This window comes from Pinus tabuliformis, chromosome 1_2, assembly GCF_031772625.1.
Source record: "Pinus tabuliformis cultivar Carrire ecotype Pingquan chromosome 1_2, CPIR1, whole genome shotgun sequence".
NCBI lineage: Eukaryota > Viridiplantae > Streptophyta > Pinopsida > Pinales > Pinaceae > Pinus > Pinus tabuliformis.
In genome coordinates, this window is record NC_142298.1 from 460,034,427 (window position 1) to 461,187,859 (window position 1,153,433).

Consider the following 1,153,433-nt stretch of genomic DNA (forward strand, 5'->3'; position numbering starts at 1 on the left):
ATAGAAGTATTCCTTAGAATCTTATTTCTTGCACACATGGCCTAATGATCTTCTCCTCCTTATATACTCTTAGGCCTTTATCAATACCTTGGGCCAAAACCACTTAGGACCAATACCTTGGACCAAATACCTAGGGTCAATACCTTGGACCAATACCTTGGATAAAAAATACCTTGGACCAAATACCTCAGACCAAAAACTTAGTTTTCCAACATGTACATGATTTTCCTCCTATGAAAGTGCATTTATACGTTATACGCTCTTTTTTTTTTCTGTTAACCCATGTGTATACGCTCCTTGGACAAAGTGAACTTGTGTATACCTCTCTTTCTTCATTCTTTGGAGTCTGATATGTAATCTTTTGCTATTAACCTGCTGCACTGTGAACTGTCATCTAAGTGAGTTTCCATCAAGGACAACACTGGTATCATAATGCCAACAATCTCCCCCTTTGGACTTGATGGCAACAACAATACCAAGACACTCTCCCCCTTTGACATCAAGGGCAAAGGGCGGACCAAGATATTCTCCCCCTTTGATATACATTATGTTGTCCATGCTCCCCCTGAGTGCATGCTAAATTCTCTGATTGAGCTCCCCTTTGTACATGCTGAGATGCACTACACTGTCCATGCTCCCCCTGAGCACATGTAGAGTCTGCAAAAGTATTTTCCAAAGGAATAACATGACTCTATAACTCAGCTATGTGAGTATGACCTTCCTATCACCAATGACTCACACATACATCCATCTCCCAACCAAGTGGGGATATACCAAATTTGACTCATCCAATTAGCCATTTCCTTTAAGGTGCGATTCTTCCTTTCAGCTACACCATTTTGTTGTGGAGTATATGGAACAGTATGTTGCAATTGAATTAGATGCTCAGTGCAAAATTTGATGAATTTGTTGTTAACATATTCTCTGCGATTATCAGATCTTTGCTTAAGAATTTGATGTCCAGATTGTTTCTCAACAAGGGCCTTAAAGGCGAAGAACATGTTAAATACTTCACTCTTGAGTTTTAAGAACTGGAGAAATCATCAATGAAAGTTAAGAAATACTTGTAGCCAAAGAATGAAACAATTGGAAGTGGACCACATAAATCACTATGCACAATATGTAAAGGGGCTGAGGCGTCCCAAGAGGCACATTTTCAAAACTATCCCAATGATGTTTTCCGAGTACACATCTAGAACAAACACCATCTTTGCAAGATACTAAAGGAAGACCTCTCACCATATTTTCTTTACATGGATTTTGAAGGGAGTGATAGTTTAAGTGACCAAATCGCTCATGCTAAAGTTTGCTCACTTCATCATTATGAGCTACAAATACGGAGGTAAGAGTTGATGACCCAAAGTTGTTAAACTTATACAACCTTGTAGAATCATTATTAATGCCGGTATCTAAAATTTGTCTAGGATCTCTTAGGTCCTTAATTACAACATCATGAGGTGAAAATTCAATGGTTTTACCTTCACTTGAATGAGTTATTTGATACACAGATAAAAGGCTGCAGGATAAGGTAGGAACACATAATACATCATTAAATTGACCATTATCTAGATGAATAGTTTCAGTCCCTACAATGCTAAGAGATTTATCATCACCAGCATATATATTTTTGGTGTTACAATCATCTAAAGAAAAAAACATGACTTTGTTTTTGGCCATGTGATAAGAAGCTCAAGAATCAATGAGCTATTCATAAGAATGAGAAGAAGAAGATACATTTAGTGCATAACCAGACCGAGATGCTTGATAACCACATGCAGAAAGTGTTATTCTTGAAGATGAAGTTAAAGTTGAAGAGTGCTCCAAATGGATGTTATGCTTCTTCATTGTTGCTTCCAAGACTTCCATCTTCTTAAAGCATTTGGATTCTAAGTGGCTCTTATGATTACAAAACTTGCAATGTCTATCAATCTTCTTCCCTTTGTTTTTAGTTGCCTTATCATTTTGTTGAGTTGATTTTTCGTTGTGAGACTCAAATTTCTTGGGACCCTTGTTTGGTTTAGTACCATTCTTTTTAGGATGCTTCTTCTTAGGATTCTTTGAACTTGGTTGCTGCTAGGCTACTAAGTCTTTCTTAGAAGAGTTTTCAGTATTAAGAATACCAAGATGTAAGAGTTTTTCTTTTTCTCTTATTAAAAAATCACAAAAGGCATCAAAAGAGGGGGACTTGTAGTCTTGGCCTTGAAAATAAAGGCTTCTCTAGTAGAATGGAAGGTGGAAACAAATACAGAGTAGGTTGGTCCTAACTTAGTAAGAATGGAATAGACAAGGCTACCTTCTTCTTTCTTAACTTTAACACCTTCTAAGAGAAGTCTAAGGGTCTTGAACTTGGACAAAAAAGATTCAGTGGAAAAAAAATTATTAGGGTACAATGTAAGCAATGCATTTTGAGTTGATGGGCTCTAATTTCATTTTTAATACCAAAAACTTTATTGAGTTGTTTCATTGCTTCATCTGGGGTATCAATTTCTGCGATATGGAATCTAAGGTCTAGAGAAATAGGCATCTCTATCAACCCACGTGCTTGATCTTGTTTATTTTTCCATTTGGCTTGCTTATCTTCATCTTTAGGTTTAGACTCTTGGCTTGAGGCTATTCTATAAAGACCTTTACTTCTAAGTAAATCCACAATGTATGATAACCATTGGAAGTAGTTGGTTCTATCAAGAATAACTAGGCATGAACTTTCAATTTTAAAAGAAATTGAAGTTGTATATGCTGAAACTAAGTGTTCCAATGGAAAGATTTTAAAAAATTACGTCGATTAAAGAAAAATGGCTCTGAAAATGACTTCCGGATGAAGATGTTATGGCTTTTTGAAGAAAAGTTGTTGAAGATGCCGACGAACCACCTAAATGTTGGGAAGTAAATGATAATGTTATATTTAAACTCCCCCGTCCCCCCCTTTCCAAACCTAATCTAATTAGCTCACTTTTAAGAAAAATATTACTTTATGTGACCCACTTTTATAAATAAGTGAAAGTCACTTTTAAAATGACACTTTATGAACTATCCACTAAATTGTAACTTAAATAAAAGATAAAGTGACTTTAGGATTTTAAGCTACTCACTTTTTATAATGGGTGAGAACACTTTTACATAAAGTAACTTTAAAACATAAGATACATGTGCTTTTTGAAAAAGTAACTCAAGAAAAAGAAAGGCTTGTGACCCTAGACCTCTATTTTCATAAAGTAACTTTGGACCAAGTGAGCTAGTTAAAAAGGTTAGTAATTTTTGGAAAGAAGGAATTTTTTTTTTTTCTCACTGAAGCTTTGGAGTGTGTGCTTACTTCAAAAAGTCATTTTTTTCCTACAAAACAAAAAAACCACACAACCCAAAACAAAAAAACCAAAATAATCCGAGCCTTACAACTTAAAGTTAGATTTGGCCGGAAACTAAATATTTTCCTCTATGTATCTAATTTTCCGAGATCGCACTAAGGCGCAACGAAAAAGAGCATACGCATGAGAACAACCCTTTCTTTCTGTTTTTGGTTTGCCCAGATCGCACAGAGTCGCAGGGCAAAGAGCATACACAGAAATGAAAGGTATAGATCCGGTAATAAGTTTTTTTATACAGGACTATGAACCAAAATAAACAGAGAGATAAATAATTGTAACTACAAATAAAGACTGTATACCTTCGGATATTAAAAATGACGTAGTTAGGGCTACTAGAAACCTTTTCGCATGAAACGAAAGGGGTTCCTCACTGGAACAGATGCTCCTAATACAATAGAGAAGTCCTCTCAGCCCAAAACTGGCTAGAAACAGTAGATATAGGAAACGACAGTCGAATGCAGTTGTACCAACTTTAGATTTGGATCACCAACTGATGCGGACCTTGAATAGCTCTGATACCTTGTAGAAATTTGCAAGCTAAGTTCTTTAGATAGAACACCAAATGACACCGCTCACAAACAGATCACAGATCAATACACCAGTATTCTTGATGTGGTTAAAACCTTCAAAGAGGGAAATAGTCCACGACGTGAGCCAACACGACCACTTCAGAAAATTTATTAATGTAAAAGAAATTTTTTTACATAAACTTCTCTCATGAACGGTCACTTAACAAATGACCCTCCATGCTCTTTAAATAGAGATCATGGACCAATCGGGTGCTAAGCTATGGATCAAGTGTTAGTAATACCGATGAGATAATGAACCATCAGATCACTTCATGTCTAGAACATATTGTGGCCGTCGGATTGTAGGTTACAAAAAGTACATACTAAAGAAACAAACTTTACTTAACTATACACTAGACCAAGTTATACTTAATTATTTCCTATGTGACAAAATATCCTAACACAACGTTTAGAGTCATCGACTGAGTACCAAGTTTCATGTGAGGGAAGGCAATATTTTCACCCATAAAGGACCCATTGTTCATTAATTGTGTCATCTCAATGAGTAATGTTATAGATTTGGGATTTTGTAAATGTCAAGCACCATGTCATAAGTAAATAATTGGCCATGTTATAAGTCAATAATTGGTTTAATGATTTTACATCTTGTTCATTGGATTCTCATTTAATAGAAAACTTTTTTGATTTGAAAATATATTACCATGGTTTTCTAATTATGAGTCAATTGATTTTCATGATGGCGGGTCTTACTTGAAATCATACCACCTAGCATTATCTATTAAATTAATTCTTGGTTTATTGTCTTTAGATTTTTTTTTATTGGATCTACCAAACGCTGAAAAAAGTATCAAAATTTTCAATATGCAAACCTCTTTTTTATTACAAAATTTGTGGAAACATTTTCCTTTCTAAAAATTTAATTTCTCTAGAGTTTTAGTAAATATGGAGTTAAGATGGATTTACATTGGTTTTTATAAACACACTAATAAAAAATTTTAACAGACATTTTTTCTCATTAATTTTAATCAAAATCTGCAATTTTTTTTTTTAAATTTGAGTCGAAGTTATTTAATCTATAGAATTAAAAAGGCCCATGGGTTTTTTAGGGTGTTGAATCCATTTATGTATTCAAAAATATATTTTAAACAACAAGAAAACACATTTTTTCTTGAAATTAGACTATATATATATATATATATATATATATATATATATCTTCCTTATATTTATTAATGGAATAAAATCTATTTCTATGTATAATATGTTGAAATATTTGATATATAATTCATAATAAAAATATGTTATTAATATTTTTAAATCTTATATATTAACAACTAAATAACTTATACATCTCTTTCATAATTGAAAGTAAAAATATAAGATTTGATTTTTTATTTTTTATTTTATTTTATTTTATTTTTTTAAATTTAAATTACTTTATTTTTATCTATGTAAAATTGATATAAAATTATTCTATTTAATGTGGGCATTGAAATATTTTATTGATGGTTGACACTAAAATATGTATATTTTCATTGTTAACATATATATTTTAAATATTACATATCAATTGAAGATAAAATGAATTACATATAATATATCAATAATATTATTTTTGCATGTCATATATCTACTCCATATTAAATAGTGAAGAAATTACTACAGAACTCCTTCATAATAAAAAGTAAAATATTTTTTTACTTTTAATTGTTGAAAATAGCAACAAGAAATGATAAAAATAGAATCCAGATATTCCAATTTTAATTTGTTCTTGAATTAAAATTGTGAATTAAAATCGAATTTAGTTTCACCAGCTGCTTGAAAAATAATTAATTAATTCATCTTGAGTTAATTAGTTGGAGAAATTCAAGTTAGAAGTCTTTGTGAAGTCATGCAAGTATCCCTTAAATTAAGGAGATTATCCCTTAATTAAGGAGATAAGATTGAGTTATATTTGAGTTGTAATTAGTTAGCTCAGTTTACTGAGTTAAGTCCAATTAAAATAGTTCCAAACTGTTTGAGGAACTAATTGTGAGTTATCAGTCAGTTGATGCATGCACGCACTCAACCAGTGTACTCTAGATAACTGAAGATTCTCTCATCATAAACTCATGCATGTCTATTCTGAGAAAGACCCAGTTGAGCTAAATGTCAATGACAGTGAACTATCAGTTGCATGTTTTCTCTTATAAAGGAAACTCATGCATGCAGAAGGAATACGATTCCTTGAGGATTGCGCGGTTCTTACAGTGTGTTAGAGATGTGTGTGAGATCAATGTTACACTGGGTGAAGGAGATCATCCCAGAGGTAACTGTGCATGGAAATAGGAGCTTGGAGAGGAGAGGAGAAGGCTTGTGAGAAGCTTTGTTTTCCTATGAGCATCCAAGAGGATTGTACTGAGAATTGGTTAGCTGTGAGAGCTAAGGATTTGTGTAATTTTGAGATATTTCCACCTTATATGATAATACAAATAGTGGGGTTTTTAGCTGAGGCTTTCCCCTGAGTATTTTCTGTGTTTCATGTGCTTTGATTATTCTCTGGTTATATGTGTTCCGCTTGATCTTGCTCAAATCTTTTAAGCTTCTGCTAATTGATTGTAGAAGTAGATTAAAGTATTTTTCTTTAGTTATATTGCATTATCGGGTTAATCTACAGTCAGATTTTCTACATAGTCTTAGAGTGAGATTTGTAGAGAATTTGCAGAATTTTTACATCGTATCAGAGCCAAGTTTATCAGAGCTGTGAACATTATACGGAGAAGAGAATTCAAAGTTTGAAGTTCAGGGTTGCAGGTGGAAATCGAATTCATCTCATACTCAAGGTTGGTCAATGGCATTATATGGCTTGAGACTCGAGCATGCCTTGGATGGCAGCTCGAATTACATAGCATGGAAAGATCGCATGGAGGTTGTATTAGAAGACAACAGCTTGAAGGATTTCATTGATCAAGAAATACCAAAGCCAGGTTCGACTAAGGCACAAGAGTTGGCTGAATGGAAGAAGTGTGTGGTGAGGGCGAGATGGATCATCCTTGAGGGAGTTCGAGATTATATTTCCTTGAGTCTCCATGGGAAGGATACTCCATATTTAATGTGGAAGACATTGAAGGACCTTTACCAGAACAATAGCGACCAGAGGAAATTGGCGCTCAAGGACAAGCTTCGAAAAATGAGGAAGGAAAACGGTGATACTATTTCCACACATCTGAACAAGATCACCACTTGTAGAGATGAGCTTAACAGTGTGGGAATAACTACTGTTGATGATGATATGGTGAGTCTCGCTCTCCTTGGCCTTCCAAAGAGTTGGAATAGCTACCAGGACTCTGTGAATGGAAGGGAGAAACTGCCCGATTGGGAATGACTATGGTTGGATCTCATGCATGAGGAGATCAGGAGGAGCACACAAGATGGTTCTTCATCCAAGGATGATGAAGAAAATCTTGCCTTAGCAAGTAAGGCAAGGAAAGGGAAAGGGAAGGCGTCCCATTCCAAATCAAATTCTTATCATGGAGGGAAGAAGGTTGACAAATCTAAAGTGAGATGCTTTAATTGTCATGATATGGGTCATTATGTGACTAATTTCCCATTGAAGAAGTCCAGGAAGGGCTCCTCGGAAGGATCGGAAGGTGAGGCATTAGCCTCTCAGTTCTAAATGGACTTCACCCTCATCACATTCATGGTGTCATAGATGATGGGTTGTGGTTGGTTTCTTGACAGTGGAGCCTCATTCCACATGACCGACGATAAAAGTTTATTCAATACCTTGGAGGAGAAAGACCTCAAGATTCGCATAGAGATGGGTGACGACGAAAAGTTTAGTGTTTCAGGAGTGGGCACGGTTGATTTTTAGAGGGAGCATGGAGCTCCTATCACCTTGACAGATGTGAAGTATGTGCATGGACTGAAGAAGAATTTGGTATCGATTGAGATGTTGGAGGACAAAGGCTACTATGTTGTCTTCAGTAAGGGAAAGGTTTTCCTTAGACACATCACCACAGGATAGGTGAAACAAATCAGTTCATGAGTTAAGAATCTGTATGCTCTTGAGATTCAAGATGCATGAAAAGCCTTGAGGAGCAAGGAAAATGTTAGAGACTTCATGGTTGAGAGGGTGAGTAAATTACCTCTCAACATACAACCCTAGAAGAAGTCTCAGACAATTGTGGAGGAGCCACAATTGGAGCTGGTGAGAGGAAACTAAGTGGAGGCATCCACTCATGCAGAGACCTCTAGTAGGGGTAAATTTTGAGCCAAGTCAGCAGAGGGATCACATGCATCCATACCTCCAGGTGTGAGGTGGGGCGATGTGAAGTGATAGTCCCAAGAAGGCTGAAATTAGGCAGGGTTCATTGAGAGGTTTTATCTCATGGATGGTACCTTGTTACGGGAGCCCAAAGTACATAGTAGCGGGAGGAATCAGTGGGATTGATGTATTTAGAGATCAAAGTGACAGAGGCTAGAGCAGTCAGATACTGAAGAGCGCAGAGAAGGATTGACAACAGTGCAGAGAAGCAGATTCAACTGAAGCACAAAGTTTTCAGTTGACAGAGGCAATAGTAGTTAGAGACTATGATGATAGATGCATCATACTCATTCAGGTTAGATGTTTTTTTTGTTTCTGGAGTTTCTGGAGCAACAACACTTGAGAGAAGTGTTGCATGCATAACATTCCAAAGGTTCACAATCAGGATCAAGTTGAAGTCCTTTCTTGTTGAGAGGGAGATTGAAAATAGCAATAAGAAATGATAAAAATAGAATCCAAATATTCCAATTTTAATTTGTCCTTGAATTAAAATTGTGAATTAAAATCGAATTTAGTCTCACCAGCTGCTTGAAAAATAATTAATTAATTCATCTTGAGTTAATTAGTTGGAGAAATTCAAGTTAGAAGTCTTTGTGAAGTCATGCAACAATTATCCCTTAAATTAAGGACATTATCCCTTAATTAAGGAGATAAGATTGAGTTATATTTGAGTTGTAATTAATTAGCTCAGTTTACTGAGTTAAGTCCAGTTAAATTAGTTCCAAACTGTTTGAGTAACTAATTGTGAGTTATCAGTCAGTTGATGCATGCATGCACTCAACCAGTGTACTCCAGATAACTGAAGATTCTCTCATAAAAAACTCATGCATGTCTATTCTGAGAAAGGCCCAGTTGAGCTAAATGTCAAGGACAATGTACTATCAGTTGCATGTTTTCTCTTATAAAGGAAACTCATGCATGTAGAAGGAATAAGGTTCCTTGAGGATTGCGCAGTTCTGAGAGTGTGTTAGAGCAGTGTGTAAGAGCAATGTTACACTGGGTGAAGGAGATCATCCCAGAGGTAACTGCGCAAGGAAATAGGAGCTTGGAGAGTAGAGGAGAAGGCTTATGAGAAGCTTTGTTTGCCTGTGAGCATCCAGGAGGGTTGTACTTAGAGCTGGTTAGATGTGAGAGCTAAGGCTTTGTGTAATTTTGAGATATTTCCACCTTGTGTGATAATACAGATAATGGGGTTTTCAGCTGAGGCTTAGCCCTAAGTATGTTCCGTGTTTCATGTGCTTTGATTCTTCTCTGGTTATATGTGTTCTGCTTGATCTTGCTCAAATCTTTTAAGCTTCCGCTAATTGATTGTAGAAGTAGATTAAAGTATTTTTCTTTAGTTATATTGCATTATTGGGTTAATCTACAATCAAATTTTCTACATAGTCTTAGAGTGAGATTTCTAGAGAATTTGCAAAATTTCTACATTAATTACTTTATCTCTCTATAAAATTGACCTAAAATTAAGGTAGATTTTTTATTTTTTTATTTTTTAACCAATTTTGAATTTTTTTTATCGTTACTATTTTTAAATTTTTAAATTTATTAATATAAGTATTTTATTTTTATATTAAACTTTACATTTCCTTCGCACTAAAATTTAAAGCAACTCACGACACAATAAAGACAATAAAATAATTCTTTTAATTCTTTTAAAATCAAAACAAATATATAGCTCGACAATAAAACCTAAAAAATTGAATTACCAAATTATTAACTCATATATGTAGAGTACAAATCATATATTACGTGGAATACAGAAACTAAGTGTTTGGAACTTTAGATTTTATATCAAAACTTTTGGTTTATATTTAAAAATATAAACGAACTTTTCCTTTGAAATTTATACGATGTATTAAAGTACATTAATATAGTAAATAAATTTAAATAGATATATTATTATTTATTTATTTTGTAATTTGAGGTCGTTTTTATTAAGCTAAAAATGTTACAGAGTGGTTTATAGTTTTTCAAAATTTTGCCAACATTATTTATATTGGATTGATTGGTTAGTAATTGATTTACCAAAATTTTGACATTAGTGAGAAAAGACTAGGAGATCTAGAATAAAGAGAATTTATAAACTAGTAAACAACTAAGATTTTCACACATCTTGTAATCATGAAGTGTTAGAAGAAGTTATCTGCAATGGATTCATATGGCTAGAACTTGGGGGTGGAGGCTAAGAAAATTTGCACTAGACGTGCCACTCTTTATGCTTCAGGCAAGCATCTAGACATTTTATGCAAGCCTCCAAGCGCACCAAACTATCCTGCATCTGCCATTGATTTCTCTAAAGGTCATTGAAGAAGGAAATTATTTCATTATGATCCTCATGTTTTTCCTTGAGGACCTATCCCAGCAAAGACTTGAGCTGCCAGTGTAAAGTGATTGAGTTAATTTATTGAGATTTCTTCCCCCTAGTGTGATCGGGGCCCAGTAACCACTGATAGAATTCACAAATGAGCTCTGCATCAGAGAGAGATTGTCTTAATTCTCTATTCATTGTTCATTTCGGTCTCTGAATACTAGCTTGGATGCTAGGGGATGTCGTAGTTTGTAAAGAAATAGTCACCTCCTGAGCTTGAACCTCAGCCCTAGACAAGTTGGGTTGGTTACAGCTAAACTACCTGTTGAGCCTCAAACTTACTCTTTCCCTAGCAACTCTTCTCATTCCTTTTCTTTGTTTTTCCATGAAAAATATGCATTCTCATCATCAATGAACAATATATACTGTCTTGAGGAGGACATTTAGTGATTTACATGTTATGCTTTTATGTTTTGTTGTTTGAATATTTTTTTTTATATTAGCTATAGAACGCAACCTATTCTGTGGCTAATCAGCTGTTCCACAGCTACCTTCATGCTCTAACAGGTTCCAAGTGTCAGAAGGAGAAACTAGCTACATGGGAAACTTGGAAATCATCGTGACATGGACCCTGTCCTATTCACTTAGCCTAGGTCGACAAAGAAGATGGCATAAGACTACAGTCAATGAATAAGTCAAACATAGAGACCGAAGGTAACAGGACTCCGTTTCGTGGTTAATTAACATGTTTCACAGTGATGGGAAGCGTTATCTAGAACAACTACTTGTACCTACGGACTCCAACAACCACTTGTACAACCGAATCCAATAGCCACCATGTCTTGGATTTATGTCTCTAGCAGCCGAGGAAGAAATTCCGCACATTTGTCTTCTACGTGTTTAGCTATAGCATGTTTTTCTCCACAAACAATTGTATGGTTTTTCTTATAAATACCTGTGTAAAGGACCGAAGAAGTTAGTGGTAATAGTGATAGTTTTATTGTGAAATCGAAGTTCTAAACTCTGTAATTTCTGGGCATTTTGTGTCCCTATTTTTAATATGAAGACCACATGTTTTATGAAAATATGAAGGAGTTTTCTTGGAGTTGATTGAGCAAGCATAGCCTAATCAGTTGCAGAGGGCCCCTGCACTGAAAAAGGTTTCATTTCATTTTATTTTTCTTCTTCTTGTTAACTGTAAATTCATCATTTTCTTTCACAGTGTTTATAATCATTTTCTTACTAACAATGTTTATAATGCAATTTCCATCATTTTCTTATTAACAGTGTACATAATTTAGAGTAGCTTCCATTTGCTTGATCTTTTTTTAGTTTATCAGTAGTTTAGAAGATGAAACTCAGTAATGTAATCTAGTTTACTTCATTCACTGTTTTACTAGTCTTTAAATTCTCAATTAGACTGATCAGTGCCATTTACTGTCTTTGCCATTTTATTTTTAGTTTACTGACTCATGGTGTTAATGAATGTTTCTGAAAAACCCTTCAAGTTGATAATTCATCCTAAACTAAGTGGTTGAACATTTCATTTATGCAATGAGTCTTTGTTGCATCTCTGTATTTGTTTTCTCTTAGATTAATGAAGTACATAATTCCTCAAATGTCATCCCAAGGAGACTTTCTCCAAAAATTGAGAGGCAGAGTAACTAAGTATTTCATTTAGTTTTATTTCTATAATTAGTTAGACATCAGTTGCAAATTTCACTTTCATTTTTAATTCATGATTTGGAAATAATGGTAAAATAAGAATAGAAACTTTGTTTTCATTTCTTGCTTAAACTTTGCTTCCAAGTCTTTCTTAAGCTCTGTTTTTTTCATTTTTAGATTTTGAGCAGTCTTTACGAAAGTTAGACTTAAGTTTTTGATAATTACATTGTAAATCATTAGGGATTAAAAGACCAAAAACCCCCAAAACAACATAAAACACAAAAACAACAAAGTAAGAAGGGTTATCTAGCACAAATAGTGCACTACACTTCATCAGTTTATGATACCCAGATTGATAATTTATGTAGAGAAATTTAGGACACTAAATTGACCAAACATTTTGGCGCTGTTGCCAGGGAAGTGTAACTAGGTAGCCTTATCTCTTACATTCAAAAAGAAAAAAAAGAAAAAAAAATAGACATGCATAGAGAAAGAGTCTCTAGGGGTAGATTTATAGCTAGGGGCAGAAGTTCAATTCCTACAACACCACCTACTGCACCAAGAACAAGGAAATACATACATCCATCCCAAACTCATACTCCTAGCCATAAGACTCTTGGAATTCCAGGGGCAGAAATACAATCAAAAGAATCTCCTACTTCATCTACCAAGTCACTCCTAGGGGAGAAAAAATTTGAATCTCCAACAATAGGAATAGCCTTTTTCACCTCCATAAGAGAGCACATTGTAGTTGAAGAATTAGGAATACCTGGTGAGGAAGAAGAAGTAGAACCTTTCTCCCATATTCCATTAATAGAAGAACCAAAGGAGGAGGAGTTAAGCTTGCAGGTTGACCCCTCTACTGACTCTAAAGAAACTATAATGGAAAAAGAAGAACAAGATGGAGAATTCTCACTGTTTGGAGGAGGGGGTAGAGGGAGAGGTAGAGGAAATAATGGAGAAGGTAGAGGAAATAATGGAGGAGGCAGAGGAAATAGGGAAATAGATAATTCTTTTGGATTCCCTATAGTGGATGAGAAAACAAATGCCACAATGAAAAACATCTCACCTTCTGTCGTCCCAAACTTCTATGGGTTGAAAAGTGAGGATCTTGAAACATTTTTGTTTGAGTTTGAAGTCTTGTGCAGAACTTATGACTATCTAGAAGACTCTCAAAAAATTAAATTGTTTCCTTCAACACTAAAAGGAGCTGCTTTGAAATGGTTCATGGGGTTAGTCACTCAATCCATTAGAACATGGAATGACATGAAAAAGGCGTTTTTGGATAGGTACTTGGATTATTGCATGCCTACCAATCACAAAGATGAAGTGTTCAAAATGATGCAAAGAGAGGATGAAAACTTAGAAGATTTGATTGAGAGATTCAACTATAATTTGAAAAGAGAAAAGATGAACAATTTAGATGAAGAAACCTTGAAAGCTCTTTTATTAAAAGCCATTAGAGATGAGTGGATATATATCCTTAACATGATGGGGAAGGGAGATATCTCTCAACTTCCATTAAATGATATAGGAGAATTGTGTGTTCATCTCTCAAGAGGGAAATATAAAACAGGGAAAGGGCCAAGAGATCCTTCTCTTGTTAGAGTAAACAAATCTGCAACGAGATCTGTAAGTAGGGTAGAAATTGGCAATATGCTTGATGAATTTAAAACTAATATTCTAGGGAGCCTTAGTGAGAAATTAGACACCCTTAAAATACAAAACAAGCAGAAAACCAAGGTTGATGCTTTCGCCATTTTTTGTCCAAAATGCAAGAAAAACATGCCTTAAGGGAATGCCCTTTAGATGAAAAAATTGTAGAAACTTGTATCATTTGCTCAGAAAGACATGAGACCAAGGGTTGTCCGTCAATCCCAGGACTTAAGGTTGTCTTTCAAGAGGAAACAATCTCAAATTCTGCAGAACCTCTTTACTTTGTTGCTAGAAGACCTTGGCAGGGGCCACAAAATCAGGGATTTAACAATCAAATGTATCTTCAGCCCCCACTAAATTGGAATTCTTGGCAACAACGTTGGCATCAACCTCAATCTCAATCTCAACCGTTGGCACAAGGAGTACAAAATCCTTATGGGAGATTTTCTCATTATTACCAATATCCTCCAACATATCAGAATTATCCTCCCCCACACATTCAACAACAAAATCAGCAGCCACAACTTCAAAATCAAAACCCTCAACTTTCATTTCCATTTCCACAACAAAACCAAAATCCTCAACTCTTATTGCCATTTCAACAGAAACCAAATCAGCTACTTGCCCAACCATTATCAAACCCCAACAATAAAAACCCTCAGAATGCTTATATGGTAGAAGGATAACAATTTGCAACATACATGATTACTCCTCTAGATCTTAATGATGTTCAACTAAGAACTAGAAGGATATTAGAAAAGGAAAGACCTTCTATAATTATTCAGGAACAGGACGGTTCTGAGGAAGATTCTCTAAAGATCAATAAAATTTTTGAAGGAACATCTCTCCAAAACCAAAACATTGAAAAAGAAAAACAGAGAGAATCAGTGAATACAACTCCTATCATTGAGCAACCAGCATCTACTTCTACACCTCCTTTTCCTGAAAGACTACAAATTGATAGAGGGGTATAAAAACAAATCTTGTTACTCAACTATGATTTTCTAGATGAATTGAATAATTTCTGTATCAAAATTCCTTTGCTAGAAGCCATTAGAGAAATTCCAATTCTAGTGAAAACATTAAAGGAGTTGAGCATAAAAAAAACAGGAAGAAAAGCAAAAGAGACAAAAATAATTCACCTGGTAGGAAAAATAGCAGACATAATGATGGGAAAAATTGCCATACAAAAACATGTGGACCTAGGAAGTCCAATTGTGAAAACACATATCAATGGAATTGAAATTCCAAATACATTGATTAACTTAGGGGCAACAATAAACATCATGAGTAAACAAACTATGGAGCAGCTTAAACTTCCTAATCTTCTCTACACACCTACCTTACTGCAACTAGCAGATAGATCAGTAATCAAACCAGATGGTGTGCTAGAAGATATTTCAGTATTCTTAGATTCTTCGGAATATCTTGTTGATTTCATGATCTTAACTCCCAAGAAAAATCTAGGAGGACATCCACTCATATTAGGAAGAACTTGGCTGGCCACAACTGATGCTTTTATTAGCTGTAGATCTGGTGACATGTATATTTCTGATGGTAATTCGACAAAGAAATTTACTCTATATCCTCCAGCAAAAGCAATCACAGAAATAGATGTCAAAGAATGGATTGATGATGAAGATGATATTCAACCTCTCTTTACTATTTCAAAAATTAGTGAAGATAATCAAATTTTGAATACATTTGAAAATTTTGAATCATCTTCAGAATATGATCATGATCAATTTCAAGAAAAATCTAATGTGGAATATTTTTCATCTAGGTAGATGTCTCTCTATTCTATGGAAGAGTTTGGTAGCTCTACAATTAAAAATTTTCCAGGTAGGACATTGAACATAAACAAAAACTTAGTGAAACTACAACAAGAAGAGCTAATCAAAACATTACAAAAACATTCTACTGCATTTGCATGGGAATACATCGACATAAAAGGCATTGATCCTAAGACTTGTATCCATCACATCTATATTGAGGAAAATTGTAAACCTATCAGACAACCTCATAGAAGGATGAATCCAAATCTTAGAGAGATGTGAAAGAAGAGTTCCAAAAATTACTGAATGTAAACTTCATTTACCCAATTTTAGATAGCCAATGGGTTTCTCCTTTGGTAATTGAGCCTAAAAAGAATGGGAAATGGAGGGTGTGCATTGATTACCGAGAATTGAATAAAGCAACCCTTAAAGATTATTTTCCTTTGCCTTTTATAGATCAAGTGTTGGATACATTAGCAGGTAAGAAGTATTTCTCATTTCTAGATGGTTTTAGTGGTTATAATCAAATTTAGGTAGCACCTGAATATCAGGATAAGACCACATTTACTTGTCCATGGGGAACTTATGCCTACCAAGTACTTCCTTTTGGGTTATGTAATGCACCTGCAACATTCCAAAGAGCAGTACTAGGAATTTTTTCTGATCTGATACATGATTGTGTAGAGGTATATATGGATGATTTTACAGTCTATGGAAATACATTTGAAGAAGCTTTGGAAAATTTGGAAAAAGTTCTTAAAAGATGTAAGGAAACAAACCTTTCACTAAGCCATGAAAAATGTTTTATGATGTTTACAGAAGGTATTGTTTTAGGACATCACATTTCAGGAGATGGAATTAAAGTTGACAAATCTAAAGTTGAAGTCATCTCTAAATTATCAATTCCAAATTGCCAAAAGGATGTTAGAAGTTTTCTGGGATTTACAAGGTACTATAGAAGATTTATAGAAAACTTCACTAAAATAGCATCCCCACTCTTCAAATTGCTTACCAAAGATTGTGAATTCAATTGGAATTCTGATTGCCAGTTGGCATTTGAAACCTTGAAAGAAAAAATTTCTGAAGCACCCATTTTAAGAGGTCCAAATTGGAAACTCCCTTTCCATATTTCCACAAATGCTTCAGATATAGCTCTGGGAGCCATATTGGGACAAACAATTTGATTCCTTATGCCATTTACTATACAAGTAAGAATTTGACTCCCACTGAGTTGAATTATACTGTGACTGAAAAGGATTTTTTAGCTGTTGTTCATGCAATTAACAAGTTTAGACACTATATAACAGGCTGTGAAACCTTTGTTCATACAGATCACTCTGCAATTAGATATTTGATGAATAAACCTATTACTAATGGTAGAGTTACAAGATGGCTTTTACTTTTGCAAGAATTCAACATTACTATGCTAAATAGACCTGGAAAACAAAACACAGTTGCTGATTTCTTGTCCAGGATTCAAAATATCAAAGAAGATTCTCCGGTTGAAGATAAGTTTCCTAATGAATATCTTTTTGCAGTAACTACTCAAACTCCTTGGTTTGCAGCTATTGCTAACTACTTGGTCATAGGAAAGTTACCTTCACATTTGTTTCCTAGAGAGAAAAGAAAAAGTATTCAGGAGAGTGTAAGATATTCATGGATCACTAACAAATTGTATAAAACAGGGCCAGATCTTATGATCAAAAGGTGTGTCAAGGAAGATGAAATGCCCGAGATTCTTAAAGCATGTCATGATGAGCCGTGTGGTGGACACTTTGCTGACAAGAGGACAACCTATAAAATCCTTTCTTTAGGATATTATTGGCCATCCATCTTCAAAGATGCTAAAGAATATGTCAGGAGATGTGACAGCTACCAAAGGGTAGGGAAACCTACTCCCTCAAATGAAATGCCATTACAAACTCAGGTACTCATCGAACCTTTTGAAAAGTGGGCCTTAGACTTTATTGGACCAATTAATCCTCCATCTAAGCAGAAAAAGTATATATTGGTGTGCACTGATTATGTCACTAAATGGGTAGAAGCCAAAGCATTACCTTTTGCTAATGAAAAATCTGTAGTTAATTTTATTTTTGAGGACATCTTCACTCGTTTTGGTGTTCCAAGAGAAATTGTGATAGATCAGGGATCTCAATTCACATCTAACATGGTGGAAGGGCTTGTGGAAGAATACAAGATCAAGCATAGGAAATCTACTCCCTATCATCCACAAGCAAATGGTCAAGTGGAATCTACAAATAAAGTGATTGAAGGAATCCTCACCAAGACTGTGCATCTACATAGAAGAGATTGGGTAGAAAGGCTTCCTGAAGCCTTATGGGCCTATAGAACTACATGGAGGAACACAATGGGACATACACCCTATGAACTTGTTTATGGGAAACAAGTCTTGTTCCCTATAGAGTTCCAAATCAGAACTTTCAAGATGGCAGTCCAACTGGGACTAGATTTATCAAAGGCACAAAAGCATAGGCTGAAGCAATTAAATGAACTTGATGAAATCAAGCAAGAGGTAGTTCAAAGGACTGGTATAGTCCAACAACAGAGGGCTAAATGGCATGACAAATATATCAAGGACAAGAAGTTTCAAGTAGGAGATTGGGCGCTGTTATTTGATTCAAACTTTAAAGATTTTCAAGCGAAGTTTCAAACTCATTGGCTTGGGCCATATGAGATTGAAAAAGTCTTTAGCAATGGAGTAGTGAGGATCAGAACAATAGATGAAAGTAAAACTCATCTTCTTGTGAATGGTCATAGATTAAAAATATGTCATAAACCAATTTCAAAAGAGGAGTTCATCAAGATTTCCAAGACAATTCTGAAATGAAATTAGTGAAGAAGAATCCTTCTTCTCCACTTACTTAGTCTTTATTTTTCCTATGAAAAAACAAATAAAAAAAATTATAATAAATTGTATAAGGTTGAAAACCAATTATTGATTGGCATACTTATACAGAAAATACAGGGTGAAAATAAGAGGTTTTTGACACCCTATATTTTCCATTTTATTTCTGTAATAAGCAGTGACAAAAAGCCACAGTCATTCTATAGTTTATATTTTGCAAAATTCATCATCTCATCTCACCTCACTCCATTTTATTTTTACAGTTTCACTTCATCCCATTGTCATATTTCATCAATAAATTTTTCCTTTTTCAGTATTCATTCCATCTCCATTTCATTTATCATCTTGTCTTACATCTCATTTTATTTTCACTTACATAGCCATTTCCATTTCTTTCATGATCCATAAGACATATTTCACGTTCTGCAACTGATTATGTTCTGCAACTGATTCTGTTCTGCAACTGATTCTGTTCTGCAGCTAATCTGATTCTGCAGCTACAATTTGTTTATCAGTTCAGGCACAAGTGTACAGTTCATAATAAAACCATGTATGCAGGGAATTGAAGAAAAATCAATTTTTGAAGACCAATCATGCTCAAGGTACCTGTGGATCAACATTAAAAAAAATTAGCAAGCAAAAGGTAAAGGTTCCAAAGGTAAATGCAAAAATTTATTTCAAAAAGAAATTTCAAAACATAAGTTTGTATAATCACATGTCTCCTTAATCAACCATCATTTGATTTGATGGCCACGATGTCTCCACCATATCTTTCGTCTTTAATGACAAACAATCTCAATGATTCTTTCATAACAAATTTCCACTTCAAAATCCATAACCTGTACTCAAACGGTCCTCCACAACTACACCTTTTGACGATCAAGAAAATGATGTGACCTACCTATCTATGACTCTCTAAACCCTTACTGTCTATTTATTACATGCAAACTCTTAAGTTTTTCTCTCATATTCACGCAGTCATTCCATATACACAGTCTTTCCATTTCTATATACACAGTCATTCCATTTTTCATATACACACAGTCTTTCCATATACACAGTCATTCCATTTCTTAAATAGCACTCGTTTTATAGATAGTGAGAGTAATTTTGAAGGTTAACCGAAAACAAGGGATATGGGGCTTATTGTCAGAACAGAGCCCGTAGGGGTAAAGTATATGGAGGGGTATCCACAGCTTAAAGGGATGCTACAGAAGGCCAGATGGTTAAATTTTATTGAGAAATTTGATGGCTACCACAAGGAAATTACCAAGTCTTTTGCAAGGTCATTTGATGGCACAGAAGTGGAGATAGGAGATATCAAATTTGTAGTCACAGAATCCTTCATAGCAGAAGCAACAGAGCTGCCAAGACAAGGAGAAAGATGGTTTAAAAACAAGGAATTTCATGGTGAATCTTGGAAAGTGATCCTTAGAAACCCAGGTATGGATGTTACAATATTTAGAAAGGGAATTCCTATTTCAGCACTCAAGAACAAATGGAGTAATATGTTGTTAATATTGCAAAAATTCATTACATGTGAAGGAAGATTTGGGTCTATGTATGTTTACCATATACGCTTATTAATTAATTTCTTAAAAAATAGAACCATCAACCTCAAATACAGACTTCTTATGAAGAAGCCCAGGATGGTAGTTAGTGCAAAGAGAAGTAAGAAAATGAAGTTGGATGTGCTGGCATAAGTGTTAGAACAGATGCAATAGGAGAAAGAAGTTCACATTTTTTAAAATTGCATGGGGACATGCAATGATTTTGCAGTGGGGGTATGTTGAGCCTCAAAATTACTCCTTCCCTAGCAACTCTTCTCATTCCTTTTCTTTTTTTTTCCATGAAAAATATGCATTCTCATCATCAATGACCGATATATATTGTCTTGAGGAGGACATTTAGTGATTTACATGTTATGCTTTTATGTTTTGTTGTTTAAATAAATTTTTGTATATTGGCTACGAAATGCGGCCTATTCTGCAGCTAATTAGCTATTCTGCAGCTACCTTCATGCTCTGATAGGTTTCGGGTGTCAGAAGGAGAAACTAGCTACATGGGCAGCTTGGAAATCATCGTGACATGGACCCTGTCCTATTCACTTAGACTAGGTCAACAAAGAAGATGGCATAAGACTACGGTCCATGAATAAGTCAAACGCAGAGACCGAAGGTAACATGATGTTGTTTCGTGGTTAATTAACACGTTTCACAGTGATGATAAGCGTTATCCGGAACAATTACCTGTACCTACAGACTCCAACAGCCACCTGTACAACCAAATCCAACAACCACCATGTCTTGGATTTATGTCTCCAGTAGCCGAGGAAGAAATTCTGCACATTTTTCTTCTACGTGTTTAGCTATAGCAAGTTTTTCTCCACAAACAGTTGTATGGTTTTTTTCATAAATACCTGTGTAAAGGGCCGAAGAAGTGAGTGGTAATAGTGATAGTTTTATTGTGAAATGGGAGTTCTGAACTCTGTAATTTTTGGGCATTTTGTGTCCCTGTTTTTCAATATGAAGACCACATGATTTATGAAAATCTGAAGGAGTTTTCTTGGAATTGATTGAACAAGCGTAGCCTAATCAGTTGCAGAGGGCCGTTGCACTGAAAAAAGTTTCATTTCATTTTATTTTTCTTCTTCTTATTAACTGTAAATTCATCATTTTCTTTCATAGTGTTTATAACCATTTTCTTACTAACAATGTTTATAATGCAATTTCCATCATTTTCTTATTAACAGTGTACATAATTTAGAGAAGCTTCCATTTGCTTGATCTTTTTTTAGTTTATCAGTAGTTTAGAAGATGAAACTCAGTAATGTAATCTAGTTTACTTCATTCATTGTTTTACTAGTCTTTAGATTCTCAATTAGACTGATCAGTGCCATTTATTGTCTTTGCCATCTTATTTTTAGTTTACTGACTCATGGTGTTAATGAATGTTTCTGAAAAACCCTTCAAGTTGGTAATTCATCCTAAACTAAGTGGTTGAACATTTCATTTATGCAATGAGTCTTTGCTGCATCTTTGTATTTGTTTTCTCTTAGAATAATGAAGTACAAAATTCCTCAAATGTCATCCCAAGGAGACTTTCTCCCAAAATTGAGAGGCAGAGTAACTAAGTATTTCATTTAGTTTTATTTTTGTAATTAGTTAGATATCAGTTTCAAATTTCACTTTCAGTTTTAATTCATGATTTGGCAATAATGGTAAAACAGGAATAGAAGCTTTGTTTTCATTTCTTGCTTAAGCTTTGCTTCCAAGTCTTTCTTAAGCTCTGTTTTTTTCATTTTTAGATTTTGAGCAGTCTTTACGAAAGTTAGACTTAAGTTTTTGATAATTACATTGTAAATCATTAGGGATTAAAAGACCAAAAACCCCCAAAACAACATAAAACACAAAAACAACGAAGTAAGAAGGGTTATCTAGCACAAACAATGCACTACACTTCATCAGTTTACGATACCCAGATTGATAATTTATGTAGAGCAATTTAGGATGCTAAATTTACCAAACACTACCTGCATTCCCTCCTTCTTTGTCTATCTAACATCCCCCCTATTATTCCCCGCCCAAATTAAGGTTAGCAAGATGCATTTTTATGATGACTTGACTCCCATAGTCACATTATGGAAATGGGGTCTAAGTTTTTGGTTTCTTCTACCCTTTCAAAACTCAAAAAAATGATGTCATCATGTTTGTCTCATCAAGATGATTCTGATGATATAAAATTTGTCCTAATTTGACTCCTAGACCAACAAGTATGGCTCGGTCGGTCTTGAGGCAGCCCTAAGGGCCCCACATGACCGAGGGCATATCCCTGGAATCGACCCTCAGCAAGGTGGGGGTCGATTCCCAGAATCGGTCCTAGTCTAGGAGGGGCTGTTATTTTTTTTAATTTAAATATATATTTTTTAATATTTCATTTAAATATATTTAAATTATAATTAAAAAAAATTAAATGACAAAAATTTTAAAATATTTTTTTAGAATTTAATTTATTTAATATTTAATTTAGATAATTTTTAATTATCTAATTCATTTTTATTTATTTGTTTTTTCCCAATTAAAATTTTAAATTGTTTTCTTGAATTAATTATTTATATATATATATATATATATATATATATATATATATATATTGTTTTGTAGTTTTTTTTTAAAGATTTTTTATGGTTTTTTAGTAATAATTATGATTTTTGTGCTTTGAAGTATTAATTAATGATATATAAATTTATAAAAAAATTGAACATCAAAATTTAATGCCATTATTTTTTTTTAAACTTTGCAAAAATAATTAAAAAATTTATTATAAAAAAATTTTGCAAAAAAAACAAAAAACACATATTTGGAAATCCCTTATAAAAAACAATCATTTTAGGATAAAAACAAGAAGAAGAATAAAATAACTTGAACAATTGTTAAATAATCAACATTTAAAAGAAAATTATGCATACTTAGGACATGAGAAATTTCAAGTATCAAAAATATGCTTGAAAAAATGATGATTTTCAAAATTTGGATGAAAATCACAAACACTTGGATATCAGAAAATTTAAAGTGTCAAAAATATGTCTTAAAAAATTGATGATTTTCAAAATTTGCAAACTCAATATATTAGAAAATTTAAAGTGTTAAAAATAAGCCCTCTAAAAAAAGTGGTTGATGTTGCATCAACACTTTTCAAAATCAGTATGAAAATCAATAAAAAAAAAAAAAAAAAAAATGTCCATTGATGCTGCATCAACACTTTTCAAAATCAGTATGAAAATCACTAAAATTTAAAAAAAAATGTCCATTGATGCTGCATCAACACTTTTCAAATTAGTATGAAAATCACTAACATTTAAAAAAAAGAAGTCCATACTTGATATATAAAAAAATTTAAAGTGTTAAAAATATGCTCCAGGAAAAGAATAGTTGATCCTACATCAACATTTTTCAAAATCAACATGAAAATCACTAGCATTTAAAAAAATGTTCATTACAAAATTTAAATTGTCAAAACTATGCTCCTAAAAAAATGTGTTCTAAATCAACAATTTTCAAAACCTGATGAATTTTTTTCCACCTAAATAAAATGGGTAAAAGGTAATTTTCTAATTTGATTGATAACTATGTTTTTATTGTTAAATTTAATTTAATCATTATTTACTAATAGTTTTTTAAGTGTGATTTAATTAATATTTTTCTTAATTATAAATTATAAATTTATATTTTAGTCGAATTAATTTTTAAACTATAGAACTAATAAATGAATTAAAATTTTATATATATTTATATTTAGATATGTGTGAGACAAATTAAATATATATTTAAAACTCTAATATCTCATATATAAGTAAATCTAAATTAGAATAGAGAATAAAAAAAACTTCCAATTTTAAGAATTGAAATTCCAAAATAAAGCACAAATTCAATGGTGTCCATAATGCTAAGACTCTAACATAAGCACCAACAGTGCTCATGGTATCACACTTCTATCATACTTCCATGCACCATGCATGTTGAAGGTTAAAGCTTAAAGGTTCAGACTCACTTGGCACACTTACACTCATGAGACATCTATATGCTATATAAAATACTAATTTATGGGGATAGATTAATCATATTCAAGGGCCTGTTCAATAGAAATAATATAAGTGATATAACAATTTTATTTATGTTACTTTTTTAGGTGATAAATCTCAGTTTTTAGGCTTTGGGATGCTTGGAAATGAGTAGGACTATCTGACTGACTGAGGTAATGGTTGTATGAAATCATTATAGTTTTTTTATGAATTTAAAATTAATTAAATGTTTTGAAGGTTCTAGGGCGGCTGCGATATACTCATTTTTTTATTCCGTAAATCCATTAGTCAAGCTCCTTGTCGAATTGATATACAATATCACGATTTTTTTATAATCCCCCTTGTCAAATTGATATACAATATCGGGATTGATCTGAAGTTAAAGGTCATCGGCTGAATACCGGGTTTCATGTGAGGGAAAGCAGTATTTTCACCTATAAATGACGGATCATTAATTGTCTCATCTCATCTAGTGACTAATGTTATTAGTTTGGGATAAAATGTTAATTGATAAGTTAATAATTGGTTTATTGATTTTTTATTTTGTTTATTGGATATTATTTTGTTTATTATATAATAAAATACTTTTTAATGCGAAAAGGTACTATCATGGTTTTGTAATTGTGAATCAGTAGATTTTCATGAGGGGTTTTGTAATTGTGAATTAGTAGATTTTCATGAGGGTTCATGCTACTTTAAATTATATCACTTAGCATTATGTATTAACTTAATTATTTGTTTGTCTAGCAAAAAATAAAATTTCATATAATTTTTTTTTTTTATTATAAAATTTGAAAAATATTATTTACATTTTTAAAAATTATTTACAATTTATATTCATTTTTCTTATTTATAATCAACATTAATTATTATTATTATTATTTTTTCATTATTGTTTTTTAATTTATTATTTCCTTTATATTAATCCTTACATTTCCCTCTAATGAATTATAAAGCACCTATACGCCCGGTAAAAACAATAAATTAATTCTTTTAAAATCAAAATAAAAATATAACTTGGCAATAAAACTTAAAAAATTGAATTACCAAAATTATTAATTCATTCCAATCATATATTATGTGGAATACAGAAACAAAGTGCTTCGAACTTTCGATTAATATTTAAAAATATAAATGAACTTTTCCAAATGAATTACCAAATTATTAATTCATTCGAGTACAAATCATATATTACATGGAATGCATCAATACTTTTACATGGAATGCATCAACTAAGTATTGGGGATTTTAGATTTTATATATATTTTTATTTATATTTTAAAATATATAGGTATAAATTTATTTTAAATACAGATTTAATATAAGTTGAGAAAGATCCAATTTTTTTACGTGTAAATTTTGTTGTGAGTTGATATTATTTAAATGTTTTGTGTAGTTATTTATTTTTTTAATTTTTTTTTAGATTTTTATTTTAGTTGACCTGAGCAAACATTCAATTCAATTTTGCTCGCTGACAAACAACATTACACATCATACTGAGCTGTAGAATGAGCCTCTCTGCTCAAAGACCCATCTTAAATCCGAATCTAACATGAGCCGAAAGCGATCCAATTTCTTCATGTGTAAATTTTGTTGTGAGTTGACATTATTTAAATGTTTTGTATAGTTATTTTTTTTAGATTTTTCATAATTTTTATTTTAGCGGACCTCAACAAAATTTGAATTCAATTTTGATGAGGGACGAACAATGCGACACATCATATTGGGCTGTAGAATGAGGCTCTCGACTCAAAAAGAACTTTTCCTTTGAAATTTAACGGATGTGTTAAAGTAAATTAATATTGTAAATACATTTAAATAGATATATACAAGTATATTAATATAGTAAAAAAAATATTAAAAAAATATTTATTTATTTTGTGAGTTGGAGTTGTTTTCATTAAGCCAAAAATGTTACATAGAAGTTTATAGCTTTGCAAAATTTTGTGAGCCTCACTCATACTAGATTTATTGGTTACCTGTTGATTCACCAACATATTTTTTTTACATTAACTAGAAAAGACTGAGAGATCCAAAACAAAAGAGAACCCATAAGCCATTAATCAACAAAGATTTTCACACATCCTATAATCGTGAAGTGTCAGAAGAAGTTATCAGCACTGGATTCACCGAGCTAGAACCTGAGGGTGGAGGATGAGGGAATTTGCACTAGACGTGCAACTCTGTATGCTCTAGGAAAGCATCTAGACAATTTATGCAAGCCTCCAAGTGCAACGAATTATCCTGGATTTGCCACTAATTTCTCTAAATGTCATTGAAGAACACAATTACTTCATTATGATCCTCATGTTTTTCCTTGAGGACCTATCCCAACAAAGCCTTGAGCTGCTAGTGTAAAGTGATTGAGTGAATGTATTGAGATTTTTTGCCACTAGTTTGACCGAGGTCCGATAATCATTAAGAGACTTCACCAATGAGCTTTGAGTCAAAGAGAGATTGTCTTTCCTTGTTCATTAGATTCTGGTCTTTGAATATCAACTTGGGTGCCAAGGGAGGTCATAGTCTGCAAAGCAGTAGCCACCTGCTAAGCTTGAACCTTAGCCCTAGACAAGCTGGGTTGGTCACAACTAGACTACCCACATCCCCCCCTTCCTTGTTTATGTAACATGGCCCCTACTATTCCCCACCCAAATTAAGGTTAGCAGGAGGCAGTTATTATGATGGCCTGACTCCCATAGTCACATTATGGAAATGGGGTCTAGATTTTCACTTTCTTCTACTCTTTCAAAACTAAAAAAAAAATTGATGCCATCACATTCATCTAATCAAGACTATTTTGATGATATCAAATTTGTCTCAATCCAACTCCTAGATCGACAAATATGGCCAATTGAAGTCATGGGAAATTAAATAATGTCATGACATTAGGCATGCCACGTGGTGCCCACGCGACTGACATAAGCCACTTGTTAGCTGCCAACTTGTTCATACTCTAGGTCACAGGTAAACCCATGTAGTCGACTCATAAAGGCCAGTGTAGGAATTTTATCTCTCTCTCTCTCTCAGACACACACACACACACACAAAAATATACAAATATATTCACTTAACAAGCGCAGATGCAGGAAAACCTTGCCACCTCACCCTGAGACTTCAATCACAGGCATTACTTTTATGCTCTTTGTCCCAACCCATTAGGATTATGAGGACTGAGATGACGTGGGCTCACAAAGGGACGTGGTAGCCTTAACAAAAACACCAGAGTGATGTGTGTAAATGCATGTTGGCATATTGTTACATGAAAGAGATATAAACTTTCTTGTTTCCCTAGAGTCCATCTCTTGGGAGGAACAAAGGCACATTCCAAAGAATAATCTGAGCTCACAAGGCTCCGAGATTACATGGAGGTGGAATATGCATATTCATTAGAATCATATAGAGAGCGACCATACGACGACCGAGTTGTCTCATCACTTGAAGGAGTAGCCAAGCCGATGTAACATGTCCCGGAGGATCACGGTCATGAGTCTTGGTCATATATGGCACAATGCTTCTTTTGACGCTAATATATATATGTGTGTGTGTGTGTGCGTGTATACCACGGATGAAGGTGTCATAAAAGGGGGTTTTGTTAAGGGAAAGGGCAATAATATGATACGTAAGCTCACAAATAATTACTAGGTATATCAAATCCTTTCCCCCGCTCTTATAAGTGAGCTTTCCCTTGTAGAATATCTTGTAGATTCACAAGCTCATGCAATGTACTAAAGCACAGGACATGAATCTACTTCTACTCTCAATCAAGGAAAGCTAATAGATTGATGAAAACAATATGAACAAGAAGAAGATAAATCAATGACACATAACACAATATGTATTGAGGGAAATCCACTACTCAAAACCCCGCTATCTATATTGCATATATCAGAAATATGAGTGAAGATACAAAGCTTGTTCTCACTAGAAAAATTCCGCACAAGTATGCTCGACTCTCTTAGCTCACAAGCTAGCTCTTGGCCAACACTTAGCCAATTTTATAGCTCTCCAAGCCTCTAATCTCTTTCATATTTCCTAGGATGAATAGCTTGTATTTAAAGGGAATTCATGCTTCCAAAACTTCACAATCCAAACATAGGATCAATCTTCGATGCATGCATGATATTTACACTCCAGTAAATAATACCACTGATAGTACATTGTCCCTACACTCTAATCTCAACTGGGTCTTTCTCTGAATTGACATGCATGAGTTTCTCATGAAGGAATATTCAATTAACTCGAGTAGCACTAGTGGATGCACTAGTGCACCAACTGACTGTTAGTCCTCTATTATTTCCAAAAACAATATGGAAATAATTTAATTGAACTTAACTCAGTAGACTGAGTGATCTAATTTCCAACTCAATTTAAACTCATAGTAGACCCCTAAATTTTAGGGAGAACATATACATGACTACAGAAAGACTTCCAACTCGAAATTCCTAAGATAATTAAGTTAATTAAACTTAATTAACTATATACAAGTTGCTATGAGAATAGAATTTGATTTTAATTCTCATTTGAATTCAAGGACAAATTAAATACGAATTTCTTGTTGCCATTTCTCAACACTCCCTCTCAATAAGAAAGGTATTATTAGCTACCCTGATCCTGTCTCTATGAAACTCGAATTTACATCTTAACAATGCCTTTGTCAAAATGTCGGCATCTTGCTCCTCCGTGGGAATGTACTCTAACAACATAATCCACCTCAATACACAATCTCTCAGATGATGATATCGAATATCAATATGCTTGGACCGATCATGAAAAATTGGATTTTCAAAGAGTTTGATACAACTCTAATTATCACAGTAAATCATAGTTGGATCCCTCTGCTGACCAATCAAACCAACCATGATATTCTTCATCCAGATGGCCTCACATGTTTCCTGACTCACATCCATGTACTCTGCCTCTGCCGAACTAAGTGTAACCGATCTCTGTTTCCTATTGTACCAAGAAATTGTCGTTGACCCAATCCTGAAGATCCCTCCTGATGTGCTTTTCCTATCGAATAGACTCCCTGTTCAATTTGCATCGATGAAGCCTTGAAGCTTCACTTCCTCTGTCCGCCTGTACCTAAGAAGTGCCCTCGAGGTATCTCAACACATGCTTTGACGCCTTCCAATACAACTTGGTAGGCCTCACCATCACTTGACTAAGTTGGTTAACTGCATAACACATATTCGGTCATGTGTTCAAAAGTTACATGAGTGAACCCAAAAGCTTCCTATAAATAGTAGCTTCCACTACTTCTCCCGAAGTAGCATCCTCTTTCCTCCAGTTACCTGCTAGAGGAGTCTCCATGGGTTTGCTGCTCTCCATGCAGAATCTTCTGAGTATCTCATTGGCATACTTCCCCTGAGACACAAACAAATACCATCTCCCTTCCATTTCTCCATGCCAAGAAAGTAATGCATGAGCCGCATGTCCTTCATCTCAAACTCTCTTGCAAGGTCCTCCTTGGAAGACTTGATCAAATAATCATCACCTGTCAGTATGAGATCACCAACATAAAGTACAATGATAAATAGTTTACCTTCCACCACTATGTGGTACAGGTTCGCATCTGATTCACTCTTCATGAAGCCCAACTAGGTGAAGTAGCTATCTATCCTGGTGTACCATGCATGGGGTGCTTGCTTAAGCCCATACAATGCTCTCTTGAGCCGGCACACATGCGACTCTCGGTCAAAGGTTTCAAAACCTTCAGGCTACTCTATGTTCACCTCTTCCTCAATCATGTCATTAAGAAAGCATGTCTTCACATCCCTCTAATGTATCTTCCAACCCATCTGTGCTGATAATGCCAATATAGATCTGATTTACAAGTACCTTGCAATAGGAGAAAAGGTCTGATCATAGTCAATCCCCTCTACCTGCGAAAAGCCACGGGCTACAAATATAGCCTTATGGTTCTCCACACTACCATCTAGAGCTTGCTTTACCTTGTAAAGCCAATGGGAGCTCACCATTGACTTGTCCTCCAATCTTGAGACCACATCCCAAACACTGTTACGAACTATGGAGTCTGTTGGGTAGCAGAAGCCCTGCACAATAGTCATGGGGCATGAAGTCCACAATTTTGGGAAAAATGAAGGTAAAGATTCCACGAGAAGCGCGGAGTGCGATGTGTAGTAGGTCAAAGTCAAAGGGTAGTCTGCCCGAAAATAATGTAAAGAAATGTAAGTTGAGTCGGCCCGCCCATGGATCATGGTCCATGGAAAGGTATAAATAGAGCGAGGCTCTATGGGTAGAGGTAGCTAAGTTTTGGGTTATGATCTTGATGTAATGGGTTTTTGAGAAGAGCAATCGGTAAGCGTCTGTAAGTCCGAGTCGAGAGTGTGGGTAGTGGGTAGAGGCTCTGCAGCTGTGTGTGCAGAGGCCTAGAAGAGTCTGCAGCTATGTGCGTGGACCCCTGCAGCTAAGTGCGCAGGGCAGATCTGGATGTATTGGTGAAGAAAGGAAATAAAGATAAGTTACTTTGATATAATTATGTGTTAATCTAAAGTTTCACGGATCTAGCTTTTTGAATGATTGATATTATTGTTTGATCTATGCGCATCTGCTTACATTTTGAATACATGTGAATCTATGGTTAATCTAAGTATGCGAACTAAGTTAAGCTAATAAATGTTTGCTTAAAGACCTTTCTAAGTAATACTTCATCACATAAAGTAAATCTGTAAACAACGCGCTAATAACTAGTAAAGAGTGTTCTGGGTTTGGATCTATGCAGAACAGACCAGCGCGACGCTGTGAAACGGTGCGCGAACCCTCCAGATCACATCTAAACACCCCAAGGGTGCAGAAACCTGGTTTCAGCACCCTCCCCTGCTACCTCGGGTGAGACCTCAGTCCGCGCTCTACGGACTGTTGCCGAAAGGGCCGGTAGCTGCGGGATTTGCTTGGCTAAATAATTCTTTCGAACCTGGGTCAGGCCCATATAAGCCAAAAAATGGTTTCATTGCTGGGACCGGGATCTGCCTAAGGGGCATCTGATGTTGGAATGCTGGAACCCGACAGAGAAATAGATTGAAGAGTGGTTGGATCGGGTAATAGAAGGAGTTATTATTGAAGCAGAAAAGCAGTTTCATCAAGGACCGCGAGGTAGATATATCAAATCAGTAAATGCTATCATGTGGAAATCCCATCATGCGTGAGTGTTGATGACTGGAGTAACGCGAAGCAGAAGAGGTTACCACGGAATGGAAGGGATAGGAAATAGTCCTTTGGCATCTACTGCACAGGAAAGCGAGAAAGAGCTCACAAAGTTCTCACCTAGAAGTGCAGTCTGGTTGATCAAGGAGTGCTTGCCACTGATATCACCTCCGTCCACACCACTACCTGCCTCACCTACATCAGGGGCGTCCAAGCCAACCCCACAGCCACCAAAAGCCAGGATGGTGAGCACAATCCAGTTGCCAGCATTTAAGGGTCTAGGAAATGAGGAACCGGGCCGGTTTTGGTTTGTGATAAAATCTGTATGGGACGCCCAAGGCATCACAGATGAGAATATCAAGAAGGCTACCTTGGTTAGTGTGCTGCAGGACCGCGCCCTGACCTGGTATATGAAATATTCAAGTGACCATCCAAATGAGGGAATAACAACAATCCAAGAGGCGCTGAACAAGGAATTTGGGCGACCAAAGTAAGAAACACAGTCAGTTATTGGGTTCAAGGAAATTGTAATGTTTCCTGGTGAAACCCTGTGGGATCTGGATCAGAGGTTAAAAAGCACCATCCGCGAGGCTAACATGACCCTGTCAGATGCACAACACTGTGCTTGGTTTGTCGCATCATTAACACCATATCTGAGATCGATGCTATCACAACAAAAGATCTCAACCCAGGCAGAAGCGCTGGAAGTAGCCATGCGACTACACAAAACCCCAATACAGGATCCAGGGTTGGGAGTACAACAAATCCAAGCGCAAATACAAAATTTATGTTTAGAGATGAGAAGCTTGAAACAAGGACAAGCACTATGGATAGAAGCACGGGAAGAAGTGTGGTGTATCAAATGTAAGGGACGAGGCCACAACAAGGACCACTGCTCGACCTTCGCAAACCATGTGGCAGGAGGGGGACCAATAGCGTTGCGACCAGAGATACAAGCTGGGCCAAGCATGGTGCCCGCACTTTGGTGCGCAATCTATCAGGTGGGAGGGAAGCATGATATAGACAATTGTCACCTATTGCCAAACTTAAGACAGCCCCCTCCTCAACAATTATTTTGTAACTTCTGCAGGACGGTGGGCCACGAGGAAAGAAATTACCACAGTTCTCAAATGTTCATGGATCAAACACCTGCTTATAGGGTGCAAACAGAGGTGCGTGGACAGGATCCCACCGCATCCTTCGAATGAGGGGGATACCAGGGACGCGGACGATGCCGTGGAGGCATGGGACTTGAGCGGGGACGAGGACCCTTAATTTGCTACAATTGTGGAGAGCCAGGACATTATGTGCGGGATTGCATGAACCCACCCAAGGTCTGCTATCCTTACTGTTACCAATTTCACCACGAAGTAGTCGATTGCCCCATGTTGATTGCTCAGATGTGAGAAAAGGGGGTGCTCCCGGCCAACCCCACTTAGAACGTCCAGATGATGAAGGTTGAACCTTGTATAGAGGAACCAAACATAAATATGATGTTTTGCAGTGGCGCTACCACTGGAGAAGATAAGGGGAAACAACCAGAGCCGGATGCGTGGGTTCGTAAGGTCACCCCGAAACAACCAGACTTTGACTTGGAACGTGCGAAGGAAACCTTTATGGAAGCCAAGAAGAACTTCGTAGAAGCTTCTACGTTAGGAAGTAAGGACCAAGTAGGATCAGAGAAGGATACATCTATGCTAACCACCTTTTTGGGATCTTCTATGAACTTACTCAGGGATGCTAACGTGGTAAAGGCGCTGCAGGAATTGATAATCCAGTGCGCGGAAGCGAATGAACCATGAACGATCCAAAAATTATGTAAACATGCTTTGTGCACTGGGCGGGAAATGCGACTAACCGTCCAGATCGGAGACTATGAGATGGATCAGGTCGTCTTAGATTTAGGATCCGACATGAATGTTTTAACAAAGCAGACTTGGGAACGCATGGGTAGGCCTCCACTGCAATGGTCACCAATTCAACTACGGATGGCTAACCAACAAAATATTTTGCCCATGGTACGCCTGCGCGGAGTTATAATAGACATCAATGATGTCAACACACAAACTAATTTTGAGGTCATCGAAATTGTGGATGATAGTAACCCATATCCTGCTCTACTGGGGATAGATTGGGCAACTAATATGAATGGAGTCATCAACCTCAAGAAACGAAAAATGATACTCGAAAAGAAATCTCTTGGCATAGTGATCCCGCTCGATCCAGCGGAGGGGGCATGATATACCGAGCCTGTACACGATGAAGACAGTGAGGGGGAGTTGGACTGTATCTACACGATTATAGAGCAGGATCATGACAGGGTAAATCCAACAACGGACAGTAGACTCTCTTGGGGCCGTGATAGTTCTTGCATGTCGGATTCAGATGAAGAGATTGAACGATGGCAGAATCGACTGCATGAGGTCACCACACTCAATTGTAATAGGATGGTGGCAATAGGGGCAAAAGAACAGCTGAAGGTATTTGCGCAATCGTTTGGCGCCACCACTACTTCAGGCGAAGGTATAGCCCCGAGGATGCGAAGGAAAGGGCGCCGATGTCGAAGGCAGGCATGTGTACAGAGGGGAGAGCACAACGAAGTAAGAATTCCTAGACAGCATAAGCGACAGATGTCTGTGGTGCGGGCATCCAATCAGCTTAGCATCAGTAGTCCCAAGCCACCCCAACAAACCGATGCACCAACGGCCGACGCCAAGATCAACGAAGGCTCAAGGATGTTACTGATACGCAGATCCGCTGGGTTTGTAATAAATGGCAGAGGGAAGATCAGAAAAAACAAAGTAGCCGCAAGCCCTGCAGCATCAATACATTGTGGTTACAACCAAGAAAGCAATGCATACTACGAAGGGCCAGATCCAGCCTAATAGACTAGGAACGAGCTGCGACCCTGCTATCATGGCTGCGCCTGCACTCACGAAAGAACATAACCCCTCAATCAGCTAACCAGGTGCACGGTGCTCGCATCCCAGGCTAACAGGACCGTTCCAACCTTGCACCAAAGGTGCAAATACCTGACTAGCAGTGGAAACTGCAGTCTCAGCGCCTTGAGTAGTTGACAGAAGGCGTGGGACTATAAACCAGTCTGCGAGAAACTGGCAGTCCCCAAGTCCATAGTCATGCCCCACAGATAGCACTACCACAGAGGAAAGTCAAAATATAACCATTAGCCACATTGGCCCTGACACGAAGGTCCAATCACGTCAGAAAGGAGCGGGCGGCGGGACATTAAGACGCAAGTTCCGGACGAGATATGCAAAGATCTGCCCACTCGACGCCATTAATGAACTGAAAATGGAGGGAAGGGGTTTTTTCAAATCATGGGCTTTGAGGTTGACACTGGACTTTTGGCACTTTAAACCAGCAAAAAGCAGCAAGTACGTAGCTATCAGGCACTCCATGAGTACTATGGCAAGAGCTTGAGAACGGGTCGTAGAAGAGATGCAGTTGAATCAAGAAGAGCCCGAGGCTATGACTCCAGCCCTTGAAGTTCCTAAATCCACACATACCTCGTGACCTAGAAAGAATAAGCAAAAGATGGGAACAATCTAGGCCTCCCCAAGGCTTAACAAACACTCGGCCGTGGACGTGGGCAAAGCAGTAACTACCGAACCCGCTGAAGAAGAGGATGATCTACAACACCTAATTGATCAGATTGACGCACAGGTGGAGGAAGAAGAACCTACGTTCCAAATTCCGTTGTTACCCCCATACTTTTCTCCAGGGACCGGGAAGACCAAGATATCGAAAGACGTAGATGATGCAAAAACTACACTGCAAAAGCCCGCTTCTTCTGGATGATATAAGGTTCGAAGGATTGCTAATGGGGCGCATTCCAAGCATCAAATTCGAAGATTGGGACCTTGCAGATAGTGACAAGTTCCCCGAACTCGCCGACGACAAGTTATTGCCGCAGAAGTGGTTACTAGGTGTGGAGAGGGTAGGGCTACTAAATCTCAGATGGATACCTCACTATCACAACATGACCATCACCATATTGTTGATCCATTAGCTGCTATGTCTCCTCCATGATGGATATCTTTGGTTGGAAGAACCGATCCTGATCACAGCTGACTTAATCCACTGGATCACGAACTTTCCGACTAAAGGGAATAACCCAGTGGACATCGCATGAACCAGTACTGAGGGAGGCCTCGTCGAAACAGTGAAGGAAAAGTATCATATGGATAAAGGAAAGCATGGGTATGTCATAATAAGCATTAGCGATCACACAGTACGAGTCACCACACGCTACTAGCCTGCAAGCTCATGAGGAAATGTGGCGCGGATGAAGTACTAGCCCCTGTCATCGTATTGGTAGGACAGTGCACCGAGGGGGTTCAATTCAATTGGGCGTAGTTTTTGTGTGATGAGTTTCTGACCAATTGTCATGAATCACATGACAAGGGTAAGACCTTTCATTATGCTTGGTTACTCTTATCGATCCTTCTGGTTATAGGTGAACTGTCGTAGGAGAGCCAGTTTCCCCACATTGAGGACAGCCTACCTGAAGGGGCACGGTATATTTCGCTCTGGGCTACAAAAGACGCAACAAGGGTTTCTACGACCCGGGCGTTGTGGACCTCCATGGAAGGAAATATACGGATGCAGATTTCTCGAAGACCACGCATGTCCCCTACGATCTACAATAATTTTCAAAGCACGACTGAGTTCAAAGTCGACATGCATCACGTGTATATCCGTGCGCGAAAGGATCCGGGACGATTTTGGGTCACACTCTTGTTCCTTGCAATCGATGATGCCATTTACGTGGTATTGGCAGCATGGCCTTTGGAATGGCGCACCCCAAACAAGGTTGTTCTCGACAGATTGGCCGCCCAGTAGCAGAAGAATGAACGCCAACAACAACTCTCTCAACTGGCAGAAAAAACACGTCAGGAACAATAGGCCGCTTTGCAACAGGAGGCTACAACAAGCCCACTAACAACGCGAAATCAGGGAGAGTAGGGCATGGATTTGGAATAGGACCCGCAATAAGAATCAGAGACATAGGACCACCTCAAGCGGTCGCACGATAGGGAAACACTGGGCAGCCAAAAAAATTCTAAAACAGCGAAGGTTCTTGAAAACAAATTCATGGATAGTAGCCAGCCCACAAGCAACGTTACCACCGATGTGTTACCCGAACTACTCTCTGTGCAAACCACTGTTTTGGGGGAGATCAGAGCGTAGCTACAGGCCTTACAAGCGTGACCCCTGGGTTGGGTCCCTCGCGAGCCCACAGACGACACAGCGGCCGCTGAACAAGGGATCAGCACGCACACGCCATATATTCTCCCATTGCCAACAGATGTTTTCTGAGCCGTAGCTGTAGGTGATGCGATTAGTTGGGAATTAAATCTAGCCACCCTATCTAGAGATATGATATACCTACTACAGGAGGGAGTAGCACAGGAGGTTCGAGCCAGGGAAGGTTGTGCTTTCCACATCTTCACATAATAGAGGGAAAAGATCGAATAGATCACTCTTCAGCATGATGACCTAGCTACACGCTACAAGGTGGTAGAACAAGCAGTGACAGAGATGTGTAGCATGGTACTCAAGCTAGCTATCCCCGGGGACCTCCCACTAGCCACCAAGATTCAGCACATGGCAACCGGCTTTCGCACAGCCTAAGCAGAGGCCGCAAGAAACCAGGAGGAATTAACGTTACAGGTTGCAGAGCTCCGTCTTAAGGCCCGGCCTCCCACACCCCCAGCCGAACAGGAACGCCACCGCAACGAAGTTATAGCTATACTAGAAACGATGAGTAGCGCTGTTCACGAATGCTCGAGACTACTCGGACAGTTGCTCGGGATACTCACTGCCCTCCAGGAGGACCCAACTATACAGTAGGTAGAAACCAAGGCACGTAAACTACAACAAGCCTACGATATTGCCTGCGGGGCTGCACAGATGGTCACTATCACACAACAGTTGGCCAAAATGAAAGAGGCCCAGGCGCTTAAAGCCCAAATGGACGAGGTGTGGCAACAAGAGGCAGTACTTAAAGAGCGTATCCAGCCCTGGCTTGAGGAAGAATTTAGTGTATCGAAAACATTGAAGGCAAGGTAACGTAGATGCAGTCAGTATATGCGACAGAGCATGCAGTTGCAGGTGAAAGGGATGCCTCCGTGGCTCAATTGGAAAAGGTATAGAGGCTCGCAGCGTAATTTGCTGCAGAGACGAGTGAGATGCAGAAGGTGCTGAGTGACCTCTAGGAAAAGATCCCAGCACCAACTGAGTGACTCGAGACAAGTCACGATGAATATGTTGGGGGACTGTTGGGTAGCGAAAGCCCTGCGCAATGGCCATGGGGCACGAAGTCAACAATTTTGGGAAAAATTAAGGTAAATATTCCGTGAGAAGTGTGGAGCGTGATGTGTAGTAGGTCAAAGTCAAAGGGTATTTTGCTCGAAAGTAATGTAAAGAAATGTAAGTTGGGTCGGCCCGCCCATCGATCACGGTCCATGGAAAGGTATAAATAGAGCAAGGCTCTATGGGTAGAGGTAGCTAAGTTTTGGGTTATGATCTTGATGTAAAGGGTTTTTCAGAAGAGCAATCGGTAAGCGTCTATAAGTCCAAGTCGAGAGTGTGGGTAGTGGGTAGAGGCTCTGCAAGCTATGTGCACAGAGGCATGGAAGAGTCCATAGCTGTGTGCGTGGACCCTTGCAACTGATTGTGCATGGAAAATATGGATGTATTGGTGAAGAAAGTAAATAAAGATAAGTTGCTTTGATATAATTCTATGTTAATCTGAAGTTTCGTGGATCTAACTTTTTGAATGATTGATATTACTGTTTGATTTATGCCCATCTACTTACATTTTGGATACATGTGAATCTGAGGTTAATCTAAGTATGAGAACTAAGTAAAGCTAATAAATGTTTGCTTAAATACCTTTCTAAGTAATACTTCATCACATAAAGTAAATCTGTAAACAGTGCGATAATAACTAGTAAAGAGTGTTCTGGGTTTGGATCTACGCAGAACAGACCAGCACGATGCTGCAAAATGGTGCGCGAACCCTCCAGATCACATCTAGACACCCCAAGGGTGTGGAAACTTGGTTTCAGCACCCTCCCCTGCTACCTCGGGTGAGACCTCAGTCCACGCTCCACAGACTGTTTCTGAAAGGGCTGGTAGCTGCGGGATTTGCTTGGCTAAATAATTCTTCTGAACCTAGATCAGGCCCATATAAGCCAACAGAGTCATACTCCTCCACCATGGAATCAACCCAAAATTGTTGCTGCACTTCTTCCTTAAAGGAAGATGGATCTATCAAAACAAATTTTCCCATAAGAGCCATGTATCTAGTGTACCTCTCAGGTGACCTCCTCTACCTGCGCTGAGAAGTGGTTGCTCCCACATTCTCTTGTGCATCATCCAACAATCTATCAACCTATCTGGTGTGCTTTCTAACCTCTCTAGAAGGCTATGTTTGAGTGTATGTCTCCACTCCAAAATACTCTGCATGTGGCTTCTCCACATCAATCTGAGGCTCCTCAACCTTAGGAGCTAAAATCTCCTCATCCACATGTAGCTCAAGCTCCCTCTCCAGGGAAAATCGCATGGCCTTCCCTTCACTGAATCTGACATCCCTGCGAATAACTGTCATCCTTCTGGTCGAAATGTACACCCGATAGTTTTGAGGTGTATTATTGTACCCCACAAATATCCCCAACTCTGTTGTTGGCTTAAAATTCTTCCATGCAACTTTGGTCACTTCAAAATATACCGATGACCCAAAAATCCTAAAGTGACCAACATCTGGCCTCTTACCAAAATAAGCCTCCTCTGGTGTCTACATCTCAAGTATCCGATGTGGACTATAGTTTTGAACATAAACCACTATGTGGCATTCCTCAACCCACAAGTGTAGTGGTAGGCCCTGATCATGCAACATCGCCCTCGCTTCCCTACTATGCTTTTGTTCTTCCTCTTAGCCACCCCATTATGCTGAGGGTTATGGGGTGTCGTCAACTACCGTTAATCCCTTCCACTGCACAAAAGTTCTTAAACTCGTTTGAGACATACTCACCACCATTATCAATCCATAGAGTTTTAACGTTCTTGCTCGACTCTTTCTCCACCAATGATTTAAACTAACAAAACCTTCTAAAAGTTTGATCCTTTTTTTGCAGGAAAAATATCCAACATTTACGAGAATAGTCATCAACAAATATAACATAATACCTGTTGATCCGAATTGGATCCTTAAAACATTTCCATGACTGTTTCAAATTATGTCAGGCTTCAAAATCTTATGAATGACGAGCTTATCAGAAATGACCTCTGGACAATGGCAATTTGTGGCCAGCACAGAACAACGAGGACCCTCGGTCAAAGCGCGTTGACCGTTGGCCCATGGAGACCGCGCATGGATGCAAATTGGAAATCGGAAGCCCAGATCCAAAAACAGAGGCAGTTTCTGATAAGTGCTAATCACGTATCACAAGGCAAAACCCTCAGCGAAGGAAAGCCCCGAGCACTTGGTCACGGGGAAAAGCATAGAACCACACGAAAATCGCCAATTTCGTCAGAAGGCGGGTCCCGCACCCAAAACCGACAGGATATCGTGTGCACTTCAAGCGGTAAGCGGGTTTGGCCGAATTCAGCGCGATGCCACACACCGAGTGACACGTGTCCAGCGGATGAGAGAGAAAACCACTTACATCGCATGAGTAATGGTCAAGCAGCTCACCTATGTGATGAAGACAAAGACTGTAGGACTTAGAGGCTCCAGATCAATGGTGGAGAATCAACCCGATGGAAGACCGGATTTGACAGGGAAATAGACTGAGGTACATGAAATTTGAGTCCGCATGACTGATGAGTTGGCGGAGGAAGAGTTTCACTGGCAATCTTGGAATAAAGAAAATAACAACTGTTCAAAGAGAACTGACACTCAGTTTGTGAGGAGATAGGTGGTCACCTCCCTGAGAAACATTACACAATGATGATGATGCAGAGCAGGGGAATTCCAGCAGATAGAGGCGGGTGATCCAGAGAGCCGGGAAGTAGACACGAATAGTCAGGGAGCAGATTGGCTTTAAGCCACAAACAGACAGAGAGAAAGAGAGAGGGAGAAGAAGGGGGAACAAAAGTAGAGAGAAAGAAGTGAGTTGCAGAGAACAGAGAAGCTGAGCTGACCTGCAGAGCAAAGGCATCATCGATCAGACAGAGACAGAACAGAGAGAGTCTGAGAGTCTGTGAACTCCAAAGAAGGCTTGAGAGGTTCAAGCAACTCCTCTATGTGTACCTGTCAGGTATTGAGTACCAAATTGGACTCATACCATCGAGACCAGTTGAGGTCGAGATTCAGTAAGGGGAGTCTGTGTACTCTAAAGACTTGGGGGATCCAAGTACAATCCTACTGATCATTCTATAAAGCGAGACTCAAATTGAGCTCCTTATTGTAAAATCTCTACTTTAAGACACAATAGAAAAGGCTACCACTAAAGGCTGGACCAGGAGATGTAGCCTAGGAGGATTGGGTGAAATCCTTATTAAATTTGTTGTGTTTTTGTATTTGCTTACTGTGTTTCTCTTACTGTTTCAAGTGCCTGTGTATTTCGCAATCTTATTGATCCATTGCTTAAAATAACATAGGCACACCCCAACACATGAGTCTGTAATAACTTCATTGATTAACTGTGATCATTCACGAGTGATTCCAGATCAAGTGGTATCAGAGCTTCTAAGTTGTTTAAGGTTAGACAAGCTTGTGCTGGATTTGTTGTTGAATGCTAACTAGATCAAAGCTTAAATTAGGAAAAAGAGAGTTGGTCGAAACTAACCCGGAAATTGGAAGAGTCTATCCTCAGAAGAAAATGTCAGAAGAAAGTCCCTTGGGACCAGATCCCCAATTTATAGATAATTTCCTAGCCATGAGGTCCATGGTAGAGGAAATATATAGGGATTTTAGGAAACATAAAGATGAAGATTCATCAGGATCCAAACAAGATAAAGGGGAATAAAAGTATCTCCTCCATGACCACTCAAAAGGCAAAGGGAAAGAGGAAAATTTTTGTCACACCTCCTAATAGCCATAAACATAAAAAGAAGACATCTTTGATTAAATTAGATGTTAAATTTTATTTACCAATATATGATGGATAGTTGAATGCAGAGAAGCTGGATAATTGGATCAGACAAATTGATGTTTAATGCAGAGTGTAGAGTATCGACTCAGACAAGAGTAAGATTTAGTTGGCCAGCCTACGCCTCAGAGGCATTGCCTTGGTATGGTGGGAAGGCAAGACCCAAGCTAACATGAAGAAACATGGTAAGATTATTTCTGTCTGGAGTGAATTTGTTTCTGCAATAAAAAAGTAGTTCTATCCACTAGCTTACATGCAACAAGCCATGATGAGTTGGCAAACTCTTCGTCAATTGAAAGGGCAAAGTGTACAAGGTTACACCCAAGAATTTAGGAAGAGAGCTTTGATTCTAGGAATTTCATTAGGCTCACCTGAGACTCTGTTGAAGTACATTGGTGGTCTACACAACTACATGAGTCACACTATCCTCATGTTTAATCCCACTAGCATAGATGAGGTATCTGTTCAAGCTACACATCTAGAAGCTAGAGGAAAGAATGGGAACCCAGAAATTGGAGGATCATCCAAGCCCATTGCAAGAAAGAATAGGAAGAAAAGAAAGTAGAAATGGAAAGGGAGGAAGGCCAACACTGCACAGAAAAGCAAGTCTTCATGCACTCACTGTAAGAAGGATGGGCATGATGATGAGCACTGTTGGATTCTGCACCTGGAGCTAAGACCTAAGAAGTTTGAGGGCAAGAAGAAGAAGACTGCTACAACTATTCAAAAAGATTTGGGGTTGGACTCAGGAGATGAAACAACAATTGTAGCCATAGGTATAAAAGGTAAAATTTTTGAAGCATCTACTAGTAATTCTGCACAATCTATTAATGATGAGGAAAATGAGAGAAAAAGACATGAGCTTTTCCATATTCGAGTTATTTCCAAGAATCAAAATATTGATACTTTGTTTGATAGTGGCTCACAAGTAAATTTAATTTCTAAAGTAGTTGTAAAGAAGTTGGGATTAATGACTACACCTCACAAGAAACCATACCCATTAGGTTGGTTAAGTGATAAAGCACAACTACAAGTGACCAAACAATGTAAAATTAAGTTTTCTTTTGGGTCAACATTTGTAGATGAGGTTGAGTTAGACATAGTTCCTCTGGATATATGTGGAATTGTTTTAGGAAGTCCTTACTTGAATGATAGAAAAGCTATTTTCTATAGAGCTGAGAACAAGTATCTACTCGTTAAAGATGGAATCGAATACTTTGTAAGAGTTCATAAGCTCAATAATAATTATACTCTCATAAACTCAGGGTAGATGAAACGAATTGTAAATTCATGCAAACGATTTTTATTGATGGTTGTAAAGGAAAAGAAACCTGATAAAACCAATTTATTTGAGGGCTATGATACTAAACAACAAGCTGATTTAGAAAACGTTGTTTCAGAATATGATATCTTGTTTCAAGAACCTAAAGGTCTACCACCCAGAAAGGAAATAGTGCATGATATTAATTTGCAACAAGATGCTCCATTGCCTAACATCAGAATGTACAGGTTGTTCGCTTTATAGAATGCAGAAATCAAGAAGCAGGTGTAGGAGTTGCTCGAGAAGGGGTTCATCAGACCTAGCACATCACCATGTGGGTCTCTAATCGTTTTGGTGAGAAAGAAAGATGGCTCGTGTAGAATGTGCATTGATTACCGAGCACTGAATAAGATAAGAATCAAAAATCATTATCCCCTTCCTCGCATAGATGATCTATTATATCAATTGAAAGAAGTTGTTTATTTTTCCAAGTTAGACTTGCATAGTAGGTATCATCAGGTCAGAGTTGTAGAACAAGATGCATGGAAGACTGCTTTCAAAGTAAAGCAGGGATTGTATGAGTGACTGGTTATGCCTTTTGGCTTAACTAATGCTCCTGCTACTTTCATGAGAATAATGAATGATGTACTCAAACCTTTTCTTGATGATTTTTTTATTGTATATCTGGATGACATTCTTATATTTAGAAAAACATGGGAAGAACATTTAAATCATGTTAAGAAAACACTAGATGTTTTGAAAGGAGAAAAACTTTATGTTAAACTCTCAAAATGTGAATTCGGCAAAACATCTTTGAATTATTTGGGTCATATAGTAGGGGGTGGTGAATTGAAGATAGATCCCTCTAAGGTGGTAGCCATTGTAAACTGGTCTAAACCCAAATCTTCTATAGAAGTTAGAAGCTTCTTAGGAGCAGCACAATATTGGAGAAAGTTCATTTCTAACTTTTCCTTAATTTCAGCTCCCTTACATGCTTTAACAGGATTGAACAAGGTGTTTCAGTGGGGAGGCAAACAGCAGAAAGCCTTCGACACCATGAAATAAAAGATTAGTACAACACCAGTACTAGCACTGCCTAATCTTCAAAGACCATTTGAGATCCAAATGGATGCCAGTGACTATGCCATGGGAGTAGTGTTGATACAACACGGTAAACCCATATGTTATCATCCTGAGACATTTAATTCTGCAGTAGTTAACTATCCCACATATGATAAAGATTTGTATGCATTAGTATAGAGTGTGAAAAAGTGGAAACATTACTTAATGGGTAAAGAGACAGTTATACATACTGATCATCAACCACTTCAGTATCTACACTCCCAAACTAAGTTGCAAACAATCAAGACACTATAGATGGATGGGTTTTCTACAACAGTTTCATTTAGTCATCAGATATAAAAACGACATACACAATAAAGTTGCAGATATGTTATCTAGACCAATTATAAATGCATCTACTATACTTAAGCATAACTTAGTATTGCATGAGAGCTACATTGAAAAATATGCTCAAGATATAGATTTTAAAGATGTATATGCAACTTTAAGTCAAGGCAAATGAATAGAACAATTGGAATATCACATTAAGGACCAACTCTTGTATCATTGTGGGAAGCTATGCATTCCACAAACTGAAAGAGTAAAGATAATTCGAGAAGCACACACTTCTCTAATATCAGGTCACTTTGGTGTAAGTAAAATGGTTGCACAGCTGCAAAGATTTTGTTATTGGCCTAAAATGAATGATACAGTTTCTAGATATGTAAGAGGGTGTACCATGTGTGCTAAAAGCAAGCTCAGCAATAGAAAACTAGGCTTGTACACTCCACTGCCAGTTCCTTCTCATCCTTAGGAAAGTGTTTCCATGGACTTTGTGGGAGGGCTACCTAAATCTAGCAAAGGTCATGACTATTTAAATGTTGTGGATAGGTTCAGAAAAATGTGTATTTTGATACCTTGTAATAAACAGATTACAGCTGAACAAACTGCAAATTTGTTCTTTCAGCATGCATGGGTTCATTTTGGATTACCCACTTCCATTGTATCTGATCGAGACACCCGATTTGTTGGGAAGTTTTGGTCGAGTCTATGGGAACTAATGGACACCAAACTAAAGAAAAGCATAGCCTTTCATCCACAAACAGATGGCCAGACAGAAGTGGTCAACAAGACAGTGATCCAGTTGCTCATAGGCTATTGCAGCAAGCATCCCAAACTTTGGGATGAACATTTGTGTTATGTGTAGCATGCTTACAATTGAGCAAAACATTCTTCTACACAGAGATCTCCTTTTGAGACCTGCTTTGGTTTCACACCAAGGTCTCTCTTGGATTTTATCTTTGGTAAAGACATAGCAATTGATGGACACAGTGATGCGGACAAGGCAACCAAGTTCATTGAACAAATCCAAGAGATTCACTAGGCAGTACAGGAAAAACTGGAAAAGAGCCAAGCCAAATACAAGGCAAGGCATGACAAGCATCAGATGGAGCATATTTTCCAAGTTGGTGATAAAGTCTGGCTATATATCAGCAAAGACAGAATGCAAGGTGAAGGTAAAAAGCTAAAGCCAATAAGGTATGGACCTTTCAGGATACTTGAGAAAATTGGTGAGAATGCTTTTTGCCTTGATTTACCAGCTTACATGCACATCTACTTAGTCGTTAAAGCAGACAACTTGAGACTATTTGAACCTTCATTAATTGAAGATCCCGAAGAGCAGAGTCAATTGTTTTCTATTGATGATATGTTACCTGAATATCTCAATGAATTGTAGGAAGACATTGTTTTGGACAGGAAGGTGAGAGCGATGTGCAGGGGAGATGTTGAGTACCTTAGGATTGGACTCAAGGGTTCAAAGCCAAGCAGTACAAAATGGATAGAGATTGGAAAAGTGAGACAGCTATACCCTCACTTAGTCGATGCTTGAAATCCAACTTTTGGTGGTCCAAAATATTTTTCAGTGGTAAGGCCATGATCCGAATTGGATCCTTAAAACATTTCCATGACTATTTCAAATTATGTCAAGCTTGAAAATCTTATGAATGACGAGCTTATCAGAAATTACCTCTGGACAATGGAAATTTATGGCCAACACGGAACAACAAGGACCCTTGGTCAAAGCGCGTTGACCGTTGGCCCATGGAGACCGCGCATGGACGCAAATTGGTAATCCGAAGCCCAGATCTGAAAACAGAGGCAGTTTCTAATACGTGATTAGCGCAAAGTGCTAATCGTGTATCGCAGGGAAAAACCCTCAGTGAAGGAAAGCCTCGAAGCATAGAACCGCACCAAAATCACCGATTCCATTAGAAGGTGGGTCTCACACCCAAAACTGGCAGGATATCATGTGCACTTCGAGCGGTAAGCGGGTTTGGATGAATTCAGCATGATGCCACACACTGGGTGACACATGTCTAGCGGATGAGAGAGAAAACCACTTACATCACGTGAGTAACAGTCGAGCAACTCACCCGTGTGATATAGATGGATACTGTAGGATCTGGATGCTCCAGATCAATGACAGAGAATCAACGCGATGGAAGACCAGATTTGATGGGGAAATAGACTGAGGTATATGAAATTTGAGGTCCAACATGACCGATGAGTTGGTAGAGGAACAGTTTCACAGGAAATCTTGGAATAACGGAAATAATGACCATTCAAAGAGAATTGACACTCAGTTCGTGAGGAGACAGGTGGCCACCTCCCTGAGAAGCATTACACAACGATGATGACGTAGAGTAGGGGGATTCCAGCAGACAGAGGCAGGCGATTCGGAGAGCCGGGAAGCAGAAATGAATAGTCAGGGAGCAGATTGGCTTTAAGCCACGAACAGATAGAGAGAAAGAGAGAGAGAAGAAGGGGGAACAAAAGTAGAGAGAAAGAAGTGAGTTGCAGAGAACAGAGAAGTCGAGCTGACATACAGAGAAAAGGTAGCATCGAGTAGATAGAGACAGAACAGAGAGAGTCTGAGAGTCTGTGAACTCTAGAGAAGGCTTGAGAGGTTCAAGCAAGTCCTCTGTGTGTACCTGTCAGGTATTGAGTACCAAATTGGACTCATACCATCGAGACCAGCTGAGGTCGAGATTCAGTAAGGAGAGTCTGTGTACTCTAGAGACTTGGAGGATCAAAGTACAATCCTACTGATCATTCTCTATTAAGTGAGACTCAAATTGAGCTCCTTATCATAAAATCTCTGCTTTAAGACACAATAGAAAAGTCCACCACTGAACGCTGGACCAGGAGACGTAGCCCAGGAGGATTGGGTGAACTCCTTATTAAATTTGTTGTGTTTTTGTATTTGCTTACTGTTTTTCTCTTACTGTTTCAAGTGCCTGTGTATTTCACAATCTTATCGATTCGTTGCTTAAAATAACATAGGCACACCCCAATACATGAGTCTGTAATACCTTCATTAATTAACTGTGATCATTCATGAGTGATTCCAGATCACCTGTGTTTGGCCATGGATACTATCAAGAATGGTCCACACACAACTGAATGGAATCACTCTAGAATAGCCTCTGCTTGACTATTTGTGTCTTGAAAGGAAGACTTGGTTTATTTTCCCAAAGTACACCCCTTGCATGTCTCAACTCACTCAAGCATACCTTTGGGAAGACCGGTAGAGATCTGCTGCAATATCTTCAAAGCCCCATGATGCAAGTGGCCCAATTTCCTGTGCCACAATTCGCCAACATCTCGGCTCTGCACCCTTTCTTATTTTTTTCTCAACACAACACACTCCTCTACCTCCAACTTATAAAGATTCTTCACCCGAATCCATATCTTCTTTATTTGACCAGTGGCTATGTGTCGAAGGAACACATTTCCTTTCGACAAGATCACATCACAGCCTCTATCCTCAAGCGTGGCAATGGATTCCAAGTTCTTCTTCAGCCCGGGAACATACATAACATTCTTCAAGGTGATTGGAGCCCCAATTTCCCTCTGAAAAGTAATCGTGCCCAATCCATTAACACTATACTTCCCGTCGTCACACATCTCGATATGCATATGGAGATCTTTATCCTCCAGATTACTGAATAAATATTTGTAGCCAATCATGTGGAATGAAGCTCCATTGTCTAACTACCATACACTTCCCATCATTGATGACACCATTCATGCAATGAGGGAAAATTCTAATTTGAATTGAGAGGCCAAAGCCTCACCTACCGCTCCAACAATTTGTAGAAAAATTACCTAGTTCATGACAATGAAAGCACTTAACTTTCGTAATGTCTTTCTTCTTACCTCCATGATAAGAATCTGATTTGGAATGGGAAGCTTTCCCTTTCCCCTTATTCGCTTTAATCGCTAAGATATTGTTCTCTTCATCATCAGTCTTTGATGAAAAACCATCCATGGTGTTCCTCTTGGTCTCCTCCTACATCAAATCTGACCATAGTCGTTCCCAATCTTGCAGTTTCTCCCGACCATTGACAGAGTCCTGATAACTATGCCAACTATTTGGGAGTCATAGAAGAGAAAGACTCACCATATCGTCCTCGGTAATCATGATTCCAACACTTCCAAGTCCATCACAACATTGAGTGAACTTGGTCAAGTATTTTGGAATAGTCTCGCCTTTCTCCATTTTGATTTTTCGAAGTTTGTCCTTCAGTGCCAATTTCCTTTGGTCACTACTGTTATGATACAAGTCCGTCAATGTTTTCCACTTAGCATACAAATTTTCCTTGCCAAGGAGAATCGAGACAACATGGTCTCCAACTCCCTCAAGGATTATCTGCCTCACCTTCGCCACACACTTCTTCCATTCGGCCAAATTCTGTGCATTTGATGCTGCTGGATTAGGAATTTCTTGATCAAAAAATTCCTTCAAGCCATTATCCTCTAGAAAAACCTCCATTCTATCCCTCTCAGCTATAAAATTCGAGTTGCCTTCCAAGGAATACTCGAGTTGCAAAACGTAGAACGACATTTGCCGATCTTGAAGTATGTATTGCAAATTCAAATTTCACCTATAACCCAAAACTCAAAACTTCAAAATCTCCTCTAGTATATTGTCTTCAACTCCGATACCATGTAGAATATCTTGTAGATTCACAAGATCATGCAATGTACTAAAGTAGAGGACAAAAATATGCTTCTACTTTCAACCAACATAAGCCAATAGATAGATGAAAACAATATGAACAAGAAGAAGATAAATCAATGGCACATAACACATGATGTATTTGGGGAAAGTCACTACTAAAAACCCTACTATCTGTATTGCATATATTAGAAATATGAGTGAATATACAAAGATTTTTCTCACTACAAAAATTCCACACAAGTATGGTCAACTCTCTTAACTCACAAGCTAGCTCTTGGCCAACACTTAGCCAATTTTGCAACTCTCCAAGTCTCTAATCTCTTTCATAGTTCCTAGGATGAATAGCATGTATTTAAAGGGAATTCATGCTTCCAAAACTTTGCAATCCAAACACAAGATCAATCTCTGATGCATGCATGATATTTACACTCCAGTAAATAATACCATTTATAGTACACTATCCCTGCACTCTAGTCTCAACTGGGTCTTTCTCTGAACTGACATGCATGAGTTTCTAATGAGGGAATCTTCAGTTAACTGGAATAGCACTAGTGGATGCACTAGTGCACCAACTGAATGTTAGTCCTCTATTAGTTCCAAAAATAATTTGGAAATAATTTAACTGAACTTAGCTTAATAAACTGAGTGATCTAATTTCCAAGTCAATTTAAACTCATACCGGACCCATAAAATTTAGGGAGAACATATACATGAGTGAAGAAAGAATTCCAACACGAAATTCCTAAGCTAATTAAACTTAATTAACTATTTACAAGTTGTTATGAGAATAGAATTCAATTTTAATTCTCATTTTATTTCAAGGAAAAATTAAACTGGAATTTCTTGTTTCCATTTCTCAACATCCCTATCCCACAATCATGATTTGCTGCAAGCATGAACAGATTCAATCCTTCCTTTGGGTGAAGGAAGTGCCATATATATATATATATATATGTAGCACTATCCTTCATGAGCTTGAAACTAAAGGAAGAAGGCCTAGTAGCATATTGTATAAGCAATACAATAAATAAGATGGGGCTTTCCATTCATAACCATTAAGGCCCATTAGACAAATTGCAAGCCCATCATAACTGAAAGGTCTACAAACCTCTCAGGATGATATTAATAGACAAAAATTAGCCCATCTTATCTTAGAGATTGTTGTTGGGAAAAGTATCCAATACGGAATGACCCTATCCCACTCTAAGGAGTGATAGTACCTCAGCAACAAACAAGACAAAACTATCTAAGTGTTCTTCTTTATGAAATGTAAAGAGAGGAGAAGGAGTTAACTAACCGATGTCTTCCGCTAGTTTGTTGATCCAATCTCACTCCTTGCTGCTTGCTCCCAGCTCCTTGCTCCTTCACTGGCCTAGCTACACCAAGTTCCTGCAAAATGGCAAGAGAGGGAAACTACAAGAAGCATACATTCATAACTAGTTTAAGGATTAGAATAAACTAAATATGCAAATACAACAAAACATCATTGAGATACATGCATATAGAAGAAACTCAAATGGCTTTATTGATGAAGAAGTAAAGTTCAGGAAGTGATACAACCATAAGAGGCCCAATCCAGCATCACCTTCCCAACAGAAAGGAATCTCCTCTTCACCTCCTTCAAAGCAAATCACCCAATAGCTCTAAACTCAAACCAACAGCAATTCTTTGCATTCACAAAATTCCAGCCTCCCGATCTCATAGGGGAGAGATCCATATATAGAGTTTTGGAGAGAGGATGAGTCAGCCTGAGATGTGACTAGTGTCCTCACCCTCTGTCAGTTCTTGATTCCACTTGGAGGTTCTTGCTTCCACTTGGAGATTTGGAACCTCTTACTCATCACCAGTCGAATTCCCTTAGGCAAGTGTCATTTTGGAAGCTTCCTAGACTCTGACACCTTGAGAAATGAACTTGCCACTTGTCCATTCTTGCTCAACGCAGGTATCCAGTGTTGCATTTGACATTCAGCGCAGGTAGCCAGTGTTGGCTTTGACATTCAGCGCAGACAGCTAGTGTAGCCACTGAAATGATCCTGAATTGACTTGGTTTTGATCAGTTTTTGGTGGAGAACTTCTTTGAATTGCTGTGGTTTACTGGCCTTGTTCCTCTAGGGGTAGGAACAACATGTTTAGGGATTTTGGATCCCTTAGATTATGGACATTTCATGCTCCATGCTGTAAGGCACAAAAATGTCTATAACAGTTGCCCCCTAAAGTATGAGGCCGTTTATCGGGTGAAATGCTTTATCAGGAGGATCCGAAGTTCATCCAATGCTGGGAGGAAACCTGTAATAAGATACAATACAATACATCATTTTTCATACTACTTTCGTGATCTAGCTGAGGCGGGCATTCCCATGCTCAGCTTTATAAATTCATTTTTCTGTACATAGAACAGACAATCGTCTGATGGTAGACTGATAATTTTGATGAAATTATCATCCTTTGGGTAGGATGATCATCTGCTATACATGTCAATGTCTTTATTTCCTGAATATATATCACAGCCCGGATGGATGAAACTAGATCCGGGGTCTTCAATCTTGTCCGATCTTCACTCTAAGTACAAGTCTATCCACGTGAGAATTTTTTTAAGTCGAACGTGGAAAGACATCACTTGATTACCAGTCAATGATGTAAACTGTTAACAAGCGTGAGAGGAATCACCGATAATGATGATGACCCTCAAGGTACTGTAGTACAATTCACGTGGTGTGAATAGAGGACTTGGCGTCGAACACCACGCAAAATCTTTCGGTCGAAGGTCATTGATGTATACCTGTCGCCGGAAGTGAGAAACTTGCCATTGTGGCATGCAAGCTTCAAAGTACTGGAGGGGGTGTTCCTAGATCAACTTCTTGGATAATGAGCTGATGTCGACAAGAAGCGATCCGTCAAAGGAGGGCCTTAATGAATCCCACATCAGTGACACGGAACGGAGCTAATGATTGTGATGGAGGTGAAAACGATCTGTGACATATGATTCAGGGTGGCGGTCATGAAAGGATGAAGGATAATGTATGGCAGTGGATGGGACACGGTTGACTCTTTCTGAACAACATCTCTTGAACATATGGCGACACTGATGCGATGGATCGGTAGCATTACCCAAAATATGGATGGTATGGTGAGACCATGGTGATGTGACCGGTGAATGAAACAACCCAACCCGATGTGGTACGGAGGAAAAAGTGTCATGTTCAAGAGCGACTTGCTACCATCAAAGTTTCTTTGAGTTTCTCCCAATTTTTCCCCAGTCATTGCTGACCAGTACCTCTTTATTTTTGTCAAGCTTGAGGAGGATAACATATGCTTGTTCTATAACCTGCCCTTCGGGCAAGCCCATCGCTATGTTTTAACAAGCCTAGCGATAGGGAAACTCGTTCTCGTCTAAAGACAAGTTTGTCGCTATTTAATGCATTTAACGAGTCTAGCGACAAAGACAACTCGGTCCTTTTCATTTTTAGAGAGTCTGAAAAGGTACGTAAAGTTAACTCCAAAGGTCCTTTTTCGTCATCTAATCCCTTAAGTCCGAAAAAGTATAAAACAATACAGAAGGGATGAATGTTCGATAGTTTTAACGAGCCGAACTAAACAAGCGCTCGATCTTTTTGTGCAATAATCCCTCAGGTCCAAAAAGATTAAAATCTAGAGGAGGGATAGCTCTTCTGGTCGCTTTAACGAGCTGGAAGGCCAAAACTCGGCAAACTTTTCATATTTTACGAGTCAGATGAAAAGAGCTCAAAGAAGACTCATCTTTTGAGGAACGAGTGATAAACAGGGATAGCAGCTGATTCCAGGTACAGGTTGGAATTTTCCAATCACGGCAGTGTCACAAGGATGGCTAGGTGAAATCACTCTTCGCAGCTGTTCCTCAAAATGGGTAAACAATCAAATGGAGGTGAATGATCGGCCAAATGAAAAGTGGAGGTGACGGTGCAAACACGACCAAGGCTTTTATGGCTGATGAATTTACGATCACAATGGTTATTTACCGGTTCATTTTTTCTGGATGAGCTTGAACTCTAGGGGGAAGCTTGCTCACAATCGCTTTTCTATTTTTTAACGAGCATAAATTCCGCGGTAAAACTGCTCGATCTTGCGTTTATTTTTTAACGAGCATGAACTTGTGCTAAAACTGCTCGAGGATAAGTCTGCATGCCCCCAGCATAATAACGCAAATCGAGGTGCATGCCCCCCAAGCTTCATTGCATTCAACTCGGTGGTTGGAATGAAGATTTACCTCTGAGAAAGGGGATTTATTTCATTTTTTAATGAGGTTGACACAGTAAAAGAACTATCCTCATGACTCCTTGTTTCATTTTTTAACGAGGTTGACACGAGATAAGAACCATCCTCGGAACCCATTGTATTTACAGTATTTCTATTAGGGCGATGATCCATGCTCACAAAATGTTTAGGAATCTTTCGAATCCATTAGATATATAAGATTTCATATTGTAGGTTTCCACTGTGGCTACTTCTGCCAGATTACTCGCAGGCGGTAGGGCAAAAATACCCATTAAGGCAGGGTATTTTAGGAGACCTACTCCAATGTTTTGAAGCGAATGATTGCTTCCATGGATCGTTGGAATGCTTCCCGTAACTTGTGAACTGTCGGGGAGGAAAGTTTGTTGGTTGATGACTGTAATTCCTCCTTGAAAGGGAAATGCAATCTTCCTGAAGTAGGTCGACACAACTGCGGCCATGGCATATATCCAGGGCCTTCCCAGTAGGATGTTGTAATCGAGGTTTCCATCGATTACTTCAACATCAACTTCTACTGTTTTGCCCCCCAGTTCAACTTGCAAGTTACTTAAAATCCTGTATGGAGTATATGATCGTCCATCAAATGCTTTTAACGTCGTTGACGATTTCGACAAGGGTGGTGAGCCTAAATTTTTCCAGCAACTCATCGACATAAGACATGTAGATGCCCCCTCATCAATAATTGTTCGATGAACAGTTTTGTTGAGGGCTTTCACTTGAATAAGGAAAGCTAGTTGAGCTGGTAACTGAGGGTCATATTCTTTATGATCAAAGGCCACAAGATTGGAATCCATTGGGCCAATCCCACCTATTGCCGATAATAAAGCTTGCTCTTGGGAGGGGCAATTTTGCGGTACCTCAAGTGTCGACATGGCGGACGGCGATTGGGCCAAGTCCTCTACTATATTATAATTCTGTGCTACTTTGGCACGAGGATTAAATGTCGATTTGTGTACTACTCCCTTTGGCGACTTTATCATTGGTTCAGGAATGATGGGTGGCAATACTTTGGTTAAAGTTGTCGTCGAACTACTAGGTTGTTCATTAGCCTTGTTATTCGACAGCCATGGATTCCCGTAATCTTTATTCCTTGTCAAAGCATCATTTTGGTGCCTTGAGACAGACAACATAAGCACTTGGGATCGGGAAGCATTTTGATTAGCAACCAGTTTGGTTCTCGGGTTTGGAAACGGATCAGTCAATACCGCTGGGGTTTTTGAACTCTTAAAGAGTTTCTTAACTTCAGCTATATGTGGACAATCTCTCGTCCAATGATCCTCATCGCATATATGACACCCTGCAGGGGGTTTCCTTTTTCTCCCTTTCTTTTTCTTCTTGCCCCCTCGTTGCTTCAGTTGTTTGCCCTTGTCGGTCAACATGACATTTACTTCCGAGGCAAGAAGTTCCTCATTTGCATTTTGATCTGAAATCTTACGGGCTTTCTTAGAAGTAGCCTTTGTTGATTTCGCGTTTGTTGTGCCAATCACACCATCGCCGGCGTGAGAGTCATTGTTTGATTTAGGAGGAGGAGGAATTGAGAATTTCGGTCTAGGGGCATCAGGTATTTTGTCGTAGAGCGTGCCAGACTGAGTATAGACCAAGTCCAGATATTGCGCACGAGCGATAACTTGCTCTTCTGTTACGACTCCCCCCTTTGCCACATCTTTCGTGATTTTAGGAAGTAATGACTTTATAAACCATTCAGCTAACAGCTGATCGGGAACGTATGTTTTTACCATCCTACGACGACGTTGCCACTCATGTATATGATCAGATATGTGGGTGGCGGTCGTCTGTTTGAAGTTGGTAAGGAGTTCTGTTCCCGTTTCATGCCTTATCGGTAACTGAAAATGGGTTAAAAAGGTTGTGGCTAAGGTACTGAAGTTGTCGAACGAAGCTCTAGGCAATTCAATGTACCATTTTGCCGCTGGACCCGTTAACGTCCTCTGAAAGAGGCGAAGTCTTATCGAATCATCATTCAGGGTGTTTGATGAACACCACAGATGAAATGTCATCACATGATTCGACGGATCTTCACCCGGATTTCCATTAAATTTAGGAATATCTGACAGAAGTTTATGCGGAATCGCTGGCCACCAAGGGGCATAAGCAATTGGATCATTCGTCAGCCGGTTTAGATCTGGTAATTCTAGAGTTGCTACAAAGGGCAACTGTTGATTCAGGTTAGGCGAAGCATATCCATGATAAGATGGGATCGCCTGAGCAATGGGTCTTTGCAAACCAGCATAATGCTGGCAACTTTGACAAGGTTGATGGACATAACCATTATAGTATGGTTGCCCATTACTTACAAAGACTTGTTGCTCAGGTCCTTGATATTATTGCTGGAAAGGCGGTTGTTGAGATTGAACCAGCTCTGGTTGTTGGACCATTTGCTGTTGACCAATACTGGATGATTGACCAAGATGAGGAGTCACAGTACTTGTTTGAGCCTGAGTCGCTCCAGATAAGGAGGCACTACCCTGAGATTGTGATTGAGTCGTTGAGATAAGAGGTTGTTGTATTGCAACCTGAGAAACTTGGGGTTGACATACAACAAGTGGAGCTTGTACTTGCGACGCATTCACTATAGCAGGTATGGTGGGAATATTCAACACAGGGCGTACTAGTTGCATTGAATATACAACCCCTGGTTGTTGAGGCAGTATTGGTACCCAACCGCTGGATGTAATTCCAGTTTGACCTGAACTTTGTTGTAAACTCCCATATGGTTGTTCTCGAGGAGGGAACAATGAAAAGGCATACTGCCCTCCATATGGTGGAAATCCATTACTTAAAGGGTAAATTGGCCTTTGAAGACACATTGGATCAATTTGTTGAGTTTCAACATAAGAAATACCAGATGATAATCCGGATGAAGAGATAGGAACTAACCACGTCGTTGTCCCTGATTGGACTCCGGCTTGTTGTTGATAACTTTCTGGGACAGATGGTATACCGGCGTACATTGTTGGAGTAGCAGCAGGAGGTTCTGCTGCTGCTGTGTCGGATGACACAGTCCTAGATGTCGACGGTTGTTCAGACATATCTAGTCTATCCAAAAGATTTCTAGCGATTCTACAAGAACTTGCGATGAAAAGAGACTAACTTTGAAGACCAACGAGGGAATGGTGATCATTATTCCGTTTAAAATAAATTTTAACGACGCTTTAGACACAACTTGCTTTTTCACTTTTAAAGAGTCGAGAAAAAGCTAAAGATGACTCTAGTCTCCTTCGATGTTTTAACGAGCCCGAAGTGACAAATGCTTGGATGGACTTTTTCTGTTATAGAGTCTGAAAAAGGCCAAAAGGAACTGCTCTGGAGTTCTAGGTAGAAGGTGTGCCAAACTTTTCGCAAAACTGCAGAATACTTTTTAGGGTACGGGCGGTCGATCTTCCTGAATGCTGTGTTCAGTGCATTGCGATCAGTAGGGCGGCCGACACGGCTTCCTATGGATAAAGGCTTTATTCCTATAGGGGTCTCCCAATATATACGCGACGGTACGTGGGAGCACAGTCCGTATTGATATTTATCGCTTCACCGTGGAGGAATCACCCAACCACTCAACGGTAAGATATCAGGTTTAACAACGCCGGAACACGTCTCTAGCCTAGACCTCTATGTTGTGCGTTATGTTTCAAAGCGTTGTTATGTTCATTCAATTTATTTTAGGTTGATCTTGTTTAGAAGTTTGCCTTTATGGATCACCACGAGATGTATGGTACAACTCCTAAATGCAGTCTAAAGATGATAAGCAAGCTTTTTCTATATTTTCAACATATGAAAATCCTAACTACTGAGGGAAAAGAAAGGCATCATCTTTTCTCACAGAGCATAGAGCACACAGTAATGCACTTTTTCCTAAATCAACATGCAAGCTGTCAAAATGCAAATGCACAAATGCAGGTATTTCTTTTCTCTTTCTTAATATTGATGTTTATATAAAGAAAGCTGTTGTATAACTTTGAATTCGATTTCAAGTGAAAACACAAACAAGCTTTTTGTCCAAAATCAAAAGACACCTTATGATTTACTTGTTTCGACACTAGAAATGCATAAATTCAAACCATATGACGAAAGCAAAAGCTAAATCAAGTGTGAACAGCGAACAAACTTACTCCTAAGACCAAAACGACACTTATGACAGGTCTAGATCTAAGAGGCCACAGTAAGACTAGTTTACTTTCGTAATGGGAAACTGCAAATGATGTAAGAAATACACAAATAACAAATACAATTTCTTTACACAACCGAGGCGGAATTGAGGCAAAGAAAGGTGGTTTCAGATAGGTACATTGACTGATAACAGGCTGCAAAAACAGGGACAAAAAAACTGAGCAAAAGACACAGGGAACCACAGCTGCACAAGGCAAGGACTGTTTCAGCGCAGGTCTAACACAGAGGTTTTGACATTCAGCGCAGGTAGCCTTCACGAGACCTGCGTTGAAATGCAGAACCTCCTCGCTGGGTCTGCGTTGAAGCAGAAACAAGAATTGTTTCTGGGTTTTGAGCTACGGTTTGCAGTTAAAATCACAGTTTTTGGCCAAATCAAAGCTAGCAATCAAGTACAAACTAAGGGATGATTCAAAGGAAGATGAAGATCTATCACTAAGAGCTGTTAGAGCACTTGTGGATCAGCTGTTCAGATCATAAACAGGCCCAGTGATTGGACTAGAGTAGCTGCCCTCTACTTTGCATTTGAAAAATCCAAATGCAGTTCGATTCGGTACTCTTTGAGTTTATGAATTGAATAGAAAAAACACAAACAAACCAACAAGATACGTTCCCCAGCGGAGTCGCCAATTTGTTGTTGGGAAAAGTATCCAATACGGAATGACCCTATCCCACTCTAAGGAGTGATAGTACCTCAACAACAAACAAGACAAAACTATCTAAGTGTTCTTCTTTATGAAATGTAAAGAGAGGAGAAGGAGTTAACTAACCGATGTCTTCCGCTAGTTTGTTGATCCAATCTCACTCCTTGCTGCTTGCTCCCAGCTCCTTGCTCCTTCACTGGCCCAGCTACACCAAGTTCCTGCAAAATGGCAAGAGAGGGAAACTACAAGAAGCATACATTCATAACTAGTTTAAGGATTAGAATAAACTAAATATGCAAATACAACAAAACATCATTGAGATACATGCATATAGAAGAAACTCAAATGGCTTTATTGATGAAGAAGTAAAGTTCAGGAAGTGATACAACCATAAGAGGCCCAATCCAGCATCACCTTCCCAATAGAAAGGAATCTCCTCTTCACCTCCTTCAAAGCAAATCACCCAATAGCTCTAAACTCAAACCAACAGCAATTCTTTGCATTCACAAAATTCCAGCCTCCCGATCTCATAGGGAAGAGATCCATATATAGATGTTTGGAGAGAGGATGAGTCAGCCTGAGATGTGACTAGTGTCCTCTCCCTCTGTCAGTTCTTGATTCCACTTGGATGTTCTTGCTTCCACTTGGAGATTTGGAACCTCTTACTCATCACCAGTCGAATTCCCTGAGGCAAGTGTCATTTTGGAAGCTTCCTGGACTCTGACACCTTGAGAAATGAACTTGCCACTTGTCCCTTCTTGCTCAGTGCAGGTAGCCAGTGTTGGCTTTGACATTCAACGCAGACAGCTAGTGTAGCCACTGAAATGATCCTGAATTGACTTGGTTTTGATCAGTTTTTGGTGGAGAACTTCTCTGAATTGCTGTGGTTTACTGGCCTTGTTCCTCTAGGGGTAGGAACAACATGTTTAGGGACTTTGGATCCCTTAGATTATGGACATTTCATGCTCCATGCTGTAAGGCACAAAAATGTCTATAACAGAGATCCACTGGTCTCTTGGGCTATTAATAAACATACAACAAACTCATGAAACTGAATGTGAAACATATGATGCCTAAACTCGTATAGGAAATCACATTCCATAGGTAGACATGAAATATCAGTACTCACTTGATTCACAGGCATGAATCACACATTTGAGCATTGAATTTAACATCAATGCATGCCTGTGGCCAACACAACATTTGATGTAATTGATAAATGAAAGAATCAACACTCCTCAATTATTAGCATGACATTATCTTGTTTGCAAGTTACAGAGGAAATACGGTAATCACAAGCACAATCATAATGTAATACTTATCTTATGCAAGGTCTGGAAACTAAGAGTGGGACTCTAACTCTCCACCCAACCATAAAAAATTGTAGCCAAGTATTTCTTATAGGTGTCACCCAAAATCTAAATTCCAGTGCTTGAGGTGAAATGATTTCGAGGAATAATTGAATCTCGAGTTGAAACAGGGTGTCCAAAGGCCACACTTTCTTCACCCACAATCTATTCAAATGGTCAATGAACCATCGAACCTTCACTTATACACAACCAATACCAATGGTATGTTTTAACCAATATCACAGTTGAAACATGGTGTCCCCAAGGCTACACTGCCTTCCCCCACCAACTATCTAAGCAAATTACATCATCACAGCATCATAATAGAGGTCCTAATATAGGGAGTGCGACCTAACTTCAATACAAGAGTTCCCACCTAAACAAAAGGTCCACTAGTTAGCTAACCTACCACGGAGTACATGGGCTTCCTTCCATTGGTGGTTCACAAGTGGAGCAAGCATGAATGTTATCCATCCCCCAAGGAAACACATTATGGTTTACCAGCCCCACCAACACCAAAATATCCTTTGCTCCTATCAGATAGATTCATTAATCCAATAATATTCCCAGTGGGTTCTTCAACCCTCACGCAAGCCTATGAATATTTCACTCAACAATCCTTTTTCCGAGGACTCTTTAGCTGGCACTTTTTTTTCTCTATTCTCTTCCACTACACGTGCATGCCCAAATGGAATAATGAGTGAGTGAGAGAATGTCCTAGTGCATTCTCCTCCTTGCCAATTTTTTTTTTTGGTAGTGCCTACAACCACCCTCCTAAATTTTGGCTTGCACCCAATTTTGGAGCCTCCTTCGAGAGTTTTACTTGACGGTTGCATACACTCAGGTTCACTCCATGAGCTCATGTGAGCCTTCACACCCACCTTGCTTAGTTATTCCACCGAAGCTTTTTCATGTTGATGTCAATGTCATGCTTGCGACCATGTTCTGGCCATGCTCAAGGTCTTTGCTTCATGTGTACATGTTATGTTCGCTATGAAAACATCTGTCACACTCACACACAGAGTCACATTCACTGTCGTGCAAGCATCGTCGTGTTCGATCAACGATCAATCACAAGTGTCATGCTTTTCGCTTGCACTGTTGGCCAGTCATGTTGAACATGTGTGTCTGGATGGTTTGAGTTGTCTCGTTGTCGAGTCATGTAAGTGTGTGTTTACAGGATCACATATGCATCTCTCACTCGTTCACACACTTAGTAATTTTGCTTAATTTCTGATGACTAGACTCCCCTCTGACACCTGGACCATCACCCCGCCATCGAATCGATCGACTGTCACACAGAATAGCATAGAAGCAACAAGCAAGTAATTTCAAGCTACGCTGCTCACAAGAAAATAAATCAGCCTTCAAGTTGGTCAACTAGATAATTTGACTCGATAGCTACCCCAGGACTCATTCCCCTAAAAAATTACACAGATGCTGCAGACCTTGCCAGCTCCATTGGCTGGGAAAATTGTATAGACAGGCCAGATAGACACCCAGTGCTCATCCATGTCTCCCTAAGAAAATTGCGTAGTTTTTCCAGCCAGTCCTCATGACAACTAACTGAATGCTCACCCAGAAAATTGCACAGTTTTCATCAACAATCCCTTCACTGCCCAATAGTTTTCTCAGCTCAAAAATTGCGTAGAGGTGACCAGCAAGCTGGCCTCCAGAATCAGCGTAGTTTTTCTTGCCAGCAGCTCAAATCAGAAGACTACCAGTTTCCCCCAGGAATTGCGCAGTTTTTGTTGCCATGCTCGGGTAGCTGACTGCCAGTTCGCTCTAGGAATTGCACAATTTCTGCTACCAGTGACATAGCAGCTAGCGGCTAGTACCCTCCAGGAATTGCGCAGTTTTGGCTACCAAGCCCCTGGCCTGTTCCGCCAAAAAATTGCACAAATCCTATTTGCCAATCCTCCCTGTAGCCTAGACTGTTCCTCCAAGAAATTTCACAAATTTTGCTGTCAAGCCCCTACTGTCGGCTCATTCTGGAAAATGCGTAGATTTTGTCTGCCCTGCGTTCCCGCAACCTAGACTATCCCTCCCAAAATTTGAGCAGTTTTACCTTCCAGTCGAGCTAGACCTCATGGAAAGTCACTGTCGACTTGGATTGCCCATCTTAATCACCTAGTGAATCTTGCACAATTTTCATCGGCAGTGCCTGGAGCCATCATCCCGCCTCGTAACCTTATTTCCTCTCTTGGTTACCTACATCTGAAATGATCATGTGTCATGGTGGACTAGGAGGCTTTTGGATTTGATGTCGTCTCATCATGAGTGACTATAGGTATAGTTACACCAACAAACATGGTGCGACGATGAATGGGATGAACGAAGGGAGCACATGTAGAAGGATAGGTTCACCAACAGACGAATGAATGATGCATGCGAAGAGATGTGCTTGTGAACAGATGATAGTTCAAAGATGTGTTTACGGACGAACGAGTGAGCAAACATGCAAGATGTGCTCACAGACGGACGAACAAATGAACATGCACCTTTCACGAATAGATGAGCCGGTCAAGCCTTTCAACATACTAGCAAGGAGCAATGTGCCAAAGAAACATCAAGGGATCCAACAACCATCGAAGACTCCACGCACCTTACTGTGTGGAGGTGAAGCTATGACACACCATGAAGACATCCATCACCCAACAACACTACAGCTCGACATGCACTTCAACAACAGCATGAATTTACCAGCACTATCATGTTGAGTTGTGTCATGAGTCATGCCATCCACATCTCTACTATGGGCCATGTTGTCAATCAATGTAATGTAATGTGGAAGTCCAAGGGACCCACTTGTTGTACAAAGAGTCATGTAAAGTCGAAATTCATGGAAGTCAAATAGTGATGAGGGTAGTCGAATAGCCACAAGGGTCTATTTCACCCTTGGCTATAAATACCCCCTCATTTGTATATGCAAAGGACTTTTCACCTCAATTCCTCCCACATAGCCAAGAGAGTCTGTCATCTTTTCTTTGAGGAGTAAGTAGTGGCTCCAATGCCCCGTGTGTTATCACTCAAAAGTCTTCCCTAGAAGTTATCAAAAGAAGGAATAATCTGAGGTAAGCACAAACCTAATCTTTTAGACTCGAGTTCTAGCCAACCTAAGTCCAGAGAGGGCTCTCTCTTTATAATTTAACTTTGTTTTGGTGGGATTTTAGGCTAGTTCTTAGTGCTCATAAGGTTTTGATTTTGGTTTGGTGTTGGAATTCTTGGAACAGATGGATAGAGCAAGGCATTCAAGCCATTGGGCTATGGAGTCAATCAGAGGATGGCTTAACTAGATCAGATCAATCACTAAAGGAAAAGTTCATAGGGCAGGCTAGCAAAGCAAAAGGAAAATCTTTAGGTTCCAATGGATGAGGTAATCCTAACCAGGGTGAAAGGGCAATGAAGAATCCTTAGACCGGGATCAAGATGAAGAGCAGGAAGTGATCATGAGCAAAGGGAAAATAAGAATCCTTTACTATAGAACTAGGGGGGAAACTACGAAAGTAAGGGAGCAATTAAGAATTCCTAGGCTAAGATAGTTTAGCAGAAAACATTAAGAATGTAAACAGTCAAGACAGAGAGCATTCAAGCCAGTTTTGAAATATCATTCCTAGTTTAACATTTAGATTTCATAGAGACACATATGATTATTAATAAACATAAAGAGAAACAATATAACACATGAGAGAGATAATACTTATTTGATTTCTGCTTTACACAAGAATCCTGTGAAATGTCTTTACTTTATTCCTTGATCCAGCAAGCCAATCCAATCTTGATTACAATAGCTCCATAACTTGAGAAGAAAATGTCTTTGAATCCACCCTAAATATTTCGAAAGGTGAAGTATTTATACAAAAAATATTTACAAAATATCTCATAACAGTTTGAGAATTAATCTAGGAAATCAAAATATCTTCAAGCATGAAGATAGAGAAAGATGGAAAACTGCATCATGCTGTCCCTTTTATTGTGATTGTGCTGGCTGCTTACAGTTCAAATTTTGAGTTCTTTAAGCTGGCTGATATTTGTATGCTGGAATCACCTTTGTCTTTAATCTTTTTACTGATACTCTTTGACCCTATTTATCTGTCCTTTCACCTTCTTTCAGATTCACTGTGGTAAATTATAGTAAATCTGTCATTGTTACCCACCATTCAGTTTCAGGCAACTTTACCTTGAGCATCCTTCTATATATCTCGTCTGCCTCAGTGTATTTGGAAAAAATTTGCTTGGTGACAAAGAGATGCTTCACCTCATGCTCTAGGAAGAATAGATTTTCTAAAGTATCGGACAATACTTTCCCTGTTGGTAATGCTTTGACTCCTGAAGTGCTTGCCTATTCCTTGGACAATTTCTCTAATCTGTCAATGTAGTCCGATTGGGTCATAAGTTTGTCATTGATTACCATGGGATTGGGAAGGCCTTTACTTATCAAAATTTGAAGTTTTGCCATGAATCTGTGAATACCAACCTGCAAGTCATGGCATTTTTTCTCTATGTTAAGCATAAGGCTTCTTTTAGAGAGAACCTTTTTTATTTTAATGACGGTTTCTATTCTGTCCTCCACACCAAGCTCATCTAGTTCATACCTGTTCTTGTTGTTCAAGAAATGGATGAGTCGATTAGCTTCCTCAGACTAGTCTCCTAGGTCTTCCTTTACCTTTTGTATTGCTTCGGTGGCCACTTTCACCATTTCTGTTTGCTTGAATATTATGTGAATTGATGGCAAAAAATCATTGACAGAGTCAATGATATTGGCCCAGAGCATCTACTTAGTTTTTCCTAGTGGCTTTTGCAATGTTAAATATTTTTCAAGGAACTTTATCCTCTCACCCATCCTTAGGGCTTTTTTTGCTTCTTCTTTCTGTTGTATTTGGGCAAGCTGATAGTCCGTTTCTAAGCTTGTCACTTTCTCCTTAAGCTTTTTTAAGCTCTGTATCCTAGATGGACATTTCCTCCATGTCTTTTACTAACTCTATTGTTTTCTCTGTTGAAGTACCTGTAGTTGTAAAATCTGTTGTGACTAGCAATGATGTAGCAGGTGGAGCTGTTGGTGCTAAAGAGGCTGTCAATGTTGAGGGAACTGAAGTATAGATTATGGGAATAACAGTCTGTGGAGTGGTGGCCAACTCACTCTGTTTAGACTGAATCATTGTGTCCAACTCTTTCTCAGTTTCTTTCAGTTGATCATTTATCTTAAGGACCAAGTCCATAAGCTCTTCTTGTTCCTTCTAAGTCTCTAATACTTCTACTATTTGCGGATGATGAAGATGTGGAATTTTGAGCAAATCATTCTTCTTTTTAATTAACCTTTCTACAACTTTCACATCTTTGGGATCATGTCCCAACTCTATGATTAATTCCTCCAAGGACTTGATTTTGGTATCCTTGGCCTGTGAGGAGGCCTTTTCTAGTTGAAATTGTGCTGATATATTATTCAGTGAATTTTGTAACTAGTGGGCTGCAATGGCCTTGCTTGTAAAAGTGGAATATACCATCTCTCCTGTCTAATTACGCAATTCAATCTGGTCAATAGGATGTATGTCTTTTTCCAGCACTTCAAAATCTGTCTTCTGGTAGTCAGCTGCTGATTTCGGCTGCTGAGTGGTGGGCTTCAGGAAAGTCATCTGCATTTTTCCTTCTTTCACATCAAAGGCTAACATAAGCCTTGTTTAGTTGGTGGGAGCCATTTTGAGGTACTGAGCATAGCTTTAGGATTTTAATCTTTCATTCCTGGCCTTTATTTCCTTGTACTTTTCTCTGATATCCTGGTCTTGGTCAGTTGGAATCCTGGATGAGGATACTACCAAACTTTGCTGTCTTTCCAACATATGAGCATGTGATATGGAAGGTTCTTATGTTCCTCCAGAGGGAGTAGCATGCCTGCTCCATTCTCTTTCTGTGCTTGTGGCTCCAACTGCTTCTTTTGTAAATTCTTGCTCGGAGAAAGGATTTAACCTCTGTCTTTTGACATATGTTTGTGAAATGGCTCTACCTGAAGGAGTGGCCTCCTCCCTGTCTCTTTTGAGGTTTCTATCCTCATTGAGAGGAGTTTGCACGATAGGGGGAGTACTCATGATGGGCTCTGGCAGTCTTGTTTGAGTCAATTCTTCTGATAGATCTGGTTGTTCTGACTCTTCTTGAACTTGGGGTCTTTCTTCTGCTTGTTGTTCACTATGTGCCTGTGATTCCCTTTGTGCTTGAGATTTTCCTAGCACCTGCATGACAAAACCTTCATCAAGCCTCCTCTCTAAATCAATTAATGCATTTTCAACAACAACTTCAATGCTATCTCTGTCCACTAGAGTATTTTCCACCCATTTCAATTGATTTGCATAGTTTTCTATCTCAAGAATTTTGTGGTGGATATAGGGAGACAACTTGTTTGTATGTCTTCTATTGCAGATGAAATCAAAGGGGTCATATCTCCATATGAAGCTTTGTTTCAGTTTGAGCCTTTGAAGGATTTCTTCTGATTCTCTTCCAGCTTCTCGACTATTGCACACAAAGGGGCCTAGTTGATCTTTGCTTCTGAGTTGAGCCTTCTTTTTGGCTTTCATAGAATGTACCTCATCTGACTTGATTATTTGTCTATAGTAATCCAAAGAAAATAGCCTCATTGGGAGGTATCTGAGTAACTTGTATGGTGCTAACTCACAGCCATATATCCTAATTTTAGTGTGATTTTGGTACAAGTACCAATCTCCCACTTTGTGTTGTTGTGAAAGCTATAGGATCCTCCTGATATCTGAATTGATCCTTGGAGGAGGACTTCCTACGAGCATGGTCACTATAGGATATACAAAAAGATATATGAAGTCTATGTATGGATATGGTGATTCATATTTGTGGATCAAAGGATTCCAAAAGACTACTAAGCTAGGGTGGCCTCTTGTATCAAGACTTTGAAGAGTAAATGGGAATTTATCACCTTGATAACATAAGAAAAGGTGGTACAGAACTGAGGAATACTTGAATACTCTTTCATTGTTCATTCTTAAGAATTGATCATGCATTTTATCTACTATGAATTTGGCATAATCATATGTGATGGCAGGGGGTTATCCTGGAGTGAAGATGGACATGAAGGCTAGAATGGTTTCATTAATATACTCACTGGTAGTATGGCCTAAGACACTAGATATCATTGACACAATGTACTGGCCAAGTTTAGAAAATATGGTCCACATGTATGGGGGAGGATCCTTTGGAATATGCTTCTCTTCCACAATAAAGGTTTGGAATATTTCAGAAAGTCTGGCAGGCGTAATCTTGGGGAATTTGTCTATTAGGTCTCCAATGGAAATGGGGGTCAGATTTTGTCCTGGTTGCAACTGCAACATTTCATTGATGGATTTAGCAGTGATGGTAAAGAGTACATCCTGGTTTGGAGACATCACTGCTCTTTGACTAAGGCTGTAATTGGTATGGCAATAATGAAAAATTTCAGGGAAGATATGCACCTCTAGGAACTAGTACTTTGGAAAATTGGATTCCCAAAGCCCAATTTGGTCAGCTTGGTTTAGGTATTGGTCCCTGTATTAGCAGTATAGCTTATTAGGGGATTCACGAACGATAGTGACCTTGATTTGTAAATCTTTATCCACCAAAGGGAGATGGTATAAATCCAGATGGGGAGTGGTAATTGGTCGGACATCCATTGCAATTGGATTGGCCATTCTTAGTTCTTGTGGATTTAAGAATGGGGAAAATGGTTGTCAGTCAAATTGGGGGAAATTGGTTCAATTACAGAGTAGTTTGAGGTAGCTGTGGAGTTATTTTACTTAATTACTTAATAATTTTAAGCAATTGAGTAACAGGTTTAGGAATGAGACAGGGTTTCTCAGTGTATTTGGATAAATACCTGGAATTTTTAGCTCTGACGGGTTGACAGGTGACTGTGCACAGTTCCAGGAGGTCTATTTGAACTGGAGGGTTGATTTGAAGTTGAGTGGCTTCAACTGGTTGGCGGTTGGATGTGGGTTGGCAGTTGAACATAGTTTGTCATGTGCATGGAGGTTTGGAGTGATCTTTCACGATAAAACAAAAAATAATGAGTCTTTAGTTTTATTCGTAAAGTCAACCATTGGCGGGCACATAGAGAAAAGGTACGTTTGGCTTTTAGCGGGAGATGTGACTTTTTGTCGTCTAGCGGGAGGTGGTAAGCGGGTTTGATCACACCATTTTTGTGGCTGGAGTGGTTTTGGGGGGAGGCCACCCGATGCCACTCATCGGGTGCCACGTAGCATCGGGGCCCAAAAGAAAACAACCCATATCGGGCGGGTAAAGTTCGGGTGATGGAGGCCGCCCGATATGTATGACCACCGTTGGATTAACAGGGAGCCGATCGCACAGTGATCGAGGTGGGGAGTTTGTACGGAGGGTAACGGATGGGCCTGACCCATGATTAAGCACGGTGGGTTAGATTAAATGAATAGATTATGGTGGGGTTAGGGCGTCGGGGGCATTTTTCATTGGCAAAGGGTTAGATTATTAATTAACTGCAGATCAATTGATTAATTATTTTATCGGGGTAGGGGTTTTATAAAGTTTATGTTTCAAACCTTTTGGGGGTGGGGTATTAATACATAGGGATTTATTTTATAACTATATGGGGAAAAGGTTTATTGATTTTTTTTGGATTTAATACATATAAAGGTTAGAAGTTAATATGATAATGAAAAAGCGCTAAAGTGTAATGTATTTCATTCACTTGTCATTGTCATAAACACATTATACTTAGGCTTAAAGTATTTTTGGGTTTTTTGAGAAAAGGGTTCTCTTTCATGGGGGGTGACCACTTCTCCTAGGATAGCAAGGTTTTATCCTTAGAAAAAAGGGTTTATTTGGGGAAAATGACTTTTCCTTAGGAAAATGGTGTCTTTCTTAGGAAAGGGATTTGTTTGGGAATATGAGTGAATTGAAGGGGGTGAATGTTTATGAGGGGGTTTTTAGTACTTAGGACTTGTAAATAATTTGGCCGAGGGTCTGGTCCCTCTAGAAGTCAGAGAAATGCTCTGAACCCCTTTGACTTAAGATTTTGGGTACTTAAGACTTTTTATTGGAAATTAGTTAAGTGAAAGGTGTAATGAGTGAGGGAAGTTATTCAATTTGACTTTGTGGACTTGATTGTTGGGTTGTGCTATATTCTTTCCACGACTAGCCCACGTAGTTAACCAGGGGGTTAGAGGGGGGGCAGAGCCCCCTTTCATTGCACCAATTGCGGGGGGGGGGGGGGGGGGGGGGGGGGGGTGTTCACAGGGGGTTTGAGGTGTACCCGTAACCCCACTGTATGGGGTCCGGGGCAACGCCTCAGAAAATTTTGGTTTTGGACCCTATGTTAGGATGGGCAGACCCACCTATGGTTTTGTGCATGATTTTTGCACATGTTTTTTGGACGCGATGGTTTTCGGTCCATCGTATTGGATGATTTGACATGTATAAATATGTATTATAACATTAAAAGGAACATAATGGAAAATCAAGCTAGTAGTCTCGGTTTTGGGATCCAGGGGAAAATCTCTGTGTATATGTGTTTTATGTGTTATTCTCTCGCATCGTTTATTTTCTGTGTTTTAGAATTCATATTCAGGTAATTTCTGTACGGGCTTAAAATCTACATTTGGAATCAGAGCAATTTTGGCTTCAACTGGACGCCTTTGTTGCTGAGGGGTTTTGCTTGGGCCTGTGGTAGACCCTGTTCAGTGGGATATCTGCGAGATTGATTCTAGTGGTGAAAGAAGATGGCGAGCAGTGGAAAGATAGAGATCAAGAAATTTAATGGTCAGAGTTTTGAGTTGTGGAAACTCAATATGGAGGATCTGTTGGTGGATAAAGATCAGTGGATCGTGGTAGATCCAGGTACTAAACCAATGGGAGTGTCCGATGAAGAATGGAAAAAGTTGGATCGGAAGGCAAAGAACACAATATGATTATGTGTCTCAGATGTAATATTGCTGAATTTTTTAGGGGAAGCTGCGAAGAAGGCTTTGTGGGACAAGTTAGGGACTTTGTACTAATCTAAGTCTCTGGTGAATAAACTATTCTTGCAGAAAAAATTGTATAACCTGAGGATGAAAGATGGAGACTTGGTGACTGAGCATCTGAACACATTTAATACTGTGGTAAGTCAGTTAGCATCTGTTGATATTAAAATTTCAGATGAGGATAAGTGCATCAGTTTGTTGTGTTCTCTACCAGATTCGTGGGATAGTCTGGTTATTGCAATAGGTAGCAATGCAACTGTCTTGCAAATTGATGAAATAGTATAAGCCTTGCTGACAGAGGAGATGAGATGGAAAAATATGGAGAGCTAGAATGGTGATGCCTTGTTTGTACGAGGATGGTCCCAGAATAGAAACAAAAATAAGTCATCAAGTGGGAGATATAAATCTAGAGGGAGATCTAAATCTCCAGGAAAACCTGTAAAGGTGGTGTGTTGCAAATGCAGAAAAGAAGGGCACTTCAAAAGGGACTGTAAATCTAAAGCTCCTGATAAAGGAAAGGGATCTGATGATGCTCCTTCTGTAGAGGTGAAAACCACCTCAGATGAAGGTGGGGATGTGTACTTGGCTTCTTCAAGTACACATGTAAATCATGAGGCATGGTTGATTGAATCAGGTGCATCCTTTCACTTCACTCCCGATAGAGTGTGGCTCCGCGAGTATGTGAAATACGATGGTGGTGATGTCTTCTTGGGGGATGATAGGAAGGCTAGAATCATTAGTCGTGGAAAACTAAAGTTGAAGTTGCAAGGTGGAAGGGTTAGAACACTTCCATGTTTCTGCATATTCCTGCATTGGCCAAAAATCTGATTTCTGTAAGCAAGCTGGATGATGCAAGTGTAAAAATAGTGTTTGAGAAGGAGACCTGCAAAAAGGTTCGAGGAGCCTTGGAATTGATGCGGGGAGTTTGAATTGGAACTCTGTACAAGCTGCAAGGTAGCACTGTTATTGATGGGTGCAACAGTTCTGTGGTTCCTGAAAGCGGAACATAAAATCTAGTGGTCTTTGGAGAGAATACCATGTTGTGGCATCAAAGGCTTGGACATATTGGAGAGAAGGGCCTTCAAATACTTCATGGTAAAGGTATGGTAGAAGGTATGAGTAATAGCTCTCTGGATTTTGATTTCTGTGAAAATTGTGTATATGGAAAGCAGAATCGGGTGAGTTTCCCCTCTGGTAGTAAGAGGGCGAAACAGATATTAGAACTTCTGCACAAAGATGTGTTTGGACCTGTGAAGGTTCCATCACTGGGTAAGTCTATGTACTATGTATCATTTATAGATGACTTCTCAAGGAATACATGGATATATTTCCTTAAGAAGAAATCTAAAGCCTTTAACAGGTTTAAAGAATTTAAGGCTCTCGTGAAAAATCAAACAGAGAAGAAGATAAAGGTGCTGAGGATAGATAATAGTGGAGATTTTTGTAGCAAGGAATTTGAAGAATTCTATAAGAAGTGTGGTATAGCATGACATAAGACTATTCCATATACACCTCAACAAAATGGAGTCGCAGAAAGAATGAATAAGACGTTGATGGAAAGGGCAAGAAGCATGCTCAGTGGTGCCGGGTTAGGACAAGAATTTTGGGCAGAGGCAGTGGATACTGTATGTTACCTAGTCAATAGGTCACCTTCATCAGCGTTGGAGGATAAGAATCCACAAGAGGTATGGACTGTTAAGAAACCATCTCTTTCACATCTGAGGGTGTTTGGATGTGATGCATATGTACATGTTCCAAAGGAGAAACACACCAAGTTGTATAGTAAATCTGGAAAGTGCATCTTTATTGGGTATAAGGATGGTTTAAAGGGCTATAAGCTTTGGAACCCAGTCACAAGGAAGGTTGTGTACAACTAAGATGTGGTGTTCAGAGAGGTAAAATATGTTATTAAACATGAAGTCCAACAAAGGAACCTAAGAAGATAGAGTTTGAGCTTTAGGAGGAAGAATTAGACTCTACAGTAGAGGAGGAATCAGAAGATGAAGAGCTACAAACTCCAAGTGTGAGAAGATCAGTTCGAGAAAGAAGGCAGCCAGAAAGTTATAGCCCATCTGCTTTTTGTTCAAATTTTGCTTTATCTATTACTGACGATGATCCCAGAACTGTGAAAGAAGCAATAGATTCAGAGGATGGCAAACTTTGGAAAGAGGCCATGGTTGATGAAATGGCATCTTAGCACAAAAATGAGACTTGGGATTTGGTGGAGTTGTGGCTGGAAGGAAACCCATTGGTAGCAAATGGATCTTCAAGAAGAAGACAAATGCATAAGGAAAGGTGGAGAAATACGAAGCTCGGTTGGTAGCAAAAGGTTATTCCCAGGTGCCGAGAATTGATTTTGGTGATATTTTTTCTCCTGTTGCCAAGTTAACTTCTATTAGATTACTTTTATCTGTTGCTGCTGCTTTTGATTTTGAGGTAGAACAGATGGATGTGAAGACAACATTTCTTCACGAGGATCTAGAAGAGGAAATATACATGAAGCAACTTGAAGGATTTGTGGCGAAGGGTAAGAAAGAACTGGTATGCAAGTTAAAGAAGTCTCTGTATGGATTAAAACAGTCACCAAGGATGTGGTATCATAAATTTGATACGTTTATATGGGGACTTGGCTTCACTAGAAGCAAAGTAGATCACTGTGTGTATTTTAAATTAATTGGTGACCGTGTTATTTATCTGGTCTTGTATGTGGATGATATGTTGCTGGTTGGAAATGACAAAGAAATTATCCAGGATTTGAAGACCTAATTGTCCTCCAAATTCGACATGAAAGATCTTGGTGCTGCAAACTATATTTTGGGCATGGAAATTAAAAGAGATCGGGCAAAGAGGAAGCTCTGGTTAAACCAAAGGAAGTATGTCGAGACAATACTGCAGAGGTTTAATGTGCAGGATAGTAAACCGGTGAAGGTTCCTATTCCTATAGGTGTGAGGTTATCTGCTGAACAGTGTCCCAAGACAAGAGGACATGTCCCATGTTCCACATGCAAGTGAAGTCGGTAGCCTGATGCATGCAGTGGTCTGTAATAGACCAGACATTGCACATGCAGTGGGAGTATTGAGCAGGTTTATGTCAAAACCAGGGAAGGAGCACTAGACAACAATGAAGCTGGTTTTCAGGTATTTACGTGGCACTAGTGTTTATGGTTTGTGCTACCAAGGAAGATCAGGATTGGATAGAATGTTGGATATTTGTGGCTTTTTTGATACAGACTGGGCTGGAGATCTGGATCAGAGAAGCTCTACAAGTGGGTATGTGTTTAACCTATTTAGAGGTGCAGTCAATTGGATGAGTAAGAAACAAACTGTAGTGGCACTATCAACTACATAGGCAGAATACATGGCAGCCACTCATGCAAGCAAGGAAACAATGTGGTTGCAGAGATTGTGTTCAAGTATGGGGTTAGTACAGGGAGCTATAAGGATAGACTGTGACAGCCAAAGTGCAATTTTCTTGGCAAAGAACCTTTCTTATCATTCAAAGACAAAGCACATTTATGTTCAGTATCACTTTGTGAGGGATATGATAGAAGACAAAAAGGTGTTGCTGGTAAAGGTGGACACTTTGAAGAATACTGCAGATGCATTGACAAAATCTGTGAGCTCTGAGATGTTCTCTTGGTGTAGAGAAACAATGGGCATTGCAAGGCCAGAAAAATGACTAAGCTCTCTCGTGGCCCCTTGTGGAAAGAAAACAACAAGTGGGAGAATGTTGGGTTGTGTTATATTCTTTCCATGACTAGCCCACGTAGTTAACCAGGGGGTTGCGCCGATTATGTAGCAGGGGGCCGGGGGGGTGGGGGGGGGTCACAGGGGGTTTGAGGCATACCCGTAACCCCACTTTATTTGGTGGTTTTGGACCCTATGTTAGGATGGGTGGACCCACCTATGGTTTTGTGCATGATTTTTGCACATGTTTTTTGGACGCGATGGATTTTGGTCCATGATATTAGACCTGATGGTTTTCGGCCCATGGTATTGGATGCTTTGGCATGTATAAATATGTATTATAACATTGAAAGGAACATAATGGAAAATCAAGCTGGTAGTCCCGGTTTTTGGATCCAGGGGAAAATCTCTGTGTATATGTGTTTTATGTGTTATGCTCTCGCATTGTTTATTTTCTGTGTTTTAGAATTTGTATGCAAGTAATTTCTGTACGGGGTTAAAACCTACATTGATTCATGTGCAATTTTCATCCATACTTAGAACTTTGATGATGAAGGTGATAAATATGCTTTTATCTAACAATCATCACAATTCTGTAACCTTTCTTCTACTTACCCACCTACTCATCCTACCATTTTTAATTCTCTTTATTAGGGTGCACTTAAGCTGGCAAACCCTTATAAAGACATTTTCTTTTCATTTACAATAGTAATCTAACTAAGTTTAACCTTATTACATCCAAGGGCTCAGATTAAACAGTTGAGCTCCTTTTATTTACTCTACCTAATCTAATTATCTGCCAAGATTAAACAGTTTGGTCAGATTTTATTCGCTATCTATCAGCATAAAATTGAAAACGTGAAATAGTCAAGTTTAAACATTTTGACTATCATGGATTGTGGCAAAGGTAACAAGCTGCACAAAATCATTTATTTTGTATCAAAAGTAACTAGGAGTGGCATTTTGACTTGCTCACTTTCATGGTCTTTTCTTTTCTTGGGGTTTATATATATATATATATATATATATATATATATATATATATATATATATTATTATCTTTTTTGACCTTTTTATTATTTTTGTCCTTTGATTTTTCTTTTAGGACATACCCTCTTTACATTTTTTAATTTTTTGAATATGGAAAACATTTTCAGAAAGCAAAGGTATGTACATATTATAGGTTTAATCTCAGCCATTCAAAAATTATGACTCCTATTGGTATAGGAACCTAACACTATGCATAGGCTTAGTGATGTATGGTGTAACGATTTGTCTTGGAACTTTCACTTAATTCAAAAGCCTGCTAACAGGCCAACACATTTTCACACATGTATTGTAATTGTTGTAAGACTAATATTGAACACTTGTAATGCATGTTGCTTTAACCTGTGTTGAACACTTGAACTTATTTCACTTGTTGTAATACATAATATGTTAATGAAAATGTGTTGTATATGTTGTTAACATTGTCTCGCCCATGGTGGCTACCTCCTTGGACATCAGACAAACCTTTCACATAAAATTTGTTGTAACAACCGTTGCACTCGTGTGGACTCATTCGCTGAGTGTTGTACGTGTTATCTTCCCCTGTGTGTTGTGACTGTCGCATCCGTGTGGACTGCTCCTCTAGAAGTTGTGCACGTCTTGTTGTGTTGTGTGTTCCTAGTAGAGTTGGAGCTTCATCCCAAATGACTTGGAACTCACTCTCACCCTCTCTCCCTCTACAGTGAAAATGATCCAGTTCCGGGTTTGAAGAAGGACCCTTCCAAGATCTTTTACTTTTGCGATGTGTTAAATTTCATTTTAAAAGAACATTAATGAATACGTCGGCATGCAGAAAAGAAGAGGAACATAACAACCATCAGCACATGAAAACATAAGCTGTTGATAAAGGATTTCGTCCAGGAGGGACTACGTCTCCGGGCCTTGGTGTCAAGATGGTGTAGGTTGCTGCATTAAGTGCTGTCAATAATGGTGATGCACACAAGAGATGATGTCTCAATCATACAAGGAAAAATTCCCTCACACAGGAGTGGCTCTAAGAGATATTCCACTATTGGAATTCTCAATCAAAAGATTCCTATTAGTATGACACAAAAACATGCATGATGAGAATCCTGCTAACATGGCACAAAAGGGATCTCAAAGATAAACACATGCATGATGAAAACAAGAGTATCCTAGCAACATACAACAAGGGATCTCAAAGCATAACATGGTGAGTTATGGCAACAAGTACATCACATAAAAGATTCCGCATCAAATCAAGCAAGGAATCATGACAACATGTAATAAACAAGATCCTACATCAACATCAATCAAGGATCTGTGCAACATAATGCATAAAGAAGAAGTACATGAACACATCATATACCTCACAACCAAGGGCCATCTGAAGAAGTGGATGTCACACTGCTGAAGCTGTTCGGACCATCGATCTCAAGGCATCGATCATATGAAGATCACTGCTCACACATGAATGTGGACATCTGCACTAGCACTTAGAAAAGTGACTAGAAGAAGAAATGAGAGAATAAGAAATATGAAGACACCATCAGATTTGTGGTGTTGAGTAGTGCTGAATTGACTGTCCAAAATCCAAATTCTGAGAAGTTGAGAATTCTGGGCTCAAGGAATCTTTTAGATTCCCCCGAGATTCCTCAAAGATTCTATTCCATGGATGGACTGGAAATCTGCAACTCAGATGGTGAATCTGATCTCACCATTGCGATCCATGCAGAAAACCATGAAAAACAAGTATAAACTTGACTATATTCTGACATATCAAAATTTTACCTCGGGAAAATTTCAAGGCTCATGGTTCTGCTCCCTGTTTTCGCTGAAATCATGGTTCCACGTGCATTCTGGAAATGACCAAAAAATGAAAAACTCTGATGGAGAAATAGACAACACCATTGTGCTCGTGGTGACGAGAGGCGTAGAATCCATATAAAATTTGTCAAATTCCGACATAGTGAAAATTTTGCCCTCCTACAAAATTCATGGTTCCTGCATTAAAATATTAACTAATTGCCTCGAAATCTATGCCCACCTTCTGCCTCAAAATCTATGCCTGCAGTATTTTTCTCCTCTGTCTCAAATTGTGTGCAAAGGTAAATATGACTGTTTAAATAAAATTATGGGTGGATATACCAATGAAATTGGTTAGCGCATTGGTAAAATGGTTAAGGAGAGGTCGGGGGATCAAATCCCGCCCCTCTATATATATATTTTTAAAACCACAAATGTACTTGAAATGGGGGTCGGGTCCGCATTGGGCGGCCCGCCCCTTAAACCTGCACTAAAAACATTATTGGCGTACTAAATATCGGCGATTGGCCTTTAGAATTGGTGTGTTTAAGGTGTCGGCGATTAACGCTATATATGGTGTTGTTATCGCATATGGTGGTTTCGCCGATATATATATCAGCGATATATGAAGGGTCGTGGCGATAGGGTGTGGGCCGAGTCCACTGCAGGTGGCCCGCCCACCCCAATATACGATGTTTTAACAATATATGGTTATGATATATATATGCGGAGGGTTGTGGAGAAGGGTTTGGAGGGGGTTATGGCCGTTGATACCGAAACCATATATTGACTTGTTTTTTGGTTGTGATTGCGATTAGGCTGGCGAGGGTTATGGCCGTCGGCCTTAAAATATATATGCAATTTGTTTTAAAGGGTTGGGGTGATTAGGCCGGTGGGGAGTTATGGCCCATCGGCCTTATAATAAATATAATTTGTTATGAAATTTTTGGGGTGGTGGGGGTGGTGGCCTGCCACCTCATAACAAATTATATTTGATTTTTATAAGGAAGGGGAATTCTAGAACTTCTAGAAAATAAGGGTCATTGGGAAAATTAATGAGGCAACAATTTCGATCGATTTCGGGGGCTAGGTTCATGCCTTGGGGTTCGTCAAATTGTAGGACACTTAAACCTGGCCCACAATGCAACTTTGACCAAAATTTGACTGGCCCATTCTTCCTCATATGAGCTTGGTTTGATGAACCATTCACACCTCCACGATCAGGATGATGATATCTACGCTCTTGTCCTAGGTTGATGTCATACTGAACACTTTGATTTTCAAGCATTCATAAGCCCTCTTTGTCCTGTGTGTTTCTATGGAGCCACCTGGATCAATCCTCCCCACTAAGGAGCTTTTGGTCCTCCAAAAGCATGAAAAATAATTTTCAACTTTCTCTGTACCCTGTCTGCATCACAAGGTTCCATCTCCTTCACCTTTGTTCTTCAGAGCCTTAAGCGATGAGCCATCACCTGCTACTTCTGCAACCTGTAGTACCTTGTTTGCAAATTACATGCTTGAATGACATGACCAACTAATGACCCAAACGTCCCATACTTGCCACGAGTTCATAACACATACTCGTTGGTCAAGTTTACAACAAGATGGACGTAATACCCCAGCTATGACAACAAGGCCAACTTATCATTGTTGCTTCAAAAAGTGATGGAAAACACATCATCACTACAACATATGATTTACATACATAAGGCCAAACACTATTGTTTTGACAAGTGATGGAAACATAACATCACTTCTATATTTTTAACATGCGACTCAAAATACGACTCAAACATGACCAAACATCATTGTTGCTAACTAAGTGATGGAAACACATCATCACTTTTACACTTTAAAATGCAACAAATGATTTACAAAAGAATGACCATGAAACGACAACATGTCTAGAAACCATTTTTCACTTATCAATGTGAATGGGTCACCTCCTTAAGGTGGTTTTGCTTGTCAAACAACTACTCTTCCTAGTTGACGCATCGACGCTCTGTCTTTAAGGTGCTGCTCTAGATGGAGCCTCAAACAAGTGGCTCGTTGATGGCCATTTCTTTCGCAATGACTGCAGTAGGCTTTCTTCCTCCATATCTGCTTAACCTGTTTCCTTTGATGATGTTAAGAGGATCTTTCATGCCTCATGAGTGCTGCCATTCTTTTCCAACCCTTAGAAAAGGTGTGTTTGGGTAAACCACAAAAGGTACATGTTTTTCGATGCCTTGATCTTAGTTCATTATTAACAACATGATCATAATCAAAATGCACATTCGAAGATCGAAAATGGTTATACCTTCATTTGCTGTCTCTGATGTTAGTACGGCGATGAGAGCATGCCTTAACTCTCTCCCTGCAATGGGCACTGCCATGGGATGATGGGGGTGTGTTCCCATCATTCTCTTTCCTCGATGATTTCATTGATGTCTTGGACGACTCTGACACCTTCGAGCACTCTCCTTTAGTGTATCTCGAGCCTGGAAATGGATGTTTGTGCACAACCTCCAAATGTGGAGTTATGCCTTGGTTATTAACACCAATTTCTTCTTTATCCTCGAGCCTCATCCTTGTAAGGAGCCTCATGTTTGTCCCTGTAATTTGGATCTCAAAATCTCCAATAGACATCATACTATGAGAAGATGAAACCGAAAGGAAATCAACATCTTTTACCTCCTTTTTCGAATTGGAAAGAACTGATGAGGGCTACTCATCATCCATCATTGGTGGTTCACTAACTGTCGTGGCGCTTTCCCCAACTTCCTTTCTGACATACCCAAGTCCTATTCAACATGGTAATTCCTCCACTTTGATGGGTTTGACAATGCCTTAGGCATTAATGCCCAAGACTTTTCCTTCATACCCCATTCTCTTTAACAGTTTGGAGCCAATTCCTGTGGTATGATTTAAAAAAAAAACGAAATCATTATCAGGAAACATACATGAAGATGGACAACTACATTTTACCTCGCATGGGTCATGTTGCAGCTTTTCCAAACTTTGTCCTTTGCTTGCAGCTGTCCTAGCAAACTTTGTTTTTCCTCTTTCTCTTCATGTAGGCGCATCTTCAATTCATCATTTTTTTTTGAAGATTATTTTTGTTTTGCTTCAGTTCTTCCATGGCCTCTTCTGTGGCTTGCAACTGACGCTGAAATTGCTCCTTTTTCTCTATCTTTTTCTGTAGAGTTTCATACATGATTTCCACTCTTTTGGAAATGTTGACCATGGTCTCGTACATTGCTCTTTCATTCTCTGTCGCTGCATGTTCCATTGTTCACACTGAAATTCACATACACACAAAGACTGCTCTGATACCACTTGATCCAGATCCGGGTGTGAAGAAGTACCCTTCCAAGACATTTTACTTTCATGATGTGTTAAATTGCATTTTAAAATAACATTAATTAATACATCTGCATGTGGAAAAGAAGAGGAACATAACAATCATCAGCACATGAAAACATAAGCCGTTGATAACAGAGTTCATCTAGGAGGGACTACGTCTTTGGGCCCCGGTGTCAAGATGGTGTAGGCCGATGCATTAAGTGCTGTCAATAATGGTGATGTACACAAGAGATGATGTCTCGATCATACAAGGAAAAATTCCCTCACACAGGAGTGGCTCTAAGGGATATTCCACTACTGGAATTCTCAATCAAAAGATTCCTATCAGTATGACACTAAAACATGCATGATGAGCATCTCGCCAATAGGGCACAAAAGGGATCTCAAAGAAAAACACATGCATGACAACAACAGGAGTATCCCAGCAACATACAACAAGGGATCTCAAGCATAACATGGTGAGTTATGGCAACAAGTACATCACATAAAAGATTCCTCATCAAATCAAGCAAGGAATCATGACAACATGTAATAAACAAGATCTTGCATCAACATCAATCAAGGATCTGTGCAACATAATGCATAAATAAGAAGTACATGAACACATCATGTACCTCACAGCCAAGGTCCATCTGAAGAAGTGGATGTCACACTGCTGAAGCTGCTCGGACCATCGATCTCAAGGCATCGATCGTATGAAGATGACTACTCACACATGAATGTGGACATCTGCACTAGCACATAGAAAAGTGACTAGAAGAAGAAATGAGAGAATAAGAAATCTGAAGAAACCATCAGATTTGTGGCATCAAGTAGTGCTGAATTGACTGTCCAAAATTCAAATTCTGAGAAGTTGAGAATTTTGGGCTCAAGGAATCTTTTAGATTCCCCCAAGATTCCTCAAAGATTTTGTTCCATGGATGGACTGGAAATCTACAACTCAGATGGCGAATCTGATCTTCCATTGTGATCCTTGTGGAAAACCATGAAAAACAAGTATAAACTTGACTATATTCTGACATATCAAAATTTTACATCCTTGGGAAAATTTCAAGGCTCATGGTTTCGCTCCCTGTTTTTTCTAAAATCATGGTTCCACATGCATTCTGGAAATGATCAAAAAATGAAGAAATTTGATGGAGAAATGGACAACACCATTGCGCTCGTGGAGATGAGAGGTGTAGAATCCATATAAATTTTGTCAAATTCTGACAAAGTGAAAATTTTACCCTCCACCAAAATTCATGATTCTTGCATTAAAATATTAACTAACTACCTCGAAATCTATGCCCACCTTGTGCCTCGAAATGTGTGTAAAGGTAAAGATGACTGTTTAAATAAATTTATGTGTGGATATACCAATGAAATTGGTTAGCGCGTTGGTAAAATGGGCAAATGGTTAAGGAGAGGTCGAGGGATCAAATCACGCCCCCCTCTCTCTCTCTCTCTCCCTCTCTCTCTCTCTCTCTCTCTCTATATTTATAACCACAAATGTATTTGAAATGGGGGTCGGGTCCGCATTGGGCGGCTCGCACCTTAAACCTCGCACTAACAACATTATCGGCATACTAAATATCAGCGATCGGCCTTTAGAATCAGTGCTTATGTATCGATGTGTTTAAGGTATCGGCGATCGGCGCTATATATGGTGTTGTTATCGCATATGTATCAGCACGATATATGGTGGTTTGTTGATATATATATCGGAGATATATGAAGGGTCAGGGCAATCGAGTGTGGGCTGGGTCCACCGTTGGTGGCCTGCCCACCCCGATATACGATATTTTAACAATATATGGTTATGATATATATATGGGGAGGGTTGTGGAGAAGGGTTCGGTAGGGGTTATGGTCACCGATCCTGAAACCATATATTGACTTGTTTTTTGGTTGCGATTGTGATTAGGCCGACGGGGGTTATGGCCGTTGGCCTTAAAATATATATCCGATTTGTTTTAAAGGGTTGGGGTGATTAGGCTAGTGGTGAGTTATGGCCCGTCGGCCTTATAATAAATATAATTTGTTATGAAATTTTGGGGTGGCAGGGGTGGCGGGGGTGGTGGCCTGTCACCTCATAACAAAATATATTTGATTTTTATAAGGAAGGGGCATTTTGAAACTTCTAGAAAATAAGGTTCATTGTCAAATTAACAAGGCAATAATTTCAACCGATTTCGGGAGCTAGGTTCATGCCTTGGGGTTGGTCAAATTGTAGGACACTTAAACCTGGCCCACAACCCAACTTTGACCAAACTTTGACTAGCCCGTTCTTCCTCATACAAGCTTGGTTTGATGAACTGTTCACACCTCCACGATCAGGACAACGGGAACTACGCTATGGTCCCGGGTCGACATCATACTGAATGCTTTGATTTTCAATCGTTCATAAGCCCTCTTTGTCATGTGTGTCTCACTAGAGCCACCTGGATCAGAAAGAACCTTTGACACAAGTAACACTAGCAATCACTAGGCACGCAAACCTCACTTCTCGAAGACAAAGCATACCACTCTCCTGTGTTGACAAGTAAGAGTTGAGGAAAATTATTAAGACAATGGCAATTGAGCCATCATATCGGATGGGACTCCCACACAAAAAAGTGTGAGGTCTAGCTGGGACTTCATACTAGGGTGATCCCCTGAATGTTGGAGGGTCCAACACCATCAACATTTCCAGTGCTAGAAGGAGGGCCGCCAGTTGTATATGGCTGAACATCCTCTCACACTCATTCATCAACCATCTGGTCAAGGCAGTAACTCGCACTCCCTCTCACCTACACGTGACTTTGCAGTTGGTTACTCATCACCTCCCAGGATTGAACATGAGATTCTGTATCATCAAATTCACTCCATCCATCCCATCACTCACCAGTTCACAAAAACACTCATCTGACCCCAGGCATACAACATATTATGTACGCATCAAGAAAGCTAAAAGCCACTCCTACGGGAGTTGTTGTAACGTCGGTGGAAGAAGAAGTCCTTGCTACACTTGAAGGTCTGACAGAAGCTATCAAAGATGGAGAGGAACCTATGGTCTTCTAGCAAGGTGAACAAGACACTCTTGTGATCTTGGGATCAAACTCCAGTACAAGAGGCGGAGGGGAAGGTAGCGAAGGAGGTGGAGGCAGAGACGAAACAACAGACTTAGAGCCAGAACCATCAGATTCTGAAAGAGAGGAAGAGGATGAGGAAGAAGAAGAGATGGTTGACCCAAATCTTTAATGGATGACTCAGGGACCATTGGCTCTTCCAGGTGTCTTGCATAAGATGCCGAAGCGAGCACAGAGAATGAACATCAAGTTCAAACAGTGAAGGCATAAAATCACTTGGACAAATTCTTCTGAAAAAAATGGACCCTTGAGGTACAATATGATGACGTAGCATGTATATTATTCCCATGTACCTTGGATGGTCACCTAGTTGCATGGTATCACAGCCTTCCACCAAACTCTATACAGAATTGGGGTGCATTCAAACGCATGTTCCTTGAAAAGTTTGATGTTGACAAGGCCCCAACCATGAAAGTCAAAGAATTGGGAAGCCTGAAGATGGAGGGAAAAGAAAAAGTAAAATACTTCAATCAGAGGTTTACACGCATATTGAACAAGTTTCCAGTGGACACTAAACCTCATGACTCTATCCTTGTTGATTACTACATGTCCACACTGCCGACCAACATTGCGTAGTTCGTCAAGCCAGCTGCGAAACCAACCCTCTTAGAAAACTATGAAGAGGCTATTGCTATTGAGAAAGACCTACGCATGATTAGAGTCATCAAGGATAATGAATTAGTAAAGGACTCCAAGGATGTGAGTAGGAAGTCCCAAGCAATGGCGAGCAAGGGTAGAGACAAGGAAGCAACTAATATTAAGACCCTCACTCACCATGTCAAGAACTTGACTACGGAAGTGTCTGAGCTCAAACAATAGAAAATGGACACATTTCTAAGAAGCCATCCATCCAGAAAAAGACATGAAAGTAGCTCATCAAGTAGCAACCAGTTCGCTCCAAAAACTGCACAGAAATCTGTGTTCCGGGTCGAATAATGTGCAGATCGTAAGTTTTGTTCTTTCCACGAAGAACATCACCCCGAGAACTCTTGTTCAGACTGGAAGCGAGTCACAAGCTCTCCCTGCAGTCATACACTTGATGCGAAGAGCAGTATGCAGGAGCAGCTGAAAGACACTGATGATGAAGAAGAGGTTGCACCTAATGAAGCATCAAGTTCTGGGCATGTGGTGAATGCATATCAGTGCTCGCAAGTAATGACGAAGACGAACACTGAGAAGCAACCCCAAAAGAAAAATGATCGTTACAATATTAGGAGTAAAGGGGCTCCCCTTACACTTAGGGAAGCACAAGAAAATATGAGACTACTCTTGAGGAAGGATAATCCACCAGTCACCCCAAAGCATAAAACGTAGAACAAGTCCTGGAAGACAACGACAGAGAAGAGTACCTCCATAAGCAGCAAACTGCAGAACACTTCGTCGGATGACACGAACACTCGTTCTACCCTGGACACCTCAGTGATTCTACCACCTCTGGACTACAACATTATGGATGACATGAAGAAAACTCAGGTGAACATTAGTTTGTTCGAGTTAGCTAAGATCCAGAGTCAGAGAGACATCCTACTGCGTTCATTGGGACAAACAACAATGAACAACACAACATCTACCAACAAGGGAGCAAGCACACTCCTGGATCACTTTCCACTGTGCTCAACACACTCTGGATGGAAGAAGCAAATTTAGGTTGCCCTCCATTCATGCTATCATTTTAAATTTTTAACTATAATGTTCATAACTGCTTGGTTGATTCTAATGTGGCCGCCAACGTCATGCCACTTTCCATTGCATAAAAGATCAATGCGCAATGGAGTGAGACATCCACGCGAATCATCCAACTTGATTGAACATCAGTATCAACCATTGGTGAACTACGAGATGTGATCATCCAACTATCTCATGAAAGTTGAGTCCACCAATGCATCAACATAGTTGTTGTGGACATACCGGAAGCATACAGTCTACTACTCAGCAGAGACTGGTCCAACAAGCTGGACGAATATTTTGCTACAAATTGGTCCAACATGTGGCTTTCGTACAAGGGAAAATGCAACCAAATCTGGGTACTGTCTGAGAGGTATATGAAGCACAATGTTACCCCCCTTAACGGTGAGAATGAACCGTTGGCCTTCGCAGAACTCATGTTTGGAAACTGCCTCCTAGAAATAACATTGGGGTGTTATCCTGCATGGCCAGCTCCAACCCCACCAGACACGCAGTTGGGACTCCTTCCTTTGCCCAACTGATGGTAATGAAACATGTACAATGCATTGTACCAATAGTAGCAGTAGCAGTAGCAACAGTAGTAGTAGCAGTACTAGCATGTCAGACGGTCTGTGTATAAATGAGCTGTGCATCATAGATTTTGACAGATCAAAAACACACGACAACTCAAGAATCGGGTATATCGCAATCGCCCAAAACAATAGAAAATGCATGATTTTCAGCTTCTTGAAATTCAAATGCAAAAACAAAGTTTTTAAGTATGAAGCACTGGTTTTGGGCTTACAAAGGGCCACCAGCCTCAACATGGTCATACCCAAAGCAATATTGCACCCCACGAATAGTATTGATGCTTTCAAAGACACAATAGCTGATGAAGACGAGCACGAGCAACCTCTGAAAACTATGGTTGATGGCAAGGAAGGCAACCTCATTCCCAAGGTTTCGGTTTCTCTCAACAAGATCTATGATTTATAGAACTTTTATCAAGGGCCAAGAAACAACAGAACCCCCAGGTCCACGGACCACTAGTACGAACAAACAAAGCAACTTGGGAACCAATCATGATCTAAAGATAGTTAGTATCGGTACAAACTGCACACCGCAACATCGAAAAACTTTTGGCTGCTTGATCAAACAGTACCAGGATGTATCCATGAGGTAGATGATGACCTTAGTGCATACAATGCACGAAGAATCCAACATGGGATTCTAAGTAAAGGAGGAGCCAAACCATTGTAGCAAAAGCTAGGTAAAACACATATGTCATTTGAACTCCTTATACAGAAAGAATTGACTAAGTTTTTGGATGTTTGGATTAATTACAAAGTTCGTCACCATACATGGGTTTCTAATTTAAGTTTTGCATGTAAGAAATCTGGGGAAATTCACTTATGCATCGATTTCAAAAACTTGAACCACTCCTGGAATAAAAAAACTACCCCATGACATCATCAGAACCTATGTTGCATGCAGTATCTGAAGCAGCAATATCGTCTTCACCTAAAGGTCTTTTGGGATACCACCAGGTTCCGGTAGCAGAACTTGATAGTCTTATACTGGTCCACGAGAATCTTGGCCCACACATGTACCATCTGCCATCAATTGATGGGAGGATTGAAAACCTTCCTGTCAACAACCAAGATCTCAAGCATCACTTCTAGTAGGCTAGGTCGTGCCCCATGCCATGTACATGGTCTGCTTGCTTCTTGTTGTTTTCATTTTGTTTGCTTTTCTTACTATCTTTGTTTTACTTTATTTTGTTCTACTTACTATTTTTTTTTACGTTTGTTTGATTTGTTTGATATATTACTATTTTTGTTTCTAGGAATAAGTGTTGCGAACCACTACATTCTGGATTTTGAATAGAGTATGTGGCTGAAATTTGAAGAGACTTGTGACAGTGCAGCACTTGGAAAATTTATGCCCGTCTTCTCTGTGCTTGGTTATAACCTTTGGCCTATGAAGTCTTGATGGAAAATACAAACCCTCTGCAAGGGAAGTTTTTGTCCAACCATGAGCCTGTGTCTGCACTGGGAAGCTCCATGCCTATACTCAGCCTTCTGCTCTATGTGTTCAAAGTCATCCAACTAGTAGAAATGGAGAAAGGGAAAATCTAAATGAGAAAACCTATGTCAGAGGTATTACAGGCTTCTCTAAAGGAACAACCTTTTCTGCTCTCAATAAGTCAGGATCCCTCTTCCTCCCCAAAAATAAATAAGTGTCTATGCACAGTCCTCTTGAAAATTACAAAGGCGAAAGAAGTGAAAGGCTTCTTGTGTAGAGAGGTGAAGCATGAAATTCCATTGGGGTACTGACCAGGCTCACTGGTAGTGGAGAAATGTGTGTGTTCCTACGTGACTCCGTCGGGGTACTGTCTAGGCCTGCTGGCAATGGAGCAACACTAGAGATGAAAACTTATACTCTAAAAATATTCAACTCGTGAGCTAAACTACCCTTCCTGGCTTCAAAACACCATGATCAAGATGAAATTTTGATTGTGTTTGATTGAGTTGGCAGAAGCTGAACCATGTATATCCATGGGGTAAGTGGGGAAGCCAAAGTAACCCGCACAACGATTCAATACTCCCCGAAAGACCAAGGCCCTGTGTTATCAATGAACCAAAATAGAGAAGCTGGAGTTCTACCAGTGTGTTGCCAACTGTTGTAGCAGTTACAACCACCCTCCAAAATTTTGGCCTGCACCCAATTTTGTAGCCTCCTTCGAGAGTTTCACTTGATGGTTGCATACACTTGGGTTCACTCCGTGAGCTCGTGTGAGCCTTCGCACCCACCTTGCTCAGTTATTCCACCCAAGATTTTGCATGTTGATGGCAATGTCATGCTTGCGACCATGTCAATGGCAGAGCCGAGGTTTGCAAAGATTGGGGACCACTGGGATGACGCAATAGTAGGTAAGGTCGCCGAATTTCTTCGCGAATATGAGGATCTGTTCCCTACGAATTTTTCAGATTTGAAAGGGATAATATGGGACTTGGGTTTCATGAAGATCACTCTAAAAATGGACGTGAAGCCAGTTAAGCAAAGGCCTTACCACCTCAATCCGAAGTATAAGGAAAGGGTCCACTTGGAGTTGGATAAAATGCTTGCAGTAGGCATCATTGAACCAGTAGAAGAGTCTGATTGGGTAAGCCCCATGGTAGTTCAGGACAAGAAACAGAAGGATGAGATACGGATATGTGTACATCTCAGGAAGTTGAATGATGCTTGTGTGCATGATCCTTTCCCAACTCCGTTCACCGATGAGGTGTTGGATAATGTTGGTGGCCAAGAAGCGTATTCATTTACTGATGGGTTCTCAGGGTACCATCAGATCAAGATCACGCCGGAGGATAGAAGTAAGATGACCTTCACAACTGAATGGGGATGCTTCCAGTATATGGTGATGCCTTTGGGATGAAGAATGCACCAGAAATCTTCTCGCGTGTAGTCATCACAACGTTCAAAGATTTCATTCACAAACTTCTGGAGGTATACTTTGATGATTCGACAGTATTTGGCCTGGTAAAGCGCCATGTAGCAAGTCTGTGCTTGATGCTAGATACATGTCGAAGGTACCAGATCACACTCAATCTGAAGAAATGTTTGTTCTACGTCCCTTCTGGGATCTTGCTAGGTCACGTGGTATGTAGACAAGGCTTGATGGTAGACCCTATGAAGATCATGGTTATAATCAATTTGGAAGCACTAAGAAGTGTGAAACAGCTACGCACAATGTTGGGGCATACAGGGTACTATAGAAAGTTCATCAAAATCTATGCCCAGATCACCATGCCAATGGAGAAACTATTAAAGAAGGATGCTACATTCTGCTGGAATGAGGAATGTCAGAGGAGCTTGGATGTGCTAAAAGAGAAAATGGTCACTGTGCTGATCCTAGTCTTCCTGGATTGGAAGAAGGAATTTCATGTGCATGTGGACGCGTCATGTATTGCACTAGGAGTAGTACTGACATAGGCTGGTGAGGGAGAGTTGGATCATCCTATAGAATTTGCAAGTAGGAAGGTATTTTAATCTAAGAAGAATTATTCAATGACAGAGTGTGAAGGTCTGGCTATGGTATATGTGCTCCAAAAGTTCAGGAACTACTTGCTAGGCGGACATTTTAAGATGTATACATACCATTGTTCATTGAAGTACTTGGTGATCAAGCTTGTGTTGAGGGGAAAAATATGCAGATGGTTGTTGCTGTTTCAGGAATATGATTTTGAGGTTATTGTGAAACCATGACGATTCAATGCTAGGCCAGATCATCTGTCATGCATTAAAACAGGAGAGGAGCTTACTAATTTGGAGGAAGGACTACCTGGAATGTAGCTCTTTTCAGTGCGCGTCACGGACAGTCACTTTTAAGATATTATACACTGTTGGCTTAGTGGGGCCTGACCCAGTTTCATAAGTGATTTAGCCAAGGAAATCTCGGTACCATTGGCCCTTTCTGCAACAGTCCGCGGAGCGCGGATTGAGGTCTCACTCGAAGTAGTATGGGAGGGTGCTAGAACTAGGTTTTCACACCCTGGGGATGTCTGATATGAGGTGATTGGTACGCGGTCGAACCTTCGCACATACTACGCTACGCACACTAGTGGTACCCCACACCCTACAATACTTTCTTCACGCAGTTCTAGCCACAGAGTGACCCTTGTTATTTACCCAAGTCTTCTTAGTTAGGTTATGTTAGCTAATTACTTAGATTATTTTCATATATAAGCATTCATATGAGTATTCGTCAAGTGTGCACAATAAATAAACAAAGTAAAAGTAATGTATAACATCAAAATATGGATTCAAGAACAGATGGATGGAGTAAACTTCTCTTTATTAACTTTCAATTCCAAGTACAGACCTGACTCTGCCCTGCGCACTCAGATGTAGGGGTCCACGCACTTAGCTGCGGACTCTACTAGGTCTCTACACATTCAGTTGCAAAGAATCTTCCTACTACTATGACCCAGTACACTTCATATTCCACTCTAACCTCGAACCATGCCTTCATTATTCTATCTATTATTACCTTTTCTAGCTGTTTACACTTGAGCCTCACTCTATTTATACAATCGACACAAATTTACATTAAATTACAATATTTTAGGGTGGAAAACCCTATGACTCATCCTAGACTTCACGCTCTACACCCGCAATTCATGGAGTCTTACAACCTAATTGAACAAAACTTGGGCTTTGAGCCCAAAAACATATTGCGGGGGATCCCATGCCCAACAGGCCCCCAACACAATCATCGTGACTCATCCCGAGTCACTCCACTGGTGCGACGATCTTGGCACGGAGCCCCTCCAACTGTGCCTGGGCTATGCGAAGTTCTGCAATGCACTATTCTGTCGTCTACTGGATCTGCTCAACGCTTTCTGTCGAATGCTCGCTGTTAGGGGCAAATCCCTACAAATCCCTATCTTACGGCATGCATCAACTTCATCTGTGCAACCTTTCCTTTGATGTCGGTAGTGATGAGGAAGGCCTCATCAATCCAAGGCTGGATGCGCACTTTAAGTATTGCCTCTTTCTATTGTGCGACATCCACCTGTTCTTTCAATTCCTTCGCCTGTTGTAGTTTCGCCAGCTGTTGGGTCAGGACAACTGTCTGCGCCATTCTGTGCACACTATCATATTGCATTTGAAGCTCCCGCGCCTCTGTTTCCAGGCGTTGTATGGTGTGGTCCTCCTATAAGGAAGTGAGGACCGCGAAGGATTCTTCCAACATAGTAGTATAGTTCTGCACTACCTATCCTATTACCTCCAACCCTTTTTTGGATAGCGCTAGTGCACTATTCCCTAACTTCCGGGGTTGTGGATGACTACGCCTTTAATCACAGTTTGGCAATATGAAGGTTGAGGTCCAGCTGTATCCTCCTTGCTTCCTCCTTTATCTCGTGGAATCTACTGGCCAATCTGTGAATTCACTTTCCTACTGGTAGATCTACTGGGACAACCAATTCCGGGATAGTTCTATAAGCATCGTCCACTGTCTGCGCCAGTGCTTGAGTCTGCACAACGAGTTCATCACGCTGTCGACTAAGCTGTTCCATATTGATCTTTTGTTCACTCAATACCTGTAGCGCACGACCTTCTTTGGCATGGAGCTCGGCTATGACCCCATCCTGTAACTGGTACAGGGTTTCTCGCAAAAGGGTAGCCAAGTTTATGCTCAACCCATTAATCCTGCCCACCGAAGCTTGGTCAACTTTGTTTGCTGCTACTAACGCGCCCTCAGGGAACACAAAAGTGTTGGTCACGTGGGCTCACAACATTTGTTCTGTCTCTGATGTACCTGCTGTGGCATATGGGGCCATCGTTCTCGTCTGAGGAGGTTGCACCTGTAGTCCCTGTAACTATGTTCGTAGTGCCCCCAACATAGTGTTCTGCTCCACCATCACTTCTTAGAGCACATCCTTAGTGACATCGTGAATTGTTTTGCTAATGTCAAAAAGATCACCTTCTGTAAGCATGATTGGGTCCATGGACATCTTGGATGCCTTTGTCTTCTTTTTGGGGACTGGTTTCTCAGGGACACGTGGCCATTTCAACTGTTGCGAGGTAGTTTCTGGATCCGCGTGCTCTTCGTCCAGGTCGATGTCCTCAGCCCCCTGCCCTGTGGACATTTCATGGCCCCCCTTAGCCTCTTTTATTAGCGCTGTTGTTGTTTCTGCTGTTTGCACCGTTGCTGCTGCATCGACTGTCTTTTGCTGTGTGGCTACTTCTTGTTCTTGGAGCCTCTTTTTGGCCAGCTGTGCAGTCTTTCCTTTGTTGGCCTGCAACCTTATCTATTCCTCCCAAGTCTGTGGCACGCCACTCTAGAGGCCATGTTTCCAATGCTGTGAAGATGGCATCATCAGTGGAAATAAATGGAAGCTTTGTCCATTCCTTTGTTGGATCCTTCCACGCCTGCACTTGAATGTTGTGCATGTTCACTTTAAACTCTACAAAGCTCTTCAAAGTGGCGTACACTATGGATGACAACCGTAGTCTTCTATTGTTCCACATCCGGATGCTTGTCTCCATCAGCACCCAAAAAACCTTGATCGCATGAATCCGCTTTACATCCTTCATGACCCAGAGCGAAGTGTACTTCGCGGCCTCAGTAAAGTCTTGGTCGATAGGCGAGAATTGGCTATCTGTCGGTAGTTAGCCTACTACCAGCAATATGGATAAGAGCAACCACATGTAGTGGAAGGTCTTACCCTGCTCTTGGGTCTCATTTCAGTTCAGTAAAAACTCCTCACAGAGGAACTAAACCCAGTTGAACTAGACCCCCTTCGCGCACTACTCCGCCAGCGTAACCACAAGCATTGGTACTTCATCGGCACGACACTTCTGCATTAATTTTCTGGCCAAGATTTGGGTGGCTACATGCATGCCTTTGTCATTGATACTCGCAATTTCATAGCCGTGCTTCTTATTCTCCAGCTTGTACTTGGTTTTCATGGCTTCTGCGAGAGCCAAATCACTACTTTTACTAGCTATTTCCCCGGGGTCTCTTCCCTTACAAGGAAGTCGAGAAATCCTGTGAATAAGTTCTGCCATGATGGGAATAGGCTCCTCCAGCCATAGATACCCATCATGCACTAGGCACAGCAGTTGCCTGATGATGAAAATGGTGATGGGCGCATGGTGAAAGTGGGGTATCCATTGTAGATGAAGTAACCCAACCTTATCCACACCGTGCAACTATTTTCGCAACTCCAACATGATCATTGGCCCCTCCAACTTCTGTTTCATCAAGATTTCCATCGTCAGGTGTGGGAACTTCTCACTGTTTGCGAGGTCCCAATCTTCGAATTTCAGGGTAGGCACCCGGCCAAGGGGCGGACCTTCAAAAGTAATGCTATTGGGGAGGAGTGGGGTCTAGAGCACACTCTTCATGGCCTCTAGGTCTTTGGCCACCCTAACTTTCCCTTTCCACAGAGGGACGTGCGTGGGTAACTTTGTCACAACAGGAATTTGTGGGACATCCTCCTCCACATTGTCTTGTGCCTCTATTTGATCAATTAGAGCCTGTAATTCTTCCTCCTCTTCATCTGATTCAATGGTGACAACTTTGCCTTTTTCTTCCATTCACAATTTGCTAAACCGTGGGTTTGTTGGGAATACGCGAATTGGTCCCATAGTCTGCTTATCTTTCTTCGGCCGTGGCGTCCATGGTGATTTTGGAACTTCTGGTGCAACCCCCACATCTCCAGGCTCCTCATGGACCATATGGGGCTCCGCAATCTCACCAGCAGTATCTTTAGCGAATCACACTCCTGGTTTGGTAGTAGTCATCGTGTTTACATGGGATATGTTCTATCACGTACTCAAAGGTGGTAAGAGTGTTCAACGCTTAATGCTCTGTAATTGCTCAAATCTCAAACAACCAAGTGTTTTCTTGTGGATAGCCCTAGGGGTTTTATAATATATTTTGAAATTAAATTCGACCATTCCCCCCACTTCTGAGTCATTAATGCCTTCTTGGCAGCAGATCATCCCAAATATAGCTCTTAATTCGTGTCTTAATTGCCCACTGCCCGCTCCTCTTTGTCTTAAATTGGACATCTTGCCATGAACAGTGATACCAATGGTCACTTCCCAGCCTACCCACACGGTAGTGCAACCCCTTCTACACGGGCGCGACCCTTGTGACATGCCAATCCTGCACACAAGCACCTTATTGCACAACTCCCTCATAGACTCTTTTATAGTCCCACGCTCTCTTTCAATTGCTTGGAGCACTGAGACTGTGGTCCCTACAGCTTGTCAGGTGGTCGCACCACCTGTGTGAGACTTCAATTTAGCTTCCAGCCTAGTCCATGGGCACTTATCAATTATCCTCATGACAGTCACCGTCACACGTTCTTCCTTATGTGGTGTGCTCCCCTGTTTACTTTGTTTGGTAAGGTGCGGTTGTAGCCATGGTAGCAGAGTCCCAAATTCTAGGCGACAATTTTCTAATGCAGTAGTATGGTTGTCCATATCTTGTCTTGTCATTCTTAGTTTATCGATGAGACATGCTTGCACGATTTCGTTTTCCAGTGTTTTGATTTCTGCGTCCATTAACATGCTTTTCTTCCTCAGGCGTACCCGATCTTCTTCAATTTTGCGAAGCTTAAGGTTCCCTCATCGAATGGCTTCCTGAATCCGCATATGTTTGCCCTCGCGTAGCTGTATAATTCCTTCGTCCTAGTCCTTGCGTATTGTCCCAACTGTGGGAGTTGTTGTGTGAGGATTCCTTTCCTCCAAAATTTTGGTCTCGACTCTGCTCCTCAACTTCGGAATCATCTCCGCGCTCAAGTTTTTGCACATGGTTCTATAGGCCCATCGAATCGCTGGCACGCGCAGGTCCCAATCAGTTCGTCTCACTTGGTGAACCCTGTTCAGGACTCCGCATACCTTATTGAATGCTTCCACGTGGAATGTTTGTGGTGCGCATCGCCTTTCCTATTGCTGCGTCCTATTCCAATTTTCGATCCTAAGTTTGGGGTTTGCTTGTTGCCCAGCACATGTGTGTACCCATTGACATAGGTGGGTGCGCAAGTTGCTTCATTCTTGCTAGCCAACTCTTGTTCGAAGCTAGGGGCTTCCAAATCATAGGCGCATCATCCTTCTACATCCATGCCAGTCCTCAAAATTTCCTTGATGTGTACCCCACCATCGTGTGGGTGTTGCGCGCAGTGCCCACTTCAACGCATCAAACCACTGCTATGCCAGCTTTCAAATTTGCTTAGGAATTCATCCACCACTGTCAATCCATCATATTTCGGCAACGCTCTGGCCTCCGTTGTCATGCAACAAAGTGATATAACCATCATGTTGCAATTCAGCATCGTCACTTCGTGCAACTGATTCTGCCATTGCTCTACTTCTTCATCTGAATCCGAAGCGCAGGAGCTTTCGCACTTCCACGAGATCCTTCCATCTGCAGTTGGATTCACCCAATCCTAGTATCACATAGTTATCTTGTAAATACAATCAAGATCATCGTCGCTATCATTGTCGCGCACTGATTCAGTGTAGCGCACTCCTTCAGCTGGGTCCAGTGGGACTACTACGCGTAGTGAATTTTTCTCGAAGATCATTTTGCGCTTCTTCAAGTTGATGACTATGTTCATATCAGTGGCCCAGTCTATCTCTAACAACTCGGGATAGATATTGTTATCATCGACAATCTCTATTACTTCAAAATCCGCTTGCGTGCTTGTGCCTTCAATATCAATTGTTACCCCTTGCAACCTTCCCATGGGAAAAATCTTCTGTTGGTTTGCCATTCGTAATTGAATAGGGGACCATTGTAATGTGAGCCTACCCATGCATTCCCATGTTTTCTTTGGTAATGCATTCGCGTCTGAGCCTAGATCTAGGATTACCTGATCCATTTCATACTCACCAATCTGTGCAGTCAACCTCATTTCCCTTCCAGTGCGCAATGCATGCTTCCCCAATTTCTAGACTACGTGTGGTTCTCCTGACCCCACGCACCTGGTGATCAGTTCCTGTAGTCCTTTAACTACCTTGTTGTCACACAAAAATTTGATGCATGTCTCTAGAAAGGTAGTGAGCATTGAAGGATCCATTTCTAGATTTGGTTGATCTTTACTACCTAAAGTGGAGGCCTTCGTGAAGTTCTTCTTAGCTTCCATGAATGTCTCCTTTGTGCATTCTAAGTCAAACTCGGGTTCCTTTGCAAGAGCCTTGCGAACCCATGTACTTTCCTTTGGCTGCTTCCCCATATCCTCTCCCATTGTTGTACTGCTTCTGAGCATCATGTTTACATTCGGGTCCTCTTCGCATGGTTCAGACCTCATCATTTGTATATTCTGAGTCGGAAAATGCTGGAATACCCCTTTTTGTGCATCCTCGTGATCAACGTAGGACAGTCTATTGTTTCATGATCAAACTGAGAACAATACGTACAGGATATCCTTGTCAGGTTGGTACAATTGTGGGCATAATGTCCTGGTCCTCTGCAATTATAACAAATTAATTGTCCACGGCCCCTTCCTGGCCCCATTCCACCTTGTCCTCGACCTCGCATCTGGGTCGAGGGCTCGCGTTTCAGTATGCGTCCTATAAGCAGGGCTCCGATCCATCATTAGCTTGTAACTGCGACAATTGTGCTCATCATGGCCTACTGACCTGGACAAATTACAAAACAATTGTTGGGGTGTCTATGTATACTTCTGTAACAAATGACAATTATTCATCGTGTGTTTCACTCCTATCTGACAGATTTCTCACCATAAAGTGGGTGCCATGCTCGCCCCTGCTTGTGCTTCTGGTCTCAACAACATTGGCCCTCCTCTTGCCAAGTAGTTCATGAATATTGGACAATGATCCTCATCATGGTTGTTGGGTAGCGGAAGCCCCTCGTAACGGTCATGGGGCGTGAAGCCCGCAATTTTGGGAAAGGTAAAGGTAAATATTCTGCGAGGAGCGTGGAGCACGGTTTGTAATAAGTCAAATTCAAAGGGTAGTCTGCCCAAGAATAATGTAAAGAAATGTAAGTTGAGTCGGCCCGCCCATGGATCACGGTCCATGGAAAGGTATAAATAGAGCGAGGCTCTATGGGTAGAGGTAGCTAAGTCTTGGTTATGATCTTGATGTAATGGGTTTTTGAGAAGAATCGGTAAGTGTCTGTAAGTCCAAGTCGAGAGTGTGGGTAGTGGGTAGAGGCTCTGCAGCTGTGTGTGTAGAGGCCTGGAAGAGTCCGCAACTGTGTGCGCAGACCCTTGCAGCTGAGTGCACAGGGCAGATCTGGATGTATTGGTGAAGAAAGGAAATAAAGATAAGTTGCTTTGATATAATTTTGTGTTAATATGAAGTATCGTGGATCTAGCATTTTGAATGATTAATATTACTGTTTGATCTATGCGCATCTGCTTACATTTTGAATACATGTGAATCTATGGTTAATCTAAGTATGCGAACTGAGTAAAGCTAATAAATGTTTTCTTAAAGACCTTTTTGAGTAATACTTCATCACATAAAATAGATCTGTAAACAATGCACTGATAACTAGCAAAGAGTGTTCCGGGTTTAGATCTACATGAAATAGGCCAGTGCGATGCTGTGAGAGGTTGCGCGAACCCTCCATATCACATATAGACACCCCAAGGGTGCAGAAACCTAGTTCTAGCACCCTCCCCTGCTACCTCGGGTGAGACCTCAGTCTGCATTCTACGGACTGTTGCTCAAAGGGCCAGTAGCTGCGGGATTTGCTTGCCTAAATAATTCTTCCGAACCTGGGTTAGTCCCACATAAGCCAACAAATGGTTCTATTGCCGGGACTGGGATCTGCCTAAGGGGTGTCTAATGTTGGGACGTTGGAACGCTACGAAGAAAGAGATTGAAGAGTGGTGGGATTTGAAACTCCACGAGTTCGCAACTCAGGAGAACAGAAACCCGCGAGTGTCAGAAGAATATTAGCAGGACTAGTATATATTCACAGACATTCACGAGATCTTCTTTGTGACATTTCTGGTAGAACTGTATGAGTGGATCACAAGGCTAGTTGATAGTGGGGGAAGGTGTAGACTGGACCAACCTATTGTGTGGACCCCAGAACTGGTGTGCAGGCTAGAAGCCTCAGAAGATAAAATCGTACACGTAGTAGACCATTGGCTGGATCGAGTAATAGGAGGATTTATTACCGAGTTCACTATAGATACAACTGTGAGCAATAGAAAATCAGAAAGATGGTTTCTTCAAGGACCTCGGGGTAGGTATATCAAATCCTTAAATGCTTGGATTAAGATGTTGTTATGTGAAAAACAGATCATGCACGTATACTGATGTCTGGAGTAACGAGGTGCGGAAGAGGTTATTGTGAAGCAGAAGGAGTAGAGAATAGTCCTTTAGCTTCTATTTCCCAGGAAAGCAAGAAAGAGCTCATGAGGTTCTCACTAGGGAGCGAAATCTGGTTGATCGGGGAGCGCTTCCCACTGTTACCACCTCCGTCCACACCACCCCCCACATCACCTTCACCGAACCCATCCACCCCACCCCCACCAAAAGTCGGGATGGTGAGTGTGATCAAGCTGCCAACATTTAAGGGTGTAGGAAATGAAGAACCAGGATGGTTCTAGTTTGTGATACGGTCTGTATGGGATGCCCAGGGCATAACAGATCAAAACATAAAAAAGGCCACCCTAGTTAGTGCACTATAGGACCACGCGTTGACGTGGTACATAAAATACTCGACCAATCATCCGAATGCGGGAATAACGACAATCCACGATGCATTAAACAAAGAGTTTGGCTAACCAAAATCGGAAACCCAGTCGGTTATTGGGTTCAAGGAGATCGTAATGTTTCCTGGCGAAACCCCATGGGATTTGGACTAGAGATTAAAGAGCACTATTCGCGAAGCTAATATGACATTGACGGATGCACAACATTGCGTGTGGTTTGTGGCATCATTGACACCACATTTGAGGATGGCTCTGTCACAACAAAAGATCTCAACCCAAGCCGAGGCACTAGAGACAGCAATGAGGTTGCACGAGACCCCCATACCAAACCCAGCATTGGGAGTTCAGTAAATCCACGCGTAACTTCAAAACCTGAGTTTAGAAATGCAAAGCCTGAAGCAAGAAAGAGTGTCCTGACCGGAGGCATGCGCAGAGGTAGGATGTCTTAAATGTAAGAGCCAGGGGCACGACAAGGACCATTGTCCTGTTTTTGCAAGTTATCTGGCAGGGGGAGGCCCAATGCCGTTGAAATTGGAGGTACAACCAGGACCAAGTTTTGCGCTTGTGCTCTAGTGTGCGATTTGTCAAGTGCGTGGAAAACATGCAGCTGATAACTGCCACTTATTACAAAAGCATACTCAGACCCCGCAACAACTATATTTCATTTTTTGTCGATCAGTAGGACACGATGAGAGAACATGTCAGAGTTATGACTTGATGATGGAAAGAACCCTAGCTTACCGAATGCAGGCTGAAGTGTGTGGAGGATTTCAAAGACGCGGCCAGGGAAGAGGAATGGGACTTGGGCGAGGCTGTGAACAGCTGATCTATTATAACTGTGGAGGGTCGGGACACTACGCTCGCGACTGCACTAACCCGACCAGGATTTCGTGCCCCTATTGTGAACAATTTGATCATGAGATGGTGGACTGTCCAACGCTAATTGCCCAAATGCGTGAAAAGGGCGTGCTACAATCTCCGCCGACCCAGAATGTCTAGATGATGCGATCAAAACCTCGCGAAGAGGACCCTACTATAAATATGGTATTAAGGAGCGGCGCAACTACAGAAGGAAATCTGTGAAAAGAGGGTGAAGAAAGTAGAAAGAGGCACGACACTTGTTCAAAGGAACTTCACGGACTTGTCCAGATTCTGAGTTAGAACTAGGGATGAAGACACCAAGAGAAGCTCAGAGGAGCTTCACAGACTCCTCTACTCTAGGTAGGAGGGATCAAACGGGACTAGGAGTGGAACCCTCGATGATTACTACCTTTCTCGAAACATGCATGAAATAGCTATGAGATAGTAAATCCATTTAGGGATACCGGGAGCTGATCATAAGGTGTGCCGGATTGGATGAGCCGCAGGTAGTCCGGAAAATACAAAGGCATGCTCTGCGCATCGGGGGGGAAATGAGACTGACAGCGCAAATCGGTGAGTATGAAATGGATTAGGTCATCCTGGACCTAGGCTTGGATTTTAACATATTACCTAAGCAAACTTGGGAACGCATGGGCAAGCCCGCACTTGAATGGCCCCCGATTCAGCTACGAATGGCCAACCAACAAAAGATCTTACCAATGGGCTGACTGCAAGGGGTAACTGTGGATATCGATGGTGTAAGTACATAGACCGATTTCGAAGTCATAGAGATTGTTGATGACAGTAATCCTTACCCTGCACTGCTTGGGATTGATTGGGTGATGAACATGAAAGGGATCATTAACTTAAAAAGGTAGAAAATGACATTCGAAAAGAAGTCACTGTGAGTAGTAATTCCGTTGGACCCAGCCGAAGGAGAACGCTACTCCAAACCCATGCACGATGAGGGAAGCGATGAAGAACTAGATTGCATCTATCAGATAAGAGTGCAAAACCTAGATCTGACACATTCTACAGAGATTAAGGAGTCGCGTGGGAGCACGATAGCACCTGTACAATGGATTCCGATGAGGAGATCGACCAATGGTAGAACCGGTTGCAAAAAGCTATGACATTCAAATGTAATTTGATGACTCGGTCATTGTGACGCATAACCATCGAGGAACGATGAAGGCCGAAAGAAAGTGTTGCGATAGAGGAAAGGAAACTCGTCCAACTTGACATGTTATGCATAGCACGGGAGAAGTATAGTGGGTCGGAAGACGTATTGCGCATAGCTAGAAGGGGGTTGCGGAAGCTGAAACGGAGGAGGCACTTCTAGGGAGGGACTGAAGGACGTGTGTGGCAGCCAAGTTGGTATAGAGCAAGCATACCTCAACGATGAAGAGTACAAGTACTTCTCAGGTGACCATCCACCCACTCGGATCTGCGCAGATCAGAGGATCACACAGCCGGACAAGAAATTCTCGTTACGCCCAAGCAACCTAGCACAGATACAGCCCACCCTTCCAGGGAAAACACCCACGGAAGGATTCAATAGCTCTGGGAAGCCATTTGGTGAGGTAAAATGCAAATTGAAAAGTTAGAAGCATCAGAGGCCAGACTCTGTGCACAGAGTGTCAAGTTAGATGAAGCAATTGATAAGCTATAGTCAGAAGTCACCTATACGAAGGAGTTAATGAAGAAAACAGACATGGCTGACTCTCCTACCCTACTACAAGTAGTGGCGCCGCTAGCATGGTTGTGCCCGCACCCGGGAAGATGACGATGCACACACTGCAATTCGTTAGTAGAATCAGGGGAATGTAATGGGTGCTCGCAGCCCAGGCTAGCCGGGAAATGGAAGACCCGTGCGAGAGATTCGCCCACCTAACTATCCATTCGTAGCACAGTCCCAGCACCCCACGCAGTTGGAAGAGGGCGTGGGACTATAAAACAGGTTGTTGTGAAGCTGCGTAATATGGCCACAACATACACACAAGAACCGCACTTGCATCCTTGGGGATTCACTGCCGCGAAGGAAAGGTGGAAAGCGACCATTACCGGTACTGTTCATGATATGATGGCCCATTTAAGACACCATGGAGTGGGTGGCGGGCAATTAAGACAGAGGAATAACTACCAAACTTGCATTTATGAGCTGCCACATGCAAAAACAACCAAATGAAAATTCGAAATTCTATATAAGCATAATAGGGGTCACACTTCCACGATTTACCGTCCTGCAAGAAAGCCACCTTGGGTCCAAGACAAGTGCAAGATGAGTGACGAGCACCTCAAAGCAAGTCCGTGGTTTCAGGCATTGCCAAAACATTACCAGGAAGCAATCCTCAAAGCAAAAAACCCTCCTGTAGGTAGTCCACAGGAAGCTACGTCGTAAGCAGCTGAGCTCCCTAAATCACCCCAAACGCCAAAGACTAGGAAGGACCCTCAAGGTCCAGAACCAGTAAGATGATTGCTGCGACACCTACACTTTAGCAAGTTTACAATGGAGGAAAAAGGTAAAACTGTCACAATTGACAGTGACGAGGAAGCAGAAGAGTCTCCCACATATATTGATGAAGTAAACCCTGAGGAGGATCCCATACAGCCAATGTGATGAACCAAGTATGTACCACCAAGCAAGGGGAAGGCGAAGGTACCTGCAAACTTAGATGAAGTCGACACTGTAATCGTTACCCAGTCTCTGCCAAAATCTATCCCAGTGGAAAACTCGATGGTTGGCTGTGTTGCGACAATGAAGTTCAAATATTGGGACCTCGCAGATATCGTAAAATTCCCCCACCTGGCAACAGATGCACTAATGGAGCAGACTGTTGAAGGGATGGTGACAACACTACAGCCACAAGAGTGGTTGCGGAAGGTGGACAAAGCTGGGTTGCTTTGTCTATTGTCGATTCCTCACTTTCTATGGCCTCCGATCACCATGTTGGTCATAAATCAGTTTCTCTGTTTAGTACATGAGGAAATATTATGGGTCGGCAAACCCGTCAGTATCACCGCGAAACTTGTTCATCGGGTCTCGCACCTTCCCTACGATGGAAGAGACCCTCAGGAAATTACTGATAGAAGTAACGATGTCGTGATGATAGAGCGACTAAAGAAGAAGTATCAGCTCGCCAAGGGACAACGACAGTACATCATTGACAATATCTCAGACAACGCAGTTCGTGTTGCCACTTAGTTATTGGCAAGAAAAGTAATGAGGAAATGCTGTGGCACTGAGGTTCCCGCCGTAGTTATCACACTCGTTGAGGAATGCGCAGCCATCGTACGGTTCAATTTGTCATAGTTCCTTTGTGAAGAGTTTTAAACAAATTTCCGCGAAGTGCAGGAAGAGGGCAAGACTTTCCATTATGTGTGGTTGCTCCTGTCCATCATGCTGGTCGCCACTGACTTACCCGAAGAAATCCAGTTTCCAGTCTTGGACTCGGAATGGCCGGAAGCCGCATGATATGCTTCCCTGTGGGTGACAAGGGATGCAGGACGAATTCGAAATATAAAAATCTTTTGGGTACTGATGGACACAACTGTGCGTCAGTGGATTAATGAGTTACCCTACATGTTCGAAAGGATCTTTGAAAGCATGAAGAATATTGCCAAGTTTAAAGAATACATGCATCATATTTACATTAGGGCACGCAAGGACTCGGCACAAGCATGGACCTCACTTTGCTTTATTGCCATTGATGACGTTATAGATGGGGTTGTGGACACCTGGCCACCGGCATGGCGTGGACCAGGGACAATATAGCGCAATGAGTTCACTATCTGATGGCAAAAGGAGGAAGCTAAGCGTGCTGTGCAACAAAAATAGAATGAACATCTCGTTGCAGAAGTTCAGGTAGCTCGAGAAGTGGCGCAGGTGATGGTAGGACAACCACCACTAGGAGGGGCTACGTCAGCAATGGCCAAGACTAGTCAAAAGTTGCCCACTGAGACGACCACAGAAGCGCCACCAGCAACTAGCACGGCTTCGCCTTTGAAATGGCCAATACAATAGGAAAGGTCAAAGCCACAAAAAAAGGCAAAAGCATCCAAGATAGACACTGGAGTGACCACCCTCACTGAGGGGGATCTAAATGATATAGAGAACACTGTGTGGGACGTCGCTCGGGATGCCATCGATGAAGCTATGTCCGAGCAGGAGATTGTGTTGGGAGAGATCCATACATAGCTCTAGGAACTTGGAACAAGGATCACACTAATAAGCACCAGTGCTACGCAAGAGATTCCTGGCATGTCCGCCACTGAACCATTGTTGAAGGCCTAAATGGCTCATTCCATCCCGATTTCGATAGGAGCACTGATCACCACAAATGCGGAGGATCGTGCGGTGCTAGGACAACTTAAAGGGATGGGATTAAATGTCTCTGCTCTACCACGAGAGAGTTTGTAGTAGCACCAGGATAGCGCCACAATGGAGCTCCGTGCAAGGACCGGCTGCGGTGAACAAGTACTCCAGGAACAGAAAATTAATATCAACTAACTACGCCTTCGTCAGGACGTAGCAGTTACGCAAAAGAAACAGGTGGAGAAGGTCGTAGAAGAAGCTTGCTCGAGTGCTTGTGAACTAGAGATTGCGGTGGAATTGCCTACTGAGACACAAATCTAGAAATTGGCTACTCGATTTTGACACGCAAAGGAGGAGGCCGCGTGGATCTAGTGCGAACTCAACATGCAGATTGCGGACTTAAAACTGCAGGTTCCACCGACGGTACCACAAGAGATCCTGGAGCAACGCAGGAACATTATCACTATGGGGCATGCAATGCTTACATGTTCTATGGAAGAATGTACCGAGCTGCTCACTCAGTCGATTGTTACCTCACATCCCTTCAGGAGGATCCAACACTTCGTTGATTGGAAACCGAGGCCCGGGAACTTCAGCAAGCTTATGATCAGATCCAAGGAACTACGCAGGCCGTTGCGATTACACAGTGCTTGGCAAAGATATGAGAGGCTCAGGATCTGAAAATCCAAGCCGATGCTACCAGACAAGAGGAAGCCGTGATTAAATCTCGTCTCCAGCCTTGGCTAGATGAAGCATTTGTGGTTTCAACCACTATCGAGCGCCAAGTAGCCCACATGCAGGCTGAGTATGTCGCCATGGAGACAACAGAGTTAGGAACCAAGGTGTCTACAACACATGTGGAATGAATGCAGTGAATGATGGAAGAGTTTGCCACTAGCACCAGCAATGCACAAAGGCTATTAACCGATCTCTGCGCAAAGATAATAACACCAGATGAGTGACTCGGGACGAGTCATGAAGATTTTTTTGGGGACTGTTAGGTAGCGGAAGCCCCATGCAATGGTCATGGGGCACAAAGCCCGCAATTTTGGGAAAAGTAAAGGTAAAGTTTCTGCAAGGACCGCAGAGCGCGGTTTGTAATAACTCAAAGTCAAAGGGTAGTCCGCCCAAGAATAATGTAAAGAAATGTAAGTTGAGTCGGCATGCCCATGGATCACGGTCCATGGAAAGGTATAAATAGAGTGAGGATCTATGGGTAGAGGTAGCTAAGTCTTGGTTATGATCTTGATGTAATGGGTTTTTGAGAAGAATCAGTAAGCATCTGCAAGTCTGAGTCAAGAGTGTCAGTAGTGAGTAGAGGCTCTGCAGCTATATGCGCAGAGGCCTGGAAGAGTCTGCAGCTATGTGCACAGATCCCTGCAGCTGTGTGCATAAGGAAGATCTAGATGTATTAGTGAAGAAAGGAAATAAAGATAAGTTGCTTTTATATAATTTTATGTTAATCTGAAGTATCGCGGATCTAGCTTTTTGAATGATTAATATTGCTGTTTGATCTATGCACATCTGCTTGCATTCTAAATACATGTGAATCTATGGTTAATCTAAGTATGCAAACTGAGTAAAGCTAATAAATGTTTGCTTAAAGATCTTTCTAAGTAATACTTCATCACATAAAGTAGATCTGTAAACAACGCACTGATAACTAGCAAAGAGTGTTCCGGGTTTAGCTCTACGCGAAATAGGCCAACGTGACACTGCGAGAGGTTACCTGAACCCTCCAGATCACAACTATATGCCCCAAGGGTGTGGAAACCTGGTTCCAACACCCTTCCCTGCTACCTTGGGTGAGACCTCAGTCCGCACTCCACAGAATGTTGTGGAAAGGGCTGGTAGCTGTGGTATTTTCTTGGCTAAATAATTCTTCCAAACTTGGGTTAGGCCCATATAAGCCAACAATGGCCTCGGCCTTTGCATTTTATGCACCATGCTTCCTCGCATGCCTCTGGCTATAGTGCCCTATCTAGCCTCAATCTTTGTATTTCCAAACACAGATTCTGTAGTTGTGCGTGGATTTGTTGAAATCCCAACCCAGGGTCTTGTATTGGGGTCTCATGTAATCTCATCACCATTTCCAACACTTCGGCCTGGGTGGAAAGTTTTTGCTGTGATAGCACCGTCCTCAAGTGCGGTGTCAGAGATGCTACAAACCATGCACTTTTCTGTCCATATGTCAATGTCATATTGGCTTCGCGGATCGTACTCTTCAGCCGTTAATCCAGATCCTAGGGAGTCTCACCCAGGAGCATCACGATTTACTTAAACCTAATGATCGATTGTGTTTCTGACTTTGGCCTGCTAAATTCCCTGTTCAGCATGTTCTGGATCTCTATTATCCTGGCATTTGGGTGGTCGTTAGAGTCCTTGATATACCATGTTAATGCGTGATCTTGCAATGCGCTCACGAATGTAGCCTTCTTAATATATTCGTCTATGACACCTTGTGCTTCCCATACTGCTCTTACCACGAACCAAAATTGGTTCGGATCTTCATTCTCCACTCCTATGAATACTGGTAGTTTTAACACGCTCGCCATACTAAACTGTGGAGGTGGTGGAGGTGGAGTGGGTGGAGATGGAGGTGAGGGAGGTGAAGTGCATGGCGGTGTAGGTGGAGGTGGTAAGCGTGAAATGCACTGCCTTATCAAACTGACCACGCTTCTTGGAGAGACCTTAGCGAACTCCTCCTCGCTCTCTCGTGAGGGTGAAATTAAGGGACTGTTTTCTAATTCTTCGCTACTTTTGTATATTTTTCCGCTCCGCATTGTCCCAAACATTAATGTATTCGCATGACCCTTTTTTCACACAATAGAATGTTAATCCAAGTATTCAAAGATTTAATATACTTACCTCGCGGTCCTTTGAGAAAGTTTCACTCTGCCTCATGGTAGCTCATGGTCGTGTCTACCGCAGACTCAGTAATAAATCCCCCTATTATCCGGTTGAGTCAATGGTCCATAGCTTGCACGATCTTATCTTCTAATGCTTCTAGTCTGTGCACTAATTCTAGAGTCCACACTATTAGTTGGTCAAGCCTACACCTTCCCTAGCTATCGGCTAACCTCGTAATCCACTCATACATCTCAAAAGGAAAGGATGTAAAGAAAATCTTGTGGAATTTCATATACACCTAGCGCTCCAACAACTTTTCCTCAGATACTTGCAGAGTTCTATTTTATTGTGTTGCGAACTCGTGAATCATCTTGTCTAACCACTCTTCAGTTTCCTTCTTTGTTGGGTTCCAGTGGCACGACATCAGACATCCCTTATGCAGATCCTAGTCCTGTCAATGGAACCATTTGTTGGCTTAGCCACCCAGGTTGAGAAGTGATTTAGCCAAGCAAATCCTGGTACTACTGGCCCTTTCAGCTTCAGTCTGCAGAGCGTAGATTGAAGTCTCACCCGAAGTAGTATGGGAGGGTGCTAGAACCAGGTTTCCGCACCCTGGGGATGTTTGATATGAGGTGATTGGTACGCGGTACAACCTTCACACTCACTGCGCTATGCACACCAGTGGGTACCCCGTGCCTTGCAATACTGTCTTTGCGCAGTTCTAGCCACAGAGCGACCCATGTTATTTACCCAAGTCTTCCTTAGTTAAGCTTTGTTAGCTGATTACTTAGATTATTTTCATATATAAGCATTCATATGAGTATTCATCAAGTGCACGTAGTAAATAAATAGATTAAAAGTAATGTATAACATCAAAATATGGATTCAAGAATAGATGCACAGAGTAAACTTCTCTTTATTAACTTTCAATTCCAAGTACAGACCCGAATCTGCCCTGCGCACTCAGATGCAGGGGTCCGCACAATTAGCTGCGGACTCTACTAGGCCTCTATGCACTCAGCTACAGAGCCTCTTCCTACTACTATGACCCAGCACACTTCAGATTCCACTCTAACCTTGAACCATGCCTTCACTATTCTATCTATTATTACCTTTTCTAGCTATCTTTACACTTAGAGCCTTGCTCTATTTATACAATCCCATGGTTCATGGACCATGGGTAGGCCGACACAGCTTTACATTAAATTACAATATTTTAGGGCGGAAAACCCTATGACTCATCCTAGACTTTGCGCTCTGTTAGCGCTTGAAATTTCACCTCAGGCTGAAAAAGATAAACTCCAAGGCAACATCAAACCACTTAGCCTTGTAGCTAGCCCTACGGGGCAGGAGAGGGCTGTCTCCGGTCTATCTCGGTAAAGATCTTCAACAGGTGAGATAACCAATAAGGAAACACTGATTTTAGGCTAGTAAACTGATAAAAAGGTTTGAATTGGGAAGTTTTAGGATTTTTAGTGGAAAATCGGGGAAAGGCAATTTTGGGTGCGGGGATTGGACACAGTTTTTGCAAGGGGTTCTTTGGGGCAAGGTAGGAGACTGTATTGATGCCTTTGAATTAAGTGAATGGATAGGAATGACTGGTGAGGGGCTAAAGAGAGCAAGAAACCTTCAAGAGTTCTCTTTAGACAGATGAAAACATAAATATTAAGCAAACTTAAAAGCAGAGCATGGCAATCATGAATTCTACTTTAACACTTCATTTGCCTAATTTGGAGAAGGAAAAGTAAGGAGATGATTCACATAACAAACTTACAAGTACAAAGAGAAAAACACCATCAATACATGTAACCACATGAATCCCAAAAAGGACTGCAAAACCCTGGTCTTTCTTCCTTTGCCAAAATTGCAGAGACACAATGAGTAATACAATAGAGCTTTCTCCCTCAAGAGTCCAACTTTTCCAACCATGAAAATGATTTAGAAAATACATAATATAGACCATGCCAACCCATTCCCTAGCCTCTAGGGGTCGAGCTCATCCTTATATGAGCTGTTTCAACCAATTCCAAACTGAGCACTACAATCTAGGCAGTCAAAACAACTTGCCTCTATAAGCTAGGAAACCAATTCATTCATTAAATGTTTGCCATTTCATGAATGAATCTTCTAGAATAGGTAAACAAGTGTTATTTCAACATGAAAATATATTAATTACATCAAAGATGGTGAAAAATCCCATCACAAGTCAAAAATGGTCAAATCTGGGCGAATTCCTGAGCTGTAGATGAAAAATTGTGAAAATTGCCCAACAGGTCGCACCCTAATCCTGAACAGGTCGTGATATTTTGGAGCTGCTTTTGAGGCACTTCCAGGTGTCCAAATGAGGAAAAAGTGGGCTTGTTGGAAAGTTCTGGATGTCTACTTTCCAACCCAAGTGGAATTTCTGAATTTGGTGGTCATTTTCCCCTCCAAGCTTGCAATCTCCCAAGACTGCTTCCTGTGTGTCAAAAAGGTGGCAGAAAGTCATTTTTTGCTTGTTTTTTGACCTTCTGGAGACTCAAAACTTGATGAAATCTCTTGGTAATTGCTGAGCAGGTGTATCTTTGCACGACAAATCCAAAATGGCTGAGTTTTCGTGAAATGGAGTTGCCCATCGAATAGGTCACGCGCGACACGCGACCTGTTGGGGAAGAAAACCTGTGTTTGGCACAAAAAATTCACAATTGACAAAATTTTCTCCAAATTTCTTGAAATTTGGGCTGGGAGTCCCCAATCAAGTACCATGCTTATTCAAAAAGGCTTTGGCCAAAATTTGGAGTGGATCGGGCCTTTTCCGTCGTTTTAGTGCCTTGGCCAACCTCCTTGGATCTGGCGATTGTATTTTTGACATTTCTCTAAAACCATGACACCTGTACAAAAAGTGAAGGAGGTTTTTCTTCTTTGGCATGTTTTGGACAAAAACCTCTCTCAGTTTTTCAAAATTCATCTTTTATTGCTCTGAAACATCATTTGAGTGAAACTTGTCCCGATGTGTGAAGCAAGGAATTTTGTCGAAATGAAGCGAAATGAAGGGGATAAGGGGCTTCTAAATTCTTGGGGAGTAGGGAGGGATGTTAGGAAGCAGGGGAAAGTGGAATCTTAGAGATTGAGTGAGGGGAAGGGGTCCAAAAGGGAAAAACACAGGCCCAACCTAGAAAATTGCCAAGTTGTAGCTAGAAACTAGGGTTTGTGCGAAAATGAGGAATTTGGGGAATCTCAGCGATGGGAAGCATTTGGTAAGGTACTTTAAGGATGGGGGAAGGTGTATGAACATCAGGATACAAGTTTTACCGATGATTTTACCATCCAAGAGAAATTAGCTTCAAAACCCTAGGAGAGGAAAATGACCTTACCTAGGAGCAACTGAAGCATGAACAAGGTGTAACATTACCCAATGGAACCTAATATGATGATGAAAACCCTCTGAATGATGATACACTCAGCTGAATGATGACATGGACTGACATTTGGGCAACTTTGAAAAGAGTGAGAGCAAACCCTAGACCTAATGCCTAGTGACCAAATTTTGCTTGAAGACTCACTGAAATGACAAAATTTGACCTTGACACTCTTAGACCACTTTGTAAGAGCATATTTGATCACTGGAGGAAGGCTGGAAAGACTGACACTAACATTGGCTCCAATGGGGATGGTAGCTCCTTGGAGGTACCAAGAACCTTAGACCTCTGGGAGAGCAGACGAGTGCTTTCAACCATTGGGCGATGGAGTCATTATTTCAACAGACAACATGAGACTTACGACTCATTTATGGACTGAAACTTGACTGAAAAGACTGAAAAACTGACTCAGCAAACCTCACACTAAAACTGTAATGAAACTGGAACAAAATGCTGCCCTTTGGCTGCTTATTTATTTACAAAAGCTACCCTACTTTGCTGTACAAACAATAGATCAGGTAATACTGAAATGCCAAATTAACCATTCAAGTAAACCTGAGAATGATGCTGCTTGAGAATGCTGCCACGAGGACACAGATGTAATTGCTGGCAGCCCTTCATGCACGTAATGAGCCTGGTCACGTACAAGGTGGCCTGATCTAAAAATCACACTGAAAAACATCTCCATGTATGCCGCAATAGGATCACAGAAGCCAGACTCTGTTGGCTGCCCCAACTCTGCAATACATACTTCCAGCTGCACACTGTCAATGTAAACATCTGTAGGCAAGTCTGTTATTTCTTGTTGCGAAGGAGGAAGGATTTCCAAGAACTTTTTAGGGTCTTGGAAATCATATGACTGGATTTGCTCATCTAAACATTGAATCTCCTTTTCGATTCTTTCAACAATTAACTCACAAAATTTAGTTTTGAAGAACTTTGAAGATTTCAACCATTGAAGCAAGGCACTGAAAACATCTTCATCAAATTCAGTATCTGCTAACTCCTTTCTTATTTCTTCTACAGCTTCACACAGGGTAAGGTTTGCCACATACCCTACCATTGCATGAATGGATCAGCGAGCACTGAACTGTCTGGATCGAGTTGGAGTCGCCAGGTGAATGGTTCAGCCTGCATATGTGTCTGACTGCTGTCCACCATCAGCATCAGATCTACAATTTGATTTCATGTACTGGGACAAGACAATCAACAAGTCGAATGTTCTCCCCAGTATGGTCGCCAATATGTTAGCGCTTGAAATTTCACCTCAGGCTGAAAAAGATAAACTCCAAGGCAGCATCAAACCACTTAGCCTCGTAGCTAGCCCTACGGGGCAGGAGAGGGCTCTCTCCGGTCTATCTCGGTAAAGATCTTCAACAGGCGAGATAACCAATAAGGAAACACTGATTTTAGGCTAGTAAACTGATAAAAAGGTTTGAATTGGGAAGTTTTAGGATTTTTAGTTGAAAATCGGGGAAAGGCAATTTTGGGTGCGGGGATTAGACATAGTTTTTGCAGGGGGTTCTTTGGGGCAAGGTAGGAGACTGTATTGATGCCTTTGAATTAATTGAATGGATAGGAATGACTGGTGAGGGGCTAAAGAGAGCAAGAAACCTTCAAGAGTTCTCTTTAGACAGATGAAAACATAAATATTAAGCAAACTTAAAAGCAGAGCATGGCAATCATGAATTCTACTTTAACACTTCATTTGCCTAATTTGCAGAAGGAAAAGTAAGGAGATGATTCACATAACAAACTTACAAGTACAAAGAGAAACACACCATCAATACATGTAACCACAAGAATCCCAAAAAGGACTGCAAAACCCTGGTCTTTCTTCCTTTGCCAAAATTGCAGAGATACAATGAGTAATACAATAGAGCTTTCTCCCTCAAGAGTCCAACTTTTCCAACCATGAAAATGATTTAGAAAATACATAATATAGACCATTCCAACCCATTCCCTAGCCTCTAGGGGTCGAGCTCATCCTTATAGGAGCTGTTTCAACCAATTCCAAACTGAGCACTACAATCTAGGCAGTCAAAACAACTTGCCTCTATAAGCTAGGAAACCAATTCATTCATTAAATGTTTGCCATTTCATGAATGAATATTATAGAATAGGTAAACAAGTATTATGTCAACATGAAAATACATTAATTACATCAAAGAGGGTGAAAAATCCCATCACAAGTCAAAACTGGTCAAAGCTGGGCGAATTCCTGAGCTGTAGATGAAAAATTGTGAAAACTGGCCAACAGGTCGTGCCCTAATCCTGAATAGGTCGCGCTACTTTGGAGCTGCTTTTGAGGCACTTCCATGTGTCCAAATGAGGCAAAAGTGGGATTTTTCGAAAGGTATGGATGTCTACTTTCCAACCCAAGTAGAATTTCTGAATTTGGTAGTCATTTGCCCCTCCAAACTTGTAATCTCCCAAGACTTCTTCCTGTGTGTCAAAAAGGTGGCAGAAAGTCATTTTTTGCTTGTTTTTTGACCTTCTGGAGACTCAAAACTTGATGAAATCTCTTGGTAATTTCTGAGCAGTTGTATCTTTGCACGAAAAATCCAAAAATGCTGAGTTTTCGCGAAATGGAGTTGCCCATCGAATAGGTCGTGCGCGGTGCACGACCTGTTGGGGAAGAAAACCTGTGTTTGGCACAAAAAATTCACAATTGACAAAATTTTCTCCAAATTTCTTGAAATTTGGGCTGGGAGTCCCCAATCAAGTACCATGCTTAGTCAAAAAGGCATTGGCCAAAATTTGGAGTGGATCGGGCATTTTCCGTCGTTTTAGTGCCTTGGCCAACCTCCTTGGATCTGGCGATTGTATTTTTGACATTTCTCTAAAACCATGACACCTGTGCAAAAAGTGAAGGAATTTTCTCTTCTTTGGCATGTTGTGGACAAAAACCTCTCTCAGTTTTGTAAAATTCATCTTTGATTGCTCTGAAACATCATTTGAGTGAAACTTGTCCCGATGTGTGAAACAAGGAATTTTGTCGAAATGAAGGGGATAAGGGGCTTCTAAATTCTTGGGGAAATTTTGGGGAGTAGGGAGGGATGTTAGGAAGCAGGGGAAAGTGGAATCTCAGAGATTGAGTGAGGGGAAGGGGTCCAAAAGGACAAAACACAGGCCCAACCTAGAAAATTGCCAGGTTGTAGCTAGAAACTAGGGTTTGTGCGAAAATGAGGAATTTGGGGAATCTCAGCGATGGGAAGCATTTGGTAAGGTAATTTAAGGATAGGGGAAGGTGTATGAACATCAGGATACAAGTTTTGCCGATGATTTGACCATCCAAGAGAAATTAGCTTCAAAACCCTAGGAGAGGAAAATGACCTTACCTATGAGCAACTGAAGCATGAACAAGGTGTAACATGACCCAATGGAACCTAATATGATGATGACAACCCTCTGAATGATGATACACTCAGCTGAATGATGACATGGATTGACATTTGGGCAACTTTGAAAAGAGTGAGAGCAAACCCTAGACCTAATGCCTAGTGACCAAATTTTGCTTGAAGACTCACTGAAATGACAAAATTTGACCTTGACACTCTGAGACCACTTTGTAAGAGCATATTTGATCACTGGAGGAAGGCTGGAAAGATTGACACTAACACGCTCTACACCCGCAATTTGTGGAGTCTTATAATCTAATTGATCAAAACTTGGGCTTTGAGCCCCAAAGCATACTACGGGGGATCTAATGCCCAACATACACTTCCTAACGACGGGAACAGATCCAGAAGGATATACTAGCCAACAGAAGAAGGAATTGGTGGTGCACGCGACATATTTTTTTTGTCATTGCAGGGCAGTTCTATAAAATGGGATCAAATGAAATACTATGACGTTATGTGCCAGAATTTAAACGAAACAACAACGTTTCTGAGGGTCATGGAGGAGTCGCAGGAGGAAATTACGTGGGAAAAGCAACAACACAAAAGATTCTATGCACTGGGTTGTGGTTGCTGACAATGAATAAGGATTCAAGAGCGTGTTATAGGTCATGCGATGCATGCCAAAGGATTGGTAGACCATTGGGGAGGGATGAGCTACTGCTGATTCCGCAGACATCGTTACAACCATTCGAGAAGTGGGTGATTCACTTTGTAGGACCAATTCAGCCTCCAGGAAAGAAGACTGGTGCGTTGTACATCATCACCGCGAATGAGTATTTAACCAGATGGGCGGAGGCATAGCTTGTGAAGGATTGTACAAGAACAACAACAACAAAATTCATGTTTGAGTATGTGCTGATGAGGCTTGGTTGTCTGAAAATTTTGATGAGCGATCGCAATACACATTTTCTTAATGAGATGATGAGTGCATTGACATAGAAATTTTAGGTTTACCATTAGAAGAGTACGCAATATCACCCGCAGGCTAATGGAATGGTAGAAGCGTTTAATAAGATACTAAAGAGCACACTGACAAAGGTTTGCAATGCACAAAGAAATGACTGGGATGTGTGTGTACCCATGGTGCTATGGGCTTACAGAACAACATGTAAGAAGCTGACTGGAAAAACACCTTTCAGGCTGGTCTATGGCATTGAAGTTGTGATGCCAATGGAATACATTGTACCTAGTCAGTGCATAACAGCATTCACAGGAATGGCGGATCGCGGAGCCCTGGAAGAATGGCTCGTACAACTGATGAAACTAGAAGAAGATAGGTTTTTGGCTGGATTCCACTAGCAAGTTAAAAAGGAGCACGAAAAGGCATGGCATGATTGGCACATCAAACTGCGAACCTTCAAGGTAAATGATTTAGTGTTATTATATGATAGTAAGTTTGATAAATTTTTTGGAAAATTTTGGATGCATTCGCTAGGGCCCTATGTCATCAAGGATATTATAGATGGTGGAGCAGTTCAGTCAGTTAAGTTGAATGGAGAGCCATTCCCAAGGAAGGTGAATGGTAGCAAATTGAAGCCATACACCAGGGATTTGACTAGATGACTATATGGTGGAAGCACAGTCTTAGCACTGTAGGCAGCTGAAAGGAGGTGTGGAACTATAAACTACACTGCCCAAGTTGTAGAGCTGTGCGACTGGGGTACTGTATGGAATGGAGGATTTCATAGTGTCAACAGAAGTGTGAGGGGATCTACGCTAGTGAAGGAGAGACCATGCAGGGCAGCTGGAAAGTGACCGTTATGGTCACTATTCATGACTTGATAGTGGGAAAATGACTAAATGGAGCGAGGGGGCGGCAATTAAGTTAGAATTTAAGAGCAATATCTTTGAAAATTTGCTGCCACTCTAGCATTTATGAACAGATTTTTGGGGGAATGGTCGAATTCAAATTTGAAATTGCCTATAAGTTACAGATGACTGACCAATGAAAAACACTTGGCATTTTGAGAATTGAGGTGTTGAGATATCAAGCGTGCATGAACCTTGACTATTTCGAGGCTTTGGTAGCAAGTTCAGTGGTTGAGAAATTGCCGAAGGAAACTCAGGGGCTTTTAACTCGCATTACGTTGGCACCTGTTGTTATAGACATATTTGGGCACTGCAACCCCAATCGTATATGTCAATAAAACAAGGGCCCTTTAACCCCCTAAAAGTGTTGTTTCATACCCTAAAATATCATGTTCAAATGATTACAACATTTTCCAGAAGTTCCACCTGAAAAACCACTTAGAACTGGCCAAAACTGGACCACACTGACTGCTTCTTAGTCAAGGTGCGATGCATACTGACTCCTACACTAGCAAGGTGCGATTCATACTAACTCCTACACTAGCCATGTGCGATGCATACTGAAGAGGCCTTCTGTGGGGTGCGATGAGCAAGAATGGACAAATGTTTGAGGCAATTTGCTAAGTGGATGCTCATGGAATCTTCTAGAAACTTCCTCTATGACACTTACCTCTCCGAATTCGCCCAGAGATGAGTAAGAGATCCAAGAAATCTCCAAGTGGAACTAAAAAATACAAGTGTAATGACACTAATCAAAAACCTAGAGATGAATCACACCTCTGCAAACATATATAAATGGATCCCTCATCTGAGAGATCTAGAGGTTGGAACTTTGTAATTTGTAAAGAAGTGCTATTAGTTTCTCTTTGAGAAGAAGCTTTGTATTGTTGGGTGATCTTGCTTTCCATGAGGTGAAAAGGGCTTTGATGCTGGGAGGATGATGCCAGATCAGATAGCTGGGTTGTAATCCTCTCTTCTACTATTAATAAAGTTCTTTGAGTTTTCCTCCATACAATCGTGTATTTGTGAATGCAATTGTATGGTCAATGTATTTCTGATTCTGGATTGTTTATGATATTATAGATCGAGATGATTTGATGGTGTTTTGTTGCTTTGTCTCTATAGGTATTCTCTAAAGTGGGACAAGTAGGAGAATGTTATGAAACCATCTCAAGAGAAGATAGAAAAGATAGATCAACGCCTTAGAATTCAGCCTCTTCGAGGGGGCAACCTCCTTTACATTACATAAATGAACAATTCTTGGATGATTCAAATGACAAAACCTCCTTTCTATATATAGGAGTCTAAGGAGTCACAATATAATCCAGCCAACCTAACAATAATAATATAAAGCCACAAAAATAACAATAGAGGGATTCTATGGGGCACATAAATAACAATATGGGGGTAATAGGGGCACAACAATATAAATAAGGGGTATAACTACAATAGTAATGGGGTAATCACTAGTATTATAGGGACCTAACATGCCCCTCTCCTTCTAAAAAGTGTTTTCCTCAACGCTTGAGTAGTTGTGGATACTTCTGCATAAAATTCTCGTCCTCCCATGTGGAATCTTCAGCGGATAATTTCTTCCACTTGATAAGATACTCTGAAATTGATCGATTTCGTAGCTGTCGAGTTCTTGTTTCTGTGACTGCTTCCGGTTCCAATATAATTTTTCCTTCCTCGTCAAGTTCTGCCAATATTGTTTGAATTGGGAGCTTGTCGCCTATAACCTTCTTTAAACATGAAACATGGAAAACTGGGTGCAATCGAGAAGCTGCAGGAAGCTCCAATTTGTATGCCATAGTACCAATCTTTTGCAACACCTTGTATGGACCATAATACTTTGGTGATAATTTATTATCCTTCTTAGCTTGCTTTAGGGACATTTGCTTATATGGTTGTAGCTGTAGGAATACCCAATCACCTACATCAAAAATTCTTTCACTGCGATGTTGATCTGCCTGTTGTTTCATTATATTTTGTGCCAACACGAGGTTATCCTTTAAGAGTTGGAGGACTTGTTGTTGATGTTCGATGTGATGTTCCACTGCCTTAACCTTAGAATTTTCTCTTAAATATGATGTGATGGATGGTGGTTGATACCCATAAAGTGCCATAAATGGGGTCATTTTTGTTGCTGTATGGAAGGAAGTGTTATACCACCATTCAGCCAGAGGCAACCATTTGACCCATTGTGTCTGTTTATCAGATACAAAGCAACGAAGATATCCTTCCAAAAATTTGTTTACAATCTTAGTTTGCCCATCAGATTGAGGATGATAAGATGAGCTATGAGCTAACTGAGTACCAAGACTAGAAAATAATTCTGTCCAAAAATTTCCAGTGAAAATGGGATCTCTGTCACTTACCATAATATTTGGGTTTCCATGTAGCTTTTGAACTGTTTCCATAAATGCAGTAGAAACTGTACTGGCTATAAATGGGTGTGATAATGCACAAAAGTGTGCATACTTGGTAAGTGTGTCAACTACCACCGTGATGACACTCTTTCCCTCAGACTTGGGTAAACCTATGATAAAATCCATTAAAACCTCCTCCTAACGTTGGCTTGGAATGGATAAAGGTTGTAATAGACTTGGTGTCATAATTGTTCAACTTTATTTTGTTGGAAAACCAAACATTCCGCCACAAACTTTTGAATATCTGATTTAAGGCCATCCCAAAAAAATTTCTTCTTAACCCTGTGGTAAGTTTTTAAAAATCTTGAGTGCCCTCCTAAGGGAGAAGTGTGCAATTCCATAAGAATATTTTGTTTTAGCTGGGAATTCTTACAGAGGTATAAGTGATCTTTGTACCATAAAGAATCATTTTGCCAGCTAAATGTATCAGAAGTACTGGAATCTTGTTGTAGCTTTCGAATAAGTGCCCACACTTCTTCGTCATTCTTCCATTCCTCCCTTGCTTCGTTTATCCAATCTGGTTGGATAATAGAAATGGCACACAACAATGCTTCCACATCCTCATCCTTTCTTGAGAGTGCATCTGCCACCACATTTTGCTTCCCTTTTTGTAGATGATTTCAAAGTCATAACCCAACATCTTTGTGACCCACTTTTGTTGCTCTTCAGAGGATAATATTTGTTCTAAAAAGTATTTAAGGCTATCATGATCTGTTTTTACCTTGAAGTGTCTTCCCATTAGGTAGGGTCACCATTTCTTAAGTGCATGGAGTATTGCCAACATTTCCTTCTCATAAATAGCTTTGCTTAAAAACTTTCCCTTGATTGGACAACTTTCAAAAGCAATGGGTCTTTCATCTTGCATTAGAACAACACCAATTCCATTTCCTGAAGCATCACATTCCACAATAAAGGTTTTTGTGAAGTCTGGTGTAGCTAAGACCGGTGCTTGGCACATTGCCTCTTTAAGATGTTCAAAGGCCTTTGTTGCTTTCGGAGTCCATGAAAATGAATCTTTCTTCAATAATTTTGTTAGAGGTGCTGCTATTCTCCCATAATTCTTAACAAACTTGCGATAATACCCTGTCAACCCAAGAAATCCTCGCAGATGCTTTATGGATGTGGGGATTTTCCATTCCTTAATGGCTTTAATTTTGCTAGGGTCTACCTTAACTCCTTCATGAGATACAATATGACCCAAATATTCCACCTCCTGGACTCCAAAGAAACATTTGGATCTTTTTGCATATAATTGTTTCTCCTCCAATAGTTGTAGCACCCTGTCAACATGTTCAACATGATCCTTCCAAGACTTGCTGTAGATTAGTATATCATCAAAAAATACTAACACAAATTTTCTAAGGAATGGTTTGAAAATTGAATTCATCAAACCTTGAAATGTTGAAGGTGCATTGGTAAGGCCAAAAGGCATGACCAAAAATTCATAATGACCCTCATGAGTTCTAAATTCCGTTTTCGGAATGTCTTCAATCTTCATTCTGATTTGATGATATCCCGAACGAAGATCCAACTTGGTGAAGTAAATTGATCCATGCAATTCATCCAGTAATTCATCAATGACAGGAATGGGGAACTTATCTTTAATAGTGAGCTTGTTGAGCTCCCTATAATCCGAACACATGCGCCATGATCCATCCTTCTTGTGCACCAATACTACTGGAGCAGAGAAAGAACTTTGACTCGGTTGAATTATACCAGCCTCTAGCATTTCTGCAACCATACGTTCAATTTCACTTTTTTGGACATAGGGATATCTGTACGGCCTGATGTTTGGAGGAACACTTCCTGGAATCAGATGAATAGCATGATCATGATCACGCATAGGTGGGAGACCTTTGGGAGTCTCAAATACCTTGGAATGATTGTCCAGGACTTTTTGGAGATCTGGAGAAATAGATGATTCCAATGTGGAAACATCTAGCGAACATAATTGTGCAATTACACCTCTTTTCTCTTTTTTTAGAAGCTTAGTCATGCCATTAGAGCTGATTATCTTTCCTGGTTTCCCTGCAATACCCCTTAATTCAACTTCCTTTCCTTCTGTAGAAAATTTGATGAAAAGTTCTTGAAAATTAAAAGCTATTGTACCCAAGGATTGTAGCCATTGGACTCCTAGTACAACATCAGCACCTCCCATTGGAATGGAAAGCATTGGGCTAGTCAATACATATTCTCCCATGGATAGCCTTATATTATGGTACTTTCCAGAGATATTTATTGTTCCTCCATTTGCAATCATCACTTGACACTCTGGTGCTAGATATAGGAAGCAATTCAATTCTTTTGCTACCCTACAATGAATAAAATTGTGGGTGCTTCCTGAATCAATCAACACTATTACCTTTTTCTTCTTGATTTGTCCTTCTATCTTGATGGTTTGAGGAGTGGTAATTCCTGCCAATGCATTACAAGATATGGTCGGATTTATTTGTTCTTCATCTAGGCTTTGTTCCTGGAGTATATCCTCTTCTTTTGACCTTTCCTTCTCCTTTTCTTCTTCCTCTTCACAATCTATGTAGAATAATTTCTTCTCAGCACACTTATGACCTTTTGTGTATTTGCTATCACAATTGTAACAAAGCCCTTTTGCTCTTTTTTCTTCCAATTGTTGTGGTGTCAACCTTGTAGGTTGTGGAAGACTAGGGGCAAAAACACTTCCGTCTTTATAGTTGTGAGTGGTATGCTTCCTAGTTGCCATAATTTTGCTTTCCATTTTTCTTGCTAACCTGAATGCCTTCTCTAATGAATCAGGTTCCCAAAGGCAAACATCATGTTGGATATTATCCTTTAAAGACCCTATGAACACATCAATCCTATGCTCCTCTGGAATATCTTTTACCCTTATGTTCAATTTTTTGAACTCCTCAATGTGCTCCATTATTGAACCCTTTTGTTTGAGACTTATCAATTGGCTAAAAAAAGTGTTGCTTTTTGTATCCTCATAATGTGCTATCAATTCTTCCGTAAATTTCCCAAGTGATAAATTGTTTACGAGAACAAAGCCATTGATACCATACAAACTGATTTGGTTCCAAATATACAGTTGCCATACGTACCTTTTGTGCGTTTTGCACATTATTGAGATCGAAGAATTGCTCCATCTGTAATATCCATGTGGCGGGATCCTTGCCATCAAACTTCCTCATATCGATTTTTGGAATATGGTGATTCTTCGATCCAACATTATCATCTATCAAATCATGATTAACATTTCTTTTGTTCTCATCATGAGTTTCCTTTACTACCTTTTCACCATTAGTAAGTATTTCCTGTAGAAAATTTGTCAAATCTGTCTTCAAATCTGCCATGCCTGTCTTCAAATTTGTGTTCAAATCTATCTTCAAATTGTCCATCTTAGCTTCCATGCGATTTATCTTTGCTTCTGTTAACTTTTGTGAGTGTAGCATGTGTTGCACTTGTTCTTGTAATTTTGATATATCGTGTAGCATTTCTTCCTCTTCTTCATGAGTCATGCTAGAGCTTTCAGGTTCCTTACTAGGTGTTTGCATTTTCTTTCCTCGGGGCATCAGTTACCGATAATAATGCTCTACTATGCCCTTTGAATTCCTTCAAAATAAATTTTCAAACCAAGCTTAAGCAAAAATTTAAAAAAATATACACACCACTTTTCACTTTGTAGGAGCTCGGTATTGCCTCTGATGTATCTTTGTACTTTCCAATCATCTAGTTTTGAATTTGTGACTTTAGTAGCTCTCAGTGTCCTCTTTCCAATGCTACCAGTCTGATCCAAATTGGATTCTCCAAGGAAGAGTTATGCACAATCTCCCAAGATGACCTGATTATAGACCTTTCCAGAAGAGCAAAGTTGTATGAAGTGCCACGTGTACAATTTTCGATATTTGGTTATGAAAACAATATACAAGAAACTAAAGTCCGTCCTCTTTCTGTACCATCTTACGAAATTTCAATCTGATTCCCAGAGAGAAATTTATGACAATTTTCCCCAGGTCACCTATTTTGAATGTAATTCAGGAGTCTGCAAAAAGACCAACTTCCTTAGATAATATCTTCACAAATATCACGTGAAACGCTATGAAATTCGGACCCAAGGTTCAGCACGATTTCTTCTCAAATGGGTTTTTTTTGCGACTTCTGAAACTGTTGGGTGTGGAGCCTGATTATCTTCTATAGTACCGGCATATTGGACCCCAGTTCAAAACGTTGCCGCCCGTAAAATAATCGCTGCCATGGGGGGTCCAGGGGGGGGGGGCAGCAGCGACTTTTGGGAGCCCCCCCCTGGCGGGGGGTTTCGGGGGCAGCGCCCTCGAAGCTAAAAACAGCTGTAAAATTGCCTTGTAAAAGTATAGTAATTTCTAGTCAATCTGGGCCGTTCATTAGGCAGATGATTTGACGGTAGAACTTATGTTTAGTTTAGGGTTTTTTTGCCCTAGAAGGCAACCCCTCTCTTTATATGAGGGAATTGTATTTGAGGCTGTGAGATAGATGTGTATTCAGTGAGCGAGAAACATAGAGGTGAGATTGTGAGAGAAAACAGAGGATATTATAGCGGTTTTGCTGTAGGTTGTATCTCTTCATTTTGCTGGATAATAGAAAGGAAGGACTGGCTGTTCGGGGTGGACGTAGCCCAAACTGGGTGAAACACGTATATCTGTGTCTCTCTTGTTTTGGGCATTTTCTGTGTTTATATTTTTGCAATATTTTATGTGTTCCATTGCTCTGTAATATATAATTTTCTAACAACTGGTATCAGAGCCGAAGGTCTATTTGGCTGATAAACTCGCAGGAAAGAAGGGTTCCTGGTTCGAGTGGGAGCAATGGCGGAAGATGGTAAGTTTAGGGTTGAGAAATTTAACGGCCAAAACTTCTCACTGTGGAAGATGCAGATGGAAGATTATCTGTATCAGAAAGATCTATACCTACCATTGGGCGGAAAAACAAAGATGCCGACGGGTATGAAAGACGAAGAATGGAACCTTCTTGATAGAAAGGCACTCGGAACAATACGGCTGTGCCTTGCTGCGTCAGTCGCCTTCAACATTTCGAAGGAAACCACGACATAGGGTTTGATGCAGATGTTGTCGAAACTATATGAAAAACCCTCGACCTCAAACAAGGTATTTCTTATGAAACGGTTATTTAATATGAATATGTCGGAAGGTGGATCTGTTGCAAACCATTTAAATGATTTTAATACAGTTACAAGTCAGTTAAGTTCTGTAGGGGTAAACTTTGATGATGAAGTTAGAGCTCTGTTATTCTTGTGCTCATTACCAGAAAGTTGGAATGGTTTGGTAATGGCCATTAGTAACTCCGTTTCTGGATCTAGTACTTTAAAGTTTGATGATGTTTTCGGTGCTATCCTTAGCGAGGAAATGCGATGGAAAAGCTCCGGTGAGACATCGGGAAATGCTTTGAGTGCAGAGTCTAGAGGAAGAAAAATGGAAAGAGGAAAGAGCTCAGGATATCGCAGTAAATCAAGGAAAGGCAGATCCAAGTCCAGATCGGGGATAGTGTGCTGGAAATGTGGAAAGAAAGGACACCTAAAGAAAGACTGTAGATCTCGGAAGGGAAAAGAAGGAGATGCACAGCAAGAAAACAATCATGAAGCAAATGTGACAGGTGAGGTGTTACAAGATGCTTTGATTCTTTCTTTCGAAAATATTACTGATTCCTGGGTGGTAGATTCAGGGGCTTCATTCCATGCCACACCTGATAAGAAATACTTTCATGACTACGTTCAAGGAGATTTTGGACAAGTTCGTCTAGGTGATGATAAACCCTGTAAAATCGTTGGAATGGGTAAGGTTCTTGTAAAACAGCAGAATGGAAACCAATGGCTATTAAAGGAGGTAAGGCATGTTCCAGATCTAAAGAAAAATCTGATTTCAACAGGGCAGTTAGGCGGTGAAGGTTGTGTGACAACTTTCACAGATAAAGCTTGGAAGGTCACTAAAGGAGCCCTGGTAATAGCAAAAGGCGAAAAGGTTGGTACATTGTATTTATGCAATGGTATTTCGAACTCTGTTAATGCTTTAACTTCCAGAGGAGCAGATGCAGCATTATGGCATCATAGGCTCGGACACATGAGTGAAAAGGGGATGAAGATTCTTCACTCAAGGAATTTGTTGTCGGGTTTGAAGAATGTTGATTTGGACTTCTGTGAGAACTGCATTTATGGAAAACAGAAGAGAGTCAGATTTCTCAGAGTTGGGAAAGAAAAGAATAACGAAAAATTAGAGCTTGTGCATATAGACGTATGGGGACCTGCTCAGGTATCATCTCTCGGTGGCTCTCGTTATTATGTTACTTTTATTGATGATGCAACTAGAAAAACTTGGATTTATTGTATTAAGAATAAATCTGATGTATTTGATACTTTCAAGAAATGGAAAGCTTTGGTTGAGATTGAGACAGGAAAGAAATTGAAGTGTCTTAGATCAGACAATGGAGGTGAATATTGCAGCAAAGAGTTTGATAGGTACTGTTCAGAGCATGGAATTCACAGAGAGAAGACAGTTCCAAGAACACCACAAGAAAATGGTGTGTCAGAAAGGATGTACAGAACAATCATGGAGCGTGCAAGGTGCATGAGATTGCATGCAGGATTGCCTTTACAGTTTTGGGTAGATGCTGTAGATACTGCTGTTTATTTAATAAACAGAGGACCTTCAAGTTCCTTGGATGGTGGTGTTCCAGAGGAAGCATGGACAGGGAAAAAGGTAAACTACTCTATTTTAAAACCTTTTGGTTGTGAGGCCTTTGTCCATATTGATAAAGAAAATAGAACAAAGCTTGAGGCAAAGTCAAAGAAATGTACCTTTATTGGATATGGTGTTAATGATTTTGGTTATCGCTTATATGATTATGAAAATCACAAAATCATTAGGAGCGGAGATGTAATATTCAATGAAAAGGTCTTGTATAAGAATCAGTTGCAGGAAAAGAAACAAGAAAAAGAAAACAAGGAATACACAGTTCTTGATGAAATTACTGAAAAAGTAAAGGTGTCTGAAAATAATAATAATCAACAACCACAACAACAGCAACCGTCACAACAACAGCAACCGTCACAACAACAACAGGCACCCCAAACACCTGAAAGTGGTGTTAGAAGATCTACCAGGACAAGTAGACCTCCTGAACGATACTCTCCTTCATTATATTATTTATTATTGACTGATTCCGGTGAACCTGAATGTTATGAAGAAGCAATGCAGGTTGAAAGCAAGAAGAAGTGGGAGGTAGCCATGGAAGAGGAGATGGACTCCTTAATGCATAACCAGACTTGGGATTTAGTCAGGTTGCCTGCAGGAAAAACTACATTGAAGAATAAATGGGTTTACAGGCTGAAGGAAGAAGATGGAGGAAAGCAAAGGTACAAAGCTAGACTTGTGGTGAAGGGGTTTGCACAGAAGAAAGGTATTGATTTTGATGAAATATTTTCTCCTGTTGTTAAAATGACTTCAATCAGAACTATTTTAAGTCTTGTAGCAGCTGAAGATTTGCATCTTGAGCAGTTAGATGTAAAGACAGTCTTTCTCCATGAGGATTTGGAGGAAGAGATATATATGCAGCAGCCACAAGGATATGAGGTGAAAGGGAAGGAGAAACTAGTGTGCAGGTTGAAGAAGAGCTTGTATGGCTTAAAACAGGCTCCAAGGCAGTGGTATCTAAAATTTGACAAGTTTATGTCTGAACAAGGTTATACTAGATGTCACTCTGATCATTGTGTTTATTTGAAAAAGCAAAATGATGGCAGCTATATTATATTGTTATTGTATGTAGATGACATGCTTGTTGCAGGATCTAACATGCAGGAAATAAATGTGCTCAAAAGAAAATTGGCAAATTCATTTGCAATGAAGGATTTGGGTGCTGCAAAACAAATCCTTGGTATGAGAATAACTAGAGACAGGAAAAATAGAAAATTGACATTGTCTCAGAATGAGTACATACAAAAGGTGTTGAAAATATTTAACATGCAAAATGCAAAACCAGTTAGTACACCTTTTGCTAGCCATTTCAAACTTAGCAAAGAAATGTGCCCAAAGACCCAAGAAGACATGGATTATATGTCTAAAGTTCCATATGCATCAGCAGTTGGAAGTTTAATGTATGCAATGGTCTGCACAAGGCCTGATATTGCACATGCAGTGGGAGTTGTAAGCAGGTACATGAACAATCCAGGAAAGGAACATTGGATGGCAGTGAAATGGATTCTCAGATATTTGAGAGGTACCACAAATCAGGCATTATGCTTTGGTGGTTCAAACATATCCCTACAAGGATATGTTGATGCAGATATGGCAGGTGACAGAGATAATAGGAGGAGCACTACAGGATATGTATTTACTGTCGGAGGAACAACTGTCAGTTGGGTTTCAAAAATCCAAAGTGTTGTTGCACTTTCAACAACAGAAGCAGAGTATGTTGCTGCTACAGAGGCTAGTAAAGAAATGATTTGGTTACAAAGGTTTATGGGTGAATTGGGTAAGGAGCATGATATGGGCACGTTATACAGTGATAGTCAAAGTGCCATTCATCTTGCACAGAACTCAACATTTCATTCTAGGAGAAAACACATACAGCTCAAGTACCATTTCATACGATCAGTGTTCGAAGATGGAGAGTTGAAGCTGGAAAAGATACACACTAGCCAGAACCCTGCAGATATGCTAACAAAAGTTGTAACCAGGGAGAAACTGAGAATATGCTCAGTTTCAGTTGGTCTTCAAGGATGACGATGAAGATGAGAAACAGCCAGGTCCAAAGAGGAGTCATTGTCTAGCAAATGGAGCAGCGGTGGAGTTGCTACAATCAGTCTCCAAGTGGGAGATTGTTGGGTGTGGAGCCTGATTATCTTCTATAGTACCGGCATATTGGACCCCAGTTCAAAATGGGGCGGCAACGCTGCCCGTAAAATAATCGCTGCCATGGGGGGGTTTTTTGCCCTAGAAGGCAACCCCTCTCTTTATATGAGGGCATTGTATTTGAGGCTGTGAGATAGATGTGTATTCGGTGAGCGAGAAACATAGAGGTGATATTGTGAGAGAAAACAGAGGATATTACAACGGTTTTGCTGTAGGTTGTATCTCTTCATTTTGCTGGATAATAGAAAGGAAGGACTGGCTGTTCGAGGTGGACGTAGCCCAAACTGGGTGAACCACGTATATCTGTATCTCTCTTGTTTTGTGCGTTTTCTGTGTTTATATTTCTGCAATATTTTATGTGTTCCATTGCTCCGTAATATATAATTTTCTAACAGAAACATCATAGAAAAATTTTTATAGCGAAAATGCCATGATGACCTATTTGGAGCAGCGAAACCCTAGAATCCAAAGCTCTGATACCAAATGTTATGAAACCAGCTCAAGAGAAGATAGAAAAGATAGATCAACGCCTTAGAATTTAGCCTCTTCGAGGGGGCAACCTCCTTTACATTACATAAATGAAAAATTATTGGATGATTCAAATGAGAAAACCTCCTTTCTATATATAGGAGTCTAAGGAGTTACAATATAATCCAGTCGACCTAACAATAATAATATAAAGCCACAAAAATAACAATAGAGGGATTCTATGGGGCACAGAAATAACAATATGGGGGTAATAGGGGCACAACAATATAAATAAGGGGTATAACTACAATAGTAATGGGGTAATCACTAGTATTATAGGGACCTAACAGAGAAGAGATGCAAGTTCCATCAAGGGAGAGAGAAATCAAGCAAGGAGTCAAGCAGAAGATCCAGGTTGGCCCTCTTTGCTTCTCTCTTATCTATCATACATAAAGGAAATCACAAAGTGCTTTGATTCTTTGTTTCTAACATAGCTACCCATCTTATTGGGACTAGCAGATTGAAAAAGCACTAGTTTTCCCGAAAGGAAAATGGTGACTCCACTGTGGACAAAACTATTCATCGGACAATCATTGATGAGGGGGCATGTACCTGTATTATTTCAATGATTTGCTTGAAAACTTTAGCCTCACCACCCTTGTCACGATCATCAACAACATTAAAAGCATTTGATGGAAGAACATACGCGTCATATGGGATATTAATTAACTTTCAAGTTGAACTGGGGGGCAAGACAATAGAAATTGAAGTCGAGGTCATCGATGGAAACCTTGACTACAATATCTTACTGGGAAGGCACTGGATTTATGCTATGGCTGTTGTTGTTTCAACATATTTTAGATAGAAAGATTACATTTCCCTTCCAAGGCAGAATTACAATCGTTGACCAACTAACCTTTTTCCCCAATAGTTCACAAGCTACTAGAAGCATTCCAATGATCCATGGAAGCTCTCAATCGCTTCAAAATGTCAAAGTAGGTCTCTTAAAGACCCCACCTTAATGGGTACTTTTGCCCTCCTGCCTCCGAGTAATCTGGTAGGAGTGGCCACATTTGAAACCTGTCATATGATATCTTCTACATAATCAAAGATTAAGAAGAAATCTGAACATCTTGTTAGTATGTATCATAGCCAGGTGTTGCCTCCAAGCCCCATAGAAATTTTGTAGCAATCAATTTTCTGGGCCTGGGCGGCAAATCCAAATCAACACTCATCGAATGTTTAGATAGACAGGTCTCTAGAGTATGGCACCTCTTCCGATCCTTGGTCTCTTATACATTCTACAGACGAAGGAATCATTCAGTCAATGATGATAGGAGAGGCACCATAGGAAGATTACCACCATCGTTCCCATCTTCAAGATAACAACGAATATTATTCCAGCGAACTTAAACATCCTTCATTTTTTTATTTTCTATCAAATACTGTAAATACAGTGGATTTCTAGTGAAATCTTTCCAATATTGAGGAAACTGTCACCATTAATATCTCGACCAAAACTAAGGTTGTAGAGAATATTCATGTTGGCAAATCTTGTTCTCCTTCAGAATTGGAAATATATTGAGCTCTCTTTCGCGAATTCAGGGATGTCATTGCATGGTCATATGAAGAAATGCCAGGCATTGACTCGAGCATCATTGAACATAAAATCAAGATGTATCCAGATGTCAAACCAATACGAAAACGGCTTCGACCAGTTCACTCGAAGAAAGCGGCTACCATTAAGGCAGAAATTGAAAAACTTTTACATGTTGATTTCATTTACCCTATTCCTCTAACTGATTGGGTATTGAATATTGTTCCTGTGATGAAAAATCAAGGAACGATTAGAGTGTGCGTCGATTACAGGGATGTAAATAGAGCTTGTCCAAAAGACAACTACCCTACACCCTTCATCGACTAGATAATTGATGAATGTGCCGGATGCGAAATCTTTTCATTTATGGATGGATTTTCCGGATACAATCAAATCAATATCCACCCATAGGACCAGTCAAAGACTGCATTTATATGTCCATGGGGCACATTCGCGTACCATTAAATACCTTTCAATTTGAAAAACATAGGGGCAACTTTTCAAAGGGAAATGAACTATGCCTTCCATGACATCAAACACATCATTCAACCATATCTCGACGATCTACCAGCTCATTCGTGAAAGCAGACTGATCATCCGCAACATTTGAGAGCTATATTTCTTCGTTGCCGACACTACAAGATACAACTCAATCCGCACAAATGTGTGTTTTGCATTGGTTCAGGTTGATTACTTGGTTTCGTAGTTTCTAAGGACGGGATTCGACTCGACCCATGTAAGGTTCAGGCAATTATTGACATGCCTCCACCTTCAAATTTGCTTCAGATTTAGAAACTCTAAGGGAAAGCAAACTTTCTAAGGAGGTTCATTCCAAATTACATCAAACTTGCTAAAGGTTATACACGTATTTTGAAAAAAGAAGTACCCTTCAACTAGGATCAGGTTGTGCAAGCTTCCTTTGATGCTTTAAAGGATTCCCTAGTAGAAGCATCGTTAATGTATGCTCCTGATTATCAAAAAGACTTTAACTTGTATCTCGCCGCTACAGATACAACAATCACAATGGTTTTAGTACAAGAAGACAATGGAATAGAACATTCGGTATATTATTTAAGCCGCAACTTAAATGATAAAGAAAGCAAGTACTCCTATGTTGAAAAGCTAGCTCTAGCAGATGTTCAAGCAATACAGAGATTTCAACACTATATACTCTTTCGCAAAACTACCATTCTATCAGATTGCAACCATATGACCTACATTCTGTCGCGTCAATTTCTACTGGGTAAATATTCAAAATGGATAGCCGTTTTGCAAGAGTTTGATCTGGAATTCACCAAATCCAAATGCATCATCCCACAAAGAGATCAAGCGCTTGTCTTTTTTGGCTCACTAAAGTGATCGAAAAGTCATCCCTTTCATTTTATTTTATACTTTTTTGGACTTAAGGGATTATGCTACGAAAAAGGATTGCTGGAGTTTCCTTTTCGTCTCTTTTCAAACTCTCTAAACATGAAAAGGACCGAGTTATCCTTGTCGTTAAAATTGTTAAAACAATAGCGACAAACTTGTCCACCTAGAAAAGAACGAGTTTCACTATCGCTAGGCTCGCTAAAGCATAGCGATAGGTTTGCCCGAAGGGAAAATTATAGAACAAGAATATGTTATTCTCTTGAACATGACACTCTCACTCCATCACTGTGATTGAGTCAGGTTGGGTTATTTCGTTCACTGGTCATATCACCATTGGTCCTTCACACCATCCATCTTTTGGGGTTAATGCTACCAATCCATTTCAGTGTCACCAATATGTTCAAGATAAGTCATTCAGATAATTCACCACCCAGCTAATGCCTCATCCACTACAATACCTTCACCCTCCATTTTTCATGACCGCCATTCCTGAACCTTGTATCGTCAGATCGTTTTCACCTCCAAAAAATCATTTGCTTTGTTTCGTGTCATAGATGTGGGATACATTAAGGCACTCCTACGACAGGTCACTTCTTTCCAACATTAGCTCATTATCCAAGAAGTTGACTTAGAAACAACCCTTTCAGTACTTTAAAGCTTGCATGCCTCAATGGAAAGTTTCTCACTTCCGGCGATAGGTTTACATCAATGGCCTTTGACCGAAAGATTTTACATGGTGTTCAACGTCAGATCATATATTCACACCACGTGAATTGTACTGTAGTACCTTGAGGATCATTATCATTATCGGTGATTCCTCTCGTGCCTGTTAACAGCTTACATCATTGGTTGGTAATCAGGCGATGTCTTTCCATGTTTGACTTCAGAACATCTTTTCACATCGATCGACTTGTACATCGGGCGAATATTGAACGAGTTTTGAAGACCTTGGATCTAGTTTCATCCATCCAGGCTGTGATATATTAAGGAATATAAAGACATCAAATGTATACAGAAGCTGCACAGATGATCATCCAAGCTAAGGGACGATGACTCTACATACAAAGAATCACCAGTTTGCAACAACAGACGATTATTTGTCTTATGTACATGAAAATGAATTTATAAAGTTGAGCATGGGAATGCCTGCCTCAGCTCGATCATGAAAATAATGTGATGATGATGTATTGTATTGTATTTTATACAGGTCACCTTCCTCGGATCCTCATGATAAAGCATTTCACCCGACATCAGAAGATTTACGACCTCATGCTTAGGGGGCAATTGTTATAGACATATTTGGGCACTGCAACCCCAATCATACATGTCGATAAACCAAGGGCTCTTTAACCCCTCAAAGTGTTGTTTCATACCCTAAAATATCATGGTCAACTGATTACATCATTTCCCAGAAGTTCCACTTGAAAAACCACTCAGAATTGGCCAAAACTAGACCATACTGACTACTCCTTGGTCAAGGTGCGATGCATACTGACTCCTAAACTAGCCAGGTGTGATGCATACTGAAGAGGTCTTCTGTGGGTTGCGATGAGTGAGAATGGACAAATGTATGAGGCAGTTTGCTAAGTGGATGCTCATGGAATCTTCTAGAAACTTCCTCTATGACACTTGCCTCTCTGAATTCGCCGAGGGGTGAGTAAGAGATCCAAGAAATCTCCAAGTGCAACTAAGAAATGCAAGTGGAATGACACTAATAAAAAACCTAGAGATGACTCACACCTCTGCAAACATCTCTAAATGGATCCCTCATCTGAGAGATCTAGAGGCTGGAACTTTGTAATTTGTAAAGAAGTGTTGTTAGTTTGTCTTTGAGAAGAAGCTTTGTATTGTTGGGTGATCTTGCTTTTCATGAGGTGAAAAGGGCTCTGATGCTGGGAGGATGATGCTAGATCAGACCACTGGGTTGTAATCCTCTCTTCTACTATTAATAAAGTTCTTTTAGTTTTCCTCCATATAATCATGTATTTGTAAATGTTGTTATTTGTGAATGCAATTGTATGGTCAATGTATTTCTGATTCTGCATTGTTTATGATATTATAGATCGAGATGCTTTGATGGTGTTTTGTTGCTTTGTCTCTACAAGTATTCTCTAAAGTGGGACAAGTAGGAGAAGAGTTGCAAGTTCCATCAAGGGAGAGAGAAATCAAGAAAGGAGTCAAGCGGAAGATCCACATTGGCCCTCTTTTCTTCTCTCTTATCTATCATACATAAAGGAAATCACAAATTTCTTTGATTGTTTGTTTCTAAGATAACTACCCATATTAGTGGGACTAGAAAAAAAAAAGACACTAGTTTTCCTAGAAACACCTGTGGAGATTGCAAGTGTTGGAGAAGCGGTGGCAGTTGAGGGAGTTGCCTCAGAGGTAGTGAGTGTAGAGGTCCCTACGGAAGTACCCAGATCGCCGAGGTCACCTAGGCCGAGGCCTACGCTGCCCAAAGAGGGTCCCAAGATGAAGAAGGATAAGCAGAAAGCAACACAACTAATGCGTGAGTCGCCAAGGTAGCACCAGAAGAAAGAAAATACTACTGCACATGGGAAGGGCAAGGTAGTAGACTTGGAACTGACGGGGACATAGAAGACGTTGGTGTGGACATGGAAGACATTGACATGGGGGAAGAAGACTTTGACATTGAGGGAGTAGACCCTATCTCGAAGCTACCACCATATGTCCCTCTGCCTCGAGACAAGGCGAAGGAACCAAAGGATATTGATGAGAACAAAATCACACTTTTCACCCTGTTGTTGCCAAACAAAATCACATTTGAAGGACCGCGCTTGGCACACGTCCCCCATTTGAAGTTGGAGGATTGGGATTTGGCAGATACCCAGTGCTTTCCCCACTTGGTGACTGATACATTCATGCACCATGTCTTCTATAAAGACTCTGGTGTGACTGTGCTAGAGCCAAGACAGTGGATAAAAGGGGTGGATAAGGCAGGACTATTGAACCTGCTATGGGTGCCGCATTACAACTGCGTGCCCATAACTTTGATAGTGATCAAGTAGTTGTTATGCTTGGTGCATGATGGGTGCCCGTGGTTAAGAGATCTGATACTGATCATGGACATGATGATCCACATGATCACTTTGCTCTTGCATTCGGGCTTGAATCTGGCCATGGAATTTGGCAAAAAGACGGGTGAGTGCGACCTCGCTGAACGAATGAAGGACAAGTTCAAGCTTTCCAAAAAGCCACGTGGCTACTCCATCTCCAGCATAACTGACCCTCCAGTTAAAGTAGCCACCTAGATCTTGGCGGGAAAAATCACGAGGAAGTTCACTTTGCTCTGGGCCACGAAGGACCCCCAAAGGGTCAAGGACAACAAGATATTCTGGATTCTCATGGAATCAAGTGTCCACGCCACAATCAACTGAAAGTCACAGCTCTCATAGACTGTCTTTGAGTAGTTGTCTGAATATGTCGAGTTCATGGTGAACTTCCACTGCGTTTCCATCAGAGCACGGAAGGACCCCACAAAAAAAATGGTATGATCTTCCATACCTTGCGACGGATGATGCAATCATTGTGGTTTTGGAGAATTGGTTAGTAGAGTGGTGCACAGCCTCAGACTTATCAACTAGGTCTAGTAAGTTTGCTGCAAAGCAAAAGAAGGAAGAGGCCAAGTTAAGGATGGAGCAGTTGGCCAAAAGATGGAGGAAGGAAGCCGAGGACAAAGCCAAAGCAGAGTGCGCGGCCAAAAAGCAGGCAGAAGTGGAGGAGGAAGGGGAAGACTATGACTCTAATTGGAGTCAGAAGTCACCTTCTCCATAGACAGAGGATGAGGAGCAGCACTCATAATAGGGAGGAGCAGACTTGGAGACTACTCCATTCTAGGTTAAGCACACAAGGGAGCAGGAGAAAGTAGGGCCGCAGAAGAAGTCCAAGGCCAACAAATCCTCCCTTGACCCAATCACCTTGATAGAGGGTGATTTGAATGTTATCAATGATACAATAAGGAACGTGACTGTGGAACTATTGTAGTAGTTTGAGCAGCAGTAGAAACAGGCCTTGGTCGCCATTCAAATGGTTTTGCATGAACAACAGATCTAGGCAACTCATGTGCAGAATAATGTAGGGCGGGGCAATGCAGCGTCGAGCAATTTTGTGCCTAGAACCTCAAATATAGTAGATATGGTCTGTTCAATGGATCCCTGGGCTGTCTTGCTGCTGGATGGAGCATTGACCATAGAAACAGAGGCTGACAGGGCCACCGTGAGCACCCTCAAGAAAGTTGGGTTAAACTTGGCCGTGCTTCTAGGTGAAGCCCTTCACACCCTACACGATGGTGTGATCATGGAAGAACGGGATTGGGAACAACATGCCTTGAATGTTATCAGCAAGAAAAAGGTGAACAATGCATAGATGTTCATCGAAAAATCATCCGTGAATGATCTTCTTAAGAAGGTCACAGAAAAGAGTGAGTGCATAACAACTGTGGTGGCTGAGGCATGCCGAACTGTTCCAGAGATGAACATCCTAGAAGATGCACCAGTTAATGCATGTATCCAGAGGCATGAACAGAGCTGGCTAAGGTTCAGTTTGAACTGAACCTTAAGATCACAGAACTTGAGTTGAGGGCCTAGCTTTCGACTCCACCAGAAGTCAGAGAGCAGTGCGAGACCGCTGTCAAAGATGGGAGGTCTTCACACCAAGATATCCACATTGGCTGAGTGACTCAGGATGAGTCACCAGATTTGTTTTGGGGGCATGTTGGGAACAGGTCCCCTAGGGTCAATTTTTGGGGTTAAAAGCCCAAGTTTTGGGGCTAAAGGCCCAAGTTTTGTATAAATAATGTAAAGTCTCTGCATTTTGTGGTCATGGAGCGCGAAGATGTAAATAGGAAAAAATGGTTTCTGCCCTTAGTTTAGGTAGCTTGTCTCAGCTTTATGAGATACACCCTTGGTCCGCGGGCCATGGGAATGTATAAAAAGGGAGTCTTAGACGAGTCTAAGGCAGTTCAGTCTTAGTAATTTTTTGGGCAATTGATTGATGTAATTAGTCTGTGAGAGCTAAGAGCAAAGAATCTTAGCGTAGGAAGAGGCTCTGCAGCTGAGTGCACAAAGGCCTAGGGTAGAACTCCACAACTGAGTGCATGGACCCCTGCAACTGTGTGCGCAGGGAAGTTAGTTTGTACTGGAAATCTGAACCATCAATAAAGAGAATTATTCTGGAGATATCTGTGTATGACCTATTTTACTTCTGTTATGAATGTATGTGATTATATTATGTTGAATACTGGGTTTATGGTTTAATGATGTATTGATGCGCGAATATGTGTGTTTTACTTTGTCATATGAACGTAAGTAAGAATATCTGTTTACGTGAAGATAATCATAATACTTGTTGAAGTTAACCAATACTTAAGCTAATGTGGGTTGACACAGAAGTAAGAGTAGTTACAGAGGCATTTAAGCATCTGAATTGCCTATTTAGGGTCCGTGAAGGATGATTGCAGACCTTCGCAAAGGTCTCGAAGCCGAATAAAGAGAAGTACATTGATAAGACCTAAAAGGCTCGTCGATCTGCGCGAAGGAAGTGTTAGGGTATAAAACAACATCACAACTATCTCAAGGTGCGGAAACTTAGTTCCTGCACCCCCCCATACTGCTTTAGGTGAGACTTCAGTCTACGCTCTGTGGATTGATGCCAAAAGGGCCAGTAGTGTAGGGATTTTCTTGGATAATTAACACTGAACCTGGGTCAGGGCCCCTCAAGACAACAAGAGGTGAAGATGTGACACACCATGAAGAGATCCATCACCCAACAACACTACAGCTCAACATGCACTCCAGCAGCAGCACGAATGGACTAGCACTGTCATGTCGAGTCATGTTGTCCACATCTCTACTCTGGGCCATGTTGTCAATCAATGTAATGTAACTTGGAAGTCCAAGAGACCCACTTGTTGTAGAAAGATTCATGTAAAGTTGAAAATTCATGGAAGTCAAATAGTCATGAGGGTAGTCGAACAGCCATAAGGGTCAGTTTCACCCTTGGCTATAAATACCCCCTCATTTGTAAATACAAAGGATTTTTCACCTCAACTCCTCCCATATAGCCAAGAGAGTCTGTAATCTTTTCTTTGAGGAGTAACTAGTGGCTCCAATGCCTCACGCACGGGGTTAGTGTTGTATCGTGTAACGATGTGTCTTGGAACTTTCGCTTAATTTAGAAGCCTACTAATAGGCCAACACATTTTCACACATGTATTGTAACTGTTGCAAGACTAATCTTGAGCACTTGTAATGCATGTTTCTTTAACCTGTGTTGAACACTTGAACTTATTTCACTTGTTGTAATACATAATCTGTTAATGAAAATTTGTTGTATATGCTATTAACCTTGTCTCGCCCATGGTGGCTGCCTCCCCAGATATCAGATATCCCTGTATTGACGTTGTTATTCACACAACAGTTTGTAGCTTGCAAATTATTTCTATTTTTCCTGCTATCATATTTAGGAGAAATGCCCCAACACACACCAACAACGATCTTTCTCAACCCTCACCCTCACCCAACCCTTCCCATCATTTTTCTTTTCTTAATGCTCTTTAATTATTCGCTGGGCCTATTTCAGGTCTTGTTCCTGTTGGTCTTGTTCAACTCACTTACCATGTCCCTGTTGCTTCTTGCCATGCCCATTAATGTTCCAAAGGGACCCAAAGCATGAAATATGAAAGGAAAAATCCAAAGGAAAATAAGGTAATTGAAAAATAAAGGAAATCATGATAGGAGGGGAGCGTTATTGTACCACATGCAGTATGTATTTATAAGAGACTAGTGTTAGATGTGAAGGGTACATTTTTTAGAGATAGGGGTAAACTAATGGACATTGGAGTTAAGTGGTAATGTATAAACTTAGCTCTGATGCCCTTTTAGGCTAGGTGAAGTAACTCCCAAACTTGGATTCAATTGCATTAATGAGAATATAATTATATAATATAAAAGAGTGATCTTTGCAATTCATATTAAAAGGCTGATTCTTATTCTAATTGTTCACATTTCCTATTATTTACATATTTCGTCGAAGGCATCCTATTTCAACCTCAGGTGGATGAACCCACCTTAAATTTTTAACCAATGGCGAGGATTTGATATATTTACATTAAAAATAATAATAAAGTTTTAGTTAACAAAAAAATGACAGGTGGAACAAAATGAATTATTTTTCATTTGAGATAAATGCTTAGTGATTTTAGATTATGAAAATAAAATTTAAAATCATTATTTAATTTTTAATAATTTATTTTCTATAATAAACCATTTGAAATTTACATGACGTTAACTCTTTAAAAACAATGTTATTTTTATAGTTGAAGCTATTATGGATCTTAGTAAAATATCATTACCATTATTATTTAAAATAATTAATGTGAAGTAATTATTATTATTATTATTAAATAATTAATAAATTAATTAAGTAATAATTATTAATCTTATTAATAATAAGAAACTTAGTTATTATTAAATATTATTTAATTGATAAACTATTATAAATATTCTAATTTATTGATTATAATAAACTATTAATTAATAAATAATATTTTACACTCCAAAGTGTGGGCAGTAAAAATCCCTTGATGGTAGCTCTCTGCAACAATGCTCTGGCGACAAATTGTCTTCAGTCCTTGATTTTCATCTCCCTTCTCAACTATGTTCCAATTCCAACTTGGTTGATTGTTTTGGCTTACTTTTGACCCCAGGAGGAGGGGCCCCTAGCCCCTCCAACCTTACTGATAGCTCAATTCCGTTAGGAATCCCTCACCCTTGCCAATCAATGGAATCACCCAAGGAACTCAAACAATGTTGACGACATCCTAGCTGATGCAGAGGTTAGCACAGGACAAGATCAGATCGAACCCTCCACTCAAAGAAACACCAATACCTATATTTCCAAATCGATAGAGATTTTGTGAGTCCATGTTCCCTGTGTAAGATTAAATGGTAGGATACAGTTCATGCAATATCATGCCATGATTTGCAAGTTTATCAGGATTTGACTCACTAAAGAAGCTCTCTTGAACTAGATCGAATAGCGCTAGAAACCTAAATCTCACTACGACGTCAAACTAGGTCATGGAGGGAGGTCCCTACTTCTTCAACTCAGGAGGTCTTTATATGATTCAATGGAGGGAAAGGTTCAACCCATACAAGGAATATTTCTCTTGGTCCCTCATTTAAATTCACATGTACTCCCTCCCATATGATTAATAGTATCTAGAAACCTTACAAGACATAGGAAATAAGATTGGAAAATTTGTTTGATTTTCTAAGAAAACAAAACATAGCTTCTACACTTCCTATGCCATAATTTCCATATATATGAACAACTTGGCATCACTTCCTAAAGAAATAGCCTTGGAATTTTAAGACAAATATTGGGTCCAAATTGTAATCTATGAGCATGTTCCTTACCAATGCTGGAAATGCCATCAACACGGGAACCTCTTCAAGGATTTCCCTTTGAATGATCCAAAACCAAAATCCCCTCCAAGAAATGTTATAATAAATATTCTAGCACCAATGTTTCTCCCAAAATCTAGATGACCAACAACAACTTTGATGTGTTAGGAGACCTCCCAGAGGAATCCCCCAAGCCAACTCAAAAACTTGCCAAGGAAGGTCAACCTAAAAGACCTAAGTAACCAAACATTAAGGACAAAGGGAAATGTCTGAAGGAAGTGACCCATAATTATCAGCAAGTACAATCAAACCCATAGCAATAAGAGGACATTCTTATGACTGAGGAAGAAGATTTCACTTATATTGAAGGGCTTGATATGATGGCCCTAGAATACGCATGCTGCAAAAATGCGATCAAAAGTATTCCTGCTAAGCATATCAACATCTAGTAGAAATTCAGTGTAGATTCAAATTGCAAATTGTAATATGCTAAAACAATTGACTTGAATCTACTCTACTCATCAATGGAAACAATAAATGATCGATGAAATCACGAAGCATAAAAGAGAAAGAATTCAATCACACAACACAATAATTTTCGGGGAAATCCACACCTAAAAGCATCTGTTATCTGTATATTGCATTACTCAGAAAATATGAGAATATTACATTTCTTTTCTCAAGGTTGAGCAACCTCTGCACTATCTCTATCTATCCCACTATAAACTTGAGCACAAACATCTCTTGGCACACCTTTTTCTCACAAGCTCCATGCACAAACTTGTGCTTCCTATTGCTTGGTCTCACCAACTCATTGTTATGAAACCAGCTCAAGGAAAGATAGAAAAGATAGATCAATGCCTTAGAATTTAGCCTCTTCGAGGGGGCAACCTCCTTTACATTACATAAATGAACACTTCTTGGATGATTCAAATGACAAAACCTCCTTTCTATATATAGGAGTCTAAGGAGTCACAATATAATCTAGCCGACCTAACAATAATAATATAAAGCCACACAAATAACAATAGAGGGATTCTATGGGCACAGTAATAACAATATGGGGGTAATAGGGACACAACAATATTAATAAGGGGTATAACTACAATAGTAATGGGGCAATCACTAGTATTATAGGGACCCAACATGCCCCTCTCCTTCAAAAAAGTGTTGTCCTCAACGCTTGAGTAGTTCTGGATATTTTTGCATAAAATTCTCATCCTCCCATGTGGAATCTTCAGCGGATAAGTTCTTCCACTTGATAAGATACTCTGAAATTGATCGATTTCGTAGCTGTCGAGTTCTTGTTTCTGTGACTGCTTCCGGTTCCAATATAATTTTTCCTTCCTCGTCAAGTTATGGCAATATTGTTTGAACTAGGAGCTTGTCCCCTATAACCTTCTTTAAACATGAAACATGGAAAACTGGGTGCAATCGAGAAGCTGCAGGAAGCTCCAATTTGTATGCCATAGTACCAATCTTTTGCAACACCTTGTACGGACCATAATACTTTGGTGATAATTTATTATCCTTCTTAGCTTGCTTGAGGGACATTTTCTTATATGGTTGTAGCCGTAGGAATACCCAATCACCTACATCAAAACTTCTTTCACTGCAATGTTGATTTGCCTGTTGTTTCATTCTATTCTGTGCCAACACGAGGTTATCCTTTAAGAGTTGGAGGACTTGTTGTTGATGTTCGATGTGATGTTCCACTGCCTGAACCTTAAAATTTTCTCTTAAATATGATGTGATGGATGGTGGTTGATACCCATAAAGTGCCATAAATGGGGTCATTTTTGTTGTTGTATGGAAGGAAGTGTTATACCACCATTCAGCCAGAGGCAACCATTTGACCCATTGTGTCTGTTTATCAGATACAAAGCAACGAAGATATCCTTCCAAACATTTGTTTACTATCTCAGTTTTCCCATCAGATTGAGGATGATAAGATGAGCTATGAGCTAACTGAGTACCAAGACAAGAAAATAATTCTGTCCAAAAATTTCCAGTGAAAATGGGATCTCTGTCACTTACAATAATCTTTGGGTTTCCATGTAGCTTTTGAATTGTTTCCATAAATGCAGTAGAAACTGTACTGGCTTTAAATGGATGTGATAATGCACAAAAGTGTGCATACTTGGTAAGTCTGTCAACTACCACCATGATGACACTCTTTCCCTCAGACTTGGGTAAACCTGTGATAAAATCCATTGAAACCTCCTCCCAACGTTGGCTTGGAATGGATAAAGGTTGTAATAGACCCGGTGTCTTAATTGTTTCAACTTTATTTTGTTGGCAAACCAAACATTCCGCCACAAACTTTTGAATATCTGATTTAAGGCCATCCCAAAAAAATTCCTTCTTAACCCTGTGGTAAGTTTTTAAAAATCCTGAGTGCCCTCCTAAGGGAGAAGTGTGCAATTCCATAAGAATATTTTGTTTTAGCTGGGAATTCTTACAGAGGTATAAGCGATCTTTGTACCATAACGAATCATTTTGCCAGCTAAATGTATCAGACGTACTGGAATCTTGTTGTAACTTTCGAATAAGTGCCCACACTTCTTCGTCATTCTTCCATTCCTCCCTTGCTTCATTTATCCAATCTGGTTGGATAATAGAAATGGCGCACAAAATGCTTCCACATCCTCATCCTTTCTTGAGAGTGCATCTGCCACCACATTTTGCTTCCCTTTTTTGTAGATGATTTCAAAGTCATAACCCAACATCTTTGTGACCCACTTTTGTTGCTCTTCAGAGGATAATCTTTGTTCTAAAAAGTATTTAAGGCTATCATGATCCGTTTTTACCTTGAAGTGTCTTCCCATTAGGTAGGGTCGCCATTTCTTAAGTGCATGGAGTATTGCCAACATTTCCTTCTCATAAATAGCTTTGCTTAAAAACTTTCCCTTGATTGGACGACTTTCAAAAGCAATGGGTCTTTCATCTTGCATTAGAACAACACCAATTCCATTTCCTGAAGCATCACATTCCACAATAAAGGTTTTTGTGAAGTCCGGTGTAGCTAAGACCGGTGCTTGGCACATTGCCTCTTTAAGATGTTCAAAGGCCTTTGTTGCTTCTGGAGTCCATGAAAATGCATCTTTCTTCAATAATGTTGTTAGAGGTGCTGCTATTCTCCCATAATTCTTAACAAACTTGCGATAATACCCTGTCAACCCAAGAAATCCTCGCAGATGCTTTATGGATGTGGGGATTTTCCATTCCTTAATGGCTTTAATTTTGCTAGGGTCTACCTTAACTCCATGAGATACAATATGACCCAGATATTCCACCTCCTGGACTCCAAAGAAACATTTGGATCTTTTTGCATATAATTGTTTCTCCTCCAATAGTTGTAGCACCCTGTCAACATGTTCAACATGATCCTTCCAAGACTTGCTGTAGATTAGTATATCATCAAAAAATACTAACACAAATTTTCTAAGGAATGGTTTGAAAATTGAATTCATCAAACCTTGAAATGTTGAAGGTGCATTGGTAAGGCCAAAAGGCATGACCAAAAATTCATAATGACCCTCATGAGTTCTAAATGCTATTTTTGGAATGTCTTCAATCTTCATTCTGATTTGATGATATCCTGAACGAAGATCCAACTTGGTGAAGTAAATTGATCCATGCAATTCATCCAGTAATTCATCAATGACAGGAATGGGGAACTTATCTTTAATAGTGAGCTTGTTGAGCTCCCTATAATCTGGACACATGCGCCATGATCCATCCTTCTTGTGCACCAATACTACTGGAGCAGAGAAAGAACTTTGACTCGGTTGAATTATACCAGCCTCTAGCATTTCTGCAACCATACGTTCAATTTCACTCTTTTGGACATAGGGATATCTGTACGGCCTGATGTTTGGAGGAACACTTCCTGGAATCAGATGAATAGCATGATCATGATCACGCATAGGTGGGAGACCTTTGGGAGTCTCAAATACCTTGGAATGATTGTCCAGGACTTTTTGGAGATCTGGAGAAATAGATGATTCCGATGTGGAAACATCTAGCGAACATAATTGTGCAATTACACCTCTTTGCTCCTTTTTTAGAAGCTTTGTCATACCATTAGAGCTGATTATCTTTCCTGGTTTCCCTGCAATACCCCTTAATTCAACTTCCTTTCCTTCCGTAGAAAATTTGATGAAAAGTTCTTGAAAATTAAAAGCTATTGTACCCAAGGATTGTAGCCATTGGACTCCTAGTACAACATCAACACCTCCCATTGGAATGGAAAGCATTGGGCTAGTCAATACATATTCTCCCATGGATAGCTTGATATTATGGCACTTTCCAGAGCAATTTATTGTTCCTCCATTTGCAATCATCACTTGACACTCTGGTGCTGGATATAGGAAGCAATTCAATTCTTTTGCTACCTTACAATGAATAAAATTGTGGGTGCTTCCTGAATCAATCAACACTATTACCTTTTTCTTCTTGATTTGTCCTTCTATTTGATGGTTTGAGGAGTGGTAATTCTTGCCAATGCATTACAAGATATGGTCAGATTTATTTGTTCTTCATCTAGGCTTTGTTCCTGGAGTATATCCTCTTCTTTTGACCTTTCTTGCCCCTTTTCTTCTTCCTCTTCACAATCTATGTAGAATAATTTCTTCTCAGCACACTTATGACCTTTAGTGTACTTGCTATCACAATTGTAACAAAGCCCTTTTGCTCTTTTTTCTTCCAATTTTTGTGGTGTCAACCTTATAGGTTGTGGAAGACTAGGGGGACCAACACTTCCGTCTTTATAGTTGTGAGTGGTATGCTTCCTGGTTGCCATAATTTTGCTTTCCATTTTTCTTGCTAACCTGAATGCCTTCTCTAATGAATCAGGTTCCCAAAGGTGAACATCATGTTGGATATTATCCTTTAAAGACCTTATGAACACATCAATCCTATGCTCCTCTGGAATATCTTTTACCCTTATGTTCAATTTTTGGAACTCCTCAATGTGCTCCATTATTGAACCCTTTTGTTTGAGACTTATCAATTGGCTAAAAAAAGTGTTGCTTTTTGTATCCTCATAATGTGCTATCAATTCTTTCGTAAAAATTGCCCAAGTGATAAATTGTTTACGAGAGCAAAGCCATTGATACCATACAAACTGATTTGGTTCCAAATATAAAGTTGCCATACGTACCTTTTGTGTGTTTTGCACATTATTGAGATCGAAGAATTTCTCCATCTGTAATATCCATGTGGCGAGATCCTTGCCATCAAACTTCCTCATATCGATTTTTGGAACATGGTGAGTATTTGATCCAACATTAGAGTCTATGGAATCATGATTAACATTTCTTTTGTTCTCATCATGAGTTTCCTTTAGTACCCTTTCACCCTTAGTGACCATTTCTTGTAGCATCTTATTCATATTTATCTTCAATTCTTCCATCTTATCATCCATGCCATCAATTTTAGCATCCATGCCATTCACCTTAGCTTCCATGCCATCCATCTTAGCTTCTACACCTTTCTTTAAACCATCCATCTTAGCTTCTACATCTTTCCTTAAACCATCCATTTTAGATTCTGTTGCTTTCTGTGCAAGTGACACTCATTGCACTTGTTCTTGTAATTTTGATATATCATATAGCATTTCTTCTTCTTCTTCATGAGTCATGCTAGAGCTTTCAGGTTCCTTACTAGGTGTTTGCATTTTCTTTCCTTGGGGAATCAGTTACCGATAATAATGCTCTATTATGCCCTTTGAATTCTGTTATCACAAAATCAAGCACTGAAAGGCTGCTGATCAGTTAGACTCTGTGTAACTATTTCAAACCAGACTTTTGACTAAGGCTTAGCCTCCTTAGCCTGAGAGGGCTCTCTCAAAGGGTTATTGATTTTAACTATTGATGAGATGGCTAACTCTTGCAAAGTAAATTTAACAAATATGTTGGCTGGACAAACATTACAAAGACTTCCATTGGGCTTATGGAGTTAATCATTCTTTCAGTAAACTATAACACCACTAATACATAGAAGTCAGGGCATGTAATGTTTAAATACTCAAAGCACATCTCATAGAAACCTCAGCTTACAAATACACACAGGAAATCAGAGCAGCAAAGTGAATTCTGAGTGATTGTGTATCTATACAGCTGTAAAAACATAAAGGATAAAACAAAACCACATATCTTGAGCATTTGAAACACTGTATGAATCCTGAGAAGAAAAGCAGTCACTTGTATCACTCAACTTTGTTTTCTACATCAGCCAAAACAGTCCTCTGTTTTTAAAAAATATCCAACCCCAATTACATAGATCATTCAGCTATATATAGACACATACTTCTAACTACTTAGAGCTTCCTCCTCCAGCATGAGGGGAGCTCGATGACTGTCACTAATGACCCCTATCTGCTATTGAACTGACTCATTAAATACAATAAGTGATAAACTGGAGTTTTAAAGAGTCCTAATTTAACTATAACTCTAATTCTATCCTCCTCGTAGAAGATTCCTCCTTGCAGCTTTGACACATGGTTTCCTTTTCGTTTGGCTGAGATGGCATGAGATGAGCAGTTAATGCCCCACGTTTGCCTTCAATGACACATCCTTTCCGTTACCCTGAAACATAGGCCCCTGTTTGTCGGTCTTTGATGTGCTTCACAATATTCGAATCCAACGAAGCATGCCTTTTATCTTTGATTACTCAAAATAGAACAGGCTGCCACGTCTTCGATGTGCTGGCCATTTTTTCATGTGTGAAGACAACGCCTTTCAGAAAGATTTGCTGATTTGTCAATCATCATTGATTGGCTCAACTGAAACATGCAGCTACAGCAGTTTCGTAGCACAGGACGAAACTGCTGTGTAATTTCATCATACACAGTCTCATCACTTCTCTGCATTCTTGCTATCTTCTCCCCATATTTCTCTTTCAGCTGATTGTTCACATTTTCCTCAACAAATGAATAACAACTTGCAAGTAATCTTGTTCAGCTGCCAGGCTTCAATGTCAATAGCTTTTCCTCCTAGATCCCTCCCTCAGACGAATCACGGTGCTCTCCAAAGCATCTCTCCTTGCAGTTGATGGACTTACAACAGATAAATGACGAATAACAGCTGCTCCTAACAACATTGAAGCCACCACTGTATAGCTAATGCAATGATCAAGATACCAATAATGTACTCTAAAGCATATTAAGAAAACTCTGTATATTTCAGCCACAAACAAGACAACAATTCGACTTTTGAGAAGCTCAAAGTCAAATAATCATGCTTCAATACCAACTTCAATACCATCCACATAAGCAAACTTATAAGACCTCCAGACATACTCATCTACCTCTAGGCCTTCTCCATGAAAAACCGATCCATAACATGTGTGTCTCTGTCCATTTTCAAGAGTCCTTCATCAAAAGTCTTTAGATGTTTGATCTGTACATTTGTACCATCTTTGCTATAAACTTCAGGAAAGGACATGCCAAAGCATGTTATAGACAAGGCAGTAGAAGCTGTGAAGCTGGATTTAGTTGCATAAAATGATGCAACAGATAAAAGGTCTTTGATTACCAACATGGCATCCTTCAAATCACTGATATTATATTTATCTGCAGAGCCAACCTGTGTGTGTAAAAACTCATTAGGAGTAAGAGATCCATATAAATATAGCTCACAACAGCCTAGGTATTAAGTCTTCATCCAATTCAGGGTTTAGTGCCCACTGCCACATTCCAATTTTCTTTTTTATATATTCGAGCAAGGAGAGAAACTCCAGAACTTGAAGGGCTAACAGAGCTTGATAATTTCACTTCAAGTTTATCACGGGGAACAGAGGACATTCCAGTTCTTCTAGCTTCCTTAGCTTCTTTCTTGACCATTGTTTTCCATTTTTTAATGAGCTGAGGATGTAAGCACAGTTCCATCTGAAAACGACCAGAAGAAAGGCTGTGCCATAATTGCAGATGGACGAGTTTAAGCACTGTTCCACGCACTATCTCATCTTCCAAGCTCTGGAATGAGTAAATCAAAAAGATCAAGTAATTTGTTTTCTCTGCTATGTTTAGGTCTCTTCCCTGCTGCTTCAGTAACAAAACTCGTCTTAATAAACCCTCAAATGCATCGTCCCTGTCATGAAAGCATTTCCATGTCAAATATGTACAACTTGCTTGAGTCTTCATGTCCATGAACCCAATTTCCTTCATACTGTAAAGAAACAGATGGTGGCAGCTGAGAATCAAGAATTGCATGTAAGAATAATTGCCCAGGAAGAGGTAAAAGGCCTTCAATTTCGAATGTATATCCAACCCCTGCATTTCAGTAAACAGAGTATTACAGAGAAAACCCCTGCATTTCCAGTGTGGCTGCAAATCCAGAAAGAATTGGATCACAAGCAAGGTGATGGTACCAAGCATGAGTATCTCGCAAGCAAACATTCCGAATTGGCTCATGCTTAATAGCTTCAGCTACAGCTGATAACAATGCCTGTTGAAATTAAGTATCTTCACGGTATCCCATATTTATACATGAAGAATTATGCATCCAAACAACCATGGAAAATATTGAATAAGTTGGGGGCAAAATGCTGTTCAGAGATAACATATGCTATATTCGAGCAAGTGCCAATACATTTGATTCACCCAGAAGATTGGCCACTAAACCATCAGACACTGTTTTGCAACTGCTAATGAGAACACTAAACCAATACAAGTATACTTCAATTTAACTATCAGCTTTCAAAGAATTGCCTGCTCCGCCTACACGAGAAAGACCATTGGAAACGGAACGACTGTTCTTAAAAAATGTGAAGCTTCCAGACCGTCCCTAATCCTCAGGAGTGCCACCATTCTTTCTAGACTTGAAATTCCATGAACAACTGCCCGCACTACTTTCTAGGAAAACCAGCATGAAATTACAGTCAACAGTTATACCAACAATTCCAAAAGAATGTGGAAATCTTCAAATCTTCAGAACTCGAGCTTGGAATGTAATCATGCATTTTTCTCTGTAGAGCTATAGTATTTAAATATCTAGAGGTTTGCTGCTTTGAAAAAGATCCAACGACATTTCAATAGCGAGCAGCTTTGAGAAAATTGTCGTAAGGGCTTGCCGGTGGTAGCCTGAAAGATTGCCAAGAATGCTGGGATTCTTCCAAGGAAGGATGCAACAAGCTAGAAGTGATGTTAAACCACTCTGGGTTGCCTGCATCGATAGCTAGTTTCTGTCTATTGATGGAATTATTTTTAATCTTCCGCAAGTCTTGATCAGCTTTATACACAATCAATCCACTCAAATCATTTTTTCGGTGCAGGGAGGAGCAAAGGATTTGGATTTCTCTTGAAGCTCATGACGACCGAAATTTTCCTTTGTTTGCCAATTACAAGAGCTTCACGCTGGCTTGTCATTTGGGTGTAAGGTACAGGAGTAGTCGAGGTGGATATACTACTTGCCACATGCCGTGCTGTGTCCAGAGCCGATTCTAATAGTTGATTAACACTCAACACATGTACATTAGCAATATATCCTCCCTTTTCAACCGCTTTAAGAAAACATGATAATGCTTTCGCATGGTCACGGGGAACCCCTTTCAAACCAAAGTAATAGAATACACCAAGTTTATACATTGCCACTGCATTCCCTTTCTGGGCCTGATATTCAATAATTTGGAAATCATCATCTTCCTCACCGCGTGACTTCAGTGCCATCTTCGACTGAAAGTTTCCACCTTCTGTAGCAAAAACGATGATACAAAAAAAACCTTTGCATCACTATGCTCATCATCAAAATTTAGTATATGAACCTTCTGCTGAAAACTCGAACAAATCCCCAATTTCATAGCGCGCTACGAAACCACCTAAACATGTAGCGCTGTGAAACTGCTAAAAAGGATTCAAACAAATGTAAGACATTTGACATTGAAATTTTTTCAGTGATAACAGTGGCTCCACTTGGGATAGTGTTCCCTTGTGGTACACTAAGAACCTGCAGTTCCAGTGCCTTAAAAAATTTATTTGACAAACATCTTCTTTAAGTTCCTTGGGCCTTCACCTCGGGCTTGAACTTGATGATGACTGTAGGAGAAAGAAGTCTATATCTACCACTACTAAAAAAAAAAATTTGCTCAGTCAACCTTGAGCTTATTTGCATTTATCTTACCTACCTACCCTATCAGCTGCAAGCTCCACTTGTAGCTCAAGCAACGTGAAATTTCCAATGTAGCCAATCATTTATCTTATCTGACATTTGAGTCCTTTGGCTGTGCTTGAAACAAAAATAAACCAGATACTGAAGTAACCAAGGCAGCATGAGGTGTAACTATTCTTCAACATGAAAATATAACTGGAATCCTGAACAGTAAATCTTTTCCATGTATTCAGCTATAGGGTCAAAAAACACATGGTTAGTTTGCTGATTCTCATAACATTCTATATCTTCAAACAACTTATCCTCAGCCACACCAAATTTATTTGATATGCTATCCAACTGCCTTTCTGAATGATGCTCACAAACAATGTAATTTTCCTCACTATTATGATTATTATTTGAAGTAAGCTGCTGCAAGGAATTACAAAATTGAACAAGCTTTTCCTCTGCCTGAGGGTCGTAAAAACTATCTTCCAGTACTTCTTCTTGCTGTTTGCAATCGATTTCATACTCATGATGATCTGAAGCCTGACAAATCTGCTGCATCTCTACATCAATATCAAAGGATGAAACATGGTTTTCACAAATAAACCCCTGCTGATCTTCATGCTGCGTTTCATGAGAGGTTATACTTTCTTCTCGGTGCTGAAATGCATTGTTATGAAGAGCCTCTAAAATTTCTTCATCCATAAATTCATCATCATCATAACAATCCTCCAAGTACTGAATAAGATTTAAAGAATGCCTACAACAATCTTTAAGCAGCAATAAGGAAGGATAACCTTCTTTATACATTTCATAGAATTCATCATGAAAACTAGCAAGCGAATATATTGAACCATTTTCCAGACTTTTATACCAAGACCATGCTTTTCCTTCTAAAGTGGTCATAAACATTTTCATGAGACAATCTTCAGGGAAATGAACCTTAAGACTGCGTACATGCATATGGAATTTAACCAAATGAAGAGCAGCATCATCTTTCTTTTCATCTTTGAATATTGGAAGATCCTCTAACCAATCAACCTCCGGCATAGGATTTGGAAAACCAGGGATATGAGACCGATTCATAGGAGCATACCTGGCATTCATTCTTGCAGTGGAATCCATCTTGAAACTTCATCAAGCTACTGATCTTCTAGCAGTGGAGTCACCTTCTAATTTCCTATTTGATGTGTGGAGTCGCCAAGGTAGTTTTGCAGCCTCAAAAGATGTCTAAGCTCCTGCTACCTTCAGAAGTTCAACCATTGATTTCGGGAATGAATAATCTTCAGACTCCCGGCAGACGCACCAAAATGTTATCACAAAATCAAGCACTGAAAGGCTGCTGATCAGTTAGACTCTGTGTAACTATTTCAAACCAGACTTTTGACTAAGGCTTAGCCTCCTTAGCCTGAGAGGGCTCTCTCAAAGGGTTATTGATTTTAACTATTGATGAGATGGCTAACTCTTGCAAAGTAAATTTAACAAATATGTTGGCTGGACATACATTACAAAGACTTCCATTGGGCTTATGGACTTAATCATTCTTTCAGTAAACTATAACACCACTAATACATAGAAGTGAGGGCATGTAATGTTTAAATACTCAAAACACATCTCATAGAAACCTCAGCTTACAAATACACACAGGAAATCAGAGCAGCAAAGTGAATTCTGAGTGATTGTGTATCTATACAGCTGTAAAAACATAAAGGATAAAACAAAACCACATATCTTGAGCATTTGAAACACTGTATGAATCCTGAGAAGAAAAGCAGTCACTTGTATTACTCAACTCTGTTTTCTACATCAGCCAAAACAGTCCTCTGTTTTTAAAAAATATCCAACCCCAATTACATAGATCATTCAGCTATATATAGACACATACTTCTAACTACTTAGAGCTTCCTCCTCCAGCATGAGGGGAGCTCGATGAATGTCACTAATGACCCCTATCTGCTATTGAACTGACTCATTAAATACAATAAGTGCTAAACTGGAGTTTTAAAGAGTCCTAATTTAACTATAACTCTAATTCTATCCTCCTCGTAGAAGATTCCTCCTTGCAGCTTTGACACATGGTTTCCTTTTCGTTTGGCTGAGATGGCATGAGATGAGCAGTTAATGCCCCATGTTTGCCTTCAATGACACATCCTTTCCGTTACCCTGAAACATAGGCCCCTGTTTGTCGGTCTTTGATGTGCTTCACAATATTCGAATCCAACGAAGCATGCCTTTTATCTTTGATTACTCAAAATAGAACAGGCTGCCACGTCTTCGATGTGCTGGCCATTTTTTCATGTGTGAAGACAACACCTTTCAGAAAGATTTTCTGATTTGTCAATCATCATTGATTGGCTCAACTGAAACATGCAGCTACAGCAGTTTCGTAGCGCGCTACGAAACTGCTGTGTAATTTCATCATACACAGTCTCATCACTTCTCTGCATTCTTGCTATCTTCTCCCCATATTTCTCTTTCAGCTGATTGTTCACATTTTCCTCAACAAATGAATAACAACTTGCAAGTAATCCTGTTCAACTGCCAGGCTTCAATGTCAATAGCTTTTCCTCCTAGATCCCTCCCTCAGACGAATCACGGTGCTCTCCAAAGCATCTCTCCTTGCAGTTGATGGACTTACAACAGATAAATGACGAATAACAGCTACTCCTAACAACACTGAAGCCACCACTGTATAGCTAATGCAATGATCAAGATACCAATAATGTACTCTAAAGCATATTAAGAAAACTCTGTATATTTCAGCCACAAACAAGACAACAATTCGACTTTTGAGAAGCTCAAAGCCAAATAATCATGCTTCAATACCAACTTCAATACCATCCACATAAGCAAACTTATAAGACCTCCGGACATACTCATCTACCTCTAGGCCTGCTCCATGAAAAACCAATCCATAACATGTGTGTCTCTGTCCATTTTCAAGAGTCCTTCATCAAAAGTCTTTAGATGTTTGATCTGTACATTTGTACCATCTTTGCTATAAACTTCAGGAAAGGACATGCCGAAGCATGTTATAGACAAGGCAGTAGAAGCTGTGAAGCTGGATTTAGTTGCATAAAATGATGCAACAGATAAAAGGTCTTTGATTACCAACATGGCATCCTTCAAATCACTGATATTATATTTATCTGCAGAGCCAACCTGTGTGTGTAAAAACTCATTAGGAGTAAGAGATCCATATAAATATAGCTCACAACAGCCTAGGTATTAAGTCTTCATCCAGTTCAGGGTTTAGTGCCCACTGCCACATTCCAAGTTTTTTTTTATATATTCGAGCAAGGAGAGAAACTCCAGAACTTGAAGGGCTAACAGAGCTTGATAATTTCACTTCAAGTTTATCACGGGGAACAGAGGACATTCCAGTTATTCTAGCTTCCTTAGCTTCTTTCTTGACCATTGTTTTCCATTTTTTAATGAGCTGAGGATGTAAGCACAGTTCCATCTGAAAATGACCAGAAGAAAGGCTGTGCCATAATTGCACATGGACGAGTTTAAGCACTGTTCCACGCACTATCTCATCTTCCAAGCTCTGGAATGAGTAAATCAAAAAGATCAAGTAATTTGTTTTCTCTGCTATGTTTAGGTCTCTTCCCTGCTGCTTCAGTAACAAAACTCGTCTTAATAAACCCTCAAATGCATCGTCCCTGTCATGAAAGCATTTCCATGTCAAATATGTACAACTTGCTTGAGTCTTCATGTCCATGAACCCAATTTCCTTCATACTGTAAAGAAACAGATGGTGGCAGCTGAGAATCAAGAATTGCATGTAAGAATAATCGCCCAGGAAGAGGTAAAAGGCCTTCAATTTCGAATGTATATCCAACCCCTGCATTTCAGTAAACAGAGTATTACAGAGAAAACCCCTGCATTTCCAGTGTGGCTGCAAATCCAGAAAGAATTGGATCACAAGCAAGGTGATGGTACAAAGCATGAGTATCTCGCAAGCAAACATCCCGAATTGGCTCATGCTTAATAGCTTCAGCTACAGCTGATAACAATGCCTGTTGAAATTAAGTATCTTCACGGTATCCCATATTTATACATGAAGAATTATGCATCCAAACAACCATGGAAAATATTGAATAAGTTGGGGGCAAAATGCTGTTCAGAGATAACATATGCTATATTCGAGCAAGTGCCAATACATTTGATTCACCCAGAAGATTGGCCAGTAAACCATCAGACACTGTTTTGCAACTGCTAATGAGAACACTAAACCAATACAAGTATACTTCAATTTAACTATCAGCTTTCAAAGAATTGCCTGCTCCGCCTACACGAGAAAGACCATTGGAAACGGAACGGCTGTTCTTAAAAAATGTGAAGCTTCCAGACCGTCCCTAATCCTCAGGAGTGCCACCATTCTTTCTAGACTTGAAATTCCATGAACAACTACCCGCACTACTTTCTAGGAAAACCAGCATGAACTTACAGTCAACAGCTATACCAACAATTCCAAAAGAATGTGGAAATCTTCAAATCTTCAGAACTCGAGCTTGGAATGTAATCATGCATTTTTCTCTGTAGAGCTATAGTATTTAAATATCTAGAGGTTTGCTGCTTTGAAAAAGATCCAACGACATTTCAATAGCGAGCAGCTTTGAGAAAATTGTCGTAAGGGCTTGCCGGTGGTAGCCTGAAAGATTGCCAAGAATGCTGGGATTCTTCCAAGGAAGGATGCAACAAGCTAGAAGTGATGTTAAACCACTCTGGGTTGCCTGCATCGATAGCTAGTTTCTGTCTATTGAGGGAATTATTTTTAATCTTCCGCAGGTCTTGATCAGCTTTATACACAATCAATCCACTCAAATCATTTTTTCGGTGCAGGGAGGAGCAAAGGATCTGGATTTCTCTTGAAGCTCATGACGACCGACATTTTCCTTTGTTTGCCAATTACAAGAGCTTCACGCTGGCTTGTCATTTGGGTGTAAGGTACAGGAGTAGTCGAGGTGGATATACTACTTGCCACATGCCGTGCTGTGTCCAGAGCCGATTCTAATAGTTGATTAACACTCAACACATGTACATTAGCAATATATCCTCCCTTTTCAACCGCTTTAAGAAAACATGATAATGCTTTCGCATGGTCACGGGGAACCCCTTTCAAACCAAAGTAATAGAATACACCAAGTTTATACATTGCCACTGCATTCCCTTTCTGGGCCTGATATTCAATAATTTGGAAATCATCATCTTCCTCACCGCGTGACTTCAGTGCCATCTTCGACTGAAAGTTTCCACCTTCTGTAGAAAAAACGATGATACAAAAAAAACCTTTGCATCACTCTGCTCATCATCAAAATTTAGTATATGAACCTTTTGCTGAAAACTCGAACAAATCCCCAATTTCATAGCGCGCTACGAAACCACCTAAACATGTAGCGCTGCGAAACTGCTAAAAAGGATTCAAACAAATGTAAGACATTTGACATTGAAATTTTTTCAGTGATAACGAATTCCTTCAAAATAAATTTTCAAACCAAGCTTAAGCAAAAATTTAAGAAAATCTACACACCTTTTTTCACTTTGTAGGAGCTTGATATTGCCTCTGATGTATCTCTGTACTTTTCGATCATCTAGTTTTAAATTTGTGACTTGCAGTAGCCCTCTGTGTCCTCTTTCCAATGGCACAAGTCTGACCCAAATTGGATTCTCCAAGGAAGAGTTATGTGAAATCTCCCACAGTGACTTGATTATAGACTAGTTCTGTAGAGCGAACTTGTATGACGTGCCACGAGTCACTGTTTCGACCTTTGGATCTGAAAATGCATACAAGAAACTACAGTCCATCCTCTTTTTGTACCTTCTTACGAAATCTCAATCCGATCCCCAAAGAGAAAGTTATGACGATTTTCCCCAGGTCACCTGTTTTGGATGTAATTCAGGAGTCTACAAAAAGACCAACTTCCTCAGATCATATCTCCGCAAATATCGCATGAAAAGCTTTGAAATTCGAACCCAAGGTTCAACACGATTTCTTCTCAAATGGGTTTTTTTTTGCGACTTCTGAAACGTCACAGAAAAAAAGTTATAGCGAAAATGCCACGATGACCTGTTTGGAGGAGTGAAACCCTAGAATCCAAAGCTCTGATACCAAATGTTATGAAACCAGCTCAAGAAAAGATAGATCAACGCCTTAGAATTCAGCCTCTTAGAGGGGGCAACCTCCTTTACATTACATAAATGAACACTTCTTTGATGATTCAAATGACAAAACCTCCTTTCTATATATAGGAGTCTAAGGAGTCACAATATAATCCAGCCGACCTAACAATAATAATATAAAGCCACAAAAATAACAATAGAGGGATTCTATGGGCACAGTAATAACAATATGGGGGTAATAGGGGCACAACAATATTAATAAGGGGTATAAGTACAATAGTAATGGGGTAATCACTAGTATTATAGGGACCCAACACTCATGCTCACAAAAACAATGATTAAACTTGTCCTTCATTCCTCCTTTTAAAGGAAATTCGAATGGTTAAAATTAGTGAGTTTTCTATTTAAGGAATGATTTATTTTAGTCCTTCTTTTGATTGCATGCACCTTCTATTTAATTTATATGATTTTATAACTAAGAGTACATTGTCCTTGAACTCGAATCTCAACCAGTCTTTCCCTGATCTGACATGCATGAGTTAATTATGAGTGAATCTTTAGTTTATTGGTTGAGTAGTGTTGGTTACACCCCACTACTAGATCTCTCACTAATTCCTCCATTAGTTGGAACTAGTTTAACTGAATTAAATAATTACAACTCAAAAGAAGTCAACTCGAGCCCCTAAAATTTAGGAAACACTCTACATGACTCTAGATAGACTCCCAAGTCGTCGAATTAACTGAGTCATCTAAGTCAAATTAACTTAGTTAACTATTACAAGTTTCTATGAGAATTAGAATTAGAATTTAATTCCCAATTTAATTTAAGGACAAATTAAACTAGGATTTTTCTTGATGCTATTTTTAACATTTCTTGTTGCTATTTTCAACACTCCCTCTCAAAAAGAAAGGAATTCAACTCTATCCTGATCTAATAGCTTTGGAATGTTATGCATGCAACTCTTGTCACTGTTGTTGTTGCTACTACAACATCTACAAAAAAAAGCATCCAAACAAAATAAAAAGAATCAACTGTCTATGCAACTGTCTACTAGGAAAATTGTGTTGCTGCTAACTCTACTACTGAGCCTCCTGATCTGTTGTCGAATCTTCTCTGCACTTCCTCAATATATGACTGACAATGATCTTCCTGCTACTAATACTATGGGCCCCCATAGCAAGGTAATGATCCATGAGACAAAAAACACCTCAATGGACCCTGCCCAAATTTCTGCACTCTTGGCACTATGGTTTCATATTTCCCCACCTCACGCCTAGAGGTATGGTTGCATGTGCTCCCTCTGCCCAATTGGCTTGAAATTTCCCCCTAATAGAGGTATCTACTTGAGTGGATGTCTCCAATCGGTCTCCTCTATGCTTCTCCAATTGTGGCTGCTCCACAATTTACTGAGGTTGCTTCTGAGGCTGCATGTTGAGAGGTAATTTATGCTCCCTCTCAAGAACCAAGTCTCTAACCTTTTCCTTCCTCCTCAAGGCTTTTCATGCATCTTGTACCTCAATTTCATACAGGTTCTTGACTCACACACCAATTTGTTTCACCCATCCCATGGAAATTTGTCTAAGGAAAACCTTTCCTTTGCTAAATATCATATCGTAGCCATAGTCTTCCAATACCGTGATGGAAACAAGATATTTCTTTAGTCCTGGAGCATACATCACATATGTGAGTCTAAGAGGGGAGCCAAACTCCCTCTTAAAGGTAACAATACCAATTTTGGTCGCACTAAACCTTACATCATCTTCAAACTCTATGTTCTGCTTGAGGTATTTCTCCTCCAAGTCACTAAGGAGATCTCTGTTCCCCATCATATAGAAAGAGGCACCATTGTCGACATACCACATACTTCCCTTTACAGTGATTTCCATGCATGCAACGAGAGTGAAATTAAGTTCGAATTGTGAAGCTAGGGATTCACTTGATGTTGCTACTATAGGCTCCTTCTTGCTTGTTTTCTTATGTGGGGATTTCGTGGCATAGTGCCTAAACTCATGATAGTGAAAACACTTGATGTTCGAAAAGTCATTCTTCTTATTGTCATCCTCTCCTTGGGACTTATTTCCCTTGGCTCTCTTTTCTTGGTTGACTAATGAAAATTCTTATTCCACTTCTTTGGATGAGATCCCATCTCTGGTGTTCCACCGAATCGCTTCTTGCACCAAGTTAGACCACAACCGCTCTCACTCTGGTAGCTTCTCCCTCCCAATAATTGATTCCTAGTAGCTGTTCTAGCTTCCGAGAAGGCCTAGAAGTGATAGGCTCACCATATCATCTTCAAAAACTATAACACCAACATTTCCAAGCTCATCCTGACATTGGGTGAACTTGGTCAAGTACTTCGGTATTGTATCACCCTTAACCATCTTGATCTTTATGAGCTTGTCCTTCAATGCCAGCTTCTTGTGGTCATTTCTATTTTGAAACAGGTTTATTAAGGCCTTCCACATTGCAAATGGGAGTGTCATTACCACAGAGGTTCGAGACAACATGATCTCAAACTCCTTCTAGAATAATCCTTCTCACCTTTGCTACACACTTTCTCCACTCTGCCAGATCCTGAGCATCAGCTCGCTTAGGAATATCTTTGTTTATGAATTCCTTGAGCGTGTTGTCTTCCAACACTACCTCCATCCTCTTCTTCCAAGAACTATAATTTGAAATACCCTCAAGGGCATATTCGAATCTCAATCCATAGAACGACATCCTACTGGCTTTGAAGTATGATACTGCAAATTCAATTTCTCTTGCAAAAGACAAACTCATATTCTCCTTTTCTATAGTGATTTCAACACTGATACCATGTACAAATTCCTTGTAGATTCAAACTATAGATTGTAATATGCTAAAAAAATTTACTTGAATCTTCTCTACTCATCAACAAAAGAAATAAATGATCGATGGAATCACGAAGCATAAAAGAGAAGGAATTCAATTAGACATAACACAATAATTTTCTGGGGAAAGCCACAGCTAAAAACCCCTGCTATCTGTATATTACATTAATAAGAAAATATGAGAATATTACAATGCTTTGCTCAAGCCCGAGCAACCTCTGCACTATTTGTATCTATCTCACTACCAACTTGTGCACAAGCTTCTCTTGGCACACCTTTCTCTCACAAGATCCATGCACAAACTCGTGCTTCCTATTGCTTGGTATCACCAACTCGTGCTCACCAAAACAATGATTAAACTTGTGCCTTCATTCCTCCTTTTAAATGAAATTTGAATGATTAAAATTAGTGCTTTTTCTAATTAAGGAATGATTTATTTTAGGCCTTCTTATGATTACATGCACCATCTATTCAATTTAGATGATTTTACAACTGATAGTACATTGTCCCTAAACTCTAATCTCAACTAGGTTTTTCTCTGATCTAACATGCATGAGTTAATTATGAGTGAATATTCAGTTCATAGATTTAGAAATGTTGGTTACACCCCACTACTGCATGTTACATCCCATTACTGGATCTCCCACTAATTCCTCCATCAATTGGAGCTAGTTTAACTGAATTTAACTCGGTTAAGATGAATTAAATAATTACAACTTAAATCAACTCAACCTGGGCCCCTAAAATTTAGGAACCACTCTACATTACTCTAGATAGACTCCCAAATCAAATTAACTGAGTTAACTAAGTCAAATTAACTTAGTTAACTATTACAAGTTGCTATGAGAATTAGAATTACAATTTAATTCCCAATTTAATTCAAGGACAAATTAAATTAGGATTTTTCTTGATGTTATTTCTAACATTTCTAGTTGCTATTTTCAACATATCTTAACAATAGCCCTCCAAAAATCCAAAGCATTAATGTAGCTAGGGGTTCAAACCATCACTACCAAATATGGGAAGAAGAGCGACAAGGATTTCAAGAAAAGATGGCAAAAATGTGTTAGATAGTTGGCATTGTTAGGATGGCAGGTGGCATCAAGTGTGTTGGAATTGATGTCAACTAGTGTAGAATTTATGTCAGATGCATAGTGTGATTGGTATTAATGTGGTATGTTTCCTGTTCCATTTGAGTTGGACCCTTCGATAGAGCCAAATAGGGAGTTATATATTTGAAGGAATTTCTATCTCAAGAGATTAGTTCAGATGCTCCTAGAAATGGTGCAATTGGATAGTGTTCAAAAATAGCTTTCCAAGGCTATGCTAAAGTCCAAGAAAGGCCTCTAGGATCAAACATTATGGCTGGTCAAAATTAGAAGGCAAAAAGTTAAACTTGGCGACCTAGCCACGGGCCCAATAATCGAGTCAACGTACATGTGGCACTTGAGTATAGGTGGAAGAATAGGATTGCCCATTTTTAAGCTCAGGAGGAAGTGAGTAGGCCCCACCCAAGACAAGTAACCCCAAAGGGTCTACCCCTGAAGCTACAAATTTTGGAAGAAGGATGAAGTGCTGGGGTAATAACGTGTCGGGGTGGGCTCACACACAACTGATGGAATGTGCCTTCATTGGTGCATCACTGCAACAAAGGATCCCACTAGGTACGTCACCCTAGAAGATCCAAAGGATGTGCAAGGCTAGTGATGGTGTCAGCATGATGTAAGACTAGACACGTGGAAGTCCAATTCCATGACACATGGAAAGTAGATTCAAAATTTTTGGGTACCCAAGTGGGCCAAAAGTTGATGAAATGTGGCAGTTGGTATAGGTGGCATACAATTTAGCATGTTGGTAGGAATACACCATCTTGAGAGGTTTATGATTATCACAAGTTTGAAGAAAGGGAACCACCAAGACACGTAATCCCATAGGCCTTACCTTGGAGGTTATTAAGTTTGTTGCAAGTAGTTTCACAGAGGTGATGAGGTGTTAGGCCAACATGGTGTACTAGTTGGCATATGAATTGGGGTTGTAAAGTAATAGGAAGGGCACAAGTGGCATAGAAAAGTGGTCCCACAAGGATAAGTAACCCTGGTAGGCTTACCCTAGAGGAAAAAAAAGGTGCACAATTTATTTCTACCATGGGTAAAGGTAAAGCTCTAGTACTTGGTGTTGTGCATGCAATGTGACCATGGGTGTGAAAGGTTAGTGCATATAGTTTAAGCCCCTTGAGGCTTACCAAAAGGGGAACCTAGGAGCCAGTTTTGCGGTGGTTTTGTGTGTTAAAGCGACCAAGGGCCTAAGGGATTATTTCAAAGGGGTTGCATGCATATTAGAGAGGGATTAACACCTACGACATGAATGGAGTGACAAACGTTGTTGTGAAAGGTTAAAGAATGGTCAAGCCCAGGATAGATATGGTGTTGTACCACCATATCATCACAAAAAATGTGAGGCCCATGCCCTCCAGTGGGTTAACAACAAGGGAGGTCTCATGGATGGCGATTTTCCCAAACTGTCGATCAAATGATTGACAATCCAAGTTTAAAGCGGGGCCCCTCCCCATCATACTAGAAAACCACATAAGGGGGTTTTGTGTTAAACCACTGGCAATAAATGGTTTGAATGCACAAGTTGGCTTTAATGAATTCAATGGTGATTACCGAGAGCACTAGATCAAGACAAAAAAGGACCATGATTTTGCACAGTAAATTAATGGAGCCTAGCTCAAACAAGAACAAGTAAAACCTACTACTAGAATTAATGGTGATTGTAGAGAATTGAGAAGCAAGGCAATGAAGAAGGCAATAAGGACCACGATATGTGGAAGAGTATTAATGGAGATTAGACCAAAATCTTAGAATTCCATGTCCAAGTACATATCAAGCATTGGAGAGACATGTTGTTTTTACAAGAAGAATATAATGGAGGAGCTCTCTCATTGTGTAGGTGGGCTAAGAATTAATTCTAAGCATGGAAAAACCTCCAAAGCCCATTCTAAAATATAACATAACTGTAGTTGCTAAGAAATTAGATGTAATTGTAGAATTGAGGGGTTGGCTAGAGCATGATATCAGGTAGAGTGATGATCTAACAGAGGCTACATCGTTCTCTATGTTACAGAGAAAAAAAATAGGATCGCGGGTGTGCACTATGGGGGAATACAACATTGTTGAGATCTATGTATAAAGATATGTGTGTGTGAGGGCTACTAAGAGAGGTTGAGTGTTAGGTCCCTATAATACTACTGATTCTCCCATTACTATTTTCATTGTATCCCTTATTGTTATTGTTGTGCCCCTATTGTCCCCATATTGTTATTATTGTGCCCCATAGAAGCCCACTATTGTTATTATTGTGCCCTTATATTATTATTGTTATGTCGACTTTGATTATATTGTTACCCCTTAGACTCCTATATATAGAAAGGAGGTTTTTTCATTTGAATCATCCAAGAATTGTTCATTTGTGTAATGTAAAGAAGGTTTCCCCCTCAAAGAAGCTGATTTTGAAGCCCTTGATCTATCTTTTCTTCTATTTTATGAGATGGTTACATAACATTTGATATCAAAGGCTTGGATTTTAGGGTTTCACTACTCCAAATAGGTCATTGTGGAAGTTTCGCTATAACTTTTTTTATACAATATTTCAGAAGATGAAATTAAAATCCATTTGAGCCAAAATCATGATGAACCTTGGGTCCAAATTTCAAATCTTTTCTCGTTAAATTTTCAGAGATAGGATCCAAGGAAGTTAGGGTTTTTGCAGGCTTCCAAATTATATATCAAACAGGTGACCTGGGGAAAATAGGCATAACTTTCTCTCTGAGCATCATATTGAAATTTCATAAAACATTGTAGAAAGAGGATGGCTTGTCATTTTCGGTGTATGGGTTTTAGGTCCTCAGGTCGAAACAATGACATGTGGACTTTCATACAAGTTCACTCTACTGAATCAGTCTATAATTAGGTCATCGTGAGAGATTTGGCATAACTCTTCCTTGGAGAATCCAATCTTGATCAGAGTTGTGAGGTTGGAAATAAGACGTAGAGGCTACCGCGGGATGAAATTTAAGACCTTGGAGATCCAAAATTACATAGTTACAATAGATTCAATATCGAGCTCCTACAAATTGAAAAAATGTGTGTAGTTTTTTAAAATTTTGCATAATTTTGGTATGAAAAAATAGTTGAAGGAATTCAAAGGGCATAGTGAAGCATAATTATCATTAGTTGATGCCCTGAATAAAGAAAATGGAAACACCTAGTAAGTAACCTAAAAGCTCTAGCATGACTCATGTAGAAGAGGAAGAAATGCAACATGATATATCAAAATTATGAGACCAAGTGCAACAAAATTCACTCTCACAAAAAGTAACATAAGTTAAGATGGATGGTTTAAAGAAAGGCGTGGAAGCTAAGATGGATGGTTTAAAGAAATGAATGGAAGCTAAGATGGACGGTATAAAATAAAAACATAAAGGAAGCATGGAAGATTTAAAGACAGATTTGAAAAAGTTGCTACAAGAAATGTTTACAAATGGCAAAAGGGTAGTAAAGGAAACTAATGATGAGAAAAAAATAAATGTTATTCATGATTTCATAGACTCTAATGTTGGATTGAAGACCCACCATGTTCCAAAGATCGATATGAGGAAGTTTGATGGCAAGGATCCTGTAAAATGGATACTATAGATGGAACAATATTTTGATCTCCTTAATGTGCAAAACACACAAAAGGTACACATTGCAACTTTATATTTGGAACCAAATCAATTTGTATGGTATCGATGGCTTTGCTCTCGTAAAAAAATTATCACTTGGGAAATTTATACAGAAGAAATGATAGCACATTATGAGGATACAAAAAGCAACACTTTTTCTTAGCCAATTGATAAATTTCAAACAAAAGGGTTCAATGATGGAGCACATTGAGGACTTCCAAAAATTGAATAGAAGGATAAAATATATTCCAGAGAAGCATAGGATTGATGTGTTCATAGGGACTTTAAAGGATAACATCCAACATGAGGTTCGCCTTTGGGAACCTGATTCATTGGAGAAGGCATTCAGGTTGGCAAGAAAAAGGAAAGAAAATTTATGGCAACAAGGAAGCCTACCACTCACAACTATAAATATGGAAGTGTTGTTGCCCCTAGCCTTCCACAACCTACATGGTTGACACCACAACAATTGGAAGAAAAAAGAGAAAAAGGGATTTGTTACAATTGTGATAGAAAATACACTAAAGGTCATAAGTGTGCTGAGAAGAAATTATTTTACATAGATTGTGAAGAAGAGGAAGATAAGGAACAAGAAACATCAAAAGAAGAGGATATACACTAGGAACAAACCCTAGAGAAAGAAGAAATGAATTTGACCATATCTTGTAATGCATTGGCTAGAATTACCACTCCTCAAACTATCAAGATAGAAGGACATATCAAGAAGAAAAAGGTAATAGTGTTGATTGATTCATGCAGTACCCATAATTTTATTCATTGTAAGATAGCCAAGGAATTGAATTTCCTCCTATATCCATCACTAGAGTGTCAAGTGTAGGTTGCGAATGGAGGAACCATAAATTGAGCTAGAAAGTGCCATAATATAAAGCTATCCATGGGAGAATATGTATTGAATATCCCAATGCATTCCATTCTAATGGGTGGTGCTGATGTTGTACGAGGAGTCCAATGGATACAATCCTTGGGTACAATAGATTTTAATTTTAAATATCTTTTCATGAAATTTTGTTCAAAAGGAAAGGAAGTTTAATTAAGGGGTATCATAGGGAAACCGGGAAAGATAATCAGCTCTAACGGAATGACAAAGATTCTAAAGAAAGAACAATGAAACATAATTGCACAATCATGTTCGCTAGAGGTTCCCACATCAAAATCATCTATTTCTCCAGATCTCCAAAAAGTCTTGGACAATCATTTCAAGGTATTTGAGACTCCCAACTACCTCCCACCTATTTGTGATCATGATCAAGCTAATCATTTGATTCTAGGAAGTGTTCATCCAAACATTAGGCCTTAAAAATATCCCTTTGCCCAAAAGAGTGAAATTGAATGTATGGTTGCAGAAATGTTGGAGGCTGGTATCATTAAACCTAGTCAAAGTTATTTTTCTACTCTAGCAGTATTGGTGCACAAGAAGGATGGATCATGGTGCATGTGTTTGGATTATAGCGAGCTCAACAAGATCACTATTAAAGATAAGTTTCCTATTCCTGTCATTGATGAATTGTTAGATGAATTGCATGGATCAATTTACTTCACAAAGTTGGATTTTCATTTAGGATATCATCAAATTAGAATGAAGAATGAAGGCATTCCGAAAACAACATTTAGAACTCATGAGGGTCATTATGAATTTTTGGTCATGCCTTTTGGCCTTACCAATGCACCTTCTACATTTCAAGGTTTGATGAATTCCATTTTCAAACCCTTAGAAAATTTGTGTTAGTATTTTTTGACGATATACTAATCTACAACAAGTATTGGAAGGATCATGTTCAACATGTTGACAAGGTGCTCAAACTATTGGAGGAGAAACAATTATATGCAAAAAGCTACAAATTTTTCTTTGGATTACAACAGGTGGAATATCTGGGTCATATTGTATCTAATGAAGGTGTTAAGGTAGACCCTATAAAAATTAAATCCATTAAGGAATGGAAAATACCCACATCCATAAAGCATCTGTGAGGATTTCTCGGGTAGACAGGTATTATTGCAAGTTTGTTAAGAATTATGGGAGAATAGCAGCACCTCTAACAACATTATTGAAGAAATATGCATTTTCATGGACTCCAGAAGCGACGAAGGCCTTTGAAAATCTTAAACTAGAAATGTTCCAGGCACCAGCCTTAGCTATGCCAGACTTCAAAAAAACCTTTATTATGGAATGCGATGCCTCAGGAAATGGAATTGGTTCCATTTTAATGCAAGAAGAAAGACCCATTGCTTTTGAAAGTCATCCAATCAAAGGAAATTATTTACACAAAGCTATTTATGAGAAGGAAATGTTGGCAATACTACATGCACTTAAGAAATGGGGACCCTACCTAATGGGAAGACAATTCAAGGTAAAAACGGATCATGATAGTCTTAAATACTTTTTAGAACAAAGATTATCTTGAAAAGAGTAGAAAAAATGGGTCACAAAGATGTTGGGTTATGACTTTAAAATCATCTACAAAAAAGGAAAGCAAAATGTTGTGGCAGATGCACTCTCAAGAAAGAATGAGGATGTGGAAGCATTGCTTTGTGCCATTTCTATTATCCAACGAGATTGGATAAATAAAGCAAGGGGTGAATAGAAGAAAAACAAAGAAGTGTGGGCACTCATTCAAAATATACAAAAGGATCCCTGTACATATGATATATTTAGCTGGAAAAATGATTCGTTATAGTACAAAGATTGCTTATACCTATGTAAGAATTCCCAACTCAAACAAAAGATGCTTATGGAATTTCACACCTCTCCCTTAGGAGGGCACTCAAGATTTTTAAAAACTTACCACATGGTTAAGAAGGAATTTTTTGGGATGGACTTAAATCAAATATTCAATAGTTTGTGAAGGAATGATTGGTTTTCCAACAAAATAAAGTTGAAACAATTAAGACCCCAGGTCTATTACAACCTTTAGCCATTTCAAGCCAATGTTGGGAAGAGGTTTCAATGGATTTTATCACAGGTTTACCCAAGTTCGAAGGAAATACTGTCATCATGGTGGTAGTTGATAGACATACCAAGTATGCACAATTTTTTGCATTATCTCATCCATTTAAAGCTAGTACAGTTTCTATTTCATTTATGGAGACAATTCAAAAGCTACATGGAAATCGAAAGATTATTGTAAGCAATAGAGATCCCATTTTCACTAGAAATTTTTGGACAGAATTATTTTCTTGTCTTGGTACTCATTTAGCTCATAGCTCATCTTATCATCCTCAATCTAATGGGAAAAATGGGGTATTAAACAAATGTTTGGAAGGATATCTTTGTTTCTTTATATCTAATAAATAGACAAAATGCGTCAAATGGTTTCCTCTGACTGAATGGTGGTGTACCACTTCCTTCCATACTGCAGCAAAGATGACCCCATTTATGGCACTTTATGGATATCATCCACCATCCATCACATCATATTTAAGAGAAAACTCTAAGGTTCTGTAGGTTTTAACCTCGTACAGAAATTACCTGCATACAAATTCTAAAACACAGAAAATAAATAATGGGAGAGCATAACACATAAAACACATATACACAGAGATTTCCCCTGGATCCCAAAACCGGGACTACCATCTTGATTTTTCATTATATTCCCTTCAATATTATAATACATATTTATACATGCCAAAGCATCGAATACCATGGACCAAAAACGATCGCGTCCAAAACCATGGACCGAAAACCATCACGTCCAAAAAAATGTGCGAAAATCATGCACAAAATCGTAGGTGGGTTCGCCCAACCTAACATAGGGTCCAAAACCAAAATTTTCTAGGGTTTTGCCCTGGACCCCATAAAGTGGGGTTATGGGTACGCCTCAAACCCCCTGTGACACCCCCCCACTACATAATCGGTGCAACAAAGGGGGGGGGGGCTCCGCCCCCCTCTAACCCCTGGGTTAACTACGTGGGCTAGTCCTGGAAAGAATATAACACAACCCAAAATTCTCCCACTTGTTGTTTTCTTTCCACAGAGGGCCACAAGAGAGGTTAGTCATTTTTCCAGCCCTAAAATGCCCATTGTCTCTCTACACCAAGAGAACTTTTCAGAGCTCATAGATTTTGTCAATGCATCTGCAGTATTCTTCAAAGTTTCCACCTTTACCAACAACACCTTTTTGTCTTCTATCATATCCCTCACAAAGTGATACTGAACATCAATGTGCTTTGTCTTTGAATGATATGACAGGTTCATCACTAAGAAAATTGCACTTTGGCTGTCATAGTCTATCCTTATAGCTCCCTATACTACTTGAACACAATCTTTGCAACCAAACTACTTCCTTGCTTGCATGAGTGGATACCATGTATTCTACCTCTGTAGTTGATAGTGCCACTACAGATTGTTTCTTACTCATCCAACTAACTGCACCTCCAAATAGGTTAAACACATACCCACTTGTAGATCTTCTCTGATCTAAATCTCCTACCTAGTCTGCATCAACAAAGCCATGGATATCCAACATTCTGTCCAATCCTGGTCTTCCTTGGTAGCATAAACCATAATCACTAGTGCCACGCAAATACCTGAAAACCTGCTTCACTGTTGTCCAATGCTCCTTCCATGGTTTTGACATAAACCTGCTCAATACTCCCACTGCATGTGCAATGTATGGTCTAGTACAGACCATTGCATACATTAGGCTACCGACTGCACTTGCATATGGAACACGAGACATGTCCTCTTCCTCTTCTTATGTCTTGGGACATTGTTCAACAGATAACCTCACACCTACAGGAATAGGAACCTTCACCGGTTTACTATCCTCCATATTAAACCTCTGTAGTATTGTCTTGACATACTTCCTCTGGTTTAACCAAAGCTTCCTCTTTGCCCGATATCTTTTAATTTCCATGCCCAAAATATAGTTTGCAGCACCAAGATATTTCATGTCAAATTTGGAGGAAAATTTGGTCTTGAAATCCTGGATAATTTCATTTTCATTTCCAGCCAGCAACATATCATCCAAATACAAGACCAGATAAATAACACAGTCACCAATTAATTTAAAATACACGCAGTGATCTGCTTTGCTGCTGGTGAAGCCAAGTCCCCGTATAAATGTATCAAATTTCTGATACCACATCCTTGGTGACTATTTTAACCCATACAGAGACTTCTTTAACTTTCATACCAAGTCTTTCTTACCCTTCACCAGAAAGCCTTCAGGTTGCTTCATGTATACTTCCTCTTCCAAATCCCCGTGAAGAAATGTTGTCTTCACATCCATCTATTCTACCTCAAAATCAAAAGCAGCAACAATAGATAAAAGTAATCTAATAGAAGTTACCTTGGAAATAGGAGAAAAAATATCACCAAAATCAATTCCCAGCACCTGGGAATAACCTTTTGCTACCAACCGAGCTTTGTATTTTTCCACTTTTCCTTCTGCATTTGTCTTCTTCTTAAACACCCATTTGCTGCTAATGGGTTTCCTTCCAGCCAGCAACTCCACCAGATCTTAAGCCTCATTTTTGTGTAAAGATGCCATTTCATCAACCATGGCCTCTTTCCAGAGTTTTCCATCCTCTGAATCCACTGCTTCCTTCACAGTTCTGGGATCATCATCAGTAATAGGCAAAACAAAATTTGAACAGAAAGCAGATGGACTATACCTTTCTGGCTACCTTCTTTCTCGAACTGATCTTCTCACACTTGGATTTTGTGGCTCTTCATCTTCTGATTCATCCTTTGCTGTAGAGTCTGATTCTTCCTCCTTTAGCTCAAACCCTATCTTCTCAGGTTCCTTTGGTTGAACTTCATGTTTAATAACATATTTTACCTCTCTAAACACCACATCTCGGCTATACACAACCTTCCTTGTTACTGGGTTCCAAAGCTTATAACCCTTTAAACCATCCTTATACCTGATAAAGATGCACTTTTTAGATTTACTATCCAACTTGGTTTGTTTCTCCTTTGGAACATGTACATATGCATCACATCCAAATACCCTCAGATGTGAAAGAGAGGGTTACTTACCAATCCATACCTCTTGTGGAGTCCTATCCTCCAACGCTGATGAAGGTGACCTGTTGACCAAGTAACATGCAGTATCCACTGCCTCTGCTTAGAATTCCTATCCTAACCCAACACCACTAAGCATGCTTCTTGCCCTTTCCATCAACGTCTTGTTCTTTCTTTTTGCAACTCCATTTTCCTGAGGTGTATATGGAGTAGTCTTCTGCCGTGCTATACCACACTTCTTACAAAATTCTTCAAATTCCTTGCTGCAAAACTCTCCACCATTATCTGTCCTCAACACCTTTATCTTCTTCTCTGTCTAATTTTCCACGAGAGCCTTAAATTCTTTAAACCTGTCAAAGACTTCATATTTATTCTTAAGGAAATATATCCATGTATTCCTTGAGAAGTCATCTATAAATGATACATAGTACACAGACTTACCCAGTGATGGAACCTTCAGAGGTCCAAACACATCACTGTGCACAAGCTCTAATATTTGTTTCACCCTCTTACTACCAAAGGGGAAACTAACCCGATTCTGCTTCCCATATACACAATTTTCACAGAAATCAAAATCTAGAGAGCTATTACTCATACCTTCTACCATACCTTTACCATGAAATATTCGAAGGCCCTTCTCTCCAATATGTCCAAGCCGTTGATGCCACAACATGGTCTTCTCTCCAGAGACCACTGGATTTTCTGCTCCACTTTCAAGAACCACATAACTGTTGCATCCATCAATAACACTGCTACCTTGCATCTTGTACAGAGTTCCAATCCAATCTCCCCGCATCAATACTAGTGCTCCCCGAACCATTTTGTAGGTATCCTTCTCGAACTCTATTTTTACACTTGCATCATCCAACTTGCTTATAGAAATAATATTTTTGGCCAATGCAGGAATATGTAGAACACCCGGAAGTGTTCTAACCCTTCCACCTTGCAACTTCGACTTTACTTTTCCATGACCAACGATTCTAGCCTTCCTATCATCCCTTAAGAAGACATCACCACCATTGTATTTCTCATACACGCAGAACCACTCTCTATGGGGAGTGAATTGAAAGGATGCACCTGAGTCAATCAACCATGCCTCATGATCTACATGTGTACTTGAAGAAGCCAAGTACACATCCCCACCTTCATTTGAGGTGGTTTTTGCCTCTGCAGAAGGAGCATCATCAGATCCATTTCCTTTGCTAGGAGATTTAGATTTACAGTCCCTTTTGTAGTACCCTTCCTTTCCGCATTTCTAGCACACCAGCTTTACAGGTTTTCCTCGAGATTTAGATCTCCCACTTGATGACTTATTTTTGTTTCTTTTCTGGGATTGTCCTCGTACAGACAAGGCATCACCATTCTGGCTCTCCGTATTTTTCCGTCTCATCTCCTCCGTCAGCAAGGCTGAGACTATTTCATCAAACTGCAAGGCAGTTGTATTGCTACCTATTGCAATAACCAGACTATCCCATGAATCTGGTAGAGAACACAACAAAATGATGCACTTATCTTCATCTAAAATTTGAATATCAATAGATGCTAACTGACTTACCACAATATTAAATGCCTTTAGATGCTCTGTCACCGAGTCTCCATCTTTCATCCTCAGGTTATACAACGTTTTCCACAAGAACAGTTTATTCACCAGAGACTTAGAGTGGTACAAAGTCCCTAACTTGTCCCACAAAGCCTTCGCCATAGCTTCCCCTGATACATTCAACAATACTGAATCTGAGACACATAATCGTATTGTGCTCTTTGCCTTCCAATCCAACTTCTTCCATTCTTCATCGGACACTCCCATTGGTTTAGTACCCGGATCTACCGCGATCCACTGATCTTTATCCACCAACAGATCCTCCATATTGAGTTTCCACAACTCAAAACTCTGACCATTAAATTTCTCGATCTCTATATTTCCACTGCTCGCCATCTTCTTTAACCACCAGAATCGATCTCGCAGATCTCCCACTGAACACGGTCTACCACAAGCCCGAGCGAAACCCCTCAGCAGCAAAGGCATCCCCTTGAAGCCAAAATAGCTCTGATACCAAATGTAGGTTTTAACCCTATACAGAAAATACCTGCATACAAATTCTAAAACACAGAAAATAAATAATGGGAGAGCATAACACATAAAACACATATATAGAGAGATTTCCCCTGGATCCCAAAACCGGGACTATCAGCTTGATTTTTCATTATATTCCTTTTAATATTATAATACATATTTATACATGCTGAACCATCCAATACGATGGACCGAAAATCATCGCGTCCAAAACCATGGACTGAAAACCATCACATCCAAAAACATGTGCCAAAATCATGCACAAAACCATAGGTGGGTCCACCCAACCTAACATAGGGTCCAAAACCAAAATTTTCCAGGGCGCTAACCGTAGGTGGGTCTGCCAACCTAACATAGGGTCCAAAACCAAAATTTTCCGGTGTGCTGCCCCAGACCCCATAAAGTAGGGTTATGGGTGCGCCTCAAACCCCCTGTGACCCCCCCCCCCCCCCCCCCGCTACAAAATCGACGCAATGAAGAGGGGCTCTGCCCCCCTCTAATCCCCTGGTTAGCTACGTGGGCTAGTCGTGGAAGGAATATAACACAACCCAACTCACACTGAGCATCAACAACAATTTATCCAACTCTTAAAGGATAACCTCACTTTGGTGCAGAATAGAATGAAACAATAGGCATATCAACATCGCAACAAAAGATGTTTTGATGTAGGTGATTGGGTATTCCTATGGCTGCAACCATATAAACAAATGTCCCTCAAGTAAGTTAACAAGGATAATAAATTATCAGAAAAGTATTATGGTCGATACAAGGTGTTGAAAAAGATTTATACTATGGCATAAAAATTGGAGCTTCCTACAACTTCCCAAGTGCACCTAGTTTTCCATGTTTCATGCTTAAAGAAGGTTATAGGTGAGAAGCTCCTAGTTCAAAAAATATTGCTAGAACTTGACAAGGAAGGAAAAATCATATTGGAACCTGAAGAAGTCATAGAAACAAGAACTCAACAACTATGAAATCGATCAATTTCGAAGTATCTCATCAAGTGGAAGAACTTACCCACTGAAGATTCCACATGGGAGGATGAGAATTTTATATAGAAGCATCCAGAACTACTCAAGCATTGAGGACAACACTTTTCTAAAGGAGAGGGGCATGTTAGGTCCCTATAATACTAGCGATTCCCCCATTACTATTGTCATTGTAGCCCTTATTGTTATTCGTGTGGCCCTATTGTCCCCATATTGTTATTATTGTGCCCCATAGAAGCCCACTATTGTTATTATTGTGCTCTTATATTATTATTATTATGCTGGCTTTGATTATATTGTGACCCCTTAGACTCCTATATAGAAAGGATGTTTTTTCATTTGAATCATCTAAGCATTTTCCATTTGTGTAGTGTAAAGGAGGTTTCCCCCTCAAAGAGGCTGATTTTGAAGTCGTTGATCTATCTTTTCTTTTATTTTATGACTTGGTTACATGACACTGAGAGAGCCTAAGGAACACTCAAGGCTAAGATTTTTTGATCTTATAGACTATATGAGGGCTAAGAGCATAGAACAAAGTGTTGTTGCAGAGTGGACAGGGAGTGAGGAGAAGGGTGAGTGTATGTTGTTGAGAACTGAGGGCCAAGTTGATGAACATAGAGTTGAGATCAGACCAAGTGGGTGCCACAAAAAAGAGCAGTGATTTCCTTATTAAGTTTGGGTTGGAGCCTACAAAAAAAGGATTTGGTGCTTCCATATTAGTGGATATCTGAAGAGAGATTTGGGGTTGGTGCCTCCTACAAGTTGGTGCTTGCAACAAATCCAAGAATCTGGTTCTTCTGATAAGTTGATTAGGTGTCTACAAAAGAAGGGAGTTGGCGGTTCCTTCTAGTGAGTGCTCACAAATATTGATGTAAATGGAATAAGAGCTCATATTTTACATCACAATACAAACAAAGGTTTGGTGGTTTTTCCCTTTTGGGTTTCCACATTAAATCCTTTGTGTTCCACGTGTTTGCTACTTATGATACTATGGTGTGTGTATATTTGAGATGATTTAATTTTGTTACACATTAGATGATAGTGGTTGCACACATGATGGTTTCCAAGTTTGAATGTGAAAATAAAAATTGGCATTAATAGTTGAAATTAGCCTTAACACTAATTCACCCCCCTTCTCAGTTGTAAATATTGTTTCCAACAATTGGTATTAGAGCAAGGTTCCTTTAGGAACAACTTAACTACTTGAAGGTAGATCAAAATGAAACATGGTCATTATACCAATTTTTAGGTCTAAAATGGGCCTCCTAAGGAATATTATAAAATAATAGTGGAAATAATAAAGTAATATTAGATTACATCATCAAATTTTAGAGGGATAAAAAAAAAATACTTTTTCAACTTATCTCCCTATGATTTTACTTAAACTTCTAATAGGAGCACTCATTAGATCCAAAATTTAATTCCTATTGAATCCTATTGGTTTTTATAAAGTTTATTTTGGTTGTACATTTTTGTTTTGAGACCCATTTTAGACCTCAAAATTTCTCTAATTAATCAAACTTTCCTTACACCAAAGGGAATCCGATTTTTAAATGGGTCAGGCTATGAGATCTGGAAGAATAGAATGGGAGCCCATTTAATGTCCATAAATGAATATATTTGGTTGTATACAAAATATGGAGACAAGAATGAGTTCAATATAGAGGCTAAGATGATTATCAAGAAAGGGATATCAAAGTCATATGTTGATAAAGTGAGACATTGTGTGGCAACAAAGGAAATTCTAGACAAATTGCAATGCTTATATGGAGGAGATAGTTACAAAGCATCAAATAAGGATAATGAACCTTACTACTTGAGTAGTGAATCAAATCTTAAAGAAGTTGTTGTTGGAGATGAGAAGAAGAGAAGAAAGAGGAAGAAGAATGCATCTCATAAGGACAATGCTCAAAATATTGAAGATCTTCCTCCCAATGCACAAGTTGTTGATCATCTCTCGAAACATGATCAAGAAGAAGACTCAGATGAGAGTACAAGAAGCTTAGAAAGTATGCTACTATTCTATTATGAATTTAAGATAATGGGTCATTTATCTTCTAGATTTTCATATGAAGTTTATGAAGAAAAAGATAGAGATGCATCTAGTAATGGTGAAGAAAGACCTACATTTGTATCAATAGATAATTAAGGTACCTCTTAGAAGAGGGAAGAACATATCATGTAGATATTAAAGAGAGATCCCATGAGTGTTCATCTATAGGTGAAAATTAATGCATTCCCTATAGTGATGAAGAAGGAATACTCCTCATACCCATGGAGGATTCTCGAGAATCAGAAATGGGTCTATATATTTGTGATTATTTTTCTAGCACATATGATAGTGAAGAGAGGGATATACATCAAAATATTTATTTCAAGAAAAAGATCATCTATGCTCTTAAGGAGATCAAGGATTTTTTAGAAGAAAATATCAAGAAAAAGGAGGAGTCACAAGAATATGAGCTTGAGAATGAAATGTTGAGCAAAATAATTATTGATATTAGAGCTCAACAAGAGGAAGCCAATAAATTGAATGAAACGCTGACAAGTTAGAAAAATGAGAAGGAATCCTAATGTGAGAAACTACAAGTCAAATTAGTTTCAGTGATAAATGATCTAGAAAAGGTAAACGATCAATTGTCTTAATATTAGAATAAAAAAGGAGGCTCCAAGATTCTGGATGAAATTCTTGGAAAAAAAAGATCCCCTTTCAACAAGGTTGGCTTAGGCTTCAATGAAGAACTAATCTCCAAAAAAGAAAAGGTCAAAGAATTAGCTATCTAGGATGGTGTAGTCAAAGAATCCAACATTAATAAAGGTGAAGGGATTGTTAGACAACAATAGAAGCAAGAGAAAAAACAATGACAAAGGAAAGTAATTAATAACCTTAAGTAAAAACCAAAAAGGATAGGAGAAGAGATGAATGGGCATAAGAGAAAGCAACAACATAAAGCTAGAGGCAGAAATTCAAACAACCATGGAAGGAACATGAAGAACTAGTGGAGGTCCTTTCCCCATCAAGGAAAAATCCCTCAAAGAAAAGGTGTATTTAATTTTCAAAGGCTCTTTTATGATTATTTATTTTCCTACAATAATTATGGGCATAAATCCATAGATTTGTAGATGGCATGCAATAAAAAAAAATGTGTTGGGTAGTAGCAATCCGAGGATGCAAAGGATGCCCAAGAAGGAGTATAGTAATAACAATAAGAGAGTTGATTATTACCCAAGGAGTGGGTATGATAATAGTAAGAGAATAAATAGTGAAAGTGGTATGAGAAATTAAACCCCCTTTTCTCCTTTCCTAAGCCATATTGAATGCTACAACTGTGGAAATTTTGGGCACTAAGAAACAAGCTATATATATGAGAAGACAAGGAATTCCACTCAGAATATGCATGCAAATGAAGAAACTCAACCTGTGAAGGTTAGAATAAATAAAAATGGAAAAGCAATACAGTCTTTCTTTCAACACTCAATGAAATGGAAAGTTGAAGAAAAGGGAAAGAAGTTGGCAACGATATTATCTCCTTCTCAAGAATATTCAGAGAAAAAACGAAAGATGCAACCCTCTTATCCCTATTGAGGATGTCTCTGAAATTGTCATTGTGAGAGAAGCAAGAGGGGAGATAATTATTCTCTACAAGCAAAGAAAAATGGTAGCCATAAGAATTGGGTGAAGAAAGAGGAAAGAAATGAGGAGTGTCTTTTAACCTTGTGTAGTTAGGTTTAAACACAAAGAAATATTAACAACAAGACCAAAGGGAAAGCTCCTATGTGGAATCGGCCAATGAAGGTGTGGAATAAAAAAAGGGATAATCTAGTTAGGGGGATTAGATGCTTTATTTATCTTCATTAAAAGAAGAGAATGGCTTCAAGGGAAGCCAAATAAGCCAGATGCAAGCTTCAAGAAGGAATATACTGAGAGGTGCATTTGAATGATTAGAGGAATGGTCGATTCCCCTTATTGATTACAATGATGAATTTGTTTATTCAAATGTATCATCATTAAAAGAGAGAGAAAAGTGTATTCAACATGGTTTCAGGGGGTGTACACAACGATATTTTATGTTGTGAAAAGAAGAGGAGTTGCAACAGAACTATGGAGTGATAAGGAACCCAAAGTTTTAAATCAGGTCCACACGATTAGTCCTTAAGAAGAAACAAAGAGGTCATATAAAAGAAGAGAGAACTGACTCAAGGGGGGGCTTCTTTAGTAGTAGTACAAGGAAAAAATATTTACTCTTAGGAAGAGTTATTTCTTAAGAAATGAAAGGTTTGCATGTTGGGTGAAATACCCTTATTTCATTTAATTTATGAATTTGATTATGCCTAGCAAATTTAGGTTCATGAACACAACTGGTGCAATATTTATAGGTTTCTTCACTATCAATTGGTATCACTATGTCAGTTGGTTGCCTTTGGTTATTGTTCAATTACCTTTTGCATAAATTGATCTGAAAGTGGAATATGTGATTTATGCATCTATTTCCAAAACCAAATGAAACAAAAACTATTAGGACCGTGTCGACACTTTGCAAGCATGAAAATGAGTCTTCATAAGAAACACGTTTGTTTAGTGTTCCTTCAAGAATGAATTAGTTATCATGTGCAAGTGAATCATAATGAACATAAAACATATAATTCATGTAGGCATAGAGAAGAGAAACACAAGGTTTGATGACAGAGTTCACCCCTCTTGGGCTACATCTCGAGGTCTGTCAACATGACTAGACCACTCATATTTCAGTGTAAAATTGAAGTTCTTAAAGTATGTTGATGACCATGTAGCTATTTCCCTTTTAAGGAAATGTTCTTCTTCAGAGAACTATCACATAAAAACAACATGACAACCTGCAATCACCATGTAAAATACAACAATACAAGGAGTCTTTTGTAAAGACCCTAGACCTCATTTGAAAAAGAGCATACATGCAAAAAGAAGGACATAATTCAAGCTTCGCTCATCTTTACATAGAGAGAAAAATGTCCAAGATCTAAAACTTGCAAGTATTAATTTCTGCAAATGAATTATGAAGGTGAAGAAACCTCTACAAGTTCTTCTTCATGCCCAACACCCTCAGAAAATGCTACCATTCCTTAGCCTCCAACCTAAAAAAAAGGCCATCTAGATGTGCTCAAACCATAAAACAGAGGTCACTAATGGATTCAGAACATCCAAGAGCCTCTAGGTGGCCTCTTTTTGAGCTCAAATTGGTGAAAATCTCAAAAAATTATGAGCTACAAGCTCATCCATGAACTTGATTATTAACCATCCTACAATTTTGCCCTTTTGGATAATGATCCTACAATTCCACCCTGAAAATCACTAACTGAGCAAAAAATTCACCTTCTATAGGCATAATTTGTTGGGCCATTAGATTTCCCTCTAACCCCTTGAGAGAGAAAACCGTGGCCATATGGCCACATAGGACTGAGGGCTGGGCCTTAACGTTCGACCTCGATGGCCTAGCCCTTAAATTCTAGGTGAATAGTTACATGGGGTCACGGGTCCATGGGCTATATCATGTGACTGTGGCTTGGGGCTAGGGCTAGGCATCGAGCCCTTGGCTCCATCCGTCGATCCTGTGGTGTGGGGTGTGTCCGTGGGCTAGGGATTAGCTATGGCCCCTTCCCCGATATACAATGTGCGCCCATTCAAATATATGTTGGCCACTATGATTAATAAGGACCAAAGCATGACATAGTGGTAGGTTTTCAGACTTGTGGGCACAAGGTCTCATGTTCGAATCCTGTGTGGTGTTGTTCCATCCAAACCAATATTTTGCATGACATTGGGGTGCCACATCGCAACATGTGATTGGGCCACGTGGAATCATTTCATTGGTCCATGCAGAAACACCTCTACCAATCGGATTTAACTACATGCCAATGAATCATAGGATGAAACTTGGAAGCTTGTGATTGGGCCACGTGGCACCATTTCATTGGTCCATGCAGAAACACCTCAACCAATCAGATTTAACCACATGCCAAAAAATCAGAGGATGAAGCTTGGAAGCCTGTGATTGGGTTATAGCGTGCATAGTCACCCTACTATCTCAATAGTACAAAATTCTAGTCATCTTTCCAATCAATTGCTCTGCTCAAATTTTAATTGTTTCACCAAACGGTTAGCACAGGATAAATTGAGCATACTGTGTTGGATTTAGGTGAAATGAACGTCATTGGATTCAGAATGATGAGCACTTCGATTTGGTTCCCGTTTCAACAAGTTCTGGGCACTTTCATTTTTGAGCATAAATTTGATCACCTGATGATAAATGGACATCTTTTTTAAAATAAATTATAAGATTTTTCCTTGTGCACTACCTAATTTGTATCAATCTTTTAGTGCAATTAGTGTTGTTAAGCAATAGTCCCTATTCTAGAGTAGCATGATATCTAGGGGAGAAGAGTTGATGTTTAGGATGCTTTGGAGAAGTGAGCACATTCTCTGAAGGAGTAACAACAATGAAGAGTAAGCCTAAATGCATCGTTAACTATGGTATTTGTAACAATAACAATACCATTTGCAGTTTTAATTAGTATCAATTTATTTTGAATTGGTACAAAAGATGCCTTGGCACAGAGAGTTTTAATCCAACGACCATAAGGTGTCCAAAACTGGATGACCATTCAAAGAAATGGCAATATATGCTCAAGGGGAGCATATCATATATACCCAATTCTCTCGAAGTGGAAGAGAAGCTATGAAGAAGATACAAGGACATGTTTTGCTAATGCTTGGTTTTGCAAGTGTCTTTGCCCATGATGGCATTGTTGAGTTTGGATGGCAGAATTCAAGTGCATCATCAAGGAGATATTAGCCCTTGAATACAAGTTTGCAAAGAAGAATGTACATTAGGAACTAGAATCTTAGACATTAATTGGAAGGGGGAGATAAAGTATTTTGTAGCCCTTTTCCATTGATGTCAAAGGGGGAGAGAGAACTACTAGTGGATCATGCAAGATAGAAAAAACTCAATGACAACCATTCATTGGATGACATTTTGTTTGTTGGATGTAGCTTTAGGAGTGGCCATCAATGATGATGTGTTTTCATTAATTCCAAAGGGAGAGATTGTTAGATAGTTGGCATTGTTAGGATGGTAGTTGGCATCAAGTGTGTTGGCATTAATGTTAACTGGGCTAGCATTGATGTTAGATGCATAGTGTGATTGACATTGATGTGGTATGTTTCTTGTTCTGCTTGAGTTGGACCCTCTGACATAGCCAAATGGGGAGTTATAGATTTGAAGACATTTTTGTCTTAGGAGATCAATTCATATGCTCTTGGAAATGGTGTAGTTGGATACTTATCAGAAAGAGATTTCCAACGTGTTGATGCGGGCATTTTACAATTAAGTAACCAAGGGAGGAATAGTTTGGACTGAGGCTCTTTAATATCTGAATCCATTTTGTATAGCTACCCTTGACAAGTTCATAGGTTGTGTTAGCCTTGGATCCTTTCTTCTTACGAAGGATTAAATCCGAAAAAACTTATCCTAATCTAAACTAATCTAAGTTATAGTTATTTTACGCAAATATGAACTAATTCTACACTAAACTATGGTTAAAAATACACTACAATTAAAGTATTAAGTTAGATCTATAAATGAAATAATGGAAATCCAATAGCTTAGTTCCGATATATATAAATATTAAAACAATGGCTGAATGTTTCACTATAAATGAACTAAATATATACTAAGTAATTCTAATTTATATATTTAAGTTATATATTCGAATTAGAGTATGATACAATAATCTTGTTACATAATCATATTATAATACTAAATGTACAGTACTATGTAACAATGAATGAAACAAGATAGAACACAACGTAACTAGCTAAAAGAAAATGAACTATTTCACAAACTGGAATAAAATATAATTTTTTTCCTAAATGAAATGATAAATTCAATTCATACTATTCCTGAATGTCAATAAGAATTAGAATGAGTAACTGTAAATGAAAAGTTTCTTATCCTGTAATATGAACACAAATAAACTATATCTCTTTTCATATTTTACATTAAGAAACAATTTCAAAAGCTAACTGATCTACAACTCTAACTATTGCTTGGACAAGATTGATGAAAAGGACAACTACAAATGATATAGTTTTAAAATTTTTGCACTTTAATCAGTGGCTAATGAACAAAATCAGTCAACCATCAGCTAAAGTAATAACAGAAATATGACTATCATCTATAACAACAACATTATCATTAACTTGCAAATAAATATTGACATATTATACCAAGTTGAAAATTTGGAATTCAATCACAGAAATTGAAATTAAAATAATGCCTAGATTGATATATCTTCTTAGGAATTAAGTCACTGAAAGAGAATATCAATCGACTTGAAATAATTACAAATCAAATTTATGTTGTAATTGACACAAAATGTAATAAAAAAATTGTTTTCTTAAGGAATAAAACCATTAAACAAACAAGGCTTTATTCTCTCGTTCTTTAAGAACTAATAACAAGATAAATAAAGAGGAGATTTAGATGACCATGGAGCATAACAACTCAAGAACTAGATTGAATAAAGCCAAATCTTCACACTTAAATTAAAGTAATTCCACAATCAAAATATAAACAACATTTCTTTGTGCCAAAATTTTCCTTCTTCAAATCCCCTTTATAATCAAAGTGAGGGGTATATATAACCATAGTCCTTAAGCCTTTCACCACAAAGTAAAACTAAAAATTATCTTTAAATTTGTAAATTATAGAAAATAAAGAGAGTTATTGCATTTTCAGGCCTCTTGGCCAAATGACCAAATTAAAATAAAACATGTGGCAAGTAGGATTCCCATATGAGGTTAAGAATGGGAGCATTGTGATTGAAGATATCCCAAGTCATGATATACAAGATGATTTTCTTACGAGCATGTAAAACCTGTTAAAGAAACAGACTAGAATTAGACACTCCGATAATGATACTCGAATGGGGGCTACCATAAAATCTATGATTTTGTGGAAGCCTTTTTATTCTAAAATAAAAAACTAAATAAAAAAAGATTATCTATAACACTTATCATGCTTAGATAAAGATAAATTCACTATATTCCTGCATCAAATCACTCTAATTATGGAGGAAGGCGGGATGGCTTCAAAGAACAAGGCGCGCGCAGAAGGGGCGAGTTACGGGAATCGATCCCCTGATCTCTCCTGGGCGGATCTGAAAGGCAGTATCAATGGCGTCAAACGGGAACAGGCAGTTCTGTTCACCAAACTGAATCCTCCAGTCGAGGAGCTCATTCCTCACAGATCGCTCCCTTTCATGTTTAATGACAAAGGCAGTTTCGCTTATGACGACAGGAGGGCTAGGGTTACTGTACCAGCTAGCCAAGCCATCGCTGTATTGCACACCAGAGGCAGTGGTCACGCAGGAACCCCACTCATAAAATCAATGTTTGGGCGCCCTCTACTCACGCACCAGGGTAATTGTTCAGATCAGCCAGTAGTAGAGGACAAAAGCGAGGCAGGAAGGCCGATCTGGACAACACGAAGGAGTTTATGGACTGTGCAGGCTGCGACGCCCCAGTACCCGGCTGAACAGGCGAGGGTATATGCCATCGAATGGAAGTTGGGTATAGCGACCCTAACCATAGCGGCCACGAGCCCGGAGGCCTGGATCTTCCTGCTGGATACAAATGCCCATGACAGAGCGGGTGGATCTCTGACAAATGACCTCTATAAGCCAGATCTGGAGAAACCAAGGAGTGGACAGGATCCAGAGCTAAATGAGGCATCTGGATTCAAAGAGGAACTACCAGATCCAACAAAGCGAGGTCTCCACAAGACCGATCTACTTCGCATGGATGCAGATCTGATTCAGATTTTCATCAAATCGATTGGGGGCAAACACTTTTGCATGTGGCTTAGCAAGGGGATGAGCATCCATGCGTTAAAAAAAGAGATCCAGGGTCACCTTGGAACCCCAGCACAACATCAAAACCTTATATATTCAAGATTTAGTTTGCAGGACAACCAAACTCTACAGTACTACGACATTGCCAAAGATTCAATCATTATTCTAAATTTTCGACTGCGCGGCGGAAGCACTGGAACCAGTTCTAAAAATACAGGTTCCTTTCGGGATGCAGTGAAAGGGAAGGAAAAAATGAAAAATAAAGCAACACCGCCACGAGAGCTACCAGGCCCCTACATTGTTGAACAAAAGCCAGAATCACCAACACTACAAGTATCTATGCCAGAGGTAACTAGTCTACACACAGATCTATCCAAAAATGCAGTTATTTGTAGATTTAATGGTTTCTAGCCAAAATCAGATGCTCTGCACCAATGGATCTTTTCAACATGGACATCTAACTGTGAAATTTACCTATGCCCAAAAGGGTTCTTCATAGTTAGATTTAACACAGAACAAGAACGAGACAACATTATCAATCAGGGGCCTTGGTTCTGGGGCAGTGCTGGCCTCTTCATCACCCCCTGGTTTTCTGATTTCGATGCCAATACAATGAAAGTCTCAACGATGCCTGTATGGGTAAGGCTACATGGTCTCCCTCTACATTTTTGGCATCACAAAGTATTAATTGCCATTGGGAACTCCTTGGGGAAATTCCTAAAAATGGATGAAGACAGAGCTATCAGGGGAATATTTACATTTGCTAGAATATGTGTAGAAGTGGACCTGAGTCAGGGGCTACCTGATCACATCACTCTGAACTTCAATAATTCTCAATGGATACAACTGCTCGACTACGAGAACACAACGTTCCGGTGCAGGGGCTGCATGCAAACATGGCACCTTCAATATGACTGCCCATTTGCTCGAAAGGACCCCAGGAGAACTAAGAAACAACAAAAAAAACCTAGAGGGTGGTAGCATACCGAGCCATTGGAAGAAGAAGACATAAATGCGGATCCTACAGAGAACCAGACAGAACCTAATACTCAAATGAGACAGAAATACACTCAGGAAGAGAATGCCCCAATTACTCATTTGGGGCCACACATTTCAGATCTGCAACAAGAGCCACAAATGGAAGTAAGTGGCATCAAACGAACTCATGGATCAGAGGGCTCAGAATTTGACAAAGAACTTCCATTGATCCCAATGGAAAATCAGCTAGCTATTATTACACCCACTCCCGACACTGGAGGTTGGTGACGGGTGGAGAAGAAGAAGGGTAGAAAAGTTTAAGCTTGCTGGAACTTATGTTTTCTATTTTGTTTTTTCTGTTTTGCTTCCTGTCATTACAGGAATAGCCATCTGCTATTTTGTTTTTTCTATTGCTACCTATCATTACAGGAACACCATCTGCATATGCTTCATGCATATGTAAAATGTAATTTTATCAATATGAATAAAATTACGACTTTTTTCTACGGGAAAAAAATATCTCTAATTATGAGGAAATGGTAACCTTGAGATTCATAGAATTTATCACAACGTGAGTATCGTTGGACCATGTTTTACCTTTGACACTGGATGACTTTCATTCATTAGACTTGTCCTTTGTTTGGAATGAAGGTTTGAGTTGCTTGATTTGGTGTTTTAGATGAGGGATAGTGAGAAAATACTACTGCTTCTAATACATATTGGTGATTAAAGAACTATCACCACTATTGGCAGTATTATCATGACCATGAGGAGAAACCTACAACTGGGGCTTGTTTCTTTTCAATGATGGCTCAGGATTAGTTTCTAGGAAAACCAAGGAAATAGTCTCAGGGGGATTTTATGTCTGGTCCTTTGGGCTTTAGCAATTTTCCTTTATAGTTGTTTTACCTTAGCCATGCCATGTTCATTTTTATGTATTTGAATAGTTTCTTGTTTTTGTGCAAGTTGAATAGACAGTGGTTCACACCGAGGAGATTAAACAAAGGGCTTCCAAATGTGAGCTTTCACTGCACTCCTGGTAACTCAAAGAGAGGTCAGAATTTTTGAAACCTTAACCTAACTATCATCTGAAGAAGGTCACCCTGGTGCTTGGATAGATGCCTCACAGTCATCCTATTGTAACTCCTCAACCAATGATGGAGTTGAATATATGGGAGAAGGTTGAGGAGCCAAAGTGTTGGAAGGCTGAACAAGGTCAAACTACAAAGGTTTACCATAATTTTTATGAGAGAGAAAAGACTCCCAACTATCACCAGTTTGAGCCAAATGATACTTGAGTAACATGTAGATTAAACTATGGTGGAAAATTGACTTTTTGGGTTTTTTTGGTCAGCTTCATAAGCCCTAGACATTTTGGTTAAGCTCTTAAGAAAATAATGAGAGAAGTTAATCTTTCGGCCTAAGAAAACCATTAGAAGTTGAACATGATACATGGAAACAACACTATATCGACCTTCACAAGTTATGTATGTATGAATCAAATACACAACTCATGCCATTTTGGTTTTAGGAATGATACTAGCATACTTTTGACCATATATTTATAGTCCTTGTAAGCTAGCAATTTTCTCCATGGAATGCCTTGGACCACAATATTTTTTGACAAGCATTCGCCCTCTAGGGGTAAATGTGTGGGTGCTGCCAAAAATTATAGATTAACTTTAATCTCCAAGTCACCCATGTAGGCTCTCCTTCCATTGAAATATTCAACAAAGTATTTTAATTCTTCATCATTGTGTCCTCGAAATATTTGCAAAAACTCCCACCACCAAACTTGACAAAAAAGAGGCAAGCATTCCTCATTTTCCTTGACAAGTTTTGCTCTAATAAGCTCGGTTCGGACTACTGGTGGCATACTACAAAGGAATAGTTATAGGTCATAATGAAACAAGGTTTGGGAAAATAATGACTAGACATGAAACCCTAGGTTGCAAAAACCTCAGGACCAAAATGAGAAAGATCGAAATGAAGTAATTTGATGAAGATTTCTCAAGAAAATCCCAATGATCAATTCAACTACTGCCAAGTACCGAGTTGGGATAGGAATAGGATGGACTTGGGATATGAGAAATGAATCATAGTCATGGGATCACGAGCCATATGAAAATTAGCACTACTACAGATAAAAAATAAGACTTAAGGTTCCATATCAGTGGATGACTAGGCGTAATAACATATCACATTGCCTGAAACAATTATTTACCATAAGTTTTGATCCGTAAAACAAATCATCTAAAATCATGTATTTAATTCGAAATCAATGGACCATTAAACAGTGCATATCAAAAGTGGATACGACATAATTAAATGATATCAATGAGAAATTGAAACATACAATGCCACCATATAGGTTATACATTTTAGGTTATGGCCATTGATTCGATCATGAAATATTTAAAAACACACATCACATTGAAATAAAAGGATAAACATAGGAATGAATATGATAGTTCAAGAAAATTATCCCATTCACATCATAAACTCAATTTTGGGCTGCTATGGAATCTATGATTTTGTAGTGGCCCTTGAACTGAAAAATTTGGTTGCTATTAAGAGAAATGTTAAATGATACTAATAATAAAAATTAAAGAAAATAATACTTATATCCCAATGAATGGAGGAATAGACCCTACAATGAACCATCATGCCATAAAAAACAAAATGATTATTAGAGGAAGGCATTCAGGAATCAAACCAATACAAATCCAATTTAGTTAAAAAAAGCAAAAGTACAAATTTTAGGAGGGGCCCTTTATTTTGTCAAAAATAAAAGGGACTATGTTGGCCTGCCAACATTGGCTATTCACTAGGCTGAATCAAATTTCTTTGCCTAAAAATTAAAATTCAAGGAGAAAGAATGAGATGGAATTATAGCCATGTATCATATACTGAAAATTAGTCTATTTGAATTCAATTTGCAAAACAATATAAGTATTCATCAATACTTTTATTAAAAGAATTAGCAATTTATATAAATTAGAATATAATTAATTAAATATTTAGAAGGATCCACATTGATGACAGATTTAAAAGATAAACAACAAATTATGAAATTTGGCACAATCATAACTTTAATACCACAAGTAGAGCCATTGCTTCCAGCAGGCATCCATATCCTTGGTAGGGGTATCTTTTAACCCACTAGTATGCTTGTATACCATCCATTAGGTATGACTTCAGATTTATTAAAAATATTTACTTTCCTTAAAAGTTTTCTTAGTATTTAACTAAAAGTCACTATCTTGGCTTGGTAAACAAATAATGTCAGTGCCAGTCACAAGAACTAAAATAATCAACAAGCCAACCCATTATGACACCTCTTGTTTTTCATCCTTACAACTAAAATCCATTACCTTGGCTTGGTGACCACCGAGAGTAATGCCACTTCTGTTAGGACTGATGATCTTGGTAGGTCGGCTCGTAATGAAACCTCATATATTTTAGTGTATATTTTTTATTTTATTTTTAATTTTTGAATTACACTCTAATAATTGATAATCCTTGATGGATTACTTAATAGATGGGGAGGAAAATGTTCTCCTTAAGAGCTAGGTATGGCATGAAAAGTTTACCTTTCAAACTTTAGATCAATAACATCGTTAAAAGTTTTTTCTTTCTTCAAAATATGAATTCTTCCTAAATAATAATATATTGAGATAATTACTATAAATAAGACCATATCCAAAGATATCTTTGAACATAGAAACTGCTTTGTTAAAATCAAACTAAAAGAATTGATTCAAAAACTAGTACATGAATTAACAAATCATCTAACAAAAACACAGTTTGAAAATGTTTCCAGGAATATTTGACTGTGGAATGATATATAAAGGTAGTAACAAAAGAAATAAAAACCAAGTAATAGCATACTCAAAAGAGAAAACTCAAATATACAAAATTAAATAAAATCATAAACATAAATATATACAAAAGTTCCTCAAAGGATATCATGCAAAGTATCTTTTTAATAGATGCCTATTGACTAGGAGAGACTCATTTTGACCCTCCAAAGTATGCAATTGAAATGTTTCGGGTCTGATCTTTTCTGTTATAATGAATGGTCCCTACCATAACCTATGAAACTTGGTGTGTTCCCCCTTGTCCTCGTGGGCCTTGTCCCATTTTAAAACCATGTCACCAACTTTGAGATCCCTGTTAGAATAAAACTTAGTATGAAACCATAATTTTACCAGTTCTTGATGTTGATTTAACTTGGTTTTAGCTTTATGTCTCTCTTCTTCTAATTTTAATAAAGCATTGATTCTATCCTCCATAGTTGATGACTTAATTTCTTGGAAACTCTGGGACAATTTCAAAGAAGGAAGAAAACTATGAGGGGGTAATATAACTTCTCTACCATGAACGAGGAAAAAGGGTGAGTTTCCAATAAAAACTTTCGGTGTGACCCTATCAGATCATAATGGATTAAATAGAAGTATGCCAGTTTTTATGATTTTATGAAACTGTTCGTTTAAGGATTTTTAACAAGTTCTTGTTTGATGATTTAGCAAGGCCATTTCCTTGCAGGTAATAGTTTGTTGAATATTTAACCTTTATCCCTTTTTCTATTTCATATGCATCTAACTCATGAGATAATAAATAAGATGAATTATCAAATACCAATGACTCACGAACACCAAAATGGGTGATAATTTGAGATTCAAGAAAATTAATAACTTGATGAGCATTGACCACATGTCGAGGCATTGCGTCAACCCATCTACTAAAATAATATATAACTAATATAATGAATTTATTTTGTTGGGATTAGATAGGATTAACTGGTCCAATTATGTCCAAGCCCCATTGTTGAAATGGAGCCTCAACAATGACAGGTTGTAGGGAAATGCAGGTTTCTTCAACCTACCAATGATCTTTTGGTAGGTTTCACATTTTCTAACAAGGGAATGGGAATATTTAAATAGAGTGGGCCAATAATAAGCTACCATTATAATCTTGTGTGTAGTGGTATCACCACCAAAATTTCCACCAGTAGGGCCAAAATGGATTTCATGAAGTATTTTTGAAGCATCTTCCTATTCTAGGCAGCAAAGTAGCACCCGATCATAATTTTTTATGAAAGAACATTATTAATAAGTTGGTAAGGTGTTGATTTTAATCTCAATGCTATTTTTTTGAGTTGTATTAAGATGAGAGGGGGTTGTACCTTTTTCTAAATAAAATCTAATGTCTGCATACCATGAGTTAGGATCATAATCTTAGCACAAAACTTCATTTTGTACTAGGGATACTCCATTGTTTAGAGAGGAATCATATAGAAAATTGGAATAGTTAGTAGGGGAAGGAATAGATTCATGATCCAATTTACAACGAACCTGGACTTTAATGATTTGTGCATGTTTAATTTCTAGGTCAAATTCTTGCAAAGTTGTCATCCAATGAGCCCTTTTCGCCCCAAGTTCCTTTTGTATTAAAATATTTCTAACTGCTGGGTATGTGACTATAACTTTTGTCTTGGATTTAAGCAGGTAGAAATAAAAAATATTAACTACTTTGTACACAACAAAGGCTTATTTCTCCACTAGTGCATAATTTATTTATGCTCTTTAAAAGTGGAGCTCATGAAAGTAATAGGGTTTTCAGTATTAGGATCAACCTTTTGCATAAGCATAACAACATAGGAAAAGTCTAAAGCCAATGTATACAAAATAAACTCTTTAGAGAAATAATGACTTATTAAGGTAGGAGAATCTACAATTGCTTCTTTAATAGTGCTAAAAGATAATTTTGTAGAAATTTTGAATAATTTAACACATATTCACAGAGATTATCCTGATCATACAATTATAAGCGGAACATGTATAATACATAATCTCCTCTACGTTGATCATCAATTTACAGAAGCAGAAACATTCACAGGCACACATAGAAGCATCAATCAAACTCATTAACACAGTATGTATCCCGGGGAAAGCATCTCGCTAAAAACCCCACACTATCTGTATATTATATTGATTGAATCATGTAACATTAAAAAGTATAATGCTTATCACAAGCAATCCAGTACCAACTCCACCTGGTACACACAATACAGCTTAGATCTGATCTCCAAATCTATTCCATTGCTTGCCTGCCTCTCCAGCTCAATACCTGCTCAAGAACTGATGAGAATGGCTTACCAAACTCGTATTTGACCTGCAAATAATCACTCACACTTTGTTGGACGTTAGCACAGGCTACAATTCTTGATATTGGCCAATTCATTGGCATACTCAATCCCTCTGATTGTGCAAATCATCATGCATAACTATAGTCACAACTGATAGCGATCTGATCCTCTAACACCTGTCCCTGCTGAACTGAACATGCACTGACATGCAACTGAGTTAACTGATGTATTCTATAGTTGCATTATGAGTTAATAACTTGTGAATTAATTAATAACTAATTCACCCAACTCATCTTTAGTCTATTGATCAGTTAGACTAAATACAACCAGTTTAACAAAGCTAAACTGAACACAACTCCATCAACTGTACCTCCAGTCCACTAAACTCAACTCACTTGAGTTCTAACTGAAGTCATGCATGCAACAACTCAACTGACTCATAAGAAAAACGAATTTCCTTCTGACAGCTGCATGTGCCACTTCCGTAGCTCAAACTGAAGTGCTCCAAGAGAATAAGATTAAGTTTATAGTCCAAATATTATTGTGAGATAATAATATTTGACTTTTCTATTTTTGACAGCCAGTCTAAAAATAGACTTTGATCACTCACACTGTGATCACTCACACTGTGGTCACCCACACTGTGATCACTCATACTGTGATCACCCACACTGTGATCATCCACACTGTGATCATCCACACTGTGATAAAAAATAGAACTTGCGCCATAATTTTCCTGCGGGCCCACTTAGTGAAGGCGACTCTTTTCACTAAGCTCCATCATCTTGTTGCATTCTCAACAAGAATTTCTTGTTGCACACTTTTCAACACTCCCTCTCAACAAGAAAGGCTTCCTCTCAAACCCGATCCTGTAACTCTGGAATGTTCTCCATGCAACACATCTGGCCGGTCCACTTGCTCTGTCATCAAAGTCTCTGACTGCTATTGCCTCTGTCGACTGAAACTCTGCATCTTTGTGCTCTTTAGTATCTGACTGCTGTAGCCTCTGTCATTTTTATCTCTGACTGCATCCGTGCTGCTGCTGGTTCTATCTCCCAGCATTGCATCCGCACTGCACCTCCCAACTGACCTCCCTGTTGGGCTAGAAACATCCTCTGATGCTGAAGCTCTACCTGCTGCTGACAAGTGCTCCCTCTCTGACATCTGCGCTACTACAACATCTCCATGCATCTTGCACCATTGCACACCTCTCTGTGCCACCTAGCACTGTGCAAAACACTTGTGCCTCTCGCATTGCTGCAGCCTGCTAGCTATGCGCTGTCCTGGGATTCCCTGCATTGTCGCTCTCTCTGCCGCTCCATCTGCATCTGTCTCTACCCAATCAGTCAATTCCTGCTACTACACATCTGGGGCTCCCGTAACAAGGTCTCATCTAAGAGGTTGGGTACCTCAAGGATCCTGCCCCTCCTCCTTGGGACTATCAATCCACATCACCCCACCTCCTACCTGGAGGTATGGCTGCATGCGATCCCTCAGCCCACCTGGCTCGAAGTTTCCCCCTACTGGAGGTCTCTGCATGAGTAGATGTCTCTACTCGATCTCCTCTCAGCTTCCCTTGTTGTGGCTGCTCCACAACCTCCTGAAGCTGCTGCACCAATTGTGGCTCCTCCACAATCGTCTGAGACTTCTTCTGGCTCTGCATGTTGAAAGGTAATATACGCTCCCTCTCAACCACCAAGTCTCCATCAGTTGCCTCGCTGCTCAAGGCTTTGCATGCATCTTGAGCCTCAAGAGCATACAGATTCTTGACCCATGAACCAATCTGCTTCACCTGTCTAGTGATGATGTGTCTAAGGAAAACCTTTCCCTCACTAAAGACTACATCATAGCCTCTGTCTTCTAGCATCGCGATCGACACGAAGTTTCTCTTCAGTCCTAGTACATACTTGACATCGGTCAAGGTAAGGTGAGCTCCATGATCCCTCTGAAAAATAACCGTGCCTACACCTGAGACACTATACTTCTCATCATTACCCATCCCTATGAGTATCTGGAGATCTTTCTCCTCCAAAGTACTGAACAAACTTTTGTCATCAGTCATGTGGAAAGAAGCTCCACTGTCAAGAAACCAACCACTTCCCATCATGGATGAAACCATGCATGCGAAGAGTGTGAAATCCAACTCAAACTGTGAAGCAAGTGAGGCTGCCTCACCTTCAGATCCTTCCCCGGATCCCTTCTTGGACTTATTCTTTGGGCAATTAGTAGCATAATGGCCCAACTCATGACAACAAAAGCATCTCACCTTCGACTTGTCAACCTTCTTCCCATCATTGGAAGAACTGGATTCGGAAAAAGAAACCTTCCCCTTCCCCTTCTTCGCCTTACTCGCTAAGGCACAGTTCTCCTCATCATGCATAGATGAAGAACTATCTCTAGTGCGCTGTCTAATCTCCTCCTACACAAGATCAGCCCAAAGTCTCTCCCATCCTGGCAGTTTCTCCCTTCCATTCACCGAGTCCTGGTAGCTATGCCAACTCTTAGGAAGGTCAAGGAGTGCTAGACTCACCATCCTCATCTGACAGTCACCCCCACACTTCCCAGCTCATCCCGGCATTGGGTGAAATTCGTGAGATACTGGGGCATACTGTCTCCATTCTCACACTGAATGTTTCTGAGTTTTATCTCTTGCTTTGGAATTAAATTTGAATTCCACCAGCTCAAAACTCAACCGCTTTCGATCTAGAATTCTTGAGAACAAAGTATTTCTTGTACAGAGATCGACTGTATGGGCATTCACCGGATATCTCACCTTCCAAAAGAAGGATGAATCCAGAGGCTACCTGGCCCAATCACAGACTCTGCCTGAAGAAATAAAATGTAAACACTTTGTGAATAATAGATCTGATGATCAATCCTCGCTTGATATCCTGTAAAAATCTCTTCTACAAATCAAGCAGCTCTGATACCATGTAGAAACTTTTTCTACAATTATCTAGCTCGCTCCGATACCATGTAGAAATTTTGAATAATTTAACACATATTCACAGAGATTATCCTGATCATACAATTATAAGCGGAACATGTATAATACATAATCTCCTCTACGTTGATCATCAATTTACAGAAGCAGAAACATTCACAGGCACACATAGAAGCATCAATCAAACTCATTAACACAGTATGTATCCCAAGGAAAGCATCTCGCTAAAAACCCCACACTATCTGTATATTATATTGATTGAATCATGTAACATTAAAAAGTATAATGCTTATCACAAGCAATCCAGTACCAGCTCCACCTGTTACACACAATACAACTCAGATCTGATCTCCAAATCTATTCCACTGCTTGCCTGCCTCTCCAGCTCAATACCTGCTCAAGAACAGATGAGAATGGCTTACAAAACTTGTATTTGACCTGAAAATAATCACTCACACTCTGTTGGACGTGAGCACAGGCAACATATCTTGATATTGGCCAATTCATTGGCATACTCAATCCCTCTGATTGTGCAAATCATCATGCACAACTATAGTCACAACTGATAGCAATATGATCCTCTAACACCTGTCCCTGCTGAACTGAACATGCACTGATATGCAACTGAGTTAACTAATGTATTCTATAGTTGCATTATGAGTTAATAACTTGTGAATTAATTAATAACTAATTCACCCAACTCATCTCTAGTCTATTGATCAGTTAGACTAAATACAACTAGTTTAACAAAGCTAAACTGAACACAACTCCATCAACTGCACCTCCAATCCACTAAACTCAACTCACTTGAGTTCTAACTGAAGTCCTGCATGCAAATATTAGTCATCCCATAGGTAACCACGTATTTCCCTCTGGGATCTGCATGTACCACATCCGTAGCTCATCCTGAAGTGCTCCAAGAGAATAAGATCAAGTTTATAGTCCAAATATTATTATGAGACAATAATATTTGACTTTTCTATTTTGACAGCCAGTCTAAAAATAGACTTTGATCACTCACACTGTGATCACTCAAACTGTGGTCACCCACACTATGATCACTCATACTGTGATCACCCACACTGTGATCATCCACACTGTGATAAAAAATAGAACTTGCGCCATAATTTGCCTGCGGGCCCACTTAGTGAAGGCGACTCTTTTCACTAAGCTCCATCATCTTGTTGCATTCTCAACAAGCATTTCTTGTTGCACACTTTTCAACAAATTTTGTGATTCTCCCCATTTAAAAACATCACTTTTATTCACTAAATGTTGAAGATGTTTTACAATTTCGGAAAACCTAAGAATAAATCGTCTGACAAAATTAATCTTTCCCATAAAATACTGTATGGATTTTTTGGAATTTGGTAGGGTTAATTTTTTAATGGCCTACATCCTATCAATATTGATCCTAATTCCATATTTAGAGATAATACATCCCAGTAATTTCCCTTCAGTAACCGTGAAAATATTTTTTTTAGGATTAAGGGAGATTCCAAATTTTCAACATATTTCAAACACATTCTTTAAGTGCAATAAATGGCCAAGCCTCTGTTTTGAGAAAATAGTGATATCATCTAAGTATATAACCACAGATTCATTAATTAGACCTCTAAAAGTGATATCCATCACCCGCTAGAAATTTTCCCCTGTGTTTATCAATCCGAAGGGAATTTTAATATAGGCAAAGGTACCCCAAGAAGTTCAAAATGTGGTCTTCAATTGATCAACAGTTTCTACCATGATTTTATTGTAGCCCGAGAGACCATCCAAGAAGGATAGCATCTCAGAGCTTGAGACGTGATGGAGAATTTGTTCCATGGGTGGTATTGGGTAGTGGTATTTTTCAGAGGCTTTGCTTAAATTCCTAAAATCAACACAAATATGGATGTCACAAATTTTCTTCCTAACATGTACTAAGTTAGCAACCCAATGAGTGTGTCACACATGGAAAATGATCTTAGTTTTCAGGAGTTTATTCAATTCTTCTTTAACTGAGGACTCAAGACTTGGGTGCATTTTCTTAAGTTTCTACTGAAAAGGTTTGGTTTGGGGTTTCATAGGAATAACATGCTATATAGTATTTAGATCGAAGGTCTTGAGATCATTATAAGTCCAAGAAAATACATCCCTGTACTTCTTGAACAAGTTAATAAAATATGACCTTTCTTTGGGAGAACATTTTATTCCTAAATTGATGCAGTGTGGAATATCTTTTCACCCCAATTTTATAACTTCGACTTCCATGGTAGGGATATTGGTTTTATGATTCCTAACTCTCTTAAATATATCAATAAATTCATATAAATGCTTCAATATAACAACAAATTTATGGATCATTTTTACCATGTCAAAGAGTTCATCTGATGACTATTGTTTGTTGATATGAGAGAAGTCCCACAAATATTCTTCATGAGTTGTGTCATCAATGACTGCATCATTACATGTACCCTCGATATGTATAAAGTCAATGCTATATCTATCATCGTCAAACATATGCCAATTAGTGATGTTCTTAGCTATGGATGGTCTAAAAAGTAATTCTACTGTAAAAGATGGAATCAATTTAGAAGCTACATTAGCTAACAAGTCTTCTTCTTGATTTACATTTATAGAGACATAATCAATATTGAAAGCTGAAAACATTGATATTAAATCCCATACCTGATCTTGATAAGCCTTTAAATGTGCTGAAAGGTAGTGAATATAATTTTTTACTTGTTTAACAATTATTCTAGAATCACCATGAACTCTTAAACATTTAACTCCAAAGTCCAAAGCTTGTGAAGTCCTTTAATAAGAGATTCATACTCTTCAACATTGTTAGTACATTGAAATTATAATCTACATGCAATAAAATTTTTATTTTGATAAGGATCTAAAATCATACATCCAACACAAACTCATTGTTTAGACTTAGAACTATCGAAACACAATGACCAGATTTTAGATTTCTTAAGATTTTGTCAGGCCAGGAGGTAACTCCACAATGTGAACTGTGTTTTTGCATTAAGATTGGTCATGGATATATACATGGAGGGAGAGACTCTTTGGTTTCACCTCTCAATGTCTCTTCATATTCCTAATCTCCTTATTTTCTATTTACATTATTTGAATGAATTTCGTAATCCTAAAGATTAGGTGTCAACATTCCCCCCCTTAATATGAATGGATGTTGGTGACTCCAAGCATCATTCTGAATCTTTCGAAATTTTCTCTTACAAGCGCTTTGGTGAAGATGTCTCCAATCTTTTCATTTGTTGAACAATGGAGCAGATGGATTTTCTTGGCCTCAACATGATGTCGAATCAGATGGTATTTTGTATTGATGTGTTTCGTTCGATCATGAAACTTTGGGTTCTTGGCCAACTTTATTGCAGTGTTGTCAATCATGAGAGGAGTTGAATGCATTTTTTTCTCCTACAAATCTTCTAGAATTTTCCTGAGCCACACAATTTCCTTTATTGCTTAAGATGTTGCCACATATTCTACCTCAGTTGTGGAATCTGCTAGAACTGATCGTTTGCGTGATCTCCAGGAGACAACTCCTGATCCAAGACTCATAACATAACCCAAAGTAGATACCCCAGTTTCTTTGTCTCTGTCGAAGTCTGAATCAGAGTATCCAATCAAGATGAAATAACCCACCTGTGTATACTTGAGTCCAAAGTCTTGAGTTCCCTTCAAGTACTTTATAACTCTTTTTGTAGCAGACCAATGTCCCTTACAAGGCTTTTACATAAACCTGGAGAGGATTCCAGCAACAAATGAAATTTCTGGTCTGGTAGTAGTCAAGTAGTTAACAATTCCTACAAGTTGTCTATACTTTGTTGCATCCTCAAATTAGTGTCCTATTCCATTGGAGTAGTCAAAGGATTGCACTCAGCCATGCCAAACCTATTCAATAGATCTCCAATGTACTTCTTTTGAGAGAGGAATATAAACTTCAAATGTTGAGTTACTTCAATACCAAGATAGTAGTGAACATAGCCCAAGTTAGTCATTTCAAAAACTTTCCTCAATTCCTTCTTTATGGATGCAATGTAGCTCTCATTGTTCCCTATCATTAAAATATCATCTACATACACCACAAGATATACAACTATTTTTCCAACTTTATTGACAAACAAAGTTGCATCATCAAGATAATAATGTTTGAAGTTGAGTTTCAGAAGATGCTCAGTTAAATTTTCATACCAGGTTCACGGTGCTTGCTTAAGGCCATACAAGGATTTCACAATCTTGCATACTTTGTGTTCTTGGCCCTTCACAACAAATCCTTTTGGTTGGGACATAAAACATACCTTTCAGATCTCCATTCAAGAAAGTAGATTTTACATCGATTTGATGGACTTTCTAACTATTCTGAGCTACCAAGGCAAAGAGTATTTGGATGGTAGCCTATTTTTTTGTTGGGGAAAAGGTCTCCTCATAATTGACCCCTTCCTTCTGTGAAAAACCTATTTCCATAAACCTGGTTTTGTGCTTTTCAAGTGAGTCATCAACTTTATACATGTTCTTATAGACCCAATTGTAGCCAATTGGTTTGGTTCCCAATGGAGGATCAACCAGCTTCCAAGTGCCATTATTTATCAAGGAATCACATTCTTTTTGCATCACTTCTTTCCATTCATCATGAGAAGTAGCTTCTTTGAAGGGAGTTGGTTCAAAATATGTAGAAAAATTCAGTTCAAAAACATAAGAAACATCCATATCAATAGGTGAATCAGAATCGTATACATCACCTCCATTTTGTCTGGTTGAATTTCTTGTTACTGTCTTTCCAACCTCATCATGATGAACACTTTCAAGTGTCTTTGTCAGCCATTTTGGAGGAACTTCCTGAGATTTCCCAAGCTTCTTTGCTGACTGAGTTGGGATTGAATCAATATTGATCCTCCCAATTCTTTCAGTCACATCACTCAAATTATCATCAGTGTCTAGAGATTCATGTGGAGGAGAGAGTATTGTAGAAGAAGATTCCACTGATTGATCTAGTACATGAATCCCCCCCTTCAATGGAATATTATTATCAAATTCTTGAAATGATTTTGAATGTTTGAATCTATCCAAGCGATCAAGCTTCTACTCAACAACATTGTCAGCCTTGGAAGATTCAAGAAAGATCACATCTATAGATACAAAAAACTTATTATTAAATTCATCATAGAGATGATATGCTTTGGAGGTATTTGAATACGCCAAGAAGATACACTTACGATTCCTTACACCAAGTTTGTTTCTCTGTTCCTTAGGTATCAAGGCATAACAGGTGGAACCAAAGACCCTGAGATGCTTTACCGAAGGAATGTGACCATACCACATTTCATAAGGAGTCTTGTTTCTAATAGAATTAGAAGGACACCTATTCTTTATATACACAACACATAGAACTGCATCAACCCAAAAAATCAATTTTACATTCTTGAAAAACATCATGGAACGTACCATATTTAAGATTTTCCTATTCATTCTTTCAGCTACCCCATTATGTTGGGGATTATAAGGTAGAGTTGTTTGATTTTTTATCCCATGCCAGGGAAGATAGTTTTTAAATTCATTTGAAGTGTATTATTGTAACAACCCTGGTGAAAAGTTCATTTAATAAAACTAAATAAAGGAAAAATAAGACCACGGTTAAGGGACACTTATTCCAAGCTGAATGTTGGGAAAGATATCCTAGTGGGCAACACTAGATGTGTGTTTTGGCTAAGGAAAATTGGCAAAGGCTAAGGCAAAGGCATTAAAAGGAAACAAGGCATTTTTGCACATTTATTTATGAAAATAGAGGAAATTAAGAGAAAAGGAAGGTAAAAGGTCACAAGTTTCATGTGAGGAGGAAATTGAAGGAAAATAATGGAAAATGAAGAAATTAGAGGCCTCGTGCATAAAAAGGATTATGAGAATGAGTTCATGGCTTTTTGTCAAGTTAAAGTTTGGAGCTCTCTCATTATTATCTCTCTTTCTCACCCTCTGGGTCACTTAGAGTTTTCTTGGACCACTCTAGTTTGGAGCAAAGGAAAGGGAAGACAAGGAAAGGAAATGAAAAGCAAGCAAGGAACCAAGAAAGGAAAGAAGGATCAAGCAACTTCAGCAGGAATACTTGTAGCTAACATTTTGCATGTGTGATTTCCTAGCTAGTTTGGACATGCATGGCTTTGCATGTTGGTGTATGGTTCTCTTACTATTGGTGGCATGGTTTTGTCGGGTTATGACAATGGTTTTCAGCCTAGCTGAGCCTTTTTATGGATGCCATGGTATGTTGGGATGCTTATTTTGGTTTTGGAACTTTAGAATTGCTGGATGGATTTCAGAATCCAGGGAAGAGGGGGTCTCAAGGCTCATTCCCAAAGGCCTAGGAATCCCTTGATCGGTTTTGGAGGGATATATGGTAAATATTGAGGAAGCAATCTTGGTTTAGGGCCTTGTGATCCTGTTTTGGATTGTGGTAAAGCATGAGAGACAAGGAGACAGAAAATTCCTCATGGATAGTGATGGATTTTGGATGGCATTCCAAATTCTGTTCAGTTGTGATCAAAGCACTGGTTTTGGTGTGATCATGGTTGGATGACGGTGGAGGTGGTTTAACCTCTCGATTCCCTTAGTTTTTATTGGATTGGTTGTTCTATGCGATCCCACATTCATGCTTGGAACATGGCATGGGGGTGACTAATTGAAAGAGAGATTTGGTTCAGCCATGTCTATGGTCGGGTGGTACGTGGAAGATGTGAACCTGGTCGGATTTGCCTATGATTAATAAAAGCTAAGTTCTCTTAATTTTTCACTAATTTATATGTGGATTTAATGTCTATCATATCTTTGTTATTTATATGGTTTTATGCTAGTTATAAGCATGGTTGAATTACTGGTTCATGTCATGGTTATTTCATATATTTACTGGTAACTGTTAAAAGGATGGATGCAAGACCTAATTGATGATGTAGTGGTTAAATGGAGAAGGAGGTGATCCTTCTGATTATGTTTCATAAGTTGTTTCAGTTATTATGCTTTGTCTTTTATCCTAGACCTGTAGGTTACATTGATGCCAAGTGTTTCACATAATGTCAATCCCAGTTAGGGATGCTCAAGCCTAGTATTGAGGGTGATTTTGATTAATCAACATTCTTATCATGTTTTTTAATGATTTTTAAGAGTTACAATAAGTTATGGGTAGAGGCTAGGAATCTGGGCTAGAAATGTGGCTCAAATTCTAGGGTCACTAGCATAGAACTAGCAATTTTGGATGACATTTGCTAGCAGGCAAGCTTGTGAGAGCGACTTTGAGTTGCTGGTCACTCCCTTGCCCATAGCATGAAAGCGACCGATGGTTAAGAGCTACAGAATAGCAGTGGGACCTAGGGACAGGATGTCTGAGTGGCTGACTTATCTCCTGAGGGGTTTGTTGATCATGTTGAATGACTTTATGTGATATTCCATCAATTCCACTTCCTTAAGGTGACATAGGAGGTCAAATTGGATCATAGGAGCCTCTCTTCTCATGTTTACCCCAGGTTGGAATGCTTACTCTGGGTAGACCTGGGAGGAGGTGTTACAAATTGGTATAAGAGCATGGTTACGCTCTCTTTGGGTCATATCTGGTGCTACAGATATGGGTGAATGTGTTGGTCATGCATGCATGTTAGTTGCATGTGTGGCTCTTACAATGAAGTTCCATGTGCTTATTGCACTACATCATATTGATCATGGTAGAAGTAAGGTTATCACGAGTAACTTGATGTCAATTTTATGGAATTCATCGTCATGAGTATATGACTGGTTATACAATTATATGCAACTTGATTACATTGTTGTATGTTGGGTTGCATTCTTGGTTATTTGATTACATGCATTAGTATTGTAGGTTGATTACAAGAATTGATTGCTTATGCTTAACTACATGTAGTTATATGTATGTGTAGTTGACTAGGCATTGCTTATGCAGGTGGATAGTTGCATGAGGCAATGTGTATACTGGAGTATTGGTTGTTGTCATGCATGAGGTCATAACATGAATTGTTGATATGGCCTTGCATTGATGATTGGACCTAGTTAGTATGATGGTTATGTGTTGATGCACTTATTGATATATGCCTATATGTTATTATGGTTATGATTGTATATGCATCATGCTGATTTGATGATCTTGTAGATAGGGTATCCTCCCCAAGTATGCTAAGGTATGTTGATTTATGGTGATTTGGTTTAGTTGACATAGTATGCCTTACAGGAAATAGATCAGATGGCTAGCAAGGTGGAAGACTACATAGAATCTCCCTAAGAATCAGATGGATAGCGTGGTGTGGTGCACTCTTCTGACTTAGCAGACACCTTAAGAAGCCTAAAGGAAGAAATAAGGATTTGCAAATTGGACAATGACAAAATAATGTAGGCACAAGAGAAACAAGCAGAGTTGAATGCGATATTACTTTAGAGTTTGTCAAGTTTTCAGCAATAGGGACCTCTTTGAATCATCCATGGACATGAGGAAAAAACTAATGGGGCATATGGAAGTAGGTCGCATAGTAGAAACAGGTCAAATGGATCTGACACTATCAGAGATGGAAGTTTGTTGGACACTCCGGATAGCAAAGGTACTAGACACATGTATTACTCTAGTTCTAGTTCTCATAGACATCATGATCATCATCATTATCATTAGTACAGGAGGAATGATAGGGGATATTTTCTGGATGAGTTAAAGAAGGCAAAGCCACCTAACTTTGATGGATAGATGAAGAAATCGCGGGATGGGGAGGCTTGGTTGTTTGGCATGCAGAAATTCTTTAGATTGCATGATTACTCAGAAAACATGAAAGCAAGGATAAAACTTTTCAGTCTCAAAGGTAAAGCAGATATTTGGTGGGAAGATATGAAGAATGTCAAGGACATACATGAGGATGAGTTGACTTGGCATGCATTCCGAAGGCTCTTCAAGAAGAAGTACCTGTCTGAGAGGTATTATTATGACATAGCTAAGGATTTTTATGAGTTGTGGATGGGTTCTATGACAGATGAGGAGTATAGTAGCATACTTTTGGAGTTGTTGAGATATGTTCCTTACCTTAGAGAGGATAAGGCCAAGGTTTAGAGATTCATCAGTGAATTTCTAGTTGCATACAGAGACCAGATTGAGTTCGATGAGCCTAGATCGTTGGAGGAGGCCATTCGAAAGTTGAAGCATTGTTATGAGTAGTCTTCGCGCAAAGTTGAGCCTAAACATGACTCGAAAAGAAACAAAAAAGCTAAAGGAAAATGGCCACCAAAGAGAGGAAGGCCTCAAGATGCAAGTGAGAAAGATAATGAAACTCCTTACAAGAGATTCAATGCAGCTGAGAAGGGACATGGTGAGGAGCATGCTAGAGGTGGTGGTAAGGAACAATTATAGTGTTGGATATGTGGTAAGGATCATTGTAAGAGGGATTTTCTGTAGTATCAAAGTGGTGGTAGAACCCATATCTATAGTTCTCAAGAGGTGCATACAGTTGGTGGTGCTGGTCATAACATTCATTGGATTTATGCAGTTGTGGACAACATGTAGGCGGATCATCAGGGATCGATCATTAAGATAGATGGTAATATTTGTGATCAAGTTGTTTCTATTTTGATTGATCCTGGATCTAATTATAGTTATATTAATCATGACCTGGTGGATAATTGTGGTTTGAGAAATGAAGTGCATGTAGAATCTTGGTTGGTACAGTTGGCTACAGGTACAAAGAAGCGAGTTCACCATTGGGTAAGAGCTTGTGCATTTGAGTTAAATGGTATGCCTACAATATCACATTTGAATGTACTTCAATTGGGTTCGTATAGTATTCTTTTGGGTATGGATTGGCTATACCTTTGCATAACCAAAGTGGATTTCTTCGACAAGGCCATTGAGTGTGTGGATGATAGTGGGGAAAAGAGGATCTTGCAAGGGAAGAAGAAGCCTACATTAATGAGGATGGTTACCACTATGCAGGCTAATTATAGTTACAGAAAAGGTTGTGTGATGTTTGTAGTACACATTTCCAGTGAAAAGGGTAAGGAGGTTGAGGATGCTGATGTGTTAAGCAGGTACCCAGTTTTGCAGCATTTTCAGGATGTATTTCCTGAGGACATTTTAGAGTTTCCAACTCATAGGGAGGTAGACTTTTCTATCGAGTTGGGGCCAGGGGTAGCTCCAACATCGAAAGCACCTTACACAATGAGCACACCTAAGTTGGAAGAATTGAAGTTGCTGCTAAAGGAAATGTTAGACAAAGGATACATAAGACCCAATGTATCACCTTGGGGAACACCAGTGTTGTTCGTAAATAAGAAATATGGCACTCATATATTGTGCATTGATTACCAATAGTTGAACAAGGTAATGATCAAGAACATGTATCCTTTGCCGAGGATTGATGGTTTGTTTGATCAGCTAAAGGGAGCATCATTATTCTCTAAGATCGACTTGAGATTGGGATACCATCAAGTACACATCAAGGAAGAGGATATCTTCAAGGCTGTGTTCAGGACCAGATATGGGCATTATGAGTTTGTTGTTGTTCCATTTGGCTTAACTAATACACCAACTACATTCATGTGTTTGATGAATAGTGTGTTTCATCCTTATTTGGACAATTTTTTTATTGTATTCATTGATGACATACTGGTATATTCTAAGAATGAGGAGGAACATGTTGAACATTTAGCAGCAGTGTTGAGATTGCTAAGAGAGCATCATTTGTATGCTAAACTTTGCAAGTCAAACTTCTTTTAGACTGAGGTACATTACGTGGGACATGTTGTCTCTAAGGAACGAATAGCAAAAGATTCGGAAAAAATAAGGGCCATCATGGAATGGACAACTCCTAAGAATGTAGATGAGGTGAGATCATTTATGGGATTGGTAGGTTACTTAGGAGGTTCATCAGGAACTTCTCACGCATTTCATATCCTATCACATCATTGTAGAGGAAAGGTAAGAAGTTTGAATGGATGATGGAATATGAAGATAGTTTTGGGCACCTGAAGTAGTCATTGACACATGCACCAATGCTAAAGATTGTGGATCTAGACCAAGAGTTTGTTGTGTGTATAGGTTCTTGAAAAAGGGGACTTGGTGGAGTTCTCATACAAGAAGGAAAGGTAATGTGCTATGAATCATGGAAAATAAATGAGCATGAGTAGAACTATCTGATGCATGATCTTGAGCTAGCAACAAGTATACATGCATTAAAGATGTGGAGACATTATCCTCTGGGCATGAGGTTCACATTGATGAGCGATCATAGTGGGCTGGGGTATTTGTTTGACCAGTCGAATATAAATGCCAAGCAAGCTAGATGGTTGGCCACCCTTAGTGAGTTTGACTTTGAGATCAGATACATCAAAGGGAAAGAGAACTGAGTTGTAGATGCTCTTAGCAGGAAGGTATAGGTAAATAATATAACAACTATAAGCTATTATGGGATAGAGTTACAAGATAGGATTTTGTAGGTAGGGCAATGAGATGACAAATACATGGATTTTATGCAAAGGTTATAGTAGAGTACAGGTACAGGTGCAGGTACAGGTACAGGTGATCAGCATGCAGACTATCATCTCATGGTAGGTGGCTTGGTGAGGTTTCAAGACAGGATCTATTTGTCGAATTCCAGTGAGCTCAAGAAACTTATCTTGAGGGAGTTTCATGTGAAACCATATTCAAGTCATCCAAGATATTAGAAGACATTGACGGTGTTAACACCCAGGTTGTTCCCTTTGACTCCCAAGGGAATACGGCCGGGGTAACCACTAACCAATCTTTGGATTACAGCTCCTAGCCAAGCAGTAATCAGAGAGGGCTCTCTCTTTATGATTTGTCTCTGTTTTGTTAAGGTTTCAGGCTAGCTATTAGGCTCAGGTTTTGTTTTATATTTTGGTTGGAAGACTTTCTCTCAATACTTAAGGTGTAATGTTCAAACAGTTATATTTCATTGGGCAATGGAGTCTGGAGGTGTGAAGTGATTGGGATGCTTGGAATAGAATGTTTAGCCTGCAGGGCCTATTGGGTATCTGACAAAAAAATTTAAACTTTAAGTGATGAAATATGATTAGCTCATGGAAAGCAGTCAAGAATTCTCAATTAAGCTGGTGATGTGAAAGTGAAATATGTTACCCAGGAGCAAAGTTGAATTCCTGAAAAAACTATGATCACTGTGAAAGATATATCCTGAAAGTGCAGCAATTAAGAATTACACTTATACAGTTTATAGCTGAAGAAAACGTTCATTAACAAGCACAGATTGAGCTCAGGGTATTCAATGAATAAATCCTGAAGACTATTCTTTTTCTCTGCTTTTAAACCTTTAGAAATTCAGAAATAGATATGTGTTGTAAGAGATTTAAACGCATAACGAAAGAGTTAGAGAAACACTTATTGTATTGAGAGATGCACAGGGATCCTGCAGTATTCAACAAACACCAGAATGCATTCAAACGACTTCAGACCTCGAGAAATTCCATCACTTTTCCTTATTAACTCTGAAAAGATTACAGCATAAGAAACTTCTTCAAGAGAAATAAACAACAATCAACCAACCCCTGCAAGCTTGTGCGAGAGGCAAATATATACAAACAGTATTACAAAATATCTAAGGCGTTGAGTCATCTGAGAAATAAATGTTACACCAACTTTGTACAGAACAGTAGATAAGAAGTTATTGTTGCCTTTAATACAACATAAATGCTCTTTTCATCTGTCAGAAGATATTTTGGCTTTTGGAAGCCAACGAGTCGGTTGGAGTAATCTGCATTAATGATGAAGAATGCACTTTTGGAGCTGCTCTGCTGTAGCTTATCGGCCTGGACACCTGTAGATTCTCACATTGCTTTGTTGGCCATAATTTCTGCTGAGTTGGCTCAGCCTTCATCTTTAATGCATGCTGATTCTATTAAACTGCACTGTGCATGACAATTCGTATTTTTATAAACAAAATTTGGTGAATGGCTTACTGTTTACAAAATCGTTTGTATTGCCTTAGTCCACCAGTCTTGAGTAGGTAATTGATGCCTGAGAATAGCATCCATAGTCTCCTCGGCCTCTGTGTATTTATAAAAGTTTGGAGCCACTTCAAACAAGTGTGTGATTTCATTCATTATAAAAAATAAACTTTCTACCTTGTTGTAGAGAGTCTGTCCTGTAGCTGTCCCTGTTTCTTCTGAGGTGCTGGGCTTCTCATTGATCTGACTTGAGGCAAAAGCATTTACTCTTTTGGCGTACTGCTCATGAGTGAATAGTCTCCCTGAGCTGTTCAGTAAGCTAGGGAGCCCTCTGTTTTGTAGCACCTGAAACTTCTCCATGAACCTGTTTACCTCAGTGTGCATGTCTTGGGTTCTTCTTTCCAATGTCTGCACCAAGTTTCTCAAAGTAAGAACCCTCTTGATTAATTGAATAGTCTCAGTCCTGTTTGTAATTCCCATGGTAGCTAACTGAGAACTTGTTCTATTGTTAAGCACATTAATCATTCTGGTGGCCACTTCAGGCATATTGCTTAGTGAAGCTCTTGATCTTTGAATTTCCTTCTGTGCTTTTGGAATGAGCTCTAACTGCTCATGGATTGTCTCAATATATTGCCATTGGTGAGTAATAGACTGGCCAATATTGGACCATAGCACTGTTCTAAGTTCAGCCACAACCTTATCTAACTTGAGCTCATTCTCTAGCTCTTTGATCTTGTCTTTAAGGGCCTTTATCTCCCTGCCCTTTTCTGCCACAGCCTGCTTGGATTTATCATACCTATCATTTACTTTGGCTAAATTCTCCCTGGCCTCATTTAGTTCTGTCATTTGAGCTTCCAGGGCCTGAATCTCACTTCTTAACTTTTGCATATCCAAGCTTGTGGCCTGCTCTGTTGTTGATGGTGCTGTTTGCTCGGTCTGTTGAGGAGGAGGAATAGTAGTTGGGGCAGCTTCCTCAAGATTAATGATTAGAGGAGGAGGCTGAGAGGTCTGACCTTCTTCTCTTTGTTTCAGAGTTGCCTGTAATGCTGCCTGTGCAGCTTCTGATTCTCCCAGCTTTTCTTGTGTCTGGATAAGCTGCTTGTAGAGAGACACCAGCAAAGCTGTGGCATCTTTATCATGCCTTTGTTGAGCTACTTCATCTGTTTGAGGGTGAATTGTGGCTGGGAGTTTCATCTTTTTCTTTAAGGCTGCCATATCTGCATCCCTCAATTTTAATATTTCTTGTATGCCCTTGATATCTTTGGGATCATGCCCAATCTCAATAATTATATCTTCTAAGGACCTTATTCTGTTGTCCTTTGCCTGGGATGATGCTCTCTCCAACTCCAGTTGAGAGGCTGTATTATTAAGGCTATTTTCTAGCCTATAGTTATCCAATGTCTTGTCTGCCAAGGAAGCATAGACCATCTCACCTGTCTGCTTGTGCAATTCAATTTTGTCCATTGGGTGTATGTCCTTGGCAAGGACCTCCAAATTGGTCCTCAGATAATCAGAAGGGGACAGTGGCTGCAAAGTAGTTGGCATGAAATGACTCATGATCATTTTGCCCTCCTGGACATCATATGCAAACATTAATCGCTGCTGGTTGGTGGGAGCCATCTTTAACAAATGGTTGTACAGCTGTATTTTTATGGGCTCATTCTTCTTTTTAATTTCAATGAACTGCTGTTTAATGCTCAGTTCACCCTCTCTCTGCTGGCTTGAGGAGCTGACTTCTCCTCCCATTGTCCTCTCTTGTTCCTGTTGGAAGGAACTTGCAGATGCCTCCATACTGGGCGGGCCCATACCCAAAGATTGCCCTATAGGCATCTCTTCCTCTGAAAGGGGATTCATCCTATGCCTTTTCTCACCATGGCTTATTGATGTAGTCAAGGGAGTCTCTCTATCCCTTTTCCTGCTTATGTCCTCCTTTTGTGGAGTTTGGAGGACTGAGGCTTCATTAACAGCTTCTTGCCTAGGAGGCACTATGTTTTGAGCTTGCTGCTCAGTGAGAATTGGGGTCTCAACTGCCCCTTCTTGCTGTGGGGGCTGCTCCCTGTCATGCTGCCCTTCTTCTTGCTATGATTCCTGTTGTTGTTGTTGCTCAACCTGTTGTTGTTGTTGCTGCACCTTCTCATGAGGTGGCTGTTCGGTCTCCATTTCCTTTTCCTTGCCTTTGTTGGATATATCCTCAGTGGCTTTGGCTGTTTGCTGATTTGTAGTAGAGGAAGATGCAACTGCTCCTACTTGTATGCTTGGAAGGGTAAAAACCTGTGAACAAAGTTCAAGGTTAGCCATTTTCTTTAAATTCCTCACTGCTCTTTGATTCAGCTCTTCTTGTGTAACAGGCTCTTCTAATGTTCCTCTCCTCCATTTTACTTGGTTTGCATATTTTTCAATGTGAGGAATCTTTACATGATCATAGCCAGATAGCTTATATTTGAGCCTTCTCAAAGTTATGAAGTGGTTGGGGTCATAAGGTTTCCAAAGGAAACTGGTTTGAAGGCCAAGGGACTCAAGCATCCTGTCTGCTTCTTTCCAACCCTCTTCCCTCTTGTTATAAATGAAGTGGCCAAGTTGGTTCCTGACCTTCAACTGTGCTTTCTTGCCTTTGCCTGAAAAGTGAAGCACATCAACATTGCCAAACTGCCTGAAGTATTCTAGGGAAAATAGCCTCATAGGCACATATTTGGGTAGTCTGTAGGGAGGCAATTCACACCCATATATCCTGATGACGGTGTGGTTCTGGTAAAAGTACCAGTCCCCAATGCTGTATGATTTGGATAACTGAAGGATTCTCTGCATATCATCTGTGAGTCTTGGAGGAGGTGAGCTCATCAGCATAGACATAGCTGGGTGTATGAAGAGATCTATGAACTCACAATAAGTGTAAGGAGACTCAGACCTACAGTGGAAGACAGAGGACCAATAGACCACTGATCTTGGATTGCCTTGGGCATCCACTCTTTTGATTGGAAAAGAGAACTTCTGATGTTGATGATATAGAATTAAGTGGTAAATATAAGAAGTATATCTGAACAGTCTTTCCCTGGCCAAGTTTATTAACTGCTCATGCATTTTGTCGGAGATGTAAGTGGCATAGTCATAGCAGATTGGAGATTTGCCCGGGGCGAACATGAGCATTATTACCAGCACAGTTTGATCTACCAATTCCACTGAGTTGTAGCCCAGAATGGGACTGATCATATCTACCAAGTCCCTGCCCAACTGGTTGAGGTATACTTGATTCAAAGGAGGATATTGCACAGAGTCAGACTCAATGTATAACTGATTTAGTTTGGTGATTTGAGCATCTGTCAATTTAGCCCCTTGATTTATCAGGTCTATTAGTGACAAAGGGACCAATTTCTTCTGAGTTTTGAAGCAGAACATGTCTTTGATAGCTTCAGGGGTAATATAGAAAACAACTGATCCTGCAGGATCCAGCACAACCCTGTGAGTAGGGTCATAACATTCAGCACATAGGTGGATTAACTCAGGGAATTGATCAACCTGAGGGAGCTTGAAAATAGGGAGAAAAGAATCCCATATGCCCAGCACATCTGTTCCAGCCTCATGTTTGGCTTTTAATTCATTGAGCAGGTGTATGTGGAACTTGGTCCTCATTAGCATTTCTTCTGAAATCTGATAGTCCATGTCTGCCAGAGGTTGCCATTCCAATTCTCTTTGAGGGGCATTCAATGGAGCAATGTTTAGTGCTACAGGAGCCACTGGTGGATCCATGGTTTCTTCTAGGTGTGCAAATGGATGTTACTATGCAGAGTAACACAAAGGGGCTCTTTTAAACAGAGGAAAGTGAATTGTTGAGGAATGAATGACGAATAACCAGGTGCAGCAGTTGAAATACTGCTTGAAGTGTAAATAAGGCCAATGTCTGGTCTCAATCTGTCTCTTATAGCAGGTATATACAGTTTGACTAACTGGTTCAGGATTGTGCGAACCGTATGCAGCTTTCAATGGAAATTCGGGTAAAGGAGGCTCAGCTGGTGTTTTTCGTACTCACAGTTGGAAATAGGTGCTAGGCAGAGGAAATTTGCCGGTAAAATGATACGTTTCAGTGTTCTTTAAGCTTTCTGAGGGAAATTACAGACAAATTAGGTGTATGGAGGATAAACGAGGAGAAATACCTGGTAAACAGCAAGCAACGGTCATGAATTAAGGTAGAAATGGTGCGCCGGAGGTCTCCAGATCGATTCCAGCAAGGTGACGCAGGTTTGAACGTAAAAAACCATGCAGAGAAAGCAATAGCGAATCGGCAAAATAAGCATAAAAAACACGAAAATTGGCCAAAATATGGACTTTTTGGGATTTTGGCGCTTTTTTGGGATGACGTCAGCATGACGTCATCGGGTGGGGTCAAGGCCGGGTGACGTCAGCATGACATCATCGGGTGAGGTGGCGAGCTGCGATTGGTTCACGGGGATGATGCGGTGGCAGACACATTGGCGCAGGGGCGGACAAAAATGCTGACGTGATGGCGGGGTGGCAGTGACGTGGGGATGACGCTGGACGGGCGGATCGACCAAAACCGGAAACGGTTAGTGGTTTTATATCGCACCGCTATAGGTACGGGGGTGGAATGTGTCAGGCGCACCTCCGATGGACTGTGGGGAAGGCGCGTGGCGGGCGCCTGACGTCACCTTCTGACAGATATTGGAAGGTATCTGTCGGACGTCGGGGCCGCTTCGATATGAACGAGGGCCGTCGGATCACATGGGTCCGATCCGACGGTTGACGGAAGAGCGATGTGATCGGACAATACGGATGGGGGGCGGGATTAATTTATTATTTGTTTTGGGATCTGCGCTCGGCGGAAAACTTTGGGTTATGGTATTTAGCAATGGTTTTTTCAATGTATTTCTTTGGAAGTAAACGATGCGGGCGGAAACTTTGGATAAGCGGTGGAAAGTGGATTTTTTGGGTTTTTCATCAATACAAAGCGGGTTAAGGGGAAAGGGGCCTTTTTGTAAGGTTTTTCTTAGCAAATAAGGGTTTAATGAGTCAAATGTATTCAAATGAGAGGAGAGGGGTAAGGCTCATGTTTATCAAAGTGACCAGATGTCATTTTGATCCCTGTTAGAGAACATAAGGCTATAATGCCAAGGGGAGGGATATTTATACAATGTTAGGGGTTTATACACCATGGTGTTAATAGTAGTAGGGGAAAGGTAACAAAGGGGAATTACATAATAGAGTTAGAGTTAATATGGATGAAAAGGGTGGATGAGGGGAGATTCCGCTAAGTTTGTTTGAAACTCACTTAGTTTAGGGAGTAGATCAAAATGAAAAGAATTTTTACACAGGAAATGTGGCTTCCAAAAGAATAAGAATCAACATAAAACCACAATTTCTTCCATGAATCTCAACTGATGAGGGAATGTTAGAAATGAAATGGAAAATGGGAAAAAGGGAAGTTAGACATGCTTCTTTGCTTTGCTGCCACCTGATGAAGAAGAACACCTTCTCAATTCACTGATTTTGCTTTGTGAACAAGGTTAACACACATGCAATTTATAAGAAATGACCTTTCTGCAACCCCAACTGCGTACCCATCTACTTGCCTAGCATTTTTTGTTTCTTCTTGGAGGATGCACTTGGACTTGCAGACCCTTTTTTGCCTTTTCTTTTCTCTGGCTTTTTCTTTTGTTTTTTCTATCTACTTCTACCCTTATTTCTTCCAAGGTCCCAGATTAAGCAGTTGGGAGCCTTTCTTCTCTACCTAAACTACTTGTCTGCCAAGATTAAACAGTTTGGATAGACCTCTTTCTCTATTATACAACAGAAAATTGAAACATGGCATGATCCAGATTAGGCTGTTGGACCATCCATCAAAATTTAGTAAACATGAAACTATGTAGACACCTAGTTTTCTTTTGGAAATATGGGATCTTTGTATCAGCAAAGCAGAGCATATTTGGCATTTTTCATTGCCAATCATGAAATATGAAACCTATTGATATAGGTAGCTAACAGTGGCTCCACATGGGGATGGTTTTTCATTTGAAAGACCAAGAACAGCAGGTCAGAATGCCTTGGCCCTTGACTGCTTTCATCAGACTTGAAGTATGCTGCTTTGATATGCCAAAATTGTGCTTTTCCTTCTTGGTAGATCTCTGAACCTATTTACCTTTTGCTGATAGTTATCAAAACTTGACAAACTGCATTTTACATTTTAACAAAAAATAATATATACATCTGAATATGTACAAGGGAAAACCCAGGTTGCATTTATGGGTGATAGTCAAAATAGTGCTTCAGCATCCTGCCATTCACAGGACCTTCATCCAAGTCAGTTTCATTAAGACTTTTAAGGAAATAAGTATTGTTTCCTTGCACTGCTTGGACAACAAATGGTCCTCTCCATAAGGAATCAAATTTTCCATGTTTTCCTTTATCTTCTCTTCTTGCATCCCACTTGAGGACTTTGTCTCCAATACTGAAATCTTCTGCTTTAGTTCTTATGTCAAAGGGCTTTTTTAGCTTTTCTTGTAGAACTTGAACTCTGCTGAAAACTTGATCTCTAGTTTGCTGCAAACATATGATTTGATTAATCCTTCTTTGCATATCATTTGGTTCAGCTTGGGTTTCTTGAAGAAGTTTCATGACAGGTACTCCCAATGATGAAGGAAATTTGGCTTCTAATCCATAAACCAATTCATATGGGCTGGTCCCAATTGATCTTTTGGTTGTTAGTCTATCTGCCCATAAGGCATTGACTAGCTTCTTATGCCAATTCTTTTTGTTTTCTTCCAGCACTTTCTTTATGATATTTACAAGGCTTTTATTTGATGATTCAGCCAGGCCATTTCCTTGGGGATAATAGGCAGTAGAATGGCCCAAGGTAATGTGAAATTTGTGGCAGAAATTCACCATCTTTTTAGATCTGAAAGCAGCAGCATTGTCTGTGATTATTTTATCAGGGCAGCTGAATCTAGCCAGTATGTTGTTTTCCAAGAACTGAATGATTATTGAATCATTTGCTTGTCTGCATGGGGCAGCTTCAACCCACTTAGTGAAATAGTCTGTTGCTGTCAGGATCCACTTGTGTTGTCCTGAGGATGAGGGATGAATTTCCCCAATGAAATCCAAGCCCCATTGTTGAAAAGATCTCTCTGTGGCAATAGGCCTTAATGGAAGTGGTAGCAACTTTCTCTTTCCCTCAAACAATTGGCATTTGTGACATGATGTGGTAAATTTTTTGACATCAGAAAAAACAGTGGGCCAGTAGTAACCAGCCCTCAGTATTTTGTCCACAGTGGACTTCCAATACAAGTGTCCACCACAGTCTCCTGCATGAAATTCTTTCATGATTTTGTCAGTTTCATTTTCCATTAAACAGTGCAGCAATATTCCTTCATAGTTTTTCCAAAGCAAATTGCCATCCATCACACAAAATCTTGAGGTTTTCATTTTTAAGAACCTACACTTAGTTCTGGACAATCCTGGGGGAGCACACAGGTTTTGTAACACATAACATATATCAGAGTACCAGGGGGATTGTTCAAAGGCTACATTGATCTTTGGAGTCGCCAGCTCCGGTTCACTGTCCAGCTGGTTGATGTCTAAGGCTTGGAAGTTTGCTTCTGTCATTAATTTGGCCAAACCTTGCCCTTTTATCAGTTTTGTAGGTTTTATTTCAATATCAAATTCCAAGATGTTGGCAATCCATTTTCCTCTTCTGCCCTCTAAATTTTCTTGAGTGAGTATGTCTTTTACAATTGGACTTGGCACATATGCTACAACATGGGAATAAAGGATGTAAATCCTAAAGTCCTTAATTGCTTTGACCAAAGCATAAGCTTGCTTTTCCATGATTTGATATTTCAGGGGTGCATCTCTAAGATCCCTGCTAAAGAAAGCAATTGGCTTCTCATTCCCTTGGTCATCCTTCTGTAATAAGACATCAGCAATTGTGTGCTGGGAGGCAAAAGAGAAAATGATAAATTCTCTGTCAAATTGAGGATTGGTCAAGACTGGGGTTTGGGTAAGGGCCAGTTTTATACCTTTAAATGCTTGATTGGCTTCAACTGTCCATTTCACTTTTGAATCCTTTTTGAGCATGTTATTTATTAACCTGATCAGTTCTGCTAAGTTTGGGATAAACCTTCTCAAAAAGTTGATCTTTCCCAAAAATGCTTGTAATTCTTTAACATTTCTTGGGTGGGGCATTTGTAAGATGGCTTGTATTCTATCTGGGTCAATTCTTATGCCATCTTTTGAAATGATGTGTCCTAACAGCTTACCCTCTTCCAAACCAAATAGAGACTTCTTGGGGTTCAAGGAAATTCCATATTTCCTACATGTTAAGAAAATCTGCCTTAAGTGTTTTAAATGTTCTTGATCAGATTTTGAAAAAGGTGTTAGGTCATCTAAGTAAATGACTAAAAATTCATGAATCTCCTTAGCAAAAGCAATATCCATTGCCCTTTGAAATGTTGCCCCTGCATTTTTCAATCCAAAAGGCATTTTTACATATTTGAAAGTTCCCCATGGGGTTGTAAATGCAGTTTTGTCTTGATCATCAGGGTGTACCAGAATTTGATTAAAGCCTGAGAATCCATCAAGTAGTGAGATCCTTGAGGCTCCCACCACTCTTTGGAGAATGTGATCCATCTTGGGTAAGGGGTAGTTGTCTTTGAGTGATACTTGATTTAGATTCCTTAGGTCCACACAAAGCCTTATTTCACCAGTTTTCTTTCTTGTAGGGACTAAGTTTGAAATCCAATCAGAGAACCTGATTGGTGCTATGATACCAGCTTTGAACATTTTTTGCAATTCCTTTTCAATTGAAGGAAGGAGCATGGGATTGATCCTTCTCAATTTTTGTTTAAATGGTTTTTGATTAGGTTTGAGAGGGATAGTGTGCTGGATAACATAGGTATCATAAGACTTTAGATCCTCATAGCCCCATGCAAAAACATCCGGAAATTCTTTGAAAAGGTCTATGTATTTAGGTTTTTGATCAGGAGGCAAGGATGCAGACAACTTTATTATTTTGGGCTTGTCAATGGTACCAATGTTGCATTCTTCAATGGCTGCATTCAATGGCTGCATTTTTGGTTTTCTAGGAACATCATTTGAATCAAAGATGTCCTCTAATGGAGTGAGGCCCGTTGGAAGGAAATTGTCTTTTAGCTCTATTATCTCAGCTTCAGTATTGGCCATTTCTTCACAACTGATTTGTTGAATTTTCTGAATGTTTTGCTTGTTGAAAATGGTTGGGTGTAGTATTTGTTGTGCTATTCTAGGTGATATTGGGTGAATAACCTGTTTAAACTGTATTTGTGATTGACTTGCTCTTTCAAGTATTTGTGATTGACTTGCTCTTTCAGTGTCAATATTTAATCCTGCAAATTCTTGTTGCAGCGTTAAAAAATTGTTTATTTGCATATCATCCTCAAATACTTGCCAATCTTTAACATTGTTTGGAATGGAGGGTCTGTGTTTTATCTCAGCTGTGAAACAATTGTGAGGTTCCAATGGTAATTTGCAAGTACTAGCAAATGTTGCCAAACTATGAGCATGAAGATTGTGAGTCCTAGAAATTTTGGTGATTTGGAATTCAGAGAAAGAGTTTAGTATTTCAGTCACAACAGACCTATAAGACCTCAACTTTTTGTCATTAGTGACTAAATTTCCCTTTACTTGTTGAATGACTAAATCTGAATCTCCCATGATTGAAACCCTGGCAGCTTGTAAGAATTTCAGTAGCTTTAGGCCTAGTAAAAGAGCCTCATATTCTGCCATGTTATTAGTACATCTGAAGTTTAATCTATAGGCTCTGCCTTCTGCATGACTGTTTTCTTTGTTGTGTACCCAAACTCCAGCTCCTACCCCTAATTTATTGACTGAGCCATCAAATTCAAGGAACCACAGAATGTCCTTTTGTAGGGGAGACCTAATGATCTGTTCATGAGCTGGACTTGTAAGTTGAAGTTCCGGTTTTTCATCTAGCTTGTCTTCTAGGACAGTCTCATCATTTGTTTGAATATGTTTTACAACTAGAGCGGCAGCAGTATCTAGTGTTTGATTGACTGCTGTTTCATGGGTAGCAGTTTGCTGATTGGTATCTTCCTCTTGTATGAGTGTCTTCATCTCAACACCATTTTTTGAGAGAGTTGTGCTGTTATTGAAGAGAATGTATGAGTCTATGTCTGAATGGACAACATATATGGGAAAGTTTTGAGGCTTTTCTTCACTGCTGACCATGTATTTCATGAGTGTTTCTCTGTATAGTCTTTTTGGTTGCCCAAAAATAAAGATGGTGGCATATGGCATGTCTAATTGTAGGGAACCTTGGAGTTTAGCCCCCCATGATCTTGATAACAACATCCCATACTTGGGAGGGATGTCAGCAACCACAACATCCATTAGAATTGTTTTGTTTGGGTATTGAACCAGAGACACACATAAATCTTTTATGAGACCTAAACACTTGACTTGGCTGGAGTCAAAGGAAAATAGGTCCTTGTAGGGTCTTGTTATATCTAGATTCAATCTCTCCATGACTGCTTTTGGCATGAGATTGTGAGAGGCACCTGAATCAAACATTGCATTATGTAGTATTTTGTCATGAACATGTAAGCTGACATAAAAAGGTAATATCCCTGTGACTACTGTTTTTCCATCCACTTCTGGGCCAAACAGTAATTCTGGAGTGTCATCCAACACATTGACATCATCTTTGCTGTTGGTGAGTTGAAGGGACTTCTTGATCTGTTGTTTGTAAATGTCATGCTTGGCTAGTTCTAAGAGAGGAATTGCTATCTTTAATTTGCCAAGTTCAGTTTCTAGGTCAAAGGGTTTTTCAAATTGGGTCTTGGGGTTTTGGATAACAGTCCTTTCCTTGTTCCCTAACTCTTCCTCTTGATTTTTATCTTGATGTTGGGGCTTGTCCTTATTACTCATCTCTTGAGGAGTAACATTTGGATTAGAGTGAAAGGAAGATGTTGCCATAGGCTGATGTTTTGAGAAAGATGGTTCAGTGACTTCTTCAATAGTTACTTCTTCTGCAGGTGAATTTGTTTTGTCATTAGGTTCTAACACCATGGCTCTTTTGGGCTGCTGGTTGTCCTTAGTCTTTTCAGGCTGAGTTACATTCACAGTTCTGCTCCTTAGCTTGTATTGCTTGTGGACTTCATAAACAGCAGTGTCATAGCCTTGTTTAAAGTCAAACGATTCACCTGATTTGGTTTGGAACAGTTTGATTTCATCATCTTCATGATCTTCTTGTGTTAAGAAAACTTGACTTTCACCATCCAAACCCATTAAATTAATGTGAGGGTCTTCATTGGGTTCAGTGGATGTAGAAGTCTCAGCATAGTTTTCTTGAAAAGGAGGTCTTATGTCTGGGTCAGCGTTTGCCTTGCCCATGTTTGGGTTTTGAGTTCTCCTAAAATTTGGATTCCTAGGAGGGTTGTTTTGTGGTGCTTCCCATGATGACTTCCTCTCAACCGACTCAACTCTGTCACCCAATCTTTTCATTCCACTGAGTATTGCGTCCAGCTTTTGATCAAAGGTAGAGGGTTCCTCTTTGAAAACAGTCCTCTTTTCCAACCTTGCTCTGTTTCTTTTGGCAATCAGGTTAGCTTCCACTGTGACAGCAACCCTTTGGGCCTCTGCAAGGGTTTGAGGGTCTCTTTCCTTTAACTGATAAGCCATGTCAGGGTCAAAACCATCAGGAAATTTGTACAAAGCTAAGTCAGGAGGGGGTCTTAAATTTTGTGGGATTGCGTTATATACATTGTTGAATCTTGCACAATACTCCAAAACAGTCTCTTGGGGACCTCTTTTGATAGTGTCATATTCCCCAAGTATGTGCAGAGGATCTTTCTTTTTCTCCCATCTATTAGTAAAGGCTTGATACAGCTCATCAGGAGTTGTGATGGAATTTGCATTCAGAGATCTAAACCAAGTTCTCACATCCCCAGTTAGGCTTTGGACAAACATCCTCATTCTCACACTGTCATCATCTATTTCATAGGTCTCAAAATGGTCTTGCATCCTTTTGGCATGCTGAACAGCTGTCAAAGGGCCAGTGGAGTCAAAGTATGAGATTTTGGTTTGGTAGTCTTGGGGTAGGGCTGCAGCATTAGCTGGTATCTGCAAGGGTGCATATCTGTTAGCCATATTCACAGGGTTTAAGGGGTTGACAGGGATAAATGGGATAACAGGGATAACAGGTATAACAGGGTTAATGGGAGGGGTAGAAACTAGGATGTTGGTTAAAGGAGTATGTGCAGTGGATGAAGGTGTGAAAGGAGGGCTTTTAGATGTGGATGGTGAACTAGGGGAGCTGGGGGTAGACCGGAAAAGTACCTTGATTGGAGTGGAAATGTTGGGAAAATGTGTATCCGGGGTCAAATCAGCAGGCTGCTCCTGCCTTTGCTGCTTCCTAATGTTTCTAGGGATAGTATTTGGATTATCAACAATGATGGGTGGGTTAGGGTCAGGATTTGACCTAGTATGCCGTGGATTTTTCTTAGGAGCCAGCTTCTAACTGTTTTTTGAATTTTTTAGGAAATTTTTATATCTGCAAGGACTGGATAAGATTTTGGAATGGCTATATATGTTTCAAGGCTAAGAAGATTGACTGAAGCAGCTCTTCCCTACAGCTGTTAATGTAACACAGAAACAGTTTTGAAGGCTTCCTGACTGATATTCAGGCTTGCTCTATAGCATTGGGAGATAGATAGTAATTAGAAAATCCTAAAGATTCCCCAGTGGAGTCGCCAATTATGTTAACACCCAGGTTGTTCCCTTTGACTCCCAAGGGAATACGGCCGGGGTAACCACTAACCAATCTTTGGATTACAGCTCCTAGCCAAGCTGTAATCAGAGAGGGCTCTCTCTTTATGATTTGTCTCTGTTTTGTTAAGGTTTCAGGCTAGCTATTAGGCTCAGGTTTTGTTTTATATTTTGGTTGGAAGACTTTCTCTCAATACTTAAGGTGTAATGTTCAAACAGTTATATTTCATTGGGCAATGGAGTCTGGAGGTGTGAAGTGCTTGGGATGCTTGGAATAGAATGTTTAGCCTGCAGGGCCTATTGGGTATCTGACAAAACAATTTAAACTTTAAGTGATGAAATATGATTAGCTCATGGAAAGCAGTCAAGAATTCTCCATTAAGCTGGTGATGTGAAAGTGAAATATGTTACCCGGGAGCAAAGTTGAATTCCTGAAAAAACTATGATCACTGTGAAAGATATATCCTGAAAGTGAAACAATTAAGAATTACACTTATACAGTTTATAGCTGAAGAAAACGTTCATTAACAAGCACAGATTGAGCTCAGGGTATTCAATGAATAAATCCTGAAGACTATTCTTTTTCTCTGCTTTTAAACCTTTAGAAATTCAGAAATAGATATGTGTTGCAAGAGATTTAAACGCATAACGAAAGAGTTAGAGAAACACTTATTGTATTGAGAGATGCACAGGGATCCTGCAGTATTCAACAAACACCAGAATGCATTCAAACGACTTCAGACCTCGAGAAATTCCATCACTTTTCCTTATTAACTCTGAAAAGATTACAGCATAAGAAACTTCTTCAAGAGAAATAAACAACAATCAACCAACCCCTGCAAGCTTGTGCGAGAGGCAAATATATACAAACAGTATTACAAAATATCTAAGGCGTTGAGTCATCTGAGAAATAAATGTTACACCAACTTTGTACAGAACAGCAGATAAGAAGTTATTGCTGCCTTTAATACAACATAAATGCTCTTTTCATCTGTCAGAAGATATTTTGGCTTTTGGAAGCCAACGAGTCGGTTGGAGTAATATGCATTAATGATGAAGAATGCGCTTTTGGAGCTGCTCTGCTGTAGCTTATCGGCCTGGACACCTGTAGATTCTCACATTGCTTTGTTGGCCATAATTTCTGCTGAGTTGGCTCAGCCTTCATCTTTAATGCATGCTGATTCTATTAAACTGCGCTGTGCATGACAATTCGTATTTTTATAAACAAAATTTGGTGAATGGCTTACTGTTTACAAAATCGTTTGTATTGCCTTAGTCCACCAGTCCTGAGTAGGTAATTGATGCCTGAGAATAGCATCCATAGTCTCCTCGGCCTCTGTGTATTTATAAAAGTTTGGAGCCACTTCAAACAAGTGTGTGATTTCATTCATTATAAAAAATAAACTTTCTACCTTGTTGTAGAGAGTCTGTCCTGTCGCTGTCCCTGTCTCTTCTGAGGTGCTGGGCTTCTCATTGATCTGACTTGAGGCAAAAGCATTTACTCTTTTGGCATACTGCTCATGAGTGAATAATCTCCCTGAGCTGTTCAGTAAGCTAGGGAGCCCTCTGTTTTGTAACACCTGAAACTTCTCCATAAACCTGTTTACCTCAGTGTGCATGTCTTGGGTTCTTCTTTCCAATGTCTGCACCAAGTTTCTCAAAGTAAGAACCCTCTTGATTAATTGAATAGTCTCAGTCCTGTTTGTAATTCCCATGGTAACTAACTGAGAACTTGTTCTATTGTTAAGCACATTAATCATTCTAGTGGCCACTTCTGGCATATTGCTTAGAGAAGCTCTTGATCTTTGAATTTCCTTCTGTGCTTTTGGAATGAGCTCTAACTGCTCATGGATTGTCTCAATATACTGCCATTGGTGAGTAATAGACTGGCCAATATTGGACCATAGCACTGTTCTAAGTTCAGCCACAACCTTATCTAACTTGAGCTCATTCTCTAGCTCTTTGATCTTGTCTTTAAGGGCCTTTATCTCCCTACCTTTTTCTACCACAGTCTGCTTGGATTTATCATACCTATCATTTACTTTGGCTAAATTCTCCCTGGCCTCATTTAGTTCTGTCATTTGAGCTTCCAGGGCCTGAATCTCACTTCTTAACTTTTGCATATCCAAGCTTGTGGCCTGCTCTGTTGTTGATGGTGCTGTTTGCTCAGTCTGTTGAGGAGGAGGAATAGTAGTTGGGGCAGCTTCCTCAAGATTAATGATTAGAGGAGGAGGCTGATAGGTCTGACCTTCTTCTCTTTGTTTCAGAGTTGCCTGTAATGCTGCCTGTGCAGCCTCTGATTCTCCCAGCTTTTCTTGTGTCTGGATAAGCTGCTTGTAGAGAGACACCAGCAAAGCTGTGGCATCTTTATCATGCCTTTGTTGAGCTACTTCATCTGTTTGAGGTTGATTTGTGGCTGGGAGTTTCATCTTTTTCTTTAAGGCTGCCATGTCCGCATCCCTCAATTTCAATATTTCTTGTATGCCCTTGATGTCTTTGGGATCATGCCCAATCTCAATAATTATATCTTCTAAGGGCCTTATTCTGTTGTCCTTTGCCTGGGATGATGCTCTCTCCAATTCCAGTTGAGAGGCTGTATTATTAAGGCTATTTTCTAGCCTATAGTTATCCAATGTCTTGTCTGCCAAGGAAGCATAGACCATCTCACCTATCTGCTTGTGCAATTCAATTTTGTCCATTGGGTGTATGTCCTTGGCAAGGACCTCCAAATTGGTCCTCAGATAATAAGAAGGGGACTGTGGCTGCAAAGTAGTTGGCATGAAATGACTCATGATCATTTTGCCCTCCTGGACATCATATGCAGACATTAATTGCTGCTGGTTGGTGGGAGCCATCTTTAACAAATGGTTGTACAGCTGTATTTTTATGGGCTCATTCTTCTTTTTAATTGCAATGAACTGTTGTTTAATGCTCAGTTCACCCTCTCTCTGCTGGCTTGAGGAGCTGACTTCTCCTCCCATTGTCCTCTCTTGTTCCTGTTGGAAGGAACTTGCAGATGCCTCCATACTGGGCGGGCCCATACCCAAAGATTGCCCTATAGTCATCTCTTCCTCTGAAAGGGGATTCATCCTGTGCCTTTTCTCACCATGGCTTATTGATGTAGTCAAGGGAGTCTCTCTATCCCTTTTCCTGCTTATGTCCTCCTTTTGTGGAGTTTGGAGGACTGAGGCTTCATTAACAGCGTCTTGCCTAGGAGGCACTATGTTTTGAGCTTGCTGCTTAGTGAGAATTGGGGTCTCAACTGCCCCTTCTTGCTGTGGGGGCTGCTCTCTGTCATGCTGCCCTTCTTCTTGCTGTGATTCCTGTTGTTGTTGTTGCTCAACATGTTGCTGTTGTTGCTGCACCTTCTCATGAGGTGGCTGTTCGGTCTCCATTTCCTTTTCCTTGCCTTTGTTGGATATATCCTCAGTGGCCTTGGCTGTTTGCTGATTTGTAGTAGAGGAAGATGCAACTGCTCCTACTTGTATGCGTGGAAGGGTAAAAACCTGTGAACAAAGTTCAAGGTCAGCCATTTTCTTTAAATTCCTCACTGCTCTTTGATTCAGCTCTTCTTGTGTAACAGGTTCTTCTAATGTTCCTCTCCTCCATTTTACTTGGTTTGCATATTTTTCAATTTGAGGAATCTTTACATGATCATAGCCAGATAGCTTATATTTGAGCCTTCTCAAAGTTATGAAGTGGTTGGAGTCATAAGGTTTCCAAAGGAAACTGGTTTGAAGGCCAAGGGACTCAAGCATCCTGTCTGCTTCTTTCCAACCCTCTTCCCTCTTGTTATAAATAAAGTGGCCAAGTTGGTTCCTGACCTTCAACTGTGCTTTCTTGCCTTTGCCTGAAAAGTGAAGCACATCAACATTGCCAAACTGCCTGAAGTATTCTAGGGCAAATAGCCTCATAGGCACATATTTGGGTAGTCTGTAGGGAGGCAATTCACACCCATATATCCTGATGACGGTGTGGTTCTGGTAAAAGTACCAGTCCCCAATGCTGTATGATTTGGATAACTGAAGGATTCTCTGCATATCATCTGTGAGTCTTGGAGGAGGTGTGCTCATCAGCATAGGCATAGCTGGGTGTATGAAGAGATCTATGAACTCACAATAAGTGTAAGGAGACTCAAACCTATAGTGGAAGACAGAGGACCAATAGACCACTGATCTTGGATTGCCTTGGGCATCCACTCTTTTGATTGGAAAAGAGAACTTCTGATATTGATGATATAGAATTAAGTGGTAAATATAAGAAGTATATCTGAACAGTCTTTCCCTGGCCAAGTTTATTAACTGCTCATGCATTTTGTCGGAGATGTAAGTGGCATAGTCATATCTGATTGGAGATTTGCCCGGGGCGAACATGAGCATTATTACCAGCACAGTTTGATCTACCAATTCCACTGAGTTGTAGCCCAGAATGGGACTGATCATATCTACCAAGTCCCTGCCCAACTGGTTGAGGTATATTTGATTCAAAGGAGGATATTGCACAGAGTCAGACTCAATGTATAACTGATTTAGTTTGGTGATTTGAGCATCTGTCAATTTAGCCCCTTGATTTATCAGGTCTATTAGTGACAAAGGGACCAATTTCTTCTGAGTTTTGAAGCAGAACATGTCTTTGATAGCTTCAGGGGTAATATAGAAAACAACTGATCCTGCAGGATCCAGCACAGCCCTGTGAGTAGGGTCATAACATTCAGCACATAGGTGGATTAACTCAGGGAATTGATCAACCTGAGGGAGCTTGAAAATAGGGAGAAAAGAATCCCATATGCCCAACACATCTGTTCCAGCCTCATGTTTGGCTTTTAATTCATTGAGCAGGTGTATGTGGAACTTGGTCCTCATTAGCATTTCTTCTGAAATCTGATAGTCCATGTCTGCCAAAGGTTGCCATTCCAATTCTCTTTGAGGGGCATTCAATGGAGCAATGTTTAGTGCTACAGGAGTCACTGGTGGATCCATGGTTTCTTCTAGGTGTGCAAATGGATGTTACTATGCAGAGTAACACAAAGGGGCTCTTTTAAACAGAGGAAAGTGAATTGTTCAGGAATGAATGACGAATAACCAGGTGCAGCAGTTGAAATACTGCTTGAAGTGTAAATAAGGCCAATGTCTGGTCTCAATCTATCTCTTATAGCAGGTATATACAGTTTGACTAACTGGTTCAGGATTGCGCGAACCGTATGCAGCTTTCAATGGAAATTCGGGTAAAGGAGGCTCAGCTGGTGTTTTTCGTACTCACAGTCGGAAATAGGTGCTAGGCAGAGGAAATTTATCGGTAAAATGATACGTTTTAGTGTTCTTTAAGCTTTCTGAGGGAAATTACAGACAAATTAGGTGTATGGAGGATAAACGAGGAGAAATACCTGGTAAACAGCGAGCAACGGTCATGAATGAAGGTAGAAATGGTGCGCCGGAGGTCTCCAGATCGATTCCAGCAAGGTGACGTAGGGTTGAACGTAAAAAACCATGCAGAGAAAGCAACAACGAATCAGCGAAATAAGCATAAAAAACGCGAAAATTGGCCAAAATATGGACTTTTTGGGATTTTGGCGCTTTTTTGGGATGACGTCAGGATGATGTCATCGGGTGGGGTCAAGGCCGGGTGACGTCAGCATGACGTCATCGGGTGAGGTGGCGAGCTGCGATTGGTCCACGGGGATGATGCAGTGGCAGACACATTGGCGCAGGGGCGGACAAAAATGCTGACGCGATGGCGGGGTGGCAGTGACGTGGGGATGACGCTGGACGGGCGGATCGACCAAAACCGGAAACGGTTAGTGGTTTTATATCGCACCGCTATAGGTACGGGGGTGGAATGTGTCAGGCGCACCTCCGATGCACTGTGGGGAAGGCGCGTGGCTGGCGCCTGACGTCACCTTCTGACAGATATCAGAAGGTATCTGTCGGACGTCGGGGCCGCTCCGATATGAACGAGGGCCGTCGGATCACATGGGTCCGATCCGACGGTTGACGGAAGAGCGATGTGATCGGACAATACGGATGGGGGGCGGGATTAATTTATTATTTGTTTTGGGATCTGCGCTCGGCGAAAAACTTTGGGTTATGGTATTTAGCAATGGTTTTTTCAATGTATTTCTTTGGAAGTAAACGATGCGGGCGGAAACTTTGGATAAGCAGTGGAAAGTGGGTTTTTTGGGTTTTTCATCAATACAAAGCGGGTTAAGGGGAAAGGGGCCTTTTTGTAAGGTTTTTCTTAGCAAATAAGGGTTTAATGAGTCAAATGTATTCAAATGAGAGGAGAGGGATAAGGCTCAGGTTTATCAAAGTGACCAGATGTCATTTTGATCCCTGTTAGAGAACATAAGGCTATAATGCCAAGGGGAGGGATATTTATACAATGTTAGGGGTTTATACAACATGGTGTTAATAGTAGTAGGGGAAAGGTAACAAAGGGGAATTACATAATAGAGTTAGAGTTAATATGGATGAAAAGGGTGGATGAGGGGAGATTCCACTAAGTTTGTTTGAAACTCACTTAGTTTAGGGAGTAGATCAAAATGAAAAGAATTTTTACACAGGAAATGTGGCTTCCCAAAAGAATAAGAATCAACATAAAACCACAATTTCTTCCATGAATATCAACTAATGAGGGAATGTTAGAAATGAAATGGAAAATGGGAAAAAGGGAAGTTAGACATGCTTCTTTTCTTTGCTGCCACCTGATGAAGAAGAACACCTTCTCAATTCACTGATTTTGCTTTGTGAACAAGGTTAACACACATGCAATTTATAAGAAATGACCTTTCTGCAACCCCAACTGCCTACCCATCTACTTGCCTAGCATTTTTTGTTTCTTCTTGGAGGATGCACTTGGACTTGCAGACCCTTATTTGCCTTTTCTTTTCTCTAGCTTTTTCTTTTGTTTTTTCTATCTACTTCTACCCTTATTTCTTCCAAGGTCCCAGATTAAGCAGTTGGGAGCCTTTCTTCTCTACCTAAACTACTTGTCTACCAAGATTAAACTGTTTGGACAGACCTCTTTCTCTATTATACAACAGAAAATTAAAACATGGCATGATCCAGATTAGGCTGTTGGACCATCCATCGAAATTTAGTAAACATGAAACTATGTAGACACCTAGTTTTCTTTTGGAAATATGGGATCTTTGTATCAGCAAAGCAGAGCATATTTGGAATTTTTCATTGCCAATCATGAAATATGAAACCTATTGATATAGGTAGCTAACAGACGGTAGTAAAGAAGTTCTATTATTGGCTGAATCTGAAGAAAGAAGTGGTTGAGTTCATGGCTAGATGCTTAGATTTTCAGCAGGTAAAGGTAGAGTGCAAGCATCCAAGTGGTTTACTACAACCTATAGCGATTCCAGAATGGAAATGGGAGGTCATTTCCATGGATTTCATCACAGGTCTTCCAAGGAAAGTGAAGCAACATGATTCTATTATGGTCGTGGTCGACATGTTGAGAAAGGTAGCTCACTTCATTCCGGTAAAGACTACATATTCAGCTAGTGAGGTATCACAGGTGTTCATCAGAGAAATAGTGAGGCTACATGGTGTTCCAAAGAATATTGTGTCAGATAGGGATGCAAAGTTCACTTCCATGTTTTGGAAGGATCTATTTGCATGCTTGGGTACAAAATTAGCCTTCAACACAGCTTATCATCCACAGACAGATGGTCAGATAGAGAGGGTCAACAAGATCTTAGAAGATATGTTGAGGATGTATGTGATGCATGAGCAGAAGAAATGGGAAGAGTATCTACCATTGGTGGAGTTCATATGCAACAATAGTTATCAGGAGTCGTTGAAGATGAGTTCTTTCAAGGCATTGTATGGATGGAGCTATAACACTCCCATCAACTGGAGTGATCTAGTGAACATGGTACTTATCTGACCAGACATGTTGGTGGACATGGAGCAGGAAATGTAGGTTATAAAGAAGAATCTAAAGGAAACACTGGAAATACATAAGATTTATGCAGATCAGCACAGGGTGTTCAAAGAGTTTCGGGTTGGGGAGCATGTGTATTTGCGCATCAAGCCCAAGAAAAGCTCTTTGAGGATTAGTTCATGTGACAAGCTGGCACCATGGTATTACAGGCCTTTTGAGATTCTTGAGAGGATTAGGCTAGTGGCATATCGACTTGCACTACTTCCAACAGTGAAATTCGATGATGTTTTCCATATTTCATTTCTTAATAAGTATATAAAGGATGTTGATCATGTTATTGATTGTTTTGTATTGCAGGTGGAGAAAGAAGGAGAGTTCCAGCCAGAGCCTCAGTGCATATTGCAACAAAAACATCTCATGCTTAGGAACAGAGCCATAGAGAAAGTTAAAGTGCAGTGGAAACACATTGGTCATGAAGAAGCTACATGGGAGATGGTGGATCAGATGCGGGCCTGTTGATGCCTCTAAAATCCTAGCATCAACATTGGGGAAAACCACCTGGTCCGGACCTTAGTGCAACTCCTTTTCCATTTCGTATGGTGGCTCTGACTGGATATAATGGGACCAGTTTCCCAGTGATGTATGAGTTGATGGGTGATTGTTTTATAATGTGTAATGAAGGTGATAAGTGTTTTATCCTACAATTCAAAAATATACAAATATAACTATATAACTTGGGTAGCTTGTTAACAATGCGATTTCTGATTATTTCTAATAGACAAATAATCATAAAGATGGCTTATTCGTAAATAGAAAGATGTATTCATATAATGATTACTTTGTTTAAGAAATTAAACAAAGTAATTATAAAAAACATTATCACATTCATCACAATATATATCACTGACATATATCCTTTGAAATAAACAATTCTCAACCTTCAGAAATGATATAATAAAGAATTGTTTGAAAAAGCATACATATATCAACAATAGAAACTTTTAAGAAATGTTCATTCACATAAAGAAATAAGACAAAAACAGTGATATAAGTACTGCATGCATTTGAATCCTTTCAATGTAAACAACACTCCGATTCCACTTTCCTATTTGAGAAAACCTCCAGAAGATGCAAAAGTGAGAGTCTTGAAAAAGCTTCTTTCACAAAAATGCAGAACCTTGATCCACTTTTGATAAAAAAATATTTAGAAGTACAGAAGTGCAACTCCCAAGTCAAATATTATACAAATTGAGGACCCTTTCTAAATACATGAAAGGGTCTTAAATAATAAAAATAAAAACAAACTATCAACAAAAATCGCTATGAGCTGTTCAAACTGTAGACATGAAAATCTGAGATTTGCTATAAAAATAGCAATGCGATAGCGATTGAACTAATTCATTGAATCGGCTTCCTTTCTTGTGCTTGTAGCTGACAGATTGCGAGCATTGGTTGGATTTCCGGAGGTTGACACATCCTAGAATGTAGCTGGGCTATGTAGGTGGCATCGGAGAGTTCGGGAATCATGCAGCTGACTACGTCGGAAAGGCATTTCATGGCCATCTGTTGGCTATGTGGCTTGACTAGAAAAAACCAGAATGTATCCCATGTCAAGTTTTTCACTTCTCTGATATGTTTTTCTCTGCTTGCTAGCTCCTGTCTCCAATGATGTTCCAGTGCCTTTGCTTTTGGGAGTTTACCTAGAGAGCAATCAGAGATCAAATTAGACATATGTAAACTGTTATTTACTAATTCGATTACACCATTCATTGCAGCTCTAGATCTAGAAGTTTCTCTTTCGGCTTTCATTAGCTGGGACTCCCATTCCGAAAATAGGATTTCCTTGTGCGATTCTTGTATTTTTGGCAAATTGGCAGCCATTCCTTCTTCAGAATCTTGCCAAGAAAGAAAATTTGTTATCCTTTCATCTGCTTTTTCCAATTCCAGTCTGGTGTCAACTGCCTTCTCAATCAGTGATGTAGAGATATCGCACAATGGGTCAGCCAATGATATATTATGGCAAAGGATGTTCAACTGTCGGGACAAGGCTTTGGTTATCTCTAAGGCTTCTTTTCTGAATTCAGTAACCTGTGGATAACCCCTGTACTTTTCTATCTGTAATTGAATTATGCAATTTGATCTTCCTTGGCCTTATTTTCCTACTCAATTGTCATCTGAAGCCTGCTTAGTTGCTGTTCAAGATGACTAATCCTTTATTGTTCTTCTGCTGATTTCACTTCATGTTGGGTGATCCTTTGATCCTTTTCCCTAATTAGCTGGCTAACCTCTGAGGCTTTGTCCATTTTTGTTGCTATATAAGCCCCTGCATACTGAGATAATTTAGTTAAATCCTCAGAAGGATTGACTTCTGCCTTCCATACCACATTCATTCTTTCGGCTTGAGGAGTTAGAAGAGGTCCTTGATCAATTTTCCTCTTTTTCCTCTGTCTTTTAACCACAGTCCTGTGCTTCGGATTGTAGAATACATTTAGGGGTGGTATTTCTTCTATTTTTAGTACAATATACTCTGTAGTATTTTCGAGAATGATTTATGTATCTTGTTGAATCTTGGGTAGGCCACTTGTCCCTTCAATCGGAACGCTAATAACCTTAGGCTTTTGTGCTGCAGGCAATTTTGGTGTAGTGAGATTTTGGGAGTCATTCGGGTTCTTGATGATTAGATCAAACTGCTCCCATTCCTTGATTAAAGTAGGATCAATATTTATATTAGTATCAAGGATCTCACTAGTTCCTTCCTTTGTCTGCTCCCTTTCAGGGCTCTTTTCCTTTTCAGGAGTCTTTTCAATAGTTTTTTTCTTCACAGTGGCCTTCCAGTTGCACCATAGAGGTAGTATTTAACAAGTCCAGAGGTAGTGTTTGCAACCTCTATGTCCTGAACTTCAAAAATTCCTCTAATCCCTCTACTCCCAATCTAATTTTTGCTAGATGTTTCACTTGAGAAAATAACTCAGCTGAAGTGAACAAATCATCATAATCATCCTTCTCATGTTCAAACTTGGCAAGTTTGACATGAGAGGTGAAATTGTAGGTGACTGCTTTTGGATCATACTGCCTCTTTGGGATGACTGCTAACTTTAACATTTTAATTTTCTCAGCTTCCTTCTCTGCATGTTTGAAGTCATGCAGTGTGAAAGTACTACATCAGAGGGGGAATGAAGGCTACATTTGTTTTTTGGACTCCTTTAGGTTCCTTGACATCCTTGCTTCTATTATTTGATAAGCTATTTCTATGGAAATTGTTTATTAGGAATGTATAAGGGGAGGACATGTGGATTAGTAGTGATGCCAAAAATTTTGATGTAGGTGAACTTCTCTTCATCGAACCAACTACCAATTGATGTTAGGTCGACACTGGCTTCATCAGACAACCGAGGAGCGGGTTTGTTGAATATAGCATAATGAACAGGCAAGATGAAACCATGACAGATTGTATAAAGATGATTTTTACAATGGCCTTTCCACAATTCCTTATGATAGATATGAATGGGGGTTGGGTCTTGTGGAATCCATTTCCAACCTAAAGTGGGGTAATTAGAATTGAAACAGATGGTGTCCAAAATGTAGGCACTCATATAAAAAGGGGGTATTACCCAGGTAGTCACAAACTTGTTTCTTCTATAATAAAGGATTTGATTGGCCATTTTATCAGATAAAATGGTTGCCCAATCCATGATATAAGAGTTAACCACTGCTTTCATTAAGGGCGCCATTTCTATAGAAAACTTAGCCGAATCATGGACTCCAAAGAGTCTGCATATCTTAGCACCAACATAGCACTAAGGAGATGATAAGGAGTCTACGGAGTACATACGTGATGATTCATGCTTGTCTTTGTTTGGGTAATGCGTCCTCTACTTGATAGGGTCAGTCGCCACGTCATTTTCCTTGGCGAAGGATTCCAAAAATGCCTTGTTGTACTGCTTCTGTGATTTAGGCAAATGGTACATATTTTTGATATCTTCCGCCTTGAATGACCCAGACATCCTTCCATCAGCCATAAAGAATGCTCTGTCTATTATGCTGATACTCTTAATTATCCATTTGACCAAGTCATTGTAGGGTAATATTTTAGCGCAGGCTACTATTCTGTGAAGATAAGAGCTGGCCAAATCCTTAAGAGTACTCTCTAACTTGTCAGTGGAATCCGCTGTTCCCTTTTCTTCTTCAATCTCTTCTGGATCCTCGGCTTCTAGTAAATTATATATGCTTTCCCATGAAGCCTGGCCTAGACCGAGGCAGGTAGTATCAGCTATCAAGACCTTTTTTACTAGTTCCTCTTTGGTTATGATGGGAACCTTTGGTTTCTTTGATTTCTTTATCATTTTCACTGGATTCATAAATTCAGACTTGCTCTGCACAACGAAACAGAAGAACGTAACAGAGGAAATATTTGCTCAAAGCTAATACACAGTATACAAGATTAACGACAATTAAGCACAATGAGTGTTATGGATTTGATATATTACACTACCACGGATGAAATCCTTGAAGGATTCAACCATAACTGCTTAATTAATGATTTTCCGTAACTACCAATGTGACACTTAAATGCCATAAAGATATGTCGCATCACAAATCTTGATAACGATTCTTTTAAAATAAATATCGTAACTTCCCGATCAACGATAAGCGATTAATCGTGTATCGCAGATTGGGGTATATGATTTCGTTATGCTTAACTGTTTCCTTTGTAAAGTTCCGATTGCGATAGATGGTAAGCGAGATCACTTGAATAAAACGTTTTGATTTTTATTTATAATTGACTTATAATTTAGACCCGCAAACATTCGCTTAACGATTATATTTCACCTTTATTGAAAAGCGCACTTTCCAATAATGAAATTGCATCGACAGATTCCAAATGGGCATTTGTTATGCATTTCGTGCTTTCAACGATGGCCAATTGTGATCAGCTTATCGCATTGGAAGATTTATATGACCCCTTGGAATGATTCCTTGATAAGTTGCGATATGAGCTTTCTGATGGCGTTATCGCATCGACGATTGCCAATGGAAACCTTAAGTCTATCTTTTAAACAAAGGATGTGACACATTCATTTATATTTGTTTTATGACAAGGTCTTGTTTAATATTAAATTATATCGGTCCTTTTCATAAGCATTTTCATATGTTGTATAGATTTTGCAAAGTTGCGATTATTATTGAACTTAACCTTACAGAAAAAGACTTATCATAACTATTGATTTTTTAAAAGTTTTATTGATTTTATCTAAGTTCTAAAAAGGGGACCCATTTCTTATTAAATTTTTAGATAAAAATTTTGAAATGGGGAGGGTTGTTGTATAGCACAACAGGGCCCTATATCATTCATTGTTTGCCGGTTGAGGCAAAGCAATTTTGGTTTGATGTTGGTTTATGTTGGCATATGTTTTGTTGATGTTTTGATATTTGTATATGTATATATATGGATGTAAATACCACCATGATATAATTTATAAAGCTCCAATAAGTGATATGTGTGTCATGTTATTATGGTTATTATCTTGTCATGCTGTAAATACTGCAACAAGCAAAGTTATAAAGCTCCATAGGCAGTATGTTTACTTTTCAATAGTTTTTCTGAGGTATTGGTGTGGTTTAACATCGAGGACGGTGTTCCCCAAGGGGGAGGTTTCTGTAACAACCCTAGTGAAAGTTTCATGTAATCAAATTTAATAAAGTCAAAATAAGACCACTGTTAAGGGACCCTTATTCCAAGCTGAATGTTGGGCAAGATATCCTAGTGGGAATCACTGGATGTGTGTTTTGGCTAAGGAAAATTGGCAAAGGCTAAGGCAAAGGCATTAAAAGGAAAAAAGGCATTTTTGGCACATTTATTTATGAAAATAAAGGAAATTAGGAGAAAAGGAAGGTAAAAGGTCACAGGTTGCATGTGAGGAGGAAATTGAAGGAATATAATGGAAAATGAAGAAATTAGAGGCCTCATCCATAAAAAGGCTTCTGAGGATCAGTTCATGGCTTTTTTTCAAGTTCAAGTTTGGAACTCTCTCATCATTCTCTCTCTCACTCACTCTCTTGGTCACTTAGAGTTTTCTTGGAGCACTCTAGTTTGGAGCAAAGGAAAGGGAAGGAAAGGAAATGAAAGGAAAAGAAAGCAAGGAACAAGGAAATGAAAGCATGATCAAGAAACTTCAGTAGGAATACTTGCAGGTAACCTTTTGCATGTGTTATTTCCTAGCTATTTTGGACATGCATGGCTTTGCATGTTGGTGTATGGTTCTCTTACTGTCAGTGGCATGATTTTGTCAGGTTATGACAATGGTTTTCAGCTTAGCCTAGCCTTTTTCTAGATGCCATGGTATGTTGGGATGTTTATTTTGGTTTTGGAACTTTGGAATTGTCGGATGGATTTTAGAATCCAGGGCTGAGGTGGTCTCAAGGTTCATTCCCAAAGGCCTAGGAATCCCTTGAATAGTTTTGGCGAGATACACGGTAAAGCCTAAGGAATAAGTCTCGGTTTAGGGCCTAGTGATCTGGGTTTGGATTGCGATAAAGCCTGAGAGACAAGGAGATGGAAAATTCCTCAAGGATAGTGATGGATTCTGGATGGCAATCCAAGGTCTATTCAGTTGTGATCAGAGCACCAGTTTTGGTGTGATCATGGTTGGATGATGGTGGAGGTGGTTTAACCTTTGGATTCCCTTAGTTTTTATTGGATTGGTTGTTCTATGAGATCCCACATTCATGCTTGGAATATGGCATGGGGGTGACTGATTGAAAGAGAGATTTGGTTCAGCCATGTCTATGGTTGGGTGGTACGTGGAAGTCCCAAACCTAGTTAGATTTGCCTGTGGTTAATAAAATCTAAGTTCTCTTACTTCTTCACTGATTTTTATGTGGATTTAATGGTTATCATATCTATGTTATTTATATGGTTTTATGTTGGTTATAAGCATGGTTGAATGACTGGTTCATGTCATCGTTATTTCATATATTTACTAGTAACTGTTAAAAGGATAAATTGAAGACCTAATTGATGATGTAGTGGCTCAATGGAGAAGGAGGTGATCCTTCTAGTTATGTTTCATAAGTTGTTTCAGTCATTTATGCTTTGTCTTGTATCCTAGACCTGTAGGTTACATTGATGCCAAGTGTTTCACAGAATGTCAGTCTCGGTTGGGGATTGTAAGGCCTAGTCTTGAGGGTGATTTTGATTAATCAATATCGTTATCATGTTTTTAATGATTCTTGAAAGTTACAATAAGTTTTGGGCACAGGCTAGGATTTTGGGCTAGAAAAGGGTCTCAAATCCTAGGGTCGCTGGCAGAAAACTAGCAATTCTGGACCACAGTCACTGGCAGGCATCCCTGTGAGAGCGACTTTGAGTTTTTGGTTGCTCACTTGCCCATAGCATGAGAGCGAATGAGGGTTAAGAGCTGTAGAATATAAGTGGGACCTAGGGGAAGTCTGTCTGAGTGGCCAACTTGTCTCTTGAGGGGTCCGTTGATCATGTTGGATGACTGTATGTGATGTTCCATTGATTCCACTTCCTTAAGGTGACATGGGAGGTTGAATTGGATCATAGTGGCCTCTCTTCTCATGTTTACCCCAGGTTGGCATGGTTACTCTTGGTAGACCTGGGAGGGGGTGTTACAATTATTTTCCATTATCAGTGTGAATAGAGCCAATATGAGATTGTGCATCATTTTCAATCCATGCATGAAAGTTCTTGAATGTTTGAAAAGTAGTAGATTTTTTCTTCAATAAATAAACCCAACACATTCTGGTGTAGTCATCAATAAATGTCATTATATATTTATTTCCATTTTCATAAGGAACATGCATTGGGCCACATAACTCTGAATGAATAAGTTCAAGTTTTCTATGTGCTCTAGATTGTGAATCATGAAAAGACTGTTTGTTGTACTTTCCTAAGATACACGCATCACATTGCTTAAGTTTCCTAAGAATTGTAGGCAAACTAGTAACACAACCTTTCTTCAACATACGAAGGTTGTCATAATTCAAGTGTCCAAAATCTAGCATGCCATAAAATACTTGATGGAAATGTACCTTCATCATAACAAGAACTGTACGAGAAGTTTTGTATATGAGAATAGGTACCTTGCAACTTCAGAAGTATTTCTTCTTCTATCCTTGTCATGACAAGTGAGCGATATGATGGTTTTATAACCTCAACCCTACCATCAAACATATGAATGGAGTGTCCTTGCTGGAGGATGTGGACCAAAGACAACAAGGTTATCCTTAGCTTCGAGAGATATAAAACATCATGCAGAAGAAATTCTAAAAGACCAGGCAGTTTGAGCCTAATTGTGCCAAGCCCTGATGGCTTGAGTTTTGACTTGTCTACAAAGTATACTGCTCCATCAACATTGTCAGTAAATTATTCAAAAAAATATCTTCTAAAAGTCATGTGGCAAGTTTATCCTGAATCAAACAACCAATCATTTTTCCAAGAAGAAAGTGAAGCATTAAACAAGTCTTCAGTTACTCCAATATTACAATGTGCCACAACATAGTGAGTGGATTCGGGTTCTTTACTTTTCCATTTTTCATTTTTTTTACCTTTGGCTTCATTTATTTCCTTCTCAATTCTACCCCAAGGAAACTTACATATGGATGCATCATGTCCATCTCTAATGCAACATATGCAATGAAGATCAAACTTTTCTCCTTGGAAATGTTTTCTCCCCATGCCTCTAAAATTTCTTCTTCCTCTACCTCTTCGGTCACCTCTTCCTCTAGAAGAATATTGTGCATCATTATTCTCTTTATGTGGAAGACACACAACTTCTTCAGAGGATTGAGGAGTTTTCTTCTTCCCAAAATCCTTCTCTCTCTCAACAAACTTCTTCTCAAGGGAGTTAAAGGTAATCTCCTTGATGGTTCCACTTTCTTGTGATGACTCAAGATAATTTGAATAAGTGGGATATAGTGCCCTGACATAAGCTATGAGAGGAATGCCTATTTGAACACCAGTGGTTTTGATATCATGCATAACAAATATTAATTTTGATGCTAAAGCAACAAGATAATCATTTTTCAATTCGAGACTGAACAATTTAATCACCAATTGGACAACTTCAAGTTCAAAGTATGAGTCATAGAGTTCCTACAACTTCTGTAAGGCTTCAAAAGAATTTGAAAATGGTGAAATATGGCAGTTAATCTCTTCATTTAAAGATTCTAAAATCAAGACATAGGCCTTGCTGTTCTTGTTTTTCCAAATGGAAATCTCCTTATCTGAGGTGGGCTTTGCCGGTTCATTATCTCCTTCTCCTACAAAAACGCATTTCCACAACTCATTGAAAATGAGAGTGTGTTTTATGTTCCTTGACCATTCACGATAGTTCTCCTTTCCCAAGAGAACTACTCCAACAATATATGTCAACGAATGCATTTTAAATGTTTGTACTGTAAAAAAAATGTACTTGTGCTGCCAATATACTGTAAGAAATTACACTTCTAGTGGTAGTTTTGTAAAAAAATTACAATTCTTATATAAATATGGAGCAGAGGCATTATATGAGGGAGGGAGGGGTTATATGGGGGAGGCAAATTCGGGCTTATGACTTATGGTATGTGGGATTATGGTATTAACAAAACACATATATGGTATGTGGGTTTATGTTATGATACATTATTAAAACGCATATATTAACAAAACACATATATTGTATGTGGGCTTATGGTATGAGACACTATTAAAACACATATATAAACAAATATATCACAGATAAAAAAAATGGGAGTGGATTTATGGATTGGAGAGTGGATTTATGGTATGGGAGCATATGGAGTGTATTATGGTAGAGTTGTATGGGAAAGCAGTATGGTGGAAGCCACAAGAGGTAGTATTAAAGGATGACTGTGTAATACCACTGGACATGTAGGACCTGAGTAGTATTACCATAGAGGGAGGTATTGTAACCAGAGTTGAGGAGTGTAACATGGAAGTATGGGATGAGATGACAATCGAGATAACACCGATATGGGAGAGTCAATGTTGCAAGGCCAACGTATGAGAGAGTTGGTTCTACATTGTTTAACACAATGGACAAGCCATGAAGGGGCATTATGACCGGGGACAGGTCGAAGGGCTCAGTCACGATGCCGATGGAGTGGTGGTATGGAGTGATGAACCAGAAGGGTCATCTATGCAGGTGCGTCACTCATAAAATAATATACCAAACTTCTCATATACGAGTGATATTAAAATTCATGCTCATAAAAATTCAACACATGATTGAATGCATAAATACTGTATTTCAACAGCCTTAAAAGCAAACACACACTCACAGTCTTCCACTCCAACACAGAACCAGTGGTCATACCAATAGAGGTTTCAATGTTAGACAACATTCACTAAGAAGGCACAAACCCATAGTTCACATCAGCGTTCAGTCCTTCTTGGAGGCACAACAATATGCATAGTTCAACGCATAACAATAATGCATTCAACAAAACTAACACAAACGCAGATGTCAAATAACATAGGAATAAACAATATGGAAGACAGTAGAAATGGGGAAGACTGCTGAAATGGAAAAGGGAGTTACAAGGGTAGAAAAGCTAAAAATGGAGTTGGCTCTGATTGCGTGTTAGGCCAGGAGGTAAATCCACAATGCAAATTTTGTTTTTGCATTAATATTTCTCATAGATATATACATGGAGGGAGAGACTCTTGGGGTTCACCTCCTAGTGTCTCTTCATATTCCTAATCTCCTTATTTTCTATTTACATTATTTACATGAATTTCCTAATCCAAAAGATTAGGTGTCAACAGACTTGACACACTACTAATATAAAAAACCCCATGATCAGTTGAAACTAATGTGTTGACTATTTCCAAATCATATTTTTTTCTAAATTTAAAATTTAGAGAAAAATTGGCAACAAAATTTCCAAAGATAGAGTCAAATGCAAGGAAATCATCAGGATTTACTAGTTCATTTGAATCATCTAAATCAATAATTATAGGTTTCATGTATGGCTCTATATTAATATTTATTTTATTCGACTTCCCTTTCTAATGTAGGTTTTATCCCTGTACATAAATTACCTGAAAACACATTTTTAACAAAAAATATACAATGGCGAGAACATAAAACAAATATACATAGAGATTTTCCCCTATATCCCAAAACCGGGACTACGAGATTGATTTTTCATTATATTCCTTTCAATGTTACAATACATATATATACACATATAGATACCATAGTTCCCTTGATCGCATCTGCAAAATACCATGGGAAGAAAACGATCATGCCCAAAACCATTTGAAAAACCCATGCATAAAACCATGGGTAGGTCTACCCACCATATTTTGGTATGCCCCCCATCCTTGGGTCCGCATAATTTTTTTTTCCCGGGGCACTATCCCAGACCCCGTGCAGAGGGGGTGTCGCCCCCCTTGTGATACCCGCACTATGCTAGGGGCTAGTCATGGAAAGAATATAACACATACCCAACATCCAGGGTAGCCAAAATTGGGTCAAATCAGTGTCAATAAATCCCTTAAGATGTCACATCCAATCCCTACTAAAAAAAATCATATACTTTAAGAATCTCAACAATCATAATATCTATAATCTGATGGACTCTATGTTGTTGTGAAAATATGATCAAAACATCATTCAATTCCCCTACTACTTTAACATACGTTTTGTTGAATTGTACAATTTTTATATTATAAGGTTTCATATTTTCATTAATAGTTTTACAAATGGAAAGTGGCATTATGTTTGAAGAAGCACCTACATCAATCATACAATTATGGACATTACGACTACAAATTTACATAGTTAACAAGAATGGTGGGGGTTTATTTTCCCAAGTAGAAGGGAATTTTAAGATCTGAACTTTTTCCATATATGTCTTGTCAAAATTAGTTGTATCTTTACTTGCAGGAGATCTTAAGCCAACATTATGTTGTTGACTTTTCTTTGAAATACAACAAGTTTCCAAAGTTCATACAAGGAGATATTAGATTTTACTTTCTTAAGATCATCTATTGGACCATATTCAATATTTAAAATTGTAGATTCCTAAGTGCTAAGTGATAATTTGTTTGCATTTTTATTTGATGAAGGTGGTGGTTGACTTCAGCTAAAGTTTTACTACTGGTAAAAATAGGGCTAATATAATCTTCAAATAAATTAAGTTAAGAAATCAGGAGGCTAAATTTCATCTAGATTTTCATAATCTAATCCAAGTTCTTTCTCTTCACTATTATCAGGGGTTGAATAAATATACGTTATTAAAGCTTGAAAAATATTTTCCAGTCCTCCAGCATTCAACCGTTCATTCAGGAGAGGTGATTTTGGAGGAGGTGGTCTTCTAAATGGGTTCTTAAAATTTCCCATGTCAGTTGATCATTAAAATTTTCCTTTTCTAAAGTAAATTATTTCATTGGATAATTTATTTATAACCTTTTGGAGGCTTTCTAAGTCTAAAGCTGACTGGTCCTTTTTTACTCTAGGCTATTTTGATGTTTCTGGTTTTAATCCAGAAGAGAAGGCAATGCCTTATTGTTTATCAGTAATATGTTTCAGACTAAGAATGCCCATTTCAACTTGTAAGGCTTCCTGAAAGGTTGCTTGTAAGTTGGGTTTATGTTCCCTTTTTACCCACATGGCTATATCATGAGGTAAATCTTTGACGTATTAAGTGACAATGAGATTTTGAGCTGGAAAGGAATTCAACATGTATCTTGTCTTTTAATGACATAAATATAACGTTGAAGACCTTTACCTTCTCTTTGTTTTGCATTTTCATGTTTGATAGTTCATCATCTAGAACATTTGGTCACTTTCCGTCTCCAAAATTTTGAAGAAAAGATGACTCAAATTGTACCCAATAAATGATGCTCTAGGGAGGTTGAGTGAAACACCACGTAGTAGCCTTTCCCTCAAAGGTATATGGAATAATATGTAGACTACATCCTCATGGAAGATGCTTTTTTTCTTGATGCTAAGCATAAATGCTTTGATATGATCCTCAGTAGATTGCTTCGAATCAAGGTCAAAATTTGGTAAGAACTTGTGGGGGTTCCTTAGTTGGGTATGTTCCACACCAAGAATAACCACAACATCCCTATCTAACCAAGGGGATATACAATAATTTTGTGGGTTGTTATGATTGTCGAACTGATTATCTTCCATCCTAGGATATCCTTCTGATTTTGAGGACTCAGAAGAACCTTCTTCACTAGAGGAATTTCCTGAGGATGAAGGTGAATTAGGTGGAGAAGGATGATAATCAAATATTTACAAGGTTAGTTGAATGGTGTCACATGATGGTGTTGGGATAGGGTCCTTGGGGTTAGTTTTTGGTTTAGTTTAACCCAATTTTGTAATATTTTTTGTAAAGAATGTAAAGTCTCCACGAAATGTGGATGCGGAGTGCACAACTAGATATGAGTCAAAGGGGATTTAGCCCCTTGTTTGGGTAAGTGATAGGTCAGTTTTTTAGACCACCCATGGTCTGTGGACCATGGTATTGTATTGAAAAATCTATATATAGTTGAGTCATAGCGAGTCTAGAGAAGTAACGAAGAATAGACAAGTCATGATAGAGTTTTTTTGGGCAAGTGCTAAGGCGGGAAGGCTCTGCTTCCTATACCTTGGCGAAAGGGGAAGGATCTTGCAGCTGAGTGCATAGGAGGCCTTGGAAATTCCATAACTGAGTGCACAGACCCCTGCAACTAAGTGTGTAGGGTGAAGAAGTATGTAAATTGAACACTGGAACTGAATAAATACTGATTTTGAAGAAATATCTTGCATTTGAGTATTATTGTTAATTCTATTTATGTTATGTTTTGTCGCTCAATAATATGTTTTCTGTGGAATAATGTATAAATGTTGCATGAATCTACTGAATCTATCTTATTTATGCATGAATTAAGTAATTATATGATTTCTTAAAGATAAGGGTTAATTTTGTTATGGTTTCTAGTGAAATAAGATAGATCTGCATGAAGGAAGATCTAGGGTTATTAATTAGTGCGTGAAAGTGGATAGTTTGCCTCTTTAGGGTTTGTAAAGACTGATCAGAGACCTTCACGAAGGTCTAGAAGCCATTTTCCTAGAGTTATAGTAGAAATACATAGAAGGATACCGATCTGTGCGAAGGGAGATTTGAGCTACCAGGGCTTAAAGACCTCTTATCATACTGTCTTTGGATGCAAAAACCTGGTTCTAGCATCCCCAAATAATGCTTTGGGTGTGACTGCAACCTGCGCTATGTGGGTTGTTGCCAAAAGGGCCAACATTTAGGGTTTTTTTAGTTGGCGTGAACAACTTTGAACCTAGGTCAGACCCCCTTAAGCCAACAATGGTTTCGTTGTTGGGACCAAGATCTATCTAAGAGATGTTTGATAAATGGTTTCCTATGAAGAAAGAGATTGATAAGTGGATTGATTGAAACGTGCACATGTTTGTGGCTCAAGAGAACAGGAGCCCTAAATTATCCAAGGAACAGTGGTTGCAAAGATTTTTGTACACAGATGAGACTGATACATTCTTCTGTTTCTTCCATGAGGAACTACACGAGTGGTTGTCTAAGTTAGCTGATAGTCAAGGAACGTGGAGGCTTGAAGGTCCTATAGTGTGGACCCCTGAACTGGTGCGACGTCTGGAAGCATCAGAAAGCAATATCATGTGGGTTGTGGATCATTGGATTGATCGCACATTGGGAAGTTTTGTGACTTATTTTGCAAATGACAGAAATATCAACTATAGCAAAGTGGAACGAAGGCTCTTTAAAGCACCACAAGGTAAGTATATGAAATCATTAAAGACTACAATTAAAATGTTGTTATGTGAAAAGTGGGTTATGTAGTTACCTTGATATTTGGGGCTACACGAAGCGGGTGATTCTTTAGAAGGAATGGAAGATCAAGTCTAGAATATAGTTTGCTCATTGAACCCCCTTCAAGCAACAACAAAGGGATGGTGCTGACTATGCCGTGAAGTGTAGTTCAGTTAATTACATAGGGTATCTTGAGGATACCTCATCCATCCACTCCACCTCCACCTCCACCATTGCCTCATACACCTACACCTTCACCCCCTCCACCTCCACTTCCACCATTCAACATGGCGAATGCAATGAAGATGCCAGTTTTTAAAGGGATAGGGGATGCATATCCTAAACAGTTTTGGTTTGTCGTAGGAGCTATTTGGACAACATAGTAGATTATGGATGATAATATTAAGATAATGCAACTGGTTACAACCTTATAGGATCATGCCTTAACATGGTACATCATGTATAGTATTGATAACCCCAACGCGACTTTGGAAGATACTCAACTAGCTCTGAACAGGGACTTCAGTAATCCTAAGTCAGAGGAACAATCAGTAATTGAATTTAAGGAAATCCGACAGAATATATATGAGACACCTTGGGATTTTGATCAAAGGTTGAAATTCCTAATCAAGCAAGCCAATATGATAATCACAGATTCCCAGCATTGCGACTGGTATATAACATCGCTCTTGCCACATTTAAGAGTTCCTCTCTCATAGGAAAAGATATCAATGCAAGCAGAAGCTTTGGAAATAGTGATGAGGTTGGATGCTTCACCTATACAGGATACAAACCTTGTAGTGCAACAGATTCACTCATAGCTAGAAAGCATGCACTTGGAGTTGCAGAGCCTGAAGAAAGGAAAGGAAGCTCAGTTAGAGGTGCACGCTGATGTCTGGTATTTGACGTGTAAGAGCCATGGACATGATAAGGACCATTGCTCGGTCTATAAGAATTATATTATAAGGGGAGGGCATGTTCCCCTAAAACCAGAGAATAACATTGGGACAAGCACGTGAGCTACGCTGTTGGGTGTGGTTTTTTAACCTATTTTCTGCACATTCTTTCCCCAGTTTTGACCTTTCTGTCCTCTAGGCCTACGACTTTACATGATCAAATTCCCTGTTTTCTTATCTTTTTAACCTATTCTACTGTCATGTTACTTTGTTGTATTTTACCGAATAATACGAGGCTTTATTCCCTTTTGTGGCTAACTGGGAGAGTATTGAAGAAGTATTTTGGGAAGCTCTTCTTTTCAGGTGATGGCTCGCGAGAACAAAGCTATCAAGTAGATAGGTAGTGCGGATGAACTGAAGACAGTTACACCTTGGATGTTGTTACATGCTGTTGTTAGACATTGGATGCTGTTACAGGTTGTTGTTACACATTGGATGCTGTTACACCACACGTTAATACAAGATTCCATCGTCACACCAAAAGTGATGTCGCTAGTGATGCCACATCATCCCGAACCGCCATTCACTTGATACTGTTGTGCCGAAGCTAGAAAATGTGGGTACTATTCCACATAACAACTGTTAACAGTAGGGATTGTTTATTTTTGAAGCAACAAGGCTCAAGCAGTTGCAATCATAACTGATGTATATTTGTATTTAGCAAAAGGTTGTAACTACTTTTATTTTTTATCAACATAAGAATCGTGAGATTCTCATGACTGATCTGTTTCTAATTTCGGGTTGTAATAACTATACAAGACTCAATTTTTCATATACAAAGAGACGACATATAGAAGAGTATTTTACTCTGCTTCTGTAATTCTGAGTTTATTTTTAATATCAATTAGCACAGTGATGTTGTTAATGTTCTTCAACTCATTCGTTAAATCACTTTTGTGTTATTCCCACGCCCTGCTAAGGAGGAAGGGCCCTCCTCTTTGGTAGGGATTGCAGTGATATAGGTAGTGTACATTCTAGTTTAGTTAATTGATTTATGTTTTCTCGATGTTTCTATACAAATCGTGGATTAGATTTGATGTTGTTTCTATTTATATTATGATGTTACACTGAGTTAATCAATGGAATGGTAGTAACCAGTTGTAGTATATATTAGTTCCTATGTGGCGTGCCTTTACTTTGATAGCTGTAAATTGTGATTTAATTCTATAGAGTGCTTTTATATGTACACACATGGTTTTGATTCAACAATTTAGATCAGCCACATCTTTTACAATTTTCTGAATTTTCTTGGCTAGAGTGTATTGGCACAGGCAGTGAGAACTTCGTTGAAACAACAAGACCTACCCTGGGTTGACAATTAAATGTTGTAGTCTCAGTCAATTAAGATTGATTAAAATGACACTACATTTTGGCACCGTTGTCGGGGATGGAAGTTGACGATACAGTTAGCCAAGTTGTTTGTTTGATATAGAGTGTTCCTAGTCAATAGTTGCTGGGCGGTAAGATGAGAGGTAAGAACCTACACATCGCTCTAACATACCTGGGTAGGCTCACCATTATGATTACTAGGAAACTTAGGACATTTTGATGTTTTGTTAGCTTGTCTTCAACTCTTCAGTCACTGGGCTGTAAGATGAGAGGTAAGAGCCTGCACATCGCTCTAACATACCTGGGAGGGCTCACCACTGTTGAAGACTGAGACACTTAGGGTGTGATTTAATACACATAGGGTCCATGTGTGCACTTGTAGGAATTATAGAGATACTGAAATCACCCCCACTCTAATAAGTCACGGGAACGACGGGTCTTAAAAAGGAAAGGAAGGGTGAAGATTTGGGAAGGAAGACATTTATCCAGGAACTAATCTCTAAGGTGGAAAAATAACACTCTAGCTCTCAAAGGAATGCAAGGAAAACAGGGCTATAGAAAGTTGTTACTCCCATAGCGAAAGTAGAAAACTCTAATTCCTCCATCTCAGGACCGTATCATTCTAAAGCTAGTACTCATACCCCCAAGACCAAGGATTCAATTCATGAGCAAGAAGGGGAAGTTAGTAGCCAAAACTTAAGGACTGAGGCGTAAGGGGAAATTGATGGGGAACATCAGACACCTGAGATGGAAAAGCACCTATTGGTTTATCAATATTTTTTTAGATACAGGTAGTGCGGTGAAACAGCTAGCCCCAGGGGTATTTGAGGCACTAATCACATCTACAGGGCCATCAAAAAAATAGTTTGAAGGACGTCTTCTACAGCAAGGGTTAGAAGAATTAGTCATGGGGGATAACAATGATAACAATGCTAAAACATATGCCACTATCACCACCTTTCAGTTCCCAATCGGGAATATCAGAGGTGAAGCTCTTATGAAAAATATTCTTCTATCATCCTTACCATCCTTTTAGGGGATGATCGTGGAAGATCCAAACACATTTCTATTTGAGTTTGATGTCTTATGTAGAAGTTATGATTATACAATAGATGCTCATAAATTAAAGCTATTCCCTGCTACATTAAAAGGGGTAGCCTTAAGATGGTTCATGGGATTGGGCTCTGCTTCTATTTCAATGTGGAATGATATGAAGGAGACATTCTTATCAAAGTACCAGGACTATTGCAGGACCAGGGACTTAAGGGAAGAAATATTTAGAATGATGCAAAAGGAGGATGAAAGCCTGGAAGATTATGTGGAATGGTTCCACTATAATCTGCAGAGGTCTAAACACAGTGATTTAGACCAGGAAATCTTGAAGACTATATTCATCAGAGGAATGAGGGATGACTACCTTGACACCTTGAACCTATTGGGAAAAGGGGATATATTGCAAGAGCCATTCACTGAAATTGTAAAGCTCTACCAAGCTCTGCCTAAGATGCTATCGAGGGTCGTCCAAAGGAAGGAGTACAATTCAGGATGCCTCTGTTCATATACAAAAATATGCAGGTGGAGGAGTAACTAAAGCGGAGATCGGGAATTTATTCAAAAATTTCAAGACCAATGTCCTTACTACTCTCTAGGCCCAGATAACGATAGCACAAATCAAGAAGACACAAGCAGAAGCTGACACACCCTTGGCTATGTTCTGACTGACTTGTCGGAAGAAGCATCCTTTCAGGGAATGTGAATTGAACAACATCAGCTTGTGTAATATCTGCGAGCTAGAGCATTCGACAGAGAAATGTTCGGAGCTTCCTAGACTAAAGGCAGTACTTAGAGAATCAAGCAAAGAGGTGCAGTCCTCTTACTTCATCACACCAAGGAGGCCATGGCAACTTCGACCTCCAGATATGTCTCAAGACTTTTCCTCTTTCGGTTCATGGAACAGTGCATATAATAACCAACAATATCCATGGCAATATTCTGCCCCACCAAAACAGTTCCCTTCACCCTGGAACGAATGGTCTCCATCTCCTCCTGTTCAAAATCCTCAATTCCAACCATACCCTTGGAACAAAAACTAGAGAGGAAATGCCTAGAATTCAGCTCTGCCTAGACCACCCATGCAACAACAGCTGCAGTTACCTCCTTTCCAAGTCCTTTCTCCTCCACCACTTATGCGACCCCAACTACCTATGCAACCTAACCCAAACCCAAAAAATAATGCAGCTCAAGGTATAAAGGCACTGATTATCTTCCAGACCTACCTTATTACCCCCGTGGGACTTAATGAAATATATTTGCGATTAGGCATGATAATTAACCCGAGTCACTCCCCTATCATTGCAAAGGAGGACTGTGAACCATCTAGAGGAGATTCCGGAGGCTATGAGGTGGCTATTGCACCTACATCAACTGATGTAGAGGAAGTTGTTACACCTGTGACAGCCAAACCGCGAAGAACTGTTACTGTTGTAACAACCAATTCAGGGAAGGTTGATACACCTATAACAATAGATTCGACTGTTGTAAGTAGGACCCCCCTGTATCCTTAGAGTTGGCCGAACCTAGGATGACTTCACAGCCTGAATCTGATTTTCTTAGGGAGTTACAAAATTTTCATGTACAAATTCCTCTGCTGCAAGCCCTTAAATGAGTACCCATCTATGCTAAGACATTGAGATATTTGTGCATCAAGAAACCTGGGAGAAAGCCTAAAGACCCTACCACCATACATGTGATGGGAAATTATCCGAATTAATGTCTGCTTAGACTCTCCTAACAAAGTATAATGATCCAGGAAATCCTACGGTCACTATCTACATTAATGATCAGCCCATAGCCAACACATTGACTGATCTTAGGGCTGCCATTAATGTAATGACAAAGGACGTCTTTATTTCTCTCGGGCTACAGGGACTCAGACATACTCCTATTATGCTTGAATTAATAGACAGGTCCCGTGTTAAACTTGAGGGGATGCTAGAGGATATAGTGATTACAATAGCTTCCTGGAGATATCTGGCTGATTTTCTTATCTTATAGCCCAAATCCAACTTGGGGGGGCATCGTTTGATCCTAGGGAGACCATGGTTGGCCACTATAGATGCATTTATATGCTGCAGGATGGGATCTATGGTGCTCTCGGATGGCCAGGCAACACAAAACCTTAATATTTATCCCCCGAAACCAAATATGGATGTGTACAACCCTTGGTGGGATGATTTTGAGCCTAAGTCAGATCTTTCCCTACCACTTCTCACTCTGGGGAAAGCTCGGTACTTTAAAAATGAGACAGAAGATGATGTCATTAATGGTTTTATTAATAACTCACTTTTTGTTTCTTTTGTTAAAATGCAAATGAGGAAGAAGAGGTGGAAGATATAGATTTTAACAAATGAGAACTGCTCCAAATATTGCTAGCAGTCCAATTGAGATTGAATCTGGAAAGTTTTTGAATGTTAATCCCAACCTAACTACTGAACAAAACCAACAACTATTATAGAAGTATAAAAAAGCATTTGCATGGGATTATATGGATATGAAAGGGATCCACCCTAACCTATGCAGTCACCTTATTTATTTGAAGGATGGCTGCAAACTAGTCAGACAACCACAACATCGCATGAACCCTACACTAAAGGAGGTGGTGAAAGAAGAACTACAAAAACTCCTGAGTGCTAATTTTATTTATCCAATATCTGACAGTTAGTGGGTGTCACCAATTGTCATCATTCCTAAAAAGAATGGCAAGTGGAGAGTCTAAGTTTATTATAGAGAACTCAATAAAGCCATTCAAAAGGGCCATTTTCCGTTACCATTTATAGATCAGGTCCTTTATACTCTCTCTAGAAAGAAATTCTTTTCATTTTTGGACAGATTTAGTGGCTACAATGAGATACAGATTGCCCTGAAGACCAGGATAAAATGACCTTTACTTGTCCTTGGGGAACCTACGCATACAGAGTACTTCCTTTTGGGCTATGTAATGTTCCAACAACCTTTCAAAGGGAAACACTGGGAATTTTCTCTTACTTGTTGAATGACTGCCTGGAAATCTTCATGGACAATTTCACACCTTATGGAGATGCTTTTGAAACAACATTAGTCAATCTGGAGAAAGTGTTGGAATGGTGTGTACAGACTAATGTTGTTTTGAGCACTGAGAAATGTCACATTATGATGACTGAAGGGATCGTGTTTGGACACTACATTTCTACTAACAGAATCAAGGTAAACCCTACAAAAATAGAGGTAATTCTAAAAATTCCAACCCCAAAAATGCAAAAATAGGTACATAGTTTCTTGGGGCATGCAGGGTATTACAGAAGATTTATAGAAAAATTTTCAAAAATTGCATCGCCATTATTTTCCTTTCTCATGAAGGATGTTGATTTCTTATGGATATGGAAGTGTGAGTAGGCCTTCTTAAAGTTGAAATGTTGTGTATCAGCAGCTCTGGTCTTGCGAGGACCTAATTGGGAACTGCCATTTCACATAGCTACAGATGCATCGGATATTGCTGTAGGTGTTGTTTTGGGCCAACTGGAGGATAAGAAACCTTATGCTATTTACTACATAAGCAAAAATCTAACCCCAGCTGAGCTCAACTACACAATGACTGAGAAGGAGTTCTTAGAAGTCGTGCATGCCATCAATAAATTTCGACATTACATCATCGGGTATCAATTATTTGTACACACTGACCATTCTTCCATTCGTTTTTTAATGAATAAGCCAATTACAAATGGTAGTATTACACGCTGGTTATTGTTGTTACAAAAATTTGATATCACTATTGTAGATAAGCCTGGAAAAGACAATGTAGTAGCTGATTTTCTTTCTAGGCTAACTATTGATGACAATTGCACTCCCACTGAAGATTCTTTCCCTGATGAATATCTTTTTTCTATTTTTACTTACTCACCTTGGTATGCAGATATAGTCAATTATCTTGTTGGAGGGAAGTTTCCACAGTATTTTTCCTCCAAGGAGAAAAGAAAATTCATACAACAGAGTGGTACATATACCTGGATAGATGGGAACCTCTACCACACTTGACCAGATTTCCAGTTCAGACATCGTGTTAGAGAAGATGAGGTCTTTGATATCCTTAAAGCCTGTCATTAGGAACCCTGTGGGGGACACTTCACAGACAAACATACATGATACAAAGTCCTTTCAACAGGGTATTACTAGCCAACAATATTTTATGATGCCAAGAAGTTTGTGAAGGGATGTGATAGTTGTCAAAGGATGGGCCAACCACTACAATCAGATGAGATGTCGTTACAACCCCAAATCGTCCTAGAACCTTTTGAGAAGTGGGCTCTAGATTTTGTGGGACCAATTAATCCTTCATCTAGATAGAGATCCTACATCTTGGTCTGCACTGATTATGTCACAAAATGGGTTGAGGTGAAGGCACTAACTAGAGCCATAGAGAAGGTTGTCTCAGACTTTTTGTTTGAAGATATCTTTGTTTGATTCGGCATACCCAGAGAGATAGTCACAGACGGAGGGCCTCAGTTCACATCTCATAAGATCCAGGAGTTGGTAAAGAAATATAAAATCCATCACATAATCAAAACACCTTATCATCCACAAGAAAATGGCCAAGTAGAAAGCACCAACAAAGTCATTGAGGGGATCCTTACTAAGATTGTGGCCAGTCATCAAATAAATTGGGCTGACAAACTTTTAGAAGTGTTATGGGCATACAGGACTACATGGAGGAATACCACTGATTCCCACCATATGAACTTGCGTATGGAAAGAACCCTTTATTCCCCATTGAATTTGAAATCAAGACACTAAGGACAACATTTGAGCTCAATTTGGATTTGGCTATAGTACAAAGGCAAAGATTGAACTAGCTCAATGAATTGGAGGAGAAACAGTTGGCTGCTATCCAAAAAACAGAGATTATCTAATAGCAGAGAGCTATGTGGCATGATAGATTAATAAGGAAAAAGAAGTTCCAAAAATGAGATTGGGCTCTCTTATATGACTCAAGGTTTAAAGACTTCAAGGGTAAGCTTTGCACCAGATGGCTAGGTCCTTATAAGGTAGATGCAGTATTTGACAATGGGATTGTAAATCTGGTGGCCATTGACAGTGCGAGGACACCATTACTTGCAAATGGGCACCATCTTTGGTTATATCACAAAACTACCTCAAGGGATTCATTTGTAAACATTGTCACAAATTCAGATCTACAGATTATGGGAACAGGGGAAAGCCCCCCTGATCTGCAAAAAAATTATTTTTTCCAATAAGTGTAACAACTGAAAATAAACTTTGGTTGGTGGCTATGACACATTCAAAAAAAAAAAAACAAAATAATAATAATAATAATCTGGCTGTGAAAACCTTTCCTAGGCGCAGACAAACACTTTTTGTAGCAGTTGAAAACCACCTGGTGGCAGCTGTTACACGCTCTGTAACAACATTTGTTATTTCAGTGCATCTCTCACAATAAGTGTTGTTACATGATCTTTTATTCTTTATCTTTTTGTAAAAATTAAAATAATATATATCAGTCATCTTGGCTATTACACTTGTAATAGCCGATGAATTTTCAGCAATAAATGATATAATTTATTGTGAAAAGTAGCAGAACATCACTGTGATCCTCATCATCAGAATTAAGTTCATGCGTCTCGCTGTCGAAGCTTGGTTCCCGCGTCGCGCCACCCATTACTTCGACCCACGTCACCCAGGTATGTCATCAAAAAGGTAATATTGAATTCATTTTATTTTGTAATTATGGCAACTTAACATGAATTTTGATGGCCAAGGACGGTTGTCATATTTAAGCTAGTGGGGTGGCCAACGAATCGTATTGCGACATGACTGTCGCATATTTGTGATCATTTGAAAAATCCTACAATTAAGGCATGATGACCTGGTAGTTATTGTTACTTAATGCTAAACATACCAAAAAGGATAAGTGTACCATCGACGAGACCTCCCCATGACTCACCATTAAGGAAAAATTCATTATGCAGTACGAACCATGCGTGCCAAATCCCAATTCGAAATCCTCACTTGCACCAACTTGCCACCCTACCATTTACCCTTGCTGAAAGCACTAAATCCCCATTCAGAGTGCTCGGAGGAGAGGAAGATAGTATCACAAGCTGAAATAACTAGATTGTGTGTTGACCACCATGGAGCACTTAAAGGGAAGGATAAGGAGATGGAACAACACTAAATTGTATAAGAAATGGGAGGAGCAGCAATACGACACGAGCCAGGGTCCACAAAAGCCTTGGAATATTGCCCAGAAGCATGCCAAATTTTTAAGGATGCAGGCTGGTTCGAATTCTTCTGGAGGTTGGAAGGATCAGACGGTGGTGTTGTCATGGAATTTGCAAAGAATTTGCATGGAATTAGCAATCATAGAAGAGGTGATTGCTAGAGTAACAGGATTTTCAGGGGAAGGGAAGAGATGGTTCAATAGGAAGGTCAATGACCCGTCACTGATAGGGGATTTCCTCCAAGAAAAAGAGTCGCTGGTAAATAAAGGAAGGGGAATTGATAGACTGTCACTCTCCCAGCCATGGGTGGATGTTTCCCTCTACCTCATCAAGTACATTACTTGCAAGGGAAGGGAAACAATTGTGTTTAATTATCATTTTCCATTGCCGAACCACCTCCAGCATCAACAATTGATCAACCTTCCTTATTTCTTGTAGGGAAACATTAGGCACATGGTTGCAGCTGTGAAAAAAGCTACGCACCCAAAAGCTTGTGTTACCAACCATGGCCTTATCAAACTCATTGTGCTGGATAATTTGAGCCGACAGGGCAAGATTTGGGGAGAGTTTATGTGAAAAAGGCCCAGGACCACCCGCAGAAGGAAAGCCGAGACGTCTAAGGAAGCTCTAGAGGTGACAAAGGAGAAACCCCAACCCTTGACAGTAAGGGTTGACAAGAGGCCGGTTGATAAACCAATTGGCAATAGGAGGCCAAAGTAGAGGATAAGGGTTAGTGGGCACCTAGAGTCCCCATCCATGTGAAGAAAGAACAAATAAGCAGCAAATCAGAAGGATGAGGAGCCAGCTCAACCAGAAGAACCTTCTTCACCTTGTAAGAGCGAAACCCAATCTTTGCTGTCAAAAATTGAAATTCTAGAGAAATAAAATATAGAGTTGAGAGAAAAGCTAGCAGAAGGAAAGGTAGAGGCAAGAGCCCTAGGGCTAGATACTTTGGCAGAGGCCATGGATAGGGCCAGAAGGGGAGAAATCTCAGGCACTTTGTGTGTAGCCTATGTTGAAAAGCTGGTGGCAGTAGGATTCAAAGTCTGTGCAGTAGACGCCACCTTGAGGGAGACTCAAACTAAAATCTAGGAAGTTATAACACAAGAACCTGTCAAGGATGTTGCTGTTACACAAGAACTAGCAACCGAGACGACACAATCCACAGGAAGTGATCGAGTAATGGATACATAGGAGCCCTTGGCTGACACTGTTGTTTCATCAGAACTAGCAGTAGAGGTGGAAGTCATCCAAGAGGAGGAAGAGAAAGATAATATCCATGAGCCTACAGTCAACACTGCTGCTACACAAGAACCAACAGTGAAGACATAAGCCAATCCGGAGAAAAATGATGTACAAAAGTCTATGGATAACACTACTGCTACACAAGAACCAATAGTGAAAATGGAAGTTGACTAGGAAGATAAAGAAATGGTGAGAAAATCCACTAATGAAGCTATTGTTACACAGGAACCAGCAACCGAGGTGGAATAGTTTCGCCCTCAGGGGACTGCTACACCCTCAATTGATAGTGCATGCGGAAGAACACTGGGTCCTGATGAAGGATGGTGTTCTAAGAGATTGTTGTTGTTGCTAGAGCTGCAAAAGTGGAAGTAGCTGGCGCTCTCTCTACAGGAGGGAGTGATTTCACTCAAAATGCATAAAAGAATGATGGATTCCCTGAGAGAAAAATGGCTAAAAGAAGAATGGGAAAGAGGAGAGGAGGCACAGAGGCACAATGAAGTTATATAGAAGAAGGATGAACAGTTGTGTCAAATGAATTGACAGGTCTTGGACTTGATGGATGATAAGACCAAACTCCATGACCTTGCTCTAAACCTGCTAGCATGCAGGTGACCATCCCCATCATACCCAGTGTTCCTTTGGGAACGTTATTACTTATTTCAATTAAAGGCAATCTTTGAAGGTAGGCCCTGTTAGCCTTGCTATGCAGCACTGACTTTATAATGTCAGAGAAAACCTTGGTCTGTTTAGTGGTGTTTTCAAAGGGGATCACATTTGTCACTATCTCCTTTCTTCCTATACCCCACTTATTCTCCTCCATCTCCATTTCCCCTATTTGCCTCCTAAATTTGGTAAAATAGCCCCTTTGACTTTAAGCCCCAAGTGAAAAACCCCAAACCTACCATAAGACCCTACCATATTTCTTCGCGCATGCATAGCTCATCGTGCCTCATCCCCACCATCAGATCATCTCCACCAAGATTTGACGGTCTTCGCTCTCATCATGCCAGCAACTTAATTGAGTGTTAGCGCGTGATGAGAGCGACTTTTCTCTCTCATCCGCTATTATGTGTCGATCGCTGGATGGAATCACGTGACCCTAGGCATTTACCACTTAGTTCCAGAAAGCAGTGCGATGAATACCATTACCACCCGACCAATCTGCCCCACCTAATAAACAACCGTGCAACTCTGTTTCTCGACGACTGTCCAATCTGTCCGCTGAAGATCCAATGGCTCTAACTCACCCCGCTCCCAACTTAGTCGATAGCCTCCGCTGAGCCATATCCACCATTCATTTTCCCGATTTGACGGTCATCCTTCCCTCTCACCCCGATTGTCTGTTTGCCCATGCATCCCATGTCCTTGACCATTCAGTTTGCCCAAAGAAGGAGATGACCCGCTATGGAAATATCAGTCACTGTCAGAACCCCAACAACCATATTTAACAGAAAGCATGGCCAAGGGAGAAAAGGACAAGCACGACCCTATAACTAAATTTATCAGTCATGGACTCCACTGGTACGAGCACTCCAACCGCCTAAAAGGACAACACAACACCTGAACAGATCAGATTCACTCACTGAAGCAAGAAAACACATTCAGAGACTCCATCAGGCAGTTAAATGCGGTTGGTGGTCAATTATGATCCCTCCATACCTAAATGGCCAAGTGCCCTTGTAATGTAAATCTATAAATATCCAGAAGCAAGATGTAATCAAGGTTGGAATTTGATGTAAGGTTCAACTTCTGGAGACTGTAGACATTTTGTCACTTGCAACGTCTCGTCTTCATTTTCAGCTAATACAAGCTTCTTTTTCTATTAACTGCTCACTTTTCATTTTCCTCTGTTCTAAGCTTGTACCTAATATGTTGTGTTCTTGATCTCTTGATGTTTAGCACTAGATAACTATCATCTTATCTCTGAGTTAGAATCTTGTATGCATCATTGAATAGGTTTCCTAGGTTTCTTTCTATCTAATGCATGAGAGTTGTCATCCTGTATTTGCATTAGTATATTAGATTTACAGGTTTCTTTACTAGTTGCAGCCGGCCATCACATGGTCTTGTGTATCTGCTCGTGTGGTTAGTATTCTCCATATTCACCTAATATCTACAACTGTGAGCATTGGTGGTCTAAAGCCTTGTAGTCTAAGGGTGTTTATGCATGTCTGGAGTGAAACAAAGTAGAAGTGGTTATCTGGCTTGAACGCCCCCATCATTCCTTCCATTAAACCTACAACAATAGTTGAATTTATATGTTACTAGGCATCTCCAAGCTACAACCTAGGAGAGTTTCTTGGAATCCTAAAATAATTGGCACCCTTGCCATGGAGAGGAGATTGAAACTTAGCTTCCCTGGGAGAACGACACAGATCCAACTTTGATGATAGACAAAGTCTGGACACATTGTTGGTTGTAATCATCTATCTGGCGACTCTACTGGAGGAAAAACCTTTTGGCAACTCCACATCACAGTTCTGGCTCAGTTTGTGAGACATACTTGGAGAAATCCTCAGAAATCATGAGCTGACCCAGTGCCTAACCCTGAGAAGATTGTCAACCAAAGAAAGGCCTCTCAAAAAGGAGCATCATGATCAAGTAAGCCTAAACAACCTTATGTATCTCTGTAAGAAAGGCTTGTAGCTGAGCATGCACATGTTGAAAATATAGAGCCTAACACTATCAGGGAAGAAATACTCTCAGAGATTTATAAAGCTCCTTATTCAATAAGTTCCCCTTTGGATCTCAGTCCAAAGAAAACCTTTCCTATAGTCCATTAGTTTCCTTCAACCCTGTCATTCGTTTCTCAGCTCCCTACCTTCCAAACTACCAGTACCCTTCCATCTACCCCAGTCATGGCAGGTCCACAAGCACCTACGAAAATGGAAAGAAACATAGCTGCTAGATATGGACCCCTAGTCCTGCCTATTCCTTTGAATGTTGTGCCTGCTCAAGAATATCATAAATACATGCCTAAGTTCACTGGTACAGAGGGAGTAACAGATGAAGAACACCTTGACTCTTTTTATAGCTATGCTGATAACCTAGATATCAGTGAAGATGATGTGTGGATGAGAGTATTTGTCCAAAGCCTTGATGGAGAGGCTAGAAAGTGGTTCAGAGAGCTGACCCCTAGGTCTATAGCAGACATTGAAGCATTAGATGATGTGTTTTTAAAGCATTGGGGAGATAAGAAAGACCTGCTATATTACCATACTGAGTTTGGCAACCTGAAAAGGGAAAATGGGGAGTCATTGCCTGACTTTAATAAAAGATTTAATCGTATGTATAGCAAGATACTAGTTGAAGTATAGCCCACCCCCACCTCTGCAAAACTCGCCTATGCCAATGCTTTTGACTCTGATTTCTGCCTGCTATTGAGAGAAAGAAGATGTGCTACTCTAGCTGAAATGCAAGATGCCCATTGGAGGTGGAATCCAATATCATGGCTGCAGAGAAACTCAAAGGACATGCTAATAGAAGGAGGCAGAGAGGTGAGGCTTCCTCCTCTTCTTCATCTTCAAAACCTAAAATAGACAAAATGACTAAAATGATAGAGTCACTGGCTGATGAAATATCCAAGCTAAAGGTTGATCAAAGTTTTGGGAAAGCAAGGCTTCCTAACACTCCTAGAAATCTAAATCCATTCAGAAGAGCAAATGAACAATTGCAAATCATTCAGAGGGGCAAAGAGTCCAGTGAAGAACAAAGGGTTAAGGCTCCTTTCCAGAATGTAGTCATGGAGGAGGAGCAGTTTGATGAAGAGGATGAGATTCACTGCATGGAAGACAAGGGCAATGCTGCCTTTCTGACATTAGCTGCATATGAGGAGTCATTACTCAGGGACTAGTCCAGTCAAGAGTGGGACAAAGAAGCTGTTCTATAGATTGAAGACTAGCAACGATACAACTTGAGGTTAAGAACAAGTAATGTCAAAGAGAATCCCGCCCAAAGAGTTGCTGTCCCCACAGAGCAGTGGATCAGCAAATAGAAGAGACCAGCAGCTGATCCCATCATCCTCAAAGCACCAGCTCAAGAGGTAAGAGGCCCTGACAAGTCCCCTTCCCCTTTTAGTTTCGAATCAGTTTTCTAGAATTTAAAAATATCTGTACCTCTGATAGAACTTGTAAAGAGTGAGGTCTTTAAGAAGCCCATCTTTGATGCCCTTGAGCTGAAAGCCACACAAGCATCCAATGACTATGTGAATTTGCAAGATGATAAACCTGCATTTGTGCTTAGCCCAATGACTGAACCTGCTGATGACAATTCCTCATCATTTTATGTCTCCTTGACCATTCATGACAAAATCCTCCATAACTACCTATTGGACACAGGTGCCAGTGATAATCTGATGCCCAAAGCTGTCATGGAAGAGTTAGGCCTTGACATTACATGACCTTATCATGACTTGTTCTCCTTTGATTTGAGGAAGGTGAAATGTCTGGGGTTAATCAAAGACTTGGCTATCACCCTAACTCAGCTGCCCATGAAGAGCATGATGATGGATATTGTGGTAGCAGATGTCCCCCCCAAGTTTGGTATGCTACTTTCCAGAGGGTGGATTAAGAGGTTGGGTGGGACATTACAAAATGACTTATCTTATGCCACTGTCCCAGTTTTTGGAGGATAAAGCAGAAGACTGTACGGGGAAGCCCAGCTGGCCTATATCATCAGTGATGAGAAGAACCCCACTAATCATCCCATTTACACTATGGACACTGATTTTGGAGCATGCATTCTCCAAATTGAATAATCCTAGAGGGCCTCAGTGTAGATCAAAAAACCAGTATGCCAGGCCATGGAAGGAGAAGTAACACAAGTTTGGGATATGGTCTTTGATGGAGCCTATTCAAACTGTAGGAGCAGGAGTGGTGCTGGTGTTTCCAAAGCAAGAAAGCACACATCTGTCTTTCAAACTGACTTTCCAGTTCACCAACAACATAGCAGAGTATGAAGCCCTAATATTGGGCTTAAACGCTGCTAAAGACATGGGAATCAGGGACATCAAGGTGTTTGGAGATGTTGATCTCATCATTCAACAAGTGGAAAAAACATTCCAAGCAAGGCACCCAAGGCTGAAAGCATAGAGAGATGAGGTATGGAGACTCAAAGATGCTTTTGATAGCTTTTGTATCTCATATATTCCTAGAGTAAAAAATTAGCTTGTTGATTCCCTTGCTGTGTCTGCTAGCACGTTCATCCCTCCATGCCCCCTAGATTGGCTTATGAAGTCCAGGTAAATTATAGACCATCCTTGCATGATAATGTCTAGCACTGGAAAGTCTTTGAGGATGATGATTAAGTGAATAGGTTTCTACAAGTCATTGATGAATTCTCTGAAATGCAAATTGATCAAGAGAATGAAACCTCAGAGCAAAGTCCCTAGCCTAGCTAAGAAACAAAATTGGCCGAGACAATATTGTACAGTTGCCTAACAATCACATACGTAAAGGGATAATGCCTCTTGAGAAGTTTTTTGACCATAATGAGGTGCCTCATAAGATTTCCCAAAAAGAAAATCAGTCTGTAGTCCATAGACATAACATAGGGAGTCCAGATCATCCAAAGTATATCAATCTGTCCACTCATTTGTTTGCTGCCCAAAGTTCTGAGTACTGCACCTTAATGAAGAAATTTGCTGATGTCTTTGCTTGGGAATACAGTGACCTCAAAACTTATGACCTAAATATCATCCAGCATAAGATCCCATTGGAGAAAGACACCATTCCTTTCAAATAGAAGTTGAGACCCATTAATTCTTTGCTCCTCCCTCTAATTGAAAAGGAAATCAAGAAGTTGTTGGCTGCCAAAATCATAGTTCCCCCGAGATATTCAAAGTGGGTAGCCAACTTGGTAGTGGTGAGGAAGAAAAGTGGAGAAATTAGGCTATGTGTTGATTTTAGGAACCTGAACAAATGCTCTAAGAAAGACAATTATCCTCTGCCCAAGAGGGAGCATTTGCTGCAAAAGGTCTTAGGAGCCAAAGTCATGTCTTCCCTGGATGGATTTTCAGGGTATAACCAAGTTGTTTTACATCCATATGACCAAGAAAAGACTACATTCACCACTCCTTGGGGCACTTTTATGTACTCCAAGATGCCTCTTGGGCTGATGAATGCTAGAGCCACCTTTCAGATGGCTATGGATATAGCATTTGTAGGAGATAAGGATAGGTTTGTCCTTGTATACCTGGATGATATAATAGTATACTCCAGTACCATCAGGATCACTTGCAGCATTTGAGGAAAGTGTTTCTGAAGTGCAGAAGGTTTGTGATATCAATCAATCCTAAAAGGTCACAATTTTCTTTCGAAGAGGGCAAGCTTCTAGGACACATTGTTTCTGCTGCGGGTGTCAAGATTGACCTAGAGAGAGTGAAAGCGATACAGACATTGTCTATCCCAAGATCAAAAAATGACATCCAATCCTTTCTAGGAAAAATAAATTTTATGAGGTTTATTCCTAATTTTACAGAATTGGTAAAGCACATCACCTCCATGCTGAAAAAGGGATCAGAGATCAAATGGACTGATGTAGCAAGAAGATCTTTCGAAGCCATCAAAAGGGCTATTATGGAAGCTCCCACTTTGATCAGCCTAGACTATAACAAGGAGTTCCATATCTTCTCCTTTGCTTCCCGTGACACCCTTCCAACAATCTTACTACAGAAGGATGATGAGAGTTCAGAGCATCCAGTGGCATTTTTCAGCAAAACTTTAAGGGATTCTGAACTAAGGTATGATATTATCAAAAAACAGGCCAATGCCCTTATCAAATATGTGATAGCTTTCCTAGTATACATTCTCCACTCCAAGGTAATTGCATATGTGCCCTCTGTTTCAGTAAAGGATTTCCTAACACAGCGAGATGTTGATGGAAGAAGGACTAAATGGATTGTAAATCTTATTGAATTTGACATAGAATTAAAGCCCACCAATCATGTCAGAGGTTAGGGCCTTGCTCAGCTGATGGCTGAAGAAAATTACAAAATGCTTGACATAAACTACATGGGTACAAATTCAGAGGATGGACAGATAGAAGAAGCAATAGTAGGGCATGACCAGTTGTTGGCTGAAAATCTAGCTTCTTGTGAATGGTATTCTACAATAGCTCAATTTTTGATGAAGCTAGAAATTCCTCCAGGCCTTAGTTCTAGCCAAGCTAGGACTATTAAGCTCACGGCAGCCAAGTTTTGTATTCATGAAGACTTGTTTTATTGGAGGGATCCATCTGGAATCCTTTTAACATGTCTGGACAAGGAAAAATCTATGGAGGTCATGCATCAATTTCATTCCAACTTTTGTGGAGGACATCACTATTGGAAAACCATAGCCCACAAGATCCTCAGGGCTAGTGTTATAGACATTTTTGTGCCTTACAGCAATAAGCATGAAATGTCCATAATCCAAGGGATCCAAAGTCCCTAAACATGTTGTTCCTACCCCTAGAGGAACAAGGCCAGCAAACCACAACAATTCACAGAAGTTCTCCACCAGAAATTGCTCAAAAACAAGCCAATTCAGGATCAATTCAGAAGCTCCACTAGCTGCCTGCGTTGAAATGCAAAGGTTACACTGGCCAGTTGCATTGCAACGCAGGTAGAAGCACTACCAGGGTGCGCTGAGCGGAAAGTGACAAATGTCAGGGTTCTTGTAGCTTTTCTCTTGTGATCTTGCAGGTATCTATTGAAGCTGGGCTAGCGAGAAGGCAAGTAGCTGTTCTCTTGTGATCTCGTATGAACCTGTTGAAGCTGGACGAGCAAGAAGACAAGTAGCTGTAAACACTCAAAGAGAAGAGAGACCGGATCGAGGGACAAACGGAAGACACCGGTAAGTCTATTTATCTCTCTTCTTTCACATTTTGTAAAGGAAGAAACCAAAATAGCTGTCCTTGTTTGTTGCTAAGGCACTGTCACACCTTAGGTGGATAGGATCGTCCTGCATAGGCATTTTTCCCCACAACAAATTGGCGACTCCGTTGGGGACATTTGTTTAGTCATTTTATTTGTGTTTCTATCATTGTTTATTTCATAGACCCAGCAGCAGCTGCTGCTCTGATCCAATCATTAGATTTGTCTATGAGCTGAACAATGGATTCACAAATGATTTGATGATCCTTTGTGATAGATCTTAGTTCTCCCTAAAAGCATCCCTTTGATTGCACCTTGTTTGTTACTTTGATTTGGCCTGAAACTGTAGATTAAATAGAAAACCGTGACCCTGAACCCAGAGAAACAACTCTCGTTTCTTCAGCACAGGCTCTGTGAAGAGACTCTGCATTTCAACGCAGTTCCCGTGAAGGCTACCTGTGCTAAAATTCAGTTTCCCTTCTCTGCAGGTGCACTGATCCAGTTTTGCCTTGTGCAGTTGGGGTTCTCTGCTCTGTTTTGCCTTGTTTTGATCTCTGATTTTTGCAGCCTGTAACCAGCATAGGTACCAGTCTGATAACTCCTTTTCTCTGCTTAAATTCCGCCTCCTTTTGTTTGTGGTGTCATTTACAGTCTCCTTTTGCATGAATGAAATAGTCATCCTGTAGCCCCTGATTCAGATCTGTTGATTGTGATCTTAGGAGAGAGTTCATTGGCTGTTTACTGATTGATTATACATTCATTTTTTCTTTTGGTTTGAGTTTGTCTCTTTTAAGTGTCAAAACAAGTAGTTCTTTTTGAAAAATCGTTAAGTGTTGTAATCTCTTCTACCCTTTCTGATTTCGAAAAACTAAACGTGTTTGTAGTGATCATTTAAAAGCAAATTCAAAGTTGTGCAAAAAGCTTTCTTTGTAGGCATCGATACTAAGAAAGCGGAAAACAAACAATTGCATTGTGCATTTGCATCTTGATAGTTTTCATGTTGATTTAGGAAAAGTGAATTTTTAGAGTGTGCTGATTGCTCTCTGAGAAAAGATGGTGTCTTTCTTTTCCCTTTGTAGCTAGGATTTTCATAGTTAAAAAGATATAAAGCTTGCTTATCATCTTTAGACTGCATTTAGGAATTGTATCATACATCTCGTGGTGATCCAAAAAGGCAAACTTCTAAAAAGATCAACCTAAAATAAATTGAATGAACTTAACAACGCTTTGCAACATAACGCACAACATAGAGGTCTAGGCTAGAGACGTGTTCCGGCGTCGTAAAGCCTGGTGACTGTCGATCTCGTTGATGGTGGGTGATTCCTCCTGAGGGACGATAACGCCAGTACGGATTGTGCTCCCACGTACCGTCGCGTATATATTGGGAGACCCCTATAGGCATAAAACCTTTATCCTTAGGAAGCCGTGTCGGCCGCCCTACTGATCGCAATGCACTGAACACATCATTCAGGAAGATCGACCACCCGTACCCTAAAAAGTATTCTGCGGTTTTGCGAAAAGTTTGGCACACCCTTTGCCTAGAACTCCAGAGCAGTTCCTTTTGGCCTTTTTCAGACTCTATAACGGAAAAAGTCCATCCGAGCATTTGTCACTTCGGGCTCGTTAAAACATCGAAGGCGACTAGAGTCATCTTTAGCTTTTTCTCGACTCTTTAAAACTGAAAAAGCAAGTTGTGTCTAAAGCGTCATTAAAATTTATTTTAACGGAATAATCAATCACCCTTATTCCCGCGTTGATCTTTCAGTTGAGAAAATGGAGCCCTCCAACCAAGGAATTCCCCTTGGTGGAAATCCTAGTCCCTTCTCCTCTTGGGGAGATGTTGGAGCGCCCCATATGGCCACATTGTCGCTTCCAGGACTGACAATAGGCTTGCCTGTCTGGCTCTTCTCAACTAATGTTGTTCAAAACACCACTAATCCTGAACAGTCGAATCAGCAGTTAGACCAGTCTAAAACTGCCCACCAGCCTTCTACTTCCTATAACTCTTCCTCTCCTCCTTCCTCTTCGCATGACAGAGCTGGCAAAGCCAAAAGCCAAGCTCCTAAAGAGAAGAAGGAGAAGAAGAAGAGAGAGAAGAAGAAGAAGGAGCCAAAAGTGACTGGGGGCAAGCAAAAGGCATCTAACGAAAATCCACACACTGCACTGACTAGGCCTAAATTTCCATGTGTCATATGCAAGGGAGACCACCTCCACAGAGATTGTCCCTGCATCCCTCGGATACTAAGGGACTGGTCTCCCCACTTGCACAATTCGGTTGCATCAACCTCTGATAGCCATGTTGATAGCACACCGTCAACTAGTGAAAGTGAAGCCACAGGACAGAGAGGGAAAGCTAGATTTCCCTGCAAACTGTGTGAAGGTGACCATGCCATCCACCGTTGTCCCTTCTTAGACGAGGCGAAGAGAGTTTTGGAAGTCGCCCGATTTTACGAGCGCAACTTCCTCCTGGATATCAAAAACTCCTGCCAAGTCCTTCACCAGTTGAGAATCCGACTGACCCACCCAGGTTGTCAGCCGAAGCACCTATCATTGAGGATGAACCGTCTGAATCCATACCTGACGAAAGTCAAAAGGTTGAGGCGGTAGTTGACCCGGTTTTGCCCTCAGAGGCTCTATCCTCGAATGATACCATCACAGAGGAGAAGGAAGATGACACCGTCCAAATTCTCTTCATCAACACAGACTCTGATGAACAAGGGGGCAATGTGCCCATTCCTTTATTGCAGGAAGGAACTTCGTCAGGGTCATATCCGGCCGTATATTCGGTCCCACCACCAAGCAACCTAGTTGTGTCCTTCGACTAGAACCAACCAGGCAGACCCCGGTTGCTAGCAAGCATTCCATTCAGAATTATAGTCCAAATATACAGAATGGTAATGGCTGGCACTATCATTGATGAAGGGGCATCTGTGAGTATCCTTTCCTCTATTGCTTGGAAAGCGCTTGGTTCGCCAGTGCTTCTGCCTGAAATGAGAAATATGACAGGCTTCGATAAAGGAACCAGTCGACCTTTAGGGATCCTCCCCAATGTGCTAATAACATTGAAAGGGAAGACCATTCAAATGAACGTGATGGTCGTTCAAGGACCCTTGGATTATAACCTACTCCTTGGACGAGACTATATATATTGCATGGAAGCTGTAGTCTCCTCACTCTTTAGAGTAATGTGTTTTCCGCATGAAGGAAGAATGGTCAAGCTCATGGACCAACTTTCATTCCCCGGATCACGAATCGCAAATAGTCATATACCATCCCTAAATGGTCTCTTCATTCAAGAAATGTCTCAACCCACGGTCCGTCCTCCTGATGAGCACGAGTAATCCGGGAGGATATGACTAGAACCCAGGGGGCATGCATCCTGGTCTGCTTCGGCAGGAAAACTTTGGGTATAGGGTAGGTTTCCGCAGGAGAATATGACTAGTCTGTACCCCGTCCGTGAAGGAAGAGGGGTTATTCTAGAATAGGATTCTTTTGTCAAAGTTACGTGTTTGGCGCCAAAGTCATTCAACTTTGTCTATCTCGGTAGACACCGCTGAAGAAGTGTTTTTTTTAGGGTGCACTGAACGAAACTATCTTTGGGTAGCCTGAAAGAGGTAGGCCTCTCTCGGTAAAACAATTGTTTTGGCGGAAGATGAAGTAGGGGTAACCTTGAAACTCTGTTTTATACCTGGGGGCATGCAAACCTTTTGGAGTGCAAGCAAGGGCGACTATTTATTTTTTAAATTTTTAGGTCCTCCCTTTAAACCTGTAGGTCTAACCCGTTAAACTCGTAGGATTAGTCGTAATCAAACTTGCATTAAGAAAGGATGCGGAGCAAAGCTTGATAGGGGAAGCTCCATAAAAAATAAAATCCTAATGATACATTCTTACCTTATGACTGGATAATCGAGCAATTTTAGCACACAGTTCATGCTCGTTAAAAAATAAACGCAAGATTCGAGCAGTTTTAGCACGCAGTTCATGCTCGTTAAAAAATAAACGCAAGATCCGAGCAATTTTAGCGCATAGTTCATGCTCGTTAAAAAATAAACATAAGATCGAGCCAATGTTTAAGCTCGTTAAAAAATGAACTATTCCGGTAGATAACTGCGGTGAACGTAATATCATCAGCCATTAAAGCCTTGGTCGTGTTTGCCCACCACCTCCACTTTTTCATTGGCCGATCATTCACCTCCATATGATTGTTTACCCATTTTGAGGAACAGCTGCGAAGAGTGATTTCACTAGCCATCCTTGTGACACTGCCATGATTTGGAAATTCCAATGCTTCCCTGGAATCAGCTGCTACCCCTGTTTATCACTCGTTCCTCGAAAGACGAGTCTTCTTTAAGCTCTTTTCATCTGACTCGTAAAACATGAAAAGGTTGCTGAGTTTTGGCCTTCCAGCTCGTTAAAGTGACCGGAAGAGCTATCCCTCCTCTAGATTTTAATCTTTTTGGACCTAAGGGATTATTGCACAAAAAGATCAAGTGCTTATTTTATTCTGCTCGTTAAAAATATCGAAAACTCATCCCTTCTGTATTGTTTTATACTTTTTCGGACTTAAGGGATTAGATGACGAAAAAGGACCTTTGGAGTTAACTTTATGTACCTTTTCAGACTCTCTAAAAATGAAAAGGACCGAGTTATCCTTGTCGTTAGACTCATTAAATGGATTAAATAGCGAAAAACTTGTCTTTAGACGAGAACGAGTTTCCCTATCGCTAGGCTCGTTAAAACATAGCGATGGGCTTGCCCGAAGGGTAGGTTATAGAACAAGCATATGTTATCCTCCTCAAGCTTGACAAAAATAAAGAGGTACTGGTCAGCAATGACTGGGGAAAAATTGGGAGAAACTAAAGAAAACTTTGATGGTAGCAAGTCGCTCTTGAACATGACACTTTTCCTCCGTACCACAATCGGGTTGGGTTGTTTCATTCACGGGTCACATCACCATGGTCTCGCCATACCATCCGTATTTGGGGTAATGCTACCGATCCATCGCATCAGTGTCGCCATATGTTCAAGAGAAGTCATTCAGAGAAGTCACCCGTGTCCCATCCACTACCATACATTATACTCTTTCATGACCGCCACCCTGAATCATATATCACCAGATCGTTTTCACCTCCATCAAAATCATTAGCTCCATTCCGTGTCATTGATGTGGGATTCATTAAGGCCCTCCTTTAACGGATCACTTCTTGTCGACCTCAGCTCATTATCCAAGAAGTTGATCTAGGAACACCCCCCTCAGTACTTTGAAGCTTGCATGCCTTAATGGCAAGTTTCTCACTTCCGGCGAGAGGTATACATCAATGACCTTCGACCGAAAGATTTTGCGTGGTGTTCGATGCCAAGTCCTGTATTCACACCATGTGAATTGTACTGCAGTACCTTGAGGGTCATCATCATTATCGGTGATTCCTCTCGCGCTTGTTAACAGTTTACATCATTGAATGGTAATCAAGCGATGTCTTTCCATGTTCGACTTCAGAGAAATTCTCACATGGATCGACTTGTACTTAGAGTGAAGATCAGATGAAATTGAAGACCCCGGATCTAGTTTCATCCATCCGGGCTGCGATATATATATTCAGGAAATAAATACATTGACATGTACATCATTGCAGCAGATGATCATCCTACTAAAAAGGATGATGACTCTTTCAGAATCATCAGTCTATTATCAGACAATTGTCTGTTCCATGTACAGAAAAATGAATTTATAAAGCTGAGCATGGGAATGCCCGCTTCAGCTAGATCATGAAAAAAGTATGAAAATAATGTATTGTATTACATGCCTCCTCCCAGCAATGAATGAACTTCGGATCCTCCTAATAAAGCATTTCACCCGATAAACGACCTCATACTTTAGGGGGCAACTGTTATAGACATTTTTGTGCCTTACATCAATAAGCATGAAATTTCCATAATCCAAGGGATCCAAAGTCCCTAAACATGTTGTTCCTACCCCTAGAGGAACAAGGCCAACAAAGCACAGCAATTCACAGAAGTTCTCCACCAGAAACTGCTCAAAAACAAGTCAATTCAGGATCAATTTAGAAGCTCCACTAGCTGCCTGCGTTGAAATGCAGAGGTTACACTGGCCAGTTGCATTGCAACGCAGGTAGAAGCACTACCAGGGTGTGCTGAGCGGAAAGTGACAAATGTCAGGGTTCTTGTGAAAGGTGTCAAAGACTGTGGAAGCTTCCAGAAGATTCCTCCATGACACTTGCCTTGATGAGTTCGACTAAGTGATGAGTAAGAGGCTCTTAGCCTCCAAGTGGAAGTAAGAACTGACAGAGAAAGAGGACACTAGGCAGGTCACAAGCTGACTCATCTTCACTCTCAACATCTATATATAGATCTCTTCTCCATGGGATCTACGGGGCTGGAATTTTGTTATTGCAAAGAATTGCTGTTGGTTTGAGACTGGAATCATTGGGTGCTTAATGCTTTGAAGGGAGGTGAAGATAGGAATTTCATTCGCTGGGAAGGAGGTGCTGGATTGGACCTCTTGTGGTTGAATCTCCTCCTGAACCTTGTTATTCATCAATAAAGTTATCTTGGTTTCTCCTATATAATGATGTATCTTTGATGTATGATTGCATTGGTGTATTTAGTTCATTTCTAATCTTGAACTAGTTATGAATGTGAATATCTATCTTTGAGTAGTGTTCTTCTCTTGTCGCAAGTAGCTTTTCTCTTGTGATCTTGCAAGTATCTATTGAAGATGGGCTAGCGAGAAGGCAAGTAGCTGTTCTCTTGTGATCTCGTATGAACCCGTTGAAGCTGGACGAGCAAGAAGACAAGTAGTTGTAAACACTCAAAGAGAAGAGAGACCGGATCGAGCGACAAACAGAAGACACCGGTAAGTCTATTTATCTCTCTTCTTTCACATTTCGTAAAGGAAGAAACCAGAATAGCTGTCCTTGTTTGTTGCTAAGGCACTGTCACACCTTAGGTGGATAGGATCGTCCTGCATAGGCATTTTTCCCCACAACAGCTGGGTATTATTGGCCCACTTTGTTTTCTGATGTCTTTTCATTTGTAAAATCTTGTGATAGGTGCCAGAGGTTTGAAGGAAAACAGCAGTTGAAGTCCTTTCCCTTGAAGCCAATACATGCCAATGGCCCTTTTCAGCAGTGGGGTTTGGATTTCATAGGAGAAATTAATCCACATTCTAGTGGCCAACACAGATGGATCTTAGTAGTCACTGATTACTTCACTAAATGGATTGAGGCCATTCCTACTAGGAAAACGGATCACTAGGTTTTCGTGAAGTTCTTGATAGAAAATATTTTCACCAGTTGATTGTCCACACAAATTGGTCACAAACAATGCAGCAGCCTTCAGGGCAAAAGAGTTGGTGGATATGTGTGACTCAATGGGCATTAAGCTAGTTCATTCCACCTCATATTACCCTCAAGGTAATGGTCTAGTAAAATCATCCAATAAGAGCTTGATAAGGATAATAAAAAAGCTGCTGGAAGACAACAAAAGGAACTGGGATTCCAAACTGAAGTATGCATAGTGGGCTGACAGGGTAACCACCAAGAAATCCACAGGGAATTCTCCATTCAGGTTGGTATATGGCATTGAAGCTGTATTCTCAATTCAGTTGACCCTCCCTATGGCTAATTTCTTGTAGGAAGAGCAAAATGAGGAAAATGACATGGCAAAGAGGATTAGTGACCTGGCTGAAGTTCATCAAATCAAAGATCAATTGATTGAAAAGTTTGCAGCACATCAAAAGAGAATCAAGGAAGCCTTTGACAGAAAGGAAAAGATGAACAATTTTCAAGTTGGAGACTTGTTTCTTAAATTGTACGCACTGAAAGAAAAGAAAGGCAATCATGGGAAGTTCGAGGCTCTGTGGGCTGAACCTTTTATTATTGCTTAGGTCCAAGGGAACAACCCTTTCATGCTACAAATTATGGAAGGGGAAACAGTTTTTGATGGCCTAGTTAATAGGCGGTTTTTGAAGGTTTATGTTAATTAAGGCCTTTTAGGCCTCAGCATTGTAAATATGTTCTTTTACAAGTTTTAGTGTAGGATTAATTAGAATCCATGCCCAATGGAACACTAGGAATTATTGCTCATCTTGTTTTTGTATGAAAGGCAGTGGTCTACGGTTCTTAAAACCTCGCAGGGAGGCTTTCATCCCCAGAAGGAACCAATGTTAGCCCTGCTATGCAGCGCTAACTTTCTAATGTCAGAGAAAAGCTTGTTCTGTTTGGTGGTGTTTTCAAACGGGCTCACATTGGTCACTATCTCCTTTCTTCCTCTACCCCGCTTATTCTCCTCCATCTCCGTTTCCCCTATTTTCCTCCTAAACTCAGCAAAATAGCCCCTTTGACTATAAGCCCCGAGCGCAAAACCCCAAACCTACCATAAGACCCTACCATATGTCTTTGCGCATTCATAGCTCATCGCGCCTCACCCCCACCATCAGATCATCTTCGCCAAGATCTGATGGTCTTCACTCTCATCACGCCAGCAACTTAATCGAGAATTAGCATGCAATGAGAGCGGTTTTTCTCTCTCATCCTCTGCTATGTGTCGATCACTAGATGGAATCACGCGACCCCAAGCATTTACCACTTAGTGCCCAAAAGTGGTGCGATTAATACCATTACTGGCTAACCAATCCGCCCCGCCCGATAAACAACCATGCAACTTTGTTTCTCAACGACTGTCTGATCCATCTGCTGAAGATCCAAAGACCCTAACTCACCCTGATCCCAACTTGATCGATAGCCTCTGCCAAGCCATCTCCACCATTCATTTTCCCGATCTCACGGTCATCCTTCCCTCTCACTCCGACTGTCTGTTTGCCCATGCATCCCACGTCCTTGACCATTCTGTTTGCTCGAAGAAGGAGATGACTAGTTATGCTAGTATCAGTCACTATCAGACCCCCAACAACCATATTTAATAGAAATCATGGCCAAGGGAGAAAAGGAGAAGCATGACCCTGTAACTGAATTTATCAGTCATGGACTCCACTGGTACAAGCACACCAACCGCCTAAAAGGACAACACAACACTTGAACAGATTGGATTCACTCACTGAAGCAAGCAAACACGTTCAGAGACTCCATCAGGCAGTTAAATGCAGTTGGTGGTCAATTATGATCCCTCCATACCTAAACGGCTAAGTTCCCTTGTAATGTAAATCTATAAATATCCAGAAGCAAGATGCAATCAAGGTTGGCATTTGATGTAAGGTGCAACTTTTGGAGACTGTAGACATTCTTGTCACTTGCAGTGTCTCGTCTTCATTTTCAGCTAATACAAGCTTCTTTTGTTGTTAACTACTCACTTTTCATTTTCCTCTATTCTAAGCTTGTACCTGATATGCTGTGTTCTTGATCTCTTGATGTTTAGCACTAGATAACTGTCATCTTATATCTGTGTTAGAGTCTTGTATGCATCATTGAATAGGTTTCCTAGGTTTCTTTCTATCTAATGTAAGAGAGCTGTCATCCTGTCTTTGTATTAGTATATTAGATTTGCAGGTTTCTTTACTAGTTGCAACTGGCCATCACATGGTCTTGTGTATCTGCTGGTGTGGTTAGTATTCTCCATATTCACCTAATATCTAAAATTGTGAGCATTGGTGGTCTAAAGCCTTGTAGTCTAAGGGTGTTCACGCATGTCTGGAGTGAAACAAAGTAAAAGTGGTTATTTGGCTTGAACCAACCCATCATTCCTTCCACTAAACCTGCAACAATAGTTGAATTTATATGTTACCAGGCATCTCCGAGCTACAACCTAGGAGAGTTTCTTGGAATCCTAATAGGCCCTATATTGGTTCTTTAACCCGTACCTTTTCAGAATTTTTTCGCTCTATGACTTTGATGACCAAATCTTGCTCTGTGAGCTATTCTTGCACAATATCATATGCAAATATGTTAACACGAATATGATGGCGAGTGTCCTCTCCTACATGGGGGACTTGCAGTTGCGGGCCTTCCTTTCATTCATGAGGAATCAGATTGAGTAGCATGTGGCCAAGAAAATAGCAGAAACCAATGAGGAAAGAACAACATTGTGGGTCAGGGCTGAACCAGGAATGGCTTACAAACTCTGGAGAGATTTTAAACTATTCATGAGCACTCTAAAAATTAGAGAATAATCGGCCAGCTACAGAAAAATAATCGTGAGGATCTTCCTTAACCTGTTTACAAATATGAAAAGCCGAGCGCTAGCCGGATGTCTCAAGTGCACTGAGGCCTATAGCATGGAGTTACAGGAAGGGAACCCCTTTGAATACAGGAACTTCATGGTTGCTATTACATGGGTGCCGGAATCTGCTCGGATTGTGCATACACTGGGGGCATTCTGGATTGGCCTCAGGTTCAAATTTCCTTTGATATGGTTGCCATTGGATGGGTATCAACCCGATTTCCATTTATGTGAATACGAAGAGGTATCTTGGCCACGTTAGTTGATGATCATTCAAGAATTCAGAGCTCCGAGTAAGGATACTGCTGGTGCCTACATCTTCATAGATTTTCATCGGGGGTACAGTAGAAGGAATTGAGATTCTGCATGGGGACATGCAGTTGCTTTAGTCAGGGGAATGTTGGGTGTGGTTTTTTACCTATTTTCTGCACATTATTTCCCCAGTTTTGACCTTTTTGTCCTCCAGGCCTACGACTTTACATGATCAAATTCCCTATTTTATTACATTTTTAACCTATTCTACTATCATGTTACTTTGTTGTATTTTACCAAATAATACGAGGCTTTATTCCTTTTTGTGGCTAACTGGGAGAGTATTGAAGAAGTATTTTGGGAAGCTCTTCTTTTTAGGTGATGGCTCGTGAGAACAAAGCTATGAAGCAGACAGGCAGCACGGATTAACTACAGAAAAGGGTAGAACAGTTCGGTGTTACACCTTGGATGTTGTTACATGCTCTTGTTACACATTGGATGTTGTTACATGCTCTTGTTACACATTAGATGTTGTTAGACCACGTGGTGATACAAGATTCTACAGTCACACCAAAAGTGTTGTCACCAGTGATGCCGTGTCATCCCAAACCACCATTCACTCAATACTGTTGCGTCAAAGCTGGAAAATGTGGGTACTATTCCATATAACAGATGTCGACAGTAGGGATTGTTTATTTTTGAAGCAACGAGGCTCAAGCAGTTGCAATCATAACTGATGTATATTTGTATTTAGCAATAGGTTGTAACTACTTTTATTTTTTATCAGCATGAGAATCGTGAGATTCTCATGACTGATCTGTTTCTAATTTCAGGTTGTAATAACTATAAAAGACTCAATTTTTCATATACAAAGAGATGGCATATAGAAGAGTATTGTTACTCTACTTTTGTAATTCTGAGTTTATTTTTAATATCAATTAGCACAGTGATGCTGTTATTGTTGTTCAGCTCATTCGTTAAATCACTTTTGTGTTATTCCTACGCCATGCTGAGGAGGAAGGGTCCTTCTCTTTCCCAGGGATTGCAATGATATAGGTAGTGTACATTCTAGTTTAGTTAATTGATTTATGGTTTCTTTCTATATGGATTACATTTGCTATTGTTTCTATTTATATTATGCTATTACACTGAGTTAATTAATGGAATGGTAGTAACCAGCTAGAGTAGATATTAGTTCTTATTGGGTTGTGTTATATTATTTCCACGACTAACCTACGTAATAAACCATGGGGTTAGAGGGGGGGGGGGGCAGGTAGCCCCCTGCTACATGGTCCGAGGTAGCGCCCCATGATTTTTTTTTTTTGGACCCTATATTAGGTTGGGCGGACCTATTTATGGTTTTGGGTCCATGGAATTGGATGTTGTGGCATGTATAAATATCTATTGTAACATTGAAAGGAACATAATGAAAAATCAAGATGGTAGTCCCGGTTTTGGGATCTAGGGGAAAAACTCTGTGTATATGTGTTATGCTCTCACATTGTTTATTTTCTTTGTTTTAGAATTTGTATGCAGGTAATTTTTGTATGGGGTTAAAACCTACATTTGGTATCAGAGTTGTTTTGGCTTCAAGGGGACGCCTTTATTGCTAAGGGGTTTCAATCGGACCTGTGGTAGACCCTGTTCAGTGGGAGATCTGCAGGATCGATTCTGGTGGTGAAAGAAGATGGCGAGCAGTGGAAAGATAGAGATCGAGAAATTTAATGGTCAGAGTTTTGAGTTGTGGAAACTCAAGATGGAGGATCTATTGGTGGATAAAGATCACTGGATCACAGTAGATGCAGGTACTAAATCAATGGGAGTGTTCGATGAAGAATGGAAGAAGTTGGATTGGAAGGCTAAGAGCACAATGCGATTGTGTGTCTCAGGTTTAGCATCGCTGAATGTATTAGGCGAAGCTACGATGAAGGCTTTGTGGGACAAGTTAGGGACTTTGTACCAATATAAATCTTTGGTGAATAAACTGTTCCTATGGAAAAAGTTTTATAACCTGAGGATGAAATATGGAGACTCCGTGACAAAGCATCTGAATGAATTTAATACAGTGGTAAGTCAGTTATTATCTTTTCATATTAAAATTTTAGATGAAGATAAGTGCATCAGTTTGTTATGTTCTCTACCAGATTCGTGGGATAGTCTGGTTATTGCAATAGGTAGTAATGCAACTGCCTTGTAGTTTGATGAAATAGTCTCATCCTTGCTAATGGAGGAGATGAGACGGAAAAATATGGAGAGCCAGAATGGTGATGCCTTGTCTGTATGAGGACAATCCCATAATAGAAACAAAAATAAGTCATCAAGTGGGAGATCTAAATCTAGAGGGAGATCTAAATCTCTAGGAAAACCTATAAAGGTGGTGTGCTGGAAATGCGGAAAGGAAGGGCACTATAAAAGGGACTGTAATTCTAAATCTCCTAAAAAAGGAAAGGGATCTGATGATGCTTCTTCTGCAGAGCAAAAACCCCCTCAGATGAAGGTGGGGATGTGTACTTAGCTTCTTCTAGTACACATGTAGATCATGAGGCATGGTTGATTGAATCAGGTGCATCCTTTCACTTCACTCCCCATACAGAGTGGTTTTGCAAGTATGATAAATATGATGGTGGTGATGTCTTCTTAGGGGATGAGAGGAAGGCTAGAATTGTTGGTCGTGGAAAAGTAAAGTTGAAGTTGCAAGGTGGAAGGGTTAGAACACTTTCGGGTGTTCTGCATATCCTAGATTAGCCAAAAATCTGATTTCTGTAAGCAAACTGAATGATGTAGGTGTAAAAACAGTGTTCAAGAAGGATACCTACAAGATGGTTTGAGGAGCATTGGTATTGATGCGGGAAGTTCGGACTGGAACTTTGTACAAGCTGCAAGGTAGCATTGTTGTTAACGGATGCAACAGTTCTGTGGTCCCTGAAAGTGGAGCAGAAAATATAGTGATCTTTGGAGAGAAGACCATGCTGTGGCATCAAAGGCTGGGACATATTGGAGAGAAGGGCCTTCGAATACTTCATGGTAAAGGTATGGTAGAAGGTATGAGTAATAGCTCTCTGGATTTTGATTTCTGTGAAAATTGTGTATATGGGAAGTAGAATTGGGTGAGTTTCCCCTCTGGAGGTAAGAGGGCGAAACAAATGTTAGAGCTTGTGCACAATGATGTGTTTAGACCTGTGAAGGTTCCATCACTGGGTAAGTCTGTGTACTATGTATCATTTATAGATGACTTCTCCAGGAATACATCGATATATTTCCTTAAGAAGAAATCTGAAGTCTTTGACAGGTTTAAAGAATTTAACGATCTGGTGGAAAACCAGACAGAAAAGAAGATAAAGGTGCTGAGATCAGATAATGGAGGAGAGCTTTGCAGTAAGGAATTTGAAGAATTCTGTAAGAAGTGTGGTATAGCACAACAGAAGACTACTCCATATACACATCAGCAAAATGGAGTTGCAGAAAGAATGAACAAGATGTTGATGGAAAGGACAAGAAGCATGCCTAGTGATGTCAAGTTAGGACAAGAATTCTGGGCAGAGACGGTGGAGATAGCATGTTACCTGGTCAACATATCACCTTCGTCAGCGTTGGAGGATAAGACTCCACAAGAGGTATGGATTGGTAAGAAACCCTCTCTTTCACATCTAAGGGTATTTGGATGTGATGCATATGTACATGTTCTAGAGGAGAAATTAACCAAGTTGGATAGTAAATCTGAAAAGTGCATATTTATTGGGTATAAGGATGGTTTAAAGGGTTATAAGCTTTGAAACCCAGCAATAAGCAAGGTTGTGTACAATAGAGATGTGGTGTTCAGAGAGGTGAAAGATGTTATTAAACATGAAGTCCAACCAAAGGATCCTAAGAAGATAGAGTTTGAGCTAAAGGAGGAAGAATCAGACTCTACAACAGAGGAAGAATCAGATGATGAAGAGCCACAAACTCCAGGTGTAAGAAGATCAATATGAGAAAGAAGGCAGCTAGAAAGGTATAGTCCATCTGCTTTCTCTTCAAATTTTTCTTTATCTATTACTGATGATGATCCCAAAACTATGAAGGAAGCAGTAGATTCAAAAAATGGAAAACTCTGGAAAGAGGCCATGGTTAATGAAATGGCATCTTGCACAAAAATGAGGCTTCGGATTTGGTTGAGTCTCCAGTTGGAAGGAACCCCATTGGCAGCAAATGGGTGTTCAAGGAGAAGACAAATGCAAAAGGAAAGGTGGAGAAATACAAAGCTCGGTTAGTAGCAAAAGGTTATTCCTAGGTGCCGGGAATTGATTTTGGTGATATTTTTTCTCCTGTTGCCAAGGTAACTTCTATTAGATTACTTTTATCTGTTGCTGCTACTTTTGATTTTGAGGTAGAACAGATGGATGTGAAGACAACATTTCTTCATGGGGATTTGGAAGAGGAGATCTACATGAAGCAACATGAAGGCTTTTCGGTGAAGGGTAAGAAAGAATTGGTATGCAAGTTAAAGAAGTCTTTGTATGGGTTAAAATAGTCACCAAGGATGTGGTATCAGAAATTTGATACATTTATATGGGTACTTGGGTTCACCAGAAGCAAAGGAGATCACTGTGTGTATTTTAAATTAATTGGTGACCATGTTATCTATCTGGTCTTGTATGTGGATGATATGTTGTTGGATGGAAATGACAAAGAAATTATCTAGGATTTGAAGACCCAATTGTCCTCCAAATTTGACATGAAAGATCTTGGTGCTGCAAACTATATTTTGGGCATGGAAATTAAAAGAGATCGTGCAAAGTGGAAGCTCTGGTTAAACCAGAGGAAGTATGTCGAGACAATATTGTAGAGGTTTAATATGCAGGATAGTAAACCAATGAACGTTCCTATTCTTGTAGGTGTAAAGTTATCTGTTGAACAGTGTCCGAAGACACAAGAAGAGGAAGAGGACATGTCCTGTGTTCCATATGCAAGTGCAGCCGATAGCTTGATGTATGAAATGGTCTGTACTAGACCAGACATTGCACATGTAGTGGGAGTATTGAGCAGGCTTATGTCAAAACCAGGGAAGGAGCACTGGACAACAGTGAAGCGGGTTTTCAGGTATTTGCATGGCACGAGTGATTATGGTTTGTTCTACCAAGGAAGACCAGGATTGGATGAAGTGTTTGATATTCGTGGCTTTGTTGATGCAGACTGGGTTGGAGACATGGATTAGAGAAGATCTACAAGTGGGTATGTGTTTAACCCATTTGGAGGTGCAGTCAGTTGGATGAGTAAGAAACAATTTGTAGTGGCACTATCAACTACAGAGGCAGAATACATGGTATCCACTCATGTAAGCAAGGAAGCAGTTTGGTTGTAGAGATTGTGTTCAAGTATGGGGTTAGTACAGGGAGTTATAGGGATAGACTGTGACAGCCAAAGTGCAATTTTCTTGGCAAAGAACCCTGCATATCATTCAAAGACAAAGCCCATTGATGTTTAGTATCAATTTGTGATGGATATGATAGAAGATAAAAATGTGTTGATGGTAAAGTGGACATTTTGAAGAATACTACAGATGCATTGAAAAAGTATGTGAGCTCTGAGAAGTTCTCCTGGTGTAGAGAAACAATGGGTGTTTCAAGGCTGGAAAAATGACTAAGCTCTCCTGTGACCCCCTGTGGAAAGAAAACAACAAGTGGGATAATGTTGGGTTGTGTTATATTCTTTCCATGACTAACCTACGTAGCGAACCAGGGGGTTACAGGGGGGGCGGAGCCCTGTTATAGACATTTTTGGGCACTACAACCCCAAGCATGGAGTGTCCATAAACCAAGGGCTCCTAAGTCCCTAAAATTGTTGTTCTTACCCCTAAGGGAACAAGGTCAACTGATTACAGCTTCTCCCAGAAGTTCTCCATGAAAAACTGCTCAGAACGGGTCAAAACAAGATCATTTCAGCTGCTCCATAGGAAAAGTGCGTTGCATCTCACCTAAACACACTGTGTGGGTGCATTGCATTTCAAAAATCCCTTCTATGGGGTGCGATGGGCGAGAAGTGACAAATGGCAGTGTCATTCCACGAGGTGGAGAGGCATGGAAACTTCCAGAAACTTCTCCTGTGACACTTGCCTCTCTGAATTCGACCAAGGATGAGTAAGAGATCATCAATCTCCAAGTGGAAGCAAGAACTATCAGAGGGAAGATACTAATCAAATCACAAGCTGACTCATCTCCCTTACAGATATCTATATATGGATCCCTCATCCCAGAGATCCAGAGGCTGGAATTTTGCATATTGTAAGGAATTGCTGTTGGTTTCTTGAGACAACATCAGATTGTTGGGTGATCTAAGCTTTGTATGAGGTGAAGAGGGGATTCCTTGCTGAGAGGATGATGCTGGGTCAGAACAACTGGTTGTAACTCCCCTTGGCTCTTTCTTGTTTATTAATAAAAGCTATTCAAGTGTTCCTCCATACTCTTGTGTCATTCATGTTTGCTGCATTTGTATGGTCAATTTACATCTGATCCTAGATTGTTTATGATTATAGATCCATGTTCTTGTATAGTGCTATGCTACTATGATCTTACAGGTACTTTGTGAAGCTGGGCGTGCAAGGGAACAAGTAGCGAAAGGCTATCAAGAGAGAGAGGAATCGAACTAGGAGATTAGCGCAAGACAGAGGTTGGTCTTCTTTGATTCTTCTCTCATCTATACTTCATAAAGGAAAAACGAAAGTAGCTTTACTTTGTTTGTTTCTAAGGTAGCTATCACACCTTAGTGGGATAAGCAGTTCTGTGTAGACACTTTTCCCTGTAACAAAATGGCGACTCCGCTGGGGATGAATTAGTTTGTTTGTTTATCTTCTTTGTTGTCTTATTTATAAACTTACAGAGGAGCTTGAAGTCTAGCCAGGTAGCTTTCGAACTGCATTTTCTATGCAAATGCAAAGTAGATAAATTTCGCTTTAGTGAATCTCCGGGATTTGTTTATAAATTAAACAACTGATTTACGAACTCTCTGATTGCCCTTTGTGGTAGCTCTTAGATCCTCCTTAGATCTACCCCTGATTGTTGCATTACTAATTACCATTTGCTCGGCCAAAACCCATGAACTGAACTGCAAACTGTGACCCGGAACCCAAACAAAGTCTCGTCTCTGGCCCAGCACACGTATTGTTCTGTGAATTTGAAATTCAACGCACATCCCGAGTGTAGTAGGTGCGCTGCATTTCAAATTCCCTGTGTTACAGGTGCGCTGATCAGACTAGGCATTGTTCAATTTTGGTTTCTGCAGTTCATTCTTTCCAGTTTTATTCATGAATTTTGTTGCCTGTGATCAGTATATCTCTGTTTGAGACCCCTTTTCTTTGCTGTTATTCCGCCTCCTTTGTACAAAAGAACTGTAAATTTTTTTGTGTGTTTTTTGGGTCTTTTTCAGTTCTCCTTTGCAAAAGTAGCATAATTGTACTGTCATCCTTTGATTTGAAAGTGTCACAAGTGTCATTTTTAAGCATAGGAAAGAGTTTGATTGCTATAGATAGTTGATTATCCTGTTACTATTGTATTTGGTCTGAATTTGTAATTTTTCTAGTGTCGAAAACAAGTATTCGTTTCCAAATCGTAAGGTGTTGTGATTACCTCCATTTTTTATTTCGAAAAGAAACTTGTTGATAACTGTCGCTTGAAAAGCAATTCAGATTTGTGCATCAACTTTCTTTTTATCATTTACATACTAAGAAATTTGAAAACAAATACATGCATGTGCATTTGCATTTAGACTGTTTGATTGGTTTGATTTAGGGAAGTGCATTTAGAGTGTGCTCTTTGCTCTTTGTGAAAGAATACTGTCTCTCTTTTCTTAGTAGCTAGGATTTTCATTGCACAAAGAAGATAAAAGATTGTTTATCATCTTAGATTGCATTTTAGGAATTACATATCTACATCTCGTGGTGAACCTGAAAGGAAAAATTCATAAACAAGATCAACTATAAAATAAATTCAATGAATCTAACAACGCTTTGGAACCTAACACACAACATTTAGAAGTCTAGGCTAGAGACGTATTCCGGTGTCGTATAGCCTGGTAACTGTTGTTCTCACTGATGGTTGGGTGATTCCTCCACTTTGAGATGATAAGTGCCAGTACGGACTTGTCCTCCCACGTACCGTCGAGTATATTTTGGGAGACCCCAATAGGCTTAATCCTTTATCCATAGGAAGCCGTGTCTGCCGCCTTATCAATCGCAATGCACTGAACACAGCATTCGGGAAGATTGACTGCCGTACCATAAAAAGTATTCTTCAGTTTTGCGATTTTTTTGGTAATCCCTCTACCTAGATTTCCAGAGCAGTCCCTTTCGTTCCTTTTAAGAATCCTTAATAAAAAAGGTCCATTTGAGCACTTGTCACTTAAGGCTCATTAAAAATCGAAGGCGACTAGAGTCATCTTTTGTTTTTTCTCGACTCTTAAAAATTGAAAAAACAAGTTGTGTCAAAGTGTCTAAAATTTATTTTAAATGGAATAATAATCACCTTTCCCTACGTTGATCCTAGGTTGAGGAAATGGAACCCACCAACCAAGGAATTCCCCTTGGAGGAAATCCTAGTCCCTTCTCCTCTTGGGGAGATGTTGGTGCGCCCCATATGGCCACATTGTCGCTTCCAGGATTGACGATCAGCTTGCCCGTATGGCTCTTCTCAACCTCTGTCGTTCAGAACGCCACAATTCCTGAAAAATCGAGTCAGCAACTAGACGAATCCAGAGTTACCCACCAACCTTCTACTTCCTCCAATTCGTCCACTCCTCCTTCTTCTTCGCTTGATGGGGCTGTTAAAGCCAAAAATCAAGTACCTGAGAAGAAGAAGGAAAAGAACAAGAAAGAGAAGAAGAAGAAGGAGCCAAAAGTGAAAGGGGGCAACCAAGCATTGTCTAGCGAAAATCCACACATTGCACCGACCAGGCCTAAATCGCCATGTGCCATTTGCAAAGGAGACCACTATCATATAGATTGTCCTTGCATCCCTCGGATCTTAAGGGACTAGTCTCCTCGTTTACACAACCCGGTGTCGTCAACCTCTGATGATCATGTTGAAAACACACCGTCGACTAGTGAAAGTGAAGCCCTAGGACAAAAAGGAAAATACAGATTTCCTTGTAAGCTGTGCAAAGGCGACCATGCCGTCCACCGTTGTCCCTTCTTAGACGAGGCTAAAAGAGTTTTAGACGATCATCCGATTTCACCGTTACGACTTCCTCCTGGATATAAAAAACTCTTGCTGAGTCCGTCACTAGTTGAAAAGCCGACTGACTCGCCTAGGTGGTCGGCCGAAGCATCTATCATTGAAGACAAACCATCTGAACCCATGCCAGATGAAAGTCAAAAGGTCGAGGTGGCAGTTGACCCGGTCTTGCCTTCAGAGGTTCCATCTTCAGATGATACAGTCACAGAAGAGAATAAGGATGACACCGTCCAAATTCTTTTCATAAGCACACACTCCAATGAACATGATGGCAATTTACCCATTCCTTTACCGCAGGAAGGAAGTTCGTCAGATTCGTACCTAGCTGTCTATTCGGTCCCACCACCAAGCAACCTAGTTGTCTCCTTTGACTAGAATCAATTAGGCAAACCCCGTTTACCAGCTAGTGTACCATTCTGAATTATTGCTCAAGTATATAGAATGGTTATGGCTGGTAACATCATAGATGAAGGGGCTTCTGTGAGTATCCTTTCCTCGACTGCTTGGAAAGCGCTTGGTTCGCCATCGCTTTTGCCTGAGATGTGAAATCTAACAAGCTTTGACAAAGGAACCAGTCGACCGTTAGGGATCCTTCCCAATGTGCCCATAACATTGAGAGGGAAAACCGTTCACGTGAACGTAATGGTAGTTCAAGGACCCCTAGATTATAATGTACTCCTTGGACGAGACTATATTTATTGCATGGGAGCCATTGTCTCATCACTATTTAGAGTAATGTGTTTTCTCCATGAAGGAAGAGTGGTCAAGCTCATAGACCAGATTTCATTTCCCGGATCACGCATAGAAAATAGTCATATACCATCCCTGAATGGTCTTTTCACACAAGGAATGTCTCATCAATCCCCAGCCCGTCCACCTGATGAGCGCGAGTGATTCGGGGGACATGACTGAAACCCAGGGGGCATGCACCCTGGTCTGCTTCGGCAGGAAAACTTCGGGTATAAGGTAGGTTTCTGCGAAAGATATATGACTGGTTTGTACTCCCGTCCATGATTGGAAGAGGGAGTTATTTTGGAACAATATTCTCTTGTCAAAGTTATGTGAGTGGAGTAGCCTCCTCCACTCACCTTTGTCTATTTTGGTAGACATCGCCGAAGAGGTGTTTTGTTTGCATTGTGAATAGAACAATATTTGGGTAACCAGAAAGAGGTATACCTTTCCTGATAAAACAAATGTTTTGTTGGTTTGAACAAAAGGTGACCTTGAGACTCCGTTTTATACCTGGGGGTATGCAAACCTTTTGGCGGGCAAGCAAAAAGCGATCATTTATCTGTTTTTTGGATTGGTCGTTTCCTAACTTGCATAAAGAAAGGATGTGGGGCAAAACTCTAAAAATTTCCGTTTTAAATGGGACATTCTTATTATACAACTAGATTAATTGAGCAGTGTTACCGCAAGGTTCAAGCTCGTTAAAAAATAAACCCGCATCGAGCAGTTGTAGTGCATAGTTCAAGCTCGTTAAAAAATAAACATAAGCCATGAGCAAATGTTTCCCCCCGCGTTTAAGCTCATTAAAAAATGAACTATTTCCCGATAAACAACCATCGTGAATGTAGTACTTCAGCCTTTAAAAGCCTTGGTCATGTTCTCATCATCACCTCCACTCTATATTGGCTGATCATTCACCTCCATTTGATTGTTTACCCCTTTTGAGGAACAGCTGCGAAGAGTGATCTCACTAGCCATCCTTGTAACACTGCCATGATTGGAATATTCCAAACCTTACATGGAATCATCTGCTACCCAATTTTATCACTTGTTCCTCGAAAGACGAGTCTCCTTTAAGATCTTTTCAACTGACTCGTAAAATATGAAATGATTTCCGAGCCATTGGCCTCTCCAGCTCGTTAAAGGGACCGAAAGCGCTATCCCTCCTCTAAATTTTAATATTTTTCGACCTGAGGGATTATTAAACAAAAAGATCGAGCGCTTGTTTTGTTCGGCTCGTTAAAAGTATTGAAAATTCATCCCTTCTGTATTGTTTTATACTTTTTCGGACTTAAGGGATTAGATGACGAAAAAGGAATTTTGGAGTTTCCTTTACGTTCCTTTTCAGAGTCTCTAAAATTGAAAAGGACTGAGTTATCTTTGTCGTTAAACTCGTTAAAACTTAATAGCGACAAACTTGTCCATAGAAGACAAGAACGAGTTTCACTATCGCTAGGCTCGTTAAAAAATAGCGATGGGTTTTCCCGAAGGGCAAATTATAGAACAAGCATATGTTATCCTCCTCAAGCTTGAAAAAAATAAAGAGGTACTGGTCAGCAATGACTGGGGAAAATTGGGAAGAAAACTTGAAGAAATTTTGTTGGTAGCAAGTCGCTCTTGAACATGACACTTTCACTCCACATCCAAGTCGGGTTGGGTTGTTTCATTCACCTCTCACATCGCCATGGTCCCATCACACCATCCACATTTGGGGTAATGCTACCAATCCATCATGTCAGTGTCACCGATATGTTCAAGAGAAGTCATTCAGAGAATTCACCTGTGTCTCACCCGCTACAATACATTCATACTCCATTATTTCATGACCGCCACCCTGAACCGTATGTCATCAGATCGTTTTCACCTCCGTTAAAATCATTTGCTCCATTCCGTGTCATTGATGTGGGATTCATTAAGGCCCTCCAGTGATGGATCACTTCTTGTCGACATCAGCTCATTATCCAAGAATTCGATCTAGGAACACCCTGTTCAGTACTTTGAAGCTTGCATACCTCAATGGCAAGTTTCTCACTTCCGGTGACAGGTTTACATCAATGACCTTCGACTAAAAGATTTTGCGTGGTGTTCGACGCCAAGTCCTTTATTCACACCACGTGAATTGTACTGGAGTACCTTGAGGGTCATTATCATTATCGGTGATTCCTCTCGCGTCTGTTAACAACTTACATCATTGGCTGGTAATCAGGCGATGTCTTTCCATGTTCGACTCCAAAACATCTCTCACATGGATAGACTTGTATTTCTAGTGAAGATCGGACGAGATTGAAGACCCCAGATCTATTTTCATCCATCCGGGCTGTGATATATATTCAGGGAAATAAAGACATCAAATGTACACAGATAATCATCCAATAAAAGGGATGATGGCTCTACCAGAATCATCAGTCTACACTCAGACGATTGTCTGTCCTATGTACATGAAAATGAATTTATAAAGCTGACCATGGGAATGCCTGCCTCAGCTAGATCATGAAAATATTATGAAGATAATGTATTGTATTGTATCTTATTACAGGTCTCCTCCCAGCTTGAAAGAACTTCAGATCCTCATAATAAAGCATTTCACCCGACATCAAAAGATTAACGACCTCATGCTTTAGGGGGCAACTGTTATAGACATTTTGGGCACTACAACCCCAAGCATGGAGTGTCCATAAACCAAGGGCTCCTAAGTCCCTAAAAGTGTTGTTCTTACCCCTAAAGGAACAAGGTCAACTGATTACAGCTTCTCCCAGAAGTTCTCCATGAAAAACTGTTCAGAACTGGTCAAAACATGATCATTTCAGCTGCTCCATAGGCAAAGTGCATTGCATCTCACCTAAACACACTGTGTGGGTGCGTTGCATTTCAAAAATCACTTCTATGGGGTGCGATGGGCGAGAAGTGACAAATGGAAGTGTTATTCTGCGAGGTGGAGAGGCATGGAAACTTCCAGAAACTTATCCTGTGACACTTGCCTCTTTGAATTCGACCAAGGATGAGTAAGAGATTATCAATCTCCAAGTGGAAGCAAGAACTATCAGAGGGAAGGCACTAATCAAATCACAAGCTGACTCATCTCCCTTACAGATATCTATATATGAACCCCTCATCCCAAAGATCCAGAGGCTGGAATTTTGCATATTGTAAGGAATTGCTGTTGGTTTCTTGAGACAACATCAGATTGTTGGGTGATCTAAGCTTTGTATGAGGTGAAGAGGGGCTTCCTTGCTGAGAGGATGAGGCTGGGTCAAAACAACTGGTTGTAACTCCCCTTGGCTCTTTCTTGTTTATCAATAAAAGATATTCAAGTTTTCCTCCATAATCTTGTGTCATTCATGTTTGCTGCATTTGTATGGTCAATTTACATCTGATCCTAGGTTGTTTATGATTATAGATCCATGTTCTTGTATAGTGCTATGCTACTATGATCTTACAGGTACTCTGTGAAGCTAGGAGTGCAAGGGAACAAGTAGTGAAAGACTATCAAGAGAGAGAGGAATCGAACTAGGAGATTAGCGCAAGACAGAGGTTGGTCTTCTTTGATTCTTCTCTCATCTATACTTCATAAAGGAAAAACGAAAGTAGCTTTACTTTGTTTGTTTCTAAGGTAGCTATCACACCTTAGTGGGATAAGCAGTTCTGTGTAGACACTTTTCCCTGTAACAAAATGGCGACTCCGCTGGGGATGGATTAGTTTGTTTGTTTATCTTCTTTGTTGTCTTATTTATAAACTTACAGACGGAGCCTGAAGTCGAGCCAGGTAGCTTTCGAACTGCATTTGCTATGCAAATGCAAAGTAGATAAATGCCGCTTCAGTCAATCTCTGGGATTTGTTTATAAATTAAACAACTGATTTACAAACTCTTTGATTTCCCTTTGTGGTAGCTCTTAGATCCTCCTTGGATCTACCCCTGATTGTTACGTTACTAATTACCATTTTCTCGGCCAAAACCCATGAACTCAACTGCAAACTGTGACCCGGAACCCAAGCAAAGTCTCGTCTCTGGCCCAACACAGGTACTGTTATGTGAATATGAAATTTAGCGCACATCCCGAGGGTAGTAGGTGAGCGGCATTTCAAATTCCCTGTGTTACAGGTGCGCTGATCAGACTAGGCATTGTTCAGTTTTGGTTTCTGCAGTTCATTCTTTCCAGTTTTATTCATGAATTTCGCTGCCTGTGACCAGTATATCTCTGTTTGAGACCCCTTTTCTTTGCATTTATTCCACCTCCTTTGTACAAAAGAACTGTAAATGTTTTTGTGTGTTTGTTGGGTCATTTTCAGTTATCCTTTGCAAAAGTAGCATAATCGTACTATCATCCTTTGATTTGAAAGCGTCACAAGTGTCATTTTTAAGCATAGGAAAGAGTTTGATTGCTGTAGATAGTCGATTATCCTGTTACTATTATATTTGGTCTGAATTTGTAATTTTTCTAGTGTCAAAAACAAGTATTCGTTTCCAAATCATAAGGTGTTGTGATTACCTCCATTTTTTATTTCAAAAAGAAACTTGTTGATAACTGTCGCTTGAAAAGCAATTCAGATTTGTGCATCAACTTTCTTTTTATCATTTACATACTAAGAAAGTTGAAAACAAATACATGCATGTGCATTTGCATTTAGATTGTTTGATTGGTTTGATTTAGGGAAGTGCATTTAGAGTGTGCTCTTTGCTCTTTGTGAATGAATACTGTCTCTCTTTCCTTAGTAGCTAGGATTTTCATTGCATAAAGAAGATAAAAGATTGTTTATCATCTTAGATTGCATTTTAGGAATTACACAACTACATCTCGTGGTGAACCTGAAAGTCAAACTTCATAAACAAGATAAACTATAAAATAAATTCAATGAATCTAACAACGCTTTGGAACCTAACACACAACATTTAGAAGTCTAGGCTAGAGACGTATTCCGGCGTCGTAAAGTCTGGTAACTGTTGTTCTCACTGATGGTTGGGTAATTCCTCCACTTTGAGACGATAAATGCCATTACGGACTTGTCCTCCCACGTACCGTCGAGTATATTTTGGGAGACCCCAATAGGCTTAATCCTTTATCCATAGGAAGCCGTGTCTGCCGCCCTATCGATCGCAATGCACTGAACACAACATTCAGGAAGATTGACTGCCATACCGTAAAAAGTATTATGCAATTTTGCGATTGGTTTGGTAATCCCTCTACCTAGATTTCCAGAGCAGTCCCTTTCGTTCCTTTTAAGACTCCTTAACGGAAAAGGTCCATCTGAGCACTTGTCACTTCAGGCTCATTAAAAATCGAAGGCAACTAGAGTCATCTTTCGTTTTTTCTCGACTCTTAAAAATTGAAAAAACAAGTTGTGTCAAAGCGTTTAAAATTTATTTTAAACGGAATAATCATCAACTTTCCCTACGTTGATCCTAGGTTGAGGAAATGGAACCCACCAACCAAGGAATTCCCCTTGGAGGAAAACGTAGTCCCTTCTCCTCTTGGGGAGATGTTGGTGCACCCCATATGGCCACATTGTCGCTTCTAGGATTGACGATCAGCTTGCCCGTATGGCTCTTCTCAACCTATGTTGTTCAGAACGCCACAATTCCTGAACAATCGAGTCAGCAGCTAGACGAATCCAGAGTTACCCACCAACCTTCTACTTCCTCCAATTCTTCCTCTCCTCCTTCTTCTTCGCTTGATGGGGCTGGTAAAGCCAAAAATCAAGTACCTGAGAAGAAGAAGGAAAAGAACAAGAAAGAGAAGAAGAAGAAGGAGCCAAAAGTGAAAGGGGGCAACCAAGCGTTGTCTAGCAAAAATCCACACACTGCACCGACCAGGCCTAAATCGACATGTGCCATTTGCAAAGGAGACCACTATCATATAGATTGTCCTTGCATCCCTTGGATCTTAAGGGACTGGTCTCCTCGTTTGCACAACCCGGTGTCGTCAACCTCTGATGATCATGTTGAAAACACACCGTCGACTAGTGAAAGTGAAGCCCCAGGACAAAAAGGAAAATATAGATTTCCTTGTAAGATGTGCGAAGGCGACCATGCCATCCACCGTTGTCCCTTCTTAGACGAGGCTAAAAGAGTTTTGGACGATCATCCGGTTTCACCGTTACGACTTCCTCTTGGATATAAAAACTCTTGTCGAGTCCGTCACTAGTTGAAAATCCGACTTACCCGCCTAGGTGGTCAGCCGAAGAATCTATCATTGAAGACAAACCATCTGAACCCATGCCAGACGAAAGTCAAAAGGTCGAGGCGGCAGTTGACCCGGTCTTGCCTTCAGAGGTTCCATCTTCAGATGATACAGTCACAGAAGAGAATAAGGATGACACTGTCCAAATTCTTTTCATAAGCACAGAATCCGATGAACATGGGGGCAATTTACCCATTCCTTTACCACAGGAAGGAAGTTCGTCAGAGTCGTACCTGGCCGTCTATTCGGTCCCACCACCAAGCAACCTAGTTGTCTCCTTCGACTGGAATCAATTAGGCAGACCCCGTTTACCAGCTAGTGTACCATTCTGAATTATTGCTCAAGTATATAGAATGGTTATGGCTGGTAACATGATAGATGAAGGGGCTTCTATGAGTATCCTTTCCTCGCTTGGAAAGCACTTGGTTCGCCATCACTTTTGCCTGAGATGCGAAACCTAACAGGCTTTGACAAGGGAACCAGTCGACCGTTAGGGATCCTTCCCAATGTGCCCATAACATTGAGAGGGAAAACCATTCACGTGAACGTAATGGTAGTTCAAGGACCCTTGGATTATAATGTACTCCTTGGACGAGACTATATTTATTTCATGAGAGCCATTGTCTCATCACTCTTTAGAGTAATGTGTTTTCCGCACGAAGGAAGAGTCGTCAAGCTCGTAGACCAACTTTCATTTCCCGGATCACGCATAGCAAATAGTCATATACCATCCCTAAATGGTCTTTTCACAAAAGGAATGTCTCATCAATCCCCAGTCCGTCCACCTGATGAGTGCGAGTGATTTGGGGGACATGACTGAAACCCAGGGGGCATGCACCCTGGCCTGCTTCGGCAGGAAAACTTCGGGTATAAGGTAGGTTTCCGCGAGAGATATATGACTGGTCTGTACTCCCGTCCATGATTGGAAGAGGGAGTTATTCTGGAACAAGATTCTCTTGTCAAAGTTACGTGAGTGGAGTAGCCTCCCCCACTCACCTTTGTCTATTTCGGTAGACATCGCCGAAGAGATGTTTTGTTTGCGTTGTGAATAGAACAATCTTTGGGTAACCAGAAAGAGGTATACCTTTCCTGATAAAACAAATGTTTTGTCGGTTTGAACAAAAGGTGACCTTGAGACTCTGTTTTATACCTGGGGGCATTCAAACCTTTTGGCGGGCAAGCAAAGAGCGATCATTTATCTGTTTTTTGAATTGGTCGTTTCCTAACTTGCATAAAGAAAGGATGTGGGAAAAACTCTAAAAATTGTCGTTTTAAATGGGAAATTCTTATTATACGACTAGATTAATCGAGCAGTGTTACCGTAAGGTTCAAGCTCGTTAAAAAATAAACCTGCATCGAGCAGTTTTAGTGCATAGTTCAAGCTCGTTAAAAAATAAACATAAGCCATGAGCAAATGTTTCCCCCCGCGTTTAAGCTCATTAAAAAATGAACTATTTCCTGGTAAACAACCATCGTGAATGTAGTACTTCAGCCTTTAAAAGCCTTGGTCGTGTTCTCATCATCACCTCCACTCTATATTGGCCGATCATTCACCTCCATTTGATTGTTTACCCCTTTTGAGGAACAACTGCGAAGAGTGATCTCACTAGCCATCCTTGTAACACTGCCGTGATTGGAACATTCCAAACCTTACCTGGAATCATCTGCTACCCAATTTTATCACTCGTTCCTCGAAAGACGAGTCTCCTTTAAGCGCTTGTTTTGTTCGGCTCGTTAAAAGTATCGAAAATTCATCCCTTCTGTATTGTTTTATACTTTTTCGGACTTAAGGGATTAGATGACGAAAAAGGAATTTTGGAGTTTCCTTTACGTTCCTTTTCAGACTCTCTAAAATTGAAAAGGACTAAGTTATCTTTGTCGTTAAACTCGTTAAAACTTAATAGCGACAAACTTGTCCATAGCAGACAAGAACGCGTTTCACTATCGCTAGGCTCGTTAAAACATAGAGATGGGTTTTCCTGAAGGGAAAATTATAGAACAAGCATATGTTATCCTCCTCAAGCTTGAAAAAAATAAAGAGGTATTGGTCAGCAATGACTGGGTAAAATTGGGAAGAAAACTTGAAGAAACTTTGTTGGTAGCAAGTCGCTCTTGAACATGACACTTTCACTCCACATCCAAGTCGGGTTCGGTTGTTTCATTCACCTCTCACATCGCCATGGTCCCATCACACCATCCACATTTGGGGTAATGCTACCAATCCTTCATGTCAGTGTCGCCGATATGTTCAAGAGAAGTCATTCAGAGAATTCACCTGTGTCTCACCCGCTACAATACATTCATACTCCATTATTTCATGACCGCCACCCTGAACCGTATGTCATCAGATCGTTTTCACCTCGGTTAAAATCATTTGCTCCGTTCCGTGTCATTGATGTGGGATTCATTAAGGCCCTCCTGTTACGGATCACTTCTTTTCGACATCAGCTCATTATCCAAGAAGTCGATCTAGGAACACCCCGTTCAGTACTTTGAAGCTTGCATACCTCAATGGCAAGTTTCTCACTTCCGGCGATAGGTTTACATCAATGACCTTCGACTGAAAGATTTTGCGTGGTGTTCGACGCCAAGTCCTTTATTCACACCACGTGAATTGTACTGGAGTACCTTGAGGGTCATTATCGTTATCGGTGATTCCTCTCGCGCCTGTTAACAACTTACATCATTGGCTGGTAATCAGGCGATGTATTTCCATGTTTGACTCCAAAACATCTCTCACATGGATAGACTTGTACTTCGAGTGAAGATCGGACGAGATTGAAGACCCCAGATCTAGTTTCATCCATCTGGGCTGCGTATATATTCAGGGAAATAAAGAAATCAAATGTACATAGATAATCATTTAATAAAAGGGATGATGGCTCTACCAGAATCATCAGTCTACACGCAGACGATTGTCTGTCCTATGTACATGAAAATGAATTTATAAAGCTGAGCATGGGAATGCCCACCTCAGCTAGATCATGAAAATATTATGAAGATAATGTATTGTATTGTATCTTATTACAGGTCTCCTCCCAGCTTGAAAGAACTTCGAATCCGCATAATAAAGCATTTCACCCGACATCAAAAGATTAACGACCTCATGCTTTAGGGGGCAACTGTTATAGACATTTTTGGGCACTACAACCCCAAGCATGGAGTGTCCATAAACCAAGGGCTCCTAAGTCCCTAAAAGTGTTGTTCTTACCCCTAAAGGAACAAGGTCAACTAATTACAGCTTCTCCCAGAAGTTCTCCATGAAAAACTGCTCAGAAATGGTCAAAACAGGATCATTTCAGCTGCTCCATAGGCAAAGTGCGTTGCATCTCACCTAAACACACTGTGTGGGTGCATTGAATTTCAAAAATCCCTTATATGGGGTGCGATGGGCGAGAAGTGACAAATGGCAGTGTTATTCCGCGAGGTGGAGAGGCATGGAAACTTCCAGAAACTTCTCCTGTGACATTTGCCTCTCTGAATTCGACCAAGGATGAGTAAGAGATCATCAATCTCCAAGTGGAAGCAAGAACTATCAGAGGGAAGACACTAATCAAATCACAAGCTGAATCATCTCCCTTACAGATATCTATATATGGATCCCTCATCCCAGAGATCCGGAGGCTGGAATTTTGCATATTGTAAGGAATTGCTGTTGGTTTCTTGAGACAACATCAGATTGTTGGGTGATCTAAGCTTTGTATGAGGTGAAGAGGGGCTTCCTTTCTGAGAGGATGATGCTGGGTCAGAGCAACTGGTTGTAACTCCCCTTGGCTCTTTCTTGTTTATCAATAAAAGCTATTCAAGTTTTCCTCCATACTCTTGTGTCATTCATGTTTGTTGCATTTGTATGGTTAATTTACATCTGATCCTAGATTGTTTATGATTATAGATCCATGTTCTTGTATAGTGTTATGCTACTGTGATCTTACAAGTACTTTGTGAAGCTGGGCGTGAAAGGGAACAAGTAGCGAAATACTATCAAGAGAGAGAGGAATCGAACTAGGAGATAAGCGCAAGACAGAGGTTGGTCTTCTTTGATTCTTCTCTCATCTATACTTCATAAAGGAAAAATGAAAGTAGATTTACTTTGTTTTTTTCTAAGGTAGCTATCACACCTTAGTGGGATAAGCAGTTCTGTGTAGACACTTTTCCCTGTAACAAGCCCCCCCTTCATTGCGCCGATTATGTAGTGGGGTTTGAGGGGGGAGGGTAGCCCCCTCTATGGGGTCCGGGGTAGCTCCCCAGGAATTGTTTTTTTTTGGACACTATATTAGGTTGGGCGGAGCTACCTATGGTTTTCGGTCCATGGTATTGGATGATTCAACATGTATAAATATGTATTGTAATACTGAAAGGAACATAATGAAAAATCAAGTTGGTTGTCCTGGTTTTTGGATCCAGGGGAAAATCTCTCTGTATATGTGTTTTATGTGTTATGCTCTCGCATTTTTTATTTTCTGTGTTTTAGAATTCGTATGCCGGCAATTTCTATATGGGGTTAAAACCTACAATTCTTGTGTGCTGTGCCTTTACTTTGATAGCTGCGAGTTGTGATATAATTTAGTAGAGTGTTTTTATGTCTATACACATGGTTTGATTCAGCAATTTAGATTAGTGACATTTTTTACAGTTTTTTGCATTTTCTTATTCTTGTTTGGAGTGTATTGGCCCAGACAGTGTGAACTCCGTTGAAATAGCAAGACCTACCCTGGGTTGACAACTAAATGTTGTAGTCTCAGTCAATTAAGATTGATTAAAACAACACTACATATGCTATGGTGCGATATTTGTTAGGTTACCGACAACACACAACTGATAACTTCCATTTGCTGCAAAAGTTTGTACAAACCCCTCAACAGTTGTTTTGCAATTTCTATAAATTTGCGGGACATGATGAATGCCATTGTAGAATTTATGAGTTGATGATGGATGGAAGCCCTACCTACCATATGCAAGAATAAAATCGGCCTCAGGATCAGGGCACAAGAGAAGAACGTGGAGGATTCCAAGGTCAAGGACGATGAAGAAGTGGCGGACCAGGTCGAGGGCTTAGGCAGGTAATCTGCTATAACTATGGCGAAGCTGGGAACTTCATCTTAGATTGTACAAACCCCACACATCCCTCGTGTTAGTAACGCTGACAATTTTACCATGTCATAGAGGAATGTTTGGTCCTGTTGTAGTGGCTACAACCACCCTCCAAAATTTTGGCCTGCACCAATTTCAGAGCCTCCATTGGAGAGTTTCACTTGATGACTGCACACACTCGGGTTCACTCCATGAGCTCGTGTGGGTCTTTACATTCACCTTGCTCTATTATTGCACTCAAGTCTCTGCATGTTGATGCCTAAGTCATGCTTGTGACCATATTGTCGTAATTCTCAAAGTCTTTGCTTTGTATGTGTTTGTTGTGTTCACCACGAAAGAATCTGTCGCACTCACACACAGAATCACATTCACTGTCGCGCAAGCATCGTCTTGATCAATAAAAAGTGTCGTGCTTGTCACTTGCACCATCGGTCAGTCGTGTTAAACATGTGTGTTTGGATGATTTGGTCATTTCGTCATCAAGTCATGCGAGTGTGTGTTTGCATGATCACCTATGCATATTTCTACTGTTCACATACTTAGTCATTTTTGCTAAAGTTTTGATGACCAAACTCCTCACTAATAGCTGGACCATCACCCTGCTTTTGACTTGATCAACTGTCAACTAGAGCAGTGCAGAAGCACCAAGATAGTTCTTTCAAGCTGTGTTGCCCACAAGAAACTCAAACAACACTCATGATGGCCACCAGGATAGTCGACTGACTGTTCATCTCAGAAATTGCACAGTGCTCGTGAGCAAGCCTCCCACTGCCCATTAGTTAGCTTAGCTCAGAAATTTCATAGAGATGATCAGCAGGCCGACCTCCCAGCCTTAATGAAATTTTCCCACCCAGCAACTCCCATCAGCAGACTGCCTATTCCCTACAAGAATTGAGCAGTTTCTGTTGCCAGTGACTAAGCAGCCAACTGGAAGTTCCCTTTGGGAATTGCACAGATCTGGCTTCTAGTGACCCCAACAGCTAACTGGCAGCTCCCTCTAGGAATTGCACAAATCTAACTACTAGTGTTACGGGTAGTTCACCAAAAACGTTGCACAATCCCTGCTTGCTGTGCCTTCATGCAGCCCGGCCCATTCCTCTAGAAAATTATGCAAATTTGAATGTCTAGCCCCTGTTAACTGTTGGTTATGGAAAATGCATAGAGCATGCTTGCCCTTTCCCTCATGCAGCTTAGACTATCCCTCCCAAAATTTGTGCAATTTTTCCTCCCAGCCGAGCCAGAACTTGCAGACAGTCACTGTCGATTTAGAATGCCTAACTCCATCCCTTAGTGACTCTTGCGTAGTTTTCATGAGCAGTTTCCTAGAGCCATCATCCCACATCATAGCCCTGTTGCCTCTCGTGATCTTCTGCATCTGAATGATCATGTGTCGTGGTAGACTAGGAGGTTTTGGATTCGATGTCGTCTTGTCATGAGTGACTATAGGTATAGGTACACCAACAAACATGTCAAGACGATGAATGGGATGAATGAAGGGAGCACTCGCACATGCAAATGGATAGGTTCACCAATGGAAGAACAAACGAAGCATGCAAAGCAGACGAACGAACAGAGCATACGAAGTGGAAGAACACGATGAACATGCACCTTCGCGAACAAGTGAGCCTCTCAAGCCTTCCAACATGAAAGCAAGGAACAACATGCTAGAGATTCATCAAGCGAACCAAGGAACATCGAATACTCCGTGCACTTCACCATGTGAAGGTGAAGATATGATATACCATGAAGACATCCATCACTCAACAACACTGTAGCTCAACACGCACTCCAGGAGCAGCACAAATGTACCAACATTGTCATGTCAAGTCAAGTCAAGTCAAGTCATATGTCATGTTGCCCACATCTCTATTATGGGCTTGTTGTCAATCAATGTGATGTAATGTGGTAGTCCAAGAGACCCACTTGTTGAACATAGAGTCATGTAAGTCGGAAAATCATGGAAGTTGAACAATCATGAGGGTAGTCGAATATCCATAATGGTCATAAATACCCCCCTCATTTGTACATGAAAGGAATTTTAACCTCAACTCCTCCCACATAGCTAAGAGAGTTTGTAATCTTTTCTTTGAGGAGTAAGTAGTGGATCCAACGCCCCACTGATGGGGTTAGTCATGTATGGTGTAATGATGTGTCTTGGAACTTTCGCTTAATTTAGAAGCATGTCAACGGGCCAACAAGTTTTCACACGTATTATATTTGTTGTAAGATTGATCTTTAACACTTGTAATTCATGTTGCTTTAACCATGTGTTCTACATCTGAATTGATTCATTTGTTGTAATCCATAGCCTATTAATGGAAATGTGTTGTATATGCTATCAATGTTGTCTCGTTCGTGTCGATTGCTCTGCCAGACATCAGACAGACCCTTCACATGAACCTTGTTGTAACAATCATTGCACTCGTCGCAGACTAATCGTGAGTGTTGTACGTGTTATCTTACCTTGTATGTTGTGACTGCTGCATCTGAGTGGACTACTCCGTCGGACGCTGTGTATGTCCTTTGTGTCATGTGTTCCTAGCCGAGTTGGGACTAACCCCTTTCAACCTAGAGCTCACCTTCAACTTTTTTCCCTCACAGTGAAATAACCATTCACGCAAATACACATACACTCACCATGCATGCAAACCTCACTTCTCGAAGACAAAGCGAACCACTCTCCTGTGATGACAAGCAAGAGTTAAGGAAAATCCTTAAGACAATGGAAACCGAGCCATCATACCAGATGGGACTTCCACACCAAACGGTGTGAGGTCTAGTGAGGATTTCATGCTAGGGTGATCCCTTGAATGTTGGCGGGTCCAGCACCATCAACATTTCTTGCACTAGAAGGAGGGAAACCAGTTGCACATGGCTGAAATTCCCCTCACACTCATTCAACAAACATATGGTCAAGGCAGTAACTCGCACTCTCTCTCACCTCATGACTCAACGTTTGGTTATTCCTCACCTCCTAGTGTTGAACACCGGACTTCAAATCAATACCTTTGCTCCATTTTCCCCATCACTTTCTAGTTCGTGAAAGTAATTGGACTAATCCCAGACAGACAACATATTCCACATGTAGCGAGGAAGCCAATGGCCACTGCCACAAGTGTTGTTGTATCGTCAGTGGAAGAAGAAACCCTTGCCACACTTGAAGGTCTAGGAGAAGTTGTCGAAGATGAAAGGAAATATCCCATAATTCGGCAAAGTGAACAAGGCACTCTTGTGGTCTTGGGATCAGACTCGGGTATAGGAGGTGGAGGGGAAGGAAACCAAGGAGGTAGAGGCAGAGGCGGACCAACAAAATCAGAGTCAGACACAACAGACTTCGAAGGAGAGGAAGAGTATGAAGAGGATGAAGAGATGACTGACCCAAATCTTGAATGGATGACTCAGGGACCATTAACACTCCCAGATATTCTGCACAAAATTCCAAAGTGAGCGAAGAGAATTAACATCAATTTTAACCCTGACAGTGTGGTGAAGGCAGAAGACCACTTAGCCAACTTTTACCTACAACTGCAGACCCTTGAGCTACGTTATGATGATGTAGCATGTAGATTGTTTCCATGTACCTTGGATGGCCAGGTAGCTGCTTGGTATCACAACCTTCCACCCGACTCTATACAGAACTAGGGTTCTTTCAAATGTATGTTCCTTGAAAGGTTTGTTGATGACAAGACCCCAACCATGCTACTCAAAGAATTGGGAAGAATCAAGATGGAGGGAAAAGAGGAAGTGAGTGATTCCAATAAGAGGTTTATATGTATACAGAATAGGTTCCTAGCTGACACTAAGCCTCATGACTCCATCACCACTGATTACTACACATCCGCACTGCCAACCAACATTGCGTAGTTCATCAAGCGAGCTGCGAGACCAACACTATTGGAAAACTGTGAAGAGGCTATCAGTGTTGAAAAAGACCAACGTGCACATCGAGTAATCAAGGATGATCAATCAACTAAGGACTCTAAGGATGTGAGAAGGAAATCCCAAGCAATGGCAAGTAAGAGTAGAAACATGGAAACAACAGTCATTGAGACCCTCACTCGTCTTTTCAAGAGCTTGTCCATTGAAATGTATGAAATCAAACTATGTGAATCGGACACATTTTCAAGAAGTCGCCCACCTAGGTAGAAATAGGAAAGAAGCCAATCAAGCAGTGGCCAATTCATTCCAAACATTGCACATAAGCCTGTGTTCCAGCTAAAATAGTGTGCAAACCTGAAATTCTATTCTTTCCACAAACAACATCATCCTGAGAACTCTTGTCCTGGCTGGAAGTGAGTCACAAATACTTTTTATAGTCATACACTTGAGGTGGGAAGAAATATGCAGGAGCAATAGGAAGACACATACAACGATGAAGAGGTTTCACCTGATGAATCATCAAGCTCTGAGCATGTGGTGAACACATATCAGTGCTCACAAAAAATTGTGAAGACGAACACTGACAAGTAGCTTCAGAAACAAACTGACCATTACAGTCTTAGAAGAAAAGGGGCTCCCCCACACTGAAGGAGATGCAAGAAAAGGTCAGAATACTGATAAGGAAGACTGACCCACCAACTCCCTCAAAGGAACAAACACAAAGAAATTTCGGGAAGATAACAGTGGATAAGAGTACATCCATGAGCAACAAGTTGTAAAACAGTCCACTAGAAAACACGAACATTCGTTCCACCCCGGACACCTCGGTGAGTCAACCACCTCTGGACTACAACATTTTTGATGACATGAAGAAAACTCGAGTGAACATCATCTTGTTCAATTTGGCTAAGATATAGAGTCAACGACATATCCTGCTACGCATTTTGGGATAGACAACAGCAGAAAGTACAGTCTCTACTAACCAGGGAAAAAGCATGCCTCCTTGATCACTTTCCCCAGTGCTAAATACGCTTCAAATGGAAGAAGCAAACTCAGGTTGCCCTCCATTCTTACTTTCATTTCAAGTTTTTAATTACAATGTTCACAACTTCTTGTTTGATTCTAGCATGGCAACCAACATCATGCCACTCTCCATTCCTAACAAGATCAATGCACAATGGAGTGAGACATTCATGTGAATCATCCAACTTGACCAAACGTCGATACTAGCCATTGGTGAACTGTGAGATGTGAAAATCTGAATATCCCATGATAGTCGAATCCACCAATGCATCAACATAGTTGTTGTGGACATATCAGAAGCATATGGCTTATTACTCAACAGAGACTGGTCCAGCAAGCTAGATGGATATTTCGCTACAGACTGGTCTCATATGTGGCTTCTGTACAAGGGCAAGTGCAACAAAATACAGGTAGAATATGAGAGGTACATGAAGCATAATGTCACTCCCATCAATGGTGAGAATGAACCATTGGCCCTTGCAGAGCTCATGTTCAGCAACTGCCTCCTTGAGACAACATTGGGGTGTTATCCTACATGGCCAACTCCAACCCTACTAAGCACATAGTTGGGACTCCTTCCTTACCCAACTGATGGTAATGAAACTTGTACAAGACATTGTACCAATAGTAGCAATAGTAGCAACGATAGTAGTAGTAGAAGTACTAGCACATCAAGTGTTCCATGTATAGATGGGTTGTGGACTTTCTCGATGGATCCAAGACACAGGATGAATCAGGAGCCAGGTTTCTTCTGATTGACCCTTGCAATAGGAAGCATCTGGTGTCAAGTTTCTTGGAGTTTAAGTGCATGAATAATGTAGCAGAATATGAAGCACTCGTGTTGGGCTTGCAGAAGGCCACCAGCCTCAAAGTGGTCATGCTTAAAGTGGTAGGTGATTCAAAGATAGTGGTATGGAAGATACATGACACCATTCACTGTTTATCACTAAATCTAGAAAACTACCAAGAAGAGGTATGGCGACTAATTTCAAACTTCCAAGAATTTAATATCATTGCTGTGCCGCATACGCATAATGCAGTTGCCAATGCACTAGCAAATGCAACCTCAAGAATGTCACCGATTAGGGATACATTCACTATTGAAATTTTTTATAAATCGTATATCCTGGACAACATAACTAACTTACGTGTTTTTAATGATGATCAACAGATACTACATTTTATGGCCAATGCTGATATTTTCAAAGATGCGGTAATAGATGATGATGAGCATGGGCGCTCTCTGCAAACAGGAACTGATGAAATGAAAGGACACATTATCGCAAAAGGTGTGGTATCATTGGAAAAGCTATATGACTTGCAAGAGCGGTTCCAAGGGATAAGGAACATTAAGACCCATAGTCCCACCATGAGGCACGAACTGATAAACCTGGGAACAGAAAAGGATCCAAAGTTTGTTAATCTTGGCACATGTTGTACACAGCAAGAATGGCAAGCCTTCATCCGCTTGTTCAAACAGTACCGAGGTGTGTTCACGTGGACGTATGATGACTTGAAACCTTATGACACATGGATCATCCAACATATCATCCAATCAAGGAAGGGGTCAAGCCATAACAACAAAAGTTGAGAAAAGCACATCCGTCACTTGAATCCATCATATAGAAAGAGCTTACTAAATTGTTGGATGCACGGATCATATATAAAGTTCGTCATTCCACTTGGGTCTCCAACCTTGTGCCTGTACGAAATAAGTCTGAGGAAATCCACTTGTGTGTCAATTTCTGGAATGTTAACCACGCCTCAGACAAAGAAAACTACCCCATGCCATCTATGGACCATATTTTGCAAACAATATCTAGGGCACAGATGTTCTCTCTCCTTGATGGTTTTTCAGGATACAATTAGGTTTTGGTAGCAGAACCTGACAGACTCAAAACTACTTTCCATACCAAGTGGGGTATGATCGCATATAGGTGAATGCCATTTGGGCTTGTAAATGCAGGCGCAACATTTCAGTGTGCTATGGACATCGCCTTTCGTAGACTCATTGGGCAGAGCATGGTGGTATACATTGATGATGTGGTTGTGTTCTCAAGAAGACAAGAAGACCATGTACGCAATCTTAAGAAAATTTTTGAGTGATGCCGAAGATACGGGATTTCCTTGAATCCCAAGAAGAGCGTGTTCACCATGTCAGAGGGGAACCTCCTCAGACACATTGTTGCCAAGAGCAGGATCAAGGTGGATCTAGACCGGGTCCAAGCTATCACATGGATTCCTCACCCAGTCAACAAGAAAGCTATGCAATCCTTCTTGGGCAAGATAAACTTCCTCCAGAAATTCATCTCGGATTATGCGCAAATAGTCAAGCCCATGCAGGACATGATTAAGAAAGATGTAGTGTACACCTGGTGAAAGAAAGAAAAGCACACATTCACCTAGATTAAGCAAGCCATTGACGAAGTGCCCACGCTTTACATCCCAGATTTCAAAAAAGATTTCCTACTATACACCTTCGCTTCCGATAACTCACTAGCTACAGTACTCACTCAAAAAGATGAGTCTAATGATGAATGTCCCATCTCTTTCATGAGTGCAAGCATGCAGGGACTAGAGCTTAACTACCTCGCCATTGACAAACAGGCTTATGCAGTCTACAAGGCAGTGAAACACTTCAAGTCCTATTTATTGAAGAACCACAACATAGTCTTCATTCCCCACCCAATAGTTCATAAATTGCTAGTACAACAAGATCTGGGAGAATGACATGCGAACTTGATGACAAGTTTGCAAGAATATGACATTGAAATCAAGCTAGTACACATAATCAAAGGACATGGACTCTATAGACTTGTAGCTGAAGTAGTACACGCTATGGAGAATGAAGAAGAGCTCACCATTTGGGAGCAGGAGATTGAAATGTATGAAATAAGGCGAGCAAACCCCATGGAAAACAAAACCTCTTGGTATGTAGATGTACGCCAATACCTTGAGCATGGCACCATACCCTCTCACTTTTCTATCAAACAGAAGAGGGAATTGCACCTGAAAGCCTTAGCATATCAATCGGTGCATGGAGTGATTTACAGAAAGCACAGTAATGGAGTTTTTCTCAGGTGCCTGGAGGCACAGGAATCAGAGAAGGTACTTCAAGATCTGCATGACAGACCCGCCGGGGGTCACTTTGCAGGCAATACCACAACACACAAGGTTATGAGAGATGGCTTTTATTGGCCCACATTATTCAAGGATGTGCATGCCTATGCCCGCAAATGCCTGGTCTATCAGTGATGCACCAACATAACACAAAGATCAGCGAACCCACTACACCCTGTTGTAGTGACTGAACCATTCCAATAGTGGGGCTTGGATATTATTGCGGAAATTTTCCCTCATTCGTCAAAGAAGCACCATTATATTCTAATAAAAATTGACTACTTTACGTGGTGGACAGAGGCAGTTCCGCTCAAACAATTGAATGACCAAGAGGTCACCAGCTTCCTCTAGCAAAATATCATCTCATTCTTTGGTGTTTCGGTATCACTTGGTTTTTATAATTCAACTTATTTTTCATCTTTGAAACTCTATGACTTTACATTACAAAATGGTATCATGTTAAAGCATTCATCAAATTACTATTTGCAAGGAAACAGTATAGCAGTGTCTACAAATAAAAACCTCATCCATATAATCAAGAAGAACGTTTTCTCTGAACAACATAACTAGCATATCATCTTGACGAACGCACGATGGGATGATCATGTAACACCTAAGCCCTCTCTAAACACCTCACCATACTTCCTGGACTATGGTAAAGAAGCCATCCTCCTGCCAAATATCTACTTCCCTGCTCTTTAGCTTTCCCAAGAATCCCAAGGCAAGGCTTGCTAGCTAGTTCGACGTAGGATGGATGCTCTCCATAAGCTCCACGAAGAAAGGATGAAAGAAAAAGAAAAAATCATGCTCCACCAGAACTGTATCAACAGGTAGTTCGATAAGAAGTTTGTAGGGAAAGCTAGCTTCGATGTGGATGACTTAGTCTTGAAATGGGATAAACCCCATGAAGACAAAGGAAAAATATGAAGTTCAAGTCCCTGTGGATTGGCCCGTACACAGTTCACGAGAATATTAGCCCACACATGTATCATTTTCGATCACTCGATGGGAGGATTGACAACCTTCCCATAAATGGCCAAGATCTCAAGCATTATTTCCAATAGGCCTGGCCACGCCCGTGCCATGTACATAGTTTGCTTGCTGCTTGTTGCTTTCATTCAGTTTGCTTTGATCATTATCTTTGCTTTTTCTTTGTTTGATTATACTTGCTATTTTTGTTCACGTTCATCTGGTTTGTTTGATATATCACTTTTTTCGTTTCCGGAAATAAGTGCTGCCAACTACTACATTTTGGCTTTTGAATAGAGTATGTGGCTGAAATTTGAAGAGACTTGTGACACTGCAACCCTTGGCCAGTATTGTGTCCATTTTCTCTATGCTTGGTTATAACCTTTAGTTGATGAAGTTCTGAAGGAAAATATGAACCATCTGTAAGGGAAGCTTTATTCCAACCATGAACATGCATCCACACTGGGAAGCTCCCATGCTTGTACTCATCCTTTTTCTCTGTGTGTTGAAGCTAATCCAATTAGTAGAAACAGAGAAGGGGAAAACATCTAAACAAGCAAACCTTTTTCAGAGGTCTTACATGCTTCTCTCAAGGAACAACCTCTTCTGCTCTCAATAAGTTGGGATCCCTCTTCTGCCCTAAAACTAAATAAGTGCCTATGCACAATTCTCTTAAAAAATACAAAGGTGAAAGAAGAGAAAGGCTTCTTGCACAGAGAGGTGAAGCATACAACTCCACTGGGGTACTGACTAGGCTAGATGGCAGTGGAGCAACGTGTGTTTTCCTGTGTGACTTTTCTGGGGTACTGTCTAGGCTTGCTAGCAGTGGAAAAATACTAGAGTTGGAAAATTATACTCTGAAAATCTTCAACTCGTGACCTAAACTACCTTTCCTAGATTCAAAACAATGAGATCTAAGATAAACTTTTGATTGTGTTTGATTAAGTTCGAAAAGAGTGAACCATGAATGTCCATGGGGTAAGTGGGGAAACTGAAGTAACCTACATAGTGATTCAATAATTCCTAAAAGACAAAGGCCCTGTGCTAGAAATGAAGTGAAATAGAGAAGCTGGAGTTCTACCAGTGTGTCGCCAAATGTTGCAATGGCTACAACCAGCCTCCAAAATTTTGGCCTGCACAAATTTTGGAGCCTCCCTTTGAGAGTTTCACTTCATGACTACACACACTCGAGTTCACTCTGTGAGCTCATGTGGGTCTTTACATTCACCTTGCTTGATTATTGCACTCAAGTCTCTTCATGTTGATGTCTAAGTAATGCTTGTGACCTTGTTTTGGTTATGCTCAAAGCCTTTGCTTCGTATGTGTTTGTTGTGTTCACCATGAAAGAATTTGTCACACTCACACACAGATTCACATTCACTGTCACACAAGCGTCATCTTGATCATGAACCATCAATCATGAGTGTCATGCTTGTCGCTTGCACCGTCAGTCAATCATGTTAAACATGTGTGTCTGGATGGTTTGGTCATTTCGTCATCAAGTCATGCAAGTGTGTGTTCTTATGATAACCTATGTATCATTCTACTGTTCACACACTTAGCCATTTTTGTTGAAGTTATGATGATGAGACTCCTCACTGATAGCTGAACCATCACCTTGCTTTCGACTTGATCAATTGTCAACCATAGCAACATAGAAGCACTAAGCTAGTTCTTTCAAGCTTCATTGCCTGCAAGCAACTCAAACAACACTCATGTTGGCCACCCAGACAGTCGACTGACTATTCATCTCAGAAATTGTGTAGTGCTCATGAGAAAGCCTCCCACTGACCATCAATCAGCTCAGCTCAGAAATTTTGCAGAGATGATCAGTAGGCCGACCTACTGCCCTTAATGCAATTTTCCCAGCCAGCAGCTCCTAGTAGAAGACTGCTTGTTCCCTCCAAGAATTGCACAGTTTCTATTGCCTGTGACTGAGCAACCAACTCGAAGTTCCATCTGGGAATTACGCAGATCTGACTGCTATTGACCCCAGTAGCCAACTGGCAGTGCCCTCTGGGAATTGCACAGATATGGCTACCAGTATCCTAAGCACTTCCCCAAAAAAATTGTGCAACCTCTGCCTACTGACCTTTCATGCAACCCAGTCTGTTCCTCTAGAAAATTGCAAAAATTTGGATGTCTAGCCCCTACTGACTATTCATTCCAAAAAAAGTGAAGAGCATGCATGCCCTGTCCTCATGTATCCCAGACTGTCCCTCCCAAAATTTGTGCAATTTTTCCTCCCAGTCGAGCTAGACCTTGTAGCCAGTCACTGTCGATTCAGAATGTCTATCTCCATCCCTTAATGACTCTTGCACAGTTTTCGTTAGCAGTTTCCTGTAGCCATCATCCCGCATCATAGTCTTGCTGCCTCTCTTGGTCAACCGCATCTGAATGATCATGTCTTATGGTAGACTAGGAGGTTTTGGATTTGATGTCTCGTCATTAGTCACTGCAGGTATAGGTACACCAGCAAACATGTCAAGACAACAACTGGGATGAATGAAGGGAGCACATGCAGATGGACAGGTTCACCAATGGAAAAACTAATGAATCATGTGAAGTGGACAGACGAATGAAGCATGGGAAGTAGATGAATGAACAGAGCATACGGAGTGGACGAATGCCATGAACATGCACTTTCATGAAAAAGTGCACCTCTCAAGCCTTCCAACATGAAAGCAAGGAACAAAATGCTAGAGCTTCATCAAGCAAACCAAGGACCATCGAAGAGAACACGCAGTTTTCCATGCGGAGGTGAAGCTATGATATGCCATGAAGACATCCATCACTCAACAACATTTTAGCTTGACATGCACTCTAGCAGTAGCATGAATGTACCAGCATTGTCATGTCAAGTCATGTCGAGTCAAGTCACGAGTCACGTTTCCCACATCTCTACTATGGGCTTGTTGTCATTGAATGTGATGTAACGTGGAAGTCCAAGAGACCCACTTGTTGAACAGAGAGTCATGTAAGTTTGAAAGTCATGGAAGTCGAATGGTCAAGAGGGTAGTCAAACATCCACAGGGGTCAGTTTCACCCTTGGATATAAATACCCCACTCATTTTTACATGAAATGACTTTTCATCTCAGCTCCTCCCACATAGCCAAGAGATTTTGTAATCTTTTCTTAGAGGATTAAGTAGTGGCTCCAACACCTCGCTTACGGGGTTAGTGATGTATGGTGTAACGATGTGTCTTGGAACTTTCGCTTAATTCAGAAGCCTATCAACAGGCCAACACATTTTCACACATGTATTGTATTTTTTGTAAGACTGATCTTTAACACTTGTAATGTATGTTTCTTTAACCATGTGTTCTACATATGAACTAATTCATTTGTTGTAATGCATAATCTATTAATGGATATGTGTTGTATATGTTGTTAATGTTGTCCCATCCGTATCAACTGCTCTGCCGACATCAGATAGACCTTTCAAATGAACCTTGTTTTAACAACCATTGCACTCGTCTCGGACTAATTTGTGAGTGTTGTACGTGTTATATTACCTTATATCTTGTGTTTTCCGCATCCGAGTGGACTGCTTCATCAGAAGTTGTGTATGTCCTTTGTGGTGTATGTTCCTAGCCGAGTTGGGACTGATCCCTTTCAACCTGGAACTCAACTTCACATTTTTCCCCTCATAGTGAAAGAACCATTGACACATATATACTTACACTCACCAGGCACGTGAATCTCACTTCTCGAATACAAAGTGAACCACTCTCCTATGCAGACAAACAAGATTTGAGGCAAATCCTTAAGACAATGGAGACCAGGCCATCATACCAGATGGGACTCCCACACCAAACGGTGTGAGGTCTAGTTGGGACTTCATACAGGGGTGATCCCTTGAATGTTGGTGGGTCCAACACCATCAACAAGTCCTTATGGACAATATGCAATAAATGAAGGCGCATCCCCAGTAGCCTATGCAAAACAATCAGATGATGATGGAGGAGGCTCGAGAGGAAGATCAAAGCATAAATATCATGCTGAGAAGTGGCATGATGACTAGTGCAGATAAAGGTAAGTAGCCTAAGGATGATGGATGGGTGCGCAAGGTTGCTGAGAAGGAAGTAGACTTTGACCTTAATCGCACTAAAGGGACTTTCATGGAAGCAAAGAAGAACTTCACTCAGGCCTCTACCTCAGGAAGTTAGGAGAAATCGTCAGAGACTAGTGCGACGCAAGAAGTCGATCCTTCAGTACTAGCTACTTTTCTGAAGACCTGTATGAAGTTACTACGTGATCAAAAAGTAGTAGAAGGGTTGCAATAGTTAATAGATAAGTGAAATAATAAAGAAAAGAATCCTATGGAACAACGTATAGTGAGAAATATTGATAAGCATAAGAAGTGAACGGGGTGCGAGATGAAGTTGACTGTGAAAATAGGAGAATATGGAGAGGACCAAGAAATCTTGGAACTGGGGTCAGATGCAAATGTCCTACCTAAGTAGACTTGGGAGAGAATGGGGAGACCTGCATTACAGTGGTCTCCTATTCAACTGTGCATGGAAAATCAACACAAGATTATTTCGATGGGGTGCTGATATGGTGTAACGGTGGATATTGAAGGTGCGAGCACATTGGCTGACTTTGAGGTCATTGAAATCGAGGATGATAGTAACCCATATCCCATGCTGCTAGGAATTGACTGGGTTATTGATATGAATGGGGTAATCAACTTGAAGAAGCGGAAGATGACATTTGAAAATAAGTCGCTCAGGGTGGTAGTACCACTAGACATTGTAGAAGGAGTGCGTTATACTAAACCTATGTGACTATGTAGAAAGTGACGATGATCTGGATCAGATATACAATATAACTACATGAGATGAATATTGGATCAATCCCATAGCCGATGGATGAATTGTGTGGGACAGGGATAGCTCCTACACCTCAGATTCAGATGAAGAGATTGAACACTAGCAGAATCAGTTACATGAAGTATCTATGCTCCGTTGCAATATGATGACCAAGTCATTGCATGTGTGTCTCAACTGAGGTAAGAAACCTTCCTCATGATGATGGTTTAACTGATGTGGAACTGTTTTTAGATGAATTTGAAAGGGAAGTACCGGAAGAACATCACTTCTAGGCACTGGAGTTGGTGCTGTGTGCTATGCCTGCCCGTTGGTGGGGTACGCATAAGGAGAACTTCGCTGGATGGAAGGAGTACAAGAGGATGCTGAAATTATGGTTTGGGTATGTGATCATTCGACACGATGGACTAAGGCTTGGGAACATAACCAAAACCAAAATGGGTGCACATTTTATGTCATACTTTAGACTCAATTCTAGTGAACTGGTATCTGGACATAGAGCTTCGCCATGGAACAACCGAGTGGGAAATTTTAAGGGAGATTTTTTAATTAAGTTTCAGCTTTGAAGATGGGTTTGAGAGAATTGCTAAAGTTCTTTAGGAGATAAAAACAACCATTTTCAAAACAACAAAGGAACTAGTATAAGGTCTCAACCGGATTGGAGTGCGTAGTTGTGCCATGCACTGGAGTGTTATAATGTGACTATTGAAGAAGAAGAACAAGATCCATGGAATATCACCATTCCAGAGATAGAAGGATAGCACGAAGTCGAAGGACCAAAGGTGGCGATCCTGGTCTGAACCTTTGAAAAGTCGACAAGTAAACAATGGGTCTGAAGTAGAACCTAAGTTCACGAAAAGAGGAGACTATTGGGACGAAGATATGGTTGATAAGCTAGCTGAACTTCTGTGTGAATACCAGGATTTATTCCTAATGAATTTTTCAGATTTGAAAGGGATCATCAAAGATTTAGGTGTTATGAAGATTATGCCAAAGCCGGATGCGAAGCCTATTAAGTAGACACCTTATTGACTAAATTGAAAATATAAAGAGAAGGTGTGCGAATAACTAGATAAGATGCTAGAAGCTGGTATTATTGAGCATGTAGAGGAATCAGATTAGGTGAGCCCAATGGTAGTCCAAGAAAAGAAATAGAAAGGTGAAATTCGAATATGCGTAGATCTTTCAAAGATGAATGATGCATGTGTGCATGATCTGTTTCCAACACCATTTTCTGATGAAGTATTAGAGAATGTTGACGGACAGGAGGCATATTCATTTATTGATGGTTTTTGGGATATCATCAAATAAATACTGTGCTGGAATATCAAAGGAAGACAACCTTTGCGATAGAGTGGGGTTACTTTGAATATACTGTAATGCCCTTTGAATTGAAGAACGCACCAACAATTTTCTCCCAAGTAGTAATCGTGGTGTTGAAGGAATTTATTCATAAATTTCTGGAGGTGTATTTCGATGATTGGACTGTGTTTGGGTTGGTGAAGCACCATGTTGTGAGTCTGTGCCTTATGCTAGATATGTGTCAAAGTTATTAGATCGTTTTGAACTTTAAGAAATATATATTTTGTGTTCCCTTTGGGATTTTTCTCAGCCATGTTGTATGTAAGCATGGATTGATGGTGGAGCTCGCAAAGATCATCATAATTGTGAACTTGGAAGCTCCCAGGAATGTGAAATAGCTGTGTGCAACATTGGGGACACTGGGTATTACCGAATGTTTATCAAGGCATATTCTCAGATAACTGCGCCAATGGAGAAATTATTAAAGAAAAATATGATGTTTTGCTGGGATGAAGATTTCCAGTGCAGCTTGGATGTTCTGAAGGAAAATATGGTAATTGTGCCTATTTTGGTATTTTTGGACTTGAAGAAGGAATTCCATGTGCATGTAGATGCATCTTGCATTGCACTTGGTGTGGTATTAACACATGCATCTGAAGGAGAGATTGATCATCTAATAGACTTCGCAAGTAGAAAGTTATCAAAAGCTGAGAAGAATTACTCCACTATAGAGCACGAAGGACTAGTGATGGTCTATGTAATACAAAAGTTTAGGCATTATTTGTTGAGTGGACACTTTAAAATGTAAACAGATCACTCCACGCTGAAGTACCTGGTCAATAATCTTGTGTTGGGGGGAAAGAGATGTCGATGGCTACTATTGTTTTAGGAATATGAATTTGAAGTGATTATGAAGCCTCGAAGACTGAATGTAGGTCTAGACCATCTGTCTAGGATTGAAACAGGTGATGAGACAAATAGTTTGGAGGAAGGACTATCAGAGGCACAACTCTTTGCAGTGTGTGTCACGAACGATCATTTTGCTGATATCATTCAGTTTTTAACCCCAGGAAAAATTCCAAAATTCTATTCTACGCGGAAAAAGGAGTTAGTAATTTGCACCATGGACTTTTCAGTGATTTTGGGTCATTTGTATAAGATGGGAATGGATGAGATACTGCGAAGGTACATTCTGGAGTTTGAACGCGCTAGTATCGTCACTGAAGTGCACAGAGGAGTGGCAGGAGGTCACTATGCAGGGAAAGAAACCACGCATAAGATTTTGTGTGCTAGATTATGGTGGCTGACATTACACAAGGATTCTAATGCATATTGTAAGGCGTGCAATGCTTGCCAAAGGACAGGGAGGCCTTTGCGAAGGGACGAATTGCCTTTAAATCCTCAGGTTTCGTTGCAGGTATTTGATAAATGGGCCATTGAATTTATAGGTCCAATAAAACCACCAGGTAAGAAGATGGGCATGTGATATATCATTACTGCAACAAAGTATTTAACCAGATGGGAAGAAGCACAGCCAATGAAGGACTGTACAGTTGCCACTGCTGCAAATTTTTTGTTTGAATATGTCTTTACGTGATTTGGATGCCCTAAGATATTGATGAGTGATAGAGGAACACATTTTTTGAATGAAACGATCAATGCGATGCTTGAATAATTATAGGTGTATCAATAGAGGAGCACGCCCTATCACCCATAAGCTAATGGAATGGTGGAAGAATTTAATAAAATTTTAGAGAATGCATTGACGAAGGTCTGCAATGCAAAGAGGAATTATTGAGATATGTGCGTCCCAACGGTGCTATGGGAATATAGGATGGATGACCCGCAAGAAGTTGACAGGCCAAACATCGTTCAGGTTGGTCTATGGAATTGAAGCAGTAATGCCTATGGAATATATTGTGCCAAGTTTAATTATTGTAGCTTTGATAGAGATGGCAGATTGTGAGACCTTGCAGAAATGGCTTGTGCAGATCATGGAGTTAGAAGAAGACTGCTTTCTTACAGTATTTCTCTAGCAAGTGAAAAAGAAACACGATAAAGCACGACATGATAGGAATATTAAGATGCGCACTTTTAAGAAAGATGATCTAATGCTCCTATATGACAGTAAGTTCACCAAATTTCTAGGGAAATTTCAAATGCACTGGTTGGGGCCATATGTCATTAAGGAGATCATGGATGGTGGCATAGTTCAACTCGTGAAGTTGAATGGAGAACCATTTCCTGGGAAAGTGAATGGATGTAGGCCTCCATCTCCATCTCCATTTCCCCTATTTGCCTCCTAAATTCGGTAAAATAGCCCCTTTGACTTTAAGCCCCAAGAGAAAAACCCCAAACCTACCATAAGACCCTACCATATTTCTTCGCGCATTCATAGCTCATCGTGCCTCATCCCAACCATCAGATCATCTCCACCAAGATTTGACGGTCTTCGCTCTCATCATGCCAGCAACTTAATTGAGCGTTAGCGCGTGATGAGAGCGACTTTTCTCTCTCATCCGCTATTATGTGTCGATCGCTGGATGGAATCACGTGACCCTAGGCATTTACCACTTAGTTCCAGAAAGCGATGCGATGAATACCATTACCACCCGACCAATCTGCCCCACCCAATAAACAACCGTGCAACTCTGTTTCTCGACGACTGTCCAATTTGTCGGCTGAAGATCCAATGGCTCTAACTCACCCCACTCCCAACTTAGTCGATAGCCTCTGCTGAGCCATATCCACCATTCATTTTCCCGATTTGACGATCATCCTTCCCTCTCACCCTGACTGTCTGTTTGCCCATGCATCCCATGTCCTTGACCATTCAGTTTGCCCAAAGAAGGAGATGACCCGCTATGGCAATATCAGTCACTGTTAGAACCCCAACAACCATATTTAACAGAAAGCATGGCTAAGGGAGAAAAGGACAGGCACGACCCTATAACTAAATTTATCAGTCATGGACTCCACTGGTACGAGCACTCCAACCGCCTAAAAGGACAACACAACACCTGAACAGATCAGATTCACTCACTGAAGCAAGCAAACACGTTCAGAGACTCCATCAGGCAGTTAAATGCGGTTGGTAGTCAATGATGATCCCTCCATACCTAAATGGCCAAGTGCCCTTGTAATGTAAATCTATAAATATCCAGAATCAAGATGTAGTCAAGGTGGAATTTGATGTAAGGTTCAACTTCTGGAGACTGTAGACATTTTGTCACTTGCAACGTCTCGTCTTCATTTTCAGCTAATACAAGCTTCTTTTTCTATTAACTGCTCACTTTTCATTTTCCTCTGTTCTAAGCTTGTACCTAATATGCTGTGTTCTTGATCTCTTGATGTTTAGCACTAGATAACTATCATCTTATCTCTGAGTTAGAATCTTGTATGCATCATTGAATAGGTTTCCTAGGTTTCTTTCTATCTAATGCATGAGATTTGTCATCCTGTATTTGCATTAGTATATTAGATTTACAGGTTTCTTTACTAGTTGCAGCCGGCCATCACATGGTCTTGTGTATCTGCTTGTGTGGTTAGTATTCTCCATATTCACCTAATATCTAAAACTGTGAGCATTGGTGGTCTAAAGCCTTGTAGTCTAAGGGTGTTTATGCATGTCTGGAGTGAAACAATGTAGAAGTGGTTATCTGGCTTGAACGCCCCCATCATTCCTTCCATTAAACCTACAACAATAGTTGAATTTATATGTTACTAGGCATCTCCAAGCTACAACCTAGGAGAGTTTCTTGGAATCCTAAAATAATTGGCACCGTTGCCATGGAGAGGAGATTGAAACTTAGCTTCCCTGGGAGAATGACACAGATCCAACTTTGATGATAGACAAAGTCTGGACACATTGTTGGTTGTAATCATCTATCTGGCGACTCTACTGGAGGAAAAACCTTTTGGCAACTCCACATCACAGTTCTGGCTCAGTTTGTGAGACATACTCGGAGAAATCCTCAGAAATCATGAGCTGACCCAGTGCCTAACCCTGAGAAGATTGTCAACCAAAGAAAGACCTCTCAAAAAGGAGCATCATGATCAAGTAAGCCTAAACAACCTTATGTATCTCTGTAAGAAAGGCTTGTAGCTGAGCATGCACATGTTGAAAATATAGAGCCTAACACTATCAGGGAAGAAATACTCTCAGAGATTTATAAAGCTCCTTGTTCAATAAGTTCCCCTTTGGATCTCAGTCCGAAGAAAACCTTTCCTATAGTCCATTAGTTTCCTTCAACCCTGTCATTCGTTTCTCAGCTCCCTACCTTCCAAACTACCAGTACCCTTCCATCTACCCCAGTCATGGCAGGTCCACAAGCACCTACGAAAATGGAAAGAATAATAGCTGCTAGATATGGACCCCTAGTCCTGCCTATTCCTTTGAATGTTGTGCCTGCTCGAGAATATCATAAATACATGCCTAAGTTCACTGGTACAGAGGGAGTAACAGCTGAAGAACACCTTGAGTCTTTTTATAGCTATGCTGATAACCTAGATATCAGTGAAGATGATGTGTGGATGAGAGTATTTGTCCAAAGCCTTGATGGAGAGGCTAGAAAGTGGTTCAGAGAGCTGACCCCTAGGTCTATAGCAGACATTGAAGCATTAGATGATGTGTTTTTAAAGCATTGGGGAGATAAGAAAGACCTGCTATATTACCATACTGAGTTTGGAAACCTGAAAAGGGAAAATGGGGAGTCATTGCCTGACTTTAATAAAATATTTAATCGTATGTATAGCGAGATACTAGCTGAAGTATAGCCCACCCCCACCTCTGCAAAACTCGCCTATGCCAATGCTTTTGAATCTGATTTCTGCCTGCTATTGAGAGAAATAAGATGTGCTACTCTAGCTAAAATGCAAGATGCAGCATTGGAGGTGGAATCCAATATCATGGCTGCAGAGAAACTCAAAGGACATGCTGATAGAAGGAGGCAGAGAGGTGAGGCTTCCTCCTCTTCTTCATCTTCAAAACCTAAAATAGACAAAATGACTAAAATGATAGAGTCACTGGTTGATTAAATATCCAAGCTAAAGGTTGATCAAAGTTTTGGGAAAGCAAGGCTTCCTAACACATTTGCTCCTAGAAATCTAAATCCATTCAAAATAGCAAATGAACAATTGAAAATCATTCAGAGGGGCAAAGAGGCCAGTGAAGAACAAAGGGTTAAGGCTCCTTTCCAGAACGTAGTCATGGAGGAGGAGCAGTTTGATGAAGAGAATGAGATTCATTGCATGGAAGACAAGGGCAATGCTGCCTTTCTGACATTAGCTGCATATGAGGAGTCATTACTCAGGGACCAGTCCAGTCAAGAGTGGGACAGAGAAGTTGTTCTATAGATTGAAGACTAGCAACTATACAACTTGAGGTTAAGAACAAGTAATGTCAAAGAGAATCCCGCCCAAAGAGTTGCTGTCCCCACAGAGTAGTGGATCAGCAAACAGAAGAGACCAGCAGCCGATCCCATCATCCTTAAAGCACCAGCTCAAGAGGTAAGAGGCCCTGACAAGTCCCCTTCCCCTTTCAGTTTTGAATCAGTTGTCCAGAATTTAAAAATATCTGTACCTCTGATAGAACTTGTAAAGAGTGAGGTCTTTAAGAAGCCCATCTTTGATGCCCTTGAGCTGAAAGCCACACAAGCATCCAATGACTATGTGAATTTGCAAGATGATAAACCTGCATTTGTGCTTAGCCCAATGACTGAACCTGCTGATGACAATTCCTCATCATTTTATCTCTCCTTGAACATTCATGACAAAATCCTCCATAACTGCCTATTGGACATAGGTGCCAGTAATAATCTGATGCCCAAAGCTGTCATGGAAGAGTTAGGCCTTCACATTACCTGACCTTATCATGACTTGTTCTCCTTTGATTTGAGGAAGGTGAAATGTCTGGGGTTAATCAAAGACTTGGCTATCACCCTAACTCAGCTGCCCATGAAGAGCATGATGATGGATATTGTGGTAGCAGATGTCCCCCCCAAGTTTGGTATGCTACTTTCCAGAGGGTGGATTAAGAGGTTGGGTGGGACATTACAAAATGACTTATCTTATGCCACTGTCCCAGTTTTTGGAGGAGAAAGCAGAAGACTGTACAGGGAAGCCCAGCTGGCCTATATCATCAGTGATGAGAAGAACCCCACTAATCATCCCATTTACACTGTGGACACTGATTTTGGAGCATGCATTCTCCAAATTGAATAATCCTAGAGGGCCTCAGTGTAGATCAAAAAACCAGTATGCCAGGCCATGGAAGGAGAAGTAACACAAGTTTGGGATATGGTCTTTGATGGAGCCTATTCAAACTGTAGGAGCAGGAGTGGTGCTGGTGTTTCCAAAGCAAGAAAGCACACATCTGTCTTTCAAACTAACTTTCCAGTTCACCAACAACATAGCAGAGTATGAAGCCCTAATATTGGGCTTAAACGCTGCTAAAGACATGGGAATCAGGGACATCAAGGTGTTTGGAGATGTTGATCTCATCATTCAACAAGTGGAAAAAACATTCCAAGAAAGGCACCCAAGGCTGAAAGCATAGAGAGATGAGGTATGGAGACTCAAAGATGCTTTTGATAGCTTTTGTATCTCATATATTCCTAGAGTAAAAAATTAGCTTGTTGATTCCCTTGCTATGTCTGCTAGCACGTTCATCCCTCCCATGCCCCCTAGATTGGCTTATGAAGTCCAGGTAAATTATAGACCATCCTTGCATGATAATGTCTAGCACTGGAAAGTCTTTGAGGATGATGATGAAGTGAATAGGTTTCTGCAAGTCATTGATGAATTATCTGGAATGCAAATTGATCAAGAGAATGAAACCTCAGAGCAAAGTCCCCAGCCTAGCTAAGAAACAAAATTGGCCGAGACAATATTGTACAGTTGCCTAAAAATCACATACGTAAAGGGATAATGCCTCTTGAGAAGTTTTTTGACCATAATGAGGTGCCTCATAAGATTTCCCAAAAAGAAAATCAGTCTGTAGTCCATAGACATAACATAGGGAGTCTAGATCATCCAAAGTATATCAATCTGTCCACTCATTTGTTTGCTGCCCAAAGTTCTGAGTACTGCACCTTAATGAAGAAATTTGCTGATGTCTTTGCTTGGGAATACAATGACCTCAAAACCTATGACCAAAATATCATCCAGCATAAGATCCCATTGGAGAAAGACACCATTCCTTTCAAATAGAAGTTGAGACCCATTAATTCTTTGCTCCTCCCCCTAATTGAAAAGGAAATCAAGAAGTTGTTGGCTGCCAAAATCATAGTTCCCCCGAGATATTCAAAGTGGGTAGCCAACTTGGTAGTGGTGAGGAAGAAAAGTGGAGAAATTAGGCTATGTGTTGATTTCAGGAACTTGAACAAATGCTCTAAGAAAGACAATTATCTTCTGCCCAAGAGGGAGCATTTGCTGCAAAAGGTCTCAGGAGCCAAAGTCATGTCTTTCCTGGATGGATTTTCAGGGTATAACCAAGTTGTTGTAAATCCAGATGACCAAGAAAAGACTACATTCACCACTCCTTGGGGCACTTTTATGTACTCCAAGATGCCTTTTGTGCTGATGAATGCTAGAGCCACCTTTCAGATGGCTATGGATATAGCATTTGTAGGAGATAAGGATAGGTTTGTCCTTGTATACCTGGATGATATAATAGTATACTCCAGTACCATCAGGATCACTTGCAGCATTTGAGGAAAGTGTTTCTGAAGTGCAGAAGGTTTGTGATACCAATCAATCCTAAAAGGTCACAATTTTCTTTCAAAGAGGGCAAGCTTCTAGGACACATTATTTCTGCTGTGGGTGTCAAGATTGACCCAGAGAGAGTGAAAGCGATACAGACATTGTCTGTCCCAAGATCAAAAAATGACATCCAATCCTTTCTGGGAAAAATAAATTTTATGAGGTTTATTCCTAATTTTACAGAATTGGTAAAGCACATCACCTCCATGCTGAAAAAGGGATCAGAGATCAAATGGACTGATGTAGCAAGAAGATCTTTTGAAGCCATCAAAAGGGCTATTATGGAAGCTCCCACTTTGATCAGCCTAGACTATAACAAGGAGTTCCATATATTCTCCTTTGCTTCCCGTGACACCCTTCCAACAATCTTACTACAGAAGGATGATGAGAGTTCAGAGCATCCAGTGGCATTTTTCAGAAAAACTTTAAGGGATGCTGAACTAAGGTATGATATTATCGAAAAACAGGCCAATGCCCTTATCAAATATGTGATAGCTTTCCGAGTATACATTCTGCACTCCAAGGTAATTGCATATGTGCCCTCTGTTTCAGTAAAGGATTTCCTAACACAGCGAGATGTTGATGGAAGAAGGACTAAATGGATTGTAAAGCTTATTGAATTTGACATAGAATTAAATCCCACCAATCATGTCAGAGGTTAGGGCCTTGCTCAGCAGATGGCTGAAGAAAATCACAAAATGCTTGACATAAAATACATGGGTACAAATTCAGAGGATGGACAGATAGAAGAAGCAATAGTAGGGCATGACCAGTTGTTGGCTGAAAATCTAGCTTCTTGTGAATGGTATTCTACAATAGCTCAATTTTTGATGAAGCTAGAAATTCCTCCAGGCCTTAGTTCTAGCCAAGCTAGGACTATTAAGCTCACGGCAACCAAGTTCTGTATTCATGAAGACTTGTTTTATTGGAGGGATCCATTTGGAATCCTTTTAACATGTCTAGACAAGGAAAAATCTATGGAGGTCATGCATCAATTTCATTCCAACTTTTGTGGAGGACATCACTATTGGAAAACCATAGCCCACAAGATCCTCAGGGCTGGTGTTATAGACATTTTTGTGCCTTACAGAAATAAGCATGAAATGTCCATAATCCAAGGGATACAAAGTCCCTAAACATGTTGTTCCTACCCCTAGAGGAACAAGGCCAACAAACCACAGCAATTCACAGAAGTTCTCCAACAGAAACTGCTCAAAAACAAGTCAATTCAGGATCAATTCAGAAGCTCCACTAGCTGCCTGCGTTGAAATGTAGAGGTTACACTGGCCAGTTTCATTGAAACGCAGGTAGAAGCACTACCAGGGTGCGCTGAGCGGAAAGTGACAAATGTCAGGGTTCTTGTGAAAGGTGTCAAAGACTGTGGAAGCTTCCAGAAGATTCCTCCATGACACTTGCCTTGATGAGTTCGACTAAGTGATGAGTAAGAGGCTCTTAGCCTCCAAGTGGAAGTAAGAACTGACAAAGAAAGAGGACACTAGTCAGGTCACAAGCTGACTCATCTTCACTCTCAACATCTATATATAGATCTCTTCTCCATGGGATCTAGAGGCTGGAATTTTGTTATTGCAAAGAATTGCTGTTGGTTTGAGACTGGAATCATTGGGTGCTTAATGCTTTGAAGGGAGGTGAAGATAGGAATTTCATTCGCTGGGAAGGAGGTGCTGGATTGGACCTCTTGTGGTTGTATCTCCTCCTGAACCTTGTTATTCATCAATAAAGTTATCTTGGTTTCTCCTATATAATGATGTATCTTTGATGTATGATTGCATTGGTGTATTTAGTTCATTTCTAATCCTGAACTAGTTATGAATGTGAATATCTGTCTTTGAGTAGTGTTCTTCTCTTGTCGCAAGTAGCTGTTCTCTTGTGATCTTGCAGGAATCTATTGAAGCTGGGCTAGCGAGAAGGAAAGTAGCTGTTCTCTTGTGATCTCGTATGAACCCGTTGAAGCTGGACGAGCAAGAAGACAAGTAGCTGTAAACACTCAAAGAGAAGAGAGACAGGATTGAGGGACAAACGGAAGACACCGGTAAGTCTATTTATCTCTCTTCTTTCACATTTCGTAAAGGAAGAAACCAGAATAGTTGTCCTTGTTTGTTGCTAAGGCACTGTCACACCTTAGGTGGATAGGATCGTCCTGCATAGGCATTTTTCCCCACAACAAATTGGCGACTCCGCTGGGGACATTTGTTTAGTCATTTTATTTGTGTTTCTATCATTGTTTATTTCATAGACCCAGCAGCAGCTGCTGCTCTGATCCAATCACTGGATTTGTCTATGATCTGAACAATGGATTCACAAATGATTTGATGATCCTTTGTGATAGATCTTAGTTCTCCCTAAAAGCATCCCTTTGATTGCACCTTGTTTGTTACTTTGATTTGGCCTGAAACTGTAGATTAAATAGCAAATCGTGACCCATGACCCAGAGAAACAACTCTCGTTTCTTCAGTGCAGGCTCTGTGAAGAGACTCTGCATTTCAACGCAGTTCCCGTGAAGGCTACCTGCGCTGAAATTCAGTTTCCCTTCTCTGCAGGTGCGCTGATCCAGTTTTGCCTTGTGCAACTAGGGTTCTCTGCTCTGTTTTGCCTTGTTTTGATCTCTGATTTTTGCAGCCTGTAACCAGCATAGGTACCAGTCTGATAACTCCTTTTCTCTGCTTAAATTCCGCCTCCTTTTGTACAAAAGACTGTGAGTGTTTTTATTTGTTTGTGGCGTCATTTACAGTCTCCTTTTGCATGAATGAAATAGTCATCCTGTAGCCCTTGATTCAGATCTGTTGATTGTGATCTTAGGAGAGAGTTCATTGGCTGTTTACAGATTGATTATACATTCATTTTTTCTTTTGGTTTGAGTTTGTCTCTTTTAAGTGTCAAAACAAGTAGTTCTTTTCGAAAAATCGTTAAGTGTTGTAATCTCTTCTACCCTTTCTGATTTCGAAAAAGTAAACTTGTTTGTAGTGATCATTTAAAAGCAAATTCAAAGTTGTGCAAAAAGCTTTCTTTGTAGGCATCAATACTAAGAAAGCGGAAAACAAACACTTGCATTGTGCATTTGCATCTTGATAGTTTGCATGTTGATTTAGGAAAAGTGCATTTTTAGAGTGTGCTGATTGCTCTCTGAGAAAAGATGGTGTCTTTCTTTTCCCTTTGTAGCTAGGATTTTCATAGTTGAAAAGATATAAAGCTTGCTTATCATCTTTAGACTGCATTTAGGAATTGTATCATACATCTCGTGGTGATCCAAAAAGGCAAACTTCTAAAAAGATCAACCTAAAATAAATTGAATGAACTTAACAACGCTTTGCAACATAACGCACAACATAGAGGTCTAGGCTAGAGACATGTTCCGGCGTCGTAAAGCCTGGTGACTGTCGATCTCGTTGATGGTGGGTGATTCCTCCTGAGGGACGATAGCGCCAGTATGGATTGTGCTCCCACGTACCGTCGCGTATATATTGGGAGACCCCTATAGGCATAAAACCTTTATCCTTAGGAAGCCGTGTCGGCCGCCCTACTGATCGCAATGCACTGAACACAGCATTCAGGAAGATCGACCGCCTGTACCCTAAAAACTATTCTGTGGTTTTGCGAAAAGTTTGGCACACCCTCTGCCTAGAACTCCAGAGCAGTTCCTTTTGGCATTTTTCAGACTCTATAACGGAAAAAGTACATCCGAGCATTTGTCACTTCGGGCTCGTTAAAACATCGAAGGCGACTAGAGTCATCTTTAGCTTTTTCTCGACTCTTTAAAATTGAAAAATCAAGTTGCGTCTAAAGCGTCATTAAAATTTATTTTAATGGAATAATCAATCACCCTTATTCCCGCGTTGATCTTTCAGTTGAGAAAATTGGAGCCCTCCAACCAAGGAATTCCCCTTGGTGGAAATCCTAGTCCCTTCTCCTCTTGGGGAGATGTTGGAGCGCCCCATATGGCCACGTTGTCGCTTCCAGGACTGACAATAGGCTTGCCTGTCTGGCTCTTCTCAACTAATGTTGTTCAAAACACCACTAATCCTGAACAGTCGAATCAGCAGTTAGACCAGTCTAAAACTGCCCACTAGCCTTCTACTTCCTATAACTCTTCCTCTCCTCCTTCCTCTTCGCATGACAGAGCTGGAAAAGCCAAAAGCCAAGCTCCTAAAGAGAAGAAGGAGAAGAAGAAGAAAGAGAAGAAGAAGAAGGAGCCAAAAGCGACTGGGGGCAAGCAAAAGGCATCTAACGAAAATCCACACACTGCACTGACTAGGCCTAAATCGCCATGTGTCATATGCAAGGGAGACCACCTCCACAGAGATTGTCCCTGCATCCCTCGGATACTAAGGGACTGGTCTCCCCGCTTGCACAATTTGGTTGCATCAACCTCTGATAGCCATGTTGATAGCACACCTTCAACTAGTGAAAGTGAAGCCACAGGACAGAGAGGGAAAGCTAGATTTCCCTGCAAACTGTGTGAAGGCGACCATGCCATCCACCGTTGTCCCTTCTTAGACGAGGCGAAGAGAGTTTTGGAAGATCGCCCGATTTTACGAGCGCAACTTCCTCCTGGATATCAAAAACTCCTGCCAAGTCCTTCACCAGTTGAGAATCCGACTGACCCACCCAGGTGGTCAGCCGAAGCACCTATCATTGAGGATGAACCGTCTGAATCCATACCTGACGAAAGTCAAAAGGTTGAGGCAGCAGTTGACCCGGTTTTTCCTTCAGAGGCTCTATCCTCGAATGATACCATCACAGAGGAGAAGGAAGACGACACCGTCCAAATTCTCTTCATCAACACAGACTCTGACGAACAAGGGGGCAATGTGCCCATTCCTTTATCGCAGGAAGGAACTTCGTCAGGGTCATACCCGGCCGTATATTCAGTCCCACCACCAAGCAACCTAGTTGTGTCCTTCGACTGGAACCAACTAGGCAGACCCCCGTTGCCAGCAAGCATTCCATTCAGAATTATAGTCCAAATATACAGAATGGTAATGGCTGGCACTATCATTGATGAAGGGGCATCTGTGAGTATCCTTTCCTCTATTGCTTGGAAAGCGCTTGGTTCACCAGCGCTTCTGCCTGAAATGAGAAATCTGACAGGCTTCGATAAAGGAACCAGTCGACCTTTAGGGATCCTCCCCAATGTGCCAATAACATTGAAAGGGAAGACCGTTCAAATGAACGTGATGGTCGTTCAAGGACCCTTGGATTATAACCTACTCCTTGGACGAGACTATATATATTGCATGGAAGCTGTAGTCTCCTCACTCTTTAGAGTAATGTGTTTTCCGCATGAAGGAAGATTGGTCAAGCTCGTGGACCAACTTTCATTCCCCGGATCACGCATCGCAAATAGTCATATACCATACCTAAATGGTCTCTTCATTCAAGAAATGTCTCAACCCACGGTCCGTCCTCCTGATGAGCGCGAGTAATCCGGGAGGATATGACTGGAACCTAGGGGGCATGCGTCCTGGTCTACTTCGGCAGGAAAACTTTGGGTATAGGGTAGGTTTCCGCAGGAGAATATGACTAGTCTATACCCCGTCCGTGAAGGAAGAGGGGTTATTCTAGAATAGGATTCTTTTGTCAAAGTTACGTGTTTGGCGCCAAAGTCATTCACCTTTTTCTATCTCGGTAGACACCACCGAAGAAGTGTTTTGTTTAGGGTGCACTGAACGAAACTATCTTTGGGTAGCCTGAAAGAGGTAGGCCTCTCTCGGTAAAACAATTGTTTTGGCAGAAGATGAAGTAGGGGTAACCTTGAAACTCTGTTTTATACCTGGGGGCATGCAAACCTTTTGGAGTGCAAGCAAGGGCGACTATTTATTTTTTAAATTTTTAGGTCCTCCCTTTAAACCTATAGGTCTAACCCGTTAAACTCGTAGGATTAGTCGTAATCAAACTTGCATAAAGAAAGGATGCAGAGCAAAGCTTGATAGGGGAAGCTCCATAAAAAATAGAATCCTAATGAGACATTCTTACCTTATGACTGGATAATCGAGCAGTTTTAGCACACAGTTCATGCTCGTTAAAAAATAAACGCAAGATTCGAGCAGTTTTAGCACACATTTCATGCTCGTTAAAAAATAAACGCAAGATCCGAGCAGTTTTAGCGCATAGTTCATGCTCGTTAAAAAATAAACATAAGATCGAGCCAATGTTTAAGCTCGTTAAAAAATGAACTATTCCGGTAGATAACCGCGGTGAACGTAATATCATCAGCCATTAAAGCCTTGGTCGTGTTTTCCCACCACCTCCACTTTTTGATTGGCCGATCATTCACCTCCATATGATTGTTTACCCATTTTGAGGAACAGCTGCGAAGAGTGATTTCACTAGCCATCCTTGTGACACTGCCGTGATTTGGAAATTTCAATGCTTCCTTGGAATCAGCTGCTACCCCTGTTTATCACTCGTTCCTCGAAAGACGAGTCTTCTTTAAGCTCTTTTCATCTGACTCGTAAAACATGAAAAGGTTGCCGAGTTTTGGCCTTCCAGCTCGTTAAAGTGACCGGAAGAGCTAGCCCTCCTCTAGATTTTAATCTTTTTGGACCTGAGGGATTATTGCACAAAAAGATCGAGCGCTTGTTTTATTCGGCTCGTTAAAAAGATCGAAAACTCATCCCTTCTGTATTGTTTTATACTTTTTCTGACTTAAGGGATTAGATGACAAAAAAGGACCTTTGGAGTTAACTTTATGTACCTTTTCAGACTCTCTAAAAATGAAAAGGACCGAGTTATCCTTGTCATTAGACTCGTTAAATGGATTAAATAGCGACAAACTTGTCTTTAGACGAGAACGAGTTTCCCTATCGCTAGGCTCGTTAAAACATAGCGATGGGCTTGCCTGAAGGGCAGGTTATAGAACAAGCATATGTTATCCTCCTCAAGCTTGACAAAAATAAAGAGGTACTGGTCAGCAATGACTGGGGAAAAATTGGGAGAAACTAAAGAAAACTTTGATGGTAGCAAGTCGCTCTTGAACATGACACTTTTCGTCCGTACCACAATCGGGTTGGGTTGTTTCATTCACCGGTCACATCAACATGGTCTCGCCATACCATCCGTATTTGGGGTAATGCTATCGATCCATCGCATCAGTGTCGCCATATGTTCAAGAGAAGTCATTCAGAGAAGTCACCTGTGTCCCATCCACTACCATACATTATACTCTTTCATGACCGCCACCCTGAATCATATATCACCAGATCGTTTTCACCTCCATCAAAATCATTAGCTCCGTTCCGTGTCACTGATGTGGGATTCATTAAGGCCCTCTTTTGACGGATCACTTCTTGTCGACCTTCGCTCATTATCCAAGAAGTTGATCTAGGAACACCCCCCTCAGTACTTTGAAGCTTGCATGCCTTAATGGCAAGTTTCTCACTTCCGGCGACAGGTATACATCAATGACCTTCGACCGAAAGATTTTGCGTGGTGTTCGACGCCAAGTCCTATATTCACACCACGTGAATTGTATTGTAGTACCTTGAGGGTCATCATCATTATTGGTGATTCCTCTCGCGCTTGTTAACAATTTACATCATTGACTGGTAATCAAGCGATGTCTTTCCATGTTCGACTTCAGAGAAATTCTCACATGGATCGACTTGTACTTAGAGTGAAGATCGGACGAGATTGAAGACCCCGGATCTAGTTTCATCCATCCGGGCTGCGATATATATATTCAGGAAATAAAGACATTGACATGTACAACATTGCAGCAGATGATCATCCTACTAAAAAGGATAATGACTCTTTCAGAATCATCAGTCTATTATCAGACGATTGTCTGTTCCATGTACAGAAAAATGAATTTATAAAGCTGAGCATGGGAATGCCCGCTTCAGCTAGATCATGAAAAAAGTATGAAAATAATGTATTGTATTGTATTGTATTACAGGCCTCCTCCCAGCAATGAATGAACTTCGGATCCTCCTAATAAAGCATTTCACCCGATAAACGGCCTCATACTTTAGGGGGCAACTGTTATAGACATTTTTGTGCCTTACAGCAATAAGCATGAAATGTCCATAATCCAAGGGATCCAAAGTCCCTAAACATGTTGTTCCTACCCCTAGAGGAACAAGGCCAGCAAACCACAGCAATTCACAGAAGTTCTCCACCAGAAACTGCTAAAAAACAAGTCAATTCAGGATCAATTTAGAAGCTCCACTAGCTGCTTGCGTTGAAATGCAGAGGTTACACTGGCCAGTTGCATTGCAACGCAGGTAGAAGCACTACCAGGGTGCGCTGAGGGGAAAGTGACAAATGTCAGGTTTCTTGTGAAAGGTGTCAAAGACTGTGGAAGCTTCCAGAATATTCCTCCATGACACTTGCCTTGATGAGTTCGACTAAGTGATGAGTAAGAGGCTCTTAGCCTCCAAGTGGAAGTAAGAACTGACAGAGAAAGAGGACACTAGTCAGGTCACAAGCTGACTCATCTTCACTCTCAACATCTATATATAGATCTCTTCTCCATGGGATCTAGGGGGCTGGAATTTTGTTATTGCAAAGAATTGCTATTGGTTTGAGACTGGAATCATTGGGTGCTTAATGCTTTGAAGGGAGGTGAAGATAGGAATTTCATTCGCTGGGAAGGAGGTGATGGGTTGGACCTCTTGTGGTTGTATCTCCTCCTGAACCTTGTTATTCATCAATAAAGTTATCTTGGTTTCTGCTATATAATGATGTATCTTTGATGTATGATTGCATTGGTGTATTTAGTTCATTTGTAATCCTGAACTAGTTATGAATGTGAATATCTGTCTTTGAGTAGTGTTCTTCTCTTGTCGCAAGTAGCTTTTCTCTTGTGATCTTGCAGGTATCTATTGAAGCTGGGCTAGCGAGAAGGCAAGTAGTTGTTCTCTTGTGATCTCGTATGAACCCGTTGAAGCTGGACAAGCAAGAAGACAAGTAGCTGTAAACACTCAAAGAGAAGAGAGACTGGATCGAGGGACAAACGGAAGACACCGATAAGTCTATTTATCTCTCTTCTTTCACATTTCGTAAAGGAAGAAACCAGAATAGCTGTCCTTGTTTGTTGCTAAGGCACTGTCACACCTTAGGTGGATAGGATCGTCCCGCATAGGCATTTTTCCCCACAACAGCTGGGTATTATTGGCCCACTTTGTTTTTTGATGTCTTTTCATTTGTAAAATCTTGTGACAGGGGCCAGAGGTTTGAAGGAAAACGGCAGTTGAAGTCCTTGCCCTTGAAGCCAATACATGCCAATGGCCCTTTTCAGCAGTGGGGTTTGGATTTCATAGGAGAAATTAATCCACATTCTAGTGGCCAACACAGATGGATCTTAGTAGTCACTAATTACTTCACTAAATGGATCGAGGCCATTCTTACTAGGAAAACTGATCACTAGGTTTTCATGAAGTTCTTGACAGAAAATATTTTCACCAGTTGATTGTCCACACAAATTGGTCACAAACAATGCAGCAGCCTTCAGGGCAAAAGAGTTGGTGGGTATGTGTGACTCAATGGGCATTAAGCTAGTTCATTTCACCTCATATTACCCTCAAGGTAATGGTCTAGTAAAATCATCCAATAAGAGCTTGATAGGGATAATAAAAAAGTTGCTGGAAGACAACAAAAGGAACTGGGATTCCAAACTGAAGTATGCATAGTGGGCTGATAGGGTAACCACCAAGAAATCCACAGGGAATTCTCCATTCAGGCTGGTATATGGCATTGAAGCTGTATTCTCAATTCAGTTGACCCTCCCTATGGCTAATTTCTTGCAGGAAGAGCAGAATGAGGAAAATGACATGGCAAAGAGGATTAGTGACCTGGCTGAAGTTCATCAAATCAAAGATCAATTGATTGAAAAGTTTGCAGCACATCAAAAGAGAATCAAGGAAGCCTTTGACAGAAAGGAAAAGATGAACAATTTTCAAGTTGGAGACTTGTTTCTTAAATTGTACGCACTGAAAGAAAAGAAAGGCAATCATGGGAAGTTCGAGGCTCTGTGGGCTGAACCTTTTATTATTGCTTAGGTCCAAGGGAACAACCCTTTCATGCTACAAATTATGGAAGGGGAAACAATTTTTGATGGCCCAGTTAATAGGCAGTTTTTGAAGGTTTATGTTAATTAAGGCCTTTTAGGCCTCAGCATTGTAAATATGTTCTTTTACAAGTTTTAGTGTAGGATTAATTAGAATCCATGCCCAATGGAACACTAGGAATTATTGCTGATCTTGTTTTTCTATGAAAGGCAGTGGTCTACGGTTCTTAAAACCTCGCAGGGTGGCTTTCATCCCCAGAAGGAACCAATGTTAGCCCTGCTATGCAGCGCTGATTTTCTAATGCCAGAGAAAAGCTTGTTCTGTTTGGTGGTGTTTTCAAACGGGCTCACATTGGTCACTATCTCCTTTCTTCCTCTACCCCGCTTATTCTCCTCCATCTCCGTTTCCCCTATTTTCCTCCTAAACTCAGCAAAATAGCCCCTTTTACTATAAGCCCCGAGCGCAAAACCCCAAACCTATCATAAGACCCTACCATGTGTCTTTGCGCATTCATAGCTCATTGCGCCTCACCCCCACCATCAGATCATCTCCGCCAAGATCTGACGGTCTTCACTCTCATCACGCCAGCAACTTAATCGAGCATTAGCATGCAATGAGAGCGGTTTTTCTCTCTCATCCACTGCTATGTGTCGATCACTGGATGGAATCACGCGACCCCGAGCATTTACCACTTAGTGCCCAAAAGTGGTGCGATTAATACCATTACCGGCTAACCAATCCGCCCCGCCCGATAAACAACCATGCAACTTTGTTTCTCAACGACTGTCCGATCCATCTGCTGAAGATCCAAAGACCCTAACTCACCCTGATCCCAACTCGATCGATAGCCTCCGCCAAGCCATCTCCACCATTCATTTTCCCGATCTCACGGTCATCCTTCTCTCTCACTCCGACTGTCTGTTTGCCCATGCATCCCATGTCCTTGACCATTCTGTTTGCCCGAAGAAGGAGATGACTAGTTATGCTAGTATCAGTCACTATCAGACCCCCAACAACCATATTTAATAGAAATCATGGCCAAGGGAGAAAAGGAGAAGCATGACCCTGTAACTGAATTTATCAGTCATGGACTCCACTGGTACAAGCACACCAACCGCCTAAAAGGACAACAAAACACTTGAACAGATTGGATTCACTCACTGAAGCAAGCAAACACGTTCAGAGACTCCATCAGGCAGTTAAATGCAGTTGGTGGTCAATTATGATCCCTCCATACCTAAACGGCTAAGTTCCCTTGTAATGTAAATCTATAAATATCCAGAAGCAAGATGCAATCAAGGTTGGCATTTGATGTAAGGTGCAAATTTTGGAGACTGTAGACATTCTTGTCACTTGCAGTGTCTCGTCTTCATTTTCAGCTAATACAAGCTTCTTTTGTTGTTAACTACTCACTTTTCATTTTCCTCTATTCTAAGCTTGTACCTGATATGCTATGTTCTTGATCTCTTGATGTTTAGCACTAGATAACTGTCATCTTATCTCTGTGTTAGAGTCTTGTATGCATCATTGAATAGGTTGCCTAGGTTTCTTTCTATCTAATGTAAGAGAGCTGTCATCCTATCTTTGTATTAGTATATTAGATTTGCAGGTTTCTTTACTAGTTGCAACTGGCCATCACATGGTCTTGTGTATCTGCTGGTGTGGTTAGTATTCTCCATATTCACCTAATATCTAAAATTGTGAGCATTGGTGGTCTAAAGCCTTGTAGTCTAAGGGTGTTCACGCATGTCTGGAGTGAAACAAAGTAAAAGTGGTTATCTGGCTTGAACCAACCCATCATTCCTTCCATTAAACCTGCAACAATAGTTGAATTTATATGTTACCAGGCATCTCCGAGCTACAACCTAGGAGAGTTTCTTGGAATCCTAATAGGCCCTATATTGGTTCTTTAACCCGTACCTTTTCGGAATTTTTTCGCTCTATGACTTTGATGACCAAAGCTTGCTCTGTGAGCTATTCTTGCACAATATCATATGCAAATATGTTAACACGAAGATGATAGAAAGTGTCCTCTCCTACATGGGGGACTTGCAGTTGCGGGCCTTCCTTTCATTCATGAGGAATGAGATTGAGTAGCATGTGGCCAAGAAAATAGCAGAAACCAATGAGGAAAGAAAAACATTGTGGGTCAGGGCTGAACCAGGAATGGCTTACAAACTCTGGAGAGATTTTAAACTATTCCTGAGCACTCTAGAAATTAGAGAATAATCGGCCAGCTACAGAAAAATAATCGTGAGGATCTTCCTTAACCTGTTTACAAATATGAAAAGCCGAGCGCTAGCGGATGTCGCAAGTGCACTAAGGCCTATAGCATGGAGTTACAGGAAGGGAACCCCTTTGAATACAGGAACTTCATGGTTGCTATTACATGGGTGTCGGAATATGCTCGGATTGTGCATACACTGGGGGCATTCTGGATTGGCCTCAGGTTCAAATTTCCTTTGATATGGTTGCCATTGGATGGGTATCAACCCAATTTCCATTTATGTGAATACAAAGAGGTACCTTGGCCACGTTAGTTGATGATCATTCAAGAATTTAGAGCTCCGAGTAAGGATACTGCTGGTGCCTACATCTTCATAGATTTGCATCGGGGGTACAGTAGAAGGAATTGAGATTCTGCATGGGGACATGCAGTTGCTTTAGTCAGGGGAATGTTGGGTGTGGTTTTTTACCTATTTTCTGCACATTATTTCCCCAGTTTTGACCTTTTTGTCCTCCAGGCCTACGACTTTACATGATCAAATTCCCTATTTTCTTACATTTTTAACCTATTCTACTATCATGTTACTTTGTTGTATTTTACCAAATAATACGAGGCTTTATTCCTTTTTGTGGCTAACTGGGAGAGTATTGAAGAAGTATTTTGGGAAGCTCTTCTTTTTAGGTGATGGCTCGTGAGAACAAAGCTATGAAGCAGACAGGCAGCACGGATTAACTACAGAAAAGGGTAGAACAGTTCGTTGTTACACCTTGGATGTTGTTACATGCTCTTGTTACACATTGGATGTTGTTACATGCTCTTGTTACACATTAGATGTTGTTAGACCACGCGGTGATACAAGATTCTATAGTCACACCAAAAGTGTTGTCACCAGTGATGCCGTGTCATCCCAAACCACCATTCACTCGATACTGTTGCGTCAAAGCTGGAAAATGTGGGTACTATTCCATATAACAGATGTCGACAGTAGGGATTGTTTATTTTTGAAGCAACAAGGCTCAAGCAGTTGCAATCATAACTGATGTATATTTGTATTTAGCAATAGGTTGTAACTACTTTTATTTTTTATCAGCATGAGAATCGTGAGATTCTCACGACTAATCTGTTTCTAATTTCAGGTTGTAATAACTATAAAAGACTCAAATTTTCATATACAAAGAGATGGCATATAGAAGAGTATTGTTACTCTACTTTTGTAATTCTGAGTTTATTTTTAATATCAATTAGCACAGTGATGCTGTTATTGTTGTTCAGCTCATTCGTTAAATCACTTTTGTGTTATTCCTACGCCATGCTGAGGAGGAATGGTCCTTCTCTTTCACAGGGATTGCAATGATATAGGTAGTGTACATTCTAGTTTAGTTAATTGATTTATGGTTTCTTTCTATATGGATTACATTCGCTATTGTTTCTATTTATATTATGCTATTACACTGAGTTAATTAATGGAATGGTAGTAACCAGCTAGAGTAGACATTAGTTCTTATTGGGTTGTGTTATATTCTTTCCACGACTAACCTACGTAATAAACCATGGGGTTAGAGGATGGGGGGGGGGCAGGTAGCCCCCCGCTACATGGTCCGAGGTAGCGCCCCAGGATTTGTTTTTTTTTGGACCCTATATTAGGTTGGGCGGACCTATTTATGGTTTTGGGTCCATGGAATTGGATTCTGTGGCATGTATAAATATCTATTGTAACATTGAAAGGAACATAATGAAAAATCAAGATGGTAGTCCTGGTTTCAGGATCTAGGGGAAAATCTCTGTGTATATGTGTTATGCTCTCACATTGTTTATTTTCTTTGTTTTAGAATTTGTATGCAGGTAATTTTTGTATGGGGTTAAAACCTACATTTGGTATCAGAGTTGTTTTGGCTTCAAGGGGACGCCTTTATTGCTAAGGGGTTTCGATCGGACCTATGGTAGACCTTGTTCAGTGGGAGATCTGCATGATCGATTCTGGTGGTGAAAGAAGATGGCGAGCAGTGGAAAGATAGAGATCGAGAAATTTAATGGTCAGAGTTTTGAGTTGTGGAAACTCAAGATGGAGGATCTGTTGGTGGATAAAGATCACTGGATCATAGTAGATGCAGGTACTAAACCAATGGGAGTGTTCGATGAAGAATGGAAGAAGTTGGATTGGAAGGCTAAGAGCACAATACGATTGTGTGTCTCAGGTTTAGCATCACTGAATGTATCAGGGGAAGCTACGATGAAGGCTTTGTGGGACAAGTTAGGGACTTTGTACCAATATAAATCTTTGGTGAATAAACTGTTCCTACGGAAAAAGTTGTATAACCTGAGGATGAAATATGGAGACTCTGTGACAAAGCATCTGAATGAATTTAATACAGTGGTAAGTCAGTTATTATCTGTTCATATTAAAATTTCAGATGAAGATAAGTGCATCAGTTTGTTATGTTCTCTACCAGATTCGTGGGATAGTCTGGTTATTGCAATAGGTAGCAATGCAACTGCCTTGCAGTTTGATGAAATAGTCTCATCCTTGCTAATGGAGGAGATGAGACGGAAAAATATGGAGAGCCAGAATGGTGATGCCTTGTCTGTATGAGGACAATCCCATAATAGAAACAAAAATAAGTCATCAAGTGGGAGATCTAAATCTAGAGGGAGATCTAAATCTCTAGGAAAACCTATAAAGGTGGTGTGCTGGAAATACAGAAAGGAAGGGCACTATAAAAGGGACTGTAATTCTAAATCTCCTAAAAAAGGAAAGGGATCTGATGATGCTTCTTCTGCAGAGCAAAAACCACCTCAGGTGAAGGTGGGGATGTGTACTTAGCTTCTTCTAGTACACATGTAGATCATGAAGCATGGTTGATTGAATCAGGTGCATCCTTTCACTTCACTCCCCATACAGAGTGGTTTTGCAAGTATGATAAATATGATGGTGGTGATGTCTTCTTAGGGGATGAGAGGAAGGCTAGAATTGTTGGTCGTGGAAAAGTAAAGTTGAAGTTGCAAGGCGGAAGGGTTAGAACACTTTCGGGTGTTCTGCATATCCTAGATTAGCCAAAAATCTGATTTCTGTAAGTAAACTGAATGATGTAGGTGTAAAAACAGTGTTCAAGAAGGATACCTACAAGATGGTTTGAGGAGCATTGGTATTGATGCGGGGAGTTCGGACTGGAACTTTGTACAAGTTGCAAGGTAGTATTGTTGTTGACGGATGCAACAGTTCTGTGGTTCCTGAAAGTGGAGCAGAAAATATAGTGATCTTTGGAGAGAAGACCATGCTGTGGCATCAAAGGCTGGGACATATTGGAGAGAAGGGCCTTCGAATACTTCATGGTAAAGGTATGGTAGAAGGTATGAGTAATAGCTCTCTGGATTTTGATTTCTGTGAAAATTGTGTATATGGGAAGTAGAATCGGGTGAGTTTCGCCTCTGGAGGTAAGAGGGCGAAACAAATGTTAGAGCTTGTGCACAATGATGTGTTTAGAACTGTGAAGGTTCCATCACTGGGTAAGTCTGTGTACTATGTATCATTTATATATGACTTCTCCAGGAATACATGGATATATTTCCTTAAGAAGAAATCTGAAGTCTTTGACAGGTTTAAAGAATTTAACGGTCTGGTGGAAAACTAGTCAGAAAAGAAGATAAAGGTGCTGAGGTCAGATAATGGAGGAGAGCTTTGCAGTAAGGAATTTGAAGAATTCTGTAAGAAGTGTGGTATAGCACAACAGAAGACTACTCCATATACACATCAGCAAAATGGAGTTGCAGAAAGAATGAACAAGATGTTGATGGAAAGGACAAGAAGCATGCTTAGTGATGTCAAGTTAGGACAAGAATTCTGGGCAGAGACGGTGGAGATAGCATGTTACCTGGTCAACATATCACCTTCGTCAGCGTTGGAGGATAAGACTCCACAAGAGGTATGGATTGGTAAGAAACCCTCTCTTTCACATCTAAGGGTATTTGGATGTGATGCATATGTACATGTTCTAGAGGAGAAATTAACCAAGTTGGATAGTAAATCTGAAAAGTGCATCTTTATTGGGTATAAGGATGGTTTAAAGGGTTATAAGCTTTGAAACCCAACAATAAGCAAGGTTGTGTACAACAGAGATGTGGTGTTCAGAGAGGTGAAAGATGTTATTAAACATGAAGTCCAACCAAAGGATCCTAAGAAGATAGAGTTTGAGCTAAAGGAGGAAGAATCAGACTCTACAACAGAGGAAGAATCAGATGATGAAGAGCCACAAACTCTAGGTGTAAGAAGATCAATTTGCGAAAGAAGGCAGCTAGAAAGGTATAGTCCATCTGCTTTCTCTTCAAATTTTTCTTTATCTATTACTGATGATGATCCCAAAACTATGAAGGAAGCAGTAGATTCAAAGGATGGAAAACTCTGGAAAGAGGCCATGGTTAATGAAATGGCATCTTGCACAAAAATGAGGCTTCGGATTTGGTTGAGTCTCTGGTTGGAAGGAACCCCATTGGCAGCAAATGGGTGTTCAAGGAGAAGACAAATACAAAAGGAAAGGTGGAGAAATACAAAGCTCGGTTAGTAGCAAAAGGTTATTCCTAGGTGGCAGGAATTGATTTTGGTGATATTTTTTCTCCTGTTGCCAAGGTAACTTCTATTAGATTACTTTTATCTGTTGCTGCTACTTTTGATTTTGAGGTAGAATAGATGGATGTGAAGACAACATTTCTTCATGGGGATTTGGAAGAGGAGATCTACATGAAGCAACATGAAGGCTTTTCGGTGAAGGGTAAGAAAGAACTGGTATGCAAGTTAAAGAAGTCTCTGTATGGGTTAAAATAGTCACCAAGGATGTGGTATCAGAAATTTGATACATTTATATGGGTACTTGGGTTCACCAGAAGCAAAGAAGATCACTGTGTGTATTTTAAATTAATTGGTGACCATGTTATTTATCTGGTCTTGTATGTGGATGATATGTTGTTGGATGGAAATGACAAAGAAATTATCCAGGATTTGAAGACCCAATTGTCCTCCAAATTTGACATGAAAGATCTTGGTGCTGCAAACTATATTTTGGGCATGGAAATTAAAAGAGATCGTGCAAAGTGGAAGCTGTGGTTAAACTAGAGGAAGTATGTCGAGACAATATTGCAGAGGTTTAATATGCAGGATAGTAAACCAGTGGAGGTTCCTATTCTTGTAGGTGTAAAGTTATCTGTTGAACAGTGTCCGAAGACACAAGAAGAGGAAGAGGACATGTCCTGTGTTCCATATACAAGTGCAGCCGATAGCTTGATGTATGAAATGGTCTGTACTAGACCAGACATTGCACATGTAGTGGGAGTATTGAGCAGGCTTATGTCAAAACCAGGGAAGGAGCACTGGACAACAGTGAAGCGGGTTTTCAGGTATTTGCATGGCACAAGTGATTATAGTTTGTTCTACCAAGGAAGACCAGGATTGGATGAAGTGTTTGATATTCGTGGCTTTGTTGATGCAGACTGGGTTGGAGATATGGATTAGAGAAGATCTACAAGTGGGTATGTGTTTAACCTATTTGGAGGTGCAGTCAGTTGGATGAGTAAGAAACAATTTGTAGTGGCACTATCAACTACAGAGGCAGAATACATGGTATCCACTCATGTAAGCAAGGAAGCAGTTTGGTTGCAGAGATTGTGTTCAAGTATGGGGTTAGTACAGGGAGCTATAAGGATAGACTGTGACAGCCAAAGTGCAATTTTCTTGGCAAAGAACCCTGCATATCATTCAAAGACAAAGCCCATTGATGTTTAGTATCAATTTGCGATGGATATGATAGAAGATAAAAATGTGTTGATGGTAAAGTGGACATTTTGAAGAATACTATAGATGCATTGAAAAAGTATGTGAGCTCTAAGAAGTTCTCCTGGTGTAGAGAAACAATGGGTGTTTCAAGGCTAGAAAAATGACTAAGCTCTCCTGTGACCCCCTGTGGAAAGAAAACAACAAGTGGGATAATGTTGGGTTGTGTTATATTCTTTCCATGACTAACCTACGTAGCGAACCAGGGGGTTAGAGGGGGGGTGGAGCCCTGTTATAGACATTTTTGGGCACTACAACCCCAAGCATGGAGTGTCCATAAACCAAGGGCTCCTAAGTCCCTAAAATTTTTGTTCTTACCCCTAAAGGAACAAGGTCAACTGATTACAGCTTCTCCCAGAAGTTCTCCATGAAAAACTGCTCAAAACTGGTCAAAACAGGATCATTTCAGCTTCTCCATAGGCAAAGTGCGTTGCATCTCACCTAAACACAATGTGTGGGTGCATTGCATTTCAAAAATCCCTTCTATGGGGTGCGATGGGCGAGAAGTGACAAATGGCAGTGTCATTCCACGAGGTGGAGAGGCATGGAAACTTCCAGAAACTTCTCCTGTGACACTTGCCTCTCTGAATTCGACCAAGGATGAGTAAGAGATCATCAATCTCCAAGTGGAAGCAAGAACTATCAGATGGAAGACACTAATCAAATCACAAGCTGACTCATCTCCCTTACAGATATCTATATATGGATCCCTCATCCCAGAGATCCAGAGGCTGGAATTTTGCATATTGTAAGGAATTGCTGTTGGTTTCTTGAGACAACATCAGATTGTTGGGTGATCTAAGCTTTGTATGAGGTGAAGAGGGGCTTCCTTGCTGAGAGGATGATGCTGGGTCAGAACAACTGGTTGTAACTCCCCTTGGCTCTTTCTTGTTTATCAATAAAAGCTATTCAAGTTTTCCTCCATACTCTTGTGTCATTCATGTTTGCTGCATTTGTATGGTCAATTTACATCTGATCCTAGATTGTTTATGATTATAGATCCATGTTCTTGTATAGTGCTATGCTACTGTGATCTTACAGGTACTTTGTGAAGCTGGGCGTGCAAGGGAACAAGTAGCGAAAGACTATCAAGAGAGAGAGGAATCGAACTAGGAGATTAGCGCAAGACAGAGGTTGGTATTCTTTGATTCTTCTCTCATCTATACTTCATAACGGAAAAATGAAAGTAGCTTTACTTTGTTTGTTTCTAAGGTAGCTATCACACCTTAGTGGGATAAGCAGTTCTGTGTAGACACTTTTCCCTGTAACAAAATGGCGACTCCACTGGGGATGAATTAGTTTGTTTGTTTATCTTCTTTGTTGTCTTATTTATAAACTTACAGACGGAGCCTGAAGTCGAGCCAGGTAGCTTTCGAACTGCATTTTCTATGCAAATGCAAAGTAGATAAATGTCGCTTCAGTGAATCTCCTAGATTTGTTTATAAATTAAACAACTGATTTACAAACTCTCTGATTGCCCTTTGTGGTAGCTCTTAGATCCTCCTTAGATCTACCCCTGATTGTTGCATTACTAATTACCATTTGCTCGGCCAAAACCCATGAACTAAACTGCAAACTGTGATGCGAAACCCAAACAAAGTCTCGTCTCTGGCCCAGCACAGGTATTGTTCTGTGAATCTGAAATTCAACGCACATCCCGAGTGTAGTAGGTGCGCTACATTTCAAATTCCCTGTGTTACAGGTGCGCTGATCAGACTAGGCATTGTTCAGTTTTGGTTTCTGCAGTTCATTCTTTCCAGTTTTATTCATGAATTTTGCTGCCTGTGATCAGTATATCTCTGTTTGAGACCCCTTTTCTTTGCTGTTATTCCGCCTCCTTTGTACAAAAGAACTGTAAATGTTTTTGTGTGTTTTTTGGGTCATTTTCAGTTCTCCTTTGCAAAAGTAGCATAATCGTACTGTCATCCTTTGATTTGAAAGCGTCACAAGTGTCATTTTTAAGCATAGGAAAGAGTTTGATTGCTATAGATAGTCGATTATCCTGTTACTATTGTATTTGGTCTGAATTTGTAATTTTTCTAGTGTCAAAAACAAGTATTCGTTTCCAAATCGTAAGGTGTTGTGATTACCTCCATTTTTATTTCAAAAATAAACTTGTTGATAACTGTCGCTTGAAAAGCAATTCAGATTTGTGCATCAACTTTCTTTTTATCGTTTACATACTAAGAAATTCGAAAACAAATACATGCATGTGCATTTGCATTTAGACTGTTTGATTGGTTTGATTTAGGGAAGTGCATTTAGAGTGTGCTCTTTGCTCTTTGTGAAAGAATACTGTCTCTCTTTTCTTAGTAGCTAGGATTTTCATTGCACAAAGAAGATAAAAGATTGTTTATCATCTTAGATTGCATTTTAGGAATTACATATCTACATCTCGTCGTGAACCTGAAAGGAAAACTTCATAAAAAAGATCAACTATAAAATAAATTCAATGAATCTAACAACGCTTTGGAACCTAACACACAACATTTAGAAGTCTAGGCTAGAGACGTATTCCGGCGTCGTATAGCCTGGTAACTGTTGTTCTCACTGATGGTTGGGTGATTCCTCCACTTTGAGACGATAAGTGCCAGTACGGACTTGTCCTCCCACGTACCGTCGAGTATATTTTGGGAGACCCCAATAGGCTTAATCCTTTATCCATAGGAAGCCGTGTCTGCCGCCTTATCAATCGCAATGCACTGAACACAACATTCGGGAAGATTGACTGCTGTACCATAAAAAGTATTCTTCAGTTTTGCGATTGGTTTGGTAATCCCTCTACCTAGATTTCCAGAGCAGTCCCTTTCGTTCCTTTTAAGACTCCTTAACGAAAAAGGTCCATTTGAGCACTTGTCACTTCAGGCTCATTAAAAATTGAAGGCGACTAGAGTCATCTTTTGTTTTTTCTCGACTCTTAAAAATTGAAAAAACAAGTTGTGTCAAAGTGTCTAAAATTTATTTTAAATGGAATAATCATCACCTTTCCCTACGTTGATCCTTGTTATAGACATTTTTGTGCCTTACAGCATAGAGCATGAAAAGTCAATAATCTGAGGGATCCAAAGTCCCTAAACATGTTGTTCCTACCCCTAGAGGAACAAGGTCAGCAAACCACAACACTTCAGATCAGTTCTCCACTGAAAAATACTCAAAAACATGTCAATTTTGGATCAAAGCAGCTGCTCCACTAAGCATCTACGCTGAATGTCAAAAGCTCTATGGTGTACCTGCGCTGCATAGCAAGTGCAACAAAGGCTACCTGCGCTGGGCGTACTTTGACATGTGGAGGAATCTTTTCTCAATGTGCCAGTGCCCAGGAAGCTTCCAAAATGACACTTGGATCAAAAGATTCGCCTAATAATGAGTAAAGAGGTTCTAAAACTCCAAGTGGAAGGTAGAAACTCCGAGTGGACTCAAGGACTGAAGAACAACTGGAGTTGAAGAGGACAACAAGTCACACATCAAGCTGACTTATCTTCACTCCAAAACTCTATATAAGGATCTCATCCCATGGGATCTGGAGGCCGGAATTTAGTGCAAAGAATTGCTGTTGGTTTATAGTTGTGAGTATTGGGTGATTGCTTGAGGGAGGTGAAGAGGAGATTTCTTTCCGTCAGGAAGGTGATGCTGGATTGGACCTCTTACGGTTGTATCACCGCCTGAACCTTACTTCCTTATATTAATAAAGCATTTGAGGTTCTTCTATTCGCATGTGTTTCAATGGTGTATTGTCTTACTTGCGTATTTGATTTATGCTAATCCTTGAATCAATTATGAATGCATGCTTCTTGTAGTTTCCTTTTCTTGTCTTGTTCACAGGATCTCGTGTAGCTGGGCCCGTGAGAAGACTTGGAGCTGGGAGCAAGCGGCAAATAGAGGAGATTGGATCGACCATTTACGCAAGACATCGGTAAGTGGATCTCTTCCTTTCATCTCTTGCATGTCATAAAGAAGTAACTTTAGATAGCTTTGCTTCAGCTGTTGCAAAGGAACTATCACCCTTAGAGTGGGATAGGGTCATTCCGTGTTGGATACTTTTCCCCACAACAGACTGGCGACTCCGCTGGGGATCGTGTCTTGTTGGTAGCTTGTGTTTCTTGCTATTCATTTCCTAAACGAAGGGAGTACCGAATCGAACTGCATTCGAATCCTTCGAATGCAAAGTAGAGGGCAGCTACTCTAGCTCAGTGCTGGGCATGTTTATGATTTGAAGAGCTGATCCACAAGGACTCTTTTTAGCTCTTTGTGATAGTGTTCATCTTCCTTAATCATCCTCTAGTGTATACTTGGCTGATAGCCTCTGATTTGGCCAAAAACCATTGATTTTTGAGCAAACTGTGACCCGGAATCTGAGAGAGACGAGAGTTGTCTCTTCAGTGCAGCTGCAACAAAGGCTACCTGCGCTGCAACGCAGGTCCCGAAGGGGCTACCTGTGCTGATCCAGTTTTGCCTTGTGCAACTGGGGTTCCCCACTGTCTGTTGCCCAGTTTTCAATATTGTTTTTGTAGCCTGTTGTCAACCTGTATACCCAGCTGAAACTATCTTTCTTTGCCTTCATTTCGCCTCAGTTGTATGAAGAAACCGTGATTGTTCTTATTGTATTTCTTGCTTTCATTCACAGTTTCCCGTAGCGAAAGTTAACTAGTCTTGCTGTGACCTCTTGGATCTAGACCTGTGAGAAAGTGTTGTTGTGATTATAAGAGCTAGTTTATTGCTGTTCATAGCTGCTTGAGCATTTTCTTTCGTTATATGGTTCAAATTTCAGTATTTCTTGTGTTTGAAACGAGTGAATCTTAAGGTGTTCTTTTGATTATTGGACAAAAACTTGTTTGCTTTCGCTTGAAATTGAATTCGAAATCATACAACAGCTTTCTTTTTGTAATACATCAACATTAAGGAAGAAGAAAAGAAATACTTGCATTGTGCATGTGCATATTGACAGTTTGCATGTCGATTTAGGAAAAGTGCATCAGTGTGTGCTCTATGATCTGTTTGAAAAGATGATGTCTTTCTTTTCCCTCAGTAGTTAAGATTTTCATAAGTTGAAAGAATTGAAAAAGCTTGCTTATCATTCTTAGACTGCATTTAGGAGTTGTATCATACATCACGTGGTGATCCATAAAGGCAAACTGCTAAGCAAGATCAACCTAAAAAGAATTGAATTTATCTAACAATGCTTTGAAACATAACGAAACACAGTAGAGGTCTAGGTAGAGACGTGTTCCGACGTCGTTAAACATAGTGACCGTCGATCTCTACGAAGGTGGGTGATTCCTCCTGAGGGACGATAGCACTAATATGGACTTGTGCCCCCGCGTACCGTCGCGTATATTGGGGGACCCCTATAGGAACAAAGCCTTTATCCATAGGAAGCCGTGTCAGCCGCCCTACTGATCGCGATGCAGTGAACACAGCATTCACGAAGATCGACCACTCGTACCGTAAAACGTATTCTGTGGTTTCGCGAAAGGTTTGGCACACCCTCTGCCTAGAACTCCAGAGTAGTTTCTTTTGGCCTTTTTAAAACTCTATAACTGAAAAAGTCCATCCGAGCATTTGTCACTTCGGGCTCGTTAATACATCGAAGGAGACTAGAGTCATCTTTAGCTTTTTCTCGACTCTTAAAAATTGAAAAAGCAAGTTGTGTCTAAAGCGTCGTCATATAAAATTCATTCTAAACGGAACATAATTACCCCTGATTCCTACGTTGATCTTAAGGTTGAGAACATGGAACACACCAACCAAGGGATTCCACATGATGGGACCCCTAGCCCTTTCTCCTCTTGGGGAGAAGTTGGTGCGCCCCACATGGCCACATTGTCGCTTCCAGGACTGACAATTGGCCTGCCAGTTTGGCTATTCTCAACCACTATAGTTCAGAACACCACGGTTCCTGAACAGTCGAGTCAACAGTTAGACCAGTCTAGAGCTACCCTCCAGCCTTCCACTTCTTATAAGCCTTCCTCCGATCCTTCTTCTTCGAAAGGTCAAGCCGCCGAAAGCGGAGCTCCCATAGAAAAGAAGAAGGAAAAGAAGAAGAAAGAAAAGAAGCAGAAGGAGCCAAAGGCGCCTGGGGGCAAGCAAAAGGCATCTAACAAAAATCCACACACAGCACGGACCAGGCCCAAATCGCCATGTGTCATATGTAGAGGGGACCACCTCCACCGTGATTGTCCCAGTATTCCCCGGATACTAAGGGACTGGTCCCCTCGTTTGCACAGTTCGGAAGCGTCAACCTCTGACAACCAGGTTGAATGCTTACCGTCGACCAACGAAAGTGAAGGTTCTAGACAACGAAGGGGAATGAGATTCCCCTGCGAACTGTGTGAAGGCAATCACACCCTCCGCCATTGTCCCTTTTTAGACGAAGCAAAGAGAGTTTTGGAAGATCAACCGGTTGCACCGTTGCTACTTCCTCCTGGATATCAAAAACTCGCGCCAAGTCCTTCGTTGGTTGAAAATACAGCTGCCCCGCTCATAGGGCTAGCTGAAGTGTCAGTCACTGAAAGTGAACCTACTGAATCCGGACCAGACGAAAGTCCAAAGGTCGAAACGGCAGTTGACCCGGTTCTCCCTTCAGAAGTTTCATCTTCAAATACCACAGTCACTGAGGATTCATCTTCAGCTGACACCCCTACCGGAGAGAGTAAGGACGACACCGTCCAGATTCTTTTCATCAACACCGATTCTGATGAACATCAGGGCAATGTGCCCACTCCTTTATCGCAGGAAGGAGCATCGTCAGGATCATACCCGGCCGTATATTCGGTCCCACCACCAAGCAACCTGGTTGTGTCCTTTGATTGGAACCAACTAGGCAGACCCCGGTTACCAGCCAGTATACCATTTAGAATTATAGTCCAAATATACAAAATGGTGATGGTTGGGACTATCATTGATGAGGGGGCGCCTGTGAGTATCCTGTCCTCTATTGCTTGGAAAGCACTGGGTTGCCCGGCGCTTTTGCCTGAGATAAGGAATCTCTCGGGTTTTGACAAAGGAACCAGTCGACCATTAGGGATTCTACCTAATGTGCCTATTACCTTGAAAGGGAAGGTTGTCAAGATGAATTTGATGGTCGTCCAAGGACCCTTGGATTATAACCTACTCCTTGGACGAGACTACATATATTGCATGGAAGCAATAGTCTCCTCACTCTTTCGAATAATGTGTTTTCCATACGAAGGAAGAATGGTCAAGCTCGTAGACCAAATTTCACTTTCGGGATCACGCATTGCAAGTAGTCACATACCTATCCTCAATGGTCTTTTCGATCAAGAAAGTTCTCTACCTCCGGTTCTTCTTCCTGATGAGTACGAGTGATTCGGGAAAGTAGGGCCGGAACCCAGGGGGCATGCATCCTGGTCTGCTGGGGTCAGAGAAAACCTTGGGTGTAAAGTAGAATTTCCGCGGGAGAATATGACTAGTCCGTACCCCGTCCCCTCCTTCATCTTCGTAAAACAGAAGAGCCGGCAAGAGCTCTCATGCAGAAGAAGGGGCAGTTAGGAATGGGGTTGTTCTGGAAAAAGATTCTTTTGTTAAAGTTATGTGGGAGGATGGGAGCCCGTCATTCACCTTTGTCTAAATAAGTAGGCTCTGCCAAAGAAGGGGATCCGTTTGCGGCAGCAAGTAGTAACCATCTTTGGGTAAAAGGCAAGCCTCACCCATTAAAACAAATGTTTTAAAGGATAAGTAGGGGCAGCCTCCAAAGAAAGAGATTCTATTGCTGCAACAAATTGTAACCATCTTTGTGTAACCTAATGATAGACATCGCCGAAGAAAGAGTTTCATTTGCGGCAGCAAATAAAACCATTCTTTGGGTAACCAGAAAGAGGTAGGCCTCACCCGTTGAAAACAAAGGTTTTTGACAGAAGAGTAGGGGCGACCTTGAAATTAGACTTACACCTGGGGGCATGCAAACCTCTTGGAATGCAAGCACGGGCGACTATTTTGTTTTTTAGTTTTTTAGGTCCTCCCTTTAAACCTGTAGGTCTAACTCGTTAAACTCGTAGGATTAGCCGATACCCAGCTTGCATAAAGAGAGGATATGGAGCAAAGCATAGCGAGAGGAAGCTCCTTAAAAAATAGCGAGCAATCTACCAGGAGACCTTCCTACTTTATGACTGGTAAAAACGAGCAGTTTTGGCAAAGTTCATGCTCGTTAAAAAATAAACGCAAGAACCGAGCAGTTTTAACGCAGACTTCATGCTCGTTAAAAAATAAACATAAGCATGTGAGCAAGCTTCCCCCCAGAGTTCAAGCTCATCCAGAAAAAATGAACTGGTAAATAACCATTTGAGACCGTAAATTCATCAGTCATAAAAGCCTTGGTCGTGTTTGTGCACCGTCACCTCCACTTTTCATTTGGCCGATCATTCACATCCACTTGATTGTTTACCTATTTTGAGGAACAGCTGCGAAGAGTGATCCCACCTAGCCATCCTTGTAATACTGCCGTGATTGGAAAATTCCAACCTGTACCTGGAATCTGCTGCTATCCCTGTTTATCACTCGTTCCTCAAAATACGAGTCTTCTTTGAGCTCTTTTCACCGACTCGTAAAATATGAAAAGTTTGCCGAGTTTTGGCCTTCCAGCTCGTTAAAAGGACCGGAAGAGCTATCCCTCCTCTAGATTTTAATCTTTTTGGACCTGAGGGATTATTGCACAAAAAGATCGAGCGCTTGTCTAGTTCGGCTAGATAAAGATATCGAACATTCATCCCTTCTGTATTGTTTTATACTTTTTCGGACTTAAGGGATTAGATGACGAAAAAGGACCCCTGGAGTCCACTTTATGTACCCTTTTCAGACTCTCTAAAAATGAAAAGGACCGAGTTGTCTTTGTCGCTGGGCTCGTTAAAAATATTAGATAGCGACAAACTTGTCTTTAGACGAGAACGAGTTTCCCTATCGTTAGGCTCGTTAAAACATAGCGATGGGCTTGCCCGAAGGGCAGGTTATAGAACAAGCATATGTTATCCTCCTCAAGCTTGACAAAAATAAAGAGGTACTGGTCAGAAATGATTGGGGAAAAATTGGGAGAACCTCAAAGCTTAATGGTAGCAAGTCGCTCTTGAACATGACACTTTTGCCTCCGTAAATATCGGGTTGGGTTATTATCATTCACCGGTCCCTTCACCATGGTCTCGCCATACCATCCATACATGGGGTAATGCTACCGATCCATCACATCAGTGTCATTATATGTTCAAGAGATGTCATTCAGAAAGTGTCAACCGGGTCCCATCCACTACCATACATCATCTTTCATCCTTCCATGACCGCCACCCTGAATCATATTTCACAGATCGTTTTCACCATCATCACTATCTCCGTTCCGTGTCACTGATGTGGGATTCATTAAGGCCCTCCTTTGATGGATCACTTCTTGTCGACATCAGCTCATTATCCAAGAAGTTGATCTAGGAACACCCCCTTAGTACTTTGAAGCTTGCATGCCTCAATGGCAAGTTTCTCACTTCCAGCGATAGGTATACATTAATGACCTTCGACCAGAAGACTTTGCGTGGTGTGCGACGTCAGATCCTATATTCACGCCACGTGAATTGTGCTGCAGTACCTTGAGGGTCATTATCATTATCGGTGGTTCCTCTCGCGCTTGTTAACAGTTTACATTATTGACTGGTAATCAAGCGATGTCTTTCCATGTTCGACTTCAAGAAATTCTCACATGGATCGACTTGTACTAGAGTGAAGATCGGACAAGTTTGAAGACCCCGGATCTAGTTTCATCCATCTGGGCTGCGATATATATTCAGGAGATAAAAACATAGACATGTGCAACAGATGATCATCCTTCTAAAAGGATGATAATTAAAAGTAGAGAATTATCAGTCTATTATCAGACGATCGTCTGTTTATGTACAGCAAATGTATTTATAAAGCTGAGCATGGGAAATGCCCGCATCAGCTAGATCATGAAAAGAAAGTATGAAAAGATAATGTATTGTATTGTATTTTGTTACAGGTCACCTCCCGACGATTGAATGAACTTCGGATCCTCCTAATAAAGCATTTCACCCGATAAACGACCTCATACTTTAGGGGGCAACTGTTATAGACATTTTTGTGCCTTACAGCATAGAGCATGAAAAGTCAATAATCTGAGGGATCCAAAGTCCCTAAACATGTTGTTCCTACCCCTAGAGGAACAAGGTCAACAAACCACAGCACTTCAGATCAGTTCTCCACTGAAAAATACTCAAAAACAGGTCAATTTTGGATCAAAGCAGCTGCTCCACTAAGCATCTGCGCTGAATGTCAAAAGCTCTATGGTGTACCTGCGCTGCATAGCAAGTGCAACAAAGGCTACCTGCGCTGGGCGTACTTTGACATGTGGAGGAATCTTTTCTCAATGTGCCAGTGCCCAGGAAGCTTCCAAAATGACACTTGGATCAGAAGATTCGCCTAATAATGAGTAAAGAGGTTCTAAAACTCCAAGTGGAAGGTAGAAACTCCGAGTGGACTTAAGGACTGAAGAACAACTGGAGTTGAAGAGGACAACAAGTCACACATCAAGCTGACTTATCTTCACTCCAAAACTCTATATAAGGATCTCATCCCATGGGATATGGAGGCCGGAATTTAGTGCAAAGAATTGTTGTTGGTTTACAGTTGTGAGTATTGGGTGATTGATTGAGGGAGGTGAAGAGGAGATTTCTTTCCGTCGGGAAGGTGATGCTGGATTGGACCTCTTACGATTGTATCACCGCCTGAACCTTACTTCCTTATATTAATAAAGCATTTGAGGTTCTTCTATTCGCATGTGTTTCAATGGTGTATTGTCTTACTTGCGTATTTGATTTATGCTAATCCTTGAATCAATTATGAATGCATGCTTCTTGTAGTTTCCTTTTCTTGTCTTGTTCGCAAGATCTCGTGTAGCTGGGCCCGTGAGAAGACTTGGAGCTGGGAGCAAGCGGCAAATAGAGGAGATTGGATCGACCATTTGCGCAAGACATCGGTAAGTGGATCTCTTCCTTTCATCTCTTGAATGTCATAAAGAAGCAACTTTAGATAGCTTTGCTTCAGCTGTTGCTAAGGAACTATCACCCTTAGAGTGGGATAGGGTCATTCCGTGTTGGATACTTTTCCCCGCAACAATCCTAGGTTGAGGAAATGGAACCCACCAACCAAGGAATTCCCCTTGGAGGAAATCCTAGTCCCTTCTCCTCTTGGGGAGATGTTGGTGCGCCCCATATGGCCACATTGTCGCTTCCAGGATTGACGATCAGCTTGCCCGTATGGCTCTTCTCAACCTCTGTCGTTCAGAACGCCGCAATTCCCGAACAATCGAGTCAGCAACTAGACGAATCCAGAGTTACCCACCAACCTTCTACTTCCTCCAATTCGTCCTCTCCTCCTTCTTCTTCGCTTGATGGGGCTGGTAAAGCCAAAAATCAAGTATCTAAGAAGAAGAAGGAAAAGAACAAGAAAGAGAAGAAGAAGAAGGAGCCAAAAGTGAAAGGGGGCAACCAAGCATTGTCTAGCGAAAATCCACCCACTACACCGACTAGGCCTAAATCGCCATGTGCCATTTGCAAAGGAGACCACTATCATATAGATTTTCCTTGCATCCCTCGGATCTTAAGGGACTAGTCTCCTCGTTTGCACAACCCGATGTCGTCAACCTCTGATGATCATGTTGAAAACACACCGTCGACTAGTGAAAGTGAAGCCCCAGGACAAGAAGGAAAATACAGATTTCCTTGTAAGCTGTGCGAAGGCGACCATGCCGTCCACCGTTGTCCCTTCTTAGACGAGGCTAAAAGATTTTTGGATGATCATCCGGTTTCACCGTTACGACTTCCTCCTGGATATAAAAAACTCTTGCCGAGTCCGTCACTAGTTGAAAAGCCGACTGACCCGCCTAGGTGGTCGGACGAAGCATCTATCATTGAAGACAAACCATCTGAACCCATGCCAGATGAAAGTCAAAAGGTCGAGGTGGCAGTTGACCCGGTCTTGCCTTCAGAGGTTCCATCTTCAGATGATACAGTCACAGAAGAGAATAAGGATGACACCGTCCAAATTCTTTTCATAAGCACAAACTCCGATGAACATGGGGGAAATTTACCCATTCCTTTACCGCAGGAAGGAAGTTCGTCAGATTCGTACCTGGCCGTGTATTCGGTCCCACCACCAAGCAACCTAGTTGTCTCCTTCGACTGGAATCAATTAGGCAGACCCCGTTTACCAGCTAGTGTACCATTCTGAATTATTGCTCAAGTATATAGAATGGTTATGGCTGGTAACATCATAGATGAAGGGGCTTCTGTGAGTATCCTTTCCTCGACTGCTTGGAAAGCGCTTGGTTCGCCATCGCTTTTGCCTGAGATGTGAAATCTAACAGGCTTTGACAAAGGAACCAGTCGACCGTTAGGGATCCTTCCCAATGGGCCCATAACATTGAGAGGGAAAACCGTTCACGTGAACATAATGGTAGTTCAAGGACCCCTAGATTATAATGTACTCCTTGGACGAGACTATATTTATTGCATGGGAGCCATTGTCTCATCACTATTTAGAGTAATGTGTTTTCTGAATGAAGGAAGAGTTGTCAAGCTCATAGACCAGATTTCATTTCCCGGATCACGCATAGCAAATAGTCATATACCATCCCTGAATGGTCTTTTCACACAAGGAATGTCTCATCAATCCCCAGTCCGTCCACCTGATGAGCGCGAGTGATTCCGGGGACATGACTGAAACCCAGGGGGCATGCACCCTGATCTACTTCAGCAGGAAAACTTTGGGTATAAGGTAGGTTTCCGCGAAAGATATATCACTGGTTTGTACTCCCGTCCATGATTGGAAGAGGGAGTTATTTTGGAACAAGATTCTCTTGTCAAAGTTACGCGAGTGGAGTAGCCTCCTCCACTCACCTTTGTCTATTTTGGTAGACATCGCCGAAGAGGTGTTTTGTTTGCATTGTGAATAGAACAATCTTTGGGTAACCAGAAAGAGGTATACCTTTCCTGATAAAACAAATGTTTTGTCGGTTTGAACAAAAGGTGACCTTGAGACTCCGTTTTATACCTGGGGGCATGCAAACCTTTTGGCGGGCAAGCAAAAAGCGATCATTTATCTGTTTTTTGGATTGGTCATTTCCTAACTTGCATAAAGAAAGGATGTGGTGCAAAACTCTAAAAATTTCCGTTTTAAATGGGACATTCTTATTATACAACTAGATTAATTGAGTAGTGTTACCGCAAGGTTCAAGCTCGTTAAAAAATAAACCCGCATCGAGCAGTTTTAGTGCATAGTTCAAGCTCGTTAAAAAATAAACATAAGCCATGAGCAAATGTTTCCCCCCGCATTTAAGCTCATTAAAAAATGAACTATTTCCCGATAAACAACCATCGTGAATGTAGTACTTCAGCCTTTAAAAGCCTTGGTCATGTTCTCATCATCACCTCCACTCCGTATTGGCCGATCATTCACCTCCATTTGATTGTTTACCCCTTTTGAGTAACAGCTGCGAAGAGTGATCTCACTAGCCATCCTTGTAACACTGTCATGATTGGAATATTCCAAACCTTACATGGAATCATATGCTACCCAATTTTATCACTTGTTCCTCGAAAGACGAGTCTCCTTTAAGCTCTTTTCAACTGACTCGTAAAATATGAAATGATTGCCGAGCCATTGGCCTCTCCAGCTTGTTAAAGGGACCGGAAGCGCTATCCCTCCTCTAACTTTTAATATTTTTGGACCTGAGGGATTATTAAACAAAAAGATCGAGCGCTTGTTTTGTTCGGCTCGTTAAAAGTATCGAAAATTCATCCCTTCTGTATTGTTTTATACTTTTTCGGACTTAAGGGATTTGATGACAAAAAAGGAATTTTTGAGTTTCCTTTACGTTCCTTTTCAGACTCTCTAAAATTGAAAAGGACTGAGTTATCTTTGTCATTAAACTCGTTAAAACTTAATAGCGACAAACTTGTCCATAGCAGACAAGAAAGAGTTTCACTATCGCTAGGCTCGTTAAAAAATAGCGATGGGTTTTCCCGAAGGGAAAATTATAGAACAAGCATATGTTATCCTCCTCAAGCTTGAAAAAAATAAAGAGGTACTGGTCAGCAATGACTGGGGAAAATTGGGAAGAAAACTTGAAGAAATTTTTTTGGTAGCAAGTCGCTCTTGAACATGACACTTTCACTCCACATCCAAGTCGGGTTGGGTTGTTTCATTCACCTCTCACATCGCCATGGTCCCATCACACCATCCACATTTGGGGTAATGCTACCAATCCATCATGTCAGTGTCACCGATATGTTCAAGAGAAGTCATTCAGAGAATTCACCTGTGTCTCACCCGCTACAATACATTCATACTCCATTATTTCATGACCGCCACCCTGAACCGTATGTCATCAGATCGTTTTCACCTAGGTTAAAATCATTTTCTCCATTCCGTGTCATTGATGTGGGATTCATTAAGGCCCTCCAGTGACGGATCACTTCTTGTCGACATTAGCTCATTATCCAAGAAGTCGATCTAGGAACACCCTGTTCAGTACTTTGAAGCTTGCATACCTCAATGGCAAGTTTCTCACTTCCGGCGACAGGTTTACATCAATGACCTTCGACTAAAAGATTTTGCGTGGTGTTCAAAGCCAAGTCCTTTATTCACACCACGTGAATTGTACTGGAGTACCTTGAGGGTCATTATCATTATCAGTGATTCCTCTCGCGTCTGTTAACAACTTACATCATTGGCTGGTAATCAGGCGATGTCTTTCCATGTTCGACTCCAAAACATCTCTCACATGGATAGACTTGTACTTCGAGTGAAGATCGGACGAGATTGAAGACCCCAGATCTAGTTTCATCCATCCGGGCTGCGATATATATTCAGGGAAATAAAGACATCAAATGTACACAGATAATCATCCAATAAAAGGGATGATGGCTCTACCAGAATCATCAGTCTACACTCAGTCGATTGTCTGTCCTATGTACATGAAAATGACTTTATAAAACTAAGCATGGGAATGCCCGCCTCAGCTAGATCATGAAAATATTATGAAGATAATGTATTGTATTGTATCTTATTACAGGTCTCCTCCCAGCTTGAAAGAACTTCGGATCATCATAATAAAGCATTTCACCCGACATCAAAAGATTAACGACCTCATGCTTTAGGGGGCAACTGTTATAGACATTTTTGGGCACTACAACCCCAAGCATGGAGTGTCCATAAACCAAGGGCTCCTAAGTCCCTAAAAATGTTGTTCTTACCCCTAAAGGAACAAGGTCAACTGATTACAGCTTCTCCCAGAAGTTCTCCATGAAAAACTGTTCAGAACTGGTCAAAACATGATCATTTCAGCTGCTCCATAGGCAAAGTGCATTGCATCTCACCTAAACACATTGCGTGGGTGCGTTGCATTTCAAAAATCCCTTCTATGGGGTGTGATGGGCGAGAAGTGACAAATGGCAGTGTTATTCCGCGAGGTGGAGAGGCATGGAAACTTCCAGAAACTTATCCTGTGACACTTGCCTCTCTGAATTCGACCAAGGATGAGTAAGAGATCATCAATATCCAAGTGGAAGCAAGAACTATCAGAGGCAAGGCACTAATCAAATCACAAGCTGACTCATCTCCCTTATAGATATCTATATATGGACCCCTCATCCCAGAGATCCAGAGGCTGGAATTTTGCATATTGTAAGGAATTGCTGTTGGTTTCTTGAGACAACATCAGATTGTTGGGTGATCTAAGCTTTGTATGAGGTGAAGAGGGGCTTCCTTGCTGAGAGGATGAGGCTGAGTCAAAACAACTAGTTGTAACTCCCCTTGGCTCTTTCTTGTTTATCAATAAAATATATTCAAGTTTTCCTCCATAATCTTGTGTCATTCATGTTTGCTGCATTTGTATGGTCAATTTACATCTGATCCTAGATTGTTTATGATTATAGATCCATGTTCTTGTATAGTGCTATGCTACTATGATCTTACAGGTACTCTGTGAAGCTAGGAGTGCAAGGGAACAAGTAGTGAAAGACTATCAAGAGAGAGAGGAATAGAACTAGGAGATTAGCGCAAGACAGAGGTTGGTCTTCTTTGATTCTTCTCTCATCTATACTTCATAAAGGAAAAACGAAAGTAGCTTTACTTTGTTTGTTTTTAAGGTAGCTATCACACCTTAGTGGGATAAGCAGTTTTGTGTAGACACTTTTCCCTGTAACAAAATGGCGACTCCGATGGGGATGAATTAGTTTGTTTGTTTATCTTCTTTGTTGTCTTATTTATAAACTTACAGACGGAGCCTGAAGTCGAGCCAGGTAGCTTTCGAACTGCATTTGCTATGCAAATGCAAAGTAGATAAATGCCGCTTCAGTCAATCTCCGGGATTTGTTTATAAATTAAACAACTGATTTACAAACTCTTTGATTTCCCTTTGTTGTAGCTCTTAGATCCTCCTTAGATCTACCCCTAATTGTTACGTTACTAATTACCATTTTCTCGGCCAAAACCCATGAACTGAACTGCAAACTGTGACCCGGAACCCAAGCAAAGTCTCGTCTCTGGCCCAACACAGGTACTGTTCTGTGAATCTGAAATTCAGCGCACATCCCGAGTGTAGTAGGTGCGCGGCATTTCAAATTCCCTGTGTTACAGGTGCGCTGATCAGACTAGGCATTGTTCAGTTTTGGTTTCTGCAGTTCATTCTTTCCAGTTTTATTCATGAATTTTGCTGCCTGTGATCAGTATATCTCTGTTTGAGACCCCTTTTCTTTGCATTTATTCCGCCTCCTTTGTAAAAAAGAACTGTAAATGTTTTTGTGTTTGTTGGGTCATTTTCAGTTATCCTTTGCAAAAGTAGCATAATCGTACTATCATCCTTTGATTTGAAAGCGTCACAAGTGTCATTTTTAAGCATAGGAAAGAGTTTGATTGCTGTAGATAGTCGATTATCCTGTTACTATTGTATTTGGTCTGAATTTATAATTTTTCTAGTGTCGAAAGCATGTATTCGTTTCCAAATCGTAAGGTGTTGTGATTACCTCCATTTTTTATTTCGAAAAGAAACTTGTTGATAACTGTCGCTTGAAAAGCAATTCAGATTTGTGCATCAACTTTCTTTTTATCATTTACATACTAAGAAAGTCAAAAACAAATACATGCATGTGCATTTGCATTTAGATTGTTTGATTGGTTTGATTTAGGGAAGTTCATTTAGAGTGTGCTCTTTGCTCTTTGTGAAAGAATACTGTCTCTCTTTCCTTAGTAGGTAGGATTTTCATTGCACAAAGAAGATAAAAGATTGTTTATCATCTTAGATTACATTTTAGGAATTACACATCTACATCTCGTGGTGAACCTGAAAGTCAAACTTCATAAACAAGATAAACTATAAAATAAATTCAATGAATCTAACAACGCTTTGGAACCTAACGCACAACATTTAGAAGTCTAGGCTAGAGACGTATTCCTACGTCGTAAAGCCTGGTAACTATTGTTCTCACTGATGGTTGGGTAATTCCTCCACTTTGAGACAATAAATGCCAGTACGGACTTGTCCTCCCACGTACCGTCGAGTATATTTTGGGAGACCCCAATAGGCTTAATCCTTTATCCATAGGAAGCCGTGTCTGCCGCCTTATCGATCGCAATGCACTGAACACAACATTCGGGAAGATTGACTGCCATACCGTAAAAAGTATTCTGCAGTTTTGCGATTGGTTTGGTAATCCCTCTACCTAGATTTCCAGAGCAGTCCCTTTCGTTCCTTTTAAGACTCCTTAACGGAAAAGTTCCATCTGAGCACTTGTCACTTCAGGCTCATTAAAAATCGAAGGCGACTAGAGTCATCTTTTGTTTTTTCTCGACTCTTAAAAATTGAAAAAACAAGTTGTGTCAAAGCGTCTAAAATTTATTTTAAACGGAATAATCATCACCTTTCCCTACGTTGATCCTAGGTTGAGGAAATGGAACCCACCAACCAAGGAATTCCCCTTGGAGGAAATCCTAGTCCCTTCTCCTCTTGGGGAGATGTTGGTGCACCCCATATGGCCACATTGTCGCTTCTAGGACTGACGATCGGCTTTCCCGTATGGCTCTTCTCAACCTATGTTGTTCAGAACGCCGCAATTCCTGAACAATCGAGTCAGCAACTAGACGAATCCAGAGTTACCCACCAACCTTCTACTTCCTCCAATTCTTCCTCTCCTCCTTCTTCTTCACTTGATGGGGCTGGTAAAGCCAAAAATCAAGTACCTGAGAAGAAGAAGGAAAAGAACAAGAAAGAGAAGAAGAAGAAGGAGCCAAAAGTTAAAGGGGGCAACCAAGCGTTGTCTAGCGAAAATCCACACACTGCACCGACCAGGCCTAAATCGAAATGTGCCATTTGCAAAGGAGACCACTATCATATAGATTGTCCTTGCATCCCTTGGATCTTAAGGGAATGGTCTCCTCATTTGCACAACCCGGTGTCGTCAACCTCTGATGATCATGTTGAAAACACACCGTCGACTAGTGAAAGTGAAGCCCCACGACAAAAAGGAAAATACAGATTTCCTTGTAAGCTATGTGAAGGCAACCATGCCATCCACCGTTGTCCCTTATTAGACGAGGCTAAAAGAGTTTTGGACGATCATCCGGTTTCACCGTTACGACTTCCTCCTGGATATAAAAACTCTTGCCGAGTCCGTCACTAGTTGAAAAGCCGACTTACCCGCCTAGGTGGTCAGCCGAAGCATCTATCATTGAAGACAAACCATCTGAACCCATGCCAGACGAAAGTCAAAAGGTCGAGGTGGCAGTTGACCCGGTCTTGCCTTCAGAGGTTCCATCTTCAGATGATACAGTCACAGAAGAGAATAAGGATGACACTGTCCAAATTCTTTTCATAAGCACAGACTCCGATGAACATGGGGGCAATTTACCCATTCCTTTACCATAGGAAGGAAGTTTTTTAGAGTCGTACCGGGCCGTCTATTCAGTCCCACCACCAAGCAACCTAGTTGTCTCCTTCGACTGGAATCAATTAGGCAGACCCCGTTTATCAGCTAGTGTACCATTCTGAATTATTGCTCAAGTATATAGAATGGTTATGGCTGGTAACATCATAGATGAAGGGGCTTCTGTGAGTATCCTTTCCTCCTTTGGAAAGCGCTTGGTTCGCCATCGCTTTTGCCTGAGATGCGAAATATAACAGGCTTTGACAAAGGAACCAGTCGACCGTTAGGGATCCTTCCCAATGTGCCCATAACATTGAGAGGGAAAACCGTTCACGTGAACATAATGGTAGTTCAAGGACCCCTGGATTATAATGTACTCCTTGGACGAGACTATATTTATTGCATGAGAGCCATTGTCTCATCACTCTTTAGAGTAATGTGTTTTCCGCATGAAGGAAGAGTCGTCAAGCTCGTAGACCAGCTTTCATTTCCCGGATCACGCATAGCAAATAGTCATATACCATCCCTGAATGGTCTTTTCACACAAGGAATGTCTCATCAATCCCCAGTCCATCCACCTGATGAGTGCGAGTGATTTGGGGGACATGACTGAAACCCAGGGGGCATGCACCCTTGCCTGCTTCGGCAGGAAAACTTCGGGTATAAGGTAGGTTTCCGCGAGAGATATATGATTGGTCTGTACTCCCATCCATGATTGGAAGAGGGAGTTATTCTGGAACAATATTCTCTTGTCAAAGTTACGTGAGTGGAGTAGCCTCCTCCACTCACCTTTGTCTATTTCGGTAGACATCGCCGAAGAGGTGTTTTGTTTGCGTTGTGAATAGAACAATCTTTGGGTAACCCGAAAGAGGTATACCTTTCCTGATAAAACAAATGTTTTGTCGGTTTGAACAAAAGGTGACCTTGAGACTTTGTTTTATACCTGGGGGCATTCAAACCTTTTGGCGGGCAAGCAAAGAGCGATCATTTATCTGTTTTTTGAATTGGTCGTTTCCTAACTTGCATAAAGAAAGGATGTGGGGAAAAACTCTAAAAATTGTCGTTTTAAATGGGACATTCTTATTATACGACTAGATTAATCGAGCAGTGTTACCGCAAGGTTCAAGCTCATTAAAAAATAAACCTGCATTGAGCAGTTTTAGCGCATAGTTCAAGCTCGTTAAAAAATAAACATAAGCCATGAGCAAATGTTTCCCCCCGCATTTAAACTCATTAAAAAATGAACTATTTCCCGGTAAACAACCATCGTGAATGTAGTACTTCAGCCTTTAAAAGCCTTGGTCATGTTCTCATCATCACCTCCACTCTATATTGGCCGATCATTCACCTCCATTTGATTGTTTACCCCTTTTGAGGAACAACTGCGAAGAGTGATCTCACTAGCCATCCTTGTAACACTGCCGTGATTGGAACATTCCAAACCTTACCTGGAATCATCTGCTACCCAATTTTATCACTCGTTCCTCGAAAGACGAGTCTCCTTTAAGCTCTTTTCAACTGAGTCGTAAAATATGAAAATATTGCCGAGCCACTGGCCTCTCCAGCTTGTTAAAGGGACCGGAAGCGCTATCCCTCCTCTAAATTTTAATCTTTTTGGACTTGAGGTATTATTAAACAAAAATATCGAGCGCTTGTTTTGTTCGGCTCGTTAAAAGTATCGAAAATTCATCCCTTCTGTATTGTTTTGTACTTTTTCAGACTTAAGGGATTAGATGACGAAAAAGGAATTTTGGAGTTTCCTTTACGTTCCTTTTCAGACTCTCTAAAATTGAAAAGGACTAAGTTATCTTTGTCGTTAAACTCGTTAAAACTTAATAGCGACAAACTTGTCCATAGCAGACAAGAACGATTTTCACTATCGCTAGGCTCGTTAAAACATAGCGATGGGTTTTCCTGAAGGGAAAATTATAGAACGAGCATATGTTATCCTCCTCAAGCTTGAAAAAAATAAAGAGGTATTGGTCAGCAATGACTGGGGAAAATTGGGAAGAAAACTTGAAGAAACTTTGTTGGTAGCAAGTCGCTCTTGAACATGACACTTTCACTCCACATCCAAGTCGGGTTGGGTTGTTTCATTCACCTCTCACATCGCCATGGTCCCATCACACCATCCACATTTGGGGTAATGCTACCAATCCATCATGTCAGTGTCGCCGATATGTTCAAGAGAAGTCAATCAGAGAATTCATCTGTGTCTCACCCGCTACAATACATTCATACTCCATTATTTCATGACCGCCACCCTGAACCGTATGTCATCAGATCGTTTTCACCTCGGTTAAAATCATTTGCTCTGTTTCGTGTCATTGATGTGAGATTCATTAAGGCCCTCCTGTGACGGATCACTTCTTGTCAACATCAGCTCATTATCCAAGAAGTCGATCTAGGAACACCCCGTTCAGTACTTTGAAGCTTGCATACCTCAATGGCAAGTTTCTCACTTCCGGCGACAGTTTTACAGCAATGACCTTCGACTAAAAGATTTTGCGTGGTTTTCGACGCCAAGTCCTTTATTCACACCACGTGAATTGTACTGGAGTACCTTGAGGGTCATTATCATTATCGGTGATTCCTCTCGCGCCTGTTAACAACTTACATCATTGGCTGGTAATCAGGCGATGTCTTTCCATGTTTGACTCCAAAACATCTCTCACATGGATAGACTTGTACTTCGAGTGAAGATCGGATGAGATTGAAGACCCCAGATCTAGTTTCATCCATCCGGGCTGCGTATATATTCAAGGAAATAAAGAAATCAAATGTACACAGATAATCATCCAATAAAAGGGATGATGGCTCTACCAGAATCATCAGTCTACACTCAGACGATTGTCTGTCCTATGTACATGAAAATGAATTTATAAAGCTGAGCATGGGAATGCCCGCCTCAGCTAGATCATGAAAATATTATGAAGATAATGTATTTTGTTTTATCTTATTACAGGTCTCCTCCCAGCTTGAAAGAACTTCAGATCCTCATAATAAAGCATTTCACCTGACATCAATAGATTAACGACCTCATGCTTTAGGGGGCAACTGTTATAGACATTTTTGGGCACTACAACCCCAAGCATGGAGTGTCCATAAACCAAGGGCTCCTAAGTCCCTAAAAGTGCTGTTCTTACCCCTAAAGGAACAAGGTCAACTGATTACAGCTTCTCCCAGAAGTTCTCCATGAAAAACTGCTCAGAACTGGTCAAAACAGGATCATTTCAGCTGCTCCATAGGCAAAGTGCGTTGCATCTCACCTAAACACACTGTGTGGGTGCATTGCATTTCAAAAATCCCTTCTATGGGGTGCGATGGGCGAGAAGTGACAAATGGAAGTGTTATTCCGCGAGGTGGAGAGGCATGGAAACTTCCAGAAACTTATCCTGTGACACTTGCCTCTCTGAATTCGACCAAGGATGAGTAAGAGATCATCAATCTCCAAGTGGAAGCAAGAACTATCAGAGGGAAGACACTAATCAAATCACAAGCTGACTCATCTCCCTTACAGATATCTATATATGGATCCCTCATCCCAGAGATCCAGAGGCTGGAATTTTGCATATTGTAAGGAATTGCTGTTGGTTTCTTGAGACAACATCAGATTGTTGGGTGATATAAGCTTTGTATGAGGTGAAGAGGGGCTTCCTTGCTGAGAGGATGATGCTGGGTCAGAACAATTGGTTGTAACTCCCCTTGGATCTTTCTTGTTTATCAATAAAAGCTATTCAAGTTTTCCTCCATACTCTTGTGTCATTCATGTTTGCTGCATTTGTATGGTTAATTTACATCTGATCCTAGATTGTTTATGATTATAGATCCATGTTCTTGTATAGTGTTATGCTACTGTGACCTTACAAGTACTTTGGGAAGCTGGGCGTGCAAGGGAACAAGTAGCGAAAGACTATCAAGAGAGAGAGGAATCGAACTAGGAGATAAGCGCAAGACAGAGGTTGGTCTTCTTTGATTCTTCTCTCATCTATACTTCATAAAGGAAAAATGAAAGTAGCTTTACTTTGTTTGTTTCTAAGGTAGCTATCACACCTTAGTGGGATAAGCAGTTCTGTGTAGACACTTTTCCCTGTAACAAGCCCCCCCTTCATTGCGCCGATTATGTAGCGGGGTTTGAGGGGGGAGGGTAGCCCCCCTCTATGGGGTCCGGGGTAGCTCCCCAGGAATTGTTTTTTTTTGGACACTATATTAGGTTGGGCGGACCTACCTATGGTTTTCGGTCCATGGTATTGGATGATTCAACATGTATAAATATGTATTGTAATACTGAAAGGAACATAATGAAAAATCAAGTTGGTTGTCCTGGTTTTTGGAGCCAGGGGAAAGTCTCTCTGTATATGTGTTTTATGTGTTATGCTCTCGCATTTTTTATTTTCTGTGTTTTAGAATTCGTATGCCGGCAATTTCTGTATGGGGTTAAAACCTACAATTCTTGTGTGGCGTGCCTTTAATTTGATAGCTGCGAGTTGTGATATAATTTAGTAGAGTGTTTTTATGTCTATACACATGGTTTGATTCAGCAATTTAGATTAGTGACATTTTTTACAGTTTTTTGCATTTTCTTATTCTTGGTTGGAGTGTATTGGCCCAGACAGTGTGAACTCTGTTGAAATAGCAAGACCTACCCTGGGTTGACAACTAAATGTTGTAGTCTCAGTCAATTAAGATTGATTAAAACAACACTACATATGCTATGGTGCGATATTTGTTAGGTTACCGACAACACACGACTGATAACTTCTGTTAGCTACCTATACCAATAGGTTTCATATTTCATGATTGGCACAGAAAGGTCCAAATATGCTCTGCTTTGATGATGCAAAGATCACATATTTCCAAAGGAACACAAGGTATGTATATAGCTTGATGAGCACTCAATTTTGATGGATGGTCCAACAGCTCAATCTGGACCATGCCAGGTTTTAAATTTCCAGTTGTAGAATAGAGAAAGAAGTCTGTCCAAACTGTTTAATCTTGTCAGACAAGTAGCTTAGATAGAGAAGTAAGGTTCCCAACTGCCTAATTTGGGACCTTGGAAGAAATAAGGGTAGAATTAGAAAGAAAATCAAAAGGAAAAAGCCAAAGAAAAGAAAAGGCAAATAAGGGTCTGCAAGCCTAAGTGCACCCTCCAAGAAGAAAACAAAAAATGCTAGGCAAGTAGATGGGTAGGCAGTTGATGTTGCAGAAAGGTCATTTCTTACTAATTGCATGTGTGTTAACCTTGTTCACAAGGCAAAATCAATGATCTGAGAAGGTGTTCTTCTCCATCAGGTGGCAGCAAAAACAAAGGAGCATGTCTAACCTCCCTTCTTCCCCTTTTTCCATTTCATTACTAACATTCCCTCACCAGTTGAGATTCATGGAAGAATCATGGTTTTATGATGGTTCTCATTCCTTTAGAAGCCACATTTCCTGTGTAAAAATTCTTTTCATTTTGATCTACTCCTTGAACTAAGTGAGTTTCAAACAAACTTAGTGGTATCTCCCCTCATCCATATTAACTCTAACTCTATTATGTAATTCCCCTATGTTGCCCTTCCACTACTATTATTAACACCATGGTGTCTAAACCCCAAATATTGTATAAATATCCCCCCCCTTGGCATTATAGCCATATGTTCTCTAACAGGGATCAAAATGACATCTGGTCACTTTGATAAACCTAAGCCTTACTCCTCTCCCCTCATCTGAATTCATTGGACCCATTACACCCTTTGTTTGTTAAGAAAACCCCATAAAAGACCCCTTTTTACCCATAACCCGCTTTGAATTGCAAAATAACCCAAAAACCCACTTTTGGCACTTATCCAAAGTATCGGCGCATATTATTTTATTTTTCAAAATGCATTGAAAAACATTACAAAACACCATATCCCTAAGGTTTTCCGCCAGGCGCAGACTCCAAAAAATAATATTTTAATCCTCCGCCCGCGTCCGTATCATCCGATCACTTCATCAACTCGTCAACCGTCCGATCGGGCACTTTTGATCGGACGGCTATTATGCATATCGGGTTGGGCCTGAGGTCCGACGTTTAGCACCCGAGAAACTGTCAGAGGGTGACGTCAGGCCTCTGCCACGCGTCGCCCTCACAGTTTCTCGGGTTGCCCTCTGACAAAACCATTGTCGTATTATAGGCGGTCCGAGAAAACCATTACCGCCTTTCTTGCTTACCACCTGTTTTGCTGGTCCTGCGTCATCCCCACGTCAGAACCACGTCACTGCCACCCCGCCGTCGCATCAGTTCATTCGCCCGCCCCCGCGCTGATATGTCCGCCACCTCACTATCCCCGTGGACCAATCACAGCCTGCCACCTCACCCAGTGATGTCATGCTGACGTCATCCAACTTCGACCCCACCTGATGACGTCATGCTGACGTCATCCCAAAAACGCGCCAATATGCCAAAAATCCATATTTAGGCCAAATTGTCGTGTTTTTTCCACTTTTGCCCAAAAGGAACTCTTGCTATTTCTGCATGCCTGTTACATTCAAACCAGCGCCAACCTGCCAAAGTTGATTCCGAGACCGCCGGCGCCTCCATTGTACCTGCATTTGCAACTGTTACTGGCAATTTCACCAGGTATTCCTCAAAATCATTCCATAAACCTGGTTTTATCCATATTTCCTCAAGCAAACTATTAAGAGAGTGTAAAACACTGTTTTCACCATTAAATACACAGTGACCTGCACCTATTTCCAACCAGTGAAGCCATAAACCTCCTGCAGAGACACATTTGACAAATTAAGATGAATTCACAGCTAGTTCGCGCAGTCGTGAACTAGACGCCTCAACTGACCAAATTCACCATAAAATTACTCTTGTCACTCTTGCTACTGCCTTTATCAGTCCTTAAAACAATATTTCAATTGTTGTTTGCTGAAATCACCCTCTGTTCCTTATAATTCACACTTCCATTGCAAAGAAATACCTCTGTGGTGTTCTACTCACTTAAACCAGTTCACATACAATTCAAAAGCCTCAATAGCTATGGAGACACCAATAGCCTTGAACATCCAGCCTCTGAATGCTCCTCAAAGAGAAATAGAATGGAAAGCTCTGGGAGATGTAGATTATCAGATGTTAGATTGGTTTCCAATGAACTCCAAGTTCAATATTCATATGCTCAATGAAATAAAAGCCCAACACCTTAATGGAGCTGATATTTTAGGGATTTGGGATTCAAATTTGCCCATTTACAACCTCCCTCAAATAAATCCTCTGCCAGATTTGATCCATAAATGCCAGGAATGCTATGACCCATGCCAAAGAGCTGTTCTCACTCCTATAGGCTCAATTTTGTTCTTCATCACTCCAGAAAACATCAATGAGATGCTCCATTTCCACACTGCAAGGCCATTGACCCCCCTTTCCATATTGGATTTAGTAAAGAAGGGAAATAACTTGTCAAGTGCCCAGATTGTCAAAATTAATCAGCTATTTGTGCAGCCAAGCTCTGAGACTGTGAGAACTCCCCCTATTGGATATGAGTACATGAATGACTTGGGCAGAATGCTGGTGGATTTGATCAGCTATGTCCTGGGGTATAGGGGAATTGAAGATGTTGATGACACTATAATGGCAATGCTGTCCATATTTTCTCCTGGAAATCCTCCAGCTGTACACTATGATTATGCCACATATATTGCAGAAAAGTTTCATGAACAACTAATGAATCTACCAAGGGAAAGGGTGTTCAGGTACACCTCATACATTTACCATCTGTTCTTATATTATCAACCAGACAGCTTCTCTGTTCCCCTCAAGAAGCTAAATGCCCAGGGAATTCCAAGATCAGTTGTGTTTTGGTCTTCAGTTTTTCATTGTTCTTCTGACTCACCATACACATACTGTGAGTTCATAGACCTGTTCATTCACCCAGCAATGACCTTGCTGCATGGTGTTCCTCCTCCAAGGTTAACTGATGACATGCAGAGAATCCTCCATCTCTCCAAGGCCTACAGCATTGGTGATTGGTATTTTTACCAACACCACACAGTAATCAGAATTTATGGCTGTGAGTTGAACCCTTTTAGGCTTCCAAGGTATGTCCCCATGAGACTTTTTGCCTTAGAATATTTCAGGCAGTTTGGAAATGCTGACTACATCCATTTCCAAAGCAAAAACAAGAAGGTGCAGCTGAAGGTAAGGAGCCAGCTAGGTCCTTTCTTATACAACAAAAGAGAAGAGGGATGGAGGGAGGCAGATAGAATCCTAGAGGGCCTCAGATTGCAAACCAGCTTCAAATGGTCACCTTATGATCGTAATCACTTTATTTCCCTCAGGAGGATAAAATACAAATTAGGTACATATGCACATGTAAAGCTGCCTCATATTGAGCAATATGCTAATACCTTGAGCTGGAGAGAAGGCACTCTAGAAGAGCCAATTACTAGAGAGCAGATGCTAGAAAGTGAAGCTAGAAATCTACAAAAGGAGGCTGACTTGGAAACTTGTGGACAAGTTTCTTTCTCATACCAAAGGCAACTTGGAGCAGCTGCCTCATCTTCAACAACACATCAGCAAGCTGCCATGGACACTCAACAAGCATCTAGCAAAGGCAAAGAAAAGCATGTGGAGGTGGAACAGCTACCTCCCATGACTGAAGAACAAACAGATAAAGAGATGGAACAGCAGGTAGAAGTGCAGAAGCAAGAAGAAGAACATCAGCAGCAACAACAGGAGGAGCAAAGACAGGAGCATCCTGTACAGCTAGAGCAAACAGTGGAAGCCCCTAAATCCACTGAGCAACAACCACAACAAACTATGCCTCCAAGGCAAGAAACATCAGCTGAAGCATCCATCCTCCAAACTCCACAAAAGGAGGATGTAAGCAGAAAAAGAGACAGAGAAACTCCCCTAACATCATCTATAAATCAGGGAGAAAAAAGGCAAAGATTGAATGCTCTTTCTGAAGAGGATATGGCAATGGGGCAGTCATTAGGCATGGGCCCACCGAGCAGGGAAGCATCCGCCAGTTCCTTCCAACAGGAACAGGACAGAGCATTAGGAGGAGAGGTCAGCTCCTCTAGCCAGCAGAGAGAGGGTGAACTGAGCATTAAACAACAGTTCATTGAAATTAAAAAGAGGAATGAGCCCATAAAAATACAGCTATACAACCATTTGTTGAAAATGGCTCCCACCAACCAGCAGCGACTAATGTCTGCATATGATGTCCAGGAGGGCAAGATGATCATGAGTCATTTCATGCCAACTACTATGCAGCCACAGTCCCCTTCTGATTACTTGAGGACCAATCTTGAGGTCCTTGCCAAGGACATACACCCAATGGACAAAATTGAATTGCATAAGCAGACAGGTGAAATGGTGTATGCTTCCTTGGCAGACAAGACATTAGATAACTACAGGCTAGAAAGTAGCCTTAATAATACAGCCTCTCAACTGGAGTTGGAGAGAGCATCATCTCAGGCAAAGGACAACAGAATAAGGTCCTTGGAGGATATAATTATTGAGATTGGGCATGATCCCAAAGATATCAAGGGAATACAGGAAATATTGAAATTAAGGGATGCTGATATGGCAGCTTTGAGGAGAAAGATAAAACTCCCAGCCACAATTCACCCTCAAACAGATGAAGTAGCTCAACAAAGGCATGATAAAGATGCCACAGCTTTGCTGGTGTCTCTCTATAAGCAGCTCATTCAGACTCAAGAAAATCTGGGAGAATCAGAGGCTGCACAGGCAGCATTACAAGCAACTCTAAAACAAAGGGAAGAAGGTCAGACCTCCCAGCCTCCTCCTCTAATCATTAACCTTGAGGAAGCTGCTCCAACTACTATTCCTCCTCCTCAACAGACTGAACAAGCAGCACCATCTACTTCAGCACCACCAACAACAGAGCAGACCCCTAGCTTGGATATGCAAAAGCTAAGAAATGAGATTCAGGCCCTGGAAGCTCAAATGACAGAACTGAATGAGACCAGGGAGAAATTGGCCAAAGTCAATGATAGATATGACAAATCCAAGCAGGCTGTGGCAGAAAAGGGCAGGGAGATAAAAGCCCTCAAAGATAGGATCAAAGAGCTAGAGAATGAGCTCAAATTAGATAAGGTTGTGGCTGAGCTTAAAACAGTGCTGTGGGCTAATATTGGCCAGTCTATTACTGACCAATTGCAGTATATTGAGACCATCCATGAGCAGTTAGAGCTCATTCCAAAGGCACAGACTGAAATTCATAGATCAAGGAATGCTCTAAGAAATATGCCTGAAGTCGCCACCAGGATGATTAATGTTCTCAACAATAGAACAAGTTCTCAGTTGGCTACCATGGGAATTTCAAACAGAACTGAGACCATTCAGTTAATCAAGAGGGTTCTTACTTTGAGAAACTTGGTGCAGACATTAGAAAGAAGAACCCAAGACATGGAGACTGAGGTAAACAGGTTTATGGACGAGTTTCAGGTGTTACAAAACAGAGGGCTCCCTAGCTTACTGAACAGCGCAGGGAGACTATTCACACATGATCAGTATGCCAAAAGGGTAAATGCTTTTGCCACAAGTCAGATAAATGAGAAGCCCGGCACCTCAGGAGAAACAGGGCCAACTACAGGACAGATTCTCTACAACAAGGTAGAAAGTTTATTTTTTATAATGAATGAAATTAAACACCTGTTTGAAGTGGCTCCCAATTTTTATAAATATACAGAGGCAGAGGAAACTATGGATGCAATTCTCAGGCATCAACTACCTACACAGGACTGGTGGACTAAGGCAATACATATGATTTTATAAACAGGAAGCCATTCACCAAATTTTGTTTATAGAAAATATGAATTGTCATGCACAAGACAGTTAATAGAATCAGCATGCATTAAGATGAAAGCTGAGCCAACTCAGCAGAACTTATGGCCAACAAAGCAAGATGAGAAGCTACAGGTGTCCAGGCCGAGAAGCTACAGCAGAGCAGCTCTAAAAGCACATTTTCCAGGATTAATGCAGATCACTCCAACCGACTCGTTGGCTCCCAAAAAGCCAAAATATCTTTTGACAGATAAAAAGAGCATTTATGTTGTATTAAAGGCAGCAATAACTTCTTATCTGCTGTTCTGTACAGAGTTGGTGAAACATTTATTTTCTCAGATGACTCAACGCCTTAGATATTTTGTAATACTATTTGTATATATTTTCCCCTCACACAAGCTTGCAGGGGTTGGTTGTTGTTAATTTCTCTTGAAGAAGTTCTTCTGTTGTAATCTTTTCAGAGTTTAATAAAGGAAAGTGATGGAATTTCCCAAGTTCTGAAGTTGTTTGAATGCGCTCTGGTGTTTGTTAAATACTGCAGGATCCCTGTGCACTTCACAATACAATAAGTTTTCTGTAACTCTTTCGTTATGTGTTTAAATCTTTTGCAATCCATATCTTTTTTCTGAATTTCTAAATATTTAACAGCACAGAAAAAGAATAGCCTTCAGGATTTATTCATTGAATACCCTGGGCTCAATCTATGTTGTTAATGAATGTTTTTCTTCAGCTATAATCTGGATAAGTGTAATTCTTAATTGCTGCACTTTCAGGATATATCTTTCACAGTGATCATAGTTTTTAGGAATTCAAGTCTGCTCCTGAGGAACATATTTCACTTTCACATCACCAGCTTAATGGAGAATTCTTAACTGCTTTCCATGGGCTAATCATACTTCATCACTTAAGTTTAAATTGTTTTGTTGGATACCCAATAGGCCCTGCAGGCTAAACATTCTCTTTCAAGCATTCCAAGCACTTCACAGATCTAGACTCCATTGCCCAATGAAATATAACTGTTTAAACATTACACCTTAAGCATTGAGAGAAGTCTTCCAACCAAAATATAAATCAAAACCTGAGCATAATAGCTAGCCTGAAACATTGACAAAATAGAGACAAATTACAAAGAGAGAGCCCTCTCTGATTACAGTTTGGCTAGAAACTGTAATCCAAAGATTGGTTAGTGGTTACCCCGGCCGTATTCCCTTGGGAGTCAAAGGGAACAACCTGGGTGTTAACATAATTGGCGACTCCGCTGGGGAGTTCCTCAAGATTTTCTAATTTCTGTTTATCTCTTGAAAGCTGATCATTCACTTTGCTGCTAGCTTTGGAATATACACAATAAGTTCAAAATCTTGTCTGGCCTCTGCAGACACAGAAACATCCTGCAAAATACCAAAAAGAAGTTTAGAAGCTGGTTCCTAAAAGGAAAACCAGACACACTAGGTCAAACCCTGACCCAGAACCACCAGCTGTTTTTGAAAATCCTAATACAATCTCTAGGATCATTAGGAAGCAGCAGGGACAACAAACTCTTGCTGATTCAAGTCCTGAGGCAGCTCATTCAAACCTTGTTCCAACTCCAATCAAGGTTCTATTTTGATCTACCCTTGATTCCCCTAGTTCCCATTCTACATCTCAAAGCCCTCCTTTCACATCTTCATCCACTGCACATACGCCTCTAACCACAATCCTAGTTTCTACCCCTCCCATTATCCCTGTTGTCCCATTTATCCCCATCAATCCCTTAAACCCAGTAAATATGGCCAATAGGTATGCACCCTTGCAGTTACCTGCTAATCCGGTAGCTTTACCCCAAGACTACCAATCCAAAATCTCATATTTTGACTCCACTGGCCCTTTCACAGCCATTCAGCATGCCAGAAAGATGCAAGACCATTTTGAGAACTATGAAATAGATGATGACAGTATGAGAATGAGAATCTTCGTTCAAAGCCTGACTGGTGATGTAAGAACTTGGTTTAGATCCCTGAATGCAAATTCCATCACAACTCCTGATGAGCTTTACCAAGCCTTTACTAATAGATGGGAGAAGAAAAAAGATCCCCTTCACATACTTGGGGAATATGACACAATTAGAAGAGGTCCTCAAGAGACAGTTTTGGAGTATTGTGCCAGGTTTAACAATGTATATAATGCAATACCACAAAATCTTAGACCTCCTCCTGATTTGGCCTTGTACAAATTTCCTGATGGTTTTGACCCAGACATGGCCTATCAGTTGAAGGAGAGAGCTCCTGAGACTCTTGCAGATGCCCAAAAAGTTGGTGTTACTGTAGAAGCTAACCTAATTGCTAAAAGAAACAGAGCAAGGTTGGAGAAGAGAACCGCCTTTAAAGAAGAACCCTCAGCTTTTGATCAAAAGATGGATGCAATACTCAATGGAATGAAAAGATTGGGTGATAGAGTGGAATCAGTTGAAAGCAAATCATCATGGGAAGCACCACAGAACAACCCTACTAGGAATCCAAATTTTAGGAGAACTCAAAACCCAAACATGGGCAAGGCAAATGCTGATCCAGACATAAGACCTCCTTTTCAAGAAAACTATGCAGAGACTTCTACATCAGCTAAACCCAATGAAGATCCTCACATTAATTTAATGGGTTTGGATGGTGAAATTCAAGTTTTCTTAACACAAGAAGATCATGAGGATGATGAAATCAAAATGTTCCAAACCAAATCAGGTGAATCATTTGACTTTAAACAGGGCTATGACACAGCTGTTTATGAAGTCCACAAGCAATACAAGCTAAGGAGCAGAACTGTAAATGTAACTCAGCCTGAAAAGTCTAAAGACAGCCAGCAGCCTAAAAAAGCCATAGTGATAGAACCCAATGACAAAACAAATTCACCTGCAGAAGAAGTAACTATTGAAGAAGTCACTGAACCATCTTTCTCAAAACATCAGCCTATGGCAACATCTGCCTTTCACCCTAATCCGAATGTTACTCCTCAAGAGATGAATAATAAGGACAAGCACCAACATCAACATAAAAATCAAGAAGAAGAGTTAGTGAACAAGGAAAGGACTATTATCCATAACCCTAAGACCCAAATTGACAAACCCTTTGATCTAGAAACTGAACTTGGCAAATTAAAGATAGCAATTCCTCTCTCAGAACTAGCCAAGCATGACATTTACAAACAACAGATCAAGAAATCCCTTCAACTCACCAACAGCAAAGATGATGTCAATGTGTTGGATGACACTCCAGAATTACTGTTTGGCCCAGAAGTGGATGGAAAAACAGTAGTCACAAAGATATTACCTTTTTATGTCAGCTTACACATTCATGAAAAAATATTACATAATGCAATGTTTGACTCAGGTGCCTCTCACAACCTCATGCCAAAAGCAGTCATGGAAAGATTGAATTTAGATATAACAAGACCATATAAGGACCTGTTTTCCTTTGACTCCAGCCAAGTCAAGTGTTTAGGCCTCATAAAAGATTTATGTGTGTCTCTGGTTCAATACCCAAACAAAACAATTCTGATGGATGTTGTAGTTGCTGATATCCCACCCAAGTATGGGATGCTGTTATCAAGATCATGGGGGGCTAAACTCCAAGGCTCCTTGCAATTAGACATGTCATATGCCACCATCTCTGTTTTTGGACAACCAAAAAGACTATACAGAGAAACACTCATGAAATACATAGTCAGCAGTGAAGAAAAGCCTCAAAACTTCCCCATATATGCTGTCCATTCAGACATAGACTCATACATTCTCTTCAATGACAGCACAACTCTCTCAAATAATGATGTTGAAACCAAGATACTCATACAAGAGGAAAACACTAAGGAAGCTCCTACTACCCATGAAACAACAGTCAATCAATCACTAGACACTGCTGCTGCTCTAGTTGTCAAGCATATTCAATCAGATGATAAGACTATCCTAGAAGACAAACCAGATGAAAAACCAGAACTTCAACTTACAAGTCCAGCTCATGAACAGATCATTAAGTCTCCCCTACAACAAGACATTCTGTGGTTCCTTGAATTTGATGGCTCAGTCAATAAATTAGGGGCAGGAGCTGGAGTTTGGGTACACAATAAAGAAAACAGTCATGCAGAAGGCAGAGCCTATAGATTAAACTTCAGATGTACTAACAACATGGCAGAATATGAAGCTCTTTTACTAGGCCTCAGGTTAGTAAAGTTCTTACAAGCTGCCAGGGTTTCAATCATGGGAGATTCAGATTTAGTTATCCAACAAGTAAAGGGAAATTTTGTCACCAATGACAAAAGATTAAGGTCTTATAGGTCTGCTGTTGCTGAAATACTGAACTCCTTCTCTGAATTCCAAATCACTAAAATTTCTAGGACCCATAATCTTCATGCTCATAGTTTGGCCACATTTGCTAGTACTTGCAAATTACCATTGGAACCTAACAATCGCTTCACAGCTGAGATAAAACACAGGCCCTCCATTCCAAACAATGTTAAAGATTGGCAAGTATTTGAGGATGATATGCAAATAAACAATTTTTTAACTTTGCAACAAGAATTTGCAGGATTAAATATTGACACTGAGAGAGCAAGTCAATCACAAATACTTGACAAAGCAAGTCAATCACAAATACTCGATGGAGCAAGTCAATCACAACTACAGTTTGAGCTGAATGACCACCCAATATCACCCAGAACAGCAAAGCAAATACTACATCCAACCATTTTCAACAAGGAAAACATTCAACAAATTCAACAAATCAGTTATGAAGAAGTGGCCAATGCTGAGGATGAGATCATAGAGCTGAAAGATAATTTTCTTCCAACAGGCCTCACTCCCCTAGAGGACATCTTTGATTCAAATGATATTCCTAGAAAACCAAAAATGCAGCCCTTGAATGCAGCCATTGAAGAATGTAACGTTGGTACCATTGACAAGCCCAAAATAATAAAGTTGTCTGCATCCTTACCTCCTGATCAAAAACCCAAATACATTGACCTTTTCAAAGAATTTCAGGATGTTTTTGCATGGGGTTATGAGGATCTAAAATCCTATGATACCTCTATTATCCAGCATACTATCCCTCTCAAGCCCAATCAAAAACCATTTAAACAAAAATTGAGAAGGATCAATCCTATGCTCCTTCCTTCAATTGAAAAGGAATTGCAAAAAATGTTTAAAGCTGGTATCATAGCACCAATCAGGTTCTCTGATTGGATTTCAAGCTTAGTCCCTACAAGAAAGAAAATTGGTGAAATAAGGCTTTGTGTGGACCTAAGAAATCTGAATCAAGTATCCCTCAAAGACAATTATCCTTTACCCAAGATGGATCACATCCTCCAAAGAGTGGTGGGAGCCTCAAGAATCTCACTACTTGATGGATTCTCAGGCTTCAATCAAATCCTGGTACACCCTGATGACCAAGACAAAACTGCATTTACAACCCCATGGGGAACTTTCAAATATGTAAAAATGCCTTTTGGATTGAAAAATGCAGGGGCCACATTTCAGAGAGCAATGGATATTGCTTTTGCAAAGGAGATTCATGACTTTTTAGTCATTTACTTAGATGACCTCACACCTTTTTCAAAATCTGACCAAGAACATTTAAAACACTTAAGGCAGATTTTCTTAACATGTAGGAAATATGGAATTTCCTTGAATCCCAAGAAGTCTCTATTTGGTTTGGAAGAGGGTAAGCTCTTAGGACACATCATTTCAAAGGATGGCATAAGAATTGACCCAGATAGAATACAAGCAATTTTACAAATGCCCCACCCAAGAAATATCAAAGAATTGCAGGAATTCTTGGGAAAGATCAACTTCTTAAGAAGGTTTATCCCAAACTTAGCAGAACTAATCAGATTACTAAATAACATGCTAAAGAAGGATTCAAAAGTAAAGTGGACAGTTGAAGCCAATCAAGCCTTTGAGGGTATAAAACTAGCCCTTACCCAAACCCCAGTCTTGACCAATCCCCAATTTGACAGAGAATTTATCATCTTCTCTTTTGCCTCCCAGCATACAATTGCTGTTGTTTTATTACAAAAAGATGACCAAGGAAATGAGAAGCCAATTGCTTTCTTTAGCAGAGCTCTTAGAGATGCACCTTTAAAATATCAAATCATGGAAAAGCAAGCTTATGCTTTGGACAAAGCCATCAAAGACTTTAGGATTTACATCCTTTATTCCCATGTTGTAGCATATGTCCCAAGTCTTATTGTAAAAGACATACTCACCCAAGAAAACCTAGAGGGCAGAAGAGGAAAATGGATTACCAACATCTTGGAATTTGATATTGAAATAAAACCTACAAAACTGATAAAAGGGCAAGGTTTGGCCAAATTAATGATAGAAGCAAACTTCCAAGCCTTAGACATCAACCAGCTGGACAGTGAACCGGAGCTGGCGACTCCAAAGATCAATGTAGCCTTTGAACAATCCCCCTGGTACTCTGATATATGTTATGTATTACAAAACTATGTGCTCCCCCAGGATTGTCCAGAACTAAGTGTAGGTTTTTAAAAATGAAAACCTCAAGATTTTGTGTGATGGATGGAAATTTGCTTTGGAAAAACCATGAAGGAATATTGCTGCACTGTTTAATTGAAAATGAAACTGACAATATCATGAAAGAATTTCATGCGGGGGACTGTGGTGGGCACTTGTATTGGAAGTCCACTGTGGACAAAATACTCAGGGCTGGTTACTATTGGCCCACTGTTTTCTCTGATGTTAAAAAATTTACCACATCATGTCACAAATGCCAAGTGTTTGAGGGTAAGAGAAAGTTTCTACCACTTCCCTTAAGGCCTATTGCAACAGAGAGACCTTTTCAACAATGGGGCTTGGACTTCATTGGGGAAATTCATCCCTCATCCTCAGGACAGCACAGGTGGATCCTAACAGCTACAGACTATTTCACTAAGTGGATTGAAGCTGCTCCATGCAGACAAGCAAATGATTCAATAATCATTCAGTTCTTGGAGAACAACATATTGGCTAGATTTGGCTGCCCTGATAAAATAATCACAGACAATGCTGCTGCTTTCAGATCTAAAAAGATGGTGAATTTCTGCCACAAATTTCACATTACCTTGGGTCATTCTACCGCTTATTATCCCCAAGGAAATGGCCTGGCTGAATCATCAAACAAAAGCCTTGTAAACATCATAAAGAAGGTGCTGGAAGAAAACAAGAAGAATTGGCATAAGAAACTGGTAAATGCCTTATGGGCAGATAGACTAACAACCAAAAGATCAATTGGGACCAGCCCATATGAGTTGGTTTATGGATTAGAAGCCAAATTTCCTTCATCACTAGGGGTTCCTGTCATGAAACTTCTTCAAGAAAGCCAAGCTGAACCAAATGATATGCAAAGAAGGATAAATCAAATAATATGTTTACAGCAAACTAGAGACCAAGTTTTCAACAGAGTTCAAGTTTTACAAGAGAAATTAAAGAGGGCCTTTGACAGAAGAACTAAGGCAGAAGATTTCAATATTGGTGACAAAGTCCTCAAGTGGGATTCAAGAAGAGAAGATAAGGGAAAACATGGAAAATTTGATTCCCTATGGAGAGGACCATTTGCTGTCCAAGCAGTGCAAGGAAACAATACTTATTTCCTTAAAAGTCTTAATGAAACTGACTTGGATGAAGGTCCTGTAAATGGCAGGATGCTGAAGCGCTATTTTGACTACTACCCATAAGTACAGCCTGAGTTTCCCTTGTACATATTCAGATGTATATATTACTTTCTGTTAAGATGTAAAATACAGTTTCTCAAGTCTTCTTCACTATCAGCAAAAGGTAAATAGGATCAGAGATCTACCAAGAAGGAAAGTACACAATTTTGGCATTTCAAGGCAGCATACTTCAAGTTCTGGTAAAAATAGTCAAGGGCCAAGGCATTCTGACCTGCTGTTCTTGGTCTTTCAAATGAAAAACCATCCCCATGTGGAGCCACTGTTAGCTACCTATACCAATAGGTTTCATATTTCATGATTGGCACAGAAAGGTCCAAATATGCTCTGCTTTGATGATGCAAAGATCACATATTTCCAAAGGAACACAAGGTATGTATATAGCTTGATGAGCACTCAATTTTGATGGATGGTCCAACAGCTCAATCTGGACCATGCCATGTTTTAAATTTCCAGTTGTAGAATAGAGAAAGAAGTCTGTCCAAACTGTTTAATCTTGGCAGACAAGTAGCTTAGATAGAGAAGTAAGGTTCCCAACTGCCTAATCTGGGACGTTGGAAGAAATAAGGGTAGAATTAGATAGAAAATCAAAAGGAAAAAGCCAAAGAAAAGAAAAGGCAAATAAGGGTCTGCAAGCCTAAGTGCACCCTCCAAGAAGAAAACAAAAAATGCTAGGCAAGTAGATGGGTAGGCAGTTGATGTTGCAGAAAGGTCATTTCTTACAAATTGCATGTGTGTTAACCTTGTTCACAAGGCAAAATCAATGATCTGAGAAGGTGTTCTTCTCCATCAGGTGGCAGCAAAAACAAAGGAGCATGTCTAACCTCCCTTCTTCCCCTTTTCCCATTTCATTACTAACATTCCCTCACCAGTTGAGATTCATGGAAGAATTATGGTTTTATGATGGTTCTCATTCCTTTAGAAGCCACATTTCCTGTGTAAAAATTCTTTTCATTTTGATCTACTCCCTGAACTAAGTGAGTTTCAAACAAACTTAGTGGTATCTCCCCTCATCCACCCTTTTCATCCATATTAACTCTAACTCTATTATGTAATTCCCCTATGTTGCCCTTCCCCTACTATTATTAACACCATGGTGTCTAAACCCCAAATATTGTATAAATATCCCCCCCCTTGGCATTATAGCCATATGTTCTCTAACAGGGATCAAAATGACATCTGGTCACTTTGATAAACCTAAGCCTTACTCCTCTCCCCTCATCTGAATTCATTGGACCCATTACACCCTTTGTTTGTTAAGAAAACCTCATAAAAGACCCCTTTTTACCCATAACCCGCTTTGAATTGAAAAATAACCCAAAAACCCACTTTTGGCACTTATCCAAAGTATCGGCGCATATTATTTTATTTTTCAAAATGCATTGAAAAACATTACAAAACACCATATCCCTAAGGTTTTCCGCCGGGCGCAGACTCCAAAAAATAATATTTTAATCCTCCGCCCGCGTCCGTATCATCCGATCACTTCATCAACCCGTCAACCGTCTGATCGGGCACTTTTGATCGGACGGCTATTATGCATATCGGGTTGGGCCCGAGGTTCGACGTTTAGCACCCGAGAAACTGTCAGAGGGTGACGTCAGGCCTCTGCCACGCGTCGCCCTCACAGTTTCTCGGGTTGCCCTCTGACAAAACCATTGCCGTATTATAGGCGGTCCGAGAAAACCATTACCGCCTTTCTTGCTTACCACCTGTTTTGCTGGTCCTGCGTCATCCCCACGTCAGAACCACGTCACTGCCACCCCGCCATCGCATCAGTTCATTCGCCTGCCCCCGCGCTGATATGTCCGCCACCTCACTATCCCCGTGGACCAATCACAGCCTGCCACCTCACCCAGTGATGTCATGCTGACGTCATCCGACTTCGACCCCACCTGATGACATCATGCTGACGTCATCCCAACAACGCGCCAATATGCCAAAAATCCATATTTAGGCCAAATTGTCGTGTTTTTTCCACTTTTGCCCAAAAGGAACTCTTGCTATTTCTGCATGCCTGTTACATTCAAACCAGCGCCAACCTGCCAAAGTTGATTCCGAGACCGCCGGTGCCTCCATTGTACCTGCATTTGCAACTGTTACTGGCAATTTCACCAGGTATTCCTCAAAATCATTCCATAAGCCTGGTTTTATCCATATTTCCTCAAGCAAACTATTAAGAGAGTGTAAAACACTGTTTTCACCATCAAATACACAGTGACCTGCACCTATTTCCAACCAGTGAAGCCATAAACCTTCTGCAGAGCCACATTTGACAAATTAAGCTGAATTCACAGCTAGTTCGCGCAGTCGTGAACTAGAAGCCTCAACTGACCAAATTCACCATAAAATTACTCTTGTCACTCTTGCTACTGCCTTTATCAGTCCTTAAAACAATATTTCAATTGTTGTTTGCTGAAATCACCCTCTGTTCCTTATAATTCACACTTCCATTGCAAAGAAATACCTCTGTGGTGTTCTACTCACTTAAACTAGTTCACATACAATTCAAAAGCCTCAATAGCTATGGAGACACCAATAGCCTTGAACATCCAGCATCTGAATGCCCCTCAAAGAGAAATAGAATGGAAAGCTCTGGGAGATGTAGATTATCAGATGTTAGATTGGTTTCCAATGAACTCCAAGTTCAATATTCATATGCTCAATGAAATAAAATCCCAACACCTTAATGGAGCTGATATTTTAGGGATTTGGGATTCAAATTTGCCCATTTACAACCTCCCTCAAATCAATCCTTTGCCAGATTTGATCCATAAATGCCAGGAATGCTATGACCCATGCCAAAGAGCTGTTATCACTCCTAGAGGCTCAGTTTTGTTCTTCATCACTCCAGAAACCATCAATGAGATGCTCCATTTCCACACTGCAAGGCCATTGACCCCCCTTTCCATATTGGATTTAGTAAAGAAGGGAAATAACTTGTCAAGTGCCCAGATTGTCAAAATTAATCAGCTATTTGTGCAGCCAAGCTCTGAGACTGTGAGAACTCCCCCTATTGGATATGAGTACATGAATGACTTGGGCAGAATGCTGGTGGATTTGATCATCTATGTCCTGGGGTATAGGGGAATTGAAGATGTTGATGACACTATAATGGCAATGCTATCCATATTTTCTCCTGGAAATCCTCCAGCTGTACACTATGATTATGCCACATATATTCCAGAAAAGATTCATGAACAGCTAATGAATCTACCAAGGGAAAGGGTGCTCAGGTACACCTCATACATTTACCATCCGTTCTTATATTATCAACCAGACAGCTTCTCTGTTCCCCTCAAGAAGCTAAATGCCCAGGGAATTCCAAGATCAGTTGTGTTTTGGTCTTCAGTTTTTCATTGTGCTTCTCACTCACCATACACATACTGTGAGTTCATAGACCTGTTCATTCACCCAGCAATGACCTTGTTGCATGGTGTTCCTCCTCCAAGGTTAACTGATGACATTTCAGGCAGTTTGGAAATGCTGACTACATCCATTTCCAAAGCAAAAACAAGAAGGTGCAGCTGAAGGTAAGGAGCCAACTAGGTCCTTTCTTATACAACAAAAGAGAAGAGGGATGGAGGGAGGCAGATAGAATCCTAGAGGGCCTCGGATTGCAAACCAGCTTCAAATGGTCACCTTATGATCGTAATCATTTTATTTCCCTCAGGAGGATAAAATACAAATTAGGTACATATGCACATGTAAAGCTGCCTCATATTGAGCAACATGCTAATACCTTGAGCTGGAGAGAAGGCACTCTAGAAGAGCCAATTACTAGAGAGCAGATGCTAGAAAGTGAAGCTAGAAATCTACAAAAGGAGGCTGACTTGGAAACTTGTGGACAGGTTTCTTTCTCATACCAAAGGCAACTTGGAGCAGCTGCCTCATCTTCAACAACACATCAGCAAGCTGCCATGGACACTCAACAAGCATCCAGCAAAGGCAAAGAAAAGCATGTGGAGGAGGAACAGCTACCTCCCATGACTGAAGAACAAACAGATAAAGAGATGGAACAACAGGGAGAAGTGCAGCAGCAAGAAGAAGAACATCAGCAGCAACAACAGGAGGAGCAAAGACAGGAGCATCCTGTACAGCTAGAGCAAACAGTGGAAGCCCCTAAATCCACTGAGCAACAACCACAACAAACTATGCCTCCAAGGCAAGAAACATCAGCTGAAGCATCCATCCTCCAAACTCCACAAAAGGAGGATGTAAGCAGAAAAAGAGATAGAGAAACTCCTCTAAAATCATCTATAAATCAGGGAGAGAAAAGGCAAAGATTGAATGCTCTTTCTGAAGAGGATATGGCAATGGGGCAGTCATTAGGCATGGGCCCACCGAGCAGGGAAGCATCCGCCAGTTCCTTCCAACAGGAACAGGACAGAGCATTAGGGGGAGAGGTCAGCTCCTCCAGCCAGCAGAGAGAGGGTGAACTGAGCATTAAACAACAATTCATTGAAATTAAAAAGAGGAATGAGCCCATAAAAATACAGCTATACAACCATTTGTTGAAAATGGCTCCCACCAACCAGCAGCGACTAATGTCTGCATATGATGTCCAGGAGGGCAAGATGATCATGAGTCATTTCATGCCAACTACTATGCAGCCACAGTCCCCTTGTGATTACTTGAGTACCAATCTTGAGGTCCTTGCCAAGGACATACACCCAATGGACAAAATTGAATTGCATAAGCAGACAGGTGAAATGGTGTATGCTTCCTTGGCAGACAAGACATTAGATAACTACAGGCTAGAAAGTAGCCTTAATAATACAGCCTCTCAACTAGAGTTGGAGAGAGCATCATCTCAAGCAAAGGACAACAGAATAAGGTCCTTGGAGGATATAATTATTGAGATTGGGCATGATCCCAAAGATATCAAGGGAATACAGGAAATATTGAAATTAAGGGATGCTGATATGGCGGCTTTGAGGAGAAAGATCAAACTCCCAGCCACAATTCACCCTCAAACAGATGAAGTAGCTCAACAAAGGCATGATAAAGATGCCACAGCTTTGCTGGTGTCTCTCTATAAGCAGCTCATTCAGACTCAAGAAAAGCTGGGAGAATCAGAGGCTGCACAGGCAGCATTACAAGCAACTCTGAAACAAAGGGAAGAAGGTCAGACCTCCCAGCCTCCTCCTCTAATCATTAACCTTGAGGAAGCTGCTCCAACTACTATTCCTCCTCCTCAACAGACTGAACAAGCAGCACCATCTACTTCAGCACCACCAACAACAGAGCAGACCCCTAGCTTGGATATGCAAAAGCTAAGAAATGAGATTCAGGCCCTGGAAGCTCAAATGACAGAACTGAATGAGACCAGGGAGAAATTGGCCAAAGTCAATGATAGATATGACAAATCCAAGCAGGTTGTGGCAGAAAAGGGTAGGGAGATAAAAGCCCTCAAAGATAGGATCAAAGAGCTAGAGAATGAGCTCAAATTAGATAAGGTTGTGGCTGAGCTTAAAACAGTGCTGTGGGCTAATATTGGCCAGTCTATTACTAACCAATGGCAGTATATTGAGACCATCCATGAGCAGTTAGAGCTCATTCCAAAGGCACAGACTGAAATTCATAGATCAAGGAATGCTCTAAGCAATATGCCTGAAGTCGCCACCAGGATGATTAATGTGCTCAACAATAGAACAAGTTCTCAGTTGGCTACCATGGGAATTTCAAACAGAACTGAGACCATTCAGTTAATCAAGAGGGTTCTTACTTTGAGAAACATGGTGCAGGCATTAGAAAGAAGAACCCAAGACATGCAGACTGAGGTAAACAGGTTTATGGAGCGGTTTCAGGTGTTACAAAACAGAGGGCTCCCTAGCTTACTGAACAACGCAGGGAGACTATTCACACATGAGCAGTATGCCAAAAGGGTAAATGCTTTTGCCACAAGTCAGATCAATGAGAAGCCCAGCACCTCAGAAGAAACAGGGCCAGCTACAGGACAGACTCTCTACAACAAGGTAGAAAGTTTATTTTTTATAATGAATGAAATTAAACACCTGTTTGAAGTGGCTCCCAATTTTTATAAATATACAGAGGCAGAGGAAACTATGGATGCAATTCTCAGGCATCAACTACCTACACAGGACTGGTGGACTAAGGCAATACAGATGATTTTATAAACAGGAAGCCATTCACCAAATTTTGTTTATAGAAAATACGAATTGTCATGCACATGACAGTTAATAGAATCAGCATGCATTAAGATGAAAGCTGAGCCAACTCAGCAGAACTTATGGCCAACAAAGCAAGATGAGAAGCTACAGGTGTCCAGGCCGAGAAGCTACAGCAGAGCAGCTCTAAAAGCGCATTTTCCAGGATTAATGCAGATCACTCCAACCGACTCATTGGCTCCCAAAAAGCCAAAATATCTTTTGACAGATAAAAAGAGCATTTATGTTGTATTAAAGGCAGCAATAACTTCTTAGCTGCTGTTCTGTACAGAGTTGGTGAAACATTTATTTCTCAGATGACTCAACGCCTTAGATATTTTGTAATACTGTTTGTATATATTTGCCCCTCGCACAAGCTTGCAGGGGTTGGTTGTTGTTAATTTCTCTTGAAGAAGTTCTTCTGTTGTAATCTTTTCAGAGTTTAATAAAGGAAAGTGATGGAATTTCTCAAGTTCTGAAGTTGTTTGAATGCGCTCTGGTGTTTGTTGAATACTGCAGGATCCCTGTGTACTTCACAATACAATAAGTTTTCTGTAACTCTTTCGTTATGTGTTTAAATCTTTTGCAATCCATATCATGTTTCTGAATTTCTAAATGTTTAACAGCACAGAAAAAGAATAGCCTTCAGGATTTATTCATTGAATACCCTGGGCTCAATCTATGTTGTTAATGAATGTTTTTCTTCAGCTATAATCTGGATAAGTGTAATTCTTAATTGCTGCACTTTCAGGATATATCTTTCACAGTGATCATAGTTTTCAGGAATTCAAGTCTGCTCCTGAGGAACATATTTCACTTTCACATCACCAGCTTAATGGAGAATTCTTAACTGCTTTCCATGGGCTAATCATACTTCATCACTTAAGTTTAAATTGTTTTGTTGGATACCCCATAGGCCCTGCAGGCTAAACATTCTCTTTTAAGCATTCCAAGCACTTCACAGATCTAGACTCCATTGCCCAATGAAATATAACTGTTTAAACATTACACCTTAAGCATTGAGAGAAGTCTTCCAACCAAAGTATAAATCAAAACCTGAGCATAATAGCTAGCCTGAAACATTGACAAAACAGAGACAAATTACAAAGAGAGAGCCCTCTCTGATTACAGTTTGGCTAGAAACTGTAATCCAAAGATTGGTTAGTGGTTACCCCGGCCGTATTCCCTTGGGAGTCAAAGGGAACAACCTGGGTGTTAACAACTTCCACTTGCTGCAAAAGTTTGTAGAAACCCCTCAACAATTGTTTTGCAATTTCTATAAATTTGTGGGACATGATGAATGCCATTGTAGAATTTATGAGTTGATGATGGATAGAAGCCCTACCTACCATATGCAAGAATAAAATCGGCCTCAGGATCAAGGCACAAGAGAAGAACGTGGAGGATTCCAAGGTCAAGGACGATGAAGAAGTGGCGGACCAGGTCGAGGGCTTAGGCAGGTAATCTGCTATAACTATGGCGAAGCTGGGAACTTTGTCTTAGATTGTACAAACCCCACACATCCCTCGTGTTAGTAATGCTGACAATTTTACCATGTCATAGAGGAATGCTTGGTCCTGTTGTAGTGGCTACAACCACCCTCCAAAATTTTGGCCTGCACCAATTTCAGAGCCTCCATTGGAGAGTTTCACTTGATGACTGCACACACTCGGGTTCACTCCATGAGCTCGTGTGGGTCTTTACATTCACCTTGCTCTATTATTGCACTCAAGTCTTTCCATGTTGATGCCTAAGTCATGCTTGTGACCGTGTTGTCGTTATTCTCAAAGTCTTTGCTTTGTATGTGTTTGTTGTGTTCACCACGAAAGAATCTGTCGCACTCACACACAAAATCACATTCACTCTCGTGCAAGCATCGTCTTGATCAATCACAAATGTCGTGCTTGTCACTTGCACCATCGGTCAGTCGTGTTAAACATGTGTGTTTGGATGATTTGGTCATTTCGTCATCAAGTCATGCGAGTGTGTGTTCGCATGATCACCTATGCATATTTCTACTGTTCACATACTTAGTCATTTTTGCTAAAGTTTTGATGACCAAACTCCTCACTAATAGCTGGACCATCACCCTGCTTTTGACTTGATCAACTGTCAACTAGAGCAGTGCAGAAGCACCAAGCTAGTTCTTTCAAGCTGTGTTGCCCACAAGAAACTCAAACAACACTCATGATGGCCACCAGGATAGTCGACTAACTGTTCATCTCAGAAATTGCACAGTGCTCGTGAGCAAGCCTCCCACTGCCCATTAGTCAGCTTAGCTCAGAAATTTCATAGAGATGATCAGCAGGCCGATCTCCCAGCCTTAATGAAATTTTCCCACCCAGCAACTCCCATCAGCAGACTGCCTATTCCCTACAAGAATTGAGCAGTTTCTGTTGCCAGTGACTAAGCAGCCAACTAGAAGTTCCCTTTGGGAAATGCACAGATCTAGCTTCTAGTGACCCCAACAGCTAACTGGCAGCTCCCTCTAGGAATTGCACAAATCTAACTACTAGTGTTACGGGTAGTTCACCAAAAACGTTGCACAATCCCTGCTTGCTGTGCCTTCATGCAGCCCGGCCCATTCCTCTAGAAAATTATGCAAATTTGAATGTCTAGCCCCTGTTAACTGTTGGTTATGGAAAATGCATAGAGCATGCTTGCCCTTGCCCTCATGCAGCTTAGACTATCCCTCCCAAAATTTGTGCAATTTTTCCTCCCAGCCGAGCCAGAACTTGCAGACAGTCACTGTCGATTTAGAATGCCTATCTCCATCCCTTAGTGACTCTTGCATAGTTTTCATGAGTAGTTTCCCAGAGCCATCATCCCACATCATAGCCCAGTTGCCTCTCGCGATCTTCCGCATCTGAATGATCATGTGTCGTGGTAGACTAGGAGGTTTTGGATTCAATGTCGTCTTGTCATGAGTGACTATAGGTATAGGTACACCAACAAACATGTCAAGACGACGAATGGGATGAATGAAGGGAGCACTCGCACATGCAAATGGATAGGTTCACCAATGGAAGAACAAATGAAGCATGCAAAGCAGACGAACGAACAGAGCATGCGAAGTGGAAGAACACGATGAACATGCACCTTCGTGAACAAGTGAGCCTCTCAAGCCTTCCAACATGAAAGCAAGGAACAACATGCTAGAGCTTCATCAAGTGAACCAAGGAACATCAAATACTCCGTGCACTTCACCATGTGAAGGTGAAGATATGATATACCATGAAGACATCCATCACTCAATAGCACTATAGCTCGACACGCACTGCAGGAGCAGCACGAATGTACCAACATTGTCATGTCAAGTCAAGTCATATGTCATGTTGCCCACATCTCTACTATGGGCTTGTTGTCAATCAATGTGATGTAATGTGGTAGTCCAAGAGACCCACTTGTTGAACATAGAGTCATGTAAGTCAGAAAGTCATGGAAGTTGAACAATCATGAGGGTAGTCGAATATCCACAATGGTCATAAATACCCCCCTCATTTGTACATGAAAGGAATTTTAACCTCAACTCCTCCCACATAGCTAAGAGAGTTTGTAATCTTTTCTTTGAGGAGTAAGTAGTGGATCCAACGCTCCACTGATGGGGTTAGTCATGTATGGTGTAATGATGTGTATTGGAACTTTCGCTTAATTTAGAAGCATGTCAACGGGCCAACAAGTTTTCACACGTATTATATTTGTTGTAAGATTGATCTTTAACACTTGTAATTCATGTTGCTTTAACCATGTGTTCTACATCTGAATTGATTCATTTGTTGTAATGCATAGCCTATTAATGGAAATGTGTTGTATATGCTATCAATGTTGTCTCGTTCATGTCGACTGCTCTGCCAGACATCAGACAGACCCTTCACATGAACCTTGTTGTAACAATCATTACACTCATCGCAGACTAATCGTGAGTGTTGTACGTGTTATCTTACCTTGTATGTTGTGACTGCTGCATCTGAGTGGACTACTCCGTCGGACGTTGTGTATGTCCTTTGTGTCATGTGTTCCTAGCCGAGTTGGGACTAACCCCTTTCAACCTAGAGCTCACCTTCAACTTTTTTCCCTCACAGTGAAATAACCATTCACGCAAATACACATACACTCACCATGCATGCAAACCTCACTTCTCGAAGACAAAGCGAACCACTCTCCTGTGATGACAAGCAAGAGTTAAGGAAAATCCTTAAGACAATGGAAACCGAGCCATCATACCAGATGGGACTTCCACACCAAACGGTGTGAGGTCTAGTGAGGATTTCATGCCAGGGTGATCCCTTGAATGTTGGCGGGTCCAGCACCATCAACATTTCTTGCACTAGAAGGAGGGAAACCAGTTGCACATGGCTGAAATTCCCCTCACACTCATTCAACAAACATATGGTCAAGGCAGTAACTCGCACTCTCTCTCACCTACACATGACTCAACGTTTGGTTATTCCTCACCTCCTAGTGTTGAGCACCAGACTTCAAATCAATACCTTTGCTCCATTTTCCCCATCACTTTCTAGTTCGTGAAAGTAATTGGACTAATCCCAGACAGACAACATATTCCACATGTAGCGAGGAAGCCAATGGCCACTGCCATAAGTGTTGTTGTATCGTCAGTGGAAGAAGAAACCCTTGCCACACTTGAAGGTCTAGGAGAAGTTGTCGAAGATGAAAGGAAATATCCCATTCTCTGGCAAAGTGAACAAGGCACTCTTGTGGTCTTGGGATCAAACTCGGGTATAGGAGGTGGAGGGGAAGGAAACCAAGGAGGCGGAGGCAGAGGCGGACCAACAAAATCAGAGTCAGACACAACAGACTTCGAAGGAGAGGAAGAGTATGAATAGGATGAAGAGATGACTGACCCAAATATTGAATGGATGACTCAGGGACCATTGACACTCCCAGCTATTCTGCACAAAATTCCAAAGTGAGCGGAGAGAATTAACATCAATTTTAACCCTGACAGTGTGGTGAAGGCAGAAGACCACTTAGCCAACTTTTACCTACAACTGCAGACCCTTGAGCTACGTTATGATGATGTAGCATGTAGATTGTTTCCATGTACCTTGGATGGCCAGTTAGCTGCTTGGTATCACAACCTTCCACCCGACTCTATACAGAACTAGGGTTCTTTCAAATGTATGTTCCTTGAAAGATTTGTTGATGACAAGACCCCAACCATGCTACTCAAAGAATTGGGAAGACTCAAGATGGAGGGAAAAGAGGAAGTGAGTGATTCCAATAAGAGGTTTACATGTATACAGAATAGGTTCCTAGCTGACACTAAGCCTCATGACTCCATCACCACTGATTACTACACATCCGCACTGCCAACCAACATTGCGTAGTTCATCAAGCGAACTGCGAGACCAACACTATTGGAAAACTGTGAAGAGGCTATCAGTGTTGAAAAAGACCAACGTGCACCTCGAGTAATCAAGGATGATCAATCAACGAAGGACTCTAAGGATGTGAGCAGGAAATCCCAAGCAATGGCAAGTAAGGGTAGAAACATGGAAGCAACAGTCATTGAGACCCTCACTCGTCTTTTCAAGAGCTTGTCCATTGAAATGTATGAAATCAAACTATGTGGATCGGACACATTTTCAAGAAGTCACCCACCTAGGTAGAAATAGGAAAGAAGCCAATCAAGAAGTGGCCAATTCATTCCAAACATTGCACATAAGCCTGTGTTCCAGCTAAAATAGTGTGCAAACCTGAAATTATATTCTTTCCACAAACAACATCATCCTGAGAACTCTTGTCCTGGTTGGAAGTGAGTCACAAATACTTTTTATAGTCATACACTTGAGGTGGGAAGAAATATGCAGGAGCAATAGGAAGACACATACAATGATGAAGAGGTTTCACCTGATGAATCATCAAGCTCTGAGCATGTGGTGAACACATATCAGTGCTCACAAAAAATTGTGAAGACGAACACTGACAAGTAGCTCCCCCACACTGAAGGAGATGCAAGAAAAGGTCAGACTATTGATAAGGAAGACCGACCCACCAACTCCCTCAAAGAAACAAACACAAAGAAAGTTCGGGAAGATAACGATGGATAAGAGTACATCCATGAGCAGCAAGTTATAAAACACTCCACTAGAAAACACGAACATTCGTTCCACCCCAGACACCTCGGTGAGTCAACCACCTCTGGACTACAACATTTTTGATGACATGAAGAAAACTCGAGTGAACATCATCTTGTTCAAGTTGGCTAAGATCTAGAGTCAACGACATATCCTGCTACGCATTTTGGGATAGACAACAGCAGAAAGTACAGTCTCTACCAACCAGGGAAAAAGCATGCCTCCTTGATCACTTTCCCCAGTGCTAAATACGCTTCAGATGGAAGAAGCAAACTCAGGTTGCCCTCCATTCTTACTTTCATTTCAAGTTTTTAATTACAATGTTCACAACTTCTTGTTTGATTCTAGCATGGCAAACAACGTCATGCCACTCTCCATTCCTAACAAGATCAATGCACAATGGAGTGAGACATTCATGTGAATCATCCAACTTGACCAAACGTTGATACTAGCCATTGGTGAACTGTGAGATGTGAAAATCTGAATATCCCATGATAGTCGAGTCCACCAATGCATCAACATAGTTGTTGTGGACATACCAGAAGCATATGGTTTATTACTCAACAGAGACTGGTCCAACAAGCTAGATGGATATTTCGCTACAGACTGGTCTCATATGTGGCTTCTGTACAAGGGCAAGTGCAACAAAATACAGGTAGAATATGAGAGGTACATGAAGCATAATGTCACTCCCATCAATGGTGAGAATGAACCATTGGCCCTTGCAGAGCTCATGTTCAGCAACTGCCTCCTTGAGAAAACATTGGGGTGTTATCCTACATGGCAAACTCCAACCCTACTAAACACATAGTTGGGACTCCTTCCTTACCCAACTGATGGTAATGAAACTTGTACAACACATTGTACCAATAGTAGCAATAGTAGCAACGATAGTAGTAGTAGAAGTACTAGCACATCAAGCGTTCCATGTATACATGGGTTGTGGACTTTCTCGATGGATCCAAGACACAGGATGAATCAGGAGCCGGGTTTCTTCTGATTGACCCTTGCAATAGGAAGCATCTGGTGTCAAGATTCTTGGAGTTTGAGTGCATGAATAATGTAGCAGAATATGAAGCAATCGTGTTGGGCTTGCAGAAGGCCACCAGCCTCAAAGTGGTTTTGCTTAAAGTGGTAGGTGATTCAAAGATAGTGGTATGGAAGATACATGACACCATTCACTGTTTATCACTAAATCTAGAAAACTACCAAGAAGAGGTATGGCGACTAATTTCAAACTTCCAACCATTTAATATCATTGTTGTGCCGCATACGCATAATGCAGTTGCCAATGCACTAGCAAATGAAACCTCAAGAATGTCACCGATTAGGGATACATTCACTATTGAATTTTTTTACAAATTGTATATCCTGGACAACATAACTAACTTACGTGTTTTTAATGATGATCAACAGATACTACATTTTATGGCCAATGCTGATATTTTCAAAGATGCAGTAATAGATGATGATGAGCATGGGCGCTCTCTGCAAACAGGAACTGATGAAATGAAAGGACACATTATCGAAAAAGGTGTGGTATCACTGGAAAAGCTATATGACTTGCAAGAGCGGTTCCAAGGGATAAGGAACATTAAGACCCATAGTCCCACCATGAGGCACGAACTGATAAACCTGGGAACAGAAAAGGATCCAAAGTTTGTTAATCTTGGCACATGTTGTACACAGCAAGAATGGCAAGCCTTCATCCGCTTGTTCAAACAGTACCGAGGTGTGTTCACGTGGACATATGATGACTTGAAACCTTATGACACATGGATCATCCAACATATCATCGAATCAAGGAAGGGGTCAAGCCATATCAACAAAAGTTGAGAAAAGCACATCCATCACTTGAATCCATCATATAGAAAGAGCTTACTAAATTGTTGGATGCATGGATCATATATAAAGTTCGTCATTCCACTTGGGTCTCCAACCTTGTGCCTGTACTAAATAAGTCTGAGGAAATCCACTTGTGTGTCAATTTCTGGAATGTTAACCGCGCCTCAGACAAAGAAAACTAACCCATGCCATCTATGGACCATATTTTGCAAACAATATCTAGGGCATAGATGTTCTCTCTCCTTGATGGTTTTTAAGGATACAATTAGGTTTTGGTAGCAGAACCTGACAGACTCAAAACTACTTTCCATACCAAGTGGGGTATGTTCGCATATAGATGAATGCCATTTGGGCTTGTAAATGCAGGCGCAACATTTCAGTGTGCTATGGACATCGCCTTTCGCAGACTCATTGGGCAGAGCATGGTGGTATACATTGATGATGTGGTTGTGTTCTCAAGAAGACAAGAAGACCATGTACGCAATCTTAAGAAAATTTTTGAGTGATGCCGAAGATACGGGATTTCCTTGAATCCCAAGAAGAGCGTGTTCACCACGTCAGAGGGGAACCTCCTCAGACACATTGTTGCCAAGAGCAGGATCAAGGTGGATCTGGACCGGGTCCAAGCTATCACATGGATTCCTCACCCAGTCAACAAGAAAGCTATGCAATCCTTCTTGGGCAAGATAAACTTCCTCCAGAAATTCATCTCGGATTATGCGCAAATAGTCAAGCCCATGCAGGACATGATTAAGAAAGATGTAGTGTACACCTGGTGCAAGAAAGAAAAGCACACATTCACCTAGATTAAGCAAGCCATTGACGAAGTGCCCACACTTTACATCCCAGATTTCAAAAAAGATTTCCTACTATACACCTTCGCTTCCGATAACTCACTAGCTACAGTACTCACTCAAAAAGATGAGTCTAATGATGAATGTCCCATCTCTTTCATGAGTGCAAGCATGCAGGGACTAGAGCTTAACTACCTCGCCATTGACAAACAGGCTTATGCAGTCTACAAGGCAGTGAAACACTTCAAGTCCTATTTATTGAAGAACCACAACATAGTCTTCATTCCCCACCCAATAGTTCATAAATTGCTAGTACAACAAGATCTGGGAGAATGACATGCGAACTTGATGACAAGTTTGCAAGAATATGACATTGAAATCAAGCTAGTACACATAATCAAAGGACATGGACTCTATAGACTTGTAGCTGAAGTAGTACACGCTATGGAGAATGAAGAAGAGCTCACTAGTTGGGAGCAGGAGATTGAAATGTATGAAATAAGGCGAGCAAACCCAATGGAAAACAAAACCTCTTGGTATGTAGATGTACGCAAGTACCTTGAGCATGGCACCATACCCTCTCACTTTTCTATCAAACAGAAAAGGGAATTTCATCTGAAAGCCTTAGCTTATCAGTCGGTGCATGGAGTGATTTACAGAAAGCAAAGTAATGGGGTTTTTCTCAGGTGCCTGGAGGCACAGGAATCAGAGGAGGTACTTCAAGATCTTCATGACAGACCCGCCGGGGGTCACTTTGCAGGAAATACCACAACACACAAGGTTATGAGAGATGGTTTTTATTGGCCCACATTATTCAAGGATGTGCATGCCTATGCCCGCAAATGCCTAGTATATCAGTGATGCACCAACAGAACACAAAGATAAGCGAACCCACTACACCCTGTTGCAGTGACTGAACCATTCAAATAGTGGGGCTTGGATATTATTGCGGAAATTTTCCCTCATTCGTCAAAGAAGCACCATTATATTCTAATAAAAATTGACTACTTTACGTGGTGGACAGAGGCAGTTCCGCTCAAACAATTGAATGACCAAGAGGTCACCAGCTTCCTCTAGCAAAATATCATCTCATTCTTTGGTGTTTCGGTATCACTTGGTTTTTATAATTCAACTTATTTTTCATCTTTGAAACTCTATGACTTTGCATTACAAAATGGTATCGTGTTAAAGCATTCATCAAATTACTATTTGCAAGGAAACAGTATAGCAGTGTCTACAAATAAAAACCTCATCCATATAATCAAGAAGAACGTTTTCTCTGAACAACATAACTAGCATATCATCTTGACGAATGCACGATGGGATGATCATGTAACACCTAAGCCCTCTCTAAACACCTCACCATACTTCCTGGACTATGGTAAAGAAGCCATCCTCCTGCCAAATATCTACTTCCCTGCTCTTTAGCTTTCCCAAGAATCCCAAGGCAAGGCTTGCCAGCTAGTTCGACGTAGGATGGATGCTCTCCATAAGCTCCACGAAGAAAGGATGAAAGAAAAAGAAAAAATCATGCTCCACCAGAACTGTATCAACAGGTAGTTCGATAAGAAGTTTGCAGGGAAAGCTAGCTTCGATGTGGATGACTTAGTCTTGAAATGGGATAAACCCCATGAAGACAAAGGAAAAATATGAAGTTCAAGTCCCTGTGGATTGGCCCGTACACAGTTCACGAGAATATTGGCCCACACATGTATCATTTTCGATCACTCGATGGGAGGATTGACAACCTTCCCATCAATGGCCAAGATCTCAAGCATTATTTCCAATAGGCCTGGCCATGCCCGTGCCATGTACATAGTTTGCTTGCTGCTTGTTGCTTTCATTTAGTTTGCTTTGATCATTATCTTTGCTTTTTCTTTGTTTGATTATACTTGCTATTTTTGTTCATGTTCATCTGGTTTGTTTGATATATCACTTTTTTCGTTTCCGGAAATAAGTGCTGCCAACTACTACATTTTGGCTTTTGAATAGAGTATGTGGCTGAAATTTGAAGAGACTTGTGACACTGCAACCCTTGGCCAGTATTGTGTCCATTTTCTCTATGCTTGGTTACAACCTTTAGTTGATGAACTTCTGAAGGAAAATATGAACCATCTGTAAGGGAAGCTTTATTCCAACCATGAACTTGCATCCACACTGGGAAGCCCCCATGCTTGTACTCATCCTTTTTCTCTGTGTTGAAGCTAATCCAATTAGTAGAAACAGAGAAGGGGAAAACATCTAAACAAGCAAACCTATGTCAGAGGTCTTACATGCTTCTCTCAAGGAACAACCTCTTCTGCTCTCAATAAGTTGGGATCCCTCTTCTGCCCTAAAACTAAATAAGTGCCTATGCACAGTTCTCTTAAAAAAATGCAAAGGTGAAAGAAAGGCTTCTTGCACAGAGAGGTGAAGCATACAACTCCACTGGGGTACTGACTAGGCTAGATGGCAGTGGAGCAATGTGTGTTTTCCTGCGTGACTTTTCTGGGGTACTGTCTAGGCTTGCTGGCAGTGGAACAATACTAGAGTTGGAAAATTATACTCTGAAAATCTTCAACTCATGACCTAAACTACCTTTCCTAGATTCAAAACAATGAGATCTAAGATAAACTTTTGATTGTGTTTGATTGAGTTCGAAAAGAGTGAACCATGAATATCCATGGGGTAAGTGGGGAAACTGAAGTAACCTACATAGTTATTCAATACTTCCTAAAAGATCAAGGCCCTGTGCTAGAAATGAAGTGAAATAGAGAAGCTGGAGTTCTACCAGTGTGTCGCCAAGTGTTGCAATGGCTACAACCAGCCTCCAAAATTTTGGCCTGCACAAATTTTGGAGCCTCCCTTCGAGAGTTTCACTTCATGACTACACACACTCGAGTTCACTCTGTGAGCTTGTGTGGGTCTTTACATTCACCTTGCTTGATTATTGCACTCAAGTCTCTTCATGTTGATGTCTAAGTAATGCTTGTGACCTTGTTTTGGTTATGCTCAAAGCCTTTGCTTCGTATGTGTTTGTTGTGTTCACCATGAAAGCATTTGTCACACTCACACACAGATTCACATTCACTGTCACGCAAGCGTCATCTTGATCATGAACCATCAATCACGAGTGTCACGCTTGTCGCTTGCACCGTCAGTCAGTCATGTTAAACATGTGTGTCTGGATGGTTTGGTCATTTCGTCATCAAGTCATGCGAGTGTGTGTTCTTATGATCACCTATGTATCATTCTATTGTTCACACACTTAGTCATTTTTGTTGAAGTTATGATGATGAGACTCCTCACTGATAGCTGAACCATCACCTTGCTTTCGACTTGATCAATTGTCAACCATAGCAACATCGAAGCACTAAGCTAGTTCTTTCAAGCTGCATTGCCTGCAAGCAACTCAAACAACACTCATGTCGGCCACCCGGACAGTCGACTGACTATTCATCTAAGAAATTGTGTAGTGCTCATGAGAAAGCCTCCCACTGCCCATCAATCAGCTCAGCTCAGAAATTATGCAGAGATGATCATTAGGCCGACCTACCGCCCTTAATGCAATTTTCCCAGCCAGCAGCTCCCAGCAGAAGACTGCTTGTTCCCTCCAAGAATTGCACAGTTTCGATTGCCTGTGACTGAGCAACCAACTAGAAGTTCCATCTGGGAATTACGCAGATCTGACTGCTAGTGACCCCAGTAGCCAACTGGAAGTGCCCTCTGGGAATTGCACAGATATGGCTACCAGTATCCTAAGCACTTCTCCAAAAAATTTTGCAACCCCTGCCTACTGACCTTTCATGCAACCCAGTCTGTTCCTCTAGAAAATTGCAAAAAATTGGATGTCTAGCCCCTACTGACTATTCATTCCGAAAAAAGTGAAGAGCATGCATGCCCTGTCCTCATGTATCCCAGACTGTCCCTCCCAAAATTTGTGCAATTTTTCCTCCCAACCGAGCTAGACCTTGTAGCCAGTCACTGTCGATTCAGAATGTCTATCTCCATCCCTCAATGACTTGCACAGTTTTTGTTAGCAGTTTCCTGTAGCCATCATCCCGCATCATAGTCTTGCTGCCTCTCTTGGTCAACCACATCTGAATGATCATGTCTTATGGTAGACTAGGAGGTTTTGGATTTGATGTCTCGTCATTAGTCACTGCAGGTATAGGTACACCAGCAAACATGTCAAGACAACGACTAGGATGAATGAAGGGAGCACATGCAGATGGACAGGTTCACCAATGGAAAAACTAATGAATCATGTGAAGTGGACAGACGATTGAAGCATGGGAAGTAGATGAATGAACGGAGCATACGAAGTGGATGAATGCCATGAACATGCACTTTCATGAACAAGTGCACCTCTCAAGCCTTCCAACATGAAAGCAAGGAACAAAATGCTAGAGCTTCATCAAGAAAACCAAGGACCGTCGAAGAGTCCACGCAGTTTGCCATGCGGAGGTGAAGCTATGATATGCCATGAAGACATCCATCACTCAACAACATTTTAGCTTGACATGCACTCTAGCAGTAGCATGAATGTACCAACATTGTCATGTCAAGTCATGTCGAGTCAAGTCATGAGTCACGTTTCCCACATCTCTATTATGGGCTTGTTGTCATTGAATGTGATGTAACGTGGAAGTCCAAGAGACCCACTTGTTGAACAGAGAGTCATGTAAGTTTGAAAGTCATGGAAGTGGAATGGTCAAGAGGGTAGTCAAACATCCACAAGGGTCAGTTTCACCCTTGGATATAAATACCCCACTCATTTTTACATGAAAGGACTTTTCATCTCAGCTCCTCCCACATAGCCAAGAGATTCTGTAATCTTTTCTTAGAGGATTAAGTAGTGGCTCCAATGCCTCGCTTGCGAGGTTAGTGATGTATGGTGTAACGATGTGTCTTGGAACTTTCGCTTAATTCAGAAGCCTATCAACAGGCGAGCACATTTTCACACATGTATTGTATTTTTTGTAAGACTGATCTTTAACACTTGTAATGTATGTTGCTTTAACCATGTGTTCTACATATGAACTAATTCATTTGTTGTAATGCATAATCTATTAATGGATATGTGTTGTATATGTTGTTAATGTTGTCCCATCCATATCAACTGCTCTGCCGACATCAGATAGACCTTTCAAATGAACCTTGTTTTAACAACCGTTGCACTCGTCTCGGACTAATTTGTGAGTGTTGTACGTGTTATATTACCTTATATGTTGTGTTTTCCGCATCCGAGTGGACTGCTTCATCGGAAGTTGTGTATGTCCTTTGTGGTGTATGTTCCTAGCCGAGTTGGGACTGATCCCTTTCAACCTGGAACTCAACTTCACATTTTTCCCTCACATATAATTACACTCACCAGGCATGTGAATCTCACTTCTCGAATACAAAGTGAACCACTCTCCTATGCAGACAAACAAGATTTGAGGCAAATCCTTAAGACAATGGAGACCAGGCCATCATACCAGATGGGACTCCCACACCAAACGGTGTGAGGTCTAGTTGGGACTTCATACAGGGGTGATCCCTTGAATGTTGGTGGGTCCAACACCATCAACAAGTCCTTATGGAAAATATGCAATAAATGAAGGCGCATCCCCAGTAGCCTATGAAAAACAATCAGATGATGATGGAGGAGGCTCGAGAGGAAGATCAAAGCATAAATATCATGCTGAGAAGTGGCATGATGACTAGTGCAGATAAAGGTAATTAGCCTAAGGATGATGGATGGGTGCACAAGGTTGCTGAGAAGGAAGTAGACTTTGACCTTAATCGCACTAAAGAGACTTTCATGGAAGCAAAGAAGAACTTCACTCAGGCCTCTACCTTAGGAAGTTAGGAGAAATCGTCAGAGACTAGTGCGACGCAAGAAGTCGATCCTTCAGTACTAGCTACTTTTCTGAAGACCTGTATGAAGTTACTACGTGATCAAAAAGCAGTAGAAGGGTTGCAATAGTTAATAGATAAGTGAAATAATAAAGAAAAGAATCCTATGGAACAATGTATAGTGAGAAATATTGATAAGCATAAGAAGTGAACGGGGTGCGAGATGAGGTTGACTGTGAAAATAGGAGAATATGAAGTGGACCAAGAAATCTTGGAACTGGGGTCAGATGCAAATGTCCTACCTAAGTAGACTTGGGAGACAATGGGGAGACCTGCATTACAGTGGTCTCCTATTCAACTGTGCATGGCAAATCAACACAAGATTATTTCGATGGGGTGCTGATATGGTGTAACGGTGGATATTGAAGGTGCGAGCACATTGGCTGACTTTGAGGTCATTGAAATCGAGGATGATAGTAACCCATATCCCATGCTGCTAGGAATTGACTGGGTTATTGATATGAATGGGGTAATCAACTTGAAGAAGCGGAAGATGACATTTGAAAATAAGTCGCTCAGGGTGGTAGTACCACTAGACCCTGTAGAAGGAATGCGTTATACTGAACCTATGTGACTATGTAGAAAGTGAAGATGATCTGGATCAGATATACAATATAACTACATGAGATGAATATTGGATCAATCCCATAACCGATGGATGAATTGTGTGGGACAGGGATAGCTCCTACACCTCAGATTCAGATGAAGAGATTGAACACTAGCAGAATCAGTTACATGAAGTATCTATGCTCCGTTGCAATATGATGACCAAGTCATTGCATGTGTGTCTCAATTGAGGTAAGAAACCTTCCTCATGATGATGGTTTAACTGATGTGGAACTGTTTTTAGATGAATTTGAAAGGGAAGTACCGGAAGAACATAACTTCTAGGCACTGGAGTTGGTGTTGTGTGCTATGCCTGCCCATTGGTGGGGTACGCATAAGGAGAACTTCGCTGGATGGAAGGAGTACAAGAGGATGCTGAAATTATGGTTTGGGTATGTGATCATTCGACACGATGGACTAAGGCCTAGGAACAGAACCAAAACCAAAATGGGTGCACATTTTATGTCATACTTTAGACTCAATTCTAGTGAACTGGTATCTGGACATAGAGCTTCGCCATGGAACAACCGAGTGGGACATTTTAAGGGAGATTTTTTAATTAAGTTTCAGCTTTGAAGATGGGTTTGAGAGAATTGCTAAAGTTCTTTAGGAGATAAAAGCAACCATTTTCAAAACAACAAAGGAACTAGTAGAAGGTCTCAACCGGATTGGAGTGCGCAGTTGTGCCATGCACTGGAGTGTTATAATGTGACTATTGAAGAAGAAGAACAAGATCCATGGAATATCACCATTCCAGAGATAGAAGGATAGCACGAAGTCGAAGGACCAAAGGTGGCAATCCTGGTCTGAACCTTTGAAAACTCGACAAGTAAACAATGGGTCTGAAGTAGAACCTAAGTTCACGAAGAGAGGAGACTATTGGGACGAAGATATGGTTGATAAGGTAGCTGAGTTGCTGCGTGAATACCAGGATTTATTCCTAATGAATTTTTCAGATTTGAAAGGGATCATCAAAGATTTAGGTGTTATGAAGATTATGCCAAAGCCGGATGTGAAGCCTATTAAGTAGACACCTTATTGACTAAATTAAAAATATAAAGAGAAGGTGTGCGAATAACTAGATAAGATGCTAGAAGCTGGTATTATTGAGCCTGTAGAGGAATCAGATTAGGTGAGCCCAATGGTAGTCCAAGAAAAGAAATAGAAAGGTGAAATTCGAATATGCGTAGATCTTTCAAAGATGAATGATGCATGTGTGCATGATCCGTTTCCAACACCATTTTCTGATGAAGTATTAGAGAATGTTGACGGACAGGAGCCATATTCATTTATTGATGGTTTTTGGGATATCATCAAATAAAGACTTTGCTGGAATATCAAAGAAAGACAACCTTTGCGATAGAGTGGGGTTACTTTAAATATATTGTAATGCCCTTCGAATTGAAGAACGCGCCAGCAATTTTCTCCCAAGTAGTAATCGTGGTGTTGAAGGAATTTATTCATAAATTTCTGGAGGTGTATTTCGATGATTGGACTGTGTTTGGGTTGGTGAAGCACCATGTTGTGAGTCTGTGCCTTATGCTGGATATGTGTCAAAGTTATTAGATCGTTTTGAACTTGAAGAAATGTATATTTTGTGTTCCCTTTGGGATTTTTCTCAGCCATGTTGTATGTAAGCATGGATTGATGGTGGAGCTTGCAAAGATCATCATAATTGTGAACTTGGAAGCTCCCAGGAATGTGAAATAGCTATGTGCAACATTGGGGACACTGGGTATTACCGAATGTTTATCAAGGCATATTCTCAGATAACTGTGCCAATGGAGAAATTATTAAAGAAAAATATGATGTTTTGCTGGGATGAAGATTTCCAGTGCAGCTTGGATGTTCTGAAGGAAAATATGGTAATTGTGCCTATTTTGGTATTTTTGGACTTGAAGAAGGAATTCCATGTGCATGTAGACGCATCTTGCATTGCACTTGGTGTGGTATTAACACATGCATCTGAAGGAGAGATTGATCATCTAATAGACTTCGTAAGTAGAAAGTTATCAAAAGCTGAGAAGAATTACTCCACTATAGAGCACGAAGGACTAGTGATGGTCTATGTACTACAAAAGTTTAGGAATTATTTGTTGAGTGGACACTTTAAAATGTAAACAGATCACTCCACGCTGTTATAGACATTTTTGTGCCTTACAACATGAATCATGAAATGTCAATAATCTAAGGGATCCAAAGTCCCTAAACATGTTGTTCCTGCCCCTAGAGGAACAAGGTCAGCAAACCACAGCACTAAATATCAGTTCTCCACCTGAAAACACTCAAAAACAAGCTAATTCTGGATCATGTCAACTGCTCCACTGAGCATCTGCGCTGAATGTCAACTGCTCCACTCTGTACCTGCGCTGAATGTCAACTCTAATGAAGGCTACCTGCGCTGGGCGAGATTGGCCAAGTGGCACAGTCATTCTGCAAGGTGTCAAATGCCCAGGAAGCTTCCAAAATGACACTTGGATCAGGGAATTCGCCTTGTGATGAGTAAGAGGATCTAGATCTCCAAGTGGAAGCAAGAAACTCCAAGTGGACTCAAGAACTGAAGAATAACTGAAGTGGGAGAGGACACTAGTCAGCTTCATGCCAATCTCAAGCTGACTCATCCTTTCTCCAAATCTCCTATATATAGAGCTCTCTCATGAGGTCTAGGGAGGGTGGAATCTTGTGAATGTAAGGAAGTGCTGTTGGTTTGTGCATAGAACTATTGGGTGATTGCTTTGAAGGAGGTGAAGAGGAGATTTCTTTCTGCTGGGAGGTGTTGCTGGATTGGGTCTCTTATGGTTGTAACACTCTCAGAACTTTACTTCTTCCATTAATAAAGCATTTGAGGTTCTTCTATATGCATGTGTCTTTGTGGCGTATTGATACTTGTATGTTTGATTTATTCTAATCCTTGAATCAGTTATGGATGTATGCTTCTTGTAGTTTCCCTTTCTTGTGCTTTTGCAGGATCTCTGTGTAGCTGGACCAGTGAAAGAGCAAGGAGCTGGGAGCAAGCAGCAAAGAGGGAAGATTGGATCAACCATTAGCGGAAGATAACGGTTAGTGGATCTCTTTCTCCTCTCTCTTACATCTCATAAAGAAGTAACCTTGAATAGCTTTGCATTCGGTTGTTGCTGAGGTACTATCACCCTTAGAGTGGGATAGGGTCATTCCGTATTGGATACTTTTCCCAACAACAAATTGGCGACTCCACTGGGGATCGTATCTTGTTGGTTGTTTGTGTTTTTGCTATTCATTTCATAAACACAGGGAGTATCGAATCGAACTGCATTTGGAGCTTTCAAATGCAAAGTAGAGGGCAGCTACTCTAGCTCAGTTTCTGGGCAAGTTTATGATTTGAAGAGCTGATCCACAAGGACTCTGAACAACTCTTAGTGATAGCTTTTCATCCCTTAGTGTGTACTTGACTGATAGCTTCTGATTTGGCCAAAAACTATGAATTTTTGAGCAATCTGTGACCCGGAAACCAAGAGAAATGAAAGTTTCGTTCTTCAGTGCAGGCTGTGTGAAGGTTGTCTGCATTTCAGCGCAGTTCCCGAAGGGGCTACCTGCGCTGAATGTCAAACTGACAGTGTACTACCTGCGCTGAAACAGTCTTGCCTTGTGCTACTGGGGTTTCCTGCTGTTTCTTGCCCTGTTTTCACCCTTGTTTTTACAGCCTGTTACCAGTCAATGTACCTATCTGAAACAAAATTTCCTTACCACTATTCCACCTCGGTTGTATAAAGGAACTGAGTTTGTTCTTTGTGTATTTCTTATATCATTTGTAGTTTCCCATAACGAAAGTGAACAAGTCTTGCTGTGGCCTCTTAGATCTAGACCTGGGATAAAGTGTCGTTTTGGTCTTAAGAGTTAGTTTGTTTGCTGTTCATAGCTGATTGAGCTTTTGCTTTCGTCATATGGTTTGAGTTTATATGTTTCTAGTGTCGAAACAAGTAAATCTTAAGGTGTCTTTTGATTTTAGACAAACTTGTTTGCTTTCACTTGAAATTGAATTCAAAGTTATACAACGACTTTCTTTTTGTATCGCACAAACATTAAGAAAGAGAAAAGAAATACCTGCATTTTGCATTTTGCATTTGATAAGTTTGTATGTTGATTTAGGGAAAAAGTGCATTAGTGTATGCTCTTTGATCTGTGTGAAAAGATTTTGTCTCTCTTTTCCCTCAGTAGTTAAGATTTTCAAAGTTGAAAGATTGAAAAGCTTGCTTATCATCTTAGACTGCATTTAGGAATTTGTATCAAACATCTCATGGTGATCCATAAAGGCAAACTGCTAAACAAGATCAACCTTAAAATAAATTGAATTTACATAACAACGCATTGAAACATAATGCAAACACATAGAGGTCTAAGCTAGAGACGTGTTCCGGCGTCGTTAAACGTGATATCTTAGCATTGAGTGGTTGGGTGATTCCTCCACAGTGAAGCGATAAGTATCAATACGGACTTGTGCTCCCACGTACTGTCGCGTATATATTGGGAGACCCCTATAGGAATAAAACCTTTATCCAATAGGAAACCGTGTCGGCTGCCCTACTGATCGCAATGCAGTGAACACAGCATTCACGAAGATCGACCACTCGTACCGTAAAACGTATTCTGTGGTTTTGCGAAAAGTTTGGCACACCCTCTGCCTAGAACTCCAGAGTAGTTTCTTTTGGCCTTTTTCGAACTCTATAACTGAAAAAGTCCATCCGAGCATTTGTCACTTCGGGCTCGTTAAAACATCGAAGGAGACTACAGTCATCTTTAGCTTTTTCTCGACTCTTAAAAAGTGAAAAAGCAAGTTGTATCCAAGCGTCGTTAAAATTTATTTTAAACGGAATAATCATCACCATTCCCTAGTTGATCTTCGAAGTTAGTCTTTTGGCATCGTAAGTTCTTGTAGAATCGCTAAGAAATCTTTTGGATAGACTAGATATGTCTGAACAACCGTCGACATCTAGGACTGTGTCATCCGACACAGCAGCAGCAAAGCCTCCTGCTGCTACTCCAACGATGTTCACTGGTATACCATCTGTCCCGGCAAATTGTCAACAACAAGCCGGAGTCCAATCAGGGACAACGACATGGTTAGTTCCTATTTCTTCATTCAGATTATCATCTGGTATTTCTTATGTTGAAACTCAACAAATTGATCCAATGTGTCTTCAAAGGCCAATTTACCCTTTAAGTACTGGATTTCCACCATATGGAGGGCAGTATGCTCTTTCATTGTTCCCTCCCAGAGAACAACCATATGGGAGTTTACAACAAAGTTCAGGTCAAACTGGAATTACATCCAGTGGTTGGGTACCAATACTGCCTCAACAACCAAGGGTTGGATATTCAATGCAACCAGTACACCCTGTGTCGAATATTCCCACCATACCTGCTATAGTGAATGCGTCGCAAGTACAAGCTCTACTTGTTGTATGTCAACCCCAAGTTTCTCAGGTTGCAATACAACAACATCTTGTCTCAACGACTCAATCACAACCTCAGGTTAGTGCCTCCTTATCTGGAGCGAGTCAGGCTCAAACAAGTACTGTGACTCCTCATCTTGGTCAATCATCTAGTATTGGTCAACAGCAAATGGTCCAACAACCAGAGCTGGTTCAATCTCAACAACTGCCATTCCAGCAATCATATCAAGGACCTGAGCAACAAGTCTTTGTAAGTAATGGGCAACCATACTATAATGGTTATTCCCATCAACCTTGTCAAAGTTGTCAGCATTATGCTGGTCTACAAAGACCCATTGCTCAGGCGGTACCATATTATCCTGGATATGCTTCGCCTAACCTGAACCAACAGTTTCCCTTTGTAGCAACTCTAGAACTACCAGATCTAAACCGGCTAACGAATGATCCAATTGCTTATGCCCCTTGGTGGCCAGCGATTCTACATAAACTTCCGTCAGACATTCCTAAATTTAATGGAAATCCGGGTGAAGATCCGTCGAATCATGTGATGACATTCCATCTATGGTGTTCATCGAACACCCTGAATGATGATTCGATAAGACTTCGCCTCTTTCAGAGAACGTTAATGGGTCCAGCGGCAAAATGGTACATTGAATTGCCTAGAGATTCATTCGACAACTTCAGTACCTTAGCCACAACCTTTTTAACCCATTTTCAATTACCAATAAGGTATGAAACGGGAACAGAACTCCTCACCAACTTCAAACAGACGACTGCCACCCACATATCTGATCATATACATGAGTGGCGACGTCGTCGTAGGATGGTAAAAGCGTACGTTCCCGATCAGCTATTAGCTGAATGGTTTATCAAGTCATTACTTCCTGCCATCACGGAAGATGTGGCAAAGGGGGGAGTCGTAACGGAAGAGCAGGTTATCGCTCGTGCGTAATATCTGGACTTGGTCTATACTCAGTCAGGCACGCTCTACGACAAAATACCTGACGCCCCTAGACCGGAATTCTCAATTCCTCCTCCTCCTAAATCAAACAATGACTCTCACGCCGGCGATGGCGTGATTAGAAAACACAAAATTTCTAGTCAAAATGCAAATGAAGAACTTCTTGCCTCATAAGTAAATGTCATGTCGATCGACAAGCGCAAACAACTGAAGCAACCAGGGGGCAAGAAGAAAAAGAAAGGGAGAAAAAGGAAACCCCTGGCAGGGTGTCATATATGCGATGAGGATCATTGGACGAAAGATTGTCCACATATAGCTGAAGTTAAGAAACTCTTTAAGAGTTCAAAAACCCCAGCAGTATTGACTGATCCGTTTCCCAACCCAAGTCAAAATCTGGTTGCTAATCGAAATGCTTCCCGATCCCAAGTGCTTATGTTGTCTGTCTCGAAGCAACAAAACAATGCTTTGACGAGGAATAAAGATTGGAGAAATCCAAAGCCGTCGAACAACAAGGCTAATGAACAACCTAGTAGTTCGACAACAACTTTGACCAAAGTTGTGCCACCCATCCTTCCTGAGCCAATGATAAAGTCGCAAAAGGGAGCAGTACACAGATCGACATTTAATCCTCGTGCCAAAGTAGCACAGAATTATAATATAGTAGAGGACCTGGCCCAATTGCCGTCCGCTATGTTGACACTTGAGGTACCGCAAAATTGCCTCTCCCAAGAGCAAACTTTATTATCAGCAATAGGTGGGATTGGCCCAATAGATTCCAATCTTGTGGCCTTTGATCATAAAGGATATGACCCTCAATTACCAGCTCAACTAGCTTTCCTTATTCAAGTGAAAGCCCTCAACAAAACTGTTCATCGAACAATTATTGATGAGGGGGCATCTACATGTCTTATGTCAATGAGTTGCTGGAAAGATTTAGGCTCACCACCCTTATCGAAATCTTCAACGACGTTAAAAGCATTTGATGGAAGATCATACACTCCATACGGTATTTTAAGTAACTTTCAAGTTGAACTGGGGGGCAAAACAGTAGGAATTGATGTTGAAGTAATTGATGGAAACCTCGATTACAACATCCTACTCGGAAGGCCCTGGATCTATGCCATGGCCGCGGTTGTGTCGACCTACTTCAGAAAGATTGCATTTCCCTTCCAAGGAGGAATTACAATCGTCGACCAACAAACTTTTCTCCCCAACAGTTCACAAGTTACGGGAAGCATTCCAATGATCCATGGAAGGAATCATTCGCTCCAAAATATTGGAGTAGGCCTCCTAAAAGACCCTGCCTTAATGGGTACTTTTGCCCTACCGCCTCCGAGTAATCTGGTGGAAATGGCCACAGTGGAATATGAAACCTTCCATTTCTAATGGATCTAAAACGTCGAGGACGGTTCTTATCTCGTGTCAACCTCGTTAAAAAATGAAACAAAGAGTCATGAGGATAATTCTCTTACTGTGTCAACCTCATTAAAAAATGAAACGACTCCCTTTCCAGGTTGAGTCTTTCAAAGATCTTGAAGGTAAACCTTCATTCCAACCACCAAGTTGAATGCAATGAAGCTTGGGGGGCATGCACCTCGATTTGCATTATTATGCTGGGGGCATGCAAACTAATCAAGCAGTTTTAGCACATAGTTCATGCTCATTAAAAAATAAACGTAAGGTTCGAGCAATTTTACCGCGGAATTTATGCTCGTTAAAAAATAGAAAAGCGAGATCCGAGCAGTTTTAGCACATAGTTCATGCTCGTTAAAAAATAAACATAAGATTGAGAATTCAAGCTCATTAAAAAATGAACACACCCCGGTAAATAACCATTGTGATCGTAAATTTATTAGCCATAAAAAGCCTTGGTCGTGTTTATACCTGCCACCTCCATTTCATTTGGCCAATCGTTCACCTCCATATGATTGTTTACCCATTTTGAGGAACAGCTGCGAAGAGTGATTTCACCTAGCCATCCTTGTGACACTGCCGTGATTGGAAAATTCCAACCTGTACCTGGAATCTGCTGCTATCCCTGTTTATCACTCGTTCCTCAAAAGACGAGTCTTCTTTGAGCTCTTTTCATCTGACTCGTAAAATATGAAAAGTTTGCCGAGTTTTGGCCTTCCAGCTCGTTAAAAGGACCGGAAGAGCTATCCCTCCTCTAGATTTTAATCTTTTTGGACCTGAGGGATTATTGCACAAAAAGGTCGAGCGCTTGTTTTATTCGGCTCGTTAAAATTATCGAAATTCATCCCTTCTGTATTGTTTTATACTTTTTCGGACTTAAGGGATTAGATGACGAAAAAGGAATTTTGGAGTTAACTTTCTGTACCTTTTCAGACTCTCTAAAAATGAAAAGGACCGAGTTTTCCTTGTCGTTAGACTCGTTAAAATGATTAAATAGCGACAAACTTGTCTTTAGACGAGAACGAGTTTCCCTATCGCTAGGCTCATTAAAACATAGCGATGGGCTTGCCCGAAGGGCAGGTTATAGAACAAGCATATGTTATCCTCCTCAAGCTTGACAAAAATAAAGAGGTACTGGTCAGAAATGACTGGGGAAAAATTGGGAGAACCTCAAAGCTTTAATGGTAGCAAGTCGCTCTTGAACATGACACTTTGTCTTCCGTATCACATCGGGTTGGGTTGTTTCATTCACCGGTCTCATCACCATGGTCTTCGCCAAACCATCCACATTTGGGGTAATGCTACCGATCCATCGCATCAGTGTCGTTATATGTTCAAGAGATGTTGTTCAGAAAGTGTCAACCATGTCCCATCCACTGCCATACATTATCCTTCATCCACCCATGATCGCCACCCTGAATCATATTTCACAGATTGTTTTCACCTCCACTAAAATCATTAGCTCCGTTCCGTGTCACTGATGTGGGATTCATTAAGGCCCTCCTTTGACGGATCGCTTCTTGTCGACTTCAGCTCATTATCCAAGAAGTTGATCTAGGAACAACCCCCTCAGTACTTTGAAGCTTGCATGCCTCAATGGCAAGTTTCTCACTTCCGGCGATAGGTATACATTAATGACCTTCGACCAGAAGATTTTGCGTGGTGTTCGATGCCAAGTCCTTTATTCACACCACGTGAATTGTACTGTAGTACCTTGAGGGTCATTATCATTATTGGTGATTCCTCTCGCGCTTGTTAACGGTTTACATCATTGACCGGTAATCAAGCGATGTCTTTCCATGTTCGACTTCAGCGCAATTCTCACGTGGATCGACTTGTACTTAGAGTGAAGATCGAACGAGTATTGAAGACCCCGGATCTAGTTTCATCCATCCAGGCTGCGATATATATTCAGGAAATATAAAGACATTTGATATGTACATCATTACAGCAGATGATCATCCTACTCAAAGGATGATAATTTCAGCAGAGAATTATCAGTCTACCATCAGACGATCGTCTGTTCTATGTACCAAAATGAATTTATAAAGCTGAGCATGGGAATGCCCGCCTCAGCTAGATCATGAAAGCAGAATGAAAAATAATGTATTGTATTGTATTTTATTACAGGACACCTCTCAGCGATTGAATGAACTTCGGATCCTCCTGATAAAGCATTTCACCCGATAAACGACCTCATACTTTAGGGGGCAACTGTTATAGACATTTTTGTGCCTTACAGCATGAAGCATGAAATGTCAATAATCTAAGGGATCCAAAGTCCCTAAACATGTTGTTCCTGCCCCTAGAGGAACAAGGTCAGCAAACCACAGCACTAAATATCAGTTCTCCACCTGAAAACACTCAAAAACAAGCTAATTTTGGATCATGTCAACTGCTCCACTGAGCATCTACGCTGAATGTCAACTACTCCACTTTGTACCTGCGCTGAATGTCAACTCTAATGAAGGCTACCTGCGCTGGGCGAGATTGGCCAAGTGGCACAGTCATTCTGCAAGGTGTCAAATGCCCAAGAAGCTTCCAAAATGACACTTGGATCAGGGAATTCGCCTTGTGATGAGTAAGAGGATCTAGATCTCCAAGTGAAAGTAAGAAACTCCAAGTGGACTCAAGAACTGAAGAATAACTGAAGTGGGAGAGGACACTAGTCAGCTTCATGCCAAGCTCAAGCTGACTCATCCTTTCTCCAAATCTCCTATATATAGAGCTCTCTCATGAGGTCTAGGGAGGGTGGAATCTTGTGAATGTAAGGAAGTGCTGTTGGTTTGTGCATAGAACTATTGGGTGATTGCTTTGAAGGAGGTGAAGAGGAGATTTCTTTCTGCTGGGAGGTGTTGCTGGATTGGGCCTCTTATGGTTGTAATACTCTCAGAACTTTACTTCTTCCATTAATAAAGCATTTGAGGTTCTTCTATATGCATGTGTCTTTGTGGTGTATTGATACTTGTATGTTTGATTTATTCTAATCCTTGAATCAGTTATGGATATATGCTTCTTGTAGTTTCCATTTCTTGTGCTTTTGCAGGATCTCTGTGTAGCTGGACCAATGAAAGAGCAAGGAGCTGGGAGCAAGCAGCAAAGAGGGAAGATTGGATCAACCATTAGCGGAAGATAACGGTTAGTGGATCTCTTTCTCCTCTCTCTTACATCTCATAAAGAAGTAACCTTGAATAGCTTTGCATTCGGTTGTTGCTGAGGTACTATCACCCTTAGAGTGGGATAGGGTCATTCCATATTGGATACTTTTCCCAACAACACACGCTGAAGTACCTGGTCAATAATCTTGTGTTGGGGGGAAAGATATGTCGATGGCTACTATTGTTTTAGGAATATGACTTTGAAGTGATTATGAAGCCTCGAAGACTAAATGTAGGTCTAGACCATCTGTCTAGGATTAAAACAGGTGATGAGACAAATAGTTTGGAGGAAGGACTATCAGATGCACAACTCTTTGCAGTGTGTGTCACGAATGATCATTTTGCTGATATCATTCAGTTTTTAACCCCAGGAAAAATTCCAAAATTCTGTTCTACGCGGAAAAAGGAGTTAGTAATTTGCACCATGGACTTTTCAGTGATTTTGGGTCATTTGTATAAGATGGGAATGGATGAGAAACTGCGAAGGTACATTCTGGAGTTTGAACGCGCTAGTATCGTCACTGAAGTGCACAGAGGAGTGGCAGGAGGTCACTATGTAGGGAAAGAAACCACACATAAGATTTTGTGTGCTAGATTATGGTGGCTGACATTACACAAGGATTCTAATGCATATTGTAAGGCGTGCAATGCCTGCCAAAGGACAGGGAGGCCTTTGCGAAGGGACGAATTGCCTTTAAATCCTCAGGTTTCGTTGCAGGTATTTGATAAATGGGCCATTGAATTTATAGGTCCAATAAAACCACCAGGTAAGAAGATGGGCATGTGATATATCATTACTGCAACATAGTATTTAACCAGATGGGAAGAAGCACAGCCAATGAAGGACTGTACAGTTGCCACTGCTACAAATTTTTTGTTTGAATATGTCTTTACATGATTTGGATGCCCTAAGATATTGATGAGTGATAGAGGAACACATTTTTTGAATGAAACGATCAATGCGATGCTTGAATAATTATAGGTGTATCAATAGAGGAGCACGCCTTATCACCCATAAGCTAATGGAATGGTGGAAGAATTTAATAAAATTTTAGAGAATGCATTAACGAAGGTCTGCAATGCATAGAGGAATTACTGAGATATGTGCGTCCCAACGGTGCTATGGGAATATAGGATGGATGACCCGTAAGAAGTTAACAGGCCAAACATCATTCAGGTTGGTATATGGAATTGAAGCAGTAATGCCTATGGAATATATTGTGCCAAGTTTAATTATTGTAGCTTTGATAGAGATGGCAGATTGTGAGACCTTGCAGAAATGGCTCGTGCAGATCATGGAGTTAGAAGAAGACTGCTTTCTTACAGTATTTCTCTAGAAAGTGCAAAAGAAACATGATAAAGCACGACATGATAGGAATATTAAGATGCGCACTTTTAAGAAAGATGATCTAATGCTCCTATATGACAGTAAGTTCACCAAATTTCTAGGGAAATTTCAAATGCACTGGTTGGGGCCATATGTCATTAAGGAGATCACGGATGGTGGCATAATTCAACTCGTGAAGTTGAATGGAGAACCATTTCCTGGGAAAGTGAATGGATGTAGGCTGAAGTTGTACACAGCGGATCCTACCCCTATGCAATGAATATATGGAATCAGTACATTCTTAGTAATCTAGGCAGCTGCAAGGGATTGCAGGACTATAAACTATGTTTCCCGACGGGGTGAAAAATGTAGTAGGGAGGCTGCGCAATGGGTGATAGGAGTGTGACAGGTGAAACTACGCTGGATGAGATGCACCACGAAGGAAAGAAGCATCACATAAGGCAACGCAAGCTCTGGCTGAGCAAAATAAGAAAGAAGATGCTAACAAGGAAGTTGCGGGAAAAGAACGCGTTGCAAAGGAGCGTGCTATGAAGGAATGTGCTGTGAACGAATGCGCTGAGAAAGAGTGTGATGCAAAAGGGCATGCTAAGAAAGAACACATGGATAAAAAAAAAGTCAAAGAATCGGCTTTGCAGCATACAAATGAATAGGAACTCTCAGGACAACAAGGAGGCGGTGGCGAGGAGCAGACCACTCCCACTTGTTTTAAACTCTAATAAAAATGAACCCCAAACTGATGTCCAGTGGTGGGCCTCATACGCATATGGGTAAATGAGGGCTAGAACTTGCACAGTTCTTAAGTTTTTGAATAATTTCAACATAGAGACCACTTTTATATAGTTTTAAAAAAATTTAAGCAGCATCTGTGAACTTTTAAGCCCAAACATATTTGATGGCCAATGAACTTTTAGGACCTTTAAATACATAACATAAAATCATGCTTCTTTTTCTTTTCTTTTTAGCATTTAAAAAAAAAAATCTTCACCACAAAACAAACAAAAGGATATTTGTGCTACAACACCTAGCATGCCTAGTATTCTCTATTAGTGTGCTCCATAACAAATTGTGCTTGATGGAACCTAGAGCCTATGTCATAACCCCCAAATATGGATTTCTTAACTCTATTTCTTAGTAATAAATTTATGTTTACTCACCCAAATCATATAGACAAGTAATGTATTATATTATACCAAATTCCTTATGCAGATGAGGAGGTTGCATGTAGAAACCATCTTTCACTTTAGCCAAGGCCATCCAACTTCTTTATTTTGTTATATTTGTCTCTATATTCATCCAAGTTCATCTATATTCCATATAACCACTATAAAATATGTCTAGTAATCAAAAGGGTGCCTTACTATGGGTTGGGGAAATCATACATTCAAGATGAAATAAGGAAAGGTGACTATATTTTGCACCTTACTAAAGGGCCATGGAATTTCAATAGAAATATATATCAAACATAGGAATTAAGTGAGGGTGTTATAAATATACTCTAGGAGTTTTTTTCATATTAGGAATGACAATTTTTTATAAATTCATATGACAATTTGTATACCACCAAAGTTATCTTTATTCAGTACGAGCACATGAATGCATGTTCAACTGGATTTTTTAGTGAGGCTTTATCAACTATAATAAATGGACTATTTGAAACTACTAAACGCTTTTCTAAATCCTTATTTGGCAACTAGTTAATTCTATTTCAATTTCAAATGCATCTTTTTTTATGGCTATGTAGTTTTTATTTTGGAATTTTATTTGTTATGAATATAAATTTTTTCATATGTTTTTTGGTTCTCATATGATATATTTAAAGAAAAGAATTTGAAGAGAAGAAAATACATAAAAAAAAAGAAGAAATTATTTTGTTATTTAAATAGAAAATAATAGATTCATGCTTAACTTCGTAGTTACTTAGTCTCGTAGCAGTAAATAAAACATCCTTAATATTCATAAGCTTAACCCATAAATATATAAGGAAAATTATATACATAGAATTGTTTAATAAGAAAAAAAAGAAGCACAAATTTTTAGCCACTAAGTAGCTAGAAGAGAACTTGAATAGGTCTTAGAGGATCATAAAATATGTTAACAGGGACACATAAATTTTGTCCATCTTCCCATTATTCATAGACCACCTTCTTCTATGTTACCTATATGTAGTAGTGTCCATGTAACAAGACACTTAGGGGGTCATAACCTACCTATCATTCTATGAAAGAACTCATGATAGGATTGATAAAATTCATCATTTCTCCTCCAAATCGTTGTTTAGAAGTTAGGTAGAATGTTTGTTGGTCCATAGGAGTTAGGTGGAAAGTTTGTGGATCCATGTCAAGAAGGTGTGTTGCAATATTATACCTATCCTCCTCCATCAAACAATAATTCCATGTTTCAAAATAAAAATTATGTTTGGAAGGAATTATTGTTCCCACTCTCCTTTGCATGAAAAGATAGAAACAAAGATATTAATTTTTTAGCACAAATTTGGAGGTATTGCTACTACTTGCATGTCTCACCTATTCTTTCTCTTCTTAATAGTATCGTATGCATCATGGCTTAAAATTTATTTTCTACATGGACAAGATAGGCTTACATGAAACAACTTAGTAGTGTCAATGTAGCGAGACACTTAGGGGGTAATAACCCACCTATCATTCTATCAAAGAGCTCGACCATGGGATTGATAAAATTCAACATTTCTCCTCCAAGAAATTGTTTAGAAGTTAGGTGGAATGTTTGCTGGTCCATGTCGGGATGGTGTGCTGTAAGATTATACCTATCCTCCTCCATCAAACAATAATTCCATGTTTCCAAAGACAAAATCAATTTCAGGTATGTTTGGAAGGAATTATTGTTGCTACTCTCCTTTGCATGAGAAATAGAAACATAAATATTAATTTTTGGGTAGAAATTTGAAGGTATTTCTATTGCTTGCATTTCCCACCTATTATTTTTCATTTTAATAGTATTGTATGCATCATGTCTTAAAAAAAATTCTACATGGACAATCTAGGCTTACATGAAACAACTAAAGTATCAACTTTTTTAGAAATTGTTGATGGAAGATATCAATTAGTAGTTGAAAATTATACGTCAACATCTCTAACATGTTAACCACAAGATTAGCTAGGAGATGAATAGTTCAATCATCTATGCCTCATTTTTTACATTAAGTAGTATCATGATTAAGCATGGTCTTATGGTTCAAAGACAAAATGGTGAGGTTTTAAAGGGGTGTGGACACAATTGACCGTTTTTAAAGTTTGAAGTGATTACTCTAGTGCTTTTATACAATATTTACAATTTGAAGAGCAATTTCTCTCGGAGTCTTAGAATAATGAAAATATGTTTTTTTTATACAACTTTGATAGTCTACAAGTAAATTCTATTTCTTCACCCTTTCAGATTCACTTTACTTTATGGTACAAGTTCAACCCTTGGATGGTGTATGGAATGGCAAGTGTCATTCCAAATATGGAAGAAAGTGTCCTTGTATTCTTGTAAGGTCTCTCATGATCTATTTTGAGTGAATATGAATCTAAATATTATAACAATACATCTCAATTTTTATTTCTAATGTCGCCCTTACATTGTTTGTTTATTCTGAACCGTTAAATTCTTGTCTTTGATCACATATGATGTAAATTTTCAATCATGTGACAATTATATGATTTTCTACAGATATTGGTTTCCTTTTTTGGGATACACATGAGCATTGCAAGTAAGAAATATTCCTATAATGTATACCTATTCCTACGCAATGTTGGTATGCTTTAATAGACCGAAATTTCCAGGTTTAACTTATTCCGTTAATTAATTTTGGTTTTACCTGTGGATACTAATATTATTTTCTTCTTTTTGATATCTCTAGGTAGACCCCCTAAATTCAGCCATTATTGTGTGCATGCATGACATATCAACGTACAGGGCCATGGGGTGTTGTGGTGTTCATAATAGTATTTTTTATGCTTGATCTTGGAAATAATACATTGGAAGTTTGTTAATGTTACAAGTCATTTTTTCACACCCAAACAGATGGCCCTGAACCCAAATCTATCATCATCCATATAGACTTTACAATCATCCCCTACAAAACCAAAAGTATTCTCTTTCCCAAAGACACAAGAATCCTCGATTACATTGGCTAAAAACCCTAGTTTGAAGGATCATCACAGTTTCCCTTAAGACAACCTACGATGGCACAATTTACATGCATGCAACTTGCACTGATCATCACAAGTTGCTTTCACAAAAAGTGCGATGAAAACCTGGAAATGAAGAAATAAAAATGATTTTGATGTTTCCCTCTCTATAAGCACTGGGGATGGATTTAACCATTTACTATTGGATCTGATCTCGAACTCCTACTATTAAGTTCCTATCTCTTATCTCCTAGAACTTACCTCCCTCTAAAGTGGATCTAATCCCTACAATGGTAAATCCAAAACCAACTCATTTAACCTATAAATCCTGCACTTGCAATAGAGTTTAGGTTGGCTTTTGGAGACTCTGAATTATGCCTTTATGTTTTCCTTTTGTGTCTAGAGTTCCATAATCCATCAATGTGTTTGAGGTGTGATTGAACGCTTACTATTGTGGAAAAGGAAGGAAAATATAACTAGGAGAGATCTACAAAGTCAAGGCCTACAAGGTTTTTAATCTTTTCCTGCCTTTATTCATACAAGAGTGCTTTCTTCTCCTATACATTATGTCTCAATTATGCATATGTAGAACATGAATCCTTGACTTCTTATCTAGAGTTTTTTGTATATGCTATATTGTATATTTTGTTCTCTTTCTTTTTTTGGATGCTTTGCATGTTCCACATTTAGAAAATTCGAGCTAGAGCTGGAGCTAACAAGTAAGGAGAATATGGAAGCTTGCATTAGATTCCAAGTAGGTTTCCCTTCCATATTTCAAACATCTCTAAGGAAAATAATTGCAGTTTTGTCTTGGTTGTTTCTAGTCTAAGCCACTAGGTGTAGGGAGATTTCTTTCATCCATAAAAGGAATTTATCCACAAAACAGTCAATGTTGTTCAAATTTTGAGAGTGTAGTGTATCATTTATTATTTAAAAAAATAAATATAATTTTGCTCTATATATTTTGTCAAAAGTGTCTTTCATGTTATCACTTTAAGAGAGCTTGCATTATGCAATGCTCCAATTTTTGCCCCTTGATAAATAGATGGCCATGAAAAATGTATGTAGTTTCTTCTTGTTATATTTGCAATAATGGTTCTCGTTAATAAAGGTTCCATTGTCTATGAAATGAGTAAAACACATCCCACCATTGTTTTCGAATGCAACAGAGAAGGAGCGTTCTCCCTCTACTTGTGCCGATTTACTCTAGATACCATTTAATCACTGGCTAAAGTTGGAAGTAAATTAGCAAGTGTAGCAGTGGATACAAGCGTTTCATGGTAAATTAGATGACATATTATTATTCTTTGGTGACACAAATTGAAAAGGTTAATTTTTCGTTACATACATGATGGCTATTTATTTAGACATGTTATTACCAGTGCATATTTTAAACATCTTATTATAGTAAGTGTTGGCATGTGTGTCATTTTCGCATTCCAGGGTTCCTATTTTTAGTAGGGGTCATTGCGACTTTTAGCATGCATGTGTTTAGGTAGTGATTTCATGCTTATAGGTGATGACTGGTCAAAGAGATAGTGGCACTCTCCTTTGCATGAAAAAATAGAAATAGAAATATTATTATCTTAGCACAAATTTTTGTTTTGAAATTCTTTTTTAAAAATTGGCGACGACATCAGTCCTATGACATAGGTTCTCATGGAACAATATGTAGCCGCTATAGTAAATTTGTCGAAAGAAAAAATTAGCTTTGGAATCAGTCTTTTGTTTATGGTTATAATGAAAAATAATGTTGAAACTCTGAAAAGATTGACCGCACCTTTTGTCAATCATCTGAGGCTATGAACATGAATAATACGATAAATGTGTCAAAAGAGAAGGGACCCTTTTCTCGATAGGCTGACACACCAACCTAACAGTAATCTAATGGAGATGTGTAGTTTTTTATGACAATGGACTTTGGCTTGGTGTCACTAGACCGAAAAAAAAGTTTGTCGAATTTACGATGGCTATGTGGAGGGATTTCAATGAATACCTCTCGCTTGGATGAATAAGGTTTTGATCATGATTTATGTCAAAATTCCTAGAGAAACTAGGGACGTCTAAATATACACTATATGACATGCAATGTTTATTGGAATTTGAATTTCTTCTGAGAGTGACGACAGAGGGTCGAAAGAATGACCAAAGGATATAAAAAACTGAGTGAATTCACAGTAGTGGAGGGTGAAGGAAAATTAAGGGAAAAGTGGGACCATTGAATACCCAAAACAAGGCTCCCTTGGAAAAGGTATCTTAGTTCTTAAAAACTAGCCATCTTAAGAAACTATTAATGGAAGCCCCCAATGTTGGGAAGGAAGAATCACCTCTTCTAAGTAATTCTACAATTTCTCCTTCATTTGAAAATGTATTTTTTTTCATGGGATTTGTGTTATGGAATCAAAACATTTAAACCTTTCAATTATTTCCTACCTAGATTACCTGAATTAAAACACTTAATCCCCTTTTCCTTATCCATTTTCCTAGGATAAAAGAGGGCCTAGTAGAAGGGACTTCCATTACTAAATCCTTCACTATCCTTAGCATAGATATAAATGTATTTGGAGATCAATATAATCCCACCTTCTGAATTTTAAAGTCTAATATTAAGTTGAGTAACAAAGGAACTCTTGATTTCCTAGGAAAAGTGGAAGCATAATTGGGTCACTTATAAATAGCAAAAAAAGGTTTACATTAGGGAAGTATGTATTTTGTGTCTCTAGCACAAAACAAGTTTCCTTATAAATGAATAGTGTAGAGCTCTTATCCTTAATTGGGGATTTTAGGTGAAATTCCCCTAAAGAGGGTTTAAATTTATCTTAATGAACTTAAATTGTTAAGGGATGTCCAACCCCTCAAAGAAACTATCCCTAGAATATTTTAAGAGGTTGCATATATCTTTATCATTATATTGCAAAAACGTATCACTAATTGGTAGAAAATTACTCAAGGGTTGTAAAAAAAAAATTGTGACTAGAAATATAGGTATTAATTCTATAACGAGATCAGAGGGGGAACATTACTAGATGGAAGAATATCTTATTTACCCTTTCTAATTCCTATGCTTTTATTCAACTCTAGGGACCACTATGTTATCTCTAGATCTTCAAAATATATTGTTATTATGAATTTATATCGACCTTACATGGATAAAGTGGACTATCAAGATATGTTCTTCTGTAAGGATTCTCTTGGCTAGTAGTAGTGGTAGGAGATATAAACCTTACTTTGGGAGTCTCAAAAATGTTGGTAATTGCTAGGGAATATTTTAGGGGCTAATATGTGTAGTGGGCTAATTTTCCATGCTTTTTCCAACAAAAATATTTGTTGCTTCCTATTTTTACTAAAAATGATTCACCCAATTTTTATATTATAAAATTATTTTACCTTAAGAATCGCCAAACTTTATACAATTATATACAATCATTATAAATTTGAAAATTTGACAAAAATATCACTAAGCCTTGGGAATAGTAATATTCACAAAGGTTTCTAAACTTTAAGATAAATTTCTATCCTTAATACTTTCCTTAGTAATAATACATAAGAGGAATGTCTTTCTATTAACCTTTAAAAAAAAAATGCAAGTAGGATTACTAGATGTGAAACTGGCTAAATTGACCCAAACATGGACTAATAAGAAAACTAGAGATACTTTTATATCTAATATACTCGATTGCTTCTTTATTTTTGAAAATTTTTTTAACAAAGAAACTAGAATCAAACAATGAGTTTCCTTAAGAGGGGATTCTAACCATAATCTAGTCATGTTGGAAATAACCTTTTTCCAAGAGAGACCCATCAATCCTTTAAATTTTTATCTAAATGGATGAAGGAAGAGGAGATTATAAACAAGATAAAAGAGATATGTATGTCTTATGATAGAGACTTGAGAGAATCTACCTGCACATAGTTCCATCAAAATTTGAAAATATCTAAAAGGTAGTTATTCAATGGGTAAAGGACACAAAGCATGAATGATGACAAAGCACTTATGGAAGTGGAGTGAGATTAGGAAATATACTATACAAATGTAGGGTTTAACTATTTAACAAAGGATCATAAAACATACATAAAAAAGCTTGAGGACAAACATAGTAAATTTCTCTTGCGAAAATAGAAGGATTAGAGGCTCAAGCATAGACCATTATGGCTTAAGGTGGGAGATGACAACACCAATTTTTTCATAGATATATAAATTATAAGAATAACATCAACAAAATATATAAAATAGAAACAAAATATGGTTCATGAGAAAAAAAATCAATGAGATAGAAAAGTAAGGGGTAAATTACTTTCCATCTCTTTTCAAGAAAGAATCTCAAGCCACCATAGTAAAGGTGATAAATATGTCAAATTACTTTCCAAGTTTTTTTAATTCTAAGGAAAATAAAACTTTGATAAAGTAAGTGGGGAAAGAAGAACCAATTATGATTCTTCAAAGTTTCTAGAAATACAAAAGTGTTGGGCCAGATATAATTATTTATGAGGTGTCTTGAGTTTATTAGAGAAGACTTAAGAGGGGTGGTCAAGGAAACTAGAAGAATAGGAAAGATGATTGGATATTGGACATATATTTTCTTCCATTGATTCCAATTGATAATAGTCCTACATTCTTTAACAAATTTAGATCAATCTTTTTATGCAATTGTATCTACAAAATTATATCTAAGGCAATAGGGTGGAGACTAAAATTTTTATTTTCAAGGTAAAGTTCAAATGAATAGATTGGGTTCTTAGAAAATGTAAATGCATGAGTCTATGGGAGTTATTAAGGGAGTAATCCACTCAATGAAACTCAACAAACAAAAATTAAGGGTGGTCAAATTGGATATATCCAAATCACATGATAGGGTAAGCTAACTATATCTGAACCTTTTTCTTACACATCTAGGTTACAATCATTAGTTTGTGGTATGGGTAAAGAATTATATTACATATCTATCTTTATTGTTATGATAAATGCATTAACATTTCCCTTATTTAGGCCAAGAAGAGGTCTAAGAAGAGGATTCCGCTTATCCCCTTTCCTTTTCCTTTTAATTCTTGAAGTATTATGTGAATTGTTAAATGAGGCTTTTGAACTTGGTAGTTGTAAGGGGTTATAATTGGGCAGTATTATAAATTCGTTCATCTACTATTTTTTGACGACATACTTATTTTACTTTATGTTTCTAGAATAGAAATTGAGAATTTTAAGGACATTATGGACTTATTTTGTAATGTAAAAAGAATGAACATAAATTTAGATAAATAAACTCTCTCACTATGGGGTACACTTGAGTAGAAATGAACTATATTTCAAAAATTCCTCGCTTCAAATTAACAGAACTTGAAAATGGATTGAAGTTATTTTTTCCCCATTGGAGCCCAACATGTAGACAAACTGATGTTGGAAATGGTTTATAGCTAAAGTGAAAAGGAAGATAAACACTTAGTGTACTAGGTGGATTTCTTGAGGAGGATGCCTAGTACTAGTCAAAACTATACTAAAAGGAATCCCTATATTTCAGATGTCAATGGCATAGATCCCAAAAGGATTTTTGAATGCCTCTAGAACGTTATATTGTGTGTGTGTGTGTGTTGGGGGTAGTGGGGGGGGGAAGGGTCTTAGAGATAATGTGAAAAGAGACTTTTCTCTAGCCTATTGGAAGAATCCAATCCTTCCAAAATTAAATGGAGGATGGTGTTTAAAGAACCCATTTAGCTTATGAGGTGTAAATTAGTTCGCATATGTGGAGTTTAGTCTCATTAGGTTTTAAATTCAAACCTTATGGGGATGGGTTGAAAGTGGGAGCCACTTGTGGAGGAAATAACTTATTTCAATGGATGTTTAGGCTCAAGTGAATCTCACACAATCCTAGTGACAACATCTCACTGGTGGGAAGGTCCTTTCTCTATTCAACATTAAGGTTAACCTCATCCTAAACTCTACCTAACTAAAAATATGTCTTTTTAAAAGAAGAATATTGAAAATATGAATAAACAAAATTATACTCTAAAGAAAGAGAGAGAAACTAGACTCTCCTAAAAGTTATTTTCCATGTGAGAAATGTTTTACCTACATCAAATTACAATTAAATTTCATTGGTAATTTTTTTTTGCAATAATATAAATGTATGACAATAGTAAATTGTGTATGGACTACCTCATGGTATTATTGATATGCAATTTTCACTTTCACTTGGAAGTGAGAGAAAAAGGAAAATAACATTAATCGAAAATTTGTGTGGCAAAATGTTGATAATTCACCTATAAGATGTAAACCTCATGGAGAGGGTTAAGGGTGAAAGCCACTTATAAGGGAAATAATTTATTCCATAAGGTATTTAGACTCAATCTAGACTTACACAATATTAATGACAACATTTCATTGATAGGCAATTATTGCATTCTTAGAAACAAAAATATATTTAAATAAATTAAATTACAAAATAATCATCACTAGATGTGTCAATGAATACATTAAGAATGCCACTAGCTAGATTATATTTCACATTCAATTCTAGGGATTCTTCATGGTTGGATAAATCAAATGAAGGATATGCTTGTGCATAGGGAATTATAAACAATGGATTCCACCCTTTCTTCTTTAAATTAAAAATTGACACCATACCATTCTTGATTGTGATTAAGACTAGCAGTATGAGGATCAAAATCATTTAAAGGAAAAAATAGCATAAAAGATTCAATAAACATATAAAAAAATATGAATAATGTGTTAATGGTGAACAGGGGAAAGAATAATCAGATGAAAGATCATCTATATTGAATTGATTAGTTCACTTTTGTTGGCTAGTATAAACTTACTAATCATTTTTGAAATCCAAGTTTATGAGAACTCATTCATGAGAAATATTCTCTATTGAAAGGATGAAGAGTCCATGTAAGTGTGCCCTTATGTAATGTATGACTTTTGAATTTTTATGAATTCACTTTTCAATTTATATTGAATTTATTAGTTCACTTTTGTTGGCTAGTATAAACTTACTAGTCATTTTTGAAATCCAAGTTTATGAGAACTCATTCATGTGGAATATAGTTTATTGAAAGGGTAAAAAGTTCGTGTAAATGTGCCCTTGGATGTCGTAGGGTGAAAAATCAAAATTATAACTATTGATTTTCCATATCATATATTTAAACATGAAAATTATACCATTTTAGCTTTACATTTTATTTATAAAAAATAAACTAGCCTAGATCCATTGTGCCTTGGATCTATCAAACTTCGACACAAATCAAATCTTTCCTCAAGTTTTGCACTCAAAAAAGAGGTTTTCACCTCAAGAGAATTGATCACTCTTGGAAATTGATAGGTTTGAATCCCTAGTTAAGATATATCTAGGATGGTAATAAAGAAATTTATATAGACAATTTCACTTGTGTCTAGCATTCTCTCTCTCTCTCACATATACATATTACAACAACATAATACAATATAGTCCATGCGGTGGAATCGACGGTTATGGGATGTATTGTTAAAGCACTTTGTGATGTGAGGTCAGTTGCTCAAAAATCCATGCGCAAAAATCTAACTATGTTAAGGGTTAGTGCTATCCTGGATGATTTTGAAGACTTATATGCCCCAATGTCATGGTTTCTCAAGCCTAAGGTTAAATATGAAATGATATCAAGAATCACACAACTTAGCAAAAGAAACATAATACAATATCATTAATAATTAATAAAAAATAATAATTTTAAATATATAGAAATAATTTTTATCTATTTTTAAAAGTAAAAAAAAAAGACATAATACAATATCATTAACCTTGTGCCGTTGGATTCGATGTTAGATGATTAAAAAATATTCAGCCGTTGGATGAAAGTAGTTAGAAATATTTGGTTGCCAATTCAGTTATACAAACACCCTATTAACTGATCCATCATCCGTTTGAGCACTAAACATTTGCTATGCTAAAGGATGTGCAGGAAAGTCTCGCCACCCTTGCCCAAGAAACGATTTGCAACAGAGTCCCTCGCCATGATGTCTGAGGCGACACAAGAAAATTTTTGGGCACAAATTTCATTTTCACTGGTTTTTGTACTAGAGTCTCCTCAAGCTCCTCATTAATTGATTATTATGACCATTGCAGATTTCATCTAACTGGTTCGAGCATTGTGTGGAATGTTAATTTGTTTTAGACACCATTCTTGGTGACACCACAAGGAGGATAGGCGAATTTCACCATTTCAATGAGAACTCGCCCTTACCGAGGAAATACTCTGCAACGGAGTCCCTCTATGGCGACAACGGGCAATTTTTTTTGTACGGTTTTCATTTTCATGGGTGGGTTTATTAGAGTTTCGTAAAGCTCCTCGTTAATTGATTATTGTAACCATTTAAATTTGTTCGAGATTAAAAATTGCAGATATAAACTTAGAAACCGAACTCCCTTTTAATTAATGGTGGGATGGTTATGAAGGCAAGTATTATGACTTATGTATTTGAGCACACCACACTGGTTCATTTGCATGATTTCATTTCCAGGAAACTTTAACTGGTCGCTAACCCAGAACCGAACCATGAAGCATTGCAATGCTAATTCTGCAGTTGCCCTGTTGTTAAACTGGACAAATGCACAACACTTTTCCAAAGGTATCTATTATAGTGGGGTCTATGCCACCAACAAATAGAGTCATATTGTTTGGATCATTCTCTAAGGGTGACTTGTCCACTCTAGGAGAGAGTTGCTGATAAGATGGAATCTGCGTTGTCATGGTGGGACCTATTTGCATAGGTCTGGAAGAACAAATATTTCCATTCATCTTTGTTATAGACCAAACTTTCTCATTCGCATCCCCAAACGTGACAAACCCATATCCTTTTGAACTTCCTATAGTCTTGTCAGTAATAACCTTTGCTCCTTTTACAGATGGGTATACAGCTTTGAAGGTCTCTTGCAACAAGTCCTCTGTGTCATCAAATGCCAAATCTCCCACGAATATAGTAAATTATTTGGCACACTTTTCTCTACCGCCATAAGTTGGCCCAATTTAGCCTGTAAAATTCTTTAGCCCGGGGCATCTGTTGACCATTGTAATTTTTCAGAGCCATTTGCACTGTTGCATGGCTTACAAACTCCAAGAAGTCATAACCCTCTGATTGTTGAGTGTGTTTATTGTGAATTATATTAACAGAAAGAAGGTTACGGTTTGTAGCAAAATATTGATGCAAATAATTCTCATCCATTCAATGCTGCAAACCTCCCATCCAGAGGTTCCTAATCTCGTCCACAGAGTTTACTCATTTCGAGAATGGCTGCACAATATGAAGTTGAACTTGGTGCTGGGGTTCTTGGGGGACAAACCTAGATTGAGGGGCATCGATGTAAACTATTGCTCAAGTTACTGCTGCTGGGGATAAATGCCAGGTGATGCCGTGGGATTTGGCGACATCATTCTGAAATATTTTAAAGTCTACAATATACAGTTAAACAAACCTTGCGAGAATGGCGCAAGAAATCTATGGCAGATATATGTGCATGCTAAAATTGTATCGAGCCTGGGCAAATTTTGATCAGAATCTAGAGAGCTTAAACTTTCTACTTTTTTTCGCAAGTTTGAAGATTCAAGCAGGGATGAAATAAAAGCTCGTGCTAAAAAAATCGTGCCTAAGCAAATCTCAAGCATACATAAAACTTCTTAAACTTCGTGATTATGATAGAAGATGTATAAGTGTGATAATCATCTATTCTTTCTATAAATATTTGTTTTGAATTATATTCATTATATGCCGATTTTATGTAACGTGGTAGTTAGACGTGTTAAGGATAATTATGCCCAAAAGCTTCCATTGTTCGTTTCGTTGAATTAAAAATATTTATTGTCCTATCTGGGTATTGATAGTTGAACTAGTTCTCCTATGTGAGTACAAACTAAGAAAAATGAGATACACCACTTGAGATATGTTGGTAACTTGTTTTTAAGGAATGAGCTTCATTGAAACAATCTCAAAATCTTTTAGGTTATGGATGAATTATATTCTTAAAACTTTGAAACATGGAATTTAGTTTTATATTTTTTCTTGGTTGAATATGTTACCTTCTACTTACGGCTACTTTAAATAATCATTATCACATCTCATATATACGATTTTGTTTCTCTAAAGGAAACCGAATTAGTTTTACCTTGAATGATAACCAAGTTAAATAAGGTTCCATTTTTCAATAATATTAAGTGATATTTACGATGAACTTGTCATTTAGTTTTTTAGGCAACTTAAAAGACATTAACCCATCTCTTACTTTTCCATCAATGTTAAAAAATATAAATATGATCATTGAGACAATAAATATGGTTGTTCATAATTTATATAGGAGGATATGGATAACATTGACAGACATGATACAATGTGCGACAAGACATGACAATAATATTGTGACATTGTACAATTAAATTTCATGTGTGGTTTGAATGTCATGATGTGTGATGATGGTTGGGTGTAGTTTTTTATTTCATATATTTACAGTTAAATAGTTATACTTGTGGGACAAAATACTAAAGGGTTTCTAGGACAAAATACTAAAGGGTCATGTCCCATGTTCCTTTGCATTAAGTCAAATGATTGTTTGTAAGACCAAGCATTATTTTGAATGAAAAAGAAAAAAAATTCAAATGATTTTGTGAAATGTATACAATTTGCTCATTAGTGGAACAATTTATTACAACAATAGCTTGGTCTATACACGACCTTAAATCAAATGATGTTTTATGTTGATGTGTTTAGGTCCATCATAGAATCTAGTATTCTGGGCCAACTTGATTGTAGAAGTATTGTTGATGAGAAGAGGAGTATAATTCACTTGTTTCTTCTACAAACATTCAAGTATTTTCTAAGCTAAAAAATCTTCTTTTTTTCTTATACAACTAATGTATATTTGTTTCTATCGTGGAATCTGATAGAACTTATTGTTTGCATGACCTCTAGGAGACAACTATTAGTCTAATACTCATGAGATAACCTAAAGTAGAAAATCGATTTTCTTTTTCTTTTTCAAAGTATAAGTTTTAATATCCAATCAAAACGAAGTCATCCACCTATGAATATTTGCGTCCAAATATTGAGTTCCTCTCAAGTACTTTACATCGCTTTCTATGGTAGACCATTGTACTATCAGAAATGATTTTCCATTTAAATTGAGAGAATTCCAACAACAAATGAATTATTTGGTCTAGTATTTGGGAGGTAGATTAGACTTCCCACAAGCTATTTGTACTTGTTTTCATCCTCAGATTCTTTCCCTTCATTTAGTGTGAGCTTCAAGTTTTCTTCCATTATAGTAGATAGAGTGTTGCATTAGTCATGCCAAACATATTCAACAATTCTCCAATGTACTTATTTTCGAATAATATATACTTTGGATGTGAAATCACCTCAATTCCCAAGTAGTAGGGAAGGTGTCCCAAAGCTTTCATCTGAAATCCATGCTTCAAACCTTTCTTTTCTGGATTCTATATGGTTTTCATTTTATACATTTACCATAAGGTATAAATAGTTTTGTTAACTTATTTAACAAGAAAAGTTGCATCATCAAGATTAAAGTGCTTTAAATTCAATTTCAACATATGATCAACAATATTTTCATACCAAGCTCCTCGCGCTTGTTTTCATCCATATAAGGATTTGATAAGTTTACATTTTTTTTTTTTTTTAATTTTTCATTCACAAAAAAACTGTGCTATTGATCCATGAATACATTCTCTTTCATCTATCCATTCAAAAAAGTTGTCCTCATATCTATTTGAAGAAATTTCCATCCATTCTAAGCTAGCAACACAAAGAGAGTTGGGATGGTGGTCCATTTTATTCTAGGGGCAACAACTTCTTCATAATCAACATGTTCTCTCTATGAAAACTATTTCTCCATTGGCCTGCTTTGTGCTTGTAAAGTGAGCCATCTACTTTATACCTGTTCTTGTAGACCTCCTTACATATCTAGAAAGAATAAACCTCTTGTTTACCCAATTGTAAAAAAGATATTCCTTGTTACTACTTAACAACCCTAAGAAGATGCACTTCCAACTTCTTGGATCAAGTTTGCTTCTTTATTCATTAGGATTCAAAGCATAACAAACATAACTAATGACCTTGAGAGGCCTTACTCAAGGAATGTATCCATAGCACAATTCATAAGGAGCCTTACTTATAAGGACATGAGACAGATATTTTTTTTTCACATACACTGCATTTAGAACCACATCATCCCAAAACATTAACTTCACATTTTCGGAAAAACATCATTGAACAAACCATATTCAACGTAGTCATGTTCATTCTTCTAACTACAATTTTTTTTTAAGGATTATATGGAACCATGGTTTTATGTTGAATCTGATGTAGGAAAATATAGTGTACAAATTGATTAGAGTTGTATTCTCTTCCATTATCAATATGAAGAGAGCTAATATGTGATTGTCGTTCTCTTTCAATCCATACAAGAAATTTTTTGAATGTTTTAAAGAGTTTAGATTGACTTTACAATAATATATCCAATACATTCTAGGGTAATAATCAATAAAGGTCATTACATATTTATTCCCATTAGTTAGATGAACGTGCATAAGGCCAAAATAATTAGAGTGCATCAATCAAAGCTTTTTATATGTTCTAGAAGTGGAATTATGAAATGGTTGTTTGTTATGATTTCCAAAAATACAAGCTTCACATTCATTTTCAATAAATGAAGGTTGTCATAAATAATATGTCAAATTATAGCGTGCCATAAAATATTATATGGAAATGTACATTCATCATGATGAGAGATGCATACATAATTATGTCTATGAGCAGATGCCCCTTTCACTTCCACAATCTTTCATACTCAACTCTAGTCATTGCAACCATGTGGTTAGGTGACTTTATTATTTACACTTTACCATCGTCAATATCAAGAGAACGATATTGAATCTAAAAAAGGGACAATAGATTTCTTGAAATATTTCAAAAGTGGAGCAAATCATGTAGAAGAAAATTAATAAATCTAGTAGTTTAAGCCTAATGATTCCAAGTCCCAAGGTATTCATACTTGCTTTATCTACAAAATGCATTGTTCCATCTAAATAGTCACTTATGTCATTAACCAATTGTCTTTGGAAGGTATGTGGAACATTATGTTTGTATTGAGAAGTCTTGCATTACTTCTAGAAGAAAATGACACATGAAAAAAATGTTTATATCATCCAATATTGCAATGGAAAAAAATATAATGAGTAGACTCAAGTGCTTCACCCTTATTCAGATTTGGTGTTTTACTTATATCTTCATTTTGGTTTCAATTGTTTTCGATTATCTCTTAGAGGATTCTACATGTTGATGAATCATGTCCATCTCTTCCACAACAAATAAAGTGAAGATCAGGTATTTCTCCATGATTGTGTTTCAAAGCCCTGCATCTGAAATTCTTTATTCCACATGATCTTCTAACCAAGGTTCTGGAAAAAGTTAGTTGCATGTTTGGGTATAGAGTTGGCCTTCAGCATAACTTATCATCTGCAGAAAGACTGATAGACAAGAGGGTCAATAGGATTTTGGAGGACATATTGTGAATGTACTTCATGCATCAGGAGTGAAAGTAGGAAGATTATCTTTAACTGGTAGAGTTTTCTTACAACAATGGGTATCAAGAGTCACTAAGGATGAGTGTGTTTGAGGTACTCTATGGGTGGAATCATAATAATCCCATCAGTTGGAGTGATCCAGTGAATAGGGTGTTGATAGGACCAAACATGTTGATAGAGATGGAACAAGAAATGCAGGTTATGAGGAAGAATCTAAAGGCAACACATCATAGGCATAAAAGTTATGCACACCAACATAGGTTGTTTAAGGAGCTTCAGGTTTGGGAACATGTGTACTTGTGCATCAAGCCGAAGAAGATCTCCTTGATGATTGGTTGATGTCCAAAGCTGACACCTCGGTATTGTGGACCTTTAGAGATCCTTTAGAGGGTTGGACTAGTGGCCTTCAAATTTCGACTGCCTTTGAGAGTGAAAGCCCATGATTTTCTCCATGTTTCATTGCTTAAAAGATATGTAAAGGATGTTGGTCATGTCATTGATAGGTTTGTATTATAAGTGGAGCCAAAAGGATAATTCCAATAAGAACCTCAGTGTATTTTACAGAGGAAGATGTTCATGCTCCAAATCGAACTATCAAGCAGGTTAAAGTGTAGAGGAAGCACTTTGGGCCCGATGAAGGTACATGGGAGATCGTTGATCAGATGCGGGATATGTATCCTTCTTTATTCGTTGGTTTGGCATATGTCTATTGGAATATGTTTTGGCATGGGGTTTTGGTATATGTATACATGTATATGTATGTAAATAACACCATGAGTTACGTTATAAAGGTCCAATAAATCATATGCATGTCATGTTGTTATGTTTGTCATGACAATTTCCTTTTAAGTAGGTTTTTCATTGTAAATACGGCATCGAGCTAAGTTATAAAAATCATGGGCAATATGTTTTTCTTTTTAGTGGTATTTCTAGTTTTAAGTGTCATTGAACACTAAGGAAGATCTTCCCCTAAGAGAGATGGGTCTGTAATAACCCTGGTTTAAAAATCCATGTAATAAAGTTAATAAAGGAAAAATAAGACCAAGGTCATGGGACATGTATTCCAAGATAAAAGTTGGGGAAAAAATCGTAGTGTGGGTGTTCTTTTGGTTTCTTATAGGTAAGGGGAAATTGACGAAGGAAATGGCAAAGTATTTGAAAAGGAAATAGGTATTAATTCACATTTTATTTATGAAAATTAAGGAAATTAGGATAAAAAAAATATGAAAGGTCACAGGTTGCATGTGAGGAGTAAAATGAAGGAAAAATAATGGATATTGAATAAAATAGAGGCTCATTAATAAAAAGGATTTTTAGGATTAGTACAAAAACTTTTGTAAGATCTGTTTTGGAGCTCTCTCTCATACTCTTGCACACACAGAGTATTATTGGATCACTCTAACATTGGAGGAAGAAAGGAAACAAAAGGACAAGAAATGAAAGGGAAACAAATATTAAGCAAGGAAGAGTGGGATCAAGCAACTCCAACGAGATTAATTGCAGGTATCGAGTTGCATGTATGATTTCCTTGCTAGTTTTGGCATGTTGATATATGCATGTGTATTTTTGGTTCTCTTGTTATCATTGGCATGATTTTTTCCAGGGGTAAGAGTGGTTTTCAGCCTTTTATTTCCATGTCTAGATAATTATGGTGTGATGGGGTTTCTCTTTCTTGTATTGATATCCTTAAATATTTTTAGGGAGGAATTTTACTAGCAGCAAAAGTTTTGTCATTTTTCTATTTCTTATGTATTGTTTAATTGTCTATATATTTTGTTAAGGGTTCATATTACTGTGTAAAAGGTCTATCCTCTTGGATCTATGTGGAAACCCATCTAATTCCTAGTTTTGTTTTTGCCAAACGGGTAAGAGAGCTTGAACAATGTTGCTGATTAGCACCATCCAATATTATACCCTAAGAGTTTCAAACGAAATTTGCACATCATATTCTTCAAATTTGATCTCCTGTTTTATGTTGTCTTTCTTGGTTCTTTTGTACACATGCATCACTAAAAATAATTGGATACTTTGGTTCTCTACATTGGCTAAGTTGTAAACTTACTGTTACTGCTTAATGTTAAATTCTTGATCTTGTCTGCATCACATGAGCAGGTGGTAACTATGCTTGAAGTCTATTTTTTCATTTTGTCATGATGCAATCTTTATGCGGCATCATTACCATTTAATGTTGTGGTTTAAGTCTAAACTCTTGATGGGCAAAGATAATTATTATTTTTAATTACCCAAGTTTCATGGAGGTGCTAGTTTTGATAACTCCATTGTTATTTGGTGATGAGGGTGTATAAAAGCTTCTTATTTTTGCTTCATCTTTTTCTGCCTATACTTCTTACTCAGAATTCCCATTCATGAGTACATAAATACTTAATTCCACCCATATCTACCATCATTTTATGGTATCTTTCTTGTTTACATGTACCCTCCAAATTCTTTATTGTGTAGAGATTTTTATATAATTCATATTTTTCCCCATTCTTGATAGCGATGTGCCAATTTTTCCAAGTATTTGTCTTGAAAGTAATATTTTTTGTGTTTCTTCTGTTGATATTGGGCCCTGCATTTGTCTTTGTTGTGTAGAGTTTTCATAATTCATATTTTGTCCAATTCTTGATAGTGATGTCTTGATTTTTCCATGTATCTATTTAAAAATAGTATATTTTGTTGTTCCTTTTGCTGATGTTTCTCCCTGCGTTTGTCTTTATTGTGCAGAGCCTTTCATAATTAATATTTTTCCTAATTATTTATTGTGTTGTCCTGGTTTTTCCATGTATCTATTTGGAAGTGGTATTTTTCAGTTGTTCATTCTGCTCACAAGATTTGGTTGGAGAGGAATCGTACAAGAAGCTATTGATAGGCACATGTTGTTGAAATATAACAAACTTCAAAAGGTCACTGGCCTATTGAGTTATTGCAAGCTCTATTGTAACAAATTTGTTAAGTTGTTGGCATATGCAAAGATCGTGTATAAGGGCCTCATTGACAAGCTTAATTTCAAAATATCTCTTAGGGCCTCATTGATAAGCTTAATTTAATAATTTCTGAGGATGAAGAGTGGAGGAAAACAATATTAATTTGATAATCTCTGGGAGAATGAGTTGAGGAAAACTTTACTTGATATTCTAACATTTTCCATAATAATCATAAAAAATGGTCAGCCAAGCAAATTAAGATCCTTGTTCGAAATAATGGTCAACAACAAGCCACAAAATCAGAAAAATTTAATCCTAAATAAACTCTTAGTGGTTTCGTTTCAAGGCCATAGCCTCGAACTTAAACCAGGAATCAAAGGGTGCTAAAAGGTCAAAGTACAAAAGAAGTTGATTGATTTTATGGAAGGATTGAATTTAATGTTTGTACTTAAAGATGTAAGATTCAAATCTAATTGCTGAAATAGTGCTTTATATGAGGAAGAAGATGATTTGTTACTTTTGTAAAAAATTATAATTTATTATTCACTCTATATGATGAATACTAAATACTTTGGGCTAATATTTGTCTAAGAAATACCTTGGGCTGATATTTGTCTAAGATCAAAGATACCTGTAGAATACATTTAATGTACAGAATTTTGGCTAACACGATATGTATACAATGAACATTTTAGGGGGAAATTTTGGAGATCATGTTCTAAGAGGAAACATTAGAGATATTGAACATCATCAACTGCACTACACTAGAGTTTTTACGAATTGGTGTCTAACTTATTTGCACTAGAGTTTTTGGGAACTGGTGTGTCACACATTTTCATCTAATACGTGGTGATGTCTGAAACTTGTGAGCTTTTGATGCAAAATTACCTTCGAAAGATAGCCATCATATTGTTAGCTATTATATTTTCATGAATTAATGATATTTTATTTAGCTTATTGAATGTCATCTACTAGTATTTTTTTAAAATCTATCAATATTTGCTATTGGAACTTGAAGCATCATCTGTAAGTGATTTTATCTTCTAGTTTTGAATGACATTTTGTTTACTAATTTTTATTTTCAATGATGTTGTATATGGTAGGATTCTTCTTCAAATTATGCCTTACGACGTTTCCTTTGCAACATTTGGTGCAATTTCTAGTTTTATTTTTTTGAGATATAATTAAATAAGAGTTTGACTTAATTGTGGAAAAGAGAACAAGGTTCAATTTCCATGAGGATTGAACCCGAGCCTTAAAAATAGTAATTATAATGGTAATTACATCAACGAATGATAATATTACTGATCTTGTAACCATTACGCAAATTATATATATATATATATATATATATATATATATATATATATATATATATATATAAACAAAAATAAATTTCATAGTGAGAGGAACTAAATCCACTTAGAAGTTGATTATTATATTTTATTTCCTACCATATTATACTGAAATATTAGAAACACAAGCATAATAGTTGAAAGCATTGAATTTTTTGGCCCTTTTCTCATGAAGTTCTTAATAGATATTATCCAAATCTAATGTGAAACTACAAAAACAATAATGTTCCTAGTTGAAGACTTAGATGCCCTAATGTTATGGTTTCTCAAGTCAAAGGTTAAATATGCAATGATCTCAAGAATCACACAACTTAGCAAAAAAAAAAAACCATAATACAATATCATTAATAATTAATAAATATTGACCATTGGGTCTTGGATATATGTGATCTCGTGCTCTGTTAAATCACTCTTTGATGTGAAGTCACTAGTTCAATTTCCCGCCCAATAAGGATGATATATTGGACATGCTGAAGATATATTCCTACCAAACTTTTAAAACATTAATAAAAATTATATTTAAATAGATAGAAATAACTTTACTTTTTGAAATGTAATTAAATAAGTTTAAAAGATTTAGATTTAATGGTGGAAAAGAAAACAAAGTTCAATTTCCATGAAGATTGAACTTGAGCTTTAAAAATAGTAATTATAAATGTAACTACAACAACAAATAATTATATTATTGATCTTGTAATCCATACACAAAATGATATATATGATTAAACAAAAATAGACTTCAAAATTATATATATGAATAGCCGAAGGAAGTAAATCTCAATTAGAAGTTCATTCTCATATTTTGTTTTCCACCATATTAAATTGAAATATTAGAAACACAAACATAGTAATTGAAAGCAAGCATAATAGTTGAAAGCAGTGAATTTTTGGGTCTTTTTCTAATTAAGTTCTTAATATATTTTATCCAAATCTAATGATTATATTATTGATCTTGTAATCCTTACACAAAATGATATATATGATTAAACAAAAATAGACTTCAAAATTATATATATGAATAGCCGAAGGAAGTAAATCTCACTTAGAAGTTGATTCTCATATTTTGTTTTCCACCCTATTAAATTGAAATATTAGAAACACAAACATAGTAGTTGAAAGCAAGCATAATAGTTGAAAGCAGTGAATTTTTGGGTCTTTTTCTGATTAAGTTCTTAATATATTTTATCCAAATCTAATGTGAAACTAGAAAAACAATATTTTTTTCTAGTTGAAGCCTTAGATGCCCATTGTCATGGTTTCTAAAGTCAAAGGTTAAATATGCAAATGATCTCAAGAATCACACAACATATCAAACAAAACAAAAAAACATAATATAATATCACTAATAATTAAAAAAAAAAAATTGTCTACGGGGTCTTGGATAGAGGTGATATGGTGCTTTGTTAAGGCACGCCATGATGTGAAGTCACCGGTTCAATTTCCTCCAGATAATGGTGATATATTAGACATATTGAAGATATAGTCCTCTCAAGTGCACAAAAAAAAGTAATTAATAAAAACTAAATTTAAATAGATAAAAATAATTTTATTTTTTTGAAATTTAATTAAATAAATTTAAGGAATTAGATTTAATAATAGACCCAAAAAAAACTCAATTTCCATGAAAATTGAACCTAAGTTTTAAAAATAATAATTATAAATGTAATTACCCAACAAATAATTATACTATTGATCTAGTAACCCATACAAAAAATTATATATATGATTAAACAAAAATAGACTTCATAGGAGGGGAAGTAAATCTGACTTAGAAGTTGATTCTTATATTTTCTTTGAAATATTAGAAACACAAGTATAATGGTTAAAAGCAATGATTTTTTTGGTTTTTGATTAAATTTTTAATAGATTTTATCTAAATCTAATGTGAAATTAGAAAAAACAATAATTTCAATTTTTAAATTTACATAACCTTAATATCCCACACATTTTCTAAATCACTAAATTTATTTTTACATTTAAAAATACAATTTCAATAATACTTATTAAATCTATTAGCAAATTCTTAATGAAAAAGACCAATGATTACTATTTCCACGATAATAACACTCACCATGGTCAATTTCAAATAACAATGCCACTCAATTTCAAATAATAATGGCATCATTAATTTGAATGTTCAACGTTTTCTTGAAATTTTCTACTTAATCATGTGAATTTTTCTAAAACTTTCCTGGTAATCATTGAATCAGGTTTTACTGGAGTGAATTTGGGTTTTACTGGAGTGAAATTTTTCCGAGTCATTGAATTGGATTTCCTTGAATGCTGAATGAAATTTCAATGTATCTTTTCTATTGATTGGTGGATTGAATTTTCTTCAAAATTGGCCATCTAATAGAAGTTTCTGATAGCACCATCAGTGGGAAGATAGGACGTACTTTCTCATAGCATCATCAGTGGGAAGATAGGACATGTTGAAATACCATATCGATGATGATCGCTTGACATTGACACTTCACTGTCAAGAGTTTTCTCATGTTTATTATATGTGATGTCAGGTTGGTTAGTTGCGGTCGACTAACAAGCTTTCACAAGTCAAGTTGTTTAGTATTTTTGAGGGATGGTAATATGTAATCTAGTTTGTAATCATGTAACATTTAGTTCATATTTATTCTCTAGAGCTTGTAAAATTGGGTAAATGTGGGAGGAGGTGGTTACACTTAGCATCATGTTGAGGAAAAGAATTCTCTCTAAGAACAATTCAAGTGTTTGAGGCTTCTTAATTCAACCCAAGTTTAGTCGATAACAAAAAAATATCTTTTTGTCACCCTTTATGAAATGTAAGAAGAAATTCGCCAACTTGAAGCCCCGAATGTAAATGAATAGAATGCCCATTCAAAATAAAAAATGCAAAGGTAAGTATTTGACCGGGTCTCATACCCTAGCCATACTAGAGGTCATAGGAACCAAATATCTTCATTCCATTTACCTAAATTATCGAATGAAAACTCTGTTGGGATGTGTCATCAAAGAAAAATAGAAGGATCACAATGAAATCATAGCATATCTTAATGACATCCAACAAATTCAAAAACACTAGTGCTCTTGTTTGGTTAGCTTGGATACCTCGTTGGCTCACATTCAAAGGCATCTTCAGTGTGAGAGACACTCTCCAATATGCCCAAGCACACAAGATCCTACCCTAGCTACTTCCTCTTATGATTGATGCATGCACTTGTCACTTGTTTTTCATGTTTGTTTTTAAGGAAATATATTTTATTTTCTCATTTGCTTAACAAATGTGGTTTTCTACCACTACCTATTGATTGTATGTAAGTTCGTTTATAATTGTACTAGACATTTGTCTTATGGTGGCCTGGGTGCAGGCGATATTGACAAACGCTCAAACCCTGATACTATTTCCTCTAATTCAGGCGGAATCCTTTCTTCAATCCCAGGCAGAGTGTCGGTCATCTATTTAAGACTCACTGTTTTATTAACCTTTCCCCTTTTTAGCCACTATTACCAATTCTTTACATTAATAAGCCCAACCTTTGTTATCGGGTACAATTTCATAATAGAGATACTTAACACTATTGGTGCTGTAATTCCATAGGAATTACATAATACACTGTTGACGCTGTTTAAAATGGAAATAATGCAATTATACGTAAATATACACTATCAGCGGGTTATTCCATGTGAAATGGAACAACACTATCGTCACTTCCCCAATGCGATATAATTTTGGCACTTATCAGCGATCGCAATTGGCAGGGTCAACACCTCCCCACCAGGCTCCTTCCGCTTAAAACTTGTGATGTGATAACTATTTGTGATGCAAATAGTTATGCGATGCACCGATCAAAGTGATGAGATAATGTACTCCGTCGATCCAACGGTTGCGATTGATCGTGATCTGACAGTCGTGATTAAATCGCATATCGCATAGTCGTAATCCTCCAAGCCAGGTTCTATCCACTCTAAAGCACTGATCCAATATATTTACGGACTCGATATGGATATAAGCCACCCTTGATAAGATTTCAAGTCCGGATTTCAAATCCGTTCTATGTTTTTGCGTTGTTTCTTAGTGTAAACTAGAATTCAGCTTGCCGGACTAAAACGATGCATAAATTGGAAACAAAGGCATGACGATATGAAGGAAAACACTCAAATCAGCTTTTATCAGAGTATTAACTAGAAAACCAAGGCCGAATCACTGTTATAAAGACTTAAAAGTAAGCAATGCGAGAATGCCCAAAGATATGCATAAATTCAAGATTTAACAGATAAACATGTTTTCAAATGTATAGAAATGGTTTCGGAGGTCAAAATGCCTCCGAGATCAATCAATACATAGAGATATTCTCCTCTTTCCTTAATCAATATGATATAAAACCACTCGGTCAAAATGCTCTTACAATAGTGTAAAAATTACATAAGTACTGGTTCATCCCAACAACCAGATCCTAATTCAAAGGCTAAAATTTATTAACCCTATCTATCCTGCGAGGCATTCTCCTTGAGAATCTTCACTACAACTAACTAAATAAAACATATTACATCATGACCAAATCCTATATTCTATCTCTATGCTTAACTATAAAAACATGGAAATTGATGGCTAAAGGATCTCACTCCTTTGCCTGTAATATTTTTTTGTATTTTTGGAATAATTCTTAGAATTTGTCTTCAACCCTTATGCTCCTGTATCAGACTCCTGAGGACAAAATTCTTCATGGGCTCTTGTCCATGAGTTCTTTTACAGAATTGCCTAATTTCTATAGCATGTCTTCTATTACCCAAGTAGCTTCAGCAATTGGTTGATTCTTCCATTTGACCAAATACCGAAAGTACTCCTTTCCCCTAGTTTTCTTGAGCATTTTCTTGTCCAAAATCTTTTCTGGTTGTAATTCCTTTGTTGTAGGTAACTGTTTTACCCAGTCAATTTCCTGTGTCTCTTGGTCTTCTTCTGTATCAACTACAATTTCACCTTCATACTTGTACAAATCAACAACATTGAAAACTGGAGATATTCCAACATCAAGGGGTAATTCAATTTCATATGCATTTGTAGAAAATTTCCTTAATACTCTGCATGGTCCAATTTTTTTTGAACTTCAATTTGTTATACTCCCTCTTTGGAAATCTTTCCTTCCTTAGGTGTGCTAAAACCAAATCTCCAACTTTAAAGTTCACTTCTATTCTTCTCATGTTTGCTCTGTTTTTGTACTTGATGTTGCTATCCTGTAGCTGTTGCTTCACCTGTTCATGTATTGCTTGTATTTTTGAAGCAAAATAATCTCCCTCTGCACTTCTCAACTCATCTTTTCCCAAGTTTCTTAATTCAGACAGTCCTCTTGGATGCATTCCATAAACTATAGGGAATGGACTCTGTGATCTACTCCTGTTAGGTGAGTCATTATATTCATAGTCAGCCTGTGTCAATTCTTCATCCTACTGCTTTCGATTTTTCCTAGTAAGACTCCTTAAAAGATTACCCAAATTCCTATTCACAACTTTAGTCCGTCCATCAGTCTGTGGATGATAGGCAGAACTGAAAATCAGTTTAGTTCCCAGCTTTTCCATAGTGTCCTCCAAAAATTTCCAACAAATTTGGAATCCTTGTTTGAGACAATACTCTTAGGCAACCCATGCAATCTTACAATATCCTTGAAAAACAAATTAGAAATGTGAGTAGCATCACTAGTTTTATAACATGGAATAAAATGTGTCATTTTTGAAAATCTGTCCGCTACAACAAAAATTGAATCATTTCCTCTTTGAGTCTTTGGTAAGCCCAAAACAAAATCCATACTTACCATTTCCCAAGGCCTATCTGGAATTGGTAATGGAACATACAGGCCTATGTTTTGGCTTCTTCCCTTTGCATATTAACAGACTTTACAAGTTTTCACATACTTTTCCACTTCAGATCTCATTTTCAGCCAGAAATCAAATCTGTTCAACTGCTCATAAGTCTTATCTATACCCAAATGTCTTGTAAGTCCACCACTATGTTTCTCTTTGATTAAATTCTCCCTCATAGAACAATTTGGTATACACAACTGATTTCTCTTAAACAACAATCCATCTTGTAAGAAATAATCCAACCCTTTATTCCTATCCATCAAAACAGGATTCTTACAAGCTTCAAATGCCTCTTTAAAATCTAAATCTATCTCGTACAATTCTTTAAGAAAATCAAAACCCAACACTTGAATTTGACTCTATAGAAATAATGTATTTCTCCTACTTAAAGCATCTGCAACTTTGTTTGATTGGCCATTTATATGCTTCAAGACAAAATGGAAACCCTGAAGATACTCTATTCATTTGGCATGTTTCTGGTTAAGCTTTGGCTGCTGCATAATATACTGCAATGCAAGGTTATCTAAATAAAGTATGAACTCTTTTGACATTAGATAATGTCTCTACTTCTTCAATGACTGCACAATTGCATAAAACTCTTTATCATAAGAAGAATACTTCTTCTTTGAATCATTCAACTTTTCACTAAAATAGGCTATAGATCTGTCTTCTTGACTTAAAACACCTCCAATAGCTTCTCCACTGGCATCACATTTCACTTAGAAAGGTTTACTAAAATCATGTTAGGTCCCTATAATACTAGTGATTACCCCATTACTATTGTAGTTGTATCCCTTATTAATATTTTTGAGCCCCTATTGTTCCCACATTTTTATTAATGTGCCCCATAGAATCCCTCTATTGTTATTTTTGTGGCTTTATATTATTATTGTTAGGTTGGCTGGGTTATATTGTAACTCCATAGATTCCTATATATAGAAAGGAGGTTTCGTCATTTGAATCATCCAAGAATTGTTCATTTTTGTAATGTAAAGGAGGTTTCCCCCTTGAAGACGCTGAATTCTAAGGCATTGATCTCTCTTTTCTATCTTTTCGTGAGCTGGTTTCATAACATTTGTTATCAGAGCTTTGGATTCTAGGGTTTCGCTGCTCCAAATAGATCATCATGGCATTTTCGCTATAACTTTCTTCTGCGACATTTCAGAAGAGAAAAAAAAACCAATTTGAGACAAAATTTCACTGAACCTTGGTTCCGAATTTTAGAGCTTTTTGTGTTATATTTGTGGAGATATGATCTGAGGAAGTTGGTCTTTTTGCAGACTCCTGAATTACATTCCAAACAGGTGACCTGGGGAAAATCGTCATAACTTTCTCTCTGAGCATCAGATTGAAATTTGTAAGAAGGTACATAAAGAGGATGGACTGTAGTTTCTTGTATATAATTTTCAGTGCCACAGCTTGAAATAGTGACACGTGGCACTTCATACTTTCTCTTTTGGAAAGGTCTATAATCAGGTCATCTTGGGATATTGTGCATAACTCTTTCTTGAAGAATCCAATTTGGATTAGACTAGTGGCATTGGAAAGAGGACGCAGAGGGCTACTTCAGGTTGCCATTTCAGAACTAGATGATCTGAAATTATAGAGATACATCAGATTCAATATCAAGCTCCTACCAAGTGAAAAAAGGTGTGCAGTTTTTTAAATTTTTTTCTTAAGCTTGGTTTGAAAAATTAGTTTGAAGGAATTCAAAGGGCATAGTAAAGCATTATTATCGGTAATTGATGCCCCGAGGAAAGAAAATGCAAACACCTAGTAAGCAAACTGAAAGCTCTAGCATGACTCATGAAGAAGAGGAAGAAATGCAACATGATATATCAAAATTACGAGACCAAGTGCAACAAGTGTCACTTGCACAAAAAATAACAGAATCTAAGATGAAAGATGTAGAAGCTAAGATGGATGGTTTAAAGAAAGGTGTAGAAGCTAAGATTGATTGTTTGAAGAAATGTGTAGAAGCTAAGATGGATGGCATGGAAGCTAAGATAAATAGCATGGATGCTAAAATGGATGGCATGGATGATAAGGTGGAATAATTGAAGATAAATATGAATAAGTTGCTACAAGAAATGGTCACTAAAGGTGAAAGGTTAGTAAGGAAACTCATGATGAGAACAAAAAAATGTTAATCATGATTCCATAGACTCTAATGTTGGATCGAAGACCCACCATATTCTAAAAATCGATATGAGGAAGTTTGATGACAATGATCCTACAACATGGATATTACAGATGGAGCAATTTTTCGATCTCAATAATGTGAAAAACACACAAAATGTATGTATTGCAACTTTATATTTGGAAATGTTGTGGTAAAAACACAACCCCCCATTTGTGACTTGCTCAACTCAAATAATGGGGACCCTTTCTATAAAAATTTTGGCTAAACACCTTTTTTTTGGATTTTTATTTAGTTGATTGCCCTGCGCTTTTGTTAATTTTTCGTTTTCTTTGGATTCTTGTTTTGATTGCTTTATTAGAATCGATTTTTTATAAGCTTCCCATTGACGCTTGTTTCGGCTCATTTGGTCAACTGGTTTGAAAATGGCACTCCTTTAAAAGTCTGATTATTTATGTAGCCTGGGTTAAAAATGCATAAAATCTACAATATTGCATTTTGTAAATAAATTAGTTCAATAATGCATTCATTTTAAAATTAACCCATAGCGAGTTTTTACTAACATTTTTCTATTTTTAGTTATGCGGCCAAATCATTAGTTATCGGGATTTTTAAGAAATTCACTCCAATTTTCAAATCAAATCTTAATCTCGAAAACCCAAACATTCAAGTGGTTGTAGTTTAAATAATTTCACAACTTAACTAAATTTGATTAAAATAAAATCAAAACAAAAAATAATATTAAATCTTAATTAAATTTAATTAATATATAATTAATTTAATTAAATTAAAATTTAATATATAAAAAAAATTAATAAATAAAATAAATTTTAATCGGATCGGAAGTTTTATTCGGAACACATTTTAAAAAGTCCCGATACACATCATACCCCCGATGCAATATCGGATCAGGGATTTTGTATTACATTGTGCCCAACTTTAAAAAACCCCGATACCATCTCCCGATCCGATTTGCATGATACGAAGGGCATATCCCCGATCGCCTAAATTTTAAAAACCCGTAGGGCATATCCCCGATCGCCGAAATTTTAGAAAGGCCAAAAGGCATATGGGCATGGTGCATTCATTCAAGTTTTATTAAAAGCTTGGTATTTATTTCAAGTTTTGATCATACGTATGAGTAAAGTGAAAAAAGGCAAGTAAAGTGAGGGAGTGGTAGGATTAGATAATTAATATTAAAACAAATATTTAATATTTAAAATAATAAATTTTAAATTAATTAAATTAATTAATATATCAAAATTTAATTAATTTAAAATTTAATTATTATTAATTATTAATTGGATGAATTTGTTAATTAGTTTATAAATAGTTAATATTTTAGTTAATTAGATATCAATTAATAAATAGATTAATATTAATTAACAATTAGTTTATAATTAGCAATCAAATTAGAATTAAGTAGAGACTAATTTAGCATTAGTTTTTAATTACAATATTTTTAGCCTAGCAACAGAATTTCCAGATTCATGACAGATTTGATCCATCAACTTTGGAGGCTTATAGATTGAGTTATACTTGGCCAAATGAGGCCCAGGACGGCTCGTTGGAAAGATAAAATCAAGGAGAATATTTCTGAGGAGGTTTCACTAATAGATTTGGTCATTTATTGGATCAAAAATCAGGCAGAAAATCAAGCTCCGAATTTTGAAAACAAAATCAATTTTCTGAGTTTTATTTTTATTTGTCCAAGCCTCTTCTAAATTGCAGATTCACTCGTCAATGATATCCTTGGCCAATCAAAACATCACATGCATCAATAGAAAGCTTACATTTTATTTTCAATTATTTATTTAATTGAATTTGATTGGATTTGATTTAATTGCCCGAAATGATATTTTAATTGCATCTTAATTTATTTTGATTTCTTTTTGCAGGAAAACAGTGGAAGAAATATGGAGAAAAGGATCTCAATCAATGAGAATGCTCCAGCAATTGAAGATCATGATTTTTGAGCAAATAAAATTGGATTTGGCAGATTTCTCTTCACCAAACTTTCCTCTCAAGAATTCCTTCACAAATAGTATAAGTAATAGATTGCAGAATGTAATAAGGGGCTGCTCTCCTCTGCAATTCTAGACTTCTAAAAGCACTACTGTAATAGGAATTTAGAGTTGTAAGAGAAAGGAGAGAAAATCTCAGATCTGGGGATTATTGAGGATTTTTTCTTTGTATCTTGAATTATGTATGAGAGGCAGAGTTTGCACTATTGTGGCTCTAGTTTTGAAGACAAAAGTTTAAGCAATGTAAAGGACTGTTGAAGACCAAGATCAGAGAAATGGATGCAATAAATTGGTATTTTTAATACTATTGTTTCAAATATCAGTTTCATTTTTATGGTAACATGAATGTCTCATTTTATTCATGTTTGTGCACTATTGTCAACATGGGTAATTTGTCTCAATATTGTTATTAGGTATCTCTGTTCTTATGAACTAAAATCTGATTTTTGAGTAACTATTTACTCAGAAATCTGTCTTATAAAACTGATTTGTTGAATGGTAATGTGTTGTGAACTATTTCCACATATCATTATTCAATTATTGGATTTATTGATTTGATAATCAATATCATTTTTCTGAACTACTTCCTGGAATGTTGTTGGTTTATTATTTCAAGTTATAAGGTCTTAATACGATGTGTTTTGGTAACCATAATATCAGTTAATTGAACTACTTCATTAACTTGATATTCATTATAAACAGGACATATTTAAATCTCAATACTTTAATTATCTTGCTCTTAGTTGGGTTAGATCTATATCTGCCTAATTAAGATAGGATTTAGATTAGTTTCTTTTGCTTGCATTATAGAATAAGCTTGCATTTAGAGTAAATTCTACATTCTTTTAAGTTCTCTCCTCAAGGTGGCAAAACTTTAGTTGTGGCTTGGCTGAACCCAAATCAGCTTGAGGGTCATTCTCTTGCCTGATCAACAAGACGAAGTGATCTGATATCCCTAACTATTGGTAGTGAAAGACATATCATAAACCAATAGTTATAAGGATAAGGTAACTGGACGTAGTTAAACCAGTCAGAGCCACCACACCAAATGGAAAGGGAGCTGCTTTAAGGTCCGGACCGGGTGGTTATCCCCCATTGTTGCTGCAGCGATTTTCGAGGCATCAACATTTTGGCGCTAGAAGGAGGGCCTGAGAAATTTGTCTATTGGAGTCTTTTCAATTTTAACATTTTGTTTATGGCTCCTCTTAAGCTTCCAATTTGGAGTTGTATCCATGGACGTGCATCCTCCAATACCCCACCCGAAGTGGTAAGACTCTTGTCTCAGGTAAAATTCAATGGTAAGAGAAATTCTTCTGATTTTAACCATGTCTTTCAATTTATTCAAAACATTTCTAATTATGATTTTCAAGGAATTAATGAAGGCATCTTATGCAGAATTTTTACTCTTACATTTGCGGCAAAAGCCTGAAGCTGGTGTAGAACTCTTCCAGTTGCTTCAATCCACAGCGGGGATCAATATGTTACAATTTTCATTTGTAAATTCTACAGCTATGATTATGAACAGGTATGTGAAAAAATTGAATATCTACGTAGGTTTGAAAATGAGTCTGTTAATGATTTTAATATTCGATTTCATTTGAATTGCTTAAGATTTAAATATGAAGATAAGCCTACGGAAGAAGAATCATTAGATTGGTTTGAATATATTTTTTCTCTTCCACCCATTCCCAATCCATATGAAATTAATTCAAGTTTTGTTTCATCCCCTTCTAATATAAATGAGAATCCCAATATGAATGTACAAATAAATTGTGATGAAGTGGTTTCACAAAGCTTGAAAAATATTTCTATTCAAATGCAAGAAGACAACAACAACAATTTTGGAGAAAACGTCGCCTTGAAATCTGAAAGATACTTTGAAGTAAATTCGGAAAATCAAATCGCAAATCAGCAAGTACAACCAGCAATCAAAATGCAAACTGCTGTACAAATTTCTGAATTTCTCCATGATGAGCAAATGCCAAAATCAGAGAAGCAAAGCAGTGTTCTTCAAGAAAGAATACGCACGCAAAGGAATGATTTGCAATCTGAAATTTACAATGAGCATAATGCACAAGAGTTCTCAAACAGAGAGTTTTAAATGCATTGTTTCAGGTTCACATTTTTCCCTTTATCCTGATATTTTCAATGATGGTAATATTTTTCCTCTTGGTATTAATGATATTTCAGAAATTAAAGAGGATGATTTAAAAGAATTACCATTAAAGTTTTATCAAGATAAAGAAACAATAATTGATCATTCTTTTGCCACTAATGAACATGAAATTTTTGTTCCTCCTTGTTTTGGTATATTGGATGAAATTGAAGGGAATTCTAGGCAATCTTGTGAGGTCATTTATGATGATTAGTCTGACATTGAGGATGTTGATTTTTATTCTTCTCAAGAGAATCCTCATGATAAAATTCAAAAAACATCTGAGGATGAAGAATGCTTCAATTTAAGAATTATCTCAACTAATCCTCATTTTAGAGCAGCAAATTATCTTCATGATTTCACCATTCAAGAAATCATTCCAATTTATGATTCATATGAGGATCAAACTCTCATTCCTATTCATAATCATAATTCGTTTTCTATTTCACAAGTTGGAATTCGAAATTACCCAAATTTCATAATTCTAGCCAATCCTTGTGAAAGAGAAATTATTTCAAAACAATCCCAATTGTGCTGCAACATTAGTTGTACAAATAGTGGTTTCATTTTAGTTTTTCTTTCACAACTATTTTGTTTAAACTTAGATTTATTTTTTGATTTTATTTTGCAAAATTTTCACACTTTTCACTGGCATATTGAACACCTTACTATCAAACACTCAATTGATGCATTGCCCGATTGGGAAATTGAAGTTTCATATTATAATCATGAGCATCAAAAGATATCAATATTTCAATTTCAATCAATGCTAATGTTTCATCAAAAGCTTCTATTTTTTCAAAGGCAATGTCAACAAGAGAATGTATTTTTGCAATCTGGCCAGCAATTCAATTCAATTAATAATTTTCCATTTCATTTGAAAGATTTCCATCCATTTTTCATTAATTCATTTGAAAAATATTTGGAAATTTCTCTCAAAGGAAATGGTTAATAGTTTAACATTTGTACATAACACTAACAATTTTTTCCAGGCCTTTGAATTTGAAAACTCATATCCACAATTCGGCCTGTAATTTCCTCTTTTGAACGTTTCCCAATCATTAATGGAAATCCATCCAGATTTTTGTGATTCAATTGGTATTGAACTGGAAAGCAAATTTCAAGAGAAGGAGATTTTAATCAACTTGCTAACACTAACTGTACATTCTGATTTCATATTTAATTTTCTTAGTTTAATTATATTTGTATTTTTATTACTAACATTTGAACTGTACATACATGCAGCAATTAAAATGAGAAAATGGCTACACTGGAAATATGACTATACCTAGTCGTTTTCATGTATATGGTTAGAATAGGAGTAGAATTAATTTAGTTAGTTTGTTTTGTATAGATAATTTATTTTTAATAGTTCTGTAGATTAAAAATAAAATAAAGCAATCTGCCATTCTCATACATGTTCAGTGAAAACATTTTTCTCCTTATCATAAAGTTTTAATTGTTGCTTTCCTTTTAAAAAATTTCTTGCAGCAATACCTCTACTCTGCTTATTTTGAATAATGTCTTGATTAAATTCAATTGAGGTTGCACTTGACATCGATCGCCTCAAAGCCACTTTTCTTCATTTCAGGATTTCCTTCTAAGATTTTATGTTGAAATTTATATGGTAAGGTTGAGGATATAAGAGCTTCATGATCTCATTATCACATGAAATGTATGACTGTCTATGATAAGCTTAATTCTGACTAAATCATTAGTAGTTAGTCTAATCTTTTGCGGTAATCATATGAAATTCATATTCCTCGAAATTTGTTAAGGATGTCCATTCTGCTGTATGCACACCTTCAAATCTGTTTTGATATTTTTCCACAATTAGTGGCTTAATCTCATTTTAATCTTTACTTTATTATTTGATTCTGCAATACGCATCATATTCATTCACTAAAGACATTATTGAACAGTCGCTATAACAATACACATTCTTCTCAAGTTATTAAGAATAAGCAGGGGTAATAAATTGTTGTTTCAATTCGAAAGGAAAGTTTATTTTTATATTTATTTTTGGTAAATTTTCTGTTTTATGAACATAAATAATTGATTTCATTCAGGCTGATTGCACACTTAGATTTAGAATAAATAATGAGATGATTTTAATCAAAGGAAGAATTTGAAGATTCATAAGGTAAAATTTGCAGACAATTTCCTTCCAGGTATGCATTTGCAAGTTCGTTCTCATCTCTTATTAGTTTCTCTTTTCCTTAGTTTATTTTTTATTTGTGTTCTATTTTATTTACAGGTTTTATTTCATTTTCGAAACTTGAAGTAAGCAGCAAACCCATTTCAAATTGCAACAGGTTCAGGGAAATTTTATTTTTGATTCATTAGAATTTGAACATTCTTTAACTTTGCTTTTATTCACTTAGAAAACACAATTGAAATTTCAAGGAATATCATAAGACCATTCGCATCATAAGATTTCATCGGAAGTAGTTCTTAGCATTTCTTTTGATAACAAATTGTTCATAAAATACCTCCGATGTATTATCTTACTTATATGCCATATCGCATTTCGCATGTCAGAGCTTTGCAGTCAAAGTATACTTCCATTATTGTGAATCACCAATAATCGGCTTTACCGATATTGCGATGAACACATAATCCCGGACCCGATATGAAATTCAAATCAAAATCATAAAAAAATATTGTGTCCATTCAATCGCAATAAAAGTAAGGGCATAATTTTAAAAGGGCCGATGTCTCGGATCCGATATGTTATTGAAATCCCATCATAAAAAGTTATCGGGTCCGCTCTTCATCGCATATCGGCATCGCAAAAAATACATTGTGTTACATCAGGTACCCAAAGTTTTCCGATTGCCGATTAGCTACGTCATCCATCGCATCGCCGATAGTGCAATCATTTCATCACATTTTTTTTATACTCACATCATTTCTCTGAATCTACGATGTGTGTTTTGCGATACGGGAAGTGCAATGTAAATATTCTCCGATCCCCGATATAATATTTCTTTAATGATGTGATCGCTTCATTTCATTGCACATGTTCTTATCGGCAATTTGCCATTGCAATCTCCGATGCGATAACTTCCAATGCATGCCTTTGAGCCATTAACATTTAATCGATATATGGCATAGCAACAAAAGTGAAGTCTTGCAAATTAAAATTGAAGCATGGTGAAGAAACATGTTATGTGAATCATCCGATACGGCGATATGTTATTTTAAAAGCAAGCTTGGGAAACCATTATGGGAAAAAAACAATTGTTGACAAAATTGCAGCATACAAAAAGTATTTCAATTTCTCATACATTTTAGTTTTAAATATATAATTCCATAATTAAAAATGGAATTCAAGACCTCTCTATCTTCATATTTGAATTCTATTATCTTCGATTTGGTCTTGATTTTGGATTTTATAAAATCATGGAGTTTATATAAAACTAATAATATTTTGAGAAACAGTCATTACTGCACATTCTCATTCTTATTTATGATGCATTTATTTTAATTTCAATTCCCCTGAGCACTAAGCATTCTATTTTTACATTTTACTGCTTGCTTTAGTTTAAATAAAATAAATAATGATTTTGGGTTATAGGATTTTGGTTAGTGGGACTTCTTCATGTTTTTAATGATAATTAAAATAAGAAGTCAGCTAGTTTGGAGAAATTGATACCTTTCAGGTAAGATCAAAAGCAATTATCCAATGGTAAGATTCATTTACCCACTTTCATTAATTTCCATTTCGGCAATTTACTCTCAGTTTTGTTTTTCTGATATATAAATCTGTTTTGCAGTTCTCCATTTGAAGTTTCCAATCCTCTGCCAGATCATATTTTCGAAGTCCATACTCTTCTCCTGGCTTAATTTCAAGAAGCAGCGATAATCTTCATCGAAATAGCTACACCAGGGAATTTCTGAACCTTTAGTTTGTTTCTTTGAGCATTCCTGTTATTAAAAAAATGATCAAAACGATGCTTTGAAAAAAGAAGATTGATATCGGATGGAAAATTTTCATTGTGGCTAAATTTTATCGTCACTGCTATCCAAAAAGCCGAAAACACTTACAACCCTGCAAGGTATGATTTTTCTAAATCTCAACATAAGAAGGAATGATTACATGCTTATTTTCTTTTTCTTCATATTGTTGAAGAAATTGTTATAAACATTCTTGTTTGAGTTTATCTTTTAAACTGAGATTTTCCTTCTTTTTTCAAGTTTCTTCATCTTTATTTGTTGATTTCTTTTTCATTTTTAAGAATTCTTTTCCTTTGGTTTTCGGTGTTGATTTTGGTGACTTTGCCATGATTTATATGGAAGGTCTACTTGTTACCTAATGGTCAGCATACATAGAGAAGGATAGTTAATAGTCACCTATTAGATTTTTCTTGAATCTCTTAGTATTGTTTAATTTTCTTATTATAAAAGTAGACATATTTAAGGAAGAGATTATCAAACAAGAGAAGTTGGAAAAGTATTATAGAATCTGGAAATTTCTTTCTCATCAAATTGTAATCATTTGGAGATTTCAAAATTTCATTAAGATCTTTCAAAGTTTTATTATCAGTCAAGAAAAGTTATTTTTAACCAAGTAAAGACACTTTACAGTAAAGCACCTTTAACTCTGAAATTGTCATTCTTAACTCTTAAGGAGTCAACGATTCTCCCTGTCCCAGAAAGTCTTATTTTTCTAGAGTATAATTGAGAAATATATTTAAACTTAAAATATAAGAGGTCCCATCGTGAGCCTGCTTACCATGATCATAGGGAAAAATAGGCTGACATTACCAACACTGCTAAACAAACCAGGGTAATGGCTTATGATTGCAAACAATTATAAGATAAGAGGTCTCATCACGAGCCAACTTGTTCAGTCCAATTATAACCAGTGAATGACATTGTCAACTATTTGGCTACCAAACCAGGACAATGAATTTTAAGAACTAAAAAATAAAAAAATAAAAAGTAATACATATATAAATGGATTTATCTCTAGGTCAATAATTCTTAAAGAGATGAGATTCTGAATCATTGATGATTAAAAGGTAACCATGTCGAGACTATAGATGTTTGCTGACAGCAATGGCTCTACCTGTGATAGACAAGTATATTTTGAAAGCTAAGCTTTAAAGTGACCCCTGCTTTATCTCTACAACTAATTAAGTATTGATATAGAGTTTTGAAATATTTTAATTTATGAGAAGTTTTAATAAAAATTATAATTAGATGATTCTTGTTTTTATTCAGATTAATGAACCTGGTCAAGTATTCCAAAAATAATTTTCTCTTCTTTAATTATTTTTACTTTAATTTTAGGAAAATCTCATTCATATCAAAGAGAGATAACTGGTTCTTCTCCCGTGTGTCGCCATTGTTGTGGTAAAAACACAACCCCCCATTTTTGACTTGCTCAACTCAAATAATGGGGACCCTTTCTATAAAAAATTTGGCTAAACACTTTTTTGGATTTTTATTTAGTTGATTTCCCTACGCTTTTGTTAATTTTTCGTTTTCTTTGGATTCTTGTTTTGATTGCTTTATTAGAATCGATTTTTTATAAGCTTCCCATTGACACTTGTTTCGGCTCATTTGGTCAACTGGTTTGAAAATGACACTCCTTTGAAAGTCTGATTATTTATGTAGCCTGGGTTAAAAATGCATAAAATCTACAATATTGCATTTTGTAAATAAATTAGTTCAATAATGCATTCATTTTAAATATTAACCCATAGCGAGTTTTTACTAACATTTTTCCATTTTTAGTTATGCCGCCAAATCATTAGTTGTCGGGATTTTTAAGAAATTCACTCCAATTTCCAAATCAAATCTTAATCTCGAAAACCCAAACATTCAAGTGGCTATAGTTTAAATAATTTCGCAACCTAACTAAATTTGATTAAAATAAAATCAAAACAAAAAATAATATTAAATCTTAATTAAATTTAATTAAATTAAAATTTAATATATAAAAAAATTAATAAATAAAATAAATTTTAATCGGATCGGAAATATTATTCGGAACACATTTTAAAAAATCCTGATACACATCATACCCCCGATGCGATATCGGATCAGGGATTTTGTATTACATTGTGCCCAACTTTAAAAAACCCCGATACCATCTCCCGATCCGATTTGCATGATACGAAGGGCATATCCCCGATCGCCGAAATTTTAAAAGCCCGAAGGGCATATCCCCGATCGCCGAAATTTTAAAAAGCCCAAAAGGCATATGGGCATGATGCATTAATTCAAGTTTTATTAAAAGCTTGGTATTTATTTCAAGTTTTGATCATACGTATGATTAAAGTGAAAAAAGGTAAGTAAAGTGAGGGAGTGGTAGGATTAGTTAATTAATATTAAAACAAATATTTAATATTTAAAATAATAAATTTTAAATTAATTAAATTAATTAATATATTAAATTTAATTAATTTAATTAAATTAAAATTTCATTATTATTAATTATTAATTGGATTAATTTGTTAATTAGTTTATAAATAGTTAATATTTTAATTAATTAGATATCAATTAATAAATAGATTAATATTAATTAACAATTAGTTTATAATTAGCAATCAAATTAGAATTAATTAGAGACTAATTTAGCATTAGTTTTTAATTACAATATTTTTAGCCCAGCAACAGAATTTCCAGATTCATGACAGATTTGATCCATCAACTTTGGAGGCTTATAGATTGAGTTATACTTGGCCAAATGAGGCCCAGGACGGGTTGTTGGAAAGATAAAATCAAGGAGAATATTTCTGAGGTGGTTTCACTAATAGATTTGGTCATTTATTGGATCAAAAATTAGGCAGAAAATCAAGCTCCGAATTTTGAAAACAAAATCAATTTTCTGAGTTTTATTTTTATTTGTCCAAGCCTCTTCTAAATTGCAGATTCACTCGTCAATGATATCCTTGGTCAATCAAAACATCACATGGATCAATAGAAATCTTACATTTTATTTTCAATTATTTATTTAATTGAATTTGATTGGATTTGATTTAATTGCCTGAAATGATATTTTAATTGCATCTTAATTTATTTTGATTTCTTTTTGCAGGAAAATAGTGGAAGAAATATGGAGAAAATGATCTCAATCAATGAGAATGCTCCAGCAATTGAAGATCAGGATTTTTAAGCAAATAAAATTGGATTTGGCAGATTTCTCTTCACCAAACTTTCCTCTCAAGAATTCCTTCACAAATAGTATAAGTAATAGATTGCATAATGTAATAAGGGGTTGCTCTCTTCTGCAATTCTAGACTTCTAAAAGCACTACTGTAATAGGAATTTAGAGTTGTAGGAGAGAGGAGAGAAAATCTCAGATCTGGGGATTAATGAGGATTTTTTCTTTGTATCTTGAATTATGTATGAGAGGCAGAGTTTGCACTATTGTGGCTCTGGTTTTGAATACAGAAGTTCAAGCAATGTAAAGGACTGTTGAAGACCAAGATCAGAGAAATGGATGCAATAAATTGGTATTTTTAATACTACTGTTTCAAATATCAGTTTCATTTTTATGGTAATATGAATGTCTCATTTTATTCATGTTTGTGCACTATTGTCAACATGGGTAATTTGTCTCAATATTGTTATTAGGTATCTCTGTTCTTATGAATTAAAATCTGATTTTTGAGTAACTATTTACTCAGAAATCTGTCTTATAAAACTCATTTGTTGAATGGTAATGTGTTGTGAACTATTTCCACATATCATTATTCAATTATTGGATTTATTGATTTGATAATCAATATCATTTTTCTGAACTACTTCCTGGAATGTTGTTGGTTTATTATTTCAAGTTATAAGGTCTTAATAAGATGTGTTTTAGTAACCATAATATCAGTTAATTGAACTACTTCATTAACTTGATATTCATTATAAACAAGACATATTTAAATCCCAATACTTTAATTATCTTGCTCTTAGTTGGGTTAGATCTATATCTGCCTAATTAAGATAGGATTTAGATTAGTTTCTTTTGCTTGCATTATAGAATATGCTTGCATTATAGAATAAGCTTGCATTTAGAGTAAATTCTACATTATTTTAAGTCCTCTCCTCAAGGTGGCAAAACTTTAGTTGTGGCTTGGCTGAACCCAAATCAGCTTAAGGGTCATTCTCTTCCCTGATCAGCAAGACGAAGTGATCTGATATCCCTAACTATTGGTAGTGAAAGACATATCATAAACCAATAGCTATAAGGAGAAGGTAACTGGACCTAGTTAAACCAGTCGGAGTCACCACACCAAATGGAAAAGGAGCTGCTTTAAGGTCCGGACCGGGTGGTTATCCCCCATTGTTGCTGCAGCGATTTTTGAGGCATCAACAGGAACCAAATCAGTTTGTATGGTTGCTTTGATCTTGTAAACAAATTATCACTTGGGCAATTTTTAAGGAAGAATTGACAGCACATTATGAGGATACAAAAAGAAACACTTTTTTAAGCCAATTGATAAGTCTCAAACAAAAGGGTTCAATAATGGAGCATATTGAGGAGTTCCAAAAATTGAACATAAGGGTAAAAAATATTCCCGAGGATCATAGGATTGATGTGTTCATAGGGACTTTAAACGATAATATCCAACATGATGTTCGCCTTTGGAACTTGATTCATTAGAGAAGGCATTCAGGTTAGCAAGAAAAATGGAAAGCAAAATTATGGCAACCAAGAAGCATACCAGTCACAACTAAGATGGAAGCATTGTTACCCCTAGCCTTCCACAACCTATGAGGTTGACAACACAACAATTGGAAGAAAAAAGAGCAAAAGGGCTTTGTTACAATTGTGATAGAAAATACACTAAAGGTCATAAGTGTGCTGAGAAGAAATTATTCTACATAGATTGTGAAGAGGAAGAAGAAAAGGAGCAAGAAAAGTCAAAGGAAGAGGATATACTCCAAGAACAAAGACTAGATAAAGAAGAAATGAATCCGACCATATCTTGTAATGCATTGGCTAGAATTACCACTCCTCAAACCTTCAAGATAGAAGGACAAATCAAGAAGAAAAAGGTAATAGTGTTGATTGATTCAGGAAGTACCCACAATTTTGTTCATTGTAAGGTAGCAAAAGAATTGAATTGCTTCCTATATCCAAAACTAGAGTGTCAAGTGATGATTGTAAATGGAGGAACGATAAATTGCTATGGAAAGTGCCATAATATCAAGCTATCCATGGGAAAATATGTATTGACTAGCCCAATGCTTTCCATTCCAATGGGAGGTGCTAATGTTGTACTAGGAGTCCAATGGCTACAATCGTTGGGTACAATAGATTTTAATTTTCAAGAACTTTTCATGAAATTTTCTGCTGAAGGAAAGGAAGTTGAATTAAGGGGTATTGCAGGGAAATCGGGAAAGATAATCAGCTATAACGGTATGACAAAGCTTCTAAAAAAGGAACAAAGAGGTGTAATTACTCAATTATGTACGCTAGATGTTTCCACATCGGAATCATCTATTTCTCCAGATCTCTAAAATGTCTTGGACAATCATTCCAAGGTATTTGAGACTCCCAAAGGTCTCCCACCTATTCATGATCATTATCATGCTATTCATCTGATTCTAGGAAGTGTTCCTCCAAACATCAGGCCATACAGATATCCCTATGCCCAAAAGAGTGAAGTTGAACGTATGGTTGCAGAAACGCTAGAGGCCGGTATAATTCAACCTAGTCAAAGTTCTTTCTCTGCTCTAGTAGTATTGGTGCATAAGAAGGATGCATCATGGCGCATGTGTCCGAATTATAAGTAGCTAAACAAACTCACTATTAAAGATAATTTTCCCATTCCTGTCATTGATGAATTACTGGATGAATTGCATGGATCAATTTACTTCACCAAGTTGGATCTTCGTTTAGGATATCATCAAATCAGAAGGAAGATTGAAGTCATTCCGAAAATAGCATTTAGAACTCATGAGGGTCATTATGAATTTTTGGTCATGCCTTTTAGCCTTATCAATGCACCTTCTACATTTCAAGGTTTGATGAATTCCATTTTCAAACCCTTCCTTAGAAAATTTGTGTTGGTATTTTTTTGATGATATACTAATCTACAACAAGTCTTGGAAGGATCATGTTGAACATGTTGACAGGGTGCTACAACTATTGGAGGAAAAATAATTATATGCAAAAAGATCCAAATGTTTCTTTAGAGTACAAGAGGTGGAATATTTGGGTCATATTGTATCTCATGAAGGAGTTAAGGTAGACCCTAGAAAAATTAAAGCCATTAGGGAATGGAAAATCCCCACATCCATAAAGCATCTGCAAGGATTTCTCGGGTTGACAGGGTATTATCGTAAGTTTTTTAATAATTATGGGATAATAGCAGCACCTATAACAATATTATTGAAGAAAGATGCATTTTCATGGACTCCAGAAGCAACAAAGGCCTTTGAACATCTTAAAGAGGCAATGTGCCAAGCACCGATCTTAGCTACACCGGACTTCACAAAAACCTTTATTGTGGAATGTGATGATTTAGGAAATGGAATTGGTGCTATTTTAATGCAAGATGAAAGGCGCATTGCTTTTGAAAGTCGTCTAATCAGGGGAATGTTTTTACACAAAGCTATTTATGAGAAGGAAACGTTGGCAATACTACATGCACTTAAGAAATGGCGACCCTATCTAATGGGAAGACACTTCAAGGTAAAAACAGATCATGATAGCCTTAAATACTTTTTAGAACAAAGATTATCCTCTGAAGAGCAAAAAAAGTGGGTCACAAAGATGTTGGGTTATGACTTTGAAATCATCAACAAAAAAGGGAAGAAAAAAGTGGTGGTAGATGCACTCTCAAGAAAGGATGAGGATTTGGAAGCATTTTTGTGCGCCATTTCTATTATCCAACTAGATTGGATAAATGAAGCAAGGGAGGAATGGAAGAATGATAAAGAAGTATGGGCACTTATTCGAAAATTACAACAAGTTTCCAGTACATCAGATACATTTAGCTGGAAAAATGATTCGTTATGGTACAAAGATCGCTTATACCTCTATAAGAATTCACAACTCAAACAAAAAATTCTTATGGAATTGCACACTTCTCCCTTAGGAGGGCACTCAGGATTATTAAAAACTCACCACAGGGTTAAGAAGGAATTTTTTTGTGATGGCCTTAAATTGGATATTCAAAATTTTGTGGAGGGATGTTTGGTTTGCCAACAAAATAAAGTTGAAACAATTAAGACCCCGGGTCTATTACAACCTTTATCCATTCCAAGCCAATGTTGGGAGGAGGTTTCAATGGATTTTGTCACAGGTTTACCCAAGTCTGAGGGAAAGAGTATCATCATGGTGGTAGTTGACAGACTTACCAAGTATGCACACATTTTTGCATTATCACATCCATTTAAAGCCAATACAGTTTCTACTGCATTTATGGAAAAAATTCAAAAGCTACGTGGAAGCCCAAAGATTATTGTAAGTGAAAGAGATCCCATTTTCACTAGAAATTTTTGGACAGAATTATTTTCTTGTCTTGGTACTCAGTTAGCTCATAGCTCATCTTATCATCCTCAATCTGATGGGAAAACTGAGATAGTAAACAAATGTTTGGAAGGATATCTTTGTTGCTTTGTATCTGATAAATAGACACAATGGGTCAAATGGTTGCCTCGGGCTGAATGGTGGTATAACACTTCCTTCCATACAACAACAAAAATGACCCCATGTATGGAACTTTATGGATATCAGCGACCATCCATCACATCATATTTAAAAGAAAATTCTAAGGTTCAAGCAGTGGAACATCACATCAAACATCAACAACAAGTCCTCCAACTCTTAAAGGATAACCTCGTGTTGACACAAAATAGAATGAAACAACAGGCAGATCAACATTGAAATGAAAGAAGTTTTGATGTAGGTGATTGGGTATTCCTACGGCTACAATCATACAAACAAATGTCCCTCAAGCAAGCTAAGAAGGATAATAAATTATCACCAAAGTATTATGGTCCGTACAAGGTGTTGCAAAAGATTGGTACTATGGCATAAAAATTGGAGCTTCCTGTAGCGTCTCGAGTGCACCCATTTTTCCATGTTTCATGTTTAAAGAAGGTTATAAGCGGCAAGCTCCTAGTTCAAACAATATTGCCAGAACTTGACGAGGAAGGAAAAAATATATTGGAACTAGAAGCAGTCACAGAAACAAGAACTCGACAGCTATGAAATCGATCAATTTCGGAGTATCTCATCAAGTGGAAGAACTTATCCGCTGAAGATTCCACATGGGAGGATGAGAATTTTATAGAGAACCATCCAGGACTACTCAAGTGTTGAGGACAACACTTTTTTGAACTCTTTTGAAATTAGATAATGTCTCCACTTCTTCAATGACTGGACAATTGCATAAAACTCTTTATCATAAGAATAATACTTCTTCTTTGAATCATTTAGCTTTTCACTAAAATAGGCTATATATCTATCTTCCTGACTTAAAACACCTCCAATAGCTTCTCCACTAGCATCACATTTCACTTGGAAATGTTTACTAAAATCAGGTAGAATCAAAATAGCTTTTTCAGTGATCTTCTTCTTCAACAAATGAAAATTCTTTTTTGCCTCAACAGTCCATCTAAATGGTTGTTTATCCTTCTTTATAATCTCAACAATAGGAGCATTGATCTTACTAAAATTCTTTATTAATTTCCTATAAAAACTAGCAAGAACATGAAAACTTCTTACCTCAAAAATACTTTTTGGTGAAGGCCACTCCATGATTGCCTTGATCTTTTCTGGATCCATCTTCAACCCTTCATCAGAAATAACAAAACCCAAATACACTAATTCCTATTTCATGAATGAACATTTCTTCAAATTCAATGATAATTTCTCTTGTTGTAACCTTTGTAAGACATAATTCAGATGTATCATGTGCTCCTCCTTAGACCTGTTGTAAACTAATATATCGTCTAGATATACTATTACAAATTTACCAATAAACTCTTTAAGAACTTCATTCATGAGTCTCATAAACATACTTGGTGTATTTGACAACCCAAAAGGCATTACTCTCCATTCATACAATCCCTCATTTGTCTTAAAAGCAGTTTTCCACTCATCCCCTTATCTTATCCTTATCTGATGATACCCACTCTTAAGATCTAGTTTTGTAAAATACTTTGCTCCACTCAAACAATCCATCAAATATTCAATTCTAGGTAAAGGAAATCTGTACTTGATTGTGAGTTTATTGATGGATCTTGAATCAATACACATTCTCCAGCCTCCATCTTTCTTTGGACTCAACACTGTTGGTACTGCACAAGGACTCAAACTTTCTTTGATTAGTTCTTTGTCAAGTAGTTCCTGAACCTAGTTTATAACCTCTTCATTTTTTGTGGGAGTCATTCTGTAAGCTGCTTTGTTTGGTAGATTTGCTCCTGGAATCAAATCTATATGATGGCCAATCCTTCTAATGGGTGGTAACTCATTAGGCAAATCATCAACAATGATATCACAATAGTTGTCTAACATTTCTTGAATTTCAATGGGTAAATCAAAAACTTTAGTAGTAGTCATTATTACATTGGGCTTGCAAATTACAACGAAATTTACCTCATTTTCTTCAATCTGTTGTAAGTATTCCTTTCCTCCTAGTAATAGAGTTTTTGGATCAGTCTTCTTTCCTGATGCATCCTCTTTTTTCATAGGCAGCAATGTATGATTGACACCATATTTAACAAACTTGTAGGTGTTTCTTTTCCCATCACGCACAACTCCTCTGTCATATTGCCAATGTCTCCCAAGCAATATGTGACACACATCCATAGGCATCATATCACATACAATTTTATCCTTATATTTGCCCAACTGCAACTCCACTTCACACTGTTCATTCACTTAAAACTGATGTCCCTTTTGTAACCATGTCACCTTGTAAGGTGTTGGATGTCTCACTGTCTTCAACTTCAATTTCTCTACCACTTCCGTAGAGACCAAATTATTAGTTCCACCACTATCAATAATTATTTGACAACATTTTTCTTGAACCTTACATAATGTTCTGAAAAAAGTCTTCCTTTATGATGGTTCAACTATCTCCTTTGTTGGCTTCAGCAAAAATTTATTGATTACCAAAGATTCTCCTCTCTCTGGTACATTTTCTTCTTCTGTCACTGCTGCTTCTTCTTCTTCAACTTGAGAAACAATTGCATTCCTCTAACTTGTTCCTACATTCTCTAGGCAATCAAAATCTCCGTGTCATAGTTTGTTACACCTGTAACATCTTACTTCTCTTCCTCTTCCTCTACCTCCTCTTCCTCTAGAAAAACTCGCTATTCCACTTGCATCACCTCTTATGGTTGCATGCTATTTTGAACTGCTGCTAGCTCCATCTCTAGGTGTTGTAGATCTTCCTCTACCCCCTTGACTTCCTATTCCTTGGAAAGTACCTCTTCCTCTGGCAGACTGCTTCCTCATGAGTTTTTCTTCAGGTTTCAGTACTATCTAATAAGCTTCTTGTACTGTTTTAGGAAACAGTATACTCATCTCATCTTGAATGTCCATCCTAAGACCATTCACATATCTAGCCACCCTCTCATCTATATCCTGAGTTTTTTCAACTCTTATACTTACCTTATAGAATTCCTCTGTATATTCTCTCACTTTCATAGACCTCTGTCTAAGATTCTGCATCTGTCTGAACAAGGTTTGTTGATAATTACTTGGTAGAAACTTACCTCTTAGCTTTGCTACCATCCTATTCCAATTTCTAATTGGCTGCTTGCCAAGACTCTTTCTTTCTACCTGCACTCCATCCCACCAAAGTGTTGCATGTCCTTTTAGCTTGGTGACAACAAACTTTAATTTCTTCACATCTTCTATTTCTTCGTAATCAAAGAATTTCTCCATGCCATTAATCTAGTCTATCAATTCTTCTAGATTCAATCCTCCTGCATATATTGAAACCTTAGCTTTTGGCCTAGCTATGGATCTCAACACTGATTGGAAGAATCTCATCTCAGGAGTAACTGCTATAGTTTCCTCCTCTTCTTCAGGTTCAACCTCAGGCTCACTAACATCTCCATCATCTATATTTCTCCCTGTTGTTAATGCTTCCAATCTAACCTGCATCTTTTGCACAGCTTCCATCACCTCAGCATTTGCAACTGGTCATCCTCTTCTACCACATCCTCATCCTCTTCCAACTCTAAAATCCATATTGGATTTCCTTCTCTTGCTTCTAAGATTCAATTCAGTGTCAACAAGTTGCTCTGATGCCACTAATGGTGGCCTGGGTGTAGGCAATATTGACAAATGCTCAAATACTGATGCTATTTCCTCTAATTCAGGTGGAATCCTTTCTTCAATCCCAGGTGGAGTGTCGGTCATCTATTTAATACTAACTATTTTATTAACCTTTCCCCTTTTTAGCCACTATTACCAATCCTTTACATTAATAGGCCCAATCTTGGTTATCGGTACAATTTCATAACAAAGGCACTTAACACTATCGACGTTGTAATTCCATAGGAATTACATAATACACTTTCAGCACTATTTAAAATGGAAATAATGCAATTATATGAAAAAATAAACTATTGGCGCGTTATTCCATGAGAAATGGAACAACACTATCAACACTTTACTATCGACGTTTCCCTGATGTGATATAACGGTGGCACTTATCAGTGATTGCAATCGGCAGGTTCAACGCCTCCCCGCCAGGCTCCTTCCGCATAAAACTTGCAATGAGATAAATATTTTTGATGTGAATATTTATGTGATGCACCGATCAAAGCGATGTGATATTATACTCCATCGATCCAACGGTTGCAATTAATCGCGATCTGATGGTCGCGATTAAGTCACATATCACATAGTCATAATCCTCCAAGCCAGGCTTTGTCTGCTCCAAAGCACTGATCTGATATCCTTACAGACCCGATATGGATATAAGCCACCCTTTCTAAGATTTCAAGTCCAGATTTTGAATCCGTTCTATGTTTTTCATTGTTTCTTAGTGTAAAATGGAATTTAGCTTGCGGGACTAAAACAATGCATAAATTGGAAACAGAGGCACGATGATATGAAGGAAAACACTCAAATTGACTTTTATCAGAGTATTAACTGGAAAATCAGGGCCAAATCACTATTATAAAGACTTAAAAGTAAGCGATGCGAGAATTCCCAAATATATGCATAAATTCAAGATTTAACAGATAAACAGGTGTTCATATGTATAGAAAGGGTTTTAGAAGTCACAATGCCTCCGAGATCGACAAATACACAGAGATATTCTCCTCTTTCCTTAATCAATATGATATAAAACCAATCGGTCAAAATACTCTTACAATAGTGTGAAAATTACATAAGTACTGGTTCATCCTAACAACCGGATCCTAATTCAAAGGCTAAAATTTATTAACCATATATGTCCTGCGAGGCATTCTCCTCAAGAATCTCCATTATGGCTAACTAACTAAAACTTATTGCATCATGATCAAATCCTATATTCTAGCTCTATGCTTAACCAGAAAAACATGGAAATTGATGGCTAAAGGATCCGACTCCTTCGCCTGTAATATTTTTTGTATTTTTGGAATAATTCTTCGAATTTGTCTTCAAGCCTTATGCTCCTGCATCATCTTAGCATAGGAATACTTAGATAATAGGTTTATTTTGGTTCATTTTGATAGATGGAAGAATGTTTCAATACTTCTGCTTTCATTGGTATGGTTTCCCTTATGGTAAGCCATGACACTAAAATTGTCCCTTGATATGTTTTGTATGTTTGTTTTATGATCTAATGGAAGAAACAAATTAACAAAAGAAAAAATGAGAATTTAATTATTTTAGTGCTCATTCAGAAAAGGATATGAAGATTCACATGAATCACTCTCAAAGATGTAAATTCCTCACATTATTCACATGCCCACATTTCTTGACAACATATAGTCATTATCTTTAACATTTTCCAATGCTTTTTGTGAACATCTTACTTATCTTTAACAAAGTCTTATTATGGGTTACAAAAACAAATGTTTTCCTAAAGGTTAAGGAGTACCTTCTAATTTATGAGTTGTAAATTACGTGGTTATTCTTGACCCAAATTTGGTGTTGTGTTTAGAGTCAAAACTTAATGATCCTACATACTGAAATGTATTACCCCTGGCACTTTTCTAGCACCCCCATTCCTAAAGTAACTTATAATGCCACATCTTCATGTAAGAAATTGAAATCCACACAATAGGATTTTGATGGTTTCCATGGATCCCCTTTGCTTAAAAAACAAACATATGAATTGTACCCTTAACACAACAATTTTTTATTTTTTTTTAAGAAATATTGTTTTCCCATATAGTAAATTACATGGTCATGCTACCCTTCAAACCCTTATATAAGCTTGTAAAACAAGTCATGTTGCAATTTTTCCACTTTAGAGTGATGCATATATTTTCCAACCATATTCACTTCCCCAATCTAATAGGGGTATTGTAGTGCTTATATTAGAAGACGATTCATTTCGTTAATTTCACTCGTATTGATAAATAGAGTTTAGAAGCATTCCCTCATCTCCATTGTGGGCAGAATGTTGACTAGCTAAGAGAACTACATAGAATGGTCCTATAATATTAGACATTACCATCATTTTTAATTACTTGTGGAAAGGAATATGTGAAAGAGAGGAAGACAACATGCCTACCAATCTCACTTTAGATAAGGATCTAGCCATTTGGGAGAACACGAAATACAAAGGTCATGCCTTGATTGTTTCCTATGTAAGTGAAGAGGTGACTTTTCATATTGCTTCCATCACAAATTGTATGGTGCATTAAAGAAGTTGAAAGATTTGTGTGACTCACACTCTAAATTAGAGTTTTTCAAATTCATGGTTAAACACTTCAACCTTGAGTTGAAAGATGATGATCCATTGGATCTAGTGTCTAAAATCCTTAGGTTTCGTTGTAGGTATTTGATAAATGGGCCATTAACTTTATAGGTCCAATAAAACCACCAGGTAAGAAGACGGGCACACGATATATCACTACTGCAACAGAGTATTTAACTAGATGGGAAGAAGCACAACCAATTAAGGACTCTACAACTGCCACTGCTGCGAAGTTTTTGTTTGAATATGTATTTACGGGATTTGAATGACCTAAGATATTGATGAGTGATAGAGGAACACATTTTTTGAATGAAACGATCAGTGCGATGCTTGAAGAATTATAGGTGTATCAATAGAGGAGCACACCCTATCACCCATAGGTTAATGGAATGGTGGAAGAATTTAATAAAATTTTAGAGAATGCATTGATGAAGGTTTGCAACGCATAGAGGAATTAATGAGATATGCACATCCCAGCGGTGCTATGGGAATATAGGATGGATGAACTGTAAGAAGTTGACAGGCCAAACATCGTTCAGGTTGGTCTATGGAATTGAAGCAGCAATCCCTATGGAATATATTGTGCCAAGTTTAATTATTGTAGCTTTGACAGAGATGGCAGATTGCGAGACCTTGGAGAAACGACTCGTGCAGATCATGGAGTTAGAAGAAGACTGCTTTCTTACAGTATTTCTCTAACAAGTGCAAAAGAAACACGATAAAGCATGACACGATAGGAATATTAAGATGCACACTTTTAAGAAAGATGATTTAATGCTCCTATATGACAGTAAGTTCACCAAATTTCCAAGGAAATTTCAAATGCACTAGTTGGGGCCGTATGTCATTAAGGAGATCACAGATGGTGGCATAGTTCAACTCGTGAAGTTGAATGGAGAACCATTTCTTGGGAAAGTGAATGGATGTAGGCTGAAGTTGTACACAGGGGATCCTACCCCTATGAAATGAATATATGGAAGTAGTACATTCTTAGTAATTCAGGCAGCTGCAAGGGATTGCAGGACTATAAACTATGTTTCCCGAAGGGGTGAAACATGTAGTAGGGAGGCTACGCGATGGGTGATAGGAGTGTGACAGGTGAAGCTACGCTGGATGAGATGCACCACGAAGGAAAGACGAATCACATAAGGCAATGCAAGCTCTGGCTGAGAAAACTAAGAAAGAAGATGCTAACAAGGAAGTTGCGGGAAAAGAACACGTTGCAAAGGAGCGTGCTACGAAGGAATGTGTTGTGAACGAATGCGCTAAGAAAGAGTGTGTTGCGAAAGGGCGTTCTGAGAAAGAACACACGGATACAGAAAAATTCAAAGAATCGACTTTGCATCATACAAATGAATAGGAACTCTCAGGACAACAAGGAGGCGGTGGCGAGGAGCAAACCACTCCCACTTGTTTTAAACTCTAATAAAAATGAACCCCAGCCTGATGTCCAGTGGTGGGCCTCATACGAATATGGGGAAATGGGGGCTAGAACTTGTACAGTTCTTAAGTTTTAGAATAATTTCAACCTAGAGACCACTTTTATATAGTTTAAAAAAAATGTAAGCAGCATCTTTGAACTTGTAAGCCCAAACATATTTGATGACCAATGAACTTTTAAAACCTTTAAATAAATAACATAAAATAAAATCATGCTTCTTTTTATTTTTTTAACATTAAAAAAATATATTCACCATAAAACAAACAAAAAGATATTTGTGCTACAACACCTACCATGCATATTATTCTCTAATAGTGTGCTCCATAAAAAAATGTTCTTTGTGGAACCTAGAGCCTAGGACATAACACCCAAATATGAATTTCTTAACTCTATTTCTTAGTGATAAATTTATGTTTAAGCACCCAAATCATATAGACAAGTAATGTATTATATTATACCAAATTCCTTATGCAGATGAGGAGGTTGCATGTAGAAACCATCTTTCACTTTAGCCAAGGCCATCCAACTTCTTTATTTTGTTATACTTGTCTCTATATTCATCCAAGTTCATCTATATTCCATATAACCACTATAAAATATGTCTAGTAATCGAAATGGTGCCTTACTATGGGTTGGGGAAATCATACAATCAAGATGAAATAAGGAAAGGTGACTATATTTTGCACCTTACTAAAGGGCCATGGAATTTCAATAGAAATATATATCAAACATAGCAATTAAGTGAGGGTGTTATAAATATACTCTACGAGTTTTTTGTTGGAAATAATACTGAGAGGGGGGGTGAATCAGTATTATTAAAACTTTTCAATATACCATCCAAATTTATACTTCAACTTATTCTTCAGATATTGATGATTAACTTATGCATAATAATGAACAAGAACATGAAAAATAGATAGCCACATCATAGAACACCAGATATAAGGTGGAAAGCCAATGTGGGTGAAAACCACCTGCTGCAATATGTCTCTATCTTCTTTCAATTAGAAAATTCTTTTACAATGATTTTGTACTGGTGCAGTCCTTTACCAGTACACAGGCTACAACCTGCGGAGAGCTACAACTCTCTCTAGTTTTCCAGTTTCTCCTGGAAGGGAGCTACAACCCCCTACTTCTTTTCATTCAAGGACTACTTTTCATTTTTTCAGACTGGATCCAAGAACATCAAATAAACATCAAATACATGTGAATCAACCAATCTCCTTATACAATCAAACCAATGAGCCACCCGAACTTCTCAGAATGTTGTTAACAGAAAACCAACACCAGTATCCTAAACCCAGAACACAGCAACAAACAGAAAATAGGCAGCCAACAAATATTTCAAAACAGGTCCGCAACTTCACCAATATAAACCTGCGGATACCCGCACTTCACCTTCAGCTGTTCTGCGTATACACGCACTTCGTCTTCTTTTGTACTGCGTACCCCGCACTGTGCCTTCAGCTTCTTTGCGTATACCCGCACTGTGACTTCCTCTGTACTGCGTACCCCGCACTGCGCCTTTAGCTGTGTTGTGTATACCCGCACTGCGCCTTCTTCTGTACTGCGTACCCCCACACTCTCGCTTTAGATCGCCTGTGAAGCTCTTATTAGGGCCAAATTAAAAGTCCTCCAATGTACTACAGACAGTCAGATCCACAGATCTGATCATGTGCCCGAGAGATCAAGACTTGGCAAAGATTCGCCTTCAAATTTTACCTTGATTTAGATCTAGTTTTTAAAACTGATAACCCAAAATTCAGATCTTAAGATATTCAACTTTCAAAGATACATTAGCCAAGTGATCTCCTTCCCTATTTATAGTCAAGCCCTTATTCACACCATGGGACAAAACCATCAATAACCAATACAAGGGATCCAAACCGGGGCTAAATTAGATCCTATACCACGGGCCAAAACCATAGAATCAAGAATGGCGGGCTAAATACCATGGGCCAAACATAAGAAACCCCACGTGAGCGCGCTTCTCTGCCTTGAAGTGAGTGAAATGGGGGTCCGCACCTCATGAACGGGTAACCTACGAATATGAACGCACTTCCTGGCCGACGTACCTGCGGGTCCACACTTTTTGAACCATTCACCTCCGTACCTCTTAATTTCCAACATTTTGAGAACCTGAATAGAGCATTACCTCTTGAGTGAGTTGCCATCAAGTACAACACCTGTAACATAGAGCCACACCAGAATCATAATGCCAACAATCTCCCCCTTTGGACTTGATGGCAACCTCAAGATAACCAACGTCATTCTCCCCCTTTGACATCAAGGGCAAAGGGTGATGCTCCCCCTAAGAACATGCTCCCCCTGACTATAAACCAGATCTTCAAAGAAGCACCACAATCCACCAAACACCATAAATGACCATGAAAGATATAGAGACATATTGCAGCAATATTCAGACCAACATCCATGATCTCCTTCTGTACTTCCTCCATAATGCCAACAATGCATTATATGCTCTCCCTGAACCTGTGCAATTCGATCTTCGACCAATCCGCAACCCAGCATATGTACGCATATACCCCAGATGAACCTTGCGTACAACCAACAATCAGAAGAGATTCAATCAACAAGATGATGAATCAACAACCCCCAACTTTTTCCTGAGGTATTCAAAGGTCTCCCTGGGCAATGGTTTGGTGAGTATATCAACGACTTGTTCCTTAGAATGAACATACTCCAACTTGACCTTTTGTTCAAGTACTTGTTCCCGGAGAAAATGATACTTGATCGGTATGTGCTTGGTCTTTGAATGCATGACTGGGTTCTTTGAAATGTTGATTGCACTTGTATTATCACATAAGATGGAGATGGGTGGTATACAAGTGATTTGAAAATCCTGCAAGGTTTGCATCATCCAAAGGAGTTGAGTGCAGCAAGATGCAGCAACAACATATTCTGCTTCAGTTGTAGACAAGGCAATCGAACTCTGTTTCTTACTGAACAAAGATACTAATCTGGAACCCATAAAGAATGCACCACCACTTGTGCTCTTCCTATCATCCACGCTTCCGGCCCAATCTGCATTTGTATAAGCATGAAGTGTGAGATCTGTATCTCTAGGATACCATAAGCCATAATTTTGAGTCCCTTTAAGATATTTGAAAATTCTCTTCACTGCCTGAAGATGAGTTTCCTTTGGATTTGCCTGAAATCTTCCAACTATTCCCACTGCATGCATGATGCCTGGTCGGGTACCTGTCAAATAAAGTAGACTTCCAATCATAGACCTGTAGGTTGGTTGATGCACTGTTTCTGATTCATCATTTTCACTGAGGCTACATCCTGTGACCATGGGTGTACATACTGGTTTTGCATCTTCCATGCCATATTTCTTCAAAATCTGCTTGAGATACTTGGTTTGAGACAAGAAGATTCCTCTTTCCTTTTGTTGGATTTGCAAACCAAGAAAATATGTCAATTCTCCAAGCAAGGACATTTCGAATTCTTTCTGCATCACTAAAGCAAAGCTTTGACTCATAGATTCTTCATTGCTGCCAAAGATAATGTCATCTACATACACAATAAGTATTAGCAATTTGTCATTTTCAATTTTTATATAAAGATTGCTATCTGTTGATCCTTTTGAAAAACCTTGTTGATGAAGATATTTGTCCAACCGATAGTACCAAGCCCTTGGAGCTTGTTTAAGACCATAGAGAGCCTTCTTCAGTCTGCATACAAGATTTGGATCATTTCCAAGAATGAAACCATCTGGCTGCTCAATGTATACTTCTTCTTCTAAGTCTCCATTCAGAAAGGTTGATTTCACGTCCATTTGAAATACTTTGAACTTTTGAAAGCTTGAGAGAGCGAGGAACATTCGGATGGCCTCAAGTCTTGTAACAGGAGCAAAAGTTTCTTCAAAATCTATTCCTTCTTGCTGCGCATACCCTTTACAAACAAGTCTGGCCTTGTTTCTAATTACTTCCCCATTTTCATTCAACTTATTTTTGAAGACCCATTTTGTCCCTATAACATTCTTATCCTTTGGTCTAGGAACCAACTCCCAAGTGTTGTTCTTTTCGATCTGCTCAAGTTCTTCATCCATTGCTTTGACCCAACATTCATCTTTGCATGCTTCTTTCACATTCTGTGGTTCAGTGGAAGAGAGTAATGCCAGATAGCTTGAAGCTTCTGCAATTGTTCTTCTTGTTTGTACACCTGCTTCTTTCTCCCCAAAAATCTGAGATTCTGGATGATTCTTCTGAACATACCTGGATGGAGTCTTCTCTTCTATCCTTATCTGTTCCTCTGGTGCTTCTTGAGGTTCTTCTTCTTCATCATTCTGTCTTTGAGGGTAGTCTTCATCTTCTTCGATATTTTCATGATTTACTTGCCTAGGAATGTATCCCTTTTCATCAACCACTACATCAATGCAGTCAATAATTCTTCCAAGTCTTTTATTGTAGCACTTATATGATTTGCTGTGTGGAGAATAACCAAGAAGAATGCCTTCATCTGCTCTAGGTTTAAGTTTGCCAAGTTGCTCATCAGTATTCTTAATATAGCATTTTCTCCCAAAGATTTTGAAGTGCTTTACCGAAGGAGTCTCACCATACCAGAGCTCATGAGGAGTTTGAGTGCTGTTCACTTGGACATTTGTTTTGTTGAGAATAACAACCGCAGCATATGCAACTTCACCCCAGAAAGTTGCAGGAGTTCCAGACTCATCAAGCATAGCACGAGACATTTGTTGGACTGTTCTGTTCATCCTTTCCACCACTCCATTTTGCTAAGGAGTTCTAGCTGTAGAGAATTCTCTTCTTATCCCATGTTCTTCACAGAAATCGAAGAATTCATTTGAGGTAAACTCCCCACCTCTGTAGGACCTGAGGCACTTAATTTTGTGACCTGATTCTTTTTCAACCAAGGTTTTGAAGGATTTGAATTTTTCGAATGCTTCATCTTTTTTGCTTCATAAGTCCTAACCAAACAAACCTGGAGAAATCATCAATGAATAATATCAAGTATTCTTCTCCTCGAGGTGTCCTTTTCCTAAATGGACCACATACATCTGTATGGACTAGCTCAAGGGGCATGCTGGCTGATCCTTCCTTCTTCGGAAAGTTAGTTCTGGTTTGCTTTCCAAACTGACATGATTTGCATATGGTGTTGTCTGGAATTTTGATATCTGGAAGACCACGAACTGCCTGATATTTGCATGCTTTCCTTATTTGTGAAAAGCTTAGATGCCCCAACCTCCGGTGCCATAACCAGTGTTCATCATCCTTGCTCAAATAACATTGTTGTTGTCCTTCTTCAAATATGTATAGATTATTTGGAGTTCTTCTACCTTTGATCACTGTTTCACCTGCATTAAGATCACGAACACGACATCCATTTGATCTAAATATTACCTCGGTTCCTTGACCACACATCTGGCTGACACTCAGAAGATTATGCTTCTGTCCATCAACATACAAAACATTTCCAGCTTTGACCTTTTCTTTTAACTGAGTAGTGCCTTTTCCTTTTATAGCTGCAGGAGTATCATTTCCAAAAGAAACTTTCTTACCCTTTTCTAAAGCAGAATATGATTCAAGTTTTTCTTTATCACCTATCATATGCTTTGAACATCCATTGTCAATGTACCATAGATTTTCTTGTCCCTCTGCATAAAATGCTATCCCACATCTTTTTGTTTGTGGTTCCTTTATTCTCCATGTTCTGGTGCTTAAGGCTTGTTCCTTTGTCTGCTGAAACCTGCTCTCGCATTCAGAATCTTCATGACCAAAGTTATTGCAACTAGAACATTCAACTTCTTTTTCAAGAGCCGAAAAGTTGTTATAGGTCCTTTTTGTAAACCCAGTCATACTTCTTTGTTTTTGAGCTTCTCTAGTCATGATTGTTTTATATGCAACACATTGAGATGCTTTGTGACCAAAGTTATGGCAAGAGAAACATTGTCCATTGAAGAAACTTCTGCGATTATCAAGTCTACTGGCCAAATGATTGTAATTTCTATTGTCATCCATTTTTGAAGCAAATTGAGAAGATTTTACCTGTGGCTGGTTGTAGCTTTTGTTCACCCTTAAGATGAATTGCCCCTGGTTTACCTGATAGTATTTGTTTGTTCTCGATGTAATTCATCCCTTCTTTACCTGGTGATCTCCATTGTGCTTTTTCTCATTCCTTCTTGCTGCATCAAGATAATTCTTTGAGGTGGATGCTTGAGATGTTTCTCCATTATATCCCAGACCTGTCTTGTTTAGTGGAGAACGCTCTACATTGATGATCTCATCCAGAGTTTTAGATGCTTTGACAAACTTAAGATTAATAGCCTTTGTTTTCTCAATTTCCTTTCTAAGGCCAACAATTTCACATTCTAACTTTTCAAGAAGTTTTTCTTTTTCATCAATTTGAAATTGTAGGGTATCAATTATCACATTCTTTTCTTCTATACATGTCTTGAGTCTAGAAATCTCTTCATAAAAGCTATCCACATCTATAGCATCCATGTAATCATCATCTTCAAATGCCATTAAAATTTTATAGTCATTACTTCGCTCATCTTCATCACTATTTAATAGACCATCACTGTCTTCATGAGTGTAGTAGCTTTTCTTATTTGCATTCTGTTTCTTGTTCCATCTAGCAGGTTCATTTCCTTTATCAATCTTATCCTTATGAGGAAATTTGGCAGCATAATGACCTACTCTTCCACAAGCAAAACATTTAAAAGGTAACTTACCTCTGAACCTTCTAGTACCCCGTTGAAGATTTCTGACAAAATTTGATTCTTCTTCTTCTAGCACGTGACTTGCTTCATAGTAGTCTCCTTTGCCTGAAGCCTTAAAGGCAGCTTCTCTCCTGTCTGATGGACCTCCTTTTCTCATTTCATAGGTAGTTAGAATTCCGTGTAGCTGAGAAATAGTAAGAGTTCGTAGATTTTCCTTTTCTTCTATTGCAGACACTTTAGATTCAAACTTGGGGGACAATGATCTTAGAATTTTTTCAACCACAATAGCCTCTTTTATTTCTTCACCTAAGTTTTTCATGCAATTAACAATCTCGTCTACCTGAAGGAAATAGTTAGCCACACTTTCATCATTATACATTCTGAGATTCTCATACCGAATCCTGAGGGTTTGAAGTTAAGCATGCTTTACCTGTTCATGTCCTTCGTAGCTCAAGACAATCTTGTCCCATATTTCTTTTGCGGATTTATATTGCATAACCTTCACGAATTCTGTTTGAGATAAGCATCCCAGCAGAGTATTGACTGCTTTAGCATTTGTTTCATATTTCTTCTTCTCGGCCGGATCTGTAGGAGTAGCTGAAGGAAAAGTGTAGCCTGTATCTATGATATCCCAAACTTCTGTACCAAGAGATTGAAGATAGGCAGTAACTCTTACCTTCCAATAATTGAAGTTTGTCCCATCAAAAATTGGTGGCCTGATTGATGCTTCCCTTTCGTAGTTGCTCATGATGAATGATCTTCCTTCAAGCGATCAAGCTTCTCTGAAGGACCTGCTCTGATACCAATTGTTGGAAATAATACTGAGAGGGGGGGGTGAATCAATATTATTAAAACTTTTCAATATACCATCCAAATTTATACTTCAACTTATTCTTTAGATATTGATGATTAACTTATGCATAATAATGAACAAGAACATGAAAAACAGATAGTCACACCATAGAACACCAGATATAAGGTGGAAACCCAATGTGGGTGAAAACCACCTACTGCAATATGTCTCTATCTTCTTTCAATTAGAAACTTCTTTTACAATGATTTTGTACTAGTGCAGTCCTTTACTAGTACGCGGGCTACAACCTGTGGAGAGCTACAACTCTCTCTAGTTTTCCAGTTTCTCCTGGAAGGGAGCTACAACCCCCTACTTCTTTTCATTCAAGGACTACTTTTCATTAATTTTCAGACTGGATCCAAGAACATCAAATAAACATCAAGTACATGTGAATCAACAAATCTCCTTATACAATCAAACCAATGAGCCACCCGAACTTCTCAGAATGCTGTAAACAGAAAACCAACACCAGTATCCTAAACCCAGAACACAGCAGCAAATAGAAAATAGGAAGCCAACAAATATTTCAAAACAAGTTCGCAACTTCACCAATATAAACCTTCGGATACCCGCACTTCACCTTTAGCTGTTCTGCGTATACCTGCACTTCGTCTTCTTTTGTACTGCGTACCCCGCACTGTGCCTTTAGCTTCTCTACGTATACCCGCACTGTGACTTCCTCTGTACTGCGTACCCCGCACTGCGCCTTTAGTTGTGTTGCGTATACCAGCATTGTGCCTTCTTCTGTACCGCGTACCCCCACACTCTCGCTTTAGATCGCCTACGAACGTCTGATGAGGGCCAAATTAACAGTCCTCCAATGTACTACAGACAGTCAGATCGACAGATCTGATCATGCACCCGAGAGATCATGACTTGGCAAAGATTCACCTTGAAATTTTACCTTGATTTAGATCTAGTTTTTAAAACTGATAACCCAAAATTTAGATCTTAAGATATTCAACTCTCAAAGATACATTAGCCAAGTGATCTCCTTCCCTATTTATAGTCAAGCCCTTATTCACACCATGGGACAAAACCATCAATAACCAATACAAGGGATTCAAACCTGGGCTAAATTAGATCCTATACCACGGGCCAAAACCATAGAATCAAGAACGGCGGGATAAACACCACGAGCCAAACATAAGAAAGCCCACGTGAGCGCGCTTCTCTGCCTTGAAGTGAGTGAATTGGGGGTCCGCACCTCATGAACGGGTAACCTACGGATATGAACGCACTTCCTGGCCGGCGTACCTGCGGGTCCGCACTTTTTGAACCATTCACCTGCGTACCTCTTAATTTCCAACATTTTGAGAGCCTGAACAGAGCATCGCCTCTTGAGTGATTTGCCATCAAGTACAACATCTGTAACATAGAGCCACACCAGAATCATAATGCCAACATTTTTTTCATATTAGGAATGACAATTCTTTATAAATTCATATGACAATTTGTATACCACCAAAGTTATTTTTATTCACTATGAGCACATGAATGTATGTTCAATTGGATTTTTTAGCGAGGCTTTATCAACTATAATAAATGGATTATGTGAAACTACTAAATTCTTTTCTAAATCCTTATTTGGCAACTAGTTAATTCTATTTCAATTTCAAATGCATTTTTTTTATGACTGTAGTTTTTATTTTGGAATTTTTTTTGTTATGAATATATATTTTTTCATATTTTTTTTGGTTCTCATATGATATATTTAAAGAAAATAATTTTAAGAGAAGAAACTACATATAAAAAAGAGAAATCATTTTGTTATTTAAATAGAAAATAATAGAGTCGTGTTTAACTTCGTAGTTACTTAGTCTCGTAGCAGTAAATAAAACATCCTTAATATTCATAAGCTTAACCCATAAATATATAAGGAAAATTATATACATAGAATTGCTTAATAAGAAAAAAAAGAAGCACAAATTTTAAGCCACTAAGTAGCTGGATGAGAACTTGAATAGGTCTTAGAGGATCATATGATATGTTAACAACATCATAACGACACTGTGACACATAAATTTTGTCCATCGTCCCATTATTCATAGACCACCTTCTTCTATGTTACCTATATGTAGTAGTGTCCATGTAACAAGACACTTAGGGGGTCATAACATACCTATCATTCTATGAAACAACTCATGGATAGGATTGATAAAATTCATCATTTCTCCTCCAAATCATTGTTTAGAAGTTAGGTAGAATGTTTGTTGGTCCATAGGAGTTAGGTGGAAAGTTTGTGGATCCATGTCAGGAAGGTTTGTTGCAATATTATACCTATCCTCCTCCATCAAACAAGAATTCCATGTTTTGAAAGAAAAATTATGTATGGAAGGTATGTTTGGAAGGAATTATTGTTCCCACTCTGCTTTGCATGAAAAAATAGAAACAAAGATATTAATTTTTTAGCACAAATTTGGAGGTATTGCTACTACTTGCATGTCTCACCTATTATTTCTCTTTTTAATAGTATTGTATGCATCATGGTTTAAAATTTATTTTCTACATGGACAAGATAGGCTTACATGAAACAACTTGGTAGTGTCAATGTAGCGAGACACTTAGGGGGTAATAACCCACCTATCATTCTATCAAAGAGCTCGACCATGGGATTGATAAAATTCAACATTTCTCCTCCAAGAAATTGTTTAGGAGTTAGGTGGAATGTTTGTTGGTCCATGTCAGGATGGTGTGCTGTAAGATTATACCTATCCTCCTCCATCAAACAATAATTCCATGTTTCCAAAGACAAAATCAATTTCAGGTATGTTTGGAAGGAATTATTGTTGCTACTCTCCTTTGCATGAAAAATAGAAACAAAAATATTAATTTTTGGGCAGAAATTTGAAGGTATTTCTATTGCTTGCATTTCCCACCTATTATTTTTCTTTTTAATAGTATTGTATGCATCATGTCTTAAAAAAAAAAAATCTACATGGACAAGCTAGGCTTACATGAAACAACTAAAGTATCAACTTTTTTAGAAATTGTTGATGGAAGATATCAATTAGTAGTTGAAAATTATACGTCAACATCTCTAACATGTTAACCACAAGATTAGCTAGGAGATGAATAATTCAATCATCTATGCCTCATTTTTTACATTAAGTAGTATCATGATTAAGCATGGTCCTATGGTTCAAAGACAAAATGGTGAGGTTTTAAAGGGGTGTGGATACAATTGATTGTTTTTAAAGTTTGAAGTGATTACTCTAGTGCTTTTATACAATATTTACAATTTGAAGATCAATTTCTCTCGGAGTATTAGAATAATGAAAATATGTTTTTTTTATACAACTTTGATAGTCTACAAGTAAATTCTATTTCTTCACACTTTCAGATTCAGTTTACTTTATGGTACAAGTTCAACCCTTGGATGGTGTATGGAATGGCAAGTGTCATTCCAAATATGGAAGAAAGTGTCCTTATATTCTTGAAAGGTCTCTCATGATATGTTTTGAGTGAGTATGAATCTAAATATTATAACAATACATCTCATTTTTTATTTCTAATGTCACCCTTACATTGTTTGTTTATTTTGAATCGTTAAATTCTTGTCTTTGATCACATATGATTTAAATTTTCAATCATGTGACAATTACAGGATTTTCTACAGATATTGGTTTCCTTTTTAGGGATACACATGAGCATTGCAAGTAATAAATATTCCTATAATGTATACCTATTCCTACACATTGTTGGTATGCTTTAATAGACCGAAATTTCCAGGTTTAACTTATTCTGTTAATTAATTTTGGTTTTACCTATGGATACTAATATTATGTTCTTCCTTTTGATATCTCTAGGTAGACCCCATAAATTCAGCCATTATTGTGTGCATGCATGACATATCAACGTACAAGGCCATGGGGTGTTGTAGTGTTTGTAATAGTGTTTTGGATGCTTGATCTTGGAAATAACACATTGGAAGTTTGTCAATGTTACAAGTCATTTTTTCACGCCCAAACAGATGGTCCTGAGACCAAATCTATCATCATCCATATAGACTTTACAATCATCCCCTCTAAAACCAAAAGTATTCTCATTCTCGAAGACACAAGAGTCCTCAATTACATTGGCTAAAAACCCTAGTTTGAAGGATCATCGTAGTTTCCCTTAAGACAACCTACGATGGCACAATTTACATGCATGCAACTTGCTTTGATCATCACAGGTTACTTTCACAAAAAGTGCGATGAAAACCTGGAAATGAAGAAAAATAAAAATGATTTTGAAGTTTCCCTCTCTATAAGCATTGGGGATGGATTTAACCATTTACTATTGGATTTGATCTCGAACTCCTACTATTAAGTTCCTATCTCTTATCTCCTAGAACTTACCTCCCTCTAAAGTGGATCTAATCCCTACAATGGTAAATCCAAAACCAACTCATTTAACCTATAAATCCTGCACCTGCAGTAGAGTTTAGGTTGGCTTTTGGAGACTCTGAATTATGCCTTTATGTTTTCCTTTTGTGTCTAGAGTTCCATAATCCATCAATGTGTTTGAGGTGTGATTGAACGCTTACTATTGTGGAAAAGGAAGGAAAATATAACTAGGAGAGATCTACAAAGTCAAGGCCTCCAAGGTTTGTAATATTTTCCTACCTTTATTCATACAAGAGTGCTTTCTTCTCCTATACATTATGTCTCAATTATGCATATGTAGAACATGAATCCTTGACTTCTTATCTAGAGTTTTTTTGTATATGCTATATTGTATATTTTGTTCTCTTTATTTTTTTGGATGCTTTGCATGTTCCACATTTAGAAAATTGGAGCTGGAGCTAGAGCTAACAAGTAAGGAGAAGATGGAAGCTTGCATTTAGATTCCAAGTAGGTTTCCCTTCCATATTTCAAACATCTCTAAGGAAAATCATTGCAGTTTTGTCTTGGTTGTTTCTAGTCTAAGCTACTGGGTGTAGGGAGATTTCTTTTGTCCATAAAAGGAATTTATCCACAAAACAGTCAATGTTGTTCAAATTTTAAGAGTGTAGTGTATCATTTATTATTTAAAAAATATATATAATTTTGCTCTATATATTTTGTCAAAAGTGTTTTTTATGTTATCACTTTAAGAGAGCTTGCATTTTGTAATGCTCCAATTTTTTCCCCTTGATAAATAGATGGCCATGAAAAATGTATGTAGTGTCTTCTTGTTGTATTTGCAATAATGGTTCTCATTAATAAAGGTTCCATTGTCTATGAAATGAGTAAAACACATCCTACCATTGTTTTCAAATGCAATAGTGAAGGAGCGTTCTCCCTTTACTCGTGTCAATTTACTCTAGATACCATGTAATCACTCTCTAAATTTGGAAGTAAGTTAGCAAGTGTAGCAGTGGATAGATGGGTTTCATGGTAAATTAGATGACATATTATTATTCTTTGTGACACAACTTGAAAAGGATAATTTTTCATTACATAAATGATGGCTATTTATTTAGACATGTTATTACCAATGCCTATTTTAAACATCTTACTATAGTAACTATTGGCATGTGTGTCATTTTTTCATTCCAGGGTTCCTATTTTTAGGAGGGGTCACTATGATTTTTAGCATGCATGTGTTTAGGTAGCGATTTCATGCTTATAGTTGATGACTGGTCAAAGAGATAGTGGCACTCTCCTTTGCATGAAAAAATAGAAATAGAAATATTATTATCTTAGCACAAATTTTTGTTTTCAAATTCTCTTTTAAAAATTGGCGACGACATCAGTCTTATGACATAGGTTCTCATGGCACAATATGTAGCCACTATAGTAAATTTGTCAAAAGAAAAAATTATCTTTGGAATCAGTCTTTTGATTATGGTTATAATGAAAAATAATGTTGAAACTCTGAAAAGATTGACCCCACCTTTTGTTAATCATCTGACGCTGTGGACATGAATAATACTATAAATGTGTCAAAAGAGAATGGACCCTTTTCTCGATAGGTTGACGCACCAACCTAACAGTAATCTAATGGAGATGTGTAGTTTTTTATGACAATGGCCTTTGGCTCGGTGTCACTAGACCGAAAAAATGTGTGTCGAATTTACGATGGCTATGTGGAGGGATTTCAATGAATACCTCTCACTTGGATAAATAAGGTTCTGATCATGATTTATGTCAAAATTTGGAGAGAAACTAGGGATGTTTAAATCTACACTATATGACAGGAAATCTTTATTGGAATTTGAATTTCTTCTGAGAGTGACGATAGAGGGTCAAAAGAATGACCAAAGGATATAAAAAATTGAGTGAATTCATAGTAGTGGAGGGTGAAGGAAAATTAAGGAAAAAGTGGGACCATTGAATACTCAAAACGAGTCTCCCTTGGAAAAGGTATCTTAGTTCTTAAAAACTAGCCATCTTAAGGAACTATTAATGGAAGCTCCCAATGTTGGGAAGGAAGAATCACCTCTTCTAAGTAATTCTACAAATTCTCCTTCATTTCAAAATGTATTTTCTTGTCATGGGATTTGTGTTATGGAATCAAAATCTTTAAATCTTTCAATTATTTCCCACCTAGATTACCTAGAATTAAAACACTTAATCCCCTTTTCCTTATCCATTTTCCTAGGATAAAAGAGGGCCTAGTAGAAGGGACTTCCATTACCAAATCCTTCACTATCCTTAGCATAGATATAAATGTATTTGGAGATCAATATAATACCACCTTTTGAATTTTAAATTCTAATATTAAGTTGAGGAACAGAGGAACTCTTGATTTCCTAGGAAAAGTGGAAGCATAATTAGGTCACTTATAAATAGCGAAAAAAGGTTTACATTAGGGAAGTAGGTATTTTATGTCTCTAGCACAAAACAAGTTTCCTTATAAATAAATTTTGTAGAGCTCTTATCCTTAACTGGGGATTTTAGGTAAATTTCCCCTAAAGAGGGTTTAAATTTCTCTTAATGAACTTAAATTGTTAAGAGATGTCCAACCCCTCAAAGAAACTATCCCTAGAAATATTTTTAGAGGTTGCATATATCTTTATCGTTATATTGCAAAAACGTATCACTAATTGGTAGAAAATTATTCAAGGGTTTTAAAAAACAAATTGTAACTAGAAATATAGATATTAATTCTATAACGAGATTAGAGGGGGAACATTACTAGATGGAAGAATTTCTTGTTTACCCTTTCTAATTCCTATGCTTTAATTCAGGTCTAGGGACCACTATGTTATCTCTAGATCTTCAAAATATATTATTATTATGAATTTATATGGACCTTACATGGATAAAGTGGACTATCAAGATATGTTCTTCTATAAGGATTCTCTTGGCTAGTAGTAGTGGTAGGAGATATAAACATTAATTTGGGAGTCTAAAAAACGTTGGTAATTTCTAGGGAATATTTTAGGGCCTAATATGTGTAGTGGGCTAATTTTCCATGATTTTTCCAACATATTTGTTGCTTCCTATTTTTATTAAAACTGATTCGCCCAATTTTTATATTATAAAATTATTTTACCTTAAGAATCGCCAAAATTTGTACAAAACTATATACAATAATTATAAATTTGAAAATTTTACAAAAATATCACTAAGCCTTGGGAATAGTAATATTAACAAAGGTTTCTAAACCTTAAGATAAATTTTTATCCTTAAAAGTTTCCTTAGGAATTAATACATAAGAGGAATGTCTTTCTATTAACCTTTTAAAAAAAATGCAAGAAGTAGGATTACTAGTTGTGAAACTAGCTAAATTGACCCAAACATGGACTAATAAGAAAACTAGAGAGACTTGTATATCTAATATACTCGATTGCTTCTTTATTTTTGAATATTTTTTTAACAAAGAAACTAGAACCAAACAATGAGTTTCCTTAAGAGGGGATTCTAACCATAATCCAGCCATGTTGGAAATATCCTTTTTCCAAGAGAGACCCATCAATCCTTTAAATTTTTATCTAAATGGATGAAGGAAGAGGAGATTATAAACAAGATAAAATAGTTATGTATGTCCTATGATAGAGACTTGAGAAAATCTACCTGCACACAGTTCCATCAAAATTTGAAAATATCTAAAAGGTAGTTATTCAATGGGTAAAGGACACAAAGCATGAATGATGACAAAGCACTTATGGAAGTGGAGTGAGATTAGGAAATATACTATACAAATGTAGGGTTTAACTATTTAACAAAGGATCATAAAACATACATAAAAAGGCTTGAGGACAAACATAGTAAATTTCTCTTGCAAAAATAGAAGGATTAGAGGCTCAAGCATAGACCATTATGGCTTAACGTGGGAGACGACAACACCAATTTTTTCATAGATATGTAAATTATAAGAAGAACATCAACAAAATATATAAAATAGAAATAAAATATGGTTCATAAGAAAAAAATTCAATGAATTAGAAAAATAAGGGGTAGATTACTTTCCATCTCTTTTCAAGAAAGAATCTCAAGCCACCATAGTAAAGGTGATAAATCTGTCAAATTCCTTTCCAAGTTTTTTCAATTCTAAGGAAAATCAAACTTTGATAAAGTAAGTGGGGAAAGAAGAGCCAATTAAGATTCTTCAAAGTTTCTTGAAATACAAAAGTATTGGTCCACATATAATTATTTATGAGGTGCCTTGAGTTTATTAGAGAAGAATTAAGAGGGGTGGTCAAGGAAACTTGAAGAATAGGAAAGATGATTGGTATTCGACATATATTTTCTTCCATTGATTCCAAATGATAACAGTCCTACATTCTTTAACAAATTTAGATCAATCTTTTTATGCGATTGTATCTACAAAATTATATCTAACGAAATAGGTTGGAGACTAAAAATATTATTTTCAAGGTAAAGTTCAGATGAATAGATTGGGTTCTTAGAAAATATAAATGCATGAGTCTATGGGAGTTATTAAGGGAGTAATCCACTCAATGAAACTCAACAAGCAAAAATTAAGGGTGGTAAAATTGGATATATCCGAATCACATGATAGGGTAAGTTAACTATATTTGAACCTTTTTTCTTACACATCTAGGTTACAATCATTAGTTTGTAGTATGGGTAAAGAATTGTATTACAATTCCATCTTTATTGTTATGATAAATGGAGTAACATTTCCTTTAATTAGGACAGGAAGAGGTCTAAGAAAATGATTCCACTTATCCCCTTTCCTTTTCCTTTTAATTCTTGAAGTATTATGTGAATTGTTAAATGAGGCTTTTGAACTTGGTAGTTGTAAGGGGTTATAATTGGGCAGTATTATAAATTCACTCATCTACTATTTTTTGATGACATACTTATTTTACGTTACGTTTCTAGAATAAAAATTGAGAATGTTAAGGACATTATGGACTTATTTTGTAATGCAAAAAGAATGAAGATAAATTTAGATTAAAAAACTCTCTCACTATGGGGTACACCTGAGTAGAAATGAACTATATTTCAAAAATTCTTAAATTAATAGAACTTGACAATGGATTGAAGCTATTTTTCCCCATTGGAGCCAAACATGTAGACAAAAAGTTGTTGGAAATGGTTTATAGCTAAAGTGAAAAGGAAGATAAACACTTAGTGTACTAGGTGGATTTCTTGAGGAAGATGCCTAGTACTAGTCAAAGCTATACTAAAAGGAATCCCTATATTTTAGATGTCAATGGAATAGATCCCAAAAGGATTTTTGAATGCCACTAGAATGTTATATTGTGTGTGTGTGTGTTGGGGGTAGATGGGGGTGGGGGGGGGGGGAGGGGAGGGGGCGGGGGGGGGAGGGGAGGGGGCGGGGGGTTGTGAAGGGTCTTAGAGATAATGTGAAAAGAGACTTTTCTCTGGCCTATTGGAAGAATCCAATCCTTCCAAAATTAAATGGAGGATGGTGTTTAAAGAACCCATTTAGCTTATGAGGTGTAAATTAGTTGGAATATGTGGGATTTAGTCTCATTAGGTTTTAAATTCAAACCTTATGGGGATGGGTTAAGAGTGGGATCCACTTGTGGAGGAAATAAACTATTTCAATGGATGTTTAGACTCAAGTGAGTCTCGCACAATCCTAGTGATGACATCCCACTAGTGGGAAGGTCCTTTCTCTATTCAACATTAAGGTTAACCTCATCCTAAACTCCACCTAACTAAAAATATGTCTTTTTAAAAGAAGAGTATTGAAAATTTGAATAAGAAAAATTATACTCCAAAGAAAGAGAGAAAATAAACTCACCTAAAAGTTATTTTCCATGTGAGAAATGTTTTACCTACATCAAATTACAATTAAATTTCATTGGTATTCATTTTTTGCAATAATATAATTGTATGACAATAGTAAATTATGTATGGACTACCTCATGGTATTATTGATATGCAATTTTCACTTTCACTGGGAAGTGAGAGAAAAAGGAAAATAATATTAATACAAAATTTTTGTGGCAAAATGTTAATAGTTCACCTATAAAATGTAAACCTCATGGGGAGGGTTAAGGGTGAAAGCAACTTATAAGGGAAATAATTTATTCGATAAGGTATTTAGACTCAATCTAGACTTATACAATATTAATGACAACATTTCATTGATAGGCAATTATTGCATTCTTAAAAACAAAAATATATTTCAATAAATTAAATTACAAAATAAAAAATCAAATTAGTATTTAATAGCATTATTCATGATCTGGACTTTATCTTAATTCAAAAATAAAAAGGAAAAAGGAAAAATAATAAACAGAAAAATAATATAATATTATAATTATGGGCTTATATATATATATATATATATATATATATATATATATATATCATCATCATCATCATCATCATCATCATTTTTATTTAATAAAATTCTATACATATAGTCTAATCATTTAACTTTTTGAAAGTTTTGAAGTCATATTTTCTAGTTAAATTTATCTGGAATATAATAGGAATTTGTTAAAATCATATGTTTAAGATGTTACTTTTGCATATTCCAAATTCCCTAGAGGTTTTGAGGGTGTTGAAACTATTTATGTATTCAAAAACTAATTTTAAATATAATAATAATGAAATGATCTAACCCAAAGTTCATTTAACAACAAAAAAATTCAAAATGTAGAATTGTTAGATAATACCAAATTCTATATAGCATAAGTTAGTTGTTAAAAAATAAAATAAAATAATTTTTTTTTTTTGTTTAAAGATTAAATTTGAAATAAATGTCTTTCATTTACCCAAGAGGTGCTCTACATCCTAGTGTGATAAATATGTTGTAAAACCTTATGTAATGTACTTATGTTGACTCGATCAAATTAAAAGAATAAACAAAAAAATTCTACGTTATGTAATGTATGACTTTGGAATTTTTATGAATTCACTTTTCAATTTATATTGAATTTATTAGTTCACTTTTGTTGGCTAGAATAAACTTACTAGTCATTGTTGAAATCCAAGTTGATGAGAACTTATTCATGTGGAATATTGTCTATTGAAAGGGTAAAGAGTCCCTGTAAATGTGCCCTTGGATGTCGTAGGGTGAAAAATCAAAATTCTAACTATTGATTTTCCATATCATCTATTTAAACATGAAAATTATATCATTTTAGCTTTACATTTTATTTATAAAGAATAAACTAGCCTAGATCCATTGTGCCTTGGATCTATCAAACTTCGCCACGGAACAAATCCTATGCAAGTTTTGCACTCAAAAAAGAGGTTTGCACCTCAAGAGATTTGATCACTCTTGGAAATTGATAGGTTTGAATCCCTAGTTAAGATAGACCTAGGATGGTAATAAAGAAATTTATATAGACAATTTCACTTGTGTCTAGCATTCTCTCTCTCTCTCACATATACATATTACAACAACATAATACAATATAGTCCATGTGGTGGAATCGACGGTTATGGGATGTATTGTTAAGGTACTTTGTGATGTGAGGTCAGTTGCTCCAAAATCCATGGGCTCTAACTATGTTAAGGTTTATTGCTATCCTGGATGATTTTGAAGACTTATATGACCAAATGTCATGGTTTCTCAAGCCAAAGGTTAAATATGCAATGATCTCAAGAATCACACAACTTAACAAATAAAACATAATACAATATCATTAATAATTAATAAAAATAATAATTTTAAATATATAGAATTTTTTTTTATCTATTTTTAAATGTAAAAAAAAACATAATACAATATCATTAATAATTAATAAAAAAATAATAAATATATAGAAATAATTACACCGTAAGGCATTTCCATATGAAAAGAACTTCCCTCTCTTCCTCTCTGTCATAACCTTGTGTTGTTGGATTCGATGTTAGACGATTAAAAAATATTCAGCCGTTGGATGAAAGTAGTTAGAAATATTTGGTTGCCAATTCAGCTATACAAATGCCCTATCACTGATCCATCATCCGTTTGAGCACTAAACATTTCCTATGCTAAAGGATGTGTAGGAAAGTCTTGCCACCCTTGCCTAAGAAACGATCTGCAACAGAGTCCCTCACCATGATGTTTGAGGCGACACAGGAAACGTTTTGGGCAAAAATTTCATTTTCACTAGTTTTTGTACTAGAGTCTCCTCAAGCTCCTCGTTAATTGATTATTATGACCATTGCAGATTTCATCTAATTGGTTCGAGCACTATGTGGAATTTTAATTTGTTTTAGATAGCATTCTTGGTGACACCACAAGGAGTATAGGCAAGTTTCACCATTTAAATGAGAACTCGTCCTTACCAAGGAAATACTCTGCAACAGAGTCCCTCTATGGAGACATTGGGAAAATTTTTGTGTATTTTGTGTACAGTTTTCATTTTCATGGGTGGGTTTATTAGAGTTTTGTAAAGCTCCTCGTTAATTGATTATTTTAACCATTTAAATTTGTTGGAGATTAAAAATTGCATATATAAACTTAGAAACTGAACTCACTTTTAATTAATGGTGGGATGGTTATGAAGGCAAGTATTATGACTTATGTATTTGAGCATGCTGCACTGGTTCATTTGCATGATTTCATTTCCAGGAAACTTTAATTGGTCATTGACCCATAACCGAACCATGAAGCATTGCAATGCTAATTCTGCAGATGCCCTGTTGTTAAACTGAACAAACTCACAACACTTTCCAAAAGGTATCTATTATAGTGGGGTCTATGCCACCAACAAATAGAGTCGTATTGTTTGGATCATTCTCTAAGGGTGATTTGTCCACTTTAGGAGACAGTTGCTGATAAGATGGAATATGCATTGTCATGGTGGGACCTATTTGCATAGGTCTGGAAGAACAAAGCTTTCCATTCATTTATGTTATAGACCAAACTTGCTCATTCTCATCCCCAAACGTTACAAACCCGTATCCTTTTGAACTTGCTATAGTCTTGTCAGTAATAACCTTTGCTCCTCTTACAAATGGGTATACAGCTTTGAAGGTCTCTTACAACAAGTCCTTTGTGTCATCAAATGCCAAATCTCCCACGAATATAGTAAATTATTCGACACTCTTTTTTCTACCGCCATAAGTTGCCAAATTTAGCCTATAAAATTCTCTAACCCGGGGCATTTGTCGACCATTGTAATTTTTCAAAGCCATTTGCGTTGTTGCATGGCTTACAAACTCCAAGAATTCATAACCCTCTGATTTTCGAGTGTGTTTATTGTGAATTATATTAACAGAAAGAAGGTTACGTTCGTAGCAAAACATTGATGCAAATAATTCTCATCCATCCAATGCTGCAAACCTCCCATCCAGAGGGTCATAATCTCATCCATAGAGTTTACTCAATTCTGGAATGGCTACACAATATGAAGTTGACCTTGGTGCTAGGGTTCTTGGGGGACAAACCTAGCTTGAGGGGCATCGATGTAAACTATTGCTCAAGTTGCTGCTGCTGAGGATCAATCCTAGGTGATGCCGTGGGATTTGGTGACATCATTCTTAAATAGTTTAAAGTCTACAATATACAGTTAAAGAAACCCTGCGAGAATGGCACAAGAAATCTATGGTAGATATATGAGTTGTTGGCATTATGACACAGGTTTTGGAACAGGTTTGGCTCTATGACATAAGTGTTGTCCTTGATGGCAACTCACTCAAATGGTAGACCAGTTCAGGCACTCAAAATGAAAGAAAATGAGGTATACGCAGGTTCCTCATAACAAAGTCATGTATACATGTGGGTGTACCAATCAGATGGCGCGTATATGTATGCACACACTTTCATGCAAATAAAAGTGCGTACATGTGGTAAAACTTATGGTTGGTCCGTGGTATTTAGTTTGACATATTTGAACCTATGGTTTTGGTCCTTGGTATTGCATTTAAAGTGTTGAACCCAAGTATTGGGTCCCTAGTATTAGTTCTCAATGGTTTTGGACCATGGTTTGAGTAAGGCCTAAGACTATATAAAGGGAAGGAGATAATTTGGAAAGGGTATCTGTTACACAAAAATATCATCACCATGATTATTTGCAGTCAGTATGGGTCTATCATCACTTGTATTGTCCTCCTAAGCAAGTCTCAGACCTCAACTCTTCAAATCAAGCTTTGGAAATGAGAGAAAGACATTAAAAATCAATGTAACTCTGGTTCCGCACTTTCTCTCATGGTCACCTGCGGTCCCGCACCTTCTGTGTACAAAAGCTGCAGACCTGCCCGCTCTGTCCCTAACGGTGTAGGTGCGGACCCCTGTGAAAGTCAAAAGGCGCAAGTTTTATCTTTAAAAACTCACTTTGGGTTAATTCTAGAGGTTTCTAGAAGGAATTTTGACGTGGATTGTTCGCTCTGAGGTGGTTCATGCATCCCAAAAGAGAAGGAGATAATCCCTTGATGAGAGGAGCTATCCCTTTGAAGGATGGCTTTATCCCTTTGAAGGAGGACCTAGTAACCTCCCTCCATTGCAATATAAATATAGGCATTGGGCTGGTTGCTAAGGAGGTTAGAAGCTGAACATTTTTGAGGGTAAATGTTGGTGAAATCAAGACTTCCTAGTTGAGCTTAAGAGGAGAGATCACACATCTTTTTGGCTTCATTGGGGAGTGAGTGAAACTTGTCAAAGTAGAAGAAACTTCTTGCTGGACCCTGGGAGGAGCTTGTACAACGTCAAGGCAAAGGTTGTAAGGTTATTCTTCTTTTGAATTAATACAATCAAACTCATTTTTCTCAACAAGTATCTTATGTTATTTGTTTCATGGACTCCTTGACTTTCATGTTAAATATGTTTTATGCAATTGGCTTTTCAGGTGCTATTTAATTTGTTTGCCTTGTTTGTGTTTGCAGATTCGCGAAAAGGAGCTCATTTGGATAGAAGGAGCGAGGGCATCCACAAGCTAGCGTTGGACCTAAGGTAGGCCCTAAAAACACTTGTTTTCTATTGTTTATAAAAGCATATTTAGAGAAAGATAGTGTCTGGTTGGTTTGCTTGTCATTAGGTCTTCTTTAGATTCTAGGACGGTTTATCTTGTCCACAAAATCGACTTATTCCGTGTGACAAAATGGCGACTCCGCTGGGAACTTGATTGTTTCCTTTTTTTTACTTTGACCTGAGAAACTCTATTTTTGTTTCTGTTTTTGGCTTGTTGTGTGTAAAATTGGGTAGAGTTTGTAGATCCAGGGTTATTTTTCGTTTTTCATAGCTTTGGGAGAGGATCGCACCCTAGCCATTTGACATAGTGCGTACTTACCCGTAGCTTGGCTTTTAGCACAGAGTGGGACCGCACCTGTGCCAACTGTGGGCCTGCGGACCCTGTCAAAATTTTGAAAACCCTAAAATTTCCTCTGTCAGTCAGCTTAGTTTGTCTTTAGAAATTGTTATCCACTGCCCAGACCTGCATATAACTTGTCAAAATCTTTCCTTGGATTGATTTCGTTAGTGTTAGGGTTTTAGGTGAAATTCCTAGGAGTTTTGCTTGTTGGGTTTGTTTTTCGTTTTGGTTGTGTAGTGGCTCTGAGCTTAGAGGCTGTAGGGACTTCAGATCACCTTAGTGTCTACCAGCTTTCTTATGAGTCTGACCATTAATGAAATCTCCCTTTGTTTGAGGAATCTGCTTTGAGTTTTCTCTTTACAAAACTTCGAAAAGCTTGTGTTTGAGAGTTTGGATTTTCATTTTCAAAAAGAAAACGAAATTGGTTGTTCTTGACTGATTTGTGATTCTGCATAAATTAGTCCTTAGCTTGCATCTAGCTGAGTAAAACATCCTTAAAAAGGACTTTTAGTAGGCTTTGACTTCAAATAGGTTTTTATAGTTTGTAGCTCTCAAGGTTAGTTATTTTCATTAGTTTTGAGTGTTTTATTTACAAAATATAAAAAAAAATCTCTTTTGAAAAAAGTTTGTTTTTTGTAGTGTTTGAATGCTTTGAAACGAAAAAGGGAAATTTTTGTGAAATAATTAGTTGTCTCGTTTTGAGTGCTTTGGAAAGGAAAAGCTCTTCTTTTAATTTGTTTAATTGAGAAATATTTGTGTTTACAAAGTATTTGCATTCTCAAACTCTTTCTTAGTTTAGAAGTTCATCGAAGAGAAAAAGATTGTTTAGATCATCTTAGGTGCATTTTTAGTGATTTTGAGTCGAGTCTTCATACCACGATTTTCATCTCCGCACCTTTGGACTTAAACAAAATCCACTAAAATTAACGCTTAAAGTAAAATTCACCTAGTAACATTTTTATTTCTAGGGCTCTGATACACCAACTTAGCTTAGGCTAGTGTCTTGGAGTAGGAGAGTAATTAACTCTCCAAGACAGTAAAAACAAACAAGTAGCTGTATCTTGTGGTAGGGAAGAAATACAATTGTTGCATTTATGCTCTGGGAAAACTCCTCTTAAAGGAGAAGCACGAGATCGTGTCCGAACCAGTGTGGAAATCAATCCCTCCTCATTTGGAACGACGCCAGATATTCACGTATTAAAAACGGTAAACCTCGGATTAACCATTGTCGAGGAGCCTAGGTTCACTTGTTGGTAAACCTTGGATTATGTCAAGGAGCCTTCAAGGGGATTGAGCTTGCTACTCTGCCCTTGCATGCGTATCGGATTGTAGACTATTCCCCCAGGTGTATTTGTCTCAGTTGGCAACCTTAGTGGCCATATTCTTTAGGACTCTTCCTGAGGTGACAGTGGTGGGAATATCCCACTATACCTGGAGTAGACGTCGCCTAGACTCACTTGGATTTTCTGGGGGGTTCACTTCACTCGAGATGGTTAAGTGGAGGAACTTGTGCTAGTCTATTCATTAAGCAGGTTGCCGGGGTAACTGTTCCAACCACCATTTCTGTACTGAAATCTGCGACGTTGGATTTCATCACCAACTAGTGTTTTCGGTCCGGAAAGTTACTGTTTCTGTGTGTTTGATCTCCTAGATTCTTTAGGCGTGTGATTCAACTTTGTTTGGTTCTTTAGAGACCTTAGGTGCTTTTTATTGAGATTTTACTTTGTTTGTGTGTGAAGTAGTTAAAAGTATTTAACTTTGGCTGAATTACCAAGACAGTCCTATAGACTTCAGGGCCAGTCTCCTGAGATTATAAACGTGGCTGAGTTACTGAGGAAGTCTCGTAGACTTCGGGGCCAACCTCTTGAGGAAGTACCAAGCCAACTTGAAGGCTTAAAAGTCCTCATAACTCCTAGAGACAATAGAGTAGGGTCACCGGAAGAAGGAGAATCTTCTTTGATAGTACATCCTGATTTTCAAACGCCAGTAGCAAAATATAATCCACAGTCAATGTCTGTCTCCCAAATCGCTGGTACCTTTTCATCTACTAGTGATATAGGTGAAGAACTCGAAATATCCGAGCCTGAAAGTGAATTTGCTGCTACTCTGACATCGGGGTTTGCTTCTCCAACTTTTAGTGGTCCTGGTTCACCTAGGGTAGAAAGAGTAATCACTCAAGATCTTCCTTCTGGACTTATTTCTATTGAAGAACTTGCTCCAGAAGAAGAAGAAGTAGGCATCCCTATCCCTGAAAATCAACCTGTCATGAACTAAGGGAGCGTGAATCAATTTTTTACAGTCCACCTAGGAGCATTTCTTGGTATCTTTCTTTGACTAATTATTTAGAAAACTCAGGGTTAAGTTTTTCACCACCTCGTGCTCCTTATCACTCAACACCTAAAGGTTTTTATACTCTCATAAATATGGCAGGACAGTCGTCCATGTTTACTCAATCGCCCAAATCCTTTTTGTACGACGGTCCTTCTGTTCCCTCCCGATATCAGTCTCTTTCTGGTACTCTTTTGGGAGCATCTCCTCAACCCATTGAGCAAGGGTTATTAATTGGAAACAATGGTACAAAGCCGTTGAGCGTAGAAGACATTCTTATGATGTCAGGTTCTATTCCCAATCCTCAACCTCAAGGTTGCTAGTTACCGCCTGGGGGGCAACCTCAAGGTACACAATTTGCATCAGGGGGGCAACCTCAAGGACAGTACATACCTACGGGACAGTACGTTCCTCAAGGTCAACCCCAGTATCAATTTATACCTCAAGGTCAACCCCAGTATCAGTATGTGCCTCAAGGGTATCAACCCCAAGGTCAATACTCGAACCAAGGTTTCCAACCACCCCAAGGTCAAACTTATGTTCAAGGAACGGGAAATGTACCTTTCAATTATCAATCCTACCCTCAACCCGGTTATGGTCCTCAGTATTCTCAACCTGTTATGGGTCAGTTCCCCGGAATGAATATAGTGTGGGATCCATCGCAAACCCAACAGGTGTTGCAGCCAAGTGTACAGTTGTCATCTCAAACTGGACAACCCTTAGTTTTTGGTACACCCCAGCAACCAGTCCAGTCTAACATTCAAACTTCTGTACCTTCAGTAGTTTCTTAGCCTGGGCCCAATACATCTCGTACTCCACCTCAAATGACTACTACAACTGCCGCTACATCTGTTCAATCTACCCCACCTACTTCTGGAGTATTGACAGCTCCGGTTTCTATTGTTCCTGTATCTACTCCTCAGACATCTTTACCACCGACTGGATCTATGATTTAAACTTTGGTTCAGATGCCTGTAGGACAACTTGGTTTAAGTACGGTTGTCACAAGTCAACCACAATTCACCTATCAACCGTACCAGGGACAGTACCAATTCGGTCCTGCTGTCCAGCAGCCAGTTTATCAGTATCAACCGTATCCTGGGTACACTTATCAACAACCTCAACAACCCCAGTACGGTCCGGTTAATCCTGGTTTTCCGGGAGGATACAATATCCCGAACGTGATTCCTATTCCTAGTTATCTTGGATATCCTCCTCCTAGGGCTGGTCTCATGACCCAGAGTTTCAGGGATCCTAATCGGCAGTTACTGTTTATCGCAACTTTGGACTTGCCTGACTTGTCGCGCCTAACGAACAATCCCATTAATTATCTTCCGTTTTGGCCGCCAATGCCGAATAAGTTGCCTAGTGACATTCCCAAGTTCGAAGGTAAATCAGGAGAGGACCCGTCGAACCATGTGATGACTTAGCACCTCTGGTGTGCGTCTAACTCCATCATAGATGATTCAATCCGTCTTAGACTTTTCCAGCACACTTTAATTGGTCTCGCGGCCAAGTGGTACATTGAGTTACTGCGAGGCACTTTTTATAATTTTAGTCAGTTAGCTACCTCATTTTTAACTCATTTTCAGTTGCCAGTACGATATGACAATGGCACGGAATTGTTAAGTTCGCTAAAAAAATCGACATCCACGTACATTTCAGATCATATTCATGCTTGGAGACGTCGGCGTCGTTTAGTGAAGGTATTTATTCCGGATCAGATCTTGGCTGAGTGGTTTGTAAAATCTTTGTTGCCAAAGATCACTGCAGATGTTGCTAAAGCCGGAGTGGTTACTGAGGAGCAAGTCATTGCTCAAGCACAGTACCTTGACTTGGTGTATATGATGAGCCCCAATTTTTGGTACAATTTGGGCTCATTTGGCCTACTGGCTTTGCTCAAACCATTCATCTTTTATTGCTTATGCATTCATTTCTTGGTTTATTCATGTTGTTTGTAGGAAGAAGGGTAGGCATTCTATCTACGTGACTAATACATGTTGATTTCAGGTTTTTGGCATTAAAAGGGAGCAAAGACCACGAGAAAGGAGACAAGGAGACAGTAAGGTGGCACTGCTGGTTTTTAGGAGAGGATGTCCACAGTCTTGGGGACCTTCCTCGTGATTCCCACCATAGCTCCGAGCTCCAACCAATCTCCCCACCGAGCTTAGAGGTAGCCAACCGTTCTACAGGAACAACAGTTACAACTGTTCTACAGGATCAGCAGTTTAACCTTCAGTTGGACAATCGAGCTCCACAAATCAAGGAAACCTGTTGGATTATCATTTTGCATAAATACTGAGGCCGTAGCCTTTGATAGGAGTTTTTTTTAACTTTTGCATTACTCTTGTAATTTCGAAGTACGAGCTACAGCTCGGTGTTGGTTCTTTTGGTAAGCCAGTTTTCGCATGACATTAGATTTTTGGTTATGAATAAAGGCAGGCAGATTTTGATCTCATTTTGAGTTTCTAAGGGAGCTATAGCTCTCAGGTTAGGGCCCAACCTGAGAGAAATAGACCTCCTCTGTGTTGTAATGTTATTTTCCTTTCGTTCCAGCACTTCGTTTCTTTACTTTGACATGCAATTCGAATTTACAGTCTGCTGATTTAGTTTTTATGAGATTGAATAGGATTAGTTTATGGTGAATTTGCTTCCAGTTGCTTAGGTTAGAAGAGGATAGTTATAATTCATTGGAGCTCCAGAAAAAGGTTGTTAGAGATCACTGCCATCTCTGTTTAGGGATTGGGGTGCAGTCCATATCAACCACCAAAAAGAAATGCAGTTCTTTTCACGTCCATATAAGCTGCAACAGTTACTTTAGTCGTAGATCCATCCATGCACTTTGGTCTTGATCATTACTTCTTCATTCCACTTCCATGCACGAGTTCCTTTCACAAGTTGCACTGCTGTTCATTTGTTCAAACTAGCACAGTTAACATAGGTTAAAGAGTTCTCGTTTTTTGGTGACATTCATAGACAATTTGTTTCATCTACACTGCTCCACACCATTCCATTACCTTCCTCTTCTTGTCAACCACACCTGAAGCCACTCAACCGACCTCTGTTCAGCTCGTTTACCTTCCAGCTCTTCCATTACTCACATAGCTCCATTTACTTAACCTTTCATTGATCCCATACTTCCAGCCATCAACCCACTGCATGCACTCTTTCTCCATATGACTTCTCTACTCCTGAGCCATCACCAGTTCCATCTCCATCTCACCTATCCTCCCACACCACTCCATCACTTCACCATCTCCCAAAACTCACACGGTCGAACATCCTGTAGAATTTCACAGGCTTCCTGTAGAACCCCTGAGTTTCCTGTAGGATCCCCTGCAGACTTCCTGTAGAAGCCTGAAAAATTGGTTGCTGAGCATCCGAAAGTGGTAGACTTCTGTCGACTGATGCTAGAGACCCTCTGGGACCTCTCCTAGCCATCCTGAACTTGCCCATGCTTTCCTTCCATTTGAACCGCTCCTGCACAGTCAAACCCTAATCAAAAGCATCATCACAATAAATCCAACCACTTAATGAAAAAATACAAAAACATGTCTTTTCAGATGCAAGTAGCTTAGATGCATGTATTTCAGCTCACTGCAAGTAATGGCATCATTGGTAGAAGTTTCATTCACAGTTTTGCATTGTAAGGGCCTAGCTAGTCAAATTAGGGTTTACGAGGGTTTTCATGCTTTGTTGGCTTTCAGTTTCTTTCTGAAAATAGATTAGCCTCCTTTGAGTTAGCTTTCGTCCATCACTCATAAAGCTTCTTCTGTGAACATATAGAAGTTGGCTTGAGCCCTAGCGGACTTGTGCCAGCTGACCAAGTGACAGCTGCGACAAGAGCTATTACTTGTGCATACAGCACCATCGCTTCCAAGTTTGTACGAGCTACCGGGTTGATAAAATTAGAGATAGGAAGCTCCAAGAGTTGTAGCATTATTGCTACAATACTGGAGCCCACCATATTTTTGGCACTGTTGCCGGGGAAGCGTCAGAGTATTAGTAATTGTTGCTTTTCTTCTATTTTCTTACTCTTGCCTTCTGCTAAGTAGTTTATTTCATTTCCATTCTGCAAAAGTAGCATAGACATTTCCTGCTTTCATAGATTAGCATTTCCTGCTTTCATAGATTAGCACTTCCTTCTTTCATAGATTAGCATTTCCTGCTTTCATAGATTAGCACTTCCTGATTTCATAGATTAGCATTTCCTGCTTTCATAGATTAGCATTTCCTGCTTTCATAGACTAGCATTTCATTTCTGCAAGCGTAGACTAGTGTTTCAATTTTGCAAGCGTACACTAGTATTTCCATTCCTGCAATTTCATTTAAGCAAAGTAGATTAGTTCTTTCCTGCTTTCAATTTAATTCTGCATCTTTATAGTTAGTTGTAGATCAATCTGTTTCAGTTTTGCAGGTACCAAAGAAGAAAAAAGCAAAAACAATAAAAAAGATTTCATTTCATGCCTTGTAGGAGTAGAGATAAGTTAGAAAAATGATTGCACAACACCCCCACTGCTTCACACAGCCAACGTTCTCTCTTCTTCGATGGCTGTGATTAAAGAACCCCTGGGTGGACATCAAGGCATATTTAAAGAACCTCTAGGGGAGAAGAAGAAGAAACCATTCCTCTGGAGCAAATGGCTACAAGCAGAAATGTTGGGAGCAACATCTTGTCCAAAGATGAATTTGAAAATCAGATCAAAGATTTCAAGAGTGATATGAGGCAGTTTCTTGCCATGCAACTGGATACCTTGCGGATCCAACAGAAGCAAGAGGAAGCCAAGAGGGCTTTGGTCATTTTTTGTCCTAGGTGCACTAGAAAGCATCCTAGGAACGAATGTCCATTGTACTCCATAGAAGTGTGTTTTGTCTGTGAAGAATACCATCCTACAGATCAGTGCCCTTCCTTACCTAGATTCAAAGCTGCATATCAGAGAGCCAAAGGAGCCACTGAATCACTCTATTATATGAACCAAAGTTGGCCGCATGGACCTAGATCTTACCAGCAGGAACTGCAAGGGACACCCGAGACCTATTATGACCCTTATCAAGCCACTTCCATGCCTTCTAGGGGTCCCCCTACTCATCCTTCCTCGTCTACACCTCCTCCTTGGTCATATCCTCCTTGTTCCTTCAGAGATCCATATTATGCCCAACCAGTTGCTCATTCATTTCACTCTTATGCTCAGCCACAGCCTCAGTGGAATGCACCTTATCAGGAGTGGAGGCCCCAGTACAACTCTCATCCCGCTCATTTTCCTCCACCACCTGCTCATCCACAACCATCGCCTCCTCCTCCACCAAGGCAACCCCAAATGCCTACCCAACCACAATGCCATCCATCTCCATCTCAATTTCACACCTCCACTCAACTACCCGTACCATCATCTCCAAACCCACACATTGGAGCAGCTCAACACAAGTGCAAAGCTGAGGCACAACATGTGCAAATGACTCCTTTTGAGCTCAATGATCTTCACCATAGCTCAGGAAAAGCATTGCAAAAAAGAGATCATCTTGAAAGCATTGAAGGATCACATCCAGCAAAAGAAGATTCAAAAGAGGAGATCAAAGAACCATGGGCTGCACTTGATGAAGAGAAGACATCAGAAGCAGAGATCGAGAGAGTTCCTTCATGGTTATCATCAAATCCTCCATGTACTCAAGAGAAAGATCAGCAAAAAGAGGAAGATGAGAAGGTCATGATAGAAGGTGACATGAAGAATGATCTAGATCAGCAAAAGGACCAAGGATATCAAAGCTATATTGAGACATGGTTCCAGACAGTCACTAAGCTGCAGCAGTACTCTCCTCCTCAGCTATGTTTTGTACTTTCAAAGTCATATCATTTTGTCTCTGAAATTTGGATAGTTGTCCAAGCATGCATTTCGAGCCTTCACATCATTTTGTCTCTAATCTCGATGTGCACAGGGCTCCATTGGAAGTATTCTTATACTTGAAAATGATTTTGTTTTTCAAGTAGGGTAGGGTAGAAAAAAGAAAAAAAAAAGAAAAAAGAAAAAAAATGAAAAAGGAGGAAAATAGAAATCTAAGGTGAAAACCTCCTCGAAAGTGCCTTAGATTGGCTCATTGATTGAAAACCTCCATGAGGCAGTCAATGGGTTGAAAAAAAAAGAAAAAAATAGTAAAGATTCTTGGGTGAAAACCTCTCTGAGGCGCCCAAGGCAGGTGGTAGGGGTGAAAACCTCATTGAGGCGCCCCTATTGTCTTTCAAAAAAAAAAAAACAAAAAAAAAAAAAGGAAAAGGTTTGAAAAAGATCCTTGAGTGAAAACCTCTCTGAGGCGCTCAGGGCAGATGGCATGGGTGAAAACCTCTTTGAGGCGCCCCTGTTATCTTTCAAAAAAAAAAAAAAGAGAAAAGAGAGAAAAAAAAAGAAAAAATAATAAGCAAAATATGGTAAAATTGCATGCAGGTTGCAGATGTTCTATGGAGGAGAGGAAGCCCTTCAACTCAAAGCCAAGGGTCCTTATCATGCTGTCAAGGGACCTCACCAGCACCTCCTCCAAGGATACCCATGTTTTTTCAAGGTATGTGCAATTTTATCATGGTTTGAATCTTCTACAGGAAGATGCAGTCTTTCTACAGGAAGACGCGCATTTTCTACAGGAAAGCGCAGACTTTCTACAGGAAGCTCTGTGTTCTACAGGAAACTTCCTGTAGAAGTTTGGGACGGCCCAGAATTCATTTTAAAAGGAGATCTAGCGACTACGGATCGGTTTGGACGCATGCAAGCCTCTGTTGGCACCCTTGCACATTGTTGTTATCTTGCTCCACCATCCTTGTCGACATGCAACCAAGTCCCCTGCACCAACAAAGCAGATCGATGAGTTCTCGCAGGAAAATCCATTTTCAAATATAAACAAGTGCTGAGATCTCATACCATAGGAATCAGAAGCTCCGGGAGCGTGATCGAAAGGCCAGATCCTCCGTCGTGCAGCATGCACCCAAGGAGGAAGAACTGTTACAAGACACCCCGCGGGAATCCTGTAACAGTTAAACCTGCTAGAGTGGATACCATTCACAGCACTGCCATCTGCAATGAAATGCGGGCACATGCAACCAAAGCATCCACTCCATCGTCGGCAGCCTGTAACCATGAGCCTCCGGGTCTGTGTAAGTTCGCATGCAGCAGGTAGATCCACTCACCATCGTCCAAAAACTGGAAAAATCGTGTGCAGCCACTCAGGTAAGTGTCTCGACCCTTCCTTCCATCAAATCGCATGAATTTTACTTTGAATTGTTTGCACAGTGTAAAAGTGAATGGTTGAGCGGCCGTATGGCCAGTCGACTAGCCACGTCGGCTAGTTATGGTATAGTTGGATGTTTTGGTGGCAGCCACGACAAAGAGAATGAGCAGCACGCACGTGAGAACACTTCCGTTGGAAGCAATGAGTTTAACAGAAAGAGGCGGTGGCAGATCTGTGGGAATGGATGCGGCAGCAAGTGAATACGCAGGCGAATGATGGATGACGTCGCCCAACGGTCCGGCGGGGACAGCTCACCCCCCGCGCAACGGATTGCGCCGATTCGAAATCTAATTGGCTAGATTGTGCGCATGCATTTATCAACCACCACTTCAAACTCGAGTGGCTATTCTGATCTCCTCTGCACTTTGATACGCCGAGCTTTTGGCTACCAGAACGCCGGTGAAGCACACCTCGAGTGCAGGCCAACTACAGTCCTCCCCGAAATTTGCGCACTGCTCCTACAGGAACAGAGTTTCTACAAGAACGCAGTCTCTAGAGGAACGCAGTCTTCTACAGGGAAGTGGGTGCCTCACGAAAAAAGGTGGCCAATTAAAGAGGTAACCCTGAACTCTTCATGCAACTGGTTAGTAAGAGTGGCAAGATCATCGTCCATAGTCTGGTCATAAAGATATCGGTGAAATTGTTGTTTGCTGTGCCTATACTATCGTTCTACAGGATGTCAGTGTAATTAGACTGTGTTGAATTTTGTGGATTATGTGCATGCTCTGTCTCAATAGACCAAATCTCTTTCGCATTTGCCACCTTTAGTTAAAACAACCGTGTTCATCATGCCGGGTGGGTTTATAAGACGGGAACCCACTGATTCAACCAAATTAAGGGAAAACTAGGAAGTGGTAGAGCTTTTCACACGAGCACAGTGGATGTCTTTTTGTGATAAGCTGCAGGGTTACGATGATGAAGTGGCCGAAGAATTCTTGCAGGCTCTGAGGCCGAAATCCCAGACACTGGCCACAGTGAACTTTAGAGGTCTAAGCCTCAATCTCACCCCGCAACATATCAGTCGAATCACAGAACTTCCTATGGGTTTGCCGTGGGATAAGGAAGAAAGAAAGTTGAGCCAGCAGGCAAAGAAATAATTCTTTCCACCTGAGGAGGAATTCTCGGAGGACAAAAATGGGGTGCGAAGAACGAGTCTGTTGCCACCATGGAATGAAGTCAGTTTGCAAATCATGAAATATATCACTTGTGAAGGCCGTTTTAGCATCGCGTATGCATATCACTTTCGGTTGCTCACTGAATTGAGGCACTGGATTGATCTTCCTGTAGAACAAAAACTGAGCATCCCTTATTTCCTATTGCAGTCTCTAATGGAGTGTGCCACAAAGCTAAAAGAGGGCATACCAGATCAGATAGCCCACGATGGGTTGATCAAGCTTCTTGTGGAGGATGCGCTGCATTCATATAAGGTTCCCCTCTCATGGGAATCCTTCCGGAATTTGACAAAAGATGGAGACATTAAAATGTTGATCGAAGAAACGGGTTCCTCCAGCAGTGAGGAACAAGAAGCAGTGGCCGAGGGACAGAGAGCAAAAGGCCAGAAGACCCCGAACACAGTGCAGAAGAAAGAACAAAGGAAGAAGCATGAGGAAAAGGAGGACAAAGAAAAAGGTGGCACACCTATCTTGTCAGCAAGAGAAAAGAGGCTGAAGAGCAGAATGGACAAAGCTGAGGTGGTCCACGTCAGCCCAAGTACCTCAACAGCACCTGCAACCAAAGCAAAAAGCAAAACTCAGGCAGGTAAGCAAGCAAAGGTGGAGACACCTGTGTCTACAGGAAAGCAGAAACAGGCTTCTACAGGAAGCCCGAAAATCATTGAGAAACAGGCTTCTACAGGAAGCTCGAAAACAGAGACAAGGGCTTCTACAGGAAGCCCGAAATTGGAGAAAGGGGCTTCTACAGGAAGCCCGAGCGTGGCTAAAACCGGGTCTTCTACAGGAAGCCCAAAATCGGGAAAGAAAGGATCTTCTACAGGAGGCCTGGAAGTGGGCAAAGCAGGGTCTTCTACAGGAAGCCCGAAATCTGAAAAGGAGGGTCCTCTACAAGGAGCTCTAAGAGAGCAAAACGCAAGAAAGAGAAGGTTGGTATTCTCGAAAAGGAGGCAGCAGCGGCGCTGGCCGCCCTCAGTACACCTCCAAAGCCGAAGGAGAAGAGAGAGAGAGGGAGACCCCTCTACCATCTGAAGCCAGGAGAAGTAAGAGGATAAACACGGGCAAGCCACAACCTCCACCCAGCAGCCAAACCATTTTAGGGGATGTCCCTAATTCACCCAGTGCAAGAACCCCCTCTAAAACATCAGCCACCCCCGAGAGGGGAAGCCGAAAAATAACTTCCTGGACACGAAAAATAGGCCAATCGCCTTCTGAAGCCCGGCTCAAGGAAATGGAAAAGGGGGAAGAAGCACCACCCTCGTCACCACCAGGGCCAGAAAAGGCAGGGCCACCAAAAACAGGAAAGGAAGAGCATGCTCCGGGCTCTAGTTCTCGGCCAAAGACGAGGAGCCAGAGCAAAGTTGCTCAAGGATGAGCAAATAGTTTAGCTGGGGGGTGATGATGAGCCCCAATTTTTGGTACAATTTGGGCTCATTTGGCCTACTTGCTTTGCTCAAACCATTCATCTTTTATTGCTTATGCATTCATTTCTTGGTTTATTCGTGTTGTTTGTAGGAAGAAGGGTAGGCATTCTATCTACGTGACTAATACATGTTGATTTCAGGTTTTTGGCATTAAAAGGGAGCAAAAACCACGAGAAAGGAGACAAGGAGACAGTAAGGTGGCACTGCTGGTTTTTAGGAGAGGATGTCCACAGTCTTGGGGATCTTCCTTGTGATTCCCACCATAGCTCTGAGCTCCAACCAATCTCCCCACCGAGCTTAGAGGCAGCCAACCGTTCTACAGGAACAACAGTTACAACTGTTCTACAGGATCAACAGTTTAACCTTCAGTTGGACAGCCGAGCTCCACAAATCAAGGAAACCTGTTGGATTATCATTTTGCATAAATACTGAGGCCGTAGCCTTTGATAGGAGTTTTTTTGAACTTTTGCATTACTCTTGTAATTTCGAAGTACGAGCTACAGCTCGGTGTTGGTTCTTTTTGTAAGCCCGTTTTGGAATGACATCGGATTTTTGGTTATGAATAAAGGCAGGCAAATTTTGATCTCATTCTGAGTTTCTAAGGGAGCTATAGCTCTCAGGTTAGGGCCCAACCTGAGAGAAATAGACCTCCTCTGTGTTGTAATGTTATTTGCCTTTCGTTCCAGCACTTCGTTTCTTTACTTTGACATGCAATTCGAATTTACAGTCTGCTGATTTAGTTTTTATGAGATTGAATAGGATTAGTTTATGGTGAATTTGCTTCCAGTTGCTTAGGTTAGAAGAGGATAGTTATAATTCATTGGAGCTCCAGAAAAAGGTTGTTAGAGATCACTGCCATCTCTGTTTAGGGATTGGGGTGCAGTCCATATCAACCACCCAAAAGAAACGCAGTTCTTTTCACGTCCATATAAGCTGCAACAGTTACTTTAGTCGTAGATCCATCCATGCACTTTGGTCTTGATCATTACTTCTTCATTCCACTTCCATGCACGACTTCTCTTCACGATTTACATTGCTGTTCATTGGTTAAATAGCACATGTAGCACAGGTTAATGAATTATCGTTTTTGGTGCAAGACATAGGCAATTTGTTTTATTTACACTGCTCAGTATCATTCCATTTCCTTATTCTTCTTCTTAACCACGCCTAAATCCACCTACTCGACCTCTGTTCAGCTCGTTTACCTTCCAACTCTTCCACTGCCCACGTAGCTCCATCCTCTTGACCTTTCGTTGCTGCCATCCTTCTATCCACCAACCAACTTCGTGCACTCTTTCTCCATCTTATTTCTCTGCTCCTGAGCCATCACAAGCTCCATCTCCATCTTACCTATCCTCCCATACCACTCCATCACTTCACCATCACCCAAAACTCCCACGGTAGAACATCCTGTAGAAGTTAGCAGATTTCCTATAGAATCCCTGAATTTCCTGTAGGATCCCCTGCAGACATCCTGTAGAAACCTGTAACCTCGGTTTCCGAGAACCTGAACGTTGTGGACTTCTATGGAATGATGTTTTGGATCCCCTGGGACCTCTCCTAGCCCTCCTGACCGTTCCCAAGCTTTCTCTCCCTTCGCACCACCTCTGCATAGCCAAACCCTAATAAGAAGTAAAATCATAATCACTCCATCCACTTAAGCAAAAATACAAAAACATTGTTCTTTTCAATGGAAGTAGTTTGAGTTCATGAATTTCACATCACTAGAAGTCATGGCATCATTTTTAGACATTTGCACTCTCACTATTGCATCATAGAGGTTAAACTAGTCAGATTAGGGTTTACTAGGGTTTCTATGTTTTGGTTGGCTTTCAGTTCATTTTTGCAAAGTAGATTAATTTCCTTTGAAATAGCCTTCGTCCATCATTTAGAAAGCTTCTTCTGAGAGCATATAGAATTTGTCTTGAGCCCTAGCGGACTTGTGCCAGCTGACCAAGTGACAGCTGCGACAAGAGCTAGTACTTGTGCATACAACACCGTCGCTTCCAAGTTTGTACGAACTACCGGGTTGATAAAATTAGAGATAGGAAGCCCCTGGAGTTGTAGCATTATTGCAACAATACTGGAGCCCACCAGTATACTCAGTCGGGTACGTTACATGAAAAAATCCCTGATCTTCCCAAGCAAAATCAAATCGCTGCAGCTCCTTCGGGATCTCATGCCGCCGATGGTATGATTGGCACGGTTAACACTAAAAGTAAGAAGAAGTCTTCCAAGAATTCTTCCACTATCATAACCTTGCCTGATTCCCCAACAGGAGATTCTTTTGCAGAGATTTTCGCCAATATTCACGTTGTAGAATCATCTACAGCCAAATCAAAATCCTGTGGGAAGAAGAAAGGAAAGAAGAAGAATAAAAAGGAAAAAAGTTCAAAGGAGAAACCTGAAAAGGCGGAATCCAATGACGAAAAGCGCAAACCTCGTTATCCTTGTCTCATTTGTGACGATGAACATTTTACAAGAGACTGCCCTCATCGTGCAGAGGTTGCGAAAATTGTCAAGGGTTCCCAAACTCCTGCTGTTTTGAAGGATCATTTTCCGGCTCAAGACAGTAAGATGATAGGTTCATCCTTGAGTGCCAATGAAGAACCCTTAATGATGACGTCCCATTTTAGGATTGCGACTCGATCGCAAGATTATGGTAGTAAGAGTCCTGTTGATGGTAAAGAAGCAGAATCTTCTCATTCTAATCCATCAACCTCAGCTCCCGGTTCCGATCCACTACAGATCGAGAAACCTAATCCAGAATTGGTAATCAAACCGACCGCCAAGGGTATACTTCAAAAGTCAGCTTTCAATCCACATGCGAGAGCAGCTCAGAATTATAAAATTGTTGAGGATTTAGTTGTTTCACCCTCAACAATGTCGGCTTTGGAAGTGCTGCAATCATGTCCAGCACAACGTAAATTACTTTTTTCGGCTATAGGAGCTGTTGATGTTCAGGACCCGAACCTAATAATTTTCGATCTAGAAAATAGTACACCGTGTTTACCTCATCAAATGGCTTTCCAGATTCCAGTGATAGTAAAAAACAGGCCTATTCATCGGACTGTAATTGATGAGGGAGCGTCAACGTGTATTATGTCGATACAGTGTTGGAGATCGCTTGGTTCTCCTTCACTAAATCAATCCCCGACGATTCTAAAGGCCTTTTATGGCCGTGGGTTTCATCCTTTTTGCATTCTACAGGATTTGCCTATAGGGGTTGAAGGAAAAACCGTTAGTCTAGATGTGGAGGTGGTTGATGCCCCTCTAGACTACAACCTTCTCTTGGGTCGAAGTTGGTCTTACGCTATGACAGTGGTCGTTTCATCGGTCTTTTGAGTAATAAAGTTTCCACATAATGTAAAGATCATAACAATATACCAGCTGGCTTACTTTTCATCTGATCCGGCCTCTTCGGAGAGTATTCAGCATGTTGGTAAAACGACTATCCCATATAAGGATGTTGGAGTAGGACTAGTTAAAGATGCTGGTTTACTAGGAACTTTTCCTTTTCCTCCAATCAACGCATCATCTTCATTCGCAACCATTCATATGATTACATCAGACACCATTGTTTATGATGATCCTTGAATCGTCCCTTATGAATCTGAGATAGACTCATTTGGCAATTCCATGCCTTTGAGTCCATATGAAATTGCCTATGAAGTCGTGCAGTCTTTTGTTGACCCGTGTTCAACCAAAAATGACTTAATGAATGTGGCCCGTGAGGAATCACTTTTCACATCAACCTCGGATTTAACCACATTTTCTGAACTTGTTCACTCTGATGAGCGAATTCATGAAATCCTATGTGTAGATGATTTACCATGGGAAGATCTCCATCACAGATCTTTGTTTTTACCTGAGGATGATCGTTTTGAAACTGATTTCTCATCAATTTTTACAACTGAATATGTCAAGGAACCTCAGAATCCAATGAAACATCCCGATTCAGAGTTAAATTTGGGGAACTTCTCTCGAACTATTCCTATTGACATTTTGGTTAAGCCCAGAATTGTTGAGAATATTCATATAGGTGCCTCATGTATAGATGACGAAATTCAATTATATAAGGCCCTATTTCAAGAATTCCGTGACGTGTTTGCCTAGTCCTATGAGGAAATGCTAGGAATTGATCCTGCGATTGTTGTTCATGAGATCAAGACCTACCCAGACGCTAAACCCGTCCGGCAACATTTGCATCAGATTCACCCACGAAAATTTGTTGCAATTAAAGCAGAAGTTGAAAAATTGTTGAAAGCAGGTTTCATTTATCCGATCCCGTTAACAGATTGGGTATTGAATATTGTTCCGGTTAACAAAAAGTAGGGAACAATAAGAATATGCATCGACTATAGGGACATTAATCGAGCCTGTCCAAAGGACAATTACCCAACCCCCTATATCGATCAAATCATTGATGATTGTGCCAGCAGCGAAATATTTTCCTTTATGGACGGTTTATCCGGATACAATCAAATCAACATTCTACCTGCCAATCAACCAAAAACGGCTTTCATTTGTCCATGGGGAACATTTTCTTATTGAAAATTACCTTTTGGGCTTAATAATGCGGGAGCAACTTTTCAAAGGGTGATGTCTTATGCGTTTCATGACATCAAGCACATTGTGCAACCGTATCTCGATGACTTGCCTGCTCATTCCTTACATCGAGTTGATCACCTCATCCATTTTCGGTTGAACCCACACAAATGTGTTTTCTGTATAGAAACAAGATGATTGCTGGGATTTGTAGTTTCGAAAGCCAGCATTCGCGTTGATCCCTCGAAGGTCGAATCTATCATCAAATTTCCTCTTCCTTCGAGTCTTCGCCAACTCCAAAGTTTGCAGGGGAAAGCAAACTTTTTACGACGATTCATTCCTAACTGCACTGAGGTTACAAAGGGTTTTACCCGGTTGTTGAAGCAAAACACTCAATTTTATTGGGATGAGATAGCTCAGAAATCTTTTGATGCACTCAAACACGCGTTGACCCATGCACCGTTGTTGCATCCTCCCAATTACAACCAGGATTACTTCTTGTATCTCGTTGCCTCTCATTCCACCATTGGAATGGTCTTAGTTCAGGAATATGAATTCGGAACTGAACATGTGATATATTACCTTAGTCAAACGTTAAATCCAACTGAGCTAAAATACTCACATGTGGAGAAATTGGCATTGGCAGCCGTTCAAGCTGTCCAACGTTTTCGTCACTACATTTTACTACGTAGAACTACGGTAATTTCGGATTGCAACCCTATGATCTACATTTTGACCAAGCAATTGCTAGGAGGCAAGTACTCTAAATGGATTGTTATCCTGCAAGAGTTTGACTTGGAATTTGAGAAATCTAAGTCTAAGAAATCTTTAGTTTTTGCGGAGTTAATGTGTGACTTCCCACGTGCTGACACGGAAACTGTGGTGGAGGAGCCCATTGCGGATGAATCCTTGTTTCTAATCAACACTTTAGATCCGTGGTATGGGGATATCATTGTTTATCTCCAGATCCAATCCTTTCGGCCAGAAATTTCAAGGTCAGAACGTCGGAAAATTTGATTCTAGTCCCAACAATTCAGGATTATTGGAGATACTCTTTATCGCCGTGGGGCGGACTCTATTTTTCGACGTTTCTTAACTCACGAGGAAGCTGAAAGGGTTCTAAATGACTGTCACTCTTGAGCGTGTGGCGGTCATATGTCTGGTTATGCCAGTGCCCAAAAGATATTGCGCGTTGGCTACTTTTGGCCGTCTTTATTTAAAGATTGTATCATGACGGTCCGAAAATGCCACAACTGCCAGATTTTTGATCATAAGATGCACGCTCCACCTGCTCCTCTCCACCCTATAATTGCCATTGGTCCTTTTTCCAAATGGGGTATCGCTTTTATTACATGTAACCCTCACTCGGCCGGGGGGCATGCGTATATCATCCTTGCAGTAGATTATTTTACTAAGTGGGCCGAGGCGATGCCTACATTCGAGGCAGATGGCAAGACAGCTGCAATTTTCATGCTCAATCATATAATTGCTAGGTTTGGTGTCCCGCAAGCGATAATCACTGATCATGGGCGTCATTTTCGAAACGTTATGATGAACGAACTTACAGGCCAGCTTGGTTTATGTCACGATAGTTCAACCCATTATTATCCACAAGCGAATGGTCTGGTTGAGTCCATCAACAAAGTTTTAGTTATCATGATCCGACGAATCATTGGGATTCATTGGTCGAATTTGGACAACATGCTATTTTCAGCACTTTGGGCATACCGAACTTCAGTAAAAACATCAACAGGGTTCACTCCTTTCCAACTAGTCTATGGTCTGGAAGCCGTGTTACCCATTGAATGCGAAATCCCGTCCCTGCAAATGGCCATCGAGTTACTTCCAACCACTTCCGAAGAGGAAAAGCGTTTGTTATACTTGGCTCAATTAGATGAGAATCGACGTGATGTTGCATTGGCAATCGAGACTCACGCAAAACGAATGAAAGCTCAGGATGATCGAAATGTGACCCCTCGAAATTTTTCGGAAGGAGATCTAGTCTTAGTTTATGATCAATCTAATGATAAATTAGGCGCAAGAAAATTCGTTCCTATGTGGCGTGGTCCCTATGTTGTCAAGCGAAAGCTAGCCAAAGGGGCTTATGAATTGGTAGACTTTGATGGGGACTCTTTGGGTAAACCCAGAAATGGCCTTTACTTGAAGAGGTATTATGCTTAAAAGAATGGGTATGGAGTTTTTTAGTTAGGATAGTTTTTCTTTCTAGCTGGTGTGTTTTAGTTTAAACAGTGTGCTTAGCTTAGAGAGTGTTTTTTCGTCATTATTCCCGCTCATCTTGGTTTTACTCTTGATATTGTAGATGTCGATGCCTCTCCAAACATACATTGGTTTTGCTGATGGTGCTTGTCGTAATACACGGAACATCTCTTCCGTAGCTTGGGTTATCTATTCGCCCTCTGACGAGTTAGTATCTATGCATGGGGTAAGCCTCGGTCAAAAAACGAACAACATTGCCGAGTACAGTGCAGTGATTGAGTTATTGTTTGAATCTATTTCATTTGGGATTCGGAGTTTGATAGTGAGTTTAGATTCTGAACTTGTTGTATTACAGCTTAATAGAGTGTATGCCATTAGAAATCCAGTGTTATTAAGATTATTTTTGAGAGTGCGTCTCTTGGAACGTGAATTTGATTACATTGAATATCAACATATTCCGAGATCTTTAAATACATTAGCAGATGCAATCGCTTCTTGAATGTTAAATAGACATTTGCAATAACCATACATGTAAATTTAAAACCATTCCATAACATGATTTACAAAATAAGCCGGTAAGAGTAATATATATATATATATATATATATATATATATATAGGAGTGTGTCAAAAAATACATCGTCTTCGATCATAGGTTGAAAAACACCTTATGATCGGCAAAAATGATAAGTACAAAAAAAAAAATGTCACATGTGCCCATAATAGGCGATCATCCTATCACTGGTGATGATCTCTATAAGAAACCACTGCACGGGCCACCTTGCAAAGGAACCTCCTAAAAGGTCCCAGGACTCCAATCACATAACGCTGAAGTCAACGAGGAATGTCGTCTATAGTGGTCTTAGGAATATCTCCTGTCAAGCGCTCGAGATGACCCTCCAACTCGGCCAAAACCTCTGCTGATTCGTCCTGCGGGGCTGGCGCGGGTGCAACTGGTTGCCTCCTCTCGAAAGGCCGGAGAGCGGCTGGTCGCTGTGGACCCACATCTGCATTTCAAAGTTTTTACTATCAGTTTTGAGACGATGGAAAAATAACAAAAAAAAATAAATAAAAAAAAATGTTGAAAAGGATTTTACCTGACTCGTCCCACTGCTCTCCTGGTGGAAGAACCATGTCTGGGTCACCACGAAAATCTATCCCAGCGTAAGGGAAGTCTTGAATGGAAAAGACCTGGTTTTCCAGCCATTGGAAATACTCAGGTTTGAATCGAGCAACCTCTGTCCTCTCGTCCGGGTGACGGGCCATGACTGCGACCCATCGCATCAGTTTGGGCTCTCGAGGAAGCCCAACTCCAACAGTAAGGTGCTGTGGGATCAGCATAGGAACCCTCTCCAGGCCAAAACTCATGACCAAAACCCCATAACCAAAGGTCTTTAGTCGTCCGTTCTTGGCCCTGGTCAGTTGGGCTTTCACATTGCCCAACACAGCATCGCACCAGTTGAATATGGTGCCTCAAAAGCAATCAACTGCCATACGCATCTGGGATCCGGTGGCAATATGTAATGCGGCAACTCCGCAAAGTCTGGTGACAGTAAACGCAATCACCATGAGCTCAGGACAGGATATCATCTTTATGTCTATCCCTTTGTCTCTAGCCTGGCTGTTGCAGTACTCTAGCCGGAGGCTATCGACAGACTGGCCACTTGGCCTAGTCCCGTGCATAGTCAAGTCTTTGCCTCTCTTAGGCAAACCAGTCAAGAAATATATGTCTGCCAGCTCGATTTCAAGCTGGTGGCCGCCAATGAAGAAGCACTGGTCCTGTATGCTCCATCTGTCAACCAGCCACTGTAAGAAATCCACCTAAGCCCTCATGCTAGGAATGGCCCAGAATTTGTACAGTCCGCATGCCCTCAAAGCATCAAGTGAAGGCTAATGACTCCATGCGGCAGCATCCACATCCTCATGCTCTCGTTCAGGCCAATCTAGCATGATGTACTCTCTGCATCAAGTATAAAGATTAATTAAATTGCTAGAAAATATTTTGATTGGTCCATTTTTGAGAATTTTTGGGTTCAAAACCCTTGCGGCAGGGTACGCACCCTCCGGTTTAGACACAGTGCGTGGGACGACACTTTGTCTACACGGAAGGTGCGGACCCTGAGCGTTTTCCCAATGGAGAAAAAGTCGGGGTCCGCATGCTCGCAATGGTAAACCTGCGGGCCCCCATGCGCGGGTTTTGCACCTAAAAACCCTCCCAAAAATTAAATAAAGGACTAAAACAAAAAATTAAATGGTTAAAAATGAAGAGTAGGATGAAGTGGATTACCTGGAGAAGACGATGCTCGATTACGACGGTTGGATTTTCCGCAATCTTCACGGGAAGTTTTCTGAGCAAAAGCATTATTTTCTCACCCAAACTCAAATGGTAAAAATGAATTGACAAAGGCCCTTTTTATAAGTTTTTTGAGTAAATAAATTGCAAATTTGTTTATGTTTCACTTTGAAAAGGTATTTTGTGACATTTTTATCCATTTCAAACGGGTATGAGTAATGTTTGTGTTTTTGTGCAGAATAACGGATTATTCAGGTGAAATCTATCATTTTCGACATAAAAACATGTCGAGTCATCTTTAAGCTCTTTTCTGACTCCTAAAACATGAAAATATTGTCGAGTGTTTCTTTTAAACTCGTTAAAACGGAATTAAAAGACGATCCACTTACAGCTCTTTTCTGACCGTAAAAACATGAAAATATTGCTGGATTTTTGTCGTTTCAAATTCGATATTGGTTATAAAATGACGTTTCATTGATCACTTTTTACTTTTTTGGGTCAAAGGCACTAATGACGAAAAGTACTCCTTGGTCGTAAAAGATCAAGCGGTTCTCTCAAGTATTATTTTATACTTTTTCGGGCTTGGGAGACACAAATTTACAAAAAAGGTCAACCCTGGAGTCTTCTTAAGTTTTTTCAGACTCTCTAAAATTGAAAAACGCCGAGTTTCTCCTATACTGGACTCGTTAAAATTTCACAGTAAAGGACTTGTTCAATTACAAACAGGAACGAACCACTCCTTCTTAGGGTTCGAATTTAAACTAAGTTGGACTCATCCGAAGGATGAGCTTATAATCAAGCAAATGTTATCCTCCTCAAGCTTGTCAAAAATAAAGAGGTACTTGCCAGAAATGGTGGGGGAAAAGAGAGAAAAATGAGCCTGTTTGTCATACTTTGTAACCACTCTTGAACATGACACTTTTATTCACCTGGGTTGGGAAATCCTTTGCCTAACAGTTGATAAAACCACATTGAAAGTCTTCAGCCGGTTTCTGGGTATTAACTTTGGGTCAATTGTCACCAAACCATCTGTTGTGTCATTATGTGTTCAAGAGGTCACTGCCAATAAGCCATTCATTTGCAAAATATCCGTCATCCATCTTGACCATCCCTGAGTTAGTCCTTGCAACTAAATTTCTTCAACTTGATCTATGATTTCGTGTTGTGGGCTTGCCTACGACGGATCGCTTTCTATTGACATCAGCTCATTATCTAGAAAGATGATCTAGGAACCGTCAGTACCTTGAGATCTTCATGCATCAATGGCAGGTTTCTCGCCTTTGATGACAGTTTACATCATTGACTTTCGATCAAAGGATTCCGTGACATGCTCGACATCAACACATTTATTCGCATCTCATGGACTGTACTGGGTACTTTGAGAGCCATTGACATTACTGGTGGTTTCTCTCACACTTGTTAACAGTTTACATCATTGACTGGTAATCAAGTGGTTTCTACCATGTTCGACATCAACACATTTATTCGCATGGATAGAATCGTACTGTTTCGGGAACTAGAAATGAAGACCCTGGATCCAGTTTCCACAATCCAGGCTGCGAGGAATTTTGTATTCATTATATAATGGACTATTCATAAACAGATGGCTGCATCCATACTGTGTCCACATGAGTCTATACTTGTGATGTTTTACAAGATCATTCCTGTATCAGAACAATAGTTAGTTTCTAGTCAGTTTTTATCTGAGTATGGGAATGCCTACCTCAACGATGATATGATCTCATATATATATCTTGCATTGAATGTTTTTACAGGTTCCAACCAGGTTCTCCACAAGATGATCCTCGAAATGATAAAGTACTTCACTCTTCCTAAATGATAAGAAATCCTCATCTACTACAGACTTCGCACTTTAGGGGGCAATCTGTTACACAAAAATATCGTCACCATGATTATTTGAAGTCAGTATGGGTCTATCATCACTTGTACTGTCCTCCTAAGCAAGTCTCAGACCTCAGTTCTTCAAATCAAGCTTTTGAAATGAGAGAAAGACATTAAAAGTCAATGTAACTCTGGTTCTGCACTTTCTCTCATGGTCACTTGCGGTCCCGCACCTTATGTGTACAAAAGCTACGGACCTTCTCGCTCTGTCCCTAACGGTGTAGGTGCGGACCCCTGTGAAAGTCAAAAGGCACAAGTTTTATCTTAGAAAACTCACTTTGGATTAATTCTAGAGGTTTCTAGAAGGAATTTTGACGTGGATTGTTTGCTCTAAGGTGGTTCATGCCTCCCAAAAGAGAAGGAGCTAATCCCTTGATGAGAGGAGCTATCCCTTTGAAGGAGGGCTTTATCCCTTTGAAGGAGGACCTAGTAACCTCCCTCCATTGCACTATAAATACAAGCATTGGGCTGGTTGCTAAGGAGGTTAGAAACTGAAAATTTTTGAGGGTAAATGCTGGTGAAATCAAGACTTCCTAGTTGAGCTTAAGAGGAGAGATCACACATCTTTTTGGCTTCATTGGGGAGTGAGTGAAACTTGTCAAAGTAGAAGAGACTTCTTGCTGGACCTTAGGAGGAGCTTGTACAACGTCAAGGCAAAGGTTGTAAGGTTCTTCTTCTTTTGAATTAATACAATCAAAGTCATTTTTCTCAACAAGTATCTTATCTTATTTGTTTCATGGACTCCTTGACTTTCATGTTAAATATGTTTTATGCAATTGGCTTTTCAGGTGCTATTTAACTTGTTTGCCTTGTTTGTGTTTGCAGATTCGTGAAAAGGAGCTCATTTGGATCGAAGGAGCGAGGGCATCCACAAGCTAGCGTTGGACCTAAGGTAGGCCCTAAAAACACTTCTTTGCTATTGTTTATCAAAGCATATTTAGAGAAAGATAGTGTCTGGTTGGTTTGCTTGTCATTAGGTCTTCTTTAGATTCTAGGAAGGTATATCTTGTCTGCAAGATCGACTTATTCCGTGTGATAGTATCGACTTATGTGTTGAATATCTTGAGAGGAGCAAGATCTGGAATATTGGTGATTGGTTGGTGAGTTACAGCTGGATCTGAATCAAGGAGGAACCTTAGCATTACACGATGGTTAAGATCTATTGATGGGTCGAGATCTCAAGGCTTGAATAGTAGTATCATTGTGTGATTTTGATCTATTATATTTGGCGCATAATTAGATCTATAAATATGATAATGGGTATAACTGATGTCTGATTAAGTAAAAGGATAAATTATCTTTTATATATCTGTATGCAAGTTCGACACAGTGGAGACGCGTGTACACGTAGGTTAAGCAAGTGAAGACTGCGTATACGATGGTTGGCTTTGGCATAGCTACGTATGTACAGAGGTTTCTATTGGTGAAGTAGCGTACGTATCTTGAAATATGTTTTAATTGCTACTATTTATTGCTGCAGTGTTCTGGGTTCAGAATTGGTGTCTAGTTATTGGTACTATTTTCCGGTTACATCATTCTTAGAAGTTATTGGTTGATTCGGTATTTGTACAAAGGAGATTGATTGTTGCAAATCTACTTGATGTTTGATTGATATTCATGGATCCAGACTGAAAATCTATGAAACGTGGTCCCTAGAAGAAAAGAGAAGGTTGAAGCCTTCTATAGGTCAGCACCTATGTACTAGTACCTCAGTTAGTACAAGATCTAAGGGGGTTGTAGCTCCCTTCCAGGAGAAGCTGGAGAATGAGACAAGGTTGTAGCCTTCTTTAGGTTGAAGCCTGCATGCTTGTATAAGACTGCACCAGTACAAAATCATTGTAAAAAGAAGTTTCTAATTGAAAGAAGATAGAGACATATTGCAGTAGGTGGTTTTCACCCACATTGGGTTTCCACCTTATATCTTGTGTTCTTTTGTCTGACTGTCTGATCTACTTTTTTGTTGCTGGTTACTGTTATATGGTTCTGACACAAAGATTAATGATCCACATCTAAAGAATAAATTAAATTATAAGTCTGGAAGTTATATGCGAGTTTCATTAGTCAGAGTTGCATATACACGTTGTTTCCATTAACTAAAGTAGTATATACAAATCTTCATATAAATTGAAAAAGAATTTGACTTAATAATACTGATTCTCCGCCCCCCCCCCCCCCCCCCCCCCTCTCAGTATTATTTTCAACAATTTTTATTAGAGCAAGTCCTTCAGGAGAAGCTTGATCGCTTGAAGGAAGATCTATCATCATGAGCAACTACGAAAAGGAAGCATCAATCAGGCCACCAATTTTTGATGGGAGAAACTTCATCCATTGGAAGGTAAGAATCACTGCCTATCTTCAATCTCTTGGTACAAAAGTTTGGGATATTGTGGAAACAGGATACACATTTCCTTAAGAAACTCCTACAGATACGGCTGGTAAGACGCAGTATGAAACAAATGCAAAGGCTGTCAATACCCTATTAGGGAGTCTATCTCAATCAGAATTCGTCAAGGTTATGCAGCTTAAAACCACAAAAGTAATATTGGACAAAATCGTTCTGAGCTGTGAAGGAGATGATCAGGTAAAACGAGAAAACTTCAAACTCTCATAATTCAATATGAAAATCTCAGAATTTACAATGATAAAAGCGTGGCTAACTATTTCCTTTGTATAGATGAGATTGTTAATTGTATGAAAAACTTGGGTGAAGAAATAAAAGAAGCTGTTTTGGTTGAAAAGGTTCTAAGATCTTTGTCTCCTAAGTTTGATTCAAAAGTTTCTACCATAGAAGAAAAGCAGAATCTACAGAGCCTTACTATGTCATAGCTACACGAAATCCTAACTACTTACTAAATGAGAAAAGGTGGACCATCAGACAGGAGAGAAGCTGCATTCAAAGCCTTAGGAAAAGGAGATTACAATGAGTCAGAACATATGTCAGAAGAAGAGGAAGAATCTAATTTTGTCAAGAACCTTCAACGGGGAACTGGAAGATTCAGAGGTAAGCTGCCTTTCAAATGCTTTGCTTGTGGGAGAGTCGGTCATTATGCTGCCAAATGTCCTCATAAAGATAAACTTGACAAAGGTAAGGAACCAGTTAGATGGAACAGAAAACAGAATGTAAGTAAGAAGAGCTATTATACACATGAAGACAGTGATGGATATTCAATTAGTGATGAAGATGAACAACGTAATGATTATAGACTTTTGATGGCTTTTGAAGATGATGATTTCTTGGATGCTATAGATGAAGAAGGTCTCTATGAAGAAATTTCTAAACTCAAAATTTTTTTAGAGGAAAAGAATATGATTATAGATACTCTGACATTCCAACTTGCTGAAAGAGAAAAACACAATGAAAAGTTAGAATGTGAAATTGTGGGACTTAGAAAAGATATTGAGAAAACAAAAGCTCTTAATCTTAAATTTGCTAAAGGATCTAAAACTTTAGATGAGATTATCAAAGTGAAAAGTTCTCCTCTAAACAAGACAGGTCTTGGATATACTGAAGAAGCATCTCAAGCACAGAAGCAAGCACAAAATCCATCCTCCTCCAAAAGTTATCTTGATGCAGCAAGGAGAAGTGAACAGGTTGATAATATTCAGAAAAAGCATAATGCAGATGACCAGGTAAATCAGGGACAATTTACCTCAAGAATGAACAAATACTACCAGGTAAATCAGGGGCAATCTACTTCAAGGATGAACAGAAGCTACAACCAACCACAGGTAAATCATTCTCAATTTGCCTCAAAAATGGATTTCAATAGAAACTACAATCATTTGGTTGGTAGATTTGATAATCGTAGGAGTTTCTTCAATGGCCAATGTTTCTCTTGTCATAACTTTGGTCACAAAGCAGCTCAATGTGTTGCCTACAAGACAATCATGACTATAGAAGCTTAAAAACAAAGGAGTATGACTGGGATCATGAAAAGGACCTAAAATAACGTTTTTGCTCTTGAGAATGAAGTAGAATGTTTTATTTGTAACAACTTCGGTCATGAAGATTTTGAATGCAGGAGTAGGTTTCAACAAACAACTCAGAAGGAGCAAGTTTCATTGAGTCCCAAAACATGGAAAAAGAAAGAATCGCAACTAGAAAGATGTGGGATAGCCTTATATGCAGAAGGATAGGAAAATCAGTGGTACATCGATAGTGGATGCTCAAAACATATGATAGGTGATAAAGATAAACTTCAGCCATATAGTGCCTTAGAAAAGGAAAACAAGGTCTCATTTGGAAATGACACCCCTGCACTCATAAAAGGTAAAGGTTCTGTTCTTTTGAAAGAAAAGGTCAAGGCTGGAAATTTTATGTATGTTGATGGCTTAAAGCATAATTTATTGAGTGTCAGTCAAATGTGTGATCAAGGAAATGAAGTAATATTTCGATCAAATGGATGCATTGTTCGTGAGCTTGATACAGGAGAAACAGTGATCAAAGGCATAAGAACTCCAAATAATTTATATATACTCAAGGAAGGACAACAACAATGTTGTCTAAGCAAGAATGATGAACACTGGCTATGGCACAAAAGATTGGGGCATCTAATCTTCTCACAAATAAGGAAAGCATGCAAATATCAGGCGGGTCATGATCTACCTGACATCAGAATTCCTGACAATACAATATGAAAATCATGTCAATTTGGTAATCAAACCAGAACTAATTTCCCTAAGAAGGAAGGATCAGCTAGCAGGCCACTTGAGCTTGTCCATACTGATGTATGTGGTCCATCTAGGAAAAGGTCACCTCGAGGAGAAGAATACTTTATATTGTTCATTGACGACTTTTCCAGGATGTGTTGGATAGGACTTATGAAGCATAAAGATGAAGCTTTCGAAAAATTCAAATCATTCAAAGCCTTGGTGGAGAATGAATCAGATCGCAAAATCAAATGCCTCAGGTCTGATCGAGGAGGAGAATTTACCTCGGATGAATTTTTTGATTTTTGTGAAGAACATGGAATAAGAAGGGAATTCTCTACTGCAAGGACTCCTCAGCAAAATGGAGTAGTGGAAAGGATGAATAGAATGGTTCAACAAATGGCTCGTGCTATGCTTGATGAGTTTGGAACTCCCGTAACCTTTTGGGGTGAAGCCACATTTTCTGCAGTTACTATTCTCAACAAGACAAATATCCGGGTAAACAACACTCAGATTCCTCATGAAATTTGGTATGGTAAGACTCCCACGGTAAAATACTTCAATTTTTTTGGAAGCAAATGCTACATCAAGAAGACTGATGAAAATCTTGGCAAGTTTGAACCTAGAGAAGGTGAAGGAATTCTCATTGGTTACTCTCCCCACAGCAAATCATACAAGTGTTATGATAAAAGACTTGGAAAAATCGTTGAAAGTATTGATGTAGTGGTTGATGAAGAAGGAAACACTCCTAGGCAGGTAAAATCTGAGGATTTCAAAGATGATGAGGACTATCCATCAACATCAAATCAGATTCATGATGAATAAGAAACCCATGAGGCACCAGAAGAATAGATAAGGATAGAAGAAAAGACTCCATGCAAGTACGTTCAGAAGAATCATCCAGAATATCAAATTTTGGGGCAGAAAGAGGCAGGTGTACAGACAAGAAGAACCATTTCAGAAGCTTCAAGCTATCTAGCATTGCTCTCCTCCACTGAACCACAAAATGTAAGAGAGGCATGCAAAGATGAATATTGGGTCAAGGCCATGGAGGAAGAACTTGAGCAGATTGAAAATAATAACACTTGGGAGTTGGTTCCTAGACCAAAAGATAAAAATGTCACAGGAACAAAATGGATATTCAAAAACAAGCTCAATGAAAATGGAGATGTTATTAGAAACAAGGCTAGACTTGTTTGTAAAGGGTATGCTCAACAAGAAGGCATAGAATTTGAAGAAACTTTTGCACCAGTTGCTAGACTTGAGGCCATAAGAATATTCCTTGCTCTTTCTAGCTTTCAGAAGTTCAAAGCATTTCAAATGGACATCAAATCTGCCTTTCTGAATGGAGACTTGGATGAAGAAGTGTATATTGAGCAACCAGACGGGTTTATCCATAGAAATGATCCAAAACTTGTATGCAGACTCAAAAAGGCTCTCTATGGCCTCAAACAAGCTCCAAGGGCTTGGTATTATCATTTGGATAAGTATCTCCATCAAAAAGGTTTTACAAAAGGATCAACAGATAGCAATATATACATAAAATTTGACAATGATAAGTTTCTAATACTTGTTGTGTATGTTGATGATATCATCTTTGGTAGCAATGAAGAAGACATGAGTCAAAACTTTTCCTTACTGATGCAAAAATAATTTGAAATGTTCCTGCTTGGTGAGCTCACATATTTTCTTGGTTTACAAGTCCAACAAAACAAAGATGGCATTTTTCTATCACAAACTAAGTATCTCAAGCAGATGTTGAAGAAATATGGGATGGGGGATTCGAAACCAATATGTACCCCTATGGTAATAGGATGCAGCCTCAGTGCAAATGATGAATCAACAACAGTACATCAACCAACCTATAGATCCATGATTGGTAGTCTACTCTATCTAACAGGTACCCGACCAGACATTATGCATGCAGTGGGAATAGTGGAAGGTTTCATGCAAATCCAAAGGAAACTCATCTTCAGGCAGTTAAGAGAATTTTCAAGTATCTTCAAGGAACTCAAAACTATGGCTTATGGTATCCTAGAGGTACAGATCTCACACTTCGTGCATATACAGATGTGGATTGGGCAAGAAGTGTGGATGACAGAAAAAGCACTAGTGGTGGTGCATTCTTCATGGGTCCTAGATTAGTATCTTGGTTCAACAAGAAACAAAGTTCTATCGCGTTATCTACAACTGAAGCAGAATATGTAGCTGCTGCATCTTGTTGCACACAACTCCTTTGGATGATGCAAACATTGCATGACCTTCAAATCACTTGTACTCCACCTATCTCCATTTTTTGTGATAATACAAGTGCAATCAGTATTTCAAAGAATTCTGTCATGCATTCAAAGACTAGGCACATACCGATCAAGTATCATTTTCTCCGGGAACAAGTGCTTGAACAAAAGGTCAAATTGGAGTATGTTCCCTCTAAGGAACAAGTTGCTGATATCCTCACCAACCCACTGCCCAGGGAGACATTTCAATACCTCAGACAGAAGTTGGGGGTAGTTGATGCATCATCTTGCTGTTGAATCTTGTCCATTACAGAGAAAAGTGGTTGTACATGAGTTGAATGAGGAGGATCCGCGTACATACACAAGTTTATGAAGGTACAGTCGCGTATATGTTGGTTTGAAGAAAAGAAGTGGGGCCAAGCTCAAGATTAAAAGAGTCTAAAATGGGTCTGACAGAGACCATTTGGCACAGGTTCAGGGGAAGCATATATTCTTCTAATAATGCATTGTTGGCATTATCTTAGAAGATCTTGGTTCAAATTCACAGTTGGTTTGATTTCAGGTAGAACAGGTGTAGAAGGAGAACATGGGTGTTGGTCTGAATAATGATTGACAAATGCTGCTAATGTTAGTTGTTGATAACTGTCAGAGTCTTGTTGTAGATATTTTGTCTCTATGTCTTATATTTCTTTTATCAAGGTCATGTAATGGCCTATTTTGGTTTCCCCACTATGCCTGGGATGAATGATGTAATGTTCTTATTTTATCATGTATCCCCACTTGGTTGGGTGGATGAGTCAATACTGGTATATTCCCATTTGGATGGGAGATGGATGTATGTATGAGTCTTTGGTGATAGGAAGGTCATTTATGATGTATAAAGTCATGTTTCTTTTATAGAACATCTTCTTGCAGACCTTGCCTACAAGTCAGGGGGAGCTTGGACAACACAACACAGCAAAGATTTCAGCATGGACTCAGGGGGAGCATAACCCTTTGCCCTTGATGTCAAAGGGAAGAATGACTTTGAGTGACTTTTGGTTGCCATCAAGTCCAAAGGGGGAGATTGTTGGCATTATGACATAGGTTTGGAACAAGTTTGGATCTATGACATAAGTTTTGTCCTTGATTGTTATAGACATTTTTGTGCCTTACAGCTCCAAGCATGAAATTTCCATAAACTAAAGGCTCCTAAGTCCTTAAAAGTGTTGTTACAACTCCTAAAGGAACAAGTTCAACAAATTACAACTTCTCCCAAAAGTTCTCCACCAGAAACTACTCAAAATTGGTCAAAACTGGATCAACGCACCTTGTACACATGGGAATTGCATTTCAGTGCACCTTGTACACACGGGGATTGCGTTTCAGTGCACCTAAATACACTGTGAGGGTGCGCTGATCAGAAAAAGACAAGTGGCAGAGACAGTTTGCAAGGTGGATGATCATGGAATCTTCCAGAAACTTCTCATGGGACACTTGCCTATCAAAATCGCCCAAGGATGAGTAAGAGATCAATGAAATCTCCAAGTGGAATCAAGAACTATCAGAGAGAAGACACTAATCAAAAACCCAGAGCTGACTCACACCTTTGAAAATATCTATATATAGATCTCTCATCCCAGAGATCCAGAGGTAGGGGGCTGGAATTTTGTTATTGCAAAGAATTGCTGTTGGTTTGAGATTGGAATCATTGGGTGCTTAATGCTTTGAGGGAAGGTGAAGATAGGAATTTCATTTGCTAGGAAGGAGATTCTGGATTGTATCTCTTCCTGAACCTTGTTATTCATCAATAAAGCTATCTTGGTTTCTCCTACATACTGGTGTATCTTTGATGTATGATTGCATTAGTATGTTTAGTTTATTTCTAATCCTGAACTAGTTATGAATATGAATCTATGTCTTTGTGTAGTGTTCTCTTCTTGTGATCTTGCAGAAACCTCTTGAAGCTGGGAACTCCCAAAGAGAAGAGAAACCAGATCGAGGGACAAACGAAAGACATCGGTTAGTCCATCCATCTCTCTTCATTCTTAATTCATAAAGGAAGAATACTAGAGTAGCTGTTTCTGTTTGTTGCTAAGGCACTGTCACACCTTAGGTGGATAGGATCGTTCTACATAGGCATTTTTCCCCACAACAAATTGGCGACTCCACTGGGGAGATCTGTTTAGTCATTTTATTTGTGTTTCCATCATTGTTTGTTTCATAGACTCAATAGCAACAATCGAACTGCATCTGCTATTCTCAGATGCAAAGTAGACAGCTGCTGCTTTGATCCGATCACTGGATTTGTTTATGATCTGAACAATGGACTCAAAAATGATTTGGTTATCCTTTGTGATAGATCTTAGCCCTTCCTCAAAGCATCCCTTTGATTGTACCTTGCTTGTTGCTTTGATTTGGCCTGAAACTGTGGATTAAATAGCAAACTGTGACCCAGAACCCAGTGAGAAACTCTCGTTTCTCCTTCAGCGCAGACCCTATGAAGAGGTTCTGCATTTCAACGCAGGTCCCATGAAGGCTACCTGCGCTGAATGTCAAAACCCCTGTGTTGAGGGTGCACTGATCCAATTAGGCCTTGTGCAGCTGGGGTTCTCTGCTCTGTTTTGCCTTGTTTTTATCTCTGATTTTTGCAGCCTGTAACCAACATAGGTACCTATCTGATAACTCCTTTTCTCTGCTTAAATTCTGCCTTCTTTTGTACAAAAAGACTGTGAGTGTTTTTATGTGTTTGTGGCGTCATTTACAGTTTTCCTTTGCAAGAGTGAAATAGTCATCCTGTAGCCCTTGATTTAGATCTGTTGATTGTGATCTTAGGAGAGAGTTCATTGGCTGTTTATAGTTGATTATACATTTACTTTTTCTTTTGGTTTGATTTTGTCTCTTTTAAGTGTCGAAACAAGTGTTCATTTCGAAAATCGTTAAGTGTTGTAATCTCTTCTACCCTTTATGATTTCAAAAAAGTAAACTTGTTTGTATTTGTCATTTAAAAGCAAATTCAAAGTTGTGCAAAAAGCTTTCTTTTTAGGCATCAATATTAAGAGTGCGGAAAACAAACACCTGCATTGTGCATTTGCATCTTGATAGTTTGCATGCTTGATTTAGGAAAAGTGCATTAGAGTGTGTTGATTGCTCCTTGAGAAAAGATGGCGTCTTTCTTTTCCATTTGTAGCTAGGATTTTCATAGTTGAAAAGATATAAAAAGCTTGCTTATCATCTTTAGACTGCATTTAGGAATTGTATCATACATCTCGTGGTGAACCTCAAAAGGCAAACTTCTAAAAAGATCAACCTAAAATAAATTGAATGAACTTAACAACGATTTGTAACTTAACGCACAACATATAGGTCTAGGCTAGAGACGTGTTCCAATGTCGTAAAGCCTGGTGACTGTTGATCTCGCTGATGGTGGGTGATTCCTCCTGAGGGACGATAGCACCAGTACGGATTGTGCTCCCATGTACCGTCGAGTATATATTGGGAGACCCCTATAGGCATAAAACCTTTATCCTTAGGAAGCTGTGTTAGCCGCCCTACTGATCACAATGCACTGAACACAACATTCAGGAAGATCGATCGCCCGTACCTTAAAAAGTATTCTGCGGTTTTGCGAAAAGTTTGGCACACCCTCTACCTAGAACTCCAGAGCAGTTCCTTTTGGCCTTTTTCAGAATCTATAACGGAAAAAGTCCATCCGAGCATTTGTCACTTCGGGCTCGTTAAAACATCGAAGGAGACTAGATTCATCTTTAGCTTTTTTTCGACTCTTTAAAACTGAAAAAGCAAGTTGTGTCTAAAGCGTCGTTAAAATATATTTTAAACGGAACAATCACCCCTTCTTCCTGCGTTGATCTTTAGGTTGAGAAAATGGAGAACACCAACCAAGGAATTCCCCTTGGTGGAAATCCTCCTCTTGGGGAGATGTTGGTGCACCTGACATGGCCACATTGTTGCTTCCAGGACTGACAATTGGCTTGCCGGTCTGGCTCTTCTCAACCAATGTCGTTCAGAACACCACTATTCCTAAACAGTCGAATCAACAGTTAGACCAGACCAGAGTTGCCCACCAGCCTTCTACTTCCTCTAATTCTTCCTCTCCTCCTTCCTCTTCGCTTGACGGAACTGGTAAAACAAAAAGCCAAGTTCTTAAGGAGAAGAAGGAAAAGAAGAAGAAGAAGGAGCCAAAAGCGACTGGGGGCAAACAAGTGTCGTCTGACAAAAATCCACACACAACACTGACTAGGCCTAAATTGCCATGTGTCATATGCAAGGGAGACCACTTCCACAGAGATTGTCCCTGCATCCCTCGGATACTAAGGGATTGGTCTCCCCGTTTGCACAATTTGGTTGCGTCAACCTCTGATAAAAATGTTGACAGCACACCGTCAACTAGTGAAAGTGAAGTCACAGGACAGAGAGGGAAAGATAGATTTCCCTGCAAATTGTGTGAAGGCAACCATGCCATCCACCATTGTCCCTTCTTAGACGAGGCTAAAAGAGTTTTGGAAGATCGCCCGGTTTTACCAGTGCAACTTCCTCCTGGATATCAAAAACTCCTGCCAAGTCCTTCACCAGTTGAGAACCCGGCTGGCCCGCTCAGGTGGTCAACCGAAGCACCTATCATTGAGGATGAACCGTCTGAATCCATACCTGACGAAAGTCAAAAGGTTGAGGTGGCAGTTGGCCCGGTTTTTCCTTCAGAGGCTCTATCTTTGAATGATACCATCACAGAGGAGAATAAAGACGGCACCGTCCAAATTCTCTTCATCAACACAGACTCCGACGAACAAGGGGGAAATTTGCCCATTCCTTTATCACAGGAAGGAACTTTGTCAGAGTCATATCCGGCCATCTATTCGATCCCACCACCAAGCAACCTAGTTGTCTCATTCGACTGGAACCAACTAGGCAGACCCCATTTGCCAGCAAGCATACCATTCAGGATTATCGTTCAAATATACAGAATGGTAATGGCTAGCACTATCGTTGATGAGGGGGCATCTGTGAGTATCCTTTCCTCTATTGCTTGGAAAGCACTTGGTTTGCCAATGCTTTTGCCTGAAATGAGAAATCTAACAGGCTTTGATAAAGGAACCAGTCGACCTTTAGGGATCCTCCCCAATGTGCCTATCACATTGAAAGGGAAGACCGTTCAAATGAACGTGATGGTCGTTCAAGGACCCTTGGATTATAACCTACTCCTTGGACGAGACTATATATATTGCATGGGAGCCATTGTCTGCTCACTCTTTAGAGTAATGTGTTTTCTGCACGAAGGAAGAGTGGTCAAGCTCGTGGACCAGCTTTCATTTCCCGGATCACGCATCACAAATAGTCATATACCATCCCTAAATGGTCTCTTCACGCAAGAAATGTCTCAACCCACGGTCTGTCCTCCCGATGAGCGCGAGTAATCCGGAAGGATATGACTGGAACCCAGGGGGCATGCGTCCTGGTCTGCTTCGGCAGAAAAACTTTGGGTATAAGGTAGGTTTCTGCGGGAGAATATGACTAGTTCGTACCCCGTCCGTGGTTGGAAGTGGGGTTGTTCTGGAATAAGATTCTCTTGTCAAAGCTACGTGTTTGGCACTGAGGTCATTCACCTTTGTCTATCTCGGTAGACACCACCGAAGAAGTGTTTTGTTGAAAGAATAACAGAACAATCTTTGGGTAGCCTGAAAGAGGTAGGCCTCTCCCGGTAAAACAAATGTTTTATTGGACTAAGAAGGGGTAACCTTGAAATCGTACTTTATGCCTGGGGGCATGCAAACCTTTTGGAGTGCAAGCAAGGGGCGGCTATTTATTTTTTAAATTTTTAGGTCCTTCCCTTTAAACCTGTAGGTCTAACCCTTTAAACTCGTAGGATTAGTCGTTTCCGAACTTGCATAATGAAAGGATCCGGAGCAAAGCTTTGTGAGATGAAGCTCCATAAAAAATAGATTCTTAATGAGACATTCTGATCATATGACTCGGTAATCGAGCAGTTTTAGCACACAGTTCATGCTCGTTAAAAAATAAACGCAAGATCCGAGCAGTTTTAGCGCATAGTTCATGCTCATTAAAAAATAAACATAAGATCGAGCAAGTGTTTCAATCTGCGTTTAAGCTCGTTAAAAAATGAGCTACCCGATAAATAACCACAGTGAATGTAATACCATCATTCATTAAAGCCTTGGTCATGTTTGCACCATCACCTCCACTTTTCATTTGGCCGATCGTTTACCTCCATATGATTGTTTACCCATTTTGAGGAACAGCTGCGAAGAGTGATTTCACTAGCCATCCTTGTGATACTGCCGTGATTGGAAAATTCCAACTCGTACCTGGAATCAGCTGCTAACCCGTTTTATCACTCGTTCCTCAAAAGACGAGTCCTCTTTAAGCTCTTTTCATCTGACTCGTAAAATATGAAAAGATTGCCGAGTTTTGGCCTTCCAGCTCGTTAAAGCGACCGGAAGTGTTATCCCTCCTCTAGATTTTAATCTTTTTGGACCTGAGGGATTATTGCACAAAAAGATCGAGCGCTTGTTTTGTTCGGCTCGTTAAAACTATCGAAAACTCATCCCTTTTGTATTGTTTTATACTTTTTCGGACTTAAGGGATTAGATGACGAAAAAGGACTTTCGGAGTTGACTTTACGTACCTTTTCAGACTCTCTAAAAATGAAAAGGACCAAGTTATCTTTGTCGCTAGGCTCGTTAAAATCATTAAATAGCGACAAACTTGTCTTTAGACGAGAACGAGTTTCACTATCGCTAGGCTCGTTAAAACATAGTGATGGGCTTGCCCGAAGGGCAAGTTATAGAACAAGCATATGTTATCCTCCTCAAGCTTGACAAAAATAAAGAGGTACTGGTCAGCAATGACTGGGGAAAAATTGGGAGAAACTCAAGAAAACTTTGATGGTAGCAAGTTGCTCTTGAACATGACACTTTTCTTCCATACCACAATCGGGTTGGGTTGTTTCATTCACCGGTCACATCACCATGGTCTCGCCATACCATCCATATTTGGGGTAATGCTACCGATCCATCGCATAAATGTCACCATATGTTCAAGAGAAGTCGTTCAGAGAAGTCAACCGTGTCCCATCCACTGCCGTACATTATCCTTCATCCTTTCATGACCGCCACCCTAAATCATATGTCATCAGATCGTTTTCACCTCCATCAAAATCATTAGCTCCGTTTCGTGTCATTGATGTGGGATTCATTAAGGCCCTCCTTTGACGGATCACTTCTTGTCGACATCAACTCATTATCCAAGAAGTTGATCTAGGAACACCCCCTTAAGTACTTTGAAGCTTGCATGCCTCAATGGCAAGTTTCTCACTTCCAGCGACAGGTATACATCAATGACCTTCGACCGAAAGATTTTGCGTGGTGTTCGACGCCAAGTCCTCTATTCACACCATGTGAATTGTACTACAGTACCTTGAGGGTCATCTTCATTATCGGTGATTCCTCTCGCGCTTATTAATAGTTTACATCATTGACTGGTAATCAAGCGATGTCTTTCCATGTTCGACTTCAGAACATTTCTCACATGGATCGACTTGTACTTAGAGCGAAGATTGAACGAGATTGAAGACCCCGGATCTAGTTTCATCCATCCGAGCTGCGATATATATTCAGGAAAAATAAATACATTGACATGTACAGCATTGCAGCACAGATAATCATCCTACGAAAAGTATGATGATTTCATCAAAATCATTGGTCTACCATCAGACGATTGTCTGTTCTATGTACAGAAAAATGAATTTATAAAGCTGAGCATGGGAATGCCCGCCTGAGCTAGATCATGAAAGCAGTATGAAAAATAATGTATTGTATTGTATCTTATTACAGGTCTCCTCCCAGCATTGGAATAACTTTGGATCCTCCTAATAAAGCATTTCACCTGATAAACGGCCTCATACTTTAGGGGGCAACTGTTATAGACATTTTTGTGCCTTACAACTCCAAGCATGAAATGTCCATAAACTAAAGGCTCCTAAGTCCTTAAAAGTGTTGTTACAACTCCTAAAGGAACAAGGTCAACAAATTACAGCTTCTCCCAGAAGTTCTCCACCAGAAACTACTCAAAATTGGTCAAAACTGGATCAACGCACCTTGTACACATGGGAATTGCATTTCAGTGCACCTTGTACACACGGGAATTGCGTTTCAGTGCACCTAAATACACTGTGAGGGTGCGCTGATCAGAAAAAGACAAGTGGCAGAGACAGTTTGCGAGGTGGATGATCATGGAATCTTCCAGAAACTTCTCATGGGACACTTGCCTATCAAAATTGCCCAAGGATGAGTAAGAGATCAATGAAATCTGCAAGTGGCATCAAGAACTATCAGAGAGAAGACACTAATCAAAAACCCAGAGCTGACTCACACCTTTGAAAATATCTATATATAGATCTCTCATCCCAGAGATCCAGAGGTAGGGGGCTGGAATTTTGTTATTGCAAAGAATTGTTGTTGGTTTGAGATTGGAATCATTGGGTGCTTAATGCTTTGAGGGAAGGTGAAGATAGGAATTTCATTTGCTGGGAAGGAGATGCTAGATTGGAGCCCTCTGGGTTGTATCTCTTCCTGAACCTTGTTATTCATCAATAAAGCTATCTTGGTTTCTCCTACATACTGGTGTGTCTTTGATGTATGATTGCATTAGTATGTTTAGTTTATTTCTAATCCTGAACTAGTTATGAATATGAATCTATGTCTTTGTGTAGTGTTCTCTTCTTGTGATCTTGCAGAAACCTCTTGAAGCTGGGCGAGCGAGAAGGCAAGTAGCTGGGAACTCCCAAAGAGAAGAGAAACCAGATCGAGGGACAAACGGAAGACACCGGTTAGTCCATCCATCTCTCTTCATTCTTAATTCATAAAGGAAGAATACTAGAGTAGCTGTTTCTGTTTGTTGCTAAGGCACTGTCACACCTTAGGTGGATAGGATCGTCCTGCATAGGCATTTTTCCCCACAACATTGATGGCAACTCACTCAAATGGCAGATCAGTTCAGGCTCTCAGAATGAAAGAAAATGAGGTATACGCAGGTTCCTTGTAACAAAGTCGCGTATACATGCGAGTGTACCGATCAGAAGGCGCATATACGTATGCACGCACTTTCATGCAAAGAAAAGCGTGTACATGTGGGAAAACTTATGGTTGGTCCATGGTATTTAGTCTGACATATTTGAACCTATGGTTTTGGTCCTTGGTATTGCATTTAAAGTGTTGAACCCAAGTATTGGGTCCCTAGTATTAGTTCTCAATGGTTTTGGACCATGGTTTGAGTAAGGCCTAAGACTATAAAAAGGGAAGGAGATCATTTGGCAAGGGTATCGACTTATGTGTTGAATATATTGAGAGGAGCAAGATCTGGAATATTGGTGATTGGTTGGTGAGTTACAGCTGGATCTGAATCAAGGAGGAACCTGAGCATTACACGATGGTTAAGATCTATTGATGGGTCGAGATCTCAAGGCTTGAATAGTAGTATCATTGTGTGATTTTGATCTATTATATTTGGCGCATAATTAGAAATATAAATCTGATAATCTGGGTATAACTGATGTCTGATTAAGTAAAATGATAAATTATCTTTTATAGATCTGTACTCAGGTTCGACATAGCGGAGGCATGTGTACACGCAAGTTAAGCAAGTGAAGACTGTGTATACGCTGGTTGGCTTTGGCATAGCTGCATATGTATGCAGGTTTCTATTGGTGAAATAGCGTACGTCTCTTGAAATATGTTTTCACTACTTCTGTTTATTGTTGTAGTGTTTTGGGTTCAGGATTGGTGTCTGGTTACTAGTACTGTTTTCTGGTTACAACATTCTGAGAAGTTATTGGTTGATTCAGTATTTGTACAAAGGATATTGGTTGTTGCAAATCTACTTGATGTTTGATTGATATTCATGGATCCAATCTGAAAATTTATGAAACGTGGTCCCTGGAAGAAAAGAGAAGGTTGAAGCCTTCTGTAGGTCAGCACCTACGTACTAGTACCTCAGCTAGTACAAGAGCTAAGGGGGTTGTAGCTCCCTTCCAAGAGAAGCTGGAGAATGAGAGAAGGTTGTAGCCTTCTGTAGGTTGAAGCCTGCGTGCTGGTATAAGACTGCACCAGTACAAAATCATTGTAAAAAGAAGTTTCTAATTGAAAGAAGATAGAGACATATTGCAGCAGGTGGTTTTCACCCACATTGGGTTTCCACCTTATATCTTGTGTTCTTTTGTGTGACTATTTGATCTACTTTTCCGTTCCTAGTTACTGTTATATGGTTCTGACACAAAGATTAATGATCCACATGTGAAGAATAAATTAAATTATATGTTTGGAAGTTATATATGAGTTTCATTATTCAGAGTTGCATATACACGCTGTTTCCATTAACTAAAGTAGCGTATACAAATCTTCATATAAATTGAAAAAGAATTTGACTTAATAATACTGATTCACCCCCCCCCTCTGAGTATTATTTTCGACATGTGTATGGTAAAATTGTATCGAGCCTAGGAAGATTTTGATTAGAATCCAGAGAGCTTAAACTTTCTACTGTTTTTTGCATGTTTGAAGATTCAGGCAGGGATGAAATAAAAGCTCGCGCTAAAAAAGTCTCGTCTAAGCAAATCTCAAGCATACATAAAACTTCTTAAACTTCGTGATTATGATAGAAGACGTACAAGTGCGATAATCATCTATTCTTTCTATAAATATTTGTTTTGAATTATATTCGTTATATGCCGACTTTATGTAACGGGGTATTTAGATGTGTTAAGGATAATTATGCCCAAAATCTTCCATTGTTCGTTTCGTTGAAGTAAAAATATTTAATGTCCAATCCGGGTATTGATAGTTGAACTAGTTCTCCTATGCTAGTGGAAACTAAGAAAAATGAGATACACCACTTCAGATATGTTGGTAATGTGGTTTTAAGGAATGAGCTTCATTGAAACAATCTCAAAATCTTTTGGGTTATGGATGAATTATATTCTTAAAACTTTGAAACATGGAATTTAGTTTTATATTTTTTCTTGGTTGAATATGTTACCTTCTACTTATGGCTACTTTAAATAATCATTATCACATCCCATATATACGATTTTGTTTCTCGAAAGGAAACCGAATTAGTTTTACCTTGAATGATAACCAAGTTAAAGAAAGTTCCATTTTTCAATAATATTATGTGATATTTACGATGAACTTGTCATTTAGTTTTTTTTTAGGTAACTCAAAAGACATTAACCCATCTCTTACTTTTCCATCAATGTTAAAAAAATATAAATATGATCATTGAGACAATAAAGATTGTTGTGCATAATTTATATAGGAGCATATGGATAACATTGAGAGACATGATACAATGTGCGACAAGACGTGACAATAATATTGTCACATTGTACAATTAAATTTCATGTGTGGTTTTAATGTCATGATGTGTGATGATGGTTGGGTGTAGTTTTTTATTTTATATACTTACAGTTAAATAGTTATACTTGTGGGACAAAATACTAAAGGGTCATGTCCAATGTTCCTTTGAATTAAGTCGAATGATTGTTTGTAAGACCAAGAATTATTTTGAATGAAAAGTAAAAAATCAAATGCTTTTGTGAAATGTATACAATTTTCTCATTAGTGGAACAATTTATTAAAACAATAGTCTTGGTCTGTACACGACATTAAATCAAATGATGTTTTTTGTTGATGTGTTTAGTTCCATCATAGAATCTAGGATTCATGGCCAACTTGATTGTAGAAGTATTGTTGATGAGAAGAGGAGTATAATTCACTTGTTTCTTCTACAAATATTCAAGTATTTTTCTAAGCTAAAAAATCTTCTTTTTTTTTCTTATACAACTACCGTATATTTGTTTCTATCATGGAATTTGATAGAACTTATTGTTTGCATGACCTCTAGGAGACAACTATTAGTCTAATACTCATGAGATAACCTAAAGTCGAAACTCCATTTTCTTTTTCTTTTTCAAACTATAAGTTTGAATATCCAATCAAAAGGAAGTCATCCACCTATGAATATTTGCATCCAAAATCTTGAGTTCCTCTCAAGTACTTTACATCCCTTTCTATAGTAGACCATTGTACTATCAGAAATGATTTTCCATTAAAATTGAGAGAATTTTAACAACAAATGAAGTATTTGGTCTATTATTTGGGAGGTAGATTATACTTCCCACAAGCTATTTGTACTTGTTTGCATCCTCAAATTCTTTCCCTTCATTTAGTGTGACCTTCAAGTTTTCTTCCATTATAGTAGATAGAGTGTTGCATTAGCCATGCCAAACATATTCAACAATTCTCCAATGTACTTATTTTGGAATAATATATACTTTGGATGTGAAGTCACCTCAATTCCCAAGTAGTAGGGAAGGTGTCCCAAACCTTTCATCTGAAATCCATGCTTCAAATATTTCTTTTCTAGATTCTATATGGTTTTCATTTTATACATTTACCACAAGGTATAAACAATTTTGTCAACTTTCTTAACAAGAAAAGTTGCATCATCAAGATTAAAGTGCTTTAAATTCAATTCCAAAATATGATCAATAATATTTTCATACCAAGCTCCTCGCGCTTGTTTTCATCCATATAAGGATTTGATAAGTTTACAATTTTTTTCTTTTAATTTTTCATTCACAAAAAAATTGTGCTATTGATCCATGAATACATTCTCTTTCATCTATCTATTCGAAAAATTTGTCCTCATATCTATTTGAAGAAATTTCCATCCATTCTAAGCTAGCAACACAAAGAGAGTTGGGATGGCGGTCCATTTTATTCTAGGGGCAACAACTTCTTCATAATCAACATGTTCTCTGTATAAAAACTATTTCTCCGTCGGCCTACTTGTTGAGCGATAAAAGGTGTCTTTTTAACTCCTAATTATCTTCAAATTAATTTTCAACCCAGGGACGATTTTTTATTTCAAGAGTGTACTCAGTCTAAGCCAGCTATTTACTCAAGAGTAATGTTTTGCACTATAGTTCTTAAAATGCAAAATTAAATGAATGCTAGAAACAAAATCTAATCGGAACAATAAGAAACTAAAATGTTCTGAAATAAATCATTCACTCAAACAATCATGAGTCGAGGACTCAGTAATGATAACTCTCTCCTCTGTAAATTGATGCAAATGAAAATCAATTATAACCAAGATCTTCAATCTGATAACTTAGACAGCTATAGTCAATGTTCTTTACAGTTGTTGATATTTCAATCCACACTGAAGCAATTAACTGGAAATAATAAATCAATAATGCTACTAACAGACATGGAATAAACACGCTCACTGCAATAATACTTAAAAGCAAAACCAAATACTTGCATGAAAGAAATGAACAACAAAGCTTATTTAGTAGGAATGAACAACAGAGCTATTTCAATAGAAATGAACCACAATATGTAGTAAACATCAAAGTCTGAATATGAACAGCGCAACATTATATTTGAAATGAACAAGATAACAATTGATGAGCCCCAAAAATGGGTAACTTATTGGGCTCATTTTTCCTACTATTCTTCATCAATCCACCATTTTTCATAGTTTATGCATGTTTTTTGAGTATATTTATGTTAATTGAACGAATGAGGGTGGTCACTTTACCAAGAAGGCTAATACGTGGTTATTTCAGGTTTTTTTGGACAAATTTTGGAACAAGGCCAAGAAATTATGATCCAAATGACAGCCAAGCATGAAGGAACAAAGGTGAGGATTCATAGGAAGCGTGTCCCTTGCATTAAATGGCCCTTCCTCTAAATCTCCACCCTCAACTCGGAGCTCAGCAGGCCACCAAAACGAATCCTAAAGGCAGCCGAGCAGCTTTGTGAAAAGTGACTGTTTCCTGGCAGTTTTAACAGCAGAGCCCCTTGAGTTAAGGAGGGCTGTTGAGGACCCTCGTAGTGCATAAATAGGAAGGCTTTCAGCCTTTGTAGGTTACTTTTTGAACTGTTTGGTTTTGCACTATAGTGCTGTCATTTTCTAAGCTCATTTTCGTAGCTACTGTTGTATAACTTTGTTGTGACATGGTTATTTTTGAGTAATGAAAAGCAGCTTTATTTGGCATCAGTTCTGAGTTTTTCTTAGGAGCCTATAGCTCTTGGGGTTGGGCCCAACCCAAGTGCCAAGGCTTCCTTTATGTACTGTTATTTGTTTTTTATGTCCTTGCAAAATAATTTCTGTTAAGTAGATTGAAATCTTGCTGGTTACCTAGGTCATTATTGATGATTAGAAAGGCTTTTTATGTTCAGATTGAGTTAATAGGTTAATAACAGGGAAGATCTTCAGAAAAAGGCCATCAAGCACCTCTGATCTCACCTCTCCCTCAGTGGGACCATGAGCTGAGACCAAGGTGTCCTTGCAGCTACCAAAAACACTGTCTTTGCTTCATCATGAGATTATTAGTGTAAATTCTCATTTGCAGAAGTTGATACCAGTTGTGGTTACACGTTCAGGTTCATGATTTCTTAGTTTGCATAGCTATTTCATGTGATTTCATTGCAAATAAACTTCTGTTCATTTCCTTTGCTATTACTCAGGTCAGATTAGAGTAAAGTAGCTAGGTCATTGGTTTTCCAAGTAACTGTTTGTTCAGTTTGAGAAATAACTTGCAGAGCACCTGTAATACCTCTCCATCTACCCGTACTCCATTAATCCCATCTGATCCATCCCCCAACTCTAATTCTTGCCTCACATTTACTACATTCCCTCACTTTGACCTAATCTCCATACTTTTGTGCAACATTGCTCTACTCCTCCTTGAACAAATCCAGCCATCCTCATCACTCCTCAGCTCCATCCACCACGTCCTGGACCTCCTCACACCCTTATCCTACCCCCACACTCACTTCTACACCTTTCTCTCTCCATCAACCCTCCAAAATCCCATTTTTGAACATCCTATAGAAATTACAGAACATCCTGTAGAACCCCTGCAGACTTCCTGTAGAACCCCTTAGACCCTCTTCTAACCTCCCCAACCTCCTACAAGTATTTCCTCTCACCAATCCACCTCTGCACAGTCAAAAACCAGTTAAAGCACATGCATGACAATTCTGACACTTTACTCAAAAATACAAAAAGATGTTTTTTTTTAGATTTTACTATAGAATTAGCTTAGACACATGCATTTCACCTTCTTAGAAGTCAATGGCATCTCTTTTAGTAGCTTTCGTCCTCTTTCTTGCATCAGTAGGATTAACTGGTAAAATTAGGGTTTGCTAGGGTTTGCATTTCCTTTTAGCTTTTCAGTTTCTTTCTGCAAGTAGATTAGCCTCCTTTGAGTTAGCTTCCATCCATCAGTTAGAAAGCTTCTTCTCAGAGCTCATAGAAGTTGGCTTAAGCTCCTAGCGAACTTGTGCCAGCTGACCAAGTGACAGCTGCAGCAAGAGCTAGTACTTGTGCATACAACACCGTCGCTTCCAAGTTTGTTACGAACTACTGGGTTGATAAGAGTAAAGAAGGGAGTCCCAGGAGTTGCAGCATTATTGCTGCAATACTGGAGCCCACCATCTTTTTGGTGTCGTTGCCGGGGAAGCGTCAGAGTATTTGTGATTGCTGCTTTTCTTCTATTTTTCTACTACAACCTTCTACTAAGTAGTTTATTTCATTTCCATTCTGCAATTTCATTTCTGCAAAAGTAGATTAGACATTTCCTGCTTTCATAGATTAGCCTTTTAATTCCGCAATTTCAATTCTGCAAGCGTAGATTAGCATTTCAATTCCGCAATTTCAATTCTACAAGCGTAGATTAGCATTTCAACTCCGCAGTTTCATTTCAGCAAAATAGATTAGTCCTTTGCTGCTTTCATTTCAATTCCGCATTTTCATTTCCGCAAGATAGATTAGTTAGTTGCAATTCCATCTATTTTAGTTTTGCAAGTAGAAGCAGAAAAATAAAACAAAATCAACCAAAAATCTTTCATTTCATGCCTCGTAGGAACAAAGAAAATACCAGAAAGTTCTTGCCCAACACCCCCACCACATCACCGAGTCACCCTTCTCTCTTATTTGGTGGCAGTGATCCAAACAAACCTATAGGTGAACCTCCTGAGATATACGAAGATCCTATAATAGAAGAAGAGAGATAGGACATTCCTCTTGAGACCATGGATGAGCACAGGAATGGTATAGGAGATGATGAGAGAATAGAAGGTGTCTTCCCCATCCGAGAGACCAATGGGGACATGAAAATGAAAAACATAAGTCCCTCGGCCTTACCTCACTTCCATGGATTGACTACTGAAGACCCTGATACCTTCCTGTTTGAGTTAGTTTTCCTTTGTCGAACCTATGACTATGCTGAGGACGAGCAAAAGTTGAAACTATTTCCTTCTACCCTCAAGGATGCAGCACTACGTTGGTTCATGGGGTTACCTGGAAACAATATCACCACTTGGGCTCAGATGTAGCAAGCCTTTAACAACAAATACCGAGACTACTGTAGGTCCAAGGAAACAAAGGGAGAAATCTTCCAGATGACCATGGGAAATGATGAGTCTTTAGAAGACTACGAGGAAAGGTTCCAACTTAGTTATAAACGGGCCAGGTGCACACTTGAACCTGAATCTCTGAAGTTGGTTCTGCTCTGAGGAGTCCCTGCAGACCTTCTAGATACCCTTCATTTGCTAGCTGGAGGGGACATCTACCAACTACCTTATGAGGACATAAAGACTGTGTTTAGAAACCATTCTAGGGTAGCCCATAAAAGAGGTAGGGGGAATCCACTTTTAGCTAGTGCTGCCTTCTCCAAGCATGAGTTTGCTAATCAGATGGAAGACCTCAAAAGTGAAATGCGACAGGCCATTGCCATGCAACTTGATACTTTCCGAATCCAACAAAAGAAAGAGGAAGCTGAGAGGGATTTGGCCATTTTCTGTCCCATATGTACGAGGAAGCACCCTAAGAACGAGTGTCCATTGCACTCAGTAGAGGTATGTTTCATTTGTGAGGAAGACCACCCCACAAACCAATGCCCAACCTTACCCAGATTTAAAGCCATGTACCAAGGGACCGAGGCAACCATTGAACCTCTACTTCCTCCACCAAAGGAGGCTGCATGGGCCCAGACCTTACCAGTAAGGGATGCAAGGGACATCCCAAGCTTATTATTGCCCCAACCAATCTGCTCACATACCTTAGTGGGGCCCCCCTGCTCATCCTTCATGGTCCACACCTTCTCCCTGGTCTTATCCATCTCAATACCATACTCAACCCACTGCTCATTCGTTTCACTCACATTTCCAGCCACAACCTCAGTGGAATGCACCTCAACCGGGGTGGAGGCCCCAATACAACTCTCCTCCCTCCACTCTGCCTCCACCACTGACTCAACCACAACCATTACCTCCTACTCCTCCAAGACAACCCCAGATGCCTGCTCAACCGAACCCGAACCCCAACAATAGATAGGCCCAACAAGTATACACTAGAAAGACAACATGCCCTACCTATGCTGTGGAGATCTATGAGATCAACCTGCGATCTGGGAAGGTCTTTCCAGATCGCCAACCTCCTCCCCCGGAGGATGAGGAAGAGAAACACGAAAGTGAACCCAAAGCCATTCCACCCTTTCCTGAGCGACTAACAGTAACCACGCAACCAAACCCAGAGGAGACTGAACTTCTGGGAGAACTTAAACAGTTGTGTGTGAAAATGCCACTTCTCCAGGCCATAAAAGATGTACCAATATACAACAAATTGATCAAGGATAAGTGTTTCAGGCACCCAGGTAGGCAAAAGAGAGATGCCTCGACTATCAATGTCATAGGGAAATTGTCCGATCTAATGTTGGGGAAAGTAATCTGTCCAAAGTATTTGGACCCTGGGATTCCTATAGTTGATGTCCACATCAATGGAACCATCATCCCCCATACCTTGATTGATCTAGGGGCTGCCATTAATGTGATGACCAGGGACACTATGCTTAAACTCAACCTTCATATTTCCTTAAGGAAGACCTCGACAGTACTGCAGTTAGCATACTGCTCCATCGTGACTCCTGAAGGGATTGTGGAAGATATCCTGGTCTCTTTTGACTCTTGGGAGTACCCTGCGGACTTCTTGGTCCTTCAGCGAAAGGAAAAGCTCACTGGATACCCCCTCATTTTAGGAAGGCCTTGGTTAGCTACTACGGATGCTTACATTAATTGTCGAGCTGGAAGCATGACCATCAAGAATGGGCCTATGTCCAAACAGCTAGTCCTATACCCTCCTGCCCAACCTCTGCTAGAACATGACTTACCACTCTGGTTGGAAGAGGGAGATGAGGATGAGGTCTACTCTGAACCATTGTGCACAGTAGAAACCACCAGGGGAGGCCCTCAAACCAAGGATGACTTGATTGAGAATTTGATTCAAAATCCACCTCCCAGTGCACTATCCTTGGAGGAGTTGGTGGAAGGTACCCAAGCCAATGCTTTAGTGGACCTCTGTGTGATTGATCCGGCCTCTCCCAGAGTTAAGAATGTGGAATTTGGCCCTAAAAGAACCTTAAAGATCAGCTCCTCCCTATCTCCCTCCCAGGAGAAGGAGCTGTGTAGCTTACTGAACAAACATCTAGATGCTTTCGCTTGGAGCTATAAGGAGGTGAAAGGAGTCCACCCTTCGGTTTGTACCCATCAAATTTACATTAAAGAAGATTGTAAACCAGTCAGGCAGCCTCAGAGGAGAATGAATCCAACCCTTAAAGACATCATCAAAGAAGAATTACAAAAATTGTTGGATGTAGGATTCATCTACCCCATCTCTGACAGTGAGTGGGTCTCACCTCTAGTGCTTGTGCCCAAGAAAAATAGAAAGTGGATAATCTTTGTAGATTACTGAGAACTTAACAAAGCCACCAAGAAAGACCATTTCCCTTTGCCTTTCATAGATCAAGTGTTGGATGGATTGGCAAGGAAGAAGTTCTTCTCTTTCCTAGATGGGTTCAACGTGTATAATCAGATCCAAATCATCCCGGAGGACCAAGATAAGACCACCTTCACTTGTCCCTGGGGTACCTTTGCCTACCGAGTCCTTCCCTTTGGGCTATGCAATGCTCTTGCCACTTTCCAAAGAGCAGTATTGAGCATATTTTCTGAGTTGGTCCATGATTCGGTAGAAATCTATATGGATGAATTTACTCCTTATGGGTCCAACTTCCAAGAAGCATTGACTATTCTGGGAAAGGTTTTAACCAAGTGTATTTAGATGAACTTGTCCCTCAGTCTCGAAAAATGTGAGTTCCTGATGATGGAAGGGGCTGTGCTAGGTCATACAATTTATCAGCAAGGATTACAGGTGGATCCTAACAAGATTGCTATCATCCAGAAGGTCCCACCTCCTCAAAAGGTAAGAGATGTTCGGATTTTCCTAGGCTTAACAAGATATTATAGAAGACTCATTAAAGGTTTTAGTAAGCTAGCCTCGCCATTGTTTGTCCTCTTAGGGAAAGATGTTGAGTTTAAATCAATTGACGATTGTCAAGGGGCTTTGGATGAGTTGAAATATAAGCTGGTGTCTGCCCCGATCTTGAGAGGTCCAAACTGGGCCCTGCCTTTCCACATCCACATTGATGCCTCGAACAAAGCCATAGGGGCAGCCTTAGCACAAGTTGAGGAGAAACTACCATATGCCATATACTTCGTCAGCAAAAACCTGTCCAAGGTAGAAATGAACTATACTATAACCGAGATAGAGTTCCTGGCTGTTATGAAACCAGCTCAAGAAAAGATAGAAAAGATAGATCAATGCCTTAGAATTTAGCCTCTTCGAGGGGGCATCCTCATTTACATTACATAAATGAACAATTCTTCGATGATACAAATGAAAATACCTCCTTTCTATATATAGGAGTCTAAGGGGTCATAACATAATCAGAGCCGACATAACAATAATAATGTAAGGGCACAATAATAACAATAGTGGGCTTCTATGGGGCACAAGAGTAACAATATGGGCACAACATGGGTACATCAATATAATAAGTGGGTTGTACTAATAACAATAAGGGGTTACACTAGTAGTATAGGGGCTTAACATGCCCCTCTCCTTCAAAAAGCGTTGTCCTCAACGCTTGAGTAGTTCTTGATGCTTCTGTATAAAATTCTTGTCCTCCCATGTGGAATCTTCAGCAGGTAGGTTCTTCCACTTGATGAGATACTCTGAAATTGATCAATTTCGTAGCTGTCAGGTTCTTGTTTCTGTGACTACTCCAGTTTCCAATATGATTTTTCCTTCCTCTTCAATTTCTGGCAATATTGTTTGAATTGGGATCTTTTGCAACTTTTGAATAAGTGGCCATACTTATTTTTCCTTCTTCCATTCATCCCTTGCTTCGTTTATCCAATCTGGTTGGATAATATAAATAGCACAAAGAAATGCTTCCACATCCTCATCCTTGAAGAGTCTTCCCATTCGGTAAGGTCGCCATTTTTTAAGTGCATGTAGTATTGCCAACATTTCCTTCTCATAAATAGCTTGCTTTAGATGTAGCAGTAAAAATACCCAATCGCCTACATCAAAACATTTTTCACTATGATGTTGATCTACCTGTTGTTTCATTTGATTTTGCACCGAAGTAGCGTTATCCTTTAGAAGTTGGAGAACTTGTTGTTGATGCTTGATGTGATCTTTCACTGCTTGAACCTTTTTCTTCTTGATATGTCCTTCTATATTTAGAGTTTGAGGCGTGGTAATTTCTTCCAATCCTTTACAATATATGCTCAGATTCATTTCTTGACGCTCGATGTGATCTTTCACTTCTTGAACATTTTTCTTCTTTATATGTCCTTCTATTTTGATAGTTTGAGGAGTGGTAATTCCGACCAGTGAATTACAAGATATGGTTGGATTCATTTATTCTTTCTTAATGTGATCTTTCACTTCTTGCACCTTTTTCTTCTTGATATGTCCTTCTATCTTGAGAGTTTGAGGAGTGGTCATTCTTGCCAATAGTTTACAAGATATGTTCTGATTCATTTCTTCTTTCTCTGGGGTGGGGTCCCAGCGTATATCTTCTTCTTTTGTTGTTTCTTGATCCTTTTCTTCCTCCTCTTCATATTCTATGTAAAATAATTTCTTCTCAACACACTTATGACCTTTAGTGCATTTGCTATCACAATTGTAACAAAGCCCTTTTTCTCTTTTTTCTTCCAATTGTTGTGGTGTAACCCTTGTAGGTTGTGGAAGGCTAGGAGAAACAACACTTCCATCTTTATAGTTGTGAGGGGTACACTTCCTAGTTTCCATAATTTTGCTTTCCACTATGTCACAAATCCCATTTACTCTTTCCAATTGTTGTGGTGTTGCTCTAAAGAAGGTGTTTCTCTTTGTATCCTCATAATGTGCTATCATTTCCTCCATGAAAATTGACCACGTAACAAGTTGTTTATGAGAAAAAAGCCCTTTGTACCATAAAAATTGATCTGGTTCTAAATATGAAGATGCAATACATACCTTTTGTAACAGTTGTACACCATGTATATCAAAATATTTCTCCATCTGAAGTATCCACTTTACCGGATCCTTGCCATCAAACTTCCTCATATTGATTTTTCTTGATTTTAGGAGCTCTACCTTGAAACGACTGTAACTCTGTACTTTCGGATCTTTAAGTTCTGAAATTGTGACCTATAGCAGCCCTCTGTGTCCTCTTTCCAATGCCACTAGTCTGATCCAAATTTGATTCTCCAAGAAAGAGTTATGCACAATCTCCCAAGATGACCTGATTACAGACTAGTTCAGTAGAGCGAACTTGTACTACGTGCCACGAGTCAATGTTTCACCCTTGGGATCTGAAAAATGCATACAAGAAACTACAGTCCATCCTATTTCTGTACCTTCTTATGAAATTTCAATCCGATCCCCAGAGAGAAAGTTATGACGATTTTCCCCAGGTCACCTGTTTTGAATGTAATTCAGGAGTGTGGAAAAATACCAACTTCCTCAGATCATATCTCCGCAAATATCACGCGAAAATCTTTGAAATTCGGACCCAAGGTTCAGCGAGATTTCTTCTCAAATGGGTTTTTTTTGCGACTTCTGAAACGTCACAGAAAGAAAGTTATAGTGAAAATGCCACGATGACCTGTTTGGAGTAGCGAAACCCTAGAATCCAAAGCTCTGATACCCAATGTTATGAAACCAGCTCAAGAAAAGATAGAAAAGATAGATCAATGCCTTAGAATTTAGCCTCTTTGAGGGGGAAACCTCCTTTACATTATATAAATGAACAATTCTTCGATGATACAAATGAAAATACCTCCTTTCTATATATAGGAGTGTAAGGGGTCATAACATAATCAGAGTCGACATAACAATAATAATGTAAGGGCACAATAATAACAATAGTGGGCTTCTATGGGGCACAAGAGTAACAATATGGGCACAACATGGGTACATCAATATAATAAGTGGGTTGTACTAATAACAATAAGGGGTTACACTAGTAGTATAAGGGCCTAACACTGGCCGTAGTCCATTCCCTAAACAAGTTCAGACACTACATCATTGGTTATCAAACATTTGTACACACTGATCATGCTGCGATTAGATATTTAATGAATAAGCCTGATGTAAATGCTCGTATCATTAGGTGGTTACTTTTGTTGCATCAATTTGATTTGACTATTGTCGACAAGCCAGGTAAGGAAAATGTTGTTGCTAACTTCTTATCTAGATTGGATTTGCCTATAGGTGAAGAAGGGACAGTGGATGACTAGATGCCAGATGAACCCCTGTTTGCTATCTCAGTACTCTCTCTATGGTTTGTTGATATAGCAAATTACTTGGTCTCAGCACAGTTCCATCTACATCTATCCTCAAAGGAGAAGAGCAGAATTGTGAGGAAGAGTGCCCCATTCACTTGGATCGGGGGCAACCTGTTCAAACTTGGCCCAGATTAGATCTTGAGGCATTGTGTTAGGGAGGAGGAAGTCTTTGACATCCTCCTAACCTGTCACGATGGGCCCTGTGGAGGCCAGTTTGCAGCAAAAAGGAATTCCTCCAAAATTCTACAGGCAGGCTACTATTGGCCTACTCTTCATCAAGATGTCAGAAGATACATCAGCCAGTGTGACCGATGTCAGAGGATGGGGAAATTGACTCCAAGGGATGAAATGTCTCTCCAACCTCAAGTGACCTTCGAGCCATTTGAGAAGTGGGGCATGGCTTTTGTGGGTCCTATCAACCCTCCTTCAAAGCAAAGGTCTTACATCATTGTGTGCACCGACTACCTAACAAAGTGGGCAGAAACAAAGGAAATCAAAGCAACGACAAAAGAAAAGGTGGCTGAGTTTTTAAGGGAAAATATCTTCTATAAGTTTGGCTACCCAAGAGAGTTAGTCACCGATCAAGGAAGCCAGTTCACCTCTAACTTGATTGAAGACCTACTCGCTCATCACAAGATCAAGCACAGAACTTCCACCCCGTATCATCCACAAGAAAATGGACAGGTGGAAGTCACTAATAGAGCATTCGAAGGGATTTTGGCTAAGGTGGCGAGCAGCAGCAGAAAGGATTCGGCAGATTGCCTAGTTGAGGCCACTTGGGCCTACAACACCACTTGGAAGACTACAACAGGTTTCACACCTTATGAGCTGGTCTGCGGGAAGAAAGCTTTGTTGTCCATAGAGTTCGAGTACAACACATTGAGGGTGGTAACTCAACTGGACTTAGATCTCATCCATGCTCAACGTGAAAGATTACTGGAGTTGAATGGATTAGATGAAGAGAGAATGTAGTCCCTCCTCCACTAAGAAGTAGTTCAACTCCAGAGGAAGATATGGCATGACTATCACCTTAATGAAAAGCAATTCCAACCGAGAGATTGGGCGCTGCTGTATGACTCAAGATAAAAGGATTTCAAAGGGAAGCTGAGGACAAGATGGTTAGGAGCATATATAGTGGAAAAATGCAATGACAATGGTTCAGTCCTTATCAGGACCATTGATGAAGAAGCCATCCTCATGCTTGTCAATGGGCATCGATTTAAAATCTACAAGAAACCCCTTTCGAGGCAGGAGTTCATTGAAACTTTGGAAAAGTCAATGCTCGTAGTAGAGCAAGGCTCTGCCTCTATTCCACCCACACCTTGATCATCAAAAAAAAAAAGGAATAAAAAGATCCTTGGGTGAAAACCTCTCTGAGGCGCCCAGGGCAAACAGTGAGGGTGAAAACCTCATGGAGGTGCCTCAGTTGTCTCTCAAAAAATAAAGAAATGGAATAAAAAAGATCCTTGGGTGAAAATCTCTTTGAGGAGCCTAGGGCAGATAGTGGGGGTGAAAACCTCATGGAAGTTCTCCAGCTGTCTCTCTCAAAAAAAAAAGGAGAAAAAAGAGAAAAGAAAAAAGAAAAAAGAAACAAGCCTAATCTTTGTAAAATAATTGCAGGTTGCAGGGAATACATTGCAGGTAAAGAAGGTTGTGCAAAACGAGGACAGGGGTCCGTACCAGGCTACAGGACATCCTTACAGACACTCCCTGTTATAGACATTTTTGTGCCTTACAACATTGAGCATGAAATGTCCATAATCCAAGGGATCCAAAGTCCCTAAATGAATTGTTCCTACCCCTAAAGGAACAAGGTCAACCAATGACAGCTTCTCCCACAAGTTCTCCACCAAAAACAACTCAGAAACAGTCAATTCAGGATCAATTCAGAGGCTCCACTAGCTGTCTGCGCTGAAATGTAGAGGTTACACTGGCCAGGTGCACTGCAATGCAGGTAGAAGCACTACCAGGGTGTGCTGAGCGGGAAATGACAAATGGAAAACTCATTCAATGAGGTGGAAAGACCCTGGAAGCTTTCAGAATCTTCTCCAATGACACTTGCCTCAATGAATTCGACTAGTGATGAGTAAGAGGTTCTCAACCTCCAAGTGGAAGCAAGAATTGATAGAGAGAAGCCACAAGTCAAAACATAAGCTGACTCATTCTCTCTGCTTACATCTATATATGGATCTCTCACCCAGAGGTTTAGGAGGCTGGAATTTTTTATTTGGCAGAGAATTGCTGTTGGTTTGAGATTGAGATTAGTACATTAGGTGATTTATGCTTTGTTGGAGGAGAGAAAGGGATTCCTTTGCTGGGAGGTAGATGCTGGATCGAGACTCATTTGGTTGTATCTCCTCTTGAACCTTGTTATCATATCAATAAAGCTACTTGAGTTTCTTCTATATGCTTGTATTTCAATGATGTTTTGTTATATTTGCATATTTAGTTTATATCTGATCCTAAACTAGTTATGAATGTGAATCTATATCTTTTGTGTAGCTTTCCTCTCTTGTGATCTTGCAGGAACTGGGTGAAGTTGGACCAGTGAAAGAGCAGGCAGCGGGAAGCGAACAAAAGAGAGAGTGACTAGATCGACAAACTAGCGGAAGACACCAGTTAGTTACATCCTTCTTTCTCTATTTACATCTCATAAAGAAGAATACTCAAATAGTTTTCCTTGTTTGTTGCTAAGGCACTATCACATCTTAGAGTGGGATAGGGGCATTCTGAATTGGATACTTTTCCCAACAACAATTTGGCTACTCCGATGGGGAGAGTATCTTGTTAGTTTATTTGTGTTTCTATTGTTGTTCTTCTCATAAACTCAGGAGTGCCGAATCGAAATGCATTTGCCATTTTCAAATGCAAAGTAGAGATCTGCCACTCTAGCCCACTCACTGGGCCTGTTTTTATGATCTAAAAAAATTGATCCACAAGTGCTCTAACAGCCCTTTGTGATAGATCTTAGTCCTCTTTTAAATCATCCTCCTAATTGTACCTAATTGATAGCTTTTATCCAGCCAAAAACTGTAGATTAAACTACAAACCGTGACCCAGAACCCAGAAACAACTCTCGTTTCTGCTTCAGCGCAGACTCTGTGAAGAGGTTCTGCATTTCAACGCAGGTCCCGTGAAGGATACCTACGCTGAAGTTCAGTTTCTCTGTGCTGAGGGTGCGCTGATTAGCCTTTGCCTTGTGCACTTGTGGTTCCCTACTTCCTTTTGCTCAGTTTCATCTCTGATTTTTGCAGCCTGTTATCAGTCAGGGTACCTATTTGAAACCCCTTTTCTTTGCCTCAATTCCGCCTCAGTTGTATAAAGAAACTGTATTTGTTCTTTGTGTATTTGTTACATCATTTGCAGTTTCCCATTACAAAAGTAAACTAGTCATATTGTCGCCCTTAGATCTAGACCTGTCGTGAGTGTCGTTTTGATCTTAGGAGTGAGTTTGTTTGCTGTTCACAGTTGATTGAGCTTTTACTTTTGTCGTTTGGTTTGAATTTATGCATTTCTAGTGTCGAAACAAGTAAATCATAAAGTGTCGTAATCGTCTTTTTGATTTCGAAAAAGGAACTTGTTTATGTTTTCACTTGAAATTGAATTCAAATTTGTACAACAACTTTCTTTTTATGCATCAATATTAAGAAAGCGAAAACAAATACATGCATATGTGCATTTGCATTTTGATAGTTTGCATGCTTTGATTTAGGAAAAGTGCATTACTGTGTGCTATATGCTCTTTGAGAAAAGATGGTGTCTTTCTTTTCCCCTTGTAGCTAGGATTTTCATTGTTGAAAAGATATAAAAGCTTGCTTATCATCTTTAGACTGCATTTAGGAATTGTATCATACATCTCGTGGTGATCCAAAAAGGCAAACTTCTTAGAAAGATCAACCTAAAATAAATTGAATGAATTTAACAACGCTTTGTAACTTAATGCACAACATAGAGGTCTAGGCTAGAGACGTGTTCCGGCGTCGTAAAACCTGGTGACTGTCGATCTCGCTGATGGTTGGGTGATTCCTCCTGAGGGACGATAGCGCCAGTACGGATTGTGCTCCCACGTACCGTCGAGTATATATTGGGAGACCCCTATAGGCATGAAACCTTTATCCTTAGGAAGCCGTGTCGGCCGCCCTACTGATCGCAATGCATTGAACACAGCATTCAGGAAGATTGACCGCCTGTACCTTAAAAAGTATTCTGCGGTTTTGCGAAAAGTTTGGCACACCCTCTACCTAGAACTCCAGAGCAGTTCCTTTTGGCCTTTTTCAGACTCTATAACGGAAAAAGTCCATCCGAGAATTTGTCACTTCGATCTCGTTAAAACATCGAAGGTGGCTAGAGTCATCTTTAGCTTTTTCTCGACTCTTTAAAACTGAAAAAGCAAGTTGTGTCTAAAGCGTCGTTAAAATTTATTTTAAACGGAACAATCACCCCTTCTTTCCTACATTGATCTTTAGGTTGAGAAAATGGAACCCACCAACCGAGGAATTCCCCTTGGTGGAAATCCTAGTCCCTTCTCCTCTTGGGGAGATGTTGGTGTGCCCCATATCGCCACATTGTTGCTTCCAGGACTGACAATCGGCTTGCCGGTCTGGCTCTTCTCAACCAATGTCATTCAGAACACCACTATTCATGAACAGTTGAATCAACAGTTAGACCAGTGCAAAGTTGCCCACCAGCCTTCTACTTCCTCTAATTCTTCCTCTCCTCCTTCCTCTTCGCTTGACAGAACTGGTAAAGCAAAAAACCAAGTTCCTAAGGAGAAGAAGGAAAAGAAGAAGAAAGAGAAGAAGAAGGAGCCAAAAGTGACTGGGGGCAAACAAGTGTCGTCTGACAAAAATCCACACACAACACTGACTAGGCCTAAATCGCCATGTGTCATATGCAAGGGAGACCATTTCCACAGAGATTGTCCCTGCATCCCTCGGATACTAAGGGACTGGTCTCCCCGTTTGCACAATCCGGTGGCATCAACCTCTGATAGCCATGTTGAATGCACACCGTCAACTAGAAAAAGTGAAGTCCTTGGACAAAAAGGGAGAGCTAGATCTCCCTGTAGACTATGCGAAGGCAACCACGCCATCCACCATTGTCCCTTCTTAGACGAAGCGAAAAGAGTTTTGGATGATCGTCCGGTTTCATCGTTACGACTTCCTCCTGGATATAAAAAACTCTTGCCAAGTCCTTCATTAGTTGAAAATCCAACTGGCCCGGTCAAGTGGTCAGCTGAAGTGCTAGTCATTGAAGATGAACCAGCTGAATCCATACCCGACGAAAGTCAAAAGGTCGAGGCGACAGTTGACCCAGTCTTGCCTTCAGAGGATTTACCTTCGAATGACACAGTCACTGAGGAGAATAAAGATGGCACCATCCAAATTCTCTTCATCAGCACAGACTCATGCGAACACGGGGGAAATCCCCCCATTCCTTTATCGCAGGAAGGAAGTTCGTCAGAGCGATACCCGGCCGTTTACTCGGTCCCACCACCAAGCAACCTAGTTGTCTCCTTTGACTAGAACCAACTAGGCAGACCCCGTTTGCCAGCAAGCATACCATTCAGAATTATCATCCAAATATACAAAATGGTCATGGCTGGCACCATCATTGATGAGGGGGCATCTGTGAGTATTCTTTCCTCTATTGCTTGGAAAGCGCTTGGTTCGCCAGCGCTTTTTCCTGAAATGAGAAATCTGACAGGCTTTGATAAAGGAACCAGTCGACCTTTAGGGATCCTCCCCAATGTGCCTATCACATTGAAAGGGAAGACTGTTCAAATGAACGTGATGGTCGTTCAAGGACCCTTGTATTATAACCTACTCCTTGGACGAGACTATATATATATTGCATGGGAGCCATCGTCTCCTCACTCTTTAGAGTAATGTGTTTTCCGCATGAAGGAAGAGTGGTCAAGCTCGTGGACCAGCTTTCATTTCCCGGATCACGCATCGCAAATAGTCATATACCATACCTAAATGGTCTCTTCACACAAGAAATGTCTCAACCCACGGTCCGTCCTCCCGATGAGCGCGAGTAATTTGGAAGGATATGACTGGAACCCAGGGGGCATGCGTCCTGGTCTGCTTCGGCAGGAAAACTTTGGGTATAGGGTAGGTTTCTGCGGGAGAATATGACTAGTCTGTACCCCGTCCTTCTTGGAAGAGGGGTTATTCTAGAATAAGATTCTTTTGTCAAAGTTATGTCTTTGGCGCTCGTTGTCAATCACCGTTGTCTATCTCGGTAGACACTGCCGAAGAAATGTTTTGTTTGAAAGATTAATAGAACAGTCTTTGGTAACCTGAAAGAGGTAGGCCTCTCCCGGTAAAACAAATGTTTTATTGGACTAAGAAGGGGTAACCTTGAAACCATACTTTATACCTGGGGGCATGCAAACCTTTTGGAATGCAAGCAAAGAGTGGTTATTTATCTGTTTTTTGGGTTAGTTGTTTCCTAACTTGCATAAAGAAAGGATGCGGGGCAAAGCTTTGTAAGGTGCAAGCTCCATAAAAAATGGCATCTTACATGAGACATTCTTATCATATGACTGGATAATCAAGCAGTTTTAGCACATAGTTCATGCTCGTTAAAAAATAAACATAAGACCGAGCAGTGTTTTTCCGCGTTTAAGCTCGTTAAAAAATTAACTACCCTCCGGTAAATAACCACCGTGAATGTAACATTATCAGCCATTAAAGCCTTGGTCGTTTTTGCACTGTCACCTCCACTTTTCCATTAGCCGATCATTCACCTCCATATTGATTGTTTACCCATTTTGAGGAACAGCTGCGAAGAGTGATTTCACTAGCCATCCTTGTGACACTGCCATGATTGGAAAATTACAACCCTTACCTGGAATCAGCTGCTAACCCGTTCTATCACTCATTCCTCAAAAGATGAGTCTTCTTTAAGACTCGTAAAATGTGAAAAGATTGTCGAGTTTTGGCCTTCCAGCTCGTTAAAGTGACCAGAAATGCTATCCCTCCTCTAGATTTTAATATTTTTGGACCTGAGGGATTATTGCACAAAAAGATCGAGCGCTTGTTTTGTTCTCCTCGTTAAAACTATCGAAAACTCATCCCTTATGTATTGTTTTATACTTTTTTGGACTTAAGGGATTAGATGATGAAAAAGGACCTTTGGAGTTATCTTTACGTACCTTTTTAGAATCTATAAAAATGAAAAGGGACTGAGTTATCTTTGTCGTTAAACTCGTTAAAAAACATTAATAGTGACAAACTTTTCTTTAGACAAGAACGAGTTTCACTACGCTAGGCTCGTTAAAACATAGCGATGGGTTTGCCCGAAGGGAAAATTATAGAACAAGCATATGTTATCCTCCTCAAGCTTGACAAAAATAAAGAGGTACTGGTTAGCAATGACTGGGGAAAATTGGGAAGAAACTCAAAGAACTTTTATTGCTAGCAAGTCGCTCTTGAACATGACACTTCCGCTCCGGGCCTGAGTCGGGTTGGGTTATTTCATTCACCGGTCACATCGCCATGGTCTCGCCATACCATCCACCTTTGGGGAAAATTATACCAATCCATCACACAAGTGTCGCCGATATGTTCAAGAGAAGTCATCCAGAGAAGTCAACTGTTTCCCATCCACTACCATACATTATCCTTCATTCTTTCATGACCGCCACCCTGAACCATATATCATCAGATCGTTTTCACCTCCATCAAAATCATTTTCTCCATTCCGTGTCATTGATGTGGGATTCATTAAGGCCCTCCTTTGATGGATCGCTTCTTGTCGACATCATCTCATTATCCAAGAAGTTGATCTAGGAACACCCCCTTCAGTACTTTGAAGATTGCATGCCTCAATGGCAAGTTTCTCACGTTTGCCGATAGGTATACATCAATGACCTTCGACCGAAAGATTTTGCGTGGTGTTCGACGCCAAGTCCTTTATTCACACCACGTGAATTGTACTACAGTACCTTGAGGGTCATTATCATTATCGGTGATTCCTCTCGCGCTTGTTAACGGTTTACCTCATTGACCGGTAATCAAGCGATGTCTTTCCATGTTCGACTTCAGAACATTTCTCACATGGATCGACTTGTACTTAGAGTGAAAATCAGACGAGATTGAAGACCCCGGATCTAGTTTCATCCATCCGGGCTGCGATATATATTCAGGAAAAATAAAGACATTGACATGTACAACATTTCAGCACAGATAATCATCCAACGAAAAGGATGATGATTTCATCAAAATCATCAGTCTACCATCAGACGATTGTCTGTTCTATGTACAGAAAAATGAATTTATAAAGTTGAGCATGGGAATGCCCACCTCAGCTAGATCATGAAAGCAGTATGAAAAATAATGTATTGTATTGTATCTTATTACAGGTCTCCTCCTAGCATTGGAAGAACTTCGGATCCTCCTAATAAAGCATTTCACCCGATAAACGGCCTCATACTTTAGGGGGCAACTGTTATAGACATTTTTGTGCCTTACAACATTGAGCATGAAATGTCCATAATCCAAGGGATCCAAAGTCCCTAATTGAGTTGTTCCTACCCCTAAAGGAACAAGGTCAACCAATGAAAGCTTCTCCCACAAGTTCTCCACCAAAAACAACTCAGAAACAGTCAATTCAGGATCAATTCAAAGGCTCCACTAGCTGTCTGCGTTGAAATGCAGAGGTTACACTGGCCAGGTGCACTGCAATGCAGGTAGAAGCAATACCAGGGTGCGCTGAGCGGGAAATGACAAATGGCAAACTCATTCAACGAGGTGGAAAGACCCTGGAAGCTTCCAGAATCTTCTCCAATGACACTTGCCTCAATGAATTTGACTAGTGATGAGTAAGAGGTTCTCAACCTCCAAGTGGAAGCAAGAACTGACAGAGAGAAGCCACAAGTCAAAACATAAGCTGACTCATCCTCTCTGCTTACATCTATATATGGATCTCTCACCCAGAGGTTCAGGAGGCTGTAATTTTGTATTTGGCAGAGAATTGTTGTTGGTTTGAGATTGAGATTAGTACATTGGGTGATTTATGCTTTGTTGGAGGAGAGAAAGGGATTCCTTTGCTGGGAGGTAGATGCTGGATCGGGACTCATTTGGTTGTATCTCCTCTTGAACCTTGTTATCATATCAATAAAGCTACTTGAGTTTCTTCTATATGCTTGTATTTCAATGATGTTTTGTTATATTTGCATATTTAGTTTATATCTGATCCTAAACTAGTTATGAATGTGAATCTATATCTTTTGTGTAGCTTTCCTCCCTTGTGATCTTGCAAGAACTAGGTGAAGCTGGACCAGTGAAAGAGCAGGCAGCGGGAAGCGAACAAAAGAGAGAGTGACTGGATCGACAAACTAGCGGAAGACACCGGTTAGTTACATCCTTCTTTCTCTATTTACATCTCATAAAGAAGAATACTCAGATAGTTTTCCTTGTTTGTTGCTAAGGCACTATCACACCTTAGAGTGGGATAGGGGCATTCTGAATTGGATACTTTTCCCAACAACACTCCCTCCATGGCCACTTGCCTTTCCTAGGATTTCATCACATTCGGGTCGCAATTCCACCTCCTACAGGAAGTTCTGGGCTTTCTATAGGATGTTCTGGGCTTTCTACAGGAAGTTTTGGACTTTCTACAGGAAGTTCTATATTTCTATAAAAAACATCCTATAGAACCTTCGGGCGGGCCGAATTTGATTTTGGAAAGGGATCTGGAGCTTGGAATCTTTTGGTTAGGCCTGCAGCCACCCCTCTATTCCATCCATCACCGTATGTCACCCCTGTTTGATCTCTTTCCACCTCCATTGCACCCACCTAGTTATGTGTTCCTACACAGTCATACAAGAAATCCTTTTTTCTTCAGATGGATAATTTTTTTTTTCAAGTGACAAGTCAAGCAGCAAAGGCTCGCACACATCCTTGATAGCTGAAATCAAACAGAACTTGTGCATGCAGCATTGCCAACCGAAGGATCAGGTTCCAAAGCAATGCATATAGCATCAAAAGATGAAAGAATGGGTTCTAGCACCTGTGCATGAGGCAGCAGCAAGCGAAGCAGTGGTTCCAAGTCTCGAAGTCTGCATAACGTGTCCACGGCCACGCAGGTAAGTGTTTAACCCCATTTGTCAATTGCATAAACTATATTTCAAAAATTGCATGTCTATGAAAATGGTTCGGATTGAACGAATTTGGTGGCCAGTAAACTGGCCACCCACAGCCAGTCACGTAGCTTCGTGGGATCTAAACAATCTCAGTTACATTCGAATTCGCCAACGAGACATGCATTCGACACGTGTGGAGTGTCTAGTCGGGGAAAATCAGCGGGATTGGCAGTGGTTAATGGCAGAGGAGAGGTAATGGCCGTCAGGGACACACAGAGGAATGATGGCCATGACGTTGGCTAACGGTTCGGCCCGGCCACCTCACCCCCTCGCTATGAATTGCGCTGTAGTTTAAAAATGCTCGGCTAAAGACTTGCGTTAACCGTTGTTCATTTGCACTTGCAAACGTCCTCGACAAAAGTACGCATCCTCTGCTTCCACAATTTGTTAACCCGTCATCCTCCACCGAGATTTTTAACCTGTTTCAAAATTATCCCGTGTACCAGGCTTGTTCAGAAGTGCAGTGACATCCTACAGAAGCTGACAAGAGTTCTACAGGAAGAAGCTCTACAGGAAATACGGCATAGCCTTCTGGAGCAGAGAAGCCTGGAGTTTTCTTCGTCAAATTTGGAGCTCCGAGAGAGGTAGGCTCAAAAACACTCTTCCATGCATAGTATATTTCGAGAAAATGGTGATTTGAGCTGTCTTGAATTGGAGGGTTAGAGACAATTCTGCCTGTGAGTCGAAAATAACAGTTTACCTGTGTGTTGCACGAAATTTCTCGGTTGGTTCTGCGTCAAAATTCTCCTCCACAGTTCCTGTTAAGAAAATTCCTCCTGTAGAAAAGATAAATCACTTTGAGGGCTAACTTGTGTATGAAGAATGCGAATTTTACATGGTTGTATGTATGCTGTGGATGAAAATTGAGCTCTAAACTCTGTCTGTGGAAACCTAATTCTTCCTGTTACACACGGACAGTCAAGTTTTGGGCATCAAAAGCATTAGAACCATGGAATTGGTGCAAAGTTAAAACATAAACACCTAAGAGATCCTGTCTTGAAGTTCAAAGGAGGAAACTATAAAACAACAATCCCTCTCTGCTCAGAGCATAAAACAAAGCACTCTCACCATGCCAGGGGGGTTTATCAGGAAGGAACCCTCGAATTCCAGAAAATTGTGTGAACATCTCGAGGTGGTGAACCTCTTCACCCCTGCCATTTGGATGACCTTTTGTGACAAAATTCAGGGTCATGACGATGAGATAATAGAGGAATTCTTAATGTCCCTGCAACCTAAATCAAAGACACTGGCCATTGTGAATTTCAGAGGGTTGACCCTAAAGCTTACCCCTGAACTCATTAGTCGAGTTACTGATCTGCCATTGGGGATACCCTGGAGTAAAGAGGAGAGGGCATTGGGCCAAAAATCCTAGAAAGGATTCCTCCTACCCGAGGAACAGTTTGCAGAAGACAAGAACGGAGACCAGAGAGCTAGCCTACATCCTTTTTGGAGCGAAGACAGTTTCCAGATCATGAAATACATTACCTGTGAGGGGCGGTTTAGTATTGTCTATGGCTATCATTTCCGGTTGCTGAGTGAACTCAGACATGGGATGGATTTACCTTCAGAACAAAAATTAAGCATCCCCTATTTTCTTCTGCAATCACTAATTGAGTGTGGCACAAAATTGAAGGAAGGGACACTAGATTAGCCAGCCCATCATGGGCTCATCAAGCTTTTAGTGGAAGATGCCTTCCACACCTACACTGTCCCCCTCTCCTGGGATATTTTCCACAACATGTACAGAGATGACAATATTCGAATTCTGGCCAAGGAACTCACCTCATCCAGTAGTGAAGAAAGGGAAAACACTGAGGCAGGAGAGAAATCCAGTGGTAAAGAAACATAGGATAGACCACCACAGAAAGAACAAGAAGAGAAATGAGGGAAAGGCCAAGTTGCTGAGCCTAAAACTATGGGAGGAACATTGGCACAAACACCCAGGGAGAGCCAATTGCAGAGTAGAGTAGAGAGGACCGAAAAAATCCAAACAAAGGAGGGCACAACCAAGGCAACCACACAAAAATTAAAAGGAAAGACACATCTAGCCAAGCAAACCAAAACAGTTGGAACAGTTTCTACAGGAAGCATGAAAACAGTCGACACAGGACTTTCTACAGGAAGCATGGAAATAGAGCAGCAAAAGGGGAAATCACCTGAGATTTTGGCCAGTGAGGCGGTAGCTGTGCTGGCTGCCTTAAGCACATCTCCAAAGCAAAAAGGGAGCCTTCCATGTATTTTAAGGCAAGAAGGAGCATTCAGATAAAAACTGGCAGACCCCAACCATAGTCAAATGAGCCAATTATGATTGTGGACACCCCAGCGAAACAAAAGGAAAGATCTCCTTCAAAGGCATCCATCACCTGTGAATGGGGAAGCCTGAAGACATCCACCTGGAGAGAAAGGATGAAAATGTTGGACACAAAGACCTCTCTACAGGATGCTAAGACTATTCTACAGGAAACGCTAGCTAGGCTAAAGGAGACCGAAGAATTGGAAGGAAAGACAGCTAAATCATCACAGGAGGAAGAAAAGGTGGAGAACATTGTGGAACCAAGCCCCCAGCCCAGCTTGGGCTCCTACTATAGCTTGTTAGAGGTCAAAAAGACCATTCCCCAAAAATTCGCAGTGCCAATTTTCCTTGCACTAGAAGAAGAGAGAGTGAGGACCCACACTTGGATGAAGATCGCCAAGTCCAAGGGTGTGGCAAATATAGGTCCCCTGGAGGAACAACTCAAAGAGGCGAGAAAGGAATTGGCTATGGTATGACATGTGGAAAGTAGCCAGCGGGCCAAGATATAGGAGGGACAACACAAGGAAGACAGGCCCCACATCTTGGGAGAACAACAACAACAAGAGGATCCCACAATAAACAAAGAAACCCCTGATGAACAGCAGAGAAGAGATGGGTTGCAGGCTGAAATTGAGACACTAACTAGACAGCTACAGGAGAAGGAATTGCAAGCAACCCAGGAGATACAATCTCTAAAACAGGAGGTGCAAGAAAAGGAGGCCCAAATGGCTTGCATGGCCAGCTGGGCGATGGAAGCTTTGCAATGTAGGCAACTTTCCAAATCATACGCCCTATACCTTAAGGATCAGTGGTTGCAGTTTCAGATTAACAGCTTGACCCAAAGGGGCATCACTCCATTTCAAAATTATCATCAGTTTGTGGCTTTATGTGACAGTAGCTCATCTAAATTATCAGAGTTTTATTTGCACAACTTAGCCCTTCCAAATATGAATTCATGGGATCCCAACACTGTGGTAGGAGACGTCCAACTTATGGCCTTGGCCTCTTGGATGAATCATGAGGAAAAAAGAGCAGCAGAGGTCCGAAATATTATGAGCAGGGAACTCAGTGAGCCACTAATTATCAAAGTAGAGCCAGAGGATCCCTCAGCAATGATAAGTACCCACCAGCACTTGGCCAACAGCCCTTAGGATTTACCAGATTACATTAAGCAACAAGCTCAAGCTATTGCCCACGTTGAGGACAGGGAGAGACTGTTGGGGGATAACTGCCTTCATGCCTGCACAAGGTGGTGGAACATACTGCCCCACAGCTTGAAGATAATAGAATACCACTCTCCAACCAGGATGAGGGAGGCCTTGGCAAGGGTACTGTTGGGAAAAGTATCCAATACGGAATGACCCTATCCCACTCTAAGGGTGATAGTTCCTTAGCAACAATCAAAGCAAAGCTATCTGAGATTACTTCTTTATGAGATGTAAAAGAGGGGAGAAAGAGATCCACTAACCGATGTCTTTCGCTAATGGTTGATCCAATCTTCTCTCCTTGCTGCTTGCCCCCAGCTCCTTGCTCTTTCACTGGCCCCAGCTACACCAAGATCCTACAAAATGGCAAGAGAGAGAAACTACAAGAAGCATTCATTCATAATTGATTCAAAGATTAGAATAAATCAAATACACAAGTATAACAATACACCATTGAGACACATGCATATAGAAGAACCTCAAATGCTTTATTAATGGAATAAGTAAGGTTCAGGAAGTGATACAACCATAAGAGGCCCAATCCAGCATCACCTTCCCAGCAGAAAGAAATCTCCTCTTCACCTCCTTCAAAGCAAATCACCCAATAGTTCTAAACTCAAACCAACAACAATTCTTTACATTCACAAGATTCTAGCCCCTGGATCTCATGGGAGAGAGATCCATATATAGGAGTTTGGAGAGAGGATGAGTCAGCCTGAGATGTGACTAGTGTCCTCTCCCACTTCAGTTCTTCTTCGGGTTCTTGAGTCCACTTGGAGGTTCTTGCTTCCACTTGAAGATCTAGAACCTCTTACTCATCACTAGTCGAATTCCTTGATCCAAGTGTCATTTTGGAAGCTTCCTGGGCATTGACACCTTGAGGAATGACTTGGCCACATGTCCAAACTCGCCCAGCACAGGTAGCCTTCTTTGTAGTTGACATTCAATGCAGGTAGACAGTGGAGCAGTTGACATTCAGCGCAGATGCTCGGTGGAGCAGTTGACATGATCTAGAATTGCCTTGTTTTTGAGTGTTTTCAGGTGGAGAACTTTTGTTCAGTGTTGTGGTTTGCTGACCTTATTCCTCTAGGGCTAGGAACAACATGTTTAGGGACTTTGGATCCCTTAGATTATGGACATTTCATGCTTCATGATGTAAGGCACAAAAATGTCTATAACAGTTGCCCCCTAAAGTATGAGGTCGTTTATCGAGTGAAATGCTTTATCAAGAGGATCCGAAGTTCATTCAATCGCTGGGAGGTGACCTGTAATAAGATACAATACAATACATTATTTTTCATACTGCTTTCATGATCTAGCTGAGGCGGGCATTCCCATGCTCAGCTTTATAAATACATTTTTCTGTACATAGAACAGACAATCGTCTGATGGTAGACTGATAATTCTCTGTTGAAATTATCATCCTTTGAGTAGGATGATCATCTGCTGCACATGTCAATGTCTTTATTTCCTGAATATATATCGCAGCCCGGATGGAGGAAACTAGATCCGGGGTCTTCAAACTCGTCCGATCTTCACTCTAAATACAAGTCGATCCATGTGAGAATTTCTTGGAGTCGAACATGGAAAGACATCGCTTGATTACCAGTCAATGATGTAAACTGTTAACAAGCGCGAGAGGAATCACCGATAATGATGATGACCCTCAAGGTACGGCAGTACAATCCACGTGGTGTGAATAAAGGACTTGGCGTCGAACACCACGCAAAATATTTCGGTCAAAGGTCACTGATGTATACCTGTCGCCGGAAGTGCGAAACTTGCCATTGAGGCATGCAAGCTTCAAAGTACTGAGGGGATTGTTCCTAGATCAACTTCTTGGATAATGAGCTGAAGTCGACAAGAAGCGATCCGTCAAAGGAGGGCCTTAATGAATCCCACATCAGTGACACGGAACGGAGCTAATGATTGTGATGAAGGTGAAAACGATCTGTGAAATATGATTCAGGGTGGCGGTCATGAAAGGATGAAAGATGATGTATGGTAGTGGATGGGACACGGTCGACTCTTTCTGAACAACATCTCTTGAACATATAATGACACGGATGCGATGGATCGGTAACATTACCCCAAATGTGGATGGTTTGGCGATACCATGGCGATGAGACCGGTGAATGAAACAACCCAACCCGATGTGGTACGGAGGAAAAGTGTCATGTTCAAGAGTGACTTGCTACCATTAAAGCTTTGAGGTTCTCCCAGTTTTTCCCCAGTCATTTCTGACCAGTACCTCTTTATTTTTTTCAAGCTTGAGGAGGATAACATATGCTTGTTCTATAACCTGCCCTTCAGGCAAGCCCATCGCTATGTTTTAACGAGCCTAGCGATAGGGAAACTCATTCTCGTCTAAAGACAAGTTTGTCGCTATTTAATGCATTTTAACGATTCTAGCGACAAAGACAACTCGGTCCTTTTCATTTTTAGAGAGTCTGAAAAGGTACGTAAAGTTAACTCCAAAGGTCCTTTTTCGTCATCTAATCCCTTAAGTCCGAAAAAGTATAAAACAATACATAAGGGATGAATGTTCGATAGTTTTATCGAGCCGAACCAGACAAGCGCTCGATCTTTTTGTGCAATAATCCCTCAGGTCCAAAAAGATTAAAATCTAGAGGAGGGATAGCTCTTCCGGTCATTTTAACGAGCTGGAAGGCCAAAACTCGACAAACTTTTCACATATTACGAGTCAGGAGAAAAGAGCTCAAAGAAGACTCGTATTTTGAGGAACGAGTGATAAACAGGGATAGCAGCAGATTCCAGGTACAGGTTGGAATTTTCCAATCACGACAGTGTCACAAGGATGGCTAGGTGAAATCACTCTTCGCAGCTGTTCCTCAAAACAGGTAAACAATCAAGTGGAGGTGAATGATCGGCCAAATGAAAAGTGGAGGTGACGGTGCAAACATGACCAAGGCTTTTATGGCTGATGAATTTACGGTCTCAAATGGTTATTTATCGGGATAGGTTCATTTTTTAGTTAAAAATGAGCTTAAACTCTGGAGGAAACATTGCTCACTTCTTATATTTATTTTTTAACGAGCATGAAGGCCACGTTAAAACTGCTCGGATCTTGCGTTTATTTTTTAACGAGCATGAACTTTATGCTAAAATTGCTCGAATTACCAGTCAGAAGATAAGAAATGTCCCCTCAAGATTCTATTTTTTATGGAGCTTCATCTCACTAAGCTTTGCTCCGCTCCTTTCTTTATGCAAGTTCGGAAACGACTAATCCAAAAAATAGATAAATAACCGCTCCTTGCTTGCACTCCAAAAGGGTTGCATGCCCCTAGGTATAAAATACAATTTCGAGGTTGCCCCTGCTCCTTCTCACCTTTGCTTTTCTTTGGGTGTTCACAGCTACTTGTCGTCTTGCTAGTCCAATTTTAACGATACTTGTCTTCTCGTTAATTTTAACGGGTCTATACGATACTTGTCTTCTCGTCAGCCCAACTTTCAACAGATTTTTCGCAAGATCGCAAGAGAACAACTACTTGCGACAAGAGAGCAGCTACTTGCGACAAGAGAAGAACACTACTCAAAGACAAAACATTTGTGTTACTGAGGGAGGCTTACCTCTTTTAGGTTACCCAAAGATTGTCTTGTTATTTTTTCAACAAAACACTTCCTCGGCAATGTCTACCGAAATAGACAAGGGTGAATGACCTTGTTCCGTCAAACACATAACTTTGACAAAAGAATCTTGTTCCAGAACAACCCCTCTTCCTCTACGAACGGGGTACAGACTAGTCATATTCTCCCGCGGAAATTCTACCTTATACCCAGGGTTTTTTCTGCCCGAAGCAGACCAGGATGCATGCCCCCTGGGTTCCAGTTCTATCTTCCGAATCACTCGCACTCATCGGGAAGAAGGACCGGGAGCGGAGACATTTCTTGATTGAATAGACCATTCAGGGTTGGTATGTGACTATTTCCGATGCGTGATCCCGGAAATGAAAGTTGGTCTACTAGCTTGACCATTCTTCCTTCGTGTGGAAAACACATTACTCTAAAGAGTGAGGAGACTATTGCTCCCATGCAATATATATAGTCTCATCCAAGGAGTAGGTTATAATCCAAGGGTCCTTGAACGACCATCACGTTCATTTGAATGGCCTTCCCTTTCAATGTAATGGGCACATTGGGGAGGATCACTAATGGCCGACTGGTTCCTTTATCGAAACCCGAGAGATTTCTTATCTCAGGCAAAAGCGCCGGGGAACCCAGTGCTTTCCAAGCAACAAAGGAAAGGATACTCACAGATGCCCCTTCATCAATGATAGTGCCAGCCATTACCATTCTGTATATTTGGACTATGATTCTTAATGGTATACTGGCTGGCAACCAGGGTCTGCCTAGTTGGTTCCAATCAAAGGACACAACCAGGTTGCTTGGTGGTGGGACCGAATACACGGCCGGATATGACCCTGACGATGTTCCTTCCTGCGATAAAGGAATGGGCGCATTGCCCTGACGCTCGTCAGAGTCTGTGTTGATGAAAAGAATCTGGATGGTGTCATCCTTATTCTCTTCAGTGAGGGTGTCATTTGAAGATGAATCTTCAGTGACGGTGTCATTTGAAGATGAAACTTTTGAAGGGAGAACCGGGTCAACTGCCATTTCGACCTTTAGACTTTCGTCCGGTCTGGATTCAGTAGGTTCATTTTCAATGACTGACGCTTCAGCTGACCACTTGAGCGGGCCAGCTGTATTCTCAACCAACGAAGGACTTGGCACGAGTTTTTTGTATCCAAGAGGAAGTCTCAACGGTGAAACCGGACGATCTTCCAAAAATCTCTTCGCTTCGTCTAAGAAGGGACAACGGTGGATGGCATGATCGCCTTCACACAGTCTGCAGGGGGATATTGCTCCCCCTCTTTGTCTTGAATCTTCACTTTCGTTGGTTGATGGTAAGCATTCAACATGGCTATCAGAGGTTGATGCTCCCGAACTGTGCAAACGAGGGGACCAGTCCCTTAGTATCCGGGGAATACAGGGACAATCTCTATGGAAGTGGTCTCCTCTACATATGACACATGGCGATTTAGGTCCGATCTGTGCTGTGTGTGGATTTTTGTCAGATGTCTTTTGCTTGCCCCCAGTCGCCTTAGGCTCCTTCTTCTTCTTCTCTCTCTTCTTCTTCTCCTTCTTCTCCATGGGAGCTTGGCTTTTTCCGGCTCTACCTTCCGAAGATGAAGGATTGGAGGAAGAGTTATAGGAAGTAGAAGGCTGGTGGGCAGCTCTAGACTGATCCAACTGTTGACTCGACTGTTCAGGAACCATGGTGTTCTGAACTACATTGGTTGAGAATAGCCAGATTGGCAGGCCAATTGTCAGTCCTGGAAGCGACAATGTGGCCATGTGGGGCGCACCAACTTCTCCCCAAGAGGAGAAAGGACTATGATTTCCATCATGGGGAATTCCTTGGTTGGTGCGTTCCATGTTCTCAACCTACAGATCAACGCAGGAATAGGAGGTGATTATGTTCTGTTTTAAAATAAATTTTATAACAACGCTTTAGACACAACTTGCTTTTTCACTTTTTAAGAGTCGAGAAAAAGCTAAAGATGACTCTAGTATCCTTCGATGTTTTAACGAGCCCGAAGTGACAAATGCTCGGATGGACTTTTTCAGTTATAGAGTTTGAAAAAGGCCAAAATAAACTGCTCTGGAGATCTAGGCAGAGGGTGTGCCAAACCTTTCGCAAAACCACAGAATACGTTTTATGGTATAGGTGGTCGATCTTCGTGAATGCTGTGTTCACTGCATTGCGATCAGTAGGGCGGCCGACACGGCTTCCTATGGATAAAGGCTTTGTTCCTATAGGGGTCTCCCAATATATACGCGACGGTACGTGGGAGCACAAGTCCGTATTGATACTTATCGCTTCACCGTGGAGGAATCACCCAACCACTCAACGCTAAGATATCACGTTTAACGAACCCGGAACACGTCTCTAGCTTAGACCTCTATGTGTTTGCGTTATGTTTCAAAGCGTTGTTATGTAAATTCAATTTATTTTAGGTTGATCTTGTTCAACAGTTTGCATTTATGGATCACCACGAGATGTATGGTACAACTCCTAAATGCAGTCTAAATATGAGAAGCAAGCTTTTTCAATCTTTTCAACTTATGAAAATCTTAACTACTGAGGGAAAAGAAAGACATCATCTTTTCACACAGATCATAGAGCACACACTAATGCACTTTTTCCTAAATCAACATGCAAGCTGTCAAAATGCACATGCACAATGCAGGTATTTCTTTTCTCTTTCTTAATTTTGATGTACTACAAAAAGAAAGCTGTTGTATAACTTTGAATTCAATTTCAAGCGAAAGCAAACAAGCTTTTGTCCAAAATCAAAAGACACCTTAAGATTTACTTGTTTCAACACTAGAAATACATAAATTCAAACCATATGACGAAAGCAAAAGCTCAATCAGCTATGAACAGCAAACAAACTAACTCTTAATATCAGAACGACACTTATCACAGGTCTAGATCTAAGAGGCCACAGCAAGACTAGTTCACTTTCGTTATGGGAAACTGCAAATGATGTAAGAAATACACAAAGAACAAATACAGTTTCTTTACATAACCGAGGTGGAATAGTGGCAAAGAAAGGTGGTTTCAGATAGGTACATTGACTGATAACAGGCTGCAAAAACAGGGATGAAAAAAGGGCAACAGAAAGCAGAGAACCCCAGTTGCACAAGGCCTCACTGGTTCATCGTAGGTAGAACACTGTCAATTTGACATTTAGCGCAGGTAGCCCCTTCGGGACCTGCGATGAAATGCAGACTGCCTTCACAGTGCCTGCAATGAAGAGAGAAACTCTTGTTTCTCTTGGGTTCTGGGTCACAGATTGCTCAAAAATCAACAGTTTTTGGCCAAATCAAAGCTACCAATCAAGTACACACTAAAGGATGATTCAAAGGAGGATGAAAAGCTATCACTAAGAGCTGTTTAGAGCCCTTGTGGATCGGCTCTTCAAATCATAAACATGCCCAGAAACTGAGCTAGAGTAGCTGCCCTCTACTTTGCATTTGAAAGATCCAAATGTAGTTCGATTCGGTACTCCCTGTGTTTAGGAAATGAATAGCAAAAACACAAACAACCAACAAGATACGATCCCCAGAGGAGTCGCCAATTTGTTGTTGGGAAAAGTATCCAATACGGAATGACCCTATCCCACTCTAAGGGTGATAGTTCCTTAGCAACAATCAAAGCAAAGCTATATGAGATTACTTCTTTATGAGATGTAAAAGAGGGGAGAAAGAGATCCACTAACCGATGTCTTTCGCTAATGGTTGATCCAATCTTCTCTCCTTGCTGCTTGCCCCCAGCTCCTTGCTCTTTCACTGGCCCAGCTACACCAAGATCCTGCAAAATGGCAAGAGAGTAAAACTACAAGAAGCATACATTCATAATTGATTCAAGGATTAGAATAAATCAAATACACAAGTATAACAATACACCATTGAGACACATGCATATAGAAGAACCTCAAATGCTTTATTAATGGAAGAAGTAAGGTTCAGGAAGTGATACAACCATAAGAGGCCCAATCCAGCATCACCTTCCCAGCAGAAAGAAATCTCCTCTTCACCTCCTTCAAAGAAAATCACCCAATAGTTCTAAACTCAAACCAACAGCAATTCTATACATTCACAAGATTCCAACCCCTGGATCTCATGGGAGAGAGATCCATATATAGGAGTTTGGAGAGAGGATGAGTCAGCCTGCGATGTGACTAGTGTCCTCTCCCACTCTAGTTCTTCTTCAGTTCTTGAGTCCACTTGGAGGTTCTTACTTCCACTTGGAGATCTAGAACCTCTTACTCATCACCAGTCGAATTCCTTGATCCAAGTGTCATTTTGGAAGCTTCCTGGGCATTGACACCTTGAGGAATGACTTGGCCACATGTCCAAACTCGCCCAGCGCAGGTATCCTTCTTTGCAATTGACATTCAATGCAGGTAGACAGTGGAGCAGTTGACATGATCCAGAATTGCCTTGTTTTTGAGTGTTTTGAGGTGGAGAACTTTTGTTCAGTGCTGTGGTTTGCTGACCTTGTTCCTCTAGGGGTAGGAACAACATGTTTAGGGACTTTGGATCCCTTAGATTATGGACATTTCATGCTTCATGTTGTAAGGCACAAAATGTCTATAACAGGTACCCCTCTACAAACAGTGAATGAAAAATCTGCAGGCTAATTGGATCGGCCTGAAATTCCGTCCCCGCTTTGCTTTTGGGATTACTAGAAGGAGTTAAGGAAGAGGAGGAAAACAGACAGTGGGAGGAAGTGGAAAGAAAAGTAGGATTTCACGACCGCGAAGAAGACATCACCGTGAAGGCCTGGGACATGAGAGAGGCAGTCAAAGCTATCAAGGATGATGAGCTAGATTAGTTTCTTAGAGGATGAGAAACCCATTTAGCAGGGGGGTGATGATGAGCCCCAAATATGGGTAACTTATTGAGCTCATTTGCCTACTTTTCTTCATCAATCCACCATTTTTCATATTTTATGCATGTTTTTTGAGTATATTTATGTTAGTTGAACGAATGAGGGCAGTCACTTTACCAAGAAGGCTAATACGTGGTTATTTCAGGTTTTTTGGACAAATTTTGGAACAAGGCCAAGAAATTATGAGCCAGATGACAGCCAAGCATGAGGGAACAAGGGTGAGGATTTGTAGGAAGGGTGTCCCTTGCATTAAATGGCCCTTCCTCGAAATCTCCACCCTCAACTCGGAGCTCAGCAAGCCACCAAAATGAATCCTAAAGGTAGCTGAGCAGCTTTGTGAAAAGTGACTGTTTACTGGCAGTTTTAACAGCTGAGCAGCTTTGTGAAAAGTGACTGTTTACTGGCAGTTTTAACAGCTGAGCCCCTTGAGTTAAGGAGGGCTACTGAGGATCCTCGTAGTGCATAACTAGGAAGGCTTTCAGCCTTTGTAGGTTACTTTTTGAATTGTTGGGTTTTGCACTATATTGTTGTCATTTTCTTAGCTCATTTTCGTAGCTACTGTTGTATAACTTTCTTGTGACATGGTTATTTTTGAGTAATGAAAAGCAGCTTTATTTGGCATTAGTTCTGAGTTTTTCTTAGGAGCCTATAGCTCTTGGGGTTGGGCTTAACCCAAGTGCCAAGGCTTCCTTTGTGTACTGTTATTTGTTTTTTATGTCCTTGCAAAATAATTTATGTTAAGTAGATTGAAATCTTGCTGGTTACCTAGGTCATTGTTGATAATTAGAAAGGATTTTTATGTGCAGATTGAGTTGATAGGTTAATAATAGGGAAGATCTTTAGAAAGAGGCAATCAAGCACCTTTGATCTCACCTCTCCCTCAGTGGGACCATGAGCCGAGACCAAGGTGTCCTTGCAGCTACCAAAAACATTGTCTTTGCTTCATCATGCAATTATTAGTGTAGATTCTCATTTGCAGAAGTTGATACTAGTTGTGGTTATGCGTTCAGGTTCATGATTTCTTAGTTTGCATAGCTATTTTATGTGATTTCATTGCAAAATAAATTCTGTTCATTTCCTTTGTTGTTACTCAGGTCAGATTAGAGTAAAGTAGCTAGGTCATTGGTTTTCCAAGTCATTTTTTGTTCAGTTTGAGAAATAACTTGTAGAAAACCTGTAATACCTCTCCATCTACCCATACTCCATCAATCCCATCTACTCCATCCCCCAACTCTGATTCTTGCCTCATATTTACTACGTTCCCTCACTTTGACCTAATTTCCATACTTTTGTGCAACATTGCTCTACTCCTCCTTGAACAAATCCAGCCATCCTCATCACTCCTCAGCTCCATCCACCAAGTCCCGGACCTCCTCACACCCTTATCCTACCCCCACATTAACTTCTACACCTTTCTCTCTCCATCAACCCTCCAAAATCCCATTTTTGAACATCCTGTAGAAATTACAGAACATCCTGTAGAACCCCTGCAGACTTCCTGTAGAAGCTCACGAAGACAGTTTCTTGATAGCCAAACTCTATGAAACTCTCTGGAATGGTGCTAGGGACCCCTTAGGCCCTCTTCTAACCTTCCCAACCTCCTACAAGCATTTCCTCTCACCAATCCACCTCTGCATAGTCAAAAACCAGTTAAAGCACATCCGTGACAATTCTGACACTTTACTCAAAAATACAAAAAGATGTTTATTTTTATTTTTATTTTTGTAGAAGTAGTTTAGACACATGCATTTCACCTTCTTAGAAGTTAATGGCATGTATTTCAGTAACTTTCATCCTCTTTCTTGAATCAGTAAGATTAGCCGGTAAAATTAGGGTTTTCTAGGGTTTGCATTTCCTTTAGCTTTTCAGTTTCTTTCTGCAAGTAGATTATCCTCCTTTGAGTTAGCTTCCATCCATCCATTAGAAAGCTTCTTCTCAGTGCTCATAGAAGTTGGCTTAAGTTCCTAGCGGACTTGTGCCAGCTAACCAAGTGACAACTGCGGCAAGAGCTAGTACTTGTGCATACAGCACCGTCGCTTCCAAGTTTGTTACGAACTACCGGGTTGATAAGAGTAAAGAAGGGAGTCCCAGGAGTTGCAGCATTATTGCTGCAATACTGGAGCCCACCAACAATATAAGTTGAAAAGGATAATAATCTCTGTTATGATGGAAAGGAATGACCACGCGATTCAATCACAGCTATGCAATAAAACCATTTCATAAAATATTAGAACAACACGCTGTAAAAACATGAAACTGTAAAGCAATGCGATTCAAGGAAATAAGAATTAAATCAAACCATCACATGACTAGAACTGTAAAGTAATGGTACAAATAGCCAGTGGATCCACCAGGGCCGGGCCCTTAGCCTCCAGGGATGCACTGCTATGATTACTCCAGGAGATGCAGGGGACTGCAACTGTTTTTATATATTAATCATTGGATAAACATTACAATAGTTTTGTTCTCTGCTTCAGCAATGAGAGTCAACAATAACTGTTACCATTTCTCAATATTAATTCTCCCATTCCTCCTATCCTACCATATATATCTCTAATCTAACAATCCAACTAAGTCTCTTTCTAATCATCCATCATGAATCATGAATCCTGAATTCTGAATCCCCTTCTCTGATCTTTGTTTTCATTTAAATACACAAAGAGAAAAGAGAAGTTACAGCCGCAATGATTAAAAAATGATTTCTATTACAAAATTGAATTGTTCTCAACAAATTGATAAGCAAAATCATATCAGAGATATCCTTCCATCCATCATTCAACAAGAACAGGTCGAATTTGGCATTGCAAGTGGGATAATTTGGAAAACAGCCACACAACGAATCTGAGAAAAACATTTTCAGAGAACCGTCTGTTTCTCTCAATACGAACAAAATTTGGGAAAACTGCTCATTGAAAAACTAATTTGGTCGATTCTTGACATAACCCCTGTTTTGGATTTTCCATATTCTTCTCCATTTGCCCAAAACTTCCAATACAAAATCGTCACTTCTTATTCCAACGAATTTTTGAGTTGGCACATTTAATGATCAAATCTTCAATCTGGAAAATATCTTGGAGGCTAAAAATGGTGAGTAATGTTACAACCAATTTATTAATAAACCATCATTGATAAAATCATACATAATCATCAATTTATTAAAAATAAAGGAGAATAAATAATATTTTTCCATAAGAGCATAAATCATTATAAGATGGAATTATATGATAAACCATGATAAATGACATGATAAAGAAGAGTAGAAATGGGTGGAATAGGCATTCAAAAGTGATAATAATAATGACATATTAACGGCCCAACACACTCCCACACTGAATATATTGCATGTCCTCATGCAACAAAAAATTGAATATATTGCATGTCTTCATGCAACCCAAAGACAAAACCCATGTGTTAACCAAGCAATAAAAAAGTTGTTCATCCTAGTTCGTGAAATGGATAGAACAAATGAATTCTTCATTAATTAATGAATATTCAATTTTAGCAATCTTGATGAAGGCGTAACAATTTTTACATTGACGTTCAAGTTATGTGTATATGAAGTTGTAGCAAAATATGATATAAGTAATAACAAACTTCATTAACCATTTTCTCAAAAACTACAAACTAGATTTTGCTGAAATTTTGCAAGTAGATTTCTACTATATTGATGCTTCTATGATCCAAAAATCAGGTTGTTTTGATGCATGGATCATGAGATATAAGAAAAATGGTTGTAGGTGATAGTGCATGATTTCTGAAATTTTATGAACCAATTTAACTTGAAATTACTAGGTTTGTGTATTTTAATGATATGTCTGTGTTTTCCAGAGATCATAAGAATTGAGTTCATAGTTTTAAAAATATTATGGAAATCAATTTCTGCACTGAAATTGTATGCCTTAAATGAGAAATAAAGTAGAAAACATCCATCATGCGTAGCAATTAATCCCCCTCTTTGAAGAATTAGCGTGCTCTCATGCAATGCTAGAAAAAAAAATTAAGGTGGTTGCTACCATTTTTTGAATTCTATGCTTGGTGTAAAACAACATGGAATAAGGGAGGTGTTGAGAATGAATAAGAATATCAATGGATAATAAAGAATATGAATGACATGGTCATAAGAAATAAATGAATGAAAGCAACACTCCCTCAAACTGAAAGATGATATGCCGCTGAAAAATGGGAAGTGGTAAAGATGTGGAATGAAGGATGATAAATAATACTCAAAATGGATTTTCATTAAATTCTCCTAAATTCGTAATAAATCATAAAATTATGCTATTTTACCTCAAGTATTACCTCCAAAAAGAAAAATGTGGAATGACATATATGTACTGGCATTTGTTGAGGCTGATGTAGGCAAAGTTGGTGCTGAAAGTGATGTAAAAGGTGGAATCTAGGCAAGCACATCATGTCTGAACAATTGTTCACATTCGCGAGTTGCTTGAGCCTCTTCTATTAGTTGCAATAGTGTGGTCATGCTACAAATAGAGTTCCCGCCCATACTTGTTGTTCTCCTATAAACAAATCACTATGTTGCATACAATGTTCTTAAATCCACATTGTTAGTTTTGAATAGCAACAGATTAATATGCATGTAAAAATTTCAATCAGAAATTTTTTTGTATACATGCAATACTAATATTTTGTCAAATCAACAAGTTATGGCTGAGTGTTATCCCATAATGCATACATTCTCCTCTCTAATTGGAAAAGGAATTCCATGACCATAAAGCATATGAAAGGTGTTGTGCTGATGGCAAGGCAAGGGAATGAATAATACGGTAGTGAATGAAGCAGAGTACATATATCAATGATAGGACAGAGAGAGTTATGGTTATGATGAGAGTAGAGTGTGTAAAGATAGTTATGAATAAGAGATATGAAGCTTTGGATTGATGATAAGTTATGCAAAATAGAAAAATAAAAACAATATGCCAAAAATATGCTTTGCTAACGATATTCTAGCCGAAAAAATGATGTGATTGATCAGAAAATAATTTCTCATGCGTAAAGGTTCAAAATAGGGAAAAAAGTAAGGAAATAACTTCCCTGATAAAAATAGAGAATAAAAAAAGGGAATTATAGTGATAATTGGAGATAAGATATAATTTCAATACCATAAGCAGAAACTCTGCTGCCAGCAGGCATCCATATCCTCAGCAGGGTTGCTTTTTAACCCATATGAGCTAAGATACTCAATTTATAACTAGAGAGTTTCAGTGTTGTTCTACAGAAGAGATCAATGTGCTGGTGTGGTAACCAGATAACCACAGTGCCATTCACTGGGATGTAGCAAAAGTGATCAGGTTGGCTCGTGATGAGACCTCCTGTTCCAATGATAATTTGGCTATCCAATGGATCATAACACTGGTGTGGTGGCCATAATGGGAATGTCACTTTGTTACAACCTTATGAAGATGGTAGGCTGAATCGTAATGAGACCCCATATCCTCCATCTGGAAACAAAATTTTGTTGTTATTACACATTTTTATGATAAAAAAAGGGAGGCTCTTAAGAGAAGGGATGGTGGAAGAAGTTGAACATGTCAATAGAAAAAAATATACCCTTAATCTCATTATTACAGACAGAGAAGATTATAACAAAGGTGGAACCAACATGGTATTAAGATGATCAATCAATATCATGTTCAACAGAAAACAATGCAATAAAGTAGTATATAAATAATTGTGTCCCTTTTGAAAAGAATCTATCATCAAGGAGTTGTCCTGTTAAAGATCATAACGTGAATAATATTAACTCCCTTCAATAGAATCCATAATTCTTGTCCTCATAAAAGTAGTGTACTTCATGCCATGAAAGGGAATCAGAGATGAATTAGGAAAAATCTCAAAAGAGGAAGGAAGAGTTGCTCCTTTGAAGGAATAGAAAAAACACTCAAAAAAGTGTTGTTCCTTGTAGGGAACAACAAGGAAAATGCATACTAAAAAGAAAAAATACACATGAAAAGGTGTTGTTCCCTATAGAGAACAACAAAAAAATGCATGTGAAAAAGTGTTGTTCCCTTTACGGAACAGCAAAAAAATACACCAAAAAAAGTGTTATTCTTTAAAAGGAACAACAAAAAAATGAATGCGAAAAAGTGTTGTTCCTTAAGAGGAACAACAAAAAATGTGAAAATGTTGTTCCTTTGAAAGGAACAGAAAAAATGCGAAAATGGTGTTCCTTCAAAAAGGAACAACAAAAATGCAGAAGTGTAGAAGTGTTGTTCCTTCGGAAAGGAACAAAAAAAATGCAGAAGTGTTGTTCCTTTGGAAAGGAACAACAAAAATGCAGAAGCGTTGCTCTTTCGGAAAGGAACAACAAAAATGCGAAAGTGTAGAAGGGCTGTTCCTTCGGAAAGAAACAGAAAAAATGCAGAAATGCAGAAATGTTGTTCCTTTCCGAAAGAACAACAAAAACGCAGAAGTGTTGTTCCTTTAGAAAGGAACAACAAAAATGCGAAAGTGTAGAAGTGTTGTTCCTTCGGAAACGAACAACAAAAATGCAGAAGCGTTGTTCCTTCGGAAAGGAACAAAAAAAATGCGAAAGTGCAGAAGTGTTGTTCGTTCGGAAAGGAGCATCAAAAATGTAGAAGTGTTGTTCCTTCAGAAAGGAATAGCAAAAATGTAGAAGTGTTGTTCCTTCGGAAAGGAATAGAAAAAATGCAGAAGTGTTGTTCCTTCAGAAAATAACAGTAGAAATGCAAAAGTACAGAAGTATTGTTCCTTTGGAGAGGAACAATAAAAATGCAGAAGTGCTATTCTTTTAGAAAGGAATAGCAAAAATGCAGAAGTGCTATTCCTTCGGAAAGGAACAACAAAAATGCGAAAGTGCAGAAGTGCTATTCCTTTGGAAATGAACAACTAAAATGCAAAAGTGATGTTCCTTTGGAAAGGAACAGTAAAAACGCGGAAGTGATGTTCCTTCAGAAAGGAACAACAAAAATGCACAATCATAAAATGCAGGCATGCAAAAGAACGAATTAGTTGTTAACTGCATTGATGCTGAGGATGGGTCATAATTTGAATAAAGAAACACCCGAAACACAAAAATATAAGAGAAATCAGAAAAGAAACAACATTTTATTTAAAAACAATATGTAAATAAATAAATTAAGTTACAACAACTATGATATTATGTAAAAAAAATTAATCTCTTTGAAAAATGTTTTGGCAGCAGTGACAAGACATGAATCTTCAAATGGAAATCAATTCTTCATTTCTTCTATTATGAATCTGTTGGGTAATGAGTTGGATGAAATTCCCTTATATCATTAAAATTTCTTTCAAGAATGACTCGTCCATAAATTGACCTTCTTTTTCTGCTAGGACCTGTAAAAAAATGAGTGTCTATCTGCAATAAAACATTAAATCATGGAGAAAGAGAAGTGATCGGACTCCCATAATCCAATAATTATGCAAAAAAAACAACAGGTAGTTACTCTGTATAAAAAATCCATTGAGAAAATAACAAAGTAAAATTTATTTGTCACCTACGGGAGAGCAGTGGTCGACCATACTAACTAGTAGTGTTTTAATCACAACTTCTTTGTTTTTTGTTCAAATTGAGTGATTCAAAATCAAGATGAGAGCTAATTCAAAGGTGTATCTCCAATATAAACGGGTTTTAAAAGTTCAATGATATGATATGTCAATTTTAGTTAGAACAACCTGCATAACAGAGTCATTTTCGATTACTCCACTTAGAACAGCAATGAATGTTTTAAGTATAGATTCTTCGTTTGATGTTGGATTCAAATGATTCAAATTGGAAATGAAATTATATTTATTTATTTATCTCCAATAGAAACAAGTTTTTAAGACAAGAAGAATTGATAGGTCAAATACTCTAAGGAACAGCTAGAAGGACAAAGTTTTAAGGTGCTAATTTACGATAGACAACTAGTATTTTGATCATAACTTACACATACGATATCAAAAATGAGTGATTCCAATTGCCTTGTAAGCTATATTCATAGGGGAATCTACGATAGGAACATGTTTTAAAAATATGGTCATTTAGGCCTCCAAAAATGGATTGTCCCAACTCTGTTCTTGAGCTGCCCGCTAGAGACCCTATCAATGTTTTGGTTCTAACTTTTCGTTTCAAATCCAAATTGAGTGATTCAAATTGGGTAGGAAATTAGACATAAAGGGATACTTAGGATAGAAACATGTTTTAAAAATATTCCCTTTTGGTCCCTCAAAACATGATTGTCCCGACTGTGTTTTTAGAAATTTCGTTAAGCCCACAAGCCAGAAAAATATGATATTCAAGCATTTTTCTGAATTAGTGATACAAGTGAATATGAGTGTTTGTAGAACTATTATTTCCATTATAATTCATCTACATACACAAATGAATTAAAAAAAAAGTTTATCACCGATGTTGATTTCCATAGCATGTTGCAACAAAAAACAACTAGTTTTACAAAAAAGCAAAATGCATTTATTTATGTCATTTATTTTATTTTTGACACTAACCTACTTTGATTGAAAAATGAATATGACTACATATAAGAATACTTCCATTGGAACCATTTTCAAAATAATGCTTCAAGTATCCACATACCCAAATTTGAAAAATGCATGTTAATGAATATTAGGGTATGAGAAGCCAACATCCCTTGAAAAGATGGTATCAAAAATTGTTGAAGTATGGAGTGATGATGCAAACAAATGATGGAGTGAAACCAATCTTCAACATATTCTTTACTTTCTTGATTTCCCATAGCCATCATATCATGAAGTTCTTGAGCTTTTAAAATGGCTTGTTGATGCAAACTAAAAGAAACCTCATTTTCTTCCATAACTTCTACAATTTTTTAATTCGAAACATTCTAAATCTCATTGTAAGTTTTTTCAAATGGCACATGTGAGATAGAATGGGTGGGAAGGGTGGGTAAATTTTGCAGTTCAACACTGTAAGCATGTTATACTGGTTTATTATGGTGAGGGTGTGGAATGAGTTGAGCAGGAAAAATGTGTAAGGAATGGAGCATTGTGATGATGTGGTTGGTTGGATTGAGTGGATGATTTTGATATGCAAGCAAGATGTTATGGAAGAGCTGGTGAAGAATATGGATGATGTGTTTGTGCTACAAGATGAGGGAGAATAGTCATGCAATCATAAGGTAAACCATGCCAAACTTGTAGACAAGATTGGTGGTGGTTATATTGAGATTGACATGGTTGCCCTAACACATTAGTATTCCATAATGGATTATGCAAGTAAGAGAATGGAGAAGAAGTGTTTTGAACCATACCTGTAAGCCATGATTTCCATGGTTTTGACCTTGTTGCAGCTTCCTCATCTCTTTGATATGGTACTTCCATCTTAGATAACGAAGAACAACTATCTATGGGATGCTCCTTATAGTAATGGTGGAAAAACACTTCATCAAATTCTTGATTTTTCTGAACCTGCAAGACATCCAATTGTGAATTTAGAGAGCTAATAAGATCAATTTTCAAATTTTCAAATAAATCATTGATTTCAGCTCTTATATCTCCTGTTCTAGTAGCAGATTTGGAAAAGAAAGAACAAACGTCTCTAGAATTCTTACCAACCTTGGAGATTCCTCTTGAGTACCTTATGCATAGTTCACAAATATCATCATATGATAACTGAAAAACATCATATTTTCCTATCAGATTTAAGAGTTCTAAAAATTCATCTTTGATTCCTATTGAGTAGGAGTGTTTTTGAGATCTCTTTTTCCAAATACTTATGCTTTGATTTTTGACGGTTATAATGAAATCGCTCCACATAGTCCTCCAAGCTTTCATCTTCCCCTTGTATCATATCGAAAATATCTTCATCAGCCTTGCAATAGTCTTGGTACTTTTTCAAGAATATGTTCTTCATGTCCTCCTATGTTTGGATGCAGTTCCCACCTAGGCTCATGAACCATCGGAGAGCTGCTCTTTTTAGAGTAAGAGGAAACACTTTCAACCTTTGATCATTAGTTTAATAATTATATCCTCTACAAAGTATTTCGAACTTAAATAAGAATGTATCTGGATCTTCATTTGTCAAGCCATGAAAATTTGGTAGAGAATATGGGGGAAGTATGTGCATTTGTGTCACTCCTCCTAGGTCTTTGATAGGAAATTCAAAAGTAGAAATGTGAGCCATTTCTTACCATAATAGAAGATATTTTTCATGTGATTATTTGAGGCTCCTTCTTCAAATGTTCCTGTCAAGTGGTTAATGAAATGTGTGGTGCTTACATCACCACTTGAGTGAAATCATGAGATTTGATTTTCAAAATTTCTATATTTTTTTTTAGTCATTCACACAAAAATTCAAACATTTATTTCTACCCTAAGTTCTTTAACAATTCTGTTGGAAAGCGGGCGAGGGAGAAAGGCTTTTACATGCTCCATATGCAGGTTCTTACCTTCTGTTTTGAATACCCAATTCTTTCCTAATAGGCACTCATTAGATGCACACTACTCTTTAGAAATGGCTACACTCTCCCCAGCAATGGCACCAAAATTTTGAGCGATAAAGGTGTCTTTTTAACTCCTAATAATCTTCACATTAATTGTCAACCTAGGGACGATTTATCATTTCAAGAGTGTAGAAAGTCTGAAGTGGCTATTTACTTAAGAGTAATGTTCTGCAGTATAGTGCTTAAAATGCAAAAGTAAATAAATGCTGGAAACAAAATCTAATCAGAACAACAAGAAACTGAAATGTTCTGAACTAAATCATTCACTTAAACAATCATCAGTCGAGGACTCAGTAATGATAACTCTATCCCCTGTAAACTGATGCAAATGAAAATCACTTATAGGCAAGATCTTCAATCTGAGAACTTAGACAACTATAGTCAATGTTCTTTACAGTTGTTGATCTTTCAATCCACACTAAAGCAATTAACTAGAAATGATAAATCAATAATGCTACTAACATAAATGGAATAAACTCGCTCACTACAATAATACTTAAAAGAAAAACCAAATACTTGCATGAAAGAAATGAACAACAAAGCTTATTTAGTAGGAATTAACAACAAAGCTATTTCAATAGAAATGAACCGTAATATGTAGAAAACATCAAAGTCTGAATATGAACAGTGCAACATTATATTTGAAATGAACAACATAACAATATAAGTTAAAAAGGATAATAATCTATGTTATTATGGAAAGGAATGACCACGCGATTCAGTGATAGCTATGTAATAAAACAATTTCATAAAATATTAGAACAACACTATAGAAACATGAAACTGTAAAGCAATGCAATTCAAGGAAATAAGAATTAAATCAAATCATCACACGACTGGAACTGTAAAGTAATGGTACAAATAGCCAGTGGATCCACTAGGGCTGGGCCCTTAGCCTCCAGGGACGCACTGCTATGATTACTCCAGGAGATGCAAGGGACTGCAATTGTTTTTATATATTAATCATTGCATAAACATTACAGTAGTTTCGTTCTCTGCTTCAACAATGAGATTCAACAATAACAGTTACAATTTATCAATATTAATTCTCCCATTCCTCCTATAATACCCTATCTATCTCTAATCTAACAATCCATCTAATTCTCTTTCTAATCATCCATCATGAATCATGAATCCTGAATTCTGAATCCCCTTCTCTGATCTCTGTTTTCATTTAAATACACAGAGAGAAAAGAGAAGTTACAACCGTAATGATTACAAAATTATTTCTATTACAAAATTGGATTGTTCTCAAAAAATTGATAAGAAAGATCATATCTAAGATATCCTTCCATCCATCATTCAACAAGAACATGTCGAATTTGGCATTGCAACTGGGATAATTTGGAAAATGGGCACATAGCGAATCTGAGAAAAATGTCTTCAAAGAACCTTCTGTTTCTCTCAATACGGACTAAATTTGGGATAATTGCACATTGCAAAACTACCTTGGTCCGTTCTGGACAAAACCCATGTTTTGGATTTTCCAGATTCTTCTCCATTTGCCCAAAGCTTTCAATACAAAATCGTCACTTCTTATTCCAGCGAATTTTTGAGTTGGCACATTTAATGATCAAATCTTCAATCTGGAAAATATCTTGGAGGCTAAAAATGGTGAGTAATGTTACAACCAATTTATTAATAAACCATCATTGATAAAATCATACATAATCATCAATTTATTAAAAATAAAGGAGAATAAATAATATTTTTCCATAAGAGCATAAATCATTATAAGATGGAATTATATGATAAACCATGATAAATGACATGATAAATAAGAGTAGAAATGGGTGGGATAGGCGTTCAAAAGTGATAATAATAATGACATATTAACGGCCCAACACTGCTTTGTGCTTTTCAAGTGAGCCATCTACTTTATACTTGTTCTTGTAGACCCCCTTACATATCTAGAAAGAATAAACCTCTTGTTTACCTCATTGTAAAGAAGATATTCCTTGTTACTACTTAACAACCCTAAGAAGATGCACTTCCAACTTCTTGAATCAAGTTTGCTTTTTTATTCATTAGGATTCAAGGCATAACAAACACAACTAATGACCTTGAGAGGCCTTACTCAAGGAATGTATCCATACCACAATTCATAAGGAGCCTTACTTATAAGGACATGAGACGGATATTTTTTTCACATACACTGCTTTTAGAACCACATCATCCCAAAACATCAACTTCACATTTTTGGAAAAACATCATTGTATGAACCATATTCAACATAGTCATGTTCATTCTTCTAACTACAACTTTTTTTAAAGGATTATATGGAACCATGGTTTTATGTTGAATCTGATGTAGGAAAATATAGTGTACAAATTGATTAGAGTTGTATTCTCTTCCATTATCAATATGAAGAGAGCTAATATGTGATTGTCATTCTCTTTCAATCCATACATAAAAAATTTTGAACGTTTTAAAGAGTTTAGATTTACTTTACAATAATATATCCAATACATTCTAGGGTAATAATCAATAAAGGTCATTATATATTTATTTCCATTAGTTAAATGAATGTGCATAAGGCCACACTAATTAGAGTGCATCAATCAAAGTTTTTTATATGCTCTAGAAGTGGAATTATGAAATGGTTGTTTGTTATGATTTCCAAAAATACAAGCATCACATTCATTTTCAATAAATGAAGGTTATCATAAATAATATGTCAAATTATAGCATGCCATAAAATATTATATGGAAATGTACATTCATCATGATGAGAGATGCATACATAATTATGTCTATGAGCAGATGTCCCTTTCAACTTCAACAATCATTCATACTCAACTATAGTCATTGCAACCATGTAGTTAGGTGACTTTATTATTTACACTTTACCATCATCAATATCAAGAGAATGATATTGAATCTAAGAAAGGGGCAATAGATTTCTTGAAATATTTCAAAAGTGCAGCAAATCATGTAGAAGAAAATTAAGAAATCTAGTAGTTTAAGCCTAACGATTCCAAGTCCCAACGTATTCATACTTGATTTATCTACAAAATGCATTGTTCCATCTAAATAGTCACTTAATTCATGAACCAATCATCTTTGGCAAGTATGTGGAACATTATGTCTGTATTGAGAAGTCTTGCATTACTTCTAGAAGAAAATGACACATGAAAAAAATGTTTATATTGTCCAATATTGCAATGGAAAAAAAATATAATGAGTAGACTCAAGTGCTTAACCCTTATTCGGATTTGGTGTTTTACCTATGCCTTCATTTTGGTTTCAATTGTTTTCAATTATCTCTTAGAGGATTCTACATGTTGATGAATCATGTCCATCTCTTCCACAACAAATAAAGTGAAGATCAGGTATTTCTCCATGATGGTGTTTCAAAGCCCTGCATCTGAAATTCTTTATTCCACACCATCTTCTACCCAAGGTTCTGGAAAGAGTTCGTTGCATGTCTGGGTATAGAGTTGGCCTTCAGCATAACTTATCATCTGCAGCAAGATAGATAGACAAGAGGGTCAATAGGATTTTGGAGGACATATTGTAAATGTACTTCATGCATCAGGAGTGAAAGTAGGAAGAGTATCTTCAACTGGTAGAGTTTTCTTACAACAACGGGTATCAGGAGTCAATAAGGATGAGTGTGTTTGAGGTACTCTATGGGCGGAGTCATAATAATCCCATCAGTTGGAGTGATCCATTGAAAAGTGTGTTGATAGGACTGGACATGTTGATAGAGATGGAACAAGAAATGCATGCTATGAGGAAGAATCTAAAGGAAACGCAGGATAGGCAGAAAAGTTATGCGCATCAACATAGGTCGTTTAAGGAGCTTCAGGTTGGGTGTGTACTTGTGCATCAAGCTGAATAAGATCTCCTTCATGATTGGTTGATGTTCGAAGCTGACACCTTGGTCTTGCTGGCCTTTAGAGATCCTTGAGAGGATTGGACTAGTGGCCTTCAAACTTGGATTTCCTTTGAGAGTGAAAGCCCATGATTTTCTCCATGTTTCATTGTTTAAAAGATATGTAAAGGATGTTGGTCATGTCATTGATAGGTTTGTATTATAGGTGTAGCCAAAAGGATAATTCCAACTGGAACCTCAGTGTATTTTAAAAAGGAATATGTTCATGCTCTGGAATCGAGCTATCAAGCAGGTTAAAGTGCAGTGGAAGCACTTTGGGCCCAATGAAGGTAAATGGGAGATCGCTGATCAGATGCAGGATATGTATCCTTCTCTATTCGTTGGTTGAGCATATGTCTATTGGTATATGTTTTTGCATGGGGTTTTGGTATATGTATGCATGTATATGTATGTAAATAGCACCATGAGTTGTGTTATAAAGCTCCAATAAATCGTATGCATGTCATGTTGTTATGTTTGTCATGACAATTTTCTTTTAAGTAGGTTGTTCATTGTAAATACTGCATCAAGCTAAGTTATAACGATCATGGGAAATATGTTTTTCTTTTCAGTGGTATTTCTAGTTTTAGGTGTCATTGAACACTGAGGAAGATCTTCCCCTAAGAGGGAGGGGTATGTAATAACCTTGGTTTAAAAATCCATGTAATAAAGTTAATAAAGGAAAAATAAGACCAAGGTCATGGGACATGTATTCCAAGCTGAATGTTGGGGAAAACATCGTACTGTGGGTGTTCATTTGGTTTCTTATAGGTAAGGGGAAATTGACGAAGGAAATGGCAAAGGATTTGAAAAGGAAATAGGTATTAATTCAAATTTTATTTATGGAAATTAAGGAAATTAGGATAAAAAAAAATATGAAAGGTCACAAGTTGCATGTGAGGAGTAAAATGAAGGAAAAATAATGGATATTGAAGAAAATAGAGGTCTCATTAATATAAAGGATTTTTAGGATTAGTTCAAAAAATTTTGTAAGATCAATTTTTGAGCTCTCTCTCATACTCTTACACACAGAGTATTATTGGATCACTCTAAGATTGGAGGAAGAAAGGAAATATAAGGACAAGAAATGAAAGGGAAACAAAGATTAAACAAGGGAGAGTGGGATCAAGCAACTCCAATGAGATTAATTGCAGGTCTCAATTCGCATGTATGATTTCCTTGCTAGTTTTGGCATGCTGGTATATGCACGTGTATTTTTGGTTCTCTTGTTATCATTGGCATGGGTTTTTATAGGGGTAAGAGTGGTTTTAAGTCTTTTCTTTCCATGTCTAGATAGTTATGGTGTGATGGGGTTTCTCTTACTTGTATTGATATCCTTAAATATGTTTAGGGAGGAATTTTATTGGCAGCAAAATTGTTGTCATTTTTCTATTTCTTATGTATTGTTTAATTGTCTATATCTTTTGTTAAGGGATGATATTACTGTGTTAAAGGTCTATCCTCTTGGATCTATGTGGAAACCTATCTAATTCCTAGTTTTGTTTTTTCCAAATGGGTAATAGAGCTTGAAGAATGTTGCTGATTAGCACCATCCAATATTATACCCTAAGAGTTTCAAACTAAATTTGCACATCATATTCTTCAAATTTGATCTTCTATTTTATGTTTTCTTTCTTGGTTCTTTTGTACACATGCATCACTAAAAATAATTGGATATTTTGGTTCTCTGCATTGGCTAAGTTGTAAACTTATTGTTACTTCTTAATGTTAAATTCTTTGATCTTGTCTGCATTACATGAGTAGGTGGTAATTGTTCTTGAAGTCTAATTCTTCATTTTGTCATGACACAATATTTATGCGGCATCATTACCTTTTAATGTTGTGGTTTAAGTCTAAACTTTTGATGGGCAAAGATAATTATTGTTTTTAATTACCCAAGTTTCATGGAGGTGCTAGTTCTGATAACTCCATCGTTATTTGGTGATGAGGGTGTTTGAAAGCTTCTTTTTTTGCTTCATCTTTTTCTGCGTATACTTCTTACTCAGAATTCCCATTCATGAGTACATAAATACTTAATTCCACCCATATCTACCATCATTTTATGATATCTTTCTTGTTTACATATACCCTCCAAAGTCTTTATTATGTAGATATTTTTATATAATTCATATTTTTCCCCATTCTTGATAGCGATGTGCCAATTTTTCCAAGTATTTGTCTTGAAAGTAATATTTTTTGTGGTTCCTTTTGTTGATATTGGGCCCCGCATTTGTCTTTATTGTGTAGAGTTTTCATAATTCATATTTTCTCCAATTCTTGATAGTGATGTCTTGATGTTTCCATGTATCTATTTAAAAATATTATATTTTGTTGTTCCTTTTGCTGATGTTGCTTCCCACATTTGTCTTTATTGTGCAGAGCTTTTCATAATTAATATTTTTCCCAATTCTTTATTGTGTTGTCCTGGATTTTCCATGTATATATTTGAAAGTGGTATTTTTCAGTTGTTCCTTCTGCTCATAGGGTTTGGTTGGAGAGGAATTGTATAAGAAGATATTGGTAGGCACATGTTGTTGAAATATATAACAAAATTCAAAAGGTGACTACCCTATTAAGTCATTGCAAGCTCTATTGTAACAAATCGGTTAAGTTGTTAGCATATGCAAAGATCGTGTATAAGGGCCTCATTGACAAGCTTAATTTCAAAATCTCTCTTAGGGCCTCATTGATAAGCTTAATTTAACAATTTCTGAGGATGAAGAGTGGAGGAAAACAAGCTTAATTTGATAATCTCTTGGAGAATGAGTTGAGGTAAACTTTACTTGATACTCTAACATTTTCCATAACAATCATAAAAAATGGTCAGCCAAGAAAATTAAAATCCTTGTTTGAAATAATGGTTAACAACAAGCCACAAAATCAGAAAAATTTAATCCTAAATAAACTCTTAGTGGTTTCGTTGCAAGGTCATAGCCTCGAACTTAAACTAGGAATCAAAGGGTGCTAAAAGGTCAAAGTACAAAAGAAATTGATTGATTTGGAAACAAATTATGCAAGGATTGACTTTAATATCCGTACTTAAAGATGTAAGATTCAAATCTAATTGCTGAAATAGTGCTTTGTATGAGGAAGAAGATGATTTGTTACTTTTGTAAAAATTTAGAATTTAGTATTCAGTTTATATGATGAATAATAAATACTTTGGGCTAATATTTGCCTAAGTATTACTTTGGGCTGATATTTGTCTAAGATCAAAGATACCTGTAGAATATATTTAATGTACAAAATTTTGGCCAGCACGATATGTATACAATGAACATTTGAGGGGGCAATTTTGGAGATGATGTTCTAAGAGGAAACATTAGAGATATTGAACATCATCAACTGCACTACCCTAGAGTTTCTAAGAACTTGTGTCTAGCTCATTTGCACTAGAGTTTTTGGGAACCGGTGTGTCGCTCATTTTCATCTAATACATGTTTATGCCTGAAATTTGAGAGTTTTTGATGCAAAATTACCTTTGGAAAGATAGCCATCATATTGTTAGCTATCATATTTTTCATGAATTAATGATATTTTATTTAGCTTATCGAATGTCATCTACTACTTGTATTTTTTCAAAATCTATCAATATTTGCTATTGGAACTTGAAACACCATCTGTAAGTGATTTTATCTTCTAGTTCTGAATGACATTTTGTTTACTAATTTTTATTTTCAATGATGTTGTATATGGTAGGATTCTTCTTCAAATTATGCCTTACGACATTTCCTTTGCAACATTTGGTGCAATTGCTAGTTTTGTTTTTTTGAAATGTAATTAAATAAGAGTTTGATTTAATAGTGGAAAAAAGAACAAAGTTCAATTTCCATGAAGATTGAACTTGAGCCTTAAAAATAGTAATTATAATGGTAATTACATCAATGAATAATAATATTATTGATCTTGTAACCATTACACAAATTTTATATATATATATCTATATATATATATATATATATATATATAAACAAAAATAGACTTCATAGTGAGAGGAACTAAATCCACTTAGAAGTTGATTCTTATATTTTCTTTTCTACCATATTATACTGAAATATTAAAAACACAAGCATACTAGTTGAAATCATTGAATTTTTTGGCCCTTTTCTCATGAAGTTCTTAATAGATATTATCCAAATCTAATGTGAAACTACAAAAACAATAATGTTCCTAGTTGAAGACTTACATGCCCTAATGTTATGGTTTCTCAAGTCAAAGGTTAAATATGCAATGATCTCAAGAATCACACAACTTAGCAAACAAAAAAAACATAATACAATATCATTAATAATTAATAAAAATTGTCCATTGGGTCTTAGATAGACGTGATCTGGTGCTTTGTTAAAGCACTCCTTGATGTGAAGTCACTGGTTCAATTTCCCACCCAATAAGGGTGATATAATGGAGATGTTGACAATATAGTCCTACCAAACTTTTTAAAAAAATAATAAAATTTAAATTTAAATAGATAGAAATAAATTTATTTTTTGAAATGTAATTAAATAAGTTTAAAAGAGTTAGATTTAATGGTGGAAAAGAAAACAAGGTTCAATTTCCAAGAGGATTGAACTTGAGCTTTAAAAATAGTAATTATAAATGTAACTACAACAACAAATAATTATATTATTGATCTTGTAATCCATACACAAAATGATATATATGATTAAACAAAAATAGACTTCAAAATTATATGTATGATTAAAAAAAAGACTTCATAGTGGGAGGAAGTAAATCTCACTTAGAAGTTGATTCTCCTATTTTGTTTTCCAACATATTAAATTGAAAGAAGTGAATTTTTGGGTCTTCTTCTGATTAAGTTCTTAATAGATTTTATCCAAATCTAATGTGAAATTAGAAAAACAATATTTTTTCTAGTTGAAGATTTAGATGCCCCAATGTCATGCTTTCTCAAGTCAAAGGTTAAATATGCAATGATTTCAAGAATCACACAGCTTAGCAAACAAAACAAAAAAACATAATATAATATCATTAATAATTAAAAAAAATTGTCCACGGGGTCTTGGATAGAGGTGATATGGTGCTTTGTTAAGGCACTCCATGATGTGAAGTCACCGGTTCAATTTCCGCCGTATAACGGTGATATATTGGACATGTTGAAGATATAGTCCTCTCAAGCTTACAAAAAAAAAGTAGTTAATAAAAACTAAATTTAAATAGATAAAAATAATTTTATTTTTTTGAAATTTAATTAAAAAAATTTAAAAAAATTATACTTAATAATAAACCAAAAAAAAAATTCTGTTTCCATGAAAATTGAACCTAAGTTTTAAAAATAGTAATTATAAGTGTAATTACCCAACAAATAATTATACTATTGATCTGGCAACCCATACACAAAATTATATACATGATTAAACAAAAATAGACTTCATAGTGAGGGGAAGTAAATCTGACTTAGAAGTTGATTCTTATATTTTCGTTTCCACCATATTAAACTGAAATATTAGAAACACAAGTATAATAGTTAAAAGCAATGATTTTTTTGGTTTTTTCTGATTAAATTTTTAATAGATTTTATCTAAATCTAACGTCAAATTAGAGAAAACAATAATTTTAATTTTTAATTTACATAACCTTAATATCCTGGAAACATTTTCTAAATGCGTAAATTTATTTTTACATTTAAAAATACAATTTCAATAATACTTTATTAAATCTATTAGCAAAGTCTTAACGAAAAAGACCGATGATAATTATTTACATGATAATAACACCCATCGTAGGCAATTTCAAATAATAATGCCACTCAATTTCAAATAATAATGGCATCATTAATTTGAATGTTGAACGTTTTCTTGAAATTTTCTACTTATTCATGTGAATTTTCCTAAAATTTTCCGGGTAATCATTGAATCGGGTTTTACTGGAGTGAATTTTTTCCCAGTCATTGAATTGGATTTCCTTGAATGCTGAATGAAATTTCAATGTATCTTTTCTATTGACCGGTGGATTGAATTTTCTTCAAAATTTGCCATCTGATAGAAGTTTTTGATAGCACCATCAGTGGGAAGATAGGACGTACTTTCTCATAGCACCGTCAGTGGGAAGATAGGACGTGTTGAAATACCATATCGATGATGATCGATTGACATTGACACTTCACTATCAAGAGTTTTCTCATGTTTATTATATGTGATATGCGGTCTGCCGACAAGCTTTCACAAGTCAAGTTGTTTAGTGATCTAGTGTTTTTGAGGGATGGTAATATGTACTCTATTTCATAAGCACGTAATATTTAATTTATATTTATTTTTGAGAGTTTGTAAAATTGGGTAAATGTGTGAGGAGGTGGTTACACTTAGTATCATATTGAGGAAAAGAATTCGCTCTAGGAACAATTCAAGTGTTTGAGGCTCATTAATTAAACCCAAGTTTAGTCAATAACCAAAAAATATCTTTTTGTCACCCTTTATGAATTCTAAGAAGAAATTTGCCAACTTGAAGCCTCGGATGCAAATGAATAGAATGCCCATTCAAAATAAAAAATGCAAAGGTAAGTATTTGACCGGGTTTCATACCCTAGCCGTACTAGAGGTTACACGAATCAATATCTTCATTCGATTTACCTAAATTATCGAATGAAAACTCTGTTGGGATGTGTCATCAAAGAAAAATAGAAGGATCACAATGAAATCATAGCATATCTCAACGACATCCAAAAAATTCAAAAACACTAGTGCTCTTGTTTGGTTAGCTTGGATACCTGGTTGGCCCACATTCAAAGGTATCTTCAGTGTGGGAGGCACTCTTCAATAGGCCCAAGCACACAATATCCTAACCTGGCTACTTCCTCTTATGATTGATGCATGCACTCATCTCTTGTTTTTTCATGTTTATTTTTAAGGAAATATATTTTATTTTCTCATATGCTTAACAAATGTGGTTTTCTACCACTACCTAATTGATTGTATGTAAGTGTTTTTATAATTGTCCCGGACATTTGTCTTATGGTGGCCTGGGTGCAAGCGATATTGACAAACGCTCAAACCCTAATACTATTTCCTCTAATTCAAGCGGAATCCTTTCTTTAATCCCAGGCGGAATGTCGGTCATCTATTTAAGACTAACTAATTTATTAACCTTTCCCCTTTTTAGCATTATTACCAATTCTTTACATTAATAGGCCTGACCTTTGTTATTGGGTACAATTTCATAACAAAGATACATAACACTATCGTCGCTGTAATTCCATAGGAATTACATAATACATTGTTGGCATTGTTTAAAATGACAATAATGCAATTATATGTAAAAATACATTATCGGCGGGTTATTCCATGAGAAATGGAACAACGCTATCGGCGTTTCGCTATCAACATTTCCCCAATGCGATATAACTGTGGCACTTATCGGTGATCGCAATCGGCAGGTGTTGTAGGGAAAAGTATCCGACTCGGATGACCCTATCCCACTCTAAGGGTGACAGTTCCTTAGCAACAACTGTAAAACAAACTACTTAAGGTTTACTTCTTTATGAAAGAAAAAAAGAATGGAGAAAGCACTAACCGTTGCCTTGCGCTTAATGTCAAATCCAAACTCTTCTCCTTGGCCGCTTGCTCCTAGCTCTTTGTTCTTCTGCTCGCCCAGCTACGATGAGATCCTGCACAATAACAAATAAGGAAACTACAAGAGGCATGCAATCATAACTGGTTCATGGATTAGTGTAAACCAAACATGCAATCATCACAATATATAATTGAAACAAGAGCACATAGAAGAACCTCAATAGCTTTTATTAATGAAGAAATAAAGGTTCTGAGAGTATTACAACCATTGCAGGCTCCAACCCAGCAACACCTCCCAGCAGAAAGGAATGCTCTTCTTCACCTCTCTCAAACAATCACCCAATAACTCAATAATGAAACCAACAGCATATCATTACTTTGCACAAAATTCCAGCCTCCTGAGCTCATAGGAGAGAGCTCAATATATAGATGAATTGAGAAAGGATGAGTCAACTTGCAACTGATGTGTAGCTACCTTGTGTCCTCTCTCTCTTCAGTTAATCTTTAGTTGATCTTCAGTTCTTGAGTCCACTTGGAGAACTTTGCTTCCACTTGGAGAAATAGAGCCTCAGACTCATCACAAGGCGAAATACCTGATCCAAGTGTCATTTTTGGAAGATTCCAAAGCAATGACTCACTGTGCCACTTGTCCCTTCTCGCTCAGCGCAGGTGGCCTTTGTCCCACTTGCTTTGCAACGCACGTACACCATGGAGCAACTGAGTTTCAGCGCAGAAACCTAGTGGAGCACCTGCTTTGATTTCAGGATTGCTTGTTTTTGAGTGTTTTCAGGTGGAGAACTGATCTGAGAGTTGTTGGTTTGCTGACCTTGTTCCTCTAGGGGTAGGAGCATCATGTTTAGGGAACTTTGGATCCCTTGGATTATTGACAATTCATGCTTGTTGCTGTAAGGCACAAAATTGTCTATAACAGATGCCCCCTAAAGTATGAGGTCGTTTATCGGGTGAAATGCTTTATTGAGAGGATCCGAAGTTCATTCAATCTGCTGAGAAGTGTCATGTAATAAGATACAATACAATACATTATTTTTCATACATTTTTCATGATCTAGCTGAGGCGGGCATTCCCATGCTCAGCTTTATAAATACATTTTGGTACATAGAACAGACGATCGTCTGATTGTAGACTGATAATTCTCTGCTGAAATTATCATCCTTTGAGAAGGATGATCATCTGCTGTAATGATGTACATATCAAATGTCTTTATGTCCTAAATATATATCGCAACCCGGATGGATGAAACTAGATCCGGGGTCTTCAATCTCTTCCGATCTTCACTCGATGTACAAGTCGATCCATGTGAGAATTTCTTGAAGTCGAACATGGAAAGACATCGCTTGATTACCGGTCAATGATGTAAACCGTTAACAAGCGCGAGAGGAGTCACCGATAAGGATGATGACCCTCAAGGTACGGCATTACAATCCACATGGTGGGAATAAAGGACTTGGCGTCGACCACCATGCAAAATCTTCTGGTCGAAGGTCATTGATGTATACCTGTCGCCGGAAGTGAGAAACTTGCCATTGAGGCATGCAAGCTTCAAAGTACTGAGGGGGGTGTTCCTAGATCAACTCCTTGGATAATGAGCTGATGTCGACAAGGAGCGATCCGTCAAAGGAGGGCCTTAATGAATCCCACATCAGTGACACGGAACGGAGCTAGTGATTGTGATGAGGTGAAAACAAACTGTGATGTATGATTCAGGGTGGCGGTCATGAAGTGGATGAAGGATAATGTATGGCAGTGGGTGGAACACGGTTGACTCTTTACAGAACCACATCTCTTGAACATATAACGACACTGATGTGATGGATTGGTAGCATTACCCCAATTGTGGATGGTGTGGCGAGGACCATGGTGATGAGACCGGTGAATGAAACAACCCAACCCGATGTGATACGGAGGACAAGGTGTCATGTTCAAGAGCGACTTGCTACCATTAAAGCTGTGAGGTTCTCCCAATTTTTCCCCAGTCATTACTGACCAGTACCTCTTTATTTTTGTCAAGCTTGAGGAGGATAACATATGCTTGTTCTATAACCTGCCCTTCGGGCAAGCCCATCGCTATGTTTTAACGAGCCTAGCGATAGGGAAACTCGTTCTCGTCTAAAGACAAGTTTGTCGCTATTTAATGAATTTAACGAGTCTAACGACAAGGACAACTCGGTCCTTTTCATTTTAGAGAGTCTGAAAAGGTACATAAAGTCAACTCCAGAATTCCTTTTTCGTCATCTAATCCCTTAAGTCCGAAAAAGTATAAAACAATACAGAAGGGATGAATTTTCGATTGCTTTAACGAGCCGAACAAAACAAGCGCTCGATCTTTTTGTGCAATAATCCCTCAGGTCCAAAAAGATTAAAATCTAGAAGAGGGATAGCTCTTCCGGTCGTTTAACGAGCTGGAAGGCCAAAACTCGGCAAACTTTTCATATTTTACGAGTCAGTGAAAAGAGCTCAAAGAAGACTCGTCTTTTGAGGAACGAGTGATGAACAGGGCAGCAGCAGATTCCAGGTACAGGTTGGAATATTCCAATCACGGCAGTGTCACAAGGATGGCTAAGTGAAATCACTCTTCGCAGTTGTTCCTCAAAATGGGTAAACAAACATATGGAGATGAACGATTGGCCAAATGAACGGATAGAGGTGATGGAATATAAACACGACCAAGGGCTTTTAATATGGCTGTCAAAGGTTACATTTCTCAAGGTTATTTACTGACTATATGGGTTATTTACCGACTATATGGTTTCCTCATGTTATTTACAGAACCACATCTCTTGAACATATAACGACACTGATGTGATGGATTGGTAGCATTACCCCACTCTAAGGGTGAGACATATAAACACGACCAAGGGCTTTTAATATGGCTTTCAAAGGTTACATTTCTCCAGGTTATTTAGAGGTTCATTTTTCTGGATGAGCTTGAACTACTAGGGAAAGATTGCTCACAACTTGTGTTTATTTTTTAACGAGCATGAACTCTGTACAAAAAAAGCTCGATTCTTGCGTTTATTTTTTAGGGTTATGTCGAATCCAAACTCTTCTCTTTGGCCGCTTGCTCCTAGCTCTTTGTTCTTCTGCTCGCCCAGCTACAAGGAGATCCTGCAAAATAACAAAGAAGGAAACTACAAGAGGCATGCAATCATAACTGGTTCATGGATTAGTGTAAACCAAACATGCAATCATCACAATATATAATTGAAACAAGAGCACATAGAAGAACCTCAATAGCTTTTATTAATGAAGAAATAAAGGTTCTGAGAGTATTACAACCATTGAAGGCTCCAACCCAGCAACACCTCCCAGCAGAAAGAATTGCTCTTCTTCACCTCTCTCAAACAATCACCCAATAACTCAATAATGAAATAACTATAATATAGGGATAATATCATTATTAATAATTTATATGTATATTATTATACATAATTAAAGTTTCATAATAATTATATTATTATATTTATATTATAATAAATATATATATTATTATAATATTATATATTATATAATATTACCTTATATATAATTAAATATTAGTGGATTATTTATGGTATATATAATCTTTACAGAACCACATCTCTTGAACATATAACGACACTGATGTGATGGATTGGTAGCATTACCCCAATTGTGGATGGTGTGGCGAGGACCATGGTTATGAGACCGGTGAATGAAACAACCCAACCCGATGTGATACGGAGGACAAAGTGTCATGTTCAAGAGCGACTTGCTACCATTAATGCTGTGAGGTTCTCCCAATTTTTCCCCAGTCATTGCTGACCAGTACCTCTTTATTTTTGTCAAGCTTGAGGAGGATAACATATGCTTGTTCTATAACTTGCCTTTCGGGAAAGCCCATCGCTATGTTTTAACGATCCTAGCGATAGGGAAACTCGTTCTCGTCTAAAGACAAGTTTGTCGCTATTTAATCATTTTAACGAGTCTAACGACAAAGAAAACTCGGTTCTTTTCACTTTTAGAGAGTCTGAAAAGGTACGAAAAGTTAACTCCAAAATTCCTTTTTCGTCACTAATCCCTTAAATCCGAAAAAGTATAAAACAATACAGAAGGGATGAATTTTCGATTTCTTTAACGAGCCGAACAAAACAAGCGCTCGATCTTTTAGTGTAATAATCCCTCAGGTCCAAAAAGATTAAAATCTAGAGGAGGGATAGCTCTTCCGGTCCTTTTAACGAGCTGGAAGGCCAAAACTCGGCAAACTTTTCATATTTTACGAGTCAGTGAAAAGAGCTCAAAGAAGACTCGTCTTTTGAGGAACGAGTGATGAACAGGGATAGCAGCAGATTCTGAAATAATAATTATAATATATATATAATTATATAATATATAACTATAATATATAATAATTATAATATTATTATAATTAACACAGTTTCAGATCTAAGAGGCCAAAAGCATGACTAGTTTACTTTTCATTATGGGAAATTGTAAATGAGTAAGAAATACAAAGAACAAGTACAATTTCGTTATATAACAGAGGCAGAATGATGGCAAGTAATATTGGTTTCAAAACAGGCACAAGACCGACACCTAGCAGCAAAACTAAGTGAAAACAGGCAAGAGAAAGGAGGAAACCCCAAATGCACTAGGCAAATTTGGGCCAACGCAGGCTCTGCACAGCCAAACTGGCTCTCAGCGCAGGTAGCCCCTTCGGGACCTGCGTTGCAAATCAGGTAGCCTGTGTACTACCTGCTTTGGAAAACGAGAATTGCGTTTTCACAGTTTCCGGGTCATAATTTTCTAAAAAATGCACGGTTTTTGCTCAAATCAGAAGCAATCAATCAAGCACACTCAAAGGGATGATTTAGAAGGTGCAAAGCTATCACTAAGAGCTTACAAGGATCCTTGTAGATCAGCTCTTCAAATCATGAATTTGCTCAGAAAATGAGCAAGAGTAGCTGCCCTCTACTTCGCTTTTGATATAGTCAAAAGCTTTTCGATTTGGTACTCTTTTGTTCAGGAAATGAATAGCAAAATACTACAAACACAATCAAATGGATACGATCCCCAACGGAGTCGCCAGTTTGTGGTTATAATCCAAACTAATAATATTATTATATTATTAATATAATAATATTAATAATAATTATAACATTATAATTATATATATAATACTAATATTATATATAATAGTAATAATTTAATATTAATTATAATATATATATGAATATATATATATATATATATATATATATATATATATATATATATATATTATTACCTTATATATAAGTGTGAGGTTCTTCATTAATAAAAGCTACTGAGGTTCTTCTACTTAGGTATCTGAATGTTCCCTACAGTTTGTTGTAGGGAAAAGTATCCGACTCGGATGACTCGAGTGAAGATCGGAAGAGATTGAAGACCCCGGATATAGTTTCATCCATCTAGTTTCATGTATTGTATTGTATCTTATTACAGGACACTTCTCAGCAGATTGAATGAACTTCGGATCCTCTCAATAAAGCATTTCACCCGATAAACGACCCCATACTTTAGGGGGCATCTTTTATAGACAATTTTGTGCCTTACAGCAACAAGCATGAATTGTCAATAATCCAAGGGATCCAAAGTTCCCTAAACATGATGTTCCTACCCCTAGAGAAACAAGGTGAGCAAACCAACAGCTCTCAGATCAGTTCTCCACCTGAAAACACTCAAACACAAGCAATCCTGAAATCAAAGCAGGTGCTCCACTAGGGTTCTGCGCTGAAACTCAGTTGCTCCATGGTGTACCTGCGTTGCAAAGCAAGTGGAACAAAGGCCACCTGCGCTGAGCGAGAAAGGACAAGTGGCACAATGAGTCATTGCTTTGGAATCTTCCAAAAATGACACTTGGATCAGGTATTTCGCCTTGTGATGAGTCAGAGGCTTTGTTTCTCCAAGTGGAAGCAAGGTTCACCAAGTGGACTCAAGAACTGAAGATCAACTAAAGATTAACTGAAGAGAGAGAGTACACAAGGCAGCTACACATCAGTTGCAAGCTGACTCATCCTTTCTCAATTCATCTATATATTGAGCTCTCTCCTATGACCTCAAGAGGCTGGAATTTTGTGCAAAGTAATGATATGCTGTTGGTTTCATTATTGAGTTATTGGGTGATTGTTTGAGAGAGGTGAAGAAGAGCATTCCTTTCTGCTGGGAGGTGTTGCTGGGTTGGAGCCTGCAATGGTTGTAATACTCTCAGAACCTTTATTTATTCATTAATAAAAGCTATTGAGGTTCTTCTATGTGCTCTTGTTTCAATTATATATTGTGATGATTGCATGTTTGGTTTACACTAATCCATGAACCAGTTATGATTGCATGCCTCTTGTAGTTTCCTTCTTTGTTATTGTGCAGGATCTCATCGTAGCTGGGCGAGCAGAAGAACAAAGAGCTAGGAGCAAGCGGCCAAGGAGAATAGTTTGGATTCGACATTAAGCGCAAGGCAACGGTTAGTGCTTTCTCCATTCTCTTTTGCTTTCATAAACAAGTAAACCTTAAGTAGTTTGTTTTACAGTTGTTGCTAAGGAACTGTCACCCTTAGAGTGGGATAGGGTCATCCGAGTCGGATACATAATACATGAATTCAGCAAACCAACAGCTCTCAGATCAGTTCTCCACCTGAAAACACTCAAAACCAAGCAATCCTGAAATCAAAGCAGGTGCTCCACTAGGTTTCTGCGCTGAAACTCAGTTGCTCCATGGTGTACCTGCGTTTCAAAGCAAGTGGGACAAAGGCCACCTGCGCTGAGCGAGATGGGACAAGTGGCACAATGAGTCATTGCTTTGGAATCTTCCAAAAATGACACTTGGATCAGGTATTTCGCCTTGTGATGAGTCAGAGGCTCTGTTTCTCCAAGTGGAAGCAAAGTTCTCCAAGTGGACTCAAGAACTAAAGATCAACTAAAGATTAACTGAAGAGAGAGAGGACACAAGGCAGCTACACATCAGTTGCAAGCTGACTCATCCTTTCTCAATTCATCTATATATTGAGCTCTCTCCTATGAGCTCAGGAGGCTGGAATTTTGTGCAAAGTAATGATATGCTGTTGGTTTCACTTTTGAGCTATTGGGTGATTGTTTGAGAGAGGTGAAGAAGAGCAATTCTTTCTGCTGGGAGGTGTTGCTGGGTTGGAGCCTGCAATGGTTGTAATACTCTCAGAACCTTTATTTCTTCATTAATAAAAGCTATTGAGGTTCTTCTATGTGCTCTTGTTTCAATTATATATTGTGATGATTGCATGTTTGGTTTACACTAATCCATGAACCAGTTATGATTGCATGCCTCTTGTAGTTTCCTTCTTTGTTATTGTGCAGGATCTCATCGTAGCTGGGCGAGCAGAAGAACAAAGAGCTAGGAGCAAGCGGCCAAGGAGAAGAGTTTGGATTCGACATTAAGCGCAAGGCAACGGTTAGTGCTTTGTCCATTCTCTTTTGCTTTCATAAAGAAGTAAACCTTAAGTAGTTTGTTTTACAGTTGTTGCTAAGGAACTGTCACCCTTAGAGTGGGATAGGGTCATCCGAGTCGGATACTTTTCCCTATAATTATAATTATTAATAATATGAGAGCCAGTTTGGCTGTGCAGCACCTGCGTTGGCCCAAATTTGCCTAGTGCATTTGGGGTTTCCTCCATTTCTCTTGCCTGTTTTCACTTAGATTTTGCTGCTAAGTGTCAGTCTTGTACCTGTTCTGAAACCAATATTACTTGCCATCATTCTGCCTCTGTTATATAACGAAATTGTACTTGTAATATATTAACAGATTCATATTAATCTAATATAATATATTATATATTATATTATATTATATTCGGCAGGTTTTAACTTTTGCCTCACATCCTTTCTTTATGCAAGCTGGAAACGGCTAATCCTACGAGTTTAATGGGTTAGACCTACAGGTTTAAAGGGAGGACCTAAAAATTTAGAAAATAAATAGTCGTCCCGTGCTTGCACTCCAAAAGGTTTGCATGCCCCCAGGTATAAAGTATAATTTCGAGATTCTGTCCTCTTACTTACTATCCGAAAAATGGTTTTGTATGCTGCCGCAAACTAAACTCTCTTTTCGGCGATGTCTATCATTAGGTTGCTAAGGATGGTGACTACTTGTTGCAGCAATTTCATCTCTTTCTTTGAAGATTGTCCCTACTTATCCTTCAAAACATATGTTTTAATGGGTGAGGCTTGACATTCAAAGATGGTGGCTACTTAGTTGAATCTTTATAGGATTGCTTGTTTTTGAGTGTTTTCAGGTGGAGAACTGATCTGAGAGCTATTGGTTTGCTGACCTTGTTTCTCTAGGGGTAGGAACATCATGTTTAGGGAACTTTGGATCCCTTGGATTATTGACAATTCATGCTTGTTGCTGTAAGGCACAAAATTGTCTATAACAGATGCCCCCTAAAGTATGAGGTCGTTTATCGGGTGAAATGCTTTATTGAGAGGATCCGAAGTTCATTCAATCTGCTGAGAAGTGTCCTGTAATAAGATACAATACAATACATTATTTTTCATACATTTTTCCTGATCTAGCTGAGGCGGGCATTCCCATGCTCAGCTTTATAAATACATTTTGGTACATAGAACAGACGATCGTCTGATGGTAGACTGATAATTCTCTGCTGAAATTATCATCCTTTGAGAAGGATGATCATCTGCTCTAATGATGTACATATCAAATGTCTTTATGTCCTGAATATATATCGCAGCCCGGATGGATGAAACTAGATCCGGGGTCTTCAATCTCTTCCGATCTTCACTCGATGTACAAGTCGATCCATGTGAGAATTTCTTGAAGTCGAACATGGAAAGACATCGCTTGATTACCGGTCAATGATGTAAACTGTTAACAAGCGCGAGAGGAGTCACCGATAAGGATGATGACCCTCAAGATTTATTAATATATTAAATCATATATATATAGTAATAAATAAATACTATATTAATATATTACTATATATAAGTAGTGACTGTCGATCTCTACGAAGGTGGGTGATTCCTCCTGAGAGTCGGTGGCACTAATACGGACTTGTGCTCCCACGTACCGTCGTGTATATATTGGGAGACCCCTATAGGCAATTATCCTTTATCCATAGGAAGCCGTGTCGACCGCCCTACTGATCGCGATGCAGTGAACACAGCATTCACGAAGATCGACCACCCGTACCGTAAAACGTATTCTGTGGTTTCGCGAAAAGTTTGGCACACCCTCTGCCTAGAACTCCAGAGAAGTTTCTTTTGGCCTTTTTCAAACTCTATAACTGAAAAAGTCCATCCGAGCATTTGTCACTTCGGGCTCGTTAAAACATCGAAGGCGACTAGAGTCATCTTTAGCTTTTTCTCGACTCTTAAAACATGAAAAAGCAAGTTTGTGTCTAAAAGCATCGTTAATAAAATTTATTTTAAACGGAACATAATCACCTGTTATTCCCACGTTGATCTTTCAGTTGAAAAGTATGGAGCCCACCAACCAAGGAAGTAACCTTGGTGGAAGTCCAAATCCCTTCTCCTCTTGGGGAGATGTTGGTGCGCCTCATATGGCAACATTGTCGCTTCCAGGATTAACAATTGGCCTACCTGTATGGCTCTTTTCAACTAATGTAGTCCAGATCACCACTAATCCTGAGCAGTCGAATCAACAGTCAGAACAGTCTAGAGCTACCCACCAGCCTTCCACTTCTTACAATTCTTCCTTTGATCCTTCATCTTCACAAGGTAGAGCCGGCAAAAGTCAGCCTCCCATGGAGAAGAAGGAAAAGAAGAAGAGAGAAAAGAAGCAGAAGGGGCCTATGGCGAAGGCGACTGGGGGCAAGCAAAAGACAGCTGACAAAAACCCACACACTGCACCGACCGGGCCTAAATCGCCATGTGTCATTTGCAAAGGGGCCCACTTCCATCGTGATTGTCCCTGTATTCCCCGGATACTAAGGGACTGGTCCCCAAGGTTGCACAATCCGGTAGCATCAACCTCTGGTAGTCATGTTGATTGCAGTCCGTCAACTAGTGAGAGTGAAGGACGAAGAGGGAGACCAAGATCACCCTGTATATTGTGTGAAGGTGAGCATGCCATCCACCGATGTCCATTCTTAGATGAGGCAAAGAGAGTTTTAGAAGATCGTCTGGTTTCACCGTTACGACTTCCTCCTGGATACCAAAAACTCGCGCCTAATCCCTCGGTAGTTGAAAATCCAGCTGACCCGCTAAAGTGGTTGGCTGAAGTGTCGGTCATTGAGAACGAACCTACTGAATCCAGACCAGACGAAAGTCTAAAGGTCGAAACGGCAGTTGACCCGGTTCTTCCTTCAGAGGTTTCATCATCCAATGACTCCGTCATTGAAGACCCATCTTCAAATGACACCCTCACTGAAGAGGATAAAGATGACACCGTCCATATCCTTTTCATTAACACAGACTCTGATGAGCATCAGGGCAATGTGCCCATTCCTTTATCGCAGGAAGGAACATCGTCAGGGTCGTATCCGGCCGTATATTCGGTCCCACCACCAAGCAACCTAGTTGTATCCTTTGATTGGAATCAACTAGGCAGACCCCGGTTACCAGCCAGTATCCCATTCAGAATCATAGTCCAAATCTACAGAATGGTGATGGCTGGAACTATCATTGATGAAGGGGCATCTGTGAGTATCCTTTCCTCTGTTGCTTGGAAAGCACTGGGTTGCCCGGCGCTTTTACCTGAGATGAGAAATCTATCAGGTTTTGATAAAGGAACCAGTCACCCGTTAGGGATTCTCCCCAATGTTCCAATTACATTGAAAGGGAAAACAGTTCATATGAACATCATGGTCGTCCAAGGACCCTTAGTTTATAACTTACTCCAGAGGTGAAGAAGAGCAATTCTTTCTGCTGGGAGGTGTTGCTGGGTTGGAGCCTGCAATGGTTGTAATACTCTCAGAACCTTTATTTCTTCATTAATAAAAGCTATTGAGGTTCTTCTATGTGCTCTTGTTTCAATTACATATTGTGATGATTGCATGTTTGGTTTACACTAATCCATGAACCAGTTATGATTGCATGCCTCTTGTAGTTTCCTTCTTTGTTATTTTGCAGGATCTCATTGTAGCTGGGCGAGTAGAAGGACAAAGAGCTAGGAGAAAGCGGCCAAAGAGAAGAGTTTGGATTTGACATTAAGCGCAAGGCAACGGTTAGTGCTTTCTCCATTCTCTTTTGCTTTCATAAAGAAGTAAACCTTAAGTAGTTTGTTTTACAGTTGTTGCTAAGGAACTGTCACCCTTAGAGTGGGATAGGGTCATCCGAGTTATATTATTATTATAGGGCGACTCCGCTGGGGATCGTATCCATTTGATTGTGTTTGTAGTATTTTGCTATTCATTTCCTGAACAAAAGAGTACCAAATCGAAAAGCTTTTGACTATATCAAAAGCGAAGTAGAGGGCAGCTACTCTTGCTCATTTTCTGAGCAAATTCATGATTTGAAGAGCTGATCTACAAGGATCCTTGTAAGCTCTTAGTGATAGCTTTGCACCTTCTAAATCATCCCTTTGAGTGTGCTTGACTGATTGCTTCTGATTTGAGCAAAAACCGTGCATTTTTGAGAAAATTATGACCCGGAAACTGTGAAAACGCAATTCTCGTTTTCCAAAGTAGGTAGTACACAGGCTACCTGCTTTGCAACGCAGGTCCCGAAGGGACCACCTGCACTGAGAGCCAGTTTGGCTGTGCAGAGCCTGCGTTGGCCCAAATTTGCTTAGTGAATTTGGGGTTTCCTCCTTTCTCTTGCCTGTTTTCACTTAGTTTTGCTGCTAGGTGTCAGTCTTGTGCCTGTTTTGAAACCAATATTACTTGCCATCATTCTGCCTCTGTTATATAATGAAATTGTACTTGTTCTTTGTATTTATTACTCATTTACAATTTCCCATAACGAAAAGTAAACTAGTCATGCTTTTGGCCTCTTAGATCTGAACCTGTGTTAGGCATTTTGCTGGTCTAAGGAGTTAGCTTGTTTGCTGTCCATAGCTGATTAGTCATTTTACTTTCGTTAGTATGGTTTGATTTCATGTATTTCCAGTGATTAAGCAAGTGAATCTTAAGGTGTCTTTTGATTTTGGACAAACTTGTTTACTGTCGCTTTAAATCGAAATCAAAGTTATATGACCACTTTCTTTTTGTATCCATCCACATTAAGAAAGGGAAAAGAAAATACATGCATTGTGCATTTTGCATTTGACTGTGTGCTTGACGATTTAGGAAAAATTTGCATTTTAGTGTGTGCTCTATGATCTGTGTGAAAAGATTTGCCTTTCTTTTCCCTCAATAGTTAAGGTTTTCAAAGTTGAAAGATTGAAAAGTTTGCTTCTCATCTTAGACTGCATTCAGGAATTTGTTATATACATCTCGTGGTGATCCTTAAAGGCAAACTGATAAGCAAGATCAACATTAAAATAAATCCAATTTACATAACAACGCTTTGTAACATAACGCAAACACATAGAGGTCTAGGTAGAGACGTGTTCCGGCGTCGTTAAACATAGTGACTGTCGATCTCTACGAAGGTGGGTGATTCCTCCTGAGAGTCGGCGGCACTAATACGGACTTGTGCTCCCACGTACCGTCGCGTATATATTGGGAGACCCCTATAGGCAATTATCCTTTATCCATAGGAAGCCGTGTCGACCGCCCCACTGATCGCGATGCAGTGAACACAGCATTCACGAAGATCGACCACCCGTACTGTAAAACGTATTCTATGGTTTCGCGAAAAGTTTGGCACACCCTCTGCCTAGATCTCCAGAGAAGTTTCTTTTGGCCTTTTTTCAAACTCTATAACTGAAAAAGTCCGTCCGAGCATTTGTCACTTCGGGCTCGTTAAAACATCGAAGGCGACTAGAGTCATCTTTAGCTTTTTCTCGACTCTTAAAACATGAAAAAGCAAGTTTGTGTCTAAAAGCGTCGTTAATAAAATTTATTTTAAGCGGAACATAATCACCTGTTATTCCCACGTTGATCTTTCAGTTGAAAAGTATGGAGCCCACCAACCAAGGAAATAACCTTGGAGGAAGTCCAAATCCCTTCTCCTCTTGGGGAGATGTTGGTGCGCCTCATATGGCAACATTGTCACTTCCAGGATTGACAATTGGCCTACCTGTTTGGCTCTTTTCGACTAATGTAGTCCAGATCGCCACTAATCCTGAGCAGTCGAATCAACAGTCAGAGCAGTCTAGAGCTACCCACCAGCCTTCCACTTCTTATAATTCTTCCTCTGATCCTTCATCTTCACAAGGTAGAGCCGGCAAAAGTCAGCCTCCCATGGAGAAGAAGGAAAAGAAGAAGAAAGAAAAGAAGCAGAAGGGGCCTATGGCGAAGGCGACTGGGGGCAAGCAAAAGACAGCTGACAAAAACCCACACACTGCACCGACCGGGCCTAAATCGCCATGTGTCATTTGCAAAGGGGCTCACTTCCATCATGATTGTCCTTGTATTCCCCGGATACTAAGGGACTGGTCCCCAAGGTTGCACAATCCGGTAGCATCAACCTCTGGTAGTCATGTTGATTGCAGTCCGTCAACTAGCGAGAGTGAAGGACGAAGAGGGAGACCAAGATCACCCTGTATATTGTGTGAAGGCAAGCATGCCATCCACCGATGTCCATTCTTAGATGAGGCAAAGAGAGTTTTAGAAGATCATCCGGTTTCACCGTTACGACTTCCTCCTGGATACCAAAAACTCGCGCCTAATCCCTCGATAGTTGAAAATCCAGCTGACCCGCTCAAGTGGTCAGCTGAAGTGTCGGTCATTGAGAATGAACCTACTGAATTCAGAACAGACGAAAGTCTAAAGGTCGAAACGGCAGTTGACCCGGTTCTTCCTTCAGAGGTTTCATCATCCAATGACTCCGTCATTGAAGACCCATCTTCAAATGACACTCTCACTGAAGAGGATAAGGATGACACCGTCCATATTCTTTTCATCAACACAGACTCTGATGAGCATCAGGGCAAGGCGCCCATTCCTTTATCGCAGGAAGGAACATCGTCAGAGTCGTATCCGGCCGTATATTCGGTCCCACCACCAAGCAACCTAGTTGTATCCTTTGATTGGAATCAACTAGGCAGACCCCGGTTACCAGCCAGTATCCCATTCAGAATCATAGTCCAAATCTACAGAATGGTGATGGCTGGAACTATCCGTGTTAGTGTCATTATATATTAGTAAGAGTTCCTTAGCCACTATAAGTATATATTAGGTATATATTAGGTATATATATACCTTATAATGTATTTAAAAGGGTGATATGTTCCTTAGCTCGTATATATTAGGTATTATACGGATAATACCTAATATATTATGTATTATATGTATTATTAGTCACTGATAATACATAATATATACCTAATATATTATATTATATTATGGGTGTTATATATTAGTATTATAATATTAATATCCAGGATACTAATAATATCAGTTACCTATATATAATATCCTATTCTTATTATTATAACAATAATATTATAATTATAGGAATAATTATAATTAATATATAATATAATAATAATATATATATTATTAGTATATATATATATATAATTATTACTATAACATTATAATTATATATGATTATTATATAATAATTATATATCATAATTATTAATATAATTATATAATAATATTATTATTATATATATAATTTAATTATATATCAATATTAATATTATAATTTGTCACTAATATTAGGAACATAAACTAATATTATCAATGATATTAATACTATATTAATATTATATTAGTAATAATATTAATAATAATATACTAGTATATTATTATATTTACTATTATCACTATATTATTAATAATATTATATTAGTGTATATAAGATAAACCAGTTAATAAAATTAAATATATAAATACATATTTATATATTATTATATTTATCATATATATAATCTTATAATGTTATTCAGTATAACGACACATAGAAGAACCTCAATAGCTTTTATTAATGAAGAAGTAAAGGTTCCGAGAGTATTACAACCATTGAAGGCTCATCACTATTAAGTATTACTCTCCGTATTAATACTAGTGATACATTTAAGGAGAGTATTAATATTATTAAGCCCTTAATAGTAATACTAATTTATTTATTTATATATTAATAGCTGCCTTGTGTCCTGATCCTAGTGATAGTATTACTGAGGTTGCTAGTGATACATTTAAGGAGAGTATTAATACTATTAAGCCCTTAATTATTAATATTAATAAACATAATAACATTAACATTAGGTATAAGTATTAATACTTAAATTGACCTTAATAATACTAATAACATAATATTATTACTAATAACATCCTATAATAATAATATTATCATAGTAATATTAGGTTATTACCATTATAACCTAAATATATACTATACATAATATTATATATTACATTATAATATATAATATATTTCATAAATGTAATATAATAATATATAACAATAATAATAGTTATATTATACTAATATATTAATAATATAATATAATATAATTATGATAATATATATATTTTTTTTCTATGTTAAGACTAAACTAAGTACCCACGGGGAATTGAACTGGTGACCTATCACAAGGAGTGCCTTAACAGCGCACCCATTCACCGTCAATCCAAAGCCCCGTGGGCTGATAATATATATTAGTGTATATAAGTTATCTATTTAATTATATAATTATATTATATAATTATTCTGTATATAATTATTATATTATACTAATCATTATAATATTATAGTATATTATTATCCCCTTAGGATATTTTTACCCTATATCCCTATATTATAATATATAATATTAATATAATCATATTGTACAAACTAATAATATTAATATCCTTATTATTATTATCTAAGGGTGACAGTTCCTTAGCAACAACTGTAAAACAAACTACTTAAAGTTTACTTCTTTATGAAAGCAAAAGAGAATGGCGAAAGCACTAACCGTTGCCTTGCGCTTAATGTCGAATCCAAACTCTTCTCTTTGGCCACTTGCTCCTAGCTCTTTGTTCTTCTGCTCGCCCAGCTACAAGGAGATCCTGCAAAATAACAAAGAAGGAAACTACAAGAGGCATGCAATCATAACTGGTTCATGGATTAGTGTAAACCAAACATGCAATCATCACAATATATAATTGAAACAAGAGCACATAGAAGAACCTCAATAGCTTTTATTAATGAAGAAATAAAGGTTCTGAGAGTATTACAACCATTGAAGGCTCCAACCCAGCAACACCTCCCAGCAGAAAGAATTGCTCTTCTTCACCTCTCTCAAACAATCACCCAATAACTCAATAATGAAGCCAACAGCATATCATTACTTTACACAAAATTCCAGCCTCCTGAGCTCATAGGAGAGAGCTCAATATATAGATGAATTGAGAAAGGATGAGTCAGCTTGCAACCGATGTGTAGCTGCCTTGTGTCCTCTCTCTCTTCAGTTAATCTTTAGTTGATCTTCAGTTCTTGAGTCCACTTGGAGAACTTTGCTTCCACTTGGAGAAACAGAGCCTCTGACTCATCACAAGGCGAAATACCTGATCCAAGTGTCATTTTTGGAAGATTCCAAAGCAATGACTCACTGTGCCACTTGTCCCTTCTCGCTCAGCGCAGGTGGCCTTTGTCCCACTTGCTTTGCAACGCAGGTACACCATGGAGCAACTGAGTTTCAGCGCAGAAACCTAGTGGAGCACCTGCTTTGATTTCAGGATTGCTTGTTTTTGAGTGTTTTCAGGTGGAGAACTGATCTGAGAGCTGTTGGTTTGCTGACCTTGTTCCTCTAGGGGTAGGAACATCATGTTTAGGGAACTTTGGATCCCTTGGATTATTGACAATTCATGCTTGTTGCTGTAAGGCACAAAATTGTCTATAACAGATGCCCCCTAAAGTATGAGGTCGTTTATCGGGTGAAATGCTTTATTGAGAGGATCCGAAGTTCATTCAATCTGCTAAGAAGTGTCCTGTAATAAGATACAATACAATACATTATTTTTCATACATTTTTCATGATCTAGCTGAGGCGGGCATTCCCATGCTCAGCTTTATAAATACATTTTGGTACATAGAACAGACGATCGTCTGATTGTAGACTGATAATTCTCTGCTGAAATTATCATCCTTTGAGAAGGATGATCATCTGCTGTAATGATGTACATATCAAATGTCTTTATGTCCTGAATATATATCGCAGCCCGGATGGATGAAACTAGATCCGGGGTCTTCAATCTCTTCCGATCTTCACTCGATGTACAAGTCGATCCATGTGAGAATTTCTTGAAGTCGAACATGGAAAGACATCGCTTGATTACCGGTCAATGATGTAAACCGTTAACAAGCGCGAGAGGAGTCACCGATAAGGAAGATGACCCTCAAGGTACGGCAGTACAATCCACATGGTGGGAATAAAGGACTTGGCGTCAACCACCATGCAAAATCTTCTGGTCGAAGGTCATTGATGTATACCTGTCGCCGGAAGTGAGAAACTTGCCATTGAGGCATGCAAGCTTCAAAGTACTAAGGGGGGTGTTCCTAGATCAACTCCTTGGATAATGAGCTGATGTCGACAAGGAGCGATCCGTCAAAGGAGGGCCTTAATGAATCCCACATCAGTGACACGGAACGGAGCTAGTGATTGTGACGAGGTGAAAACAAACTGTGATGTATGATTCAGGGTGGCGGTCATGAAGTGGATGAAGGATAATGTATGGCAGTGGGTGGAACACGGTTGACTCTTTACAGAACCACATCTCTTGAACATATAACGACACTGATGTGATGGATTGGTAGCATTACCCCAATTGTGGATGGTGTGGCGAGGACCATGGTGATGAGACCGGTGAATGAAACAACCCAACCCGATGTGATACGGAGGACAAGGTGTCATGTTCAAGAGCGACTTGCTACCATTAAAGCTGTGAGGTTCTCCCAATTTTTCCCCAGTCATTACTGACCAGTACCTCTTTATTTTTGTCAAGCTTGAGGAGGATAACATATGCTTGTTCTATAACTTGCCCTTCGGGCAAGCCCATCGCTATGTTTTAACGAGCCTAGCGATAGGGAAACTCGTTCTCGTCTAAAGACAAGTTTGTCGCTATTTAATGAATTTAACGAGTCTAATGACAAGGACAACTCGGTCCTTTTCATTTTAGAGAGTCTGAAAAGGTACATAAAGTCAACTCCAGAATTCCTTTTTCATCATCTAATCCCTTAAGTCCGAAAAAGTATAAAACAATACAGAAGGGATGAATTTTCGATTGCTTTAACGAGCCGAACAAAACAAGCGCTCGATCTTTTTGTGCAATAATCCCTCAGGTCCAAAAATATTAAAATCTAGAGGAGGGATAGCTCTTCCGGTCATTTAACGAGCTGGAAGGCCAAAACTCGGCAAACTTTTCATATTTTACGAGTCAGTGAAAAGAGCTCAAAGAAGACTCGTCTTTTGAGGAACGAGTGATGAACAGGGCAGCAGCAGATTCCAGGTACAGGTTGGAATATTCCAATCACGGCAGTGTCACAAGGATGGCTAAGTGAAATCACTCTTCGCAGTTGTTCCTCAAAATGGGTAAACAAACATATGGAGATGAACGATTGGCCAAATGAACGGATGGAGGTGATGGCATATAAACACGACCAAGGGCTTTTAATATGGCTGTCAAAGGTTACATTTCTCAAGGTTATTTACCGGTTCATTTTTTCTGGGTGAGCTTGAACTGTAAGGGGAAGATTGCTCACAACTTTGTTTATTTTTTAACGAGCATGAACTATGTATTAAAACTGCTCGGATTCTGCGTTTATTTTTTAACGAGCATGAACTATATGCTAAAACTGCTCGATGATGGATGCCCCCAGCATAATAATAATGCAGATGAGGCATATGCCCCCGTAAACTTTAAGGGGCAGTTCATTTTTTAACGAGCTTGAATGCGTCCAAACCTTGCTCAAATCTTGCGTTTATTTTTTAACGAGCATGAACTGTGTGCTAAAACTGCTCGAAGATACGCTTGCATGCCCCCAGCATAATAACGCAAATCAAGGTGCATGCCCCCCAAGCTTCATTGCATTCAACTTTGTTGGTTGGAATGAAGGTTTACCATTGAGATCTGGAAAGGGGATTGTTTCATTTTTTAATGAGGTTGACATAGTAAAAGAACTATCCTCATAGCCCACTGTATTTACAGTATGCGATAGAAAATCGAAAACTGAAGGATGATAAAGGTCATCTTGAGTATCTTCTCCACAACCCGGGAGAAGGGAACAATGGTGGGAATCATTCCATGGTGCCCCGTCAATTACCATTGATTGGACTATTCCTTTGTCGGTTCCATGCACTCGCGGCCAAGGACATGAAGGGGTGCCATATTCTCTAGACCTATCTATCCAAACGCTTGATGAGCGTTGATTTGGGGTTGCCCCCCAGGCCAAGAAAATTGATTTCTACAATACTTCCATTGGGCTTGGGGACAAAACCTTTACATGATCCATGTTGATATCGTTTTTTGACATCTTTTGTGCGGAAGATATCATATTGCAGGCCCCTACCGTCGCCACTTCTCCCACAATGAATGGTGGCGGAAGGGCGAAAGTTCCCATTAATGTAGGATCTTTTAGTAGGCCTACTCCGATATTTTGAAACGAATGGTCGCTTCCATGGATCATAGGAACGCTTCCTGTAACTTGTGAACCATTAGGGAGGAAATTTTGTTGGTCAATGATCGTAATCCCTCCTTGAAAGGGGAATGTGATTTTCCTAAAATAAGTCGACACAACAGCTTCCATGGCATAAATCCATGGTCTTCCCAGTAGGATGTTATAGTCAAGATTGCCATCGATGACTTCAACATCTATTTCTACTGTTTTTCCCCCTAGTTCAACTTTCAAGTTACTAAGGATACCGTAAGGGGTATATGTCCTTCCGTCGAATGCTTTTAATGTCGTCGATGATCACGAAAAGGTTGGAGATCCTAAGGTTTTCCAGCAACTCATCGACATAATACATGTCGATGCCCCCTCATCAATAATTGTTCGATGAACAGTTTTGTTGAGGGCTTTCACTTGGATGAGGAAAGCTAGTTGAGCTGGTAACTGAGGATCATATCCTTTGTGATCAAAGGATACAAGATTGGAATATTTAGGATCCACTCCACCAAATGCTGATAACAATTCCTGCCTTTGGGATGGGCAATTTTGTAGTACTTCAAGAGTCGACATAGCGGACGGCGATTGCGCCAAATCTTCCACTATGTTATAATGCTGTGCCGCTCTGGCACGAGGATTAAATGTCGACTTGTGTACTACTCCCTTCGGCGGATTTATTGTTAATTCATGTGTGATGGGGGGTACAACTTCTGCCGAAGTTGTTGTCAAACTGCTAGGTTGATCTTTACCTTTATCGTTCGACACCTGTGGATTCCCGTAATCTTTGTTCCTAGTCGAAATCAAAGCATCATTTTGTTGCTTCGATATTGATAACATAAGCACTTGCGACGGGGAAGCATTTCCACTACCAACCAGGTTTTTTCCTCGATCGGGAAACGGATCAGTTAACACAGCTGGAGTTTGCGAACTCTTTAAGAATCTTTTTAGATCAGCTTTGTATGGACATTCTCTCGTCCAGTGATCCTCATCACATATCTGACACCCATAAGGTGGTTTCCTATCTCGAGGAGGGCTTGAAGAAGTTTTTCGAGGAGATGACTCTCCTTGTTTCTTCTTCTTCCCTTTGTTTTGATTCTTCTTGCTTCCTGGTTGATTGGTTTCTTTGCCCTTATCTGTCGATACGGCATTTACTTCCGAAGCAAGAACTTCTTCATGTGCATTTTGATTCGAATCCTTACGGGCCTTCTTTTGATTAGTCCTTTTCGGATTCGTGTTTGCCGTGCCAATCACGCCATCGCCGACATGAGAGTCACTATTTGATTTAGGAGGAGGAGGGATTGAAAATTCTAGTCTAGGGGCGTCTGGTATTTTGTCATAGAGCGTGCCGGACTGTGTATATACTAAATCCAAGTATTGTGCACGAGCGATAACTTGCTCTTCTGTTACGACTCCTCCCTTTGCTACATCTTCCGTTATGGCTGGAAGTAACGAATTTATAAACCACTCAGCTAAAAGCTGATCAGGAACGTATGTCTTAACCATTCTTCGTCGACGTCGCCACTCATGTATATGATCTGATATATGAGTTGCGGTTGTCTATTTGAAGTTAGTCAATATCTCTGTTCCCGTTTCATACCTTATTGGTAATTGAAAGTGGGTCAAGAATGTCGTGGCAAGGGAGCCAAAATTGTCGAACGAAGCTCTAGGTAATTCTATATACCATTTTGCCGCTGGACCTGTCAATGTCCTCTGAAAGAGGCGAAGCCTTATCGAATCATCATTCAAAGTGTTCGACGAACACCATAGATGAAATGTCATCACATGATTCGACGGGTCTTCACCTGGATTTCCATTGAATTTAGGAATGTCGGATGGAAGTTTGTGCGGAATCACTGGCCACCAAGGGGCGTAAGCAATTGGATCGTTGGTTAACCGATGTAAATCAGGCAACTCTAAAGTCGCCACGAATGGTAACTGCTGGTTCAAGTTAGGTGAAGCGTAACCAGGATACGATGGAATCGCCTGAACAGTCGGTCTTTGCATACCAGCATAATGGAGTTGATGTTGGTATGATGAATACGGTTGATGGACTTGACCACTATAAAGTGGTTGATTTTGACCATTTTGAATATATGGTTGTCCAGTATTCGCAAATATTTGCTGTTCAGAACCTTGCTACACTTGTTGGAATTGCGGTTGTTGGTATTGCACTATCCACGGTTGCGACACCATGGGTTGCTGCGCTACACTAACCATTGGACCAAGATGTGGGGTGGTTGGGCCCAACTGTACTTGTGTTGCCCCACCAGTAGGCGATTGTGGTTGGGTCGCATTTTCAAGGGGCTGTTGTATGAGAACCTGAGAAATCTGAGGTTGACATACAACAGGCATTGTTTGAACTTGCGACACGGTCACAATAGCCGGTGTAGTTGGGATGTTTGTCACAGGTACACACTGTTGCATAGAATATACAACTCTCGGTGGCTGGGATATCATAGGTACCCAACTACTCGTTGCAATTCCACCATAACTTGAATAAGGTTGAGAACTCCCGTATGGGTACCCTCTCGGAGGGGGTAATGAAAGGGCATACTGCCCCCCATACGGTAGCAATCCAGAACTCAAGGCAATTGATTGTCCTGGAGGACTGGATGGCCTAATTAGATTCCCAAAAGGGTCAATTTGATGAGTCTCACCATGGGAGTTACCAGACATTACTCCGGAACAAACAGGAACAGACCATACTGTCGAGGTAGTCCCTTGGTGGACTCCTTCTAGCGACCGAGAGCTAGTTGGGACAGATGGTATGCCAGCAAACATTGTTGGATTTGCAGCAGGTAATTCTGCCGTCGCCGTGTCATTAGACACAGTCCTAGATGTCGACGGTTGTTCCGACATTTTTAGTCTATCCAATTGATTGCCTAGTGATTCTACATGAACTTCCACTGGTGATGGACAAACTTCTGTTGTAGCAGGAAATAGAGTGACCCCTACTCCAAAATGAGTTGGAGTGGATACTTGCGGTTCCTCTATAATTTCCTCTATCGCAATCAGACCAGGTGTAAGAGGAAGACCGTCAGGTCCGTAAAAGATCTCCGGTGCCGAAGAAGGGGTTGTATCGACAGCGACAGATGTTTGAGGAACAAAACTCTCTGGACCGGTTACAGATGGAACTGGTTCAGTTATACAAGTATTTGACCCTAGACTAGGATCAGTATTACTGTCCTTCTGTGGCAGTTGAACTTCTTCTATAGAGGCAGGGTTTCCGGAAATGTTTGGAGTGACCAGAATCTTAGATGTTGTTGGAACACTTGTTCTAACTTTTAAAGGAGATTTTGAACTGGTTCGACGAGCTCGCTTTGTCCGGATTGTTTTCGATTCTGGAGACAAAGACGGTTGACTCGCAAGCCTCCGAGAACGACGGATATTCAATTGACTTTCTTCCACGATTGCGGATTACTCGATCAACTAAAATATAAAGGGGGAAAATTTGTGTTTCCGATTTGAATGAATTTTATTAGACGCTTTTAAACATAACTTTGCTTTTTCATGTTTTAAGAGTCGAGAAAAAGCTAAAGATGACTCTAGTCTCCTTCGATGTATTAACGAGCCCGAAGTGACAAATGCTCGGTTGGACCTTTTCAGTTATAGAGTTTGAAAAAGGCCAAAAGAAACTGCTTTGGTGATCTAGGTAGAGGGTGTGCCAAACTTTTCGCGAAACCACAAAATACGTTTTACGGTACGGGTGGTCGATCTTCGTGAATGCTGTGTTCACTGCATCGAGATCAGTAGGGCGGCCGACACGGCTTCCTATGGATAAAGGATAATTGCCTATAGGGGTCTCCCAATATATACTCGACGGTACGTGGGAGCACAAGTCCGTATTAGTGCCACCGACTCTCAGGAGGAATCACCCACCTTCGTAAAGATCGACAGTCACTATGTTTAATGACGCCGGAACACGTCTCTACCTAGACCTCTAGATGTTTGCGTTATGTTTCAAATGCGTTGTTAGGTTCATTCAGTATATTTTAAGTTGATCTTTTTAAAGTTTGCCTTTCAAGGTTCACCACGAGATGTATATGACAAATTCCTAAATGCAGCCTAAGATGAGAAGCAAGCTTTTTCAAATCTTTTTTGACTGATGAAAATCTTAACTACTGAGGGAGAAGAAAGGCAAATTCTTTTCACACAGTTCATACAGCACAAACTAATGCACTTTCTCCTAAATCATCATGCAAACTTTTTCAAATGCAAAATGCACAATGCATGTATTTTCTTTTCCCTTTCTTAATGTGGATGGATTACAAAAAGAAAGTGGTCATATAACTTTGATTTCGATTTAAAGCGAAAGTAAACAAGTTTGTCCAAAATCAAAAGACACCTTAAGATTCACTTGCTTAATCACTGGAAATACATGAAATCAAACCATACTAACGAAAGTAAAATGACTAATCAGCCATGGACAGCAAACAAGCTAACTCTTTAGACCAGCAAAATGCCTAACACAGGTTCAGATCTAAGAGGCCAAAAGCATGACTAGTTTACTTTTCGTTATGAGAAATTGTAAATGAGTAAGAAATAAAAAGAACAAGTACAATTTCGTTATATAATAGAGGCAGAATGATGGCAAGTAATATTGGTTTCAAAACAGGCACAAGACTGACACCTAGCAGCAAAACTAAGTGAAAACAGGCAAGAGAAAGGAGGAAACCCCAAATGCACTAGGAAAATTTGGGCCAACGCAGGCTCTGCACAGCCAAACTGGCTCTCAGCGCAGGTAGCCCCTTCGGGACCTACGTTGCAAAGCAGGTAGCCTGTGTACTACCTGCTTTGGAAAACGAGAATTGCGTTTTCACAGTTTCCGGGTCATAATTTTCTCAAAAATGCACGGTTTTTGCTCAAATCAGAAGCAATCAGTCAAGCACACTCAAAGGGACGATTAAGAAGGTGCAAAGCTATCACTAAGAGCTTACAAGGATCCTTGTAGATCAGCTCTTCAAATCATGAATTTGCTCAGAAAATGAGCAAGAGTATCTGCCCTCTACTTCGCTTTTGATATAGTCAAAAGCTTTTCGATTTGGTACTCTTTTGTTCAGGAAATGAATAGCAAAATACTACAAACACAATCAAATAATATTACTCGATCAGAATAAGATCTAATAAGGATTTGGAGCCTTCAATGGTAATATTAATGTTATCTTCCTTATCAACACTTAATATTAATTTGATAACATCCTTATCATTATGTTATTAGTATAATATAATGAACTAATATAAAATATACTAAATATATATAATATTATTATTAATATATAATGGTAAGTTATATTAATATTATATATTATATACCTAGATTATAGCTTTTATTAGTGTATTATATAATATTAGTGATTATTATTAATGGAATTTTGTGCAAAGTAATGATATGCTGTTGGTTTCATTATTGAGTTATTGGGTGATTGTTTGAGAGAGGTGAAGAAGAGCAATTCTTTCTGCTGGGAGGTGTTGCTGGGTTGGAGCCTTCAATGGTTGTAATACTCTCAGAACCTTTATTTCTTCATTAATAAAAGCTATTGAGGTTCTTCTATGTGCTCTTGTTTCAATTATATATTGTGATGATTGCATGTTTGGTTTACACTTATGAAATATAATAATCATTATATATATAATAATATATATATAATTAATTATATATAATAATATAATATAATTATATATTATAATTAGTAATATATATATATTACTAATCTTAATAACGAGTATAATTATAATAATATATATTATTATAATATAATTATACAATAATTATATAATTATACTATATATAATAATATAATAATATATATTAATAATATATAATATAATTATATTATATTATAGGAGCAAGCGGCCAAGGAGAAGAGTTTGGATTCGACATTAAGCGCAAGGCAACGGTTAGTGCTTTCTCCATTCTCTTTTGCTTTCATAAAGAAGTAAACCTTAAGTAGTTTGTTTTACAGTTGTTGCTAAGGAACTGTCACCCTTAGAGTGGGATAGGGTCATCCGAGTCGGATACTTTTCCCTACAACAAACTAAATATTATTCAGGCGTTACTCCATCCTAATATACCATATTAATATTGTAATGATACTAATATTTTAATACTAGTGATAATTAATTCATAATATATTATTAGTTAATAACCCTAATATATAATATTAATAATAATCCCTATACTTATAGTATATTATAAGATTAATAATATTACTAACCCTTAATATATTATAATTATTATTCATGCTCGTTAAAAAATAAACACAAGTTGTGAGCAATCTTTCCCTACAGTTCAAGCTCATCCAGAAAAAATGAACCGGTAAGCAACCTCGAGAAATGTAACCTTTGAAAGCCATATTAAAAGGCCCTTGGTCGTGTTTATATGCCATCACCTCCATCCATTCATTTGGCCAATCGTTCACCTCCATATGTTTGTTTACCCATTTTGAGGAACAGCTGCGAAGAGTGATTTCACTTAGCCATCCTTGTGACACTGCCATGATTGGAGAATTCCAACCTGTACCTAGAATCTGCTGTTATCCCTGTTCATCACTCGTTATATTATTATATATTATATATTATTATTATATTGGTATATATTATTATATTTATATTATAATATACTAATATATATTATTCTTATATTATACTAATTATTATATATTAGTTCAATAACTTATATATATTAGGTTATAATAATAATGGTTAGTGCATTTCTCCATTCTCTTTTGCTTTCATAAAGAAGTAAACCTTTAGTAGTTTGTTTTACAGTTGTTGCTAAGGAACTGTCACCCCTAAATCTTATAATCTTATAACAATATTATAGGTAAAGGATATTAATATTACGATAATATAATATTAATAAAGACATATTAGTTCCTCTGGTAGTCATGTTGATTGCAGTCCGTCAACTAGCGAGAGTGAAGGACGAAGAGGGAGACTAAGATCACCCTGTATATTGTGTGAAGGCGAGCATGCCATCCACCGATGTCCATTCTTAGATGAGGCAAAGAGAGTTTTAGAAGATCGTCCGGTTTCACCGTTACGACTTCCTCCTGGATACCAAAAACTCGCGCCTAATCCCTCGGTAGTTGAAAATCCAGCTGACCCGCTAAAGTGGTCGGATGAAGTGTCGGTCATTGAGAATGAACCTACTGAATCCAGACCAGACGGAAGTCTAAAGGTCGAAACGACAGTTGACCCGGTTCTTCCTTCAGAGGTTTCATCATCCAATGACTCCGTCATTGAAGACCCATCTTCAAATGACACCCTCACTGAAGATGTCATCCTAACATATGCTAATATTAATATATCATTATCCTCAGTTACTTAGAGTATGAGGATTAAGTTTAGTTTGTTTTAATATTCAGTTTGTGATTATTCTAGGACTGAGTTATTATAGATTAATAATATGTCAGGAAATGAATAATATTAATATTATAATTATGTTAATATGTCCAGATTATAACGAGTTTCCCTATCGCTAGGCTCGTTAAAACATAGCGATGGGCTTGCCCGAAGGGCAGGTTATAGAACAAGCATATGTTATCCTCCTCAAGCTTGACAAAAATAAAGAGGTACTGGTCAGTAATGACTGGGGAAAAATTGGGAGAACCTCACAGCTTTAATGGTAGCAATTCGCTCTTGAACATGACACCTTGTCCTCCGTATCACATCGGGTTGGGTTGTTTCATTCACCGGTCTCATCACCATGGTCCTCGCCACACCATCCACAATTGGGGTAATGCTACCAATCCATCACATCAGTGTCCTTATATGTTCAAGAGATGTGGTTCTGTAAAGAGTCAACCGTGTTCCACCCACTGCCATACATTATCCTTCATCCACTTCATGACCGCCACCCTGAATCATACATCACAGTTTGTTTTCACCTCATCACAATCACTAGCTCCGTTCCATGTCACTGATGTGGGATTCATTAAGGCCCTCCTTTGACGGATCGCTCCTTGTCGACATCAGCTCATTATCCAAGGAGTTGATCTAGGAACACCCCCCTCAGTACTTTGAAGCTTGCATGCCTCAATGGCAAGTTTCTCACTTCCGGCGACAGGTATACATCAATGACCTTCGACCAGAAGATTTTGCATGGTGTTCGACGCCAAGTCCTTTATTCCCACCATGTGGATTGTACTGCCGTACGTTGAGGGTCATCATCTTTATCGGTGACTCCTCTCGCGCTTGTTAACGGTTTACATCATTGACCGGTAATCAAGCGATGTCTTTCCATGTTCGACTTCAAGAAATTCTCACATGGATCGACTTGTACATCGAGTGAAGATCGGAAGAGATTGAAGACCCCGGATCTAGTTTCATCCATCCGGGCTGCGATATATATTCAGGACATAAAGACATTTGATATGTACATCATTACAGCAGATGATCATCCTTCTCAAAGGATGATAATTTCAGCAGAGAATTATCAGTCTACAATCAGACGATCGTCTGTTCTATGTACCAAAATGTATTTATAAAGCTGAGCATGGGAATGCCCGCCTCAGCTAGATCATGAAAAATGTATGAAAAATAATGTATTGTATTGTATCTTATTACAGGACACTTCTCAGCAGATTGAATGAACTTCGGATCCTCTCAATAAAGCATTTCACCCGATAAACGACCTCATACTTTAGGGGGCATCTGTTATAGACAATTTTGTGCCTTACAGCAACAAGCATGAATTGTCAATAATCCAAGGGATCCAAAACAAAACAAAACAAGCGCTCGATCTTTTTGTGCAATAATCCCTCAGGTCCAAAAAGATTAAAATCTAGAGGAGGGATAGCTCTTCCGGTCGTTTAACGAGCTGGAAGGCCAAAACTCGGCAAACTTTTCATATTTTACGAGTCAGTGAAAAGAGCTCAAAGAAGACTCGTCTTTTGAGGAACGAGTGATGAACAGGGCAGCAGCAGATTCCAGGTACAGGTTGGAATATTCCAATCACGGCAGTGTCACAAGGATGGCTAAGTGAAATCACTCTTCGCAGTTGTTCCTCAAAATGGGTAAACAAACATATGGAGATGAACGATTGGCCAAATGAACGGATGGAGGTGATGGCATATAAACACGACCAAGGGCTTTTAATATGGCTGTCAAAGGTTACATTTCTCAAGGTTATTTACCGGTTCATTTTTTCTGGGTGAGCTTGAACTGTAGGGGAAGATTGCTCACAACTTATGTTTATTTTTTAACGAGCATGAACTATGTATTAAAACTGCTCGGATTCTGCGTTTATTTTTTAACGAGCATGAACTATATGCTAAAACTGCTCGATGATGGATGCCCCCAGCATAATAATAATGCAGATGAGGCATATGCCCCCCTAAACTTTAAGGGGCGGTTCATTTTTTAACGAGCTTGAATGCGTCCAAACCTTGCTCAAATCTTGCGTTTATTTTTTAACGAGCATGAACTGTGTGCTAAAACTGCTCGAAGATACGCTTGCATGCCCCCAGCATAATAACGCAAATCAAGGTGCATGCCCCCCAAGCTTCATTGCATTCAACTTTGTTGGTTGGAATGAAGGTTTACCATTGAGATCTGGAAAGGGGATTGTTTCATTTTTTAATGAGGTTGACATAGTAAAAGAACTATCCTCATAGCCCACTGTATTTACAGTATTCGATAGAAAATCGAAAACTGAAGGATGATAAAGGTCATCTTGAGTATCTTCTCCACAACCCGGGAGAAGGGAACAATGGTGGGAATCATTCCATGGTGCCCCGTCAATTACCATTGATTGGACTATTCCTTTGTCGGTTCCATGCACTCGTGACCAAGGACATGAAGGGGTGCCATATTCTCTAGACCTATCTATCCAAACGCTTGATGAGCGTTGATTTGGGGTTGCCCCCCAGGCCAAGAAAATTGATTGCTACAATACTTCCATTGGGCTTGGGGACAAAACCTTTACATGATCCATGTTGATATCGTTTTCTGACATCTTTTGTGCGGAAGATATCATATTGCAGGCCCCTACTGTCGCCACTTCTCCCACAATGAATGGTGGCGGAAGGGCGAAAGTTCCCATTAATGTAGGATCTTTTAGTAGGCCTACTCCGATATTTTGAAACGAATGGTCGCTTCCATGGATCATAGGAACGCTTCCTGTAACTTGTGAACCATTAGGGAGGAAATTTTGTTGGTCAATGATCGTAATCCCTCCTTGAAAGGGGAATGCGATTTTCCTAAAATAAGTCGACACAACAGATTCCATGGCATAAATCCATGGTCTTCCCAGTAGGATGTTATAGTCAAGATTGCCATCGATGACTTCAACATCTATTTCTACTGTTTTGCCCCCTAGTTAAACTTTCAAGTTACTAAGGATACCATAAGGGGTATATGTCCTTCCGTCGAATGCTTTTAATGTCGTCGATGATCGCGACAAGGTTGGAGATCCTAAGGTTTTCCAGCAACTCATCGACATAATACATGTCGATGCCCCCTCATCAATAATTGTTCGATGAACAGTTTTGTTGAGGGCTTTCACTTGGACGAGGAAAGCTAGTTGAGCTGGTAACTGAGGATCATATCCTTTGTGATCAAAGGATACAAGATTGGAATCTTTAGGATCCACTCCACCAATTGCTGATAACAATGCCTGCCTTTGGGATGGGCAATTTTGTAGTACTTCAAGAGTCGACATAGCGGACGGCGATTGCGCCAAATCTTCCACTATGTTATAATGCTGTGCCGCTCTGGCACGAGGATTAAATGTCGACTTGTGTACTACTCCCTTCGGCGGTTTTATTGTTAATTCATGTGTGATGGGGGGTACAACTTCTGCCGAAGTTGTTTTCGAACTGCTTGGTTGATCTTTACCTTTATCGTTCGACACCTGTGGATTCCCGTAATCTTTGTTCCTAGTCGAAATCAAAGCATCATTCTGTTGCTTCGATATTGATAACATAAGAACTTGCGACGGGGAAGCATTTCCACTACCAACCAGGTTTTTTCCTCGATCGGGAAACGGATCAGTTAACACAGCTGGAGTTTGCGAACTCTTTAAGAATCTTTTTAGATAAGCTTTGTATGGACATTCTCTCGTCCAGTGATCCTCATCACATATCTGACACCCATAAGGTGGTTTCCTATCTCGAGGAGGGCTTGAAGAAGTTTTTCGAGGAGATGACTCTCCTTGTTTCTTCTTCTTCCCTTTGTTTTGATTCTTCTTGCTTCCTGGTTGATTGGTTTCTTTGCCCTTATCTGTCGATACGGCATTTACTTCCGAAGCAAGAACTTCTTAATGTGCATTTTGATTCGAATCCTTACGGGCCTTCTTTTGATTGGTCCTTTTCGGATTCGTGTTTGCCGTGCCAATCACGCCATCGCCGGCATGAGAGTCACTATTTGATTTAGGAGGAGGAGGGATTGAAAATTCTGGTCTAGGGGCGTCTGGTATTTTGTCATAGAGCGTGCCGGACTGAGTATATACTAAATCCAAGTATTATGCACGAGCGATAACTTGCTCTTCTGTTATGACTCCTCCCTTTGCTACATCTTCCGTTATGGCCGGAAGTAACGACTTTATAAACCACTCATCTAAAAGCTGATCAGGAACGTATGTCTTAACCATTCTTCGTCGACGTCGCCACTCATGTATATGATCTGATATATGAGTTGCGGTTGTCTGTTTGAAGTTAGTCAATATCTCTTTTCCCGTTTCATACCTTATTGGTAATTGAAAGTGGGTCAAGAATGTCGTGGCAAGGGAGCCAAAATTGTCGAACGAAACTCTAGGTAATTCTATATACCATTTTGCCGCTGGACCTGTCAATGTCCTCTGAAAGAGGCGAAGCCTTATCGAATCGTCATTCAAAGTGTTTGACGAACACCATAGATGAAATGTCATCACATGATTCGACGGGTCTTCACTTGGATTTCCATTGAATTTAGGAATGTCGGATGGAAGTTTGTGCGGAATCACTGGCCACCAAGGGGCGTAAGCAATTGGATCGTTGGTTAACCGATGTAAATCAGGCAACTCTAAAGTCGCCACGAATGGTAACTACTGGTTCAAGTTAGGTGAAGCGTAACCAGGATACGATGGAATCGCCTGAACAGTCGGTCTTTGCATACCAGCATAATGGAGTTGATGTTGGTATGATGAATATGGTTGATGGACTTGACCACTATAAAGTGGTTGATTTTGACCATTTTGAATATATGGTTGTCCAGTATTCGCAAATATTTGCTGTTCAGAACCTTGCTACACTTGTTGGAATTGCGGTTGTTGGTATTGCACTATCCACGGTTGCGACACCATGGGTTGCTGCGCTACACTAACCATTGGACCAAGATGTGGGGTGGTTGGGCCCAACTGTACTTGTGTTGCCCCACCAGTAGGCGATTGTGGTTGGGTCGCATTTTCAAGGGGCTGTTGTATGAGAACCTGAGAAATCTGAGGTTGACATACAACAGGAATTGTTTGAACTTGCGACACGGTCACAATAGCCGGTGTAGTTGGGATGTTTGTCACAGGTACACACTATTGCATAGAATATACAACTCTCGGTGGCTGGGATATCATAGGTACCCAACTACTCGTTGCAATTCCGCCATAACTTGAATAAGGTTGAGAACTCCCGTGTGGGTACCCTCCCGGAGGGGGTAATGAAAGGGCATACTGCCCCCCACATGGTAGCAATCCAGAACTCAAGGCAATTGATTGTCCTGGAGGACTGGATGGCCTAATTAGATTCCCAAAAGGGTCAATTTGATGAGTCTCACCATGGGAGTTACCAGACATTACTCCGGAACAAACAGGAACAGACCATACTGTCGAGGTAGTCCCTTGGTGGACTCCTTCTAGCGAAGAAGAGCTAGTTGGGACAGATGGTATGCTGGTGAACATTGTTGGATTTGTAGCAGGTAATTCTGCCATCGCCGTGTCGTTAGACACAGTCCTAGATGTTGACGGTTGTTCCGACATTTTGAGTCTATCCAATTGATTTCCTAGTGATTCTACATGAACTTCCACTGGTGATGGACAAACTTCTGTTGTAGCAGGAAATAGAGTGACCCCTACTCCAAAATGAGTTGGAGTGGATACTTGCGGTTCCTCTATAATTTCCTCTATCGCAATCAGACCAGGTGGAAGAGGAAGACCGTCAGGTCCGTAAAAGATCTCCGGTGCCGAAGAAGGGGTTGTATCGACAGCGACAGATGTTTGAGGAACAAAACTCTCTGGACCGGTTACAGATGGAACTGGTTCAGTTATACAAGTATTTGCCCCCAGACTAGGATCAGTATTACTGTCCTTCTGTGGCGGTTAAACTTATTCTATAGAGGCAGGGTTTCCGGAAATGTTTGGAGTGACTAGAATCTCAGATGTTGTTGGAACACTTGTTCTAACCTTTAAAGGAGATTTTGAACTGGTTCGACGAGCTCGCTTTGTCCGGATTGTTTTCGATTCCGGAGACAAAGACGGTTGACTCGCAAGCCTCCGAGAACGACGGATATTCAATTGACTTTCTTCCACGATTGCGGATTACTCGATCAACTAAAATATAAAGGGGGAAAATTTGTGTTTCCGATTTGAATGAATTTTATTAGACGCTTTTAAACATAACTTTGCTTTTTCATGTTTTAAGAGTCGAGAAAAAGCTAAAGATGACTCTAGTCTCCTTCGATGTATTAACGAGCCTGAAGTGACAAATGCTCGGTTGGACCTTTTCAGTTATAGAGTTTGAAAAAGGCCAAAAGAAACTGCTCTGGAGATCTAGGCAGAGGGTGTGCCAAACTTTTCGCGAAACCACAGAATACGTTTTACGGTACGGGTGGTCGATCTTCGTGAATGTTGTGTTCACTGCATCGCGATCAGTAGGGCGGCCGACACGGCTTCCTATGGATAAAGGATAATTTCCTATAGGGGTCTCCCAATATATACTCGACGGTACGTGGGAGCACAAGTCCGTATTAGTGCCACCGACTCTCAGGAGGAATCACCCACCTTCGTAGAGATCGACAGTCACTATGTTTAACGACGCCGGAACACGTCTCTAGCTAGACCTCTAGATGTTTGCGTTATGTTTCAAATGCATTGTTAGGTTCATTCAGTATATTTTAAGTTGATCTTTTTAAAGTTTGCCTTTCAAGGTTCACCACGAGATGTATATGACAAATTCCTAAATGCAGCCTAAGATGAGAAGCAAGCTTTTTCAAATCTTTTTTGACTGATGAAAATCTTAACTACTGAGGGAGAAGAAAGGCAAATTATTTTCACACAGTTCATACAGCACAAACTAATGCACTTTCTCCTAAATCATCATGCAAACTTTTTCAAATGCAAAATGCACAATGCATGTATTTTATTTTCCCTTTCTTAATGTGGATGGATTACAAAAAGAAAGTGGTCATATAACTTTGATTTCGATTTAAAGCGAAAGTAAACAAGTTTGTCCAAAATCAAAAGACACCTTAAGATTCACTTGCTTAATCACTGGAAATACATGAAATCAAACCATACTAATGAAAGTAAAATGACTAATCAGCTATGGACAACAAACAAGTTAACTCTTTAGACCAGCAAAATGCCTAACACAGGTTCAGATCTAAGAGGCCAAAAGCATGACTAGTTTACTTTTCGTTATGGGAAATTGTAAATGAGTAAGAAATATAAAGAACAAGTACAATTTCGTTATATAACAGAGGCAGAATGATGGCAAGTAATATTGGTTTCAAAACAGGCACAAGACTGACACCTAGCAGCAAAACTAAGTGAAAACAGGCAAGAGAAAGGAGGAAACCCCAAATGCACTCGGCAAATTTGGGCCAACGCAGGCTCTGCACAGCCAAACTGGCTCTCAGCGCAGGTAGCCCCTTCGGGACCTGCGTTGCAAAGCAGGTAGCCTGTGTACTACCTGCTTTGGAAAACGAGAATTGCGTTTTCACAGTTTCCGGGTCATAATTTTCTCAAAAATGCACGGTTTTTGCTCAAATCAGAAGCAATCAGTCAAGCACACTCAAAGGGATGATTAAGAAGGTGCAAAGCTATCACTAAGAGCTTACAAGGATCCTTGTAGATCAGCTCTTCAAATCATGAATTTGCTCAGAAAATGAGCAAGAGTATCTACCCTCTACTTCGCTTTTGATATAGTCAAAAGCTTTTCGATTTGGTACTCTTTTGTTCAGGAAATGAATAGCAAAATACTACAAACACAATCAAATGGATACGATCCCCAGCGGAGTCGCCAGTTTGTTGTAGGGAAAAGTATCCGACTCGGATGACCCTATCCCACTCTAAGGGTGACAGTTCCTTAGCAACAACTGTAAAACAAACTACTTAAGGTTTACTTCTTTATGAAAGCAAAAGAGAATGGAGAAAGCACTAACCGTTGCCTTGCGCTTAATGTCGAATCCAAACTCTTCTCCTTGGCCGCTTGCTCCTAGCTCTTTGTTCTTCTGCTCGCCCAGCTACGATGAGATCCTGCACAATAACAAAGAAGGAAACTACAAGAGGCATGCAATCATAACTGGTTCATGGATTAGTGTAAACCAAACATGCAATCATCACAATATATAATTGAAACAAGAGCACATAGAAGAACCTCAATAGCTTTTATTAATGAAGAAATAAAGGTTCTGAGAGTATTACAACCATTGCAGGCTCCAACCTAGCAACACCTCCCAGCAGAAAGGAATGCTCTTCTTCACCTCTCTCAAACAATCACCCAATAACTCAATAATGAAACCAACATCATATCATTACTTTGCACAAAATTCCAGCCTCCTGAGCTCATAGGAGAGAGCTCAATATATAGATGAATTGAGAAAGGATGAGTCAGCTTCCAACTGATGTGTAGCTGCCTTGTGTCCTCTCTCTCTTCAGTTAATCTTTAGTTGATCTTCCGTTCTTGAGTCCACTTGGAGAACTTTGCTTCCACTTGGAGAAACAGAGCCTCTGACTCATCACAAGGCGAAATACCTGATCCAAGTGTCATTTTTGGAAGATTCCAAAGCAATGACTCACTGTGCCACTTGTCCCCTCTCGCTCAACGCAGGTGGCCTTTGTCCCACTTGCTTTGCAACGCAGGTACACCATGGAGCAACTGAGTTTCAGCGCAGAAACCTAGTGGAGCACCTGCTTTGATTTCAGGATTGCTTTTTTTTTAGTGTTTTCGGGTGGAGAACTGATCTGAGAGCTGTTGGTTTGCTGACCTTGTTCCTCTAGGGGTAGGAACATCATGTTTAGGGAACTTTGGATCCCTTGGATTATTGACAATTCATGCTTGTTGCTGTAAGGCACAAAATTGTCTATAACAGCAGGTTCAACGCATCCCCGCCAGGCTGCTTCCTCTTAGCACTTGTGATGTGATAACTATTTGCGATGCGAATAGTTATGCGATGCACCGATCAAAGTGATGCAATATTATACTCTGTTGATCCAACGGTTGCGATTGATTTCCATCCGACAGTCGGGATTAAATCGCATATCGCATAGTCGTAATCCTCCAAGCCAGGCTCTGTTCACTCTAAAGCATCAATCCAATATCCTTACGGACCCGATATGGATATAAGCCACCCTTTATAAGATTTCAAGTCCGGATTTCGAATCCATTTAATGTTTTTCGTTGTTTATTAGTGTAAACTGGAATTTGGCTTGCAGGACTAAAATGATGCATAAATTGGAAACAGAGGCATGACTATATGAAGGAAAACTCTCAAATCAACTTTTATCAGAGTATTAATTGGAAAACTAGGGCCGAATCACTGTTATAAAGACTTAAAAGTAAGCGATGCGAGAATGCCCAAAGATATGCATAAATTCAAGATTTAATAGATAAACAGGTGTTCAGATGTATATAAAGGGTTTCGGAGGTCACAATGCCTTCGGGATCGACCAATACACATAGATATTCTCCTTTTTCCTTAATCAATATGATATAAAACCACTCGGTGAAAATCCTCTTACAATAGTGTAAAAATTACATAAGTACTGGTTCATCCTAACGACCAGATCCTAATTCAAAGGCTAAAATTTATTAACTCTATCTGTCCTGCGAGGCATTCTCCTTGAGGATCTCCACTACAACTAACTAAATAAAACTTATTACATCATGATCAAATCCTATATTCTAGCTCTATGCTTAACTAGAAAAACATGGAATTTGATGGCTAAAGGGTCCCACTCCTTTGTCTTCAAGCCTTATGCTCCTGTATCAGACTCCTGAGGAAAAAATTCTTCATGGGCTCTTGTCCATGAGCTCTTTTACAGAACTGTCCAATTTCTGTAGCATGTCTTCTATTACCCAAGTAGCTTCAACAATTGGTTGATTCTTCCATTTGACCAAATACTGAAAGTAATCCTTTCCCCTAGTTTTCTTGAGCACTTTCTTGTCCAAGATCTTTTTTGGCTGTAATTCCTTTGTTGTAGGTAACTGTTTTACCCAGTCAATTTCATGTGTCTCTTGGTCTTCTTCTATATCATTTGCAATTTCACCTTCATACTTGTACAAATCAGCAACATTGAAAATTGGAGATATTCCAACATCACGGGGTAATTCAATTTCATATGCATTTGCAAAAAATTTCCTTAATACTCTGCATGGTCCAATTTTCTTGAACTTCAATTTGTTATACTCCCTCTTTGGAAATCTTTCCTTCCTTAGGTGTGCTAAAACCAAATCCCCAACTTTAAAGTTCACTTCTCTTCTTCTCATGTTTTATCTATTTTTGTACTTGATGTTGCTATCTTGTAGCTGTTGTTTCACTTGTTCATGTATTGCTTGTGTTTCTGAAGCAAAATATTCTCCCTCTGCACTTCTCATCTCATCTTTTCCCAAGTTTCTTAACTCAGACACTCCTCTTGGATGCATTTCATAAACTATATGGAATGGACTCTGTGATGTACTCCTGTTAGGTGAGTCATTATATGCATATTCAGCGTGTGCCAATACTTGATCCCACTACATTGGATTTTTCCCAGTAAGTCTCCTTAAAAGATTACCCAAACTCCTATTCACAACTTCATTCTATCCATCAGTCTATGGATGATAGGCAGAACTAAAACTCAATTTAGTTCCCAGCTTTTTCCATAGTGTCCTACAAAAATGTCCAACAAATTTGGAATCCCTGTCTGAGACAATACTCTTAGGAAACCCATGCAATCTTACAATCTCCTTGAAAAACAAATTAGAAATGTGAGTAGCATCACTAGTTTTATAACATGGAATAGAATGTGCCATTTTTGAAAATATGTCCACTACAAAAAAATTGAATAATTTCCTCTTTGAGTCTTTGGTAAGCCCAAAACAAAATCCATACTTACCATATCCCAAGGCCTATCTGGAATTGGTAATGGAACATAAAAACCCGTGTTTTGGCTTCTTCCCTTTGCATATTGATAGAATTTACAAGTTTTCACATACTTTTCCACTTCAGATCTCATTATTCGGCTGGAAATAAAACCTGTTCAACTGCTCATAAGTCTTATCTATACCAAAATGTCCCGGAAGTCCACCACTATGTTTCTCTTTTATTAAATTCTCCCTCATAGAACAATTTGGTATACACAGTTGATTTCTCTTAAACAACAATCCATCTTGTAAGAAATAATCCAACCCTTTATTCCTATCCATCAAAACAGGATTCTTACAAGCTTCAAATGCTTCTTTAAAATCTAAATCTGTCTCATACAATTCTTTAAGAAAATCAAAGCCCAACACTTGAATTTGACTCTCTAGAAATAATGTATTTCTCCTAATTAAAGCATCTGCAACTTTGTTTGATTGGCCATTTATATGCTTCAAGACAAAATGGAAACCCTGAAGATATTCTACCCATTTGGCATGTTTTTGGTTAAGCTTTGGCTGCTGCATTATATACTATAATGCATGGTTATCTAAATAAAGTATGAACTCTTTTGACATTATATAATGTCTCCACTTCTTCAATGACTGCACAATTGCATAAAACTCTTTATCATAAGAAGAATACTTCTTCTTCGAAACATTTAGCTTTTCATTAAAATAGGTTATAGGTATGTCTTCCTAACTTAAAACACCTCCAATAGCTTCTTCACTAGCATCACATTTCACTTGGAAAGGTTTACTAAAATCAGTTAGAATCCAAATAGGCTTTTCAGCGATCTTCTTCTTCAATAGCTGAAAATTCTTTTCTGCTTCAATAGTCCAACTAATTGGTTGTTTATCCTTCTTTATAATCTCAACAATAGGAGCATTGATCTTACTAAAATTCTTTATGAATTTCCTATAAAAACTAGCAAGACCACGAAAACTTCTTACCTCAAAAACACTTTTTGGTGAAGGCCGCTCCATGATTGCCTTGATCTTTTCTGGATCCATCTTCAACCCTTTAGCAGAAATAACAAAACCCAAATACACTAATTCCTCTTTCATGAATGAACATTTCTTCAAATTCAGCGATAATTTCTATTATTGTAACCTTTGTAAGACATAATTCAGAAGTATCATGTGCTCGTCCTTAGATCTGTTGTAAACTAACATATCATCCAGATATACTATTACAAATTGACCAATAAACTCTTTAAGAACTTTATTCATGAGTCTCATAAATGTACTTGGTGCATTTGATAGCCAAAAGGCATTACTCTCCATTCATACAATCCCTCATTTGTCTTAAAAGTAGTTTTCCACTCATCCCCTTCTCTTATCCTTATTTGATGATAACCACTCTTAAGATCTAGTTCTGTAAAATACTTTTATCGACTCAAACAATCCATCAAATCTTCAATTCTAGGTAAAGGAAATCTGTACCTAATTGTGATTTTATTGATGGCTCTTGAATCACTACACATTCTCTAGCTTCCATCTTTCTTTGGACTCAACACTGTTGGTACTGCACAAAGACTCAAACTTTCTCTGATCAGTGCTTTGTCAAGCAATTCCTGGACCTACTTTCTAACCTCTTCATTTTCTGTGGGAGTCATTCTGTAAGCTGCTTTTTTTGGTATATTTTCTCCTGGAATCAAATCTATCTGATGGCTAGTCCTTCTAATGGGGGGTAACTCATTAGGCAAATCATCAACAATGATATCACAATAGTTGTCCAACATTTCTTGAATTTCAATGGGTAAATCAGAAACTTTAGTAGTAGTCCTTATTACATTGGGCTTGCAAATTACAACAAAATTTACCTCATTTCCTTCAATCTGCTATAAGTATTCCTTCCCTCCTAGTAATAGAGTTTTTGGATCAGTCTTCTTTCCTGATGCATCCTCTTCTTTCATAGGCAGTAATGTATGATTGACACCGTATTTACCAAACTTGTAGGTGTTTCCTTTCCCATCATGCATATCTCCTCTGTCATATTTCCAAGGTCTCCCAAGCAATATGTGACACACATCCATAGACATCACATCACATACAATTTTATCCTTATATTTGCCCAACTGCAACTCCACTTCACACTGTTCATTCACTAACAACTGATGTCCCTTTTGTAACCATGACACCTTGTAAGGTGTTGGATGTCTCATTGTCTTCAACTTCAATTTTTCTACCACTTTCGTAGAGACCAAATTATCAGTGCTGCCACTATCAATAATCATCTGACAACATTTTTCTTGAACCTTACACAATGTTTTGAACAAAGTCTTCCTTTGTGATGGTTCAACTATCTCCTTTGCTGGCTTCAGCAAAACTTTATTGATTACCAAAGATTCTCCTCTCTCTAGTACATTTTCTTCTTCTGTCACTACTGCTGCTTCTTCCTCACCTTGAGCGACAATTGCACTCCTCTGACTTGTTCCTACATTCTCTGGGCACTCAAAATCTCTATGTCCCAGTTTGTTACACCTGTAACATCTTACTTCTCTTCCTCTTCCTCTACCTCCTCTTCCTCTAGAAAAACTCCCTCTGCCACCTGCATCACCTCCTGTGGTTGCATGCTGGTTTGAGGTAATGCTAGCTCCATCTCTAGGTGCTGTAGATCTTCCTCTACCACCTTGACTTCATTTTCCTTGGAAAGTACCTCTTCCTCTGACAGACTGCTTCCTCATGAGTTTTCCTTCAGGTTTCAGTACTCTCTGATAAGATTCCTGTACTATTTTAGGAGACAGTATACTTATCTCATCTTCAATGTCCACCTTAAGACCATTCACATATCTAGCCACCTTCTCATCTGTATCCTAATTTTGTCCAACTCTTATACTTACCTTATAGAATTACTCTGTATATTTTCTCACTGTCATAGACCTCTGTCTAAGATTCTGCATCCGTCTGAACAAGGTTTGTTGATAATTACTTCGTAGAAACTTACCTCTTAGATTTTCTACCATCCTATTCCAATTTCTAATTGGTTGCTTGCCAAGACTCTTTCTTTCTACCTACACTCCATCCCACCAAAGTGCTACATGTCCTTTTAGCTTGGTGACAACAAACTTTAATTTCTTCTCATCTTCTGTTTCTTCGTAATCAAATAATTTCTCCATGCCATTAATCTAGTCTATCAATTCTTTTGGATTCAATCCTCTTACATATATTGAAACCTTAGCATTTTTCCTAGCTATGGATCTCAACACTGATTGGAATAATCGCATCTGAGGAGTAACTGCTATAGTTTCCTCCTCTTCTTCAAGTTCAACCGCAGGCTCACTAACATCTCGGTCATCTATATTTCTCCCTGTTGTTAATGCCTCCAATCTAGCCTGCAACTGTTGCATAGCTTCCATCACCTTAGCATTTGCAACTGGTCATCCTCTTCTACCACGTCCTCATCCTCTTCAAACTCTGAAAGCCATATTGGATTTCCTTCTCTTGCTTCTGAGATTCAATTCGGTGTCAATAGGTTGCTTTGATACCACTAATGGTGTCTTGGGTGCAGGCGATATTGACAAATGATCAAACCCTAGTACTATTTCGTCTAATTCAGGCGGAATCCTTTCTTCAATCCCAGGTGGAGTGTCTGTCATCTATTTAAGATTGACTGTTTTATTAACCTTTCCCATTTTTAACCACTATTACCAATCCTTTACATTAATAGGCCCAACCTTGGTTATCGGGTACAATTTCATAACAGAGGCACTTAACACTATCAACGTTGTAATTCCATAGGAATTACATAATACACTGTCAGCACTATTAAAAATGGAAATAATGCAATTATACATAAAAATACATTATCGGTAGGTTATTCCATGAGAAATGGAACAACACTATTGGTGCTTCACTATCAGCATTTCCTCGATGCGATATAACTGTGGCACTTATAGGTGATCACAATCAGTACGTTCAACGCCTCCCCACCAGGCTCCTTTCACTTAAAACTTGTAATGCAATAACTATTTGCGATGCGAATATTTATGCGATGCGCTGATCAAAGCGATGCGATATTATACTCCGACGATCCAATGGTTGCGATTGATCGTGATCTGACGGTCGCGATGAAATCACATATCGCATAGTCATAATCCTCCAAGCCAGGCTCTGTCCACTCTAAAGCGCCGATCTGATATCCTTATGGACCCAATATGGATATAATCCCCCCTTTATAAGATTCCAAGTCTAGATTCTGAATCCGTTCTATGTTTTTTGTTTTTTCATAGTGTAAAATGGAATTCAGCTTACAGGACTAAAACGATGCATAAATTGGAAACAGAGGCACGACGATATGAAGGAAAAAACTCAAATTGACTTTTATCAAAGTATTAATTGGAAAACCAAGGCCGAATCACTGTAATAAAGACTTAAAAGTAAGCAATGCGAGAATGCCCAAAGATAGGCATAAATTCAAGATTTAACAGATAAACAGGTGTTCAGATGTATAGAAAGGGTTTCAGAGGTCACAATGCCTCCGAGATCGACCAATACATAAAGGTATTCTCCTCTTTCCTTAATCAATACAATATAAAACCACTTGGTCAAAATCCTCTTACAATAGTGTGAAAACTACATAAGTACTGGTTCATCCTAACAACCAGATCCTAATTCAAAGGCTAAAATTTATTAACCATATATGTCCTGCGAGGCATTCTTCTCGAGAATCTCCACTACAACTAACTTGTTGGTGTTGTGTGTGGAGCATGATTGTTTAGAGTTTTTTGTTTAAGCCGAAGGTATACCCCAAGAAGTTTGTACACCCCTCCACGCAGGGGGGACTTGTCCCCCTGCGGGGGTCTGGGGGGGCCGATCCCCCCTAGCTGGGGGGTCCGGGGGCCAGCGGTCCCCCGGCGAGGGCTCGGGGGCAGTGCCCCCAAAGCTAAAAACAAATTTACAATTGCCTTGTAAAAGTATAGTAATTTCTAGTCAATCTGGGTCGTCATTAGGCAGATGATCTTACGGTAGAACTTATGTTTAGTTTAGGGTTTTTTGCCCTAGAAAGCAACCCCTCTCTTTTTCTGAGGGCATTATATTGGAGGCTGAGATATAGATGTGTATTCTGTGAGCGAGAAATAGAGAGGTGAGACTGTGAGAGAAAACAGAGGATATTACAGTGGATTTGTTGTAGGTTGTGTCTCTTCATTTTGCTGAATAATAGAAAGGAAGGACCGGTTTTTCGGGGTGGACGTAGCCCAAACTGGGTGAACCAAGTATATCTGTGTCTATGTTGTTTTGTGCGTTTTCTGTGTTTATATTTCTGCAATATTTTATGTGTTCCATTTCTCCATAATATATAATTTTCTAACAGTTGGAAATAATACTGGGGGGGGTGAATCAGTATTATCAAATTCTTTTCAATATTCCTTCTAGATTTATAATTTAATTCATTCTTCAGATGTTGACCATTAATTTGAATGTTAGTACCATATAATAATGAACAGGAACAAGAAAAAGAGACAGTCACACCAAAGAACACCAGATATAAGGTGGAAACCCAATGTGGGTGAAAACCACCTGTTGCACTGTGTCTCTATCTTCTTTCAATTAGAAACTTCTTTTACAATGATTCTGTACTAGTGCAGTCCTTTACCAGTATGCAGGCTGCAACCTGCAGAGGGCTACAACCCTCTCTTGTTTTCCAGGCTACAACCCCCTTAGCTCTTGTACTAGATGAGTTACTAGTACGTAGGTGTTGACCTACTTCTTTTCTTCCAAGGACCACGTTTCATTAATTTTCAAACTGGATCCATGAACATCAAATAATCATCAAGTACATGTGAATCAACCAATCTCCTTTTATTATCAACTAATGAATCAGCCAATAGCCTCTTAGAATGCAATAACCAGAAAAGCAATACCAGTAATCTAAACCCAGAACTCTGCAGCAATAGACAAAAGGCAGCCAACAAATATTTCAAGAAAAGTCTGCAACTTCACCAATAGAAACTTGCGAATATCCGTAGTTCTTCTGTGTCTAGACTGCGCAGCTCCACACCTGCACTGTCTACCCGACAACGCACCTCTACACCTAATCCGTCTTCTGCACTGTGTACCTCCGCACCTGAGCCTTCTGCTGTGTTGCGTACCTCTGCAACTACACCTTCTGCTGCGCTGCATACCTCCGCACCGCGCCTTTTGCTGCGTTGCGTACCTCTGCACCTGCGCCTTCTGCTGCGCTGCGTACCTCCGCACCTGCGCCTTCTGCTGCGCTGTGTACTACAGTACCCACACTGTGGATCGCCTGAGAACCTCTGAATAGAGCCAAATTATCAGTCCTCCAATGTGCCACAGACTATCAGATACACAGATCTAATCATGCACGAAAGAGAACATGACCTATCAATAGATTCGCCTTACAATTTACAGTTTTCACCTTGATTTAGATCTAGCTTTTTAAACCGATCACCCAAAATTTCAAATCTTAAGATATTCAATTTTCACAAGTGTCTAGCCAAATGATCTCCTTTCCTTTTTATAGGCAATCCCTTACTCAAACCATGGACCAAAACCATAGAAAACCAATACAAGGGACCCAAAAACTGGGGTTCAATAATTTAGATGCTACACCACGGACCAAAACCATAGGATCAAACACGTTAGACTAGATACCATGGACCAATCATAAAATTTCCCACGTGTGTGCGCTTCTCCGCATTGAAGTGAGGGAATTTTACGCCCACACCTTTTGTTCGGAGAACCTGCGGGTATGCCTACACTTCTTGTTCAGGGCACTTGTGGGTCCGCAGCTTTTCTTAGGCTCACCTGCGGGTATCTCATTTTCTATGATTTTGAGAGCCTGAACAGAGATTTGCCACTTGAGTGAGTTGCCATCAAGTACAACACCTGTGTCATAGTGCCAAACCTGAATCATAATGCCAATAATCTCCCCCTTTGGACTTGATGGCAACCCCAAGATCCTCAAAGTCATTCTCCCCCTTTTCATCAATGGCAAAGGGTTATGCTCCCCATGAGAACATGCTGAAAACTATGCTCTACTGTGCTGATCATGCTCCCCCTAACTGTAGGCCATATCTACAAAAGAAATTTTCTTCAAGAAGAACCATAATCCACCATACACCAAATGACCTTCCTATCACCAAAAGACTATACATACATTCATCACCCAACCAAGTGGGGTTACATCAGAAATTTACATATGACAACCAAGTACATTACATCATTCATCCCGGACATATGCCGTTGCATGACGTTGACAAAAGAAAAGTAGAGACAAAACATTAGCAACGATATTCAGATCAGCATCCATGCTCTCCTTCTGTACATTCTCCTCCAAGATCTTCTATAATAATGCCAACAATGCATTATTAGAAGAATAAATGCTCCCCTTGAATCTGTGCCAGTTGGTCTTTGACCAAACTATAAACTAGCGAATGTACACGTATACCCCATATGAAACTCGCGTACAACCAACAATCTCTAAAACAGATAATATTCAACAACAAGATGATGCATCAAGTACCCCCAACTTTTGTCTGAGGTATTCAAAGGTCTCCCTAGGCAGTGGTTTGGTGAGTATATCAGCAACTTGTTCCTTAGAAGGAACATACTCCAACTTGACCTTTTGTTCAAGCACTTGTTCCCGAAGAAAATGATATTTGATAGGTATATGCTTAGCCTTTGAATGCATGACTAGGTTCTTCGAAATGTTGATAGCACTTGTATTATCACATAGGATGGAGATAGGTGGAGTACAAGTGATTTGAAAGTCCTGCAAAGTTTGCATCATCCAAACAAGTTGTGTGCAACAAGATGCAATAGCCACATACTCTGCTTCATCTGTAGATAAAGCAATTGAACTTTGTTTCTTGCTGAACCAGGATACTAATCTGGAACCCATGAAGAATGCACCCCCACTAGTGCTTTTTTTGTCATCCATGCTTCCGGCCCAATCTGCATCTGTATAAGCATGAAGTGTGAGATCTGTATCTCTTGGATACCATAAGCCATAGTTTTGAGTTCCTTGAAGGTACTTGAAGATTCTCTTAACTGCCTGAAGATGAGTTTTCTTTGGATTTGCCTGAAATCTTCCAACTATTCCCACTGCATGCATGATATCTAGTCGGGTACCTGTCAAATAAAGCGGACTTCCAATCATGGATCTATAGGTTGGTTGATGCACTGCTGCAGATTCATCATTTTCACTGAGGCTACATCCTGTAACCATAGGGGTACATACTGGTTTCGAATCTTCCATGCCATATTTCTTCAAGATCTGCTTGAGATACTTGGTTTGAGATAAAAAGATACCGCCTTCATTTTGTTCGATTTGTAGACCAAGAAAATATGTCAGCGCTCCAAGCAAAGACATTTCGAATTCTTTCTTCATTACCAAGGCAAAGTTTTGACTCATAGCTTCTTCATTACTGCCAAAGATAATATCATATACATACACAACAAGTATTAGCAATTTGTCATTTTCAATTTTTATATAAAGATTGCTATCTGCTGATCCTTTTGAAAAACCTTGTTGATGAAGGTATTTGTCCAACCGATAGTACCAAGCCCTTGGAGCCTGTTTGAGACCATAGAGAGCCTTTTTTAGTCTGCATACAAGATTTGGATCATTCCCAAGGATGAAACCATCTGGTTGCTCTTCTTCTAAGTCTCCATTTAGAAAGGCTGATTTCACATCCATTTGAAATACTTTGAACTTCTGAAAGCTAGAGAGAGCAAGGAACATTCTGATGGCCTCAAGTCTTGCAACAGGAGAAAAATCTTCTTCAAAGTCTATTCCTTCTTGTTGAGCATACCCTTTACAAACAGGTCTGGCCTTGTTTCTAATTACTTCCCCATTTTCATTCAACTTGTTTTTGAAGATCCATTTTGTCCCTATGACATTCTTATCTTTTGGTCTAGGAACCAACTCCCAAGTGTTGTTCTTTTCGATCTGTTCAAGTTCTTCATCCATTTCCTTGACCCAACATTCATCTTTGCATGCCTCTCTTACATTTTTTGGTTTAGTGGAGGCGAGTAATGCCAAATAGCTTGAAGCTTCTACAATTCTTCTTCTTGTTTGTATGCATGCCTCCTTTTGCCCCAAAATTTGAGATTCTGGATGATTCTTTTGAACATACCTGGATGGAGTCTTTTCTTCTATCCTTATCTGTTCCTTTGGTGCCTCATGGGTTTCTTCTTCATCATGAATCTGATTTGATGGTGATGGATAGTCCTCATAATCTTCGAAGTCTTCAGATCTTACCTGCCTGGGAGTGTTTTCTTTTTCATCCACCACTACATCAATGCTATCAACAATTCTTCCAAGCCTTTTATTGTAACATTTGTATGCTTTGCCGTGAGGAGAATAACCAAGGAGAATGCCTTCATCTGCTCTAGGTTCAAACTTGCCAAGATTTTCATCGTTATTTTTAATATAGAATTTTCTTCCAAAAATTTTGAAATGTTTTACCGAAGGAGTCTCACCATACCAGAGCTCATGAGGAGTTTGAGTGCTGTTCACCCGAATATTTGTCTTGTTGAGAATAACAACTGTAGAAAATGCGGCTTCACCCCAGAAGGTTGCGGAAGTTCCAGACTCATCAAGCATAGCATGAGCCATTTGTTGAACTGTTCTATTCATGCTTTCTACCACTCCATTCTGCTGAGGAGTCCTAGCTATAGAGAATTCCCTTCTTATTCCATGTTCTTCACAAAAGTCGAAAAATTCATTCGAGGTAAACTCCCCACCTCTATTAGACCTGAGGCATTTGATTTTGTGATGTAATTTGTTCTCCACCAAGGATTTGAATGATTTGAACTTTTCAAAGGCTTCATCTTTGTGCTTCATAAGTCCTATCCAACACATCCTGGAAAAGTTGTCAATGAATAATATGAAATATTATTCTCCTCGAGGTGACCTTTTCCTAGATGGGCCACATACATCAGTATGGACAAGTTCAAGTGGCATGCTAGCTGATCCTTCCTTCTCAGGGAAGTTAGTTTTGGTTTGCTTACCAAACTGACATGATTTGCAAATTGTATTGTCTGGAATTCTGATGTCTAGAAGACCACGAACTGCCTGGTATTTACATGTTTTCTTTATCTGTGAGAAGCTAAGATGCCCCAATCTTCTGTGCCATAACCAGTGTTCATCATTCTTGCTTAGATAGCATTGATGTTGTCCTTTGAATATGTATAGATTATTTGGAGTCCTTATGCCTTTGATCACTGTTTTTCCTGTATCAAGATCACGAACACTACATCCATTTGATTGAAATATTACCTTTGTTCCTTGATCACACATCTGACTGACACTCAACAAATTATGCTTTAACCCATCAACATACATAACATTTCCAGCTTTGACCTTTTCTTTCAACTAAACAGAACCTTTACCTTTTATGAGTGCAGGGGTGTCATTTCCAAAAGAGACCTTCTTCTCCTTCTCTAAGGCACTATATGACTGAAGTTTTTCTTTATCATCTGTCATGTGTTTCGAACAACCACTATCAATGTACCATTGATTTTCTTGTCCTTATGCATATAAAGCTATACCACATCTCTCTGGTTGTGGTTCCTTCATTCTCCATGTTTTGACACTTGAGGCTTTCTCCTTCTGAGTTCTCTACCCAAAACCTGCTCCTGCATTCATAATCTTCATGATCGAAGTTGTTACAAATAGAGCATTCTATTTCATTTTCAAGAGCAGAAAAGTTATTGTAAGTTCTTTTCACGATCCCAGTCATGCTCCTTTGTTTTTGAGCTTCTCTAGTCATGATTGTGTTATAGGCAACACACTGAGCTGCTTTGTGACCAAAGTTATGACAAGAAAAACATTGGCCATTGAATAAACTCCTGCGATTATCAAATCTATCAACCAACCGATTGTAGTTTCTACTGACATCCATTCTTGAGGCAAATTGGGAAGATTTTACCTGTGGCTGGTTGTAGCTTCTGTTCATCCTTAAGGTGGATAGCCCTTGATTTACCTGGTAGTCTTTGTTCATTCTTGAGGTAAATTGTCCCTGATTTACCTGGTGATTTTTATTTGACCTTTGCTCACTCCTCCTTGCTACATCAAGATAAATTTTGGAGGTGGATGGTTGCTGCGCTTGAGATGCTTCTTCATTATACCCGAGACATGTCTTGATTAGTGGAGAACGTTGTACATTGATAATCTCATCTAGAGTTTCTGATCCTTTAACAAATCTAAGATTAAGAGCTTTTGTTTTCTCAATCTCTTTTCTAAGACCAACAATTTCACATTCTAACTTTTCATGAAGTTTTTCCTTTTCAGCAAGTTGGAATTGAAGAGTATCAATGATCACATTCTTCTCTTCTAAACATATTTTGAGTCTAGAAATTTCTTCATAAAGACCTTCTTCATCTATAGCATCCATAAAATCATCATCTTCAAAAGCCATTAAGAGTCTATAATTTTTACCTTGTTCATCTTCGTCACTATTTGAAAGTCCATAACTATCTTCATGAGTGTAATAATTTTTCTTATTTACATTCTGTTTCGTTCCATATGACAGGTTCCTTACCTTTATCAAGTTTGTCTTTATGTGGACACTTTGCAGCATAGTGACCGACTCTTCCACAAGCAAAGCATTTGAAAGGTAACTTACCTTTGAATCTTCCAACACCCGGTTGAAGGTTCTTGAAAAAATTTGATTCTTCATCTTCTTCTGATAGATGTCCTGACTCATAGTAATCTCCTTTGCCCGAAGTCTTGAAAATAGCTTCTCTTCTGTCTGATGGTCCTCCTTTCCTCATTTCGTAAGCGGTTAGAATTTCGTGTAGCTGTGACATAGTGAGGTTTCGTAGATTCTCTTTTTCTTCTATAGTAGAAACTTTAGATTCAAATTTAGGGGAGAAGGATCTTAGAACCTTTTCAACCACAACAACCTCTTTTACTTCTTCACCCAAGTTTTTCATACAATTAACAATCTCATCTACACGAAGGAAATGGTTAGCCACACTTTCATCATTGTGCATTCTGAGATTTTCATACTGAATTCTAAGGGTTTGAATTTTTTCTCTTTTTACCTATTCATCTCCTTCATAGCTTAGAACAATCTTGTCCCATATTTCTTTTGCGGATTTATACTGCATAACCTTGACGAATTTTGACTGAGACAGACATCCTAATAGAGTATTAATAGCCTTTACATTTGTTTCATATTGCTTCTTACCAGCTGGATCTGTAGGTGTTGCTGACAGAAAGGTGTACCCTGTATCTATGATATCCCAGACTTCTGTACCAAGAGATTGAATATAGGCAGTGACTCTTACCTTCCAATATACGTAGTTTGTCCCATCAAAAATCAGTGGCCTGATCGATGCTTCCCTGTCGTAGTTGCTCATGATGATAGATCTTCCTTCAAGCGATCAAGCTTCTTCTTAAGAACCTGGCTCTGATACCAATTGTTGGAAATAATACTAAGAGGGGGGGTGAATCAGTATTATCAAATTCTTTTCAATATTCCTTCTAGATTTATAATTTAATTTATTCTTCAGATGTTGCCCATTAATTTGAATGTCAGTACCATATAATAATGAATAGGAACAAGAAAAACAGACAGTCACACCAAAGAACACCAGATATAAGGTGGAAACCCAATGTGGGTGAAAACCACCTGTTGCAATGTGTCTCTATCTTATTTCAATTAGAAACTTATTTTACAATGATTCTGTACTGGTGCAGTCCATTACTAGTACGCAGGCTGCAACCTACAAAGAGCTACAACCCTCTCTCATTTTCTAGGCTACAACCCCCTTAGCTCTTGTACTAGATGAGTTACTAGTACCTAGGTGCTGACCTACTTATTTTCTTCCAAGGACCACGTTTCATTAATTTTCAGACTAGATTCATGAGCATCAAATAATCATCAAGTACATGTGAATCAACCAATCTCCTTTTACTATCAACTAATGAATCAGCCAATAGCCTCTCATAATGTAGTAACCAGAAAAGCAATACCAGTAATCTAAACCTAGAACTCTGCAGCAATAGACAAAGGCAACCAACAAATATTTCAAGAAAAGTCCGCAACTTCACCAATAGAAACCTGTGAATATCCACAGTTATTCTGTGTCTACATTATGCAGCTCCGCACCTACATTGTCTACCTGACAGTGCACCTCCGCACCTGATCCATCTTCTGCGCTGCGTACCTCCACACCTACGCCTTCTACTGCACTGTGTACCTCCGCAATTGTGCCTTCTACTACGCTGCGTACCTCCGCACTGCGCCTTTTGCTGCGCTACGTACCTCCGCACCTGTGCCTTCTACTGCGCTGCGTACCTCCGCACCTGTGCCTTCTGTTGCGTTGCATACCTCCGCACTGTGCCTTCTGCTGCGCTGCGTACCTCCGCACCTGTGCCTTCTGCTGCGATGCGTACCTCCGCACCTGCACTGTGGATCGGCTGCAGACCTTCGAATAGAGCCAAATTATCAGTCCTCCATTGTGCCACAGACTGTCAGATCCACAGATCTGATCATGTGCCAAAGAGATCACGACCTATCAATAGATTTGCCTTACAATTTATAGCTTTCACCTTGATTTAGATCTAGCTTTTCCAACCGCTCACCCAAAATTTCAGATCTTAAGATATTCAATTTTCACAAGTGTCTAGCCAAATGATCTCCTTTCCTTTTTATAGGCAAGCCCTTACTCAAACCATGGACCAAAACCATAGAAAACCAATACAAGGGACAAAAAATGGGGTTCAATAATTTATATGCTACAACACAGACCAAAACCATAGGATCAAACACGTCAGACTAGATACCATGGACCAATCATAAAAATTCCCACGTGCGCATGCCTCTCTGCATTGAAGTGAGTGAACTTGACGCCCGCACCTTTTGTTTGGAGAACCTACGGTTATGCCTGCACTTCTTGTTTGGGGCACTTGCGGGTCCGCAACTTTTCTTAGGCTCACATATGGGTATCTCATTTTCTATGATTTTGAGAGCCAGAACAGAGATTTTCCACTTGAGTGAGTTGCCATCAAGTACAACATCTGTGTCATAGCGCCAAACCTGAATCATAATGCCAACATAACTAACTAAAACTTATTACATCATGATCAAATCTTATATTGTAGCTCTATACTTAACTAGAAAAGCATGGAAATTGATGGCTATAGGATCCCACTCCTTTGCCTATAATATTTTTTTTGTATTTTTGCAATAATTCTTCGAATTTGTCTTCAAGCCTTATGCTCCTACATCATCTTAGCATAGGAATACTTAGATAATAGGTTTATTTTGGTTCATTTTGATAGATGGAAGAATGTTGCAATACCTCTGCTTTCGTTGGTATGGTTTCCCTTGTGGTAAGCCATGACACTAAAATTGTCCCTTGATTTGTTTTGTATGTTTGATTTATCATCTAATGGAAGAAAAAAATTAACAAAAAGAAAAAATGAGAATTTAATTATTTTAGTGCTCATTCAGAGAAGGATATGAAGATACACATGAATCACTCTCAAAGATGTAAATTCCTCACATTATTCACATGCCCACTTTTCTTGACAACATATAGTCATTATCTTTGACATTTTCCAATGCTTTTTGTGAAACCCTTACTTATATTTAACAAAGTCTTATTATGGGTTACAAAAACAAATGTTTTCTTAAAGGTTAAGGAGTACCTTCTAATTTATGAGTTGTAAATTACGTGGTTATTCTTGACCCAAATTTGGTGTTGTGTCTAGAATCAAAACTTAATGATCCTACATACTGAAATGTATTACCCATGGCACTTTTCTAGCACCCCCATTCCTAAAGTAACTTATAATGCCACATCTTCATGTAAGAATTTGAAATCCACACAATAGGATTTTGATGGTTTCCATGGATCCCCTTTGCTTAAAATACCAACATATGAATCGTAGCCTTAACACAACAATTTTTATTTTTTTTAGAAAGATTATTTTCCCATATAGTAAATTACATGGTCATACTACCCTTCAAACCCTTACATAAGATTGTAAAATAATTCATGTTGAAAGTTTTCCACTTTAGATTGATGCATATATTTCCAACCATATTCACTTCCCCAATCTAATAGGGGTATTGTAGTGCTTATATTAGAAGATGATTCATTTTGTTAATTTCACTCGTATTGATAAATAGAGTTTAGAAGCATTCCCTCATCTCCATTCTGGGAAGAATGTTGACTAGCTAAGAGAACTGCATAGAATGGTCCAATACTATTGGACATTACCATCATTTTTAGTTACTCGTGGAAAGGAATATGTGAAAGACAGGAAGACAACACGCCTACCAAGCTCACTTCAGATAAGGATCTAGCAATTTGGGAGAACACGAACTACAAAGGCCATGCCTTGATTGTTGCCTTTGTAAGTGAAGAGGTGAGTTTTCATATTGTTTCCATCACAAATCATATGGTGCATTCAAGAAGTTGAAAGATCCATGTGACTCACACTCTAAATTAGAGTTTTTCAAATTGATGGTAAAACTCTTCAACCTTGAGTTGAAATATGATGATCCATTGGATCTAATGTCTAAAATAAGAGCCATCGTGCATGACATAGATGTCACTGGAGTAAAGATAGGCATTCCTCTCATATATTTTGTCATGGCCCTCTACCCTACATACTCTCATTATCTTAAATCGCTGCAAGCTAGTGAGCAACTCAAGTGTAGTAGAATGAGAGAAAGCTTTCGAGAAGAGGAAGGCAATAAATTAGTCCTTGAAGAAGTAGCGTGCCTTTCTCAAAAAGGGAAGAACTATTCACATGATTCTCTTGAAGGAAGTGGCAGTAGAACAAACGTGGAAGGAATAATTTTAGAGGCAAGGGAGGTAAACATCATCAAGGAGAAGGATTTGATCTTTATTGCATCCATCACCGTAAACATGGACATGATGCATCAACATGGAAAATTCCATGGGAGAGAATTAAAGACAATCGAATCTAGAAAGGAAGCAAAGGTAAATAACAAATCTAGCTAAATGTAAAGCACGAGTTTGCTTATTATATTGGTTACCATTGAAATATTAGGCTAACTGAAGATTTATTTTGCACTTCATTTTCTTCTTGGAGAGATGCATGCATGCTCGATAGAAGTACATGCCACTTGACCTTCCAAAGGGATTTATTTAAGGACTTCAATGACAATGTAGATGTAATAATGTATTTTGTAGACAAATCAAGTCTAACGCCCTTGGGACTTAGTGCCATCAAGCTTGAACTCCCTAGATTTCCTAATTTTCTTCCACATGATGTACTGTACCTTCCAAAGTTGTGAAGAAATATGATGTACCTTGTTCACATTTTCCAACAAGGTTACTCTATTCATATCTTTGATGGAAAAGTAGAAATAAATAAAAATACATGACAACATGGTTGACGTGACTAGAGTGGAGGATGAAAGACTATTGAAGCTAAAAGGGACATTTTCTCATACACATAATACTACATACATCTCTCATCATGATGAGGGTACATGGTCATCTAGTCTTCTATCGCATGCAAGATTTAGACACATTAATTATAAAAAAATCATTTATTGAAAAAGAATGATGATTTTGGTTTACATACTATTCTTAGGTGTTGATAAATCAATGCTAGTATAATTAGGGTTAGATTTTTCTTACTTCATAATTACTTGTGAATTATATTGGATTCTTTTATATCTTTATTATATTATCTTTCATAAAGTAATTAGAAAAATTATGTGTGCATGAAGATCATAAGAACAAGAGACACAAGATGCAGGCACTCTACTAGGGAAAAACCCCTATCTAGGAGAAAACCCAATGAAAATTATTCCTTCAATAGTTAACATGAGATAATCCAAGACTCTTCAACCTAGACAAAAACCTCATCCAACCACCAAGTCAGTCCTTCTTTCCATCAACTTCAATCTAGATCTTCGGCCTTGCAACAACACCTCGACCCATCAAATCTAGAGTTTCGACCTTCCAATAGTAGAACCTTTGACCCAACACTTTCATTTCGACCCTCCCAGAAGTAGAACTTAGATCTAGAAAATAACCCAATAAATTCACATAAAAGAGAGAGAGATATCCCAAAAACTTCAACTTGTACTTATTCCCCTTGAACTTCACACTTTTTTTGAACTTCCTTGATGTGTATCTTTTTGAGTTTATGTCCAAATAGATCCAATTGCTCTTGTATATATAACATCTTTTGTGGGTTAAATTTTCCTCTTGTAGGCCAACTTCATCAACCTAGGGCCGAATCGGTGTGGAGGTGAGAAATTACACCTTTGACTAAATAATAATTCCTTTTACATGATACAAAAGCCCAAGAAGGGTCTCATTAAGCAGAAAATGACTCTAATGACTTAGTATAAAACCTAGAAGTCCAAAATGGGGTCTTTGACCTATAAAATGATGACTGAAGCATGAAACCCATGCTTTAATAAGTCATTTTAATAATAATAAAAAATTATTTTTCATTGTTTGACTCAAATATAAATATGAAGACCAAACCTAGTTACATTCTTCAACACTTCCTCTTAACTAGGGAGGTATTCATAATTTACAAATGCATATAGAGGTACAAGGAAGATATAAAAGCACAAGAACTGCGAATAACTTCAGCGCACATGGTGCCACAGACTAGATTACTGACCAAGGAAATTGATCCGAGTGGGATTAAGATGGACTAAAGATTTTAGCCTCTCTAGGTGCCATTATGCTTACTTGTTAACCATCAACCCAGGGAACTAGGTGTGTCATGCAAGGTCAGATCTCTATGACCAACATGTTGATGGTCTTGGACTTGCCAACATTCAGGGGATCTCCCTGGTATGAAGTCCCAACTGGACCTCGTACTGTTTGGTCTAGGAGTACCATCTGGTACGATGGCTCAGTTTCCATTATCTTAGAGTTTTTCCTTAGTTCTTGTTTTTTAGCACATGAGAGTGTTATGCTTGTAACTTCAAGAAAGTGAGGTGAGTATTCCTGGTGAGTGCATAATGTAACTTTGTGTATGGGTTCTCTTACTGTAAGGGAGAGGGTAAAAGTGAGCCTCTAGATGAGATGTAGTAGTACCACCCAGGGAGAGACACACTTGAAAAAAAAAATGATATGTCCAGCATCCAGTGGAATACTCCGTAGTAGATGCAACAGTCGTTAAAATCAAAGTACAAGGGAAAACACATACATCGTCGAGTGGAGTAGTCCACATGGGGGTGACAGTCATTATAACCAAGAAAGCACAAGGATTGTTTATCTAATGTCTGGTGGAGTAGTCCTCACAGATGAGACAACAGTGATAAACAATACAACACATATTCAACAATGTAAGTACTAAAATAACTGAAATAGTTCAACTATCTTAGTACAAGTTAAACAAACATGCATTACAAACATTTAAATAATAGTCATACAAATGGATACAAAACATGTGTGAAAATGTGTTGGCCTGAGATAGGCTTCTGAATTAATCAAAACTTCCAAGACATATCCATACACCATACATCACTAGCCCCAGTAGTGGGGCATTAGAGCCACTCCTTGCTCCTCCAAGAACAAACTATCGACTCTCAAGGCTATGTGGGAGGAGCCAAGGTGAAAAGTCCTTTACTCATACAATGAGGGTATATATATAATCAAGGGTGATGCTTGGCCCTTGTGATTCTTGGACTTCCCTCATGACATTCAACTTCCTACGAATTTTCAACAGACATGACTCTTCAACTTCATGTGTGCGCCCATTGGACCTTCACTTTACATTACATTTGATTACAAGTCTGACCCATAGTAGAAATATGGCTGAGACAACTCATGACACAACTCGACATGACACTGCTAACATGTACTGGTTGACTGTGGTGTCCATGTCAAGTTGTTGCTCTTTTGAGTGATGGATGTGCTCTTGACGTATCATGTATTCACCTCCGCATGGCAAAGTGTGTGGGGTCTTCGATGGTCGTGGTCTTTACTTCATGATGCACGTGTATGTGTCCCTTTCTCTTGCTACTTGATATGCTTCGTACGTTTGTTCAACTTCGAGCAAGTCTTATAGCATGTGCACATTCTTCATCTAGTTCGTCGTCACACCATGTTTCATAAATGTTCCTTTTTCTGCAATCAATCATGATGAGACGACATGAAATCCAAAAATATCCTAGTCTAGCAGGATGCATTGTTTTCCATTTCGGGTACAGGTGATTGGGAGGGAGGAAAAGGCACTGAAACTGTGCAGAGCATAGCTCAGTTTGTAATGCGAGGCTCCACAACACTATTAGGAAAAACTCTACAGATGTCACTAGGAGGCAAATTTGAGCAATCCAGGATAACGGTGACATTTCCAAGTTAAAATCTAGCTAGGCAGAACTACGCAATTCCTGGGAGGAAGACAAGGCAAGGTGTTAGGAGGAACTACTGGGAAATTCTGCACATTTTTTAGGATGAGGACTAGGCGGGTCATCTAGGGGTCTAGCTGGGAATCTTCGTAGTTTATCCTAGGAAGACAGAGCGGGAAGTGGGAAGCAGGAGGCACTGGTAGACATTTATGCTTAGTTTTTTAGAGAAAGGTTGGATTGGACTATGGGGAGTTTCTCATCAAAACTACACAGTTTTGAGCGGCGGTGTTGGACAGAGTAGAGAAATCTAGCAAGAGGTCATACCAGTTAGATCTATGAAATTTCTTGGAACAATGTAGTGGTAGGCAGCAGAGGCCTGACTCACATGACTATGCAGTTTCTGCAGGCAGTGCAGGGAAGGAAGTTGGGCATGTCTGTACAATTTATGAAAGCAGTGCAGCTCAGGGTCACAATGCAGTTCACATTTCCAGTAGACCAGAGGGAGGCTTGATGAGTGATCTTGCGGAAAGCACAGATTGGATCAAACTTGGGGAGAAATTTTGCTAAGTTCAGGGAGAGAGTCATCTTGCTCCCTTCCAATATTGTACAGTGCAGGCTGCGCCAGAGGATAGCCTCAAGCTCTGCATAGTTCTGGGTAGCAGAGCAGGGTCACTGAGAGCTGAGATTGCACAATGTAGCTCAGTTGGGGTCCAGTTGAAGGAGGGTTGTCTAGTTGAAATATTTTCAGGAAAAATTGCTAAGTGTGAGAGGGAGTGAACTTGTGCCTACATGACATTGTGATCACACATTTAGCATGACTGGACGACAAGACACCTCAAACCAACAGACAAACATGTGCTAAGTGAGACTGTCTTAAACATTAAGAGTGACAAGTGTGACACTTGAGATAGATCTTTGCATTACTATGACGACACTTGCACAACAGTGCTTGCAACTTTGTGTGTGAGTATGACCAATCTTCACAGAGTGATAACAACTCATGCACATAAAGACAAACCTTCAAAATTTCCAAAACAAGATCGCAAGCATGACATAGCAATCAAAATGCCAAGAGATGAACCATGGTTGATCAAGAAAAAAGGGTGTAAAGACTTGACAAGAGCTCATGGAATGAGCTTGAGTGTTTGCAACCATCAGGGGGAAAAACCAAGCAAGGCTTTGAAATTTGGATGCAGGCCAAATTTTGGAGGGTGTTGTAGCTACTACAACAAAACGCTACCCTCCCTACTTTTGGAACTATACATCAACACATATGTCAAACACATGTCCTCCCATGCATTTGGTATCACACAAGGTACCTCCTCAAGTCTCTTCCAAACACCTTTCATTAAAGAAATAAGTAATATCAACCAAACCAAGGATGCTTCTCAAATATTCAAACTTATTATTATGAAGAGACTTTGTTAACACATCAAATACCTGTTCGTTTGTCGGAAGATACTATAGTTCCACAACCCCATCTTGTACCAAACTTATAATATAGTGGTACTTATTGTTGATATGCTTCGTCCTTGCATGGAACATGTGATCTTCAGAAATCTTAATACTTCTTTGATTATCGCAGTTTATCACAGTAGGACTTAGATTTTTCTAAAACAAATATGACAGAAGCTTTCTTATCCATACTTCTTCCTTCCCTACTTCACATGCATCCACATATGCAGCTTCAGCACTACTTAAAGCAACATGATCTTTTTTCTACTCATCTGTGTAATCATCGCAGATCCCAAACTAAAACATCCACCAGTAGTACTTGTTTGGGAAATTATATGTGTTAGAATTCCAACATTAAATTATCAATCTGGGGTCGTAAGACTTAGAGGAACAAGCACAAGTAACATAGGATCGAATCATCTAACCTAAACTAGAGTATGGAATCAAATTACTATTTAAGTACATAATTGTTGTTTCTAGTATAGAATTACTAAATTTATTTCTAATAATTACTAAGAGAAACCATTGCTCAAATTAGAAGATTATAATCATTACCTAAGAGAAACTTATCACAAATTACTACAGTTCACCACTCATAAATATTCAATAAGGAAATTCTTAATTCAAATGAGATAGATCACTCAGAAAACTCAACCTTAAGCATAAAACATGGAAGAAGAAATCACACTAAACCTTAAGCATTCACTATGTAACCAAACTTGATCTGAATAAAAACAATACTTAATCAAAACATTCTTTATACTAGGAAAAGCAGGGAAATCTCTTAAATGAAATCCAATCATTAATCTAACCCCCAAGACATGAGAAATCAACAAGCATAAAAATGAAATGCAACTCTATTTGACTCTTTTAAACTAACTGTATTATGTACCTAACTTAGAAATCTAATCATGTATTCAATTAAAATGATCACACTCAAGAAACCTCGACTCCTATTAGCTTTCAATCTTAACCAAACTCTAATCCTATTCTAATAATACACACACACTCCATTTGCAATCATCATTTGTCCACTGAGCATTTACCACATAATCAAAATGCTGCAAAGACTTGGTAACTTGTAAGGAGTAAACAGAGTATGGTCAACACTGTAATTATGATTTGGTTCTATACTTTCGACATGGTAGTTAACTCTGCTTCTTTATTGTCCTATGCCATGCAATTATACCAAAAATATTATTTAGATCACAGGTCATTGCTCAGCATCATTCTCGCTAATCATTTAATAACTAAGAAACCAGATCTACAACATTCAAATACAAAACAGAGCAAGAATTGTAAGTGCAGAATATGAAAACATGAAAGATCTAAACAATCATTTAAACAAGGCTTACTCTACAAGCATAATTCCTATGATTAAAATGAACTACATAACTTGTTTCCAGGTGGTGGTGGGCCCTTGCCACTCTTGGAGCAAGCTTAAACTAACTCAATGTTGTTTAGAAATCAATAAACACCATAATACTTACAGAGATTAATGTCGAATCAGGATTTGTATTTAAGATTCAAAATATAAGTGCAAATTTCATATACATATCAATATTGTCTGAGATAAAAACTTTTACAAAACAAAGTCTCTCGTTCTCCTTCCTAGCCTGAGTACAGAACGCATCGGGCCCTTTAAAAAGGGTCACCCGATGGAAACTAGATCTAACTACTTTGAGTAGAAAAAGGAAATAAATATCTTCACACTAAACTAAGTTGCATGGAATTCTTCATGGACGATTCTTTAGATGGGTCCCGAGCTAAATTAGGCTAAGTTTCATTGTGTTAGAACAAAATTGCTCCTTGCTTGAGCATGAAGTGATTCATTCAAATCACGGTCCTCCACGTAGCTGTAGCCGAAACAGTCAAATACGGAATTCGGCATTATTTCCATACTTAAGATTCCCCTGATCATGACTTCCTCATAATGCCAAATTTTACCAAATTGTTTCTGGGTTAATTGAATGAGGGTACTCTAAACAAAATCCACGTGTCAGAATCTCAAGGTTATTCCCCATTTGATCAACCATTTCATATCTTCACCTATATTAGTTTATTCCATACTCAACCTGTAGCAACTAGTTTAATTCTCTTGTAAATAATTTTGGCAATGGAATATTGTGGCAAATGAACTTGGAAAACCCATCATTAGAAAATCATAGCAAATTCATCTCTAATCATAGAAAAGCTAAGAAAACTAATTATAATCAACCACGAGGGGTAGGATATGTATTGGTGGAAAGTTGTGGAATTATGGTATGAAATGAGTGTAAAAGTATAGGAATTTAGGTTATGAATGGTCATATTGTACGGTGGAAAATGGGAATATTTTAGGCCCAATAGTGCTTGTTTCATCGGTCTCACTGCCACCGCAATGATAATCTGCATAACCTTTTCACTTTACTTCCTTGCTATCATACTTTCAGCAATGATGAATAGTACCATGTAGATATCTTAATATATGTTTAGCATTTATCCAATGATCATGACGAGCCTCCAACTAAAATGACTAAGAATGTTCACAGCATAACATATATCTGGTCTAGTGTTCGATGAGTCCCATTAATAGGTATATTTTCAAGATCATCATGCCATCCTCCAAGCCTTAAAACTATCCTTTTCTCACATTAATTCACATTTTTTTTTATATTATGCTTAGTTAGAGGAGTAAAAGGTGTTTGTCATAGTATGTGGCCTAATGTGGTTTAATTTCAGGAAAAAAGAATCATTTTTTAGGCAATTACTATGCAGGATCTTGATGGAGACAAACAAGAGAGAATATAGGGGTTTTGTCCACCTCCTTAAGTCCCTAACTCGGCTTGGGATCATAGTGACACCTAGTCCAAGTGAAGCTCAATAGGGACAAAATCCACCATTTCCAAGATCAAGGATGGAATCACTCCTACTTTCAAGGGAGTTTCTATCAATTTCTCTTTTGTATAAATAAAAAAGAATAAATTCTCACTAGGGATTCAATTTTTTTGTTCAACTAGGTGTAGCTATTGAGCTTTAAGCTTGACATTATCACTTCGGACTTTTATGTGATGTATGAGACCTTTACTTTTTGATAATGAGAAGTTAGAGTTTAACTTGCATCTGAGTTAGTCTCAGAGGGCTGACACTCTTGGGGTTGGGTCCAACCTAGACGCTTTAGTCCCTCTTTATGCACTAATGTTTTGTACTTGATTCCAAGTAGTTCATAGTTTCTTTCATTTCAGTAGAGATTAAGCTATAAAAACTCGTGGTTGCAAGCCTCTACATCACCTCTCTTGTAGGAGAATGAGTGGAAGGATTCACAACCTCAATCCAAAAATATTGTGTTTATGATTTCTTGGAAATAGATGAATGTTAGTTTTTCTTACTTACATTTAATTTATGTATCTTAGAAGTTAGTTTAGTGATTATATTAGTGTTATAACATAAAATAGATGTTATTTAAATTCAACTCATCTTTTCCATCATAGATTATCTCATTTTTTTAATGATCAATGGATGTATACATGTGATTGATTGCAAGGATGAGTTAATCTGAAAGGAAGGATACCTTTACGACATCCACCTTCAACTCCTTCATGTTCTCTTTCCACCCTCCATTCTATCCCAAAACTATGTTTTCATAAGTCATTTTTCCTAGTAAACTTAGGACATTGTGAGCATTCATCTTAGTACAAGAAAAATCTCTGAGAGGCCTTGAGCTTGGCTAGGGGGCTAAACCAAACCTCCCTTCATTTTCTTCAACCTCAATCCACCTCTCCATACCCTAAAGGCTTCATTTTCACCCTCAAAATCCACTCGGAACCCCTCCTATAGCTTTACAGGGCCTCATGTAGCAATACAAGACCTCTTGTAGCAACCACTTGTAGAAATCATGTAGCAACACTTTTCTTCACCAGTTTTGGTCCCAACTTAAAATTTAGATTATTCAAGATGAATAATGACACCAAACTATCATTTTATTATCAAGGGAAGCTCCTAGGCCACTCCAACCATTCCTTTTCTTCACTGCAAAATAGAGTAGAATTAGTTTTTTTATCACAAGTATGATGCAAGTAGGCTAATGATTTTCAAGAAAGTGTGAACTAGGTAGATGATACATGAAATTTTGATTGGTAGTTTGATGAATTATGAAAGATAAAATATATTCATTTTTGCAAGTAGATTTGGAGGGTTGATGAATTTTGCAAAATAAAATTGCTTTCTTTTTGCAAGTAGATTAACCCTTATACTTTCATGAATTGATTAATTAGCATCTACAAGTTGAGTAAATGGAATTACCACTTTCATAGCTAGAATTGTTTTTCAATTATACCTTCCTCAACAAGCTTTCATTTTAAAATCAGTAGGAGGAATGTTCTCCAAGCACTTTGATCTAATGTCATGATTGAGGGTGGCATGACTAGAATCTAATCTATTGTGCATATAGCATTGTCACCTCTAAGTTTGTACAAACCCCAAGTTGATAATTTGAGTTGAGGATCCCTTGGGAGTTGCAACATTCGTGGTGCAATACCAGGGCTCACCAATTTTTGGCGCCATTACCGGGGAGGTGTCTAAGTAGATGTTGTGTCTGCTTAAGCATTGTTTTCTGTTTTGCATACAGTCTTTGAAAAACTGAAAAAATAAAAATAAAAAATTCTTTCATTCCTCAAAGGAGTGGGGATAATAATGGAAGATTATTACCAAAAACTCCCACACCCTCAAATGGTCAACCTTCACTCTTTCTCACTGACTCTGAGTTCTCTCTCTAACTTCATGGGAGTTAGAAGACCCTATATGTGAGCAATATAAATTTTTTGGAGAACCTATTGGCGAAGAAAAAGAACCCACTTCACCTACCCAAAGTATAGATGAAAATAGGGACACAAAGGTTTTCCCTATCAAAGATACCAATGGAGAGGCTATAATGAATAATATAAGCCCTACTTCCTTTCACGCTTCCATGGGTTAACCTCTTAAGATATCGACACCTTCATGTTTGAATTTTTTGTTGTTTGTAAGACCTGTGACTATGACTATGATGACCAGAAGCTGAAGTTATTCCCATCTACCCTTAAATATGTAACCTTGCATTGGTTTATGGGTATGCCTACGGGTAGCATCACTACCTAGGCCAAAATGCAATAAGCCTTTAATAGTAAGTACAAGGACCACTGTAGGTCCAAATAAACCAAGGAAGAAATCTTTAAGATGACTCTTGGACCTGATGAATCCCTATGACACTATGAGGAGAGATTTCAACTCAGTTATAGGAGGGCCAATTGTACCCTTGATCCTAAATCACTCAAGCTAGTTCTTCTCAGATGGATCGGGGAGGATATGGTGGAAACCCTCAACATGTTTTCTATAGGAGATATCTATCAGTTATTCTACTATGACATCAAAACTATATTCAATAATCATTCTAGGGCTACCGGGAATAAGGGTAGGGTTAATCAAGGCTTGTTTGGTTCCTCTCCCTCCATAAAATCCATCAAGAATGAGAAAGGGAACATGTTGGAGGATTTCAAGAGTGAAATGTTGCATAGATTTGCATGGAAAAAGGATACCATGCATACCAAAAGAAAGCAGGAGGAAGTAGAAAGGGAACTAGCTATTTTCTTCCCTAGATACACCAAAAGACATCCTAGGAATGAATGCCCATTGAATGTCATAGAAGTATACCTAGTTTGTGAAGAAAATCATGCAACAGATAAATGCCCTCCTTTGCTAAGAGTAAAAGTTGTATACCAAGGGGAAGAAGGTTTGTTAGAGTAAATTTTCTTCATTAATCAAAGAAGACCTCAAGTACCTTAACCATATCAATAAGGCATGCAAGGTGCACACTAATATTATTATAATCCAAATCAAAATGCACCTTTGGAACCTTGGTACTCTTCCACTCATCCATCCTAGTCCACACCTCCTTCTTGGCTTTTTGATACTCCATATCCTCCTCAGCATGTCAACCATCCTTTTCAGTGATATCCACCCCAATATTCTCAATGGGGCAATGTGTCACAAGTGTGGAAGCCTCAAGTCAACTAGCCTCCTTCTTTACTGCATCGACTCCAACCTCAACCACAACTCACTCAGCCTATTCCACCTAGGCAACCTCAAAATCCTGCTCAACCCAATCCGAACACAAACAACAAGCAATCACAGCAGGTCTACAATGGACAAACATCCTATCCTACTTATGTTGTGGAAATCCAGGAGATCAACCTTTGGTCTGGGAGAGTGCTCCCAGATAACCACCAACATGCTCCACCTAAAGATATTGAGGAAGAGAAGGAAGAGAGTGTTCCTCAAGTCAATCCATCTCCTTTTCCTGAGAGGTTGATCCACCCTATCCAATACAACCCAGAAGAGGTTCAACTTCTAGGAGAATTGAATAATTTGTGTGTTAAGATACCCCTTCTCCGGGCCATTAAAGATGTCCCCATATATAATAATATCATCAAGGAGAAATGTTTCAAAAATTATGGTGGAATAAAAAGAGACACCCCCACCAAAAATATTGTTGCACAACTATTGGATTTGATGTTTGGGAGGGTGGTCTTCCCGAAATATCTGGATCCTAGAAGCCCAGTAGTAGATGTGCACATTGAAGGACTTATAGTACCTAATACCCTGGTTTATCTTAGGGTTGTAATCAATGTGATGACTAAGGGAACCATGCTAAATTTAAATCTCTAAGGGGCTTTGAGGAAGACCAACACAGTGCTGCAGCTTGCAAACATATTAACAGTAGCTCCTGATGGGGTTGTTCAAGATGTTATGGTCTCAATTGAATGTTGGGAATATCCTACTAATTTCCTAGTTCTCCAGCCCAAAACCAAGTTTAATGGCTATCCTCTCATCTTAGGAATATCGTGGTTGGCCACAATTGATCCTTACATTAGTTGTAGGAATGGGATCATGACCATTAAGAATGAAAATTTATCAAAATATATGGTATTGTATCCTCTTTCTTAGCCATCTATTGAGCATTAATTTTCCTTATGGTTAGAAGAGGAGGAAGACAATGAAATGTATCACACCACCCGCTACCCAATTTTCACTCTCGATACTATTAAAGGAGGGGGGCAACATGATAAAGATGACCTCATTGATCGTATCCTTTAGAACCAACTTCCCTCTCCCTTACCAATTGATGAGTTGATGAAAGAACATGGGAGTAGTCCTTGGATTGTCTTATGCCCTATTGAATTAAGTCTAGAACATATCAAGATTGTAGAGGTTGTCCCATCCATAAACTTAAATATCAACCCTTCTCTCTCATCCAAACAAGAAGAAAAATTGTGCAATGTGTTGAGGAAACACCTAGATGCTTTTGCTTGGGATTATAAGGAAATCAAACATGTGTATCCCTTTGTTTGTACTCATCATATTTACATTAAAGAGGGATGAAATCCTATGTGCCAACCTTAGAGAAGGATGAGCCCATATCTTAAGGAAATTTTGAAAGAATAACTGCAAAATCTATTGGATGTAGGGTTCAAATAACCCATTTCAGATAGTGCGTGAGTGTCACCTCTTGTTTTAGTTCCTGAGAAGTATGGCCTTGGAGGGAAAAAAATATTCTCCTTCCTAGATGGATTTAGTGGATATAACCAAATCCAGATCAGCCCTGAAGACCATGATAAGATCACCTTATTCACATGTTCTTGGGGTACCTTTTCATATAGAGTTCTTCCATTTAGTTTGTGCAATGCCCCTGCTACATTCTAGAAGGCATTTTTGAGTATTTTTGTTGAAAATCTTCATGGATCTGCTGAAATATACATGGATGAATTCACTCCTTATGGAAATGACTTCCATGAATCTCTCTCAAATTTGTGAAAGCTCTTGAAGAAATGTATTGAAATGAATATCTCTCTAAGCCCTGAGAAATGTGAGTTCTTAATGAATGAGGGGACTGTCCTTGGCCATTTTGTATCCAAGGAAGGGATACAAGTTGACCCAAACAAAATTTCCATCATCAAAAGGGTCCCTACCCCTCAAAAGAAAATAGATGTCAGGAGTTTCTTGGGACTAGTTGGGTATTATAGTAGATTCATAAAAGAATTTAGTAAAGTGGCTTCACCTTTGTTTGGGTTATTGGCCAAAGATTCAAATTTCCATTAGACCAGCAATTTCCAAGAGGCCCTTTAAGTCTTGAAAGAAAACATGACATTTCACCCATCCTTAGGTGTCCCAACTGGGCATTTCCTTTCCATATCCATACTAATGCATCAGATAAATTTGTCGAGGTATCCTTAGGACAAGGAGGACAATTTTCCTTATTCTATCTATTTCATTAGTAATAATTTGTCTAAAGCTTAATTTAGTTACATTTTCACTGAAAAATAACTCTTAGGTGTATTACATTCTTTAAACAAATCCAGGCACTATATCACTGGGTATCAAACTTTTTTTCATACTGATCATGCAACCATTAAATATTTGATGAATAAGCGTGGTGTCAAAGGTTAGGATAATTAGATCGTTGTTAGTGTTACAACAATTTGATTTGACTATCATTTACAAACTAGGGAAATAAAATGTGGTTGGATGGTTTTTGTCCAGGTTGACGTTGCTTACAGGCAATGAGGAGATGGTGGATGATCAACTTCCAAATGAACACCTCTTTGCCATCTCAGTGATTTCTCCTTGGTTTGATGACATAGCCAACTACTTGATTGCTGGAAGGTTCCCTTGTAATCTATCATCGAGAGAAAAAAGCAATATTGTAAGGAAAATTGCGGGAAATCTTTTTAGATTGGGACTAGATTAGATCTTGAGGATATGTGTAAGAGAAGAGGATGTCTTTGACATCCTCTAACCATGTCATGATGGACCTTATGGAGATATTTTTGTTGATAAAAGGACAACCTTTAAAGTTTTACAAGTTGGTTATTATTGGCCCACTTTACATCAAGATGCAAGGAGATACACCACTAGATTTAATCAATGCCAAAGGATGGGAAAATCCACACCTAGGGATAAAATACCCCTACAACCTCAAGTCACCTCAGAGCCATTTGACAAGTGGGGCACGGATTTCATTGGGCCAATTGATCCGCCATCAGGACAGAAGAGGTACATCATTACGTGGACTGATTACTTGAACAAGTGGGATGAGGCAAAGGAAATCAAAGCAGAATCCGAGAAGAAAGTGGTTGATTTTTTAAGAGGAGCCATCTTCTACAAGTTTGGGTATCTAAGGGAGGTAGTCACAGATCAAGGAGCATAATTCACATCAAATATATTTGAAGATATCAGGAGGAAACACCATATCAAGCACAAGACATCCAATTCCTATCACCCTCAAGAAAATAGGCAAGTAGAGGTCACAAACAAATCATTAGAGAGCATCCTCACCATGCTTGTTAGTAGAAACATGAAACATTGGGTAGAGAGACTAGTGGATGCTGCTTGGGCCTACAACACCACTTGGAAAGCCATCAGTGGGTTCACTCCATATGACTTGGTTTATGGAAAGAAGGCTTTGATTTCTATTGAGTTTGAATATAACAATTTGAGAATGGTAACTTAATTGGACTTAGACTTCACTATATCATAGCAAGAAAGGTTGCTCCAACTTAATGCCTTAGATGAGTTCAAAGCGCAAGCTCTCCTACAGACTAATTTCATACAACTGCAAAGGAAGGTATTGCATGACAAAAATATTAAGGAAAGTAGTTTTGAAGAAGGAGATTTGGTCCTGTTATATGATTCTAGGTTCAAATATTTCAAAGAGAATCTAATGATAAGATGGTTGGGTCCATACCTAGTAGAAAAGTGTAATGAAAATGTATTTGTCCATATCAAAACCATTAATTAGGAAGGCATTCCCTTACTTGTAAATGGTTATGGGTTGAAGCTATATAGAAGATATTTGTCCAAGGAAGAATTATTAGTTTAGTCAACAAAGAATTACATGTGTTTGGGAGTTTCATAGCTTCTAGTCCACAACATTCCTATCAGTTTGAACAAAAAAATGTATAAGAAGCCCTGGATGAAAACCTCTATGAGGCATCTGAGGACAGCTCTAGGGTTGAAAACCTCTCTAAGCCAGCTCAAGAGCAAAAACAAAAAGAGAGAAAAAAAATAAAGATCCCTAGGTGAAAACCTCCTCTAAGGCACCTAGGTAAGGCATGCAGATTCAAAAAATCCTAAGGGGCATCATATTTGTCTCAAGAAAAAATAAAAAATAAAAAATAAAAAATAAAAAGAGAAAAAGAATAATACAAGGAAGAATCTTATACCATGCCTACTAGCCTTTCTCTTGTTTTACAGGATTGCACAGGGTGAAAAAGTTCATGGCTATAGGACAAAACATACAAACTATCATCCATCCTTCCATCCATACACATCATCTCCATCCTATCCACTCATATGACCATCTCTCTCCACCATCCCATCAACAATAAATTCAAATTTCACCTCCTCATATTGATACTATAGGAAGGACCTGTATCGCTACAAGAGGTCCTGTAATGCTACAGTAGGAGCTTGTGCAGCTGCAATAGGGGGATCTAATGAGGCGAACAACCCAAAATACCAATGTAACTCTAGAAAATGATAAATATAGTCCTCCAATGGTTTTCTCATCACCCATCAACTCCATTTCACCAAAAACATGGTCAATTTGTCCATTATGTCCTACCTTTAAAAAAGCACAAAAGCCATTGTTTTCTATTTTTCCAATGTCTGCACTACTCCCTCATGAATCTAACCTTGACCTCATGACGTTTCATCATCTCCCTAATAACATCATGCAAATTGAATACTTCAAAGGGGGATCAAAAGATTCCTTCAGGAAGACATCTCCTCCTATAGCAGCATGTGCAGCCACAACAAAAATCATTGATATTATTTTTCCACCACTAGAAGGGATGATGGAGCCTCGTCTAAAACTAGGAAAGGACATATCATCCTCAAGAAGGCTTTCCACCAACAAAAAAATCTTGGACATCATAGAGGCACTTTCACACACATCAAAATCAATAGTCAAGGTATCATCAAGAATGAAGACATGCACATGAAACAAGTCAAAGAGTCATCTCCCTTGATAATAATGATATATGGACCAACTCCAATATGAAACCATATGTAATAGTTTGATCCACAAGTAGGCTCAAATATGGAAACCCTCAACTCCTCCCTATGCATAAAATGACTAAAATGTGTTTTGAGTAAGAGAGGTGTTTTAATAGGCTAGAGGTGGCCAATGAACTTGGACACCCTCGGCTAGTAAATTTAAGTTTGAGTTAAGTCACCCATGTCACATGGAAATGTCAACTCAAAACAAAGTGGTCTACTCAAATAGTGGGGTGATAATCATGAGGAGAGAGAAATGATTGCAATGAGTGGGGACAATGGTCCAAAAGAGGAAACTCATGTTAATTCCATGTCACTAGAGTGCTCCAAGATTTTTACCAAAAGAGGATAATATGTGGTAGGATTGACTTCACTTACAGCATCACTCATTCCAAAAAACAAGTAGAGGAAGGACGAGTTATTCAATCAGACAACCTAGGGTTCTAGTGAGGAATTTTGAACCCTTTCTATAGGTGCCACAAGAGGAACGTACAGGAAAGCGTGCAAGTGCTATAAGAGGGCTAAGATGAGTTACATGAGGAATTGGGACATGAAAAATGAGTCACAGTGGCTCAATATTGTCTCAAAATATTCATGCACACAAAAAATTATTTAGACAAAAAGTAATTGACACCCTCCTTCCTCGTTTATACATCCATTTGCATGAGAAGTATTCTTGAAATTAAGAACTTGTAACAGCCAATTGACTAGTAGAAGGTCTTTTTGAAATTCATTGTGGTTAAATGAAGAAAAAAATAGTTTGGTTGATATCAATTCAAGCACCCTTCTCCCTCACTATAATCAAGAAACTTAACATTATTTCACCACTAAGATTATTTGAAACTTTTTGAATTCCACACTTACATATCATGAAGGAGGGATAATAGAATAAATGGGGGGAGGATTTGACATAATAGAACCCTCAGACACCAAGAGAATTCACCAACACCCTCCTAAAGTGGACATCTTTAGAATACACCAGTGGTTGGGTTTCTTTGAGTTGCTAAACTGGTATGATGATGATCTTGATAATGAAATTTCCATGGAATTACATTGTCGAGAGAAAGACAATGCCACTATTGTTATCAGAGTGATATCCATCTCTCTCAGTACTGAAACCAAAAGAAGATTGACCACCTTGCCTCTAGGAATTAGGTGGAGCAAAGAATACAAGCGAGTGTCACATCTAGGAAAAACTTCTTCCTTTGAAAAGAGAATCCTATAGAAGATACGAATGGAGTGAGAAGATAAATTTTACCTTCCCCTTTGGATTAGGTAGCTTACCATATCCTCAAGTATATATCTTGTGAAGGGAGATTAAGTGTGGTTTATGCCTACCACTTCAGGTTTCTCCATGAGCTGAGATTCAAGGTAGTATTACCTCTCCCTCAAAGACTTAGTGTCCCACATTTCCTCCTACATTCAATCATGTAGATGAGTTAGAAGGTGGTAAGGAAAACAATAACATGTAGCTCACCATGGCCTCATCAAGTTAATAGTGATGGATTCTTTGAGCCACTAGAGGATCCATGTCTTATGGAAAAAGAATGTGTATTTTGATAGGGATACTTTCTTCGAAACAAATTCATCACCCCTAGAGAGACATTGACCTCTAGTATTGAAGATAAAGAAGGAAAAACAAAGGAAGAAGGAAGAGAAAAGATAGAGGAGGAAGAGGGAGCATGAACAGAAGAGGAAGAGAGGAAATAGAGGCAGTAGAGATAGAGGAAGGAGAACCAGAAATCAAAGGAGAAGAGGGGGAGAAGAAAGTAGAAGAAAGAGTAAGCATTGAGGAGACTTATCAACCCCAAGGAGAAGAAGAAAAACCACATCAAATAAGTCTATCTCCATGGGATACTGAATAGGAAGTAGTTGCAACATTAGCTACATTGGGCACTCCTGTCAAGCCCAAGAGGAAGTAATCAAGACAAGGTCCCATGTATTTCAGAACCAGGAAGAGCACCAAAATTAGAGAAGGGAAACCACAAATTCCTACAAAGTTTCATATCATAATTAATAAGTCACCAAGTAAAAATGAAGAAATAGGACCCAGTGAAAGAAATAATCAAGATGTAACTCCTCCTCAAAGCAAAACAAAGTCACATGTTACATCTATGAGTGGTCCCACCACTAGGTCAATCACCTTCAAGAAGCGAAGGACACAATATTCCTTTGAGAAAGTAGAAAAAGAGAAGCTATGGGAGGATCAAGGTTTTCTACATGAGAGAGAGGGTTTGATATAGGAGGGCAGAGTCTGCTACATGAAGAACAAGGGAAGTTACAGGAGCACAAAAAGGAGCTACAAAAGGAAGGCACTGCCTCAAAGTCCGTTGGAAAAGACCTACAAGAGATCTAATAGCCTGAACCAAAACCTAGCATGGGGTCCTACTACAAATTTATTGAAGGAGGAAGGATTATCCCTAAAAAAGTTGCAATCCAAATCCTCTATGAGCTGACACTTGAGAGAAGCAAAACCATAGGTTGATGCAAATTTCCAAATCAAAGAATGTGGAAGATGTGGACCTTTTCAAGGAGAAATTCATTAAAATGGGTAAGGAGGTAAGTTATTTGAGACCGAGGGAGTCTATTATGAAGTATCAGTTACAGGAAGAAAGAAAAATATTGAGAGAGAGGCTACATGAGAAAGAAACACAATTTGTCGCCATGGCAAGTCTCTCTATCGAAGCCCTACAATGTAGAAAACCATCAAAGTCCTATGCTCTCTTCCCCAAAAAACAATGGCTGTAGCTCCAAATAAAAGCTCAAGCATAATACGGATATCTTCCTTATCTGAACATAGAAGACACGGAAAAATTAGTTGAATTCTATATGCACGATATCACTTTGACAAATCTAAATTTTTGAGATCCTAATTCAATATTGGGAGATAAGTAACTGTACTAGCTTTAGCATATTGGTTTACTCATGAGGAGACAAGGGTTGGGGAGGCTATAAGGGTAATGGCAAAGGAGGAGAAGGAACCCTTGTATATTAGAGTAGAGCTAGTGAGCCTTAAGGCTATCATCAACAATCATAGCCTCATCTCTAATGATGTTGCTTTTTCACCCAAATACATTGCTACCTAGGAGAAATACATTCTACACTTTGAAGACACATTTAGAATGTGGGAACAAAAATTCTGCAAGCCTACCAGAGAATATGGCATGCCTTACCCCACGGTCTACAAATCAGAGAATACCAGTCTCCTGAAAGGCTAAAAAATGGCTTGGAGAGAACACCATTGTACAAGAGAATCATGAATAGGATGAAAATCAGTTGGATAGGACTAAAAATTAGTCCACCCTTATGACTATCCTTACAAGAAGGAAGAAATTAAACAGAAGAGAAGAGGGAGTGGATAGAGATAGAAATGAATGTAGATTTTTACCCAAAATATGTCACACCATCTAAGGAGCCTTAAGATGTCATGGAGACCACCAAGACCATGAAATAGCTTTACATGGATGAATACATTGCTCAAAGGATGAGAAACACCTTCACCAGGGGGTTGATGACAAGTCCCATCAATAGGTATTTTTTGAAGATCATCATGTCATCCCCCGAGACTTAAAACTTTCCTTCTCTCACATTAATTCAAATTTTCTATTATATTATGCTTAGTAAGAGGAGTTAAAGGTGGTTTTCATAGCATGTGGCATAATGTGGTTTAATTTTAGGGAAAATAAGCATTTTTTAGGAAATTACTATGTAGGGGCTTGATGGGGACAACCATGAGAGAATCTAGGGGGGTTTTCCACCTCATTAAATCCCTAAATCAACTTGGGATCACATCATCCTCTCTCACCAGATAGAATTCATTGGCAGCCGAGTGACTCCTAGTCCAAGTGAATCTCAAGAGGGACAAGACCCACCCTTTCAAGATAAAGGAGGGAATCACTCCTACTTTCAATTGAGTTGCTATCAACTGCCCTTTTGCATAATTAAGCAAGAAGAAAATATCATTAGGCATTCAAAGTTTTTGTTCAACTAGGTGGAGCTAATGAGAAGTTGTATTTTAAGTTGCATCTGAGTTAGTTTCAGAGGGATAAGACCCTTGTGTTTAGGCCCAACCTAGAGTCTTTTGTCCTTCTTTTTGTACTTATTCTGTTCTCTTGATTCCAAGTATTTCATAGTTTCTTTCATTTCAGTGGATATTAAGCTATGAAAACCTGTGGTTGCAAGCCTCTACATCAACTTTCTTGTGGGATAATGAGTGGAACGATTCACAACCTCAATCCAAAAATATAGTGTTTATGATCCCTTGGAAATAGATGAATGTTAGTTGTTTTGATTTACATTTACTTTCTATAGCCTAGAAGTTAGTTTAGTGATTAGATTAGAGTTATGGAATACAATAGATGTTATTTAAATTCAACTCATATTTTCCATCATAAGTTATTTGATTTTTTTAATAATAAATGGATGTATGCATATATTGATTGTAGGGTTGTGTTGATATATAGGGAATGAAACATTTACCAGTTCCACCTTGCACTCCATCTTCTCTTTCCACCCTTCATTTTGTCCCTAAATTTTGTTTTCATAAGTATTTTTGCCTAGTAAACTTAGGACACTGTGAGCAATCATCCTGGTGCAAGACAGATCTCTTAGAGGTACTCAGCTTGGTTAGGGGGCTCAACCCAACCTCTATGAATTTTATTCAACCTCCATCCACTCTCCATACCTTTAAGGGATCATTTTCACCCTAAAAAGCCACTTGCAACCACTCTAGCAAGCCTATAGCACCACTTCTCTTCACTAGACTGTCTAGTTTTGATCCCCACTTCAAATTTAGCTCAATAAAGATGAATAATAACCCCAGTTGTGATTTGATGATTAGGGAAAGCTCCTAGGCCACTCCAACCATTCATTTTCTTCACTGCAAAATAGAGTAGAATTAGTTTTCTATCATAGGTATTATGCAAGTAGGCTAATGATTTCCAAGAAAGTGTGAACTAGGTAGATGATACATGAAATTATGATTAGTAGTTTTATGAATTATGCAAGATAAAATAACTTCCTTTTTGCAAGTAGATTTTGTGGTTTGATGAATTTTGCAAGATAAATATCTTTCTTTCTGCAAGTAGATTAGTCCTTGTCCTTTCATGAATTGATTAATTAGCATCTGCATCACATTTCCACTTTCATATCTAGAATCAGTTTTCAGTTGTACCTTCATTAGAAAACTTTCATTTTAATTGAGTAGGAGGAATGGTCTCTAAGCACGTTGATCTAATGTAATGACTAGGGATGGCATGAGTGGAATCCAATTTATTGTGCATATAGCACTGTCACTTGTAAGTTTGTATAAAACCTGGGTTAATAATTTGAGTTTAGGATCCCTTGGGAGTTTCAACATTCCTTGTGCAATACTAGTGTTCTCCACTTTTCAGCACTGTTTCTAGGGAGGTGTCTGCATACAGTTTTTGAAAAAGTGAAAAAATAAAAAGAATATTTCTTTCATGCCTCATAGGAGTAGGGATAATCAAGGAAAAGTATTACCAAAATGCCCCACTTCCTCAAACAGTCAACATTCACTCTTATTCGGTGACTGTTAGCTTCCCTCTCTCATAGCAGGGGAGTTAGAAGACTATCTAGGTGAGAAACCTAAAATTTTTGAAGAACCTATTGGGGAAGAATAAGAACCCACTTCACCTACCCAACCTATGGCTAAAAATGGGGACATTGAGGTTTTCTCCATCCGAGATACCAATGGAGAGGCTATAATACAACATATAAACCATATTTTCCTTCAACACTTCCATGGCTTAACCTCTGAGGATCCTTACACCTTCATGTTTTAAATTTTTGTTGTCTCTAGGACCTGTGACTATGCCTCTAATGAGTAGAGGTTGAATTCATTCCCCTCTACCCTTAAAGATGTATCCTTGTGCTAGTTTATGGGTCCTCCTAGGGGTAGCATCATTACATGGGCCTAAATGCAACATGGGTTCAATAGCAAGTACATGGAATACTGTAGGTCCAAGGAAACCAAGGAAGAAATATTTAGGATGACTCTTAGACCTCATGAATCCCTAGAGGACTCTGAGGAGAGATTTAAACTTAGTTATATGAGTTCCAACTGTACCCTTCATCCTGAATCACTCAAAATAGTTCTTCTCCAAGGGTTCAAAGAGGATATGTTGGAAACCCTCAACATGTTGTCTGGAGGAGATATCTATCAATTATCCTATGATGGAATAAAAATTGTATTCAAGAATCACTCTAGGGTTTCCAAGAAGAAGGGTAGGGCTAGTCAAGGCTTGGTCAACTCCTCTCCCTCCACAACATCCATCAAGAATGAGATAGGGAACATGTTGGAGGATTTCAAGACTGAATTTTTTCATACCTTTGAATTGTAAATAGATACCATGCAAACAAAAATAATGTAGGAGGAAGCAGAAAGGGCACTAGATATTTTCTACCCTAGATGCACCAAAATACATCCTAGAAATTAATGCCCATTGAATATCATAGAAGTGTCCCTAGTCTGTGAAGAAAATAATGCAACTGAAAAATTCCCTTCTTTTCAAGGACTAAAAGTTGTATACCAAGGTGCAAAAGGTGGGTCAAAGAAACTCAGCTTCATTAATCAAATAAGACCTCAAGGACCTCGACCATATCAACAAGGAATTCAAGGTGCACACTACTCTTATTAGAATCCAAATAAAAATGCACCTTTGCAACCTTGGTACTCTTTCACTCATCCATCCTGTTCCACACCTCCTTCTTTGCCTTATGCTTTTCCATATCCTCCTCAACCTGTCAACCATCCTTTTCAACCATATCCACCTCAATCTTCTCAATGGTTCAACCCATTACAAGGGTGGAGGCCTCAAGTCAACCAACCTCTTGCTTTAATTACTCCACCCCAACCTCAACCAAAACTCACTTAGCCTACTCCACCTAAGCTACCTCAAATTCCTGCTCAACCCAATCTGAGTCCAAACAACAAGCAAGCACAACAAGTCTATAGTGGAGATACATTCTATCCTGCTTATGTTGTGGAAATCTAGGAGATCAACCTTTGGTCTAGGAGAATGCTCCTAGATAACCACCAAACTTCTCCACCTGAAGAGCTTGAAGAAGAGAAGGAAGAGAGTGCTCCTCAAGTCAATCCACCTCTTCCCGAGAGTTTGATCCACCCTAGTCATCACACTATAAAAGAGGTTGAAATTCTGGGAGAATTGAAGAATTTGTGTGTTAAGATACCCCTTCTCCAAGACATTAAATATGGTCCCATACATAATAAGTTAATCAAGGAGAAATGTTTCAAAAATACTTGGAGAAGAAAAACAGACACCCCCACCATAAATTTTGTTGGGTAACTATCGGATTTGATTCTTGGAAGGGTGATCTTCCCGAAATATATAGACCCTAGAATCCTAGTAGTAGATGTGCACATTGATGGCCTTATAATCCCTAATAACCTGATTGATCTTGGGGCTGCAATCGATGTGATGAATAATGAGACCATGATAAAGATGAATCTCCAAGGAGATTTAAGGAAGACCACCACAGTGTCGCAGCTTGCAAATAGGTCCACAGTAGCCCTTGAAGGATTTGTTGAAGATGTTATGGTATCCATTGAGTCTTAGGAATATCCTACTTATTTCCTAGTTCTCTAGCCCAAAACCAAGTTTAGTGGTTATCCTCTCATCTTAGGAAAACCGTGGTTGGCCACTACTGATGCTTACATTAGTTCTAGGGTTGGGAACGTGCCCATTAAGAATGTACATTTTTCAAAATAGTTGGTATTGTATTCACCTTCTCAGCCTTCTATTAAGCATGACTTTCCCTTTTGGTTAGAAGAGGAGTAATAGGATTAATTGTGTCACACCACCCCCTTCCCAATTTTCACTCTAGATATTATCATATGAGGGGGAAACCCGATGAAGGTGATCTCATTAACCATATCCTTCAGAACCAACTTCCCACTCCCTTACCAATTGATTAGTTGATGAAAGAATATTTGAGTAGTCCTTAGACTAAATTATTCACTATTAAATCAAGTCCAGAACATGTCAATATTGTAGAGTTTGGTCCATCCAAAACCTTAAAGATAAACCCTTCTCTCTCAGCCAAAAAGGAAGAACAATTGTGTAATGTGTTGAGGCAACACCTGGATGTTTTTGCATGGGATTATAAGGAAATCATAGGTGTTCATCCCTTAGTTTGTACTCATCATATTTATATTAAGGATGGATGCAAGCTTGTGTGCGAACCCTAGAGAAGGATGAACCCAAATCTTAAGGACATTGTGAAAGAATAACTACAAAATCTACTAGACGCAAGGTTCATATACCACATTTCTAATAGTTACTATGTGTCACCTCTTGTTTTAGTTCCCAAGAAGAATGGGAAGTGGAGAATTTGTGTTGATTATTAGGAACTTAACAAGGCTACAAAGAAGGACCATTTTCCTTTACCCTCCATTGACCAAGTCCTAGATGCCCTTGTAGGGAAGAAATTATTCTCCTTTTGGGATGGATTTAGTGGATACAACCAAATCTAGATCATCCCTAAAGACCAAGATAAGACCACATTCACATATCCTTGGGGTGCTTTTACTTATAAAGTTCTTCCATTCGGTTTATGCAATGGCCCTACCACTTTACAAAGGGTAGTTTTCAGTATTTTTTCTAAACTTCTTCATGACTCTATTGAAATATACATGGATGATTTCACTCCTTATGTATGTGACTTCCATGAAGCTCTCTCCAATCTGTGCAAGTTCTTGAAGAAATGTATTGAAATGAATATCTCTTTGAGACTTAAGAAATGTGAGTTCTTGATGAATGAAGGGGCTCTCCTTGGCCATTCCATATCCAAGGAAGGGATAAAAGTTGACCCAATCAAAATTTCCATCATCAAAAGGGTCCCTACCCCTCAAAAGCAAAGAGATGTTAGGATTTTTTTGGTAATAGATGGGTATTATAGGAGATTCATCAAAGAATTTAGTAACGTGCCTTCACCTTTGTTTGGGTTATTAGCCAAAGCTTCAGATTTTTATTGGAACAACAATTGTCAAGAGGCCCTTGAAGTGTTGAAACAGAAATTTACCATTCCACCCATCCTTAGGGGTCCCAACTGGGCATTACCTTTCCATATCCATACTAATGCATTAGATAAATCTGTGGGGGTGGGGGCTTAGGAAAAGTAGAGGATAATTTGTGTTATGTTATATATTTCATTACTAAGAATTTTTATAAACCTAAGTTGAATTACACTGTCACTAAAAAAGAACTCTTAGTTGTAGTACATTCTTTAAACAAATTCAGGCACTATATCACTGGGTATCAAACTTTTGCTCATACTAATCATGCAACCATTAAATTTTTGATGAATAATCCTGATGTCAATACTAGGATAATTAGATGGCTTTTATTGTTACAACAAATTGATTTGACTATTATTGACAAACCAAGGAAAGAAGATGTGGTTACAGTGTTTTTGTCCAGGTTGAACTTGCCTACAGGTAATGAGGAGATGGTGGATGATCAAATTCTAGATTTATACCTCTTTTCCATCTCGCTTCCTCCTTGGTTTACTGACATAGCCAACTACTTGGTTGCTAGGGTATTCCCTCCTAATATATCATCTAGAGAGAAAAGAAATATTGTAAGGAAAATCTCTCCTTTCACTTGGATTGGGGGAGATATTATAAGAATTGGACCAGATCAAATTTTGAGGAGATGTTTAAGAGAAGAGGAGGTCTTTGACATCCTCTAAGCATGTCATGATCGAAATTGAGGTAATTTTTCTGCCCAAAGGATGACCTTTAAAGTTTTACAGGCTAGTTACTATTGACCCACTTTACATCAAGTCACAAGGAGATGCACCACTAGATGTGATCAATGCCAAAGGATGGGCAAACCCACAATGAGGGATGAAATCCCCCTACAACCTCAAGTGGCCATAGATCCATTTGACAAGTTCAACATGGATTTCAATGAGCCAAATGACTCACCATTAGTAAAGAAGAGGTACATCATTATGTGCGGATAATACTTGACAAAGTGGGTTGAGACAAAGGTAGTAAAAGTAGCAACTGAGCATAAAGTGGCTGAGTGTTTAAGAGAAAACATATTCTACAAGTTTGGGTATCCAAGGGAGGTAGTCACCGATCAAGGAGCATGATTCACATCAAATATGTTGAAGATCTCATGAGACAACACCATATCAAGAACAAGACATCCACTTCCTATCACCCTCAAGAAAATGGGCAAGTAGAGGCCACAAACAGAGCATTGGAGAGAATCCTCACCAAGGTTATTATCAGCAAGAGGAAATATTGGATAGAGAGACTAGTAGAGGGAACTTAAGCCTACCTCACCACTTGGAAAACCACCATTGGATTCAATCCATATGACTTTGTTTATGGAAAGAATCCTTTTCTTTCTATTGGGTTTGAATATAACACTTTGAGAATGGAAGCTCAGTTGGACTCAAAATTCACTACAATGCATCAAGGAAGGTTGCTCCAACTTAATGGCTTAGATGAGTTCAAAATGCAAGCTATCCTATACAGTGAAGTCATACAACTGCAACAGAGGGTCTGGCATGACAAGCATATTATGGAAAATACTTTTCAAGAAGGACATTGTGCCCTATTATATTATTCTAGGTTCAAATATTTCAAAGGGAAACTAATGAAAAGATGGTTGGGTCCATACCTAGTACAAAAGTGTAATGAAAATGGATCTAACTAGATCATAAAAATTGATGAGGAAGGAATTCCCTTACTTGTAAATGGTTATAGGTTGAAGCTAAATAGAAGACCTTTGTCCAAGGAAGAATTTATCAGTTCAGTTAGGAAATAATTAAATCTGGTTGGAAGTTTCATAGCTTCCAGTCCACAACATTCCTAGAAATTTGAAAAAAAAAATAATAAAAAAGAATAAAAAGTCTTGGATGAAAACCTCTATGAGGCATCTAATGCCAACTCTGGGGTTGAAAACCTCTTTAAGGCAACCCACGAGAAAAAAAAAGGATAAAAAAATAATAAAGATCCCTAGGTGAAAGCCTCCTCTAAGGAACCTAGGGAAGGAATTCAATTTGAAAACCTCCTCAAAGAAATCCTATTTGTCTCAAAGAAAGAAAAAAAACCAAAAAAAGAGGAAAATAATAACACAAGGGAGAAGCTTATACCATGCCTGTTAACCTTTCTCTTATTTTTCAAGTTTTCACACAATCAGAGTTTTCATGGGTACAGGACAAATCATACAAGATCTAATCCATCCTTCCATCCATAAACCTCATCTCCATCCTCTCCACTCATATGACCATCTCTCTCCACCATCCCATCACCAAGAAATTCAAAATTTCAGCTCCTCACTGTGATTCTACATGAAGGACCTATATTGCTACACGAGGTTATGTAATGCTACAAGAGGAGCTTGAAAAGCTAGAGGAGGGGGATAAAATGAGTAGAAAAACCCAATATACTATTATCACTGTAGGAAATGATAAAGGGGGTACTCCAATGATTTTATCATCATCCATCCATCACCCATCCACTCCATTTCACCATAAACTTGCTCAAATTTTCCACTTTGTCGTACCTTTAAACAAAGCACATAATCCATTGTTTTCTATTTTTCCAATGTTTGCACTATCCCTCATGAATCTAACCCTGAACTCATGAATTTTCATCATCTCCCTCAACACCATCATGCAAACTGAAGACTTCAAGAGGGGATCAAAATACTACTATGGCAAGAAACCTCATCCTGTAGCAGCTTGTGCAGCGACAACAAAAATCACTAATATTACCTTTTCCACCACCAGAAGGGATGATGGAACCTTGTTTGCAACTAGAAAGGGACAAATAATCCTGATTAAGGATTTCCACCAGTAGTCGCATCTTGGAAATCAAAGAGGAACCTCCATACATACAGCAAAATCAATAGTCAAGGTATCATCAAGAATGAAGACATGCACATGAAACAAGTCAAAGAGTCAACTCCCTTGATCATAATGATATATGACCCAAATCTAGGATGCAACCATCTACATCAATTCAATCCACAGGTAGGCTCAAGTATGGGGACACTCACCTCGTCCCTATGCATAAGATGACTAAAATTTGTTTTCAATGAGAGAGGTGTTTACTAGGCTGGAGGTGGCCAGTGAACTTGGCCACCCCTAGCTAGTAAACTTAAGTTTGAGTTAAGTCACCTATGCAACGTGGAAATGCCAACTCAAAATGAAGTGGTCTCCTCAAAGAGTAGGGTGATAATGACAAGGAGAGAGAAATTATTACAATGAATGGGGACAACAGCCCAAAATAAGAAACTCTTGTTAATGGCATGTCACTAGAGTGATCCAAGATTTTAACCAAAATAGGATATTATGTGTTGGGATTGAGTTCATTTGCACCATCACTCATTCCAAAAAATAGGTAGAGGAAGGACGAGTTATTGTAGCAGACAAACTAGGGTGCTACCCAGGAGTTTTGAACCCTGTTTGCAAGTAATATAAGAGGAGCCTATAAGAAGGCTTGCAAGTACTACAGGAGATATGAGAGGAGCTACACAAGGAATTGTGAGGTTAAAAAGGAGTCACAGTGGCTCGATATTGTCTCAAAACCTTCATGCACACACATAATTATTTTCACAAGAATTAAGTGAAACCCTCCTTCCTTGTTTCTACATCCATTTGCATTAGACGTTTGCTCAAAATTAAGATCATGTAACAGTCAATTGATGAGTAGGAGGTCTTTTGGAAATTTGTTGTGGTTAAAAGAAGAGAAAAATAGTTTAGGTATATCAATTCCAACACCCTTCTCCCTCACTACTACCAAGAAACTTAACACTGTTTCACCATTGAGACTATTTGAAAATGTTTGAATTCCACACCTACATAGCATCAATGAGGAATAATAGAAGAAATGGGGGGAGGATTTAACACAAGAGAACCCTTAAACACCAAGAGAATGTAGTGGACATCTTCAGAAGACACCAGTGGTTGGGTTTCTTTGACTTGCTAAAGGGGTATGATAATGATCTTGTTCATGAATTTTCTATTGCATTACATTACCAAGAGGAAGACAATGTCACTATTTCTATCAGAGGGTTATAAATCTCTCTCAGTCCTAAAACCATAAGTAGAGTGACCACCTTGCGTGAAGGAATCAGGTGGAGAAAACAAGAGAAGTGAGTGTCACAACTAGGAACAACTTCTTCCTTTCGAAAGAGAAGCCTGTAGAATATAAGAATGGAATGAGAAGAGAAAGTCTACCATACCCTTAGGATAATGTAGCTTACCATATCCTCAAGTATATATATTGTGAAGGGAGATTAAGTCTGGTTTTTATGTCTACAATGTCAGATTGCTCCATGATCTTAGATTCAAGGTAGAATTGCATCTCCCTCAAATAATTAGTGTCCACCATTTCCTCCTACAATCAATCATGTAGATGAGTCAGAAGGTGAGGGAAGCAAAAAACCAACACCTACCTCGCCATGGCCTCATCAAGTTAGTAGTGATGGATGCTTTGAGCCACTATTAGATCTCTATCTTATGGAACAAATTCAGAGTGTTCAAAAGTGTGAAAACTTTGGTACACATGGGGCCATGCGTCAGGGGGCTGGGGCTAACTGCCTGCCCCCATCGACATAGCCCCTCAGTCCATTGGCATTCGATTATATGGTGAATGTAACTCAGGGTTGTTCCCCATTCTCGCACAAAGTTCCAAACTCCCTGCTATGATCTTCCATTGGTCGTATGGTGCAAGGCTAGACCGTGGGTTGGGCTATTGCTAGACCTACCAACTATAGTGCTACGATCCAATGGTAAGACATTGTGGGTTCCTATAATATTTGGCTGGGGCTAATCCCAAGAACTCAGGTCCCATCTACCTATAATCTCATGGGAGATAGGTGATTGGGGGCTAGGGCATAGCCCCGACTCCTTCCCTCAACACTTAACGACATAAAATTTAAATAAGTTTTTGATGTTATGGTGTAATAAGTAACACCTACAGTCTGGAGGTAAGGAATTATGCTCCTCATTCTGAAGTCTTATGTTCAAATCTCCATGGTGGTAGTTCATCCTTAACCAATGTTTTTTAGTACTAGGGTTCCATGTGGCAGCCTGTGATTGGGCCATGTGGCACCCAACCATTGGGCCACTTAAAAAATCTAACTACCAATCAAATGCACTTAAAAATCAACCAATCACGTGAGGCCACTTGGAAGCCTACCATTGGTACATGAGGTATAGCCAACCTACCCAGTCACCTTGCCTAGTCATCGTACACACTGCCCATTTAGTAGTCCTGCATCCAACCTTCAATTTTTTTACATGTTTCGGAAAAAGAACAAAATAGAATATCAGGAACATATGATATCAGTTTTGAGCGATTCAAGTTGCGGTGGATTCAGGTCATCAAGATCTATGATTTGGCATAGGTTTCAAGCACTTTTGAACACTTTAAATTTTGAGCACTTCACTGCTCCCTTGGATCGCTCCTCCCCACTGGAAGTTTTTGGACCTCCAAAAGACTATTTTAAGTCAACAAATAGATGAGGGTACAATTCCCTCACCCTTCCAATCTCAATCCTTGTCTTTTATTGGATTTGTACCTTTGAGCCCCACACGAAGGTACTCCACATTCCCTCTTTTTGAATTTCTTGTTTTTCTGTCAAGGATAGTATCCTGTTGCAATTATTAAAGAAATTCAGGAGAGAAATATTCTATTGAAGGAATATAAATATTCTCTCCATGATCTTGAATCAAAGGAGGCTCATATAATCTCAAATTCTAAACATTAACAACTCCATACATTTTCATATATGGAGGCAAATCCAACTAGAAGGAATTATTACCAATCCTTTCTAAAATATTAAAATGTGCATACCGTATTGGTTTTAGTATTTTACCTTCTCCTTTAAGCATCTTCTTGCTAATGTAAAGCCAAACTTCATCTCCAACATAAAAGTTGTTGTCAACAAGATGCTTATCATGCCTTGTCTTGAACTTGGCTTAACTCTTTTCCAAATGTTCTTGAACCATTTGATGCAACAATTCAACTTGTTTGATGAATCACTTGGCCTTATCAATGTCACTATGTCCATCAATAGAAACATATTTCCCAAAGATAAAATCTAAAGGATATTTTGGTAAGTATCCAAAGCATGCCTCAAATGGAGATGTTTGAGTCAATGAATGTTTTGCCTAGTTGTAAGCACGATGAGCATAGTGTAAGTGTTCATCCCAAAGCTTAGGATGTTTTTTGCATAACCTCAAAGAAGATGTACTATTGTTATGTTCACCATTTATGTTTGACCATCGATTTCTGAATTGAATGTTGTGCTCTTTTTCAACTTGGTGTCCATGAGTCCCCATAGGCTTGACTAAAATTTCTCGACAAATTGAGAATCTCAATCATAAATAATATATTAGGCATCCAAAAATGCACCCATACATTTTGAAAGAACATTTGTGCGGTCTATTCATCTGTAAGCTACTTCTTACAACGCATCAAAATACACATCTTGCTAAAATGATACACCACAACATAAAGATAATCATGATTTTTTTTAGACATAGGTATCCCTCCTACAAAGTCGATAGAAACACTCCCCCAAGGATGGAAAGGAACTCAAAGTGGAGTATATAATCATAACATTCTATTCTTAGGCTTATTAGTAGCACATAAAGAACATCCTCTTAAATATCGTGACACAATTTCATTCATACGAGGCCAATAACAATAGCTTTGTAATTGTGCCACCGTCTTGCCTACACCCAAATCACCAGCATTAAGAGAAGTATGTGCTTCCCTTATGCTGTTGAATTTTTCACCCTGTGGAATACATAGCTTTCCAATATTATACAATAGTTTATCATGAACATGGTAATCTAATTCCTCTACTTGGTTTCCTTGACACAAAGTTGTATATACATCTTTAAAATCGTCATCTAAAGCATATTGTTCAACATAGCTCTCATCCATGATAGAATTATGCTTAAGAATAATTAATGCACTAACAAGTGGTCTAGATAGCATGTCAACAACTTTGTTATAGATACCTTTCTTATACCTTATCACCAAGTGGAGTTTCTGCAAGAAACCCATCCATCTGAAATGCCTCGCTTTTTGTAGCTTGGTTTTTTATTACAAGTATTGCAACGGTTGATGTTTTGTGTGAACGATAGTTTCCTTTCCCATAAAATAGTGTTTCCATTCTTTCACACTTTACTCCAATGCATACAATTATTTGTCATATGTAGGATATTTAACTGCTGCACCATTAAAAGTTTCATAATGGTAACAAATGGGGTTACCATGTCGCATCAAGACCGCTCCCATGGCATAGCAACTTGCATCATTTTGTATCTCAAATGGATGTCTTAAATTAGGAACAGAAAGTACTAGTGTCGTACAGATCCTCTCTTTCAATGCATAGAAATATTTCTACTACTTCCCTCCCCACTAAAGAACATGTTTAACACTTTTCAAGGCATGTAATGGAATTGCAATTGATGAGAAGTTAGAAATGAACTTTCTTCAATATTGGGTTACTCCCCAAAAACACTTGACCTCTATTACATTATTGGGTTTAGGCCAATCCACAATTACTTTGATCTTTGAGGGATCTATCTTCAATTTACCCCCTCCAACAATATGACCAAAATATATCAATGAGGTTTTTCCAAATTCACATTTAGACAACTTTAAAAACAACTTTTATTTCTTTAAGACATATAAGACTTTCCTAACATGCCTGACCTATTCTTCACAAGTTTTTCTAAAAATCAATATGTCATCTAATTATACTATCACAAAGTCATCAAGAAAAGGTCCTAAGACATCATTCATAACTCTCATGAATGTTGCAAGATAACTACAAAGCCCAAATGGCATAATGAACCATTCAAACAAACCTTGCTTTGTTTTGAAATTTGTCTTCCATTTGTCTCCTTCAACAAGGCTAATATGATGATGGCCACTTCCCAAATCCAACTTAGTGAAATACAAAACATCTTCAACTGATCAAGTAAATCATCAATTCGAGGAAGAGGGTAACGATTCTTTATTGTAATCTTGTTCAAGGCTTTGAAATCCACACACATGTGCCATGTACCATCTTTATTTGTCACTAAAACAATTGGTGACCCACATGGCGATGTGATTGGTCTGATGACCCTTTTACCAAGAAACTCTTGGATTTTTTTCTTGATTTATGCATTTTTCATGACTGACATCTTGTACATGCCAATGTTTGGAAAAGGACAATCTTGCTACAATTGGATCTCATGTTGGATTCCTCTTTTAGGAGGCAATCCTTCAAGCTCCTGAAAAATCTTATCATAGGTGTTAACAACCTCAATCAAATAATATTTTAATCTTGCATCACATCCTTGGAAGGATTTATTTTCAACATTCTCTTTTGGTTTGATCATCAAGAGTAAAAAATTCTTACTAGCATTAACAAGCCTCTTCATTTGTCCAACATTCACAAATGATAATTTAAAATTCTTGCTATGTTCTCTAACAATGTACTTGATCCCATCTTTAACCAAATGATATTTGTTCTCATGGCGATGAAAGATGACTCTCCTATCATATAGATATGGGCTTACGAAAACAATAGCACAAATGCTGAGTGGAATTACATCAAGCTCTACCTCATCTATAAAGTTTGTAGTGATAGAAAATATCAGTTTACATCTTTTTGTCACATGCTATTTTGCATCATCACATATCCAACCTAAAGGATAAGGTTTAGGATTAGGAATGGTTTCCAAGTTTAATTTCTTAACAATGTATTCTGAAATAAGGTTTGCTTGTGATCCAATATCAAACAAAGTATCTATTGTTATGAAACGAGCTCAAGAAAAGATAGAAAAGATAGATCAACGCCTTAGAATTCAACTTCTTCGAGGGGGCAACCTCCTTTACATTACATAAATGAACAATTATTGGATGATACAAATGACAAAACCTCCTTTCTATATATAGGAGTCTAAGGAGTCACAATGAGTCAAAATCAACATTATTACCTTTTCCTTCTTGATTTTTCCTTCTATCTTAATGGTTTGAGGAGTGGTAATTCCCGCCAATGCATTACAAGGTATGGTCGGATTTATTTGTTCTTCATCTAGGCTTTGTTCTTGGAGTATATCCTCTTCTTTTGACCTTTCTTGCTCCTTTTCTTCTTCCTCTTCACAATCTATGTATAATAATTTCTTCTCAGCACACTTATGACCGTTTCTGTATTTGCTATCACAATTGTAACAAAGCCCTTTTTCTCTTTTTTCTTCCAATTGTTGTGGTGTCAACCTTGTAGGTTGTGGAAGACTAGGGGCAACAACACTTCCGTCTTTATAGTTTTGAATGGTATGCTTCCTAGTTGCCATAATTTTGCTTTCCATTTTTCTTGCTAACCTAAATGCCTTCTTTAATGAATCAGGTTCCCAAAGGCGAACATCATGTTGGATATTATCCTTTAAAGACCCTATGAACACATCAATCCTATGCTCCTCTGGAATACCTTTTACCCTTATGTTCAATTTTTGGAAGTCCTCAATGTGCTCCATTATTGAACCCTTTTGTTTGAGACTTATCAATTGGCTAAAAAAAGTGTTGCTTTTTGTATCCTCATAATGTGCTATCAATTCTTCCGTAAAAATTTCGCAAGTGATAAATTTTTTACGAGAACAAAGCCATTGATACCATACAAACTGATTTGGTTCCAAATATATAGTTGCCATACGTACCTTTTGTGCGTTTTGCACATTATTGAGATCGAAGAATTGCTCCATCTGTAATATCCATGTGACGGGATCCTTGCCATCAAACTTCCTCATATCGATTTTTGGAATATGGTGATTCTTCGATCCAACATTAGCATATATGGAATCATGATTAACATTTCTTTTGTTCTCATCATGAGTTTCCTTTACTACCTTTTCACCATTAGTAAGTATTTCTTGTAGAAAATTTGTCAAATCTGTCTTCAAATCTGCCATGCCTGTCTTCAAATTTGCGTTCAAATCTATCTTCAAATTGTCCATCTTAGCTTCCATGCCATTCATCTTAGCTTCCACGCCATTTATCTTAGCTTTTGTTAACTTTTGTGAGCGTGACATTTGTTGCACTTGTTCTTGTAATTTTGATATATCATGTAGCATTTCTTCCTCTTCTTCATGAGTCATTCTAGAGCTTTCAGGTTCCTTACTAGGTATTTTCATTTTCTTTCATTAGGGCATCAACTACCAATAATAATGCTCTACTATACCCTTTGAATTCCTTCAAAATAAATTTTCAAACCAAGCTTAAGCAAAAATTTAAAAAAATCTACACACCTTTTTTCACTTTGTAGGAGCTTGATATTGCCTCTGATGTATCTCTGTACTTTCCAATCATCTAGTTCTGAATTTGTGACCTGTAGTAGCTCTCTGTGTCCTCTTTCCAATGCCACCAGTATGATCCCAATTGGATTCTCCAAGAAAGAGTTATGCACAATCTCCCAAGATGACCTGATTATAGACCTTTCCAGAAGAGCGAACTTGTATGAAGTTCCACGTGTACAATTTTTGATCTTTGGTTCTAAAAAAGGTATACAAGAAGCTACAGTCCATCCTCTTTCTGTACCTTACGAAATTTCAATCTGATTCCCAGAGAGAAAGTTATGACGACTTTCCCCAGGTCACCTGTTTTGAATGTAATTCAGGAGTCTGCAAAAAGACCAACTTCCTCAGATCATATCTCCACAAATATCGGGCGAAAAGCTTTGAAATTCGGACCCAAGGTGCAACGCGATTTCTTCTCAAATGGGTTTTTTTTGCGACTTTTGAAACATCACAGAAAAAAGTTATAGTGAAAATGCCACGATGACCTGTTTGGAGCAGCGAAACCCTAGAATCCAAAGCTCTGATACCAAATGTTATGAAACGAGCTCAATAAAAGATAGAAAAGATAGATCAACGCCTTAGAATTCAACCTCTTCAAGGGGGCAACCTCCTTTAAATTACATAAATGAACAATTATTGGATGTTACAAATGACAAAACCTTCTTTCTATATATAGGAGTCTAAGGATTCACAATATAATCCAGCCGACCTAACAATAATAATATAAAGCCACAAAAATAACAATAAAGGGATTCTAAGGGACACAGAAATAAAAATATGGGGGTAATAGGGGCACAACAATATAAATAAGGGGTATATCTACAATAGTAATGGGATAATCACTAGTATTATAGGGACCCAACATCTATCTTGGTATGTTTTGAAATGACTCTAATGTAGAAAATATCTATTCTTTATTTTTCATGTTGAGTTTCATTGAGGCTACTTGAAGAACTATTACTTGCAATAGATTCCTTACCTTTACAATCCCATGGATACATTGTTTGTTTCATCCCCGGAATCAAATCCTAAATCATGATGTGTAGTTGCAACAATATTTTGTTTCCCTTTGTTGTTAAACCTTTTGAGTTTCATTTTAGGATGAAGTTTCCAATAGTGGTATTCATCATGGCCTTCTTTTAAACAATGTTTACATGTGATTATTTCTCCCTCTTTTTTACTGAAGCATTCTTCTTCCCTTTTCCTTTGAATTCCCCTTTCCTTTGTCTCCACCCTTGAATGGATTTTTGTTTCCCTCTTGGGGAACATTCTTACCTCTTTCTTCTAAATGAGTTGCCTTTACATGAATTTCATCTAGTTTTTGTAGGGTTAAACATGAGAATTATGTGTCTCAAATAACTATGTAAACCTCCAATGTATTTGATTAGAGTGTCTTGAGAGGATAAACATATACTTAAAATCAAACCTCTTTTTATAAATTATTGACTATAGCTTTGTACATTTTGATGCTTAGTGTGTCTAAATTTTTTCCAATCCATTATAGTTTTTTCCATGTATGCTAATGGATAAAATTGTCTTCTAATTGCAACAACGAAATCATTCCAAGATCATAAAACATTACCACTTTTCTTCCTGTCCTCTTAAGTTTGAGCCTCCCACCAAATGAGTGCTACACTTTCCAACCTAAGAGAAGCAAGTTGAATTTTGGTTTCATCATCCTTGATTTTTTGTATCCTACAATAATCTTCAATCTAACAAACCCAATTATCTAATTTCTTAGCATTTACCTCTCCATTTTACATAACAAATTAAAACTTTATGTCAAGCTTTAACAAAGGAGTTTTACCCTGTCCCTTTGGAGAATTTGGAGGTGTTTGTGAAGGGGAAGAAGTAGAAGAAGACGAAAATGAAGATGAATGTTATCACCAAAAAATTGATCATCTAGCCTAATTTACTATATGGATCGAAGTACACCATGTAAAGCCAATTTTACCATAGTAAAATTTCTTTCACTATGAGAAATACCTAATAAACCATCTTTATTAAGTAATTTATAGTTAAACCCATGAAGAATAATTAAATAAATCACTATTTATTTGATTTTCTTCTAGGAATAATTAATTAAACCATTATTATTATTCCTTGTCAAATTTGACACAATCATGAAAAATAAGTAGATAAATCATTATTTGTTTATTATTCCTTAACTAATTACTTGAGATAATAAATAAATCATTTATTTATTTATTATTTCTAAATAAAAGTTAAAATAATTTTTTCTTTCCTAAAAAAATATAATAAAATATTCCAAGTGGTTATTCCAAGAATGGGATCAATAATATTTTATTATTGTTCATTATTCGAGGATAACTCAATATTTTGCTATGAATAAGAAGGTTTTCCATTCATTATTCACTTTTGATTGTTTTCATTGTTGCACTCACTATTGTAACACTGATTATTTTCATTGTCGCATAACATATATTTACTCGGTTTATGCATTATAGAGGAGAGAGACTCTACATAAGCTGAAGAAGTTTGAGGATACCCAAGAACCCATCCCATAGATGGGGATTGGTAACATTTATCTGTTCTCTTCACAGGTGTTATTATTAAATTATTCTTTACATATTTGGTTTCCGTTGGATGTTTGGGGTTATTACTCTTTCTTTCACTGTTTAACTATGATCGTAGCATAGATCAGAATTTTGGTAGGTTTTGTTTTTATGAAGAGCTGCAGATATACAATGTTTATTAGTCATTTCTATTGTTGATATTTTTTTTTCATCCACAGTCTTAAGTGGGTTCTTTTCATACATCATTGAGAAGAAAACACTACAACAAATTGGCAACTCCGTTGGGGAATATTTCTGATTCGTAAACTTGGATCTGCAATAAAAAATTGGCGACTCCACTGGGTTTTATACTTCAGATCTAGAAACCAGGGTGACCTTTGGTTTTCATATTAGGGCTTATTCTTTCTTCAATTATATTAATGTTTCGTAGTGTTTTAACCCTATATATGATAAATTTCTTACTTCCACAAGCTTTCTAGTCGTTTTCGTAGGTCACGGGAACTAGCTGCGACAAAGGCGACACTTTTTTTTCAAAAAATTTGCAGACACGGAGTCTCGGAACAGAAATCACAATTTTCAGCCCAAAAGGTGTGATATGGGCTTCAAAATGCAGCTTCCAGCCCAAAAAGTGTGATTTCATCAAAAAACAGGGGAGAACCTTTGATTTCTGGGTTTTAGGGTTTTTCTCAGATCTATTTCTGGGTTTTGCTCAGAGCCGTCTCTTGGGTGTCTAACCTCTGTCTCATCCCGCTTAGATGTTGATCCACTATGTTTTACTCATCAAAGTAAAATTTAGCCTCCCATAGGGATTCTAGTACACTTCCTCCTGTTTCGAGAATAATTAGTGTTTCTAAAAATGCTAACCCTCTAGGTTTGGTAGCTAACCTAGAAACAACAATTAAAACAATTCACTACTTTTCCTATGAACAACTGATAAGAAAAAGAATATGAAGAACCAACCTGCAACTTTTTCTTGATTCCTTGCTTGATCCCTCTCTCCCTTTATTGATCTCGCTACTCGTTTTCGTACTTAACTTGCTTGGAAAGTACCTGTGCAATCACAGAAACAAAGACCCGTCAAAGCATAATGATCAATTATTCATAAATAACATAGAATCGAAAGTATGATAAACATATGAATGCATTGACAGATTACACAAACATAAGGGAAAAATCTTGAAAAGCTTTATTGATAGAAAGAAGGATTACAACCCATGAGTTCGATCCAGTGTCATCCTTCCAGCTTCAAACCTTCTTCACCTCATGAATAGCAAGACATTCCAACATTACCACAATACTTAGACTCAATACTAAAACCATCAACATCTCTTTACAACTCAGAACTATTCAGCCTTCAGATCTCTTGGATGAGTGATCTATTTATAGATGAGTGAAGGAGGTTGGATCATCAATGATGATGATGAATGCCTTTCTATTTTTAGAAATTGGTTCCATGAAAGAGGGAGATAGGAGGTTGATGTTTCCTAATTCCTTTTTTCATCCTTGGGTGAACTCAGAGGGGTAGGTGGCACTTGAGAAGCTTCTAGAGGTTTCCCATGGATAGGGAATCTTCAAACCCTCTCGGAATTTTGCCCAAGTTCGCTCATCGTAGGCTAAAGAGGGACTAAGTGTGATGCATAGCACTTAGTCAGTGTGGTACCTGCAATGCATTGCAACCTGATAAAAGGCTTCCTGCAATGATCTCTTTAGAGACACTTTTTGGATGTATTTTGTGATGTCACTTCTTTGGGAGTGAGGCAGTCTGAAGTTTAACTTCTTTAGGGCATATAAAAACTATATTAGGTGTTGATGAACCCTAATAACATCTACATGTAGTTGGCGTTGATGTGCCCAAATAAACTTGTAACAGTTTCCCCCTAAAGTATGAGGTCGTAAATATCTATGTCGGGTGAAATGCTTTATCATGAGGATCAGAAGTTTCAAAACGGAAGGCAACCTCCATCAATTACAATACAATATATCATGATAATCTTATTTTTCTCGTGAACTAGCTGAGGGAGGCATTCTGATGCTCAGCTTATAAACATTCATTACATGTACATAGATCAAATAGTCATCTACAGATATAGACTTATGATTTCTACAGATATAGATTTGTGATCCATGATTAGGATGACCATCTGTGTAAATCCTTTGTGCATTTGATTTGGTACTCCTGAATATATCGCTACCCAGATTGATGAAACTAGATCTGAGGTCTTCAATCTCGTTCAATATTCACTCAATGTACAAGTCTAACCGTGTGAATATATGTTCCAAGGTCGAACATGGAGAGATATCGCCTGATTAGCAGCCAATGATGTAAGTTGTTAACAGACGTGAGAGGGATCACCGATGATAATGATGATCCTCAAGGTACTACAGTACATTTTTCATGGTGTGAATAAATGATTTGATGTCGAACACCATGCAAAATATTTCGGTCAAAGGCCATTGATGTCAACCTGTCGCCGGAAGTGAGAAACCTGTCGTTGATGTATGCAAGCTTCAAAGCACTGAAAGGGTGTTTCTAAGTCAACTTCTTGGATGATGAGCTGATGTTGACAAGAAGTGACTCGTCGTAGGAGGGCCTTGATGTATCCCACATCTACGACACGAAACGAAGTAAATGATTTTGGAGATGAGAATCGACTAACGACACAAGGTTCAGGAATGGCGGTCATGAAAATGAAGGTTTACAATATTGCAACAGATGAAGTTTTAAATGGATCTCTTCTCTTGAACATGTCGGGGACACTGCAATGAAGCATTGACCCAAAACAAAAGTGATGGATGGTGTGATAGACCAATGGTGTGATAACCATCAAGCTGAATGTCCCAACCTAAATAGTCATGAAGATAAGGTGAAAGTGTCATGTTCAAGAGCGACTCGCTACCATAAGTTTTTCAAGACATTTCCCATTTTTTCCAGCCATTTTTGACCAGTACCTCTTTATTTTATCAAGCTTGAGGAGGATAACATATGCTTGTTCTATAATTCACCCTTCAGGTGGACCCATCACTATTTGATGTTTTAACGAGTCTAGCGAAGGTGAAACTCGGTCTTGCCTAGATGGACAAGTTTGTTGCTATTATGATATTTTAACGAGTTTAACGACAAAGATAACTCGATATTTTTCATGTTTAGAGAGTTTGAAAAAGGGACGAAAAGAAAGCTCTATAAGTTATTTTTCGTAAAAATAATCCCTCAAGTCTGAAAAAGAATAAAATAATACAAGAGAGATGTCGTTTCCAATACTTTAACGAGCTGGAATGGACAAGTGCTCGACTATCGTTTCTTATTTAGAGAGTTTGAAAAGAGTGTTGGGCTCCAAAAATTTCATACAAATATCACTCATTACCATACATTTTTCACCTATGCTTCCATTATATCACTCATTATTCACCACCTTGTCACTTCATTTTCCCTATTATTCACCATTAATTGGTCTCATTTATATTTTCCAAATATTATTTCTTTTTAAGCATTTTTGAGAGAAATTCTTGATTAAATATTAGAAAATAATATATTTTAATTTATATATGGAAAGTGGGTTGTTTTTGTGACATGTGTAGGTGCAAAGGAAGCTTCCAAGACACCTTTATGTGGCCTTGAAGGATCAAATTCGAATTTGAAGAGATAAACCTCATGGAGAAGATGATGATCTCATGGAGAAGATCAAGGACAAAAGGGGGTTATGTGTCTAGATGGTTGAGAGATGTATGGAACTAAAAGAGAGATTAGTGGATGATAATTATGAGTTTGTTTCTCATCCCATTGTATAAATAGGAGTACAATATCCTCCATTTGTAATCTTAGAATGCTGAAGTTTTTGTAATCTTAGAATCCTGAAGTTTTTGTAGTCTTAGAATTTTGGAGTATGTAATCTTAGAAGCTTAGAGTTGTAACCTTAGAGTTGGTTTGTAATGGAGAATTTGGAATAAAGGATCATACTCCAATTTTGATTCTACATTTGAGTCTCCATTGAAGTGGTGTGCTTGTGGAGTTATGGAGGGCCCCCATGGCCTCACTTGCATGCTTATTTTCTTATTTTAGGTATAATTTATTTTATGTTTTTGTTTGATTTCAGCTTTCAAGTTTTGTTAAATGTTCTAATATTGGAAGAATCTTATTTGAAAGTGTTCTTGTAAGAGAACCATAAGATCTCATACAATTATTAGATTTAGGTTTATTTCATTTCATCTTTTAATTTCTTATTAGATGTTATAATGTTGGAAGAGATCTTGTAGAATATGTTCTTGTAAGAGAATCATAGATCTCAAACAATTGTTAGATCTAAGTTTGATTAGTTATTGAAAGAGATCTTAATGAATATGTTCTTGTAAGGGGACTTTAAGATCTTGGACAAATTAGGAATCTTTCTAGATCTATATATTTTAGATAAGCACTTCTAAGTTTACCTTCCCGAGTTGACATTAAATTAACTCTAATTGACATCATCAATTGGAACCAAACATTTTGGCACTGTTGCCGGGGATTCAATTAATTTTTTTTTTTTTTTAAGATTTCTTTAAAAAATAAATAAAAATAAAACAAAAATCACAACCAAATATGACAATTCAACAAAATAAAACAAATAAAGAAATTCGAAAAAAAAAAAAAAAAAAAAAACAACAACAACAACAACAACACATCAATGAAAAAAAAAAAACAAACAAACATAAACATGCAAGACATTAAAAACAATTTTTTTATATAAAAAATAAAAACATTACAAATAAAACACAAAACAATTAGAAAACTAATTAGAAGAAGAGAAGAATCAGTGACAGTTCTGAATCAAGTCTTCAGTGGTTAGGGAAACCAAGAAGAGCAGTGAGCATTTTGTGGTTTTTCTTCTCTATGGCGAAAGAAGGGGAAAAAGACATGCAGGAACAACAGCAAGGCTTCACGGCAAAAGACTACAAAGACCCCCCTCTGGTGGACATTAATGAATTCAAGCTCTGGTCTTTCTACCATGCATTGATAGCGGAGTTCATGACCACCTTGCTCTTTCTCTACGTAACTATTGCCACAGTTATTGAGCACTCCAGGATCAAAACAGATTGTGGAAGCGTGGGCATTCTCTGGTCCTTTGGAGGGATGATCTTCGTTCTGGTTTACTGCATAGCTAGTATTTCAGGTGGACATATCAATCCTACAGTGACATTTGGACTCTTCCTGGCTCGAAAGGTGTCACTGCCCAGAGCTGTGCTGTACATTATACCACAGTGCTTGGGAGCCATCTGTGGAGCTGGGCTTGTCAACGCGTTCCAGAAGACCTACTATGACAAATATGGAGTTTTGGAGCGGCTGTGATCTATGGCCACAATCATTCCTGGGATGATCAATGGATATTCTGGGTAGGTCCTATGGTGGGCGCCGCTGCTGTAGCTGCTTATCATCAGCACATCCTCCGAGCACAAACAAAGAGCACGCGACAACCTCTGTTTGCACTAATCCAGTGAAGTTCAGATTATTGCATGCCAGAACTAACAGGCTACGATCTCTTCAAGAGACTGAAGGAAATCAAGGGTTTGAAGGAGATACCTGTAATTATAATGTCATCAAACGCATGTGCCACCAATGAATACGCAGAGCTCTGGTCACAACTCCATTTTCCTGACTAAAATGCCTCCTCTATATTCAATTTAGTGATAAAAAAATTGGATTTGACTTATCTTGGAGAGATTTGGCATTTGCATTATCTTCTCTTGATTTTCTAGACAAAAAGCCAGATTTTTCATTGATTCTAGAGGATTTTGTGTGTTTTTTAGGGATATTAGAAGAAAATCCATTTTAGTGTTAGTTTATTTTTAGAAATTTTCTTTATTAGTTTTTAATAGAATTTGTTTTTGTTGATTTCTTTATTAACAAAAAAAAAACTAACTCAAAATAAATAACAAATTAATTTTTTTTTTTTATTTAAAAAATAAATAAAAAATAAAAAATAAAAATTTCCACAAATTCATGCAGGTTTGAAAATAAATAATGGAACAATTGGAAACAAATTTTGAGGAACGATTTATTTGGAGAATTCTATAGATGATGATTATCTTGTTTCGATAGCTTCAAGTTGGCATTAAACTCATAACATATTTTTGTTGAATGCTTTTATATGACATACTAATATGCAGAACAAAACAGATCTTTCTAATGCCAATCTTTTTGCCGAGCATATTTCATCTGACACAAACAGGGAGTATTACTTTTCATGGTTATTTTAAAAAAAATGGATTGATATTAATATCATGATTAAGTCAATTTCAACACTTTGATTGTCCTTAATTTGTTTTATTTGGTATGAAATTTTTGCGTAAGAATCATGAAGGAACTGGCCATTTCTTCTAGAGCACACTTATGTTTTCTTTGTACCAAGTTTTTTTTACAGGTTACAGGATAATCAAGTATTCATTAAGGAGATTACATTGGGCACGAAATTGGTCTTCAAATGACTAAATTCATGAAAAATTCTAAAGACAAATCCATGTCCACAACCATTACTTTGCAACTCCCTTCTTGCAAAAGATTTTGAATTCCACCAATTGTCAAACCATAAAGCATACCATTTCCATGTCCATTTTTCACAGCAAGAGTTCTTGTTCATTCACCATGCATTTCCTTTTATCTATTCCTAACCCATCAATAAAAGCCATTTTCCATTTCCATTTCCTTTTTCCTACCATTTTTCATTTCCGGCAATAAAACCCTGCTTCTATGTATATCATTGAGTCAAAGTCCTAGAGTCTAATTATCTTTGTAAAAACACCTAGAGGCTTACATGCCTTAATGGAAAGTACTCTTGCCAATGAACAATGGGAGTACATTAATATCCCTTGTTGATGGACCTTGTAGGTGACTCGACCACAAAAAACTTATTCGTACCTACAAAGATGTGTTAGGCATCTTGACTCCCATTGGAATCAATGGTGGGAGCTCTCGTGTTGGCTAGTGGCATTCATTAATGGCCACTAAGTCAACAACTTCTTGCTATGTTCGACACCAGCACATTTAATCACATAGTAAGATTTGTGCCATCGATCGTTGAAGACTTGAAGACCCATATTTTGTAGCAGATGAAGCATATTTCCTTTCATTGTTTTTCAGTTTTTCATGACTTGAGGACAAGTCAATAAATAAGGTTGGGTGGGGGGAAATGTAACTTATATATTTTGTATACCTTCCAAGCCTTATATATTTTTAGCCATATTCAGCAGACTCATCAGATTCATCAGACTATCCAGTAGCAGATACGACAATACAGATCCATCTTTCATCCACAACTTGTAGAAGAAGCTTCAGATCAGAATTGTAGTAGCTAAACATGCATGATTCATCCACTTCTTTAGGTAAGTAAGGTATGATGTTTTCTAACCTTTAATCTTGAAATTATTTTTAGATGCTAAAATGATTATATTTGGAAAATATTCCACTATTTCACTATTCCCTTTCTCATTAAAAAATGCCAAAAACCATCAGTTGGGGAGGGGGGAATTTCACACTTCATTTTTTTCCCCTCATTCATATTACATCTTAACCCACATAGTCTTTCCAAAATAAAAACTACTACAAAATGATGAGAATATTAAATGACTTCTTAAAATGATTGATCTCAACAAAGTAAATAATGATTGTAAACACAAGAACCAATCATTAAAAAGAGATCTCAACAAAGTAAATAATGATTGTAACACAAGAACCAATCATTAAAATATGTAAATGCTTTGCAAAAATAAAAAGTTATCCAAAGATGTGCAAAGTTAAAAGGAAGTCCATGATTGAAAGATGGTTGTTACACAAGAACCAAACATCTTGTAAAAGGAAGCTCATCTAAGAATCAAATCAAATAAGTCATTGTAGTAGCTTGCATGAGGACATGCAAGAGCTTCAGTTGGGGAGTATGTTGGGCTCCAAAAATGTCATACAAATATCACTCATTACCATACATTTTTCACCTATGCTTCCATTATATCACTCACTATTCACCACCTTGTCACTCCATTTTCCCTATTATTCACCATTAATGGGTCTCATTTATATTTTCCAAATATTATTTATTTTTAAGCATTTTTGAGAGAAATTCTTGATTAAATATTAGAAAATAATATATTTTACTTTATATATGGAAAGTGGGTTGTTTTTGTGACATGTGTAGGTGCCAAGGAAGCTTCCAAGACACCTTTCTGTGGCCTTGAAGGATCAAATTCGAATTTGAAGAGAAAAACCTCATGGAGAAGATGATGATCTCATGGAGAAGATCAAGGACAAAAGGGGGTTATGTGTCTAGATGGTTGAGAGATGTATGGAACTAAAAGAGAGATTAGTGGATGATCATTATGAGTTTGTTACTCATCCCATTGTATAAATAGGAGTACAATATCCTCCATTTGTAATCTTAGAATGTTGAAGTTTTTGTAATCTTAGAATCTTGAAGTTTTTGTAGTCTTAGAATTTTGGAGTATGTAAGCTTAGAAGCTTAGAGTTGTAACCTTAGAGTTGGTTTGTAATGGAGAATTTGGAATAAAGGATCATACTTCAATTTTGCTTCTACATTTGAGTCTCCATTGAAGTGGTGTGCTTGTGGAGTTATGGAGGGCCCCCATGGCCTCACTTGCATGCTTATTTGCAAATTTTAGGTATAATTTATTTTATGTTTTTGTTTGATTTCAGCTTTCAAGTTTTGTTAAATGTTCTAATATTGGAAGAATCTAATTTGAAAGTGTTCTTGTAAGAGAACCATAAGATCTCATGCAATTACTAGATCTAGGTTTATTTCATTTCATCTTTTAATTTCTTATTAGATGTTATAATGTTGGAAGAGATCTTGTAGAATATGTTCTTGTAAGAGAATCATAGATCTCAAACAATTGTTAGATCTAAGTTTGATTAGTTATTGAAAGAGATATTAATGAATATGTTCTTGTAAGGGGACTTTAAGATCTTGGACAAATTAGGAATCTTTCTAGATCTATATATTTTAGATAAACACTTCTAAGTTTACCTTCTCGGGTTGACATTAAATTAACTCTAATTGACATCATCAATTGGAACCAAACAAAGAGTTTAAAGAGGACTCCATTTTTAGGAACAAGTGGTGTCTAAGATAGCAACTGGTTCCAGTGATGTCGAGACTTCTCAAAACATGTTGATTTATGTGAAGAGGTTGGCTAATAAGACCACTCATTGCAACTATCCCTCAAAAAGGGTAAAACAACCAAGTGAAAGTGTATGATCGGCCAAAGGGATGGTGGTGATGGGATGAAAACAACCAAGGCTTATCTGATGAAAGAGGCTGATAGAATGGCAATCACGAGGGTTAAAAATGGAATGGGTTCATTTTTACACAAACTTGAACGATAGGGAACTATGCTTCGATTCTGTTTCATGTTTACACAAGCTTGAAATGAATAAAATATTCTTGGCTTCAATTTCATTTTGAGATTGGTTTACATGCTCCGAGCATGATGAAAGGGAGAGTCTCCTGTAACTAGATGGAAGTCACTACGGTGAAGCAGGACGGTGATCCAACACCTTTTGGCTTCGTCCAGATAGAAAAAGGTGAATGGGATGATTCCCTTCACATAACCTACAGGAAAACTTAACTTTATCACTAGGTGCATGCCCCCCAAGCTTCATTACATTCACTTAAGTAGACTACTCGTGGCTATCAAGTGGATGGAATAAAGGTTATTTTATGAGTTCAAGTGAAATACTCGACTGGGATTTTACAAGATCTAGTCAAAGACTCGACTTGTAACATTGCTTCAGGGGACCTTGTTTCATTTTTTAATGAGTCTGACATAAGACAAGGAATCCCGCTTAGATTCCTTGTTTCATTTTTTAACGAGGTTGACACAAGACCAAGAACTATCCTCATGGAACTATTTGATTTTTTAACGAGTTTGACACAGTAAAATAACTATCCTGACCCTTGTTTCATTTTTTAACGAGGTTGACACAAGACGAGGAACTATCCCTGAACTTCGATCACCCATAAGACGTCATGAAGGAGAGATCTGGTTCCAATGCCCCCAGTACATGATGTACAACATCACTGAATTGATTGTCAATTGATGTAGGTATGGAACAGGTTGCCACATAATTAACCCATGGCAGGGATGATATCATTGGTATAAATGGACCATTTAGGGAAGATGGTTGGCTGGAAGCCATATTTAGTCCGGGAAATGAAAGCTGGTCAATGGTGACAACAATTCCTTCATGCGGGAAACAAATCACTTGAAAGAGTGTTGAAACAATAGCTCCCATCTCATAAACATAGTCACGCCCAAGAAGTAAATTTTAATCTAGAGAGCCTGGGACTACCATCACATTCAGATAAACGATTTCTCCTCCCAAAGTGATAGGTAACTGTGGAAGGATCCCTAATGGTTTACTGGTTCCTAAGTTAAAATCCAACAGATTCCGTGTAACAGACACAAGCAGTGGCGAACCAAGTGCTTGCCAAGCAGTTGAGGAAAGGACACTCACTGATGCACCTTCATCTATAATAGTGCCAGATACAATCATATTACAAACCTATACTATGATCTGGAAAGGCACATAAGAAGGAAGGCAAAATCCTGCCAATCAATTCCAATCAAAGGAGGTGACTAGACTACTTGGAGGGGGTACCATAGAAATAGGAGAATTAACCTGTTGAGTTACGAGAACTGGAGGATTTTCCTCCTATATTGATGGAACAGGTGGATTTCCCCAAAGCTCATTTGAATCTGTAGAAACAAAAAGAACCTGAGTGGTATCATGTTCATTCTCTTCGGAAAAGGTACGATTTACTGAAGGTGAAATCAGGTCAACTGTTACCTCTACCTGTTGATTTTGGTCGGGTATAGACTCATAGGATTCACTTTCAGAGAGAGTGGGTTTGACCAACATTTGATTTGAGTTAGTCAATTCATCAATTAGTGAAGTATTTAAGGATAGTTTCATGTAACCGGATGGAAGTCATTGCGGTGAAGCAGGATGGTGATCCAACACATTTTTGGCTTCGTCAAGATAGGGACAAAGGTGAATGGGATGATTCCCTTCACATAACCTACATGGAAACTTAACTTTACCACACTACGGATAATTAGTGTTTCTAAAAAATGCTAATTCTCTAGGTTTGGTAGCTAACCTAGAAACAACAGTTAAAACAATTCACTACTTTTCCTATGAACAACAGATAAGAAAAAGACTATGAAGAACCAACCTACAACTTCCACTTGATTCCTCGCTTGATCCCTCTCTCCCTTGACTGATATCGCTGCTCCTTTCTGTACTAAACTTTCTTGGAAAGTACCTATGCAATCACAAAAACAAAGACCCGTCAAAGCATAATGATCTATTATTCATAAATAACATAGAATCGAAAGTATGATAAACATATGAATGCATTGGCAGATTACACAAACATAAGGGAAAAATTTTGAAAATATTTATTGATAGAAAGAAGGATCGCAACCCGTGATTTCAATCCAGTTTCATCCTTCCAGCTTCAAATCTTCTTCACCTCATGAACAACAAGACATTCCAACATTACCACAATACTTAGACTCAATACTAAAACCATCAGCATCTCTTTACAACTCATAACTATTCAGCCTTCAGATCTCTTGGATGAGTGATCTATTTATAGATGAGTGAAGGAGGTTGGATCATCAATGATGATGATGAATGCCTTTCTATTTTTAGAAATTGGTTCCATGAAAGAGGGAGATATGAGGTTGATGTTTCTAATTCCTTTTGACATCCTTGGGAAAACTCATAGGGGTAGGTGGCACTTGAGAAGCTTCTAGAGGTTCCCAAGGATAGGGAATCTTCAAACCCTCCCGGAATTTTTCCCAAGTTCGCTCATCGCAGGCTAAAGAGGGACTAAGTGCAATGCATAGCACTTAGTCAGTGTGGTACCTGCAATGCATTGCAGCCTGATAAAAGGCTTCCTGCAATGATCTCTTTAGAGACACTTTTTGGATGTATTTTGTGATGGAACTTCTTTGGGAGTGAGGCATTCTGATGATTAACTTCTTTAGGGCATGTAACAACTATATTAGGGGTTGATGAACCCTAATAACATCGACATGTAAGTTGGCGTTGATGTGCCCAAATAAACCTATAACACCTCCTTCCTAGGAGGAGTTTAGCTAAGTGAGAAGTCTGTGTTTCTACATCACCTTCAACCAGTTTTCCAGATATGTAACCTTTTGTTTCAGATCTAATAATATAGGTTTCTACCATCCATATTTTCACATTTAAATTTATTTGGTCATTCCCTTAGGGTCCTAGCGGTTTCCCTAGGTGTTTCTCCCATCTCCCTATATTTTTGCAGCAATCTTTCCATTTGTTTTTTTTTTGTTGCTGCGCCACTTTCTAGCTGCTTAGAGTTAGTTGATCCTAGTCACACTGACATTCAGATCCCTTGACTTTTTCAATGCATTTTCCATCAGTTTAGCCGCCAATTAGTATAGTGTCTCCAAACCTATTTTGGGTGCGGTTTAGTTAATTTTTTTACCATTTATTTTCTGTTATTTATTTCAATTTATTTGGAGCGATCTCTTTTCTTTTTTTTATAAACATGATCTCGGCTTAATCAATTAATACACTTGCACACACAAGCACACCTTAAGCAAAGGGCATTTGGTTTACACCGCCAAGCCAAGACTTAACATAATATATTTATGTCACCTCATCAAAGACGAAGCATATATTGTTGATCTTCCTTCACCTTTTACGTGTTCTGTGTGTCGTTCCATCATTACACCACCAAGGCATGTGTCACAAAGACTATTAGGCCTTCACCCCCATTTCCACTTGAGCATATTACCCCTCCCCGTCGGGTTCTAGTTCATAGCCCTCCAAGTCCCCATACTGACTCTTCTCCTAGTCCTTTCGATTCCTCATCTGATGGTGAGCCTCCTTCACTGAATATCATCACCATGTTTGGACCCACAACTGGTGTAGGAACTGAAAGTGGTGGTGGCTCTGGTGCTATACCGCTCGTCACATCAGGTAGAACATTCTCAGGAACCGTTCCGACAACCCCCATGCTCCCTTTTATGGCTAGGTTAAGTCTACCACATCTTAAATATTTGATAAATGAACTTATACACCATGATGCTAGTTGGTCATCTATGTCGAATAAGCTTCCCTTAGACATCCCAAAATTTGAGGGTATTGCTGGAGAGGATACTACCAACCATGTTCGATCCTTCCACATGTGGTGTTCATCCAACTCCATAATCAGTGACTCCATTAGTCTTCGTCTTTTCCAATGCACACTCACTAGAGATGCTAAAAAATGGTATGTAGACTAGGCCTTTGCCTCTCATTCCATTTTAGTGGTGCTTGCTAAAGCGTTTTTATCATATTTCCAATTACCTCGCAGGTACGACACTAGTATGAAGATATTCACCACATTCTGGCAATCCTTCGCCACTCGCCTTTCTAACCATGTTCAAGAGTGGCGTCAAAGGAGGAGAACATGTCGTGCCCTGCCTTTCGAAGAACATGTCTATCTAGATTGGTTTCTCAAGAGTCCTTTATCCCCCATAGGTAAAGATGCCGCATCCCATTTTCCTCAAACCGACGAAGAAGCTCTCCAGACTCTTTTAGATATGATTTGATTTATATTCAATCCTATTAATGTCTATACCATCATTATAGACCTCCCTCGTCCCGGAAGTGCCAATGCACTAGGGTCATCTCACGCTGCCAATGGTATCGTTGGATCCCTTTCACACTCTTCACCATATTCTCAGCAAAGTTATGGCTACCCGTAAGGGGGCACCAATTCCTCCAAAATTTATGCCCCTCCTGCTAGCAACATGTTTCCAAGGCCCCAACATGTCTACCAAACTATTGCTTCTTATTCACAACTTGGCACTCTAGCCCCTCAAGCATTAGTGCCACAACATCCCATGCATCCTCAACCCCAGTAGCAACTACTCCCTCAGGGCTAGGGGTTTGTGCAGTAGAGCGATACCAATCCCAAAAATTCTAAGAAAAATAATAAGGGGAAGGGTAACCAAGGTAACAAGGTAACTGGCCTAGTGAACCCCAAGGGAACCAAACTAACACTAACAACCAGCAACAGGGCCCCCAGCCTAAGCAAAATAAGGCTATTTGTATGAACAAGCCTTGCGCATGTTGTGGTGTACATGGCCACTACACACATGAGTGTCCTCTCTGACCCCAGATGCACAAAATGTGGGAACCTCAAGAAACTTATAAAGGTCAACAATTTCCTTTGAATATTATGCCACCTCAACCGATAGTGCTCACAAATCCTTTCCCTTAGTAAGGATTTGTTTCTGTTCAGCCTTAGCTAGGTCAAGCAACACATCTGCCCCAACCTTCTAGTCTGGGTAACTACCAGATCCTCATGATGGATTCTGATGAGGTCAATACCTCTGATAAAAAACCAGCTCCTCAACACTCTATTGTTACCATCTCAGGAGATTCATCCAGATCCACCCTGCCAAGACCTCCTTTGTTTGTGGGTCCCTCTCATATGTTCCCACTGGGAATCGTTCCTCCAAGTCTTAACCATCCAAGGGTTTTTCCACTGGGACATTTCCCTGTAGGACAAATACCTTTCTTGTTTCCTCCTCTAGGAACCTTTTCTGTGTCTGTCATGGCTTCACTGGTCCTTCCTAACTTGACTCTAGGGATCCCAGTCTGGTACATAGATCTCCCAGCGAACACTCTACCTGGATAGCTACGACCATATCATGCTTTGACCCCATTTCAACTAGTCCCTACGACCCATGTCACTTCTCTAGTTCCACTGCAACCTCAACAGGAACCCACTCTTGTTGCGACAATATCTAAGAAGGGGGCCAAAGCTAATAGGAATGAACCTAAGGACAAGGATACCCAATCTTCTCCATCCCCTAAAGCCCAAAAGTTATCACATCCACGTGCTTTGTGTGAAGTCATTGGGCATGCCACTAATAATTTTCCTGAACTTCCTCGACTCAAACCTTTGGTTCACGAAGCATTCCCTGAGTCCAAAATCCCTGAAGTCCATGTTAACTTACTGGTACCACCTAAGAAACTCAAAATTCTATGCACAAACCACCCTTGTGCCCTGTGTGATATTCATGGTCATTATTCCCATTGTTTCCCTCATCTTGATGAATTTCATGATTGGCTGGGGGAGATTCGTGAAGACGAGGCCACTCATGGCAGAGCCTCTACTCCTCTACCTGTGGATTCTCGTACCACTAGTCAACCAGAACAGGGAGACTCTGGCACCACTATTTTGATCCCTCCCCCCGATGTCGAGATGATGGACACGACTATCCATATCCTTTACCCGTCATCATCCTTGAGTTCCCCGTAGGCAAACCCTTCTAAGGTTTCAGTGCGTGCTTCTATCGAACAACTTTTGATAGAATCCCAGGTCTCAACATCAGTAGATCCTCCATCTACCAGCTCGTCGTCTACCATTCAAGATGATGCGTATGTGAACCTTCTTTCTCAGGTTGATGCACCAGGTAACGCCACCGCATCATGTAGTCAGTCTTCCTCCTATCCTCCCATCTCCCAGCCTGATGAGGACACCATGAAAGCTATGTCTAACTCTAACTATCGATGCACTTAAGCAAGGGAGCATTTCTTCAGAGGATTTTGAAGGCCATTTCCTTCCTAATTCTCCCAATCTGCTCTACCTCAAGAAATTTCGCTCATACCACATCCATTTTATTTGTGTGTCTTTATTTATTCCATGAAGTTAGGTAGATTGCATCATCTCATCCATTATCTAGTGCACCTTTCAGATGGATCCATCATCCACACTGTATATCAGTCATGCCGACAGTGCAAATCGCTTCTCTTAGAATCTAGCCTTAGTAGCCTGGGCCATTTTTACCCCTTTGTATACGTTAGTCCTTTTGAACAGCGTGTACATTGGATCAACCACCAATAATCAAGCCGAATATGATGTAGTGATAGGTTTGTTAGTCAATTCCCTCGCTCATCACATCCTTCATATTCATGTTCATTTAGATTCCTTGCTACTTGTCATGCAATTGAATGGTGTGTATCATGTGCAAAACCAAGTTCTATTTAGAAAATATCTACGAGTGAAGCTATTGGTATGTGAATTTGAAACCATTACTTTCAGACATGTGCTTAGAGCCAAAAATCACTATGTAGATGCCATTGAAAACAACATTCTAGATTGGCATTTATCACATGCATACCATAAAAGGCAACCATAAAGAAAACAAATGGCGAACCATCATCTTCATATAAAATGCATAATCATATTATGTATCATACAAGTGTTTGGAGTCGGTAGCTCTAAATACATTCGGTACAACCATAACATACTTGGGGGGGCGCACATAGACCCCTAAATCTCATTATCATCCTTTGGAGGATCTCGTTCCAAGTTGGGCCGAGATGCTTGAATCCCTTTTTTGAGCACTCGGAACACAATGGCACTCCACAAAATCCTCCTACTAGGGGGGCATCATTCTCACCTTTTCATACCAGATCAGTATCCCATGCTTGGTGCATGATGGTATTCCCCTAGTCATCTTCTCAATTAAGTCTCAACCTAGATCCCACTGGATCTAGGTATGGTCTATTGTCGTCGAATTCCTTGGATAATTTGTCCTACCGGCCTCTCCAGTGAGCCATATGCACATCACATATCATAGAGGTTTGATACCATATCTTCAAACGTTCTACTCCTTTAGCACCTTGTCCCCATGTTTGACTTAGTGAGCGAGGATGATTATAGACCTCCTCTAGTAGTTCATTCTCATTTTCCTCTTCCTTTAATTATTCACTAGGAACCCTCATTCCAAGAAGCATTTAGGCCATCTTTAGACAAGTAAGGCCACTTACCTGAAAGTCATAGATCTCGATTCTGATGGTCATTTTTTCCGCTGTGATCTCCACAATATTTAGGGCCTTCTCCTCCTCTCAAATTGGAGGGAACACACCCTTTTATAGGAAAACCCATAGTTTTTCAGTCGCACATTGTGACTAGACCATAGATCAGTTTGACGAACCGTCAGTGCCATTGGAAAGCCCTCACTGAGATTTATAATGGGTCTTCCTTAGTTTTTGATGATTTGAAACTTCACTATGAAGCCTTTTTTCCACAAAAGGTCACTTCACCACCTCTCAAAATTGACTTTCGTCATAAAGCGAAACTTGTACTTTGAGGTCCACCTCCTCTTAATAATTTTAGTACCATATGTCGATTTTCATGAAGAGTAACCATCATCTACTCATGTTTTCATGGTCCTCACTGGGCCTAGTCTGTGTGGCAGTGTCATCAAGTCACCCTTGTTCAGAGCATCCGTGATGAGTCACCCTTGCATTCTTGGAGTCTATTTCATGTCCCATCATATCATGTCACAATATTCCATCCATATTTGCATATTGTTCATCCTGTGTTGCCTATTTTGGCCTCCAGTCATACTGTCCCCATCCCCTTCATAGTCTAGTCAGTTGCTCCCTGGTCAACCATGCACTTTATGCTCTAACAAGGGCGGTCATCTGTTTGTCCCTCAGTCACATTTTCTCCATTACCCTTGGTGTCAGTCCATTAGTCACATTAATATTTTCCCTCATGCTTTAGTTGAGGATTCTCATTGCCTCATCTATTGTGGGCCCTATTCTATCGACATCAACTCATTTATTCCAAAAGAATGAACTAGAGGGTTGTGTTTCTCGGTTCTAGCTTCTACTCTTGTTCAATGCCTTAGATCGAGTAGAGGGTCTCATTATTGCCCTTCGACTTGGTCATTTCATGTTCATGATCCATACACTTGATGGTCCAATGATGTAGCAGATTGTACCAGTGATTCCTGGGTATGTGTGAGATGTTTCAGACCTCATGAGGGGGAGACCCTTCGGGTATCCCCCCACATGCCCGGATGCATACCTACTATGCTATAGCCTCAAATGTAGTTCTGTAGAGTTGATGGGTTTGGTTCCTACCGATTGTAGTGTTCATAGCATGCCTGTCTCCTCCAAATGATCCATTCAGTTTTGCAGAGCCCTTCCTTGTTCAACAGGGCTTCCCTGATTATTCTACCCTCCCTCCCACCCATTTTTTGAGGGAAGTTGCTTTGTATCTCATGTACTCAGATATTATTATATTTATTACTGGCTCATGTTTTTACCAGGTGCATTATGTATATGGGACACATTGTATTATTTTTTGGCTTTGTTATGCCAGCATGTCATGTACTGTATTGCTCAGTTTCATATTTCTGGGCGAACCATTATTTTTGTACTAAGTTATCTCGGCGAGTATGGGTATGCCTCCCCCACCTCAGTGAGGTTTGATACCACAACATAAAAGCAGACTTGCATTAGTCTCATCCCCCTGTCACTATCCTCTCTCAGCTTCAGCTTCATTGGTCTCTCTCTCTCTCTCTCTCTCTCTCTCTCCCTTGACTCCATTGTGTTGTCTAAGTGATTTTGTCATTACAACGTACTTCAGTCATACGTTTTGCTCCTAACAATTGTACGTTAGGGTTCAATCTGTTATCACCAAAAAATTGATCATCTAGCCTAATTTACTAGATGGATCGAAGTACACCATGTAAAGCCAATTTTACCATAGTAAAATTGCTTTCACTGTGAGAAATCCCCTAATAAACCACCTTTATTAAGTAATTTATAGTTAAACCCATGAAGAATAAATAAATAAATCATTATTGATTTGATTTTCTTCTAGGAATAATTAATTAAACCATTTTTTAATTATTATTCCTTGCAAAAATTGACCCAATCATGAAAAATAAACAAGTAAATCATTATTTATCTTATTTTTCTCTAAGAATAACTAATTAATCATTAATTAATTACTATTCTTTGTTAAATTTGACTAAATCCCTTAGGAATAATTAAATAGATCATTATTTGTTTATTATTCCTCAACTAATTCCTTGAGATAATAAATAAATCATTTATTTATTTATTATTTCTAAATAAAAGTTCAAATACTTTTTCCCTCCTAAACAAATATAATAAAATATTCCAAGTGCTTATTCCAATAATGGGATCAAGAATATTTTATTATTGTCATTATTCAAGGATAACTCAATATTTTGTTATAAATAGAAAGGTTTTCCATTCATTATTCAATTTTGATTATTTTCATTGTTGCACTCATTGTTGTAACTCTGATTATTTTCATTGTCAAACACCATATTTTTACTGGATTTATGCATTATAGAGGAGAGAGACTCTATAGAAGCTAAAGATGTTTGAGGATAGCCAAGAACCAATCCCATATAGGGGGATTGGTAACATTTATATGTTCTCTTCACAGGTGTTATTATTAAATTATTCTTTACATATCTAGTTTCCATTGGATGTTTGGGGTTATTACTCTTTCTTTCACTATTTAACTATGATTGTAGCATAGATCAAAATTTTGGCAGGTTTTGTTTCTATCAATAGCTGCATATCTACAATGTTTAGTAGTCATTTCTATTGTTGAGATTGTTTGTCATCCACAATCTTAACTGGGTTCTTTTCATATATCATTGAGAAGAAAACACTACAACAATGAAGATGGAGGTGAAGGTGGTGGCTTGTCACCATTCTTTACATTCCCTTTTGGAGATTTGTCTCCATTTCCTTTAAGAGGTTTTGAGATCTCTCCTTGAACCCTTGAGTTCCTCTCCTCATAAAGAACTTTCATTATTTCAAACATTTGAAAGAAAGCTTCTCTAAAAGTTCCCTTATCTTTAGACATCCATTTAGGAGCTTCTTCATGTGCCATGACTAGTGAAGTTTTAGATATGTGTGTTCTCCTTGAAATAATTCGAGACCTTGTCGACACAAGTTCTCCTTCTCCTCTTTTGAGATTCCACCTTGTAAGCATTAAAAAACACTTGCAAACAAATTCAAAACTTCAAAATAAGCTTCAGATCTGATACCAAACTGATCTGTAATGCAAACTTGAATGTGATAGGAAAATTTGCAAGTAATTTTTTTTGTCTTTTATGCAATGGATCACTTCGAAAATGTACATAAAATAATGGTGTTGGGAATGGGTTCCTGTTGGGAACGAGTTCCGCTAAGGACAGTTTTAGGGCTAAAAGCCCTTGTTTTGAGGAAATTTTGTAATAAAGTTGTAAAGTCTCTTCATTTTGTGGCCGCGGAGCATGAAGGTGTCAAGAGTCATAAAGGCTTGTTCGCCCTTATTTTATAAAGTGTAAAGTCAGCTGTAGAGATCCACCCATTGTCCATAGACCATGGGATTGTATAAAAAGGAGCTAAGTAAGTAAGCTCTAAGAAGAGAGGAAGTAGACAAGTTTTGGAGTCTTCGTAAAGAAGTCTATGTGTTTCAGCTCATAGCATAGGTAGAGTCTCTGCAGCTGAGTGCATAGAGGCCTAGGGTGGAAGTCTGCAGCTGGGTGTGCATACCCCTACAGCTATGTGTGTAGGGTGGATAGAGTCTGTATTAATCTGAAGATATCAATAAAGAGAAGTATTTTGCAAATTATGTGTATTTATTTCTTGTTAATGCATCTGTTTATATTGGATTTTGGATTTGATCTACTATGTTCATGTGATGCATGAAGGTGTCTAACTGTATTGGTTAATTGAACGCAAGTAAGAATATCTGTTTACGTGGTGCTAATTGTGATTGTTTAGTAAGATAAGTAAATTACTTAAGTTAACTTGGGAACCTGTACAATACATTTTCATAGCAGTGCGAAAGCACCTGGATCGTGGGTTAAGGGTGTGCGAAGGTCAGTCATACACCTTCACAGAGGTACTAAGGGACGGAATACAGTGGTAGACTGACAGAGCCCTAAAGCTTAGTGACCTGCGCAAAAGTAGGAACAGAGGGTATAAACCAACATCACGACCATCTCAACGTGCAGAAACTTGGTTCCAGCATCCCCTCATATTGCTTCGAGTGAGACTCCAGTCCACGCTTCACTGGCTAACGTCAAAAGGGCCATTAATGTAGGGATTTATTTGGCTAACTAATGTTGAACCTGGGTCAGGCCCCACAAAGCCAACAAATGGTTCCGTTGTCAGGACTAGAATTTGCATGAGATATGTGTGATATCGTATCACTGGAATCCAAATAATAAATAGGTCGAAGGCTGGTTGGATAGGAAGATCCACGAATTCGCGGCGCAGGAGAACAAAAATCCATGGTTGACAAAGGAACAGTGGCTAGATAGGTAATTGTATACGAAAATCCATGAGGTCTTCTTTTGTTCCTTTCTAGTTGAGTTATACGAGTGGATTGCAAAGCTAGCGGATAGCCAAGGACAGTGGAAACTTGACGGTCCTATTATCTGGACCACAGAGCTAGTACAGCGACTAGAAGCCTCTGAGTATAAGATTTCCATGCTATCAATAATTGACCCAATCACATCATAGGAGGATTTGTGATTGAATTTGTGGTCGATACCTCAGTTAGTTATAGCGAGGTGAAGTGACGCTTTTTCAAAGGTTCGTGAGGTAAGTACTTGAAGTCTTTAAATACCTGGATTAAGATGTTATTGTGCAAAAAATGGGTTATGTAGCTACCTTGATGTTCAGAGCTACCAGAAGTGGAAAGTCTTACATAAGCAAAGGAAGAAAGGGTCTTGAATATAGCCCACTAATTTCACCACCGTTAAGTGATGAAGAGGGAGTAACACAGGATTCTCCACGAAGTGCAGTTCATTTAATAAAATAGGGATTCCTGTGACTGCCATGTCCACCTACACCACCTCCAACTTCACCACCATCACCTGTGACTTCGCCCATACCACCACCCCCTCCACCATAGTTTAGCATGGAAAATTAAGTGAAGCTGCCTATTTTTAAAGGCTTGGGAAATGTGGACCTAGACCAGTTTTGGTTCAAGGAAATCTCGATGAGGCCAGGTGAGACACCTTGGGAATTGGATAAGAGATTGAAGTGTAAAATCTATGAAGACAATATGAACTTAACATATGGACAACATCGCGAATCGTTCGTGGCTTCGCTGCTACCTCACCTAAGGGTTGCATTGTTGCAACAAAAGATTACGAATCAGGCAGAGGCCTTGGAGATTTCCATAAGACTGCATGAAACACCAATGAAAGACTCAAATTTGGGGGTTTAGTAGATACATGGGCAATTGCAAAATTTTTTCTTTGAAATGCAAAGTTTGAAGGAAGACATAACAGTTTGACCAGAGGTGTGCGAAGAGATATGGTGCCTGAAATGTAAAGGTTAGGGACATGACAAAGACCACTACCTGGTATTTGCAAACTATATTGCAGGATGGAGGATTGATGTATTTGAGGCCGAAAGCCCAAGCAAGACCGAGCATGGGGCCTGTGTTGTGGTGCACTATATGTCAGGTAGCAGGAAAGCATACAACAGATAATTTTCATTTGTTGCAAAAGTTTGTACAGACATCACAACAATTATTCTTCAACTTCTACAGGTCAGTAGGGCATGATGAGTGCAACTGCTGAAGTTATGAATTGATGATGGATAGAACACCCACCTATAGAGTCGAGGAAGTAACGCGGCCTCTTGACCAAAGCACTGGGATGGTGTGAACAGGCTTTCAAGGGTGTGGACGAGGCCAAGGCGGAGGAGGACTTGGCAGAGGTTGGGGACAGCTAATCTACTACAATTGTGGAGGACCATGACAGTATGCCCATGAATGAACTAACCCAACACTACCATCATGAAAATAATGTACTCTATTTGATCATGAGATGGAGGACTATCCTACACTGATAGCGAGGATACATGAAAAGGGGGTGCTTCCACCACAACCAACTCAAAACCAGCATATGATGAGGTCTAATCCTTGCGAAGAGGATCTGAATGTGAATATAGTGCTTCGAATTGGAGTTGCAACGGGTGATGATAAGGGGACACAACCTGAAGACAACACATGGGTTAGCAAAGCTCTGGAAAAGGAGGTTGAATTTGATTTGGAGCATGCACACAAAACGTTCATGGAAGCAAAGAAGAGCTTCGCTGAGGCCTCTACCTCAAGGAGTAGGGATAAGCCTGATCAGGAAATGGACTCTTCTATGCTTATGACCTTTCTAGAATCCTGCATGAAGCTACTGTGCAATAGCAAGGCTTTGAATGGGTTACAAGAAATTATAAACAGATGTGACGGAAACACTCTGGTGAATCGCACGTGGTATAGAAGATTGGTAAGCATAAAGCAAGGATAGGGCGAGATATGAGACTGACCGCGCAGATAGGAGAATATGAAATGGATCACGTTATTTTGGATCTGGGGTCAGACATGAACATTTTACCAAAGTAGACTTGGGAGTGGATGGGAAGATCCACATTGCAGTGGTCTTCGATTCAGTTAAGGATGGAAAATCAACAGAAGATCATCCCCATGGGATGACTGCAAGGAGTGACTATAGATATTGAAGGTGCGAGCGCGTTGGCTGACTTTGAAGTAATAGAAATTGTGGATGACAACAACCCCTACCCTGTGCTCCTTGGCATTGATTGGGCTACTGACATGAATGAGGTAATCAACCTAAAGAAGTGAAAGATGATATTTGAAAAGAAGTCGCTTCGTGTAATAGTACCCCTAGATCTTGCTGAAGGATCTTGCTATACTGAACCAGTACGTGATAATGAAAGCGATGACGATTTGCACTGCATATATAAGATAACAGCACAAGACCAAGATTGGGTGAATCCATCAGCTGATGGACGAATTACATGGGACCGTGACAGTTCCTGCACCTCAGAATCTGATGAACAATTAGAGCGCTTGTAGAATCGGCTACATGAAGTAACCACGCTGAGCTGTAACATGATGATCTAGTCGCTACACTATGTATTGTAAAAGGTAAGAGATCTGCCCACTTACAATGGCCTGAATGATGTAGATGTATTTTTGGATGCATTTGAGAGGGAGGTACCAGAGAAGCAGTGCTTCCAGGCTTTGGAGAGGGCACTGCGCTCTATGCCCGCAAGATGGTGGGGTACGCACAACGGTAGCTTTTATGATTTGCATGAGTGTAGGAGGATGATGAGAACACACTTTGGAAAGCTGAAGGTATGAATGATAGAAAAATATGGCCGAAAGGATGATCTATGCGAACACTTGGCCAAGTGGGCTAAGACTTATGGAGCAAAGCCCCAACCTGAATGGGTGCACTTGTTCTGTCACACCTTTGATGTCATTTTGATGAACTAGTACTTGGAAATAGAGCTCTGCCATTGTATAGGTGAATGGGATATTCTGCGTGAAGGATTCATAATGACGTTCAGCTTCAAAGACGAGTTTGATAGTATTAATGAAGCACTACAGGAAGTTAAAGCATCAATCTTTAGGATACAGCAAGATCCTTTGGATCTGATTCAACCCAATTGGACTACTCAGCTGAGCCACACACTGGAATGCTATAACGTGACTGCTGATGAAGAAGACGAGGATCCACGAATGATTAGTATCCCTGAAACTGAGGATCACTGCGAGGTTGAGGGACCATAGATTGAGAATCCTGATATAACCGCACCGCTAAAAATAAAACAGGTAAATATTGGTACGGAGGTGGAGCCCAACTTCATGAAGATTAGAGATTACTGGGATGACGCGACAATATATAAGGTCGCCAAATTTGTCCGTGAATACCCTGATTTGTTCCCTACCAAGTTTACAGAGCTAAAGGGGATAATAGGAGGCCTAGGCGTTATGAAGATCATGTTAAAACCTGACGCGAAGCCAGTTAAGCATAGACCTTACCATCTCAATCTGAAGTATAAGGAGAAGGTCTACTTAGAGATAGACAATATGCTTGCGACAGTCATCATTGAGCCTGTAGAAGAATCTGAATAGGTAAGCACAATGGTGGTATAGGAAAAGAAGCAGAAGGATGAAATAAGGATTTGCGTAGATCTCAGGAAGTCGAATGGCACTTGCGTACATGATCCTTTCCCAACTTCGGTCATTGATGAGGTATTGGATAATGTAGGTGGCTAAGAAGCGTACTCCTTCATTTATGGGTTCTATGGTTACCATCAGATTAAAATCGCGCCTGGGGATAGAAGAAAGACGACCTTTGTGACTGAATGGGGATGCTTTCCGTACACTGTAATGCCTTTCGGATTGAAGAATGTGCATATGATTTTTTCACGTGTAGTCATTGTTACATTCAAAGAATTCATTCATAAGTTTCTAGAGGTGTACTTTGATGACTAGACCGTGTTTAAGCTTGTAAAATGCCATGTGGCAAGTTTCCACCTGATGCTAGATACTTGTTGAAGGTACCAAATTGTGATCAATTTGAGAAAATTCCTTTTTTTTTGTTCCTTTTGGGACTCTGCTAGGTCATGTGGTTTGTAAATAGGGACTGATGGTAGATCCCACGAAGATCGTAGTAATACTTAACTTGGAAGCGTCGATGAGTGTGAAACAGATGTGCGCAACCCTAGGACATAATGGGTATTACAGAAAGATTATCAAGAGCTATGCCCAGATCACTGCGCTTATGGAGAAGTTGTTGAAAAAGGATGTCATGTTCTATTGGAATGAGGACTGTCAAAAGAACTTGGATTTATTGAAAAGAAAAATGGTCACCTCGCCAATTTTAGTCTTCCCGGATTGGAAGAAAAAGTTTCATGTACATGTAGACGCGTCATGTATAGCACTGGGAGTAGATGACATAGACTGGAGGAGGAGAGTTGGACCATCCTATAGCATTCGCTAGTAGGAGGTTGTCTAAGCCTAATAAGAATTATTGCACCAATGAGTGCGAAGGGTTAGCCATGGTATACGTGCTCCAGAAGTTTAGACACTATTTTCTCAGTGGATATTTTAAGATGTATACAGATAATTTTGCATTGAAATACTTGGTCAATAGGCTTGTGTTGGGTGGGGGGAATCTATAGGTGGTTGATATTGTTAAAGAAATATGATTTTGAGGTTGTTGTGAAGCCTGGATGATTGAATGTGGGACCAGACAATCCGTCGCTCATCGAAATAGGGGAAGAGCCCACTAATTTGGAGGAGGGATTGCCTGACATGTAGCTATTTGTAGTGCGCATCGCAGATGGTCACTTTGAAGACATCATACACTTCCTAATGACAGGAACTGCCCTGGAAGGTTACACCGTCCAGTAGAAGAAGGAGTTAGTGGTATGCATGGTAGACTTTTCTTTCATTTTCAGACATCTGTACAAAATGGGATCTGATGAAGTATTACGATGATATGTAATAGAGTTTGAAAGGATAAGTATCCTCATGGACGCTCATGGGGGTGCCGCGGGAGGCCATTATGCAAGAAGAGCGACTATGAAGAAGATTCTACGCATAAGGTTGTGGTGTCCAAACCTCCATAAGGATTCAAAAGCTTATTGCAAGGTGTGTGATGTGTGTCAAAGGACTGGCATGCCATCGCGAAGAGACGAGCTGCCTCCGAACCCACAGATGATGTTACAACCTTTTGAAAAATGGGCAATAGATTTTGTGGGACCCATTCAGCCCCAAGGGAAGAAGACGGGAGCATGGTACATTATCACTATGACTGTGTATTTGACTCAAAGGGCATAGGCATAGCCTATGAAAGACTGCACAAGTGCGACTACTGCGAAGTTCCTCTTTGAGTATGTATTGATGCGATTTTGGTGTCCAAAGATTATAATGAGTGATCATGTTACGAACTTTCTGAACGAGATGATCAACATGGTAATGGAGGAATTTCAGGTATATCACCAGAGAAAACATGCCTTATCACCGACATGCTAATGGGACGGTGGAAGCATTCAATAAGGTGCTGGAAAATGTGTTGACCAAGGTTTGCAATGCTCAGTGAAGTGATTGGGACATGCGCATACCTGCAGTACTATGGGCCTACCGGATGACATGCAAAAAGTTGACTCGATAGACACCCTTTAGGCTTGTGTATTGCATTGAAGTAGTGATGCCCATGGAATACATTGTGCCTAGTTTGTGCATAGTGACGCTCACGGGTATGATGGATTGCAGAGTGCTAGAAGAGAGGCTCGCGCAGCTCGCTGAGCTTGAGGAAGAGAGATTTCTAGCTAGATTTCACCAACAAGTTGAAAAGCAACGTGAAACAACATGGCATGATCGACACATTAAGTTACACACTTTCAAGGTAAATGATCTGGTTTTGTTATATGACATCAAATTTGATAAATTTCTAGGAAAAATTCAGAATGCACTGGTTAGGGCCCTATGTCATTAAGGAGATTACTGATGGTGGAGCAGTTCAGTTGGTTAAATTGAATGGGGATCCCTTCCTAGGAAAGGTGAATGGTAGCTGATTGAAGCCTTACGTCGGTGTTCCACCCAGGTGACTATACAAGGGTAGAATAGTATTAGTGCTCTAGGCAGTTGAAAGGAGGAGCGAGACCATAAAATAAAGTACTCGGGTTGGGTAACTGCACGATTAGAGGAATGTGTAGAGTGAGGAAATGTCACAGGGTTTGGAACAATGCGAAGGGAGTTGCGCTATCCAGGGAGAAATCATGCAGGTCACCTAGAAAGTGACTGTTAAAGTCACTGTTCATGATTTGAAGGTAGAAATGCAACCAAATGGAGCGGGCGGGTGGAATTTAAGATGAACTTTATGGGTAAGATCCTTGGAAATGTGCCGCCAATCCGGATTTAATGAACCGAATGTGGGTGGAACAATTAGATTTCAATTCAAAATGCCCTATAAATTACAAGTGGCTCCCCAGTGAAAAACACTTGGCATTTTGAGAACTAAGTTGTTGAGCTCTCAAGCGCACATGAACCGTGAATTCTTTGAAGCTCTGATAGCAAGTTCGGCGTTTGAGAAATTACCAAAGGAGACACAAAAACCATTGAATAGTGTCATGTTGACACCTGTAGAATCTATGGACACCGAAGTAGTGACAGCCGAGGGGGCTCTGCGGGAGGTTATTAGGGAGGCAGAGGGAGCTGCCCTAGAGGTTGCAGAAGTATTAGCTGAAGTTCCCAAATCACCACGGACGCCTACACCGAATTCGACCCCAACCAAGGAGAGTGCAAAGGACAAGAAGGGCAAGTAGGTTGTGATACCAGTGTGCATGTCGCCAAGAAGAAACCCACCAAAGGACAAGCCCACCACACAGGAAAAGGGAAAAGCCATTAAACTAGAGCTGGAGGAAGAAGAAATTGAGGACATCCTGATGGATGATGAGTACTTGGGGGTAGAAGTGGAGGAAGTTGAAGTCCAGGGTGCTGACCCTATCACTAAGTTGCCCGAGTACATCCCTTCACACAAGGGCAAGATCAAGGTGCCAAAGGAAATTGACGAGAGCAAGGTCCCCTTGCAAACCCCTTGTTATAGAAATTTTTGTGCCTTATAGCTATAAGTAGGAAATGTCCATAAACCAAGGGATCCTAAGTCCCTAAAGATGTTGTTCCAGCTCCTAAAGAAACAAGGTCAACAAATTACAGCTTCTCCCAGAAGTTCTCAACTAGAAACTGCTCAAAACTAGTCAAAACAGGATCATTTCAAGTGCTCCACTAGCTGGCTGTGTTGCAAAGCACCCAAATACACTGGCTAGGTGCGTTGCAACGCACTTGAATGCACTACAAGGGTGCGTTGAGTAGGAAATGACAAGTGGCAGAGTCATTCAACGAGGTGGAGAGACAATGGAAGCTTCCAGAATCTTCTCCAATGACACTTGCCTCACTGTATTCGACCAGTGATGAGTAAGAGGCTCTCAGTCTCCAAGTGGAAGCAAGAACTGACAGGGAGAAGCCACTAATCAATTCATGAGCTGATTCATCCTATTTGCATACATCTATATATGGATACCTCACCAAGAGATCCAGAGGCTGGAATTTTGTACATTGCAGAGAATTGTTGTTGGTTTTGTGATTGATATAAGAGTATTGGGTGATTTATGCTTTGTTGGAGGTGAAGAAGGGATTCTATGCTGGGAGGCTGATGCTGGATCAGGACTCATCAGTTGTAACTCCTCCTAGATCTTCTTATTTTATCAATAAAACTACTTGAGTTTCTCCTACATGCTTGTATATCTGATGTGTGTTATATTTGTATGTTTAGCTTAAATCTGATCCTAAGCTTTTTATGAACATAAATCTATGTCTTTGTGTAGTTTCTCTCTTCTGTGAACTTGCAGGAACTTGGTGATGCTGGGTAAGTGAGGGAGCAGATTGGTGGAAGCTGGCAAAGAGAGGATAGATTCGATCGAACAACTAGCGCAAGACACAGGTCGGTTCATCTTAATCATCTTCATTTATAGTTCATAAAGAAGAATACAAGAGTAGTTTTCCTTGTTTGTTTCTGAGGTCACTGTCACAACCCTGTGGGATAGGGTCGTTCTGAATAGACACTTTTCCTAAAAAGAAAATGGCGACTCCATTGGGGATTGTGTCTAGTTAGTTTATTTGTGTTTCTATTGTTGTTCATCTCATAAACTTAGGAGTGGCGAATCGAACTGCATTTGCCATTTACAAATGCAAAGTAGACATCTGCTACTCTAGTCCATTCACCGGGCCTGTTTATGATCTGAACAAGTTGACTCACAAATGATCTGATTACCCTTTGTGATAGCTCTCAAACCTCTTGTAAATCAACCCTCTGATTGTGCACAATTGATTGCTTTTATCCGGCCAAAAACCATAGATTAAACTGCAAACCGTGACCCAGAACCCAGAGAAAATTCTCGTTTCTGCTTCAGCACAGGCTCTATGAAGAGACTCTGCATTTCAGCGCAGTTCCTGAGAGGGCTACCTGCGTTGCAATTCAGTTTCTCTATGTAGCAGGTGCGTTGATCAGCCTAGCCCTGCCTAGCTAAGGTTCTTTGCTCATCTTTTCCAGTTTTGCCTCTGATTTTTGCAGCCTGTGATCAGTGTGTTTGTCTTTTGAAAAGCCCCTTTTCTTTGCCTTAATTCCGCCTCAGTTGTATAAAAGAAACTGTATTTGTTTTTGTGTATTTGTTACGTCATTTACAGTTTCCCATTGCAAAAGTAAACTTGTCACACTGTCGCCCTTAGATCTAGATCTGTCGTAAGTGTCGTTTTGATCTTAGGAGAAAGTATATTTGCTGTTGACAGTCGATTACGCTTTTACTTTTGCCTTTGGCTTGAATTTGTGAATTTCTAGTGTCGAAACAAGTGTTTACTTCAAAATCATAAAGTGTCGTAATCGTCTCTACCTTTTGATTTCGAAAAGAAGCTTGTTTGTGTTTTTCACTTGAAATCGAATTCAAATTTGTGCAACAACTTTCTTTTTAGGCATCAATATTAAGAAAGTGAAAAACAAATACATGCACAAGTGCATTTGCATATTGACAGTTTGTATGGCTTGATTTAGGAAAAGTGCATTTACGGTGTGCTCTTTGCTCTTTGAGAAAACATTGTGTCTTTCTTTTCCCCTTGTAGCTAGGATTTTCATTGCTGAAAAGAGATAAAAGCTTGCTTATCATCTTTAGACTGCATTTTAGGAATTACATCTACATCTCGTGGTGAACCCAAAAGGCAAACTTCATAAGAAAGATCAACCTAAAATAAATTCAATGAACTTAACAACGCTTTGTAACTTAACGCACAACATCTAGAGGTCTAGGTTAGAGACGTATTCCGACGTCGTAAAGCCTGGTAACTGTTGTCCTCACTATTGGTTGGGTGATTCCTCCACTTTGAGACGATAAGTGCCAGTACGGATTTGTGCTCCCACGTACCGTCGAGTATATATTGGGAGACCCCTATAGGCATAAAACCTTTATCCATAGGAAGCCGTGTCGGCCGCCCTACTGATCGCAATGCACTGAACACAGCATTCGGGAAGATTGACCACCCGTACCCTAAAAAGTATTCTGCGATTTTGCGATTGGTTTGGCACTCCCTCTACCTAGACCTCCAGATCAGTCCCTTTTGTTCCTTTTCAGACTCCTTAACGGAAAAGGTCCATCTGAGCACTTGTCACTTCAGGCTCATTAAAAATCGAAGGAGACTAGAGTCATCTTTTGTTTTTTCTCGACTCTTTAAAACTGAAAAAGCAAGTTGTGTCAAAAGCGTCTAAAATTCATTTAACACAGAAACATACTTTCCCTTTTATTTTAGTTGATCAAGTAATCTGCAATCGTGGAAGAAAGTCAATTGAAACCCCGTCGTTCGCGGAGGCTTACGAGTCAACCGTATTTGTCTCCGAAAGCGAAACCAGTACGGGCAAAGCGGACTCGTTTAACCGGATCCAAGTCTCCAATCAAAGTTAGAACAAGTGTTCCAACGACATTAGAGACTCCGGTTACTCCAAGAATTTCTGGAATCCCTGCCTCAACAGAAGAAGTTCGATAGCCACAGAAGGACAGTGATACTGATCCTAGTTTGAGAACAAGCACTTGTGTTACTGAACCAGTTCCATCCATAACTGGTTCAGAGAGTCTTACTTTTCAAACATCTGCCACTATCTCTTCGGCACCAGAAATATTTTACGGACCTGACGGTCTTCCCCTTCCACTTGGTTTGATTGCGATAGAGGAAATTGTAGAAGATCCGCAAGCAAGTACTCCAACACATTTTGGAGTCGGGGTCACTCTATTTCCTTCGACATCAGAAGTTAGTCTACCACAAGCGGAAGTTCCTGTAGAATCGCTAGGTAATATTTTGGATAGACTACAAATGTCTGAACAACCGTCAACATCTAGGACTGTGTCTTCTGACACAGCGACGGCGGAGCTCCCTGCTGTCACTCCGACAATGTTCGCCGGCGTACCATCTGTCCCGACTAGCTCACAACCGCTAGAAGGAGCCCATCCAGGGGCTATTTCGACAGTCTGGTCCGTTCCTGTTTGTTCATCCGGAATTATACCCGGAAACTCTTATGTTGAGTCTCAACAAATTGATCCATTTGGAGGTCAATTTGGGCAGTCCGGTCCCCAAGGGCAAACAATCCCCTTTAGCTCTGGATTACCACCGTATGGGGGGCAGTACGCCCTTTCATTACCACCTTCGTGAGGATATCCATACGAGAGTTCACAACAACATTCAGGTTATACTGGAATTACCTCAAGTGGTTGGGTACCTATACTACCCCAACAACCAAGGGTTGTATATTCGATGCAATAATGCGTACCTGTGTCGAACATACCCACTACGCCAACTATTGTGACTGTGTCGCAAGTTCAAGCGCTGTCTATTGTGTGTCAACCTCAAATTTCTCAGGTTGTAATGCAACAGCCCATTGATCTTGCGACTCAACCGCAATCGCCAACTAGTGGGGCGACACAGGCCCAGACGGGTACAATCACCCCTCACCTTGGTCAAACGGTTAGTATCGGGCAACAACACATGGCTTCACAACCGTGGCTGGTGCAATACCAACAACCACAATTCCAACAAGTATACCAAGGTGCTGAGCAACAGATCTTTGCAAACAGTGGGCAACTGTACATTCAAAACGGTCAAAATCAACCATTTTATAATGGTCAAGTCCACCAACCTTACCAGACATACCAACATCAAATGCATTATGCCGGTATGCAAAGACCAATTGCTCAGGCGATTCCATCGTATCCTGGGTATGCTTCACCTAACCTGAATCAACAGTTACCATTCGTGGCAACCTTAGAGTTACCTGATTTAAACCGGTTAACAAACGATCCAATTGCTTACGCCCCTTGGTGGCCAGCGATTCCGCATAAACTACCATCAGATATTCCTAAATTTAATGGAAATCCGGGTGAATATCCATCGAATCACGTGATGACATTTCATCTATGGTGTTCATCAAACACTGTAAATGATGATTCGATAAGGCTTCGCCTTTTTCATAGGACATTAACAGGTCCGGCGGCAAAATGGTACATTGAATTGCCTAGAGCTTCGTTCGAAAACTTCAACACCTTAGCCACAACCTTTTTAACCCATTTTCAATTATCGATAAGGTATGAAACGGGAACAGAACTGCTTACCAACTTTAAACAGACAACAGCCACTCACATATTTGATCATATACATGAGTGGCGACGTCGTCATAGGATGGTAAAAACGTACGTTCCCGATCAGCTATTAGTTGAATGGTTTATCAAGTCATTACTGCCTTCCATCACGGAAGATGTGGCAAAGGGGGGAGTCGTAACAGAAGAGCAAGTGATCGCTCATGCACAATATCTGGATTTGATTTACACTTAGTCTGGCACGCTCTACGACAAAATACCTGACGCCTCTAGACCAGAATCCTCGATTCCTCCTTCTCCTAAATCAAACAATGACTCTCATGCCGACGATGGCGTGATTGGCACGACAGACACGAAATCGACAAGGGCCACATCCAAAAGTGCCTGTAAGGTTTCAGGTCAAAATGCGAAAGACGAACTTCTTGCTTCGGAAGTAAATGTCGTATCAACAGATAAAGGCAAAGAAACCAAACAACCAGGAAGCAAGAAGAAAGGAAAAGGGAAGAAGAAGAAATAGGATGAGCAATCTCCCGAAAAATCTTCTTCAAACCCTCCTGAAATAGGAAACCCTCTACAGGTTGCATGATATGCGACGAGGATCATTGGATGAGAGAATGTCCATACAAAGCTGAGCTTAAGAGATTCTTTAAAAGTTCAAAAACCTCAGCAGTTTTAACCGATCCGTTTTTGAATCCAGGTACAAATCTGATTGAAAGTGGAAATGCTTCCCCGTCTCAAGTGCTAATGTTGTCGATTTCGAAACAACGAAATTATGCTTTGATCTCGACAAGGAACAAAGATTACGGGAATCCTCAGCTGTCGAACAACAAGGATAAAGATCAACCAAGTAGTTTGACAACAACTTTGACAGAAGTTGTACCACCCACCATCCCTAAATTGACAATAAAACTGCCAAAGGGAGTAGTACACAAGTCGACATTTAATCCTCGTGCTAGAGCGGCGCAGCATTATAACATAGTGGAAGATTTGGCCCAATCGCCATCCGCTATGTCGACTCTTGAAGTACTACAAAACTGCCCATCCCAAAGGTAGGCTTTGTTATTAGCCATTGGTGGGATTGATCCAAAGGATTCCAATCTTGTATCCTTTGACCACAAAGGGTACGATCCTCAATTACCAGCTCAATTAGCTTTCCTTGTTCAAGTGAAAGCCCTCAACAAAACTATTCACCGAATGATTATTGATCAGGGGGCATCTACATGTATCATGTCGATGAGCTTCTGGAAAACTTTAGGATCTCCAACCTTGTCGCGATCTGCGACAACATTAAAAGCATTCGACGGAAGGACGTATACCCCGTACGGTATCCTAAATAACTTGAAAGTTGAACTAGGAGGGAAAACAGTAGAAATAGATGTTGAAGTCATCGATGGGAATCTTGATTACAACATCCTACTAGGAAGACCGTGGATATATGCCATGGCAGCTGTTGTGTCGACCTATTTTAGAAAGATTGCATTTCCCTTTTAGGGAGGGATTACAATCTTCGACCAACAAAACTTCCTCCCCAATGGTTCACAAGTTATGGGAAGCATTCCCATGATCCATGGAAGCCCCCATTCGCTTCAGAATATCGGAGTAGGCCTACTAAAAGATCCTATACTAATGGGAACTTTCGCTCTTCCACCTCCGATCAATCTGGCGGAAGTAGCGTCGATAGGAACCTGCAACATGATATCTTCCACAAAGATCTCAGAAAACGATATAAACATGGATCATGTGATGGTTTTTCCCCCCAACCCAATAGAAATATTATAGCAATCAATGTTTCTGGCATGGGAGGCAAACCCAAATCAACGCTCGTCAAGCATTTGGATGGATAGGTCTAGAGAATATGGTACTCCTTCAGATCCTTTGTCGCAAGTGCATGACACCGACGAAGGAATTCTCCAAGCTATGGTAGTTGAAGGAGCGCCATGGAATGATTCCCACCATCGTTCTCTTCTTCCAAATTACGAAGAAGATACTCAAAATGACCTCTACCATCCTTCAGTAATTGATTTTCTATCAAATACTGTAAAGACGGTGGATTCCGAGTGAAACTTATCCAACATTGAAGAGACTATAGCCATAAATATCTCGACCAAAACAGATATTCTAGAGAATATTTATGTTGGCAAATGTTGTTCTCCTTCAGAACTGGAAATATATAACGCTCTCTTTCGCGAATTCAGAGATGTCTTTGCTTGGTCATACAGTGAAATGCCAGGCATCGACTCGAGTATCGTTGAACACGAAATTAAGATGTATCCAGATGTTAAATTGGTACAGCAATGGCTGAGGTAGGTGCACCGCAATAAAGTTGCTACCATTAAGGCAGAAGTTGAAAAACTCCTCCATGCTGGTTTCATCTACCCGGTTCCGCTAACCGATTGGGTATCGAATATTGTCCCAGTTATGAAAAAACAAGCTTATAGGGATGTAAATCAAGCTTGTCCAAAACACAACTACCCTACACCCTTCATTGACCAGATAATTGATGAATGCACCGGATGTGAACTCTTCTCATTCATGGATGGATTCTCCGGGTATAATCAAATAAATATCCGCCCACAGGACCAGTCAAAGACTGCATTCATTTGTCCGTGGTGCACATTCGCATATCGAAAATTACCCTTTGGTTTAAAGAACGCAGGGGCGACGTTTCAGAGGGCAATGAATTATGCCTTCCATGACATCAAAAACATCGTTCAACCTTATCTCGACGACCTTCCGGCTCATTCGCGAAAGCGGACTGATCATCCGCAGCATTTAAGAGTGATATTTCTACGTTGCCGACACTACAAGATATGACTCAATCCGCACAAATGTTTATTTTGCGTCAGTTCTGGTCGCTTACTTGGCTTTTTAGTCTCCAAGGATGGGATTCGTCTCGACCCTTGTAAGGTCCAGGCAATCATAAATTTGCCTCCACCTTCGAATTTGCTTCAGATTCAGAAACTCCAAGGGAAAGCAAACTTTCTAAGAAGGTTCATTCCAAATTACGCCGAGCTTGCTAAAGGTTATACACGTCTTTTGAAAAAGGGGGTACCCTTTAACTGGGATCAGGTCGCACAAGCTTCCTTTGATGCTTTAAAAGATTCCCTAATGAAAGCATCATTAATGTATGCCCCTAATTATCAAAGAGACTTTAACCTGTATCTGGCTGCAGCAGATACGACCATCGCAATGGTTTTAGTTCAAGAAGTCGATGGAATAGAACATCCTATTTATTATTTAAGTAAGAACTTAAATGATACATAAAGCAAATATTCTTATGTTGAAAAACTAGCGCTTGCAGCGGTTCAAGCGATACAAAGATTTCGACACTATGTCCTCTTTCAGAAAACTACCATTCTGTCAGATTGCAACCCCATGACTTATATATTGTTGCGACAGTTGCTGGGGGGAAAATATTCAAAATGTATAGCAATCCTTCAAGAGTTTGATCTGGAATTTGTGAAATCCAAGTCAAAGAAAAGCTCTAGTTTTCGCAGAATTATTATGCGATCTCCCATCGTCGTCCAATGATGAAACATCCGAAGAATCAATCGTGGATGAAAGTTTGTTTCTGATATCCGCAAGCAATGAGTGGTATGGAGATATAATCATTTATCTCCAGACCCAAAAATTCAGGCCAAATACCTCTCACTCTGAACAAAAACGTATTCAATACCAAGCAAAAGACTACATGATCGTCGGTGATACACTTTACCGTCGTGGTATTGATATAGTTCTGAGGAGGTGCCTCACCCATGAGGAAGCCGAAAAGCACTGAATGAGTGTCATTCAGGCGCGTGTGGGGGGCACCAATCTGGATATGCTACAACACAAAAAATCTTACGAGCAGGATACTTCTGGCCAACCATGTTCAAGGATTGCATAACCGCAGTCAGAAGTTGCCATGCTTGTCAAATTTTTGATAGCAAAACCAGAAGACCACCCGCACCTTTACAGCCAATAGTTGCTGTTGGGTCGTTCGCCAAATGGGGCAGCGATTTCATGACATGTAACCCCACCTCGAGTGGGGGGCATGGGTATATTATAGTCGTCGTGGACTATTTTACCAAATGAGCCGAGGCGATGCCTACATTAGATAATACTGGTGAAACAGCTGCCCTTTTCTTTTTCAATCATGTAGTCGCCAGATTCGGCGTACCACAGGCTATAGTCATAGATCATGGATCACATTTTCGCAATCACATGATGGTTGAATTAGCTGCCAAGCTAGGGCTATCTCACGACAGCTCTACTCCATATTATTTGCAGGCCAATGGACAAATTGAAGCAATCAACAAGGTCCTGAAGCGCATGCTGCAAAGGATGATCGGAGTTCACAAAAGAAGATGGCACCTAATCCTGTACTCAGCTTTGTGGGCTTACCGAACGTCGGTAAGGAATGCGACCGAGTTCACACCCTTCCAACTGGTATATGGCCTGGAAGTAGTCTTGCCAGTCCAGTGTGAAATCTCGTCTCTCAAACTCGCAATCGATCTCCTCCTTGGAACTTCAGAATAAGAAGCGCATTTCTTGGAATTAATCCAATTGGATGAAACCCGTCATGATGCCGCGTTGGCTAACGAAGCCCATAAGAAACGAGTCAAGGCGCAGTTCGACAAAAATGTCAAACCCCATGTCTTCTCGGAAGGTGACTTGGTCCTGCTTTACGACCAAGAATCCGATAAACTGGGAGCAGGTAAATTTAACTCTTTATGGATGGGCCCCTACATTGTTAAGTGGGTGTTAGCAAAAGGAGCCTACGAGTTGATGGATTACGACGGGATTCCATTGGCGCAACCTCGTAATGGGTTGTACCTCAAGCGTTACTACGCCTAGTAGTGACCAATATGCTTTTGTTATATTTTTTTTTCGCTAATAGTGTTTTTTTTGGTCGAGTAATCCACATTTTTACGTTTATTGCAGATGTCAAACCCATTGGAACCATGTGTTGGATATGCCGACGGAGCGAGTCGTAGTTCGCGGAACCTGTCCTCCGCAGCCTGGGCCATTTTTGATCCAAGCGGCGAGTTGGTAAGTTTCAGAGGTGTATGTATTGGTCAACCAACAAACAATATCGCTGAATATAGTGCGTTTATAGAACTTCTCTCTGATGCCATCACTCATGGTATACGCTGGCTAATCGTCAGGCTAGACTCACAGCTCGTAATACTACAACTCAATGGTATATATTCCATCCGAAACCCAACTATTTATCGCATGTTCCTAAGGGTTAAGATTTTGGAAAGAAAATTTGATCTTATTCAATACCAGCATATTTCCAGAAACTTAAACACATTAACCGACTCATTAGCAAACTATGTGTTAGATAGACATTTGCAACATTTATAAAAAGAAACACATCATCAATGTTCTACATGTGGATCACATAACTCAATCAGAATAAAACTCCGAAAATCAAAAATACATATATAGCTGTTTATGGTTTACACATAATGTTCTGTAACCAAGACAAAAATCGGTCACACGACCCAAAACTCAAAATGCTAGGGGGCACCCTAGTCTAATGATGCTCGTGATAGCAAGTCACAGCCTGTGCGATCATGCGTAAGAGACGAGTCCATCATCGAGGCACACCAGTAGTATGCCGCTGTAACTGCAAAGGTAGCTCGTCAATCCTCACATCCGGGATACCGAGAGTAAGGCTCTCCACCTGCTCCTGCACAGCTGTAAGAGTCTCGGCCACATCAAGGTCACGAAGAATAACCCTTCCGGCGGCCTCTCTTCCTGGGACAACAGCTGGTACTCTCACGCGAGCTACTGGACGAACAGGACCGACATCTGCATGTACACATGAGTTTGATTAGAGTCTTGATAGAACAAAGCACAAGGACATTATAGACAAAAATAGTAAACAGCAATATGGTCAGAGATTTTACCAATAGCACCCCACTGCTCGCCATCCGACAGTACCAAATCTGGATCACCCCGGAAGTCCATACCGGCATATGGATACTCAGAATAGACCATCTCCTGACGATCAAACCACCTGAAGAAGGTATCAGAGAACGAAATCTGAGATTGACCAGCATGCCTAGACATATGGTCAACCCATCTCTGCATGCGTGGTTCAGTAGGAGAAGGTAAGTCGAGTGCAATGTACTGCGGCTGCATCAGTGGTATCTTCTCCAAGGCAAAGGCGGTCAAAATGGAACTGAACCCAAAGTTCTTCAACTTCCCATTCTTTATCTTGGTCAACTGCTCTTTCATAACAAGAAGTATTGCGTCACACCAGTTGAACACCTTTGGTTGAAGGCATTCCAAGACATGCTGCATATAGGATCTGTTGGCTACATGAAGAGATGCGCTACCGGCCATCCTACCAAAAGTAAATAGGATAGTCCTAAGGGACCTATCAGTGACATCACGGATGATGATCTTGCCGTCTTTACTCGGCTGAGATCCTTCCCTGCAATACTGATGGACATAATCTCTCACAGAATTGCCTCCTCGGACCGAACCTGACAAAGAGATAGGGGCACCACGCCTCGACACGCAAGTCAAGAAATAGATGTCTACTACGGTCAAGGGGATAGATTTGCCCCTAATCTGGAAAACCTGGTTGATAGGGTCCCAAGAGTCAAGAAAATACTTCAGCAAGTTAATCTGCTGTCTCATGCTAGAGATACGGAAGAACTTCAACAAGCCACAGTTCCGCAGCGCGTTCACTATAACAGGATCATGTAGGGAAATCATGTCCTCTTCTTCATGTTCTTGTTCTCGCCATGTAAGGGTCATTTTGCTCCAATATCTCTGCAAAAACAAACAAGAGAGGAGATTAGATCCTGATTTTGATGAGAAACAGGGAAAAATTCCATTAAAAACTATGCAACAACTTTCCTTTCTGCGCCCAATGCACTTGCACATGTGTTACAGGTGCGTTGAATGTCAAGTTACCTTCATGAGGACCCACATTCAGCGCAGGTTTCAATGTACCTAGGGTGCGTTGATGGCAGAACGAGCCCATCAAACCCCAGGGGCTCAGAAAAGTAGGGAACATGGCACAGAATGCAAAAAGGAAACCATGAAATGAAAGGGCTCGGGTTTAGCTCCTACCTAGTCTAGACAGCGCCGAGAATCATCCACAGAATCTCCCGAAATCAGCTGATGAAATTCGAGTGGGAAAACACCTCCAAAGCTCCAACAAACCAAGTTCAAATGAAATGGTAAAATGAGAGGTAAAAAACAATTTTTGATTACTTTCACATAGTTCGGAGTAAGGTATTAGTGTTTTAATCTCATTTTCAAAGCAAATGTTTCTAACTAGTTTGATGAAGTAGTTGAAAAATACAGTACTATCTTTGGAAGGACAGAGCTATCTATGGTAAAAAATCAAAACAAGACCATCTAATCGAGCAGTTTTAGCACATAGTTCAAGCTCGTTAAAAAATAAACATAAGATCGAGCAAATGTTTCCCCCCGCGTTTAAGCTCGTTAAAAAATGAACTATCCTCCGGTAAATAACCATCGTGAATGAAACATTTTCAGCCATTAAAGCCTTGGTCGTGTTTGCACCGTCACCTCCACTTTTCCATTGGCCGATCGTTCACCTCCATTTGATTGTTTGCCCATTTTGAGGAACAACTGCGAAGAGTGATTTCACTAGCCATCCTTGTGACACTGTCGTGATTGGAAAATTCCAAACCTTACCTGGAATCAGCTGCTACCCGTTTTATCACTTGTTCCTCAAAAGACGAGTCTCCTTTAAGCTCTTTTCATCTGACTCGTAAAATATGAAAAGATTGCTGAGTTTTGGCCTTCCAGCTCGTTAAAGCAACAGGAAGTGTTATCCCTCCTCTAGATTTTAATCTTTTTGGACTTGAGGGATTATTGCACAAAAAGATCGAGCGCTTGTTTTGTTCGGCTCGTTAAAATTATCGAAAATTCACCCCTTCTGTATTATTTTATACTTTTTCGGACTTAAGGGATTAGATGACGAAAAAGGAATTCCAGAGTTATCTTTACATACCTTTTCAGACTCCCTAAAAAGGAAAAGGACCGAGTTATCTTTGTCATTAGGCTCGTTAAAAAGATTAATAGCGAAAAACTTGTCTTTAGATGAGAACGAGTTTCACTATTGCGAGGCTCGTTAAAACATAGCGATGGGTTTGCCCGAAGGGAAAATTATAGAACAAGCATATGTTATCCTCCTCAAGCTTGACAAAAATAAAGAGGTACTGGTTAGAAATGACTGGGGAAAAATTGGGAAGAAAACTCAAAGAAACTTTATTGGTAGCAAGTCGCTCTTGAACATGACACTTCCACTCCGTGCCAGAGTCGGGTTGGGTTGTTTCATTCACCGATCACATCACCATGTCACGCCATACCATCCAAATTTGGGGTAAATGCTACCAATCCATCACATAAGTGTCTCCGACATGTTCAAGAGAAGTCATCCAGAGAAGTCACCCGTGTCCCATCCACTACCATACATTATACTTCACTCTTTCATGACCGCCACCCTGAACCGTATGTCACCAGATCGTTTTCATTTCCATCAAAATCATTTGCTCCGTTCCGTGTCATTGATGTGGGATTCATTAAGGCCCTCCTTTGACGGATCACTTCTTGTCGATTTCGGCTCGTTTTCCAAGAAGTTGATCTAGGAACACCCCTTGAGTACTTTGAAGCTTGCATGCCTCAATGGCAAGTTTCTCACTTCCGACGACAGGTATACATCAATGAACTTCGACCGCAAGATTTTGCGTGATGTTCGACGCCAAGTCCTTTATTCACACCACGTGAATTGTACTGCAGTACCTTGAGGGTCATTATCATTATCGGTGATTCCTCTCGCGCTTGTTAACAGTTTACATCATTGACTAGTAATCAAGCGATGTCTTTCCATGTTCGACTTCAAAACATCTCTCACATGGATCGACTTGTACTTAGAGTGAAGATCGGACGAGATTGAAGACCCCGGATCTAGTTTCATACATCCAGGCTGCAATATATATTCAGGAAAAATAAAGACATTGAAATGTACAACATTGCAGCACAGATAATCATCCTACCAAAAGGATGATGACTTCACCAGAATCATCAGTCTACCATCAGACGATTGTCTGTCCTATGTACATGAAAATGAATTTATAAAGGTGAGCATGGGAATGCCCGCCTCAGCTAGATCATGAAAACAGTATGAAAATAATGTATTGTATTGTATCTCATTACAGGTCTCCTCTCCAGCATTAGAAGAACTTCGGATCCTCCTAATAAAGAATTTCACCCGATAAACGGCCTCATACTTTAGGGGGCAACTGTTATAGACATTTTTGTGCCTTACAACTATAAGCATGAAATGTCCATAAACCAAGGGATCTTAAGTCCCTAAAGATGTTGTTCCAGCTCCTAAAGAAACAAGGTCAACAAATTACAGCTTCTCCCAGATGTTCTCCACCAGAAACTGCTCAAAACTAGTCAAAACATGATCATTTCAAGTGCTCCACTAGCTGGCTACATTGAAAAGCACCCAAATACACTGGCTAGGTGTGTTGCAATGCACTTGAATGCACTACCAGGGTTCATTGAGCAGGAAATGACAAGTGGCAGAGTCATTCAACGAGGTGGAGAGACAATGGAAGCTTCCAGAATCTTCTCCAATGACACTTGCCTCACTGAATTCGACCAGTGATGAGTAAGAGGCTCTCAGTCTCCAAGTGGAAGCAAGAACTGACAGAGAGAAGCCACTAATCAATTCATGAGCTGACTCATCCTCTTTGCATACATCTATATATGGATCCCTCACCAAGAGATCCAGAGGCTGGAATTTTGTACATTGCAGAGAATTGCTGTTGGTTTTGTGATTGATATCAGAGTATTGGGTGATTTATGCTTTGTTGGAGGTGAAGAAGGGATTCTATGCTGGGAGGCTGATGCTAGATCAGGACTCATCGGTTGTAACTCCTCCTGGATCTTCTTGTTTTATCAATAAAACTACTTGAGTTTCTCCTACATGCTTGTATATCTGATGTGTGTTATATTTGTATGTTTAGCTTAAATCTGATCCTAAGCTTTTTATGAACATAAATCTATGTCTTTGTGTAGTTTCTCTCTTCTGTGAACTTGCAGGAACTTGGTGATGCTGGGCAAGTGAGGGAGCAGATCGGTGGAAGCTGGCAAAGAGAGGATAGATTGGATCGAACAACTAGAGCAAGACACAGGTCAGTTCATCTTAATCATCTTCATTTATAGTTCATAAAGAAGAATACAAGAGTAGTTTTCCTTGTTTGTTTCTAAGGTCACTGTCACAACCTTGTGGGATAGGGTCGTTCTGAATAGACACTTTTCTCGAAAACACCCCTCTGCTGCTGGATGAGATTTTCTTTGAAGGACCGCACTTGGGGCAGGTTCCTCTATTAAAACTGGAAGATTGGGACTTATCTAACCATGAGAAGTTCCCGCACTTACCAATAGAGTAGCTAATGTGCCGCATTATTGAGACAACCACTAGGATGACTACATTGGAACCACAAAAGTGGCTCAGAGGAGTATACAAGGTAGGTCTACTCAACCTTCTATGGGTGTTGCACTACAATCGTACCCCCATTACAGTATTGGTCATCAAGCAGCTATTGTGCTTGGTGCACAATGGGTGTCTATGGCTAGAGGAGCCAATACCCATCACCGAAAGATCGACCCATAGGATCACGTGGCTGCCCTACACAGGGGAAAATTTGGCCATGATGTTTGGCAGAAAAGTTGGCGAGCAGGCCCTTGCGAAGGCCATGAAGGAGAAATTCAAGCTCATCAAGAAGCCGTGAGGCTATGCCGTCTTGAGCATTTGCGAACTTGCGGTCAATGTGGCCACATAGATTTTGGCAAGAAATGTTATGAGAAAGTGTCGTGTAGATGAATGCCATTAAGGCGTTGCTGGACCCAATCACCCTCACAGAGGGCGATTTGTATGACAATGGAGACACGGTGCAGGATGTCACCACGAAGGCACTACAAGAGTTCAAGCAGTAGGAGCAACTACTATTGGGGGCCATCCAGATAGGTCTATAGGAGCTGCAGATCCATGCATCATAGGTTGGAACGGTGTCCATCAACCTTGCTATCGATAGTTTAAAAGCTACTAAGATGCTGCGTGCAAAGGTATCCAATGCAATAGTGCTGCCGGATGAAGCACTGACCACAGAGAATGAAGCTGACAGGCCCACTGTCAGTGCCCTCAATGGAGTGGGGTTGAACTTGGTAGCGCTCCCTAGGGAGGCACTCCACCTACTGCAGGATGGAGTGGTCACGGAGCCAAGGGCCCATGAAAACCATGCTTTACAGGTGATTAGTGAGCAGAGGATTAATAATGAACATATGGCCCTACAACGAGACTTTTCCATCGCCGAGATAAGTCAGTAAGATCTAAGAAGAGAGGAAGTATACAAGTTTTGGAGTCTTGGTAGAGAAGTCTAAGTGTTTTGGGTCATAGCATAGGTAGAGGCTTTGTAGCTGAGTGCATAGAGGCCTAGGGTGGAAGTTTGCAACTGAGTGCATGGACCCCTGTAGCTGTGTGCATAGGGTGGATAGAGTCTGTATTAATCTGAAGATTTCAATAAAGAGAATTATTTTGCAAATTATATGTATTTATGTCTTGTTACTGCATCTGGTTATATTGCATTTTGGATTTGATCTACTATGTTCATGTGATGCATGAATGTATGTGACTCTATTGGTTAATTGAACGTAAGTAAGAATATTTGTTTCCGCGGAGCTAACTATGATTTTTTAGTAATATATAACTAAAAATCTTAAGATAACTTGGGAACATATACAATACGCTATCATAGCATCATGAAATTACCTGGATCGTGGGTTAAGGCTGCGCGAAGTTCAATCATACACCTTCGCGGAGGTACTGAAGGATGAAATACAGGGGTAGACTAACAGAGCCCTAAAGCTTAGTGACTTGCATGAAAATAGGAACAAAGGGTATAAACCAACATCACAACCATCTCAGGGTGGGGAAACTTGGTTCCAGTGTCCCCCCAATATGCTTCGGGTGAGACTTCAGTCTGCACTCTGTGGGCTGATGCCAAAAGGGCTAGTAGTGTAGGGATTTGTTTGGCTAATTAACGTTGAACTTGGGTCAAGCCCCACAAAGCCAACAAATGGTTTTAAAACTTAGTTAATAGCATAAAAACAAAGGCAAATATTCCATACCAGAAACATAAGACAACATAATGATAAAGGATTTCACCCCTCTCCCGGGCTACATCTCTTTGTATAACTTCCAATGTTTGACCTCTTTCATTAAGTTCTGAAGTTTGTGTTTCCATGGAGTTGTAGTGCTCGAAATGTAAAAATTATGTCTCTAGTAGCTCCTAAACTAGCAGGAATATCACTGGCACTAGGTGAAATTAATGCTCAGCATGCCCTCGAATTGTACAATTCGTAGGACAGTTAGCAATATAGTATAGTTTGTAGAGAAGTTACCTTTTTTTATTTTAAAGAGCATAACGTCTTCAGGTTTTGGCCAAATGGAGCCCAACAAGAGCCCAGTTGGGGGTGTTTTACTGTTCTAGAGCCACTGGAGACATAATTTTTACATTCTAAGCAAATTAAATCCATGTAAACACAAACTTGAGCACTTAATGAAAGAGTCCCAACATTGGAAGCTGAAATAAGAGATGTAACCCAGGAAAGGGGTGATTTCCTTTATCATTTTTTTATCTTGTGTTTCTGACATAGTATATTTGTCTATGTTATTATGATGTTAACTAAGTTTTATAAGCATTATTTTATGTACTTTTGCAAAGTGATTCATTTCCTAAAACACATAAAAATTTACTTGCAAATTTGCCTTTCACCTTCAAGTTTGCATTACAAACCCCTTTAGCATCTTAGTTGACTCATGAGAAGACAAGGGATGAGGAGGTGAAAAAGGTAATAGAAAAGGAGGAGAAGGAACCCTTATATATCGGATTAGATCTAGCGATCCCTAAGGCTATCATCATAAATCATAGCCTCATCTCCAATGATGTTTCTTTAGCATCCAAAGACATTGCTACCCATGAGTAAGCCATTCTACACATTGAAGACACATTTAGAAGGTTGGGAATAAAAAGTCTACAAACCTGCTAGAGAAGATGGAATGCCTTATCCCATAGCCTACAAATCATATAATATCACTCTCCTAAAAGGATAAGGAATGGTTGCACAGAACACCATTGTACAAGAGAATCATGCAGAGGATGAAAATCAGGTGGATAGGACTGAAACTCAATCCACCGTTGCTGTTAGGCTTACAAGAAGGAAGCGTTGAAGTAGAAGAGTAGAGGGAGTGGACAAAGATAGAAAGGAATGAAGGTTTTTACCCACAATAGGGCACACCATCTGAGGAGCATTGGGATCTCAAGGAGGCCACAAGGTCCATGAGCATGCATTTCAGGGGGTGATGATAAGTCCCACCAATAGGTGCATTTTTAAGATCATCATGCCATCCTCCAATCCTTAAAACTATCCTTCTCTCACATTAATTCATACTTTTTGTTATATTATGCTTAGTAAGAGGAGTAAAAGGTGTTTTTCATAGTATGTGACCTAATGTGGTTTAATTGTAGGAAAAAGAAACATTTTTTAGGAAATTACTATGAAGGGTCTTGAGGGAGACAACCAAGAGAGAATGTATGGGTTTTGTCCACCTCCTTAACTCCCTAACTCAGCTTGGGATCACATCATCCTCTCTCACCTGTTCAAATTCATTGGAAGTCAGGTGACTCCTAGTCCAAGTGAAGATCAAGAGGGACAAGATCCACCATTTCCTAGATCAAGGAGGAAATCACTCATACTTTCAAGGGAGCTGCTATCAACTTCCATTCTGTATAAATAAACAAGAATAAAATCTCATTAGGGATTTGAAGTTTTTCTTCAGCTAGATGTAGCTATTGAGCTTGAAGCTTGACATTGTCACTTTGAACTTTATGTGATGTATGAGACCTTTACATTTTTATAATGAGAAGTTGGATTTTAAGTTGCATCTGAGTTAGTTTCAGAGGGATGAGACCCTTGGGTTTGGGCCCAACCTAGAGGCTTTGGTCCCTCTTTTTGTACTTATGTTTTTTTCTTGATTCCAATAAGTTCATAGTTTCTTTCATTTTAGTAGAGATTAAGCTATAAAAACTTGTTGTTGCATGCCTCTACATCACCTCTCTTATGGGAGAATGAGTGGAAGGATTCACAACCTAAATCCAAAAGTATTGTGTTTATGATTTCTTGGAAATAGATGAATATTAGTTGTTCTACTTTACATTTACTTTTGGTAGCCTAGAAGTCATTTTAGTGATTATGTTAGTGTTATCAAATAAAATAAATTTTATTTAAATTAAACTCATATTTTCCATCATAGGTTATCTCATTTGGTTAATGATCAATGGATGTATTCATGTCATTGATTGCAGGGTTATGTTGATATATAGGGAGAGATACCTTCACCACTTCCACCTTGGATAAATTCATCTTCTCTTCCCCCCTCCATTTTGTCACAAAACTCTGTTTTCATAAGTATTTTTCTTAGTAAACTTAGGAGACCATGAGAATTCATCCTAGTGTAAGACAGCTCTCTGAGAGGCCTTGAGCTTGGCTAGGGGGCTCAGCCCAACCTCCCTTCATTTTCTTCAACCTAAATCCACCTGTAAATAACCTCAAGGCATCATTTTCACGCTCAAAATCCACTCAGAACCCCTCCTATAGCATTACGAACCCTCATGTAGCAATACGGGACCTCCTATAGCAGCCACTTGTAGCAAGACTATAGCACCACTTTTCTTCACCAGTTTTGATCCCCAATTCAACTTTAGCTCAGTCAAGATGAATAATGATGCTATTGACGGTGATGGACCTGCCAACATGTCAGGGGATCTCCCTGGTAAGAAGTAACTAGAATGCAAACCGTTTGGAGTAGAAGTCGTAAGAGTGGGTAGTAAAGCTATGCCTTGACTGCGACATCGTGTAGAGGTAAGAAAGTTATCCTTTTCGGAAGCAAGTGTTTGACCTTGTTGCAAGTCAAAAGAGATGCATGCAAAGGTTCTAAACCATGGAAGGGTAAAGGAAATGTGACCCTTAGAAGCATGTAATAGTACACAGCCTGAAGGGAACACACGAGCTGAATAACATCACAAGCTAGAAAGAAAAATAGTCGATAATAAAAAGTGATGGGTTAAACCAACAACACAACTTCAACAAGATTCATACAATCTCAAAAGAAATAGCTCAGACACAATATGTAAGTTACATAACATACATTGCTAAAGTAACCAGCATAGTCGACCTACAATAACAACATATGAATGAAGAGGTGTTGGCTCTATTATATTATATAATGTGAAAGTTCCATCCATACATACAACCATGATAACCATTAGTCGCAATAGCGGAACGATATAGTCAACATTGCCTAGTCCTCCAAAGAGATGTACTTGCTTTGCACTATGGAGAGGGTAAGGCTCGTCACAATACTCTCCAAGCCCCTCTAAGCAATGCCTAGCAAAATTTTGTCTCCCAAAATTTTGTTCTACGAGTTATGAGGTTTTACTTATAACAAAGGGTGGGGTGACCCTTGACATTCCCCTTTATGACTCTTGGACTAACCTCATGACTATTCAACTTCATTACATAACTCGTTACATTACATATGACTGTTTGCATTCCATTAATGACACTTGGAATTTCACTTTACATCATGTTTACAAAAATACATTTTCTACATATATCCATGTGGGAAAAAAATAGGCTTGATTCTGCCAGACAATACAACACTAAGACTTGGACAATTGTGGGAAAATCATATCATCAACATCCTCTTTGTGATACTCAGATAAAAATTGATGTTATGCTGTAGTGCACAATGTTGTCCACGTACTCTTTGATGAAGTCTTCCTGGAAACGAACTCTCACCTCCATTGCTTCTGGGTATACTGAATTTGAACCTCTGCCCAACTCATCCTGTAACATGCGCAACTTAGTCTTGAGAAAGGAGGGACCGACAATATACATCCACATGCTATCTGTGGTGACTTGTAAATCTGCATCGGTGCCCATGTGCATCAACTCATCAAAGTATGCGTCAAGATACAATTGGACTTGGTTCTCCTCTTTGGCCTCGGTGAGTGTTCCAATTGAAGGGGTGCCACACTTTCTCACCATGACATCCAAAATATTTCACAACCATGCATACAAAGCCTCAATATTGATGATGAGCGACGATAGTTCATCATAATTCTAGATCAGGCTCCAGATGCATGATCTGTCCAACTCTACCTGTAGCTTTATCATCTTGTGCAAGTGAAGTGAGGCTCCCTTGTACATCATTATTCGTGTTTTTACATGATCAACAATGGCATGTATATCTATGAGTATTCACACTATCTTGGTGCATCAATGTTGATGACCATGTAGATGTACAATTGCATTGTGCATGGTGATGAACCTATCATATAGTCTCTGCATGATGGTCTCAAGAGATTTTACTTCACTGAGTATTGCTTTCTTCATCTCTTCTCTGGTGGATCCTATCGATTGTTCCTCTCTCTGCCTAGCTGCTTGCAATTCCTTAGCCATGGGCTCATTTTCCACTATCAAGAACTTCACACTCAAGCTCATGGCTTTGACACAAGCCTTCATAGCATCGGCCAAGACAGTTGGATGCCTTCGCACATCGGACACAATCACCCGTTCCTGCAAGTATGTAGGTGATGCATGCTCTTCCGGGGTGTGCGCTCTACTTGATTGTACAACTCTCTTCTACAACTCATCAAAGCCTATGTTGTACAAATTTGTCCTCGGATTATCCTCAAGGAGAAAAATATCACCTTGCTCACTTGGGACTTGCTCTACAGATGGAGCTGGTGAACCCTGTGGGGTTACTTCAATTGATTTTGGCGTGAAGTCGGTGTCTTGATCCTGTTACAACTACACCATCTCCATGTCCATTTGTTCTATTATCAATTTATCCTACCTAGAAATTTCTTTTTCCTGCAGCTGCTAACCTTGTTCCCCATCTGCTACCGGTTGTGAGTCTTCAACTTGTATCGGCACAATTTGTGCTATCTGTGTGTCTTACACTTCCTCCTCCTCCTATTCCTTCTGCGCTTCCTTCTCTCTTTTATGCAACGCTTGTTCTTATTTGAGATTCCACTCTAATTCCTACAACTTCCAATCCATCTCTTCTAGCCTTTACTTATCTCTCATGTTTTGTGCTCCTCTCATCTCGTGCCGTCGCCTCTTTGCTTCTATCTCGAAAGCTACTATTTCCAGAAGGGGGTCTTCCCTAAACTTGTAACTTTTCTCCGCCTCTGTGCTTTCGACAATGTTCCTCTTGCCTTTGTCCTACATAGGTTTGCTACTTGCTACTTGTTGCTGTTGTCGTTGCTACTCCCTATGGTGTTATTGCCTTAAGTGGTGTTAGCCACTCTACTTCCATGCTAACCGGTTCATTGAGCCTGGAGGAATTATAGCAATATCTCCATGGGTCCTCCTCTCGCCAATGACATGCCCCGTGGATCCAATAATAGTACACTCTCGCACAATTGTACTTGCATAAGCCATGTGGATCGTATGGATTGAAACTCTTCATGGCGAACTTAAACATGAAGACCTCGACCTCGACATCTTCTTCTTTCAGACTCTATATCGCATACACCCTAATTCACAAAGGAAGCATAGGACATGGTGCCTTCTTCTTGATGTTCAATCTAGATGATAACCCTATCGAGATGTGGTATGCAACCTCGTACATGACCAACTTGTCTGTGGAAAATATCGGCAGCAAATGTGGAGCCTTATCCACACTATACATCTTAATGAAGGTGCCATCAAGTGAGGTGTACCAACTTGCAATGTTCAACAATGCCTCCATTGATGCCTGAGACATGCAAGGAAGATCTTGTTCAAAGATCATCATGTACAGAGGGGTGATGAAGTGGTCAGATAGTATAGCCTTGACTCCTTGGTAGCTACACTCTGAGAGAAACTTGCAATATACATTCACAGTATTCTCTGAAGGTGTCCATACCCAATCCATGCAAGGAAACTATTGACGAGCACATAGGCAGACATGAAGAATCTTGCTTGTTGATCCTTGGGCGGACTCCAGGCATTAGATACATTCACTTTCCATTGGAGAGCCAACATGTCGGACTAGTTGAAAGGTTTTCCTTCACTTTCTAGTTGATCCAGCATAACAACCCAACTCTGCGGGAAGGCCTCCATGCTCTCTTGGCCACACTAGTGGCATGCAAAGATGAACAAGAATTGGTAAGCCTTCCTAATTGTATTCATCTTGTATATCTGGTTGGGTGTCATTCTTAACTTTGATGGCTCCCTTACCCAACGCTTCAAGATGTCTCTTGTATTTGCATTGTTGTTGGTAGTGTATAATGGTGCATCCATCTTATTCACCGACTATGGAAAATGGTACATCTGCTGATAATATTTCGTCCTAAAGGTAGAAAGATCTACTCCATTGACACTTCTCAATATCTTAATCTTAGGATCAGTGTGTGAGACAATCCAATGGATCACATCTACACATGGGAAGGTGGGATATCTGCATGCAACCTTGTACAATCATGACTTATGAATATTTACATAGACTTGTCAGTCCTGCAGATTCTCCTCAAATCTGCCTGCAAAAATAGTGTTGATGTCTTTCCATGTGATCTTGATGTACTTCTCAATGAACATGTGTGTGTCAATGTATACGGTCAACCTCATAGACACCTTCTCAACCACATCTCTAGTAATGCTTTCAATTGCGTCTTTTGATCCAACTCTCTTGGATGCCATGATATCTGTACTGCTAAGAAGGTGCTCAAAACTAGTGGTACCTGGAGATAGAGAAGACACTCATGAAAATACAATGTCAGCTAAATAAAAATAAAGCAAATCAAGAATCAGTCAGGCAACAAACTGGGTGACTGCTAGGCAAGATTACATAGCATTGACTATGGGAGGTTGGGAGACTTTTAGCTGGAACTGCACATTGCACAGTCTCAACTGCTAGTGAGGCTCACCGTTGACTGGAACTATGCATGACTGAGGCACTATCTCCTAGGATTTCACAGAGCACAGCTTGGAGCTAGTGTGGGCAGCCTCTACACAATTCCTAGACGCAAAGCAGAGCTTGACTACGAGGAATGCGCAATGCATGCCAGGAGAAGCAAGCCCTGGGCCACGGCAACCCAGATCTACCCAAGGGAAACATCAAAAAGTGAAGGATTGAATGTGTGTGAAAAGCTGGTGAATATTTGAGTTAATAGACATGCATGAAATTCAAGTAAGTGAAGAAATCAGTCAAATGGAAAAACAATGAAGGTCATGAAGAGAGTCGTTGCAACAACGATTGTCAGTGCAAATTTTTTTTATGCATGCGACACTAAAGAGAGGCAATGAAAAAATCAAAACAACACTTCTACAAGTTAAAACACATTGAAATGCCAGTGGTCGTTCAATAAAACAAGGAAAACAACACTTATACAAGCCAAAAAAAGAAAAGCAACAAAAAAAGTGGCAAAAGACATGAAAAACAAAACTTACCCAGAATATTTGTGCCGACTATGTTGAAGGTTCCTAGATGTCCTGGGAATTTTAGAGCTCCAAGATCGAATTTGAAGAATGAGCTCTAAGGCGTCCATTAAATAGATTTTGCTGTAGTGTTTTTTCTCAAAGATGTACGAAAAGAACCCACTTAAGATTGTGGATGAGAAAAAATCTCAACAATATAAATGGCTACTAAGGATTGTAGATCTGCAACAACTTATAGAAACAAAACCTGCCAAAGTTCGGATTTATGCCACAATCATAGTTAAACAACAAAATGAAAGAGTAATAACTCCAATAATCCAATGGAAACCAGATATACAAAGAATAGATTTATTATAACACCTGTGAAGGGAACAAATAAATGTCACCAATCCCCCTCTATGGGATGGGTTCTTGGCTATCCTCAAACGTCTTTAGCTTGTGTAGAGTCTCTGTCCTCTATAATGTGTAAACCCAACAAAAATATGGTGTGCAACAATGAAAATAATCATAGTGACAACAATGAGTGCAACAATGAAAATAATCAAAAGTGAATAATGAATGGAAAAGCCTTCTATTTATAAAAAAATATTGAGTTATCCTCAAATAATGAGCAATAATAAAATAGTATTGATCCCATTCTTGGAATAACCACATGGAGTATTTTATTATATTTGTTTAGGAGGGAAAAAGTATTTAAAGTTTTATTTAGAAATAATAAGTAAATAAATGATTTATTTATCATCTCAAGGAATTAGTTAAGGAATAATAAATAAATAAGGATTTATTTAATTATTCCTATGGGATTTAGGAAAATTTAACAAATAATAATAATTAATTAGTGATTAATTAATTATTCTTAGAGAAAAATAAGATAATTAATGATTTATTTGTTTATTTTTCATGACTGGGTCAAATATGACAATGAATAAAAATTGAACAACGATTTAATTAATTATTCCTAGAAGAAAATCAAATAAATAGTGATTTATTTAATTATTCTTCATGCGTTTAACTATAAATTACTTAACAAAGGTGGTTTATTAAGTAATTTCTCACAGTGAAAGTAATTTTACTATGGTAAAATTGGATTTACATGGTGTACTTCGATCCATCTAGTAAATTAGGCTAGATGATCAATTTTTTTGGTGATAACAGATTGCCCCCGAATATACGAGTGTTAGGAGAAAAACATATGACCAAAGTACATTGTAGACAACACAGAGGAGTCAGAGAGAGAAAGAGAGAGACCAATGAAGTTGAATTGAGAGAGGATAGGGATAGAGGGGGCGAGACTAATGCAAGTCTCCTTTTATGTTGTGGTACCAGACCTCAATGAGGTGGGGGAAGCATACCCATACCTGCTGAGATAACTTAGTACAAAAATAATGGTTCGCCTAGAAACATAAAACTTAGCAATGAAGTACATTCTAAATTGGACATGACATGCTAGCATAACAGAGCCAGAAAATAATACAATGTGTCCCACATACATAATGCACCCAGAAAAACATGAGCTAGGACTAAATACAATAATATCTGAGTACGTGAGATACAAAGGCCCTTCCCTCAAAAAATGGGTGGTAGGGAGGGTAAAACAACTGAAGAAGCCCCATTGAACAGGGAAGGGCTCTACAAACTGAATGGATCATCTCAAGGAGATGTGCATGCTATGAACACTGCGATCGGTAGAAACTGAACCCATCAAATCTGAGGTTGTAGCATAGTAGGAATGCATCTGAGCATATAGGGGGCTACTTGAAAGGCCACCCCTTCATGACGTCTGAAACATCTCATACACACCTGAGAATCACTGGTACAATCTACTTCATCACTGGACCATCTAGTGTATGAATCACGAACATGAAACGACTAAGTCAAAGGGAAATAATGAGTCCCTCTGCTTGATCTGAGGCACCGAATAAGAATGGAAGCTAGAACCAAGATACACCGCCCTCTAGGTCATTCATCTGGAATAAATGAGCTGATGTCGATAGAATAGGGCCCACGATAGGTGAGGCAATGAGGATCCTCAACTAAGGCACAAGGTAAAATAGTAATGTGACTGATGGACTGACACCAGGGATAATGTAAAATGTGGTACTGAGGGAAAAACACACGACTTCCCTTGTCAGAGAATAAAGTGCATGATTGACCTAGCAGCGATTGACTCAACTTTGGAGGGGATGGGGACAGTATGACTGGAGGCCAAAATTAGCAACACAAGATGAACGGTATGAGAATATGGATGGAATACCGTAACATGATATAATGGGACATGAAATAGACTCCATGAATGCAAGGGTAACTCATTATAGATGCTCTGAACAAGGGTGACTCGATGACGCTGCCACACAAACTAGACCCGGTGGGGACCATCAAAACATGAGTAAAAGATGGTTACTCATGACGAAAATTGACACATGGTACAAAAAGTATTAAGAGGAGGTGGACCTCAAAGTACAAGTGTTGTTTTATGAAGAAATTTGATCTTGAGAGGCGACAAAGGGACCTTTATGGAAAAATGACTTCTTGGTGAAGTGTCGAATCATCAAATACTAAGGAAGACCCATTATATATCTCTATGAGAGCTTTCCAACGATGCTAATGATTTGTCAAACTGAGCTACAATTTGGTCATAATAGGTGACATAAAATTTATGGATTTTTTTTATGAAAGGATGCTTTCCCTCCAATTTGGATTCAGTTGCTAAATGATTTGTAGTGAATTTGGAGAGGAGGAAAAGGCCCTAAATGTTGTGGAGATCATAGTGTAAAAACTGACCATCGAAATTGAGATCTACAACTTTCAGGCAAGTGGCCTTAATTGTCTAAAGATGGCCTGAATGCTTCTTAGAACAATGGTTCCTGGTAAAGAATTAAGGGAAGCGGAAAACGAGAATGAACTACTAGAGGAGGTCTAGAATCATCCTCGCCCACTAAGTCAAACATGGGGACTAGGTGGTAAAGGAGTAGAACATTTGAAGATATGGTAGCAAATGTCTACGATATGCGATGTGCATATGGCTCAATAGAGAGGCCAGTAGGACAAATTATCCAAGGACTGGGAGGATAATCGACCATGCCTACATCCAGTGGGATCTAGGCCGAGACTTATGTTAATTAATTGATAATATGGCCATGGGAAAGCCATCATGCCCCCAAGCATCAGATACTACCTGCAAAGATATGTGATGGAGGGGAATGATCTGGTATGCAAAGGTGGAAATGTTGCCCCCTAGAAGGAGGAGTTTATGGAGTGCCATTGTGTTTCAAGTGCTTGAAAAAGGGATTAAAGTAGCTCGACTAGACTTTGTATGAGATCCTCCAAAGGATGATAATGAGATGTAGGGTCCTATATGCCCCCCCAGTATGTTATGGGTGTATTTAGAGCTATGGGCTCAAAACACTAATATGATACATAATATGGTTATGCATTTTTTATGACAATGATGGTTCGCCATGTGTTTAGTTTGTAGTTTTCCTCTGTGATATACATGTGATAAATTCCAATCTAGAATGTTGTTTGCAATGGCATCTACATAGTGATTTTGGGCTCCAGGAGCATGACTGAACATAATTATTTCAAGTTCACATACCAACAACTTAACTCGTAGATGTCTTCTAAATAGGACTTGGTTATGCACATGATACACACCATTCAATTGCATGACAAGTAGAAAGGAATATAAATGAACATGAAGATGAAGGATGCGATGAGTGAGGGCATCGAATAACAAAACTATCGCTACATCATATTCAACCTAATTATTAGTGGCAGATGCAATGCACACGGCATTTGAAAATACTAATGTATGCAAGGGGGGAAATGGCCTAGGCTACCAAGAATAGATTCAAGGAGAAGAGTGACTTTCACTGTCGGCGTGACTGATATATGGTGTGGATGATGGATCCATTTGAAAGGTGAAAAATACAACATATGAGATGATGCAATCTACCTAAATTCATGGTAGAAATGAAGATACGCAAATCAAAGGGAGTGATATCAGAAAAATTTCTTGAGGTAGAGTGCATTGGAATAATTAGGAAGGAAATGGCCTTCAAAATCCTCAGAAGAAATGCCCTCTTGCCTAAGTGAAAGAGTAATCAGGGGTAGACATAGCTTCTGTGATGTCCTCATTAGGCTGGAGATGGGTGAATGGGAGGAAGACTGACTGCATGATGCGGTGGTGTTACCTAGTGAATGAACCTGAGAAAGAAGGTTCACATGCGCATCATCTAGAATGGTAGACAACGAGATGGTAGATGGAGGATCTATGGATGTTGAGACCTAGGATTCTGTCGAAAGAGGTTCATAGTAGCGCATGAAAAAATCGTAGAAAGGTTTTCCTGCGAGGAACTCAAGGATGAAGACAGGTAAAGGATATGGCTTGTGGTGTCTATCATCTCAACATCAAGGGGAGGGATCATGATGGTGGGACTAGAGTACCCCTGTTCTAGTTGACTAGGGGTACCAGAATCCGAGGATAAAGGAGTAGGGTTTCCACTACGAGTGGCCTCGTATTCGCGAATCGCTTCAAGGCAATAGTGAAATTCATTGAGACGAGGGAAGCAATGGTAATAGTGACCATGATGATCACACAGGGCACAAGCATGGTTTGTGTGCAACATTTTGAGTTTCTTGGGTGGATCCAATATGTTAACATGGACTTCAGGGATATTTGACTTAGGGAACGTTTCATGAACCAATGGTTTGGGACGAGGAAGCTCGAGACAATTATTGATGGCATGCCCAACCAATTTACACAAAGCGTATAAGGTGATGGCTTTGCGGCCTTGGGGACTAGAGGTGATTAGGGAGCCTTGTCCTTAGGTTCTTTTCTCTTAGCTTTTCCCCCTGTCTGGATGCTTTCACAAGAGGAGTGGGTTCCTGTTGAGGTTGTGATGGAACTCAAGTAGTGACAAGGGTTGTGGGGACTAGTTGAACCAGGGTCAGAGCATGATAAGGTCTTAGTTGACTAGGAAGAATGTTTGCAGGGGGATCAATGTACCATACTAATTTTCCCAGAGTCATGTTAGGAAGGACCAATGAAGCCATGACAGGGACAGAAAATACTCTTGGAGGAGGGAATAAGAAAGGTATTTGGCCTGCAAGTTAATGTCTCGGTGGAATAGCTCTTGGATGGTTGAGACCTGTGGGAACAGTTCCTGGTGGAAACATATGAGAGGCACCCACAAACAGAGGAGGTCCTACGGGAGTAGACTTATAGGATTCGGCTAGGATGGCAACAACAGGGTGCTGAGGAGCTGGTTGTTGATCGGATGTACTAGATTGCTTGAGATCAGCTTGTGATGTGCGTAACATGCAAAAACTCATAGATTTAGGCTCTGATGTGAGAGGGGGAGGACCAAGGAGAGCACCTACCAATGAATCGTTATAGAATCCGGGTGAAGCATCGATGAGAGGAGTTGAAGACTGTTTATCAGACACCAATGAGATAATGGACTTGGGAGAGGTCACAGATGCTGGCTTGTAGTAAGTCAACTGATCAATGGTAACGATCTTCCCTTCATGGGGGAAGCACATCTTGCAGAACCCCACATATGCAATGGATAACATGGCATATGTGTAACTACAACGTAAGAGAATTTTGTAATCCAAAGGGGAGTCAATGACCTTGATGTCGACATGGATAGTCTTGCCCATAATGGTCACTAGACAATTGTGGTACATGCCAAGGGGATGGGAAGAGTGTCCATCCCAAGCATGCAAAGTGATGGTGGAGGGGGAAAACTCAGGTGACTTGAGTTGTTTCCAAATGGAAGTGGACATCACATAGGTGGATGCGCCTTCTCCAATAATGCATTGGGAGATGATGGCATTACGGACTTGAACTGGTATCTAGAAAGAAACAGATGAAGGAAATGGTGGATGTTCTGATGTATCAACTGGGAAGACAATCAAACGATCATCAGAAGGATATACTATGCCCAAGGAAGTTAGTAGATCTTTCTTTTGAGATGGGCACGAATAGAGGACTTCCAATGTCGACATGGTAGCAGGTGATTGGGCCAAGTCGTCTACTATACTGTATGTATTGACAGCTCGGTCAGAAGCCACATTACGGTGTAATGGTCCTTTTTTTATCTTGGGAATGGCCTCAACTTTTGGTCGACGGATCTGTAGTGGACCATTTGGTGGCGTAAGAGGCTCGACAGATGCTTTGGTTTTGGACTTAGTGGTAGATGAAGTCGATGGATTTTCATATTGACATGGCTGAGTTTGTATATTAATATCGGAGGGATTAACCTCATTAGAATTCATCATAAGGATCGGGTAGTCACGAGGACCACAAGGTTGGGGGGATGGGCTGCTTGACCTAGCTAAGGTTGAGCAACAACAAATCCTTGCTGAGGGAAAGAATTTGTGAGCACTGCCAGTTGAGATGGCGCAGGATTCTGAGGTGATTTTTGACCTACGGAAGCTACTTGAGATTCCCACATTTGGAACATTTTGGGTAAGAGAGGACACTCGTGTGTGTAATGGTCATGTACACCACAACATGCACAAGGTAGATTCATATGAATAGCCTTTTTCTACTTGGGTTAACTATCCTGTTGCTGGTTATTAGTGTTGGGTTGGTTTCCCTCGGGTTCACTACATTGATTACCTTGATTATCCTCGTTACCCTTGTTACCCTTCCCCTTATTATTTTTCTTCGAATTTTTGGGATTGGTCGCACTCTATTGTGAAAACCCTTGACCCTAATGGGGTAGTGGCTGCTGGGGCTAAGGATGCATGGGAGGCTGTAGCGTTAATGCTTGAGGGGCTAGAGCACTAGGTTGTGCATAAGGAGGAGAAAAAGTTTGGTAGATAGGTTGTGGTATGGAAAACATGTTGCTAATAGGAGGGGCATAAGTGTTGGAGGTATTGGTGCCCCCTTGCAGATAGCCATAACTCTATTGAGTATATGGAGAAGAGTTTGAAAGGGTTCCAACGATACTGTCGGTGATGTGAGATGTCCCTGGTGCATTGGCACTTCCAAGACGGGGAAGGTCTGGAATGATGGTATAGACATAACAATATTGTGCATAAATCAAGTCATATATTAGAGCGGTTTGGAGAGATTCCTCTTTGGTCTGAGGAAAATTGGACGCATCATATTTCCCAATGGGTGATAAAAGGCTCGTAAGAAACCAATATATATATATATCTATATATATATATATATATATATATATATATATATATATATATATATATATATATATACACGGTCTTCGAAAGGTGGGGCACATCATGTGGTCTTCCTTTGATGCCACTCTTAAACATGGTCGGAAAGGCGAGCGTCAGAGGACTGACGGAATGAGGTCATTGTCTCCGTACCAATGTCGTACTAGAGAGGTAACTAGAAATATGAGAGGAATGCTTTAGAAAGTGTCGCAAAAATGGAATGAGATGTGGCGGGCCAGTCTACATATCATTTTGCAGTGTCTCCAGTGAGTGTGCATTGGAATATCTGAAGATTAATGGAGTCATTGGCAACATAGTTGGATGAACACCACATGTGGAAGGATCAAACATGGTTTGTAGGATCCTCTTCGGCATTACCCTCAAACTTTGGGATGTCTAAGGGATACTTAGTCCGCATAGAAGGCCAACCAACATCATGGTGTATGGGGTTGTTTATCAACCAATTAAAATCTAGTAGACTTAACCCAACCATAAAGGGGAGTATGGGGGCTGCGAGAATGGTTCCTAAGACTGTTCTGCTTGATGTGACCACGGTATAGAACTGGAGCCAACACGAGGTTGGGTTCCTGACCCTGCACTCCCTGTTACACAGTAATTTGTCACCAACCCCACATTCCATGATCCCAAATATTGCTGGTCCATGTTATTGACATCTATTCTATGTCATGTTACCGATTATGTGTCAATACCTTCCTTATGATCTCACGAAGAATGTCTCAGTTCATTGTCCCTGAAGTAGACCCCTTTTTACCTAATTTTCTGGGTCGTTGTAGCTTAGAAGTTATCCCACTTGTGAAGATGGTCAAGTTTTCACTAGCCCTAGCAAAGTGTTTGCTCTGTCCCTGTGTTACACCCGTGACGAGCTAAATTTGGCATGTTTTTTAACAAACGCGTCGAAGCTTCGAGATGAAACTGCTTCATGGGCAGTCCTAGGGTTGGTTGTTGGATCAGTTGAGCTCGCCTCTCTCCTTTGGGATAGTTGTTCCACCTTTTGTGCAACCTCCCTAAGAGATAAGCTCTTCCTCCCATCTCTTATGGAACCTCTCCCTCCTATAAATGTCTCCTCCATCAATGAGATCAGCTAGTTTGGATGTAACTTGATGATAGTTAGATGTAATTTGGTAGCTTCATGTTTCTAAGAGAGGAGTAGAGGTAGAGAGTTTTATTTATGTGTGGAAGTACCATCACATGTATTTGGCTTAAGAAATGTTTTAGTAGAGTTGGCTTGAGAATTTTCTAGCATCAACCTTTTGGACGAAAGAGAGAGTTGTTTGTTCCCTTGGGAGATTCTTCACAAGTGAATGCTTGCGGAGACATGCCGATAAGACCCTTTGACGAGACTTATGATGTCAAGACTCCATTGTAAGTTTTACTTTGATTTTATATTAATACAAATCAATAGCTTGCTTCCTATATCGTATGTTGAATTGTATGTCGATAGCATGAGTCTCCTTCACCCTTCAAGTGTATTTCTTGGTGGTTTTCTATTGCGTTTGTGGTGTTTCTCTACATGTTTTTTTTAGGTATAAGTGACTAGAAGAACAAGAGCTAGAGCAACACGACAAGGACTTCATCGAACGATGAACTGAAGGTAGGCCTTCATAACACTAACTTTCTAAGGATATTTGCTTTGGTATTGTCTTAGCACTGACTAGACCCACTCTAGGGCTAGAGGGGTTGCCTCTGTCCGTAGAGGGAACTTGCTTGTGTCACAAGTTGGCGACTCCACTGGGGACTTGTCTTTTGTATTTTTTTTAGATTGGTTTTGTTTGTTTGTCATCTCCCTTAATGTTTGGGTAGCATGCTTTATTCTAGAAGTTGTTAGACTACTCCTGCAGCCTTCCCACCCTCATGAGTGATATATTTGGCCTTGCTCCAGCCCAACTTTCATTTTTTGCCTTTGATATGAGGTCGTCACTGTTTATTTTCTGACAGTTGCGAAGTAGTCGCATCTGTGTTGTTTCCTGGGTTGCGCCTTTTATTGGTTGGCACGGTTAAATTGCCTAACAGTCGTGACGAATCCTGAAATCGACTCGGCGCATCTAATTGGTGTACTTTCACAATGACATCACAAAGTTCTTAGTTAGAGGGGTGCGATAATTTATTGTCGACGGATGTTATTAAATTTATACTCGCGACAATTCCTATAGATTTCAAATATTGAAGTTTGTTTATTGATTGGCTAGTGTGTCCTATCCTCTAAGCTTGTTTTTTTACTCTCTATTGTATCAGAAGTGTTGGTTGTTAAGATTTTCAATTCTGCATTTCAAGTCTTTTAAAATCCTTCCTCTTGAACCATGTGACCTAAATACCTTAGGGTTTCTTGAATGATTGGTTTTCTTAGGTCACTCTTCATTGAGATCTTTAGACTCTGCTTGGCATAATCTCTCACTTTATTTGAGGCTTCTTCCTATTCACTATTTTCCATCTTCTTGATTGGTATCTGACATTTGGTTACCCAAATTTCATGTCTTGTTCATTCGGTTTCCTTCCTTCACTCGGCATAGATCACATTGCTTCCTGGTCAATGAGACAACTTTCCAACTTTGCAGAAAGAAATATCTCCTTAGTTTTGAGTCTTTGATTCATTTTGCATGTAGTTTCCTATCATTTATTTGAAAAAAAAAAAAAATTGCATTCATCTTGTATTAAGATTTGAAAGACGATTTTTTGCATTAGTAGATTCTTGAGATTAAGACACTGAAAAGAAAAAATGTGTTTTCCATTTTCTTGTTTAGATTGCTTGCAAGTTTGAATAAATGGTAGAAGTATTCCTTTTTCCTTGATTGTTTTCTTTCTTGCCATTAAGCTATCATGCATTGAACCTATCACTCTTCCTTAACTAGTTGTTCATCCAATGAGAATAGTCTTTTTTCTCATTTAGTTGCATTCTAGGAGTTTTAAAGATACATTCGATAGGGCCTTAAAACCAAGACTTAATTCGAGATTAACTATTAAAATTTATTGAATAAACTTAGAAATGCATTAGAACCTAACACTCACATATCTAGAGGTCTAGGCTAGAGGCGTGTTTCGACGTCATTAATCCTAGTTTCTATTGTTTTCACTAAGGTTGGGTGATTCCTCCTTTTGTGATTCAATAGATACTAGTACGGATTTATGATCCCTATACCATCACATATATGTTGGGAGACCCCACTAGGTTATCATCCTATTATCCATAGGAAGCCGAGTCTACCGCCTTACAAATTGTAATGCACCGAACACAGCATTCGAGAAGATTGACCGTCGTACAGGAAGTCCTTGGTCATTTCTCTTTCATTTTATTACCAAGGTGTATATGTAGTTTTACGATTTGTTTGGTGAACCTTTTGCATAGAATTCCAGAGCAGTCTCTTTCATTTCTTTTCAACTCTTTAAAAGTAAAAGGATCATCTGAGTGCTTGTCCTTTTGAGCTCATTTCCAATCGAAAGCGATAGAGTCACCTTTCGTCCTTTTCTCGACTCTTAAAACATGAAAAGGAAAATTTTTGTTTTAGTGTTCTAAAATTAACTTCCCACGAAATATTCCTGGTAAAATTTGACTCCTTAGTAATTCTTTAAAGTTGATTCCAATGGCAACATTTCCGGAGTCTACCAATCAAGGGTTCCCCTCGGAAGGGAATCTTGGTCCTTTTCCTTCCTTTGGAAATGTTGGTGCTCCTTATAAGGCAACATTGTCCCTCCATGGGTTAACCATTGGTTTACTTGTCTAGTTATTTTCGACCTCAGTGATCTAGAGTTTCTCAACTCTTGCCCCGTCATCTCCTTCATTTGAATCGTGGCATGATGATTCTAAGGTTGACCCTGTAGAAATTTCCCACCATAGATCACCTGGTAATGCAATGTACTAAAGAAAAACACTTGATCTACTTCTACAACAATTGAGTAGAAGCTTAATCGAACATGAGCAACATAAAGCATGAACATATATAACTGAGAATGAGAAGTAATCAACCATAAAACATAAGATATATCATTGGGGAAAGAACCAGCCTAAAACCCCAACTCTGTATTATCATACAAGTGGAAATCTTGTTCAAGTTACAAAAAGAATTAGCTATCAAGATATCTTGATCTCTCTGCACTCAAAAAATATAGCTCACAGACTCAATAGACATAGAATATATCTTCCTCAAGCCCTCCAAGACTCCTATTTCCTTGCGCAGTTTTGATTGGGGTCCAATATCACATGTGTGAATTGGCCTCATCACACTCAATGTAACCTCAGGTCCAACTGTGCAATCCATAAGGAATAATATTCCTTCTGCATGCAAGGAATATTCACAAAGGAATATCCTAGCAACTGATAGTACACTGTCCCTCCATCTGATCTCAACTGGGTCTCTGACTGAACTGACATGCATGAGTTATCCATGAGTGAATACTCAGTTATCTGAATTACAGTAGTTACATGCATGCAAGCATTAACTAACTGAAATCTCATTAATTTAACAAACTGTTAAATTAATCTAACTGGACTTGACTAAGTTAAACTAAGTCAACTGATTACAACTCAATATTACAACTCATCCTTATCTCTTTAACTGAAGGTTAAATTCCTCAATTAATGGAGAAACTATTGCATGTGCTCACATAGACTTCAAGTTTGATTTTCCTTAACTAATTAACTCAAGATGAATTAATTAATTAATTTCCAAACTGCTTTTGATATCAAATTCGAATTTTACTTCCTATGTTTAGTCTAGGAATTGACTAAAATAAGAAGGGATCCCAAAATGCTATTTTTAGAAAAGCTATTTTTAGCACTTTCAATTTTCACTATTGTAGCTAAGATCTCCAATGGTTGAACTACTATTTATAGCATGGCTATTTATAGCAGTGTTATTTTTAGCAATTTCTATTTTTAGCATTTCTTGTTGCACACTTTTCAACAGACCCCTCGCCTTCTTCCCCTGTTTCTTCAACTTCCTCTTCTACTTCGCCTGGTGAAAGTTTGAAATCTAGTAACCAAGAGGCTAAGAAGAAGAAGAATAAGACAAATAAGAAGAAGTTAGTTAAGTGAGGGGATGACCGTGCGGCTGTTACTCCAAATGAACCTCCTATCAGCAAACCGTCTGATGCTCCACAGAAGGTCAAATTCCCTTGCAGGTTGTGTAAGGGTGACCATATCCTCCGAGACTGCCTTAGCATTCCCAGAGTCTTGGAGGTATGGTCTCAAAATCTAGATCGCACATCCTCATTGACCTCTGGAGATCATGTCAATGCTATGCTCTTGGCTAGCGATGATAAGAAGAAAGGGAAGATTAAATTTCCCTGTAGGTTATGTGAAGGAGAACATCTTATTCACCTTTGTCCTCTTATGGATAAAGCCTCCAACGTTTTGGGAAACCTTATGGCTTCTCAACTCCAACTCCCTATTGGTTATCAGAGGCTTTCTTCTAACCCTCCCTTGATAGGTAAAGAGATTGACTTGGATTCATCTCTTTCCCATCCTTCTCTTCCTGAGCCTAACTCTGTTGTGTCTGTTCCTGACCAACCATTTGTCGAAAAGAGTGTCAACTTGGTTTCGCCACCAGTTGCTCACTTTGTTCTGGAAGAGAAAGTTGATCATACTGCTCATGTTCTTCTTGTCTCCTCGGTTTCTCATGAATCAGAGAGTGACCCTCCCATCCCGACTGTTCAAGAGTTTCCTTCTTCTATTCCCGCAGAGCATGGGGGCAATCATATGATACCCCTACCAAGTAGTTCTATCATTTCTTTCAATTGGAGTCACTTGACTACTTTCCTCCTCCCATCTTATTTTCCTTTCTAGATTATAGTACAAGCCTATAATATGGTAGTACCTGGCACTCTATTAGATGAAGGTGCATTTGTTAGCATCATTTCTTCCACTACTTGGCAAGCTTTGGGCTGCCCACAGCTTGTGCCTGTCACCCAGAATCTGTTGGCTTTCAATGGAGGAACCAGTCAACCCCTAGGGATCCTTCCGAAGTTCCCTATTACTTTGGGAGGAAAGACCGTCTCATAGATGTGATGGTAGTCCAAGGTCAATTAGATTTTAATCTTCTCCTTGGATGTGACAATGTTTATGTCATGGAAGCTCTTGTTTCTTTGCTCTTTCGTGTGGTTTTTTTCTGCACAAAGGAATAATTGTGACTATTGAATAATTGTCATGCATTGGTCACTAGGCCTCTCCTTTGCAACCATCATCCCTTATCGGCTCTTGTTTGCAAGTAGTACCTTCCCTGCCATAGGTCATTTATGTGGCTACCCGTTCTGTCTCCACATCCGCTAATGATCACGCAGATGGTCTCGTACATCATGTACTAGGGGCATTGGAATCCGATCTATCATTTGCACCCAATGATATGTATTTCTCCCGAAGTGTGGTCCTTCTGTCTAGTGAAGACCTCTTGGGAGCCATGTTCCCATATGGTCCATGAATAGTTTCGGTGAGCATAGTTCTTTGTCTTGTGTCAAGATCATTAAAAAATGAAACAAGGAGTTCTGAGGATAGTTCTTTTACTGTGTCAACCTCATTAAAAAATGAAACAACTCCCTTTTCCAAATCAAGTCTTTGATTAGGATCTCGTAGAATCCCAGTCGAGTCTTTTCAAGATATCAAAAGTGAACCTTCATTCCATCTACCTAGTTGAATGAAATGAAGGTTGGGCGGCATGTACCTCGATTTACGTCATTATGCTGGGGGCATGCGAACTTATACCAAGCATACTTTTTTCATTTCAATCTTGTATAAACATGAAACCGAGTCCAAGCAGAGTTCTCCATGGTTCAAGCTTGTGTAAAAATGAACCCATACTTGATTTACATCTGGTGATTGTCGTTTTAATCAGTCAATTTCTGCTAGATGAGACTTGGTTTTTTCATTCCATCACCAACATCTCTTTGGTCGATCATATGCTATCACTTGGTTGTTTTTCCTTTCCTGAGGGACTGTAGTGATGAGTGGTTTTATTAACCAGCCTCTTGACCATCACATGTTTTGAGGAGTTCCTCCACTACTGGAACCAGTTGCTACCCTTTATGCCACTCGTTCCTCCAGGACGAGTCACCTTTAAGCTCTTTTTTGGATTATAAAAGATAAAAAGTTTGCTGAGTATTTTTCCTTTTTGACTCATTAAAGAGAATAAAAATAGGAGGTCTGCTTTCAGCTCTTTTCCGACCCTTTAAAAATGAAAATATTGCTGAGCTCTTGTCGCTTTGAACTCATTAAAGGTTGTGTAGTGTCATCTACCTAGTATAAGTTTACCCCTTTTACGGACTGGGATAGATTACTTACGAAAAAGGTATACATTGATCTATTATGGTCAATAGGTTCCCTTGGATTTTGTTTTCTACCTTTTCAGATTTGAGGGACAAATTTACGAAAAGGGACCTTTGGAGTTTTCTTTTCCGTTTCTTTTTCAAACTCTCTAAACATGAAAAGGACTCTAAGTTTTACCTTTGTTAGACTCATTAAACCCTGACGACATTGGACTTGTCAACATGACGAGACCGAGCTTCTCCCTCCTAGGGATCATTAAAAATCACTAGGTCGGATTCGTCTGAAGGATGAACTTACATTACAAGCATATGCTATCCCCTTCAAGCTTGTGTTCCAAAAATAATTGGGGTGCTCGCCAGAAATGGTGGGAGAAACATTGGAAACATTCTATTGGTTGTATTAGTTATTACAACAACTTGTCGCTCTTGGACATCGACACTCTTACTGCTTCATGTCGAGTTGGGATAACCTCATTCTATCATTGGCCTTCCAGATTTTGGGTTATTCATTTTGCCTCATTCCATCTAATCCTTGCTGCATCATCGTGACCTTTGATCCCTTGGTACCAAAATGTTGCCAAATTCCAGAGTCATGTCACTGATATGTTTAAGAGCTTAATCCTTTTACAATTTGTAGCCTTACACACCTTCCTTAGATTCTCTGCCACATCCACAATTATCTTGTTTTTTTGGTCTCGCGTTGATGATGTGGGAATCATTATGTCCCTCCTTCGACTGGTCGCTTCCTGTCGACTTCGGCTCACTATCCAGAAAGTTGATCCAAAGACTCATTTCTGGTACCTTGGAGCTTGCATGCCTCAATGGCAAGTTCTTCGCATACGATGACATGCTTGCATCACTGGTCTTCAATCGAGTGATTTCATAAGTGTTTGACTTCAGATCATTCTTCACACTTTTTGGATTATACTAGCAGTACCTTGAGAACCATTGACATTACTAGTGGCTTCTCTTGCGCTTGTTAACGATTTACATCATTGGCGGTAATCAAGTGATTTTCTAGTATGCTCGACTTCAGCACATCTATTCGCATATAAGAATTTGTACCATGATTGGGTTGGGATTCAAGACCCTGGGCTCAGATTACACAAGTCTAGGTTGCATGGATTGTTTCATACATGACCCTTTTGATTGGATGGTTGTGACCATATCTGAGTCTCTGTTGTGGTGTTTCTGATTTAATGGCTACACCCATGCCGTATACACATTTATTTCCTTTCACTATGTACTCATGTATCAGAGATATTAGTTGTACTTACGTTCACAGGTTCTTCATGAGGATGTTCTATTTCGGTTATGGATTCGTAAAGAATTTCACCCCTCCCACTCTCTCGGCCTTCATGCTTTACGGGGCATCTGTTACCTAGTAATTTGTCACCGACCCCGCATTCCCTGATCCTGGATACTGTTGGTCATGTTACTGACATCTATTTTGTGTCACATTACCAATTATGTGTCAATACCTTACTTATGATCTCACGAAGAATGTCTCAGTTCATTATCCCTGAAGAAGAACCCTTTTTAGCTAAGTTTTTGGGTTGTCGCGGGTCACAAGTTATCCAACCCACGAAGATGGTCAATTTTGCACTAGCCCTAGCGAAGTCTTCGCTCTGTCCCTATGTTGCACCCTTGACGAGCTATATTTTTCAAGTTTTTTAACAAACTCATTGAAGCTTTGAGATGAAACTGCTTCATGGGTGGTCCTAGGGCTAGTTGTTGGATCAGTTGAGCTTGCCTTTCTCCTTTGGGATAGTTGTTCCACCTTTTGTGCAACCTCCCTAAGAGATAAGCTCTTCCTCCCATATCTTATGGAACCTCTCCCTCTTATAAATGTCTCCTCCGTGAATGAGATCAGCAAGTTTGGATGTAACTTGATGATAGCCAGATGTAATTTGGTAGCTTCAGGTTTCTAAGAGAGGAGTAGAGGTAGAGAGTGTTTTTAAAGTGTGGAAGTGCCTCACATGTATTTGGCTTGAGAGAGGTTTGAGTAGATTTGGCTTGAGAATTTTCTAGCATCAACCTTTTGGATGAAAGAGAGAGTTATTTCTTCCCTTGGGAGATGGTTCACAAGTGAATGCTTACGGAGACATGCCAACAGGACCCTTCGAGGAGACTTATGATGTCAAGGCTCGGTTGTAAGTTTTACATTGATTTATGTTAATACAAATCAATATCTTGTTTCCTATATCGTATGTTGAATTGTATGTCGATAGCTTGAGGCTCCTTCACTCTTCAAGTAGATTGCTTAGTCGTTTTCTATTGTGTTTGTGGTGTTTCTCTACATGTTGTTTTCAGGTATAAGTGACTAGAAGAACAAGAGCTAGAGCAACACGACGAGGACTTCATCGAACGATGAACTGAAGGTAGGCCTTCATAACACCAACTTTCTAAGGAAATTTTCTTTGGTATTGTCTTTGTAGTGACTAAAATCAGGTAGACTTAACCTAGCCATAAAGGGGAGCATGGGGGCTGCAGGAACAGTTCTTGAGACTATTTTTGTTGATGTGACCATTGGTATAGAACCGAAGCCAACACCAGGTTGGGTTCCTGCACCAGCTGTGGGTCCAGACATGGTGACGATATGCAGTGAAGGAGGTACGGAATCAAATGAACTAGTAGAAGAATCAGTGTGGGGACTCTAAGGGCTATGAACTTGAACACGACGGGGAGGGATAATATGCGCAAGTGGAAACTGGGGGTGAAGGCCTAAGAGTCTCTACGACAAAGGCCTTGGTGGCTCTATGGTGGTAAGGAACACGTGACACGAAAATGGTGAGGTGAGATCAACAATATGCCTTTGTCACGATGAGGGGAGGTAAATTTATTATGTTAAGTCTTGGCTTGGCATTGTAAACCAAGCTCCATCCACTTATGGTGTGCTTGTGTGTGAAATTGTATTTATTGATTAAGCATAGATGGTGTTTTTAAATAAGAAAAAAACTTGCTGAAAATAAACTGAAATTAACAGCAGAAAATGAGCAGCAAAACAATTAACTAAATCCCACCCAAACTGGGTTTGAAAACATTGTGCTGGTTGGTGGCTAAATCCATGGAAAATGCAGAAAATGGTTAAGTGATATAGATGTTAGTGTGATCGGGATCAAGTGTCATTAAGCTACTAGAAAGTGGTGCAACAACAACAAAAAACTAGAGGGGAAGATTTCTGCAAAAATATAGGGAGATGGGTGACACACCTAGCGAAACCAATGGGACCCTAAGACAAATGACCAAACAATTTGTAATATGAAACTATGGATGGTGACAACGTATCTTTATAGATTTGAAATAGAAGGGTACAAATCTGGAAAATGTGGCTGAAAATGTTGCAGAAACTCAGACTACCCACTCATCTAAACTCGTGGTATAAAGGTGGAAGCGTACTAGAAGCCCTATGGGGGGATAAATTCCACTTAAACAAGTAAATTATAGTAGATCAAGGCCTAAGCAAGATGAGACAGAGGTCAAACAACCCAACAGATAGCTGCCTGCAAAACCTAGAAATAGATCTGAGAAAAACCCTAAAACCCAGAAATCACAAGTACTGACTTCTTTTTCAAATGGGATCAAACTATTTGAGTTGATAAGTGCATTCTAGCCTCCATATCACACTTTTTGGGCCAAAAAGTGAGATTTCTTCTCAATGGATCCTGATTAGAAAATCTCGAAAAAACTTCCACCTTTGTCAACGTTGGTTCCTGTGACCTGTGGAAACGACCAGAAATCATGCGGAAGTAAAAAATTTAACAGATCTAGGGTTAAAAAACTAGGAAACATTAAGAGAATTAAAGAAAATAAGCAACCCTAAGCTAAAATCCGAAGGTCACCTAGGTTTCTGGATTTGAAGTATAAAACCCAACGCAGTCACGAATTTTGTTGTAGTGTTTTCTTCTCAAAGATGTATGAAAAGAACCCACTTAAGATTGTGGATAACAAACAATCTCAACAATATAAATGGTTGCTAAACATTATAGATCTATAGCAACTGATAGAAACAAAACCTACAAAAGTCTAGGTTTATGGCACAATCACACTTAAACAATAAAAAGAAAGCGTATTAACTCCAATCATCTAATGGAAAGCAGATATACAAAGAATAGTTTTATTATAACACCTGTGAAGGGAACAAATAAATGTTACGATTCCCCCTTTATGGGATGGGTTCTTGGCTATCCTCAAACATCTTCAGCTTGTGTAGAGTCTCTCTCCTCTATAACTTGTAAACCCAACAAAAATATGGTTAGCTGCAATAAAAATAATCAGAGTTACAACAGTGAGTGCAGCAATGAAAATAATCAAAAGTGAATAATGAATGGAAAATCGTTCTATTTAGAACAAAATATTGAGCTATCCTCGAATAATGAGCAATAATAAAATATTATTGATCCCATCCTTGGAATAACCACCTGGAATATTTTATTATATTTGTTTAGGAGAGAAAAGGTATTAAAACTTTTATTTAGAAATAAGAAATAAATAAATGATTTATTTATCATCTCAAGGAATTAGTTAAGGAATAATAAATAAATAAGGATTTATTTAATTATTCCTAAGGGATTTAGTCAAATTTAACAAAGAATAATATTAATTAGTGATTAATTAATTATTCTTAGAGAAAAATAAGATAATTAATGATTTATCTGTTTATTTTTCACGATTGGGTCAAATATGACAAGGAATAATAATTGGACAATTATTTAATTAATTATTCCTAGAAGAAAATCAAATAAATAGTGATTTATTTAATTATTCTTCATGGGTTTAACTATAAATTACTTAACAAAGGTGGTTTATTAAGTAGTTTCTCATAGTGAAATCAATTTTATTATGGTAAAACTGGCTTTACATGGTGTACTTCGATCCATCTAGTAAATTAGGCTAGATGATCAATTTTTTGGTAATAACATATTTGGATAGCTTAGGGTTTATGAAGCACATGCCACAAATCTAGGAAAAAGCGAAACTTGGCAGGAAGTTTCTAAAATCAACATTGCATGTAACTACTACTGCTAAAAATGGATCCCTAAAATATAGGGATGTTTTTTCACTTTTTTGTTTTTTCTTTTTCCAGAAAAGCTGCCTGACATGCAAGGAATGATTCCCCAGGTTTGGAGGGGACTAGGAAACCTACCGGCACATGCAATGGATAGTCATTGAGGCAAAACGTCTACATTGTTTATGGGCTTAGTGACCCTGGTTGATTGGCCAGATCTGCGCAATTTTCCAGAGCAAGTCTGCTGCTTGCTTGGCGCATTTCTCGAGAGCAGTGCAATAGTTTTGTTTCCCTACGCTTTTCTGGAGAGAAATGTTGGCTGGCCTACTCTGTGAATTTCTTGAGAGTAGTGTTGGTTGCCCTCCAGGATTGGGCAGTTTTCCCAAATAAGACAACGACCAGATGTGAACCAAGTGTTGGGTCAACTTGTGGTTAGTCGATGGAACCAGTAAATGAACACAAGTTGTTAAGCGACAGATAAAAATCAAATAAACACAAGTGCCTGATCAATGTAGGATAACTGCTATGATTTTGAGGGAGGCTCCAAAATGAAGTGAAAGAAATGTTTTTTAGGGTGGTTGTAGGCTCTACAACATTGGCGAAACACTAGTAGAACTCCAACTCTCTGTATGGACCTTGTTCATGAAAACTGAGTCTAAATCCTCCTGAATTATTATTCGATTGTTTCATCATCATGGCTTCAACACTAAGATTGAGTTAAAGATATAGTCCCTACCATTCTCTTCATCGATCATAAAACATACCAATCCAAGTGAAATGAATTATTTTGGTTAGGAATGACGGGTATATTGGTGCATAATTAATATAAATATCGGAGTTTTAGCTTCATCTCTAGTGTTGCTCCACTGCCAGCAGGCCTGGATAGTACCCCAACTAAGTCACACAAGAACACAAGCATTGCTCCGCTCCCAGTAAGCTTGGTCAGTACCCTGGTAGGGTTACTTGAATCACCTCTGTCTGTAGGAAGCCTTTCTCTTCTTTCATCTTATTTATTCATTTATTTTCCCTTCCATTTTTTTCAAACAATTGTGCATAGGAACTTATTTATTTTAGAGGCAAAAAAGGGATCCCAACTTATTGAGATAAGAAGAGGTTGTCCCTTCAAAAAATTATTTTATATATACCTCTGACAATACTTGCTAAGGTTTTCCCCCTCACCTTTCTCTACTTGACTGAGCTAAAAAGGGTTAACCCAAAGGAACCGATAAGAATAGAAGGTACTAGTTAAAAGTGCAAGCATTATGTTTTCACCAAGATTCACTCTAAACATAACGTATTTTCCATTAGGTTATCATCGACTGAACACAAAAATCTCTTCATAAAGAGAGAGGACAACAAATAAACAAGTGTTTATAGTTGTACAAGTCCTCTTGTACTTCACCTTCATTATCTTGGGAGCCACACACAGTTTCATGAAAAACTAAACCTATGGGTGCATAAACAAGCAAACACACAAGAAAGAAAAGGATACGAATAAATGAAAGAAAATAAAGAAATTAAAGAAAAAAACAAGCAACACAAATAGAGTAAACAAAGAAAGCATGTAAACAAAGAAAAACAAGAAAGAAAACACTACTCCTACTCCTAAAATAAATAGTGCATGGGCCTATTCACGTAGAGTGATATTACTAGTGCAGCCACACGCATATTGGTTGACCTATGTTGGTGAAGGCTTGGTTGATGAGAAAGGTAAGTGTGTAAACCAGCAAATGAGAAAGATACAACAGTGAAGAAAAACACACTCAGACTTTAAAAGCGCCCACAGAAAAGAAAAGAGTAAAAGCACAAGATAAACATTTTGCAGACCTATCATGGTTATGAAACAAACAATGCATAGATGATAAGCACGTACACTCTTTTCATAGTGAAAAATGAGAAAACATGAGAAAGAAATAAAACTTACATTTAGCAAGAGTGATCGTTTTGTATGATTCCTACAATGCATGAGCCATGGGATCATGTGATTCTGGTGGAGGATGTGACATATGTGAATTAGATTGATCTTCAATGTAAACAGGAGAGTGATGAGGAGCCTCAGGTGTTTCCATAGATTTATGATCAGGAGTGGAACTAAGCTTAGGACAGCGGGGGCCTGACATAACGAGCAACTCGAGCTGAAGTGCCTTGACAGCTTATAGGGTTTCGACTTCATCAACTGATAGATCATCAAAGATGAGAGGCTTAGGAATATCAACATCGAATGAATCGACATCATGATCGAATGAAGGAGTAAAGAGTTCACAACAACCACGATCATAAAATTCGATAAGTTCATCAACATCCTCATGATCTGATGAATCATACAGAGGGGTTGATGAGAAACATGAATATTCACCCTCTGCATTTCTAGAAATGACAAATGAAATACTAAGTGTATTTGCAAGAAAATATGTGTCTTCTCCGCTACAAAATGAGAGGCTAACATCTGGTGTGTTTTGCGAATGAGCAGAAGTAGATTCATTCAGGATGAATTCTCACACAGAAAATCAACAATGGCAGAATCACCAAAGATGTCAGGGAAAAGCAGATGAGGTGCAGACAGAAGGAGGTCATTCTTCACCATGGGTTCTTCTTTAGATTCCCACACATACTCATCATAAATGATATCACAGGTTGGCTGCTCAACACCAACTCTGTCGACAACTTGATCCTCCTCAACAACAAGTGTGGAGTGTGGAATGGGAGAACACAACAAAGTACAATCTGGAGGATCAACAAAACATAGGGATAGAGGTTGAGGAAACAAGTCCATGCGATAACCAACATCCTTGCAAGCCAAATCTATGTAGAAATCAAGAGTAGGTGGGGTGGGAGGATGAGATAGTTCAACAAATGGGTGCACACCTTCTCCCACCCGACACTGTAGGGCTAGAGTTTTTTGATGAAAAGAGGACATACAGTCACTTGTAACAACGAACTTGTCTGCCTTGGATTTGGCAACTCTAACACCGAGGTATGCTCAGAGGTGTTTCAATGATTCTAACACTTTTGGATTTTCAGATATGTAAAGAAGATAGTGAAATATTTCACGAAGAAATTTCCAACCAATTTCATCGTCTTGGAATTGAAATGTGAGATTACGAAAGCATTCCCAAAATTGCAATAAGGATTCATTAGGAGCTTTCCCTAATTCCATAACATTTTTGTTAATTTCTTTCGGTCAAAATTATGGAAAGCATGGTCCACCTCTACAATGAAGTGATTAAGAGAGTGAATAGATTGATCAGGGAGTGTGACACACCATTGCAATGGGTGCCCTCAAAGCGTGAATGTGAACAGCAAGTAGGTCATGTAATCCTCATAGATTTTATACCTATGATAGAGACTTGTAAAGATAGCTCTACGTCTAAGCTAGGTTGTTTCGCCTTCACCTTCGTATGTGTTTTTTGACAAGTCATTCCAGAGATCCTATAGGATTTCAAAGTCATCCCCATAAGACATACATCTCAGAGGAAGAATTGTACAGTTAGTCAAGAAATATGTTTAGAGATTCAAAACAAACTTTGAGGACCCAGCATGTCATCTAGCCCTCCTTCTAGCGCCAGAAATGTTGATGGTGCTAGACTCACAGACATGTCAAGGATCTCCCCAGTAAGAAGTCCCAACTAGACCTCAAACCGTTTGGAGTAGGAGTCCCAGTAGTGGGTAGGAAATCTATTCCTTGACTACAATAGCACGCTGAGGTAAGAAAGATATCCTTGTCAGAAGCAAGTGTGTGACCTTGTAGCAAGTCACGAGAGATCCATGGGGAGGTTCTAATACACCGAAGGGAAAAGGAAGTGTAGCTCATAAAAGCCTGTAATAGTACACAGCCTGAAAGGAACACACTCGATGAATGACATCACAAGCTGGAAAGCATAATAGTTGAAATTTCAAAGTGATGGGTTACACAAACAACACGACTTCAACAAGATTCATACAATTTCATATGAAATAGTTCATACACAAATGCATAAGTTAAACAACATACATTGCTAATGTAACTAGAATAGTTGAACTAAAATAACAACATATGAATGAAGACATGTTGGCTCTATTATATTATATAAAGTGAAAGTTCCATCCATATATACAACCATGAAAAATACTAGCTCCAATAGTGTAACGTTACAATCAACACCACCTACTCCTCCAAAGAGATGTAATCACTCTACACTATGGAGAGTCCAAGGCTTGTCAAAATATTCTCCAAGCACTCTCTAAGCAATGCCTAGAAAAATCTTGGCTCCAAAAAGCCTGTTTTATGAGTTATGAGTGGGGTGACTCTTGACATTCCCCTTTGTGACTCATGGACTACACTCATGACTCTTCAACCTCATTACATAAATCGTTACATTACATATGACAGTTTTCATTCCACTGATGGCACTTGGAATTTCACTCTACATCATGTTTACAAAAATACATTTTCCACATATATCCATGTGGGACAAAAATAGGCTTAAGTCATCAAGATAAGAAACCACTAAGACTTGGATGGTTATGGGAAGATCGTATCATGAACATCCTCTTTGTGATCCTTGGTGACGAACTGATGCCATGCTTAGTAGTGCGAAATGGTGTCCGTGTATTCTTTGATGATGTCTTCCTGGAAACAACCTCTCGCCTCCCTTATTTCCAGGTATACTGATTTGGAACCTCTATCCGACTCATCCTGTAACATGTGAGTATAGTCCTGAGCAAGGTCGGACCGGCGATAAATATCTAAATGTTATCTATGCTGACTTGCAAATCTAAGCTAATGGCCATGAGCATCAACTAATCAAAGTACGCATCAAGCTCTAGTCGAGCTTGGTTCTTCTCTTTGGCCTCGGTGAGTGTTCCAATTGATGGGGTACCATACTTTCTCACCATGACATCCAAACGCTTGTGGAATTGTGCATACAAAGCCTTAGTATTGGTGATGAGAGGCAAGATTTCCTCATAGTTTCGGATTAGGCTCCCAGTGTATGCTTTGTCCAACTCTACCTACAGCTTCATCGTCTTGTGCAAGTGAAGTGGGGCTCACTTGTACCTCATTTTCCATGTATATACATGGTCAACGGTGGTATGTATATCTGTGAGTGTTTGTGCTATCTTGGTGCAGCACTATTGATTACCATGTAGATGGAAAACTGCCTTTTGCATGGTGATGAACTTGTCATATAGTCTTCGCATGACTGTCTCAAGAGATGATACTTAACCTAGTATCACTTTCTTCATCTCTGCTCTAGCAGATCCTATTGATTTTTCCTCTCTCTACCTGGCTACTTGCAATTCATTAGTCATGCGCTCATTTTCTTCTATCAAGTACTTCACACTCGAGCTCATGGCTTCGGCATAAGCCTTTGTAGTATCGGTCAAGGCAGTTGGATGCCTTTGCACATCAGACACAATCACTTGTTCTTCAAAGTGTGCAAGTGATGCATGCTCATTCAGGGTGTGTGCTCTAAGTGCTTGTATAAATCTGTGTTGTGATTCATCAAAGGCTATGATGTACACATCTATCCCTGGATTATCCTCAAGGAGAAAATATCCCCTTTCACACTTGGGATTTACTCTGCTAAGGTAGTTGGTGAAGCCTGTGGGGTGAGCTCGATTTATTTTTGCATGCGCTCAGTGCCTTGATCCTATTCTGGATGCTCTATCTCTGTGTCCATCCATTCTACTATCATTTCATCCTGCTGACAAAGTTCTTGTTCCTATGACTTCTCACTCTGTTCCTCATCTCCCTATTGGTTCTGAGTCTTCAACATGTATCGGTGTAGTTTGTGCTATATGTGCACCTTGCACTTCTTCCTATTCCTATTCCTATTCCATTTCCTCCTCCTGGTCCCATTGTGCTTCCTTCTCTCTTCTGCACAACTCTTGTTCTTCTTTGAGATTCCTCTCTACTTCCTACAACTTCTTGTCCATCTCTTCTAGCCTTTTCTAATCTCTCATTTTCTGCGCTCCTCTCCTGTCGCATTGTCACCATTTTGATTCTATCTCCAAATCTACTCTTAAAACAAGTGGGTCTTTCTTACACTTGTAGCTTTGATCTGCCTCTATGCTATCATAAATATTCCCCTTGCCTTTGTATTGTGTAGTTTTTCTACTTGTTATTGTTGTCATTGTTGCTACATGTGGTGCTACCGCCTTGAGTGTTGCTATCCACTCTATTGTCATGCTGACCGGTTCATTGAGCTTAGACGAATTATAGAAATATCTCCATGGGTCTTCCTCTAATGACACACCCCATGGATCTATGAATAGTACATTCTCACACGGTGTTCCCTACATAAACCTTGTGTATCATATGGATTGAAAATCTTAGTGCTAAACCAAAAATTCTTGAAGTCCTTGACCTCGGCATCCACCTCTTTCAGACTCTGGATCACGTACAACCTAATTCGAAAAGGAAGAATATGCCATGGTGCCTTCTTCTTCCTATGTAATCCAACTAATAACCCTATCGAGATGTGGTATGCAACCTCCTGCATGACCATCTTGTCCATGGAAAACCTCGAGAATAAATAAGGAACATTCTTTGCTTTGTACACCCTGATGAAGGTGTCATTTTGTTAGCATACCAATTTGCAATGTTCAGCGACACCTCCATTGTTGCCTCGGACATGAAAGGTAGATCTTGTGCAAATATCATCGTGTACAGAGGGGTGATGAAGTGGTCAGATAGTCTAGCCATGAATCCTCGGTAGCTTCACTCTGAGAGCAACTTGCAATACACATTCACAACATTCTCTGGAGGTGTCCATGCCCAATCCATGCCAAGAAACTATTGATGGGCACTAATTGCATCGAGAAGGTAGGAAAACATGAATAATATGGCTTATTGATCCTTGGGTGAACTTCGAGCATTGGATACATGCACTTTCAGCTGGAGAGCTAACATGTTGGGCCAATTGAAAGGTTTTCCTTTAGCTACCAACTGATCCAACATAACAACCCAACTCTGCGGGAAGGTCTCCGTACTCTCTTAGATATACAAGTGACATGCAAAGATGCCCAAGAATTGGTAAGAATTCCTAAGTGTCTTCGTCTTCTATATCTAGTTGGGTGTCATTCTGAACTTTGATGGCTCCCTTACCTAATGCTTCAAGATGTCTCTTCTATTTGCATTATTGTTGGGAATGTAGAACAGTGCATCCATCCCAATCACCGGCTGTGGAAAATGGTACACCTGATGATAATCTTCCATCCTAAAGGTAGAAATATCTACTCCACTAACAATATTCAATATCATCGTCTCAGAGTCAGTGTGTGAGACAATCCAGTGGATCACATCTGTGCATGGGAAGGTGGGATATATGCATGCAACCTTGTATAATCCTGACTTATGAATATTTACATAGACTTGTTAGTCCTAAAGATTCTTCTCAAAGCTACCTATGAAAATACCATTGATGTCCTGCCATGTGATCTTGATGTCCTTCTCAATGAACATGTGCGTGTCTATGTATATGGGAGAGCTCGTAGACACCTTCTCAACCACATCTCCAGTATTGCTTTCAATTGTGGCTTTTGATCCAGCTCTCTTGGAGGCCATGATACCTATACTGTTAAGAAGCTACTCTAAACTTGTGGTAACTGGAGATATAGAAGACACTCATGTCAAGCAATGTTAGCTAAAAAACATAAAGCAACTCGAGAATAAATCAGGAAAAATACTCAGCAACCGCTAGGTAAGATTGCGTAGCATTAACTCTGAGAGGCTGGGAGAATGTCAGTTGGAACTGCACATTACATAGTCTCACCTTCTAGTGAGGCTCATTGCTAAATTGAATGGCACAATTCACAGTCGAGAGAGGCTAACTGCATACTAAAACTCTACAATATGCAGATAAATTAGGCTATGTTGCTAGCTGGAACTGTGAAATGCACAGTTCCAATGGGTAGGAATGAGGCACTGCCTCCCAGGATTGTGCATAGTATATGGGAGCTAGTGTGGCAAGCCTCTGATAAATTCCTGGAGTGAAGGCAAAGCCTTGACTGCTAGGAATGCACAGTGCATGCCGGGAGAAGCAAGATTTGGGCCAAGGCAACCCAGATCTACCTAAGGGAAACCTAAAAACATGAAGGACTGAATGTGTGTGAAAAACTCATGCAAATATGAGTGAATAGACATGCATGCAATTTAGGGAAGTGTATAAATCAGTCAAATGGAAAAACAATGAAGCTCATGAAGTGAGTTGCTGCAACGATCATTGTCAGTGCAGAAACAAAAACAATGTTATGAATGCGACACTAAGGAGATGCAATGAAAAACTCAAAATAACCTTTCTACAAGTTAAAACACATTGAAATGCCAATGTTCGTTGAATAAAAACAGGAAAACAACACTCATAAAAGCCGAAAAATGAAAAGCGGCAAAAGACATGAAAAGTAAAACTTACCCATAAAAGTGGTGCCAACTATGTTGAAGGTTCCTAGATGCTTCGGGAATGCCAGAGCTCCAAGATCTAAAGTGAATAATGAGATCTTAGGCATCCATTAAATATATTTGTTGAACTTAGGGTTTATGACACACATGCCAAACATCTAGGAAAAAGTGATACTTGGGAGGAAGTTTCTAAAATCGACTTTTCATGTAACTCCTGCTGCTAAAAATACATCCATGAAATATAGGGATTCTTTTTAACATTTTTCTTTTTTATTTTTCAGGAAAATATTCCCAACATGCCAGGATGGATTGTGCAATTTTGGAGGGGACCGGGCAATCTATCGACACATGCAACAGATATTTATTGAGGGAAAACTTCTACATTGTCTTTCGGCTGAGTGGCCCTAGCTAGCTGCCTAGCTTTGTGTAATTTTATACAACAAGGTTGTTGTCCTGCTCTATAAATATTTGGAGAGTAGTGCAGTAGTTGGGTTTCTTTGCACATTTCTAGAGAGTAGCGTTGGTTTGCCTCCTCTGTGCATTTCTAGAGAGCAGTGTTGGTTGGCCTGCTCTCCACATTTTCTGAGTGCAAAGAAGATGTTGGGTTGCTCTGCGCAATTCCTGAGGGGAAGACGTACTGACCTCTAGGATTGCGCAGTTTTCCTAGACAACACAAAGACCAGATGTGAACCAAGTGTTGGGTCAGCTTGTGGTTAGTTGATAGAACTAGTAAGTGAACACAAATTGTTAAGCGACAGATAAAAATCAAATAAACACAAGTACATGATCAGTGTAGGATACATTATATCTCTATGGTTTTTAAGATTGGAAAGAAAAAGGATCATAAAGGACACATCAAACCACTTTGGAGTCTAGGATCTAGCCATCTTAGACTTAGAGAGGGCTCTCTCTGTATATTTGAGATTTTGATTTTTCTTCTTAGTATTTTAATATTTTAGGTTAGTTATATAGATAAAAGAGTGATTAATTGATTGATTGGTTGGTTGGGGTAGATCTTGTTTAAATATTTTCCATTGGGCTATGGAGTCAGCAACTAGATTGTAGCGTCAAAATTTTCAGAGCATACGCAAGGCTAGCTAACTATCTCTACAGGATCTTTAAAGCACAATAAGGAATTAAATGACGTAATGGTGACATCAGTAGTGGTTAAAAAGCAATTAAGTATTTTTTAACCAGACTTCAAACGGTAACATGGATAGAAATAAGGTGCTCTAACAACATATCTTACTCTAAAATCTTTTGTTTTACCACAAGATTTAAATGATGCATACAGTAGAAAACAACAAAACATTTAACATAGAAATAAAAACATCACCAGATAGAAATAGTTCAAGTGTCTTGCAAACAATTTTTATTATCCATGCTCCAGCTCCAAAATTACAGTGCTCTAAAAGAAAAAGTCTTTCAATTATGAGGGTCTAGCAACTAATACCTCCAATGCATGAAGTATTTAACTAAAATCTACAATGACTGTCATATAAACTTGGACATTTTTCATTAATTACAATAAAACTAAAATTCGACTAATGTAACCACGAAGTGGCTAAGATCAGGTAATGTGGACATCTGGTCCCTTTTTTTCTGAATGTCGTTGTTGGGTAATTAATTCTACTATAGTGGTTGATTTTGCTGCTCTTTAATATGGTGTGTTGGGGCTGGATGCTAACTCAGCCCTGCGTTATTCCTTCAATCCCGCTTGTAATGTTCCTCTTGGTAGTCACACAAGTCACTCCATTCATCTTCATCTGGGATTTTGACTTTAATCAACTTGCGTTATACCTCATCCGCTTTATTGTACTTCTCAAAAGTGGGCTTTACTATCAAAACGTGCTTCATTTCATGTTCAATATAGATTGGATTGTTGATAGCCTCTAGCATTGCTTTTCCTGTTATGTTGCCTCTGATATTAGTGATATTGTCAACATCCTTTGCTATGTCTTTTAGCCTATTGACATAATCTTCTCTAGTCATGAGTTTGTCATTAATTACAAATAGAGAAGGGATACAATTTTGTGTTAAAGGCTGAATTCTGTTAAAAAATCTATTTAATGTCATCTCCAAATTATGACATTTCTCCTCAAGATTTACAGTCGAGTTCTTTTTGGTTAATACCTTTTTCACCTATAGGATGGTCTTTGTTCTGTCTGCTACTCTTGGCTCTTCAAGCTCATACCTGTTCTTTGAATTCAAAAATTTGATGATTTTGTTGGCTATTGTTGGCATGTCTCCCAGCTCTAGGTTAGTAGTTGAAATAGCTTCCTTAGCTTTTTCAACTAGCTCCTTCTGTTCAAATATAATTTGGATGTTGTGCCAGATCTAATTCATGCCATTGATGATATTGTTCCAAATGATTTCCTTCACCCTTCCTAGAGTGTTTCCAATTGATGATTCCTTTTTAGATTTCTGCAATTTTTCAATTAATGTTCTTGCCCTCTGCATTTTTGCTGAATGTGAACTTTCAGTTCTTTTAATATGGTCTTGCAGAACGTTGACTTGAGTTTCAAGTCTCTTGATTTCCTCTGTTTGAAGATTCATGCTCTCCATGGATCTGGCTAGCTGTTCTGTACTGCTTCTTGTCTTTGTAGTAGTAGTTGTTGGAGTAGTTGTAGGAACAACTGTAAGAGGAAGAGCCTCCATAGTAGGGATGGCCGATTGTGCTACTTTTTCCTTCTCTTGTACCATCTTCTCCATCTCTGTTTCCATTTGTCTTATTTGGAGTGACTTCTCCATAATCAATTTCATCATTTCTGCCTTCTGACTCTCTGTTTCCTCTATTTCTTTGGTTAGGGGATCATGTGTGGTAGGCATTTTGAGTTGTTTCTTCAAGGCTGCTATATCCATCTCCTTCTTCTTAATAATTTCTTCTGTTGCTTTCACATCTGATGGATCATATCCAATTTTCACCACTAAGTCTTCGAAGGACTTGATCCTATTATCTTTTGATTGTGATGAAATATTTTCCATCTTCAGCTGAGATTGGGCATTTGATAAAGCCACTTACATTTTAAACAAACTCATAGAGGTACTTGTTAGAGTGGAAGAGATCATCTCACCTGTTTTGTTATGCATTTCTAGCTGATCAATAGGATGAACATTTCTGTCATCAAACTCAAAGGAGGTCTATTTGTAATCAGCTGGAGTTATATATTCTACTATTTGTGCTTCAAGGATTGCCATATTCATTTTTCCTTTTTTATGAATCGAAAGTTGATAGGAGTCTACCTTGAGAAGTAGAAATTTTCTTCCAGAATTGAGCATAAGTACTCTTTTTCAACATCTCATTTCTGATCTTTATCTCTTTGAAAGTATCAAAGATGGTCTCCTCCTTTTCTCTTGTTACATTGGAAAATGTGGAAACTTGGATAATTTGTTGGCTTTCTGATATTGGAGTGGTATAAAAGGATTGACCTCCTGTCGGAGATGAATCAAGAGTATCACTGAGATTAATGAATGTTTGTTGTGGTGATTCCTTGCCTATGTCCATGTGTATCCTTTCCATTTTGCTAAATTTCAATTTGAACTCCTTCATAGAAGTATAAACCCCTCGTGACTGATCTTCTCTTGGTCTTTTCTTAGTTGCTTCTTTTTCATGTTCCTTACCCTTTTCTAGTTTGTTCTCTGTACTCTAAGTTTCTTGCTGCCCAGGATTCTATGCACTTGAAGAAGAAAGTATTTGTTCCTTAGCTTCTTATAGGGTTTCAGGCATCCATTCAATCTAGTTCATAAATTTTTCTATTTCAGACTTGTGGGTGTGAACGTAAGGTGTTGATTTGTTCTCCACCCTTTTCTAAGAGATGATGCCCCATGGGTCATAGGATCATGTAAAATTGTGAGTGAATTTTGTTTCTTTAAATTTCTTATCAGCCTCCCCACCTGCTGCCCTGTTATTGCAAATAAAAGGGCCAATATGGAATTTGATCCTAAATAGGTTCTCCTCCTCCTGCGCTTTAATTTAAGTCTTTTTGGGAGTAATTCCACGGTGGGAAGTGGCCCTTTGGGCAATTTGTTTGAGCGTTGGTGCGCTCTCGGTCAGCGCGGGTTTCCTGCTCGGGTCTGCGCTGATCGATTTATATTTACACATACCACCACATGGGTCAGCACGGAAAACACGTGTGCTTCCGCGCTGACCCAGTGAAAAAACAACGGTGCGCCATTTTCAGCGCGACTGTTTTAAAAACAGTCGCGCTGGCGCCTTAAAGATTTATTTTTTAAGAATTGGACGTACAAATCTCAACGATTAGCAGCCTAATATTTTTTCATGGTCTTGCAGGGCAAAATGTCTTTTGTTTGGCAAGAGAGAGCTCACGATGATGAGGATATAGCCGCCTATGCACTTGCCGAATGCCAAAATGCAATGCGGGCATGCGGATTTTTGAAATTCTTCCTTACTCCGCGCCTGAGGGCACAACCTGACTTGCTTGAGCTCTTAATCAGAGCTTGGAACCCAGTGGATGGTAAATTCACGATCCGTGGCCAGGATATTGAGTTTGATTCCACAGACATTTATTTCTTGACTGGATTATCGCGCCGGGGCCGAATGCCCATCCTGGAGGGGCAACGACCCAGCGGTGAGACTCTTGATGAGCTCATGGCTCGAGTGTGCCCACGGGCTGCGAAAACACGAAGCGGGAAAGTTATTATCCCGACAGTGGCGGACATGCCTCTTCGCACCATACTCTTTCTGGTGACATGGGCAGCGGGCTCTTTGGCCAATCATGAGGCCTCAAAGACCCAACTATTACTAGCTCTGGAGTGATTACAGCCCACCATTTTCAACTGGGCAGCAGCTGTGACCACTAGCATGAAGAGGCAACTGAACAACTGCCGACGTGGAGAGTCGAAGCAATTTGCATATGGGTCGCTTCTACTTCTGCTCATGCTGGAGCGGGTGCCAGCCCTGTAGCTACAGACCATGGCCGTGGATCCACCTAGAGGTCCTCGGGAGACGAGGGCCAATCGATGGGCCCGCGTCATGCCACGTGGAGGTGGAGGCCGCCCAGTGTCTTGGGGAGTGTATTTCCGAGAGTGGCTGGATCGACAGGTTGTCATCGTGGAGGACTGGCCATATGCTGGCATGGACTTCCGCAATGATCCTGACATGCTACTGCCCGCGGGAGAGCATTGGGACGATGGAGGTATGACACTTGATCTCTTTTCAATATTTTTTAATGTTTTTGATTTTTCATGTACATGTCTTAATAAATGTCATGGTGTGCAGATGTGGGACCCGTGAGACCCATTGGCCTAGCCCCAACGGCACGGAGAGAGGGGCAAGGAGATGGAGCCTTGGCTCTAGTTCCTCCAGGAGTTGATATGTCGGAGACTGTAGCTCGCAACCTGAAGGGTTTGCTGGAGGGGGTGCCAGATTACCAGGGGGTCGAGGAGGTCCCGATAGAGCATCAGATCCACATAGTGGGGGTGGCACCCAAGATGCACCGCCTTTTAAGGCGAGTGGCACGGGCAGCAGTATGCTACAGAGAGCATAACCCAGAGCAGTAGTTGCCTAGGTTTTAATTCCACTGATGTTTTGAGAGACATATGTCTCGGATGTATCGAGGACACCGGCTTTTATGTTTTGGACATATACACTTATTTTTTAGCGCCCCGGTGCGCCACACGCTATCTATATATATATATATATATACTGTTTTTGGATGGATCGTTTCTCATGTGATGATGTTTTTGTATGCTATGCAAATGTCTAATACAAATGTATCAGTTGCACAACACATGACCCATGTATTTTAATTTTTATGCAAACTTAAAAACACATATGCAGACACACATGCAAACTATGCTTGGAAAAGAAATTATTTACACATGCTCATTCTATGGTCTTATTATGTTTTCTATCTCTTCTTGTATGATGATTATCTATTACGCAAATGTCTATCCAACACATAGTTTGCCAATGCATCGGTTAACGTATTTAATCGTCTCGGAATGTGTTGATATGTAATATAATCAAAATTCATTTCTAACAATCTCACACGCAAATACAACCTTAGAATGCGTTGGTCTCTAACGGAATATCGCCCGTTGAGTTGATGGACAACAAGCTGAGAGTCCAGGTTTACCACTAATGCATGGATGCCAAGATCAACTGCTTCGGCTAGTAATTCAATTACAGCACTGTATTCGGAAACATTGTTGGTGGTACGGCCCAAGCACACGCCTTGAAGATCTAGCAACTCGCCGTGAGGATCGTACATCGCCCACGCCGTAGAAGAAAAATTGTAAGTACTACAGCAGGCGCCATCGGCGAAGCCAACGTAAGGTGTACTAGACATTTGCACAAGAAGCAGAAAACAAAATAAGAGGCAAACACGCCTTCACACCAAAGCAAAACTAAAAATCATGCACACATGACACACTTGTTAAGAACACACGTATGTACAAACTAGGTGCACGAGATCATGCATAATATTTCTTCAAATAAAGCCCGTTGCAGGGCTTGTCAAGAGGATTTCCTTCGTAATTGATCAGCTCATATGCCCCTTTTTGCAAAACTCTCTTCACGATATAGGGGCCTAGCCACATGGATTCGAGTTTTCCTGCCCCCAGCTTATCCTTAGCTTGATCATAGAGCAGTACTAGGTCTCCCTCAACAAGGGAACGAGGTCGAATAGTATCGTCGAAGTGGGCCTTAACCCTCTTCTTTTGCGCTTCAATAGCCAGAGAAGCTAAGCGACGGGTCTCGTCTAGCCTTTCTAAATAGAGAAGCCGCTCCTCCACCGGAGTGGTGTTGGGAAGCAACTCGACAGCTAATTTCAACGAAGGAATCTCACACTCAACAGGAAGGGTGGCCTCCAGTCCATAAACAAGATGAAAAGGAATGAAACCGGTGGCGTCCTTCGCAGAGGTCCGGTAAGCCCACAAGGCAGGGAACAGCATCATATGCCAGTTAGACTTGTGCATATTCACGGTACGTTGGAGCATTGTGATCAAAACTTTGTTCACGGCTTCAACTTGGCCGTTGGATTGAGGATAATACGGCGTCGAGCTATCTTGACGCAAGCCTAGCTGGTTCGTTAGTTCCGTCATCATGTGATTACGAAAATGTTTTCCGTGATCTGTGACAATAGCCTAGGGGACTCCGAACCGAGTAATGACATGATTAAACAAAAACTGCGCCGCCGTGTAACCGTCTTCGTTCAATGTAGGCATCGCTTCGGCCCATTTGGTGAAATAATCCACGACAACGATGATATATCCATGCCCCCCGGCCGAACGAGGGTTACAGGATGTATAATCGATGCCCCATTTGGCAAATGGACCTACGGTAACAACGGGGTGCAGTGGTGCAGGAGGTGCACGCATTTTCCAGTGGTAAACCTGACATTCGTGACATGCACGGACGGCAAGGATGCAGTCCTTGAAGATAGAAGGCCAGAAATAACCAGCATGGAGAATCTTCTGGGCAGTAGCATATCCGGACATATGGCCGCCAAAAGCACCGGAGTGGCAGTCATTCAACACCTGCTCAGCCTCCTCGAGAGTCAAGCATCGACGAAGAACAGAATCAACACCGATGCAGTACAGGGTATCGCCTATGATGCGATAGGGTTGAGATTGGTGACGAATCCTTCGTCGAGCGTCTTTCGATACATCAGGACGGAAGGAAGACGTCTGTAAATACACTATGATGTCCCCATACCAAGGGTCGAGGGTGCTGATGAGAAACAATGTTTCATCCGGGATATGCTCTTCCGAACGGGATGGTACAGAAGGGGATGGCAAAGAACAGAGCAGTTCTGCAAAGACCAGAGATTTCTTAGACTTGGCAGCAGTAAATTCCAAGTCAAACTCTTGTAGGATGACAATCCATTTCGAGTACTTGCCCCCCAGCAGCTGACGCAACAAGATGTAGGTCATAGGGTTGCAGTCGGAAATCACGGTCGTAGTACGCAACAGGATATAGTGACGGAATCGTTGGACGGCGCAGACAGCTGCCAATGCCAACTTCTCGACATACGCGTAGCGAGTTTCCGTATCCAAGAGATTGCGACTAAGGTAATAGATAACGTGTTCGTTGCCATCATCATCATTCTGCACTAGAACCATGCCGATGGTGGTGTCAGCGGCAGCTAGATAGAGAGAATAATCACGGTGATAGTTCGGAGGTCTTAAGAGTGGAGCCGAGACAAGGAGATTCTTGAGTCGCTCGAAAGACTCCTGGGCAGTGGCATCCCAACGAAAGGGTGTGTCTCGCTTTAATAATCATGTGAAACCCTTAGCTACCTCGGCATAATTCGGAATGAATCGTCTAAGGAAATTTGCTTTGCCCTGCAGGCTCTGCAATTGCTGCAAAGAGGCAGGGGGAGGAAGATTCAGGATGGCCTCAATTTTGAGGGGATCCAAACGGATGCCTTCTCGGGAGATGATGAACTCGAGCAGTCGGCCAGATTCTACGTAGAAGACACACTTATGAGGATTAAGCCTTATGCAGTAGTGTCGACAGCAGAGAAAAATCTCGCAAAGATGAGAAGGATGGCCCTGACGCTTAGCTGAATGAGCCGGAAGGTCATCCAGGTAAGGTTGTACAATGTGGTGTATATCATGAAAGGCATAAGACATTGCACGTTGAAATGTAGCGTCGGCATTCTTTAGACCGAAAGGAAGCTTCTTATAGGCGAAGGTGCCCCAAGGACAGATAAAAGTTGTTTTATGCTGGTCCGTGGGTGCAATGTTGATCTAGTTATAGCCAGAGAAGCCGTCCATAAACGAGTAAATTTCACTTCCTGCGCAATCATCAATCAGCTGATCGATGAAGGGCGTAGGAAAGTTATCCTTCGGACATGCCTGATTGATATCTCAGTAGTCAACACAGACCCGGATAGTACCCTGCTTTTTATTCACAGGAACTATGTTAGACACCCAATCCGTAAGGGGAATGGGGTAAATGAAGCCAGCTTTAAGAAGCTTTTCGACTTCGGCCTTGATGGCTGCAACCTTTCGGGGGTGCACTGGGCGTAAGCGCTGACGCACAGGCTTAGCATCTGGATATGTAGGTATTTTGTGCACCACTATACTAGGATCGATGCCAGGCATTTCCTCATAGGACCATGCAAAGACATCACGAAATTCGCGAAATAGAGCAATATAGAGTTGAACTTCCTCAGGAGTGCAAGTGACTCCTATATGAATGTGCTCGACGATCCCTGGTTTGACAGAGATGTCGATCGGTTGGGTTTGCGTGATATTTCCCATATTGCCCTCTGACACTTGATACAGCTGAATGGGTGTTTGGAGGGGCGGTTATGGGACACATGAAGCAAACCTTTCGAGACATGAAGTCATTTCCAGATGGGGAGGGGAGGAACGAAGAGCGATGGTGGTGATCTGACCAAGGGAGCTCTTCGAGAGACATGGTCTCTATGATGGCTTCGTTGGAAGGAAATATTTCCTTCAATGGATCCGACGTAGCCTCATCTCCTAGCCGAGGGAAATGATCATATGAATCGGGAACACTGCTCAGAAGAGCAGGTTCATCAGGGGGAGCCGATGCAGCGACAATCTCGATGTAGTTGAGTTCGGTAGGACTCAATGGCATCATATCACCCCAAGAGCCCTCCTGGTTAGCAGGAGGAAGAATCCACGGATTGGAGCATACAGAGATCATGTTGATAGGGGCGAGATTCGGAGGTGGGTGGGGGAAGACTCCCAATAAGGTGGTATCTTTAAAGAGTCCAGCACCCACGTTCACAAGTGACTTTGAGGTATGCTCCACAAATGGCACATTACCTTCAGAAGAAGAGGCGAAGAAAAAGAGTTGGTCCACTGTGACAATCTTCCCCTGGTGAGGGAAACGAATGACACGGAACAGGGAGGAAGCCACGGCTTGCATGGCGTATGTCCAGCTCCATCTGAGGAGGAGGTTGTAAGTCAAATTGGCGTCAACAACTTCAACCTCTACTTCTACAGTCTTTCCTTCCAAAGAGATGGGTAAGCGTTGGAGGATACCGTAAGGGCGAGATTCTCTTCCATCGAAAGCTTCGAGCGTCGTAGGGGACTGACTCAAAACAGGGGAACCAATCACTTTCCAGCAAGCAACGGACATGATGCAGGTTGAGGCACCTTCATCAATAACGGTATGGTGGATCATTCTGCTATTGATGATGACCTGAATAAGGAAAGCGACTTGGTGAGGCAGTCACTGTGTAAAACCCTCGAGATCGAAAGAAATCAAATCTGAATCTGTCGGGTCGATGCCACCAATCGCTGATAGCAGGGACTTCCTCTGGGAGGGGCAACTCTGGAGGACTTCTAAAGCGAACATAGCAGACGGAGCCTGAGCTAGGTCCTCAACAATGCTATAGTGCTAGGCAGCACGAGCATTAGGGTTATAAGATGACTTCCTGTGTACACCTTTTTGAGGGGGTTGGGGGATCGTCTCAGTGCTGGGTCTTTCGATGTGGAGAGGACCAGAACTGGACGGAGGAGCGCTGGAGGGAACCTCCAGCTCTTTCCCGGCACGAGATGGATAATATTTCGCTCGAGTTGAAACATGGATGGGGATCGTGCCAGCCATGAACACTTGAGAACCGAAAGAGGAAGAGGATTGAGACGGGTCTGCCACCATTTGAGTCTGCTGGGAAGGGAAAGGCTCTTTAAGCACGGCAGGGGTCCCAGGAGCTCCTTTCAGTAACCGACTAACTTCGGACCGCCTTGGGCAGTCCTTAGTGTAGTGATCCTCATCACATATGAGACAAGGATACTTAGGTTTTCGTTTAGCTCCTTCCTCGGGTGGAGGTTTAGGGGCATCCTGCTTGGGCTGACCAAATTTATCTTTAGCTTTTCCCTTCTTTTTCCCTTTTGAGGATTTATCTGCCGTGGTGGACTGGATGGCATTTACCTCGGAGGTACTTCCAGGATTAGATTGGCCCTGAGAAGCATTTTCATTAGAAGCGTTCTGTTTTTGCTTCCCAGGGTTCGCGGCTGATTTCTTCGATGACGAATTAACAGAGCCAATGACCCCATCGACAGATGGTTTGGGCAGAGCCTTGGTCTGTCCAGGCCTCGGGGCGTCTGGAAAATAATCATATAGAGTACCTGACTGAGAATATACTAAGTCTAGGTACTGAGCTCGTGCGATCGCTTGCTCTTCAGTTACACAAGCTCCCATAGAGATGTCCTTCGCAATTTTAGGGACAAAGGAAGTTGCAAACCAATCGGTCAGGAGTTGATCAGGAATCTAGAATTTGATCAATCGATGACGCCTTCTCCATTCATGTATATGATCAGATATGTGCATAGCCGTATCCTATTTAAGAGACGTGAGGAGATTTTTCCCAGTCTCGTACCGAATGGGTAACTGAAAATGAGTTAAAAACGCCATAGCCAGCGAGTTGAAATCTTGAAACATGCCGTGATTCAGCTCAATGTACCACTTAGCGGCTGAGCCGGTGAGAGTTCTCTGAAAGAGGCGAAGTCAGATAGAGTCATCAAGCCATGAGTTCGATGAACACCAGAGGTGATAGGTCATAACATGTGCTTGAGGATCCCCACCTGCTTTACCATCAAATTTTGGACAATCACCGGGTATTTTAGTTGGAACTGGTGGCCAATACGCATTATCCAGAATGGGATCATTCGTTAACTTGGACACATCCGAAAGTTCCAACGTCGCTAAGAATGGAAACTGAGGGTTAAAGGGCATTTGTGGCTGTGGATTTGAGGCAGTATTAGGGTTCCAACCAGATGGTGGTTGCCCCCACGAACTCTGTCTAGATGGACCTGGCCCAAAAGGGCCTGGTGCATAAGAACCTTGTCCCGACGGACCTGGCCCAAAAGGGCCTGGTGCATAAGAACCTTGTCCCAATGGACCTGGCCCGAAAGGGCCCGACACATAGGGACCTTGTCCGTAGGGGTTCTGCGCATCTGTATTCTGTCCATATGCAGACAGTTGACCCTGGGTCTGCCCCCCAGCACCCCATGTATTAGCAACTTGACCCGCAGGTGCAACATACTGATAATTTTGGTAAGGAGTGACCTGCATCTGTTGATACTTTTGGTAAGGGGTAAACGGTGTTTGCCCCTGGGGTTGCTGGTAGCCATACATTTGTTGGGCTCCATACTGAGCCTGGTAAGCAGGATGTGCTTGGTAGGAAGGCTGGGGCTGTGGCCTGCCTTGCATTTGATATCCCATTTGAGTTTGAGGCCCAGAATAATGTCCTTGAACCGGCTGGGCTTGGATCATCTGGCCGGAAGGTTGGCCTGGTTGAACCTGGGATGGACCTGCTTGCCCAGAAGGATGTACTTGCTGGGTGCCAGGTTGTCCTTGAGCAACCACAGGTTGTTCTTGCGGAACAGATGGCCGAGCTGGCTGGATGGCTGGTTGACCTTGCGGTTGACTAGCCTGTCCAGCTGGATGAGTAGGACGGATAGTGGGTTGGCCTTGTTGCACAGAGGGCTGGCCCGGTTATCCGGAGGGTTGTACTGGCTGAGCAGTGGGTTGGCCCTGCTGTACGTAGGGTTGCCCCCCTTGTCCAGAAGGTTGCATGGTCTGAGCAGCGGGTTGGCCCTGCTGTACGTAGGGTTTCCCCCCCTTCCCAGAAGGATGACTAGACTGGACAGTGGGTTGGCCCTGCTGCACGTAGGGTTGCCCCCCCTGCCCAGAAGGATGTCCTTGTTGGACTGCTGGTTGACCTTGAGGGGTGTAATTCTGCCCAGCTTGTCCAGTGGGATACCCTTGCTGAAAACCAGGTTGGCCTTGTTGGATGTAAGGCTGCCCTGGCTGACCAGATGGATAACCTTGCTGGATACCAGGTTGCCCTGGGTAACCAGAAGGTTGACTCTGATAGGAAAAGGATGGACCTCCCATGGCTGAAGGTTGTCCCGGGTAGGGTTGTCCTTGTGGGCCCCCAGATTGTCCTGGGTAAGACTGGCCATACAGTGGTTGCCCTTGGGGGGCTTGCACATAAGGTGGCTGGCCTAGATTAGGTGGTCCTTGGGGCTGTCCAGGAATTGCCCGGCGCCCACGAAAAGTATGAGTAACGGGATCATAAGTAACGTCTAACGGTGTCGAGACTTCAACAAAAGGTTGACGAGGCAGGGATTGAACGTGCTCGAGGTACTGACCGTTAGAATCATAATAAAAGAGTGGACCTTGGTAATTCAGGTCCACAATGGGTTGCCCATGAGCGTTAAACGGCCCTGCTCCTGGAACAGGGCCAGAAGAGGCCTGAGAACTTTGTGCAGGATCGATGACTCCAGACGAGACCCCTGGTTGGCTACTGCTCACTTGACTGTGAGAGGGACCAGCCCCAGGGTTCGTAGATGAAGATGTTGTCACAGCACTGACGATCGGAGTTGAGTACACTACACAAACAGTTGGATTTGTGGGAACTAAGGTAACAGGCGTATTAGGGGGTTGCGAAAGAAAAGACTCCGTGGTGGCAATGACACTAGGATCCCTTATAGTCGTAGAAGGCATTCTGGCAGCTATTCTATCCCTCATTGATTGATACCGTGGAGGGAGTGGAGAAGTAGCTGGAATGGGAGTTTCAATACTTGACACCGCGGGTGTCTCACCTGCGCTGGGTGATGTCTCATCCATTTGGGAAGTTGACATCGGAGACGACATACCGGGAGGGGTAACAGGAATATCGTCTTCGTCAGGCTCCCAGATAGGGTTCCAATCTTCTTCGTAATCCGGGTCGCCCGGGGCACGTACGTTGATAGGCTGGATACTCGGGATAACCAGAAGAGTATCGCTTACAACTGGTACCTCGGGAGCAACAGAAGATGGAGAACCTTGATCACTCGGATCGGGAGTTGACGGGTCAACCAGGATGACAAACACCACACAAAACCCTAAAGGAAACTAACGACAAAGACCCTACTCAAACTAACGCATACAAAATCTAACCAGGTAATGTTATCGTGGCCGAATAAAATTTTTTAAGACACAGGAACTGAACTTGACCTTTTCATGTTTCAAGAGTCGAGAAAAGGATGAAAAGATGACTCTAGTCTCCTTCGAATGTTTAATGAGCACGAAGTGACAAGAAGCTCACTGGCACCTTTTCATTTAGGGAGTCCGAAAAGGATCAAAAGTGACTGCTCTGGAGATTCTAGGCAAAGGGTTTACCAAGAAATCCGTAAAACTGCTTATACACCTTCGAAATCGTATGAGAACCAAGGACTTTCCGTACTGTAGTCAATCTTCCCGAATGCTGTGTTCGGTGCATTACGGCTCGCAGGGTGGCAGACTTGGCTTCCTATGGATCAAGGATAAAAGCCTAGTGGGGTCTCCCTATATATGCGACAGTACGTGGGAGCATAGTCCGTGTTAGACCACTATCGAGTCACAGAAGGAGGAATCACCCAACCGTAATGTGAAACAATAGTGACTATGTTTAAAGACGCCGGAACACGTCTCTAACCTAGACCTCTAGAATATGAGCGTTAAGTTCCAATGCGTTTTTAGATTTATTCAGTTTATTTTATGGTTGATCTTGAATTAAGTTTCGGTTTCAGGCCTTATCGTATGATCTCTCACAATTTCCTAGATGCAAACTACATGCCAAAGAATACCATTTCGTTCGATGAATTCTAACTATGAGAAGGTTAAGAGCTTTCAACCAAACAAAATGAACTCAAACAATCAAACAATCTAATGCAGCTAATGACAAAGAAATGAAATTTTTCTTTCGAGAACACAAATCAATGAAATGCTCTTCTTTTCATTAACTATTGGATGCAAAAGATGCTAGTTTGATTTTTCTTTCAATGGCACTATGCACTTTAAAATGAATTTTGAGAGACAACAACACTGAGCAAAAAGAATTAAAATCACTCAATGAAAAGCACAACAAGCATGAAAAGAGTCGATCGAACCCTAGCAACTGTGATCTATGCCTGGGTAGTGAAACAATCGAAGGATTGGTTCGACAACAATCACCTCAAGTGAACAAGCAAAGAAAGCCAAAAGAGGAAGGTTTCCGCAATAGCAAAGGTAAGCAGCAACGAACTTTTGTGAACAAGTGAGCAAAACAAGGTCGATCCAGTGGAAACGGGATGATGGCACTGGGTCACGGGACACAAAAATGAAATCCGTACAACAAGACTTCGCAAGCAAGTGTGTAACAGTTTAAGCAATGAATATCAAATCATAAACCAAGTAGAAAAAACTGGAGATAGTGAAACCAATAGGCTCAAGAGGTAAAATTGAAACAAATTCAATTTTACAGGATCAGCGCGGGTAGCGCTCAGCAACTGTGCGCTGATAAGAGGTCACGCGTAGCAACTTAGCGCTGTCAGCGCAGAAGGACACGGATTAAGTGCGCTGGTTTGATTTCAGAACCGTCGCGACTGTTTTACGTACAAGCGCGATGACAACAGGTTTAAAGAAATAGCTATGCGCTGTCAGCGCAACTGTTTTGATATAAACTGCGCTGAGGTTAAAAAAGAGGCAAAATCAAGCCAAAAACTCCCAAACCAAGGCCAGAACGCTTTAAACAATTAAGACACTTCCCAGATTGAACCAGGAGGGCTAAAAGCAGAGAACTAATCCCCAAATTTCAAAAAGAGAGAACAATCAACTCAAACACAAAGATGGACAAAAGAGACAAAAAGGCCAGCTCCCCAGTGGAGTTGCCAAATTGTTGGAGAGGTAAATCCACTCTACGGATAGAGGCGATCCCTACTAGCCCAGAATGGGTCTAGCAACAATCGATCAATGCTACTGTGCAAGTTCCTAATTGCAATTAAAGGAGAGGTAAAGAACACCTACTTGGATTCCAACGCTATTGTTTGATGAAGAGATGCCGCTCTCGCTCCTTCGCCTTCACCGGTCACGATCTTCCACGATCTCCACGAATAGATACCTGCACACACGAAGAGACAGACAAACACAAGCGTGAAATCTAATAAAAGCAATTATACATCAATCAGAAAGGATGTAATTCACATTAACCATTGCAAGACAAATGAGAATGAAACCATAACAGTAGTCATCTATTATTAAATCAATAACAGAGAAAGGTACAACCAATGTTCTGACGCTGAGTCCTTCTCTTGGGGGTCCAACCAGCAAGTCTCTTAAGCATTCACCCTTGGAAGTAAGTTCTCCCAATACAAAAAACTCTCTCTCACACAAGCAAAACTCACAACCTTCCTTAAGCTTCTTCTAGCAAAACCACACTTGTCACACCAACTACCTACTAGCAGCAGCAAACCAAGCACTATGAGTTCCACACTACCCAAACTAGCTGCTCATGGTAATGGTGGAGGTTTAAGTAGAGAAAGAGTCTCCATGAATGGTGGGAGGACAAGCTTATCTTCAAGGAAGGTGGTTCCAAATGACGAACAGACATGCCATAGAAGGGAGGGCGATACTCACAAGGCTAACAACCAGGCCTGGAACCATCTAGAAGGCTGGTTGTTGGAACAAATTCGCCCAAACTAGATCAGCGCGGGTGCAACACTGAACTGACAACACATCACAATAATAGTGGAGGTTGTGTCAGCGCGGCTAGATACTATCATAGGGTGCGCTGGCGCACAAAATCCGACCAGCGCGGGAAACCCATGTGCTTCCGCGCTGGTAGCGCACCAGTAACACTATAAGTCGCCCGTCAGCGCGGTTATTTTAATAACAGACGCGTTGATGCAGTAAAATTTGGAAAAGTGGGTCATTTGGCCAGTTTAGAGAGCATGAGCATGGTGCATTTGGTTCCATGAGACATTAGGGAGACTGACAAGGAGACAGTGACAAATTACTGTGTAACAGAGACTTCTTCTTTGCTGCTACAAAATGCACTTCATCTGCACTGATCATCTGCCTGATATACTCAAGTGCAAAGATCCTCATGGGGAGGAACTTTGGCAGCTTGTAAGGGGCCAATTCACACCCTGTTACACAAAAATATCGTTACAATGACTATTCGTAGTCAGTATGGGTCTATCATCACTTGTACTGTCCTCCTAAGCAAGTATCAGACCTCAGCTCTTCAAGTCAAGCTTTGAAAATGAGAGAAAGACATTGAAAATCAATAAAGCTTTGGTTCTACACTTTCTCTCACTGTTTCCTGCGGTTCCGCACCACCTGTTCACAATACCTACGGACCTTCCCACTCTGTCCCTAAAGGAGTGGGTGCGGACCCCTGTGAAAGTAAAAAGGGCACAACTTTATTCTAAAAAACTCACTTTGGATTAATTATAGATGATTCTAGAAGTAATTTTGACGTGTATTGGTCGCTCCTAGGTGGTTCATGCATCCCAAACGAGAAGGAGCTAATCCCTTGATGAGAGGAGCTATCCCTTTGAAGGAGTGCTTTATCCCTTTGAAGGATGACCTAGTAACTTCCCTCCATTGCACTATAAATTAAGGCATTGGGCTGGTTGCTAGAGAGGTTAGAAGCTGAACATTTTTGAGGGTAAATGTTGGTGGAATTAAGACTTCCTAGTTAAGCTTGAAAGGAGAGATCACATACCTTTTTGGCTTCATTGGGAAGAGAGTGAAACTTGTCAAAGTAGAGGATACTTCTTGTTGGACCTTGGGAGGAGCTTATACAGCATCAAGGCACAGGTTGTAAAGTTCTTCTTTGATTTGAATTAATACAATCAGATTCATTTTTCTCAACAAATTGTCTTATGTCATTTGTTTCATGAATTCCTTGATCATCATGTGAAGTATGCTTTATGATATTGGCTTTTCAGGTGCTATTTAATTTGCTTGCTTGTTTGTGTTTGCAGATTCGCGACAAGGGAGCTCATTTGGATCAAAGGAGCGAGGCTTCCACAAACTTGCATTGGACACAAGGTAGGCCTAAAACACTTGTTTGCCTTTGTTTATAATTTCATATTTAGAGAAAGATAGTTTTTGATTGGCTTGCTTGTCACTAGATATCATTAGATTCTAGGAAGGTCTATCTTGTCCACAAGATTGACTCATTCCGTGTGACACACGCATATGCCCTCAATTCTGTGTAGTTTTGGTACAAGTACCAATCTCATATTCTTCATTTATCTATCAACTGCATAATCCTTTTATTTTCTTCACTTATTCTGGGTTCTTTCGTTCCACTACGGAGGCTCATAGTGGATGGACAAACATATCTAGGAATGTTTTGTATGTGAAGTTCCTTTGATCCTTCATTACTAAGGTTGTCCAAAAGATGACAGATTGGGGTTCTCCTTCTTCATTCAATGTGGTCATTGCAAACTGAAATCTATCTTCTTGAAAATAAACAAACATGTACACTAATACTGAATAAAACTGAAAAACTTCCTCTATGGTGAAATTTATGAATTACTCATGGATGGCATCTGCCAGGAACTGACTGAAATTAAACAAGATAGAGGGCTTTGCATCATATAACAATACAGACAGGAAAATTATTATGGCCTCATCAAACCACGATCTGAAAAATAGCCTAGAAGATATGAAAGTACAATGACTATATGCCTGGTTCTATCAAGGAAAGCAGAGGAGGAATATGGAGGATTTTTTCTAGGAAGTGGAGTTTGTTCAGTCATGAAGAGTTCCAAGGTTTTAGCTCTTTTGGAAAAGTCTAGTCTCTAGTACATTTCACTGAGGATTTCATGGGAAAAAGGAGAGGCTCCTTCAATGATAGGAGCTTGCATCATCTGCATTATAGATTTAGCATCAATGGTAAACAGTATGTCTCCTGTTGGGGCTATTACTACCCTTTGTTGTGGGTTATAGCATGACTGGCATTTTTTGATCAATTCTGGGCAGCTATGGGTTTTGGGAAAAATATAGAAAGGAAAATTTGTATCCTAGAGTCCTATATCATCCATTTCATCAACAAATTTGTCCTCCCACCAGTAGTAGATGTCAAAGAGATCGAATTTTGATATTGTTTCATGTATTTTGAAGTCTCTGTCTGCAAGTGGGATATGGTCCAAGTCCACTGGTGGGTGCACCATTGGATTGAACAGTTCCTGTTCTTTCCTCTTCAGTGGCATGGATGTCTTCTGCAAATTTTTAAACCTGGACTATTTTTTGAATTTGCAGGTGAACTTTAACAGAAAAGGAATGAGAATAAGAGGTAAATTAGAGAGGGAAAATAGAAAGGGGATGAATGGAAAACGAGATTCAAGTATGGGGATGTCTGCTAAATGTAGAGAAGTGCAGCTTTCTACAATTGTGTTATTATTTCACTGTGTATGCCCGAGCAAGCCTTCACCTTTGCCTGTAAGCAAAAGAGAACATATTCAAAACTCAGTAAATGAGTGAGATGATGCATTTGTAGTTTCAGAGAATCCCCGTTGGAGTGGCCTGAAATGGCACAGGTCCATTGGCTAATGGTCCAGCAAATTGAATGTGCAACAGTATAGCACGAGAATGGAGGTGATAGGTGGATGGGGGAGAGTGGTGTCGCGGAGCAACAGAATTGGTGAACAGTCACAACGGAAGAGTGGTTTATTGGAAAGAAAAAACCACTTTTTGGAGGGCCTATGGAGTTGTAAGTGGAATGAGTGGGTGGGGTGTGAAATCACGACAGCATGACACATAAGTGGTCCAAAACCACTAATTTCAGACCCCCCCTCCCTAGCATTAACATTCAGAGGGTGAAGGGGGGCCAAAAACGCATGTGGGCCATTGGATCAAATATCAATTATGGGGATTTGATGAAAGGTGCGGGGTGGGTAATAGTTGATGTGACAGGCACGTGAGTGGTGGGGTAGGAAAATGAAAAGGGGGGCGGAGTATAGGATAAAGTTAGGAGTAATGTATAAGACCCCTAACCTTTTTTATTTTTATTTTTTAACATTAGGAAAAACACATGAACTATGTCATAAAACATTAAAGGAATTTTTCATGTCCTTTTCCCTTTGTAATTCTCTCAATCTACCTACCCTTTTGTTTCTAATCTAACATTTTTTCCTTTTTTTTGTAGGGTGCATTTGGACTTGCAGACCCCTTTTTACTTTCTCTTTTTTTTTCTAACCTACTCTATCACTTATTTCTCCTATTGGTCCAGATTGAGCAGTTGAACCAATTTCATTTCTACCTAGCTACTGATTTGCCAAGCTTAAACTGTTTGGCAGATCTTTATTTTCTATCCTATCAATAGAAATTGAAATTTGTTCAAACATGCTTAGACTGTATGAATTGAACAATATTTGGGGTTTTCTTTTCTTTTCATCTTTTCTCTTTTGTTCTTTTCCTCTTTTTTTTGTTTAAATACCCTCTTTTCTTTTCTTTTCTTTTTTCTTGGAAATCAATTGAATATTGAAATCTATGAACAATATGAAATCTGCAAAATGTGAGATACTCAATCACCTTGAGATCCTATAAATTATAGGACCCTAACAGTGGCTCTAGCTGGGGATGGCACTTCTCAGGGTGAAGTGTCAAGAACATTAGATCAGTAGCCTTGAGCTCTCATATCTGCATTGTCTTCAATCTGATTTCTTTTTGTAGTAATTTCATCAAAAGCAGGCTTCAACCTTTGTCAAATGAGTCATCCAATCAAAAACATAAAATACTGTGGTATTTACAATGGAATGAGGGAAATCTTTGTGCTTATGAGAAGTAATGCTTCAGCATCCTACCATTGACAGGACCTCCTGGCAGCTCTGTTCCATCCAACTCTTTAAGAAAAAATGCATTATTTCCTTTGAAAGCAGAAACAATATATGGACCTTTCCAAATATTTTCAAATTTACCATGCTTCCCTTTATCTTCTCTTCTTGAGTCCCATTTCAACACTTTGTCTCCCAGGCTGAAATCATCAGCTTTGGTTCTTTTGTCAAAAAAATTCTTTATGTTTTCCTAGACAACCTGAGTTCTATTGTATACCTCTTCTCCAGAGTTAAATTTGTATCTCTTGAAGAATCTTCATGATTGGCACTCCCATGGAAGAAGTGAAAACTGTATCCATTCCATAAACCAGTTGATATGGGGGCATGCCAATTGATTTCTTTGTAGTCAATCTATCAGGCCATACTGCATTGATCAATTTGTTGTGCCGTGACTTCTTATTGTCCTCCAAAATATTCTTAATGATATTTACCAAACCCTTGTTTAAGGATTCAGCCAACCCATTTCCTTGAGGGTAATAAGAAGTTGAATGACCCAGAAAAATATGGTACTTGTGACAAAAATCCACAATATTTTTTATTTCAAAGTTGTAGCGTTGTTAGTGATACGTTTCCTAGGACGGCCAAAACTAGAAAGAATATTAGTTTCAAGGAATTTTATAATGACAAAATCAGTAGCAACACTGGATGGAATGGCTTATATCCATTTGGTAAAGTAGTCTGTGGCAATCAGGATCCATTTGTGTTGGGCAGAGGATGGAGGATGAATTTCACCAATGAAATCCAATCCCCACTATTGGAAAGGACTTTCAACAGAGATGGGTTTCAGGGGTAAGGGTAATAATTTTCTCTTTCCTTCAAATATTTTGCATTTATGGCAGGAATTTACCATCTTATGGATGTCTGGGAAGAGTGTAGGCCAATAAAAATGTGCTCTGAGGATTTTATTAGCAGTTTCTTTCCAATAAAGATGGCCTCCACAGTCACCTTCAGGGAATTCATGCATAACTCTCTCAGCATCATCTTTTAACAAACATTTGAGTAATATACTCACAACATCTTTCTAATATAATGTATTTTCAATAATGCAAAACTTAACTTCTTTTAATTTTAGAAATCTAGCCTTAGTTTTGGATAATCCAGAAGGAGAACATACAAAATGTCTGCATACCAGGGGGAATTTAAGAATTCTTCATCTATTGGTGGAGTCGCCAGCTCTTCTTGATCATCCAAGGCAAATACCATGTTGATATCTAGTGCATTAAAATTTCATTCAGTCATTAGTTTGGTTAATCCTTGTCCTTTGATCAACTTGGTTGGTTTGATTTCTATATCATATTCCAAAATAACAGTTATCCATTCGCCTCTCTTTTCATCAGGCCCATTTTGTGTTAGAATATCTTTGACAGCCACATTAGGCACATAAGCAATGATATGAGAATGTAAAATATAAACTCTGAAATCTTTTATTGCTTTAACCAAAGCGAATGCTTGTTTTTCCATGATATTGTATTTTAAAGAAGCATCTCTCAAATCTTTACTAAAGAATACTATTGGTTGTTCATATCCTTCTCTATTTTTCTATAATAGCACAGTTGCAATAGTATGTTCAGATGAAAAAGAAAAGATAATAAAATCTTTGGTGAAGTCTGGGCTAATTAAAACTGGAGATTTTGTTAATGCATGTTTGACCAGATCAAAGGATTGTTTAGCTTCGACATTCCATTTAATTTTTGTATCTTTCTTGAGAATGTTTGTTATATTTCTAAGCAGTTTAGCAAGATTTGGTATAAATATTCTCAAAATTAATTTTTCCAATAAAAGATTGAAGTTGGTTTTTGTTTCTTGGATGACTAATTTTAAGTATACCTTCAACCCTACATGGGTCAATTTTGATTCCATATTTGGAAATGATATGGTCTAGAAGTTTTCCTTCTTCAAGCCCAAACAATGTTTTCTTGGGATTTAGTGGGATGCCAAATTTTCTGCATTTTTAAAATACTCTCCTTAAATGTGCTACATGTTCTCCATAAGTCTTTTAGAAAACCATGATGTCATCAATATATATCACTATAAAATGTCCAATTTCATCTACAAAAGCAATGTCCATTTCTCTTTGGAAAGTAGCTTTTGCATTCATTAATCCAAAGGGCATTTTCACATACATGAAAGTTCCCCAGGGAGTAGTGAAATTTGTTTTATCTTGATCATCAAGAAATACTAAAACTTGATTATACCCTGAGAAACCATCTAACAAGGAGATCCTACTAGAACCTACTACTCTTTGTAATATGTGATCCATTTTTGGTAAGGGGTAGTTTTCCTTAAGGGAAACCTTGTTTAGATTTCTAAAGTCAATGCACAATCTTATTTCACCAGTCTTCTTTCTTGTAGGCACAATATTGGATACCCATTTGGAATACCTGATTGGAACTATGATTTTAGCTTCATACATTTTCTTGATTTCCTTTTCAACCAGGGGCATTAGGATAGGATTTATCCTACGCAACTTCTTCTTAAATGGTTTCTGGTCTTCCTTGATTGGAATTTTGTGTTGTATAATGCTAGTATCATAAGCTTTCAAATCCTCATAGCTCCAAGAAAATACATCTATGAATTCTTTAAACAGAGCTATATACCTTCATTTTTCCATGATGGGCAGTGATTTTGACAGTTTTATGATTTTGGGGTTTTTCTCACTGCCTATGTTGCATTCTTCAATGTTTGTTCATGTTGGTTCCATTTTTGGCTTTTTGGCAACATCATTAAAGTCAAACAGTTCTTCTAAAGGGGCAAGCCCTCTAGGAAAAATGTTATCCTTGAGTTGAAGTACTTTGAATTCCTCTTTTTCTGGGTCTTTATGTATTTCAATTTTATGTACAGTTTTATTTGCTGAAATATTTACATCAGAAACAACAAGTTGCTCTACACTAATATGTACATCAGTTTGACTGTCTAGCCCATCCTCCAAATCTATGTTACTATTCTCAAATTCATCTTTTGATTGTAAAAAACTCTCAATTTGTTTATCACTTCCAAAAACTTTCCAGTATCTCATGTTATCAGGTACTGCAGGATGATGTTTCACCTCAATTGTGTGTTGTTTGTTTGGGTGAGGTAATTTGCAAGTGCTGGCTGAGAAAGCTAAACCATTTTCCAATACATTTTGGATCCTTGGGATGACAACAAGGTCATACTCTTCAAATGTTTTTAGGAAATCAATCACAACATTTATGTACTCTCTCAATCTATGATGCTTTGTAGACTATTTTCCTTTAATTTGTTTCATGATCAATTCAGAATCTCCCTAGACTAAAATTGTTCTAGAACCTAAGTTTTTAAGTAATTTCAAGCCTAATAGTAGTGGCTCATAGTCTTCTATATTGTTTGTACACAGAAAATTCAATTTGTAAGAATGACCTTCACCCTTATTAGTCTTTGAATTGCACAACCAAACTCCTGCCCCAGAACCTGTTCTACCACATGAACCATCAAAAGTCATATTCCAAATAGGCTCTGTTTCAGGGTTCTATTGTATCATTGGTACTTGTGAGTTATGATTTTCATTAAAATCAATTTATTCATGAGTGACCTATGTATCTATAGTCCCATCATTATAAAAAATGAAGGAATCAAGATCAATATGGACATAATAGAGGGGATAGTTTTTTGGCTTTTCTTGGTTGCTCACCATATATTTCATTAAGGTTTCTCTATACAATCTCCTTGGTTGGCCAAATACTAGTATTGTGGCATATGTCATATCCATTTGAAGTGTTCCTTGTAACTTATCCACCCAATAACATGACAATAGCATGCCATAATTAGGTGGAATGTCTTCTACCACTATGTCCTTGACTAAAGTTTTTGTGGGTATTTGGGCTAATGTGACACAGAGGTCCTTGAAAAGACCTAGACACCTAACCTTGCTAGAGTCAAATGAGTACAAATCTTTGTACAGTCTAGTGATTTCAAGTCCAAGTTTTTCCATAATATTCTTTGGCATAAGATTATGAGATGCACCTGAATCCAACATGGAATTATGAAGAATTTTGTCGTGAATATTAAGGCTGACATAAAATGGGGGAACTCCTCCTTCTTGAGGCTTTCCATCAACTTCTGGTCCAAATAGCAGCTCAAGATGATCATCATTCAAGTTTACAGTATCAGTGATTTCTCCTACATTGAGTACTTTTAGGACTTGAGACCTATACACATTTTTGTTTATCAATTCAATGAGAGGAATAGAAATTTTGAGTTTAGCAAGTTCATTCTCAATACTAAATGGTGTTTGAATTTTAAGAAAATTTGAGAAATCAGCTCTTTCGGCTACTTCTTTGGTGATAGGTCCAGTTTGTTGACTTGTACTAGGGATATCAGTTTGGATAGTTTTAGTGGAAACATCAATTGTTTTCCTGGTAACATTCTCTGTGTTCTTCTTTTCTGAACTGTTTATATTTTTCTTAGAGCTTTCAACTATTTTCTTGAGATCGGGCTCAGCAGTGTTCTTGGCAGGGTTATCAAAGTTCTTTTTGTTTGAGTTGTCACTATTTTTCTTACTTCTAAGATTATATTGTCTATGGACTTCTAGTATAGCATTCTCAAATCCATGTTTATAGTCATCAGATTCTTCATATTCCAACTATGTTTGAGCTAACAAAAACAGTTCCTGTTCTTCTTGTGTACGAAAAAAGAACTGTCTTTATTTGTCCCCATTAAATTAATTTGATTTTATTCAACTTCTTCAACCACACCTACATCTTCATCAGCATAATTTTCTTGAAATGGGGGCCTAATTTGTTGATCTGGGCCTCATTGTTCTCTTTGTCTAATTTGTGGAGTGTTTCTTCTGGGATTTGGATTTCGGTTCTAGGGAGCAGGTTGGTTTTCCCTAGGGAGAATTCTTTCATTCAAACTTATTCTCTCCATCATTATTTCCATGGTCCTCACTAAGGAATCAATCTTAGCATCTACTACAGAAGTTGAAGCTTCTTCTCTTATCGTCACCCTTCTTTTAGTTTTCATCCTAGCTCTTTTTGCTTGTAAATTTGCTTCTACACTCATGGAATCTCTTTGCATCGCTTATAATGTTGGGGAATTCCTTTCCCTAAGATGGTAGGATATATTTGTATCAAATTCATCTGGGAATTTTATCAAGGCTAAGTCTTGTGGTGGTTTAAGATTTATAGGAATTGCATTATAGGTATTGTTGAATCTAGCACAATAGTCCTGAACACTTTCACCTACTTCCCTCTTAATATTTTCATATTCTGATAAAATCTGTAGAGGGTTCTTTTTGACTTCCCATCTATTAAGAAAGGTTTGATGGAACATAGGGAGATCATTTATACTATTTGCAGGCAAATATTTAAACCATTTCCGAACTTCTCCTCCTAAACTTTGAGAAAACATTCTGAGCTTGACACTTTCTTCATCTACCTCTTGTAGGTCAAAACAATCATTCATTTTATCCACATGTTGTTGGGTTATTAAAGGACTAGTCCCATCAAATAGTGTGATTTTGGACTGATAGTCTTGTGGCATATTGGCCAATGGTGTTGGCAACACCAAGGGAGCATACCTGGCTACCATGATTGGTGGTGGTGGAGGACCACTTGAAGGAAGATGAACAAAGGATGAGGTTGGGCTAGCACTAGGAGGAAATGAGAGTAAAGGAATTTGAGTAACCTTATGTTGAAGGATAAAAGAAGGGGTGGGGATTATGGAGGCAGTAGGACTTGGTGACTGAATATGTGTAGATTGAGATGTGAGGGAAGAAGTTGCTATGTTTAAGGCAGTTAATTCTACTGAGTGTTGAAGGTAAGCATCATCAATTTCTGAGGTGAGATCTATTACTAAATCTTGAAGAGTATCAAAATGTTGTAAGAGATGAAGATCTGATTCAGTTTGTGAAGAAAGTTCTCTCACTGGGATTTTTGGTAAAACTGAGGGATCAAAGATAATATGATCTTTCTAATTCTCTGATTTAGTCCTGAATAAGCCTTGTTCAAAGTGTAAATCAAACTGGATATCCTGAAAGGTAACAAAGTTTTTAGGGAGTGAGTTGGCTCTGTGAAGGAATCTGTTGCTTGTCTGACTCTCAGTTCTAGGAGTTTTTCTTAAGATATTTTTTGGATTGTCCACTATGGTAGGAGGATTTGGATCTGGGTGGGATCTAGTAGAGATTCTTTTGGGAGCTAGTGTTCAGGTTTAAAATACAGACAAACTAAATATATACAGGAGTGGAAAAGAAACCAATCTTAGGAATGATCTTATCATACAAAGCTTTTGACTGGGTACTCTAAATTTGAATGAAATGACAGATTTTCAATAGGTCCCCAGTATGGTCACACTATGTTATCGCTCTATGATTTTTAAGATTGGCAAGAAAAAGGATCATAAAGGACACATCAAACCACTTTGGAGTCTAGGATCTAGCCATCTTAGACCCAGAGAGGGCTCTCTCTGTATATTTGAGATTTTGATTTTTCTTCTTAGTATTTTAATATTTTAGGCTAGTTATATAGATAAAAGAGTGATTAATTGATTGATTGGTTGGTTGGGGTAGATCTTGTTTAAACCTTTTCCATTGGGCTATGGAGTCAACAGCTGGATTGTAGCATCAAATTTTTCAGAGCATTCACAAGGCTAGCTAACTATCTCTATTGGATCTTTAAAGCACAATAAGGAATGAAATGATAGAATGGTGAAATCAGTAGTGGTTAAAAAGAAATTAAGTATTTTTTAACCAGAATTCAAAGGAAAACATGTATATGGTAACATAGATAGAAATAAGGTGCTCTAACAACATATCTTACTCTAAACTTTCTGTTTTACCACAAGATTTAAATGATGCATACTGTAGAAAACAACGAAACATTTAACATAGAAATAAAAACATCACCAGATAAAAATAGCTCAAGTGTCTTACAAATAATCTTTATTATCAATGCTCTAGCTCCAAAATTATAGTTCTCTAAAAGAAAAGGTCTTTCAATTACTAGGGTCCAACAACTAATACTTCCAATGCATGAAGTATTTAACTAAAACATATAACTGTCATATACACTTGGCAGTTTTTTATTAATTACAACAAAGCTAAAATTTGACTAATGTAACCATGAAGTGGCCATGATGAGGTAACTTGGACATTTGGTCCCTTTTTTTTCTGAATGTCGTTGTTGGTAATTAATTCTACTGTAGTGGCTGATTTGGTTGCTCTTTAATATGGTGTGTTGGCTTTGTTGACTCGACTAGGTGTTGACTCAGCTCTGCATTATTCCTTCAGTCCTGCTTGTATTGTTCCTCTTGGTAGTCATACAAGTCACTCCATTCATCTTCATCTGGGATTTTGAATTTGATCAACCTGCAGTATACCTCATCTACTTCAGTGTACTTTGCAAAAGTGGGCTTTACTGTAAAAACGTGCTTCAATTCATGTTCAATATAGATTGGATTGCTGATAGCCTCCAACATTGCTTTTCCTATTATGTTGCCTCTGATATTAGAGAGATTGACAACATCCTTTGTTATGTCTTTTAGCCTCTTGATATAATATTCTCTAGTCATGAGTTTGTCATTAATGACAAATAGAGAAGGGAGACCCTTTTTTGTTAAAGGCTCAATTTTGTTAAAACTATGTTTACTATCAGCTCCAAATTTTGACATTTCTCCTCAAGCTGTATAGTCAAGTTCTTTTTGGTTAATACCTTTTTCACCTGTAGGATGGTCTCTGTCCTATCTGCTACTCCCAACTCTTCAAGCTCATACCTATTCTTTGAATTCAGAAATTTGATGATTATGTTGGCTATTGTTGGCATGTCTCCCAGCTCTAGGTTAGTAGTTGAAATAAATTCCTTACATTTTTAAATTAGCTCCTTCTATTAAAGTACAATTTGGATGTTGGGCCAGAGCTCATTCATGCTATTGATGATATTGTTCTAGATGATTTCCTTCACCCTTCCTAGGGTGTTTCGAATTGATGATTCCTTTTTAGATTTCTGCAATTTTCAATTAATGTTCTTTCCCTTAGCATTTCTACTGAATGTGCACTTTCAATTCTTTTAATCTGATCTTGCATAACATTGACTTGAGTTTCAAGTCTCTTGATTTCCTCTGTTTGAAGATTCATGCTCTCCATGGATCTGGCTAGCTTTTTTGTACTGCTTCTTGTCTTTGTAGTAGTAGTTGCTAGAGTAGCTATAGGAACTACTGTAAGGGGAAGAGCCTCCATAGTAGGGATGGTCGATTGTGCTGTTTTTTCCTTCTATTGTACCATCTTTTTCATCTCTATTTCCATTTGTCTTATTGGAGTGAGTCCTCCATAATTAATTTCATCATTTATGCCTTCTGACTCTTTGTTTCCTTTATTTCTTTGGTCAGGGGATCATGTGTGGCAAGAATTTTGAGTTGTTTCTTCAAGGCTGCTATGTCCATCTCCTTCTTCTTAATAATTTCTTCTACTACTTTCACATATGATGGATCATATTGAATTTTCCCCACTAAGTCTTCCAAGGACTTGATCCTATTATCTTTTGATTGTGATGAAACCTTTTCCATCTTTAGCTGAGATTGGGCATTTGATAAAGCCACCTGCATTTTAAACAAACTCATAAAGGTACTTGTTAGAGTGGAAGAGATCATCTCACCTGTTTGCTTATGCATTTCCAGCTGATCAATAGGATGAACATTTTTGGCATCAAACTCAAAGGAGGTTTGTTTGTAATCAACTGGAGTTTTAGGTTCTGCTATTTGTGCTTCAAGGAATGCCATATGCATTTTTCTTTTTTCTGAATCGAAAGCTGATAGGAGTCTACCTTGAGAAGTAGAACTTTTCTTCCAGAATTGAGCATAAGTACTCTTTTTCAACATCTCATTTCTGATATTTATCTCTCTGAAAGTATCAAATATTCTCTCCTCCTTTTCTCCTATACCATTGGAAGATGTGGAAACTTGGAGAGTTTGTTGCCTTTCTAAGATTGGAGTGGTAGGAAAAGATTGACCTCCTACTGGAGATGAATCAAGAATATCACTGAGATTAATGACTGTTTTTTGTGGTGATTCCTTGCCTATGTCCATGTGTATCCTTGCCCTTTTCCTAAATTTCAATTTGAACTCTTTCATAGAAGTATCAGTCCCTGGTGACTGATCTTCTCTTGGTCTTTTCCCAGTTGCTTCTTTTTCATGTTCCTTACCCTTGTCTGGTCTGTCCTCTGTACTCTGCCTTTCTTGCTGCCCAGGAGTCTGTGCACTTGAAGAAGAAAGTATTTTTTCCTTAGCTTCTTGCAGGGTTTCAGGCATCCATTCAATCTGGTTCATAAATTTTTCTATTTCAGGCCTGTGAGTGTGAATGTAAGGTGTTGATTTTTTCTCCACCCTTTTCTTAGAGATGATGCCCCATGGGTCATAGGACCATGTGAAGCTATGAGTGAATTTCATTTCTTTCAATTTCTTGTCAGCCTCCCCACCTGCTGCCCTGTTGTTGCAAATAAAAGGGCCAATCTAGGATTTGATCCTAAATTGAGACTTCTTCTTTGCTGCTACAAAATGTACTTCATCTGCATTGATCATCTGCCTGATATACTCAAGTGCAAATATCCTCATGGGGAGGAACTTTGGCAGCTTGTAAGGGGCCAATTCACACCCATATACCCTCAATTATGTGTAGTTTTGGTACAAGTACCAATCTCCTGTTCTTGCTTGATCTGTCAGCTGCATAATCCTTTTAATTTCTTCACTTATTCTGGGTTTTGTTGTTCCACTGAGGAGGCTCATAGCTGGATGGAAAAACATCTCTATGAATGTTTTGTATGTGAAGTTCCTTTGATCCTTCATTACTAAGGTTGTCCAGAAGATGACAGATTGGGGTTCTCCTTCTTCATTCAACTTGGTCATTGCAAACTGAAATCTGTCTGCTTGAAAATAAACAAACATGTACACTAATACTGAAGAATATTGAAACACTTCCTCTGTGGTGAAATTTATGAATTTCTCATGGATGGCATCTGCCAGGAACTGACTGAAATTAAACAAGATAGAGGGCTTTGCATCAGATGACAATATGGATAGGAAACCTATTATGGCCTCATCAAGCCACTGATATGAATAATAGCCTAGCAGATATGAAAGTACAGTGACTATATGCTTGGTTCTATCAGGGAAAGCAGAGGAGGAATATGGAGGATTTTTGCTAGGCAGTGGAGTCTGTTCAGTCATGAAGAGTTCCAGGGTTTTAGCTCTTTTGGCAAAGTCTAGTCTCTGGTACATTTCACTGAGGATTTCATGGGAAAAAGGAGAGGCTCCTTCAATGATAGGAGCTTGCATCATCTGCATTATATATTTAACATCAATGGTAAACGGTATGTCTCCCGTTGGGGATATTACTACCCTTTGTTGTGGGTGATAGCATGAATGGAACTTTTTGATCAATTTTGGGCAGCTATGGGTTTTGGGAAAAATATAGAAAGGAAAATTTCTATCCCAGAGTCCTATACCATCCATTTCATCAACAAATTTTTCCTCACACCAGCAGTAGATGTCAAAGAGATTGAATTGTGATATTGTTTCATGTATTTTTAAGTCTTTGTCTACAAGTGGGATATTGTCCAAGTCCATTGGTGGGTGCACCATTAGATTGAACAACTCCTGTTCTTTCCTCTTCAATGGCATGGTTGTCTTCTACAAATTTTTAAACCTAGGTTGTTTTTTGAATTTAGAGGTGAACTATAACAGAAAAGGGATGAGAAGAAGAGGGAACTCATAGAGGGAAAATAGAAAGGGGATGAATAGAAAATGGGATTCAAGAAGGGATATGTATGCTAAATGCAAATAAGTGTAGCTTTCTACCACTGTGTTATTGTTTCATTATGTTCTTGAGCAATCATTCACCTTTCCATATAACAAAAAGAGAACATATTCAAAACTTGGTAAACGAGTGAGATGATGCATTTGTAGTTTCAGAGAATCCCCGTTGGACTAGCCTGAAATGGCATGGGTCCATTTTCTAACATTCTAGTGAATTGAATGTGCAACGATATAGCACGAGAATGCAGGTGATAGGTGGATGGGACAAAGTGGTGTCGTGGAGTGATGATATTGGTGAATAGTCACAACGAAGGGGAGGTTTATTGGAAAGCGAAACCACTTTTTCGATTTCCTATTGATTTGTAAGTGGAATGAGTGGGAGGCGTGCAAAGTCACAACAATGTGACACATAAGTGGTCCGAAGCCACTAATTTTGGACCCCCCCCCCCCCAGCATTAACTCTCTAAGGGTGAGGGGGGGCCAGAAACGCATGTCGACCATTGGATCAAATATCAATTACGGAGATTTGATGAAATGTGCGGGGTGGGTAATAGTTGATGTGACGGGCACATGAGTGGCAGGGTAGGAAAATGAAAAGGGGGAAGGAGTATAGGATAAAGTTAGGAGTAATGTATAAGACCACTTGATTAGCACCAATATTGCAGCAAGAATGTTGCAACTCTTGGGCTACCAGCTTTACTTTATCAATCCAGGGTTCATACAAACATGGAGGTGACAGTGCTATATACACAAGTAAAAGTGATGGTTCTGCCTTTTGTCACTGTCCAGTTGGCGAGAGAACACTAGGGTTTTCAAGCCAGACTTCTATGGATTCAGAAGAAGCTTGGTTCCTTGATGAAATAAATAGAAATCTACTCTAAGAGAGAGTTCATCTATTGTAATAATGAAAGAGACTAAAATTAAATGCTAGGGCACACCATTTCCTAATTAACTGATAAGAGCTATGCTTTTCAATGATGCTAAATTAACATGAGAAAAATGTTACTATCCTAAGAATGGAATTTAAAAACATCAAACACAAATTTTATGCATGTAAATGACTATTAGAAATTTGTTTTGTCTTTTTATGGTTTTTGTAGGTTTTAACCCTGTACAGAAATTACATGCATATGAATTCTAAAACATAGAAAATAAATAATGCAAGAGCATAACACATAGAACACATATACACAAAGATTTTCCCCTGGATCCCAAAAACCGGGACTACCAGCTTGATTTTTCATTATGTTCCTTTCAATGTTACAATACATATTTATACAAGCCGAAGCATCCAATACCATGGACTGAAAGCCATCGTGTCCAAAACCATGTGTGAAAAATCATGCACAAAACCATAGGTAGGTCTACCCAACCTAATATAGGGTCCAAAAACAAAAATTTTCGGGGTGTTGCCCTGGACCCTATAGAGTGGGGTTACTTACACCTCTCAAACCCCCTATGACTCCCCCTGCTATGCAATCAGCACAACGAAGGGGGCGCTCCACCCCCCTTCTAACCCCCCCGTTAACTACGTGGGCTAGTCGTGGAAAGAATATAACACAACTCAACATTCTCCCACTTTTTGTTTTCTTTCCACAGGGGGCCACAAGAGAGCTTAGTCATTTATCCAGCCCTACAATGCCCATTGTTTCTCTACACCAATAGAACTTCTCAAAGCTCACAGATTTTTTCAATTCATCTGTAGTATTCTTCAAAGTGTCCATCATTACCAGCAACACCTTTTTGTCTTCTATCATATATCTCACAAAGTGATACTGAACATCAATATGCTTTGTCTTTCAATGATATGCAAGGCTATTTGCTAAGAAAATTGAACTTTGGCTGTCACAGTCTATCCTTATAGCTCCCTGTACTAACCCCATACTTGAACACAATCTCTGCAACCAAACTGCTTCCTTTCTTGAATGAGTGGATGCCATGTATTATGCCTCTGTAGTTGATAGTGCCACTACATATTGTTTCTTACTTATCGAACTGACTGCACCTCCAAATAGGTTAAACACATACCCACTTGTATATCTTCTTTGATCCAGATCTCCAGCCAAGTCTGCATCAACAAAGCCACAAATATCCAACACTTTGTCCAATCCTGGTCTTCCTTGGTAGCACAAACGATAATCACTGGTGCCACGCAAATACCTGAAAACTTGCTTCACTGTTGTCCAGTGCTCCTTCCCTGGGTTTGACATAAACTTACTCAATACTCCCACTGCATGTTCAATGTATGGTCTAGTATAGACCATCGCATACATCAGGCTACCAACTTCACTTGCATATGGAAAATAAGACATTTCCTCTTCCTTTTCTTGTGTCTTGGGACATTGTTCAACAGATAACTTTAAACCTACAGAAATAGGAACCTTCACTGGTTTACTATCCTGCATATTAAACCTCTGCAATATTGTCTCGACATACTTCCTCTGGTTTAACCAGAGCTTCCTCTTTGTCTGATCTCTTTTATTTTCCATGCCCAAAATATAGTTTGCAGCACCAAGATCTTTCATGTCGAATTTGGAGGACAAATGGGTCTTCAAATCCTGGATAATTTCTTTGTCATTTCAAACTAGAAACATATCATCCACATACAAGACCAGATAAATAACATGGTCACCAATTAATTTAAAATACACACAGTGATCTGCTTTCCTTGTGGTGAAGCCAAGTACCCATATAAATGAATCAAATTTATGACACCACATCCTTGGTGATTGTTTTAACCCATACAGAGACTTCTTTAACTTGCATGCCATTTCTTTCTTACCCTTCATCGCAAAACCTTCAGGTTTCTTCATGTAGATCTCCTCTTCCAAATCCCCATGAAGAAATGTTGTCTTGACATCCATCTGTTCTACCTCAAAATCAAAAGCGGCAACAATAGATAAAAGTAATTTAATAGAAGTTACCTTGGCAACAGGAGAAAAAATATCACCAAAATCAATTCCCGACACTTGGGAATAACCTTTTGCTACCAATCGAGGTTTGTGTTTCTCCACCTTTCCTTCTACATTTATCTTCTTCTTGAACACCCATTTGCTGCCAATGGGTTTCCTTCCAGCCGGCAACTCCACCAGATCCCAAACCTTATTTTTGTGAAAAGATGTCATTTCATCAACCATGGCCTCTTTCCAGAGTTTTCCATCCTCTCAATCTATTGCTTCCTTCACAATTCCGAGATCATCACCAGTAATAGATAAAGCAAACTTTGAATAGAAAGCAGATGGACTATATATTTCTGGCTACCTTCTTTCTCGAACTGATCTTCTCACACCCGAAGTTTCTGGCTCTTCATCTTATGATTCCTCCTCTGCTGTAGAGTCTAATTCTTCCTCCTTTAGCTCAAACTCTATCTTCTTCGGTTCCTTCAGTTAGACTTAACGTTTAATAACATATTTCACCTCTAGAACACCACATCTCAGTTGTACACAACCTTCCTTGTTACTGGGTTCCAAAGCTTATAACCCTTTAAACCATCCTTATACCCAATAAAGATGCACTTTTCAGATATACTATCCAACTTGGTTCATTTCTCCTTTGGAACATGTACATATGCATCACATCCAAATTCCCTCAGATGTGAAAAAGAGGGTTTCTTACGAGTCCATGCCTCTTGTTTAGTCTTATCCTCCAATGCTGATGAAGGTGATCTGTTGACCAGGTAACATATTTTCTCCACCACCTCTGCCCAGAATTCCTGTCCTAACCTGACACCACTAAGCATTCTTCTTGCCCTTTCCATCAACGTCTTGTTCATTCTTTCTACAACTCCATTTTGCTGAGGTGTATATGGAGTAGTCTTCTATCGTGCTATACCACACTTCCTACAAAATTCTTCAAATTCCTTACTGCAAAAATCTCCATCGTTATCTATCCTCAGCACCTTTATTTTCTTCTCTATCTAGTTTTTCACCAGAGCCTTAAATTCTTTAAACCTATCAAAGACTTCAGATTTCTTCTTAAGGGAAGATATCCATGTATTCCTTGAGAAGTCATCTATAAATGATACATAGTACAAAGACTTACCCAGTGATGGAACCTTCACAGATATAAAAACATCATTGTGCACAAGCTCTAATATATTTTTCGCACTCTTACCACCAGAGGGAAAGCTCAGCCAATTCTTCTTCCCGTATACACAATTTTCATAGAAATAAAAATCCAGAGAGCTATTACTCATACCTTCTACCATACCTTTACCATGAAGTATTCAAAGGCCCTTCTCTCTAATATGTCCAAGCCTTTGATGCCACAATATGGTCTTCTCTCCAGAGACCACTAGATTTTCTGCTCCACTTTCAAGAACCACATAACTATTGCACCCATCAATAATATTGATACCTTGTAGCTTGTACATAGTTCCAATCCGAACTCCCCACATCAATACCAGTGCTCCCCGAACCATTTTGTAGGTATCATTCTCAAACATTGTTTTTACACTTGCATCATCTAGCTTGCTTACAAAAATCAGATTTCTTGCTAATGTAGGAATATGTAGAACACCTGGAAGTGTTCTAACCCTTCCACCTTGAAACTTGAACTTTAATTTTCCGTGACCAACAATTCTAGCCTTCACGTCATCCCCCAAGAAGACATCACCACCATCATATTTCTCATACTCACAAAACCAATCTTTATGGGGAGTGAAGTGAAAGGATGCACCTGAGTCAATCAACCATGCCTCATGATCTACATGTGTACTTGAAGAAGCCAAGTACACATCCCCACCTTCATCTGAGGTTGTTTTCACCTCTGCAGAAGGAGCATCATCAGATCCCTTTCCTTTGTCAGGAGTTTTAGATTTACAATCCCTTTTGTAGTGCCCTTCCTTTCTACATTTCCAGCAAACCACCTTTATAGGTTTTATTAGAGATTTATATCTCCCTCTAGATTTAGATCTCCCACTCAATGACTTATTTTTCTTTCTATTTTTGGACCGTCCTCGTACAGACAAGGAATCACCATTCTGGCTCTCCATACTTTTCTGTCTCATCTCCTCCGTCAGCAAGGATGAGACTATTTCATCAAACTATAAGGCAGTTGCATTGCTACCTATTGCAATAACCAAACTATCCCACCAATCTAGTAGAGAATACAACAAATTGATGCACTTATCTTCATTTGAAATTTTAATATCTATAGATAATAATTGACTTACCATAGTATTAAATGCGTTTGGATGCTGTGTCACCGACTCTCCATCTTTCATCCTCAGGTTATACAACTTTTTCCGCAGGAACAGTTTATTCACCAGAGACTTAGATTGGTACAAAGTCCCTAACTTATCCCACAAAGCCTTCTCTGTATCCTCCCCTGATACATTCAACAATAATGAATCTGAGACACACAATTGTATTGTGCTCTTTGCCTTCCGATCCGACTTCTTCCATTCTTCATCGGACACTCTCATTGGTTTAGTACCCTGATCTACCGTGATCCACTGATCTTTATCCACCAACATATCCTCCATCTTGAGTTTCCACAACTCAAAATTCCAACCATTAAATTTCTCAATCTCCATCTTTCCACTGCTCACCATCTTCTATCACCGCCATAATCGATCTCACAGATCTCCCACTGAACAGGGTCTACCGCAGGCCTAAGCGAAACCCCTCAGCAAAAAAGGCGTCCCCTTGAAGCCAAAACCTAGCTCCGATACCAAATTTATGTTTTAACCCCATACAAAAATTACCTGCATATGAATTCTAAAACACAGAAAATAAACAATGAGAGAGCATAACACATAAAACACATATACACAAAGATTTTCCCTTGGATCCCAAAATTAGGACTACCAGCTTGATTTTTCATTATGTTCCTTTCAATGTTACAATAGATATTTATACATTTGGAATCATCCAATACCATGGACCGAACACCATCACGTCCAAAACCATGGACTGAAAACCATTGCATCCAAAACCATGTGCAAAAAATCATGCACAAAACCATAGGTAGGTCCGCCCAACCTAATATAGAGTGGGGTTACCTGCACCCCTGAAACCCCCTATGACTCCATGCAATCGGCGTAGCGAAGGGGGGGCTCTACCCTCATTCTAACCCCCTGATTCACTATGTGGACTAGTCGTGGAAAGAGTATAAAACAACCCAACACTTTTCATGAAAAATCAAGTGTGCAAACTAATCTCTTTTGGTGATGTGGCAGGTGGTTTAGGAATGTTGACAAATGGTTGGAAGGTTTAGGAGATGGTTGGAAGGTTTTGGGGCCCCTTGGGTGACGTTGGGAGGCTTCCTAGAGGTCTTCCCTCAAGTCGGCCTCAAAACAGGCCACTAGAGGAAAACCTCCAGGATATACTAGAAACCTACAAGATTCCCTGTATTTCTACAGGACGTAGCTGTGAAAAAAATGATGGGTGTTGGAGGTGATGGAAGGCTTAGGGAAGGTGTTTTATGGGTCAAATGGAGTGAGATGAGGCCTAGGATCACTCATAACCCAAAAACAAGTTTAGGATATGGTTGGATTCGCTCAAAAGGCTTGATGAAATTTCTATGTAAAATGATGAAATTGGTGAAGCTTTTGATGAAAACAAGAAATTACTATGGGTGGATGAAGTTGGAAGGTGGTTTCTTTCTATGAGATCTCTATCTACTTCTGAACTGCTTGCTCTACATCAAACATGTGTAATTTCCAAAAAGTCATGTAAACAAGAAGAATTCTCATGAGCTAGAAAAGAAAAATTTAATGAACTAATTATCTATATTATGCATGAAGAACTTGTTGAATAAAATGGAATCATGGATGAGATCTTCTGCAGGAATGAATATAGAATAGATGGCAATGAAATTTTATTTTGCAAAACTGATAAAATGCTAGTTTAATTAAAAAAAACTCTAAATATCGTGAGAGAAATGGAAATGTGTCTTTTTGGGCTGCATAAGGGTATTTTCCTCAAATCATGATCCCAGAAGGAAGAAGAGAGGCCAAGACACCTCCTGACAACTTTGTGGAGCCTCTTCTATTCCTTCTAGCCTGCTACTTAAGTAAGGCACAAATGGAAGCAAACTAATAAACAATTAATCAAATCTACACTACTTGCAATGAAATACTTCTAAAACCAGTTTAACCATGAATCTATGAAACTAAGCTAAGCATAAAGATACATTAAGAGGAGCCTTTGCTGCTAGGGTTGGGTCCTAACCCAATATCTTCAGCCCTCTGAGTTAACTCAATACTAAATCAAGAACAAACACATTCTTATTAACAAAATAGAAAATTACATCAAAAAGTCTTCCACAATTCTGGAGGTCAAAAATAATTAGAGTTTTATAACAAAAATTTGAATCCTAATGAGGCTTTAGACCTCTGTACTTATACAACTAAAGACCCCAACGACTTCCTTAAATGTAGGAAGGATTGGCTCCAAAACTTTAGATGAACTATCTATTTTTCTATCACTTGCTCAGTTGCCTTCTAATATTCATGACTTGGCTACTTGCACTCCAAACTAGTGGAATTAATGGAGGAATATTTGAATGGGGAAGGAGTAAATGAGGAGGATTTACCTCCTACAATCTCTCTCCCTTGTCCCATTCAAGTTTCAAACCTTATTCTTTGCCAAAATTCCTTGGTTTTCTCTTCCAAACCTACATTCAATCCATATTAGTCCACTAGGCATAATATCTCACCTTAACTCATCTCATTAAAAAAAATATAATCAAAACATGTCATAAGTTGTGAGAAAAGTTAGTTTGACTAAGCTAGGAGGTGAATTAAGGCCCATATAATTACCCAATGATGAAGATCATCATCACCCCCCTACTAAAACTATTGCTCATCCTCTAAGCAACTCAATCAATATCCATGTCTTTCATAGCTCTAGTGGCCTCCCTGACATCCCATGCCTCTGTTGTGGTTTTGTCTTCTTGTTCATAGAAACTTGCCTTCTTTTATACCTCCTCCCACTACCTCTTTTCTTCTTCTTCCTTCCTTCCTTCTAGCATTCCTAAGAGTAGTGGTGGACTGAGTTTCAAGCCAATCCAATTGGCTTTCGGCCTTTGCATATATTGCTTATACATGGGTGTCTTGTTTAGTGCTTCTCTCATTCTTTGAGAAGAGTGGTACTCTCGTATCTTTATACTGTATGGAAATGTGTTCCATCTCCTCAGGAAACATTGTATGCTATCATCCCCTAACAACTTGAACATGTCCTCAAAATTTGTAATTGCTTGCTCTTGGGTAGCAAGATACCTGGGTGCAAGCTGAGGATCATTTGCAATTAAATTATGTGTACTGATGAGGGCCATTGGATTTGACTGCTCAGCTCTGATCATAAGAGGATCTATTTGTTCTCTTGCCAATATCTTCTTCATTTCTGTAGCCCTTCCTTCCTCATGGTTCATCCATGATGCCAAAGCCATCAACTGTAAATATCCTAGCTTGGCATTAGGCTCCCATACATTCATGTCTGTAAAGGCCATGTTATGCAAATAAAACTCATACGTTTTGGCCCTGTCTTCTAATGTACTTTCAACACAAAGATCAATGAACTATCTAAAAATCCACTGCATCCATTGTTCTTTAAGTTATTGGGCATAGGATTTAGCCAGCATCCTCCACTAGATTACTTCCAAAGAGAGATTGGCCATACATGCCAATTGGTTCTCTCTTTCTTTCAGTTGTCCTTTCAACCATGCATTTTATGTCTCTAACTAATTTCTCATTATGGCCTCTCTATCTCAAGCTAATTAGTTCTCTTCCCATATCCTTTAGCTTCTCCTCCATGTGAGCAATGTCTTCCACCCCCTTGGATTTGGCAATCTGCATCCATTGATGAGTTCTGACTCTCTCCTTCTCAAGCTCAAAGAATAGTGGAATAACAAATTTTTGTGGAATCATCGTGTCCCCTTTAATAAATATTATTGTAGGAGTCAAGGTTAGGTTGGGGGCTAGGTTCCCTTAGCTCTGGGTTTTTTTCTTTAGTTTCTTGCTGTAGGCTTCCCTGCTTATCCAATTTTTGAGTCTCATGTAGATTTATCACAATATCCTGTAGGACTGCTTCAGCTTCCTGTAGGTCCTGTGTATCCTATAGGATTTCTTTTCCTTTCGATGATGTGGATCTAGTTATAGGAATTCTCACGTAGGTGATGGGAGGCTTAGGAGGAGGAATTTTCTCTTACCATTTAGGTGAGTCCTCAATTACAATGGGGATTTTGGTTGGAGTTTGGGGTTTCCCCTCACTTATTCTTGTGCTTTTCGTTGTCCTGAAATATAAGGGTTTCTGCCTCTATCTTTTGCCTTTCTATTTGATAGGGGTGCTAAGAGCAGTGAGGGAAGCTGTTGCTTCTCTCTCAGTGGCCTCAAGAGACACCCTAGGTGACTCCTCCTTGTATTCTACCTCCTCTTTTTCATTGCCCATTTCCTCTATGTTTTTCCCATCTTCTCCTCCTTCTAGATCTTCATCTTGTTTATCAGTCTCTTCTTTGTCATCTTCCTCTGTTTCCTCATTACCTTCCTTCTCGTTCTCTTCTTCTTCCTCCTCATCTATACCATCTTCATCCCCGTCTTCTTCTTCTCCATATGTTTTAGTTTCTTCCTCATCTTGTTCGCTGACAGTAGGACTGATGTCATATGTGAGGGCTTTGATATCCTCCTTTGTCTACATGTCCTTGAAAATTTCCCATTGGATAGGAATTTTGAGGTTGTGGAGGGCATCTTCTATGATTATCATAATTAACCCATGGTGGGCTAACTGTTGGTGTTTTCCTCCTGCACCTTTATGCTTGTGTCTATCAGTGATTGTAGAAGGAAGTATGGTATGTCGAGCCTGTTGTGAGGAGGTGTTTCTGCTCCAAACCTCAATTCTTCAAGAAGCCTATAGTGATACCCATAAACCACACTATATCTACCCTCACATGATATGTATTTGATAAGGTGGTAGCTCACCTCCCTCCAGGGGTATGGTAGGCTTTCTCTCCTTACTCCATTTTTGTCCTCAATGGGCTCTTCTCCCTCTAAAAAGAACTTCTTCTTACCAATCTAGCTATCTCCCTTGTCTTCCTTTCTCCAAGGCACTCCTAGGGGAAGTGTGGTAATTATGCATAATAATTTAGGGGTGAGCTCTATGGAGAGGCATCTCACCACAACAGTGGCATGAATTCTGGTCAGTGGAATGAGGGAGAGAGCAAAATCTCGGGCCACTTCATCATCATACCCTCTTAATTGTTCAAAATACCCCATCCAATAATGCGTTGTGAAGATTTCTAACACATGACAGTGTTGGTGTATTCTCACAATATTATAGGGCTCCCTTCTATTAAACCCCCCCCATCATTTTGTTGGTCAATTTGGAGGAGCTGAGATGGTTGACACAATTTTTTGAATGCAGAAGTAAATAACTGAAAGAACTGTGGAGACAATTCCCTTACACAGCTGCCAAATTCGCTCACTACTAGAGGATTTTTGGTTCAATTCACTTTGAAAAAGGGAAGTAATTATAGAGCCTACCTCTTCATAGCGTTTGTTGTAGCCAACCCCCATGTTTTCCCCTCTAAAACTCCTCTCGACCGATCCTGTAGACTATATGTCTATATCCTATAGGTTTCCTGTGCAATCCTGTAGGAAGTCCTGCGTAGTTGAAAAATGGAATTTCCCTCTTCTGTAGGTTTCTTGGGTATGAGAGTGACTTTTCCTAGAGTGAGCCTCGAGGAAATGCATGCATGAGTGCATGGGGATCAACAAATATTTCTTCTTATGGTTGAGTTATGTGAGGTGGTTTGTGGGCAGCAGAGGTATGTTTTCTATTTTTGGACCATTGGTCCCCACTACCACCTCATCATTCCACTCTCCTCGTAATCAACTCCCAGTTCATGCCTCTATAGACTTAAATATTTTTTTCATTCTCTTCTCCTTTTTAACTTGACTGTTGCCACATGTGGGAGGACCAACTATTTCTTCTTCGTCGACTGAATGAAGGTGGCCAGGTTAACTGGCCACCTTTCAATTATAAATCAAATTACTTGTAACCTTTACATATTTTGACTACATTATGCAAATGAGAGAGATACTTACCTATGGTGCTAATACCTTATTGCAGTTGTTGAAGATCAGAGGTGCTTGTTGTGTGTTGGCTACATGGTATTTTTTCCTTCCTCTTTTTATTTTTCTCTGATGATTCCTTTGATGTGTAGGTACCTGGTGTTGAAGATGCTGGTGCTATTACTGCTTTGGATCTCTTTCTGCCCTTAGATCTTCATGCTGGAAGCATGATGCTACTCATGATTTTCATTCTGTGGGATATGCTACTACAGGATTTCCTACAGGATATCATGTAGTTGCTTCTCCCTCATAACTTGTAATCATACACTCTGCTGGGATTTTTATGATGGTGACATGGATCAAGAGGAAAAATAGGAGTGTGTAGAAATGAGACATTCTCAGGTGTTGCTCCCTTCTACTCTCTGTTTCATTTTTTTTCTTGAAGAGTGTGAAATATATATATATATATATATCTATATATATATATATATATATATATATATATATATATCTATATATATTTGAAATTGATTTTTTTTATGGTGAATGCACTGGTGATGAAAGTGAAAATAGCTAAGGTAATGAAATGGTGATGTAGGGGTGTTATTTCTTTGACCTAGTAGGTCATTGTTTTTTGCCCTAGGGTCACTTCTGATGGGATTCCTAAGGCACTACAATTCCTAAAAGATCATCTTGTAGGTTTTCAGAGGATCCTGTAGGTTTACAAGGGATTCTGTACAAAACACAGTCCCCTTGTAAACTAAAGCAAAGGAGTGAAAAAAATGAAAGAAATGGTGGAGTGATGAATGATAATGAGTGGAAAAATAAAAATGTGAGTGAAATAGGTACCTTTTTAATCCTCCTTTGTTCTTTGATCATCCTCCTTGCTAACTTGCAAATAGAAATTTTCATGATTTTTTTCTCTTTTTTTTTTTTAAACAACTAAGCTGCCTTTGAGAGGTTTTCATCATAGTTATTTACACTGGGCGCCTGAAGAGAGGTTTTCACCCAGCGAGATTTTTATTTCCTTCTTTTCTCTCATTTTTTTTTTGACACCATTTGGCCACCCTAGGAGGTTTTCAACCCAATAGTCGGACTCAGGCGCCTCATGGAGGTTTTCACCTGAGTCCTTATTTTTCTTTTTCTTTTTTCTCTCAATAATTTGATGAGCCAAGAGCTGAAACTTGCTCCACTACCATCATTGTTTTATTGATACCATCAATGAACTCTTGCTTTGACAATGTTCTTTTGTAAACTTTCAATCGGTGTCCATTAACAAGTAAAGGAATGGCCTCTTCATCTATGGTTCTGATCTGCACTAAACCATTATCATGACATCTTTCTATAACATAAGGTCCTAGCCATCTTGTCCTTAACTTGTCCTTAATTTTTTTATATCTAGAACCCTATAACAAGTCCCAATCACCTTCTTGAAATTGCTTATCCTTCATTTTCTTATCATACCATATCTTCCTCTGAAGTTAGGTTACCTCTATGTGTAGGAGGGCCTCCATTCTGAAATAATGCAAACCATTTAACTGAATCAATCTCTCTTTTTGTGCACTGCTGAGATCTAGATCTAGTTGATCTTCCATCCTTAATGTGTTATACTCAAACTCAATGTACAATAAGGCCTTTTTCCCATAGACCATCTCATAGGGTGTGAATCTAGTGGTGTTCTTCCAAGTGGTATTATAGGCCCAACTAGCCTCAACTAGTCTATCTGCCCAATCTTTCTTGTTGTTGCTCACCACTTTGGTCAAGATGCTCTATAGCGCTCTGTTGGTCACCTCCACCTGCCCACTAGATTGTGGGTTATAGGGAGTGGAGATCCTATGCTTGATCTTGTGCTGGTTGAGCAAGTCTTCAATCATATTGGAGGTAAATTGTCTGCCTTGATCAATGACCAGCTCTCTATGATATCCAAATTTGAAAAATACATGCTCCCTTAAGAACTCAACTACCTTCTCCTCTGTTGTTACCTTAATTTCCCTGGTTTCAACCCACTTAGTCAGATATATAGTGCAACAATGATGTACCATTTTTTCTTGGAAGGAGGTTCAATAGGTCCAATGAAGTCCATGCCCCACTTGTCAAATGGCTCAAAATTCACTTGAGGCTACAGAGGCATTTCATCCCTTAGAGTAGGCTTTCCCATCCTTTGGCACTGATCACACTGAATAGTGTATCTTTTCACATCCTGACAAAGATTGGGCTAATAATAGCATGCTTGCAAGACTTTGAATGTTGTCTTCTTTGCTGCAAAGTGACCTCCACAAGGCCTATCATGATAGGTCAAAATGATGTCAAAGACCTCCTCCTCCCTGACACACCTTCTCAAGATTTGATCTAGGCCAAGTTTGAAGAGATTTCCCCCAATCCAAGTGAAAGGGGCGCTCTTCCTTATAATCTTGATTTTCTATTTGGAGGACAAGTTCGGTGGGAAATTTGCAGATACCAAATTGTTTGCTATGTTAGCAAACCATGGAGAGAGAACTAAAATGGTGAACAAGTGCTCATCTTGTAACTAGCCATCAACCATTCCCTTTTCACCTGTAGGCAAAGTTAATCTGGAAAAAACTATTGCAACAATATTTTCATAACCAAGCTTATCAACAATAGTTAGAACAAACTATTGTAATAAAAGAAACCATCTTATAATATGGGCATTCACATCAAGTTTATTCATTAAATATTTGATTACAGCATGGTCAATATGGACAAACATTTGATAGCCCGTAATATAATGCATACATTTTTTCAATGAATACAACTAGGGGATCCTTTTCAGTCACTGTGTAATTTAGTTCGGCCTTTGACAGATTCTTTATGATAAAGTAAATGACATAAGGCAATTTTTCATCTATCTAACCTAGGGCTACTCCTATGGCTTTGTGTGAGGCATTAGCATGAATGTGAAAAGGAAGGGCCCAAAATGGGCCTCGGAGAATTGGGGCAGTGGTTAACTTGTTCTTCAGGATGTCCAAGGCGTCTTGATAGCTTTTTGACCATATAAACTCAGAGTCCTTGGCAAAAAGCCCAACTAAAGGAGAGGCCAACTTGTTGAAGTCATTTATGAACCTTCGGTAGTATCCAACTAATCCTAGGAAACTTCTGACATCTGTCTACTTTTGAGGAGGTTGGACCCTTTGGGTGATAGCTATTTTGTTGGGATCCACCTGCAGTCCTCACTGAGATATTGAATACCCTAGCATGGTCCCTATAGTCATCAAGAATTCACATTTTTCGGGACTAAGAGATAGGTTAATTTCAATTCATTTGTGCAGTACCTTACCTAAGTTTGAAAATCCTCCTCGAAGTCACCCCCATAAGGTGTGAAAGCATCCATATATATTTCTACTGCATCACAGACCAACTCAGCAAAGATACTCAGGACTGCTCTCTGAAAATTGGAAGGTGCATTGGATAGGCGAAAAGGAAGGATGTTATAGTCAAAAGTGCCCAAACGACAAGTGAAGGTGGTTTTATCCTGGTCTTCTGGGCTAATCTAGATTTGGTTGTACCCACTGAATCCATCTAGGAAATAGAAAACTTTTTCACCAGAGCCTTACATTCTTTAAACCTGTCAAATACTTCATATTTCTTCTTAAGAAAATATATCCATGTATTCCTTGAGAAGTCATTTATAAATGATACATAGTACACAAACTTACCCAGTGATTGAGCCTTCACAGGTCCAAACACATCATTGTGTACAAGCTCTAATATATTTTTCACGCTCTTACCACCAGAGGAGAAACTCACATGCTTCTACTTCCCATATACACAATTTCCACAGAAATCAAAATCCAGAGAGCTATTACTCATACCTTCTACCATACCTTTACCATGAAGTATTCGAAGGCCCTTCTCTCCAATATGTCCAAGCCTTTGATGCCACAACATGGTCTTCTCTCCAGAGACCACTAGATTTTTTACTCCACTTTCAAGAACCACAGAACTGTTGCACCCATCAATAACAATGATACCTTGCAGCTTGTACAAAGTTCCAATATGAACTCCCCACATCAAAACCATTTCTCCCCAAACCATTTTGCTGGTATCGTTCTCGAACACTGTTTTTACACTTGCATCATATAGCTTGCTTATAGAAATCACATTTATGGGTAATGCAGGAATATCTAGAACAACCGGAAGTGTTCTAACCATTCCACCTTGCAACTTCAACTTTACTTTTCCACGACCAACGATTCTAGCCTTCCTGTCATCCCCCAAGAAGACATCACCACCATCATATTTCTCATACTCACAAAACCACTCTCTATGGGGAGTGAAGTGAAAGGATGCACCTGTGTCAATCAACCATGCCTCATTATCTACATGTGTACTTGAAGAAGCCAAGTACAAATCCCCACCTTCATTTGAGGTCGTTTTCGCCTCTGCAGAGGGAGCATAATCAGATCCCTTTCCTTTGTCAGGAGTTTTATATTTATAGTCCCTTTTGTAGTGCCCTTCCTTTCTGTATTTCTAGCAAACCAACTTTACAGGTTTTCCGGGAGATTTAGATCTCCCTCTAGATTTAAATATCCCACTCGATGAATTATTTTTGTTTCTATTCTGGGACTGTCCTCATATAGACAAGGCCTCACCATTCTGGCTCTCCATATTTTTCCGTCTCATCTCCTTCATCAGCAAGGATGAGACTATTTCATCAAACTGTAAGGCAGTTGCATTGTTACCTATTCCAATAACCAGACTATCCCATGAATCTGGTAGAGAACACAACAAACTGATGCACTTATCTTCATCTAAAATTTTCATATCTATAGATAATAACTGACTTACCATAGTATTAAATGCATTCAATTGCTCTGTCACCGAGTCTCCAGATTTCATCCTCAGTTTATACATCTTTTTTTGCAGGAACAGTCTATTCACCAGAGACTTAGATTGGTACAAAGTCCCTAACTTGTCCCACAAAGCCTTCATCGTAGCTTCCCCTGATACATTCAACAATACCATCTGAGACACACAATCGTATTGTGTTCTTTGCCTTCTGATCCAACTTCTTCCATTCTTCATTAGACACTCTCGTTGGTTTAGTACCCCAATCTACCGTGATCCACTGATCTTTATCCACCAACATATCCTCCATCTTGAGTTTCCACAACTCAAAATCCTAACCATTAAATTTCTCGATCTCTATCATTCCACTGCTCACCATCTTCTCTCACTACCAGAATCAATCTCCCAGATCTCCCACTGAAGAGGGTTTACCACAAGCCTGAGTGAAACCCCTCAGCAACAAAGGCGTCCCCTTGAAGCCAAAACCTAGATCTGATACCAATGTAGGTTTTAACCCCGTACAGAAATTACTTGCATATGAATTCTAAAACACATAAAATAAACAATGTGAGAGCATAACACATAAAACACATATACACAGATATTTTCCCTTGGATCCCAAAACTAGGACTACCAGCTTGATTTTTCATTATGTTCCTTTCAATGTTTCAATACATATTTATACATGTCGAAGAATCCAATACCATGGACCGAAAACCATCACGTCTAAAACAATGTGCAAAAAATCATGCACAAAACCATAGGTAGGTCAGCCCAACCAAATATAGAGTGGGGTTACCTGCACCCCTCAAACCCCCTGTGACTCCCCCCACTACGCAATCGGTGCAACAAAGGGGGGGCTCTACCCTCCTTCTAACCCTCCAGTTAACTATGTGGGCTAGTCATGGAAATAATATAACACAACCCAACACCTTTCATGAAAAATCAAGTGTGCAAACTAATCTCTTTTGTTGATGTGGCAGGTGGTTTAGGAATGCTGACGGATGGCTGGAAGGTTCAGGAGATGGTTGGAAGGTTTGGGGGCCCCTTGGGTGACCTTGGGAGGCTTCCTAGAGGTTTTACCTCAATTTTGCCTCAAAACAGGCCACTAGAGGAAAACCTACAGGATATACTAGAAACCTACAAGATTCCCTATATTTCTACAAGATGCAGCCATGAAAAAAACGATGGGTGTTGGAGGTGATGGAAGGTTTAGGGAAGGTGGTTTATGGGTCAAATGGAGTGAGATGAGGCCTAGGATCACTCAGAACCCAAAACCAAGTTTAGGAGATGGTTGGATTCGCTCAAAATGCTTGATGAAATTTCTATGTAAAATGATGAAATTGGTGAAGGTTTTGATAAAAACAAGGAATTACTATGGGTGGATGAAGTTGGAAGGTGGTTTCTTTCTATGAGATCTCTATCTACTTCTGAAGTGCCCGCTCTGCATCAAACATGTGTAATTTCCAAAAAGTCATGTAAACAAGAAGAATTCTCATGATCTAGAAAAGTAGAATTTAATGAACTAACTGTCTACCTTATGCATGAAGAACTTGTTGAATAAAATGGAATCATGGATGAGATCTACTACAAGATTGAATATAGAAGAGATGGAAATTAAATCCTACTTTGCAAACCTGATGAAATTCTAGTTTATGTACAACAAAATCTAAATATCGTGAGAGAAATGGAAAGGTGTCTTTTTGGGCTGCATAAGGGTATTTTCCTCAAATCATGATCCCAGAAGGAAGAAGTCAGGCCAAGACACCTACTGACAACTTTGTTTAGCCTCTTTTATTCCTTCTAACCTGCTACTTAAGAAAGGCACAAGTGTAAGCAAACTAATAAACAATTAATCAAATCTACACTACTTGCAATGAAATACTTCTAAAACCAGTTTAACCATGAATCTATGAAACTAAGCCAAGCATAAAGATACAGTAAGAGGAGTCTTTGCTACTATGGTTGGGTCCTAACCCAAGATATTCAGCCCTCTGAGTTAACTCAGTATTGAATCAAGAACAAACTCATCCTTATTTCCAAAACAAAAAATTACATCAAAAAGTCTTCCACAATTCTGGAGGTCAAAAATAACTAGAGTTTTACAACAAAAATTCAAATCCTAATGAGGCTTTAGGCCTCTCTAGTCCCTAGTACATTTCACTGAGGATTTCATGGGAAAAAGGAGAGGCTCCTTCAATGATAGGATCTTGCATCATCTGCATTATATATTTAGCATCAATGGTAAATGGTATGTCTCCCGTTGGGGATATTACTACCCTTTGTTGTGGGTGATAGCATGAATGGAACTTTTTGATCAATTTTGGGCAGCTATGGGTTTTGGGAAAAATATAGAAAGGAAAATTTGTATCCCAGAGTCCTATATCATCCATTTCATCAACAAATTTTTCCTCCCACCAGCAGTAGATGTCAAAGAGATTGAATTCTGATATTGTTTCATGTATTTTGAAGTCTTTGTCTACAAGTGGGATATTGTCCAAGTCCATTGGTGGGTGCACCATTAGATTGAACAACTCCTGTTCTTTCCTCTTCAATGGCATGGTTGTCTTCTACACATTTTTAAACCTAGGCTGTTTTTTGAATTTAGAGGTGAACTATAACAGAAAATGGATGAGAAGAAGAGGGAACTCATAGAGGGAAAATAGAAAGGGGATGAATAGAAAATGGGATTCAAGAAGGGATATGTATGCTAAATGCAAATAAGTGTAGCTTTCTACCACTGTGTTACTGTTTCATTGTGTTCTTGAGCAATCATTCACCTTTCCCTGTAACAAAAAGAGAACATATTCAAAACTTGGTAAACGAGTGAGATGATGCATTTGTAGTTTTAGAGAATCCCCGTTGGACTAGCCTGAAGTGGCATGGGTCCATTTTCTAACATTCTAGTGAATTGAATTTGCAATGGTATAGCACGAGAATGGAGGTGATAGGTGGATGGGACAAAGTGGTGTCGTGGAGTGATGAGATTGGTGAATAGTCACAACGAAGGGGAGGTTTATTGGAAAGCGAAACCACTTTTTCGATGGCCTATTGAGTTGTAAGTGGAATGAGTGGGAGGTGTGCAAAGTCACAACAACGTGACACGTAAGTGGTCCGAAACCACTAAGTTTGGACCCCCCCCCAGCATTAACTCTCTGAGGGTGAGGGGGGGCTGGAAACGCATGTCGACCATTGGATCAAATATCAATTACGGAGATTTGATGAAATGTGCGGGGTGGGTAATAGTTGATGTGACGGGCACATGAGTGGCAGGGTAGGAAAATGAAAAGGGGGAAGGAGTATGGGATAAAGTTAGGAGTAATGTATAAGACCCTTTGATTAGCACCAATATTGTAGCAAGAATGTTGCAACTCTTGGGCTACCAGCTTTACTTTATCAATCCAGGGTTCGTACAAACATGGAGGTGACAGTGCTATATACACAAGTAAAAGTGATGGTTCTGCCTTTTGTCACTGTCCAGTTGGGGAGAGAACACTAGGGTTTTCAAGCCAGACTTCTATGGATTCAGAAGAAGCTTGGTTCCTTGATGAAATAAATAGAAATCTACTCTAAGAGAGAGTTCATCTATTGTAATAATGAAAGAGACTAAAATTCAATGCTAGGGCACACCATTTCCTAATTAACTGATAAGAGCTATGCTTTTCAATGATGCTAAATTAACATCAGAAAAATGCTACTATCCTAAGAATGGAATTTAAAAACATCAAACACAAATTTTATGCATGTAAATGACTATTAGAAATTTGTTTTGTCTTTTTATGGTTTTTGTAGGTTTTAACCCTGTACAAAAATTACCTGCATATGAATTCTAATACATAGAAAATAAATAATGCAAGAGCATAACACATAGAACACATATACACAAAGATTTTCCCCTGGATCCCAAAACTGGGACTACCAGCTTGATTTTTCATTATGTTCCTTTCAATGTTACAATACATATTTATACAATCCGAAGCATCCAATACCATGGACTGAAAGCCATCGTGTCCAAAAACCATGTGTTAAAAATCATGCACAAAACCATAGGTAGGTCTACCCAACCTAATATAGGGTCCAAAAACAAAAATTTTCGGGGTGTTGCCCTGGACCCCATAGAGTGGGGTTACTTACACCTCTCAAACCCCCTATGAATCCCCCTGCTATGCAATCGGCACAACGAAGGGGGGGCTCCACCCCCCTTCTAACCCCCCCATTAACTACGTGGGCTAGTCGTGGAAAGAATATAACACAACTCAACATTCTCCCACTTATTGTTTTCTTTCCACAGGGGGCCACAAGAGAGCTTAGTCATTTATCCAGCCCTACAATGCCCATTATTTATCTACACCAATAGAACTTCTCAAAGCTCACAGATTTTGTCAATTCATCTGTAGTATTCTTCAAAGTGTCCATCATTACCAGCAACACCTTTTTGTCTTCTATCATATCTCTCACAAAGTGATACTGAACATCAATGTGCTTTGTCTTTCAATGATATGCAAGGCTCTTTGCCAAGAAAATTGAACTTTGGCTGTCACAGTCTATCGTTATAGCTCCCTGTACTAACCCCATACTTGAACACAATCTCTGCAACCAAACTGCTTCCTTTCTTGAATGAGTGGATGCCATGTATTATGCCTCTGTAGTTGATAGTGCCACTACAGATTGTTTCTTACTTATCCAACTGACTGCAACTCCAAATAGGTTAAACACATACCCACTTGTAGATCTTCTTTGATCCAGATCTCCAGCCCAGTCTGCATCAACAAAGCCACAAATATCCAACACTTTGTCCAATCCTGGTCTTCCTTGGTAGCACAAACGATAATCACGGGTGCCACGCAAATACCTGAAAACTTGCTTCACTGTTGTCCAGTGCTCCTTCCCTGGGTTTGACATAAACTTACTCAATACTCCCACTGCATGTGCAATGTATGGTCTAGTATAGACCATCGCATACATCAGGCTACCAACTTCACTTGCATATGGAAAACAGGACATTTCCTCTTCCTTTTCTTGTGTCTTGGGACATTGTTCAACAGATAACTTTAAACCTACAGAAATAGGAACCTTCACTGGTTTACTATCCTGCATATTAAACCTTTGCAATATTGTCTCGACATACTTCCTCTGGTTTAACCAGAGCTTCCTCTTTGTCTGATCTCTTTTATTTTCCATGCCCAAAATATAGTTTGCAGCACCAAGATCTTTCATGTCGAATTTGGAGGACAAATGGGTCTTCAAATCCTGGATAATTTCTTTGTCATTTCAAACTAGAAACATATCATCCACATACAAGACCAGATAAATAACATGGTCACCAATTAATTTAAAATACACATATTGATCTGCTTTCCTTGTGGTGAAGCCAAGTACCCGTATAAATGAATAAAATTTATGGCACCACAACCTTGGTGATTGTTTTAACCCATACAGAGACTTCTTTAACTTGCATGCCATTTCTTTCTTACCCTTCATCGCAAAACCTTCATGTTTCTTCATGTAGATCTCCTCTTCCAGATCCCCATGAAGAAATGTTGTCTTGACATCCATCTGTTGTACCTCAAAATCAAAAGCGGCAGCAATAGATAAAAGTAATTTAATAGAAGTTACCTTGGCAACAGGAGAAAAAATATCACCAAAATCAATTCCCAACACTTGGGAATAACCTTTTGCTACCAATCGAGGTTTGTGTTTCTCCACCTTTACTTCTACATTTATCTTCTTCTTCAACACCCATTTGCTGCCAATGGGTTTCCTTCCAGCTGGCAACTCCACCAGATCCCAAACCTTATTTTTGTGAAAAGATGTCATTTCATCAACCATGGCCTCTTTCCAGAGTTTTCCATCCTCTCAATCTATTGCTTCCTTCACAATTCCGAGATCATCACCAGTAATAGATAAAGCAAACTTTGAATAGAAAGCAGATGGACTATATATTTCTGGCTACCTTCTTTCTCGAACTGATCTTCTCACACCCGAAGTTTCTGTCTCTTCATCTTATGATTCCTCCTCTGCTGTAGAGTCTAATTCTTCCTCCTTTAGCTCAAACTCTATCTTCTTCGGTTCCTTCAGTTGGACTTCATGTTTAATAACATATTTCACCTCTACGAACACCACATCTCGGTTGTACACAACCTTCCTTGTTACTGGGTTCCAAAGCTTAGAACCCTTTAAACCATCCTTATACCCAATAAAGATGCACTTTTCAGATATACTATCTAACTTGGTTCATTTCTCCTTTGGAACATGTACATATGCATCACATACAAATTCCCTCAGATGTGAAAAAGAGGGTTTCTTACCAGTCCATGCCTCTTGTTTAGTCTTATCCTCCAATGCTGATGAAGGTGATCTATTGACCAGGTAACATATTGTCTCCACCACCTCTGCCCAGAATTCCTGTCCTAACCTGACACCACTAAGCATCCTTCTTGACCTTTCCATCAACGTCTTGTTCATTCTTTCTACAACTCCATTTTGCTGAGGTGTATATGGAGTAGTCTTCTACCGTGCTATACCACACTTCCTACAAAATTCTTCAAATTCCTTACTGCAAAACTCTCCATCGTTATCTATCCTCAGCACCTTTATTTTCTTCTCTATCTAGTTTTTCACCAGAGCCTTAAATTCTTTAAACCTATCAAAGACTTCAGATTTCTTCTTAAGGAAATATATCCATGTATTCCTTGAGAAGTCATCTATAAATGATACATAGTACAAAGACTTACCCAGTGATGGAGCCTTCACAGATATAAAAACATCATTGTGCACAAGCTCTAATATATTTTTCGCACTATTACCACCAGAGGGAAAGCTCAGCCAATTCTTCTTCCCGTATACACAATTTTCATAGAAATAAAAATCCAGAGAGCTATTACTCATACCTTCTACCATACCTTTACCATGAAGTATTCAAAGGCCCTTCTCTCTAATATGTCCAAGCCTTTGATGCCACAACATGGTCTTCTCTCCAGAGACCACTAGATTTTTTGCTCCACTTTCAAGAACCACATAACTATTGCACCCATCAATAACATTGATACCTTGTAGCTTGTACATAGTTCCAATCTGAACTCCCCACATCAATACCAATGCTCCCCGAACCATTTTGCAGGTATCATTCTCGAACATTGTTTTTACACTTGCATCATCTAGCTTGCTTACAGAAATCAGATTTCTTGCTAATGTAGGAATATGTAGAACACCTGGAAGTGTTCTAACCCTTCCACCTTGAAACTTGAACTTTAACTTTCCGTGACCAACAATTCTAGCCTTCACGTCATCTCCCAAGAAGACATCACCACCATCATATTTCTCATACTCACAAAACCAATCTTTATGGGGAGTGAAGTGAAAGGATGCACCTGAGTCAATCAACCATGCCTCATGATCTACATGTGTACTTGAAGAAGCCAATTACACATCCCCACCTTCATCTGAGGTTGTTTTCACCTCTGCAGAAGGAGCATCATCAGATCCCTTTCCTTTGTCAGGAGTTTTAGATTTACAATCCCTTTATTAGTGCCCTTCCTTTCTGCATTTCCAGCAAACCACCTTTATAGGTTTTCTTAGAGATTTATATCTCCCTCTAGATTTAGATATCCCACTCGATGACTTATTTTTCTTTCTATTTTGGGCCGTCCTCGTACAGACAAGGAATCACCATTCTGGCTCTCCATACTTTTCTGTCTCATCTCCTCCGTCAGCAAGGATGAGACTATTTCATCAAACTATAAGGCAGTTGCATTGCTACCTATTGCAATAACCAAACTATCCCACCAATCTAGTAGAGAATACAACAAATTGATGCACTTATCTTCATTTGAAATTTTAATATCTATAGATAATAATTGACTTACCATAGTATTAAATGCGTTTAGATGTGTGTCACCGACTCTCCATCTTTCATCCTCAGGTTATACAACTTTTTCCACAGGAATAGTTTATTCACCAGAGACTTAGATTGGTACAAAGTCCCTAACTTATCCCACAAAGCCTTCTCTGTATCCTCCACTGATACATTCAGCAATAATGAATCTGAGACACACAATTGTATTGTGCTCTTTGCCTTCCGATCTGACTTCTTCCATTCTTCATCGGACACTCTCATTGGTTTAGTACCCTAATCTACCGTGATCCACTGATCTTTATCCACCAACATATCCTCCATCTTGAGTTCCCACAACTCAAAATTCTAACCATTAAATTTCTCAATCTCTATCTTTCCACTGCTCACCATCTTCTATCACCGCATAATCGATCTCACAGATCTCCCACTGAACAGGGTCTACCGCAGGCCTAAGTGAAACCCCTCAGCAAAAAAGGCGTCCCCTTGAAGCCAAAACCTGGCTCCGATACCAAATTTATGTTTTAACCCCATACAAAAATTACCTGCATATAAATTCTAAAACACAGAAAATAAACAATGAGAGAGCATAACACATAAAACACATATACACAAAGATTTTCCCTTGGATCCCAAAATTAGGACTACCAGCTTGATTTTTCATTATGTTACTTTCAATGTTACAATACATATTTATACATTTGGAAGCATCCAATACCATGGACCGAACACATCATGTCCAAAACCATGGACTGAAAACCATTGCGTCCAAAACCATGTGCAAAAAATCATGCACAAAACCATAGGTAGGTCTGCCCAACCAAATATAGAGTGGGTTACCTGCACCCCTGAAACCCCCTGTGACTCCCCCGCTATGCAATCGGCGTAGCGAAGGGGGGGCTCTACCCTCATTCTAACCCCTGATTCACTATGTGGACTAGTCGTGGAAAGAGTATAAAACAACCCAACACTTTTCATGAAAAATCAAGTGTGCAAACTAATCTCTTTTGGTGATGTGGCAGGTGGTTTAGGAATTTTGACAGATGGTTGGAAGGTTTAGGAGATGGTTGGAAGGTTTTGGGGCCCCTTGGGTACGTTGGGAGGCTTCCTAGAGTCTTCCCTCAAGTCGGCCTAAAACAGGCCACTTGTTGAGGAAAACCTTAGGATATACTAGAAACCTACAAGATTCCCTGTATTTCTACAGGAGGTAGCTTTGAAACTATTGATGGGTGTTGCAGGTGATTAGATAGGCTTACCCTAAGGTGGTTTATGGGTCAAATGGAGTGAGATGAGCCTAGGATCACTCATAACCCAAAACCAAGTTTAGGATATGGTTGGATTCGCTCAAAAGGTTGATGAAATTTCTATGTAAAATGATGAAATTGGTGAAGGTTTTGATGAAAACAAGAAATTACTATGGGTGGCGAAGTGGAAGGTGGTTTCTTTCCTGGTCTTCTGGTGCTTGCTCTAGATTTGGTTGTACCCACTGAATCCATCTAGGAAATAGAAAACTTTTTCACCAGAGCCTTACATTCTTTAAACCTGTCAAATACTTCATATTTCTTCTTAAGGAAATATATCCATGTATTCCTTGAGAAGTCATCTATAAATGATACATAGTACACAAACTTACCCAGTGATTGAGCCTTCACAGGTCCAAACACATCATTGTGCACAAGCTCTAATATGTTTTTCACGCTCTTACCACCAGAGGGGAAACTCACCTGCTTCTACTTCCCATATACACAATTTCCATAGAAATCAAAATCCAGAGAGCTATTACTCATACCTTCTACCATACCTTTACCATGAAGTATTCGAAGGCCCTTCTCTCCAATATGTCCAAGCCTTTGATGCCACAACATGGTCTTCTCTCCAGAGACCACTAGATTTTCTGCTCCACTTTCAAGAACCACAGAACTGTTGCACCCATCAATAACAATGATACCTTGCAGCTTGTACAAAGTTCCAATATGAACTCCCCACATCAAAACCATTGCTCCCCGAACCATTTCGCTGGTATCGTTCTCGAACACTGTTTTTACACTTGCATCATATAGCTTGCTTATAGAAATCACATTTATGGGTAATGCAGGAATATGTAGAGCAACTGGAAGTGTTCTAACCATTCCACCTTGCAACTTCAACTTTACCTTTCCACGATCAACGATTCTAGCCTTCATGTCATCCCCAAGAAGACATCACCACCATCATATTTCTCATACTCACAAAACCACTCTCTATGGGGAGTGAGGTGAAAGGATGCACCTGTGTCAATCAACCATGCCTCATTATCTACATGTGTACTTGAAGAAGCCAAGTACAAATCCCCACCTTCATTTGAGGTGGTTTTCGCCTCTGCAGAGGGAGCATAATCAGATCACTTTCCTTTGTCAGGAGTTTTATATTTATAGTCCCTTTTGTAGTGCCCTTCCTTTCTGTATTTATAGCAAACCAACTTTACAGGTTTTCCGGGAGATTTAGATCTCCCTCTAGATTTAAATATCCCACTCGATGAATTATTTTTGTTTCTATTCTGGGACTGTCCTCATATAGACAAGGCATCACCATTCTGGCTCTCCATATTTTTCCGTCTCATCTCCTTCATCAGCAAGGATGAGACTATTTCATCAAACTGTAAGGCAGTTGCATTGCTACCTATTCCAATAACCAGACTATCCCATGAATCTGGTAGAGAACACAACAAACTGATGCACTTATCTTCATCTAAAATTTTAATATCTATAGATAATAACTGACTTACCACAGTATTAAATGCATTCAAATGCTCTGTCACCGAGTCTCCAATATCATCCTCAGTTTATACATCTTTTTTTGCAGGAAGAGTCTATTCACTAGAGACTTAGATTGGTACAAAGTCCCTAACTTGTCCCACAAAGCCTTCATCGTAGCTTCCCTTGATACATTCAACAATACCATCTGAGACACACAATCATATTGTGTTCTTTGCCTTCTGATCCAACTTCTTCCATTCTTCATTAGACACTCTCGTTGGTTTAGTACCCAAATCTACCGTGATCCACTGATCTTTATCCACCAACATATCCTCCATCTTGAGTTTCCACAACTCAAAATCCTAACCATTAAATTTCTCAATCTCTATCATTCCACTGCTCACCATCTTCTCTCACTACCAGAATCAATCTCCCAGATCTCCCACTGAAGAGGGTCTACCACAAGCCTGAGTGAAACCCCTCAGCAACAAAGGCGTCCCCTTGAAGCCAAAACCTAGATCTGATACCAATGTAGGTTTTAACCCCGTACAGAAATTACTTGCATATGAATTCTAAAACACATAAAATAAACAATGTGAGAGCATAACACATAAAACACATATACACAGAGATTTTCCCCTGGATCCCAAAACTAGGACTACCAGCTTGATTTTTCATTATATTCCTTTCAATGTTTCAATATATATTTATACATGTCGAAGAATCCAATACCATGGACCGAAAACCATCACGTCTAAAACAATGTGCAAAAAATCATGCACAAAACCATAGGTAGGTCAGCCCAACCAAATATAGAGTGGGGTTACCTGCACCCCTCAAACCCCCTGTGACTCCCCCCACTACGCAATCGGTGCAACAAAGGGGGGCTCTACCCTCCTTCTAACCCTCCAGTTAACTATGTGGGCTAGTCATGGAAATAATATAACACAACCCAACACCTTTCATGAAAAATCAAGTGTGCAAACTAATCTCTTTTGGTGATGTGGCAGGTGGTTTAGGAATGCTGATGGATGGCTGGAAGGTTCAGGAGATGGTTGGAAGGTTTGGGGGCCCCTTGGGTGACCTTGGGAGGCTTCCTAGAGGTTTTCCCTCAATTCTGCCTCAAAACAGGCCACTAGAGGAAAACCTACAGGATATACTAGAAACCTACAAGATTCCCTATATTTCTACAAGATGCAGCCATGAAAAAAACGATGGGTGTTGGAGGTGATGGAAGGCTTAGGGAAGGTGGTTTATGGGTCAAATGGAGTGAGATGAGACCTAGGATCAGTCAGAACCCAAAACCAAGTTTAGGAGATGGTTGGATTCGCTCAAAATGCTTGATGAAATTTCTATTTAAAATGATGAAATTGGTGAAGGTTTTGATAAAAACAAGGAATTACTATGGGTGGATGAAGTTGGAAGGTGGTTTCTTTCTATGAGATCTCTATCTACTTCTGAAGTGCCTGCTCTGCATCAAACATGCGTAATTTCCAAAAAGTCATGTAAACAAGAAGAATTCTCATGAGCTAGAAAAGTAGAATTTAATGAACTAACTGTCTACCTTATGCATGAAGAACTTGTTGAATAAAATGGAATCATGGATGAGATCTACTACAAGAATGAATATAGAGGAGATGGAAATGAAATCCTACTTTGCAAACCTGATGAAATTCTAGTTTATGTACAACAAACTCTAAATATCGTGAGAGAAATGGAAATGTGTCTTTTTGGGCTGCATAAGGGTATTTTCCTCAAATCATGAGCCCAGAAGGAAGAAGACAGGCCAAGACACCAACTGACAGCTTTGTGGAGCCTCTTCTATTCCTTCTAACCTGCTACTTAAGTAAGGCACAAGTGTAAGCAAACTAATAAACAATTAATCAAATCTACACTACTTGCAATGAAATACTTCTAAAACCAGTTTAACCATGAATCTATGAAACTAAGCCAAGCATAAAGATACAGTAAGAGGAGTCTTTGCTGCTATGGTTGGGTCCTAACCCAAGATATTCAGCCCTCTGAGTTAACTCAGTATTGAATCAAGAACAAACTCATCCTTATTGCCAAAACAGAAAATTACATCAAAAAGTCTTCCACAATTCTGGAGGTCAAAAATAACTAGAGTTTTACAACAAAAATTCAAATCCTAATGAGGCTTTAGGCCTCTCTAGTCCCTGGTACATTTCACTGAGGATTTCATGGGAAAAAGGAGAGGCTCCTTCAATGATAGGATCTTGCATCATCTGAATTATATATTTAGCATCAATGGTAAACGGTATGTCTCCCGTTGGGGATATTACTACCCTTTGTTGTGGGTGATAGCATGAATGGAACTTTCTGATCAATTTTGGGCAGCTATGGGTTTTGGGAAAAATATTGAAAGGAAAATTTCTATCCCAGAGTCCTATACCATCCATTTCATCAACAAATTTTTCCTCACACCAGCAGTAGATGTCAAAGAGATTGAATTCTGATATTGTTTCATGTATTTTGAAGTCTTTGTCTACAAGTGGGATATTGTCCAAGTCCATAGGTGGGTGCACCATTAGATTGAACAACTCCTGTTCTTTCCTCTTCAATGGCATGGTTGTCTTCTACAAATTTTTAAACCTAGGTTGTTTTTTGAATTTAGAGGTGAACTATAACAGAAAAGGGATGAGAAGAAGAGGGAACTCATAGAGGGAAAATAGAAAGGGGATGAATAGAAAATGGGATTCAAGAAGGGATATGTATGCTAAATGCAAATAAGTGTAGCTTTCTACCACTGTGTTACTGTTTCATTGTGTTCTTGAGCAATCATTCACCTTTCCCTGTAACAAAAAGAGAACATATTCAAAACTTGGTAAACGAGTGAGATGATGCATTTGTAGTTTCAGGGAATCCCCGTTGGACTAGCCTGAAATGGCATGCGTCCATTTTCTAACATTCTAGTGAATTGAATGTGCAACGATATAGCACGAGAATGGAGGTGATAGGTGGATGGGACAAAGTGGTGTCGTGGAGTGATGAGATTGGTGAATAGTCACAACGAAGGGGAGGTTTATTGGAAAGCGAAACCACTTTTTCGATGGCCTATTGAGTTGTAAGTGGAATGAGTGGGAGGCATGCAAAGTCACAACAACGTGACACGTAAGTGGTACGAAACCACTAAGTTTGGACCCCCCCCCCCCCAGCATTAACTCTCTGAGGGTGAGGGGGGGCCAGAAACGCATGTCGACCATTGGATCAAATATCAATTACGGAGATTTGATGAAATGTGCGGGGTGGGTAATAGTTGATGTGACGGGCACATGAGTGGAAGGGTAGGAAAATGAAAAGGGGGGAGGAGTATAGGATAAAGTTAGGAGTAATGTATAAGACCCCTTGATTAGCACCAATATTGCAGCAAGAATGTTGCAACTCTTGGGTTACCAGCTTTACTTTATCAATCCAGGGTTCATACAAACATGGAGGTGACAGTGCCATATACACAAGTAAAAGTGATGGTTCTGCCTTTTGTCACTGTCCAGTTGGCGAGAGAACACTAGGGTTTTCAAGCCAGACTTCTATGGATTCAGAAGAAGCTTGGTTCCTTGATGAAATAAATAGAAATCTATTCTAAGAGAGAGTTCATCTATTGTAATAATGAAAGAGACTAAAATTCAGTGCTAGGGCACACCATTTCCTAATTAACTGATAAGAGCTATGCTTTTCAATGATGCTAAATTAACATGAGAAAAATGCTACTATCCTAAGAATGGAATTTAAAAACATCAAACACAAATTTTATGCATGTAAATGACTATTAGAAATTTGTTTTGTCTTTTTATGGTTTTTGTAGGTTTTAACCCTGTACAGAAATTACCTGCATATGAATTCTAAAACATAGAAAATAAATAATGCAAGAGCATAACACATAGAACACATATACACAAAGATTTTCCCCTGGATCCCAAAACCGGGACTACCAGCTTGATTTTTCATTATGTTCCTTTCAATGTTACAATACATATTTATACAAGCCGAAGCATCCAATACCATGGACTGAAAGCCATCGTGTCCAAAACCATGTGTGAAAAATCATGCACAAAACCATAGGTAGGTCTACCCAACCTAATATAGGGTCCAAAAACAAAAATTTTTGGGGTGTTGCCCTGGACCCCATAGAGTGGGGTTACTTACACCTCTCAAACCCCCTATGACTCCCCCTGCTATGCAATCGGCACAACGAAGGGGGGCTCCACCCCCCTTCTAACCCCCCCGTTAACTACGTGGGCTAGTCGTGGAAAGAATATAACACAACTCAACATTCTCCCACTTGTTGTTTTCTTTCCACAGGGGGCCACAAGAGAGCTTAGTCATTTATCCAGCCCTACAATGCCCATTGTTTCTCTACACCAATAGAACTTCTCAAAGCTCACATATTTTGTCAATTCATCTGTAGTATTCTTCAAAGTGTCCATCATTACCAGCAACACCTTTTTGTCTTCTATCATATCTCTCACAAAGTGATACTGAACATCAATGTGCTTTGTCTTTCAATGATATGCAAGGCTCTTTGCCAAGAAAATTGAACTTTGGTTGTCACAGTCTATCCTTATAGCTCCCTGTACTAACCCCATACTTGAACACAATCTCTGCAACCAAACTGCTTCCTTTCTTGAATGAGTGGATGACATGTATTATGCCTCTGTAGTTGATAGTGCCACTACAGATTGTTTCTTACTTATCCAACTGACTGCACCTCCAAATAGGTTAAACATATACCCACTTGTAGATCTTCTTTGATCCAGATCTCTAACCCAGTCTGCATCAACAAAGCCACAAATATGCAACACTTTGTCCAATCATGGTCTTCCTTGGTAGCACAAACGATAATCATTGGTGCCACGCAAATACCTGAAAACTTGCTTCACTATTGTCCAGTGCTCCTTCCCTGGGTTTGACATAAACTTGCTCAATACTCCCACTGCATGTGCAATGTATGGTCTAGTATAGACCATCGCATACATCAGGCTACCAACTTCACTTGCATATGGAAAACAAGACATTTCCTCTTCCTTTTCTTGTGTCTTGGAACATTGTTCAACAGATAACTTTAAACCTACAGAAATAGGAACCTTCACTGGTTTACTATCCTGCATATTAAACCTCTGCAATATTGTCTCGACATACTTCCTCTGGTTTAACCAGAGCTTCCTCTTTGTCTGATCTCTTTTATTTTCCATGCCCAAAATATAGTTTGCAGCACCAAGATCTTTCATGTCAAATTTGGAGGACAAATGGGTCTTCAAATCCTGGATAATTTCTTTGTCATTTCAAACTAGAAACATATCATCCACATACAAGACCAGATAAATAACATGGTCACCAATTAATTTAAAATACACACAGTGATCTGATTTCCTTGTGGTGAAGCCAAGTACCCGTATAAATGAATCAAATTTATGACACCACATCCTTGGTGATTGTTTTAACCCATATAGAGACTTCTTTAACTTGCATGCCATTTATTTCTTACCCTTCATCGCAAAACCTTCAGGTTTCTTCATGTAGATCTCCTCTTCCAGATCCCCATGAAGAAATGTTGTCTTGACATCCATCTGTTCTACCTCAAAATCAAAAGCGGAAGCAATAGATAAAAGTAATTTAATAGAAGTTACCTTGGCAACAGGAGAAAAAATATCACCAAAATCAATTCCTGACACTTGGGAATAACCTTTTGCTACCAATCGAGGTTTGTGTTTCTCCACCTTTCCTTCTACATTTATCTTCTCCTTGAACACCCATTTGGTGCCAATGGGTTTCCTTCCAGCCGGCAACTCCACCAGATCCCAAAACTTATTTTTGTGAAAAGATGTCATTTCATCAACCATGGCCTCTTTCCAGAGTTTTCCATCCTCTCAATCTATTGCTTCCTTCACAATTCCGAGATCATCACCAGTAATAGATAAAGAAAACTTTGAATAGAAAGCAGATGGACTATATATTTCTGGCTACCTTCTTTCTCGAACTGATCTTCTCACACCCGAAGTTTCTGGCTCTTCATCTTATGGTTCCTCCTCTGCTGTAGAGTCTAATTCTTCCTCCTTTAGCTCAAACTCTATCTTCTTCGGTTCCTTCAGTTGGACTTCATGTTTAATAACATATTTCACCTCTACGAACACCACATCTCAGTTGTACACAACCTTCCTTGTTACTGGGTTCCAAAGCTTATAACCCTTTAAACCATCCTTATACCCAATAAAGATGCACTTTTCAGATTTACTATCCAACTTGGTTCATTTCTCCTTTGGAACATGTACATATGCATCACATCCAAATTCCCTCAGATGTGAAAAAGAGGGTTTCTTACTAGTCCATGCCTCTTGTTTAGTCTTATCCTCCAATGCTGATGAAGGTGATCTGTTGACCAGGTAACATATTGTCTCCACCACCTCTGCCCAGAATTCCTGTCCTAACCTGACACCACTAAGCATCCTTCTTGCCCTTTCCATCAACGTCTTGTTCATTCTTTCTACAACTCCATTTTGATGAGGTGTATATGGAGTAGTCTTCTACCATGCTATACCACACTTCCTACAAAATTATTCAAATTCCTTACTGCAAAACTCTCCATCGTTATCTATCCTCAGCACCTTTATTTTCTTCTCTATCTTGTTTTTCACCAGAGCCTTAAATTCTTTAAACCTATCAAAGACTTCAGATTTCTTCTTAAGGAAATATATCCATGTATTCCTTGAGAAGTCATCTATAAATTATACATAGTACAAAGACTTACCCAGTGATGGAGCCTTCACAGATATAAAAACATCATTGTGCACAAGCTCTAATATATTTTTCGCACTCTTACCACCAGAGGGAAAGCTCAGCCAATTCTTCTTCCCGTATACACAATTTTCATAGAAATAAAAATCCAGAGAGCTATTACTCATACCTTCTACCATACCTTTACCATGAAGTATTCAAAGGCCCTTCTCTCTAATATGTCCAAGCCTTTGATGCCACAACATGGTCTTCTCTCCAGAGACCACTAGATTTTTTGCTCCACTTTCAAGAACCACATAACTATTGCACCCATCAATAACATTGATACCTTGTAGCTTGTACATAGTTCCAATCCGAACTCCCCACATCAATACCAATGCTCCCCGAACCATTTTGCAGGTATCATTCTCGAACATTGTTTTTACACTTGCATCATCTAGCTTGCTTACAGAAATCAGATTTCTTGCTAATGTAGGAATATGTAGAACACCTGGAAGTGTTCTAACCCTTCCACCTTGAAACTTGAACTTCAATTTTCCATGACCAACAATTCTAGCCTTCACGTCATCCCCCAAGAAGACATCACCACCATCATATTTCTCATACTCACAAAACCAATCTTTATGGGGAGTGAAGTGAAAGGATGCACCTGAGTCAATCAACCATGCCTCATGATCTACATGTGTACTTGAAGAAGCCAAGTACACATCCCCACCTTCATCTGAGGTTGTTTTCACCTCTGCAGAAGGAGCATCATCAGATCCCTTTCCTTTGTCAGGAGTTTTAGATTTACAATCCCTTTTGTAGTGCCCTTCCTTTCTGCATTTCTAGCAAACCACCTTTATAGGTTTTCTTAGAGATTTATATCTCCCTCTAGATTTAGATCTCCCACTCGATGACTTATTTTTCTTTCTATTTTGGGACCGTCCTCGTACAGACAAGGAATCACCATTCTGGCTCTCCATACTTTTCTGTCTCATCTCCTCCGTCAGCAAGGATGAGACTATTTCATCAAACTATAAGGCAGTTGCATTGCTACCTATTGCAATAACCAAACTATCCCACCAATCTAGTAGAGAATACAACAAATTGATGCACTTATCTTCATTTGAAATTTTAATATCTATAGATAATAATTGACTTACCATAGTATTAAATGCGTTTAGATGCTGTGTCACCGACTCTCCATCTTTCATCCTCAGGTTATACAACTTTTTCCACAGGAATAGTTTATTCACCAGAGACTTAGATTGGTACAAAGTCCCTAACTTATCCCACAAAGCCTTCTCTGTATCCTCCCCTGATACATTCAGCAATAATGAATTTGAGACACACAATTGTATTGTGCTCTTTGCCTTCTGATTCGACTTCTTCCATTCTTCATCGGACACTCTCATTGGTTTAGTACCCTGATCTACCGTGATCCACTGATCTGTATCCACCAACATATCCTCCATCTTGAGTTTCCACAACTCAAAATTCCAACCATTAAATTTCTCAATCTCTATCTTTCCACTGCTCACCATCTTCTATCACCGCCATAATCGATCTCACAGATCTCCCACTAAACAGGGTCTACCGCAGGCCTAAGTGAAACCCCTCAGCAACAAAGGCATCCCCTTGAAGCCAAAACCTGGCTCCGATACCAAATTTATGTTTTAACCCCATACAAAAATTACCTGCATATGAATTCTAAAACACAGAAAATAAACAATGAGAGAACATAACACATAAAACACATATACACAAAGATTTTCCCTTGGATCCCAAAATTAGGACTACCAGCTTGATTTTTCATTATGTTCCTTTCAATGTTACAATACATATTTATACATTTGGAAGCATCCAATACCATGGACCGAACACCATCATGTCCAAAACCATGGACTGAAAACCATTGCGTCCAAAACCATGTGCAAAAAATCATGCACAAAACCATAGGTAGGTCTGCCCAACCTAATATAGAGTGGGGTTACCTGCACCCCTGAAACCCCCTGTGACTCCCCCTGCTATGCAATCGGCGTAGCGAAGGGGGGGCTCTACCCTCATTCTAACCCCCTGATTCACTATGTGGACTAGTCGTGGAAAGAGTATAAAACAACCCAACACTTTTCATGAAAAATCAAGTGTGCAAACTAATCTCTTTTGGTGATGTGGCAGGTGGTTTAGGAATTTTGACAGATGGTTGGAAGGTTTAGGAGATGGTTGGAAGGTTTTGGGGCCCCTTGGGTGACGTTGGGAGGCTTCCTAGAGGTCTTCCCTCAAGTCGGCCTCAAAACAGGCCACTAGAGGAAAACCTCCAGGATATACTAGAAACCTACAAGATTCCCTGTATTTCTACAGGGCGTAGCTGTGAAAAAAATGATGGGTGTTGGAGGTTATGGAAGGCTTAGGGAAGGTGGTTTATGGGTCAAATGGAGTGAGATGAGGCCTAGGATCACTCATAACCCAAAAACAAGTTTAGGATATGGTTGGATTCGCTCAAAAGGCTTGATGAAATTTCTATGTAAAATGATGAAATTGGTGAAGGTTTTGATGAAAACAAGAAATTACTATGGGTGGATGAAGTTGGAAGGTGGTTTCTTTCTATGAGATCTCTATCTACTTCTGAAGTGCTTGCTCTACATCAAACATGTGTAATTTCCAAAAAGTCATGTAAACAAGAAGAATTCTCATGAGCTAGAAAAGAAAAATTTAATGAACTAATTATCTATCTTATGCATGAAGAACTTGTTGAATAAAATGGAATCATGGATGAGATCTTTTGCAGGAATGAATATAGAATAGATGGCAATGAAATCCTATTTTGCAAAACTGATAAAATGATAGTTTAATTACAAAAAACTCTAAATATCGTGAGAGAAATGGAAATGTGTCTTTTTGGGCTGCATAAGGGTATTTTCCTCAAATCATGATCCCAGAAGGAAGAAGAGAGGCCAAGACACCTACTGACAACTTTGTGGAGCCTCTTCTATTCCTTCTAACCTGCTACTTAAGTAAGGCACAAATGGAAGCAAACTAATAAACAATTAATCAAATCTACACTACTTGCAACGAAATACTTCTAAAACCAGTTTAACCATGAATCTATGAAACTAAGCTAAGCACAAAGATACATTAAGAGGAGCCTTTGCTTCTAGGGTTGGGTCCTAACCCAATATCTTCAGCCCTCTGAGTTAACTCAATACTAAATCAAGAACAAACACATTCTTATTAACAAAATAGAAAATTACATCAAAAAGTCTTCCACAATTCTGGAGGTAAAAAATAATTAGAATTTTATAACAAAAATTCGAATCCTAATGAGGCTTTAGACCTCTGTACTTATACAACTAAGGACCCCAACGACTTCCTTAAATTTAGGAAGGCTTGGCTCCCAAACTCGAGATGAAATATCTATTTGTCTATCACTTGCTCAGTTGCCTTCTAATATTCATGACTTGGCTACTTGCACTCCAAACTAGTGGAATTAATGGAGGAATATTTGAATGGGGAAGGAGTAAATGAGGAGGATTTACCTCCTACAATCTCTCTCCCTTGTCCCATTCAAGTTTCAAACCTTATTCTTTGCCAAAATTCCTTGGTTTTCTCTTCCAAACCTACATTCAATCCATATTAGTCCACTAGGCATAATATCTCACCTTAACTCATCTCATTAAACAAAATATAATCAAAACATGTCATAAGTTGTGAGAAAAGTTAGTTTGACTAAGCTAGGAGGTGAATTAAGGCCCATATAATTACCCAATGGTGAAGATCATCATCACCCCCCTACTAAAACTATTGCTCATCCTCTAAGCAACTCAATCAATATCCATGTCTTTCATAGCTCTAGTGGCCTCCCTGACATCCCATGCCTCTGTTGTGGTTTTGTCTTCTTGTTCATAGGAACTTGCCTTCTTTTATACCTCCTCCCACTACCTCTTTTCTTCTTCTTCCTTCCTTCCTTCTAGCATTCCTAAGAGTAGTGGTGGACTGAGTTTCAAGCCAATCCAATTGGCTTTCGGCCTTTGCATAGATTGCTTATACATGGGTGTCTTGTTTAGTGCTTCTCTCATTCTTTGAGAAGAGTGGTACTCTCGTATCTTTATACTGTATGGAAATTTGTTCCATCTCCTCAGGAAACATTGTATGCTATCATCCCCTAACAACTTGAACATGTCCTCAAAATTTGTAATTGCTTGCTCTTGGGTAGCAAGATACATGGGTGCAAGCTGAGGATCATTTGCAATTAAATTATGTGTACTGATGAGGGCCATTGGATTTGACTACTCAGCTCTGATCATAAGAGGATCTATTTGTTCTCTTGCCAATATCTTCTTCATTTCTGTAGCCCTTCATTCCTCATGGTTCATCCATGATGCCAAAGCCATCAACTGTAAATATCCTAGCTTGGCATTAGGCTCCCATACATTCATGTCTGTAAAGGCCATGTTATGCAAATAAAACTCATACGTTTTGGCCCTATCTTCTAAAGTACTTTCAACACAAAGATCAATGAACTATCTAAAAATCAACTGCATCCATTGTTCTTTAAGTTATAGGGCATAGGATTTAGCTAGCATCCTCCACTGGATTACTTCCAAAGAGAGATTGGCCATACATGCCAATTGGTTCTCTCTTTCTTTCAGTTGTCCTTTCAACCATGCATTTTATGTCTCTAACTAAATTCTCATTATGGCCTCTCTATCTCAAGCTACTTAGTTCTCTGCCCATATCCTTTAGCTTCTCCTCCATGTGAAAAATGTCTTCCACACCCTTGGATTTGGCAATCTGCATCCATCGATGAGTTCTGACTCTCTCCTTCTCAAGCTCAAAGAATAGTGGAATAACAAATTTTTGTGGAATCACCGTGTCCCCTTTAATAAATATTATTGTAGGAGTCAAGGTTAGGTTGGGGGCTAGGTTCCCTTAGCTCTGGGTTTTTTTATTTAGTTTCTTGCTGTAGGCTTCCCTCCTTATCCAATTTTTGAGTCTCATGTAGATTTATCACAGTATCCTGTAAGACTGCTTCAGCTTCCTGTAGGTCTTGTGTATCCTATAGGATTTCTTTTCCTTTCGATGATGTGGATCTAGTTATAGGAATTCTCACATAGGTGATGGGAGGCTTAGGAGGAGGAATTTTCTCTTACCATTTAGGTGAGTCCTCAATTACAATGGGGATTTTGGTTGGAGTTTGGGGTTTCCCCTCACTTATTCTTGTGCTTTTCGTTGTCCTGAAATATAAGGGTTTCTGCCTCTATCTTTTGCCTTTCTATTTGATAGGGGTGCTAAGAGCAGTGAGGGAAGCTACTGCTTCTCTCTCAGTGGCCTCAAGAGACACCCTAGGTGACTCCTCCTTGTATTCTACCTCCTCTTTTTCATTGCCCATTTCCTCTATGTTTTTCCCATCTTCTCCTCCTTCTAGATCTTCATCTTGTTTATCAGTCTCTTCTTTGTCATCTTCCTCTGTTTCCTCATCACCTTCCTTCTCGTTCTCTTCTTCTTCCTCCCCATCTATACCATCTTCATCCCCCTCTTCTTCTTCTCCATATGTTTTAGTTTCTTCCTCATCTTGTTCGCTGACAGTAGGACTGATGTCATATGTGAGGGCTTTGATATCCTCCTTTGTCTACATGTCCTTGAAAATTTCCCATTGGATAGGAATTTTGAGGTTGTGGAGGGCATCTTCTATGATTATCATAATTAACCCATGGTGGGCTAACTGTTGGTGTTTTCCTCCTGCACCTTTATGCTTGTGTCTATAAGTGATTGCAGAAGGAAGTATGGTATGTCGAGCCTGTTGTGAGGAGGTGTTTCTGCTCCAAACCTCAATTCTTCAAGAAGCCTAAAGTGATACCCATAAACCACACTATATCTACCCTCACATGATATGTATTTGATAAGATGGTAGCTCACCTCCCTCCAGGGGTATGGTAGGCTTTCTCTCCTTACTCCATTTTTGTCCTCAATGGGCTCTTCTCCCTCTAAAAAGAACTTCTTCTTACTAATCTAGCTATCTCCCTTGTCTTCCTTTCTCCAAGGCACTCCTAGGGGAAGTGTGGTAATTATGCATAATAATTCAGGGGTGAGCTCTATGGAGAGGCATCTCACCACAACAGTGGCATGAATTCTGGTCAGTGGAATGAGGGAGAGAGCAAAATCTCGGGCCACTTCATCATCATACCCTCTTAATTTTTCAAAATACCCCATCCAATAATGCGTTGTGAAGATTTCTAACACATGACAGTGTTGGTGTATTCTCACAATATTATAGGGCTCCCTTCTATTAAACCCCCCCCCCATCATTTTGTTGGTCAATTTGGAGGAGCTGAGATGGTTGACACAATTTTTTGAATGCAGAAGTAAATAACTGAAAGAACTATGGAGACAATTCCCTTACACAGTTGCCAAATTCGCTCACTACTAGAGGATTTTTGGTTCAATTAACTTTGAAAGAGGGAAGTAATTATAGAGCCTACCTCTTCATAGCGTTTGTTGTAGCCAACCCCCATGTTTTCCCCTCTAAAACTCTTCTCAACCGATCCTGTAGACTATATGTCTATATCCTGTAGGTTTCCTGTGCAATCCTGTAGGAAGTCCTGCGTAGTTGAAAAATGGAATTTCCCTCTTCTGTAGGTTTCTTGGGTATGAGAGTGACTTTTCCTAGCGTGAGCCTCGAGGAAATGCATGCATGAGTGCATGGGGATCAACAAATATTTCTTCTTATGGCTGAGTTATGTGAGGTGGTGTGTGGGCAGCATTGGTATTTTTTCTATTTTTGGACCATTGGTCCCCACTACCACCTCATCATTCCACTCTCCTCGTAATCAACTCCCAGTTCATGCCTCTATAGACTTAAATATTTTTTTCATTCTCTTCTCCTTTTTAAATTGACTGTTGCCACATGTGGGAGGACCAACTATTTCTTCTTCGTCGACTGAATGAAGGTGGCTAGGTTAACTGGCCACCTTTCAATTATAAATCAAATTACTTGTAACCTTTACATATTTTGACTACATTATGCAAATGAGAGAGATACTTACCTATGATGCTAATACCTTATTGCAGTTGTTGAAGATCAGAGGTGCTTGTTGTGTGTTGGCTACATGGTATTTTTTCCTTCCTCTTTTTATTTTTCTCTGATGATTCCTTTGATGTGTAGGTACCTGGTGTTGAAGATGCCAGTGCTATTGCTGCTCTGGAGCTCTTTCTACCCTTAGAGCTTCATGCTAGAAGCATGCTGCTACCCATGATTTTCATTTTGTGGGATATGGTACTACAGGATTTCCTACAGGATATCATGTAGTTGCTTCTCCCTCATAACTTGTAATCATACACTCTGCTGGGATTTTTATGATGGTGACATGGATCAAGAGGAAAAATAGGAGTGTGTAGAAATGAGATATTCTCAGGTGTTGCTCCCTTCTACTCTCTGTTTCATTTTTTTTCTTGAAGACTCTGAAATATATATATATATATATATATATATATATATATATATATATATATATATATATATATATATATATATATATATATATATATATATATATATATTTGAAATTGATTTTTTTTATGGTGAATGCAGGGGTGATGAAAGTGGACATAGCTAAGGTAATGAAATGGTGATGTAGGGGTGTTATTTCTTTGACCTAGTAGGTCATTTTTTTTTGCCCTAGGGTCACTTCTGATGGGATTCCTAAGGCACTACAATTCCTAAAAGATCATCTTGTAGGTTTTCAGAGGATCCTGTAGGTTTACAAGGGATTCTGTACAAAACACAGTCCCCTTGTAAACTAAAGCAAAGGAGTGAAAAAAATGAAAGAAATGGTGGAGTGATGAATGATAATGAGTGGAAAAATAAAAATGTGAGTGAAATAGGTACCTTTTTAATCCTCCTTTGTTCTTTGATCATCCTCGTTGCTAACTTGCAAATAGAAATTTTCATGATTTTTTTCTCTTTTTTCTTTTAAACAACTAAGCTGCCTTTGAGAGGTTTTCATCATAGTTAGTTACACTGGGCGCCTCAAGAGAGGTTTTCACCCAGGGAGATTTTTATTTCCTTCTTTTCTCTCATTTTTTTTTTGACACCATTTGGCCGCCCTAGGAGGTTTTCAACCTAATAGTCGGACTCAGACGCCTCATGGAGGTTTTCACCTGAGTCCTTACTTTTCTTTTTCTTTTTTCTCTCAATAATTTGATGAGCCAAGAGCTGAAACTTGCTCCACTACCAACATTGTTTTATTGATACCATCAATGAACTCTTGCTTTGACATTGTTCTTTTGTAAACTTTCAATCAGTGTCCATTAACAAGTAAAGGAATGGCCTCTTCATCTATGGTTCTGATCTGCACTGAACCATTATCATGACATCTTTCTATAACATAAGGTCCTAGCCATCTTGCCCTTAACTTGTCCTTAATTTTTGTATATCTAGAACCCTATAACAAGTCCCAATCACCTTCTTGAAATTGCTTATCCTTCATTTTCTTATCATACCATATCTTCCTCTGAAGTTAGCTTACCTCTATGTGTAGGAGGGCCTCCATTCTAAAATAATGCAAACCATTTAACTGAAGCAATCTCTCTTTTTGTGCACTGCTGAGATCTAGATCTAGTTGATCTTCCATCCTTAATGTGTTATACTCAAACTCAATGTACAATAAGGCCTTTTTCCCATAGACCATCTCATAGGGTGTGAATCTAGTGGTGTTCTTCCAAGTGGTAATATAGGCCCAGCTAGCCTCAACTAGTCTATCTGCCCAATATTTCCTGTTGTTGCTCACCACTTTGGTCAAGATGCTCTATAGTGCTCTGTTGGTCACCTCCACCTGCCCACTAGATTGTGGGTTATAGGGAGTGGAGATCCTATGCTTGATCTTGTGCTGGTTGAGCAAGTCTTCAATCATATTGGAGGTAAATTGTCTGCCTTGATCAATGACCAGCTCTCTATGATATCCAAATTTGAAAAATACATGCTCCCTTAAGAACTCAACTACCTTCTCCTCTGTTGTTACCTTAATTTCCCTGGTTTCAACCCACTTAGTCAGATATATAGTGCAACAATGATGTACCATGTTTTCTTTGAAGGAGGTTCAATAGGTCCAATGAAGTCCATGCCCCACTTGTCAAATGGCTCAAAAGTCACTTGAGGCTACAGAGGCATTTCATCCCTTAGAGTAGGCTTTCCAGTCCTTTGGCACTGATCACACTGAATAGTGTATCTTTTCACATCCTGACGAAGATTGGGCTAATAATAGCATGCTTGCAAGACTTTGAATGTTGTCTTCTTTGCTGCAAAGTGACCTCCACAAGGCCTATCATGATAGGTCAAAATGATGTCAAAGCCCTCCTCCTCCCTGACACACCTTCTCAAGATTTGATCTAGGCCAAGTTTGAAGAGATTGCCCCCAATCCAAGTGAAAGTTGCGCTCTTCCTTATAATCTTGATTTTCTATTTGGAGGACAAGTTCGGTGGGAAATTTGCAGATACCAAATTGTTTGCTATGTTAGCAAACCATGGAGAGAGAACTAAAATGGTGAACAAGTGCTCATCTTGTAACTAGCCATCAACCATTCCCTTTTCACCTGTAGGCAAAGTTAATCTGGAAAAAATGATTGCAACAATATTTTCATAACCAAGCTTATCAACAATAGTTAGAACAAACTATTGTAATAAAAGAAACCATCTTATAATATGGGCATTCACATCAAGTTTATTCATTAAATATTTGATTACAGCATGGTCAATATGGACAAACATTTGACAGCCCGTAATATAATGCATACATTTTTTCAATGAATTCACAACAACTAGGGGATCCTTTTCAGCCACTGTGTAATTTAGTTCGGCCTTTGACATATTCTTACTGATAAAGTAAATGACATAAGGAAATTTTTCATCTATCTAACCTAGGGCTGCTCCTATGGCTTTGTGTGAGGCATTAGCATGAATGTGAAAAGGAAGGACCCAAAATGGGCCTCGGAGAATTGGGGCAGTTGTTAACTTGTTCTTCAGGATGTCCAAGGCCTCTTGATAGCTTTTTGACCATATAAACTCAAAGTCCTTGGCCAAAACCCCAAATAAAGGAGAGGCCAACTTGTTGAAGTCACTTATGAACCTTCGGTAGTATCCAACTAATCCTAGGAAACTTCTGACATCTGTCTACTTTTGAGGAGGTGGGACCCTTTGGATGATAGCTATTTTGTTGGGGTCCACCTGCAGTCCTTACTGAGATATTGAATACCCTAGCATGGTCTCTATAGTCATCAAGAATTCACATTTTTCAGGACTAAGAGATAGGTTAATTTCAATTCATTTGTGCAGTACCTTACCTAAGTTGGAAAATCCTCCTCGAAGTCACCCCCATAAGGTGTGAAAGCATCCATATATATTTCTACTGCATCACAGACCAGCTCAGAAAAGATACTCAGGACTGCTCTCTGAAAAGTGGAAGGTGCATTGGATAAGCGAAAAGGAAGGATGTTATAGTCAAAAGTGCCCAAAGGGCAAGTGAAGGTGGTTTTATCCTAGTCTTCTGGGCTAATCTAGATTTGGTTGTACCCATTGAATCCATCTAGGAAATAGAAAAAAATTTCACCAGAGCCTTACATTCTTTAAACCTGTCAAATACTTCATATTTCTTCTTAAGGAAATATATCCATGTATTCCTTGAGAAGTCATCTATAAATGATACATAGTACACAAACTTACCCAGTGATTGAGCCTTCACAGGTCCAAACACATCATTGTGCACAAGCTCTAATATATTTTTCACGCTCTTACCACCAGAGGGGAAACTCACCTGCTTCTACTTCCCATATACACAATTTCCATAGAAATCAAAATCCAGAGAGCTATTACTCATACCTTCTACCATACCTTTACCATGAAGTATTCGAAGGCCCTTCTCTCCAATATGTCCAAGCCTTTGATGCCACAACATGGTCTTCTCTCCAATATGTCCAAGCCTTTGATGCCACAACATGGTCTTCTCTCCAGAGACCACTAGATTTTCTGCTCCACTTTCAAGAACCACAGAACTGTTGCACCCATCAATAACAATGATACCTTGCAGCTTGTACAAAGTTCCAATATGAAATCCCCACATCAAAACCATTGCTCCCCGAACCATTTTGTTGGTATCATTCTCGAACACTGTTTTTACACTTGCATCATATAGCTTGCTTATAGAAATCACATTTATGGGTAATGCAGGAATATGTAGAACAACCGGAAGTGTTCTAACCATTCCACCTTGCAACTTCAACTTTACTTTTCCACGACCAACGATTCTAGCCTTCCTATCATCCCCCAAGAAGACATCACCACCATCATATTTCTCATACTCACAAAACCACTCTCTATGGGGAGTGAAGTGAAAGGATGCACCTGTGTCAATCAACCATGCCTGATTATCTACATGTGTACTTGAAGAAGCCAAGTACAAATCCCCACCTTCATTTGAGGTGGTTTTTGCCTCTGCAGAGAGAGCATAATCAGATTCCTTTCCTTTGTCAGGAGTTTTATATTTATAGTCCCTTTTGTAGTGCCCTTCCTTTCTGTATTTCTAGCAAACCAACTTTACAGGTTTTCCAGGAGATTTAGATCTCCCTCTAGATTTAAATATCCCACTCGATGAATTATTTTTGTTCCTATTCTGGGACTGTCCTCATATAGACAAGGAATCACCATTCTGGCTCTCCATATTTTTCCGTCTCATCTCCTTCATCAGCAAGGATGAGAATATTTCATCAAACTGTAAGGCAGTTGCATTTCTACCTATTCCAATAACCAGACTATCCCATGAATCTGGTAGAGAACACAACAAACTGATGCACTTATCTTCATCTAAAATTTTAATATCTATAGATAATAACTGACTTACCACAGTATTAAATGCATTCAAATGCTCAGTCATCGAGTCTCCATATTTCATCCTCAGTTTATACATATTTTTTTGCAGGAATAGTCTATTCACCAGAGACTTAGATTGGTACAAAGTCCCTAACTTGTCCCACAAAGCCTTCATCGTAGCTTCCCCTGATACATTCAGCAATACCATCTGAGACACACAATCGTATTGTGTTCTTTGCCTTCTGATCCAACTTCTTCCATTCTTCATTAGACACTCTCGTTTATTACCCCAATCTACCGTGATCCACTGATCTTTATCCACCAACATATCCTCCATCTTGAGTTTCCACAACTCAAAATCCTAACCATTAAATTTCTCGATCTCTATCATTCCACTGCTCACCATCTTCTCTCACTACCAGAATCAATCTCCCAGATCTCCCACTAAAGAGGGTCTACCACAAGCCTGAGTGAAACCCCTCAGCAACAAAGGCGTCCCCTTGAAGCCAAAACCTATATTCGATACCAATGTAGGTTTTAACCCCGTACAGAAATTACTTGCATATGAATTCTAAAACACATAAAATAAACAATGTGAGAGCATAACACATAAAACACATATACACAGAGATTTTCCCCTGGATCCCAAAACTGGGACTACCAGCTTGATTTTTCATTATGTTCCTTTCAATGTTTCAATACATATTTATACATCTCGAAGAATCCAATACCATGGACCAAAAACCATCACATCTAAAACAATGTGAAAAAAATCATGCACAAAACCATAGGTAGGTCAGCCCAACCAAATATAGAGTGGGGTTACCTGCACCCCTCAAACCCCCTGTGACTCCCCCCACTACGCAATCGGTGCAACAAAGGGGGGGCTCTACCCTCCTTCTAACCCTTCAGTTAACTATGTGGGCTAGTCATGGAAATAATATAACACAACCCAACACCTTTCATGAAAAATCAAGTGTGCAAACTAATCTCTTTTGGTGATGTGGCAGGTGGTTTAGGAATGCTGACGGATGGCTGGAAGGTTCAGGAGATGGTTGGAAGGATTGGGGGCCCCTTGGGTGACCTTGGGAGGCTTCCTAGAGGTTTTCCCTCAATTTGGCCTCAAAACAGGCCACTAGAGGAAAACCTACAGGATATACTAGAAACCTACAAGATTCCCTATATTTCTACAAGATGCAGCCATGAAAAAAACGATGGGTGTTGCAGGTGATGGAAGGTTTAGGGAAGGTGGTTTATGGGTCAAATGGAGTGAGATGAGGCCTAGGATCACTCAGAACCCAAAACCAAGTTTAGGAGATGGTTGGATTCGCTCAAAATGCTTGATGAAATTTCTATGTAAAATGATGAAATTCGTGAAGGTTTTGATAAAAACAAGGAATTACTATGGGTGGATGAAGTTGGAAGGTGGTTTATTTCTATGAGATCTCTATCTACTTCTGAAGTGCCTGCTCTGCATCAAACATGTGTAATTTCCAAAAAGTCATGTAAACAAGAAGAATTCTCATGAGCTAGAAAAGTAGAATTTAATGAACTAACTGTCTACCTTATGCATGAAGAACTTGTTGAATAAAATGGAATCATGGATGAGATCTACTACAAGAATGAATATAGAAGAGATGGAAATGAAATCCTACTTTGCAAACCTGATGAAATTCTAGTTTATGTACAACAAACTCTAAATATCGTGAGAGAAATGGAAATGTGTCTTTTTGGGCTGCATAAGGGTATTTTCCTCAAATCATGATCCCAGAAGGAAGAATTCAGGCCAAGACACCTACTGACAGCTTTGTGGAGCCTCTTCTATTCCTTCTAACCTGGTACTTAAGTAAGGCACAAGTGTAAGCAAACTAATAAACAATTAATCAAATCTACACTACTTGCAATGAAATACTTCTAAAACCAGTTTAACCATGAATCTATGAAACTAAGCCAAGCATAAAGATACAGTAAGAGGAGTCTTTGCTACTATGGTTGGGTCCTAACCCAAGATATTCAGCCCTCTGAGTTAACTCAGTATTGAATCAAGAACAAACTCATCCTTATTGCCAAAACAGAAAATTACATCAAAAAGTCTTCCACAATTCTGGAGGTAAAAAATAACTAGAGTTTTACAACAAAAATTCAAATCCTAATGAGGCTTTAGGACTCTCTACTTATACAACTAAAGTCTCCAACGAATTCCTTAAATTTAGGAAGGCTTGGCTCCCAAACTCGAGATGAACTATCTCTTTATGTATCACTTGCTCGGTTGCCTTCTAATATTCATGACTTGGCTACTTGAACTCTGAACTGGTGGAATTAATGGAGGAAAATTCTAATGGGGAAGGAGTAAATGAGGACGATTTACCTCCTACAATCTCTCTCCCTTTTCCCATTCAACTTTAAAACCTTATTCTTTGCCAAAATTCCTTTCTTTTCTCTTCCAAAACTACATTCAATCCATATTAGTCCACTAGGCATAATATCTCACCTTAACTCATCTCATTAAACAAAATATAATCGAAACATGTCATAAGTTGTGAGAAAAGTTAGTTTGACTAAGCTAGGAGGTGAATTAAGGCCCATATAATTACCCAATGATGAAGATCATCATCACCCCCCTACTAAAACTATTGCTCATCCTCTAAGCAACTCAATCAATATCCATGTCTTTCATAGCTCTAGTGGCCTCCCTGAAATCCCATGCCTCTGTTGTGGTTTTGTCTTCTTGTTCATAGAAACTTGCCTTCTTTTATACCTCCTCCCACTACCTCTTTTCTTCTTCTTCCTTCCTTCCTTCTAGCATTCCTAAGAGTAGTGTTGGACTGATTTTCGAGCCAATCCAATTGACTTTCATCGTTTGCATAGATTTCTTATACATGGGTGCATTTTTTAGTGCTTCTCTCATTCTTTGAGAAGAGTGGTACTCTCGTATATTTAAACTATATGGAAATGTGTTCCATCTCCTTAGGAAAGATTGTATGCTATCATCCCCTAACAACCTGAACATGTTCTCAAAATTTGCAATTGTTGGTCAGCGCCAGTATTGCAGCAAGAATGTTGCAACTCCTAGGCTACCAACTTTACGTTTATCAACCCGTTAGTTCATAACAAACTTGGAAGCATCGGTGCTATATGCACAATTACTAGTTCTCACTGTAGGTTTTCACTTGGTCAGCTCACGCGAGATCACTAGGAGCTAAAGCCAACTTCTATAGATTTCAGAAGAAGCTCTATGTGTGATGAAAGGAAAGAAATATTACTCTACAGATGCTATTCTGACTGCAGAAAGGAGAAAGATTGGGATGTAAAGCAAAACCTAGTAGGCCCTAATTAACAAGCTAATTCTACTTTTTCCAAAAACACTATGAAAACCATGAAAGAAATGCCATTACCTACTCAAGGAAGTAAACAACATCTAACCATGCTATTTCTGGAAGTAAATAAGCAAAAAACATATTTTTGGATTTTATGTGTTTTTATGTGAATTTAACATGCATCTAATTTATTGTGTGTGTGTGGCAGTGAACAGGTGGCATTAGAGGGTGGTTTTGGAGCTTGGGAGGATGTAGGATGGTGTGGATGGGTCCTAGGAGGTCTTAGGTGGGCTTTTGGAGGCTTTTCCCACACTCGGCCTTCAAAAGAAAGCCTAAAAGAAAAACTACAGGAGGACACAAGAAAACTACAGGAGGAAAACAGGGAAACTACAGGAGGCCTATAGGAGGAGGCTGAGAGAAATTTTCGTTGTTTTGAGGGTGTGAGAGTGGGTGGAAAAGGTGGATGAAGGTTGGGATGAGGTGTTAGGGCACCTAAGGTCTACCATGAATCACAAGGAGAGAAAAAGATGATTGGGTTTGCTCAAGGAGAGAGGAAAAAGTTCTATGAAAAATGAAGGAAACTAGGGCAGAATAAAGCTGAGGTTTGGGATACCTATAGGGAATGGATCAGATAGAGTGTGTGATTGCTGGTAAGTTTTCCTATTTCTGGAATAGATTTGCTGCATAGAAACTAACAGTCAAACAAGAAAATCAAGCAACCAATGAAATGAGTGCATCCTAGGAAAAACAGAGTTTTGCATTAAAATGGCCTAAACTGCGATGTATAGAAGGAAATGTTGGGAAATGTTGTAAGAAAAGAAAGCATGCAAAAGAAATATTAAAAATCAGGAAGTGAACATGATAAAGAATATCTAAAGCAAAGAAAAACTGGACTATCAACCTACTAGCGAGCTGCAAACACTAGGTGTCCTAGGAATGAGGAAAATATGTGTTTTTGGGGCAACAAGAGAGTCTTTGCCTCAAATCATGGTCCTAGAGGGAGGAAGAGAGGCCAAGGCACTATTGATAGCCTTTTGAATCCTCTCTGATCACTGCTTAACCTGCTATAGAAAGCACAAATGGAAGCAAGCTACTAATTCATCAAAAGCAACCTATTCTTAACCATACGAGAAATACATCTAACATCAAACTAATATACAAACTGAAGTAAAGCATACAAATACAAGTAAAGAGAAGCTTGGCTACTTATATTGGGCCCTAACCCAAGAGCTTCAGCCCTCTGAGGTAACACAGTGCTAGCTCAAAAAGGATTCCATCTTCATTATCAAAAAATAGCAAGTTTACATAAAACTATCATAAAATAGTAAGCTCGAAATTTGAGCAGAGTTTACACAAGTAAAAAAAAAGTTGACCCTAGTGAGGCACTAGGCCTCTCTACTTATACATCTGAAGCTACCAATAGCTTCCTTAAAATCAAGGAGGCTTAGCTCCCAAAACTCAAGATAAGTATCAAACATCTTCCACTTGCTTGGCTGCCTTCTAGAGCATGATTCCGCTGCTTGTACTTCGAGCTGAATGAAGGGGAATTCGAAGTGAGGAGAAATAAATGAGGGTGATTCCCTCCTATAAGTCCTCTCCTCTGTCTACTTCAAGTTATTGTTGCACTTTTACCACTAGATCCTTGACTTTGACCTCGAAATCCATCAATAATATGCATTAAATACATGTTAGACCACATGACATAATAACTAACTCAACTCACCCTATAAGCATAACTATAATTAAAAAATCATACAATAAGTTAAGAGAATGGCTGAATTGAATAGGTTAGGAGGTAAAATGAGCCCATATAATTACCCATTTATGAGGCTCATCATCACCCCCCTACTAATGGTGTTTCTCATCCTCTAAGCAACTTAGTCAACCTCTTAGTCTTTCATGGCCCTGGTGGCCTCCCTAGCATTCCAAGATTCTAATGTGGTCTACTCATGTTCTCCATAAAATCCTTCCTTTTTGTTTATGTCCTTCCACTGCTCCTTCTCTTCTTCTTCTCTTCTACCTTCCAGCATGCCTAATATGAGTGGAGGACTCAGTTTGAGGCCAATCTAGTTGACCTTCACCCTTTGCATGGAAAGCTTGTACATTGGCACTCTCTTCAATGCCTCCTTCAGCCTCATGGGGGAATGGTATTCTCTTATCTACAAGCTGTGGGGTAGGGTTTTCCATCTTCTCATGCATGCATGCACACATTCATCCCCAAGTAGCCTAAGCGTATCTTCAAAATGTGCAATGGCTTGTTCCTGATTGGCTAAATATTTAGGGGAAATATGAGGGTCATTGGCAAGCAGGTTGTGTGTGATGATGGCTGCCATAGGATTTGATGGCTTAGCGCTTATCATCAATGGTTCATTCTGCTCTTTTATTAACAATCTTTTCATTTCTACTGCCCTCAATTCTCCATGGTTCATCCATGATGCCATGGCCATTAATTGTAGATCCCCTAGCTTGGCATTGGGGTCCCACACATTTAGGTTTGTGAGGGCCATGTTGTGTAGATAGAAATCTACCATCTTTTCTTTGTCCTCAGAGGTGCTTTCATCACACAAACCCATGAACTGCTTGTAGTCTTGGAAAGGCATTATTCTTCTTTGTGCCAAAGTTTTTATTTGGAATTGAAGCCATTGATCCTTCATATAGAGGCCATAAGATTTGGCTATTGTTTTGCATTGTAATGCTTCTATGGATAAGCTAGCCACGTATGCCAAATGAGTCTCCTTCTCCTACAACTGCCTCCTTAGTAATTGATTCTCATTATCAAGGTGGCTTCTTGTAATGGCTTCTTGTAATGGCTTCTCGGTCTCTAAGAGCACTCAATTCCCTACCCATTTCACTTATTTTGTCTTCCATGTGGCCAATATCCTCAACTCCTTTGGACTTGGCTACTTGCATCCACTTATACGTTCTCACTCTCTCTTTTTCCAATTAGAAAAATAGTGGAATTGCAAATTTCTGTGGGATTATCTTGCCTCCCTCAAGTAGTCTGTAATAGGAGTCAATATTAGGTTGGGGGTCAGGTTCTTATAGCTCTTGTGCTTCCTCTTTCACCTCTAGCTATCCTCCTATATTTTCCTCAAGTTTTTGTGTCTCCTGTAGTTTGGACAGTGTCTCCTATAGTACTGTTTTAGCCTCCCGTAGGTCTGGTTTGGGGTCCTATAGAATTTCCTTTCCCTTCCATGTAGAAGATCTTATAGTCCTCCTTTCATAGGTTATAGGTGTCTTGGAAGGAGATTATTTCACATTGGAAGATGGTGAATCTTCAATGTTAATGGGAGTCTTTGATGAGGGTTGGGGTTTGCCTGTTTTAATTCTAGTACTCTTCCTTTCTCTGAAAATACATGGAGGTTTTTCTTTTCCTCTTCTGCTTCTGCTTGACTGGTGTACTAAGGGTAGTGAGGGTAGCTACTGCTTCTAGTTTCAGGGGACTCTTCTCTTTGCTCTGCCATCTCTGCCTCCTTTTCTCCCTCTTCTATCTCTTTTTCCTCCTCCTGCTCTGTCTCTTTTTCTACCTCCTGTTCTATCTCTTCAAATCCCCCCTCCTTTATTTCTTTTCTTTCCTCCTTCCTCTCTTGCTCTGCTATGTCACCACCGGCTTCATATTCTCCTCCTTGCTGTTCTCCCTCCTCACTGATAGTAGGACTGACATCATAGGTTAATTCCTTGATGTCATCATCAGCTGTCATATTTATGGAAAATTTCCCATGCTATAGGGATTGTAAGGGTATGGAGGGATTCTTCTACTAGGATCTTGATTAGGCCATGGTGAGCTAGCTACTGTGAATTTCCTTCTTGTACCTTGGTGCTAGAGTCAATGAGGGACTGAAGGAGAAAGTAAGGGATACTGAGCTTTTGATGTGCTGGGGTATCCATGCCATATCTCAATTCTTGGAGGATTCTGAAATGATATCCATAAACAATGTTGTGCCTCCCTTCACAAGAAATCTATTTGATTACTTGGTAGCTAACCTCATCCTAGGGATATGGTACACTATCCCTCCTAATTCCATTTTTGTCTTCAATAGGGGTTTCATTATCTTGGAAAAATTTCCTCTTGGCAGCCTGGCCAATTATTTTCTCATATTTACTCCAAGGCAGCCCAAGAGGAAGGGTAGTGACCCTACTGATGAATTCAGGGATTATTTCAATGGAGAGGCCTCTAATGGTTACAATAGCATGAGTTCTTGTGTGAAGGACCATAGAAAGAGCAAATTCATGGGCAATTTCATCATCAAACCCTCTAAACTTCTCAAAGAAATTCATCGAGTTTGCCCTTGTAAATATTTCCACCACTTGAGGATGTGCGTGGAGTCTAGTGGAGTTAGTCAGCTCTTTTCTCATAAACCCCTTGTCATACTACTTGTACTTCTTTTGAAAAACTAGATATGGAGGTGGAGACAAATAATTTTGAGTGAAATAGAAAAACAGAGGGGACTGTGCTTAAAAAAAAAAAAAACTGATTTTTCTTTTATGTATTTCTACCCTCTTAAAGACTCATTTTATCTTCAATTTGAGACCAACTCTTTCACATTTTGATATTCAAAAGAGGTCATTCATGAACCCTGTCTCTTTAGACTAAAATTTGTGCCAAAAATTACATTTCCTCCCTTCAAAACGACTCACCGCCCCTCTTGTAGAAGCCCATTATCCCTCCTGTAGATTTCGTGTAGGTGCTCTTGTAGAAAACCTGTAGGGCTCATGTGAAAGATGTCGAGAGAAAAAATATGGAGGACATTGCTAGAGGATGGTGGATATGAGGCTGTGGGGACATAAAAAGACTGTTGTGTGGCTGAGTTACGAGGAGAAACTAAATATAAGGTGGTGAGAATGCACGGGGATGAGTGCTCATTACCTGTTATGGCTGTTTTCGGTTATGAGTGATGAACTTGCAATGTGTACGTTGCCCAGATTAGGACAGTTGGACCTGCTTGGTCATCATGACGCTCCTCGTAATCATCCCCTCATTACTTCATCAGAGTTAACTCTTCCTCCCACTACTTGTCCTTCACATCTTTTGCTTGAGTTAATTGTGCGCACGTGTGGGTGATATCTCGGTTAAGTGGAGTCAACTAAATGAAGGTGGCCAAGTTAACTGGCCACCTTTCCCTCTTTCAATTTCAACCATCTCATTGCCTTTGTATGATTCCTAATTACACAAATGTAGATAGAGGGATGATTTATCAACTTACCTGTAATCCAAGTGTATTTTCTGCCATCGACTATGAGGTGTTGTGGCTTTCTCTGTGGCATGCCTTCATTTTCCCTCATGCATGTTGTCTCTGCTTATTGATTTGTTGTTGTGTGCTTTTGCAAGTTCTTCTTTTGTTGGAGATGAGCTTCATGTGCCTTTTCAACCTTCAAATGTGTTGTCCCTTGCTGTCGGTGCTAGACTTCTATGGGATTAGCTACTACAAGAATTCCTACAAGAACTCCTGTAGCTGCTTCTCCCCTTGAAACTTTAGTTATTTCCCTATGCTTGGAGCTCGAGAATGATGCCATAGGTGGATATGAATTATGGAGGGATAGTAGGTAAGCTTCAGGTAAAGTTAATGGTGCCTTTTCCTCCTTTTATTCTTGTTTTTTTTTCAAAAATGAAAAACTGTTTTTCTATGTTTTTTCTTGGAAAGGAAAAAAATAATAATAATGATTCTTGTAGTGTGATGTAGGCTTGGAAATGATGGAAAGGAGGTTTGAAGATGGTAAGATGGATTATAGGTTCCTCATGAAGCTTTTCTTGTCCTTCAAACTGCCTCGTGTAGACACTTTTGGCTCTCTGTAATTCTTACAGGAGCCTCCTGTAGAAAACACATTTTTGGAAGAAGAGGTACAATGGGGTGAAAGAGATGCCAAAAATGGAGGAAGGTTTGGATAATATGAGATGGATGCTAGTATGAATGTCAGGGTCCCCTTGGCACCTTCTTCTGCTCCCTGTAGTCCTCCTGCAAACCTGCAATGCAATAAAAGTTAATTTTTTATTTCTCTCTCTTTTTTTTTTTGAAAACAACTAGGGCGCTTCAGAGAGGTTTTCGCCTTAATTTCCTGCACTGGGCACCTCCAAGGGAGGTTTTCACCCATGGATCTTATTCTTTTCCCTTTTCTTGACATCACTAGGTGGCATCAGAAGAGGTTTTCAACCCAATGATGGGACTCAAGTACCTCATGGAGTTTTTCACTTGAGTCCTTATTGTTTTCTCTTTTTTCTTCAATGAGTGGGTGAAGTGGAAGCTAAGACATGCTCCACTACCATCACTATTTTATTCAAATATTCAATAAACTCTCGCTTGGAAAGGGGTTTCTTGTAGAATTTCAACTGATGTCCATTGAAAAGCATGGGGATGGCTTCGTCATCAATGGTTCTGATCAGAACTGAACCATTGTCATTGCATTTCTCCACAGTGTAGGATCCCAGCCATCTTGTCCTTGGCTTGCCTTTGAAATCCTTGTATCTTGAATCATAGAGTAGTGCCCAATCTCCCTCTTGAAATTGCTTCTCCCTGATATTTCTGTCATGCCATATGTTTCTCTAAAGCTGAACTACCTCTATATGGAGAAGGGCTTGCAATCTGTATTCATCCAATCCATTGACGTAAAGTAATCTCTCCTTATGTGCGTGGCTGAGGTCTAGGTCCAGCTGAGATGCCATCCTTAGGGTATTGAATTCAAACTCTATTGACAGCAAAGCCTTCTTCCCATAGACCAATTCATAGGGTGTGAACTCGGTGGTGGTCTTCCATGTTGTGTTGTAGGCCCAAGTGGCCTCAACTAATCTGTTCACCCAGTCTTTTCTATTGCTTCTGACTACCTTGGTTAGGATCCCTTCCAATGCTATGTTAGTGACCTCCACTTTCCCATTGGCTTGTGGATGGTAAGGGGTGGAAGTCCTGTGCTTGATCTTATGATGTGTGAGTAGGTCTTCAGTCAGGTTGGAAGTGAACTGACTGCCTTGGTCTGTGACCAACTCTCTCGGATACCCGAACGTGTAGAATATGTTTCCCTCAAAAACTCAGCTACATTTTCCTCTGTCACTGCTTTGATTTCTTTTGTCTCCGCCCACTTTTTCAAGTAGTCGGTGCACATAATGATGTACTACTTCTGCTTTAAAGGGGGGTTGATAGACCCCACAAAATCCATTCCACACTTCTCAAATGGCTCAAAGGTCACTTTAGGTTGCATGGGCATTTCATCCTTTGGAGTGGGTTTCCCCATCCTCTGACACTGATCACACTGGCTCATGTATCTCCTCACATCCAAATGAAGAGTCGGCTAGTATTAGCCTGCATGAAATATCTTGAAGGCGGTTCTTTTTGCTGCAAAATGACCTCTACAAGGCTCGTCATGACAGGTCAGGAGGATGTCAAAGACTTCCTCCTCCCTGACGCATCTTCTTAAGATATGATCTGAGCGAAGTTTGAAGAGATTACCTCCAATCCAGGTGAAAGGGGTGCTTTTCCTTACTATCTTTCTCTTCTCTTTTAAGGATAGGTGTGGTGGGAACTGTGTTGAAACCAATTAGTTTGCTATATCAGCAAACCATGGAGAGAGTACTGATAGAGAAAATAGGTGTTCATATGGAATTTAGTCATCCACCATTCCTTCTTCACCTACAGGCAAATTTACTCTAGACAAAAAGCCAAAAACAACATTCTCTTTACCAGACTTATCAATAATGGTCAGATCAAACTGCTGTAGTAAAAGCAACCATCTAATAATGCAAGAATTTATATATGGTTTGTTCATTAAGTATATAATTGCAGCATGATCAATGTGCACAAAGGTTTGATAGCCTGTGATATAATGTCTGAGTTTGTTTAAGGAATGCACGATAGCTATGAGTTCCTTCTCGGTCATTGTATAGTTTAACTCTACCTTTGACAAGTTTTTTCTTATAAAGTATATGGCATAAGGTAAACTTTCATCAATTTGTCCTAAGGCTGCTCCTATTTCTTTGTTCAAGGAATCTGTGTGAACGTGAAAGGGGAGGGCACATTTTGGGCCTCTGAGAATTGGGATATTCACTAGCTTGCTCTTCAAGGTAACTAGGGCTTCTTGATAGTTTTCTGACCATATGAACTCAACATCTTTACCTAGGAGGCAAAACAAAGGGGAGGCTAACTTGCTGAAGTCTTTAATGAATTTCCTATAATATCTAGCTAAACCTAGGAAGATTCTGACATCTCTCACCTTTTGAGGAGGTGGGACCCTTTGGATGATGCCAATTTTGTTGGGGTCCACCTGCAGTCCTTGTTGAGATATTGCATGACCTAGCACGGTCCCTTCAGTCATCAAAAATTCACATTTTTCTGGACTGAGGGACAGGTTCATCTCAATACACTTATTTATAACTTTTCCTAGGTTAGATAAAGCTTCCTAAAAGTTAGAGCCATAAGGAGCAAAATCATCCATGTATATTTCTACTGCATCATGAACCAGTTCAGAAAATATACTCAATAACGCTCTTTGGAAAGTGGCTGCAGCGTTACAAAAACTAGAAGGAAGGACCTGGTATGCAAAGGTACCCCAAGAACAAATGAAAGTGGTCTTATCTTGGTCTGCCGGGCTGATTTGAATCTGATTGTACCCACTAAACCCATCTAGGAAGGAGAAAAGATTTTTCCCTCCCAGACCATCTAACACTTTATCTATGAAAGGCAAAGGAAAATCGTCCTTTTTAGTGGCTTTGTTCAATTCCCGATAGTCGACACAGATTCTCCACTTACCATTTTTCTTTGGCACTAGCACCAAAGGAGAGACCCATTCACTGTCAGAGATGGGATAGATGGATCTCGCATCAAGCAATTTTTGTAGTTCTTCCTTAAAAATATCTTTAAGTGCTGGGTTCATCCTCCTTTGAGGCTGCTTGAATGGCTTGCAATATTCCTTGATGTATATATGATGAGTACATACTAAAGGGTGCACTCCCTTCATCTCCTTATAACTCCAGGCGAAGGAATCTAGATGTTTTCTTAGTATGCTGCATAGATCCTTCTCCTGGGAAGTAGATAGGGATGGATTTATTTTCAATGTTCTTTCTGGGCTGAACTCTATATTTTTAACATGAAGATAAGTGGGGTTGGCCACACAAAGATCAGTTGAGGGGTTGTTTTTTGTTTCTCCTACTATGTCTTCTAATGGTGATACACTGGGAGGTGGATTATAAATCAAATTTTCAATCATATCATCCTCATCTTGCGGTTTCCCCCCCATGGATATTTCTAATGTACAAAGTGGTGCAGAATAAAATTCATCCTCATCCTCCTCCTCCAACCAGAGAGGTAGATCACGTTATAGCAAGGGTTGGGCAGGAGGATATAGGATTAATTGCTTGGACATGTGGACGTTCTTTATGGTCATTTTCATGTTCCCAACTCGACAGCTGATGTAGGCATCGGCTGTAGCCAACTAGGGTCTTCCCAGAATGAGAGGATACCCAATGAGCTTTACCTTTGGCTGGAGAAATAAGAAATTAGTATGGTACTCCCAAGAATAAATGGAGATAATCACATCTTCCACAATCTCCTCAGGGGTCACTGTGGAGTAGTTCGATAGCTGCAACACTGTCGTGGTCTTCCTCAAGGAGCCTTGGAGGTGAAGTTTGAGCATTGTGTCCTTTGTCATAAAATTAATGGTAGCTCCAAAATAAATCAAGGTATGTGGTACCATTGTGCCATTGATGTGGACATCAACTACTGGGCTTCCAGGGTCTAGATATTTTGGACAGATTATCTGCCCCAACATCGGGTCGGACAGTTGTTCTATGACATTGATGGTTGGGGCTTCTTTCTTGCGCCTTCCTAGATGCCTAAAGCAATTCTCTTTGATCAACCTATTTTAGATATGCACATATTTTATGGCTTGGATAAGTGGTATATTCACACATAAATGTTTCAATTCTCCCAGGAGTTTAGTCTCTTCTGGGGTAGGCTAGATTGTCATGGATAGTCTCTCAGGAAAGGGTGGATTTTCTTTAGGTTCGCTTTCCTCTTTATCTTCCTCAACCTCCCTGGGTGGAGGCTGGCTATCTGGGAGAACTTTCCTGGATCACAAGTTAATTTCTTGAATCTCCACAACATAAGTTGGGCATGATGGTTCCCCACTATACACTTGCTGAGCTTGTCTGTTGTTCGGGTTCGGATTTGGCTGGGCAAGAATTTGGGGTTGCCTTGGTGGAGCAGAAGGTAATGGTTATCGTTGGGAAGGTGGTGGAGGTAGAAGAGGAGGAAGAGAGTTGTATTGGGCCTCCACCCCTGATGGGATGCATTCCACTGAGGTTGTGGCTGAGCATAGGATTGAAATGAATGGGTGGCTAGTTGGGCATGATATTGAGATGTGAAGGACAAAGGAGGAGGTGTGGACTAGGAAGGATGAGCAGGGGGGGCCCAAGAAGGTATTGAGGTGAATTGGTTGGGGTTGTAGTATGCGTGAGATGTCCCTTGCATCCCCTGTTGGTATGGTCTAGGTCCATGGAGGGTGTCTAAAAGGTATTCCCGAATTCCCCTAAGCAATACCAACTTCAGAGACTCAGGGTCAAGTGTACACATGGCCCATTTGTAATTGAGCTGGAGCCTGTCTTCATAGTCTTCCAGGGAGTCATCACATCATATGGTCATTTAGAAGATTTCTTCTTTAGTATCTTTTGACCTACAATAGTCTCGATACTTGTTGTTAAAGGCTTGCTGCATCTGAGCCCAAGTTGTGATGCTATTTCCAGGTAATCCCATGAACCAGCGTAGTGCTACGTCCTTCACAGTAGAAGGGAACAGTTTCAACTTTTGCTCGTCTTCTGCATAGTCATAAGTTCGACAGATGACAACAAACTTGAACAATAAGGTGTCAGGATCTTCTGTAGTCAGATGATGGAAGTGATGTAGGGCTAAAGGACTTATATTCTTCATTTTCGTGTCCCCATTGGTCTCCGGAATGGGGAAGGTACCCTTTATTCTCTCTCCATTTCCCCTAGCATTTCTATTTTCAGCCATTGGCTCGAGAGTAATGTTTTCTTCTTCTTCTTCCCCTATAGGTTCCTCAAATATATCTGGATGTTCACCTAAGGGTTATTCTTTATTGCAGCCATCGAATAAGAGAGAAGGTTGGTTGTGTGAAGCAATGGGGGTGTTGGGAAAAAAATTTCCTAAGTTATCTCTACTCCTACGAGGCATGAAAGGAAATATTATTGGTTGGTTTTTTTGTTTCTTTTTCCCCACACTGAAAGCACCCGCAGAAACTAAAATTGTGATTGAAAAAAACGAATTGCAACTAGCTAAAATGAACTTGTTGAATGGAAACTTGTGGAATTGAAAAGGAAAACAAGGAAATTTATAACTGAAAGAAAAGAAATGACTAGTCTACTTTTCCCGAAATAGACTATTAGCAGAATGTTGCAATAGGAAATAGAAGAAAGCAGTAATCACATAATACTCTGACGCTTCCCTGGAAATGGCGCCAAAAAGTGGTGAGCACCATTATTGCAACAAGAATGCTGCAACTCCTGGGCTACCAACTTTACTTTTATCAACTCGGTAGTTCGTAACAAACTTGGAAGTGTCAATGCTATATGCACAAGTACTAGTTCTCACTGCAGGTTGTCACTTGGTTAGCTAGCACAAGATCACTAGGAGCTCAAGCTAAATTCTATATATTTCAGAATAAGCTCTATGTGTGATGAAACAAAATAAATATTACTCTACATATGTTATTTTGACTGCAAAAAGTAGAAAGATTGGGATGTAAAGCAAAACCTAGTAAACCCTAATTAACAATCTAATTCTACTTTTTCCAAAAAACCTATGAAAATCATGAAAGAAATTTCATTACCTACTTAAGGAAGTAAACAAAATATAACCATGTTATTTCTGGAAGTAAATAAGAAAAAAACATATTTTTGGATTTTTCTTTATTTTGATGTGAATTTAACATGCATCTAATTTATTGTGTGTGAGTGTGGCAACGAACAGGTGGTGTTAGAGGGTAGTTTTGGAGCTTGGGAGGATGTAGGATGGCGTGGATGGGTTATAGGATGTCTTAGGTGGCCTTTTGGAGGCTTTTCCCACACTTGGCCTTCAAAAAAAATCCTACAGGAAAAGCTACAGGAGGACATAGGAAAACTATAGGAGGAAAACAGGGAAACTACAGGAGGCCTACAGGAGGAGGCCAGGAGCAATTTTCATTGTTTTGAGGGTGTGAGAGTGGGTGGAAAAGGTGGATGAAGGTTGGGATGAGGTTTTAGGGCACCTAAGGTCTACCATGAATCGCCAAGAGAGAGAAATATGATTGGGTTTGCGCAAGGAGAGAGGAAGAAGTTCTATGAAAAATGAAGGAAACTAGGGTAGAATTGAGGTGAGGTTTGGGAGACCTATAGAGCATGGATTAGATGGAGGGTTTGATTTCTGGTAAGCTGGCTGACTACTGGAAGAGATCTGCTGCATAGAAACTGACAGTCAACCAAAAAAATCAAGAAACTAATGAAATGAGTGCATCCTAGGAAAAACATAGTTTTTCATCCTAAACTATGATGTATAGAAGGAAATGTTGTAAGAAAGGAAAGCATACAAAAGGAATATTGCAAATCAAGAAGTGAACATGATAAAGAAGATCTAAAGCAAAGCAAAACTACACTATCAACCTACTAGAGAGCTGCAAACACTAGGAGTCCTAGGAATGAGGAAAATCTATGTTTTTGGGGCAGAAAGAGAGTCTTTGCCTCAAATCATGGTCCCAGAGGGAGGAAGAGAGGCCAAGGCACTGCTGCTAGCCTTTTGAATCTTCTCTGATCACTTCTTAACCTACTACAAAAAGCACAAATGGAAGAAAGATACTAAATCATCAAAAGCAACCTATTCTTAACCATAAGAGAAATACATCTAACAACAAACTAATCTACAAACTGAAGTAAAACATACAAATACAAGTAAAGAGAAGCTTGGCTGCTTTGATTGGGCCCTAACCAAAGATCTTCAGCCCTCTGAGGTAACTCAGTGCTAGCTCAAAATATATTCCATCTTCATTATCAAAAAATAACAACATTACATAAAACTGTCATAAAATAGTAAGCTCGAAATTTGAGCAAAGTTTACAAAAGAAAAACAAAGTTGACCCTAGTGAGGCCCTAGGCCTCTCTACTTATACATCTGAAGCTACCAACAACTTCCTTAAAATTTGGGAGGCTTGGCTCCCAAAAATCAAGATAACTATCAATCATCTTGCACTTGCTTGTTGCCTTCTAGTGCATGATTCGATTGCTTGTACTCCGAGTTGAATGAAGGGGAATTCAAAGTGAGGAGCAATAAAGTAGGGGGATTCCCTCCTATAAGTCCTCTCCTCTATCTAATTTGAGTTATTGCTATAGTTTTACCTATATATCCTTGACTTTGACCTCGAAATCCATCAATAATCTGCATTAAATACATGTTAGACCAGATGGCATAATAACTAACTCAACTCACGCTATAAGCATAAATATAATCAGAAAATCATACAATAAGCTAAGAGAATTGTTGATTTGACTAGTTTAGGAGGTAAAATGAGCCCATATAATTACCCATTTATGAGGCTCATCAATTTCTTGCTCTTGGGTAGCAATATACATGGGTGCAAGTTGAGGATCATTTACAATTAAATATGTGTACTAATGAGGGCCATTGGATTGGACTGCTCAGCTCTGATCATAAGAGACTCTATTTGTTCTCTTCCCAATATCTTCTTCTTTTTTGTAGCCCTTTCTTCCTCACGGTTCATCCAGGATGCCAAAGCCATAAACTGTAAATATCCTAGCTTGGCATTAGGGTCCCATACATTCATGTCTGTAAGGGCCATGTTATGCAAATAAAACTCATACATTTTGGCCCTGTCTTACAATGTGCTTTCATCACAAAGATCAATAAATTGTCTATAATCCACTAAAACCATTGTTCTTTAAGTTATATGGCATAAGATTTAGCTAGCATCCTGCACTGGATTACTTCCAAAGATATATTGGCCATACGTGCCAATTGGTTCTCTCTTTCTTTCAGTTGTCCTTTCAACCATGCATTTTCTATCTCTAACTAATTTCTCATTATGGCCTCTCTATCTCTCGAGCTACTTAGTTCTTTGCCCATCTCTTTGAGCTTCTCCTCCATGTTACCAATGTCTTCCACCCCCTTGGATTTGGAAATATGCATCCATTGATGAGTTCTAACTCTCTCCTTCTCAAGCTCAAAGAATAGTGGAATAGCAATTTTTTGTGGAATGACCCTGCCCCCTTTAATAAATCTTATTCTAGGGGTCAAGGTTATGTTGGGGGATAGGTTCGCTTAGCTCTTGGTTTTCTTCTTTAGTTTCTTGTTGTAGGCTTCCCAACTTATCCAATTTTTGAGTCTCCTATAGATTTATCACAGTATCCTGTAGGACTACTTCAACTTCCTGTAGGTCCTGTTGTGTATCCTGTAGGATTTATTTTCCTTTCGATGATGCGGATCTAGTTATAGGCCTTCTCACATAGGTGATAGGAGGCTTAGGAGGAGGAATTTTCTCCTATTGTTTAGGTGAGTCCTCAATTACAATGGGAATTTTGGTTAGAGTTTGGGGTTTCCCTTGCCTTATTCTTGTGCTTTTCCTTGTTCTGAAATATAAGGGTGTCTGCTTCTGTCTTTTTCCTTTCTATTTGATAGGGGTGCTAAGAGCAGTGAGGGCAGCTACTACTTCTCTCTCAGTGGCCTCTAGAGACACCCTAGGTGACTCCTCCTTGTCTTCTACCTCCTCTTTTTTATTGCTCGTTTGCTCTATGTTTTTCCCATCTTCTCCTTCTTCTAGATCTTCATCTTGTTTATTAGTCTCTTCTTTGTCATCTTCCTATGTTTCCTCATCACCTTCCTTCTCTTTCTCTTCTTATTCCTACTCATCTGTGTCATCTTCATCCCCCTCTACTTCTTCTCCATATGTTTTAGTTTCTTCATCATCCTGTTCACTGACAGTAGGACTAATGTCATATGTGAGGGCTTTGATATCCTCCTCTGTTTGCATGTCCCTGAAAATTTCCCATTAGATAGGAATTCTGAGGTTGTGGAGGGCATCTTCTATGATTATCCTAATTAACCCATGGTGGGCTAACTATTGGTGTTTTCCCTCCTGCACCTTTATGCTTGCGTCTATCAGTGATTACAGAAGGAAGTATGGTATGCTGAGCCTATTGTGAGGAGGTGTTTCTGCTCCAAACCTCAATTCTTCAGTAAGCCTAATGTGATACCCATAAAACACACTATATCTACCCTCACGCGATATGTATTTGATAAGGTGGTAGCTCAACTCATTCCAAGGGTATGGTAGGCTTGCTCTCCTTACTCCATTTTTGTCCTCAATGGGCTCTTCTCCCTCTAAAAGGAACTTATTCTTGCCAATCTAGTTACCTCCCTTGTCTTCCTTTCTCCAAGGCACTCCTAGGGGAAGTTTGGTAATTACGCATAATAATTCAGGGGTGAGCTCTATGGAGAGGCATCTCACCACAACAGTGGCATGAATTCTGGTCAATGGAATGAGGGAGAGAGAAAAATCTCGGGCCAGTTCATCATCATACCCTCTTAATTTTTCAAAATACCCCATCCAATAATGCATTGTGAAGATTTCTAACACATGAGGGTGTTGGTGTATTCTCACAGTATTATTGGGCTTCCTTTTATTAAACCCCCCTATCACTTTTTTGGTGAATTTGGAGGAGTTGAGATGGTTGACACAATATTTTAAATGTAGAAGTAAATAATTGAAAGAACTATGGAGACAATTCCCTTACACAGCTGCCAAATTCACTCACTACTAGAGGATTTTTTGTTCAATTCACTTTGACAAAGGGAAGTAATTATAGATCCTACCTCTTCATAGCATTTGTTTTAGCCAACCCCCATGTTTTCCCCTCTGAAACTCCTCTCAACCAATCCTATAGACTATATGTATGTGTCTTGTAGGTTTCTTGTGCGATCCTGTAGGAAGTCCTACATAGTTGAAAAATGGAATTTCCCTCTTCTGTAGGTTTCCTGTGTATGTGAGTGACTTTTCCTAGAGTGAGCCTCAAGGAAATGCATGCATGAGTGCATGGGGATCAACAAATATTTCTTCTTATGGCTGAGTTATGTGAGGTGGTGTGCTGGAAGCAGAGGTATGTTTTCTATTTTTGGACCATTGGTCCCCACTACCACCTCATCATTACCCTCTCCTCATAATCAACTCCCAATTCATGCCTCTATAGACTTAAATATTTTTTTAATTCTCTTCTCCTTTTTGACTTGATTGTTGCCACGTGTGGGAGGACCAACTGTTTTGTCTTCGTCGGCTGAATGGATGTGGCCAAGTTAACTGACCACCTATTGCTTATAAATCAACTTACTCGTAACCTTTACATCTTTTGACTACATTATGCAAATGAGAGAGTGGGTGAGATACTTAACTGTGGTGGTAATACCTTATTGCAGTTGTTGAAGACCAGAGGTGCTTTTTGTATGTTGGCTACATGCTATTTTTTTCTTCCTCTTTTTATTTTTCTCTGATGATTCCTTTAATGTGTAGGTACCTGGTGTTGAAGATGATGGTGCTGCTACTGCTCTGGAGCTCTTTCTGCCCTTGGATCTTCATGATGGAAGCATGCTACTACTCATGATTTGCATTCTATGGGATAGGCTGCTACAGGATTTCCTACACGATATCTTGTAGCTGCTTCTCCCTCAGAACTGTTAATCATACACTCTGCTGGGATTTTAATGATGGTGACATGGATCGAGAGGAAGACTAGGAGTGTGGAGAAATGAGACATTATCAGGTGTTGCTCCCTTCTACACACTGTTTCATTTTTTTCTTGAAGACTGTGAAATATATATATATATATATATATATATTTGAAATTGATTTGTTTTATGATGAATGCAAGGGTGATGAAAGTGGACATAGGTAAGGTAATGAAATGGTGATGTAGGGGTGTTATTTCTTTGACCTAGCAGGTCATTTTTTTTTGCCCTAGGGTCACTTCCTATAGGATTCCTGAGGCATTGTAATTCCTACAAGATCATCGTGTAGGTTTTCGGAGGATCCTGTACGTTTACAGGGGATCCTGTAGAAAACACAATCCCCTTGTAAACTGAAGCAAAGGAGTGAAAAAATGAAAGAAATGGTGGAGTGATGAATGATAATGAGTGGAAAAATAAAAATGTAAGTGAAATAGGTCCCTTTTTATCCTCCTTTGTTCTCTGATCAATATCCTTGCTGACCTACTAATAGAAATTTTCATGATTTTTTTCTCTTTTTTTTTTTCTAACAACTAAGCTGCCTTTGAGAGGTTTACATCATAGCTATTTACCCTGGGCACCTCAAGAGAGGTTTTCACCCAGGGACCTTTTTATTTCCTTTTTTTTTTCTCTCATTTTTTTTTGACACCATTTGGACGCCCTAAGAGGTTTTCAACCCAGTAGTCAGACTCAAGCGCCTCATGGAGGCTTTCACTTGAGTCCTTATTTTTATTTTTTCTTTTTCTCTCAGTGATTTGATGAGGCAGGAGTTGAAACTTGCTCCACTACCATCATTTTTTTATTGATACCATCAACAAACTCTTGCTTTGAAAATGGTCTTTTGTAAACTTTCAATCAGTGTTCATTAACAAATAAAGGAATGGCCTCTTCATCTATGGTTTTGATCTACACTGAACCATTATCATGAAATCTTTCTATAACATAAGGTCCTAGCCATCTTGTCCTTAACTTGCCCTTAAAGTTTTTATATCTGGAATCATATAACAAGTCCCAATCATCTTCTTGAAATTTCTTATCCTTGATTTTCTTATCATGCCATATCTTCCTCTGAAGTTGGGTTACCTCTATGTGTAGGAGGGCCTCCATTATGAACTCATGTAAAGCATTTAACTGAAGAAATTTCTCTTTTTATGCACTAGTGACATCTAGATCTAGTTTATCTTCGATCCTTAATGTGCTATACTCAAACTCAATGGACAACATGGCCTTTTTCCCATAGAATAGCTCATAGGGTGTGAATCCAGTGGTGTTCTTCCAAGTGGTATTATAGGCCTAGCTAGCCTCAACTAGTCTATCTACCCAATCTTTCCTGCTGCTACTCACCAGTTTAGTCAAGATGTTGTCCAACACTCTGCTAGTCACCTCCACCTACCCATTAGCTTGTGGGTGATAGGGAGTGGAGATCCTATGCTTGATATTGTGCTAGCTGAGAAAGTCTTCAATCATGTTGGAGGTAAATTGGTTGCCTTGATCAGTGACCAGCTCTCTAGGATATCCAAATTTGAAAAATACATGCTCCCTTAAGAACTCAACTACCTTCAACCCACTTAGTCAGATATTCAGTGCACTCAATGATGTACCATTTTTGTTTGGAAGGAGGTTCAATAGGTCCAATTAAGTCCATGCCCCACTTGTCAAATGGCTCGAAAGTCACTTGAGGCTGCAGAGGCATTTCATCCCTTGGAGTAGGCTTTCCCATCCTTTGACACCGATCACACTGACTAGTGTATCTTTTCACATCCTGATGAAGATTGGGCCAATAATAGCATGCTTGTAACACTTTGAATGTTGTATTCTTTGCTACAAAGTGACCTCCACAAGGCCCATCATGATAGGTCAAAAGGATGTCAAATACTTCCTCCTCCCTGACACACCTTCTCAAGATTTGATCTGGGCCAAGTTTGAAGAGATTGCCCCTAATCCAAGTGAAGGGGGTGCTCTTCCTTATAATCTTGAATTTCTATTTGGAGGACAAGTTTGATGGGAACTGTGCAAATACCAAATAGTTTGCTATGTCAGCAAACCATGGAGAGAGAACTAAAATGACGAACAAGTGCTCATCAACAATAGTTAGATCAAACTATTGTAATAAAAGAACCCATCTTATAATATGAGCATTCACATTGGTTTTATTCATTAAATATTTGATTACAACATGGTTAATATGGACAAATATTTGATAGCTTGTAATAAAATTCCTAAATTTTTTCAATGAATGCACAAAAACCAAGAGATCCTTTTCAGTCATTGTATAATTTAGTTCGGCCTCTAACAGATTCTTACTGATAATGTAAATGACATAAGGCAATTTTTCATCTATTTAACCTAGGGCTATTCCTATGGCTTTGTGTGAGGCATCAACATGAATGTGAAAAGGAAGGGCCCAAAATGGGCCTCGGAGAATTGGGGCAGTGGTTAACTTGTTCTTTAGGATGTCCAAGGCCTATTGACAACTTTTTGACCATATAAACTCAGAGTCCTTGGCCAACAACCCAGAAAAAGGAGAGGCCAACTTGTTGAAGTCCTTTATGAACCTTCAGTAGTATCCATCTAATCCTAGGAAACTTATGACATCTGTCTACTTTTGAGGAGGTGGGACCCTTTGGATGATAGCTATTTTGTTGGGGTCCACCTGCAGTCCTTACTGAGATATTGAATGACCTAGCACAATCCCTGTAGCATCACGAATTCATTTTTTTTGGGACTAAGAGACAGGTTCATTTCAATGCATTTATGTAGTACATTACCTAAGTTGGAAAAAGCCTCCTCAAAATCACACCCATAAGGTGTGAAATCATCCATATAAATTTCTACCACATCATGGACCAACTCAGCAAAGATACTCATGACTCCTCTCTGAAAAGCGGAAGGTACATTGGATAGGCCAAAAGGAAGGATGCTATAGGCAAAAGTGCCTGAAGGACAAGTGAAGCTGGTTTTATCTTGGTCTTCCAAGCTAATCTAGATTTGGTTGTACCCGCTAAATCCATCTAGGAAATAGAAAACGTTTTCCCTGCCAATCCATCTAGCACTTGGTCGATGAAAGGTAGAGGGAAATGGTCCTTCTTTGTGGATTTGTTCAACTCCCTGTAATTGACACAAATCCTCCACTTACCATTTTTATTCGGAACTAACACCAAATGGGAAACCCACTTAGTGTCGGAGATAGGATAGATGAATCTTGCATCTAGCAATTTTTGCAGTTCTTCTTTGACTATGTCTTTAAGAGCTGGATTCATCTTCCTTTGGGGTTGTCAAACTAGCTTGCAACCTTCCTTGATATAAATATGGTGAGTACACACTGAGGGGTGTACTCTCTTCATTTATTTCTAACTCCAAACGAAGGCATCCAGATGTTACTTTAGCATGTTGGACAACTTCTCCTCTTAGAGAATAGAAAGAGATGGATTGATTTTGAAAGTTTTCTTAAGGCCGAATTCTATGGTTTTGACACTGAGATGGTTGGAATCAGCCAAGTATAGATCAATTGGGTGGTTGTTCTAGGTTTCATTTACTACTTCTTCTAGGGACAATGTACTGGGAGTTGGACATTGGAGTAGGTGTTCAATCAAATCATCTTCATCCTGTTGTCCTCCTCCCATGGTTGTTTCTAAGGTATACAGTTGGGCAGTATAAACTTCATCTTCTTCCTCCTCTTCCATCCATAAAGGTAAATCATGTTCTAGAGATGGTTGAGCAGGAGGGTATAGGACTAACTTCTTAGACATATGCCCATTCTTGATGGTCATATTCCCAGCTCTGCAACTGATGTAAGCATCGGCAGTGGCCAACTAGGGCCTCCCAAGGATGAGAGGGTAACCAGTAAGCTTAGCCTTAGGCTAGAGAACTAAGAAATCTATAGGGTACTCCCAAGAGTCAATGGAGACCATCACATCCTCCACAATCCCCTCAAGGGTCACTGTGGAGTGGTCTGCAAGTTGCAAGACTGTTGTGGTCTTTCTCAATGAACCTTGGAGGTTGAGCTTGAGCATGGTGTCCTTGGTCATCACATTAATGGTAGACCCAATATCGATCAAAGTGTGTGGGACAACGGTGCCATTTATGTGCACATATACTACAGGGCTTCCAGGGTCCAAATACTTTGGACAGATTACTTACCCCATCATTAAGTCGGATGTTGTCCAATGACATTAATGGTAGGGGAATCTCTTTTTCGCCTCCCTGGATGCGTGAAACATTTCTCCTTAATCAACTTGTTGTAAATAGTACAACCTTGATGGCTTAGAGAAGTGGAATCTTGACACATAGGTTTTTCAATTACCCCAGAAGTTCAGTCTCTTCTGGGGTAGGCTGGAGTCATTGAGTTAATCTCTTAGGAAAGGGTGGATTTATTTTAAGAATACTTTCCTCTCTTTCTTCTTCAACCTCCCTAGGTGGAGGTGAGGTTGGTTATCCAGGAGAACTCTCCCAAATCTCAGGTTAATTTCCTAGATCTCCACAACATAAGATGGATATGATGTCTCTCCATTGTATACTTGTTGTGCATGTCTATTATTGAGGTTTGGATTTGGTTGGTAAGGCATCTGGGGTTGTTTACGTGGAGCAGATTGTAACAGTTGTGGCTGGTTAGGTGGTGAAGGCAATAAAGCTGGAACATTGTTGTACTGGGGTCTCCACCCCTGGGGCAGTGCATTCCACTAAGGTTGTGGTAGAGAATATGGTTGAAATTATTGGTTGGATTGCTGGGAATGATACTAAGATGCAAAGGACCAAGGAGAGGTGTAGACCAGGAAGGATGAGCAATAGGTACCCAAGAAGGTATGGATGTGGTCTGGTTGGGGTTGTAATATGCATGGGATGACCCTTGCATGACCTATTAGTATGGCATAGGTCCATGAGGTCTCCTTTGGTTAATGTAACAGAGCCGCTCAGTGACCCCTTCAGCTCCTTGATATACAACTTTGAGTCCAGGAAATGAAGGACACTTGTCTATGGAGTGCTTTTCTTCATAGACTGAGCAAATCTCTATAGAGTTCAATGGACATTCATTCCTGGGGTGCCTCCTGGTGCATCTAGGATAGAAAATGGCCATGGCTCTCTCTGCTTCCTCCTGTTTTTTCTTAATGTTCATAGTTTCCACCACTAAGGCAAGGGTTTACGGCATCTCGCTGTTGAAATCTTCTAGCATGTTTTCAATTTCACCCTTGACGAATGAATTGGAACAGGATGTACTGACCATAGGTTGACTTCCCCTACCTTTTTTCCTAGATTCCCTAGAATGGTTTCTAAAGATAGTATTGATATCCTCATAGGGTAACTGGTATATATCCCATCCTGCTAACAAGTGTAGGGTATCCAAAAGGTCTTCCCTTACTCCTCTAAGCAGGACCAACTTCAGTGACTCAGGGTCAAGTGTGCACCTGGCCCTTTTGTAACTAAGTTGGAACCCTTCATCATAATCATCTGAGGATTCATCATTACCTAAGGTCATCCTAAAAATTTATTCCTTAGTATCCTTAGACCTACAGTAGTCTCGATACTTGCTATTGAAGGCTTGCTGCATCTGAGCCCAAGGTCTGATGTTATCCCTAGGTAAACACATGAACCAGCGCAAAGATGCATCCTGGAGGGTAGATGGAAATAGTTTCAACTTCTGTTCATCATCTGTGTAGTCATAGGTTTGGCACATAACAACAAACTCAAATAGGAAAGTGTCGGGATATTTTTTTTTCGGGCCATGGAAATGATGAAGGGAAGAGGGCCTTATATTTTTCATCTTAGTGTCCCCATTGGTTTCCCTGATGGGGAAGTCACCCTCAACTCTCTCTCTATTCCCTCTGTCATTTCTATTTTCAGCCATTAGATCGATAGGAATGGGTTATTCTTCTTCCCTTGTAGGTTATTCTAATATTTATGGTTGCTCACTTAAGGGTTCCTCCAGTTCACGACCACCGAAAAAGAGGGAAGGTTGGCTATTGGATGTAGTGGGGGGATTTGGCAAAAAATTCCCTAAGTTATCCCTATTCCTATGAGGCATGAAAGGAAATGTATTTGGTTTGGTTTTGTGATTTTTCAAACTTTGAAAGTGCTTTTCAAAACTCAAATTGCATATTGAATGAAAACTACCGACTGAATGAAAAACTAATTGATGAATTGAAATCTAACTTGCAGAATGGAATGAAAAGGAAATAAAAGAATGAATTATGAAAAGGAATCAAAATAAATTACTTTTGCATAAATGAAACTAATAGAAGAATATTAGAAACAAGAAATAGAAGAAAGAAAGTAGCAATCACATATTACTTAGACACCTCCCGACAATGGCGCCAAAAAGTGATAAGCATCAATATTGCAGCAAGAATATTGCAACTCTTGGACTACCAGCTTTACTTTGTCAACCCAGGGTTTGTACAAACTTGGAGGTGACAGTGTTGTATACACAAGTAAAAGTGACAGTTCTTCCTCTTGTCATTGTCTAGCTGGCGAGAGACCACTATGGTTTGCAAGCTAGACTTCTATGGATTCAGAAGAAGTTTTGTTCCTCGATGAAAGAAATAGAAATCTACTCTAAGAGAGAGTTGATCTACTACAATAATGAAAGAGACTGAAATTCAATGCTAGGGCACACCATTTCCTAATTAACTACTAAGAGCTATGATTTGCAATGATGCTAAATTAACATGAGAAAAATTCTACTATCTTAAGCACGGAAGTTAAAAACATCAAACAAAACTGTTATGCATGTAAAGGACTATAAGAGATTTGTTTTGTCTTTTTATGATTTCATGAAAAATCAAGTGTCCAAACTAATCTCTTTTGGTGATGTAGTAGGTGGTTTAGGAAAGCTGGTGGATGGCTGGAAGGTTCAAGATATAGTTGGAAGGTTTAGGGGCCCCTTGGGTGACTTTTGGAGGCTTCCTAGAGGTTTTCCCTCAATTCGGCCTCAAAACAGGCCACTACAGGAAAACCTACAGGATTCAGTATATTTCTATAGGATGCAGTTGTGATAAAAATGATTGGTGTTGGAGGTGATGGAAGGCTTAAGGAAGGTGGTTGATGGGTTGAATGGAGTGAGATGAGGCCTAGGATCAGTCAGAACCCAAAACCAAGTTTAGGAGATGGTTGGATTCGCTCAAAATGCTTGAGGAAATTTCTATGTAAAATGATGGAATTGGTGAAGGTTTTGATGAAAACAAGGAATGACTATGGGTGGATGAAGTTGGAAGGTGGTTTCTTTCTATGAGATCTTTGTCTACTTCTGAAGTGCCTTCTCTACATAAAACATGTGTAATTTCCAAAAGGTCATGTAAATAAGAAGAATTCTCATGAGCTAGAAAATAATAATTTAATGAACTAACTGTCTACCTTATGCATGAAGAGATTGCTGAATAAAATGGAATAATGGATGAGATCTACTGCAAGAATGAAGATATAATAGATGGCAATGAAATCCTACTTTGAAAAACTGATGAAATGCTAGTTTAAATACAACAAACTCTAAATATCATGAGAGAAATAGAAATCTATCTTTTTGGGTTGCATAAAGGTCTTTTCCTCAAATCATGATCCCAAAAGGAAGAAGTGATGCTAAGAAACCTACTAATAGATTTATGGAGCCTCTTTTATCCCTTCTAACCTGATACTAAAGTAAGTCACAAATGGAAGAAAGCTAATAAACAATTAATCAAATCTACACTACTTGCAATGAAATACTTCTAAAAACAGTTTAACCATGAATCTGTGAAACTAAGCTAAGCATAAAGATATAGGAAGAGTAGCCTTTGATTCTAGGGTTGGTCCCTAACCCAAGAGATTCATCCCTCTAAGTTAACTCAGTATTGAATCAAGAACAAACTCATTCTTATTACCAAAACAAAAAAATTACATCAAAAAGTCTTCCATAAGTCTGGAGCTCGAAAATAGCTCGTCTTTTACAACACAAATTTGAATCCTAATGAGCCTCTAGGCCTCTCTACTTATACAACTAAAGTCCCCAACGACTTCCTTAAATTTAGGGAGGCTTGGCTCCCAAACTCGAGATGAACTATCTCTTTGTCTATCACTTGCTCAGCTACCTAATAATCTTCATGACTTGGTTGCTTGCACTTCGAGCTAGTGGAATTAATGGAGAAATATTTGAATGGGGAAGGAGTAAATGAGGAGTATTTACCTCCTACAATCTCTCTCCCTTGTCCCATTCGAGTTTCAAACCTTAGTCTTTGCCAAAATTCCTTGATTTTCTCTTCCAAACTTGCATTCAATGCATATTAGTCCACTAGACATAATATCTCACTTTAACTCGTCTCATTAAATAAAATATAACCAAAACATGTAATAAGTTGTGAGAAAAGTTAGTTTAACTAAGCTAGGAGGTGAATTAAGGCCCATATAATTACCCAATGATGAGGCTCATCACCCCTATTTTTTTTATTTTTTATTTTAACATTAGGAAAAACACATGAACCATGTCATAAAACATTAAAGGAATTTTTCATGTCCTTTTCCCTTTGTAATTCTCTCAATCTACCTACCCTTTTGTTCCTAATCTAACATTTTTTACTTCCTTTTGTAAGGTGGATTTGGACTTGCAGACCCTTTTTCACTTTCTCTCTCTTTTTTTTTCTAACCTACTTTATCACTTATTTCTCCTATTGGTCCAAATTGAGCAGTTGAACCAATTTCATTTCTACCTAGCTACTTATTTTCAAATATTAAATTGTTTGGAAGATATTTATTTTCTATCCTCTCAACAGAAATTGAAATTTGTTCAATCATTATTAGACTGTATGAATTGAACAATATTTGGGGCTTTCTTTTCTTTTCATTTTTTCTCTTTTGTTATTTTCCTCTTCTTCTTTTTTAAATACCCTCTTTTCTTTTCTTTTTTCGTTTTTTGGAAATCAATTGAATATTGAGATCTGTGAACAATATGAAATCTACAAAATGTGAGATACTCAATAACCTTGAGATCCTATAAATTATAGGACCCTAACAGGATATATGCTATGATTTCGAGGATGGAGGCTCAAAAATGAAGCGAAGGAAAAATTTTGGAGGGTGGTTGTATCCACTACAAAAAACCCCAACCTGTTATTCAATGATTAGAGGAAGATCCTAGGCCACTGGAACCATTCCTTTTCTTCACTGCAAAAAAAAAAGTAGAATTAAATTTTTTTATCACAAGTATGATTCAAGTATACTATTGATTTTCAAGCAAGTGTGAACTAGGTAGATGATACATGAAATTATGATTGGTAGTTTGATGAATTACACAAGATGAAATAGCTTCCTTTCTGCAAGTATATTTGGTGGTTTCATGAATTATTCAAGATAAAATAACTTTCTTTCTGCTAGTATATTAGCCCTTATCCTTTCATGAATTGATTAATTAGCATCTACAAGTTGAGTACATGGAACTTCCACTTTCACATCTAGAATTAGTTTTCAATCGTACCTTCATCGGCAAGATTCCATTTTAATTTAGTATGAGGAATGTTCTCTGAGCACTTTGATCTAATGTCATGATTGAGGATGGCATGAGTAGAATCCAATCTGTTGTGCATATAGCATTTTCACCTCTAAGTCTCTATGAACCCTAGGTTGATAATTTGAGTTGAGGAGCCTTTGGTAGTTGTAACATTCTTGGCACAATACCAGGGCTCACCATTGTTTACCGGATACATCAAAGAACCCACCAACATTGGATAAGAGGTAGGATCTACGAGACTTAACCCATAGCTTCTCAGCTTCTTGAGATTGGTGATCATGGGAGTAGTCATGGGCTTGGAATCCATCATAATGAATTTATGCAACAACTTAATTATATACTTTCCTTGCCCCAAATAAATCTCTCCAGGGTTTTGCCACAATTCCAATCCTAGGTAATAATGCATTAGACCCAGATCCTTCATCTCAAATTTGGGTGCCAACATCTTCTTGCATTCTTGTATCCTTTGCTCTACACCTGTAATAAATCAATCATCCACATATAATAGAATAGTGACTACCTCATTAACCACAACCTTGATATAGAGATTTGGATCAGTAAAACTTTTGAAGAACCTGATTCTTAGAAGGTATGCATCCATTCTTTTATATCGTGCCCTAGGAGCTTGCTTCAAACTAGACAGGGCCTTCTTGATTCTAAAAACATGAGTGTCTCTGTCATTTATTTCAAAGCCTTCAGGTTGTTCAATATATACTTCTTCATCGATGGATCCATTCAAACATTTTGGTTTTATATCCATTTGATGGATATTCCATCCCATTGTTGTATCCAACAAAACCGAAGATCTTATAGTAGTATATCTTGTAGTAGGTGCAAAGGTTTCTTCATAGTCTATGACTTCCTTTTGAAAAAAAACCCTTGCAAAGAATCTAGATTTGTACTTGCCTATGCTTCCATCAACAACGTGCATGATCTTTTAGATCCATTTAGAGGTGATAACCAATTTTTCACTTGGTCTAGGAATGATTCCCAAAACCCCATTCTTGATGATGGAATAATATTCTTCCTGCATAGCCTTCTTCCATACTACTTGATGAGAAACTTCCTCAAATGTAGTTGGTTTAGCTTCTATTAGTTTTGCCATGTATGCAACATATGCATAATATATTTTTGGTCCTTTTCTTTCTCTAAAAGTTCCTTTCACATCTCCATGTCCTTAGACATATTCAAGAGTAGATTTTAACCAATTTGGCCTCTCCCTTGTGTTAGGTATGATCATAGGTTGAATAGGCTCACTTGGTCCTTCTTCTTCTTTTTCATTTGTAGTGAGATTTCCATGGTGCTCTTCTTCTTCAAATAGTGGTATGTCTTCATCATAGGAATTAATAGAAATATCTTTGGATCTTTTCTAGGCATGATTTTCATCAAATATAATGTCCCTTATTACTTCAATATGTCTTCCTTCATTGATGTATATATTCTATATCGATTTTAAGAAATACTGTAGCCAACGAAAATTTCTTTAATGCTTGTATAATCTCGCTTCTTTCATTTGTCCTTTGGATCATGGATATAGCTAGAAAATCCAAAGATTCAAAGATGGTCCAAACATTGCTTCCTTCCTCTGAATTCTTCTCCAGATGTCATATTATCGTGGATTCTATGAGGACTTCTATTTTGTACGTCTACAACATCCATTTCATCTTCTCCCCATAGAAATTTAGGAATATCTTGATCAAAAATCATTGTTCATATGCATTCTTCAAGTGTTATATTCTTCCTTTATGAAACTCCATTTTGTTCAGGATTGTAGGGAACAATGACCTCCCTCTTAATTCGTGCTTCTTTGCAATATGAAATTTTTTCTATTTAAGTGTATTCTCCACCATTATCAGATCTCAAACTCTTTATTCTCCTTTTGGTTAAGGTCTCTACTTCATACCTAAATTCGTTGAAATTTTCAAATACTTCATCTTTTGTTTTGAGTAGATAGAGCCATGTCTTTCTAGAGTGATCATCAATGAAGGTTACATAATAAATATTACCTCCATGTGATTTACTAGACATAAGCCCACACACATCTAAATGGATAAGGTCAAATATTGTTATAGACATTTTTGTGCCTTACAGCATTGAGCATGAAATGTCCATGATCTAAGGGATCCAAAGTCCCTAAACATGTTGTTCCTACCCTTAGAGGAACAAGGCTAACAAACCACAGCAATTCACAGAAGTTCTACACCAAAAAACTGCTCAAAACAAGTCAAATCAGGATCATTTCAGTGGCTACACTAGCTGTTTGTGCTGAATGTCAAAGCCAACACTGGCTACCTGCGTTGAATGTCAAATGGAACACTGGCTACCTGCGCTGAACGAGAGTGGACATGTGGCAGGCTCATTTCTCAAGGTGTCAAAACCCAGGAAGCTTCCAGAATGACACTTGCCTTAGGGAATTCGACTGGTGATGAGTAAGAGGTTCCAAATCTCCAAGTGGAAGCAAGAACCTCCAAGTGGAATCAAGAACTGACAGAGGGAGACGACACTAGTCAGATCTCAAGCTGACTCATCCTCTCTCCAAACATCTATATATGGATCTCTCCTCCATGAGATCTAGAGGTTGGAATTTTGTTATTGCAAAGAATTGCTATTGGTTTGAGATTGGAATCATTGGGTGCTTAATGCTTTGAAGGGGGTGAAGATAGGAATTCCATTTGCTGGGAAGGAGATGCTGGATTGGAGCCCTCTGGGTTGTATCTCTTCCTGAACCTTGTTATTCATCAATAAAACTATCTTGGTTTCTCCTATATACTGATGTATTCTTGATGTATGATTACATTAGTGTATTTGGTTTATTTCTAATCCTAAAATAGTTTTGAATGTGAATATATGTCTTTGTGTAGTGTTCTTCTCTTGTCGCAAGTAGCTGTTCTCTTATGATCTTGCAGGAACCCGATGGAGCTGAACAAGCAAGAAGGCAAGTAGCTGTTCTCTTGTGATCTTGCATGAACCTGTTGAAGTTGGGCGAGTGAGAAGGCAAGTAGTTGTGAACTCCCAAAGAGAAGAGAGACTGGATCGAGGGACAAACGGAAGACACCGGTAAGTCCATTTATCTCTCTTCTTTCACATTTCATAAAGGAAGAAACCAGAATAGTTGTATCTGTTTGTTGCTAAGGCACTGTCACACCTTAGTGTCACACGGAATCTGTCAAGGGTGCGGACACGACTGACCTTCCTAGAAGTCTAAGACATTCTAATGACAAACAAGACAAAAAGGAGTGATCTTTCTCTAAATACACCTTTTATAACATGAAAACTACAAGTGTTTAGGCTTACCTTATTCCAAAACGCTGTTGTTGAAGTCCGTTCTTGACGATCCGGATGAGCTCCTCCTTCAAGTCAATTCCTGCAACCACAAACAATCAAACAATTACCAAGCACTTGCATTTCATATAATAAAACATATATCCAACATGCAGACCAAGGAACACATGAAATAACTCATTAACATAAGCTATTGAGAAAAATAAACCAGTTTGTATTAATAACGAAACAAAGAAACTCTTACAACCTGGCCTTGGTGTTGTGCAAGTTCCTCCCAGGGTCCATCAAGGGTTTTCCTCTACTTTGACAAAGCTCACCCTCTCCCAAGTAGAATCAAGTGAAGACAATCTCTCCTCACAAAGGCTCTAATGGAAGACCTAAATCCTGCAGCATTTACCCAAAGAAAATGTATAGCTCCAACCTCCCCTCCTCCTGGCTCAATGCCTTTATTTATAGTGCTGTAAAGAGGTTATTCTGGTCCACCATCAATGGGATCATCCCCCTCTTTGGGTGGGATAGCTCCCTTATTGATGGGATAAGCTCCCTCTTAATAGAGATACATGAACCAACTGGAGGCGCATCCATTTCATCAAACCGACCTCTAGAATGTTCTAGAAGTAACCACAAGTAACTTTTTCAAGATAAAACTCGCGCATTTTGCTTTTACAGAGGGACGCACCTGTCCCTTTACATACAGAGCGTCCATGGACGCAGTTTTGTGAACAAGGTCCGCGTCCCCGCAGGTAAGACTAGAGAGAACCTGCGACCCCAGAGATAAACATGATTTTTACAAGACTTTCTCTCTTTTTTGAGTTTGAGATGGATAACAGAGGCATGAGACTTGCCTAAGAGGGTAGCATGACTGTTGATTTGAGCCATACTAACTGTAAGTAGTCAAGGTGACATTTTTTAGTGTAACAGATTGCCCCCTAAAGTGCGAAGCCTGAAATAGAATAGGGTTTTGTAATTCTAGGAAGGGTGAAGCGCTTTATCATTTCAAGGATTGCCTTGTGGATGGCCCGGTTGGAACCTGCAATTTTCAACACAAAATACATGGATAAGATTATATCATCACTGAGGTAGGCATTCCCATACTCAGATTCAAAACTTTAACTAATGGACTAACTACTGATACAGGAATGATCTTGCAGTACATCATTTTTATAGACTTTTGTAGACACAGTATGGACGCAGCCATCTGTTTATGATTAGTCTACATAGATAATGAATACAAAACTCCTCGCAGCCTGGATGGTAGAAACTAGATCCAGGGTCTTCACTTCTACTTCTCGAATTGGTACGATTCTAGCCATGTGATTAAATGATTCGATGTCGAACATGGTAGAAACCACTTGATTACCAGTCAATGATGTAAACTGTTAACAAGCGTGAGAGAAACCACCAGTAATGTCAATGGTCCTCAAAGTACCAAGCACAACCCGTGAAATGTGAATAGATGTTTTGATGTCGAACACTTCACGGAATCCTCTGATCGAAAGTCAATGATGTAAACTGACGTCAAAGGCGAGAAACCTGCCATTGATGCATGCAGACTTCAAGGTACTGTCGATTCCTAAGTCATCTTTCTAGATAATGTGTCGATGTCGATAGAAAGCGACCCGTTGCAGGCAAGCCCGCAACACGAAATCATTGTTCAAGTTGAAGAAATGTTGCTGTAAGGACTGACTCAGGGATGGTCAAATGGATGACAAGTATTTTGCAGATGAAAGTTTTTGCTTGCAGACCTCTTGAACACATAACGACACAACAGATGGCTTGGTGACGAATAACTCAAAGTTAATCCCTGAAACCCGGTTAAAGACTTTCAAAGTGACTTGGTCAACTGTGAGGTAAAAGATTTCCCAACCCAGGTGAATAAAAAGTGTCGTGTTCAAGAGCGGTAATAAAGTTTCTTCTGAGACAAAAGGTGACAAATAGGTTCATTCTTCTCTTTTTTCCCCCACCATTTCTGGCAAGTACCTCTTTATTTTTAACAAGCTTGAGGAGGATAACATATGCTTGATTATAAGCTCATCCTTCGGACGAGTCCAACCTAGTTTAAATTCGAACCCTAGGAAGGAGTGGTTCGTTCCTGTTTGTAATTGAACAGGTCCTCTACTATAAAATTTAACGAGCCCAGTATAGGAGAAACTCGGCGTTTTTCATTTCTAGAGAGTCTGAAAAAACTAAAGGAGACTCCACGTTGAACTTTTTCGTATATTTGTGTCCCTCAAGCCCGAAAAAGTATAAAATAATACCTGGGGGAACCGCTTGATCTTGCGACCAAGGAGTACTTTCATAATAGTGTCGTTAACCTGAAAAGTAAAAAGCGATCAAGGACACGTCGTTTTATTTCCTTATCGAGTTCGAAACGACAAAAACCCGGCAATCTTTTCCTGATTTTGCGGTCAGAAAAGAGCTAAAAGGGGACCGTCTTTTAATTCCGTTTTAACGAGTGAAAAAGAAACACTCGGCGATCTTTTCATTTTTTAGGAGTCAGAAAAGGGCTTAAAAGATGACTCTGAAATTTTGTTTGTGAAAAATTACAATTTCCCTCGAAATCCCTTTGTCCTGCACAAAAGCGACACATTACTCATACCTGTTTAAAATAGGCAAAAATACATTCAAAAACATCTTTTCATGGTAAAAAATGAACTAATTCATCCAAAAAACCTATAAAAAGACCTTTTACCATGTCATTTTTACCGTTTCACTGTTGAGGTTGAAAAAAGGGCTTTTGACAAGAAACTTCCCGTGGTCGCTGCGGAAAATCTGACCGTTGGAATCGAACGCCGTCTCATCCAGGTATTTTACACATCCTACTCTGCATTTCTATCCGTTTAGAATCAATTTTTAGGTTTTAGTTTTATTTTTTGGGGGGGTTTTGGTTTTGGAATGCGCCTCTCGGCGGACGCAGGTGCCCTTCGGGTGACCTGCGTCCCCCGACTTTTTCTCATACGGGAAAAAGGTCGGAAGACGCAGCCCGCCTTCAGGCCAGCTGCGTCCGGGCGCCCTGTGCTACAAAGCCGGGGTGCGTCTTCCGAGAAACGCGCATTTCAAAACCCCAACTCTCTCAAAAAACCACCAAAAATTCCCAAATTAATTTCTAATGCTATTTTTTGATATGCAGGCATTAATCATGTTAGACTGGAGAGAAAGAGAGCACGTAGAGGAAGATGAAGCTGCAATAAATCATCAACCTTCTCTGGATGCCCTAAGAGCATGCGGATTGTACAAATATTGGACCATACCGGGCATGAGGGGCCAGGTAAGATTCTTGGAATGGCTGGTTGAGCGATGGAACGTACAAGAACAATGCTTTTACATAGGAGGGCACCAGCTCGAGATAGAGCCCTCGGATGTATACTTTCTCACTGGCTTGCCAAACAGAGGTGAGCAACTCAACCTTGCGGGGACTAGGCCGGGTGGCCAATCCCTTGATAGTCTCCGCGAGACTTGGTGCACACCTGGAGCTCACCATTCAAAAGGCATAGAGATAAAACACATCACTCTGCCGGAACTCAAAGTCATAGCGTTCACGGTTACCAGAATTTGCGGCGCGGCCGCTTTACACATTGCTTCCGGATCCCAAATGCGGATGGCAATTGACTGTTACCAAGGCACCATTTTCAACTGGTGTGAAGCTGTGTCGGCTCATATGAAGAGCCAACTGACCAAGGCAAAGAACGGACGACTAAAGACTTTTGGATATGGGCCTATAGTCGTGAGCTTTGCCTTGGAGAGAATTCCAATGCTGATCCCTCAGCAACTCACTGTTGATATCTTGGGTCCTCAGCAGCCAAAGCTGATACGATGGGTTGCGGTGATGGCCCGGCATCCTGACGAGGGCGCGACAGTAGTTCGATTCTCAGATAGTTATTTTGACTGGTTAGAGGGCCAGCTTTTTGTGATACAGGATTTTCCGTATGCCGGAATGGATTTCAGAGGTGATCCGGACATGGTTCTTCCACAGGGAGAACAATGGGACGACAGAGGTACTTTTTATTTTCACAAGTTTTCTAGTTATGTATTTTTTGTATTTTTTATATATATCGTCTCAAAACTAATAGTAAATCTTTCAAAATGCAGATGTTGGTCCACAGCGTCCAGCCAACCTCCGGCCTTATGATAGACTACATCCAGCTGCACCGGTACCGGCCCCACAGGATGCGACAGCAGAAGTACTAGCTGATTTGGAGCATGATCTAGAGCGTCTCACGGCAGATATACCTGAGACTACTATGGATGATATTCCAATGAGGCTTCAGCGCTTCGTAGTCGCGGTCCCTGGACCGTTTAGGAGATTTTTGCGTAAGGTAGCCCGCGCAGTGGTGTCGTACAGAGAGCACCACCAGTGATTGACTAGTCACTTTTGTAGTCACATGTGACATTTTGACTTTTTGTACTATCATTTTGCCGATCATAAGGTGTTTTAAACCTATGATCGAAGACGATGTATATATTTTTTGACACACTTCTATCTATATATATCACTATTACCGGCTTATCTTGTTTAACATATGTGATGAAATGTTTTTAAATTTACTTGCATGATTATCGTAAATGTCTGTCCAACATTCGAGAAGCAATTGCATCTGCTAATGTATTCAAAGACCTTGGAATATGTTGATATTCAATGTAATCAAATTCACGTTCCAAGAGACGCACTCTCAAAAACAACCTTAATAACACAGGATTTCTAATGGCATAAACTCTATTAAGCTGTAATACAACAAGTTCAGAATCTAACCTCACTATCAAACGTCGAATTCCAAATGAAATAGATTCGGATAATAATTCAACCACTGCACTGTATTCTGCAATGTTATTCGTTGTTTGACCGAGGCTTACCCCATGCATAGAAACTAACTCGTCAGAGGGCGAATAGATAACCCAAGCTGCGGAAGAGATATTCCGTGTACTACGACAAGCACCATCAGCAAATCCAATGTATGTTTGGAGAGGCGTCGACATCTACAATATCAAGAGTAAAACCAAGATGAGCCAAAATAATGACGAAAAACCACACTTGCTAAGCTAAGCACACTGACTAAACTAACACACTTGCTAGCTAGAAAGAAAATCTAACCTATCTAAAAATTTCTCCATACCCATCATTTTAAGCATAATACCTCTTTAGGTAAAGTCCATTTCTGGGTTTACCCAAAGAGTCCCCATCAAAATCAACTAACTCATAAGCCCCTTTTGCTAGCTTTCGCTTTACAATGTAGGGCCCATGCCACATGGGAACGAATTTTCCGGCACCTAGCTTATCGTTAGCTTGATCATATAATAGTACTAGGTCTCCTTCCGAAAAACTTCGAGGGGTTACATTTTTATCGTACTGAGCTTTCATTCGTTTCGCGTGAGTCTCGATAGCTAAAGTAGCGTCACGTCGAGTCTCATCTAATTTAGCCAAGTATAATAACCGTTTCTCCTCTTCGGAAGTAGCTGGAAGTAATTCGACAGCCATTTGAAGTGATGGGATTTCGCATTCAATAGGTAACACAGCTTCTAAGCCATAAACTAGCTGAAAAGGGGTGAAACCTGTTGAATTTTTCACTGAAGTTCGATATGCCCATAGCGCCGAAAATAACATGTTATGCCAATTCGTTCGATGGATACCAATGATCCGTCGAATCATGATGACTAGAACTTTGTTGATTGACTCAACCAAACCGTTGGCTTGCGGATAATAAGGAGTAGAGCTATCGTGGCGCAAACCAAGCTGGCTTGTAAGCTCAGTCATCATGACATTTCGAAAATGGCTCCCATGGTCAGTAATGATTGCTTGTGGGACACCAAACCTAGTTATGATATGATTGAATACGAAAACTGCAGCTGTCTTGCCGCTTGCGTCGAATGTAGGCATCGCCTCGGCCCATTTTGTAAAATAATCAACCGCGAGGATGATATACGCATGCCCCCCGGCCGAGTGAGGGTTACAAGTAATAAAGTCAATGCCCCATTTGGCGAATGGACCAGCGGCAATTATAGGGTGGAGAGGAGCAGGTGGAGCGCGCATCTTTCGATCAAAAACTTGACAGTTGTGGCATGTTCTGACAGCAAGGATACAATCTTTAAACATAGACGGCCAGAAATAGCCAGCGCGCAACACCTTCTGAGCTGTGGCATACCCAGACATATGACCGCCACATGCTCCAGAGTGACAATCATTCAAAACTCTCTCAGCCTCTTCGTGAGTTAAACAACGTCGAAAAACTAAGTCTGCCCCCCGGCGATAAAGTGTATCTCCAATAATTCTGTATTGCTGGGATCGAAACCGAATTTTTCGACGGTCTTCCTTGGAAGCTTCAGGCCGAAAGGTTTGGGTTTGGAGATAGATGATTATATCCCCATACCACGGATCTAAAGTGCTAATAAGAAACAAAGATTCGTCCACAATGGACTCCTCTGCCACAGTCTCTGTGTCAGCACTCGGGAAATCACACATCAATTCCGCAAAAACTAAAGATTTCTTAGACTTGGACTTCTCGAACTCCAAGTCGAACTCTTGCAGGATAACAATCCATTTAGAGTACTTGCCCCCTAGCAGTTGTTTTGTCAAAATATAAATCATAGGGTTGCAATCCGAAATAACTGTAGTCTTGCGGAGAAGAATGTAGTGACGAAAACGCTGGACAGCTTGAACGGCTGCCAGGGCCAATTTCTCCACATGCGAATATTTTAACTCAGTTGGGTTTAAGGTTCTACTAAGATAATATATCACATGCTCTGCTTTGAATTCATCTTCTTGAACTAACACCATTCCAATGGTGGAATGCGAAGCTGCGAGGTATAAGAAGTAGTCCTGGTTGTAGTTGGGAGGATGCAATAACGGTGCATGGGTCAACGCGTGTTTCAGTGCATCAAAAGATTGTTGGGCAATCTCGTCCCAAAAGAATTGTGCGTTCTGTTTCAACAACCGTGTAAAACCTTTAGTGACCTCGGCGTAGTTTGGGATGAATCGGCGTAAAAAGTTTGCTTTCCCTTGCAAACTTTGGAGTTGGCGCAAACTCGAAGGAGGAGGCAATTTGATGATAGCCTCGACTTTCGAGGGATCGACGCGAATGCCGGTTTTTGAAACAACAAATCCCAGCAATCGACCTGTTTCTATACAGAAAACACACTTGTGGGGATTCAACCGAATTCGATAATGCCTACACCTCATAAAGATTGCTCGTAGGTGGACAAGGTGATCAGCTCGTTGTAAAGAATGAGCAGGCAAATCATCGAGATAGGGTTGCACAATGTGCTTGATGTCATGAAATGCATAAGACATCGCCCGTTGAAAAGTGGCCCCGGCATTCTTAAGTCCAAAAGGTAATTTGCAATAAGCAAATGTCCCCCATGGACAAATGAATGCCGTTTTTGGTTGATCGGCAGGTAGAATATTGATTTGATTATAGCCTGAGAAACCATCCATGAAGGAAAACATCTCACTTCCGGCACAATCATCAATGATTTGATCGATATAAGGCGTAGGATAGTTGTCTTTTGGACAAGCTCGATTGATATCCCTATAATCGATACAGATTCTTATTGTTCCTTGTTTTTTATTGACGGGAACAATATTCGATACCCAATCCGTTAACGGGATCGGATAAATGAAACCTGCTTTCAACAGCTTTTCGACTTCTGCTTTGATTGCAGCCGCTTTTCGAGGGTGAATCTGACGCAACCGTTGCCGAATGGGTTTAGCATCCGGGTAGGTTTTGATTTCATGAACAACAATGGCAGGATCAATTCCCGGCATTTCCTCGTAAGACCAGGCAAACACGTCGCGGAATTCTTGGAATAGGGCCTTGTAAGTTTGGATTTCTTTTCAGTACATGCGGCACCTATATGAATGTTCTCCTCGATTCCGGGCTTCACTGAAATATCAATGGGAATAGTACGAGAAATATTCCCTAAATTCAGCTCTGAATCAGAATGTTTCGTTGGATCCTGAGCGTCTTTGACATATTCAGCGGTAAAGATAGATGAAAAATCATTTTCAAATGCATCATCCTTAGGTAAAAACGAAGATCTGTGATGGAGATCTTCCCATGGTAGATCATCTACACTTAGGATTTCGCGAAGTTGTTCGTCAGATGACACTTCTTCGGGAAACGTTATCCGTTCTAAGGGTGAGGTGAAAAGTGACTCTTCACTGACCACATTCATTTGGTCGGTTGAATGAAAGTCGGTAAAAGACATAAGAGCTTCATAAGCAATCTCATACGGACTCAACGGCATAACATCACCGAGTGAGTCTAGCTCAGAGTCAGAGGGAACATACCAAGGATCATCATAAATAATGTTTTCTGACGTGATCATATGAATTGTTGCGAACGAAGGGTCTGCATTGAGTGGAGGGAGAGGAAAAGTTCCCAGTAAACCGGAATCCTTAACTAAACCTACACCAATGTCCCTATAAGGGATTGTCGTTTTACCAACATGCTGGATAGTTTCTAAAGAGGTTGGGTCGGATGAAAAGTATGTCAGCTGATCAATAGTCACGATCTTACCGTTATGTGGAAACTTAATGACTCTGAAGACCGATGAAACGACCGCTGTCATAGCATATGACCAACTTCGACCCAAAAGAAGGTTGTAGTCTAGAGGGGCATCAACCACTTCCACATCCAGACTAACGGTTTTACCTTCGACCCCTATAGGCAATTCTTGTAGAATACCAAACGGACGGAACCCACGGCCATCAAAGGCCTTAAGGATGGTGGGGGATTGGTTCAACGAAGGAGAACCAAGCGATCTCCAACATTGAATCGACATAATACACGTAGAAGCTCCCTCATCAATCACAGTCCGATGAATAGGCCTGTTTTTGACTATCACTGGATTTGGAAAGCCATTTGATGGGGGAGACGTGGTGTACTATTTTCTAGATCAAAGATCATTAGGTTCGGGTCCTGAACATCGACAGCTCCAATAGCCGACAAAAGCAATTTTCGTTGCGCTGGACATGATTGCAGCACTTCGAGTGCCGACATTGCTGAAGGTGAAACAGCTAAGTCTTCAACAATGTTGTAATTCTGGGCTGCTCTCGCATGTGGATTGAAAGCAGACCTTCGAAGTACACCCTTGGCGGGCGGCTTAATCACTAAGTCTGGGTTAGGTTTTTCGATCTGTAGTGGATCGGAACCAGGAGCTGAGGTTGATGGGTTAGAGTGAGAAGATTCTGCTTCCTTACCATCAACAGGAGCCTTACTACCATAATCTTGCGATCGAGTCGCAATCCTGACATGAGACATCATCAAAATGGGTTCTTCACTGGCATTCGAAGAAGAACCTATCATCTTATTTTCCTGCTCTGGAAATGGATTCTTTAACACAGCAGGAGTCGGAGAACCTTTGACTATTTTCACTACCTCGGCCCGATGAGGGCAGTCTCTCGTAAAATGATCTTCTTCACAAATAAGACAAGGATAGCGAGGTTTGCGTTTTCGTCATTGGTTTCCGACTTTTCCGTTTTCTCCTTTGGAGCCTTGTCTGCTTTAGCCTTCTTCTTTCCTTTCTTCTTTCCACCGTTTTTGGATTTGGCCGTAGATGACTCTACAGCGTGAATGTCGGCGGTAAGTTCAGGAGGAGAAGACTCTCCTGTCGGAGAATCAGGCAAAGTGATAATTGGAGTATTGGAGGCCTTGGAAGACTTCTTCTTACTCTTCGTAGTCACGATACCGATCATACCATCAGCGGCATGAGATCCCGAAGGAGCAGCAGCGATTTGGTTTGACTTTGGAAGATCCGGAATTTTCTCATGTAACGTACCCGACTGAGTGTAAACTAAGTCAAGGTATTGTGCCTGAGCAATGACTTGCTCCTCAGTAACTACTCCGGCCTTAGCTACATCTTCAGTAATTCTTGGTAATAATGATTTGACAAACCATTCAGCTAAGATTTGGTCCGGGATAAAAACTTTCACTAATCTCCTTCGACGTCTCCACTCATGGATGTGATCAGAAATGTACGTGGATGTCGATTGTTTTAGCGAAGTTAATAACTCTGTACCATTATCGTATCTGACTGGTAACTGAAAATGAGTTAAGAACGAGGTAGCTAACTGGCTAAAGTTGTAAAAAGAGGCCCGTGGTAACTCAATGTACCACTTGGCTGCGAGACCAATGAGTGTACGCTGGAAAAGACGTAAGCGGATAGAATCATCTGAGATGGAATTTGATGCACACCAGAGGTGGTAAGTCATCACGTGATTAGACGGATCCTCTCCAGACTTACCTTCGAACTTGGGTATATCGCTGGGCAACTTATTTGGCATTGGCGGCCAAAACGGAAGATATTGAATTGGATCGTTCGTTAGGCGCGTCAAGTCGGGTAAATCTAAAGTTGCAATAAATGGTAACTGCCGGTTAGGATCTCTGAAACTCTGAGTCACAATACCAGCCCCAGGAGGAGGATATCCAGGATAACTAGGAACAGGATTCGCATTGGGGATATTATATCCTCCTGGAAAACCAGGATTAACCGGACCGTACTGGGGTTGTTGAGGTGGTTGATAATTGTACCCAGGATACGGTTGATACTGGTAAACCGGTTGTTGGGCAGCTTGCCCAGGTTGATACTGTCCCTGGTACGGAGGTTGAACAAATTGAGGTTGAGTAGTAACAACCGTACTTGTACCAGGTTGGCCTACAGGCATCTGGACTGTGGTTTGAACCGTGGGTCCAGACAACGGTACAGATGTCTGAGGAGTGGTTACAGGGACAGTAGAAACTGGAGCTGCCGATACTCCAGAAGTAAGCATGGTAGATGAAGCGGTAGTTGCTACAGCCGTGTGAGGTGGAGTACCAGGTGCAATTGGCGGCTGAGTAACTACAGAAGTTACAGGGGTCTGAACACTTGACTGGACAGGTTGCGGTTGCTGGGATGGACCAGGAACTGCAGGTTGTCCTGCTTGAGGTACCGACTGTATACTTGGTTGCGACATCTGTTGACCCTGTGACGGATCCCATGTTAACATTCCAGGGTATTGACTCGTAACAGGTTGAGGATACTGAGATCCATAGCCGTATTGAGGATAGGGTTGATAACTGTAAGGTGCAGTCCCATATGATTGCCCTTGAGGTGGTTGATAACCTTGACCAGGGTATTGACCCGTAGGTTGATAACCTTGAGGTAAATACGAATACTGGGGTTGACCTTGACCTTGAGGTTGGTATCCTTGAGGTTGATACCCTTGGGGTTGATACCCTTGGGGTTGCCATCCTTGAGGTTGCCATCCTTGAGGTTGATACTGATACTGAGGTTGACTTTGGGGTACATATTGAGGCTGGGGTTGATACCCTTGGGGTTGATACCCTTGAGGTTGCCCCCCAGTCACGAATGAAGTACCTTGAGGTTGCCCCCCAGGCATTAACGAAGGTTGCCCCCCAGGCGGTAATTGGCCACCTTGAGGTTGGTTAATGGGAGTTGAACCTGACATCATATAAACGTCACCTATACTCAATGGTACATTACCACTGTTTCCAACTAATAACCCATGATCAACAGGTTGAGGAGATGCTCCCGCAAAGGTACCAGAAAGTGATTGATACCCAGTAGGAACAGAAGGACCGCCATGTAAAAATGATTCAGGACTTTGTGAAAACACAGATGACTGACCAGACATATTTACAGGAGAATGAATTCCTCTAGGTGGAACCGGAGTACGAGGTGTAGAAAAACCTACTGAGTTGTCTAAAAAATTGGTTAATGCAAGGTACCAAGATTCACTTCTAGGAGGACTGTAAAAGATGGATTCACGCTCCCTTAGATCAAGGGTAATTAGATCTTCAGAATCAGAAACGCCTATTTCTTCCTCTGGAACAAGTTCTTCTATAGCAATTAATCCAACAGGAAGATTTTCGGTGATAATTCTTTCTATTCTTGGTGAATCAGGAACACTAGGAGTTGGAGTAACAGGTTCTGAAATTTCAGGTTCTTCGCCTGTTTCACTGGCAGATGAAAAACTACCAGCAAGCTCGGAAACTGTAACAGCTTCGGGATTGTAACCTGTTTCTAAACTTTGGTAATACGGATGGACTACCAAGGAAGATTCTCCTTCTTCAGGTGATCCTACTCTACTGCCACTAGGAGGAGTTACAAGGACCTTTAACCCTTCTAAATTACCTGGGTCGTCTCGAGGAGGGGATCCCCTAAGTCTACGGGATCTTCTCAACAATTCGGCCACAGACACAACTTCAGGAGACTGGCCCGCAATTCGACGGGACCTTCTCGGTGATTCCGCCACAATTAAAGATTTTAACTACAACACACGAAAACAAAGTAAAAAATTTCAAATCAAACCACCTAAAGTCTTCTAAAGAACCAATCAAATTTGAAGCACACGCCTAAATAATCTAGAGCGTCAAACCACACACAAACAGTAGTCTTCCGGACCAAAAACGCTAGTTGGTGATTAAGCCCAACCTCGCAGGATTCAGTACAGAAATAGTGGGTGGAACAGTTACCCCGGCAACCTGCTTAATGAATAGACTGGACCAAGTTCCTCCACTTTAACCGTCTCGAAGTGAAGCGAACCCCCCAGAAAATCCAAGTGAGTATAACCGACGTCTGCTCCAGGTACAGTGGGACCTTCCCTCCACCGTCACCTTGGGTAGAATCCTAGATATTATGGCCACTAAGGTTACCAATCACAACAATTACACCTGGGGGAACAGTCTAGGCTCCAACAGCACGCAAGGGCAGAGTAGCAAGCTCCAATCCCCTTACCGGCTCCTTGACAACAATCCAAGGTTTACCGATAAGTGACCCCTGGCTCCTCGACAATGGTTAATCCGAGGTTTACCGTTTGTAATACGTACTGTCTGGCGTCGTTCCCAACGAGGGAGGAATGATCCCCTCACTGGTTCGGACACGAGCTCGTGCTTCTCCTTTAAGAGGAGCTTTCCCAGAATGTAACTGAAACAATTGGATTTGTTCTACTCAAGATAGACTATCTGTTTGGTTTTGTAGTCTTGGAGAGTTAAGTACTCACCTACTCCAAGACCCTAGCCTAAGCTATGTTGGTGCTTCAGAGCCCTAGAAAAATAAAGATTACTAGATTGATTTTAATTTAAGCGTTACTTTTAAGGTTGTTTCTTAAGTCAAAAGGTGATGGAAGTGAAACTAGTGGTGTGTTGACTCGACTCGAAACCACTACAAAATGCACCTAGAATGATTTATCCACTACTTTACTTTTCGATGAATTGCTTTAACTAAAAAGTTGAGAGAATGCAATCTTTATAAAAGCAACCTTTTAATTGAAAACAATCAAAGAAACAATTCGTTTGTCTTTTCCAAGCATAAAAACATAACTTCTCTTTACATGCACGAAAAAACTCTTTTCTTCTTTTGAAAACAAAAAGCTACTTGAAACAAGACTTTTAAGAAGATGTTTTTGTATTTTTCTTTTAATAAAGCAAGTAAATCTAATTTAAACAAAAAATCAATCTTAACAACTCCTAAAATCTATGAAAATGCACTCATAAGCAAACTAAAGGTAAATTTACTCTAAGCAATCTTAACGAGGCCAAAACTAACAATGATTATTTCTAAGGTGTTTTACTTGATTACAATCAAATCAAGGGCTAGCTTATTGCAGAATCAAAAACTAGCCAAAACAAAATTCTAATCTTTTTGTTCTTTTTTAAAATGGAAATCAATACTTTATAAACAAGTAATTCGAAATTTGACCCAACACAACTCAAATGGCAAGTTGCACACAAAAGGAGACTTTACGACAGGCCAGACTTCTAAGAAGGTTGACTAACCAGAGAGATCTAAGGCTGGACAACTTTCTAATAGCAAAGTCACTACAAAGCCTTTCCAAAAATCAAACCCTAGGTCAAAACTTCGTTGAAAACCACTAAAACACTCAAAGCTCACAAAACTAGTTTAGGTGAAAATTCTTGACAGGGTACTAAAGGATCTGGGCGGAAAACACTAAGGAAAAACAAAATCTAAAAGCAATTTGAAGCAAAAATGGAATTTTCTTAAGTTTTACAGGAAGACGCAGGCAACCTGTTGTCACAGGTGCGGCCCCGCTCTGTGCAGACGGCAACAGCGCGTCCAAAGACGCACTGTGCAGTACTAAGAGGGTGCGTCCGTCTGGAAAAATGAAGAAAAACCAAATCTAACTAAATCTAAAGCTAAGCCACCCAAATACTAATTCTCACAGTCAAAAACCAGAAAACAAAAATGATTTTCTCAAAGCAAAGTTCATATAAAGGAAAAGACTCTCTCATTAATGGTTTCCCCAGCGGAGTCGCCAATTTGTCACACGGAATCTGTCAAGGGTGCGGACACGACTGACCTTCCTAGAAGTCTAAGACATTCTAATGACAAACAAGACAAAAAGGAGTGATCTTTCTCTAAATACACCTTTTATAACATGAAAACTACAAGTGTTTAGGCTTACCTTATTCCAAAACGCTGTTGTTGAAGTCCGTTCTTGACGATCCGGATGAGCTCCTCCTTCAAGTCAATTCCTGCAACCACAAACAATCAAACAATTACCAAGCACTTGCATTTCATATAATAAAACATATATCCAACATGCAGACCAAGGAACACATGAAATAACTCATTAACACAAGCTATTGAGAAAAATAAACCAGTTTGTATTAATAACGAAACAAAGAAACTCTTACAACCTGGCCTTGGTGTTGTGCAAGTTCCTCCCAGGGTCCATCAAGGGTTTTCCTCTACTTTGACAAAGCTCACCCTCTCCCAAGTAGAATCTAGTGAAGACAATCTCTCCTCACAAAGGCTCTAATGGAAGACCTAAATCCTGCAGCATTTACCCAAAGAAAATGTATAGCTCCAACCTCCCCTCCTCCTGGCTCAAGGCCTTTTTTTATAGTGCTGTAAAGAGGTTATTCTGGTCCACCATCAATGGGATCATCCCCCTCTTTGGGTGGGATAACTCCCTTATTGATGGGATAAGCTTCCCCTTAATAGAGATACATGAACCAACTGGAGGCGCATCCATTTCATCAAACCGACCTCTAGAATGTTCTAGAAGTAACCACAAGTAACTTTTTCAAGATAAAACTCGCGCATTTTGTCTTTTACAGAGGGACGCACCTGTCCCTTTACATACAGAGTGTCCATGGACGCAGTTTTGGTGAACAAGGTCCGCGTCCCCGCAGGTAAGACTAGAGAGAACCTGCGACCCCAGAGATAAACATGATTTTTACAAGACTTTCTCTCTTTTTTGAGTTTGAGATGGATAACAGAGGCATGAGACTTGCCTAAGAGGGTAGCATGACTGTTGATTTGAGCCATACTAACTGTAAGTAGTCAAGGTGACATTTTTTAGTGTAACACTTAGGTGGATAGGATTGTCCTGCATAGGCATTTTTCCCCACAACAAATTGGTGACTCCACTGGGGAGATCTGTTTAGTCATTTTATTTGTGTTTCTATCATTGTTTGTTTCATAGACTGGACAGTAACAATCGAACTGCATCTGCTATTCCCGGATAAAAAGTAGACAGTTGCTGCCTTGATCCAATCACTGGACTTGTCTATGATCTGAAAAATGGACTCACAAATGATTTGATGATCCTTTGTGATAGATCTTAGTACTCCCTCAAAGCATCCCTTTGATTACACCTTGCTTGTTGCTTTTATTTGGCTTGAAACAGTGAATTAAATAGCAATCTGTGACCCAGAACCTGTGGGAAACGACAGTTTCTCCTTCAGCGCAGACCCATTGAAGGGATTCTGCATTTCAACGCAGGTCCCGTGAAGGCTACCTGCGCTGAATGTCAAAACCCCTGTGTTGAGGTTGCACTGAACCAGTTTTCCCTTGTGCAGCTGGGGTTCTCTGCTATGTTTTGCCTTGTTTTGATCTCTGATTTTTGCAGCCTGTAACCAGCATAGGTACCAGTCTGATAACTCCTTTTCTCTGCTTAAATTCCGCCTCCTTTTGTACAAAAAGATTGTGAGTGTTTTTATGTGTTTGTGGCATCATTTGCAGTTTTTCTTTGCATGAGTGAAATAATCATCCTGTAGCCCTTGATTCAGATCTGTTGATTGTGATCTTAGAAGAGAGTTCATTGGCTGTTTACAGATTGATTATACATTTACTCTTGCTTATTGGTTTGAGTTTGTCTCTTTTAAGTGTCGAAACAAGTATTCATTTCGAAAATCGTTAAGTGTTGTAATCTCTTCTACCCTCTCTGATTTCGAAAAAGTAGACTTGTTTGTATTCGTCATTTAAAAGCAAATTCAAAGTTGTACAAAAAGCTTTCTTTTGTAGGCATCAATACTAAGAAAGCGGAAAACAAACACCTGCATTGTGCATTTGAATTTTGATAGTTTGCATGTTGGATTTAGGAAAAGTGCATTAGAGTGTGATGATTGCTCTTTGAGAAAAGATGGTGTCTTTCTTTTCCCTTAGTAGCTAGGATTTTCAAAGTTGAAAAGATATAAAGCTTGCTTATCATCTTTAGACTGCATTTAGGAATTTGTATCATACATCTCATTGTGAACCTTGAAAGGCAAAGTTCTAAAAAGATCAACCTAAAATAAATTGAATGAACTTAACAACGCTTTGCAACATAACACACAACATAGAGGTCTAGGCTAGAGACGTGTTTCGGCGTCGTTAAGCCTAGTGACTGTCGATCTCATGGATGGTGGGTGATTCCTCCTGAGGGACGATAGCACCAGTACGGATTGTGCTCCAACGTACCGTCGCGTATATATTGGGAGACCCCTATAGGCATAAAACCTTTATCCTTAGGAAGCCGTGTCGGCCGCCCTACTGATCGCAATGCACTGAACACAACATTCAGGAAGATCGACCGCTCATACCCTAAAAAGTATTCTCCGGTTTTGCGAAAAGTTTGGCACACCCTCTGCCTAGAACTCCAGAGTAGTTCCTTTTGGCCTTTTTCAGACTCTATAACGGAAAAAGTCCATCTGAGCATTTGTCACTTCAGGCTCGTTAAAACATCGAAGGAGACTAGAGTCATCTTTAGCTTTTTCTCGACTCTTTAAAACTGAAAAAGCAAGTTGTGTCTAAAGCGTCGTTAAAATTTATTTTAAACGGAACAATCACCCTTATTCTTGCGTTGATCTTTAGGTTGAAAAAATGGAGCACCCCAACCAAGGAATTCCCCTTGGTGGAAATCCTAGTCCCTTCTCCTCTTGGGGATATGTTGGTACACCCCATATGGCCACATTGTCGCTTCCAGGACTGACAATTGGCCTGCCGGTCTGGCTCTTTTCAACCAATGTCATTCAAACCACCACTATTCCTGAACAGTCAAGTCAACAGTTAAACCAGACCAGAGTTGCCAACCAACCTTCTACTTCATCCAACTCTTCCTCTCCTCCTTCCTCTTCGCTTGACGGAACTGGTAAAACAAAAAACCAAGTTCCTAAGGAGAATAAGGAAAAGAAGAAGAAAGAGAAGAAGAAGAAGGAGCCAAAAGTGACTGGGGGCAAACAAGTGTCGTCTGACAAAAATCCACACACAGCATTGACCAGCCCTAAATCGCCATGTGTCATATGCAAGGGAGACCACTTCCACAGAGATTGTCCTTGCATCCCTCGGATACTAAGGGACTGGTCTCCCCGTTTGTACAATTCGGTAGCATCAACCTCTGATAGCCATGTTGACTGCTCACCGTCGACTAGTGAAAGTGAAGTCCTAGGACAGAGAGGGAAAGCTAGATTTCCCTGCAAGCTGTGTGAAGGCGACCATGCCATCCACCGTTGTCCCTTCTTAGGCGAGGCTAAAAGGGTTCTGGAAGATCGCCCGATTTTACGAGCGCAGCTTCCTCCTGGATATCAAAAACTCCTGCCAAGTCCTTCACTAGTTGAGAACCCGGCTGGCCCGCCCAGGTGGTCAGCCGAAGCACCTATCATTGAAGATGAACCGTCTGGATCCATGCCTGACGAAAGTCAAAAGGTTGAGACGGCAGTTGACCCGGTTTTGCCTTCAGAGGCTCTATCTTCAAATGATACCATCACAGAGGAGAATAAAGACGACACCGTCCAAATTCTCTTCATCAACACAGACTCCGACGAACAAGGGGGCAATTTGCCCATTCCTTTATCGCAGGAAGGAACTTTGTCAGAGTCATATCCGGCCGTCTATTCGGTCCCACCACCAAGCAACCTAGTTGTCTCGTTCGACTGGAACCAACTAGGAAGACCCCGGTTGCCAGCAAGCATACCATTCAGAATTATCGTTCAAATATACAGAATGGTAATGGTTGGCACTATCATTGATGAGGGGGCATCTGTGAGTATCCTTTCCTCTATTGCTTGGAAAGCGCTTGGTTCGCCAGCTCTTTTGCCTGAAATGAGAAATCTATCAGGCTTTGATAAAGGAACTAGTCGACCTTTAGGGATCCTCCCCAATGTGCCCATAACATTGAAAGGGAAGACCGTTCAAATGAAAATGATGGTCGTTCAGGGACCCTTGGATTATAACCTACTCCTTGGACGAGACTATATATATTGCATGGGAGCCATCGTCTCCTCACTCTTTAGAGTAATGTGTTTTCCGCATGAAGGAAAAGTGGTCAAGCTCGTGGACCAACTTTCATTTCCCGGATCACGCATCGTAAATAATCATGTACCATCCCTAAATGGTCTATTCACGCAAGAAATGTCTCAACCCACGGTCCGTCCTCCTGATGAGCACGAGTAATCCGGGAGGATATGACTGGAACCCAGGGGGCATGCGTCCTGGTCTGCTTCGGCAGGAAAACTTTGGGTATAGAGTAGGTTTCCGCGGGAGAATATGACTAGTCTGTACCCCGCCCTTGCTGGAGAGGGGTTATTCTAGAATAAGATTCTTTTGTCAAAGTTATGTGAGTTGACAGACGGAGTCTCTCACCTTTGTCTATTTCGATAGATATCGCCGAAGAAGTGTTTTGTTTGAAAGATTAACGAGACAATCTTCGGGTAACCTGAAAGAGGTAGGCCTCTCTCGGTAAAACAAATGTTTTATTGGACTAAGAAGGGGTAACCTTGAAATCGTACTTTATGCCTGGGGGCATGCAAACCTTTTTGAGTGCAAGCAAGGGGCGGCTATTTTATTTTTTAAATTTTTAGGTCCTCCCTTTAAACCTGTAGGTCTAACCCTTTAAACTCGTAGGATTAGTCGTTTCAAAACTTGCATAAAGAAAGGATGCGGGGCATAGCTTTGGTAAGGTGCAAGCTCCATAAAAAATGGAATCTTACATGAGACATTCTTATCATATGATTGGTATATCGAGCAGTTTTAGCACACAGTTCATGCTCGTTAAAAAATAAACGCAAGATCCGAGCAGTTTTAGCACATAGTTCATGCTCGTTAAAAAATGAACCTACCCGGTAAATGACCGCAGTGAATGTAATATCATCAGCCATTAAAGCCTTGGTCGTGTTTGCACCGTCACCTCCACTTTTCATTTGGCTGATCGTTCACCTCCATATGATTGTTTACCCATTTTGAGGAACAGCTGCGAAGAGTGATTACACCTAGCCATCCTTGTGACACTGCCGTGATTGGAAAATTCCAACCTGTACCTGGAATCAGCTGCTAACCCTGTTTATCACTCGTTCCTCAAAAGACGAGTCTTCTTTAAGCTCTTTTCATCTGACTCGTAAAATATGAAAAGATTGCCGAGTTTTGGCTTTCCAGCTCGTTAAAGCGACCTGAAGAGCTATCCCTCCTCTAGATTTTAATCTTTTTGGACTTGAGGGATTATTGCACAAAAAGATCGAGCGCTTGTTTCATTCGGCTCGTTAAAACTATCGAAAACTCATCCCTTCTGTATTGTTTTATAATTTTTCGGACTTAAGGGATTAGATGACGAAAAAGGAATTTTGGAGTTAACTTTATGTATCTTTTCAGACTCTCTAAAAATGAAAAGAACCGAGTTATCCTTGTCGTTAGACTCGTTAAAATCATTAAATAGCGACAAGCTTGTCTTTAGACGAGAACGAGTTTCACTATCGCTAGGCTCATTAAAACATAGCGATGGGCTTGCCCGAAGGGCAGGTTATAGAACAAGCATATGTTATCCTCCTCAAGCTCGACAAAAATAAAGAGGTACTGGTCAGCAATGACTGGGGAAAAATTGGGAGAAACTAAAGAAAACTTTGATGGTAGCAAGTCGCTCTTGAACATGACACTTTTTCTCCGTACCACAATCGAGTTGGGTTGTTTCATTCACCGGTCACATCCATGGTCTCGCCATACCATCCATATTTGGGGTAATGCTACAAATCCATCGCATCAGTGTCGCCACATGTTCAAGAGAAGTCGTTCAGAAAAGTCAACCGTGTCCCATCCACTGCCATACATTATCCTTCATCCTTTCATGACCGCCACCCTGAATCATGTCTCACAGATCGTTTTCACCTCCATTAAAATCATTAGCTCCATTCCGTGTCACTGATGTGGGATTCATTAAGGCCCTCCTTTGACGGATCACTTCTTGTCGACATCAGCTCATTATCCAAGAAGTTGATCTAGGAACAATCCCTTCAGTACTTTGAAGCTTGCATGCCTCAATGGCAAGTTTCTCACTTCCGGCGACAGGTATACATCAATGACCTTCGACCGAAAGATTTTGCGTGGTGTTCGACGCCAAGTCCTTTATTCACACCACGTGAATTTTACTGCAGTACCTTGAGGGTCATTATCATTATCGGTGATTCCTCTCGCGCTTGTTAACGGTTTACATCATTGACCGGTAATCAAGCGATGTCTTTCCATGTTCGACTTCAGAACATTTCTCACATGGATCGACTTGTACTTAGAGTGAAGATCGAACGAGTTTGAAGACCCCGGAACTAGTTTCATCCATCCGGGCTGCGATATATATTCAGGAAAGATAAAGACATTGACATGTACATCATTACAGCAGATAATCATCCTACTCAAAGGATGATAGTTTCATAAAAAATTACCAGTCTACCATCAGACGATTGTCTGTTCTATGTACAGAAAAATGAATTTATAAAGCTGAGCATGGGAATGCCTGCCTCAGCTAGATCATGAAAGCAGTATGAAAAATAATGTATTGTATTGTATCTTATTACAAGTCTCCTCCCAGCATCGGATGAACTTCGGATCCCCCTGATAAAGCATTTCACCCAATAAACAGCCTCATACTTTAGGGGGAAACTGTTATAGACATTTTTGTGCCTTACTGCATTGAGCATGAAATTTCCATAATCTAAGGGATCCAAAGTCCCTAAACATGTTGTTCCTACCCCTAGAGGAACAAGGCTAACAAACCACAACAATTCACAGAAGTTCTCCACCAAAAAACTGCTCAAAACAAGTCAAATCAGGATCATTTCAGTGGCTACACTAGCTGTTTGCGCTTAATGTCAAAGCCAACACTGGCTACCTGCTTTGAATGTCAAATGGAACACTGGCTACCTGCGCTGAACGAGAGTGGACATGTGGCAGGCTCATTTCTCAAGGTGTCAAAACCCAGGAAGCTTCCAGAATGACACTTGCCTCAGGGAATTCGACTGGTGATGAGTAAGAGGTTCCAAATCTCCAAGTGGAAGCAAGAACCTCCAAGTGGAATCAAGAACTGACAGAGGGAGAGGACACTAGTCAGATCTCAAGCTGACTCATCCTCTCTCCAAACATCTATACATGGATCTCTCCTCCATGAGATCTAGAGGCTGGAATTTTGTTATTGCAAGGAATTGCTGTTGGTTTGAGATTGGAATCATTGGGTGCTTAGTGCTTTGAAGGGGGTGAAGATAGGAATTCCATTTTCTGGGAAGGAGATGCTGGATTGGAGCCCTCTGGGTTGTATCTCTTCCTGAACCTTGTTATTCATCAATAAAGCTATCTTGGTTTCTCCTATATACTGATGTATTCTTGATGTATGATTGCATTAGTGTATTTGGTTTATTTCTAATCCTAAACTAGTTATGAATGTGAATATTTGTCTTTGTTTAGTGTTCTTCTCTTGTCGCAAGTAGCTGTTCTCTTGTGATCTTGCAGGAATCCGGTGGAGCTGAACAAGCAAGAAGGCAAGTAGTTGTTCTCTTGTGATCTTGCATGAACCTGTTGAAGCTGGGCGAGTGAGAAGGCAAGTAGCTGTGAACTCCCAAAGAGAAGAGAGACCGGATCGAGGGACAAACGAAAGACACCGGTAAGTCCATTTATCTCTCTTCTTTCACATTTCATAAAGGAAGAAACCAGAATAGTTGTATCTGTTTGTTGCTAAGGCACTGTCACACCTTAGGTGGATAGGATCGTCCTGCATAGGCAATTTTCCCCACAACAAATATTTCTTTAGACCTTGTTTCACTGCTTGTAAATAGTTTCCTTGTATTCTTTCCTAAGGCACATCCCTTGCATATCCCTTCAGGATTTGCTTTAATTTGGGGATGTCATTGACCAATTTATTGAGAGAGGGAATAAACTTATAATGTAAATGTCCATATCTTCTATTCTATAGTTCAATGGGATTGATTTCCATGTCAACTATGGCTTGAGGAGATGGTGTTATTACTCTATATAGACTTCCTTCATGAATTGCAATAACCCTAGATTTATCAAAGCTTGAATATTTACCCCAAGCAAAAACCTTTCCATCTACAAAAGAAACTCTATCACCTTTATCTTCTAGGGAATAAATTGAAAGTAAATTCTTTTTCAAACCTGGAACATAGAGTATATTGTTGATATGTAGCTTTGCTCCGTTGTCTAGCTTCAAAGAAGTTGATCCCAGGCCTTTCAAAACATAGATTTTATTGTCTCCCATTTCCACTCTATCAAAATATTGTTCCTTTGATAGAGTGTGAATTTTTTTGCTATCTCTTGTCATGTGTCTTGATGCTCCACTATCAATAATCCATGCATTTTCATCATTGAGTGAACCTATGAGTGCGACCAAAAACCCTTTTCTTTTGACCTTGTTGAATAAGTTGTAGATGATTCTTTTGATCCAACTTCCTACATTATTGAATCCCATTTTCAAGCATCTTATCATAGAGGTAGTAATCATTTCTTTCAATCCTGTACAGTGATCTCCAATCTTTCTTGACCTTAGCTCTGAAACCATGTTGAGAAATCAATGCCAGTAGAATTAGGGTTAGATTTCTCTTTCTTGATAATTACTTATGAATTACATTAACTTCTTTTATATCTTTATTATATTATCTTTCATTAATAAATTACCAAATTATGTGTGTATGAAGATAAAAAGAACAAGAGACACAAGATGTAGGCACTCTGTTACGTTAAAACCCCTAACTAGGGGAAAACTTAGCCAAACTTATTCCTTCAGTAGTGAAGTTGAGATAATACAATACTCTTCAACCTAGACACAAACCTCCTCCAACCACCAAGTCATCCCTTCCTTCCAGAAAATTCAATCTAGATCTTCGACCTTGCAACAACAGCACTTCAATCCAGTAAATCCAGAATTTTGACCTTCCAGCAGCATAATCTTCAACCCAGAAATTTCAAAATTTTGACCCTCCCAATAGTAGAACTTCGATCTACAAAATAGCCTAGCAACTCCACATAAAAGAGAGATAGAGAGATAGCCCAGAAACTTCGACTTGTACTTCTTCCTTATTCCCGCTGAACTTCACACTTTTTTCTACACTTCCTTGATGTGTATCAAGCTTGTTGAGTTGATGTCAAAATAGTTCGAACCTCTCTTGTCTATATAGCCTCTTCTATTGGTTGAATTTTCCTCTTGTAGGTCGACTTCATCAGACTAGAGCCGACTTGGTATAAAACCTCAAAGTCCACAATGGGGACTTTGACCTATAAAATTATGACCCAAGCATGAAATCCATGCTTTAATAAGCAATTGTAATAATAATAATAAACCGAAACAATGTGAAGGTTGTATCTTTGGAAAGCATAACAAACAAACTAATTTCATGATTCCACTTATAGAGGATGTAGAAAACTTGGAATGATACATTCTAATTTTTTTGACCCTACCATGTGTTCCTTCATCTAATGAAAATAAATATATGATGAGTTCTATTGATGCTTATATGAGAACATGTTAGGTATACTTGTTGAAAATCAAATCTCAAGTTTTTAATTTTCATAAATTTATTAAAAATGAAGTAGAATCACATATTAAATCTCCTTAGACTAACAATGGAAGAGAATATACATCTAATCAATTTCAAGACTATATTCACCAACATGGGATTAAAAATCAAACTATAGTTCCATACAATCCTCAAAAAATCGTGTAGTTGAAAGGATGGACAAGATTTTCTTCAATATGCTTCACTCAAAGATGATATTTAAAAATGTCAAGTTAATGTTTTGGGTTGATGTGGTTTGATGTGTAATTTATGTGATAAAAATATGTCCATCTTATGCTCGTAGAAATCAGACTCCTTATGAAATGTGGTATAGCCACATTACTTTAGTAAGGAATCTCAGAATCTTTAGTTCCACCTACTCTCCCTTGAATCCCAAAGAAAAAAAGAAGAAAACTTGATGCAAGGAGTCAAAAGTGCATCTTCTTGGGGTACTTAGATACCACCAAGGCATATCATCTTTACAATGAGTTAATTAAGAACTTTGTTCTTTGTAGAGATGTAAGTTTTCTTGAATCTTCCAACACTGACAACATTGTTGAGCGATAGCTTGATCATTTGGATAGATCTCATGAATAGACATATTATGAATTTGATATTGAGCTTCAACATCTTGAAGTAGTGATCCTTACCTTAGATTAATCTATGGAATATCCTCCTAAAGCATGTCTACCCCTCATGCATATTTGACCACTTCATCAGTTCAGGAATATAATTATATCCCATGATATATCCTTTGGAAAATAAAGCATCTTTTTTGCAAAATATAAGAGGAAAATCCATGTTCAACAACTTTAACTTAAAATTCAGTTTTTAGCATATAGGTTTAGTACCAAAATAGAGCCACAAGACTACCTTTGTAGTATCCCATGGACATTACAATTGGAAGGTAATGCCCTTTCATCTAAAGAATGTTTTAGGGTAATTTGAAATTAGGATGGAGGATGTTTTTAGAGAATGTCTGTGGCTCATTCTTTACATAGATGACATAGTGGTATTCTCTAAGATCATCACTTGGGAATCTTATTTCTTCATATTGCAACTTACTAAGGAATGTAGAGAATGTGGATCCCCCAAATTTGACCAAGCATAAGTGGACATGTTGGATATAAGTATTTATGGACCATTTTAGTCCTTCAAAGATTAGTTGTGATGTAAAGATGATTTTATTTCACATCTATATTTAGGCATGGACATAACATAACAATAGTCCCTCAGGTTCAAATGCAAACTTAGAGATATTGAAACAAACATTGAAAAACTTAACCCTTTTAAATTCATCCAATATGTACAAATTGTTAAGAACAATGAAGATAAAATATGAGGAATGACAAAAAGGGTTGAGTTAAATCTTAAAATAAAATTCCAATCTCAATGCTTATTTTGTAATTCTATGTGTCCTCCACTAAAAGTATAATATGTATAACAACATTTATGTTACTATCTATATCGATTACCAAACTTCCTTGAAGACTAGAATATCCATTATGATGATGATGTGAGACTAGCTAGTTGTACATGTGGTGAACCATGATGTGTTTGTTTTAGTGATTACATGTTAGCATAATGGGCCCTTCTCTTTCCCCAATTCATATATCTGTAGGATATAAATAATTAAGATGTGAATAATATTTATGGATGAGTCGTAATCAAGTATTTTTGCGTAGTGGGTTACGCGTTACAAATATCTCCCCATTGAATTGAGTTGTTAGTCACGTTTAGTCATGATTCAGGTTTCCAAATGTTGAGTGAAGAATGAAGGGATGAGATAACATGTGATTGTCACCACATGTTTTAAATCCTTAATAGTAGATTATTGTATGACTTATAGTTTTAGGTAGTTCCTAATTAGCTACCGGGAAGATGGCTTCTATAAATAACTCTTGTGGTTCATTCTCATCATTTGGTCTAGAGTGTCTAGAGATTTGGTGTATGCTCTCCCATCGTGTTGCTTAAGCAATTTGTGGGATTATAACCTCTTTGAAAGTCCTAAAAGTGTGAATGTCTTCATAAATTACTGGGTATGCTTTCCCATCACATCAACAAGTGATCTTTGGGATCAAAAGAATTTGTTTATGATCTATGTGTCTATTGAGTTTGTAAGAAGAAGAAACCACTTTATGATCTCCCATCACACTTGTAGTTGATCTTTGGGATCAAAAGTAGATTTTTATATTTTATATTCAATAAAAAACTCTGTAATACCAGCATAAATGGTACATTATGAAGTTATAAATATTTTACAAAACCTTAATTTTTTTTTTTTATATATAAATGTAATTTTTAATTATTTAAAATAATAATAATCATTTTTATATTTGAAATTAATTAATATTATTTTAAATTAATATATTTATATATATTATATTATATGGTCAAAATCATAATAAGGATGTTAAAGGATCATTCAAAATTGATTTTTACATAAAAACAAGGTTCTTTAGAGCTAGGAATATGATCAATAATGGAAAACTTTTCTTATTAAAGAGTTTGGAGTACAAAACAATATTGATTATTAAAGGACTTAGGAATGAATTGGAATTATTCCTATAGGATAGTGATTATAAATATCTTAAAATGAGAAAATTAATAGTTTGATCTTCCTCTTTTTTTCATATTCTCTTTTTAATATAGAGGAATTAACAATTGGGTCAATCTCATACTCACGTGACATGGGGTCGATTCTAGCTACTACCACTATAACGTTCGGGGCCTACGACCTGTCCTCCTCTCCATATATTGGGTTATGTCTAGGGGAATTGAACCCTCGATCCCCTGCTCACAAGACTTCATTTTCAGGGTGATCACCAATTGAGCTGCACCCTAGGCACATGGTTTGACCAATATATATATATATATATATATATATATATATATATATATATATATATATATATATATATATATATATATATATATATATATATATATATATATATATATATATATATATATATATATATATATATATATATATATATATATATATAAAGTTTTATGGATAACATTTTAACCGCAAACCCTAAGCATTTTCTAACATTTTAACAAGAGTTTTGCAACTTTTATTGAAGTGTTTATTAAAATAATTTACTAAAGTGTTATAAACCCTAAACACTAAACCCTAAACCCCAAACCCCAAACCCTAAACCCTAAAATCTAAGCATTTTATAATCTATTAAAAATCATTTGTAACTTTTATTTAAGTGTTTATTAAAAGAATTTACTAAGGTGTTATAAAACCTAAACCTAAACCCTAAACCTTAAACCCCAAACACTATACCCTAATCATTTAATAACATTTTAAAAAGCGCATTGTAACATTTTTTTAAGTGTTTATTAAAATAATTTAATAAATTTTTATAAACCTTAAACCCTAAACCCTCAACCCTAAACCCCAAACCCTAAAACCTAAACCCTAAACTCTAAACAATAAACCCTAAACCCTAAACACTAGGCATTTAATAACATTTTTAAAAGAATTTTGTAACTTTTATTTAAGTGTTTATTAAGAGAATTTACTAAAGTGCTATAAACCTTAAATCATACACCCTAAAACCTAAACCCCAAACCCTAAACCCCAAGCCCTAAACCCTAAACCCTAAACCTTCCTTTGTCTTCTTGAAGCGATTTGAATTTTTTTTCATATTCTTACATACATGTGGGTATCTTTGATTAAAGTTTGCCAGTAATATCCCACATGCAGAATTTTGTGAGTCGTTGTATCCCCACTATAATGTCCACCTGTTGGTCCATCATGCAGTTCCTATAAGACTTTTTCTACTTCAGTTTTTTCCAAACATCTTAATAAAATAGAATCATATTTTTTTCTAAATAATACATCATTTATGAGTTGATATTGATTGGCTCTTAATCTCAAATCTCTCTTTTTCTTAACATCTAGTTCAAGTGGAGAATAACCATTTTTCAAATAAAAGTTTAAGTTAGCATATTAAGACTAAGTACTAACAGGGAGTACCTATGTGACTTGTTCGATATTACCTGTTACTTCATCTATTTTTGTATCATTCATTCCTATAACTAACTTGAAAAAACCTTGACCTTTTACAATTTTAGCGGGTTTGATTTCTAGATCATATTCTTGTAATGCAGTCACCCAGTTAGCTCTCTTTTCTCCTAACTCCTTTTGAATAAGAAATTTCCTGACTGCTGAGAAAGGAACAATAACTTTAACATGAGTTTTTAGAAGAAAAGGTCTAAAATATTTGATAGCTTTTTGAATTGCAAAGACTTGCTTTTCTACTCCTATTCAATTTTCTATTCATTTGGTTGCATTAAGACCACTGCATATGATAACTCAGAGGAAAAAGTATACAAAATAAATTGATCAGAAAAATTGGGGGTTGATAGAGAAGGAGCATCAATAACAACTTGTTTGATTGCTTTAAATTCTTCTCTTTCATGATCACCCCATTTAAAAACTGAATCTTTTTTTATCAATGTTTGTAATGGTAGGATAATTTGAGAAAATTCGGGGACAAATCTCTTAACAAAATTGATTTGTTTGAGAAAAGACTACAACGATTTTTTGGTATGTGGTAATGGAATTTCTGAAATGGTTTTAATTATTTTTGGATCAATACAAATTCCATGTTTGGATATAATGAAACCAATAAGTTTACCTTCACTAAGAGCAAAAAATGACTTCTTGGGGTTTAGAGAAATTGCATACCTTATGCACCTTTCATATATCTGCTTTAAATCATGCAAATGATTATTTCTCTTCTTTGGATATATGGTAATATCATTAAGATATACCATAATAGTATATTAGTCAACCCTTTGAAAGTAATGTGCATAGCTCTCTGGAATGTAGCTCCTACATTCATTAATCCAAAAGGCATTTTCTGATATGCATATATTCCCCACTTGGTTCTGAATGTAGTTTTTAATCAATCTTCTAGATGAACAAGGATTTTATTGTGTCCTAAAAATCCATCTAAAAAAGACATTAATTAAAAACCAATAACTGATTGTAGAACTTGTTCCAATGATGGGAGAGGAAAATTATCCTTTTGACATGCCTTATTTAGATTCCTAAAATCAATACAAATGCGAATATCACCATTGTTCTTTTTAACTGGTACAAGATTGGAAACCGGTTTAGAATGTCTTACTAGAAAGATGAATTTAGATTTTACAAGTTTATTCAACTCACTTTTAATCTGAGTTTCCAAGTTCAGATGTATCTTCCTAATTTTTTGTTGAATGGGTTTAACAGCTGGTACCGTTGAGATGATGTGTTGAATGATGGAGGCATCATCCGTTTTCAAATCTTGATAATTCCAAGCAAATATATCTTTATATTTATTTAACATGTGAATAAATGAATTTCTTTCTTCAGATCAAAGACCAAGACCTAAGTTAATATTTTGGGGTTTTGTATCAGATCCTAGGTTAACTAATTCAAATCTCAAAGTTTAACTTTCAAGTTTGCAGTTGTTGACCTTTCTAAATATGTCTTTAAGATCATAAACATCCTCAAGCTAATTAACTATAGTTTTCGACAGAGCATTTTTTTTCTTTTGATTTATTCAATTGAAAATCATGTTCATCCTCATCAATTACTTGGTCAAGATATGATTCTTCGGATGTTAAAAAATATGGGATATCTCCATCATCATTGAATACTCGCCAATTAGTGACATTATCGAGAATGGATGGGCAAAAAATCAATTCTATAGAAAATATGTCTAGACTAAAATCTTCAGAAGGGATTAATTTGGATGCAACATTGGCCAAAATATCAACACTAACATTCTGTATTCTTGGTATTGGAGAAATATTGAATGCTACAAAATGTGAGGTAAGATTTTGAATTAAGGATTGATAATGTCTAATATGGTTTGAAACACAATGAATATTGTTTTTGACTTGTTTTATAATGATTTCAGAATCACAAAATAATTAAATATATTCAACACCAATATTTATGGCTTTATACAATCCTTGTACTAATGCTTCATATTCTACAATATTATTAGTACATTCAAATTCTAGCCTACATGCTAGCAATGTTTTTTCACCAGTAGGGCTTATTAATATAAATTCAGCTCCTGCACCTTCACCAAATTTAGAACCATCAAAATAAAGTGTCCAAAATAAAGATTCATGTTTATTTACAACAATATCTACAACATTAATACATCGAGTCAAATCTGTTTGTGAATAATTTTCAATATGAGAAGAAACAGAGTTTACTAAAAAAGGAGATTCTTGAGCTGTAAAAATTCCAAAGAATAACTTCCAAGTATGTTATTAGTAAAAACTACAACCTCATTCTCTTCATCCAAATCAGTAATCCATTGTTTCATATGCTTTTCTATGTCTACCAGAATCTAATTTGGTCTTCCGTTATAAGGAAGCCAGATATGCGACCAATCTGTGGCAAAATAACCATGTAATTTCTCAGACCAATCCCTGCTTAAGATAAGACCGTAAAATTCAGGAATATCAGCAATCAATATATCAATAATCTGACAAACCCTTGGATTTGAGGATAATCTTATTAAAACAAAATTTAATTCTCCTAAGACCTTGACTTTGGTTCTATCTAATTGCACAATTTGCACAACAGATTTTTCAGGTGTTATGTTCAGTTTGAGACAAACTGAATATGGCATTATATTTGAAGAAGCACCTGAGTCTATAAGGCAATTGTGAACATTTTTATTGAAAATCTCAAAGGTCAATAAGAAAGGAGGGGTATGAGAATTGGATTGATCTCCAATTAGAATTGCATTTGAGGCATCAATCTTGTTAGGAGTATCATCTGGAGGCTTTCCTTTTCCTAATGAGGCTTTTGCAGTTGGCAAAGGAGATGTAAGGACAACATTTAATTATTTTAGGAAAAAATATCTTGTTAGGAGTATCATCTAGAGGCTTTCCTTTTCCTAATTAGGCTTTTGAGGTTGACAAAGGAGATGTAAGGAAAACATTTAATTCTTTTAGTAAAAAAATGTGCTGCTTCTTAAGTTTACTTATCTCATACATGGAAATATTGGGTTTCACTTTCTTCATATATTCCACAATATTATACTCTATATCTTTATCAAAAAAGTTAAGAGTTTTTGATGTAGAAGGAGAATTGGAAGAGGATGGGATGGATTCAGTAGATTTGGGAGGAGACTTCTTCGTTGTGTTTTTATCCTTATTGACAGGAGTAACTGGTCTCTATTTTTCACTTGAAGAAGGTGAATCAATAGGTTTTTTACTTCTAGTATATACAAGTAAGGATTTTTCTTCTTCCTCATCTTTTGATGTAGTGAGGATGAAATCCCATAATCCATGTGCTTCAACTAGCTCTTCTTCTTCTTGGAATTCGTTGGTAGATAATGTTGTTTCTTCCTCTTCCTCCTATTAATCAAATTCAACATCTGGTATGACATTATGAGGTTGAGGGTTTGTTGTCTGCAATCTCCTAAAAGATCAGAAAGGTTTTTTAGAAGACTCGATTACCTATTTTTTGATATCTACCTTGTCATTTGACATAGTTTTAAGAAATTTTTTTAATCCTTCAAGATCAAAAGGGTCTTTAGGAGTTTTCTTCTTTACTTCTTCCTTAAAAGTCACTATCTTCGGTTTCCTCTCTTCTTGAGTAGGTTTCTTCTCTATAGTGAGATTCCTTTTTTCTACAGCTATTGACTCTTTCATATTATCAACTAAAGTGGCTTTATTAGCCCTGTCTACAAAAATTGAAATTTTAGAAGGAAGAGCAGAAATATACCACTCAATTTGAACATCAACACCAGGTTTAAAGGTATCTAGAATTTTATTTAACAATTTATTAAACCTGGAATTAAAATCTATGATTTTCTCATTGGGGTTGGCTTTAAGATTGGATAGATCATTGATTAGAGTATAAGTTGTACGATCATGACAAAACTTGGTCAAAAATTGTTCTTCAAATATATCCCAACTAGTGATAGATGCTGGTGGTAATGAGAAGTACCATGAACCTACAAATCCTTCAAGGGTATATGGGAATAATCTCACTACACAATCTTCTTCTACTACTCCATTAAGATTAATGGTGAACATAAAATTATGGAGATGTTCTTCAATAGGAAGTCCATCATCAAGATTGAACTTTGGTAACCATCTTTTAGGATGCTTAGGTAGAGGATGGATAGGTGCTGCCATCTAAATAGCTCTAGGACTAGTCCATGGTCTAGCCACTGGTGGGTTTTGTTGCCCACCTACCATTATGGGAATTTTAAAAGAATAAGTTGTAGTGGTAGAAGAGGTTGACTGTGTGGGAGAAGTAGCCCCTATGTTAGCACTTCTTGAACTATCACTTTTTGGTTGGGAATGAATTATGGGGATGAATGGATCGGTTGGATGAGAAGAAGTTAATGAAGAGGAATGAAATAATGGTGTTTTTGGTGGAGATGAAGATAAAATATCACTAGTGGATGATTGAACTTCAGATTTTTGGGTTCTTCTTCAGTGAGAAGGTAAGGGAAACTCAAATGGAGTTATCCTGAATTTCTCACTTTGAGAACGAGTCAAAATATGTGAAGTGGGAAAAGATGAGGATACGCTACCTTTAGATAACTTAGAATGTTGAGTCTTTTCTTGGGAAATAGATATTCCCTCTAGTTTCTCAATTAAAGTTTGAACTTTAGGTAACTCCGTAAAGGAGGTTGATCATTTGTCTTAGGGCATGTACTAGGAGATTTGGTTACAACTTTCGGTCTAGGGGTTGGAGATTTCGAGTGAGATCTGGAAGTTGGGGGAGATTTTGAGGGCGAATGACTCTTCTGATGACCTTTTGATTTGGGATTAGACTTTATTTCCATTCATAGTCGGGGGCCCTCCTTCTAGCACCAAAAATGTTGAAGGCTAGAAATTGATTGCCTCAACATCGAGGAACACCACCTAGTTGGGAGCTTAACGCAACTCCGTTTCCATTGAAATTGGCAGGTCTGACTGGATATAAAGGGGTCAGTTTCACGTTTTAAGGAAATTTAATATAGCAACAGAATGAAAAAAATGATGAAATGATTGCATAGCTAATGGTAAATATACTGAATAAACTTATTCTAATTATTTCCTGGGATAGTACATCTTCACATGTGATTCAAAGAAACATTTCACAATGTAAATAATGATATAGATCATTCAATACTCTAATGAATAGAAAGCATATATGTAAACTAAATTAATTAAATAGTTAACTAATTTAGTCAGTTAAAAATAAATCACATTAAAAGATCTTGTTATCTCATACATAATCACAAATCATCCAATCCTGCACATCAATAGTGATAATGACTGGTTGTTTTCAAAGAATTTATATAACGAAATAACGCATAATAGATTCACTATCTAAATCAATAATACATAATGATATCACAAAGATAATAGTACCCGATGAATTATCTCTTTGCTTGTATATCATCTCAGACATCTGTAACCCGAGCTTCTTCTGTTGTCAAAACACGATTGAACTCCTCCCATACTTCATCCAATTTGTTCTCCTCTTTGATCTCTCTTGTTTTCTCAACAGTTATAGCAGTTGTTTCAGAGACTTCAAAAGTAATTGGAGATTTTGAGGAGGAAGTTGATGCATCTGAAGTTTCTGAATTCTATCAGAATTACTTTAACAAGGATCCAGCAAAATGCTTCGCTGACGATATTGATTGAATCTAATAAATTTGTCGGGACTTGGATAGTTTTCTACTAATTTCTCTATGATATAATATCAATTTCAAACAAATCATAAAATTTGTCAGGCTCATTTAAAAATGGTTTGAGCTTAGCCTTTGTTGTGACATATTTCACTACACCATGTGGGTCATATGGTTTGTTTAATATGGTTGGAAAATTAAAGGCTCTTAATTGGTCAATTTTAATTAAAGAAAGATTGAAATTTTCTAAGGCATGGGTACAACAAGAAATGGGAAAACATGGCAAGGATAATTTCTTGGCATCTTTACGTACTTTATTTAAGCCCTTACCAACTGTTTGATAAGCAACTTCCTTGGCCAGCAACTTATTTGGGACAAAAATGGGCAAAACATGAGGATGGGAAAGGCTACCAAAATTATGAATCCAGGTAAATGATTCTTCCCCAAACCACTTTCCTATAGGCTTTATGTCTTTATTGGCCTCTATAGTAAGTCTAGGGGCTTTCCTACCAAAGAATTCTTGGTGGATAGGGAGCATGACTTCATGACATATTTTGTAGAAGTGAACATCGTATTTCGATTCCCAAAGGATATCGAGATAAAGAGATATAGGGCGAGGAAATTGGTCTATCCATTTCTGTCCAAGAGATGGAAAATACCAAGAAAAAAAAAATTGCATCCATCACATAGGTGCTCACAAAGAAAGGAGGATCTGTTATTTCAAGAACATTATGATTTTGTCTGTAATTGAGAATATGGGTGGCCAAATTGTTGGATAGTCGCCCAGTCCATGATGTAGCCATCAATAGAGGCTTCTATTAATGGCACCCATTCTCTAGAGAATTTCTATGTATATGGATAACCATAGTGGTGACATAACATAGAAACAATATGAGAGAAAGGGCCAACAATGGAGGCTAATGATTACATGCCCATGTCCTCTCGTTTGTGTTTGTTTAGGTCCCTTCTCCATTCTCTGATCAGGTTCGCAAGGTTCAGATTCTCTTGCATGAATTTTTGGATGATTTTCGTATCATACCTCTTATGAGGTGGAGTTAGATGATACATTTTCCTTAATTCCTCATCTTTAAAAGACCCGATAACTATCTTCCTCGATGTTATAAATGTTTTATCTATAATGTCCAGCTGGTCGACAACCCATCTCACCATATCTGTATATGGTAGAATTTTAGGGCGAGCGGCAATTCTGTGAAGAAATGAATTGCCACATCATTCCATGCGGCGTTGTTAATTGGAGGAGAATCACCAGCAGTAGCAGTCTGTTTCATAATTATCCTCATATTTTCATCCTCAAACAATTTTTATATCACTTCTCGGGAGGTGAAACCTGCGTCCACAGTGCATGCTCTATCTATATACAATGGAGACATATCAGACACCTATTCAGGTGGCAAGACTAGTTTTGGTTGTGTTATAGACTTTCTCCTTGCCTTGATTATTCTTAACATGTCCTTTAACTACTCTTTATTAGAATTTACCTGTAAAGAAACAAACCAAGATAAGTAGCAAGAGCTTTGAAGGATGCAAATAGTCATATCAATTCAATGCGAGTTATATGGAAATCCTTTCACATTAACTAAAAATTATTATCAATCAACAAATACTTCAAAATTAAAACCATGTAGAGTGGTCATTTAATTTCCAAACATTTTTTCACGTGATATTGACGCCTATCATCATATCGTAAAATATTTTATCGGCGTGTGGTGTCGGGTGACATTACATAGCTCAGCAATCTATGATTTCAGAAAAGTATATAGGCACAGGATCAATATTAGCGAAACACCAGAGTTTAACAGGACGCAATATCAACATCCATCAATTGACGGAATGCGGTATCGGCTCTTGAAAAATGCGATATCGGCTCAGGATTTCACAATTCAGGTTATCACAATTTCGCATTTCACAATTTTTTATTTTGCAATCGGCTTTTGCATTTGTCTTATCGGCTTATCACAATTTCTCATTTCAGCTTTTCGCATTTTGGATTTTCATAGTTTAACTTTGCAGTTTTCTTTTGAAATCGCTAACACTATGCGTACCTTTTAGTAGGACCTACTCTTTCATATATTTTTTATTTATTTGCTTTTTTATTTTTGGTATTTATTTTGATTTGTAATTCATATTCTAAAACTATAAAAGGATTTCCAAAAGGTTTTATGACCTTATTCATAAACTTTTTTGTTTTATTCGAAAATCAAAGATTAAAACATAAAAATTTTCTTATTTTATCTAAATGAAGAAAGATTCTATCCTAAAAAATTTAAAGGGTCCTCATTATTCTTTCTCCTAAGTCTAAAGATAAAGGGGGGTTGTTGAGTACCACAACAGAATCTTGAAATCACATCCTAGATGGATGGAACTAGATCTGACGTCTTCTGCCTCGTCACTTGATAGTTTGAGTCTAACAATGTGAATAGATGTGTTGTAGGTGAACATGGTGGACACCATATGATTATTGTCCAATGATGTAAGTTGTTAATAGAAATGAGAGGAAATAATGATAATGATAATGGCCCTCAAGGTAATGTAGTGCATTCCATAGGTGTGAATGAGTGAGCATGAGTTGAATTCGAACACCACACAGAATCTCTCTAGCAAAGGCCAGTGATGAAAACCTATCGCCAAAAGTGAGGAAACTTTTAATTATGGTATGCAAGCTCCAAATAAATGAAAGTAGTTTCTTAATAAACTTCCTAGATAATGTGTTGATGTTGATAGGAAGTGACTCGTCAGAGGAGGGCCTTAATGTATCCCCCATCGACAACATGAAGCAAGCCTCAAGAATTGAGAAAGAATGATGATTTAGAGTTGGTCTAGAGGTAGCAGTCCTGAGAAAGGCTTAAAGGTATTGTAGCATATGCCAACTGAGGGTGGAATTCTCTTAAACATATCAATGACGCTTATATGTAGATGGAAGTATTGACTCAAAGACCCATCATGAAGGTTTTCAATAAGACGTGATCAATAGAGAGGCAAGCCAATTCCCAAACCCAAAACAATCATGGAAGTGAGAGAGTGTCATGTCTAAGAGTGACTCGCTACCATAAATTGGTTTTATGCCCAATTTCCCTAATTTCCCAATCATTTCTAGCCAGCACCTCTTTATTTTTTTACAACCTTCAGGAGGATAACATATGTTTGGCATAATTTCATCCTTTGGATGAATCCTTCTATGTATTTTTAATGAACCCTGAGAAGAAGCAGTTCAGCCTCGTCATGCTTGTCGAGTCCTACGTTGTTTAACAGTTTTACAAGTCCAGCGAAGGTATAACATGCCTTCTTTTTCATGTTTAGAGAGTTTGAAAAAGAGGTGAAAATGAAAACTCCGAGAGGTTCTCTTTTATAAATTTACTCTTGGGCCCCAAAAAGGCATAAAACAATACTCAGGAGAACCTTTCAGTCGTGTTCAAATTAAATATTCATTTTTCGTAAATAGTCCATCTAGTACAAAAAAGGGCTAAACTTATATTCCGTGGACGTCTTTTCATTTACTTTAAGGAGTTCGAAAAGATAAGTGCTCAACAATCATTTCATTTTTTGCGAGTCTAAAAAGAGCTTAAAAATGACTCTAATGGGTTCCTTTTTCGTAGATTTTAACGAGCCCAAAAAAACAATAAAAGTATGCTCAATCACCAAAATGCCCTACTTTAAAATTTCAATGTATAACCTACACATGTCCTTCAATTCTCATTTAACCTACTCATAGAACCATAAAAACATAAAAAATCTATGATATGTGGCAAAATTAAGTAAAAAATATTAAAACAACGACTTATTGTGACCATAAATTGAGGTAAAAGTAATTTATTTCTTACCATTGTCATTTTCCCATTTTTAGATAGTTTTGAGTGGTTTTTACCTTGATTCTTCAGTAGACTATTGTGGAAAATACAATGGATTATTTTCATTTTTTCAGTTCTAGGTAAGATATCTATCCTTTCTCTCCATTTTCACAGTTTTCATTTTCATTTTCATGAATCTTTTGGGAAAAATTTGAAGCTTTAGGAACTAGGTTTGCCCTAGTCCCATTGCAGGTCTCCTATAGCGGGAGGTGGAATGAGAAAAATTATTTTTTACAGAAAAGTGTGGCTCATTGTAGTTACCCCCAATGTTAAGTGCGATGGGCCACACTACCCATGAATAGACAGTGGGATGTGTGCAGTAAGGGTCCTAAAATTCAAATTTGAAGTTGTTTTCTCCCAAAAAAAGTTACATTGTTCATCTTATGTGCATGAAATGGAGCATGAAATCCAATATATGATGGCAACAAATGATCCAGCCATAGTGCAGGCATTGAAAAATTATGGGCTATTGATTATTTTTTAGATTTTGAGAATGAGGGTCCAGTTGGATTTGCTGGAGTATTTGGTAAGACCCTGGAATGTATAGGTGCAATTCTTCAGAATTGCAGAACATATAGTCACTATATATGTTGAGTACATCTATTTCTTGATAGGGATTTCACGTAGAGGGGCTTCTATTTCCTTTTCTGGATACAGGAGAGGTGTAGAGATAGTGAGGGATTATATATCTATCCATTGTCAACCTACCTCTCAGCCTAGCGAGGATAGGAATATTGAGATAAAGATATTTGTCAGCGTCCCCTAAAAACCATTATATTCACCATTACATGATTGGTTGGTAGCGTTGCTCCTCACTTAGCTACCAAGTCCCCAATGTAGTATGCCCTAGATTCTTTGACACATATGGTATTTAATTGGTGTGAAGGAGTCTTCGTAAATCTGAGGGAATTCAATAGGGAAAGGATCATATGGTTAAACAACTTTGGGTATGAATCTATCATAGTTTCATTCACTCTGGAGGGAGTACCACTATTGCTTCCTCAAAGGATATCTCATGAACTACCGGACGTAGATAGCCTCTTATGAGGTTATGGGTAGACTTGATGGCTCATCATGGAGGAGGACCCATGATGAGGATGATCCCTAAATTCTTCAGATGGATGCAAGAGTAGATGATCATGATCGAGGACTACCCTTATGATGGAGCAGAATTACATGGAGATCCAAATTTGATTTTACCTGAGGGTGAGCAATGGAGTGACACAGGTAAAGTGCATTGTCAATTTGGATATTTTGTTGGTTTTTTTTTTTTTTGACAAAAAAAAAATTGTTTTTATGTGTTAGAGACTAACTATCCATTTTTCATACAGATAATGGACCAGTGTAACCATTGGGCATGTCAAATACTGCATAGATGGGCACAACCACAATTTGGGTAGGATGGACTAGAGAGAGTTGATCCAGACATAACAGAAAGATTGGCCGAGTTATAAACTCATGTAGAGGGCTTGACTTGTAGTATCCAGGACATAGTGATTGATGAGGTCCCTATCCATCTATAGAGACACACTATAGGAGTGCCAAGTCAGATTGGTAGATTGTTGCTCAAGGTTTCCCATGGAGTTGTTTGTTACCAATATCACCATCGACATTAGTCACCTAGGGGTTTCTGAGTCACATTTTGTCTATCATATATCGGATATTACAGGACATGATCCATATGTGTGTTAGACACAATTTTTGTAAAACCAAAATAGTATTTACATATCTATCTATGGGTGTTTTCTATTTATTCTACTATCTTACACAAAGTATAATGATGATTTTATGTTTACAAATGTCTCAATGTTTGTCTAAAACATAATTAGATAATGCATATGTCAATATATTTAGACTTCTTGGAACATTTTGATATTCACTGTAATCAAAATTTCTCTCTAAGAGGTCAACTCTCGAGAACATATGCAACATAGTTGGACTCCTCACTAAATAAACGTTCTTTAAATGTAGTACCAGGACTCTGTGAATCAAGTTTGACAATCAAATGGAAAATACCACGTGAAATGGAATTAGACAATAGTTCGATCATAACACTATATTCAAAAAAAAAAAATTGTCATGTGACCAATGCATATTTCTTGCAAAATCACTAACTTGTTAGTCAGAGCATAAATTTCCCACACTACAGAGGAGAGGTTTTGAACACTATGACTAGTGCTATCACATAACCAACATATGGTTAACAAAAACCAACATATGAAAATAAAATGTAATCCAAGATAAGTAGAGGTGGTAGAACACTCTCAAGAAAACCACTCTGCAAACACACCAATCAACCTATATAGTATGTACACAGTGAATATAGAAAAAATATAAGCATAGTATTTTTTGAGGTACAACCCATTTTCAGGTTGCACCATGGGAATTTCATCAAAGTATACAAGCTCATAGGCTCATTTTGCAAGAATGCACTTAATTATATATGGACGTAATCACATTTGTTCGATTTTACCAGCTCCTAATTTGTCGGCTTCTTGGTCATATAAGAGGACTAGATCACCTTCCAAGAAGGCACGAGGTTTAACATTTTGGTCAAATTGTGCTATGGTATGTTTTTTTTAGCCTTGTTGGCCATCAGGACATCACGTCAGGTCTCATCTTAACAAGCTAGGTGAAAGAATTATTCTTCCTCAACAGAGGTTGCGAGAAGAAGTTTGACAGCGCATTCTAATGATGAAATTTCACATTCAATTGGAAGAACTGCTTCTAGACCATAGACCAACTGAAAATGTGTGAATCTAGTTACAGTGTGAACAGATGTATGGTATACCCACAAATCTAGAAAAAAGGATGGAATTCCTATATATTTTATGAATCCCTTCCATGCGTTGAAGCATTCTTTTCATAACCTTATTGATGGCTTCTACTTGGTTGTTGGCTTGTGGATAGAAGGGAGTTGAGTTATCATGCCATAAGCCCAACTTGGAAATCATTTCAGACATCATGTAATTCTGTAAAAAATTACCATGGTCCATGAATATAGCTTGTGGTACACCAAAACTCGCAACAACATGTTGAAAAAGGAAGAGTGCAACAATTTTGTCATTGTTGTTATATGTAGGCATCACATCAGGCCACTTAGTAAAATAATTTACTGCAATGATTATATAACCATGCCCCCTAGGTGTGTGAGAGTTACATGTCATAAAGTAAATTCCCCATTTATATAAGCATCCAACAGTGATAATTGGATGCAAAGGAGCAGGTGAAGCACAAGCTTTCTAGTTGTGGATCTGGCATGCATGACACTTTTGGACTACTAGGATATAATCTTTGAACATAGTGAGCTAAATATAACCGGCACATAATATGTTTTGGGTAGTAGAATATCTAGACATATGTATATCAGATGCTCTAGCATGACAATAACCTAAAGCTTTCTCAACCTCCTCATGTGTGAGGCACCATTGAAAAATCATATTGATGCCACAATTGTAAAGGGTATCGCCGATTATGATATAATGGCTAGCCTAATATCGAATTCAACACCGATCTAAAAGAGTAGTTTTAGGTTGGAAAGTTTGGGTCTGGAGATAAATAAGGATATATCCATACAAAGTATTAGAGGAGTCAATTAAAAACAATGTTTCATCAAGAATAGAATTGTCATTCATTAATTCTGAATCATAAGAGGGAAGGTCACATATCAGTTCGAAAAAGACTAAGGATTTCTTAGACTTGGATTTAATAAACTCCAAATCAAACTCTTGGAGGATAATTATCCACTTTGAGTATTTTTCCCCAAGCAATTGACATGACAAGATGTATGTCATGGGGTTGCAATCAGAAACCACAATAGTCTTGCAAAGGAGGATATACTAGTGAAACCTTTGAACAACTTGCACAGCTACCAAATCTATATATTCAACATGAGAATAATTTGTCTCAGTTACAGTCAAATTACAACTCAAATAGTAAATAGGGTGTTCATTACCTAAGTCATCTTCCTGTAGAGTCACCAAGTTTTTTAATGGATAAATTCCTTCTGCAGACAAAATCAATCTCCTTAGACCTAGTGGCCTGATCTAGAAACAACCAAGACAAAATTTTTATGCTTTCCTTAGATATTTTTGAAATATGGAAGAAATACTTATTTGGGATCCAATGCAAGCTCTCTTGTTCTCCTAATTTGTCAGCTTTAGCTCCAACTCTAATTGCTAAATGTTGAACTTGCAAATCTTCCAAAATAAGCAAGAGAACCAAAACATACAACTAACATTTACAAACAAATATAAACAAGAATTCAAGGATTCATTTTTCTACATATGCATAAATGCGACAATGTATCGGAAAACAAGACACTTTTGTATTAATAAAATGTAGGAGAATATTACAACCCTTGTGGACCTTGACCTTGTAGATCTCTCTCAGCTATATAGTCCTTCCTCTGCCACAATATGAAGCCTTCAGTCACACCTCAAACACATTATGAACCTCTAGGAATAAATTAGAAAAAAAGGGGCATAACTAAGAGTCTCCAAAATCCAACCCAAACTCTATGGTAGATGCTAGACTTAGTTAGAAATTGTAGTCGTAAAGGCTCAATTTGACTTTAGGCTTAGTCAAATTGAGTAAATCAAATTTCGATATTAACATGATAACTTGGATTCAGTTAACTAGCGTGATATATCTCTTGGAACTCAGTTAGCTTAGTAAATTCAAGTTAGTGGACTTGGAGTTCAGTCATGCATGTGTGATTGCTAAAGTTTAGCAATCTAGTTCAGTTATTTTAAGTTGTGTTCAGTTAACTAACCTCTAACTATTGATAGAGTCACTTGAAGGTCAGTTGATTAGTGGGACATTAGTCTAACTCAGGGATATGTCAATTAACTTATCAATTAGCCAAAAATAGGCCATGCATGCATGGAATTTGAATACCTCAGTTGGAGTGGAGGAATTAAGGCTAATGTAAAACTATTTGTATATTAGTGGAGTGTACAGAATTTTTCATGCAGGCAGTTGATGAATCCTTGGGAATTTTACAAGGAAATAGGTACTTCCTTATTGTTTAGGAGCTTGAATTAGCTCATATTTTCATAAGGAAATAGGAGGTTGGAGGAGGTATAATTTGGCTAAGTGTTGGCCAGAGGTTTTAGCAACGAGAACAATTTTTCTTTTGAAGTTTGTGCTCAAAGTTGGAGCAAGAAATTGTAATAGTTTCTCTATTCAACTGATTAATGAAAAGAGGCTTGAGGGGTTTTTCCCAATTGGATTCCCCTAGAAATCACAATGTTCTTGTGGTTTTTCTTGTTACATGTCTATGCATGTTGTTCTAAATTATGGCTTCCATTCCATAGATTAGTAGAGTATAATTTGTGTCTCTTGTTTTTAGTTCAAAATCTTGAGCAGTTGCAATTTCTATAAAATTCCTACATGGTATCAGAGCCTTGAAATCAGATTAGAACTAGTATTTCGAATTTTTCCCTTCAGAATTTCGAATTTTCAACTTCAGTGTAGCAGTTTTTCTTCAGATTTGGGAGAGTGTCTTTCAATAGAATAATATTGGAGTATGCCCTGGAGGGTAGCTCGAATTTCATATCTTGGAAGGATTGAATGAAAGTAGTGCTTGATGATGATGTGGTGTTAGAATATGTTAAAACTGACATTGTCAAACCCCAACATTCTGATGCACAACGATTAAACCAATGGAAGAAGGATGTTGTTAGAGCCAATTGGATCATCCTGGAGGGTGTGAGAAACCACATAGTCTCAACATTAAATGGCAAGGAGACTCCCTTTGCTATGTGGAAGACCCTCACTAAGCTATTCGAAAATAACAGTGATGCTAGAAAACTTGGTTTGATGAACAAATTGAGGATTGAAGACAAAGCATATGAGGTAGTCTTTAGTAATGCGAATTCCTATCTCAAGAATTTTTCTTTAGGTCAGATCAAGAAAATTGATGCCAGGATCAAGGGCTTCTACACGTTAGAAGAAGATGCATGCGTAGCTTTGAGGATGAAGGCATAAATGAGAGATCTAGTGGTTGAGAGGGAGCAAGATAGACCTCTCAAGATGGAGCCTTAGTCAGGTGGTAGTTGGACTGACCAGTAGAATGATGATGATGAGGACCAATCATAAACATCCAATAGAAGGAGATTTTGATCCAAGTGGGTAGATGGAGCAATTGTAGCTATACCTCTAGAAGTGAGGTGGGGTGATGTAGAGCCTTAGTCACTGAGCTGCAAAACTTTGGGTAGAGTCCATTGAGGTGTCCTCCTGATGGATTATTACCTTGTTATAGGGGCCCCCAGTATTCAGTAGTAGATGGATAAATTTCATTTGGTGCAATCAGATGTTGAGGAGCACATAACAGTGAGCAGTGCAAAAGGCAGAGTGTAAAATCAACATTACTGCAGTTTCCTAGTTGATAGTTGCAGAGACACGATTGATTCAATGGTTTTTTTATGCTTCTCAATTGTAGTTTTTGCAATAGCAACAACAACATTGAGAGGTAGTTCTATAATACATTCCACAAGTGTTGGATAGGGGTGGTGAAAAATCCCTTTTTTGCTAAGAGGGAGTGTTAGAATGTGTGGCAAGAAAGGCTCAATTTGACTTTAGCCTTAGTCAAATTGAGTAAATCGAATTTCCACATCAACATGATAACTTGGAGGTAGTTAACAAGTGTGACATGACTCTTCTCTCTTAGTTAGCTCAGTAAATTTAAGTTAGTGGGCTTGGAGTTCATTCATTCATGTGTGATTACTAAATATTAGAAATCCAGATCAATTATTTTTAGTTGTGTTTAGTTAACTAGCCTCTAACTATTGATAGAGTTAGTTGAAGGTCAGTTGAGTAGTGGGACATTAGTATAACTCAGAAGTATGTCAACTAACTAATCAAACAATCCCAAAATATCCCATGCATGCATGGAATTTTAATTCCTCAGATGGAGTGGAGGAATTAAGGCCAATGTAAAATTATTTCTATAGTAGTGGAGTGTACATAATTTTGCATGCAAGAAATTGATCAATGCTTGGGAATTGTGCAAGGAAATAAGGACTTCCCTATTGTTTAGGAGCTTGAATTAGCTCATATTTGTGCAAGGAAATAGGAGTCTCAAGGAGGAAGAAATTGGCTAAGTGTTGGCCAAAGGTTCTCATTTAGCAGAGAAAAGAATTTTTCTTTTGCAAGTTGTGCTCAGAGCCAGAGCAAGAAATTGTAATAATGTCTCTATTCAATAGATTAATGTAAAGAGGCTTGAGGGGCTTTTCCTAATTGGGTTTCCATATAAATCATTTTGTACTTGTGGTTTTACTTGTTGCATGTCTATGCATGTTGTTCTAAATTATGATTTCCATTCCTCATAATAGTAAAGTAGAGTTTGTGTCTCTTGTTTTTAGTTTGAAATATTGAGCAATTGTTATTTCTATCAAATTTCTACATATTTATAGGGTAAAAGAGTTTGTTTCTGATTTTCCATTTTAGGGCTTATATCCACTTTTGAGGGAGGTAAGTTCTAGGGGATAAGAGGTAAGATCTCAATATTAGGAATTTGAGATCTGATCCAACAATAAATGGTTAAAACCACCTTCAAAGCCTATAGAGATAGAACCATCAAAATTATTTTTTTTATTTTTACTCATTTCCAGCTATCAACGTATTTATTGTAAAGGAAACCTGCTCTGGCCAGTGTAGATCACATGCATGAAAAATACTCCATTGAAAGTTTCCCTAAAGGGAAGTGTGTTAATCCACAAAATTAGGGGTTTTAGCCAAAGTAATCCAAGATTCTTGGAACTTCTAGAAAGGACATGCTTTTTTCTTTGTTGGGGACGATTACAAAGTGTGAATAGATGATGATTGATCTGAGTTCAAGGCCATTTTGTTCGATGTGACAAAATGACATGTATATATATATATATATATAACATAGGGATCTTAGGGGGAGATGCTAGCCACCCCATCAACTCCCATGGTGATTAAGGTGGGGGGTGGCATGGCACGCCTCTCCCATTCATGGTTACATGTGGAGTTAAGTTTCATAATCAAGTTTCTTGCTATGTTTTCACTATAGTTCTCAACATAAGTAATGTGGTGGATGGAATCTTAGATATTTCTTTGGTGGTTGGGACTTTGGTCCTGTGTCCGTGTAATTCACTATAGACTTTTCATTTATCATCCATGGCTAGTATTAAGGGAGTTCATGGAAATTTTAGGTGGTGAAGAACCTCTTGGGTGGGGAAACCTTGAGAAAGGGTTTATTTTACTCTTTTTGATGAATAATTTGGGACAAAGGGGGAACCAAACTTGCACCTGTTAGCTTTGCTGTGCAAAACTATCAAAAATGGATTCAAACACTCTCAAAGGTTGCAATTACACTTATAATGGTGCCAAAGGATCCATGGTTGCTGTTCAAATTCTCAAATTATGGCTAAAAGTCTTCCACCGACCGAAACAATTGCAAGGGGAAAGCCCTTTGGAGGGTAGAAATACACTATTGGGAGGCAAAAATACCCAAAAAACCATGTAAAAATCAAAAGCACGGGCATAAGGGACTGAATTAATCGCAGCCGTTGGATTTGGCCGATCAACGGTCCAGATCTTGTCGGCATATCGCAAGTCGGGGGAGGCAGCAGTAGCGACATGATACATCGCCGATGAGCGATCTCCGATATCGCTATCGGCGTTTCCAATGGAGCATGGCCTTTTGCATATAAATGAGCAATTCCCAATGGGCCAGACCCGACGGCGGTATTAATTCCTTTTGATAGATTTTCGGGTCCGCAGCAATACCGCATCGGCATTATCAAAGAAATCGAGGCTTTTATGTTTGCGATGAGCGATTGCTGATACCGCTATCGGCGTATCGCTATCAATGATAAAAAAGGGGCGGGCTTTACCATGAGTCATGTTGCGACCCGATGGACCAGACCCGACGACAATACAGCAATCCATTGCATAATATCTCAAATCCGCGCCCGTCGTTGTTTCGTTGTTTTTCATGTATTTTCTTTATATAAAGAAAATAGAAAGGAGGCTTGGTGGGTGCCGATAGCGACCAGGGTCGGACCCGATGGAACTATAAATGGTTTTTATTAAAATTTCAAGTCCGCGCTGAGCCATTTTCATTAGTTTTGGGCGCATTTTCTTTGTTAAAGAAAATATAAGGAAATACAAAAGGAAGCCTGGGAGGATGTCGATAACAATGAAGACCGGACCCGATGCGGTCCGGGAAGTAAAATACATATGTTTTTAAGTCCGCCAAAAGCAATTTTCCCGTGTTTTACGGTAGTTTATGTGTTTTCAAATACAAAGGAAACTGCCAACCTTATCGAACTGCTTTTGCTCAGCAAGTGGTTTTCGTACAAGCGAGCCCGATGCAATAGAACTATGCCACGCGTCCTATGTACATTTCCAAAATAGCCATTCTATCAGGATGTAAAGGACAGTCAGGAAAGGGATTCCTATATTCACCTCAACCGTTTGATTTCTTGAAGGTAGATCAACGGTTGACAGACACCTTTTAAAGCCAAGGTTGAAATAGTGATGGGTGGGAATGAATAGTGTAGCAGTGTTTCACTGTTTTAAAGCCAAACAGTCATGATTGAGCCGTTTTAATGATTCAACAGTTTCCATTAATCAAAAGTATGGCCAAGGAGGAAGCAGGACACCATTTATCAGATCAATGCATTCAATGGTTATGGCTCCTTTGGTATTTCATGCCACTTGCTCAAAGGAGGACTGCAGAGCAACAGAGGGGTCAAATCCATTTACAGCACAGCCAAATTTGTACCAGACGCGCACTCCTGAATGTAAATGTGGTTGGTGACCATTTATGGGCTCCTCCACGCATAGCTAATAGAGAGATTGTGTAATGAGACACCATATATACTGAAAAAACTGATGAAGTGGGATCGATGAGTGTTTGATGAATGATAGTTTTGTTGTTGCCTTTAACTTCTGGAGATTGTAAATACTATGAGACCTGTAGCTTCTGGTCTTGATTTTCAACTAATACAAGCTTCTTTTGCTGTCACCTGCTCACTTTCCACTTCTCTTTCTTGTTCTAGACTGTGCCTGCTTGCATTTATTTGATGTGCTGTGAATGTTTAATATCGGAGGGGCTGTCATCCCACCTCTGTATTATAATTTAGTGGTTCATTAAAATTACTTGCAGATTGCTATTGTTTAACATCAGGGAGTTGTCATCCTATCTGTGTCTTAAACAATAGTTCTACAGATCTTCTAACTAGTTGCAGCTGGCCATCACAGGGTCCTGTGTATCTGCCGGTGTAATTAGTCTTCTCCATCATCACCTTTACCTTAGACTGTGAGTAGTTGGTAGTTGAAAGCCTTGTAGTTTGGGGGTCTTCACCCATGTCTGGGGATAGTCATAGTAGGAGTGGTTATCTGGCTTAAATGTGCAACATATCTCCATTTATCCATCATATTATCCAACCATAATTGTTGAATTTGTAATGTTCCTGAGCATCACTAATTTACAACCTAGGTGAGTTTCTTGGGGTGATAACATTAATTGGCGTCATTGCCGGGGAGAGGAGAATTGGAGCTCAAGCTTCCCTGAGAAAACGACATAGTTTCAAGCTTTAATGACAGACAAGGTTTGAACACAATATTGGTTGTAATCTTCTGTCTGGTGACTCCATTGGTGGAAGACCATCCTTTGGTGACTCCACTTTGAAGTTCTGGCTCTGTTTGTGAGGCATACTAGAAGAAATTCGCAGAAATCTCCAGCTGAACCATTGCATGACCCTGAGAAAGTTGTTAAATCAAAGAAATCATCACAGAAAGGGGTATCATGATCAGGTAAGCCTAAAAGCTCTAATTTATCTCTGAAAGATGAGTTTATAACTGAAGAATTACAACTTGAAGTCTTAGAGCCCAGTACTGTTAATAAAGAAATTCTTTCAGAGATTAGTTCAACCCCTTGTGCAGTTAGTTCCCCTTTGAACCTCAGTCCAAAGAAAGCTTCCCATAATGTCCAAAACATCCCAATATCTCTGCCATCCATTACATTATTTCCTACTGCTCCATCTGCTAGTGTTCTTCCACATATTCTAAACATGGTAGGACAGCAAGCCCCTACTAGGATTGAGAGGATTGTTGCTACTAGATATGTACCTTTGGTATTGCCTGTGCCTCTAAATCCTATGCCTGTGGGAGAATATAAAAAATATATGCCTAAATTTACTAGAACAGAGGGAGTGATAGCAGAGGAACATCTTGAAGCCTTTTACAGTTATGCTGATAATTTAGATATAAATGAGAATGATGTATGGATGAGAGTTTTTGTCCAGAGCCTTGATGGAGAGGCTAGGAAGTGGTTTAGAGAATTACCCCAGAGATCTATAACAGATATTGAAGTATTAGATGATGCATTTTTTAAGCAATGGGGAGATAAGAAGGACTTATTATATTATCACACTGAGTTTGGAAACTTGAAAAGAGAAAAGGGTGAATCTTTGCCTGACTTCATTAAGAGATTTAATAAGATGTATAGTAAAATACCAGCTGAGGTAAAGCCTACTCCCACTGCCGCCAAACTCACATATGCTAATGCTTTTAACTCTGATTTCTGCTTATTGTTGAGAGAAAGAAGATGCGCTACTCTGGGTGATATGCAATATGCAGCCCTGGAGGTGGAATCAAATATTATGGCAGCAGACAAGTTAAAGAGTCAAGTTGATAGGAGAAGGCTAAGAGGTGAGGCTTCTTCTTCCCCTGCCTCAACTTCAGAGCCTAAATTAGACAAAATGACCAAGATGATCGAGTCATTGGCTACTGAAATTTCTAAGTTAAAGGTCGAGCAGACTTCAGGGAAAACAAGGCAGCAAAACGCATTTGCTCCAAGAAATCCAAACCTTTTCAGAAAAGCAAATGAGCAGTTACAAATTATGCAAAGGGGTGAAGAAACAAAAGAAGATCATAAAGTTAAAGCTCCCTTTAAAAATGTAGTCATGGAGGGGGAACAATTTGAAGAAGATGAGGATGAAATTCACTACTTAGAAGATAAAGGCAGTGCTGCATTTTTAACATTGGCCGAATATGAAGAGTCATTGTTGCAAGAACAAAACAGTCAGAGGTGGGACAGTGGTGCTGTTTTGCAATCTGGTGAGTAGCTGCAAAAATATAATCTAAGATCCAATGCAAAGAATGTCAAAGAAAATGTTGCACAAGAAGAAGCTGCTCAAACAATGCCACAGAATAACAGGCAAAGAAGATCAGCAGTTGATCCTATCACCCTCAAAGCTCCAGTTCAAAAGGTAAAAACTACTGATAAAGTATTCTCTTCTTTTAGTTTTGAGTCAGAAATTCATAAATTGAAAATATCCATGCCTCTGGCTGAATTGGTGAAGAGTGAATTATTCAGAAAACCCATCCTTGAAGCCCTTGAACTAGAATCTAAACAAACCTCCATTGACTCTGTTAATTTGCAAGATGACAAGCCTACTATTTTGCTTAGCCCCATGATTGAACTTGTTGATAATAGTTCTCCATCTTTCTATGTTTCATTAACTATCCATGATAAAATCCTCCACAACTTCCTTCTAGACACAGGGGCTAGCCACAATCTAATGCCTAAAACTATCATGGAAGAGTTAGGCCTTGATATCACTAGACCTTATCATGATTTGTTCTCTTTTGATTTAAGGAAGGCAAAATGCCTTGGATTAATTAAGGATCTGCCCATTACCTTAACCCAGCTGCCCATGAAAAGTATGATGATGGATATAGTGGTGGCTGATGTTCCTCCGAAGTTTGGTATGCTGTTTTCTAGAGGATGGATGAAGAGACTAGGTGGGACATTGCAGAATGATCTATCTTATGCAACTATTCCAGTGTTTGGAGGAGAAATCACGAGGTTATATAGAGAAGCACAACTAGCATATATCATTAGTGATGAGAAGAATCCTACAAACCATCCCATATATGGAGTGGACACTGATTTTGGAGCTTGCATTCTCTAAATAGAAGAATCTTAGAGGGATACATTGCAGATCAGGAAACCAACAGCTCAGGCTGAGCATGATACAGGTGGTCAGATTTGGGAGATGTTCTTTGATGGAGCATGTACCAAGGAGACTGCAGGAGTAGGGGTGGTGCTAGTATCTCCACAACAAGAAACAGTTCAGTTGTCTCTAAAGCTGGTTTTTCAGGTGACAAACAACATAGCAGAATATGAAGCACTTCTGTTGGGCCTTCATGAATCCAAAGATAGAGGAATAAAAAATCTAAAGGTGTTTGGAGATGCTGATCTGATAATTCAGCAAGTAAATAAAACATTCCAAGCAAAGCATCCAAGGCTGAGAGCTTATAGAGATGAGGTATGGAGAGTCAAAGAGTTCTTTGATATTTTATGCATTTCATATATTCCTAGAGCCCAAAATCAGCTTGATGATTCCCTTGCTGTCCCTTCTAGTTTGTTTATCCCTCCATCGCCTCCCAAACTAGTTTATGAGGTACAAATGAAGTATAGACCCTCTGTGCCTGATAATGTTCACCATTGGAAGGTTTTTGATGATGATGATGAGTTAAATAGGTTCCTTCAAGTCATTGATGAGTTCTTTGAAATGCATATTGACCAAAATAATGATGCTTTGTTAGAGGATCCCAAGGCCCAACTTAGAAATAAAATTGGCAAGAATAGCATAGTCCAGCTTCCTAGTAACCATATCCCTAAGGGTCTAATTCCTCTTGAGAGATTGTTTGACCACAATGATGTGCCTTACAAAGCTGCCCAAAAAGAAGATCAGTCTGTAGTTTGTAAGCATGATATAGGAAATCCAGGTCAGCCCAAATTCATAAATCTGTCCACTAATTTATCTGCTGATTAGAGTGTTGAATATTGCAAATTAATGAGGCAATTTGTTGATGTGTTCGCTTGGGAATACAATGATCTGAAAACATATGACAGGAATATAATTCAGCATAAAATTCCACTTGAGAAAGACACTATTCCTTTCAAACAAAAGTTGAGACCAATGAATCCTATGCTCCTTCCTCTGGTTGAGAAAGAAATTAAAAAGCTGCTGGCTGCTAAGATTATAGTGCCTCTCAGATATTCTAAATGGGTGGCCAATCTGGTTGTTGTGAGGAAGGAGAATGGAGAAATAAGACTATGCGCTGATTTCAGGAATCTAAATAAATGCTCTAAAAAGGATAACTATCCCCTGCCAAAAATGGAGCATTTGTTGCAGCAAGTCTCAGGTGCCAAATTAATGTCTTTTATAGATGGATTTTCAGGCTTTAATCAAATCGTTTTGCATCCAGATGATCAAGAGAAGCCAACATTTACCACTCCTTGGGGCACGTTCATGTATTCCAAAATTCCATTTGGGCTGATGAATGCTGGAGCCACTGGTGGGCTCCAGTATTGTAGCAATAATGCTACAACTCCTGGAACTCCCTTCTTTAATTTTATCAACCCGATAGTTCGTAACAAACTTGGAAGTGACAGTGTTGTATGCACAAGTACTAGCTCTTGCCGCAGCTGTCACTTGGTCAGCTGGCACAAGTCCTCTAGGGGCTTAAGCCAACTTCTATGAGCTCTTAGAAGAAGCTTGTTAACTGATGGATGAAAGCTAACTCAAAGGAAGTTGATCTACTTGCGGAAAGAAACTGAAAGCCAAAATGAAACGCAAACCCTAGCAAACCCTAATTCTGCCAGCTAGTCCTACTGACGCAAAGGAGAGCATGCAAACTACTAAAATAGATGCCATTACTTCTATGAAGGTAAAATACATGTGTCTAGACAACCTCTATCTGAAGAAAACATCTTTTTGTATTTTTGTTTAAGTTGTTGGAATTATCATGCATGTGCTTCTAACTATTTTTGACTGTGCAGAGGTGGATCAAGGAGGAGAAATGCTTGGGAAAGGTTGGGAAGGTTCAGAGAGGGTCTAAGGGGTCCCTACCACCCTTCCAAAGAGTCTCACAAAGTTTGGCTGCCAAGAAACTGTGTTTATGAGCTTCTACAGGAAGTCTGCAGGGGTTCTACAGGATGTTCAGGATTTCTACAGGATGTTCTGTAATTCTTCTACAGGATGTTTCGAAATTGGATTTTGGAGCATGGATGGAGGGAAAAAGATGGAGGAATGAGTATGGAGGTGAAATAGGGGTGTGAAGAGGTCTAAGACTTGGTGGATGAGGCTAAGGAGCGATTGGATTTGTTCAAGGATGGAGGAAGTGATGATGCACAAGAATGTAGGAATTAGGGCAAGGTGGGGAAGGTATGGCAAATGAAGGGTACGAATCATGGACTAAGGGTTGGAGCAGATTATCTGATGGATTATGGGTAGATAGAGAAGGATAACAGGTGCTCTGCAAGTTATTTTTCGAATTTAACAAATGAAGACTTGGAAAATCAAGAACCTAATTACCTTGACCTAATCTGACCTAGATAATAGCAAAAGAAATGGAACAGAAGTCAGATGAACTAACTATGCAACTAAGCAATCATAACCCTAAGCATGCAGTCAAAACTGATATCAAGTTTGACAACTAAGAATCCAACACTAATACTTGCATGGTGAAGCAAAAACAACGTTTTTGTGGGCAGCAAGGTCACCTTTGTCCCAACTCACGATCCCACTAAGGGAGAGGTAAGATCAGAGGTGCTTGAGCTCCTTTTCCCAAGGATCCCTTATGTTATTAATCTATCCAAATCAATCTGAACATGAAAATATACTTTAATCATCAAAAGCAACCTAAATAACACAACAAGTTTTAAATCTAAATAGCAGATTTTACTCTAAGAATGCAGCAAAGACACATGAAAGTAAACAAAGGAGGTACTGGGTGCTTGAGGTGGGGCCAACCCCAAGAGCTACAGCATCCTAAGAGAGATTTAGAGCTGGTGCAAAGCTGGATTCATCTTTATTGAGCAAGAAAAGAAGAGTTACATCAAAACTGTCCACAATGGAAACTTGAAAATGTGCTGAAAGCAAAGCTAATCTACTGCATAAAAATCGAACTACAAACTAGCTAACTTCTGCCTACAAAATGACTAACCATTGTCTACAAAATGACTAACCACTAGCTAACCAAAATGAGGCCCTAAGCCTTCTTATTTATACAAATTGAGGACCCAACAGTCCTCCTAAACTTTAGGGACTCGGCTGCCCAAAACTTGTAGTTAACAGCAGGACTTGCTTGGCTACCCTTGTGCTAATTGATTTGGTGGCCTTTGAACTTCGAGCTGATGGTGGAGAATTCGAGGTAAGGGCCCATAAATGAAGGGAACACCTTCCTACAAATCCTCTCCCTTGTTCTCCCACGAATTTGGCTGCCAAGTGCTCATTAAGACCTTCAATTTTGTCTCCAAATTGACCAAAAAGGCTACACAAAGCACCCATTAGACTTGTTGGCATAATGACTAACCAAATTCACTCTATTATCATAAATATAATAAAAAACATGCAATAAAATAATGAGAATGGTGGATTAATTCGAATTAGGAGGTTGAATGAGCCCAAATAATTATCCATTTTTGGGGCTCATCATCACCCCCCTACTGAAAGTGTTGCTCATCCTCTGAGCAACCAATCTATCTCCTCATTTTTGATGGCCTTGGTGGCCTCCTTGTCATGCCAAGCTTCTGAAGTGATGTCCTTTTCTCTGTCATGAAATCATGCTTTTCTCATTGCTTCTTCCCACTCCCTGCTTCTTTTCCTAGTGAATTCTAAACCTTGGTATGATTGTGCAAGTATATCCAATCTGATGGTGGCAATGGTGGTGAAAGGAGATGAAACCAGTGGAGGATGGAAGAAAAGAGTGGTTGCATGCCTCCTCAACGGACTTCTAGCTTCAAATACCTCTCCATAATTGATTCTGGCCTGCCCAAAGGCTTCTACAGGATGTTTTTGGTAAAAATACAAAACTTCCTGTAGAAAGTCTTGTAGCTTCCCGTAGAAGGTTGAACCGTGACTAAATTGTGCCCGAACCCTGAAAAAAATGAGTGCTCATGGAGGGGGTGGATGTGAGGATGCCTGGGAAATTGGTAGGGACACTTTTGCTTATGCTGGGAGGCCGTTTTCTGGCTTCCTGTAGAAACAGTTTGCTAACTTCTTGTAGAACCAGTTTTCTCTGATTTGGCTTGCTTGGCTGGGGTGTCTTCTCCTTGACCTGTGTTGTGGTTGCCTTGGGTGTGTCCCTACTTGTTTGGCCTTTTTCAATCTTCTCTGCTCCCTTCTGCAATCCGTTTCCAAGGTGTTTGTGCCATTGTTCCTCCCACAGTTTTAGGCTTAGCAATTTGGCCCATTTCTCCTTTTCCTCTCTGTTTCTTCCTTCTTTTTCTTTCTTGCTTTTCCTCTTGCTTTCCTTGTGGTTTTTTTCAATCGTTGATTGCATGTTGTACCATAGGCCTTAGGAATCAACCGCGCCACCACAATAATTTCAGGTTTGATGTCCAATCCTTGATGTGTTGTTCTCAGCAACATTTCATTCTCCAATGCACAAACTTGATCAAGTATATACACAACCTGTCCACCAGTATCTAGCATTCCTAAAACAATTGCTTGGCCAGAATAACCCTGAGGTGAAAGAATCACAACATTAAATACCATAGGAATCCTTCCCAGAAATGTTTCTAAAGTTGATGGATCAGGGGCCTGCAAAGTCTCCAAGAGCAAATGAATCATATCCAAGACATGTTCTGCATTGTCTCCCCATCCTTTTTCCAATCCCATTTCTTGTAATTTGTATTCAAACTCTGTATGTGGTGTATTCTTGGGGAACTTTTTAAGATATTCCACTGCCTTTACCAAGACTGAGCGTAGCTTGGACAAACTTTGTATTCTCTCATTCAACATCAACTTCTGGCCTCTGTAGTTGTGTGCTCGAAGGAAATGCAGCAAGGGCTGCATGCTTTCTCTATCATGGAATAATCTTGAGGACAAATGTTGATTGAGAAATTGAACTCCACTACCAATGGAAGATGGCCGTGTTGGGCGAGGAAAATATTCATTGAAGGGCTCAAGGTCTAGCTTCAATGCATATTTATCCTTGACACTTTCATCCACAAGGTGCTCCTTGAATTTCAAATATTCAGCCACAGAAAGTTGTTCAACAACAAGTTCATCAACATTTGACACGGACATAATCCCATATACCAGACCTTGGCCGTACTGCAAGGACAATCTATGGTGGAAGAATGATGTCCTCCTGTGTCTTAACACATCTCCAAATAACCCTTCTTTGAGTGTTTGAAGTTCATCATTCTCTCCCAATACCTCTGTTAGTCATCTAATAAATGATGAGGACGCAAAATCTTCTTCCCTTGTGCTACATATCTCTCTTCAGGCTCCAAATTTAATGAATAAAACTCAGGCTTTTCTGCTTTGGATGGCTTTGCTATACTTTCCTGTAGGACGTCTTCCTGTAGAAACGCCTGTACAGTGCCCCTGCACCTCTGTGCGAGCTTGATACACAACAGAATATTGAAGACAGGTAGAAAAAGTCAGCGGAGGACGATAGGTTAATCATTTTGTGGAAGCAGAGGATGCATGCTTCAGTTGAAAATGTTGCAAGTGCAAGTTAACAACAATCTGTGAGTTTCAGTTGAGCGTTCATTAATTGTTGCGTGATTTGTGGTGAAGGAGTGAGGTGGCCAGGTGTACGTGGCCACATGTAGATGGTAGTGCTATGATGAGCTGCATGTCCTCCTCTTGTTAATCAGTTGCACTGGAGTCAAAGCCTCTACCACAATCTGTTTTTTTTTCATTTTTAATTTTCACGTGAGTTGTCTAACATGTACGCTGCATGATTCTTGGCTTATTGCTAGAGAATTGGAAAAGGAACTATCGGCTTAATCTTGCTATATTCGTGCCTTAATTCCACCATTCCATTTGTTCATGCAGTTTTTAAATTAGATCTGTGCAATAGAAGAACGAGTTTCAGTCACGTACCTGAAGTCAAATGGTTGTTGTGAGCTGTTGTGGCCTGTCATTGCTGCATGCATTTGATTCTATGGTTGCATGATGGCTTGGTTGCTGATTCATGGCTGGTTTCCTTATGCAGATGTCCTCTAGCCAGATTAATGCTACAGGAGTTCATTTCCACGTTCATATCTGCACCCTCAAGCTACTACTGCTGAATTTTCACTAGATAGAAACTTTTTTTTGCCATTGCTCCCAAACGGTAAACCGGATCAATCTGAAACTTGTTTAGCACGTTCCTATCATCATTATGCATCTCCCATAGAAAAATTACGATCAATGGATGCACAGATTTCGAGAAGAATGGAAAATGGCTGAAGATTTCAGAGATCGATTTCTCGGAAACCATGCATCGGAATCGACTGAAACTTCTTGGGTAGGCTACTATCACCCATGTGCATCTCCCCATGAAACAGGTTTTGAAACGGATGCACGGATAGGGAGAAAATGCAAAAATGGCTGAAGGAGATGGAGGCTAATTTCTCGAAAACCATGCACCGGAATTGGCTGAAATTGCTCAAGCATGTTGCCATCACCCCTGTATGATTCTCTGTAAAACGGTTTTTCAAATGGATGCATGGTTTTCAAGTTATGGAAGAAACAAATTCTGTTCTAGGTATTTTTGCTTGAAGGCATTTTGCAGTTTTGTTGCATGGTACGAAAAATGAACTTGGGCTGTGATGCAGGTATGGAGATGATGGAGGAGGAGTTTTAAGATTGCAGGAAGACTTCTGAACCCTTGAGGAAGCTACCATGTTCGCCAAACCACCTTTTTAAAATCCATTTCTAGCTTCCTACAATTTCTACAGGAACTTACTGTAGAAGCACAATGAGGTGGAAAAGATGATGGAAAAGGGTGAGGAATGGGAACATGGATGCTTGCAGGCATAACCAATGGATTCCAAGCTTTATACCCCCTTCCAAAATCAAATCTGGCTCGCTTGAAGGTTCTAGAGGATGTTTCCTGTAGAAATATAGAACTTCCTCTAGAAGTGTTATAGCTCAAAATCTCACTCATATGGTTTGTGATGCTACACTCATGGCCTAGGGCAACCCCTCCTTCCAGACTTGGTCCTAAAATTTAAAAAACAGTCTTTTATCCCTTATACGCGACATTGCCCTGATTTAAACGCGTGTACATGCGGGTCTGTGTATACCCAACCCGCATGTATGTATTAAAACACTTAAAAAAATAAATAATACCTTATTTTCGGGTGGAGATCACGGGTTTTACCTGCTGATCACCTGTTAGTGTCCGTGGCCCAACTGTTCCCAACCAACTCCTAACTAAAAAACCACTTTGGAGATGGTATAAAAAGACATCAAAGGGAAGGCCTAAGAGAGAGAAAGGAGAGAGAAAAGAGAGCAAGATTATTATGCTGAGATTTTCCCCTTAGACCAGGTCTGAAGTCCTTGGTGCCTTCTGCACTTCCCCCATTTTGCATAGGAAACCCTTGTTTCCATGCGTATTGGTGATCATTCATTCTTTATATCACCATTGAGTAAGACTTGGAAGGAGCTCTTGTTGGAGGCTTGAGGCTAGAACGAATCCGGGAGGAAGCTTTGCTTGGAGCCTGCTGAAGGTGTTTCAGGTGAAATCTTTCTGTTATATGTACTTTACTTGCCTTTATATAAAGAAACACGTCTTGGTTCCCGAAACAATCTTTCTTTGTGCTTATGAGATTCTTGTTTTGAATTCTTATGCAAGTAGTTACTTAAAGATTTTTATAACTAACTTTATAGCATGAAGATGGTTTGTGTATAAGTATTTGTCCATGTACTGCTGTGTTCTTTGATTTTTTTGTTTTACAGGTCAAAGGAAAAGAAGGGAACTCCAAGAAGGGTTTGGACCCTAAAGGCCTTCTCGAACGTAGGACCTTAGGTACGTACCCTAAACATTAGAATTTGCTTACAGTAAAGATAATGGCTGTGTGTGTGTTTCTTTGAATAAGCAATTTTCAGTCTGGTAGAGTCTTAACCCAAAGGACCCTAGGGGTACTTTCCCCTCAACCAGAATTGGCGACTCCGCTGGGGAACAACACCTTGTTGTTCCTAGTTTGGGTAGTCTTCAAGCCAATCAAGGCTCAGCCTCTCTGTTTGTTGGCTCTGACTGTCTGATCTGTTCTTGAACTCTAAGCTTTTCCAGTTTTTTCAGTCTGTATTTTTTATTTTTCTTGAAAATCTTCAGATACACTGTTTTGTTGGATTACAGAAGCGTATATACGCAAGTTTAACTAAGTGAACCCGTGTATACGCAGGTTTCCTCAGTTACAGTCGCGTGTACACACACTCTGCACATCACTGTAGGCGCGTATATTATATAATTTTCAAGATTTATAAATTTTCTTTTTGCTGAATGTTTGTCTGGTGGTTTGGGTCAGTTTGAAGCAGTCATTTTCCAGTAACATTCCTCTGTTTAACAAGGGGCATATTGTTCTGAACTCTCTCTAATTATAAGGAGTATTAGTCTTGTTTTCGTTGATTGCAAGCGTCATTGTTTTTTGACACACAAGATTTCTAGTTAAGAATCTTGACTGCTCTGTTTTGGCAGAGTAGGAAGATTGGATTCAATCTTTGTGTTCATTTTGATTTGGTGACCATTTTGTTTGCTTAACGAAACCATTTTTGTGACCATTTTCTCCTTCATTTCGGGAAAGTTGTTTGTTATCACTTTCTTGAGACTTGTCTTTTGATCTCTTGGACTTTCATTGCTGCTTTTGATTGTCAAGAGCGATTAACGCATTTATTTTTGTTGGGTTTTCATCATTTGAAAGGTGTCAATTCACAAAAGTGTTTGGTTGCCTATTCATCAATCATTGGTGTCAGTATTTTTGAGAGCATTCTTTGAAAAATACTTCTTGGCTTCATTGAAAGAAAATCTTTTTAAAGTTTTGAGTTTCGCTTTCTTAAACTTGCTTTTCATTTGATTTCCTTTTTTGCGAAGTGAAAGTGCTTTATATTTATCTTAGAACTTGTTTTTATTGTTTGGACGAAATGATTGGTAGCACATCATCTTCTATCTAAGCATTTTAGTGGCAAGACAAATTTGATAAGTGAGCAACTTTCCTTCTTTGTTTTTAGAGTGGTCTTAAAATCTTGCATTCACATATAGTTCTTGCATTAGCATAGCTTTGCATCCCCTTTTAGGCATGCATAGTTTTGTTAGCTTTTGTGAGTGTGGAGTTTGAAAAGAAAGCAAAAAACTTTGTTTAATTTGAAGTACCTCTGAACCCTATAGAAATTGCTCTTCATCGAAAACGAAAAAGTGCATGTGCATGTAGTTAGGATAATTTCTTTTGCGTCAAAAAACACCACTAGTTTCATCACCATTACCTTATGACTTAAAGAACAGCCTAATAAAATCAAGCGCTAATTAAAATCCACTAGAACTTTTTGTTTTAGTCAGTTACACCAACAAGTTTAGGATTTTAGGGCCTTGGATTAGGCGAGTGGAGAGTTAACTCTCCAAGGCCACATAAAATGTCAAACATAAGAGTCTGAATAACGAGAGAAAATCCAATAGCGTTAGGAAGACCAGGAAAGCTCCGGATCTGGGAGTTAAGCACGAGGGTCTGTGAAGACAGGGAAGAGAGAAACCCCCTCTCCTACTTGTCCGAACTTACCTCACGACTATTCCGCCTGGCTTCTACGACGAGTTGGTGCCCATAGTTGCCTCTCCTAGGGATCTACATAGGTGGCTGCGGAGGGGAATCCTGTGGCACCTGAGGTTGACATTGCATCACTCTCGACAGTACTATTGGAGGGCACCCTTGCGAAGCTTGGGGGCTTGCACCGGCGCAGGCTGTTGTTAGGAGGTCAACGTAACTTCCTATGTTACCTTCGCTGATAGGGCTGGGCTGTTATTATCCCAGACTATCTTCGGAAGGCCCCTGACTCCACTTTCTTGTATTTTGGTGTCCGATCCTCATCACCCGGAGCGGAAATACTTGGAAGTTGTTTGACTGGCTGATATCTTTAGGGACTTTATAGTGAGTGCTCTTTGCTCCTTGTATATAGTTGGCTTTAGGTATTTTTGTCTAGTCACATTTGGACTTTGTGGTCTGAGTGACTGGCTTACCACTCTACCGATCTTGAAAGGCTTTTGGTCGTTCTTTCAGAAGTTGTGGAGTTGCCCCCTCAAGGGCAAAGATTTTGATTGCTTATTCATATTCCTTGAAGAGTTATTTCTACATTCCCGTAGGGGAAGGGTCTTTGGATCAGTTAGATATGGCTAATATTCCTGTGGAAACCAACCAAGGTACCCTTCCAAAAGGGGATCCTTGTGCTTTTCCTTTCATTGGAAACGTTGGTACTCCCTTGATGGCCACTTTGAATATTCCTGGGTTGAATGTTGGACTACCCGTTTGGTTTTGGTCCACTCCGAATATTCCAAATGCTCTTGAAGCCTCTCAGTTGAATGCTTTATTTCAAGGGCATCACATTGGTGCTAATTGTTCATCTTCTTTCAAAGAGAAATCTGTGGTTCCTTCTTCTCCTCCTTCTTGTCACAAGAAATCTAAAAAGAGGAGAAAGAGGAAGTCAAAGAAGAAGAATAATTCTATCCTTTCATCTTCAACCTCTGCAAGTTATGTTGGATATGAGCCTTCAGCCACTGCTAGTCATGTTGGGGGCACAAGTCTAGTAACTGCGAGTCACACTAGCACTCCATCTTCAACCTCTGCGAGTTATGTTGGAGATGAGTCTTCAGCCACTGCTAGTCATGCTGGGGGCACAAGTCTAGTCACTGCAAGTCACACTAGCACCTCATCCTCAACCTCTGCCAGTCATGTTGGAGATGAGTCTTCAGCCACTGCTAGTCATGCTGGGGGCACAAGTCTAGTCACTGCGAGTCATACTAGCAAAGAGTCACCGACCTCTGCAAGTCATGTTCAGGACTCTCCGCAAACCACTATTAGTCATGTTGGCGGAATGGAGGTTGATAGGAAACCCAGATGTAGAAGTTTTAAGCCTAAGTTCCCTTGTAAGATATGCAAGGGAGACCATCTTACTCATTTATGCCCTGGTATTCCAGAGGTCCAAAAGATATGGTCCGAGTCTGAAAGTACTTCTACTCCTACACTTGATATGGTTTCTCATCAATCCCATCAACCATTGGTTGATAATGTGGTAAAGCCAGTGCAATCGCTGGCTGATTACACTCCTCTTTTGGGGGGTGAAGTGCCTAACAAAAGAGTTTGTTTGATCTCTAGTACAGAGTCTTCTAGTATAGGGGGCATTCTGGTTTCTTCAAATGCTCCCCCTCCAAGTTCTAAGAGTGTTTCCTTTGATTGGGATAGTCTTGTTGAGCCTCGTCTTCCTTCCGCTGCACCTTTCCAAATAAAGGTCAGAGTGAATTCCACAAATGTCTATCGATGTATGGTGGATGAAGGATCCTCTACAAGTATTATATCCTCTTTGACTTGGAAAGCTTTGGGTTCCCCAAAGTTGTTGACAACTCAGAGTCAGTTGTTAGCCTATGATAGAAGACCTGGTGAATCTATGGGTATTCTTCCTCAATTGCCTATCACTTTAGGTGGGAAGACTGTCTTAATCGATATGATGGTGGTTGATAGCCCTTTAGACTTTAATATGCTACTTGGGGGTGATTATGTCTATGCTATGAATGCTGTGGTGTCTTCACTCTTTCGAGTAATGTGCTTTCCTCATAACGGGAATATTATCACTATTGATCAGCTTGCATCTGATAATCACCACCCTAATTCGACTTTACTGCAGAATACCCCTTTCTTTGTTCCAAGTGTTCAAGTAGACTCTACCCCACCACAGGTCAATTATGTGGCATTGAATCCTCAATGTTCAATCGCTTCTAAGAAGGATCCTTTGACCTATTATTCTCCTTCTTGGGACTCGGTCCCGGCAGTTGACCGCCAGATTCTTCCTATAGCGACATGGGACCCTTTAATTCCCTCTTTTAATCCTTGTAGTTCTCATGATTTCTCAGATTTTGCTTTGCCTTCACAGGAGGAACTCTTTGAGGCCATGAATTATGACTACCAAAGGAGTCCTTGGTCCGATCCCTGCAAGGGGTTTGTCCAGAAGAACTATTATGCGTAAGCTGCAAGGCTGCATGGTTCCCTGTACCATATTGTATATATGAGGTACGCATTTTCAAGTTTTGTATTCTATAACACAAGATCTTATATGAAGTTTATATGTGGGATGTATTAACTTCGTGTCTAGTGTTCCTATTTATGTTTACAGAACTTGGAAGATTTCTCCTTTGGAAGTTTATGGTTGGTCCGTTCTGACAGGTATTGGTTCTCGAAACTGGCATATAGGTTAGGTTTTTCCACCTGCATTGTGCACTTATCAGTTTCCTTTCCCATTTGGCCTTAGGATCGACCCCACCAAGTTATGGTGCGGAACCTTCTCATTGCTTGGAAGTATCATGACTTGTGTGTAGAGCCTACCTTATCATGGGTGCCCTAGTTAGTACCTTGTTGTCACTTGGCACTCATGCAGATTTTTCATCCCTAGGCTTGGGAGTCCTCTGTAGTCCCGCCATGACTTATGCGTTGAAGACTCATTCCTCTTAGCTTCTCCGCTTTGTTCTAGCCTTATACCCTAGAGGCTCCTTTGTGTCGAGTTGTACTTCTGCATTGCATGTTGACCGTTTGCACCTTTTGGCCTAGAGCCAGCTTCACTTGGACTCGTGTTTAAGCCAACTTTTGACCACGACGTCTGCAAAATCAACCTTGCATGCCTTTGACTTCTGCAGCTTGACATACCCTGATCCGTGGAAGGAACATCCCTCTGAGTGTCACTGACCAATTTTCACCTCCCTGCATTGAGCATAGGAACATTCCTTTCCCAAGAACTAGATCATCTGTTTCACCGACACTCGTTCTTTCCACTGTACCATAGCATTCTTTTATTCTTTTTCCGGCTTATCATAAAAAGACAAAAAAATTAAATATTCCAAAAAAGAGCGGGAACAGGGACATTATTTCCATTTATTGTTGGCAGCTAGAGTCAGTCGTGTCGCCCTTGAACAAAGCACTCAAAACAAAGTCTCCTCCGCATGGGTTGGATTTAGTTTGACTTAGGTATGCCATAACCTTGTTATTGAGTCAGTTCTCCCCCGATTGGTTATCTCTTCCAATCATATGGAGGGTTCGTTCGTGCCTCCTGCATGGAAAACTTATATAGAGTCATCATATGCTGCCACATAGTCACATTGAGTTGTGATTTTGTTCAAGGGAAGTTAGCTTGAGTCGGCCTTTCTGCGGTGTCTCTTGACTCATTTTTCAGTCGGCCATCCCTGGTTGTCAGTATCATGTCTATCATCACATCAGCTATATTGGTCCTTTACTCATGCCGGTTTGAGAAGGTCCCCATTGACTTCTTGCTGGCGGGTCTTTTCCTTATCGACGACGACACCTTGCTCTGAGGACAGGCCTAGAGCCGCACCCTGGCCCTATTTTCATTATTGATAGGTCACCTTGTGCTCAGCATCGATCAGTATCATGGGTCTTTGACTGAGTGGTTTCCCTTGTGTTTGACATCAGCATACATTATCACACATTGGGATTCGTGCAGTACCTTGGTTTCGATTTGACCCTATTGGTGGATACCTCGCCTATGTGTCAGCTTTCATTATTGGTTGGTTCAGAGGGTTTACCTCGCCTCTGTGTCAACTTTGATTATTGGTTGGTTCAGAGGGTTTCTTCCATGCGCTAGCCACATCTTGTGTACGCCGGAAACGTACTTCGGTTGGGTTACTACATCTTTTTCGTCTGATTCCTTCCATATTATTGGCCTACGGGTTACACTCGCGCTAGATTGATGGAGGATGCCTTAATGCCTTCCTTCTAGCGGATCTTTCCCTATCGACTCCGACTCATTGCTCTGGGGCAAAGATCTAGAGTCCATTTGGCAGTACCTTGGGGTTTGCAGTCATTAGTGGCAAATCCTTCACTATCGACAGTGGGAAACCATCGTTGTCTCCTGATTGATAGATTCTTACAGGTGTTCGACTTCAGCTCATCTATTCACACTTGTTAGATTGTACTGGGTACCTTGACACTCATTATCATTATCGGTGAGTAGTCTCGCGTTTGTTAACGGTATATATCAATGACCGGTAATCAAACGATTTCTCACATGGTCGAATTCAGATCATTTATTCCCATCGTGTAGAAATGTACCACGGCGGTCGGTGAAGAATTCAGGTTGTATCAGCATTCATTGGTTCACTTGACAGTTTCTCCTGTTGCTGCTAGTTGATACCACTCCACCTTATATGTTGTAGTCAGTCATGGCGACATTCTATATGCTGGCACCTGAGTTTGCAGTGTAGTACCATCCTATTCCATCATGTTCAGTTGGTACCTTTTGGGATCAGTCTTTGATATCAGTGATCCGTTGCATCTTTCAACATCATTGACAGTCTTATATGTGATATTCAGACATGTACTTGCTCCTTATGATCAGATGATCCATTATGTATCTTCCAGTCATTTATACTTGTATACTTAGTGGATCCGCTTGTACTTGATATGCGGACATGCTTTACTTATTCTGAGCATGGGTATGCCCGCCTCAGACAGTGTTTCTTTCTGATCTCCTTTTGGTGGCTTGGCAGGCTGAATTCTGGTGAAGTCCTCCTCGGTCTCTCAACAGACTTCCTTTCCATGTACGTACATAATATATTTCAGCCATCATGTTCCCCTTCTGACCTCATATATTAGGGGGCATCTGTTATAGCTCAAAATCTCACTCTTATGGTTTGCGATGCTGCACTCATGGCCTAGGGCAACCCCTCCTTCCAGACCTGGTCCTAAAATTTAAAAAACAGTGTTTTATCCCTTATACGCGACATTGCCCTGAGTTAAACGCGTGTACACGCGGGTCTGTGTATACCCAACCCGCGTGTATGTATTAAAACACTTAAAAAAATAAATAATTCCTTATTTTCGGGTGGAGATCACGGGTTTTACCTGCTGATCACCTGTTAGTGCCCGTGGCCCAACTGTTCCCAACCAACTCCTAACTAAAAAACTACTTTGGAGATGGTATAAAAAGACATCAAAGGGAAGGCCTAAGAGAGAGAAAGGAGAGAGAAAAGAGAGCAAGATTATTATGCTGAGATTTTCCCCTTAGACCAGGTCTAAAGTCCTTGGTGCCTTCCGCACTTCCCCCATTTTGCATAGGAAACCCTTGTTTCCATGTGTATTGGTGATCATTCATTCTTTATATCACCATTGAGTAAGACTTGGAAGGAGCTCTTGTTGGAGGCTTGAGGCTGGAACGAATCTGGGAGGAAGCTTTGCTTGGAGCCTGCTGAAGGTGTTTCAGGTGAAATCTTTCCGTTATATGTACTTTACTTTCCTTTATATAAAGAAACACGTCTTGGTTCCCGAAACAATCTTTCTTTGTGCTTATGAGATTCTTGTTTTGAATTCTTATGCAAGTAGTTACTTAAAGATTTTTATAAATAACTTTATAGCATGAAGATGGTTTGTGTATAGGTATTTGTCCATGTATTGTTGTGTTCTTTGATTTGTTTGTTTTACAGGTCAAAGGAGAAGAAGGGAACTCCAAGAAGGGTTTGGACCCTAAAGGCCTTCTCGAACGTAGGACCTTAGGTACGTACCCTAAACATTAGAATTTTCTTACAGTAAAGATAATGGCTGTGTGCGTGTTTCTTTGAATAAGCAATTTTCAGTCTGGTAGAGTCTTAACCCAAAGGACCCTAGGGGTACTTTCCCCTCAACCAAGAAGGCACAAAAACTCCTTTGTATTTGTTTTGAGTGATCCTCCTGACCTACAATATCATTGCTGAAACCTGAAATTATTCAATGGAAATTAGATTTATTTTTATTTTTCTTTTTCTCTTTTTTTTTTTGAAAAACAACTAGGGCGCCTCATGGAGGTTTTCACCTTAATTGCCTACCCTGGGCGCCTCCAAGGGAGGTTTTCACCCAAAGATCTTATTCTCTTTTCTCTTTTTCTCCAACCCATTGACCGCCTCATGGACTTTTTCAATCAATGAGCCAATCTAAGGCGCCTCCGAGGAGATTTTCACCTTAGATTTTTATTCTCTTCTTATTTTCATTTTTTCTCTTTTTTCTCTTTCTTTTTTTCTCTACCCTACCCTACTTGAAAAACAAAATCATTTTCAAGTATAAGAATACTTCCAATGGAACCATGTGCACATCGAGATTAGAGACAAGATGATGTGAAGGCTCGAAATGCATGCTTTGTCAGCTATCTGGATTTTAGAGACCAAATGATCTGACTTTGAAGGGATCAAACATAGCTGAGGAAGAGAGTACTGATGCAACTTAGTGACCGTCTGAAACCATATCTCAATATAGCTCTGATATCCTTGGTTCTTTTGCTGATCTGGATCATGTTTCATGTCACCTTCTAACATGACTTCCTCATCTTCCTCTTTTTGTTGATATTTCTCTTGAATACATGGAAGATTTGATGGTAACCATGAAGGATCTTTCTTTATCTCTGATTCTGATGTCTTCTCTTCATCAAGTAAAGCCCATGGTTCTTTGATTTCCTCTTCTGAATCTTCTTGTGCCTGATGTGGTCCTTCAATGTTGTCAATATGATCTCTGCTTTGCAACACTCTTCCTGAGCTATGGTGAAAATCATTGAGCTCAAGAGGAGTCATTTCGACATGTTGTGCCTCAGCTTTGCAATTGGGTTGAGCTAATCCATTGTATGGTTTTGGAAATGGTGGTATGGGTAGTTGAGTGGGGGTGTATATTTGAGATGGATGTGGATGGGGTTGTGGTTGGGTAGGCATGTGGAGTTGCCTTGGTGGAGGAGGAGGTGATGGTTGCGGTTGAGCAGGTGGTGGAGGAAAAGAAGTGGGAGGAGTGTTGTACTGGGGCCTCCACCCCTGATGAGGTACATTCCATTGAGGCTGTGGCTGAGCATAAGAGTGAAATGAATGAGCAGCTGGTTGGGCATAATATGGATCTATGAACGAACAAGGAGGAGGTGTGAACCAGGAAGGATGAGCAGGGGGACCCCAAGAAGGCATGAAAGTGGCTTGATAGGGGTCATAATAGGTCTCTTATGTCCCTTGCAGTTCCTGCTGATAAGATCTAGGTTCATGTGGCCTCCTTTGGTTCATATAATAGAGTGATTCAGTGGCTCCTTTGGCTCTCTGATATGCAGCTTTGATTCTGGGTAAGGAAGGGCACTGATTCGTAGGATGGTATTCTTCACAGATGAAACACACTTCTAGGGAGTGCATTGGACATTCGTTCCTAGGATGATTTCTAGTGCACCTGGGAAAAAAAATGACCAAAGCCCTCTTGGCTTCCTCTTGCTTCTTTTGGATCCACAGGGTATCCAATTGCATGGCAAGAAACTGCCTCATATCACTCTTGAAATCTTCGATCTGATTTTCAAATTCGTCTTTGGACAAGGGACTGCTCCCAACATTTCTGCTTGTAGCCATTTGCTCCAGAGGAATGTTTTCTTCTTCTTCTCCCCTAGAGGTTCTTTAAGTATGTCTTTTTGGCCACTTAGGGGTTCTTCTCTCACTGCCATCGAAGAAGAGAGAAATTTGGCTGTGTGAAGCAATGGGGGTGTTGTGCAATCATTTTTCTAAACTTTCTCTACTCCTACAAGGCATGAAAAGAAATCTTTTTGGTTGATTTTTGTATTTTTCTTCTTGTACCTACAAAACTAAAATAGATTGAACTGCAGCTAACTATCTTGCTGAAATGAAAATGCGGAATTGAAATGAAAGCAGGAAAGGACTAATCTATTTTGCTCAAATGAAATTGCAGGAATGAAATGCTAGGCTACGCTTGCAGAATTAAAATGCTAATCTACGCTTGTAGAAATGAAATTGCGGAATTGAAATGCTAATCTATGAAAGCAGGAAATGTCTACGCTACTTTTTCGGAAATGAAATTGCAGAATGGAAATGAAATAAACTACTTAGCAGAAGGTTGTAGTAGAAAATAGAAGAATAGCAGCAATCACCAATACTTTGATGCTCCCCTGGCAACGACGCCAAAAAGATGGTGGGCTCCAGTATTGTAGCAATAATGCTACAACTCCTGGAACTCCCTTCTTTAATTTTATCAACCCGGTAGTTCGTAACAAACTTGGAAGCGACGGTGTTGTATGCACAAGTACTAGCTCTTGCCGTAGCTGTCACTTGGTCAGCCGGCACAAGTCCGCTAGGGGCTTAAGCCAACTTCTATGAGCTCTTAGAAGAAGCTTGTTAACTGATGGATGAAAGCTAACTCAAAGGAATTTGATCTACTTGCGGAAAGAAACTGAAAGCCAAAAAGAAACGCAAACCCTAGCAAACCCTAATTCTACCAGCTAATCCTACTGACGCAAAGGAGAGCATGCAAACTACTAAAAGAGATGCCATTACTTCTATGAAGGTAAAATACATGTGTCTAGACTACCTCTATCTGAAGAAAACATCTTTTTGTATTTTTGTTTAAGTTGTTGGAATTATCATGCATGTGCTTCTAACTATTTTTGACTGTGCAGAGGTGGATCAAGGAGGAGAAATGCTTGGGAAAGGTTGGGAAGGTTCAGAGAGGGTCTAAGGGGTCCCTACCACCCTTCCAAAGAGTCTCACAAAGTTTGGCTGCCAAGAAACCATGTTTATGAGCTTCTACAGGAAATCTGCAGGGGTTTTACAGGATGTTCAGGATTTCTACAGGATGTTATGTAATTCTTCTACAGGATGTTTCGAAATGGGATTTTGGAGCATGGATGGAGGGAAAAAGATGGATGAATGAGTGTGGAGGTGAAATAGGGGTGTGAAGAGGTCTAGGAATTGGTGGATCAGGCTAAGGAGCGATTGGATTTGTTCAAGGATGGAGGAAGTGATGATGCACAAGAATGTAGGAATTAGGGCAAGGTGGGGAAAGTATGGCAAATGAAGGGTACGAATCATGGACTAAGGGTTGGAGCAGATTATCTGATGGATTATGGGTAGATAGAGAAGGATAACAGGTGCTCTGCAAGTTATTTTTCGAATTTAACAAATGAAGACTTGGAAAATCAAGAACCTAATTACCTTGACCTAATCTGACCTAGATAATAGAAAAATAAATGGAACAGAAGTTTATTTGCACAAAATCAGATGAACTAACTATGCAACTAAGAAATCATAACCCTAAGCATGCAGTCAAAATTGATATCAAGTTTGACAACTAAGAATCCAACACTAATACTTGCATGGTGAAGCAAAACAACGTTTTTGTGGGCAGCAAGGTCACCTTTGTCCCAACTCACGATCCCACTGAGGGAGAGGTAAGATCAGAGGTGCTTGAGCTCCTTTTTCCAAGGATCCTTTATGTTATTAATCTATCCAAATCAATCTGAACATGAAAATCTACTTTAATCATCAAAAGAAACCTAAATAACACAACAAGTTTTAAATCTAAATAGCAGATTTTACTCTAAGAATGCAGCAAAGACACATGAAAGTAAACAAAGGAGGTACTGGGTGCTTGAGATGGGCCCAAACCCAAGAGCTACAGCCTCCTAAGATAGATTTAGAGCTGGTGCAAAGCTGGATTCATCTTTATTGAGTAATAAAAGAAGAGTTACATCAAAACTGTCCACAATGGAAACTTGAAAATGTGCTGAAAGCAAAGCTAATCTACTGCATAAAAATCGAACTACAAACTAGCTAACTTCTGCCTAAAAAATGACTAACCATTGGCTACAAAATGACTAACCACTAGCTAACCAAAATGAGGCCCTAAGCCTTCTTATTTATACAAATTGAGGACCCAACAGTCCTCCTAAACGTTAGGGACTCGGCTGCCCAAAACTTGTAGTTAACAACAGTCCTACTTGACTTGCTTGGCTGCCCTTGTGATAATTGATTTGGTGGCCTTTGAACTCCAAGCTAATGGTGGAGAATTCGAGGTAATGGCCCATAAATGAAGGGGACACCTTCCTACAAATCCTCTCCCTTGTTCTCCCACGAATTTGGCTGCCAAGTGCTCATTAAGACCTTCAATTTTGTCTCCAAATTGACCAAAAAGGCTACACAAAAGCACCCATTAGACTTGTTGGCATAATGACTAACCAAATTCACTCTATTAGCATAAATATAATCAAAAACATGTAATAAACTAATGAGAATCGTGGATTAAGTCGAATTAGGAGGTTGAATGAGCCCAAATAATTATCCATTTTTGGGGCTCATCAGCCACCTTTCAGCGCGCTATGGATATTGATTTTGTGGGTGAAAAGGATAAATTCGTGCTAATTTATCTTGACGACGTAACTATTTATTCTGGCAGTCATCATGATCATATACATCATTTAAAAAGGGTGTTTTTAAAGCGCAGGAAATTTGGAATTTCACTCAATCCCAAAAAATCCCAATTTGCTTTGGAAGAAGGCAAACTGTTGGGGCATGTAGTGTCTGCTGCAGGTGTTCAAATTGACCCAGAAAGAGTCAAAGAAATTCAGGCCTTGACTCTTCTAAGATCAAAGAAATACATACGGTCTTTTCTTGGCAAAATTAACTTTGTAAGGAGGTTCATTCCTAATTTTGCAGAGCTGGTTAAGCACATAACCTCCATGTTGAAAAAAGGACCAGAGGTAAAGTGGACTGATGCGGCCAAAAAATCTTTTGAGTCCATTAAGATGGCTATTGTGGAAGCCCCTACTTTAATAAGCCCTGACTATAGCAAGGATTTTCACCTATTTTCATTTGCCTCTAAGGATACCATTGCAGCTGTCTTGTCACAGCAAGATGAAGCAGGTCAAGAGCATCCAGTGGCCTTTTTCATCAAGAATCTAAGGGATGCTGAACTAAGGTATGATATTATTGAAAAGCAGGCTTATGCTCTTATCAAATCTTTGAAAGCTTTCAGAGTATACATCTTGCATTCCAAAATAGTTGCATATGTACCTTCTGCTGCAATAAGGATGTCTTAACGCAGCTTGATGCTGATGGAAAAAGAGCGAAATGGATTGCAAAAATGATAGAGCTTAACATAGAGTTGAAGCCCACCAAGCTGGTAAGAGGTCAGGGGCTTGCCAAGTTATTGGTTGAAGAAAATTTCAGGTCTTTGGACATTGATTTCTTGTTCACTGTAGCAGAAAATGGTCAAATAGAAGAGCATGAAACAACTGAATCGCAGAGATGAAAGTCAGTGGCTAAGAACTTAGCTTCATGTAGCTGGTATGCTACAATAATTAATTTCCTTCTAAAGCTAGAAGTTCCTTCAGAATATTCTCAAAGTCAAGCAAGAACGTTAAAGCTCAAGGCAACGAAGTATTGCATCAATGGTAGCTTGCTTTATTGGAGGGATCCATTTGGAGTGCGTTTAAGATTCCTTGACAAAGAACAATCAATAGAAGTTATGTAGCAATTCCATAACAACATGTGTGGAGGACATCATTATTGGAGAACTACAACCCATAAGATTCTCAGAGCTGGGTACTATTGGCCCTCTTTATTTTCTGATGTATTTGCTTTTGTTAAATCTTGTGACAGGTGCCAAATATTTGAAGGTAAGCAGCAGCTGAAGTCCCTGCCCCTAAAGCCAATAATTGCAAAAGGACCTTTTCAGTAGTGGGGCTTGGATTTCATTGGTGAAATCAACCCACACTCCAGTGGCCAGCATAGGTGGATATTAGTTGCCACTGATTATTTTACAAAATGGACTGAAGCAATCCCAACAAGGAAGGCTGATCATAATGTGGTCATGAAATTCTTATCAAAAAACATTTTCAGCAGATTTGGTTGCCCACATAAGCTAATAACAGATAATGCAGCAACCTTCAAGGCAAAAGAGTTGGTGGAAATGTGTGATTCAATGGGAATTAAACTTGTTCATTCCACCTCATATTACCCCCAAGAGAATGGTATAGCAGAATCCTCGAATAAAAGTCTAATCAGGATTATTAAGAAGTTGTTAGAGGAAAATAAGAAGAATTGGGATGCCAAGCTCAAATATGGGCTTTGGGCAGACAGAGTGACCATCCAAAGATCTACATGTTACTCCCCTTTCAAGCTGGTATATGGTACTGATGCTATTTTTCCAATTCAACTTACCCTCCCTGTGGAAAAGTTGCTCCAAACAGTGCAGAATGAAGAAGATGATATGGCCAATAGAATCACTGATTTAACAGAATTTTGTCAGATCAGAGAGCAGTTGATTGAAAAAGCTGCAGCACATCAACAAAAGATCAAGGAAGTCTTTGACAAGAAGGCAAAAAGAAATAATTTGCAAGTTGGGGATTTGGTTATGAAATGGGATGCATTTAAAGAAAAGAAAGGCAATCATGGGAAGTTTTATGCTCTCTGGACAGGCCCTTTCATCATTTCACAGATTCAAGGGAATAATACCTTCATATTGAAAAGTATGGGAAGAGAACCAGTCTTTGATGGCCCAGTTAATGGGTGGTTTTTGAAAAACTATGTGATTTAAGGTATTTGGGCCTTAAAAACTGTAAATATTATGCTTTTATCAGTTTTTAGTATAGCTGTAGTAGACTCCATGCCCAATGGAACACTAGGAATTTTGGCTAATTTGTTTGTTGCTGGAAAGGCATTGATCTGCAGGTTCTTGAGACCTCACAGGGAGGATCTCATCCCCAGAAGGAGCCAGTGTTAGCTTTGCTGTGCAAAACTATCAAAAATGGATTCAAACACTCTCAAAGGTTGCAATTACACTTATAATGGTGCCAAAGGATCCATGGTTGCTGTTCAAATTCTAAAATTATGGCTAAAAGTTTTCCACCGATCGAACAAATTGAAAGGGGAAAGCCCTTTGGAGGGCAGAAATACACTATCGGAAGGTGGAAATACCCAAAAAACCATGTAAAAATCAAAAGTGCAGGCATAAGGGACCGAATTAATCACAGCCATTCGATCTGGCTGATCAACGGTCCAGATCTCGTCGGCATATTGCAAGTCGGGGGAGGTAGCAGCAACAACATGATACATCGCCGATGAGCGATCGCCGATATCGCTATCGGCGTATCACTATCAGCATTTCCAATGGAGCATGGCCTTTTGCATATAAATGAGCAATCGCCGATGGGCCGGACCCGACGACGGTATTAATTCCTTTTGATAGATTTTCAGGTCCGCAGCAATACCGCATTGGCATTATCAAAGAAATCAGGGCTTTTATGTTTGCGATGAGCGATCGCCGATACCGCTATTGGCGTATCGCTATCAGTGATAACAAAGGGGCGGGCTTTACCATGAGTTATGTTGCGACCCGATGGGCTGGACCCGACGACAATACAGCAATCCATTGCATAATATCTCAAATCCGCGCCCGTCGTTGTTTCGTTGTTTTTTATGTATTTTCTTTATATAAAGAAAATACAAAGGAGGCCTGGTGGGTGCCGATAGCGACGAGGGTCGGACCCGATGGAACTATAAATGGTTTTTATTAAAATTTCAAGTCCGTGCTGAGCCATTTTCATTGGTTTTGGGCACATTTTCTTTGTTAAAGGAAATATAAGGAAATACAAAAGGAAGCCTTGGAAGATGTCGATAGCGATGAAGACCAGACCCGATGGGGTCTGGGAAGTAAAATATATATGTTTTTAAGTCCGCCAAAAGCAAGTTTCTCGTGTTTTGCAGCAGTTTAGGTGTTTTCAAATACAAAGGAAACCGCCAACCTTATCAGACTGCTTTTGCTCAGCAAGTGGTTTCCATACAAGCGAGCCCGATGCAATAGAACTATGCCACGCGTCCTATGTACGTTTCCAAAACAGCCATTCTATCAGGACGTAAAGGATAGTCAGGAAAGGGCTTCCAATATTCACCTCAACCGTTCGATTTCTTAAAGGCTGATCAACAGTTGACGAACACCTTTTAAAGCCAAAGTTGAAACAGTGATGGGCGGGAATGAATAGTGTAGCAGCGTTTCATTGTTTTAAAGTCAAACAGTCATGATTGAGCCGTTTAATGATTCAGTAGCTACCATTAATCAAAAGTATGGCCGAGGAGGAAGCATGACATTGTTTATCAGATCAGTGCATTCAATGGTTATGGCTCCTTTGCTATTTCACACCACCTGCTCAAAGGAGGATTGCAGAGCAACAGAGGGGTCAAATCCATTTACAACATAGCCAGATTTTTACCAGAGGCCCACTCCTGAATGTAAATGTGGTTGATGACAATTTATGGGCTCCTCCACGCATAGCTAACAGAGAGATTGTGTAATGAGACACCATATATACTGAAAAAACCGATGAAGTGGGATCGATGAGTGTTTGATGAATGATAGTTTTGTTGTTGCCTTTAACTTCTGGAGACTGTAAATACTATGAGACCTGCAGCTTCTGGTCTTGATTTTCAACTAATACAAGCTTCTTTTGCTGTCACCTACTCACTTTCCACTTCTCTTTCTTGTTCTAGACTGTGCCTGCTTGCATTTATTTGATGTGCTGTGAATGTTTAATATCAGAGGGGATGTCATCCCACCTCTATATTATAATTTAGTGGTTTATTAAAATTGCTTGCAAATTGCTGTTGTTTAACATCAGGGAGCTATCATCCTGTCTATGTATTAAACAATAGTTCTATAGATCTTCTAACTGGTTGCAGCTAGCCATCACAGGGTCCTGTGTATCTGCTGGTGTAATTAGTCTTCTCCATCATCACCTTTACCTTAGACTGTGAGTAGTTGGTAGTTGAAAGCCTTGTAGTTTGGGGGTCTTCACCCATGTCTGGGGATAGTCATAGTAGGAGTGGTTATCTGGCTTAAATGTGCAACATATCTCCATTTATCCATCATATTATCCAACCATAATTGTTGAATTTGTAATGTTCCTGAGCATCACTGATTTACAACCTAGGTGAGTTTCTTGGGGTGATAACAGCACCCATAAAGTGGTTTGAAAGGAAGCTTGGCATTTTACTTACCTTGCTCTAGGAATATTCAACATTAAAAATTACACCATAGTCACAGGGAAAATCCACCCCTTTTTGGAGGTAATATTAATCACCTAGTTATTCTGGTATCTTTCTTTTGTTGATGGGTATCCTTCTCCCTGTTTTTATTTTTTTTGGTTTTCACTGGTTTTCAAGCTCAGGATTGTTTTTCTAGATAATATATTCTCCTTCTATACCTTTAGGTGGATGGCATAGTTTAGTCAATGACCCCAATTGATTTTTTTCTCCTAATTCTATTTGAGTGGGTTAGTTTTCCCAAGGATTGGCTTTAATTTTCTCCCTCCTACTGGGCCACTATTCTCCAAGAGGGGCTAGTTGTTTTGTGAGTTATGTCATGGGTTGTAACTTCGAGTGTTCCTCGAATTTACAATGGTAGGGATATTTTGATAGAGTGTCTTGTGGATATTTTCCCTCTGTGTATGCACCTTGAATCTAGAAAAGCCACATCCAAAGGCCTGACTAGAGGATGACCCATGTAGAAATTTGATAGAATTCCAATTTCTCAAGAAATTTAATCTAAAATCAAGAGACATAATTCTACTCTGTTGATATGTAGAATGGAACTCACAATTTAGAACAACTTGCATAGATATGCAATAAGAAAAACCACAAATGCAAAATGATTTCTAGGGGAACCCAACTGTGAAAAAACCATCAAGCCTCTTTGCATTAATAAAATGAAAATAGAATCTATTACAATTGCTAGCTCCATCTCTGAGCCCAAGCTACAAAAGAATAATTATTCTCTCTCCTCAATGAAAAACTCTAGCCAACACTTAGCCAAATATCGTCTCACCTAGACTCCTATTTCCTTGCACAAATCCTGAGGAAATTATTCCCTATTCTTTAGGAATCTCCTCCAAATTTATTGCACAATTCCCAAGGATTGACCAATGATTGCATGCAACACTTGTACCCTCAAAACTAGTCTACAACTGATGTTACACTACCTTGTCATCTCCACTTCAGTTAGGGAACTCGAATTCTTTGCATACACTATCTATTTTGGGCTGATTGATCAGTTAACTCATAGATATATGAGATAGCATGTTGTCCCACTGTACAACTGAACTTCAACTGACTCTATCAATTGTTAGAGGTTAGTTAACTGAATACAATAGAAAATAATTGAACTGGATTACTAAAATTTAGAAATCAAACATGCATAACTTAACTCCAAGCCATTTAACTTGAATTTACTAAGCTAGCTGAGAGAAAAGAACCATGTCACACTAGTTAACTACCTCCAAGTCATCATGTTGATGTGGAAATTTGATTTTACTCAATTTGATTAAGCCTAAAGTCAGAGTGAGCCTTTCTTGCTACATTTTTTCAACACTCCCTCTTAGCAAGAAAGGGATTTTCCATTGTCAGAATTATGGATAACGTGTTTTCCTTGATGGAAACCTGCTTGATCAAGATGTACTTGATGTCAACAATGTGATAATATGATTATGGAACTAAATTAGAGAGCTGATATATATGTTACAGATGAGATGGACAGAGAAATGGTAGTTTAGTGAAGTTTGAGAAAGTATATGTGGTTTCTGTTAACAAGGGTCACATACATACACATATCCTATGAGACACATCGACGTACATAATCCAAACCATGGAAATATGGATACTAGGGGCCATTAACATGGTATTTTCCTACAGTAATTCGAGCGACAACTTTTATTTGATCCTGCCAACAAATACTAACGACTTTACCAAAGGATTATCTAAGGTAGTGGCTAAGGATAAAACTAGATAAGGAGATGGAGGTCAAGGTGTTATGTGTGCAGTGTAATGGGTTATTTACGTATTATATGATTTGAAACAGGTGTGCACCAAGGAGTAGGGAGAAGGATCAAATCTTAGAGATATGGAAGTATAATAAGTACTAATGGTTATACTTGACTGAATTGTTCATGTTTGAATATTTAATTATGAAAGATATGTTTGAATGCATTTGAAGTGATTTGTGATTTCACAGTAAGGTATGTGTTATAGTATGTGTTGGGTTTTCAGTGAATGTTTTATTTATTGATTTAATATCTATATGTGCTCTCTTTTAAGTAATGTTGTGTACATATACAGACCTTATTCATTACTATTGCATGTAAATTATGTGATGAATAAATCAATGTGTTATGCATGTTAGTCACATACAAACTTTTTGTATATGCAAGTGTTATGCATGGTAGTCATGTACATACATCGATTTGTTTTATAGATGTCGTGTATATGTACTAGGTTTTGAGTTCTTCATTGGTGATGAAAGTTGATGGTGTTTGTTCTTTTTGTTGTTGTTTGTCAATGATGTCTTGATAAGCATGGTCTATATCTAGCAGTGTTGATTAGGTTGACGAGATTGTGGCTTGATCAATGATTGGGTTTTTCAGTGATTCAATATTGATGTATCAGTTGTGATTCTGTTTTTCAGTAATTCATTCACTGACACAGTACTTCAGTTTGGACATCTTTTTAGTAGTCACTGATTTGAGATCTATAAGCAGATGTTATGAAAAGGAAGTGGCCCGTGGGTATAAACATAGGTTCTCTTAAGAACAGTCGCATACATATTCTGAAGGTCATTTGTTCTAGTTGACTAAAGTATTCAGTAGCTTGATACTTCATAGATTTAGTTGATTTACAGTGATTAAGGGATTCAATTTTTTTGTTTCAATATTGTAGTTTGGATATTGGTTTGGGATTATTGTTGGTATGGGTCGAGTGTCAAAATTTGATGAAAGGTTGCCTATAGGTTGTTTGATGATTGTTTGGCAAGTGGATCCAATTTGAAACATTCTGAAACAAGGTCCATAAGGTAATGACAGTTGCATCCTTCAGTGAGGGGGTAGGAGCTCTCTTTCGGTAGGAGTCGGTAAACGAGATTGGAGGTTGTAGCCTCCTGTAGGAGGGTGCCTACATACTGGTAAGAGTCTGCACTAGTACAATATTTAATGAATATTTTCATTGTATAATACGAAGGAAGATAAACACAACGATAGTGGAGGTTTTCTCACACATTGCGTTTTCACTTAAAATCTTGGTGTTGTATGTGTGTTACTTATGCCTTGCAATTTGTTTTGTTCTTTACTGCATATTAGATGGTTAATGAATTAATAATGCAATGGTTAAGCTAACTCATTTATGGAAATGATAACAAAATAATTTATCTGAATATATGTTGTTTTCATTCACTAGAGTCACATACATACGTTGGTTGCATGTAAAAAAATAGCATACAAAATTTAGAATAAGAAATTGAAAGTTAAAAATATTGGTTCACTCCCCCCTATTCGTTTCCTAACAATTTCTATCAGAGTCAAGTTCCTCAAAAGAAGTTTGATCGCTTAAAGGGAGATCCATCAATATGAGTAGTCAAGAAGGAGTATCTTCTATTAAGCCGCCTTTGTTTGATGGAACTAAGTTTATATTTTTGGAAAGTCAGAATGACAGCATAATATCGGGCTCTAGGAGTTGATGTATGGGTTATTGTTGAAGGTGGATATCAATACGTAGCCTCCATACCCATAGATAATGTAGGAAAGAAATAGTATGAGATCAATGCAAAGGTTGTAAATGCTATATTGGGAAGTTTGTTTGAATCTAAGTTTGTGAAAGACATGTAGATGAACATCACAAAGGCAATATTGGATAAGCTTGTCCAAATCTATGAAGGTGAAATTAAGGTGAAAGTGCTAAACTTCAAACATATGGAATTCAATATGATACTCTTAGAATGCATGATAATTAAAGAATTACAAGTTTTTTTTCTTAGAACAGAAAAGATTTTTAACTCAATGAAAAATCTTTTTTTTGAAATAAAGGATACTATTGTTGTTGAAAATATTTTAAGATCACTGACCCCAAAGTTCGATTCCAAAGTCTCCGCCATTTAATAAATGTAGGATTTGAAGAATATCACTATCGAACAAATCCGTGAGCTCTTGAAAAATTATGAGATGAGAAAAAGGGATACATAAGGTCTTAGATAAGCAACATTCTAAGCCAAAAACAAAGGGAAAGAAAAGTAAGAGCATAAGGAAACAAGTTACATTTCAGATGAAGAAGCAAATTTTGTGAAGAAACTCCAAGTAGGAACTGGAAAGTTCAAAGGTAAGCTTCCTTTTAAATGTTTTGTCTATGGAAGAGTAGGTCACTATGCCAATAACTGTCCTTATAAATAAAATAATGAAAAGGGACAGAATGTTCCAAAGAATAATATTAAAATCAATTTTGCTAGCAAGAAATTTTTTATGGTCATCAAGATAGTGAATATTCTTCCAATAAATAGGATGATGAATTAGACCTATTAGCACTCCAAGAAACTATCCTAGGTTGAATCTCGAAGATGCCTGGTAACATATAATCTTCAATATTGTTCTCTGAACTATTGGAATGAAAGATGGTTTGGATCAAGCCAGATAACCATTTCAAGTCTATTTTTACTCAAGACATGCATGAACACCCTCAGCTTTACAAGGCTTTAGACCACTAATGCCCAATAGTTTGTAGATTTAATGAATGGATGGAGAATACCTACTATACCAGCATATGCATAAATAAACACATATGAATGGCCAACTACAGGAAGTAAAAGAAGCTTGCAAATATAATTTATCAACGCAGAGATAAGATGACAGTTATCTGGCATTAGACATAGAAGAAACATGAACAACTTGTTCAAATGCAATCTTGGAACAGAAGAGAAAATGGATATTGAAAATATAACAGTAAAAGAAGCTTATATTGCTAGAATGAAGATGAGAAGCTTGAGTAGCAAAGTATCAATAGTCTCCAGAAGTTGAACCCTTATTACATCTTACTAACAGCTATTTATAGCCTATTTATAATGCTCCTGAGCTCTCTAGAAGGCTCAGAGTCTTAATCTTCCTGATCTGTTCCCTAACTGTTTGATTCCCTCTATCGGTAAGCATGGCTTGGTGGTTTCTTCTTCTAACAGAAGACTAACCATATTCAGATATTTTAGGCTGTGTTGGCAGGGAGCTCTCTCGTGCCAGATATGCTCCACAATTGATTATGTTGGTTTGCTGAGCTGTGCTGTCGATGCCCATGATTGCTTCTCGGCCTCTGTCTCCCGACAGTTATTTCCCGGCCTTTGTTTATGTGATAGAATGGGTCTTCGGGCCTCTGTTATCTTCTAAATGCAAACAGGGACTGCTTTCTGTTATAACAGAGAAATGATGCAACTGTGAGAAATCCTGCCAAACCTTCAACGTTTCAGACTTCAAAAGTCCTTAAACATGGCATATATATCTATCGTGTTCGCCCCTTGGGTCATTGTCGCCTATCGCAGACGGCCTAGTCCCGTGTTTCCCTTGTATTTCATTGAAACAACGAAACTACACAAAAACATTGAAGAAGGCCTTCCCGCGGATCTGAACATTTATCAAGTACAGTATATAATTCTGTCGGGTCCGACCCATCGGGTCACACACATGCCTGTGTCAAGGCCCCGTCTCTTGGTTTCCACCGATAGTGATATAGCGATGTGATGTGGGCCGTTGATCCGCGTGCGCGATTGACGGTCCACATTGCATCACTGATCGAAAATTGCAATGCCCCCACGTATCTCGTTTATAATGAATTCACATAAAAAATGCATGAAAAATGCCTTGGCACAAACTTGAAATATTATGGAATATCATTCACCATGTCATCGAGTCCCACCTTATCGCATCGCACATAGGAATCCATAAAGGCATTTCCCCTTGGTCTTCCCGACTACGATCCAACGATGCGATGTGCCAACCCGATCATCAGAGATCGCTGATCAACGATGTCTTGCACCTACTACCGCTACCTGCCTGTGTTGATTTTGATTTTCCACTTAGATCTGGGCTATTGATTAGCCTGATCTAACGGGTGCTGTGATCTGGACTCTTTTTCATGGTTTTTCATGGTTTTGGAGTGTTTTCGCCTCCCGATAGTGTATTTCCGCCCTTCCAAGGGCTCTTGGCATGCGATGGTTTTGGCTTTGAATGGTCCTTAAGAGGCTTTTGAAGACTTCAAGAGCATATATGGATCCATTGACATGGTTTTAAGCAAATTTGGAGACTTTGGGGCATATTTGGATCCAAATTTTGGGCCATTTGCCAACAAGGCTAACACTGGCTCCTTCTGGGGATGAAAGCCTCCCTGTGAGGTTTCAAGAACTGCAGAGCAATGCCTTTCCTATAAAACAAAATTAAATTCTTCCCCTAGTGTTCCATTGGGCATGGAGACTAATTAAGTCTACGCTAAAACCTGCAAAAGAACATGCGTACAATCATTAAAGCTCATAAACCTTAAACAACATAAATATTCAAAAGCTGGCCAACTACTGGACCATCAAAACTTTTTCTCCTCCTCTCGGCCGGCCTATCAGCCGGTTCATCAAAGATCTACAAAATTGGGTTGATTTGATCCTCTACCTCAAAGAGTTTAGGGAATTTGACCTTATTAGGTAGATATGGTTTATACTTCATCCCCTCTTTGTATGCTTTCATCCTTGGGTGTGCTTCGTGGAAGCCTTCGTACGCCTGTTGAATAACAATGGCTTTTGCGTACTTGTCTGTGTCTTCTGTGGCCTGTACACTTAATATAAATGGTGAACCAATGTATTCTGGTGTGTGGGACACAAAGACTTCATTTGCTCCTGCATATTTCTTAAAACAGTCTAGATCCAAGGAGTTATCCCAAAACTGTGCACCCTCTTCCTCTGTGATCTGGCACACTACCCCTTCAAGCTGTGTGGAGGTGAACTGGGTAAGCTCTGGGATATCAAGATAGATATTATCCATATCAGCCTTGGGCATTGAATTCTGGTCTGCTTTAGTGCCTAATGGGAAATTATGAGGGATTGTCACTTGGATAGACATAGAAGCATAAGATGATGGGGAACTGACTTCACCCCTTTTTATCATTGTTCTGGGGATAACAGTAGGCTGGCTAATTTGCAGATTTGCATAGTCATTAGAGGCTTGGCTAGCTTCGGGCTCAGAGTCCTCGAGGATGGTGGGACCTGCTGCTGGCTGCTTCTGCTAATAAGCTTGTTGTTCTGCAGGGACAACAAAACCATGAGCAGAGCCTTTGGATAATGGCTTCTCATACGCAGCCTTGGTTAAGAAAGGGGCACTGCCCTTATCTTCCATACCGTGGACCTCATCCTCCTCTTCAAAGTGCTCTTCTTCCATGACTAAATCTTGAAAAAGGGGCTTCACCCTTTGATCTTCGTTTTTATCTCTGATTCTTTGCAACGTCTGCAACTGCTCCTTTGCTCCTTTCTATGGATTTGAAATTGGAAGAGCAAAGGCACTAGGAGCTCTTGCTTTCCTAGAATGTTGCTGAACCCTTAATTTGGAGACTTCAGAGGTTAATGAATCTATCATCCTAGCCAAATTATTGATCTTAAGATTTGAGGATGATGAGGACTCACGCCTCTGTCTTATCCTTTCAGCATTTCCTTCGAGTCTCTCTGCCACTATGATGTTTGATTCTACTTCAAAGGCTGCATCTTGCTTATCAGCCAAAGAAGCACATCTTCTCTCTCTTAACAGCAGGCAGAACTGAGAATTGAAGGCATTGGAATTAGTGATCATAGCAGAAGTAGGGGTAGGTTTCACTTCATATGGTATTCTGTTGTACATATGATTGAACATCTTGTTGAAATTAGACAGCAGCTCACCATTCTCCCTCTGCAAGTTCCCAAATTCAGTATGATAGTAGAGAAAATCTTTATTATCCCCCCAATGCTTTAGGAACACATCATCTAAGGTCTCAATGTCTGCTAAAGACCTAGGGGTTAATTCTCTGAACCATTTTCTATCTTCTCCATCTAGGCTTTGGACAAAAACCCTCATCCACACATCATCTTCATTGATATCCAGGTTATCAGCATAGCTATAAAAAGACTCAAGGTGCTTTTCAGTTGTTACTCCTTATGTACCAGTAAACTTAGGCATGTATTTCTGACATTCTCCTGCAGGCATGGCATTCAAAGGGACAGACAAGACCAGGGGTCCATACCTAGCAACTATGATTCTTTCCATCTTTGTAGGTGCTTGCTGGCCTGCCATGACTGGGGTATGTGAAAGGATACTGGTAGATTGAGCAGTATGAAGCAATGCAATGGTTGACAGAGACAAAGGAATGTGGTGGACTGTATGGGATGCTTTCTTTGGACTGAGTTTTAGAGGGGAACAAAATGAACAAGGAGCTTTATGAATCTCTGAAGGTGATTCTTCTCTAGCAGTACTAGGCTCTAGCCCTTCAAATTTTACATTCTCAACTATAACCTTCCCTTGTAGAGATACATAATATTTCTAAGGCTTACCTGATCCTGATGCTCCTTTCTACAAAGTTTTCTTCATCTTAACAATCTTCTCAGGGTCACGCACAAGAATAGTTGGTGATTTCTGAGGATTTCTTTGGGTATGCCTCACAAAATGAGCCAGGATTGTAATGTGGAGTCGCCAAAGGTTGGTCTTCCTCCAGTGGAGTTGCTAGATAGATGATTACAACTAGAAATATGTCCAAACCTTGTCTATCATCAAAGTTTGGAACTGTGTCATTTTCCCAGGGAAGCTGAGCTTCAATCTCCTCTCCCCAACAACGGTGCCAATTTATGTTAGCACTCTAGGAAACTCTCCTAGGTTGCAGCTTGGAGATGCATGGTAACATATAATCTTCAATATTGTTCTCTGAACTATTGGAATGAAAGATGGTTTGGATCAAGCCAGATAACCATTTCAACTCTGTTTTTACTCAAGACATGCACGAACACCCTCAGCTTTACAAGGCTTTAGACCACTAATGCTCAATAGTTTGTAGATTTAATGAATGGATGGAGAATACCTACTATACCAACAGATGCATATAAACACATATGAATGGCCAACTACAGGAAGTAAAATAAGCTTGCAAATATAATTTATCAATGCAGAGATAAGATGACAGTTATCTGGCATTAACACAGAAGAAACATGAAAAACCTGTTCAAGTGCAAGCTTGGAATAGAAGAGAAAATGAACATTGAACATATAACAATAAAAGAAGCTTATATTGCTAGAATGAAGATGAGAAGCTTGAGTAGCAAAGTCTCAATAATCTCTAGAATTTGAACCCTTATTACATCTTACTAACAACTATTTATAGCCTGTTTACAATGCTCCTGAGCTCTCTAGAAGGCTCAGAGTCTTAATCTTCCTGGTCCATTCCCTAACTTTTTGATTCCCTCTATCGTCAAGCATGGCTCGGTGGTTTCCTCTTCTAACAGAAGACTAACCATATTCAGATATTTTAGGCTGTGTTGGCAGGGAGCTCTCTCGTGCCAGATATGCTCCACAATTGACTTCGTTGGTTTGCTGAGTTGTGTTGTCGATGCTCATGATTGCTTCTCGGCCTCTGTCTCTTGGCAGTTATTTCCCGGCCTTTGTTTATGTGATAGAATGGGTCTTTGGTCCTCTGTTATCTTCTAAATGCAAACGGGGACTGCTTTCTGTTATGACAGAGAAATGATGCAACTATGAGAAATCCCACCAAACCTTCAACGTTTCAGACTTCAAAAGTCCTTAAACATGGCATATATATCTATCGTGTTCACCCCTTGGGTCGTTAGCGCCTATCGCAGATGGCCTAGTCCCGTGTTTCTCTTGTATTTCATTGAAACAAAGAAACTACACAAAAACATTGAACAAGGCCTTCGCGGATTTGAACATTTATCAAGTAAAGTATATAATTCTGTCGGGTCCGACCCATTGGGTCACACACATACCTGTGTCAAGGCCCCATCTCTTGGTTTCCACTGATAGCGATATAGTGATGCGATGTGGGTTGTTGATCCATGCGCGTGATCGACGGTCCACATTGCATCACTAATCGCAAATCAAAATGCCCCCTCGTATCTCGTTTATAATGAAATCACATAAAAAATGCATGAAAAATGCCTTGGTGCAGACTTGAAATATTATGGAATATCATTCACCATGTCGTCGGGTTTGACCTTATTGCATCGCACATAGGAATCTGTAAAGGCCCTGCCCCTTGGTCTTCCCGACTGCGATCCGCCGATGCGATGTGCCGACCCGATCATCGGCAATCGCTGATCGGCGATGTCTTGCACCTATTGCCACTACCTGCCTATTTCGATTGCGATTTGATGCTTAGATCTGGGCCGTTGATCAACCAGATCTAACGGCTGTTGTGATTTGGAATCTTTTTCATGGTTTTTCATGGTTTTGGAGTGTTTTCGCCTCCCGATAGTGTATTTACACCATTCCAAGGGCTCTTGGCATGCGATGGTTTTGACTTTGAATGGTCCTTAAGAGGCTTTTGAAGACTTCAAGAGTATATATGGATCCGTTGGCATTCTTTTAAGAAAATTTGGAGACTTTGGGGCATATTTGGATCCATGTTTTGGGCCATTTGCCAACAAGGCTAACAAGACCAAGATTGTCAATTACTTATGGCATTTGAAGAAAAATGTATAGATGAATATAAGGATGTCTTTATTTATGCTCTATAATAAGTTGATAGACTCATGGTCATAAACAAGAATTAAGAAAAGGAAATTAGTATGTATAAAGAAAACACCCTTGGTGAAGAAATAACTCAACTAAAGATTTGTATAGAAGAAGCTAAATTAGTAGAAGAAGCTTTGAAGAAACTAGTACAAGAAAGGGAAAAGCACTGTGAAAACTTAGAACTTGAAATTATGGATTTAAGAAAGGAACTTAAGAAAACAGAGGCCCTAAATCTTAGATTTGCTAAAGGATCTGAGACTTTGGAAGAAATCATTAAATTCCAACGTTCTCCACTAATCAAGACAAGTCTTAGATACAATCTAAATCAATTTGGTGAAACATTAGAACCTATTAAATCTTATGAAACTGGTAAAAAATGCTACATCAATGCGGCAAAAGGAAGCAATCATCAGAAGCATAGAACTCAACAAAGGAATGAAGGATTAAACTATTCTCAGGAAAAACAATCTTTCCATGAACAAAGGGAAACCCACTCAAGAAGGTACTATACTCCTAGATATTCTTACATCAATGGTCAATGCTTCACTTGTCACAACTTTGGTCACAAAGAAGTCCATTGTGTTTCTTATAAATCGATCATGACTAGAGAAGAAAGAAAACAACCTAATGAAAATAAGACAAAGAAGTCTTCTTATAATTCTTTCTCCCCTCTTCATAATGAAGTTGATTGTTCTATTTTCAATAAATTTGGTCGTGAATAAATTGAATGTAGAAGCAACATGAATTCATCTTATCAACATGAGCATAAGACAAAACCTCCCAAGGTATCGAAAATTAAAATTACTTCCTTTGAAAATTGTGGTCTAGCATTATATGTAGGAGATCAAGAGAATATATGGTAGAATGATAGTGATTGTTCAAAGAACATGAAAGGTGATAGAGATACGTTTATTTCTTTTAATGAAATTAAGAAAGAAAATAATGTGACTTTTTTTAATAACTCACCTATTATTGTTAAAGGAAAATGATCGATGTTTTTAAAAGAAAAGGTAAAGGTTGAGAATCTAATATTTGTTGATGGAATTAGACATAACATGTTAAGTGTTAGTCAAATGTGCGATCAGGGGCATGAAGTTATTTTCAAATCAAATAATTTTGTGGTAAGAAATATGGATACAGGGAAGATGATAATCAAGGGAACCATAACTTGAGGCAATGTCTACATTCTAGAAGGTAGCAAAGAGCACTATATTTTGAGAAAATATGAAGAAAGCTAGATTTGGCATAAAATATTGGGACACCTCAGCTTTTCTCAACTATACAAATCAAGAAAGATGGGAGTCGTTCGTGACTTACCAAACATTCATCTACCTAAAAATAACATTTGCAAACCATGCCAATTTGGTAAGCAATCCAAAGTTCAGTTTAAAGCTAAACAACGCACTTCGGGTAAACCCATTGAACTTGTTCACACTGATTTATGTGGAACTATGAGAAAGAAGTCTTCTCGTGGTGAATAGTACTTCATGTTATTGATTGATGAATTTACGTAATGTGTTGGGTTGGTTTACTAAAGTATAAAGAGGAGGAGTTTGAAAAGTTTAAAATATTCAAGGCTATGGTAGAAAATGGATTGGAACTAAAAATCAAATTTTCTAGATATGATAGAAGAGGAGAGTTTATATCAGGTGAATTTTTCAATTTTTGTGAGAAACATGGCATCAAAAGACAATTTTCCATAGCTAAAAATCCTCAACAAAATGGAGTGGCAAAAATAATGAATAAAACAATTCAACAAATGGCATGTTCCATGCTTGATGAGTCAGGAAAACCTCACACCTTCTAGGGAGAAGCAGTACATATACTTAACAAAGCCCATGTTCAAGTATAAAACTCCATATGAAATCTAATATGGTAAGCCTCCAACTTTGAAACACTTTAGAATATTTGGAGGCAAATGTTTCATAAAGAAAAATGATGATAAGCTTGGAAAGTTTGAATCCAAATATGATAAAGAAATCCTTCTTGGATACTCTTCCATAAAAAAAGGATATAAATGTTATTATAAAAGGCTCCAAAATATTGTTGAAAGTGTAGATGTTGTAATTGATGAAGCATCCACATGTACCAAAAGGGAAGAAAAATCAGATGAAGAACCAATCCCTACCAAAATCGAAGAAGTTGTAGGAGAAGAAGAAAGAGAAGCCTCAGAATAAGGAAATGAAAATATAGGTATGTAAGAAAAGACCCTGTCAAGGTATATTCAGAAAAACCATCCTGAATCTCAAATTCTAGGTGATAAGGAAGCAGGAGCGCAAACTAGAAGAAATTTTGTTGGATCATCTAATCACATAGATTTACTATCCACAATTGAACCTCAAATTATGAATCAAGAAAGAAGAGATGAATATTGGGTTAAGGAAATTAATGAAGAACTTGATCAAATAGAAAAAAAACATACATGGTAACTTGTACCAAGGCCTCATAATAAAAATTTAATTGGGAAAGAATGGGTGTTTAAGAACAAACTGAATGAAAATGGAGAAGTAATTTGAAACAAAGAAAGACTTGTATGCAAAGGCTATGCTCAATAGGAATCGATAGAATTTGAAGAGACGTTTGTGCCGGTAGCTATACTTGAAGCCATAAGAATGTTTCTTGCATTTTCCATCTTTTGTAACTTTAAAGTATATCAAATCGATGTTAAATATGAATTTTTAAATGGGGACCTAGAAGAACAAGCTTATATTAAGCAACCTCTAGGATTCATCCTTGGAAATGATAAAAATCTTGTTTGCAAACTTAAGAAGGAATTATATGGGTTAAAATAGGCTCCTTGTGCATGGTGTTATCATATTGATAGGTATCTTCCGCAATAAGGATTCAAGAAACGATTTGCATACAACAATTTATATATCAAATATGACAAACAAAACTTTTGATAGTATTTGTTTATGTTGATGACATCATATTTGGAAGCAATGTTTAATCTATGAGTCAAGGATTTGTTTCAGCTATGTAATAGGAATTTGAAATGTCTTTACTTGGTGATCTAACATACTTTCTTAGTCTTCAAGTTCATCAAACTAAAGATGGTATCTTTCTTTCTCAAACTAGGTATCTTAAGAAGTTTATGAAGAAATATGGAATGGAATACTACAAACCAGTGTGCACACCAATGGTAACGCGATGAACTCTCATCCAAAATGATGACTCCCCTAAAGTTAATAAACTTGAATACAGATCTATGATTCGTAGCTTGATTTATCTTACCAACACAAGACCATATATTATGCATGTAGTGGGCATAGTTGGACGATTCCAAGCAAATCCTAAGGAAATTCATCTCCAAGCAGTCAAGAGGATATTCAAGTATCTGCAAGGCACTCAATATTATGGCCTATAGTATCCCAAAAAAAATATTTTTCACTTCATGCTTACACAAATGCAGATAAGGCACATAATGTTGATAACCATAAAAGTACTAGTGGAGGAGAGTTATTTTTAGGATCTTTGTTAATATCTTGGTTCAGTAAGAAACAAATTTAAATTTCTTTATCAATTGTTCAATCATAATATGTTGTTGTTTCCTCTTGTTGTACTCAACTTCTATGGGTGATCCAAGCATCGCAGGATATTCAAGTCACTAGTATTCAACCTGTACCTATTCTCTACGACAACACTAGTGCCATAATTATCTCTAAAAATCATGCCATTCACTCAAAAACTAAGAACATCCCAATCAAATACCATTTTATTATAGAAAAAGTCCTTGAACAAAACTTCAAGTTGGAATATTTTCCTTCAAAGGAACAAGTTGCAGATTTATTTACCAAGCCTCTTCCACATGATTCCTTTGAATATCTCAGACAAAAATTGTGAATCATTCCTACCCCTTCACTTTAATAATTGTTCTAATAGGCATGTTATGTTCAGGGGGAGTTTTGGCTATAAACACCATAATTTTACTTTCTGTATGTGGTTCTTATGAAAGACAATCATGTGTATACACAATTTCTCATGTTTTCTTTTTAGTAATGAAAAATAAATGGTACATATTCAGGGGGGAACTTATCGTATGCTTCCATAAGTTATTATTGGATTCTTGTATCTGATATTGATATGTTACAGATTGATAATGATTCCCATACTCTTCTTATGAATGATGATTTATGATAAGGTTATGATTTGTTGCAAAATATTATATTGTTGTTGCTGAAATAATTCTTTGGTGCATTTTCTAGTTGATATGATGGATATACTATGATCAGATTTGATGGTGAAAAGTTGGCATAGGTTCAGGGGGAGCATATTCTATGCATCTAATAGTTCATTATTGGAATTATGGCTTCTTGAGCACTACTTGTTGCATGATTTTTCATTATGATGAGTACATATTGGTAATATGAATATATGAGTGTTACTATTGTTACCATGGGAGATATATATGTTGCTATAATTAGTTGTCAATGACACATGGATTGCATGTGATAAAGTTATGGATGATGTCTTGCACTTGGTTAAGTTGGTTTGAATATGTTGATGATGTCTCCAATTAGTTCTATGATTTTTGATGCTTGAGGTTCTCTTTGTTTCCACATATGTTATTGATGCATGTACAAGTTGCCTATGGTGTTTGATATTGTTTCTTGAGGATTGTGGCTCTTCCTCTATGTGGAGAGAGTGTGTTGACAGAGCTTGATTGCACAATCTTATGATACAGTTGATTTTTGATGCTTAGAAACATTGCAAATTTGATCACATGATGATGATTTTGGGGAGATTGATGCTACATTGTCATATCTTATATTCCTTATTGATGATGAGGATGTTCATGCTACTATCATTATAACATCTATCTTGCTACTATCAAAAGTTTGTGTTGTAGATTCCTATATGGTCCAAGGTGGTTATTGATGACTATGATGTTCTTGCTACCTCATTATTGAGGTTCTTGTCTTTGGTTATAAGTGTCATATATGTCTCTTCATGTAAAGGTCATGAAAAGTCCCATGTTGTAAATCATTTTAAATTTAGTCATACTGGGATCAAGTCATGTCATGTATGTAATCCCATTATTTTGGGACATTGATGTAGCATTTCGGTCAAATATGTAACCCCATTATGTTGGATGATTGGTTTAATAATGAAAAGATAGATTCATTGGTATAGGATAAGTCATATATTGAGTCCTATAGTCTTGAAATTTTATTCTATGTCTTTATAAGGTCTAGCATATGCTCAGGGGGGGGGGGGGCATGGTAAATATGCAGCTTTCATAATTCATATTCAGCAGGTTAGACCTACAATGATCAAAACTACAATCAAAATACTTCATTCAACCTAGTTCAACCCTTTTCCCTTGATGTAAAAGGGGGAGAGAAGCTTGGTGTTTGGCAAGAATATTTGGTATTTGGAGAGAAGAATTGATATTTACATATGTGTTTGTAGGTAATGTCCAAAAACCAAAGTGGCTATGATCAAGTCCAAAGGGAAAGATTTTTGGAATTATAGCTAATTTGTTGTCATTGATGGCAACCTTCTTGATAAATATGTAATTGATATCAACAATGTGATAATATGACAGTGGAGCTAAAGTACATAATTGATACAGATGTTACAAATGATATGGATAGAGAAATCATAGTTTAGTGAAGTTTGAGAAAGTATACGTGGTTCTTGTGAAGAAGGGTCAAGTACATACACAGGTCCTATGAGAAAAATCCGTGTACATAATCTGAACCATAGAAATCTGGATACCAAGGGCCATTACCATGGTATTTTCCCATAGTAATTAGAGTGGCAATGTTTATTTGATCCTGCTAGAAAATACTAATTACTTTAAAAAAGGATTTACCTTAGGTAATGGCTAAAGCTAAAACTATATAAGGAGATGGAGATCACGGAGTTATGTCTTCAATGTAATGGGTTATTTATGTATGATCTGATCTGAAATAGGTGTGCACCAAGCAGCAAGGATAAGTCTTGAATCTAAGAGATCTGAAAGTACAATAAATACTAATGGTTATACTTGATCGATTTATTCATGTTTGAATATCTAATGATGCAAGAATTGTTTGAATGAATTTGAAGTGATCTGTGATTTGAAAGTAAGTTGTGCACAATATGTGTTTTGTTTGAAATGAAGGTTTGATTTAGTGATTTAAGATCTACATGTGAGTTCTATTTAGTAACTTCACGTACATACATAGATCTTGTTTAGTAATGTCATGTATAAATTCTGTGATGAATCAATAAGTATGTTGAAATGTATACACGGGTGTTATCCATGTTAGTCATGTACATATGTCCATCTGTTTTATAGATGTTGCATGTATGTACTATGATTTGAGTTTCTTATTGATGATTATAGTTTATGATATATGTTTTATTTCCTTTTGTTTGTCAATGATTTCTTGATAAGCATGGTCTGTATTTGGAAATATTGGTTAGGTTGATGAGATTGTGGCTTGATTAGTGATTGGGTTTTCAATGAGTCAGTATTGATGCACCATTTTTGATTCATTTTTTCAGTAATTCAGTGACTAACACAATAATTCAGTTTGACGATGTTTTCTAGTAGTTATTGATTTCAGATATATACGCAGATGTTATGTAGAGGAAGCATGTATATACATAGGTGATCTTAATAATAGTCGCATACATATTCTGAAGTTCATTTGTTCTGGTTGAATTATGTATTCAGTAGCTTGATACTTCCGAGATTTAATTGATTTACAATGATTCAGGGATTCAAATTTTGTGTTTCAGTATTTCAATTTAGGTATTGGTTTGGGATTATTTTCGGTGTGGGTCAAGTGTGAAAATTTGATTAAAGGTGGCATATAGGTTATTTGATGATTGTTTGACAGGTGGATCTAGTGTGAAACATTCCAAAATGAGGTCCACCAGGTACTGAGGGTTACAACCTTCAGTGAGGGGGTAGGATCTCTCTTCCAGTAAAAGTCGGAAAATGATATTAGAGGTTATAACTTCCTGCAGGTGGGTTCCTACGTACTAGTAAGAGTATGCACTAGTACAATATGTAATGAGTATTTTCTTTATATAAGAAGAAATAAAACAGAGACAACAATAGCGATGGCTTTCTCCCACATTGGGTTTCCACCTAAAATCCTGGTGTTCTATGTGTGTTACTTATGTACTATGATTATTTTTGTTCTTTACTGCATATTGGATGGCTAAAAATGTAAACTTTGAAATGGGAACTATAAAATCAAAACGAGAACTTTGGCCAAAATGCCAAAAAAACATCAAAAACAGTGCTAAAAATGAAAAATGTGTATACTGGAACAATGGTTTTTTTCTTTTTAGGGACAATTTTGAACATGTTTTAAAAATGGCAGTGAAAACAAAATTTTCATGCAAAATACAGCTTGAAAAAGAAAAAGTGATTATACTGGAACGATGATTTCTTTTTTTAGGGTCAATCTTCAAAATTTAAAAAAAGAATGCTAGTAAAATGATCCAACAACGTAAAAATGACTCATAACTTCTCATTTAACACCATATGGAAATCAAATTTTTTATTTGAAGATATGATGCATACATCAGTTAGATAAACTCTTAAACAATTATTCAAAATCACTCATATTTTCTTGCACACCATCAAAATTCACATCTTCAGATCAGTGACTAGATGTTGATGAAGATGTTCCATATTTTTCTCTTTCATCAACTAGTGCCCCATCTGAGTCCACATGCATGCCCATCATTTCAGGTTTAAAAATTCTTCTAGATCTACGACTGGTTTCAGCAGACTCCCATCTCAACACTATTCCTTCTAGTAACAACCTTTTCAGAATCTCTATCGTCTTGAAGCGAAGAGTTCCTATCTTTGTTAAATTGAAGTCATAAACAAGTATGTCAACATCCTCCAATTTCAATATGTCTGTTCGATGACGATTTATATTCGTACCCTTTGTTTTTCTCTTTCCGCCATTTTTTTTCAACTACCATCTCTGGCTTATACACACCATTGAATGGGTGTGTATTTGTGGCATACCAACGTAATTCAACACTTGTAACATCCTCATTTTCTATAAAGACCTTTATAACTTTAGCAACCCAGAATGGATAGCTATTGGGATCTCCATCTGCTAGCACTGCAATCATGCAACCCTCCTTAATATCTTGTACTGAACCCCTGTAAAGTTCTTCCACGGCTTCACGTTGTACACGAGATCTTTTGGAACCAATATACATCTCTCTTTCCTCTGCCTGTGAAGAATTAATAATACCTTGAGATTGTTGTTGTTCAACAATGTTTATTTCCTCATGTGTGTTCGACACATTTTGTGGCCAAATAAATGGATTTTTCAAAGGTATATCTTCATTTGTTGTTGTTGAAATGATATCACTTTGATTATTGAAAAATGACTCCCACCAAACTGAATCAGCAATGTCAAAGTACTCATATGTATATATAATACATTTTTTAATTTCTTCTAGGCAATCAGAATAATTTATATCTCTAATTTGTTTGCGTGCATTATGAACTTCACCAACTGATTGTAATAACAATATTTTTGATGCAAATATTGGATGATATGGAATGAACTTCAAAGAATTGCAAACCTAATGACAATGCCCATTATGTAGTAGTTGAATACTTCTTGTCCCATATTAGTGTTTTCCTGTCAATTTTTTTGATACGAAATTGATGTTGGAAGCTAATGTCATTAAGTTGTTCAATGCATTTCCCCTCACCATATGATCCCATAATAAACCTTCTCATGTCAATAGTTTCTTCCAACACATCAAAAGTAGGATCTGGCATGTATTATTTCTTAATATCAATTAATGATGGCAAGCTCCCAACTTCCTTCCTCCTCAATGTGACTAAAAAACGACTAAACATCTGATCAATATGGTCATGAGTGTGCCCAAAAATAAGGAAACCAACCTTTACCTTCTGAAAAATTCTCAATTCAACAAGCATGTTTAGATATCCAAAAACAACCTGCTTTTTGTTTTCACGGCAAGTGTTGTCCAATTGTAGATACAAAACTTCAGGAAGATTACCAGACCAATGAGAAAGCACATCATGAATTATGGTTATGGTTAGATTTTCATCATTATGAATATTTGGAGCTGTGAAGTACACCTTTGGCAACATTTTCCCATTGAAGACGATACAACCGACCAAGTGATACTAAATAAAATTTTCCTCCTGTAAATGTTTGGGTGTGCGAACAAAATGTGGTAAAAGTGTTTTCTTCTAGTCCATACCATCAATTATCAAACCCAAATATTTATTCGGATTATCATAAAACTTCTTGCGATGCTTGTACAACCTTTTCCTTTCATTTGTTTGTTGTTCTTGATGCTCTTGAAGTTCTTTGACAATTGAATCTACACAACATAAAAGAAAGCCATTAAGAAATATGTTTTCATACTTGATGAATATACAATTTTAAAAGTTAAAGTTATGAATGCTTACCTCTTTTTGACCCTTCACATTTGTCCCTTTTTTATTTAAGAGAAGCACATGTACTGCAAATCCCCATCCTTGTCTTCTTAGGAATATGAACATTGTTGAATTCTTTCTTCCATACCTTCACAAAATATTGATATGTAATAAACCGACCATGTCCCTCAGCACCTTCTGCATATTCTTTGTATAAGTTGTAGATTTCTCGTCTTGAAAATTTATCTGGAATATGTATTATCTCTCTATTTGACATACACTCTCCATGCTTTGAAAAGAAATCTTTCATCCATGACATTGCAGTATTTGATAATGGCCCAAACTGTCTTTCATGACGTACTTCAGAATAAAATGTGGGATCCTTTTCCAATTTTTCTTGAATTCTCGAGAGACGAAAATTCCCAATCGAATGAAACATTTTGAAAGCTTTTTTTACAGATAAATAAAGTCCTAATATGATAATCATAACCTGACAATGTAGATTGCATGCACCCAACTAAATCTGAATTTTGCATGCTTTTATTCATTGACAAATATCTCTTCCTGCTCTCTAATGCAAATTTGAAATCCATATGTTTCAAGCAATCTTTTTGGCAACATTCACTTGAAATGAGTGCACTGATAGAACTTCTTCTCGTCAGATATTCTGCTCTACCCCTTGTATAACTAGAACATCTTTCATTGATACGAAAAGGTCTGCTCCTACTCCTCGATACAATATTTCTTGGCAACATCTCCATCATTAGATCATCATTTGTATAAGGATTTTCATCATCATTAAGAGGAACGTTATCCACACTATGATCAGCTATGCATTTCAAATACTGACTTGTAGGATATTCTTCATCTTCCCCTTCTTCAGTGCTACTTTCATAGTCCTTAGAATTCAGACTCAATGGAAAATTTGACTTGAATTTTACTGGATATTCTTCCTCATGTGCATTTTCAATGCTGCTCTCATAGTCCATATAATTAGGACTAAGTGCATCATCATGTCCTTCATCACTGCTACCTTTATACTCATTAGAATTAGAACTAAATGCATCATCCTGTCCTTCATCACTGCTGCTCTCATAGTCCTTAGAATTAGGACTAAGAGGACATTGTGACACTCCATTCTTTTGAAATTCATCATCACGCTCTTCATCACTGTTGCTCTCATAGTCCTTAGAATTAGGAATAAGTGGATACCGTGACACTCCATTCTTTTGAAATTCATCATCCTGTTCTTCATCACTGCTGCTATCATAGTCCTTAGAATTAGGACTAACTGGACACCGTGACACTCCATACTTTTGAAATTCATCATCCCGCTCTTCATCAAAGCTACTCTCATAGTCCTTAGAATTAAGACTAACTGGACACCATGACACTCCATACTTTTGAAATTCATCATCATGCTCTTCATCATTGCTGCTCTCATAGTCCTTAGAATTAGAACTAAGTGGACACTTTGACACTCCATTCTTTTCAAATTCGTTATCACGCTCTTCATCACTGTTGCTCTCATAGTCCTTAGAATTAGGACTAAGTGGACACCGTGACAATCCATTCTTTTGAAATTTGTCATCATGCTCTTAAACACTGTTGCTCTCATAGTCCTTAGAATTAGGACTAAGTGGACACCGTGACAATCCATTTTTTTGAACTTACCATCATGCTCTTCATCACCACTGCTTTCATAGTCCTTAGAATTAGGACTAAGTGGACACCGTGACACTCCATTCTTTTGAAATTTGTCATCAAGCTCATCATCACTGCTGCTTTCATAGTCCTTCGAATTCAGACTAAGTATAATTTGTGACTCTTTATTTATTTGAAATTCTCCATCCCCTCTTTCATCAGTGCTGTTCTCATAGTCCTTAGGATCAGGACTAAGTGGAAGAATTGACTTTCTATTCATAGTGGAAGAATTTCCACTATATTCATCCATATGAATAGAGTTGTTACGCCATGAAGATGTTGATGTTGTATAAATCGAAACTTCACTCTCAGGACAATCCATCCCTTTCAAATAGAAGATGTTGAATGATACAAATGGAGAGTCTCCTAAAGATATTATATAGCTTAGAGAATGAAATTTTCCCTCCAAAAATTTTCCCCACAAAAAATTTCGCGAAAATATTTCCCTCCTAAAAGTTTGTGAGATTTATTTCTCTTCATTATTTTATTCTACAATTTAATGAAAAATGTAAACTAAATTTTTTTATGAAATAAATCATTAAATTTAAAATTGTAAACTACAACTTCTACCTAAATTATTTTAATAGGCAAAGTATATAATATTTACTAAACAATTGAATGTTTTTTTTTTTTTTTTTTTTTTATAATACATTCTAAAACAAATTAATCCCACATTCACCCCACTGTAAAACAATTCCATAATATTCGCTTTATCATATTTTCCTTCATCGCCATAAAAAAAATAACATGTTAAAAATTTTTAAAACTAATTAATCCCGCATTAACCATACGGTAAAACATTTTCGTAATTTCACCTATATACTAAATTCCATTATCACTATTACTCACATTACATCAAGGTTTTCTGAGGTTCATTGAAAGACTTGGAGCTAATTTGTGGAGCAGCTACATTGCTATCAGCAACATATTCAACAAAGAATTCTCGCAATTGAAAGGTCAGTTAAATTTTTTCCCTTGAAAATTCTCATATTAAATTAGTTTAATGAAGTAGATTTTTTTTTTAAGCTTAATACTTTTTGTTAGCCAAATTAACCAATATTTCCATCGTGAGCATGGTAGTCCAAGCAAATCTGGGCACCCCCATCCTACAATCGGCCGGCAAACTGCCCCCTCCGCACACCCTACCCCCATGCCACCCTACCACACCCCTTCCCCCCCTTCCCCCCTACCCCCCCCCCCCCTGCCCCACCTCCTATCCCCCTTCCCCCCCTACCTCCTACCCCCTATGCCCCCCCCGCCCACCTCGCACCCCCCATCCCCCATGCCACCCGACCCTACCCCTCTACCCCCCACGCCCCCCACTACCCCCCTTCTCCCCGCCCCCCAACCACCATCCCAACCCCCTACCCTGCCCTACCACACCCGCCCCCCTCTCCCTCAGCCACCCCTCCCCCCTCCTTCACCCCCCACCCGCCCTCCACCCCTGCTTCCCCCACCGCCACCCCTCCCCCGCCCTCCCCTACCCCCATGGCCTGCCACCCAGGTGAGCAGGCGGGCCGCTGGGGTGGCATGGGGTGGGCAGTGGTGCCCCACCGCGCGCCACCCCGGTAGCCCGCCCCCGTGCCTGGGTGGCCATCCGATTCTGAGAATCAGGCAACGAGCTAGGCGGGTGAGCAGGTGGGCTGCTGGGGTGGTGCGGGGTGTGTGGCGGCGCCCCACCCCACACCACCTCGACGGCCCGCCCGCCCGCCCGGGTGGCCGTCCGATTCTCGGAATCGAATGGCCACTCGGGCAGGCGAGTGGACCGCTGGGGTGGCGCAGGTGGGCGGCTGCGCCCCAGCCCACGCCACCCTGGCGGCCCGCCTGCCTACCCGGAGTGGCCATTCAATCGGACGACCACCATATGCGGGCGGGCAGGCTATTGGGGTGGTGCACTGCACCCCACACCACCCCAGTGGCTCGCCCGGTCGGGCGGGTCGCTGGAGTGGTGCGGGGTGGGCGACCACGCCCCACCCTACCCCACGGCGGCCCGCTCGCCCGCCCGCCCAGGGTGGCTGTTCAATTCCAGGGGGCGGAGGATGGGGGTAGGGGTGGCCGAGGGAAGGGGGGGTGGGTGTGGGGTGGTGTGGGGGAAGGGGGGGGGTGGGTGTGGGGTGGGGTGGGACGGGGCGGAGGTTGGGGGTAGGGGTGGGCAAGGGTGGGGTGGGGTGCGGTGGGCAAGGGGGGTGGAGTGGGGGAGGTGGGAAAGGGGGGTGGGGTGGCATAGGGTGGCACGTGTGGGGTGGGATGGGGTAGGGAGGGTGTGCTGGGGAGGGGGCGTGAGGGAGGGAGTAGGAGTGGGTGGCTAGTTGGGTGGGGTGAGGGAAGGGGGCATGTGGGGCGTAGGGACGGTGGGGTGGCACGTGGGTTGGGGGTAGGGGGGGTGGCGTGGGGCGGCATGGGGGTTGGGGAGCGGGGCATACGTGGGGCGTGGGGGGTAGGGGAAGGGGTGGAAGGGGGGTAAGCGTGGGGTGGGGTGGCTGTCCGATTGCGGGTTGGGGGGGAAGAGGGGGACGTGGAGGGTGGGGGTAGGGGTGAGGTCATGTGGGATGGGGGTTGGCAGGTGGGGGGTAAGGGGGGAGCGTGGGGGGTAGGGGGTAGGTGGGGAAGGGGGTAGGGGGAAGGGGTTGAAGGGGGGTAACGGTGGAGTCGGGTGTCCATTCGATTGCAGGGTGAGCTGGGTCAGTTGGGGGGTGAGGTGAGGGGTAAGGTGGAAGGGGGGTAAGGGTGGGGTGGGGTGGTGATCCGATTGCAGGGTGGGGTGGCTCGGTTGGGGGGGAAGGGGGGTGGGGAGGCATGGGGGGGTAGGGGATAGGAGTGGGGTGGGATGGGGTTTGGGTGGGGGGGTGTGGGGGGGCATGGGGGAAGGAGGAAGGGGGGTGGTGGGTGGTAGGGGGGTGGGGGTGTTATGGCATGGAGGTTGGGGGGCGGGGGGTAGGGGGAAGGGGTGGAAGGTGGGTAAGGGTGGGGTTGGGTGGCCATCCGATTGCAGGGTCGGGTCAGCTAGGGTGGATCGGTTGGGGGGGAAGGAGGGTAGGGAGAAGGGGATTGGGGGTAGGGTGTAAGGTGGGGCATTGGGGGTAGGGTGGTGGTGGGCTCCAGTGTTGCAGAAATGATGCTGCAACTGCTGGGACTCCATTCTTTACTTTTATCAACCCGGTAGCTCATAACAAACTTGGAAGCGACGGTGTTGTATGCACAAGTACTAGCTCTTGCCGCAGGCTGTCACTTGATCAGCTGGTACAAGTCCGCTAGGAGCTTAAGCCAACTTATATGAGCTCTTAGAAGAAGCTTTTAACTATTATGGATGAAATCTAACTCAAAGGAGGCTAATCTACTTGCAGAAAGAAGCTGAAAGCTGAAAGGAAATGCAAACCCTAGCAAACCCTAGTTTTACCGACTAACCCTACTGGTGCAAGAAAAGAGATGAAAGTCGCAGAAATGGATGCCATTGACTCTTGGAAAGATGAAATGCATGTGACTAAGTTACTTCTGAAGGAAAATATGGGAAACACATCTTTTTGCATTTTTGAGTAATTTTGCAGAATTATTATGCATGTGCTTTAAGTATTTTTAACTGTGCAGGGGTTTATTGGTGAAAGGAAATGGAGTAGGTGCTTGCAGGAGGTTGGGAAGGTGAGAAGAGGGCCTAAGGGGTCCCTAGCACCCTTCTAGAGAGTTTCACAGTGATCAGATCTCGAAAAACCGCTCAAGTGAACTTCTACAGGAAGTTTGCAGGGGTTCTACAGGATGTTCTACAGGAAGATCCAAAAGAGGATTTTAGAGGGTTGATGATGGAAAAACGGTGGGAAAGTGGAAATGGAGGATGGATGAGGATGGAAAGGGGTCTAAGACCTGGTAAGTGAAGCTAAGGGTAGTGAATGAAGGGAAGGAATCTGGAATTAGGGGTTGGAGCAGGTGGTATGATGGAGGAAGGATAGACAGGGAGGTATTATAGATGTTATGCACATTACTTTCTGAAAATTGATCCAAACAAAGGCTAGGAAAACAAAAGATCTAGATATTTTGACCTAATTTGACCTAAAAACCATAAAAATGATGAACAAAAGTTTATACACAGGAAATCATGCAAGAAAACTATGGAAACTAAGCAAGAATAGATTCTAAACATGCAAGTACAACGGCTATCAACTTTCCTAACTAAAAATCTAACACTAGCAATTGCATGAAGAGGCAAAAACAATGTTTTTGTGGTAGCAAGTATGTCTTGGTCTCAGCTCATGGTCCCAAGGAGGGAGAGATGAGATCAAGGATTGCTTGATGGCCTTTTTTCAGATCTTTTCCTTTACCAAACTATCAAATAAACCTGAATTATGAAAAGCTATTTTAATCACCAAACACAACCTAAGTAACAAAGCAAGATTTTAACCTAAATAACAGAAATTATTCTATGAATGCAACAAAGACACATAAAAGTGCATAAAGGAGGTACCGGCAATTGGGTTGGGCCCAACCCCAAGAGCTACAACCTCCTAAGAAAGATCAGAGCCGGTGCAAAGCTGGACTCATCTTTATTGATAAAAAAATAATAGTTACATCCCAAAAACTGTCTACAAGAAAAAGCTTGAAATGTGTTGAAAGGTAGAGCTAACCTACTGACTAAAATCTAACTAACATCTGACTAAAATCTGACTAAAAACTGACTAACTGAACTGAGGCCCTAAGCCTTCTTATTTATACAAATTGAGGACCCCAACAACCCTCCTAAAGTTTAGGAACTTGGCTGCCAAAACTTGCAGTTAACAACAGTCCTACTTGACTTGCTTGGCTGTCCCTTGTGCTCTGAGTTTTTGATGGAGAATTTGAGGTAAGGGCTCATAAGTGAAGGGGACACCTTCCTATAAATCCTCTCCCTTGTTCTTCCATGAATTTGGCTGCCAAGTGCTCATTAAATCTTTGATTTTGTCTCAAAATTGGCCAAAAATTTGCATAAAGCACACATTAGACTTTTTGGCATAATGACTAGCCCAATTCACTCTATTAGCATAAATGTAATAAAGAACATGCAATAAACTAATGATAATGGTGGATTAAGTCGAATTAGGAGGCTAAATGAGTCCATATAATTGCCCATTTCTGGGGCTCATCATCACCCCCCTACTGAAAGTGTTGCTCATCCTCTGAGCAACTAATCTATCTCGTCATCTTTGATGGCCTCCTCATCATCCCAAGCTTCTGATGTGGTCTACTCATGTGTGCCATATGTTGGAAATAATACTGAGAGGGGGGGTGAATCAGTATTATCTAGTTCTTTTAATAAATCTTCTTTATTTATTCCTTGAATTATTTTTGCATGTCAGTACCATAAAATAATGAGCATGAACAAAAGGAAAACAGATAGTCACACCAAAGAACACAAGATGTAAGGTGGAAACCCAATGTGGGTGAAAACCACCTGCTGTAATATGTCTCTATCTTCTTTCAAATTAGAAACTCCTTTTACAATGGTTTTGTACTGGTGCAGTCCTTTACCAGTACGCAGGCTGCAACCTGCAGAGAGCTACAACTCTCTCTCTCTCATTTTCCAGTCTCTCCTGGAAGGGAGCTACAACCCCCTGCTTCTTTTCTTACAAGGACCACTTTTCATAAATTTTCAAACTGGACCCATAAGCATCAAATGATCATCAAGTATAAGAGAATCACCCAGTCAATTGTAGTAACCAGATCAACAATAATAGGACCAAACCCAGAACACAACAATGATAAACAAAGATTTTAAGAGAAGTAAGCACCCTGCTCAACTGCTCGCCTGCTTACGTAAGCACCCTGCTCAACTGCTTGCCTGCTTACAGTACTCACCCTGCTCAACTGCTTGACTGCTTACAGTACGCACCCTGCTCAACTGCTCACCTGCTTACGTATGCACCCTGCTCAACTGCTAGCCTGCGTACCTCGCTCTGAGTCCATTGAACTACCTGCGGACCTCCGCACCTGCAACCCTTCTGTGCCTGCGTACCAGTGCTCCTACAACCCTTCTGTGCCTGCGTACCGGCGCACCTGAAACCCTTCTGTGCCTGCGTACTAGTGCACCTAAAACCCTTCTGTGCCTGCGTACCGACGCACTTGCAACCCTTTTGTTCCTGCGTACCGGCGCACCTCAAACCCTTATGTGCCTGCGTACCGGCGCACCTGAAACCCTTCTGTGCCTACGTACCGGTGCACCTGAAACGCTTCGTTCCTGCGTATGTATGCACTTTTCTCTCACTGTACCTGCGTACCTTCGGGCATAGATGATTTCAAGACTTCAGAAATAACCCAGACAGTCAGATCTACAGATCTGAACATGCGCCGAAGAGATCTCGATCCATCAGTAGATTTGCCTTATTTAGATCTAGACCAGATCTAGCCCTCATAAGATATTCAACCAAAAACATGCACAAGCCAAATGATCTCCTTTGCTTTATATAGGAAAGCTCTTCCTTAAATCATGGATCAATACCACGAGCTGACACCACAATACCGTCAGCTAAATACCAAGAGTAAAACATAAGAAAACCCCACATGTAAATTTCTTTGCCTTGAAATGTGTGCACTGGGGGTATGCACCTCCTGAACGGGATAACTGCGGGTATGTACGCACTTTATGTAACACTGACCTGCGTGTACGCACCTTATGCAAGGTGTACCTGCGTACCCCTTATTTTCTTCAATATTTGATAGCTGATCATCAATCTCTGCTGCTGACTTGAAGTACTGTGATCTATCACCTGAATGGGTTGCCATCAAGGACAACACTTTAGCCATAATGCCAACAATCTCCCCCTTTGGACTTGATGGCAACCTCAAAGCTTCAGCTTCATTTTCCCCCTTTGACATCAAGGGCAAAGGGTTATGCTCCCCCTAAGAACATGCTCCCCCTGAAAATGAACCAGATTTGCAAGGAAGAACCATAATCCACCATGAAATAGATAGAGACATATTGCAGCTACTTCCAAGATCTCCTTCTGCACATCCTCCATAATGCCAACAATGCATTATATGCTCCCCCTGAACCTGTACCATCAATCAGAAGAGGTTCCTCAATAAGATGATGCATCAACAACCCCTAGCTTTTGCCTAAGGTATTCAAAAGTGTCCCTGGGCAATGGTTTGGTGAGAATATCAGCAACTTGTTCCTTAGAAGGAACATACTCCAACTTGACCTTCTGTTCAAGTACTTGTTCCCGGAGAAAATGATACTTGATTGGTATGTGCTTGGTTTTTGAATGCATAACAGGATTCTTTGAGATGTTGATTGCACTTGTGTTATCACATAAGATGGGGATTGGTGGTGTACAAGTGATTTGAAAATCCTGCAAAGTCTTCATCATCCAAAGGAGTTGGGTGCAACAAGATGCAGCAGCAACATATTCTGCTTCAGCTGTAGACAAGGCAATCGAACTCTGTTTCTTGCTGAACCAAGATACTAGTCTGGAACCCATAAAGAACGCACCACCACTTGTGCTTTTCCTGCCATCCACGCTTCCGGCCCAATCTGCATCTGTATAAGCATGAAGTGTAAGATCTGTATCTCTAGGATACCATAAGCCATAATTTTGAGTCCCTTGAAGATATTTGAAAATTCTCTTCACTGCCTGAAGATGAGTCTCCTTCGGATTTTCCTGAAATCTTCCAACTATTCCAACTGCATGCATGATGTCCGGGCGGGTACCTGTCAAATAAAGTAAACTTCCAATCATAGATCTGTAGGTTGGTTGATGTACTGCTGCAGATTCATCATTTGCACTGAGGCTACATCCTGTGACCATGGGTGTACATACTGGTTTTGCATCTTCCATACCATATTTCTTCAAAATCTGTTTGAGATACTTGGTTTGAGATAAAAAAAATTCCTCCTTCTTTTTGTTGGATTTGCAGACCAAGGAAATATGTCAGTTCTCCTAGCAAGGACATTTCAAATTCTTTCTGCATGACCAAGGCAAAGTTTTGACTCATAACTTCTTCATTGCTCCCAAAAATAATGTCATCTACATACACAACAAGTATTAGCAATTTGTCATTTTCAACTTTTATATAAAGATTGCTATCTGATGATCCTTTTGAAAAGCCTTGTTGATGAAGATATTTGTCCAAACGGTAGTACCAAGCCCTTGGAGCTTGTTTGAGACCATAGAGAGCCTTTTTCAATCTGCATACAAGATTTGGATCATTTCCAAGAATGAACCCATCTGGCTGTTCAATGTACACTTCTTCTTCCAAGTCTCCATTCAGAAAAGCTGATTTCACGTCCATTTGAAATACTTTGAAGTTTTGAAAACTTGAGAGAGCAAGGAACATTCGGATGGCCTCAAGTCTTGCAACAGGAGCAAAGGTTTCTTCAAAGTCTATTCCTTCTTGCTGCGCATACCCTTTACAAACAAGTCTGGCTTTGTTTCTAATTACTTCTCCATTTTCATTCAATTTGTTTTTGAAGACCCATTTTGTCCTGATAACATTCTTATCTTTTGGTCTAGGAACCAGCTCCCAAGTGTTGTTCTTTTCGATCTGCTCAAGTTCTTCATCCATTGCTTTCACCCAACATTCATCTTTGCATGCCTCCTTTACATTTTGTGGTTCAGTAGAGGAGAGTAATGCCAAATAGCTTGAAGCTTCTGCAACTGTTCTTCTTGTTTGTACACCTGCTTCTTTCTGCCCCATAATCTGAGATTCTGGATGGTTCTTCTGAACATATCTAGATGGAGTCTTTTCTTCTATTCTTGTTTGCTCCTCTGGTTCTTCTTGAGGTTCTTCTTCTTCATCATTCTGTCGTTGGGGGTAGCCTTCATCTTCTTTGATGTCTTCATGATGTACTTGCCTAGGAATGTATCCCTTCTCATCAACCACTACATCAATGCTGTCAACAATTTTGCCAAGTCTTTTATTGTAGCATTTGTATGCTTTGCTATGTGGAGAGTAACCAAGAAGAATGCCTTCATCTGCTCTAGGTTCAAGTTTGCCAAGCTGCTCATCAGTATTCTTGATATAGCATTTTCTCCCAAAGATTTTGAAGTGCTTTACTGAAGGAGTCCTACCACTCCAGAGCTCATGAGGAGTTTGAGTGCTGTTCACCCGAACATTTGTTTTGTTGAGAATAACAACTGCAACATGTGCAGCTTCACCCCAGAAAGTTGCGGGAGTTCCTGACTCATCAAGCATAGCACGAGCCATTTGTTGGATTGTTCTGTTCATTCTTTCCACAACTCCATTTTGCTGAGGAGTTCTTGCTGTAGAGAATTCTCTTCTTATCCCATGTTCTTCACAGAAATCGAAAAATTCATTTGAAGTAAATTCCCCACCTCTGTCGGATCTGAGGCACTTAATTTTGTGACCTGATTCATTTTCAACCAAGGCTTTGAAGGATTTGAATTTTTCAAATGCTTCATCTTTGTGCTTCATAAGTCCTAACCAGACAAACCTGGAGAAATCGTCAATGAATAATATCAAGTATTCTTCTCCTCGAGGTGTTCTTTTCCTGAAAGGACTGCATGTATCTGTATGTACTAGCTCAAGAGGCATGCTAGCTGATCCTTCTTTCTCTGGAAAGTTAGTTCTGGTTTGTTTCCCAAACTTACATGATTTGCATATGGTGTTGTCAGGAATTTTGATATCTGGAAGATCGCGGACTGCCTTATATTTGCATGCTTTCCTTATTTGTGAAAAGCTTAGATGTCCCAACCTCCGATGCCATAACCAGTGCTCATCATCCTTGCTCAGATAGCATTGTTGTTGTCCTTCTTCAAATATGTACAGATTATTTGGAGTTCTTTTGCCTTTGATCACTGTTTTACCTGTATCAAGATCACGAACAAGACATCCATTTGATCTGAATATAACCTCAGTTCTTTGATCACACATCTTGCTGACACTTAGAAGATTATGCTTCAATCCATCAACATATAAAACATTTCCAGCCTTGACCTTTTCTTTTAGCTGAGCAATGCCTTTTCCTTTTATAGTTGTAGGAGTATCATTTCCAAAAGAGATTTTCTTTCCCTTTTCTAGAGTAGAATAAGACTCAAGTTTTTCTTTTCACCTGTCATATGCTTCGAACATCCACTGTCAATGTACCATAGATTTTCTTGTCCCTCTGCATAAAATGCTATCCCACATCTTTCTGTATGAGGTTCCTTTATTCTCCATGTTTTGGTGCTTGAGGCTTGTTCCTTTTTCTGCTGAAACCTGCTCCTGCATTCAGAGTCTTCATGACCAAAGTTATTGCAAATATAACATTCAACTTCATTTTCAAGAACCGAAAAGTTGTTATAGGTCCTTTTTGTAATCCCCGTCATACTTCTTTGTTTTTGAGCTTCCCTAGTCATGATCGTTTTATATGCAACACATTGAGCTGCTTTGTGACCAAAGTTATGGCAAGAAAAGCATTGTCCATTGAAGAAACTTCTGCGGTTATCGAATCTACCAGCCAATTGATTGTAATTTCTATTGTCATCTATTCTTGAACCAAATTGAGAAGATTTTACCTGTGGTTGGTTGTAGCTTTTGTTCACCCTTAAGATGGATTGCCCCTGATAGTTTCTGTTTGTAATTCGTCCCTGCTTTACCTGATGATCTTCATTGTGATTTTTCTCATTTCTTCTTGCTGCATCAAGATAACTTTTTGAGGTGGATGCTTGAGAAGTTTCTCCATTATAGCCCAGACCTGTCTTGTTTAGTGGAGACCGCTGCACATTGATAATCTCATCCAAAGTTTCAGATCCTTTGACAAACTTGAGATTAATAGCTTTTGTTTTCTCAATCTCTTTTCTAAGACCAACAATTGCACCTTCTAATTTTTCAAGATGTTTTTCCTTTTCATCAATTTGAAATTGTAGAGTATCAATGATCATGCTCTTTTCTTCTATACATCTCTTGAGTCTAGTAATTTCATCAGAAAGGTTATCCACATCTATAGCATCCATATAATCATCATCTTCAGATGCCATTAACAACTTATATTCATTACCTTGTTCATCTTCATCACTGTTTGATAGACCATCACTATCTTCATGAGTGTAGTAGTTTTTCTTATTTGCATTTTGTTTCTTGTTCCATCTAGTAGGTTCCTTTCCTTTATCCTTATAAGGACATTTTGCAGCATAATGACCTACTCTTCCACAAGAAAAGCATTTAAAAGGTAACTTACCTCTGAACCTTCCAGAACCCCTTTGAAGATTTCTGACAAAATTTGATTCTTCTTCCTCTTCTTCTGGGACGTGGCTCGCTTCATAATAATCTCCTTTGCCTGATGCCTTGAAAGCAGCTTCTCTTCTGTCTGATGGACCTCCCTTTCTCATTTCATAAGCAGTTAGAATTCCATGTAGCTGAGACATAGTAAGAATTCGTAGATTTTCCTTTTCTTCTATTGTAGATACTTTAGATTCAAACTTGGGGGACAATGATCTTAGAACCTTTTCAACCACAATAGCCTCTTTTATTTCTTCACCCAAATTTTTCATACAGTTAACAACCTCATCTACCTGAAGAAAATAGTTAGCCACACTTTCATCATTATACATTTTGAGAGTCTCATACTGAATTTTGAGAGTTTGAAGTTTAGCACGCTTTACCTGTTCATCTCCTTCATAGCTCGTGACAATTTTGTCCCATATCTCTTTTGCGGATTTATAGTGCATTACCTTCATGAATTCTGATTGAGATATACATCCTAATAGAGTACTGACTGTTTTCGCATTTGTTTCATACTTCTTTTTCTCGGCTGCATCTGTAGGAGTAGCTGAAGGAAAAGCGTAGCCTGTCTCTACGATGTCCCAAACTTCTGTACCAAGAGATTGAAGATAGGCAGTAACTCTTACCTTCCAATAATTGAAGTTTGTCCCATCAAAAACCGGTGGCCTGATTGATGCTTCTCTCTCGTAGTTTCTCATGATGAACGATCTACCTTCAAGCGATCAAGCTTCTCTGAAGGACCTGCTCTGATACCAATTGTTGGAAATAATACTGAGAGGGGGGGTGAATCAGTATTATCTAATTCTTTTAATAAATCTTCTTTATTTATTCTTTGAATTATTTTTGCATGTCAGTACCATAAAATAATGAGCATGAACAAAAGGAAAACAGATAGTCACACCAAAGAACACAAGATGTAAGGTGGAAACCCAATGTGGGTGAAAACCACCTGCTGCAATATGTCTCTATCTTCTTTCACATTAGAAACTCCTTTTACAATGGTTTTGTACTGGTGCCGTCCTTTACCAGTACGCAGGCTGCAACCTGTAGAGAGCTACAACTCTCTCTCTCTCGTTTTCCAGTCTCTCCTGGAAGGGAGTTACAACCCCCTACTTCTTTTCTTACAAGGACCACTTTTCATAAATTTTCAATCTGGACCCATAAGCATCAAATGATCATCAAGTATAAGAGAATCACCCAGTCAACTGTACTAACCAGATCAACAATAATAGGACCAAACCCAGAACACAACAATGATAAACAAAGATTTTAAGAGAAGTAAGCACCCTGCTCAACTGCTCGCCTGCTTACGTAAGCACCCTACTCAACTGCTTGCCTGCTTACAGTACTCACCCTGCTCAACTGCTTGCCTGCTTACAGTACGCACCATGCTCAACTGCTCGCCTGCTTACGTACGCACCCTGCTCAACTGCTATCTTGCGTACCTCGCTTTGAGTCCATTGAACTTCCTGCGGACCTCTGCACCTGCAACCCTTCTGTGCCTGTGTACCGGCGCTCCTGCAACCCTTCTGTGCCTGTGTACCGGCGCACCTGAAACCCTTCTGTGCCTGCGTACCGGCGCACCTGAAACCCTTCTGTGCCTGCATACCGACGCACTTGCAACCCTTTTGTGCCTGCGTACCGGTGCACCTGAAACCCTTCTGTGCCTGCGTACCAGCGGACCTAAAACCCTTCTGTGCCTACGTACCGGCGCACCTGAAACGCTTCATTCCTGTGTATGTACGCACTTTTCTCTCACTGTACCTACGTACCTTCGGGCATAGATTATTTCAAGACTTCAGAAATAACCCAGACAGTCAAATCTACAGATCTGAACATGTGCCGAAGAGATCTCAGTCCATCAGTAGATTTGCCTTATTTAGATCTAGACCAGATCTAGCCCTCATAAGATATTCAACCAAAAACATGCACAAGCCAAATGATCTCCTTTGCTTTATATAGGAAAGCTCTTCCTTAAATCATGGATCAATACCACGAACCGACACCACAATATCGTCGGCTAAATACCAAGAGTAAAACATAAGAAAACCCCACATGTAAATTTCTTTGCCTTGAAATGTGTGCACTGGGGGTACGCACCTCTTGAACGGGATAACTGCGGGTATGTACGCACTTTATGTAACACTGACCTGCGTGTACGCACCTTATGCAAGGTGTACCTGCGTACCCCTTATTTTCTTCAATATTTGATAGCTGATCATCAATCTCTGCTGCTGACTTGAAGTACTGTGATCTATCACCTGAATGGGTTGCCATCAAGGACAACACTTTAGCCATAATGCCAACACCATAAAATTCTACCCTCTTGTCCATGTCCTTCCACTGTTCCTCCCATTCTGCTTATTTGAATTCTTGTGCTTTTCCTAGCCTTGAAATACATGGAGGTTTTCCTTTTTATTTTTCCTTTTTGTTTTGTAGGTGTGCTTAATGCAACAAGCACAACTACTGCCTCCCTTGCCAATATCTCAGGTGATTTCTCCTCTTGTTGTTCTTTTTCCTTGCTTCCTGTAGAAATCCCTATTTCAACTATTTCTATGTGTGTTGCTGAGATATCAGGGTGTGTCTTTTCCTTTTGTTTTTGTGTGCCTGCCTTGGTTGTGGTAGCCTTCATTTGGGATTTTTCAGCCTTCTTTATCCTACTCTGCATCTTATTTTCCTTTGGTGTTTTTGCTGTTGTTTCTTCCTCTATTTTAGGCTCAGCAATATGGCCCATTTCCCATTTTTCATTTTGTTCTTTCTGTGCTTGAATGTCCTGTGTTCCTTCACCATTGGTTTCCTCACCTTCTTCAGTGTGTTCTCCCTCCTCACTGCTGGATGGGGTGATGTTTTTGGCCAAAATTCTAATATTGTCATCCCTGGACATGTTTCTGAAGATTTCCAAGATATGGGAATAGTGTAGGTGTGCAAAGCATCTTCCACCAATAGTTTGATGAGCCCATGATGAGCCAACTGATCTGGGATTCCTTCATTTAACATTGTACCACATTCAATTAGTGACTGAAGAAGGAAATATGGGATGCTCAGTTTCTTGGCTGGAGGCAAGGCAATCCCATTCCTTAGTTCACACAGCAACCTGAAATGATAACCATAGATGATGCTAAAGCTCCATTCACATGTGATGTACTTCGTAATTTGGAAACTGACTTCACTCCAGAGAGTGCTTTTTTTATGTTTTAATCAGAAAAGGAAATGCTTAGGCAACCAAACATTCAATCTGAAACAGAGGATAGCTGAATTTGGTTTCCCCTAAACCCAAGAAGGAATTCCTTGTGTGTCCAATATCAACTAGCAAAAATTCCCTTGTTTTAAGGCTACTGTCACCCAGAACTCATCTGTTTGCTTATGAAAGGAAGAATTTTGTTTTTATAGGCAGAGCACAAGGATCAGGTTCCCTTCTCAGCACACAGACAGATATGCAAATCCAAAGATTTTTTACACACTCACAAGCTGGCCTCCACGACCGCATATATCTTCCCTACAGGAGAATTTAAAAAGAAAACGTGGAGGAGATTTTTGATGCAGGAAAACTGGGGAAACTCAGTGCAATATGCAGGAAAACATTTTACTTCCACTACACAGGCAGACTTTTCTTCTGATTTTCCAATCTGATGCCGTTCAATTCACCACCTTGCACAAACATACCATGCATAGAGGAGTTTTTTCGAGCCTACCTCATTTTGAGCTTGAAATTTGCTGAAAATCCTGGGTTTTCTTTCTGCAGGGCTGTTTTCTGCCTTTCCTGTAGAAGCCTTCCTATAGAAGGCTGTCGTTTCCTGTAGAATACCGATAAGCAAGAGGGTTTTGAAAAATGGCCAAGAAATATTGGTTCGTTACTATGGAGGTGGTATGGAGCTTGTTGTAGCTGCAAGGACGATGATAAAATGGAAACAATGGTGGTGAGAGTATTTCAAATATGAGTTCGATTGGCTACTTGTGGAGACTTCCGTTGATGGAGGGTGAGCTGGCCAAGTGCACGTTGGCCCCATGCAGACCGTTGGTCCCCCACTGCAGTGTTATTATGAACTGTATGTTCTCTACCTGTAATCACTTCCATCAATTACATTGGAGTTTAAACAACCACAACTACCTGTTTTCAGTTTTCTTCCTGAGATGGTTGAGCACACGTGTTGATTGCACACACCGAGCATTGTTTGAACTGGATGAGGGTGGTCAGTGAGCTGGCCACTGATATTGTTTAATCACAACCATATCATTGTTCACGCAGTTCTTAAATTACATTCATGCAACAGAGATATGGGTTTAGTCACGTACCTGGAAGTCGAATGTGTTCACTGTGAGGTGATATGGCCTTTCCTTCTGCTACATGCCTTTATTTCTGTGAATGCATGCAGGTTTGGTTGCTGATACGTGGCTATTTTTCTTGTGCAGGTATCCTCTGGCTAGATCTACACTGTAGGAGTCTACTTCCACCATCAGATTTGCACCCTCATGCTGCTGATGCTAGATTTTTGCAGGACAACAACTTGTTTTGCCCATAGCTCCCAAATGATAGACCGAATTGACCTGAAACTTTCTGAGCATGTTTCTATCATCATTATGCACCTCCCATGGCAAAATTGTGATCAATGGATGCACGGATTTCGAGAAAATTTGAAAATGGCTGAAGGTGACAGAGGTCAATTTCTCGGAAACCGTGCACTAGAATCGGCTGAAACTGCTTGGGCGGGTTACAATCACCTATATGCATCTCGCAATGAAACAGGTTTTGAAATGGATGCACGGATATGGAGAAAATGCAAAAATGGCTGAAGGTGATGGAGGTTGATTTCTTGGAAACCATGCACTGGAATTGGCTGAAATTGCTTGGGCATGTTTCCATCATCCCTATACAACTCCCCATAAAATAGTTTTTTAAATGGATGCACGGTTTTCAAGTTAGGGAAAAAACAAATTTCTGCTCTATGTATTTTTGTATCAGAGCATTCTGCAGTTTTTGCACAGTAAGGAAAAAATGAGCTTGGGCTGTAATGCAGACTTGGGTCTTGGCTGATGAGGAATCTAGATGGAGGGTAACAGGTATGGTGAGTGAAAAACTGCTGCTTGATTTGTCATTAAGGAGTTTTTGCTGGCAGTATGAAGAAAACAGGATTTCTGTGTGTGACTGTGTAGGAACATAAAACAATTGAGTGAAATGGAGGTGTACAGAGATGGAAAAAGGTGGAATATAGCGATGGGTGGAAATAGGGATGTTTACAGGCCTCATGGACAGATTCCCAACCTTCAGGTCCTCTTCAGAGATCAATTGTGGCTTTTTTGCAGGCTCTACAGGATCTTCCTGTAGAAGACACAGAACTTCCTGTAGAAGGTGAAATCTCAGTCCAAATGAGACCAAATCTTGGGGAAGGGTAGTGGTCATGGAGGAATGGATTATGAGGGATGCTTGCAGCGTGGTGTTGACTTCTGTCTTTGTTTTGTGCTATCCTCCTAACCTGCAATGTCCTTCCTACAACCTGCAATTATTCAACAGAAATTAGGTTTATTTTTCTTTTTCTCTTTTCTTCTTTCTTTTTCTCTTTTTTTGAAAACAACTAGGGCGCCTCATGGAGGTTTTCACCCTAATTGCCTGCCCTAGATGCCTCCAAGGGATATTGTCACCCAGGGATCTTATTCTCTTTTTCTTTTCTCTTATTTCCAACCCATTGACCGCCTCATGGAGGTTTTCAATCAATGAGCCAATCTGAGGCACCTCCGAGGAGGTTTTCACCTTAGATTTTTATTTTCCTCTTATTTTCATTTTTTTCTTTTTCTTTTTTTTTTCTACCCTACCCTACTTGAAAAACAAAATCATTTTCAAGTATAAGAATACTTCCAATGGAGCCATGTGCACATCGAGATGATAGACAAAATGATGTGGAGGCTTGAAGTGCATGCTTTGACAAGTATCCAGATTTCAGAGACCAAATGATTTGACTTTGAATGGATCAAACATAGTTGAGGAAGAGAGTATTACTGTAGCTTAGTGATCGTCTGGAACCATAAGTCAATATAGCTCTGATATCCTTGGTTCTTTTGTTGATCTGGATCATTCTTCATGTCACCTTCTACCATGACCTTCTTATCTTCCTCTTTTTGCTGATTTTTCTCTTGAATACATTGATGATTTGATGGGAACCATGAGGGAGCTCTCTTGATCTCTGATTCTATTGTCTTCTCTTTAACAAGTGCAACCCATGGTGCTTTGATCTTCTCTTTTTCATCTTCGTTTGCTAGATGAGGTCCTTCAATGATATCAATATAATATGTGTTTTGCAATACTCTTCCTAAGCTATGATGAATAAGATTGAGCTCAAGAGGAGTTGTTTGGACATGTTGTGCCTCAGCATTGTAATTGAGTTGAGCGACTCCCATGTGTGGGTTTGGAAATGGTGGTACGGGTAGTTGAGTGGGGGTGTATATTTGAGATGGATGTGAATGGAGTTTTGGTTGGGTAGGTGGTTTCCCACAATATACTTTCTGAGCCTTCTTGTTATTTGGGTTTGGGTTTGGTTGAGCAGGCATTTGGGGTTTCCTTGGTGCAGCAGGAGGCGATGGTTGTGGTTGAGCAGGTGGTGGAGGAAAAGGAGTTAGAGGAGAGTTGTACTGGGGCCTCCACCCCTGATGAGGTGTATTCCACTGAGGTTGTGGCTGAGCATAGGGGTGAAACGAATGAGCAACTAGAGGAGCATGGTATTGAGATGGATACGAACAAGGAGGGGGTGTGGACCAGGAAGGATGGGCAGGGGGACCCCAAGAAGGCATGGATATGGCTTGGTAGGGGTTGTAATAGGTCTGGGATGTCCCTTGCATTCCCTCCTGGTAAGTTATGGGTCCATGTGACCTCCTTTGGTTCATGAAATAGAGTGGTTCAGTGGCTCCTTTGGTCCTCTAATATGCAGCTTTAATTCCAAGCAAGGAAGAGCACTGATTCGTAGGATGGTCTCCTTCACAGACAAAACACACTTCTATGGAGTGCAATGGACATTCGTTCCTATGATGCTTTCTAGTGCACCTAGGACAAAATATGGCCAAAGCCCTCTCGGCTTCCTCTTACTTCCTTTGGATCCAAAAGGTATCCATTTGCATGGCAAGCATCTGTCTCACCTCACTTTTGGAAACTTCCAACATGTCTCCAAATTCACCCTCAATGGATGAGTTGGAAGAAAAGGTACTGCTCCCAACATTTCTGTTTTCATCCATTTGCTCCAGAGGAATGTTTTCTTCTTCTTCTCCCCTAGAGGTTCTTCAAATATGTCTTGCTATCCACCTAAAGGTTCTTCTTAATCGCAACCATCGAAGAAGAGAGAAGGTTGGTTGTGTGAAGCAGTGGGGGTGTTGTGCAAACATTTTTCTGAATTATCTCTACTCCTACAAGGCATGAAAGGAAATATTTTTGGTTGATTTTTTTATTTTTTTTCTGCTTGTACCTGCAAAACTGAAATAGATTGAACTGCAACTAACTAAAATATATCTTCTTGAAATGAAAATGCAGAATTGAAATGAAAGCAGGAAAGGACTAATCTATGTTTTTGAAATGAAATTGCAGGAATGAAATGTTAAGCTATGCTTGCAGAATGGAAATTTCAGAATTGAAATTGCGGAATTGAAATGCTAATCTACGCTTGCAAAATTGAAATTGCGGAATTGAAATGCTAATCTACGCTTGCAGAATCGAAATTGCAGAATTTAAATGCTAATCTATGAAAGTAGGAAATACCAATCTATGCTTGCTAAAATGAAATGAAAGAAGGAAATGTCTAATCTACTTTTGCGGAAATGAAATTGCAGAATGGAAATGAAACAACTACTCTACTCTTGCTAAAATAAACTACTTAGCAAAAGGTTGTAGTAGAAAATAGAAGAAAAGCAGCAATCACCAATACTCTGATGCTTCCCCAGCAACAACACCAAAAAGATGGTGGGCTCCAGTATTGCAGCAATGATGTTGCAACTCCTAGGACTCCCTTCTTTACTTTTATCAACCCGGTAGTTCGTAACAAACTTGGAAGCGATGGTGTTGTATGCACAAGTACTAGCTCTTGCCGCAGGCTGTCACTTGATCAGCTGGCACAAGTCCGCTAGGAGCTTAAGCCAACTTCTATGAGCTCTTAGAAGAAGCTTTTAACTGTGATGGATGAAAGCTAACTCAAAGGAGGCTAATCTACTTGCAGAAAGAAGCTGAAAGCTGAAAGGAAATGCAAACCCTAGCAAACCCTAGTTTTATCGACTAACCCTACTAGTGCAAGAAAAGAGATGAAAGTTGCAGAAATGGATGCCATTGACTCCTGGAAAGGTTAAATGCATGTGACTATGCTACATCTGAAAGAAAATATGGAAAACACATCTTTTTGTATTTTTGAGTAATTTTGCAGAATTATTATGCATGTGCTTTAACTATTTTTAACTGTGCAGGGGTTTAATGGTGAAAGGAAATGGAGTATGAACTTGCAGGAGGTTGGGAAGGTGAGAATAGGGCCTAAGGGTTCCATAGCACCCTTCCAGACAGTTTCACAGTGATCAGATCTTGAAAACCACTCACGTGAACTTCTACAGGAAGTCTGTAGGGGTTCTATAGGAAGATCTGAAAGAGGATTTTAGAGGGTTGATGATGGAAAAACGATGGGAAAGTGGAAATGGAGGATGGATGATGATGAAAAGGGGTCTAAGACCTGGTAAATGAAGCTAAGAAGTGGTGAAGGTGGTTGGATTTGGTTCAAGGATGGAGGGAGCAAAGTTGCACAAAGATATGGGAATTAGGTCAAGTTGGAAAAGGGTGGCGAATGAAGGGAAGGAATTTGGAATTAGGGGTTGGAGCAAGTGGTATGATGGAGGAAGGATAGATAGGGAGGTATTACAGATGTTCTGCACATTACTTTCCGAAAACTGATCCAAACAAAGGCTAGGAAAACCAAAGATCTAGCTATTTTGACCTAATTTGACCTAAAAACCAGAAACATGATGAACAAAAGTTTATACACAGGAAATCATGCAAGAAAACTATGGAAACTAAGCAAGAACAAATTCTAAACATGGAAGTACAACGGGTATCAACTTTCCTAACTAAAAATCTAACACTAGCAATTGCATGAAGAGGCAAAAACAATGTTTTTGTGGCTGCAAGTATGCCTTGGTTTCAGATCATGGTCCCAAGGAGGGAGAGACGAGATCAAAGATTGCTTGATGGCCTTTTTTCATATCCTTTCCTTTACCAAACTATCAAATCAACCTGAAGTATGAAAACATATTTTAATCATCAAACACAACCTAAGTAACAAAGCAAGATTTTAACATAAAGAGTAGAAATTATTCTATGAATGCAGCAAAGACACATAAAAGTGCATAAAGGAGGTACTTGCACTTGGGTTGGGCCCAACCCCAAGAGCTACAACCTCCTAAGAAAGATCAGAGCTGGTGCAAAGCTGGATTCATCTTTATTGATCGAAAAATAATAGTTACATCCCAAAAACTATTTACAAGAAAAAGCTCGAAAATGTGCTAAAAGGCAGAGCTAACCTACTGACTAAAATCTAACTAACATCTGACTAAAATTTGACTAAAAATTGACTAACTGAACTAAGGCCCTAAGCCTTCTTATTTATACAAATTGAGGACCCCAACAACCCTCCTAAACTTTAGGAACTTGGCTACCAAAACTTGTAGTTAACAACATTCATACTTGACTTGCTTGGCTGCCCCTTGTGCTCTGAGTTTTTGATGGAGAATTCGAGGTAAAGGCTCATAAATGAAGGGGACACCTTCCTACAAATCCTCTCCCTTGTTCTTCCATGAATTTGGCTACCAAGTTCTCATTAAACCTTTTATTTTGTCTCAAAATTGACCAAAACACTGCATAAAGCACACATTAGACTTTTTGGCATAATGACTAACCCAATTCACTCTATTAGCATAAATGTAATAAAAAACATGCAATAAACTAATGAGAATGGTGGATTAAGTCAAATTAGTAGGCTAAATGAGCCCATATAATTACCCATTTCTGGGGCTCGTCAGGGGGTAGGGGATGGCGTGTGGGGTAGGGGGTAGGGGGTAAGGGGAAGGGGGGGAAGGGTGGGGTGGGGTGGCTGTCCAATTGCGGGATGAGGTGGGTCGGTTGGGGGGGGGGGGATGGGGGAGGGGGTGTGGGGTAGGGTGGAAGGGGGGTAACGGTGGGGTGGGATGGCCATCCGATTGTGAGGTGGGGTGGCTCGGTTGGGGGGCGCGTGGGGGGGTACGGGGTTGGGGTGGGATGGGATGGGGGTTGCGGGGCGGGGGGTAGGGGAGGTGCAAGGTAGGGGAGGGTGGCATGGGGGTTGGGGGACAGTGTGTGGGGGGTATGGGTAAGGGGTCGAAGGGGCGTGACGGTGGGGTTGGGTGGTCGTCCGATTGCGGGGTGGGGTGGGCTGGGATGGGTCGGTTGGGGGGAAGGGGGGTAGGGGGGCATGGGGTGAATGGGGGAATGGGGGTAGGGAGTGGCGGAATCAGCCGCCACTCCACGGATGGATGGGGCGATGTCGGTGGGCTTCAGTCATTTCTTAGTGTTAATATTTTTTCAATTTCAACTATCTGATTATACAAATTAAAATTTATGATATATTTTCGTTGTGGATTTAAGTTAATATGTTTTCGTTATTTATTGATTTATGTGTTTCTATTTTTAAGGAAAATGGCATCAAAGAAGATTTCTGTGAATCCTTTTGGACCAAAGACTCTTAAAGGTGCATCTTCAAAAAACGTTGGTGAACGAGGGAAGGGGGCGTGAAGGAGGCGATAGGGGTGGGTGGGTGGTTGGGTGGGGTGAGGGAAGGGCGGCAGGGGTGGGGAAGGATGGGGGTTCGTGGGCGGGGGGTAAGGTGGGGGCAGGGGGGTAGGGGGAAGGGATGGAAGGGGGTTAAAGGTGGGGTGGGGTGGTCGTCCGATTGCTGGTTAGGGGGGAAAGGGGAGAGGCGTGGGGGGTAGGGTGTAGGGGTGGAGTCGGGTGGGATGGGGGTTGGAGGTGAGGACTAAGGGGCGAGCGTGGGGGGTAGGGGGTAGGTGGGGAAAGGGGGTAGGGGGGAGGGGTGGAAGGGGTGTAAGGGTGGGGTAGGGTGGCCATCTAATTGTGGGGTGAGGTGGGTCGGTTGGGGAGGGGAGGGGGTGCGCATGAGGGGTAAGGCCAGGGGGTCGAGGGGCATGGGGGGTAGGGTAGAAGGGTGCTAAGGGTGGGTTGGGGTGGTCGTCTGATTGCGGGGTGGGGTGGCTCGATTGGGGGGGAAGGGGGGTAGGGGGAGGGGCGTGGAGGGGTAGGGGTGGGGTGGGGTAGGGTGTAGGTGTGTGGTGGGATGGGGGTTGGGCGGCAGGGGGTAGGGCGGGGCATGGGGAAGGGGCAGGGGGCATGGAGGGTAGGGGGGTAATGGTGGGGTGGCATGGGGGTTGAGGGGCGGGGGGAGTGTGGGGGGTAAGGGTGGGGTCAGGTGGCCGTCCGATTGCAGGGTGGATCAGTTGGGGGGGAAGGGGGGTAGGGAGGGCGTGGGGGGAAGGGTGGTAGGGGTTTGGGGGGTGAGGGGTATGGGATAGCGGGATGAGGGTGGCGTGGGGTGGCCGTCCGATTATGGGGTGAGGTGGGTCCATTGGGTGGGGCAAGGGGGGGAGCGTGTGGGGTAGGGGTGGGGGGTAGGGGGTTGGCGGTAGTGAGGTAGGGGGTAGGGGGGTGAGGGTGGGGTGGGGTGGCCATTCGATTGTGAGCTGAGGTGGGTCGGTTGGGGGGGGGGGGGGGGGGGTGGCGTGTGGGGTAGGGGCGAGGGGTAGGGTGGAAGGGGGGTAAGTGTGGGGTCAGGTGGCCATCCAATTGCGGGGTGGGGTGGCTCGGTTGGGGGGGCAGGGGGGGAATGGGGGTATAAGGGGTAGGGGCGGGGTGTGATGGGGTTTGCGGGGCGGGGTGTTTGGGGGGCATGGGGGAAGGGGGAAGAAGAGGGGGGGAGTGGGGGGTAGGGGGTAGGGGTGGGGTGGCATGGGGGTTGGGGGCGGAGGGTGGGGGGGATAGGGGGAAAGGGTGGAAGGGGGATAAGGGTGGAATTGGGTGGCCGTTCGATTGCAGGGTGGGGTGGGCTGGGATGGGTCGGTTGGGGGGGAAGGGGGGTAGGGGGGCATGGGGGGAAGAAGGGTAGGGAGTGGAGGAATCGCCTGCCACTTCGCGGATGGACGGGATGGTGTCGGTGGGCTTCTGCCATTTCTTAGTGTTAATATTTTTTTAATTTCAATTATCTGATTATACAAATTAAAAATTTATGATATATTTTCGTTGTGGATTTAAGTTAATATGTTTTCGTTATTTACTGATTTATGTGTTTCTATTTTCAGGAAAATGGCATCAAAGAAGATTTCTGTAAATCTTTCTATACCAAAGACTCTTAAAGGTGCATCTTCAAAAAGCATTGGTGGACGAACTCCACATGAGCTCATGGCTACAAATATTTCAAGTGCCTCAAATGATAAGAAGATGATTTCATATTAGAAGAATTCAAAAGAGGTGAAATTCCCATCAAGAATCTGGTATGTGAAAGAAATAGAAAGCCAAAATGTGAATATATATCTATATATTGATATACCGAATGATAATGGAATTTTTGAGCTGATGGGAAGAGTCACAAATATGTATTTGGTACCAGACACTGAAGTTGTTTACATACTTACAAAAAATCCCAAGTCACATGAAAGGATTAAATATAGACTATCATATTCGTTGTATGACACGAGAGAGGTATCTACAAAGTTGTGTAAACAAATCTTAAATGAGATGAAACAAAACACCGTAAGTATGGTTATTTATATTTGTATTTTGCTTTCTTGAAAGTGTCTCGCTATATTTTTTCAATTTTGTTTTTATTGACATATGATATTTTTTTTGGAAGAATTTTGTTGAAAGTTGTTCAATTAGGTTAGGAGGCATTCATTTCATAGAGCATGATATCATGAAAGTTGTCAGTAGTTTTTACTCAGTGTCAGAAGAAGATATGGAAAACAAGCAAAATGTAGTAATTGATGATGCTACAAAACTACATCCAAAGGATCAGAAAAAAAGGCCTCTAGTGGATAAATCTAGCAAGGGTAGACAAGTTACTTTTGAGGATGATGAAGTTGAAACTGACGGTGAAGCATATGTTACCATTACTGAAGATGACATTGGAGCTGAGAAGAGCCATAAAAGACCAAAAGTAATAATACCCAAGAATAAATCTGTTGAGAATGTTATGACGAAGAAAAGTAAAGTTGAAGATTTTGAAGTATTCATTACGAGCAGTCAAGAACATAGTGAAACTTCAAAAGGAAGCAAATAAATCGTTACACTAGGAGCTGATTTAGAGGATGGCATTATCAAAACAAAAAAAAATTCCATTCGACAGAATTTGACAAAGAGAAACTTAATTGATGGTGGTCGTACATTTCAGCTTAATGTCAGACAAACCTATAAGGAAAGTGAAGGACAATGTCAATATCAAGTCAGAAAGCCACACCATCTGCATGTTCACAACTTGAAGACATTGATGAAGTACAATCCATATGCTCATGTGGTTAATTATGTGCTTCTTGTTGATCCAATTCAAGTTCCCAACAAAGAAGCATTTGATAAGTCAAAATGTTTTGAATACAATTATTATGTGCTTGGGGGGAACCATTTTGTAGAAGCTCAAAGACAATTGATGGAGGAATATCCCAATAACCCATGTTTTGAAACAATGAAATGTATCATTTATGATGGTTTATCAGATACAGAAGCAAAGTTAGTGGCATGGGATCATAATTCAGATAATGAATATAGGATGTCTATGACTTTCATCCAAAGGGTTAGATTTATTCATAGTGAATTTCAAGAAAAATGTGGTGGGGATAGGATAAATGTTACTGCAGATTTCTGAAGGGAATGTTGTATGGAAATAGGCTATCAAATTGAAGAGAAACCCAATTCAAAAGGTGGAAAATACAACCTTCCTGGTGATATATTCAAAGGTTTTGATAACATTTTCCAATTGGCATTTAGAATTGGAGATGTTTGGAAGTTGATTGATGAGATTTTTAGCATGTGGGAAAACATTGGCATTAAAAACCAGAAGGTCAAAAAGCCTAAGCCATTGATATGCGGTGGCAGTAATTCAGCTCCTGAATTGAAGCAGCTTCCAGAAGATATGACTATCACACCTTGGAGAGCAATGCAAGGAGGGAAAGATGAAAAAATTATCAAAACAATATTATCTCGTGTGAAGTCAGGGGAATTATCATTGGAGGAAATGTGTGAAGAATTTCAAAAATAAGTTTGTTGAATTATTTTTATTTATTTCTAGATTATAATTTTCTTTTAAATAAAACATGTTGTTCTTGGTAGTATTTGTTATACATATCATTACATTTACTTTTTGTTACTTTATCTATGCAGTTACAAAGTTTACATGAAAATTCAAGAACAAATGGTTAAATTGTTGAATGAAGATAGTTGGGATGATGTTGTATGCAACTATCCAAATTCAAGTTCTACATCAACATTAAAAGCTTTTTATCTTGCATTTAAAAAGGTATCTTGATTTACACATTCATTTTTATTCATCTGTGTACTATTTTTAATTTATAACTTACAAATATATTTGTTTATTTTATAAAATATGAAGAAGGATGATAATGGAGAGCCAACTAGCTTCAGAACCTTTGTTGAAAAAATAAAGATCGAAAGACTGAGGAAGCAACATATTAAGAATGTTGAACTTGATCCAACCCTTACTCATTTCATTTGGAATGTGCTAGACACTATTCAATATCAAGTAATACAAGGCAACTGTGAAGACATTGCTAAACTCATACCTAAAAGGGAGTATGCCCTAGTTATTGCAGATATTCCCCATGGTTTCAATATTCCAAACATTGACTATGATAGTGACCCTTATACTTATCAAGCTCTTAGTAAAGTGGTTGCGGGATTTGTAGAAGTCACGTCATCACCATTATGGAGATTTGTGACATTTTATTCAGACACACAATTGGAAATGATATTGTCAAGCTTCAAGGGGAAAACAAAGTCAAAGATGCAGCTTACATGGTAACACGTTTAAAATGTATATTTGATTAATGTTGAAAAATTCATTTATATACAAGTTGTTTGAACTTTTACTATCTCATGTTACAGGCAAAAGTCAAATCTTATTAACCGTGAAGATCAAGTATTTATAAATGATTGTGAGTTCATTCATATTGATAGTTGGGCAAAAGATGATAGCTATATGTCTATGATTTTTAATCGGGTAGACGGAAAGAGTCATAGCCAAATACTGGCTTATGATTCTGTTGTAAGAAAACTAACATATGAAGACAAAGAAGAAAAATGACAGATAGTTAACATTTATCAAAAACCACAATTATTGATTAACTATCTGATAGACATATGTTCAAATGAAGGAGATTGGGTTCTGGATTTATTTTCTGGCTCAGGTAAGTTTTATTATATAGAATTGAATTTCAATATGTTATTTTTTAATTAATATGTCATTGTACTAATTTACTTCATTATTTATTTTGTGCTTGATAATTAGGTACAACACTAGCATGTTGCCTTCAAAAAAGAAGAAATTGCATTGCAATTGAAAAAGATCCATTATAGTGCAATTTCATTCAGCAAAGAATTAATGCTCTTCAATTTCTTCTAGATGCAATCCAAGAAATTGGGTTGAAGAAAGGGGACTTTAGTGAATCACGTGTGGAAAAAAAGGCAAAGGAACCTCAACCACCATTACATGGGATGTTTGGAAAAACATACATTGGGAGATTCACATACATCAAAGATCCATTAGAAGACGAAAATGAGCAAAAGGAAGCAGAAAATATTGTGGAAGAAGACAAGGATGAAACTCTAGAGGACGAAGAGTTTGGATTATATGACATTGTTGATTAAATTTAAGTTATGCTTGGAAATCAAGCTCATTTTTTGTAACTATTAAGTAGTTATACTTGCAATGTTTTGACTTTGACAATTTATGAGAAGAATATACACTTAATTAAGGTTGTTATGCATTCAATATTTGTAATATGTGATTTTTGCATTAATTTTTAAGTTAATCATTATTTTTTGAAAAAAAAAATGATTATTATTATTGTTTTGACATGAAATTCATAAAAAAAACTATTATTTACCTATTTTTAGTTAAAATTTTCGTATAAAAATTGTGATTTTCACATGTCAATTGTAGCAAAAAATTATCAAAACGTGTAGTTGTTTAGTTATATTTATGTTAAAAATGGCTATTTTTATGTCCATTGTTCAAAAATATTGTTTTTTAGAAACAAATATTTCTTGTGGATTGAAAAATTAATTAATGATGTATAAATATGTAGAATATCGAAAATTCAAAATATCGACCTTCTTCTTTAAATATGGAAAACAATAAAAACCTCACTACAAAAAAAATAAAATTAAAATAAAAACAAGAAAATATGAAGAAAAAGGCCACTTCAACAATTATTAAATTTACAATATAATTATTTACATTTCATACATTAGAAAGTAAAAAAAATAAAAAAAAACTTTTAAAAAAAGGGCCTGGTGTAGAATTACCGAGTTTTTAAATCAGCATAAAAAACACTACCATTATAAAATGAAATGTACATAAAAAAATTGATAGTGCCAAAAACTATGCTCTAAAAAACATGTGTTATGCATCGGCCCTTTTCAAAATTAGGTCACTTTTTTGCTATCTCTACAAAATGGGTAACAGTATGAGTTCCCATTTCAAAGTTTACATTGTTGGCTAATGAAATAATAATGTAATGGTTAAGTTCATTCATTGATGGAAATTACAACAAATTAACTTATCTGGATATATGTTGTTTTCATTCACTAGAGTCACATACATGCATTAGTTACATGAAGAATAATAGTGTACAAAATTCAGAATAAGAAATTGAAAGTTAAAAATATTGATTCACCCCCCAGTAGTTTTCCTAACATCCTCCACCCCTATCCTTCACCTGTGGAATTCGAATTTACCTCTTGGCAATGTCTTTGTCAAGATTCCATCATCGTGCTCCTCAGCTGGAATGTATTGTAGCAACATAATTCTCCTCTGCACACATTCCCACAAATGATGCTACCGAGTATCAATGTTCTTGGATCTATCATGAAATACTATATTCTCATAGAGATTAATGCAACTTTGATTATCACAATATATCACTGTCATATCTATCTCCTGACTAAATAGTCCCACAAGTATTTTCTTCATCCATTTTTCTTCACATGTTGCTTGACTTGCAGCCATGTATTTAGCCTTTGTTGAGGTGAGCACCACATCCCTTTGTTTCCTGTTCTACCAAGAAATAGTTTTGGACCCAACATTGAATATAGCACCTGATATAATTTTCCTGGCAGATGGACTCCCTTTCAATCTACATCGATGAAGCCTTGCAACCTCACTCCCTATGTCTTTCTATACCATAATTCATATTGTGTAGTGCCTCTGAGGTATTGTAACACATGCTTTGTTGCCACCCAATATAATTTGGTAGGCCTCACGATAGCTTGGCTAAGTTGGTTGACTATATAGCACATGTCGGGTCATGTGTTCACAAGGTACATTAGTGAACCCACAAGTTTCCTGTAAATGGTAACATCAACCTCTTCACTTGAAGTGGGATTCTCCTTCCTCCAATTTGTAGCTATAGGTGCATCCATGGGCTGACAATTCTCCATGTGAAATTTTTGAAGTATCTCGATAGCATACTTTCCTTGAGACACAAACAATTCACGATCACCCTACCATACTTCCAACTCGAGGAAGTAGTGCATGAGGCCTATGCCTTTCATCTCAAATTCCCTTGCAATAGTGAATCAGTTGCTAATCACCTTTCAATATTATATCATCAACATACAAAACAAGAATAATAAGCTTACCATCTACAACAACGTGATAAAGGTTTGGACCTGCTTCACTTTTGGTGAAACCCAATCCAATGAGATAATTTTCAATCCGAGTGTACCATGCTTGGTGGGTCTGTTTGAGACCATACAATGCTCTCTTGAGTTCGCACACACACGACTCTCGATCATATGTCTCAAATCCTTATGGCTTCTCTATGTAAATTTACTCCTCAACAACACCATAGAGAAAGGCGGTCTTCACATCCGTCTGGTGGATTTTCCACCCCATCTGCATAGTCAATGCTAGAATGGATCTGATTGAGGAATATCTTACAACTGGTGCGAGAATTCCATCATAATCTACCCTCTCTATCTGAGAGAATCCTTTGGCCATAAATATGGCCTTGTATTTCTTGATGCTTCCATCTACTACATGCTTCAATTTGTAGATCTATCTCAAACCAACCACTGATTTCCCTTCTGGCCTTGACACCACCTCCCATACACTTTTCTTCATGATGGATTTGTATTCTTCCACCATGGAATCAACCTAAATAGGTTGAGAATTTCTTCCTCATATGAGGAAGGCTCTATCTCAATGAGATTTGTCATGAGAGCTGTTATCTCAAAATCAGACCCTGATAGGCTGCTGGTCAGGTTGACTCTAAGTAACTATTTCAAACCTACTTTAGGCTGAGGCTTAGCCTCCTCAACCCGAGAGGGCTCTCTCTAGATGAGTTAATGATTTTGATTAAGATAAGATGGCTAACTCTTTGTGAAATAACTGTGACAAATATGGATGCTGGAAAAACATTAAACAAGTTTCCATTGGGCCTATGGAGTCAACAACACCTCAATAAACAATGATCTTGACTTTACATAGAAGTCAGGGCATTCAGCATTTGAATATTCAGAACATAACTCATAGGGAACCACAGTTTATAAATGCATACAGGAAATCAGAGCACAATCAGTGAATTCTGAGTGATTATACATCTATACAACTGTAAAAAACATTAAGGAAAGGATAAGATCACACATTCTGAACATAGAAATCCTCCATGAATCCTGAGAAGTAAAGCCAAATTATATTACTGAAACTGTGTCTTCACATAAGCCAAATACAATGCTCTGTCATAAATATTTCCAACCCTCATTACATTGTTGTTTCAGCTATATATAGAATTCTTATTCTAACTAATCGAGATTCCTCCTCCAGCATGAGGGGAATTCGATAACTACCTCTAATGACACCTATCAACTATTTAATTAACTAATAAATACAATAAAGTGCTGACTGGAGCTTTTTTAGAGTTCTAAATCTACTATGACTCTAACTCCATATTGTATGCATGATGGCTTCTCCTCGTTCTTTGACACCTGGTCCTTTTTCAGTTTGGCTGAAATGGCTGAGATGGATATTTAATGCCCCATGTTGACCTGGAATGTTTAAACTTTTTAACTGCTCAGAGATATCTGGAGGTTACCCTTGCTTCTCGGCTTCAGTTTTTTCCAAAATCTTCGAATGCACAGAAGCATGTTCTTTAGCTTTTAATTACCTAAGATGTGGAAGACTGCCACATCCTTGATGCGTTGTAAGCTCTTTTCATGAACATGTGTACAGGAAAAAATTCCTTGCAGGAAAATCGTTTGATATATTTTGAACTATGATAAAGGGGCTTTATGACAAAAATTCAAAAATTGGATTTGAATATTCAATCATTTTAAACATCCATCTGTCTTGACCTGATTGGCTGTCGTTTGCTCCAGCTGATGTCTTGTACACCTTTTAGCCGTTTCCCTTTCAAAATTCCCGCTTCTAATTCAAAATACTTGATTTGCGTTAAAAACAACATCTTCAGCAGTTTCGTAGCGCGCTACGAAACTGCTGAATTATTTGAAACAATTTGCCTTTGACCCGAGCTCTTTATCAACTGAGTATTTGATTGCCAAAAAACTCCCTTCGACTTTCCACATGTTGAACAGGGATTTATATTTCCTCAGAGAAATAAGATTAAGCAAATTTGTCAAAAATTTGAAACAAAACCTTACTTGAAGTGAAAAACTCATTTAGCAGGCAGCCGGTTCAGCTGTGTCTTCAAATCTTCAATTTGTTTCCTCATAGCTCTATTCCCAGCTCTCAGTTGCATATTAATCCTTCTGATATACTTAGCTTCCTTGATTGCTGGTACTGTCCAGGTGTGAAATTGTGCATGGCCATCAACCACTGAATTCAACTGAGCTTTTACAGCTTCATTTCCTTCCCATAAGGTTTTATAATATTTTGCATGTATGGTTGCATCCTTTCTAGCGGCCTTCTTCAATTTAGCAATCTCATACTTGGCTGACTCCAATTGTCTCTGTATGGCTGCTATATTATCTTCTTGAGATGCAATGACTGTTTTGCTCATGTCTTTTTGTGTTCCTTTCGCTGTTTCCTCTGTTCTCGGCAGTGCTTCCTGTACTTGTTGGAACCTCCTTGTCATAGGTCTTCTAGGTTTAAAAATGAATTCTTCAGCTGGCTTATCAAATTTAAGCCTTTTTGAAGCCTTGGATTTCTTGGTACCTTCTTGCTCTGACTGCATCAATTCAATTTGGACTGGTAGTGACTGCTCGAATTCAATGGCCTGTAATAAATCATTCAAATTTGCCTTGGACACTGGGCTCTCTTCAACTGCTACAACTTTACCTTTTTCCTTCATTATTTGACTTCTTGTTCTTACCCTTGAGACTGCTTCAGATGTGCTTGTTTCGGGTACATTCTTTTTACCCTGAGCCTTTTCCTTAGTTATTTGCTGAGGTTGATCTTGGATGATGAGAGGCTTCACTGGTTTTCTTAGCTGTGACTTTGGAACCCTTTTGGCTCTTGCCTCTTTTTGGAGCTCAGCTATTGTGAAATCTCTGGCCGGTTGAGGAGTGAGGCCAGTCTTGCTTTGGAATCCAGCCATAAAAATAAAAGAATTCCAGTCTCTGTCTATCTTCTGGAGGCTATCTAAAACCAGTAACTTGATCAAACCATGATGAAACAAAGAGGTTTCAGAATCCTCTTTTCTCAGCTGTACCTTATCACACATCTTACTCAAGCTACGGAACAAATAAAAAGGTAGGTCTATGGAGATTTTCCCAGTGAAATGCAAAAGCAGCTTGAAATGGTAAGAATAAACCTTATTATACCTTCCTTCACAAGTCAAATATTTCTGTATGCAGGTGAGTAAGAGAGCATAATGTTCCTTGACATAATTCCTGGGCACTCCCCTACTCAAATCTTCATTTACATATGCATCCTTTAAAAAATCCTTACAAGGATTCAGGTCAAATTTGAAATTTTTAAACCATTCTTCTTGTCCTCTTGGGATCTCTGTCACAACAGATATTGCTTCTGGAGAAACCTGCACTTCTAACATGGCTACCTTTGAATTTAAACCAGTGAAGTTTAGTGCAAATTCTTTAGTTACCTGCGCATGCCCTCCTTGTAACTTTTTGCAAAAGTTCCAGCACCTGGCATTTTTAAACGCTTTCTTCACCCCCTCATCTCTCAGCGTTATATCCAGGCCCTCGGGTTCAGTCCTTAGAGGTTTACCGGATCTGTGCTCTTTTTTCTCCATGGATTCTTCCAAATCTCCACACACAAAGACTACCAGCTCCGGTTGGAATTGTGATTCAGCTTCTTTTTTTGAATTCAGCCTCGCTTGATTATCAGCCTCGCTTGAATTTTGAATCTTTCTGCTTAAAACCTTTCAAGACATAATCTTACAGATTTATCATTCATGTAAGACTTACATCCATCATTAAGGCTTATGCACGGTGAAATTTCTTGGGAATGATAATACATGCGTATCAACAGATCTAGTGGTGGTGATAGTGGCAATGAGCGTTAAAACGTGATGGGAGAGATATATGAACTGACATGAGAAGACATGACTGATGACTCACCTAACGGACTTGATATTTCGGAAAAGATTCGTTGCGGAAGTACGAATCTATGATTCTGCAGCGCTGTTAGTTTTAAACTTTAATGATGCGCTGCGAAACTGCTTAATCATGATGCGTTGCGAAACTGCTTAATCATGATTGCGCTGCGAAATTGCCTAATCGTGATGGCGCTGTGAAACTGGCGAATGGGAATTATGCTGGGAAATTACTAAAAGACATGGTGACTCGGATAAGACAAGATGTGGCTATAGAACACTGATGAGTGGAGGAGAACAAATGGGAGTTGAGAATGACTTGAGTTAAGAAACTCTTTAAAACTCCAAATCCTAGGGGAAGAAAATTAAAATGAAATTAAACTAACAAGGACCTTTGTCATCGAGCTAGGATAGAAGATTATATACATCAGATTTTGAGTTCTAAGTGATAACAAGAGCCATGTACTCGGTGTACCTATCAAGTGACCTCCTTTGTTTGCACTGTGATGTGGGGGATCCCACATTTTCCCTTGCATCCTGCAACAATCTATCATCTTCTCTATTTCTCTTTATCCCCTCTCTGGAAGATTCTGGTTGACTAGGTGCTTCCACTCTGCCTCATGTATGCTCCTCTACATGTGGTTGCTCCACAACCTCTTGAAGCTCATCCAAAGGTTCCTCCTTTTGAGCTAGAAGCTCCTTATCCAATGGGATAGTCATTTTTTATTCCTGAGAGCATCTCATAGCCTTCTCCTCATCGAACTTGACATCTCTCCTCACAACTGTCATCCTCAATGAAGGAAAATACACCTAGTATTTGCATGGAGTTTCAATGTATCCTAAAAAAACTCCTAACTCTATTGTAGGATCAAGTTTCTTCCTTGAATGCTTGGAGACATGAAAATAAACTGAAGCTCCAAAAAAATTAAAATGAGACATATCAAGATTTCTCCTAGAGAAAGCTTCCTCCAGTGTGATCATACCAAGTATCCTATGAGGAATCTGGTTCTACATGTGGACTGCGATGTTACATGCTTCTTCCCATAGATGTAATGGAAGCCCCTAATCATGCAGCATGGCCCTTCCTTCTCCCACTATTTTTCTATTCTTCCTTTCAGCTACCCCATTCTATTATGGGTTATGGGATGTTTTTAGTTCCCTTCGAATACCTTCTTTCGCATAGAAATATTAGAAGGAATATGAAAAAAATTCACCTCCATTGTCACTCTTGAGAACCTTAAACTTCTTCCCAGTCTCCTTCTCAACTAATGACTTGAGCTCAACAAATTTTGAGAAAACGTCATCCTTCTTCTGCATGAAGAAGATCCAACATTTCCTAGAGAAATCATCCATAAAAATAACATATTATGTATGCCTTGTTATTGAGGATATAGAAAAGGGTCCATAAACATCAAAGTGAACTCACTCCAAGATTGTATTTTCTCTACTCTCTCAATCGTGGAATGTGTATTTGACATATTTCCCCAAAGTGAAACCCTTTCATGTGTCCTTCTGGTCAAGGGATCCTTTAGTGAGACTGTTGGTTATTTTCCACATGATTGTTAAGGCATCATGGTGTAGATGACCCAATTTCCTATGCCACAGTTCTCCAACATCTCAAATCTTCACTTTTGCTGCCTCACTGGTCAATGGAGTGCAATTCCCCACCTTAGGTTTGTATAGGTTCTTCACTTGAACCCAAATCTACTTCACTTTCTCTATATCTATGTGTCTCAGAAAGAGTTTCCCTTTACTGTAAATAACATCATAGCCACGATCCTCCAAAATTTCTATAGAGTTTTGGTTCTTCTTCAGCCAAGGTACAAACATAACATCTTTGAGGTGAATAGGAGAGCCTTTCTCCCTCTCAAAGGTGACAGTACCAATTCCTATAGCATTGTACCTCCCATCATCCCCCATTTTGATATGCATCTGGATATCCTTCTCCTACTGGCTACTAAAAAACTCCTTGCACCATGTCATATGGAATGAGACACCAAAAGCAAGGTACCATGCACTCGCCATAACATTGTTGGTCATGCATGCTATTAGAGTGAAGCCTAATTTGAATTGTGAAGCCATTGATTCACCTTGTGCTCCTCCTGAAGGATTCTTCGTAGACTTCTTGTGTGCACATTTTGTTGCATATTTCCTGAACTCGTCACAGTGGAAGCATTTTATCTTGCTCATTCATTTCTTCTTGCCATTGTTTTGGTTGGACTTGGTTTTTCCTTGGGTCTTCTTCCCTTTTCCCTTCTTCCCCTTTCCAACCAATGCAAAATTCTCTTCATTCTCAGCTTTGGATGATGTTCCATCCTATTTATTTCTCCTAAACTCTTCTTGAACCAAATCGAAACACAACCTTTCACTATTCAGTAGTTGATTCCTTCCATTCACAGAGTCCTGGTAGTTGTGCCAGTATTTTGGAACGCCTGGAAGGGCTAGGCTCAGTAGGTCATCTTCTGCAACATTCACACTAACCCCTCCAAGCTCATCCTAAACTTGTGTAAATCTAGAGAGATATTGCGGAATAATATCATTCTTCTGCATCTTAGCGTTTTGAATTTTGTCTTTTAGGGCCAATTTTCTATGGTCACTATTATTTTGAAATAGCTCAATCAGTTCCTTCCACGTAGAAAATGGTGTCTCTTTACCATGGATATTTGAGACCACATGGTCTCTCACACCTTCTAGAAGAATTATCGTGGCCTTTGCAACATCCTTCTTCCATTGGGATAATTATTGTGCATCCAACTATGGAGGTTTTGTGATGTTAGTTTTAACATATTCTAACACACCATTGTCATTGAGCATGCTTCCGTTAAATCATTTCAGGGTATGAAATTCGATTTACCCTCCAGATCATACTCTAATCTCAGTATGTTTAAAGACATCCTCCCAATCCTAAATAAAAGCTGCTACACAGAAGATGAAAATTAAAAATTCTTTAAGAGACAAGTTCAAAATACTTGTTCTAATGTAAATTTCGAGGCTCTTATACCATGTATAAATTAGATAAAATTAAAACTGCTCAAGAAATTTAATCTAAAATCAAGAGACATAATTATACTCTACTGATCAGCGGAATGAAATTCACAATTTAGAACAACTCGCATAAACATGCAATAAGAAAAACCACAAATACACATTGATTTATAGGGGAACCCAACTGGGAAAAGCCCCTCAAGCCTCTTTGCATTAATCTGATTAATACATAGTCTCTTACAATTTCTTGCTACATCTCCAAGCTCAACTTGCAAAAGAATAATTGTTCTCTCTGCTCAATGAACAACTCTGCCCAACACTTCACCAAATATGAAGTCACGTAACCTCTTATTTCCTTGCACAAATCCTAAGGAAATTAGCCCCCATTCATTAGGGAATTGCTCCAAATTTATTACGCAATTCCCAAGGATTGATCACTGATTGCATGCAACACATATACACTCAAAACTAGCCTACAATTGATGTTACACTACCTTGTCATCTCCACTTCTGCTGAGGAAAACAAATCCTCTACATGAACTAACTATTTTGGGTTGATTGGTTAGTTAACTGACATATCTTTGAGTTAGACTACTATCCCACTACACAATTAACCTTCAACTGACTCTATCAATAGTTAGAGGTCAGTTAACTGAATACCACTAAAAATAATTGAACTATATTACTAAAATCTAGCGATCTCACATGCATATATGAAATCCAAGCCCCTCTAACTTGAATTTACTAAAATAACTAAGTGAAAATATCCATGTCGCACCAGTTAACTGCCTCCAAGTTGTCGTGCTAATGTGGAAATTCAATTTTACTCAATTTGACTAAGACTAAAGTAAAATGGGTCCTTTCTTGCTACATTTTTTCAATAGCCCAGAATGACTCGCAACCATGGTTGATGTAGATAGGGAAGGGGAGAATGTGGGATGTCTAGTTGTGACCAACCCATCTGTTCTCAGGCTAAGATTCAAGGTGAGGAGATGGCTATTGTTTTTCAAACCACAACTTATCCAGGTGGCTTTAGAGACACACACAGGACAAAGAGGGCTTATGAAAGCTCAAAAATCAAAATGATCAGAATGCTTTCAAACTAGGAACAGAGCATACATCTCATCGTCTTGATCGCAGCAATGCGAATGGTTCGCCAATCAGAGTCAGGATGAGGAAAATAGAGGCAATTAAAGTTTGATTGACTTTTGCTAACTGGGTAGGCTTAAGGAGGCGACATTTTGGACAAAATCCACCAACCTGATTCCGACCAACCTGGGCCAGATTCTGGGTGAATTTGTGGTCTGGTTCAGTCCTTTTTCAAATTTTTAAAGACGACTATTTTATTTAAAAAAATAAAAAAATATATTAGTGGTGGTGAGCCACCAGCCCAGCCACCCACCAAACCCATTACATAACAAACATATGGGGTGGGCATGGGTCACCTCCAGTGGACCTGGCCCACACCCCCAAAAAACTCCACCATACCATTAAAAGGGCTAGAGCCGATGGGAGTTGAACCCACAGCCGATGGGTCAACCAGCGACAACCACGTGGCGGCCCCACATACAATGCCGCCCAAAACAAATAACCGCACCAACCCATAGTAAACGCGTGGTACAAATTTTAATGTGCCCTTTTTAAAATAGTTAAACCATATGCCAAAAAACAATATATATGCATGTTTAATTCGAGAGAGTCGGGATTTGATCCCCCGACCTCTCTCCAACTAAACACTAAGTTTACCAAGTGCCAACTAACCTATGTGGTAAAGTCCGCCCGAAATTTTACATATAACCCTCATTTCTTCAGTGTGCCCCAGCATGGAGGAACTAGGAGTGGGCACAGAATTCGAGGCAATATTTTTCTAATTAATTTTTTAATGTAGGTGGAACCATGACTGAGCGAAATTTCTAGGAGGGTGAAATTTTTGCAGTGTCCAAATTGGACAAACTTTATGTTGATCTTACACCTCTCGGTGACACGAACCCGATGGCACAATAATTTTCCTGAACTGAGCCACCGATTTGCAGAGGACCTGGAGGAGGGAATCTTTGAGGAATCTAGGGAGAATCTAAAAGATTCCTTGAGCCCAAATTTTCATTTTCTCATAATTCAGAAATTTGACAGTCGATTTTGCACTATTCGACACCACAAATTTGATGGTGTGTTAATATTTTTCATTTGCTTATTCTATTTTTTGGCCACGTTTAAATGTGGAGTGCAGGTGTCAGAATTCGTGTGCGAGCAGCCATTTCATGAGATTTGACGCCATGAGATCGATGACGTGAACAAATTCAGCAATTTGACATCCTCTTCTTTAGATGGCCCCTAGATGTGAGGTATATGCAATGTGTTCATGTAATTCTTTTTCTATGCATTGTGCTGTACATATCCCTGTTTGATGTTTGATGTGGGTTTTTTTTTTTCATACTTGCTTCATGATTCCTACTTGATGTGATGCGAAATCATCTGTGTGATGTACTTGTTATCATGATTCATCATGTTTTATTTGAGATCCCTTTGTCGTATGTCGATGGGATACTCATGTTGTCACCATGTATGTTTCCATTGAGATCCCTTTTATGCCATGTTGGTGGGATGATCATCATGCATGAGTTTTGTGTCATATTGATAGGAGTCTTTTGAATGAGAGTTCCTGTAGCGGAACATCTCTTGGAGCCACTCCTACATGAGGGAATTTTTTCTTGTATGATAGCGACGTCACCTCTTATGTACATCATCACTATTGACAACACTTAATGCAATGGCCTACACTATCTTGACATCAGGGCCTGGAGACGTAGTCCCTCCTAGATGAACTATGTTATCAACGACTTATGTTTTCATGTGTTGATGATTGTCATGTTCCTCTTCTTTACAACATGTAGATGTATTCATTTATGATCTTTTAAAAATGCAATTTAACACATCACGAAAGTAAAAGGTCTTGGAAGGGTCCTTTTTCACACCCAGACCTGGATCAAGTGGTATCAGGGCGGTCTTTGCATGGATGTGAATTGCAAGCGTGAACAATGGAACGTGCAATGACATGGGATGAAAAAGTGATGTACAAAACCATGCTCAAAATTTCCAAAAGAGTGTAAATAATATATGAAACTCTATAGAAAGAGACAGAGGAAAAGGAGCGATTACAGCTTCAGTTGCAAGCCATGAAAGAGGCCCTGGAAGAACTGAAGCACAACAAGCAAAGTCTTCAAACAAAGAATGTTGAATTGAAGATGCATCTACATGAAGAGGAAGAGGAAAAACAAAGTTTGCTACGACAGCTGCAAGCAAAGGATGGGGCCTTGGAAAAGCTGCAACGTGACCCATGTGAGGTAAAATGTAATTCTCCAAATTCATGTATATGTCGTGATGATGATTTCACTATTTTTGAAAATCATACCACAGGAATTGGCTCCAAACTATTGAAGAGAATGGGGTATGAAGGAAAAGGCTTCGGCATTAATGGCCAAGGCATTGTCAATCCCATCAAAGTAGAAGAATTACCCTGTCGAATAGGACTTGGATATGTCAGGAAAGAAATTGGGGAATGCAACGAGACAGCTAGCGAACCACCAACAACAGATGATGAGAAGCCCTCAACAGTTCATTCCAAATCGACAAAGTAGGTAAAAGATGTTGATTTCCTTTGGATTTCATTGTCACATACTATGATTTCTGTTGGAGATGTGGAGATCCTAATTATAGGGACAAACATGAGGCTCCTTACCAGGATCAGGCATGAGTAGGAAAAAGAACTTGGTGTTAATAACCAAGGCATAACTCAATGATTGGAGGTTGTGTGAAGATCTCAATTTGCAATTTTGAGATACACCGAAGGATAATGCTCGAAGGTGTTAGATTCTTTCGAGACATCGTTGAAATCATTGAGGAAAGAGAATGATGGGAACACATCCCCATCACCCCATGGCAGTTCCCATTTTAAGGAAAGAGCTAAGGAAAGATCTCATTGCCATACTTACACCAGAGACAACTAGGAAAGGTATGAACAATTTTGATATTCAAATGTTCATTTTGATTATAATCATGTTGTTAATGATGAGCGTAAAACATGGCATGAAAAACATGTACCTTTTGTGGATTACATAACCATAGATTTTCGAAGTGTTTGAAAAGAATGGAAACACATAAAAGGATGAGGCATGAAATACCCTCTCGACAGCATGGAAAGAAACATGTTAAGTAGATCTAGAGGGACAAAAAATATTGCAGCCATTGCGATAGAAGTGACCATCAAAGAGCCACTTGTTGGAGGCTCCATCTAGAAAAGCACCTTAAAGACAAAGTGTCAATGCATGAACCAAATGAAACAGTTGTTCAACAAGAAAAACCACCACAAGGGGATGACCTGTTCACCTTGATAAGTGAGAAATGGTTTTTAGATATGTTAGCATTTCATGGTTGTGATTTTGTAAATCATTTGTTGCATTTTAAAATGTAAAAGTGTTGATGTGTTTTCCATCACTTGTTCAACAACAATGATATCTGGTCTTATTTTGAGTTGCATTATAAATTGTGAAAGTGATTTCGTGTTTCCATCACTTGTCAAAGAAATGATAGTGTTTGGCCTGATCTTTGTAAATCATGTGCTACAGTGATGATGTGTTTTCCATCACTTGTTGGAGCAACGATGCTATGTTGACCTTGTTGTCATAGCTAGAGTATTGCATCCATCTTGATGTAAACTTGACCACCGAGTATGTGTTATAGACTCATGATAGGTATGGGATTCTTGGGTCATTAGTTGGTCATGAAAGTCAAGCATGTAATTTGCAAAACAATGTACTAGAGGTTGCAAGTGTCGGTTCATCACTAAAGGCTCAGAAGAACAAAGGTGAAGGAGAGGGAAGCGAGACCTTTCAGGATGATTGTGACGCAGACAATGTACAGAGAAGTTGCAGATTATTTTTCATGCTTTTGGAGGACCAAAAGCTCCTCAATAGGGACGATTGATCCAGTGGATCTAGAGACACACATAGGACAAAGAGGGCTTATGAAAGCTAGAAAATCAAAGTGATCGGAATGCTTTTGAACTAGGACAAGATCGTAGATCTTGTTTTCCTAATCACAGCAGTTCAAATGATTCTTGAATCTGAGTTCGGATGAAGAAGATAGAGGCAGTCAAAGTTTGGTTGACTTTTGCTGACTCGGCGGGCTTAAGGAGGCAGCATTTTGGACAAAATCTGGCAACCGGATTCTGGCCAACCTAGGCAAAATTCTAGGGGAATTTGTGGCCTAGTTAATTTTTCTCCTTCGGTCCTTTTTCAAATTTTTAAAGATGACTATTTTATTTAAAAGTTAAAAATTAAAAAATATATATTAGGGGTGGCGGGCCACCACCCCCGCCACCCACCAAACCCGTTACATAACAAACATATCGGGTGGGCACGGGCTACCTCCGGTGGGCATGGGCCACCTTCGGTGGACCCGGCCCACACCCCCAAAAAAATCCATGATACCATTAAAAGGGTTGGAGCCAAGGGGAGTTGAACCCACAGCCGGTGGGTCATCCAACCCAACCCACATGACAGCCTGACATACAATGCCACCCAAATAAAATAACCGCACCAACCCATAGTAAATTCCCAATACAAATTTTAATGCGCCCTTTTTAAAATGGTTAAACCATATGTCGAAAAACAATATATGTGCATGTTTAGTTCGAGAGGATCGGGATTTGATCCCCCGACCTCTCTCCAACTAAACACTAAGTTTGCCACTGCGCCAACTAACTCTGTGGTAAAGTCCGCTTGAAATTTTACATATAACCCACATTTCATCAGTGTGCCCTAGCATGGAGGAACCAGGAGCACACATGAAATTCAAGGAAATATTTTTCTAATTAATTTTTTAATGCAGGCGGAACCATGACTGAGCGAAATTTCTAGGAGGGTGAAATTTTTGGAGTGTCTAAATTTGACAAACTTTATGTCAATCTTACACCTCTCGATGACACGAACCTAATGATGTGGTCATTTTCCTGATCTGAGTTTCCGATCCGCAGAGGACCCGGAGGAGGCAATCTTTGAGGAATCTAGGGGGAATCTAAAAGATTCCTTGAGCCCAGATTTTTATTTTCTCAGAATTCAGAAATTTGACAGTCGATTTTGCACTATTCAACACCACAAATCTAATGGTGTGTTCAAATTTTTCATTTGATCATTCTATTTTTTGGCTAGTTTTCAATGTGGAGTGCAGGTGTCAACATTCATGTGCGAGTATTCATTTCATGAGATTCAACGCCGTGAGATCGATGGAACGAACAACTTCAATAGTTTGGCATCCTCTTCTTCAGATGGCCCCTGGATGTGAGGTATATGCAGTGTGTTCATGTACTTCTTTTGCTATGCATTGTGCTACACAGATCCCTGTTTGATGTTTGATGTGGGATCTTGTTTTCATACTTGCTTCATGATTCTTGCTTGATGTGACGTGGAATCATCTGTGTGATGTACTTGTTGTCATGATACATCATGTTTTACTTGAGATCCCTTTGTCATATGTTGATGGGATACTCATGTTGTCACCATGTATGTTTGCATTGAGATCCCTTTTATGCCATGTTGACGGGGTGATCATCATGCATGAGTTTTGTGTCATATTGATAGGAGTCTTTTGACTGAGAGTTCCTGTAGTGGAACATCTCTTGGAGCTACTCCCGCGTGAATGAATTTTTGCTTATATGATAGTGACGTCACCTCTTATGTACATCATCACTATTGACAACACTTAATACAATGACCTACACCATCTTGACATCGGGGCTTGGAGACGTAGTCCCTCCTGGACGAACTCGGTTATCAACGACTTATGGTTTCATGTGCTGATAATTTTCACGCTCCTCTTCTTTACAGCATGCAGATGTATTCATTTATGATATTTTAAAAATTCAAATTAACACATCACGAAAGTAAAAGGTCTTGGAAGGGCCCTTTGTCACAGCGGGACCTGGATCAACAACCTTTCGTAGCACCCAAGATGATATTCAGAGATTGGAGCCAACAATGAATAGGGAAAGACAATATCCCTTTGCTTCAAATATCATTGGTGAATTCTCCCATTGGTTACCAGAACCTGGTCATACTAGGGGTGAGGAGATCTCACTACATTCACTTGGTCACTTTACACTAGCAGCGCATGACATCGTTGGGATAAGTCCTCAAGGAAAAATCATTAGGATCATAATAATTTTCTTCTTCAATGATATTTTTCCAATATATATGTGTATATATATATATATATATATATATATATATATATATATATATTTGACAAAACACACTCAACACACTTTAATTTTATTGATCTCACAGACATTACATATATAGGAATACATGATACTTCTACATCAAGAATGGTGGATCTAGATTACTAAAAATAGCTAGTACAACTATTAACTTAGGAACTCACACAATTACAACTCACGACAACTTGGAAGTCATGGAAGCATTACTTCCAATACCCTCCCTTAATGCTTACATGACAAAATCAGAAAGTAGACATTACAACAATGAATGAATCTTTGACAAATTATTCTGATATCTTCATCACTAGCACTCATATCCACTATGAAATCTCACGGTTTCCACTCTTTTCTTCACCATAAATTTGAGCTTCCCACTTGATCCATTTAAGACATAAGTGTTTCATACCATTGTTGATGTGCTTTGCAGAATTGACACTTCTCAATCTCCCAAAGCGCAACAGGTTAGTCTCGATACTAAACCATCTTATGGAATTGCCACCATCTATTGAATATATGGCCTTCCATTATATTCACGAGTTATCTCGGATAGAATTTTGGGTATAGAATGTCATCAAGAGACAATTCTACAACTTGAACTTGTATAAATAACATGTACTGACACTCCCAAAGCACGATGGGTCACACTAGATTGACCTTATTAAGAACTACCCATGACTAATGCTCCTGAAGCACGACAGGTCACATTAGTATGTTCAATAGTTAGCTTGTTCTTTGTGATTCTACATCAGTTTATCTCTCCTTTTTTTTTAACAAATAAAAACATAAAAATAATTACCACTAAATATGAAACCCACACCAGTATACTATAGCTAAATAAAATATAGGCACTGAACAAATCAACGAGTAAACGCCACTATCATCTTCTCCACGGTACTAAATCTCATTATTACATCCGTAATTGAACGAGGTTGACTTTCCACATTGATCCAGTGTTCTAACAACTTCTTTAGTTATCTTACACCAAGAATTACAGTGCCAACGCAGACAAATACATATTCTTGAGTTGGTTGTGCATTCCATTAGCTTCTGGGCAATAAATGACATTATCAAGTAATTCTGGTGGAAGATTGGCCCATTGTCTCCAGAACTCCTACGCTTTAATAATTGAGTTCACCCCAAACCTCATCTCTATTTGAGGAGAAGGAGAGTGAGGGACACCTTGGGGAGCAGGAGGAATTCCATCCAACTGAAAACTCCCAAGCGTCTTGTTGTCCTTGATAAAAAAACAGATGTGAGCTCAAAAAAAATAGGGTTCAAACCTCTGATATATATATATTTTTAATATCATTGTCCAGCCCCATGTGTCATCAAGAAGGGAATTGGTGATCGTGCCCTGGTTGACCCCGGTGTTAATTGTCACCATCTTGCTAGTCGAGGATATCAAGAGATCGAACTTACAGTGACCATTGCTTGCTATTTTGGAGAGAAAGACAAAGCAGAGGCAGACGGAATCAGTGGAGAACTTGTGGACGACGTTGTATCAGTAAGTTGAGATGAGAGCGTTTACATTCTAAGCATCCTCCATGTACTCATCATCACCAAACATATCTATTCTGAAACAAAAAATGGTGATAAATACACATCGTACGACTTAACAAAAAATGCAAGGAGGCTTTCCTTTCGCCGATTTGATGCATGCAATTTGAACCCTTGATGTTAAGACCAATGAAAGATCTTCAGCATAATTCATGGTTCGATGAGCTTGGTCCATATTATTAGAAGCTTAGGAAGCTACCAAAGAACCCTCAACACCAAGAAAAATTTAGATCTACACACAAGCTCACAAAAAAAAATATCTAACACACTAAAAATAAACTCTCACATACCTATACTAATAAGTACATAAACAATAACATTCAGGTTCCCTCACATTTTCTTGGCCCTCCCTTGAGGGAGTCAATCCAGTACCATCTTTAATATCATGTTAGAAATTGAGATTAAGAGAGATTGTACACACAAAACACATCCAACACGCTTTGATTTTATTAATTTCACAAACATTACATATATAGGAATACATGATATTTCTAGATTCGATAATGGTGGATCTAGATTATTGAAAATAGCTAGTACAACTATTAACTTAGGAACTCACATAATTACAACTCACAACAACTTGGAAGTCATGGAAGAATTACTTGCAATATATCATGCATTCAATCTTCTTAATATTAGTGCATATCGCTTGATCCAAAGCAATGCTAAAATATATATATGGTAAAATTTATACTTTATATTTATATTAGATAGTATACATAAAATTATGTAAATCGTAGCATAAACCATATTAATTAATCTACTTTTGAGTTCTTATTGATAACATTCGATAGTTTTACTATATTGGTCATCTTATATGTCTCATAAAATCTCCGTAGCCATATTTCATGTATACAAATGATATGGCATGTCTTGGTCAAGGACATTTGAATTCAAGTTTAGAAGATTTTATTGTGAGTGTTCCATTCAGTTTCAAGCCAAGATTCAAGATTTAAGAAGTCATTTTTGTGTTATGACAATTTTGTTCTTTTTCCTTATGATAAATATGTGAATTTTTTTTAACACAACTATGTTATTGAAGAGTAATTTTTTTAATAGTCTTTATTGCCGAAGGGTTCATTTATTATCAAAACATAACTCTTAAAGGACAAAATTTTAAACATAATGTTTCTTGACAGAAGCATGAAGACCCAAAACGTGACAAAAGAATTGTATGACGGGTAAAGACGAATCAAATTTCCAACCGTGTTTAGCAGTGAGGGCTTTCTTTTCCCTCGAGGATTGACTAGAAAAAGTGAGATGTTTCATTGTGAAAAGGTACTTCGTGCCATGTCTCTCTAATTGTGAGTCAACATATTTTCATGACGGTGCATATTAATTTGAAGATGGTGGGTATTATCAGTCCCTACCTTGTCAGGGACTATAGCAGTCACCTCGCATCAAAGTGATTTGAATTTCAATATTTTTATGAGTTTATTTCAATTTTAAGCAAAATTTGGAGGAAATGCTTAATATTCCTATTTTACCATAAATTCAAAAATAATTTTCTGGTAATCTTATTTCTAATTTTCACTTAGTTGAATGCACTCTGATGGGATATAATTCCTATGGTGGAGGGTGTTTTATTTTTGGTATTTGTCATTGCCTGGAAAATAATTTTAAAATCAGAAAACACTAGTTTTGTCAGTAACCATTCTATTGGTGAGTGCTCTAACATTAACAATGACATTAACATTATTATTCTACTAAATTACCCAATGGTGCTAGAAATGATGTGGTTGCAGGTCCTTTACGTAGATTAGGAGGAACCAGGCTAAATAAATCTCCTATGTGGCCATTTATCTTTATGTAAGTGAGGGTGGGTGTGGTTGGGGTGGCTGAAAAAATATCTAATTAATATTATTATGTTTCATTTTGCAAATCTTCCTTGTGCAGAGATTTCACTGTGTAGAGGAAGCTTACTCAGCATAGTGAAATATTTGTATAAGGACTCTCAGTAATTGATTGTGACCACCTATTCCTAGATATTGAATTCGTTATCATGTTCACTAGCTCATGCGACAACAGAAAGCATGATTTATCGTAATTCGTTAGGCCATTTAGTGGTATCGATAATGGAAAATGTTATAATATTTTATGTTTTGATTTATCATCATCGACATGCAGATGTTGGGTAAATTGTTTAACTATTCTCCCACCTTGGATTATTTCTCCACTACTCCCTCCGAGCTCTATTAGAACCTTGCACCAGACTCGTACACCAACTCTGATTCTACTATAAATGAATTGTCAATTTAAATATCATGTGTTGGGTAAGAATTGATTTGCTTAATGTTAAGATTGATAATGGTTTTCACATGGACTATCTCTTGTTTCCATGAGCAAACCAATGGAGTAAGAGCCACCACCACTTGGACATGAGTTGAATAACGATGAGATTTTTTAGAATGATGTTTGATAATGAATTATTCATTAAGAATATTATGGAATTTGACAGTTGTTGGGTACTTCATTTTGGTAATAGTTTAGGAAAATTTTGGTTAAGTTTTGGTCAGAAAATAGTCATGGAGAAGATCAATGGAAATGGCGAGACAAGTGGTCAAAATAGCCAAAAGTTCCAAAAGTTGAGAACTGAAAGAAGGGAGTGACAAAAATAGGTTAGAAATAATTACCTTTGCACTCGTAAAATTCACAAAAGAAGAATAAGCATGTTGGATTTTGAAAGGATCAAAGGTGATAAGGAACACAACACTCAAATTTTGTAAAATTTGACCAAATCAAGCGAGCATGATCAAGGAAGGAAGTCTAAAAAAAGCTAAAGGAAAGAAAATTAGGGAAACTTTTAAGGATGGAAATTTATTTTAATGTTTAGAAATATTGGCAAATCTCACTAGTTCATAATATGTAATATGTAAAATGTTTAGCAATATTTTTAATAAATATTCAAATTTCTAATAATTTTATGCAATCTCTATATAAAATTTTGGCGATTTTACATTAAAACAATTTGATACTATAAATTTTCAGTGAATATTTTTTAGAAAAAATGGAAATTAGTGAACCTTTTGTTTGAAAAAAAATATGGAAAATTAGCCCAGTTGCGAATATTAGCCCCTAAAATTCTCCATGAAGAAAATAGAAAGAGATTATTTTCTAATATATGTTGAGATGCTACCGGTATGAAGTTTTGAGCAAATTGTGGTCTTTCTATTGTAATTTTTTGTTATGCTCTATGAGTTGGCTTGATAATTATGTAGGGTCTCACATTCTTATGAAGAGATGTATTGTATTGTAATGATTTGGTTGATGATATAAGGAAACGTTGTGGGGAATGATTCCATCTCTACTTGTTAGAATGAGTGATTAATTATTTTGCCAATTAAAAAAAATAGAGATATGGTTCTGGATGTATTCTATTGTTTTCAACTGAAATGTATTTTTGTTTAATTACTGAATGAACTGAAGAAGTTACCATAATGTCAAATATGATGTCCGCACAATGATTTTCTTTGAGTCTCAACATTCCTCGGGTGAGATGCTTATCTTTCCAGGGGAAGTGAAAATGTCAGCGTTGTTCTAGAATACAACGGAAATGTTTGTTGGCACCATGCATCCAAACCCAAGGTCTTCCTTAATAAATTTAGTGGCAAAAAATGGTTATGTTGTCGAGACCCTAAAGTATTTTAAATGGATCTAGACAATGGTATCGAGGATCCTTAAAGGATATCTTCAGAATTGGTGGTATGAGAAAATCAATCGATTTATTTTGCAGCAAGTACAATTGCAGTAGAAGACTTTAGAGTTGGTAAAGGAAGATGTTTTGTATGCAAAAATTACTTGTGATTAGTATGAAATGTTATGGGGTAAGTTTCGTGAATAACTTCATAATTGGTTGTGATGGGTACAGATCAAAGGAGGAGATGTAAATCGTCTCAGACTCGATTGAACCTGGATTGTTTTTTATATAGCCAAGTTGCATAAACTAGATAATGAGTTGACTAGGGTTATTGAATTTTTGGTACAAGAACCTTTATAAAGTTATATCATTGAATTTGCTACAGAAGTTCATCTATCGTTTTCCAAAGAAGAAGTGCTTTTGAAGTATAGGTTGTAGGGGATATTTTTGAAGGGAATACCTCTATGGATTAAAATTTTGATGGTAGAAGAAAACCTATTTCCATTTCAAGAACTCAATATGGCAACTTAAAACTCTAAGTACTGAGGATAGGACATAAGGGAGAGATGATATCTAGTTGTAACACCACCACCCACTTTTTCCTACTTTTACAATCCCTTTGGGTAAATGTGAAGCGGAGAACCACTATGACATGACCCACCCTCCAGATTCCAGTTAAGGAAGTGGGTCCTATAAACTTAAAGCTTTGTCACCCTCCTCAAGACTACAAACCACCCAGGAGCTAAACTACCACCCTAGGTGCCAAAACCATAAGCTGGATTATATTTTCACTAACCTACGCCCACAACCACATGCACAAAAATGCAAGGGTGCAGTTATAGGATTCCAACCAAATGCAAAAGCCTCCTTCCATCCCATTATAACAAAAAATAATCAGTTTCGATCATGCGGTCCTAGGATCTATGCCAATTTTTCAGGCCAACCTCCAGACCACTACTCAAAATGGATTAAAACTTTCCAGAAGCAAGAATAACATGATGAAAATGCTAGACCTTCAAACTTGAAGCACGAACTTGACCTAACCATGCCTAACCATAACAATCATTTCATCGAACATATGGTGAACAAGTGATTTATAAGTCATGAATGCGTATATGATCCTCAGAGTCTGAGCCTCATTTAAGAATGATCAAGAAGGTATAATTCCCTCTCACACTAGTTGCAATAACACTTGTTAGTCCATGAATTCATTAACCATTCATTAACATATCGAATCATGGACAAGAACCATAGTTAGAACATATCATAGAACCATTCTTATACCAACATATAACTAGAATAGAAACCATGACAAATATTCCATAAGATCATTGGATAACCATCACATATGCTCATTAATCGCCTTATGAAAATAGATCTTAGATACGTATGAAAAAGCCAACCAAGTCATGGAATTCCACATACAAACCAACCATAGATGGGGTTGAACCAAATATTTCTTTCAGCCAATAACCGTCGTGCAATATTCCAAGCATGATTGTGGGATATCATGGGATAAAACAAGATATAAATAACCAATGGAATCCAGAGGTTAAACCACCTCCACCCTCAAATTACCGAGATCTCGCCAAAACCAGTCAACATATCACAAAGCCAAAACAAGCTTGGATGCCTCATTCATCATACCTTGAGGAATTTTCTTCTCTCCACCCACCTACCAAGGGATTCCCATAGAAAACCATATCCACTCCCAACCCTTAGGAATTTTCTTGATACCACCTCACCTAGTTCCAAAACCTTCCAGAAATCCAAAGCTCAACAAAGAAATAAATCGCATCACACCATGGTTATCTAGGAAATGGAAAGACAAGGTTGAAACCACTATCAAACCAAGAAAACCCCATGCCAATGAAAACAAATGAACCAAATGAACAAATGAATGTACCATGCATTTAAACCTCAGCTAGGAAATCACGCATGCAAATTGTTACTTGAAAAATCCACCTATTAAATTTACTAATCCAACCTTTCTTGCTTGCCCTTTGTTTTCCTTTTCTTGTCCTTTTCATTCCTTTACTTTCTTGTCCATGTTCTTGTTATGTTTCCTTCTTTATACCTACTCCAATGGTGGGAAAAAGCTTTCAATTGTTTCTGAGGTGCCTTCTTATCATTTATGCCTTTATTTTTTCATTTTCCTCTATTTTCTCTTCAATTTCCATCTCATGAAAATTTCTGACTCCTCATCTCCCTTTTCTCTTATTTTCTTTTATTTTCATAAACAAATTCCAATAAATGTGTTTTTTCCTTTGCTAATTTCCATAGTCATAAATAAACTGAAAGTGACCCCCAATGTGACGTTTTCCCCACCATTCATCTTGGAATATGTTTCTAATGAACTTGGTCATATATTTTTTACATGGAAAATCAACTAGGGGTTGTTAGAAACCCCTCCCCCTTGGGGGAACACCATCCTTAGTGTTATATGACACCTATGACCAACAAAATTTTGAAAGAAAGACATACTACCTATGGATCCTTATAACCCAACTCAATCTATTATTTACATTGACCACTACTGAAAACATACCAAAAATACCATTTACTATAGATTTATAACACAACTCATTATGATATTTACAATAACAACCACATATATACTCATGCACATTTACTTCAACCATCAAATAACCATACTATATATGGAGCTTTATAAACATAACTTAATACAATATTTACAATAATATACACATGTACATACACACGTTTGCACTAACTAGAAAATAAAAGGATATGGTTCCCGCATCAGCAACAAGGGAATCCATAGGCTCACTTCTCCACCCTCAAAAGTACTACCAAGATTCAATTCCTTCCTAAGAAGTCCAAAATACACTACCAAAGTCAAACCTGCATCTAATGTCCAGTGCTACAATCCTTGTGTTACTTTTTCCCTCACTGAACAACTATTGTCTCATTATTCCCGGGCACACTCCCAATGTGCTTATGTTTCCATCTAGAAATGCTAATGACAAAAAAAAATTCATTCCCCATCCTTCCCTTCTATACTACACAGTCCCTTGGGTATTCCAGTCACCCGCTTCCATGCAGTCACTCACCTTCCAAGATCCTCGAGATCCCCTTCTCTGCTACACAGTTGCTCAGGCAATCCATCCCTTATTGAGGTTTCCTTGCATTAGAAGGTCCGAAAAGGAAGCCATATCCCTGCCTCAAAACCATCATACTGGTCATAGCATGCTCATGGAAATCAATGGACACTATTGGGTACCAGTGTCCCACAATGGCCTTTCTCCTAATTGCATACATATTGCTACATGTTCCAATTCCATCTTATTGTTGCTGCTAATTCTTGTAGTCAGTTTCAACCACCCAAACTAGGCATTTTCTTTCTTCCCTGTAGGAAGCACACAATTTCCATTACACTAAAAATAAATTCAAATCATACCTCATTGGTGGCCCGTCAATAAGGTACAGTTGAAATCTTGTTTACTTCCTATCACAAAAAGTCAATCTAGTTGTTTGACCAAATCAACATGTATGAAAATATCACATCTGATTAGCTTAAAACTCAACCATCATAAACTAGAATCATAAATTATGTGCATAATTAAAACCTGAAATGAAATAATGATACTTATCATTCAAATGATTCTTTGTTTCTTCCTTTGTTCTTTGTCTTTTTCATACACACATTGAATCGGTTTCCAAACTCGACAAGCACCTAGTTCCTTCTCTTCTCTTCAATCATGTACATACACTGGGTTGGTTTCCAAACCCATCAAGCATCCAGTGCCTTCTATTCAAATAAACAATGGAATATGAAGACTAAATTGCCTCCTCCCTCAATATTAAGAACAAGGGTATCCCGAGACTAAACCACCTCAACCCTCAATATCATCGACAACAGTAACTAGAGACTATATTGACTCAACCCTAAATATCAGCAACAAGGGAATCCAAAGACTAAACCGCCTCAATCCTCAATAGCAAAAACAAAGGAATCTAGAGACTAAACTACCTCAACCCTCAATATCAGCAACAAGGGCCCAAATAGTCCCATACCTGCTTGTCCCATCACATTGTGCAACACATACATACATAGTGTACAACACAATACATACACCTACACCCAGTGTACGACACTACACATACACCTACGCCTAATGTAAAACATAACACACACACGTACACCTGGTGTACAACACAACACATATACATACACACTGTACAATATAATGAATACACAATACACATGACATAGTACCACATGTACACAACACAACATGTATGACACTTACATGACACCACATGTACATAACAATAGGAATGCACATCCAGAGACCACATTGTCTCTACCACACAACCTTTCCTCTAATATCTTTCCCGCACCTTACTACATGCATCCACAATCCAAATATAGGATCTGTGGCTCTTTCTGCTCTATGTTGGTCTTATCATGTCATATCTTTCACTACTTTCATTCCAATGATGTATACCTCACCATAGCCTATCTTAACATAAACATATGCATAATATGAGCACATAATATCAATATCATATCCACATGATACTAACCTCATATATTTCTCAAGGATACTCTTCCCACTTGATTCCTCATAAAATCGGGAACCTCTCCATCCCATTCACCTACATAAGCAATCATTCCTCCACGAGCATGATCCCTGACAACTTCGTAGACAATGTACATACATACATACATATATACATATAAATATTTGCATAAAATAATCATGATCCCTGACGACCCTGTCAGACAATGGAATACACACTCACACACATATAATCTTTAGCATATTCATCGTCACAACACAATTAATAACGTTCATAAGATCAAAGTTAAAAAACTCTCTTTATCCATGCGTCACATGTACAACATTAAGGATAATAGTTCCCAACATATCCAAGGAATCTAATACATCAGATCCATTCACTTTAACTTCCTATTACCTTTCTCATGATTGTTCTGCCACAATCCATTTATCTCAATGGACCTAACTAGCCCAACTGATTGTCATATTCTTGACTTTAGTTGCCCTTATACATGCATCGGGCATCATTCGTGTCTTACATTACTTTTCGGGCTTCATTCAACTCTCCCTGAGCTCCATTAACTTTCATCTTCCACCAACCAATTCCTAATACCCTCAAAACATAAAAGGAAATAAAAAGAAGGAAAGATGAAGAAAAATAAGAAAACAAACAACAATACTACCCACAAACAAAGTGGCATGGCCATGCACTAGACACAATCAAAGCTGCATGTCAAACATAAACAAATCACAAAATACCAAAAGAACAACACTAGAAACAAACACCAGGACTCAACCCTGCATTCCCAATGCTTCCAAGGGAAAGCTCAACCTGATCCTTCTTCAAGATTTCATGGTTGTCTCTTTTGCCACGCAATTCTCGATATCATACTACCATAACACACAACTTCCAGTGCATAAATAAACTTAACAATATATCAATTTCCTTGCCTTGTTATACTGAGCACGCTGACCTGTAACTGAACACGTATAAGCCCATCCATGTTTTTATAGCAAAAAATCCTTAGTTTTGAGTAGGCACTCCTGAAATTTGTGCCACCTTTTGAGGCCAACCTCCAGACCATTACCTAGAATTTCCTGAAACTTTCTAGAAGTAAGAATAACATGATGAAAATCCTAGACCTTCAAACTTGAAGCGAGAACTTGACCTAACCATGCCTAACCATGACAGTCATTTCGCCAAACATATGGTGAAAATGTGAGTTCTAGGTCATGAATGCATATTTGATCATAAGAGTTTGAACCTCGTCTCAAAATCATCAAGAATGTCTAATGCCCTCTCACAGTAGCTACAATAACACTTGTGAATCCATGCATTCATCAACCTTTCATTAGGATATAACATCATGGACAAGAGCCATAGTTAGAACATATCATACAACCATTCTTATACCAACATATAACCAGAATAGAAACCATGACAAAACTTCCATAAGATCATTGAATAACCAACACAAATGCTCATTAATCACATTAAGAAAATAACTCTTAGTGACATACACAAAATCCAAGAAATTCAGGAACTTCCATGTACCACCCGACCACAGATTGAGCTAAACCAAATCTTTTTTTCGGCCAATCACCCTTGTACCATATTCCGCGCATTAATGTGGGATCTCATGGGATAAACAAGACATAAAAAACTAAGGGAATCCAGAGGCTAAACCACCTCCACCCTCAAACTACCATGATCTTTCCAAAACCGGTTAAGAGATCACAAATCCAAAATAATATTGGATGACTTAGAACTCCTTCTCCAGACCTTGAGGAATTTTCCTATCTTCACCCACCTATCGAGGGATTCCTAGAGAAAACCATCTCCACCCACAACCTTTGGGAATTTTCCTGAGACCACCTCACCCGATTCCAAAACCTTATAGCAATCTAAAGCTCAACTAGGAAATAAATCCCATCACATCATGGTTATCCAGGAAATGGCAAGGAAACTAGGAAAAACCCATGCGAATGACAGAAAATGGACCAAATGAACAAATGCATGTACCATGCATTCACACCTTGGCTAGGAAATCACACATAAAACCTGTTACCTGCAAAATCCTCTTACTGAAGCTGTTGATCTAACCTTTCTTTCTTGCCCTTTGTTTCCATTTTCTTGTCCTTTCCCTTCCTTTGCTTGCTTGTCAAGTTCTTGTTCGCTTTCCTTTGCTACACCTACTCCAAAGATGGGAAAAAGATGTCAATTGTTTCTCAGGTGCATTTTTATCATTGATGCCTCTATTTTTTTCATTTTCCTCTATTTTCTCTTCAATTTTCTTCTCATTCAAATATGTTACTCTTCATGTCCCTCTTCTCCTATTTTCCTTTATTTTCATAAATAAATTCCAATTAATGCCTTTTTTCCTTTGCCAATTTCTATAGCCATAAATAAATTGAAAGTGACCCCCAATGTGGTATTTTCCCCACCGTTCAGCTTAGAATATGTGTCCCGTGACCTTGGTATTATATTTTTTACATGGAAAATCAACCAGGGGTTGTTACACTAGTTGTGAAAGATGAAGACACTATTGTGATGGATGTACATGAGTCACGGAGGGCTCAAGATCTGAGGGAATAGAGGAGGTTGTTGATATTTGATGAATTGTGGGAAATGACGTTGCGTGAAATATGAAAATGAAAGAGAGAGTTACATAAAATAGAAGAGGCATTGAATAGTCTAAGGTTGCAAAGAGAATGATCAGTTAGTTTAGAGTTGCGGCATACAGGAGATAGTAGTGGTGTTAGTTCTAACCAAATATGAGGTGTTGGAAGCAGTGTCTTTGAAGAGACAGAGGGAAGTAGTGAAGATCCCCATGAGTCAGGAGTAAAGACGTTGGATGAATCAAGACCTTTAGTCAAATTAATGAACCATAATACTCCTCCCGATGAGGAAATGCATTTTGTGATGAAGGGATTGTTTTATGAAGATGATACATCCCTTGTAAGTAATATCTCACTGGATAACAACCCAAGTAGCTCCTTCCCTAACTCTCCATGGTTTCTTACCAGAATCCTACTTATTTTATTTCAAAATTAATAAATATTTCAAAATTTCTAAAGGTATGGAATGCATATAATATTGGTGCTTCTAGTGGTTTTGGTAGTAGTTGTTGATCAACTTCCTTAGGATCTCCACAACCTGGCTTGAAAGGATTTATATTCATATCACCTAGTCAATCTGCAATTGTCAATAATATACTAGAATCATTCACTTGATACCATGAATTTTCAGGATGATGGAATCAAGACGTTGAACAACATTAGCATTTGTGTGAAGCCAAATGGAGGATCAACAAAAACCTGATGCTACTAATCTTATTGAGTTTCAAAGTAATTTGAGAGATAACGCACTCAAGTGGTTTATTATATGGTTTGATTTACATTAGAGCCCTACTATTGATGAAATACAATGAGAATTTATTCATGAATTTAAACTTCCCCAAACAAATCAACAAGGACTATATGAATTGTGGGATATTAAACAACGTGAAGGAGAAATTGCATGGGAGTGCATGGAACGATTAAGGATGATATTGGTAAGTTAAGTTACCTAATTGATCCTATTCACCAGAGAGATATGTTCATTAAAGTTTTTTTGTCTCTAACCCAAATACCCTTAACACAAAAAAATATTGATACATTGCAAGACGCACTTGAGTGAGTTATAGAGATTGAAGCTATGGTAAGGTATCCTCATGAGCACAGGGGAGGTGCTACTTCTAGTGATCATGCCCTTGTTGGATTACAACATTGTATTGTTGATCTGATGCAAAGATTGAAATACATACAAGCTATGTGCCCTTTACCTCCTCAAGTATGGTGCACTAATTGTCATGTTCAAGGTCATCATGCAACATAATGTCTAAGGTTGAGAAGCTTGGTACCATGTTCTATGCCTATGGGACCAACTCCACCTTTACCCACAATTGGAGTTCTGAAAGTTGGTACGAACTCTTTATATCAAGGACATACTCAATTTCATGTGTTCCCGATAAATAATGTACATCTACAGCTGAAAACTATGAGATATGTTGTACCTACGACCACCCTCCTCGTCCTTGTCCTATGTTGCAAAAATATTCAAATGTACCATTTTTTTTTTGTGAATTTTGTGGATCACCGACTCATCATACAAATCAGTGTATAGTTTTGGATGCTCTAGTCGATCTCCTTGATCGCACTACATTCAGAGTTAATGAAGCTCCTTAAGGATGAGGAGGAGGAAATTCTAGGGAGGAAGAACGGGAGGAAGAAGTCAGGTTCATTGTTATAATTTTTATTAATAAGGAAATGTTTCCCATGATTTCCCATCACCTAGAGGCCATGTTGTTCTCAATGCAGATTATATACTCACACAACAAAGGATTGTCCTGAATTGATCACTCAATGGGAAGAGTGTACCTGGAAAAGAGGAGAAAATATAATTAATGTAGAACCTAGGGGACCTAAACCAACTCCAATGAAAAATATTAACGTAGTTACTAGAGGAGGAAAAAGGACTGGGGAAGATATGGATACCTTTGAACAACTGAATATAATTAAACTTGCATCACCTAAGAAGCTCTATGATTCCAATCAACAGAAAGAATATTACAGGGATGTAATAGAAATTTTTAAGCAATTGGTATCATCTTATAGTCCTTATATGGAACAATAGGAACATGTACAAATGCAGAGTCCAAATTTAACTCAAGCAACATCCCAACATGTTATGGAATGGTTTAGATTATTTTTACAGATTATGAATGATGAGAAACTATCTGGGTAGCTACACAAGAAGCTCAAGACAATTGTTAAGGATGAGGAACTCTTTGACCAACCGATTGTTGCAAACCTGCTTAAACGACACTCTAGGCATGTTCTATGAAATAAGAGGAGAATGGGAAGAGAATTTTGTGTTACTCTTAAAATTGAAAGATTTCAGATCAAGGATTTTATGCTTTATTTGGGTTCCAATGTCAGTAGCATGCCAAGAAAGACTTGGGAAGCATTGGGGAAACCAAAGTTGATGTTCTCACCGATTAAGTTGTGTATGGATAACCAATATTGTATTCTTCCAATCAGACACCTGAAGGATGTTGAAGTTGATATTGCAGGAAGAAAAATATATGCATATTTTTAAGTGATAGATATTATGGGGGATAAAGACCCATATCTAGTGTTCTCAGGAATAGATTGGGCATTTGAGAACTACAATGTTATTCAGCTTAAGTAGGAGACAATGACTTTTGAGTTAGATGGATTATAAGTCATATAACCACTAGATCCTTATCAAGTTATGAGGTTTATGGAACCTGTAGATGATAGACAAGAACCTAACCTCTTGGATCATTTATACCATCTCACTGTAAGGAAACGAGAAGATTATGTAAATCCTACAACAGATGGCTCTCTTAGATGGAGGAACATCCAAAACACATAAGTGGGTTCAGTAATTATGCTAGATGATTAGCAGCTAGGAGATCATGAGTTGCACTCTATACGTTGTGTAATTGTTCATTGAATTAGGACCGAGGTATGATATTTTCCTACTTTTAATGGTATAGTTTATATTATTAATTTTATTGATGAAATTGATTCAAATATTTAAGAAATGCAAAAGGTCCCTTTGTTGGATGTTTCCCTTCAAGAAACACCAACAAGGTGGTGGGGGTATCATCATTCTTATCTTCAAGACTGGGATTCAATGAAATCTTCCTTTTTATGTTAGTTTAGTGCCCGAGAGAATTATTCAGCTAGAGTTCCTACATATGAACAATATACTAGTCTGCATAAACATATTCAGACTTGTAGTGCTAAGTGAACTAAAGTAGGACTTCTTGTAGAATTGTGGGTACATCAGTTCTTTAACACATTAGGGACAATTCCACAAGCCTGGTATCTAAAAGAGGAAATGAAGAGACAAAGAAATGATTGGGAACCAATGCTAGCTCAGGTTTTCAGTGATTTATCTTTTTTAGATGACAATGAAAAGCTTGTAGGAGCTTTAAAAGCAATAAAAAAATTATTGTTTCTCATAGGGAAACCTATCGAGGAATTTACTGATTAGGGAATTTTTGAGCACTTATATGAATCAGGGTTTCATGAAGTTGTTTCATGTGGAAAAGTTAACCAAGATCTTGATGAATATAATTTGGAAGAGTTGAGGCATTTTACTTTCAAAGACTACAAAGGGGAGTGAAAAATGAAATATGATCTTATAAACGATGCCCACATTTGAAGCCATTGAATTTGAGGAAACATAACATTGGCACTAAAGAAAATCTTAAGCTAGCTTCCACTGGTGTTTATTGGGACGAACAAACTGCAAAAGAAATTTTTGATCTGCTGAAAGAATATAAAGGTATTTTTCTTGCATTTGTTTTAGATCTTAAAGGAATTAAAGAATAATTAAGAGAAATGAAGATTGTCCTGAAGCCAAATGCAAGACCAGTTAAACATTGGTCCTACAAACTAAATACTAGAGTAAAGGAGAATGTAAAGAAAGAAGTTGATAAGATGTGATACATCGGTCCCATATTTCCTGTTAATGAAGCTGAGTGGATTATTCCTATTTTGATTCAAGATAAGAAGGATTGATATGAAATTAGTGTTTGTGTGGATTGAAAAATCCTTAATAGTTCTTGTGTTCATGATTTGTTTTGTACTCCTTTTAGTGATGAAATACTAGATAATGTTGCTAGTAATGAAGCCTTTTCCCTTACTGATGGATTTTTAGGCTATCGTTAGGTGTGTATTGTAGAAGAAGATAATCATAAGAATACCTTTATGATTGAATGGGGTTCTTATACCTACCATGTTATATCATTCAGTCTCAAAAATTCTCCGACTATATTTTCAAGAATTTTTATTATTACTTTTCGATATTATATCCATAAATTTCTTGAAGTATGCATGAATTTTTCGATGATATATATTATTATGAAAAATAATTCAAGTCTATTACAGGTAATGTTTGATCGTTGTCAGCAACTAAAAATTTCCTTAAATTTTAAAAAAATGTATTTTCGTTGTTCCCTTTGGTACACTACTTGGCCACATTGTTTGTATAGAAGGAGTTTGTGTAGATCCTGCTCAAGTTGTAGTTATTTTGAATATGTTTCCACCAAATAGTGTTAAGTAGTTGCAATCAACTTTGGGGCATATAGGCTATTATCGCCAATTTATTTGTAACTATACCTTGATCATTGCACCTTTGGAGAAGTTTTTGAATAAGGTAGAATGCTTTGTATGGACTATTGAATGTGATATATCATTTTATACATTAAACTAAAAGATTGTGAATGCTCCAATTCTATTCTATCTAGATTGGAATAAGAAATTTCATGTTCATATAGATGCATTTGGGATTGCTTTGGGTGTTATATTAGCTCATCTGAGAGAATGTAACTTGGATCATCCCCTTTATTTTGCTAGCAGAAAACTCTCTACTACTGAAAAGAATTGTATGACCAATGAGAGGGAGGCTCTCATTATGGTGCATTCGCTTCAAAAATTTAGGCACTATTTACTTAGAGGCCCTTTTAAATTATTTACTGACCACTCTATTATGAAATGTCTATATAATAAACCTATTTTGGAGGGAAGGATATGCAGATGGATTCACTTATTTTAGGAATTCTTGTTCAAAGTTACTATAAAGTTGGTTCGATCGAATGTTGACCTAATCAACTTTTTTACTAGAGTCTAATCAAGTGAGAGGATCAGTTGATGACCAATTTCCTAATGCCTATTTGTTCCATATTGAAGTAATACCTGATTATTTGGAGGATATAGAAATGTTTCTAGTAATTGGTAAGTGCCTTGATTATTATACAACAATTCACAGGAAACATATGTTGGTGCATGCTGTAGATTTCCAGCTTATTGTACAAAAATTATACAAAATTAGATTTGAACATATTTTGAATAGATGTGTTCTAGACCATTAGAAAGAGGATGTTTTGTGGGAATGTAATTCTGGGGTTAGGTCACATGGGAAGAATTGTGTCTGCTAGAAAAGTGGTGCAAACTGGACTCTGGTGTACTACTGTTTTTAAGAACACAAAAGAATATGCTAAAAAGTGTTATGTCAATGCATAGGTCGGCCATCTCAACATGATGAGAATCCACTGCATCTGGTTCAAGCCCTTGAAGCCTTCGAAAAATGGGATGTTGATTTTCTAGTTCCCATCACCCCCCTTGCACGACACTCTCATGCCTGCTATATTATCACTGCCACTAATTATTTAACGCACTAAGCTGAAGTTGTAGTTGTTAAAGATTGTACTACTGATACTGCTACACAATTTATCTTTAAAAATATTATCACTAGGTTTGGGTGTCCGATATGTCTTACTAGGGATCCATATTTTCATTTCATTAATGAAATTGGTTACACATTTCTATGGAACTTTATGATTCAACATCACAAGAGAATTTTGTACCATCCGCAAGAAAATGGGATAGTTGAACCATTTAATAAAATTATTGAAAAGGGGCTTACTAAAGTCTTCTCTGTGAATAGGGATAGTTCAGATGAACTCATTCCAACTATCTTGTGGGCTTACTGTACCACTGTAAAATGGTTGCATAAATACGTTCCATTTCATCTTTTTTATGGTTGGAAAGTTGTAGTGACAACTGAGTTTATTGCTCCAATTTTTTTAATTGAACAAGATACTAAGATATTAGATGATAAATCTATTGGAGAACGATTTCAAGAGTTTGGGAGTTGGATGAGGAAATTTTTTTGGTAGACTACCATCAAACTATTGAGAAAGAATGACAAAAGGCTTGGAGTGACTAGCACATAAAGAAGAAATATTTTTTCTATTGGAGATCGGGTCTTGCTATATGGAAATGAATATCTGAAACATCCATGTAAGCTACAAATGCATTGGCTAGGTGCTTTATTCGTTTCGTAGATACGAGATTTAGGAGCTATCAAGCATGCACATATTGACGAAGTTCTTTTTCCAAGTTGGGTGAATGGTGCATTCCTGAAGGCCTACTATGGCTAATAAAGTTTCTGGTTATATTTTTCCTCTAAAATGAGGCATTAGTTAGGTGTAGGATCCATTCAGTTGTGTGAGTCAGATATTTTTCCATTTGTTATGATATATAATATATTTGTGTAGTTGCATTAGTCAGTCAGTTTCTTTTAGTTGTGATCTACCACAATGCATTGTGGTTGGGGGAGCACATGTCAGGTGTCCTATCTTCCAATCTTGTAATTATTAATAAGGGTATTTTTAGTCATTATTCTAATATTTATTATAATACTTTTCTAACCGATTTGATCTTCCACTTTATGACTGTTGTCTTGATGGGGTCTGACCCAGGTTCAGGTTTAACTGCGCCAACTAAAAAAACCCTAAAATGTTGGCCCTTTTGGCAACGACCCACGTAGCATAGGTTGCAGAGTCGCCCGAAGTAGTATTGGGGTATTTAAGAACTAGGTTTCTTCACCCATAGGCCTGTGTGATGGTTTCCTGGAGTTCTCATAGCTTAGTTCTGCCTTCGCGCAGATCTAATCTTTCTGATAGATAACTACTACAACTTTATCTAAATGAATTCCATATCTTTGCGAATGTGGTTATTTATAGTTGTCATGCATAAAGATTACATATCTACCAGTTCCACACAGTAAATAAGAATTAATTCACATTAAACATATTACAGAGCGAAGATACATAAACTTTGCAGAAGTAAATAGAAGAACACAAATGCATCAATTTCAGCGCAAAACAGTCTTTATTAGAAGTAAACGTTCAGATATAGACATTTTATCCCTGAGCACCCAGTTGTAGGGCCACACACACTTAGCTATGGACTTACGACGGTCTATGCACACTCATCTGCAGGATCCTTCCCCTTTCTCCTAAGTACAAGAAACAAACCTTTCATGCCTTATCACCTTTCCCATAAAATGATTCTTGACAAAAAGTTATCTTCTAGACTTGCTATGACACAACTACTTATAGCAGTTTCTTTACAATACCATGGTTTGCGGACCATGGGTGGGTCTCAAAACAACTCTATGACCTACCCACCTAAGCAACTAAAGCCCCTTTGACTCTACTTAGCTTTGTGCTCCTATTTCCACATTTCACGAAAACTTTACCTTCACTACAAAAATATATTACAAAAATGACTCAAAACTCAACAAAATTGACCCCACGAACCTCATCACAATAGGCCCCCAACACAAATATGGTGACTCGCCCCCGAGTCACTTGGTTGATGCCTCTATCTTGTTGCGGATCTCACTAAAATCGGTCTACATTGTTGCTATGTCAATAGAACCTTGTATCACGGCCTACTGCACTTCATCTACCAACTTTTCTGTAGTCAGGCCTTCCACTGCTAGGCGCATCATTCTTTGCGTTTGTTGAAGTGTATTTAAATTTTCCTGGACTGACAGAGTAATATGACATTCTTCCTTTGTCCATGGTTGTATTTTGGCATTTAAAATGGCCTCATTTCCTTGTAGCTCTTCAATTTTTTATTACAATTGTTTTCCTTCATGCAATCAAGCGAGGCGATGTACTAGCGCCAAAGTGCACGCAGTCGCCCTGATTTCATCAAACTGTCGTTGTGTCTCCCAGATGTCTGTGCCAAGTTTCTATAGGTTTGGATCCTCCTGCAGAGTCATCCATAGCTCCATGGCCTGTTTTAATATTAGTGTGTAGCTTGTGACTATTGCATCCAAAGTGCCCATGCTTTCCCTAATTACTGCTCTACGCTACTCCCTGACCTCTGGCAGAGTGGTTGGATACAATTTCAACTGTATATCTAAGATCTTCATTTGAAAGTCAAAGGTTACTTGGTTGATCTCATCCTTCGATTCTTTGACTATGGGAGCCAACTTCCAAATCTTCGTTGTTGCTTCTGCATCCTTTTGAATGTGAAGTTCTGGCAGCATCTTACATGCCTGTGGAATTTCCACCTACAATTACTGGCTTCACAGGGCCAATTCTTCCTTTTCTTCAACACTTGAGCCTTTTCTGAAAAAATATGCTCATTATTCATCTTAACTTCACTAATGAATGATAGTATATAGTACTCCTTGATCCTGAGCTCGTCCGATACCCCCTAATGAAGCGCGTGGAGGATCTCAATGGGCAACATTACTAAGTTGACACCCACATATTTTGTTTGTCTGAGCTAGGCATTTATCTCATCTGACTCTGCATGCAATGAAACGTCTAGTAAAGGAATAACTCTGAGGTCCATAGTTTTTCTTGTGTCTAGTACTGACATGCTTTCTTGCTGCAGGTTCGCTTGAATCCCGTTCAATTGTCCCACACTCACCTGAATTCAACTTGTCTGAATCGGAAACTCACACAGATCCTTTTCCACATTCCCGAGTGTTTGCATGTACTGTTGCTCGAACTGAGTCCACAACTCCGTCGTTGTATCATAGACCTTGTTGTTTATCTCATCCAGGTCCCCCTCAGTGAGGACCATTCGAATTTTTCTTCTTCCTGGGTCCTGAAGTCACCTCCTTGGTCCACTTATGGAATTTAAATGGATTGCTCTGCTCCTCGCCACCACCTCCTTCTGCCTCAGAACCTTCCCTGTCCACAGTATGTTGAGAAGCAGACTCCTCAACTTCTTCTGTGGCCTCCTTCACTGTGCGCTCCTTGTTAGCGGTTGCCTTAGCAGCAACTTCCTTCTTTTCCCATTCTGCTTTTCATTGGGCTAGGGCCTGCTCAACCTCTTTCTTTTTCTGCATTACCTTATCGTAAGCGGCAGCCTACGCAACTTCTTTTTTCTTCAGTGATGTTGTGGCCTACACACTAGAACTTTCCTAAGTCGCGCTTATTCCTGCATCGAGATCTAATGGTTGCCTCCACTCATCTGGCCATTTTCCTATGATTTCGAGCACATCTGTGTCTGTTACTAGGTATGGTAACTTGTACCATACTTTCTTAGGGTCTCTCTTCGCGTGGATGGATACCTTAAGAAAATTGAATTTAAATTATGCATAGGCCTCCAATTGCCCAAACATTGTTGTTGATAGCCTTGGCCTCTGGCTAATCACAGTGCGAAGGTCCATCTTGACCAACACCCAGAATACTTTCATCTCCATGACCCTCCCTAGGTCCTTTGTTTCCCATAGCGAAGTGAACTTTGTGGCCTCTGGTAATTCATCATCCTATGGAGGGATCTAGTTGTCCCCTGGAAACCTCCATGTGATGAGGGAAATCAATAACAACAGCTAGGAACAGTGGAATGTCTTGACGTCATCCTGTGCTTCACGACAATTCAACAGGAACTCTTTGCAGAGGTACTACACCCCCTTCACGTACTGTGCAGCGAATGAAACTATTGGCATCGACACCTCATCGGCGTGACACTTTCTCATAATTTTGCAAGACAAAATCTAAGTGGCAAACTACACCACGTTGTCGGTGATGGAACAGATATAGTAACCACGCGACTTCTTCACTAACCCATACTCGCGCTTTATTTCATCTGCTATTTGTTTCTCTTGACTTTTTCTTCCAAATTCCTTCGTGAGATCAATCACTTGGTAGGGAAACCTTGTGATGTAGTGGATCAACATATATATCATGGGTATGGGCTCTCTTAGATAGGGACACCCATCATGCACCAGCATAAGAAATCGTCGTATGCACACCGTGTTGATAGTGGTTTGTCTAAAGTGTGGTACCCATAACATATTCAGCAACCTATCTTTTTCAACCCCCATGACCCATTTCATAGTCTCCAGTCACGTAACTCCAGTCCCCTCATAGTATATCCTTGACATGTATTTGTGTTGGGATGGAGTTCCCAGGGGTAGAATTGAATTAGTTTAGTCATTTTTTGTAAATAAAATTTTAAAGAATGTAAAGGCTGCTCGAAATGTGGATGCGGAGCGCATAGGTAGATAGGATTCAAAGGCATCTTAGCCCCTTATTTGGGTCAATTTTTAGATTATCCCATGGTTCACGGACCATGGTATTGTATGAAGGAAAGCTATAAATAGTCAAGTCATAGCAAGTCTTAGGATAACTTTTGTTAGAGAATTGGGTACATTGAAAGATTCTTATTCTCTTGGGCAAGTGCTAAGGCAAGAAGTCTCTGCTTCTTGTATTTAGGTGAAGAAGGGAAGGCTCCTGTAGCTCAATGCACAGGAGGCCTAGGTAGAGTCTACAACTGATTGCATAGACCCATGCAGCTGAATGCACAAGGTAGAAGAGTGTGTTATCTGAGAATTGAAGATCAATAAAGATTGTTTTCAAGAATTATTGTGTCTTTCTATGAATATCTTTATGTTATATTCTATCAATTAAATGATGTATTTTATGAAATAACAAATGAATACTACGCAAATTCACTTAATCTACCTTAATGATGCATGATATGAATGGTTATCTACTTCCACAAAGTTAAAAGCTATTTCTGTTATGTTTTCTGATGAATTAAGTAGATCTGCATGAACTCAAATCTAGGGTAGTTTGCTGGTGTACGAAAGTAGGTAGATCGAATGTTTAAGGTCCGCAAAGGCAGATCGTGGACCTTTGCAAAGGTCTGAAAGATTTTTTAACTTAGTTACAGTAAGGAAGCCCTAGAAGGATATTGATCTATGCGAAGGCAGATCTGAAGGTTTGCAGACTTAGAAACTGCTCATCACATATCCCTGGATGTAGAAACTTGGTTCTTGCATCCTATTGGGTCTTGAAATTATCATTCATCTGCATTACACTTTCACTATTATGTCCATTATATCACCTCCTTTTCACCTTCATTTCACTACCATGTCACTACATTCATCTCACTTTCATTATCATTGGGTCACATTTATGCTTTTCTAAACTTTATTAACTTTTAGCCTTTTTAAGTGAATTTGTGGTTAAAAATTAGAAAATAATGTGTATATTCTTATTCCTAACAAGTGTTTTGAGATTGTTGACATGTGTAGGTCAAAAGGAGGCTTCTAGAAGACCTTTATGTGGCACCCTAAGACCAAATTCGAATTTGAGTGGAGAGGATCATGGGATCATGAGGATATGTGTCACATTTCCTAATTGTATTGAAACTCTAAGAAGACATGTGTCTTATCATTTCCTATTTTGATTAGGACTCTAGAGGTATAGGGAGAGATTCATGAACTCTCATTAATGAGATGACTTCTCATCTTTTTGTATAAATAGGAGATCTCTCTCCTTCATTTGGTAGCTTTGGAGATTTTGTAGGTTTGGAAAGGTTTGGAGAGCTTTATAAACTTTTGTAATTTGAAGAATTTGAATAAAGATTTGATGTTCTCAACATGGAAGGAGATGTGAAGTAGATGTCATGGAGCATATTAGAATGTAAGGTAGAGTAGATTTTGTTTTGTAGTTTTGCTTTGATTTCATTCAAGTATGTCATTTTATTGTTTTCAAGTTTAATAGTTTAGATTTTCCATTCATGCAAGTTTAATTCATGCAAGTGTGTTCAACCGGTTGATTGTAGATTTATCTAACTGTGTAATCTATGCTTAGAAAAATAGTCTAAGAAAGTATTTTCCAATTGGTGATTGGAGCATTAGAGCACACAATAGATTAGTTTTCCTTTACATGTTTTTGTATTTGCTTATTAGAGTAGTCACTCATGATATAAACAAATATTTCCAGAACCTTTCGTTGATGGTTTATCCTCAAACTAAATGGCGAAATGTTGTGTTTATGAATGAGATTTCTTGTTGTTCAATGCCTTTTTCTTCTTACTGTATTCACTCATGATATAAACAAATATTTCCAGAGCCTTTTGTTGATGGTTTATCCTCAAACTAAATGGAAAAATGTTGTGTTTATGAATGAGATTTCTTGTTGTTCATTAGTTTAGTGTTAGATAGCTTAATGCCCTTTTCTTATCAATTTAGTAACTCATGATTTAAATAGACATTTTCAAATCCCTTCGTTGATGGTTGAACCTAAGACTAAGTGGTGAAATGTTTTACTATATTGAGTTTTTTCCTTGCATTTTCATGTTTACTTATGTTAGAATGATGAAGATTTTGTTGCAATTTCATTTAGCTATTGTCATTTTTGCTTTCATTTCATAGACATTTTTCCGGCTTAGATTAATCTAATTGTTCAAAGTTTTGATTTGTTTCATTTTCTCCTTTCTTTAGAAATTAGATTTTAACATTGAAAGTCATTAGATTTAGTTGACCATTAACATTTAGAGATTTTCACCTAGAAGCATAGCTTGTATTTCTTAGATTAATTTCCTTAAGCATAAGAAACAAAACCCCCAAAAACAACATAAACTATAAAACAACGAAGTAATAAAAAGGGTTAACTAAGCACATATATTGCACCACACTTCATCAGTTTACGATACCCCGATTGATAATTTATGTAGAGCAATTTAGAACACTAAATTGACTAGACATTTAGGCAATGTTGCCAGGGAAGTGTAATTAGGAGACCTTATTTCTTACATCTAAAAAAAATCAATAATTTCTCGAGTATGCTCTCCTCCTGCACTTTGTGTGATCTGGAGGATAAGAAAAAGAATATATATATATATATATATATATATATATATATATATATATATATATATATATATATATATATATATATCTATATATATATATATATATATATATATATATATATATATATATATATATATATATATATATATATTCATCATTTCATTTGATTCAATGAAAAACTTTAATTTCAATAAATTGTTTTGTTTAATGAAAAATATATGTATATTTTTTATTTTTGAAAGTATAACATATAATTTTATTAACAAAACAATTTAAAAAAAATACGTAAAAAAATAAAAAAATAAATAATTATTATTTTGTTTAGTAAAATATATATGTATATTTTTAATTTTTGAAAATATAACATATGTAATTTTATTAACAAAATAAATAAATAATAAAATAATAAAAAAAAAATCCATGTTTCACATAATAAAACAATCTCTGCATTTCTTGAAGTTATGGTGGACGTAATTTGGAGGTCATTCACCAGATAAGCTTCAGCATCTCCTAAATATCTAGTTGGTTCTTTCAAGAAATTGTTACAAATACAATGAATTCTCCCAGCCTTCGCGTTTTCTTTGAAAGACTTGACTAAAATACCCTCCTGATTGACAACCTTCCAGACTCTGTCGATATTTAGCAAACTTGTAAAAATATATTGTATTGTTGTTAGCTTCAGCGATCCAGATAGCATGACTCTTTAAGCCCCACATCGCCTCTTCCTTAGCCAACAATTCTTGTCTTTGAATCATCAAAGACTTCGGAGTAATAGTGTCTTGCACAAAGAATATGCCAAGAACATTCTACTTGTATTCAGATCTGATTTTAAACTCTGTTTCCTTGAGAATATCTTGGTACATCTAGTTGAATCACTATTATAAGAAAAATGGGTCTAGGCCGAAGAAACCAAAGATCTATAGTCTTCCTTTAACAGCCAAACATGGATGAATTTCATAGGAGCCGAGGACTTGAGCAGTAATTCACAAAAACACAGAACAGCAAAAATTTCAAACTTTACCTACACAATTCGACCAAATGAGAATGCATTTGGAAAAAATAAAACATGGGTTTTTTTAGAAATGGGGACAGTTGGATAACCCAAAAATGGTTTTAAGATATTTGCAGCGGTTTGGGAGAATTTCTCAGTTCTTTAAAGTCTATTTTTGCATGCCGCGTGAAGAAAAAACAGAATTTGAATTAATGAACAGGCTGTGATTTAATTCGGCGTGCTTGGAGAGGAGAATTCCAATTTGAAAATCAACTGTGCTGGCATTTAATCCTGATAACATGCCACCCATCTTTAATAAACTTGCACTTCATTGTTACACTGTTTTAACGGCGTGAACCAGTTGGATACGGCTCTTCACAGCCGATTGATAGATGTGGCAAGGTCCCATGGTAGCAAGCTGCTTCAATATGATAAGCATGATTGGCTTATGATTCTTGGTCTTGTGGTGATTGAAATAGTTCTTAATGTTACAAATCCATTTTATCGCTTTTTTGGGAAGGATATGATGACTAATCTCAAGTATCCTTTGAAAGCCAATACTATCCCTTTTTGGGTTGTGCCAATATATGCAATAATATTGCCGATCTTTATTTTTTCCATTCACTATATTTGCAAGAAAGATCTTAAGTGCTCATTACAACAATCATCACTGATTCAATAAAAGATGCAGTTGGCCGACCTTGTCCTGACTCCTATTGGCATTGTTTCCCTGATGGTTGGTTGTCTTTTAGCTGCGGAATGCAGGCCTATTCTGCAGCTTATCGGCCATTCCGCAACTATTCTCCAATTCTGCTATTGTTCTAATTCCGCAACTAAACATCAATTTGCAGCTGAAAAACATCATTGATCAAATCAACCTAACTTTCTCATACGAAATCAGATTTTGATGATACAAGTATCGTTGGAAAGATATCAATGAGATCTACACAATGAAAAATCCATCATCAATGTTTGAAATAGTAAATAATGAAATAAATTGTTGAAAAGATACAACAGTTAACTTGAGGAATTAATTCTGAAGCAGGTATAAATTCTTTTGGTTTTCCTTTATGAACTTGTTTCATTAATATGAATTCTTAGTGTAAATATCATAACTAGAGAGATTGATCACCTCTCTCCTTTGATAATCTTACATTCCATTGCAGAAGAAGTATTAGTTTTTTTGTAGGTTCCAAGAGGAAGGACAAATGACTACAAGTGAATAGTGTCTCTCTTAAGAGACCAATTTGTTTCATAAGAGGATGATCGGCAACAAAGAGGAAACATTCTAATTCAAAATCAGTTCCAAACACTTGAAAAACTTTCAGATACTATTGTCTCCATTACATCCATACTTCATAATAAAAGCAAAAGGCTCAGTCACATGCTTATTTCCCATTACCATTTCTACTTTCCATTTTCATATTCTCTTTCCTATCATTTTCATTTCGCAAATAAGCCCTCCTTCAATGCAAATTATTGAGTCCATAGTCCTTTGAGTCTAAAGTTATTTGCAAAAACACCTTGATGCTTGCATCCCTTAATGGAAATTCCTCATGCTGACGAACAATGGGAATACATTAATGTCCCTTGTTCATCGAATCCTCTAGGTGACTCGACATCGGCAAATTCATTTGTACCTATCAAGATTTGTTTGGGCATCTTGACTCTCATTTTCATCAATGGTGAGAGTTCTTGTGTTGACTAGTGCAATTCATTAATGGCCACTAAGTCAACAATTTCCTGCTATGTTCGACATCAGAACATCTCTTCACATAGTAGGAATTATGCCAATGAGTTTTGAAGACATGAAGACTATTATTTCAGCATTTTTGGATCAGATATAAAATAGATCAGCACTATTCAACTGTAGATTCAGCGAGTTCTAATAGAAGCAATAAAAAGTCATCTTGACTTTTTTATCCATGACTCTTTTTGTCCAGCCACTTGAAGAAAATTATGATCAGAATTTTGTAGCCACCACACATACAACTCATCCATTTCAAAGGGTAAGTTAAGGTATGTCATTTTCTAACTTTTGACCATAGAATTCCATAAAAAGCTAGAATGATAAATGTTGGAAAAACATTTCTCTTCCTCATTTCATAAAATTGCCAATACTATCAGTTGGGGAGGGTAATACATTCATATTCATATCTTTCCATGTTCATATCATATTCAGAAGCCCACATACTTCCAAAATATATTAACTATTACATTATTATTATGAGCATACAATGGCTTTTCAAAAGTTCTTAAAGGATAATTGGATACAAACACAATCATGGTTGTCACACAAGAACCAACCATCATGCAATCCAATAAAGATATACTTTGCAACAAAAATCAAATTATCATTATGCAAAGTTCAAAGATCAAAATAGAATGCAACAACAAAATATGGTTGTAACACAAGAACCAACCATGTTGCAATTCAAGTAAAACACTTTGCAGAAGTATGAAGTTATCAAATGATATCATGCAAAGTTAAGCCAAAACTCAAGGATCAAAAGAATTAACGTAATATATATTGCATGAGGACATGTAATAGCTTCAGTTGGGGGGTATGTTGGGTCTTGAAATTATCATTCATTTCCATTACACTTTCACTAATATATCCATTATATCACCTCCATTTCACCTTCATTTCACTACCATGTCACTACTTTCATCTCACTCTCATTATCATTGGGTCACATTTATGTTTTTCCAAACTTTATTAATTCTTAGCCTTTTTAAGTGAATTTGTGGTTAAAAATTAGAAAATAATGTGCATATGCTTATACCTAACAAGTGGGTTGACATTGTTGACATGTGTAGATCAAAAGGAGGCTTCTAGAAGACCTTTATGTGGCACCCTAAGGCCAAATTCGAATTTGAGTGGAGAGGATCATGGGATCATAAGGATATGTGTCGTATTTCCTAATTGTATTGAAACTCTAAGAAGACATGTGTCTTATCATTTCCTATTTTGATTAGGACTCTAGAGGCATAGGGAGAGATTCATGGACTCTCATTAATGAGATAACTTCTCATATTTTTGTATAAATAGGAGATCTCTCTCCTTCATTCGGTAACATTGGTACCTTTGGAGATTTTGTAGTTTTGGAAAGCTTTGGAGAGCTTTGTAGACTTTTGTAATTCTGAAGAATTTGAATAAAGATTTGATATTCTCAACATGGAAGGAGATGTGAAGTAGATGTCATGGAGCATATTAGAATGTAAGGTAGAGTAGATTTTATTTTATAGTTTTTCTTTGATTTCATTCGAGTATGTCATTTTATTGTTTTCAAGTTTAATAGTTTAGATTTTCCATTCATGCAAGTGTGTTCAACCGGTTGATTGTAGATTTATCTAACTGTGTAATCTATGCTTAGCAAAATAGTCCAAGAAAGTATTTTCCAATTGGTAATTGGAGCATTAGAGCACACAGTAGATTAGTCTTCCTTTACATGTTTTTGTATTTTCTTATTAGAGTAGTCACTCATGATATAAACAAATATTTCTAGAGCCTTTCATTGATGGTTTATCCTAAAACTAAATGGCGAAATGTTGTGTTTATGAATGAGATTTCTTGTTGTTCAATGCCTTTTTCTTCGTAGTGTAGTCACTCATGATATAAACAAATATTTCCAGAGCCTTTCGTTGATGGTTTATCCTCAAACTAAATGGAAAAATGTTGTGTTTATGAATGAGATTTCTTGTTTTTCATTAGTTTAGAGTTAGATAGCTTAATGCCATTTTCTTATCAATTTAGTAACTCATGATTTAAATAGACATTTCCAAAGCCCTTCAATGATGGTTGAACCTAAGACTAAGTGGTGAAATGTTTTACTAATAACTGAGTTTTTTCCTTGCATTTTCATGTTTACTTCTTTTAGAATGATGAAGATTTTGTTGCAATTTCATTTAGCTGTTATTATTTTTGCTTTTATTTCATAGACATTTTTCTAGCTTAGATTAATCTAACTGTTCAAAGTTTTGATTTATTTCCTTTTCTCCTTTCTTTAGAAATTAGATTTTAACATTGAAAGTCATTAGATTTAGTTGACCATTAACATTTAGATATTTTCACCTAGAAGCATAGCTTTTCTTTCTTAGATTAATTTCCTTAAGCATAAGAAGCAAAACCCCCAAAACAACATAAACTATAAAACAACGAAGTAAGAAAAAGGGTTAACTAAGCACATATGGTGCACCACACTTCATCAATTTACGATACCTAGATTGATAATTTATGTAGAGCAATTTAGGACACTAAATTGACTAGGCACATCCCCCAATATTGCTTTAGGTGAGACTGCAACTTGCACTACGCATGTTGTTGACGAAAGGGCCAGTAATTGAGGGTTTTGATGGTTGGCGCGAACAACTCTGAACCTGGGTCATGCCCCCTTAAGCCAACAAAAGGATCCATTGTCGAGCTGGGATATTCTTAAGAGATGTGTGATGTCACATCATTGGAATCCCACTAAGAAAGAGATTGAAAAGTGGTTAGACTGGAATATTCACAAGTTTGTGGCTCAAGAAAATAGGAAATCGCACCTGTCAAAGGAGGATTGGTTGAATATATATCTGTATAGAGAGGTACATGAAATTTTCTTTTGCACTTTTCTATGCATATTATATGAGTGGTTAGCTAAATTGGTAGACAATCAAGGGAGGTGGAAGCTCGATAGTCCTATAGTGTGGACTCCAGAATTATTGCGACAACTAGAGGCATTTGAAACAAGATCGCGCGGCTGTCGATCATTGGCTTGATCGAATTCTTGGAGGATTTGCTACTAAATTTGCAGTTGACACATCAGTTAGTTATAGCGAAGTGGAGAGAAAATTCTTCAAAGGACTGCATGGTAAGCACTTAAGGTCATTAAATACTTGGATTAAGATGCTATTATGTGAAAAGCAGGTAATGCCATTACCTTAATGTTTGGAGCTACGTGAAGTGGAAGATTCCTTAGAAGTCGTGACGGAGTAGGTCGAGACGATAGTCCATTGATTGAACCTCATGAAATTGACAATGAAGGGGCAGTGCTGACTATGCCGCAAAGCGCCATTCAATTAATAACTCAGGGTGTTCTAAGGATATCTCATCAATCCACTCCACCTCCACCTCCACCACCACTACATACACCTTCACCTACCCCTCTACCTCCACCTCCACCATTCATCATGGAAAACCCAATGAAGATGGTGATCTTCAAAGGGATAGGAAGTGAAGATCTGAAGAAATTCTGGTTTGTTGCGAATGGTGTATGGACAACCCAACAAATCATTGATGATAATATAAATAAGGCACATCTGGTTACCATCTTGCAGGATCGTGCGCTAACCTTGTACATTAAGTATTGCACTGATAATCCTTAAGCATCGTTAGTAGAGGCTCATATAGCTCTGAATAAATCACTTAGTAAGCCTAAATCTAAGGCACAGTCGGTAATTGAATTTAAGAAGATCTGAATGATATTTGATGAGAAACCTTGGGAATTTGATCAGAGGTTGAAGTTCCAGATCAGGCAGGCTAACATGAAAATCTCAAATACCCAACATCGCGAGTATTTTATAGCATCACTTTTTCCGCACTTAAGAATACCTCTATCACATCAGAAGATAGAAACACAACCAAAATCCTTGGAGATCGTGATGAGGCTACACGCATCACCTATACTGGATACAAACTTAGGGGTACAACAGATCCACTCAAAGTTAGAGAGCCTACATCTCGAATTACAGAGTCTAAAGAAAGAGAAGGAGACTAAGCTAGAAGTGCGCACTAAGATCACTGTCTAGTATACATGAATTATCTTATGGGGGGGCCAATCCCCCTAAAGCCAAAATCCCTAACCGGTCCAAGCACGGGAGCTACACTATGGTGCACCATTTTTCAAGTTACTAGGAAACATCCGATGGATAATTTCAACTTACTTCAAAAGTTCGTTCAAACACCACAACAGTTGTTTTGCAATTTCTGTAAATCTATAGGCCATGATGAGCGCCATTATCGAAGTTATGATCTAATGATGGAAAAAACCTTTACTTACCATATGAAAGCAGAAACTTGGCCTCCAGATCAAGGCGTAGGAGGAGTGCATGGGGGTTTTCAACGCAAAGGACAAGGACGAAGAGGAGGACCTGGTAGAGGTCATGGTTAGGTCATATGCTACAACTGCAGAGAACCGGGGCACTTTGAGCAAGATTTCCCAAATCCTACACACCCTTCATGCAAGTATTGTAGACAATTTGACCATGCCATAGAAGATTGTCCAGTGCTAATAGCTAAAATGCAAGAAAATAAAATGCAATCTCAACAGCCTACGCAGAATTTACAAATGATGAGGGTTGAGCCTCGCAACAAAGATCATAGCAATAATATTGTACTCATAAGTGGTATGATGACTAGCACAGATAAAGGTAAGCAAACTGAGGAAGACGGATGGGTCCGCAAATCTCCTGAGAAAGAAGCAGCCTTTGACCTTAATCAAGCTAAGGAAACATTCATGGAAGCAAAGAAGAGCTTCACTGAGGCCTCCACCTTAGGAAGCCAGGAAAAGACACTAGAGACCAGTGCAACGCAAGAGGTTGATCCTTCCATACTCACTACTTTTTTGGAGACCTGCATGAAGTTACTACACCATAGCAAGGTTATGGAAGGACTGCAAGAATTAATAAACAAATGCACCAACAAAGAAAATATCCCTAATGAACAACATGTGGTAATAAATATTGGTAAGCATAAGGCACGAACGGGTCGCGAGATGCATCTAAAAACGTAGATAGGAGATTACAAAATTGACTAGGTAATTTTGGATCTAGGGTCCGATGTCAATGTTCTGAAGAAACAAACATGGTAAAGGATGGGGAAACTTGCACTACAGTGGTCTCCAATTCAACACCAAATGTCGAATCAGTAGAAAATCACCCCCATGAGATGATTATATGGGGTGACGACTGATATTGAAGGTGCAAGTGCGTTAGCGAACTTTGAAGTTATAGAAGTTATCGATGACAGTAATCCCTACACCCCGCTCCTAGGAATCGGTTGGGCTATTGATATGAATGTGGTTATTAATTTGAAGAAGAGGACAATGACCATTGAAAACAAGTTTCTTAGGGTTGTAGTGCCACTGGATCCTATGGAAGGAGCACATTATACTGAACCCGTACACGATTATGTAGAAAGTGAAGATGAGCTGGATCAAATATACAAGATAATAGTGCAAGATCAGGATTGGATCAATCTAATGGAAAATGGATGGATCGCATGGGACCAAGAGAGTTCATGCACTTCCCACTCAGATGAGGAATTAGAGCATTGTCAAAACTGCTTACATGAAGTATCTACATTGCGATGCAATATGATGATGAAGTCACTACGTTGCGTTTCGTCAAAGGTAAGAAAGCTACCTTACTATGATGGTCTGACTGACATAGATATGTTTTTAGATGAATTTGAGAGTGAAGTCCCTGAATACCTCTGTTTTCAAGCATTGGAGTTTCCGCTACATGCTACACATGCACGATGGTGGGGTAAGCATAAGGAGAGTTTCGTTGGATGGAGAGAATGATGAAGTTAAGGATCAGACATGTTAATACTCGCATGACAGAAAAATGTAATGGAAAGGATGATTTGCACGATCATTTAGCACGATGGACTAAGGCCTGGGGAATAGAACCTCAACCAAAATGGGTGCATACATTCTACCATACGCTAGATAAAATCCCAAAGAACTAGGATTTAGAGACAGAGCTTCACCATGGAACTGCTAAATGGGACATTTTAAGGGAGAGATTTTTATTAACCTTCAACTTCGAGGATGGGTTTGAGAGCATTCATGAAGCGCTACAAGAAATTAAAGAAGCTATATTTATAATGCCAAAGGAACTGGTCGAATGGACTCAAACAGATTGGAGTACACAGCTGCATGTTGAGCGCAAGTATTGGAGCAAGGATGCTGCAACTCCTGGGCTACCAGCTTTACTTATCAACCCGGGGTTCGTACAAACTTGCAGGTGACATTGCTGTATGCACAAGTAAAAGTGATGGTTCTACCTATTGTCACTGTTCAACTGGTGAGAGATCACTAGGGTTCCAAGCCAGACTTCTATAGAGTCAGAATAAGCTTGATTCTTTGATGGAAGAAGGGAAAATCTACTCTAAGAGAATTACTCTACTGCAGTAATGGAAAAGGCCAACATGTAAAGCTAAACCACACCATACCCTAATCAACCATTTAAGAAGCTATGCTAAGAAGAAGCGATAAATCAACAATAAACAAATGCTACTATCTAACTTGCAGAAGTAAAAAGCATCGAACCATACTAATGTGCAAGAAAAGAAACTAAACAAAATATGTTTTCACTTTCTTGTTTTTTTTGGCAAAATCAAGTATGCAAACTAATTGTTCTTGTGAATGTGATAGGTGGATGGAAGGTGTTTGAGGATGGCTAGAAGGTTTATGAAGTGGTTGGATGGTGTGGAGGGGTCCTAGGAGGCATTTTGTGACTTCTTAGAGGTTTCCCATCAATTCAGCCTCAAAACAGGCCGTTTCAGGAAAACGTACAGGATGTACTAGAAACCTACATGATGATCCTGTAGGAATTATAGGAAAACTGCAGGATATAGCCGAGAGCTAATTATGAGGTGTTGGAGGTGTTGGGAAGCTTGGGAAAGGTGTGTGATGGGTTGAATGGAGTGTCAGAAGGTCTAGGAGCTCTCAGGAGTCAATATCCAAGATAAGAGATGGCTAGATTCGCTCAATGTGTTTAGGGAAATTTCAATGAAAAATGATGAAAAACTAGTGAGGGTGATGGTGAAAGAAGGGATGGCTAACGCGGATGAAATGCAAGGTGGTTGTTGGTTATGAAGTCTTGGTCTCCTCCTAAAGTACCTACTATACATAAAACATGTGTGTCTTCCAAAAGGAACTATGCAACAAGATACATTTTTCATAAACTAGAAAAGCATGAATCAAATGCCTATATTATGCATGAAGAAAGTTGTTGAATGGAATGGAATCATGAGTGAGATCTTATTGTGGAAATGGAGTTGGAAAAATATGACAATGAAATCTGCCTTGCATCATTAACCAAATACTTAATCAAAGACAACAAACTCCAAAGCTCATACAAGAACTAGAAAACTGTGTTTTTATGGTTGTTGAAGGGTCCCTTATTCAAGTCATGGTCCCAGATGGAGGAAGTGAGGCCGAGACACCTGCTGACAACCTTGTGGTGATCAAACTATCACTCAACCAATCCAATCTACAATGTTGTATTGGAAATGCATTTACTAAGCAAATCAACAATTAAGCTATGAGTCTACACTAGCATACATGTACAATAAAGAGGTGCCTTGGCTTCTAGGGTTGGGCCCTAACCCAAGATCTTTAGCCCTCTGAGTTAACTCAGTGCTAGCTCAAGACAAAACTTATTCTTATTACCAAAACAATAGATTACATCAAAAAACTACCACAAGTCTTGCAGATCGAAAATAGAGTAGAGTTTTACAATAAAAATTTGAATCCTCCTGAGGTCCTAAGCATCTCTACTTATACATTTTATGTCTCCAACGAATTCCTTAAAATTATGGAGTCTTAGCTCCCAAGCTCGAGATAAACTGGTGCTTTTTCTTTCACTTGCTCGGTTGCCTTCTAGTCCTCATGATTTGGCTGTTTGCACTCCGAGCTGGTGGAGGAATATTTGAATGGAGGGGTAGTAAATGAGGAGGATTTACCTCCTATAATCCCTCTCCCTTGTCACATTCGAGTTTTTACCTTGGTCTTTGCCAAAATTCCTTGCTTTTATCCTTTAATCCTGAATTAAATGCACATTAAACCACAAAGGAAAATATCCAACTCTAACTCATCTCATAAACAAAATATAATCAAAAGTATTAAATAAGTTATGAGAATAGTTGATTTGACTAAGTTAGGAGTTGAATTAAGGCCCATATAATTACCTAATGATGAGGCTCATCATTACCCCCCTACTGAAAGTGTTGCTCATCCTTTGAGCACTTTAGTCAATATCCATATCATTCATGGCTCTGGTAGCCTCTCTGACATCCCATGCCTCTACTGTGGTCTCCTCTTCTTGTTCATAGAAGCCTTCTTTCTTTTCTACCTCTTCCCACTGCCTCTTTTCTTCTTCTTTTCTCCCTTCTAGCATCCCTAAGAGTAGTGGTGGATTGAGTTTTAGGCCTATCCAATTGACCTTCAACCTTTGCATAGATTTCTTATACATAGGCATCATGTTGAGTGCCTCTCTCAACCTTTGAGGGGAGTGATATTCTCTTATCTTTAAGATGTATGGTAGTGTGTTCCATCTCCTTAGGCAAGCATGTATACTATCATCTCCTAGCAGCCTAAAAATGTCCTAAAAATGTGAAATTTATTGATCTTGGGAAGGAAGATATATAGGTGCCAGCTAAGGATCATTTGCAATCAAATTATGAGTATAGATAACAGCCATGGGATTTGATTGTTCAGCTCTAATAAAAAGAGGTTCAGTTTTCTCTCTGGCCAATATCCTTTTCATCTCTGCAACTCTTGACTCCTCATGGTTCATCCATGATGCCAAATCCATTAAATGTAGATCTCCTAGCTTGGCATTAGGGTCCCAAACATTCATGTCCATGAGGGCCATGTTGTGCAAATAAAACTCATCCATTTTTTCCCTATCCTCTAGTGTACTTTGATCACAAAGATCAATAAACTACCTATAGTCCTGAAATGGCATGGTTCCCCTTTGTGCTAGTGTCTTAATATGAAACTACAACCATTTTTCTTTGAGGTAAAGAGAATAGGATTTAGCTGGCATCCTACACTGGATTGCCTCCAAGAAGAGGCTGGCCATACATGCTAGTTTGTTCTCTCTTTCCTACAATTTTCCCCTCAACCATGCATTTTCGGTCTCAAGTTGATTTCTCATTATAGCTTATCTTTCCCTTAAGCCACTTATCTCTCAGCCCATTTCTTTGAGTTTCTCCTCCATGTGCCCAATGTCTTCTACCCCCTCTGATTTGGTGATCTGCATCCATCGATGAGTTTTTTCCCTCTCCTTCTCTAGCTCGAAGAATGGTGGGATGGAAATTTCTTTAGGGATGACCCTGCCTCCTTCAATAAACCTATAATAGGAGTCCAGGTTAGGTTGGGGGCTGGGTTATTTTGTCTCTAGGTCCTCCTCTTTAGCTTAGTGTTTCTCCCCTACCTTTCTTTCCAATTTTTGTGCCTCCTGTAGATTCAATAGAGTATCCTGTAGGACTGTTTTTTCTTCCTGTAGATTTTGTTGTGGATCCTGTAGGATTTCCTTACCCTTTGAGGAAGTTGATATAGTAGTAGGCCTCCTTCCATAAGTGATAGGGGACTTAGGGGAAGACATGTTTCCTTTTTGTGTAGGCGAATCTTCAATCTCAGTAGGAATTTTGGTTGATGTTTGTGGCTTCCCCTGTCTTATTCTTGTGCTCTTTCTTGTCTTGAAATATAGTGGGGTCTGCCTCTACCTTTTTCAGTTTTTCTTGATTTGGGTGTTGAGAGTAGTGAGGGTAGTTTCTGCCTCTCTCTTAGTGGCCTTTGGAGACACCCTAGGTGACTCCTCCTTGTGTTATGTCCCCTCTATTCTATTGCCTTATTCCTCTCTGTTTTTCTTATCTTCTTCTTCTTGTAGATCTTCATCGTCTCTATCAGTTTCCTCCTTAATTTCCTCCTTTCTTTCTTCATCATCCTCCTTATCTTCTCCCTCTTCTTCTTCATCTTCATCCTATTCCTCTGTGTCAATTCCTTCTTCATCCATCTCATCCTCATCTCCTTCTGTATCTTCCTCTTCCTATTTTACTTCCTCTTCATTGACAGTAGGACTAACATCATAAGTGAGAGCTTTGATGTCATCCTCTACTGGCATGTCTCTGAAAATTGACCATGTTATAGGGGTTCTGAGGTTTTGGAGGGCATCTTCAATGAGGATCCTAATCAACCCATGGTGAGCTAATTGTTGGGAATTCCCCTCCTTCACTTTGATGCTTGAGTCTATGAGTGATTGAAGCAAGAAATATGGTATGTTGAGCCTTTGGTGAGGGGGTGTTTCTACTCCAAATCTTAATTCTTCAAGGATCCTGAAATGATAGCCATAAACAACACTATATCTACCCTCACATGAGATGTATTTGATTAGTTGGTAGCCTACCTCACTCCATGGATATTGTTGTTGGGTTATTTTTTTGGACCCTATATTAGGTTGGGCGAACCTACCTATGGTTTTGTGCATGATTTTGGCACATGGTATTGGACGCGATGGTTTTTCGGTCCATGGTATTGGATGCTTCGGCATGTATAAATATGTATTGTAACATTGAAAGGAATATAATGAAAAATCAAGCTGGTAGTCCCGGTTTTGGGATCCAGGGAAAAATCTCTGTGCATATGTGTTTTATGGGTTATGCTCTCGCATTGTTTATTTTCTGTGTTTAAGAATTCGTATGCAGGTAATTTCTGTATAGGGTTAAAACCTACATTTGGTATCAGAGTTGTTTTGGCTTCAAGGGGACGCCTTTGTTGCTGAGGGGTTTCGCTCGGGCCTGTGGTAGACCCTGTTCAGTGGGAGATCTGCGAGATCGATTCTGATGGTGAAAGAAGATGGCGAGTAGTGGAAAGATCGAGATTGAGAAGTTCAATGGTCAGAGTTTTGATTTGTGGAAACTCAAGATGGAGGATCTGTTGGTCGATAAAGATCAGTGGATCGCGGTAGATCCGGGTACTAAACCATCGGGAGTGATCGATGAAGAATGGAAGAAATTGGATCGGAAGGTAAAGAGCACAATACGATTGTGTGTCTCAGATTCAGTATTACTGAATGTATCAGGGGAAGCTACGGCAAAGGCTTTGTGGGTCAAGTTAGGGACTTTGTACCAATCTAAGTCTCTGGTGAATAAACTGTTCCTGTGGAAAAAGCTGTATAACCTGAGGATGAAAGATGGAGACTCGGTGAGAGAGCATCTGAATGTGTTTAATACTGTGGTAAGTCAATTATTATCTGTTGATATTAAAATTTCAGATGAAGATAAGTGCATCAGTCTATTGTGTTCTCTACCAGATTCGTGGGATAGTCTGGTTATTGCAATAGGTAGCAATGCAACTGCTTTGCAGTTTGATGAAATAGTCTCAGCCTTGCTGACGGAGGAGATGAGACGGAAGAATATGGACAACCAGAATGGTGATGCCTTGTCTGTACGAGGACGATCCCAGAACAGAAACAAAAATAAGTCATCGAGTGGGAGATCTAAATCTAGAGGGAGATCTAAATCTCCAGGAAAACCTACAAAGGTGGTGTGCTGGAAATGCGGAAAGGAAGGGCACTTCAGAAGGGATTGTAAATCTAAAGCTCTTGATAAAGGAAAGGGATCTGATGATGCTCCTTCTGCAGAGGCGAAAACCACCTCAGATGAAGGTGGGGATGTGTACTTGGCTTCTTCAAGTACACATGTAGATCATGAGGTATGGTTGATTGACTCAGGTGCATCCTTTCACTTCACTCCCCATAGAGAGTGGTTCTGCGAGTATGAGAAATACGATGGTGGTGATGTCTTCTTAGGAGATGATAGGAAGGCTAGAATCATTGGTCGGGGAAAAGTAAAGTTGAAGTTGCAAGGTGGAAGGGTTAGAACACTTCCGGGTGTTCTACATATTCCTGCATTGGCCAGAAATCTGATTTCTGTAAGCAAGTTGGATGATGCAGGTGTAAGGACGGTGTTCGAGAAAGATACCTGCAAGATGGTTCGAGGAGCACTGATATTGATGCGGGGAGTTCGGACTGGAACTCTGTACAAACTGCAAGGTAGCACTGTTGTTGATGGGTGCAATAGTTCTATGGTTCCTGAAAATGGAGTAGAAAATCTAGTCGTCTCTGGAGAGAAGACCATGTTGTGGCATCAAAGGCTTCGACATATTGGAGAGAAGGGCCTTCGAATACTTCATAGTAAAGGTATGGTAGAAGGTATGAATGATAGCTCTCTGGATTTTGATTTCTGTGAAAATTGTGTGTATGGGAAGCAGAATCGAGTGAGTTTCCCCTCTGGTGGTAAGAGGACGAAACAGATATTAGAGCTTGTGCACAGTGATGTGTTTGGACCTGTGAAGGTTCCATCACAGGGTAAGTCTGTGTACTATGTATCATTCATAGATGACTTCTCAAGGAATACATGGATATATTTCCTTAAGAAGAAATCTGAAGTCTTTGACAGGTTTAAAGAATTTAAGGCTCTGGTGGAAAATCAGACAGAGAAGAAGATAAAGGTGCTGAGGACAGATAATGGTGGAGAATTTTGCAGCAAGGAATTTGAAGAATTTTGTAAGAAGTGTGGTATAGCACGGCAGAAGACTACTCCATATACACCTCAGCAAAATGGAGTTGCAGAAAGAATGAACAAGACGTTGATGGAAAGGGCAAGAAGCATGCTCAGTGGTGTTGGGTTAGGACAGGAATTCTGGGCAGAGGCGGTGGATACTGCACGTTACCTGATCAACAGATCACCCTCATCAGCGTTGGAGGATAAGACTCCACAAGAAGTATGGACTGGTAAGAAACCCTCTCTTTCACATCTGAGGGTATTTGGATGTGATGCATATGTACATGTTCCAAAGGAGAAACGAACCAAGTTGGATAGTAAATCTGAAAAGTGCATCTTTATTGGGTATAAGGATGGTTTAAAGGGTTATAAGCTTTGGAACCCAGTCACACGGAAGGTTGTGTACAGCCGAGATGTGGTGTTCAGAGAGGTAAAAGATGTTATTCAATCTGAAGTCCAACCAAAGGAACCTGAGAAGATAGAGTTTGAGCCAAAGGAGGAAGAATCAGACTCTGCAGCAGAGGAGGAATCAGAAGATGAAGAGCCACAAACTCCGGCTGTGAGAAGATCAGGTCGAGAAAGAAGGCAACCAGAAAGGTATAGTCCATCTGCTTTCAGTTCAAATTTTGCTTTGTTTGTTACTGATGATGATCCCAGAACTGTGAAGGAAGCAGTGGATTCAGAGGATGGAAAACTCTGGAAAGAGGCCATGGTTGATGAAATGGCATCTTTGCACAGAAATGAGGCTTGGGATCTGGTAGAGTTGCCGGCTGGAAGGAAACCCATTGGCAGAAAATGGGTGTTCAAGAAGAAGACTAATGCAGAAGGAAAGGTGGAGAAATACAAAGCTCGGTTGGTAGCAAAAGGTTATTCCCAGGTGCCGGGAATTGATTTTGGTGATATTTTTTCTCCTGTTGCCAAGGTAGCTTCTATTAGATTACTTTTATCTGTTGCTGCTGCTTTTGATTTTGAGGTAGAACAGATGGATGTGAAGACAGCATTTCTTCACGGGGATTTGGAAGAGGAAATCTACATGAGGCAACCTGAAGGCTTTGCAGTGAAGGGTAAGAAAGAACTAGTATGCAAGTTAAAGAAGTCTCTGTATGGGTTAAAACAATCACCAAGGATGTGGTATCAAAAATTTGATACATTTATACGGGGACTTGGCTTCACCAGAAGCAAAGCAGATCATTGTGTGTATTTTAAATTAATTGGTGACCGTGTTATTTATCTGTTCTTGTATGTGGATGATATGTTGCTGGTTGGAAATGACAAAGAAATTATCCAGGATTTGAAGACCCAATTGTCCTCCAAATTTGACATGAAAGATCTTGGTGCTACAAACTATATTTTGGGCATGGAAATTAAAAGAGATCGGGCAAAGAGGAAGCTCTGGTTAAACCAGAGGAAGTATGTCGAGACAATACTGCAGAGGTTTAATATGCAGGATAGTAAACCGGTGAAGGTTCCTATTCCTGTAGGTCTGAGGTTATCTGCTGAACAGTGTCCCAAGACACAAGAAGAGGAAGAGGACATGTCCTGTGTTCCATATGCAAGTGCAGTCGGTAGCCTGATGTATGCAATGGTCTGTACTAGACCAGACATTGCACATGCAGTGGGAGTATTGAGCAGGTTTATGTCAAAACCAGGGAAGGAGCACTGGACAACAGTGAAGCGGGTTTTCAGGTATTTGCATGGCACTAGTGATTATGGTTTGTGCTACCAAGGAAGACCAGGATTAGATAGAGTGTTGGATATTCATGGTTTTGTTGATGCAGACTGGGCTGGAGATATGGATCAGAGAAGATCTACAAGTGGGTATGTGTTTAACCTATTTGGAGGTGCAGTCAGTTGGATGAGTAAGAAACAATCTGTAGTGGCACTATCAACTACAGAGGTAGAATACATGGCAGCCACTCATGCAAGCAAGGAAGCAGTTTGGTTGCAAAGATTGTGTTCAAGTATGGGGTTAGTACAGGGAGCTATAAGAATAGACTGTGATAGCCAAAGTGCAATTTTCTTGGCAAAGAACCCTGCTTATCATTCAAAGACAAAGCACATTGATGTTCAGTATCACTTTGTGAGGGATATGATAGAAGACAAAAAGGTGTTGCTGGTAAAGGTGGACACTTTGAAGAATACTGCAGATGCGTTGACAAAATCTGTGAGCTCTAAGAAGTTCTCTTGGTGTAGAGAAACAATGGGTGTTTCAGGGCTGGAAAAATGACTAAGCTCTCCTGTGGCCCCCTGTGGAAAGAAAACAACAAGTGGGAGATTGTTGGGTTGTGTTATATTCTTTCCACAACTAACCTACGTAGTTAAACGGGGGGTTAGAGGGGGGCGGTAGCCCCCCTTTGTTGCGCCGATTGCGTAGCGGGGGGGCGGCAGCCCCCCCTGTCCGGGGGGTTTGAGGGGGGCGGGTAGCCCCCCTCTACGGGGTCCGGGGCAGCGCCCCGGGAAAATTTTTTTTGGACCCTATATTAGGTTGGGCGAACCTACCTATGGTTTTGTGCATGATTTTGGCACATGGTATTGGACGCGATGGTTTTTCGGTCCATGGTATTGGATGCTTCGGCATGTATAAATATGTATTGTAACATTGAAAGGAATATAATGAAAAATCAAGCTGGTAGTCCCGGTTTTGGGATCCAGGGAAAAATCTCTGTGCATATGTGTTTTATGGGTTATGCTCTCGCATTGTTTATTTTTTGTGTTTAAGAATTCGTATGCAGGTAATTTATGTACAGGGTTAAAACCTACAGATATGGCAGACTTTCCCCCCTTACTCCATTTTTGTCCTCAGTGGGTTCCTCACCTTTTAAAAAGAATTTTCATTTGGCAACCTTGCTATCTCCTTTGTCTTCTTTTCTCCATGGGACTCCTAGGGGAAGTGTGGTGACCCTGCTGATGAGCTCAAGGGTGAGATCTATAGTGAGGCCCCTTATTACAACAGTGGCATGTATTTTGGTGTGTGGAGTGAGGGAGAGAGCAAATTCTTGAGTCACCTGATCATCATACCCTCTGAAGTTTTCAAAAAACCCCATCCAATTATGTCTTGTGAATATTTCAAGCACTTGGGGGTGTTTTTGGATTCTCGCAGTGTTTGTGGGCTATCTCCTATTAAACCCTCATGTCTTCTTCCTGGTGAAGCTTGAGGAGAAAATGAGAGGGTTGAAATAACTTTTCAAATCCAGGAGCAAAACAGAGATGACTGTGTATTTAATTTTTTTCACATAGTTTCTAATATCACTCAAACTTAGAGTATCCTTGATTCATTTACTTGAAAAGGGGAATGTAATTTTAGAGCCTACATCTTTAGACCAGTTGCAGTGGCAAACTCCCGTAATTTCCCTTCTGAACTCTTCTCTGCCAATCCTGTAGACAGTCTATGTGTATCTTATAGACTGTATCCTATAGGAATTCCTGTGCATGCTCTTGTAGGAATTCCTATGCAGTGAACGATGGATCTTTGATTTTGGTGGGTGGCCTGGGTTATGAGAGTGACTTGAGTGAGGGATTTTCGAGGAGGTGAAATGCATGAATGCATGGGAATGATGTTTTATTTCCTCTTATGGTGATTCGGGGTGAGGTGGTGCGCTGGCAGCAAAGTTATGTTGCCCTTCTTAGACCTTTGGTCCCCACTACCACCTCATCATTTCCCACTCCTCGTAATCAACTCCCACCTCGTAAATTTGTAGTTTAACTGCTTTTTGTCCTACTCCTCTGTCTTTGAGTTGAATGCAGCCACGTGTGAGAGGACACTTGATTGTGCATGTGCTGACTGAAAAAAGGTGGCCATGTTAATTGGCCACCTTTTCACTTATAAACCAACTATCTCATAACCCTTACAATTTTTTACTACATGATGCATATGAGAGAACGAGTGGGATACTTACCTGTGGTTACAATGCTATGTTGCAGTTGTCGAAGACCAGAGGTGTTGTTGTGTATATTTGTTGCATTCCATTCTTCTTCCTCCTCTTGCTTTCTGCTAATGGTTTCCTTGATTTTGCAGGTATTTGTGGTTGAAGATCTAATATTGCTGCTTTGGATCTCTTGGATCATCCTAGTGAATACTTGTTGCTGGTGTAATTGGCATTCTATGGGATAGGCTGCTATAGGATTCCCTATAGCATGTTCTCTAGCTGCTTCTCCCTCATAATTCTTTAACCATTTTTCTTGTTGAGGTTGTGAGGATGGTGACATGGATGGAAAGAAGGAGTGAATGAGTGGAGAGCAAATGATACTTAGGTAATGCTCTTTACTCCTCTTTGTTTCCTCTTTTTTTCTATTTTGAAGACTAGAAGAAACAGTTCAAACTGATTTTTTTTTTGAATGGTGAGTGCAGGGATGATGGTGGTGGATGAGGTGAGGTGCTAAATCATGAATAGGGTGAATTTTAGGGACCTAAAAGGTCCATCATATTCCTTCAGTTTGCTTTCTGTAGGATTTTTGTGTCACTATAATTCCTATAGGATCATCCTGTAGGTTTTCAGGGGATCATGTAGTAATACAGGGGATCCTATAGAAAACATAGCCTTTGCATAAATTGAAGCAGTGGAGTGGAAAAATGACAAAAATGATGGAGGGATTCATGGTACTAAGTGAAGAAAATGAATATTTGAGAGGCAGGGGTCTCCTTGGGATCCTCTTTTTCTCCTTGACTGTCCTTCTCGCCCATCTGCAAATGGAAATTTCATGATAAATATTTTATTTGTTTTTTGAAAAACAACTAGGCTTCCTCAGAGAGGTTTTCACCCTAGTTGTTTTCCTTGGGCACCTCAAGGAAGGTTTGCACCCAGGGATCTTCTTATTCTCTTTTTCTTTTTGTTCTTTTTTCTCATTTTTTTCATCATTGGGTTGCCTCAAGAGGTTTTCAACCCAAAGATGGGACTCAAGTGCCTCATGGAGGTTTCCTCCTGAGTCCTTATTCTTTTTTCTTTTTTCTCAATGATTTGGTAAGGGAGGAGTTGGAACTTGCTCCACCATCATCACTGTTTTATTGATATCATCAATGAACTCTTGTTTTCATAAAGGTTTCTTGTACATTTTCAATCGATGTCCATTAACAAGCAAAGGAATGGATTCTTCATCTATGGTTCTGATTTTCACTGAACCATTATCATGGCATCTTTCCACAACATAAGGTCCGAGCAATCTTGTCCTTAAGTTTCCCTTCAAGTCTTTATACCTATAATAATATAACAATGCCCAATCGCCTTCCTGAAATTGTTTCTCCTTGATATTTTTATCATGCCAGATCTTCCTCTGAAGTTGAACTACCTCTGTATGTAGGAGGGCCTTCATTCTAAATTCATCCAAGCCATTCAATTGGAACAATCTCTCTTTTTGTGCACTGTTGAGATCCAAATCTAGTTGGGCTGCCATCCTTAATGTTTAATATTCAAATTCAATGGACATCAAGGCCTTTTTCCCATAGACTAGCTCATAGGGTGTGAATCCAGTGGTGGTCTTCCATGTGGTATTATAGGTCTAGGTGGCCTCAACTAGTCTTTCTGCCCAGTCCTTCCTACTACTTCTCACCACCTTTGTTAAGATGCCCTCTAGTGCTCTGTGGGTCACCTCCACTTGCCCATTACCTTGTGAATGATGGGGAGTGGAGGTCCTATGGTTGATATTATGATGGTTGAGTAGGTCTTCAATCATGTTGGAGGTAGACTGGCTACCTTGGTCTGTGACCAACTCTCTAGGGTACCCAAATTTGTAGAATACATTCCCCCTTAGGAACTCAGCCACCTTCGCTTCTGTTGCTACCTTAATTTCCTTGGTTTCAGCCCACTTAGTCAAATAATCAGTGCACACAATAATCTATTGCTTTTTCTTTGAAGGAGGGTCAATGGGCCCAATGAAGTCCATGCCCCACTTGTCAAATGGATTGAAAGTCATTTGAGGCTATAGAGGCATTTCATCTCTTGGAGTAGGCATTCCCATCCTTTGGAACCGATCACACTAACTAGTGTACTTTTTCACATTTTGATGAAGGGTGGGCCAATAATACCCTGCTTGTAACACTTTGAATGTTGTCCTCTTTGCTGCAAAGTGACCTCCATAAGGCCCATCATGACAGGTTAAAAGGATGTCAAAGACTTACTCTTCCTTGACACACCTTCTCAAGATTTGATCTGGGCTAAGTTTGAAAAGACTTCCCCCAATCCTAGTGAAGGGGGCGCATTTCCTAACCATCTTGCTCTTTTCTTTAGAGGACAAGTTTGGTGGGAACTGTGCTAATACCAAATATTTTTCTATATCAGCAAACCATGGAGAGAGAATGGAAATAGCAAACAAGTGCTCATCCGGTAACTAGTCATCCACCATTCCTTCTTCACCTGCAAGAAAATTTACCCTAGATAAAAAGTCTGCAACCACATTTTCCTTACCAGACTTATCAACAATGGTTAGATCAAACAGTTGTAATAAAAGTAACCATCTTATAATTCAAGCATTCACATCTGGTTTTTTCATTAAATATTTGATTACATCATGGTTAGTATGCACAAATGTTTGATAGTCTGTAATGTAATGCCTGAATTTGTTTAACGAATGCACAACAGCCAGGAGTTCCTTTTTAGTCATTGTGTAATTTAGTTCAACCTTTGATAAGTTCCTACTGATAAAATAGATAGCATAAGGTAGTTTTTCATCTATCTGACCTAGGGTGGCTCCTATGTATTTGTGTGAGGCATCAACATGAATATGAAAAGGGAGGGCCCAGTTTGGGCCTTGGAGAATTGGTGTAGTGGTTAACTTATCCTTTAGAATGTCTAAGGCCTCTTAAAAGCTTTTTGACCATATAAACTCAGAATCTTTGGCCAACAAACCAAATAAAGGGCAGGAAAACTTGCTGAAGTATTTTATGAACATTCGGCAGTATCTAGCTAACCCTAGGAAACCTCTAACATCTCTCTTATTTTGAGGAGGTGTGACCCTTTGGATGATGGCTATTTTGTGTGGGTCCACCTATAGTCCTTGTTGAGATACTGAATGACCTAGCATGGTCCCTGTAGTCATTAAGAATTCACATTTTTCAGGACTAAGAGACAGGTTCATTTCAATACACTTATGCAATGCTTTGCCTAGGTTAGACAAGGCTTCTTGAAAATCATAGCCATAAGGTGTAAAATCATCCATATAAATATCCACCGCATCATGGACTAATTTGGTGAAAACACTCAAGACTGGTCTCTGGAAAGTGGCAGGAGCATTGCATAGGCCAAAAGGATGGACCCTATAGGAAAAAGTACCCCAAGGACAGGTGAATGTGGTCTTATATTAGTCTTCTGGGAAGATCTGGATTTGGTTTTACTCACTAAATCCATCTAGGAAAGAGAAAAACCTTTTCCCTGCTAGACTGTCTAGCACTTGGTCAATGAAGGGTAGAGGAAAATGATCCTTCTTTGTGGATTTGTTCAACTCCCTGTAATCAACGCAAATCCTCCACTTACCATATTTCTTGGGAACTAACACCAAAGGGGAGACCCAGTCACTGTCAGAGATAGGGTGAATGAATCTTGCATCTAGCAGTTTTTGTGATTCTTCTTTGACTATATCTTTCAGAGCTGGATTCATCCTCATTTGTGGTTGTCAGACTAACTTGCAACCTTCTTTGATGTATATGTGGTGAGTACACACTGAGGGGTGTACTCCCTTCATTTCCTTGTAACTCCAACTGAAGGCTTCTAGATTTCCTTTAACATGTTTCATAGCTTCTCCTCTTTGAGAACAGAAAGAGATGGATTAATTTTCAAGGTTTTCTCTGGGCCGAATTCAATGGTTTTGACATGGAGTGGGTTGGAATTGGCTAAGAATAAGTCATTTGGATGACTGTTATAGGTTTCCTTTACTGCTTCTTCTAAAGGTAATGAATTGGGAGTTGGAATTTGGAGAAAGTGTTCAATCAAGTCATCCTCATCTTGATGTCCTCCTCCCATGGTTGCTTCCAAAGCATAAAGTTGGGCGGAATAAACATCATCTTCTTCCTCCTCCTCCAACCATAAAGGTAATGCTCTAGAGAAGGTTGAGCAGGAGGGTATATGGCTAACTACTTGGACATATGCCTATTCTTGATGGTCATATTCCCAGCTCTGAAACTAATGTAAGCATCAGATGTGGCCAACCATGGCCTCCCAAGGATGAGAGGATAACCAGTAAGCTTAGCCTTAGGCTGGAGAACTAGGAAATCTGCAGGGTACTCCCAGGAGTCAATGGAGACCATCACATCCTCCACAATTCCCTCAGGGGTTACTATGGAATGGTTTGCAAGTTCCAAAACTATTGTGGTCTTCCTCAATGACCCTTGGAGGTTGAGCTTGAGCATGGTGTCCTTGGTCATCACATTAATGTAGCCCCAAGATCAATCAAAGTGTCTGGGACAATGGTGCCATTGATGTGCACATCTACTACAAGGCTTCTAAGTTCCAAATATTTTGGACATATTACCTACCCCAACATTAAGCCAGACAGTTGCCCAATGACATTAATGGTAGCGGCATCCCTTTTTCACCTCCCTGGATGCTTTAAGCACTTCTCCTTAATCAACTTATTGTAAATGGGAACATCTTTTATTGCCCGGAGAAGGGGGATGTTTACACATATATTTTTCAATTCTCCCAGAAGTTCAGTCTCTTTTTGGGTAGGTTGGAGTGGTTGGGCTAATCTCTCAAGAAAGGGTGGATTTAATTTAAGGTTTCTTTCCTCTCTTTCTTCCTCAACTTGGCTAGGTGGAGGGGGAGGTTGGTTATCTGGGAGAACTCTCCTAGATCTTAGGTTAATCTCCAAGATTTCCATAGCATAAGCTGGGTATGATGTCTCTCCACTGTATACTTACTGACTCTGCCTATTGTTCGGGTTCAGATTTGGCTAGGCAAGCATCTGGGGTTGCTTGGGTGGAGCAGAATGTAGGAGCTGTGGTTGGGTAGGTGGTGGAGGCAATAGAGCTGGAACATTGTTTTATTGGGGCATCCACCCCTGGAGTGGTGTATTCCACTCATTTTTTGGCAGAGCATAAGGTTGAAATGACTGGATGGCTGGCTTGGAATGATACTGAGATGCATAGGACCAAGGAGGGGGTGTAGACTAGGAAGGATAAGTAGGGGGTCCCCAAGAAGGTATAGTTGTGGTTTGGTTGGGGTTGTAATATGCATGGGATGACCCTTGCATGTCGTGTTAGTATGGTCTAGGCCTAGGAGGTCTACTTTGGTTAATGTAGCAAAGCTGCTCAGTGACCCCTTCATCTCCTTGATATATAGCTTTGAGTCTGGGTAAGGAAGGGCACTTGTCTGTGGAGTGGTTTTCCTCATAGACCGAGCAAATTTCAATAGAGTTCAATGGACATTCATTCCTAGGATGCCTCCTGGTGCATCTAGGACAGAAGATGGCCAAGGCTCTCCCTGCTTCCTCCTGCTTCCTTTTAATGTTCATGGTGTCTAGTTGCAAGGCAAGGGTTTGCAGCATCTCACTTTTGAAATCTTCCAGCATGTTTCCAATTTCACCCTTGATAGATGAGTTGGAAGATGATGTACTGGGCATAGGTTGACTACCCCTACCATTTTTCCTGGCCGCCCTAGAATGGTTTCTAAAGACATTCTTGATATCCTCATAGGGTAATTGGTAGATATCTCTTCTCACTAAAAAATGTAAGGTATCCAGAAGATATTCTCTTACTCCCCTAAGCAGGACCAACTTTAGTGACTCATGTTCAAGTGTGCACCTGGCCCTTTTGTAACTAAGATGGAATCTTTCTTCGTAGTCTTCTAAGGATTCATCATGGCCTATGGTCATCTTGAAAATTTCTTCTTTAGTATCCTTTGACCGACAATAGTCCCGATATTTGTTGTTAAAGGCCTGCTACATTTGAACCCAATTTGTGATGCTATCTCCAGGTAAGCCCATGAACCAGCACAATGCTGCATCCTTGAGGGTAGATGGAAATAATTTTAATTTTTTCTCATCATCTGTATAGTCATAGGTTCGGCATATAACAACAAACTCAAATAGGAAAGTGTCAGGGTCCTATGTGGTCAGCCCATGGAAATGAGGTAGGGAGGAGGGGCTTATATTTTTCATATTAGTGTCCCCATTGGTTTCCCTGATGGGGAAGGCACCCTCAACTCTCTCTCTCTCTATTCCCTCTGTCATTTTGGTTTTCAACCATTGGTTCAATAGGAATGGGTTCCTATTCTTCTTCTTCCCCTGTAGGTTCTTCAAATATGTTAGGTTTCTCACCTAAGGATTCCTCTAGTTCACAGCCACCGAAGGAGAGAGAAGTTGGCTGTTGGATGTAGTGAGGGTATTTGGCAAAAATTTCCCTAAGTTGTCCCTATTCCTACGAGGCATGAAACGAAATATTTTTGGGTTGGTTTTGTATTATTTTTTAAAACTTGGAAAGTACTTGCAGAAATGAAATTGTTGATTGAATGAAAATTACTAACAGAATAAAAATGCTACTTGCTGAATTGAAGTCCTAATTGCAGAATGGAATGGAAAGCAGATAATGAAAAATGAAAGAAAGGAAAGAACTAGATTGATTTTGCATAAATAAATTAATGGCATAATATTGAAGACAAGAAATAGAAGAAAATAAAGCAGTAATCACATTCTACTCAGACACCTCCCTAGCAATGGTGCCAAAAAGTGATGAGCGCCAGTATTGCAGCAAGGATGTTGCAACTCCTGGGCTACGAGCTTTACTTATCAACCCGGGGTCCGTACAAACTTGGAGGTAACAGTGTTGTATGAACAAGTAAAAGTGATGGTTTTGCCTATGGTCATTATTCAGCTGGCGAGAGACCACTGGGGTTCCAAGCCAGACTTCTATAGAGTCAAAAGAAGCTTGATTCTTTGATAGAAGAAGAGAAAATGTAGTCTAAGAGAATTACTCTACTGCAGTAATGAAAAAGGCCATCATGCAACGCTAAACCACACCATACCCTAATTAACCATTTAAGAAGTTATGATAAGCAAAAGTGCTAAATCAGAAATAAACAAATTCTACTATCTAAGTTGCAGAAGTAAAAAGCATCAAGCCATACTAATGTGCAAGCAAAGAAACTAAACTAAATCTATTTTCACTTTCTTGGATTTTTTGGCAAAATCAAGTATCCAAACTAATTATCCTTGTGGATGTGACAGGTGGATGGAAGGTGTTTGAGGATGGCTAGAAGGTTTATGAAGTGGTTGGATGGTGTGGAGGGGTCCCAAGAGGATTTTTGTGACTTCCTAGAGGTTTTCCATCAATTCGGCCTCAAAACAGGTCGTTTCAGGAAAATGTACAGGATGTACTAGAAACCTACAGGATGATCTTGTAGGAATTACAAGAAACCTACAAGATACAATTGAGAGATAATTGTGCGGTGTTGGAGGTGTTAGGAAGCTTGGGCAAGGTGTGTGATGGGTGGAATGGAGTGTTAGAAGGTCTAGGAGCACTTAGGAGTCAATATCCAAGATAAGGTATTGCTATATTCGCTCAATGTGTTTCGGGAAATTTCAATGAAAAATGATGAAAAAATAGTGAGGGTGATGCTGAAACAAGGGATGGATAAGGTGGATGAAGTGGAAGGTGGATGTTGGTTATGAAGTCTTAGTCTCCTCCTGAAGTACCTTCTCTGCATAAAACATGTCTATCTTCCAGAAAGAACTATGCAACAAGATACATATTTCATAAACTAGAAAAGCATGAATCAACTACCTATATTATGCATGAAGAAAGTTGTTGAAGGGAATGAAAACATGAGTGAGATATTATTACAGAAATGGAGATGGAAAAATATGACAATGAAATCTTCCTTACAACATTAACCAAATACTGAATCAACGACAACAAACTCCAAAGCTCATACAAGAACTAGAAATCTGTGTTTTTGGGGCTATTGAAGGGTACCTTCCTCAAGTCATGGTCCCAGAGGGAGGAAGTGAGGCCGAGACAGCTGTTGCCGACCTTATGGTGATCCTTTTTCTCCTTGCTAACCTGCTATATGAAAGAAGGCACAAATGGAAGAAAACTATCACATAACCAATCCAATCTACACTGTTGTAATGGTAATGCATCTACTAAGCAAATGAAAAATTAAGCTATGAATTTACACTAGCATATATGTAAAATAAAGAGGAGCCTTGGCTGCTAGGGTTAGGCCCTAACCCAAGAGCTTCAGCCTTCTGAGTTAACTTAGTGTTGGCTCAAAACAAAACTCATTCTTATTACCAAAACAATAGATTACATCAAAAAACTATCACAAGTCTTGCAACTCAAAAATAGAGTGGATTTTTGCAATAAGAATATGAATTCTCCTGAGGTCCTAGGCCTTTCTACTTATACGTCTGAAGTTTCCAATGAATTCCTTAAAATTAGGGAGGATCAGCTCCCAAACTTGAGATAAACTGGTACTTTGTCTTTCACTTTCTCGGTTGCCTTCTAGTCCTCATGATTTAGTTGTTTGCACTCCAAGCTGATGGAGGAATATTCAAATGGAAGGGTAGTAAATGAGGAGGATTTACCTCCTATAATCCCTCTCCCTTGTCCCATTCGATTTTTGACCTTCATCTATTCTAAAATTCCTTGCTTTCATCCTATAATCCTGCATTAAATGCACATTAGACCACAAAGCAAAATATCCAACTCTAACTCATCTCATAAACAAAATGCAATCAAAAGTATGCAATAAGTTATGAGAATAGTTGGTTTGACTAAGTTAGGAGGTGAATTAAGGCCCATATAATTACCCAATGATGAGGCTCATCACTGCGCCATGCACTGGAATGCTATAATGTGACTATTGAAGAAGAGGATGAGTTGAGGAATATTACCATTCTTGAAACTGAAGGATAGAGTGAGGTTGAAGGACTGAAGGTGGCAAACCTGGATATATCAAAACCATTGAAAACAAGGCATGTGAAAATTGGGTCTGAAGAAGAACCTAAGTTCACAAAGATAGGATATTATTAGGACGAAGATACAGTTGATAAGGTAGCTGAGCTACTGCGTGAGTACCAGCATTTATTTCCAACAAATTTCTTAGATATGAAAGGGATTGTAGGAGATTTAGGTGTTATGAAAATTACATTAAAACCAGATGCGAAGCCTGTTAAGAAATGGCCTTATCGATTGAATCCAAAGTATAACTAGAAGGTGTGCCTCAAACCGGATAAGATGCTAGAAGCTGGCATTATTGAGCCTATAGAGGAATCTGATTAGGTAAGCCCAATGGTAGTCCAAGAAAAGAAACAAAAGGGTGAAATCCACATATGCATATATCTATGGAAGTTGAATGACGCTTGTGTGTCGATCCGTTTCCAACACCATTTACTGATGAAGTATTAGAGAATGTTGGCAAACAGGAGGCATATTCATTCACTAATGGATTTCTTGGTTATCATCAAATAAATATCGCATCGGAGGATCAAAGAAAAACAACCTTCATGATGGAGTGGGGGTGCTTCCAATATACAGTTATGCCATTCATATTAAAGAACGCACCTGCAATATTTTCCCGGGTAGTGATCGCGACGTTCAAGGAATTTATTCACAAGTTCCTTGAAGTATATTTTGATGACTGGACCGTGTTCAGGTTGGTGAAATGACATGTTGTGAGTCCACGCCTCATGCTAGATACCTTTCGAAGGTATTAGATTGCGTTGAACATGAAAAAGTGTATATTCTATGTACCTTTTGGGATTTTTCTCAACCATGTTGTATGTAAATAAGGATTGATAGTGGACCCCGTGAAGATAGTTGTTATTGTGAATTTGGAACCCCCTAGGAATGTGAAACAACTGTGTGCGACGTTGGGACACACTGGGTACTACAGGAAGTTTATCAAGGCGTATGCCCAGATCACCGTGCCGATGGAAAATTTGTTAAAGAAAGATGCGATGTTTTGCTGGGATGAACATTTTCAGTACAACTTGGATGTTCTCAAAGAGAAAATGGTGATAACGCCTATCTTGGTGTTTCCAGACTAGAAAAAGGAATTTCATGTGCATGTTGATGCCTCATGTATTGCACTGGGAGAAGTTTTAATGCAAGTTGGTGAGGGCGAGATTTATCATCCGATAGATTTTGTGAGCAGGAAGTTATCCAAAGCTCAAAATAATTACTCCACCAGAGAGCACGAAGGGTTACCGATGGTCTACGCACTACATAAATTCAGACATTATTTGTTGGGCGGACACTTCAAGATGTATACAGATCACTTTGCGCTAAACTAATTGGTCAATAAGCCTATGTTGGAGGTGAAGATATGCCGATGGTTACTACTATTCCAAGAGTATGACTTTGAAGTGATGGTGAAGCCAGGTGGGTTGAATGTTAGACCTAACCATCTATCACGTATTGAAACAAGGGAAGAACCTAGTAATTTGGAGGAAGGATTGCCGGATGCACAACTCTTTGCAGTATGCGTCGCGGGTGATCATTTCATTGACATTATTCAGTTTTTAACAACATGAACCACTTCGGAATGCTATTCCACTCAACAACAGGAATTGGTAGTTCGCGCTACTGATTTTTTGGTAATTGCGGGTCAATTGTATAAGATGCGGTCGGATGAGATATTGTGAAGGTATGTTCCGAAGTTTGAACGTGCTAGTATACTAGTTGAAGCCCATGGAAGAGTGCCAAGAGATCGCTATGAATGGAAAGCAACTGCGCAGAAGATTTTGTGTGTTGGGATATGTTGGCCAACACCACATAAGGATTCTAAGACATACTGCAAGGCGTGTGACGCTTGCCAAAAGATAGGGCAGCCTTTGCGAAGAGATGAGATGCCATTACATCCACAGGTTTCACTGCAAGTCTTTGATAAGTGGGCCATTGATTTCATAGGTCCTATCCAGCTGTTAGGAAAGAAGATAGGAGCGTGATATATCATCATTGCTATAGAATACTTGACTAGGTGGGCAGAAGCATAGTCGGTGAAGGATTTTACAGTGGCCACTGCCACAAAGTTTTTGTTTGAGTATGTTTTGACTAGGTTTGGTTGTCCTAAGATATTGATGAGTGATAGGGGTACCCATTTCCTAAATGAGACTATTAGCGCAATGCTCAAAGAATTCCAGGTTTATCATCAGAAGAGAACGCCATATCAACCGCAAGAGAATGGAATAGTGGAGGCTTTTAACAATATTTTGGAAAATTCATTAACAAAGGTATGCAAAACGTAGAGGACTGATTGGGACATGCATATCCCTATTGCGTTATGGACTTACAGGACGACCTATAAGAAGCTGACAAAACAAAATCCATTCAGGTTTCTCTATGGGATTGAAGCAATAATGACGATGGAATATATTGTGCCAAGTATGTGGATTGCAGCCTTGACTGAGATGGGGGACCACGAGATCTTGGAATAACGTCTCACATAGTTGATGGAGTTGGAAGAAGACCGCTTTCTTGCTGGATTTCATCAGCAAGTGCAAAAGGAGCGTGAGAAAGCATGGCATGATAGGCATATCAAGCTGCAAACATTTATGGTGGATAACTTAGTACTTTTATATGATAGCATGTTTACAAAATTTCTAGGAAAGTTTCTATTGCATTGGTTGGGGTCGTATGTTATCAAGGAAATCATGGATCGTGGCGCAGTTCAACTCGCGAAGCTGAATGGGGAACGCTTTCCTGGGTGAGTGAATGAAAGCAAGCTAAGGTTGTACACAGGGGATCCCGCCCCTATTCAATTACTATATGGCAACTGGACAGCCTTAGTAATCCAGGCAGCGGAAAGGGATTGCGGGACTATAAACTATGTTGCTTGATGAGGTGAGAACTAGGGTAGACAGGTTGTGCAATGGATGACAAGGGTGCACCAGGTGAAGCTGTGCTAGACAAGCTCGGCCATGGAGGATGGTTCCGCACAGAAGAGTCAAAAAGTAGTCACTGAGGTTACTATTCATGAGTTGATGGTTGAAAATAAGTTAAGAGGAGTGGGTAGGCACCATGTATGGCTAAAATATTTGAAGATATGCCACCAAAGAAGCATTTATTATCATAATTTGGGGCGAACGGTTGGATTTTAATTCAAAAACCCTTATAAATTATGCGCATTGGCCCAACGAAGAACACTTTGCATTCTCAGAGTTGCTTGCACATTGTGTTGTCTGAAACGTATGAATCATGCATTCTAGGAAGAGTTTGTAATGCACCCCTCATTTGAAAGATACACTGCAATAGCCTGAAAGTGATTCATTGAGAAAATGACCTTTACAAACCCTGCTGAAGCCATAAGTTTCGAAGATTTTGTGTCTGACACGTCAGGCTCTGAAGTAACCAGTATGGAATCTACTACCACTATGCCTACGATGCCGAGGTTTCCAAGGCCACAACAATCCACCACAAGAGAAAAACTGTCAGCTACAAAAGAGAAGCAACCAGCCACGAAGGAGAAGCCGAAGAAGTCAGTGTCAATGATAATGTCACCAAGGAAGACTCCGGAGGTGCGGCAGAAGGAGAATAAATACAAACAACTGGAAAAAGTGGTGGAATTAGAAGAAGAGGAGTACCAAGGTGTTGAAGAATTCGATGCCAAAGAAATCGAGCCTATCTCAAGGCTTCCTGAGTATATCCCTCCATGAAAAGGGAGAACCAAAGTGACTAAGGACCCAGATTTCGGAAAGTTTGTGGTGTCAACTCCCCTGCTACCCGAGCAAGTTGAATTTGAAGGTCCAAGGTTAGGATGAATTTTGGTATTGAAAATGGAGGACTAGGACCTCACGGACCATGAAACGTTCCCGCATTTAGCGACCCATAAGTATATGACAAAAGATTTATTATGAGGCAACAGGGGTTACGCATTTGGAGCCCATGAAGTGGGTCTACGACTTTGAGCAGGCGAGGTTGTTGAACATGCTCTTAGTACGACACTATCATTGCTTATTTATCAATATGATTTATGTGCGTCAGCTCCTTGCGCCGGTGCACAATGGGATTCTATGACTTGGACAACCCATTCCAATAATCGACATGTTGATCCACAGGATAACAAAGTTTCCTCACAAAGGAGTGGACCCGGCCAAGGAGTTTGGTGGGAAAATTGGGGAGAAAGAATTAGATGAAAAATGAAGAAAGAGTATGGTATTGTGAAAACGTCGTGCGGATACTCCATCATTTCAATTCAAGACCAGGTAGTATATTTCACTACCCAGATTCTCGAGGGAAATATCATGAGGAAGTGTCACATGGATGAAGTTTTGGTGCCAGTAGTATCACTTGCAGCACAATTCGTGAAGGGCGTGCAATATAGTTGGGCCAAGTATATATGCCAAGAGTTCCTCGCAAACTTCTGAGAAGCCTAGGAGGAAAGAAAGTCATTTCATTATGCTTGGTTTTTATTATCTATCGTCTTAGTTGCTCGAAGATTTCCAGAGGACAATCAATTTCCTTCATACAGGATAATTTACCCAAGGAAGCATAGTTTTCCTCGCTTTCGCCTACAAAGGATCCGGCCTGAATTAGGGAGATGAAGATTTTCTGGGTCCCTATGGAAATGGATCTTCGGATGGTGGATAATAAGAGACCAAGTTTGTCCCCAACCTTGTTTGAAGAATTGATAGCCTACGTAGAGTTCAAGGCTAACTTTCACAACGTCTCAATCTGTGCGCGGAAGGACTCAGAGAAAACATGGCATTTGTTTCCTTATTTGGTGTCTGAGACAGACATTCAGGAGGTTGTCGGATATTGGCCACCAGAGTGGCGCGAACCTTCGAAGGGTGATGTAGGCAATAGTAAAGGTGCAGAGAGTTATGTTGCACATAAGTGGAAGGAGGCTGCTTAGAAGGCTACGAAATCTCTCGCTAAGAAGAAGAAAAGAAACCACTGGTAAGGCAACTGCAGAAGAAGTATGGGAAGCGAAGGAGTGCGCTACTAAAGAGAAGGTTGGGAAGGAAAAACAAGATATTGAAGAAAGAAAAAATCAGCTTTACAGTGCACTGATGAGAAAGAGTTTTCAAAGCAGGGAGGAGGCGATGGTGAGGGGAAGACCACTCCTTTCATCTTGAACATATTTGTTCGGGATCAGACATGGGGTTAAAGAAAAAATCACAAGTCTGACATGCAGAAGAATATTGACCCAATGGTGCTAACAGAATGTGATCTTGATGAGATTGGCAACAAGGTGAGGGACACAACAACGGAGGTGTTGCAAAAATTTCAGCAACAATATATGTAGACACTGTGGATTTTCCAAAAGTATCTGGGTCAGCTGCAGGCCCTGGTGAACAAAATCCATGTGGGCATCGGGCAAGTGAGCCTGACGCAGGGAAGTGGAAAAGTGGTGGAGCTAGAAAGGACTCTGAACCTAAGAGTCATATCTTTGTCAGAGGGGGTTATGCGTGTAGAATATAAAGAGGATCATGTTGTGCTTAATACAGTAAAGGACATGGGGCTAAATTTGGTCATGCTATTGCTCCAGACCCTCCATGAACCGCATCAAGGGGTTTTAAAAGAATTGAGGATCAGGGATCAGCGCACCCTCACTGTCGTCAGTGATCTTAAGGCCAACAATGAACGTTTGTTCACGGAGAAAACTTAGGAACTGAAGGAAAAGGAGGAGCTACAGGAAAGACATCTGCGACTGGAAACAATGACTGAGCAGGCCTGCAAGTCAGTACCTGAATTAAACATCCCCGAGGATGCATAAGTCTCATCCAAAGTAAGAAAATTGGCTATTGCAGTATGAGAAACAAAGGAGGAAGTTGGAAAAGTTACCTATGACTTCCATATGAATATTGTAGAGCTACAGTTGAAGTTACAGCCCACAGCTCTGCTAGAAGTAGGGGAGCAGCGCACAGTAACCATCAAGGAAAATATGAGCACCTTAGATGTCACAGTCAATGACTTCACAACAATGTTTGATAAAGCAATGGAATTATGGACCAATCTGCAGGAGGACCCGAATCTACAGAAGTTGAACACCGATGTCTGAGAAACACTTCAGAAATATGATGATGTTCCGGCAAATGTACGCACTTTGGTACCAGTGCAACACCTCACGAAATTATAGGAGGGAGATCAGATACAAACCCCGGTCGACGAATTGCAAAAGAAACAGGCACTGCTAAAGGCCCGCTTACAGCCATGGATGGAGGAAGCTTGTTAGCGTACTCTATCATTAGAGGAAAATCTCAAGGTGCTACAACAACCACAGAGGATAATGCACCTGCTAGTGGAGGGTCCAACGATTGATAAATTGGTCGAGGAGGTGCAACAAGCAAAAGAACAGAGTACCACAGAGCTTCAAGCATTGACCAAGGTAGTAAATGAACTTTGCCGGAAAGTGGAACAACCGTCTGAGTGACGCGAGGGCAAGTCATGATCTTTGTGCAAGGAGCCTGTTGGGATGGGGTCCCCAGGGGTAGAATTGGATTAATTTAGTCATTTTTTGTAAATAATTTTGTAAAGAATGTAAAGTCTCCGCAAAATGTGGATGCGGAGCATGCAAGTAGATAGGAGTCAAAGGGGTCTTAGCCCCTCCTTTGGGCTAGTTTTTAGATTCTCCCATGGTCCGCGAACCATGGTATTGTGTGAAGGAAAGCTATAAATAGTCGAGTCATAGAAAGTCATAGGAAAAATTTTAATAGAGAATTGGGTACGTTGAAATATTATTATTGTCTTGGGAAAGTGAAAAGGAAGGAAGGCTTTTCTTCTTGTACTTAGGTGAAGAAGGGAAGGGTCCTCCAAGTGAGTGCACAAGAGGCCTAGGTAAAGTCTGCAGCTGAGTGCACAGGGTAGAAGAGTCTATAATCTGAGAATTGAAGAGCAATAAAGATTGTTTTGAAGAATTACTGTATATTTTTGTGAATTTGTTTAAAATAATATTATGTTTATTAAATGACGTGTTTTATGAAATAATGAATGAATACTACACAAATTCACTTAATCTACCTTAATGATGTGTGATATGAATGGTTATATACTTTTGTGAAGTTAAAAGTTATTTCTGTTATGTTTTTTGAAAAATTAAGTAGATATGTGCAAACTTAGATCTAGGGTAGTTTGCTGGTGCACACAAGTAGGTAGATCATCTGTTTAATGTCTGCAAAGGCGAATCATGGACCTTCATGAAGGTCTAAAAGCCGTTTTAACTTAGTTACAATAAGGAATCTCTAGAAGGATATCGATCTGCGCGAAGGCAGATATGAAGCTACACAGACTTAGAAATTGCTCATCACATATCCCTCGATGCAAAAATTTGGTTCTTTCATCCCCCAATACTGCTTCAGGTGAGACTGCAACCTGTGCTACACAAGTTGTTTCCTAAAGGGCCCATAGTTGAGGGTTTTGTTGGTTGGCACAAAAAACCATGAACCTAGGTTAGGCCCCCTTAAGCCAACAATTTGTTTGTGGAAAAATGATGGAATTTTGCATGACCAATGAGATCCCAGTCCCCCATTTTGACTGTGGGAATGCATCCTAACTGCGTCCCTTCAAATGGTACTTTCTCCGATAATAACGGGGTAGAAACTATAAATTTTCTAGAATCCTGATCCTTGGGTACCTTCACTTTGCCCTTTCACGGAGGGATATACTCTGGTAGCCTAGTGATAGGCTTTCCCTCCTCAACATCCAATTCTTCAACACATGTCACGAGGCTCCTCTTCTTCAAGATCCAGGGTTTCATATGGCAATTTTTCCTTATCCATATTTCCTTTCTGTTGAACCTCAACATGGTTCTTCCTCGGTGAATTCTTCATAGGAACAACCTGTGGCTTCTTCAGTTTCTCCTTAGCAGCAGATGGTTTAGGCATAGGTGACCTTGGCATCATACACACGAATGGCATAGCTTCCACCGACACAATTTCAAGGGATGCGGTGTCAGAGACAGCAACTTCAGAGAGAGCGACTTCGGAGACAGCAGCTTCTATGAGATTAGTGGCTTTCATGGTATCTACAAAGGAATTTCAGGAGGTTTCAGATATGTTAGTTGTCCCTCGACGCTTAAAAATGTCTTCCCAATCTTCTCGTTTCATAGACATACAGTAATCTTTCTAGCAGCAAATTCACTAAAAGCAAAGTGTCTTAATGCAGGTCAGCATGCTAGATTTATAGGTAATTTCGAATTCAAACCCTATCATCCCCTCCAAAATCCTATCATAAATGCATCTTTGGAGGCAAATTACCAAATATTTGCACCATAAATGTCACCTATGTTCTCCTTGTAACGAGATTTTCGCCATCCAATCAGCTACAGTTCACCCAAAGACTATTTCTGGACTCATCTGTGCAACACCATCCTCCATGGTGCAACCCTCTTAGTGCAACTCCTCATGGAGAACTTCTGGATTTCCTCGAGCAACCCCCTTACTTCGTTTTCTCAATCTTCGAGAAGTGTATTTTATAGTCCCATACTCCCTCGCAGCTACCTGGAGTACTAATATTGTCCCTCCATCATATAGTCATTGAGCAGGGGAAAGATCCCATTGATTTAACTTCAGTCTACTCCCATTGACTCTTCCCGGTAATATTTCTCCATTCAACTTCGCGAGTTGAACTGCACCACCATCTCTAATTTGCTTGACTACATAGGGCCCCAACCAGTGCATTTGAAACTTGTCAGGGAACTTTGTGAACTTTATATCATAAAGTAAGACCAAATCATTTACCGTGAAGGTACACAACTTAATATGTTGATAATTCCATGCCTTTTCGTGCTCCTTTTGCATCTATTGGTGAAATCCTGCTAAAAACCTATATTCTTATAACTCCAACAACTACATGAGGTGCTCCTCCATAGTCTCACGGTCTGCCATATCAGTCAATGTTATAATTCACAAATTTGACACAATATACTCCATGGGCATCATAGACTCAATCCCATATACCAGCGTGAATGGAGTTTGTCCAGTCAACTTCTTACATGTCGTCCTATATGCCCATAGGATTGTTGGTATGTGCACATCCCAATCGTTCCTCTGCGTGTTACAAACCTTCGTTAGTGCCTTCTCCAAGATTTTATTGACTGATTCAATTGTACCATTTTCCTAAGGGTGATAGGGCATACTCTTTGGATGATAAACCTGAAATTCTTCAAGCATTGTGGCAATAGTTTCATTCAGAAAGTGCGTACCCATGTCACTCATTAGTATCTTGGGACACCCAAACCTGATCAAGACATATTCAAAGAAGAACTTTGTGCTTTTGCCCACCTCATCAAGTATTCAGTCGTAGTAATAATATACCGCACGCGAATCTTTTACCCTGGTGGCTATATCGGACCCACAAAGTCAATCGTCCATTTGTCAAACACTTGTAATGAAATATGAGGATTTAAAGGAAATTCATCCCTTCGCTGATCCAGTTGGATGTTGGTGGCCACCCACCTATCCCACTTGGACCCCCACAACTGTCTCTTTCAATTTTTTAGTTTTTGTAATTGTAGCACAATTTACTATTTTTATCCATTTTTTGGGTCTTGAACTTCCGGAGCCGTTTTGAGGCCATAAACGATGTTTTTTGGTAAATATAGGAGTGACATGGGTCACTAGACCAATGTTTCTCTTCCCAAACTTGTAGGGCTCGGATAGATCTTTCTAACGAGCTATTGTACACATCAAACAAAGATTAGGTGCCAAAGTTACGACCCCAAGAAGTTGATGTACTAACTTACCCAAAACGTGGCCCACAATTTGGCATTTCGTCTTCTAGGGTTATTGTTATCAGGAAATCTAGTGTCCACTCTGGGCTGCTAGTCCCACTAAGATGGGTAGCTATCTTAGAAACAAACACACTAAAACTACTTTCATTTTCCTTTATGAGAAGTAGATAAGAGGGGAACAAAGGTACCAACCTTAGTCTTGCGCTTGATTCCTTGTTTGGTTCCTCTCCCTTCCGACAGATCTTTGCCACTCCTTTCCTTGCTTCAGAGAGCACCTGTAGAGTCAAAGCAGCATAACACTATCGCAGTACAAAGATCTACAATCATAAACAATATAGGACCAGATATATATTGACCACACAAATGCATATATCATCAAACATACAAGAATGTGCAGGAAAACTCGAACAACTTTATTAATAGAAAGAATAGCAAAGAGGATTAAAACCAACTGTTCTAACCCAATGTCATCCTCCTAGCATGAAAGCCCTTCTTCACCTCATGAAATGCTTAGATCACCCAACACTATGATGTTTCACCAAGAAACCAACAACACTTCCTTACAAAATACAAGATTCCAGCCTCTGGATCTCTATGATGAGGGATCCATATATAGATGTTTTTAGGGGGGTGAGTCAGCTGCTGGATTTTTGATTAGTGTCCTCTCTTTGATAGTTCTTGGTTCCACTTGGAGATTCATGATCTCTTACTCATCCTTGGGCGAATTCAGAGAGGAAAGTGTCATAGGAGAAGTTTCTAGAAGATTCCATGATTATCCACCTTGCAAACTGTCTCTGCCATTTGTCTACTCTCGCACATCGCACCCTATATAAGGGCTATCCAGTATGCATCACACCTATTACACTGGGCAGGTGGGATGCATCGCACCCTTAGCAATGAGCAGTCTGTATGGTCCAGTTTTGACCAGTTCTGAGCCGTTTTCCATGGAGTACTTCTGGGAGATGATGTAATCAGCTGACCTTGTGCCTTTAGGGTGTGAAGCAACACTTTTAGGGACTTATAAGCCCTTGGTTTATGGACATGTATGATTGGGGTTGCAGTGCCCAAAAATGTCTATAACAGTTGCCCCCTAAAGCATGAGGTCGTTAAGCTTTTGATGTTGGGTGAAATGCTTTATCATGAGGATCTGAGGTTTTTTCGAGCTGGAAGGCGACCTGTAATAAGATACAATATAATACATTATCTTCATAATATTTTCATGATCTAGTTGAGGCAGGCATTCCCATGCTCAGCTTTATAAATTCATTTTCATGTACATAGGACAGACAATCGTCTGTGTAGCAGACTGATGATTCGGACGGAGTCATTATCCTTTGATTCAGATGATCGTCTCTTCGGAAATGATGTACATTTGATGTCTTTATTCCCTGAATATATCGCAGCCCGGATGGATGAAACTAGATCCAGGGTCTTCTAACTCGTTAAATCTTCACCCAGAGTACAAGTCGATCCATGTGAAAGAGGTTCTGGAGTCGAACATGGAAAGACATCGCTTGATTACCAGCCAATGATGTAAGCTATTAAAAGGCGCGAGAGGAATCACCGATAATGATGATGACCCTCAAGGTACGACAGTACAATTCACATGGTGTGAAAAAGGGACTTGGCGTCGAACACCACGTAAAATCTTTCGGTCGAAGGCCATTGATGTATACCTGTCACCAGAAGTGAGAAACTTGCCCTTGAGGCATGTAAGCTTCAAAGTACTGAAAGGGTTGTTCCTAGGTCAGCATCTTTGATAATGAGCTGATGTCGACAAGAAGCGACCCATCGTAGGGGGGCCTTAATGGATCCCACATCTATGACACAGAATGGAACAAATGATTTTTGTGGAGGTGAAAACGATCTGATGATACAAGGTTCAGGGTGGCGGTCATGAAGGAATGGAGCGTGAACGTATTGCAACGGATGAGACACAGGTGAATTCTCTGAGTGACTTCTCTTGAACATATCAGTGACATTGAAATGGATTGGTAGCGTTAACCACAAATTTGGATGGTATGATGGACCAATGGCAATATGACCGGTGAACGGAATAACCCAACCCAACTCAGACATGGAGTGAAAGTGTCATGTTCAAGAGTGACTTGCTACCAATAAAGTTTCTTCAAGTTTTTCTTCCCAATTTTCCCCAGTCATTTCTGACCAGTACCTCTTTATTTTTATCAAGCTTGAGGAGGATAACATATGCTTGTTCTATAATTTTCCCTTCGGGTGAACCCATCGCTATGTTTTAACGAGCCTAGCGACAGTGAAACTCGTTCTCGTCTATATGACAAGTTTGTCGCTATTGGTTTTAACGAGTTTAACGACAATGATAACTCGGTCCTTTTTCAATTTTAGAGAGTCTGAAAAGGGATGGAAAGGAAACTCCGATATTCCTTTTTCGTCATATAATCCCTTAAGTCCAAAAAAGTATAAAATAATATGAAAGGGATGAATTTTCGATAGTTTTAACGAGCCGAACAAGACAAGCGCTCGATATTTTTGTGTAATAATCCCTTGGGTCCAAAAAGATTAAAATCTAGAGGAGGGATAGCACTTCCAGTAGCTTTAATGAGTTGGAGAGGCCAATCGCTCGGCAATATTTTCATATTTTATGAGTCAGATGAAAAGAGATTAAAGGAGATTCGTTTTTTGAGGAACGTGTGATGATTTCGGGTAGCAGCTGATTCTAGGTAATGTTTGGAATTTTCCAATCATGGTAGTGTCACAAGGATGGCTAACAAGATCACTCGTCATAGATGTTCCTCAAAAGGGTTAAACAATCAAATGGAGGCATATGATCGGCCAAAAACAGAGTGGAGGTGATGATGAGAACATGACCAAGGCTCAAAAAGCTGACGATAATGCATTAACAACGGTTATTTACCAGAGATTGGTTCATTTTTTAATGAGCTTAAACTCTGGGGGAAACATTTACTCATTTCTTAGGTTTAATTTTTAACGAGCTTGAACTTCACATAAAAACTGCTCGTGCCAGTCATATAATAAGGACATCTCATCGATAGATTCCATTCTTTATGGAGCTTGCACCTTTCTAGGCTCTACTTTGATGCCTCTCGTATGTAAGCTAGGAGCGACCAACTACACTCCTCTACTTAACTACCAAGGTCACTACCAGGGTTAGGTAGGAAAATTTTTCCTTTACTTTGCTGGTTCCGTTTGGCTCCTGCAAAGGCGAATGGTTGACTCGACCACTCACTCGACTTAGGTAGTTGAAGTCAGTGGAACCATAGAGAGCATTATTTTGGTCACATTTCACTTGCATACAAAAGGTTTGCATGCCCCCAGGTATAGTGAAGTAGAGTTTCCAGGTTACCCTTCAATTTGCAGACAAAACATTTGTTTTATTGGGAAAGGCCTACCTTCTAACAGAGGTATCGTATTCCAATCTAATCCCCTCTTCATATACGGATGGGGATTGGACTAGTCATATATCCTTCACGGAAACTCACTCTATACCTAAAGTTCTCCTGCCGAAGCAGACCAGGGTGCATGCCCCTTAGGTTTCAGTCATGACTCCTGAATTACTCGCGTTCTTCAGGTGGTTGGACTGGAGATTAATGAAACATTCCTTGCATGGAAAGACCATTTAGGAATGGTATTTGACTATTAGCTATGTGTGAGCTGGGGAACGAAAGTTGGTCTACGAGCTGGACCACTTGGCCTTCGTGCGGAAAACACATTACTCGAAAGAGTGAGGAGACAATGGCTCCCATGCAATAAATATAGTCACGCATGAGGAGTAGATTATAATCTAGAGGTCCTTGGACTACCATTACGTTCATATAAATAGTTTTCCTTCTCAACGTTATAGGTACATTGGGAAGGATCCCTAACGGTCGACTGGTTCCTTTGTTGAAGCCCGTCAGATTTCTCATTTCAGGCAGAAGCGATGGCGAACCAAGCGCTTTCCAAGCAGTCGAGGAAAGGATACTCACAGAAGCCCCTTCATCTATGATGGTACTGGCCATGACCATTCTGTAAGCTTGTACAACTATTCGGAATGGTACACTAGCTAGTAAACGGGGTCTGCCTAGTAGATTCCAATTGAAGGAAACAACTAGGTTGCTTGGAGGTGGGACCAAATAGACGGCCGGATGTGACTCTGACGAACTTCCTTCCTATAGTAAAGGAATGGGTAGATTGCCCCTATGTTCATCGAAGTCTGTGTTTACGAAAATAATTTGAACGGTGTCATTCTCATTCTCTTCAGTGACTGTATCATCTAAGGATGGACCTTCTGAAGGTAAGACCGGGTCGACCGTCACCTCGACTTTTTGACTTTCGTCTGGTGTGGATTCAGAGGGTTCATCTTTGATGATAGATGTTTCGACCGACCACGATGGCGTGTCAGTCGGATTTTCAACTAGGGATGGACTCGGCAAGAGTTTCTTGTATCCAGGAGGAAGCCGTAGTGGTGAAGCAGGGAGGTTATCTAAGACTCTTTTAGCTTCATCTAGGAAGGGACAACGATGGAAGATGTGATCGCCTTCACACAGTTTACAAGGAAATTTACATTTCATTTTCTGTCCAAATACTTCGCTTTCACTAGTTAGCGGTGTACTTTCAACATGATATTCAGAGGTTGATGACACCGGATTGTGCAATTGAGGAGACCAGTCTCTTAAGATCCGAGGGATGCAAGGACAATCTCGATGATAGTGGTCTCCTTTGCAAATGACACATGGAGATTTAGGCTTGGAGGGCGTAGTGTGTGGATTTTTGCTAGATGATGCCTGGTTACCCCTTTTTGCCTTTGGCTCCTTCTTCTTCTTTTCTTTCATCTCCTTCCCCTTCTTCTCCTTTTTAGTTACTTGATTTTTAGCTTTACTAGCTTCATCAAGCGAAGAGGAAGGAGGAGAGGGAGAAAGGGACGAAGTAGAAGGTTGGGGGGTAACTCTAGTATCATCTAGTTGCTAACTTGATTGTTCAGGAATCACGGCATTCTGAACAATGGAGGTCGAGGAGAGCCATATTGGCAAGCCAATCGTCAATCCTAGAAGTGACAATGTGGCCATATGGGGTGCACCAACATCTCCCTAAGAGGAGAAAGGACTAGGATTTCCTCCAAGGGGTAATCCTTGGTTGGTGGAATCCATTTTCGTCAACCTAAGACCAACATGGGAACAGTAATATTATTCTGATTAAAATAAATTTTAGATGCTTTGACACAACTTGTTTCTTTAGTTTTTAAGAGTCGAGAAAAAACAAAAGATGACTCTAGTCGCCTTCGATTTTTAATGAGCCTGAAGTGACAAGTGCTCAGATGGACCTTTTCCTCTAAGGAATCTGAAAAGGAATGAAAGAGACTACTCTGGAAATCTAGATAAAGGGATTACCAAACCAATCGCAAAACTGCAGAATACTTTTTACGGTACGGTAGTCAATCTTCCCGAATGCTGTGTTCAGTGCATTGCGATCGATAGGGTGACAGACACAGCTTCCTAAGGATGAAGGAAATAGCCTATTGTGGTGTCCCAATGTATACTCAGTGGTACTTGGGAGCACAAGTCCGTACTGGCACTTGTCGTCTCCAAGTGGAGGAATCATCCAACCAGAGATGAAAGCAACAGTTACCAGGTTTTACGATGCTGGAATACGTCTCTAGCCTAGACTTCTAAATGTTGTGCGTTAGGTTCCAAAGCGTTTTTATGTTCATTGAATTTATTTTACAGTTGATATTGCTTAAGAAATTTTCCTTTCAAGTTCACCGCGTGATGTAGATATATAATTCCTAAAATGCAATCTAAGATGATAAACAATCATTTAATCTTCTTTTTGTAATGAAAATCCTAGCTACTAAGGAAAGAGAAATGAGATTTTTTCAACATAGAGCAGAGAGCACACACTAGATGCACTGTCCCAAATCAAACCAACAAGCAGTCTAAATACAAATGCACATGCATATATTTGTTTTTTTGCTTTCTTAATGTGTGAATGACATAAAGAATGTTGAGCACAAATCTGAATTATCTTTTCAAAGCGACAGTATTAACAAATTTCTCTTCAAAACGAAAGGAAGATAATGATGACACTTTGCGATTTTGAATTGAAAATTGTTTTCGACACTTGAAAAACTACTAATTCAAATCAAATACAATAGTAACAGTATAATCAACCATCAATAACAATAGGATTCTTTTCTTTGACTGAAAATGACACTTGCGACACTTTCAAATCAAGAAGTGACAGTTCGATTACATTACTTCTTTGTAAAAGAGAACTAAAAATGGCACACAATACATAAAAACATTCACAGTTCTTTGCACAATGGAGGCAGAATGATGGAAAGGAAGGGGTTTCTTTCAGTGGTATACTGATCACAGACAACAAAACTCCTTAATAGAGCTAAAGAGAGTGAAGAAAAACCAAAATCTGAAGGCAAAATTAGCCTTTTCTGATCATCGCACCTGTAACACAGGGAAATAGGGATGCATCCCACCTAATGCACATGGGAGGTGTGATGCATCCAGATTTCCTTGAAGAGAGGGTGCGATGGTACCAGGACGAGACTTTGCTTGGCTTTTGGTCACAGTTTGCAGCTCATTTAAGGGATTTAGGCCGAGCAAGTGATAGTAAATATAAATCACAGGGGTTGATCTAATGAGGTTACTAGAGCCACCATCAGGGCAATTAGGATGTTTGCAAATCGATTGTTCAGTTTATAAGCAAAACCCGGAGATAGACTGAAGCAGCATTGATCTACTTTGCACTTGCATAGCAAATGAAGTTCAAAGGCTAGTTGGCTTGACTTCAGGCTCCATCTGTAAGTTTATAAAACAAACAAATATAGACAAGCAAACAAGCTATTCGCTCCCCAGTGGAGTTGCCATTTTGTTATCGGGAAATCTAGTGTCCACTCGGAGCTGCTAGTCCCACTAAGACGGGTAGCTATCTTAGAAACAAACACACTAAAACTACTTTTGTTTTCCTTTATGAGAAGTAGATAAGAGGGGAACAAAGGTACCAACCTTAGTCTTGCGCTTGATTCCTTGTTTGGTTCCTCTCCCTTCTGACAGATCTTTGCCGCTTCTTTCCTTGCTTCAGAGAGCACCTGTAGAGTCAAAGCAACATAACACTATCGAAGTACAGAGATCTACAATCATAAACAATATAGGACCAGATATATATTGACCACACAAATGCATATATCATCAAACATACAAGAATGTGGAGGAAAACTCGAACAACTTTATTAATAGAAAGAATAGCAAAGAGGATTACAACCAATTGTTCTGACCCAACGTCATCCTCCCAGCATGAAAGCCCTTCTTCACCTCATGAAAATCTTAGATCACCCAACACTATGATGTTTCACCAAGAAACCAACAGCACTTCCTTACAAAATATAAGATTCCATCCTCTGGATATCTATGATTGGGGATCCATATATAGATGTTTGTAGGGGGGTGAGTCAGCTATTGGGTTTTTGATTAGTGTCCTCTCTCTGATAGTTCTTGGTTCCACTTGCAGATTCATGATCTCTTACTCATCCCTGGGCAAATTCAGAGAGGCAAGTGTCATAGGAGAAGTTTCTGGAAGATTCCATGATTATCCACCTTGCAAACTGTCTCTGCCATTTGTCTACTCTCGCACATTGTACCCTACAGAAGGGCTATCCAGTATGCATCGCACCTATTACACCGGGCAGGTGGGATGCATCGTACCCTTAGCAAAGAGCAGTCTGTATGGTCCAGTTTTGACTAGTTCTGAGAAGTTTTCCATGGAGAACTTCTGGGAGATGATGTAATCAGCTGACCTTGCTCCTTTACGATGTGAAGAAACACTATTAGGGACTTAGAAGCCCTTGTTTTATGGACATGTATGATTGGGGTTGCAGTGCCCAAAAATTCCTATAACAGTTAGGTTTTGGGATGTTAAGGGTTTTCCATTATTTCTCAATAATAAATAGGCCTTCAAGCCTCATTGTAACACAGTTCAGAGGCATGTAGCTGCAACATTTCTTCTCAGAGATAAGCTACCATCGCCCTAGCTAGTTTATTTCCATTTCTATTTGTAAGCATATTTCAGTATTTTACATTAATGAAATGAAGTATTATTTCCATTACATCTTTGTGTTTATGGTTATCTCTATAATTTGTTACATTCCTGTTTAAATCCAGATCAGTGGTATCAGAGCGGTCTGCTTTGTCTCTATTTTTCTTTGCATGTCCCCAACGAGGTCGAACCTTTGCAAGACCAGCCTCACAAATCCCGACAGCCTCCCACGGCGGATGAAAAGAAAGACGAGGGGGTAGGATATCCTATCAAAATCTTGCTCGAAGAAGCCCTTGAGCGACAAAATAACGTGATGATGGATAGCTTTGCCCAGATCCTTCAGCAGCTACCTAGAGGCGACGCATCAGCTTCCAACAACTACTCTGGAAATGCCACACCATGTAAGGTACAAGTTAATTTTGAAATACCCATATTCGAGGGACAGATTGACACAGATGTTGTAGATAAATGATTATATATGCTAGAAGGGTATTTTTTTGTTCATGATTTTTCGAGTCAGGAAAAGATTATTTTTTCTCTTCTCAAAGTAGCCCCCCATGTCAAGGACTAGTGGGAAACCTACTGCGAGCAGAAGGATGAAAGTATGGGCTCACTATTTTTAGCCACACCCACTTGGAATTCCTTCTGGGATGCCATCAAGGAGAAGTACTACCCTATCAAAAGCTACAAGGACAAATACATAAAGTGGACCACGCTGTGGTAGGGACGAGAGCAAGATGTGCTGGAGTTCACAAACATTTTTCATACCCTTCGCACACAGTTGGGTATCAAAGATTCTGAGTTTCATCTGGTACTCAAATACTGCGGATGCCTACATAGATACATCCAGGAAGAGATGGAGTTCCTGAACATCTCCTCGCTCGGCACAGCGTACCGATACACTGTTAAACTCGAGCAAAAGTTCAAACAGAAGAAGAGAGACTTTGGATCTTTGAATCTGAAGACCAAATGAAAAAGCCAAGGTAGGGTGACCTAAGACAACCCATCAAAGCCACAAGAAAAGAACAACACCAAAAAGTCAAATAAGGACATAGGAAAGTCGTGTGAGTTCCATAAGAGCCCGACTCACAACAAAAGTGATTGTCGGACCAAGTAGTCGCTGGTGGCAGAGTTGAAGGCTTCATAATCAAATGCATGTTCTGACCCTGAGTCAGAACCCAACAAGGGGAATGGCAAAGGGAAGCAGATCATTGATGCAGAGCCTAGTGCCACTGTTAGCACTACCAAGATCTAGAAGAATGAGCCCGAAGATCCAAAGGAAGGGGAGTGTCTTTTCCACTCACAGATGTGGGTGAACGGTTCGCCGTTGCAATCATTGTTGAAAGTGGGAGCCAAAAGAACCTCATTTCAGCAGAGGTCGTGAAGTGGTTGGGCCTACCGACTACACCACACCTATAGCTGTATCGTATCGGGTGGTTTCACGAAGGACGAGATCTTCGAGTCCGCCAGCAATGCCTCCTTCTCTACAGCATCAAGCCCTTCACAGATGAGGTATTGTGTGATGTTAGACCTCTGGATGTTTGTGATGTACTATTAGGCTAGCCATACTTGTGGAGGTGACATGTTGTGTATGAGTCAAGGCCTTGCGCTGTCATTATTTCTTTGTATAATTCATTATATAGGATACCGGAGATAGCCCCACCTACCACCACCTCTTTGATCAATGCTAAGAAAGGCAGCAAGCTCATCTCCTAGACTAGGAAATTCATTTTCTGTCTAGTTCGCTCCCAAAGTAAGGGGAAGATCATCACCACATCCATGACCCCCATGAAGGGTTCCTCCACACAGCAGCAGAGGGATACAGTCAGGAAAGAACACAGGAACAACTTCTCCTCACCCACAGGGGCATCACACAAGTTTCAGGTGGGCAACAAGGTTTGGCTACATCTGCAAAAATAACGCCTTACAAGAGCCCATCAGAAGCTTAGAACACTCCGACATGGTCCTATTGTGCTGTACAACAAACCCCCCATTTGGCCTAAATTTTTACTTTCAAAACTATAATATGAAATGGGTCCCTTTTAGATTAAATTGGTATGAACTCATCATTCCTCAAAAGGTCCAAAAAGAAATAAAACATTATAAACCTTTTGAGAAAACACATAATCGGTCTTATAATAAAAAAATGAATAATCCTTTATTAATGCGATAAAGCGATCGCAAGATCTCATATCGCAATAATAAAGGATGCATAACAAAAGACCCATTGGTTTTCCCTGATGCGACAAGCGCGAATAACTATCAGATATCGAAAAGGCAAGCGATCATAACAAAAGGCCCCTCTCTTTGCTCCGATGCGATATCGCTATCGGTGATCGGGGAATGTAGCATGCATGCATCTAAAAGCCCTCTTTTAAAAAACTCCCAACGTGAATTGGCGATATCGCTATCGGCGATCGGGGATTCTAAAAAAACACGAATATAACGAATTAAGCATTCCTCCGATCACCGATTCTGATAAAGCTAGGTGCAACTTTCAAAAAGGATTGATAAGGCTAGGATATATTATGTTTAATTAGTATTAAAGGCCTTTCTCTTCCCGATAGTGATTCACTTACGCCCAACCGCCAAAACATCAAAGCCACGCTTAAATGACTTACTCGGCCAATAAACAATATGATAAGCATTTAAATGATTGATAGGTTTAAACGGCCATTTAATAGACCAGTGATGCCAAAATCTCTTCAAAGATTGTATCCGCGGCCACCTTATGTTAGTCCTCCATTATTCATTGATTGATATAACTCTTTCATATTTGCTTTGTGCCACCTATTCTCCACATTACATTCATTTTATCTCCTGTGCAGAGCTCCTCCGAAGTAGAAAATTTAGGCCAAATGGGGAAGAAATCTAGAACAGCTTCAGCTTCCGCAATAACAGGACAACGCACTGCCGATCCGAGACCAAGTAAAAAGGGATTAATCTCGGACACCACATGTCTTGGTCTCGGTAAAACTAATTGGCAGAGCATCTATAATCTAGTTGAGGCTGAAGAGCCTCAGGTAACATCGGTACAAGCTACAGCAGACCCGACACGGAAGTCCGATGCAACCTTAAAGGATTTGGTCGATTCTTACCTACACTGGATAGTGGCTCGAGAGCAAATTCTTCCATACACAGATGTGGTAATATGGGCAATTGAGGAAATCCCAATTACAAACAGAACATTTTTCACTATCGATGGGAGAGTGTTCAGCTCGTTTCAACCCGATGATTTGAGACAAATGTACCATTTTCTCGCACCAGAGAAGAAGTATAACAAGCGTTTCTGGAGAAGTTTAGAGATGAAAATGACATTGAATCAGCACCTATATGGGATTAGAGACAAAACCCAGTGAAACACAAGCATGAGTCCTCGGGTAAGTACTCTTTCGATTCCTTGTGTTCTCCTTATTGTTATGCCAGAGTGATGATGTGTAGGATTTGGGGGTTGCATGATTCCTCAAACTTTACTATAGAGATGGTACCTTTAATGGAAGCAGCATGCAATAGCAAAATAATGGATTGGGGGAATATATTATCTGACAAGTTAGCAATAGCTATTCTTGAATTCAGAAACAAATCCCGCGTTACTGAAAGGTTCATTCCTCCATTTTACTTTAGTGCCTACATCTTAGATACTCTCTATTTTAACTCCGAATTTCATGTGCTGGGGTGGAGATGGACTCCACAGGACCCCATGCCCATTCATATCTACCACCAGAAGTTGTGGAAAACCCACAATAAACACCACCTATATCAAGTTTGCAATGGATTTATGTTACCCATTTACTATGCAATTTTTGACAAACATTCTCCTAAGATTTCCTCACAAGCACAGATTGACTTGACAGCCTTAGGAAACTCGTTCGGAGAAGAAAAATTTACATATGTAAGAGTTTTCAACAGTCATGCCAGGCCTCATGTACTCCCCTTGTATATACCCGACAAACTATTGGCTCGAGAGATAGCATATCAGCTTACATCCGAAGGAGTTACATAGCCTTAAGGAATAAAAAGAAGCAGGTCTGGCCTCCTTTTCCTCTAAGGTGTGGCATTTACGCTCTGCATGACTACAAACATTCAGAGAAAGAAGCAGAAAAGATAAAAACCTTGAGTCTCGCCACTCTTCCTAACAGACGATTTGATCCAAACAAAGTCGTCTATAATGCACTAGAACAGGCAAAACTCACTAAATTTGAACATAAATAAGATGAGTTTGATGACCTATTCTCCTCGGTCGAGTCATTATTTCAGGTTCAAACGCTAGCTAGAATGAGATATCACGACGACGGGTTAGTCGAATTTAACAGACTTAGAGAGCAGAGGTTGCAAACTCTGCCTCTAGATTTGTTAGCCATGGCCCTGATGACACAGTCAAGCGAGCCTGAACAGCGACTTACCAACGAACCTCCTGCTACATCAGAAATTTTTGAAGAAGTCCAAAGAAGAGAGCAGGAGGAACTCCAGAGGAAAGAACAAGAGGAAGTGCAGAGGAAAGAACAAGAGAGGATATGTGAAGAGGAACAGAAAAGGCAGCAGGAGTAGAGCAGCACGGACGTGAATGTCGATGCCTAGATTGACCCAAAGTTGCTCCAGGAATGGCAGCAATTCGATTCAATCATAAGCAATCTAGAAAGCTCAAAAGAATCTGATACATCCAAAGCGTCTAATACACAGGATACAACATCAAAAGAGGTTCCAAGTGGAACCAGCGGTCTACCCCCTACTATAGACATAGAAATAATTCCCAACGATCCTTCGGATCAAATCATTTTGCAAGTGGAGGATATACCTCCATTAGATGTCTTTTACAGCCCAAAGCACAGGGCCGTAGTAAAGCGATAGCGGAAAAGGAGAAGGATTGATCAAACATCCCTATTCCCTGAACAAACAGTGACAACCAACGTGGTTTGGAAGGAGGAGTTTGATCCTTCTGATGACCTAACAAAATTGTCCCAATATGCTGGAGCCTATTCGGCGGCCACCATGGACAAGGCATCAGAAGTGAGTAATTTGTTAAAAGAAAAGGACCATGCAATCGCTTTGCTACAAGCACAACTATTGGAGGCACAACAGAAAGCAGAACAATTAGAACAAAAATTGTCCACGCAGCAACAGATAAATAATCAATTGAATAAGCAGTTACATGAAGAGAAACAAAGGATCGATTCGAGTGCAATTCAAAAGCAGAAAGAACTGTCAGAAGCATTAGCAAAATGTAAAGCAATGAATGAACAGATGGTAAAGACAAAAGATGAGAAAATTTCTCAATTATCAGGTCAAATAGAGAAGTTCAAGAATCTTCCGCAGCCTGCCGAGTTCAGAGCAAAAGCACTACAGATTAATAAGGCATTGGTAACACAAATAAGATTATTATGTCAGAAAATTGCTCAAGTGGAACCCCTATGTGACATAACAGCATCAATAATCGATAAATCAGTCGATGCTAGAAGAGACTTAGAGCAGGCCAATGAGACCTCCACAAATTTTCTTGATTGGCAGGACACTGATGAGGGACAGGCAGCAAATTTGCCAAAAATCTTAGAATCCCATAAAGAAATCCTATTTATGGAATGGCAGTCTCAGTTAATGAAGGCAGAGAGAGTAGTTTCTAGATGCAAATTAAGCACAAGTAATTTGGTTGAATTAATTAATGATACTCTCTATTTATCTAATATGATCTCTCAATGTACACCAGGTAAATTACTATCGGCTAGAACATTGGAGCAATCATGTTATCAAGAGCTAGAAAAAAATGGGAGATTGATCGCAGGTATTAATATTTTAACTTGGGACACCTATTGGTTGTTCCTAGTAAAACCATATAGCCAGAGAGCCGCCCTCAAGTGCCTAATAGATGCAATCGGGTGTATCATCCCCGATATACAAGATGCCACCTATGCTGCTCAACTCAATTCTCGTCTCAGCCGCCCTTAAGAAGTGGAACCAATGCTAGCGATATGCTAGCTCAGGTCGAAAGGCAAACAGCCAGAGTGATGAATGACGGTACCGACTGCCAGATTGCTATGGGGAAGATATTCCTGATCAAGTTGTACCGATTAAGTAGCATCTTAATTTTGTAGTTAGTTAGTTTAATCAAGCATTTATAGACCCTTTCAATGCATTGGAAAGGGTCGTAAGTTTTTGTATATGACTTAAACCTGAAGTTTCACTACTATACTTCAGGTATATTTTTTATAAAGACTGGGCCAATTATTCCAATTTTGATAACGAAGCTTTTATGTGGATGTGCACTACTGCCTTTATTTAAAAGTATTTCTGAGTTGGAAGAAGGAATTCGAATTGTGATTGATGTTGGGATTGATTTGCAGCTCATATGGTACTACTATCTATGCCTGAATTCATTCTTTTTATGTGAATTGTTATTTGATCACTCTTGCTATTATTGAATATATGCATGTGTTTTAACAACATTCTTTATACTTTCCACTATTGGATGTTTACAGCATGCTTTTCTTCTAAGCATACATGTATCAGTAATATAAAAAGATAAGTGTAACAATGTTTTATTAATTACTTTGTTCAACTATTTGAACAAAGCAATTATTATATGAATGAATGTCTATGTTTATTGAATAGAGTCATCTATATGCCTATTGATGAAAAAAGATCATCAAGCATTGCACTTAAGAATAGAAGCTTCTCGGGATAGAATATTCATTTGTATTTTCACTTTTTAGATTAAGTCATCCATTCATTATCATTTATAAGAAAACCAATCACTCATCCATCCCCTTTTTATTCATTACTGGGAAACTAGTCCCATTATATCTAGTCAAAGCCACCATCCCAAACGGAAAAGGAGTTGTATTAAGGTTTGGACCGGGTGGTTATCCCCCAATGTTGATGCAACGATTTTCGAGGCTTCAACATTTTTGGTGCTAGAAGGAGGGCATGAACTGTGAATGGTGAGAAAACCCAAATCTACAGACCATTCTGAGAGTTAATCTCCCTCCACATCACCTTGTACTTCCCGATTGCATGCTGGCTCTCCAGTATCCAAGCGAGAAGAAGAGGAATTCACTACCACTGCTCAAACCCACAATACTCCAGAATGATTAAGTCCTGAGTCCCCTGAAGTTCAGTTACTCATCCATAAACTTCAAGGCTTCTCGATATCACCACGGAAATCTAAGGTATCTCAAAGCAGTGAGACTTCGCAATTCAATCTACTTCATCCCCTCACTAGACTTCAGAGCGGAAAGCTCGGTATCGAACCTACTGAGCTGCCCTTACCTAAAAGGAAAAGGGCAAAGAAGAACACTGAAGGATCTGACAGTGAAGAATTTTCATCCACATCCTCCATCTCATCTTCCCTAGTGCGAAGTCAACCATCCACTCCCTCATTACATATTGTTGTTCATCAGGGATTAGGAACTTCAACATCCCAACCGGCTCAATCCTCAATATCAATTCCTTCCCAAACATCTGGTATTTCATCAGCAATCTCATCCACTACTGGTGTTTCAATGGAAAATCCGTGGAATAGACCTAGTGCAGTCAATATGTCTGCACCATTACATGCATTTCCTGATGCTCCTGAAAAATGGCTACCCAAGTTTAACCCAGATGATGGAATACAAGCAGAAGAACATATTAATAACTTCATGTTATCAGTTAATTTGAAAGGAGTAACAGAGGAAGATGTTGTCATTAGGCTTTTCCCTTATACTTTGCAAGGATCAGCGGGATCTTGGTATTTTTCCCTGCCCTCTGGATCCATTACCAGTTGGAACATTTACGAAGAATAGTTTCTTACTAAGTATGGTGATGATAGATCTTTAGCCACATTAATTAATGATCTCTCCAATCTTAGGATAGAGCATAGGGAACCGATTAAAGAATTCAATTCGTGATTCAATAAACTCTTGAATAAGATCCCAACGACCTCCAAACCAAGTGAGCAAATCAGAAGCGAATGGTATATAACTGCCCTACCTGCCAATATAGCTATCTTCGTAGACAGGGCCGGAAAACCAAATTTAGCTGAAAACATGAAAGAAGCACTTGCTGTGGAGAAATGTATTAATGCTCTAGAAAAGAAAGCTGCTCTTGAAGATAGAAAATCCAAAAAAGTTTCTTTTAAAGATGATTCAAAGAAGAAAACCCCTAAAGATCCATATGATATGGAGGGTCTACAAAATGTCCTCAAGACTTTGTCAAATGAAATGGTTGAAATCAAAAAACAAGTAGCGGAAACCTCAACAAAAAGGCCCTTTAGAAATTTCAAGAAAACTGAATCAAAACCACCAAATGTTATATCTAATGCAGATTCAAATCTTGAAGAAGAAGAAGAAGAAGAAACAATTTCACCAACTGATGAAGAAGAGGAAGTTTTTGAATGCCATGGAATGTGGGACTTCATATTACCTAAATCCGATACAAAAAATGAAGAAGAAGCTTTTCCTATGACTACTAGGAGTAAAGGTGCCCCTGAACCTGTCCAGGAAAGTTCAAAGAAAAGAAGTGCAGGTGCTACTACTACAAAGGAAAAGGTATCCACAAAGAAGCTAGCTACAACAGTACCTCAAAACCAACCTTCATCCTCAAATATACCTTCAACATCTAAAACGTTGGTAGTATCGGATTCAATGGATTACAATATTGTTGATGATATGAAGAAGACTAAGGCAAACATTACCATGTTTGAACTTAGCAAACTAAAACATCAGCAGAAATTTCTTCTAAAGGAATTGAATGCCATTCCTTCTTCGTCTCTTCCTAGTGCTAAAGCTGCAAATGATTCAGGTCAACCACCTTCTGGCAGGGTTGAAGCTATTGATACGATTCTGATTGGAGACAGATCAAATTCCCATACTCCTCCTTTCCTCTTAACCTACGAGATTTATAATAGAAATCTACACAATTCTTTGATTGACTCAAGGGAATCCTCTAATAGAATGCCAGCTTCAGTTTGTTCCAAACTAAACATTGAGCCCCAAAAGTCCGCAATTCACATTGTGCAGTTAGATAGAACCAAAGTCCAGGTTTTAGGGGAAATTAACTCTGTAGCTATCAGGTTATCGGCTGATCCACGAGTAGTTCAAAGAATTGATATCTTAATCGCTGATATACCTAAGTTTTATGGTTTAATCTTGAGTAGGGATTGGTCTAAGAAGCTCCACGGGTATATTTCGACCGATTGGTCCCATATGTGGCTACCCTACAAAGTGTTATAGACATTTTTGTGCCTTACAGCTATAAGAATGAAATGTCCATAATCTAAGGGATCCAAAGTCCCTAAACATGTTGTTCCTACCCCTAGAGGAACAAGGCTAACAAACCACAGCAATTCACAGAATTTCTCCACCAGAAACTGCTCAAAAACAAGTCAATTCAGGATCAATTCAGAGGCTCCACTAGCTGTCTGCACTGAAATGCAAAGTCTGCACTGGCTACCTGCACTGCAATGCAGGTAGAAGCACTACCAGGTTGCGCTGAGCGGGAATTGACAAATGACAAGTTCATTCAACAAGGTGTCAAGACCCTGGAAGCTTCCAGAATCTTCCTCAATGACACTTGCCTCAGTGAATTCAACTAGTGATGAGTAAGAGGTTCTCAATCTCCAAGTGGAAGCAAGAACCTCCAAGTGGAAGCAAGAACTGACAAAGGGAGAGGACACTAGTCAGATCTCAAGCTGACTCATCCTCTCTCCAAACATCTATATATGGATCTCTCCTCCATGAGATCTGAGGCTGGAATTTTGTTATTGCAAAGAATTGTTGTTGGTTTGAGGTTAGAATCATTGGGTGCTTAATGCTTTGAAGGAAGTTGAAGATAGGAATTTCATTTGCTGGGAAGGAGATGCTGGATTGGAGCCCTCTGGGTTGTATCTCTTCCTGAACCTTGTTATTCATCAATAAAGCTATCTTGGTTTCTCCTATATGCTGATGTGTCTTTGATGTATGATTGCATTAGTATGTTTAGTTTATTTCTAATCCTGAACTAGTTATGAATATGAATCTATGTCTTTGTGTAGTGTTCTCTTCTTGTGATCTTGCAAGAACCTGTTGAAGCTGGGCGAGCGAGAAGGCAAGTAGCTGGGAACTCTCAAAGAGAAGAGAAACCGGATCGAGGGACAAACGGAAGACACCGGTTAGTCCATCCATCTCTCTTCATTCTTAATTCATAAAGGAAGAATACTAGAATAGCTGTCTCTGTTTGTTGCTAAGGCACTGTCACACCTTGGGTGGATAGGATCGTCCTGCATAGGCATTTTTCCCCACAACACAAAGGAAAGCCAAATCAAATAAAAATCAATCGGGAGAAACATATGACCCATACTGTTACAAAATTTGAATAGGAAAATCAACCAATAGCATTTAATAACAATATCTTGGGGAATTATTCATCTGAATCATTCTTTGGCAACTTCACTGCCCAACCATCTCCTTTCTCAGTTACAATTTCACATCTCAGATTGAAATTTTTTCACATATAGATAAGTCAAGATGTTTTAATATTACTGAGGAAACTGTAAATAAAATTGTTGATAATCCTTTATTTTGGTCACTATATTTTGATGGGTCTAAGTCTAGCGAAGGCTCAGGAGCAGGATGTATTTTGGTTAGCCCTCAGGGAGAAAAAACAATGCTGTCCTGTAGGTTGGAATTTTAATGCACGAATAATACAGCTAAGTATGAGGCCTTAGTTCAAGGACTATATAAAGCTATTGGCCTTAATGTCCAATATTTGAAAGTGTTTGGTGATTAAAAGATTATCATAAAATAGGTTAGAAACACAATTCATTGTCTTTCTAGTCATCTCAAACACTATCAGTCTCTAATACAAGAACTCACTTCTCAATTTTTAGCATTCAATATTTCTCCCATCCCTAGGTCTCAGAATTCAGCAGCTGAATTTCTATCCAATGTTGCTTCCAAACTCCTACCTTCCGAAGATTATAGCCCAGATATATTTTTAGTAGAGTTACTTTTTAGACCATCGATTCCTGACAACGTCACCAATTGTCGAGTGTTCAATCACGATGAAGACATCTTACATTTTTTGACTTCCGACAAGTCCTATGATGATCAGATCATTGAGGAAAGTGAGCATGATCTTCAGATGAAAGAAAAGCACGAGGAAAACTCAATACAAAAACCTGTGGTTAAACATGAGGATCTCTACGATATTAAAGACAGGTTTAAACAGGTGACCAATGCAAAGCTCCAAAGTTCCACCTTAAGATTTCAATTGATAAACCTTGGTACTGAGCAGAACCCTCAAAACATTAATTTGGGATTAGGACTTTCTATGGAAGAAAGGATAGCATTCATTAGATTATTAAGGAAAAATAAACATGTCTTCGCTTGGAAATATGATGATTTAAAAACATACGATGCATCAATCATCCAGCATACCATTACAATGTTGTCTGAACAAAAACCAGTTCAACAAAAGTTTAGGAAAATACATCCGAACTTAGAGATTCAAATAAAATCAAAACTCAATAAACTCTTGAAAGCTAATATTATTTTTCCCATTCGGAACTCAAACTAGGTTTCCAATATGGTGCCTATTAGGAAGAAAAATGACGACATCAGGATTTGTATAGATTTCAGAAATCTGAATAAGGCAAGCCAAAAAGATAATTTCCCATTACCTACTATGGAGAAGATACTCCATTCAGTAGTAGGTTCTGAGTTAATGTCCTTTTTAGATGGTTTTTTAGGATATAACCAAATTTTGGTCCATCCTGATGACAGACTCAAAACTACCTTCAGAACAAAATGGGGAACTTACGCTTATCAGAAAATGCCTTTTGGACTTATTAATGCAGGAGCCACGTTCCAAAGAGCGATGGATATAGCTTTCAAAGGATTGATCAACAGAACGGTAGTTGTCTATTTAGATGATATTACTGTATTTTCCAAGAAGAGATCCAATCATTTGCATGATTTAAATCAAATCTTTGAACGCTCCAGAAGGTATGGTATCTCACACAATCCCAAAAAATGCTTCTTTGTTCTTAATCAAGGAAAGCTCTTGGGATTTATCGTTTCCAAAGATGGTATTTATATTGATCCGGATAGGATTAAAGAAATCTCTGAAATTCCTTTTCCTCATAATAAAAAATCCATGCAGTCATTTTTAGGTCAAATTAATTTTGTCAAGAGATTTGTTCCCGATTTTTCCCACATCATTTTACCATTACAAACTATGATTAAGAAAAATTAATTTTTTAGATGGGGATCTGCAGAAAAGGAAGCATTTGATTCAATCAAACAATCAATAATCCATGCCCCCGCTTTAAACACTCCTAATTTTTCTAATCATTTCACATTGTATACTATCACGTCCGATTCATCTTATGCAACAGTACTCACTCAGATTAATGATCACAACTTGGAAGCACTGATTTCATTTTATAGTTCAAATCTGCAGGGCGCTGAACTAAATTATTTTCAAGTTGAAAAACAAGCCTTTTCTGTGTATAAAGCTGTCAAACGTTACAGACCCTTCCTTTTAAAAACCCATACAAACGTTATAGTTCCTTTTCCTGCAGTAAGGCAATTACTAATCCAAAGGGAATTAGGTGAAAAAAGGGCAAACTGGGTTACAGCACTTCAAGAATATGACTTAGAAATCAAGCCAGCAAAGATAGTTAGAGGCCAAGGTTTTTGCAGGTTATTAGCAGGAGCATCCAATATTCAAGAACCAGGGGATACATAACATATTGAAGAAATCAACCAGATAAGTATTACTGATTCTGAATCGCAATATGCAGACTTGATCTTTTATTTGAAAAATGGATATGCATCTCCTAACCTGTCTTATAAAAACAAACAGGCCATTAGATTAAAAGTGAAAAACTTCACAATCATTGATGATGTACTTTTTAGGCAAAATTATGATTCGATTTTATTAAGATGCCTAGAAAAACTTGAAGCACAAAAGGTTTTGCAGGAACTACATGATGGACCAGCAGGAGGAAATTTTGGAGCTGATAAAATAGCCCACAAAATCATTCATGCTGGATACTATTGGCCCACCTTGTTCAGAGATGCATGAATATGTAAGGAAATGCCGAAGTTGTCAAACTTCCAGTGGAAGACAAAGAAAGCCAGCTTTCCCTTTGCAACTAGTCAACATTGAACAACCATTTGAGCAATGAGGATTGGACATTATTGGAGAAATCACTCCACATTCATCCAAACAGCATAAGTATATCCTTACTGCCACCAATTACTTTACTAAGTGGGTTGAGCTGAGTCTTTTAAAGACAACAAATTCTGAGGCAATTATGGAATTCATAGATCAATTCATCATTACTAGGTTTGGTGTCCAAAATGCTCTTGTTTTCGATAATGCATCTTATTTCTCTGGAAATGCTATGTTTGAGTTCGCTATTAAAAGAGGGTTTAAACTGAAATATTCTGCAAATTACTATCCCTAAGGTAATGGTTTAGCATAATCTACCAATAAAAATCTAGTTAAAATGATTAAACGAACTATTGAACAGAATCATAAAAATTGGCACAAATCTTTAATATTCGCACTATGGGCTGATAGGATAACACAGAAGGCTTCCATAGGTACTTCTCCATTCAACCTTGTATATAGGAAAGAAGCAGTGCTACCAAAGAATCTAGTGCTTCCTTCTCTAGACCTAGTTCAGTTTATTGAAGAAAGCCCCTCTTCTTCTATTCAACTTAGACATGATCAAATCTTAAAAATAGAAGAAGAAAGAGAAAAGGCCAAAATTACTCATGCAAAACATCAGAAAATTATCAAGTCATCTTTTGATTCAACTTCATCCAGTTCAAAACAGTTGCAGGTTGGTGATCTAGTTCTGAAATGGGACAAAGCCCATGAGGATAAAGGAAAACACACCAAGTTCCAGAAAATGCGGCTTGGACCATTTCAGATCTGCGAGAAGATAGGCCATTCAAAATTCATATTACAAGATGTATCAGGTAAGAGAGATTCTCTTCTTGTTAATGGCCTCATCTTAAAGAAATTCTTCAATTGAGGAGGTAACCCCTTCTCCCTTTTTAAGTTCAATATAATTTGTAGTTTGTAGGACCATTAGGAAATAAAGTTGTAAGATATCTTCCATTGGCCTTTGCTATATTGAAAAGTTGCTCAAAAGAAGTAGTTTTGATATTTACTTTTAAAATAGAAACCTTGAACAAAAGGGACAATTTCTAGGAAATTAGGTATATTCACATTCTGAAACCCCATTTCATTTTTGTGAAATCTTCTCAAGATTTAGAAGTATTGTAAATCATTTTATGGTTTTCAAATTGGCCACAAAAAGGTTATCAATATCAAAACAGAAACTAATTCAATCTTAGCATCCTCAACTCTTACCCTTTCATCCATTCTCTCTTAAGGAGAAAATTGTCCATCCCATTCATCCAAGTTTATGATTACTCATAGTGTAATTCTAAAATATTTGATATAAAAGATAAGGGGTCTTATTATAAGCCTGCTTACCATGATCATTGGCAAATAGTTTAACCGACATTACCAACACTGCATACCAAAACAAGGTAATGGCTTATAAATATAAGACAAGGGGTCTCATCTTGAGCCAGCTTGTTCGGTTAGATTACTACCAGTGAATGGCATTGTCAAACAGCTGGCCACCAAACCAGGACAATGGATTTTTATCTTACAAAATAACAGGAAAGGAAAAAAGAAATACAAAATATGAAAGCATGTTTTGAATTCATTCTTTTAATCATACTCTGAAATGGATGGGATAATGGATAGTCAAATGGTTAAAAGGTATCCCTGTCGAAACTATGAACGTTTGCTGGCAACAGAGGCTCTACCTATGACAAAAGAGTCAATTAAAAAGGCTAAGTTGGAAAGTTTTTCTGTTTTATCATTATCAACCAATAGAGGCCAATTTAAAACTTAGAATGTATCTAATTTTAACGAGAGAAGAAATTAGCAAAAATAGCTCTTATTTTATTCAGAATGTATGTGTACCTAGTTATATTAGAATTTTCCTCTTTGATAAGATTCCTATTCAAAGAAAGTCTAAGTATTTCAATATTTCTCAGAGATAACTGTTTCTCCCAGTTAATCGCCAATTGTTGTTCTGTACAACAACCCCCCATTTGGCCTAAATTTTTACTTTCAAAACTATAATATGAAATGTGTCCCTTTTATATTAAATTGGTATCAACTTATCATTCCTCAAAAGGTCCAAAAAGAAATAAAACTTTATAAACCTTTTGAGAAAACACATAATCGGTCTTATACTAAAAAAAAATGAATAATCCTTTATTATTGCGATAATGTGATCGCAAGATCGCATATCGCAATAACAAAGGATGCATAACAAAAGACCCATTGGTTTTCCCCGATGCGACAAGCGCGAATAACTATCGGATATCGGGAAGGCAAGCAATCATAACAAAAGGCCCCTCTCTTTTCTCCGATGCGATATCGCTATCGGCGATAGGGGAATGTAGCATGCATGCATCTAAAAGCCCTCTTTTAAAAAACTCCTGACGCGAATTGGCAATATCGTTATCGGGGATCGGGGATTCCAAAAAGACACCAATATAACGACTTAAGCATTCCTCCGATCGCCAATTGCGATAAAGCTAGGCGCAACTTTCAAAAAGGATTGATAAGGCTGGGATATATTATGTTTAATTAGTATTAAAGGCCTTTCTCTTCCTGATAGTGATTCACTTATGCCCAACCGCCAAAACATCAAAGCCACGCTTAAATGAATTATTCGGCCAATAAACGATATGATAAGCATTTAAATGATTGACAGGTTTAAACGGCCATTTAATGGAGCAGTGATGCCAAAATCTCTTCAGAGATTGTATCTGCGGCCACCTTATGTTAGTCCTCCATTATTCATTGATTGATATAACTCTTTCATATTTGCTTTGTGCCACCTATTCTCCGCATTACATTCATGTTATCTCCTATGCAGAGCTCCTCCGAAGCAGCAAATTTAGGCCAAATGGGAAAGAAATCTAAGAAATCTGGAACAGCTTCAGCTTCCACAATAACAGGACAACACACTGCCGATCCAGGACCAAGTAAAAAGGGATTAATCTCAGACACCACATGTCTTGGTCTCGGTAAAACTAATTGGCAGAGCATCTATAATTTGGTTGAGGCCGAAGAGCCTCAGGTAACATCAATACAAGCTACAGCAGACCCGACCCAGAAGTCTAATGCAACCTTAAAGGATTTGGCTGATTCTTACCTACACCGGATAGTGGCTCGAGATCAAATTCTTCCATACACAAATGTGGTAAGATGGGCAATTGAGGAAATCCCAATTACAAACAGAACATTTTTCACTATCGATGGGAGAGTGTTCGGCTCGTTTCAACCCGATGATTTGAGACAAACGTACCATTTGCCCACACTAGAGAAGAAGTATAACAAATCCTTTCTGGAGAAGTTCAAAGTTGAAAATGACATTGAATCAGTGCCTATATGGGATTGGAGACAAGACCCAGCAAAACACAAGCATGAGTCCTCGAGTAAGTACTCTGTCGATTCCTTGTGTTCTCCTTATTGTTATGCCGGAGTGATGATGTGTAGGATTTGGGGGTTGCATGATTCCTCAAACTTTACTATAGAGATGGTACCTTTAATGAAAGCAGCATGCAATAGAGAAATAATGGATTGGGGGAATATATTATCTGATAAGTTAGCAACAGCTATTCTTGAATTCAGAAACAAATCTCGCGTTACTGAAAGGTTCATTCCTCCATTTTACTTTAGTGCCTACATCTTAGATACTCTCTACTTTAACTCCGAATTTCCTGTGCTGGGGTGGAGATGGCCTCCACAGGACCCCATGACCATTCATATATACCACTAGAAGTTGTGGAAAGCCCACTATAAACACCACCTATATCAAGTTTGCAATGGATTTATGTTACCCATTTACTATGCAATTTTTGACAAACCTGCTCCTAAGATTTCCTCACAAGCACAGATTGACTTGACAGCCTTAGGAAACTAGTTCGGAGAAGAAAAATTTACATATGTAAGAGTTTTCGGTAGTCATGCCAGGCCTCATGTCCTCCCCTTGTATATACCCGACAAACTATTGGCTCGAGAGATAGCATATCAGCTTACATCCGAAGGAGTTACACAGACTCTAAGGAATAAAAAGAAGCGGTTCTGGCCTCCTTTTCCTCTAAGCTGTGGCTTTTACACTTTGCATGACTACAAACATGCAGAGAAAGAAGCATAAAAGATAAAAACCTTGAGTCTCACCACTCTTCCTAACAGACGATTTGATCCGAAAACAGTCGTCTATACGGCACTAGAACAGGCAAAACTCACTAAATTTGAACATAAATAAGATGAGTTTGATGACCTATTCTCCTCACCTGAGTCATTATTTTAGGTTCAAATTCTAGCTAGAATGAGATATCACGACGATGGGTTAGTCGAATTTAACAGACTTAGAGAGCAGAGGTTGCAAACACTGCCTCTAGATTTGTTAGCCATGGCCCCGATGACACAGTCAAGTGAACCTAAACATCGACTTACCAACGAACCTCCTGCTACATCAGAAATTTTTGAAGAAGTCCAAAGAAGAGAGCAGGAGGAACTCTAGAGGAAAGAACAAGAGGAAGTGCAGAGGAAAGAACAAGAGAGGATATGTGAAGATGAACAAAAAAGGTAGTAGGAGCAGAGCATCACGGACGTGAATGTAGATGCCCATATTGACCCAAATTTGCTCTAGGAATGGCATCAACTCGATTCAATCATAAGAAATCTAGAAAGCTCAAAAGAATCCGATACATCCAAAGCAGCTGATACACAGGATACAACATCAAAAGAGGTTCCAAGTGGAACTAGCGGTCTACCCCCTACTACAGACATAGAAATAATTCCCAAAGATCCTTTGGATCAAATCATTTTGCAAGTGGAGGATATACCTCCATTAGATGTCTTTTACAGCCCAAAGCACAGGGATGTAGTAAAGCGACAGCGGAAAAGGAGAAGGATTGGTAAACCGTCCCTGTTCCCTGAACAAACAGTGACAGCCAACGTGGTTTGGAAGGAGGAGTTTGATCCTTCTGATGACCTAACAAAATTGTCCCAATATGCTGGAGCCTATTCGGCGGCCACCATGGACAAGGCATTAGAAGTGAGTAATTTGTTAAAAGAAAAGGACCAGGCGATCGCTTCGCTACAAGCACAGCTATCGGAGGCACAACAGAAAGTAGAACAATTAGAACAGCAATTGTCCATGCAACAAGAGATAAATAATCAATTGAATAAGTAGTTGCATGAATAGAAACAAAGGATCGATTCGAGTGCAATTCAAAAGCAAAAAGAACTGTCAGAAGCATTAGCAAAATTGAAAGCAATGAATGAACAGATGGTAAAGACAAAAGATGAGAAAATTGCTCAATTATCAGGTCAAATAGAGAAGTTCAAGAATCTTTCGTAGCCTGTCGAGTTCAGAGCAGAAGCACTACAAATTAAAAAGGCATTGGTAACACAAATAAGATTATTATGTCAGAAAATTGCTCAAGTGGAACCCCTATGTGACATAACAGCATCAATAATCGATAAATCAGTTGATGCTAGATAAGACTTAGAGCAGGCCAATGAGACCTTGACAAATTTTCTTAATTGGTAGGACACTAATGAGGGACAGGCAACAAATTTTCCAAAAATCTTAGAATCCCATAAAGAAATCCTATTTATGGAATGGCAGTCCCAGTTAATGAAGGCAGAGAGAGCAGTTTCTAGATGCAAATTAACCACAAGTAATTTGGTTGAATTAATTAATGATACTCTCTATTTATCTAATATGATCTCTCAATGTACACCAGGTAAATTACTATCGGCTAAAACATTGGAGCAATCATGTTATCAAGAGCTGGAAAAGAATGAGAGATTGATCGCAGGTATTAACAGTTTAACTTGGGACACCTATTGGTTGTTCCTAGTAAAACCATACAGCCAGAGAGCCACCCTCAAGTGCCTAATAGATGCAATCGGGTGTATCATCCCCGATATACAAGATGCCACCTATGCTGCTCAACTCAATTCTCGTCTCAGCCGCCCTCAAGAAGTGGAACCAATGCTAGCGATATGCCAACTAAGGTCGAAAGGCACATAGCCAAAGTGATGAATCATGTTGCCGACTACCAGATTGCTATGGGGAAGATATTTAAGATCAAGTTGTACCAATTAAGTAGCATTTTAATTTTGTAGTTAGTTAGTTTAATCAAGTATTTATAGACCCTTTCAATGCATTGGAAAGGGTCGTAAGTGGTTATCTGTTTTGCTTTCCATTTTTCTTGCTAACCTGAATGCCTTCTCTAATGAATCAGGTTCCCAAAGGCGAACATCATGTTGGATATTATCCTTTAAAGACCCTATGAACACATCAATCCTATGCTCCTCTGGAATATCTTTTACCCTTATGTTCAATTGTTGGAACTCCTCAATGTGCTTCATTACTGAACCCTTTTGTTTGAGACTTATCAATTGGCTAAAAAAAGTGTTGCTTTTTGTATCTTCATAATGTGCTATCAATTCTTCCGTAAAAATTGCCCAAGTGATAATTTTTTTACGAGAACAAAGCCATTGATACCATACAAACTGATTTGGTTCCAAATATACAGTTGCCATACGTACCTTTTGTGCGTTTTGCACATTATTGAGATCGAAGAATTGCTCCATCTGTAATATCCATGTGGCGGGATCCTTGCCATCAAACTTCCTCATATCGATTTTTGGAATATGGTGATTCTTCGATCCAACATTAGTGTCTATGGAATCATGATTAACATTTCTTTTGTTCTCATCATGAGTTTCCTTTACTACCTTTTCACCATTAGTGACCCTTTCTTGTAGCAACTTCTTCAATTCTTCCATGTCTGTCTTCATATATATCTTCAAATCTGCCATGTTTCTTTTCAAATCTGTCTTCGAATCATCCATCTTAGCTTCCATGCCCTTTATCTTAGATTCCACACCATTTATTTTAGATTCCACGCCACTTATCTTAGCTTCTGTTAGCTTTTGTGAGCGTGACATTTGTTGCACTTGTTCTTGTAATTTTGATATATCATGTAGCATTTCTTCCTCTTCTTCATGGGTCATGCTAGAGCTTTCAGGTTCCTTACTACATGTTTTCATTTTCTTTCCTCAGGGCATCAGTTACTGATAATAATGATTTACTATGCCCTTTGAATTCCGTTAAACCAAGCTTACACAAAAATTTTAAAAAAACTACACACCGTTTTTCACTTTATAGAAGCCTGATATTGAATCTGATGTATCTCTGTAATTTCGGATCATCCAATTCTGAAATTTCTACCAGTAGTAGCCTTTTGCGTCCTCTTTCCAATGCCACAAGTCTGAGCCAAATTGGATTCTCCAAGGAAGAGTTATGTGAAATCTCCCACAGTGACCTGTTTTTAGACTGGTTCAGTAGAGCGAACTTGTACGACATGCCACGAGTCACTGTTTCAACCTTTGAATCTAAAACACACACAAAAGAAACTACAGTCCGTCCTCTTGCTGTGCCTTCTTACAAAATTTCAATCCGATCCCCAGAGAGAAAGTTATGACGATTTTTCCCAAGTCACCTGTTTTGAATGTAATTCAGGAGTCTGCAAAAAGACCAACTTCCTCAGATCATATATCTGCAAAGATCGCGCGAAAAGCTCTGAAATTTGGACCCAAGGTTTCGCAGGATTTCTTCTCAAATGGGTTTTTTTTTGCGACTTCTAAAACGTCACAGAAAAAAGTTATAGCGAAAATTCCATGATGACCTGTTTGGAGCAGCAAAACCCTAGAATCCAAAGCCCTGATACCAAATGTTATGAAACCAGCTCAAGAAAAGATAGAAAAGATAGATCAACGCCTTAGAATTCAGCCTCTTCGAGGGGGAAACCTCCTTTACATTACATAAATGAACAATTCTTGGATGATACAAATGACAAAACCTCCTTTCTATATATAGGAGTCTAGGGAGTCACAATATAATCCAGCCGACCTAACAATAATAATATAAAGCCACAAAAATAACAATAGAGGGATTCTATGGGGCACAGAAATAACAATATGGGGGTAATAGGGGCACAACAATATAAATAATGGGTATAACTACAATAGTAATGGGGTAATCACTAGTATTATAGGGACCCAACATGCCCCTCTCCTTCAAAAAAGTGTTGTCCTCAACGCTTGAGTAGTTCTGGATACTTCTGCATAAAATTCTCATCCTCCCATGTGGAATCTTCAGCGGATACGTTCTTCAACTTGATAAGATACTCTGAAATTGATCGATTTCGTAGCTGTCGAGTTCTTATTTCTGTGACTGCTTCCAGTTCCAATATAATTTTTCCTTCCTCGTCAAGTTCTGGCAATATTGTTTGAATTGGGAGCTTGTCACCTATAACCTTCTTTAAACATGAAACATGGAAAACTGGGTGCAATCGAGAAGCTGCAGGAAGCTCCAACTTGTATGCCATAGTACCAATCTTTTGCAACACCTTGTACGGACCATAATACTTTGGTGATAATTTATTATCCTTCTTAGCTTGCTTTAGGGACAATTGCTTATGTGGTTGTAGCCGTAGGAATACCCAATCGCCTACATCAAAACTTCTTTCACTGCGATGTTGATCTGCCTGTTGTTTCATTCTATTTTGTGCCAACACAAGGTTATCCTTTAAGAGTTCGAGGACTTGTTGTTGATGTTCGATGTGATGTTCCACTGCTTGAACCTTAGAATTTTCTCTTAAATATGATGTGATGGATGGTGGTTGATACCCATAAAGTGTCATAAATGGGGTCATTTTTGTTGCTGTATGGAAGGAAGTGTTATACCACCATTCAGCCAGAGGCAACTGTTGGGTGTGGAGCCTGATTATCTTCTATAGTACCGGCATATTGGACCCCAGTTCAAAATGGGGTGGCAACGCCGCCCGTAAAATAATCGCTGCCGTGGGGCTTTTGGGAGCCCCCCCCTGGCGGGGGGTTTCGGGGGCAGTGCCCCCGAAGCTAAAAACAGCTGTAAAATTGCCTTGTAAAAGTATAGTAATTTCTAGTCAATCTGGGCCGTTCATTAGGCAGATGATCTGACGGTAAAACTTATGTTTAGTTTAGGGTTTTTTCCCTAGAAGGCAAACCCTCTCTTTATATGAGGGCATTGTATTTGAGGCTGTGAGGGATAGATGTGTATTCGGTGAGCGAGAAACATAGAGGTGAGACTGTGAGAGAAAACAGAGGATATTACAGCGGTTTTGTTGTAGGTTGTATCTATTCATTTTGCTGGATAATAGAAAGGAAGGACTGGCTGTTCGGGGTGGACGTAGCCCAAACTGGGTGAACCACGTATATTTGTGTCTCTCTTGTTTTGTCCGTTTTCTGTGTTTATATTTCTGCAATATTTTATGTGTTCCATTGCTCCGTAATATATAATTTTCTAACAACTGGTATCAGAGCCGAAGGTCTATTTGGCTGATAAACTCGCAGGAAAGAAGGGTTCCTGGATTGAGTGGGAGCAATGGCGGAAGATGGTAAGTTTAGGGTCGAGAAATTTAACGGCCAAAACTTCTCGCTGTGGAAGATGCAGATGGAAGATTATCTGTATCAGAAAGATCTATACCTACCATTGGGCGGAAAAACAAAGATGCCGACAGGTATGAAAGATGAAGAATGGAACCTTCTCGATATAAAGGCACTTGGAACAATACGGTTGTGCCTTGCTGCGTCAGTCGCTTTCAACATTTCGAAGGAAACCACGACAGCAGGTTTGATGGAGGCGTTGTCGAAACTATATGAAAAACCCTCGGCCTCGAACAAGGTATTTCTTATGAAACGATTATTTAATATGAAGATGTCGGAAGGTGGATCTGTTGCAGACCATTTAAATGATTTTAATACAGTTACAAGTCAGTTAAGTTCTGTAGGGGTAAACTTTGATGATGAAATTAGAGCTCTGTTATTCTTATGCTCGTTACCAGAAAGCTGGAATGGTTTGGTAATGGCCATCAGTAACTCTGTTTCTGGATCTAGTACTTTAAAGTTTGATGATGTTGTCGGTGCTATCCTTAGCGAGGAAATGCGACGGAAAAGCTCCGGTGAGACATCGGGAAATGCTTTGAGTGCAAAGTCTAGAGGAAGAAAAATGGAAAGAGGAAAGAGCTCAGGATATCGCAGTAAATCAAGGAAAGGCAGATCCAAGTCCAGATCGGGGATAGTGTGCTGGAAATGTGGAAAGAAAGGAAACCTAAAGAAAGACTGTAGATCTCGGAAGGGAAAAGAAGGAGATGCACAGCAAGAAAACAATCATGAAGCAAATGTGATAGGTGAGGTGTTACAAGATTCTTTGATTCTTTCTTTCGAAAATATTACTGATTCCTGGGTGGTAGATTCAGGGGCTTCATTCCATGCCACACCTGATAAGAAATACTTTCATGACTATGTTCAAGGAGATTTTGGACAAGTTCATCTAGGTGATGATAAACCCTATAAAATCGTTGGAATGGGTAAGGTTCTTGTAAAATAGCAGAATGGAAACCAATGGCTACTAAAGGAGGTAAGGCATGTTCCAGATCTAAAGAAAAATCTGATTTCAACAGGGCAGTTAGGCAGTGAAGGTTGTGTGACAACTTTCACAGATAAAGCTTGGAAGGTCACTAAAGGAGCCCTGGTAATAGCAAAAGGTAAAAAGGTTGGTACATTGTATTTATGCAATGGTATTTCTAACTCTGTTAATGCTATAACTTCCAGAGGAGCAGATGCAACATTATGGCATCATAGGCTCGGACACATGAGTGAAAAAGGGATGAAGATTCTTCACTCAAGGAATTTTTTGCCAGGTTTGAAGAATGTTGATTTGGATTTCTGTGAGAACTACATTTATGGAAAACAGAAGAGAGTTAGATTTCTCAGAGTTGGGAAAGAAAAGAAGAACACAAAATTAGAGCTTGTGCATACAGACGTATGGGGACCTGCTCAGGTATCATCTCTCGGTGGCTCTCGTTATTATGTTACTTTTATTGATGATGCAACTAGAAAAACTTGGATTTATTGTATTAAGAATAAATCTGATGCATTTGATACTTTCAAGAAATGGAAAGCTTTGGTTGAGATTGAGACAGGAAAGAAATTGAAGTGTCTTAGATCAGACAATGGAGGTGAATATTGCAGCAAAGAGTTTGATAGGTACTGTTCAGAGCATGGAATTCGCAGAGAGAAGACAGTTCCAAGAACACCACAAGAAAATGGTGTGTCAGAAAGGATGAACAGAACAATCATGGAGCGTGCAAGGTGCATGAGATTGCATGCAGGATTGCCTTTACAGTTTTGGGAAGATGTTGTAGATACTGCTGTTTATTTAATAAACAGAGGACCTTCAAGTTCCTTGGATGGTGGTGTTCCAGAGGAAGCATGGACAGGGAAAAAGGTAAACTACTCTATTTTAAAACCTTTTGGTTGTGAGGCCTTTGTCCATATTGATAAAGAAAATAGAACAAAGCTTGAGGCAAAGTTAAAGAAATGTACCTTTATTGGATATGGTGTTAATGATTTTGGTTATTGCTTATATGATTATGAAAATCACAAAATCATTAGGAGCAGAGATGTAATATTCAATGAAAAGGTCTTGTATAAGAATCAGTTGCAGGAAAAGAAACAAGAAAAAGAAAACAAGGAATACACAGTTCTTGATGAAATTACTGAAAAAGTAAAGGTGCCTGAAAATAATAATAATCAACAACCACAACAACAGCAACCATCACAACAACAACAGGCACCCCAAACACCTGAAAGTGGTGTTAGAAGATCTACCAGGACAAGTAGACCTCCTGAACGATACTCTCCTTCATTATATTATTTATTGTTGACTGATTCCGGTGAACCTGAATGTTATGAAGAAGCATTGCAGGTTGAAAACAAGAAGAAGTGGGAGGTAGCCATGGAAGAAGAGATGGACTCCTTAATGCATAACCAGACTTGGGATTTAGTTAGGTTTCCTGCAGGAAAAACTACATTGAAGAATAAATGGGTTTACAGGCTGAAGGAAGAAGATGGAGGAAAGCAAAGGTACAAAGCTAGACTTGTGGTGAAGGGGTTTGCACAGAAGAAAGGTATTGATTTTGATGAAATATTTTCTCCTGTTGTTAAAATGACTTCAATCAGAACTATTTTAAGTCTTGTAGCAGCTGAAGATTTGCATCTTGAGCAGTTAGATGTAAAGACAACCTTTCTCCATGGGGATTTGGAGGAAGAGATATATATGCAGCAGCCACAAGGATATGAGGTGAAATGGAAGGAGAAACTTGTGTGCAGGTTGAAGAAGAGCTTGTATGGTTTAAAACAGGCTCCAAGGCAGTGGTATCTAAAATTTGACAAGTTTATGTCTGAACAAGGTTATACTAGATGTCACTCTGATCATTGTGTTTATCTGAAAAAACAAAGTGATGGCAGCTATATTATATTGTTATTGTATGTAGATGACATGCTTCTTGCAGGATCTAACATGCAGGAAATAAATGTGCTCAAAAGAAAATTGGCAAATTCATTTGCAATGAAGGATTTGGGTGCTGCAAAACAAATCCTTGGTATGAGAATAACTAGAGACAGGAAAAATAGAAAATTAACATTGTCTCAGAATGAGTACATACAAAAGGTGTTGAAAAGATTTAACATGCAAAATGCAAAACCAGTTAGTACACCTTTTGCTAGCCATTTCAAACTTAGCAAAGAAATGTGACCAAAGACCCAAGAAGACATGGATTATATGTCTAAAGTTCCATATGCATCAGTAGTTGGAAGTTTAATGTATGCAATGGTCTGCACAAGGTCTGATATTGCACATGCAGTGGGAGTTGTAAGCAGGTACATGAACAATCTAGGAAAGGAACATTGGATGGCAGTGAAATGGATTCTCAAATATTTGAGAGGTACCACAAATCAGGCATTATGCTTTGGTGGTTCAAACATATCCCTACAAGGATATGTTGATGCAGATATGGTAGGTGACAGAGATAATAGGAGGAGCACTACAGGATATGTATTTACTGTCGGAGGAACAACTGTCAGTTGGGTTTCAAAAATCCAAAGTGTTGTTGCACTCTCAACAACAGAAGCAGAGTATGTTGCTGCTACAGAGGCTAGTAAAGAAATGATTTGGTTACAAAGGTTTATGGGTGAATTGGGTAAGGAGCATGATATGGGCACATTATACAGTGATAGTCAAAGTGCCATTCATCTTGCAAAGAACTCAGCATTTCATTCCAGGACAGAACACATACAGCTCAAGTACCATTTCATACGATCAGTGTTGGAAGATGGAGAGTTGAAGCTGGAAAAGATACACACTAGCCAGAACCCTGCAAATATGCTAACAAAAGTTGTAACCAGGGAGAAACTGAGAATATGCTCAGTTTCAGTTGGTCTTCAAGGACGACGATGAAGATGAGAAACAACCAGGTCCAAAGAGGAGTAATTGTCTAGCAAATGGAGCAGCGGTGGAGTTGCTACATTCAGTCTCCAAGTGGGAGATTGTTGGGTGTGGAGCCTGATTATCTTCTATAGTACCGGCATATTGGACCCCAGTTCAAAATGGGGCGGCAACGCCGCCCATAAAATAATCGCTGCCGTGGGGCTTTTGGGAGCCCCCCCCTGGCGGGGGGTTTCGGGGGCAGTGCCCCCGAAGCTAAAAACAGCTGTAAAATTGCCTTGTAAAAGTATAGTAATTTCTAGTCAATCTGGGTCGTTCATTAGGCGGATGATCTGATGGTAGAACTTATGTTTAGGGTTTTTTCCCTAGAAGGCAACCCCTCTCTTTATATGAGGGCATTGTATTTGAGGCTGTGAGAGATAGATGTGTATTCGATGAGTGAGAAACATAGAGGTGAGACTATGAGAGAAAACAGAGGATATTACAGCGGTTTTGCTGTAGGTTGTATCTCTTCATTTTGCTGGATAATAGAAAGGAAGGACTGGCTGTTCGGGGTGGACGTAACCCAAACTGGGTGAACCACTTCTATCTGTGTCTCTCTTTTTTTGTGCGTTTTCTGTGTTTATATTTCTGCAATATTTTATGTGTTCCATTGCTCCGTAATATATAATTTTCTAACAGCAACCATTTGACCCATTGTGTCTGTTTATCAGATACAAAGCAACGAAGATATCCTTCCAAACATTTGTTTACTATCTCAGTTTTCCCATCAGATTGAGGATGATAAGATGAGCTATGAGCTAACTGAGTACCAAGACAAGAAAATAATTATGTCCAAAAATTTTCAGTAAAAATGGGATCTCTATCACTTACAATAATCTTTGGGTTTCCATGTAGCTTTTGAACTGTTTCCATAAATGCGGTAGAAACTGTACTGGCTTTAAGTGGATGTGATAATGCACAAAAGTGTGCATACTTGGTAAGTCTGTCAACTACCACCATGATGACACTCTTCCCTCAGACTTGGGTAAACCTGTGATAAAATCCATTGAAACCTCCTCCCAACGTTGGCTTGGAATGGATAAAGGTTGTAATAGACCCGGTGTCTTAATTGTTTCAACTTTATTTTGCTGGCAAACCAAACATTCCGCCACAAACTTTTGAATATCTGATTTAAGGCCATCCCAAAAAAATTCCTTCTTAACCCTGTGGTAAGTTTTTAAAAATCCTGAGTGCCCTCCTAAGGGAGAAGTGTGCAATTCCATAAGAATCTTTTGTTTTAGCTGGGAATTCTTACAGAGGTATAAGCGATCTTTGTACCATAACGAATCATTTTTTCAGCTAAATGTATCAGAAGTACTGGAATCTTGTTGTAGCTTTCGAATAAGTGCCCACACTTCTTCGTCATTCTTCCATTCCTCCCTTGCTTCGTTTATCCAATCTGGTTGGATAATAGAAATGGCACACAACAATGCTTCCACATCCTCATCCTTTCTTGAGAGTGCATCTGCCACCACATTTTGCTTCCCTTTTTTGTAGATGATTTCAAAGTCATAACCCAACATCTTTGTGACCCACTTTTGTTGCTCTTCAGAGGATAATCTTTGTTCTAAAAAGTATTTAAGGCTATCATGATCCGTTTTTACCTTGAAGTGTCTTCCCATTAGGTAGGGTCGCCATTTCTTAAGTGCATGGAGTATTGCCAACATTTCCTTCTCATAAATAGCTTTGCTTAAAAACTTTCCCTTGATTGGACGACTTTCAAAAGCAATGGGTCTTTCATCTTGCATTAGAACAACACCAATTCCATTTCCTGAAGCATCACATTCCACAATAAAGGTTTTTGTGAAGTCCGGTGTAGCTAAGACTAGTGCTTGGCACATTGCCTCTTTAAGATGTTCAAAGGCCTTTGTTGCTTCCGGAGTCCATGAAAATGAATCTTTCTTCAATAATGTTGTTAGAGGTGCTGCTATTCTCCCATAATTCTTAACAAACTTGCGATAATACCCTGTCAACCCAAGAAATCCTCGCAGATGCTTTATGGATGTGGGGATTTTCCATTCCTTAATGGCTTTAATTTTGCTAGGGTCTACCTTAACTCCTTCATGAGATACAATATGACCCAAATATTCCACCTCCTGGACTCCAAAGAAACATTTGGATCTTTTTGCATATAATTGTTTCTCCTCCAATAGTTGTAGCACCCTGTCAACATGTTCAACATGATCCTTCCAAGACTTGTTGTAGATTAGTATATCATCAAAAAATACTAACACAAATTTTCTAAGGAATGGTTTGAAAATTGAATTCATCAAACCTTGAAATGTTGAAGGTGCATTGGTAAGGCCAAAAGGCATGACCAAAAATTCATAATGACCCTCATGAGTTCTAAATTCCGTTTTCGGAATGTCTTCAATCTTCATTCTGATTTGATGATATCCCGAACGAAGATCCAACTTGGTGAAGTAAATTGATCCATGCAATTCATCCAGTAATTCATCAATAACAGGAATGGGGAACTTATCTTTAATAGTGAGCTTGTTGAGCTCCCTATAATCCGGACACATGCGCCATGATCCATCCTTCTTGTGCACCAATACTACTGGAGCTGAGAAAGAACTTTGACTCGGTTGAATTATACCAGCCTCTAGCATTTCTGCAACCATACGTTCAATTTCACTTTTTTGGACATAGGGATATCTGTACGGCCTGATGTTTGGAGGAACACTTCCTGGAATCAGATGAATAGCATGATCATGATCACGCATAGGTGGGAGACCCTTGGGAGTCTCAAATACCTTGGAATGATTGTCCAAGACTTTTTGGAGATCTGGAGAAATAGATGATTCCAATGTGGAAACATCTAGCGAGCATAATTGTGCAATTACACCTCTTTGCTCCTTTTTTAGAAGCTTTGTCATACCATGAGAGCTGATTATCTTTCCTGGTTTCCCTGCAATACCCCTTAATTCAACTTCCTTTCCTTCCATAGAAAATTTGATGAAAAGTTCTTGAAAATTAAAAGCTATTGTACCCAAGGATTGTAGCCATTGGACTCCTAGTACAACATCCGCACCTCCCATTGGAATGGAAAGCATTGGGCTAGTCAATACATATTCTCCCATGGATAGCTTGATATTATGGCACTTTCCAGAGCAATTTATTGTTCCTCCATTTGCAATCATCACTTGACACTCTGGTGCTGGATATAGGAAGCAATTCAATTCTTTTGCTACCCTACAATGAATAAAATTGTGGGTGCTTCCTGAATCAATCAACACTATTACCTTTTTCTTCTTGATTTGTCCTTCTATCTTGATGGTTTGAGGAGTGGTAATTCCCGCCAATGCATTACAAGATATGGTCGGATTTATTTGTTCTTCATCTAGGCTTTGTTCCTGAAGTATATCTTCTTCTTTTGACCTTTCTTGCTCCTTTTCTTCTTCCTCTTCACAATCTATGTAGAATAATTTCTTCTCAGCACACTTATGACCTTTAGTGTATTTGCTATCACAACTGTAACAAAGCCCTTTTGCTCTTTTTTCTTCCAATTTTTGTGGTGTCAACCTTATAGGTTGTGGAAGACTAGGGGCAACAACACTTCCGTCTTTATAGTTGTGAGTGGTATGCTTCCTGGTTGCCATAATTTTTCTTTCCATTTTTCTTGCTAACCTGAATGCCTTCTCTAATGAATCAAGTTCCCAAAGGCGAACATCATGTTGGATATTATCCTTTAAAGACCCTATGAACACATCAATCCTATGCTCCTCTGGAATATCTTTTACCCTTATGTTCAATTTTTGGAACTCCTCAATGTGCTCCATTACTGAACCCTTTTGTTTGAGACTTATCAATTGGCTAAAAAAAGTGTTGCTTTTTGTATCTTCATAATGTGCTATCAATTCTTCCGTAAAAATTTCCCAAGTGATAAATTGTTTACGAGAACAAAGCCATTGATACCATACAAACTGATTTGGTTCCAAATATACAGTTTCCATAAGTACCTTTTGTGCGTTTTGCACATTATTGAGATCGAAGAATTGCTCCATCTGTAATATCCATGTGGCGGGATCCTTGCCATCAAACTTCCTCATATCGATTTTTGGAATATGGTGATTCTTCGATCCAACATTAGTGTCTATGGAATCATGATTAACATTTCTTTTGTTCTCATATTGAGTTTCCTTTACTACCTTTTCACCATTAGTGACCCTTTCTTGTAGCAACTTCTTCAATTCTTCCATGTCTGCCTTCATATCTATCTTCAAATCTGCCATGTCTCTTTTCAAATCTGTCTTCGAATCATCCATCTTAGCTTCCATGACCTTTATCTTAGATTCCACGCCATTTATCTTAGATTCCACGCCATTTATCGTAGATTCCACGCCACTTATCTTAGCTTATGTTAGCTTTTGTAAGCGTGACATTTGTTGCACTTGTTCTTGTAATTTTGATATATCATGTAGCATTTCTTCCTCTTCTTCATGGGTCATGCTAGAGCTTTCAGGTTCCTTACTAAGTGTTTGAATTTTCTTTCCTCGGGGCATCAGTTACCGATAATAATGATTTACTATGCCCTTTGAATTCCGTTAAACCAAGCTTACACAAAAATTTAAAAAAAACTACACACCTTTTTTCACTTTATAGAAGCCTGATATTGAATCTGATGTATCTCTGTAATTTAGAATCATACAACTCTGAAATTGCTACCTGTAGTAGCCTTCTGCGTCCTCTTTCCAATGCCACAAGTCTGAGCCAAATTGGATTCTCCAAGGAAGAGTTATGTGAAATCTCCCACAATGACCTGTTTTTAGACTGGTTCAGTAGAGCGAAATTGTACGACATGCCACGAGTCACTGTTTCAACCTTTGAATCTAAAACACACACACAAGAAACTACCATCTGTCTTCTTTCTACAACTTCTTACGAAATTTCAATCCGATCCCCATAGGGAAAGTTATGACGATTTTCCCCAGGTCATCTGTTTTGAATGTCATTCAGGAGTCTGCAAAAATACCAACTTCCTCAGATCATAGCTCTGCAAATATCGCGCAAAAAGCTCTGAAATTCAGACTCAAGGTTCAGCGCGATTTCTTCTCAAATGGGTTTTGTTTGCGACTTCTGAAATATCACAGAAAAAAGGTTATAGCGAACATGCCACGATGACCTGTTTGGAGCAGCGAAACCCTAGAATCCAAAGCTCTCATACCAAATGTTATGAAACCAGCTCAAGAAAAGATAGAAAAGATAGATCAACGCCTTATAATTCAGCCTCTTCAAGAGGGAAACCTCCTTTACATTTCATAAATGAACAATTCTTGGATGATACAAATGACAAAACCTCCTTTCTATATATAGGAGTCTAGGGAGTCACAATATAATCCAGCCGACCTAACAATAATAATATAAAGCCACAAAAATAACAATAGAGGGATTCTATGGGGCACAGAAATAACAATATGGGGGTAATATGGGGCACAAAAATATAAATAAGGGGTATAACTACAATAGTAATGGGGTAATCACTAGTATTAGAGGGACCCAACATTATCCCCCGATGTTGATGCAACGATTTTCGGGGCTTCAATAGGTCCTCACAGCGTTACCAAGGTTGTGGAAAACAATGCTTCAGAGACAGAATTCCTCCATTCCTTCACTTGCACCAAGTGTTCAATGTTGAATGCCCTCGACCATACTCCCCAGAGATTGCAAAACAGCTCACCAAGACCATGTTCAACAGATGGAGGAACTCAGCGCAATGAGGACCATTGATTTCCCTAAGGGGGGAGTAATGATACAGGTGGATGTTGGTGGCCACACACCTATCCCACTTGGATCCCCACAACTATCTCTTTCAGTTTTTCAGTTTCCGTAATTGTAGCACAATTTACTATTTTTTGCATTTTTTCGGGTCCTAAAATTTCGGAGCCATTTTGAGGCCCTAAACAACGTTTTTTGGGAAATATGGGAGCAACATGGGTCCTTGGACCGATGTTTCTCTTCCCAAAGTTGTAAGGCTCAGATAGATCTTTCTAACAAGCTATTATATACATAAAACGAAGATCGGGTGCCAAAGTTACAACCCCGGGAAGTTGATGTACCGACATACCCAAAACGGGGCCCAAAATTTGGCATTTCATCTTCTAGGGTTAGGTTTTGGGATGTTAAAGGTTTTCCATTGTTTCTCAACAATAAATAGGCCTTCGAGCCTCATTGTAACATAGTTTAGAGGCATGTAGTCACCACATCTCTTCTCAGAGATAAGCTACCATCGCCCTAGCTGGTTTATTTCCATTTCTGTTTGTAAGCATATTTCAGTATTTTACATTAATAAAATGAAGTATTATTTCCACTGCATCTCTATGTTTATGGTTATCTCTGTAATTTGTTTCATTCCTGTTTAAATTTGGATCATTCGCTATGGCTTTCCCATCCTCTGAAATGCATCACTTGCCTTGCAATATTCCTTAGAATCATTATGGAGCATCGACCACCATAATCCTGCATGCAGATTCTTCTGCACGGTTGCTCTACCGGCATAATGTCATCCCGCCACTCCTCCATGTGCCTCGACGAGGATACTAGATCATTCAAACTCCGGAAGGTATTTGCGTGGTATTTCATCAGTAACCATCTTATATAGGTGTCCTGCAATCACAGAAAGTCAGTTGCGTGGACCACCAGCTCCTTCTTCTACTGAGTAGAATATCCTTATGGGGCTATTCCAGTAGTTACAAACTAAATTATATTAGCAAAGTGATCATCTATGACCCGTACAGCAAAGAACTTCACATCTGGCAACCCTTCTCCCAAACTAGTTAGTTCTTCACCTATCTTAATTCGGGATAAATGATCTGGTGAAACACCCCTGGTGAAAACTCCATGTAAAAATATATAAATACCACGGATGATGGGACATGTATTCCAAGCTGAATGGTGGAAAAGACATCCGAGGGGGTGTTCATTTGGTTGTTTATGGCTAAGGAAATTGGCAAAGGCAATGGCCAAGGCATTAAAGAGGAAAAAAGTTATATAGGCACAATTATTTATGAAATAAAGGAAATTAGGAGAAAAGGAAGGTGAAAGGTCATAGGTTGCATGTGAGGAGGAAATTGAAGGAAAATAATGGAAAATGAAGAAAATAAAGACTTCATTAATAAAAAGCCTTCTGAGGATTAGTGGGCAAGATTTGGTCAGCTTATCTTTGGAGCTCTCTCATTATTCTCTCTCTCTCTCTCATACTCTTGGACATGGAGTTTTCTTGGAGCAATTAAGGAAAAGAAGGCAAGAGGAAGCAAAGATCAAGCAGGGAGAGGCAGGATCAAGCAGCTACAACAAGCTTCATTGCAGGTGTCAACTTGCATGTGTATTTTCCTTGCTATATTTGGTATGCATCAGATTGCATGTGTTTCTTTTCTACCATGGCATGGGTTTTGCCAGGTGTGACAATATTTTCAGCCTAGCCTTGCCATTTCCTAATAGCTTTGATTGGATGGGTTCTCTCATGCATTTCGTGGGGGATGGCCGGATTGGATTCGGAGTTGAGTGGGGTGGATCTCCAAATTGACAAACACATGGTGGTAGTGGTCCCTAAACCAGACTGAGGATGCACGATTCCATTGGCCTAGTAACCCTTGAACTGGACTGTGGGTTGCGATAAAGCCAAATTGTGTGCCTCGGTGGGCCTAGGAATCCTTGCTGGTGAATGGCGGGATATACGGTAAATCCAAGAGGTGGATTTTCTCTCCATTGGGCCTAATGATTATGGGATGGAATGCATGGTAAAGCCTAGATAGTATGTCTCGATGTAGGGCCTAGTGATCCCTAGATCAGAATGTGGATGCACAGTAAAGCCTGAGAGACTAGGAGGCACTCAAATTCCTCACGGTGTAGGAGGAGAACTCCGATAGAATGCAAATTGATTGGTGCTTTTCATGTGTTCTATGAGTCCCACGTTCATGCTTGGAATATGGCACGAGGGTGATTGACTGAAGAGAAACTTGGCTCAGCCAATCTATGCTCGGGTGGAATGTGGAAGTCCCATCACCAGTTGGTTCATTGCATTTATTAATGAGAAATTCATTCCCTTGATTTTCATGTGGAAATGTGTATATATATATATATATGGATTTTGATGGTTTATATGTCCATTGTATTTTTGTTCCTATTATGCTTGTTATATGTACATTTTATGGCAGCAACTATGTTTGGCTCTCAGCATGTTTTTACTTGTGTTTGGATGGATATTGTATTTATGACCTAATAAGTGATAAGGAAGCAAAAGACATGAGGAAACAATGGTTCATAGAAATTCTCAGGTAAGTATGAGATCCCTACTCTTAATTCTGTTATTTACACCTCTAGGTTACATGTTGGTGATATGTTTGACAAAATGCATGTCATGGCTAGTAGGGGTCTAATTGCGATCTTGTTCATCTTATTGATTTTTCATCCTTGTTTCCTTGCATCCTTACTAATTCTAAGTGATCATTCCATTATGGGTAGTGTACCGAGCTCTGGGACGAAAAAGGTGGCTCAAATCCTGAAATTTTAACATTAGTGTTGAGACTAACTCACCTAGGAAGTGTTTGGGAAGCATTATAAGGCACCTAGGCAGTATATAGGGAGCGTTAGTCCTTAAACTAACTCATCTGTGCAGTGTCTAGGGAGTTTTACCGCACCCTGAGTCTCTCCAATAGCAGTAGGACCCAGGGATAGGCAGTGTGAGTGGTTGTCTTGTCTCCTGAACGTTATTTTGGATGATGTTGGATGATTGTATGTGATGTTCCGTCGATTCCATTTCCTTAAATTCACCAAGGAGGTTGAATCTTATCATAGTGGCCTCTCGTCGCATGTTTCCCTAGCTCGCTGGTTGCTTGGGTAGATGTGGGTGGGGGGTGTTACAAAGTGGTATCAGAGCACGATTCAACTCTCAGACTGAATGGGTTGAATGTGTTAGTCATGCATGTAGGTCAATTGCATGTGTGTCTCTTACACTTGCATTTCATGTGCTTGTTGCATTGGCTTGATGATTCATTATGGTTGTAGTATGGTTGTTGTGAAGAATTTGATGTTGATTTTGTCAAATGTATTGGTCATGTGTATGTGACTGTTTTCATATGGATTATATGTCACTTACATGTTGATTTCATGTCACCTACTTACATCCTTGTATGTTAGGTTATATTTTTTAAATATTTTGTATTACTTGTACCAATCTTGTAGGTTGATTACAAGATTTGATCGCTTATGTTTGACTACGTGCATTTATGCATAAGTGTAGTTGATTTGGAATTTCTTGTGCATACTGTTGGTTGCATGTGGAAATGTGTAGAATGGAGTAATGGGTGTTATCATGCATGAGGTCATGGTTTGTGTAGTTGATATGGTCATGCATTGATGACTAGACTCTAGCTGGAATGACATGTATATGGTTTGGTACTCATTTTTATGTATGTATATGCAGTTGTTATGTGTGTATGGTCTTGGTTATGGTTATGCATGTATAGTAGGTCAAACATGCCTTGTGAAGTCATTGTATGCAATTTAGGTCATCATGATGTTATTGGTTGTTATGATGTTAATGTGTTGGCTGGGATAGAGTAGGAGATACAGATCATCATAATGAGGTTGCAACATTGGACTTTGGGGTAAGAGCAGATCATCATACATGTATTGTATGTTTGGAATGCATGTATGTCAAGGATTTTTATGTGCATTATATTTATATACACTAGGTTTATGTACATGTATTTTTATGTTATTGTTACATTCATGATAGAAATTGGTTGATTAGTGTAGTTATATGCACATGTCTCAGATAGTCAAGAATGATAGTATCATGTAGTTGTATGCATTGCTATTGTAGAAATTCTGCAAATTCTCTACAAATATTGCACTAAGATCATGTAGAAAATCTGATTGTAGATTAATCCGATAATGCAATATACCAAAGAAAAATACTATAACCTACTTCTACTATCAATTTGTGGAAGCTTAAAGATCGAGCTGAATCAGAGCTGAACACATATAACCAGAAGAAGAAGAATCAATGCACAATACACATGAAAATACTTTGGGGAAAGCCTCAGCTAAAACCCCACTATCTGTATTATCATACAAGGTGGAAATACATCAGAATTATACAAAGCCTTAGCTCTCACATCTAGCCTGCTCATAGTACAATCCTCCTCGATGCTCACAAGCAATCAAAGCTTCTCACAAGCCTTCTCCTCTACCCTCCAATCTCCTATTTCCTTGCACAGTTCCTCTGGGATGATTCTCCTTCACCCAGTGGAACACTGCTCTCACACACTGCTCTAACACACTGTCAGAACTGCGCAATCCTCAAGGAACCTTACCTTGACTTCATGCATGAGTTTCCTTTATAGGAAAACACATGCAACTAATAGTACATTGTCCTTGACATTTAGCTCAACTGGGTCTTTCTCAGAATAGACATGGATGAATTTCTGATGAGGAATCTTCAGTTATCTAGAGTACACTGGTTGAGTGCATGCATGCATCAACTGACTGTTAACTCTCTATTAGTTCCTCAAATAGTTTGGAAACAATTTAACTGGACTTAACTCAGTAAATTGAGTTAACTAATTACAACTAAAATATAACTCAATCTTATCTCCTTAATTAAGGGATAATCTCCTTAATTTAAGGGATAACTCTTACATGACTTCAGAAAGACTTCTAACTTGAATTTATCCAACTAATTAATCCATAATGAGTTAATTAATTATTTCCAAGCAGCTGGTGAGACTAAATTCAAATGTTAATTCACAATTTTAATTCAAGGACAAATTAAAATTGGAATATTCTGGATTCTATTTTTATCATTTCTTGTTGCTATTTTCAACACTCCCTCTCAACAAGAAAGGAATTCAACTCAATCCCGATCGTGAACCTTTGGAATGTTATGCATGCAACACTTCTCTCTAGTGTTGTTGCTCCAACAACTCTAGAAACAAAAAAAAAACATCCAACCTGAATCAGTATGATACATCTGTCATCAAAGTCTCTAACTGCTATTGCCTCTGTCAATTGAAAGCTTTGCGCTTCTGCTGACTCAGCCTTTCTGCACTATTGTCAATCCTTCTTTTCACTCTTTAGTATCTGACTGCTCTAGCCTTTGTCACTTTGATCTTTGACTGCATCAATCCCATTGATTCCTCCCGCTACTATGTACTTTGGGCTCCTGTAGCAAGGTACCATCCATGAGATAAAACCTCTCAATGGACCCTGCCCAATTTCAGCCTTCTTGAGACTATCACTTTACATCACCCCACCTCACACCTGGAGGTATGGTTGCATGTGATCCCTCTGCCCACTTCTCCAATTATGGCTCCTCCACAATTGTTTGAGACTTCTTCTGGGGCTACATTTCGAGAGGTAATTTACTCTCCCTCTCAACCACCAAGTCTCTAACATTTTCCTTGCTCCTCAAGGCTTTGCATGCATCTTGAACCTCAAGAGCATACAAGTTCTTAATTCATGAACCGATCTATTTCACCTGTCTCATGGTGATGTGTCTAAGGAAAACCTTTCCCTTACTAAATACAACATCGTAGCCTTTGTCCTCCAACATCGCGACTGATACCAAGTTCTTCTTCAGTCTAGGCACATACTTCACATCTGTCAAGGTGATAGAAGCACCATGCTCCCTCTAAAAAGAAACCATGCCCACTCCTGAAAAACTATACCTTTCATCGTCACCCATCTCTATGTGCATCTTGAGGTCATTCTCCTCCAAGGTACTAAATAAAATTTTATTGTCGGTCATGTGGAATGAGGCTCCACTGTCAAGATACCAACCACAACCCATCATCGATGACACCATGCATGCGATAAGGGTAAATTCCATTTCGAACTGAGAGGCTAATGCCTCACCTTCTGATCCTTCTGAGGATTCCTTCTTGGACTTCTTCGATGAGAAATAGTCGCATAATTTCCCATCTTGTTATAATTAAAGCATCTCACTTTAGACTTGTCACCCTTTTTCCCTTCATGAGAAGAATTCAGTTTGGAATGGGATGCCTTCCCCTTCCCTTTCCTTGCCTTACTTTCTAAGGCCAAATTTTCCTCATCATCATCCTTGGATGAAGAACCATCTCATGTGCTCCTCCTAATCTCCTCCTCCATGAGATCCGACCATAATCGTTCCTAATCTGGAAGTTTCTCCCTTCAATTCACAGAGTCCTGGTAGCTATTCTAGCTCTTTGGAAGGCCAAGGAGAGTGAGGCTCACCATATCATCATCGGTAGTAGTTATTCCCATGCTTCCAAGCTCATCTCTACAGGTGGTGAGCTTGTTCAGATATGTGGAAATAGTATCGTCATTCTCCATCTTGATTCTTCGAAGCTTATCCTTGAGTTCTAATTTCCTTTGGTCACTACTGTTCTGGTAGAGGTCCTTCAATGTCTTCCACATTGAAAATGGAATATCCTTCCCATGGAGACTTGAGACAATATGGTCTCGAACTCCCTCAAGGATGATCCGTCTCGCCTTCGCCACACACTTCTTCCACTCATCCAACTATTGTGCATTAGTTGAAGCTGGCTTGGGGATATCTTGATCAATGAAATCCTTCAAGCCGTTGTCTTCTAATATAGCCTCCATGTGATCTTTCCATGCTATGTAATTTGAGCTACCTTCCAAGGAATACTCGAATCTCAAGCCATTGAATGCCATTGGCCAACCTTGAAGTATGATAATAATTTGATTTGCACCTGCAACCCTGAACTTAAAACTTCAACTTCTCTCCTCCGTATACTATTCATAGCTCCGATAAACTTTAGCTCTGATACCATGTAGAAAGTATGCAAATTATTTACAAATCTTGCACTAAGATCATGTAGAAAATCTAACTGTAGATTAACTCGATAATGGAATATACCAAAGAAAAATACTATAACCTACTTCTACTATCAATTTGTGGAAGCGGAAAGGTTGAGCTGAATTAGAGTTGAACACATATAACCAGAAGAAGAAGAATCAATGCACAATACACATGAAAATACTTTTGGGAAAGCCTCAGCTAAAAACCCCACTATCTGTATTATCATACAAGGTGGAAATACATCATAATTATACAAATTCTTAGCTCTCACAGCTAGCCTGCTCTCAGTATAATCCTCCTAGATGCTCACAGGCAATCAAAGCTTCTCACAAGCCTTCTCCTCTTCCCTCTAAGCTCCTATTTCCTTGCGCAGTTCCTCTGGGATGATTCTCCTTCACCCAGTGGAACACTGCTCTAACACACTGTCAGAACTGCACAATCCTCAAGGAACCTTACCTTGACTGCATGCATGATTTTCCTTTATAGGAAAACACATGCAACTAATAGTACAATGTCCTTGACATTTAGCTCAACTGGGTCTTTCTCATAATAGATATGCATGAGTTTCAGATGAGGGAATCTTCAGTTATATGGAGTACACTGGTTGAGTGCATGCATGCATCAACTAACTGTTAACTCTCTATTAGTTCCTCAAACAGTTTGGAACTAATTTAATTGGACTTAACTCTATAAACTGAGTTAGCTAATTACAACTCAAATATAACTCAATCTTATCTCCTTAATTAAGGGATAATCTCCTTAATTTAAGGGATAACTCTTGCATGACTTCAGAAAGAATTCTAACTTGAATTTCTCCAACTAATTAATCCATAATGAATTAATTATTTCCAAGAAGCTAGTGAGGCTAAATTCTAATTTTAATTCACAATTTTAATTCAAGGAAAAATTGAAATTGGAATATTCTGGATTCTATTTTTATCATTTCTTGTTGCTCTTTTCAACAGCTATTGTTGTTTTATATTAGATAAACTGATGATTATGCTATATGTTGTTGATGAGTATGTTATATGTTAACTTGTTGATTGTTATATGACAGTTAGCTTGACGATTCGGTTTTATGTAGTTGATGAGCATGATATATAGCTTATTGTTGTTATATGCTATTAACTTGATGATTATAGTTATTTCATTGAGATCTGGCTGTCGTAATTTGGATTTGTCATATGTATGATGGTTATGTTCATTGCATTGAAGATATTGATATTATATGTATTATGTTAACCTGGTTTGACCTCTGCAGATGGTTATGGTTGTGATACTCATGTATGAGCTGAAAAAATTGTGATATGGTGTCGTACTAATCTAGATTGATCATACATATGTGATTGTTATGCATGAACGACAAATGCTTATGAGTTTATGATGTAAAAATATTAGTTAGTTACTAATATGATATAATGATCTTACTTGTGTTTGAACTGATATGTTGTGAAGTTATATTATGCTAATATGGATTGATTGTGTAGACAAGATAGTCTCCCCTAATATACATTAAGGTATGAGTTTTCTTATGTCATATATTTGGTGCTTGGTTGTTTGATCATGACATCTATTTGGTGTTTGAGTGATTGGTGCCTAGTTGATTTATTTAACATGGTATGATTGTAAGTGGTTGAATGATTGATGAATTTCTTAATATGAGTATGTGTTCCAATGATCTTGTTTTAAGATGATTGTTGAGATAATTGAAATGTACTTGAGTGTAGTAGGTAATAGATGTAGCATTATTTCTAATGACAATGAGTTGAATATGGATTATGACATGATTGTTATTTTTGTTAAATGTTGATTTAAAAATGATAAATATGATTGTCTTGATATTTGGAACATATGGTTTACATGTGTGAGAATTTGGAGGAAACATGTTTGGTATTAGTGTGAGAAGGTAATAGCTAATGTGTTCACATAACTAATAGTTGGGTGATGTGACAATGCATTGTAAGACACAGTTGCAACAAATTAAAAAGGTAAAAGGAAGGAGTTGGACAAGAATTCCTTTGGATGTGTTTGGAAACCCTAATTCCAAATGAATGTGTGCTTTGCATACATGGAGTCTTCTTAACCTTTATTTTGTTTGACATTATGTGGATATGTGCTAGATTCATGAAAATGTACTTGACAGGTATATTAGCTAGTCTTTAGTTAGAGGAGGATATGTCAAAGGATTGGAGTCCCTTGAGAGATGTCACGGATGTGTTCAGTTGCAAGCAACATGCTTGGCACAATAAGATGAGGTAACTGGTGTATCGTTATGCTTATTTATACATTAACAGTTATGTGGTAATGATAGTATAATGTAGGGAGTTGCATGGCAAGAGATATTGCCATGAATCGTGAAGAAGGCTTAGGTTTAGCTTTCCCTTAGATGCACTAGGAAGCATGGGGATTGAGTCATGGTGTTTGTTTCTAGTTTTTTGCTTTTCGTATTTTATGATTTTTTGAGCTTGATTTGTGGTTTTGTTTATGTTTAGTGCAAGGCCTTGCCACTCTTGTTGTGGTGTCGTATTTTTTTTACTGGTTTTCATGATTTTCTTCTTGTTTGTTTCTTGGCTTGCCTTTTATGCTTTGAGTCTTGGGAATTGGTTGGGAAAGAGGAAAGTTGATGGAAATCGGGAGGTATGTGTTGTACCCAACCGATAATATAAGACCCATATGAAGCTTTGTGCATGAGTAAGCACAACGAAAGGTAAGACTATGATAGTTGGTTGGATTGGTTGGGTCCATTGTGGTAAATAGACAGTGGCGGTAAAGACATGAGAAAGGTAACCAAAAGGGTAGAGTAAATGGATCTGAGGCATAAAATGCCTTGGCTATGCTGGGAATTTTTGTTCTCAATATCATGCATGTTGTGCATGAATAAAGGAAGTTCTCTCAACCTTGACCTTGATCTTTGGTAATTATTTTATGATCATGATTATGTTGATGTTTATATATGTACACATGTATGTATGTATGTTGTTGTCTGATGGGATCATGATTATTTTATGCTAACATTTATATATGTATGTATGTATCCGTGTATCTATGTTACTGTCTAATAGGGTTGTCAGGGATCATTCTTATGGAGGAATGATTTCTTATGCAGGAGAACAACATGAAGAGGTTCTTGGTCTTACGAGGAATCAATTGGGAAGAGTAATCATGACAAATATACGAGATTAGTATCATGTGGATATGATTTGGTATTGTATGCTTGTATTATTCCTATCTTTATGTTATGAAAGGTAATGTTCAAGGATACATTGGCAAAGTGATATGAAGCACTGTTTCTTGGTATGGACAATGTGGTTTTGGATGTGTGGTACTATTGTTGTGCATACATTGTATATGTTGTACATGTTGCATCTATGATGTGTGCACATGTGGTGTTGTGTATACATAACATGTGTACATGTTATTTATGCAATGTTATGTACAAGATGGTATAAATAGGGTTGTGTGAATATTGCATATGGGGTGTTGTATACATATTGTACTATATTCATGATGTATATGCGGCGTGTGTCCCTATGGTGCTCTGTGCATGTTGGATATGTAGTGTTGTGTACGGATGATGCTATGTACATGTTGGATATGCAGTGCTATGTACACATGGTGCATGATTGTATAAGTGGTGTTATGAGCATGTGGTGATGTGTACATGTTATACATTGGGTGCTAGGAGCATGCAATGTTGTGTACATGTCGTGCATGTGATGCTATATACATATGGTGTCATGTAAACAGTGTGTATGTGGTACTGTGTACATGTGGTATTGTGTACACATTGTACAATGGTGTAGTGTACATGTGGCTTTGTGTACGCGTTGTGTAGGTGACGTCGTGTACATGTGATTTTGTGAACATGATGTGCAGGTGGTGCCATGTACAGGTGGTAGTATGTACATGTTGTACATATGGTATTGGTGCACGTGTGGTATTGTGTGCATGTCATACATGATGTGTTGAGGGCATGTGGTATTATGTATGTGCATCATCTAGACATGGTATTGTGGCATGTGTACTCGTTGTGTGTTACTCTGTGTAGGTACATGTATTGGGTGGTACTTCACATCGAGTATAGATGGAGGTATTGTATTGTATACATTGGATGTAGGTGTATGTGTTATATGCTAGGTGTATATGCATGTATTGCATGGTGTAGTATGTCGTGTGGTTGTATGTGTTTGATGCACACTGTGTCTATGCCCATGGTTGAGGAGAAAGCACTAGGATATTGTCGGTTTGGAAACTGATCTAGAGTGTGTATGGGATAAAGAAAAAGGCAAAAGTAAGGATCAATGAAGGACAAGTATCGGTACTGTATTTAATTTTTACTATGCATGTGATTTATGATTCTAGTATATGATGATTACATGTGATCTATGATTTTGGTTATGATGGTTACATGTGATTTATGATTTTGATGGTTTTGTTTTGAGCTAACCTAATGTGATATTTTTATACATGTTTTGGTCAAATATTCTAGTTTGAATTGTTGTGACAGGAAGCAAACATGATTGCAAATATACCTTATTAACGTGCTACCAATGAGGTATGATGTGAATTTATTTCAACTTATTTTAAATATAATGGAAGCTATGTGCTTCGTACAGGAATGCATGAAGTGCTTGGTTGGGTGGTTGAAATCAACTGCAAGAATTAGCAGTACGAGCAAAGGAATTGAAACATGTGGTAGTATGTTGGTAAAGCACTTTAGGAGCAGGGCCATTGTGGGGCACTAGTACCCAATAGTGTCCATTGGTTTCCATGAGCATGCTATGACCGGTATGATGTGTTGAGGTAGGTATATTCCTTTGTTTGTGTATCTTCCGATACGAGGAAGCCTTACCAAGGGATGGACTTCCCAGGATGGGGGTGCTAGCAGAACTTGGAAGGTGAGTGACTGCACGGAAGGGATGACCATATTCCCGAGGGACTGTGTAGCAGAGAATGGAAGGTAACAGATGGATTTGTTTTGGTCATTAGCATTTCTAGATGGAATCAGATGCACATTGGGAGTGTGCTCCAGAAAAATGAGTCGTTGACTATTTGCTGTGAGGAAAGGCAGCGTGGGATTATAGTGTTGGACATTTGATGCAGATTTGACCATGCAGTGAATTCTAGACTTCTTGGGAAGGAGATGAATAGCAATATTACTTTGAGGGTGGAGGTGTGAGCCTCTAGATTCCCTTGTTGATTGATACAGGCATTGTATCATTTATTTGTTGGTTAAGAAAATGTGTATATGTGTATATCATTGTAAATACCATAATGAGTTGTGTTATAAAGCTCCAATATGTGGTATGGTTTTTATCTGGTCATGTTGTCATGATGTTTTTATTTTGAGTAGGTCATTCATTGTAAATACTGCAACGAGCTGTGTTATAAAGCTCCATGGGTAGTATGTTTTGTTTTCAGTAGTCATGTTGGTTATAGGTGTCATTGAACACTGAGGACAGTGTTCCCCCAAGGGGGAGGTTTCTGTAACAACCCTGGTGAAAATTCCATGTAAAAATATATAAATACCACGGATGATGGGACACGTATTCCAAGATAAATGGTGGGAAAGACATCCGAGGGGGTGTTAATTTGGTTGTTTATAGCTAAGGAAATTGGAAAAGGGAATGGCTAAGGCATTGAAGAGGAAAAAAGGTATTTTTTCACAATTATTTATGAAAATAAAGGAAAATAGGAGAAAAGGAAGGTCAAAGGTCAAAGGTTTCATGTGAGGAAATTGAAGGAAAATAATGGAAAATGAAGAAAATAAAGGCCTCATTAATAAAAAGACTTTTGAGGATCAGTGTGCAAGATTTTGTTAGTTTAGCTTTGGAGCTCTATCATTATTCTCTCTCTCTCTCATATTCTTGGACACAGTTTTCTTGGAGAAAGAAAGGCAAAGAAGGAAAGAGGAAGCAAAGATCAAGTAGGGAGAGGCAGGATCAAGAAGCTACAACAAGCTTCATTGCAAGTATCAACTTTCATGTGTATTTTCCTTGCTAGATTTGGTATGCATGGGATTACATGTGTTTCTTTTCTACCATGGCATGGGTTTTTCCTAGTGTGACAATATTTTCAACCTAGCCTTTGCATTTCTTGATAGCTTTGATGAGATGGGTTCTCTCATGCATTTTGTGGGGGATGGCCAAATTGGATTCGAAGTTGAGTGGGGTGGATTTCTGAATTGACAAACACATGGTGGTAGTGGTCCCTAAACCAGACTAAGGATGCACAAATCCATTGGCCTAGTAACCCCTAAACCAGATTGTGGGTTGCGGTAAAGCCATATTGTGTGCCTCGATGGGCCTAGGAATCCTTACCAGTGAATGGCAGGATATACGGTAAAGCCAAGAGGTGGATTTTCTCTCTATTGGGCATAGTGATTCTAGGATGGAATGCATAGTAAAGCCTAGAGATTATGTTTCAGTGTAGGGCCTAGTGATCCCTGGATCAGACTATGGATGCATGGTAAAGCCTGAGAGACTAGGAGGCACTCAAATTCCTCACGGTGTAGGTGGAGAACTTCGGTGGCATCCACATTGATTGGTGTTTTTCATGTGTTCTATGAGTCCCACATTCATGCTTGGAATATGGCATGAGGGTGATTGGCTGAAGAGAAAATTGGCTCAGCCAATCTATGATCGGGTGGAACTTGGAAGTCCCATCACCGATTGGTTGATTGCATTTATTGATGAGAAATTCATTCCCTTGCCTTTCATGTGAAAATGTACTGATATATATATATATATATATATATATATATATATATATATATATATATATATATATATATATATATATATATATATATATATATATATATGATTTTTATGGTTGATGTGTCCATTGTATTTTTGTTCCTATTATGTTGGTTATATGTACGTTTTATTGCAGCAGTTATGTTTGGCTCTCAATATGTTTTTACTTGCTGTTGGATGGATATTGTATTTATGACCTAATAAGTGATAAGAAAGAAAAAGACATGAGGAAATAGTTGTTCATAGCGATTCCTACTCTTAATTCTATTATTTACACCTATAGGTTACATGTTGATGATATGTTTGACAAAATGCATATCATGGCTAGTAGGGGTTTGGTTATGATGTTGTTCATCTTATTTCTTTTGCATCCTTGTTTCTTTGCATCTTTAATAATTCTAAGTCATCATTCCATTATGGGTAGTGTCCCTAGCTCTGGGCCGAATAAGGTGGCTCAAATCCCATAATGCTAGCATTAGTGCTGAGACTAACTCGCCTGGGCAGTTTCTGGGAAGCGTTATAATGCACCTGGGCAGTGTCTGGGAAGCGTTATAATGCACCTGGGCAGTGTCTGGGGAGAATTAGTGTTGAAACTAACTCACCTGGGGAGTGTCTAGGGCGTGTTATTTGGATGATTGTATGTGATTTTCCATTGATCACATTTCCTTAAAGTCACCAAGGAGGTTAAATCTTATCATAGTGGCCTCTCATCGCATGTTTCCCCGGCTGGCCAATTCCTTGGGTAGATGTGGGAGGAGGGTGTGACATCTGGTCCCACATTCAATTGTCTAGGCTTCACAATCACCTCAAAGTCATACTCCTGAAATAGTAATATCCACCTATAGATCTCTCCCCCCCCCCCAACATAGGATTGTTGACCAGGTACTTGAGAGCGGAGTGATCTGTAGACATTTTGAAATTTGCGCCCAACAAATAATGTCGAAACTTCTACAGCGCGTAGAACATTGCCAATCCTTCGCACTCTGTAGTTGAATAATTCTTCTAAGCCTTTAACATTTTATGGCTCGTGAAGGCTATAGGGTGATCTATCTCGCCTTCACCAGGATAGGTTAATACCGCACATAATGCAATACAAGAGGCATCCAGATGCACGTGTAATTCTTTCTTCCAATTGGGAAACACGAAAATAGGCATAGTCACCATCTTTTCCTTTAGCACATCCAGGTTGCATTGAAAGTCTTCAGCCCAACAGAAGGTCATGTCCTTCTTCAGTGATTTCTCCATTAGCGCAGTTATTTGTGCATAATATTTTATGAACTTTCTATAGTAACCAGTGTGCCCCAACATTGCGTGCAACTACTTTACATTCTTCGAACCTTCTAAATTGACAATCACTGCTATCTTCAAAGGATCTACCATTAATCCCTGCTTACATACAACATGACCTAGCAATATTCTGTAAGGAGAGAAAAATATACATTTCTTCAAGTTTAGAGAAATTTTGTATCTAAGACAAGTATCCCACATGAGGCGTAGACTTTCAACATGGAATTTTACCAACCCAAGCACAGTCTAGTCATCAAAATATACTTCCAAGAATTTATGGATGAATTCTTTGAATGCTACAATTACAACTCTTGAAAAGATCGAGTGCACATTCTTCAGTCCGAATGACATTACTGTGTATTGGAAGCATCCCCACTCTGTCGCGAGGGTCATCTTGTTGTGATCCTTTGGTGCCATCTTAATCTGATGATACCCTGAGAACCCATCAATGAATGAATAAGCTTCTTGCCCTCCAACATTCTCCAAAAATTCATTCGTACATGGTGTTGGAAATATGTCATGAATGCATGCATCATTGAGCTTCCTTAGGTCTACGCATTTTTTGATTTCACTCTATTGCTTCTTCTCTTGAACAACCATAGGGCTCACCCAATCACTTTCTTCTACAGGCTCAATAATTCCAACTTCCAGCATTCTTTATAGCTCTTTACTCACCTTCTCTTTATATTTCAGATTCAACTGGTAAGGTCTTTGTTTCACGAGCTCTGCATTGAGCTTTAAAGTGATCTTCATAACTCTCAGATCCCCTACTATTCCTTTCAGGTCCAAGAACTTGGTGGGAAACAAGTCCTAGTATTCGCACAGTAGCTCCACAACTTTATCAACTATATCTTCATCCCAATAATCTCCTATCTTTGAAAACTTGGGTTTCACGTTGGATCCAATGTTTACTTACCTGGTCTTCAAAGGTTCTGATATATCAGGGTTCTATGCATTAGGTCCTTTAACCTCATGCTGTCCTTCAATCTCTGGAATATTGATTTTTCGTGGATCATCTTCTTCTTCTTCTACAGTCACATTATAGCACTCTAGTGCATGGTGCAGTTGTGTACTCTAGTCCATTTGAACTTATTCTACTAACACTTCATATGTTCTAAAGGTAGAGGCCTTAATTTCCTGGAGCGCTTCATTAATGCACTCAAATCCACCCTCAAAGCTGAAAGTTAGCAAGAAACTTTCCCTTAAGATATCCCATTCAGTTGTCACATGGCATAGCTCTATTTCTAAGTACTAATTCATGGGAATAGTATCTAAAGTGTGACAAAAGGTGTGCACCCATTCATGTTGTGTTTCTTCACCTCATACTTTAGTCCACCTCGCCAAGTTTTCGCATGGATCATCCTTTCCACTATACTTATTAGTCATCTGAGTATTAGTGTTTCCAAACCTTAGCTTCATCATCCTCTTGTATTCCTTCCAGTCGACGAAGATTTCCTTATGCGTACCCCACCAACGGGCAGGCCTAGCGTGCAATGCCAATTCAAGTTCCTAGAAGCGATGTTCCTCAGGAACCTCCCTCTCAAACTCATCCAAAAGGAAATTAACATCATTTAAGCCATCATAATGCGGAAGTTTCCTTACCTCTATGGATACGCACTGCAATGATTTTGTCATCCTATTGCAACGTAGCTTAGATACCTCATGCAACTGATTATGCTAGTGTTTGAGCTCTTCATCTAAGTCTGAAGTACAGGAGTTGTCTCTATCCCACATGATCTGCCCATCCGTAGTGGGATTGATCCAATCATCATTGTGTGTAGTAATCTTGTAGATTTTATCCAAATCATCATCCTCCTCATAGTCGCAGACCTATCTAGTGTACCACGCTCTTTTAGTAGGGTCCAATGGCACAATAACCCTGAGCGCCTTCTTCTCAAATGTCATCCTTCACTTCTTTAGATTAATAAGCACATCCATGTCAAAGGCCCAATCAACTCCTAGTAGCAAAGGGTAAGGATTGTTGTCATCCACTATTTCAATTACCTCAATGTGAGCCAACGCACTCGCCCCTTCAATGTCCATTGTTGCCCCATACAGGCACCCCATAGGAATGATCTTCTATCGATTGGCAATGTGTAGCTATACAGGAGACCATTCTAGTGTGTGTCTCCCATCCTCTCCCATGTCTACTTAGGTAGTACATTTGCATCAGAACCCAAATCTAGGATGACTTGGTCCATTTCATACTCTTTGATCTGTGCAGTTAGCCTCATCTCACACCCAGTATTCTTCTTGTGTTTACCTAGTTTCCTCACAACGCATTGTTCCATAGCAATCTTAATTTCTCCCACACAACTGTCGATCAGCACCTGGAGCCGTTCTACTGCCTTTTGATCTCTCAACAACTTCATACAGGTTTTCAAAAAAGTAGCTAACAGTGAAGGATCCACATCTTTCACTTCATTGTTCCTAGCTGATTTCTCCTGACTCTGAGATGTACAAGCTTTAGCGAAATTATTCTTAGCCTCCATAAAAGTTTCTTTAGCCCTGTTGACATCAAACTCGACTTCATTTTTATTGACCTTGCGTACCCATCCTTCAGTCTCAAGCTACTTTCCTTTATCTTCTCCTGTAGCCATACCACTGTGTGCTACGATATTGATGCTATGATCTCCTTCGTGAGGCTTCGCCCTCATCATCTAGATGTTTTGTGTAGGCTGTTGGGTCTGTGTCTTCTTTTCTTACATATTTTCCATAAGTATCGAGAAATTTTTTATCACATGATCAAACTATCTGCAATATTGACAAGATGGATGTGTTGGGTTCTGATAGTCGCGCACAAAATGTCCAACTTCACCACAGTTATAAAAAATAAATTTTCCATGAAATCTTCCATCCCCTCCTCCTATTCCTCTTCCATGACCTTCGAAGCCTCCACATGCTGCACCCACGCCCTGATCCTGAGGCTGATTTTCTCCTTGCATTCGATAGGTAGGAGTCCTATCCATCATTAATTCATAACTTCAACAATGCATTCATCATGACCTACAGATTTGCAGAAATCACAAAACAACTGTTGGGTGGTCTTACAAACTTCTGTAGTAGATGACAATTGTCTATCGCATGATGTCATGTAACTTGACAAATAGCACACCATGATGTTGTTCCTGTGCCTGGCCTAGTCGTATTTTTTAGCTTCACGGGGACAACTCACCCCCCCCCCCCAAATAAGATGATTTTGATAAACCGGGTAGTGGTCCTTATTGTGCCCATGTCCCTTGCATTTCAAGCGCCAAACTTCAACGTGCACCTCAGCTTGGGCTTCCATTCACTTATTCAAGCTCTGCAACTCCAAGTGTAGAATTTTCAGCTGTGATTGAATCTCTTGTACTCCAATGTTTGTATCTTCTGCTAACGAGGCTTCCAACCTCATTGCAATCTCCACATCTTTTTCTTACGTTGCTATCTTCTATTGTGATAATGGTAATCTTAGGTGAGGCAACAACAAAGCAATGCAACAATATTTTTGTTGTTCATCCATGATGTTCATATTAGCCTGTCAGATCAGGCATTTTAGCCTCTGATCGAAATCCCACAGGGATTGATTTATCCTTTTTTGTATCTCCTTAAACTCTGTGACAAACTACGCCCGAGACTTAGGCTTCTTAAACTCACTGTTCAACGCTTGCTGAGACTCTGCCAATGTCACAACAGGGTGATCTTGACAGTAATTGATATACCAAGTCATCCCCTTATCCTGCAACTCTTTAACCAGTTGTGCTTTCTTTATATTATCATCAGTGATCTACTGCGTTGTCCAAATAGCATTTGCAATGAACCAGAATTGCTCAGTGTCTTCTATTCCTACCCCTTTGAAGATCTACATCTTCATTTTTTTTGCCATGTTGAATGGTCGAGGTGGAGGTGGAGGTGGAGGTGGAGGCGGAGGTGGAGGTGAAGGTGTAAGTTTATGCAGCAGAGGTGGAGGCAGAGTTGGAGTAGATGGATGAGGTATCCTCAGGATACCCTGACTTACCAACTGTAGCACACTTCGCGGTGTATTTAGAATGGCTCCTTCATCATCGCTTGAAGGGGATCCCAATAGCGAACTATATTCAGAGCTCGATTCTCCATTCCTTCTAAACGGTTTTCCGCTTCGCATAGTCCCAAACATAAACTTAATGGCATAACCTATTTTTCACACAAAAGCATCTTAATCCAGGTTTTAAGAGATTTTAAATACTTACCTTGTGGCCCCTTGAAGAGCCTGTGCTCTGCTTCGCCATAACTGATGGTCATATCAATCGCGAGCTCAGTGAATAATCCTCCTATGATACGATCAATTCCGTGATCAATAGCCCGCGCGATGTTATTTTATGTAGCTTCCAAGCACCTCACTAGCTCTGGAGTGCACATAATAGGGTTGTCAAGTCTCCATGTACCCTGATTGTCTGCTAATCTAGACAACCACTCATGCAATTTGCAAGGGAAGAAATAGAAAAAGGCTTTGGTTTCATCTAAGTATGGGTATCTATTCAACCATTGTTCCTTGGATAATTGTGGGATTTTGTTACCCTGAGCTGCAAACACATGTTCCTTCTGATCGAGCCAATCCTCAATTTTTTTCTTAGTAGGGAACCATTTATTTGACATCACACATTCCTCAGATAGATCTCAGTCCCGACAATGGAACCATCTGTTGGCTTGATGGGGCCTGGCCCAAGCTCAGATTTAACTGTGCCAACCAAGAAAACTCTAAATTGTTGGCCCTTTTGGCAACAACCCACATAGTGTAGGTTGCAATCTAACCTGAAGCAGTATTGGGGGATGTTAGAACCAGGTTTCTGCATACAGAGGCCTATGTGATGGTTTCCTCAAGTTTTCATGGCCTAGATCTGCCTTCATGCAGATCTAATAATTTTGATAGACAACTACTACAACATTATCTAAATGACTTCTAGATCTTCGCAAAGGTGGTTATTTATACTTATCATGCGTAAATATTATAGATCTACCAGTTTCGCGTAGTTAATAAGCATTAATTTAGATTAAACAGATTACAGAGTGAAGATACATAAACTTTGCAGAAGTAAATAAAAGAACACAAATGCATCAATTTTGACCCAAAACAGTATTTATTAGATGTAAACATTCAGATACAAAATCTTTATCCCTGCGCACCCAACTGTAGGGGCCCGCGCACTCAATTGCAGACTTACAAAGGTCTTTGCACACTCAGCAACAAGAGCCTTCCCCTTTCACCTAAGTACAAGAAATAGACCTTTCCTGCCTTAGCACCTTGGCCTTACAATGATTCTTCACAAAAAAAATCTTCTAGACTTTCTATAACTCAACTACTTATAGAATTTTCTTTACAATACCATGGTCTGCGAACCATGGGCGGGTCTCAAAATAGCTCTATCACCTACCCACCTAAGGGAATAAAGCCCCTTTGACTCTACTTAGCTTCGCGCTCCAATTTCCACATTTTTTGGAGACTTTACCTTCACTACAAAAATATATTACAAAAATGACTCAAAACTCAATAAAATTGATCCTAGGGACCTCATCCCAACAATGACTTTTCAATCGTTTCCCATTAATTTATAATAATGATGTTGGAATTATGACACAGGTTTGGCGCTATGGCACAGGTGTTGTCCTTGATGGCAACTCACTCTGGTGACAGATCACAGTTTAGGCTCTCAGAGTGAAGGAAAACTTATATACGCAGGTTCACCTTGACGAAGCCGCGTATACACGCGGGTTAGACGTTCCAAAGACGCGTATGCGTATACACGCACTTTCACGCAAGGGAAAGCACGTACATGTGGGAGAACTTATTTTTGGTCCCTGGTATTTTAGTCCTTGGTATTTGAACCTGAGGTTTTGGACCATGGTATCTCGTCAAAAGTGTTGATCCCAAGTATTGTGTCCATGGTATTGATTTGTTATGGTTTTGGACCGTGGTATTGAGAAAGGCCTAAGACTATAAAAGAGGAAGGAGATCATTAGGCAAGGTCACCATCTGAATTATTGAATATCTGATAAAGTGCTAGATCTGGAATACTAGTGATTGGGTTATGGTGTAGATCTGGATCTGAATGAAGGAGGAACCTGAGCGCAAGGAGAAGGATAAGTTCTATTGATGGGTCAAAATCTTAAGGCTTGAATAATAGTATCTTTGTATGATTTTGATATGTTATATGTGGCGCACGCTTGATCTATAAATCTGATAATCTGGGTTAACTAATGTCTAAATGTTTGAAAGAGTGAATTGTCCTTTATAGATCTGTACGTAGGTTCAGTGAAGCGAAGGCGCATATATATGTTGTTTCAGTAACTCAAAAGTGCTCTATACAGGTTGGCCTTGTTTCATAAGCGTATGGATGAAGGTTGTGTACATTGAAGTAGTGTACGTCTATTGAAATATGTTTTAGCTACTTTTGTTTATTTCTACAGCGTTCTGGGGTCAGAATTGGTGTGTGGTTACTGTTACTGTGTTTTGGGTACAGCGGTCAGAGAAGTGTCTATTTGATTCAGTTTTGATTAGTGAAAAGGAGATTGTTTGATGCAGAAATTCTTGATGTTTGATTGATGTTATTCATGGATCCAGTCTGAAAATTTATGAAACGTGGTCCCTTGAAGAAAGAGAATGTTGTAGCCTTCTGTAGGTCAGCACCTACGTACTAGCACCTTAAATAGTACAAGAGCTAAGGGGTTTGTAGCTCCCTTCCAGGAGAGGCTGGAGAACGAGAGAAGGTTGTAGCCTTGTGCAGGTAGAAGCATGCGTACTAGTATAAGTCTGCACCAGTACATAAACATTGTAAACAGAAGTTTCTAATTAAAACAAGATAGAGACGAATTGCAGTAGGTGGTTTTCACCCACATTGGGTTTCCACCTTATATCTTGTGTTCTTGTGTGTGATTTTCTTCTGCTCTGTTCTAATGTTCCTGGTTACTGTTTATTTCATTCTGATACACAGTTTAATGATCAAAATCTATAAAATAAATTAAATTATAAGTCTGCATGGTATACGATGGTTTCCTTATCTGTAGTTGTGTATATACGCGGTTTTCTATAACTGAAGTAGCGTATATTATTTGGGTGTGAAAAAGAAAATAATTGACTTGATAATACTGATTCACCCCCCCTCTTTGTATTATTTCCAACAATTGGTACCAGAGCAGGTCCTTCAAAAGAAGCTTGATCACTTGAAGGAAGATCTATCATCATGAGAAACTACAAGAGAGAAGCATCGATCAGGCCACCAATTTTTGATGGGACCAACTTCGTCTATTGGAAGTTAAGAATCACAGCCTATCTTCAATCTCTTGCTATAGAAGTCTGGGATATATTAGATGCAGGGTACACATTTCCATCAGCAACTCCTACAGATCTGGCTGGTAAGAAGTAGTATGAAATAAATGCAAAGGTTGTCAATGCTCTATTAGGGAGTCTATCTCAAACAGAATTCGTCAAGGTTATGCAACTCAAAACCGCAAAATAAATATGGGACAAGATCGTTCTGAGTTATGAAGGAGATGAACAGGTAAAACGAGCAAAACTTCAAAACCTAAGAATTCAGTATGAAAATCTCAGAATGCACAATGATGAAAGTGTGGCTAACTATTTCCTATGTATAGATGAGATTTTTAATTGTATGAAAAACTTGGGTGAAAAAATAAAAGAGGTTGTTTTGGTTGAAAAGGTTCTAAGATCTTTGCCTTCTAAGTTTGAATCAAAAGTTTCTGCAATAGAAGAAAAACAAAATCTACAGATCATTACCATGTCACAGCTACATGGAATTCTAACCGCTTATGAAATGAGGAAAGGGGGACCATCAGACAGAAGAGAAGCCGCATTTAAGGCCTCGGGAAAAGGAGATTCCTATGACTCAGGACATATGTCAGAAGAAGAGGAAGAATCAAATTTTGTCAAAAACCTTCAACGGGGTGCTGGAAGATTCAGAGGTAAGTTACCTTTCAAATGTTTTGCTTGTGGAAGAGTCGGTCACTATGCTGCCAATTGTCCTCATAAAGATAAGCTTGACAAAGGTAAGGAACCAGTTAGATGGAACAAAAAACAGAATGTAAATAAGAAAAGCTATTGCACTCATGAAAACAGTGATGGACTTTCAAATAGTGATGAAGATGAACAAGGTAATAATTATAGACTTTTAATGGTTTTTGAAGATGATGATTTCTTGGATGCTATAGATGAAGAAGGTCTTTATGAAGAGATTTCTAGACTCAAAATTTGTTTAGAAGAGAAGAATGTGATTATAGATACTCTACAATTCCAACTTGCTGAAAGGGAAAAACATCATGAAAAGTTAGAATGTGAAATTGTGGGGCTTAGAAAAGAGATTGAGAAAACAAAAACTCTTAATCTTAGATTTGTTAAAGGATCTGAAACTTTAGATGAGATTATCAAAGTGCAACATTCTCCACTAATCAAGACAGGTCTGGGATATAATGAAGAAGCATCTCAATCATAGAAGCCATCCACCTCCAAAAGCTATCTTGATGCAGCAAGGAGAAGTGAGCAAGTTGACAATCGACAGCAAAGGCACAATGCTACTCACCAGGTAAATCAGGGACATTTTACTTCAAGAATGAACAGAGATCACCAAGTAAATCAGGGGCAATCTACTTCAAGGATAAACAGAAGCTACAACAGACCACAGGTAAATCATTCTCAATTTGCCTCAAGAATGGATGTCAATGAAAACTACAATCATTCGGTCCACAGGGTTGATAATCACAGGAATTTCTTCAATGGCCAATGTTTCTCTTGTCATAACTTTGGACACAAAGCAGCTCAGTGTGTTTCCTACCAACCTATCATGACTAGAGAAGCTCAAAAACAGAGGAGTATGACTGGGATCATGAAAAGGACCTACAATAACTTTTCTGCTCTTGAAAATGAAATAGAATGTTCTATTTGCAACAATTTCGGTCATGAAGATTCTGAATGCAGGAGCAGGTTTCGGTAGGCAACTCAGAAGGAGCAAGCCTCAAGTGCCAAAACATGGAGAATGAAAGAACTGCAACCAGAAAGATGTGGTATAGCCTTATATGTGGAAGGGCAGGAAAATCAATGGTACATCGACAGTGGATGTTCGAAACATATGACGGGTGATAAAGAAAAACTTCAGTCATATAGTGCCTTAGAGAAGGAGAAGAAGGTCTCATTTGGAAATGACACCCCTGCACTCATAAAAGGTAAAGGTTTTGTTCTTTTAAAAGAAAAGGTCAAAGCAGGAAATGTTATGTATGTTGATGGCTTAAAGCATAATCTATTGAGTGTCAGCCAAATGTGTGATCAAGGAAATGAGGTGATATTTCGATCAAATGGATGTATTGTTCATGAGCTTGATACAGGAGAAACAGTGATCAAAGGCATAAGGACTCCAAATAATCTATACATTCTCAAGGGAGGACAACAACAATGTTATCTGAGCAAGAATGATGAACACTGGCTATGGCACCGGAGATTGGGGCATCTAAGCTTCTCACAGATAAGGAAAGCATGCAAATACCAGGCAGTTCATGGTCTTCCAGACATCAGAATTCCAGACAATACAATATGCAAATCATGTCAGTTTGGTAAGCAAACCAGAACTAACTTCCCTGAGAAGGAAGGATCAGCTAGTAGGCCACTTGAACTTGTCCATACTGATGTATGTGGTCCATCTAGGAAAAGGTCACCTTGAGGAGAAGAATACTTTATATTATTCATTGACGACTTCTCCAGGATGTGTTGGATAGGACTTATGAAGCACAAAGACGAAGCCTTCGAAAAATTCAAATCTTTCAAAGCCTTGGTTGAAAACAAATCAGATCACAAAATCAAATGCCTCAGGTCTGATAGAGGTGGGGAGTTTACCTCAAATGAATTTTTCGATTTTTGTGAAGAACATGGAATAAGAAGGGAATTCTCTACTGCAAGGACTCCTTAGAAAAATGGAGTAGTGGAAAGGATGAACAGAATGGTTCAACAAATGGATCGTGCTATGATGGATGAGTCTGGAACTCCCGCAACTTTCTGGGGTGAAGCTGCATTTGCTGCAGTTACTATTCTCAACAAGACAAACGTCCGGGTGAATAACACTCAAACTCCTCATGAGCTCTGGTATGGTAAGACTCCTACGGTAAAATATTTCAAAATTTTTGGAAGCAAATGCTATATCAAAAAGAATGATGAAAATCTTGGCAAGTTTGAACCTAGAGCAGATGAAGGCATTCTCCTTGGATACACTCCCCATATAAAAGCATACAAGTGTTACAATAAAAGACTTGGAAGAATTGTTGACAACATTGATGTAGTGGTTGATGAAGAAGGAAACATTCCTAGGCAAGTAAATTCTAAAAATTTTGAGGATGATGAGGACCATCCTTCAACATAAAATCAGACTTATGATGAAGAAGAATCTCAAGAGGCACCAGAAGAATAGATAAGGATAGAAGAGAAGACTCCATCTGGATACGTTCAAAAGAATCATCCAAAAACTCAAATTCTGGGGCAAAAAGAGGCATGTATAGAAACAAGAAGAACAATTTCAGAAGCTTCAAGCTATTTGGCGTTTCTCTCCTCCACTGAACCACAAAATGTAAGAGAGGCATGCAAAGATGAATGCTGGGTCAAGACAATGGATGAAGAACTTGAGCAGATCGAAAAGAATAACACTTGGGAGTTGGTTCCTAGACCAAAAGATAAGAATTTCATAGGGACAAAATGGATATTCAAAAATAAGTTGAATGAAAATGGGGAAGTTATTAGAAACAAGGCCAGACTTATTTGTAAAGGGTATGCTCAACAAGAAGGAATAGACTTTGAAGAAACTTTTGCTCCCGTTGCTAGACTTGAGGCCATCATAATGTTCCTTGCTCTCTCTAGCTTTCAGAAGTTCAAAGTATTTCAAATGGACATAAAATCTACCTTTCTGAATGGAGACTTAGAAGAAGAAGTGTATATTGAGCAACCAGATGGATTCATCCTTGGAAATGATCCAAAACTTGTATGCAGACTTAAGAAGGTTCTCTATGGTCTTAAACAGGCTCCAAGGGCTTGGTATTATCGTCTGGACAAATACCTTCATCAACAATGTTTTTCAAAAGGATCAGCAGATAGCAATCTTTACATAAAAATTGAAAATGACAAATTGCTAATACTTGTTGTGTATGTTGATGATATCATCTTTGGCAGAAAAGAAGAAGCAATGAGTCAAAACTTTGCTTTGGTGATGCAAAAAGAATTCAAAATGTCTTTGCTTGGTGAGCTGACATATTTTCTTGGTTTGTAAATCAAACAAAATAAAGACGGTATCTTTTTATCTCAAACCAAGTACCTCAAGCAGTTCTTGAAGAAATATAGCATGGAAGATTCGAAACCATTATGTACCCCTATGGTTACAGGATGCAGCCTCAGTGCAAATGATGAATCGGCAGCAGTGCATCAACAAACCTATAGATCCATGATTGGAAGTCTGCTCTACTTAACAGGTACCCGACCAGACATCATGCATGCAGTGGGAATGGTTGGAAGATTTCAGGCAAATCCAAAGGAAACTCATCTTCATGCAGTGAAGAAAATTTTCAAGTATCTTCAAGGAACTCAAAACTATGGCTTATGCTATCCTAGAGATACAGATCTCACACTTCATGCTTATACATATGTATGTTGGGCTGGAAGCATGGATGATAGAAAAAGCACTAGTGGTGGTGCATCCTTTATGGGTTCCATATTAGTTTCTTGGTTCAGCAAGAAGCAAAGTTCAATTGCATTATCTATAGCTGAAGCATAATATGTGGCTGCTGCATCTTGTTGGACAAAACTCCTTTGGATGATGCAAACCTTGCAGGATTTTCAAATCACTTGTACTCCACCTATCTCCATCTTAAGTGATGATACAAGTGCAATCAACATTTCAAAGAATCCTGTCCTGCATTCAAAGACCAAGCACATACCTATCAAATATCATTTTCTTCGAGAAAAGGTGCTTGAACGAAAGGTCAAGTTGGAGTATGTTCCCTCTAAGGAACAAGTTGCTGATATACTCACCAAACCACTACCCAGGGAAACATTTGAATACCTTAGACAGAAGCTGGGAGTAGTTGATGCATCATCCTACTATTGAAACCTGTGTGTTTCAAAGAAAATTTGTTGTAAGTGAGTTTCATGAGGAGGATCCGTGTACATATGTCGATTTATGCAGATACAGTCGCGTATCTGGTGGTTTGAAGGAAATCAGTGGGGACAGACTCTGGTTGAAGAGAGTCTGATATGGGTCTGACAGAGACCATCTGGCACAGGTTCAAGGGGAGTAGATAAACTTCTAATAATACATTGTTGGCATTACCTTAGAAGCTCTTGGTTCAAGTACACAAGTTTTTTTTGGGTTCAGGTGGATCAGCTGTAGAAAGGAGAACAGAAGGCGAACATGGTTGCTGATCTGAATAGTGATTGACAGATGCTGCTGATAGTAGTTATTGGTGACTTTCATAGTCTTGCTCTAGATATTTTGTCTCTATGTCATGCATATATTTTTTTATCAAGATCATGTAACGGCCTATTTTGGTTTCCCCACTATGCCTGGGATAAATGATGTAATGCACTTGGTTGTCATATGTAAATTTCTTATGTATCCCAACTTGGCTGGGTGATGGATGTATGTATAGAGTTTTTTTGGTGATAAGAAGGTTAGTTAGGATGTATAATTCATGGTTCTTCTTAAAGAATATCTTTCTGCAGATCTTGCCTACAGTCAGGGGAAGCACAGTCAGCACAGCAGAGCAGAGAGTTTAGCATGTACTCAGGGGGAGCATAACCCTTTTCCCTTGATGACAAAGGGGGAGAATGACTTTGAGGATCTTGGGGTTGCCATCAAGTCCAAAGGGGGAGATTGTTGGCATTATGGCACAGGTTTGGCGCTATGGCACAGGTGTTGTCCTTGATGGCAACTCACTCTGGTGACAGATCACAGTTCAGGCTCTCAAAATGAAGGAAAGCTTATATACGTAGGTTCACCTTGACGAAGCCACGTATACACGTGAGTTAGACGTTCCAAAGATGTGTATGCGTATACACGCACTTTCATGGAAGGAAAGCGCGTACATGTGGGGGAACTTATTTTTGGTTCGTGGTATTTTAGTCCTTGGTATTTGAACCTATGGTTTTGGACCATGGTATCTCATCAAAAGTGTTGATCCCAAGTATTGGGTCCATGGTATTGATTTGTTATGGTTTTGGACCGTGGTATTGAGAAAGGCCTAAGAATATAAAAGAGGAAGGAGATCATTAGGCAAGGTCACCATCTGAATTATTGAATATTTGATAAAGTGCAAGATCTGGAATACTGGTGATTAGGTTATGGTGTAGATCTGGATCTGAATGAAGGAGGAACCTGAGTGCAAGGAGAAGGATAAGTTCTATTGATGGGTCAAAATCTTAAGGCTTGAATAATAATATCTTTGTATGATTTTGATCTGTTATATGTGGTGCATGCTTGATCTATAAATCTGATAATCTGGGTTAACTAATGTCTAAATGTTTGAAAGAGTGAATTATCCTTTATAGATCTGTACGCAGGTTCAGTGAAGCGAAGGCGCGTATATACGTTGTTTCTGTAACTCAAAAGTGCGTATACGCAGGTTGGCCTTGTTTCAGAAGCGTATGGACGCAGGTTGTGTACATTGAAGTAGCGTACGTCTCTTGAAATATGTTTTAGCTACTTTTGTTTATTGCTGCAGTGTTCTGGGGTCAGAATTGGTGTGTGGTTACTGTTACTATGTTCTAAGTACAATTGTCAAAGAAGTGTATATTTGATTCAGTTTTGATTGGTGAAAGGAGATTGTTTGATACAGAAATTCTTGATGTTTGATTGATGTTATTCATGGATCCAGTATGAAAATTTCTGAAACGTGGTCCCTGGAAGAAGGAGAAGGTTGTAGCCTTCTGTAGATTAGCACCTACATACTAGCACCTGAACTAGTACAAGAGCTAAGGGGGTTGTAGCTCCCTTCCAGGAGAGGCTGGAGAACGAGAGAAGGTTGTGGCCTTCTGCAGGTAGAAACCTTCTTACTGGTATAATTATGCACCAGTACAGAAACATTGCAAATAGAAGTTTCTAATTAAAAGAATATAGAGACGAATTGCAGCAGGTGGTTTTCACCCACATTGGGTTTCCACCTTATATCTTGTGTTCTTGTGTGTGATTGTCTTCTGATCTGTTTTACTGTTCCTGGTTACTGTTTATTTGATTCTGATACACAGATTAATGATCAACATCTGTAGAATAAATTAAATTATAAGTCTGCATGGTATACGTTGGTTTCCTTATTTGTAGTTGCGTATCTCTAACTGAAGTAGCGTATATTATCTGGGTGTGAAAAAGAAAATTATTGACTTGATAATACTGATTCACCCCCCCTCTCAATATTATTTCCAACAAATGATAATCCTCTTTTCAAGTCATTTGCGTCATCATCCTAAGGTTCACATTCTATTCATCATTATTATTTGGATTCAAATTGATTTTGGTAAGTTACCATATTTATTAACAAATGGCTTAATCATCTAGCATGTTGTCGAAGTTTTTTATAAAGACTACATGTAATCAAATTATTTATTCGTTGTGTTTGTTTGTCTGTTCAAATTATCCACCCTAGATTTTGTGTCGAGTCTCTCTGAGTTCCAAACATGCTCCCATTCCCCTATTTATAATGGTTACAGTCATCAATATTTTTCTATCGCTCACCTTTCTAAGCATGTAGTTTCATCGAGTTTTTCAGACCCCCATATTGTGGCTATGGAAGATACCTTAGGAAAATATGAGAAAGGTTCTTTAGTTGACAATGATTTGGTTGATTATTTTTTATTTTCAGCCTTAAAGCCCTAATTTTACATGGAACCTTTAGCTAAACTAGTTGGGAGTGCATCTTCTCATGTTAAACTAGGGTTTCGTTCGTTGTAGAAATCCTCATTGATGAAGTTAAGAAATTAATTTTTTTTTTACACCTTAGGCGCAATCATGCGGTGCACTAAATTTCTTATCAGTTGAATGCATGTAGGTTCATTATGGTTTGATAAGGAGTATCTCATCCATGTTGATGATATCTATAGATTAATGAGATTTTTGACATATGCCTCAAATGTGTCCATTTCCTTTCATACTACTTCTAAGTGGAGCAACAAGAAAGGTGATGATAATTTTAACATAAAATATGGTACTTGGTGGAGAGGTTGTGGTGTTTGCATTGACATGATTAACAATCCCAGAATTAATTTTGCATGCCATATCATTGCAAGTAATATCATGTTCCATTACACCAAAGGAGAATGTACCCTGGATGCTATTATTTCTACAAAAGCTTATGATCATGGTGAGAAACTCACCTAATGTAGGTATTTATTAAATGGGTTGTTTGAGGCCTATGAAGTTGTTTTCAAACATGAAATGTACTTTATTTATGGGTATTTGGTGATTGAAATTTTTATGATGAGGTGGTGTATACCAGAAGGAAAATATGTAGTTTAATTTATTAATGATGAATCCTTAGCACTTGTGGCAAGTATTAGGTGACTCAGTGAAGAAGGCCCTTAATGAAGAATCTTTTGGTAATTGGTATACCAAGATGGTGCACATGACAAAGAATGTGATCCGAGTACCTAGGCCAATTTTCGACACATATGCACATTTGATTGGTTTGGAATATGCCATGGGAATACCTACCAAAGCTGCTTGTCCTCATACATTTCACATGAAGCCCTTTCCCTTCTATGTTTCTGAAGAGGCTTTCCATAGTGAGGTGATTTTGTGGGATGCAGTTCAATATCAACAACAAGATGGAAAAATTGTCTATTCTCTAGATGGTATGCTCCCTTGTATTTCTTCTCTCGAGGATCCATATTCTGCTAAGAAGCACATAACATATACTAACCAAGATCTCTAGCTAATGTGGAAGAAATTTCAGGAGACCTTTTTTTCAACTCGTAATACCCTGCAGAAATATGGCTCATTGGTAAGTATTAGTCCCTTTACTTCAAAAATTCACATTGTGGTTCCACCCACTATTCATTTTATTAAGCCATCGACTATTACTTTTGCTATTATGGACCCCATTTATGTTACCTAGTGGGCCCCAGTATTGCTGCAATAATGCTGCAACTCCTGGGACTCCCTTCTTTAATTTTATCAACCCGATAGTTCATAACAAACTTGGAAGCGACGGTGTTGTATGCACAAGTACTAGCTCTTGCCGCGGCTATCACTTGGTCAGCTGGCACAAGTCCACTAGGAGCTTAAGCCAACTTCTATGAGCGCTTAGAAGAATATTTTTAACTGATGGACGAAAGCTAGCTCAAACAAGGCTAATATACTTGCAGAAAGAAACTGGAAAGCTGAAAGGAAAAGTAAACCCTAGCAAACCCTAATTTTACCAGCTAGCCCTACTGATGCAAGAAAGAGGATGCAAGCTACTGAAAGAGATGCCATTGACTTCTAGGAAGGTAAAATGCATGTGTCTAAGCTACTTCTACATTAACATCTAAAGAAAACATCTTTTTGTATTTTTGAGTAAGTTGGTAGAATTATTGTGCATGTGCTTTAACTGGTTTTTGAATGTGCAGAGGTGGATTGGCAAGAGGAAATGCTTGGAGGAGGTCGGGAAGGTTCAGAGAGGGCCTAAGGGGTCCCTAATACCCTTCCAGAGAGTTTCACAGAGTTTGGCTATCAAGAAACCTCATTCGTGAGCTTCTACAGGAAGTCTACAGGGGTTCTATAGGATGTTCTGGAATTTCTAAAGGATGTCTGTAATTTTTCTACAGGATGTTTAGAAATGGGATTTTGGAGGATGGATGGAGGAATAAAGATGAAGGAGTGGGTATGGAGGTGAGATAGGGGTGTGAGGATGTCCAGGACTTGGTGAATGAGACTGAAGAGTGGCTAAGGCAATTGGGTTGGTTCAAAGGTAAGAGAAGCAATGTTGTGTGAGAGTATAGGAACTAGGGCAGAGTGTGAAAACGTACCAAATGAGAGGCAAGAATCTAAGTTAGGGGATGGAGCAGATGGGATTGATGGAGTACAGGTGGATGGAGAGGTATTACAGGTGCTCTGCATGTTATCTTTCGAATTAGACAAATGAAGACTTGGAAAATCAAGAAGCTAATTACTTTGACCTAATCTGACCTAGATAACAGCAAAGAAATGGAACAGAAGTTTATTTGCACTGAAACCATGTATACCAACTATGCAGTGAAGCAATCAAGACTCTGAACATGTAACCAACTTCTGCAAATAAAAATTGAACACTAATACTTGCATGGCGAAGCAAAGACTGTGTTTTTGTTGGCAGCAAGGTCACCTTGATCCCAGCTCCTGATCCCACTAAGGGAGAGGTGAAATCAGAGGTGCTTGATGGCCTTTTTCTGAATATCTTCCCTGTTATTAACCTATCAACTAAATCTGAACATGAAAATCCTCTTTAATCATCAAAAGCAATCTAAATAACAAAGCAAGATTTAAATCTATATAACAGATTTTATTCTAAGAATGCAGCAAAAACACATAAGGATAAACAAAGGAGGTACTGGGCACTTGAGATGGGCCCAACCCCAAGAGCTACAGCCTCCTAAGAGAGATTTAGAGCTGGTGCAAAGCTGGATTCATCTTTATTGAGCAAGAAATATTAGTTACATAAAAAACTGTCCACAAGGGAAAGCTTGAAAATGTGTTGAAATGCAAAGCTAATCTACTGACTAAAATCGAACTACAAACTAGCTAACTTCTACCTGAAAAGTGGCTAACTGAAATGAGGCCCTAAGCCCTCTTATTTATACAAATTGAGGACCCCAACAGCCCTCCTAAACTTTAGGAACTCGGCTGCCAAAACTTGTAGTTAACAACACTTTTACTAGCACTTGCTCGACTGCCCTTGTGATAATTGATTTGGTGGCCCTTGAACTCCAAGCTGATGGTGGAAAATTCGAGGTAAGGGCCCATAAATGAATAGGACACCTTCCTACAAATCCTCTCCCTTGTTCTTCCACGAATTTGGCTACCAATTGCTCATTAAAACCTTTGATTTTATCTCAAAATTGACTAAAAATCTGCACAAAACACCCATTAGACTTGTTGGCATAATGACTAACACAATTCACTCTATGAGCATAAATATAATAAAAAGCATGCAATAAACTAATGATAATGGTGGATTAAGTCAAATTAGGAGCCTAAATGAGCCCATATAATTATCCATTTTTGGGGCTCATCATCACTAAAAGTGTTGCTCATCCTCTGAGCAACTAATTTATCTCCTCATCTTTGATGGCCCTAGTGGCCTCCCTGTCATGCAAAGCTTCTAAAGTGATGTCCTCTTCTCGGTCATGGAACCATGCTTTTCTCTCTGCTTCTTCCCACTGCCTGTGCTCCTTTTCCTACAGAATTCGCAGCTTCCTGTAGAACTGTCTCAGCATCCTGTAAAGAGGCCTTATGTCCAACATTTTCATTATTTCTCTCCAGGTGGATGTCTTTAGGCTTCCCCGTTCATAGGTGATGGATGCCTTTGAGGGAGACTTTTCCTTTTGTGTAGCTGAGGTGTCTACAATTGTAATTGGCCCTTTTGACTGTGGTTGGGGTCTGCCAGTATTTACCTACATGCTCCTTCTTGCCTTAAAATATATGGGAGGCTCCCTCTTTCACTTTCCTTTCTGATTTGGAGATGTGCTTAGGGTGGCCAGCACAGTTGCTGCCTCCCTAGCTAAAATCTCAGGCGATTTTTCCTTCTGTTTCCCTATTTCTAGACTTCATGTAGAAAGTCTTGTGCTGATTGTTTTCTGGCTTCCTGTAGAAACGGTTTTCATGCTTCCTGTACAAATTATTATAACTGTTTTGGTCTGCTTGGTTGGATGTGGCTCTTCCTCCTTTTTTCCCTCTTCTTTTGTCTTCTCTGCCTCTGTTAGCTTGCTTCCTCACGCTTTATTTTGGCTTTCTTCTCATCTTGTTTAGCTTCTGCCTTCTCTACTGTAGTCTTTTTCTTTTATGTTCTTCCTTTGTTTTTCCCTCTACTTGAATGATTTGTGCTCCCTCATCATTAGTTTTTTCACATTCTTCAGGCTTGATTCTTCCCTAGAATTGCATCGCTTCTTTTGCATAAACATGCAACAAATAAAACTGTTTGTTTTCTTCTTCTCTTGAAGCCAGAAATTTTGCAAAAACCCATGTTTTCTTCTAAAAAGACAGCTCATTGCCCCTCTTGTAAACTTGTTACTGCTCTTGGAATGTTAGTGTTTTTCACAACAACAACTTCCAATTTTTTCTCTCTTCAAACTTTTCCAATCTGAATTTGCTTCTTAGTTTTTTGAAAAGAAATCAATTTTTTTTTTTTTTTGACAAATCAGGGAACAAATAACATAGTTTTTTTCTTTTAGAAAGTGGATAGTCTTGCAAATTCATTCTTTCACATAGGCTTAGTTCCTATGGTTGCATCTCTCTTTTCAGAAGAATGTGAGAAAGAAAAAAACATATTTTGGATGCAGAGGAGGAAAATGGAGAGATTGTGAATAACCCAAAAAAGGAAAAAAGACACGGGCAGTATTTTAAGCTTCAATTTCCTTTCTTTCAACCCAATATTGTGTCTTTAATGCTCCACCTTATATAAATATATCATATGCAGAGCAGTTTCCTGAGCCTACCTCTTTTCAAGCTCCAAACTTGATGAAGAAAAACTCGGGCTTCTCTGCTTCGGAAGGATATATCATACTTCCTATAGAAGACCCCCCCCCCCCCCCCCCCCCCCGTTTCCTGTAGAACGCCCTTGCACCTCTGAGTGAGCCCGATACGCTGTAGAATTGTGAACTAGGCCGTAAAGCTCAGTGGAAGAAAACTGGTTAATAATTTTGTGGAAGCGGAGGATGCATACTTCAGTTGAGAATGTTGCAAGTGCAAATTAACAACAGTTTGTGAGTTTCAGCCGAGTGTTCTTTAATTGCTGCGTGATTTGTGGTGAGGTGGCAAAAATGTGCATTGGCCCATGCAGACGGAAGTGCTGTCATGAAACATCCTGTTTCCTACCTGTGATCACTCCATCAATTACATTGAAGGTCAAACAGTCACCATTACCTGTTTCTCGATTTCCTCCTGAGATGGCTGAGCGCACGTGTCTCATTCACCCACCGAGCACTGTTGAACTGGATGAGGGTGGCTAGTTAGCTAGCCACCAATTTTTTTAATCCCAACCATCTCATTGCTCATGCATTTTCCAAATTACATTCATGCAATCAGAGGAATGAGTTTTAGTCACGTACCTGGAAGTCGAATGGTTGCTGTGAGGTGTTGTGGCCTTTCATTTGCTAAATGCACTAGTTTCTATGGTTGCATGGTGGCTTGGTTACTAATTCATGGCTATTTTTTATTTTGCAGGTATCCTCTGGCCAGATCCATGCTATAGGAGTTGGCTTCACATTCAGATCTGCACCCTCAAGCTGCTGATGTCGAATTTTCACAGGACCGAAACTTGTTTTCGCCATTGCTCCCGAACGATAGATCGGATCGATCTGAAACTTACTGAGCATGTTCCTATCATCATTATGCACCTCCCAGAGCAAAATTGTGATCACTGGATGCACAGATTTTGAGAAAAATGGAAAATGGTTGAATATTACAGAGATCAATTTCTCGGAAACCATGCATCGGAATTGGCTGAAACTTCTTGGGTAGGTGACTATCACCCATATGAATCTCCCCATGAAACAAGTTTTGAAATGGATGCACGGATATGGAGAAAATGAAAAAATGGCTGACGGTGATGGAGGCGGATTTCTTGGAAATCGTGCACCGGAATTAGCTGAAACTTCTCAGGCATGTTGCCATCATCCCTGTACAACTCCCCGTAAAACGGTTTTGTAAATGGATGCACGGTTTTCACGTGAGGGAAAAAACAAATTCTGTTCTATGTATTTTTGCTTCAAAGCATTCTGCAAGTTTTTGCATAGAAATAAAAACTGAGCCTTGGCTATGATGCAGGCATGGAGATGATGGAGGAGGAGTTTGAAGATAGTAAGAGGACTTCTGAACCCTTGAGGAAGCTATCATGTTCACCAAACCACCTTTTTGAAATCCATTTCTAGCTTCCTTTAATTTCTATAGGATCTTCCTGTAGAAGCACAATGAGGTGGAAAAATGATGGAGAAAGGTGAGGGAAGGAAACAGTGGTTCTTGCAGGCCTAACCAATAGATTCCAACCATCAGATTCCCTTTTAAAATTGAATTTGGTTCGTCTGAAGATTCTACAGGATGTTTCAGAACTTCCTGTAGAAATGCCTGGAACTTCCTGTAGAAAAGCCTGGAACTTCCTGTAGAAAGCCAAATCCCGACCTGAATGTGACCAAATCCGAGGAGAGGTGAGTGGCCATGTAGGGAGTGTCTAAAGGGGTGTCTTGGAGCCTGGTATGAACTACTGTCCTCGTTTTGCGCACCCCTCTTTTCCTGCAAAGTATTCACTGCAGCCTACAATTTTTCACAGAGATTAGTCCTTCTTTCTTTTTTCTTTTTTCTTTTTTCCTTTTTCATTTTTTTTTAAAACAACTAGGGCACCTCATGGAGGTTTTCACCCTAATTTCCTGCCTTGGGCGCCTCCAAGGGAGGTTTTCACCCAGATATCTTATTCTCTTTTTCTTCTTTTTTCCAACCCATTGACCACCTCATGGAGGTTTTCAATCAATGAGCCAATCTAAGGCGCCTCCGAGGAGGTTTTCACCTTAGATTTTTCCTCTTATTTCCATTTTTTCATTTTTTCTTTTTTCTTTTTTCTTTTTTCTCTTTTTTCTACCCTACCCTACTTGAAAAACAAAATTCTTTTCAAGTATAAGAATACTTCCAATGGAGCCATGTGCACATCGAGATTAGAGACAAGATGATGTGGAGGCTTGAAATGCATGCTTTGAAAGCTATCCGGATTTCAGAGACCAAATGATCTAACTTTGAAGGGATCAAACATAGCTAAGGAAGAGAGTACCGCTGCAACTTAGTGACTGTCTGGAACCATATCTCAATATAGCTTTGATATCCTTGGTCCTTTTGCTGATCTGGATCATTCTTCGTGTCACCTTCTATCATGACCCTCACATCTTCCTCTTTTTGCTGATTTTTCTCTTGACTACATGGAGGGTTTGATGGTAACCATGAGGAAGCTTTCTCGATCTCCGATTCTGATCTCTTCTCTTCATCAAGTGCAGCCCATGGTTCTTTGATCTCCTCCTTTGAATCTTCTTTTTCCTTTGGTCCTTCAATATTGTCAATATAATCTCTGTTTTGAAACACTCTTCCTAAGCTATGGTGAAGATCATTGAGCTCAAGAGGAGTCATTTGGACATCTTGTGCCTCAGCTTTACAATTGGGTTGATCTATTCCAATGTGCGGGTTTGGAAATGGTGGTATGGGTAGTTGAGTGGGGGTGTATATTTGAGATGGATGTGGATGGTGTTGTGGTTGGGCAGGTGGTGGAGGCAAAGGAGCGGGAGGAGAGTTGTGCTGGGGTCTCCACCCCTGATGAGGTGCATTCCACTGAGGCTGTGGCTGAGCATAAGAATGAAACAAATGACAAACTGGAGAAGCATGGTATTGAGGAGGATACGACCAAGGAGGGAGTGTGGACCAGGAAGGATGAGCAGGGGGACCCCAAGAAGGCATGGAAGTGGCTTGATAGGGGTCGTAATAGGTCTGGGATGTCCCTTGCATTCCCTACTGGTAGGGTATAGGTCCATGTGGCCTCCTTTGGTTCATATAATAGAGTGATTCAATGGCTCCTTTGGCTCTCTGATATGCAGCTTTAAGTCCAGGCAAGGAAGGGCACTGATTCGTAGGATGGTATTCTTCATAGACGAAACACACTTATAGGGAGTGCTTTGGACATTCGTTCCTAAGATGCTTCCTAGTGCATCTAGGACAAAAGATGTCCAAAGCCCTCTTTGCTTCCCTTTGCTTCCTTTGGATCTGCAAGGTATCCAGTTGCATGGCAAGAAACTGCCTCATCTCACTCTTGAAATCTTCCATCTAATTTGCAAACTCATTTTTCGATAAGGTACTGCTCCCAACATTTCTGCTTGTAGCCATTTGCTCCAGAGGAATGTTTTCTTCTTCTTCTCCCCCAGAAGTTCTTCAAATATGTCTTGCTGTCCACCTAAGGGTTCTTTAATCACAACCATCGAAGAAGAGAGAAGGTTGGCTGTGTGAAGCAGTAGGGGGTGTTGTGCAATCATTTTTCTGACTTATCTCTACTCCTACAAGGCATGCAAGGAAATATTTTTGGTGGATTTTTTCTTCTTTTTTTCTGCTTGTACCTGCAAAACTAAAATAGATTGAACTGCAACTAACTATCTTGCTGAAATGAAAATGCAGAATTGAAATGAAAGCAGGAAAGGACTAATCTATTTCACTCAAATGAAATTGCAGGAATGAAATGTTAGTCTACGCTTGCAGAATTGGAATTGTGGAATTGAAATGCTAATCTACGCTTGCAGAATTGAAATTGCGAAATTGAAATTCTAATCTACTTTTGCAGAAACAAAATTGCATAATGGAAATGAAATAGACTACTTAGCAGAAGGTTGTAGTGGAAAATAGAAGAAAAGCAGCAATCACCAATACTCTGGCGCTTCACCGACAACAGCGCCAAAAGGAGTGGTGGGCCCCAGTATTGCAGCAATAATGCTGCAACTCTTGGGACTCCCTTCTTTAATTTTATCAACCTGGTAGTTCGTAACAAACTTGGAAGCGACGGTGCTGTATGCACAAGTACTAGCTCTTGCTGCAGCTGTCACTTGGTCAACTGGCACAAGTCCGCTAGGAGCTTAAGCCAACTTCTATGAGCTCTTAGAAGAAGCTTTTTAACTAATGGATGAAATCTAACTCAAAGAAGGCTAATCTACTTGCAGAAAGAAACTGAAAAGCTGAAAGGAAATGTAAACCCTAGCAAACCCTAATTTTACCAGCTAGCCCTACTGATGCAAGAAAGAGGACGCAAGCTACTGAAAGAGATGCCATTGACTTCTAGGAAGGTAAAACGCATGTTTCTAAGCTACTTCTACATTAACATATGAAGAAAACATATTTTATTTTTTATTTTTGAGTAAGTTGGCAGAATTATTGTGCATGTGCTTTAACTGGTTTTTGACTGTGCAGAGGTGGATTAGCGAGAGGAAATGCTTGGAGGAGGTCAGGAAGGTTTAGAGAGGGCCTATGGGGTCCCTAACACCCTTCCAGAGAGTTTCACAAAGTTTGGCTATCAAGAAACCTCATTCGTGAGCTTCTACAGGAAGTCTGCAAGGGTTCTATAGGATGTTCTGGAATTTCTACAGGATGTCTGTAATTTTTCTACAGGATGTTCAGAAATGGGATTTTGGAGGATGGATGGAGGAATAAAGATGAAGGAGTGGGTATGGAGGTGACATAGGGGTGTGAGGATGTCCAGGACTTGGTGCATGAGGCTGAAGAGTGGCTAAAGGCGATTGGGTTGGTTCAAAGATAAGAGAAGCAATGTTGTGTGAGAGTATAGGAACTAGGGCAGAGTGTGAAAACATACCAAATGAGAGGCAAGAATCTAAGTTAGGGGATGGATCAGATGGGATTGATGGAGTACAAGTGGATGAAGAGGTATTACAGGCGCTCTGCACATTATCTTTTGAATTAGACAAATGAAGACTTGGAAAATCAAGAAGCTAATTACTTTGACCTAATCTGACCTACATAATAGCAAATAAATGGAACAGAAGTTTATTTACACTAAAACCATGTATACCAACTATGCAGCGAAGTAGTCAAGACTCTGAACATGTAACCAACTTCTTCAAATAAAAATCGAACACTAATACTTGCATGGCGAAGCAAAGACTGTGTTTTTGTTGGCAGCAAGGTCACCTTGATCCCAGCTCCTGATCCCACTGAGGGAGAAGTGAAATCAGAGGTTCTTGATGGAATCTTTCTGAAGATGCTCCCTGTTATTAACCTATCAACTAAATCTGAACATGAAAAGCCTTTTTAATCATCAAAAGCAATCTAAATAACAAAGCAAGATTTAAATCTAAATAACAGATTTTATTCTAAGAATGCAGCAAAAACACATAAGGATAAACAAAGGAGGTACTGGGCACTTGAGATGGGCCCAACCCCAAGCGATACAACCTCCTAAGAGAGATTTAGATCTGGTGAAAAGTTAGATTCATCTCTATTGAGCAAGAAATAATAGTTACATCAAAAACTGTCCACAAGGGAAAGCTTGAAAATGTGCTGAAATGCAAAGCTAATCTACTGACTAAAATCGAACTACAAACTAGCTAACTTCTGCCTACAAAGTGACTAACTGAAATGAGGCCCTAAGCCCTCTTATTTATACAAATTTAGGACCCCAACAGCCCTCCTAAACTTTAGGAACTCGGCTGCCAAAACTTGTAGTTAACAGCACTTTTACTAGCACTTGCTCGACTGCCCTTGTGATAATTGATTTGGTGGCCCTTGAACTCTGAGCTGATGGTGTAGAATTCAAGGTAAGGGCCCATAAATGAAGGGGACACCTTCCTACAAATCCTCTCCCTTGTTCTTCCACGAATTTGGCTGCCAAGTGCTCATTAAAACCTTTGATTTTGTCTCAAAATTGGCTAAAAATCTGCACAAAGCACCCATTAGACTTGTTGGCATAATGACTAACCCAATTCACTCTATTAGCATAAATATAATAAAAAACATGCAATAAGCTAATGATAATGGTGGATTAAGTCGAATTAGGAGGCTAAATGAGCCCATATAATTATCCATTTTTGGGGCTCATCATTACCCAACCCTCAATTCCTAGTATGGCCCCTTTTACTTTTGATGCCTTTGTTCAAGCTTTCACTCAAAATGAACCCCATGTTTAGAATTCACATTCATTGATCTTACTCATGATGAGCCTCAAGACTCAATTGCAGGAACTCAGATAGTAGAGGAATCTCCTCACTCTCTGCATATCCATTCCCCTCAGTCCCCTAGTTCATCTATGCATATCGATACCCATTCTGCTACCATTTTGAAAATACCTAATGCTAAAAATCCTCGTGGCAACACAATTGAAATGGAAGTTGATTATAATCCCAAGGAAAGTATAGGGAAAAAAATGAAGTCTTTGACATGCACACATCCCTAGTTAACACTACCCCTATACATGCATCTATTGAACCACAACTGTTAGGTCCCTATACTACTAGTGTAACCCCTTATTGTTATTAGTACAACCCCCTTATTATATTGTTGTGCCCATTTAGTCCCAATATTGTTATTATTGTGCCCCATAGAAGCCCACTATTGTTATTATTGTGCCCTTACATTATTATTGTTATGTCAGCTCTGATTATATTATGACGCTTAGACTCCTATATATAGAAAGGAGGTCTTGTCATTTTTATCATTCGAGAATTGTTCATTTGTGTAATGTAAAGGAGGTTGCCCCCTCGAAGAGGCTTATTTCTAAGGCGTTGATCTATCTTTTCTATCTTTTTGTGATATGGTTTCATAACATTTGGTATTAGAGCTTTGGATTCTAGGGTTTCGCTGCTCCAAATAGGTCATCGTGGCATTTGCACTATAACTTTTTTTCTGCGACGTTTCAGATGCTACAAAGAAAACCCATTTGGGCTGAGATCATTTTGAACCTTGGGTCCAAATTTCATAGCTTTTCGCACTATATTTCAGAGATATGATCTGAGGAAGTTTGCCTTTTTGCAGACTCCTAAATTACATTCCAAACAGGTGACTTGGGGTAAATCCTCATAACTTTTGTTTTGAGCATCAGATTAAAATTGTGTCAGAAGTTACAAAAATAGGAGGGACTATAGTTTCCTGTGTATATTTTTTAGATCCGAAGGTTGAAATAGTGACACATGGCATGTTGTGCGAGTTCACTCTACTAAAACATTATATAATCAGGTCATCTTAGGAGATTGGGCATAACTCTTTCTTGGAGAATCAAATTCTGATCAGACTTGCGGGGTTAGAAAGAGGACTCAGAGGGCTACTACAGGAGACAATTTTAGAACTTTGAGATTTGAAAGTATAGAGTTATAGTCATTTAAAGATCGAGCTCCTGAAATCAAGAAAAGGCGATATGAGGAAGTTTGATGGAAAGGATCCAGTGAATGGGATATTACAGATGGAGCAATATTTTGATCTACATGGTGTACCACTGTTACAAAAGGTATGTATTGCATCTTCATATTTAGAACCAGATCAATTTTTATGGTATAAATGGCGTTGTTCTTGTAAAAAACTTGTTACATGGTCAATTTTCATGGAAGAAATGATAGCACATTATGAGGATAAAAAGAGAAACACCTTCTTTAGAGCAACACCACAACAATTGGAAGAAAAAAGAGAAAAATGGCTTTGTTACAAAGTGGAAAGCAAAATTATGGAAACGAGGAAGTCTACCCCACACAACTATAAAGATGGAAGTGTTGTTTCTCCTAGCCTTCCACAACCTACAAGGGCTACACCACAACAATTGGAAGAAAAAATAGAAAAAGGGCTTTATTACAATTGTGATATAAAATACATTAAAGGTCATAAGTGTGCTGAGAAAAAATTATTTTACATTGATTGTGGAGAGGAGGAAGAAAAGGATCAAGAAACGTCAAAAGAAGAGTATATACACCATGAACCAACCCCAGAGAAAGAAGAAATGAATCTAACCATATCTTGTAAAGCATTGGAAAGAATTACCACTCCTAAAACTCTCAAGATAGAAGGACATATCAAGAAGAAAAAGGTTCAAGAAATGAAATATCATATCGAGAAAGAATAAATGAATCCGACCATATCTTGTAATGCATTGGATAGAATTACCACTCCTCAAACTATCAATATAGAAGGACATATCAAGAAGAAAAATTTTCAAGAATTGAAAGATCACATCGAGTCTCAAGAAATCAATCCGACCATATCTTGTAATGCATTAGACAAAATTACCACTCCTCAAACAATCAAGATAGAAGGACATATCAAGAAGAAAAAGGTAATAGTGTTGATTGATTCGGGCAGTACCCATAATTTTATTGATTGTAAGATAGCCAAGGAATTGAATTGCTTCCTATATCCAGCACCGGAGTGTCAAGTGATGGTTGCAAGTGGAGGAACCATAAATTTCTCTGGAAAGTACCATAATATCAAGCTATCCATGGGAGAATATGTTTAGCCCAATGCTTTCCATTCCAATGGGTGGTGATGATGTTTACTAGGAGTCAAATGGCTACAATCTTTGGGTACGATAGCCTTTAATTTTCAAGAACTTTTCTTGAATTTTTTTTGGGAAGGAAAGGAAGTTGAATTGAGGGGTATCGAAGGAAAACCTAGAAAGATAATCAACTCTAACAACATGAAAAAGCTTCTAAATAAAGAACAACGGGATATAATTGCACAATTATGTTCACTAGAGGATCCCACATCGAAATCATGTATTTATCCAGATCTCCAAAATGTTTTGGACAATCATTCCAAGGTATTTGAGACTCCCAAATGCCTCCCATTGATTTCTGATCATGATCATGTTATTCATTTGATTCCATGAAGTGTTCCTCCAAACATTAGGCCTTACATATATCCATATGCCAAAAGGAGTGGGAACTCATTCAAAATTTGCAGAAGATCCCAGTGCAAACAGTATTGCGAGAACTTGACAAGGAAGGAAAAATCATATTGGAACCTGAAGCAGTCACAGAACTAAGAAATCGAAAGCTACAAAATAGATCAATTTCAGAGTATCTCATCAAGTGGAAGAACTTACCCGCTGAATATTCCATATGGGAGAACAAGAATTTATACAGAAGAATCAAGAACTACTCAAGTGTTGAGGACAACACTTTTTGAAGGAGGGGGGCATGTTAGGTCCCTATACTACTAGTGTAACCCCTTATTGTTATTAGTACAACCCCCTTATTATAGTGTTGTGCCCATGTAGTCCACATATTGTTATTATTGTGCCCCATAGAAGCCCGCTATTGTTATCATTTTGCCCTTACATTATTATTGTTATGTCGGCTCTGATTATATTATGACCCCTTAGACTCCTATATATAGAAAGGAGGTATTGTCATTTGTATCTTCCAAGAATTGTTCATTTGTGTAATGTAAAGGAGGTTGCCCCCTCGAAGAGGCTTATTTCTAAGGCGTTGATCTATATTTTCTATCTTTTTGTGAGATGGTTTCATAACAACAACAAGAATCTAGTTTGGGTCTTTCAGCTGCTCAAGTTGCAGAAATTAGTCAAAGCCCTACTCATCGTAGAGCATTTTTAGCCTTGTTGCACAGTCTTAAGATATTGTTTCCATGTTTCCCTCACATGTTGCTGAAAATATTCCTACTGAGTTTCACAAATAATGTGTCCAAGAATGTGAAACTTCACCACAAGATTCACTCTAAGAAGTCTATTGCTAGCAGTCAACCCTTACGGGCTTGTTTTCCTTTGCTTGATGATTTGTCACTAGATAATCTTAAGAGATGTCCTTCTTATTATTTTTTCAACCTTATCAAATTTATTTCTCTCCATGTGTAAGAAAGTCACAAATCCTTAGTCTCTAACTATGAGAGACAACATTAGAAAATTATTGTTGTGACAAATGAACATGATCAATTACTTATTCAGAAGGAGCACTTGGAGAGGTAAGTATAAAATACAAGTGGCAAGTTTTAGAAAATGTGGCCTACTATTACTAAGTATCTGCCAAATGCACCTGAAGCTTTTTTTATGTGTCAAGTTATTGAATGTTGTGAGCATATTGAAGCTACATATATTGAACTTATTACCACCAACCGAGAATTGTGTAATATTGTTGTTTCCTTTCACAAAGTGCTTTTGGATCCTACAATTAGTATAGAAATCAGATTGAAAAGAAGTTGGATGATGGCTCTTCTCTCAGTGACACTCTCCGAAAATTTACTGATGATTCATAGGAAATATTTCAACAAGTTCAGGATTACGCCGAGCTACTTGCAAGAAACAATTAACCTTTATATGAGTTGCGATAGTAGACACATCAACTCTTTAATTAAGCATTTGACACCTATGATTTAAGTTAGCAGTAAGATTTATTTTCTCAAGTTGACGTACTAGAGAAGCAGATCCATGAGTTAGAGGAAGACTTGTATGCAACCAAAACTATGTTGTAGTATCTTTGGCTACCTGCTCAATGACACTTTGTCCAATTGCACCAACATAATTCTGAAACTGATACTCAATGGAAAACTGTGATGAGTGCTTGCCCATGATATCCTACTACTAAACAAACCACCCGTTTATTGACCATTTTTTTGTTGTTATGGATACATGGAAAACTATTATGGATGGTTACACTACTTTCAAGGTTGGGGTAGTACAAATGGTACTTGATTTGGGTACCTCATTTCAAGGTGAAACAATAGCACAGAAAAGAGAAGAAATGAAATAAATAGCACAACCATAGGCATAATTAGATGAATGAATAGAGGATTGATGTGAGGGTGATTCGATCGACTATGGTCGGGGCCTATTGGGTCCTTTGCTTTTGTAATAGTTTTGGAAAATTTTGGTTAATTTTTTGTCAGGAAACAATCATGGAGAAGATCACTGAAAATGGTGAGACAAGTGGTCAAAATAAATAGAAGTCGAGAATAGAAAAATGGGGGTAGTAAAAATAGGTTAGAAGAAGTTACCTTGAATCTCAAAGAAACCGCGAAAGAAGGATAGGTGTGTTGGATTTTGAAAGGATCAAAGGTGATAAGGACCAAAACACTCAAGTTTTGTTAAAGTGGACTAGATCAAGAAAGTGGGATCAAGGAAGGAAGTCTATAAAAAAGATAAAGCAAGGAAGAAAGAAAGAAATATTTTTCTAATATATGTCGAGATGCTACCAGCATGAAGTTCTAAGAAAATTATAGTCTTTCTATTGTATTTTTGTGTTATTTTCTATGAGTTTTCCTGATAATTACATAGGGTCTCACATCCTTACGAATATTTGTACTTTATTGTAATGATCTATTTGATAATAGAAGGAAGTGTTGAGGGGAATGATTCTATGTCTACTTGTTAAAATGAATGATTAATTTTTTGGCCTATTAAAAAAATTTGCGATATGGTTAATGGATGTTGGAAATAAGAAAGGAAGTAAGAATTTTCTTAATATTGATAATTACTTGTGATGTTTCTTATTTATATCTTCTTCATTTAGTTCATCAAGCAATTACCAAAAGTAGTAGCACATAAAACAATGGACACAAGATGTAGGCACATGCAGCGGCAAAACCTCCCTCAAGGGGAAAACCTAGTCAAGGTAATTCTTCCTTTCAATAGTATTATTTGAGACTCTTCACCCTAAACCAAGACTAGAATTTCCCTCCACACCAAGTCAACCTTCAGAAGATTGACCTCTTCCCAACAACTTCAACTATGCAACAACTTATAGTAGTTAACAGCTTCCAACAGTAGTCCAACTTGGAAGACTCTGATCTCCCAATCCAGAGAATGAAACAAAGAGAGACCACCACCAAAATTTTGATTTTCCTTGACTCCTTAGACTCACCCAAACTTGCATTCACTTCAGCTTCTCGGAAACACACTTTACCAGCTACAAACTTCGCACTTCTGCCCAACAACAATATTTTTTCACATTTGCCCAGAGGAGAAAATTTGAACTTGATGAGAAGTGATGCTACAAATGGATTTGATGTGCTTCCTTTTATAGGCTTCTTGTGGGGTTAAATGGGTCCTTAGGTTGACTTGATCTTCTCTTAGTCCAACATGGTGTGGAGGTTCCATAATTCATATTTTACTCAATATTAAACCTTCTTGCATGATTCAAAAGCCCAAAAAGGGTCTCGTTAAATGTACAATAATTGTATAGACTTAGAATAAATTATAGAAGTAATCAATGGGGAGTTTGACCTAAAACATGGTTACCCAAGCATGAAATCCATGCTTTAATAAGTCATAATAATAATAATAATAATAATAATAATAATTTTCTTTATTCTTTTCACAAGTATATTACATAATGAATCAAGTACATTGTTGAAGACCGAACACAGTTACTTTTTCCGACACTCCCTCTTAACTAGGGAGGTATTCATAATGTAAAAATAAAATGGAAGTTCTCAAACTATATGAACCATGAAGAACTTTAGGCACTGCAATGCCATGGACTAGATTCCTGACCAGGGAAATCTATCCAAACAGTCACTCAACAATTTAGCCACCGTAATGCCATGGACTAGATTCCTAACTGGGGAAGTATATCCAAGTGGGACTAAGGTCGACTCAAGCTTTCAACCCCTTTAGGTACCATCAGCCTTACTTTCTAACCACAAACCCAAAATCCAGGTGTGTGTTAGAGCTCAATGACCAAATCCACCTTTCCAACTTCAGGACCCAGACATCAACACAAAGCGTCAACAATATCTCTTCCCAGGAAACACTTCATGCATAGAGCCTCAACATCCCTTGATCCAGCAGATCAAAAATGTCCAATCTCTCCCAATCAAACTGATTGGTAACTAGCATGCTATCAAATCCTTCGAGAGATTCACCTGTACAAACACAACCCCATTCAATAATATATTTAATCATATACATAACCAAATACAAACCTCAGGGTCTTTCAGACAACATATGTTGCTTCCAAACTTTCCATAGTAAGACTATCAACCGAATATTTGACAAAATATTCCTCAATCATATGTTTTCCTTCCTACTTTTCATGTAGCAACATATTCTTCAATCAGATTCTAATTTCCTTCTTTCAGCAACACTTAAAAATGCATTCTCCAATTTACTTTTCCTATTCATGGCCTTCACTCAGACTTATGGCTATTAGTCTTGGTATAGTGCATGACACATGAAGCATAGAACCATATCTTTCACTCCCTCTCAACTAGGAAGCACCTCTTTATCCAGAATCCCTCTTAATCTTAGGTAGATCTATTTTATTCATGCTTCCTCTGAGAGATCAGCTTCTTCTATTTGACATCGAAGATCTTTCATGGCTTTCAACCATTTGATCATAGTTATCATCATCCTCATCATGTGTATCACATCAATGAGCATATCCACCAAGTTGGAGATTGTGTAGTTGTATTGTTACATAGTAATTTGTCACTCTCCTGTCACTCCCCATTCTTGATCCTGGAGAACCCTAGTAGTGACTACTGTGTTATACTTTCACCATGAAACATATGCTCTTGCATCCCTTGAAGTTTGAAGAAAGTATTCCCCACTCCCTTCAGAACATTTCTAGAGAATCCTTCTTAAAACCCAGTTTTTGATATCAGCGCTCTCACTCACACCGATGACAGAGTTTTACACTGTGACCTGCATTGATCGACACTACTATTAGCCCAATGCCCGCATCAGTCTACTTCTAGACTGTTTTTATAAAAGGAAATGGAGTTTCACATCTAGAAACTTCTAGTGGCAATGTCCTGGATGTTTGGTTGGTTGGATATGGGCCGAGAACTCCATATAAGGTTCCTTCCCCCTTAAAAGTGGACCTTCCCAAGGAGATAAGACCTTCTTCCCCCTTGAGTGGATCTCATTCTTATCCTCCTCTCCCTATATAAACCACTTCCTCTTACCCTTTTTGGTTACACAATACAACGCATAGTGAAAGTAGTGGATAGATAGAACCAACTGCAAAATTCTGAAATATTTATCTTTTGATAGAAGAAGATTAGTCTTAGATCACAAAAGACTAGTCTTTGGTAGCTAAAGCATGAGGAGACAAAGTTTTAGACCTTGGAAGCCATTTCATGTCAAGCTAGAGGAGGAAAAGAGTGTTGAAAAGTTGTGTAGCAGGACTTGGATATTCCTATCTCCAATGTCAAGGCTTCGGTTGTATTTCTCTTTGAAGTTTATTTTAATACAACTAATGGTTTATTCCTATATCGGGTGTAATATTAAATTTGATAGCTTAGAAATCCTTGACCTTTTAAGTAGATTGGATTTGATTTTATGATATCATGTTTGTTGCTGTTTGTTGTATGTTTGTTTCAAGTACTTGAACAAAAGGAAGCTGGAGCAAGGAAGTAAGATCACCATCAAGTGGATTAGTGTTATAAGAGGTATGCCCTCTTCTCCAATTATAATCTAAGGAAATTTACATTAGATTGACTTGTTTGTGGCTAGACCTACTCTATTGTGGTAGAGGGATCGTCTCTATTTGCAGAGAGGATATTCCTATGCCAAAAGTTGGCGACCATACTAGGGAAATACATATCCTTTTCATCACTCTGTTTTTTCTACTTGTATGCCTAGTTTGTTTATTTATGTCTTCTAGATCTGTATTGACCTGTTTGAAGGCATACAGACACTAGCCCACCCTCTGATGTGTTAAGTCTCGCCTTGTGTGAAGTTATTTTTTATTTTTTCTTTGAATCCCTCAATCAATGTTAGTTTCAGCCAAACAGTCGTGTCGATCCCCAATCAGCACTAATTTCAGCCAAATAGTCACGTCGATCAGTGCCCGTTTTTAGCCTGACAATCACGCAGGACCCCTTTTCAGAACTAGTTTCAGCCAAAAATTCATGTTGGTTTCTAAGTTAAGAAAAATCAAAGTTTCTCCCATTCCAGTGTTAGTGTGTCTTGACCCTCAAACTCTCTTCTTCCACCCAGAAGTGACTAGGATGCTTTGTTTGCTAGTTTTGATTGATTAATTGGCTTGAAGTTTCATTTCTTTATTTTTTGAGTTTTTTGGATGGCTTCTATGACACTAGGGAATCTAGGTCAATTATAATTCATTTGTTTGTTTACTCATTGTGTCAAGTTTCTGATTTGCTGCTTCATTTAATCCATCTTTCAATCGCAACATCTTCATTGCTTCATTTTGAATTAAATGAGCGAAAGAGTATCGTTTGTTCTCTTATTTTGAGTGTCTCTTTTCTCTTTTTGAGTATAGATTGCATTTCTTGGTTTGTCGATTGAAGAATTTATGTGTTTGGTTTGTTCAATTTAGGGAAGAAGTTTCTTTTAGTTTCATTTATGATGCTTTGGATTTTATTGATGCTTGTTTGTTCAAAATTCTGAAAATTTTCATTAAAGTACTTTATGTGAAAGATTCATTTTTCATTTTATCAAAATAACATCATTCTAGTTTACTTAAGCGAAAATATTGCATTAGTAGCGTTATTGAGAAGCTAGAATTGCATCATCATAGGCATGAGAGATGAAATATATTTTTTTTGTTGTTAAAGGAATATTAAGTGCATTTAGGACATGTATTAGTAAAAGATTTCATTCTTTGGTTGTTGCATTGATTGTGTGTTCTCTATCTCTCAATTAATGTAAAATTTCATCGAAGACAAAGATTTCAATGACTACTGTGTTATACTTTCACCATGAAACCTATGCTCTCACATCCCTTGAAGTTTGAAGAAAGTAGTCCCCACTTCCTTCAGAACATTTCCAGAGAATCCTTCTTAAAACCTAGTTTTTAATATCGGTGCTCTTTCCTAGTATCTCAACCGTTCTGATGGCAGAGTTTTACACTATGACCCACCCTGATCGGCACTGTTGTTAGCCCAATGCCCATGCCAGTCTACTTCGTGACTATTTTTATAAAAGGAAATAGGGTTTCACATTTAGAAACTTCTAGTGGCGATGTGTTGGATGTTCCATTTGTTGGATAAGGGCCGATAACTCCATATAAGGTTCTTTCCCCTTTAAAAGTGGACCTTACCAAGGAGATACGACCTTCTTCCCCCTTCAGTGGATCTCATTCTTATCCTCCTTTCCATATATAAACCACTTCCACTTACCCCTTTTGGTTACATAATACAAAACAAAGTGAAGGTGGTGGAGAGATAGAACCAACTGCAAAATTATGAAATCTTTAGCTTTTGATAGAAAAAGATTAGTCTTAGATGACAAAAGACTAGTCTTTGGTAGCTAAAGCATGAGGAGAGAGATTTAGAGCTGGGAAGCCATTTCATGTCAATCTAGAGGAAAAGAGTGTTGAAAAGGTGTGTAGCAGGACTTGGATACCACAAAGGAGATCTCCAACGTCAAGGCTTCGGTTTTATTTCTCTTTAAATTTTATTTTAATACAACTAATGGTTTATTTCCTATATCAGGTTTAATATTACATTTGATAGCTTAGAACTACTTGACCTTTTCAGTATACTGGATTCAATTTTATGATATCATGTTTGTTGTTGTTTCTTGCATTTCTGTTTCAGGTACTTGAACAAAAGGAAGCTGGAGCAAGGAAGCAAGGTCACCATCAAGTGGATTAGCATTATAAGAGATAGGCTCTCTTCTCCAATTCTAATCTAAGGAAATTTACATTAGATTGTCTTGTATGTGGCTAGACCTACTCTCTTGGGCTAGAGGGATCGTCTATGTCTACAAAGAGGATATTCCTAGACCACATGCACGACATAAATAGAAATTACAACCAAATTTATAGAAGCATGATGTTATCCATATCAAAATCACGGAAACCTTTCATCTTTATACATATTCGATACCCAAAGTCAATTATAAACAAGAAACATATACTCTTCATCATCTTTCTAGGGACTTTAATTAGACTACTTCATACCACCTTTTATTCCATCTAGGGTTTCAATATGTCTTCCAACGGTATGACATACCTTACTACAACATATAGTAAACCCTAGAGACACATATATTTATCTATAAAAAATCTAATAACCTTTCAAAATATATATGTTAGACTTCTCACTAGGGATACATAAAAATCCTAGATTTCATACAAAAAAAATCAATCAAATTCAATCATAGCTTAGTCATTAACCTGGCCAAATTTTGCTAGGGTTAGTTCCAAACCCCTAGATTTTTCAATCAAACATCAATCAGCCACTATCATGACCAACTACCACTATGGTTAGTTTGCAAACCATAGATTTTCGAGCAATCATCAAACTCAACCAAAAATTCCAATTTCAACAATCTCTTCACAAATCTGAAATTATCATATAGTCGTCATATATCAGATATTTCTATTTCGACTAAGGTTCAACTCCAAAACCCTAGAATTAAACAATCTTATATAGATCTCAAATGATCATATTCCATAGATTTTACTTTTCCTAAGTTTTAATTCCAAAATCCTAGAATTCCACAATCTTAACAATCATTAAATGCATAGATCTCAGATTGTTACATTTGACACTAGACAATGTCACTATTAGGATTTAATTATAAAACCCTAGATTTTCATACTCAACAATCACTCAATAGATTTCATATTGTTAATCACACATATTAACTTCACTAGGGTTGAGCTACAATACCCTAGATTTCTAAATATCATCATCCTAGAATCTTAGACAAGGACTTCCTTTAAATCCTAAAATAAGGAATTCCATTAAGTCCTACGACTTATGACCATCAATAACTAGGTCAACACACATATATAGGAATTCATAGCCATTCATAAGCATATCACATGTCAAACAATATTAGTATATCTAACCTAGACCAAGCTAGGGCTTCAACGAATAGGACAAATCTATGCATGCCTACAATTCATCATCAAGAAATACGCTTCATATCATGTGTTAGTCAAACCCAACTTCACAACAATATCAGAGAAGAGTTAGACACAAAATCATCTTGATTACACTAGGGTTTGATCATAGAAACACACACATGCCAAGTAAATCAATTCTTAGACAATATAAGGGTTTTTCTAAATCATTCCACCAAACCTTAATGACCTAAGGTTCCAATGTAGAACCATAGAAAACCCAACATTACCAAAACTTCAAAGGTTTTGGGATTTTAGACCTTATCATTCAACCCTAACAGGTTAGGATTTCCCGATCATACCAAAATCCCGGACATGACATCATCAATAAAACTTCACCTAGCATTTTACAATATCCCTAAGCAGTTAAGGATTTCAAATATTCATATTAGCATACCCTACAGTTAGGGTTTTCTAGAAGTTGTCTAGGGTTCGACATGGTCAATCAAGAATATGAGTGGGGTGGGTAGATTTATCAAGAGATTAATCACCCAAACAAGAATCACAAAGATTCAATACAGCTATTCATAACAAGGTTAGTAATAGATCATCAAATTAATAATCCTTTCAATCAATCTATTCAAAAAATATCTTTGTTTCTTGACTGAACTTGTCTGGAGAGATCCTTCTACTTGTGTATGTTTTCCCTTTATTTCTTTACGAACCTTGTCTTGAGAGATCCATCTTCTTTCGGATGTTTTCCCTACTCAACACAGTAGACAGGGAAAGGTGATTAGTATTCAATATAATCAAAATTGAATGAGTACATGAACCCAAAACTAAAAATACATGAAATAATTATCTTTGGGAGTAGTTGGGAGCTCCCTCCAAAGCTTGAGGGAAACCTACAAACTTCCAACTGTTGAGACGTGTAGCAAATGCGCCCCAAGAAGGTGGAAATCCTAATAGAGCAGTGATCACCAATTCTTTGTCCGGAGAAATATCATCGATGGTCAAGACATCATCCCTGAGTTTAGCTATCTTCATAAGAAGGTTTCCACAATATCCTCTTTAGTCATCTTCGTAGTTCTCGGCTCATTCTTCAAACTTGCTACTTGAACAATGTTCGTAATGGTGAACAACTTCGACAAGGCTTCATACATCTCTTGAGCATGATCGATGTAAACTATAAATGGGACAAGACTGTATTTTATCTCTTCTAGCATCAGAGTCATAGCCACCAATTCTAAATTCCTGAATTTCTCTTTGTCTATGCCATTGGCTTCTTCAGTAGGCTTATTTACATTTCCTTTTACCAAATGCAACACCTTGTTCTTATCAAGGACTAGTTCTATCCTCTTCTTCCAAGATCTGAAGTTAGATGCTCCTTCAAGTTTGTTCTCACCTTTGATTGAGTTATACATCTTCCTTGAGTATAATATATTCCTTCCTTGAGATAGTGCCTATGAATACATCTGCCTTTTTCTTCTTTCTTCACTAAAGCTCTGATACCATGTTGGAAAATTAGAAAGGAAGTAAAGATTCTCTTAATCTTAATAATTACTTGTGATGTTTCATATTATTAGGATTCTTTATATCTTCTTTATTTAGTTCATCAAGGAATTACTAAAAGAAACAACACATAAAACAATGGACACAAGATGTAGGTGCATGCCAGGGAAAAACCCCCTTGAGGAGAAAACCCAGTCAAATTAATTATCCCTTTCAATAGTATTCTTTGAAACTCTTCACCCTAGACCAAGACTAGACCTTCTCTCCACACCAAGTCAGCCTTTTGAAGATTGACCTCTTCCAAACAACTTCGATTATGCAGCAACTTGTAGCAGTTAACAACTTCTGGCAATAGTCCAACTTGGAAGACTTCGATCTCCCAATCCAGAGAATGAAATAGAGAGATACTGCCCCCAAATTTTCAATTTTCCTTAACTCCTTAGACTCACGCAAACTCGCAATCACCTTGGCTTCCCAACAACAGACTTTACCAGCTACCCACTTTGCACTTTCGCCAAACCGTACAAGATTTTCTCACTTCTGCCTAGTAGACATAATTCGAATTTGATGAGAAGTGATGCTATAAATGAATTTAGTGTGCTTCCTTTTATAGGCTTCTTGTGGGGCCAAATGGGTCCTTAGGCCAACTGGATCTTTTCTTAGGCCAACACGGTTTGGAGGTTCCATAATTCATATTTGACTCAATACTAAACCTTTTTACATGATTAAAAAGCCAAAGAAGGGTCACTTTAAATGTACAATAATTCTATAGACTCGGAATAAATCCTAGAATTCCTTAAAGGGGAGTTCGACCTTAAACATGGTGACCCAAGAATGAAACTGATGCTTAAATAAGTCACAATAATAATAATAATTCTTTTCTTTATTCTTTTGACAAGTATATTACATAATGACT

The 1,153,433-nt window shown here is 39.2% G+C and overlaps 1 protein-coding gene and 1 pseudogene across 1 annotated transcript; both read left to right on the forward strand.

Annotated features, from left to right (window-relative positions):
• The first annotated feature begins 382,007 nt into the window (after nt 1–382,007).
• LOC149206345 (uncharacterized) lies at nt 382,008–382,424 on the forward strand. The gene has a single exon (XM_089397665.1). It carries the CDS (start codon nt 382,008–382,010, stop codon nt 382,422–382,424), a length of 417 nt encoding a protein of 138 aa, XP_089253791.1.
• Nucleotides 382,425–670,280: 287,856 nt separating this feature from the next.
• Nucleotides 670,281–670,736, forward strand: LOC149206346 (putative aquaporin PIP2-8 pseudogene; annotated as a pseudogene).
• Nucleotides 670,737–1,153,433: the final 482,697 nt, after the last annotated feature.

Excerpts from the sequence above, each read along its gene's own strand:
- LOC149206345 (XM_089397665.1), top strand. The coding sequence starts at position 382,008 with ATGGAGAATGAAGAAGAGCTCACTAGTTGGGAGCAGGAGATTGAAATG.